This window comes from Ips typographus, linkage group LG1 (genome assembly GCF_016097725.1).
Source record: "Ips typographus isolate SLU linkage group LG1, UJ_Ityp_2.0, whole genome shotgun sequence".
Classification (NCBI taxonomy): Eukaryota; Metazoa; Arthropoda; class Insecta; order Coleoptera; family Curculionidae; genus Ips; species Ips typographus.
The window spans coordinates 2,343,852-3,186,721 of record NC_138422.1 but is presented as its reverse complement, the minus strand read 5'-3'; the positions used below and the strand labels follow the sequence as shown (position 1 = coordinate 3,186,721).

The 842,870-nt window shown below is 34.9% G+C and overlaps 62 protein-coding genes, 17 long non-coding RNA genes, 2 other non-coding genes and 1 pseudogene across 130 annotated transcripts; 41 read left to right on the top strand and 41 right to left on the bottom strand.

Annotated features, from left to right (window-relative positions):
* Positions 1 to 20,151: 20,151 nt before the first annotated feature.
* LOC145736784 (C-X-C chemokine receptor type 2-like) lies at positions 20,152 to 26,240 on the bottom strand. Its single transcript, XM_081991205.1, has 5 exons — positions 21,898 to 26,240; positions 21,705 to 21,838; positions 21,537 to 21,654; positions 20,964 to 21,153; positions 20,152 to 20,914 (listed from the first exon to the last, which is right to left on the bottom strand). Exons 1-5 carry the CDS (start codon positions 21,916 to 21,918, stop codon positions 20,175 to 20,177), a joined length of 1,203 nt encoding a protein of 400 aa, XP_081847331.1. The 5' UTR covers positions 21,919 to 26,240; the 3' UTR covers positions 20,152 to 20,174.
* A 132-nt stretch (positions 26,241 to 26,372) lies between these two features.
* Positions 26,373 to 32,895, bottom strand: LOC145736773 (uncharacterized). 2 transcript variants are annotated; one of them, XM_081991184.1, is made up of 5 exons: positions 32,715 to 32,895; positions 32,072 to 32,661; positions 31,854 to 32,018; positions 28,225 to 29,208; positions 26,373 to 27,257 (listed from the first exon to the last, which is right to left on the bottom strand). In XM_081991184.1, exons 2-5 carry the CDS (start codon positions 32,637 to 32,639, stop codon positions 26,494 to 26,496), a joined length of 2,481 nt encoding a protein of 826 aa, XP_081847310.1. In that variant the 5' UTR covers positions 32,640 to 32,661; positions 32,715 to 32,895; the 3' UTR covers positions 26,373 to 26,493. The 2 variants fall into 2 exon arrangements, with proteins under 2 accessions (XP_081847310.1, XP_081847319.1); XM_081991193.1 differs by having other exon boundaries at positions 32,072 to 32,654; positions 32,715 to 32,870.
* Positions 32,896 to 33,674: 779 nt separating this feature from the next.
* Positions 33,675 to 40,490, bottom strand: LOC145736701 (nucleolar pre-ribosomal-associated protein 1). Its single transcript, XM_081991119.1, has 10 exons — positions 40,082 to 40,490; positions 39,736 to 40,025; positions 39,039 to 39,276; positions 38,479 to 38,896; positions 38,258 to 38,423; positions 35,371 to 38,126; positions 35,177 to 35,316; positions 34,936 to 35,116; positions 34,714 to 34,877; positions 33,675 to 34,248 (listed from the first exon to the last, which is right to left on the bottom strand). Exons 1-10 carry the CDS (start codon positions 40,233 to 40,235, stop codon positions 33,716 to 33,718), a joined length of 5,040 nt encoding a protein of 1,679 aa, XP_081847245.1. The 5' UTR covers positions 40,236 to 40,490; the 3' UTR covers positions 33,675 to 33,715.
* A 167-nt stretch (positions 40,491 to 40,657) lies between these two features.
* On the top strand, positions 40,658 to 44,908 carry Rint1 (RAD50 interactor 1). The gene is made up of 12 exons (XM_081991160.1): positions 40,658 to 40,931; positions 40,988 to 41,223; positions 41,274 to 41,447; positions 41,503 to 41,669; positions 41,737 to 41,966; positions 42,891 to 43,116; positions 43,170 to 43,308; positions 43,363 to 43,561; positions 43,616 to 43,857; positions 44,088 to 44,221; positions 44,279 to 44,444; positions 44,500 to 44,908. The coding sequence occupies exons 1-12, from the start codon at positions 40,797 to 40,799 to the stop codon at positions 44,711 to 44,713; spliced, it is 2,262 nt and encodes a 753-aa protein (XP_081847286.1). The 5' UTR covers positions 40,658 to 40,796; the 3' UTR covers positions 44,714 to 44,908.
* A 397-nt stretch (positions 44,909 to 45,305) lies between these two features.
* Positions 45,306 to 55,485, bottom strand: xmas (RRM_XMAS2 and SAC3_GANP domain-containing protein xmas). 2 transcript variants are annotated; one of them, XM_081991133.1, is made up of 16 exons: positions 55,283 to 55,485; positions 55,019 to 55,217; positions 53,855 to 54,053; positions 53,638 to 53,797; positions 53,482 to 53,583; positions 52,799 to 53,423; positions 52,243 to 52,663; positions 52,024 to 52,189; positions 51,741 to 51,967; positions 51,546 to 51,676; positions 50,717 to 51,483; positions 50,502 to 50,665; positions 46,578 to 46,932; positions 46,371 to 46,522; positions 46,121 to 46,319; positions 45,306 to 46,034 (listed from the first exon to the last, which is right to left on the bottom strand). In XM_081991133.1, the coding sequence occupies exons 1-16, from the start codon at positions 55,339 to 55,341 to the stop codon at positions 45,344 to 45,346; spliced, it is 4,617 nt and encodes a 1,538-aa protein (XP_081847259.1). In that variant the 5' UTR covers positions 55,342 to 55,485; the 3' UTR covers positions 45,306 to 45,343. The 2 variants fall into 2 exon arrangements, with proteins under 2 accessions (XP_081847259.1, XP_081847255.1); XM_081991129.1 differs by having other exon boundaries at positions 51,546 to 51,688; positions 55,283 to 55,484.
* A 230-nt stretch (positions 55,486 to 55,715) lies between these two features.
* Positions 55,716 to 65,771, top strand: l(2)k05819 (transmembrane protein 94-like protein l(2)k05819). 3 transcript variants are annotated; one of them, XM_081991147.1, is made up of 23 exons: positions 55,716 to 55,927; positions 56,974 to 57,202; positions 57,269 to 57,458; positions 57,510 to 57,672; positions 57,725 to 57,892; positions 57,948 to 58,088; positions 58,137 to 58,341; positions 58,390 to 58,728; positions 58,778 to 58,951; positions 59,007 to 59,140; positions 59,771 to 59,920; positions 59,976 to 60,142; positions 60,219 to 60,319; positions 60,375 to 60,523; positions 61,845 to 61,931; positions 63,660 to 63,915; positions 63,974 to 64,182; positions 64,233 to 64,435; positions 64,491 to 64,702; positions 64,778 to 65,054; positions 65,106 to 65,199; positions 65,253 to 65,417; positions 65,478 to 65,771. In XM_081991147.1, the coding sequence occupies exons 1-23, from the start codon at positions 55,815 to 55,817 to the stop codon at positions 65,548 to 65,550; spliced, it is 3,999 nt and encodes a 1,332-aa protein (XP_081847273.1). In that variant the 5' UTR covers positions 55,716 to 55,814; the 3' UTR covers positions 65,551 to 65,771. The 3 variants fall into 3 exon arrangements, with proteins under 3 accessions (XP_081847273.1, XP_081847268.1, XP_081847278.1); XM_081991142.1 differs by having other exon boundaries at positions 60,192 to 60,319; XM_081991152.1 differs by lacking the exons at positions 55,716 to 55,927; positions 56,974 to 57,202; positions 57,269 to 57,458; positions 57,510 to 57,672; positions 57,725 to 57,892 and having other exon boundaries at positions 57,962 to 58,078; positions 60,192 to 60,319.
* A 731-nt stretch (positions 65,772 to 66,502) lies between these two features.
* On the bottom strand, positions 66,503 to 154,288 carry LOC145736764 (monocarboxylate transporter 2-like). 2 transcript variants are annotated; one of them, XR_014180105.1, is made up of 11 exons: positions 153,877 to 154,288; positions 102,537 to 102,767; positions 79,414 to 79,566; positions 79,124 to 79,279; positions 71,893 to 72,078; positions 71,686 to 71,833; positions 68,879 to 69,161; positions 68,649 to 68,823; positions 68,254 to 68,523; positions 67,250 to 68,171; positions 66,503 to 67,218 (listed from the first exon to the last, which is right to left on the bottom strand). XR_014180105.1 is itself a non-coding variant. In XM_081991167.1 (10 exons), exons 2-10 carry the CDS (start codon positions 102,763 to 102,765, stop codon positions 67,624 to 67,626), a joined length of 2,148 nt encoding a protein of 715 aa, XP_081847293.1. In that variant the 5' UTR covers positions 102,766 to 102,767; positions 153,877 to 154,288; the 3' UTR covers positions 66,503 to 67,623. The 2 variants fall into 2 exon arrangements, 1 of the variants encoding a protein (XP_081847293.1); XM_081991167.1 differs by having other exon boundaries at positions 66,503 to 68,171.
* On the top strand, positions 72,183 to 76,923 carry LOC145736743 (centrosomal protein of 120 kDa-like). Of its 2 annotated transcripts, none has more exons than XM_081991158.1 (6): positions 72,183 to 72,411; positions 72,465 to 72,696; positions 72,749 to 73,173; positions 73,234 to 73,375; positions 73,427 to 73,534; positions 75,502 to 76,923. In XM_081991158.1, the coding sequence occupies exons 1-6, from the start codon at positions 72,294 to 72,296 to the stop codon at positions 76,883 to 76,885; spliced, it is 2,409 nt and encodes an 802-aa protein (XP_081847284.1). In that variant the 5' UTR covers positions 72,183 to 72,293; the 3' UTR covers positions 76,886 to 76,923. The 2 variants fall into 2 exon arrangements, with proteins under 2 accessions (XP_081847284.1, XP_081847281.1); XM_081991155.1 differs by lacking the exon at positions 75,502 to 76,923 and adding an exon at positions 73,623 to 75,044 and having other exon boundaries at positions 72,201 to 72,411.
* Positions 154,289 to 157,218: 2,930 nt separating the features above from the next.
* On the top strand, positions 157,219 to 159,118 carry Chchd2 (Coiled-coil-helix-coiled-coil-helix domain containing 2). Of its 2 annotated transcripts, none has more exons than XM_081984957.1 (4): positions 157,219 to 157,364; positions 158,483 to 158,649; positions 158,703 to 158,912; positions 158,970 to 159,118. In XM_081984957.1, the coding sequence occupies exons 1-4, from the start codon at positions 157,279 to 157,281 to the stop codon at positions 158,978 to 158,980; spliced, it is 474 nt and encodes a 157-aa protein (XP_081841083.1). In that variant the 5' UTR covers positions 157,219 to 157,278; the 3' UTR covers positions 158,981 to 159,118. The 2 variants fall into 2 exon arrangements, with proteins under 2 accessions (XP_081841083.1, XP_081841171.1); XM_081985045.1 differs by lacking the exon at positions 157,219 to 157,364 and adding an exon at positions 158,159 to 158,319.
* A 152-nt stretch (positions 159,119 to 159,270) lies between these two features.
* LOC145732354 (uncharacterized) lies at positions 159,271 to 162,060 on the top strand. Its single transcript, XM_081984588.1, has 7 exons — positions 159,271 to 160,730; positions 160,783 to 161,053; positions 161,106 to 161,346; positions 161,404 to 161,503; positions 161,553 to 161,648; positions 161,701 to 161,856; positions 161,912 to 162,060. The coding sequence occupies exons 2-7, from the start codon at positions 160,804 to 160,806 to the stop codon at positions 161,963 to 161,965; spliced, it is 897 nt and encodes a 298-aa protein (XP_081840714.1). The 5' UTR covers positions 159,271 to 160,730; positions 160,783 to 160,803; the 3' UTR covers positions 161,966 to 162,060.
* A 717-nt stretch (positions 162,061 to 162,777) lies between these two features.
* LOC145732423 (uncharacterized) lies at positions 162,778 to 163,646 on the top strand. Its single transcript, XM_081984719.1, has 3 exons — positions 162,778 to 162,936; positions 162,992 to 163,225; positions 163,275 to 163,646. The coding sequence occupies exons 1-3, from the start codon at positions 162,888 to 162,890 to the stop codon at positions 163,601 to 163,603; spliced, it is 612 nt and encodes a 203-aa protein (XP_081840845.1). The 5' UTR covers positions 162,778 to 162,887; the 3' UTR covers positions 163,604 to 163,646.
* A 155-nt stretch (positions 163,647 to 163,801) lies between these two features.
* Positions 163,802 to 165,005, top strand: LOC145732685 (uncharacterized). The gene is made up of 3 exons (XM_081985174.1): positions 163,802 to 164,015; positions 164,438 to 164,611; positions 164,675 to 165,005. Exons 1-3 carry the CDS (start codon positions 163,961 to 163,963, stop codon positions 164,917 to 164,919), a joined length of 474 nt encoding a protein of 157 aa, XP_081841300.1. The 5' UTR covers positions 163,802 to 163,960; the 3' UTR covers positions 164,920 to 165,005.
* Positions 165,006 to 166,190: 1,185 nt separating this feature from the next.
* On the bottom strand, positions 166,191 to 167,110 carry LOC145732497 (uncharacterized). The gene is made up of 3 exons (XM_081984836.1): positions 166,950 to 167,110; positions 166,701 to 166,889; positions 166,191 to 166,645 (listed from the first exon to the last, which is right to left on the bottom strand). The coding sequence occupies exons 1-3, from the start codon at positions 167,002 to 167,004 to the stop codon at positions 166,377 to 166,379; spliced, it is 513 nt and encodes a 170-aa protein (XP_081840962.1). The 5' UTR covers positions 167,005 to 167,110; the 3' UTR covers positions 166,191 to 166,376.
* A 984-nt stretch (positions 167,111 to 168,094) lies between these two features.
* LOC145732763 (uncharacterized) lies at positions 168,095 to 169,196 on the bottom strand. Its single transcript, XM_081985288.1, has 3 exons — positions 169,093 to 169,196; positions 168,912 to 169,040; positions 168,095 to 168,859 (listed from the first exon to the last, which is right to left on the bottom strand). Exons 1-3 carry the CDS (start codon positions 169,172 to 169,174, stop codon positions 168,630 to 168,632), a joined length of 441 nt encoding a protein of 146 aa, XP_081841414.1. The 5' UTR covers positions 169,175 to 169,196; the 3' UTR covers positions 168,095 to 168,629.
* Positions 169,197 to 169,200: 4 nt separating this feature from the next.
* LOC145732284 (uncharacterized) lies at positions 169,201 to 171,583 on the top strand (annotated as a pseudogene).
* A 905-nt stretch (positions 171,584 to 172,488) lies between these two features.
* On the bottom strand, positions 172,489 to 173,430 carry LOC145732839 (uncharacterized). Its single transcript, XM_081985410.1, has 3 exons — positions 173,174 to 173,430; positions 172,969 to 173,112; positions 172,489 to 172,817 (listed from the first exon to the last, which is right to left on the bottom strand). The coding sequence occupies exons 1-3, from the start codon at positions 173,232 to 173,234 to the stop codon at positions 172,603 to 172,605; spliced, it is 420 nt and encodes a 139-aa protein (XP_081841536.1). The 5' UTR covers positions 173,235 to 173,430; the 3' UTR covers positions 172,489 to 172,602.
* A 994-nt stretch (positions 173,431 to 174,424) lies between these two features.
* On the top strand, positions 174,425 to 187,065 carry MED1 (Mediator complex subunit 1). 2 transcript variants are annotated; one of them, XR_014177705.1, is made up of 14 exons: positions 174,425 to 174,581; positions 174,764 to 174,903; positions 174,962 to 175,095; positions 175,146 to 175,721; positions 176,698 to 176,929; positions 176,983 to 177,163; positions 177,223 to 177,449; positions 177,503 to 177,739; positions 177,883 to 177,988; positions 178,104 to 178,293; positions 178,598 to 178,797; positions 181,608 to 183,398; positions 183,478 to 183,543; positions 185,606 to 185,747. XR_014177705.1 is itself a non-coding variant. In XM_081976122.1 (13 exons), the coding sequence occupies exons 1-13, from the start codon at positions 174,563 to 174,565 to the stop codon at positions 185,869 to 185,871; spliced, it is 4,299 nt and encodes a 1,432-aa protein (XP_081832248.1). In that variant the 5' UTR covers positions 174,425 to 174,562; the 3' UTR covers positions 185,872 to 187,065. The 2 variants fall into 2 exon arrangements, 1 of the variants encoding a protein (XP_081832248.1); XM_081976122.1 differs by lacking the exon at positions 183,478 to 183,543 and having other exon boundaries at positions 185,606 to 187,065.
* On the bottom strand, positions 186,138 to 188,783 carry LOC145726953 (ADP-ribose pyrophosphatase). 2 transcript variants are annotated; one of them, XM_081976310.1, is made up of 4 exons: positions 188,433 to 188,783; positions 188,144 to 188,378; positions 187,094 to 187,525; positions 186,138 to 186,246 (listed from the first exon to the last, which is right to left on the bottom strand). In XM_081976310.1, coding segments are annotated over exons 1-4 (1,002 nt in total). In that variant the 5' UTR covers positions 188,767 to 188,783; the 3' UTR covers positions 186,138 to 186,245. The 2 variants fall into 2 exon arrangements, with proteins under 2 accessions (XP_081832436.1, XP_081832426.1); XM_081976300.1 differs by lacking the exon at positions 186,138 to 186,246 and having other exon boundaries at positions 186,901 to 187,525; positions 188,433 to 188,781.
* Positions 188,784 to 189,013: 230 nt separating this feature from the next.
* On the top strand, positions 189,014 to 189,120 carry LOC145740534 (U6 spliceosomal RNA). The gene has a single exon (XR_014181471.1). It is a non-coding gene; the product is annotated as a U6 spliceosomal RNA (small nuclear RNA).
* A 7,923-nt stretch (positions 189,121 to 197,043) lies between these two features.
* Positions 197,044 to 237,304, bottom strand: S6KL (ribosomal protein S6 kinase like). Of its 3 annotated transcripts, XR_014177745.1 has the most exons (11): positions 237,056 to 237,304; positions 236,913 to 236,995; positions 234,839 to 235,067; positions 234,663 to 234,786; positions 234,504 to 234,611; positions 231,594 to 231,752; positions 227,213 to 227,301; positions 200,174 to 200,353; positions 199,382 to 200,120; positions 199,121 to 199,303; positions 198,900 to 199,057 (listed from the first exon to the last, which is right to left on the bottom strand). XR_014177745.1 is itself a non-coding variant. In XM_081976263.1 (9 exons), the coding sequence occupies exons 1-9, from the start codon at positions 237,146 to 237,148 to the stop codon at positions 197,240 to 197,242; spliced, it is 1,155 nt and encodes a 384-aa protein (XP_081832389.1). In that variant the 5' UTR covers positions 237,149 to 237,304; the 3' UTR covers positions 197,044 to 197,239. The 3 variants fall into 3 exon arrangements, 2 of the variants coding, with proteins under 2 accessions (XP_081832389.1, XP_081832404.1); XM_081976263.1 differs by lacking the exons at positions 198,900 to 199,057; positions 199,121 to 199,303; positions 199,382 to 200,120 and adding an exon at positions 197,044 to 197,329; XM_081976278.1 differs by lacking the exons at positions 198,900 to 199,057; positions 199,121 to 199,303; positions 199,382 to 200,120; positions 236,913 to 236,995 and adding an exon at positions 197,044 to 197,329 and having other exon boundaries at positions 237,056 to 237,298.
* On the top strand, positions 212,651 to 223,942 carry LOC145726944 (uncharacterized). The gene is made up of 2 exons (XM_081976287.1): positions 212,651 to 212,813; positions 222,401 to 223,942. Exon 2 carries the CDS (start codon positions 222,401 to 222,403, stop codon positions 223,427 to 223,429), a length of 1,029 nt encoding a protein of 342 aa, XP_081832413.1. The 5' UTR covers positions 212,651 to 212,813; the 3' UTR covers positions 223,430 to 223,942.
* Positions 227,365 to 231,584, bottom strand: Atg101 (autophagy-related protein 101). Its single transcript, XM_081976338.1, has one exon. It carries the CDS (start codon positions 231,355 to 231,357, stop codon positions 230,695 to 230,697), a length of 663 nt encoding a protein of 220 aa, XP_081832464.1. The 5' UTR covers positions 231,358 to 231,584; the 3' UTR covers positions 227,365 to 230,694.
* A 239-nt stretch (positions 237,305 to 237,543) lies between the features above and the next one.
* Positions 237,544 to 242,413, top strand: LOC145726865 (uncharacterized). The gene is made up of 11 exons (XM_081976151.1): positions 237,544 to 237,777; positions 237,842 to 237,946; positions 238,096 to 238,275; positions 238,336 to 238,484; positions 240,507 to 240,731; positions 240,788 to 241,002; positions 241,056 to 241,253; positions 241,310 to 241,403; positions 241,527 to 241,714; positions 241,767 to 241,848; positions 241,906 to 242,413. The coding sequence occupies exons 1-11, from the start codon at positions 237,744 to 237,746 to the stop codon at positions 242,293 to 242,295; spliced, it is 1,860 nt and encodes a 619-aa protein (XP_081832277.1). The 5' UTR covers positions 237,544 to 237,743; the 3' UTR covers positions 242,296 to 242,413.
* On the top strand, positions 238,496 to 240,050 carry LOC145727001 (uncharacterized). Its single transcript, XR_014177761.1, has 2 exons — positions 238,496 to 239,682; positions 239,990 to 240,050. It is a non-coding gene; the product is annotated as an uncharacterized LOC145727001 (long non-coding RNA).
* Positions 242,414 to 244,390: 1,977 nt separating the features above from the next.
* On the bottom strand, positions 244,391 to 248,689 carry Exo70 (exocyst complex component 7). Its single transcript, XM_081976137.1, has 12 exons — positions 248,486 to 248,689; positions 247,858 to 248,023; positions 247,586 to 247,785; positions 247,410 to 247,524; positions 247,130 to 247,353; positions 246,921 to 247,077; positions 246,379 to 246,752; positions 246,092 to 246,326; positions 245,818 to 246,034; positions 245,084 to 245,314; positions 244,883 to 245,033; positions 244,391 to 244,461 (listed from the first exon to the last, which is right to left on the bottom strand). The coding sequence occupies exons 1-11, from the start codon at positions 248,528 to 248,530 to the stop codon at positions 244,931 to 244,933; spliced, it is 2,067 nt and encodes a 688-aa protein (XP_081832263.1). The 5' UTR covers positions 248,531 to 248,689; the 3' UTR covers positions 244,391 to 244,461; positions 244,883 to 244,930.
* Positions 248,690 to 249,201: 512 nt separating this feature from the next.
* spin (lysolipid transporter protein spinster) lies at positions 249,202 to 295,847 on the top strand. 4 transcript variants are annotated; one of them, XM_081976219.1, is made up of 10 exons: positions 249,203 to 249,802; positions 284,027 to 284,223; positions 284,276 to 284,427; positions 289,118 to 289,321; positions 289,377 to 289,505; positions 292,014 to 292,275; positions 292,332 to 292,430; positions 292,485 to 292,722; positions 293,137 to 293,215; positions 294,944 to 295,847. In XM_081976219.1, exons 1-9 carry the CDS (start codon positions 249,586 to 249,588, stop codon positions 293,208 to 293,210), a joined length of 1,572 nt encoding a protein of 523 aa, XP_081832345.1. In that variant the 5' UTR covers positions 249,203 to 249,585; the 3' UTR covers positions 293,211 to 293,215; positions 294,944 to 295,847. The 4 variants fall into 4 exon arrangements, with proteins under 4 accessions (XP_081832324.1, XP_081832345.1, XP_081832336.1 ...); XM_081976210.1 differs by lacking the exons at positions 293,137 to 293,215; positions 294,944 to 295,847 and adding an exon at positions 292,793 to 292,928 and having other exon boundaries at positions 249,203 to 249,377; positions 249,423 to 249,802; XM_081976198.1 differs by lacking the exons at positions 293,137 to 293,215; positions 294,944 to 295,847 and adding an exon at positions 292,793 to 292,928 and having other exon boundaries at positions 249,202 to 249,802.
* LOC145727011 (uncharacterized) lies at positions 249,809 to 253,493 on the top strand. The gene is made up of 2 exons (XR_014177765.1): positions 249,809 to 253,184; positions 253,239 to 253,493. It is a non-coding gene; the product is annotated as an uncharacterized LOC145727011 (long non-coding RNA).
* On the bottom strand, positions 255,660 to 257,549 carry LOC145726993 (uncharacterized). The gene is made up of 3 exons (XR_014177757.1): positions 257,051 to 257,549; positions 256,522 to 256,705; positions 255,660 to 256,323 (listed from the first exon to the last, which is right to left on the bottom strand). It is a non-coding gene; the product is annotated as an uncharacterized LOC145726993 (long non-coding RNA).
* LOC145727005 (uncharacterized) lies at positions 256,269 to 257,209 on the top strand. The gene is made up of 2 exons (XR_014177762.1): positions 256,269 to 256,405; positions 256,439 to 257,209. It is a non-coding gene; the product is annotated as an uncharacterized LOC145727005 (long non-coding RNA).
* Positions 289,512 to 292,007, top strand: LOC145726997 (uncharacterized). Its single transcript, XR_014177759.1, has 3 exons — positions 289,512 to 290,320; positions 290,399 to 290,581; positions 290,645 to 292,007. It is a non-coding gene; the product is annotated as an uncharacterized LOC145726997 (long non-coding RNA).
* On the bottom strand, positions 293,642 to 294,048 carry LOC145726990 (uncharacterized). The gene is made up of 2 exons (XR_014177756.1): positions 293,877 to 294,048; positions 293,642 to 293,820 (listed from the first exon to the last, which is right to left on the bottom strand). It is a non-coding gene; the product is annotated as an uncharacterized LOC145726990 (long non-coding RNA).
* A 403-nt stretch (positions 295,848 to 296,250) lies between the features above and the next one.
* LOC145726924 (uncharacterized) lies at positions 296,251 to 298,105 on the bottom strand. 2 transcript variants are annotated; one of them, XM_081976251.1, is made up of 4 exons: positions 297,854 to 298,102; positions 297,514 to 297,660; positions 297,164 to 297,351; positions 296,251 to 297,109 (listed from the first exon to the last, which is right to left on the bottom strand). In XM_081976251.1, exons 1-4 carry the CDS (start codon positions 297,927 to 297,929, stop codon positions 296,327 to 296,329), a joined length of 1,194 nt encoding a protein of 397 aa, XP_081832377.1. In that variant the 5' UTR covers positions 297,930 to 298,102; the 3' UTR covers positions 296,251 to 296,326. The 2 variants fall into 2 exon arrangements, with proteins under 2 accessions (XP_081832377.1, XP_081832366.1); XM_081976240.1 differs by having other exon boundaries at positions 296,251 to 297,351; positions 297,854 to 298,105.
* Positions 298,106 to 298,386: 281 nt separating this feature from the next.
* LOC145726874 (ankyrin repeat domain-containing protein 13D) lies at positions 298,387 to 306,123 on the top strand. Its single transcript, XM_081976161.1, has 12 exons — positions 298,387 to 298,646; positions 298,920 to 299,055; positions 299,990 to 300,062; positions 300,116 to 300,213; positions 300,267 to 300,410; positions 300,471 to 300,648; positions 303,075 to 303,300; positions 303,355 to 303,634; positions 303,692 to 303,859; positions 304,027 to 304,133; positions 304,286 to 304,368; positions 305,568 to 306,123. The coding sequence occupies exons 1-12, from the start codon at positions 298,548 to 298,550 to the stop codon at positions 305,764 to 305,766; spliced, it is 1,791 nt and encodes a 596-aa protein (XP_081832287.1). The 5' UTR covers positions 298,387 to 298,547; the 3' UTR covers positions 305,767 to 306,123.
* Positions 306,004 to 307,135, bottom strand: mip40 (Myb-interacting protein 40). 2 transcript variants are annotated; one of them, XM_081976327.1, is made up of 5 exons: positions 306,854 to 307,135; positions 306,632 to 306,790; positions 306,423 to 306,582; positions 306,209 to 306,357; positions 306,004 to 306,152 (listed from the first exon to the last, which is right to left on the bottom strand). In XM_081976327.1, the coding sequence occupies exons 1-5, from the start codon at positions 307,042 to 307,044 to the stop codon at positions 306,131 to 306,133; spliced, it is 681 nt and encodes a 226-aa protein (XP_081832453.1). In that variant the 5' UTR covers positions 307,045 to 307,135; the 3' UTR covers positions 306,004 to 306,130. The 2 variants fall into 2 exon arrangements, with proteins under 2 accessions (XP_081832453.1, XP_081832445.1); XM_081976319.1 differs by having other exon boundaries at positions 306,632 to 306,802; positions 306,854 to 307,134.
* Positions 307,136 to 307,352: 217 nt separating this feature from the next.
* eIF3d1 (eukaryotic translation initiation factor 3 subunit d1) lies at positions 307,353 to 311,668 on the bottom strand. Of its 2 annotated transcripts, XM_081976170.1 has the most exons (8): positions 311,563 to 311,668; positions 311,511 to 311,531; positions 311,235 to 311,445; positions 310,393 to 311,177; positions 310,200 to 310,331; positions 307,867 to 308,108; positions 307,685 to 307,810; positions 307,353 to 307,630 (listed from the first exon to the last, which is right to left on the bottom strand). In XM_081976170.1, the coding sequence occupies exons 3-8, from the start codon at positions 311,434 to 311,436 to the stop codon at positions 307,429 to 307,431; spliced, it is 1,689 nt and encodes a 562-aa protein (XP_081832296.1). In that variant the 5' UTR covers positions 311,437 to 311,445; positions 311,511 to 311,531; positions 311,563 to 311,668; the 3' UTR covers positions 307,353 to 307,428. The 2 variants fall into 2 exon arrangements, with proteins under 2 accessions (XP_081832296.1, XP_081832300.1); XM_081976174.1 differs by lacking the exon at positions 311,563 to 311,668 and having other exon boundaries at positions 311,235 to 311,450; positions 311,511 to 311,526.
* A 226-nt stretch (positions 311,669 to 311,894) lies between these two features.
* On the top strand, positions 311,895 to 315,643 carry Ttc26 (tetratricopeptide repeat domain 26). Of its 2 annotated transcripts, XM_081976180.1 has the most exons (11): positions 311,895 to 312,106; positions 312,162 to 312,308; positions 312,363 to 312,534; positions 313,809 to 314,040; positions 314,141 to 314,270; positions 314,326 to 314,472; positions 314,538 to 314,717; positions 314,766 to 314,934; positions 314,987 to 315,170; positions 315,246 to 315,414; positions 315,470 to 315,643. In XM_081976180.1, the coding sequence occupies exons 1-11, from the start codon at positions 312,104 to 312,106 to the stop codon at positions 315,608 to 315,610; spliced, it is 1,674 nt and encodes a 557-aa protein (XP_081832306.1). In that variant the 5' UTR covers positions 311,895 to 312,103; the 3' UTR covers positions 315,611 to 315,643. The 2 variants fall into 2 exon arrangements, with proteins under 2 accessions (XP_081832306.1, XP_081832312.1); XM_081976186.1 differs by lacking the exons at positions 311,895 to 312,106; positions 312,162 to 312,308; positions 312,363 to 312,534 and adding an exon at positions 312,581 to 313,086.
* A 14,126-nt stretch (positions 315,644 to 329,769) lies between these two features.
* LOC145737677 (suppressor of cytokine signaling 2-like) lies at positions 329,770 to 370,391 on the top strand. 5 transcript variants are annotated; one of them, XM_081992480.1, is made up of 8 exons: positions 329,770 to 329,937; positions 330,029 to 330,186; positions 330,451 to 330,773; positions 344,652 to 344,694; positions 362,722 to 362,907; positions 362,976 to 363,170; positions 363,228 to 363,444; positions 369,036 to 370,391. In XM_081992480.1, the coding sequence occupies exons 5-8, from the start codon at positions 362,743 to 362,745 to the stop codon at positions 369,278 to 369,280; spliced, it is 822 nt and encodes a 273-aa protein (XP_081848606.1). In that variant the 5' UTR covers positions 329,770 to 329,937; positions 330,029 to 330,186; positions 330,451 to 330,773; positions 344,652 to 344,694; positions 362,722 to 362,742; the 3' UTR covers positions 369,281 to 370,391. The 5 variants fall into 5 exon arrangements, with proteins under 5 accessions (XP_081848606.1, XP_081848637.1, XP_081848623.1 ...); XM_081992511.1 differs by lacking the exon at positions 344,652 to 344,694; XM_081992497.1 differs by lacking the exon at positions 329,770 to 329,937 and having other exon boundaries at positions 330,028 to 330,186.
* On the bottom strand, positions 334,860 to 344,152 carry LOC145737953 (uncharacterized). 3 transcript variants are annotated; one of them, XR_014180534.1, is made up of 6 exons: positions 343,082 to 344,152; positions 342,682 to 343,000; positions 342,507 to 342,588; positions 341,978 to 342,449; positions 341,798 to 341,911; positions 337,578 to 339,210 (listed from the first exon to the last, which is right to left on the bottom strand). It is a non-coding gene; the product is annotated as an uncharacterized LOC145737953 (long non-coding RNA). The 3 variants fall into 3 exon arrangements; XR_014180535.1 differs by lacking the exon at positions 337,578 to 339,210 and adding an exon at positions 334,860 to 335,183 and having other exon boundaries at positions 341,978 to 342,588; XR_014180533.1 differs by having other exon boundaries at positions 341,978 to 342,588.
* LOC145737933 (uncharacterized) lies at positions 358,918 to 368,461 on the bottom strand. Of its 3 annotated transcripts, none has more exons than XR_014180527.1 (3): positions 368,447 to 368,461; positions 359,263 to 360,162; positions 358,918 to 359,203 (listed from the first exon to the last, which is right to left on the bottom strand). It is a non-coding gene; the product is annotated as an uncharacterized LOC145737933 (long non-coding RNA). The 3 variants fall into 3 exon arrangements; XR_014180528.1 differs by lacking the exon at positions 368,447 to 368,461 and adding an exon at positions 360,938 to 361,111 and having other exon boundaries at positions 359,254 to 360,162; XR_014180526.1 differs by lacking the exon at positions 368,447 to 368,461 and adding an exon at positions 360,938 to 361,111.
* A 295-nt stretch (positions 370,392 to 370,686) lies between the features above and the next one.
* Positions 370,687 to 386,630, bottom strand: Smurf (SMAD specific E3 ubiquitin protein ligase). Of its 2 annotated transcripts, none has more exons than XM_081991618.1 (13): positions 386,474 to 386,630; positions 386,268 to 386,306; positions 385,938 to 386,180; positions 385,136 to 385,541; positions 382,672 to 382,889; positions 381,954 to 382,618; positions 378,811 to 378,965; positions 378,366 to 378,752; positions 378,154 to 378,309; positions 375,926 to 376,047; positions 375,680 to 375,862; positions 375,406 to 375,611; positions 370,687 to 372,392 (listed from the first exon to the last, which is right to left on the bottom strand). In XM_081991618.1, the coding sequence occupies exons 1-12, from the start codon at positions 386,526 to 386,528 to the stop codon at positions 375,424 to 375,426; spliced, it is 2,817 nt and encodes a 938-aa protein (XP_081847744.1). In that variant the 5' UTR covers positions 386,529 to 386,630; the 3' UTR covers positions 370,687 to 372,392; positions 375,406 to 375,423. The 2 variants fall into 2 exon arrangements, with proteins under 2 accessions (XP_081847744.1, XP_081847754.1); XM_081991628.1 differs by having other exon boundaries at positions 375,406 to 375,608.
* LOC145738017 (uncharacterized) lies at positions 373,905 to 374,426 on the top strand. The gene is made up of 3 exons (XR_014180558.1): positions 373,905 to 374,044; positions 374,091 to 374,262; positions 374,309 to 374,426. It is a non-coding gene; the product is annotated as an uncharacterized LOC145738017 (long non-coding RNA).
* Positions 386,631 to 386,986: 356 nt separating the features above from the next.
* On the bottom strand, positions 386,987 to 397,547 carry Usp15-31 (Ubiquitin specific protease 15/31). The gene is made up of 6 exons (XM_081991605.1): positions 397,155 to 397,547; positions 396,498 to 397,011; positions 392,733 to 393,817; positions 390,697 to 391,216; positions 388,242 to 388,685; positions 386,987 to 388,124 (listed from the first exon to the last, which is right to left on the bottom strand). Exons 1-6 carry the CDS (start codon positions 397,397 to 397,399, stop codon positions 388,056 to 388,058), a joined length of 2,877 nt encoding a protein of 958 aa, XP_081847731.1. The 5' UTR covers positions 397,400 to 397,547; the 3' UTR covers positions 386,987 to 388,055.
* On the top strand, positions 389,575 to 390,429 carry LOC145738011 (uncharacterized). Its single transcript, XR_014180549.1, has 2 exons — positions 389,575 to 389,755; positions 389,795 to 390,429. It is a non-coding gene; the product is annotated as an uncharacterized LOC145738011 (long non-coding RNA).
* Positions 391,551 to 392,399, top strand: LOC145738024 (uncharacterized). The gene is made up of 2 exons (XR_014180565.1): positions 391,551 to 391,801; positions 391,864 to 392,399. It is a non-coding gene; the product is annotated as an uncharacterized LOC145738024 (long non-coding RNA).
* Positions 397,548 to 397,890: 343 nt separating the features above from the next.
* Positions 397,891 to 418,534, top strand: tty (tweety). Its single transcript, XM_081992008.1, has 11 exons — positions 397,891 to 398,017; positions 409,128 to 409,355; positions 412,163 to 412,330; positions 412,396 to 412,559; positions 412,648 to 412,764; positions 412,817 to 413,040; positions 413,100 to 413,327; positions 413,381 to 413,624; positions 415,914 to 416,132; positions 418,138 to 418,329; positions 418,395 to 418,534. Exons 2-10 carry the CDS (start codon positions 409,224 to 409,226, stop codon positions 418,322 to 418,324), a joined length of 1,683 nt encoding a protein of 560 aa, XP_081848134.1. The 5' UTR covers positions 397,891 to 398,017; positions 409,128 to 409,223; the 3' UTR covers positions 418,325 to 418,329; positions 418,395 to 418,534.
* Positions 418,397 to 423,187, top strand: LOC145737893 (uncharacterized). The gene is made up of 2 exons (XR_014180520.1): positions 418,397 to 418,655; positions 421,141 to 423,187. It is a non-coding gene; the product is annotated as an uncharacterized LOC145737893 (long non-coding RNA).
* On the bottom strand, positions 422,057 to 424,116 carry LOC145737840 (B9 domain-containing protein 1-like). The gene is made up of 3 exons (XM_081992682.1): positions 423,782 to 424,116; positions 423,379 to 423,588; positions 422,057 to 423,300 (listed from the first exon to the last, which is right to left on the bottom strand). Exons 1-3 carry the CDS (start codon positions 424,017 to 424,019, stop codon positions 423,197 to 423,199), a joined length of 552 nt encoding a protein of 183 aa, XP_081848808.1. The 5' UTR covers positions 424,020 to 424,116; the 3' UTR covers positions 422,057 to 423,196.
* Positions 424,117 to 424,214: 98 nt separating this feature from the next.
* Positions 424,215 to 431,779, bottom strand: LOC145737066 (uncharacterized). 4 transcript variants are annotated; one of them, XM_081991674.1, is made up of 8 exons: positions 431,611 to 431,779; positions 431,373 to 431,549; positions 430,182 to 431,316; positions 428,395 to 429,288; positions 427,419 to 427,586; positions 426,898 to 427,038; positions 426,697 to 426,812; positions 424,215 to 424,698 (listed from the first exon to the last, which is right to left on the bottom strand). In XM_081991674.1, the coding sequence occupies exons 1-8, from the start codon at positions 431,626 to 431,628 to the stop codon at positions 424,696 to 424,698; spliced, it is 2,652 nt and encodes an 883-aa protein (XP_081847800.1). In that variant the 5' UTR covers positions 431,629 to 431,779; the 3' UTR covers positions 424,215 to 424,695. The 4 variants fall into 4 exon arrangements, with proteins under 4 accessions (XP_081847800.1, XP_081847792.1, XP_081847810.1 ...); XM_081991666.1 differs by having other exon boundaries at positions 424,215 to 424,665; XM_081991684.1 differs by lacking the exon at positions 426,898 to 427,038 and having other exon boundaries at positions 431,611 to 431,778.
* Positions 431,780 to 432,192: 413 nt separating this feature from the next.
* LOC145736909 (uncharacterized) lies at positions 432,193 to 445,567 on the top strand. 3 transcript variants are annotated; one of them, XM_081991442.1, is made up of 14 exons: positions 432,193 to 432,345; positions 432,409 to 432,809; positions 432,895 to 433,309; positions 434,720 to 434,824; positions 434,883 to 438,234; positions 440,095 to 440,223; positions 440,280 to 440,507; positions 440,563 to 440,886; positions 441,921 to 442,109; positions 442,159 to 442,243; positions 442,301 to 442,375; positions 442,429 to 442,521; positions 444,994 to 445,083; positions 445,152 to 445,567. In XM_081991442.1, exons 2-14 carry the CDS (start codon positions 432,509 to 432,511, stop codon positions 445,169 to 445,171), a joined length of 5,406 nt encoding a protein of 1,801 aa, XP_081847568.1. In that variant the 5' UTR covers positions 432,193 to 432,345; positions 432,409 to 432,508; the 3' UTR covers positions 445,172 to 445,567. The 3 variants fall into 3 exon arrangements, with proteins under 3 accessions (XP_081847568.1, XP_081847557.1, XP_081847547.1); XM_081991431.1 differs by having other exon boundaries at positions 440,563 to 440,892; positions 442,162 to 442,243; XM_081991421.1 differs by having other exon boundaries at positions 440,563 to 440,892.
* Positions 445,568 to 445,646: 79 nt separating this feature from the next.
* Positions 445,647 to 473,602, bottom strand: LOC145737194 (sodium-independent sulfate anion transporter-like). 3 transcript variants are annotated; one of them, XM_081991796.1, is made up of 9 exons: positions 473,343 to 473,602; positions 460,099 to 460,250; positions 450,350 to 450,572; positions 450,072 to 450,292; positions 449,798 to 450,018; positions 448,991 to 449,351; positions 446,803 to 447,105; positions 446,372 to 446,517; positions 445,647 to 446,307 (listed from the first exon to the last, which is right to left on the bottom strand). In XM_081991796.1, the coding sequence occupies exons 1-9, from the start codon at positions 473,378 to 473,380 to the stop codon at positions 445,951 to 445,953; spliced, it is 2,022 nt and encodes a 673-aa protein (XP_081847922.1). In that variant the 5' UTR covers positions 473,381 to 473,602; the 3' UTR covers positions 445,647 to 445,950. The 3 variants fall into 3 exon arrangements, with proteins under 3 accessions (XP_081847922.1, XP_081847928.1, XP_081847934.1); XM_081991802.1 differs by lacking the exon at positions 473,343 to 473,602 and adding an exon at positions 460,302 to 460,336; XM_081991808.1 differs by lacking the exons at positions 460,099 to 460,250; positions 473,343 to 473,602 and adding an exon at positions 455,874 to 456,043.
* Positions 473,603 to 491,075: 17,473 nt separating this feature from the next.
* LOC145725468 (sodium-independent sulfate anion transporter-like) lies at positions 491,076 to 509,833 on the bottom strand. Of its 2 annotated transcripts, XM_081974250.1 has the most exons (11): positions 509,661 to 509,833; positions 506,922 to 507,115; positions 500,124 to 500,288; positions 499,656 to 499,937; positions 499,379 to 499,599; positions 499,178 to 499,325; positions 498,923 to 499,123; positions 495,003 to 495,305; positions 494,798 to 494,943; positions 494,540 to 494,711; positions 491,076 to 491,603 (listed from the first exon to the last, which is right to left on the bottom strand). In XM_081974250.1, exons 1-11 carry the CDS (start codon positions 509,702 to 509,704, stop codon positions 491,413 to 491,415), a joined length of 2,067 nt encoding a protein of 688 aa, XP_081830376.1. In that variant the 5' UTR covers positions 509,705 to 509,833; the 3' UTR covers positions 491,076 to 491,412. The 2 variants fall into 2 exon arrangements, with proteins under 2 accessions (XP_081830376.1, XP_081830383.1); XM_081974257.1 differs by lacking the exons at positions 506,922 to 507,115; positions 509,661 to 509,833 and adding an exon at positions 502,771 to 503,308.
* A 7,300-nt stretch (positions 509,834 to 517,133) lies between these two features.
* On the bottom strand, positions 517,134 to 528,789 carry LOC145735337 (uncharacterized). The gene is given in 20 exon segments (XM_081989185.1): positions 517,134 to 517,612; positions 517,662 to 518,018; positions 518,021 to 518,126; positions 518,187 to 518,352; positions 520,397 to 520,562; positions 520,619 to 520,785; positions 520,842 to 521,051; positions 522,431 to 522,866; positions 522,917 to 523,382; positions 523,438 to 523,603; positions 524,525 to 524,690; positions 524,748 to 524,914; positions 524,974 to 525,260; positions 526,471 to 526,498; positions 526,712 to 527,147; positions 527,199 to 527,664; positions 527,721 to 527,886; positions 528,041 to 528,206; positions 528,267 to 528,433; positions 528,492 to 528,789. Coding segments are annotated over 20 exon segments (4,929 nt in total). The 5' UTR covers positions 528,695 to 528,789; the 3' UTR covers positions 517,134 to 517,175.
* Positions 528,790 to 529,561: 772 nt separating this feature from the next.
* LOC145735320 (uncharacterized) lies at positions 529,562 to 536,072 on the bottom strand. The gene is made up of 13 exons (XM_081989169.1): positions 535,769 to 536,072; positions 535,544 to 535,710; positions 535,324 to 535,489; positions 535,093 to 535,258; positions 534,571 to 535,036; positions 534,084 to 534,519; positions 533,889 to 533,900; positions 531,402 to 531,680; positions 531,177 to 531,343; positions 530,951 to 531,116; positions 530,625 to 530,790; positions 530,103 to 530,568; positions 529,562 to 530,052 (listed from the first exon to the last, which is right to left on the bottom strand). The coding sequence occupies exons 1-13, from the start codon at positions 536,032 to 536,034 to the stop codon at positions 529,616 to 529,618; spliced, it is 3,360 nt and encodes a 1,119-aa protein (XP_081845295.1). The 5' UTR covers positions 536,035 to 536,072; the 3' UTR covers positions 529,562 to 529,615.
* A 1,655-nt stretch (positions 536,073 to 537,727) lies between these two features.
* Positions 537,728 to 544,903, bottom strand: LOC145737187 (DDB1- and CUL4-associated factor 6-like). The gene is made up of 11 exons (XM_081991787.1): positions 544,522 to 544,903; positions 544,190 to 544,462; positions 543,978 to 544,134; positions 543,757 to 543,917; positions 543,552 to 543,703; positions 542,485 to 542,912; positions 542,281 to 542,430; positions 542,114 to 542,222; positions 541,899 to 542,053; positions 541,586 to 541,838; positions 537,728 to 538,748 (listed from the first exon to the last, which is right to left on the bottom strand). The coding sequence occupies exons 1-11, from the start codon at positions 544,607 to 544,609 to the stop codon at positions 538,599 to 538,601; spliced, it is 2,076 nt and encodes a 691-aa protein (XP_081847913.1). The 5' UTR covers positions 544,610 to 544,903; the 3' UTR covers positions 537,728 to 538,598.
* Positions 544,904 to 545,323: 420 nt separating this feature from the next.
* SamDC (S-adenosylmethionine decarboxylase) lies at positions 545,324 to 561,313 on the top strand. Of its 2 annotated transcripts, XM_081992319.1 has the most exons (8): positions 545,324 to 545,481; positions 545,723 to 545,809; positions 555,591 to 555,792; positions 555,846 to 556,073; positions 556,364 to 556,456; positions 556,862 to 556,882; positions 557,256 to 557,411; positions 559,691 to 561,313. In XM_081992319.1, the coding sequence occupies exons 1-8, from the start codon at positions 545,360 to 545,362 to the stop codon at positions 559,829 to 559,831; spliced, it is 1,050 nt and encodes a 349-aa protein (XP_081848445.1). In that variant the 5' UTR covers positions 545,324 to 545,359; the 3' UTR covers positions 559,832 to 561,313. The 2 variants fall into 2 exon arrangements, with proteins under 2 accessions (XP_081848445.1, XP_081848454.1); XM_081992328.1 differs by lacking the exon at positions 556,862 to 556,882 and having other exon boundaries at positions 545,325 to 545,481.
* LOC145738003 (uncharacterized) lies at positions 548,684 to 549,342 on the top strand. The gene is made up of 2 exons (XR_014180547.1): positions 548,684 to 548,910; positions 549,135 to 549,342. It is a non-coding gene; the product is annotated as an uncharacterized LOC145738003 (long non-coding RNA).
* Positions 561,314 to 561,315: 2 nt separating the features above from the next.
* On the bottom strand, positions 561,316 to 564,894 carry ChLD3 (Chitin and LDLR binding deacetylase 3). The gene is made up of 7 exons (XM_081992075.1): positions 564,637 to 564,894; positions 563,981 to 564,196; positions 563,496 to 563,732; positions 563,124 to 563,364; positions 562,798 to 563,069; positions 562,501 to 562,745; positions 561,316 to 562,449 (listed from the first exon to the last, which is right to left on the bottom strand). Exons 1-7 carry the CDS (start codon positions 564,719 to 564,721, stop codon positions 562,171 to 562,173), a joined length of 1,575 nt encoding a protein of 524 aa, XP_081848201.1. The 5' UTR covers positions 564,722 to 564,894; the 3' UTR covers positions 561,316 to 562,170.
* A 653-nt stretch (positions 564,895 to 565,547) lies between these two features.
* Positions 565,548 to 578,489, top strand: Grip163 (gamma-tubulin complex component 6). Of its 2 annotated transcripts, XM_081991465.1 has the most exons (14): positions 565,548 to 565,935; positions 565,990 to 566,210; positions 566,261 to 566,714; positions 567,678 to 567,886; positions 567,939 to 568,231; positions 568,292 to 568,514; positions 568,571 to 568,805; positions 568,864 to 569,056; positions 571,110 to 572,061; positions 574,322 to 574,649; positions 574,712 to 574,965; positions 575,021 to 575,265; positions 577,854 to 578,170; positions 578,307 to 578,489. In XM_081991465.1, the coding sequence occupies exons 1-13, from the start codon at positions 565,788 to 565,790 to the stop codon at positions 578,152 to 578,154; spliced, it is 4,056 nt and encodes a 1,351-aa protein (XP_081847591.1). In that variant the 5' UTR covers positions 565,548 to 565,787; the 3' UTR covers positions 578,155 to 578,170; positions 578,307 to 578,489. The 2 variants fall into 2 exon arrangements, with proteins under 2 accessions (XP_081847591.1, XP_081847581.1); XM_081991455.1 differs by lacking the exon at positions 578,307 to 578,489 and having other exon boundaries at positions 565,551 to 565,935; positions 577,854 to 578,306.
* Positions 578,490 to 584,242: 5,753 nt separating this feature from the next.
* On the top strand, positions 584,243 to 616,287 carry LOC145736904 (uncharacterized). The gene is made up of 14 exons (XM_081991408.1): positions 584,243 to 584,425; positions 595,225 to 595,302; positions 595,355 to 596,865; positions 597,237 to 601,549; positions 602,281 to 602,705; positions 602,765 to 603,440; positions 603,585 to 603,796; positions 603,851 to 603,950; positions 604,004 to 604,120; positions 604,176 to 604,361; positions 604,420 to 604,544; positions 612,396 to 612,494; positions 612,558 to 612,633; positions 612,744 to 616,287. Exons 2-14 carry the CDS (start codon positions 595,243 to 595,245, stop codon positions 616,004 to 616,006), a joined length of 11,163 nt encoding a protein of 3,720 aa, XP_081847534.1. The 5' UTR covers positions 584,243 to 584,425; positions 595,225 to 595,242; the 3' UTR covers positions 616,007 to 616,287.
* Positions 585,299 to 589,445, top strand: LOC145737517 (carboxypeptidase B-like). Of its 2 annotated transcripts, XM_081992229.1 has the most exons (4): positions 585,299 to 585,622; positions 585,674 to 586,090; positions 588,921 to 588,945; positions 588,997 to 589,445. In XM_081992229.1, the coding sequence occupies exons 1-4, from the start codon at positions 585,343 to 585,345 to the stop codon at positions 589,409 to 589,411; spliced, it is 1,137 nt and encodes a 378-aa protein (XP_081848355.1). In that variant the 5' UTR covers positions 585,299 to 585,342; the 3' UTR covers positions 589,412 to 589,445. The 2 variants fall into 2 exon arrangements, with proteins under 2 accessions (XP_081848355.1, XP_081848350.1); XM_081992224.1 differs by having other exon boundaries at positions 585,300 to 585,622; positions 588,921 to 589,445.
* Positions 590,066 to 590,155, bottom strand: TRNAY-GUA (transfer RNA tyrosine (anticodon GUA)). Its single transcript is given in 2 exon segments — positions 590,066 to 590,101; positions 590,119 to 590,155. It is a non-coding gene; the product is annotated as a tRNA-Tyr (tRNA).
* On the top strand, positions 616,096 to 621,972 carry LOC145737792 (smoothelin-like protein 2). Its single transcript, XM_081992617.1, has 6 exons — positions 616,096 to 616,289; positions 616,831 to 616,878; positions 618,722 to 618,839; positions 620,577 to 620,703; positions 620,921 to 621,072; positions 621,236 to 621,972. Exons 1-6 carry the CDS (start codon positions 616,280 to 616,282, stop codon positions 621,357 to 621,359), a joined length of 579 nt encoding a protein of 192 aa, XP_081848743.1. The 5' UTR covers positions 616,096 to 616,279; the 3' UTR covers positions 621,360 to 621,972.
* LOC145737998 (uncharacterized) lies at positions 621,503 to 623,023 on the bottom strand. Of its 2 annotated transcripts, none has more exons than XR_014180543.1 (2): positions 622,871 to 623,023; positions 621,503 to 622,513 (listed from the first exon to the last, which is right to left on the bottom strand). It is a non-coding gene; the product is annotated as an uncharacterized LOC145737998 (long non-coding RNA). The 2 variants fall into 2 exon arrangements; XR_014180544.1 differs by having other exon boundaries at positions 621,503 to 622,146.
* A 226-nt stretch (positions 623,024 to 623,249) lies between these two features.
* Positions 623,250 to 625,200, top strand: pch2 (pachytene checkpoint 2 protein). Its single transcript, XM_081992153.1, has 7 exons — positions 623,250 to 623,409; positions 623,468 to 623,627; positions 623,679 to 623,879; positions 623,932 to 624,159; positions 624,370 to 624,496; positions 624,551 to 624,771; positions 624,824 to 625,200. Exons 1-7 carry the CDS (start codon positions 623,363 to 623,365, stop codon positions 625,115 to 625,117), a joined length of 1,278 nt encoding a protein of 425 aa, XP_081848279.1. The 5' UTR covers positions 623,250 to 623,362; the 3' UTR covers positions 625,118 to 625,200.
* LOC145737859 (vacuolar ATPase assembly protein VMA22) lies at positions 625,105 to 625,792 on the bottom strand. The gene is made up of 2 exons (XM_081992705.1): positions 625,556 to 625,792; positions 625,105 to 625,503 (listed from the first exon to the last, which is right to left on the bottom strand). Exons 1-2 carry the CDS (start codon positions 625,705 to 625,707, stop codon positions 625,188 to 625,190), a joined length of 468 nt encoding a protein of 155 aa, XP_081848831.1. The 5' UTR covers positions 625,708 to 625,792; the 3' UTR covers positions 625,105 to 625,187.
* A 64-nt stretch (positions 625,793 to 625,856) lies between these two features.
* On the top strand, positions 625,857 to 626,577 carry spt4 (Transcription elongation factor subunit spt4). The gene is made up of 4 exons (XM_081992759.1): positions 625,857 to 626,042; positions 626,111 to 626,217; positions 626,267 to 626,322; positions 626,379 to 626,577. The coding sequence occupies exons 1-4, from the start codon at positions 625,974 to 625,976 to the stop codon at positions 626,495 to 626,497; spliced, it is 351 nt and encodes a 116-aa protein (XP_081848885.1). The 5' UTR covers positions 625,857 to 625,973; the 3' UTR covers positions 626,498 to 626,577.
* On the bottom strand, positions 626,562 to 631,653 carry LOC145737212 (uncharacterized). 2 transcript variants are annotated; one of them, XM_081991812.1, is made up of 4 exons: positions 631,508 to 631,653; positions 630,361 to 630,543; positions 627,409 to 628,920; positions 626,562 to 627,247 (listed from the first exon to the last, which is right to left on the bottom strand). In XM_081991812.1, exons 1-4 carry the CDS (start codon positions 631,530 to 631,532, stop codon positions 627,030 to 627,032), a joined length of 1,938 nt encoding a protein of 645 aa, XP_081847938.1. In that variant the 5' UTR covers positions 631,533 to 631,653; the 3' UTR covers positions 626,562 to 627,029. The 2 variants fall into 2 exon arrangements, with proteins under 2 accessions (XP_081847938.1, XP_081847946.1); XM_081991820.1 differs by lacking the exon at positions 631,508 to 631,653 and adding an exon at positions 631,167 to 631,309.
* A 183-nt stretch (positions 631,654 to 631,836) lies between these two features.
* LOC145738028 (uncharacterized) lies at positions 631,837 to 632,149 on the bottom strand. Its single transcript, XR_014180566.1, has 2 exons — positions 632,000 to 632,149; positions 631,837 to 631,901 (listed from the first exon to the last, which is right to left on the bottom strand). It is a non-coding gene; the product is annotated as an uncharacterized LOC145738028 (long non-coding RNA).
* A 334-nt stretch (positions 632,150 to 632,483) lies between these two features.
* LOC145737578 (SPRY domain-containing SOCS box protein 3) lies at positions 632,484 to 634,387 on the top strand. The gene is made up of 6 exons (XM_081992306.1): positions 632,484 to 632,844; positions 632,894 to 633,130; positions 633,186 to 633,414; positions 633,468 to 633,701; positions 633,755 to 633,892; positions 633,945 to 634,387. The coding sequence occupies exons 1-6, from the start codon at positions 632,764 to 632,766 to the stop codon at positions 634,085 to 634,087; spliced, it is 1,062 nt and encodes a 353-aa protein (XP_081848432.1). The 5' UTR covers positions 632,484 to 632,763; the 3' UTR covers positions 634,088 to 634,387.
* Positions 634,320 to 637,821, bottom strand: LOC145737709 (uncharacterized). 3 transcript variants are annotated; one of them, XM_081992532.1, is made up of 5 exons: positions 637,406 to 637,821; positions 636,426 to 636,594; positions 636,171 to 636,363; positions 635,962 to 636,111; positions 634,320 to 635,281 (listed from the first exon to the last, which is right to left on the bottom strand). In XM_081992532.1, the coding sequence occupies exons 1-5, from the start codon at positions 637,497 to 637,499 to the stop codon at positions 635,087 to 635,089; spliced, it is 801 nt and encodes a 266-aa protein (XP_081848658.1). In that variant the 5' UTR covers positions 637,500 to 637,821; the 3' UTR covers positions 634,320 to 635,086. The 3 variants fall into 3 exon arrangements, with proteins under 3 accessions (XP_081848658.1, XP_081848649.1, XP_081848665.1); XM_081992523.1 differs by having other exon boundaries at positions 634,320 to 635,287; positions 637,406 to 637,800; XM_081992539.1 differs by lacking the exon at positions 637,406 to 637,821 and adding an exon at positions 636,981 to 637,117 and having other exon boundaries at positions 634,320 to 635,287.
* Positions 637,822 to 639,394: 1,573 nt separating this feature from the next.
* Rpn7 (regulatory particle non-ATPase 7) lies at positions 639,395 to 641,217 on the bottom strand. The gene is made up of 6 exons (XM_081992241.1): positions 640,970 to 641,217; positions 640,560 to 640,911; positions 640,287 to 640,506; positions 640,130 to 640,238; positions 639,777 to 639,945; positions 639,395 to 639,641 (listed from the first exon to the last, which is right to left on the bottom strand). The coding sequence occupies exons 1-6, from the start codon at positions 641,112 to 641,114 to the stop codon at positions 639,467 to 639,469; spliced, it is 1,170 nt and encodes a 389-aa protein (XP_081848367.1). The 5' UTR covers positions 641,115 to 641,217; the 3' UTR covers positions 639,395 to 639,466.
* A 355-nt stretch (positions 641,218 to 641,572) lies between these two features.
* LOC145737765 (uncharacterized) lies at positions 641,573 to 692,460 on the bottom strand. Of its 2 annotated transcripts, XM_081992588.1 has the most exons (5): positions 691,694 to 692,456; positions 653,815 to 654,040; positions 653,528 to 653,731; positions 644,740 to 645,014; positions 641,573 to 643,560 (listed from the first exon to the last, which is right to left on the bottom strand). In XM_081992588.1, exons 2-5 carry the CDS (start codon positions 653,898 to 653,900, stop codon positions 643,487 to 643,489), a joined length of 639 nt encoding a protein of 212 aa, XP_081848714.1. In that variant the 5' UTR covers positions 653,901 to 654,040; positions 691,694 to 692,456; the 3' UTR covers positions 641,573 to 643,486. The 2 variants fall into 2 exon arrangements, with proteins under 2 accessions (XP_081848714.1, XP_081848722.1); XM_081992596.1 differs by lacking the exon at positions 641,573 to 643,560 and having other exon boundaries at positions 644,746 to 645,014; positions 691,694 to 692,460.
* Positions 647,984 to 649,447, top strand: LOC145738035 (uncharacterized). Its single transcript, XR_014180567.1, has 2 exons — positions 647,984 to 648,044; positions 648,102 to 649,447. It is a non-coding gene; the product is annotated as an uncharacterized LOC145738035 (long non-coding RNA).
* On the top strand, positions 657,281 to 659,392 carry LOC145726152 (uncharacterized). Its single transcript, XR_014177508.1, has 2 exons — positions 657,281 to 659,169; positions 659,233 to 659,392. It is a non-coding gene; the product is annotated as an uncharacterized LOC145726152 (long non-coding RNA).
* An 8,023-nt stretch (positions 692,461 to 700,483) lies between the features above and the next one.
* On the bottom strand, positions 700,484 to 710,398 carry LOC145737251 (sodium-dependent nutrient amino acid transporter 1-like). Its single transcript, XM_081991868.1, has 12 exons — positions 710,239 to 710,398; positions 705,693 to 705,785; positions 704,694 to 704,967; positions 704,413 to 704,644; positions 704,055 to 704,325; positions 703,893 to 703,996; positions 701,542 to 701,731; positions 701,309 to 701,485; positions 701,153 to 701,252; positions 700,919 to 701,101; positions 700,775 to 700,860; positions 700,484 to 700,714 (listed from the first exon to the last, which is right to left on the bottom strand). Exons 1-12 carry the CDS (start codon positions 710,248 to 710,250, stop codon positions 700,568 to 700,570), a joined length of 1,869 nt encoding a protein of 622 aa, XP_081847994.1. The 5' UTR covers positions 710,251 to 710,398; the 3' UTR covers positions 700,484 to 700,567.
* A 1,459-nt stretch (positions 710,399 to 711,857) lies between these two features.
* Positions 711,858 to 719,474, bottom strand: LOC145737241 (sodium-dependent nutrient amino acid transporter 1-like). Its single transcript, XM_081991859.1, has 12 exons — positions 719,331 to 719,474; positions 719,184 to 719,276; positions 718,827 to 719,106; positions 718,531 to 718,774; positions 715,886 to 716,156; positions 715,730 to 715,833; positions 715,491 to 715,680; positions 715,258 to 715,434; positions 714,780 to 714,879; positions 712,345 to 712,521; positions 712,189 to 712,289; positions 711,858 to 712,133 (listed from the first exon to the last, which is right to left on the bottom strand). Exons 1-12 carry the CDS (start codon positions 719,337 to 719,339, stop codon positions 711,978 to 711,980), a joined length of 1,902 nt encoding a protein of 633 aa, XP_081847985.1. The 5' UTR covers positions 719,340 to 719,474; the 3' UTR covers positions 711,858 to 711,977.
* A 1,679-nt stretch (positions 719,475 to 721,153) lies between these two features.
* On the top strand, positions 721,154 to 724,466 carry LOC145737612 (uncharacterized). 2 transcript variants are annotated; one of them, XM_081992378.1, is made up of 6 exons: positions 721,154 to 721,405; positions 721,462 to 721,613; positions 721,664 to 721,755; positions 721,806 to 722,022; positions 722,076 to 722,322; positions 722,374 to 722,626. In XM_081992378.1, exons 1-6 carry the CDS (start codon positions 721,281 to 721,283, stop codon positions 722,543 to 722,545), a joined length of 1,005 nt encoding a protein of 334 aa, XP_081848504.1. In that variant the 5' UTR covers positions 721,154 to 721,280; the 3' UTR covers positions 722,546 to 722,626. The 2 variants fall into 2 exon arrangements, with proteins under 2 accessions (XP_081848504.1, XP_081848495.1); XM_081992369.1 differs by lacking the exons at positions 721,462 to 721,613; positions 721,664 to 721,755; positions 721,806 to 722,022; positions 722,076 to 722,322; positions 722,374 to 722,626 and adding exons at positions 723,032 to 723,207; positions 723,262 to 723,353; positions 723,413 to 723,626; positions 723,812 to 724,061; positions 724,239 to 724,466 and having other exon boundaries at positions 721,243 to 721,405.
* Positions 724,467 to 724,545: 79 nt separating this feature from the next.
* LOC145737813 (uncharacterized) lies at positions 724,546 to 805,474 on the bottom strand. 5 transcript variants are annotated; one of them, XM_081992671.1, is made up of 5 exons: positions 805,339 to 805,474; positions 733,767 to 733,941; positions 729,407 to 729,555; positions 727,751 to 727,887; positions 724,546 to 727,017 (listed from the first exon to the last, which is right to left on the bottom strand). In XM_081992671.1, the coding sequence occupies exons 2-5, from the start codon at positions 733,924 to 733,926 to the stop codon at positions 726,900 to 726,902; spliced, it is 564 nt and encodes a 187-aa protein (XP_081848797.1). In that variant the 5' UTR covers positions 733,927 to 733,941; positions 805,339 to 805,474; the 3' UTR covers positions 724,546 to 726,899. The 5 variants fall into 5 exon arrangements, with proteins under 5 accessions (XP_081848797.1, XP_081848779.1, XP_081848772.1 ...); XM_081992653.1 differs by lacking the exon at positions 805,339 to 805,474 and adding an exon at positions 760,861 to 761,095; XM_081992646.1 differs by lacking the exon at positions 805,339 to 805,474 and adding an exon at positions 751,992 to 752,153.
* LOC145733448 (uncharacterized) lies at positions 798,332 to 800,492 on the bottom strand. Its single transcript, XM_081986277.1, has 2 exons — positions 800,171 to 800,492; positions 798,332 to 799,661 (listed from the first exon to the last, which is right to left on the bottom strand). The coding sequence occupies exons 1-2, from the start codon at positions 800,490 to 800,492 to the stop codon at positions 798,829 to 798,831; spliced, it is 1,155 nt and encodes a 384-aa protein (XP_081842403.1). The 3' UTR covers positions 798,332 to 798,828.
* Positions 805,475 to 822,106: 16,632 nt separating the features above from the next.
* Positions 822,107 to 823,004, top strand: LOC145725511 (uncharacterized). Of its 2 annotated transcripts, XM_081974311.1 has the most exons (4): positions 822,107 to 822,262; positions 822,336 to 822,450; positions 822,493 to 822,593; positions 822,649 to 823,004. In XM_081974311.1, exons 1-4 carry the CDS (start codon positions 822,254 to 822,256, stop codon positions 822,883 to 822,885), a joined length of 462 nt encoding a protein of 153 aa, XP_081830437.1. In that variant the 5' UTR covers positions 822,107 to 822,253; the 3' UTR covers positions 822,886 to 823,004. The 2 variants fall into 2 exon arrangements, with proteins under 2 accessions (XP_081830437.1, XP_081830431.1); XM_081974305.1 differs by having other exon boundaries at positions 822,336 to 822,593.
* A 2,558-nt stretch (positions 823,005 to 825,562) lies between these two features.
* On the top strand, positions 825,563 to 826,144 carry LOC145726741 (adult-specific cuticular protein ACP-20-like). Its single transcript, XM_081975972.1, has 3 exons — positions 825,563 to 825,634; positions 825,692 to 825,778; positions 825,829 to 826,144. The coding sequence occupies exons 1-3, from the start codon at positions 825,626 to 825,628 to the stop codon at positions 826,060 to 826,062; spliced, it is 330 nt and encodes a 109-aa protein (XP_081832098.1). The 5' UTR covers positions 825,563 to 825,625; the 3' UTR covers positions 826,063 to 826,144.
* A 9,295-nt stretch (positions 826,145 to 835,439) lies between these two features.
* Positions 835,440 to 839,597, top strand: LOC145728152 (uncharacterized). The gene is made up of 6 exons (XM_081978183.1): positions 835,440 to 835,705; positions 838,388 to 838,526; positions 838,580 to 838,738; positions 838,797 to 839,050; positions 839,107 to 839,393; positions 839,467 to 839,597. Exons 1-6 carry the CDS (start codon positions 835,568 to 835,570, stop codon positions 839,483 to 839,485), a joined length of 996 nt encoding a protein of 331 aa, XP_081834309.1. The 5' UTR covers positions 835,440 to 835,567; the 3' UTR covers positions 839,486 to 839,597.
* The last annotated feature ends 3,273 nt before the right edge of the window (positions 839,598 to 842,870 follow it).

Below are 842,870 nucleotides of genomic sequence, written 5' to 3'. Positions count from 1 at the left end.
ATAAAACACTGCACTAAAAAAATTTAAAAATTAATTTATTAACTTTGACGCCCTCTAGCGGTCCAACCTATAAATTACCAAACCAGAGTTGCCATATCGTTGGAAAGTCCATTTTATTAGCTATCCATTGATATATAAAAGTCTACACAGAGTGTACCAAATTGGCCAGTTTTTTACAATACAGTGAAATACTGCATCAAATAAGTGGAAAAAACTTGTTAGCTTTGACTCCCTCTAGCGGCCAAACCGTCAAACCAATAAACCAAAATGATCGAATTTTTACAAAGCCTATTTTATTGACTATCTATCGACATATTAAACTCTTTACTATGTTAAGCAAATAAGAAATTTATTTATGTTCAAACAAAACAGTGCATAAAAATGAAACAGAAAAAATTGGTCAACTTTGACGCCCTTTAGCGGCAAAACGATTCAACCGGTCAAGCAAAGTAGTTATATCGTTAAAAAGCCCATTTCATTGGCTATCTATCGACATATAAAAGTCTACACGTTATGTGCCAAATAAGATAATTATTCACGGTTGAATGAAAGAGTGCATGAAAAGTTTTAGGAAACGTAAATTTGGCAAAACGTGTGCCGCAATCTAGAAAACACGTGGAGTTGCGATGAAAAAGTTTATATAAAAAAAAAACGAAATTGTTGTCAAAAGTCACGTGACACTTTATTTGCGCGTGTGTGTGCGTGTGTCAGGTGATTTTGACAGGACAAAAAACAAATTTTTTTTTTTAAAGCAAAAAGTCACGTGATCATGGAAAAACATGTAAAAGTCAGAACCATCGTCAAAACCGGATTGAAAATAAAATCTCATTTTTTTGGTAATTCTTAAAAAATACAAAAAAAAATTAAAAACCTCCAAGTACAGCTAAGCGTAACTCGGTTAATTGAAAAAATATGAAAAAAAGTGTATAATGAGAAAGTTGAAGGGAATTTTAGAGATAATATATATAAGATTATCTAAGAATAGAAATTTCATTCTCAACAAGATTGTCTCCTTTTGGAAAAGAAAGTTTTTAGCTTATTCCTAATCTACGTAAATTTAAAGGGTGTTCCATTTAAAAAAAAACAAATATGGTGGTTTTGTATCTTAAAAACGATGTGCTCCACAAAAAAAAACGGATTAATTTTTAGCAGTTTTAACAGCAACCTCTTAAGATCTTTTGGAAAAATCCTTACTATTACTGATATTCTTCTAACGTTTGTCACTTAAATAAAAGCAAATTTCCACTTAAACTGAGACTTCCAAAAGATTAATCGTGTCGTATTTTCATTTAGGCTGGTTAAGGCTCAGAAGCCGCCAACCATCGACGCGCCGATGAAATTTTCATCCAATTTTCCACGTCTGGCTAGGCTCTTAAAGCCAGCGCCTTTTCAATTTTCCCCATAAGAAAAACACGCAGCCAGCCACAAAGCATCAATTTATAAACACACATACGAACACTCTATCACCGAAAATTGCCATCTTTATGATCCGGGAATTTTTTTATGTACTCGAGGATTTATTATTCTCCTGATGGTGTTAAAGCCCGCTAAGAATTACGGTGATGTTCATTTTAGTTGTGAATTTACATTATTATTTAGAAATGTTTTTCTTAGAAAACTGCCAAAAGTGAGGTTATTTTTGTATCAGTTTTTTAAGAAACGTACTTAATTAGTTCAAAATTCAATTGTATGGCTGTTTGTTCAGTAGTTTAATTATACTTCTTAAGTAATTCAATTACTTTCAAACTCATTCAACTACTACTTAACACAATCAATACTAGTTAATGGTGGAAGTTTAGGAATTTTACATTTTTGACACAGCAAAAAAATCTTTAAATTTTTTTTAATAGTTTGACGTTTAAAAAATGACATTTTCACAGTGTAAAAAATTGACACAAACCATCTTGCTCTATCTCATTCTGGTTAAGAACTATGACACTTCAAATATGTCATTTTTCAAACGTCAATATCCCGGAAACAGTTGTATATTTTGATAAGACTGTTATGATAAATTAAACATAGTTGAACTCGTTTGTAACGCCCTGAGGATGACTAAAAATAAAGGCAAAACGTAGACATAATTGAAAATTAATGTAACCTAACCTAACCTAACAATATAAAGTAATTTCCAGTTTATTTGACTTTCAATATATGCATTATAAAACTTGAATGAATTTTGACACCATTTCACGACCTGTGCGGCTGTTTCAATTTCCTTGCATTTCATCTGGTCTGGTTCGTTATTATTCAAACCGTTTCTTACTCGGGCAACGAAAAGATTGGAAAACGAAGGCTGCGGTTGTATAAATATTCGCAACGCAATAAAGATTTTAGAAGGAACTTCCGCAGCCTCGCCTGCAACTTTTACGGAAAACTTTGCAAATAATAACTCCCGCAAAGTTGACGGCTGCCTTCGGGGCAGAAAGGTCAGTTTTCCCATACCCTTCGCGCGATATTAGTTTTGACCAAAGTCGACAATCTGATAGCTTTACGGCATCGATACAGTCCGCACTCATTCAATTCCATTAAGCCGATTGTTGTAACAACGTGTATAAATGTCTGTTTCTTTTCATGCCGACAGCATTTTCCAGTTTCTGTTACGTCTCGCTTTTGCAGTTTTTACGGTTATCGTGCCCGTTTTATGTTCACGTATAAACGACGGATAAAGTGAACAAAACACTACTCTATTTTTCCGCTAGCTTAACTTACATTTTACAAGTTGCCGGAAGCTTTTTATTGAATTTGCTGTCGGCGACGATATGTTTGTTGATGTCAAAGTTTACGCCACTCGTGTAATATGTTACCTCCTTAACTTTAGTTATTAAATTAGGGCGGTTTCCAAGATTTTGTTTACCTTAAACCAAGCTTAAGTTATGTAAGTTAGACAATTTTAACCATTTTGAATCCAAATTATTTAACTAAAATTCAAAGCAACAGAGATGATCGAAATTTACAGTTCTCCAATGGTTATAGAAAGGTTGGTAAAATAAAATTGACCATGCCAATCCTGTTGTAGATTGTGTTCTGGACAAAATTACAATAATTATATTCGATTAGATACAAATTTTAAGCAAAAATCGTTACTTTCTTGGTAAATTAATATAATTTAATAAGTATCATTTAATCAACATTTTAGATGCTTTTACTGTTCAGATTGGGACTAAAAATAGCATGGAAAATTATCATAAAATGAGCATCATCTGCATACAAATTATGCAGACTACATGGACAATTACGTTTTCTATTGGAAATTCATCTTCAAAGTTTTAATTTTAGTTTTGATATTTAAAATGAATTTTTAACATTTTAGCTCGATGTGATTTTATATTTTTATTTACTTAGTGATTATTACTTTGAATAAAAATCGTAAAAAACTTCTGTTTTTTCCCATTATCAACCGGTTCATGTATAACGATCTATGCTAAAAACGTGAAACTTCTGCAGTGTTTTAAAATAACTACTTAGGGCCATATGGTGTGGGGCAAAATGGTAAAAGTTTAACGATTATTGCTATACTTTATGCTACAGATATGGTTGGTATCTCAAATTACAATAAAAAGAAATAGTTGTTTTCTTAACAGGTGCGGAAAGTGATACTTTTACTAGTTCGAGCAAGCTATCAAGTGGGGAAAGATTCTTTCCGCATGGTTTAGAAAACAGAAATTTTCCGCACTCCTTAAAAAATAATTGTAATTAAATATTGGTGTCTTTACAGTTGTTTTTATACATTTACAGCAAACTAGTATTAGAGTAGAATCAGTGCTACATATGAATTAAATGACAGTATGATGATTTTTCAGCATTTGTTTAATTATAAGTTGTCTTAGAATGAATAATTTGTAGTTTTGGCATTTCTATTCTTATGGATTAAGTTAGTATAGCATATTTTTAATTTAGAAATGGCTAACACTAGCTAAAAGCTAGTTTCAAGTTTATAACGTCAACTTTTAGCACAACGGATTTGCTCCTTTTTGTTTGAAACATACAAAACTTTAGTATGGGATAACGCCCAATTAAAACCAGAAATGTATAAAGAATGGTAAGCAAATCAAAACAATTGTTTGAAAGCACTACAGTTGTATGTCACTAAAACGCCATTACAAAGAGGATAAAAAATACTACAAAATGTGCCAAAACTGGCCTCTCTAGCTCTTTATGTTACCGAGATAAAAATACCCCTAATACCCCCCCATTCTTTCAATTTTTGTGAAAAATTAAAAATTTTAATGTGCTTTTTTTGTACTTATTTCACTTAACTTAAGGTCCTTTGGTATAAATATGTTTTTTGCTGTGCATTAGAACCCTCCTGGAGCAAAATAAAAAATTACCAAAATTGGACTTTTAGCCAAAACGGCATTTTTTCAGTTTTGGAATAATTGTAACTTTTTTATTTAAACCCTTTATAGTTTTCACTAAAACGCCATTAGAAGGAGGATAAAAAATACTACAAAATGAGCCAAAACTGGCCTCTCTAGCTCTTCATGTTACCGAGATATTGAATTTCAAAAAGCGGTAAAATAAGAACCCTAATACTCCCCCATTCTTTCAATTTTTGTGAAAAATTAAAAATTTTAATGTGCTTTTTTTGTACTTATTTCACTTAATTTAAGGTCCTTTGGTATAAATATGTTTTTTGCTGTGCATTAGAACCCTCCTGGAGCAAACTAAAAAACTGCCAAAATTGCACTTTTAGCAAAAACGGCATTTTTTCAGTTTTGGAATAATTGTAACTTTTTTATTAAAACTCTTATAGTTTTCACTAAAACGCCATTAGAAGGAGGATAAAAAATACTACAAAATGTGCCAAAACTGGCCTCTCTAGCTCTTCATGTTACCGAGATATTGAATTTCAAAAAGTGGTAAAGAAAGATCCCTAATACCCCCTATTCTTTCAATTTTTGTGAAAAATGAAAATAATGTGCTTTTTTTGTACTTATTTCACTTAATTTAAGGTCACAGTATCTTAAAATCGTACAGCTGGAATTGTTCAGGGTATTTCAGATAGACGAAAATAAATCACGTTTTCTAGGTCTCAAATAATATTAACTTGCATTATAAACTATTCCCTAAAAACAATATTTAAATTATTGTAAGTGTAAAAAATTGTAAAAAATCAATGAGCTTCCTGTAAAACAGCATTGCTTTCTTGAATTGATCAAAATTTAACGAGATTTTGATAAATGGCACATAAAAAAATTAAGAAAAGTCATTTTTCCCTTAGTCTAATATTTTAGGTTTTAAAGGTTTTTGAAAGTGAGCCAAAACGAATTTTGATTTGTTTTGAAGCTGTTCTGTAGCAACCCAAGTATTTCATTAATCATTTAAATTCCTAAAAAAAATTATTGAGTAGAAAGATGAAAAATAAAATCCAATACTACTGGCATAATTTACTGGGATATGATACATGTTTTATTATTAAGCCTTCTTAATTCACATAAACGAAATAAGTTCCTTTAAAAAGTAAAAAATTAGGAATCATAGTAAACAAAAGTTTTATTACTTATTATTAAGCTCTTGAAAGAGGTAGAATATACAAATTAATCCTACACTGAAATAGAGTTTATTATGTTATTTAAGTTCCTTAACACAATATTGTAGTAATAGTAGTAATATACTCTAATAATCTAAAAATACACTCTTAATTTAAACTAACTTTCAAATTCAGCACAATTAAATATTTAATCCACCGTCTAGAAAATTTCCATAATTGAAAAAGATATCAGACCCACTTTATTAAAACAACATTTTCATTGCCACTAAAACAGCTTTCAAAATTAAATAATTTAAAGTTGTGAAAACTGATCAAATGAAAAGTCCATTAAAGTTATTCTAAACGATAAACACCGTACGTAGTGAAATGTGGTAATCACGTTTCCCATCAAATTTGCAGACTGGCTGTGGTCGTCTTTTACGACTTTACTATCTTAGACACATTCCGGAAATTTGCATTTTTATTAAGATCGGTGCAACTTTCCTCAGGTACGAGACCAAAACGCGGTGCAAATGATAGAGAAAACCGAATTATTCGCTTGAAACTGCCGCCTGGCTTCATTCCAAACCTACCTCATACCTTTTCATGGTAAGTCTGGTAATTTATTATTTATTACCTCGGTTTTCGCATTTGTAATTATTATGTAAGAGTGAATCGTAAATTTAACCGCATAAACGTCAATTCGGTTTTGGTAATATTATTAATAAAACCGGTTCAATTCCGGAACCGGATGAATTATGACACCGTATTCATAAATGTGTCGAAAAGCAATTTTCAAAATTCATATATCAATGTTTTCCAATTTACACCACAAATCCGGATATTATTTAATAAATCACACTTACTTTTGATTTTACAGTTGGTAAAAAAACTGGCAGGTTAATTAGCAAGACACTTAGAAAACTGTATAAACACAAAAACACTCACAACAAGCACACTTTTTTGCGTTTATAGTATTTATTGACTCAGCCACACATATAAGCTTAAAAGGTCTGAAAAAACTCACACCAACTTCTGGCACGCGCGTCCAAAACTCGCGTCTCTTCGGCAAAATATCCCAGAAGCGTCGCGACGCTTCAAGTAACGCGGACGTCGGTATGAAACCGAATGAGCGTCGTTTTTGGATGCGGCCGTGAATGTGCGATGAGTACTGTGAGTGCGCATGAAATGATTTTTTCATTTTTTTTTTAAGACAAAATTCCTGGTATAATAAAATAGGTTTTACGGTATGGAGCCAAATCCTACTTTATTGCACGCTCAAAATACTAGACACAGTTTTATTTAAAAAACCGATATACTCTAACGCTGGTAACGCATGTGGTATGTATTAAGCTGGGTTTTGAAACAATACTATGTATATTTTTTGGTTTCTTTGTATGTAGGTAGTTTATACGAAGGCGTAGAAAGGCCACAGACGTTATTTTTCTTAAATTTCGACTTTGAACTCGGAAATTAACTAAATTCCGACTTTGAACTCGGAAATTAGTTAAATTCCGAGAGAATTTAGGTAAATTCCGACTCCAAACTCTGAATTTAGTTAAATTCTGACTTCGAACTCAGAATTTACATTGTCACATTGCAAAAGCTCTTCAAACCAAATTAGACAAAATTTTTCAGTTTGGCAACATTGCAAACATTCTTCGAAGCAATTTAGTAAGGTTTGTTAACTTTGGCAACATTGCTAACACACTTCAAAGAAATTAGTCGGACTTGTCAGTTTGGTTACATTACAAACACCCTTCGAATCAAAATTGTAGAATTTGTTAGTTTGATAACATTGCAAGGATACTTTTGAACCAAATTAACAAATTTTGTCAGTTAGGCAACATTTCAAACAGTCTTCGATCTAAATTAGGAGAGTTTGTTAATTTGGCAACATTGCAAGCAAACACACTTCAAAGAAATTAGTTGAACTTGTCAGTTTGGACAGATTGGAAACACTCTTCAAACCAAAATTGTAGAATTTGTCAGTTTGATAACATTGCATATACTCTTCAAACCAAATTAGTAGTAAAATTAGTCAGTTTGGCAACATTGCAAACACTCTTTGATCTTAATTAGTAGATCTAAAATAGTAGAATTTGTCAGTTTGACAACATTGCAAGTAAATTTCGAGTTCGAAGTCGGAATTTAGTTAATTTCTGAGTTTGAAGTAAAAATTTAAGAAAAATAACGTCTGTGGCCCTTTTACGCCTTCATAAGTTTATGTGTTAAATAAGTCATTATTATTATTAAGAAAAAAATGATTTTTTGTGATTGAACCAATTTTTGTCTCAATTTGGGATAAAAACATCAAAATTACAGCCACAAAAATTGGTAATAATTGAAAGAGACATACGACATACGTTGTTATTACAATAGGGCCCTAATGCGTGGTGGATACATGAAAGGGCGACATCAATTGGGCCTCTTATTTGAGACGCGTGTCGCCATATTGGACGTCAATCCTCATAGATTTAGAAGAGGGGTGACAACTTTACAAATTATCTGGATAATTACAAATGAATTATTTATTGATTTTGTGGCAGAAAATCTCACTGAAATTGCGTACAGGATAGCCAAACTCTATTCTTTGGCTCACTTTGCATAATAAGAGACCGACAAGGTAGTTTTGGAGTACAAAAAGGGAGATTTTTTCACCGTTGATGTATCTAAAAAAATAGACGAGATATTGACAGTCAACATTTTGAGGATCGTTTAGAACAAAATGGAGTTTCTGGTCTACAAAATGAGTTTTGTAGAAAAGAAAGGAAAGGAAGCCCCCTTTTTAGGAAGAAAATCATGTAAAAGCCCCTAAAGAAAGTGATTCCAGGTTTTTAACGGCAAAAATCCCGCTAAAACTGAATGGATCAAATCCATTAAACCTTCTTGCTCTACTGTTTGTTTCATCCCCATTAACGCGGAGTGATCAAAATTAGAGCAGTAAAAGTTGCGGTTGTTGGGTCACCCTGTATGCAATTTTTGAACGTGTTGTGTTGAACAGATTTTTGAAAGAGTCGTTATAGTTGACGTAGCTTGAAACAAATTACTTGAACAACGAGATTTTTTGTATGACACAGATTTAAATTGCTGTTTCTAGACACCTCTTACTTCAATTATTGTTAGGTTAGGTTAGGTTAGGTGAAAAGTGATTGGATGTAATGTAATGTAATGTAAAAAGTAAAAATTAATTCAGTAATTCTGTTTTCTAAATCTGTACTGAATGCGTGACTGAATAATGCGTTTTCTCAAGACTTTTTCAGTATCAGTTTCGACTTATGCCTTTTATCATTTGCGGAATTTTCATAACAATGGAATTCCACAGTTTCAGTGGAATGCGGCCTATTTTATGCACAATTTATTTGTAACGCCTTAAAAAAATAGACTAATTTGCGATTTAACTTTGGTCGTGACCGAAAACGCAGACAAACCAGAGCCGGATATAATTCTCCTGGTTTTTCCGCACGTCTTCTCCAGTTTTTCCTTAAACACATCTCCGTCCGCTTTTTACCTGTACACGTCAGTCCCTCCTCTAAGGAATGCAAGCGCATAAATATCTTTCCGGGACCGCCATATTGATTAATGAAATAGTGCCGGCAAAAGGGGGGGCCCCTTGGAGATGTTCTGGCATTGATATGGGACTATTTAGCATGTTAGGCATAACTTTGAAAAGGGCTCCGAACTGAGATCCACTTCACCAGTGACAATCGTCTCGTTGTGTGTAAATGGTCTAGTATCAGTATTATTTATTAAGAATGGTGTATTATTCTACAACACAGCAGGAATCATCAAAAGTGTTAGAATGTTAGTATAAAAAAATGTTAAAGTGACAATGGATCCCAAATTTTCTGTTAATTTACGTTTAAGAAGAATTTTTGAAAATACTCACTTTAAATCTTCACAAGTTAGACAATTTTAGGAAATCAACCTCACTAATCATTTTAATGTTGAAATTTCTTCAACATCGCACCTCCCCCCGCACTTTTATTGATAGATTTTATCGCCTCTTAGAGGGGACTCAAGGCCCCAGAAAAAAAACTAATCGTTTTATGTTAATTTTAATAGTCTATTACCATTTTCTTTACATGAACCTCGCTATGCATAAAACAGGGAAATCGCCTGTCAAAGCGAAATCGATTTGTCTGCTTCTTGCGTTCCGACCCATTTATATTAATTAGACAGCGACAGTGTTTTCACTGTACAACATTCCATTAATAAAAAAAAAATAGAAATACCCAAAAAAAATTTTTTTTTAAATCTCTAATTTTAATTTTTACATTTTTGAGACCCTCTATTTAGTTAAAACAACTATTTTTTCCCAAAAATTGTCCATACATTTTTATTAAACGTGTTTATGTTAGATGACCATTTTGTTGTCGGTTTTACGTTTTAATTATTTACTTATTTACACCGGCATGTATGGTGAGCTGCATACTTAGTCGCTACATAAATAAAATCTTTAAAACGTACACTCAAGTTTCTTTTTTATCTAAGAAGTCTAGTTTTCTTCATAAACAATCATAAAATTAGATAATTTCTTTAACTGAGGTACCTACCTGCTCTTACAATAAATTGAACTGAAATTGAAAAAACATGTTAAATAAATCACACAACAAAACCAAATTGATATGTATTTAATGCTGGGTAAATTTACAAAAGGAAATAAATAAGCAATCTATATCACAAAACCAAGAAGCTCTTAAAACACCAACAGTTCTGTTATAAGTTAAAACACTGCTTTAGGATTTAATAGTCGCCAGGATACACAAATTGCCTTTCCTTTCTTGCAATTTTTATGGAATAATTCTTGAATCGTTGGTATTGGGCTGTTAAAGACTCGTTTGAATGCACCTATCTGTGATATTCTTTCCAGATAATTTAAATTGAATGTGGTTGCTGTTCCCAAGCCAAAGTTTGATTGGAACTTTCCGCCTTTGTTTACCACCAAATGTTGCAAGTTTTCCAGTTTGGTGAAGAAAAATCTTAAATTCTACAAAGGTCAACGCAATAACAACACTAATTAATAAACTTAAACAACCCTAAATTAAGTTTTTATTTCTTCTGTTTGTAGTTTTTGGTGTTTTTCAACTTTTTAAAATTCCTAACATCAAAATTCAAAATGTCTAGCCGACTGTCAGTCAGCAGATGTGAACCTGGTGTATTGTTGGTTGCAGTAATAAACGGACCGATGAATTATACAGATTTCGAAAAAAAAAGCATTGATTGCATTGCAAACATGTGAGATTCTTAGAATGTTTTTTTTCAAAACAATATAGTTTTCTCATTTTCATTTATAATTGCTTGATGAAAGATACATATTGTGAGGTTTAAAGGAGGAATTTGTCAATACGGCAACATCCAAACAGGTCATTAAAAAGATGGATAGCCTAGCTTGTAATAAACGACGTGCGTAAATTTCAATATGGCGGAGCACTTGATGACGTAACCGCCACGGAAAAAAAATGAACCATACATATGTTGTGAGCTAGGTCAGCAAACAGCCTCCATTTGCACCATCGTACTTTAAGCAGAGTACAGTTCAAAAAAGTCACAGTCTGGATCATGCTTAACTTAAGCTGCGCTTGAAGTTCGACGGATGGAGTAAAATGTCAAGATAAATGTCTAAAACTTTTTATCCAGACGATAATCATGGTCCCTCGGATCGCTGGATCGCCGGTCCCTCTCGCCCTTATAATACGTGTGCATGCCCTTACTTATCCTTTTTGTCGTTGCTGATTTCAGCATTGTTCCTCGGCAATTACGAAGCCGGAAAAGATTTTTATCCGACTGAGGGAGCCGGCTATTAGACGGCACAATTGACAATCGATGGCCGTGGCCATCAATCAGGACCGGTCTTGAAACGCGCCAAATTAAAAGAGGAGGCAATCGGATCGGGAGCTCGATATACGTTCCCGGTTTTATTGTCTTTTTTACGTTCCCAATTCGGCTGTACCGGGGGTGTAATGTGTCTAAAAGCAATAAATTGCTGGAAATAGTCCTAAATTAAAAATAAAACACCTTATATGGAAGTTGAATCCAAAAATTAGCTATTGCACAACCTAATCCTGTTACCTAATGGTAGAAAATGATTGTGATGTGAAGAGTATAAGTAGCTAACTAATACTTAGATTAATCAGCTACTTTGTATTAAGATTTGTCAAAATGTAGTGGTCAATTAATTGATTAGTTATAAAATAGAGAAAGTCGAATGTTGAATTGGAAAAAAAAGAATACAATACTTATTGTTAAGGAAAAGTTATATAGATTGAATTTATCTAAAAGTTAAAGAGTTTCTTACAGCTAAACTACAAATTGACATTTTTTACAGCCTGCAATCCTAAGACTGGATTTGTAAAAATGCTTACTATCAATCACCACCAAATCATTGTTTTAATCAAGTTTCGTAGAAGGTCAATTATTATAGGATATAAAACTAAGATCCAATTAGATTTTCTTGATTTAGTATCATTTTAGGTAATATAATTGACAAATATGGATTTAAATTGAATAGCTCTCCGACACTCACTAACTTAGGTTTAAAAACCACTTAGACAAGGTTCACTTAGACTGTGATATTTTGCACCTAGTTTGTCACATTCCAATATAAACTTGGCTTAAGTTTTTTTTTAAATGATAGATAGATAGAGATAGTGTCGAAAAAACGAGCATAATATACGCAAATCGGTTCTTTTTGAAATATTGGTTATTCAACTTTATTAAAAAAAAATTGGAAAACATCGAAATTGCTCAATTCTGAATTGTTACTAAATATGTCTTTTGGTACTAAGTGCCAGTTTTATAGGTTCAATTTAACATTACTCTGAGAGTTTAAACTGTAACATTTAACTTTTAACATTACTCTGGAGTTTAAACTGTAAAATTAGCATTGAAAACTAACAGTTAAACATCAGAGTGACATTTAACTGTAGCCTATGAAACAGGCCCTAAGTAGTACTTTGTGGCCTAATTGTTCCATGATCTGCCAACTCTTTTATTTTAGCACCACATTTATTAAACGCCTTGTAGTTTTGTAATGATTTTGTTCTCTTTCTGTATTTTTGTTTCTTACAATAACATATGTCTCATTCTTAATTAGGTTCCTATTTACTTGTACAATAATTTTTTTGTTTATTTTGTACAAAGGAACATTTTTAACTCAAAGTCCTAGGTTAGTACCTACTCAATAATAAGGAATGATGAAATTTTGATCAACCTGGTCGAAAATTTAAATTCTCTATTATACTTTGTAAATTCAAGTTCGATGATTATCCACTAAATTAATAAATAGTTTTGCGACTTTTGTGATAATTTTTATTAACATTGTCACTACTATGAAAACTGTAAATAGCAAATTCAAAGCAAAACTTTAGTTTCTTTATGAAAAAAAAATTTAAAACTAAAAACAAAATTTTTTCTTCTATTTTTCTTTCCGAGCTCTCCTTGTCAAAAAAGTCAGAAAGTCGTAAAACTGATAAAAATTATTTTTTATTTTATATCCATTGTTAAGTTGGTTGCAATAGTTTTGCTAATTTATTTTATTTCAATTTTTTTAACACCCTGTGTATTTGTTATTTTCATCTTTTGTTAGCGAAACGAGTCTTAAGAACACATTTACTCAATACACTTTGAAACAAGGTGTCTTACTGAAAACCAAGGAAAAAATTTTATTTTTAAAACTCTCAATTCTGTCTTCTTTTTTGATATTTGGGCATCTATTGTTGGACATATTTATTGCGGGAAAGTTCCGTTTACTGTCAACTTTCAAGGCTTTTTGAAAACAGCTTAAATTTGCAGTGTAAAAATTAATCTAATAAAAACTCACCATTTTTAGAGAAAATTAATTTTTCTTATAGAACAGAACAAAATACCCTTACAATTCTAGAAAAACATTCTCTTTAGAAAACTTTTAGGAAATACTAAAATAACTGAATTTACAACTAAAACTATTCAAAACCCATCCCAACTGTGCCCCGACAAATATTCGAGCCGTAAAACGATATCGCCCACACTTACGCCGGCCAATATGTAGTAAATTTCCTCGAATTCTAAACCGTATACGGCCGCCGACCACAAAAATCCACGTATGTCGGTCTGTAAATACTTACCGGTGCATTTAAAACGAAAGGGCATTTTTAGCCCTTAAATCTCTCGCCGCTAATGGCCCTAAAACCGGGTCCAAAGTACGGAAGTGCGAACGTTTGGTTCACGCGCACCTCGATTTCTGACGGATTTATGTCGGGTACGTCCCTGTATAAATCATCGTAAGGGTCCTAAAGTGATCCAAAAGCACACGAAGGTTCTTGATTCGACCTTTTGTCCCTCGATTGAGTGACTCTCTTTCGGAGGCATTGTTGTTTCTGCCGAACAAGTGTGCGAGTCTTTTTTTCCCACCTTCCCCCCTCAAACCTAAATTACTTCAGACTAATGTAAAAGGATGGCGGGATAAAAGAGTTAAGGAGTGAAAAATGCAAAGGGCTTTCGCAAATGTGGACCCTTTTTTCGCTCGCGCTAACGTGTACATGTGGCTACATTTACAAAAATCGTTATAAAGTTGCCGGGGAAACTAAATAGGCGTATTAAGAACGATTTAAGTTTCCTAGCGACGCTTAAAGCCAGACATTTCCCGTTCTCTTCAACTTAACTGAAACAATTTGGAAAGTTTTACATAAAAGCTTGCAGAAGTAATTACCGAACAATTTTAAGCTTGTAGTTTTTTTTCTCGATGCTGGTTACCATTTTAATTCGCCGTTCCTTTACACGATCCAAAGATCATACATCGGGGATCAAAACCCAATATTTCCTCTGTAAACTAGTCCGCAATTGAGTGTGTTCGTCTTGCCCGATCAAATCCATTATCTGGAAACTGGAAGGTCCCCGATGACCCTTACACTTCGATTACCTTACGCGGTCGCCATTGTTTGACAACGATAGGGCCGACTTTGTCGTCATTATTCCCTACTCGGTTATTGTTAAAGGCTTCCGACGTGTATTACAAATGACCTTCTACATTTTGGATGGAATCGGATTCCGTTATTTGCTCACAGGCTCAGAAGGGCGCACGAGGTTATGTGATTGCATAACTCGAGTGGATATGACGGGCCGTTTTTCTTAAAATATGTTAGGTGGTTGTGTCTAAGTTTCTGAACACTTAGAATGATATTGCTTAGATTCGGGAATTTAAATTCTTCTTCTTTCTTCTCTATTTTAGTCGCCTGCCCTAACTTCGTCACCATGCCTATACTCAGGTATTAGACTGTCGCTCCATCTTTTTCTAGGTCTGCATATTCTTCTGTGATTTGAAATTAAATTACGTTCTTAAAATACAGGGTGTCCAAAAAGTCTGGATTATTGCTAATATCTCGCAAACTACTAATTTTTCTCAAGTTTTTATATTGTTACATTAAATAAAAGCGCATGACATGAGAGTGAAATGAGGGTTGCAAGTATACAGGGTTAGTTACAAAATAACTACCTGTACAGGGTGAGATGACTTCTTTTGTTTCAAAGATACGGGGGGCTTTTGAAAATTGGTCATTTTTGAACCTCCTCTGTATTTTATTTGCTATTAAAGTTATCAAAAAAGGAAAAACGGTTTCCGGTAGGAGTTTTGACGTAGAATCTAATGGCGTAGTTTTTCTATTACGTTTAGTTTCTGACATATGACAGTAAGTTATATTTTTTTAAATGGAACACCCTATATATTTTTAGTTCATTTAATTCCGTTGATTTGTACTTTTTTAACAGCGTATTAAAACATATAAGTTTGTAAACGTTAATCTTGGTAATTAGAAAAAAAGCGTTTCCTTAACAAAGAAGTGCTAAATAATATTTATAAAAATACCCACAATTGAAACAAAATTTGGCTATGTTCATATTAACATGTTACAGAGTTTTTACAACAGTTTTTTCAACTTCTACCTTAAAAATAGAAGAAAATAGAAATGACCACTTTTCTTATTAAAGTGACGGTAGAACTGTTTGTAACTTAGATTTTTAATAAGATTTATTAAAAATATTTAATTTTCTGATGTGTTAGTTTATATTATTTCCAATTTTGCTTGGTATTTTAGATATTGGCCTTTTTTAGCTTAGCAAAGGTCTTTTAAAATAACAAGATTAACCTCTACAAACTTATACGTTGTAATACACCGTTGAAAAGGTAAAAATCAACAGAATTAAATGACGTAAAAATATATAGGATGTTCCATTTAAAAAAATGTAACTTACTGTCATATGTCAGAAACTAAACGGAATAGAAAAAAACTGACTACGCCATTGGATTCTACATGAAAACTTCTACCGGGAACCGTTTTTCCTTTTTTGATAACTTTAAGAGCAAATGAAATACAGAAGAGGTTCAAAAATTATCAATTTTTGAAAACCCCCCGTATCTTTGAAACAAAAGAAGTTTGCGCCGCCCACTTTTCGCCGGTCAACTCAGCTCAGAAAGAGATCAGAATACGTGTGCTACATTTTTTCTATCTATTATCGTTTTCTCTGTACCCCGTAAAACCATCGAAAATGCAGCACCCTGTATATTACTTCAGATTTTAAGAGTACTCATAAAGACCCAAGAACCTTAAATTAGGTAAAATAAGCGTAAAGAAGCACTTTAAAATATTTATTTCATTTTTAAAAAAAATTGAAAATTTTTACTATTTTTTGAGATACAGTATCTCGGTAACATGAAGAGCTTGAAAGGAGACTTTTGGTTAATTTTGTAGTATTTTTTATCCTTTTTCTAATGGCGATTTAGCAAAATTGATTGGAGTTCAAAAAGAAATACAACTTTTCAAAAATTGAAACATTTTTCGTCAAATGTGCAATTTTAGGAAAATTTTTATTTTGCTTCATAAGAGTTCCAATGCACAGCAAAGGGTATATTTATACTAAAGGACCTTAAATTAGGTGAAATAAGCTTAAAAAACAACTTAAGCAAGCAGATTGGCAAGAGATTAAAATGGAAAATCTGTTTTTCATTTTTTTGCCTGTACGATTCATTTAATGGAAAAATGCTTTAGATAAAAGTTGTAGAGCACATTGTCGGCTATCAACTAAAAAAATAAAAATTGATTTTCCATGTCAATCCTTCCTGAACACCTGGTATGTTTAGTGTTAGGTGAATGTGAACTTTTCGTTGGGATTTGGAAGCAAAAAATCCACTATTATTGAATGTTTGTAAATAAAAACATTGAATTGTTGATTCTTCACCTGAAAATTGGCGCAACAAACATATCTCCACTATTACCCAAAGTTTATACACAAATGCTGAAAAAATTGTGGCTGGTTTTAGTGTTTTTTTTTTGTTTCTAGATTAAAATGACAAAAAGCGTACCCAACTTCGGCTTAAAAGAGAAATTATCTAAGTTTCCTGCTGCTGCAACACACACACAATCGCGAAAAAACCCATTTCCATTGTACGTAAATCAGGGGGGGCCATACAAAGGACGATAACATAAAAACCTGTCCCTTAGCCGAGATATATTAATTATAATTCACATCCCGGAATCGCTCCGGTGCTACCGCCGCAGAGAGATATTCCACGGCCCTTTTGTTTTCAGACATCGCGCCCTTTAAACCCTCCCCCTCGGACGTGCTCATATCTTACACTCGGTTTGGCAACAATGGCTTTCAGATATGGATTTGCATAAATATTTCGAGTGCGTTTCACTTTACTTTCTGACCAAAATTAAATTGAAAGTCACACAGTCGTTTTTGAGAGATTACGTGGGTTTGAAGGGTTATCTCTCCCAAAAGGGTATACCGAACATTCATTCTCATTCCATTAGGAATGTGTCGTTGTGTACACACGCATCGAAATTGGGGGGAGGATCGAAAAACTACACCACAAGCCGCAAATCATCGTTAATTAAATCTTGGAACACGCTAAATTGTTGACTGTATCGTAAATGCATGCCGTCGTATTATGCAGTCGCAGCAGTAATGTTCCTGGCATTATTTATGACCGGCAGACATGCCAATATTGGAGATTGTTGGGCTCTGGTTATTGCTGCCCCCCCGAATATTTATTAAGAAGTCTGGCTTGTGCAGTCAATTTTCCTTGAGAATGTGGTCTTAATCAATTTCCGACATTACATAGCCGCAAAACAATACGGGGATCGTTTACGTTTTGGATCGTAGCCCCTGGGGGCCAAGTAAATAGCGCGATTTGTTGACATTTCTAAATAGACCCATCTCAAGTCGAATCTAAGTTTACAAGACGAAATTATTACCACAGTTCACAGTTCAAGATCTACCTGGAAACTGACGAGTTGGGAGGATTAGATATTCAAATTGTGCCTATTTGCCTTAATTAGGAAAAAAATAGATAACCTTCCTAGTTTAGTAAATATTTAAAATTAATCACATCCCTTAGATGTAAGTTCAATATGGCAAGTTGACAAAAAGGATTCAAATTTGATGGAAATTCGGAAAATACAGGGTGGTCCAGTTTTAAATGTCAATAATTCAACAATGGATAGCCAATCAAAAAATAAGTTGACATGCATTTTCCTGAAAAACGCTTCCTAAGGAAGACACAGACCTTCAAAATGGTTTAAATGCGTCGATATAGGGGGATAGTATTTATTTTCTACGCTCACTGGATATTATTCAAAATTGACAAAAATGTCTGCTTGGGTTATTGTATTTTTTACTTTAAAATGGTTCAAAAAGATTCAAATCTGGTCATCTGTGAGGTTTACGAGTTAACTTTTGACACTGAAAATAGTCAAAAAAACAGGATTTTTGGACTTTTTTTTATTCAATTAAACACTGGTAACTGTCCGAATTTTTGGACTAATTTAATTCTAAAAATTAGTGTTTAAGACTAATAAGGTAGCATGTAATGCCAAAATTGTTTACTTTCATCAATGAAGAGTCTGAAACTTAATTTTTACTAGAAAAAATTGTTTAAAATTCTATTTTTTAGTCTTAAAGCAAAGTGACGCGTCTAGAAGTCAATTTAATACTGACAAAGCGTGAAATGGCATGTTTAAATCTATGGAAAATGTAAAAATAGTTTTTTAAGTCTCCTATGTCAAAAACTTGGTGAAGATAACCCTAAAACTCGATTTTCCTAGCTGAAAGCAGTTTTAAAGCCCTAAAAATAGTCCAGAGTTCCAAGAAAATGAAAAGCAATAAGCAAACCTGAAAAGTTAGTATTCAAGTCAATTTTTATGAATATAATGTCAATATCCTGTATTTAAGACTATTTTCAAGACTAAAATATTGAAATGTATTTTAAAATTATGAAAACTTACTTCAAATAGAAATTGTAAGCTTTTAATGCAACTTTTCATTGGTTTAGAGTTACTTTTTGGTGTCCAAGTCCATTTTCAAGGTTGAAATGTGTGAATTTGTAGTAAAAAATTGTAGATAAAGTAGTTTTTCATGACTACAACCTAATTTTCACTACTAAAGTTTTTCAACTTATCTGAAAACTATAACGACTGACTACAAAGACAGTTTTTAAGCCTTTTAAGACAATTTTCACAGTTTCCAAGTCAATTGTCAACGCTAAAATCTTTCTAAATTTGTAAAAACTGGTCAAAAAACAATTTTTAAGCCTCTCAAGTCAATTTTCACCGTTTCAAAGTAAATTTACTGGGTTTCTGTCAATTTTCAAAACTAAAGTCTTTCAATTTGTCTGGAAACTATGAAAACTGGCTACAAAGACATTTTTTAAGCTTCTTAAGTAAATTTTCACTGTTTTTAAGACAATTTTTAAGTTAAGTTGGGTTGATTTAGGGTCTTTGAACGTAATAACTCAATTATCTCGTAAACGAAGCTTCAAATCAGAACTTTATAAGAGGTACTTATTATGTCAAATTGGACAAGTAAAGTAAAAAAAACTGAAATTTTTGAAAAATATCCAGTGACGTAAAGAATCAGGCAGAAAACTGAAATCCATCTTCCTGTATCTACGCTACTGGAGAATTTTGGCATACGTCATTCATAATAAGTAATAATTTCATAAGTGCTTGTTCCAAATTTGATCAAAATGACTACAACGGTCTGACAGTTGTGACAAAAAACCGATTTTTTAAATTGAAATTTGAAGGACTGTATTTTTCTTAGGAAGCATTTTTCAGGAAAATGACATAATGCATTACAACTTATTTTTTAATAGGCCAAGCAATGGTGAATTTTTGACATTTAAAACTGTACCACCCTGTACAATAAAAAGTATGATACGATTTTTGCATCTTACTTACAAACACTTTTTTGTTTTGCTGTGCTCTTATTAGCATTTTCTTTCTCATAAATTCTCAATATCTCATGGCATATTCTCCCCGCAGTTTTTTCATCTCTTGGCATGGCAAATAAACGACTCGTGTGTGGTAAAACAATTATTACCGCACCAGTGTGATAAAGTCGAATAATTACCATAACAGTCGTAAAGAAAATAAATAACTATTGTTTCGTTGCCCTCCTTCTTTCACTTTTGAAACTAATCTGATTTATCAAAATTTCCCATAGTCAACACATGTGTCTCTAACTTGTTCCATCCTAGAAATTTATTGGTTAAGCCACTTTATGCAAGAGTCATCTTCCTGTAGTCGAAGTAAACACTATCCTCCAGGGTGTCCAAATATTTCAACGTCGCAAAGGTTAAATGGGGAAGACAACCCCCCAAATTACTTCCCATTAGTTAACTCAAACATTGAAACCACACTGTATTTACTACTGTCAAAATGTATATTTAAATGATCCGCTGATTATACCTGAGGGGTGGCACGTCGATAAACTGCACCTTAATCTTATTATTGTTCCCGTCCTTCTCCTCCTTGACGATACGTTCTGCTTCGTGTTTCCTAGTTTCGAAATCTTCGAATTCCGAGTCCGAGAAACAACAGCAGCAGATGTTACTAATAAAATTTCCAATTTTTCTGCATAAAGTTATGGTAAAGCTCAAGTAAGTGTATAGTAAGGGATTAAGGGCGCAGTTGAGCAAGTGAAGGGCAATGGCGATGAATCGTGTGTTCCACATTACATTCCGATCGAAAATGTCAAACCTTTGGGATAGGAAGTACAACCAATAAGGCAGTCTGCATATCACAAAGGCCACCACCAAGGCTACGACAATTTTAAAACTGCGGATTTTCCGTTGCATTTGCACGTTTTGCTTTTTGTGATTCGGTCCTTTGGTTCCCACCGTTCCAGACTCGGTAGGCTTGGATGAGCAGGACGTTTCCGTTATTTCTGGATTTGAATTGTAATCTTCTCCTAAAGGTTTCCTGTGGCGCCAAATCAACAACGCAATTTTATAGTAGAACCAGAAAAACAAGGCCAAAATGGGCATGAAAAAGGCACTAGTCATGCACAGGTAGTACAGAAAAATGGTTGGTTTGGTTAAGGGCACCGCAGTACACAGAGCCGACTCCATCCCATTAACCAGAATGGGAATAAACATGTAGAAGGTCACCACAGGGCATGACAAACCTTTAAAAAAATTAGGATTATGGAAGCAAAATCAAAGGGATCGCCTTACCTGCGCAAACTAACCAGAGAACGGTAGTCCCTACAAGGCAAAAATACGGTTTGGGGTTCCATTTAGGGCGTAGGGCATGGATCACGTTGTGGTACCTATCCAGGGCTATGACGAGTAAAGCTAAGGAACTGGTTAGATTTCCTAGGACCTGACCGATTGGTATAAAATGACAGAGGAACTCTCCATAAATCTGAAATCAACATGTTAAGTAAAAAATTTCCATATTATAGGTACAATAAAAATTGTTCATAGTAAATTAAAGGTAAAAAGATTTTTTGCACTATTTTCCCACTTTAAGACTTTTTAGCCTGACTTAAACTGGGTCCTGAATTTAAAAAAGAAAAAATGGCACAACTTAAAAAACAATAACTTATTACAAATATTGAATCGGATAATATACAATCTGGAAGTAGGAGAACATTTTTTTTCTAATAAAATTGACATTTTGCAAAACAAAGAAGTCAAACAATTCTGTTGAAGTAATAAATCATATGATATCGGTTTGTCATTCAGTTTTATTTTATTTTAGTCGTTAAACATAGAGAACTGTTATAACAAAAAAATCAAACTTACCCAAATCATAAGCTTCACTTTGAGTAGAGGCAGGTTGTTCATAGCAAAAAGAATGACGGTCATCAGATCGGAGACAGCCAAAGATATGATGCATGTTTTTTGCAAATACTTATACTTACTGAAAAATCCAGTTATTTTCCTAACAAAAACAATGTTGTAACATTTTACCTGAATATAACAGTTCGTATAGCCAGTAAATTGCCTATAAGAGCCAACGTGCTAACAACCAAAATAATCCAGAAATACAATTCGCGATTGATATCGAATCCAACAAGCATTGATTCAGGCACCTCCACCCTATCCTAAACCATCACGTCCGTTTAGAACCACGCGAAACTGACGATTAGACCGTGCTACTTACCTTAGAACTGAGAGAACCCATCAACAATCATCAAGTCATCCGCGCTGAAGAACGATAGTAATTAGTGTTAATTAAAACGGAACAGGAGAAGGGTTTTGTTTGTAATGAGCAGATAACGAAGATTTCTGCGTTCTATGTTGAAACGACATTTATTATAATAAATTACGTATTGAAGTATTGAGTAAACAAATAAATTAGTTTGTTGTTTAGTTATGGATATCCTGGATGACGCTACTGGGATTCGTTTATTGCAATTTTAGGCTGGTTTTTCGGTGTTAATTGGATTTTGTTCGGCGCGTGATGATAATCGGAAAAATATAATATCTTTGGGGGTAAAAGAGTCGCAAAAGTAGAATATGGTAATTCTATTGGGCCGGAGTAGCGAAGCAGAAAGTAAACACATAAATCAGTAACTTCTCCCCCTAATACTTTCGTTTCCTTCAATACAAAACAGACAAAACATTCGATTTCTCTATATAGTCTGCCATTCTCTGGATTCACATTATCCTCCCATTTTTTTAAATATACTTCACGCTCGATTAAACCACCGCAAATAATGCGTTTCCAGAATCTGGAATCGCGCATTCCTCTCTGCAATAAGGTTATCATTTAGCCGTGCGCTTTGTGTGAATTATGTTATAGGACTTTACGAAAAATTCTCAAAGATTTACTGGCTAAGATTAGCGTCAAAGTTGAATTCTAATGATTTGCTGGTCTTGCAATCTGAACTGAAAAACATCAAGACAAAGAAAAGTGCACATTCAAGAACAAATGACTTTAGCCATCCTAAAGTGAATAATACAAGACAACAGGGTCCGTCTGGACCTGATATTAGCAGCAGCAAAAGGGCAGGAAGCACTGGGTGATGGATGGGGGCACGAAACGCCCATCTCTGCCCCCCTGTTAGGGCGACCGCAGGAACCGCTACTGTCTGTTGTAGATTAGAGGGACGGGGGAGACAGGATAACGACCTAATGCGTCTAACTTGGAAAAAAAACCGACTTTATGACTTAAAAATTCCGCACGATGGCTCCATAAACCTGCCGGAAAAACCCGCACATACCCACGATGGATATCAAATATTTATGGCTCTAATATATGTTTCACCCCCTTTGAAGAAGCTGTAGTTGAGCATTCAATTGTCGTCTACGGAATGTGGGATAACTGCCTTGAAAATGAAATTTTCAGTTTTTTTAATAGTCCAGAAATTTATTATGTAGACAGTAAATTGACCTTAAATTCGTGGGATGTACGGAATTTTTTTTTCACAAATTCACACACTTTCAGTCAGTATTTCTGAAATTTGCTATATAGACAGTAAATTAATCTAAAACCATACTTACTTTACTAAAACTGCCATACAGCTATCGAAAATGAAGAAAACCTCTTAAAATGAAATGAAACACAATTTCATGTTATTTTTAAAATCTGGAGGTACGGCCCTGAAAGTTTTGCTGTGTATACAGTAAATACAGGGACGTGCTGCATTTTTCGTAAACACATGTTACTTTACTCAACCTGAGATAAATACCAAGGAAAACCAGTTAAAGAGCACAAAAATTCAGCCAATAATTCTGAAAGAAGTCATATTGGATTTAATAGTTATTTATGCAACAAGTGCAAAAAGTACATCTTTTTTGCACGCAAGTTACTGTCATACCAGACCAAAGGGCGAGTTTAAGAACACGTAAGTGCAGGAAAGGACTTTTTGCATGGTAGCATACAAAAAAAAACTTTTTGCACTAAAAATCATCAAAAAAAAGTGTAATTTTTTGCACGATGGAGATATATCAAATTAAAAACAACCAAAAATGACTATAAGTACCTACCATAAGATATGCTACATAGTCGTAATCAGAAAAAAAAAGCTCAAGAAAAAAACTAATTTAAAAAATTTTGGTTTTGTTTGGATATCTCAGGAATTACCTACACCTACTCAAAATTTTTCAATATTCAAAACTTCAATTAAAATCTTGAAGTCACTTTCAATACCAGAGGTTATTAAATAGTAATGAAATATGCAGAATTTGTATAAGAAATACAACATTGTTCCCAAAACTCCCATAACAAAACTACCGTAAAGGGCGCGACGTGTATTAAAACGGGGGGGGGAAAAATGAATTTATGCAAAACCAACCCTTCCGTACCGGTTCGGCAAAATTAAAACCCCTAGAAATTTATGACCCATTAATACTTGCAAAGGGAGGATGGTGCTGACAAAGGAAAAGGTCGGAAAAACTAACAATGACAAGATAAAAGTTAAGTTTTGATGGCAAGAGTGTCTGAAGTAGTTCCGATTTGTCAGAAAATTTCTTTATTTTTTCTAATGAAACTATTGTGTCACTTGTGATGTGGCAACGTAGGAATCACAAAAAAAATTAGATGTGTATCTCTTGGCCCTTTGAGTTATAAATTTGTTTGCCTCTATGTTGGCCAGTTTCACCACCACAAACGAAAGAGCAAAACCAAGGGTTTGGTCAATTATTATGCAACTTTTGGCAATACCCGTCAGGTAATTTATTGTTGATATGACAGTACTAAACTAAAACTGTACAGCTGAAATGTATATTTGCTATTTTGGGCGCAATTAATGATTTTAATCAGGTAATAAATCCCGGCTCTGTAATTGGCCTGAAAGGATACAACCCTGATGTACGGGTGTTATATAATATAATTAGACAGGACCGGGTCTAGATTGTGACCAAATTAGCTTCCTTGATTATGATATTACCGTTTAACTGATGAATCCTTCTAACTCAAATCTGACTGATTTTTAAAAGATTCAATTAGGGAAATATGTATTTTTGCAGGGTGTTACAATAAAGTGTTTTATTGCTGTGACATTACCGACCCTGATTTAACACGGGGATTATATTATCAACCCCCGAACAGAACCGTGAATATTAATTTTGATACATGGTCCGAATCGGACAAAAACCGACCGAACGATTAAAAATAATAAATTTTATACGATAGAGCCGGTTTATTTGTGACAGACGACATTTGTAACGGTCCTCGAAAAATTATTGCCAGCCTGCAAGTGAATTTATTTTAAATTTTACGCTTCCGTTGCGTTTTTAAACCCGTCCGGACTTTTGGACTAATTGGTAAACATATAATTATTACATTTTCATCCTACTGTAAACAGATCCCTTTGCACAATTTGGGATGTTATCGTTATCAATTGCAAAACTGGCTAGGATAAGAGAAAAAGCAATATATCATTCGATCCAAAAAGGGTCGAAGACGATGAGGTCGGGGGGGAAATAAAACGTTCTAGTGCAGGCAGCTTTTATAAATATCCACGACAATACTAACTTTATATTATGATCCATTGCCTTTGCGCCGTCGGCATAACCCCATAAATCTTTCCAGACATTCGAAACTGTCTGGATTTGGCGAAATAACGGCTTTATTACTTCACCGGCACATTAGCGGCAGTTTTGCATGTGAAAGCTCAAACGACCCGTGTTTCCCCTCTTCACCCCCGTGAGCACTCCACACGAAAAAAAAACAACCACTTTCCTGGAGAAGTTTGTGTGCATAAAATTTTTATATTTCAGTCACGTTTCAGCGCTCTCTGGAAAGAAAGATGACTAAATATGGAGCAACCACAAATACAAGAGACGAAAAATTGCGTCTGGGTCTGGGATAGTTTTGTCACCCTTCTTCTACTAATTAGGACTGGCAGAAATAATTGTTTAATATATTAAGGGCATGCACATTAGGAGGACACCCGGTGGGAATCGGCCTTTTAGGGGAGATAAAGGACAAAAGACCGATTATTTTAGACCGCCCTCTTGACGACCGTTTGCCATCAACGTAACGTTATACGGTCCTAGCAAATTGAATTTTATGTGCTTGGGTATTTTATTTAGATTAAAGATAAATGTTATTGATGAATTTTCTTTCAAGATTGCTGAAAAAAGTTCTAGTTAATAATAATCCTAATAAAACCAACGTAGCTGTTGGTCCATTTACCTCCATTTGCACCGTCGCACTTCAAGCCCAGCTTAAGTTAAGCGTGGTCCAGGCTGTGACTTTATGCAACTGTTTTCTACACAGTCTGAACCACACTTAACTGACACATGTCACAACCAAATAGTCTTCCCCATCTATATTTCACTAGGTCTTTCTTTTTAAAATTGCCTACATTTAAGTGTTCGACATTTCATTCAATTTTACTCTAAAAGTGATAACAGGTTATTGCACTATTGAGTACTTCAAGCAAAGCTTAAGTTAAATGTAGTTCAGACTGTGACTATTTCCACACTCCACAACTCGGTTTAAAATACGACGGTGCAAATGAGGGAAAACATAATTTTCTTCTCTTCTCTCGAAAAGTCTTCATTCAGTCCCTACGTGTTCCTTGCAAGTCATGTAAATGAAAAAAAAATCAAAAACACCCGATATCCATAAAAAAATCCACATTATAGAAAATTAACAAAAAAAACGCTCTTCTAAAAAAAAAACAATTTTGTAGAAAATTATGTAATTATAAAATCAATAAGAGAAGCTGAATATTACTGAAAGAATAAATAAAAAATAAGCATAAAAAACGTCACAGATCAAAAACTACAAACAGAAAAAACCAACTTAGCTCTTTTTCCCCTCTTTTTCTCGCATCTTCATCAAGAGTTCAAACCTCCTATTGGTCCGGACATTGACCACTTGTGTCTTATTGCGTTGTGACAAACTCGAGCCAGCTTTAGACTTGGTGGCTATAGATTTTATTTCTTCCTTTTTTCTCAACAATTTGCTTTTCCCGGCAGCCGATCTTATCTCCGGTTTGTTCACCGTCGAGTTCTTTTTCTCCAATGAGTTACGTTTGTTAATCAAAAGCTGCTGGGGCTTGGACAACACCAATTTCGGACCTTTACTTATCTCCGGTTTGTCCACCGTCGAGTTCTTTTTCTCCAATGACTTACGTTTGTTAATCAAAAGCTGCTGGGGCTTGGACAACACCAATTTCGGACCTTTACTACCCAAATGTTTCTGTTTTTTCTGAATAATTTGTTTCTCCAACGAGGCCCTTTTAATGGCTCTCTCTTGTTCCGGTTTGGATAAGATCTTTTGAATGGCCGGGCTGAATATAAGTTTCCGTTTTGACTCTTTTTCGAATAAATCTTGGACTTTGCTTAAGTTCGATTTGCTGCCCGATATTAACAGTTGAGCCCTGGCGGTCTTACGCTCTTGATATTCTTTTAGGTCTTCCATTTTTTCGAATTGTCTTTCATGAATTTTTTTAAAATCGGGCAATTTTACCCTTGAGCTTGGTTTTGCTTTCAGATTTGTTTTGTCTTTGGTTTCAGGTGGGAAAGGTGTGCTGGAAGCTGTTGGACCAATAAATCCTTTGGGTTCTACAAAATATAAAAAATATTATTTGGTGTGTGACAATAAGACTAAGAAAAAGAGAGTGATAAAAGTATGATACATAGAGAATATTTTCTTTAGTGGTAACTTTTATAGCAATAAAACGGCTATAAAAAAACTTAAAGGTTTTTCCAAAGTTTGATCAAAGAAAAATTAAGAACAAATTAACATTATCCAGACATCTTTCTTAAACACTTTCAAGATGTCAAAAGCCAAAAAGCTTGAACACTATTTTCAGTGTTACTTGCATATTTAGGTACTTCTAGTTATGAAATAAAAGGTATAAGCACTACATAGACTTCCATACTCCCCCAGGTACTTTTTAAAGACACATTTTCTCAAAAAATGTGTTTTTGTATGTTTTTCGTTTATTCAACATTCTATGAGTATAACGACTTTAAAGTCAAAATGATTTCATATTTTGGTTCTATTTTGAAGAATAAACAACGTCAAATTAACAAAAGACATTCAAATAGGGGTATATCTAATATTTGATAAAATTCAAAAAAAAATATACCTAAAAGGAATACATTTTCTACAAGAATGTCAAATTATAGTCTGTTCCACAGAACTTGAAAATTTAAAATTTCCTTACTTACTTACAGGCTTCCGAGTTTTAAAATTATTTTTACAGTTTATTTTTAGTCAAAAATGTGACTGTCCAATAGTCTATACCACCAACTTGCAGGTTATAGTGAAGTGAGGATACAATTGTTTTTAGAAACTTGTTTTCAAGAAAAATCTTTGGCAAAAAATATTTAGTTTTGCTAATATGTGATTCGTTTAATTAGTGTTCGTTTGGACGCTCTATAGAGCAGGGCAATTGTGACGTAAGTTAACAAAACCATAATTTGATCAGCTGCCAAATTACGTCATCGTCACGTCACATTCGTTTTGCTCGCTTTACGTAAATGTAATTTCTACTAAAAAGGGACACATACAAAGGGTACTTACCAGCACGATTTGAAGCTAAAATACTGTTATCGCCGTTAAACACTGTTTTCAACAGCGGAGTTTTTCGTACAGCCAATGGCGGCAATTTCTTGTTTCTAGGAGTAAACTCAGGACTTGTCAGTTTTACGGACTTTTTTTGCTTGGTTTGTTTGTTTTCCTTTGTCGACTTCATAGCACTCTTGTGAGTTAAACGGGCTCCATCACCATCAAACATTGACCTCTCTGATTTAGTGCTGTCAAGAATAATCACTGAATCTTCTACAGTCTTTTCAACCATCGCTGGAAGTTTCGTTACAGTACTTCTTTTAGATGAAGGCGCTCTTTGCGTCATTGATTTCTCCGAATTGGTCGAGTCGAGAACCATCACTGAATATTCGGAACTTCTCTGAGTACTAGAACAGGATGGTCGAGCTTCCTCATTCATCATCGAAGTTTTCGTTATGGTACTTCTTTTAGATGAGGGCGCTTTTCGTACCATTGATTTTTCCAAATTGGTCGAATCAAGATCGATCACTGAACATTCGGAAATTTTTTGAATATTTGAACTGGATGGTCGTGCTTGCTGTTCCAAATTAGTGGTTGATTTTTTAGACTCGTTTCTCGCCACTGACACTCCTGGTGAACGAATAAAAAAAGAAACTGATTTGTCAGCTTTCTGCGTGTTGTTGAATATTGATGGGTGTCCATGATTGCCTTCAACTGCCACTTGAGGTACTTTAAGCAACGCTGAAGGTCGTGGGCTATCCATGTATGGCCTGGTTTCTTTTAAATCCTTGTTGGGAGGATTTCTCTCAAAAATCGGAGTTCTCTCCTTCAGGGACCATCGTTTTCTAATTGATTTTCGACCCGGCTGAGGTTTGGGTGTATGAACCGGCTCGGTAACGGTGAAAGTTTCTGTGCGGGTTAGTCGTGGAACGACCGACATTTTTTTGTACAAAGTATCGCTTAAGAGAACCGATTCCCCATCATCCAGCATAAAGTTACCTGAAAGAAGCCACGTTAAAAAAAACAATAGAACAATTTGTTTTTGTGTTTTAGGGGTAGATCGCCAAATTATTCGAAATATTATGAGGCACTTTGCCAGTACTACAAAGCATTACGAGTGATTTTGAGGTATTTTTAAGGCATTTCAGAGTATTTTGAGGCATTGACTGTATTTCAAAATGTTTTGCGATATTTTCATTGAAATTTTGAGCGAAATAAAGCCTAAATAAAGGAAATTTTGCGATATTTTAAGGAATACATTGTAGTAGACCAAGCAGTAGACAATATAGTCTATCAATATAACAAAATTGACCGCACATGTAATTATTATGGTAAATTCTTTGTTACATGATATTAAGTTGAAACAATATTCATTCTTATTGATTCAAGTTTAAACCACATTTTAACGGTCACGTGATTAATTTTGACAGATATCAACTGGTGCAAGGCTCAGAATTGCATTATCAACGTCACGTGACGTGTACTTTGCAATTTAAGTTTTTACAACTGTCCAAATTTTATTTATCAATTTTCCAAAATTTAAACTGCGTTTTGAAGGTCACGTGACTGTTTTTGACCATGTCAACTGGTCTTTACAGTGTTGCAAGCTCTAAAATTGCATAATCAAAGTCACGTGACGTGTACTTTGCAATTTAAGTTTTTACAATTGTCCAAATTTTATTTATCAATTTTCAAAAGGTTAAACTGCGTTTTGAAGATCACGTGACTGTTTTTGACAATGTTAACTGGTCTATACAGTGTTGCCAGCTCAAAAATTGAATTATCCAAGTCACGTGACGTAGTTCTTACAATTTTACCACTGTCTAAATTTAAAATACTATAAATTTAATTTTTCAATTGTTTGTTTTAAATAATAGCTGCTAACTTGGTTACTATGACAGTTAGAAGATTCGTTTAAACGTCAAAATATAACCCGTAATTTCAGACAACCGTACAAAAAATATTTTTGTTTGTTAGAATTTGAAAAAACAGTCACCTGACCTTAGAAAATCAATTTTAAGCTTTCGGTACAAAATCAAATCAAGTGTCAAAAATTTGGAAAAACCTTTACGTTGTCACCTAACCCAACCTAAAAACTGTCACGTGACTTTTAAAAAAATGAATTTTAAGCCTTTGGGTCTTAAAAATTTGGAAAAGCAATCAGGTAACTTGAGGAAGTCATTTTTTTTAATCATTAATCCTTATGACATTTGTACTCTTGTCAAAATGTCATGTAAAAATTGTAAAAGCAGACATACTACTTAATTAATCTGACCTAAAAACTGGCAAATGACCAAAAATTTTTTTTTACATTTTGGTGTTCAAAAAATTATCGGCTGTCTACCCCTCCTAAGGAAGTGTTGTTTAGGTCAATTTTTGGCCGTCCTGTGTCTCAAGAAATATCGATTCATCCGAAAAGCAATAGCTTCAATCTGTCATTCTAAGTCAGGTGTAGGTTCCATATTATGTTACATAGTTTTAAGTCAACTCCCTTGACTGCTAGAACCATACAGGGTGTCTAGAGATGGTTAAAGTGAGAGAACAACTTGTGCAAACAATTTCAAGTTTCATTCACTGTCTCTGGACACCCTGTAAGTTGTTATCAAGCATGGGGCTTGTTCTGAAAAGTTCTCAGATTATGTAACAGATAATATTGTTAAACATACGCCAATTGAATGCCCAAACCTGCTGATATGCAGGTGCAGGTGATATGCTTCAAACCTGAGGCACATTTTCAATCAGTATTTATATACCCGAAATATGTCCAGCATTCCTCTTTAATTAAAGGTTAGATATACTTGTAGAACAGGCTTGGTGTTCTTCCTTTCATTCATTTGAATACACCTCCACTGTGAGAACATAGACTACTACTTTATTACTTAAAATGGTTATAGTTATTTTTAAATATTAATATTTAATTTAATAAAGATTTTAAAATGTTCATCACTGATGCATTTGAGCCACTTAAAGTGTTAAGCCTTTCTGTCGAAATAACGATTTTCTTAAAGATTCCAGTAAATATGTTTATGGTCTTCTCAAAATAGAAAATGCTTTTCATCTCTTGTATTACCATATTAAAATACAACAAGGATTTTATAATAATTTTATTGTCTAATAATGTGCTAACAAGAAATGTCAATTTTTAGTCTTTCTGGCTTTTGCACAAACTGTAGAAAACTGAATGCCAAACTGAATGTACTATAGGTATAACTAGAAATGTTCACAAGTAACCAAACAAAGATAGATATCTGGACATAAAGTAATTAATGGATATTTTCTAACTTTTATAAATCACTACATTCCTTGTTTTTGATCTTTTTCCTTTTAACCTAGTTACCCAGCACTGAACAAACCATTTTTTTAGGGTCTTCTAGTGCTCTTAAAAGTTTATTGGTATATTTATATGGGAATGGACTTCAATTTTTATTTCCTAGTTTTTCTCAAATAAGTATTCTGAATATTAAGTTAGTGTTGATCAGTGTCTATACTACAACAGACACCTTACACTCTTACACCCACATATGCTTAATGTTTCACTGCTCAAAGTTTTTGTTCTTAAAATATCAAATAAACCACCAATCAATAGGAAACCAAACAAAGATAAAATTGAATCTGTGTAAACAATGTTTTAGTAACACTCTTACCCAATTCTTGTGTTGGAGTATTGCTGACTAAATCAAAGACATCCTTGTTCTGTACATTAAAACAATTAGAATGTGTGTCATTATTCTGCACTTGAGGACTTGGAGTATAGGTTAAATTATTAGCACCTCCTGTAGATTTATTTGAAGGCTTACTTGCACTCTCCACTAAAACAATGTTTTGTGAGATAGCCTAATATTTAAATTAATAGAAAACCTACCTTCAGATTGGACAGGTGTATTCTTTAGTGGACTGTTTTGATCACTTTTCTTTTTTGGAGTATTTTTTTTTCTAAGAGTCACAAAACTGGAATCATTTAATTCCCCAGTTTCTGAAAATGTACTTATGGTACTATCTTGCACTGCCTTCTGCTTCTCTAACAATCTCCTACTTCTGGTGCTTCTTGTGGCCAAACCACTGGCACTGAAATTATTCTCTTTCCCTTCTGATGTGTTAACACTAAGACCCACATCAACACTAGCAGACAGGAAGCTGAGTTGCTTGCTTGGTTTCTTGGGTTTTGTTTTTTTCACTTTACTGTTGGATTTGGTCTTTCGCAGTGCTTTAAACTCAACACTATCTGCATTTAGAGGTTCAGTCTTTCGAGTCCTGGTTTTCATTTGACTGGTGGTAGCTAAATCAAAGGCTTGTTTTGCAGGTGATGGTTCAACACTGCGACTATCTGGAGTTAAAGAATGTACCGTTTCTACCTCAAACACAAAATTACTGTTGTCGGACAGTTTTTTACGAGGTTTCTTATTATTTTTACTGGGCGCTCGTCTAGACATGTTCTACTACAGTTTCTTAAAACTACAAAAAACAAACTCAGCAAAGTAGGAAGTTTACTATTATACAAAACTTACCAGATTCTTTGTAAAGGTACAGTTTAAAGGTCCATAGAAGACGATAAATTTTTTAAAACACATTTGTTGACGGTTGACGGTTTAAATTGTGCCCATAGATTGTGCCCGGCTGGCATCAAACTTCACATTAGTCGGTTGTCGCAATATGAGTGTGTTAGGCTATTTGTCTTTCTTTATTGATTGCTATCAGTAAAAAAGAGACACAACCATTCAAAGAAAGGTTATAATCAAATAATACGATTAACGGAAAAGAGAGTGACATTAGTAACAGTTTGATATATGACGGACGACAGCTTCTTCGTTAGTGCTGAGCTGACTGCTGAGAACACTGAGAAGAACAGTGAGAAATTTAGTTTACCCAGGTTTACCTACGACCTCAATGTAAATAGCTAATTACGCCTAGTTTTCCGTTAAGTAATGTACCTCTTTACGCACAGTTTTAAGATCGGCTACAAACTATCGCTCTAATGCTGGGAAAAATTGATTTTGTTTACATTTCTTCCTTTATCAGAGTATATTAGATGGAGATCATAGCGTAATCCATTTGGTCGTAGGTAAAGTAGGTATAGGTATACAGGTGTGGTAAATCCAAAACCGACCATAATAAAACCGTGTAACGGACAGAGAAACGTAGATAATTGCATGCGCGGGACAAAGACAGAAAACGAAAAAAATATCAAGTAAGCCATATTTTCAGTACGCTGTTGCCAAAATCCAATACCGTCGACAAAATGTATTGGATTGGTATTGGATTTTGGCAACAGCGTAATGAAAATATGGCCTACTTGGTATTTTTTTTCGTTTTCTGTCTTTGTCCCACGCATGCAATTATCTACATTTTTCTGTCCGTTACACGGTTTTCCTATGGTCGGTTTTGGATTTACCACACCTGTATATTGCTTTTTTCATTGACAATTAGCACTTAAGTGACTTAACCCAAAACAAAGAAAAATCAAGGTATATATAAAAAACAACATTTATTAAACATTTATACAACTACCCTATTTTAACGCAAAACCCGTAATTTGCCTTACTTTGCTCAATATATCCGTCACCCTCCCTAAGGTTTTATTATCACCGGCTTGACGTAGTTCTTCAGTCACGAATTCCAATTGGGGCAGCAAAGAATTATTCTCCACCAGCATCTTAACTCCAAGTGGAATATCGCAAATGGCCGTCACAACTTCCAAAATCAACCAGCGACTTTCCGCATCGGCCAGACAGCTGGAGTACAATTCAGAGAACAGCTTGTAAGCCATCGACTTCAGAAAGTCCAAAAAGTCTTTTTCGGTTCTCATGCCGTCTCTCAGCACTTCCAGAATAAAGTTGCGGTGCTCTCTGTAGTTGACGTCGGGACTGAACAAGAGCGTGTAGAGTTCAGGCACGGTGCTCAGGTCCAGATCAGGTTTTGAGGTTAAATACAAGGACAAGGGCGAGAACATTAAATGCTTGGGATTGGTAAGAATGAAAGCGGTACGGGCGAAGAAAACGGCGGAGAACGTGTTTAGTTTGAAGTTAGGCAACAGCGCCACACCTGAAATGATGATTAAGCCTTAATTAGGATTTGTTGAGAGATACGCCCTCTAGTGATCAGTTTTGAAAACAGTTTCGGGCATTCCAGCTGTCATTTCTCTGTTTGTTTTACGTTGATTTTGGTCAGAAATTTAGCACTGGTTTCATAAATATGAAGTGTCATATTATTTATAATGAACAATTAAAAATATCAAGAGCTGTCTGAAGGCTTTTTCGATTGGAAAATTTAGTGCAAAATTAATGTTATATCCTGCTCTATCAAATGTCATTGAAACAGTATGGCAATACACCAGTTTTGCACTAAACATGTCAATCGAAAACGCCATAAGACTCTATTTTGGCATTTCTTGATAATTTGAAAGTGTTTTCCCCATTATAATTATATTACATCCCCTTAAATAATAGACCAAATCAATTAATAAAATTATGAGACTGATGTAACTTTTCCAAATCACAACTAACTAACCTTTGCATAAAGCCTCAACATATCTAATCCACAACAAATTATCTTTGCCAGTTTGCCTAGCTTCCAAATGGAAATGCAAACGGGCTAACACGTGACATGCAGCCTGACGTAGCTCCTTGTCTTGACAGGCCAAGCCTAGCACTGCCAGACTTAGAGCCCCACTCCTATAATTAACAATAATTATTTAAATAACCCTCAAGTTATTATAGTGTTGTTACGTACCTTATAAACACCCAAGTCTTCACTTGCTGCTCAGGAGCTAAAATATGACTGAATAAGGGCAGAAAGAATTTAAGGTCGTAACAGTTCAAATCGGTTGTTTCGTCTACTAAACTAACATTTAAACAGTCTTTTAAAGGGTATTTAGTTATGGTGACATTAACTACGTCTTCTTTAAGAACACCTAAAAAGTTTTATAAGGTTAAAGTGGTTTTAGACTTAAACTAAAACAACAAAAAAGTACCTAAAACATCAGAAACTTTGGGTTGTCGATTTAACGTGCTGGTCGTTTGATTCCTAACTGAATAGTGAATTGCGGCAGCCCTTCCACAAAGAAAAGGCTTAAAGTCATAGAAACGTGTTTGTTCCGGTTTAGATTCGTACCTAGAACATCCTTTAATTAATTGAATTCTTAAAAAACTTTAACACAAAACATACAACTTCAAAAGCGACAAAATAGTTCGATCACACCTAGTCACCATTCCTTTGTAAGAAGCCAACAAAACGGCCATATGACTTCGGTCCATCAAGTTATTCCAGTTCTGGCAAAGCTCCAAGAAAAGCCGCAGCACAGCCAACTTAGTGTTGCTGTTTTCCCCCAAGACCACATTCAAAAATTCCGAGTGAGAGAGCAACATATCCATTAGTATCCTGGCGTCATCCTCATTAAGTCTGGCAACTTTCAGGAGTTTTCGAAGGATAATCAGTAAATCGTACGTCCCACTCACGCCATATTTCAAGGATAGTTTGCAAAAGGTTTTGAAGGAATCATTGACAATATCCAAAGGAAGGATATCAGGGTTGAATTTATCCACAAGTTCAGTAAACATCTCGGCTAAGGATTTAGCTTTATCACTATCCAGTGTGGATTTCTTTAAAACTCCTAAGAGAAGATGAATGAAAGTGGTGGCAATATTGCCCAACTGTCTATTCGTAACGGGTTCTAGTAAAACTTTGCTGTAACAGGCTGTTAACAACTTGGCATGAAATACTTCAGAGACTTCAAATTTTTGCGTTTTATCCAGGAAACTTAAACATTTTTCCAAGGGCATGAATTTTGTGATCAAATCGGCAACATTGTAATCTTTTTGGAAGTGCTGACCTACTTTCTGAGGCTTCTGGATGGCTTTAATTATAGCAGACTCCAAGTTGTCATACATCTCTTTCAGTAATAATTCGTTTACAGGTTGATTTTTGAGCAAAAAGTCTACCAAAGGTAAGATTAGCCCTTTTTTTTCACTAATTGTGACCACATTGTCTTCGATGTGTTTAACTAAAGCGGTGTCATTTTTGAGAAGAAAAATTACCAAATCGACGCAATCTTTGTTGTATTCTGTGACGGTTAACAGGGAGGGGAACAAATTTGGGTCTATCTGTGAAGCTGTTTGAGGAAATAGAGCCAAATAGCGCTTCAAAACTTGGGCCAAATCTCCTATAAAACTGGAGCTTGAAGCGACCATGAAACCACTCAACGACTGCAGTAATTCATTATCAAGAGGTTCTAAAATAACCTGATTGCTGTAAAGTTGGACTAACCGTTGAAAAACACTGATCAGGAGCTGTAAAAGTGTTTGTTCCTCTCTAGCTACTGCGCAGTCAGTGATCAAAGAAAGAGCTTGAGTGCACTGCACATAACTGAGAGGAAAAGCTTCCAGGAGGCTTTTAAAATCTTCCCGAAGTGGATGTTTTTGGGGGTTTTTCAGAAATTTCTTGATGTCTCCTAAAATCTGATGGGAGTATCGACTTTTGTACAATTCTAAAAGGATTTTTTGAGCCTCCAACTCTTTAACAACCTCAAAAACAGCCTGAGTTGCCAGTGCATTACGGGCTTTTTTACTAATCAAACTAAACATTTTAACAAAAGTTGAGTTGTCAAAAATATGTTCCAAACAAGCTGGAGTGAAAATTTGTTGATGGTTTTCAGTGAGATAGTGAATAAGAGAAATGAAGTTTTTGCGATGGTCGTCTGTTGCCAAACTTAAAGAAAGCAACTTGCTGAAATTATGTACGCACATGCGTAGGACATCCAGCCAAAAATCTGGATAAAGTATGTCTTGGTCAAAGATACAAGTGCTGGTTAAAAACTGTTCCCCAATATCTTTAAAAACACCCAAGTTTCCTTTGATTTTGGTCAAATAGGTAGGTTGACCCAGAGCCCACAGATTAACATACAGTGCGACGTTTTTGGGAACTACCTCAGTAAATTTTCCGTTAAATAAAGTATGGAAGCCCCAGTCAAAGTCAGGGAATTCATGAAATAAATTCCACAAAACAAACTCTGAATACTTTTTTGTGGATTTGCAAATGACGGGGTTTTCATCACAACACTTTAACAGACCTATCACTGTCGGAGATAAAACACGACGTTTCGGCTTTCTGACACTATCATCAAGGTCCTCAGACAAGCTGAGAAGCTGATCAATTAAATCAGAGGCTTGAATAGAGCAATCCATTTCAGGGGATAACTCAGACAGTTGTTTTTGTAAATCCCACAAGTTGGAAGTAACATTTCTAAAAATTTCCACAAACGCGTTTAAAAATTCGATTTTAATTGAATTTAAATTAAAAATCCCACTCAACCAAATATCAATCTCTTGAGGATTATTATCAAACACACCAGTGTTTTTCAGGATCTTTCTTAAAATATCTTGTACATTGCCATCTTTTGATTCATGCAGTTTTTTCAACAATATTGGGACAATAAGAGCAAAAACTTCAGTTTTAGGAAGGAAAGCCGTCTGGTCTATATCTACAAAAATCTCAACCAACTTGATTTGTACCGTTTCAACATTCTCAAATTCGGTCAGTTTGAATAAAAAGGCATTGAAATCAAATGAGAGACTAGACAACAGTTGGGGTGCAGTTCTTTTATACAAACTAAGAACGTCCAAAATAACTTCTAAGTGGCTTTGTTTTTCTTCAGATGGTTCCAATTTAATCCATTCTTCTAGTAGAACATCTGGTTTAGGATAGTGTTTGCTAATGAAATTAGCCAGAAGGTGAGTCACTTTTGTGCAAACCTCTGAGTTAATCAAGAATTGGATTTTGTCAAGATATTTGGTAACTTGCTTTAGCATAAGAGAGAGCAACTTAATTATATGATAAGCTACTTTATCTTTGTCTTCAGAATTGTGGTATTGGAGGGTTTTCAAAATTGGGAGAGGAGAGACAAGGATTTCAATTATTTGTGATAGCTGCAAAAAGTTTGGTGTTAAGAATCAATTAAATAAAAAAATAGGGATACAAATTTTACACTTTTGCCCATTCATATTTGATTATAACACTTTATATTCAAAACACTTCTTCCTCAATTAAGTTATCTTACCTGTTGAGCTGATAATTCCTTAACACAGAACTCTATACATTCAGGTTCTATTGCTTCCACCAATTTTCCAGCAAAGTCCATGGCGTTAAGCCACTTTTCCGTCAATCTTGGTTCCAAATAAGGTTTCAATATCAACCACATATTTTTCGTCAAGTCCGGACAAGATCTGAAATTACTCCCCACTTAAGAACAAAAAAATATCACCAAAACTACACACTCACTTGCATATCTTAATCACCAAATCGCTGGCGTAGGAATGCTCCCACGGCCTATCCAAACTGTCCAGAACTGTATAGATTAGGCCATTGGAGTTCTTTTTGCCTAAACCGACCGAATGGTCGGCAAACACCAACCCAAATTTATATGAGGTACATAAAACTATTAGAAAATCGTGAACACACTCGCTGACTTTAGATTTAGCAACTTTGTCCACTTCAATAGTGACATTTTTATTGTTCTTGTCTAGAGCTTTCAGACCTTCTAGTCCTTTCCAGTTGTACAGGTTTACAATGTCTTTCACCACTGCTGTGTTGAAAACATGCATTTTTAGAGTTTTATTTACAGAAGGATTTTCCAAAATGTAGTTTTTCATTGATGTGATAACTATGCAGACTGTGTCAGCATTGTCGTACTGCAAACCTTTCAAAATAAACCGTTAGTTGCTAATGAACCAGCAAATTTTATTTAGGACCAGTTTTACAAAGTCAAGTTTAACCAAAACTATCATTTTGTTAACTCATCTTTATGAAACCAGCCCTTGGATGTGTAGTTTATTAAATACCTGATATTATACTGGTCAAAAGGCCACTCTTATCAAGTAAAACTGATAAAGTGTGCCATTCACTGTCAACTAGAATTGCAGTCAAAAGACGTACAAAATAGTCTCTAACACTGTTTTTCTCTCCTGTATGTTTAGTTAATAGTTCTATATTAGCAGAGTGAAACTTGACATTCAGCAACAAATCTCTGGCTAAATTTGAAGAGAATGCAGACATTGCAGTCAACAATCTTAAACACACCTAAAACCAACAGAGAAGATCTTAGGGAAGTCATTTAGGCGGAGATTTAGGCTCTAGAAATGGAGGTAAACTCCAGATTCAAGCTGGAATTAGGTTGTTCTTAATAACCTTTATTTATTTAGTTCTTGTCTCATAAACATATTAAAACACTTTTAATAAAATTTTTCTCATAAAAAACTATAAAATGAACTGTGAACCAACTCAGATTATCCCTCAGAATATGTTAGGTAAATAAAAAAATGTTTCCTTTGAAAACCCTTTAAAGGAAATCAGATGAATTGAACTAAGCTTGAAAAATAAACTTGGTTCAAGTTATTAAAAGAATAATTCTAAAATTGTGAAATTAAGATTTAAAATTCACTAAGATTTAAACTTTGAAGAGAAGTGGTTTTCTTAGGGTTTTTTGAATATTTTTAGTGCAGGACATTTTTTTATCATTATTGGTAAACATACACTTACCTTTCTCTCTTCTTTTGTTGAGCTCAACCCCAACATCTTGTGTACTACAGGTAAAAAATTGTTAATTAAATACCTACAGGCTTCATATGCTGAGTTTTGATATTGCCCATGCTTAGAAGTAATACCCAGCAGCACATGGGTTATCAAATCAAACACTACGGCGGGGGGAACTGCAGAGTCTTGTTCTAGAGTTTGTAAGAGCTCTAAACAGTTTCCCCCATCTCTTAAATAGTCAAACACATAGTCATGTTTTGGGCTACTCGCTAAAGTGCTTGAAAACTCTGACAATGCTGAAATAAGTAAAATGTACATAGAATTTGAAGTGAAAGAGTGAGTATTGGTTCACCTTGGAGTTTCTCATTGGTATGTAGCTGCTTCCTGAACTGTTTTACAGAGTACAACTTGGGTTTTTTTGGTTTTGAGGCGTCATCTTCAGAAACATGTTCTGAAGGTCTCTTTTTGCTGGTTTCTTCTTGGGTGTCAGTGTTTTCCGCTTCCATTTTATATAGTGCTTGTAGAATTTATCGTAATTTAATATTAATAAAACTATTATAGAGTCAGAAAACTTTAGAAATGAGCCAAACAGTTTAAATATCCCTATGAAACAAATAACAACAAAAACATGTTTATGATATTTATAGGTTATGTGATTAGACTATAGACTAGGGTTAAGGTTAAGATAATTGATTATAAAATTTACTATCTTTCTTTATCTAACGCCAAAACATTAGGATAGAAAGAACGAGTCATATAAGGTAATTGTCACTCTTTTAACCTGACATTTAATTTTTTGTTTCTCTCTATGGTATCTATTATCTAGTGAGAGAAAGAGACATATAATTTATTAACGCTACTTAACCAATAACCTAACAAAACACATGGCCTGTGTTACGTCAAAAAAATCAATCATCAAAGGCAAAAGATGACATCACAACAATTATAATAACCTCACTTTTCACTTTTTATAATTTTGAAAACAAAAAGCCTTTAAAGCCCTATTTCAGGTATAATAATATCTTAACAGCAATACAATAGCCTTATTAGCTATTAGCAATTAAAACATGGATAATGAGAATTTAAATTATATTGGAATTACACAACTGCAAGAAGAATATGGAGAGGATTTAGTGAATTTTGAGAAGTGCACTGAGGTCTTAAATAAACTGATTGCAGAGAAAGAAGCTTTGGAAAAAAACGTAGGTCATAGCACCTTTGCCATGGTTTGGCTCTGTGTTTTACCAATAAGTTTTAGTTAGACCCGACTAACCCAGATGGTGAGCTGGGTGCTAAAATAAAGCAAGCAAAAGCCCTAGTTGAACAATGTAGATCAGCACTGAAACAGTCCAGGGACGTAAGTAGTAACATTCAGAAGAGCCTGAGTGAGTTAAATGAAGTGAGGAAAGATTTACGGACCAGGTTTGACAAATTAAATGCTTACCATGCATCATTGCAATATTTTAAAGTTGTTGAACAATTAGAGAAGTTGTGGTAAGTTTTTTTAATTAGCTAGAATGAGTAAGTTAAAGTCAAAATCTCAGTTCTGAACTCAAAACTGAACTAGCCAAAAAAGATGATGAAAAGTGTGTTACACTGTTTGCCAACCTTACTGAGATCTCCCGGCTTCTGTCAGACTGTAAAGTAACGCATTTAAAAGAACACTTAAAAGATGCAATATTAGTTTGGCACAACAATTTAAAGGAGAAGCTGGGAAAGTAAGAACAGTGTGTTTTAGTAAATATAGTCTCAACATTCTGTTATGTTTTTAAGGGAATTTGATGACATTTTAAAACAAGTAAAATGGCCTTTTTTGAGTGTAAATTTCAGTCTGGTTGGTCCTTTAGAAGTTAATGTGGACAGGCTACAGCTTTATATAGAATATTTACTTCAAATTGAAATTCCTTATGAGACTAATGTACCTGTGGACTCCCCTTCTGGTTAGTTTACTTTCTAGACTTGTTTTTCAGCCTGCCATTACATTGATAAATTTGATTTTTTTTGTAGGAGTTTTAAGTAAATTTCAGCAACCTCCTTTACCTATTGAGTTATTAATACAACCATTAAAAAAGAGGTTTCTGTATCATTTTTATGGAAATAGAAAAACTAACAGAATTGATAGACCTGAGTGGTATTTTACCCAAATTCTGACTTGGGTTAGAGACCATCAAGACTACATTGGGACTTGGGTTCAACCAGTTATAGAAAAATTTGGCCTGCACCATATGGATGCCAAGGTTATTATTTCAATAAAAAAATGATCTGATGCACTTTATTTAATATGTTAAATAATTTCTCTTTTGCTAATTTGTTGCAATGCTACAACATATTTGACAAATTAACTTAAAGAAATAATTTGTATTGTGTGTTGTAACACCCTAGTCCCACACAAAAAAAGTATTTTTTGTCCGTTTGTTAGGGTGTCCGGAAAATACGTGTACAACGTTTGACGACAGACTCCTGACGTCAAAATATGTCGATCTAAGCCGACTTAGTTATATCCAAAATTGTCTCGTTTAGCCGGTAGAGGGCGTCAAAAATTTGTAAAAATATTGGTTTTTTAGTAAATTACGTGAAAACCTGCTAATGGATTTTAATGAATTTTAGTATGTAGACTAATACTATAAAATGACGTTTTCTAGTAGTATAGTCACCGGCTGTAAATAAGTGGAAGTGTTATAAAAGTGATATAATATGTCAACATTTCTCCTCATTTTTTAAAAATTTACAATTACCTGCATACATCAAAGTAGGTATAATAAAGTTGAATTTATTTATTGTAAGAAACTAAGTAAACCAAAAACATTACTTAAGCAAATGTGTAAAATGACCGCCATCTTGCTGAATACACTTATCAATACTCTTTAAGAAATGAAATTGTTCCCAATATTCTTACAAATTTTTGACGCCCTCTACCGGCTAAACGAGACAATTTTGGATATAACTAAGTCGGCTTAGATCGACATATTTTGACGTCAGGAGTCTGTCGTCAAACGTTGTACACGTATTTTCCGGACACCCTGTATTTTAGTTTAGTAATACCAACTACATATACAACCAAAAATTTATGTAGAATTATTGTTTTGTTTAAAGTATGTCAGAATCATACAAATCTTCACTAATCATATAAAATCAGTTTAGTTTTACTTGTGCTTTACTAGACGGAGTTTATGCGAGGTTTAGTACAATTGGCAGCTGAAAAATTAAATTCTGAGTTGCCTTCTCTTCAGTATGATGACTTTTTCTTCTCTCATACCATTGACGAAGCCCTCGGGTTTGATAAAGAGCTTAGAGAAATTTACAGTTACCCTTCCAGTGAGCCTAGTATTGTGATCATTTTAACTCAAGCCCCCGTTTTGATAAAATGGTTGAATATGGAGAAAAAATGTGAGTTTGTTCATTCTGTTTGTGTTGGTTTAAAAGTCGAGCTGAAATTACAGATGCGATGGAGAAATTAGACGCCATATTATCGTCCAGTTCTATAGATGCGTTCGATTTGTTAACTTCGGACGTGGAAGATTTAAAAATTACCATATGCGCTGACGCTTTTATCACCCTATTACAAACTATTGCAGAAAGGTTTGCATCAAATAGTATTTTTCTTTACAGTGCTAAAATATGGCTTGATTATAGATACGAATGTTTGCCGCAACCCGGTCATAGACTACAATTTTTAGAGTTGCAAATTGAATTGTTAAGCGACTTTAGGCTTAGGTTAATTCAAATATTTAACGCTGAAGAGGGTGATGATTATATGGAGACTAAAGTGCTTGATATCGCCAACACTCTATTTTATATTGAAAGTGTTTTAGTTGATTGGGGTTCAACCTTAGTAAGAAAGTACCCACCTTCTCAGCACCGATTAGTTACAAAATAACCATTTCAGCACTATTTAAACTTACACTATTACAAAAACCAGTCTCAAGGAATCAATCGAGACGGTTCACGTTCGCCCTCTCCAGTACCGCATCCTCTGGAAGAAAGTTCAACTTTTGGATTGGAGAATGATTCTCCTTTTACCGAAACATTGTCACTGTATAGACGGTTTCGTCGGGATGTTTTAATGAGTGTGGCTAATGCCGTTTTGCTTGAAGTTAAAAGGACTAGTCGAGATTATAGGAGAGAAAGGTAAAACAGAATTTGTGAATGTTTTAAAAATGGTGTCTTAGAAGAGTTGAATATCAAAATTGACCTTCTCATCTCTTCTACCTATATGACTCTATCTTAAACTGATTAAATTTATTTACAAGAATTAAAATTGTTAAACATAACTTGTTCACACAAATTTACTGCTCAAAATTAGGATCTTCTTTCGTTCGATTTGAGCAAAAAGAAAAATTCTAGAAACATATTTTCAGCTGGAGTAGTATGAAAGTAGGAAAGGACTTAAGAAGTCTGTCTCTGACTCCTTCAGCTTGTCCGTGCATGGAGGTATTGGCCAAACGTTTGCACCAACTTCAGAAAAAACTCCAAACCAAACTTTTCATTATAGGTTTGCCTTATACCAATTTAAAATTTGCAAAATAGCACTAAAACTAGCTTGTTTTAGTCTGGCGGTACATAGCAACTGAATTAGACAAATTTTTCTTTGAAAACCTAGTCATGGATAACCGGTTCAATGATGGTGGTGCCCTTCAGTTGAAATTTGACATCACAAGGAATTTACTACCGTTGTTTGCGCACTATTCGGACATTCCAGCTAATAGTTTTCCTCAGTAAGATTTAAGGGCAACTTTTAATTTTCTCGCATCCAGCCACTGTTTGTTGCAGATTAGTGGAGTCTATCATTCTATTGAATTTGGCTAAAGGTTCTGCATTGCTACTTAGGGAAACATTACTGGCTCTTGAAGACGCAACGGGAGTCGAAGACACTAGAGGAAAAATGCTGCACGAAATTGGGGTTAACCACTTCAGCCCTGTTATGGCGGTGAAAATATTAAATCAGAGAGCTGATATTACAGTGGACCGATTAAATATTGATTGATTTTTTATGATAAACATTTTCGGTTTTGTGGGTGTTTGTATAATAATGCATTTATTTATTTTTTAATTGATGGATTCTAATTACAATTTTTAGTCGAAAGTTTAAGCTAAAAATTAAAAGCAACTAATTAAGATGTTGTTTAAGCCTGTGATATTTATCAAAACAATTGTATTTTCAATAAATATATCTAGACAATCTTTCATGTTTTAATAACCATTTTCTTATTTTTTGTAATTTTATAGGATTTTTTTGACAGGACGGTTGGAATAATTAAATAGCGCAGTCTGCAGGATGTTCAGCATTGTCATAAAAATTATTCCATTACGACGAACTGTCGCGATAAGATTTGTCAGCATACTGTTTTCTTCGATCAATGACTTTTCAGCTAATTATGTTTTTGTAAAACTAGGTGGTTTCATAATGTTAAAAGGAAACATTTTAGTTCCGTTATTCTGTCTCGCAAAACAATATTATAATTACTTTGAAAAATTGAGAAACTTTTTAGTGTGCTGCTAAATTAATCTTCTGTTTCCCAAAGTAATATTTTAAAATTAACTTTCGTAGGGAATATTGGTAAACAATACAAGTGCTCTCAAAGAAATAAAAAATATCTATTTTCGATTGTTAGCCTTAATCTTCGATAAATCTGCTGAACAAATTCAAATCGTCCATTCTCTTCACAACCCGAATAGAATCCTCCAAGTCCTCAATACTCTTATTCAAAGCTTCCACTTTAGTTTTATTTTCTAGTAAACATGCATTCTTGGGAGCTCTTAGCAAACTCTCAGCTTTATCTATCACCTTCAACAAGTCTTCACTCTCATCCACATCCCATCCTCTTTTTCTACTGGGAACTTGCGCTACCACGTTAATAGTTTCACGCGATTTACTCGAAATAACCTTCTTGTAACCCTCAATGGTGGGATTATTGCGATAGAACCACTCGGAACTGGCATAGTCACTGAGAACGTTTACATTGTAGACAACCACCAAAGTTGTGAAAACATCCGAGATAAACTGTTTCGGTAAGTTTAAGTCCAGCTCTTTCAGTTTTTCGCGGGAGATGATTTGGATTGGTTCGACCCAGATTGTTTCGTCCCAGCAATTGTTCAACGAGTTTTCTTGTAGTACATTTAAAATTGCATTTTGAGGCTCTTCAGGGCTACTAAAGACTTGTTTGCAGTAGGTTGATATTGAGTCTTTCAGTTCGTCTTCGTTTTTAGGAGGCCATTTTTCTAGGAACTTAGGCAGTTTTAAAGACTGCATGACTAGTTTAAGGTGTTTTTCATACTGGGGTGACTGCCAAAATGATGGAAAGTACCTAGAAACAATGTTATTCTGACGTAAATTGTTTTTTTATAAATTATAGACTTTTGGTAGTAATTTTGAGGCATAAATATAACTAACCTGTAGTCACAAGGCAAATAATCTGGTGTTTTATCTGGAAGATAATCCGTAAATACTTCAGGAAAACTAGCGTACTCTTTACATGATTTATCCGACACAATCTTGGCTAGCAAATCCAACCCGTCATTATACAAAGTGATTACCAAATTGGGGTCCCTCATGCAGCAGTTGTAATCGCGGTTCCACTTGCAGTAACTCGCTGCAATAACTCGTTAGAAACCTCAATTTTACAGAGTCACACACTTCTCACCTGCATTTTGCCATATATCGGTGCACAAATTCCGACTCAAAAATCCTTGGAGAGAGTCCAACTCTAATGGAGGATACCTCTCCACTCCTTTAGCCAGGAAAATCAGACCGTTATCGATTATACTTGGCAACACTGGTGAGTTGATGTTACAACTAACCAAACACAAAAAAATAAACTCCATGAATTCCTAAATTTAAATAAACTTACGTGTAAATCATGTAATCGGAAACGATTCCGCTAGCCTTGAGACCGTCTAGGTATTCGGTACAACCGGAACCGTCTTCGAGGATTAGCACCACGGGAATCTGCACGTGGACCCCGAAATTCTTCAAGTTCTCAAAAATCCTGCGGCACATCAGGTCGTTGAAATTAGTGCCGATAAAAATGAAAGCGTTGGCATCGTCGCTGTTTATCCGCAATCCCTGATGCTTTTCCACGCAATACGTCACCGTTTTCTGGTGCTCTATGTAGACAGTGTTGCCGTATTTGTTCAGTTGCCAGTCGATGTGAGATTTTAGGTTTTGTTCCAGTTTATGTAGACCCGCGATCATCTCGTTAATATCTGAGTAAAAATTACTCAGAAAGTTACTACTTACTATTTATAAGAAAGATGATAAAAATGAAATAGGAAATTACAGACCAATAAGCATCCTTCCAACCTTTTCAAAGATTTTTGAATTGGTTTCATACACACAGCTAACAGATTTTTTTATAATGTGCGACCTCTTCAGTGGTTATTAACATGGCTACATTGCCGGAAGATCAGTACAAACTACAAACAGCAATTTTTCAGTTTACAAGTCATATCCTTGAACACATAGAAAACCATAAACTAGGAATAGGTATATTTTTAGATTTATCTAAGGCTTATGATTGTGCAGATAAAGAACTATTGTTAAAAAAATTAGAACTCTATGGAGTTAGAAGTAAGGCCCTGAGATTGTTTGATTCTTACTTATCTCATAGGAAACAACAGGTTAAACTATTTAGGGACAGCAAGCCATACACATCAAATATAAAAGAAAATCAACATGGAATTGCCCAGGGCAGTATTCTGGGGCCACTACTCTTTGTAATTTACATGAACGATCTGAATTCTATAGCAAACGAAAAAGAAAAAATCGTCAATGACACAAATTTACTTGTAGGTCAAGAGGAAATCAGCACTTTAATTCAGTCTGGAAAAGAAATGTTTATTAGGACCTCTGAGTGGTTTAAAAAAAATAAATTAGCTTTAAATATGGAAAAAACAAGTGTGATTATTTTTTCAACAAAACAATGTACATTTGAGAAACCTAATGAAATACACCTTCTCACTGACAGGAGCCAATTACTAGCCAAGAACACAAAATTTTTGGGAGTGCAGATTGATGAATTTCTAGATTGGTCTGATAACATAAATGTTCTGCTAGGCAGGTTAAACTCAATTTGCTATGGAATTCGAATTGTCTTCGGGTATCTGAACCTGGCGGCCCTTAAAATATTGTACTTTGCCAACTTTGAATCGATTATGAAGTATGCAATTATGTTTTGGGGTAGAAATACTTCAATACAGAATGTATTTGTAATTCAAAAATGGGCAATTAGATTAATGTTCAAAATGAAATACAAAGATTCATGTAGATCCATCTTTAAAAAAAATAAAATAATGACAGTTTATGCAATTTATATACAGGGTAATTCAAATTCGACCCTCACCATTGGGATCTCGGAAACTATAAGAGATACGAGAAAGTTTAAATTGGGGCAAAGTTGCGCAATGTAAAGCTCAACCAAATGCAGTTTTAAAAATTTCGATTTTCCGAGTACTTCCGAAGATATCCGAAAAAAACTGAAAATTTGATTTTTTGTTTTTATTTATTTCTAATCTTATTTGAAGAGATATTCCAAAACTAAAAGCACCTTTTCATTGCCACTTTTTCTCAGCTATTCGATGATGGATTCAAATTTGCCACACGACGTTTCGTTTTTTGGCAGCCATCATCAACTTTCTTTTTTCTTATGGGCGCCATATTGGATTTTTAGCCCACCAAATAGTACGTTTTATTCTGATTTTAGTGATGTATAATAATTTATGATTTGCTTCATAAATAACAAAATAATTCAATAAAAACTATTTTTACTTTAGTTATTGGCTTTGAGTTAATGGGCCGTTTTATAAAATGTCATTATTTGACAGTACTTGTCAAATACGATAATTCGGACGATCATTAGAGCTTTTAGAGATTTTTACCTTAGTTAGCTTTGAGTTAATGAGACGTTTTATGAAGATTACTTGGTAGTACTTGTCACACGCAATTGGCCTGAACATACTTAGTCACAAAGGTGTACATGTGACTTGACTTAAACCGGTTTATTCACTCGAAGAGCTTAGGCCACTCGCTACGCTTGTGGACCTAGTTGTTCTTTTCGTGAATAAAAAATGGTTTAAGTCACTTGCTGCAAAGTAAGTACTATTAAATCACTCTGAATGACATTCGCCTATTTACAGATGTAAACAAACAAACATCAATGTTACATCTACGGGGCGCGGTGCAAATTTAATAGAACTGTAATTTTAGTTTTTTTTTTAATATAAGAAGTCGAAATTTAATAAAATACTGTATAAGACACGTGACTTAAACAAGTTTATTCACTCGAATAAATATGAATGAATAAAAAATGGTTTGTCACTTACTGTATAAATAACTATAAACTTGCACTTAACATTATACAAAATTGAAATTTGGCAAAAAATGAAGTTCTTAAAATGATGATCTTTCTTTTGGAAACATAAATAAGCCTTTTAAGTTAGAGATAATGCTAACAAATCTCTTTTTCTGATTAACCTAAATAGTTCAGCAATGCTTGTATAATAATAACATTTTCTGCGGGGGTTTCTTTTCTAGATACATTTTTAACTATGATTGACGCTCTAATGATCATCCGAATTATCGTGTTTGACAAGTACTGTCAAATAATGACATTTTTTAAAACGGCCCATTAACTCAAAGCCAATAACTAAAGTAAAAATAGTTTTTATTGAATTATTTTGTTATTTATGAAGCAAATCATAAGTTATTATACATCACTAAAATCAGAATAAAACGTACTATTTGGTGGGCTAAAAATCCAATATGGCGCCCATAAGAAAAAAGAAAGTTGATGATGACTGACAGAAAACGAAACGTCGTGTGGCAAATTTGTATCCATCATCGAATAGCTAGGAAAAAGTGGCAATGAAAAAATGCTTTTAGTTTTCGGATATCTCTTCAAATAAGGTTAGAAATAAATAAAAACAAAAAATCAAATTTTCAGTTTTTTTCGGATATCTTCGGAAGTACTCGGAAAATCAAAAATTTTAAAACAGCATTTGGTTGAGCTTTAAATTGCGCAACTTTGCCCCAATTTAAACTTTCTCGTATCTCTTATGGTTTCTGAGATCCCAATGGTGAGGGTCGAATTTGAATTACCCTGTATATATGAGTATCTCATCTTTCTTAAAAAGAACCAAAATCTATTTAACATCAAAGTCAATCATACATACAACACAAGACAAAAAGATGTAAACTGTCCAAAACATAGATTAACACTCACTGAGAAGAATGCAAAATATATGTGTATTCGCCTATTTAACAACCTACCAGACAGGCTGAAAACATTGACGGACAAAAGTTTCAAAAAAGAAGTAAAAAATTTACTAATTGAACTAGAACCCTACACTATAGAGGATTATTTTGTTAAATAAATATTGCTTATTCTCTGAAATCTGTATTTAGGGAAAAATCGCAGAAAATGTATATAAGTATCTTTAAGTACTACATAGTTCATAGTTTACCATGACGCTATTTCCTTTGTATTAGTTGATAATGTACATTGTACTCTATCCTAATCACAATTCGAAATAAAGATTGTTATTATTATTATTATTATTACTCACACGTAAATAAATTTGTTGATTGTATTGTATCGATTTAAGTTAAAATTATCAGGACTGAATCAGTCAATCAAGTTTATTTGATATCGTGGATTCTTCTAAAATTTATGGACCATGCCACTCGACAGTACGCACAGATTTGCTATCTTTTTTACTCTCATTGAGCAGAAGGTATAATAACTTTCTCAAAATGTTAAAGCATGTGTATAACTTACCGGGTATTGAAACCACTACTTTCCAGTAAATATGCTGGTGCCACTTTTCTTTTAGTTCACAAAGTCGGCGTCTCAAAGTCGGATAAGTTAAGTTGAACAATTTCAAGCGTACAATTGGCGGGTCGTCAACTAATGGAATTTCCAATGGTCTGCCGTATTTGTACCTAGAAACCATGACGTTCTAATTTTTTGCTACGTTATTGACTCGAACGTACCGTTTAATGTCGCTCAAAGTCAAACTCTCAGATTTGGCATGGAAATCCTGAGCACACTCGGCCAGCGTTCGTGTATGCACAAAAATTGGCTTGCAATCCAAAGCTTTGCGTTTTTTGACTCGATTTGCGGTCGTCCACCTCCATTTTCGGCATAACCTTAGTAGCATGCGTTGTTTTATCTTCTCTCTGATGCGTCTCAACGCTTCTTCGCGTAGATTCGTCACAACACGCTCTACCATCTGGTTAACCACGTCATATACAGTGTCCTTGATTTCTTGTTTTTTTCTTTCCTCCTCCGCCTCTCTGCGACGCTTTTCCATTTCGGCTAACTTTCTCCGCATTTCTTCATCCTTCCGCCTTCTTTCTTCCTCTAAAAGTCGTTCACGCCTCAAACGTTCCTCTTCTTCTTTCCGTCTCATTTCTTCTTCCTGACGCTTTAAACGTTCCATTTCCAACTTACGTTTTTCAGCAGCCTCTTCATTTCGCCGTCTGATTTCCTCTTGACGTTTCCTTTCTTCCTCTTCTTGAACTTTTAAAGCTTTTTCCTGTTGTTTACGTTTCTCCTGTTCTAAAGCGTTGCGGTTTAAGTCGCTAGCGAATATGTTGGGGACCTCGGTGGTTTTCAGAGGTCGGTTCAAGGAAAAGGTAAAACCTCCCGTTTTGGAAGGTTCTGGAGGTTTTGGGGTGAACAAACTTGGTGGTTGAGATCTTATTGGTTCCCGAGGTTGAAGTCTGGGATCTCTGCTAGGAGCGGCAAATATGTTGGGCTGTAATACGTCAGAAAATTCAGTGTCTTGAAATTCCAATTCAAACAATTATAGAAACTCACCTGAGTGCTGAATGGTTGGCTGGTCGCAGCTGATGTATTTAGTTTCCTATCAAAGATGCTGGGTGCGGTTTTAGGTTGTGACAGTGCAAAAATATTGTCTTGAACTTTGGGGGCGTCTACTTCATCTTTACCTTTCAACATAGCTGCACGTTTAATTATAGAAAAACTGGACATTTTGTTATTTCACTTAATTACCTGGAGGTGCAGCAAATATGTTAGACGGAGGTGGCTTTGTGCTTCGTCTTTCTGGAGATCGGTCCATTTGCATTGGGACTGAAGATGCAAAAATGTTGACAGGATCAGGCTTGACACCCTCTTTAGGTTGTGAGAAAATATTGGGAGGTGCACTGCTTGTTTTATTGACAGCTTTAGGAGCAAAAATATTGCTCACTACATTAACTTTCCTTTCTGGAGTTGACTCTCTATAAATCCAACTTGTGTATGGTTTTTCCATGAGTTAAATGTCCAATCAACTAACCTCGAGTCACCGTCATCAAGTAAACGTTCTTCAATACTGGTCTCTAATTCATTGAACATGTCATCATGCACCAGATAACCACTTTCATCAAAACTATCATAAACTTGATGACTCTGCATTTCCATGTATAGTTCCGGAGAAATTTCGCCTCCATTAACAACCACCCCTAAGAAAACCTTTACAGTCAACAAATAAGAGCAAGCCATCTTTCAAATTTACCTACTGAATGTTGACGTTTCTGTTCAACAATTCTAGACCTTTCGAGCACATAAGAATAGTCGGGCATAATGAAAGAGCTTCGCTCGATCAAAAAGCTCGTGGAATCTTTATTCACCCCGATACCGTAAGTTTGCATAAAATCAATTGTAGCCTCCTCATCGTCAAAAAGTAGCGACCTAGTGATTTGCGCGATCGGATAGAACGAAATACTTTTCGGTGGGGTAAAGCATCTCACTAAGGTCTCTAAGGCTTGCGTGCGCACTTGTACAAAGTACCGCATCAGAATACACGCGTTCAAATACGTGGTGGTGCGGATAAGTTTGAAAAATTTGACATAGTTGCGTTTCTCAAACGCTGAATAGACTTGCAGAGCAAATCTTATTTCGGGTGATTTTTGTATGTCCGACCGGTGTTGTTGCACCTACAGTACCATAATAAAACAATAAATTATAACGATATCTGTTTGTTGTGTGAACAATTGACAAAAATGCTTTTCACAAATTAAAAAAAAAACAACACTATCAAATCTGATAACAAATATAAGAAAAAAACTTACCTCCCACATGAAATTTCCATCGTTCATATTTAGCAAGATAATATAAGCACGAAATTCAGCCTCATTGGGACACTGTTCCCCTTTCAATTCCAAGTCGTGGTACATATATTTTAGAGTCTGTAAACACTTGGTCAGGTTTTCTGTGTTAATTTTCTGATCGAACACCGACGGATCTTCGCCCATCAACCTGGCCGAACAATGAATATGAAAGCGGGCGCATTGCTCCACTAGTTGCACCGATTTCTGACAGCACAAGGCCTGCTGAGTGATATCCTTACGGATGCCTCTGGTCCGATCCCACAAAAAGTGGAACCACTCCCCCAAGTTCACGTCAAACTCGCTATCGGCCAAATTCATTATGTTGCACATCAAGTAAACCATTGTCATTTCTAATACTGCAACTGGACGGAGTTCGTGAGGTAAGGGAGACTCTTGGTCTGCTGAGCTTCGACTGTACTGTTTTACAGCTTTCGAGTGGTCCATTGAGTGCCTACCAGCACTATCTTGTTCATATAGAGACACTTGATGTTGAATTTCTCTTAAAAGTCTTTCCTTTTCCGGACACATGTCTGGACACGTACCAACTGTCGGAGAGGACTTTAAATTTGAACGTCTTAAACTTAATCTAAAATGTATTTGTAATAATCAACTAGAATAATGCTAAACCTTAAAGACTTAATTACCGAGAAAGTTTATCTCTGGCGTCTAAAACTTTGTATTTTTCATCTACAGTATGGGCTTGGCCTTTAATGACTTTCAACAAATCTAATTGTTCAGCAGTTAACCTGAATAAAATCATAGTCAAAGTCAATCACCACAGTAGGGAACAGAAAACTAACATTTTAATCTTTTCCTTACTACCACTACTTTGGACTTTCTTTTTAACCACAGTGACTTTCTTAGGTTTATCCACAGAGTCTATTGCAGTACTCTTCTTCCACACTCTGTTTAATTTCAAAGTTCTGGCTGGTCCAGCGTTTGATGGCTGTGCTGAGATTTCTTTAAAAAAATGAAATGTACTTTCTGTAGTCTATTAGAAACTGTGATATAACATACCGGGGGCATTTGGTAAGTACATAGCCATTGCCTCCAGTTCTTCATTGATTTCGTTTTTATCCACATAAGAAATGTGGCGTTTAGCAACTTCATCAGGCTTGAGGTAAACTAGTTTATGCTTTTTTACTACTTTGTCCCTAGATTTTCGGCGTCCCGCTAATAGTTCAGATTTAGTAGGTGGCGGAGTGGGAGGTTCAAACTATATTAAAAAACAGTGTTTGGCCTTAAGCAACTAAGTGTAGCAGTGATGAAAGGTTTCAGAACAATGGGGATTGACAAATAGGCTAAATTGAGATGTAACACTAATGTAAATAAAAATCCCTAATAAATAAAAAAACATTCTGTAATTAAAACAAAATAAATTCTGATCAACAAACTGCTATTTTAGGCAAGTATGTCATGGAGTCATCTCAAATACTTTTGACACACAATATTTTTTAGACATAAAAGGCAAGGTGGTATTTCAGTTTTCTTGTCTGTTAGTCAGTTCATAGAACCCTACTTTCTTATCCCCTAGGTATTTGAGGTATTTCCCATAATCCCACAACATGTTGCCTTTAAGCAACTTTATTAATGCATGAAAATATCATTCTTTACATTTACATCTTTTGTGAGTCAAAACTGCAAATTTATAACTCACCCAACTTATTATATTTTCAGATTTTGTTACAAAAACAACTAAGTAAGTTTTTCAATTATTAAAATTAATTTGCATTTTAAAGGCTTCTTATTTCTTAAGGAAGTTAATGGAACAATATCTGGCCAATAAAAGTAAACATATAAAACACATGCCACTGAAACAATTTTAGACTTTTCTTTAGTCTCCTTAGTTTCAACAAAATCTGAATAATAATAAAACATAAAATATTAGAGCTTTTGGATTGCAATTGTGTTCTTAATTTATTATGTTACTGAGTCTAAAATGAATAAGTAAACAACTTCTTTATGTAATGATAACAGATTTTAAGATTTATAAGATATTATTGAAAAACATCCAAAAGGTCAAATTAGAAATAGCTAATAATATTAGAATATACTACCAGTATAATAGTCTGCTTGTTTGTGATGTTAATAGTTTTGTAACACCAAGGAGTCTTTTAATTTTTGAAACAATTTTTTATAGCTTTTATGTATGAAAACTTTAAAATTGTGCATATTACTCACTGGTTCAACTTTAAAAGACTGGCCCTCATATTCGCTAGGCCCAGATAGGGCATTCATATAATCATTTTCATTGGTATACTCTACCACTATCGCCCTTTGCTTTGGTTTAAATATCAATCTTAGAACTTTACCATACTGACGAAAGTAGCTTTTACAAAACGGCCTATCCAAGGCGAAGATTTCTGGATAAGAAGTACAACTGAAACAGGTTTTTTTTTTGTAAGCCAACTATGTAAGAAAATTTATTTATGTATAATTACTTACACTATTTTGAAGGTTCGCGAGGGAGGTTTAACGGCTTCAGAGTCGGTGTTGAGTTCCATTTTTGTAGAAAGACTATTAGTACGTAACTAATATAAAAAAGTTCAGTAACAACATTTAAAAATTATCTGTATTTTTGTTTTGTTTAGCAAACACAAAACACAACTAAAGCAGTATAAACATACAAATTCTAACCTTAAACCGCAGGTGCAAACCGAAAACAACAAATATCTTTCGGTTTGGGATTTCGGGACCAAACGCGTCATGATCCAAAAGTCACGTGACCTTCGTGTAATTATGTAATCATGGTGCCATGTGACTTTTAGATCATAACGCTTTTGGAACCGAAATCATGAGTCGAAAGAAAATGTCTCTTTTTTTAAGGTTAGAATAACTTGTAAAGAAGACGTACATTTGCGGTTATATAAAACGTCAGACAGACGTCAGGGATTGTTGCTGTTGTTAGTGTTTTACATAATTTTTTGTTTCAATTTAAACAATTTAAATTACTAATTTTAGTGATAATGACTTAATAATGGAACCAAACGGTCAAGAAGAACTCGGACTCAACACTCGAGACGCATTGAACAAGCTATATGTGGAAATAGAAACAGTTTTACAACAATTCAAACATTCACAGAAATCCAGGTATCCACTTAAATTATTAATATAAATAATAATATATACCTATTTGCTGTTAATAATATTTTAATAAAGTTGTTTTTTACTTCACAGTAATGAATACCTAATATGACTATTAGGTCACTCAGAATGAAAACAGCTAGTTTTATGGTTTTATCTACAATTAATAGTGATTAAGGCTATTGTAAATACAACTAGTTAGGTATTATAAGACTAAAGGTTAAGTAGAAACTAAAAGGAAGTAGGTAGGTAAGGAAGCCATATTATGCACTTTTAGAGTTTAAACAATGGTTCAGGTTCAGACTTGTCTGAATTATTGTAAACTTTCTGCAAATTAACTTGCACCTATTTTTAAGTAGGTACTCCCTCTTAAAGTTTTATCAAACTTTATACATTTTTAAGTAAAATATACATTAACTGTACTAATCATAGGAGTCTATGTTGTCAAGGGGGCTGAAGTAGGCATATATTGAAGAAAAACTCAAAGTTGGTCTGAACAATTAATATATTTTTTTTTTTAAAAAGGTCTTAATGGCTACATATTTTGCTTAAAATAGCATCATTAGGGCTAAAATGGTAATATTGAAGATTAAAAATTACACACTGCACATTATCACATAAAACCAACCAAGGCTTCCTGTTAGCAGCATTTTGTTACCTTAATTATTGCACTGCTTCTTTTTATTACCTTTGAACTGTTGAATTTTATATTTGAGACAAGCAAAAGACAATTAAAATTACCAACACATTCAAAGAATTTATATAGCAATTCTAGCAACTAAAAAGTAAAATTATCATCATACCTAGTTAAAGTCCTGTAGTAAAAAAACTGTAAATTAAGCTTCAAATAATACTTTCAGATAAATAAGTGTGTTTGAAGTGAAAATTTTAATTATCTTGATTTTTCTTAATAATTCCTGTTTTGATTACAAAAACCTTCAGTAATGATGATTAGTATTAGTTTCTTATTTTTTTCTTTCAAATTATTTTGTTAATTGAGTAAATTTTTTGATCAGGGTTTGGCTTCTAATTTAGTTTATACTTTATGCTAGAAAATCAAAAAATTGGGCATGGATCAGGGACTCACTCAGTGTCAAAAGTCAACGCACGACGATCAACTGGATATCGGCATTTTTTCAACTTTGGGCCTCTGTTGCTTTAGTTTTGGGGTATCTGCTTGACGGCGATAATGTGGAATTATATGAGGCCTTTATAATTTTTTTTCTACTTCTTGTCAACTTGACTGTTGAATTTTATGATAATAAGTTGAGACACAATGAGGTGAGTTGGCTGCTTAAGACTTAAAACACAAATGATTAAATTGTTGAATTATTACATTTTTAACAGATTCCCAGCAGAGTACAAATGGTGATAGATAAAGTAAAGAAAGAATTAAATTTTATTGAGTGGAAGCCTGAACATTACCCTAATTTGTATACGCCATATTCACCTTGCATCACATTACAATGGACTTATCGGGACGGCAAGCTGGTCAATTTGCCTTGGTCCCTTTTAGTTAAAGACGACATTATATTAGGTATTAAAATCTTTATGTTAAGTCAGTGTGCCACTAATTAAGGGATTTTAGTAAGGCCAGGTCAAGTAAGCCCTGGCTATTGTGAGGCCCTTGACAAACAGACTGAATACCCCATTTTACATGCCAAAGAAATTTTTGCTCCTAGTTTACAAAATGCTAATGAAATTTTCAGTGCTCCTAAAGTAAGGAAACCACTAGAGGCTAAAAAATATAGGTACTATTTTCTCTAACTTAGATTATCAAAACTTAAATGCTGTTTTTTGTAGGTTGCTGGAAACCCCATATTTATTTAATCTCAAGCTGTCCCTTGAGGAAGCTCTTGATAGACCAATTACGCAGCATAACCAACAAAGGCATTTTGTTATGGTTAGGGTTATAGAGTGCATAGTATTGCCCTCTATGTTTGTTACAGTTTTTATCGCCAATGCTTTCAGGTGCTTTCATAAGTATTTAAAACAGTCTTGAAAATGTTATGCTTATGTTTTATAGGTATTTTTATTTTCGTCAGTATTTGGGTCACTACTCTTTGGCCAATATGTTTTTTATAAGCCCAAGTAATGCAATTTTGCCGCTTCTTCCTATAGTTTTTCCAACTGTGTGGAACTTGTCTAATTACATTGGTATGGCCAGGTTTGTAGTCTCTGACCAACAAATTAATTGACACTCATAGATGTATAGATTTAAGACGATATTTGATGCAACAAGACGTTTTGAAAACAAATACAACCCACTAGAAGAGGACGGAGATACTCACACAGAATACAATGAAAATTTCAAAGTTAGTTACAGAGATATGTTCAGGAACTTTGTGCGTATTTGTAAGGGCAAGCCCGACATTCTATTCAGATCAGCTAATATTTTACACGTTTTGGGGTGTGTCACTGTAAGTGCCTTAACAATCGGTTTGATCAAGTCAAGAGAGTTAATTTAGGCCTTAGGTTGCGTGGACAAAAAAGGTATTCTATCCTGGCCAAATCCCACTGCAGAAAAAGTGTTTTTCTTGCATAACAACGACACTAATTCGGAAAGTTCTGACACCAGTCTAGAGAATGTTAACGATATTAATGCGGATCAGGGTGAGCCTCAGGGAGCTCTAAGTTTCGGTCATAACAGTCCAGTTTCCGCTGTGGCCGAAGTGCTTGATCTCACACACAATCACAACGATCCGTTTATGTTGCACTTTGATGATAAAGACTGGCAAAAGTTTCTGCCCAACTTGAAACCTTTGGGATTAGCTATTTTGTTGAATACTTGCCATGTGGATACTCAAGTGAGTTTGCAACCACTGTCTTGTGTGGGAAACTTTTTTGTAATTGCAGGAAAAATACTCCGACTTTTGCGCTCATATATCCTGCGAAGCTATGTACAACGAAAATTTAGTACCTGTGAGTAATCGGAGGTGTTTGTGCGAGTTAGCCAAAGAAATTGGCTTTGTAGATCAAGCCCAAAAGATTTTCTTGCTGGAACAGCAGTTGTCAGTGTTTAGACACTTGGTAATGTTTCAAACTAAAAAATGTATGTTGAATGAGATTGAATGTGGTATTTTAGCAACCTGAAATGGTCAGGCGCGACAATAAGTACGCGAGGAGTTTGCAACTGTCTACAAGACTGAAGTTTCCGTTTCCCCATGCTTTTGCTGTGATTGTTAGGGAGTTATGCAGCGGTAACATGCAACTGTTGAGGTATGTGACTTTGAGAGTGATTTTAATGTTAAATAATTAAAGAAGTGTGCGTGTTTTTGTTGGGTTTAGTTGCCAATTGTACTATTCTTTAAAGAAAAACTCTTCAGTTAATCCTATAAAAATTACTCAAAAATTTACATTAAAATGTTTATGTTCCTATTAGTATTCTGCAGAATTTCGATAACTCTCGACTTTCGATAGCTCTCTAAGCTCTAACCGTTTTCGAGATATTCGACTTTTTCACTTTCTTTTTGAAAATTGCATACAAATTTTGAAAATTCAGTATCTCCGCTATTTTTGAAGTTTCAGCGGCTTTAACAAGCTCAGAATGTGAGTCTTAAATGACTTTTTCACCCTGTCCTAACCGCAATATGATTGAACGAAAGTAATACAGTACAGGGTGTTCAAAAAACAAAAGGAAAACCAGTTAAATTTAAAACTATAACGCTCAGGGTGCAGAATGCAAATTCTGAGTTAATTAATTTTTTTTCTGTGTCTCAGATATTTTTTGTGTTTTAAAGACCGTAGCGGTTCGGTAAATGTACGTTTAGGAACATTTCCTAATATTATAGAAGATTTTGCCGATTCATCATTAAATGATTCAGTCTAAATTGCTATTATGTTACTTAGCGAAGGTACAGCTGACATAGTTCTCGACTGTTGCACCGATTATTGGGACGGCGTGGATTTGTGCCCGTTGACTCACTCAGACCGCAAGAAAATCCAGGATTTTTACCAAAGGAGTAGTTTGACTGCCTACTGTACCGCTTTCGCTTATCGGTACTACAATAATTATTTGAAAAACTTGAAAACGTTTAAATTTTTATGTTATTAGCCCTTTGACATGTTCAGTCAGTGAAAAACTGAGTGAGTTGTACCTGGAACTACCCAGCGACAGTAGACACTTGTATATGAACCATCGCAGCCCCACACCAGCACATTGGGATTGCAAGAGCGTCTTGGAGCCGAAAATCAACAAAAACGCACAATTTTTCAGCACAGGTTGTTAAACTTTGTTTATCGGTCAAAATTCGTTAATTCACAGTTTTAGATTCGTTGTTATACAACGATTGTCCAGTAGGAAACAACATATCGGACGCGGACAGCTGCTTCCAAATGCAGTGCAATCAGATTTTTATCGGAATGGTTACCATGCAGTATCAAGCGTTAGCCGACATGGTAAACATGAATTATTTGATGCTTTATTAAGTTGTATTTAACATGGGAGTCGTAGGTTCAACTGATTGAGCAGCTGGAAAGAGCCTGCATTCGATTCGTACACTTCAGCAAAGAAAACGAGCTGCGTTCTAGGGTTTTCAACGAGAAGATGGGCTTGGAAAGTGGCTGGAATTGTCATATTTCATTGTTGAGCGATCGAAATAGGTGAGTTTGTGTTTTGCTACTGTTGCATGAGTATCCTGCACGCTGATAATAGTTTTTGTTGGTTAATCTGTGAATTATTTTGATTTATAATAGCTGCTTCATAAGTTAAACTACTGGCCAAATATTTTTTTGAGGAAAAGTATCTAAATCAAATGCAAAGAAGCAAAGTTTAAGACTTTGGTTAGGTGGCTTGTTGATTTGGTAAACAGTTTTAGCAAATTTAAAGGCCAAGCTGTCAAGTTTCAAATAATTTACCTTTCTGCACCTATTTTTTCGTTAATACTTTTGTTTTTTTGTAGTATTAATATAACATTCAAACTCACACTTTTAGCTAACTTTAATTGGATGGATAACACGCAACAGAACTAATATTTTGCCAGCTGTTTAGTATCTTATTTTTAAACTTTTTTACAGTACCAGGTGTACCGGTATGAAATGAGCGTTTTCTTGTGAAAATGAAACACTAATTTTGAATGGGAAAGTAAAAAAAAATTATTCGAAGTATTGACCATTGCTTTCTACACATTTTGACCACCTTTCTGGCAATTTGTGGATACCACGCCAATAGAAATGTTCGTCTTTTGAAGCAAACTAATCAGACACCCAATTTTCGACTTCTGCATAGGAATCGAATTGCTGCTTTGCCAATGCGTGTCCCATCGATGAAAACAAATGGTAGTCGGAAGGGGCCAAGTCTGGTGAATACGGCGGGTGGGGTAGCAGCTCCCAGCCAAGTGCTTTGATTGTTTCCAGAACCGTTTTTGCTTTGTGTGCAGGTGCATTGTCGTGTAACAAAATTACTTTGTCGTGTCTTCAGGCCCATATGGTCGTTTTTCGATCAATGCATGGTTCAAATTGATCATTTGTTGTCTGTAGCGAATAGCATTAACAGTTTCACCAGGTTTTAGAAGCTCATGAAATTCAAATGGAAACAAAAAATCAATGCTTTCCGCAAATCATCACTTTCCGGTATAAAATTTGACATTTTCAACACAATAAAAAAATATGATGTTGTTTGTTCAATGACTGGAAGGTTATTGGTTATGTTTGACAGATGTCATACCAACCAAACAGAAAAAAAATTAAGGCCCGTTCATAACGAATAATCCCTACCGACACAATTGTATCCTAACGCTCATTTCATACCGGTACACCTGGTAAACATTTAAAACAAACAATTAAGATAAAATAATTAATTAAACCCTTATAGTGTCTAACCCTCACTAACCTTGAATTTCTGCCTTTTTCGTTCTATTGCATCTCTGTGCTCGCTCTCTCTGTGTCTCTTGGTGTATGAATGGGATGTAAATCGGGGGCGTAGGAGGGAAAGCGGCGTGCAATTGGACTCTGCTCCGGCCAATCACTGCCACTATTCGGACGAAAAGTCGTTTTTAATCGCCAATAATAGGTACTCCATGGTGTTCTTATATTTTTGTAGGTTATGTAGTAGCGGGAGTTTTAGAAGCAGCTTGTATTTCCTGTGATTGTTTTATTTGGGTTTCTATGTTTTGTTTTTGGTCGGGTGGAAATGTTAGTGCATTCAAGTCTGATGTCATCGAGACTGGTTAAATGTCTAGAGTTGCTTATGTAGTTCTGTAGTTCCTCTTGAAATAAAGTTGAATTTACAAGAAGTGTTTGGAAAATGGGATTGTAGATTGACTGATAGGAAAAATGCTGGAAATATTTTCTTTCTTAATTTCATTATTAAGCGGCGTAATTGGGACAGTAATCATAAACAGCAGGGAGGTTAAACCTACACAGGTTACTAAGCATGCAAACCAATAAAGCAAATGAATTAACCATTAAAATTTGTGCAACGCGACGTGCCTCGTGACGTAGAGGAACCATTTTCGCTTGACGTCATTTGGTTCGTTTCAAGCAATGACTCTTCTGAATTTTTTGTTTGAACTAATATAAGTTGGATTTCAGAATCTATAACTTGTATTTCATTATCGTAAATTTGATTTTAGAAAACGTTATTTCAATTTCAGATTTTTTTATGTTTCTATGTGGTTATTAGTTTATTGTTTTTTTTTTAATATCACTTTAAGCAAAAAATCCCGCCCATCGAGAGTATTAATTTATATAAAATATACAGGGTGTCCCATAACTATATGAAAATCTCTCGGGGGCATGCAGGGGAGGTCAAAATAATACGATTTGTTAATATAATTTTTTTTTAAAGTCACTCTTAAGGGAAATATTGAGCTCCAAAGAACTGCCTTCCAATTAACGTTTTTGGCCGTAACTTTTGAAACACTTTGTATATTGTAATGATTATTGGGTTTAATGTTTTATCGAAAGAGACCTTCTATTTGACATGAAAACCAGGTATCTCATCTTTGAAAGGCAGGAACTAACTGGACCTAAGACTCAATTTGCTTAAACTTTGACAGCTGTCATTATTTTCAGCTGCAAACGCCATTAATGGATACTCTTGACATTTTTATCGAAAAATTGTACTCTTCCTTTATTTCGATAAAATGAACGGTTTTCGAGATAAATCGATTTTTCATTGAACTGCTTAAACCACAATGTTATTAAAAATATTCGTTAAACTATTTACTTTTTTTACTTATTTACTTTTTTTGCTCAACTTTAATTTTCCAAATTACAAATGACCACGTCTAAAATCCAACTGCTCTTTTCTATAATACAAGTGACTAATCTGAAATACAAATTGAAATTTCGAAAATCAAAGTTATTATTCTAAAATTGAAAGTACCTTTTCTGAAATACAAGTGATATTTTTTAAATCCATCTTATGGTTTCTAAAATTCAGCTGACGCTTTCTAAACTACATGTGTAAATGGTGTAGATATTTTAACTGGGAGTCTTTAACACATCAGTCAAATTTGCCGCACATAAAATGGTAAAAAATTGAATAATTTTTATTTACTTTTCCTAGCAATATTTTAAAAGGGCAATATCAACAAATCTTAGAGGTATATCCAACCTTCTTTGTTAACACTAACGGGACATTTGGTATGAATTATAGTATCCATCCATTCATCCATCTTCATGCTTATGTTCAAATCAAGTCCAAGACAAATTTAACCAGGCTTTATGAAATCAGGTCTTAAGGACGTAATTGTTATTTTGTTATAACTTAACAGTAATTGTTGTGTGTGGGTAGTAACTTAGAGTCGTCGAGGACGATGAGTTTTTCCGCACCCAGTGCCATCAACCTTGACCATTCGGTGGTCAAGTTCGACACTGAGGTGGAGAAATTCCACGTGGCTAGGAGACAAAGCGAGCACCAAGAGGATGCTCAGAGCCAGGACAGTGCGCCTGTCCACGCGGACAGTACCACCCATGACTGGCAATCAATGAGTTGTCTCACAGACAGTACGGAGCAGAGTGCTCCTATCAACTTTGACATGAGCAACCGAGTGAGTTTGTTTGGCTAATCAGGTGCAATAGAGCTTTATAAAAATGGACGAAACATAGGCGAAACTACCTCGAGGAATCGACAAAATCCGGCCTCATATCGAACTAATCGACAATGTTCCCCTTCTGGTTTCACTCTTTACTGACTGCACTCCAACAGCCACCAGGGAAATGTTACGGATCATGCAAGATTACCACGAGGTAGTCTGTATACTGGGGTCGTCACAAAACTGTGATAATGCTGGGATATTTATGCAAGCGGATGCAGCGTGAGTTCACAGAGATAAAAATTCAACAATTGATTGTGGCTTCCTCTTAGTATTTCAGTTGAACCTTTATACCCTCAAGTTTGTCAAAAAATGGAGGTTTTGAAAAAAGTCGATCATTGTTTGGGACCGATTGAGTTGTCTTCGATGCTCAACTCGGTAGCTTGTTCTTTGACGGTCAATCGGTCGGATCCTATTTCTATTTATCATCTCGTTATGGAAGCTAGGAATTTTGCTGCTACCTTGTGGAGTTCGGGTACGTTTCAATTTAATTCAGTAGACGGTTTGGTTTCAATAATTTTATTTTTTAGTTCAATATTGGCTGTGCTGTTGTGTGGTACTTAGCTTGATGCAAGTAGCCGCTGTTGTTTTGATGCTCCCCGAACTATTAACCACCGGTCACAATTTGTGGCTTGCCGGTGTTGTGGCTCCTGCCATTAGTATCGCACTTTCCATGACACCCATTGATCCTGAAGTGATGAAAAATCCACAAGGAAAAATACAAGCTAGTTTTAAATGGGATGTAAGTATTTTCAATCAAGCTAACAAAGATTAGATAACTTTGATACAGTTTTTATAATTAGTTGAAAAATTCCAGGCGACATTTTTTATCGTTTGGTGTTACGGTATTAAGTTCCTGCCCACCGTGGCCACCGTTTTATTGAGCTACGCAGGTTTGTTAGCTAGTCATTGCACCCAGATGTGTTCAGAGCCGTACACGACCGATTTGGGGCCTTGTCGGTGCGTGTTTTTCTATAACCCCACAGGTCACCGCAACATAACGGACGGAGACGATGTGGGCGGATTCGAGGAGGGCAGCTGGACCCTACTAACTGCAAGACTGATTGTTATTTTTATTGTTTTGTTACATTTTGGTGAGTTTTCCTTTCAGTTACAAACCAACCTAACTAACTAATTTTTTTCAGTTGTTTTATCCATAGGGTTTGTTCACAGAAAGAGCTTGATTTATAAGAAGTCTCCACATAGTAACTTAGTTTGGCTCGGTACAGTGTTTGTTTTGTTAGTTCATTCTACTTAAAATCCACTAGTTTAGCTAAAAAATCACATTTTAGGGTGTTTTTTCAAAGTTTGTATACGATCTTCAGCTACAGGAAACAGCTGTATACTGAGTCTTTAGAAACTCAGTACGCCATCCCTTTGTGGATAATCCTACTCGGTGCTTTTTCACCTCTTGGTGTGTTTTGCATCAACGAGGTGGTAAAAAAACAGGAAATCACGTTAGTCCACCACTCTGTGTAACCGAGAAAGTGACTAGAATGTACATTTGGTTTTTTCAGGTCTAATAACAGATTTTTGAAGAGGGCGAGACTGGATTTCGGCACTAAACTCGGTATGAACTCACCGTTTTAAGCCCAAAGATTTTTTTCATATTTTAAGTCCTAACATTTTAATGCAGAGCAGCTGTATTTTTCTATATGTTTAATTTAGGGTAATTAAATAGGTCAAATGATGTCTAAATCACAATGAAAAGTGGACTGTTTTGCATGTTTTTTTCATAATCTCGTTGACTTTTTTGTGAGTGTTTAAGTTAGATACTGAAATTGTCATCAAAATATATTTCTATAAAAATCTCTATTTGCTTAAATTCTTCTATATATTACAGAATTAGAGCATGCTCATGACCAGAATAAAGGCTTGAGTTTCGTCTACAAACATTCTAAATATGTATACCATTAAATAAAGAAAGATAACAAATTTTAATAATAATCCAGGCCAAGACCCTTTTTTCCTCTCTTCTTTACTAAGCTTTATTGCCGATGTGAAACACCTTGACGTCTCGAGATTGTCTTGGGTTTTTTCCGATTATAAAGTTTTCTTTAAGTCCAAGCTTTTCCTCAAGGACTTATTAGAAAAACTAGAGATTCATAAAGCAAAGAAGAATCCCAACATTGTTTGCATTAATGGAATGTCCAAGAAGACAACGTTTTCAGCTGATAAACTTGGTATGCCACACTTAAACTTTTCTAGCGAGCTTATCGAATGATTCGATTTTGATAATTTTATTTTATATTGACTGTATTCATCTTAAAATGTGGTAGTTGTGTGCGTGTGTTTCAACCATGTAAATTTTTCAAATTTTCTTTTATTGTAACCCAAACATTACAGAGTCTGTCTTTTCTTGTTAGTGTTAACGTCTGATGATGCCTTTTAAAGGCGAAACCCGGGTTACGTAGTTGCCCAATATAAACTATGAGACTTTGAAATTTTTTCATTGATTGTTACTGTAAAGTCTTTTCGAGAATACGGACTACTCTTCTGAGTTTGAAAGTTTTCTTTGTTTGATCTAAGAAAACACCTGCAATAATATTAAAATTGAATTATATTGCAACAAAAACAGTAAATAAATAAATAATTTGCAACATATTTTATATATTTCTAATAATATAGTTAAAAGTTGACATCCTTAAAAATTCTCAATGCCTGTGCTCTCTATATTTATTTATGATATCATAATCATATAATGTATATAATTTGAAAATTTAAAATTCCTCTATAAACTTACAATGCTATAGAGTATGTACATTTTTTAGATACTTTTACGCAATTCATTTAAAATGTACATTTTTTTCTTTTAAATATATAATTCACTTTTTTTTTTAAGGTCCGAGTCAAATTCTATTTATAAGTCTAATGATAAATTTGAAACTTCTAAAATTTGTTTATAGCAGTTGTAATAGTAATAATTGCTATTTGGGGAGTTTAATATACAACTTTAATGTGATCCCTAAAAATCTATAAAATAACCAGCTAAATAGTCGTATTTAAACTTTTATCACAACCTGAGTATATTGCTTTTTCAAAACTGACTTTACACATTACTCTCTAGTTTTTTGGCTTTAGGTTACAGATTTAGACGACGATTGGTCCTGAAATATAGATTGTTCTACAGAAATACATATTTACACTAAAGCACAGGGTGTTCCAAATTATGTTCTGTCATTTGGCTGTGCTATTTTCAATTTTAAAGTGCGTTTTAGATTAGCAAGTCTAGTGCAAAACTAGTGTATTGCTAAACTGCTTTATTTGAAAGAGATATATGTATAGATACACTACTTTTGCACTAAACCTGCTAATGTGAAAGTGGCTCAAAATAGATCATTCCAAAACTCGTTCAAATTTTGATATGTTTGTTAGGGAGGTCAAAGCTATTAGCTTTAGGGAAATTAATAAACCGATCATTTTGACATAACTTTTCTAATTGTTATTTCATTTTTATACTTTTTCCAAGTGGTTTGATTCTATTTCTGAAACAATATCTGGGTAAGAGCGTTTCTTTTACGTCCAGTTTAACTTGTGACAAACTATTAAATAGAGCTAACGTGCAAAAAATAGTTTGGTACACCCTTTCAACAATCTTTCAACTAAAGTTTATATGAAAACACTCATTTTCGAAAAAAATCTTACAAAAATAACAACATAGAACTATACAGACGTGGTAATTTGTTCTATAACCTGAACGTTCCGCACCAAAGGGCGTCTATACGACCCGCAATACTCCCACCTGGACAACCCTTCGGGTACGCTCTTGCTAGGTCTCAAAATACCCCGGTGCTGCGGTCTGGGCAGTGACGAAAAACGTACTGGATCGTGCTGAATTTGGGGATGATGTTTTGGAGTATGATAGTTTGAATGGTCGATATTGGCCGCGTAACTCAAACTTTTCGGGATGTAGTGGATTTCCGGTTCCGGTTTTTGGTGTCTGTAAGAGTGTCTAATGCTGTGATGCGGTGTGCTGAAGTTGCTTTTGTTATGGTAGTCGTCGTAGTTGGTGAAGATTCTTTCGTAGTGGTTGCTGCCCTGTCTGCAAAAGTTGTATTGGATCAGTTCAGGGGGCGGAGCACCGCATATTCCATTGTAGGTCAGATTGCAGACGCAGTCGTTCATATTGGTCATGGTGCAGTTGTTGCCAGCTGGGCTTGATTGTAGGCTTAGGTCTTTCCTCGTCCCCACCAAGAACATCAAACTAGCCCCTAAAATTAAGATTAGTTTTTCTAGGTACAAAGAATATTTGAAAAAGAAAAAACTTATTGTCTAATACACAAAAATACCTACCTATTAATGCGGTGCAAAAACTGAAGTAGTAACCCGCCTTCGGATAGGACTGATTAATGTAACCGGTGATGGGAATTCCCAATAAAACAGGAATGGATTTGGCGCCCTGTATAAAGCTCCAGGCTTTGGTGAAGTGTTTGTTCCGTAACCGTTCCAGGGCGAACATCTTCAGCGAGTAGGTGAATCCCCCCAGGCTGATGCCGTACAGCCACACGAAGAGGACGTAACCGTGATATCCTTGCACTGCGCTTAGAGCCAGCAATGATATACCTGGTGGGGATAAATAAGTAAAGTAAGTTTCGTCATGAGGCTTAATTAGTAACATTTGAAAAAATTGTAAATTCAAAAATTCAGTTTTCAAATTGGTTTTCTGTTTTTCTTGTTTCTGAACTTACCAATACCGATCAGGGCAGTTTGACACAAGTATTGCCTTGAAATGAGGCACTGTGTGCTAGGTTTCACAGTAATCAGGCCGAAGCCCACACAGCCTAAAGCGGAGGCGAACCCCATGAAAGTTTGCAGCAGTACTAGGGCGCTGTCCTCCAACCCTTCCCGGTACCCTTGATATACCTTAATATGGATCAAACGTCAAAAAAACAGTTGTTTCACTCCTGAAAGAACGTACCAAATAAAAAATGGGGGCGTAGATCCCCAAAGCCCCAAAACCGCAGCTCAACATTATCACGCGCAATCCGCGGCTCCGCAACGGACTGAAATCAAACGCGGGCGCTTTTTTGTTTTTACAGTGCGTTTTCTTTTCCTTCATTTTTCTTCTTTGGTTTTTCAGGTGCATTATGGCCCGTCTTTGGGGATGGTAAAGATTGGCCGACCTGTACACTATCGGTAGGAAAAAGGCTAACGCCAACAGACCGGTTATGGCTTGCAATCCTAGACGCCAGCCTAACTTTCTGAAACAATGGACAAACGTTTTTTTAATGAGTAAATTTATCAGGTTTTACTGCTTTGAATATTAATAAAAACTCAGAGTGATGGAGGATAGGAATTTTTTGATATATACACCTACCAAAATCATTGGTTTGTGGTGTTTCAATCTATCGAATGGGGTCTTTTCTCATAACTCAAATTTTTAGGTTGGCTATTTTATACTTTGATTCCAAATTGACCCAAGAACCATCATTGGTTAATACATATTTTGATTGGATAGCCAATCTGTACAAGAAAGCCAAGAAGGTGCATGCCAAAAATTCCAATATGGCCGAAATAGTGGTTGACAGTTTCCATTGGTTTGTATTGTGGAAATTGAGTTTTTCGATGATTAAATTAATTTTTAAGGTTTAAAGTCAAGACTTGGGATTACTTGCCAAAGTAATTTTTGTTTGCTATTATATATTGTTGTTTATATGTTTATTGTTCTAGTGAAAGTGTAGTTTGTGTTCATTTTATTGTGTTATCACTATTGTTATTGTTCTTTCATTGTTCTATAATTTGTTGTTGGTTTTTTAACTTAAATTCTATTGCCTCTACAATATGCCGTCCACTTGTTGTTTGCCAAATTGTAAAAGCAATTTGGTGAAAGGCCTAAAAGTGTCAGTATTTTACTTTCCAAAAGACCCTGCTCGAACCCAACAGTGGTTGAAAGCTTTGAACTGGAATGTATTGAATTTTGAACTTTGAATTTTACTCCAACACAATACTCAGTGGTAAGTACAATATGCTTTCTCATTCAGTAAACTTATTGCCTCTTACATACATAGGTATGTGAGTTACATTTTGAGGCCGCCTGCATTTTGAAAGCAACAAAGGTTTACTCTGAAGAAACAGGACAGCTTTTAGAAGTTCCATTGGCATATTTACATTTTAAAAGAAAGGTCTTGGTAATAATATAAAACCCATTGACCAGTTTTGCTTACCTAGCTTCAAGGATTTCCAAATTTTCTTTGATTGAGCAGTTTTTTGTTGTACTTTCCAGGACAAAGGGTTCTAACCAAACTTGCTTTGGCTGGACTTTATTGGGTATAAAAAGCCATATCTATACATATCTGGATCAGGAATGAAGCGTTCTTTGATTTTTCACTCACAACTTCTAATCAACTACACGAAAAAATAAAAAAAAAAACATACTTTCTACTGCATCTGCATAGGTTTGTGTATAAAACGAAAACCGCTAACGCCGCCATTAAAAGTGACATTCTAGGCTTTCTTGTACAGAGGGCGGTGCCGATGCACGTCATTGACGTTTAACGCGCCTCGTTGCCAGATGTTTAGTTTTTTCATTAAAACACGAACTTTACATAAATTTTGTTTTTATTTACTTCTTATATAGAAGTTGACGCAGTTTTTTAACAGAGAATTTTGAATAACAATATTAGTCAATATTGAGTTTTTTTTTGTCTCTCTCTGTAAACAGTTTTTAGTCACGTCATCAACAACAAAAACAGGAAACGGTCAACTAGCAATCTGGCAACAACGCACACAACTCGTTAAACGTCGAGATCGAGAAGGTCACGTTTGTGTCAGAATTGCGTTCAGTTAATAAGCGCGTGTTAGAAAGAGAGCGCTACAGGTCGCAACTAATCGCTAAGCAATACGAATGCATTTCAATACGTCAAACATTTTGACATGACATAACCATAAACAGTTACTGTTTGTTTATTTTTGCATTAAAATCATTTTTTGCATTTGTGTTAGCTAGATTTGACATTTTTTTAAGTTTCTCACAAAGAAAATCGCAATTCTTGTTGGAAAATCATCAGTTCGAGTATTCTAATCCTCATTAAGTTAGAAACATTGGTCAAGTTACAAATTACCGGTCCAAGTTGGGCCATCAAGCGACCGAGACCTAAATTCCCACCCTTGAACTCATTATCCAGTTCGACATCATAAAGGTGTCGATTATAGGGGGCGACAGCCCTGGTGGGTGGCTAATCCGTCCTCGGCAAGCTGTAAACCCGATTAAATGAGCCGAAATATCCCTGTTAAAGTAATCGAACAGCGCGAAGGCTTCAATGATCCGCGACAAACAGCCCTTAAGGGAAGATCTCGCAACGCCAAACTAATTCACTAAATTATATTAAACATTCATTACCGTCCCCGCGGAGTAGAGATTTTTCCTTTGATTTGAATATAGCGTCTAGAGCAACCACTTTGTTTCCATTAAAGAAATGAAAAGTTTTTAGTATCGTGGAGATATGGAGAGCGCCACTCTCAGATTTCGCCAGGGGTTGTGTAATGCAACGTTTTATGTGTGTAATCGTGTGTTTTGCCTTTGGGTATGCGATGCTGGGATTATTACTTGAAGAAAAGTTGCGTCTGTAGTGTAAGTTGTGAGAAAGTAGTGTAATAACTGTGTAAATTAACATTCTGAGTTAGCTTTTGAATAAGTCATATACTTTGACCACCATGTAAATTAGTGCGCAACATCCTACTATCCTCTTAACTAAAGTAAGATATGACTATCGGATTACTACTTACCCGACTCCTTCTTTGTACAACACGGAAAAGAGTGCTATACCAACACCGGTTCCGGCTTGGGCCACCATTTCTACAAACTCCCTCCGTCTTTTAAAGTAGTGGCCTAAAACTATCGTGGAAGTTTCGCGGACTATTCCAGCCCCCAAACCTGTAAAAACACGCAAAATTCAACAAAAAAACACTGGAGTAAGATGGATTTCTTTTTACCGAGCACCAAACCGTAACTTAACAGAGCCTGGTGAAATTTTACCGCAAAGGAGGTGAACAGACACGCCAAAGCCATGACTAGACCTCCAATCACTGAAGCTAATCTGGTGGATTTTCTTCTGCAAACCGCCACGATCAAGGGTGATGTGGAGAAGGAGACGCATAGGCATAACGCACCAAGCCAAGCTAAAAAAAGTACAATTTTAATACAAAAACTGTACGTTTTTAATAATTGTGATAAACATCCTTTCCTTTTAATGTAAATTAGTAGAAAAATTCTACTGAATCATCACCTTCAAGGTACTTAACAGTTTCATTCAGTCAACTTAAAGACAGCGTTGTCATTTAGACGTCGTTTTTATTTTTCATATTATTTTACTTCTTTATTAACATTTTTTATTATGAACCAACTGAGAGGCAAACACGTCAATCTAGTGCTCGCAGTGGACAATGGCCGAGGCATGGAATTTGTCAAACACCCTATACATGTGGCTGGCAACTATAATGGAAGAATATTAGGTTGGTTACTCCATTTCGCCTTTGTGCTAGTAACTTAACTGTAACGGTCATAGAATCGGACAAAATTCCAGTAGGAAACTGCGCCCCATTTAACACCGAACTAATATGGGAGGTGGACAAGAAAGATTTAAGAAAATTGCGCAGTTCTAATCAGCCCTTAAGGGTCGAATGTATTTCAACCGACCTGCAAAATCGCAGGGACCGTATTGGATTCGTTTTACTTAGTCTTAGAAGCGCCCAAATTATTCCAAAGAGAGATTACAAAGCTGTGGTGAAATCCAAGTGGTACTAACCCAACATAAAATGTAGAATGTAACTTTAAGTATCTAAACTGCAGGTATAAGTTAATAGGATGTCAGGCAGACAAGAAAAAGCACCAACCCGAGTTGTACTTGTCCTTAACCATACGAGATCACGAGTTTCCGCAGGAAGAACCTTCTCCAAAGCACACTCCCCTTATTTCAGAGGAGGAACCTCCAGAAGATGACGAGTTCACTACAAGTTTTTCTCTGAAATATTTGGATGACGGTTACATTCAAATTGGCGATGAAGATCAGGAACCAGAAGATTTGGAATCGTTTTCTTTGAATTTACTGGTCAGAGTGGCCAAGAATTTGGACACTCTGCTACCAGAAGCTCTGGTCTTCAAACAAAACAACGAAAAGTACCATATGACGTTTAAAATCTTCGGAGTTGCCATCAAAACCAAACCATTCTACAAAAACTTCCAGGATACTTTCGCTTTAAACGAGAAAGTTGTAGGTTAGTTTTTAGTGGCGGAATAAAAAACGGAATGGATTATTTAATGTTTGATGGTTTCAGTGAGGTTGCTGGCAACACAACAGAATTTAGAAGAATTTTTCAGTACCCAAAAAATCAAAATCACCTTGTATACCGGGCATGAACTTTTGGGAAGCACAGAGGTTGAGTTAGGGGATGTCACTTTTGAAGAACAGACCGCCAAGTGGGTTAAGGTTGCTAAATTGTTCTGTAGATTGTAAATTGTTGTTTTTAGGTGTTTTTTTACTCTACCTCCCCCTCACAATGTCACACCTTTTGGAGGAGACGAGACATCCCCCTTTCTCGAGGTGAGAAAGTGGCTTAAAAGAAGTACAGATTCCAGGTAAGTTTAAGTCTTCATTTAGGAGTAAACTGAATAAATCCACACACATTTTATGCTAACTTCTCTCAAGTTTTTAACCTTAATATAGATATAAACTGCACCTGGCAGAAAAAGAAGTAGCCCCATTGAACTTAACATCAGCATCTCCAGGATTTGGTGACCAAGTAAACTCCTACGTTCTAGACAAACTCGAGAAAGTGGAAGTTAAATCCAAGAGTGAATGTAGCTTAAGTCCTTTCGACCAAGAAAACTTGCCCTTCACTAAATCTGTCGACTCAGTGATTAGAAACCTTCCTTTATCTCCACGCCAATCAAAACCTGGTACCTACCTTAAATATGTTTTGGAAATTAAGCTCTACAATCTCACTTGGAAGGTGGCCCAGAAGGAAAAAGAGGTGTTGTTTAAGTTTTTGCACCCCAAAGAGTCCAACTGTATCAGCATTTTGACTCAAACCCAATCAAATCAAGTGGGAGAAAAGTCTGATTTGAAGAATATTCAGGTAAAGTTATGCTACGTGTCTGCCTTGGATCAAATTGAAAATCTACTGAAACTGTGGCCTCCCAAGCTAGTTTTAACAGACGAGAAGGAAAAACCTTTGAGCGTAGAGTATAAGCTGGACTTGTCCAATTTTTTCAATGATGAACACAAAAACTCACGATTAGTAGCTGAGTTAAAAACTGTTAAAACCTCACAATCTTTAGCTAAACTAGAAATTGGTTTAAACCTCGAAGAGCACGATTTGGACGATATTGATGAAACCACAAACCTCCAATTAACACCTCCTATAATCGATGAAGTGCTAACACTTAAAGAACTAACCGAATTGGAAACTTGGAAGAAAATACAGAAGGAGCTTTTCCAACAGCAGTTGCGACTCCTAGAGGAGCAACAGAACCAACGTCTAGAAACGTCCTGGAAAGAGAAACGACAAGCCATGGAGCAAAAACTTGAAGAACAAATGAAAAAATGCAAAACCCTTCAAGATGAGCTGCAATCAAAAGTGGACAGCTTGAAAACTGAAAAGTACCTAATCAGACGCAGAAACCACTCCAACATTTTTGAAGAGATTTTCAGGGAAAACTGGGAAAAATACTGTCAATCTGATATGAAAGATATCATCCAACTTTTGAGTAAAACACAAAGAGACAATGAGTACTTGAGAAAACTGGTGGAAGACCAACGAAACAAGTTGCAATTATTGGAAAAAACCTCCCTGACTAAGGAGCAAACTAGCAATTTGCTACAAGAGTTAAAAGAGTTGGAAAAAGGTTTCGAAGAAGCTCAGAATGCCAAGAAATACTTTAAAGAGCAGTGGAAGAACGCTTGCGATGAAATACACGAAATAAAAACTGAAGAATATCGGAATTTGCAAGTGAATTTGAAGAAGAGTAGAGAGGAGTTGAGTCATCTCAGTTTGGATGGTTTATTAACCGATAGAAGCGCAACAGACACGGTGTATACTTTTAACTGAGTTGTTTTTGTAGGCTGAAATAAAGTTGATCAAATTAGTTTTTGTTTATACTTCTAGGTTTAGTAGTAATTAGAGATGAATTTTTTATTGATTTTTGAAGGGAATGCTAAAAAGAGTTTAAGGAATTTTAGGAGAAATTAAGAGAATGATGTGGGAGAATGAAGTGACAATTCAAGCAATGGAATTTGGACTATTTGGAAATAATAAAATGCCAAGTTAGAAATAGCATCTGGCTTCTTTAAGGGCCAATTAACCAATCGTAGTATAACAGTGTTTCACCCTGCCCTAAGTTAACTATCATTGAATTAAAAAAAACATTGAATCCTAAGGAGAAGAGTTATCCCCCTTTCTCGAAGTGAGGAAGTGGCTTAAAAGAAGTACAGATTCCAGGTAAGTTTGAGTCTTCATTTAGGAGTACACTGACTGACTTCAAAAGTCGAATAAATCCACACACATTTCATGCTAACTTCTCTCTCGGTTTTAACCTTAACATAGATATAAACTGCACGTGGCAGAAAAAGAAGTAGCCCCATTGAACTTAACATCAGCATATCCAGGATTTGGTGACCAAGTAAACTCCTACGTTCTAGACAAACTCGAGAAAGTGGAAGTTAAATCCAAGAGTGAATGTAGCTTAAGTCCTTCCGACCAAGAAAACTTGCCCTTCACTAAATCTGTCGACTCAGTGATCAGAAACCTTCCTTTATCTCCACGCCAATCAAAACCTGGTACCTACCTTAAATATGTTTTGGAAATTAAGCTCTACAATCTCACTTGGAAGGTGGCCCAGAAGGAAAAAGAGGTGTTGTTTAAGTTTTTGCACCCCAAAGAGTCCAACTGTATCACAATTTTGACTCAAACCCAATCAAATCAAGTGGGAGAAAAGTCTGATTTGAAGAATATTCAGGTAAAGTTATGCTACGTGTCTGCCTTGGATCAAATTGAAAATCTACTGAAACTGTGGCCTCCCAAGCTAGTTTTAACAGACGAGAAGGAAAAACCTTTGAGCGTAGAGTATAAGCTGGACTTGTCCAATTTTTTCAATGATGCACACAAAAACTCACGGTTTGTAGCTGAGTTAAAAACTGTTAAAACCTCACAATCTTTAGCTAAACTGGAAATTGGTTTAAACCTCGAAGAGCACGATTTGGACGATATTGATGAAACCACAAACCTCCAATTAACACCTCCTATAATCGATGAAGTGCTAACACTTAAAGAACTAACCGAATTGGAAACTTGGAAGAAAATACAGAAGGAGCTTTTCCAACAGCAGTTGCGACTCCTAGAGGAGCAACAGAACCACCGTCTAGAAACGTCCTGGAAAGAGAAACGACGAGCCATGGAGCAAAAACTTGAAGAACAAATGAAAAAATGCAAAACCCTTCAAGATGAGCTGCAATCAAAAGTGGACAGCTTGAAAACTGAAAAGTACCTAATCAGACGCAGAAACCACTCCAACATTTTTGAAGAGATTTTCCGGGAAAACTGGGAAAAGTACTGTCAATCTGACATGAAAGATATCATCCAACTTTTGAGTAAAACACAAAGAGACAATGAGTACTTGAGAAAACTGGTGGAAGACCAACGAAACAAGTTGCAATTATTGGAAAAAACCTCTCTGACTAAGGAGCAAACCAGCAATTTGCTACAGGAGTTAAAAGAGTTGGAAAAAGGTTTCGAAGAAGCTCAGAATGCCAAGAAATACTTTAAAGAGCAGTGGAAGAACGCTTGCGATGAAATACACGAAATAAAAACTGAAGAATATCGGAATTTGCAAGTGAATTTGAAGAAGAGTAGAGAGGAGTTGAGTCATCTCAGTTTGGATGGTTTATTAACCGATAGAAGCGCAACAGACACGGTGTATACTTTTCACTGAGTTGTTTTTGTAGGCTGAAATAAAGTTGATCAAATTAGTTTTTGTTTATACTTCTAGGTTTAGTAGTAATTAGGTATGAAATTTGTATTGATTTTTGAAGAAAATGCTAAAGAGAGTTTAAGGAATTTTAGGAGAAATTAAGAGAATGATGTGACAATTCAGGCAATGGAATTTGGAAATAATAAAAAGTTAGAAAGTTGTTGCTACACTACCCCAAATTAACTATGATTGAATTAAAAAAAAAAATTGAATCCTAAATTCTGTCGATTTCCGATCAGTATTCAGTAGCCGCGTCCAGGAATCGGTAGCCGTAACTAAAGTTATTTGATCATTTTGTGGGCAAAACGGAAAATAACCTGAACGACCTAAATTGTTTGTTTTACGGCATTTTCGAGACACACACGTAGATAGAGTTAGCGAAATGGACAAAGTTACGTCCCGATTCGGGTCCCCCTTTTCAAATTAAGCCGCCAAACCGAGTATATCATCCCGAAAACTCGTCTAAAATATAAATTCGCGTCCGAGTGCAACCAACAAAACGGTCGCTATCAATTTGGAGCGCTTTCCAACTTTAATGCACTTCGGAAGTGCTGAAGTTGATTTGTTGTCAAACTTCGACGTTTGATTTCCTGCACCGAAATTAGAGCTCCGGGCCACAATTTTGGGGTCGGGGTCAGGCGACACCATTTCCACCTTGACTGAAAAACCGAAACATCAAGAACAATACCCGGAAAAGGCGTAATTAAAGGGTTTCATTATGCCATTCAGTTCTCAGAATTTGTTAATTATTGGAGTAGGGAAAACAAAGAAGAGAATGTTTTTGCTCTCTGTCGCCAGTCACAAAAGACCATCAGGAAAATAATAATCCCAGTCCTAATGAAGTAAAGGGGTTCTTGTTAAAGAAAATTGAGTCTTGAGAAAAACTAAGCTCCAAATGCAGCAAAAATGCGGATTGTGAAAGGGGCTTAACGAATTCGGGGGCCATTGTTAACAAAACAGTCTCATATTTTTCAGATATTATAGGGTAGTTTGCAGAAATGGCTAAATTACCAACTGGTTGGAAGTTACTGAGTTAAAAAAGACTTACGTATACAATACAACAAAAGTGTAATAACAAGTAGAGTAAAACACGAAATCATGTCACACTTAAATATTTTTATTTATCATTTTATGATATTGAATTTTATGTTGGTTAGCTTGTTTTAGTATCTGCAGAACATGAAAATCATCTTCAGAAGGTTCTGTCATGATTATTATCATCCTGAAGATGAGATTTACTCAAATCTCCCTCACCTCCTAGTTGCATGATAATATCGTCATAACTGGCATCAGATTCACCCTGACCATTCATTCTAATATTCTAGTAAATAAAGAAAATTTAAATAAATAAGCTTGAATAAAAATTCTATTATAGGGATGCCAAGTTATTTTTAAGGTAAATAACTAAACCTATCTAGCTTACTTTCTACCTATAAATCCTGCTTCTAAATATATCATTGAAACTACAAATATCTTTAATACAAAAAATTACAAACTACTTACAACTAATACTCTTCGTCAAAGAGTCCAAATTGTCCAAAATAAACCGTCAGTTGACCAATCTTTTTCTTTTCCGTTGAGGTGGATTTTTAACTGCAAAGGCTGTATCTCGGTAACAGCCGGGAGGCCTCCTCGGTTATCGATTTAACCACTTCTGGAATAGGTCCTCTATCACAATCTGCTCCATGTCATAACGTGGACTAGACGGTACAATTGCTGGTAGCACTCGGTATTACACTCAGTAACTTCCGTTCCGGAAGGAAACAGCTTTCTAAGATCCCCTGATCTTCAATAGTCTGATTTTTGCTCGAATTTTTTAGAAAACTGACTTTCCAGCTCTCATTAAAAGTCTCTCTTGACAATCAACAACCAAAAACAAAACAACCTTTTTTCCCACCTTCTACCTACACGTACCACCTTTTTCACCTCCTTTGAAGTTCATCAAGTAATACTGTTAATTTTCTTAATAACTACATACAATCTACTAAAACTAACTATAATGGTAAACACTTGACATCCCTACAAAAATGTACCTTTTCTATAAATTAAATAAATAAATTTTCTTTATTTTCTTGAAAAAAAAATCCTTATTTTCAAGACAGTTCTAATAACGATCCTCATCATAAAATCTTCCTTTTGGACACTCTCAGTACTTGACTGGCATTTAGACTGGAATTGTTAAAATCCACCTTAACTTACCTGTGGCCATAACGTAAAATTCCTTCTCGTTGTCGTTTTTGCTCTTAATTAGGAACTTTATGGTGTATAAGTACAACAGTCCGAAGGCCAGCTGCATTCCTGACGTCAGCAAATGCGCCAAAAAAGCCGCTCCGCATACCAACCAACCCCAACCACCTGTTCATCAATGATCAATACAATATTAAATTATGTAAAACCTATAAACTTAAGTTTGGCAGTTTTTATGCTGTCAATTGACAGCTGTCATATTTTTAGATATCATTTACAAATTAAAAAAAACCATCATATACCTTCAGGATAGTAATGTTGTTTGATAGTGTTCGTGTCAACATCTTTTCTCCTTAAAGCGGGAATATTCCGATGTAACGAGTGCAATTCTCTATCACAGATAACAGGAAAGGAGTCCTCGTCCTCCAAGGGCCGGGGCACCGGCGTGCTCCTATCTGCAACCGAAAACGTCCACGTAAATAAAATGTCCGGTCAAATCTAGTTAAAACGAGCAGAGTTATTTACGATCCCACAACACGGGAAACCTCTAAAAGAGGCTTTAATATAAATATTCATGAAAAGCCATATAAATGTATAATGGAGTTTCCATTGCGTTGAAACTGAATAACTGTTCAGGTTTGGTCACTTTTCATTGATTCTGGGCATGATTTTTTACTTTTATAACTCTAGAGTAGTGTTTGACAGTTTGCAGTGTTTTGACATAATGAACTAGCTTCAAAGAAAATCCAATCCAAAAAATATTTGTAAATTTTAACTGATGCTAAAAATCACCAGGTACACGTCACGACTGTCAATTTTCTGCCCATGGATCTATAAAAAATGGTTTAATATGATTTACAACTATACAGGGTGTCACCCACGACGAAAGACATCGATTGATATTGGAAAAAGTATAAATAGGAGAGTTTTGAAAATTTGACAGGATACTGATGTGGGCATGCCCAATCTAACTAAAATATTTTCAAGATGGTTGCACTTCCGTTTATACCGGAAGTCGATCACAACTTTCTTATTTTAAATAGAACACCCTATATATTATTACATATTTGGAGTCCTCACGAAATTCTGACCAACTTTTGTGTACAATAGCCGTTTTCGAAATATTTAATATTTTTCCAAAAAAGTGACAGTTGCAACGCTGAACATATTTTTGTACTCTGTCAAAACCGTATTTCATTTTGCAATGAAACTTTGGGTTATTGTAAATAAAGGATCGTTTTATTAAACTGAGGGTGCGTAATGTCTCATTTGTATACAGGGTCGTCAAAAAAAAATCATAAACCTGCCACTAAAAAAAAATGAAAAATTACTATTTATATAGTATATTAATTATTAATGCTCAAAATGATTCCGTAATAAAAAATGTGGGTTTCTATTCAAAAAACTTGAAATTTTTAATTTTTTTTAGTGGCAAGTTTATGATTTTTTTTTGACGACCCTGTATACAAATGGGTCATTACGCAGCCTCAGTTTAATAAAACGATCCTTTATTTACAATAACCCAAAGTTTCATTGCAAAATGAAATACGGTTTTGACAGAGTACAAAAATATGTTGAGCGTTGCAACTGTCACTTTTTTGGAAAAATATTAAATATTTCGAAAACGGCTATTGTACACAAAAGTTGGTCAGAATTTTGTGAGGAAAAAAATATGTAATAATATATAGGGTGTTCTATTTAAAATAAGAAAGTTGTGATCGACTTCCGGTATAAACGGAAGTGCAACCATCTTGAAAATATTTTAGTTAGATTGGGCATGCCGACATCAGTATCCTGCCAAATTTTTAAAACTCTCCTATTTATACTTGTTCCAATATCAATCGATGTCTTTCGTCGTGGGACACCCTGTATTAACTATAACAGTAGTTTTAAACCAGTTTTGTAGTTTTATAGCTTCATGGAACGGTATTTGACAGTTTCTCTCGAAAAACTCTGTTTATAGACCAACAGTTTTTCTCAAATTGGGGGAATTTTTCTCAGACCTGGCAACACTGCTACAAATTGTCCTGATAACGTGGGAAGTAAACTGAACCAAAAAGACATCTTTTTCGGAACGAGAAATATGCGGTCTAAGTGGGGTAATTTTAAAGTTCCGGGCGTGCTTATGGAACTTTGGGCTTTCGGTTGCGACGCAAAAAAAGAAATTCTCACCTGGTGCTTCTCCCGTTTAAAGATTCTCATTAAAGTTTATTATGAGGCCTTCCAAATCGGTGGCCGACCAATACAGCAGGAAAAAATGAAGAATAATGGGACGGAACAAAAGGGCCGGTTTTATTATTTCGTCACGACCGACCGTAAAACTCTGTTTTGGGGGGCCCGGACAATGCTTTCATGACCGCGTATACCCCAAATTACTGCGGTAATCATAAGACGATCAGGTTATGCGTTGATATTCAATTTCAGGTTGTTTGTATGGCAGTAATTTTACATCTCAACAGATTACAGACCCGTTGCCTGACTGTTAAATCTCGAATTCAGTTTTCAACTTCTGCAGACTTTTATCTTGTTCCCTATTTTCCGGGTGAACTTCTCGTAAATCCATACAAACTTAATAATGGATTTGTATGCATTTGCAGGCAGCGCTGCAGTTCTTACCGCCATTATTCCCAATTTACGCCCTGTTGTAACTCCCGACTGTGGTTAGGCCCAAGGGAATGGACCGGTAGTTTAAGCCCACTTTTTCTCTGGATTAAATTTGGTTTAACTTTTCGTCGTTTTGGTTAGTTTAAAGATTTTACCTGCAATTTTCTAATAGGAAAATAGTGGTAATTTATGTTATTACGTTTGACTTGGAGAATGGAACATCAAATGTTCATAAAAATTGTATACAGGTATGAAAATTTCAAATTTAAATATTCAATGTTCAGAAAAAATAAGTCCCGAAACGATTGAGACATTTGAGACAGTTTGTCATAGGTTATATCCCGAGACGTTCAAGTTTTATCGGGTAAACTGTGCATAGGTGATTTTTTGCAACATTTTGCTTGGAAAATGATTGAGACTAAATAATTCGACGATTTTTTCCAAAGAATTATTTAGTCGAAACCATTGGCCTAAAAGAAAAATTTTGCAAAAAACCTACCAATGCACATTTTGCGTGATAAAACGTGAACGCCGAGGGGTATATGTCAAGATTATTTCCTGAAAACTCACATTTTAGTTTATTAACAAGAAAACACCTTAGTTAGAACACAAATACTAAACTAAACGTGATGAAATTAATGATAATATTGAACTCACCCCAGCAGACGACAGGTTTTCGTTCAGCCATGTATATTTTTGTTTACATTTCAGATTGACAATCAGACGTCATAATATTTTAATTTATGTAATTTTTTAATGGAAACTACGTTATAGTGATTTATTAATTGTTAATATTGAAGAAAATAGCTTAAATTTTATATGTCTCTAAATCCCGTTTCGTTTAATATCAAATGTTCTTCAAAAAAACGTATTTGAAAAAGGTAGGAGGTGTTTATTCGGGGGTAATATCCCTAGTGCATTTAATTTTTCCGGAAAAATTAGATGCACGAGGGATATTTGGTAAGATTATTTCCTGAGTTAAATAAACATTTTATTTTAATTAAAACAATAAAAACAATAATTAATAAGAACAATAACTTTCAAGCTAGAAAGGGTAACACTATTCTTTATGTTGCTGTGAGGAGTGTGAAATTTTTTCGATTTTTTTTTCCGGAAAAACTGCTGACAGCTAAGTTGACAGTTGTCAAGTGATTTTTCCACTTAAAATTTACATTTGTTATACTAATTCTTGATAGCGATTGGTCAAAATTGATAGGAAGGAAATAATCAGTGTAAAATTTTAGCAACTAGGGATTTATGCAGTATATAACGGCTCTCATTGGTCGAACTAGAAAGGTTCATTGAATTTTATTGGCTGCTAGTACAATGAGGGAAATAATCACATGATTACTTTATCAGAAAACCTGATTGGTGGATTGTGACCAAATGTCAAATTAGGTCACATTTGCAGGTCGTTAAAATTAGAGAGAATTCCAACTGTAAATTTGACAAGTTAAGATTTTAAGACACAGTTGCCAAATTCCATTTTGCCAAACTGAAAAACACTAATTATAAGTGTTTAATTGTGTTGAGGCTTAGGAGAGGTGAAAAACGAATATTTTGATATTTATATGACCTTCAAAATCAAAAAATTAACCGAGATATAAAATTTTGAACACAATTTTCAAGAAAAGTAAAAAATTCGAGTATTTTGGGAAACGGTTAGAGTTACGGACATTTTGCAAGATACCATAAATGTTCAGAATGACTTTGTGCACCCAATGGACTAAGTTTACACCCACTTAGAACCGGGTAAACGCTGTAACAACTGGCAGAGCGTTAGCTTCAAATTTACCTTTTGATGATTCCAAAAATGGCAGAGATCCGAAACTATCAAAATTTTTATGCAAAGTCCAAAAAAAAATGTTAAAACAGTCGAATATCTTAGAAACGGTTAGAGCTGCTATTTTGGGCAACGCGTTAAATACCAGTTGACACTTTTAGTACTGGTGTAAACATAATCATTTGTGATAGTTGTGTGCAACATCTGGTGACATCTGTACTCAACTCTATGAGTTAGAAAGTACAGATGGCGTTCCAAAATCTAGGAACAGCACCATTAATGCCGCATCATTCGGTAAACACCGATCTGATTGGTTGAAAATGGTGAGGTTTTGTTTTTTGTTTATCAATCCCAATCCTCTGACCGGTTTCGCCGTATTACGGCTCATCAGAGAGGCTATAGGGCTTGATAACCAAAGAACAAAACAAAAAAATAATCATTTGTGTTACATCACTGTACAGTTGAATTTAGACAACCAGTAGAACACTCTCCGTCCTGGTGCTTGTGAGCGTGAGTTTGACTAGGTTTACTTCAGACATTTTGGACACTTTCTGACGGTGTAAACGTCCTCATTTGTAATGTCGTGTCTGACAAGTGTGAGTTGACCAGGTTTAACTCTTGAAGTGTAACACTGAATTTTTTATTAAGTGAGTTTACTATAATGAGTATACTAATTTTTGATTCTAGTTTACATTTGCAAACTAAGCGTTCAAATCTAATTCGCAGTTTCACTGCTGCTGTAAACATAGTCAGTTATATTGCCTTTGCGTTGTTCCATAACAGTAACTACCATGATATTTAGGGTAAATGGGAAGCGTGACTAGGTTTGTTCTAGAAGTTAACATTAATTTTGATTGCTGAATATTGTATTTCAACTTGAAAATTCCTGTACAAGTGCTCCCACAGGCCAATATTGACAGCCATTAGCGACACCATGTCGCTGTTTTATCGATTGTGCCTGTCTCGTATGTCGATGCTTAATCTAAAGTCTCAATTTTCCCGAGTTTCCCTTTTGCAGGCCTAATTCCGACAACCGCATTTCCACTTTTTTCGATGTCAAAGCCCGCCTTCTTTTCTCCCCGACACTCTTGTTGTCCCGGAGACAAAGATGTTTGTTTAAGGGCTTTAGGGCCCTTCACATCAACCTTCAACCCTTTTATTGCCCGTTCAAACTTAAACCGGCGTGGAAGCGAAATGTATGTTTCCACTACGCTTCCAGCTAATTTAGGAAGCTGTAAATAACACTAATGGGTTTTATTTGCATGATTTACCTTTAGTGGTTGTTGTTCGCGAATGTATATAAAGTTCATCCGCTCAGTTACAGGTTAAATTAGGGGTGCTTTCACCTCTATAGTTAATTGAATAAAGCTTTAAAACGCATTCTTTCTCGGAAAAAAAGTTAATTAATTAAATCACCCAGTCAGAAAACTAAAACAAACATCACTATTGAAATAACCTGGATAGTTGTAAGAATATAAATTGTAGTATAGTGTTAAAAGTAGTAAAGTACTAAACTACCTAATATACAAGATACTTTAAAACTATGTAGTGCCTTTTGGAAGGTTGTAGAAGCTTTTAGATTCAATCCAAAGTCTTCAGAATCATTTTGGTATATTTTGGAAACTCTTAGAGCCTTGCAAGAAGTTCTAGAACAATATTGAAACTTTTATATCTTTTTGAAACGATCTAGTACCATTTGAGAAGTTCTAGAAGCTTTTAAAACAATCTACAAATTGTTGTTTGAGCTTGCAACACTGTAAAAGTCAAAACAGGCACGTGACCATTTAAAACAGTAATTAATAATAATACGTAGAAATTTGCTAAATCAAATTTAAGCATTTGTTAAAGCTGAAACAAAAATACACGTCACGTGACGTTAATAATATAGTGATGAGCTTGCAACACTGTAAAGGCTAGTTGACACTTGTCAGAATTAGTTACGTGACTTTCAAAATGTAGTTTAGTTGTTAAAAATGTTTTAAATTAAATTTAGATCGATAGGTGCAACATCTGAAATTGTAAAAGACATGTCACGTGACTTGGATAATCCATTTGTTGAGCTTGCAACACTGTAAAATCCAGTTGACACCAATGAAAACAGTCACGTGACCATAAAATATAGTTTGATCCGTAAAATATTGCTAAATAAAATTTAGACAGTTACAAAAGCTGAAATTGAAAGTTACGCGTCACGTGACGTTGATAACGCTATTTTGAGGTTGCAACACTGTAAAGGCACTTGTTGAAATCAGTCACGTGACTTTTAAAATGTAGTATAATTCCTGTCAAATCAATTAGGTATATTAAACTTAAATTGACAGTTGCCAACTCGCTAAATCAAATTTAGACAGTTTCAAAAGCTGAAATGGCAAATTACACGTCACGTGACGTTGATAATGCAATTTTGAGGTTGCAACACTGTAAAGGCACTTGTTGAAATCAGTCACGTGACTTTTAAAATGTAGTTTAATTCCTGTCAAATCAATTAGGTAAATTAAATTTAAATCGACAGTTGCCAACTCGCTAAATCAAATTTGGACAATTACAAAAGCTGAAATGGCAAATTACAGGTCACGTGACGTTGATAATGCAATTTTTAGATTGCAACACTGTAAATGCTAGTTGACACTGGTTGAAATCAGTCACGTGACTTTTAAAATGTAGTTTAATTCCTGTCAAATCAATTAGGTAAATGAAACTTAAATCAACAATTGCCAACTCGCTAAATCAAATTTAGACAGTTTCAAAAGCTGAATTTACAAATTACACGTCACGTGACGTTGATAATGCAATTTTTAGATTGCAACACTGTAAATGCTAGTTGACACTGGTTGAAATCAGTCACGTGACTTTTAAAATGTAGTTTAATTCCTGTCAAATCAATTAGGTAAATTAAATTTAAATCGACAGTTGCCAACTCGCTAAATCAAATTTAGACAGTTACAAAAGCTGAAATTGCAAATTACACGTCACGTGACGTTGATAATGCAATTTTGAGATTGCAACACTGTAAAGGCACTTGTTGAAATCAGTCACGTGACTTTTAAAATGTAGTATAATTCCTGTCAAATCAATTAGGTAAATTAAACTTAAGTTGACAGTTGCCAACTCGCTAAATCAAATTTAGACAGTTACAAAAGCTGAAATTGCAAATTTTGTTATCAATGTTAATTCTGCTAACGAACGTCCTGCATAAATAGGTACGGAATGTATAATTATCCGGGTCTTTTGATGCAACTAAATACTTAATTGACCCTCTCTCCGCCCCTGGACGTTAAAAAGTCCACAGTTAATTTGATTGCTTAAAACCGCCATTAACCTCGCCACTGATTTTAATAAATAAAACGTTTTTGGGGTCGAAGGGGGATGTTTTAATTTCAGCAACGTGATCGCCGCGGTGTTTTATATTATTTTTGGGAGCCTCGCTCTGTTTGTTATCGAAGTTTTCGGTCTCCCTTTGGCTTTTATCGAGCAGCCCCAAAGTGATTATTGTAAACATGAAAGCACTTTACCCGACATGGTTTCGGACGTAAAAAATTTCTTGTTGCTTATTTTGTTTGTAGATTAAGTTTCATTGATTATTATTCAAAGCGTTAAACTTCAATTATGACTTTAGTGTTCACGCAAAATAATATATTGTACATACAAACAAGGGAGGATATAATGTTGTTATAGCACGAGAACGAAATTTTTTCCAGCTAGCTATAAGAGCGATAGGGACAATTCATCCGAGTTGTATAATCTACCAGGTGTCCAGAGGAAGATTTAGCAAAAAACAATGAGAAAATACAAGTTGTCTTTAAATAGTGTAAAAATAGCTTGCTTCAAAATTAAAAATAGTTAGTAATCCTTTGAAACACTTCATTTTACCAGCTTCAGTGCAGCAGTATATTTTGTAATAAGTACTTACCGATACCAAAGTTTCATATAAATAAATCAATACTTTTAACTCTATTTTCATACTTACGTTTAAAAATGTCAAAGTGACAAGTAGAATCATTTGATACCAACTGTCTGTTCAAGTGATTCACTGTCACTGGCCTGTTTCATATCTCACGCTTTCTAAACAGTTAAGGAAATAGTAAATATCTTTATCTACTCCTAGCATGGTAATCATTCATTACATAGCTCATTTTGAGTTACGTAATGAGCGATTTTACCGCACTAGTGCGATAATAATCGATTTTATCGCACTAGTGCGATAAAACAACTTTAAATGAACATTTCTGCTGTAATTGTTTATTGAATTTAAACATAACTTTGATACATTTTTTCATATTTCTCCTTTGACGGCAGGCAACAAGCCAGATACCACGTTTGCGGCAGCTTCTTCAATATCTGACGGAAGTTCTTCAGACATGTTCATAACGAAATGCACTTTTAAAAATTTGTGACTGACACTGTTAAATTGTCGCTTAAGTGATATGTGGAAACAAATGGCCACCATAGCAACAACACCAAAACAGTACAGCGTAGATGACAAGATTTAAGGGTAACAAATAACTACCCGTAGCAAGCATATACGAGACGTTCCTAAATAGTTCACATTGCACAAAATATGAATTTTTTTCTTACTTTACGCTGCTTCTGATGGTCGTAGATAAAATGTTGTACATCACCCGTGGGGTATGGCAAATTAACGTACTCGTGTGATCACCACAACTCGGTCTACGACCTCGTCGGCAACTCTCCCACTCGTGACTATAAAAATGCTCATACCCCACTAGTAATGTAAATAACTATTACAGGAGGATTTTTTATTTTGACCTTAAATCAGATCACAGCACTGGGACTTAAGTAGAGTAGAATTCTATTTAACGACTATATTCTAGGTGTCGAACATTCTATACACAAGGAGGTAGAAAGCCACAACATTGCGTGAATTTGGCACCATTTAAAGGTCTCCAATTCTCGCCATATTTTGGCTTTCTAGCTCTTTGTGCATAGAATGTCCGACACCTAGAATATAGTCGATAAATAGAATTCTACTCTACTTATATCACACGGAGTCCCAGTGCTGAGAGACTGTACTTTGACTGTGGGAATAATGATCATTATTTCCCCTCATTAATCATGATACTCATTTATGATTTAACATTCAAGAAGTATCATCTAAAAAGTAAGATATTAAAAGTGAGATTAACCCATTAGATATTGCGCTTCTGTTTATACTCACGTAACATTTATCATTTAACATATATCATGTAAGAAGTGTAAGCTGCTCATGTGTTGAAAGCTGTCAAATGTCAACTATGGTAATCACGTGTGTTTGAATCGTTCTCTAATTGTTTACATCCTACATGTGTTCCTTTACTTCTTAAAAGATCATAAATGATACATCTTAAATGAATACAGTGTGTCCCAAATTGGTTCTCCATGTATTGGGATCTCGGTAACCGTAAGAGCTACAGAGTCGGTTAAATGGGGAAAGTTTTGGAGAATTTTATGTAAAACTTATTTCCGGTTTTCAAATTAGATTATTTTTCTCCGTTTTCCGGAAAATTGGGAAAACGTCAGAGGCTGCATTTTAAACAATTCCACAGCTCTTTAACAAAGCCAAATAGAGTTTTGGAACTAAGACATTATTAAGTTTTTAAGTAATTATTAACTTAAAAATGTATCGTCATTGGTTTCCGAGATTTAGATGATTGATTGAGAACTTTATAAATTCTTATGGCCGCCATCTTGAATTTTTGCATTTTTGGAAAGCGCTTAAAAAATTCTTGTCGATATCATTATTTAAAATTATTAAATGAATGCATAATTTAATTATTGAATTTTACGTTTAAGCTGATATTTTTAATGTCACGTGACTTATTTTTAACTTCAAAACCAAATCCTGAAGGTCACGTGGTCGTTTTTTAATCTAAACTATACTCTGAATCACGTAACTATTTTTACGTTTAAACTGATATTTTTAAAGTCACGTGACTTATTTTTAAGGTCAGAACAGAATCCTGAAGGTCACGTGGTCGGTTTTTAATCTAAACTATACTCTGAATCACGTTACTATTTTTACGTTTAAGCTGATATTTTTAAAGTCACGTGACGTTTAGACTAATATTTTTAATGTCACGTGTCTCTTTTTAAGGTGCAAATGGTCACGTGACCGAATTTAATTTGTCTACGACCCCTATAGCGATCTTCGTTTTTTTTGTTTTTTGTATAATTTTACAATATTCTGTTCACAAAAATCAAGTAATGGAGTCAATAAATAGAACATATTTTTTTTCGATTTTGTAAATTATAAAAATTAGTAGCACAAAGTACACTGATTGTCATTTGTTTTTCATAATGGCGGCGACATTTTCCAACGCCAACTATAAGAAAAATTTTCAAGTTTCATTTTTTTTACCATCATCAAGTACATCATTAAAACGGATTTTTAAGCGCTTTCCAAAAATGCAAAAATTCAAGATGGTGGCTATAAGAATAAATTTCAAATTTTTCATCATTCAAAGTTATCATCCATATCTCGGAAACCAATGACGATAGATTTTTTCTAATTACGTCTTCGTGGTCTACGTAAAAAAGTGCCTTAATAATGTCTTAGTTTCAAAACTCTCTTTGGCTTTGTTAAAGAGTGTTTAAAATGCAGGCTCTGACGTTTTCCCAATTTTCCAGAAAACTGAAAAAGATAATTTAATTTGAAAACCGGAAATAAGTTTCCCGTAAAATTCTCTAAAACTTTCCCCATAGCTCTTACGGTTACCGCGATTCCAATTCATGTAGAACCAATTTAGAACCCACTGTATGACGTTATAAGACCCTCAATTAGCTTCTGTCAACCCCCTGCATATTAGTGCATTATTGGTCGGTCGTGGACAAACAATATTAACTACAATTACAGGACAAATAATAACTAAACGACAGTACAGACTGCATTGAGATAAAAACCAACACAAAAAAGTTGGGTTTTTGGAACTGTCACAAATCTGTTGTCAGCTGGAGCAGCTGGGTCAATGCTGAACTATTTTTATTTTGCCTTATTCTTACTTTAATACAATTTTGTGCACTGTTTCAATCATGTGCTATTGGCAAGTTGTGCAAACATACCAATCTTGTCAAAACTGTCTCATGGACCGTAGTAACATCAGATAAGAATCATATTGAACCAACCAAGCCTAATGTGGGCAATAAATCACAGAAATGACGACATATGACCCGAAGCGTGGCCGGGACGTTTTTAACGCACCCGGAAAAAATCCGTCACCGAAAGCGATTTTTTACGTTCCGAAGAAGCTCCGGGCGTATTTATTTTGATTTCCATTATTCCGACTCTTAAAAGCTTTCTCTGCCTTTTTTACGATTTTTTCATATATGAACCTTATTCGGAACGATAATAGTTCTCGACCCTTTTCGTTCGTTCACATAAGAGATTTCAGTCACTTTTTTGCTTGAAGCTTATTCCATCAAGAAAAAACAGCTGACATAATCCATATACTGATGAGTTCTTTGAAGTTTCGTAAACTGAAAAGAGGTACATAATTAAGAACATTCAGCTGCCTGGCGTTGCTTCGGCGCTTATGGAAATTTAATTAATAACACGGGTTCTCATTAAAACCTTACTGCAAACTACCTACTGTTTAATGAAACAGCTGTTAATCAACAGGCTTTCGGCTTTTTCCAACATAATAAGGCGAGACTTGATTATTCACCACGTCACTTTCAGAAAGAAATTTTCTTCATTTCATTCATTTTTTCCGCTGCTGGATGCACTTGATAATCTTATACATCCACTCGTAGACAAAAGGACTCTCGTCTTTAGCGCATATAATTTCCATTCAAATTCGAGGAGAGATTGTGTAGCTGAAATACGAAACACAATTTGCTACTAATCGGGTAAGTTTGTCGAGTGGAAGTGATTCAAGCTTTCGTTAGAGATAACGAGAACAGGTTACACGAATCGATACAGAACGAAACAGGATTGATTAATGCACGAGCATATTTTCACGCTAATACTAAATTGCAATCCGGCCATTGCGAACCTAATACCGAAAAAAATGGAAGGAGAGTAGTAACCCGTAAAAACTGGCCATTAATCTTACAGATATCTCCGCCTATCGACATCGTGCTTTTTGCACTCAGGTTTTTCATGTTTCTTCCCTACTCGCTATCCTCATTCTTTATAAGGTAATTTATCATGTATCTATTTATTAGTAATCTACTCACACTGTAACAAATTGAACAATAATGGGAATTCCGTGCTTGTTTATGAGACTCAGTTGCCGAGTAACAGTTTAATGATTATAAAGCATGTTACAGCTAGTAAGATAACGTGTTAAAGCCTCTTTGCTCAGTTCAGACAATTATAGCGTCACTACCACTAGCTCTAGGACAGACACATGATTATTTTTTAAAGTTAAACACTGTTCTAAAAGAATGTGATTCACATTTTTATATAACTTCCTGTGTACCTACATATTATTTAACTAATATTTAGAACACTAAACCTAAAACAAGCTATAATACAAACTTCATTAAGTTGACTGACATTATCTACACCATTTACCATAAGATGGATTTAAAAAATATCACTTGTATTTCAGAAAAGGTAGTTTCAATTTTAGAATAATAACTTTGATTTTTGAAATTGCAATTTGTATTTCAGATTAGTCACTTGTATTACAGAAAAGAGCAGTTGGATTTTAGACCTGGTCATTTGTATTTTGAAAAATTAAAGTTGAATTTCAGAAATGTTTATTATGTAATATTTGCAGTCAAACGTAATTGTGCTGTCATGACTACAACGCTATTTCGACATGTTCAATTCTATGGTTACAACTGACTGAGAAAAAACAATTGATTAAAGTTGTCAAACAGAAATACTAGGTGAAGATCCCAAAAGCCAGCCTACAATTCTTCGAATCAAGTCAAAACGAAAATGACTACGTTTTTAAAAAAAGAAACAAGACTCCCCACAACTTGCTAAACAAATTGATAAAAATGTTCCTTAAAACGTCTTATAATCAGTCTAAAAGTAATTAACAAATATTATTTTAAAACAATTTAAGCGAGGCTGAACAAGCTTATGATCCACGAAATCAGTCTGAAACTTTCGCATTTACTTATGACAACTTATAAACTCAATAATATGGCGATTATAAGGCAAAACCCGCCTAAAACCAGGAAAAAGTCATTAAACTAACCTAAAACTGTTCAATTCAGGCTAGAATGTGATTACTGGAGAGAACTGGATTAGCCTAAAAAAGCTCAAATTCAATGTAACAGGAAAATTTACCAATTTTACCAGTAAATTTATGGGTCTAATTGAAATTTGCTTGAAAAATATCATTTTCCTGTCCTGACTGTCATTCATTTGAAAAGTCATAAATCTGAATCACTATACTTTTCATGCACCCCCTGTATAGTAGCGGCACTGACGGATTGTGAAACTCCATGAGTTTAGCAGTTCTTTACGAAAATTTCAGCTTTCTTTTTAAATTTTTCGAGTTATTTAGGAAACACTGGTTTGGTGCAACAAATTTTCAAATCAGTTGAAATTCTGGTTTAAAACTTGAACAGCCTGTAATTCGGTTATTTTTTGGTAGTTCAGGGAAGTTGAATCGCCTAAATTACCCGTCTTGAGCTCCTCGTTCCAGTAGTGTTGAGCAAAAAATTATATCTCAAAAAATGTGTACAGGGTGACCGAAACATTCAATCACCGTACTTTTCATGCACACCCTGTATACTGGAAACTAAAACGATCCTGCAATCTTACGGTGCTAAGTTAAAGAGTTGATTAGGTCTCCTGCAATTTTTTTTTAATTGTCACCCTTTTCGAATAATTCAGGAAAAACTGGTTTGTTAAGTTAGTAAAATTGTGATCTAAATTTTGAACACGGTTTAAAGAAAATTGCCTGTAAAACCCACTTGGAGTAAGAAAATGACTGTTTTAAGCAAATTTTTGAAATCCTCATTAAACTTCCTATCTGATAACATAAAACAACACTACAAAATTTAATACAGTCGGGGGAAAAATGGGTGTTAAAGTTTGAACTGCTAGTAACACCGTTTGAATAAACAGTCACGGACAAAATCGCTTGTAAAACCCACTTGGAGTGAGAAAGTGACTGTTTTAAGCAAATTTTTGAAATCCTCATTAAATTTCCTATTCAATAACATTAAAAAATACTACAAAATTTGGTACAGTCAGGGAGAAAAGCGGTGTCAAAATTTGAACTGTCAAAAACACAGTTTGATAGGACAGTTAGGGACAAAATCGCCTGTAAAACCCACTTGGAGTAAGAAAATTACTGTTTTAAGCAAATTTTTGAAATCCTCATTAAACTTCCTATCTGATAACATAAAACAACACTACAAAATTTAATACAGTCGGGGGAAAAATGGGTGTCAAAGTTTGAACTGCTAGTAACACCGTTTGAATAAACAGTCACGCACAAAATCGCTTGTAAAACCCACTTGGAGTGAGAAAGTGACTGTTTTAAGCAAATTTTTGAAATCCTCATTAAATTTCCTATTCAATAACATTAAAAAAATAGTACAAAATTTGGTATAGTCAGGGAGAAAAGCGGTGTCAAAGTTTGAACTGTCAAAAACACAGTTTGAAAGGATAGTTAGGGACAAAATCGTCTGTAAAACCCACTTGGAGTAAGAAAATTACTGTTTTAAGCAAATTTTTGAAATCCTCATTAAACTTCCTATCTGATAACATAAAACAACACTACAAAATTTAATACAGTCGGGGGAAAAATGGGTGTCAAAGTTTGAACTGCTAGTAACACCGTTTGAATAAACAGTCACGCACAAAATCGCTTGTGAAACCCACTTAGAGTGAGAAAATGACTGTTTTAAGTACATTTTTGGAATCCTGATTAAATTTCCTATTCAATAACATTAAAAAAATAGTACAAAATTTGGTATAGTCAGGGAGAAAAGCGGTGTCAAAGTTTGAACTGTCAAAAACACAGTTTGAAAGGATAGTTAGGGACAAAATCGTCTGTAAAACCCACTTGGAGTAAGAAAATGACTGTTTTAAGCAAATTTTTAAAATCCTCATTAAATTTCCTATTCAATAACAAAAAGAAATACTACAAAATTTGGTACAGTCAGGGAGAAAAGCGGTGTCAAAATTTGAACTGTCAAAAACACAGTTTGAAAGGATAGCCAGGGACCAAATCGTCTGTAAAACCCACTTGGAGTAAGAAAAGGACTGTTTTAAGTACATTTTTGGAATCCTGATTAAATTTCCTATTCAATAACATTAAAAAATACTACAAAATTTGGTACAGTCAGGGAGAAAAGCCGTGTCAAAGTTTGAACTGCCAAAAACACAGTTTGAAAGAATAGTCAGGGACAAAATCGCCTGTAAAACCCACTTGGAGTAAGAAAACGACTGTTTTAAGTACATTTTTGGAATTCTCGTTAAATTTCCTATTCAATAACATAAAAAAATACTACAAAATTTGGTACAGTCAGGGAGAAAAGCGGCGTCAAAGTTTGAACTGCTAGTAACACCGTTTGAATAAACAGTCACGGACAAAATCGCTTGTAAAACCCACTTAGACTGAGAAAATGACTGTTTTAGGTAACTTTTTGAAATCCTCATTAAATTTCCTATTCAATAACATTAAAGAAATTCTACAAAATTTGGTACAGTCAGGGAGAAAAGCGGTGTCAAAATTTGAACTGTCAAAAATACAGTTTGAAAGGATAGCCAGGGACAAAATCGTCTGCAAAACCCACTTGGAGTAAGAAAACAACTGTTTTAAGTACATTTTTGGAATCCTCATTAAATTTCCTATTCAATAACATAAAAAAATACTACAAAATTTGGTACAGTCAGGGAGAAAAGCGGTGTCAAAGTTTGAACTGTCAAGAACACAGTTTGAAAGGATAGTTAGGGACAAAATCGTCTGTAAAACCCACTTGGAGTAAGAAAATGACTGTTTTAAGCAAATTTTTGAAATCCTCATTAAATTTCCTATTTAATAATATCAAAAAAATACTACAAAATTTGGTAAAGTCAGGGAGAAAATTGTACATGTTACACAGGAGTAGAATGCGATAATTGTCTCTTCCTAGTAACATAATATACTATTTTGTAAACCTAGAATTTGACTAGTAAACAAAACAGTATGAAATGCGACAACAAAATTAGGTATTTTGTGCAGTATCTCAAAAACCGCCTGCTACAGAATTACTTTAAATATTGTTCTTCTTTTAAGTAGTTTTTAACGTTATTAAAAAAAAGTTTTCCATATTATTATTATTAAACTAGTAGCATTATAGCATTTTCAATAAATCTTGCATAGGAGAAGGTTATTCTGATACAAATATTTGTCAGATAGTGACAAACGTTATTTATTGTGCGGTAGAACATTTTACAACCATTTTTCAAAATTTTTTCTTCTTTTGCAAACCCACTATTTCTAGAAAAATTTTGAATGACAGCCCTGTAAAATAATAAAACAAAACAAAAAGCAAACTTACGTCGAAAAATGACGGGAACAAGGAATAAATCCCTAAACAACGAGAGACTTTCTCTGAAAACTGTTGCCAAACGAAAAATACTCGTCTCTCTTGCCGGAGTCCCCCGGGGAAATAAAAATCATCTAGAACAACATCGTGCGCGATATATCTAAACATTCTTAGACGTGAGGGGAATTAATACGAACACATGTCTATAAGGTGTATACTAGGAAAAAAGTGTTAGGTAATTTCGTTCAGGAATCTATCAGCATTTAAGTGAAAAATTACGAATTGCTAATACTGTTTTTTTAGTAACTAACGTTAAGATCAACTTGATTTTTTTACCACAAAAAAAGGCATAAATTAGGACAAGCCCATCAAGGAAAATTGTTTAGAACCATTTAAAGAAAGTGCTCCTGCAGTTTTTGTTGCTGAGTGCATTAAGGCTTTTTTGAATGCATACACAAAATTGGGGCGTTTAATATAAAGTCTTGTACTATTTTTGTTGTATTTCCGGGGCTTAAAATTGGCTTGCGCTCAAGTCGGTATCGGTCCCCGGGGGTTTATAACTAGACCAGAATAAATCGCGTCAAGATATACGGCCATGCAGCACAAGTTGCGACACAAAAATGGAAAATATTGCAGCTTTACACGTTTCCTCTCATGTGTTGCTGCACCAGCACCAGGAAAATGGAAATATCCGGGCAATTTTCGCCGAACGATCAACTCGTCGTAAAAAACAGTATTCTGTACTAATTTGATCGTTTTTATATTAAAACTCACAAAATCATTTGGAAATTTAAAAATCAATGCCACAAATAAAAACGTATTTAAATTAATTGAATTGTGTTTTATAGGTTTTTGAGTGTTTTTTTTTGACAGATATGAGAATTAGCTGTATTCCTCCCTTAAACTGACTTGAACGTGACTGTCAAAATCCGTTCCATAAAGTTATAAAACAACAAAATAGGCTTAAAAAAATGTAATTCTGTAAAAATCAACCCATTTGCCCTTTATTATAGCTTAATGAGCGGTATTTTCATATTTTACTATTTAAACCTTCTGAAAGAATTCTTTGTTGAAGATTGACACGATTATGACGAGGGGTAATATAATTTTGTGTACAAAAGTGCCTTTTTGCATACAAAATACCTCAAAATGCTGCATTATTGCTCAAAATGCCTCATATTACCTTGAAACACCTCGAAATGCCTTTAAATTATTTAAACTGCCTCAGAAGGCCTTCAAATGTTTACCTACACATTTGTGGCATTCTTAAACTCAGTTATAAGGCCCCTGGTATTATATACCTGGTATTATAAACCTTGATGAAATACTCCCTTGAAATTTTTTTTCGGTCACGTGGCAGTTTTTGCTTTTCCAAATTTTGAAGACCCCAAAACTTAAAATTCATTTTTTTTAAAGTCACGTGACAGTTTTTAGATTAGGTTAGGTCAGGTGACCTTAGAAATCAATTAGTGGTTTTTCAAATTCTAACAAACAAAAATATTTTTTGTACGATTGTCTGAAATTACGGGTTATATTTTGACGTTTAATCTTCTAACTGTCATAGTAACCAAGTTAGCACGTGTCAAATAAAGACACCTATCATTTAAAAGAAACAGTTGAAAAATTAAATATATAGTATTTTAAATTTAGACAGTGGTAAAATTGTAAGAACTACGTCACGTGACTTTGATAATTCAATTTTTGAGTTTGCAACACTGTAAAGACTAGTTGACACTGTCAAAAACAGTCACGTGACTTTCAAAACGCAGTTTAAATTTTGTAAAATTGATAAATAAAATTTGGACAGTTGTAAAAACTTAAATTGCAAAGTACACGTCACGTGACTTTGATTATGCAATTTTAGAGCTTGCAACACTGTAAAGACTAGTTGACACTGTCAAAAACAGTCACGTGACATTCAAAACGCAGTTTAAACTTTTGAAAATTGATAAATAAAATTTGGACAGTTGTAAAAACTTAAATTGCAAAGTACACGTCACGTGACTGGGATAATTCAATTTTTGAGCTTGCAACACTGTAAAGACCAGTTGACACTGTCAAAAACAGTCACGTGACATTCAAAACGCAGTTTAAACTTTAGAAAATTGATAAATCAAATTTGGATAGTTGTAAAAACTTAAATTGCACAATACACGTCACGTGACTTGATAATTCAATTTTTGAGCTTGCAACACTGTAAAGACCAGTTGACACCTGTCAAAAACGGTCACGTGACATTCAAAACGCAGTTTAAATTTTAGAAAATGGATAAATCAAATTTGGACAGTTGTAAAAATTTTAATTGCAAAGTATACGTCACGTGACGTTGATAATGCAATTTTTGAGCTTGCAACACCGTAAACGTCAGTTGATATCTGTCAAAATTAATCACGTGACCGTTAAAATGTGGTTTAAACCTTAACAACTTGATAAATTAAATTTAGACTATTTTAGACAGTTGTAAAAGCTGAAATAATAAGAGACACATCACGTAACTTTGATTATGCAATTTTAGAGCTTGCAACATTGTAAAGTCCAGTTGACACCTGTCAAAAACAGTCACGTGACGTTGAAAATGTTGTTAAATGGTGAAAAATTGGTAAATTATTATAATAATTTGTAATGAATATTGTTTCAACTTAATATCATGTAACAAAGATTTTACCATAATAATTACATGTGAGGTCAATTTTGTTATATTGATACACTATATTGTCTACTGCTTGGTCTACTACAATGTATTCCTTAAAATATCGCAAAACATTTTGAAATACACAATGTCAATGTCTCAAAATTCTATGAAATGCCTTAAAAATACCTCAAAATGCCTCGTAATACCTTGTAATGCCTTGTAATACCTCAAAATGATTCGTAATACTGGCAAAGTGCCTCATAATACCTCGAGTGTGTCTCCCGATTACGATAATGACGACTTCCATTAAATTATTAAATTTATTAATATGATTTTGGTATTTTTTGTTACTATTCATATGATTGAACTATTCAGAATACAGTGCCATGAAAGAATTTTGAACATATTCCATACAATTTTTTGTACACTATGCCATATGATACACCAGCATTATGACATAGCAGGATTCAGTTTTTTTTTCTGTTGGGGATTTTCAATTAAATCCGCGCAAAATCGTCCCGGACGCGCTTAAATGATTGATGGATTCCAATGGACCGAGGGGGGGCCTCTCTCCGCGATTTAAGCCCTAATTTGTCTTTTTGGGATTTGCGGTTCGAATGAAATTATTATTATTTCCTCCCCAGTTTCAGATATCTAATATATCACTACAGGAAATTAAAAGGCCCACTTCGGCTTTGCCTGGATAACGTCGTTCTAGATGAACGCTTTCTGAATTTAAATTCGGAATTATCATCGGATTATTTGAAGAGCTCCACTCGGCTATTTCGATGTAGTTTCGCCAGAACTCGTTAAAATTTTGTTGCATTTTAAAGTATTTCTAACCGTTCTATTTATTCAGTTGAACTACGATAAACATTTAATAACATCGCTGAAACTTTCTTACTCCGGTGATTTTACGTTCAAATTTAAAACCATATTAAACTTAGCAGCATTTCTTTATACAGCAGAAGCTTTCACTTTTAGTTATAAAATAAGTAAAGTATAAATTATATTTATTATTCATTTAATAGTCCAAAAAAAGCAAAAGTGATTGTCTACATAATTTAAAATTTATACTACTAATTAAACATCCCGAAAGTCATTTTAATAATATGAGTTTAAGCTGATCAACACAGTTGCCTTATAATCACCTGACCTGAAAAACCAATATTCAAATTACAAATGTTGGACAGTCAAAGCTTATGTAACTTGAAATATGTCAAAGTAGTCACGTGACTCATAAATGATAAATAAAAAATGTCAAAATCAAAAGTATGATCAAAATCAACGATTTTAAAAAATAAAAAAATAGTTATTGAAATGGTACATGCTTTTTTTTTTGTTTTAAAGCTTTATGTAACGGATTATGACAGTCATCACGTTCACGGCGATTCAAAGTACGTGTAAACCAAACAGTTAAACGTCATAACTGTCAAAATAGCACTCATGAACCTATAAATTACAATTTAGTTGATTTTTACTCCTTTCCAATCTTTTCACGTTTTTCTAGCTTTATAGCTTAAAAGGACATATTTCGACAGTTGATTTGACAAAGCAAACAGTCAAATGTCACAAATGTTCAATTGAGAGTTTATTTTACTATCGCACTTAAACCAAGCTAAGGTTAAGCTTAGTTTAGACTGTGGCTTCCTTCACTCGTTCTGTCACATTCAAAACCAAACTCTCTTTAAAATGCTACCGTGGCTAAACTTGTTTTTTTTAAACGTGTGTGTTACTCAGCTATCCCCTATCTACTATAACTCCACTGAGTGACTATATGGCCTACTACTTCACTCATTTTATAAATTAATTTTCTTTCAGAACAAACTTTTTTAACTTATCTCCCTAAAAATCTCATCACATAGGACGTCTCAAAAATTGTACTTTCAAGAAGTCGAAACATGCATTTTTCATAGATTTAAACCAGATATAGCCACAAGGAAAATTTCTTTACTGGATTTACTTTCAGCAGGATTATCTTCTGTTCTAGCTCGAAACCAAAATTAGATTTATGCACAAGTCTCGTTTGAAATATTTACTAAAAAGCTCGGCAAGTTGAAAGAACCTCTCGAATTAAAACTGTTAGCAGGATTTCAGACGGGGATTGCTAAAGTAAATCTTTTAGCCGGAAGCCTTTTCGCCGTTTTCTTTGTGCGGGACAGATTGAGTCCGGAAAACACAAAGAACAACCACCGAAAAGAATGGTCGAATGTGTGTGTGTGTGTGTATAAACTCTCGGGCAGTTGCAGATTTATTACCGAAAATGTAGCTGTCTCTAGACGAAACTATAAAAACGTCAGTCAAAATTCAATCTCGTTGCTGCATCGTTTTTCCTAGACGACGAACCGTTATCGATGTGAGGTTTATACTTTTTGACGCTGATAAAATGTCAAAGAAAACTGATTTTCCGGACAAAGACGACGGTATGGAAAAACACGACGCCAAAGAGCTTTTACCACGTTGATATGCATCACGTCTCTAGTAAATTTGTGCATAGAGATATTTCACTACAAGCCAAAGCACCAATTTTGTATTGACAGACGAGTTCTTTTATCTCTGTGGGGTTTGGGCTCAGTTTTTATGGCTATTTTAAATACGAAAGGAAAAGTTTATTAGCCCTCCTGCGATAAACCCATCGAAAATTTCAAGCTTTTAACCCCAACTTTCCAGACTTTTCAAATCTCAATTAGTCGTCGACATCACCCCTTTAGTTTCCAGAGCAACTGGGCGCAATTCAAAAGCGTCTCCGCAGTTTACTCTTAAAACGAAACAGGACTAATTTTTAAAGTTTTCCAAGTTTTTCATAAAATTAATCTTGTTAGCTACCAATTTAACTGTATCAAGTTTCAACTTTGTTTCAATACTTACGTTTTTGAGATACAGAGAGTCAAGGTCCGAATAAAAATTTGTACAAAGTGAGCTAATGATATAGTAAAGTTTATTATCTTGTTAAGAACAAAAGTTGTAGGGAATAATGAGGTTCATAGTTTAAAATTACTTTTGAATATACAGGGTGGGACAGATAAAATGCTATTTTAATAAAACCTTCTATGGATTTGACCAAGGCATTTGATAGGGTTCGCCTCTCCGACATCATAACGCCAGACACCATTGTAAGAGCAGTCCGCAGTCTCAATATGAACAACATGACTAAAGTAAAGACAGGAGACACTTATACGGAAGAGATACCGACACCAGGAGGTATCAGACAACGTGGCAGCCTTAGCCAATTTCTGTTCAATCTCTTAATGGACAGAATTATAGAGGAAGTATCATCACTAAATATGGGACAGAATAAAAGAATCAGCATGGTATGCTAAGCCGATGATGCAGCTATTCTTGCGGAAACGGAGGACGATCTACAGAGACAAGTCTCACAATTCAAATGTCTGGGTATGGATCTGTCTTTTTATCACGAACCAGTGAAGGACTTATGAAGCCAGATCAACAAAGCAACTGCCATGTCGGGCTCCTTAAGGCAGATAACATGGGCCAACGAATACATGCGAAAGGATAGCAAGGTCAGGATCTATAAGACTTGTATCAGTCCAATCATGACATACGGAATAGAAACCAGAGAAACCAACAAAACGAAAAGAATGCTTCGAGTAGCCGAAATGAAAACGCTCAGTACTATAATGGGAAAAACAAGAATAGACCGAATTAGGAACACTGACATTAGGGAACAATGTGGGGTGCAAGACATCGTAAGATGGGGGAGACAAAGAAAAGGATATTGGTACGCTCACGTGAGAAGAATGGAAGAAGGAAGACTGTTACGTATCGCACTTGAAGGGAAACCAATAGAGAAAAGAGCACCCGGAAGACTACCTAAAAGATGGAAGGACAGCTGGCAGTCCACCTTCCAGAGGAACCTGCAATACTAACAGATCGCGAGATCTTAAATATGAATGAAGAAGAAGAAGAATTAACTTTGCTTAACAATTTGATTAAAACAAAAATACCTTTACAACTGTAGCTACTCAACGAAGTGGTCCTGGTAGGTAAAGAAGCAAGCCGCCCCCGACAATGTGGACACGAGTCGGCACTGTTCTGCTCTGTTCGGGCCCAACGAGCCGCCACTGGAGGTGGCAGTGGTGGCGGCGGCGGTGAAGGACTGGCCGATGGGCTCGACCAACTGGGCTGCTCAACCATATGGCATTGGCTGCCCGTTCCCGTCATTTTTGACGGCATCTCTGAAACAAAGAAGGTCATATAAATGCTTTCTCTACACTGAAATTCAAACCAAATAGGAATGACGTCTTCAGCCATATACAGGGTGTTCCTTTATACTACCATTTAAAGGAGTGATTCCTGCAATAATCTTGTCCTATATCTAAAACTGTGCTGAAGATTTACTGATTATTTCCCTCATTGTACTAGCAGCCAATAAAATTCAATGAACCTTTCTAGTTCGACCAATGAGAGCCATTATATACTGAATAAATCCCTAGTTGCTAAAATTTTACACTGAATAAACACCTCCTACCTTTTTCGAATACGTTTTTTTGAAGAACATTTGATATTAAACGAAACGGGATTTAGACACATATAAAATTTAAGCTATTTTCTTCAATATTAACAATTAATAAATCACTATAACGTAGTTTCCATTAAAAAATTACATAAATTAAAATATTATGACGTCTGATTGTCAATTTGAAATGTAAACAAAAATATACATGACTGAACGAAAATCTGTCGTCTGCTGGGGTGAGTTCAATATTATCATTAATTTCATCACGTTTAGTTTAGTATTTGTGTTCTAACTAAGGTGTTTTCTTGTTAATAAACTAAAATGTGAGTTTTCAGGAAATAATCTTGACATATACCCCTCGGCGTTCACGTTTTATCACGTAAAATGTGCATTGGTAGGTTTTTTGCAAAATTTTTCTTTTAGGCCAATGGTTTCGACTAAATAATTCTTTGGAAAAAATTATTGTCGAATTATTTAGTCTCAATCATTTTCCAAGCAAAATTTTGCAAAAAATCACCTATGCACAGATTACCCGATAAAACTTGAACGTCTCGGGATATAACCTATGAAAAAAATGCATTTTCTGATACATTAATAATTCTGTCATTTTGTTATCAGCGACGTCCGTACGAGTTATACAATAAATATTATTTAGAGAAAACAAGTCATTTACCATTCTGTCACTAGTAAAAATACAAAATAACAAATTGATTTTTTTAAATCGGATTCATTAATGTATGTAAATAGTCGTGTAATGTTAATTTAGTGTACCTAGTAGATGACTTCCTGCTGATATTATAATCAAAGTGGCTCGTTGAAACTGCCACTCCCAAGATGTCGCTATTGTTTCTATAATGAATTAACCGTGGTATTATTATCTCTAAGTTTAGGTCCATTAGTCAGAACGTCAACGTGAGATTCTTTGCGACCGTTCAAATGTTATGTAAATCCTTATCGTTCCGAAAGTTACTGCGTCGAGCTTTGTCTGCTAAACGCATAAACACAAACTGGACTGTCGGTCATTTAAATGTTTCCCTTTATAGAGGCTCGAATAAATCGCAAACCTAACGGGCACATTAAATCAGAACTAGATATTAGGTTCCCATGCAAAGGCTCTTTGTAAACAAGTCGTATTATCCCGATAAATATAGAGATTTGCTGGGAAATGCCACATCAATAAGATACGCACACACCAACAACAACAACACAAAATGACTGGTTTAATTCGTGTTTTCTCTTTCGGACAAAACAAGTAGAATTTTCCTGTTGGCTCAGTAAATTTGAGTTAGTAATTTTGATGTCTTATATTCTCTACCAGAAAGCGTATTTTTGACAAGAAACTAATTCAGTTTAGTCTAGGATATTTCTGTATTCCGAGAGCCACAGATGAGTAAATGTGAGGCTGCTACAATCAATAAGAGATTCAAAGTTTAAAAATTGGAAAAATGTTGATTACAATAAGTTATCTAAAAAATTAAAATGTGTAACAGAAAACGTATTGTGTTCTTTTGTTCTCAGACTCTATGGTGTCTTTGGTTATTTAATCGAGATTTTTATCAACATGAACAATGATTTATTAGAATTATCGGGGGCAATACCATAAAAGCTCAGATTATATCAGCTTCCTGCCATCCTTGGGAAAAGTGGCAAAGTTATCATTCTCAGGAGGCTAAAAGACGTCATCCTATCGTAACCTGCACGTCATCGCCGACGAGCAATTTGGATTTCGGAGGACACTATCAACGGAACTCCAAGTCCTGAGGATAACCCAGTACATCACGGAAGGGTTCAACAGAAAAGAAGCGACAGGAGCCGTGCTGCTAGACGTCTCCAACGCCTTCGACAAGGTTTGGCACAGAACACTTCTAATCAAGATGCTGGATGCCGGCTTTTCAGTCGGTCTGGTAAAACTAATTAGATCTTTTCTTTCAGCTCAGAGTCAAAATCGACAGCGTCTACTCAAGTTATAAGCAGGAGTGACGCAAGGTGCAGTACTGTCGCCATTTCTATATAACATTTATGTTTCAGATCCGACTAGAACTCAGCGAACCAGCTGCGCGGATGACACTGCAATCATGGCCGGGAGCAGGAGCGGCCGACTCCTGACCCAATACCTGCAAGAGGACCTTCTTCCCAGACCTTCCCCCCGGGTGGCAAGAGTTTTATTCTCAAAATCTGGGTAGCACCTTTCCGCAGTTATCCCGGTGCTTAACTGGGCTCTGACTGCATTCCTGGCATTTTTCCCCGCTTTGCCTACGCAAAAGGAGGAAAACTTTCTCCCACTCACCAGACCCTAACTCCTCAAAACTTTAGGATATCCTATAATTTGCCAGGACCACCAGAAATGGACGAGCTGACCAAGAAAGAAGAAATGGAGGACAAGAAGAGCGCCAGAAGAGTCCTTCCATCAGCGGGGGCATCCTCCTCCCAGGGCAGAGGACCTCGTTCTTCCACATGTCCGCTTTTTTTCCAGGTTATAACTTTTTTCGTGTTACTTTTTAAACACGATTTTTGTTTTTTTTTAGTCTCCTTCTTCTTAAGGCTATACATATTTTTTCTACTTATTTTCCGTCCAACAAATTTTTTTTCTGGTTTTCTTTATTATTAGCTACTTATGTTTCTCATACATCTTAAGTTATCATCTTTTCTTCTTCTATTAAAATCACTAGTTTTATTGTTGCAGCTTCTTTAAGTTTGTTTTCTACGCTCTTAACTGCCTTAACTCTCCTGTTTAATGTTGCACCTTGGTTTTTGTTTACGTCCTGTCTCTCAGGACAACGGGCGGTAAAGTTACAAAAAAAACGGGTAGTAAAGTGAAGTTTTATTTTTACTTAAAATCTAAATAGGCTTTTTCGTATCCTTATGGTTTGTTCAGTTGTGGTCCTGAAAGACTGAAAGCTGAAAGCCTTCGGTTAGGTTAAGCTTTTCCCAGGAGCAGTTAAACTAATTTGTAAAATCATTTTTGGGAGAAACTTCCGACTTGGAGAAACTGAAGCAGCACCTCGAAAGTGATTTGTCAGGTCGGAAACTTGCATGGCTAACAAGCCCTATTGTTATCATCCCCCATCGGAATATTTTACGACCCTCTAAAGAGGTTTTGTGGGTTTATTCCCGATTTCTTGACGCGGTTCCCGCTCTATTATTAAATTCGGCAAAGCTAGACTCCTCTAAGATGCGTGGTGGAATCAAGTGATTTCCAGACGTGACCAGCCATAAATTTCAACTTGGCCAAAGCCGTACTTTATATATTTTTTTATTTGGTGAGCGTATATTATTTATGGCCGTTTTTCCAAGTCCTATTTCTTCGTACCGTGACTGCGCTTTCTATTATCTTGAAAGCCTTTCGCGTTACGTCTATTTCACAAAAATGCATGGAACCATCGCAAAACTATATTTCCGGGAACAGTTTACGTACGATGATTGATGTGTGTGTACCTCTAAACCTTCACAATAGAAACCTAATTTATCAAGTTTATTATGATGGGTGAAAGGACCTCAAATATCAATTTGGCCCCTTGACGTGGACGGAACGCGCGTTATTCACCAGCAGGGACTCTTCCATATTGATTTTGCCCCCCCGAATCCAAATGAGGTGGGACGTTAAATAAGTCAGTTTTTCCTCCAGAGAACTGGAACCGAGCATTAAATCCGGAACGTTTCCAATCAATTTTACACGTTTCGTAAGGCCGGTGCAGGTCTTTAAACTTTTTTTTGCGCCCCATAAAGCCGCGTCAATTTAAAAGCATTCGTTAATTTATTCCGCTTTTATAACTCTCCGGATCCTTCTGGAAGAGATCCGGAGCGTTTCTTTTTGTAGTTATCAGCCTCTTGTACTCCCTCCAAATCGATTCAATTCGAACGGTAATTGCATTTGCGTGCTAATGGACTCGAACTTTGATGCCGAAAAATTGCAAATTGTGATTATTTTGACGAAACATTCAACTTATATTTACATTTTAAATGCTTGTAACATTGATTAATGTTTGCGGTAATTGAATTATGTACCCTGATATCAAAACTGATATAAATGACATAGCTCAGTACGTCTCTTTTTGATTGATTTGTAATAAATATTATCCAGGTAGAACGAGGCTTGGATTATCGTATTATTTGGACAGTCTCCAGGGCATTACGACCCGATCATTAATCGATCCGTAATTTTGTCCGAACTGAGCTACACAGGGTGCCAAAAATTTCTATTGGGGTCTTAAATTAAGATTCAAGTTTCTAATGTTAACTAGGATTTGTATGTCTAATAAATATTGTAAAACATCAGGAAAGGTATATCAGAGAATCTAGTTTTGTCAAGATCAATGTCACAATCTCACTTTCCGGACAATAAATCTAAAACTTACGTCCACTATCCACTAAATTCAAACCTTACACTAAGAGAATTGTAAACAGTTACGGTCAGTGCAAAACGTCTTCATAGACTCTCTAGATTTTCCGGTCTGATTTTCACTTTCCCCGAGAAACTTTGCAACTGAGCTGAATTCGAAAAAAGCATTCAAGATTATCCTCCTTCGAGCAGGTAGTGCTCGGTTTATTTTCCGTTGGAAAAGTTTGTAATGGATTTCTTCGGAACAGTTTCGTGACTTTAAACCCTAAACAGCCCTTTATTTTATCCGATTATTTCCCTGCGACCTGACTTTATTATTGAGAGCAAAATTCGGTTTTCCAACCGAAAAAGGTTCGGTGAAGGGAAATTTAAATACGCGCACCCGGATCGTAATTAATGTCCGATAAACACAATAAATTGAGATTCTTTATTTTTTGTAAACCGAAATAATTTATAGTTTGGTCATTGAAAATGTTAACAAAAATAATTAACAGGGATGAGGTCTTTATTGATGTAACGTATTAATCATAATTGTAATTTTAATTTAAATAACATCAGCGGTGTATGTACCGGGTGACCCAATAAGACTGTTCCTCGACCATATCTCATAATCTCATTTTCTCAATATTTCAGGATAGGAACGAGAATTTGAAAAACGGTTTTCACAGGCCTATTTGGATGTTATTTGGCTACATTTTCATAAAGAAAAAGTCATATCATTCCATTTGTTTTTTTAATTTTTTTTTGGAATTTGAGTCATGGTGTCAAAAGTAGCCCCCTGGCGCTTTAATATTCAACTAAATTAACTATATTTTGGTTGATTCTTATTGCCCAAGAAATGCTCTTTTCAACAATACTGAATTTGTTAAAATTGGTCAAACCGTTAAGAAGGTAAAGCAGGTTTAAAAAATAACAGAAATGTATTTTTTTACGAAAATGATAGATAACTTGAACCAAAAAAATGAGGAAAAAAAACTCTAGTTTATTATGCAAAATTTATAGAAAATGAAATTTAAAAATTTAAGATGTTAGGCCTCTGGTGGTCATTTTTAGAACTTGAAAATAAGTGTCAAATAACCAATAAATTGGTCTGTTGTTGTATGAAATTGTCAGTTTCCTATACATAACGTTGATAGTAAAAATGTTAAATAACCAAGTTATTTAACTATCTAACACCGAGTCAAATCTCACATTTACTTCTTACTGTAATACACACTTGTACTGAAGGCTGTTTTCACCAAATAATTGACTTTCTGGCTGCCAAGACAGGCAACATATGCGTTCTATCGATATTTGAAATTGAAAATTTCCCAATTTTCCGCAGGCTGGCAAGCAAATCCATATATTATTTGGTGCAATCGGGAAGTTAAATCTGATTGTTGCAGAGCTTTCAGAACTGAGCACTTTATCTCGGTTACGAGCTGAAAAAGTTTCGATGTTTGCAAAAACTCGTACGTTATTCAACGATTATATTGACAGTCACTCTGTTAATGTTTTAAAATTTGGGAACCTGATAATCTTCTAAAAATACTTTGAACTTTAGTTCTGGATTTTAATAAAGAAAAATAGTAATTTACTTACAAGTGCGGAATAAAGTGACACTTTTCTGCACAAGATGGCAAAAACTGTAAACAAAATTGTGTTTCATGTATCTACATTGTAATAAGTACAGAAATCTACTAAAAATTTAATTATTTCTAGTTTTACAACAAGTTCAATACAATTGCTTTCATTGAAAACATACGGAAATTATTAAAAGCAATATCAACATTTCCGAAAGCTCTCCTAGTCAACGAATAAACCGTGCAAAATAGAGCCTAAACGTAATAAAAACTTCCGGAGTTTCGGACGCCCTCTGCTCCAAAAAGCCTTACGAAACTTTTTTTACAGCCAGCCGGGATATCGCAATTTCGGGTGTTTCGTCCCCTTACAAAATAATTTTCAAAATTATATTATTTTTCAGCTTTTGCTCTTCACCCCCTTAATTAAGCAGATGAGCGTGGTTTAGCGTATTTTTTGTTCGACTGGCAACCCAATTAGTTACACGATGAAAAATGCTACACCGAAACCCCGCTTTTTGGTATTGATTTGAGGCTGGTTTGCGCAAATAACACAAAAACAATTTTTTTTTGCGTTTGTCGGTTGATGAATATCATCTCTATTGAAAACAGGTTATGTTTCTGTGTGTGAGCACTCGAGTTTATTAATTATTGCTATAACACACGAGTAATGTACGTACATTTTATTCACGATCAACACAGAAATGAGTAATTTTTCAACTTTGAGTTACGTAATGAGAGATTGTATCGCACTAGTGCGATAATAATTATTGTTTTATTGTACTCACTTTATATGATGAGAGAAAAAAAAGTTTAATAGCAAAATTGTTCGTCGAGGAGCAGAATGTTTCTGTGTGTGAGCACTCGAGTTCATTAATTTGCTATAACACACGAGTAATGTACGTACGTACATTTTACTCACGATCAACACAGAAATGAGTCATTTTTCAACTTTGAGTTACGTAATGAGAGATTTTATCGCACTAGTGCGATAATAATTATTGTTTTATTGTACTCACTTTATATAATGAGAGAAAAAAAGTTTAATAGCAAAATTATTCGTCGAGGAGCAGAATGTTTCTGTGTGTGAGCACTCGAGTTTATTAATTTGCTATAACACACGAGTAATGTCCGTACGTACATTTTACTCACGATCAACATAGAAATAAGTCATTTTTCAACTTTGAATTACGTACTGAGAGATTTTATCGCACTAGTGCGATAATAATTATTGTTTTATTGTACTCACTTTATATGATGAGAGAAAAAAAAGTTTAATAGCAAAATTGTCCGTTGAGGAGCAGAAATCAGGTTAATCGCATTTTTGCTATAACATTCTATTTAACTTTACACAGTTTTCTGCAAACCTGAAAATTATTTCCAGCATTTTCTCGTTACTGTTGTTTTTTTAACTTATGATGCTGTTTCAAATATTGCATCCTAAGAATGACAAAAACCTTGAATCTTAATAATACAAGCTCTAAAATTACAATTTACCTCCTAGCGTCAAAACATAATCTGTATACCCGGTAGACGCTAAATCCTGATTTACATATAAACGAATTCCGTGTCGTCCTCCCATCAAGGTAGGAAATATTGCGTTGCAGCCCGAAAACAGTCGTAAATCGTACGATATATGAACGCCATAAAACTTTCCAGGGCTAAGACCTGTTGACAGGACAAATTCTGATTTCCATTTTCGGGCTGTCGCGAGTCGTTCTCCAAACTCCGGAAAACCGCTTACCGCCCCCCTAAACTCGATAGTTTCGGTGCCCTCCCGGGGTTGGAATGCGATTCAGGGTTGTAAAACGCGGGGTGTGAAGTTATTTCTAAAAGTTTATTAAAAGCTGGTGTTATTTGATTCTACAAGTTTTCGTGCCAAATGCTTTTCTAGATTTAAAATCGTTTTTGGGAGTTGGATCTGTGTTACTGAAAATAAAGTTTGCATCATAAAAGAAGGCTGTTTTTGTTGGGTTGTAATCAGCAACAGAGTAATAACTTTGAACGTTTTATTTTATGATAAGAAAATTAAATTAGACAGCCCGAAAAATTTCACAACATCAACTTCAAACAAAACCAACTTGTACCATATTACAAAAAGGTAATTTTACCTTTTTACAAACTAGACAATATTTTAACTCGTCTTATTTAAGATTAGTTATAACAAATTCTAACACCCTCTCCTAATCTTAAATAAGAATACTTATTATCTATTACAAGTACAAACACATAAATCTAATCCAACATCGTATTACATTTAAAATTTTGAAATTTCACTTTATCTAAAGGTTTGGTTAAACTATCTTCTCATTAATAAAATGATACCGGACATCAATGTGCTTGCTGCGTTTGTTAAACTGTCACATATTTGTCAAATAGCACTTTGATTATCAACATGTAGATTTATATTTATATTTTCTCCCAAAAGCTCATCTATAAATGACTTTAAAAACAAAGCTTCTTTAATACATTCTGCAGCAGCTATCAGTACTGGAAAGTGATACTATAGGTTGGCGTTTAGAACACCATGCCACAGGACCACCACAACATTTTATGATATACCCTGTAGTGCTTTTCCTTGAGTATATATCTCCTGCAAAATCTGAGTCACTATTAGCTAACAAATTTAAATCCTCATTATGACTGGTATATTGAATGCCCAAATTGATTGTTGAAACTAAATAACGCAAAATTCTTTTAATATTTCCTACGTCACGTTCTGAGGGTTTATCTAATTTCCTACTACAATATCCAACCGCATAAGATATGTCTGGCCTAGTTTTATTTGAAACATATAGTAATGTACCTACTAATTCTCTGTAAGGAAAAACTTTGTTCAAACAAGTATCATCAGTGCTTGGATTATAAATCATAAGAGTACTAACTGGTTTCATGTTTTCCAAACCAAAATCATCCAAGATTTCTAATATGTACTTACTTTGAGAAAGTTTGATAGAATCTTTGCCTTTGCAAATCTCAATACCTAAAAAGGAAGTTGGATTTTTACAGGACACTATCTCAAAATTAATTGTTAATTTCTGAATCAAAATATTAATCTGTTCCTCATCATTTCCTAAAATTAGACCATCATCTACGTAAATCGCTAGAAATAAGGTGGAGGATTCATTTTTGAATATACATTGTTCACTTTTAAGGTGTATCAAACCAATTGATTTTAAAACAGAAGTAAAATGTTCATTCCACCTCATTGGACTTTGCTTAAGCCCATATAATGCTTTTTTTTAAAAACAGATTTTATTTTCACAATTTACTTTCGAATAACCCTCTGGAATTTCCATAAAACTTTTATCTCTTCATCAAATTTCCTAATTATTAAACTATTTTTAGCAGCTAAAGCAATCAAAATTCTTAACGGAGCTGTACTTATGACTGGACTAAAGGTTTCCGTATAATCTATTCCCTGTTCTTGCTCAAATCCCCTAATTACTAGTCTAGCTTTATATTTATTATTTTCTTTAATTCGAAAAACCCATTTACTACTTAAAATCTTCTTACTTTTAGCCGCCTCTCTGTCCAGATACATCCAAGTTTGATTTTTCTCTAATGACTACTTCTCTTCATTTACTGCTTCAACCCATTTATGCTTTTCAGTCCCATTTATAGCATCGCTGTATGACAGCGTTACGTACTCATTTAATCGTTGAGGCTTCTTCATGATTCTTCCACTTCTTGTTTGAACATTATTTTCTGTTTTCTCTTGGATATCAGATACTTCTTCATTTGGTACATTTTCATTGCAGATTTCATCCATGACATTTTCAGGTAAATTTACATCTGAAGCAGGTTCCAGATGTTCAATCTCTTCATTTAGGTTATCTTCCAGAAACACGGTTTTTTTTAGTGGTGTTAAATTCTGGTTTAACCACTGGTTCTTTAAAGATAACATCTCTAACAGTTTTTTTGATTCCGTGTCATGTTTTTAACAATATTTAATAAAGACAGGAAATTCAAGAGAATTTTTCTTGTAAACATTAGAAACTTTAGATCAATATTTGTTTGAATCCCACTTTTGACTATGCCTTAAAAACCTTGAATTTACTTAAAAGAAAAGAATACAAAATCTCAACTCAAAAAAATAGCAGCATCATCATCTATGCACAATTTACCCGATGAAACTTGAACGTATCGGAATATAACCTGAGAGAAATTGCAGCAATCTCACAAAAATAAAACCGTATTCTGTCAGTATCAGCATACTATAACCCTTTAACGACTCTATCTCTAAAGTGATCTTTGTTCAGGTTAACCGAGTCCCGGAAAACTGAAATCAAAGTCCGATTATACTGTCCGACCAAATGACATACACTCCTGAATGCGAGTTTATTCAATTTCGATTACATTCCCCAATGAATTTACCCTGTCCCGGAGTGATGCATTATATTATTTATATGTTCAATGAATATTAAACAATTAAATTTAAATTGTATAAACTGGAAATATTTAATTTATAACCATCCAATTTCTGAGTGAAATTTTTACGATTTTTATCGTAAACTTTCTTGAGCACATTTTATGGGTTATTTGATATTATCTTGGAATTTCCTTACCTTATTTAAATGTCGACACGGTTTAGGGATGGGGTTAATCGCTTTCCACGTTCTTTACTGTTATTCCAGTCTCGAATTTGGTTTTCTTGCTTATCTACCTCCGGGGAAAATGGTTTTATGCTAAATTTTGACTGAGGTGAGTATGGATGATCGATATTTAATATCGTGCTCTATTATAGTAAGAAATTCTTGATGTGTAGCATCTACGAGTCATATAAAGCATTGCTGTACTAGATAATGAGTTTTATAATAACAGTTCAGTGATTCAAGTAAAGTGTCTTATTTAAAGTGCTACATAACTACTAAAGATTCTATTTCAAAACTCTGTTTTTCCTCTTCTCAATTTATGATATTAAAAACATATTTTGACAGAAATGATGTCATATCAACCATATATTAGCTAGAAATTTGGAATCTCAATTAAAACACCTTGTATATGCGAAATGCAAAATTCCTTTTATCTCAAAGATCAAAAGAATCAAATCAAAGATGTTTGGGCAGAAATTGTTGGTGATCGAGTAAAACCCTGTTTTCCAAGAAAACCTTGCAGGAAAAACTTCCATTTTCCTTGCCATTTTCTGATCCAAAAGTTTTTTTTAAACAATCTGAGAAATTGTCTTGGAGGAATGTAACATTATTTCAAAGGTTTCCGTATTGAAATCGATACTTAATCATCCTCGTTCAAGGGTTACAAAACAAAGTAGGGTTAGTCCGAAAAAACATCCCAGTCAACTGGGATAAAACACCCCTTAATACCATTTCGGGTGATAAATTTCACCTCTTTGTCGGCGGAAACCAACGGAACAAAACCGGAACCGCTTTTCCGGTACATTTCCTGCAAAGGCAGTGTTGTAGTGTTTAAAAGACGCGCGTGTGTCGTATCTCATCAAGTTACGAACGTATCGCGCCACTCGATGCAAAGTACACTGTCATCTAAAGGCCATAACTACCGGGATGAAAGCGGTCCTAAGTGGGTGCAATTTGCAAAAGTGAAGTCGGGAAATTGCCTAAACTTAATATCCACCTTGAAAAGGAGGCAAGATGCTGGGTTTTTGGTTATTAAGAACGCAGTAATGTATGCAGACTACCTTACCAGGAGATGGTTTTCATATGAATCGCATTTTACGCTCAGCCAAATGGAAAACTGTACAAAACCAAGAAGTGTAAAAAAAGCCTTAAATCTAACCTGCAGGCCGGAAACTGGGCTACGAACCCCAATTTTTACTGTTCTGTTTATCGTTCGTGTGCGTATCAAAATAAACTCATCCAAGCTTAAGTACCGGGTGGCCAACTAAGAATATAAGTTTGAGGAAAAAAAAATTGTAACTAAAAAGGCCAAGAGAGAAGCACATCTAAAATATTCTTGTATTTCCAGTAAGTGTCCAAAAGCAGCCTAGAAATTTCTCCAGCTAGTCTCTCAAAATCTTCTAGAACAGTTAAGAAGTTAGATGCTCTTAAAACCGCCTGGAAGCTTACCAAAAGTTTCTAAAACAGACTGGAAGTTTTCAGATGCTCTTGAAATAGCTTGGAAGTTTTCACAACTATCTAAAAGCTTCCAGATGCTCTTGAAATAGCCTCAAAGATTCCAGAAGCTTCTAGAAGAGTTTCAAAGCTTCCAAATCTTCCTTGAAACCGTCTAGAAGCTTCCAAAAGTTCCTAAAATTGATCTGGAAGCTTTCAAAACTATTTAAAAACTTCCAGATGTTCTTGAAATAGCCTAAAAGATTCCAAAAGCATCGAAAACCTTGTAGAACAGTTTAAAAGTTTCCAAAGTCTCTTGAAACCGTCTATAAGCTTCCAAAAGTTCCTAAAACTAGTCTGGAAGCTTTCAAAACTATTTAGAAACTTCCAGATGCTCTTGAAATAGCCTAAAATATTCCAAAAGCATCTAAAAGTTTCTAGAACAGTTTAAAAACTTCCAAATTCTCTTGAAACCGTCCAGAAGCTTATAAAAGTTCCGAAAACTGATTTGGAAGCTTTCAGAAGCTTTCAAAACAATATAGAAGCTTCCAGATGCTCCTGAAATAGCCTAAAAGATTCCAAAAGCATCTAAAACTTTCTAGAACAGTTTAAAAGCTTCCAAAAATTCATAAAACTAGTCTGGAAGCTTTCAAAACTATTTAGAAACTTCCAGATGCTCTTGAAATAGCCTAAACGATTCCAAAAGCATCGAAAACCTTCTAGAACAGATTAAAAGCTTCCAATGTCTCTTGAAACCGTCCAGAAGCTTACAAAATTTCCTAAAACTGATTTGGAAGCTTTCAGAAGCTTTCAAAACAATCTAGAAGCTTCTAGATGCTCTTGAAATAGCCTGAAATATTCCAAAAGCTTCTTGAACAGTTTAAAAGCTTCCAAATTCTCTTGAAACCGTCTAGAAGCTTCCAAAAGTTCCTAAAACTGGTCTGGAAGCTTTCAGAAGCTTTTAAAACAATCTAGAAGCTTCCAGATGCTCTTGAAATAGCCTAAAATATTCCAAAAGCTTCTAGAACAGTTTAAAATCTTCGAAATTCTTTTGAAACCGTCCAGAAGCTTCCAAAACTTCCTAAAACTGGTCTGGAAGCTTTCAAAACAATCTAGAAGCTTCCAGATGCTCTTGAAATAGCCTAAATAATTCCAAAAGCATCGAAAAGCTTCTAGAACAGTTTAAAAGCTTCCAAATTCTCTTGAAACCGTCTAGAAGCTTCCAAAAGTTCCTAAAACTGATTTGGAAGCTTTCAGAAGCTTTTAAAACAATCTAGAAGCTTCCAGATGCTCTTGAAATAGCCTAAAATATTCCAAAAGCTTCTAGAACAGTTTAAAATCTTCGAAATTCTTTTGAAACCGTCCAGAAGCTTCCAAAACTTCCTAAAACTGGTCTGGAAGCTTTCAAAACAATCTAGAAGCTTCCAGATGCTCTTGAAATAGCCTAAATAATTCCAAAAGCATCGAAAAGCTTCTAGAACAGTTTAAAAGCTTCCAAATTCTCTTGAAACCGTCTAGAAGCTTCCAAAAGTTCCTAAAACTAGTCTGGAAGCTTTCAAAACTATTTAGAAACTTCCAGATGCTCTTGAAATAGCCTAAAAGATTCCAAAATCATCTAAAACCTTCTAGAACAGTTTAAAAGTTTCCAAATTCTCTTGAAACCGTCCAAAAGTTTCTAAAACTGGTCTGGAAGCTTTCAAAACAATCTAGAAGCTTCCAAATGCTTTTGAAATAGCCTAAAAGATTCCAAAACCTTCTAGAACAGTTTAAAAACTTCCAAATTCTCTTGAAACCCTCCAGAAGCTTGCAAAAGTTCCTAAAACTGGTCTGGAAGCTTTCAAAATAATCTAGAAGCTTTCAGATGCTCTTGAAATAACCTAAAATATTCCAAAAGCATCTAAAAGCTTCTAGAACAGTTTAAAAGCTTCCAAATTCTCTTGAAATCGTCCAGAAGCTTCCAAAAGTTCCTAAAACTGGTCTGGAAGCCTTCAAAACCTTTGTAAAACTATCTAGAAGCTTCCAGATGCTTCTGAAATAGCCTAAAATATTCCAAAAGCATCTAAATCTTCTAGAACAGTTTAAAAGCTTATAAATTTTCTTGAAACCGGCTAGAAGCTTCTGTCTGAAAGCTTTCAAAACTATTCAGAAGCTTCTAGATGGTTTTGAAGGTTCCAAATGTTCTTAAAACAGCCCAGAATCTTGCAGACACTCTTGAAACAGCCTAGAAGCTTCTAAAAGTTTAATCGCTTTTTCCACGATACTCCTAAGTAGATTTTAAGTACAACTTAAACTAAGGTTTGAATGTGACATATTAGGTTTAAAATAACACAATCTTATCGAAACTTATCTAATCTGTTCTCAACTTAACCAATGTGGGGAAAACGGACATTAGAACTTCCTGAGTAGGATTTTTGACCAATGTGGCGTAAATCTCTTTTTTGGTGGTGATATGTTGAAAACAGTGACAACAACGAATTTCATGTAAATAAGGCAACGCTGGAATCACAAAAGTGTTTCTCTTGGCTGAATGAATTTTTGGGTGTGAAATAATAAAACGCAAGTCATATCCGAGCAAATTATGACAACAATCACGTAAAAGCCTGATAGTAAAACGTGCGTCGTAACCTCGTAAATTACGTTAGAGTTAATTGTGATTGCCACGACAGACTTTTACTGTCTCAAAATCGTTGACCCTCTTTTATGGTATCGCGCTGATCCGAATCGGCTAAAATACCCGAGAAAAGTCGCAATAACTTTTTATTGGACACGCTGTCTTTGTTGCTTTACGACGGTGTAAAAAGCTTTTCATTGTTGTCGGTATCTTTTAAACGGCTAGAAGGGGCAAGAGGAGCACCACGCGTTTGCCCTATTAATTTCCAGAGTGTGGGCGACCTGAACCGCTCATAAATCCCGTGATAAATGAAGTCTGAAAGCTGAAAACCTGTTGACAGGGACATTTCAAAGTATTGCTTTCACACCTGTCCAGGATGTAAAGTCGTTTGTTATGGAGCGTTAAAGCTTTAAGCTTACAAGCTTAGTAAAAGTTTTTGTAAAATACCTGTTGAGATATGGGGAGTTTATAGTTTTGTTTACAAGTCAACCGAAAAAGATTTTATCCAGTAATAAGATTAGAGAAATTTGTTATTTACGTTTCAATTGAATCAACTTCTGCTTAATTCCCTACATTTATTTTATAAAGAACAATACAATTGAGCTTTTGGTTAATTTTTAACTTAATAAATCTGAATAGTAATTCAACTTTAGTATTAATAGAACGTTGAAAAAGCACGCAAAACTGACTTTATTTAAGTAAAACTGACTCCTTAAAGAGGACATTACATTATATACACATTTTCTACATTTACTTAATATAATATTAATAAGGTTTACTGTTAGTTCTAAGGGTAAATCTCATTCGATTACTAGTTGGATTCAGACAAAATTTTACTTTATTAAATTTATTTTTAGGTAAAATTTTAGACATTAGAACACCGAATTCAAAATACTGAAAAAACTCTAAGCCAAAGTTGAGAAGATTTTTTCTGAGCTTAACGAATATTCAAAAGTGAAATTTTTTGAAAAATTATTATGTTAAGTTCTTTTTTTCTGTCTTAGAAGTTTAAAATACATCAAAGAATTACTTTCCTTATTTTTTTGAAAGGTGTTTAAAAACATGCCCTAAGTGGATCAAATCATTAAATTAAGCCAAGATGATATCAAAATAGCTCCACTTTTCAAAAAGATGAAGAAACTTTACTTACATTTAATAATCATAACAGATGGTTAGTTTTCAACTTCTTGCTATTGTAGTCTCTCCAAACCATTGAAAATTTGTTCTTTCGTGTCTCACTTCGCTCAATTTAAGGGGAAATACCTTTAAAACGATTTTTCAGGCTTAAACCTAAATTGCAACAAAGCGCTAACCATTAAAAGACTCTAATAACGAGGCCAAAGCTTCCCTTCAAAACAAATACAGTTTCAGGTACCTCCGATACGTCTTCCGCTTTATTATAAATTTGCCACAGTTGACATTTTCTGAGGGTCCTGCCTCCTCGGAGAAGGCCCACAATGCTGGAGATTTATGGCACCGATTAATAATAATATACACCCCCCAGGGGTGTTTGTCCGGATGATAAAACGGGGCCTATTAAATTTCCCTCAACTAGGTCGTAAATATTCTTCTTTTTTCATAGAGGTGTCTAGTTTTTTTTTAGAACACTTAAATTTTGTATGAAAATATGAAATATTTAGTTTCCCACAGTGTCAGACACATTTCATGTCTCGACCATAACGACACTATAATAGAAAGGTTTTTAAGGGAAACAAAGTCATTAAACGGTTATCGACCCTCCTTTATAGCTTGTTTGTTAGTTGGTTGCCTTGAGCAGCTGTTTTTAATGTAAATCTCCTTTTTAAATAGTACTAAAAGGCAAACATAAAAATAAAAAACACCAAAACTACAAACTACAAATATTACAACAAAATATGTTTAAAAGCAATTGAATAGAACTCATAATCTAATCATCAATCAACTACCGTTGAAAATGACTACTGACAAATGGCCTAAAACTTTGTCGTTATTTATTAGCATTTACACATACGTCTAATTTAAATTAATATTGCCGCTTCATAAAGCAGCCGTATGGATAATGAAGCGTATAAATTTTACAACCCCATTAATGTATCCTACCACCGGCACGGATGGATTTGACGTAATCTTGACAACCAGATAAAACAATGGAATTTAATTGACGGTTCTCTAATGGAACGCGCATCGTAATTGAACGCAATCCGTTACAAAGACGAGTCATTAGTCTGCTTAGGTGATAAATATTGATCCATAGATAAACACAAACAAACCTGAAACACATTATTACCTAAGTAATATTTAAGAACTAAAAGAGAAGGTGCAAAAAGAAACGAGAACACATTTATTCTACTAAGGATCCTGTAAAATAAGATAATAGTATATTTTAGAGATTTTTAAGGCTTGCGAAACACTGAATAGATATGAAATATACAAGTATCCATATATTAATAATACAACTTTATGTATTTCTTTTCTAGTTAAGTCAAAATGTGAGTTTGATTTAAAAAAGCAGTTTGGTACACCCTGTCACTTTTTGTCCTAACTCCTCAAGGAGGCCCTTAAAGGCAAATATACATTAAAACAATCTTGTAGAGGATAAAATTTCACACAACTCTTTTTATTTACACTTTTTTACTCTTGAAATAACAATATTAATATTAGATTAACTTTAGTTGACTTTTACAGTATTGTCATTGCTGTTAGTATTCTTTTTCATCAAATATTTCTACAAGTTTTTTTAAAACTTTCATTCCACACCCAAAACGTCTGTTTTCTTGCATTCAATAACATAATAATATTCTTTTAACAATTCTATCAATCTGGTTGCAAAAAAGCAGATTCTTTTTATTTTGTGAAGCACAATTAACAATCACGACCACAAACTAAACAAAATTAAAACAGAAAATAGTGGTTTTTGTTTTTTGAGGTTAGACCGGTTTCCAGCTTCCTCAACTGCCATGGGAGTCATACATTTTTGGCCTTACAACGTTGCCATTGATTGCAATATGACAACATTGCTTGTGAAAACAACGCCAGTTTTAGTACTGCATTAAAAGTGAATCCACAAAATCACTTTTTCCTAAATTACTAATGTCAATTCAGTGTTACAAAATGAAAAACTTAAGCCACTTGGGCGTAAAACATGGTAAGTAGGAAAAATGGTAAATTAAACTGAGACAGTTGTTAAAACTTAAATTGCAAAATACACGTTACCTGACGTTGAAAATGCAATTCTGCATGTTCTTGCAACACTGTCAAAGCCAACTGACACCTGTCAAAATCACGTGACCTTTAAAATGTGGTTTAAAATTAAAAAAATTGGTAAATTAAATTAAGACTATTTTAGACAGTTGTAAAAGATGAAATTGCAATAGACACATCACGTGACTTTGATTATGCCATTTTAGAGCTGGCAACACTGTCAAAGCCAACTGAGACCTGTCAAAAACAGTCACGTGACTTTAAAATATAATTTAAAGGTTGATCATTTGGTAAATTAAACTTAGACAGTTGTTAAAACTTAAATTGCAAAATATACGCTACGTGACGTTGAAAATTCAATTCTGCATCTTCTTGCAACACTGTAAAGGCCAGTTGACATCTGTCAAAATTAGTCACGTGACTTTTAAAACGTGGTTTAAAATTTAAAAATTTGGTAAGTTAAGACTATTTTAGACAGTTGGAAAAGCTGAAATTGCAAGAAGCCTACACATCACGTGACTTTGATTATGCCATTTTAGAGCTGGCAACACTGTCAAAAACAGTCACGTGACTTTAAAATATAATTTAAATGTTGATCATTTGGTAAATTAAACTTAGACAGTTGTGAAAACCTAAATTGCAAAATATACGCTACGTGACGTTGAAAATTCAATTCTGCATCTTCTTGCAACACTGTAAAGGCCAGTTGACATCTGTCAAAATCACGAGACCTTTAAAATGTGATTTAAAATTAAAAAAATTGGTAAATTAAATTAAGACTATTTTAGACAGTTGTAAAAGATGAAATTGCAAGAGACACATCACGTGGCTTTTATTATGCCATTTTAGAGCTGGCAACACTGTCAAAGCCAACTGACAATTGTCAAAAACGGTCACGTGACTTTAAAATATAATTTAACGTGACGTTGAAAATGCAATTCTGCATCTTCTTGCAACACTGTAAAGGGCAGTTGACATCTGTCAAAATTAGTCACGTGACTTTTAAAATGTGGTTTAAAATTTAAAAATTTGGTAAGTTAAGACTATTTTAGACAGTTGTAAAAGCTGAAATTGCAAGAAGCCTACGCATCACGTGACTTGATTATGCCATTTTAGAGCTGGCAACACTGTCAAAAACAGTCACGTGACTTTAAAATATAATTTAAATGTTGATCATTTGGTAAATTAAACTTAGACAGTTGTGAAAACCTAAATTGCAAAATATACGCTACGTGACGTTGAAAATTCAATTCTGCATCTTCTTGCAACACTGTAAAGGCCAGTTGACATCTGTCAAAATCACGAGACCTTTAAAATGTGATTTAAAATTAAAAAAATTGGTAAATTAAATTAAGACTATTTTAGACAGTTGTAAAAGCTGAAATTGCAAGACACACATCACGTGACTTTGATTATGCCATTTTAGAGCTGGCAACACTGTCAAAGCCAACTGCGACCTGTCAAAAACAGTCACGTGACTTTAAAATATAATTTAAAGGTTGATCATTTGGTAAATTAAACTTAGACAGTTGTTAAAACTTAAATTGCAAAATATACGCTACGTGACGTTGAAAATTCAATTCTGCATCTTCTTGCAACACTGTAAAGACCAGTTGACATCTGTCAAAATTAGTCACGTGACTTTTAAAACGTGGTTTAAAATTTAAAAATTTGGTAAGTTAAGACTATTTTAGACAGTTGTAAAAGCTGAAATTGCAAGAAGCCTACACATCACGTGACTTTGATTATGCCATTTTAGAGCTGGCAACACTGTCAAAAACAGTCACGTGACTTTAAAATATAATTTAAATGTTGATCATTTGGTAAATTAAACTTAGACAGTTGTGAAAACCTAAATTGCAAAATATACGCTACGTGACGTTGAAAATTCAATTCTGCATCTTCTTGCAACACTGTAAAGGCCAGTTGACATCTGTCAAAATCACGAGACCTTTAAAATGTGATTTAAAATTAAAAAAATTGGTAAATTAAATTAAGACTATTTTAGACAGTTGTAAAAGATGAAATTGCAAGAGACACATCACGTGGCTTTTATTATGCCATTTTAGAGCTGGCAACACTGTCAAAGCCAACTGACAATTGTCAAAAACGGTCACGTGACTTTAAAATATAATTTAACGTGACGTTGAAAATGCAATTCTGCATCTTCTTGCAACACTGTAAAGGCCAGTTGACATCTGTCAAAATTAGTCACGTGACTTTTAAAATGTGGTTTAAAATTTAAAAATTTGGTAAGTTAAGACTATTTTAGACAGTTGTAAAAGCTGAAATTGCAAGAAGCCTACGCATCACGTGACTTGATTATGCCATTTTAGAGCTGGCAACACTGTCAAAGCCAACTGACAATTGTCAAAAACAGTCACGTGACTTTAAAATATAATTTAAATGTTGATCATTTGTTAAATTAAATTTAAACAGTTGTAAAAGCTGAAATTGTAAAATACACGTTACGTGACGTTAATAATACAATTTTGAGCTTGCAACACTGTAAAAGCCAGTTCACATTGTCAAAAACAGTCACGTGATCTTAAAAATATAGGTTAAATGTTGAAAAATTGGTAAAATTATTATAATAATTTGTAATAAATATTGTTTCAACTCAATATCATGTAACAAAGATTTTACCATAATAATTATATGCTGTTCTGTTCATTTGTCAGTCAATTTTGTTATATTAACACACTACATTTTGAAATATACAGACAATGCCTCAAAATATTCTCAAATTCCTTATAAATATCTCAAAATGCCTCGTAATGCCTTGTAATCCCTCACAATCCTTCGTAATAGTGGGAAAGTGCCTCATAATAACTCGAGTAAAAAATACGAAAATTACACAACTTTTTTTAAATTCAAAAGCGCAAAATGTTGCAAAAACATGAACGCGTTAGGCAACCACAATTCAATGATAGAGTCCTCAAATGTGGGTAAAGCAAGAAAGAGAAACGAGACTGTTTAACCCTCGTCAGGGTCTCGTAATTAATTAATCTAGTAAAAAGAGACAATAGCAACCCCCGCTGGATTATTTTTGAATAAACCCTGCCCTTTTTGGGCTTATACAGACAAAGATAGTAATTTAAACAGATCGCCTTTCTAACAGTCATTGCCAAGGATATGACGGTCACTTATTCTGGATGCCTTTCTCGTTTAAAACTTGTAGGAAACATGAAACGTCAGTTGTTGAGAAGAAAAAAGTGGTGTTGGAAAAGTTTCGGTGAGGCGAGGCACTTTAAAATTTTTAGTTTGCAGAGAGCGAGAGGAAATAAATTGGCCACTATTCCGTTATATAAGATATTGTTTGCGCCATCCTGGATGCACTTTGCCGAATGGAAAAGCCGAAACAAATTTGATTTGATTGTGTTAAATTGTTAAGGCGAACATCTTCGTCGATGAAAAATAAAGTCGAATAAGCAGATTCTCGCTGTCATTAATCAGCCTTATCCGCCATCGTTGCCATCCCCCGAAATTACACCAAAACAAACAGTTTCGCCATAATAACTCGAGACAGCGCGATTTTTCATCGTTAACAGCATAGTTGAAGTGTCACTTAAAAATGAGCACTTGGAACTACAGGATCCATTACATAAATTAAGGGGGCTCATCTAATCCACAACTACGATTCATTAGAAAGGACTAAGCTGCTATCATCCCTTTTAATTGCCGATAATAATCAGCATGATTCGGTGATTTTGGTGATTGCACACAAATGCGGTTTTCTTTAATTAAACGTCGTCTTTGGGGTGTATTCTGCAAGAAAATTTTTGCATAAGAAATCCATTAAGACACCGAGTCAGTTTCAACAACAAAAAGTTTTAAAAAACATTCTTTTGATTTTTTTCAGTTAGACGATAAAATAGGTTGCTTGCTTACCTTGTTAACCGTTTTCTAAATTCAAATTGAAAGTACGCCCTCTTGCGGACATCAAAAAGTGCAATTCTATTTTCAACATTTGGCATAATCAAAAAAGACCAAACTTAAGACTAAAAAAACACGCCTTGATAGTTTCAAACTAATTTATTAACAACAATGCGACGTTGTCGAATTAATACTTCACAGGAAACAAAGATAATTTAAAAAAAAATCTCATATTTGACCCAAAATATACAATTCTTCTAAAACATCTAGACTCGTTTGAACGGTTTTTCAAACATTCTGTGTTTTTTTTTTTGTTTTTTTTTGAGTTTTTACTAGAAAACTAGATTTAAAATAAGAAATGGTAATTTTGCAAAAATAAGAAGCTTTCTTGTTTTTTTTTTTCAGTTTTTCAAACAAACAAGAGAGAGAAAACTATTTTTGGCAGTTTTTATCGAGGTATTAGGAGTCTTTTTTAACTACTTTTTGAGATTCAGTATCTCGGTAAAATAAAGAGCTAGAGAGTCGAGTTTTCGCATTTTCTTTCTCGTTTTGTAGTATTTTTTATCCTTTTTCTAATGGCTATTTAGCGAAATTGATTGAAGTTCAAATAAAAAAGTTACAACCTTTTAAAAATGTTGGTAATTTTGGTCAAAAGTGCAATTTTAGGAAAAAAAAGCTCCAATTTTTTTTTGCTCCAAAAGAGTTCTAATGCACACCAAAGTGCATATTTATACCAAAGAACCTTAAATTAGATAAAATAAACGCAAAATAAGACCTTAAAATTTTTCATTTTTCAAAAAAATTGAAAGAATGGGGGGCTATTAGGGGTCTTTTTTAACTACTTTTTGAGATACAGTATCTCGGTAACATATAGAGCTAGAGAGTCGAGTTTTAGCTCATTTTGTAGTATTTTTTATCCATCCTTTTTCTAATGGCGATTGAGCGAAATTGATTGGAGTTCAAATAAAAAAGTTACAACCTTTAAAAAACTGAAAAAATTACATTTTTGGTCAAAAGTGCGAATTTGGCAAATTTATATTTTGGTTTATAAGGGTTTCAATGTACAGTAAATGGTATACTTATACCAAAGAAACTTAAATTAGGTGAAATAACCACTTTAAAAAAATTGCATTTTTTGTCAAAATTTTCATTTTTTTGCTCCAAAAATGTTTCAATGAACAGCAATGGGTATATTCATACCAAATTACCTTATTAGAATCGGTTTTTGAATAATAAACTTGAAAAAAAATGTAGGTCCGTACTTAAAAAAATCAGATTAGTGTCCATATCTCAGAAAGGGAAAATACTATTCTGTAAAATTTAAATTAATTCCATGACTTAAAATCCAATTAAACTCTTAGTTTTGCTTGAAAAACAAAAATTGGTTTGTTTACTATTTCCGAAACAGATCAAAAGTTGGCAACAGTGTCACGAGCTCTTAAGTTGTCATCAAATTTGACATCTTCTATTTAAATTAACTAAACTTAGCAACACTGCCTAGTAGCATTTGGACCACCCTATATAAGGTATGATCTAGTTTGTATACTCATTTTACTACTTCTATAGACAAATTAGACAGAATGATGTATGGAACACGTTTGAAAACTTCTATTTTATGTACGTATGAAACTTTCTTTACATTGCTTTGCTGCAACTTACATAAAATTGAACTTTTCCTAACTGCTTACATAAATAGTCATTGTTTTCTGCACCTTTCATCATTACTATATGAATGATTTTTACTTTACAATTTTAGGATACGTTTGGGATTTCATAAGGCCACGTATAAGTTTTGCAAAGAAGATTTATTGCATAGAAACCTCAGGGTTGAAGGGTTTCTGCACGTTTCCTTTTTAATCTAAACCTCTACTGTTTACCTAACGGATCCTGCAGGTAGGTGATATTCAATAAAAACTCCCGCAGGGACAGATAATTGCCAGCAGGTCCAATATTTGCTCCCAAAACACTTTGAGACCGTCTTTAAAACGATAAGAACTCGGGCTTGTTCAATTTTTAATTACCTGAACCATCATCAAGCGCAAATTTTCTTTGTAAAAGTTGAAAACTTTACGAAAATGAAATCCATTACCTAAAGAAAAACTTGTTGAGATGTTGGAGAGAAAAGTAGAAAGGAAAATCCTGTTTAGCAGTTCCCGAGTTAATTTAAATATATTATCCTGACTTTTTTTCCTCTCCAGTTTCTCGTCAGGATAATTTTGATAATCAAATCGCTCGGACTTTCAGTGATCCAATTAAAAAATCGCTCTCTGCATTTATCCCAGTGCTAATCGAATAAAAATCAATAAAAACTGCCAACTTTATTACCTGACACTCCCGGTGATTGATGAACCCACCTATCAGTCAGACAGCTTATATAATTTGCTTCATCATCATCCCTTCGAGCTGAGGCAATTTTATATACAAAAAAGGGAGATTAACAGCAGTTTTTTTGTCTGTTCAGGATCATGCTGATGGAAAAAGTGTGTTTGTTGTTTACCCAAAAACGGCTAAAATAAACGACACCAAAATAGCCTGCCCCTTATTAGTATTTGAATAGTGGGTTTCATGTTTACGTTGTCGGTTGGTCGTGTAACAAAATCCTCATCCATAACATATCAGATTGTGCATGATAATGAAACGGGCGTCATACTCCGGCAAATTATGTTTGTATTAATTATTTATTGTGTATTGGTAGGGTTGCAGTGGATTTGGATTACTAAAATGAAAATAAACAACTACTCTCACCATTTGCATATTTGAATTTCAGAACTTTCCGTTCTGATTGAATGGATCAAAAAGTTGAAACAGTGAATGTGAACAAAAATCGGGCTTACTTAACTTCCAAAGAGTCAAAGGCCGCATTCGTTTTCAAGCTCCATAGAGCGAGTAGAGCGTTTTTGACGTCACGATGACGTAATTTAGAAAAACGATAATTTAATCAACTGTCAAATTACGTCATTGTGACGTCAAAAAAGCTCTGCTCGCTCCATGGAGCGTGAAAACGAATGCGGCCAAAGTAAGAACGTTACTATGTAGTGCGGCGTTGCCAACCCAATATTGAGGTTGGGGGACAAAATATTTCAAGACTAGGTTTGGATGAAAAAGTATAGAAGGATTGGATAACATTTTTATATAAACGGCAACGTTGCTACATTTTTTGGTTTTTCAGCTTAATATGCTTGACCTTGAATGAGAAAAAATAAGGACGCTACTATTTAGTGCGGCATTGCCACACTGCCAATTTTTCCAGAAACTAGTGGTAACCTCATTAAATCCAACATTTTGTTTTTGGTTATAAACTTGTCTTTTCTTCAAGACTAGGTGTTTTAGGGTTAAGATTAGGTTGGTTTTTAAAAAAATTCTTATTTTACGAATGTTAAGATTTTGGATAATCGAGAGAAGTGCGACTTTTTTAGATTTATCCGAACTAGCTTCTATAAAGTATCTTTAACGGATTTCCTTTCCATTTTCTTTCTTTGTTTTATGTGGATAATAGTTTACAATTATCACTAAATAAACAAAGTTTGCTTATACAGGGTGGTCCAGTTTTACATGTCAATAATTTACCATTCGATAGCCCATCAAAAAAATATGTTAACATACACTATGTCATTTTCCTGAAAAATGCTTCCCAAGGAAAATCGATTTCTTGTCATAACTGTCAGACCGCAGGAGCAATAATGGTTTTCATTATTCTGCCTTATTCTCTACGTCACTGGATATTTTGCAAAAATTTCAGTTTTTTTTTTACTTTACTTGTTCAATTTGACAAATAAAGGATCTCTTATAAAATTCTGATTTGAAACTTCGTTTACGAGATAATTGAGTTATTACGTTCAAAGGCCCAAAACCAACTCAACCCAACTTAAAAATTGTCTTGAAAATGGTGAAAATTGACTTAAGAAGCTTAAAAAATGTCTTTGTAGTCAGTTTTCATAGTTTCCAGACAAATTGAAAGACTTTAGTTTTGAAAATTGACTTAGAAACCAGTAAATTTACTTTGAAACGGTGAAAATTGACTTGAGAGGCTTAAAACTTGTATTTGTAACCAGTTTTCAGACAAATTGAAAGACTTTAGCCTTAACAATTGACTTGGAAACTATGAAAATTGACTTGAGAGGCTTAAAAACTCTCTTTCAGTCAGTCGTTATAGTTTTCAGATAAGTTAAAAACTTTAGTAGTGAAAATTGACTTGTAGCCATGAAAAACTACTTTATCGAGAATTTTTTACTACAAATTCACACATTTCAACCTTGAAAATTCTTGGACACCAAAAAGTGACTCTGAACCAATGAAAAGTGACGTCAAAAGCTTAAAATTTGGATTTGAAGTAAGTTTTCATAATTTGAAAATACATTTCAATATTTTAGTCTTGAAAATAGTCTTAAATACAGGATATTGACATTAGATTTATGAAAATTGACTTGAAGACTAACTTTTCAAGTTTCTTACTCTGCTTTTAAATTTTTTAGAACTCGGGACTATTTTTAGGGCTTAAAAACTGCTTTCAGCTTAGAAAATCAAGTTTTAGGGTTATCTTCACCAAGTTTTTGACATAACAGACTTAAAAAACTGTTTTTATATTTTCCATAGGCTTAAACATGCCATTTCACGCTTTGTCAGTATTAAATTGACTGCTAGACGCTTTACTGTACTTTAAGACTGAAAAATCGAATTTTAAACTATTTTTTATAGTAAAAGTTAAGTTTCAGACTCTTCATTGATGAAAGTAAACAATTTTGTCATTAAATGCTACGATATTAGTCTTGAACACTAATTTTTAGAATTAAAATAGTTCGAAAATTCGGGCTGTTACCAGCGTTTAAATGAATAAAAAAAAATTTGATTGAATGATCAGTTTTACACTACTTATAGTCTAAAAAATTGAACGCCAGTAAACATTAGTCCAAAAATCCTGTTTTTTGACTATTTTCAGTGTCAAAAATTAACTCGTTAACCTCACAGATGACCTGATTTTAATCCTTTTGAACCATTTTAAAGTAAAAAATACAATAACCCAAGTAGAAATTGTTGTCAATTTTGAATAATATCCAGTGAGCGTAGAAAATAAAGACTATCCCCCTATATCGACGCATATAAACAATTTTGAAGAATGTCATTCACATCACATAACGAGTACTCATTTCATAATTACTTGTTCCAAATTTCATCAAAATTGGTCTGACAGTTGTAGCAAAAAAACAATTTTTTAAACTGAGTTTTGGAGGTCTGTGCCTTCCTTAGGAAGCGTTCTTCAGTAAAATGACATAATGCATGTCAACTTGTTTTTTGATGGGCTATCGATTGATGAATTATTGACATTTAAAACTGCACCACCCTGTATTAATGGAGAAAAAAACAGGAGTTTAATTACCAAGATCGTATTTTTGGGGCTTTAGTAAAAATTGGTCAAATACTGGTTGCTGGTCAATTACTGGCGAAACGACCCTACATTTTACGGATTAGTTAATAGTATTACAAAAACATTTCTTAATTTACGTTTTCTCACTAAAAAGCTTTAATTTCAAGAGAGGAAAACAAATTCCCGTCGTGTTATTTTTATCAGCTGGCACGTTCAAGACCAGAGTAAAAATTCAATTTTGTTAGAAAAGATAGGGAAAAAGACTCCTACCCCCCGTTCTTTAAGGGCACTTCTTCACAGACATAACTGTTCTATTTGCTGTGCAATTTCCGGTCTATGGAACTGAATAGAACAAGGCCATCGCATTAATTCGATTAGGTTCGGTCGTGATTTTAGAGGCACGTAGTTCTATGCAACTTTAACGTTAGTTACTTTCGAGTCCACCCCAAGTTGCTTGTTGCGGAAATGTGATTAATAGCGTCGAATTTTAAAGTTCTACTCTAATAAAGTGAGGCTCGATTAACTTTAAAAGCACATATTTTAAAGGAATTAAGTATGTAATGTAAAGCGCAATTTTTGGAAAAGTTTTGCATCCAAACTTGTTTGCAAGTCTTAGGGGGAATGTTATAGAGTTAAGTAAAAAATGTGCGATCCCTTGAAAGTTGAAATTACTCGCTTGTTGGCATTGTAGAGTTAATCAACACGAAATACAGATTGGCAATTTACGAGGGCTTTCATTATCCTAATTGACTCGTTGTTGATCCAGCCATGACAAGGCGTTATTAGTCCAACCCTCTCTCTCCCTCTACCCCAATTTCGAATTCGTTTTAATTACTACCAACAGTTAAATGTAACCGTTACACTGATATGCTTTTTAGCCAAGTGGTGCAGGGTAAAGGGTTTATTTAATCATATATTTTGAACTACATTTTTTCCTCTTTGACATTTTTAAATTCGTGTCACGTAGAGACCGTGTTTCAAAAAGTTGAACGTGGAAATGTCCAGTTAACTTCTCTCGCTTAATAACAGGATTTTTTGAAACGTTTCTATTATTTCATTATTTTCCTCTTCGGTTCAAAATTGCGACTAAACGGAGATAGAGGGCTTTTCGGAAACGATCATAATTCATGGAATATTCAGGGAAACTAATTAAAAACCTCAATTTTTATCCTTCGGGCTTAAAATACGTACAACAGCGGCCGGAATAAAAACGCAAAAATTCCTATTAAGGCGTAATTAATTTGTTAATTAAACATGGGACAGGTGGTTTTATATGCAAATTTTATCTGACTAAAATATTGACCGCGTATTTATTTTTTAATATTACAAATTGGTTTAATTAATAAAACGGTCGATCGGGGTAATTATTGCAATATAACTCATTTGAAAATTCGGAAATTGCTAAAATTTTGTTGCCTTTTTGGGAGGGAATGTTTTACGCATTTTCAATTGAGAGAAGAGTTTTGATTTGAGAGCTCATTCAACCAAATAGGTTGGATTATAAGTAAAATGAGAATTGCAGAGAAGAAGAAATGGAAAAAAAACAACGAGAGACATAAAATAAGTAAGTGACCTATCTAACGTTCAAGTTGGACAAAGACAACAAACAATCATAACTCTGAGTACCTACATGTGTGTTGCTCTCACACTTTACATTTGCAGGAGTGTTTCAGCTACCTGCCGAGCATTGCTAACGATAACTGGTTACAAAGTTACAAACCCGTCGTAATACGCTAATGGGCTCGGTCCTTTATAAATTACCGAAGCAAATTGAATTATCCAGGTATCGCGGGAAAGCCATCCCGACGAACACACCCCCTCAGAATACCAAATTAAGATTCCGGGGGGAAACTTTAATGAAATGTGGGATTTGGCCGCGGCTTGTTGAAATTACTTGCCGGTTTGGCCTTTTTTCTTGTCTTGATCCCAGTTTTCAGAACAAGATAACAATAACAAAAGCTGGAGTCCCAAACTTAATTTGATTCTGCAAGAGGAAATTTTGTAATGGTTTTTTGATAATCACAGTGTAATAATTTTAAATAAGAAATGCAAAGTTGGTGAAATGAAGGCAAAAATACATATTTATACACGTTATTGAGAAAATTTCATGAACAGTTTCAAAAATGGAACAGAACAGTTTCCACAAATTGCAGTTTCAAATAAGTTTTTTACTGCTGTTCAGCTAATTCTGCATGTTTAATTAAAAATCTTACACTTCTTCTTTTTAAGGCAAAAGTCCACTTTGAAAACTAAGGTTAGATAATATTGGGATTAAACCAACACTGACAAGATATCGCAAAAGAAACAGCATTTACAAACACTTTAAATCGTGAACAATAATTGTTAGAAAGAGATATTTTTTTATGAAATGTTAACCTATAACTTATGTGAGTATGAACATAAGTGATCTATCTTATCTGTGCTATGATCATTCATTTCTATCTATAATAGTCTATCGACGTTTGGCGCACATTTTTGTGTTTAAAAACAAGCAAAATGGAGTCTTACGGTTAATATCTCTAGACGTTTTTGCGATTATGGAACAATTACAAAATTTAATAAAAAACTTCAAAAATGGGGTTATTTCAACACTCTCTAATTAAATAATTTCTTTAGATCTTTCGCAGAAGAAAGCGGGATTTGCAAGATTACACTTAAAACTACCCAATTTAAGCAAAAATCAACTTAAAAGTTCCATAGACCTCTAAATGCTATTAGGAATCTTCTAAAAAGTGCCAGATACCTCTACAAATGCCTTAAACCTTCCCAGACTTTGAAATTCAATATCTCGGTAACATGAAGAGCTAGAGAGGCCAGTTTAAGCTCATTTTGTAGTATTTTTTATCCTTTTTCTAATGGCGTTTTAGCGAAATCTATAAGAGTTCAAGTAAAAAAGTTACAATCATTCAAAAACGGAGAAAATGTCATTTTTGCAAAAAGTGCAATTTTGGCAATTTTTTATTTTGCTCCAGGAGGGTTCCAATGCACAGCAAAGGGTATATTTATACCAAAGGACCTTAAATGAAGTGAAATAAGTACGAAAAAGCACTTTAAAATTTTTCATTTTTCAGAAAAATTGGAAGAATGGGGGGGAATTAGGGGTCTTTTTTTACAACTTTTTGAAATTCTATATCTTTGTAACATGAAGAGCTAGAGAAGCCAGTTTTAGCTCATTTTGTAGTATTTTTTATCCTTTTTCTAATGGCGTTTTAGCGAAATCTATAAGAGTTCAAATAAAAAAGTTACAATCATTCAAAAACGGAGAAAATGTCATTTTTGCAAAAAGTGCAATTTCGGCAATTTTTTATTTTGCTCCAGGAGGATTCCAATGCACAGCAAAGGGTATATTTATACCAAAGGACCTTAAATTAAGCGAAATAAGTACAAAAAGAGCATTTTAAATTTTTCATTTTTCAGAAAAATTGAAAGAATGGGGGAGTATTAGAGGTCTTTTTTTACTACTTTGTGAAATTCAATATCTCGGTAACATGAAGAGCTAGAGAGGCCAGTTTTAGCTCATTTTGAAGTATTTTTTATCCTTTTTCTAATGGCGTTTCAGTGAAATCTATAAGAGGTCAAATAAAAAAGTTACAATCATTCGAAAACGGAGAAAATATAATTTTTGCAAAAAGTGCAATTTTGGCAATTTTTTATTTTGCTCCAGCAGGGTTTCAATGCACAGCAAAGAGCATATTTACACCAGAGGACCTTAAATTAAGTGAAATAAGTACAAAAAAAGCACTTTAAAATTTTTCATTTTTCATAAAAATTTAAAGAATGGAGGGATATTAGGGGTCTTTTTTTACTACTTTTTGAAATTAAATATCTCGGTAACATGAAGAGCTAGAGAAGCCAGTTTTAGCTCATTTTGTAGTATTTCTTATTGTCTTTCTAATAGCGTTTTAGCGAAATCCATAAGAGTTCAAATAAAAGAGTTACAATCATTCAAAAACGGAGAAAATGTAATTTTTGCAAAAAGTGCAATTTTGGCAATTTTTTATTTTGCTTCAGGAGGGTTCCAATGCACAGCAAAGGGTATATTTATACCAAAGGACCTTAAATTAAGTGAGATAAGTACGAAAAAGCACTTTAAAAATTTTTAATTTTTCAGAAAAATTGAAAGAATGGGGGGGTATTAGGGGTCTTTTTTTACAACTTTTTAAAATTCAATATCTTTGTAACATGAAGAGCTAGAAAGGCCAGTTTTAGCTCATTTTGTAGTATTTTTTATCCTCTTTCTAATAGCGTTTTAGCGAAATCAAATCAAATAAAAGAGTTACAATCATTCAAAAACGGAGAAAATGTAATTTTTGCAAAAAGTGCAATTTTGGCAATTTTTTATTTTGCTCCAGCAGGGTTTCAATGCACAGCAAAGGGCATATTTACACCAGAGGACCTTAAATTAAGTGAAATAAGTACAAAAAAAGCACTTTAAATTTTTTCATTTTTCATAAAAATTTAAAGAATGGGGGGATATTAGGGGTCTTTTTTTACTACTTTTTGAAATTAAATATCTCGGTAAAATGAAGAGCTAGAGAAGCTATTTTTTGTCCTTTTTCTAATGGCGTTTTAGCGAAATCTATAAGAGTTCAAATAAAAAAGTTACAATCATTCAAAAACGGAGAAAATGTCATTTTTGCAAAAAGTGCAATTTTGGCAATTTTCTATTTTCCAAGATGTGTTTTAAATTGCCAGTGGCCTCTAAAATCATTTTAAAAGTTCCGTAGACCTCTAAATGCTATTAGGAATTGTCTAAGGGCCAGAGACCTCTACAAGTGTCTTAAATATCTTCCCAGACTTGTTTTAATGTGTCAAAGGCCTTTAGGACCATTTTGAATCTGCCAGAGACCTCTAAGTGCTACTGACAATTTTCTAAAAAGTGCCAGAGGCCTCTACAAATGTCATAAATTTTCCAAGATCTGTTTTAAATTCCCAGTGGCCTCTAAAATCATTTTAAAACTACCATAGACATCTAAATGCTATTGGGAATCTTCTAAAAAGTGCCAGAGGCCTCTACAAGTATCTTAAATCTTCCAAGGTGTGTTTTAAATTCCTAGTGCCCTGTACAAGTAAAAAATTGGAAAGTTCTCCATGGTTTAGTTGCTGGTATATAAACTTTGATTGGTTGGTCATACACTATATAATTTATTGTAATCCCTGCTTTAAGTTATAACCAAAAACAATAATCAATTTGGTACTGTACTGGTAATTGTGACGCATCGATCAGAAGACACTGAACAAAGTATAATCAGATTTTATATTGTATTGTAAACTTTGTGTTTGTGGAAATAAAACTTGAATAACCCTGGCACGATTCTATCACTTCAGATGACTGATGACGTTCTCCTTTCATGAAAGCACTCAGCTTTTATATGAGAAAAAAACTCCACTGAAAGTCGAGTCGTATATGTGTGTGTGTCAACTCCATGGAGATTTTCGTTCGAGTCGACCTTAGGGAGCCACGAAAATATTGCTGAGCATTCCCAAAGGATACCGGACAATAAACGCTACGAATTAAGGCAAAAGCACGAAAAGTTTTATTCCGACTTGTCTTTTTCCTGATTTTGATTGATCGCGTTCAGGAGCCTCGTTCAACCAGAAGCTTGTTTTTAATAAGCAACCTAATTGGATCTGTATATTTATAAAGGTACAAACAAACTCACGGGAATGTCTATTGCGCATCAATTATTTCGCTGTCTCGGCATTCTATTCTCAATTTTCAGATTCTTCAGTTGGCTTTAATGAGATATATCAGTCAACGGATATAAATCAAAGCGGACGTGCGTCAAGCTGGCTTTAATATATTGATCAATAATTGGATCTATTTGCTGCCGTTCATAATTACACTTTGCCATTCTTCGGGTTTTTCTTCTTCAGGTGGCAACGATCTAAATCTCGATGTCCGTATATCTCTTATAATAACATAATTTTAAATGGCACGTTTATATGGTAATGGTTCGTTTTTTAAACGACTTAATATAGTCATTATAGGCGAGATTAAAGATAAGCTCCCGGTATGGTAGCGAATCGCAATGAAATGCGGATTTTCTAAGTCGGTTTAGGAAAAGTCGTGGTTCTTTCCCATGCACCGAACCAGTTGACTTTAAACTAATGCAGTTCGTACTGAAATTATTCTTCACTTTACCATGGTTTGGACACTAAACTCCGTTATGACCTTTTACGTTTAGCTCACAACGGACACTTAAATTTTATCTAGACTAGAAAAAGTTGTGGAAACACAACTCAAAAGAAAAACTATTAAAAGAGATAATTTGGAACTCAACTCTAACTATTTCCGAAAATATCTGAAGAAAACCGAAATTCTGAAAATCATTATTTTTCCTGATTTATTGAAAAATTTGCTAGTTTTCCCCCTCCTTCAAGATACCACCTTTAGATACCCAAAGTTAATACCAATTTCATTACTTTAAAAGCAATTTTTATTTAAAAAACAAATTTTAAAATTTTCACCACAAAGCAGTTTCACGCAAAACAAATATAACCTAAAAACCGCATAAAAGTTGAACCAAACTTATGTCTAAATTATGCAACATAGGAACACACTGAAGGTCTATAAGGACTTAAATTTTCGATCACGTTCGATGCGTTCAAACACATACTAATGTCCCCAAAACTCAATGCTGACTCGAATTTACATAATTGTCTCCCCCTTTCAGGAGAGGTAGCGAACTTTTTCCTGTTCCCCCAGATCGTTAGATTGTAATTTGGCTTTGATTTAGTGCAACAAATGTCGCCGACAACTCTGCAAAGTCATCAAAAATGGTTAGGCAGCAATGAAATATTCAAAAACAAGCATGAAAGAGTCGACTTAAAGACCTTTAATGGTCGGTTGAAACCCCCAGCCTTTGTGTGTTAAATGGTTTTCGGGATAAGGGCTTTCGATGCCATACTACTCCAACATATTATAGGGATTAGGGCTCCTTTTATGCCAATAATTTATGGTTGAGCTGGAAAATTAAAAATTTTACTAGCGAATAACCTATTGAATTTTTTAATTTATTGGAGCTTTTCAGGATTATTGTAACTTGTGGAATCCAGATTATATATAGGGTGGTCCAGGTTTTAAATGTCAATAATTCACCATTTGATATCCCATCAAAAAATAAGTGGACATCCATTATGTCATGTTCTTGAAAAATGTTTCCTAAGGAAGATAGAGTCTTCAAAATTTCAGTTTAAAAAATGGATTATTTGAAAAAAAAGAGAGGATTCAAATTTCGTCATCTGGGAGGTTTACAAGTTCATTTTTGACACTGAAAATAGTCAAAGAAACTGGCGTTCAGTTTTTTAGACTATAAGTAGTGCCAAACTGATCATTCAAGAGTTGTGAGAGTCCAAATTTGTACTGAATAGTCTAAAAACTTGTTATTTACTACTAAAAATAAACTTATAATCCGTTTTTTCACACTGCAATCCATTGTCGAGTGTTTGAAATTGGATTTCAGCAATAAAAAGTTTCGGAAATCAAGACAAAGATTGTTGCTTGTAAAACTCATTTTTTACTGCATACTAAAAATAGTCTGTTGACTTTTAATGCTAGAAATGACTTTACTAAGACTAAAGAGGGTCCAAAAGATTTTTTTCAGTACTTTAATTGGTATACAACTCAATTTTCTGGACTGAAACAAGTCTAGAATTCAATTAAACACTGGAAACAGTCCAAATTCATTTTTTTGGACTAATTCGTTTCTTAAAATTAGTTTTTAAAACAAATATTGTAGCATTTAGTTCCAACATTTTTACCTGTATTACTGAAGGAGTCTGAAACCTGACGTTTATCATTGTAAATAGTCTTAAACTCGATTTTTTAGTCTTAAAGCAATAAAAACAGTTACAATTTTTTGAATCAATGAGTTCAGAAGTCAATTTAATAGTGAGGAAGCTTGAAGTGACAGTTACAAGACTATGGACAGTGTACAAACTGGCTTTCAGGCCTGATAAGTCTTAACCTTTGTGAAGATAGTCTTGAAACTAGATTTAAAAGGTTTTAAAGTCTTAAAGCACTAAAAACAGTTTAGATTTTTAAGAAATGCTCGAGTTTTTAGCACTGACGTGTCTAGAAGTCAATTTGATAGTGACAAAGCTTGAAATGACATTTTCAAGCTTATGGAAAATTTAAAAATCGTTTTTTTAAGTCTATTATGTCAAAAATATGGCGAAGATAGTCCTGAAACTCGATTTTCCAAGCTGAGAGCAGTTTTAAAGCACTAAAAATAGCCAAGAGTTTTAAGAAAATGAAAAGCAAATGTATGTTCAAGACTAAAATATTGAAATTTGGTTTCATATTATGAAAACTTACTCAAATGTCACTTTTCATTGGTTCAGAGTAACTTTTTGTGGTGTCCAAGTCAATTTTCAAGGTTTAAATGTGAGTTTGTAGGTCAAAATTTTAGAAAATGGAGTTTTTAATGTCTTCAAGTCAATTTTCAATACTAAAATCTTTTGATTTATATGAAAACTGTGACGACAGACTACAAAGACAGTTTTTAAGCCTCTCAAGTCAATTTTCAGAGTTTCCAAGTCAATTTTCAAGACTAAAGTCTTTCAATTTGTCTGAAAACTATGAAAATTGGTTACAAAGACAATTTTTAAGCTTCTCAAGTGAATTTTCACCGTTTCAAAGTAAATTTAGTGGTTTCTAAGGCAATTTTCAAAACTAAAGTCTTTTAATTTGTCTGGCAACTAAGAAAACTGGGTACAAAAACATTTTTTAAGCTTTTTAAGTCAATTTTCAGCGTTTCCGAGACAATTTTTAAGTTCAGTTGGGTTGGTTGTAAGTTTTTGAACGCAAAAACTCAATTATTTCAGAAACAAAATTGCAAATCAGATTCAACTGTCCTTAGAAAGCAGTTTTCCGGAAAATCACATAATGCATGTCAACTTTTGTTTTGATGGGCTATCGAATGGTGAATTATTGACATTAAAATCCACCACATACATAGGGACCACCCTGTATACAGGTTGGTGCAATAATGTGATATATTGATGTTATTATTGATTTTTTTAAAACAAATTATACAATAAAAGTTGATTTACATTTCTCTACTCTTGTATAGTCTCTAGTAATGGATATATGATTTTATTGATCAAAAATGCATTTTTTTAATTAAAAAAACACTAAACAGTTATTAATAATTTGCCCAGCCAAAATCTGTGAACTTAACTTTGTAATCTTTGACTGTTGTGCCATTTATATCCCTGATAGACCGAGAGAACTTTAAAGTGCTATAATTATTCCTATTACATATCTTAATTAAAGTTTGAAATTCTGTTGAAAGTTTCCTTATTAAGACTCTCTCTGACTTCTGGAGCAAGTTGTATATGACATTTGATTCATTTAGTGTAATAGTACAAAGTTGTATTTAAATCTCTAGGGACTAACAAATTACTATTTTGTAATCCATTTGTTAAGAAAAAATATGGATTTTTTTATCAAGCTGTGTACTTTTTAAAACTTAAGTGCAGTTTTAGTTAGCTTCGGGTTAACTGTTTCAATTGAAATTAGCTCTAACATAGTTAGTTCAATAAAACTGGTTTAATTTACCTCTCAACATAATGCAATTTTTTCCAAAACAATATTAAAAATATAAAGATTTAAGCAGAATAGATTCAGTATGTCAGTTGGTTTTTGAACTTCCTTTCGAAGTTCATGCCTGATGAAGCCAAAAAGCAGAAACACGTGTCGCCGAGTTATCATCCTTGTTCCTTTCTGCTTCATTTTTTTTTCACCCAAAAAATATTTAAAATATTGTTAATTTTAAATTGATAAATTAGTACTTAGATCATCAATTTTTAATTGGCTCATTATTCCATTTAGTTAAGCTTTTTTGTTCATTTTTATTTCATCAATAACCTAACAAATTAGCACTGTTAAATAATTTATAAACAAGTTTTCTTCCGACGATCCTCAATAAGAATCACATTAACTGAGTCCGATTGTTCTATTTCGATCCCGGAAGTTTATCGGTCCCTGAATGCCCGACGGCATAAATTAGCAGGACGGTTAAATTAAACCATGAGATGATAAATGAATTCATAATCGTAATCGTTTGGGTTGTTGTCGTCTTGACGTTTTTGACTGATTAACCGGCATCAAATTAGACGACTGTTGGCCATACATTAAACGGCAGGCAATTTGTTGACAACTTTTTTCAAAAACTTGTTTCGATGCAACCTGGCACGCGGTTAGAATATTAAAATATCCGGTACGACACTGTAACTTTGTATTAAACCAGTGGCGTTTCCTATACTACACATTGATGTTCGTAAACCTACTATACCATAAACAACGCGTTGACGTTGAAAAAGGGCCTGATTTAAATCGAACTTAATGTCTGAAAGTCCCAGTTGATGTATGGGAAGTTTTAGGTTTGATATTTTTTATCGGGGGAGCAAAAAAAAAAACACGAAAAATAGCAAAGACCTACGAGATTAATGCATTCGAATGATAAAGCCTTTTTGACCGTTTTGCACCATTCATTTATCTTGTATTGTTGTGCTACTTTTTGTCTGCTAGTGTTAACGCTTTTTTGCAAATGGATTTAAAGTGGATTAGTTTAGGATTAACATACAGGGAGGCTTGCAAAAGTCTCATCTAGTTGTGTTATTTTTGTTTTTTATATTAACTTTTTCTAGGTTAATGACACTGTTAATGTATGGTTTTCCGGTGTTTAGACAATTTTTAGACAATTTTCAATATGATTTAGTACTGACATCATGTTTAAATACATTTAGTTGCTATTTTTGAACTTTACTTAATTAGCTAAAAGTATTACTAAATCCAAAAGATTTGTTATGAAGATTTGGAATCCTTGGACTGTAAAGGAAATATACGATGCAAGTCAAGTATCATTAACGCAAAGTACTACCGGTACTTTTAAAATTATTCTGCTATCGTTCCACACAGAGTCCCTGACTTTCTTCATGGAGTAATTGAGTACTGATTGAATTTTAACCATGTGGTTTTTGAATGTATTATATTCAAGTCACACTGGTGTTTTATCAAATTCAAAACACAAATTATCACCTACAATAAGGTTGCAATGTTGAATATTGTTCACTGTAATGTAACAACAGTTATGTCTCTTTAAACCGTTCTGTTTCATCTTGTCTAATACAGGGTGGTCCAGTTTCAAGTGTCAATAATTCACCATTTGATAGCTAATCAAAAAATAAGTTGACTTGCATTATGTCATTTTTCTGAAAAACGTTTCCTAAGGAAGATACAGTCCTCCAAATTTCAATTTAAAAAATCGTTTTATAGTTTAAAACTGAACTTCCAAGACTTGTGAAAGTCCAAATTTGTACTGAATAGTCTAAAAACTTTTTTACTACTAGGAATGGTCTTATGATTCGCTTTCTCAGACTGCCTTCCTGGTTGAGTGTCTGAAACTGGCATTCAAGAACTAAAAAAAGGCCGGAAATCAAGACACAGATTGTATTCTGCATGAAACTCATTTTTTCTACTAAAAATAATCAGAGAACTGACTTTACTAGGACTAAAGAGAGTCCAAAAGCATATTTTCAAGACTTTAATTGGTGTACAACTCAATTTTCTGGACTGGACAACAAGTCTAGAAGTCAATTAAATTTTCGGACATTTTATTTCTATAAAAATTACTTATACTTTTATTACTGAAGAAACTTGACTTTTGGAAATAGTCTTAAACTCGATTTTTCAGTCTTAAAAAGCACTAAAAACAGTCTAAATTTCTTAGAGATGCTACAATTTATTGCACCTATGAGTGTAGAAGTCAATTTAATAGTGAAGAAGCTTGAAATAACATTTTCAAGACTATGGTCAGTGGACACACTGGATTTTAGGCCTAATAAGTCAAAAACTTTGTAAAGATAGTCTTGAAACTCGATTTGAGGCACTGAAAACAGCCTTAAAACACTAAAAACAGTCTAGTTTATTAAGAAATACCCGAATTTTTAGCACTGAGGTGTCTAGAAGTCGATTTAATAGTGACAAAGCTTGGAATGCCATTTTAAGTCTATGAAGAATGTAAAAATTGTTTTTTAAGTTTGCTATGTCAATAACTTGGTGAAGATAGTCTTTGAAGCACTAAAATTAGTCCAGAATTCGAAGAAAATGAAAAGCAAAGTAAAAAGCACGAAAAGTTAGTTTTCATGAATCTAATGTCAATGTCCTGCATCTAAGACTATTTTCAAGACTAAAATATTGAAATTTGTCTTCAAATTATGAAAACTTACTTCAAATGCAAATTTTAAGGTTCTGATGTCATTTTTTCATTAGTTCAGTCACATTTTGGGGTTCAAGTCAATTTTTAAGGTTTAAATGTATGATTTTGTTGTAACAAATTCTTGAAAAAGTAGTTTTTATGTCTAAAAGTCAATTTTCAGTATTAAAGTCTCTCGATTTGAATGAAAACTGGTTACAAACACAATTTTTAAGCTTCTGAAATTTTTATCTTCTCTAATGCAATTTTCAAAACTAAAGTTTTTTAATTTGTCTGGAAACTATGAAAACTGGCTACAATAATATTTTTTAAACTTCTTAAGTGAATTTTCCGTTTCCAAGACAATTTTTAAGTTGGGTTGGGTTAGTTTTGGGTCTTTGACCGTAATAACGTGTAATAAAGTGCTTGTTCCAAATTTGATCAATATTGCTCCAACCTCCAACGGTCTGACAGTTATGACAAAAAAAACGATTTTTTTAAACAGAAATTTGAAGGACTGTATTTTCCTTAAGAAGCACTTTTCAGGAAAATGACATAATGAATGTCAACTTATTTTTTAATTGGCTATGGATTGGTGAATTATTGACATTTAAAACTGGACCACCCTGTATAGAATAATTATCAGTTTTGATGAATGGCCAACCGAAGTCAGTTGTTTCAAAAGGTACATAATAACCGATGTTTCAGCATTAAATAGATTCAATACAGGCAGTGACCATAGACTGATGGTAATGGCAAAAATCAAAATTAACTTTGGAACGGAAAGGAAGAAACTAATCCATCAAAAAAGATTTCCAACAATTCTGGAGCTTCAACACCTATCAAAGAAACATTAAAAGCAAACTCCCTTCTATTGCCCAGATGACCGAAATGAACGTGGATGAATTGGAACAAAAAATAAGAAACAACATGCAGACAGCGACAAAACAGATCTGTTCGGGGGAAAAGCCAAAATGCAGTAAGATTAAAAAAGAAACAGAGAGACCTCATGAATATAAGAAGAAACGTCGGCTCAGAAGAAATCCCTGACATAACTCCACCGAAATTGAGGAAGCCCTAAGCCAACTAAAAAATGCTGAAGCTCCTGGTGAAGATAAAATTACTAGTGAAATGGTAAAACTGAAAGGCACAACCACAATGGAATCCATGAAAATCTTAATGAAGTGAAATGTCTTCACATGGGTAATATTCCAAGAACATGGCAAAATGCCCAAGTCATCTTGTTACACAAAAAGGGAGACAAATTAAATTTCAGCAACTTTCGCCCAATAAGCTTATTGCCCCATTCTTATAAGTTCCTTACCAAGATCGTTCAGATGTTTCGATGAATATCAGTCGAGTGATCAGGCTGGTTTTCGCAAGGGACATAGCATCTATCTCTTCTAGACAACTTAGGACTCTTCTAGAAAAGTGTGTGACGCTCTCGCTTTTATAGATTTTAACAAGGCTTTTGATTCTGTTGAACTTTGGGCAATCATCTGAGGGCTGAATGATGCTTGAAAAGACTCAAGGTACACTAATCTACTTAAAAACATATACAAAGCGGCGACCATCACAAGTGCAAGAAGATGTAACAACCAGATTGGGACAAAAATGGCCTGCGCCTGGATGGTGGATATCTCAGCAATTTACGCTTCGCCGACGACATGTTGGTAGACTTAAAAAGAGAGTCAGGAAAAATCGGTTCTGTTAACTCCAAATCCCGGCGACGTACACTTGACAGAATGACAAATAGAGAAAGTCAACGAATACATATACCTATTTAGGACACACCATAACATTGGGTAAAAAAAATCAAACGACATTCGACTAACATGGGCTGCTGTAGGAAAATTGGGAACAACTTAAGAAATCCAACACTTCCTATCAACCTAAAAAAGAAGTGGGTTTTACCAGTCTTGACTTATGGTATGGAAACAATGACTCTCACAGTTAAAAGCGCAAATAGACTAGGAACAACACAATCGAAAGAACTATGTTGGAGGGTAAGCCTAAGGGATCATATACAGAACGAGGAAATTAGAAAAAGAACCCCAAAGTCGACGATGTTATAGAGCACATCGCACGTCAGAAATGGCGTTGGGTGGGGCATGTAGCACGACAAGACAATGACAGATGGACAAGACGTATAGTACAGTGGCGTCCAAGGCAACATAAAAGAAGAGGAAAATGGCACCAGAATGGAAGCAGTAACGGGATTGGGGAGGCCTATGTCCAGGAGTCAGTACATACCAATTCACCTACATTTTGCCTTTATCGACTTCAGTCCACTTTCCAAACAAACTGTCGGGATAATTAAAAATAAGAACACTTCTCGAGTTGATCCGGACAAACATAGCTTTAGATATGCCAAACAATATAGTTGAGATAAACTCCAGAAGGCTGGTTTTATTAAAAATATGTATTCAAAGAAAAAGCTGTAAAACGCGAAAAATGTGTCAGCATCACGTCGACTAATAAGAGCGAAATAAATGTGTCAGCGTTTGCGTTAAATTTATTCGGAAAGTCCGTGAAGAATTATCGTTTCTAAAACCGTCTCCGGCTTTCAAGTGATATTCTCTTCATCCTGTTTTCCAGAAGTTTTATTTAGCCGTTTTGGGGACAGGCGCCGCGTACCGTTTGTCATCGTTACGTTCCCATATTTTACGTTTACTTTTCATGTGATCTGCATTGAAATTGTCTTTGGGCGAAAAGAACGTGGCAACAGCGCTTTGATGTTGGAGCTATAAAAACTCGTCATTACTGACAAAAAGTATTCAGACCGATGTTACGTTACAGATAAAAGTTATTTTTATTTTTTCATTAGTGAGACGGAAACTAAGGAAAACACAGACATGACGCACGAGAGAAGAAAATGATAAGTAGATTGTAGATAAAACTAAGGACGAAAAGAGTGAAAGGGAAGCACAAGAAGGAAATAAGTAGAAAAAACGCTAGGCTCTTCCAGATTTGAGGATAGTGAAAGTAAAGACTGAAAAGGAAGCTTAAATGGAAGAAAAAATTAAAACAATATGAAAATTAGTGTCACAAACGAGGTCACAAGTAAATTGGGAAGAGATTAAAACCATAAAAAGATCAGAATATCGATATTCTGCATATTACCGTTTTCGACTAATTGTAACAATTAATTATGTTAAATTTGTTGCTTGTAGAGGTAAAGCACTGTATACATAGTAAGATATGTTATACTATGTAGAGCTAATCATTAATCAACATACTATTTTGTATAAGTTTCAACGTAATCAACGTTGAATTGTGTGACATAGTTTTTAAGAGATTTGAACTTAAACGACGTTTTAATTATACGTACTAAAAACTAGAAAATTCGTTTTTCTTCCCGGAAAATTAATCGGCAAACGTCGACTATTACCCGCACAAAACCACGTAGACACAAGGACAAAAAGGCATTAGAAACAAGAGGCTAAAAACCCCCGGTTTTCAAATTGATTTACAACCCTTCAAGGAATTGTGCAGATCGATCCTAATCTCGGATTAAATTTATCCTCTTGACAATAAATGTAAAAGTGATTTAAAAATTTAATGGTGACCCAAATTTTTGGAAATTACATTTGATTAATATAAGCTCACAGCATTCTGCATACAACTTGAAATTAGGATAGTTCAGATTAACAAAGAAAAATTATTTTTACTTGGAAATCTTTAGAATTGAGATGGATAGAGAGTCTCTAACCGGAACAGTTGTTGGATCTTAGGATCGATTTTGGGTTCAAACGATTCACTGCATTAACGAGATTCAGCTACAATAAGTCAAGCAAAAATGAGTCTTATTAACTCCACCAGTCATTAAAGAATAATTTATTACTACTCAAAAAGCTTTCACAAAAAAGTACAAGCACAAATGTGGAGTAATCATATCGTTAAAAATAAACGAGAAAACTGTCAAAAGTAAAAATGGGACTCCCTGTACAGTAACTACAATCTCCATGGATTTGCGTGTACGTCAAATGTCAGCGTTGATCAATAACTGACTTTTGTAACTGACAACAGTGTCACCAATGTCATATCACATTACAAAACACGTTTGATTTGCTCGTCGTGTGACCTGTTTTTCTCTATTCCACTGTCATACTTTAATGTAAAGGTAGTTTAGATTGTGAGAATACAGATAAAAAAATCACAGTCTAAATCACACTTGTGTGAATAAAGCTTAAAATGAAAAAGTAGTATGCAAATTGTTGGGTTATGTGCAGTTAAACACGCATAAAATCGCAGGTCATTCTACTGAAATCCCGGTCGTCTGCCGTAAATTGCCTTTATCATTTCGAGGCTGGTTCCAAAATTGTTTATTTAACCGCCATTTAAATTCAGAAAAGGTACCGGCCGGGACAGTTTTATGACGCTCCGACTGCACTCAAGAATTTACCGGGGAAAAAAAACCAGCCCAAAATACTCCTTGATTGTGATTTTATTGATGCGAGTAGTGATCATCACGTCGGTATCACCTTTTAAGTGACTGTCGCGCAACTTTTTTTACTATAGACGCAATTGCTTGCTGTGCGGTAAAGTATTTTGAGAGTCAGAGCAATTGACTTACGTCCACTGCAAGCTTGAGATCATTTGTCATATTCAACTAAGGCACCAGTCAATTGGCCCAAACTTTATTATGTTAACATCTTCGAGCAAAAAGAATATCAGGAGGTAGCAAATACCCCGTTTGTGCATTAAGCGGTCGAAACGGAAGTCGCCATCTTTGTCCCCCCCATTCGCCTACTGCGCAATTGAATGAAACTTCCGAAGTTAGTGGTATAGTTGGATTTTTACCTTTTGAGAATGACGTCATCTTTTTACATCTTTGTTTCTCGCATATCAAACATGTGAAATAAACAATTTTAGCAAAAAAGGCACGTTGTTAATTTTGTCGTCCTGTCAAATTAAAAACGTTGACATTTACTGTCACTTTGATTTAAACGAATATCAAAGGTATAAAAATGCTGCGCTACAATGAGAAGGCCCAAATGCTAATTCTAAATGTGCTGCTTTTTTTCGAGTACGAAAAGAAACAGTTTCCAGATGTCAACTGAAACTCTCATGATCACTCATTTTTCAAAGCATTTGTAGGTTAAAATTTGTGATCTAATTCCAGACATGCGTGTTTTTTCACCTGCTTGACGTCATTCTCAAAGGGTAAAAATTTGACTATAAAACAGTTTTGTTTATATGTGAAGTTAGCTGAAAACCGCAAAGATTTGTTGTTTTTGTTTGTTTTGCTTTTCGGTCCCTTAAAAAGGTTAATTTTTGCAAACTTAAATTAGTTGAATTATTCTTGACGAGTGGATTTGTGAATAGTGGGCAATAGCAGATTGATTATCGTCACTGATTTTCTGACAGTTTACGGCCGCCATACTGAACGATTTTTGTCCCCCTCTTTGATTGATATTGCTCCTTCCTGCTATATTTTTTTATTCATTGAAATGCATGCTTAAGTGACACTTCAAGAAAATCTGGGCTACAAGCAAAAAAAATCAGAAAAATCTGCGGAAATCACTTTTCCTTCAGGTTTATTACTGCTCGACACGATTAGCACGTGACTGACGTCTCCGCAAAGTCACGTACTACTGAACAGACGACGGCTGTTTCCATTTGGAAATTTTCGTGGAACTTTAGCTGCCAAGCTGCACTCTGCAAACTTCTTTGCTAATTTTGGCGCAGGCCGATAAATAAAAATAACGTTCGAGCGTGGAATTTTATTAAAATATCCGCGCGTTTTCGAAATGAACAACTTGGCGCCGCTAAACTGCGGATTTCCAATTAACTCGATTTTTATGAGTCGAAATCGGATTTTAATTTAGCGGCAAATTTAGACCGAAAATTTGATTGTAATAGCTTTGAGGGCAGTTTTTGTGGCGAAACACTTATATTTTCCATTAAAGTGTAATTATCTCTCAAAATGGCAACAGTGAAATATCAAAAATAACAAAACTGGTGTGTTAAGGATGATCACTTGGGAGCTTTAAAGCTCAAAATTATTTTAAGATTGAGTAGCCTAATTACCAATAATGACAACCTTTCAGGAATGTGGAATGTTCATATGAAAGATGAATTTCACCATTAAATAGGAATTTTTGAGATTGCAATTTAAAATCAGTCAATTGCTTTGTTTTGAGTTATGACACAAAGAGAAAATAATATTAGCAAACACACTAAAGATCAGATTTTTTTATTTATGAGTTATTTATGTATTGAGAGTGAAAAGTACGGGTTTTTGGCTCTGAATGTGACGTTTGGTGCTCAAACGGAAAGCAGCAATCACTCACACATTTAGAAAGTGATCTTGCACCGCGGAAAAGTAACTTTACCACACTCAGTAGATTAGGAAATAGTATATTTCATTACCAGTACAGAAATGAGGATTTTTCCGTGCGCGCGTGACAAGGAAGTCATGCAAGAACGGAAAATCCATTTCTGGACGAGTAATGAACGATATTTTTTATTATACTTAGGTACCTGAAATCAACATAAACAAAAAATATCGCAAAAAATTATTAAGAAAATCGGGAATATTTATTTTTATTTTTAAAACAGTAAAAATGTAAGTACATACAACTCAAATTAACAAAAAAATACAAGTAGGTAATTCTAAGAAAATTAATTTTGGACAGAACCGTTATTATTAATAGTAATATTTATTGTACAATTCGTATTATTGTTGAAGCTCAATCCCTTTTGCATTTCTTTTTGTTGAACTAAAGACTCTGCTAAAGATGTTGAAGCGGAGTGTTCGTGTGTGCTTTGGTTCTCTTGATTGACTGTTACAGATGTTGTAGTTTCCAAGTTACAAGGGCTAAACAACTTCCGTGATACTTCAATTTTTCTTTGTATGGACTCTTCTATATATCCTTCTGCTACATTGGAAGAAAGCCATCCTCCGTGTCTTTTCAAAGTGAGCAAATCACCGCCGTTTTCCACCAACATGGTTGCCGAAGAGCGCCTTAGCCCATGTCCGGTATATTCTTAGGGATTTTTTAGTTTTAGGTATTTTGCAATAAGTTTTGAAATACCACTGATAGTATGGCACCCAACATGTTGAGCGTAACATCTTTGGTTTCGGTATGCAACAAATAATCTTCTACTCTCCATATGTTTAGGGCGGAGATCTGCGTATTTACGGTAAATTGTACAGGGATCGAATTTGCAATTTTCATTGGTAATGGTAAAACTTCTTGACCTGTGAGTTTTTCCATCTCGTAAGAACACGACAAGGAAACGCCCATTATCTTCCACATCATCTAAACTCAAACGTATTAAATCATCTCTGCGGCATGCACCGAAGACGTCAAACACTAAAATTACTTTTGCTAGTAGATATTCTCCATCTGAAGCTTCACATAAAAATTTGGTTACTTGTTCTGCTGTAAGAATCTTGGATTTCTTTGGTATATATCCTACAGCTTGTCGTTTCAAAAAAGCAATCGTTTTTGGATATTGATGGTGAGTATTTTCTTTTATTGCCAAACAACTCTTTAACATAGAGAATCGACACCATAAAGTGGAGGATTTCATAGTGTTGGCTTTTTCAGAAAAATATACTAAAAGAATATCGTCACTCACAATTTTGATTCGTTTCTGAGTCCGCCATTCGGTAAAACTGTTATATTCTTGTTCATATCTCAACCTGGATTTCACTGGTAATAAATCTGCACTCACTTCTGCCGCTCGTTGTAAGATATTTTCGGGAATATCCCGATTTTCTTCACAATCTGAATTCATTTTTGCAAAATGTAATAAATACATAAATACTTAATTTTCACTGACAGAAAATAAAATTTGTCATTAATAAATAAATCGTTGCTATAGACACATTACTCGTTTCTTTTTTTTCTTCGGGTTGCCATAGGATATTTAGTATCATGGATATCTATGTTTATTATAAAGCGCACGGAAAGAGGGATCGGGAAAAAATTTCCGTGCGCTGTTCCGAAAATGTCATATTTACTGTATTTTATAAACAGTTGAAAATGTAGTATTTTCTGTTAAGTATAATAAAAATAACTATTATTCTAAAAAAACATTATTTTCTTTTTTTAGACTATTAGAGCTAACTAGATTTTTAGTCTATTTCTTGTGCCTTCAATTTACTAGAAGCACATTGTCATAGGTCAGTTGCTAATGTTTTCTAGAATTTGTGTGGATCTTCCAGATCTCAAGCCTGTCTGTTCTTTAGCTTACATTCACGTGTTTTCCTTTTTAAGAATTTTCCCGTAAAGTATGCTAAAAGATCCTGTAACCTCTATTTTCCTACAGCAGTCGCGATTAATTATTTTTAAGAACAGAAAATGTGTCTTAATTCTTCAGGAACTTCCACAGAGTTGATACATCTGTGGAATAGGTTTCTCAAAGTACAAAATAGCTTAAAAACCTCACATTTTAATAGTTTTCCTGATATGTTTCCTGGTTCTAGAGCTCTAATATTTTTAAGTTTTACAGGTCTCCTTACCTTGGATATTGTTATTCTTATTGAGAACCTGTGTAAACTTGACATCTGGCTTGTCTTCTGTTAGCATATTGAGAACAAGTAACAGACACAGCTCTAAATAACTTCGACTCTCAATACTTAACCTATCAAAAGCGATTTCTATCAAAATCTAATTAAAGATTATTTGAATAACAAAGTTTCATAATCACAGAAAGGTAAACTTTAAATATCTTCGATTGTCCACAAATTGGTTCTGCAGCTGCCGCCTTCAACTCTCGTCGACTTACAATGAAGTCAAATCCTATTTTCGAGACCAAAATGATTTGTTCGGGACTTAATGAAATTTAGCTTTATTCAGACAGGGAGCAGGCAATAAAACTAGAGTGAAACACTGAAAAGCTCGGCAAACACCTCGAAACTTCCACGTTCTGGCTACGTTTACGTTAAGAAACAATGGTAATGTAATTTCTGCCCAACTTTTCGACTTCCTCCTTTCCAACTAGATGCGTGCAATGATAAATGTCTCGTTGCTTATTATACGATCCACTTTGGGAGTACAATAAACTGGTAAACTTCGGATTGTCCGTACGTAATTATCTATAAATAGACGGTCGGTAAAACGAGAAGATGTTACTTTAATTTTACACGGTTCTATCTCATTAAAAAATCTGTAGTTCACTGACTTAAATGGGATCTGAAGACTGTGTACTAGAATGATTCAGCACGAATCAATCCAGTATATGAAAGAAAAGTACGTGCTTGGGGTATTATACTGCTCAGTTGGTGCACCAAATCGAATTCGGGACAGCTTCGATCAAAACAGCTCGTCGTCATTAAAAGTTCATCCAATCAGTTCATCAAAGACATTGTTTTAGTAATGAGTTTTTGAGAGAAAATTGCAAAAAATTCAGATTAAATTGAGTGGAGAAAAAGAAAAGCGTGAAATGAGGTATATTGAGAGAAAGAAGAAATGGATTAGAGACATAAAGAGAAAACAAAGAAGAAATCGTTTGAAAGACAAGCAGACAAATGTGACATTAGTTGCTAGTACCATATTTCCACAAGAACAAAAAAATAGTTCATCATAACAAAGAAAAATACAGAAAAGAAGAAAATAAATATGTGGGTGAACTAGGAAGAGAAAAAAAGTAAAACCTACAGGGTAGTTCGTAACCAAACCAAAATGTGTATAAAATTAGGTTTAACCCTATGAAAAAATCACAGTAAAATGGGATGACATATCAATGTTATTCAAAGCCAAGTGTTTTGAATGTGTCAAGAAGCATCAAATCTGCGTTGTTAATACCTCATCCCACTTTGACTTTCGTCAGTCCAATAGAAAATGAATGATAAGGAAAGAGAACTATTACAAAATGTAATCCTGTAACTATTAAAATAACCGAATTAAGGAAGGTTAAATTAGTAGTTGTCAAATTTAGTCAAAACTGTCTCTATTGTCACACACAACACTTTGTATAGACTTTTATATGTCAATGGCTAGAAAATAAAATAGGTTTTCCAAAAATATGGCCGCCTATGTTGATAGGTTGCTTCGTTTGGCCGTCAGAGGGCTCCAAAGCTAATGTTTTCCTTGACTGTTACCGCTCTAATATCTTTTTAAATCGGGCAGATACGGCCCTGATATTTGCCACAAACCTAGCACAACGATTGCCAAATCTAGGGTAGTAACAAAACTGTAATACAATGAAATACAATCATTAAGGTCGATTTTTGCTTGCACTAACTGGCCAACATAACGCGAAACCCATTAGGATAGTGGCGGTGTTTCAGGCAAGTTTGACCCTTACGAAAATTGTCATTTGCAAAAAGAGTTTTTCCAAAAAATTCCAAGCATTACGTCGTGCTTGATCTAGTAAGTCACGTGACCGTGTTTTCCTAATTTTCTATAGTCAAATTAGCCTTTAACCAGTCAAAAATTTGTTTGTGATGCATTCTGTCAGTAAACCGTAAATAACACACGTGTATTGGTAGCACTTTGTATATACTACTAAGTTTCCCATTGACGTATAAAAATCGATTGGTTAGCCGTTTGTCCGCTAGAGGGCGTCAACGTTGATCAATATTGATGGGGTATCTTTTTGTTTAATTCTCAAAAACTCGCATAATTGCGCTATCTTTGGTAGATTTTTATACGTACATAGGGGTTAATAGGTTGGACGGTTTGCCCACTAGAGGGCGTCAAAGTTGACTAACTTTTTCATGACTTTTTTTGGTGCATCATTTTGTTTAATCGTCAATAACTAGCTTATTTGCTACACTTTGTATAAGCTTTTATATGTCAATGGATAGCTAATCAAATTAGCTTTTTATTGACGTATAAAAGTTGATTGATTAGTTGTACGGTTTCGCCGCTAGAGACAGTCAATATTTTTTAAAGTAAAATTACAAAATTCATAATTTTTCCTTGTTTTCTAAGGGATTTCATTAAAATTACCAAACTTTTTTTAATTTTATTTATGTTTATATTTCAATGGTAGATGTACCATATAGAAAAAATATTTTATGATAATTTTTTTTATAATATAATGAAGACCTTTTCAATGTTATTAATAATACTAATTTAATGCCCACTAATTCCTACAGTTTGTACACTATAATGCCCCAGTGGTTTACTCCTCAGTTGGCTGCTAAAGGGCGTTGAAAATTTACAGAAAAATGTCACCAAAAGTCAAAAAAAGTCAAACTAATTGAAAGGCTTTCCGAAAATAACCCTAAACTAGTAGGTTGGTTAGTTAGTTGAATATCGTACTTAACCAAAGTTGATCTTCAGTGAAAAGTTCTTCTTCACTCATTGATCGATACAAGTTTGAAAATCACCAATAATTTATATTAAAAGTTAAATATAAACTAAATATTTACGGTTTATTTTGAAAAGTTTTAAAATTTTAATTAAAGTCCAAAAAAACTTCTAATCTGCCCTTTAAAATGTCACCTCAAATTGCTGCCGCTAAAGCAATAATTTAGAATGGAGGGTATTTTACTTTTTTACGTCTTTTAACACGCACAGGGAAAATATTAACTTGACTTGAAAAGGTTAACTGACTTTTTGGAACAGATTAGGTAATTGCTATGTTTTTTTGTATTAATTTTATAAATCTCAAAAACACTGGAAGAAATCCTGCAAGGGATGAAAGTAGTTTTTCATATTATTTATAAAAATATTTTACTATCAATTTTTAAGAAAAAAACTTACTTTGTTTTAACGACTGCTGACCAATTTCAAGTCCAACTAGACCTAACTAAAATTCCAGGTCCGATTCCACCATAAACCTGTCGAACTGTCACATTTCCCAAACCGACGGAAAGCAAACCCATTTAGAAAACATCCGTTAAAACAAACAAACCCCCGAAGAAAAAATGAATCGAGAAACGAAAAAAATCCGGGATCCACCTGATGCAGGAGTTCGGCGAGCACGTGCCGCACCACCGCGACGCAGTCGTGTCCGTCGCCCGTTTCTCCTGGTGGACTCGTGCAGCGGCACGAAGGAACTGAGCGCGAAACTCGGCCCTGCGGAAGCTGCAGCAGGAGTAGGAACGAGGCCGCAGGAATCAGGAAGAAGCGTGAGGATGTTCGACCTAGAGGAGTTTTTTCTTTATGACTTCCTACTTTACTGTTGGTAATTAAGTTAAATTAAATAATATACAGGATGGTCCAGTTTTAAGTGTCAATAATTCACCATTTGATAGCCAATCAAAAAATAAGTTGACTTGCATTGTGTCATTTTTCTGAAAAACGTTTCCTAAGGGAGATACATACAGTCCTCCAAATTTCCATTTAAAAAATCGTTTTATAGTTTAAAACTGAACATTCAAGACTTGTGAAAGTCCAAATTTGTACTGAATAGTCTAAAAATGTGCTTTTTACTATTAGGAATGGTCTTATGATTCGCTTTCTCAGACTGCCATCCTGGTTGAGTGTCTGAAACTGGCATTCAAGAACTAAAAAAGTCCGGAAATCAAGACAAAGATTGTATTGTGCATGAAACTCATTTTTTACTACTAAAAATAATATAAAAGTTGACTTTTAATGCTAGAACTGACTTTACTAGGACTAAAGAGAGTCCAAAAATGTATTTTCAAGACTTTAGTTGGTGTACAACTGAATTTTCTGGACTGGACAGCAAGTCTAGAAGTAAATTAAATTTCCGGACTATTTTATTTCTAAAAATTAGTTCTCAAGACTATTATTGTAGCATTTGGTACCAAAATTTTTTACTTTTATTACTGAAGAAACTTGACTTTTGGAAATAGTCTTAAACTCGATTTTTCAGTCTTAAAAAGCATTAAAAACAGTCTGAATTTCTTAGAGAGGCTACAATTTATTGCACCTATGAGTGTAGAAGTCAATTTAATAGTGAAAAAGCTTGAAATAACATTTTCAAGACTATGGTCAGTGGCTTTTAGGCCTGATAAGTCAAAAACTTTGTAAAGATAGTCTTGAAACTCGATTTGAGGCACTGAAAACAGTCTTAAAACACTAAAAACAGTCTAGTTTATTAAGAAATACCCGAATTTTTAGCACTGAGGTGTCTAGAAGTCGATTTAATAGTGACAAAGCTTGGGATGCTATTTTAAGTCTATGAAGAATGTAAAAATTGTTTTTTAAGTTTGCTATGTCAATAACTTGGTGAAGATAGTCTTGAAACTCGATTTTCCAAGCTGAAAGTAGTTTTGAAGCACTAAAAATAGTCCAGAATTCGAAGAAAATGAAAAGCAAAGTAAAAAGCACGAAAAGTTCGTTTTCAAGACAATTTTCATGAATCTAATGTCAAGGTCCTGCATCTAAGACTATTTTCTAGACTCAAATATTGAAATTTGTCTTCAAATTATGAAAACTTACTTCAAATGCAAATTTTAAGCTTCTGATGTCACTTTTCATTAGTTCAGTCACATTTTGGGGTTCAAGTCAATTTTTAAGGTTTAAATGTATGAATTTGTAGTAACAAATTCTTGAAAAAGTAGTTTTTATGTCTACAAGTCAATTTTCAGTATTAAAGTCTCTCGATTTGCATGAAAAGTCAATTTTCAAAACTAAAGTCTTTCAGTTTGTCTGGAAACTATGAAAACTGGCTACAATAATATTTTTTAAACTTCTTAAGTGAATTTTCCTTTTCCAAGACAATTTTTAAGTTGGGTTGGGTTAGTTTTGGGTCTTTGACTGTAATAACGTGTAATAAAGTGCTTGTTCCAAATTTGATCAATATTGCTCCAACGGTTTGACAGTTATGACAAAAAAAAAACCGATTTTTTAAACAGAAATTTGAAGGACTGTATTTTCCTTAAGAAGCACTTTTCAGGAAAATGACATAATGAATGTCAACTTATTTTTTAATTGGCTATGGATTGGTGAATTATTGACATTTAAAACTGGACCACCCTGTATATACATATTTTTTTCAAGATGTAACATTATAAACCTTCTAGTAAAACAAATATGTCAATAAAGTGACATGTAACGAATATGAGGCAAGTCTGACTGATATCTTGTGACCAATGATTAAAAAGAATAAAAACATAACAGGAAGGACAAAGTAAACATTTTCACTTTTTAATCCATATAAATTAATCAATGACACCCTGTATATAAACTGTGTGTTATCGCCATATTTGCGCCGAATTAAGTTACTGTAAATGATTATTCAGTGCCATCTTCACGGTTGCAAGCATAATAACGTCTTCCATCCCGTTTTCGGTTTCGGGAAACTAGCAGACATTTGGAACTGATAACAGGAACGGAGGTAACGCAATTCCAGCTCGAAATCGGGCAATTACTCGAGCATGGATGGAAACATCCTGTTTTCTCCATGCGTTTCTCCCCTCATCGTCTGTTACTGACGAAATGGCGGGCGGTTCTTCCAATCTTGTCGACCCCCCCCCCCCCCCCGACCCTACCAGTTATTTTGTCAGGGGTTTAAATTGGGTCAGTGTCGGGAATTTGATGAGAACCAAGCAAAGCAAAGAATTGTTTTTAAATTGTTAGCCTTTACGAATGAGAAAAAATGTAGGTACAGGGCTGTGAAATAAGCTTTTCAATAAAATTCATTAAATTACATAGTAAAGTTATCCTTTTAGGTGCTTTGCTAGAGAACAGTTTAAAAGCAGTGATGCCAAGTTGTTCATATATTATGTCAGACATGTTTTCTGTCAAGTCAAACTAATGACAGTGGTCAGAAAACAGCATTTCATGTTTACAAGTTTGGTTCTTATTGATCACCGCCAACTGTTTTATCTCACAGTTTTCTTCTATTTTTTTATTAAATACAGCTGTCTTCTGCTTTATAACCGTAAAATAGATTAATAAAATCGTACGTATGCAGTTATGGCTTAATAGAATCGTTGAACCACTGCCTGCACTGACCTAAAACTTATTTTGTTCGGCACTATTAAAATTCATGGAAACATTTACATATCCTAAATGGAACTAGTTTCGGCGAGATTTCCGGATTCGAATTGAATACTGGACGTTCCAGTTTTTTTCCGGAATTGATTTTTTTTTACTGGTTATGATTCCGGGATTAGGTTATTTTATGACAGCTATAGCTGCCCATTTTAGTGACATTCAGTTAAAAGCGTGTCAAAATTTAGAGCCAGACAAATGGGTCGAAGCAAACCTGCCCCTTCCAAACCTTGGAGGAGTCCACAACCCAGCAAACAACCTCCAACTGGAAGGAATTTTTCTTCGTAAGTATTGTTTACATTAAAATGTTTTGAAATTTTTCCTTTATTTTTATTAACAAATTTACGCAATGTTGTAAGTAAACTTTAAAATAGCAAGCAAATTCGTCATGCTACGATTTTACTCTTTGGACTTATTTATTGTTGTGTACAATGACAAACATTTTAAATCCCGTGAGATGAAATATTAACCTGCAAAATAACTCCAAATAAACGCCAGGATCGGATTGGTACCAAAGCACAAATATGTTAAAACATTCATAATTTTAGGCCTAATTTCCTTTAAAAAAAAAATGTTAAACGCGAAGTGTCCAAACTTAGTCCAAAAAATACCTCCAATTTATATAAAAATTGATATTGATAGATAATGTTAAAGGAACTTTGCCTGAATGCAGCCCTGTCCTCAAATCAAGGGCAAAAATATAAAGAAACATACGCACAGTATATCCTTCTTTGTCTTTTACGTGGTGTGGCCTGACTGTGACAAGAACACAACACATGAGTATGCCGATGAAGTGGGAAAATTAAAAAAAGTCGTGCAGCGTTGTCACGCTAGGTTGATTTTCCAGATGTCTAGTAATATGCTGCCTTTATCTTGCAGTATAATCGGTATAGCTATAATTTATTTTTTATTTTCAATACAAGTCACAAGGATAATATTCTCGTAGATTCACTAAAATTGTCCTAAAAATACAAAAAATGTCTCAACTCGACACCCTTTACTCAAGTGGTCTCTTTTTTCTATTGAAAAGTGGCAACATTGTTTGACGTAACTCGCCTTCTAGAAACTTCAAACTTCAAAATTATTGATTGTCATTAAAATCGTACCATACGAACCGATTAGACGTATTTACGTAACAAAGTGCTGAAAAAGCCTTTAATTTCTTGTGATTTCTGTGAATTGTGCTATTAAACTATATAAAATGCCCCGACGTGGACGATCATCCCCATCTCCTTCAAGGTAAATGCAGAAATTTGCGAAAAAACTGTTACAAATAGTGTGAGGTTATGTCGTCACTTGTGTACCCCTTAAAATCACGTTTTTAGGAGTAATTTTGGGTTGTTACGTCGTTTTCACCTGTAATTATTGCACTAGAAGTATGTGTATATTAATATTTTTGCAGGAGGACAACTCTCCCAGCTAGGACTGCCCCAGCACCCCCACCAGCCCCAGTCCAGGCAGCTCCAGCTCCTTCACAGGGCCCTGGCCTTTTCGGACAAATGGCAGCTACGGCGGGTGGTGTTGCCATTGGTTCAGCAATTGGTCACACTGTAGGGCATGCAGTAACTGGTATGTTTACCTAGTTGTTTCAAAAACAGAAAAACATTTACTTTTGGTTTTAGGCATGTTCAGTGGTGGTTCTAGCGAGCCTGAACCAGCTTCCCAGCAACAAGCAGCTCCAGCTCAACAATATGGTCAGCCCCAGTCTAATGAACCATCTGGACCTTGCACTTGGGAGATCAAACAGTTTTTGCAATGCGCTTCTACCCAGTCGGATTTGACTCTGTGCCAGGGCTTTAATGAGGCTATTCAACAGTGCAAAATTAAAAACAGTAAGTTGTTTAATAAAAAAATCCACTGTAAAGTGTTAATGTTATTCTAATTTTCAGATGTAGCCTAAAAGTTTAGACCAAGTGGTAAAGCAGGATAAATTTTAGTGTCAGTTGTTACTGAAATGATGGTTGTAGTCAAAAATGGAAAGTAAACTTGAAGAGTAGTTGTGATTATGTTGTTTTAAATTAAATAATGTTTCACTTAAGTTATGCTTATTTTTTTAACTTTATTTTTCTAGTAGTGTCTTAGATTAAATTATTTGTTTAGTGCAATTTGAGGTTTTCTTTTCTTATTTTTTTAATGATAGAGTGGGAGTAAAACTAAATCTTGCAGTACCAAAATGTTTTGTAACCTTTTCCTGAAATTACAATAACAGATCAATGTGGCACTTACAACAAAAAACTATAATGCAATTTTTTAAGAGTCATTCTTTTTTTAAATGTACAAGGTAAACTTGCAGTGTTTCACACTTTTCATCTGTTAACTTGCCTCTCAAACTTTTTGAAGAAGATTTATGTTTGTCTTGGTTTTTTTATATTAAATGAATAAATTAGAAAACTTATTTAGGTTAGCACTTCTTGATAGCTCCTTACAGTTCCTTCTTTAGTTGAAAAAGCACTTTGGTGCCCTCTGTCTTCTGTCCCTTTCTGCATTATAATTCCTTATTGAGGAGGCCCTTACAGACAAAACATCTAAATACAATGTTGTAGAGTAGGAAATTAATTAAAAGATAGAAAGTTTTAAATGGTTTCAACGTCAACGGTTTCTCTTGTATAAATTTGTGGTTGGTCAAAAATTCTTGGAACTGATTTTGTAACTGGATATTTGTTATTTTGTAGCTGTTGCTTTTTCTTATTCATTTTATTGCTTTTTAAAACGTGTATATGCACCATGGTCCAAAAAAAGACTACACTCTATTAACCAATCTTTTCACAAAGTAGTGATTTTCGTAATCCTCTTCTTTCAGCCCTTGATAGGCAAATAACTATTTTAGGTATCAATGATTGAAAGAAGAACAACAAGGGCGTAGTGTAATTTTTTCTTTAAGCTCTCTAATGGTATGTACAAGTTTGAACAACTTAGGGTGGTTAAATTTTAATTTACCGCCCGTTCTCAATGATGACGAGCTGCAGAAACGATTTAATCCCTCAGAGGGCGGAAAACATTATACAAAACCATTTGGGCCTACAAAACTACATTTCGCACTAAAACATCCAACTTATAAAAAATTCACCACCCAGTTATTAGTGAACATTTGGGGCCTAGTCGAACGTAATCGCTTAAAATGACTTTGTTTTAGTTCACAGACTTAGTTTTATGGTATACAAAAGTTTGGTCGTAATAAGTCCATCATGATTAATGGACACGTGCCTAAAATAAGTATTATGACAACATTACCCCTTCAAGATTTAAATCCTTATCCGCGCATTAACTAAAACGTCAGCAATTTGTATTAAATGGCAAAATAAGGAAGCAAACTCTATTACTTTGTAGGTACCTTTAGTTTTGTAATATTATGGTATTTGCGTGAGATTTTTCCTTAGGTAAACGACTATGAGACTACCTAAAACGTCACCAAGTAAGTGTTTTTGACTTTTGAATTTCCAATACAATCTTTTTTTAATATTAATGTTTCAGCTCCGTTTCTGCCTTACATTCATCGTTGTATATGGCTCACTACATTTTTACTTCCTTTTATATATTGTTTCATTCTGATTAACTTTCTAACTGTTGTAGTACAGTCCTACTACTTGTTTGGGAGATCCGATATTGTTTCCAATTTAAAGTACTGCACCTTTTATTTGTTGACTATTTACGTACGTTTGTGAATGGTAAATTGGTAAAAAGTGTAAATTCCTGATATTTTAGGTATTCTTTCTGGATATTATTATGGTTTTGGGGAACGCAAAAACGGTAGAACAGTATCACTTACTGAAAAGTATGCTAGGAAACGTTGTAATAACTGTTCCAAGACATCAGAAACTTCTTAAACTTACCATACTAAAAGCCAATGCTCTTTTGGTGTGTCTGTCAATCAGTGCTTTTATTTGTGCATTTATGAATTCCTATTATTGGGGCTTAAATGTGGATGACAGATTACTGATGCTTTCAGTACTGCACGAGCATCTTGTGCCACCTGGTATGAATATCACTTCAAATCATTATAAGGGTGTTATTGGATTTTGTCGTAGATTCACTACTTTCAAAACTACTTCTGTATTCTTTTTATGCATCTACTCTACATACCACCATAGTGTCAGTGTCAGCACCCTTGTACTACATATACGGGGTGAGCCTTCAAAAAGTGATGCTCATAACCCTTATGGAGTTTGTGGTTCAGTTTAAACATCAATGCAAACGTGGTCCTGTCCAGGAAAAGTACGTTTTGGACAACCTCAAATTGTTGGCTCTTAAACTAATGGAAAATAAAAGGTTTGATGCAAGATTTTAGTTCTGTTAACTGTTTATAAGTTTTGTAGTGTTTCTTAGGTACTACAGCATTATGTTTGAGACTTCTCAATTGATTTATTTCCTATACATTTGCGATGGGATGGTTTTTGTTATGGTAGGAATTCTCTCATGCTTTCCGGTAAGATTCCAACATAGTAAATAACCATATAGTAGATGTTTTGGTGTAGCCTTATGGTTACGCACTTCTTGGAATGGTCAACTGTTCAGTATTTCTGTTCTTCCTGTTCTTTATCAATGACACTGCAGAAGGGTATACAGAATACGTAAGTCTATAGAATTAAACAACGAAACAATTTTTGACAACTCAGAAATTAGGGTGAAATATTGAGCGCGACTGTAAGTGACTTGCCATGGTATAACTGGACGGTAAAGAGCCAGAAAACGTATCTTCTGGTACTGGTGCAACTCTCGAAGCCCTTTAGAATTGTACTACTTATGTGGCTGGTGGTTAGCCGAGATTTATTCAAAAAGGTTTGTAAAAATCCTTAAAATGAATGCGGATGATATGATGATGTTTTTATTGCAGCTCAGCCAGATATTGTATCCAGTGTTTAACTTTCTCTATTCGACTAAACGCTGAATTAATGATTGTGTTTAGTGTTAAAAGAAGGTACATTTTATGTCGTAAAATAAAAAAATCAATAAAATTTGAACAAAATTCTGAATTTATTGTCAATATAGGGATTGTCATTCTATTAACAATAAACATGCAACAGACGTTACAATAACGTTAATGCAACATAAATTTGTTCCAACATTTGACGTAAGTGACAGAGTGTTGGAACGTCTTTTTGCAAGACATTCTATTTTACGTTTATGTAATGTAGTTTGGTTGGTTGTCTTGCGATGAGCATTTAGTCTAATGGTTCTCTTTATTACCACAGAGGGTTTCTATGTATAATTTCAAAATTTCCATTTATTTGTATATGACTTGAAATTTAGTAAAATTACATCCCTAGAAGTGAAACTACAGTTTGGTTGAATAAAATAGTTATTAATTACATAAAAAATATTACTTAAATATTACATAAATTAAATTAGATAATTTATTAGAAATAAATGTTGCTTTTCAAAAATCATTTGTAAATTAGATAATCCAAGATTGACACTCCCGTCTGGTTTAAATAAAAATGTGTATACTACAACAAACCCATCCTGATACATTTATCTAATTTTATGACTCTACTTACCTAAACTAAGCTCATCACAATTTTAGAAAAATGACGCTTTTACGATAGAGATTCAAGTTGAAGATTGTAAGTATTTTACAGACGCTGCATCATCCTACCCACCTAATCTAAAGACAATGACATATATTATGGTTCAAACTGATCGATCAGGAAGCAATAATAAACATCCCACTTAATCAAGGGTCGTATAATATTGTAAAATTTATGGTTTTATAAAGAGTATCAAATTCATCTCGAATTTATTTTGAGGACCTAATTTATTTACGATCTGGCATTTGTTAAAGAAACAGGTCGTTCTGAAAATCATACAAAATGAAAGCGTACTTGTGTTTTGTGGTTTTCCTAGCTTACCAACAATCTGGTAAGTTTTTTTAGATTTTTTCAGTAACTGGTAACTAACAAAACAAATATTTTAGTTAGTGCCTTGGTGGAACATTGCTACTTTTGCAACACCGAGGTACATGGTCAAAGTTGTGAGGAACCGATCAATCCAGATGGAATCCAGATCCAGAATTGCCCAGAGTCGGACATAGTAACAAATCAGTACCATTCCAGCTTAAAAAATGTTATTCAAGGTCCAGAAATCATAAAAGACTCCGTGTCAACGAGAAACTACGGCAACATCTGCGTTAACATGACTTATGTTTTTAGTAAGTACAGTATTTCTATGTGATCAGGCAATGATGAAGCCACTTTTAGACAGCAGAAACGTATCAGCCAGAGGCTGCGAAGTCGAATTCCTCGACACCAACATTGGAACTTTGGACATATGCGAATACTACAGACAAATCATTCCGGCCAGAATCAGCAACTTCCAATGTTCATCATGCTCTGCCGAGCTGTGCAACCACGCAGGATACGTCGAAGAGGCGCAAGAAGAAGAAGAAGAAGAAGAAGACGCAGCAGTAGAAGAAGAAGAAGACGCAGCAGTAGAAGATGATGAAGAGATAGGCGATAGCTCCAACGTTTTTACGGTGTCTTTAGGTCTTCTGGTTGCTGTGGTTGTTGCTGGACGGGCTGTAATGTAGGATTGTAGTAAAATAAATTGCTTATTTTCTGTCTATTAAAGAAGTGATTTATGATATAATCAGCGTGAAATAGTGCGTTTTTCAGAAAGTTTTAAATTGAAATGACATCAAAGAGTCAGGTAAGTATAGGCGTAGATTTTTAAGTAATTGTAGGGAAATAACTGAATTAATTGAAACACAAGCGCAAAATACTCTAAATAATTTGGAAATGTCTTCATAAAAGTCGTCATATCAATTCTAATAAAGGGATTACTTGATAAAACACCCGGATTAACCTCGAGTAGAAAAAGTGACGCGAAAAACAGTCGTGAAATTACAAATGGTTGGACATTATTATTACTGTTTCAAAATTCAAGAATGCTTTTAGGTCATGTAGTGTTAAGGAGTTTATTTCTGGTTTTGTGTATTTTAGGTAAGAAAAATTATCTTTCCCTACGACCATAAGTGTAAATAGCTAATTACGCATGATTTTCGGTTACGTAATGATCCTTTTTACGCACAGTTAAACTGTAATTCAACTGTGGTAAATAATAACAGTAATGTCTATAAGACTCAACAATTAAGAAAACAGATGCACCATTTGTTTTTAATATCTAATTGTAATGTCACCATTAATATTTATTACAAGAAATAGATAACATGAATGAATAAAAACAATACATTATTTAACTTTATATAAAAAGTATTTTACACGTAGTAAGTAACACTTGTGGAATTACACCAAATTACACGTCGCTATGTGGCTTCGTACGTAATTTTTACCATTTCGTGCGTAAAATGTTTCTTACAGCTCTAGTTACGTAATAAACCATTCATATTTGAATTTCAAACAAGGTAGCAACGAAGCTCTGCACTGTTTTAACTGCGATCCGCACAGCTACAAAGACGAATGCTACGACCCATCTAAACACCTAGTGCCGTATGTAAATTGTAGTAACGATTTCTTACCGATTAAGGAACAACACAACTCGACCCTAATTTGCCTCTCTGCTTTTATTATTTTTTCTGGTATATGAACGTTTCAGGTGCATTACCAATTTTTTGATTTGAAACCGTTTTTTCCCTGCACAGATACGGACTATATTGGATTTTACAGAGGCTGTCACGTGCAACCAAATTCTGTGATTGATTTTTGCGATTGGTTCGAAGAGGAATATGTCGATCCCGACGGGTTTCTGGAATGGTGTGCTCCATGCAACACAAACGGGTGTAATACTGGCATGCAAACCATTATTAAACAAGCGGAAAATAATGGAGACACCGTGTATATTAGGTTCCTACTAGTAACAACGTTATTTAGAATAATCGTTTTCTAGTCATAAAATTTTAGAATGTATTTGTAATTATTATTTTATTACTTTTTGTACTTTATAATAAATATACAAATGTGGAAAATTCAAAACTGGTCATTATTGCGTTTTAATGATTTAGAGGCAGAAAATTTGTAGTTTAGCATTATTGCGTTATTGCTTTCAAATTTAACTATTTTTCTTTTTGTTCTTTGAACACTGTGTATATGTTCAATCGTGTTGCTGTTAGCACGAGGTGAAAGAGCAATTCAAGATAAACACTTTAAGTTTTTTGCAGTTACTGAATCCCTAAAAATAGCGGAGATACGAAATTTTCGAAATTTTATTCCAATTTCTCAAAATTATTAAAAAAGTCGAATATCTGGAAAACGGTTAGAGTTACAGAAATTTTGTAGGAGACCAAAAATGTTCAGAATGATTATCTGCATCCAGTGGACTACACCAAATGGTTTACACCCTCTTAGAACTGGGTAAACGCAGTCACAACTGGGAGAACGTTAGTTTCAAATTTAACTTTCCTTTTTTTGTTTTTTCAATATCCTGCATATATTTAATCATGTTGCGGTTAGTACATGAAAGACATTTTGAGTTTTTTTTCAGTTGCTGTAACCCTAAAAATGGAAGAAATACTAAATTTTTTAATGCAATTTTAAAAAAGTGAAAAAAACGAATAATTTGGAAATAGCTAGAGTTCAATAGAATCAACGAAAGATTTGTCTGTTTCTACTAAGTAAGATCGTTTTAAGAATAGAATAAATTATTATTCATGTAAATTTTCGAGATATAATAGAAAATTTCAAATACGGATTCAAGTTGTTTTTTTGTTTTTGACGTTTGTTTCGTTTTGTCTCTCTTGTCAGATTCAAAGTTAAGGAATTAAAGTCAAAAAACATATAAATTTATTTGAGAATCATATTTTTTGAGCATGCAAATGCATGTTTAAGCTAAAAATGTCAAAAATATAAAGCAAAAAATTTAAAAAGTAATTTGTACTGCAAAATTGTCCAAAAATTCGATTTGACGAAAACTCTCATCGCAGAAGTAAACATGTAAAGAAATTTGGATGTGTATAGCAAAAATCGAAGGAAAATTGTATTATAATAACAATGTCACAAAATGGTTTGTATAGACAGACAGATGAAATAAGAGTTATTTTTATGTTAATAAAGGCTTTAGAACAAATATTGTAAGAATTTAGTAAATTAAAATTCAGAGTTTTTCTTTAGAAGCTAAGCCACTAACAGATTGAAACGTCGTGTAAAAAAAAACTAGCAAAATATTATTTGACGATTCATTTTGCAATGCGCCTTTTATATTACAAAAATTGTTTTTCAATACAAGTTTAAAACTATGGCCTATTTTTGATATAAAAACAATCATTGGTGACACTGGTGATAATAATGACTTTGTCACATGCTGGATGCCTGATGAAATAACAAAATCAAAAACCTCATTTCCAAGTTTTAGTAAATGGAGTGAAGCAAAGCACTGATGACGGTCATCATCACCAAACTGACGACCATATTGTGCATTGTCCCACTATTAGTCTCAATATCACCATTTGCAGTGAATGTGACATTGTTGCAAGCGCTAGTTGCACAATTGGAACACGACACCAATGTGGCAGATTTACTTTCCATTTCCTGTTTCACCAAATCGCAAATGTCGACCACTGAAGGTCCCTGTAACTGACAATCCCTGTATATTCCTGTAGAATTGGTCCTGTTCGTCCCTGAAATAGTGAAACTTGACACGAGATGGCAACGCTATAGGACTTATATGCTCACCAGAAAAGGTTAGATAGGCTGAGATGCATTGGTAGGACGAGTTGGCTTCTGTTGGAGGATACTTGACGAAACACGTTGCAAGGGGTGGAAATGTTGTGGAGTTTGTTGGGTTGATGCAACCTTCTGCATCATTCGATGGATCGCAGTTGAAACATTGTAGATCGCTATTGGATACATTTTGGGCCGAAGCTGTATTTCGAATTAAATTTCAGTAATGTCGTATATTGAATGCAAAATCTTTGCACTTACCTTGATAAAATGCATTAAGCACAATTATGGCACTTAAAAAACTTTCAACCTTCATTGTGCAATGTGTAGTTTCAAGGGAATTGAAATTACACTGTTACTCGTATTAAGGTAGTTTAAAACCAATTTCACCTGGTCTTATCTTATCAAATATTTATTTTATTACAAATTGTGGAAATTCAAACGTTATCGAATCGTATTACAGTCTTTCATTTATAACACAAGTTACTTGATTTGCCCTACCGGAATCATACAGCTGATAAATATGTAGCAAAGTTTGTCCAATGACAGCAATAGAAACCCTTTAGTTTTCTTGGTATATGAGTTTATATTGACTTTAGTCATTTCTAATCTTGTTTACTATGGTTGAGTTTCGTAGAAAACAGGGGAAAACCTAGTAACTACAAGTGTTGTAGAGATTTAGTGCTGATTTCAGATCCGGCTTCAAATTAGTGACACTTTCTGTCCCTTAGTGATAATTGTGAGGTCATAATGAAATTCACATGTCAAATATGTCTTAGATTGGTTTTCAAGGTTTTTTTGATAGCTTATAGCCATCTTGAGCGTTTCTTCATCCCCCAAGTGGGAAATAGGGACCCTCCCAAAGTCATCCAGACCAATCTGTCTCTTATCCTTCCTCCTGAAAACACTGGAGAAGATGAGCACAAATCGATGTCCACAAGGATCTGTCATCCTTAATGTGGAGTCTGGTAGTAGACGAACTTCTCGGAATTCTTACCGGAAACTTGTCTTGGCGATGCTGACGACATAGTCATTATGGCCAAAGGCAAATTCGAAGGAACCCTCTGTGATCTCGTAGAAAGGAAGCTAGAGACCACCAGAAGATGGTGTTTATCAGTCTCTCCATCTTTTCACCAGGAGAACAAGACTTCAGCACTTGAGAAATATCCGCCTCAAAGACGAAAATTTAGAATGGCAGGAAATCTTGAGATAGCAGAAGAAGATGGGGTACAATAGATCTAATCAGTTTGCAGTACATCTGTCACCATCCACACCTACCATTACCATTATTAGCCAGCTTGAGCATTTCTTTCTGATGATTTGTTCTAAGAATGATGCACAAAAACTAATAAAACGGGGTGGTCAAAAAAGGGCAGAAAGTCAATTTTTTCAATAAAACACCTCTATTTTGATAATTTGTTATTGATTGAATTTTTTCAAAATTAAGCGAAGTTGTGAAAAATTGTAAACTTGTAAATAAACTATTAATCAACGGTTAGGGTGGCTAACATGGTGTTCCACTTAAAAATAAACTTCCCATATAACCGAAAGTTCCATAACAACAAAAATATGCATGCTTTGCATGATTGCGAAATTTTCAAAAACTTACCCCGATTTAGTTTACACATAAATATACAGGTGTGGTAAATCCAAAAGCGACCATAGGAAAACCGTGTAACGGACAGAGAAACGTAGGTAATTGCATGCGCGGGAGAAAGAGAGAAAACGAAAAAATACGTTTCTCTGTCCGTTACACTGTTTTCCTATGATTGCTTTTGGATTTACTACACCTGTATTATAGTATATTGTTACTGCTTCCCTATTATTTCCTAACAAATTAAAAACGAATATTTTATTACAAAGTAAAAACTAAACTACTATTACAAGCAATATAAAAAAAAAGTGAAAAACACCACTTTACATTACAAAAAATTCCAATTTCTAACTTGAGTTATTCCAGAAAAAATTGGAAAACATAATGGCAAAAGCACCAAAAATAAACGTTATAACGTGAGTGTCAGAATTCAATCTGTTGGTTGAATTGCATAAATCAGACTCATTGCAGGCTCTACAAGTCACAGCTGATTGGTCAATTGTATGATGTTGAGCTGCAAGCAATTCACACTCATTAGAGGCTCCACACAGCCTGTGAATAACTGAATCATTTCCACCTAAAATATCATTAATTTAGCTAAAAAATTGCATTTAAACCGAAAATCTTACTAGGGATGATGGCTGAAACACAGTACAAACCAAGACTGCAATTCATTTGGTTGATATTGTCTAAATTCACTTCGCAGTCATTGTTTTGCCCTTTAGCGCCGTAACATTGGTAGCATTTTAAAGCATAAACTGAAAACCACTTATTGATGCCACAAACCAAATTTTGCTTTGTTAAACTTACCGGAACCTGCAAATTGCGTTAGAACCAACAAAAAAACACTCAAAAGCACCGATTTACCTGACATTGTGTGCGGATAAATCATGAACGACTAGTAACAGTTAGTAGAGCTCGATTCAGATGAGAAAAGGCCACCGCATCATCAATGACGCAGTTTTTAAAACTATTTCTTTCTCCTTCTACAGTTGCCGTCGCATTAGATATAATCAGAGGCGTCCTATTAAAATATTCCCGAAAATAAATTCTTAAGCGGTCAAAAAGCCACTTGGCAACGTAGTACGGTTTTTTACTTGGGCACAATTAAAACAAATGCGGGTGCGGCCAGGGACAGATGGACCCTTTTACATGCTTTTACTAGCCGGCACTCTAAACGATGTTGCCAAGTTTAAAAAAATGTAGTGGCGGACAGGTTGAGTTTAAAAATTAGGTTAGGTTAGTTTCCGTTTTAGTCTGGTGTTTTGGTTGTATTGTTGATGGTCGCAGTTTGAGTTCACGTGTTATGAGTAAAAATCGTTAATTTGTCATAATGTCCCCAAAAAAGATTGGGAAGAAAGGTGTTGTGATACACAGCCAAGGGCGTGAAATTGTAAGTAACGTCTTAGAATTTATGAAGAAGGAGTTTCCATTCCTTTGAATAACTACAGGTATTGTCTTTGATTAAAAACGACGAAAACGTTGAATAATATAATAAATATCATTTTAGAGAGAGAACTATAGCAGCTACAGGGGTGTCTAGATCTACTGTGCAGAAGATATCTAGAGAAGCACTACATGTTGAATGGGGAGGGCCAAGCTCATCATTTCACACTCCTACAAAGAAGGGACAGATTAAAAAATTAAAATTGGATAACATCAAACCTGATGAAATCAAAAGAATCAGAGAAATTATTTATGATTTCTATATTCTTGAGAAAAAACTTCCAACATTAAAAGGTAAGTTTATAATACATTAGGTATACCTACAGAGTCTTCAGAGTTTTTCTAGCAGAACTTACCATGTTTTTTACAATTAAATGTAAGCCTAGTTTGCTATATGTATAAACCTTGATAATGTGTTAATTGAAAATTTAAAACAACAAAATTTAGACTAAAATGGGATTATTTTTTATCTTTACAGGTATTTTGCAAAAAATTATTGACCAGCAAATCTTGACTGAATCCATTAGTGTAAGCAGCTTAGGGCGATTGCTTAAGAACATTGGATTTTAGTATGTTTTACATCTTGGCAATCATGTACATCAAAATAACTTTATCTTTTGTAGGTGGCAGAAGACACCAGACAAAAGAAAATTCTTGTGTGAATCATATGACATTCGCTTAAAACGAATAAATTTTTTAAAAAAATTGGTGCAATACCGCTCAGAAGGTCGCAATATTGTATATACAGATGAGACATACATTCACAGTAGTCATATTCATGACAAAGGATGGTATGATGAAAGTTTTAAAGGCTTACAAAAACCAATTTCTAAAGGACAACGCCTTATAATAGTGCACGCAGGTGGAGAAAAAGGATTTATTGAAAATGGATTGCTTATATTTAAGTCAGGTAATATTTATGTACACCTCAAACCTACTTAAGTACTTCCTCCTGCTTAAATAAAATAAGTTTATATAACAAGTAATTAATAAGTTTAACCACATTTTACACATCATATAAGACACATAATGTTTGTACTATGATTTTTTTTTTTTTTTTTTAGGTTTAAAAACAGGAGATTATCATGATGATATGAACCATGAGAATTTCATGACTTGGGTAAAAAAGCAATTGCTTCCTAATTTACCTGACCGCTCAGTCCTTATTATAGACAATGCAGCCTACCACAATGTTACTGTTAACAAAAATATTACAACGGCTACTAAAAAAGGAGATATGTTAAGTTGGCTAGTGGAAAAAGGAATCCCAGCAGATCCTCATTTAACAAAGCCAGAGCTGTATCAAATCATACAAGAAAATAAATTTAGATTTCCTCCACAATATAACTTAGATAGGCTGTTAGAACAACATGGGCATCTTGTGTTGCGTTTACCACCCTACCATCCAGAATTAAACCCAATAGAAAAAATTTGGGCTTTGGTTAAAAATTGGGTAGCAGCTCATAATACCACTTTTAAATTGTCTGATACCGAAGCTTTAACAAAACAAAAATTTCAAGAGGTGTCTGAAAAAGAGTGGTTTGACATTTGCCAGCATGTAAAAAAGTATGAAGAGGAGCTCATAAAAAAAGAGCATATTTTTGATGATACAGTGGACCAGCTTATTTTTACTGTTAACACTGGTTCATCTGACGATAGCGATGAAGATTTTGGTGATGATGATGAATGTGATGCCAGTTTATCCGAAGAAGAATTAGGATGCTCACTCCTAGACTAAGTTTTGGATTTTTGTTTTATGTTATGAATTCGTAATTTGTATATGTATATGTATTTATAAATAAACAAAATTATCAAATTTATAAAAATATATGATTATTAAATTTAACAAAGATAACAAATTTTAAATATTACCTCTTCTTCTTGAAACCCTGTATATCAAAAACGATGCAAAGGCAAGCTGAAAGTAACTTTGAGACTTCATTTTCAAGGTCTAGCTGCACTGTAGGACCTTCAAATTAAGAATAATTGAAAAAAGAAACCAGCTGCCTATTTTTATCTTCCAATAATTGATTAATTGCCCCAAGACAATGTTTTTTTGTGGTTAACATTGCCCTAAGTTAAGTTATATAATTTGGATTTAAACTAATTGGTATTTAATATTCTTCATCAATCATCACCCTGCAGCTACAGCAGAAAAATAATTTGCACAGATCTTTTTAACCGAAACACACTGTATGTTTTTTTAATTTACCCTTTGCTTGTTTTCTTGTTTATTTTTTAAATTAATATTTAAAGAAATGGGACCAGAGACCTAGGCCAATTTTGTTCTCAAAGCGTCAATATTATGTATGTATATGTATTTGGTTTGTTTTATAAAACCTACTTACCTATCCTGTTTTAATACAATTTATGAAATGAAAAAGCAAAAACTACACCTATTTACGTTAATTAAATTTCATTTCACTGAGCAGAGAATAGCACGCCATTGACTCGCTGCATCAACTTGGAAAGTAACGAAGGCAGCAATATTTAAAGCGAGACGTACAGAGATCGTGACATCATCGTTTGATGACGGCCGTGGCCTTTTCTTAGCTGATTCGAGCTCTAACACCGTTGTATTTTATTATCTAATGTGCATTATCTTGAGTTAATAAGTGACGTTTTGTTTGTTGGGGATAAATCACATGTATTGAATGTTTGGTAAATACGAGCAAAGGTTTTTAGGACTTAAAACGTATTTAAGTGGAAAGTGGTTTTGTTGTTTTTGAGTCATGTAAAAGATAATATAAACAAGTAGAATAATGTTGATTCATTCACCTTTTTTTTTCAAAAATTCCTATTTACAAAATCACACTAAACTTTCGTTGTATTTGACACCAAAATATTAGAAAACCAATAATAGTAATTAATAGACTAATTAAGTAAAAATGAGAAGAAAGAAATCATCGCCAAAGCGACTAACACAATGAATACATTGTTGGCATAAACAGTTGCTGAATTGCATAAATCCCGATCGGAACATGTGGAACATTCCAAAAGACGATCTTTACCGTTCCGATCGATTGATGTGAGATAGCCGCATATGTCGGATGGTCTGCAAGATCGATGCACCCAAATCATACCATCATCTAAAAAGAAAATTCAATCTAATCCTTGGTTATATCAAAACATTTAAAATTTCAGCATTTCTGCTTGAAAGTTTTATTAAAAAAAATTTTTTTAGTATTTGTCCTGTTTTTCAATCTAATATCCAAAAAAAAATCTTCAAGGCAAACTTACGGTTTACTACAGTTTTAGCGCAAATTTCCCCAGGCATGCATTGACTTTTCTTGTGCATTTCATAGAAATTGAAGCGATCGCAGTCGCTTTGCATTCTCATATAGCCATTGCTGCTGCTGCAAGTGTAACATTCCAAAGTTTCACCTTCAATAAAAAGTTTAGAAGCAATTTTTTTGAATTGACTTTATAAAACTTTTAAAATTACCTGGACTAATAAAACTACCAACCACAAGACAAAAAAATAGCCACAAATTGCAGGAAAACATGACGACGTTACCGAGGACTAGCCCTAGAAATGTATACTTGCCGACCTGATTTTTTGGCCAAACTTTAATGAATTTACTGTCAACAGGTATAAAATTAGGAAAGTTTAACGCAAAATTTCCTGCTTACAGAGTGATTAGGTGTGTTGATTTTCGTTTATCAAGTAAATGAGCCACTATAATAAATTTAGACTGTATACATACAATATTTGTTGTATTATTACAATATTTGTTGTTTCAAAAAAAGTTAATGACAGAGAGGTACAAAAAACACCATACATTTATTAATAATAGTGATTTGTAGCAAAATATGTTATTCTAGCATTATTGTTAAAATACTTTAATTAACACTTTTGATGAAAACTTTTTACACTTGGTTCTACGTTTTATTTAGAGCCAAAAAATATATATTTTTTTTCATTTTAGTACGCTGTTATTTTAAATATTTTCAGATTTGCACCAGAAGAACTAAATACCACTATTTTTGTTAAATAAATGTCCAAAATTCGGGGACTTTATTACTTTTTAGTGAAAATTAATCTTAAAAAAAAATGGGAAGCCCCCATTGCAGCCTAAGCTTTTCCATAAAAATCATACTAGACAAGTTCCACCAATCCATTCTCAGTCAAGTTTTGACGAGAATGTTTTTTGAAAAACCAGATTTTTTTGCAATTGGACGAAAATGACACTAAAGTTACATTATAAACCTTAAATTACCGATTTTTTGCAAAGTAAGTTTTATCAGAATGTTGCTGATAGCTCAACCAGTCACCAATTAATAATTTATACTCGTTTTTTTTCTTCTTCTCATTTATTTGTCTTTTTGTTGAAGTTGCAAAAAAACAATTAAACGATGCAAATTGATGTTTATTTGAAAATTTAAAACTTGATTTTCATCAACAAAAACAAAAATATTGCAGTTACAGGGCATATATGTCCTCCAGAAGATTCTGTCCTATCAACAAAGTTGAATTATTTTTTAAGTGATATTACATGTTTAATGGCTGAAACTAGATTTTTTTAGAAGCTATTTTTTTGTAAAACAGTTGTACATTCAGAATAATGTTTTAACTAAAAAACTGAGAAACCTCACAAATTCAATCTCAAAAAACATCCCTATTTTGACCTTTGACAGACGTTAACTGAATGTTCTGTCACTACAAATGTCAATCATTTTTGACAGTCAACTGGAATGAAATGGAGACAGGAAAGGATGTGTTTTGTTTGGTGTTCTTTTAAAGTGCATCCTATTTATTTAAACTAATAAATAAACAATAAATATAAAATGAGTGTATTAGGTTTTAGATAAAAGTGTATCAGTGGGCAACACAATGAACAAGTTGCAGAACAGTAAGTAATCCGCTTTCTAAACAGTTTTCCACGGTTTTTAAAAGTTCCCAACTCTCTTGACATTTCCCATTCTTTATTTTCTTAAAAATTAAGGGTTTTTAATTAAATTTCCACAGTGTTTCATATAAAACCATAAAGTTTACTGCATATTTCATTGAAATTTTGTAACCCTTTGTATTCAGGCACTTTAGCTATGCCAGTCTCCAGCAGTGACAAGGCTAAAGACTGGCAGCTAGAAATCTTAATGGAAAAGTTGCGCTCCAAATCCTCACAAGTAAGGACTTTACCAGAAATTTCGAAACACGTCCGCATGACGCTTCTGGTAGGTTTTTTTTGTCTTAAAATAAAACCTTTAATTAACAAAGACTTGTTGCCAACAGGAAAAGCGCTATGCACTAGACAGTGTAGAGAAAAGCCAACACCAAAAGTGTTTGGACACTTTGCAGCACTTTATTAAAGTTACTGGTTTACAGAGTATGATAGAACGTCTGGAGAGTCTCACCAGACAACTAGGGTATTCACATCAAGACAGTTTTAATCAATTTGCAACCACTTCTTTTTCAGTCTGAGATTTGTAGTGGAAACCTCTGGGGTGTTTATATTCTCTGACATGTTCTACCTAGAAATCATCTTAGAGCCCACCGGGGCAGTCAAAGATGTGAAAATTCATCATGATGGCAAAACTGAACAGCAAAGCTGTATTGAACTAGTCAATTGTCTTTCCAAAGGAGATTTTACAGACTTTACCACTCAACTTGAAGGTTTCGTGTCCATATACCAATTGAATGCAGATAAAAAAATTAAAAGCAAAGCATTCCCAGCTTTGGAAGCTTTAGAAGCAGATCTGTGCACTTTAGCACAGCTGCAGAATGTGTTCAAAGAACCTTTTAATTTGCTGCACAAATCGCCAGTGGGCATTTTAGAAAAACGACGGGGTGGTCATCCCATGAAATTAACATATTTTGTACCTCCCTATGATCTACTTGATGTGGAGAAAAATGAGTTGGATGCAGTTAATATAGAAGGTATAATATCCAAAGGGCTGGGCAGTTGGGTCACTGTATGCATGGAGAGTTCTGCAGCCCATAAATTACAAATTTTACCTTTGATTACTGTAAATCGAAGTATGAATGGCAAGAGGTAAGTTAGAAATGTCTTTTAAAGTTTTGCTTTTATCAAACCTAACCTAATGTTGTTTTATCAACTAGTGGTACTTGGTAATACTTTTTGCACCATAATTAATTGTGCTTTTTACACTTTACTGTTTTAATTTAATTGATGATTAAGTGTGGATGTTGAAAGTGGATTTTCAAGAAATGTTATAATAAGTATAAGAACTTTCTGGTAAGTTCCAGTGTCCTCTATCACTGTTTTCTCACAACTGTTTTAAATTGCCAGAGGTCTCTAGGACCATTTTGAAAGTTTCATAGACTGAAAACCTTCTAAAAAGTGCCAGAGATACAAGTGTTTTAAACCTTTCAAGAATTGTTTTAAATTGTCAAAAGCTTCTAGATCCATTAAGAAAGGGCCAGTTGCCTTTAAATTATCTTCTAAAATATGACAGAAGCTATGTGTCTTAAACCTTTCCAGAGTGGTTTTAAATTGTCAGAGGCCTCTAGGACTGTTTTAAATATGCCAAAGACCTCTGAATTTAACTGAGAACTTTCTAAAAAGTTCCAGAGCCCTCTTCAATTGACTTGGACTTTTCCAGAACAGTTTTAAATTGCCAGTGGCTTCTAGGACCATTTTGAAAGTTTCATAGACCTGTAAATGCTATTGAGAACCTTCTAAAAAGTGCCAGAGATCTCTACAAGCGTTTTAAGCCTTCCAAGAGTTGTTTTAAATTATCAAAAGCTTCTAGATCCATTAAGAGAGGGCCAGTGGCCTCTAAATGCTACTGACAATCTTCTAAAAAGTGACAGAAGTTTCTATGTGTCTTAAACTTTTCCAGAGTGGTTTTAAATTGTCAGAGGCCTCTAGGACTGTTTTTAATATGTTAAAAACCTCTAAATGCTACTAAGAACTTTGAGAGAGACCTACCTTTTAGTCAGACCCTGCTAAACATACTTACAAAATGTACAAGTCACAATAAACCAGTTTTATTATATTGTTGCAGTACTCCTTCGTACAACGCAATTACGAATCAAAACAGCGCTATTCTGCCAGCATGTTTCACTTTAAAGTTGAACAAGCCAATGCCAATTGGTTTGTCTTTGGTGTCGCAAATCCAGCAAGGCCAACAGTGGCAAGAAGTGGATAGTAACACTCCTCAACCTTTGCTCAATCTGATTGTCAATCACTCGAGTGAAGGGAAAATGAGTTGTAGCAACAACAAGGGATTGTTTGTGGTTTGTTTTTATTTAGCTGCTAGTAACACTGAGATTGGAATGTTTGGTTTTAGACCTTACCAGACCAAACTCACTGCTATTGCATGACTGAAAATCGGAACATGAACGGTATTTTCATTACGAGCATACCGTTCACCCATCCGGCTCATGTACCCAACATTTTGATGGTTTTAAGGGAGCAGGCGGTGTTCAATACCATTATTGGAAGTTGTGTTAGACCCAATAGTAGACAAAGTACTGAACTGTAACCAGGATTTGAGATAACCAACACAAACATTTATTTGTTGTTTAAGGTTTTGACAATATGACCATGTTTGAAGTGAGCGCGTTGTCATCAACTCAAATTTCCATAGCCCTAGAACATCCCATGCAAGAAAGCATGGCTACGGCCGACATTGACTTATCGGATATTTCCAACTTGAAAGTGCAGGTGCATCCTGGCCGGATCAAAACCCCGACGAGCCCCGATGTCGTTTCGGAAGTGGCCACTAGAGTTCTGAACACCAGTTTTTCAATTCCGGTACTACGTTTTACCCCGTTTATTAACTAAATTAACAATTGAACGGGTCTTAGGTAACCATGAGAGCGGTGATAAAAATGTGGGAAAGACAGGCGGCTCAACCGGCCTTGTATCATGGGCAGGAAAATTTTAGTTTGCCCCTCGATTCCATTGATCCCGGCGACCATGGCAAAGGGCCCGGCGGCTCAGGACCGGGCCTGGCGGAATTCGGGGGGCTGCAGGACAAAATCAAACAAGAGCCGGGCGTAAACGGGCCGCATGGCCAGGCGCATCATCAAGTTTTGTTGCAGGTATGGTTTCAGTCAATTTGTATGTCAAGAATAAGGGCTTTTGAAATACCCCCTTACAAAGTTTGAGGCTTTCTAGATTGTTAATTTGTTACTGATGATGCTTATGACATAATATTATGATCCACGTAGAATGTCTATTGCAGGAATCGCAAGCGATGTGGAACGAATCCATGATAACGTCAAATTTTCCAAACATCCCACCTTCCGATAGGGCTTTGACCAACCTAGAACTGGCCAATATCTTGGCAGGTAATACCACTACTGATTACCTACGTTTGAAATTGAAATCATAACAGTAACAAAAGAAAAACAAGATTTTTAGCTTGTTAACTATTGGGTTTATAATGTTTCTGTGATTGACTAGATTCGCCGGAGAAACCAAGCCAAAGCAAAAAACCAAAGCGGAAGACTGCCGAAGACTTGTGGAAGGGCGGCAAGCGGAAGGTGGGAGCACTAACTGAAGACTCGGAATTCGTGGAAACGTCCAGTTGCGACTCGACGTCGCGAAGTACGCCCATTTCTCAGGAAACTGAAGTGGCCACTCCAAATTCGGGGTAAATATTTGTTTACCTGTTCAAACGCTTTTTTGAATGGATATTAGGATGTTTATTTTCACCGATTGGCATGTTATTCTTTATATTGACTATGTTTATATTGATCCAATTGATTTCCTTTCATAAGTTTAAGGAATGAGCCAATCGGATTAAGGATTAGGATTGACTAGTTTGTCTAGTTCCAAACATATTTCCTTTTTTATGGTATGTTTTGTTCCTTTGAATTTCTCCTGGGTGAAAATATTCTCTAGCCTCATTCTTGTAACTACCTACTAATTGAGATATTTTTTTATGGGTTTATTAGGTCGCAGTCCGATTTGGAACTGAGCAATGTGGACTCGTCCGATTTTGTCACCAATATTGACAAAGTCCCAGGGGACTTTCCTATCAATGAGCCCGAGACAGTTGACATGGAAGAGATTCTGTCCACGTTGCCCATTAGGAAAACTCCTCCGGATGCGACGTCGAGTTTGCTGTCTGAATTCACTGGCAAAAACTTGGGTGGTAAGTGTAATTTATTTTACTTTGCTTTGAGAAAAAAAATATTTTCATATTAACTACAAAAAAGATGAAAATGTTGTTAAAGAAATATTATAAATTAACTATAGTACCTATACAGGGTGGTCCAGTTTTAAGTGTCAATAATTCATCATTCGATAGCCAATCAAAAAATAAGTTTTCAGAAAGTAGTCCATATTCTTTCAGTGGAGTCGCAGGAGTACGAAAGGAAGAAAATGACAAACAGTCTTCTCCACAATACTCAGTATTGTGGAGAAGACTGTTTGTCATTTTCTTCCTTTCGTAAAAAATAAGTTGCCTTGCATTATGTCATTTTTCTAAAAAACGTTTCCTAAGGAACATACAGTCTTCCAAATTTCAATTTCAAAAATCGTTTTTTTTTTTTTTAATTTTACTGAATAGTCTAAAAACTTGCTATTTACTACTAGGAATAGTCTTATAATTCGTTTTCTCAGACTGCCATCCTGGTCGAGTGTCTGAAACTGGATTTCAAGAAGTAAAAACAGTCCGGAAATCAAGACAAAGATTGTAATGTGCATGAAACCCATTTTTTACTTCTAAAGATAATCTAAAAGTTGTCTTAAGCTAGAACTGACTTTACTAGGACTAAAAAGAGTCCAAAAGTCTATTTTCAGGACTTTAATTGGTGTACAACTCAATTTTCTGGACCGGAACAAGTCTAGAAGTAAATTAAATTTTCGGACTATTTCATTTCTAAAAATTGGTTCTCAAGACTAATATCGTAGCATTTGGTACCAACATTTTTTACTTTTATTACTTTTTGACTTGAAGAAACTTGACTTTTGGAAATAGTCTTAAAAAGCACTAAAAACAGTCTGAATTTCTTAAAGATGCTACAATTTACTTGCACCTATGAGTTTAGAAGTCAATTTAATAGTGAAGAAGCTTGAAATAACATTTTCAAGACTATGGACAGTGTATAAACTGGCTTTTAGGCCTGATAAGTCAAAAAATTCGTAAAGATACATCGTAAAACAATCTAGATTTTTAAGAAATAATTTTTAGCTCGAATTTTTAGCACTGAGGTGTCTAGAAGTCGATTTAATAGTGACAAAGCTTGGAATGCCATTTTAAATCTATGAAGAATGTGAAAATTTTTTTTTAAGTTTGCTGTGTTAATAACTTGGTGAAGATAGTCTTGAAACTCGATTTTCCAAGCTGATGGCAATTTTGAAGCACTAATAATAGTCCAGAATTCTGAGAAAATGAAAAGCAAAGTAAAAAGCAAGAAAAGTTAGTTTTCAAGATAATTTTCATGAATCTAATATCAATGTCCTCTACCTAAGACTATTTTCAAGACTAAAATATTGAAATTTGTCTCAAAATTATGAAAATTTACTTCAAATGCAAATTTTAAGATTCTGATGTTACTTTTCATTAGTTCATAGTCAGTTTTTGTTGTTTAAGTCAATTTTTAAGGTTTAAATGTATGAATTTGTAGTCAAAAATTCTAGAAAAAGTAGTTTTTTATGTCTACAAATCAATTTTCAATATTAAAGTCTCTCGATTTGCATGAATACTGGTTACAAACACAATTTTTAAGCTTCTGAAATCAATTTTTATTTTTTCTTTCAAGTCTTTCAGTTTGTCTGGAAACTATGAAAACTGGCATTGCAGCCAGTTTCAAATTTTTTAAGCTACTTAAGTGAATTTTCCGTTTTCGGTCTTTGAACGTAATAACTGAATTATCTCGTAAACGAAGTTTTAAATCAGAATTTTATAAGAGGTAATTTTTTTTTCATCGTGAACAGTAAAATTTAAAAAAAACAGTAATTTTTGAAAAATGAGAGACGTAGAAGAAAAGGCAAAAACATTAAAACCATCTTCCTGTATCTACGGTACTGGAGAATTTTGGCAAACGTCATTCATAATGAGTACTAATTTCATAAGTGCTTGTTCCAAATTTGATCAAAATTGCTCCAACGGTTTGACAGTTATGACAAAAAAACGATTTTTTAAACAGAAATTTGAAGGAATGTATTTTACTTAGAAAGCATTTTTCAGGAAAATTACATAATGCATGTCAACTTATTTTTTAATTGGCTATGGATTGGTGAATTATTGACATTTAAAACTGGACCACCCTGAATAAGTAGAAGATATTTTACAAACTCATCAACTCATTAATTATCTTCGAGAGATGAATTAGTTTAATTAACCATTCCTCAGTAAATGAATACTTATTGGATTATCAATAGTACCAAAGCAAATATGAGAAAATCGTTTAGGTTTTAGACAATCGAACACTGTTTAACAACATTAAAATGAGTTATTTTTAAAAAACCAAAAACAAAGCATTTTCAAAAAAGTGCTATATTATGTCTAATTTGAAAAAAATGCTTGAACATTATTAGAGCAACTTTTTAAAGACTATTTTCCGGCGCATTTTGTTTTCAATTCCGACGTTTCGGTTTTGAGATACCATCATCAAATTATTTTTTCCTTACTGATGCGATTTTGTCGTTTTAATTACAGGGTGTTTCAGGTTTTAATACACAAACTTAAATCGCATATTGTACGTCTAAAAATGTTTTATTCCTTTTAACTTGTATAAGATTATAAACCTTTTTAATAGTTGCATATCCAGTCTGTTTGGTTCAGGGAAGAATAAATATTCAAAGTTGGATAGTAAACAACGTGCTACTATATTTTTTTTGTATATATTAAATGCAATGATAAATAGCGTTTTCCATTGACGTTTAGTTTTTGTACTAAAGATACTAATAGAAAACGCTGTTAATCTACTCATTTAAAGAGTTTTTTTTACATTTTAGTACCTCCCAATGTGAGTATCACTCCTATATCATCATCGCCTTCGCCTACCTACTTAAACTCCGAGAAAAGAATGGGAATAGAAATCATTCCCATATCATCTCAATCAGCGCCCTCCATGATGTCTACGTCTATCACCATCACACCAATCGCTCCAAAGTCGGGGGACGATCGAAAAGATAGAAAAACAACGAAAAGTAGTCGGGATGACAAAGAAAAAAAGAGAAAACGGAAACGGGACGACAGCCCGATGGGCCCTCCTGAAAAAGTGCCCTTAAAGCAAGACCCTTTGTGTAAACCGGTGTCAGTAAGCATAAAGCCGGCCGAAAGTCCTCCTTTATCGTTAGGCAGCACACCCACATCACCCAGTTTAATGCGCAAGTTCAGTCCCTCGCCCACTTCAAATCGACAGCTGTCTCTGTCGGGAAAGTTGAGTCCCAGCTTGCTAAAACCAAAATCTTCAGGTCATCACAGCCCTAGCCCTAAAAGTTCACCAGGTCACGTGCCATCAAGTCCCAAACACGGTTTGGCGGGAATTTCCAGTCCGAAACACCCTTCAGCCAGTGGTAGCGGCAAACCAAGCATGTCCACTCTAAAAAACGCGGCGAGTTCCCCCTCGAGTAAAAACTCGGGGGAGAAGAGTAAAGGCAAAGAAGGTTACAGGGACAAAGACAGAAGCCGGGGAGTTTTCGTTAAAAACAAATCCAGTTTCTTTAAAATGAAACCTTTGGACTTGAACATTACTGAAAGTGTGTCATTGGAATCCTTACCCTCACCTAGTTCGGATTCGAAAGGGAATCCCAACAGTTTGCGCAATCGCAAGGGATCGTTATCAGCCATAGTGGATAAGTTAAACTTTAAAGTGAACGCCCAACATAGTGATGTGCCTACAGACTTAAGTGCCAAATCAAGTGCGGGTAGTAAAACCCCCACCAAAGAGATGAAAAGCGGATCCAAGATGACAGGAGACGCCAAAGGTGCCGAATATATGGTAAAAACCAGTTCGGATGGAATGAAACTTACCATCAATAAGCCAAGGACTAAGGAAAATAAGTCTGGAGGTTTTTCAGTAGGAAATCAAATGGTTAGGTTATCACAAATCAGCACTTCGCCTAAAGTGCACACCGGCTTAAAACCGGGAGTGACTAGCGGGCCGGCCTCAAAAAAACCTCAACAACTGCAAAAAAGCAGTAGTTCTTCCAGCATACCAAATTCCTCTACAACCTACATACCTGGGAGTATCAAAAGTAAACTATTAGGAAGCAGCTCGAGCAGTAGCAGCAAACAACTCACAGGCGCGCCACTAAAATGTGGATCTAAACCGTCAGTATCCCCGAAACTAACTGCAAGTAGTGCAGCAGACTTTAGTCGAAATAAGGACCGCTTCAAACCGAGCAAGAGCTCATCAGAAAAATCCATATTCTCATCGATGAAAGACCGGGGAAAAGGCAGTCCAACCTCCAACGATTCGGACAGTCTGTTTAAAATGCAGTCCAAAGTTGATCCTTACACGTCAGCTCTGATGATGGAAGGAATGATCAAAACGTTGGACAAAAAATTCCAAATTCCCAAACTGTCCGACAAGAAGAAGAACGAGATGAACAACGTGAATAGGAGCACGGTGGACACGAAGATTCTGGACATGATCGTAAAAAATGACATTAAGTACCCATTAAGTATTCCAGCGATGAATTCGCTGGACCAGAAAATACGAAACAACATGGGAATGGTGGGGCCGGGGAAAACTGACGAGAGCGAGGAAAAGAAGAAGGAAGAGCCACAAAATCTGTCTGGTAAGTTTGTAGCTTTGTTTTAATGACAGTTTTTGGTTTATTTTTGATTTTTTTTCTTTTTTTTTAATTTCTCTTGCAGGATCCTCAAATTGATTTTGTTGACCCTTCCCAAAAACAAACCATTTTCATTGTGATAATTAGTAAAGTAAGTATGGAACGCAGACGACTGATTAAAACTAATATGTTGTTTTGTCTACTAACTGCATCTTTTAAATATTTATTAGAATAGCCGAAAAAATTTATAAACTAAATTTTTACTCACAAGCATAAAGTAGTAGTAAGCGTTTTGCGTATACAGGGGGTTAGATTCTTCTATCAAAATAAAGCAAACAGTTCAAGAGTGTCCGCAAATGCTTTGTTATCGAGATACAGGGTGTTAAAGTTTTACCAATTCGTTAATACAATATAATTCTTACAAGATACATTAACGGGATTTTATTGGTGTTGATAACAAACAGTGCAGGTATCACAATAATATGCTACGGTTTTTTTTTAACAACAAAACTATTTTTCAAATTCCCGTTCTATTCTCAAGAGAAAAAGGTACGTTTTGGTTTTGTCGGAGTGAAAAAATAAAACCATTTTATAACCAGAAATTTAAGAATTTGAAATACTGTTTTACTCGATGATATACATTTCAATATAATTTTTATTTTATTAAAATAATTGTTAGACAGTGCCTGGATAGATTCGATTACCATGGGAGTAACAAGCGTTTTTATGTTGATTATTTCCTTCCTATCAATTTTGACCAATCGCTATCAAGAATTAGTATAACAAATGTAAATTTTAAGTGGAAAAATCACTTAACAACTGTCAACTTAGCTGTCAGCAGTTTTTCCGGAAAAAAATTCGAAAAAATTGCACACTCCTCACAGCAACATAAAGAATAGTGTTACCCTTTCTAGCTTGAAAGTTATTGTTCTTATTGTTTTAATTAAAATAAAATGTTTATTTAACTCAGGAAATAATCTTACCAAATATCCCTCGTGCATCTAATTTTTCCTGTGGAAAAATTGGAATACTTGTTTCTAAGTAATTTGTTAAAACAAATTACTTAGAAACTCGTTTTTCCGGAAAAATTAAATGCACTAGGGATATTACCCCCGAAAAAACAGTATAGTTGGATTTTTACCTTTTGAGAATGACGTCATCTTTTTACATCTTTGTTTCGCGCATATCAAACATGTGAAATAGACAATTTTAGCAAAAAAGGTACGTTGTTAATTTTGTCGTCCTGTCAAATTAAAAACGTTGACATTTACTGTCACTTTGATTTAAACGAATATCAAAGGTATAAAAATGCTGTGCTACAATGAGAAGGCCCAAATGCTAATTCTAAATGTGCTGCTTTTTTTCGAGTACGAAAAGAAACAGTTTCCAGATGTCAACTGAAACTCTCATGATTACTCATTTTTCAAAGCATTTGTAGGTTAAAATTTGTGATCTAATTCCAGACATGCCTGTTTTTTCACCTGCTTGACGTCATTCTCAAAGGGTAAAATTTTGACTATAGGAGCATTATTTTTTTTTTAAATCGACCACCAGAGAACGTATCTCTTATCTTGAAACGTGAATAGTAAAATATTATTTATGTTTAGGTTAGATTAGTTTAGATGGTGTAACATCATCAAAATCTCGTGTGCAGATCCTGTTGTATTAATAAATTTGGTATTTTTAATCAAACTGTAACACCCTGTATTTAAAAAGCAAAGTTTAGTATGTGCAGACAATAGCAGGTTTCTGTAGGCTTTTGTCACCACAACTCTGAAACACCCTGTATACCTCGACTTTTGGGACAGGTTCTTTAGTTTGTACCGGGTGACCACTAAAAATGTCACGTTTGCTGCCATATTGAGCTTCAAATCTAAAGGTGGGTCCACACTTGAGCATTTAAAGTTGTTTGGCTCGTTTGTAGAATTTCTTTTGTTCCTGGACAAGATATTTCTATTTTTGAGAAAAGAGGAACATTTGGCACGTTTTGTTCAGCTCGGAGCAAGGTCTACACAAACAGATTTTAAAATTCTGATTATTTGGCTTTATTGTTCTACTCGTTCGGACTAAATTGCTTAAGTGTGAACCCACCTTTACACGGCATGGGAATTAATGTAATCTCTTTGCTTCTCGCAAAACTATCTGGATAATTTAGAAATACACAATTCAATTGTACAACAAGACAACATTAGGTGAAAGTAAAATTTTTGTAGGTAGCGACGATCTGTTTCTTACCATGGACCCCTTGAATCCGTACTCGTCGGGCGAAGCCCTACACGGTCTCCATCTGGCGTCAAAATACGCCCCCACGACCACGATAGACACCGAAGCGCTGGATTTTAGCAAGGCGCCGATCTATCATCCGCACTCGCCTTCGGTCAGCGTGCATATAGTGAATTCGAGGGCTTCGAGTCGAAGTTCCAGCTGTCTGGGGGACGACGATCTTCTAGACGAGGGTCTGGTCACTTTCGGAAAATAATAAATACATTTTTGTTCCTCAGGTGGTCCTGATTGTATCAGGCTGGCCCTAGTTAATTGCCCTTGTAAGTATATGTACGTTAAAAACTTAGGAAATGAACTGCCATTTTGTTTACTTATTATTATTAATAGTTGTGCGAGCAGCATTTTGTTATACATAGTTCGAACAGTATTAGGCTACTAAACTCAATCATTTCAATTACTGATACCTTTTGTTGAATTCAATAACCTGGCATAATTTGCTTTTTTTTTAATGCAAAAACAGCCTTAAAACAATTCTATAGAATTTTTTTATTTATTTAAGTTACAAAGTTACAAGCTAATTCAGTCTTCATGAGCAGGGAATAAAACTCTTCAAGATGAGTATTGGAGGTATCTGGAAAACATACCAATTATGGAAAAAACAATGAAACTTGCCCGGTCCTAAAGGGTGTCCCATAAGCCATGCACGGGGCTGTTTCTCGGAAACTGTACATAGTAAGGCTTCGAAAAAAAAATCTGTCTAACAAATGTGACCACAAGAAAATACTAGAAATAGTTTTCAACTTTCTAAATGAGCCTAATTGCATGTTCTCGACGAACAATTTTGCTACTTAATTTTTTTCTATCTCTTCATATAAAGTAGTGGGGGTGGTCCAAAGCTTACTTTGAAACGAATGAAAAGGGCTGACTCCTTTTTGCAGAATTTCCTGTCAACAAATATTTTAGTTTTTGGTCTTTCCAGTAGAAGACGCTTATGCAATCATATCATATCTCAAAAAAATCAAATGCAATGGTATTGCTAATTAAGCGTTTCTATGTACATTTTCAAGTAAATACATCGTGCCTGGCTTATTGGGACACTCTGTACAATACCGATTGAACTGTTAAACTCCGAAATAATTGACAGTCTCAGTAAACCACCTCTTAAACTGCGATGTACAACCGGGCTTAATAAATCTAGTATTATCCTAAATTGAGCAATAGTTGAATTGAAGCTAGAAGTTACTTGAAAATAATATTTAATTTGTTTAAGTTTGTTGAACAATAATTATTTCCTCCCAAAAATTTATATTAAAAGTACAAACAGCTCGGCAATGTTTTTACACTTAAACACTTTTAAGTTTTCAACTTAGATTATGTACAATAATATAAGCAATTTTGTATATGTATGTAAAAAGTATACAGAGAATGGAATATAAGTATTAATTTATCAGTTTTGGGACTTTTTTCAACAAACCTACCAATGAGCAGCCAGTCTTTCCACAACAGCCTTCAACAGATCCGAATGGCTCGCGTACAAATCTAAACTGGCATCAATGTCAAGCCAGCGAACTTTAGCGGCATCATCCCCAGCTCGTAAATTAAATTTCCCCACGTGATCCCCATCATCGTCGTGGAAATTCACAGCCACCGTTTCCATCCAAGCATTGTCGGTGTTGCGGGGATCGTCCACGTAACCTTTATAGATTTCCACACCGGCAGCAAAAAAGTCGGAAATGATCGCTTCGTCAAGTCGACGCTGTTCAACCGGGGTTTCCAAACTGTTAAACGCCTCCTCCATAAATTCGCGTTTTAAAGTCTCGCTGACTTTTTCGCCTGGATCGACCATTCCTCCAGGTAGTGCCCATTGGCCGCAATCTTTACGCTGAATGGCGCAAAACTGTAATATTGATCTTTTTTTATTTGGTGTCAGTATAGTTTCATAATAGATCTGTCCACAAAATGGTTGTTAACCAAAGGATTGTAATACAAATTTGCTTTAAGTATTATTCCTCTGAATGATAAGGCTTCCAAAATTAGCTTATAACTAAATTTCTTTAACTGGTTTGAACGTATTCTTAAGGTTTATTTGTGAGCAACTGAGCAGTTGTATGCATATAAAAGAGGACCTTGTTCTTATAGTAATTAGTAATTCTTAATTTATAGTGCATAAATTTAGGGAATAATACCATATGATAAATAATGGAACAAAGTTATACATTTACAGAGACAATCTCAGATTGCCTCAGCATCAGAATGTATGTAATTTTGCAACTATTTACTAGAGTGATATACATCATAGTTTCTACATGACCCCAAAAATAAAAATCTAGCTTAATGAGATCAAGGGAATGGGGAGGTCAAGCAATTGGACCTTCTACCAAACACATTATTCAAATGTTGCCAATATCTTGGAGGATCATAGGGTATCATTCCCTAAGGTTATTCCTTTAATGTATAGATTAATAATCACCTTGTATTATTAAGCAAAACAATAAAATTTGTGGTCAGATCTATTTACTAGGTCATACCTGTTACTGACAGCACTCTGCACTTTGCTTCTAGTAGAATCAAGCTTCCAGCGAGTCACTATAGGATCAGCAGCATGATTAGGACCCCATTTGCCCAACACCCCGCGCCCTTTTAACCCTGTTCTTCCCTTGGGATTCAACGGTCGTCCGTCCCGTATTTCGTACTGACCTGTATGACTTTGGCGATCAATTTTACCATCAACGGCATTCCATTTGGGATTGAAGTTTGGATCAGCTAAAAACCAGGAGTTAGGGCGCAAAGAACGCGGATGAGAAATGACAGCGGTACTTATAGGAGGGTCCGCCCAGAGTTTGTTGTGTAGTACTGGACTTTCATAGTCGGGGGGATTGTAGTTTTGATAATCCACAAACCAGGGTACTAACTTGTCAGGGATTGTAAGGCGCTTAATGTTGCTTAAAGGGTAAATTTCATTTCTGCATTTAGTATGCATGTTCCTGAATAAGAACATGAACACACTAATAATTGTTAGGAAAAAGTAGTACTTAAACAGGGTTTCACAAGTTGATAAATTTGTTTGTTTACAAAATTTTTGACAGTTTGAGAGTTTGAGGTTAGAATTTTGTGTGTGTTTGAAAGTTTTGTTTTTCATTTTCTGTTTCATTTTAACCTAAAAATAGATTAAACTTTTAATGAAAATGTGAAAATCAGTTTCAAGTCTCGGTTTTTAGCAAGTTTTTAGTTAATTTTAAAGGAAACAAAACTCTGACTTACATCTGACATCATGTCATTTCCAAAGTTTATAGACGCAGTTGTTAGGTGGCGCTGTAGTCTACAAAGACTGATAATATCATACCGTCGCGAGACGGACCAAAATAAGTACATATAGAAGTTCAAATTCGAGGTTTATCGTACTCGCTTCGGCGGTACATATACTAAAATTGGAACGATACAGAGAAGATTAGCATGGCCCCTGCGCAAGGATGACACGCAAAATCGTGAAGCGTTCCACATTTTTTTGTGACTTTTTTTCCCGTTTTAAATATTATGATTATTGTTTACTCTCCTTTTACTTTTGTGTTTTTTCTTTTTGGTAAATCGCTTTAGGAGTCACTTTTACATCATTTCAAACTACGCACAATGATTCTACTTATCCTAAAGGTTTTTATGTTAAAAAAAAAACTACTTTTTTGCTTTGTTTTCTACTTATCACAAAAAAACCGTAACAATCAAAACTCTGACTGCAGGAAACGTAAATGGAATTAATTAGATTGGCGGCCAATTAAAGTGGAATATTAAATAAGGCTATACGACAGCAGATACCGGTAATCTTGGACTTAATTCATATGCTAAGCCTGTGGGTAAACAAAATTATTGAAGAATTTATTCAGAGCAGTTATTCAGAACGCAGGCCAGTGGTCAATTACCCGATACGTCACTTTTTTTTAAATCTTACATGTGAAACAATCAGAAATTAACCAAAACAAAGTTTGTTAATCTAATAAAACGTGATAAAACAGACCCTCACTACGGGATTCATCATTCAGAGAACGGAGCCGTCCAAGAAGCGCTGACCGTGAAAAATTCTTCTATACATTATATAGGAATTAGCTTCAGGTTTATTAAACTTTGCACGAGATGTTATCGTGTTTCAAGGAAATCAAGGTCTTGGACTAAACTAGATTCGTGGAGTACGCTAAGAATTTAGGCTTGGTTACGTTTTGTTGTTGTTTTTGCACTTGATTGCAATCGCGCTATTAAACTACGGAGTAAACAGAACAATACAATACAAGGTATACTCAATTAAAAAATGGAGAAGTAGAGTTTTTTACTTGGACATCTACGGAAAACGTATACTGGAGGTCACCACATACGTTAGAGAAGATGAACCAGATTTACATAAAAGTAATTATTTTCTTGAAGAGCATAAAAAGTGCTTCTAGAAGGTGTCATTGATTTTCCAAAATAATCAATAATAAAGTGATAAAAAATGATTTTTCCGGTTTTTGTCGTAAATTTTTTAAAAAATTCTTACTGAAAACTGAACTAGGAAAACATCTAAAAATCCTCTACAACAAAATTTTAGAAACATAGGAAATACCTACGGAATGACACCAAAGTATAACAATCCCTATATTCAAGAAAGGACAGAATACGCACCCAGGCAACTACAGGGGCTGCTGAACACAAGCATGAAACTCTTTTTCGACATTTTGAAGTAAAGACTTTAACAAAAACAAACAGGGAAGAACAACAAGGCTTCAGACGAAACAGATCCACGATCGACGCCATATTCATTATCAAACAACTAAAAGAAAAATCAATCGAATTTAATACACCAGCATATGCCTGCTTCATCGATTTGACCAAGGCATTTGATAGGGTTCGCCTCTCCGACATCATAAATGTACTGATAGCGAAAGAGACACCATCGCAAGAGCAGTACGCAGTCTCAATATGACTAAAGTAAAGGCAGGAGACACTTATACGGAAGAGATACCGACACCAGGAGGTATCAGACAACGTGACAGCCTTAGCCAATTTCTATTCAATCTCTTAATGGACTTAATTATAGAGGAAGTATCATCACTAAATATGGGACAGAATAAAAGAATCAGCATGGTAATGCTACGCCGATGATGCAGCTATTTTCGCGGAAACGGAGGACGATCTACAGAGACTACACAAATTCTGCCAGGTCAGCCAAGTGATGAAGATGACCATATCTACAGGGTGGTCCAGTTTTAAGTGTCAATAATTCACCATTTGATAGCTAATCAAAAAATAAGTTGACTTGCATTATGTCATTTTTCTGAAAAAGGTTTCCTAAGGAAGATGCAGTAATCCAAATTTCAATTTAAAAAATCGTTTTATAGTTTAAAACTGAACATCCAAGACTTGTGAAAGTCCAAATTTGTACTGAATAGTCTAAAAACTTTTTTACTACTAGAAATGATTTGAATATGATTCGCTTTCTCAGACTGCCATCCTGGTTGAGTGTCTGAAACTGGCATTCAAGAACTAAAAAAAGTCCGGAAATCAAGACAAAGATTGTATTGTGCATGAAACTCATTTTTTACTACTAAAAATAATATAAAAGTTGATTTTTAATGCAAGAACTGACTTTACTAGGACTAAAGAGAGTCCAAAAGTATATTTTCAAGACTTTACGTACATTTTCTGGACTGGACAACAATTCTAGAAGTAAATTAAATTTTCGGACATTTTATTTCTAAAAATTAGTTCTCAAGACTATTATTGTAGCATTTGGTACCAACATTTTTTACTTTTATTACTGAAGAAACTTGACTTTTTGAAATAGTCTTAAACTCGATTTTTCAGTCTTAAAAAGCACTAAAAACAGTCTGAATTTCTTAGAGATGCTACAATTTATTGCACCTATGAGTGTGGAAGTCAATTTAATAGTGAAGAAACTTGAAATAACATTTTCAAGACTATGGTCAGTGGACACACTGGCTTTTAGGCCTGATAAATCAAAAACTTTGTAAAGATAGTCTTGAAACTCGATTTGAGGCACTGAAAACAGCCTTAAAACACTAAAAACAGTCTAGTTTATTAAGAAATACCCGAATTTTTAGCACTGAGGTGTCTAGAAGTCGATTTAATAGTGACAAAGCTTGGAATGCTATTTTAAGTCTATGAAGAATGTAAAAATTGTTTTTTAAGTTTGCTATGTCAATAACTTGGTGAAGATAGTCTTGAAACTCGATTTTCCAAGCTGAAAGCAGTTTTGAAGCACTAAAAATAGTCCAGAATTCGAAGAAAATGAAAAGCAAAGTAAAAAGCACGAAAAGTTAGTTTTTAAGACAATTTTCATGAATCTAATGTCAATGTCCTGCACCTAAGACTATTTTCAAGACTAAAATATTGAAATTTGTCTTCAAATTATGAAAACTTACTTCAAATGCAAATGTTAAGCTTCTGATGTCACTTTTCATTAGTTCAGTTACATTTTGGAGTTCAAGTCAATTTTTAAGGTTTAAATGTATGAATTTGTAGTAACAAATTCTTGAAAAAGTACTTAGTTTTTATGTCTACAAGTCAATTTTCAGTATTAAAGTCTCTCGATTTGCATGATAAGTCAATTTTCAAAACTAAAGTCTTTCAGTTTCTGGAAACTATGAAAAGTGACTACAATAATATTTTTTAAACTTCTTAAGTGAATTTTCCGTTTCCAAGACAATTTTTAAGTTGGGTTGGGTTAGTTTTGGGTCTTTGACCGTAATAACGTGTAATAAAGTGCTTGTTCCAAATTTGATCAATATTGCTCCAAACGGTCTGACAGTTATGACAAAAAAAACGATTTTTTAAACAGAAATTTGAAGGACTGTATTTTCCTTTTCAGGAAAATGTTATTATGAATGTCAACTTATTTTTTAATTGGCTATGGATTGGTGAATTATTGACATGTTATCATATTTTTTCTCTTTATTTGGATAATTTACAACACTTTTGATAGCAACTTCACAAAATTTTATTTAAATCAAAACTAAACGTAATCACACATTTATTTTTATAATGCCAGCCAAATTTTTTTCATAATTCTGAACGCAAAAATTAACTAATGCAATCAATAAATGTGACATTAATTTTTTTGAAATTTTGTACATTACGTTTTTCTGTCCTTTAGAAACTAAATAATTCCATCAGTGAAAGCGCTTTCCAAAAATGCAAAAATTTGAGATGGCGGCCATAAGAATTTACAAAGTTATCATCCATATCTCGGAAATCAATGACGATAGATTTTTTCTAATTACGTCATCGTGTTCTACGTATAAAAGTGCCTTAATAACGTCTTAGTTTCAAAACTCTCTGAAAAGAGCTGTAAGCAATTGTTTGAAATTCAGCCTCTGACGTTTCCTCAATTTTCCGGAAAATGGAGAAAGATAATTTAATTTGGAAACCGGAAATAAGTTTCACATAAAATTCTCTAAAACTTTCCCCATTTAACCAACTCTCTGGTGCAAATGGGCCAAAGCCATATTGGAAAAAGTTAAAAATTAATAACCCAAACAAAGCCTAATACAGATTTTGAGCAAATTGGACAGTACAAATGACGTTAAATAAACATTTTTCTTTTGATACTTGATCTAAACGGCAACACCGGTTATCCTGTGCACGATTATCTGACTGTATCACACTAAAAAATCATAAAACAATAGTAGAATTCTAATGACGTGTGTCCTTCCTTGAGTATTATATGCATGCGATGTCCCTAAGATAGTTTTTAATTATTGCAATTTATACCGACCTCGTTGGGTTCAGCGTTTTTTTTTTTGTATTCCGGCGGATTCAAGTTAAAATATCGAGATGGCAGTAATTAAAACGCTTTTAACGGTTCTTTTCAACAGATATATGATAAATAATGCAACCGTAAAACGAGTGGTACTCCGAACCCGCCTCCGCGTCATTTTAATTAAACGCCGATGTTTATCGTGGCAAAGAGACGGGATCATTTAACGGCCGTTTCCGTTCACATCAAAACGGCAAAAACTTAATGTCATCTTCATTTCACCATTACTCGGGGAAATTATTACCTGCAATACACGGCTAAGTACACACTCTTGGCCGTACCGAATGCATAATTTCGCCTTTTTAAGGAGACGTTGTGACGGGATTCTTCAGCCTCCGTAGCAATTATGTATGGTTAAATTTAGATTCCGAGGCGAAAAAATCTGACCGCAAACTAAATATTAATATGCAACAGCGCGCTTCTTGTCTGCGGCTATTTTAAGCCTCGTTTTACGGTTGTTTTTTAGCCGTTAGAGGCCGCTCGAGTAGTACCAGCCTGCTGGAACCAACACGCACGTTAATTCAATCTATTCCAAGTCAGAAAACCGCATTCTTCATTAATTCACTACCAAGTTCCAAAACCCGATTGGAAGTTTAGTTGCTAACAGTAAAAACAGCTCTAAACCAATTCACAAATTATTCTATAAAATTAAATAATTTATTAATTAATAAGTCAACGTTGTTAGATTCCTCTATGGCTCTGGCTGTAGAAATATTGGGCTTAAAGGATTGATACTACAGGGTGGTCCAGTTTTAAGTGTCAATAATTCACCATTTGATAGCCAATCAAAAAATAAGTTGACTTGCATTATGTCATTTTTACAAAGATACAGTCCTTCAAATTTCAATTTAAAAAATCGTTTTATAGTGTAAAACTGAGCATTCAAGACTTGTGAGAGTCCAAATTTGTACTGTATAGTCTAAAAACTTGCTATTTACTACTAGGAATAGTCTTATGATTCGTTTTCTCAGACTGTCATCCTGTTCGAGTGTCTGAAACTGGATTTCTAGAACTAAAAACAGTCAAATCAAGACAAATGAAACTCATTTTTTACTACTAAAAATAATCTAAAAGTTTACTTTTAAGGCTAGGACTAAAGAGAGTCCAAAAGTATATTTTCAAGATTTTAATTGGTGTACAACTCAATTTTCTGGACTGAAACAAGTAAATTTTAGGACTATTTGGTACCAAAATTTTTTACTTTTATTACTGAAGAAACTTGACTTTTGGAAATAGTCAAACTCGATTTTTCAGTCTTAAAAATCACTAAAAACAGCCTGAATTTTTTAGAGATGCTACAATTTATTGCACCTATGAGTGTAGAAGTCAATTTAATAGAGAAAAAGCTTCAAATAACATTTTTAAGACTATGGACTGTGTACAAACTGGCTTTTAGGCCTGATGAATCAAAAACTTTGTAAAGATAGTCTTGAAACTCGATTTGAGGCACTGAAAACAGCCTTAAAGCACTAAAAACAGTCTAGATTTTTAAGAAATACTCGAATTTTTAGCACTGAGGTGTCTAGAAGTCGATTTAACTGTGACAAAGCTTGGAATGCCATTTTAAGTCTATGAATAATGTAAAAATTGTCTTTTAAGTTTGCTATGTCAATAACTTGGTGAATATAGTCTTGAAACTCGATTTCAGGCACTGAAAACAGCCTTAAAGCACTAAAAACAGTCTAGATTTTTAAGAAATACTCGAATTTTTAGCACTGAGGTGTCTGGAAGTCGACTTAACTGTGACAAAGCTTGGAATGCCATTTTAAGTCTATGAATAATGTAAAAATTGTTTCTTAAGTTTGCTATGTCAATAACTTGGTGAAGATAGTCTTGAAACTCGATTTTCCAAGCTGAAAGCAGTTTTGAAGCACCAAAAATAGTCCAGAATTCTAAGAAAATGAAAAGCAAAGTAAAGAGCACGAAAAGTTTGTTTTCAAGACTTCATAATATTGAAATTTGTCTTCAAATTATGAAAACTTTCTTCAAATGCTTAAGCTTCTGATGTCGCTTTTCATTGCTTCAGAGTCACTTTTTGGTGTTCTAGTCAATTTTGAAGGTTTAAATGTATGAATTTGTAGTCAAAAATTATAGAAAAAGTAGTATTTTATGTTTTCAAGTCAATTTTCTATATTAAAGTCCGTTTAACCAAAACGAAGAGACCGAGATCTTTTGTGGTATCAGAACACCTGGACATGTATAGAAAATATGCTTCTTATCGTCCTTCTGGATTTGAAAGCCGAAGATTTTTCTTCAGATATTGGAGAGGTAAAGCATTAAAACAAGTTATTGGAATTCATAAATTTGGTGCTATGCCACAAGAGATAGCAACTTATTTAAAACTACCAAATGCTCAGAAGTACACTGGACATTGCTTTAGAAGGACGTCTGTTACTTGGCTTGTTAATTCTGGAGCTGACATCACAATGCTAAAAAGACATGGAGGATGGAAGTCCACAAGTGTTGCTGAAGGCTACATAGAGAATTCAGTCGAAAGCAAAAGTGTGATTAGTGAAAAAATTCTAGCGAATATTCCCACCTGCAGTGACAGTGGGAAGAGAAAAGATGAAACTTCTAGTTCATCGGTGTATTTGAAAAATAGTTCTAACGAAGTGAACGACAAATCAATAATAATAGAAGGATGTTCTTATTTTACTGTTAATGTTTATAAATAATTATATATACTTTTGAATGTTTGACTCCAAAAATGTTATAGTGTTTGGTGTTTTTTCTTCATAAATGTTAAATTTTATGTTGTGTAAACGATGTCATATTTATATTGTCCCTGCGCCAGGTAAGCGGCAGTAAAAAATTTTTACTGCCTAGGCAGTAAAAGTGGTTGTTTACAGCCTGTCGTTAGGCACTAAAACGACAGGTTTACTGACAATCGGCGAAAAAAGTTATTTAATTGCACGAAAGGAACTATTTTGACTAAAACTGGAAAATCTGACGATTTTCCGTCGTTTTAGACTCACTAGACCGACAGTTCTTCAAATATTAGATACAATGATCGGTAAGGTGTAGTACAAAAATAATATTGAATTGATCTATTTTTTTTTTCTCGTTTCTTTGCCTTTCATTTTTCAAATTGTGTTCATATATTGCAACAGCTTCCAGAATAGTTAAGAAAGTTTCCGAAGTTTTAGCAAGATTGCGGCCTCAGTATACCTGAAGAAATGGTAAGTATTACCCAATGATATTTCTGTGCAAACGGGATCCAACTGTCACTTATTGTCACAGTTTTTACAAATAATCGATGAATTCAATGTTGACTAGTTTGCCGTAGATAGAACTATCTGCGTGTACTAATCCAAGGGTCGTCGTTCTTGTTACGCGAATAAAAAAAAAACCTTGGCGGCCGCATCCTATGTATTCCATGGAGATTGAGTTACTTTGTAGAACCATTATCATTTCGCTTCGCCTGTTTTATGCCCGTCTCAAGCTCGGATGGTAGTTTTACGGTTTTTTCTGGTCGTTTTTCTGGCGCCGCGCCGTCGTAACCCACCGTGACTATTAACTTTGATTTTTCAGTAATTATTAATTGGCGAAGCCAACAACAATCAACATTTCAGCGTTTTATAATGGATGGGTAAATGGTAATTGAACTTCCCAGAAGTGAAACCAATATTTACTAAAGTAAAAAATCTAATGTAATTATACTTGTAGTTAACGACTTAAACGTTAATAACATCGCGGTTAAGTGCATATTGTATATGGCACGTTAATTATTACAATTAGCACCTCAGGCCAGATATAATACAATACTGGGATTAAATTATATAATAATAGCAATAACAATTGAGGTTAATCATCAATAGGATCGTCAATCATCGAAATTTTTGAAATCGATAGTTTTCGCTGGTTTCTGGTAGGCGTCTCCAAAATGTTTGGTTAGTAAATCCACGGCTTTCAGCTGTAAAAAAAACAATTGTAAGTATACATTTTGCCCCCATTAAAAACATTCCTAAGCAAATATTTGCCTTCTGAGGACCTTAAGGACAAAAGGTTTTGATGGAGAATTAAACTATGGTTCATTTTTTTCCCGTGGCGGTTACGTCATCAAGTGCTCCGCCATATTGAAATTTACGCACGTCGTTTATTATAAGCTAGGCTATCCATCTTTTTAATCACCTGTTTGGACGTTGCCGTATTGACAAATTTCTCCTTTAAACCTCACAATATGTAACTTTCATTAAGCAATTATAAATGAAAATAAGAAAACTTTATTGTTTTGAAAAACAAACATTCTAAGAATCTCACATGTTTTGCATGCAATAATAGCTATTTATGTAACCAGTTACGAAAAGTTCGATTTTGTGTAACGAATGAATGTTTGTAGGGCGAGCGCAGCGAGGTCCTACAAATTGAATGAGTTACACAATAAGACATTTTCGAAACGTGTTGCATACATAATTTTTTCTAATTTTGACCAAAAAGCGGTAAAAACCATCTTTTAAAGTGATTTAACACAAATATTCACTTTCATAGCACATTGTATAAACTGTGACAACGACATGTTATGATGGATGCCGCCCATATGTTTCTACGGAAATGCATAAACAGGGAGTGATAAAATGAACTTTTCATAAGTAGTTACATAAAGTGATACTTTATGTACCTAGTTACATAAAGTAAAACGTTTTGTCACTCTAATCAGTTTTGAAAAGTGTCACTTTATATGCCAAAATTAGAAAAATGCTTTTTTTTTCGAAATCTGTATAATTCATCGGTCCGTTTATTACTGCAACCAACAATACACCAGGTTCACATCTGCTCGTGGAAGATGTGGCAACATAGAGCATAATCCCAACTGACAGTCGGCTAAACATTTTGAGGTTAGAAATTTTAAAAAGTTGAAAAACACCAAAAACTACAAACAGAAGAAATAAAAACTTAATTTAGGGTAGTTTAAGTTTATTAATTAGTGTTGTTATTGCGAGACCTTCGTAGAATTTAAGATTTTTCTTCACCAAACTGGAAAACTTGCAACATTTGGTGGTAAACAAAGGCGGAAAGTTCCAATCAAACTTTGGCTTGGGAACAACAACCACATTCAATTTAAATTATCTGAAAAGAACATCACAGATAGGTGCATTCAAACGAGTCATTAACAGCCCAATACCAACGTTTCAAGAATTATTCCATAAAATTTGCAAGAAAGGAAAGGCAATGTGTGTATCCTGGGGACTATTAAATCCTAAAGCAGTGTTTTAACTTATAACAGAATTGTTGGTGTTTTAAGAACTTATTGCTTCTTGGTTTTGTGATTTAAATTGCTTACTTATTTCCTTTTGTAAATTTACTCAGCAGCATTAAATACATATCAATTTGGTTTTGTTGTGTGATTTATTTTACATGTTTTTTCAATTTCAATTCAATTTATTGTAAGAGCAGGTAGGTACCTCAGTCAAAGAAATTATCTAATTTTATGATTGTTTATGAAGAAAACTAGACTTCTTAGATAAAAAAGAAACTTGAGTGTACTTTTTAAAGATTTTATTTGTATATTTCATAATGTGTAAATAATACAATTAAAATAGTAATTTAACCTACTATCTGATGGAAAAGTATTTAACAGTAGCACCATCTGTTTCTAGCCTTATAATCAGAGAAGATACGGCAAAATTTATAAGGGCTAATTCTGCAAAATAATGGCATTTGATCAAATTTATGTATTAAGTAACTTGTATCTTTCTAATATTACCTGAAACTTATTAGAAATTTGTTTTTTCAACACTCTGCATATGGATTTTGACAACACCATTATAACCATAGCTTCAAACACCTTTTGTTTAGAGTCTTTTAGAGCAATTGATAATGGGACTTTTTAAATTTGGACCCTTTCAAAGCATGATAAGCAAACTCCAGATTAGGCAAATAAAGATACCTGAAACATAAGCTATTTAGTATTAGCAGCTTATTAATACCTCTACCAGAGTCCTTTTTATAGTATTAAGTAAATCACCTTGTCAGTTTCTGCTAAATACACCTTTACTCTATATCCATGCTTCTTCGAGAACCACTGGCTTGAATAAACTTGGTTTTTGTAGTGTTCTTATAAAAACTCTTCTTGGGAGTAAGTAAATATATGGGCTGTTTCATTGTGACAGTGTTTTCTATTAGAAAAGGCATCCTTTTCTGTTCCACAAACTCTAGTTCCTTCAGAATGTTTCACTGGGCCCCTTGATAGTTGTAAAGTGTATTAAGAAGGTGGCATTTTCAAAACTGACTACCGAAACACACACACATTATCTAGTCTCACACGTAGTATCGCAGTTAAAAACAAGTTAAATCAAAATATTGTATAATTTACATCAAAAATAAAAAATTGTGTCTTTGTTTACTTTTTGTCAACAATGGCGGCCGATTTTCCGAGCCTTGTCGTCCTGATCCATTGCCGACGTGACTAGATGACGTCAAAATTCTATCGCGCTCGGAACGCATGTAATAGACAAGAAAGGCAAATGATGACGTAACCGACACGGGAAAATAAATGGACCATAGGATCCTAGAAAAATGGACGGGTAAAGAAAGCAAAAAGTTAATAGTTTATGTATTAACTTTTGAAACAAAGAAATATACACAAACAGGAGTATTTTTTAAGAGATTGTTTTTCAATTCAAACCACATAGTAGAATAGTTTGTATTCTAAAATGGTATATACTGGCAACTACCAAACATCAAAGGAAATCTTTGGAATCAACCTAAGACATGAGTGAATTTCAATATGACTTTCCCTAGGACAGAGTTTACTTACTTTCTTCACTTGAACATCCTCAAAACTATAACCTTTAAAAAAGGCTATAGTACTCAAAGCTCTCAAAGAGTGCAGTCTCTTTTGCGGGTCGACCACCAGGAGGCGTGCCAATAAGTCTTTCGAAGGCCCATCCAGGTCATCTTGTAGCACCAATTGATTGTTCGATGTCAATGACGCCATCTGTAAAATACGATTGGCTTTTTAGCATCTTGCTGAAGATGTCGGTCACGTTTATTTAACAGAATGGCTTTTTTCAAGACGGATGATTTACTATTATTATAACGAAATTAAGCGCCCTACTTTCTAAACTAGATTCATTATAATGGCTTACGTACTGGATTTTTTCCATCCAGTTGTTGACCTCTCTCTCGCCTCGTTATTTTGGGCCCGGCTCAATTTAAGGAACAGATTCACTTCCTTTTATCCGCCCTATCCTTTAATCGTCGTGTCACTTAGGAAGTCTTTCGTAAATTGGATAACCGCTCCGCATAGTTCACATCTCGATTGGATTTAATAGGATAATTACATTTTCTTAGGCGGTATATAGGAAAAGTTGATTGTGAACAGGCGTGATTGCCCTTCAAGGTCTTTATTATACTCTTGCTAGTAGTAAAATATTGCGTAGCTGGTTTTCCGCATTTTGTTTTAGTAGACAACCACATGAAATGTCTCTTTGTCTTCTATTATTAGTGAAACAAAGAAAATAACTGTTTGTTCTGTTTAAATAGAGTGTCAAACTTTGCCGGTTTATTTGACACACATAAGAACACATCGATTAGCAATCACTAGATAATTTAATTTTCTTCTGAATGCACTGAAATAAACCGATTACTAATCAAAAAAGCATTACACTTATACGTTACTTTGTCCATCGAAGAATGTTCCAAAACAAAGTTCTTCAAGATTACCAACGTTGATACCAACAATTTTCTACGTTTTTTCCGAATTTTACTGCTAAGTTTTAATCCCCTGTTTGTTTAGGATGTAATCGACACTCACGAGTACAGTTGTAACTTGACTGAAGCTAATTTAGACCAGGAAATCACCCCAAACTGATACAAACTCTATTCGTTCCGGAATAGTTACCAGGTGAATAGTTTAGCCCCGGCCGAGTTGGGTGAGCTGGTTTTTAAAATGATGGATGCTTATCACTAGAGTCATTAAAAAGCACTAAAGTCGTGAAAAAAAGCGCTTAAAAAGCAAAATTATTTTCATCAAAAAGCGTAAAAATTTGTAAAAAAGCACAAAACTCTTTCAGAGATGCAAAATTTTATTGAGTTCAACTTGCTTTAAAAGCATACGGAAGATTTTAGACTGTTTTGAAAACTTTCAAAAGTCTTTTGAACTACTTGAGAGCATTTGGAAGGTTTTTGGACTGTTTAAACAGCATATTGAAGGTTCTGGAATGCTTTAGAGGCATTTGGAATCTGTTACACGGTTCACAAAATTTTTTGGAAGCTTCTAAACTGCTTTAATATCTTCTGGGAGCTTCTAGACTAATTGAAAAGCGTTTGGAATCTTTTAGACTGTTCTAAGTGATTTTGAAAGCTTCTAGACTGTTTTGAAAGACTTCCAACTGCTTTAGAAGCATTTTGGAGTTTCTGTAGTGTTTTGAAACCTTTCTAGACTACTTTAGGAGCATTGCTGGTTCTGGACTTCTTTTAAGACATGTGAATTTGAACTTTTGGAAGCTTTTAAACTGCTCTAGAAGCATACGGAAGCTTTTAGACTGCCTCGAAATTTTTTTAGAGCTTCTAGACTAGTTGAAGATTATTTGGAATCTTTTAGACTGTTTTAAATGCTTTTGGAAGCTTCTAAACTATTTTGAAAGGCTTTAGACTGCTGGAGAAGCATTTTGGAGTTTCTGTAGTGTTTTGAATTCTTTTTAGACTACTTTAGGAGCATTGAAGATTCTGAACTGCTTTTAAGACATGTGAATTTGACCTTTTGAAAGCTTTTCGACTGCCTTCAAATTTTATGAAAGCTTCTAGACTAGTTGAAGATTTTTTGGAACCCTTTAGCGTGTTTTAAAAGCTTTTAGAAGCTTCTAGACTGGTTTGAAAGGCTTTAGACTGCTTGAGAAGCATTTTGGAGTTTCTGTAGTGTTTTTAAATCTTTTTAGACTACTCTAGGAGCATTGGAGGTTCTGGACTGCTTTTAAGACATGTGAATTTGAACTTTTGGAAGCTTTTAAACTGCTTTAGAAGCATACGGAAGCTTATAGACTGCCTTGAAATTTTTTGAAAGCTTCTAGACTACTTGAAGATTATTTGGAAGACTTTAGCGTGTTTTGAAAGACTTCCGACTGCTTTAGGAGCTTTGAAAATTCTGGACTGCTTTTGAGACATGCGAATTTGAGCTGTTGGACGCTTTTAAACTGCTTTAGAAGCATACGGAAGCTTTTAGAATGCCTTGAAATTTTTTGAGAGCTTCTAGACTAGTTGAAGATCATTTGGAATCTTTTAGACTGTTTTAAATGCTTTTGGAAGCTTCTAAACTATTTTGAAAGGCTTTAGACTGCTGGAGTAGCATTTTGGAGTTTCTGTAGTGTTTTGAATTCCTTTTAGACTGCTTTAGGAGCATTGAAGATTCTGAACTGCTTTTAAGACATGTGAATTTGAACTTTTGGAAGCTTTTAGACTGCCTTCAAATTTTTTGAAAGCTTCTAGCCTAGTTGAAGATTATTAGGAAGCCTTTAGCGTGTTTTAAAAGCTTTTGGAAGCTTCTAGGCTGGTTTGAAAGACTTCCAACTGCTTTAGGAGCATTGATGGTTCTGGACTTCTTTTAAGACATGTGAATTTGAGCTTTTGGAAGCTTTTAAACTGCTCTAGAAGCATACGGAAGCTTTTAGACTGCCTTGAAATTTTTTGAGAGCCTCTAGACTATTTGAAGATTATTTGAAATCTTTTAGACTGTTTTAAATGCTTTTGGAAGCTTCTAAACTATTTTGAAAGGCTTTAGACTGCTTGAGAAGCATTTTGGAGTTTCTGTAGTGTTTTGAAATCTTTCTAGACTGCTTTAGGAGCATTGAAGATTCTGAACTGCTTTTAAGACATGTGAATTTGAACTTTTGGAAGCTTTTAGACTGCCTTCAAATTTTTTGAAAGCTTCTAGACTAGTTGAAGATTATTTGGAACCCTTTAGCGTGTTTTAAAAGCTTTTGGAAGCTTCTAGGCTGGTTTGAAAGACTTCCAACTGCTTTAGGAGCATTGATGGTTCTGGACTTCTTTTAAGACATGTGAATTTGAACTTTTGGAAGCTTTGAAACTGCTTTAGAAGCATACGGAAGCTTTTAGAATGCCTTGAAATTTTTTTAGAGCTTCTAGACTAGTTAAAGATTATTTGGAAGCCTTTAGAGTGTTCTAAAAGCTTTTGGAAGCTTCTAGTCTGTTTTGGAAGGCTTTAGACATATTTTGGAGTTTCTGTAGTGTTTTAAAACCTTTTTAGACTAGTTTAGAAGCATTTGGAAGGTGTTTGGGCAGTTTAAAGAGCCTTGAAGGTTCTGGACTGCCTTTAAGACATTTGAAACGTTGTAGACGGTTTTAGAAACGTTTGGAAGCTTTAGAAGCATACGGAATCTTTTGAGTGTTTCTAGATAAATTGAAAAGCATTTGGAAGCTTTTAGACTGTTCTAGGCTGGTTTGTAAGCTTTGCAAGGCATTTTAGAGGTTTCATAGTGTATTGGGATGTTTTGACATTTTTTAGACTACTTCAGGAGTATTTCGAAATTTTTTGGTCAGTTTAAATTTGTAAATTGATACATTTTGCAACATGTTTTTGTCATTCAGAAGCCTTCAATATCTCAATATAGCAAATTTTTGTCAAAGCAGTTATTAGTCTAGTTTATTTTTAAAAACTTGAAAACATACAAAAATAACAGTAAATAAGTACAAAAAACTAAAATAAGCACAAAACGAAGAAAAAAGCAAAATCAACAAAATCTGTCAAATGACGCGTTTTTACATAAATCGTTCACATTAGATGTCAAAGGTTGGTGGCTTTTGTTATTTACAAAAAGCAAAATTTCTAGAAATCCGGACTCTACTTATCACGTGTAAAAATCAAATGACTACATTTATGAAGAACACACAGAGAAGTCAAATTAATGAAGGTTAAAAATTTTGTAAAAAGAATTATTGGACCAAATTGGAGAATATTTAAAAACTTGCAGGGTCATTTCTGTGTTGCAAATATAATGCAAACTATTGGTTTTAAATGGAAATAGACCAGTAACTATGAATAGCCAGAGAAAAGAAAAATTAGTGAAAATACTTCCTGATCAATGATATTCAAGTTGAGGTATTTCTGAAGGGGCTTTTTCTCCAAAGCATTTGCAGGTTAAAATTTGTGATTAATTCAAGACATGCGTGTTTAATTAGGCACTCCAATGAAATGTCAAGTACAGCTGATTGAAACTTTTAGAAGGGCAAACACGGCCATTAAAACACACTTTCTTATGAATTTGGCAGGCATTTTATGAAATATCAACTGAAAGTCTTTAGAAAATTGCAAAATTTAAGCTAAAACTCTATGTATTCACCAGAAAATGTGTTTTAATGGCCGAGTTTGCCCTTCCAAAAGTTTAAATCAGCTGTTTCTGACATTTCATTGGAGTGCCTAATATTTTTAAAAACTGAAACGTGGACTTTTGTACAAACATTTTGCACATTGTGGCAATCACGCTTTAATCTAAAGTCCACGTTGGTTGGCAATTTGTCATCGTGAACACCCTAAACGTCACTGTCACTCCCATAAACGTATCAAAGTGCAGCAGCTCATTAAACCGCAACGGTCTAACTAGAAGTTACTTTTATCGAACGATCGATTATGCTCGGCTTAATCCATTACGATAGGAAAAAAAACCGTTGGCAGATAGGAGACGTCGATTAACCCCTCGGTTAACTGACAGAGCGGGTAATCGCCAGTTGATGCGAGGCACAAATCGTTAATTTTTATGTCGTTATGCGAAACTATTTATAAAACGTTCCGGCCGTTCGCCCTAAGAAGAAGAAGAAGAAGGCCGAGTTTTTCCTCTAACCGAAGCCACATAGAGGACGCGTTTTATAGGCCCATCAACCCATTTTAGAACTTTTGAATTATTGAAGAAGTCTTCGCGAGAGCGCGTGAGAACGTTTGAAAAGTCCTGAAGAAGTTGCAGGTGGAAGGGAAAAAAATTGTCGAGTTGAATAGAACGAAATTACGCTTCTGCCTGTCTGTATAGACATGTATAGAAACGGCTTTAGTGCAATGTAATTTTCAAATCACGTGCATTCAAGGCCGATACGTGCACGTCGTTAGCTTGGCACTAGGGGGCACTCTGTGAATAAAATTGATAAGGGAAAGAAGCGAAACGTGCACAGTTTGGCTTTACTCAGCTTCCAATATATGCGCATAAAGGCTACCAAATACCGTTTGGTGTTTGTTTAGACAACTGTACACCCAATAATTAGTGTTATTGCATTCGGTCAACGCAACCATGCAAATACCGCTGGTTTTATTAGTTGTTAATGAACTCGCCGGAGTAATGCCAATGAGGAAACGTATAACTTGTCCGATTTGGCATTCTACGTCGTTTGCATTGAAAAAGGTTAATTCGCAATTAATTACGGTTGTTGTACAAGTGTTTGTGGCTAAATAACACTCTGATTCACTCTCCTATTTAAAACCGCCATTTTGTTTGTTTTGAAATAGCTCTAATTTAACTGATTTTACCAAATAAATTAGTAATTATGTCTTCAAAATACGCTTATTTTATCAGTGACATTCCGGGGCTGTCAGCTGTCAGTTGAGTCTATTGGTAGCAGAGATGTAAAAGCGGTAATTTTCGAGTCAGAAAATTTCCATTTTTGGAAATTTACCGGAAAATTACTTCATGCTTAAATGAAAATTTTCCTTGATAAGGAAAACAACTGTCAAACTTGTCATTGTTATTATCAAACATCATGCATTCTAATGAGATAAGTTAAGACATCTAACCGCCATTTGCACCGTCTTACTTTAAGCATAGCTTAGGTTAAGTGTGGTTTAGAGTGTGACTTTTTTCACCTGTACTGTCACAGTCTGACCCGCACTTAAATTAAACTCGTATTACAAAACGACGGTGCAAACGGGGCTAAATGATTGAAAGTACATTAAACTTTATTTGAATTAATATTGGATTGTTGTACAATTATTATAATTAGAAAACAAATTATTTCTGAATTTTCAGATTTTCCAATTTTTTCTGGAAAATTACCGGAAACTTTCTGAAAAATGTTGTATACCTAACATCAACCCTTTTCAAAATAATATGAATTTTGAAAAAAATATTATTTCTAAACACATTCCCGGTATAAAAGCTTTAATCTTTCGGTAGCGTGACATTTCTACTATATATGGTATACAGGGTGATCAAAAGACAATTTCAAAGGCTACAAATTGGTATATTTAACCACCCTGTAACTATAAAAATAACAGAGTTATGGGCTGTCACAGTAAAAACTGTCAAAATCAAACAACTCAATTTTAACAGTAAATAACTCAGTTATTCGACGTTTTAGGTAAAAACGCTATACAAGGTGGTCAAAAGAGAATTTCAAGGGCTACAAATTGGTATATTGAACCACCCTATAATTGTCAAAATAACCGAGATATTGACAATACAATGGAATAGTTTACAGGGTGATTCAATGAATTTTTAACACCCTTAACTTGTTTAATTTTTATTTTATAAAAACTACCAAATCCATCAGTATATAGGGTGTCCCAAATTTGAGCACCAAATCAAACTTATAATTTTTTTTTTAGATTTTTGGAATTTACGTCAAATTCTAGGCCTACTTGATGTAAAATGTTTGTATCGATATTCAATTGTTTTTGCTCTAGCAGCCTTACTTTGACCACCCCCCTCGAAAGCAGAAATTCCCAATTTGAGCGAAATTTTGGTGCACTTTTCCAGAAAATCGTCCATAACGCGCTTATTTGAAACACCTTGTATAAACACATCGTATAACAAAAGAAAACGTAATGAACGGGGCTAATCTAATCACGTGACGTTGAGCGGGCACGACTATGTTGTCCCGTTTAGCCCCTAGACGGCGCCAAAGTTGACTCTCGTTTTTTTGCAGTTTTTGCTCAATATCTCAGGAACATTTCAGTTTAGAGGTCTGACATTTTTTTGGTACCACGCACCGTTTGACTTTAAAAAATTAAAAACTAGAATTGTCAAGAAATTTCAAGTAAAAAATTTTTATTTTCAAAATTAACCTTTTTACCTTCAAGTTAAAAGTACAAAAACGTAAAAAACGAATTATTTTTGAATTTTTAGATTTTCCAATTTTTCCGGAAAATTACCGAACATTTTCTGGAAAAATTTCCATAAATTTAATTTTCCGGAAATTTTACATCCCTGATTGGTAGTGTATGTATACCTCCATTTTGTTTCATGTAATATAATGGCTCATCCATGCTTAGGACGCAAGAAAATACGAATTTTTCAAAATACTAAGTCTAATATAACAAGAATTAAAAAAAAAAGATTCAAACTTCCTAGTAACATTTAAAACACCCGCTAGATATGACGTAGACGACTTTCAACCAATTAGGTGCGAGAAAACACTTCTATCATCACCTTTTTCTAGGCCCGCTTTCGTGTTGCCAGTTTGTATTTACAGATTCAAATTAATCTTGACAAATTAGAAACGTTAAAAGATTTTCTCAGTTTTTAAGTTTCTAACCAAAACAGAACAGTCAAATTGTTATTAAATTACTTTTTGTCCAGTGAAATAAAAAAGTTGTCGTGTGCTATAAAACGTGGCAACATTGCATTTTGCGGTTTTAAATTAGTTGATCGGAAGATGCTAGGTCTGTTCGCAGAGGTAATCCCTTCCAACTCAGAAACAGTAAATGTCAGGTTTCATTGGTTGAATTCTCACGTGACTATGACGTTTTCTCACTTGTGGCCAATGGATGTATCTATTTCTCTGATTACTAGTTGAATATTCTCTCTGCGAACAGACCTATAGTCAACCATCAGACAGTCATAAGGTCTGTTCGCAGAAGCAATTCCTGACTGGATTTTTATCAACATTGAGTGCATCATGTGACCATTGAACCGCCGGTAGTATTGAGATCACGTGCTGTGTCAGTTGTGATTGTAAATTACACTGATCGTAAAGGAAAAACCGTCATTTTTGGAGAGCTCTGACACTTTCATAGCATTTCTAGAAGCTTTTAGCAATTTAAAAGAATTCTTGGGAGGTTTAGGGCACTTGTAGAGCAACATATCCGTTATTTTAAATACTTTCAAATTTCCCCTCGAAAATGTAAAAACTCAATTTTTTGATTGACAAAAACCAATAACCAAATATTAGTATATTCTTTACTAGAAAATGGAGTAAAAAATTTTTTTTTTTCTTCCACGCAATCTCGGGAATGGGGCAAAAAATACAATTAATGGACATTTAATGGTTCCACATATTTTATAAATTCAATTTAAAATTTGATATCGTAATTATTGAAAAGTCATGTAGGTACCTAGTTTTTCACATGGTCAAATTGAAAGCCATTACTTAACAGGAAATTTTCTGGTCATACATGTGACTGCGTTTAATCGGTATTTAGAGATAAGACGTTCCTGTGTGGTGAATTGCATACAGAACAATACACTTTAAATTCCTCGTATATCTTAATTGAATGATTCGATATGAATGGGACGATTACGAATAGCCTCTGGTTTAAATGACTCGGTTTACACCTGTGTATGTCTAGCAAATGTATACAATTCACAAAAATATTATCCCGTATAGGTGTAAACTAAAAATAAATCCGGTGATTTGTGTGGGCACATGATTCAACTTTACTGTCCATTCATTGTATGGTTTATGTTAAACTTTGGCTGCAAATTTTGATGAATAATGTGCGAATTTGACTTGATTGATACCAAAACAGCTTTCTGCTTTTTTTGATCACAAATGTCGATTTACCATTTTTCCATTTGCTGCATAGGCAGCAATCTACGCTACGCTGATGACACCACACTTATCGCCAAAGATGAGCAGGAAATGTCGAGTCTTGAGCTTATTGAGCGAGTAGAGAGAGCCTAATATTAAAGATGTCGAGAACGTGGAGGAAATAATCTAGGTGCCCACATCAGCAGAAATGGCAGAACAAGTCAAGAAATCAGAAGAAGGATCGCTCTTGCCAAAACAGCCATGACCAAACTCAACAAAATTTGCAAAGATCGGCATATAACAACCACAGCAAAATGCAAATTAGTAAACACTCTCGTTTTTCCAATTGCGCTATACGCAGCAGAATCCTGGACCTTAAAAGCCACAGACATCGCCAAGTTTGATGCGTTTGAGATGTTGGTCTGGAGAAGACTACTGAGGATTCCCTGGACAGACTGCAGAACTAACGTATCCATACTCGAAGAACTTAACATCCAAGTCACCTAAAATCAAACAACTGAATCTCAAGTATTTTGGACATGTCAGCAGGAGGAAAGATGACAATCTTGAAAAACTTATGGTCCAAGGGAAGGTAGAGGGAACACGACCTAGAGGACGTTCTCCAAAACGATGACTGGACCAGGTGAAGCAGTTTACAGGAAAATCTTTCAAAGACAGCATTAGAAGCACGCCAGATAGAGAGGAATGGAGGGAAACTGCTAAAAACACAACATGAGACTAACATAGGATCACGACGCTTCAAACATGAAGCTAACGACTGGAGAGAAAGTATAGGCAGAATGGGCCTATCCCACATATCATAAATTTTTGTTTTAATGACTGGAATCGAAAGAATAGGATCAAAAAACTAATTTTTCATATTCTTGAAGAAAAAATTATGGTCGTAAATGTTCCTACATTAGTTTGAATTTGTCCATAAATTTAAAAGATCTGTTTTGGCGCGCATGTGACGTACGTAATTCTGGGCGATTTTATTGGCTGTTGCACGCCATCTGTTTCACTTCTTGTCGCTGATTGGCTGATAGTGTAGTACGTCACCGGCGGCGGGCGTTTTAAACATGAGATTAATGTAGTTTTTATCATCATTTTTTTTCTATTTAGACTTAATATTTTTGAAAACAAAAAAATACGGGTATAATATTTTCAATCCGTCTTTGTAGTTATGAAATAAAAAAAAATGGGGGACAGGCCCATTGTCACTCTGCTATTGAGCTATAAAATATGGTTCAAAATTTCTATAATCTGCCTGACAAATGACACTTCGGGCCTAATTAACTAATACAAACTACTGTATGTCAATTACGGAATCATACTTTAGGTTGTTCTAACCTAAAAATTAATTCTTGACGGTTCTGTGCACAAATCCTTCCGATTTGAAATAGTCATGTCAAGGTAGTTACGGACGACCGGAAGTTTTTTTTTTTTTTTGCGTGCAACAAAACAAATCCGCATACATTTCGGAAGGTTGCCACTAATTGGTAGGATTTTCCTGGACTATAGAGTAATTAGCTGATAATGGAACAAATTATGCAGATCCGCACCAGCCTCACCCTTTTCGTCGCGGTTGAGGCTGTAAAAGCTGAGATAAAAATGAATTTACGACCCAGATTGGAAAGAATTTTATGCAGCTGTAAAACGTCTTTTTAAGTTTATTTTCTGATTTAAATATTGCCGTTTTAGTGTTCGTATAACGAGGCTTTTAGTGTGCTTGTTGCAGTAAATGTAGTCTTTTGTGGTGCCTCGTTATTTAAGACAAAAATTAATAGTTTGTCATCAATAACCAAACAAACCAAGTTTGACATTGACAGGAACCGAAAGTCACTTGATCTCCGTGTGAGTTTGTAATCATGGTGTCATGTGATTACAGTCAAACTTAGTTATTTCGATTTTGCTCTATTAAGTTAACGAGGAGGTACAAACTGTCGCACTTTTACTTTAAGTCACATGTGCGTAAATGACAGCACAGTAGGTTTTCTGTGATTGCGTCTTTTTCTTATTCAAATACTGCACATGTGGATTCAATTCAAACCACTAATTCGGCCATATTGAACTTTTTGACAAGCACTTTCCAGGCTTCTAGTAAAGGAGGCGTTGGCAATCGTCATTTGCCAGCGACTTGACATTACACAGAAAATATTTATCAAGAAAAAGAGTAAATTGCTTTCGAAACGTTTCTTCTTTTGGTATTGTATTTCCTACTGTATTTTCCACTATCATTGCAAACTAAATGCTTTTTGTATTTTGGACGAAAACAACTATAGCGTGTAGGACCTCAGAGCACGTGACCTAACCATTGCAAGCGACTTTAGAATCACATGATGCACTGAATGTTGATGAAAATGCTTATAATTATTACAGCATCATTTTCGTCTAGCCTAGAGCTCCTTAATCGCGATTAAAACTGATCCTTCAATAATGATGGTTTAAGCTTAGTTTTTTAACTTCAAAGTAAGGAAAAATGATTATGGAAATAGAAGATGAAGCTATCAAGGACTATTTTAGAGGACTAATTATACAGCCCTTTTAATAGCAAAAAGGAATATTTGATTCACTGAGACGTTTGGCAACACCTTTTTGACTTTTTTTAGGTTGTCTGTCTTTGTCTCACGCATTCAAATATCAATGCCTCTCTGTTCACTGTTGTGACTAACTGGTTGGTTTTTCTTCTATATGCCTATTTAAGTAAACTAATAAGAATCAGTAGTTTGGTAGCGTGACGAAAACATAAAATTATCATCTCCTAACTTAGCTGCATTGTTCTTGAATGGCACCTTGTAATTATAAGACTTGCATAAAAACTTACAGTAATAATGTTTATTATGAACAATGGCATCAAGGAAGACCGGAGTCATATTGCCTCGCTCGTAAATCACACGATCTGAAGGAGGATAGTGACGTGAAAATTTTCAAGTTCTTCCTGCTCGTATTGTCATGATGAAGACTATTTCCAACAAGTTTCAAAAAACACTTAATTTCGAGTAAAATCTGCGTTTGGGGCCACTGTCAAGGTTATGAATTAGCACACTTAATAAGTCAACTAACTTATTAAATATACAATAAACATTGTGTATCTTTACGTGTAAGTGCAGCTTAATTGGCTTTAAGTAGTGCTAATACGTCAATGTGCAGCTTTTAGAGGTTTTATGGTGAATCATCTGGAAATTTTCCGAGTAAAGTACGTCACACAAGCCCTCTGATTGTTCATTTTACTTTGTTGAACTAATGATGTCCAATAGGACAAATTTAAAGCTTATTTCAATTAAGCTTCTATAAGACTATATTATATTCTGAATCTTCTGATCAACATTTCTATAAATATGAAACTTGCTTTGGGTTCTTTTACAAATATTTTGGTGTGCATTATAAACTTGCTAAAGCCAAATTCACATCTCCGGACGCGAGTTCGGCTCGAAGAAGAAGATAAAGCAGAATCTTCGAACTTGACCTGGCCGATGATGATGCACCAGGTGTCCGGGGGGGAGAGAAGGGGTTTCCCCGCTTATAAATAAATCGGTAGTCCAGCTCGCGCACGCCATAACATTTATAGTGTCCAGTGCAGTGTAACTGAGCAGCACCGGGTTCTACTAAGCCGAAGTTCTTAATCTACACAGTGGTCACTTTTTTTTTGGGTTCCTAACGTCGCGTAGCTACTTGCGCTACCGTTCCAGTCTTTTGCTTATATTGCCAAGGTAGGTTGATTGTTTGGTTTGTTTTTTTTTTGTTCAATTTCAGTTTAGTACAAAATTTACTTTTCTAGTTAGTAAAACTTAATTTTTGAGTCAAATATATTTTCAGATTATATTAAGTTAAAATCAAAATCAGCCTAAGCAAGTACCATTGAATATATTCTAGAATGTTTTCAAAATTCAATCCTAATTTTTTTTTGTAATTGTTGTTGATTTGTTGAATTGAACTTACTGGTTAGAGGAAGGCTTGTAACAAAGTGTATATTTTTAAAATTATTACAAAAAAGCACTTTTAACATCATTTTTTGGATCAGATACATTTACCATACAATCTAGAAATTTCCAGTATTTCGAATATTTCAATGGTATTTTAGTCCAAGTGAATGATTTGGAAGTTGGTGTGATTTATAATATTGCATTTTGACTGAAAATTGTCACATTTCTTATGGTAAACCCCCATGTGCACAATTTGCGTAAAACACAACCCTGTTGGTAATTTCTGATTGGTCAAAACAAAAGCAGCAAGCTGAAAACTGCTTTTTTTGACCAATCACAGACTATACTAGTTCTGTGATTTTTGCAAATGCTGCACATGTGAATTTGGCATCTGGCACCAGGTTTAGTTGAAGAAAACTAATGGAATTTTCAATTTAACTGTTCTTATAGAGCAGAGGGCACAAAACAGTCAATTTACCACCATTTGAGCTATCGTATTTGAAACCGAGTTTGGCTTTGAATGTGACAAAATTAGTGAGAAAAGTCACAATATGAACTACGTTTTACTTAAGCTTGGTTTAAGTACGACGGTGCAACAACCCCTTAATTGAGTTTAATTTGATTGATACGTCCCAAGAGACTTTTTTCTGGCTTCTGCTCTCTTAAACCGGAAAAGGGCAAGTTTTAGCTCTAAATATGTGGATAGTATGTCTTACAACTTACTGTGCTTCAGTGCCAAAACAAAATGGCAGCAGTGTAATGTCAATGCGGCGGCCATTTTGGTACTAAGATTACTAGCCAAAAAATATTCAGGATTTTCTTTAAGTTATAAAGTGGAAAAATCACCGTATCCTCAATAGTTTCAAAAAAGTAAATTAAAATGGACAATTTTCAACTAGAAATTTTGCTTTTATAATATAATAATTATTTTTAGATCTTTATCAGGGCTTTTACAGTCAGTACAACTCACTTTTTTATTATTTTTGTAAAAGTGAAACTGCATTAATAAGTCAGAAATGATGGAGCCAAGACCATAGTGGATCTGCAGAGTTCTACAAAAAATGTTCTTCTTAATTTTTTTAAAAATTTTCTGACCAACTCAGCTAACCGAAAAACCATCCTAAAATAGGAATATTCACACATAAGTCACCGTTTCTTTGATTAACGCGTTATTGCTAAAATGTTTAGTTGGTTTTTATTGTTAAAACGTTGTTCGTGGTTTCCTACAGATAAAAAACCCGCAAATTGCTGGATAAGAGGTGAATCATGGGCTTTTTTAATAGAATAATGGGGCCCGGTAAAGGTGTGGGCCGTCATTAAACCGTGTATTTACCTGCAACTGTCACAAAAACCATTTGAATCGTTTAAACTTCTATACAGAGTGTCTTATGTTCCGAAAAAAAAAAAACATCAAACAATACCGAAAACAAGTATGGCCGGTTGCATAATTCCGCTTAATTGAATCCCGTTAGGCGGCAACCAAACATGCACCTCTTAATGGAGAATGGTACATGATGCAAGAGATCTCGCTTATAACAATCTGGCGGTTGTAACGGCATTAATTATTCAAATGTTATGCAATCGGGCCGGGCCCCGGTGCACTTGACATTTGTTGTTGGGTTCCGAGAGTCGAAGAAAGAAAGGTCACCCGCTATCGTTGCGTACCTTGGTTCTATACAGGGTGATTCGATTTTTGTTTAAGTTAACTGAACTTTTGCTTAAATGACTTTATTTTATGGCATTTGTCGCCAACGTTAACCAGAAGTTTAACAGTAAGACAGATTACAGTTAAACTGAACCTATGCAACAGACCCTTAAAAGTTCAACTCAATCTAGCGCTTCAGCTAATTATCATCTTTTTGTGTGAATAGAACGTTTTGCAGTTATATTCAAAATTTGATCAGTTGTCAAATATGTCAACAAAATGTTAATCAGATACACAGAAAAATACCATTGAAAACCATATTTTCGACAATAGATGAAGAAAAACTTGTTAAATAACATGTAGTCATAGGAAACCATTCATGTTTTGTGACAAAGCAACCATGTGAGTGACTAACTGTCAGATGACATCATATCCACCATATACCAGAGTAACACATCATGTCATTTTTGTATTCATCAAGTTTTGTCTCATTTGTGTCGAGATAGCATTCTACTTGTTTTCTTTGTTTAATTTTATGAATAAACCCACCTATTTATTCACTTGCGATGTTGCCACTATTCGAATTATCAAAAAAATATGTTTGCTGAATTGGGCAATTGTTTTTTTTTTAATTTGCAGTTTAATGGGATTTTTTTATTATTTTGGACAAGTATCTATGTAACAAAACACAGATTGTCGGTTTTTTTAATTTTGAGGTTATTGGATGTCATTGTGCAAAATTGCAGCAGTTCTAGAGAAGAAGTACGTTCTCTGGTGGTAAATTTTGGAAATAGTTATTTTTAAAATTTTTATTTTGTTTCTGAATGTATGTACACGATGTACACGAAAAAAGACAGCTTTTTTTAAATAACACAGTTGCCACGTTGTGAGTCTTGTGGTGCATTAAATGTTTAGTTCGATTAAGTAATGGTAATATTAGTAGTTCAACATTACTTCAATCTTATATTACAGTATAATAATTATTTAATACTGCACTTGGCAACATCGTATTATTCCACCAAATTATAGAAAAACTATGTGGTAAAACTGAGACCGGCCATAGGACAACCATGTAACTGACAGAGAAACAATAACAATTACATGCGCGAGAACAAGACAGAAAACCTAAAAAAAGTTCGAGTAGGCGGAAATTTTGCTGCGACGTTGTCAAACGTCTCTCTGAATTCGTCGACTAGATTAGCAAACTTAATTTTATGACTAGAACATTCCTACTCATTTACATTTATTTTGATAGTGTATTTGCGAACTAATCCAGTGATGGAATTCAGCTTCTGGCAACATTGCCCCCAAGTTTTCGCCTACTAAAGATTTTTTGAGGTTTTCTGTCTCTGACTCGCACATGCGATTATTTATGTTTCTCTGTCTGTTACACATTCCTGTATAAAGGCTACTGGATACAAAGAAATTATTTGCCCTCTCCAAAAGTTTGGGATAAAAAGTTCATTATTTTGAAAGAGGCTTTCAATGACAATTTACTTACATTATACAGGGTTGTCCAGTTTTAAATGTCAATAATTTACCAATCGATAGCCCATCAAAAAACAAGTTGACATGCATTATGTCATTTTCCTGAAGAACGCTTCCTAAGGAAGACACAGACCACCAAAGTTCAGTTTAAAAAAATCGTGTTCAAGACTAATATTTGTATGCCAAAATAGTGTAATTTTATCAATAAAGAGTCTGAAACTTAACTTTTACTATAAAAAATAGTTTAAAATTCGATTTTTCAGTCTTAAAGCACAGTGAAGCGTCTAGAAGTCAATTTAATACTGACAAAGCGTGAAATGACATGTTTAAGCCTATGGAAAATTTAAAAATCGTTTTTTAAGTCTGCTATGTCAAAAACTTGGTGAAGATAACCCTAAAACTCGATTTTCCAAGCTGAAAGCAGTCTTAAAGCCCCAAAAATAGTCTAGAGTTCTAAGAAAATGAAAAGCAAAGTAAAAAAGTTAATCTTCAATTCAATTTTCATGAATCTAATGTCAATATCCTGTATTTAAGACTATTTTCAAGACTAAAATGTTGAAATGTATTTTCAAATTATGAAAACTTACTTCAAATGCAAATTTTAAGCTTTTGATGTCACTTTTCATTGGTTGAGAGTCACTTTTTGGTGTCCAAGTCAATTTTCAAGGTTGAATTTGTAGTCAAAAATTCTAGATAAAGTAGTTTTTCATGGCTACAATTCAATTTTCAGTACTAAAGTTTTTCAACTTATCTGAAAACTATAACGACTGACTACAAAGACAGTTTTTAAGCCTCTCAAGTCAATTTTCACAGTTTCCAAGTCAATTGTCAAGGCTAAAGTCTTTCAATTTGTCTGAAAACTGTGAAAACTGATTACAAAGACAATTTTTAAGCCTCTCAAGTCAATTTTCACCGTTTCAAAGTAAATTTACTCGTTAATAAGTCAATTTTCAAAACTAAAGTCTTTCAATATTTCTGGAAACTATGAAAACTGGCTACAAAGACATTTTTTAAGTCAATTTTCACCGTTTTTAAGACAAAGTTGGGTTGGGTTGGTTTTGGGTATTTGAACGTAATAACTCAATTATCTCGTAAACAAAGTTTCAAATCAGAATTTTATAAGAGATACTTATTTTGTCAAATTGAACAAGTAAAGTAAAAAAAAACTGAAATTTTTGAAAAAATCCAGTGATGTAGAGAAAAAAATATTAAAACCATCTTTCTGTATTTACACCACTGGACAGTTTCGACAAACGTTATTAACATCACATAATGAGTATTAATTTCATATGTATTTATTCTAAATTTGATTAAAATTGCTCCAGCTGTCTGACAGTTATGACAAGAAATCGATTTTTTTTAACTGAACTTTTATAGACTGTATTTTCCTTTGAGAACCATTTTTCAGGAAAATGACATATTTTAACTTATTTTTTGATGGGCTATCGAATGGTGAATTATTGACATTTAAAACTGGACCACCCTGTATACAAGGTGAAGCAAAAACGTATTTTTTGACATAAACTTAAGTTTAGATACATATTCAGTTGGCAAACAAGATAACAAATTTTTGTTTGTCTGAATCTAGCAAAAGAATCTATTATACGATGTGTCCCATAAACAAACCAACAGCTAGAGGACAACAACTAAATTTTTTACAAAATTGCGATATATACGGGGTGAAGCATTTTTAAGCTGAAAACGTGACAATTAAGTTGTCCTGGTGATGTACAGTTGGCACAGTATAACTGATATTTTCAAAACGAAGAAATAAACTGTAAAAATTAGTTGTACAAAAAAAATGTAATTTTCACATCTCATTAGAATTGCAGGCAAATGTGCCTAATAAAATGACCATAAAACCTCCCAGAGAATTGGTCATTTATGGCACATCCTGTATATGATAAGTGATAGAATACTTCCAACTGTCAAGATTTCTCACAATGAAACTATATTATGAATAGTTTTAATTCACAATGATCTAGCAGTTTTGACCACTACTATACAGTTATAGGAAAATTTAAGAATTTTAATAATTTGTTTTCATGAAAGTAACAATATTGCTGAAAAACATAAATCCGTGGGCTGTGAATAATCTTCCCAGACTGAGAGACTTCATTATAAGCATTTTGGTTTGAAGTGAGAGGCAAATTTGTACAACCCTAACTAGGACTGTTTGTCTTCTTTACGCAACGAAAGCACTTCGTTAAGCGTATATTAGTGCTCGTTAGGCTCGTCGTGCAGATGTCTCGTTTAAACGTTCCCAAGTGATAAAGTAAACGAGCCCTGATGATTGTGGATTGTTAGTCAAGTAGAGTTTCCGGCGTTTTTTTGATTGCGACGCAATAATCAAAGCTTCCCAACCCTGTATTACAGACGGACGTGAAGCAAAAAAACAATTCACCACTGAGAAGAAGAATTAAAATGGCTTGTATTAATCCTGATGCTGGGAGCGTTTTATAGTCTCGAAGACGTGGAATCCGCGAAGAAGAAACGAGTTGGCCGGCGAAAAAAACTTGAATAGATTATGCCGCACGTCTCGAGTAGGGTTCACAGACTCACGCACGGGATGATGAACCCTATTTAACCGGTCGGGCAAAAAAAAGAAGATCAATAAAGAAGATCCGGCGGACGGAAAAAAAGAAGAAATACACAAAGCGAGATGTGGTGGAGCGGAACGTTCGCCGTGGATTTTCGCATTGACTCGACAAAAACTCGATTTCAGGTTACCTCACCGGTCTGTATTATTATTATCATTATTATACAACTTTCGCTAGCGACAGTGCAAAAAAAGGGCAAAATAACTGAACTTGAAATAAAAATGCGCTCTTATGTCACTCATACCTGATTTCCATTGTCTGCGCGCACAAAAAAAAATCAAACTGGTATTATCGGCTCGAAACATTTCAGTACCGCTATATCTCCATGGTCGTACTCCGGTAAACGTGTAACGTAATCTTGGCTTTTTTTTCTTCTTTAGCTTGTTAAAGCTTTCTCGCTTATGAAACGCGACTACTGACCATTTACACATTCAGGCAATTTAACATTTCGTCAACGTTTTGTTACTTTAGACCTCTATCATTTTGAAACCATATCAAACATGATTGTGTTAAAGTCAATAATTTTAACTATGTTTACATTTCAAATTGTTTTACAGGTATGTTGCCTAATGACTAATAAATGAAACAAATAGTTATTTCTAATTTAAAAGCATTTTAGGAATATATTTGATATATCACTGGTTTGTAAGTAGTAAAAAGAATCTCTCTACATTTGTAAATAAACAACCAACTTCAGTGGTTAATGCTGGTTACCTACCGTTTTATGCAACCCGGCATACAGTTATTTGAAGAGTGTCTTGCCTTTTACTAGTATTCATATGTCAATTGTCAAATGGGGAGGTTTTTAAATCTTTAAATATCATTTGTTAGCAGCTTGAGTCAATGTGACAACTAATTTAACTATTTTTTAACATCAACTGTTTTATCCTGATAACATTTGAACTTCGACAGTTGTAACAACTTTTTTTACAGTTCAAACTACCTTTTTATGGTCACGTGACTGTTTTTAACTAGTGTTACTTTGCCTTTACAGTGTTACAAGTTTAGAAATTGCATTTTTCATGTCACGTGACGAGTATTTTACAATTTTAGTTTTTACCACTGTCTAAATTACATTTAGCAAATTTTTACAGTTCGAAACTAATTTTTAATGATCACGTGACTGTTTTTAACTAGTGTCACTTTGCCTTTACAGTGTTACAGTCTCAGAAATTGCATTTTTCATGTCACGTGACGAGTACTTTACAAATTTAGTTTTTACCACTGTCCAAATTCCATTTAGCAAATTTTTACACTTCAAACTACTTTTTTATGTTCACGTGACTGTTTTTAACTAGTGTCACTTTGCCTTTACAGTGTTACAATCTCAGAAATTGCATTTTTCCTGTCACGTGACGAGTATTTTACAATTTTAGTTTTTACCACTGTCTAAATTACATTTAACAAATTTTTACAGTTCGAAACTAATTTTTAATGGTCACGTGACTGTTTTTAACTAGTGTTACTTTGCCTTTACAGTGTTACAAGTTTAGAAATTGCATTTTTCATGTCACGTGACGAATATTTTTCAATTTTAGATTTTTCCACTGTCTCAATTCCATTTAGCAAATTTTTACAGTTCCAACTACCTTTTTATGGACACGTGACTGTTTTTAATTAGTGTTACTTTGCCTTTACAGTGTTACAATCTCAGAAATTGCATTTTTCATGTCACGTGATGAGTACTTTACAAATTTAGTTTCTACCACTGTCCAAATTCCATTTAACAAATTTTTACATTTCAAACTACTTTTTTATGTTCACGTGACTGTTTTTAACTAGTGTCACTTTGCCTTTACAGTGTTACAATCTCAGAAATTGCATTTTTCCTGTCACGTGACGAGTATTTTACAATTTTAGATTTTTACCACTGTCTCATTCCATTTAGCAAATGTTTACAGTTCAAACTACCTTTTTATGGTCACGTGACTGTTTTTAACTAGTGTCACTTTGCGTTTACAGTGTTACAATCTCAGAAATTGCATTTTTTATGTCACGTGACGAGTATTTACAATTTTAGTTTTTACCACTGTTTCAATTCCATTTAGCAAATTTTTACAGTTCAAACTACCTTTTGAACTTTGACATTTTTTTCGGTCACGTGATTGTTTTATTTAATTTGAATTTTGACAGTTAAATTTTGCCTTTCAGCAACATTTTTAAATTGAAAACTGCACTACTTGAGGTCACGTGACCGCTTTAATTATTTTAAAACTCAATTATTTCAATTTGAACTTTCACAGCTTCAATTTGACGTCCCAGACAATTTTCAAGTTCAAAACTGTATTTATTAGGGCAGGTAACAGTTTTGACTATTTTTTAAACTTTTGACAGTTTTAAATTTAATTTTTTGACTGTTTTACTAAATTTAAACTTTGACACCCTATTCTGCAACATTTTCACGTTTAAAATTGTATTTATCAGGATCACGTGACTGTTTTAATTATTTTAAAACTCATTTTCTATATCAATTTGAATTTGTGAAATTTGACATCTGAGATAATTTTAAAGGTCAAAAGTGCATTATTTACGTTAAGTGACGATTTTTGACGTTTAAAAACGTAATTAAAACTTTAACGGAGTACAGGCTTAAAAAAACGTTTGAAGATGGCTTTTTGAGAGGAAATTCGAAACGTTGGGTTTAAAATTTGATTACGCACAGAGTCAATGAAATTTATTTCAAAATGCTTCTTCAAATAAAAAATTAGAAAGAAGTAAAAACCATTTCGATAAATTTCGTTATTTTTTACCCTGTATCTCTTAGGGTTTAGGATATACTAATGGTATATGCTTGTAAACCCTGTATAAGTGTTTGTGGTACGTGGTTTTTCAATTCTTCTTCAAGATAACACACCCTGTATATCAAAAACAGAAAAACAAAGCTTCTAAAAAAAAATTTGCCTTAATTATAAAGTGTTGGATCAATCTGATGCATTTTTCCTATTAAAACCTGGGACACCCAGTAGGAAGTATGACAATTTTTAACTTTCAAATTTTATCTAATTTTTCTGTTTTAGCTCTTAGTATCACTTGACATTCTGTCAAATGACATCACAGAAAATGTCTATCTTGCTATACATCTGTCAATTGTCAAATTTCCTTCCTAAGGTGGTAACCCAGTTATAGAAAAGAGTGGCAAAACCTAATTTTAAATACAATAATTAAAAACTCCTTTTTGGGGTTTGTGTAGTATTGGAATGTAGAATGTGTTATCTAATAAAGTCTACTAAAATTAGCGCTTTATTCAACTTTTTTCGAGAATAATAACAAAAACTACAGAATATTCTATTCCTAACACGTACTTTAAGAAACAAAATAATAAAATAGAACAATTAACCAACAGAAAAAGAAAACCAAAAAGTGATCAATGTTAAGTCAAACTAGCTCTGTTAAAAAATACGTCAAATTTGTTATCTGTGTATGTAAAAAAGACACTTTTAACTACTGCAATTACTGAGAAGCATATAAATCTAAAATTGAAGCATCTCATACAACCTCATGGTACAGAACTGTGTTCATTTCAGTCATATGATCAGGATTTAGATAAGATTGCATTAAATTGTAATATCTGACTGGTGATTTATACCATTTCAAAGAATGTCATAAATACAGTTTCTTTAATAGAGTATTATCTATTTCAGATGAAGCTGTTAGTTGGTCTCCTGTTGGTCGCAACCGCCCTAGCTTATCCACTAGGCGAAACCGACGAGAAACCCCAAGAACCCCTCGTAATCTCCGACTCCTACGCGTCAGTATCGAAAGCAGAGGACAGCAAACAAGACTTAGAGAAATCCCTGAGCCGCGATTCCGCCTCAGACAGTTTGAGCAGCTCGGAAGATTCGTCGGAGGAGTCGACTCAGTTACCGCAACGTGATGCTCAGCCCCTACTTGACTCCGCTCAGGAATCGAAACCTGCCGAAGAAGTGAAACCAGCTCAAGATGAACCCGCTTTGACCACCGCTCTGCCTGAAGAAGTGAAAAAGGAAGAGGAACCCCGCAAGATTGATGAAGAAGCGTTGCCTACGTTGAAGAAAGTTGAAACCGAGGTGACACCCCAAGTCAAAACTCTGCCTGCTGAGGGAGCTGAAGCTGCCAAACCAGCTAAAGCTGAAAAAGAACCTCTAGCCTTGCCAGTTTTAGCCGAAGAAAAGTCTGCGGCAGCTTCAGAAATCAAAGAAGATATTGTGGCCCTACCCAGCGAACAGAAAGTTGAACTACCAGCAACCGTTGAAGAGAAAATCCCTGAATTAAAAAGCAGCCTAGAAGAAGAGAAAAAACCTGAACTTGCTGAACCTTTACAAGAGAAGAAAGCCAAGTCTGACGACGCCAAACTCGAAGAAATCTCCTCACCTCTACCCCAGGAAGAATCCTCCACTCAGCCAATCACCGAACAAGCTCAATCAATCTCAGAAGAGCCACGACCAATCGCCGACGAGATCCAAAAGGAAGAACCTCAACGCGTTGCCGACCAAATTGCCACCGATGCTAAACCGATCGAATCCGAAAGGCCGTTGGAAAAACAACCAGAAGGAAAATCCGCCGAACCGGAAGCTAAACCAGTCAGTCAACCAATCGCCGATGCCGTCCAGCCCAGCAACGACCAATCACAACCCGAAGCCGCAAAAGCGGAGGAAAAACCTGCAGCAGAAAGCTCTGTCATTAGTTCCTGAATCATCCACCCTCCCCTCCAAACTAGTGTGAAGAAATTGACTGACTGATTTCACTAATGTTGAGGTTCGCTTGTCCCCTTGTTCTTTTCTATACTTAATTATTTTTTTATTGAACGCACCCGTTTGTTAAATACGAACAGTTGGACCAACCGAACCTCGTTCAAAAAATTAAAACTCTCCAGGGTAAAAAGTAAAGCAGTTCAGTGTGCTCAACCTCTTAATAATATGTTTTTCCTTTTTTTTTAATTAATTTTGCATGAACTTAGGGGGTATTTTAATTGTGGTTAGTTTGTAAAGTTTCGAGGAGCCTCTCGTGTATGTTTTTTGTTTTCTATTTTTATTATTATGATTTGTACTGTGTATTCAGAGATCTGTGAATAACCGTCGCCAAAACAGCGTTTAAGTAGGGTTAGTGGTCCTCATGGCGCCAATACGGTGTCAACATTTTATCCGTCTATAAGTGTAACGATTTTTTTGTGTATTTAAAACTTTATTAATAAAGTCTTATACATATTTTTGTGGTTTTCTTTGTAGTTCACTGAATCATTCACCATAGTGGCTTAAAATTTGAAAATAGTTAACTTCTATTCCTTAAAACAATAAGCTGTTACAATAACATCAATACATTGTTAAAATATCATATTTATGAAGTCCAGTACCAGCATAGCATAAATGTATTAATTCAGTAATTCATCAGCTTTCTCAAAACAAAAATTTCATTTTGTTTAAAAATGTCATTTTGTACTTGGCTGCAAGTGTCATGATGATGTGGCATGTTAAAACATGAATTGAGAAACTAAAGAATATGATCAAACCGATTATGAATCGATAGCAAAATCAATGAAAACTAGAAAAGTCAGAGTAAATAAGAAATGTCTCTGTCCACCTAAAAGTATTAATCTAAAGAGAGATGGAATACTGGGTAGTTCACTACGGCCTCACACTCTATGAGCAGAGCGAATGTGACGTCACGATGACGTAAATTTGGCAAAACCATAGTTTAACCAACTGTCAAATTACGTCATTGTGACGCCACATTCGTTCTGCTCGCTCTATGAAGCTTGAAAACGAATCCGATCTACGTGACAGTTTTCAGTTCTGAGACAATTTTGGTGTAAAGACAAATGACGTATTTTGGTCAAAGTTTTAAGCTGAGTAACACAAATAATCTCTTTCTTTTTCAGAATAAATTAAAATGAAATAGACACTGTAATCAGTCTAGTAACGTAATAGTCACGTGATAGTGACATTTCCTGACTTTTAGCCAATAACTGCACATATCTTTGAAACAAAACAATAGAAAATCCGCCGGAGCTTTGAAAGTTTTGACTATTTTTTGAATTTCAACAGTTTGACAGAGTTGAGCCCTGTCAGGTGTCAAATGTCAATAAGCGGTTCAATTAATATGGTCATGTTTGATTCCAAAGCTAGTATGTCTTTAAATATTAGTGTCCTCTGCAACTTATTCTGACATATTAAATGTACGTAGATCATTAGTGTCATATGTCAAATAGTCTGTAACGACAACATTTTTAATGCGGCGAGTGCATATTCATAATTCTTCACATCACTATACAGGGTGGTCCAAATTGATTGTAGGATAATTCAAGAGTGGAAAGTACATAAAAAATAAACTCCAAAGTATCATATAAACTCTAGTCGAAAAGTGCCCTCTAGCGGAGCTAACGAACTGTAAAGGTAAGGCACCAAGACGACTTTTTAAATTTTAATAATCTTAACGGCTACTACAAAAAAAATCTAAATTGTCACTTCAAAATGATGACAAATTGGCCAAATTTTATTTGAGTTTTTATTGATTAGGAATTAAAATAAAAAAGGCTGTTTTTTGAGGCCCATATTTTAGGATTTGTTAGCTCTGCTAGGGGGCGCTTTTCGGCCATAATTTATATGACACTTTTAAGTTTATTTTTTATGTACTTTCCACTTTTTAAGTATCCTACAATCAATTTGGACCACCCTGTAGTATGTATAGTTGATATTAGAAATATTTTTTGACATTTTACTGAAATACTCGTTCAACACCGATAAATTGATTTAAATGTCCATTACATTAAATCAAAAAGTTTAAAACGGCAGTATATTATTTTTAATTCGATGTAAAATTTCATTTAATCCTTTATTATAATAATAAATCACGCAAAAGCAGATAACCAAAATTACCAAACTTCAGCGGTGAGTGTTGGACGGTGTTACTCTTGACCTTAAGGATAAATTATTATCTTACTTTGCTTGTCGGTAAATTGCCCTAAGGCCAAGTCATCGGCCCTAAAAACGAGATTCGGAAGTTCGTTGCTCTCTCGGCTTGCACAAATCCCAAATTATGTCTGGGATTTCGAAAAGTGACACAATTAATTATGCTAATATGCGGCGCATCAGAAAAAAAAATAAAAACGACGACCGCGAACCCAAAAATAACCAAAAAACGACGTAAAGCGAGTACTAGTTGATAATTCAGGAATTTTGTATTAATTACTAGTTAATCCTAGATAGCATTAATGGAAATATTTGAAGAAAATATTCTTGCTATACTATACGATTAACCGTTTTTCCACTGTCACACTGATGACGTTTTCGATTTGCCAGTATTGGCTGTAAAAGTATCTGTAACCTGCTCTATCAAATGTCAATGAAATAGTTATGGCAATACACTGGTTTTGCATCAAACATGCCAATCGAAATATCAATTTACAGTTGGCATCACTGCTAGAGAAAAAAAAATACTTTCAAATATCAAATCACTTTGACAGATTTAACAGAACAAAATATTGCCAAACCGAACAGGTCAGCCACCTTAAAGTTCTCGGTACTTTTTTTTGTGGTGCGGCGCCACTGGTCATTACCAGCAGGACGGACTAACCTTGCAGCATTCCACAGGGCGCTGACTCTTCTCTCCATCTCTCGTCTTAGATTGAGCCCATATCAGCCGGATGATGATGCTAAGGCTTATTTAATTATTTCTTAATGGTCCGACAAATTTGCTTAATAATGTTCGCGAAAACGGTAACCGTAAAATCCACTATTTATTTATAAATCATCAATAAGGTTTCAGAGGTTTTTTTTAGTTGAAAACGATTTACCCGCTAATCTAAGAAAACGATTAAAGTTAACGGACTGGAATTTTTACCGTTTTAAAATAAATGTAAATTTAAAAATGCACATAACTTGTTAATTTTTTTAAAAGGGGATTTCTTACGCATAAGTTTATTACTTGCGACTGTAAGTAAACTAGATTTAAATTTAACTAAGCATATGAATAGAATAGAAATGTCACTGAAAGATGTCCTACACCCGCCATTTTTGCCAACGTTCACCCTAATCCAGCCAGATGTCAATGTGTCTATTGTGATTGGTTATTAATCTTCTGGAGGACAAACAAACTTGTGGTCCATCAGGTTAAGTCTTACTCTTACACTAATTACGTCGAGGAATCTCTAGTTTTAGGATAAGTTTGTAACAAACTGTTGGTCTGTACAGTCACGTGACCAAGTTTCACTTTGATCATGGCTTAAAATCCGCTCGGCAGCACCAGCGCCTTCTGTGGTTTACACATTGAAACATCAGGTAACAAGTTACCTTCAATAAACCAAAGTTTTATGTTGCAAGGAGTAGATGGTGCTGATTTTAATCTGGTTTAATTTACTGATTGATTTGTTCAGTTTTGCAATACTGCAGGTTAAATTTGCCTAGCAAATACCGTCATTTGCTACTACAGTAAATATTTAAAATTATTACGTTAATGTGTAGGAAACTGGGCAAACTTACCTTGGCGGTAAGCATCAAACTGGCAACCACGCCCAAACTCCACCAATCCGCAGAATGGCCGTAAGGCTGGGCCCGTGAAATTTCCGGAGCTGAAACAAAAAACGACTTACCTGAAATCTGCCGTTATTACCGGAGGTGAAAAAAGCAACAAGTGTAAATAAATCCTATTTATTTCCTTGTTTTCTGTCATATTATATGTATACATTATAATATAAAAATCACATAACTATCGATAGTAGTAATAATTGAAATCGCTATACTTATACACAATTATGTACAATAAATATATTTACAAGAAACGTATTTACAATAACTTTTTTTTAATTATAATATGCGTTTAATCTATAGTGTGTTCTTTTATCTTCTAAACTTATTTCGTCTACGTAAGTAATAATAATTGTATCTTTACACCTAATTTGTCGTCAACAAATAATCAAAACTGAAATAATCACTAAACGTTTCAGATTACTTTGAACTTTAAGGTGGTACGTGTGTTTCGGATCGTTATTAACGCATTTCAAGTGACCTCGAGCCATCCGAACAGTGAATTTCTAAATATTATTTTATTAAAGTAAAGCTACGCGTGAACACATCGTAATAATCAGCATTGGGCAAGCTAAACAGTGGCCGGAAGTCACTTAAATTCTGATCCATCTTAAAAAAATAACCCCGACGCGCCGACTAAATTATACCAAAATAAATATGGCTTTATAAATTACTTATCACTAGAAAAAACCAAGACACATTGCACTCTAATATAATTGCGTAAATACTCATCATTCGTACATTATTCCTTAAAATGGTAAAATTAAGTCTTGGTGCGTGCAGTTTGACAACATATTGCCAAAAAAATATATTAGAAGACGCGTTCGTTGACAGACAGAAGCTAGAAGCATATTTCACACTGTATACCTTCAAGGATGGTGGCGCCCTTGGTGGTTCATTACTCTAATCAAGTCCACAAGTGCAGCAAATCTCAGCACAGGAGATTTACGTAAATAATGCACATGTGGACTGACCACTGAAACATACACACGTAACTGACAGACACATACAACACCAAACTACACTACAGACTCGAAACATAATTTACATTATTCCCGTTTAGGACAGATCGACAAAATAATACTTTCGAAACGCACTTGAACTAAAACACAAACGAAACTTTTATCAGAAAAAAAACAGTAAGTTTGAACCACTTATTTACCTGTGATTCAAACTCAGTTAGGGAGGTAACAAAAACTTCGAGAACACGCGTAGGAGAGAGACGGTACTAACTAGAAAGGTGGGCCAATTAAAAAGAAAGAAAACATAAATTTCGACTTAACCTAACTTAGTAATGCCCAGAAAAGGCGTAAAAATGCTGTGTAAGTCCACACCATGTTGTCAAAAAGATTAATCACTGGATTTTGTTATTTAATTAAAATGGTAATTTATGTCTAAACCTTTATTGACAGTAAAAGTGCACTTAATGTTGTTCCAAAACAGAAAACTCAAAAAACAAACAAGTCATTTGTTTCCTGTAGAGATCATCGGTTTTCCTATTTTGCTGAATAAATGATTCTATTGTTAAAATTTCGAATAAAAATTTCGAAAAAAGTTGTACATTTTCAACATCAAATACATTTTTTTCGAAAGTCCAAATTAATAAAAATAGGTCTGTTTGCAGAACGAATCTTCAACTAATAATCAGAGGAATATGTCCAGCTATTGGCCTTAAAATGTCAATGTCACGTGAGCTGAATGCCACCAATAAGTTGAAATTGCCTCTAGGAACAGACCTAATATAAACTGTTTACTATAAGCGGTTGCTAGAGGATTAAATAATAAGGCGGTCAACACAATGTCAAAAACAGGTGATTCAAACAAACACGCCATATAATAGTGCAAATTGAGGAAATAATTCTTGAAATACGTTGTTTTTAATTTAATTATTATTTTTGTCCTTGTTTAAGTTTCTAATTAATTGTTTCTAACGAAAAAATCGCCTGCTTTTTGTGCAGTTATTAATTGTGAAATGTTAAAATGTCGCTTGTTTGTCCTGCAGGAAATTTGGAACAATTGACAGTTTATTGGCCTGCCTAAGGTAAGTTCTTATAACCGCGTTTTGCGTCGGACGTCACTTATTGCCTATTAAGCCTGGTTTATAAAACAAAATTTAACTTTAGCATTAACTTTAGTATTAGCATTAAGAATAGAACTAGTGGTTTTAAATTGTGATGTTCATAAACAAAATTTAACTTTAACTATAAATTTAGCTGTAACTGCTGACCTTGGTTTTACATAAAATTCTAAATTTCGTTACAGCTAATACTAAAGTTAAATCTCCAATGTTTAAATTTCCTCTTAAGATTGAATTTTTGTTTTATTTATGAAATTTCTAAACAGAAATTCAAAGAATATCCTTTTGCTATTGATTTAGTGCAGTAATATGGCATTAGGCAGCAAAACATGAAAAAAATAACATTAAAGTTAGGTTTCTTTTCAGAAAACTGTATGGTTAAATTAGGGATTTTATAAACACCCTTCTTTTTTAGGGTTAATCCAAATTTATTACTAATGCTAAAGTTACAGCTAAAGTTAAAATTTCTTTTATAAACTAGGCTTAAGACTAGTGATTTTAAATCAAGACGTTCATAAATGAAATTTAACTTTAACCTTAAATTTAGCTGTATCTCCTGACCTTGGATTTACTTAAAATTCTAAATTCTCTTAAAATTAACGCTAAAGTTAAATCATCTTGCTACTGCGCAAGCGTCCCCAATGACACCATCAGCTGATTTGTGTTTTGAATTTGAATATTTGGTTATGGTTTTTCCTGGCAGCTAAAGGTTAGGGTTAAACGGTTAAACTGAAGCCTAGTAATATTTAGTTTTTCCAATTTCTATTTTTGTGTTTGTGTATTCCAAAATCACAACACTGGGTATGTGGGAATCCAGAATGTCACTTAATATATTTGAGAGTTGACCTAGGATGTTAAATGAGCGCAAATGACAACTTTGGCGTTTAGCAGTCATTGATTTAAGACTTGAAATATTTCTTTTATGAACGCCATATTTTTTTAGAGTTACAGCTAAATTTAAATTTACTACTAAATTTAAATTTTGTTTTATAAACCAGGCTCTAGTAGAAGCAAAATTCTAAAATGTCAGTCTGCAAGAAGCTGACAATTTTAAACTTCCTGCACCTGTTTTTATATTGTGTGGTAAAAATTAAGTTTGCTACTGACAACCAAAAATCTATTGACAACATGGTACTGGAACTTTACCAGAAAACATAAATTTACGAACGTAAATAAGCAAAAACTACACCAAAGGACTTACAAATTATTTGTTAGGAGTAAAGAGTGCCAAAAACAAGAAGGAAACCTACTTATACCGTGCTTGTTTTTGATTAAAAAAAAAACTGAAAATCAACACAACATTCGATAACCTAAACTAACGATTGTACATCACAACACCCTGTATAGCAAACGACGCGGTTTACAAGTTGAGACTTTCCTTGATGAATTTGCGTACGCTAGAGCCGACCGAGGTGCCGCTGGACGGGCCCGAAATCGAATAGTTCATTTTGAACAAATACGGCTGGACGTCCGGAAAGGACGTGTCAAACACGAGATCGACCTCGCTCTGGGACGGCATTTTGGGCACGTAATCGTGCCGATTCATCACTTCGGTCACGTGGAGAATCTTATCGGTCAGATGATCGCCGACCCTTTCCCGACATACCTGGCGCTCGCCTTCGTTCTCCAGACTGATGAGCTGCAGACGAACAGTCCACACCTCCCACGGTATACATTCGGACTGCAAGAACAAATAGCGGCTAGGTTTACGCTGGAAAAATTCTAACGAGATCTGACCCATGCCGCTCGATTCGTTGCTGCGCAATTGTTCCGAAAAATTGCTGATCTCTTGTTTGACCTGCTTGTTCAAACTGTTGGAAGAGCAACAGACGTACGTCAGATCGATGAAGTCACAATCGACGTCAGTGAATCCCACCGTACTAACTGAATAGCTGCCCTCGTTGGTGTATAAGAATTTACCGAAACAACGATGGAAAAGGACAGTGTGAAATATGCTAGCGACCGCTTCATCAGCCTGTCTACCCTCCACGGTCAGTTCGAACACTTGAGATCGGGCGTTCATGTTTTTACCTAAATTTTTACCCGCTCGCTTTTTTTTTAAGCAAAAAAAACAAGCCTTAGTATATCACACGATAATCACAGATAATCCTGAGTAGTAAAAAATTCTGCTGAAACAACAACTCCTTGTTTCCTACTTATTTTCTTTTGCGTTTTGGTTTGACTCTCACTAATTTTAGCCGGCTCTAACAGAACGTTCACGTGTACTATCTAAAGTAAGGAAAAGTTAGCAGACCATACCCATGTAGTGAGACGTTCCGCATATAGTTCGGGTGGTTTGGCCGGTCCGCAACCACTTGGACAGTCCGAAATCAATCAGCTTCGTGTTGGCGTCCGCGTCCAGTAAGACGTTTTCCGGTTTCAAATCTCTGTAGATCACGCCGGCGTTATGTAGAAAATCTGCAACACATTTTGATTGTTAAGTTGTTGATAAATTGTTTGTAAATCGATCAATTAATAATAATAAGGCAATTTCAAAGATCTACTCCGGTACAAGACACCACCAAAAGTTATTGTTGCATCATATGAGAACTCTTCAAATCCAGTAAGATGACAAAATCTTCATCTTAAATTTGAATTCCATGTTTTGCTAGTTTTATTCAACATAAACAGTGTTAGGGATGGCCCAAGGTAATTTTCTCAAAGAAAAATTTACGGAAAACAGTAAATTATCGGGAATTTTCCTTCACAAATATTCGCAGAATTGTATATATTCTTCAATAAATCCTCAGTCGTCGGTTATGAATAAATGGTTGCTATTACCATAATCAAAACATGAAATTTGAAGCACGGTCCCCAAATTTAATTTGCATAAATAAAATCAAAACAACACAGACGAAAGAAACTTGTCTATCAATACATCTAATCTAACAACGTAGCTAAATGAACTGCGCGTCTTCTCAACCGGGACAGTGATTTTTTTGGGTCATTTTTAGAACCTTGCCATTTCTAAACAAAACGACCGATTTTAGCTTAATTTAAGGGATTTTGGTTGATGGAAACTCTGACTTAAATGTACCGCCACTGTACTATACAGGGTGGAAAAGAAGCGCGTGCAAAAAAGTGAAATTTTCAAATAGTCCCCAATTGATCAATAATTTGTTTTAACTTAAGGAAGTGTTGTTTAGGTCAATATCTCGGGACATTTTTGGCCGTTTCCCATTTAGCATCCTGTGGCTGAATAAATAGCGATGTATCCAAAAAATGCGACATAGCAGTGCTCCCATAGATCCCATATTATGTGTTGCATAATTTTAAGTCAACTCTTTTAACCGAGAGAATCATACAGGGTGTTTAGAGACAGTTAAAGTGGAAGAACAATTTGTGCAAACAATTTCAAGTTTCACACTGTCGCTGGACACCCTGTAAGATCTTACCAAATATGGGGCTTGTCCTGAAAAGTACTCAGATTATGTAACAGATAATGTTGAACATACAACGGCATTTGAATGATAGATACAAACCTGCTAATGTGGCTTAATTCAAGATTGAAAAGTGTGTTATCCATTTTCCGAAAAAATCGATATTTCTTCGGACACATGACGTTAATTAAGAAACGCCCAAAAACGTCCCGAGGTAATACCCTAGACAACAAGTTCCTATGTAAGAAAAAAATTAAAACTATTTATTAGTAAAGTGGCTGTAATTTATTTTTTTTGCGCACGTTCTTGTCCTACTTTGATTGTCTTTAGCCACCCTGTATGGTCTTATTGGTCATGGGGTTGCTTCAAAAATTATCTAAAAGATAATATTGGATCTACACCCAACTAAAAGGACTGCTGCTGCCATAAGTTAAATCGAGCTTGAGCATTGTAATGTCGTCTTTTTGGATAAATCAATATTTCTTGAGACCGATATTGACCTAAATAACACTTCCTTATGTTAAAACAAAAAAAAAATGTGGTCAATTGGGGACTACTTGAAAATTTCACTTTTTTGCACGCACTTCTTTCACACCCTGTATAAAGCAGTTAGAGTGCATTAAAGCAAAAGTTTTTTACATCAGTAAAGAGCCAATAAACCAAGCTCAATGTCGGTCCAAACCGCATTAAAATCTGTTGAGACGTTTCAGAATGGCGTAGCTTTAAAAATGACCCAAAATATCACTGCCCCGGCTAACGTGGCGAGCAGTTTAGTTGATATTTTGATATACACAATATTGCTTAAAATTTCATGTATAGGTATTTATAAGTACATAGATTTAAATTTAACAGTTGTGACATTAACAGATACTGACAGCTGTCAAGAATCACACAGCTGTGACGTAGCAAAAAACTTTGAATTGCAAACTAGCAATTGTTTTTGTAAGAAAAAAAAAATCTTCTAATGCCTGCGTTGACTAAAACACTCTTTTTTCCTCAAAATTTAATTAGTTAACTGAATGGAAAGCCTATTAGGCGCCATTAAATTTCTGTTGTCCGGAATCAATTTGGATATTACCGTTTCGAGTCAGTTCGAAAAATTATTGGGAAGAAGACAGAGAGAAAATACTGAAAGTGTCAGTCTGGCTGAATCGGTTGTGACGTCTTTGACAACTGGTCCATAACCTTATTAGAAAGCCTGATTGATTCCTGAAGACATTTTGAGGAGCTTTTATTGATTTTTGTCCAGGACATTGGTTTTCCATGTTTCTCTCTTCTTACCGTTGAAAATTTTTCTACCTGTATGCTTCAATAACTGAGATTGACCATTTTATTGACAATATTTATGACTTTTCATTGTACACATTTTTTTGTTCATGCATCTTTTGTGGTTATTTTATTGAAAAACTTAATGTTAAACGAACTTTTCTTATAGACATTTATTACGTTACCTTCCACCTAAATAAACGTTCAATTCAGGCAAATTCTAAGTTTAATTACAAGAACTTTTGATTTTTATTACAAAAGTAAACAGGATATACTTGATATACCCTCTAATATTCAAGTGTATACCCTCTAGTATTCGAGTGTACTAAAACATTGGCAAAACAATTTAAACTAACATTGGAATTTGTTGGTAACTAAATCATAAGTTTATTCAACTCGCTAAACACTAATCCGGCAGGCATTTGTTAAGTACGTAGATTGAATTAATTACTTACTCGAATGTTTAGCGAATTTACGTGTGTATTTTTGTTCTAAAGAAATATGTTCGGTTAAATCAACTCACCGATCGCCAACGCTATCTGTGCCACATAAAGTCGTACAAGTTCGACAGGCAGGACGCCGAGTTTATCCAGCAGTTGCCAGAGTTCTCCGCCTTCAATGTATTCGGAAGCTAAAAATCCATCCATTTACATTTCAAATATTTAAAAAGTAGAAAATTTACCTATGTACAAGTGCCTGCGGCTTTGCCAATTCAAATGTAAACTGGCAATAAACGGATGATGACCGCAAGCACGCTGTATCTGGACTTCTTCAATAACCTGCTTAATCAGGTTACTTTCAACAATCTAAAAAAAGTAGGAGTTAAGTCTGGACTATACAGACAAACATGTACTATACCTTCGATTTGGAAAGAACTTTTAAAGCAAATAATTCGTTCACTTCCAAATCTAATATAGGACAAATGACCCCAAAGCCTCCCTTGCTTATGTCTGGTAACTTCTTGTATTTACTATCTTGGTGGCGATCCTCAAGTGGAAAATGGGGCAAAAAGAGTGATTCCAATTGGCTAACCGGATAGGCAGTTTTGCAGGACCGATAAGGGACGTTTAACGTTGATTCGCTCCACCTGAGAGTTAACCGTTTTGTTAATGCTGATGAAACGACGCTGTGCACTGTTTGCGTATTTAACGGTTGAACTTTGCGGAAAATCGAAGCGGAAAATCAAGGCAAAGTATAAATAAACTTAGATTTCCTTGGCCGGTGCTTGGAGCACGGTTCTCTGCGATAAATCTTCCAGATAACGTGTAAAACGCAGTTTTTGGTTCAGGTTAGGCAACCATGTGGAATAATACTTTGAAAAATACAACACATTCAAACATATCTGTATAAACAAAATGTATGCTAGTCATTTAATATAATTATAGATGCACTTTTATAGTTCTATGATAAGTAAATAATTACATTCAGGTTTATTGGTCCTACCATTTTTTTGTATATTTTTTATAATAAGAGCAACACTATGTTGATAAATGACAATTGGCTAATGTGAGACCCAACTCAAGAGTGCACTCACTGTGCACTTTTCCAAAAGGTTTCAATTTTAAGAATTCCACACTATTTAAATGTTCTTAAGTCTTAAAATTATCTTAAAATAAAGCAAATTGAATTCACAAACAATTTTACACCACTTTTAATAAAATTCACATCCATATTAAATGTTCCAATTATACCATATTATCAATAAAGGCAGTAATCTAATTTCTGCAAGATAGGTTGTAGCAGATGGTGGTGGCTATGATTTTTATTTATTTATTTAATAATATACAACACTTCCACAGTAGTTACATGTAACTTAAAGATTCTACACCATGCACACTGGTATTACCAAACAAACATGTAACTTACACTCCATTATTTGGTTTTCTTTTTGGTTATATTTTTGATAATAAGCTATAAATGAAATGAGTGACAAGTTCCTAAAAAATCTTGTTTTTGTCTACTCTAATCATCTTGCAATATAGGTATAAGTTTGCCATTTTTCTACAAATGTAAATAACAACTTTCAAGTCTAGACAACAATGCAAAATTATATATTCATGTCTGTAAATGACAGTGACAGTGGTGAGATATAAACAATGTGAGTCATTTCATATAGAGCAGTTTTGTGACCATAATACCTGCAACCATAAGCCTGCTTGTTTTTTTTTTTCAAATATCAATACATCAGCTTGTCTTAAATTAACATGTAGACAAACCCATTAATCTCAACCTAACAGCCTGAGGTCAAACATGTGCAAAGCATTAAAAATAAATCCACATTTTGCTTTGTAAGACTATCTGATGAATTTTTTCAATCTAGGAAATTTCAAACTACAATAAACTCAGTGGTTTAAGTGGACAAACTGGGGCAGTTTGACTAAGCAAATAAACCAATAAAGCCTGTAAAATAACAACTTAAAATCCTAATAACCTTGAACTGAGGCCAAAATAAACTTGAATTTGAAATGTTGTGTGTAAATAAAAATCCAAGATTACTTTGTATAGCTTTCTAAACACAAGTTTCTAGTAGTTAATATCAATATTAGCCAGTATCATAATTCAGAATGATAAAAAATTTACAAAAACAAACACGTTTCTGATATAACTGATTATTGGTGACCTTAATAAAAATGTATGTAGTGTAAAGATTTTGATTGCAAACATTTGAATTATGGCCCCCTGATAATAAAATGACTTTAATTTGCACTATTGACCTTTCTAAGTGACTTACCTCTTAGCCCCACAACACTATTACAAATGATACATGTTTACACATTGAGAAATTAGAACTAACTGACTATACAACATAGACACTGACTGATAAATACTCTTGGGTGATTAGCAAAAATTGTGTCTTTACCATCACCTCACAGTAGGACAAGTTTGGACTTGTAAAGTTTATGGAAATTTGGAAATTGTAGAGAAATTTTACCTTCTTCTTGATGTCCTAGACCAGGGTATGCAACTGGATTGAGGGCTATTCGCGTGTAAACTACTACGGCGATTATGAATTATCTAGAGAAAAATACGACAATGACGCAGTAATAATAACAAAACAGGTCGCGTTTGACTTACCTTTTGCGAACAAGGGATTCGATCATCAGCACCAGTGTAAACACTATCCCGTTGGTCTTTGTTCACCGATCGTCTAGAACCTTTGTTGCCCATATGCGGTGGCCTTTTCCACTAAGAAACTGGCCCTTTTCACAAAAAACACAAACATTTCACTGACCCCAAAACTGACTTTCAGGTAGAAATCTTTTGTTGAATTTTTCTGGTAATGGACATTTGCTTTATTTTTGTTAGAAGAAATGGCGGAAGACACGCCGGGGTTATCAAAAGTGTTTTGTTTTACATGTATCTGAGAGAGATGGAATAACAATGACACGCCTATTATTTATCCTGTATCGTTAGGTAACTCAGCTGAGAGGCTTCTTCCATCTTTGTCTACTTGGCGCTATGTTCGAATAAGAGGAACAAAGAGCGATATATCAATATGAGAGGAAATAATATATTCTGTCATTTACCAGTCACTAGTTTAGACTTTAGACAGTCCGTCAAGCCGCCCCCAATGACAGTGACACTTGTACAGATTATTTATATTACAAAAATAGTATTTAAACAATTTATTTAATATTCCATTTGTTAATAGCACGGTTAATAGTTATTAATTATATAGAAAATGCAACTGGCGAGATAGTTTTTACCGTGTCAATCCGCGAATTAAATTGTAGATAATTGGTTTGCAAAATTTCACATTGAAATGGAACAAGGTGAAGTAATGGAAAATGGCAAAGGTAGGTACATAAAAACAAATTTTAATTCTACCTAGTTCAAGCAATATCGATTGGTTGTTTTTAGAGTACACTACTAGGCTGCATGCTCTGGAACTGGAAAATCGAAAGTTAAGGGAGGAATTTGACAGTCAAAGGGCCAAACTTAAAGAACTGTATTTGCAAAAAGAAGGTAAATTCATAGTAATAATTTAAGCTTAAAATTGTCATTACCTTCATTACAAATGTGAGTCACGCCCAACAAAAGTTTACATTTTGTAATCTATATTTGAAACCTGAAAGTGTTTCTGGTTAGTGCTTTTTAATGCATTCCGTTTGCAGCTGAATTAGCAAAGACAGCTGAAGAAAAGGAACATCTCACAGAACAGGTCAACAAACTGAAGAACCAGCTGGATGACCTTAAAAGTCAGCTGGTGGTGGATAGAATGAGAGAGTCAGATTTTGAGGTTGAAAAACAGAAAGCGGAAGCAGAAATTGCATCATTACAACGACTGATACACGGTATTCAATAGCTGAGCTGCTCAGCTTGCTAGATATGTAAAAACAACACTATTTCTGCAGAAACTGTTGAGGAATCCAGTTCTTCCAGAAGCTCATATGAGCAAGACTTGGATAGACTGCAGATGTACATTCAGCAGCTACAGAAAGAAATTGAGTATTTAAAGTATGAAAATGCTCAATTCCAACAGCAGGCTCAAGCTTCTAGTCAGGTTAGAGTTACACAAATTATTAGTGCCTGTTTAAATTTACTGGCCTGGTTTTAATTTAGTTTATCAGGGGTTATTTGCATATCTAAACTATTAGTCTTGGTATATGTGGGTAATGTTGTAGGTACAAATTACGTTTTGCAGTGCAAAACACTTTTAGTTGTGTTTTTGAAATGTTTAGTTTCGGGCAGCTGGTTGTGAAATTTAAAAATGTATGGTCTGCAATGTTCTCCTATTGGGTTTATTTTTTATTTCTGTTCCTGTTATCTGTAAAATCCTAGGTTGTCTATAGTAACAGTTTTGTGATTCTAACCAATTAGTAATGTATTAGTTAACGCGTATTTTTAAAGTCAACATTAAGTTGTGATGAATGACGTCAGAGAATGGTTTTGTTGAAGTAGTGTTGAGATTGTGTTGGAACTGTTAAGCTGGTTGGCAACATTTTTCTCCTTGACTTAAAAAACGGGATTTTGTGATCGATGACACTACTGACAGAACTGACATTTAAAGAACCTTTGCTGAGTATTTTAGGCCTTTTCTATTTTCCTTAATCAACAAACAATAACAAATGCCGGAAAGGCTAATACATAACCTCAAAAAAGCTTACATTGTCATTGGTTAAAATTGACTTCCAACATGAAATCAACAAATCACGCGTATACGCGTATTTTTAAAGTCAACATTAAGTTGTGATGAATGACGTCAGAGAATGGTTTTGTTGAAGTAGTGTTGAGATTGTGTTGGAACTGTTGAGCTGGTTGGCAACATTTTTCTTGTTGACTTAAAAAACGGGATTTACATTTAAAGAACCTTTGCTGAGTATTTTATGCCTTTTCTATTTTCCTTAATCAACAAACACAACCAACAATAACAAATGCCGGAAAGGCTAATACATAACGTCAAAAAAGCTTACATTGTCATTGGTGAAAATTGACTTCCAACATGAAATCAACAAATCCATCAGCTCTGAGGCTTGGTGGAAAGTTGAGGCTATGTTGTATTCATCACAGATTTATGTTGACTTAAAAGACAGTGACAGTTGGATCCACCATTAATTCATCAGCACTTTAAGAACACTTTTTATAAAATTGTGGTGCTTGTGTTGGCAACAATACCTAAACTGTTGACTTTAAAAATACGCGTTATTTTTAAAGTCAACATTAAGTTGTGATGAATGACGTCAGAGAATGGTTTTGTTGAAGTAGTGTTGAGATTGTGTTGGAACTGTTAAGCTGGTTGGCAACATTTTTCTTGTTGACTTAAAAAACGGGATTTTGTGATCGATGACACTACTGACAGAACTGACATTTAAAGAACCTTTGCTGAGTATTTTACGCCTTTTCTATTTTCCTTAATCAACAAACAATAACAAATGCCGGAAAGGCTAATACATAACCTCAAAAAAGCTTACATTGTCATTGGTCAAAATTGACTTCCAACATGAAATCAACAAATCCATCAGCTCTCAGGCTTGGTGGAAAGTTGAGGCTATGTTGTTTTCATCACAGATTTATGTTGACTTAAAAGACAGTGACAGTTGGATCCACCATTAATTCATCAGCACTTTAAGAACACTTTTTATAAAATTGTGGTGCTTGTGTTGGCAACAATACCTAAACTGTTGACTTTAAAAATACGCGTATCCATCAGCTCTGAGGCTTGGTAGTAGTGGAAAGTTGAGGCTATGTTGTTTTCATCACAGATTTATGTTGACTTAAAAGACAGTGACAGTTGGATCCACCATTAATTCATCAGTACTTTAAGAACACTTTTTATAAAATTGTGGTGCTTGTGTTGGCAACAATACCTAAACTGTTAAATACGCGTTTATGGACATTTTTTCCAAAATTGACAACCAGAAGGTTTATACTTCAATAGAAGAAAGTTTTTAGTTACATACAGATGGTGTGTCATTTAGAATAACACAGTTACAGTTTGAAGCTGGTATAACTTAAATAATGATTGATTGGTCAACTTCACAATGTTGCCACATTTTCTAAACTGTACTGTATCATATTTTCATAGGAACACAGTTTGGCACCAAGCCTTATGTTGAATGCCTTAACCAAAGGAATCGCCAAAAAACTGGATGCTTTCGGTGGTTCCCAGGAGGAAAAAACAGAAAAAGAAGATGAATTATTGCGATCCTTGGTGGACCCTCTTGAAGACCAAATCAAAGCCCTGAAAGAAAAACTGCGCGCCACTGACGAGCAACTGCAAAAATGTCGAGAGTGTGGACATTCAGCTGATGTTAGTTTTCATCACACACACTAATTTGAAGGATACAAATCAATGATTGGTTGCAGATCAGTAGAAACGGAACCAACCTACAAAACACCACATCAACCAACACTTCGTTCGATCTGCCTCGCGGCGATAATCAATGTGATATGTGCAGCAATTATGAGGATCAGCTCGTTAAAGAACAGAAAACTGTTAGCGAGTTGACCAGGAAATTGCAGGCGGCAGAAAAAGCAGCAGAGCGGCACAAGGAAGACTTGGTCAAAGAAATCGGATTCAGGTTTGTTGTTGATATTTTTGGGTGAATTTTATTGATTTAGAGGGTAATGCCAGGAAAGAGATGGAGGAGAAATGGAACGAGAAGCGAGAGGAGCACAAACAACAAGTGACCGAGCTAACACGCATCACCGATTGTACAGAGCAGGACTTGAAGGAATTGCAGCAGTATTTCCATCAAGCCTCTAGAGAAATGAGGAGTGAGCTGGCTAGACTGACGCAAGACCGGGAAATGATTAGTCAGGAATTAGAAAAGTAATAGTAAAGTAATAGAAAAAAGATAGTTTCTAACACTTTGATGTTTATTTTAGGTTACAGACTGAAAATGAAAATTTAGTTGGAAAGTACACGATACACTCGCAACAGCTACAGAGCGAGTTTATTGATTTACCTGACACTGTAGAAGTAAGTCTAATTTACTACCTTTATTCCTCATTCAATTTAAAACATACAGTTTTTCAATAAAAAGTAAAAAATCCTGTTAACATTTACAAATTACTTTGACTATATTTTCGAAATTTTCTCCAGGAATTACACGAACTGGTACTGAAGAATCATGAAGACCTGATTATAGCCAAAGTGGGAAAAGAAGCGGCGGAAGAACAAGTCAACACCCTACAATCTGAGATTGTTCTATTAAAAAGTCAGATAGAGCATGATCATCGCGAACGTAGTAGCATGCAGGAATCGGTCGAGATTGAAATTAAACAGTTAAAGTAAGTAATGTTCACACTCCTTTAATAGATGAAGTGACAATTGTTTTGCTAGGAAACAAATAGAGCATTTAGAAAAAGAGAGGAACTACTACACAGAGCGAGAAGACCATGTCGCTCAGTTGACTGAAGCAAACGTTAGTGTTTGTAATATTAGTTGTCACTAATAAAATCATGTTTCATTTCTAATTTAGAAAAATCTGGAAGCACAAACTCAGGAGTTAAGGAATAGAGTACACTCGTTGCAAGAAGAATTGCAAACGAGTGAAACAGTCCAGCGTGATTTCGTCAAGTTGTCGCAAAGCTTGCAAATTCAGCTAGAAAAAATCCGTCAAGCGAACGATCAAGTGCGATGGCAGCACGAGGACGACATCGAACAGTGTCCGCACTGTCGGACGTCCTTGCCCAACCTGAAAGCGAAACATCACTGTCGGCATTGCGGTCAGATTTTCTGTCACAAGTGCGTGTCGCGAATAGTGCAATCCGGGCCGAATATGCGCCCGTCCAACGTGTGTGACGTGTGTCACACTTTGCTGGACAAAAGTTCGGCACCCTACTTCAGTAAAGAGCCGCCGATGACCTGAGGGGCGCTCGTGTCGATAGAGCGATGAGTTGTTATGGTACGTTCAGAGTTTATCCACCTGTGTATAGATTACCAATGAACAGAAAGTTAAGTGAAATAAATATTCCGCGTTCTCGATAGATAGACATGTTTTATTGAAACCCAGTCTAAATCAGTTAACTTTTGGATGCCGGAGGTCTCAGAAATTACAGATTTTACAAAGGGGTACATTTTGTACCCCATGGAAAACAAAATGTTTTTTTCAAGCTGATAGCAATTTTCAAAAATCTGATTCTTTCTAGTAACAAACAAAAAACGTATGCAATATATAAATCGAAAAGTAGTAGTCCATATGCACACAGTGGAGTAGTGAGTGTAAGTGAAATCAAAACTCAGAGTCGATCTCCACAAATATTTATTAAAAAGGTTGTTAATTGCCTAACATGTTTCGGGTGTATTCAGACACCCATCTTCAGAGGCTTAACTAGATCACTAGTCTGCTGACTGTCATTCTAAAAGGGGGGACAGTTGAACCCAAATGTACCAAGGTGGTTTTTTATTCTGCACGGGGGAAAAAACCTTGATCAAAAACCCAGTTCTGGTACAGAGGTGACAGGTTGCTCCGTTTTTTATTCTCGAAGGGGAAAAAAAACTTAATCAAAACCCAGTGTTGATGACAAAAAGTGAAGTTACTAGCTCTGTTTTTTATTCTTTAAGGGGGAAAAAACTTAATCAAAACCCGAAGAAGTTGAATGATGTAAAAACTGCATGTCTATCTGAGGAGACCAAATGGACACGAAAGGGACGTCACACAACAAAAAACCGCGGTGGACACTCACAAGTTCAACATTTAACAAATTAAAATGAGGGCGACTTTCCCTTTGTCACTGTGGAGGTGTGACCGTGCAGGGCAACATGGCTTGGGTGCAGCAGGACATGGAGAAGACTCCCATGTTTTTCCCCCTTAAAGAATAAAAAACAGAGCTAGTAACTTCACTTTTTGACATCAACACTGGGTTTTGATTAAGTTTTTTTTTCCCCTTCGAGAATAAAAAACGGAGCAACCTGTCACCTCTGTACCAGAACTGGGTTTTTGATCAAGGTTTTTTCCCCCGTGCAGAATAAAAAACCACCTTGGTACATTTGGGTTCAACTGTCCCCCCTTTTAGAATGACAGTCAGCAGACTAGTGATCTAGTTAAGCCTCTGAAGATGGGTGTCTGAATACACCCGAAACATGTTAGGCAATTAACAACCTTTTTAATAAATATTTGTGGAGATCGACTCTGAGTTTTGATTTCACTTACAATATATAAATGCTTTTATTGAAAAAAAGCTACATTCAGAACTTTAAAAAAAAAACACAAGCTAATTATTATTCTCGGGATCTAACAAATTGCACTTTGAACAAACTGTAGTTTTCTTGGATGAGTAATGCTGTGGACATACAAATTTTTTGCAAATATCACATGTAGTTCGAGATTTTCTGTCTATTTTTCGTGGACAGAAAACACATTTTCCAATGGTTTTTTTATTATCAATTGTAGTGGTCGGCTGTAGTGCTAAAGGGGACACAAAATAGTGCATAGCATTCAATACTTGATTGGTGAGTCCCATTGGATTTTGTAGCCGTCTTTCTACATGAGGCTTTATGAGTTCTTGTCCTTGCTGCAGTAAAAACTCTTTACGTTTGTGAGAGGCTTTTTCACTAATTTTAGGATTTTTGGTTTTCCACAATACAAAGGCATTCAGACAAGCAATATTGACACTGTTTTTGAATAAGACGAGAGGCCACCGCTTTGTACACCTATTTACAGTATATTCATTTTATCCATTGTGTCAACGGAGCCCTTTGTATGGTTATAATGGAGAACTATTTCAGGTTTGTAGTTGGTTTCCTGTCCACTGATCTTGTCGTCACGATGTTCCGTACTGAGTACTTTTCATAAAAAAGGTTCCGTAAATGACTAACGGGGTACATTTTGTTCCCCAGCTGATATTATTGCATTTTGTAAAAAACTGAAATCGGATTTTCAGCAAATTCTGTAGGAAAAGTTTAGTATACAAAGAAGGATTACCTTTAAGGGCTACGAACAAAATTGAGAAAAAGACAAAAAATTTGATTAAAAAAACATTTTGGGGTATATTTTGTAACTCGCCCCGGCATCAGAAGGTTAAATAGTAAATAATAGTATATTCTATATTAAGAGCGGAAAGTATATATTTGCCGCTTGCACATGAAATTTGCAGCTTGAGGCGAAGCCGAACGCTGCAATCATGTAAAAGCGGCAAAAGTACTTTTGGCTCGAAATATAGACGATATTTTTTCGACGACTGCTGTGGGGTGGATTAGAAGGACAACTCACATCATTTTCGTCGCTCGAACTCATTGTCACCGATAAATCACTTTGACGGAATGTGGTTATTTCAAACAGGTATGTCAAGCGTTGTTATGGAAACGCCGAAAAAAGTTGGTGAGTAGATTGTTAGTAGAAAGCGAAAACGCTCTAGAGCAGAAAATCTCTCTTTCTGCTCGCGCGCGGCAAATAACCCCTTTCTGCTTCTAAATGGAAGCGTACATGAGGTACTTTCAAAGTAAGTCGTCGAAAAAATATTTATTAGGTAGATCTACATAAAGCTTGATTATTAAGTCTTATCTTAAGCAGCAACGTCGAAGAATCGATCTATAACAGCGGACACTTCGTCTGGTTTGTGTCTGATGTACTTCTCCGGGTTTTTAGTGAAGTTTAGTACACCGTACCTATGCATAAACAGTATAGTAATAATTCAGTAAAATAATCAAACTTTTACCTGTTGAAAAAGGCGTTATATTTGGGAATCACCAGTTCTTTGTTGTCTCTTTTGATGCTTTCTCGCAATTCAATGTCCGGAATGGAATACCCGCGTTGCACCTTTGAAATATCCTCGATCTCTCGGTTAAAACCAGCAAATCGTTCTTTTATAATAGCTCGCTCTTTGTCTTTCAAACGGTCGCCATGTACGAAAGGCTCATCACACATGTAGTTTAGCAGTTTGTTCCAACTATAAAAAAAATGTTTGTAATAATACCGATTATAATACGAAAAAATACAACATAAAATTACAGCTCTTTCATTATATGATTTTACTGTATTTTCTAACTAATTGCACATTTTTTCATTTACTGTATTAGTTACGCCAGCTAGCGACAGGGTTAGAAACTGCAAAATTATTTCCAGTATTTTCTCTTGGTTAGTTTTATAATACAAGTTTTTTATTTAAGATTAATTTGTCAGTTAAAATGAAAGTGTGTGTCACACTTCTGGGGCCTAATTCTTAAAAGCAAGGAATGGAGTTCTCTAGAGAAGTGTTCATTGATAGAAGAAGCTGACAATGGCAGGTTACTGTCACATTCTACAGGTTTTTCTCTTGATAACTCCCTTCCGTCTTGAATTATAAAGAGATAGTTCTGTAGAATGTGACAGTAACCTGCCATTGTCAGCTTCTTCTATCAAATCTTGAGAACTCCATTCCTTTAACTTAACATTAACAAACACATTACTCACCAAAGAGAGTAAGCCTTTTTATGTTCTTGTATAGAGTCATGGTAATACTGTTCGCATTTGGGCTCCGCAATCAAATACAACTCTAACAAACTGCTTCGCTGCAACGATTTCAACACGTAATTATTGTTGTTAAGCCTGAAGAGCGCTTTTAAAGCCACATCCCCGTACTGTTCACTTTTACTGATCAGAGTTTGGTTCAGTTGCACCAGCACTTTTTCTGAAATAAGCCCCAACATACCTGCTACTACTCACTCCTTTTCGTTGGTAAACTTACTAATGTACAACCCGATGTAGGCCTTATTTGGATCGGTGTGTTTCAATTTTTCCAGCTGTTTCACATAGCTTGGGTCTTGCCCCAGTACCACGCCAATTGTGTCGCTATAATCGAGCAGGTGTTCTAGAAACATGATTACGTTGCTGGTAAGCTCGTGTACGGTGCCATCTGGAGGCAGTTGAGCCACTGAGTCGGACCGCAAGCTTTCAATAAAGTCTTCTAGAGCTTTAGCTCCCTACAAATTACCTTCTTAAATAGAACTAAGTGATTTAAATGTGAGGTATTACAGTGGATTGTAGCATCTGTAGAATGGCATCAAACTTTTGCTTGACCACCAAGTCGCATTGTTCAATAGTGCGATCAAATTCGGGTTTTAAAGAGCGCAACTGCTTAAAAATTGGAAAAACTACAAGCACGGTGGCAAACTCGTGCCGCTGTATGCACTTTTTCGCTCTGGTCACGATATTCTCGCCCTCTTGCACCAGAGTATCCATCGCCTCTCTGACAATCAACTCGAACACACGCGGTCTGTGAGTTGCAGTGATTATGTCTCTCATCAAGTGTTGTTCCACCTGCATCAACTTGTGCAAAGCTATAACGCAAATTAAGTAGTTTTCCATTTCCTGCTCGTTGTCTATTTCTTCGCCAGTGTAGGAGGTATCTAAAATGTATTTTTAACTTTGTTTTATTTACCTAAATGAAAAATCTCTCTTTTGTGAACTGTATTCCTTTCAAAATGACCTGGTTTTAATAATGACTCAAAAAAATTCTGTTCCCCTTGACCTGGCTCACAGTTTATTTGAATAAAATTACAAAACAGAAAAATTACCTAAATAAGAAGCTCGGCGAGAACCTAAATTCAATCCAGTTGAATGCTCTAAAGTTTGAGAAGCCTTTAAAATCATTCGATTGGCTTTTCTTTCAAAAGCCTGCAATCTAGTGGAATGTTGTCGTTTCGCCTCATGCCTAGTAGGAAATTTGGGCTTCTAAAACGTGACATCAACTTGTGAGATTGAAAATAAATAGTAACAATGTTACCAGCATGGGTGAACTGGTTGTACCATGAACACTGCCGCCGCTGACCGATTTTTGATGGTTACGTAACATGTTAAGGGAGCGTTGCAACACGTTTCCTCTACTTTTACCGTACACGGTAAGAAACTCATCCCTGTTATGACTCAACAGCCAGGAGGATATTTTGATTAGTTGTTCTTTGGCTTCAGGTGGGATTTGTTTTGGAAAAGCTTTGATTTCCTTGGATTCTAATACATCAGTAGTAGTTTAGTAGAATTTCCAGATTTTTACCGAGAAATTTTACCTTCAAAGTTTATTAAATCCAGCAAAACAACTGGTAGAATAGGAGTGTTGTATTTGTCAAGAATAGTTTTAAACACTGCATTCAGCTTTTCACTGCCTTTGTGAAAGAAAGATGACTAGAAATAACACAAAAATACAAATTCTCCTAGTTATTCAATATTTTTTGTTAACACTAACCACATTGATCAACTCAACACTTTGAGGTATATTTTTTTCAAAATACTTCTGGGCATTGTAAAGCTTATTTAAAGCCTCAATGTACCGGTCTAGCTCGACAGCGCCTTCACCAGGTCCTTTTTCAATAATATGCTCTACATTACTGGAAACCTCATAAAACCCAATGACATTATCCAGTAACTGCAAGGTGCAGTCAATGTCTATTTTAGTGGTTAAGAACGCAATACTCTTGATGAATGAAGGAAGAGAACATTAAAACAAAAAAAGGATACTGTATTGAGCTTTTTGCAAACTCTCAGTCTCATTGTACACTGGTAGAATGGTTTCTTCCAAACGGGATAAACGTTGTTCAAATGTGTTTAGAATGTTACCAATACCCTTTGTGATTTGGGAGCTTTTGGTTAAGCGTTCTTGAAGGAGTGATAAGTTGGCTTGTTCCTAAACAAAATAATGAAAAAAGTGGAATTTGAGCTGCATTTTTTTAAAAAACCCTGGTTTAGTTCTAGAATCAATAGTTTCAAGATACGTTTGGTGAGTTAATAAAAGTATTAATAAGTATACAAAGTAGGAATTTGGATTGTGGCAACTAGTTATACAGAATATTGTAAAAAAATGTTGCCAAACCTTAGAAAAGGCCCAATGTCAATAAAGTTTTTCTTTGGACTGCCACAGCTTGCACAATTTTGGTATTACTAAGCCAAACAACTCAAATTTGCTGCAATTCCCCCTTTTGCTGTAAAGAAAAAACTGTGGGACTTTGTCAATGATTACTAAGACCCTAGCGAATTTGAATTTTTTGTCTTGAAGCCCAACAATCTCTGACCATCTTTAGAGATCAACCCAAAATAAAATCACAGATACAAAGAAAGAAAGCCTTAAATGAACTAAATAGTCAAATACCTTTTCCAGTTTATTTAATATCTCTAGTCCAGGTCGGAGCGCCATTGTGAGTGAACTACTACGAAAATATTTAAGTTAAATCCAAATAACGCGTGTTTAGCATTATTTAATAACAATACGCACAAATACTTTATCAATTTAAAATATAAATACTTTTTATTTAGAGAAAAATAACACAAAAACAAAAACTTAACCTTACTTATTAAAGAAAATTTGTCGAATGTCACATATTTAAGCCAGTGTTGCCTGGTTTAACAGTTTTTCCAAAAAAACAACTACAAATTTAATGATACGCCCATAATTTGCGCCATAAATTACCAATTTATTTGTCTTCAAAGTCAAGGTTCCATTATGAATCAATCATGTATGATAACAAATACCTGATAAAAATGAAAAAAATTAGTAAAATTACAAGAAACAGTTTTATTTATAGTTTTTTTGATTTAATTGGTCTAATGATAAATGTGATTTTGCATTAATTGTTTGAGAAAATATGAGAAAGGGAATATTTTAATTGGATTTACAGCTCATAGTTACACACTTTTTAATAGCGTAAAGGTATCACTATTTCTATATGTGAAAGCGTATAAAATAGAAATACACACAGGAAATACAAAATGGTGAGGTAAAACTTTACAGACAGACATATAAGAAATGGCAACCACGTAACATATGCTGGTGAAATGCACAGTGACAGTGACAACTGACAGTTACGGTTTACGGTGCATTGTTTATTCGTGCATTGTACGTGTTCGTGTTGTGTTTCAGCTGTCGTAAACGTAAAGAAAACAAAATTAATAATAAATAATCGGGCCCAAGTTGTCTTCGTTCCGTTGACTTTGTGTCCACCGAAACATTTGAATCTTTACCCGGGTTTCCTTGAACAGTAAGGGCAAGTACAAGCATATTGTTTGTTTAACTTTCACGATAAAAATAGAATTGAGAAAGGACGGAAACGTCACCGGACTCGTCATCCCGGTGGGCTCATTCATCAGGTGATCGGGCAGCGCGTGCGCAGCCAGCGCAACCGCCAGCATGGAACGAATTTCAAATTGCCGTCATTCGGCCGGCCGTCGAGCGTTTATCCGGATACCGTCAGGATGCCCTCCGAGAAAATAGAGAAAAGTTCGAATTTCGTATTAAAAAAATTGAACATAATGGAACAGAACAATTCGCAAGCGGAACTGATGCGCGAAAGTGAAGAGACTGGAGAACGCGATCGGTCCTGGGGCGACGTCAAATGGAAGGAATGGGTTTCGGTGTTCGTGTTGTGTTACGTAAATTTGATTAATTACATGGATAGATTCACCGTTGCAGGTAAGCGAAACCGCGGTAACTTCACACCCGGCAATTTCAAGGGTAGGTTAAGTTAGCCGGGAGTTGTGGGACGCGGCCTCGTTTCACTTTATTCAGTTATACTACACCTATACATTTTTAAGGCAATTACTGTGTTGTCGTGTCCGGTTTCAAAGTTGCAGGAATTTTTTGCTTGCATTCTTATTTTCGTACAACAAACAGCAGAAAAACAGTTTGTTTATTTCCAGTTAGCATTTAGCTTTACAGTGGATTTTATTTTAAACCCTGTTTGAGTGATCGTTGCCATGGTGATGTAAACAACCCCTGTAAGGAAGGCTCTAAATGTAATGCTATTTCATTGGGCTCTAAATAATCTTATTTCAACACAAGGGCAGAAACTGAAACAAAAAATGTCTAGAGTACCTACTCCATTAATCCCATTATGGTGGACATTGTTTATGTTTGACAGCTTTCATTATTTTCAAAAAGGAAAGGAGTCAATGGGAATATTGTACTTAATTTGATGTTTTTTGACATCCTTACAAATTTAATAATGTCACAGAAGATCTAGAAAGTTTGAATTTCAGATTTCTTATACTGGAAGTTTGTCAAAAGTTGAAATTATAATATGACAACTGTCAAATGCTTGTCTTCTAATGAATGAACAATTATAGTAAGTGTTCGGTATTTGCGTAAATTGAAACACTGTTCATAGGTTGTGATTGGGCAAGAAAAAGCTGCATGCTGAAAGTGGCTTTTTTTGACCAATCACAAACTACCTACTGCGGCGCAGGTGGACTCGCCATTTTTGAAATCACTTACCACCAATTACTAGGTATGTTCCTAGAGAGAATCCCCAACTAGTATCTAATCAAAGAAATAGATATATCCATTGGCCACAAGTCAGAAAACGTCATAGTCACATGAGCATTCAACCAATGAAACTTGACATTTACTGTTTCTGAGTTGGAAACCAGTCAGGGATTGCCTCTGCGAACAGACCTACTTAATATCTAATTTGTTAATATTTACATTTTTAATATTCAAACATTTGATTGATTTGAATAGGTTTCTTAATTATGGCTTGAATATTTAACACTTGGAATAATTGTCTCTATGAATTTATATTTTAATAAAAAATGATTGAAAGGTTAGGTTAGTACAAGAATACAAACTGTAAAATGTGAAGATGTGCAAGTCATTTCTGCACTAATTTAGAAATTAATTCATCTTGAAGATTAAATCAAATTTCTGATAAATGAACTATTAATGAGAATGGAAATTTTAGTAATGATCTGGGCATCAAACTGGCTGTGGGCAGTTAAGGCTACTTGAAAAAATGGTGGAAAACTATTGCCCTGAAAATAACTTAAGTAATAATATAAACTTTATGATTGTTTCAATGCATTCAGTTTAAAATTTTGCTTGTTGTTTTCACATTTTCTCTTATCTTATCAAATAATTTCAAATGTGTGACAGTGCAGTAAATAGTGATATACTGAGTAGGCCAATTATATAGAAATCAATAAAATCCTCAAAATATGATTGATAAATCCCAGGATAAGTCATAATCAGTAGAATGCATGATTCAATTGTCACTGTCCTATTCCCTACTAGATTAATATACAGGTGAGGTTTGACTCACCTATTCCATGGGTTTTCCCTTGGAAAATATTCGGTTGGCATACTGTTATCAGTCAGGAGCTGAATTGTCAACTTTATGGGTTATTAACATCATCCCTATTGTTCAACAACCCCATCTTTAAATCAAAACTAATCCGATACGTTCCCATCCAGAGTTTCCTAATGACATCAGGGCCATTATGCAACCCGATCGGAAAATCCGGATAATAAACGATGGTTCACATAATAAGGCGGGGAATAATCTGTTTTACACACACACGAGCACGCTTATTAAAAACGTGGCGGGACGCCTCCATGAATAAATTACCCCTAGGTAGTCCCAGTAGGGACATATTGCAGTAACAGTGGCGCCCTTATAACTTGAAATCATACCAAAATCCAAAGAAATTTGAACGTGAAAGAATATGGAAATTAATCATCTACTACAACCGAGACTGTAACTGTCATCTCCTTCACTCCAACTGATGGGGGAACTCACGAAGATGGGGTTTACCTAAATCATCCAGTGAGTAATAGTCATTACATGCGAGTACTATTCCTCAATGGTTCTCTTACAGTGGTCATTTTTAGTAAAAATGTACGACCCTGCTTTCGATAAGGCCATAATAGGGCAGGGCGTAATATCCGCCCACGTCGGAATTAACAGACTTAAAGGAGATTAAGCACGACCGGGCGGCAAAACGTCTATAAATCTCCCCCGGAAAGGTATTTCAAAGTTTGTACTGTTTAAAAAGCATTTTTAAGGGGAGCGTTCAGAAACAGGTTTGATAGACCTTTTTTGTGTTTTGGTTTTGATTTGCAGGGTCAAAAATCGGGGGTTTTGATAAAATTGTCACGTGGCCAACTGTCGAATGACGACACATTGCTTTTGGCATAGTGACACGTGTCACAAAGTGGTTCTCCATCTTTTTTCTATTTTTGTTATCTTACCCTTGAAATTTCCATATCTGTATGTTAAAAATGTAATACTAAAAAATTTACTCAACGTAATAAATAACGCCCAGAATTTTTACTATTTAGAAGAGAAAGTAGCACTTTCCCTTTATAAAAAATGTAAAAATCTGATTCATCAAATGATATATATTTTTTTCTTCTGTATGCGGAAGCAATCTTAAAACATTCCTATTTCGGAAATTTGTATTCTTTCACTGTACTTGATTCAATTGCGCACGGAAAATATACAACCCGCATAAACATAGCGGTAACTTCTAAACATCTAACAGAGCCGCCATTGATAAAGCCCATTTATAGCTTCCTTTCGGTAATTAGTTTACTATTATATTTTGTGCAACTGTCCAAATTGTGAATGAAGCTTTTGTGGGGTTGACGGCCCCATTAAACTGCAATTTTGATGGTCGTACATCTTTTGTCCCAACATTTTTTCTTATTCAAGTCATGTTGAAGTCATTTAGATCTCCTACGGAGATGATGTTTATGCTATGACAACTGGCAACATTGCATTGGTTGGTAGTTTTGTGGAATTAGTAGTAGTGTGCATTTGCGTAAATCCCAGCACTTTTTGTGGTTTGTGATTGGTAAGTCACAACATAAGCTTTTCTTCCAGACGCAATTTCCACTCGAAAGCCTCTCAATTTCACTTTGGAAATTTATGGGAAAAACGTGGATTTCATCGTTGAAACGTTTTCAGGCCTACTCGACGTCTCTGGGGGGCCTTTTCGTCTGCACGAGACGACACGGATTTGTACTTTACCGCCCGGATTTTCGACGAGGTTTCTGGACAGGTTTATGGATATTTCCAGTTCGACCAGGTGTAAATCTTCATTAACTCCTGAATCTTTTACTGGTATTTCAGTGGGCAACCGGCTTGTCAAATCCATTTACGTATACGAAAACAAACTATTTTGCACAAATAAGGATAACAACAAAAGATTAAAAGTGCATACACATCAAAATATGGAAACGGTGTCAGGGGTCGTCCTGTAATATCGAGAAACGTGGGCGATTGATCGATATTTTGTACACAAAATATCCGAATTCTTTGTTGTACGAATAACATTAGCGAGTTATTTTGTTGTATCCGACCAAATATCAGTGTGACGTTGCCAGATTAAGCATTTTTTTTGGTATCAAATCATTAACATGAAAAGTAGAGACAATCTACGGCCGCATTCGTTTTCAGGCTCCATGGAGCGAGCAGAGCTTTTTAGACGTCACAATGACGTAGTTTGACAATTGGTCAAATTATGGTTTTGCCAAATTACGTCATCGTGACGTCAAAAACGCTCTGCTCGCTCCATGGAGCTTGAAAACAAATACGGCCTCCGTAAGATGGAGCTAGTACAGCCACCGCCTACTTACTATACTAGAAAGCCTATACAGAAGGTGATTGTCAAAAATTCCAATATGGCGGTAATAGTGGTGACAGTTTGCGTTTGTTTGTATTGTGGAAATTGAGTTTCTTGTGGATTACATAAATGTTTACGGTTTAAATCAAGACTTGCAAAAGTTATTTTTTTTGCTGCCTGTTCATAAGTTTTTCAAGCCACATTGTAACAGCAATTCAGGAAAAAGCCTTTTTTACTTTACAAAAAACCGGATCAAACTCAACAGTGGTTGAAGACTTTGAAGAGCAATGATTTTACTCCATCACTATACTCACTGGTAGGTACAAGTGCTTTCTAGTACAATTAAGTTTATTAGGTACTTGTTACATGCACAGGTATGTAAGTTACATTTTAAAGCATCCTTCATTGTGAGAGCAAAAACTATAACAAAAATAATTTTGAATAAAGGTTCTTGATAATAACATAAGGACCATTTACCAGTTTTGCTTACCTAGTTTCAAGGGTTTACAGATTTTCTTATATTGAACACTGTTTAAACTAGTTTGCTATGTGTTAGTTGTGCTTTCCAGGACAAATGTTCTAAACAACTTGTTTAGACTCAACTTGATTGTGTAGAAAAAGCTCTATCTAATCACTTTCTTTGATTTTTCACTCACAACTTGCAATCAACTACACAAAATAACAAAAAAAAATCATTTTTCTCACTGAATCTGAATAGGTTTGTGTCATCTGTTTCCAAAGTTGTGTTAAGTTGTTGTCTTGTACAAAGGTCCTCTTAAAGTCAGTCCAACACTTAAGACCATCACGTCTGCCTTCAAACCAATGTTTTGCTGCTCCTGAAAGTTGGTGATGTGCCGTCTCAAATGTGAACGCCTCTGGCCAATTATGTAAAAGTGCAGTACTTTCTATACACTCTAACCATTCTCGAGCTGTATTGTTATGTGCTTGCGTAATAAGACCACTAAAAGTATGGATTCCTTTTGAAAGATCTAGTAATATGTGATAATTTCTGGTGTTATTGTTAGACAAAGCCAGTTGCTGCATAATTAGTGTATTTTGTTGTAACAGTGTGTTAAAACTAGCCATAAGCTGTCCAGTTATGTTTGCATCATAGATTAACACACTAGATAGATATTAATCTCCGTGTTAATAAGGTGAAGCACTGTATGTATGATTTCTTTCGAGTCACAGGGGTCGCCACATGTTCACATTTGATGGTCGTCAGATGTCATTTTTGCGTCTCTATTGTCATGACAGATTTTTAAAAGCGCCATCTGTTGGTAGACTTGCATAAACTGGTATTGGCGGGCTTTTTGAATTAAATTAAGTCTTTCTTTCATGGTTTTGGTTCAAGAAACAGGTAAATAAAACAAAGTCCAGTGTATGCAAAATATATTATACAGGGTGTCTAAAAAGTCTGGAATATTGCAAATATCTCGAAAACTGCTGATTTTATTTTTCTCAAAATTTGCGCCTTGTTAAAGTAAATAACAGCGCATGACGTGAGGGTGAAATGAGGTTCGCAAGTATACAGGGTCAGTCACAAAGTATACCAACTTTCTTAATTCAAACCTAACACACTGTATATTACTTCAGATTTTAAGAGTACTTATAAAGGCCAATTCAACGATATACGATTTTTTTTTTTTTTTTGTTTTTTTTTTTTTGTACCTACCTATAACAATGATAGGTGTAACAATGACAGCTAACGTCAATATAATGTTAAATTAATTGGCAAATTTTCCTATTACTTAAAATGGTGTTTTTGAGTGAGAAGGAAAAGACTGACATCTTAAGTATGGTGGGATATGGCGACCGTAAGAGAACGAAAATTTGCCAATTAATTTAACATTATATTGACGTTAGCTGTCATTGTTACACCTATCATTGTTATAGGTAGGTACAAAAAAAAAAAATCGTATATCGTTGAATTGGCCTTTATGAGTACTCTTAAAATCTGAAGTAATATACAGTGTGTTAGGTTTGAATTAAGAAAGTTGGTATACTTTGTGACTGACCCTGTATACTTGCGAACCTCATTTCACCCTCACATCATGCGCTGTTATTTACTTTAACAAGACGCAAATTTTGAGAAAAATAAAATCAGCAGTTTTCGAGATATTTGCAATATTCCAGACTTTTTAGACACCCTGTATATATTTTAAGGAAATGAACATACAAAACACATACTCTACAAAAATAATAAGCTTTTGGTTAGTAAGTTGGTGCAAAACCCAAGACCTTAAGACTATAGTTAAGAATAGATCATAAAGCTACACTTTATACATAAAACATTACTATTATAAATAACATGCACATGCAAATATCAACCATTGTATACCCATAGGTGTACCTCAAAGGTCTTTAAGAATGTTTCAGATATGGTTTTTTTTGGTTTTTGGTTGTTTTTTTTGGTTTTTTATTTTTTATTTTGCTTCTTTAAAACGTGAAACTTACCAGAAGACAGGGATTTATTCTTGGAAAAGATGGAGGAAGTTGGAAGCACATCTTGATTAGGATTGCCTGTTGATGGATTACTTTGTGAAAATCTTGAAATCCCCCCCCAGAAGTGGGGGGGGATTTCAAGAGATTCTGTAAAACAAACATTTCAAATATTACAAGAACGAAAAGTATATAAGTCCATCTTCACATTTTCACACAGTGGAGGTGTTAGGTAAGTGCAACGAAAGAGCACTCACTCAATTAGATTTTAAATGGATATGCCCAACATGCTATCAGCAGTTTTTCCAGGAAACAAAACCTCAATTAAAAAGAAATACTAATACTAACATACGCGACATCACTGTATAGGTACATTTTTATTTGAATAAAATTACTTGGGGAATCTGGGTCCTTTGGTACTTGCTGGCAAGGACTTGGTAAGAACCTTGAAGAAATCACTCCCTTTTTTAGCATGCGTCTGTTATATGGGTTAAAGTCTTCAGGCAAAAAGTGCTTTTCACACACATAATACCTGAAAATACCTTTCAGTTTCATTTTTATCTACTGTACCTTATTTCTATTAAGTACTACTATTAGTAGTACCTAGGTATAGTGCAAAACTAGGGTATTAAAACAGATACATTTATTAGTCACTTAGTCAGTGAGTCATAGTACTGTTTAAACGCACTTTATGCAAAAGAATACATTAGTTTTCCACTATACTTACCAAAATAATCGTCATAAACTAAGAAGCTATGTTGAGTTCTACAAATCATTAAACCTTTTTTCTCTTTGCCTCCTTGAAAACCTCTTATAGTAATCCTCTTACTACCTTAACATTATAACAAATAAAAATGAACTTTACTTGAGAACTTACCTGCTATAAATTTCCATATTAGAACAAAAAAGTATAACAAATTGTCCTAAAAATTGTTTCCACAGTGAAAAAGTAACACTGTCTTTTTCCGGGTTAGGAAAACGAAATCGTCGGGAATGTTTTGAAGGGCTGCACCCCTTTATGGCACATTCCGCCTTGCCCATAGTGACAAAAGTCGTTGTAAAACCCAGCCAAAAGGTAAAAAACTAAACTAAAAAAACCTACGAAGAGAACACTATAAAAACACCGCCCACGAACTAGTATAAATCACACGTATAAATTAAAAACTACAACCGTAATATCAATATTTTAATAGACTTGTCTAAAAAAATTTGAATTTGTCAAAAGTTGTTTACATCCTTTTCATTTTGTTTTGCTTAACCACAAAAAACCATCTACAGGTAAAAACAATACAGTAGCTCCCCCTGTGTCTCGAAAGAATCCAAAACATGGCTTCACATTGGCTATATGAGATTAGTGGGCCTGGTTTGCATGATCTACATTTCCTCCTACGGCTTGATCAACATGGATTATGTGGCAATCTTGATTGGTTGCGTTGGAAAGCCTCAAAATCATCAACAACCTTGATGATGGTTGGTGAATCTTCCACATGGTTTGGGGGCCTTATTGAATCCATTTTCATAAAACTTCTATCACACCTTCACAAATAACTTAATCTTGTCGATCCCACTTGATGGCCGAAATAATAACGAGGTGAATTAATTTTGGATTTAATCATAATTATTGAAATTGCATCAAACAGTAAAACTCATACAACATAAGTGTGGTTATTTTTCTAAAATCAAAATCTATCCCCCCCCAATGACAGTAGTGACATTTCTCTGTCATCTGTCAGTCCGCAATTGCCATACCTCATAAGCAAACGACTACACATTTTAGGCTTTCATAGAGTGCGGTGGTACAGCCCAAACGCAAAAAACGTCAAGAAGGCCGTGATTGGCCTATCATTATGACGCAAGTGTCCTGTCTTGTCATAACTTACTACCCGTGCAATTTTGTATTTTTTTATAAAAACTTTATGCTTGGGTTACATTTACTAGACACTGTTTGACAATAATTTGTCTAGAACTGTTATCATCAAACACAGATACGTTTGAGGATGGAATTATTGTGTTGAATAACACAGTCGTAGTGTTGATTTTACGCGTGTTTGAATGCCCTAGAAAATTCATAGAAAACCACATATCGTTAATGTCTAGTCAAATATTGCACCATATAATAAAATCTGTAAAGCAAACTAGTTTGATATATTTTTTTCAGTTTAAAAATTGTGGTAACCCTGTCAATGTTGCACAGTTTGAGGATTATTATCGCACCCTTTCATAACCTCTCTAGGGAGATGTGTGCAACTTTTTAATGCCAACCATCTGCCTATGTGCGTCGAGACTCATTTATCTTTTCCATTTTTAGGGGTTGTCACCCTATGTGATTACATTTTAACCCCAACAAAAACCAAACAAACTTTCATCCCTTTGAGAGCGATTCAGGTTAGATTGACTTTTTATCGTCCGGTGTCCGGTCAAGGAGGGACATTTTAAAAAGTGGTCATTTGCAACGCCCACGCCCTCTTGTGTTCTTCGGATAAAGTTTTTTGTTTTTGTGTCCATGATGATGACTCAACTTGTGGTCGTTGTGTACGCGCGATTTATTTATTAACTCCACGCTGAATGGTGCAAGATTAATTCAAAATGTAAATGTCTTAGGGTAGGGCGTTGTACGTTTTGATTGATAGTCTTATGGTGTGGTTTTCTGTAAATGTACTTTGGCAACGTCGCACTTTTCTGTAATGATGGAAGAGAAAACCCTCGAGAAAACCTAACTTTGTTGATCCGCTTTTTGAAAATTCACACAAAATTAATTTTGTCGACGGTATTGGATTTTGGCAACAGCGTACTGAAAATATGGCCTACTTGGTATTTTTTTCGTTTACTGTCTTTGTCCTACGCATGCAATTATCTACGTTTCTCTGTCAGTTACACGGTTTTCCTATGGTCGGTTTTGACACCCTGTGTCATAGTTTTTAAGCTGGCTTTCCACAGATTGTCATTAATTCAGCTTTCATAGTTTTTGGAATAATCTATTCAAGTTATTTCCATAACTCTTCTATACTTTGGTTGGCCGTTTTGGTAATTTAAAATAATTTGTTCAATTGTCAACTTTACATCCACTTATTTTGCAAAAAAAAAACATGTTCGTAATATTTCACATTTAGCTTATTTTTATTATTTTATTTTACTTCCTGTATAACCAGAAGTGTCATAACATTGAAAATATTTAAGCTGGATTACCAAAATTTTCCTTTTGTCTTTCAATTTTGGAAGTGACATTTTTGACTTGAATTTTTATTGAAAAACTTGAGACTTATGTTAAGTCTGCAAGTGACACTATGTGGACACCATGACTCGAGGGGTAAACCGCTGGGGCATTATGGTGTACAAATTTTAGGAATTAATGGGCATTACTGGAGGAACATTGGTATTTTGAAAACATCTAAATTCAAATTTAAACATAAATAAAGTTTGGTAATTTCAATGAATTCTGTTGAAATACAATGAAAAGTTATGAATTTTGTAATTTTACTTTTAAAAATTTTCACGTTCTCTAGCGTCAAAACCGTACCCCTAACCCATCAACTTTTATGCGTCAATAGAAAGCTTATTTCATTGGCTATACATTGACATATAAAAGTTGATACAAAGTGTGGCAAATAAGCTAGTTATTGATGATTGAACGAAAGAATGCACGAAAAAATTGGGCAATTTTGACTCCCTCTAGCGGCCGAACTGTCTAACCTATCCATTCAAATTGGGAGACGGTTAGACAGCTCATTTAATTGGCTATCCATTGACGTATAAAACGCTACTAAAAATGGTGCAAATAAACGAGTTATTGAAGATTGAACAAAAGGATGCACGGAAAAAGTCATAAAAAAATAGTCAACTTTGACGTTCTGTAGCGGCGAAACCGTCTAACCTCTCAATCCATGTGGGAAACTTTTTAGAAAGGTCATTCCATTGGCTCTTTTTTGATGTATAAAACTCTAGCAAAAATAGTGCAATTAAGGGGGTTTTTGAATATTAAACAAAAGGATACACCAAAAAAATTGGTCAAAGTTGACGCCCTCTAAAGCTCATTTTATTGGCTGTCCATCGACATATAAAAGTAAATACAAAGTGTTACAAATACGCGTGTTATTTACAGTTTACACAGGGTGCCCCAGAAACACTTTTTGACTGGTTAGGGCTTATTTCACCCTGGAAAATTAAGAGAACTCGGTTACATGAGCTACTAGGTGATGCATAGAAATTTCTTGAAAAACCGATTTTGCAAATGACAATTTTCGTAAGGGTCAAATTTGCCTGAAAAGCCACCACTATTCCAATGGGTTTTGCGTTATGTTGGCCACTTAGTGCAAGCGAAAATCGACTTTAATGATTTTTTTTCTACAGTTTTGCTGCGGCTCTAAATTTGACACTCACTGTGCTAGGTTTGTCCCAAATATCAGGCCGTACCTAACCAATTTAAAAAAAATCCCTCAAAGAAGTTAGAGTGGTTACAGTCAAGAAAAACGTTTAGTTAGCTTTGGAGCCCTCTGGCGGCCAAATGAAGCACCCTATCAACACAAATGGCCATATTTTTGGAAAGCCCGTTATATTTTCTATCCATCGACATAAAAAAGTCTATACAAAGTGTTGCAAATAAACGAGTTGTTTGATAATAAAGACAGTTTTGCCTGAATTTGACAGCTACTACTTTAACCTTCAATAACTCGATTATTTTGACAGTTACAGGGTGGTTTAAAGGATCAATTGAAAGAATACATTTTTCAAATAAGTGACCTAATACAAACTTACCTTAATTTTGAACACAGAATCAGAGAACGTGCTTTTTTAGGACTGATGTCTTGAGCTCTTTTTTTGACCATCCTGTATAATATATTTTATCGTTTCTCTTCACCCACTCTTAGAACAAACCTTGTATAACACGACAAAACACAAAAAAAACACGTTTCTTGATATGCATAAATTAAAATTATTGTTTTGGAGACTGAAAATATTAAATTTCACATAAAACGGTAAATATCTCAGAAACGGATACAGAAAAGTGTATGACATTAATAGACGAAATATGTCTAGAATTTGAGGTAGAATCCAAAAATGCAATAAGTATACAAGGTGTCCCATTTAAACTAAGCAACAGTTGGTATCTACTTCGGGTTAAATCGTTGCACACATATTTTCTTATTAAAAAAGGTTTTTTAGACTCTCCAGTTGTGGTAATTTAGAAAATTAGTGGGTAGGTGAGGTTAGTTATTGGAAGTTATTAGGAATTACTGGGCATTACAAGGAATTAGTGGACACACAATGGACAAAATTGTACTCAGCGGATTACCCCTCGCCATGACTCCAATTTCTAGACACATTTTCTTGGTATTTGCATGTAACATTTCAATCCTCAATTTAGTTAAATTGATGATTCATAAAGTGATGTCAAAAAGACTTCCTTAAAACGATCGATCGACTGTCGATTAATGTCCAATCGGGCGTAAAAGCTCGGAAAAACACGATGGAAAAAAGGTCATTACATGATCGGACACGTAGGTAGTTAAGTGTTAAATTAATCGGCTATAATGGGGATTAAAGTTGAACAACTAGTTTTTGCGACATTGCCACGCTTTTACGTTTGTAGGAAACGTGTGCCGCATGTTGATTTCTCTACAGAGTGACATTCGTAGACAGAGTTCAAGTCTTATTTCAATGGCACTGAACCTTGACAGTATATTTAAGCCTCGAGCGTGGTTTACTCAAGAAATAAGCCCCTAACCTATATGTTTGTTCAAGTAATGTAACTGTTACTGGTTGTGTAAATCTTAAGCCTATTAACGAAGCCGGAGACGTAATAATTACAGACGGAGTGGCTACTTGTGATTTAAACGACTCTAGTGCTCTTTCTCCGTCTGACAACGTTACCTCCCTGGAAATAAACATCGAAAAAGGAGGGGTGGACTTCCACTTATAGAGATGGCTGCTTTTACCTCGATAACCATCTCGAGGGGGCTGTTTGTGTACTGACAAGATTGAGTTTCGGCGCCAGTGATGGGCTATATTTTCGAGATTGATGATATTGCCGACTGACAAGCTTTTAGCAGAGTATTTCAGAGTTGCATTAATCTATTCGCGTTTGCCTTTAATGCAGTTTGTCAATTAATGCCCTGATCTGGGTTTTCTAAATATGACAACTGTCAGATTGCATTAGTTATATTGTCAGCAGTCACAATGACGGCTTAGACACAAACTTGGCACCATGTTGAGGGTGAAAGGACACATTTTGCAGAAAGAACGTTGACGTCTAATAAATAGTTCTGCAGTGTCATTTTTTAGGGTTTGGATGCAGTTTTGATTATTACTTGCGGCAACACTGTCTAGCTGTCATAATGTCAATTTGACACAGCGTTGCCAGTTGCCATAATCACCTGTTTGGACGTTGCCGTATTGACAAATTCCGTATTAAGCAATTATAAATGAAAATGAGAAAACTATGTTGTTTTGAAAAAAAAACATTCTAAGAATCTCACATGTTTTGCATGCAATAAATGCTTTTTTTTTCGAAATTTGTATAATTCATCGGTCCGTTTATTACTGCAACCAACAATACACCAGGTTCACATCTGCTCGTGGAAGATGTGGCAACATAGAGCATAGTCCCAACTGACAGTCGGCTAAACATTTTGAGGTTAGGAATTTTAAAAAGTTGAAAAACCGCAAAAACTACAAACAGAAGAAATAAAAACTTAATTTAGGGTTGTTTAAGTTTATTAATTAGTGTTGTTATTACGAGACCTTCGTAGAACTTAAGATTTTTCTTCACCAAACTGGAAAACTTGCAACATTTGGTGGTAAACAAAGGCGGAAAGTTCCAATCAAACTTTGGCTTGGGAACAACAACCACATTCAATTTAAATTATCTGGAAAGAACATCACAGATAGGTGCATTCAAACGAGTCATTAACAGCCCAATACCAACGTTTCAAGAATTATTCCATAAAATTTGCAAGAAAGGAAAGGCAATGTGTGTATCCTGGGGATTATTAAATCCTAAAGCAGTGTTTTAACTTATAACAGAATTGTTGGTCTTTTAACAACATGCTTCTTGGTTTTGTGATATAGATTGCTTATTTATTTCCTTTTGTAAATTTACTCAGCATTAAATCCATATCAATTTGGTTTTGTTGTGTGATTTATTTAACATGTTTTTTCAATTTTAGTTCAATTTATTGTAAGAGCAGGTAGGTACCTCAGTTAAAGAAATTATCTAATTTTATGATTGTTTATGAAGAAAACTAGACTTCTTAGATAAAAAAGAAACTTGAGTGTACTTTTTAAAGATTTTATTTGTATATTTCATAATGTGTAAATAATACAATTAAAATAGTAATTGAACCTACTATCTGATGGAAAAATATTTAACAGTAGCACCATCTGTTTCTAGCCTTATAGTCAGAGAAAATTTATAAGGGCTAATTCTGCAAAATAATGGCATTTGATCAAATTTATGTATTAAGTAACTTGTATCCTTCTAATATTACCTGAAACTTATTAGAAATTTGTTTTTTCAACACTCTGCATATGGCTTTTGACAACACCATTAATCACCATAGCTTCAAACACCTTTTGTTCAGTCTTTTAGAGCAATTGACAATGGGACTTAAAATTTGGACCCTTTCAAAGCATGATAAGCAAACTCCAGATTAGGCAAATAAAGGTACCTGAAACATAAGCTATTTAGTATTAGCAGCTCATTAATACCTCTACCAGAGTCCTTTTTATAGTATTAGGTAAATCACCTTGTCAGCTTCTGCTAAATACACCTTTACTCTATATCCATGTTTCTTCGAGAACCACTGGCTTGAATAAACTTGGTTTTTGTAGTGTTCATGTAAAAACTCTTCTTGGGAGTAAGTAAATATATGGGCTGTTTCATTGTGACAGTGTTTTCTATTAGAAAAGGCATCCTTTTCTGTTCCACAACCTCTAGTTCCTTCAGAATGTTTCACTGGGCCCCTTGATAGTTGTAAAGTGTATTAAGAAGGTGGCATTTTCAAAACTGACTACCGAAACACACACACATTATCTAGTCTCACACGTAGTATCGCAGTTAAAAACAAGTTAAATCAAAATACTCCTTAAAATATTGTAAAATTTACATCAAAAATAAAAAATATCTCTTTGTTTACTTTTTGTCAACAATGGCGGCCGATTTTCCGAGCCTTGTCGTCTTGATTCATTGTCGACGTGACTAGATGACGTCAAAATTCTATCGCGCTCGGAACGCATGTAATAGACAAGAAAGGCAAATGATGACGTAACCGCCACGGGAAAATAAATGGACCATACATAGATTGTAGTTGTTCAGGATTTTTGTCAATTATTTACGTGAAAAGTGATATGTTCTATAGTTGGTTGTTTCGTTGTTTTGCAAACTTCACGTGTCGTGTAAATGGTTAGGTTTAAACTGTCACCACTATTTCCGCCATATTGGAATTTTAGACAAGCACCTTCTAGGCTTTCTGGTATAGTAGGCGGTGGTCTATGCTAATATGACAACGCACATTGTGTTGCCAAGTGTCAGTTAATTGCAAGGTTGCCGTTGTTTTTTTTGTATACACGATATCGTTTCGTAGTTTACTGCACTGGAAATTTAAGACAATTTCAAATCTACCGCCGAAACACAATCCACGTCTTGTGCCAACCTTCTCCTATTTCCAGATAGGCTAAATAGAGAATACCGGTGTGATTACGCCAATTTGCATTCCGCGGTTGTTTGATGTGGGGGCGCAATTCAAGCACTTTGAAAACGTCTTCTTGCATCTTCCAACACTACTAATAATATTTAACATGCATTAGCGAGGGGCCGGTCTTGTACCGATAGGCATCTAAATGGAATTTTATAGTCATCGTCTCAAACTTGCTTGCACGTGCAGCATTTGCTTTTAACTTATAGTCACTTGATGATTAACAATTAATTACTGAATATCCTCTAGTAAAGGTCGGACTTAACCTAATATTTCACTGCAGTTTTTACTAAACAGTACAGGTAAAAAAATTGCAGGTTTCGAGTACTTGATCGACCAAAACAAGGTCGTTGTAATTGTTCGCAATTACCCAGCCAATAAAATTGGATATAATATTAGATTTTAATTGAGGTGCAATTTAAAAGTTAATGGATTCTCCTTGTAAACTTCCACTGGCTTTAAATCATTAAATTTTCATTTTGCTTGACAGGCAACTTTACGTACAACCCTATTTACTATGAAAGTTGCTAACTTGTGAAACTGAAAGAAATTTACAGTTGCCCTATCAGCAATTACAGTCGTTATCATCCAAGTAGCGTTAGTAGGACGAATACTGAGTGTCAATTAAAACACAAATTGCATATTCACAATCAACCAAAACGTGTTCGGGTCGATATCCTGTTCTGGTGTTGGCTGTTTGTTTTATTATAAAGTATTTTACGGTTGAATGTCAATGTTGTCTTGAGGTCAGGAACATAATTTAATTCTTCTTTAAAATGGTGTCTGTATGTATAAATATGTTCTTACAAGACTTTCGGGCCATTAGCCAGGTCAATAATTTCAACAGACTCTTCCGTTCTTCTTTTCTGACTTTGAGACTACTTAATTCTTCTTTAAAGTATGTTTGGTTTTTAAAATCGTCTTTTTTGGCAATTACCAGCTCAATTATTTTCTTCTAGCATTTTATGTTTTTTTGCCAATAATGTCCACTAATTCCTTGTAATGCCGAGTAATTCCTAATAACTAACCTAACCTACCCACTAATTTTCTAAATTACCACAACTGGAGAGTCTAAAAAACCTTTTTTAATAAGAAAATATGCGTGCAACGATTTAACTCGAAGTAGATATCAACTGTTGCTTAGTTTAAATGGGACACCTTGTATACTTATTGCATTTTTGGATTCTACCTCAAATTCTAGACATATTTCGTGTATTAATGTCATACACTTTTCTGTATCCGTTTCTGAGATACTTACCGTTTTATGTGAAATTTAGTATTTTCAGTCTCCAAAACAATAATTTTAATTTATGCATATCAAGAAACGTGTTTTTCTTGGTTTTTGTGTTTTGTCGTCTTATACAAGGTTTGTTCTAAGAGTGGGTGAAGAGAAACGATAAAATATATCATACAGGATGGTCAAAAAAAGAGCTCAAGACAACAGTCCTAAAAAAGCACGTTCTCTGATTCTCTGTTCAAAATTAAGGTAAGTTTGTATTAGGTCACTTATTTGAAAAATGTGTGCTTTAAATTGATCCATTAAACCACCCTGTAACTGTCAAAATAATTAAGTTATTGAAGGTTAAAGTAGTAGCTGTCAAATTCAATCAAAACAGTCTTTATTATCAAACAACTCGTTTATTTGCAACACTTTGTATAGACTTTTTTATGTCGATGGATAGAAAATATAACGGGCTTTCCAAAAATATGGCCGTTTGTATTAATAGGGTGCTTCGTTTGGCCGCCAGAGGGCTCCAAAGCTAACTAAACGTTTTTCTTGACTGTAACCACTCTAACTTCTTTGAGGGTCAGGTACGGCTCTGATATTAGGCACAAACCTAGCACAGTGAGTGTCAAATTTAGAGCCGCAGCAAAACTGTAGAAAAAAAATCATTAAAGTCGATTTTCGCTTGCACTAAGTGGCCAACATAACGCAAAACCCATTGGAATAGTGGTGGCTTTTCAGGCAAATTTGACCCATACGAAAATTGTCATTTGCAAAATCGGTTTTTCAAGAAATTTCTATGCATTACATCGTAGTAGACCTAGTTGCTCATGTAACCGTGTTTTCTTAATTTTCCAGGGTCAAATAAGCCCTAACCAGTCAAAAAGTGTTTCTTGGGCACCCTGTCTGTAAACCGTAAATATTGTATTTACTTTTAAATGTCGATGGATATCCAATGAAATGAGCTTTCCATTGACGTACAAAAGTCTGTTGGTTAGTGATACCGTTTGGCCACTAGAGGGCGTCAACTTTGACCAATTTTTTTCGTGTATCCTTTTGTTTAATATTCAAAAACCCCCTTAATTTCACTATTTTTGCTAGAGTTTCATACGTCAATGGAATGACCTTTCTAAAAAGTTCTTAACATGGATTGATAGATTAGACGGTTTCGCCGCTAGAGAACGTCAAAGTGAACTATTTTTTTATGACTTTTTCCGTGCATCCTTTTGTTCAATCTTGAATAACTCGTTTATTTGCACCATTTTTACTAGTGTTTTATACGTGAATGGATAGCCAATGAAATGAGCTTTCTAACCGTCTCCCAATTTGAATGGATAGGTTAGACAGTTCGGCCGCTAGAGGGTGTCAAAATTGACCAATTTTTTCGTGCATTCTTTCGTTCAATCGTCAATAACTAGCTTATTTGCCACATTTTGTATAAACTTTTATATGTCAATGTATAGCCAATGAAATAAGTTTTCTATTGACGTATAAAAGATGATGGGTTAGGTTAGGTTAGGTTTTGACGCTAGAGAACGAGAAAGTAAAATTACAAAATTCATAATTTTTCATTGTATTCCAACGGAATGAATTCCGAAAATTACCAAACTTTAATTATGTTTAAATTTGAATTTAGATGTTTTCAAAATATCAGTGTTCCTCCAGTAATTCCCAACGTATTCTTGAAACGAGGGAACGGAATTATCAAGAGAAAAACCTGTAGAATGTGACAGGAACCCGCCATTGTCAGCTTCTTCTGTCACATTCTATCAACACTTCTCTTGAGAATTCCGTTCCCTGCCTTCAAGAATAGGCCCTCTGGATGCAATAAAAACAAGTCGAATATCTCAGAAACGGTTGAAGATACGAAAATCTTACATTTTTCAGGACTTTCTGCAATTCTGCACCTGTTGGACTAGGTTTACACCAGCTCAACGAGGTAGAAGTAGTCAATACTAGCAAAACAACACTTTCTCATTTAAGGTGGTTTTCTTTGGTATTCCTTAAACACCCAGTATATGTTTAATCGTCGTGTGCTTTGCGGTGGGTAAAATGTGAGTATTTTGAACTTTTTACGGTACTGAAACTCCGAAATACAGAGTTTTCAAAATTTTACTGCAATTTCTACAAAGTTGAATATCTCTGAAACGGTTAAAGTTATGGAACTTTTGCAAGAAATCCAAATTGCTTATAATGACTTACTCCGGCTAGTCGAGTAGGTTTACACCAGTTTCACATTGTAAGAACGAGGTAAACGCGACTTTTCTGTTTTCAAGGTTTATTTTCTGTGCATTTTTTGACTAAAGTAATGGGAGTCGCTGATCCACGTAACGATTAAAAATACAACTGTTTAATGTAATTTAATTCTTCTTTAGAATTTTGAAAAATCGACCACTGTCTTCTTTTCAAATTTCTGGGCAATTAGCCAGCTCAACATATTCTTCCGCTCTTCTTTTCTAACGCTGATAGTGGTGACGTCCACACGAGTTTAATGACTTTCCTGTTATTTTCTACAATAAAATCAAATTTAATCAGGCTTTTTTCGCTGTTAAGCCTGGAATAAAGTTGATATGAATAGTGTGGCGTAACGCGATATTAAAAAGCTATAAATTCATAAAATAACCCGTTAAGTGTGAATTAACTGTTCGAAAGAAGCAATAAACATTTTATTCAATTGATTATTTTGTGCTTAGATGTTGTCAGATTGAACGTTATTTTTTTTATTGTAGTGACACCCTTTTAAAGTGTAGAAATGTTTGACATAACCAGAAATATAACAATTATTATTGTTGTTATATTGTTATACGATATACATAATGGGGTCATCAACTATAGTCCAATTTTCCGTTCAAAACAATAATATTGTAAAGTTTCCTGTTTAAAAATTTGTTTTAACTGATAATTTTAAACTTTACGCCACTAGTTTTTTTATAAAAAACTGAATAAATACTAAATTGAGCTTGGCACACCCCTGTGCGTGACGTATGTATGGGACAATTCAATATGCTAACGTAGGTGGAATTCTACATTCATAAGCACATTGTGCATTTCATTTGAAGGAAGGAAATCTGAGAGAGAAAGAGAGAACTGTGTCAACTGTCAGTAGTGTCAGTTTTCAGTGCTTTCATTGTCGACTGGCGACTGCTAATATCCGACGTACGTTCATATACTCTATTTCGCTCGAGGATCGCTAAGCTGAAAAGAAACAGCGAACACCGTTTTACGTCAAAAACTAGTCCCCTTATGACGTCAAACGGGATACAACGTATATAGGGTGAAACAACCAATTAAAATTTTTATTGTCATTTTTCTTGGGTTTAAATGCTTCTAAAGCCGAAAACAAAAAATACGTGTTAAATATTTTTTGAAGCGCTATCGATTAACAAAATAAAAAAAAATTGGTTGATTATTTGACATTTTAAAAACCGTAATTTAAACATTTAAAAAAAAAGTACTAAAATCCAATATGGCGTTCATAAGAATAAGGGTTAGAAACTATGAAATAATAGCAAAAATTCATTTTTTTTGAACAAATTACTTTTTGGGTTCAGAAAAGTTTGAATTTTCTTAATTTACCAAAACTTTCCCCATTTGGACTTTCACCATTTGGTCCATCCCGTATACTATAGTAGTCAAACCGGCACTGATAGATCCCAAAAAAAAAAAACAACTCTAGTACACTATTCAAGTAGAAGTGTTAAAAATGTAGTAAAAATTGAAAAGTGTGTTGTAACAGTACACGATTTTTCTATTTTAAAAGTGGAACACTTACATAAATAACAATCACTGAAAGAGCCGTAAATGATACGTAGAATCGTTCATGTGTATGTTGCGTTACTGTATCATTAGAAATTTCCACGAAAGGCACTCGTGTCGTTACCGTTGTTGTTGTTATTATTATACGACTTTTACACTGTACACGTTTATTGTAATGGCATAATCGCCTTATTAGACGCAGGAAACCAGGAAGGGTATTAATTTTCCAGTTTTTTTAAAGCTTGACGCACCCTGGTGATATTTCTTGTAGGGGAAAAGTCGGCAACACTGTTCTTTGATGTTGCTTTGGCGTCTAGCGCCCTCTGTTGTGTGTGTGACACTTCCACCGATTACCTGCTGTCACTTCTGGCTATTGGCAATAAACAATCAAAAGCGTCGACTCTAATAGGATTCACCGATTAAATCCAGTTTAAATACTGCGAGATTTCTATTCTTACACCAGACAGCGAGACAAACGTTTTCCGCCTTTCCAGACCACCTTCATTTTCTTGTACAGAGACGACACTTTGGGAAATTAAAGGCAGAGATAATCTGGATCCAAATAGGTGGTTTATAAATAGCTTGGTTGGTTTTAAGTGGCCTGGACAGCAAGAAAAAGTGAGATTTAATGCACCGTAGAGACCAAAATGGGATTCTTTTCTTAATTGTCACCCGCATTTTTTGAAATAATTGACAGTTGTGCTTACAGTTAGTTTATAGCTTTCTATGAGTGAGAGTTTGACAACTGTGACATTTGGCTTCTGAGTTTGGCAACAGTGTAAATTCTCATATATTTTTAAACTCTTTCACCAAATGCACTTTATGGTTTTACTAGTCGGATTTTGATCTTTGACAATTTATTTCTGTCATCAAAATCCTCTTTCTAAACGCATTAAAATTGCAAAGCACAAAATATTGTAAATGAGTATAAACCAACTGAAATGGACTTTATAGCTTTGTAAGTGAGGTTTTGACAGTTGTGGCGTTTGATTGCAGATTTTCGGTCTGGTCTGGCATGAACGCGGCAACAGTGTAAATCCCATTCACAGATCGGTAAAACTGTAAAACACTTTTAAACAATCTTACTGGTTCATCAAAAGCACTTTATAGCTTCCCTAGTCGGTTTTTGACAGTTTATTTATTTCTGACGTAAGCTGGTCTGTCATATTACACTATCAAAACCCTTTTTATAAACCCATTAAAATTGCAAAGCACACTAAAAACAATGTAAATAAGTGTACCCCTACTAAAATGCATTTTATAGCTCAATGAGTGAGATTTTGACTGTTGCGACGTTTGGCTAATTTAATCTAGTCTGTTATTCACGTGGCAACAGTGTAAGTTCCATTTCGTAGAGCTATATGCATGACATTTGATGACAAAATGACATTTTTGGTCAAAAGTGCAATTTTGGAAAAATTTTATTTTACCTCATAAGGGTTCCAATGCTTACCTACCAAAGAACACTTTGAATCCTTCCGAAAATTGAAAAAATGGCATTTTTTGTTAAAAATTTTGTTTTGTTTCAAAAATTGTTCTAATGCACAACAAAGAACATCTTTATACCAAAGAACCTTAAATTAGGTGAAATAAGCGGAAAAAAAAACACTTTAAAATTCATTTAAAGAAAATTCATTCATTTTTCAAAAAAATTTAAAAAATTGGGGGGTCGTTTTTTACTACTTTTTGAGATACAGTATCTCGGTAACATGAAGAGCTAGAGAGGCGAGTTTTGGCTCATTTTGTAGTATTTTTTATCTTTTTTCTAATGGCGTTTTAGCCAAATTGATTGGAGTTCAAATAAAAAGGTTACAAGCTTTTAAAAATTGACAAAATGGCATTTTTGGTCAAAAGTGCAATTTTAGCAAATTTATATTTTGCCTCATAAAATGAAGAGCTAGAAAAGAGAGTTTTGGCTCATTTTGTAGTATTTTTTATTCTTTTTCTAATGGCGTTTTAGCCAAATTGATTGGAGTTCAAATAAAAAAGTTACAAGTTTTCAAAAATTGACAAAAAGGCATTTTTGGTCAAAAGTGCAATTTTAGCAAATTTTTATTTTGCCTCATAAAATGAAGAGCTAGAAAAGAGAGTTTTGGCTCATTTTGTAGTATTTTTTATCCTTTTTCTAATGGCGTTTTAGCCAAATTGATTGGAGTTCAAATAAAAAAGTTACAAGCTTTCAAAAATTGACAAAATGGCATTTTTGGTCAAAAGTGCAATTTTGGCAAATTTTTATTTTGCCTCATAAAATGAAGAGGTAGAGAGGCGAGTTTTGGCTCATTTTGTAGAATTTTTTATCCTTTTTCTAATGGCGTTTTAGCCAAATTAATTGGAGTTCAAATAAAAAAGTTACAAGCTTTCAAAAATTAACAAAATGGCATTTTTGGTCAAAAGGACCTTAAATTAGGTGAAATAAGCGCAAAAAAAAAAACATTTTAAAATTTTTCATTTTTCCAAAAAATTTAAAGAATAGGTAATAAGGGTCTTGTTTTACTACTTTTTGAAATACACTATCTTGGTAACATGAAGAGCTAGGGAGGCAAATTTTGGCTCATTTTGTAGTGTTTTTTATCCTTTTTCTAATGGCGATGTAGCGAAATTGATTGGAGTTCAAATAAAAAAGTTACAAGCTTTCAAAAATTGAAAAAATGACATTTTTTGTCAAAAGCTTTTTTTAGGTGAAATAACCACTTTGAACCTTTCGAAAATTGGAAAAATGGCATTTTTGGTCATTTTTATTATTTTTTGCTCCAAAAGGTTCCAATGCACAGCAAAGGACATATTTATACCAACAAAGCAGCTTTCAGTTTGGTGCTTTTTTTAACCAATCACAAACTAGAAACAGTGCTGTGATTTACGCAAATACTGCAGATATGGACTTTGTCTCCTTTATTTTCTGGCCCTAGATTTTTGAATCGAAGGAAGGGAGTTATCAAGAGAAAGGAACAAATAATTTGACAGAAACCTTTTCTTCACCAGTACTGTCAAAACCACAAAAAGTTCTCAAAGCACACAATACAAAAAACAAAGAAACACAGCAGGTAATACACAAGTCAGGTATAAATTTTTTTGTGTTTTATTATGTTTTTTAACCTAACTTCACTTTTTCCTATAATGGCTGTGATTGTTGTTACTATTCATAATTGTCCATAGTCGAAAACTCTGAATCATTGCCAACGAAAGAATGATGTAAATTTGTGTGTAAATTTCCAGAAAAACATGTTACTGCAAAGATAAAGGCGAGAAACACGAAAAACAGAAAATGACACTTTGCGTACTACAGTAAACATTACAACATTATTGATTGTGATATTCAGTTTAAACAAATACGAATTTGCTGTTATCTTGACAATTGCAAGGCTTCTGTTTGGTTTGCTGTTCTATTTTGATAAAAAATTCTATAACAAATCCATATAAGTGTAACCGTAGGAATGCTTGAGAGAAAGTAGTGTTTTCGGCAGGTGTTTTCCACCATATTGCATCATTGTTGTTTTTTTTATTACTTGAATAATTACTAGCGTTGACTATTGTAATGTAAATGAGTGATAATCTATCTAATCGTAAGAGTTGGCTTACTGCCATTGGCTCGTAAAGTTCGGGTGTTGGCGTGTTGCAAAAATCGTACGATATTTTAATTGCACACCTAGAACTACACGTACACTCAACAAAGCGGTTATTAATCACGTGTGTGGTAAGATACAATAGGATTTGTATGGTCAAATCAATATTTTGATAGTAACGAATTTATATCAATAAAAAAAAATGGTTGGCGCATCTGTTATCCGTGGGGAAATAAGAGAACGCGATCGTATACGTAGAATTCCATCAAAAGAACGTGAGATTCTTTCGGATACGGTAGAAACCGAAATAAAATCTACATAAACGTATAAGGTCGCGAACGATTCAGCTAAAAAGATTCCGTTCCCACAGGTTTTCTTATCCTTCTCATTTTTATGTGACTAAGCTATCAAAATGGTATACCAAGTATTCCAGTGGTTTTTCTTGCAACTAACCCTAAAATGTGAGGATTTTCTTACAGCTGGAGACTTTTGGAGGCTTTTGGCTACCTTTACATACAAAGCAATAAAGTGATTATCATATTTTATGCCGGATTTCCTATTTCCGGATAAGTTAAACTGAAGAAATATGCATTTGGTTGTTTGATGCTTCGATAAATTTTATTTGGTATGTCACCTATGAAAGTTTTGACTGTCACTCTGTAATCATTTTACGGATCATTATTTTGACAGTTACCATGTGACTACTGACTTTGTCATTTTACAGTTCAAATTATTTCAGAAACAGTCCCGTCACAGTTTTTAGGTTAGGTTAGGTGACAACGTGAAGGTTTTACCAAATTTTTGATTTGACTTGGTGTCGAAAGCTTCAAATTGATTTTCTAAGGTCAGCTGACTGTTTTTCCAAATTCTGACAAACAAAAAATATTTTTTGACGTTTGCACGAATCTTCTAACTGTCATAATAACCAAGTTAGCACGTGTCAAATAAAGACACTTATCATTTAAAAGAAACAGTTGAAAAATTGGTAATTTAAATTTAGACAGTAGTAAAATGGTAAGAACTACGTCACGTGACTTGACAATTCAATTTTTGATCTTGCAACATTGTAAAGGCCAGTTGAAATTGTCAAAAACAGTCACGTGAAGTTCAAAACGCAGTTTAAACTTTGAAAAATGGTAAATTAAATTTAAACAGTTTTGTGAAAACTTAAATAAAATTAATTCACGTTACGTGACGTTGAAAATGCAATTCTGCATGTTCTTGCAACACTGTAAAGGCCAATTGACATCTGTCAAAATTAATCACGTGACCTTTAAAATGTGGTTTAAAATTTAAAAATTTGGTAAATTAACTTTAGACCATTTTAGACAGTTGCAAAGCCACGTGACTTTGATTATGCCATTTTAGAGCTTGCAACACTGTCAAATCCAACTGACATCGGTCAAAAAAACAGTCACGTGACTTTAAAATGTAATTTAAATGTTGATCATTTGTTAAATTTAATTTAGACAGTTGTAAAAGCTGAAATTGTAAAGTACACGTTACGTGACGTTAATAATACAATTTTGAGCTTGCAACACTGTAAAGGCCAGTTGACATTGTCAAAAATAGTCACGTAAAGTTCAAAACGCAGTTTAAATTATAAAAAATGATAAATTAAATTTAAACAGTTGTAAAAACTTAAATTGCAAAATACACGTTACGTGATGTTGAAAATGCAATTCTGCATGTTCTTGCAACACTGTAAAGGCCAATTGACATCTGTCAAAATTAATCACGTGACCTTTAAAATGTGGTTTAAAATTTAAAAATTTGGTAAATTAACTTTAGACCATTTTAGACAGTTGCAAAGCCTGAAATTACAAGAGACACATCACGTGACTTTGATTATGCCATTTTAGAGCTTGCAACACTGACAAATCCAACTGACATCGGTCAAAAAACAGTCACGTGACTTTAAAATGTAATTTAAATGTTGATCATTTGTTAAATTTAATTTAGACAGTTGTAAAAGCTGAAATTGTAAAGTACACGTTACGTGACATTAATAATACAATTTTGAGCTTGCAACACTGTAAAGGCCAGTTGACATCTGTCAAAATTAGTCACGTGACCTTCAAAATGTGGTTTAAAATTTAAAAATTTGGTAAATTAACTTTAGACCATTTTAGACAGTTGCAAAGCCTGAAATTACAAGAGACACATCACGTGACTTTGATTATGCCATTTTGGAGCTTGCAACACTGTCAAAGCCAACTGACACCTGTCAAAAACACAAGTCACGTGACTTTAAAATGTAATTTAAATGTTGAAAAATTGTTAAAGTATTATAATAATTTGTAATAAATATTGTTTCAACTCAATATCATGTAACAAAGATTTTACCATAATTATTACATGTGCCTATGCTGTTCAATTTTCAGTCAATTTTGTTATATTAATACCCTACATTTTGAAGATCCAGAAATTTTAAAAGAAGAACAAAAGACTGTGTTGATATGTTTGAGATGGCTCGGAAATTGCAAAAGAAGAATATCTGACCTATTCCTAGCCCTATAGGATCTCTGTTCCACAAGTTCTGTATTTCTGACCAGTTTTTGTTGCAACTTGTACTGTGTTAATTTACTAATGGAACTCGCCACTTCCCAAAATGAAACCAGCGTTGTAGCCAATGTAAATGGCGGGTGTCGAAAATCAAGTGGTTGCTAATAAAAATCCTGGGGGAAAATGGCGTACCGGAAAACACCCCCGCCTACGAAAATTTAATTAAAAGTTTAAATTGAAAGAAAAATGGTAACAGAGAACGGGGGGGATGCTGGTGACGTAAGCTGAAACGAGACTGTCATACGCACAGCAGCCCGAGTGGGGGGCTAATTGAGAATTTCCACTCTAGATTTGACGTTTTGAACGTGGTTTTCCATTCTGGTTGTATGCGGGGCAGCGAAAGTGCTTTTCATTCTCGAGTGCCCTCTCCAAACAGCGAACATCTGGTTTGCTCGCGCCCATTATAATCAAAATGCACGTGTTGCCGTTTGTAAAAAAAAACTTTCCGCGCCTTCTCTCGTTGTATTCCCCGTTCTTTTATTTCCAATGGATTGTCGAGATGCTCGAAATGTGCAATAGAGCGAATCGTGCATTTTAACGTCCACTTCGCTATCCCCGACATTCTATTAACCCAAGTTCTTACAATAGCAAAAATTGTAACACGTCATTTGTCACTAAACTAGGCAACCAGACATTCAGCCACTTTGTCACATTTTTCGTCTTTTTGAATTCTACGACAAACGGTAATGCAGATAATAATAGCAGAGGCGGCAACTATGCGAATAATTTACTGTTATTAATTAATTGCAGTTAGTCAGATTTCGGTACAGTCAGGGAGAAAAGTGCTGCCAAAGTTTGAAAACACAGTCAGCGACAAAATCGTCTGTTAAACTCACTTGGAGTGAGAAAATGACAGTTTTAAGCACATTTTTGGAATCCTCATTAAATTTCCTATCTACTAACCTAAAAAAACACTACCAAATTGAGTACAGTCAGAGAGAAAAACAGTGTCAAATTTTGAACTAAAAGAAACACAGTTCGGAAGGACAGTCAGGAACAAAATCGCTGGTAAAACCCACTTCTAGTGAGAAAATGTTTGATTTAAGTACATTTTTGGAATCCTCATTAAATTTCCTATTCAATAGCCAAAAAAAACAAAAAACATATCGGTACAGTCATGGTGAAAAATGGTGTCAAAGTTTGAATTGTTAGAAACACAGTTTGAAAGGACAGTCAAGGACAAAATCGCCTGTAAAACCCACTTGGAATGAGAAAATGACAGTTTTAAGCACATTTTTGGAATCCTCATTAAATTTCCTATCTACTAACCTAAAAAAACATTACCAAATTGAGTACAGTCAGAGAGAAACAGTGTCAAAGTTTGAACTAACAGAAACACAGTTTGAAAGAACAGTCAAGGACACAATCGCCTGTAAAACCCATTTGTGGTGTGAAAATGACAGTTTTAAGCACATTTTTGGAATCCTCGTTAAATTTCCTGTTCAGTTACCTCGAAAAACCGTATAAAATGTGGTACAGTCTGGGAGAAAAGCAGTGTCAAATTTTGAACTAAAAGAAACACAGTTTGGAAGGACAGTCAGGGACAAAATCGCTGGTAAAACCCACTTCTAGTGGGAAAATGTTTGATTTAAGTACATTTTTGGAATCCTCATTAAATTTCCTATTCAATAGCCTAAAAAAATATCACTAAATTCGGTACAGTCAGGGAGAAAAGTGCTGCCAAAGTTTGAAAACACAGTCAGCGACAAAATCGTCTGTTAAACTCACTTGGAGTGAGAAAATGACAGTTTTAAGCACATTTTTGGAATCCTCATTAAATACCCTATCTACTAACCTAAAAAAACACTACCAAATTGAGTACAGTCAGAGAGAAAAACAGTGTCAAAGTTTGAACTAACAGAAACACAGTTTGAAAGGGCAGTCAAGGACACCATCGCCTGTAAAACCCATTTGTGGTGTGAAAATGACAGTTTTAAGCACATTTTTGGAATCCTCATTAAATTTCCTATCCACTAACCTAAAAAAACACTACCAAATTGAGTACAGTCAGAGAGAAAAAAAGTGTCAAAATTTGAACTAACAGAAACATAGTTTGAAAGGACAGTCAAGGACAAAATCGCCTGTAAAACCCACTTGTAGTGTGAAAATGACAGTTTTAAGCACATTTTTCGAATCCTTATTAAATTTCCTATCCAATAGCCTAAAAAAATATCACTAAAAATAGCCTAAAAAAATATCACTAAATTCGGTACAGTTAGGGAGAAAAGTGCTGCCAAAGTTTGAAAACACAGTCAGCGACAAAATCGTCTGTTAAACTCACTTGGAGTGAGAAAATGACAGTTTTAAGCACATTTTTGGAATCCTCATTAAATTTCCTATCTACTAACCTAAAAAAACATTACCAAATTGAGTACAGTCAGAGAGAAACAGTGTCAAAGTTTGAACTAACAGAAACACAGTTTGAAAGAACAGTCAAGGACACAATCGCCTGTAAAACCCATTTGTGGTGTGAAAATGACAGTTTTAAGTACATTTTTGGAATCCTCGTTAAATTTCCTATTCAGTTACTTGGAAAAACCGTATAAAATGTGGTACAGTCTGGGAGAAAAGTAGTGTCAAATTTTGAACTAAAAGAAACACAGTTCGGAAGGACAGTCAGGGACAAAATCGCTGGTAAAACCCACTTCTAGTGGGAAAATGTTTGATTTAAGTACATTTTTGGAATCCTCATTAAATTTCCTATTCAATAGCCTAAAAAAATATCACTAAATTCGGTACAGTCAGGGAGAAAAGTGCTGCCAAAGTTTGAAAACACAGTCAGCGACAAAATCGTCTGTTAAACTCACTTGGAGTGAGAAAATGACAGTTTTAAGCACATTTTTGGAATCCTCATTAAATACCCTATCTACTAACCTAAAAAAACACTACCAAATTGAGTACAGTCAGAGAGAAAAACAGTGTCAAAGTTTGAACTAACAGAAACACAGTTTGAAAGGGCAGTCAAGGACACCATCGCCTGTAAAACCCATTTGTGGTGTGAAAATGACAGTTTTAAGCACATTTTTGGAATCCTCATTAAATTTCCTATCCACTAACCTAAAAAAACACTACCAAATTGAGTACAGTCAGAGAGAAAAAAAGTGTCAAAATTTGAACTAACAGAAACATAGTTTGAAAGGACAGTCAAGGACAAAATCGCCTGTAAAACCCACTTGTAGTGTGAAAATGACAGTTTTAAGCACATTTTTCGAATCCTTATTAAATTTCCTATCCAATAGCCTAAAAAAATATCACTAAAAATAGCCTAAAAAAATATCACTAAATTCGGTACAGTTAGGGAGAAAAGTGCTGCCAAAGTTTGAAAACACAGTCAGCGACAAAATCGTCTGTTAAACTCACTTGGAGTGAGAAAATGACAGTTTTAAGCACATTTTTGGAATCCTCATTAAATTTCCTATCTACTAACCTAAAAAAACATTACCAAATTGAGTACAGTCAGAGAGAAACAGTGTCAAAGTTTGAACTAACAGAAACACAGTTTGAAAGAACAGTCAAGGACACAATCGCCTGTAAAACCCATTTGTGGTGTGAAAATGACAGTTTTAAGTACATTTTTGGAATCCTCGTTAAATTTCCTATTCAGTTACTTGGAAAAACCGTATAAAATGTGGTACAGTCTGGGAGAAAAGCAGTGTCAAATTTTGAACTAAAAGAAACACAGTTCGGAAGGACAGTCAGGGACAAAATCGCTGGTAAAACCCACTTCTAGTGGGAAAATGTTTGATTTAAGTACATTTTTGGAATCCTCATTAAATTTCCTATTCAATAGCCAAAAAAAAACAAAAAACATATCGGTACAGTCATGGTGAAAAATGATGTCAAAGTTTGAATTGTTAGAAACATAGTTTGAAAGGTGTGTCAAGGACAAAATCGCCTGTAAAACCCACTTGAAATGAGAAAATGACAGTTTTAAGCACATTTTTGGAATCCTCATTAAATTTCCTATCCACTAACCTAAAAAAACACTACCAAATTGAGTACAGTCAGAGAGAAAAAAAGTGTCAAAATTTGAACTAACAGAAACATAGTTTGAAAGGACAGTCAGGGACAAAATCGCCTGTAAAACCCACTTGTAGTGTGAAAATGACAGTTTTAAGCACATTTTTGGAATTCTTATTAAATTTCCTATCCAATAGCCTAAAAAAATATCACTAAATTCGGTACAGTCAGGGAGAAAAGTGCTGCCAAAGTTTGAAAACACAGTCAGCGACAAAATCGTCTGTTAAACTCACTTGGAGTGAGAAAATGACAGTTTTAAGCACATTTTTGGAATCCTCATTAAATTTCCTATCTACTAACCTAAAAAAACATTACCAAATTAAGTACAGTCAGAGAGAAAAACAGTGTCAAAGTTTGAACTAACAGAAACACAGTTTGAAAGGACAGTCAAGGACAAAATCGCCTGTAAAACCCACTTGGAATGAGAAAATGACAGTTTTAAGCACATTTTTGGAATCCTCATTAAATTTCCTATCCACTAACCTAAAAAAACACTACCAAATTGAGTACAGTCAGAGAGAAAAACAGTGTCAAAGTTTGAACTAACAGAAACACAGTTTGAAAGGGCAGTCAAGGATACAATCGCCTGTAAAACCCATTTGTGGTGTGAAAATGACAGTTTTAAGCACATTTTTGGAATCCTTATTAAATTTCCTATCCAATCTCTCAGGTCTCTCACATTATAAATAATTTTTCCAATTCGTTACTTTATAAATAAACTTAAATCGCTTCTTGGTGTTAACAAGAGGGTGATAACGGTCGTTAATAACTGTTTATAAATTCAATGAAAACGATAATAAGTGTGTCGTTTTGCGGCGCATATTATAATGTGTCGATTGTGCCATTGATTAATGTTTACGTCCATCGAGCTTAATAGGACCATTGAAACGCCATTTTTACGTTTTGATCCTCCACTTCCGTTTCCTTAAGCGTAGGCCCCTAAATTGGCTCTTGTTTGTCGTCTTTCTCTTCTCATTCCCGCCTCTTTGTGTTCTACGCCGTTGAATCTGCCCCGTGTAATTTCAATGCATCCATTCAGATAATGTGATTAAAGCCGAGAAGGTATAATATACGAAAAGGTTTTATTTGTATTTGCAGAACCCCAGCGCAAACCGATGGGGCTTTATATTTACTTGCGATTCTGTAGTTTCCGGATCCAATCGTGTATCCGGTGTGAAATGGCAATTTTCCTCCCCTTCGCTCTACGGTAAAACGGAAATTGTTGCCTAACCAAATTTGATTTCAGTTAACGTTCGTAGGCAATTTACCCATCAGCAAGCCAGAAGAAAATCCAGCTCGAAAATATAGGGGTGATTCCACTCTCTCAGGGTGTTTAATAGGCTGTTACACGACACTCTAGTGCAGTTAGAATAGGGGGACCTACACACCCGAAAATGTGCTTTCAAGAGAGTAATTTGACCCAATAAATTACAATAAAACTAATTCAACTGAAGCGCGAAAGAGGAACACTTAATTAGGTAAAGTGTTTCTTGTTTGACGTAATTTATTTACATACATCTTTGAGCAACGCGACACCTGTTTTGTTAGATCCCGTCTTAACTGGCTTCAATTCAGTCCCCCTCTCCCAAAAAATAACTTTCGGGATAACATCAGCTTTTATTAAGGAGCTTTCTCGGGAGAAACTGGTTTCATAAGAAAATTGCTGTTTTTATTAGATAATTTAGAAGCGAGAGTGTAGGAAAACGAAAGGAAGCTCTTTTTGTTTTCCCCTTGAAGTTATTTTGGGTTAGGCCTGTACAGGGTGTTCCATAGGCAAAGATGACGACAGCTTACCTTGTTATTGGTCCCAACAACTTGAAGGTTTTTGCTAAAAATGAGTTTGAATTTTGCGACTTTCACTCTTGAAAACTTACAAATTATCAAATTTTTCGCAAAAAAATGTTTTTTTGCGAGTTATTTGAAAATGTCTAAAAAAACCATTTTAACTTGGCAATGTTGTATTTTTCAGGTCACGTGACGGACAATATTAGCATGTTTGTAAAAATCACGTGATCATTGAATTCCAACTTTATTGTTGAGGCAATCGTTGAGGAATCGTAACATTCGTAACACTTGTAGAAATGTCTGGCAATTTTTAAAAATTTCGGAAAGTTTGGACAATTCTAGAGGCCTCTGGTAGTTTTTAGGCGCTTTTCAGGAGTATTTAGAGGTCCCTGGTAGTTTTGCACAAATCTTGAATGCTTTGGGCACTTGAAGAGGCATCAGGCAATTTAAAAAAAAAAATTGGAAGGCTTACGGCACTTGTAGATGCTTTTGACAACTTTTAGGAGCTTTTCAGTAGGATTTAGAGGTCTCTGGTAGTTTTTCAAAAATATTGGAAGTCTTAGGACACTTATAGATGCTTCTGACAACTTTTAGGAGCTTTTCAGTAATATTTAGTGGTTTTTGACTGTTTTTCAAAAATCTTGGAAGTTTTAGGACACTTGTAGATGCTTCTGACAACTTTTAGGAGCTTTTCAGTAATATCTAGTGGTCTCTGACTGTTTTTCAAAAATATTGGAAGTCTTAGGACACTTGTAGATGCTTCTGACAACTTTTAGGAGCTTTTCAGTAATATCTAGTGGTTTTTGACTGTTTTTCAAAAATCTTGGAAGTCTTAGGACACTTGTAGATGCTTCTGACAACTTTTAGGAGCTTTTCAGTAATATTTAGTGGTTTCTGACTGTTTTTCAAAAATCTTGGAACTCTTAGGACACTTGTAGGTGCTTCTGACAACTTTTACGAGATTTTCAGTATTATTTAGTGGTCTGTGACTGTTTTTCAAAAATATTGGAAGTCTTAGGACACTTGTAGGTGCTTCTGACAACTTTTACGAGATTTTCAGTAATAATAAGTGGTTTCTGCGAGGGTTTCTGACTGTTTTTCAAAAATCTTGGAAGGTTTAGGACACTTGTAGATGCTTCTGACAACTTTTAGGAGCTTTTCAGTATTATTTAGTGGTATGTGACTGTTTTTCAAAAATATTGGAAGGTTTAGGACACTTGTAGAACCCTCTGGCAGTTTTTAAAGAATCTTGAATGCTTTAGGCACGTAGAGGCATCTGGCAATTTTTAAAAATCTCAGTATTCTTTTGAAATTTTAAAGAAATCTGGAATGACTTAGGACACGTAGAGGCTTCTGGCAATTTTTTTAGTAGTTTTCGGGAGTATTTAAATTTCTGGCACTTTCAAAATGACTCTAGAAGCCTCTGGCAATTTTTAGAAAGATTTCAGTAGCATTTAGTGGACTCGAGTATACTTAAGGGTCTCACATTGGTTGAATTTATTTGAAATTTTCCATCATATGTGCTGTGAGTTTGTGAAATGTTATAATGTTGACTGAGACTAGAAACTAGTTAAGTGCTGTTTTGACTGGGACATTTTGCACATGAAATGTCACATTCAAATTTCACTTAGCTTCAGTTATGACGTTTGATATATAGATTCGTTTCTTTCGCAAATGGTAACGCTGACAACAGTCGTCACGTGCCTAGATGTCAAAAAATGCAGTCAGAGTGACGTTTGACTTAAACCGAGTTTAAAAGTTAACTCGTTTACGTACAATTGTGCTTAAGAAATATTACTAACAGCCATTTTTATAGGTTACCGTTAAACCTCAATCCGAACTTTAGAGTTATTGTTAAGGAACGTTTAAACTTAAGCTAAAGCTTGGCTTAAAATTAAACTATGAAAATGTCTTTTTACCAGTGTTGCCAAGTATGTTAAAAATTCTCAGGTTTGACAAGAAAATAGTAAAGCCATTATCCGATATAAAAGCTTTCAGCGGTATATTTCAGACGGTCTCAACCTGCGATTTACCTTTAAGTGCAAATAATTTCCAACAAGCAATTTTATCCTTGATAAGTAAATTACAAACAGTGAGAGAGGGTGATTTATTGCCCCCAAGGGGGCGAGCGTTGTTTACGGCCAATAATTCCCTATTTCCTGCTTTCTCCCGGTGAAGGACCCCCATTTATCTTCCCGAGGCACGCGCGCTCTTATTAGTTTACCTAACGTAAATTATCCCTTTTTTTCCAGGTGTTTTAGACAAAATTCAAACCGATCTCGATGTCAACAATGATCTCGGAGGTCTTCTGCAGACCGCTTTTATCTTCACCTACATGCTGGCCGGACCTATTTTTGGTTATTTTGGGGACAGATACAGCCGTAGGTGGTTGATGGCCTTTGGAGTCACTTTGTGGAGTTTCACCACTTTAGTGGGCTCATTTATGAATGTAAGTTTTGAGTTTTCTCGTGGAGAAATGTCACTAAAGTATTTTCTTCTAGAACTATTGGTGGTTCCTGCTATTCAGAGCCTTGGTCGGGGTGGGGGAGGCGAGTTACTCCACCATAGCTCCCACAATCATCAGTGATCTGTTTGTAGGCGATATTAGGTCCAAAATGTTGGCTTTATTTTATTTTGCCATTCCTGTAGGAAGGTAAGTACCAATCATACACTTACAATTTATAAATCAGATAAGAAAACAAAATAATGCACAAGGTGATTTATTTAAAAAAGTCAAATGTTAATTTTGGGATTATCAAGCTCTAAAGCATATTTTGTGTTTTGACGTTTCTGACAGCAGTTACGTGATACTGGAATGAAAATCTGCTTAAAACTGTAATTTTCACACCACAAATGGGTTTTTACAGGCGATTTTGTCCTTGACTGTCCTTTCAAACTGTGTTTCTGTTAGTTCAAACTTTGGCACTGTTTTTCTCTCTGACTGTACTCAATTTGGTAGTGTTTTTTTAGGTTAGTAGGTAGGAAATTTAACGAAGATTCCAAAAATGTGCTTAAAACTGTCATTTTCTCACTCCAAGTGAGTTTAACAGACGATTTTGTCGCTGACTGTGTTTTCAAAATTTGGCAGCACTTTTCTCCCTGACTGTACCGAATTTAGCGATATTTTTTTAGGCTATTGGATAGGAAATTTAATAAGGATTCCAAAAATGTGCTTAAAACTGTCATTTTCACACTACAAGTGGGTTTTACAAGCGATTTTATCCTTGACTGTCTTTTCAAACTGTGTTTCTAGCAGTTCAAATTTTGACACTGTTTTTCTAACTGACTATACTCGATTTTTTAGTGTTTTTTTAGACTATTGGATAGGAAATTTAATGAGGATTCCAAAAATGTGCTTAAAACTGTAATTTTCACACCACAAATGGGTTTTACAGGCGATTTTGTCCTTGACTGTCCAATTAAACTGTGTTTCTGTTAGTTCAAACTTTGACACTGTTTTTCTCTCTGACTGTACTCAATTTGGTAGTGTTTTTTTAGGTTAGTGGATAGGAAATTTAATGAGGATTCCAAAAATGTGCTTAAAACTGTCATTTTCTCACTCCAAGTGAGTTTAACAGACGATTTTGTCGCTGACTGTGTTTTCAAAATTTGGCAGCACTTTTATCCCTGACTGTACCGAATTTAGTGATATTTTTTTAGGCTATTGGATAGGAAATTTAATGAGGATTCCAAAAATGTGCTTAAAACTGTCATGTTCACACCATAAATGGGTTTTACAGGCGATTTTGTTCTTGACTGTCCTTTCAAACTGTGTTTCTAGCAGTTCAAATTTTGACACTGTTTTTCTAACTGACTATACTCGATTTTTTAGTGTTTTTTTAGACTATTGGATAGGAAATTTAATGAGGATTCCAAAAATGTGCTTAAAACTGTAATTTTCACACCACAAATGGGTTTTACAGGCGATTTTGTCCTTGACTGTCCATTCAAACTGTGTTTCTGTTAGTTCAAACTTTGACACTGTTTTTCTCTCTGACTGTACTCAATTTGGTAGTGTTTTTTTAGGTTAGTAGATAGGAAATTTAATGAGGATTCCAAAAATGTGCTTAAAACTGTCATTTTCTCACTCCAAGTGAGTTTAACAGACGATTTTGTCGCTGACTGTGTTTTCAAACTTTGGCAGCACTTTTATCCCTGACTGTACCGAATTTAGTGATATTTTTTTCGGCTATTGGATAGGAAATTTAATGAGGATTCCAAAAATGTGCTTAAAACTGTCATTTTCTCATTCCAAGTGGGTTTTACAGGCGATTTTGTCCGTGACTGTCCTTTCAAACTGTGTTTCTAACAATTCAAACTTTGACACCATTTTTCACCATGACTGTACCGCTATGTTTTTTGTTTTTTTTTGGCTGTTGAATAGGAAATTTAATGAGGATTCCAAAAATGTACTTAAATCAAACATTTTCTCACTAGAAGTGTGTGTTTTAGCAGCGATTTTGTCCCTGACTGTCCTTCCGAACTGTGTTTCTTTTAGTTCAAAATTTGACACTGCTTTTCTCCCAGACTGTACCACATTTTATACGGTTTTTCCAAGTAACTGAATAGGAAATTTAACGAGGATTCCAAAAATGTGCTTAAAACTGTAATTTTCTCATTCCAAGTGGGTTTTACAGGCGATTTTGTCTCTGACTGTCCTTTCAAACTGTGTCTCTGGCAGTTCAAACTTTGACACTGTTTTTTTAACTGACTATACTCGATTTTTTAGTGTTTTTTTAGGTTAGTAGATAGGAAACTTAATGAGGATTTCAAAAATGTGGATAAAACTGTCATTTTCTCACTCCAAGTGAGTTTAACAGACGATTTTGTCGCTGACTGTCTTTTCAAACTGTGTTTCTGTTAGTTCAAACTTTGACACTGTTTTTCTCTCTGACTGTACTCAATTTGGTAGTGTTTTTTTAGGTTAGTAGATAGGAAATTTAATGAGGATTCCAAAAATGTGCTTAAAACTGTCATTTTCTCACTCCAAGTGAGTTTAACAGACGATTTTGTCGCTGACTGTGTTTTCAAACTTTGGCAGCACTTTTATCCCTGACTGTACCGAATTTAGTGATATTTTTTTCGGCTATTGGATAGGAAATTTAATGAGGATTCCAAAAATGTGCTTAAAACTGTCATGTTCACATCACAAATGGGTTTTACAGGTGATTTTGTCCTTGACTGTCCATTCAAACTGTGTTTCTGTTAGTTCAAACTTTGACACTGTTTTTCTCTCTGACTGTACTCAATTTGGTAGTGTTTTTTTAGGTTAGTGGATAGGAAATTTAATGAGGATTCCAAAAATGTGCTTAAAACTGTCATTTTCTCATTCCAAGTGGGTTTTACAGGCGATTTTGTCCGTGACTGTCCTTTCAAACTGTGTTTCTAACAATTCAAACTTTGACACCATTTTTCACCATGACTGTACCGATATGTTTTTTGTTTTTTTTTTGGCTGTTGAATAGGAAATTTAATGAGGATTCCAAAAATGTACTTAAATCAAACATTTTCTCACTAGAAGTGTGTGTTTTAGCAGCGATTTTGTCCCTGACTGTCCTTCCGAACTGTGTTTCTTTTAGTTCAAAATTTGACACTGCTTTTCTCCCAGACTGTACCACATTTTATACGGTTTTTCCAAGTAACTGAATAGGAAATTTAACGAGGATTCCAAAAATGTGCTTAAAACTGTAATTTTCTCATTCCAAGTGGGTTTTACAGGCGATTTTGTCTCTGACTGTCCTTTCAAACTGTGTCTCTGGCAGTTCAAACTTTGACACTGTTTTTTTAACTGACTATACTCGATTTTTTAGTGTTTTTTTAGGTTAGTAGATAGGAAACTTAATGAGGATTTCAAAAATGTGGATAAAACTGTCATTTTCTCACTCCAAGTGAGTTTAACAGACGATTTTGTCGCTGACTGTCTTTTCAAACTGTGTTTCTGGCAGTTCAAACTTTGACAGTGCTTTTCTCTCTGACTGTACCGAATACCTATTGTTTTCATTCGATTGGCAATCTGAAGCCAAGCCTTCTTCAAGGCATTATTATCCTTGTGTTGAGGGTGCTTAGAATCCCACAAAATGGGGTAACTTTGGACAAAATCAATTAGCGTAGTGTTAAAATCGTTTTTCTAATTTTGGCATATAAAGTGACACTTTTCAAAACTGATTAGAGTGACAAAACGTTTTACTTTATGTAACTAGTTACATAAAGTACAAGATGAAACTTGTCATATGGGGTATGTTTGATTCAACCATTTAGGGGTAATACATTGTAGACTTTCTAACTTTTAGCTCCTGAAGATGGGTACCTATGTGCCCGAAACATATGTCGAGCGACCCCTCTAACATTTTTGGGGGGCTTGAATAAATTTTTTGTGGAGAAGGCTGTGTGTTCTTTCCCATCACTTTTAAAACATTAATAATTTACCATCAGAATACAATTGTTAGGTAATCATTTAGTAACTTTAACAAGTAGGAGGGCATTAAATCACCAAATGGTGTTGTCTTTGATGTTAAAAGCTCCGTTTACAAGTGTATGACGGCCGTTCGAAACCTTAAATCACCTTCTCCAAAATCGAGCACGCTTCGAATAACAACCGGTCGCGCTTGGCCGCTTTCCGGTTTCATCTACTAAATATTCTCTTAAAAACTCGTTTTTCATTTACTTTCGGGATTCCAAACTGGTCTTTGGGGGGCATTCCAAAACCGCCCGTTCCGTGATTTATTACCGTCCGAATCGAGCTGTGTGTGAAGTCGTATCGGGTTCTGAAGAATATCCGGCAATTTTACATAACCCGGAAAAATCTTCTTGTAACATGGTAAATTCCGATCGGAATCGAAACCAGTTTTTTGTACTGTGGGGGAAAGTTTCGATTGTACTATGGTACAGTTTATGCTTTACAATCCCTACCTAAGAGTTGTTTAACTCTGACATGACCTATCTTCACTTTGATCCTTTCTTGATCTTCTAAGCTTTTGTCTTGTTCTTGACTTGCTATTTTATAATTTTATCTACTGTCTTGTCATTGTTAACAATGTCACTTGAAAGATATGAAATTTATGAGCCCTTCACCAAAGTTATCCACCCTTCACAAATCCAAAGTCACAAATTCCAGAGTCAATCGATTCTGCTTTTCAAGAGCTACAAAATGGCCTAATATGTGCTTTACAAAAAGGGTACTCTTCCTGAGATATTTACAGTCAAGGTTACCCCTACTTCTCCTGGAGAGGTGTACTGTAAGTTCTGTCACTGTCTTCAAGTCTTAAATCGCAGTATAAAGTGAGATACTTCACATTAACAACACATTTAATGCCAAATGACGTTGACGTTTGTATTCGTTTCAGTGGTTTGGGTTACATCGTGGGATCAGAAACTGCCAAGTTGCTGGGTTCATGGCATTGGGCGCTCCGTGTAACTCCCGGTTTGGGGGCGATAGCCGTCGCTCTGATCATCTTCTGTCTCGACGAGCCCGAGCGAGGCCAGAGCGAGGGCAGCGGTCATATGGAGTCCACCTCCTGGTGGGAGGATATCAAGGAAATCGTCAAATGGTTTGTTTTTTCCGCTCGATTTTAGAGCCACGTTGCTATCTTTTTTTTATTACAGTAAAAGTTACATGTTGTCCACGGCCGGTTTCACTTGCGTGGCCTTTGTAGCGGGTGCCTTGGCCTGGTGGGGCCCCAAGTTTGTGGAAAAGGGCGTAATCCTACAGGGACGATCCGACGAAGCTGACGGGTAAGTGTTATTGCAAATTGCGTTAATGTCAGTTTTGTTCGTTCATTTATACATACCACGTACCAAAAGAAAAAGCACCCATAGGAAAACCGTGTAACGAACAAAGAAACATTGATAATTAAATGCGCGAGACAAGGACAAAAAACCTAAAAAAGTTTAAGTGCACACTACACTATAGGTCTATTCGCAGAAGCAATGCCTGACTGGTTTCCAACTCAGAAACAGTACATGTCAAGTTTTATTGGTTGAATGCTCACGTCTGACTTGTGACCAATGGATGTATGGTTCATTTTTTTTCCCGTGGCGGTTGCGTCATCATTTGCCTTTCTTGTCTATTACATGCGTTCCGAGCGCGATAGAATTTTGACGTCATCTAGTCACGTCGGCAATGAATCAGGACGACAAGGCTCGGAAAATCGGCCGCCATTGTTGACAAAAAGGAAACAAAGAGACATTTTTTATTTTTGATGTAAATTTTGCAATATTTTAAGGAGTATTTTGATTTAACTTGTTTTTAACTGCGATACTACGTGTGAGTAGATAATGTGTGTGTTTCGGTAGTCAGTTTTGAAAATTCCACCTTCTTAATACACTTTACAACTATCAAGGGGCCCAGTGAAACATTCTGAAGGAACTATAGGGTTTGTGGAACAGAAAAGTATGCCTTTTCTAATAGAAAACACTGTCACAATGAAACAGCCCATATATTTACTTACTCCCAAGAAGAGTTTTTACAAGAACCAGTTTATTCAAGCCAGTGGTTCTTGAAGAAACATGGATATAGAGTAAAGGTGTATTTAGCAGAAGCTGACAAGGTGATTTACCTAATACTATAAAAAGGACTCTGGTAGAGGTATTAATGAGCTGCTAATACTAAATAGCTTATGTTTCAGGTACTTTTATTTGCCTAATCTGGAGTTTGCTTATCATGCTTTGAAAGGGTCCAAATTTAAAAAGTCCCATTACTAATTGCTCTAAAAGACTCTAAACAAAAGGTGTTTGAAGCTATGGTTATAATGGTGTTGTCAAAATCCATATGCAGAGTGTTGAAAAAACAAATTTCTAATAAGTTTCAGGTAATATTAGAAAGATACAAGTTACTTAATACATAAATTTGATCAAATGCCATTATTTTGCAGAATTAGCCCTTATAAATTTTGCCGTATCTTTTCTGACTATAAGGCTAGAAACAGATGGTGCTACTGTTAAATACTTTTCCATCAGACAGTAGGTTAAATTACTATTTTAATTGTATTATTTACACATTATGAAATATACAAATAAAATCTTTAAAAAGTACACTCAAGTTTCTTTTTTATCTAAGAAGTCTAGTTTTCTTCATAAACAATCATAAAATTAGATAATTTCTTTGACTGAGGTACCTACCTGCTCTTACAATAAATTGAACTGAAATTGAAAAAACATGTTAAATAAATCACACAACAAAACCAAATTGATATGTATTTAATGCTGGGTAAATTTACAAAAGGAAATAAATAAGCAATCTATATCACAAAATCAAGAAGCAAGTTCTTAAAACACCAACAATTCTGTTATAAGTTAAAACACTGCTTTAGGATTTAATAGTCCCCAGGATACACACATTGCCTTTCCTTTCTTGCAAATTTTATGGAATAATTCTTGAAACGTTGGTATTGGGCTGTTAATGACTCATTTGAATGCACCTATCTGTGATGTTCTTTCCAGATAATTTAAATTGAATGTGGTTGTTGTTCCCAAGCCAAAGTTTGATTGGAACTTTCCGCCTTTGTTTACCACCAAATGTTGCAAGTTTTCCAGTTAAGGTCTCGCAATAACAACACTAATTTATAAACTTCAACAACAACAACCCTAAATTAAGTTTTTATTTCTTCTGTTGGTAGTTTTTGGTGTTTTTCAACTTTTTAAAATTCCTAACCTCAAAATGTTTAGTCGACTGTCAGTTGGGACTATGCTCTATGTTGCCACATCTTCCACGCGCATATGTGAACCTGGTGTATTGTTGGTTGCAGTAATAAACGGACCGATGAATTATACAGATTTCGAAAAAAAAAACATTTATTGCATGCAAAACATATGAGATTCTTAGAATGTTTTTTTTTAAAACAATATAGTTTTCTCATTTTCATTTATAATTGCTTAATGAAAGATACATATTGTGAGGTTTAAAGGACGAATTAGTCAATACGGCAACGTCCAAACAGGTGATTAAAAAGATGGATAGCCTAGCTTGTAATAAAGGACGTGCGTAAATTTCAATATGGCGGAGCACTTGATGACGTAACTGCCACGGGAAAAAAAATTAACCATACCTATGTCTCTGATTACTAGTTGGAGATTCTCTCTGCGAACAGACCTTATGATCTAGAAAATCCCTTTATTTGACCAACTTGTAATTCTGTAAGACTTGAAAACAGTGAATTGAGTCTGTATCATCACCTGTATACAGCCCAAATCAATCAGCATCATTTATAAACAATTACACATTAATACTGTCATTTTCCACAGGATATCACTGCGTTTCGGGATTGTCGCCATGGTGTCAGGTCTGATAGGGGTTCCGGTAGGTTCCATGTTGGCCCAAAAGCTGAGACACAAATACAAAAGAATCGACGCGTACATTTGCGGCGTTGGTTTGATTTTCTCCTGTCCGTTTGTGTTTGCCGCTTTGTACTTGGCTCGCTACTCCACCGTTTGGTGTTTCGTTATGGTCTTTTTTGGGGAGTTTTTCCTGAATCTGACTTGGTCGATTGTGGCCGACATTTTGCTGGTAAGTCACCGTTGACCATTTTCGTGATTGTGTCGTCTAATTTTGTTGGTGTTTAGTATGTTGTCAGCCCTATTAGGAGATCCACAGCGGAAGGTTTCCAACTGTTATTATCTCACGCTCTTGGTGATGCTGGTAGTCCTTACCTAATCGGAGTGGTAAGCTGTTGTTTCCCGTAAAAGTTACAGTAACTGAGTCGCGTAATGTTTTAGTTGTCGGATGCATTTTTGCTGATGCTAAGTAGCGACACCACCACGACAACGTCAACGACGTTGAGTACCGTGACAACCACGACGTTAACGCCATCAGACGATGATCTGAACGCCTTCAAAGCGTTACAGTACGCGTTGTTTATCACGTGTTTCATTGAGGTGATAGGAGGATTGTTCTTCCTCATCAATGCCCTCTTCATAGTGGAGGACAGGGAAAAAGTGGAGCGCGCCATACACGGTAAGTTGTACGAGTCAAATCGGGAACGATTACGGTAGATGCTGCTTTGTAATTTGCATGATTTTTCTAGACTATACAGGAAAACCGGAAGACTCCAATCTGCGCCAGCGCTTGCGAAAAGTCACGTTTTTTTATTATGATTCAATGGAAAAAACCGATTGACTTGCTTTTGCTTACTTTTCATTCAATAAATATTCTTGTACCAACTTAAGTTTATTAAAAATGCATTTATGAATCTTTTAAAGGTGGCAGTTTGAACAGATTTCAGTTAAGAATGTCCGTTATGATAGACGAGACAAATTTTTGTTCTTGACTTTCTTAATTTTCCTAACGTGCACACAAATCTACTGAAATTAATAACTTTGCGTAAAGTGTTAAATACACATAATTAACTGAATTTTGTATGTTTCTTAGCGGCCATTGCCGGGCCACATCATACCGAATCGAACCATCCGCTGACGCCGGAACAAAATAGTCAAAATTTATAAAACACGTAGGTCAAAACAAAATCTCTATTATGGTGTGCGTGTGTGGGATTCACAAGCGAGTAACACACTAAAACTACTCGTTCCACTAAAAACACATTATCACTTCAACATAATAATTGTCTTAACAAACAAACACACACAAACTAAACAAAAAACCGGCGGTGGTAATTGTGGTGATGGAATTTGGATTGGTGTAGGTTGTATTGGCCCTCAAGTGACGTCATAATCTCTGTTGGTGAATTTGCAAAGAACTACACTAGCAGGGTGCCCAGTAACCACTGATGAAATATCGTGATGTCAGTTGTCAAAAAATCGTGAGATAGCGTGAGATTCCGTATGTACGTTGTGTGTGTTTCTGTCAGTTTTTAAGGTTAGTAAGTGATCGGATTTATTTTCCGATTTAAAAAATCAAATTACATAAAGAAGTGTAGTCTAAATTTACGGCCATAATGCTTTTATGGAAGGATTAAATAAAACATAAAAAAAAAAAAAAATTGGTGATTGGCCTGAAGAAGCTTGTGATGCTTTTAAATGTTTTGTTGTTTGACTGTGTTTAATTAAGTCTCTTTTGCCATGAGATATCTTAATATCACAAGCACATGACTTACACCTGTAAAGTAACAGTGTATTATTTTCCAATCAGTTTTTTGTAATTTATTAATTTACCAAGCCAAGAAGGGTTTTTTACTTTCTGTTACCCATTTCAGCTCGTTTTCCCACTGACTTTTGTAGGCTTGTGAATATGATACAGTTTTTCTTTTTTTTACCACACCTGCACCTGCTTCCAATGAAGTTGAGGTGGAAGTCGAAGGCCCTGGTCCTGACCCATCTTCCATTCTTTCACAAAAATTTCAATAGAATTTGAATTATTATTTTTTTTTTTTTAATTAAAATTAGTGACAGTGACAGTTGACACGATTGAGTTGGCGGAAGACGGAACTGACAACTGACACTAGATAACTGACGTTTAGCGTACAGGCAGTTGCTGTTATAAGGTTGGATTGGTACAATATGATAATTTGTCTTTAATTTCAATGCATTTTACTTATAACAATGTTACCATAGTATAGTTGGATTTTTACCTTTTGAGAATGACGTCATCTTTTTACATCATTGTTTCTCGCATATCAAACATGTGAAATAAACAATTTTAGCAAAAAAGGCACGTGGTTAATTTTGTCGTCCTGTCAAATTAAAAACGTTGACATTTACTGTCCCTTTGATTTAAACGAATATCAAAGGTATAAAAATGCTGCGCTACAATGAGAAAGCCCAAATGCTAATTCTAAATGTGCTGCTTTTTTTCGAGCACGAAAAGAAACAGTTTCCAGATGTCAACTGAAACTCTCATGATCACTCATTTTTCAAAGCATTTGTAGGTTAAAATTTGTGATCTAATTCCAGACATGCGTGTTTTTTCACCTGCTTGACGTCATTCTCAAAGGGTAAAATTTTGACTATAGAGTGTTAGAAAATTCCTGAAATTTACCTTTAAAATCGTGAGTACTGGGCACCCTGTACACTAGTTGTCTCTTTTTCTAACCTTACTGTTTCTCAGCACAGTGGGTACTTGTGATTGGCCAAAAAAAAGCAGCAAGCTGAAAGCTACTTTTTTTGATCAATAAGAAGCTACAAAATGTGGACTAACCTCTTATTGTCACTGTCCTGTCACATATTAACTTCTCTATCACTGTTTTTGTTTATTATTTTCCTAACTTCATGATTTATTTCAGGTCATAGAGAGGCACTGCTGATAAATGAAGAAGACCGGCAACCTTCGTAGTGTAAATCGAGTTTAAATAGATACTGGTGTGTGTGTAAATCGAATCCGTACTATTAAAATGAATATAATTTCTGTCCCAACCTATTCTATTTATTTGTACAGTGTTTGGGACATTTTTAGAAATTGTGATCACGTTTTAGTTTTATACCAGGCACATTGTGATAGTGATTCGAGGCCAGCGCCCCTCCGTTAACCGGAACTATTTATTTTTTTAGTGTATTTAAGTGAAAATGCCAAACAGGCTCGGTTCGTAACTTACTCAACAAAGACACTTTTTTTTGTATATTTGTGAATATATTTAGTAGATGGCGTTGTGTGAAAGTTATATACGTGGAATTTTATAGTAAAGTACTTTATCATTTTAATCATTTTGTGTTGTTTTGTGAGTGTACAGAATGGCTCGATATTGTACGTTCGTATATTACAAACATCATTTAATCGGATGACTTATATTTATAAAAATAATTATTATTGTAATATCGTTTATGAAATTGCACTGCCATTTATTGTATATAGCATATAGTCGTACCACATTTTATCATTCTGCTAAAAACGCAAGCGAATAAAAACACCGTAAATTAGGAGTACTTAGCAGTATTCAGTTAGTACCACAAGTTGACGCGCTACTGTCATCTGTTGAAATGTTTCACATTTGACAGTAACGCGGTTGACGGCATTGGCGGGCTAGTGGTCAAACTAACGTGGAAAAGACTGACTTACCTCATAATGTTATAATTAAGCCCGCACCACTTCGTTTTGAAGGATTAAACTGTAGTTATTATTTAGAGTTTTTATCTGAATCTGTTTATAAATTAGTCGATTATTGTATGGAATTTAATAAAGAATTTAAATTAGTTTTTGATTCGCATAGTTATTTTGAACTGTCAGCAGTCATTGTTTGATGTATCGAGTGTCATAGAGATGAGCTACGGAACTTGGACAAAAATTGTCACACAAATAGCAAAAAGTCCTAACTTTTTAGTAAAAATGTTATGACATCCATTTTACTTGACAACGACGTTTTACTAACACTTTTTAATAATAAGAAAGTTTTTAAATTGTGTTTCTATGACACTGTGCAGAAAAAGAGCAAAATTAGATTAGAATCTCCATTTGTTTGCTAATTTTCAATGCTTTTTATTAAAAAATAATTATTTCTGTAAATTAAGAGGTATTTGTTGTATGTAACTATTTTGCACGTGTCATGTCGGTCAAATTAGTGATTTTGTATTGGTCAGAAAAAATAACAATCAAAAGTATCATTGTAAAATCTGTTTAATACTGCTTCAGATATATTTCTCTTAGCTTAAATCAATTCATGCAACAGAACCTGTTAGGGATCAGCAGGCCAAGGTTTTCCAGGTGGTATCAATTGACTAGGATGCCCGTTTGAAAACGATCCGGCAAAAAAAAGATTACTTCCTGGAGGACGTGTACTGTCAGTAACCAACACCTCTGGAAAACGATCCTCCACAGCTGGTTGCTTGGTAGCTGGTGGATCAGCTGGCCATGGTTTTCCAGGTGGTATCAACTGACTAGGATGCCCGTTTGAAAACGATCCAGCAAAAAAAGGTATACTTCCTGGAGGACGGGTACTGTCAGTAACAAACGCCCCCACCTCTGGTAAACGGTCCTCTACAGTTGGTTGCTTGGTAGCTGGTGGATCAGCTGGCCATGGTTTTCCAGGTGGTATCAATTGTGCCGGTTGTCCAGCTGAAAACACTCCCGCAAATGTAGGTATTTGCGGACGGTACTCCAACGGAGACTTATTGGTGCTACTGATTGTTGTAGTAGTTTCCTTGAAACGATCCTCTAATGAGACTTGGGACGTTATTTCCTCAACTGGCCACGGTTTTCCAGGTGGTACCAACTGCTCAGGTAATTCTGCTGAAAATACTCCTGGCAGTTTGTTCCCGTCAGTTTTATTGGAATTATTGCCTGACTGCGATGTTACTGCTTCAGCTGGCCATGGTTTTCCAGGTGGAATCGACTGTGCCGGTTGTCCAGCCGAAAACACTCCAGCAAACGTAGGTTTTTGCGGGCTGTACTCCAACGGAGACTTGCTAACTTCACCTAAATAATTTTCCAATCCTTGAACGGAACTGGGCATTGGATCCTGAGGATTATTGTCAAAACTAGATGAGGGAATCAACAAAAAGGTCATAAATACTGCAGGTTTTGAGGATTCTGGTTGGCGACCGGGCAATTTTACTTCAGTAACTGAGGACTGCCATCCGGCACTGCCACTAGAAGTCTCCTTGAACCTGTCCTCGAGGATGGTCGAAGTCGATTGGTTTTGTTTTCCTAATGGTTTAGCCAATTCGAATAATTGATTGAGCTGGTCAGTTGCCAAGGGACCTGCGCGTTAAAAATGTGACAGTTTTGACATTAAAAAAAATATGGCGGAATGATTTTTAAAAACTATCCATATAGGAAATCAACTGTGTTTCCTTTTTTTAAACTTCTTCTGGCGTTTCCTATTACTGTTATTTAACTTTGAAGTTTTGAAGGTTTACCTACCTTTAGTGATATTAGAATGGTTTTCTATCAAGTTTTGTATAATCGTGCGGTTAAGGAGGCTAAAAAGGTCCTTTAACGTGTCATTGCTAGGCTTTATGGGATTGTCTTTGTCCATTATTTCCATTCCATTGGCTGGTTGGGTTTGACCTCAATATTACAATACAAAATTATTGTTTATAACACAATACATGCGAATTGTTAAACATATCAGAGTGCAACGCACTCTTAAAATGGGTTATACCTACCAACAGTACCAACTATAATAAAAATACAGCAATAACATAAAATTGACACTAAAAACAAGATTTTCAGGATATACTTATGAAAGGGTTATACTTACTTTTAACTGAAGCACCGAAACAATATGCCATAAATAGCAGGCAGTAAAACGCGCATTCCGTTGCGAACACCGACATTCTGTGGTATGGTCATCCGATGCGTTACGCTGATAAGTTGATACTAAAATGCTGTAGAATTAACCACATACGGGAATTAGTTTTGTTTCTTTTAATAAACTGGTTCTGTATTAATATATGGGAATGCTCAGATGGGACAGTCAATATTCTCACGGCTAATTGAAATTCCAAAGTGTCGATCTGAAGAAAAAAAATTGTTATTATATTTTTGGTTTTTCTTTTATGTGTCTCACATTACAAATATTTTTGATATGCCAATGAATTTTGTAATAAAACAACTTTTTTTTCTAGACAAGAAGCTACTATTAAGTAGTTATTAAAAAATAATGAGCTGATATGAACATGAAGACGAAGTATGTTTGATAGCTTTACCAATTAATCGTTACAGGCTTTAGACGTTAATGGTTTCTTAATTTTGACAATCCTCGAACATCAACAGCTGACATCTGTCAGAAAAAAATTATCAAAACAAATGGCCGCTGTCAGATAGTATTAACTAGCGTTCTTAAGTTTTCCCAAGAAAAACTGACTGAATTTTCCAAATCGGAGTGCATTATGCTTTGATCATTAGTGAAAATCGGTAACAGTGGTGCGCCAAACAGGGCCGAAACGAGAAAAATGGTGTCCGAGGAATACATTAAAGCGGAATACCCCTTGCACTGGTTGGTATGGAAGAACGAATATAAACTGCTTGAAAAGACTTTAAAGGAGAAAAAGGTGCGTTTACTTAGAGTTTGTAAGTCTATTTTACAGTGCCCCAAACATTAGTCACAAAATCTCTTTAACCACATATTAAATGAGTCAAAACTGTTGAGGTTTGTTTACTCATCAGAATTTCCTATGACTAATACTATTTCCATCTGTTTATAGTAATATTCCTTATTTAATATTGTTTAGACTAAGAAAACTGATATTTAATACTCAAAATGACTCAAACTTTTATGACCAATCTCTTAGAAAATTAATATAATCAAAAATGGAAACTTTCAGTATGATAAGGAGAAAGTTGACAACCGGGGGCGAACGCCCTTATTGCTGGCAGTCACTCTAGGGCATCTGGAGTCCACAAGATCTTTGTTGAACCATGAAGCCAATGTGAATTGTGAAAACAAGGACGGTTGGAATGGTAAGTTTGTAATCTTTAAAAAGGTACTCAGAATTGTATTTCATGCACATTGATTTTGTGATTTGCTTAGCTGAGCAAGTGGGTAATTGATTTTTTTATGATACATTTGTTACACATTTAATTGAGTATTGTTTTTGATATTTACCAATGTTAATAAATATGCTCTGTGATTGCAATAGTGGAAATACTAGTATATTGTTTTGTTTTTCCTAACTGGAAGTTGAAATCACAGTTATGCTAGTTTACATGAACAGCACAGTGGGTGACTTGTGATTGGTCAAGAAAAAGCAGCAAACTGAAACCTGCTACACAAACTACTTACTATACTAACATTTACACAAATGTTGCACATTTAAGCCTACTTCCCAATGGAAGGTATTTATAACTAATAAATTTATGGTCATTATTACATGACATATAGACAGTACATAAATAGTAAATGTTAAATAAAAAGTTGTAGCTTGTAGCAATCCATTTACTTTAAGGGAGAACCCAAAACAAAAACAAAGAAGAAAATAAAATCAGGTGGAAATTATCATTTTGGTGATAATAGAGAGTCCCTTTAAGGGTACTATTTCTACTTAAAATCCCAAAAATAAATTAAATAATCAGCCAAGCAAGGTGATGAGGTTTAAAAAGTATCAAACATGTGTGGTTAAGTATCCTTAAGGGGTTTTTGTTAAAGTAGGACAAAGAACTCTATAAATCAAATCCTTTATTTAATGCAATAATGTTTTTGTTAATAGCGTAAATCAAAGTCAAAAGAACTCAGTTGTCAGTTGTCAATACTGCAGGTGCGCAAAAAGATTTTAGTATTAGTATTAATAAAAGTACTAAGAATAAAATAAATGCTTATTTATGACCAAAAGAGTTTACAAACAAAAATTAATTTCAGTATTACTGATAATTGAATTTACTTAACCACATTTTTTAGTGGTGCAAGAGGCGGTAGCTACTGGTGATCCTGAGTTGTTACATATCGTACTGGAAAGGCGCGATATACAAAGGTAAATCAACTTATTAATTGGAAATGACCCTATTAAAGGTTGTGTTACTGTAGATATACTAGTCGAATGGCGGGAATTCCCGATCTGCTTCAAAAACTGAAGGAAGCTCCCGATTTCTATGTAGAAATGAAATGGGAGTTTACCAGTTGGGGTATGCTAGTTTTATGAGACTTGAGAGATCATAAAGCAACTATTGTTTTGCAGTGCCTCTAGTGTCCAGAATGTCCCCTAGTGACACTTATAAAGTGTACAAGAAAGGGTCGAGTGTTCGAATAGACACCACTTTATTAGGATTCGACCACACTAAGTGGCAACGGGGTAATAGAAGTTACATTTTTCAAGGAGAAAGTAGGTATTCAAGCCAAAATTCTAATAACAATCGAAATATGGGAATTTCTGATTAACTAGATGGTGGCGCTACTATGATGGAAATCGATCACGAAATCCAGCAATGCTACTTAGAGGAACTGAAAACTTCCGACGAAACTTTGGGTGTTCTGCTGCCAAACGAAGAGACTGTATCACAACGTCTTACCAATCCTATAGTCACTACGTATATAGATACTGAAAAAATTAGTTTTGAAAGGTTGGTATTCTTAAATTTTAGCACAGTAGTGGCTACCCTCACTTTTTTTTGCAAAGCTTCCAATGCTGAGTTGTTTTTACAAAAAAAAAGAGTAGGGAAGTCAGTGATTCTCCAACTTTTCCTATAACTTTATATACTTAGTGATTCCTGGTGATTAGATTAGAAGTATCTAGAGAAGCCTCTGGAATTGGAATTTCAACCAAAGTTACCAACAATTAAACAATTCTTAGAAAGTGTAGAACACTTGTACAGGCCTCTGGCAATTTTTAGAAGGTTTTTAATTGTATTTAGGGATCTCTGGCAAGATTTAGAACATTAGAAACTTTTTAGAGGGTGTCAGTAGCGTTTAGAGGCCACTTGATGGATCTAGAAGCTTTTGACAATTTAAAACAATTCTTGGAAGGTTTAAGTCTCTTAGAAAGCTTTAGAAGCCCCTCGCAATTTCTAGAACATTTTTAGTGTTATTTAGAGACCTCTGGCACCTTCAAAATAGCCTCGGAAAGTTTAAGACACTTGCAAAGGGTTCTGGAACTTTTCAGAAAGTTCTCAGTAGCATTTAAAGGTCATTGGAATATTCAAAACAAGTCTGGGAAGGCGTAAGACAGTTATAGAGGTCTCTCTCACTTTTTAGAAGGTTCTCAGTAGCATTTAGAGGTCTTTGGAACATTCAAAACCGTTCTAGAGGCCTCTGACACTTTTTGTAAATTTTTCTATAGCATTTAGAAGCTTATGGAAGTTTTAAAATGGTCCTAGAGAGGCTTCTGGCAATTTAAAACAGTTGCAGAGGGCTCTGGAACTTTTCAGAAAGTCCTCAGTAGCATTTAGAAGACTTTGGGACATTCAAAACTGTTCGAGAGGCCTCTGTCACTTTTTGGAAGGTTCTCAATAGCATTTAGAAGTCTATGGAACTTTCAAAATGGTCCTAGAGGCTTCTGGAAATTTAAAACAGTTACAGAGGGCTCTGGAACTTGTCAGAAAGTTCTCAGTAGCTTTTAGAGGTCTTTGGCAGATACAAAGCTGTTCTAGAGGCCTATTGCACTTTTTAGCAAGTTCTCAATAGCATATAGAAGCTTATGAAACTTTCAAAATGGTCCTAGAGACTTCTGGCAATTTAAAACAGTTACAGAGAGGGCTCTGGAACTTTTAAGTAAGTTCTCAGTAGCTTTTAGAGGTCTTAGGCACATTCAAAACTGTTCTAGAGGCCTCTGGCACTTTTTAGAAGGTTCTCAATAGCATTTAGAAGTCTATGAAACTTTCAAAAAGGTCCTTGGGGCTTCTGGCAATTTAAAACAGTTGTAAAGGGCTCTGGAACTTTTCAGATAGTTCTCAGTAGCATTTAGAGGTCTTTGGCACATACAAAACTGTTCTAGAGGCCTCTGGCACTTTTTAGAAAGTTCTCAATAGCATTTAGAAGCTTATGGAACTTTCAAAATGATCCTAGAGGCTTCTGGCAATTTAAAACAGTTGCAGAGGGCTCTGGAACTTTTCAGAAAGTTCTCAGTAACATTTAGAGGTCTTTGGCACATTCAAAACTGTTCTGGGGGCCTCTGGCACTTTTTACAAGGTTCTCAATAGCATTTAGAAGTCTATGGAACTTTCAAAAAGGTCCTAGGGGCTTCTGGCAATTTAAAACAGTTGCAGAGGGCTCTGGAACTTTTCAGAAAGTCCTCAGTAGCATTTAGAGGTCTTTGGCACATTCAAATCTGTTCTGGAGGCCTCTGGCACTTTTTAGAAGGTTCTCAATAGCATTTAGAAGTCTATGGAACTTTCAAAATGGTCTTAGAGGCTTCTGGCAATTTAAAACAGTTGCAGAGGGCTCTGGAACTTTTCAGAAAGTTCTCAGTAGCATTTAGAGGTCTTTGGCACATTCAAATCTGTTCTGGAGGCCTCTGGCACTTTTTAGAAGGTTCTCAATAGCATTTAGAAGTCTATGGAATTTTCAAAATGGTCCTAGAGGCTTCTGGCAATTTAAAACAGTTGCAGAGGGCTCTGGAACTTTTCAGAAAGTCCTCAGTAGCATTTAGAGGTCTTTGACACATTCAAAACTGTTCTAGAGGCCTCTGGCACTTTTTAGAAGGTTCTCAATAGCATTTAGAAGTCTATGGAACTTTCAAAATGGTCCTCGAGGCTTCTGGCAATTTAAAACTGTTGCAGAGGGCTCTGGAACTTTTCTGAAAGTTCTCAGTAACAGTTCTGGAAAAGGGTGCTAGAGGCCTCTGACAATTTAAAGCAACTTTGGGAAGGTTTAAGACATTTGTAGAGCTTCTGACACTTTCAAAATGGCCTTAGAGGTTTTTGGTAATTTAAATCAGTTCTTGGAACGTTTTTCACTCTTGGATAGCCGATATATTCATCCGTTCTGTAGATACTTTTAAGATATACCACCGTGAATCACAATTTTCAATATGATTGCTGTGTTTGAACAGAAATAAAGCGGGTATTTGGGGCTGGCGTTCCGATAAAAACGAAATAGTGAACGGACACGAGTGTAAAGTGTTCGGAGCTTCCAATGTGGAACTGGTGACTAAAACGCGGTCCGAACATTTGACGGAGCACGACAAAGCGCGCAGCAAAAGTTTGAGGACGCCGTTGCAAAACTTTTTGGGTATTGCCGAGGTCGGAGTAGCTCAATCCAGCACTGAATTTCCTAAGGTGAGTCTAAATTGAAAACTCTGGTGAGTAATCATGTTGATTGATTTTTATTAGGAGGAGTACTCGACTAACACGAACCCTTGCAATATAACCCCTGAAGAATACTTCGATTCGGAGGTGGATTTAGGCGATCGCGACATAGGCAGACCGAAAGAGGTGAACGTGAAAATTCAAAAGTTTAAAGCAAACTTGTGGCTGTGCGAAGATTACCCATTGTCATTACCAGAACAGATTCTGCCCATCGTGGATCTGATGGCAATATCTAGTTCGCATTTTGCTAAGCTGCGCGACTTTATTCAAATGCAATTACCTAGTGGATTTCCGGTAAAAATCGGTTAGTTGCTTTTAATGTTAAATTTATATTGGGAGACTTAACCAAGACATTTCACAGAGATTCCTTTATTTCACGTACTGAACGCTCGGATCACTTTTGGCAATATTTTCGCGTTAGACAATCCAGTACCCAAAGTAAGCAGCATTCAAGAAGATGACAGACTGACGTGCATTTTGGACGATTCCTTGTTCCAGTGCCCGCCCGATTACTTCAAGCTTGGTAATGGTAAAGTGCATCCTCCATTTTTTTTTATTTATTTTTATGCCAACCCCAAACATCCGCCCTAACCAGATCATTTTTAATTGCGTTTTTCTTCCTAATCACTCACTAACATTTGGGTGTGTTGTGTCATTTACAAAAAAGCGTTGTTGCCAAACGTAGTTTTATTACAGCCGGAACGGAAGGAGGTCGAAGACAGTACGGCAACGAGGAGGAAGATCAACTGTTGCAGTTCGCTATACAGCAGAGCTTGATCGAGTCGGGCACGGAAAACGAAGAGGTTAGGAGGTTGTTTGTTTGTTGTTTCCTTTCACTTCTGAGGACGTGGCAACGTCGATTTTTGTCATGATTTCATTGTTGCAAGATTGTTCCAAAATACGACTAATATTGCAAACATTCTGAAGGTGGTTGTTATGTTAATGGGTGTTTCAGGTGGACGTTTGGGAGGCTCTAAGAGGGCAAAAAATGTCAAGACCAGAAACGCCAATCAATTACGAAGAAAAAGAACTACAAAGGTAAGTTAAGCTTGGGTAAAGGATTGCTCAATTGACGTCTCGGGCGCACAATACTGCAACTAAATATAATCGACTGCAATCGGTTAAAAAACCGCGCTCCTCCAGCCAACATTTTTAAATTTTTGCGAAAAAAGTGCGTTTTTTGTACTTAATTCACCTAATTTAAGGTCCTTTGGTATATGCCCTTTACTGTGCATTGCAACCGTCCTAGAGCAAAATAAAAAATTGCCAAAATTGCACTTTTTGTAGAAATAGCATATTTTTTGACACACGTTGCTTTGACCCTAAATTACTCTTTTATTTGACAAGTTACGTCAAAATGTCATAGAAAACAAAAGATAGATCAGATTTCAAGGTTTCCAAAAATATCCCCACATGTGTTGATTGATAATACCGTTTGGCCGCTAGAGGGCGTCAAATTTCCTTTACTATAATATCACATATTATACTGTAAATATTTTGTATTCAGATTTCACGTATTTCTTAATCCGGTCGAGTTCCTGGCAAAGAAATGGTTTAAATGTTAAATTTTAGGTCTAACTCTGTTAGTTTTTGAGATATCAAAAAACCGACTGCATCAGCATCTTTTCCGGGAAATTTTAACATAAAATGACACCGAGACGTCAACTGTAACTTGACAAATAAAAAAGTTGTATTTTTTGACGGTTCCAGGCCGCCATTTTGAATTTTCTGTCAAAATATTGACTTGCACCTCATTCTGAAGGAAATTACACGTAGTTTCAAGAAATGAGAGACAAAATGGCCTTTTAGGCCTCCATTTTGATTTTCCTGTCAAAATATTGACTTGCACCTGATTGTAAAGGAAATTTCACGTAGTTTCAAGAAATGATAGACAAAATGGCTTTCCAGGCCGCCATTTGGAATTTTTTGTCAAAATATTGACTTGCACCTCATTTTCAATGAAATTTCACGTAGTTTCAAGAAATGACAGACAAACTGGCGTCCCAGGCCGCCATTTTGTGGACGATTTTACCGATGTATTTAAACAATCTACCGTCTCTCATTCTACCGAAAATTAACTTTTTAATTAACATTTCAGTAGATTAGTGAAAATTATCTAGAATGGCTAATCGAAATTTTTGAAACTTTTAAAGCGGCATATTATTAAACTCCAAACTGCGCAATTTTGCCATAATTTTAGTTTTTCCATACAAAATATAATTTTTTTCACATTTCAGAGCAATCCAAGCAAGTTTGGAACTTTACAAAGACGGTTCTTCTCCTTCGGACGCACAAAGTAGCCCCACCGAATTGGACTATGATCTTCAAATGGCCTTGTTGATTTCAAGAAAAGAGTGCGAAAAGGATGAACAAACCCGCATTGACGAAGAGAAAGTGCTGGAACAGATTTTACAATTATCTCTTACCGAAAAATAGCCTCATCTAATTTACGAGTAAAAAAAGTGCGATTTTCTTTTTGTGTTTTTTTCATTGGTTAGTAAAGGCTTAGTCCTAATTCCGGCCAAAATTCAACATTTAGTGTTCTGTGTTTTTGTTTTAACCATTTTTTATTGTGATACTTAAACTTAACCTAGTTCTACTGTACTGCTAGTATCAGTTATCTGACTATTCCTTCTCTAAATGGGGCCAAGTGGTGAAATTAATAAAAATTCCTTTAGAGGACAAAACTAAACAATTTATAAGTTATGTTATCATACAGAATTATTATTGTGTTTATATCAGTTCCTTTAAGAACACTGTTTACTCTTAATATATTTTATTTCAACTATTAAACCTGGATTTAATCTGCGTGCTCCTGCGCCCTGAAACATTACACATCAAACCACTGTAAAGGAGTAATAAACTCAAAAAAACATACTTATTGTAAATGGTCTGTAAGATTTGAAAACTGTTTTCATAACGTTCTTCATTCTTAGCAGCAGCTTCAATCCACTTTTTCTTCACCTTAACCCATCTTTGCAGGTGATTGCGGATTAGATCGTTTTTATCTGCAGGTGGATTTTCTTCCTAAAAACAACAAAGAAAAAATTTGCAGATTTGAGTTTTACTCTTAAAAAGGCAAAATGGTATACATAATTTAAATTAATATTGTCCTTAGACTGTTCCAACTGTTCAGGCAATGGTGAAGGAATTCTAGTTTGGAAACTCTTTGAAGGTGGTGGGAGGCGCTTAACATCCACTGCCGATTCATCCCAAGTTGAAGGTTGTTCATTTGGTGATGAAGCTCTTCTCCTAAAAACTCAGTTTATGATAAAGCAAAATGGTTGTTGACCAAACATACTTGATAATACGCTGAGGATTTTTTGGTTGGTTTTCCATCCAAGCTCGACACAACGGATACAGTGGTGTGTCTTCTTCAAATTTAGCCAAATCCACACTTCTATCATACAGTTTCATCACGTAAGTATGGTGATAAGGAGTGGGCACAGGCTGGTAATTTCTGAATTTATCACTGAAACGGTTATCTATTTTAAATTGCTTGAAAGGGGTTGGTAAAAATTACTTTCGGCGTCTTTTTGACTGGCTCTCGTCCGAGGATTCACTGTCATCATCTGAAGACTTCTCTGTTAGTTGTCTCAAGACCCCTTTAAGCCTCCCTTTGGCCATCAAGTACTCGTTGCCGATATTGTCGTTTTCCTCTTTGATTTCTACTTTAATCGGCGAAGTGCTGGACAATCTTCGTTTTTTCGTCATCGTATTTAGTTTTAAAAATGCGAATTACTTATGTTTAGTGTTTAAAAATGTTTTGTTTATTTTTGATTTTGAATATTTATGACATTTGTGATGACGTTATTGACATTACAAATCGCAAGCACAAAATTTGACAGAAGACAGATATATGAAGGTGACTGATCACTGGAATGTAAACAAAACAGTAGAAAGCGAGTATAAGTCCAAATCAGAGACAAGATGTGAGCCCAGTGGGTAATTTGTCAAAAAACGCAGCAAGAAGGAGCAAAGATTGAAAAACAGGAAAGATTTTTTACAATAAAAAAACAACATTCCATACTATGACAATTTTATTATTAATTCTCCTTTATAGGAGCGTAATTAAAAAAAGAATAAAATGGACAAGTTTTAACGTTTAGCACTTGAATTGTACGGATACAAACTCTGGAACGCGGCATTGTCCTGAGGGGTGTCCTCATCACTTTCCGAATCCCCGTCCGATTCGAACGTATTGTCCGGAATGTCGTACAGACGGATCATGGGCTTATTGGGGTCCTTCATGATCAAGTATTTGCCATCTTTTTGCTTCATCACAATATCGATGATGCACCTAAAATGCTTATTTAGCATAAACTAAAAAAAGTCAAGGTAGAAACATTAAAACCTCAAAATTCCCCAGGCATTGTCCATGTTTAGATTAATTTGAGTGGCAAACTCAGCAGGTTTGTACTGTTGAGTACCCAAAATGACGTGTTTGCTGCTGTCCCTCACGTGGGCTCGACTCACATAGCTGGAAAAAATTCTCGTTAATTTGACAGGACAGTGGAGAGTCCAAGAAAACCAAACCCGAATTTAATCTGGTCACTGCCAGCCAACATAGCTTGTACAGTCCATTTGGCTAATTTGCAAGCGTTGTTTCTCAACTCATTAGCTAAAACGGCACCGCGTTGGATGTCCAACTTTTGTCTCCACTCTACGCCATTGGCTAACTTGGAGTCCCATTCGTTCAGAGCTTTTATGGTTAAAAACTGCAATTCGCCGTTCGGCGACTGTACGACGGCGTCATGTTCGGAACGAGCCACCAAAGTCTGAAAAGGATTGTTCATGTTTTGTTTTTCCAGTAGAGTGCGTTGTTCGAAAAAGGTGGCCGATAAAAAATATTGCTTGAAAAGTCAGAGTGCGCATGCGCCACGACAATGTTGTAGCATCTATAAAATTTTCCTGACATATGAACAATCACGTGACATTTAGGAAGTTCAAAAAGAGTCACGTGGACTAAAAATTAAATTTGAGTATTGAAAATCGTCACGTGACCATTTGCAGATTAAAAGGAGTCGCGTAATTTAAAAAATCTCAGTTCAAACTGAAAAACGGTCACGTGACCCTTGAAACCTTATTTCGCTATTTACAGTCACGTGGCCTTCAGGATTTCGGTTTGACATTAAAAAAGAGTCACGTAACTTTTAAAAAATGTTTGATTATTGAAATCGTTACGCGACTTTATGAACTGAAAGAGTCACGTGACCTTTAAAAATATATTTTATTTTTGAAAATCGTCACGTGACCATTTGCAGATTAAAAGGAGTCGCGTAATTTAAAAAATCTCAGTTCAAACTGAAAAACGGTCACGTGACCCTTTAAAACCTTATTTCGCTATTTACAGTCACGTGGCCTTCAGGATTTCGGTTTGACATTAAAAAAGAGTCACGTAACTTTTAAAAAATGTTTGATTATTGAAAATCGTTACGCGACTTTATGAACTGAAAGAGTCACGTGACCTTTAAAAATATATTTTATTTTTGAAAATCGTCACGTGACCATTTGCAGATTAAAAGAAGTCACGTAATTTAAAAAATCTCAGTTCAAACTGAAAAACGGTCACGTGACCCTTGAAACCTTATTTCGCTATTTACAGTCACGTGGCCTTCAGGATTTCGGTTTGACATTAAAAAAGAGTCACGTAACTTTTCAAAAAATGTTTGATTATTGAAAATCGTTATGCGACTTTATGAACTGAAAGATTCACGTGACCTTTAAAAATATATTTTATTTTTGAAAATCGTCACGTGACCATTTGCACATTATAAGGAGTCAGGTGACTCTTCAAATACTAGTTTAACATCTAAAACATCGACATGTGACCTTTAGGATTTCGTTTTGACGTTAAAATAATTGAAAATTGTCACGTGGCCATTTGCACTGTAAAGAGGGTCACGTGTCTTTAAAAATATCAGTTTAAACTGAAAAACGATTACGTGATCCTTCAAATGACATTTAAAACTGTTATGTGACATTATAAATTCCATTTTTAATCTTAAAAGAGTCACGTGACCTTCAGAATCTGTTTTAACATTAAAAGTCACGCGATTTGGAAAAAAATAGACTAAACATAAAAACTGTCACGTGACGTTAAAAATGACATTTTAATCTTACAAATAGATATGTGATTTAATGTATCAGTTTAAAACTAAAAAACTGTCACGTGACCTTCATGATTCTGTTTTGACGTTAAAAAAGAGTACTGTGACTTTTAAAATAAATCGAATCTTTATTATCGATACCTCAAACCAGAAATTCTTATCTTGTTTAGTTTTCAAACTACAAATAATTTAACTCAAATTTATTTGAAAAAATCCAGCTTTCTTGTTCAGATGGCATAGCAAAAGAAAGCAGATTATAGGAAATACTGCAAAAGTTGGCAACAATGTCTGCAATGAGGAGCTGTATTAGCGCCATCTCTTAGAGTTTATCTACAACTGAAGCCGTAAGGGCTTTCCATTGCGCTGGTTGCCTGTACTTATCATTTAGTCTATGCTTTAAGTTAGAATTGAACCACAATATTGTAGGAAAATAGGGAATAAACGTAACTATTGGCAACACCGATGAACAACATTGTTTTGACATATTACTTTTATAACCTCATTTTAAAAAATTGGCATTTCATTGGTGGGCACGTAGCACGTGATGCACAGCACACTAGAAACAGAGGTAAACTGTGCACAGCACACTAGAAACAGAGTATCGATAATTCAATCAATCTCCAAATTCACAGCCTACTAGAGGCCACCTTATTTGTTTTAAACTAAATATCATTTATACATGGTGGTGCAAAATCTAAAAATCATTTTTTTCCTTTTTGGTAGAGACCACTGTTTACACCTGAATAAAATGAAACTTACAATTCCGCCTCCCAAGTCCCATTTCTTGTAGCGGTAAGCTACACTAGCAACCTCACCCTCTTCCTCTTCAGACACAAATGGATTGGGCTCATCAAACTTGTAGCGCGGTTCATTTGGTCCAGATTTTAAAACCTGAAATAACCCTAATTTTTGTAAAATTCTCCCCTGTGGAATTTGAAGCAAAATTTTTTACCTGCTGACTGAAGTTGTGATTAATAAAAGTGGCCTCCAGGGCCAGATTTCTAGGAGAATTCAGGGAGTTTCCATCATCTTGTGGTGGCTCCACTGATGTCTCATTAACAGTCAGCAAATCAAATTCAGTGTTGTCGCGCTTATCAAAGAAGAGTTTGTCTCCAATTTTCTCAATTACAATATCCCAAGAGTAGTTGGATCTTGTGCAACACATAATGGTGGCCAAAATTGCATCAGTGGCATAAACATTTCCTTCAGTTTTGGACAATTTTCGAATGACGGGGTCGTCGGTAGTTGTAACAGTGTGGAAGATGCGATTCACACTTTGTAAAGGCTTCTCGTTCTTTACATTCACTCTATCATAGGTTTTGTCATAGTACTCGAGTTCACCGCAGCACACAACATCCTCTCCTTCTTTAATACCAGGTAAAGAGAGTTTTCCCAGTCTGGGAAAGTCCATTTCCTCAATAGTGCTCCAGTCAGGTTTAACAGTAACTGAAGCATCTCTGATCTTAATTTGAGGTCGTCCTTGACCCCACTTGCGCATCTGACTCTTCTTGTAAGTGTCTCTAGCTTTGAGGCCTTTACCAAGCGATTGCATGCCTCCACCTTGTACATTACTGCGACCGCCACGTCCCCTGAGATTCCTCTGGTTGGCACGGAACCGGCCGCGCTGATAGGGCGGTTTCTGCACCCTGGTAGTATCCACCAAATGGAAAGTACTCTCATCTTCATCGTGATAATAAGCGTATTGACTGCCAGAGCCAAATTGGGACGCGTACTTGTCTAAAGCCACCCAGATGTTAGTTTAAAAAGTTAGGTTAAGATTTAAAAAAAACTCACTGGCATATTTTTTGTCCTGAAAAGCCGCCCCGGTCCAGTCGCTTATCTTGCCCAAACGATCTCCTTTGCTGAAAGGCTGATAAGGCATGTCTTTAAACTGCTCAGGCAACTCACATGGGCCCCAACCAGTCGGATTGTCCTGGATTACGGGTGCGGTAAAATGGGGCACGTCGCCCCCTTCTTGATTTTCCGTCATAGTCATCTATCAAAACTAGGCTGTCGTTAAATTAATGAAAATATGTAGAAAAGGGGAAAAGAAAATCGGCAGCAGCTTACCTACAAAAGCCAAATACACAACAAAAAAATTGGCTTCCACTTTTCTTGAAGATAAAAATGACAGAAGCCCTTTTTTTTGACCAATACAAAAAGAAGTTTCACTGATAAAAGTATAGTGTAAACCAGTCTTCGATTAATAAACTTCAATCTGACTGATGACATAATCCTCTTTACTTTGGATTAGTGTCCGTGGCGTTGTTCTTTCTCTTTCTCTCACCTTGCAGGCTTGTTGCGTAAAAGAGAACGCAAGCTTGACGACTGTACCATTTTAGCCAAGTAGATCACGTGTCATCCATTGATATACGGACAATACGAGTCACCTGACATTGACCATAAAAAAACTAGATAAACTATATGAATTTTGCAAGTTAAAAATTCGCATTCATACCAGCAATTTACTAAATACAATTTTTAAATGCATTCGCGTTATTGTTTAATTAGTAAAAGTATAATATTCTCAGTCTGAATAAGTTAAAAAAAATATGTGTATGGTTTCTTAGCAACTTGGTGGACTCAGTGCCTCAGAATACAAACAGAGCCACTACATTAGTAGTCTTTTATAGGCTTTTATTGAAAAGTTATCGGTACCCCAAATGGTTAGTCGCAATCATTACACTTAATATAATTTTAAACATGTTTTGCTTTTTGCAGATATTAAGCCGATCCAAACCGGCGCTTGCCGCTGGTAGCGCGGAAGGGACGCAAGTGGCCCGGAAAAATCAAGGTGACAAAACCACCTCTCAGTTTGAGGAGTTTTTATTCAAACGAGATTATACTGGAGCAATAACACTTTTAGAGGTAATATATAGAGCATTTTAGTGTTTCTTTCTTCTAAAAGTATAACTTCATCAGTTTAAGAAATTAGCGGATAACGATCACAGTAATGCTACACTTTGGATGGCCTACTGTTATTTCCATAGGGGTGACTACAAAAATGCATTGCAGCTATACGAGAAATTGTACAATCAAAAGGCTGAAGTTAAAAACCTTGCAGTCAACATAGCCTGTTGTTATTTTTATTTGGGTGTGTGGGTACAGAGAGTGTTACAAATTTGATTTTTTAAGCGAGAGTAGCTCCTTATTTAAGGAGGTGTTACTAAAGAAAGTTGTAGCAAAGTTTATGCTCTACAAGATTACATTTAGGTTTTTCGGCCTTAAAGGCCTTCTAAAAGAGTTAAAGGGTAGAAAGTGACAGAATGCACCCAAAAGTGCCCTTTTCAACTAGTTTCCTTCAAGTGAGCGTAGCTCTGTTCTATCTAAGGCTTTACAAAATTACATTTGGGTGTTGTCATCCTTAAAGGCTTTCTCAAGGAGTTACAGAGCAAAAAGTTTAATGGACATATACTCTGATTATTATAACTTTAGTTGCACGTGGTGTCAATGTTATAAAAAACAAACCAAAATTGAAGAATATGATTTTACTTGTCAAATGTGACATATAATGTCAGAACTGTGTTTGTTTACATTTTGAAATGCTTTTACAGCAAGGTTTGAGTGGTTTTTACTGTTTTAATTAAACTTTTGGAGTATTGAGAGTGAGGAAAGCTTAGTTTAAGCGTGATTAGGATACCCTGAGGTGAGAGTTTTAAGATCTGATGTGTTTTACTCAGAATTTGTGTATAAACTTTGAGTAATAATGGAGACATGTTTATTTGAGTAGATTTTCAGGTAGGGGCTTAACAATTCAATGTTTTTTATTGGTTGAATAAGCTTACTCATGCTGGTAAATGGTAATACTTAGCTTTAATACTGCAGACACATTTTTAGATCAAACTATAGATGTCAGCTTTGCACATAAATCTAATAGAATAAAAATTGTTTGGAGCCAGTATTCGACGGTTTTGGCATAACAGACAGGTAAACAAGTAAACCGTTTAATAACCACAAGAACGTAAAATAGGATCACTCGTCACAACAAATTTCAAAAACGCTGATATTAACATCAAAATTTGACACTTTGAGACGTATAACGATCGGGTGAGATAATCGGTGATCGGAATAGCTCGGTAGCAAGAAAATCGAAAAACAGACGACAACATTGCGCACTATTGCCAACATATTTTAAGGCGGGTAATTTAAATTTCCGTATCTAATGTTATTGTCCAGTAAGTTCGGTTGGCAATAGAATCACCTGTGTTATGACGTGCAATTTTTTTAACAGATTATTTAGCAATAAAATGAGCAATTTTGCCTCCTTTTAACTATAGATTTTGAGATAGCAATGCTAAATGCATCGAATTTGTAACACTCTGTATATGAGCTGAATCAACTTTATTCGAACTATTTAATATTGGGCAGGCATGTATGAAAACTCTCAGGAAATACTGATTCAGGCTGCAGCCAGTGAGTTAAAAACACGTCTGAATTTCCATATATCCCACAAACTGAAAGATGAAGCGTTGCTAATGGAAAACCATCAGAATTTGCAAGACGTTTTGGAGGACCAGTTAAGTTTGGCAGCTATTCACTATCTGAGAGCTCATTACCAAGAAGCGATTGATATTTACAAAAGATTGCTCTTACAGAATCGGTAAATCTCGAATAACATGCGAAAAGCGTCTTTTTCATGCGGGAAAGAATGACTTTCCGCAACTTGTTATAGGTAAATAACTATGAGACAGTTTTGACAGAGATTATATCGCACTGAACGTCTACGTGGCACTGTGTTACTACAAATTGGACTACTACGACGTGTCTCAAGAAGTGCTAGGACTCTATTTGAGTAGATATCCCGATTCTGTTATAGCTACCAACTTAAAGGTTTTCTGGTTGACACTTTGTGCATCTTCTAATTTACAGTCAAACGCGATTTTAGGCCTGTAATACGTTTAGACTGTACAACGGTACAGCAGCCGAGAATGAGCTTAGATCTATAGTAGATCAAACGGCCAATGTAGGATTCGGCTACGATTTGGTCAAGCACAATTTGGTAGTGTTTCGAGATGGAGAAGACGCTATGCAGGTATGATAATATTGCTATAGGGTTGTCCAATAATTTTAATTTGACGTTTTCTTTTGTTTTTAAAGGTGTTTCCTGCGTTAGTGGACGTGGTGCCGGAAGCTCGACTCAACCTAGTGATCCATCATCTGCGCAACGACGACATCAAAGAGGCGTACGAGTTGTTAAGAGACGTTCAACCGGCTGTTCCTCAGGAGTACATCTTAAAGGGAGTGGTCAACGCAGCATTAGGCCAGGAAATCAACTCGGTAAGCCTTTACTAATGAGCTGAAAATGATTATTCATAAAATGATCAGGAGGAGCACATTAAAACTGCGGAGGAATGTTTTCATTTGGTGGGCAGTTCATCGAGCGAGTGCGATACCATCCACGGTCGTCAGTGTATGGCGGCTTCTTTTTTTCTTGCCGGTCAATTTGAGGAAGTGTTGGTCTATTTGACTAGCATTAAAAGTTATTTGCATTCAGGTGACAAGACAGTGTTGTTAGTGCTCAAATGCAGTGTGTTTTTTTTTTGCAGATGATACGTTTAATTTTAATTTTGCCCAGGCCAAAGCCGCCTGCTATCAATACAAAGAAGCTGAGGAGAGTTTTCTTCTGATCCAAGATCCAAAAATCAAAAATGAATACGTTTACATTTCGAATTTGGCTCGTTGCTATGTAATGAATAAAAAGCCGCAGGATGCGTGGGAGCTCTACTTACGGTAAGACTGTGAATTTTTTGTTTCTTTTCTCGGTTGATTTATTGTTAATGAGTACTTTTACAAATATTGTCTTAGGATGGAAAACTCCCCTGAAAGTTTTAACTTACTAATGCAAATGGGAAACGACTGTTACCGAATGGGTGAGTTTTGGTATGCTGCAAAAGCCTTCGACACGTTGAACCGGTTGGATCCAAACCCAGAGTTTTGGGAAGGAAAACGTGGAGCTATTGTAGGAGTTTTTCAGGTAATTTCCTAGTAAATTGCTGCAATATCCGAAGTAGCTGGGAATGAGCTTGTAGGGCGTGGTGGCCAAAAAGCTACCAGTGGACATGCTCAGCGATGTTCTTCAAATGTTGCGCTCGAGCAACATGAATCAGGCTGAACAGATCGCCAAAGTAATCAGAAAATGGGCCAAAGATCAAATGTTGAGTATTTCGTAGATTTAGTTTCAATAAAAGAATTAATAAAATTTATGTTGTCTATTAATTCAGTGTTAATAGGCCTAAATTATTAAAAATCTACTCTTTGTGATCAACTGGTCCATTTATTTTCCCGTGGCGGTTACGTCATCATTTGCCTTTCTTGTCTATTACATGCGTTCCGAGCGCGATAGAATTTTGACGTCATCTAGTCACGTCGGCAATGAATCAGAACGACAAGGCTCGGAAAATCGGTCGCCATTGTTGACAAAAAGTAAACAAAGAGACATTTTTTATTTTTGATGTAAATTTTACAATATTTTAAGGAGTATTTTGATTTAACTTGTTTTTAACTGCGATACTACGTGTGAGACTAGATAATGTGTGTGTGTTTCGGTAGTCAGTTTTGAAAATGCCCCTTCTTAATACACTTTACAACTATCAAGGGGCCCAGTGAAACATTCTGAAAGAACTAGAGTTTGTGGAACAGAAAAGGATGCCTTTTCTAATAGAAAACACTGTCACAATGAAACAGCCCATATGTTTACCTACTCCCAAGAAGAGTTTTTACAAGAACACTACAAAAACCAAGTTTATTCAAGCCAGTGGTTCTCGAAGAAACATGGATATAGAGTAAAGGTGTATTTAGCTGAAGCTGACAAGGTGATTTACCTAATACTATAAAAAGGACTCTGCTAGAGGTATTAATAAGCTGCTAATACTAAATAGCTTATGTTTCAGGTACCTTTATTTGCCTAATCTGGAGTTTGCTTATCATGCTTTGAAAGGGTCCAAATTTAAAAAGTCCCATTATCAATTGCTCTAAAAGACTGAACAAAAGGTGTTTGAATCTATGGTTATAATGGTGTTGTCAAAATCCATATGCAGAGTGTTGAAAAAACAAATTTCTAATAAGTTTCAGGTAATATTAGAAAGATACAAGTTACTTAATACATAAATTTGATCAAATGCCATTATTTTGCAGAATTAGTCCTTATAAATTTTGCCGTATCTTCTCTGATTATAAGGCTAGAAACAGATGGTGCTACTGTTAAATACTTTTCCATCAGATAGTAGGTTAAATTACTATTTTAATTGTATTATTTACACATTATGAAATATACAAATAAAATCTTTAAAAAGTACACTCAAGTTTCTTTTTTATCTAAGAAGTCTAGTTTTCTTCATAAACAATCATAAAACTAGATAATTTCTTTAACTGAGGTACCTACCTGCTCTTACAATAAATTGAACTGAAATTGAAAAAACCTGTTAAATAAATCTCACAACAAAACCAAATTGATATGTATTTAATGCTGGGTAAATTTACAAAAGGAAATAAATAAGCAATCTATATCACAAAACCAAGAAGCAAGTTCTTAAAACACCAACAGTTAAAACACTGCTTTAGGATTTAATAGTCCCCAGGATACACACATTGCCTTTCCTTTCTTGCAAATTTTATGGAATAATTCTTGAAACGTTGGTATTGGGTTGTTAATGACTCGTTTGAATGCACCTATCTGTGATGTTCTTTCCAGATAATTTAAATTGATTGTGGTTGTTGTTCCCAAGCCAAAGTTTAATTGGAACGTTCCGCCTTTGTTTACCACCAAATGTTGCAAGTTTTCCAGTTTGGTGAAGAAAAATCTTAAATTCTACGAAGGTCTCGCAATAACAACACTAATTAATAAACTTAAACAACCCTAAATTAAGTTTTTATTTCTTCTGTTTGTAGTTTTTGGTGTTTTTCAACTTTTTAAAATTCCTAACCTCAAAATGTTTAACCGACTGTCAGTTGGGACTAGGTATGTTCTATGTTGCCACATCTTTCACGAGCAGATGTGAACCTGGTGTATTGTTGGTTGCAGTAATAAACGGACCGATGAATTATACAGATTCCTAAAAAAAAAGCATTTATTGCATGCAAAACATGGGAGATTCTTAGAATGTTTTTTGTCAAAACAATATAGTTTTCTCATTTTCATTTATAATTGCTTAATGAAAGATTGTAAGGTTTAAAGGAGGAATTTGTCAATACGGCAACGTCCAAACAGGTGATTAAAAAGATGGATAGCCTAGCTTGTAATAAACGACGTGCGTAAATTTCAATATGGCGGAGCACTTGATGACGTAACCGCCACGGGAACAAAAATGAACCATAGCATCATTGACTACTATGATTGACTATTAGACCAAAAGTATCACTGCCATGCGAGTGTCAATATAAGCCATTTTCTGATGCATTCAGTGTCACTATTCAGTCATTTTGTGACGATAGCTGTCATTTATCATTGGCAAACACTTGACCGCGTTTACGCGGTAAACGTAACTTCTTCTAGTTACCCTAATTGAAGTTAAACAACACATAAAGTAAATAAACGAGTACTAGTTGGGGTAAGTAAATCGACGGCCATTTCGGGTTTGTAAACGATTCTCGAAACTGACGGTCGCCCATCATTTTTTTCTGCGACGGCATAATGGCACGTCGGATCGATTTACCGGGAAAATTGGCCGCTTTCAATTTCCGAGAACTGACCTACTAAACCAGAGACACTTAAACGTATTGTTAGCCATTAAATGTATTAGAGTGTATTTTCGGTGAACTATATCATGCGACGTCTATTCCATCCGCTTACAAAGTCGACCGTTTATGTTCGGTCACGCACGTGGCGATAAAGTTTGAATATTAGTTCCAAGAATCGGTTATTTAATTTGTCCAAAGTAACAGGGGTCACTTTCCCAAAAGAATTCACTAAAAGGTGTAAACAAACACAGTTATACTCTGCTACTATAGTGTTTGACATGTTTTTCTATAATAATTAGTCATTTAAGCAAAATGCAGTTAACATTTTATAAATTCAGACAGTGGAAAAACAACACAAAGTGTATGTAGAGTTGCCTACCTTTCTGCGCCTCTATGAAAGTTTTGGTTGCGTTTACACCAGTCACTTTTCTACTAAACGAGTGACTGTAAAATGACGTTAAACACAATAAATCCTATAGAATTGCATCATGTTACCAAGCCGCAAATCGTTTTGTATTGTCTATGCTCCTATCCATTAATGTATCTCAAAGGTTAAATAGCTCACCTGACGATATAATTGCTTTGTTCTAACAGATTCCAGGAAGTTTTAATTAAGTTATTGTTACTGTAATATACAAAGTGATAAAATGTAAAATTTGCGTGTATTCATGCATAAAGAGGATATTACAAAGCGCGTAGATTGCTTCATAGAAGATATTAAAAAAATGATGTCGGATAGGCGGCTCTGAAAAGATGATATTTGACGTTTACCTAAAAGCTATTACGATAAACGTCGCCGCCAGACGGCGACACTACATTTTGTCAAATATTAAATTGTAATTGTTGTCAATCAATCATGTGACAGTCTGTCCCGTCATGTTATCCATCTTGAATTTCAAATCTGAGTAAAATTTCCGAAACAGTTCGAAAATCTGAAAATTCAAAAATAATTCGTTTTTTTACTTTTTTTGTACTATTAACTTGAAGGTATTTAGTCAGTTGAGGTTAATTTTAAAAATAAAAAAATTTCAATTTCTTGACAATTCTAGTTTTTAATTTTTCAAGGTCAAACCAGACCATTTTGGATTTTCCTTAATCAAAGTGATCTTTTTAACTAATTTGCACCTGGGGAACACAAATCTGACGTCCATTTTGCTTTAACTGGCACCGTTTCGGAGATGACCTTGAAATTATGTCAATTTTGACACTTTAGGGCGTGGCATCCTTGCAAAATGACATTTTGACAAATGACACTTTACGTCATTTTTGTACTATTAACCTGAAGGAATTTAAGTAGTTGAGGTTAATGTTGAAAATAAAAAATGTTCAGAAAAAAGTCGGTAGGTATCACCCTTGAAAATTCTTGACAATTCTAGTTTTTAATTTTTCAAGGTCAAACGGTGCATGGTACCAAAAAAGTGTATAAAAGGTAAAAGTTGCATCCCATCGAGGTGCATTTGTGGTAACAACTTCAGACCTCTAACCTGAAACGTTCATGAGATATTGAGCAAAAACTGTAAAAAACGAGAGTCAACTTTGACGCCCTCTAGCGGCTAAACGGGACAACTTATCCCTGCCCGTTCAACGTCACGTGATAGCCCCGTTCATTAGCTTTATATACGGTGTGTTTATACAGGGTGTTTCAAGTAAGTGAGTTACGACGATTTTCTGGAAAAGTGCACCAACATTTCGCTCAAATTGGAAATTTCTGCTTTCGAGGGTGGTCAAAGTAAGGCTGCTAGAGCAAAAACAATTGAATATCGATACAACCTTTTTACATCAAGTAGGCCTAGAATTCGACGTAGATTCCAAAAATCGAATAAAAAAAAAAGTTTGTTGCTCAAATTTGGGACACCCTGTATACTTATGGATTATCTAGTAATAATGTATATGCAAATATTTACAAGATTCATATTTGATATTTTTTTAGGGTTACAAGGATGTTAAAAATTCATCCAATCACCCTGTAAACTACTCCATTGTATTGTCAATAACTCGATTACTTTGACAGTTATAGGGTGATTCAATATACCAATTTGTAGTCCTTGAAATTCTCTTTTAACCACTCTGAATAGGGTTTTACAAATGGCGGTTAGATGTCTTAAATTATCTTATTAGAATGCATGATAAGTTTGACAATGACAGTGACAAGTTTGACAGTTGTTTTCCCTACTAAAGAAATTTTTTGGCCGAATAGTCCAGGCAGCTGAAGGCCGTAAAACCAAAAAAAAAAGGAAAATTTTCATTTAAGCACTTTAAGTGACTTTTGACGTTTTTTCATAAAAATCCATCAAAATGGTATTTTTTGCTAATGTTCAGTTTGGGGTTCAGTGAGAGGTGGAAAGTGGTTTTATACCACAGTTTTTTGGTATCTCGTAAAACATGCATGTCACTTGTACCTTGAAAGTTTCTGAAAGTAGATCTTTTGTCTATTTGAGTGTTTTAATAGACTAAATAGCTGAATTTTCATTATTTTTATCTAGATTTTGCCAGTTTACATTAAATAATAAAGTTTGAGAGCCACGTAAACGCCAACTTTGATTTTCTAATGCCACAATTCTTGGTAAGGCCGTTCTCACATTGGCCGAAACTTTAAAATGTGAACAGCCTTAATATTCGTACACACCAAATTTGTACAAAAAGGCATCTAATACTGTGTGAAACTGTCAATTTAATGCATAGAGATTGTAACAGTACTAGACATGCCATGACAATCAATGAATTGACATATTTGATTTATGGTATCCATTAAGTTTGGATGCAATAAATGCCTTTTCAGAATCAAAACCAAATACATATATTACCAGTCTCTCGACCAGTTGCCAAAATGAACAGAAAACAAAAAAGGGAGATAACTATAGTTTACTTGTTTGGCAAACAAAAATATTGCTTACAGGGCAACCTTTCTTGGAACCAAATAAGATAGAGAGGATATGTTTCTGTGCGTGTGTTTGAATTTAATCATTATAAAAGGCTAATACACAATTGAGTTAGAACCAGGTCTAATCTACTTTGGTCCGGCAATATATAACGCAATCTAATAACTTAAATAATCGATGTAATGGCCGCTGAATAGGTAAAAAATGACGGTTTTATTTCTCTGCTTATTGCGGTTTCTCAAAACCAAATTTTCGACTTTACAGGAATTTTAACGAGTTTTTTCCCGCCGTTCTCCGAAAGCCAAAGCAATCACGGACTTAATTTCTCCTTGTAATCGTCATTCGACGAATTAATTCCGTATCATTTACTGTGTATTTACAATTTTTTTTTTGGTTCCCTTCAGTTGAAATTTCCCAGCGTTATTAAACTTATTATGTACCATCAAAAAAAAAAAAGAGTTCAGAGGGCAGCCTGAGGCTGATCAGCAAACCCATGAGATTTCCACGAAATCGAGCAGACCGATTTCAATATGGCGATTCACGGTTCCGGGAACCGAGAAACCGACCGCAGCTGCACTTTTTCGAAAAATGACAGACCAATTTCGAACCCCCCTCATGCGAGAGGGGTGGCGACTGTTCACTATCAAAATCCGCTCCCAGTTCTCGGTACTGAACTCAGGTCAAACACCTTTTTTTGGCTCATAACAGGAATTGCCCTGTAGGGTCGACTCTTTCATGGTGAACCGTTAATTGATGCCTTTATGTGCGTGTTGACAGGCCCAGATGTGTGTAACCCAAAGTGACAAGAGACTGGATGTTTGAAAGTTTGTTGTTTTAACAAACGACGCGCGAAATACACAACCATCTGTTTTATCCTAAAATTTTGCTCCATCTTCCTGTCTAAGTTATTACGCAAGAATCGGTTGCTATGTCTGCAGTTCGATTATAAGAGCTTGAATGGTTAAGGAATTCTTAAAAATTAATTTTGCCTTAACTGTCTTTGAATACCGTCAAAAATGCCCTAATTTTAAAGTCAATAACACAATGGCGGAAGTTGCAACAAAACGGACACTAGATTAATATTCTCCATGCCAAAATTAGTTAAAAATGACATGACACACCGCCCTCTATACTAGAAAGCCTAAAATGTCACTTTTAATGGCGGCGTTAGCGGTTTTCGTTTTATACACAAACGTATGCAGATGCAGTAAAAAATATGTGTTTTTTAATTGTTTCGTGTAGTTGATTGCAAGTTGTGAGTGAAAAATCAAAGAAAGGTCCATTCCTGATCCAAATATGTATAGATAGAGCTTTTTATACACAATCAAGTCCAGCCTAAACCAGTTGGTGTCCTGGAAAGTACAACACACAGCAAACTATTTTAAACACTGTTTAATATAAGAGAATCTGTAAATCCTTGAAACTAGGTAAGCAAAACTGGTAAATAGTTCTTATGTTATTACCAAGAACATTCATTCAAAATTATTTTTGTTGCTCTCACAATGAAGGATGCTTTAAAATGTAACTCACATACCTGTGCATGTAACAAGTACCTAATAAGTTTACTGTACTAGAAATCACTTGTACTTACCATTGAGTATAGTGTTGGAGTAAAATTATCCCACTTCAAAGTGTTCAACCACTGTTGAGTTAGATCCGGTTTTACTGACACGGTTGGGCTTTTTCCTGAATTGCTGTTACAATGTGGCCTGAAAAACTTATGAACGGCAGCAAACCAAAATAACTTACGCCAATAACCTCAAGTCTTGATTTTAAACCGTAAAAATTCATCTAATCCTCAAAAAACTCAATTTCCACAATACAAACAAACGCATACTGTCACCACTATTTCCGCCATATTGGAATTTTTGACAAGCACCTTCTAGGCTTTCTAGTATAGTAGGCGGTGCTTGACAACGTCTATCATCATATCATCATATGATCCGTAGGTAGCTAATGAATGGAGCTATCACGTGACGTTGTGCGCGCACTGTTGAGTTGCCCCGTTCGGCCGCTAGAGGACATCAAATTTGATTACATTTTTACGGACATTTTACTAAATTTGTCAGCAGCAGTGTGAATTTTACTATGTATGCCCCTCGAAGAGACGCTTTTTTTTTTATTAAATATAACATTTTTCCGTACAACTCACCGGTTGATCTTAAAAAATAAAAAAACAGATTTTTTGACGTTTTTATAGACCCCCCTATACAAACAAAATTTGGTGTTTTTCAAAAAACCAACCAACACTTCCTTGGAATCCATTGCAACGGAAGGAAAGTTGCTAGGGAAAAGTGCAAAGGAAGTGTTGTTTTCTACTAAATCGAGGATGGGAAATTCAGTGGTGACGTTCATTTTTGCGTAACTCTCCCCCAAACCCGGATTTTTACGAAAAGTTAAGTTTCTCGAACCGAGTAACATATACGGACAAACTGACTGCAGAAATGGATTCCTTGACTCCAAATTAGTCGAAAACGAGTACCATCAACCCTATGCTATTTCGATCCAAAATGGCGGAAATTGCAAATGGCCTCCAAAAGCGTCATTTTGACATTTTCGTAAAAAATCAAGTTTGTACTCGTTTTCTACTAAATCGAGGATGGGGAATTCAGTGGTGACGTTCATTTTTGCGTAACTCTCCCCCAAACCCAGATGTTTACGAAAAGTTAAGTTTCTCGAGCCGAGTAACATATACGGACAAACTGACTGCAGAAATGGATTTCTTGACCCCGAATTAGTCGAAAACGAGTACCATCAACCCTATGCTATTTCGATCGTCCGTCCGCCATTTTGAATTTTTAGTCAAAAAACCATGTTGCACCTCATTTTAAAGGGAATTTCGCGTAGATTCAAGAAATGACAAACAAAAGAGCATCTCCGTCCGCCATTTTGAATTTTTAGTCAAAAAACGATGTTGCACCTCATTTTAAAGGGAATTTAACGTAGTTGCGGAAATGACAGACAAAATGGCGTCTCAGTCCGCCATTTTGAATTTTTAGTCAAAAAACCATGTTCCACCTCATTTTAAAGGGAATTTAACGTAGTTGCGGAAAATGACAGACAAAATGGCGTCTCCGTCCGCCATTTTCAATTTTTAGTCAAAAAACAATGTTGCACCTCATTTTAAAGGAAATTTAACGTAGTTGCGGAAAATGACAGACAAAATGGCGTCTCAGTCCGCCATTTTGAATTTTTAGTCAAAAAACGATGTTGCACCTCATTTTAAAGGGAATTTAACGTAGTTGTGGAAAATGACAGAGAAAATAGCGTCTCAGTCCGCCATTTTGAATTTTTAGTCAAAAAACCATGTTGCACCTCATTTTAAAGGGAATTTAACGCAATTGCGGAAAATGACAGACAAAATGGCGTCTCAGTCCGCCACTTTGAATTTTTAGTCAAAAGTGCTTATTTCAAAAAGTGAAAAAATTTTAAAGTGCTTTTTTTGTGCTTATTTCATCTAATTTAAGGTTCTTTTGTATAAATATGCCCTTTGCTGTGCATTGGAACCCTCCTGGAGCAAAATAAAAAATTGACAAAATTGCACTTTTTGTAAAAATGGCATATTTTTTGACACACGTCGCTTTGACCCTAAATCAGTCAGAAAAGTGGTATCAAAGTTTGAACTGCCAAAAACAGAGACATTCAGGTACAAAATTTCCTATTCAATAACATAAAAAAACACTATACCATTTACATATGTAATTTAGAAAGCATCAGTTGAATTTGAGAAACCATGTGATGAATTAAGAAATGCCACTTGTATTTCGGAAACGGTACATTCAATATTAGAATAATAACTTTGATTTTAGAAAGAAAAAATAGAATTTAAAAAAAGTTTTCAAAATGATGCTCTCAAAGTGTTCGTATTAAATTTCTAATAAATATTAAAGTAAAAATAATGTGTAACAGAGAGTAATAAAGTTTTTCATTTGAAAAACATTTTTTATTGTATGTGTAGTGCAGTCTAAATAATCGCGTTTGACAGATCCTGTCAAGTCATGTTCATAACTTATTGAAGTAAAATTAGTTTTTATTGAATTATTTCGTCATTTATGAAGCAAATTATAAGTTGTCACACGTCACTGAAATCAGAATTAAACGCACTATTTTGACGTTTAAAAATAAGATTAGAAATAAATAAAAACAAAAAAATCAAGAATTACCCGGTATATGTGATTTTAGTTGTGTGTTCTTCTCTTGTTCTCGTTTTTACTTTCACGTTTCCCTACAATATGAGGTATTTGAGATCTGATCACAAAGTTCAAACAGGTTTCAAACTAAAAAAACGGTAAATGTCAGCTGTCATTGGTTGAAAGCTCACGTGACAAACAGATGTTTAGACTCCAATAAATAAAGTGATTAATTGGAGAAACGATCGCCTCCAAAATATAACTTATTATTAGTCTTGCCAAACTAGACAATAGCTTTCAAAGCTTGCTTTCATTTTCTTGATTCTTTTGCAGACGCGCAACTGTCAGTTTTGACGGTTAATATGTCAAAACTGCAACGTGGAGTAGCTTTCTTAAACATGGAGTAGCTTCTTTTGTATTCAATTTAACTCATCGATTAATCAAAATAATAGTAAGTATAATTTTGGTGTCAGTATGATATCGATACCCCCCCAAGGTATACGTTCCAAATTTTCAATCGATACAGTCACTTATGCTGAATGTTAACAAAAGCCTCGTTCCGAGAACGAAACGATTTTAATCTTCCGGGGGAGAATTTGAATAGAATGTACCACAGATGGCCCCCGTATTTCAGAACCCATCGACCCGCTGATTTTCTTAGAATCGCGTATGGAGGCTTTCTACCGATATGTGTTCAAACACAAGAATCTGAATAGCAAAGAACACATTAATTTAAACCGTTTGTTGTCTCTACATTTGTGCGTTTGTGTACAAACAGTCGTGGTTTATAGAGAAACATCAGTAGTTGCGATGATTGAAAATTCAGTCACGACCCAATCTTCCTAGAACGTTCAACTGACGAAAATTAAAATTTCAAGAGCACGTTTACACTATGAATAAAAATTAGCATCGCGTCGGATATTTGCATAATGCCAAACGGGGGGGGGGCCCCCCGTAAACAAAAACGTTCCATTTTAACCACTTCTCGGAATTCACTGTGTATGGTACCGTCATAATTTTACATTCTGAAGTTTCCCCCCATTTTTCTTTTTTCCCCAGCACCAGATCGTATAACCTATTGATGTTGCCCGAGTGAGAACGCAAAGTGGTACGTTGTGCTAGAACGAGACAGCGCCAGTACTATTCCAGGAAACACGTTTCTGCGTACAAGAAATATGTGTGTCTCTCGGTGGGGAGCGAGCTGTACCGGGAATCTGCACTTCTTGGAATAGTCTGCATATGAATTAGGTTTAAGAAAGAATATATTTTGTAGTGTGTGTGTATGTTTATGTGGTTACAGCTTCCATACAAGTTGGTTAGGCAACCAGGCATTCTCAATTTATATTCCACTTGTCAATTTTTCAATGTTAAATACTTAAGCGTAAATCCAAAAGCGACCATAGGAAAACCGCGTAACTGACAGAGAAACGTAGATAATTGCATGCGCGGGACAAAGACAGAAAACGAAAAAAATATCAAGTAGGCCATATTTTTAGCGCGCTGTTGCCAAACGCCGTAAGTAAGTTTGGCGAGGGTATTGAATACTTACGGCGTTTGGCAACAGCGCGCTAAAAATATGGCCTACTTGATATTTTTTTCGTTTTCTGTCTTTGTCCCGCGCATGCAATTATCTACGTTTCTCTGTCAGTTACACGGTTTTCCTATGGTCGGTTTTGGATTTACCACACCTGTATACCTATATATTGACTTGATTATCAGCCCCCTAATTAACTAAAAATTTGTATCTCTGAAAGAACACATCAGCATCTCTATTGCTGTCATTTGTATGAATGTCGTTGAACTCAAGAAAAGGTAATACGACCTGGAATGGCCTCGCGGCGTTTCGAAACTGAAGACTCATTATTCCTAGTCTCGGCGTTTTGTAAAATTCCGTCGAGATTGTGGGGATCGTTAACCAATCCTCGGAAAATATAATACAACCGCGGACGAAACAAAAGCTCCATCAATTCCTATTTTTTTCTCGTCAGTCGGCTCTGCTGCTGGGGTTTAATTAAAAATCTGGCCGATTCAAGGAAAAAAATTCAATTAAGCTTTTTGATCATTTAAAACGATCTGGTTGTAACGTCGCCTCTGGAATGTTCTTTGTGATTAGTTGGCAGTTTAAAGACTACACTAAACTAAAAATATGATTTACACAGGGATTAAGTGGAATCGAAACAATAAGAGCTATTTTCGGAATCGTTTCGTATATGTGGTACATACAATTCTTACAAAACAATATTGTAAGTAGTTCGCCGATTACATTTTGCGGTCTTATTAGCATTCAGAGCGGTAGCAGCGTACGTTGGTGGAACCGTTTTAACAATTGACAATAATGTAAACTAGAACGGTGGAATAACGTAGAAATGTGTATGTAAAATATTACCAACTGACGAATTTAATGCAAACACCTGTTCAACCTACTCTTAAAACAGCAATCATAGAAGAAGTGAAAGCAAAAGAACAAGGCTGAGTTAATAAACATGTCAACCTAGATCTTTAAACACGGTAAAAAAGTCGATAGTTTATATAACTTTTGCAAATATAAAACCAAAAAGTGAGTAAAACACATTACCTGTCATGGTTGTACAAATGTGATTCATTGGCGAGTAATAATTCGTCCAATTTGATTGTTGTTTCAATTGCTAGAAAGCTACCTGTCAGAATATCAGTATGTCAAATATCTATTTCGTTTTATTGGCGTTTCAAGATAAGAGATACTCCCTCTGGTGATCAGTTTTGAAAACATTGATTGTGTTTGTTGTCCGATTTTAGTTCAACTGGCGCTGTGAACTTGAAACGTCAATTGGCGTTTCAGGGAATTTTTTGACAAGTGTATTTCTTTAGAGCATTTTTGAATTATTCCACCTTTTAACACAAGATTGTTAACTTATATAGTTGTTACTTTTTAGCGTTTATAGAGTCTTTAGTAATAATTGTTCTAAATTGAACAAATGATGAAAAATTTGTTGTCTGTTCCTCAAGATTATTGACTTTCAAATACTTAACACGACTAGTGTTTTTGTACGGATTTCAACAGCTTATGGTAAATTACTGCAGACGTGTTTCTGCGATTTTCATTTAAAGCGACAAAAAATGAGAAAATAAAGATTTAAAAAACTATCATGTTTCAGGACGGTTTGCACTATTTGGCAACGTTGATACTTCATCAAAATATATTTGAATTTACGTCACCCTAACCCTTTTTTACTGTTTACGGGTTTTGGCAACACATTCGCCACTAACAGCAGCGCTATCAACCCTTAACAAATTATTTACCGATGTCATCAGTATTTAGAAAACAACGCTAAACAGGCATAGCTTCTCTATGCAGTCTAATGATTTTGGACTTAACATTTCACCGTGTGACGTTTCCGTATATTCTGTTTGACAGTAGGCTTGGGTTCCGCCACCGCCCTCTGTACAAGAAAGCCTAGAATGTCACTTTTAATGGCGGCGTTAGCGGTTTTCGTTTTGTACACAAACCTATGCAGATGCAGTAGAAAATATGTTTTTTTTTATTTTTTCGTGTAGTTGATTAGAAGTTGTGAGTGAAAAATCAAAGAACGCTTTATTCCTGATCCAGATATGTATAGATATGGCTTTTTATACCCAATAAAGTCCAGCCAAAGCAAGTTTGGTTAGAACCCTTTGTCCTGGAAAGTACAACAAACTAATGTAAAAACTGCTCAATCAAAGAAAATTTGGAAATCCTTGAAGCTAGGTAAGCAAAACTGGTAAATGGGTTTTATATTATTACCAAGACCTTTCTTTTAAAATGTAAATGTGCCAATGGAACTTCTAAAAGCTGTCCTGTTTCTTCAGAGTAAACCTTTGTTGCTCTCAAAATGCAGGCGGCCTCAAAATGTAACTCACATACCTATGTATGTAAGAGGCAATAAGTTTACTGAATGAGAAAGCATATTGTACTTACCACTGAGTGTTGTGTTGGAGTAAAATCATTCCAGTTCAAAGCTTTCAACCACTGTTGGGTTCGAGCAGGGTCTTTTGGAAAGTAAAAGACTGACACTTTTGGGCCTTTCACCAAATTGCTTTTACAATTTGGCAAACAACAAGTGGACGGCATATTGTAGAGGCAATAGAATTTAAGTTAAAAAACCAACAACAAATTATAGAACAATGAAGGAACAATAACAATAGTGATAACACAATAAAATGCACACAAACTACACTTTCACTAGAACAATAAACATATAAACAACAATATATAATAGCAAACAAAAATTACTTTTGGCAAGTAATCCCAAGTCTTGACTTTAAACCTTAAAAATTTATTTAATCATCGAAAAACTCAATTTCCACAATATAAACTGTCAACCACTATTTCGGCCATATTGGAATTTTTGGCATGCACCTTCTTGGCTTTCTTGTACAGAGGGCGGTGATTTACGTCACCCTAACCCTATTTTACTGTTTACGGGTTTTGGCAACACATTCGCCACTAACAGCAGCGCTATCAACCCTTAACAAATTATTTACCGATGTCATCAGGTATTAGAAAACAACGCTAAACAGCCATGGCTTCTCTATGCAGTCTAATGATTTTGGATTTAACATTTCACCGTGTGACGTTTCCGTATATTCTGTTTGACAGTAGACAATTGCATTTACTTTGAAGGTTCTGTGTTGTGTGGGTTTGTGTTTTGTTGTTTAAATATTCAAAATAAAGGAAAACCTTGGTTCTTCCACTGTATTTTGCAACTAGTCCGTGTAAACAGGCAGTAAAATTAACGCAAGAAAGAAAAACGAGGATTTAGGATTGTTTTTTAACCAAATAAGGAGCAAGAAAGGGTGAGTTGTTTGAAAGATACAACCGGATTTTAGTGGGTAATTTTTTTAGTTCAAACTTGTTGAATTATGTTCTAACTAGATCTATTTTAAGGATAAACCATTCAGAATTTATCCTGAGATGCGACTATGTCTATTGAGATGATAAAACTGATGAAAGATCCAATCCTGAATGCGGAATGCTCTAGCAGTAAATTGTTAGTGTTTTGACTGAGAAAAGTTTACAGCCAACTTTAAATAAACTATGAAAAGGTAAAAATTATTTACAAATATGAAATAGGTGGGTTAAGGTGCGAAAACCCAAATAATTTACTTCAAAAATAGTTGCTGCCTGTTAGACACCAGATGGCACTGAGATTTTGTGTTTCACTTTTTTAGTATGGAACCTGCATTTCTTTGTGTGTTTTGTGTTGTAATTTACTGTTTAAAGCGATAAAATTGAGCCAGATCCACCTACGTATGTTCAATATCAATTCCTGGAATCGTTTATTTTTTTAAACTTGATTTTTATTTCAGACTGCCGTACAGAAAGAGAATCTTTTTGTGCGCCTATGGAACCTGTAGACTGCTCCTTTTTACACCGAACGTTTCTCGCTCTCGGCCCTCGCCCGTTCCACGGGTGTTATTCGGAGAAACGCAGACTGTGTTGTCGCAGTAGTTAAAAACGTCGAATCGATAACCTCGACGACACGAACTAACCTCAAAATCCGTGGTTTCGGTAGCGAAAAAAATGAATTTTTCGGTTAAAATTAGAACTAAACAGTGACTCGGACCGGCGGTGACCAGTGCAGTGTGTTCAGTACCCAATTTTATGCGATTTAAAACCATCATAAACAAAGGTACGTTCTTTACGCACTATACTAACCAATACACATTACACACACACACCCATATCCCATATTCAATCCACTACGACGGCGCTAGTGCAGTCGAAAAGTTTCGTCATCGCTTAGCACGTCATCATCATGACCACGTTTATGACGTGAGACACACAATACCTTTGATTGTTGTGAGTCTGGGAAAATCTCCTGTTTTATCACACAGTAGTACATAATAATTGGTTTGTCAATGTTTATCAGAATGTTAAGTAGTGGATGGAATGTTGTTTGTTTCGTCACATTCATCGCGCATCATTTTAATAAATTGTAATAATAAAATGGGGATTATTGTGAATGAATTGAAATTATTCTGAATGATGAAATACTTACTAGAAACTGCGTTATTTGTATGTATGTACAGGGTGGTCTATACTACTTTCAGTCAGTGTGAATGGTTGAAGTGCTAAACAGAGCATCCAGGTTCATCTAGGCAATTTACTATCCATTTTTAGACCTATCTCTACATTCTCTACACCCTACACTCGAACATACCAAACGCCACACTTAATTTATAACTGACATTTTTGACCTGACATTACCTGACATGTAAAGTAGGTGTATTTGTATCCTACTCTAGCAGATATCGTTGAAACAGTATGGCAATATCCTCTATGCGCCTTAAATAATTGAATTGAATGAATCTTGACTTGACATTTTGACAAACTGGCTACGTTTAAATACCAAATTAGTACTCAAACTTCGTCGCCGTTTTGTATGTAAAACAATTCATATTTACGACATTCCACAGTCAAAAAATGTAAATTGTCCTACCATACTAGGAACCCGTTCAACAAAGTGTTATTTAATTAGTTTCTTAGAAAATCGCGTTTTATTATACGCACCCATTAATAATAATTTACTTCCCCCCCAGTGCCCAATAAGCTCTCTGGGGTACTAGGTTAGGTCAGTAGGTCAATTGGGTTTATTTTTGGGTCTACTAACATTGTAATCCGCACGCAAGATCTTTATTGGAAACCTTAATTCAGTTCAGTTTTATTAAATAAAGTTTTGTAAGTTGGCCAGTTTTTGTAAAGGAAAACAAACACTGGTTCAGTTATCAGCTAATCAACCTATTTATTCTACTCTTTACGACCCAGTAACTAAACCACATGACTGTGTAATGAGAATTGCCTAGTTTCAATAAAGGGCAGTGACTTGGTTTACAACACACAAACTATTATCTTCATATTTCCGGCTAAGTGACTGTGTAAACCAGTCGTTTAGCTGGGCGGCGGGGCAGAGCACTATTTAATCCACACGCAACTTTTTACTTGGAACTGTTCTAAATACGGTTTTTATTTAATAAAAACACGCCAGAGTAAACCGAGACAGCAGTGCGTTTAATGAAAGTAGAGTGTATGTTAGTACCTAAATTAAGTAGAAAACAAATAAATTGGTTTTTGCTACCGAAAAATTAGATTTGTTGTATTTGACTAAATAGCAACTGGACGATTATTATAGTAAACAGAGTGAGAGGAGTAAACAAAGTGTATGATCAAAATTTCTATGAAGACTTATTGTGATTGGTCAAGAAAAAGGAACAAGCTGCTTGCACAAACTATCAACCGTGCTGTGTCGACTTTGAAACGTGTCCTCCAGCCGCCATCTTCAACCTGATCCAACTTCTTGGAGGACAAACAAACTTGTGGTCCGTCAAATTGAATTTCACTGTAACTGACTCCACATCTGAGAAACCTGCGATTTTAAAAGAAAATGCTTATTTTGCCAAAAGTTGCCTACTGTTTTACATAGTAAGAAGTAAGGCTTAAGGATTGATGAATGTATATTGCGCATACAGTGAGTCATATTACTCAGAATCCTAGAGATGTTTGTCAGGGAGTAAAAGTGACATTTTCCTCCCTTTAATGAGGGCGAAAAGCTTTATTTTGCACCCATTTCTGTTTGTGAGCACCAACTTGATTTATCACACCGTAAGTAAAGATAAAACAGATACCAGCCTAATTAACAGTTTTTAAATTCAATTATGGTATTTCGTAGAATTGTTTTTAAAGCGGCGCCATTGTAATTAAGTAGATTTTCATGTTTAGTAGCAGTTCCGACAAATCGACGTCACCACTTGATTTTTTTAGTGTAATCTATGCTTTACAGTAGCAAATCGGCATTATACTAGCAATTGTCAAGTGCAAACAAACAATGAATTCGAGCCCACGCAACTGGAATCGACTCGTTCCGTAGAAAACGTCGTTACACCCTCGTTTGTTCACATTCCTTAAGTGAATTTTCCAGGAAGTCTGCTACTAGAAAATTCGCTTAATTACGAACGGCCACCTCGTGGATGACTGTGCTAATTAACGCTAATTACACACGATTTTCGATGCCGGGAAATTTCGATATCATACCCGTCAGAATGCTTCAATAAAATCTCTACCAACTGCCGATAGCGGTGATTAAATGCCGGAAACGCAAAGGTAAATCCTAACGGGATATTACGTCTCTATCAACATAGTCGTACTTCCGGTGTGCACATGTTATATGCGTTGGATTTACTATAAGCAGGAAGAGTCGAGCGTGATCCTTATGGACGTCGACCTTAGTTTCGGACAAAAGAATTCTTATAATATGGTTGTTGTGTCCATTCCAGTTATGCATAAAAGTGAATTCATTGATTTTTTTCACCCGATGGTTCTAACCACAAACTGTCACTTTCTTTATGTTTTAGATAATTATTGTAATCTTAAACTTACATGGAAAAGATTTGCAAAAATTGCTGTTTTACTTGTGGAGTTCTCTAGACGTTTTGATAGTCGCTCGCTCCAGATTAATTCAGCGCGAAAATAGCTTTTGAGCCAGTTTCCCGAAACCGTATTGACGTAATCCCATTCACGTCAGTCGCAATACGATTATCCATTTTCCAAATGTGTGCAGAGCCCGTATTTTGCAACGATGCTTTTCCGCTTATGTCACGGCCAAATGGTTTTTCGTTTAATTATTCGGAGACGGAAACCGTTTGAATATTCAATTCCATGTTTTGAACACGCTCGATGTTTATTACGTAAGTCAACTGTCAAAATTTTGTTTTGAGCATCTCAGTTGTCATTTTTATGTCAACTGTCAATGCAATGATGATGCACAAAACAGCACTGTTTGTAATTGGTCAAGAAAAAGCAACCCTTTTTTGACCAATCAGAAACTAGTCAATTGAGATTTACGCAAATGCTTCACATGCAGAATTAGCAATACCAACCTAACCTAACAAGTGGCGCGTATTTTTTTTTTTAAATCAGAGGTTTTTGAGATGTAGAGTTAAAGCGAAATTCAACCTGACAAACCACAAGTTTGTTTGTCCTCCAGAAGATTAATTATGGATTTTGTCAATAAAGTTGATAATTGAAAGCACAACATACTTTTATTAATAGTATTTAGAACATCATTACATGGTGGTAATGGAGAAATAAAAAACTTGAAGCATCGAATCAAAATAAGAAGAAATGCAGAATCTATAGCTGAAGCACCAAGAAGGCTTAAAAATTGAACTGGAGAAAATGGAACTGTTGGGAGTGATTAGAAAAGTATCAGAACCAACTGAATGGGTGAGTTCCTTAGTAATTGTGAAGAAACCAGATAACTCTCTACGTATATTTGCCTTGATCCACAAAATTTAAATAAATCCATTATTAGAGAGAGATATCAGTTACCAACATTTGAGGAAGTAGTATCTAAAATGGGAAAACCCACTATATTCTCAATACTTGACGCTAATAAGGGTTTTTATCAAATTAAATTACATGAAGAAAGTCAATTGTTGACAACTTTTAATGCAGGAAAATATGGTAGATGGTGTTACAAGAGACTTTCTTTTGGTATTTGTTCTGCTCCAGAAGTGTTTCAGAAAACGTTTACAGAAATACTTGGTGATTTACCTGGAGTACAAGTGTACATTGATGACATATTGGTGTATGCAAATAACGAAGAGGAACATCTTCAAAGACTAAATGCAGTTTTTGAAAGAGCAAAAGCCGTCAATGTTAGGTTTAATGAAAGTAAACGTAAATTTGGGGTAAAACAGTCAGTCAATAAAGTTGATAGTTGAAAGCACAACATACTTTTATTAATAGTATTTAGAACATCATTACATGAATTATTGTTGATTATTTTTTAATTATTATTTATTATTTTTTAATTATTATTTTATTGAACATCATTACATTTAATCATTTTTGTTACATTTATTAATTATGGACATTTGATTGGGTCGAGGTGAACGTCGACTGGTACAAATGGCGGCTGGAGGACACATGAAATTTCTGTTTACATTATATGGCCGTTTTGACAGTTCCAATCTTGATGGTACTGTCTAATCAGCACTGTTCGTAGTTTATACTCAGAAGCTGAACAGGACTACTAGTTTTGCTGTGATGAGGAAAAACAAACAGCTTTAGTGGAATTATTATCGATAATTTGCTAAATACCGGTAAGAAGCAATTTTTGTTGCAAGAAGTGTCAGTTTGGCGTCTTGATGTCTGCGCTAGTCGTTCGGTCCGTACTTAGTCGTGTAGGTGGCGCTGCCGTAATAAACACAAAATTCTACCTTGGGAATTAAACGGATGACAAAGTTTCTCGAATTAAGATCACGCGCCATTTCCTATCCACCACAACTACTAAAATGGAATATCGGGATAAAAATGCAAATCCGAGAATAGACTTATTAGTTGCCCGGTGAATGGAATCGAAGGCCGATAAAGCGCTGGATTCCGATTAAACTTTAAAAAAAATCAATTCCTAGAAATGCCGTTTATTTATTATAATGAACGAGTGGTTTGCGGCTGAAATTGTAATTATAATTCGGCCTTCGTTTCGGATTTTAAATGGAGGCGTAAACGTGTAAAGTTCAATTTATGGCGTGATGGTATTTTAAGTATCAAAAACCGGGGGTTAAAGGGGAATTTTTCAATAGAATTTTCTACTTTAAGACGATACTAAACCACGCGATGCAGTTGTTACATAAAATTCGCGGAAAATATATTTTTAATCGTTTATTTGGCAAACAAGTCTGTTGACGCTATAGTTTATCATTCAATTTCGAAAAATCACCGCTCTGAAAAAATAAATCGTCAATGACGTAGATGTCATATTTTGTGTTTACTAAAAATACGTCAGCTGTCATTGCACTATTTAAAAAAACATAATCCACCAGAATGGCCTGGATAGTATAGCACCATAATGTAGTTATAATTCTATTAATAATCCCATTATTTATAAACGAACCGAAAATTTCTACGAACGGCGCGTTTCCAGTAATAGCTTTTCATTTTGTAAAAATAACAACGGCGCGTCGTGCATATGGCGCTTAAAATGCTTGTCTGACCGTTATTTTTGGCTTAAAAGTACTTCTTTCTATGTACTGAGTTGTGGTCTGACAATGCTTACAAACGCGACTGAATTTATTTTTACCGATGGCACGGAGCACCGCCCTCTATACTAGAAAGCCTAAAATGTGTTTATACACAAACGTATGCAGATGCAGTAAAAAATATGTTTTTTTTTTATTGTTTCGTGTAGTTGATTGCAAGTTGTGAGTGAAAAATCAAAAAAAGGTTCATTCCTGATCCAGATATGTATGGATAGAGCTTTTTTATACACAATCAAGTCCAGCCTAAACAAATTGGTTAGAACATTTGTCCTGTAAAGTACAACAAACAGCAAACTAGTTTAAACATTCAATGTAAGAAAATCTGTCAATCCTTGAAACTAGGTAAGCAAAACTGGTAAATGGTTCTTATGTTATTACCAAGAACATTCATTTAAAATTATTTTTGTTGCTCTCACATTGAAGGATGCTTTAAAATGTAACTCACATACCTGTGCATGTAACAAGTACCAAAGTGTTCAACCACTGTTGAGTTGATCCGGTTTTTTGTAAAGTAAAAAACTGACAAGGTTGGGCTTTTTCCTGAATTGCTGTTACAATGTGGCTTGAAAAACTTATGAACGGCAGCAAACCAAAATAACTTACGCAAATAACCTCAAGTTTTGATTATAAACCGTAAAAACTCATCTAATCCTCAACGAACTCAATTTCCACAATACAAACAAACGCAAACTGTCACCACTATTTCCACCATATTGGAATTTTTGACAAGCACCTTCTATAGGCTTTCTAGTATAGTAGGCGGTGCACGGAGTCTCGAACTGTCAACTGTAGACATGTTTACTGTGGCACACAAGTGACGTCACTTCTAGAGATGGGCGCGATTCAGCTATAACTGATTTAATAACAAATTAGAGGTAATACACAATTATAATATGAAAAAACGTAATGAATTTCCTTCCAAATGCATTTTTTTTAGTTTTTCGCCATTTTAAGTGTATATGGTTTTCCATTGTGTCGTTTTTAAGATATTCACAAATTCTTTGCATCAAAATCATTTAAAAAATAAACTTTATGGTTTTTGGATCTTTAGGGAGTATCAATAATTCAAAATGAATTGATTCAGAATGAATTTCAAATGAAACTAGAAAATTGAAATTTTCTTTTCCTAATATCGAAATCCATAATGGATTCGTAACTTTCTTCATAATATTCTCCCCTAATTCTGGCTCCTTTGCGCTGAATTATTCATAAAATTTCCTGGAAAAGTCGTAATAAATTCTGGATAATACAATTTCCAGATAGAATTATATTTTCCAAGACGTTTCCAACAGCGAGGAATATTCCAAAAAGCGCCTCGTTTCTTGCAAAGGAAATTAATCATTTTCCGGAAGCTTTGAGAGTTTCATCTTGACGCTTATTTATTCAATGGGATTCAGGAAGGTTGAGTGCGTAATAGTTCCTCAAAGACATAATGGAATAATATCGCCGGCGATAAAAGTCAATAAATGTTATTGTCTTCTGGATTCGTTGCGGGAACTGTAGAAAAACACACGAAACGGTCGTAAAGCAATTATTTTGCTTAAAAGCCATTCGACGCGAGCGTTTCGCGGAAAACTAGCTTTTGTTTAAAATTGGGTTTCAGAGAAGCAACGGGCGCATAATTATTTTATTACGCAAAATCCTCTGCATGTTTACACTTATTACCACAGAATCCAGCAGAGTCGCTTTTTTTTTAATTCGCAGAACTTTACTTATTTACAAAAAATGCTCTAAAATACACTTTATGACGTAATTTGATAAAACCATAATGGATCAGATCTATTGTACCCCATCTTCTTCTGCTATCTCAACGTTTCCTTGTTCATAGCAGCCCCTCAAGATTTAGTTCCTTTAGGAATTTTAGGATCTTGAGTGGGTCTGTTCGAGGTATTTCTTCCACAGCCAGCTGGTATAATCCCAGTGTGTTTAATCTTCTGTGGCGTACAGCATAACACTCCAGCAAGATGTGGTGGAGTGTTTCTGGTTCTTCTTCGCAGAACTTGCAGGTACTGTCCTCTTCTAGGCCTAACTTCCTTAAAATTGCCGAGGAGATCTTTGGCCTTCCTCAGTCCTGGAAGTCTTTGCCATTGCTTTGCTCTCGGTTCTTCTTCAGATTTATTAAGTACTTCCTGGACATATGCTTTTCCAAGGCCGCAGAAAGGTTCTAGCCCGATCAGTGGCGCTGATGCTCCTTTTCGTGCCAGAGTATCTGCTTGTTCGTCACCCTCTACTCCCACGTGCTCCGGAACCCAGAGGAGGGTTACCTTGTTGTTCCTTCCTAGATCATTGAGCTTTCCTAGGCACTCCAGAACCATCATCGAGTTGATGTTAGATGAGCTCAACGCTTTGATGGCTGCTTGGCTATCGGAAAGGATCGCAATTTCGATGGATTATCTGCTCCAATCTCTCTTGGTGCTCAGTTCCGTTCGAAAGGATGTGCTCCCCAAACAGTTCTTCTCACCATACTGTGGAGCGGTGTGAGGTCCAGAATTACCTCTACTGCTGCCGTAGGGGTCGATCTCATTGCTCCCGTTATGCAAAGACATGCAAGTCTCTGCACCTTCTCTAATGTTTTCTTTGTTAAGGCAAAGATGTCACTTTCAAAGCAAACGTCTGGTTTGGTAAATACCTTACCCTAAATATCTCAGAAATTATAACAATTTTGTAGGGACAATATTTGGTCACTGTGTAGCCCTGAGTGTGCGCAATCTAATGATGCTAAAGTATACCTGCTGTCCTGTTTAAAATTTTCAATTTTCCTTCCTGCCTGAATATTTACTAGGGGAATATGGCTTCTGCTCCCTTTATGGGGCAATTTGCCAGAATTTTCAATTTTGACTCCTTGGAACTTGGAAAGCAATCTTGTCACCAACTAACCAATAAGTTGCATGTGACCGGCCAACAAACGACGTTACGGTGGTTGAACAAGACAAGTAATTTGAAACTGTATTGAGGGGAGAGGATTTGCATAAATTCCCACAAACCGAACGTCATCCAGCCATCGACCTCTTCGACCGAGACCGCTTCCTAGAAAGTGAAAAGAAATAAATTATCTTTAATGATTGTTTTCTTGAAAAAAAAAAACTAAACAGGTCGGCCCATCGGGCCTGGTACCGCGAAGAACGGCCGGACGTCGGTTCTCGGAAGCGGCATTATCGAAAAATGGAACCCTCTTTTAAAGTCGTTCCTCGAACCGTCATGTATTATATTGGTACCCGTGCGATGGCGATCTCTATACGGTCTATTGTTCGGGACGTGTTTCGCTTTTTTTTTTGTCTTAATTCGCTTCCCGGTTGTTCCCTGACGCGGTTCCCAGTCAAAATATTGACGTTTCTCCCGGAATGTGGCGGAACGTTATTAATAGAAAACGTAAAACAGACTGGCTTGAAGGTGACAACATATTTACGTCCGAACCGTATAAATATCCATCTTATTTAAATTTTCCGGGAATATTGAACACGAGCAATATATTTTTCGGTCGACTATTTTCAGTCTGCCACAAACACTCAATTATTCATAATTCCACACCATCGCATATCTACTATAATTAAATGACGTCATACTACTCAACTCTGAAATGTTTGAAAATCACAAATATGCTTTATTATAGTATAGCTCCATGATGATTGTGACATACCCTCCAAATTGACAATCCAACGTCAAAACCACCAAAATGTACTCCATGGAGCTATAACATATTTTTTTCCGTTTACATACATTACAAGTTAAAAATACGCTTTATAGTTCCATGTGTCAATATTTTATGATTGTGACAGTGGTTTTGACACATGAACATCCTATAAATTGACAGTTTAACGTCAAAACTACTAACATTTTCTCCAGGGAGCTATAACATATTTTTTCCGTTTACATACATTACAAGATACAAATACGCTTTATAGTCCAATGTGTCAATATTTTATGATTGTGACAGTGGTTTTGACACATGAACATCCTATAAATTGACAGTTTAACGTCAAAACTACTAAAATTTTCTCCAGGGAGCTATAACATATTTTTTTCCGTTTACATACATTACAAGTTAAAAATACGCTTTATAGTCCAATGTGTCAATATTTTATGATTGTGACAGTGGTTTTGACACATGAACATCCTATAAATTGACAGTCTAACGTCAAAACTACTAAAATTTTCTCCAGGGAGCTATAACATATTTTTTTCCGTTTACATACATTACAAGATACAAATACGCTTTATAGTTCCATGTGTCAATATTTTATGATTGTGACAGTGGTTTTGACACATGAACATCCTATAAATTGACAGTTTTAACGTCAAAACTACTAAAATTTTCTCCAGGGAGCTATAACATATTTTTTTCCGTTTACATACATTACAAGATAAAAATACGCTTTATAGTTCCATGTGTCAAATTTTATGATTGTGACAGTGGGTCAGATAATTAGTATTAAGTTTCAATTTAATCTAAACTTTATTATTTGTTTACACTGTATTGTTTTGATGGAGTAGACCACCGCCCTCTATACAAGAAAGCCAAGAAGGTGCATGCCAAAAATTCCAATATGGCCGAAATAGTGGTTGACAGTTTGCATTTGTTTGTATTGTGGAAATTGAGTTTTTCGATGATTAAATTAATTTTTAAGGTTTAAAGTCAAGACTTGGGATTAATTGCCAAAGTAATTTTTGTTTGCTATTATATATTGTTGTTTATATGTTTATTGTTTTAGTGAAAGTGTAGTTTATGTTCATTTTATTGTGTTATCACTATTGTTATTGTTCCTTCATTGTTCTATAATTTGTTGTTGGTTTTTTAACTTAAATTCTATTGCCTCTACAATATGCCGTCCACTTGTTGTTTGCCAAATTGTAAAAGCAATTTGGTGAAAGGACTAAAAGTGTCAGTCTTTTACTTTCCAAAAGACCCTGCTCGAACCCAACAGTGGTTGAAAGCTTTGAACTGGAATGATTTTACTCCAACACAATACTCAGTGGTAAGTACAATATGCTTTCTCATTCAGTAAACTTATTGCCTCTTACATACATAGGTATGTGAGTTACATTTTGAGGCCGCCTGCATTTTGAGAGCAACAAAAGTTTACTCTGAAGAGACAGAACAGCTTTTAGAAGTTCCATTGGCACATTTACATTTTAAAAGAAAGGCCTTGGTAATAATATAAAACCCATTTACCAGTTTTGCTAATTAGCTTCAAGGATTTCCAAATTTTCTTTGATTGAGCAGTTTTCACATTAGTTTGTTGTACTTTCCAGGACAGAGGGTTACCTAACCAAACTTGCTTTGGCTGGACTTTATTGGGTATAAAAAGCCATATCTATACATATCTCGATCAAGAATGAAGCGTTCTTTGATTTTTCACTCACAACTTCTAATCAACTACACGAAAAAAGAAAAAAAAACATATTTTCTACTGCATCTGCATAGGTTTGTGTACAAAACGAAAACCGCTAACGCCGCCATTAAAAGTGACATTCTAGGCTTTCTTGTACAGAGGGCGGTGGTTTCACGAGTAGATTTTTTCAGACCAAATTTGACGTATTGTCAAAAGTAACTCAACTTCGCTTTGTCAACTCGAATAGAATTTAGGCAATCAACGCTACAACACAAAACTCTCACCTTCACTTTCAAAATAGAATCACGTCGCAGTCAGGAACAAAAATGGCAGCGTTGACACATTAGACCATATGACTAGTGACGTCACTTCAAATTTTTCAATTTCAGGCTGTGCAACTGTAAAAAAAAATAATGATGGCGGTATTAATTAACTCACAGCTTAATTAGCGCGCAATGTTTTACCTCGAATCGGCAAGTTCTACGACCCAATGCATGTTTCTGGGTAATATTTTAATTGCCCGCTTTCATGCCGTGTGTGTTATTGCGCCAGTGGCGGTTTTTATATTTCCTAGTAAAGGCAATTTACATAGTTTTTTATATCTCTCGTAATCCAAGCTTATCAGCACCGTGCACTTGTATCGACAAGTGTTGGAATACGTTAAGTAATTACTCATTTTCAGGAATACTGTTGTAGTACAGAAAGTACATAGAGGTAGGTTTGTAATTCAACTTAATGCAATATAATAATAATCCTAGCGCTTGTCGAAACGGAATGGTTCTTGGAATGCTAGCAACGCTATAATGGGTAAAGCAAGTTATAAAAAAATGTGATTTTATTTATTATCGCGCGCCGCAAAAAGTCACTTTACGAGAGGATATTTGCTTAACTTAAAAGCATCTCTTACAGTATTTATTAGAAAATTACATCATAAACCTGAAATTACTTTATAATTACAACTGCTTGAGAAAGTGTCGACGACTCTTAACAAACCTGACCTATGGTTTCTCCGCAAACTGAGACGACACCCGTCATACTTAAAAGGATCATAAATCATCGATGGATCTTGCTAATACTTAAAGTAATAAATTGCAGTTGAAATCGTTCCAAAACCGTTAAACGCAGTAATTAAAATAATGTGGCAGTAATTAATTGAGTGATTGCTCACCAGATGGCATGTGACACCATTCAATTTCTAATAGATTCCTGGGTTACTATTTTCAGCTACGATAAAAACTGAATGCACCCTCCCTTCCCGTCTAGAATTAATCCGATTTGTAGCTAAATCGAGACTGGGGCCCGTTTCATAGAATCCCATTTCTTCGGCAATCAAAGCATACTAAAAATAAGTCTCCTGGAAATCTGGTCGATTTCGTCCCGTTCTCGGAGGTTTACACGAAACAGTTCAGGGAAGTGATTAATCCGAGGCTCAACAGGTTAACGGTCACGTTTTCCCTAGAAAATCAATCCTTCCGATTGTTAGCAGCCTGCAATATAGATTTAGCCGGAATTCTCGGAAAATAATAAAAAAATGTATTCAACCAGTTTTGGTTAACTTCTAGACTTGCCTTCATCTTTTCGCCTTGCACCAATGAATTTTTAAGCTTGCTTTGTTTTGACTGTGGCATTTTGCACCTGAACTGTCACATTCAAACTGTGCCCTGGTAAGAAAAACACTTTCGGTGGGCCCAAATGATACAGTTGAACACAAAATTTAACTTGATTGTGGCCAAATTTTGACCACTCTAAACTTTTACGTCAACTTAACCTAAATCTTCATTTTGTCGGCTGGTTTTTTCTGTCGTCTGTCAAAATGATAGGAATGTAGGATAGGAATCTTGGTTTTACAGAAATGCATTTAGCTCAAGTGAGCTTAAAAATATGTTGGTTAATTAGAAAAAAAAAAGATATTTTCCCCTTGTCGAAACTAAAGAACTTCTCAGAATCGAAACTAGGAAGCATTATTTATTAATGTAGGGGCAAAGGTAAATAATGCAACCCTTGTTTTATTAATATTTTAGCTTGTTGGCCTATACAACTTTATTTCGGGGTGGACGCCTTGACCTCCCTCTTTCTAGGAAAGGTATTTTTGCCCTTATAAGAAATACGGCAACGTCAGCGTTGACGTGTCCGAGAAGGCAACTAAATTGGATTAATTTGCTCTTTATCCAGGTGTGAAAATTGAATTGAAAACAACGGTAAGAATAGAGAGCTGATGGGGCAAAACATTCACTTAAAGCAAGTTACAAGCTGACGTTTCTGCCCTGATTTAGAATCTAAAGGCGTTGTGATCTAAATATCACGTGACACCATGATTATAAAATCACAGGGAGGCCACGTAATCATTGGAACAAAACGCGTTTAGATCAAAAATTACAAACCGGTTAAAATCTGCACACTGCTGCACTCATCCACTAGACAAGCAAAATTAATCCAGTTCAAGATTCCTCTTATTGGTTAAAAATTAAATCTCACTGTCGATTGGCTGTAAAATAACGTCACTGTCATTTATCCGTCATTTGGAATTATCCGAATGATTGACAGTTGACGCATAACAAGCTGATGTCAGTGTTGTTATCATTTTTAGAGAAATGTTTGTAAACCAATTATTGGTGCTAATGGAGTGGGCAGTGGAAATACGAGGTAAATTTACTATTCAACATTAAGCTTAGAGTTTTAAATATAACCAGCCTTGACCTCCATCTTTCCAAGAAAGGTATTTTTGCCTTGATTAGCGGTGACGTGGCCGAGAAAGCAACCATTAAAAAAGCTTTTCACGCCACTTCAGTAATTAGATCGAATCAGCAGCTTCTTTAAGGCGATTTGCGTGTTAAATAAACTAATAATACAAGAATGATTTGATTGATATTTAGATGGCATCGCCAACGAGACAGCGTTTCATATTTATGTGTTCTTGCACGGTCGTTAGTCATAAATTCTCGTTGCAGGTGAGGCAACACGGCCTTTCTCTGTACGGAACGCGTTCTACGTGGGGTATCTCGTAATCCTGCCTTCCCCGAAACACCTACACGTTTATCTCCATCGTGATAGACTTTCTGGCTGTGTATAATAGCGAATATGAAATATGCACGCCCGTTTTGATCGATGCTTTCAACCGTTTCTCTATTCTTGTTACAGGCAAAGTGGAGGCGCAACCACTCGACCAGAAGCTCCGCAAAAGGTAAGTGGAAACTTGTACGGCGATTAAACACACATGCAGGCAAAAACTTGTTTGACATCGACCGGTACAATATAATCAGGTGGGCTACCCCGGGGGCATTTGTATCCACCCACCAACTTTCTATATATTACATACCTGCTTGGTTGGGTCGTCGCGACCAAAAACCTGTTGCTTCCCGTTCCTGATAATTCTCTAAAATCAGGCAACACTGTACTTTTTAATAGTTTATGTTTATGGCAAAGGAAATTGTCCTGTTACTAACATACAGTGTTGTCCCAGACAGGCAGAAGTATGATTTGTACTGATTGTGCTTTAAAATAATGTTTTATCGTTTGATAGTCACGACGAGTCAAAATATCCAAACATACAAATGTGGTTTGAATTCTCCAAAGGTGGGGAATTTTCTTAACAGATCTGGCAACACTGTTATTATGTAGGATTTTTTCATATAAAATGAAAGTAATCGTGGCAACCCGGCAAATGTCAGCGGGGGTATAATAATAAAAAAAAAACGAATACAAAAGCCACACGCGTACGCTCTCTCCGCTTCGTAGAAGTTGGATGGCGACGGTTTTCGTGGAAATTCAAATCTACCTATCGAGAGTGTGGCTTTTAGCACTACCGAGCTTATTAAGGGATGCCCGCCAAGTTTTCCTTTGAGTTATCTTCAAAGGGCCTAAATTGCATTTTCCGCCTGCATCGAAATAGGTAGGAGCTTTGAAATGCGACTTAATTGGTTTTACCGTTAAAGGTCTTCAGAGTTGGAAGGTAATACCTTCTGGCACTAATCACTGTATAGTTTCATAGTAGTTCAAACAAAACCATGAAGCTATTAAAGGATCAATTTTGATATCGAGTAGGCGTTCAAAGGAAGAAGCATCTATAATCTCTTCGGCTCAGTTTTCGTAGTTTAATGACCTTTTGATACCAGGCCAACAACTCGTTGAAGAACATGTTTGTCATTGTCCAATTTAATTGATCGTTAACGATGTTTTTTGACCTGAGCAAGGTTTTGGATCAAATGTCTAATGTGAAAAGAAGATAATCGTAGATTTGGTCGTTATCGTCTAAGAATGTTATAGGGTCGTGGATTTCATTGACCTGAGATCAAGTCCTCTACGCGACAATTTTCAGAAATTCAATAACAAAATAAGTTGTCGTCATCTTGACAAATTTGATAATTACTGTTTTTATAATGATGAACAAATCTCGAAAACTAGCAGAGCTATAAAGTCGGATTTTTGACACATGACATTCACTTACCTTTATATTGACAGCTGTCATATAATAATTGTTTGCAACGTTATCTAAGACATACGCTTTTTGTGACAATTGCCATCCACAGGCGACCTGACCATAACGATTATTGAACACCGGTTACTTGATAATTGACTAAACTTCATCCATTGCACTAAATCATAACTGGTTGCATAAATATGGTCCAGGGGCACTAATGGGAGCGATGCACGTCATCAGTGAGTTTGACGTTTTGAAAATGCATTCGTATTGCTTAGCGATTAATTGCGACCTGTAGCGTTCTCTTTCTAACACGCGCTTATTAACTGAACGCAATTCTGACACAAACGTGACCTTCTCGATCTCGACGTTTAACGAGTTGTGTGCGTTGTTGCCAGATTGCTAGTTGACCGTTTCCTGTTTTTGTTTTTGTTGTTGATGACTTGACTAAAAACTGATTACAGAGAGAGACAAAAAAAACTCAATATTGACTAATATTGTTATTCAAAATTCTCTGTTAAAAATTGCGTCAACTTCTATATAAGAAGTAAATAAAAACAAAATTTATGTAAAGTTGGTGTTTTAATGAAAAAACTAAACATCTGGCAACGAGGCGCGTTAAACGTCAATGACGTGCATCGGCCGATATATTGCCTTCTACTATAGTTCTTCCTATTGAAATATTTCGGCCACTTATAAAAAGCAAACCAAATTGGTGTAAACAATCAAATCAAAACAAGGAATTTGTCCGCCATTTCGCACTTTCCAAGGGTAGAATTTGAATTACCTTGTCTAATAACCAAGTAATTTCTGTTCAATAAAATGTTCCTAGAAGATACCTGAAAAATTCCAGTAAGAAACATCATCTAAACATCCACCATTACCGCTTTACAACCGGTCCAGTTTCGGCGCCTTTTTTAAGGGATTCTGTGATTTACTGTACCTAAATGGTTGTCCTGGCTGATTTGAAACGACAAATTTACTGTGCGTAACTTTACTAATTTTAAAAATTACGCATCCTTTACAAATCTGAATTGAAATTTGCGTAGTTTATCTTCTGCGAACTGATGCAAAGCTTCCAAAATATGTATTTGGTTAGTTGCTGACGTTCGAGCTTCAGTATTGATAAATGGTTCAATGGTGATTGTTTACAAGTTTTGCTCAATGTAGCTAATTCTGTTAATTTTGACCTGACAGCATAGTTTAAATTAGCAACGATGCAGTATTTTTCCTGAATCGCCAGATACTGATGTCAAATTTCAAAATACAATTTTTTGAGCAAAATTTTGGTGCAAATCGTCCATAACTCGCTTATTTGAAACACTCTGTATAAAACCACCGTATAACAAAAGAAAGCTAATGAATAGGGCTATCACGTGACGTTGAGCGGGCACGGCTCAGTTGCCCCGTTTAGCCGCTAGAGGGTCGTCAAAATTGACTCTCGTTTTTTTGGCAGTTTTTTATAAATATCTCAGGAACGTTTCAGGTTAGAGGTCTGACTGTTTTTACCACAAATGCACCTCGATGGGTTGCAACTTTTACTTTCTATACACTTTTTTGGTACCATGCACCGCTTTACCTTGAAAAATAAAAAACTAGAATTGTCAAGAATTTTCACCTTCTGATTTTTTTCCAAAAATTTTTTTTTTTTCAAAATTAACCTCAACTGCTTAAATACCTTCAGGTTAATAGTACAAAAATGACGTAAAGTGTCATTTGTCAAAATGTCATTTTGCAAGGGTGCCACGCCCTAAAGTGTCAAAATTGACATCATTTCAAGGTCATCTCCGAAACGGTGCCAGTTAGAGCAAAATGGACGTCAGATTTGTGTTTCCCAGCTTCAAATTAGTTAAAAAAATCACTTTGATTAAGGAAAATCCAAAATGGTCGCCGTTAGTATAGTAGGCACAAAAAATCCCTAATTTAGATTAAATTTTCATGCACTTTTCCAGAAAATCGTCCATAACTCGCTTATTTAAAACACCCTGTATAAAACCACCGTATAACAAAAGAAAACTAATGAACGGGGCTATCACGTGACGTTGAGCGGGCACGGCTAAGTTGTCCCGTTTAGCCGCTAGAGGGTCGTTAAAGTTGACTCTCGTTTTTTTGCAGTTTTTGCTCAATATCTCAGGAACGTTTCAGGTTAGAGGTCTGACTGTTTTTACCACAAATGCACCTCGATGGGTTGCAACTTTTACCTTCTATACACTTTTTTGGTACCATGCACCGCTTTACCTTGAAAAATAAAAAACTAGAATTGTCAAGAATTTTCACCGTTTGATCTTCAGAAATTTTTTTTTTTTCAAAATTAACCTCAACTGCTTAAATACCTTCAGGTTAATAGTACAAAAATGACGTAAAGTGTCATTTGTCAAAATGTCATTTTGCAAGGGTGCCACGCCCTAAAGTGTCAAAATTGACATCATTTCAAGGTCATCTCCGAAACGGTGCCAGTTAGAGCAAAATGGACGTCAGATTTGTGTTTCCCAGCTTCAAATTAGTTAAAAAAATCACTTTGATTAAGGAAAATCCAAAATGGTCGCCGTTAGTATAGTAGGCACAAAAAATCCCTAATTTAGATTAAATTTTCATGCACTTTTCCAGAAAATCGTCCATAACTCGCTTATTTAAAACACCCTGTATAAAACCACCGTATAACAAAAGAAAACTAATGAACGGGGCTATCACGTGACGTTGAGCGGGCACGGCTAAGTTGTCCCGTTTAGCCGCTAGAGGGTCGTCAAAGTTGACTCTCGTTTTTTGCAGTTTTTGCTCAATATCTCAGGAACGTTTCAGGTTAGAGGTCTGACTGTTTTTACCACAAATGCACCTCGATGGGTTGCAACTTTTACTTTCTATACACTTTTTTGGTACCATGCACCGCTTTACCTTGAAAAATAAAAAACTAGAATTGTCAAGAATTTTCACCTTCTGATTTTTTTTTCCAAAAATTTTTTTTTTTTCAAAATTAACCTCAACTGCTTAAATTATTTCAGGTTAATAGTACAACAATGACGTAAAGTGTCATTTGTCAAAATGTTATTTTGCAAGGGTGCCACGCCTTAAAGTGTCAAAATTGACATAATTTCAAAGTCATCTCCGAAACGGTGCCAGTTAGAGCAAAATGGACGTCAGATTTGTGTTTCCCAGCTTCAAATTAGTTAAAAAAATCACTTTGATCAAGGAAAATCCAAAATGGTCGCCGTTAGTATAGCAGGCCCAAAAATCCCTAATTTAGATTACATTTTCATGCACTTTTCCAGAAAATCGTCCATAACTCGCTTATTGGAAACACCCTGTATAAAACCACCGTATAACAAAAGAAAGCTAATCAATGGGGCTATCATGTGACGTTGAGCGGGCACGGCTATGTTGCCCCGTTTAGCCGCTAGAGGGTCGTCAAAGTTGACTCTCGTTTTTTGGCAGTTTTTGTTCAATTTTTCTACTGAAAACTATGATATACACCTCCTTAAGCTATTTTACCTTAAAAGTTTTTCGAGTTAGCTATTGAGTAAAATAATACAACAATCACACCCCGTATATGAAACGCATCATACCGTTTATTAGGAATTTTGTCGACAAGGCTCCCACGAAAGCATTAGCTCGACTAGTTCGCAGAACAAAAACTTAATTGTTGTTTGGAGAGTTAGACAAACACGATAACTACTGATAATCTGCTTAATACACATTTGCCCTATTTTACACACGAATGTGTATTTAGGTTTGCTATACGGGGTGTTTCAAAATTTCAATTACTTTCAAAAGAAGAGTGGACAAGAATATTCTTCCACTTCAATTATTACTTTCTTATTTTATCGGCCACATCGTAGGCCTCTTTCAAATTTTTCCATGCTGTTCTATCTAATCCTGTTTGAAACCACCTGTTTTCTATTTGGTTTTTTTTTATGTCAAAATCACTATTTAATCTAAAAGACGTGATTTCATAGAATTAACTATAGGTACCGAGATATTACAGCTTTTTTTTCTATTTTAATACGAATTTGTATGTTTGTTCACTAATTTTAAAACGCTCAAGCATTGACAGAGTGATATATTGATCACAAGATAATAATTTTTAAGAAATAATAATAAAAAAAAATCCTATTTCTGGTACTGTAAATTTCTTTTTAGTTCAGTTGACTACAAAATTGTGTGGAATAACGTATACAGGCCATAAAAATAACTTATGATGATATTATAATGACGTCACTGATAGTTCAATGCCATATTTGTTGTGGGGCGCGCACTGTTTACACCATATCGAGCAAATTTAATTCGCTTATTCAGTCTGATTAGGTAAACTGAGTCCAAATCGTCGATAAAAACAAAGCGGATCGACTAGAGGATCCTAAAAAGTGACAGGTTCTGTCAGAACGTGCGATCTAAACAGGATTGACTTGCCATTGACATTAATTTGACGCTTGACATTTTCTGTTTGAACCGAATACTGTTAACCTTAATCCAAGAAGTCTTATTTTCGTAAATCCCAATAATGTTGACATACTTTTTACTCGAAATTCGAGATATTAAGACTTAGACTAGTAATAATATATAAATCTTTCGAATGAAAAAAAATAAAAAAACATTTAAAAACTTGGTGAAAAGAGTCCAATAACAAAATTACGTAACTAATCAAGTGGATATCAGATAAGCTTCTGGCAACATTGCCCCAAAGTTTTCGCCTACTAGACGTTTTATTAGGTTTTCTGTCCTTGTCTCGCGCCTGCAATGATCTATGTTTCTCTGTCAGTTGCACGGCCATATTGAATCAAATAATGCACTTCACGATGTTGCCATATAACTATTTTTTTTTTGTGAGTTACAAACCCACTAATACGATGGTTGTAACAGGCCGGTGTGGTAACGGTCTCGCGCGACCTTTTGCAGATGTCGAGGACCAGTGGAACTTCGTGGAAAAGATATAAAGACGCCGTTTTGCGAAACGACCTCTTCTGGTTCGTTCCTAGAATTATTATTTTATTACTGCCGACGATTATAATCGAGTTACAATTAGAGGTGGATCGCAAAAATTCGCCGCAAAACCTGCTCGATAAAAGAATTTACAGTCCCTGCTAATTAAAAAAAAAACATAAATATATTATAAAATGTTAATTTCCAGGAAATTTGGCTCAAAAAAGACATAACCAGCGTTATTTCAATGACTCTCAAAATACAGAATGTTTTTGAAAATATCACGGTTAGTTCGAGTCAAACAGAAACAATGCTCTGATTTAAGCAAGTTCTGAAGATGTGAACTGAGAATTACTCACATTTTAGATTATTGGACGTGTAGAAGATTTGCGAGGATCGAAAGAAGATACAGAAACACTCAGTATTACCAAACAAAACATTTCGAAACAGATGACTAGTCAAGCACAGAAGGAGATGGCAAAACTATCATAATTGTTACCAGGATCTCTAATATGTTTTAAAAATATTTGACATTTAAAGTTTCTTCCCATCCAGAAATTTTAAAATAAGTGATTTTTTGCAGAATAGTTCCTGTGGATGATTCCAGCTTCTATTCTTTCTGCAAATGTAGTTCTTTGCCTTCTTTCGTAACTTTAATATTTATTCAGTATTATAATGAATTCTGAAAAATACAGTTTACAATAATTACCATCACTATCACTGTTTATAATAAATCCCATTTATAAATGTCTAATAACTATAGTTATCTCTGCTTCTTAATAACCCACTTCTCTGTAAAATCGTTAGATTCATTAATAATCGTTTTTATTAATTGTTCGAGAAATTGTTGTTTTGCGCATGTTGGAAAGTTAAAAACGTCACTTTTTAAACAAGTCTTATGGTTCTCACTATTTGCGTAAATTACAGCACCGTTCGCAGTTTGTGATTGGTCAAGAAAAAGCAGCAAGCTGAAAGCTGCTTTTTCTGGACCAATCACAAACTAATCACTGACGTAAAAGGGACTGTCATTTGATATTGACAAATGACAGTCTTAGCGTGTCATTTAAAAATGCAGTCTGACAATTTGGTTATTCCTCGCTAGACGATTAGAGCATCCGATTGGTGAAAGAAGGTTTAACCGAACCTAAGATCTCGGATGTCAGTAAGTTTCATTTTTTGGTAATTATTGATAATATGTATTAATATTTTATTGATTATTCACAGGACTGTTAAGTTAACCATGTATCTTATCTCAGAAACTGTAAAAAATACAAAAATTGAGGTTTAATAGAATATTACAAAAAATCGTGGATCACTCATGGTTTTCAAGGCATTGTGCGTACTTTTGATTAACCTAACCTCAAAATTATGTATATTAGTTATTTATAGAGGCAAACAAGAGAAATCTATGACAAAGGCTGAAACAAAAAATCAGTTTTTTCATTGAAAACAAAAAAGTTTCAACCAAAAATTGAACTTGATGACGTTTTTACAAAACTGTTACGTTTCTTGATTACATTTAAATTAATTATTTCTCTAGCAGTATGAGCGTTGCTATTGGTTATTATAATCTCCATCTCTTTTATTTTGACTTTTGACGTAGTTGACGTCCTAATTGCGGTTAGGTTGACTTTGGTATTTGTAGGTTCAAAACTAGAACATTGCTGTGCTGTTTCAATGCCGTTTGATGGAAAAGGATACGCATACACAATTAGCAGAGTGGCTGTGCGTAATAAGTGACAATGTTGCCAACACAATCAAAAACGAGTTAGTAGTAATTAGTTACTGACGTTGGTTATCAAAATTATTCTTTAAACTGTAAAGGCAAACATTCTTTTACTGACCGATAGTTCCCTGAAACTAACTGTATTAGCTTGTTTTATTTTTGTTTTATCTTTCTTCATATGGATATTATTATGTTATATAGTTAAGTAGTAATGCACAATGTGACAACAGGGCAAATTATTGCTTCTGTACAAGGCAATCTCTTAGCGTTCATTGGACAATAACTTACTACGTCATACTGGCGGGCTTTTTGAACAATGTAATACTATTTTTTCAAACTTAAAGTGAATGCTTTGAAATACTAAAAAATACGTGTAATATTTTTTTGGTTGTTTTTCTCAAATATTAAATAAAAAAAATAAAAGACACACTAAATTTTTACGTTAACCATTAACCAATTGACATCACCCATTGAATGATGTATTAAACATAAAATTCTTGTAACAACTATTCATCATAGAATTATACAAGCGGTGATGCCAAGCTTCCTAGAAACAACTGGTTTCATCCGACTCGAATTTCCTCGATTAGGTTAATCGTGACTGATGACCAGGCGATACCAAATGTACGGTCGTAAATACTGTTTCGAGGAATTCTGTATTTTACATTGAAAAAATTAGCACGTTTCGAGCGCTAATTTCCATTTTGGGACCATCTCCTCCTTTACCTGATCTTGAAACTTTCAAGAAAAGTGACATCATCATCATCAAATCGGACATTTCTTCGAGATGACGCAATCAGCGAGGCACGAATGGTTCCTTCTGTCAAAACCTATATAACGGTACCGAAACAAGGTCGATCCGCTTAAAAAGCGCGACCGGAGAAAAAGTTGCGGCGGTACCAATTAGGTTAGAATTAAAGTTTGCATACAATATGAACTGAATGCATTATTGGAGCAGAACACTCGAAATTGTCTATCGATTTGTATTCCCCGGAGCTGTACGATATAGTTTATGCAGCAAGGGGAAAATTGCATTTTATGCAGCATAACAATTTTTCTCCGAAAATAGAAAAGAAGTTGGAAAAAGGAAAACGACACGGTAATTGAAAAATGGGGGTAACACAAAAGACTACGACTTTAGGGACAATATTTAGTATTTTGGCAACGTCGCTTGCTGTCATTCTGATTTCATGTGATTCATGGAAATTCTAATTTAGCTTAATTGTCGCAATGCTAGATTTGTTCAGAAATAACTCTCAGAAAAATAGCACACACTGTGTTTATAACAGTCAGACCATGTGACCTATTGATTCATAAAAGCTAAAAGTTATCAAACTAATTATGTGAGACCACTTTTAAGAAGTAAAGCATTTTTGTCTAAAAACCACAATCATCAGAAATAGAGAAGTTCATTTATTAAAATTAGACCCTTTTATAAGTTTGTTTGTCCTCCAGGAAGTTCTCTGTTGATATTTACAATTCAAAATGACGGCTGGAGGACAGTTTGATGGTTACAAACATGCGCCAGCACTGTTTGTAGTTCGTGATTGGTCAATACTGTACTGAAATTGTCAGAATCAATGCTTGAAACTGTCTCTAGGGCTATTAGAGACAAAACTCTAACGGTTAACACTAAAGCAAGTAAATTACCATAATAATGTATTTCATTCTTATTTTTGGATTTAGGGACAATATTTAGTATTTTGGCAACGTCGCTTGCTGTCATTCTGATTTCATGTGATTCATGGAAATTCTAATTTAGCTTAATTGTCGCAATGCTAGATTTGTTCAGAAATAACTCTCAGAAAAATAGCACACACTGTGTTTATAACAGTCAGACCATGTGACCTATTGATTCATAAAAGCTAAAAGTTCAAACTAATTATGTGAGACCACTTTTAAGAAGTAAAGCATTTTTGTCTAAAAACCACAATCATCAGAAATAGAGAAGTTTATTTATTAAAATTAGACCTTTTTATCAGTTTGTTTGTCCTCCAGGAAGTTCTCTGTTGATATTTACAATTCAAAATGACGGCTGGAGGACAGTTTGATGGTTACAAACATGCGCCAGCACTGTTTGTAGTTCGTGATTGGTCAATACTGTACTGAAATTGTCAGAATCAATGCTTGAAACTGTCTCTAGGGCGGTTAATTTAAACTAAAGCAAGTAAATTACCATAATAATGTATTTCATTCTTATTTTTGGATCACAGACTACTTTTAAGCTCGAAAATCTAATAGATAAGATTTGCCAGACTCTAATCTGCTCTAAGAGGTCATGATCGCTTCATGTCTAATTAGGGTACATAATATGTCACCAAATGATTAAGTATTTCTATGATTAATAATGTTTATTAACCAAACTTTACACTGTTGTGAGAAAAAAAGTTATCATTCTGGCAGATGACGCATTTATCAAATCAAATTCAGATAAGATTTTTCAGAATTATTAAAAATTTGAAATTCGAACTTTACACGTTGTTACAAATATGTAACCTAAATTTGTAACTTGAATTTCAGGTTGTTTCATAAGAAGTAACATTAGAAAATCACTCACCTCATTGAGATGAAATAAAAACTTTTGAAATCAAATTACAGGATGTTTTATTCCATTTAAGTTTGCTGAACCGGTGGAAATCCTAGGATGAGGGAAGAAGAAGAGAATGCTTTAGACAATGATGAAGCATAGCTGTGTAAGTGACAAGAGTGGCAAAATCGGACGTCATTTGACAGTTGGTCACGAGATTTTCTGATGAAGTGGTCACGTGAATCAATGATCACTAATGCATGCTTCTTCATCTTTGTCTGTATAGCATTTCTATGAATAATTTTGAAATATCCGAGTTACACGAGTTATGTAATTTTGGAATAGGCGCCGGCGTTTAGTAATCTTTATTGATACGTTTAGTGGAATTTTAGTTTATTGTTCAGTTAAACTACTTGCTAATCATTTAGTTTAGAAATGATTAGAAAATATCAACCCCATCTACCAATTACTTGCAAGTAATGCCAACTTTTCAAACAGCACAACCAACTTAATGTTACTGATTAGCGTTTTTATCACGTTTTTCAATTTCGCTTTAATAGAACTATCTCACAAATAAAAAAATAATTTTTGCCTAGAAGATAACCAATTAAGTTTATCATTTTTCAAATTTCAACCAAAAACTAAGACTTATTTGGACAACTAATGGTTAGTATTGATTTGTGAGGTAAATGGGGGGTAATTATAGTCAACGTCAGAACTCAGATAGTTCCTGGAGGTCGGGTTTCAAGAACCCCGTTATGTGTTTGTACAAGACCCAGAGCGTTCGCAGAAGAACCATCGAGGAGACCGACAAACACTAAAATAAAAGTGATTCTCGTAGCCTGGGCCTTAACATTTTCACGGAAGTTAATCTCTAGCCGCGTTCCGTGTCGTAAAGCTATTTCCACATAACCATTAGCGCGATTGGTTAGGCTGAAATCACGTAAAAAGAGACGGCAAACACGAAATAACCTAGAAATGTATAAATAACTGGAAATGAATGAAAGGAAACCAGAAGGCTGGTCCGTGTATACGGTTTCTTATACACACACGCCGTTGAACCAGTGAATATGTTTATAGAAAAAAAACACTGAAAAATGGGAGCGGTTTGTTTGCGTTTTAATATTCTCGTCTAAAAACAATTTAAGTAATTAACTCGGAATGTAAACCGATTCACAGAAGTCCTGTAATGCGCTCTCTAGGACATATTTCAGCCATTAAAAATGACTAATTGATCTGCGGTTTCCAATAAGGTATATTCCCGAGTAAACGTATTTCTAGTTTCGGCTTAGTTACGGTAACAAACTGGTCTTTGTTGGTGGAGATGATAAATGGAATTTAATGCGCTTTCGGGAATTTTAATGTTCCATTGTTGCCCACGTAGTCAGAAAGGTCACAAGTGCAACAAATATTATTGAAATTGCATAAAACAGTAAAACTCATAAGTGTGGTTATTTTTCTAAAATCAAAATCTATCCCCCCCCCCAATGACAGTAATGACATTTCTCTGTCAGTCCGCAATTGACATGACATTTACAAAGCAGTGTTGCCATACCTCATAAGCGAACGACTACAATATTTATCATTAGCAGGCAAACGGTTGATGTTAGGACCAAACGTTTGCGTGTTTCTGTCTTACGTTGTCGAACAAAAATTTTTGTTGGCACTGATTTAATGTACATGTGCCAACGCTGAATGGCTATGAAGTGTCACAAAACAAACGGGTTTTTGACAAGAGACTGACTTGACGGATATCCACCATATTTGCTGTAGGACACACAGTGTCAAATCTTGAAATAATTTATAACAACTTGTTGCAAGTGGCAGTGACGCAATAAATGGTGACGTCAGTTCGAAATTCACTCAAGTCCTAGATTAGTTCCAAAGGTGCATTCCAGATTTCCGGTGATTTAAAATGTTTGTTTTCGTTAAGCGTGACATATTGTAAAATTCGGATATAGAAGCATTCGGCAACATGGCATCAGTGTGTTTTTAATGATAGCAAAGGACAGAAATATATTGATTTGACAATTGACATTGACAGTGCTTCAGTAGTTTACCGATTTGACAAGACTCACGAGAGTTAGGTTAAATTGGTAAAAAGCAAAATATAAACAAGCCAAAATACTTTATCTGAATAGTGCAGGCTGGTGTTGGTAGTGATTCTGGGTGCCTATTCTTGAAATGAGGGAAGGGAGTTATCAAGAGAAATCTTTATAGAATGTGACAGGAACCCACCATTGTCAGCTTCTTCTGACACATTCTATCAACACTTCTCTTGAAAATTTCGTTCCCTGCTTTCAAGAATTAGGCTACTGGACTGTGTGTGTTATTTTCTTGATGGTAAACCTGCAAAGTAAAGTAAACAGCAACTCTCTGTATGTCACATGAAACATCTATCAGCCACTGTTCGCTCTTCACTGAATTGTTTAGACATTTTCGGTTACCGATTACCGAAAATATCAAAATATGAAAATAACCAATACCACTCACAAAATAATAACCGAATCGATAAATTTAAGTTGCAAGGGGAAAAGTTTCAAGAAACTGTCAACAAAACGCCAAACAACCAAAATTACGAATTTTAAATGGCGTTGGGGACACCGAATTTCCCCGAATTTTAACGATTGGTTAAAGAACATACGTTAATCCACCGCCTACTATACTAGAAAGCCTAGAAGGTGCCTGTCAAAAATTCCAATATGGCGGAAATAGTGATGACAGTTTGAGTTTGTTTGTATTGTGGAAATTGAGTTATTTTGAGGATTAGATGAATTTTTACGGTTTAAAATCAAGACTTGAGGTTATTTGCGTAAGTTATTTTTGTTTGCTGCCGTTCATAAGTTTTTCAAGCCACATTGTAACAGCAATTCACAAAAAAGCCCAACGGTGTCAGTTTTTTACTTTACAAAGAACCGGATCTAACTCAACAGTGGTTGAACACTTTGAAGTGGGATGATTTTACTCCAACACCATACTCAATGGTAGGTACAAGTGCTTTCTAGTACAGTAAACTTATTAGGTACTTGTTACATGCACAGGTATGTGAGTTACATTTTAAAGCATCCTTCAATGTGAGAGTAACAAAAACAATTTTGAATGAATGTTCTTGGTAATAACATAAGAACCATTTACCAGTTTTGCTTACCTAGTTTCAAGGATTTACAAATTTTCTTACATTGAACAGTGTTTAAACTAGTTTGCTGTTTGTTGTATTTTCCAGAACAAATGTTCTAACCAATTTGTTTAGACTGGACTTTATTGTGTATAAAAAAGCTCTATCTATACATATCTGGATCAGGAATGAACCTTTTTTTTTATTTTTCACTCACAACTTGCAAACAACTACACGAAACAATTAAAAAAAAAACATATTTTTTACTGCATATGCATACGTTTGTGTATAAAACGAAAACTGCTAACGCCGCCATTAAAAGTGACTTTCTAGTTGGTGGTTAATCACGTCAAAATTCCGTCTCGATTAGTTCACAACTAATAGACAAGGAACGACAATTATTCCATCACTGCCGCTAGATGCTAAGTTGAGATTTGAATGTCACTGTTCAGATGCAAAATTTCACAGTCAAAACAAAACTCACCCTTTAAGCTAATTTGAAAATATTATAATGCAGCCAGAGGTGACTTTTACAAATAATTGCTATGTTTTGACGTAATTCTGGACTGGTGTCACTTGATCTATTTACTGACAAAACGATGTCACGTGACAAACAATGTCAAATTCCGAATAGTTATAGCAGCTGAAATTCGTTAAACTGACGAGAAGAAGACAATTTGGGCTATATTGTGTGAAAAAATGAAGTTTCTAACGTAAAAACTGAATTTATGATGAATTTTCAAAGTTTCAGTTGAAACAACTCATATAAAGCAAAATACAGGCTACAGAATAGGTTAGGTTATTCTCATTCCTTGTAGATGTCATGTCTGTTCTTTCAACGCTTATGCTTCGATGCTAGAAACAATCCAAATTTATACAGGGTGGCTAAAATACTATATTGTTTTCTTGGAATCGACATTGAATTGAATCCTTGGAGCAAACGTGACGTCATTTGACACATGACGTGACAGTCATCTGAACTGTAAAATATCTGAAAGCACATAACAGTTACTGGACAAGACTTCATATAAGGAGATCAACCTTTAATACCGTAGCTTCTTTATCATCAATTATTTCATTAGTTGTGTCCCATGAAAGTGAATAAATGGACACAGTTTAAGGGAAATTTTCAATCTGATCTCCTACAAACTGTTGTCAGATACAGTCACCATCTTGTTATGACGCTTCAACTTGTTTGTTTGTGTGTGTAATTCTAGCTGGAAGTTTTGATTTCGGCACGTAAATTGAAAATCCCTGATATGATTGTAATTTGGCAAGCGACACATCCATCGCCTAGGTCAGTGTTGGAACTGGAAGGTCGAGACTACTACGAAACTGGTGGTGTCATTTTTAGCCGAACCGCTCTCGACAACAATCAGCCTGTTACTTAAACACACCACGATTACCGAGAAGTCCTCACCATAGTTCCTTTTTAGTTGTTAAGTATCGAGAGTCGTGTACGAAACTGCTCATTTTCAAACCAACGCGCATTCGATAAAGTTCCTTCTCTCTACAGTACAGTCGAGCGAGTTCGTGATATCGTGAGTTTTAGTTTGGGTTTTGTTCAGTGTGGTGGATGAGTGTGATCGGCAGCTGCCGTGCTCGTTCAACCAATCAGAACGTCGCGAAATAATGGTTTTTAAAAGTTTGGTGCCGATAGTGTGGACGAACAAACTGCCAGTTTTCCGTAAGCGGTTCGCTCACCTGGAAAAGTTGGACTTTAGGCATACGTAATATTGCCCTCAAGAAGACTGTGAATAGAAGTTAACTTACATATTCATTGTCGAGACATTGCGACAACGGTGAAAGTTCCTTCGGGTCAACCTATCTATGGTTTCTGTGATATGCCACTGGCCAGTTCTGTGATATTAGTTTCTAGTTTTAGTTGTTTCCCGCTGTCAAGCTGGATATTTTAATAAAGGTGAGACTCTTTTTATGTTTCTTGACAAACTGAAAATTAAAAAAATTATCTTTTCCAATTTGCTGATTTAGAGTAGATTTAAATAAACTATAATAGTAATATCATTTTTCATTAACGTTGTTTTTTATAACCATCCCAGGACTAGGAGCATTCATATAATTATGACCATCCCCCAAAAAAAAGGACCCTTCCCCTAACCTACTCTGCCAGGTGTCAATTCCAAAGACCTTTATAATATACTTTTAAAAACATTTCTTGGAAGGTCGTGCGAAATAGTATATTTTCAGCCCCATTTCCCCGAATGGCTTTTATATCCTCTTGGAAATAGGATTTTTTTTTATCTCCCCCTTAAAGCCATACCCATTCCGAGTACTAAATTGTGTTAACAGAGTTTGGAACTGGAAGATAACGCGTTTGCGGGATTTGAACCCAAACTCGGTCAATTTAAAGCGATAGTAACTTGAACGACCTCAATTACTTTGTATGTAATTAACCGACAAAAATAGTGGACTTAATAGAGTTCCGGTAAATATATCGAGAAAATTTTTTCCACGAAAACCTTGTGTAATTTTATACACAGTCCTTCATTCAGTCGTGGTGGACAACCAGCCGTGCACCAAGCTGTATAGAAAGTTGACTACCGTAAAGGTCAAGATTGCGTGTCGCGTTTAATTGCCGATTTCACTTTTGCGTGAAAATATTCACAGAAGTTAACATATTAATAAACAATAGCGAACACTGAATCATTCATTAGTTATGGGTAATTCCACTTCCACTGTGTTTAATAATTTTAAATTAACTTACCGGACCTGGTTTACTGATGTCTTTAGTATTGGATTGTTTAGACGGTGATAAGTGGAAAAACTGATTTCAAGTCAAACTAGTTAAACTTTTATTTTGAACATTAAAACAAATTGTAATTTCACTTTACATTCATCGAAATTCCCTTTTTAATACATTACATGACATTGCAAGTTTTAACTGCTAAAATTAACATTAAGCATTGTGACATGTGACATTTTTAACACAAATGACAAAATGACTCAATGAAATTATTTTTACAGTAACACATTTGGATCGTCTACATTGGTCTATCCAGGATTTTTGACTTATTTAACAGTAAAGTTGAGACGGAATGAAGATATGCGGGAAAATCACAATTTTCTTCATTATACATCGATGAAAATCCTTAATTAATGATTCCAACTTTTTTTTTTTAATTCTGAGGTGTTTTTTCAGGTTATTAGGCACTCCAATGAAATGTCAGAAACAGCTGATTTAAACTTTTGGAAGGGCAAACACGGCCATTAAAACACATTTTCTGGTGAATACATAGAGTTTTAGCTTAAATTTTTGCAATTTTCTAAAGACTTTGAGTTGATATTTCATAAAATGCCTGCCAAATTCATAAGAAAGTGTGTTTTAATGGCCGTGTTTGCCCTTCCAAAAGTTTCAATCAGCTGTACTTGACATTTCATTGGAGTGCCTAATTGGATAGGAAATTTAATCAAGATTTCAAAAAAGTGATTAAAACAGTCAATGTCTCACTTCAAGGGGGTTCTATAGGCAATTTTGTCCCTTTAAACTGTGTTTCTGGCAGTTCAAACTTTGACACCAATTTTCTTCCTGACAGTGGTCACGTGACTGCCTAGCTAAATTATCTTCCAAAAACCATGTGATATCAAAATGCCTCTAAAATGGCAAAATTTGCCTAACAACCAGAACCAAACTAGAGGACTGTTTTGAAAATGACAGGTTTGCGTTCCATGTGGTAGAAGTTGAAAATTTTAAATGGGGGACACCCTGTATATTTTTTGTGCATACTTAGAGCTACCCGGTGACCCAAAATTGTTACCGTTTCTCAGATATTTAGGGTTTATTAACCAAAAGGACGGTTTTCTGAGCTGGTTTAATCTACATGGGTTATGGAATTTTTTTTCAGTTCAGAACTAGCCTATTTAAACACTTTTTTGTATTGCTGCTTATACAGGGTGTCCAAAATTTGGCGTCATGCCTCTAACGAGAAAAAAGACTGATTTATAGCAGTCACCTGACCTGAACAATTAAAATAGTATCCTATTTATTGATAAGTTTTGAATGGGGTTCAAGTAATCACTCTTCAAATGCGACCAACAAATGGTAGAAAATTGGCTCTAAAACTGTATCACAACAATTAAATTACAAAAGCATAATTTGATGATGATGATAAATTTGGCAACATTTATGGTAATGCTGTAACCGGATACAACTAATGATAATTTGGTATTACTAGGAATCTGGTGAATTTAATTTCACCTCGATTCAGGAATTAATGACGAGAAACGTTGAAATTGTCGTTTCGAAACAATGGTTTTAAGGTCGACCTGTGCTGCTTTTAACAATAAAAATTATCTCAAGTTTCGTGTACTACTTAATTATTATCACAGATATTTCCGGTGTTTTCTCCACGATACTAGCGTCATTATCTCAACGTAACAGTGCTACCCAGAAGTTCTTAGCTTTATTACATATTTATATGTAGATAAGGTGTATTATCTGAATCGATTGTACGATTCCACAGCTGAAAATAGTTTTATTTTTGTTTTCAGACTGATTTATCGAGGGCATGGATGCCGCGAGACATGCAAAGCTGTAGCCAAAGCACAGTATGTCCCAAGTGCAAACACCAATTCGCGTGTTGCGACCGGAGGTCGTTTTCTTTAACCGGAGGTGGAATAGTCGGCCAACAAGCGCCGATTTTTCCGAATCCATGTCTTTCCCCCCAAACCCCCGAGGTTAGTATGCGACTGACTGTTTGTAGAATCCAGGATTCGAACGTTTCTAATCTATTTGTCGTCCGTAGGTTTCACCGAGCGTATCGCTCGCGTTTGGTTTTCCCCCCAAACCGCCCCTGCAGCTTCTGCCCACCCCCCACACCACCAGTCAAGAGGCCGAGCTGCAACACTTACGAGATATCGTTCGGGCTCTTCACCAATCAGGCTGGTACTACGAGGGCACCACTTTTGAGGAGTCTCACGACATGTTAAAAGACACCAAAGTATGTTACTAAACAAACCAATTTGATTAGCAACCCACTAACTTGCCATTTCTACAGGTTGGTACCTTCCTGGTGAGGACGTCCAGCAATCCCAAGTTCCTTTTCTCCCTAAGTGTTCAAACTGAAAGGGGCCCCACGTCGGTTCGGTTGCACTACGTGAACGGCTACTTCAGGCTGGAGGCGCAGCCGCACTTGTATAACGTTATGCCCGCCTTTCCTAATGTGATCGATCTGATCCAGTACTATGTGGACGAGTTCAAACGGTACAGAAAAGGTAAGTTCGTTCTATTTCAGTATTGTGTCAACAATTGATAGGACTCGAGTTGTCAGGCTGCGCGATAGAGCAAATTTGACGTCACGATAGCGTAATTAAAGCAAGCGATATTTTGACCAAAAATAAGTGTTTTAAGTACATTTTTGGAATCCTCGTTAAATTTCCTATTCCATAACTTAAAAAAACATTAAAAAATTCGGTACAGTCCGGGAGAAAAACGGTGCCGAAGTTTGAACTGTCAGAAAGACAGTTTGAAAGAACAGTCAGGGACAAAATTGTCTGTAAAACCCACTTGGAGCAAGAAAACGACTGTTTTAAGAACATTTTTGGAATCCTCGTTAAATTTCCTATTCCATAACCTAAAAAAACACTAAAAAATTCGGTACAGTCCGGGAGAAAAACGGTGCCGAAGTTTGAACTGTCAGAAAGACAGTTTGAAAGAACAGTCAGGGACAAAATCGTCTGTAAAACCCACTTGGAGTAAGAAAACGACTGTTTTAAGTACATTTTTGGAATCCTCGTTAAATTTCCTATTCCATAACCTAAAAAAACATTAAAAAATTCGGTACAGTCAGGGAGAAAAACGGGCCGAATTTTGAACTGTCAGAAAGACAGTTTGAAAGAACAGTCAGGGACAAAATTGTCTGTAAAACCCACTTGGAGCAAGAAAACGACTGTTTTAAGAACATTTTTGGAATCCTGGTTAAATTTTCTATTCCATAACCTAAAAAAACATTAAAAACTTCGGTACAGTCAGGGAGAAAAACGGTGCCGAAGTTTGAACTTTCAGAAAGACAGTTTGAAAGAACAATCAAGGACAAAATCGTCTGTAAAACCCATTTGGAGCAAGAAAACGACTGTTTTAAGAACATTTTTGGAATCCTGGTTAAATTTCCTATTCCATAACCTAATAAAACATTAAAAAATTCGGTACAGTCAGGGAGAAAAACGGTGCCGAAGTTTGAACTTTCAGAAAGACAGTTTGAAAGAACAATCAAGGACAAAATCGTCTGTAAAACCCATTTGGAGCAAGAAAACGACTGTTTTAAGAACATTTTTGGAATCCTGGTTAAATTTCCTATTCCATAACCTAATAAAACATTAAAAAATTCGGTACAGTCAGGGAGAAAAACGGTGCCGAAGTTTGAACTTTCAGAAAGACAGTTTGAAAGAACAATCAAGGACAAAATCGTCTGTAAAACCCATTTGGAGCAAGAAAACGACTGTTTTAAGAACATTTTTGGAATCCTGGTTAAATTTCCTATTCCATAACCTAATAAAACATTAAAAAATTCGGTACAGTCAGGGAGAAAAACGGTGCCGAAGTTTGAACTTTCAGAAAGACAGTTTGAAAGAACAGTCAGGGACAAAATTGTCTGTAAAACCCACTTGGAGTAAGAAAACGACTGTTTTAAGAACATTTTTGGAATCCTCGTTAAATTTCCTATTCCATAACCTAAAAAAACACTAACAAATTTGGTACAGTCAGGGAGAAAAACGGTGCCGAAATTTGAACTGTCAGAAAGACAGTTTGAAAGAACAGTCAGGGACAAAATCGTCTGTAAAACCCACTTGGAGCAAGAAAACGACTGTTTTAAGAACATTTTTGGAATCCTGGTTAAATTTTCTATTCCATAACCTAAAAAAACATTAAAAAATTCGGTACAGTCAGGGAGAAAAATGGTGCCGAAGTTTGAACTTTCAAAAAGACAGTTTGAAAGAACAGTCAGGGACAAAATCGTCTGTAAAACCCATTTGGAGCAAGAAAATGAGTGTTATAAGTACATTTTTGGAATCCTGGTTAAATTTTATATTCCATAACCTAAAAAAACACTAAAAAATTTGGTAGAGTCAGGGAGAAAAACGGGGCCGAAGTTTGAACTTTCAGAAAGACAGTTTGAAAGAACAGTCAGGGACAAAATTGTCTGTAAAACCCACTTGGAGTAAGAAAACGACTGTTTTAAGAACATTTTTGGAATCCTCGTTAAATTTCCTATTCCATAACCTAAAAAAACACTAACAAATTTGGTACAGTCAGGGAGAAAAACGGTGCCGAAATTTGAACTGTCAGAAAGACAGTTTGAAAGAACAGTCAGGGACAAAATCGTCTGTAAAACCCACTTGGAGCAAGAAAACGACTGTTTTAAGAACATTTTTGGAATCCTGGTTAAATTTTCTATTCCATAACCTAAAAAAACATTAAAAAATTCGGTACAGTCAGGGAGAAAAATGGTGCCGAAGTTTGAACTTTCAAAAAGACAGTTTGAAAGAACAGTCAGGGACAAAATCGTCTGTAAAACCCATTTGGAGCAAGAAAATGAGTGTTATAAGTACATTTTTGGAATCCTGGTTAAATTTTATATTCCATAACCTAAAAAAACACTAAAAAATTTGGTAGAGTCAGGGAGAAAAACGGGGCCGAAGTTTGAACTTTCAGAAAGACAGTTTGAAAGAACAGTCAGGGACAAAATCGTCTGTAAAACCCACTTGGAGTAAGAAAACGACTGTTTTAAGTACATTTTTGGAATCCTCGTTAAATTTCCTATTCCATAACCTAAAAAAACACTAAAAAATTTGGTACAGTCAGGGAGAAAAACGGTGCCAAAGTTTGAACTGTCAGAAAGACAGTTTGAAAGAACAGTCAGGGACAAAATCGTCTGTAAAACCCACTTGGAGCAAGAAAACGACTGTTTTAAGTACATTTTTGGAATCCTCGTTAAATTTCCTATTCCATAACCTAAAAAAACACTAAAAAATTCGGTACAGTCCGGGAGAAAAACGGTGCCGAAGTTTGAACTGTCAGACAGTTTGAAAGAACAGTCAGGGACAAAATCGTCTGTAAAACCCACTTGGAGTAAGAAAACGACTGTTTTAAGAACATTTTTGGAATCCTCGTTAAATTTCCTATTCCATAACCTAAAAAAACACTAACAAATTTGGTACAGTCAGGGAGAAAAACGGTGCCGAAATTTGAACTGTCAGAAAGACAGTTTGAAAGAACAGTCAGGGACAAAATCGTCTGTAAAACCCACTTGGAGTAAGAAAACGACTGTTTTAAGAACATTTTTGGAATCCTCGTTAAATTTCCTATTCCATAACCTAAAAAAACACTAAAAAATTCGGTACAGTCAGGGAGAAAAACGGTGCCGAAGTTTGAACTGTCAGAAAGACAGTTTGAAAGAACAGTCAGGGACAAAATCGTCTGTAAAACCCACTTGGAGTAAGAAAACGACTGTTTTAAGTACATTTTTGGAATCCTCGTTAAATTTCCTATTCCATAACCTAAAAAAACATTAAAAAATTCGGTACAGTCAGGGAGAAAAACGGTGCCGAAGTTTGAACTTTCAGAAAGACAGTTTGAAAGAACAGTCAGGGACAAAATTGTCTGTAAAACCCACTTGGAGCAAGAAAACGACTGTTTTAAGTACATTTTTGGAATCCTCGTTAAATTTCCTATTCCATAACCTAAAAAAACATTAAAAAATTCGGTACAGTCAGGAAGAAAAACGGTGCCGAAATTTGAACTTTCAGAAAGACAGTTTGAAAGAACAGTCAGGGACAAAATCGTCTGTAAAACCCACTTGGAGTAAGAAAACGACTGTTTTAAGAACATTTTTGGAATCCTCGTTAAATTTCCTATTCCATAACCTAAAAAAACACTAACAAATTTGGTACAGTCAGGGAGAAAAACGGTGCCGAAGTTTGAACTGTCAGAAAGACAGTTTGAAACTACAGTCGTACTGTTAACGGAATTTTGACCTGACAAAAAAAAACAATTTGGCAACGTTGCAACAATTTTTTCGATGCTCAAAGTTAACCTAACCTAACCCTGCTAATGTTATTTAGGAAAACTTAGGTTAATTTGGCAACATTGTAACCAATTTGGGACACACCGTATAGTGCTACATTTTAACGGTTGAACGAACCTTCTAGCTGTCAAAATAACCAAGTTAGGAGCTGCCAAATTGTGACATTTCCAATATATTTAGTAATTATATATAACAAGTATATTTGTAATTTTCGAAAGAAAATTGAATTTAGATAAAAGAAAGTCAAAATCAGGTGATACACTTTGACGTTTGAACGAACCTTCTAGTTGGCATAGTAACCAAGTTAGTACCTGTCAAGTGAAAACACCTGTTATCTTAAAAGAAACAAGTGACGCATGTTGACAGATGTGGCAACCCTCTGTGATATCAATATTTAAATAATTCTAATACTGTTTCTGATAATGCAATTTGGTTTGTTTCATTGGAAGACTTGCATCAGTCAATATGTGGGCTTTGTTTGATAATGGAAATTATTTTATATTCTCTCTAAATAGCTTAACTATTATCATGAGGGAAGTAAAAAATGTCACACACTTCTTGAATTAGTTTGTTTGGGTTTAAAATATAAAACTTGTCTGATTATTACTCAAAATAAAATATTTCACGGAAATTGAACTCAAATGTCGTTATTCTGAACTTAATCTTTGTTTCAACGCTAATTCGTATGCATGAAATGCATTAGTAATGATATAATGAAGAAACATTGTCAATTTTCGCTAAATTGCTTAGTTACAATCTTATTTTGCAGACACAATTTTTTTTAAATTAATTCCCCTTTTTGATAACCGAAAATACATCGACGATATACAACTCGAAAATCACCGATAAATGTGTAATTCCCTTGAATCGTTATCATTCAAAAGACATAAATGAATCTGATGTCATGATTATTATCATCCTGAAGATGAGATTTACTCAAATCTCCCTCACCTCCTAGTTGCATGATAATATCATCATAACTGGCATCAGATTCACCCTGACCATTCATTCTAATATTCTAGTAAATAAAGAAAATTTAAATAAATAAGCTTGAATAAAAATTCTATTATAGGGATGCCAAGTTATTTTTAAGGTAAATAACTAAACCTATCTAACTTACTTTCTACCTAAAAATCCTGCTTCTAAATATATCATTGAAACTACAAATGTATTTAATACAAAAAATTACTTACAACTAATACTCTTCGTCAAAGAGTCCAAATTGTCCAAAATAAACCGTCAGTTGACCAATCTTCTTCTTTTCCGTTGAGGTGGATTTTTAACTGCAAAGGCTGTACCTCGGTAACACCCGGGAGGCCTCCTCGGTTATCGATGTCATAACGTGGACTAGACGGTACAATTGCTGGTAGCACTCGGTATTACACTCAGTAACTTCTGTTCCGGAAGGAAACAGCTTTCTAAAATCCCCTGATCTTCAATAGTCTGATTTTTGCTCGAATTTTTTAGAAAACTGACTTTCCAGCTCTCATTAAAAGTCTCTCTTGACAATCAACAACCAAAAACCAAAAAAAAAACCTTTTTTCCCACCTTCTACCTCCACGTACCACCTTTTTCACCTCCTTTGAAGTTCATCAAGTAATACTGTTAATTTTTTTAATAACTACATACAATCCTACTAAAACTAACTATAATGGTAAACACTTAACATCCCTACAAAAATGTACCTTTTCTATAAATTAAATAAATAAATTTGCTTTATTTTCGTACACTGACACTGATTAATCAAATGATTGGTTGGTTACAAAGTATTTTTGGTTGCAGATCCAAAGTTGGAAGTGTGGGTGGACAACGTGGGGAAGTTGTACTCGCAAATCCGAATCGAAAGGCCGTTGAGGAAACGCGACCAACCGCCCAGTTTGAAACACTTAGCCCGGCTAGCGATACACAAAGCCATACAGTCGTCTGGCAAACCGAGGATAGCGTTCCTAGTGCCGCCCCATAAACAATTGACCGAGCTGCCCAACTCGTTGATCGACTACCTGGGGGAGTATGCTCACACGATATGATGATCGACGAGCCCAGTCAGCCAGTTAGGTAATAATCGCCAAAGACTGTATTTCGGTACCTTTACATACCGAGAGGGGAAAGATATTACTGAACCACTAAAGTATTGTTAAAAGAAATTAATATTATTGTATTAAAAGATCGTGTGGAGGAAAGAACCGCTTGCAAAGTGGCCTTGGGTGCTCCCCCGCAAACAACGGGGGGGTCAGCCCGCTCTAGATTAATTTTAGATAGAATAACAAATTTTAGCTGTGTAATTTCTGCTTGTTAATCGGTGTGACCACCCTTCTCCCCGTCGCTATAGGAGCAAGAATCTCATTTAGAAAAATCAAAAGGGAAGAAGGGTTGTGCAGCGACATTTAAGGCTTAAAGCAGTGTACAAAGTGAGCCATATTGGCTCGAGCTAATTTGAGTAGCAGCGGATAAAACACTATCAAATTCATTATATTTAGCATGATTCATCTTTTTTTCTGTAATCCCTCAAACAATCATCTTGATAAGATTTCACAGAAATGTACGTACAAAATTGGGTTCAAAACACTTCCTAGAAGGGTCATGTTTTTTTTTCAGTATCAACGGGTATAGTTTATTGTTTGTCATTGATTAGGCTTATCAACCCTGGTTCGAAAATAAATCATGTTCTAATATCTCTTAAGTACCTAACAGTTACTAAATATCTGAATATCTTCTAAAAACTGTACCTAGATTAAGTTAAACTTACCATACAAACATTACACATTTAAGTTCTAGTCTCTTTCAGCTTATTGTTAAAAAACAAAATCTGATTAACAAACAGAAATTTTCGACGGTAACTTGTAGCATACACATGTATAAATTAGCGATTTATGTTATTTATTTAGGTCCGGTGCCAATAACAACTCACCAAGTGAGGTTTTGGACTTTTTTGTGTTTTCCTCTTTTTCGACTACTCACTAAACTTAGTTTTAGGTATTTATTATTTAAAATAAACCATTGTAGTGACGTAAGAAGTAGATGGTTGCGAAAGATGTTTTGTGTAGCCGCGGCAAAAGTATGAATGTAAAATCAAAATTGCGCGCTTTAGGTTATTGTATTTATTTCAACGGAGAAAATTATAAATTATTTATTATTTTAGTCGCTTGTGTCTTTTTTTTTTGAATCCCAGTTAAGGTAATATTCACTTTTGGTACTACAAATAACGTTTGACTTTACACACACTGAAAAATTACTATTTTTGGTATTTTGTAGTCAGATAACGTCGAGTAGTAGTGTAGCTCAATTTGCCTAGTCTTAATTACTTTTTGGATTTCGCTTGTTCTAAGACAACTTATTCCTGTTAGTCTAACCATAATAACTTAACTAACTAAAGTATTAAAGGGAATTGCCTTTTTAAAATTGACACTGGGAAATGGTAAATAAATTTACGGTAAAAGGTGATATAAGGCATTTATTAGTGTTTAATAGTTTTTGCCTATACAAGGCCTACCTGTTTCCAGGCGTGACACTGCAACCGCGTACATACAAAATATATGAAAAATAAAAATGTGTACAACGAAAATCGTAAAATAATCTACTATACAGAAATATACAATTATAAACAAAAACATATCCTTCTGTATGGGTGCTTTTATAATAAAGTAAATAAAATTAAATAATAGGCTTTTCCATCTATGTATACATACTTATAAAAAATATTTACACAATAACAGAGTATTATCCATTTTCCTGAACTAAACAGTAGATTTCCGCGCGTTAACAGCTAAAATTGCTTTCAGTGTGCTTTATATTTATCTTTTAATATTTACAAACTTATAAATTAAATCACAATTTTTCTTCAACATTATACAAAGTAATCCACTTTTTCATTCAGTTTCTTATCGTTTTAAAAACAAATTTAATCTGTTTTAGAGTCCCAGGAAATTTTATATGAGACATAATAAAACTAATAACGTAATATCAATAAAAGTTAGTTTCTTTGCCAAGTCGTAATTTAATTATGAATGTTACTGGAATTGGTACTTTACGGAGAATTATTTGCTTGCTGTATTTATCTCTAAAATGTAATAGCACCATCTGGTTAAATGGTGGTTGGATCAATATTAGATGTTTGTATCAAAAAACCGTTTATCCAGAACCAGCAACTTTTTACACAAATACATCTCTGAAATGACGCTTAAACTGGAAAAACTTCATGGATTGAATCCAATAACAACCATAATAGAAACTTTTCTACTGCTATTGTTTTTGTTATTTATTTAAGTGGACTACCCTGTATACAGGGTAGAGTATTCTAGTCAGTCATTTCAACATAAACCGTAAAACAATGTTATAAAGCTGTGCACAATCAACGGGCAATATACAGGATTGTCCTTCAATAAATGCGATTACCCATCAATATTGTTCTGTAACGGTTTTTGGTGAATTGGCCAACTTAACCCTTGATTTGCCCTACCCCATATTAGATGCAATAACATTATCAATAAGAATTATCTATAACAATAGTTCAACTGTGAAATTCATATGAATAATTAAAATATAACAACAATCAACGGTCAAATTGCCTGGATATGTTTAGTTTGATAGTTCTGTTAGTAAACATTTGAGCGTTTTCTGGTATCAAAGGAGTTCAGATTTACGCCAACTAAAGTAATTTTCACGGCGTATTAGTCTAAGCAAAGCTCATACTTGGATAAACCAAGTTTACTACAGTCACTTATCAGTACTGGCAGCACTGAAATTGACTAGAATTATTGTTTTCTGGTGGTAAATTTGTACAAACAACTTAGTAGTTGCGTAAATGTGAATCTCTCCTTTCTGTCAGTTTAATTGAAAACAATAAACCTAAATTTGCACTGTTTGCAAAAACAAAAACACGTTACCTTTCCAGGGAAAAGGCACCGCATGTTTGATTGTTTGCTTCTTCATATACGTCAGACATTTTTATCTATTTACTTACGTGGGACTTTGCTAACTCTAGACGAGGCACTTGATGGTGAATCGAATACTAAGACGGCGGCGTGAATATGCGTGAAAGGCACTGGACACAGTCTTCATTCACAATTATTAGGAAAACAACTTCTAGTTGCGTGTAATTTCGTTTGAGTGTCAGCTCAAAACGCGTTGAGCAAACATCATCTGCCAATAAAAAGATTGTCGTATCAAATAATTCGGAAAGAAGAACAAATTATGATAATTCGCAACTTTTTAGTGCTTGAAAAATTGCCTTTATGTATAACTATTCAAACCAAATATGGCACAAGCCGGCAACTCCGCAAAAAGTTGATGTTTGTGCTTTCAGTTTGACCTTTGTCTCTTTGACATTTCGTTAATTAACAAGCCATCATTGAATTTAGTGATGCTTCAAAATATATCAAATTACATCAGTGTGGCGTCACTCAACTCTTAGAAAAGAAAATCATAGAAAACCCCATTTTGTACCCCATTATGTACCTGGTGTGCCTCTCTATTTAAGTCAATTTTGAAATTATAGGTCACTTTTTGAGTTGTTGGATTAATATTCAAGTTTCTTAATCAATTTTCTAGTTTCCTAGTCTATTTCCTTAGTAAAATCCTAAAAATGTTTGCGAGAAATTTGAAAACTGACTTCTCAAGTCAAATTTCCGATCCTACAACATTTTTTGAAGTTTTAGGTAAATTTTCACGCTAGTAAGTCAATTTTTAAGTTTCCTGGCCTATTTTTTTAGTAAAAGAAGAAGAAAATAAATTTTTAGGGCTTTTCTCAAGTTTGTTAATCAATTTTCAAGCTTCCAAGTCTATTTCCTTAGTAAAAACCTAAAAATGTTTGCGATAAATTTGAAAACTGACTTTTCAAGTCAAATTTCCGATCCTACAACATTTTTTGAAGTTTTAGGTAAATTTTCACGCTAGTAAGTCAATTTTTAAGTTTCCTGGCCTATTTTTTAAGTAAAAGAAGAAGAAAATAAATTTTTAGGGCATTTCTCAAGTTTGTGAATCAATTTTCAAGTTTCCAAGTCTATTTCCTTAGTAAAAACCTAAAAATGTTTTCGAGAAATTTGAAAACTGACTTTTCAAGTCAAATTTCCGATCCTACAACATTTTTTTAAGTTTTAGGTAAATTTTCACGCTAGTAAGTCAATTTTTAAGTTTCCTGGCCTATTTTTTTAGTAAAAGAAGAAGAAAATAAATTTTTAGGGCATTTCTCAAGTTTGTGAATCAATTTTCAAGTTTCCAAGTCTATTTCCTTAGTAAAAACCTAAAAATGTTTGCGAGAAATTTGAAAACTGACTTTTCAAGTCAAATTTCCGATCCTACAACATTTTTTGAAGTTTTCGGTAAATTTTCACGCTAGTAAGTCAATTTTTAAGTTTCCTGGCCTATTTTTTTAGTAAAAGAAGAAGAAAATAAATTTTTAGGGCATTTCTCAAGTTTGTGAATCAATTTTCAAGTTTCCAAGTCTATTTCCTTAGTAAAAACCTAAAAATGTTTGCGAGAAATTTGAAAACTGACTTTTCAAGTCAAATTTCCGATCCTACAACATTTTTTGAAGTTTTCGGTAAATTTTCACGCTAGTAAGTCAATTTTTAAGTTTCCTGGCCTATTTTTTTAGTAAAAGAAGAAGAAAATAAATTTTTAGGGCATTTCTCAAGTTTGTGAATCAATTTTCAAGTTTCCAAGTCTATTTCCTTAGTAAAAACCTAAAAATGTTTGCGAGAAATTTGAAAACTGACTTTTCAAGTCAAATTTCCGATCCTACAACATTTTTTGAAGTTTTAGGTAAATTTTCACGCTAATAAGTCAATTTTTAAGTTTGCTGGCCTATTTTTTTAGTAAAAGAAGAAAATAAATTTTTAGGGCATTTCTCAAGTTTGTGAATCAATTTTCAAGTTTCCAAGTCTATTTCCTTAGTAAAAACCTAAAAATGTTTGCGAGAAATTTGAAAACTGACTTTTCAAGTCAAATTTCCGATCCTACAACATTTTTTGAAGTTTTAGGTAAATTTTCACGCTAATAAGTCAATTTTTAAGTTTGCTGGCCTATTTTTTTAGTAAAAGAAGAAAATAAATTTTTAGGGCATTTCTCAAGTTTGTGAATCAATTTTCAAGTTTCCAAGTCTATTTCCTTAGTAAAAATCTAAAAATGTTTTCGAGAAATTTGAAAACTGACTTTTCAAGTCAAATTTCCGATCCTACAACATTTTTTGAAGTTTTAGGTAAATTTTCACGCTAGTAAGTCAATTTTTAAGTTTCCTGGCCTATTTTTTTAGTAAAAGAAGAAGAAAATAAATTTTTAGGGCATTTCTCAAGTTTGTGAATCAATTTTCAAGTTTCCAAGTCTATTTCCTTAGTAAAAACCTAAAAATGTTTGCGAGAAATTTGAAAACTGACTTCTCAAGTCAAATTTCCGATCCTACAACATTTTTTGAAGTTTTAGGTAAATTTTCACGCTAGTAAGTCAATTTTTAAGTTTCCTGGCCTATTTTTTTAGTAAAAGAAGAAGAAAATAAATTTTTAGGGCATTTCTCAAGTTTGTGAATCAATTTTCAAGCTTCCAAGTCTATTTCCTTAGTAAAAACCTAAAAATGTTTGCGAGAAATTTGAAAACTGACTTTTCAAGTCAAATTTCCGATCCTACAACATTTTTTGAAGTTTTAGGTAAATTTTCACGCTAGTAACTCAATTTTTAGGGCATTTCTCAAGTTTGTGAATCAATTTTCAAGTTTCCAAGTCTATTTCCTTAGTAAAAACCTAAAAATGTTTTCGAGAAATTTGAAAACTGACTTTTCAAGTCAAATTTCCGATCCTACAACATTTTTTGAAGTTTTAGGTAAATTTTCACGCTAGTAAGTCAATTTTTAGGGCATTTCTCAAGTTTGTGAATCAATTTTCAAGTTTCCAAGTCTATTTCCTTAGTAAAAACCTAAAAATGTTTTCGAGAAATTTGAAAACTGACTTTTCAAGTCAAATTTCCGATCCTACAACATTTTTTGAAGTTTTAGGTAAATTTTCACGCTAGTAAGTCAATTTTTAAGTTTCCTGGCCTATTTCTTTTGTAAAAGAAGAAGAAAAGAAATTTTTAAGACACTTCTCAAGTTTGTGAATCAATTTTCAAACTTCCAAGTCTATTTCCTTAGTAAAAACCTAAAAATCAGCGCAATCAAACTACTTACCTCGGTCAGAAGTTGAAATCATTCAACGGCAAAGCCGCAAGTCTCCTCGACGGCCTGAGTCAACTTTTCGTACAACACCTGATAGGACTCGTACGGGGGTATGTCGATCCGATTGAAGCAAGTGTGCGCTTTGGGCAAATTCTGAGGGGGCGCTTCGATGCAATGAATTGTAAACAACCGGGGCCCGGCCGCTCCAGTGTTACCTACTTGGACAAAACAACCCGCGCACGGTCTTGAAAACGATCACATTCGATTAGTGAGACGAATCAATCACCTTGAAGCGCCTTAAAGCCCTGCAGCGGTACCCGCGAGCTTCCAGTAACGAACTGAAGCAACCTGGCGCGCATCTCCTCCGAATAGGACTCCACTGCTTGCCAGAACCATTGCACCACCGGCGTTTCGAGAGTGCAGTGCTTTAGACGGGTGTGGGCTCGCCAATCGTTTATGTCGATTGATCCTGTTGTTAAATTTAAAAAAAACGAGTTAGATTAGTTGGCAACATTGTTTGGATAAATCTTACCTATTCCGCTAATCACCAGTTCTAGTTCGCGCTCGTCGAAAGGTCTCAAAGAAGCGGGTGGGATTAGTTCGGTAAAGCCTTTTTGGAGCGCCAGAAATTGTTGTTCTATACCGCGCATAAATCTGAAAATTGATTGCAAACTCAAACTTAAGGCTATACGCTCAAAAATACAAGTTGTTAAACGTGATTTTTTACATTTTAGTATACAGTTGACTTTTAATGCTAGAACTGACTTTACTAGGTCTAAAGAGAGTCCAAAAATATATTTTCAAGACTTTAATTGGTGTACAACTGAATTTTCTGGACTGGACAACAAGTTTAGAAGTAAATTAAATTTTCGGACTATTTTATTTCTAAAAATTAGTTCTCAAGACTATTATTGTAGCATTTGGTACCAACATTTTTTACTTTTATTACTGAAGAAACTTGACTTTTGGAAATAGTCTTAAACTCGATTTTTCAGTCTTAAAAAGCACTAAAAACAGTCTGAATTTTTTAGAGATGCTACAATTTATTGCACCTATGAGTGTAGAAGTCAATTTAATAGTGAAGAAGCTTGAAATAACATTTTCAAGACTATGGTCAGTGGACACACTGGTTTTTAGGCCTGATAAGTCAAAAACTTTGTAAAGATAGTCTTAAAACTCCATTTGAGGCACTGAAAACAGCCTTAAAACACTAAAAACAGTCTAGTTTATTAAGAAATACCCGAATTTTTAGCACTGAGGTGTCTAGAAGTCGATTTAATAGTGACAAAGCTTGGAATGCCATTTTAAGTCTATGAAGAATGTGAAAATTGTTTTTTAAGTTTGCTGTGTCAATAACTTGGTGAAGATAGTCTTGAAACTCGATTTTCCAAGCTGAAAGCAGTTTTGAAGCCTAAAAATAGTCCAGAATTCGAAGAAAATGAAAAGCAAAGTAAAAAGCACGAAAAGTTCGTTTACAAGACAATTTTCATGAATCTAATGTTAATGTCCTACATCTAAGACTATTTTCAAGACTAAAATATTGAAATTTGTCTTCAAATTATGAAAACTTACTTCAAATGCAAATTTTAAGCTTCTGATGTCACTTTTCATTAGTTCAGTCACATTTTGGGGTTCAAGTCAATTTTTAAGGTTTAAATGTATGAATTTGTAGTAACAAATTCTTGAAAAAGTAGTTTTTATGTCTACAAGTCAATTTTTAGTATTATAGCCTCTCGATTTGCATGAAAACTGGTTACAAACACAATTTTTAAGATTCTGAAATTTTTATCTTTTCTAATTCAATTTTCAAACCTAAAGTCTTTTAGTTTGTCTGGAAACTATGAAAACTGGCTAGAATAATATTTTTTAAACCTCTTAAGTGAATTTTTCGTTTCCAAAACAATTTTTAAGTTGGGTTGGGTTAGTTTTGGGTCTTTGACCGTAATAACGTGTAATAAAGTGCTTGTTCCAACGGTCTGACAGTTATGACAAAAAAACCGATTTTTTAAACAGAAATTTGAAAGACTGTATTTTCCTTAGGAAGCACTTTTCAGGAAAATGACAAATGAATGTCAACTTATTTTTTAATTGGCTATGGATTGGTGAATTATTCACATTTAAAACTGGACCACCCTGTATGTGAAGAAAAAAATCGTAGTTTTACACCAAATTTAGTAGGTCTCTGGCACTTTTTAGAAGGTCGGTAGAACTTAGAGGCCTTTGGCAGATTCAAAAAAGTCCTAAAGACCTCTGACAATTTAAAACAACCCTGGAAAGGTTTAAGACACTCTCGCACTTTTTAGAGGGTTCTCAATAGCATTTAGAGGCCTCTGGCAATTTAAAACAGAAAGTTCTCAGTAGCAGTTCGAGTAGCATTTTCGAGAGTCTTCGGCGCATTCAAAACTGTCTTGGAGGCACTTTTTAGAAGGTTGTCAATAGCATTTAGAGGTCTCTGACACTTTCAATGTGGCCCTACTGGTTTCTGGTAGTTTAAAACAATTCTTGGAAAGTTTAAACTTTGCAGAAGCCATAGTTTATGATCAACCAAAGTTTATATACCCTTGGAAAACCCTCTGTTCATTTTTTTAAAATTTTATCTCGGTTTTTGTACGTTAGATTTCGAAATGCTTAAGAAAATCTCTTTAAAATGTGACATTAGTAACTCAAAAAGTCTTGATATACGGATTGGTCAAAAGAAATTTGTCAGTAATGGACAGAGATCTGAAAAAGGTAACTGACAAAGAAAACCACTTGACTCACCTGTAATTAACATAAAGCTTAACGTATTCCCTTTTATTGTCTTCGGTGACGGTGATAGAAGACCCGCCTGGTTTCAACTCGTGCACCTTCACCACTCCAAAACTATTGTTCTCCACCGAAAACGTCGTATCCAGCACGCCATCAATGTTGTTTTCCCTATACATCCCCAATGATAATAATTAACGAATTGTCCTGATTGGAAACAAACTTACAACATCCAAGTGAGACTGCGGTGCAACTCCGGATCAACTCCCTCGATATCTTGCAACGTGATCGGCTTGTTCAAGAGTTGTTTGTAGAACGGCAACGTAAATCCACCCTCGAGCTGATGATTGTGGAACACGGCAACGCCCAGTATTCGACCCACAAAATGAAAGTAGGATAAATGTTCTGGATTCACTGCCGAGTCCGGATTGATTTGTAGCGTGTAGTGATCGTCGCGACTGTACTGAAATAGTCCGTACTGAGGATTCAGCATTTCTCTGGAGAGTAAGTGGAGCCATTCACGAGCCACCCCTCCGTAGTCTAGGCCTTCTTCGCCTCGAAATTTGACCATTAATCGTTTGCGCATATCTTTAGGGCGCATTTTCATAATAAGTCTGTTGGAGAAACCCCATATAAACAAACCAAACATTGTAATAACAAACCAGTAAGTACCTGTAACTCTCTTCAAACACTTCAGTTCTCGATACTTCTAGTCGGCAGTGACCACTTTGGGGTTGTAAAGCGGTTAACTCCGCTCTAAGCACCTTCAGTTTGGCGACTAAATCTCTTCGGTATTTAGGTAAATGCTCGTTTTCACTCAAAAGGCCCTGCAAAATAAAAAAAATAGACCTTGTAGCAAACACTGCCAAACGCTATGAGATGATGATCAAGTTTAAACAAGAGTCTTTATTTGCAAATTTCTTATTGTAAAGGTTGTTACCAAACTGCAATTTCTCATACAAATTATGTCTACTATCAAGAAAAAAACCCGTTGTTGATTTACTTTTATACAGTGTGGTCCAGTTTTAAGTGTGTATAATGTACAATAATTCACCATTTAATAGCAAATCAAAAAATAAGTTGACTTGCATTGTGTCATTTTTCTGAAATACGTTTCCTAAGGAAGATACAGTCTTCCTAATTTCAATTTAAAAAATCGTTTTATAGTTTAAAACTGAACATTCAAGACTTGTGAAAGTCCAAATTTGTACTGAATAGTCTAAAAACTTGCTTTTTACTACTAGGAATGGTCTTATGATTCACTTTCTCAGACTGCCATCCTGGTTGAGTGTCTGAAACTAAAAAACTAAAAAAAGTCCGGAAATCAAGACAAAGATTGTATTGTGCATGAAATTCATTTTTTACTACTAAAAATAGTATAAAAGTTGACTTTTAATGCTAGAACGGACCTTACTAGGACTAAAGAGAGTCCAAAAGTGTATTTTCAAGACTTTAATTGGTGTACAACTCAATTTTCTGAACTGGACAACAAGTCTAGAAGTAAATTAAATTTTCGGACAATTTTATTTCTAAAAATTAGTTCTCAAGACTATTATTGTAGCATTTGGTACCAACATTTTTTACTTATTACTGAAGAAACTTGACTTTTGGAAATAGTCTTAAACTCGATTTTTCAGTCTTAAAAAGCACTAAAAACAGTCTAAATTTCTTAGAGATGCTACAATTTATTGCACATATGAGTGTACAAGTCAATCTAATAGTGAAGAAGCTTGAAATAACATTTTCAAGACTATGGTCAGTGGACACACTGGCTTTTAGGCCTGATAAGTCAAAAACTTTGTAAAGATAGTCTTGAAACTCGATTTGAGGCACTGAAAACAGCCTTAAAACACTAAAAACCGTCTAGTTTATTAAGAAATACCCGCATTTTTAGCACTGACGTGTCTAGAAGTCGATTTAATAGTGACAAAGCTTGGAATGCCATTTTAAGTCTATGAAGAATGTAAAAATTGTTTTTTAAGTTTGCTATGTCAATAACTTGGTGAAGATAGTCTTGAAACTCGATTTTCCAAGCTGAAAGCAGTTTTGAAGCACTAAAAATAGTCCAGAATTCGAAGAAAATGAAAAGCAAAGTAAAAAGCACGAAAAGTTCGTTTTCAAGACAATTTTCATGAATCTAATATTAAGTCCTGCATCTAAGACTATTTTCAAGACTAAAATATTGAAATTTGTCTTCAAATTATGAAAAATGCAAAAACTTAGTTTTGGGTCTTTGACCGTAATAACGTGTAATAAAGTGCTTGTTCCAAAGTTGATCAATATTGCTCCAACGGTCTGACAGTTATGACAAAAAAAAACGATTTTTTAAACAGAAATTTGAAGGACTTTATTTTCCTTAGGAAGCACTTTTCAGGAAAATGACATAATGAATGTCAACTTATTTTTTAATTGGCTATGGATTGGTGAATTATTGACATTTAAAACTGGACCACCCTGTATATTTCCTAGGGCTCTTTTTCTAAAATTTGAAAATAGGAAGAAACAAATGAAGACCTAGATAATGTAAATTATTATCAAATTTAAAAAAAAAAAGTAAAAACATTTTCCAGAATTTAGAAATAGAATAATATTTTTAGCATTTTTAAATGTGGAAAATATGAAACTTCTTTATTCACATTTTTTGTAGGTAAAAATAACAATATAACGACAATAACTTACATACAACACTTTGGTAGGTACTTACTTCAAGTATCTGGCAACGCATTTTATAGAAATTACCCTGTTTCAATACAACAAAATGAAAGACAGCTGGACAAAAGTGAGGTGCAGTTATTGTGCAAAACGTTTTTGGCACTATTAGGAGATTGGGCATTTTTAAGTGACTGCTTGTGTATGTGTAATGAAATTTTGAATTGTTTTTCTATATTCTCAGGGTTTAGTTGCATGTTTGACCTCCTTAATGGAACAAATTCATACAAGTATATCCTCAGCCAGAATTAAATAATGAAAAGTTAGTCTCTCTAAACCGAATAGTTGAAAAACATGAATAATAAAGCAAGATTCCATAGCAAGTTCAATATTAATCCCTTAATCCCCCTAATCATCCCTTTGCTGGCTGAACAATGACATGACGTGCGACGAAGAGGTAAGAGCGAGAATTGAAATGGCACATAGGGCATTCAGCAAATGGAAACCAACTCTCACTAATAGAAACCTCACAGTTCAGACGCGGTTAAGAACACTCCGCTGTTACGTATAGAGCATTTTTTTGTACGGATGTGAAACATGGACGCTTAAAGTTGACATCATGGTTAAAATAGAAGCGTTTGAAATGTGATGCTATCGAAGAATCCTCAAGATCCCGTGGACTGCACATACCAGTAATGAAGAAGTACTCGGACAGCTGAATAAGGATCGAAAACTCCTGAACACCATAAAAACAAGAAAGGTCAGTTATTTCGGGCATATAATGCGAGGTGATAAATATCACATCCCTCGCCTGATTATTCAGGGAAAGGTTGAAGGCAGAAGATGGATAGGTTGCAAAAAGCTATCCTGGCTGCAAAATATTAGAAACTGAACCGGACTGGGAGTAGAACAACTATTCCGAGTAGCAACAGATAGAGACCAATTCAACCAAATTGTCATGGAGATGGCGCACGCCTGAAGACAGGCACGGCACCGAAAGAAGAAGAGATCCCTTGAATCTGGACCATTAACAAAAGTTTTAGCTACATTTGAGTTAGTTATTGGAATTGTCTTGTCTTGTTAATGGATTCTATCTTCAATTCATCAGTAATATCACTGATTGAATGAAAAGAAAATAAATAAAATGTTAATAATAAAAAACTTACCTGAGGTAGATCTTCATACACTCGCGGTCTTGGGACAATAGCAGTCGGATTTTGGGGTGCTGCCCCATTATTTATGGGTGGAGGTCTGCTGGGCGACGTGGGGGCAGGGGAAGCGACTACAACAGGGCTGGCTTGGGCAGGCGGTTGACTAGACGGCGGCGGGACCACCCGCTTCAATATATTGTTGAGTATTTGCGAGTTAAGGCGAGGATCTGTAAACTGTGTAGTGCGGCTGTTGTGGTCCACGAAATAAACTCGCCCCGACGACGTTTGTCGCATTTCCCAGCCAGAGGGCAACGGCCCCAAATGGTCCAACGCCAAACTCAACGGGGTGAGATCTTTCGGTATTCTGGGATCATGCCACGTAGACACGCCGGTCGGGATATGAAAGAAGTAGACTTGTCCTTGTTGGGTCGTTCTGAGTTCGTAACCGGGTGGCAGATCTAGTTTCGATGTTGCAACGTTGCTACCGTTGGCGGGCAGTTGTCCCACTGCGGCGGCGACTTGCGCCGTGAGCACCGAGTTTCGATTTCGAGCTGCTCTTCTACGGCCACTACCGTCGCGACGCTCTTCTGCGTTACGCGGACGACGTTCACGATTCGGCGGACGTTGGGGCGTGGCAACGTTCGTTGAACCATTCGTAACCGCCGTCGTGGAAGCTGAACCTGATTCAACTAGATTAAAACCTCCCCGAATAACATCAAGAACATGAACTCACTTAATGCCGCGGAAACAGCCATGGAACTGTGTGGGGTAGATGGGGAAACTGGGGACTGCACTGAGGGAGGGGTTATAATAGGCCTGGATTCTGATAGAGGTGGCACCGCTACACTCCCAGTTGGAGTTGCAGCTGGAGAAGTCAAGGATGTACTCGTTCCCGGACTGAGAGGCAGACTCATAGTAACTTGATTGTTATTGTTGGTGTGTTCCTCATTTCTGCAAATGACAAACTCAATTTAAAGTACACAGAAAGTTTACATGACATAAAAGTAACTAAACACTGTGTCTAAAAGCAAAAAAGTGGTTTTGTGACTGAATAAACCACCCAAAACACCAGAAATTGGATTCTTTAATAATAAATAATCATTTTCCAAAATTGTTGATCATAAAATGATAGAGTAAACAGAAGGTGTCAAGTATTCCATGGAGAATGAGTTAAAAAATAAGTTAAAGTCTAATAGTTCTTTAGAATAAACACACTAAACAGTTCTCCAGATTGTTGTAAATCCATTCATTAGACTACTTTTTAATTACAAACTGACAAAGAAATGTGTTTCTTGGAGGAACCACACTGTAAGTAGTCTTTACAGCTCCATGGATTCAACATTGACAGTTGGGGCATTAAGGAATACTTTACTTACGTCACGTGACAGCTGTAATAACTATCAAAAGTATAAAATGCCAAATAAATGTGTTTATTTGAGGAATTACCCTGTGAGTTGCAAATTTGTCAATTCTGACGTTAAGAACACGTAACGTTACGTCAAATTTTGTCCATAGCACTATAAATACAATGTTCAGTATGATTTATCTAGGCGGTAAAACTATTTTGGATTGGTAATTTCGCGTCACAGCTGTCAGGTGACGTAAAAAAACATCTCTGTTAATGTCACAACTGTTAAATTTAACTCTAAGGAGCCATAATTACTACTTGCAATGAGATTTTTCAAAAAAATTCATTTAAATATAATCCGCATATTCCAGTTATGACAGTTGACAGCTCAAGTCAGGTGCGTAAGAAACATATTGAAGTGTTACTTAGCGTCGCAAATGTCAAATTTGGGACTTTCTTGAACTACAAAGTATAACTGTTCTGCAATTTCAAATCACTGCTGGATGAGCTTCAATAATTATAACAGTTATAACAATATAGTGTTATTGACTATAAGCCACGCTGTCAAATTTATTGGCCAAATATTATACTACAGAGAACATGTAAATAGTAGTATTCTATTAAATATAATGCTCTTTTCAAACTGCCTATTCTCTAACTATCTTTTAGTAACTTTATTGTTTTTCAAAATTACAGTTGCCATGACGTTATCATCTTTTAAGGTCACTTTTTTTTATCGAAATTAAACGGACATTCGTCTTCAAAATATGATTGTGATGATCATGATAATGAACTCACAACTTTTCAAAAAGTCATAAAATCCTATTGACTTAACCTACATAAAACTTAAAATATAGTGCCAAAGAAAGTAAAAAATATTTTTTTAGATCATTTTGGGGGTTAAGTCATTAAAGGCCAAAGCAAAAGAATGCATGAAAATTGACAGTTAAATCCTTTTATTAGAGACTGAGTCCTACTTGGTTTTAGAAGTTTCTGAGCTTAGCAAGCACATAAGTCTTTATCTAACAAAGGCTATTAGACAGAATATAAAAAAATCTTTTAACTTCCTGATTTGTCTGAAACTAAAGTAAGTACCTGCTTAGGAAATAAATGTAAACAAATAGAAAACATTTATTGTGGTATGAGTGTATTGTGGAATTTACCCTCCTATGGCCACTGTGTTTCTGATATGTTTACATAGAGAGCCCCAGTAGATTAATTGCCTAGAAGACAGAGGGACAATAAACAAGACATAGGACAGAAAACCAACCAGGCATAAAGACGTGAAAGGATGAAATCTAAGCAAAAATCAGTACAATAAGTATTAGACAACAACAAGTTGCGATATACAGCCTATTATTTTAAACACTAAAATAGATTAACTCCAGACCTGAGGCGTTTTGTTCAATTGTCAAGTGTATGGAAACTGCTGTCACTTTATCTTAGATACCATCTATTAGGGTTTTAGTGATACCAAATTCTAATTTTTCCACAGGTAAACAAATAGACAAACTAATATACAAGATTTTCTACCACCCTACCGGATTTTTTTTAAACTTTGACCTGAGCCGTCTTGATAAGATTGTAAATTACAAGTTAATAACCAATTTGTATGACATCAATATTGATTAAAACTGCTGAATAATGAAACTTATTTCATGGAAATCATGGGATTATTATAAAGCTTTGTCAATAAATCAGAGCTAAAGTGGATTAAGTTATAAAATGCACTAAAATTGCTGTTCATTTCAAATGACTTTTATTTTGAACCAGGTGGAAAAACTGATTCATTATGATGACACAAAAAATTGTCTGAATGTTTGAAGAAAATATCTGTAAAGAAACTTACCTCATATCACTAACTGAATTATTATTAATATTGCCACCATTCTCATTATTAATATTAGCAGGTCGTAGTTTGCCCATAATGATTCCTTTTCCATTGGCCTGTGGTCTCACCCATTGTGTAGACTTGGTCAAATGGTTAACAAAGTAAGGGCGACCGTTAGACGCTCGGCGTTCCTCCCAGCCTGAAGGCAGCACTTCATCAGTGCTTTCACTATTATTTGTTATTTCCAGGTGACCATTTTCATTTGAAGGGCCATTTAAGGGTCCTCTGATGTCACCCAATGGGCTAACAATTGCCAGAGGAGTGCCACCACAGGGCCCATCTCTGGACAGTAATGATATGATTATTTGGCCTTTAACTGGTTCACTGTCATCTTGTGAGGCTTTACACAAGTCAAGACATTGGTCTGAAAGAGGAAAAAACATAGTTTTTTTCTTGTTAAATGACCTTGGTGATAGAATAACAAAGGTAGTGAACTTACACAATGTTTAACTTGCAGTTTTAAATTTACTGCTTAATTACTTTTAAAGACTGTAAAAACTAATTATCCTATTTCAAGGAGATCTAAATAAAGATATTACAAGCATTTTTTTGCTGCAATTTACACAAAAGTAGGAATATTACACTTTCATAAAGTACACCAGAAATTAAATAACAAGCACACAATACTTTCCCTGTTATGGTTGAAAAATTAATTTAATGAGCAATTAGCAACTAATAGGAGTAATAGTTTCTATAAATTGATAAAATAAGAGAAAATTTTGCAATCCAATAACACTTAAAACTGAGCAAAAATACTTACATCCAGTATCCTTAAGCCTCTGAATCAATGAATTGACAATACGAACACAGCCCAAGAACCCACTTCCTTGCCTCTTTTGCACCTTTCGATGGTTCCATACTGATATGGTAATACTATCATTTTTTCCTATGTACAAATCATAGTGTGAGTTCCATTTGGGGTCCAGAGTGTTCTTCACAGTTTCTGTGGAGTGACACTGACCGTTTCCGTCCACTGTTATCTTGGCGAAAGGATCAGGAAGCCCTAAAATTTCACAGAATCATCTTAGAACCAATGGCCATATTCTATGAGGTGAAGGTCACTGAAAACATGAAAATTGAGACCACTTACGAAATAAATCCTTCCGGACCAAATTCCTAGCGCAAAGTACTGCAACAAAAACGTGTAATTAGCATCAGTTACATCATGAATTAATACTTGGGAGGTCCCTTGATTGAGGCCATATTGTTTGACGGGGTTATTTAAAGTTTTAAATAAACAATCTCGTACATGTGAAGTGGACACGGGGTGCAATAGACAGTTAGAGGTGTACTTACTGGTTAAACGTATCTTTTGGGCCCCATTTCGACGGCCGGACGGGGTACTGGACATCGTAAAAAAAATAAAACAAACTTTTTAATACAACATCGAACCAACATCATAAAACGGTCGCCATGTTTGGATTGGCGACTGGGTCTGTCAAACGTCAATTTATGAAAGGAGAACAGGAAAACGTCAGTCAACTGTCTGTTAATTGTCACCATATATCAAGCAATATCCAAATTTGAATTTAGAACAAAAAATCAAAAAAAAAAACTGTTTAACATTCATAAAGGAGATAAAGCTTGTTCATGAGATGCTAAAGACATGCTTATTGCTCCATTCGAGGGGTTAACAAGTGATTACTGATTATTTCCTGTAAAAACCGCTATCAAATGACGTCATTGAAAGTGCTGAAGCGTCTCCCCCAACACCACCATATCAGATTTTAATTTTTGTTGGATAAATAAAAATATTAAATCATATAAAAACAATCTAGGAAATCATGGACCCTAGATTGAAATACTATAAAGTTTTTGCAAAGTTTATTGGTGATGTAACAGAACAATAAATATTAAAATTAAGGCACCGGTTTTACATGTTACAATACATTATACTCCTAAGATTATACAAAAAAGCGTATAAAACACACACCTCTCAAACCCCCAGATAGGTGCGCCATCTATTATCATATACTACGCTCTTTTTTTTTAAATCTTAACGGTTACACGCAAAACAACATCAGATCAAAATAACTATGTATTTCACATTACCTTAAATTTACCTACTTGTTTTTTAGGCACTAAATATTCTTAAAACTATTAACAAATTTCAACGAGTAACCGAAACAGTCTTAGGTCTTAGTTTTTAGGACTGTTTTATCCACATCCCGTTAAATTTGTCAACCGGAAGTGATAAAACTAGACGTGAGTGAAATATGATTACTGTAACATATAAAACAACAAAAAGTAGAGTGCGCGTCACAAAAAAAAAACAAACAAAAAAATAATATTCATAATAGTTTTTTAATAAAAATATAATATACTTAAAGTTCTCTCGTAGTGTAATATCACTGTACTCTTTTTCTAATAAAGGGTTGTTTGCAGAAAAAACAACGTCAAATCGAAATAAGGTTTTGTCACTATTTTACAAAACTATTTTCATAATAAAATACCTTAGAAATATGTTAAATCTGTTCCCACTTACGTTTGCGACAACTTAAAGCCTGTAAATACTCTCAAAAACTGTAAAAAATATGATTTTAACTAAATAATGCGGTTGCGTTGAAAATCATCAGTTTTGGGAGCTTACGATAGGTGTTCGATTCGAAACTTCAGATAATGTTTGATTATCTAAGGTTAGGAATAAAATTGGCAAAGCAACCGCACCGTTTCGCTAAAATTGAAGGCAATAACGGGGCCGATGAAACGTTATGTACATATTTATACAGGGGCTGCTTATTGGCCCTATTTACCTGCACGTTTTGTTTTAATAACCCTGTACTTTGCGCATTTCAACTGGTCACTGCCCCACGTACAAATAAACGAAATTCGAATACTATTTACACGGGAACAATGTACAGTTTGCGAAAAGCCTTACTCATGTGGAGTAAAGCAGGGCGTCGTTGTCCTGGACTGAGACTGATTTTTTGATGGGTTGCGGCGACATCTGACGGTAAAAAAGAGAATTAAAACACAGTTCAATTTACACTCATAAAATTTGTTTTTAAAGCTGCTTTATGTTAGTTCATCAATTTCTTTGACATTTAGTTTCACGCAAACTTACCCAATTGACCTTGGTAGTTCTATCAATATCAGAATGACGATGAATGGAGGCAGTGGTGGTGTAAACGTCGTTTTTCGCAACGGGTTCGCGCAGCACCACGTCGATCCCCTCCAGTTTGATGGCTTCGGTCCGAAGATCGCTCATCACAGGAGATTTGGCCGGTGACGTAGACACCACGTAAGGTGGCGCTCCCGTCGAATTAATGTAAACGCTGGTGGTGTACATGGGCGGTTTTTTCGGGGTGATCTCGGTGGAGGATCGGTTCAGCTGCAGGCTCAACGTGGGAGAGTTGCGCAACGGTTCCGTCACTTTGATCTCCAACGATTTCCGGCTGCTGTACAAAGTGTTTTGGCTGTTTCGTAATGCTACCACCTCGTCGATTTTCGAATCGTTGTCTTTTTCGATCGGTTTCTGTTCATCTTTGATTGAAACCGTTTTTTCAACCTGAAAGAGATGATTAGCTTACATTTAAAATGTTGGAACAGTTCGAGTTATAATGACATAGGTGGATGGTGACTTTAAGTAAGCTTTATTCAAACGTTAGCGACGTAATAGTTAACTCTATATACAGGGTGGTCCAGTTTTAAGTGTCAATAATTCACCATTCGATAGCCAATCAAAAAATAAGTTGACTTGCATTATGTCATTTTTCTGAAAAACGTTTCCTAAGGAAGATACAGTCCTCCAAATTTCAATTTAAAAAATCGTTTTATAGTTTAAAACTGAACATCCAAGACTTGTGAAAGTCCAAATTTGTAGTGAATAGTCTAAAAACTTGCTTTTTACTACTAGGAATGGTCTTATGATTCGCTTTCTCAGACTGCCAACCTGGTTGAGTGTCTGAAACTGGCATTCAAGAACTAAAAAAAGTCCGGAAATCAAGACAAAGATTGTATTGTGCATGAAACTCATTTTTTACTACTAGAAATAGTATAAAACTTGACTTTTAATGCTAGAACGGACTAAAGAGAGTCCAAAAGTCTATTTTCAAGACTTTAATTGGTGTACAACCCAATTTTCTGGACTGGACAACAAGTCTAGAAGTAAATTACATTTTTGGACTATTTTATTTCTAAAAATTAGTTCTCAAGACTATTTTTGTGGTATTTGGTACCAAAATTTTTTACTTTTATTACTGAAGAAACTTGACTTTTGGAAATAGTCTTAAACTCGATTTTTCAGTCTTAAAAAGCACTAAAAACAGTCTGAATTTCTTAAAGGTGCTACAATTTATTGCACCTATGTGTAGAAGTCAATAGTAGTGAAGAAGCTTGAAATAACATTTTCAAGACTATGGTCAGTGGACAAACTGGCCTTTAGGCCTGATAAGTCAAAAACTTTGTAAAGATAGTCTTGAAACTCGATTTGAGGCACTGAAAACAGCCTTAAAACACTAAAAACAGTCTAGTTTATTAAGAAATACCCGAATTTTTAGCACTGAGGTGTCTAGAAGTCGATTTAATAGTGACAAAGCTTGGAATGCTATTTTAAGTCTATGAAGAATGTAAAAATTGGTTTTTAAGTTTGCTATGTCAATAACTTGGTGAAGATAGTCTTGAAACTCGATTTTCCAAGCTGAAAGCAGTTTTGAAGCACTAAAAATAGTCCAGAATTCGAAGAAAATGAAAAGCAAAGTAAAAAGCAAGAAAAGTTCGTTTTCAAGACAATTGTCATGAATCTAATGTCAATGTCCTGCATCTAAGACCATTTTCAAGACTAAAATATATAAATTTGTCTTCATATTATGAAAACTTACTTCAAATGCAAATTTTAAGCTTCTGATGTCACTTTTCATTAGTTCAGTCACATTTTGGGGTTCAAGTCAATTTTTAAGGTTTAAATGTATGAATTTGTTGTAACAAATTCTTGAAAAAGTAGTTTTTATGTCTACAAGTCAATTTTTAGTTATAAAGTCTCTCGATTTGCATGAAAACTGGTTACAAACACAATTTTTAAGCTTCTGAACTTTTTATCTTTTCTAATTCAATTTTCAAAACTAAAGTCTTTTAGTTTGTCTGGAAACTATGAAAACTGACTACAATAATATTTTTTAAACTTCTTAAGTGAATTTTCCGTTTCCAAGACAATTTTTAAGTTGGGTTGGGTTAGTTTTGGGTCTTTGACCGTAATAACGTGTAATAAAGTGCTTGTTCCAAATTTGATCAATATTGCTCCAACGGTCTGACAGTTATGACAAAAAAAAAAACGATTTTTTAAACAGAAATTTGAAAGACTGTATTTTCCTTAGGAAGCACTTTTCAGGAAAATGACAAATGAATGTCAACTTATTTTTTAATTGGCTATGGATTGGTGAATTATTGACATTTAAAACTGGCCACCCTGTATGTGAAGAAAAAAATCGTAGTTTTACACCAAATTTAGTAGGTCTCTGGCACTTCTTAGAAGGTCGGTAGCACTTAGAGGCCTTTATACGGTACAACCTAACTCTTCTCACCTTTTCTGGTTGTTTTACAAACTTAGGAGGAACGAATCGCGGCATCCTGGTGACCCAGTGCTCGCTTTCAGAGCCGATCGAGCTGGTGCTTGCCGCCGAACTAGTGTTCGACCCGTTACCGCCCATCGTCCGCCTCTGGTAGAACAAAATGTACGCCCCATTGTTAACCAACAGCGGACTGACGTCGTTACAGTCCTGGCTCAGGTTTTTCACTTTGGCGTCGTCGTACAGGTACCATTGCTGGTCGTACGGGTTCCTACACGCGGCCGTGTAATGACCCGTCTCCAGATCGGTACCGTGATGGTAGCAGATGGCGTACAAATCGTATACGTTCTCGCTACAACAGTTTGAGGCTTTTTTCGATTGTTTCCAGGGCGACCAGCCGTTAATCAATTCCGGATCGGAGATGTTGGTCGATTGCCGACGTTTCGACGCTAGATGGGGAGACATGTCGAAACCGTGTACCGGAAAATCGACCATGGTGGTGAGTTTACTGGAATGGCCGCCCCTGATTGTGTGCCTGTTAAAAGAATTATTAAATACCATAATAACACTTAGTAATAAATTGATCTAATATTTCACTGTGATTTTTAACAGGATCTACTCTTGTTTATAATGGTGAGGAGGTAAAATGAACCTTAAGGTCAGTATTTTGTCTGTTTAAGGATCAATTAACACAGTCAAACCCTAATTTGCCCTAAAAATAGTCTCCCCTGAGTTTGGTTCAAAAAGCTTGGTCCATTAATGTGTAAAGCTGGGTTTATACAGCGCACAATGCATAACATAGAAAGTTGGCTTTACAGTAATGCCTACTGTCGTTTATACAGCGCAACAACACTTGTACAATACCGCATAGAAAGTTCATAATTTTTAACTTTCTATGCAATTCTTATGCGAAAACAGCTGTACGCATGCGCAAAATTTTGTAATGTCATATTTTGACATCCGCCGTCCGTCATTGTATTGTGTTATTGTTTTGTTTATGAATGGTGGATTTGGATTGTTCAAGAATTGTGGTTTGTTGTTGATTTTGTATTTGTGATTTTTTGGTCATTTAGTGCAATAAAAACAGTTGAGGTGTCTACGGAAAAAACAGAGTTTAGTGGTAAAAATTATCTAGAGCTAATTAGTTTCTCTTTACATCAAGAATTTATTAAACAATTGCAGATGGAACCTTGGCAACAATTGGGGCTACTACTCTTGATGGGTGCTGCAGCTACAGCATTAAGCTTAGATGTCAAGAAAAGGAGAATACGGAGGTTTAAAACGCGACCTATGAATAGAAAACGCAATGAACATAGTGTTTTTGAAAAAATAGTTCAGTTTGCAGGAAAAACATGATACAGAGCAGTTTTTCAAATATACGCGTATGACTCCAGAACTGTTCCATAAGTTATTAGCTCTTGTGGGGCCATTCCTGCAGAAAGACAAGACAAAAAATCCAATTAGCCCAAAACAACGTCTTGCCCTCAATCTGCAGTAAGTATATTCTCAATTCCAAATAAAAATGTGTAGTATTGCCAGTTCTGTTTTTCAGTTATTCTATGCAGGAAATAGCATGGAATAATAGGAATAATAACACCTGAACCCTGCCATCTTGTGTTGCCAGTGGTGGTTGGAATCATCTGCATGGTCGGTTTGTGTTGGCTTTCTAAATATGGAGAATTCTAATATATTGTTGTTATTAAAAATGTTTTTTTTCCCCCTTTTCCAACTTTACAACAGCAAGCACATCTTTTTTGCCTTATCCTCCTTATCTGTGCTTGACACGATTGACAAATGGCAAGTGACAGAAAAATAACATTTCACATTGCAATGACATTTATCACGTGTTGTCATAAGCTCTTTTCATTGGTTAAAAATTATATGTTGTGCGACTGTATAAACACCAAAAAGAAACCCTTGTGATTTCTTGTGCAATGTTATGCATTGTGCGCTGTATAAACCCAGCTTAACTAAATCGTTTGAACTAAACAGTTCAATGTAACATTATCCACATGAAACAATTTTTGATAAATAGTTTGAAATAAACTTACTGTCGGAAACGTTTAAAATGAACAATCAGGATATCAGGTAAAGACCAAACATCCAAAGTCTTCACCACAGGTTGGTACTGCTGACAGTGAGGACATCGCCAGGCGTCTGTTAACGTTTCAGCTTCGGTATAGTCGCGCAAACATTCTTCCAACGTTAGTGGGGCGCCCCCCTGCATGGCTTGCTCCCTCAATACTTTAACACTTGAGTGTTCCTCAATAATATCGGCCGCATCGGCTATTATGGACTTTTTGGCACTTTCCGTCCATTCCAAGACGAGTTTAACGTGAGCCGGACCTCCATCTTCACTGCAGAGCGCTAAAGCTTGATCAATGGCCTCCATGAAAAGAGGATGTTCTAGTTGCGGTTCTAAATAGCAAAGCGGTTCTGATTCGTTCCAGGCCGGATCGGATATCCGCATTTTAAAAATCCCTCTAGGCTGAGAAGAGGTGAGTATGTCGTCGTGTAAAATTGGAGCCATTTCTTTCAGGATCAGCTTCTGTAAGTCGTCGTAACTGGTTTCGCGCGACACTTGCATCGTGTAAGGACTTCCAAACTTCTGAAAGTCTTCTCCATTCACTTTAACCACGTTAATCCAGCATAGTAAGACGTAGGCGCTAGTGGCGTCCTCGTCAGACTCTTTCAATCGAGCTGTCTCCACACAATAAATGGGATCAATTTCGGTGATCATCCCGATCGATTGTGAATCATTGAACGTTCGCATGAACCCAGAATCTCCGATTTCGGTGAGAAGCATATTCGTCTTGTCGATGGAAGTATCCGACTCGAGCACCGCCCTCAACTCGCTTATTGAAGCGCCCGAGGGCAGATTGAGTCCAATCTGCACTTGTCGCGGTTGTTGCGACGTGTACACGACCGTCACGTAGATGCTCTGCTTGTGGAATTGGGGCAGTTGCACCGAAATGCACTGGAACGGGTCGAAAGTGTTGGACTGTGTCCGACATCGCGAACAACTCAGCGATGATCTGTACTGAGCCTGGAAGACGCTCTGAATGAAGGAGTTGTTGCAACGCTTGTAGTTTTCCAAAGTTTCGGCCGCGATTACTTCGTCAGGCCTGCCGGATGTCTGAAAAGTAAAATTCAAATAAGTTGGATGATAAGCATTACTATTAAATCAATCTGATGTTGAGTAGTTACCACTAAAAAAATATTACCTGGTTTTGGTCAAACTTGAACCATTTTTAGGCCAAAAGTTGCCCACTGAAAATACAGGTTTTTTAACCTGTTCTTTTGCGCTTTTTACTTCATTTTTAAATGAGCATTTGGAATCTTGACTCTTGATGTGGTTCAAGTTCAATGAAACGGAGAGAACTTTCTTTTTTAAAAATTGTAATTAACCATGACTAATTCTTGGCGACTTTCCCACCGACTTTGAAAGAGAACAAAATCCAGATTATTTCAGAAATGTGTAGATTTAGTAGAGAGTGCACGCCAATAAATATTGCACACAAAAGTGAACAGGTTTTTACCGGACTAGTTTACGCCTACAAAACGTCTCTCCTACTGTTGAACCAAATATATAAGTTGATGATTCATAACTCCAGATCCGTTAGACTTAATCCATTCAATGTTATTGAAATACTAAAATGGGTTGTCTATTGTTATTATTAGCATTAATTGGTAACTAATAATAAAACAAGCAATACTTATTCAAATTGCTTCACACCACATTACCTGCTGGGAACTTTATTACTTATTACGAAAATATATTATTACTTATTAGGTACCTGAGCTCTGAACTTGTTAGTTAACATTATTAGTATGGTAGTTTTCATCAAACTATAACAACTTAAATTTCCTAGTTACCGACACTCAAAGTGTACAATAGTTCAATTTAATACAAGCACAACAACGTAAATTCAAAAATAACTGTAACAAGAAATCAAGTTACTATTTAATGTAAAAATACAAGAAAAAGTCACTCATGTGTCTTTGTTACAGGCTCTGAGGTACAAATTTTTGGCAAATTATGGAAAACTGGCTTCCTACTAAATTCGGAATTGTCTATTAATTTCTGGATATTTGTTGAAAAAATTGTTTGCTATCAGGGAGTAAGGACAGAAAGTTGCATGCCAGAAATTAGAATCACAGAAGACAAATTGTGAACTATCACGAGCTCCATGGAAAACGTTCTTAGCTCATTTACGCTAATTATAACCTTTAACTTATTTGATAATCATTATTAATTAATATAATTTACATGTTTTAGTAGCAGCCTTGATACTTTTATTAGCTTCAGTGTATGGATTTCCCTCTCCAATTTACCTATTCATTTGGATAGGAAAACTATTCTGGGGATTTGATTTGTAAAAAGCACGCACATTCCTGGCGTGCCTTTGCCATATAAACAAACAAGAGAACAATACGCTAATAAATATTCCGTTTACGTAATGTAGGTTTGTTGGATGTTTACGCTGACGTATGTGAAAAATATGAAACGTTTGGTGGGCAAAGTGCATTACTGAAAGTGGCCCAAAGGCTGTGCGCGAATATATACACATAATCTGAAATCGACACGCATTCCAATCTAATGATTAGTCTTGGAGTTTACAAATAGTAGCAGTAGCTTAGAATGTTTTTTGTTATTGATTTAAGTTCAGCATGGGTTTTGGGTCATTCATGAGTGAAAATAAAAAAATACAGTCAACTTGAGACATATGACAGCAAAAATAGACAAAGCTAGACTACTTAACAGTAATGTTCTGTATCATGAAAACAATTAGACAAAATCAATACGCTCTAAAGGAAACCAAAGATAAAGGTGTGACACACAGTGGAACAAATAGACTTTCAAAGAAAAAGCCAATTTGTTTGTCTAAAAGGTGACTGACCCTGTGATATACATTTTACAGTGTGTTAGTACTTAAATGGCAATTATTTTGCTGAAACAAAAATTACATTCTGGTTTTTCAGTGTGAAAACACTCCTTCTACATTTTATAGCAATACAGAATATTTCATTTAAAATGTAAGCAAACAAGACAATTATTATCAAATTTGTCCATACTTCACCATAATTTTAGCAAATAAAAAAAATTAGGCAAAGGTCCAATTTACAACTGGATGATCCAAACATCCAATACAGACAAGGATGACTATTTATAAACAAAAAAATTAGTATGTTTTGAGAGCAAGGCCAGCAGACATGATCAAACTTTTTATACCATTTTTACTGCTTAGCTTTCACCCATCAATGTAAATTGTACAGTAAATTTGGATTTATTTTTCAATCAAAAACAAAGCTCCAACAAATAGGGCCAGTAGGTAAACCTAATTCTGACAATTAAACTCTAAATAAGTAGGAATGGTAAAGGATGCTATAAATTGTGTGGACTTTAGGCAGGATTCAACCCACTATCGACCTTGAGTGAATTGGCAAAATTATTGCATTAAATTTTAATTTATGATTAGATAAAAACTTTTACAGCAAGTGGCTGTAAGAATGCTGTTTTCTGTAGTACTACTACTACTACTGCACCATCAGATTTATTTAATTGATGGCAGGTAGCACAAAACAAAAAACTGAGCAGATGTACACTAATCTCAAAGAAATGCCTATGGATACAACTTTGATTTGATTAGTTGTTATAATCTTTCCTACTTAGATCATATTTGTAACTAAACAATTATTTTAATCTGGTATCCTAGCTATTTGGACAACAAATGAGTCCAAGGTTAATCATTTAATAATATTGACTTCAATAATTAGCAAGGGTCAACCATTCAGAACAACAACAATAAACTCACCTTAATACTCTTATACTTCTTCTTTGAAGCAGTGTTCAGGTCTTCATGCACTTTATCCAACAACCAAAGCAAAAACTCTTGAGCATCATGCTGCTGGTTGCCCTTATACTGGGAACCATGTTTCTCCAACACTTGTTTGAAACTTGTACTCAATTCGGGTGAATACTGGCAAGCCCACAGTGCTTTCAACAGCATGGCCAACTGTTCAGTCACCTCACCTTTGGTTCCAAACTTTTTGGAGTTTAATTTGTTTCGTCTGGCCAAGTCGGTTTTGTACTTGTCCAATACAAAATACTCAGCCAGGATGTCTGTGTGTGAAATGCACTGGATCACTGCATTGATGAAACAAGTGTTGCCTTGGTTTTTCAGGCCTGTGACACCAGGAGTGTCATCTGGAGCCCAAGTTTGGAAACCTACAGGAGGAACTCGGTTGTTGTCTATGTTCTGGTTGATACCAGGCACTCCTCTTATATGCTGGGCAATTTTGCTAATAATTTTCTTAATTGAAGGTCGGCTGGAAAAGAAAAGTTTTCAAATCAATATTTTGAGTTTGCAGAAGGGATTCCCATGAATGGCCACTTGTGGGAAGCTCACAATCAGCCCAAATTATCATTATCAAAACCATAATGGATAGCCCTGCCAAATCAGATTACTCACCGAAATACAACATTTTTGTTGTTCTTTTCGTTATCGCCGTTCGCAAACTTGATATCTGGATCGTTATCGTTCGATTTGGTCCACCGTTTCGACATCCTGGCCGCGTTAAAAGCGTTTCGGGGCAACGTAAAGGTCCTTTTCAAGATCGACGGCTCTGGGGCGCCGTTTTCAAGGGTCATTTCAACGCGATTGAGTAATTCACCTGCCGAGCACGATTTCGCTAGGGCGCAGGCTAAATCGCACATTTCATCACTGTTCACACCATTTTCGTGGCTGATTTTCCACAAAATTTATTACAAACCTACTCGGCGGCTCCAAATCTGGAAAATTTTGCGATTTGTGTCTCTGGGATTGGGAATAAAAATCAGTGAACTGAAGCTAATTTGACACACTTCACTCCCATATTGTCAATCAATCGTTTTGGACATTTGACAGAGCTAATGTTTTGAATATATTGATGTTACCAGTGTGTTAGACATTAGGCAACCCACAATACTTTAAATGAGTTTAATCAGCTTTAATATCAAATCTCAACTATTGCCGTTTCTTTTATTTCGTACGTTACAAAAATGTTTATAACAAAGTTAGGTTAGGTTAGACAGGGTAAAGTAAAGTTAATTAAGAACGTATTTGAGGAGAAGCGTTTATTTGGGTTCGTGCCGTGGGTGACTTGTATTAGTAGTTGCCTACCAGCTTAACTGGACAAAAAATAATCATTGATTTTCACGTCTGTTATCTGTCAAAACAAAGCGCCATCTTTACAACTAGCTGTCAACAAAACTAGTTTCTCTTAAATTTTTGTCGCGAGTGGGTGTACTTGTGTTTTTGAAGCAGTTTTTTGGATAATCAACCCGAATTCTAAGGTAAAATCCGGCTTTTTGTTACTATTACATCCCCAGACACATTTGCGACATTTTCCATCAATATTCACATCGAATTTCATTGATGCTTTTCTCTTATTCTCCCAAGTCTGGCTCAGATTGCCAGTGATTCATGTCTGGATACAAGGAGAAAGGGATGTTATCTTTGATTTTCCCGTTTCTAGGCCTCTTGAACTGAATTTAATTACGCGTTTATTATCTGAAGATGTTCTATATTTAAGTTGCCTGTGATTTATGATTGTTGTTCAATGGTTTTTAGTGTTGTTGTCACAGAATAAACAAAGAACTTGAGTAAACTGGTGAAGGCCAATAAAGAAAAAAAAACTAATTGGGTAGCTGTATTTTAACTTGCCTATCTCAATCTTATATTAGCTTTTTTTTATTTTGATGAAAATTAGTTTTCTTATACTTCTATTCTATAGATTCCTTATCACACAAACAGGTTTACTAACAAAGTTTGTCAATAGCTAATCTAGAAGCCCTCTACAATCTATCTACTACGTTTTTGAGAATATACTGATGAGTAAGCGAAATAATTTTGATATTATAATAATAATATCAAATGCAGAAGGAAATTGAATCATCTTTACAGGAAAGGAATTCTGCTTATCTCCTTTTCTGTGGGCATGCAGAGCAAACAGTTTGTTTGCTCTTCTCCTGGCTTATGGGGTTAAGCCAGCAGGATGTGTGAATTTCCAATAAATGTCTTAACTGAATTTGAGGGTGAGTCAAGGACTCCAACTGATTGAGTTTTAGATGTTTTTAAGTGGTATCTGTCCTTATAAAACTAATAATTGTTTGTTAAGTACCAATAATTATAAATATTGTGTCCATTACTGTCACAACCTTGAACTTGATTTACTTTGGCAATACTCAAGCAGTCAATTAGCCAACAATTAGATGAATCATCATAGGTTAGTAATTAAACGCCTGGTGTCAGTGTAACACAGAAGCTTTCTAGAGAAAATCATCTGGGGAGTGGATTCTGAGACAATGCAATTGTCAGAGCAAGGCCGTAGCGAGAATAAATTTAGGGAACGAATTTTGTGGGGGTCGTTTTCTCCCTAGGGAAACGTAGCCGCACCCGCCATCTAGCGCACGCTCATCGATCGAGGAGGCGGCGGCGGCATGCCGGCAATCGCTTGTTTATTGGCTCTGGCCAATGAGAGATCGTTAAAATTTACGGCGCGCATTTCAAAAAATGTTTTCTCTAAGTAACCACTGAAAGAATTTTTGTAAATGACTAGCATGTCATGGTTTTTTCCTGGGGGTTTTTTCTCCCTCTATATTGGTTATTTTTAGTTGCTTTATTAAACTTCAGCATGCAACGTACGCGTGTAAATTCTCCTAGAAAAGGGCAGGGACCCTTGTCGTGTGTGGGCTGGGGGTGCGTGAACGGTTTAACACAGTTTGCCGGCTGCAAAACGGCAAAAAGTATCCCGTTTCACAATAAGAAAACCTTTTAAGCCCCTTATATGCAAAACATATACTCTTACATAGTTACCAGGGTGTTTTAATGATAAAACTTGAGTTCCTATGTATGACTTTGGAATTCCCATAAGTGTATGTACAGGGAAAATCAATGTAAATTAGGATGACGTCACTAATTTTACAGGATTATACAGTGACAACCAAAATTGAACATGTATGAAAACTTTACAGGGTTGGTCCTAACAATGAGCAATGAAGGCTATTGACTTAATAGATTTATATGTGAAATATATACCTAGATAATTCTGAATAATTTTGACGCTCTATCGAGTGTGCCCAGTAAATTTGACGTCATTTGACAGTTGGTCAATTACGTCATTGTGGTGTCAAGTTTGCAGCCTTTAAAATACCAAACACATTACATTCGTCATTACGGTTCTTCTATAAAGGACATCTGAAATTTTCTGTGTGTTAACAGACGCCATTATTGCTTTTCTGTCTGAAACAACTGAAAATACACAATGTTTTGCCGACGTTGAGTGAAATCAGATTTTTGTTAAACAAATTTGGTCTTTATTGTAATTTTTTACAAAAAGTTAGTGAATTGAAATGTTTAGCATGTAAACACAGGCCGGCATTCGTTTTCACGCTCCATGGAGCGAGCAGCGCGTTTTTGACGTCACTATGACGTAATTTAGCAAAAGCATAATTTAACCAACTGTCAAATTACGTGATTGTGACGTCAAAAAGGCTCTGCTCCCTCCTCGGAGCTTGAAAACGAATGCGGCCATTGTATTTGTTTCAGCACCGCCTACTATACTAGAAAGCCTAGAAGGTGCTTGTCAAAAATTCCAATATGGCGGAAATAGTGCTGACAGTTTGCGTTTGTTTGTATTGTGGAAATTGAGTTTTTTGAGGATTAGATGAATTTTTACGGTTTAAAATCAAAACTTGAGGTTATTTGCGTAAGTTATTTTTGTTTGCTGCCGTTCATAAGTTTTACAAGCCACATTGTAACAGCAATTCAGGAAAAGCCCAATCGTGTAAGTTTTTTACTTTACAAAAAACCGGATCTAACTTAACAGTGGTTGAACACTTTGAAGTGGGATGATTTTATTCTAACACTATACTTAATGGTAAGTACAAGTTCTTTCTAGTACAGTAAACTTATTAGGTACTTGCTACATGCACAGGTATGTGAGTTACATTTTACAGCATCCTTCATAGTGAGAGCAACAAAAATAATTTTGAATGAATGTTCTTGGTAATAACATAAGAACCATTTACCAGTTTTACTTACCTAGTTTTAAGGATTTACAGATTTTCTTGTATTGAACAGTGTTTAAACTAGTTTGCTGTGTGTTGTACTTTCCAGGACAAATTTGTTTAGGCTGGACTTGATTGTGTATAAAAAGCTCTATCTATACAGATCTCGATCAGGAATGAACCTTTCTTTGATTTTTCACTCACAACTTGCAATCAACTACACGAAATAATAAAAAAAAAACAACATACAGACAAACTATAAAACATGTCTTTGCTCTGTCCTGTCAATGTCAGAGGTCTGTCATCTGTTGCCGAGATCAGCGGTGTTGCCGATGCACCCAGCTGATCTGGGGCGGATGTCAACGCGCAAGTAAGGTTAGGTTGGTGTAGCATTTGTAAGATTAGATTCAAACTAGAGTAATGACTTTCAATGAAGTGACAGTTTACTTTAAAAATTTAAAGGCAGACTTCTTAAGTTGGTTATTTGATTAATGTTAATAGCAACAATAATTTAAAAAACACTCAATTAATTAGCTTCATTTAATTTCCATTTGTCCTTGGCCCTACCTCAAAAATATCCATAAAAAACGCCCTAGTGATCCAAAGGGAACACTGGGGTTACTCCCTTCAAGTGTGGGGGGGGGGGAAAAGCTAATTACAGGAAGTGAAGGGGGATTACACGTATGTTTATGCATGTCCCTATAACTGTACGATTATTAAGACTTCAACGTCTTGAAGCACGTCCCGTGAATAAAACGATTTCAGTTTATTTGTTCCTGTGGGCCAGCTGGTTTTATTGTTTTTAACAACCTCTTAATCGTCTAAACAGTTTACCGACGGTCCAAACCCTTCTTTTACTATGTATATCCGCATATGACGTAATTTGTTTTTGTGTCTTTTATGACGTGCAAACTGAATTAAACCAAAAAATTTATCAAATAATAAAATTATGCCACTATTCCCTAGCATTTCACTATTGTTTGTATGTTGGTTTACTCCACGTTCTACAAATCTTTTAGTAATCTCTAACAAAGTATACAGGGTGAATTAGACCTATTGTGCAAGCAATTATTTAACCCTGTCAATTTGCCATTTTTTTAGTTTTATTTTCATCAGTGTACATTTTTTCTCCTCTTTGTTGCTCTTTATATGAAAACAACCATAGTTGATTTTAAAGTTGAGTAATGTCATAGTGCTGTAAAATAACATCCGAGTTATGCAATATGCTAATAAAAGGAATGAGACATTTTTATAACGTGGAAATTCGTTTGTAATGAGTTGGAAAATTACTGAAATTTTACTCTCGCTATTGTAACAACTAATAAGCCCAAATAGCCTCCTAACGAGATTTTTCTGGAAGTGGTTGAAAAAGCAAATTGGTGATGTTTTATCCTAACTTTAGCTAATGTTCCGAGCATTTTCAAGCATATTATGTAGGCCCTGCCATAGCCTTTTCAAGAAAAGAAAATGCATGCCCGGAATGGCGTTGACAGTAATTATTTCTAGACTTTAAAAGGCAAAACCGTTTTGGAAATCCACTCAGACTTCTAATGTCCGCATTTACATAATTCATTTTCTGTTATTAGTGCGGCTTAGACTTTTTCAATTTGCCGTCGTCAAACTTTTAATGGGTCCTCATTATTGAATGCATCGATTTTCCATCCAGGTGGAAAAATGATTGGCAGGTACGCTCCGATATTTCCCAATGAAAATTTCATTAGCAACGGAACAAGTTTCTGTTATTTTGATTGAATTAACCTGGTGGCAATTAAAGAGACCTGTTGAGGAGGATGAATACTTGTACAGATTGTAATACTGTTGGTGGTGGGTTTTCTACAAGTTTTGAAATCTTGCTTATTGTTTGCTTTTTTTTGGTAATTAATAAAGGATTAAATGTGTAGTTCTTCCTATAAGTCAGCATCTTATTATCTTAATAAAAAAAGTTGTTGCAAGAATAACACAAATTGAGATATCTGGCACCACTGCTCAATTCTGTCCGGTCTGTCAACTGAAGGAACGTCAACTCGAATCCTTCATGGAGCGAGTAGAGTGCAACATTATATATGCTTGACAAAGATGGAGAAAATCATTAGTCACATGTGTTAACTAATTTGACAGTTGATCAAATCACTATGTTGATGGCACTGGTGGTGAAAATAGTACAAGAGCAGCAAAAGCTGCACAGACTTATGTTCTTTCATGAAATTTTCAGGAATTCCTAATTTAACAATGACTATATTTTACCAAGAGTTTATTTTACCAATAACATACGGTCTTTTGTCTCAAAAAATGCCTTTTTGCATACAAAATACCTTGAAACGCCTTTAAAATACCTCACAATGCTTCTATTATTGCTCAAAATGCCTCATAGTTATATAGGCAGTTTTTAGAATTGCCTAAAATGCCTAAAACTACCTTGAAATACCACAAAATGCCTTTAAATTATTTAAAAATTTTCTAATGTTTACACATTTGTGGCATTGTTAAATTTAGTTATTTATAAGTCCCCTGGTATTGAGATAATTCGTTTTCGCGCTCCATGGAGCGAGCAGAGCGTTTTTGACGTCACGATGACGTAATTTGACAATTGGTCAAATTATGGTTTTCCCAAATTACGTCATCGTGACGTCAAAAACGCTCTGCTCTCTCCATAGAGCTTGAAAACGAATGGGGCCAATGATAAATCTTGATGAAATACATCCTTAAAATTATTTTTTTCTGGTCACGTGACAGTTTTTAGGTTGGATTAAGTAGCATGTCTGCTTTTACAATTTGTACATGACTTTTGTCAAAATGTCGATAAGGATTAATGATTCAATAAAAATTACTTCCTCTACGTGACTGTTTTTCCAAATTTTAAAGACCCAAAAGCTTAAGATAACGTTTTACCACTTGATTTGACGTGCCCAAGGCTTCAAATTGATTTTCTAAGGTCAGGTGACTGTTTTTCCAAATTCTGACAAACAAAAAATATTTTGCGACGTTTGCACGAATCTTCTAACTGTCATCGTAATCAAGTTAGCACGTGTCAAATAAAAACAGTTATCATTTAAAAGAAACAGTTGAAAATTTGGCAATTTATATTTAGACAGTAGTAAAATTGTAAGAACTACGTCACGTGACTTGATAATTCAATTTTTGAGCTTGCAACATTGTAAAAGCTACTTGATATTGTCAAAAACGGTCACGTGAACTTCAAAACGCAGTTTAAACTTTGAAAAATGGTAAATTAAATTTAGACAGTGTTGTTAAAACTTAAATTGCAAAATACACGTTACGTGACGTTGAAAATGCATGTTCTTGCAGCACTGGAAAGGCCAGTTGACATCTGTCAAAATTAGTCACGTGACCTTTAAAAATGTGGTTTAAAATTTAAAATTTGATAAATCCTACATTTAGACAGTTGTAAAAGCTAAAATTGTAGGAGACACATCACGTGACTTTGATTATGCCATTTTAGAGCTGTCAACACTGTCAAAGCCAACTGACACTTGTCAAAAACAGTCACGTGATTTTAAAATGTAATTTAAATGTTGATCATTTGGTAAATTAAATTTAGACAATTGTAAAAGCTGAAATTATAAAATACACGTTACGTGACGTTAATAATACAATTTTGAACGTGCGTCTCTGTGAAATCCAGTTGACACCTGTCAGAAACAGTCACGTGACCTTAAAAATGTAGTCTAAATTATAATAATTTGTAATGAATATTGTTTCAACTCAATATCATGTAACAAATATTTCACCATAATAATTACATGTGCCTACGCTGTTCTGTCCAATTTTCAGTCAATTTTGTTATATTAATACACTGCATTTTGAAATATACAGACAATGCCTCAAAATACTCTCAAATGCCTTATAAATATCTCAAAATGCCTCGTAATACCTCATAATGCTTCGTAATAATGGGAAAGTGCGTGCTCGACTAGTTTCGGACATAAAATCATCAGAAGCTTACAAAATACTTAAAACTTAACTTTAAAGTAAAAAAAATGCGTAAATTCCTGATGATGGGGCATTTCTATGGTATTTATACACCACTGCAAGATAATGGACTATACTTCTGTTACTTCAAATTAATGACTATCTTGTCTATATTAATTGATGGTGTACCTCTTATGTAAACCAGGGAGTAATGCATTTCTAAACAAAAGTGCCTGTATATTGGCCATTATACCTCGTTTGACCACCTCGTATACATTACATAACAAATTCTCTCAACTTAAAAATGGCAAGACCATTTCGTTCTCTATTAGCGGCATCCTGATGAAATTATTTAATTTAGAGTGTGCCGATGCAGTTCCGACGATTTAATACTGTTTGCAATGTAATCAGTTAATGGATCGTGACAACTTTTACGAACGCGTCTGCTAATTAGATTAAACGCGCCTTGTTAGGGCTCATAAAACATTTCGAAAAAGGTCAGAAATCCTCGACAGATTCCCCTTTTAATTCTACGTACAAAAAGAAATAACGCCGCTCACATCTGGCAGGACGCTTTTATTTGAACTACAACGACAGGCAATCCCAGATTTACTCGGTACAGAACCGAACTTTCTGTTTTTTTTTTAGGTACTCTGACAGTTTCCAATGATATAAATCGGATCAGCTGATTGAGGTTAACATTTTTGGTGAAAAAATGCAGCAAACTGATAGCAGCTTTTTTGACCAATCACAAACTACGATGTTGCACAGTGTGGTGTAAACTGAACCAGTCGTTTTACCTGGCATACACACCAAATCATCATAGTATTTATTTTGACAGTTGTCCGGTGACAGTTTAAGTCAATAGTGGACTAGTGTAATGTGTCAACTGTCATATACGTTAAAATTTTGAAATTATGCTTGGTGAAGCCTAAAGGATCCAGTGTGAGAGACAAGATGGGTTTTACTGCTTTATGGTGATCAGCTTGATAGTTGTCAGGTAACCTAGCCTAAGTAAATGGTGTTATAGTGTCACGTGACAACTGTTTTACACGTCAAAATTTGATCTGAAACTTGTAACGAGATGATGCACCGCCCTCTATACTAGAAAACCTAAAATGTCAAATTCACGGTTGGACTTTTTCCTGAATTGCTGTTACAATGTGGCTTGAAAAACTTATGAACGGCAGCAAACAAAAATAACTTACGCAAATAACCTTAAGTTTTGATTTTAAACCGTAAAAATTCATCTAAACCTCAAAAAACTCAATTTCCCCAATACAAACAAACGCAAACTGTCACCACTATTTCCGCCATATTGGAATTTTTGACAAGCACCTTCTAGGCTTTCTAGTATAGTAGGCGGTGGATGATGCGTTTATCAAACCTGATGGCGTTTACACTCTAGTAAATCCACAGTGCACATTAGTTGGCGAATTGGTTGGTGTAAACTCATTCGATCATCTGTTTTATATTTGATTTATTGGTTTTATAATTGATTATTTCCTTCATTGTACCAGCAGCCAATCAAATTCCGAGAACCTTTCTAGTTCCACCAATGGAAACCGTTTTATACTGATTAAACAGTTTAGCCAAAGTCTAGTATTCTCTACAGGGTGATTCCAAAGGTGGGATTATTTTGCTACAAGCGAAAATGGTTTAAAAAATCAGTGGCGTACTACTATTTTTCAAAACGAACTATAGGCGCGCCATTTAATCTCAAGTTTGGCAATTATCATGAAACTTTAGTTTTTTTTACCTAATTTTGATATTATTCTGTATCTCTCGTAGCGTTAATATTCCAAAAAAGTGCCAAAAATCACAAATTTTTTAAGGTTCGTTCTCTGGTTCTTGTGTTACGATTATGTCACTTATAACGAGACATAACTTACACTGCACCTACTAGACTATGTTTACACAACTTGACAGTCAGTGGAACCTACTTTATTGCACGTTTTAGTGTAAATTTACCCAATCGATTACGTCACTTGACTACACCCAATAACAAGAATGTACGATTATTCACTTAATCGATTATAGTTTCACTGATTTGGATAACGATTAAGGGATTTATTTTTTCCAGAAATAAACGATTAACGGTTGTAAATAAGTTTCCTAAAGTTGTGCAAGTAACAAGATAGTACTTGATTGTCTGAAAACGGTTTTAGACAATTAAGTCATCTCTTCACAGCACAGGTTCGATTAATTTAGAATTATTGAACAATTTTATGAACATTTTCATTTAACTGCGGGTTCATCCTATATTGTCATAGTCAAATCAAGTAGCAGTACTTTTGCAGTTTGAATAATATTCTCAGAAAACACAAACTAATCCTAAACATTCACTGTTCCAGGAATGATCACAATGAATGTTTTACTTTTAATTTAACAAAAGTTAAATACAAGCGCTGAAATATTCTAAAAAGTCACACTTTTGGAATATAGTGTGTGGACGACTTTATTAATCTTCAACTTTCTAATTATCAAGAAATTGTAAATTATGAGTAAATATTCTACTGTCAACCGGACTTTTTGGTTTCTTTTGCTCCTTTCTGCTATGTTTACATTTTTATTTTACAATGTTATTGGAGACTAGTCCGGATCTGTTAGGGATGTACAAATTGGTCTCGGGGGCCGGATGGTTTGAATAACATTTCGTACCGGACAATAAAGAATTTCGGGTTTCGATGTTTCCACGGATCCACTGTCACTTTAAAGGGATTTACGACGTTCGAAAAACGGTATTTTTCCGTACGATTTACCACGTCCCAGTAAACAATGCTTTCTGGTGGGGCGCGTTGAAAGAATTACACCGGGAACTTAGTCTTTCAACGTCCATCATTTACTCACCAATCCCCATTTCGTGATAATTATAGAAAGTTTTCGAGAAGACTGAAAATGATAGGAGGAAGTTTTGTTTACGTAGCATTATCAGAAAGACGAATATTCTTGTAACCTTGCCTATCTGTTTGTCGAGTTGGATATGGATTGTGAATAATGCTGGTAAATTGTACTTTGTACCCTATTACTGGGTATACGTTTTGTTATTGTTAATTTGGTGAACAATCCAACATTTTTACTAATTATTAAAGAGAATCATGATTAAAGCAAACTTTGATTGCTCCAGACTATAAAGGCCCTTATTTTGATTAAACTGAAAGAATAATGGATACCTTTTTCCCTCATCAATTTTTAATATTCACTTCTCATTCCTTAACAAAGTGTAATACAAGTATGACTTCAGCAATTGTTTTTAACCACAAACGTTTCACAGGTTTAAAAACATTAGTAATTATTACTCACATTGCTTCACAGATCTATTACTAGTTACTTATCATGAACAATTTTTGAGTTATTTAGCACTTATTATGTTTTTGCGGGAAAAAAGAGATAACGTTTACACTGAATGTCAACATAGATACTAAAGAGCAATCTAAGATTGTTGGTGAAATTGTCGATTAATTATGGAAAATCAAACAGAAATAAGATGACATAACAATGTAATAAACCCACCAATAAACTTGTATAACTTAGTAGGTAACTCTTTCATAATATAACAAAACCATCCAGTTCATACAACAAAACAAAATAGTTTGCATTATGTATTTATGGCTGGTTTAGTAAACAAAATAAGGTTTTGGTAACATCTTGTTGACCATGTGTGTCACTATTAGAAATACAGCCTCTGGCGGAGAATTTTGAAGTTAGGATTTCGTACAGTTGGTCGTCATTAATCTGCATTTTGTAAGTCCATGGACTAGTTAGATTGGCAACAATGTGAGAGGACTAAAAACGGAAATTTCTCTGTAATTAATTTTTTTGCAGTAAATTACTGAAATTTGTCGAAAAAAATCGCCATACAAAAATTGTGGTATAATACTGTATTTTGTAGTTATATTTTCTTTTTTTAAGAAGTTATAACTTTGTTAATTAACATGTTTTGTTATATTGTCTGGTTTTAGACTGGACTATATAAAGTAAATGTGCTATGATAATGTTTACGCTTCGAAAGCTTATATCTGGGTAGAAGAGTACTGAAATTGTAAACAGTCCAGTTGATTTATCAGTTTGAAAGCAATTTTTATTTATCTTGGGGTTTCTTGACTCCGTCCCCAGTTTGTTACAGTTGTTGGCATGGATTATTTGTTTGATTTTTTCAAAATGATTTACTACATTTCAGTATTAGTGAAATTGTGTAAATTTTGCTTCAATTCAATTTTGTATACTAATACGACTACTGAAAAATTGATGGGAAATCTAGGTCGTTCAACAACCCCAGGTAATTGACTTTCTCTTAATAAACTCCTCCACCCAAGCCCGATATCCTTTTTATTGACAGCTGACGAGGGAATAAAACGGGAAGTCAGGAAACGTTCAGTTTCCTGTTCATGTTGTCACTCGCTCGCGCTTCTTGCTATTTTAGGTTTACTCGATCTGGGTGTATAACGATTTCTTCTTTACAGCGCTGCAATATAACGTCAACGAGGAAAGCACGGGCGGCGTCCTGACAATGGTGTGAGGCGCCAGCCGCCCCGCCACCCTTTTTGGACGCCCGTTAGCGATGGGCGGCCGTTCCGACGATACTTACCGCCCGCCGCGGTTGGCCGAATGGCTTCATCGACTGCCCCACGTCAACGCCACCTTCCATGATGTGGACAGCTCCTTCAATCCTGACTCTCCTGTTTACTTGGAGGTTAGTGTCTTACCTAACTAATAATATTGTTGTTATCTATTGTTGTATGTATCTTTCATTAAGCAATTATAAATTAAAATGAGAAAACTATATTGTTTTGAAAAAAAACATTCTAAGAATCCCACATGTTTTGCATGCAATAAATGCTTTTTTTTCGAAATCTGAATAATTCATCGGTTCGTTTATTACTGCAACCAACAATACACCAGGTTCACATCTGCTCGTGGAAGATGTGGCAACATAGCGCAAGTCCCAACTGACAGTCGGCTAAACATTTTGAGGTTAGGAATTTTAAAAAGTTGAAAAACCGCAAAAACTTCAAACAGAAGAAATAAAAACTTAATTTAGGGTTGTTTAAGTTTATTAATTAGTGTTGTTATTGCGAGACCTTCGTAGAATTTAAGATTTTTCTTCACCAAACTGGAAAACTTGCAACATTTGGTGGTAAACAAAGGCGGAAAGTTCCAATCAAACTTTGGCTTGGGAACAACAACCACATTCAATTTAAATTATCTGGAACGAACATCACAGATAGGTGCATTCAAACGAGTCATTAACAGCCCAATACCAACGTTTCAAGAATTATTCCATAAAATTTGCAAGAAAGGAAAGGCAATGTGTGTATCCTGGGGACTATTAAATCCTAAAGCAGTGTTTTAACTTATAACAGAATTGTTGGTGTTTAATGAACATGTTTTTTCAATTTCAGTTCAATTTATTGTAAGAGCAGGTAGGTACCTCAGTTAAAGAAATTATCTAATTTTATGATTGTTTCTGAAGAAAACTAGACTTCTTAGATAAAAAAGAAACTTGAGTGTACTTTTTAAAGATTTTATTTGTATATTTCATAATGTGTAAATAATACAATTAAAATAGTAATTTAACCTACTATCTGATGGAAAAGTATTTAACAGTAGCACCATCTGTTTCTAGCCTTATAGTCAGAGAAGATACAGCAAATTTATGTATTAAGTAACTTGTATCTTTCTAATATTACCTGAAACTTATTAGAAATTTGTTTTTTCAACACTCTGCATATGGATTTTGATAACACCATTATAACCATAGTTTCAAACACCTTTTGTTCAGTCTTTTAGAGCAATTGATAATGGGACTTTTTAAATTTGGACCCTTTCAAAGCATGATAAGCAAACTCCAGATTAGGCAAATAAAAGTACCTGAAACATAAGCTATTTAGTATTAGCAGCTCATTAATACCTCTACCAGAGTCTTTTTTATAGTATTAGGTAAATCACCTTGTCAGCTTCTGCTAAATACACCTTACTCTATATCCATGTTTCTTCGAGAACCACTGGCTTGAATAAACTTGGTTTTTGTAGTGTTCTTGTAAAAATTCTTCTTGGGAGTAAGTAAATATATGGGCTGGTCATTGTGACAGTGTTTTCTATTAGAAAAGTCATCCTTTTCTGTTCCACAAACTCTAGTTCCTTCAGAATGTTTCACTGGGCCCCTTGATAGTTGTAAAGTGTATTAAGAAGGTGGCATTTTCAAAACTGACTACCGAAACACACACTCATTATCTAGTCTCACACGTAGTATACTATTTGTAATAAGAGTCTAAAAGACTGAGTGAAAGTTCCTATGTTCTAAAAGATGCTAAATTACCTATCCTGGAAGTGGCTTCACCCACTTTTCCCAAGGGATTTTAATGAATTCCTCTACTGTTTAATGGAATTCTTGTCGGATTTCTACTGTATCAAAGCTTGCTTCAGAGTCATGCATGAGGGGTATTTTCATTAATTATCATTATTAAACTTTTTTAATAAATTCTAAATTAATACTACCAAAATTGACTTCAACGCGTGGAACAGGGCCTTACATAGAATAACTCAAAGTAAACGTTCTTCTTAAATAACTTATTTATATTCATGCATGCGGTCGCTTCCGTCTTAAATATCAAGGGTTCCGGACACGAAAAAAAAATTAAAACGAGGCCCTTTCCGAGCTTGGTTTGAATAAAAAAGGTGGCCGGCGAGCCTCGATTAGTATGCGGATTGGGTGCAAAACCAGGAAACACAAAAGACCTGTTGGATGGGCGCTTTCCTGTCCTTACGGGCCACTCGTGACTACCGCGAATTGTTTCAGGTTTTTTTCTATTTTCACCGGTGAACGGAATCGCCATTTATCGATTCAGTTTTCTCTTTTATTCCCAAGGATCCGTAATTTTGCTAGTTTACCGTAAATCACGACATGTGGCAGGCCTGATGATAAGTGGCGTAACAAGTTGCGTTCTGTTTATTTTTTCTGGGTTTAGTGTAAACCGTTTGTCAACCGCTCTTTTAAGAACACTCAATTATCTCTATTACTATTGTGGCTAAACATACACTGTGGTGCTTAAAATGTTTAAGGTGAGACTTATAGGCAATCTCACAGTTCCAAAAAAATATTCAACCCCTGTGTTTATACTGCATTTTGCTACTAAAACAACCAGGACACAGATTAAGGGCTTTGCCAATAAACTTCTACCTTAAATTACTTGGAGCTGCATTTTGTAAGTCCAGGGACTAGTTGATTATCTTGTCTCTTTTCTACTTTAATCAGCCTTATTGATTAATTTCAACCACAGTTATATTCTAAATAATGTTTCAATCTACTAAAAAGGTTACAGTTTTTAAACTAGGCAAGTGCTACAAGTTTTGTATACATTTTAGCACTTTATTAAACCCCTTTTGAAACCCCCGTTTCAACAGCAAATTCAAAAACAGAAATTTTGCAAAATATCTGAATGAAAGCAATGTATATAAAATCGATATTTTTAAAATAATTACCTAATTATTGTATTGCAGAGTTTGGGAATCCTAGCTTCGGCCCCAGCTGCCTGGCTAATACTCACCCTGCTCATTCTGTTGCTCTATCTGCTAACGCGATGCTGCGACAGGAAACCGCGTCACGCCAAGTCAATTTCGGCCCTCAAAGTCACCCTGGCCGTTATGTCAGTCCTATGCTGTGCTGCTGTAAGTACTAATTTTTAGTTTGGTACAGTTTGCCTATAATAATTGCTACTGTAATGGATTTTTAGGTGGGACTAGGGCTGTACGGAAACGACGACCTGCACAACGGTATAGTGCAGACGACGAACCAGGGTCGACAGATCGACGGTTTAATCATGAAAATCAAAAATCAAACGGAATCGATCGAAAGATATTTGAGGGTGCAAGCCGGCTCCGACTTCACTGGAATTAGGTGAGACAGCACGCAAAGTGAAAATTGCACTGTTCTTCTAGTTTTAATAAAAACTAGTATAATACTACAACTTTGTGTATGTTTATAGAGCCATTTTTGATGAAACTCCTATGAACAACTTAACAGTGCTGAAAACGGCCGAAGAACATTTACGAAGATTAATAGACAACAATACTCTAGCAGCCAATGCTGCCGCTGATATCAGGTAAGAAATTTCTAAAGCTGTATTCGACTTGATTAATTTCTGAATTGTACAGGAATCCCTTACTGGCTTTGGATATAATCCCCAAGATTCAGACTGTGGAAAAAGTGGAGACGATCAGATGGCCGTTCACCATGGCAGTTTTAAGTGTGCTTTTAGTGTTGTGCGTGGTGTTGTTAGTGGGCGTTGCCCGACATAACCGATGCGCATTGATAGCTTTTTCGGTTTGCGGTCTGCTGGCTGTCATAGCTTCCTACTTGTTGTCAAGCATCTATTTAGGTAGTGGTTAAGTTTGTTTTCAACTGGATCACCACGTAAACGTTGTGGATTTTTTTTAGCGAGTACGGTCGCTTTAAGTGACCTCTGCATGGCTCCAGAGAAATTCATTGAAAGTCAAGCTACCACCGAACTGTCCAAGGACATTCTACGTCACTATTTGAACTGCGAAAGGGCCAGGGCAAATCCTTTTACACAGCGTTTGCGCGAAGCCAAGACCACTTTGGAGAACATGCGCATCGAGTTGAGTCTACTGAAACCTTTAGCATTTCAACTTTTTCCTAAAAAAGGTTTGCAGTTTACCTACCACCTAAAAAACAGATTGTTAATTGTAAAATTTCAGGGTTGGAGCAAAAGTTCAATTCATTGAAAAACGAAATTAACTCGGCGGACAGTACCGGAACCCAATTGACTGCTTTGGTAGACTGCAGGACGTTGTACACGCACTATTTACTGGGAGCGAGGGCCTTGTGCAACGTCGGTTTGTTGGGTTTAGCCCTGATGTTGGTTTCGTCAATCCTGGCTGGTGTTATGATGACGATTCTAGTGTGGGTAGACTCGCACACGTGGATTTACATCAGGAAAAAGTAAGTTGCCTTTTTTCTAATGCTTCCAAGTGAAACTTGGAAGTTACTGTTCTCGCGGAGTGAGTTTACCCGTGCGTCACGAAGGCTACGTCATTTATAATCATATGAATCAAATCAAGTTTTCGTCACGTTTAAAATTTTGCGTGTATTGTCAGTCAGAAAGTAGAGATCTTTGGCTGCAAATTTGCACTAAAACAACCGTTTGGATCATAGAATTCCGTCTAAATTTGAAACCTAATTTATTTACCAAAATTCGCAGAGATGTATCCCCAATATGTAGTAATTCTTTAACTTTAAGCTCTTGATTTAGGTTCTGGATGGTTACATGTTTCTCTAAAATAAATACAACAAATTAAAAATTCAATAAGACATTCTGAGTGATGCTGTAGTATCTCATATCTCATTTTCAGGTTGCAATCCACTAATTTTATTTTAAACCCGCTGGAAAACATTTTAGACGCTTATTTTATTTTTTCTATGACTTTATTATTAATATGTTTGAAGAAATTTTTATAAAAAATCTATAATGCGACCTAAAAATCTCAGTCTCTAGAAGCAATGAAATGTTAATAGATGTTTCTTACAAAAGTAGATATATTTTACTATTATTAACATACTATCGTTGTACATATCATATAATGTATTTCGAACATCCATTTTAATGCTTTCAGATAAATCAGTGGTCTTGACCCGTCGATAACGTCTCGATTTAGGTTTTCTAGGTGAGGAAATCATAAGATTACTTGCTTGCTTTTCCCGAATCGAATAAACAGTTTTGCGGGAAATTTTCAAAGCAGCTAGAGCTCGAATCAGCTAAGAAAAGGCCACAGGCGTCATCAAACGATGATGTCACGATCTCTGTACGTCTCGCTTTAAATATTGCTGCTCTCGTTACTTTCCAAGTTGTTGCAGCCAGTCAGTGGCGTGCTATTATTTTATCAGTAAAATGAAACATTTTCGTCGTTTTTAATAAAGAAAATAAAAGACAACAAGTTTTTCAAAGGAATGGAAACTCCTTCTGCTTCTTTCTTCATAAATTGTAAGACGTTACTGACGATTTCACGGCCTTGGCTGTATATGATAACACCTTTCTTTCCAACCTTTTTGAAAGACATTTTGACAAAATAACGTTTTTTATTCATAACACTATGTGAACTTCAACTGCGACCATCAACAATACAACCAAAACACCAGACTAAAACGGAACCTAACCTAACCTAAACCCCTAAGTCTCCCTGTCCGCCACTACATTTTTTTAAACTTGGCAACACCGTTTAGAGTGCCGGCTAGTAAAAGCATATAAAAAGGTCCAAATGTCCCTGGCCGCTGCCGCATCTGTTTTAATTGTGTCCAAGTAAAAACCGTGCTACGTTGCCAAGTGGCTTTTTGACCGCTTAACAATATATTTTCGGGAATATTTTAATAGGACGCCTCTGATTATATCTAATGCGACGGCAACTGTAGAAGGAGAAAGAAATAGTTTTAAAAACTGCGTCATTGATGATGCGGTGGCCTTTTCTCATCTGATTCGAGCTCTACAACCTTCTAGTATCAAAAAAAATACATCAGTAAGAATATGTAAGGTCTTAAAATTTCATATTTTCTTCCTGAACAGATGATAAAGCTTCTAAAGGTCCTCCATTAGTTTTTTCCAATTCAAAATATTCACATAGGTTAAGAACTAACTGCTGGGCTTGTCTGTAGAGAATTTTTCCAGGCATTTTCTAAAAAATACTGTAATAGTAAGTAATTCCGAATTTAGGAAAAACCAAATGGCTAAATAAAAACCATAATAGACACTCCCACTTTTTTTTCAAAACAGGTTAGTAAATGTGCCAATTTTGGTTAGATCGTGACAGCCGACATAAAAATATTAATAATAATATTATGAAAGTACTTACAGAATGTTAAAAGCATAGAAACAATAGCTCTTAAAAGAATTGTGGTGGTGTGGTAAATAGAAAACTTTATAAATGATTAACAACACAAAGAAACGGAAAAGAATTAATAGTAAACAAATCAAATAAATTTCGTTGGTTGTCAAACTGACAATGACTGAAATAGAAGCGCTAATCAGTAAATGTTTTTTTTTGGAAGACATTCACTTAGATATTTACCCTTTCTGAAAGTGAACAATAGACAAGGATGAAGTCAATAATGCATGTCTACTTCTAAATCACAGGGGGATGACGTACGGGTAAACTCAGACCGCGAGAACTTATTAGTTTTGAGAATGTCTTTTGAAATGCTTTGTGTTTCTTGATAATTTTTTTTTTCAACTTGTTACAGGAAAGATTATCAGCAAGTGAACGAAGCCGATCCCTATTTGCCGGCACCAGCTGCCAGTCAGGCGATCGCCGCGAGGACGTTGCAACGCAGCCAAGGGCAGTCTCCGGGGGCTCCCCCCGATACACCCCCGCCAAGTTACGCGCATGCCGCCAGCCTTAGGCCGCCCCCCATGCATGTCAGCCCGACCGCTCCGTTGCATGAGGCCGAATTCTTGTTACCGTACACTTTCATTTTTTTTATTTCTTTATTATTTCGATTTTTGAAACGTGCCCGTTTTGTTCTCGTAGCGTGACAGCGAAAATGGGAACAAATAAGGCGGTTCAGTGTCGACTGGTCTTAGTAGATTCGTTTGCAACAGAACGAACTCATTTACGTCAGAAAATTACTCTCTATAACTTTGATTGATATGAAGCATAATTGGATGGAGGTTATAATGACGTAACTGTTTTCTTTTTCCTCTGCAAACGATATTTCGCTTTCAGTGTCGGTTTCTATAATTTTTCCCAGTATTTGAGGTGGCTCACAGCTTCTCGTTTGAACGTGGACTTGTTCATGCACGTACCGCATAGATCGTTTATTTTTCGGGATGCCTGTAGGGGTACTATGTAACTTGATAGATATAGAAACAGAGATTTAAACAAGGCAGACTTCTAGTAGGACATGCAAGTCAAAGTGAGATGAAGAAAGAAATTTCTTTTCTATTCCCTTACATAGTTCCACTGCTGACGTCATTGTTTGGTATTACCTGCCAATATAAATATGTTGGTGCTTCAATTTCTATTAGAAAAAGTTTTTTACTCAGGAGCTTCGTTTATTAATTAATAATAAAATACAATAAGTAGTTTACCAAACTTTGAACGTTTCCCATTTAGCGATTGTTATTTGTGAAGTTTTTTAAAATATCAGTTTGGTTTAAATTTCTCGTTTTTTCACTTCATTCACTAGTCATGAGCAGTTCACTTTTAGAAAGTATTGTCTGGATGGAAATATAGTTTGTTCAATAGAAGTAAATGTCGATGAACGGTTTTAAGAGATATTTCAATAATTTACTCTCATTTGCTTACAAGGCATGGAAGAAAAATCTGTTACTGCTCTTTGATACTAAAATTTTTTGTTATTGCTCCACACGGTAAGTTGATTAGCAACGTGGCAACAAAAATGAAAATTTTTTGATAGTCGGTGTGTGTTAAGAAGTTTTTTCCATGCTAAGTTAGGGCATGATTAGGCTGGAACCGCACGAACCCAACAATTTGTGGCGTAACCATTGCCGTACAACGAAATTTTTTATTAATTTGTGTAAATTCGAATAAGTATTAAGTATGGATACTTGATGAAGTTTTGAGTCTAGTGAAAGCAGAATTTAAAAAAATCCTATTTCCAAAGAGTAATTTTTCTGACATAAACACTTTTCTGCAAAAACTGGATTATCTTGTGATTTTGCCTTAAATAGCTAAGAAAAGTCATCTTTTAATTCAGTCTAAAATGTTTTAAATTTGTAAATTTGTGGTGATGAATTTGCGTGTAAATTTAAATTTGTAATAATAATAATTGGGCTGTAAATACTTACAGCTTTTATGTCTGATACCTTACTTTTTATAGGTATAGGAACAAGGAATTAACAAAATACAAGGGGTTTGGTTTGAAAAAAATTACTTTTTGCCATTTTTATGTTTAGCGAAAAAGTCATTCTATTTCAAAAACCCTTGTATAATGTACGACAAATTTTCTCACTCAAAACCATCATCCAGGACTCTCTTAAGGTACCTTTAAAATCTACATTTTCTGCTACTCCCAGCGGCGTAATAATACAAATTTTATTCTAGCCATGTTTAAGGAAAAAAAAATAGAAAATTAATGAAAGTATTAGAAACGGTTATACAAAAACAATTAAAATGAAATAGCGGATCAAAAAGTATGTGTCTCATTTAAAATATCTAAGCAGCAATGTTGCGTGATTGAAATTTTTGATCGAAACATCAAAAGTCATAATCTAGGTAAGCAAGCTTTGAAAAAAGTCTCGTTTTCCAGAAATGTCTATTACCATCACATGTAACTATACATGTATTATTACTAATTTCGCAACAAATTGTTGTGGTCAATACGTTTCCAGCCTTTAGTTGATGTGTACGAAACAGTGGCCTCCACATTTTAGTACTTTTAAGCACTCTAGAACAGTCACGTGACGGTCTAATAACTAACTTTCGATTTTATATCTTCTTAACAGGGACGGCTGTGATACCAGAGCGCAAGAACAGCAGAGGGGTGCCCACATGGCCCACCTGCGCGGTCACACCTTAGGTCGCTTACCATCTCACCATCACCATCACGAATCGATAAGCGGACCAAACAACGGCAAATACGCTACCCTGAGCAAACAGTGCAAGACACTAGAAAGCTCAGATTTCTACTGAGATAGGTGCGTACATAATAATAGTTTGCGAAACTCTGAAATTTACTAACATTTTTTTTACTGTATTTTAGGCATGCCTGCAAGGACTTCCCAAATTTTAAAAGTTTTAAGTTTGACCAATCGCAACAACAGTCAAAGGACCAACAACAACCGCCCGCCCAGGGACAAGACGTTCAGCGTACCGCCACGCTGGGCAAGTATTCGTCTTTGGGACGGCGTCCGTTGCCCCAAACGCCCGACGAGAAGGCCAGGAACAAGCCGCCCATGCCCAAAGTGCCGCCCACTATTTCCGGCACTATACCGGAACCGGCCTTAAATCCAGCTAACTTCAGGTGGGTACTGTTTGGTTATTTGCGTTGACATTTAAAAGGATAGATGCGGCTAACCAAAGAGAGAGAAAGGGCTAAAACAGACAATTTAAAGTTTTCATGTTTTATGCAATACATTGACAGTTCTTGAGAAAGTGTTCTTGTTACTAACTATCGAATCACGTCACAACCGTTTCGGCAATTTGTATGTTACTTACAAAGTTTTCAAATTCCATAGCTGTATGTCTCTTTTTGTCACTTAAAACCAGAAGGCAAACTCCGTAACGATGTAGGAAATAGAAAACGCAAAAAAATAGACAAGGAAGGAAATGTCTTTCTACTAACTGTTGGTACTCTCTAAGCTATTTTCTACCACATTCAATTAATCCCCAACCCAACCTTATTGACACAATGTTGACACTGACGAGCATAAACGTTAAAAAACGAAACATTTGAATTTTAGGAAACGACGGAAAAGAAAGATTGACAAATACAAAATTTCATAGCCCCAAGAGAGATAAAATCATAGCAAGACCTCATTTGGTCTTCTATTTTGCACGACCCGAATAGCTACGTTGAGTGCCGATCTTCTCCAATCGAAACGTAGACAGTACCATATACAGGGTGGTCCAGTTTTAAATGTCAATAATTCACCATTCCATAGCCCATTAAAAAATAAGTTGACATGCATTATGTCATTTTCCTGAAAAATGCTTCCTAAGAAAAATACAGTCCTTCAAATTTTCGTGTTTTTTGTCATAACTGTCAAACCGTTGTAGCAATTTTGATCAAATTTAGAACAAGCACTTATGAAATTAATACTTAATATGAATGACGTTTGCCAAAATTCTCCAGTAGCGTAGATACAGGAAGATGGATTGATTCTTTACGTCACTGGATATTTTTACTTGTCCAATTTGACAACATAAGTACTTCTTAAAAAATTCTGATTTGAAGCGTCGTTTACGAGATAATTGAGTTATTACGTTCAAGGACCCAAAATCAACCCAACTTAACTTAAAAATGTCTTGAAAACAGTGAAAATTTACTTAAGAAGCTTAAAAAATTTCTTTGTAGCCAGTTTTCATAGTTTCCAAACAAATTGAAAGACTTTAGTTTTGAAAATTGACTTAGAAACCAGTAAGTTTTACTTTGAAGGTGAGTGAAAAATGACTTAAAAGGCTTAAAAATTGTCTTTTGACCAGTTTTCACAAATTGAAAGATTTTAGCCTTTAATTGACTTGGAAACTGTGAAAATTGACTTAAAAGGCTTAAAAAAAACTGTCTTTGTAGTCAGTCATTATAGTTTTCAGATAAGTTGAAAAACTTTAGTAGTGAAAATTAGGTTGTAGTCATGAAAAACTACTTTATCTACAATTTTTTACTACAAATTCACACATTTCAACTTTGACAATTGACTTGGACACAAAAAGTAACTCTAAACCAATGAAAAGTGACATCAAAAGCTTAAAATTTCCGTTTGAAGTAAGTTTTCATAGATTGAAAATACATTTCAATATTTTAGTCTTGAAAATAGTCTTTAATACAGGATATTGACATTAGATTCATAAAAATTGACTTGAAGACTAACTTTCCAGGTTTGTTTACTTTGCTTTTCATTTTCTTAGAACTCTGGGCTATTTTTAGGGCTTTAAAACTGCTTTCAGCTAGGAAAATCGAGTTTTAGGCTTATCTTCACCAAGTTTTTGACATAGGAGCCTTAAAAAACTATTTTTACATTTTCCATAGTCTTAAACATGCCATTTCACGCTTTGTCAGTATTAAATTGACTTCTAGACGCTTCACTTTGCTTTAAGACTGAAAAATCGAATTTTAAACAATTTTTTCTAGTAAAAATTAAGTTTCAGACTCTTCATTGATGAAAGTAAACAATTTTGGCATTAAATGCTACGATTTTTAGAATTAAATTAGTCCAAAAATTCGGACTGTTACCAGTGTTTAATTGAATAAAAAAAAATCCTGATTTTTGACTATTTTCAGTGTCAAAAATTAACTCGTAAACCTCACAGATGACCAGATTTGAATGCTTTTGAACCATTTTAAAGTAAAAAATACAATAACCCAAGTAGACATTTTTGTCAATTTTGAATAATATCCAGTGAGCGTAGAAAATAAAGACTATCCCCTATATCGACGCATTTAAACAATTTTGAAGGTCTGTGTCTTCCTTAGGAAGCGTTTCTTCAGGAAAATGACATAATGCATGTCAACTTATTTTTTGATTGGCTATCCATTGGTGAATTATTAACACTTAAAACTGGACCACCCTGTATTACGATAGAGAAGGATCTTCTATGATCTATGAGCAAAGAAATTTCCTTGCTTCACTATTTTTGCTCAACTATTCGTTACAGAGTTTGCTGTGTGTTAGGTTGTTATTACATTTTTTATATGAAGGGCATTGTGGTCAAAATGACTGTTTATGAAACAGCTATTATTGCAATCGAATATAAGACAATGTACAATTTGACGTTTCACTCATCAATAGGTCGCTTCAAAGAGGCGCATGGCAAGAATCGGTGAGCAGTTTCCAGCCGGGCAGTCAGTTCCGGTCGTTGCAGCGCAGCTGCGCGCCAACAACCGGAAGCGGCCAGGCTGCGCAGTTCCGGTCCGTTAAGATTCAGGAACAGCCCCAAGTTGCGGGGGATGGTATGTACGCCAATGGCGACAACGAACGTCAATTGTACGCCGTCACCGAGCTGTAAGAGTTGTCGTGATTGGTCACGATTTTTTCCTTCGATTGATAGTCTACGGGTTGATCCCGTAGAGGTTTTGTTTTGGTTTCGTATTGGGAAATGCAGGCATGATTCGCATCCATAGCACCGGTGTTCATTTCTATTGTTTCTTTACAATTCTATTATTTTTTTAGCGTGTAGGTTCTACTAAATAGTTATACATATTGAGTATGTATCTAAAGATATTAAGAGTGTTTGTATAAAAGTGTGTGCGATTGTTTTTCAAACTATACAAAAATTGTTCTGTGCGTATCAGGATCACATCTTAATGGCTTTTAAATTTTGGTATATTTTAAGTGTATAACAGGTGGCTTAAAAGATCGTCACAAAGGAATATTTAAACGTAAAACAGCAATTTTGGGCTACCAATTTTTATTATAGTTAAAACACGAATTTTTCCTACGGTTATTCCAAAAAACAATTAGGGAAATTTTATAGGTTAAGGTGATAGTTATTTAAGGAACGTTTAGAACAGTGAATCTCGGACGTTGACGACTGAGTACAGCTGTGCCAAATACGACTGATTTAATAATTCATTCCAGCTTGAAATAACCAAAAAAGAAAAACGCCCTCTGGTACACGTTAAGATGCACTTTTAGAATTGAAGATGGGATCAATCAAAGTCGTCTTTACCACTCACTTTAGGATAAATATTTTTGCTCAACGTGGCAACTAGTATTTATAAAATGACAGAAAAATTACCATCACTCTCCTATAATAATGACTAGTATTAGATATCAAGCAATGTTGCCATTTTACTTTGTCGTGGCGTAAACCTGATTAATAACACCTAACAATGGCTCCTGACTGCTATCTTATGATGTAAGGTAAGTCCACATGTGCAGCACTTGCGTAAACTCTAGTACAGTGAGTCATTTATAATTGGTCAAGCTGCTTTTTTGACCAATCACAAACAGGATTGACACAGATTTCTGTAAAAATCTGGTCTACACTGGATAGTTTGCCTTGTGTTGGGGGGGGGGCAGTCATACACACAAACTATAACATCACAAACCTAATTTAGCCAAAAGCAAGCACACTTATTGGAGCTCAAGAAAACAGAATAAACGTAGTCAACCAAACAGAACAGTTTACATCTAAATTTAGTTAGTATAGTCGATGTTAGGGTAACGAGAGCTCATCTTTTTATATAGGTTGGGCGCGTTAGTACTAGATTGGAAAAAATCAACAATAAAATCATAGTAAAGCTTTACAGTTCCTCTACATTGAGGTTCTGTCTAATTTTGTACAAATTCTGTGTCATTAAAAAAATATATAATATATTGAGGTATAAGTAATACAACTTGAATAACTGCCAAAGAAAATTTTTAGCATGAATGCGGTTTTTATATTAGGAAATGAACTGTTTAGGTTCAATAAGTAGTATCAGAAACTAAAATACATATAACAATTAAAGACATATATTCCACTTGACTTTTACACCCTCTTCACTGTTTCTAATGATTTTCAGCTCCATTTCACTTGGCCCTCATACGTATAGTTGAAATAATTATTACTTATTATATAAATGTTTAAACATCGATGTACGAAATAGGAATTGTATAGTTTACACATTACCAACCATATTATATTATTACTATTATTGTCGTATATTAATTACTTGAGCTTTAATATTATTTTTTGTACATTTACTAACTGTGTATTGAAGTATCCTTCAGGAATTGTAAGATAAAAGTTTTTCCCTTATATATTTTTTTTTTGTATTTATTTCAAGTTTATATAGCATTAACATTGCGTTTGATGTAAAGTTTATGTAATAAAAAAGTAACTGAAATGTAACCTGCTGTATTACTGGACCTTGCTTCCTCCATAGTCGTAACCGAGCTTTAGGAAATTTTGAGCCACTACGTTGAAGGTTAGGAAGGCTGTGCCACTGGTTTCCATTCTAATCACTAAAAATAATTCAAATTTTTTGTGATTTATATAGGACATGAAATGCTATTTTGTTAGCCAAAAAATAAATACTCAACAGTTGTTTCCCGCAGTACTAGCCAAAACTTTAGGTTGCAGTAGTTCGGGTTGGTACCCAAAGAAGGAACCGATATAGCCTAGCAACGAGGAAGCTCTCGGTTTAGCCAGGTGCATTTCCAAGTTGTGGCGACCTGGTTTGATCGGCATGTGACACCTTCCATAACCCTCCAAGGTTCTTTCTCTGTATAGGCTCAGCACTATTTGAGGCCCTAAAATTTTATTTATGTTATTATGCACCCAAGTGTTACTATCAAATCTGAGCTTAAGCTACATTAAAAGTTAGTGCAGTCGTCCATTATTAGTTTACCAGACCAGCAAATGGATGACAGTTTAGTATAGTCCAAGTTTTTTTTTTCCATTATGTCTTCAAAGAATAAACAGTAAAAGAGTATACCTACTTACATCCAAAAGGATTGGTGCTCCTAAACTGCACATTGACCGGAAAATTAAACACCACTTTGTCGTTGTTGTTAACTGTGTTGGCTATTTGAGACAGCCCCGTTTCCAAACCACCGACAATCTTCCAGTCCGGTCCCATATAAAATTCATACTTACTATGGTAAGAAGTGTTGGCGGGCGCCATTACGTCCGCGTATTCAATTTGGCCTGTGATCGAAAGTAAAAACGTTCCGTCCGACATTGTTTATCGACTGGTATTTGTATTTTCCCTGCTTGGTGGTTGATTTGTTTGTATTGTACTTTTGCATGTTTGAAAGTCGAGAACGCCGTTGTTAGGGTTGTCAAATTTCAAACTGTATTGTAGGTAGTGCTTCAACGCACAGAGCTGTGATTTACACTTGACCACTGACTGATGCTGTTACAAAAATGAAACATCTTATAACAATAAAATTGATTTATTAATCAAAAAATAAATAAACAATAAAAAGGTGTACTTTTAATCACTCGTATATAAACACAATAAATATATACAGGGGGAAAGGTATATGTACAAAACTGATATAAACTAAAAGCATTAAATAAAAAGATACCGTCACTTTAATCTACTAACATACTTCTTACGCTTTTTTCTACTTACTAACTACTATATGCAGAGTATAATACACAGAGCCAGGGCTTAGAACAACAAAATTACATTACCGGGACTTAATTTAATAGTAAATGAAAATCAATACAACAACAATACGATTAATGAAAACATTTTAAAACTAATAAAGTTCACTCTTAACAAAGTCTCTTCACTGGTTTAAAGCGCCTCTACAGGATCCGTGTACACACTAGCAGTGACGTCGCTTTTTCCCCTTCCGTCTCAGGATTTCTCCCTATACCTGACGACGAACATTGTTTTGTTAAACCGTTTACTGGAACCAAAATAAATTAGGGTGCGATCTACACGCTGTTTTATCTAACAAAAACAAACTTACTCTAAAACTTAGCCTAACATGTTATGTTGGGCGCATACAAACTTATTTCTATAGATCTACTAAATAAGTCATAAAAACAGTATTAAAAAAGAAAGCAAATACACAAAGTTGAATCAAATGCTTGCTTTCGTAAATATAGCCAGAGAATAGTATATTCATGCAAGTAACATAAGGTTATAGGTATATTTATAACACACTTATTACGTCCTAAAGAATCATTGTAATGTGTAATAAACTGAAAATTTGACTACCCTGTATTAATATCACAACTTGGAAATAACCGCTCTAAAAAAATATAATTATCGACGTCACTCGGTTAATGTGATGTCATCAGACTGTCAGGCAACGTCATATTCGCTCTGCAGTATTCTAACCAACCTCAAACGTATTTTCATAATAGTATCAGTATTTCAGTATAGTAATTGTAATTATTATTCACATTCACTTCTCTATTCAGTGTGCTACTTACATTGGAAACATGTGGTAAGAAAGGAGAAATCAATGAGTTGAACAAAGATGGTAACAAACGTCGTACCTGACAAGTGTCAGTCCGTCAAAACAAATATGACGTCATCAACAGTAGGTCACACTGGATTACTTCATCAAAAAGACTTATGACAAACTGTCCAATCACGTCACATCTGCTTCGCAGACTGACTTACACGTCAGTTATGAAGTTTGTTGCTATCATTGTCTAGCTCATTAGCTTGTAATGATTTCTCTCCTCTTCACTGGCTTCCAATGTAGAAATTTGTAATTCTTATACCTGTACAGCAAATTTGGGTTATTTTTCTGATGCATTATCAAGCACTGAAATATGACACATTTATTGTGGAACACACACATTATAAAAACCTTTTCAATGAAAGCAAATTTGAATATAAATACAACCTTTTTCTGAAGCTAAAAAATATTATTTTAAGTTAGAACCCCTATCTAATCCATATTAAACCTTGAAAACAATCATTTTTGGCACATAATTTAAATAAGTTGGCTGGACTACTGTATATTTTAAATATTCTGTATATGAGTATTATTTAGGCCAATTTCCTCGAGCAAAGAGTGGTTAAGTTAAGTAGTTTGGTTTTGTACAATTTGTACACCAAAAGTGTATCCAATTCTAGACTCACACACTTCATATTGGTACTCTCAATGAAATTCCTGTTATAGACCAATTTGAATGCGGCTTGAAAATGACGATAACTGACACCATTTTTAAGATACAGATTTTGTTAAATGGGAGGCTAATAATTGCCTAAAAAAAACGACTTTTGCAAAGACAAAACGTCAGAATTAAAAACTGACAACAAAGTGTCATTAGTTTTGGTCATATTTTTAAGCTGACTAACTGTCTTTGTTTTGTTTGTGACATTTTGCAACCTGAACTGTTACATGCAAATTACAACTTTAGTGTAATCGGCCATAAGGAAAACAAGAATCAAAACAAACAACTGTCGTTTGTTGACAAAAATGTTAACCTAACAATCCTTAACTTTTTCGGGAACAAACCATCCTACAAGGCAGGTTAGGTAGTCTGGTTAAGTTTATGAAGGAAATTTCTGTGATTAAATTTGATTTGAGTGGTTTAATAGAAGAAATTCGCTTATTATCTTCTCAGTGCCAGGTTCTAGCAGTGTAAATAAAAAACCTTTCCTTATTGTAACAATAAGTTCACCTTTGATGTGATTTAGTAGTTTTCCCACTTTTTTCTGAATAACGCGTTTTTTAGTCTTTTCATTTTCTGGTACATCCAAATTCAAGCCGTCACACATGCGCTCTTAAAAAATAAAATATTAATAAACCAACCACAGTATAAGTTATCACAGTTAGCCAGAAAAAAATCAACCCTTACGCGCCCATATACCTGATAAACTGACAACACCGCCTAAGCAGCGCGTTGGCCAACCGTTTAACGCTAAACGAAAAATAGTATACCTGGGGTTCGGATTCGACGTGTTTCCTCTTCTTGGATCGCTTCTTTGGCTTCGCGGGAGCGAAAATGTCCGTGTTGTACTCGATTCCCAGTCGCAGATGTATCGGCGGCTTTCCCTCTAAATTCAATCACCAAATCAGACAATGTTGCCACCAAAATTGATGGTTAAGGGAAAAAAATTAGGAAGGAAATGAGGAATATACCTGGAACAGAGGTGGAACTCGTAAAATTAAACTTAAATTTTCTACGTTTATAGACGGTGACGCGACGCGCAGTGTGCACCGTCAATCGTAGTCGGCTGGTAATAAAATCAGCGGTAAACAAACTTTTCAGGGCGGCCAACTCTACGAGAAAACATGTTGAGTTCCTGGTTTGGTCAGAGTATAAGGAGGAGAAGGAGAATACGAGGGTTGTACCAGAAGTAAAGTTCTCATATATTTTACAAGTAGAAAACAATGTCTATTGTTTTGTCATACATCATTGAAAAGCTGACAAGGTTCTCTCGTTTCCAACATAGTTTCCACTTTTCTTGACACATTTTTGTAAACGGTGCTCCAGCTTTTGAAGAATTTCCTTTGGATTGGACATAACAATCCACACAAATAGACAACAGTGTAAATTAATCACAATAAACCATGTTTTCTTTCTACTTGTAAAGAATACAGGAACTTTACTTTTGGTAGAACTCTGGAATTTACATGTTTGGGGAAACTAAAACACTTACCACTACTAGTTAGATCTTTAGATTTGGATTTTTTCGACTTTTTGATAGGCAGCGCGTTTTCGAGGGCAGTTTGTAACAATCGAGAAGTGCCGTGGGAGCGATCTTGGGACGTGGGTGCTTTTTGCAGTTTTTCAGCTCTTTTTTTACTCAATTGTGCCCTTAGATCACCTGCAAGTGAAAAAAACAGTTTTTAAATTCAGTGATGCCAAGTTTTGAATATATAATATCTTCAGGGCTTTCACCTGATCTAAATTTGTTCTTAGGATAATTTCTATAGACAGAATTGACCAATGGTAGCACCTGCATTTCACTGTTTCTATTCAAATTATTGGGAAGTGAAAGTACCGGGTCTCAGAAAGATATTTTTTTGAAAGTAAAAGCTTTTCAACCAATCACAAACCAGCAATTTGATGTCACACATGAAATACATGGTGTACAACCGTGTATAGTACCTTAGTTACCCATTACATTTTGGAAATTAGCGTGTTTAGGTAATGAGTTGTATAACTTAGAATCAATTCTTCATGTAATAATAGTTTCAAGGCAATTTGTAAGTCCAAAAGTGTCTAAATTACTTGAAAATTGACTTTCCACTAAAATTCTGGAGTTTCAGGTCAATTTTCAATCCTAAAAGTGTTTGAATTACTTGAAAATTGACTTTCTAGTCAAATTTTTGAGTTTCAAGGCAATTTTAATTTTCAAAGTTCAAAACTGCCTGAATTACTTGAAAATTGACTTTCCAGCCAAATTCTGGAGTTTCAGGTCAATTTTCAAGTCTAAAAGTGTTTGAATTACTTGAAAATTGACTTACCAGCCAAATTTAAGAGTTTCAAGCACTTTTTCACCGCTAACAGTGTATGAATTACTTTACAAAACAACAAAATTGCTTTGTCGGCCAAATTGACCTTTTCTCTGATGAGTTATAATAACATTGTAGTCTTCCCTTAAAAACTCAAACTCAAAACTCAAAACTCACCTTCCCTGCTGACAGCGTTTTCAGTCTCATCACTCTCGACAATAATTTCAGTGATGTCATCATCATCGTCTTCAAGAAAGTCTTTTTTAGAGTTGCCCACTTCCACTTTTCGAGCCCGTTTCGGTTTTTCCCTGTCCCTACCAATCTCCTCCGAGCTGTCTGGTTCGCTCTTGGGATTTTTCAGTTTGATTTCGATTTTCCGGTCGAATTTTTTCGGGTGTCGTTCCATTTTTACGCTCAGCTTTTTCGAGCTCGTTTTTGACTTTTTCAGTTCGCTTTTCCGGGTTTTAACCCGTCCGCTAGGGCTTCGATCTTTTGACAACGTTTTTACCGGACTTAGCCGGAGTTTTCTCTTTCCATTTTGCACCTTTTCCGGCAGTTCCACTATTCGGGAATTTTGGGCGTCCGTGACGGGCGATAACTGTACTTCATCCTCGCTGATGAGATCTTCGTCCGAGAAGAGATCCACTTGAGCTTCTAGATCCAATTCGTCATCTTCGAGAAGAACGTCTTCTTCCAGGGACAATTTATCACGGGCGGTTGGTCTATAATCTTTCTTTATAGATGGCTCCTCAGTTATTACTTCAGTCTTCACAGGTTCCACTTTTGGGGTCGCCTCTGCTTCTTGTGGTTTCTCCAGTTCAGTTTCCACCTTATTAGGTTTTGCCTCTTCTTTGGGTTTCAACCTAATTATTCCCCCTCCTACTTTGATCTCTTTGGATTCAAATTTTCTCTTTCTGGCCTCCAAGATGGGATCCAAAGGTTTATCGTCCTTTGATGGACTGTCGATGATAGGTTTTTCTTTGATTTCCGTCTCCTCAGGCTTGACATTTGATTTAAGACCAAGACGATCTCTGATACTTGGTTTAGTTCTGGGAACTGCATTGTTTGGTTCTGTAATAATTTGAAAACTTATTGTAATTGGTGTTGACCAAAAAATGAAAAATGGGGGCAAAGTTTTGAAAAGATTGACAAATAGTAACAAACTTTTTTTAAGCTTAATTTTGGTTTTCAAGTTTGCTTTATTCCTGATTATTTCCCTCATTGTACTAGCAGCCAATAAAATTCAATGAACCTTTCTAGTTCGACCAATGAGAGCCGTTATATACTGAATAAATCCCTAGTTGCTAAAATTTTACACAAACACCTCCTACCTTTTTCAAATACGTTTTTTTGAAGAACATTTGATATTAAACAAAACGGGATTTAGACACATAAAATTTAAGCTATTTTCTTCAATATTAACAATTAATAAATTACTATAACGTAGTTTCCATTAAAAAATTACATAAATTAAAATATGACATCTGATTGTCAATCTGAAATGTAAACAAAAATATACATGGCTGAACGAAAATCTGTCGTCTGCTGGGGTGAGTTCAATATTATCATTAATTTCATCACGTTTAGTTTAGTATTTGTGTTCTAACTAAGGTGTTTTCTTGTTAATAAACTAAAATGTAAGTTTTCAGGAAATAATCTTGACATATACCCCTCGCCGTTCACGTTTTATCACGTAAAATGTGCATTGGTAGGTTTTTTGCAAAATTTTTCCTTTAGGCAAATGATTTCGACTAAATAATTCTTTGGAAAAAATCCTTCAACCTGCGGTCTCAAGATTTTATCGTCGAATTATTTAGTCTCAATCATTTTCCAAGCAAAATTTTGCAAAAAATCACCTATGCACAGTTTACCGGATAAAACTTGAACGTCTCCAGATATAACCTATGATTAGAGATTGGAAATTTGTATTGCAACAAAATCTAAACCAAAACCACAAAACTTACCTTTTTTCTCATTTCTTTTTGGAGACACAGATCGCCGTTTAATAGGACTGGCAGATCTCCTCTTAGGACTGTAATTTCTTCGTTTAGGACTTAAAGATCGTTTCCTAAGCGGTGATTTGGACCGTTTTCTGAGTGGTGAGGGTGACCGTTTCCTCAAAGGGGGCGACATTGACCGTTTTCGAATGGGCAGTGGCGATCTGGATCTTCTGGGTGACAGAGATCTGCCTCTTGGTGATGGACTTCTCGAATATGACCTTCGTTTACGTTTTTCTATAATGGCGCGATTTTGCAACACAAATGCTGCACTTCTCGGTGATAATGGTGCCCTGGTTTGTGTTTGTAAGGTTTCTGTGTTGATTTGTAAAGGTGAGACAGGGCGAGTGTAGAAAGGGGAAATGCTTGGTATAGCATTCATGGGCATAAAGAGGGAGTGATTGTTTGGGTATATGGGAGGTGGTGGTATATTAGGTAGGAAAGCCAAAGGGTTGGGGTTGATTAAGAATGGTGCCACTGGCAACTGAATTGGAGCTTGTCTGTTAAAGTTTTGATGTCTGCCTCTTTTGTTGTAAAACTTTCCCCTATGGTAAGGAGATCTTACTGGTTTCTGTGTATTTACACATTCTGGAGTTTGATTTTTGTTATCATCCTCTGGTGGATTTTCAGGAGTTTCTTTTACTACAGCCTCTACAGAAGATGTCACTTCAGCTTCTTCAGCCTTGACTGTACTAGAGGTAGGTTCTTGAACTGTTATTGGGCTTTTGTCTTTTGCACTTTCAACTTTCACTATTTCCTGTTCATCAACTTTAGGCTTTGAAGCACCTTTAATTTCATCATCCAGTTCTTGCATTAAAGCCTCTAAACTGTCACTTCGTTCCAGCTTTTGAGGACTAGCACCTTCATCATCCTCCTCTTCATCTGAATGCAACCTCAGCAACTCTTCTTCAGAATCCTCTTCATCCGATTTATCAGTGTCATTGTAGCGATCAAATTTGCTATCAGACTTTTTCACCCGAGTACTGTCTTGAAGATTATTCTTAGCTACATATTTATCTTGAGGCAATAGAAATACAGGTTCTTGTGGTCTTGGAGTTTGGGGTTCCACTTTGGTCAATGGTATGAGGTTAGAGTGTTGCCCCTAAATATACCATTTGTCTGTTATTAAAACTTTTACTAAGACAACAACCCACTTACCACTCGATTAGATTGAAATCGACCTGATTGACCATATGAATGTCCCTGTCTAAACCGACGATGATTAGCATAGCCTCTGCCAGTAGGGAATTGACTAGGAGCAGCATTTTTCTTAAGTGACTGAAGAGCAGCTAAACGCAAAGCTTCTAAATCTTCCTCTTCATCAGACTGAGATACCTACACAAAGACAAAACTCTTTAGTGTGCAAAACTGTGCAATCACTAGCTAATTGTCTTACCATGTTTTTGACGTCCATTGTAATGATAAAACACTGAAAAACTCAATGCTTTTTTGAAATCAGGGGAAAATGCTCATTTCTGGCTTGCTTTAGCTATAAAAAAAACTGAAAAAGCCAAAAATGCAAACTATCCTTGTTGACGCTAGTGTTTGGTTTGATAATATGGCCACTGGGAAGCGTGACGCGTGAAAGTCTGTCAGTCAGATTGACGTCTGACACTTAGGAAGGTACACCAACATAAAAGTGGCTTTTTAAAGTTAATACTCTTAATTTTGAAATTTAGACAGTTTCAATTCATTGTTGAATAAGTTAAAACACAAAATTCGCTTAAATAAAGCTGTTTTGAAACTGATTTACTGTACTTTTAAATGTTGATTGTCGTGTCCAAGAGGTTAAACATCAAGCAGTGAAACCAACTATCGGTGGAGTTGGAATTGTCACTTGTCACGTGTTATTTTACTGTTAGCACGCCTACTTCGACTTCGATAAATTATATGGCTATCCTGCTCTACCATGTGCACTTCATAAGGACCCACCTAACTCGACCATTAATAGACGAGTAGAGTGAAACAAGAAAACGAATACGAAAGCATGCTACTTCCCAAAAATCAGAAAATGCATTTTAGTGTCAAATTTTCCTTTATAAAATTCATCTAAAAAATCCAGATAAAAATAAACAATTTCAAGGGTCCAGCTTAAACTGCCGGAGATATAAAGAACCATGAACCCTACTAAGTAATCCTGAATCATAAGTAGACCTAATTGGTGACCTATTTTCATTAATACCTCCATTTTCAGAATGATCAATCAATTGCACTTACAGTAAAACTTGCTGTATAGACAGGAATATGCCTACACTTAAGCATAAATCACAGTGCTTACAGTGAAGATAAAAATAATGGATTTATGGAAAAGTGAACTGGGGCCTGAGGACTCCACGTCAGTACTGGCAGTTAATGAACAGTTTGTGGAGAGCCCTAAGTTGAGTAGTGCTAGCAATTCAGTGCAAGGCAGCCCTGAAAGTTACTCAAATCATTTGGAACCTTTAAGAATAGAGATCGCTCCTAAAGCAGCTTTGCTAGCAAAAAAACGGCTACAAGCTTATTGTTCTGGCAAGACTGATATTGGCCAAGAAAATAAGCAGAGTGATTGCAGTAATGAAAAGGTGGCAAAATTCTCTAATCACAAATCCAACAAAAGTAAGTTACAAATTTGTATATGGCATGTTAGTGTTAGTTCTTGTTTTACTCTTTTTTCGGTACAAAAAAAAAATTATTTTACTAGTTTACCCTGATGATTCAGCCAAGGCTGTAATAAGGGATATAGAACTACTTAAAAAGGCTGGATATGGAAATGACCAGATTCCAAGTGATTGTTCATCAGTCAATTTTTCTCGGGCAGGCAGTCACAGCCCTTCAGAGAATAATGGAATACCAAATAATTCAATTTTAGAACATAACAAGACTAATATGTTTAAACGACGGGAAATCAAGTGTAGAAATATTAGAAAGAATGATACCAATCCAAGAAAATCACCATCACCAGCTAAAAATGATGATGTGGTCAAAGAGGATGTTAAGAAAAACAAATTGGAGTATCCCAAGAATTGGGAGGAATATAAGGAAATGAGATTGAGTACTAGAAAGGATGGGGACTTAAAGTCTAAATTGTTTAAAAAATCAAGAGAGAAGAAATTTGAGTAAGTACAATTTGTTATTTTGTGTATTTATTTGTTTATTAAAGTTACCAGAAATATTTTAATTATAATTTACATACATTTACATAAACTGCAGCACTGTTGAACACTGCTTTTTTGACCTGAGATTACTAAGTTATTATACAAAATTGTGAAAGTGTGCATATTTTCATCTAGTGGGATTTTTGATTCAATATGTTTGAAATTTGTTTTTTAAATCAGTCTAGAATTGACAACTTTCTGGCACCTGTCTATATCAACACTGAGAAATGAGGGATTGACTCAAGATTTAACTTGTTTTCATGTTTCTCTTGTTAGTGGTAGGAAAATAACCACTTAAACAAGAAGTTTTAGTAAAATTTCCTATCTGTTTAGTGACTTCTGAATGTCAGTTTGATGGTTCAACTAATGTCAGATTATTTTGATGTTTTTATCAGCTTTGTAAATAAACAAGGTGAGTTGTTTTAGAATAGCTTTATTCCTGTTCATGACTCTGAACTGTTTTCAAACTGATTTCTGCCATCTACATGAATGGGATATGTGTTGCAGAATACTGATTTACAGCACTATATAAAAATTATTCTGCAAATGGTCCAAACCCATATTAAAAACAGTTTAGAATCAAAAACCTGAACAAAGCTATTATAGAGCAGTTCTGTGTCCAAAATGCCATTCAGGTAGAGTAAAAAGGAACAAATCCTCATATCAAGGCCTCTACAAATTTCTTAAACCTTTCAAGAATTGTTTTATGTTGTAATAAAAGCAGAGAATGACAACTCTTCTTTCTTTTTCTTCAGAAATTTTAATATTTGTCAAGTAAAAAATGCAACAGTGGTTGAATTAATAGATGTGTCTAACCAATCAAAATATATCTTATTATCACTGTTATTATCATAGTTTATAATACTTTTTGCGACATGTTATCTGCAGGTATAGAAATTTGAATTTTAAAGTTATATTTAAGAAACAAATTATAAAATGAGAGGATTATTCATCAAGGGACTAGACAAAGATGGGGACACAGTGTGACGTTATGTGACAGTTGATCACATGACCAATTCATCAGAAAGACTGATTGGTATCTTGTGACTAATGTTAAATCCACGAATGTTAAGCATTTGCGTAAATCTCAGCACAGTGAGTAGTTTGTGATTGGTCAAGAAAACCAGCTTTCAGCTTGCTGCTTTTTCTTGACTAATTACAAATTATGAATGGTGTTGTGATTTACGCAAATACTACACATGTGGACTTATCATTTACAGGAATACGTTAAGTTTGTCACCATCTTTCTCTAGCCCATTGGTTTCTAATGGTTTTTTCTTCTAACCACTGGTTTCTTATTTATAATTCTATAATTTTCATAACTGTATATGCCATATTTCATTCTTCTGTGACACCATTAAACTCTTTCAGATTTAAAAGATACTTTACCTTTGAGGCTCCTTCTGCGCCTTTAGAACCGTTTAAACTAATAGCAAAAGGTCGGGAACACTTGTCGGTTCCTTTCTCATATTTACGGTAATTACTACCGATTATAAATGTAGCTGTATGTCAACCAATTTTACTGTTTATTTAGGTGTACGGCCGCCAAACCGGCTATAATGTATAGCGAAGTTCAACGACAAGGCTCTAAAGGATTCTTAACCAGAAAACAACTGTTTACGCTAATCCCGGAAGAACACAAAACAGTAATAGAGAAATTGGAAAAGTTTTCGAGATACCAACCGGACGATAAGCCTGCCATAAACGGAAAGTGGTACCCGAAAACTTGGAGAAAAGTTGAAAATTCCGAGGCGATGCTTTTAGAACAATCAGTTGGACTTTCGTTCCTTCAGGGCTACTCAGATGAAGAAGAAGACACCGCTACTCACCCAGTTATCCAGGACAACAACCAGCAGGATCGCCAAGACGAAGATGACACTTCTACTGAGCCAATCATCCAAGTCAACAACCAGCAGGAGGAAACAGCAATGGAACTTACAGACCCTGTTTTGGATAAACCAATAGACAATACTCCCACTAAGGAAAACGAAAACTTCAGTCAAGAAGAAGAAGAAGACTTGACTCCACAGGGTACTCCTAGAATAGTCCGTGCAAGTTCAACTGAAGATTTCGAAGAAATCCAAGACGATTTGAGGGAGGTAATTAACGCCAAACGTTCACGATGGGAAAATGACAATGACGAAATTGAGGATTTGCGCATCAACGATTATGAAGAAACCAGGAAGGAATTGGAAAAGTTGGAAGCCTCGTTAGAACCTTTAGAATTGACCGTGGAGGGCAGTGTTGGTGAGTCAAGCCACAAAAAACGTAGCAGAAAACGTAGAAAACACAAAACCGATATTGATAAGGTTAAAAAGAGAAAATCGTCAAAAAGAACAGTGAGCAGTTCAGACTCTGAGAATCACCTTACTAAAAAGCATAAGAGAAAGAAGGGGAGTTCTAAAGGAAAAGTTGACAAATATAAAAAACGCAAGTCGAAAAAGAAAAAACGAAAAGTGGAACTTAGCAGCGGTAGTGAATCTGAGGCCACTTTGGAGGTTCTCGCACCAAAGAAAAAGAGAAAGAAAAACTTTGAAAGCAGAACTATCAAAAACAACAGTGAAGATAGTCTGGAGAAGAAACATCTAGAGTCAGATGCTGAGGAAAATTACGAAGCTGATATTAAGTTCTTTGCGGACAGGCTGGACGCAGAGAAACGCCTGAAAGGCAAGTCTAAAAATCGGCAAGTCAAGACAATAATAGTGCTAGACGATTTGGACTTGCAGGAAAACAAAGATAAACCCATAAAAGAGGAAATCAAAGTTGACTTGTTGAAATTGAATGAAGATTATTTAAGGGAACAAAAGAAGAAAGATCTCATTGTTGACATTGAAGAACCAAAAATAATGGACGAAATTCAGATAAAACAGGAGGTCATCGAAAGTTATGATGATTTGATGATGCTGGAAGACATTCCTATTCCTCCTCAAACAAAAATTGAAGAGTGTACTATGAAAAGAAAGTGTACCGAGTCTGATTTTAATGAGCCTGAAGTAAAAAAAGTGAAATTACCTCCACTGGAATTGATTCCTCTATCGGAAATTAAATTAGAAAAAGACATAATACCAGTTAAAGAGCTGGAAAGTATTAATTGCTGGGAAAGCGAGGAAGAGCTGTTTGTTCTTCAAACTGAACCTGTATCAAACATTGAGCTACCACCCACTTTACTACTTGAAAATATCAAAGTGGAAAAAGACATTTTAAACATCGAAGATTTGCAAAAGAAAACTGCAGCTTTAATTGCTGAAGGAGAGAAGAGACTGAAGAAAGAAAACGTCTCTCAAGTTCCGAAACGTTCTGTTAACGTGGATCCGGAATTTTTCGACATTGAAGCAGCCCCCATTGACGATAATCAGTGGGACATTGCATCTCCAGCAGTTAAAGTTGTAATCATCGACTTGGACACCAATAACTCGAATAGTTGTGCTGTGCTTGAAAACGAATACGAGGAGTTTATAAAGTCTGTTTCCACTGCCGATATAGATGAACCAGAACCCCAGCAAGTCAAGTCCATAGAAATTGACAGCAGTTCAGACTCGTCACTTCAACTCATAGAAGAAGTTCCTAAAGCTGCTGTAGTTGATGTTCCTGCAGTTCATATACCTCTACCACCACCTCCACTTGCACCCAAACCAGACGAAGCCATCAAACCAGTCCCGGTTCCTTCGCCCAAAATCGAAGCGGTTCTGGATCTCAACAAACCAATGATCAACTTGAGTTTATCAGCTAATGTGACTCAAAACATCACTCTCAGCTTGGCTACTAGTATCCCAAGTATATCTACTCCAACCACGACCAGTATAAACTTCTCCAAGCCCAACGTGGAGATTTCCAATGACACCATGGTCAGCATGAACAATATTTCGTTGCCGCTTCACAAAGCTCCTAACGATATCAAAGTCAATCATTTCTTAGTTCCACCCCAACCCCCAGAAGCCTTTATTAATATCTCCCCGCCTAAAGTGGTGGAGACGGAACCTGAGCTGGGCACCTTCACTTCAATCAGTTTGCCTTCAAAAAGGGTTTTGATAGACAATTCAAATGTCAAACTGGACGACTCGGACCCTGAAGATCAACCAATGCAGCTTACAAAGTTAGAACAGCACCACACTGAAGAGCTAAAGCAAAAAGATAGTGAAGTTGTGAAAAGAAGTGAGGTTGTGGAAAAGAGTGAGAAAAGTCGCCGAAAGTCTAGTCCACCAAGACGCGGCAGTAAAAGAGAGTCATCTCCTCGTTCCAGACGAGGCAGAGATTCTCCAGTAAGAAAGCGACATTCTTCGCCAAGAAGACGTCAATCGTCACCGAGACGAAGATCCCCAGGTCGACGCAGTCCATTTAGAAGGAGACGCTCTCCAGGTAAACGCATCAGTTTGTCACCAAGACGACGATTGTCACCAAGCAGAAGACGACGAAGTCCTTCACCAAAGCGACGATCTCCGCATAAAACTCGAACGGCATCTCCGAGAAGACGTCGCAGCTTCTCACCTAAAGGTCGACGATCCAGCGGGGAATTTAAAGAACGCAAACGCAGCAAGACGCCAATCAGGAGGACGCTGTCACCACTAAAACGCAGCGTTGCCGATTCCACCATCAGCGATGAACAACTACAGATGGACGAGTATGAAAGACTGCTGTCACCTAGAAGGAAGCGGGAGATGGATATTCATCACATGGCGGAGATGCAATTCCAGCAGCAACATTACCAGTACGAGCAGTACAGCGCTATACAAGCGCAGGTGACTTTATCTAGGGAATTAAGTGCACCACCTCAGAATACTTACAAGCAAGTCGGTAATATGCTGCAGATTGTTCCTGCTGCTGATTTGAGTAAAATACCATCTCCTCCATCGGTAGATATGAGAGTGAGGAACTTTGCGATGTTACAGGTGAGTGTCTTTTGTTGAAAAACTTTTTAAATGTTGCTTTTTTCTATAAATTGTCAAAAACAGATTTTTGGAAATCATCTGCAATAGCAGACATGTCAAATAATGTGACTAAAAGTACTGCTTCTAATACTAATGATAATTCAACTGAGGTTGTAATAGAAGAAAAATCACATTAATAATAATTGGATAATATGATGAAAACATACTTTTTTCATGAAAAAAAGAGTTACAAAAACTACACTCGGTCTTAGGTAAAGTATAATAATAATAATAATAATAACAGTCTTTATTTCGAATTGTGATTAGGATAGAGTACAATGTACATTATCAACTAATACAAAGGAAATAGCATCATGGTAAACTATGAACTATGTAGTACTTAAAGATACTTATATACATTTTCTGCGATTTTTCCCTAAATACAGATTTCAGAAAATAAGCAATATTTATTTAACAAAATAATCCTCTATAGTGTAGGGTTCTAATTCAATTAGTAAATTTTTTACTTCTTTTTTGAAACTTTTGTCCGTCAATGTTTTCAGCCTGTCTGGTAGGTTGTTAAATAGGCGAATACACATATATTTTGCATGTTGTTTGGTTGTTTTGGACATTTTACATCTTTTTGTCTTGTGTTGTATGTATGATTGACTTTGATGTTAAATAGGTTTTGGTTCTTTTTAAGAAAGATGAGACACTCATATAAATTGCATAAACTGTCATTATTTTATTTTTTTTTAAAGATGGATCTACATGAATCTTTGTATTTCATTTTGAACATTAATCTAATTGCCCTTTTTTGAATTACAAATACATTCTGTATTGAAGTATTTCTACCTCAAAACATAATTGCATACTTCATAATCGATTCAAAGTTGACAAAGTACAATATTTTAAGGGCCGCCAGGTTCAGATACCCGGAGACAATTCGAATTCCATAGCAAATTGAGTTTAACCTGCCTAGCAGAACATTTATGTTATCAGACCAATCTAGAAATTCATCAATCTGCACTCCCAAAAATTTTGTGTTCTTGGCTAGTAATTGGCTCCTGTCAGTGAGAAGGTGTATTTCATTAGGTTTCTCAAATGTACCTTGTTTTGTTGAAAAAATAATCACACTTGTTTTTTCCATATTTAAAGCTAATTTATTTTTTTTAAACCACTCAGAGGTCCTAATAAACATTTCTTTTCCAGACTGAATTAAAGTGCTGATTTCCTCTTGACCTACAAGTAAATTTGTGTCATCTGCAAAGTTGACGATTTTTTCATTTTCTTTTGCTATAGAATTCAGGTTGTTCATGTAAATTACAAAGAGTAGTGGCCCCAGAATACTGCCCTGGGCTATTCCATGTTGATTTTCTTTTATATTTGATGTGTATGGCTTGCTGTCCCTAAATAGTTTCCTATGAGATAAGTAAGAATCAAACAATCTTAGGGCCTTACTTCTAACTCCATAGAGTTCTAATTTTTTTAACCATAGTTCTTTATCTACACAATCATAAGCCTTAGATAAGTCTAAAAATATACCTATTCCTAGTTTATGGTTTTCTATGTGTTCAAGGATATGACTTGTAAACTGAAAAATTGCTGTTTGTACTGATCTTCCGGCAATGTAGCCATGTTGATAACCACTGAAGAGGTCGCACATTATAAAAAAATCTGTTAGCTGTGTGTATAAAACCAATTCAAAAATCTTTGAAAAGGCTGGAAGGATGCTTATTGGTCTGTAATTTCCTATTTCATTTTTATCACCTTTCTTATAAATCGGTTTAACTTAAGCAATTTTCAAAAGTATAGTATGTCATCAATCAATTCATCTTACTTGTAATTGAGTTATAAAGTTGACGGTTAAACAAATTGCAGTCTCAGCCACCGCCGCCGCTCCCATCTAGCGAGTTACGACCAAAAATTCTCCAGGTTGGCAACATGCTTCAAATCGTTCCCACCGATATAGTTCCTCCTGAATTGCTGCCCCCCGAACAACCGCCGGAGGTAAACTTTGCCCCCTTTCTTTTATTTTGTATAACCGCTTTGGTAATTATAACAAGATTAAAACCGAAATATGCGACCCGGACTTTATCGAAGACCCATTGCCCACCTCCGGATCACCATCCCCTGAGGCGGCCATGATGCTCAAAGTGGCCGAAAGACGTGCTGAACGCGAAAAGCGTCGTCTGGAGCGCGAACGTCGCAGGAAAGAAAAGGAGAAGCGACGCAAGGAAAAAGAGAAAGTCCGACAGGCTAAGCTGAAAATCAAGACTGAATTGATGATTAAAGTTAGTCACTCCCAACAAAATGTTTAACCGGTTTTTCTAGAGTTCAATTCCACAGAAAGCCTTGGAACTGGAAGAAGAAGAAGACTCGGAACTGCTCAGCGACCAACAAACAGCTCAGTGGCCTCCTACGCCCTTATTGGTCGGTCATCTGAAGGAGGCAGGGAAGAGTATTCTGGTGAACCGGAGTCTCAGGAGTGAGGAGAGCTTCATCGAGGAAAGAAAACCTAAAACGGTGCACTTTGCTGATGGGATTCGACCTGGCGAGGGCACGTCCCCATCCGCGGGGGAAGAACTGACCTCTCCTCCTCCGCCTGAACAGAAACTGCCAAAAGAAAAACGCTACAAAAAGTTTAGCAAAAAGAGTTTGAAGAAAAAGAAGGTAAAGGTGTGTAGAAGCTTTTTTTTTTCCATTTATTTATTTTTGGTCATAGACTGTAGCAATTATTGTGAGTTACAGTTACCAACTACTCTAAAATTGTGGGTTGACAATTTCAAATAATTTTAAAAAATGTTTGAATTACCTATATAGAGAACGAGGTAAACTGGCAGAACGTTAGTTTCAAATTTAACTGTTTTTCTTTTTTTTTTTTTGAACACCTTGTATACAGGTGTGGTAAATCCAAAAGCGACCATAAGAAAACCGTGTAACGGACAGAGAAACGTAGGTAATTGCATGCGCGGGAGAAAGACAGAAAACGAAAAAAATATCAAGTAGGCCATATTTTTAGCGCGCTGTTGCGAAACGCCGTAAGTAAGTTTGTCGAGGGTATTGAATACTTACGGCGTTTGGCAACAGCGCGCTAAAAATATGGCCTACTTGATATTTTTTTCGTTTTCTGTCTTTGTCCCGCGCATGCAATTACCTACGTTTCTCTGTCCGTTACACGGTTTTCCTATGGTCGCTTTTGGATTTACCACACCTGTATATTTAATTGTTTGGCAGTATACCGGAAGTGAAAGAATAGTTCAAAACTCACATTTTGAACTTTTTACGGTGGTGGAAACCCCGAAAATGACGGAGATTAAAAGTAAAAAAGTTGCATTTTTCGGAAACGGTGAGAGTTACGAACATTTTGAGACTATAAATATTCAGAATGCAGCTGCTACAAACTGTATATATTTTGAGGCACATATTTTATCTTTAAAAGTATTCACAATATAAAATTTCCAGTATAGTTTTAAAATTCAATTTAATCTTTCTTGGAAAGCACTTTTTTGGACATTAATCGTTCGAATATAATTGTAAAACAAATGTAACTAACCTCAGAAACAAGTAGTTCAATTATTACTTGAAAGTAATTGATTTTACAGTTTAGTTAGTGCACCAGTAATATTTATTATACTTTAGCTAGTAAATTTCGTTGTCGCTTAAGTGCTGATAGAAGGGAGGGAGTATCTAATGATCTATTTTAGGTGAGAATTATCAGGAGACCTCCTTCACCGTTAGAGGAAAGTGACTCGGAAGACAATCTACCTCCGCCGTCGCCGCCTCCAGGATCTCCACCACCTCACGTTTTTCCGCCCCGCATCAAAGGTCCGGCGGTAAACAACGTACCGCCAGCTTATTTGGCGACAATTATGCAGGCTGCTCAACATCAACAGGTAAAAAATGCATTTTTTAAAGCTTTGTTTATCGTTTTGATTTTGGCAGCAGTTGCAGCATCCAGCTCCGGGACCTTACCAGCCAGGGTTGTACCGACCTCCTCTAGGTATGATGATGGCGCCACTACCTCAAGGTATGTTTCATTAAAATTACAGCAAAAACTGTGATTTTTATAACGTTTTTCTCTCAGGACATCTTCAGCCTTCGCTAATACCGGTTCCTCCTCATAATTTGGTGGCGCCACCTCAGCCCGGACTTCCTCCAGGTTAGTTAGTTTGTTTTTTTAAGGTTGGTTGGAAATTTATTTCGTTTTTCCAGGCCATCTTCAACCGTTACACTCGCGAGTTCAAAGTCCTCACGGATCAATATCGGTGCCGTCTCCCTCTCCTCACATGATGCAACATACCTCCGGTAAGTGACTTTCTTTTTTATTTTTTCAAATTGTCCACCAACAAACCAGCATGAAGCTGTAAAATGTCAAAGAAAAATTAGTGTTTTACGATTGTTTCACAGAAAAGGTGTCCATTCTGTCTTAGGAGAAGTGAACACATTAACTGACGTCTTAGATTGGTTCTTTGATGTTTTGTGGTTGCCGTTCTGAGCGTTTTTTTCCGAAGATTTAAAAAGCTTCGTTTTTGTTGAACCAGACTATTTTTAAAGTGTCGTGGTAGAACATTTTTAAAAAACTACTTTTTTCGCCGATTGTCAGTAAACCTGTCGTTTTAGTGCCTAACGACAGGCTGCAAACAACCACTTTTACTGCCTAGGCAGTAAAAATTTTTTATAGTCAAAATTTTACCCTTTGAGAATGACGTCAAGCAGGTGAAAAAACACGCATGTCTGGAATTAGATCACAAATTTTAACCTACAAATGCTTTGAAAAATTAGTTTTAGAGAGTTTCAGTTGACATCTGGAAACTGTTTCTTTTCGTACTTGAAAAAAAGCAGCACATTTTGAATTAGCATTTGGGCCTTCTCATTGCAGCGCAGCATTTTTATACCTTTGATATTCGTTTAAATCAAAGTGACAGTAAATATGGACAGTAAATGTCAACGTTTTTAATTTGTCAGGACGACAAAATTAACAACGTGCCTTTTTTGCTAAAATTGTTTATTTCATATGTTTGATATGTGATAAACAAAGATGTAAAAAGATGACGTCATTCTCAAAAGGTAAAAATCCAACTATACTGTCGCTTACCTGGCGCAGGGACAATATAAATATGACATCGTTTACACAACATAAAATTTAACATTTATTAAGAAAAAACACCAAACACTATAACATTTTTGGAGTCAAACATTCAAAAGTATATATAATTATTTATAAACATTAACAGTAAAATGAGAACATCCTTCTATTATTATTGATTTGTCGTTCACTTCGTTAGAACTATTTTTTCAAATACACCGATGAACTAGAAGTTTCATCTTTTCTCTTCCCACTGTCACTGCAGGTGGGAATATTCGCTAGAATTTTTTCACTAATCACACTTTTGCTTTCGACTGAATTTTCTATGTAGCCTTCAGCAACACTTGTGGACTTCCATCCTCCATGTCTTTTTAGCATTGTGATGTCAGCTCCAGAATTAACAAGCCAAGTAGCAGACGTCCTTCTAAAGCAATGTCCAGTGGTACTTCTGAGCATTTGGTAGTTTTAAATTAAGTAGCTATCTCTTGTGGCATAGCACCAAATTTATGAATTGCAATAACTTGTTTTAATGTTTTACCCCTCCAATATCTGAAGAAAAATCTTTGGTTTTCAAATCCAGAAGGACGATAAGAAGCATATTTTCTATACATGTCCAGGTGTTCTGATACCACAAATAATCTCGGTCTCTTCGTTTTGGTATCAGGAAGGGAAACTAATAGCTTATTGCCCATATCTTCAATGTCATCTAATTGCATTCGCACAAGTTCGTCACTTCTAAATGATCAACCTAGACGAAAATACTTGGTTATTCACTTAAAATTCGATCCAAAGATCTGAAACTTACTTTGGTTGATAAATAGTTGGCATCTGGAGCTTCCGATAAAAATTTAATAACTTCTTCCTTCTCAAACATCTTAGATTTTTTGGGTTGGTATCCATCTTTCTGCCTTTTTAAAAAAGCCTTAGTTTCAAATAATTTGCCAAATCTACATTATGATGAGTGCTTAAGGTGGATTTGAGCATAGAATATACACTCCACAATGTAGAAGACTTTAGTTTTTGAGACAGCTCAGCAAAATATGCGATTAACACGTTTTCTGAAAACGAACCGATGTTCTTGTTCTTCCGGTAATCCATAAATCGGCAGTATGTGTCTTCATATATTTTTTTCGATTTTTCCGGTAGGAGATTAATTTCTACATTCCTGGTTGCTTCTCGCACCTCCGGAGGCGTTAGTGGTACATCGTCGTCACTCTTCATAGTCTCCATCATGAAGAAACAGCTTATAAATTTGACAAAACTTTTAGATGTCAATTTTTGCTTATTTAAGATGTCTATTTAAGATGGTAATCATAGCAACCAAACAGGTATAATTATTGTTGTAGGTACATCATAGGTGGACAGTTTTCATTATTAGAAATAGGAGAGGTGTATTACTACTTAAATATAAAAAGTTATTCTGATTGACAATAAACGGCGAAAAAATTATGTGTTTGACTCGGCGAAAATGCACATTTACTGCCTCATCTTTCTATAGCGCTGCGGCAGTAAATGTGCTACTTTTTCGTCTTGTAAAACAAATAACTATGTTTGTTACCGACAGATTAAGGAAAAGTGTCTGGTATTGCCTCCTGTCAGTGCAAAAATATGGTTTTTCTCTTTGAATAAATTTTCAATGTTTTTTATTATACGACTATGAAATCTGAATGCTAATTTTCCATTTTTTAAAGGTATGCCGTCACATATTCAAAGCCCCCACGGTATCATGCCATCCAATCTGTCAGTGCCGCCGCCGCCCCTACCTCCGCCCCATAATCCTGGTAAGTAAGCAATAAATCAGCTGCGCAGGCGGCTTAAATCAGTGATGATTAAACTATGAAATTTCCAGGTCATTCACGTCATTATTAAACAAATTGCCCAGAGATTAATAAATCTCTTTATTGCATGGGTAATTATTCACTAGAAGTTGTGTGTGTATATATTTCTTGTGCGACTGGTTTAATCAACATTTTTGTGTAAAAAAGTCTTTTTAGTGTCGTTGACGTTCAGTTTGGAGAAGTTGTTTTAGTTTGTCCAGGTCTGATTCTTTTTTTTACAATTTGCAATAATTGTGTATGTAGTATAATTTTCATTGTGCACCTTAATGCCAGTAAGGTTAAATTATTGTAAATATTAGTTTTAATGCGATGTAATTGGTTTAGTTTTGCTCTTTATTTTTTTTACTTGTTTACTAGATATATAATATTGTACAAAATGTTTATTTGGTAACAAAACATGATGGTTTAATTAAAAGTGATATCACTATTTTAACTTTTTATTTTATCCAGTCTATTTTTTGTGTTAATTGGTTTGTTGACTCAATGTAATAAAAATATAACAAAAAAAGTTTTAATAACCATTTAATATCACAGTTCACAACTACAAAAAACTACACAGTAGTATGTACAACAAAGAAGTGCTCTAAAACTACAAGATAACACATTCAAAGGTAATTAAAATGAATCTACAAAATAAATATCCTAGTAATACTTGTTGGAACCCATTTTAAGGCGAATTGAAGATGTAATGCTGATTCGTGGCAGGTCAAATATTCGTTTGAGTGTTATTCTTCTGGCTTTCCAACGCTTCACATGACTCGACATTTATTAAAAAATTGGTCAAAACCGTTAAGTAGAGTAAAAGTTTGGTCAGGCCATTTCCGCCTCGGCCGCTTTATCGTTTCTTTTCCGTAACAGATCGTCCAGCTGGTCGTGATCGTAATAAACCACAAAGTCCTGCGGCGACAAACCCTCGAACATGGCGCTTACCGAAGGTTTCAGATTGTAGAAGAACAAAGGTTGATTTCGGCTGGCAAAATCTTTGGTGATTGAACCAACCACCGTTGCCGCTGTATAGTCAGCGCCGTAAATGTGCGAACAGTCGATCACCACGGGGATGTTTTGTTTTCGGCTCTGTTTGGTGACTAGGTTTCTCACATAGTCGGTCGAGGGGAAGATCAAACACCGGTCGGGGGTGAGGATCAAGTAGTCGACACCGTCACGAGTCTGTTAATTAAAAAAAAAATCACGATTAGTAGGTGAGAGTGATTGACGGTATTTTGTTACCAACCCTTAAAGTTTCTATAGATATTTTCGGTCTGGCAGCGTGGTAGAGGATAAATAGTAGGTTAATGCCGATTCCAATCAGAATACCCACTTCTAAGGGCAAGACTAGGCAGCTGATGAAAGTTATAATGGCCAGGAGAAAATCACTTTCTGAAACAAACACATTAGCCCAAAATTAGAAAAAATGCACTTTTTTGATCTTTAATAGTGAGTTGGTGAACAGTTAGTTGCTGGTATAACCTTAAATATCCAAACCTTCATTGTTAATTTTCTGTCAAACAGACTATGCGTAGCATTTAATGCACCTTTTTCCTACATTTTTGACTTTTTCTTTTGGAAGAAGAACTCTCTTTTTACTGCTGATTTTCTTGTGGATAATTTTATAATTTTTACACCATATAACTATACTTTTTCTATAAATTAAATGAAACTTACTTTTTGTTCTCCACATCGGTTTAACCACTTTCACTTCGACCATGAAAATTACGGCGGCTATGATGATGGCGGCCAGTGACGACTTGGGGATGTAGTAGAAATACGGAGTAAAGAACAACAGAGCCAAAATGACTAGCAGACCGGTGTAAAGTCCGCCCATGGGGGTTTTCACCCCGCTGCTGTTGTTAACCGCGCTCCTGGCCAAAGCGCCAGCACCGGGGAAAGCTTGAACGAAGCTGTTGGCAATGTTGGCCAAACCAATTGCTATCAATTCTTGAGTAGCGTCCACCGGTTTACCATCAGCTGCGTACACAATTTTTATATTTGAGTTAATCACCAATTAAAACTATATTATACAGGGTGGTCCAGTTTTAAATGTCACATACATATGTTAACATACATATTGTCATTTTTCTGAAAAATGCTTTCCAAGGAAAACATACATAAAAGTTTAGTTTAAAAAATCGGTTACTTGTCATAACTGTTAGACCGCTGAAGCAATATTTTAATCAAATTTATAACAAATATATGTGCAATTAATACTCATTATGTGATATTAATGACGTTTGTCGAAACTGTCCAGTGGTGTAAATACAGAAAGATGGTTTTCATGTTTCTGCTTCATTCTCTACGTCACTGTATATTTTTCAAAAATATTTTTTTACTTGTTCAATTTACAAAATAAGTAGCTCTCATAAAATTCTGATTTGAAACTTTGTTTACGAGATGATTGAGTTAATACGTTTAAAACAAACCCAATCCAACTTAAAAGTTTTCTTGAAAACAGTGAAAATTCACTTAAGAAGCTTAAAAAACGTCTTTGGACATAGTTTTCATAGTTTCCAAACAAATTGAAAGACTTTAGTTTTGAAAATTGACTTAGAAACCAGTAAATTTACTTTGAAACGGTGAAAATTGACTTGAGAGGCTTAAAAATTGTCTTTGTAACCAGTTTTCAGACAAATTGAAAGACTTTAGCTTTGGCAATTGACTTGGAAACTATGAAAATTTACTTGAGAGGCTTAAAAACTGTCTTTGTAGTCGGTCGTTATAGTTGTCAGATAAGTTGAAAAACTTTAGTAGTAAAAATTGACTTGTAGCCATGAAAAACTACTTTATCTAGAATTTTTGACTTCAAATTCACACATTTCAACTTTGAAAATTGACTTGGACACCAAAAAGTGACATAAAAAGCTTAAAATTTGCACTTAAAGTAACTTTTCATAATTTGAAAATACATTTTAAATATTTTAGTCTTGAAAATAGTCTTAAATACAGAATATTGACATTAGATTCATGAAAATTGACTTGAAGACTAACTTTTCAAGTTTTTTTACTTTGCTTTTCATTTTGATAGAACTCTGGACTATTTTTAGGGCTTTAAAACTGCTTTCAGCTTGAAAAATTAAGTACCTATTAGGGTTATCTCTACCAAGTTTTTGACATAGCAGACTTAAAAATCTATTTTAACATTTTCCATAGGCTTAAACATGCCACTTCACGGTTTGTCAGTATTAAATTGACTTCTAAACTCTTCACTGTGATTTAAGAGTGAAAAATCAAATTTTAAACTATTTTTATAGTAAAAGTAAAGTTTCAGACTCTTATTGATGAAAGTAAACAAATTTGTCATTAAAAAATCTATGATATTAGTCTTAAACGCTAATTTTTAGAATTAAATTAGTCCAAAATGTTTAATTAAATAAAAAAAAAGTTTGAATTAAATGATCAGTTGTACACTACCTATAGTCTGTTTTTGACTTGACTAATATCCAGTGTCAAAAATTAACTCGTAAACCTCACAGATGACCAGATTTGAATACTTTTGAACCATTTTAAAGTAAAAAACACAATAACCCAATTAGACATTTTTGTCAATTTTGAATAACATCACAACTGGCTAATATATAACTTTGGAGGTTTGTGTCTTCCTTCAAAAGCGTTCTTCAGGAAAATGACATAATGCATGTCAACTTATTTTTTGATGGGCTATCGATTGGTGAATTATTTTTAAACTGGACGACCCTGTATAACAAAATATTCATACAAATGACAAGCTTTATGCTAGAATTTGTCAAACCACTGACTTGAATAAGACAATGTGAGTAATGACTCATTACCCCACAGGTATGAGTGTTATTATCTATTCAAACAAGCATATTATCAAACAAGAAAAAGTATAACTTACCGAAAGCTTTGCAAATAGCGATAGTTTCCAAAAGACCGATCAAAGGCGTGACAATAATTCCAGTGCCCAAGTTAGAGATCATTTCCGAAAACGACACCTCGAGTTTAGTGTTGTTGTTTGTCAAGTTAACGGTGTAGCCACCAAAAGGGGGCATCTTAACACTGGGTAGTCCGGCAGGGACGTCTCCAATGAGCGTCAAAGGTGAATGGTTGCCGTCATAGACGGCGGATCCGATAAACCCGCAAATGATCACAACGATGGCGTTTCTCGAGGTGCCAAACAGCCATATCGACTTGTTTAGGATCGCTTGCGATTTGGTTGGTTCTCCTTTGGACGGGCCGAACTTTAGTTGACCCACAACCTAAAATAAGAAATTAACTTATTATTCAATAAACATTATAAGAATCTCAAGAATTAATCAAAGAGATAACTTACTAGTATTTAGTCAATAATGTAATGTTTACAGCTGAAAAAAGGCCTTTTTTAACGATTTTTTTATTGATATGTCATGTTACGGCGTTTTTCACACCAAATGATAATAATCTAGTTTAATGACAATCTAGCAAATACTCCAATATCGTTTTCAACCAAATCATCCTCTGAACATAATTAAAAAACCAGACAATCTTCACAGGAGCCTTTATAAATTTATAACTCTAGTTACAGTTTAAAATTCAGGTTGATTTAGAAAGAACGAAGCTGCATTTGAGTAAAAAAATACTATGGAAGATACCATTAACCATAAAGTCTTCATCTTAAGTGAGATCATCTTACGACACTCTAAATGTAAATTCTGTAGATACTTACCCTGACAACTAGCAAAATAACGATGCAGGAAATTCCCAAAACGGCGTCCCAAACGTTAGTATTATGGATATCTTTGAAAATATTTCCCCATATTTCGGTAAACACGGACCCGGGCGCGTATATACCAAGAATGTCCTTAACCTGGGAAGTCAGAATGATCAAAGCCACTGCGGACGTAAAACCCGAAGACACCGGGCCGGAGATGAAGTCTATGAGGAAACCTGCAAACAGTCCACCAATTAAATAAGAAAGCTCAGTGATTACCCGGACTTACCCAAACCAAAGAGACCCATCAAAAACTGAACCAACCCGGTGAAAAAACATAGTAAAATTGCGTGTTCCGGCCCTAAACCTTGGACCGCTTGGAATGTCAAGAGAGCGGAAATAGCGGTCGGCCCCATGGGGACATCTTTACAACTACCAAAGAATATGTAAACTATGGCCCCCAGAAAGGAACTGTACAGACCGTATTGTGCCGGCAGTCCTGCTATTCCACTGAAAAAACAGGAAAATAAGTCACACATAATTTTTCCAATCATTATCGGGTATTACCTATAAGCCAAACCCTGAGGGATCACCATCAGTCCTACTGTGACACCGGCCAGGATGTCGCCGATCGCGCAAGATTTGTCGTATTTGGGCAGCCAATTCAAAATTGGCAGTCTTTTGTACAGGGTCTTCTTGGTGCAGGTCTTTCGAGCTTTCTCTTTTACCCACGGTCCGGTTTTTCTCACTTTGTCCCATGTCGATTCTTTTTGGGTTTGATCGTTTACTACTGTAATATCAAAACAAAAAATGTATTATACGATTGTAGTTTGTGCAAACTAAATTTGAACTATTCTAATTTTAAGTAAAATTTTTTGTTTATTTTCATTATTCACAAACAGGAAATTCACTTAATAGTGTAGTTCTGTCCGCAGAGACAATCCCTGACTGGTGTCCAATGCAGAAACAAAAGTAAAGTCAAGTTTCATTGGTTGAATGCTCACGTGACTATGACATTTTCTGACTTGTGGTAAATGGATGTATTTGTTTTTCTGATTACTAGTTGGAAATTCATTATCTGCGAACAGACTTAAGCTTGGTTCACATGAATCCGGATTCGCGGAATGCGGACAGCGGAAAATCGTTCAGCCAATCAGCGTTCTTCCGTAAGCGTTCTGTCCGTCTATTCGGACGGGATTGCACATTTTTTGATATTTTCCGCGCATAAACATGACATTCATGACAGGGACAGAAAACAAAACAGAAACAGCAAAGCAAATATGTCCGTGGAGATGAACGAAAACGATTTTAACACTACGCTAATTGATTTTGTCCAAAGTTACCCCATTTTGTGGGATTCTAAGCACCCTCAACACAAGGATAATAATGCCTTGAAGAAGGCTTGGCTTCAGATTGCCAATCGAATGAAAACAATAGGTATTCGGTACAGTCAGAGAGAAAAGCGCTGTCAAAGTTTGAACTGCCAGAAACACAGTTTGAAAAGACAGTCAGCGACAAAATCGTCTGTTAAACTCACTTGGAGTGAGAAAATGACAGTTTTATCCACATTTTTGGAATCCTCGTTAAATTTCCTATTCAGTTACTTAGAAAAACCGTATAAAATGTGGTACAGTCTGGGAGAAAAGCAGTGTCAAATTTTGAACTAAAAGAAACACAATTCGGAAGGACAGTCAGGGACAAAATCGCTGGTAAAACCCACTTCTAGTCAGAAAATGTTTGATTTAAGTACATTTTTGGAATCCTCATTAAATTTCCTATTCAATAGCCAAAAAAAAAACAAAAAACATATCGGTACAGTCATGGTGTCAAAGTTTGAATTGTTAGAAACACAGTTTGAAAGGACACTCAAGGACAAAATCTCCTGTAAAACCCATTTGTGGTGTGAAAATGACAGTTTTAAGCACATTTTTGGAATCCTCATTAAATTTCCTATCCACTAACCTAAAAAAACACTACCAAATTGAGTACAATCAGAGAGAAAAACAGTGTCAAAATTTGAACTAACAGAAACATAGTTTGAAAGGACAGTCAAGAACAAAATCGCGTTTAAAACCCACTTGTAGTGTGAAAATGACAGTTTTAAGCACATTTTTGGAATCCTTATTAAATTTCCTATCCAATAGCCTAAAAAAATATCACTAAATTCGGTACAGTCAGGGAGAAAAGTGCTGCCAAAATTTGAAAACACAGTCAGCGACAAAATCGTCTGTTAAACTCACTTGGAGTGAGAAAATGACAGCTTTAAGCACATTTTTGGAATCCTCATTAAATTTCCTATCCAATAGTCTTAAAAAACACTAAAAAATCGTGTATAGTCAGTTAGAAAAACAGTGTCAAAATTTGAACTGCTAGAAACACAATTTGAAAGGACAGTCAAGGACAAAATCGTCTGTAAAACCCACTTGTAGTGCGAAAATGACAGTTTTAAGCACATTTTTGGAATCCTTATTAAATTTCCTATCCAATAGCCTAAAAAAATATCACTAAATTCGGTACAGTCAGGGAGAAAAAGTGCTGCCAAAGTTTGAAAACACAGTCAGCGACAAAATCGTCTGTTAAACTCACTTGGAGTGAGAAAATGACAGTTTTAAGCACATTTTTGGAATACTCATTAAATTTCTTATCCAATAACCTAAAAAAAATCACAAAATTCGGTACAGTCAGGGAGAAAAGTGCTGCCGAAGTTTGAACTGGCAGAAACACAGTTTGAAAAGACAGTCAGCGACAAAATCGTCTGTTAAACTCACTTGGAGTGAGAAAATGACAGTTTTATCCACATTTTTGGAATCCTCGTTAAATTTCCTATTCAGTTACTTAGAAAAACCGTATAAAATGTGGTACAGTCTGGGAGAAAAGCAGTGTCAAATTTTGAACTAAAAGAAACACAATTCGGAAGGACAGTCAGGGACAAAATCGCTGGTAAAACCCACTTCTAGTCAGAAAATGTTTGATTTAAGTACATTTTTGGAATCCTCATTAAATTTCCTATTCAATAGCCAAAAAAAACAAAAAACATATCGGTACAGTCATGGTGTCAAAGTTTGAATTGTTAGAAACACAGTTTGAAAGGACAGTCAAGGACAAAATCGCCTGTAAAACCCATTTGTGGTGTGAAAATGACAGTTTTAAGCACATTTTTGGAATCCTCGTTAAATTTCCTATCCACTAACCTAAAAAAACACTACCAAATTGAGTACAATCAGAGAGAAAAACAGTGTCAAAATTTGAACTAACAGAAACATAGTTTGAAAGGACACTCAAGAACAAAATCGCCTGTAAAACCCACTTGTAGTGTGAAAATGACAGTTTTAAGCACATTTTTGGAATCCTTATTAAATTTCTTATCCAATAGCCTTAAAAAAACACTAAAAAATCGAGTATAGTCAGTTAGAAAAACAGTGTCAAAATTTGAACTGCTAGAAACACAATTTGAAAGGACAGTCAAGTACAAAATCGTCTGTAAAACCCACTTGTAGTGTGAAAATGACAGTTGTAAGCACATTTTTGGAATCCTTATTAAATTTCCTATCCAATAGCCTAAAAAAATATCACTAAATTCGGTACAGTCAGGGAGAAAAGTGCTGCCAAAATTTGAAAACACAGTCAGCGACAAAATCGTCTGTTAAACTCAGTTGGAGTGAGAAAATGACAGCTTTAAGCACATTTTTGGAATCCTCATTAAATTTCCTATCCAAAAGTCTTAAAAAACACTAAAAAATCGAGTATAGTCAGTTAGAAAAACAGTGTCAAAATTTGAACTGCTAGAAACACAATTTGAAAGGACAGTCAAGGACAAAATCGTCTGTAAAACTCACTTGTAGTGCGAAAATGACAGTTTTAAGCACATTTTTGGAATCCTTATTAAATTTCCTATCCAATAGCCTAAAAAAATATCACTAAATTCGGTACAGTCAGGGAGAAAAAGTGCTGCCAAAGTTTGAAAACACAGTCAGCGACAAAATCGTCTGTTAAACTCACTTGTAGTGAGAAAATGACAGTTTTAACCACATTTTTGGAATCCTCATTAAATTTCCTATCTACTAATCTAAAAAAACACTACCAAATTGAGTACAGTCAGAGAGAAAAACAGTGTCAAGTTTGAACTAACAGAAACACAGTTTGAAAGGACAGTCAAGGACAAAATCGCCTGTAAAACCCATTTGTGGTGTGAAAATGACAGTTTTTCAATGTTAATTTCAACAATATTCTCTAGGAAAATTGAACATTTCAGGTGCATTTTCATGTTCTTACTTCAGTATTATTATTTTCAGCTAAAAATTTACTCAGTAGCTACAAATTTAGTTAAGAAATCTTGAAATGTAGCTACCAAGTTAACTTTCAATATTAATTTCTACAATTCTAAGAGAACTGATCATTTAAAGCCAATTTTTATGTTTTAGTTCAAGTTTCAATATTTTCAGCTAGAAAATTCACTCAAAAGCAACAAATTTGGTTAGAAAGTCTTAAAATGTAGTTACAAAGTAAATTATCAAATTTCAACAATTAGGTACCATGATTGAGAAAATCCCAGCACCTTTCCAAGATTAATACTAAAAGTTCAACAACAAACGCCGCTCCTAATGAATTAGCAAAACTGCTACTACAAACTGAAACATAGGTAATCTAAAAAAAAAATCTCGATAATACACAATCTTTTAAAGCTGACGAACGCGATATAATCGACGTAACGGGCAATAAAACATTACGACATAATCCATATTGGCAAAATAATTTTTAGGAATATTGCAAAAGCTAGTTAATCCAATTTTATTGGATGACCTAGTTATAACATAAACTTTATTACGTCGGAATGTGCGAGAGAAGGCTTTTAAGGTCTGATGAGGGTTCGATCAAAGTTCAAAACGTATGTAACACTGATTTTCATGAATAATAATGTTGAAAGTTAAACTTTTACAATAATAATTATTTGGGGGCTGGAATGTTTTTAAATTACTCCTCTGAATTTGAGTTTCGTTCAAATACTTTGAAGTACTTCCAACTAGTCTAAACTAATTCAAGAAACTACTCCGAGTTACTCGAGCTACTCTTATAATAAATAAAATGATAAACTTAATCCTCCTTAAATGCTTTTGGACTCTTTGGTAATAATGTAGCTATTTAATTATTTTATTATTACATATTTCTTGTTTCACAGGTTTTCATTGATATTTCGCTGTTTCTTTTTTTTAAGTCTTGTTTTTGTTAAGGTTATAGAACATTTTTAAAACTATTTTTCGGCAACACGGCATCAGTATGTTTTAGGGTTAGCAAAGGACAGAAACATATTCATTGACAAGTGACATTGACAGTGCTGCTTCAGATGTTTACCGATTTGACAAGACTTACAAGAGTGAGGTTAAGCTGGGAAGAAGCAAAATACAATCACCGTGGAAAAATTAAATCAGTGTCATTATTTTACTTGAATTGTGCGAACTGCTGTTGGTAGTGGACTATTTCTGTTATTTTCTTGATAGTAAACCTGCAAAGTAAGATAAGCAGCAATCCTCATCTGTAGGCACCGCCGCAAAATCAGTTACTGTTCGCTCTCACTGAATTGTTTAAACATTTCCGCACATTTTGTTTAAACAATTTAAGTTGCAACGGGAAAGTTTAAAAAAACTGTCAACAAACTCTAAACAACTAAAAACCCAGTAAAAACTCTAAAAATTCCATTCATTTGGCACTAATTCCGCCATATTGAAAATTTTGACGCGCCTACTAGTTTTTCTAGAGTATCTAGAAGGCGCTGGTCTGGTACGCATGGCAAGGGCCACGTTGGCAATGTTCGATTAGGCAACCAGCAATACCAATAAATAGATATAAGAAAATTCGTGATAAGGTTTAGTTTTTATACATGATCGAGATTAAACAGAATGATTGAATCTACTAAAATTCCTGTAACAAATTGAGGTTTTGGTTTTCGGAAAAGTCTAAACGAATTAGTAGCATTAAGTATTTAAATTACTGAGCGAATGCAATTACGAGTATAAATTTAGGTGACCGTTTAATTTAAATCATAAAAATTACATAAAACTGGAACCCATTTTTGTCAAAAAGTAACGTAACTTACGCAAAGGATCGTGCTGACGCAGATCTTTGATCTCAATGGATTGGGCGGGCATTGTGACGTAACGCACTAATCACTTTTTTTTATTCGGGTTTTAAGAAAAAATATACAAGGTGAAGGTACTACCTAGGGGTCCGGGTTCCTCCTAGGCCTACCCAACCAAACTGACTAGAGTGACATCTCCGTAACTCACCTGGACCTCCTCCACCTTATCTCCAAGAGCAATAAATCTACCCTAATCTAACCCTGACGGTTGTTTTTAACACGAGTCGCTTTAAAAGGGATTCGACCAGCAATAAATTAGGGGGATTATCAAATGATTAAAATTAGCCAATTAATATATTGGAGGGTATGACGTGTTAAGAGATATAAAGCGGCGAGGGGGTTATAAAAATCGCTTTTTCGTTTTGTCAAAGTTGTAAAAATACTAACTACCTTAATGATGGAATTACCGGGTGTACTAAAGTTATTACTTCTAATTGATGGCGTTAAGTACCCATTTTAAAAAAAAATTACAATACCTTAATGTGGGCACGTAATCAGGATTTTTTAATTGCCAAAATTACAAGCTTTACTAAATTTAATCAAATGAGTTTTAAATTAATTGACCTAAAACCACAAACCAAAACATTTCACTTTGTATGACATTTATGAAGATTTATATAGAAAAATATATCAAAAGTTTCTCAACAAAATATAAGTCTAGACAACCAAGGTGACTAAATGTCAAGTTCTCCTAAAATTTAAAAAAAAAGTTGCAAAACAATTATCTAATAGTTTCCACAAATAGGCTGGTAATAGCAAACAAGATTACAAATAAGATAAAACATTTTTAATTTAGCTTGTGTGAATATTTACTGAAAATTTAGCTTTCTAATATAAATATACGACTTTGCAGTTTGCTTGTTTAGTATTCTATACTGACAGTTAGGTGGATGAGATAAAGCAGACGTGACGTCATCTGACAGTTTTATTTGTAAACCTGATTAAGTTCCTGTGATTGTTAAATCACGTCACAATTAATTATGAGAACATCGTGAATCTGATTCTCGCAAATTTTTAAGTAAGCCGAGTTTACAACGTCGCGGTCAGGTAGTTTTGAAATTACCTATAATTATTTTGTGAAACTATGTATTCTCGTCTTACTTGATTCGTATTCAATCGACAGAAATATATTATATAATAACATAAATCAGTAAACAAAGAAACGTCACTCAAAGATGTCCTCCAGCCATGTGACCAACGTTCATTCAGATCCAACCAATTGTGCATTGCCTGGAGGACAAACAAATTTGCAGTCTATTATGCCAAATTTTGTACTTTAGTTTGAAAACCTGTGGTTTTATTTAAAAATACTTAACTTGCAAAAAGTTACTTTCTAAACCACTGGTTAACAATATAAGCTGCGTAACCTAGACATTCACCAAATTTTATCTTTAAAACAAAGAGTGTTTAATAGTTAATTTTCTGTTATATTTCTGTTATTGACTAGCTTACTCAACACCTCTATTATTATTATATTACGCTAATTTATTAAACAACTATAAAATTTGTTTAGTATTTTCACTGGTAATTTTTGTTATTTACGTTTGATGTCACGTTTTACCTATTAACTAAAGCGATACTTCTAAAGTAACATTTGTTTATGTTATATTATATTTCGTTTGATCCAAAAACCTTTTATAACCATCAGTAGAGGTTCGTTGCCATTATTATTGAAGAAAAGGCATCTACTCCATCAGTTTTAGAAATATCGGCATAAAACCACCAAAATGTTATTCCGCCCTCTAGCGACGATTTTTAATAACTACAGCATTAAGAAGAAATGTATAGTCCAGTCGGAAATTTACCGAAAAGTTACTTAATGCTTAAATGAAAATTTTTCTTGATAAGGAAAATAACTGTCAAACTTGTCATTGTTATTGTCAAACTTATCATGCATTTTAAGTATAGCTTAAGTTAAGTGTGGTTTAGAGTGTGACTTTTTTCACCTGTACTGTCACAGTCTGACCCACACTTAAATTAAGCTTTATTTGAATTGATATTGGATTGTTGTACAATAAATTAAAAAACGAATTCTTTTTGAATTTTCAGATTTTCTAATTTTTTCCAGAAAATTACCGGAAACTTTGAAAAATGTTGTATACCTAACCTCAACAATTTTTAAAATAATATGTATTTTTTTAAAGAAATGTATTTATAAATTACCCTTCTGGACAACACATTCCCGGTATAAAAGCTTTAATCTTTCGGTAGCGTGACATTTCTACTATATATGGTATACAGGGTGATCAAAAGACAATTTCAAGGGCTACAAATTGGTATATTGAACCACTCTGTAACTGTTAAAATAACAGAGTTATGGGCTGTCACAGTAAAAACTGTCAAAATCAAACAACTCAGTTTTAACAGTAAATAACTCGGTTATTCGACGTTTTAGGTAAAAACGGTATACAGGGTGGTCAAAAGAGAATTTCAAGGGCTACAAATTGGAATATTGAACCACCCTATAATTGTCAAAATAACCGAGTTATTGACAATACAATGGAGTAGTTTACAGGGTGATTCAAAGAATTTTTAACATCCTTGTAACTTGTTTAATTTTCATTTTATAAAAAAAATACCATATATGATAATCAGTATACAGGGTGTCCCAAATTTGAGCAACAAACCACACTTATAATTTTTTATTCGAATTTTGGAATCTACGTCAAATTCTAGGCCTACTTGATGTAAAATGTTTGCATCGATATTCAATTGTTTTTGCTCTAGCAGCCTTGCTTTGACCACAATCTTCGAAAGCAGAAATTCCCAATTTGAACGAAATTTTAGTGCACTTTTCCAGAAAATCGTTTCTAACTCACTTATTTGAAACACCCTGTATAAACACATCGTATAACAAAAGAAAGATAATAAATGGAGCTATCACGTGACCTTGAGTGGGAACGGCTAAGTTGTCCTGTTTAGCCGCTAGAGGGCATAAAAGTTGACTCTCGTTTTTTTGCAGTTTTTGCTCAATATCTCAGGAATGTTTTAGGTTAGAGGTCTAAAATTTTTTTTACACAAATGCACCTCGATGGGATGCAACTTTTACCTTCTATACACTTTTTTGGTACCATGCAGCGTTTGACGAAAAATTAAGAACTTGAATTGTCAAGAAATTTCAAGTGTAACTGATTTTTTTCAGAAAAATTTTTATTTTCAAAATTAACCTCAACTGCCTAAATACCTTCAGGTTAATAGTACAAAAATGACGTAAAGTGTCATTTGTCAAAATGTAATTTTGCAAGGGTGCCACGCCCTAAAGTGTCAAAATTGACATAATTTCAAGGTCATCTCCGAAATGGTGCCAGTTAGTGCAAAATGGACGTCAGATTTGTGTTCCCTAGGTTCAAATTAGTTAAAAAAATCACTTTGATTGAGGAAAATCCAAAATGGTCGCCATTAGTATAGTAGGCCCCAAAAATCCCTAATTTAGATTAAATTTTCGTGCACTTTTCCAGAAAATCGTCCATAACTCGCTTATTTGAAACACCCCGTATAAAACGTCAAGAAATTTCAAGTAAAACTCAAAATTAGCCTGAACTGCTTGAATACCTTCAAGTTAATAGTACAAAAATGTAAAAAACTAATTATTTTTTAATTTTCAGGTTTTTCAATTTTTCCGAAAAATTACCGAAAAAAAAAAATCATCAAATTTTCTGGAAAAATTTCCATAAATTTAATTTTCCGGAAATAATACATCCTTGTAATACTCGGTCAAGACTGTGTTTCTGTTTTACAGTGACACTTTCAACTCTGAAAAGAGTAAAACTATAGAAAACACTTAAAAATTAACTCATTCTGTTATTAATGTGACAGTAAAGTGACTTGATTATTAAGCTATAAAATTGTAAAACAAACTTGAAATTAATTCAAACTACTAGTATTTTATAGGTTTATGGTCTTTTGATCAGCATTCAGTCCGTACTGTTTGTTCCAGGAGAAGTGGCAGTGACGACACTTACATTTGATTGGTTCTTTGATATTTTGCAGTTGTAGACAAATGTCAATAATTAATCTCCTGGAGGACAAACTAACTTGTAGTCTGGTTAAGTTTACGGTTCAAAACTATATTTTGTTTCACTACAGTTATCCTTCACATTGATTTTAGACGTAAAAGATGATTTTGATATGTTTCCTTTAAAATTGTCTATTGGTTAGATGTTCAAATATGATTTACACTTACATATAAAATCGGTGCTGCCCTGAAAATCCGAATTAGATCGGCCTTTTAGGCTGTCGTCAGATAGGGAAAGTGTAGGATTTTCGTAGGCAAAAATGTTCCGGCCTCCGCCACCGCTTTCGCCCTGCAGATCTCGTTCCAATTTGTTGATATCCCTGCAACACACCCATTAATTAACAACAATCACAACCATCGGCTTGACATACTTAAAATAACCCGAGTGCATAGTTCAGAAACTGGTATTATGCTAATGAACGAATTTGCTACGACTGATTTTCTCTCTACACCCCGAAAAAATGCGCAGCTAGGGTTTAAATGCTAATTAAACTGTCGGTAAACAAGTTAATACATTGAAACCGCTGTAACAAATCCAGTTCGGCTGCGAAAAAATTAGAATGTTAAACCAAGGGTTAAGACTGATTGATTACTAAGAGTTTTTGAGAGGTTTCGGATTTTTCCTTGAGAACATCTAAATTAGTGATGGGGTATTATGAATGATAAAATTGAAATATTTCGATTATGGCAGAATTATTCGATTATTATAACATTTACTAAATGTTCAAAGAAAGATCATACAGGGTTTTTCAATCAAAAGTAGCCACCCTGTATTTCTTCCAAAATAATTTCTTTGTTAAAAAATGCTAAGACACGTCAACAAAGATTGCAAGGGGGACATCTTTTTACGTAGGATTTGAATTTCTGCCATCAGCCCCTTTGCCGCCATAGCCACCCCCACTAAGTTTTCAAATGGCACCATACCCTCTGTGGCACATCGTTGGAAAGGGTATTTCATAAGGAATTAATTGCACTATTTTATTTGTACATTTGCTTTGAATTCTTCAAATCTGTTCTGCCGCTATCTTCTTCTTCAGGTGCCGTCTCCGTTTCGAAGGTTGGCAATCATCAGGGCGATTTTTGAGACCGCAGCTCTAAATAGTTCGTTGTTATTGCAACCAAACCATTCTCTAAGGTTCTTCAGCCATGAATTACGTCTTCTCCCCACAGATCTCTTTCCTTCGATTTTTCCTTGCATAATAAGTTGCAATATTCCATACTTTTCCCCCCTCATGACATGTCCCATATATTGCAATTTTCTGGCCTTAATTGTCGTAATAACTTCTCTCTCCTTATTCATACGTCTCATCACTTCCACGTTGGTTATTCTGTATACCCATGAAATCCTCAGTATTCTTCGGTATACCCACATCTCAAACGCTTCCAGTCTCCTCATTTCGGTTACCTTCAGCGTCAAGGCTTCCATCTCATAATACAATACGGACAGCACATAACATCTCATTAGTCGTATTTTCAGTTCCAGGTTTAGATCCCGACAGCAGAAAAGCCTTTTCATTTTTATAAATGTGCTTCTGGCCTGTTCGATTCTGATTCGTATTTCTTGTGAGCTGTCGTTGTTTTCATTAATGGTCGTGCCTAGGTATTTGTATTCTCTTACTCTCTCAATAGGTTGATTGTTTACATATATCCTACGAATGTCCTGAGTTGTTTTTGTCATCAACATATATTTTGTTTTGTTTATGTTCATTGATAGTCCATATTCTTCGCTTACCGTGACCATTCTATTAATTAGCGTCTGTAGATCTTCGTATGTTCCAGCCAGAATAACTGTATCGTCAACATACCTCAGATTATTTATTGTCATGCCGTTGATCTTAATGCCTATGTTCTGATCATCAAGTGCCCTATTTATTATGTCCTCCGAGTACAAATTAAAGAGGATTGGTGATAGTATACACCCTTGACGAACACCTCTCTGTATTTCTATTTCTTCTGATGTCATGTCTTCTATTCGTACTACTGCTTTTTGACCATAGTATAAGTTTGATATTATTCTTATGTCTCTGAGGTCTATTCATCTCTTTATTAATGTTTCTATGAGCAAGTCATGCCTCACTTTATCGAAAGCTTTATTGTAGTCCATAAAGCATGTATATATGTCTTGATTTATATCTAGGCATCTTTGTGACAGGACATTGAGTGAAACTCGCGCTTCCCTTGTTCCTAGGCCTTTACGGACTCCAAATTGTGTATCGCCGATGTCTATGTCTATTTTCCTGAATACTCTACCATGGACTACCTTCAGCAGGACTTTCAATATGTGAGCCATCAAGCTAATGGTACGGTAGTCAGAGCACTGCTTGGCATTTTTCTTTTTTGGAAGAGTTATAAAAGTTGATAGCAACCAGTCATTTGGTATTATTCTTGTTCTATATATGGTATTGATTAATTCTACCAAAATATGAATCCGGTCTTCCTCTATCAGCATAAGAATGTCCACTGGCAGTTGGTCCGGACCTGCAGCTTTTCCGTTCTTCAGCATCTCGAGTGCATATGTCACTTCATCCTTTATTATGTCCGGGCCTAAATCCCCTTATATATTATCAAGATTGGTTTGTCGTCTTTCATCTTCGAATAGTTGTGTAATGTAGTCTTTCCATATTTCTGGAGGATAATTTAACAATTATTCGAATTTTAGCCAAAAATTTGGATCATATTGTCTTTTTCAATACGAATTTCTAATTTAAACATAATATTCTTGTAAATATGTTTTCAATAAAACAATTTTTCTATTTAACACACCAATGTTGTTTTTTTAAACCGATTATGAAAATGTATCGATTATTCCCAATCCCAACACTAATCTAAATTAAAAGGGGGCGTCCTGTTGGTGACAGTTCATTAACTTCTTATTAAACGGTGCTTCGCCACACTTATTTTATGCCGCCTCACCTTCACTTGAATCACTCTCGTTTTATTGCAAATCTGTACTAGTTGCAATGAAATGTACGGTTCAAAAACGATAGAAATCGCCAATTTGGGCGGTAGATTCGCAAGAATGACATCAGCAAAAAACCGGTTTTTTGGCGTATGTAAACATAACCATTTTAATCAGTCAAGGATTTCTTTTTCAACGTAAACACACCTGACCTAGTCTTGGGTCAATAAACTGGATAAATCATAGAAAATATATTAAATAATTGTCTAATAAACAAACCTTCGTAGGCTTCAAGGTTCAGTTCGTGAATAGCGAACATCCAGAATGCTGTAACCTACTAACGAAAAAAACCAGCGACACTTTAAGGGAAACGACATTAATTGAATCATTGAACCATTGCCTTAACGAGACACTGTTAATTACATGTTAATTAATCTATCGCCTTTAACGGTTCTGGTACAAGTGCTAACATTGCCTTGTTATTGATCAATATAATTAATCGCTTTTAAATCGACCCAATATGTGACCTTTTATTTTTTGGTAATTCAGTAAGCTGGAAGAGAAATCCTGCATACTGAAAATCCACACAGTGATCAATATTCAAAAAATGCAAATGTTTAGATCCACTTTCTATTTCTTATGAAACAACCTGTTATTAGTGGGTTTCAATTTTAAGTAAAAATTCAGTCATATTTCATAAAAGGAATTTTGATGAAACAAGCAGTTATTACTACCCATAATGTGCCAAGGGTAAGGTATTCAAACATAATAAAGTATGAATAAACTGCTCGTCAAAAAGAATGGGACAACAAAATGTTTCAAATTGATTCACTCGGTTTTAATAATTTTTTTGAGAATTGAAAGAAATTTTCTTTTTTTTTCTGATGACCTAAATAATCTTTTTGGAAAATTTCACGGATTCGAGTTTACAGGGTGTTACTGAGGTGTAGTCAAAAAATGAAAAATTCGGTCTAACACCATTTCTCGCCTTGCAAAATTTCAAAACTGGGGTTATTTTTACTTTTCTTGTTTTTAATTTAAACATTTTTTAAAATCTTTTGTGGGAGAAGAAAGGAATTAGCAGAAATTACACTTAAAACTACCTAAATTAAGTAAAAAGCTTAATCTGCGTTATACAGAATAAAACAAAATCATATTTTGCAAAAGAAGCACACTATTTGTTTACTAATTTTGTTATTAAGAGCCGTTTATAAAATTTATTGGTAAATTTCAAAAATGCTTTCATTTGTATATCTCTTAATTCAAATTCAACAATTTTAGTAATTTTTAGGGCAGATAGCAGATAACAGCTATTTCATACATTTTGTGGAGATTGACTGTGTTTTTACTTTCACTTACACTCACTACTCCACTGTGGGAATATGGATTACTTGAAGAAAGGTTAAATTAAAAACAAGAAGAAATCACACCATTTTTGAAATTTTGCAATAAAATTTGTAAACGGAACTTAATCACCAAACTGGCAAAAACGTCTTAGAGATATTGACTACAAGACACAATTAAGGTTGTTTTGAAACATTAAAAAATTTTTTTGCGAGAAATGGCGTTAGACCAGATTTTTCATTTTTTGACTAGATCTTTCAAAAAGATTTTTTAGGTCATCAGAAAAAAGAAGAAAATACCTTTTAATCCTTAAAAAAATTATTAAAATCGAGTGAATCAATTTGAAGAAACAGCCGCTCAAAAATGACCAAAAATTTGGCTGTCCCATGGAGAAAATGTCGCTCATAACCTTGAAAAGTCTGTAAATTACATTTAGACAGTTGGGAAAGCTTAAATTGAAAAAGCCTCCTATGTGACAATTTAAATTTGGAGCTGACAACACTGTAAAGTTACATTGAAACTTGTCAACAACAGTCACATGACCCAAAAAATGTCATCCTAAACCTTGAAAACTGTATTTATTCTTAAAATATTCTGTTAACATTTACTATATTAAATCAATGAAATCTAAACTGTCAAGACTGTGGTTGCATTCCATTGACCACGTACACATCGTCTAAAACTTGATCCGATACGAAATGACATTGATTCAATCCTGTCTATACTGTACCCTATCGAGTTTGGCATTCTCTTCCTCTAGGTTAGTAAAGTTAAATTCAATGTGACAAGAAAATTTACCAATTTTACCAGTAAATTTATGGGTTTAATTGAAATTTGCTTGAAAAATATCATTTTCCTGTCCTGACTGTCATTAATTTGAAAAGTCATAAATCTGAATCACTATACTTTTCGTGCACCCCCTGTATAGTAGCTCCAGGGATGAGTTTAGCAGTTTATTACGAAAATTTCTGCTTTCTTTCAAATTGTTCGAGTTATTTAGGAAACACTGGTTTGGTGCAACAAATTTTCAATTCAGTTGAAATTCTGGTTTAAAATTTGAAGAGCCTGTAATTCGGTTATTTTTTTGGGAGTTCAGGGAAGTTGAGTTGCTTAAATTAGTCGTCTTGAACTCCTCTTTCCAGTAGTGTTGAGCAAAAAATTCTATTTCAAAAAATGTGTACAGGATGACCGAAAACATTGAATCACCATACTTTTCATGCACACCCTGTATACTGGAAGCTAAAATGGTTCTGCAGGTGCTAAGTAAGGACTTGATTAGGAACATTTTTGGTCTCCTGCAATTTTTTTTTAACAGTCACCGTTTTAGAGTAATATAGGAAAAACTGGTTTGTTAAGTTAGTAAAATTGTGACCTAAATGTTGAACACGGTTTAAAGGACTAAACTGCCTGTAAAACCCACTTTGAGTGACCAAATCACATTTTTAAGCACGTTTTTCTAATTCTCATTAAATTCTCTATCTAATGACATAAAAAGTCACTACAAAATCAAGTAAAGTCAGGGAGAAAAGTGGTGTCAAAATATAAAATGTCAGAGACACAATTTGAAAGAAAAGTCAGAGACAAAATCGTCTGTAAAACCCACTTGGACTAAGAAAATGACTGTTTTAAACAAATTTTTGAAATGCTCATTAAATTTCCTATCTGATAACATAAAACAACACTACAAAATTTAATACAGTCAGGGGAAAAATGGGTGTCAAAGTTTGAACTGCTAGTAACACTGTTTGAATAAACAGTCGCGGACAAAATCGCTTGTAAAACCCACTTAGAGTGAGAAAATGACTGTTTTAAGTACATTTTTGGAATCCTCATTAAAATTCCCATTCAATAACATAAAAAATATAGTATTTTTTTTGGTCCAGTCAGGGAGAAAAGCGGTGTCAAAGTTTGAACCGTCTGAAACACAGATTGTAAGGACAGCCAGGGAGAAAATTGTCTGTAAAACCTACTTGAAATGAGAAAATGACAGTTTTAAGCACATTTTTGGAATCCTCATTAAATTTTCTATCCAATAACCTCAAAAATCACTTGAAAATTTGGTACAGTCAGGGAGAAACGTGGTGTCAAAATATAAAATGCCAGAGACACAATTTGAAAGAAAAGTCAGGGACAAAATAACCTGTAAAACCCACTTGGAGTCGGAAAATGACAGTTTTAGGCACATTTTTGGAATCCTCATTAAATTTCCTATCCAATAACCTCAAAAAACACTTTTTTGTTCACTGTTAATTTTTTGTTTGATCTATTTACTAATGTGTTGATCCCATGTCATTATTGTCATTTCGATCCGCTTTGTTGGTCCAATTCACTTGAAAAAGAGGATACGACAGGACATCCCAATTACTCTATCGGATCAAAATATACATCGATGTTTTTCCGGAGGATCAAAAGTTACGATGTGTACCTGGTCACAGAAATTCATATGACCACTATAATTGAGAATATCAACTTTTTATTCACAAAACACAGACACAGGAATAGAAGAAAACACAGCAACAGAAGCGCATTGTATAACCATAAACTTCTCTCTAAGTGTTCTCTACTTCTTCTATAAAGGTCAATTGACTTTTGCAATGTTTGAGTTGGGGCTGAAATTCCAATTTCAAATATTTGAATATTCAAACGCAAAATATTGTGAAAGCAGCGATTTTGTGCCTATTTTAAATTATAAGAATTAAATACCAACTTTTTAAACTGAAGTAAAGTGTTTTAAGTTTCTGGACTGAAATGTAGTTTGACAGTTAATTGCATTTTGTTTAAGTTTCATCAAAATTGGAGAGTCAGTAAAAAATTCTTATCAGCAAGGTTTTGCAGTGGTTTATGTGGTGGATGCAGTTGGACTAAATTTTGTAATTGCTCTAGCGTTATTTTGAAAAAAATTTTCAACTGATTGATCTATAAACCACTGGACTGGATAAGATCAATGAATTCGACTTGAAACCAGTTATAAATTTAAGGAAAAATGTGCGCAGTGTAAACGAGTGGTTAAATCAAAATTCTATCAACACTGCACTAACTAAAAATGTGATCTAGACAGGTGGTTTATAAGTTAAATGATCAATCTTATTTCTAAGTGGGTTTTAATTAATTGGACTTCGAATATTGGTCAGGTTTTGAACTTTTTTAACAAAAATGGAGTGGGGTTGTCTATAAATAAGGCTTAGACGAATCTCGACCATCCAAAACCATTAAAATACCAATCAGCAGAATGTCTATAACGATTCATTACCACTTTATTATTGCTCACAGCGTTTGCCCGTGACCGTACACTTTCATTTTCTTTGACCTTCGATTCATTGCTACCGACCGATTATTAAATATTATACACATTCCTCGTTATACTGTCACATTATGAGAGTAAACACTAATCAATGAAATGGAAGATGCAATGTCGCATCTGTTATGTTTATTGTAAAAAAAATCAACGATGCGCTCTCTGAGTAATCGTATACATTTCATTATAGTATTGTGTTTACTACTCTGTTTACAGTTCCAATGTTAAAGATTTGCTCAACGTTTTAACGACATTTTTGTTCCTTTTAAACTTTTACTCAGCCGACCATATAATTATTATTAATAAGCTGGTTCAACAACTGGGTTTTTGTGTGTGTATAAGTGTAATTTGTGACGCATTCTTTACTTTGTATTCTATTAGTTTAGGAATTTGGAATTTACTAAACTCACTCAAAATTTATTTATGAAATAAATTATTTACCTGAAATAAATAAACTAGAAAGGTGAAATTCACACTAAAAGTAGTAACGTGAAACTTTTTTACACTTTTTTCTATCTTGTAAATCAAAATTTCAACATGAAAGTCTTAAGTGGATAAATATGTGTTGGTTATGTGTAGAATCCGGATTTTTAGAAATTTTGCTTTTTGTAAATAATAAAAGCAACCAACCTTTGACGTCTAATGTAAACGAGAGATTTTTTTCATGCTTTTTCTTCTTTTTGTGCATTTTTCTAACTGAAATCTGATTTTTCTAAAGCTTGCAGTAATTTTATTAATATTGTTGTCAACTATAGTCCCATAGGGACTATGCATGACATATCTAAATTAAAAAGTGATAGTTTTTACTGGATTATATATTATTTTTAACAATAGATATCAAATATCTCATTTTTACCTTTTTGAGGCTTGTCATTATTTCACATTAAGCCCTTCAATTGCAGTATCTATATTGAGATATTTAAGGATTCTGAGAGACCAAAACATACTAATTATCTGTTGCAAAATGGGTAAGTATCAATTTACAAATTAAAACTGACCAAATAATTTCCAAATGCTCCGAAGTAGTCTAAAAAAATGTAAAAACATTCCAAAACACTATAGAAGCTCCAAAATGCCTTGCAAAAGCTCACAAAACAGACTAGAAGTTTCTAAAATCTTTAAAAACAGTCTAAAAGCTTCCAAATGCTTTTCAACTTATCTATAGAAACTCTCAAGACAGTGTAAAAGCTTCAGTATGCTTCTAGAGCGGTTTAAAAGTTTCTAGAACCATTTACAAGGTTTCATTCAAATGCCTTAAAAGCAATCCAGAAACTTCAATGCTCTTTGAACTGTTCAAAAACTTTCCAAATGCTCCTAAAGTAGTCTAAAAAGGTTTTAAAACACCACAGAAATTCCAAACTGCTTCTCAAGTTGTCGAAAGCCTTCCAAATGATCTTCAACTAATCTAATAGAAACTCTCAAACAATTTCAAGGCAGTCTAAAAGCTTCCATAAGTTTTCAAATGCTTTAAAAGCAGTCCACAACCTTCAATGCTTTTTAAACTCTCCAGAAACCTTCCAAATGATCCTAAAGTAGTCAAAAAAGATTTCAAAATGCTACAGGAACTCCAAAATGCTTCTAAAGCAGTCAAAAGCCTTCCAAAAGCTTTTAGAACAGTCTAGAAGCATTCAAACCATTTCAAGATTGTCTAAAAGTTTCCGTGTATGCTTTTAAAGCAGTTTAAAAGCTTCCAAAAGTTTCTAGAACCGTCTACAAGGTTTCAAATGTCTTAAAAGCGGTCCAAAACTTTCAATGCTCCTAAAGTAGTCTAAAAGGATTTCAAAATGCTTCTAAAAAGCCTCTCAAAACCGCCTACAAGCTTCCAAATGATCTTCAACTAGTCTAATAGTTTCAAGGCAGTCTAAAAGCTTCCATAAGTTTGTAGAACCGTCCATAAGTTTTCAAATGCTTTAAAAGCAGTCCAAAACCTTCAATTATTTTTAAACTCTCCAGAAACCTTTCAAATGATCCTAAAGTTATCTAAAAAGATTTCAAAATGCTACAGGAACTCCAAAATGCTTCTAAAACAGTCAAAAGCCTTCCAAAAGCTTTTAGAACAGTCTAGAAGCTTTCAAAACATTTCAAGACAGTCTAAAAGTTTCTGTACGCTTTTAAAGCAGTTTAAAAGCTTTCAAAAGTTTCTAGAACCGTCTACAAGGTTTCAAATGTCTTAAAAGCAGTCCACACTACGGAAACTTCAAAATGCTTCCAAATTTTTTTAGAACAGTTTAAAAGATTTCAAATGCTCTTCAACTATTCTAGAAGCTTCCAAGAAATATCAAAACAGTCTAGAAGCATCCAAAAAATTCTAGAACAGTCCAAGAATTTCCAAATGCCTCTAAAACATTCCAGAACCTTCAATATGCTCTTTTAAACCTTCTAAATGCTCCTTAAGTAGTTCAAAAAAGTTCTAAAGCAGTTTAAAAACTTCAAAAAAAAAGTAAAAAAAATTTGCATCTCTGAAAGAGTTTTGTGCTTTTTTAGTGATTTTTACGCTTTTTTGAGGAAAATAATTTATCACGATTTTAGTCCTTTTTAATCCGGACTCTATAGTTGACTCTATGTGTAACACCTGGTGACATCTATAATGAGTTGTACGACTTTTAAAAAATTGACACTTATCAGTTTGTTTGAATTTGCAATGGTGTTTTTTTTTCTAGATAAGTACTAGGTACTACCAAAGTTGATTATAGATGTCACCAGGTTCTGTACGTTATTGCCAGTTATTTAGCTAATTGATAAATTGGATCGACGTACTTATAAGTTGTTATTAAGTACTATAGGACGACACTGAATTTACGAAACGGTGTTTTACTGAAATGGTTTTCGAAAGTTTCTCCACGATTCTCTAAACTGCAAGAATTTGCCAATAAAGTTGAAATGTTTTGAGAACAAACCAAAATGACAATCCCTGGTTTGCTGGTATCGATTAAATTCATCGAGAAGATATTCCGTTTTTTGAGTTTCCAAGATATTTCCTAAACGGTTACAATTTTAAGTTGCTGGTAAATTACAAATACTGTGTCAAAATTTGACAACGTATTTCTACCTGACTGTACTAAATTTTGTAGTGTTTTTTTCAGTTTATTAGAAAAGAAATTTAATGAGGATTCCAAAAATGTGCTTAAAAACATGATTCGGTTAATCCAAGTGGGTTTAACAGGCAATTTTGTCCCCAACTGTCCTGTAAACCGTGTTCAAATTTTATATCACAATTTTTCCTTAATAACTCAAAAACGGTAAAAGTTACAACAAAATTGCAGGAGATCAAAAATGTTCCTAACCAACTCCTTAACTCAGCACCGTAAATTTGCAGGACCGTTTCTCTTCAATTTTTCCGATAGAATTTTGTGCTTAACCCCACTGAAAAGAAGAGTTTAAAACGGTTTTTTAAGTGGTTTCCCCATTCTGAACTGCCAAAAATAGCCGAGTTACAGCATTTTAAACCACAACTTTAATTTGTTGCATCAAACCAGTTTTGCGTTCAAAATAACTCAGAAACGGTGAATGTTAGGAGAAACTAGAAAGAGAGCAAAAATGTTTTGCTAAGCTAATTTTTGGATTTTTCCCAGTCCGTCAGTGCTGCCACTATACAAGGGCTGCATGAAAAGTGTAGTTGTTCAGACACAAAAATTTGTGGTCAAATTGGAATTAATTGTTAAATTTTCCTGCCACATTGAATTTTACTTTACCTTACATGTAAGTACTAAAAATGGGTGCAGAAAAATATTACAAATAATTATGCAGGAATTATTATTCTACTTATTGTTTTTAGACAATGATTTCGAGTCACAAATATTTTTTTTCTTAAATTCCGACTTTGAACTCGGAATTTACATTGTCACATTGCAAAAGCTGTTCAAACCAAATTAGACAAAATTTTTCAGTTTGGCAACATTGCAATCATTCTTCGAAGCAAATTAGTAAAATTTGTTAACTTTGGCAACATTGCTAACACACTTCAAAGAAATTAGTCGGACTTGTCAGTTTGGTTACATTACAAACACTCTTCGAACCAAAATTGTAGAATTTGTTAGTTTGATAACATTGCAAGGATACTTTTGAACCAAATTACCAAATTTTGTCAGTTAGGCAACATTGCAAACAGTCTTCGATCTTAATTAGGAAAGTTTGTTAATTTGGCAACATTGCATGTGTTTTCAATGTTGCCAAACTGGCTAATTTTACTAATTTGGTTTGAAGAGTGTTTCCAATCTGTCCAAATTGACAAGTTCAACTAATTTCTTTGAAGTGCTTGCAATGTTGCCAAATTAACAAACTCTCCTAATTTAGATCGAAGACTGTTTGCAATGTTGCCTAATTGACAAAATTTGGTAATGTGGATCAAAAGTATCCTTGCAATGGTATCAAACTAACAAATTCTACAATTTTAGTTCGAAGAGTGTTTTTGCAATGTTGACAAATTAACAAATTCTATTAATTAAGATCAAAGAATGTTTGCAATGTTGCCAAACTGACTAATTTTACTAATTTGGTTTGAAGAGTATATGCAATGTTATCAAACTAATAAATTCTACAATTTTGGTTCGAAGAGTGTTTGTGATGTAACCAAACTGACAAGTCCGACTAATTTCTTTGAAGTGTGTTGTGTGCAATGTTGCCAAACTGAAAAATTTTGTCTAGATTGGTTTGAACAGCTTTCGACAATGTAAATTCTGAGTTCAAAGTCGGAATTTACCTAAATTCCGAGGAATTTAAGAAAAAAAATGTTTGTGGCCCTTCTACGCCTTCGTAGAAATTAAAGCTAAATTTGTGCAACATGATTATTTACAAAAATCTTAAAATGCAAGAAGAGCAAGATAAGGCAAAAGAGAGATTTGTGGCTTAATTAGAGCCTCTTTAGTAGAGGATTTTCTTTATATTTTATACCGATGTAAACAGTTACAGGTAGAAAATTATTATTACAATTTTAGGTAGAGAAATTGTAATTAACTCTTAAAGTATACAATTTCACTGGTTATTTCCTTCCTATCAATTTTGACCAATCGCTATCAAGAATTAGTATAATAAATGTAAATTTTAAGTGGAAAAATCACTTAACAACTGTCAACTTAGCTGTCAGCAGTTTTTCCGGAAAAAAAATCGAAAAAATTGCACACTCCTCACAACAACATAAAGAATAGTGTTATACTGTTTAATAGTGTTTCTAGCTTGAAAGTTATTGTTCTTATTAATTATTGTTCTTATTGTTTTAATTAAAATAAAATGTTTATTTAACTCAGGAAATAACCTTACCAAATATCCCTCGGGCATCTAATTTTTCCTGTGGAAAAATTGGAATACTCGTTTCTTGTTTTTCCGAATTTTTCCGGAAAAATTAAATGCACTAGGGATATTTCCCCCGATTAAAATTGAACGTTTGAAACAATTTTGTGGTTATCATAATAAAGCATATTTGCTTCTGCTTCGTTTTCTTCGATCGGAAAAATATAAATTAAATTTTTTAGCCACAATGACAAAGGAAAAATTCACGTTTAAATTGGAACAAAAGCCAGTGGTAAAAAAAATCAAACAAAAGCCGGACGGTTCAAGGTTTAAACAAATTTTGTTTTGTAATTGAATTATAAAATTGGCATTTTTTGTGTCGGTACCTTTTGTCAAATCGAAACTATTCACTAGAAAGTGCTGTTTAATAGGAAAATTGCTCGGAACCAGGATGTGTGAAACAAATTTGTATTCTAACCGTGTATATCGGAACGAATTTGTTAAAAATGTAAATAGCTGGAACATTTCTAGAAATTGCCAATCTATGCAAAGCTTGAAAACAAACCCAGGAAAAATACCGCTACAAGAACTGTTGAAGAATTGAAGGCCTGCAAAACGATTTTTTTGTTTTGTCTAATAAATACTCACTCAGAATTTCCGTTCTGGTTGTCTTTTCCCGTAGCCATTTCCCTCAAACTGACTACCACCAAGTAAAATTGAACTAAAAAACGTCAAAAAAAAAACCACGAAACAAATTCAAATCTAATGTTTTTGTTAATTTTAAATCGCCGCTATACACAATAAACTAAACCGACTGCACTACCTTATCGATATCAAAACAAAAATAGCAAATGGTGTTTTTTTTTTTTGGTTGGTTGGTACGACTCGAGTACCCCGACGTTTCTTCCTGCGACTGAATCGCCATTTTCGATTGAGCAGTATTTTGTTACCTAGAGAAGGCACGTGACCTTCGGCCTGGTACGCTTTTCGTCGGTATCTTTTGCGGCACCTCTCCGGAAAACCGTACCACAATGGTGCCGCTGCACCAGGTGGTGGAAAATCCGAACCACCGGAAGGTGACGCGCGCCTGACAATCTTCTTGGAGCGAATCCACTTCTTCACTGGTTAAAAAAGGTTTCACTGAACCGTTAATAGACGTTGCACATGGAATACCAATTACACACTAAAAACGGTTTTTGTTAATACTCGCGTCAATGAAAAGCGATTTTCATGGTGACTCTGATAAACGACACTGAAAATCCTATAAAAAATTAATTTTTATTGTGATGCACTCATTAAAGGTTATACACGACGACCGAACGTGACCCTATTAAATTTTGCACTAAATTACAAGTAAAACTTAAATGTAAACGTAAATAATACAAAGTTTTCTTATCAACAAGTTGTTAAAGCGTAGTTTCAGTGCAAATTACCAGCTAGACTACTCGAATAACGTGCAAATAACTACGGTGTATTTCCTGAGGTAATTAACACGATTTTCTCTACAATTCTAGTAAAATTAATTTAGGAGCATTTCACTTAAATTTAAATAACGTGTTTTAGTTGCAAAAACATTGTTTTGACAATGTTTGGATGACTGGTTGATTTTTTTTTCAGCCAATTATATTGTTTATTTTTTGTTTACTTGGGTACAAACAAAAACAGTAATTAAACTAGTTTAAAATCAACTTCAGTGCTTCCTGTATAAAATTATTATAATAGTCCGTTTTTTGAGCCTCTCCATGTCTCCATAGGAATTTCAGTTATTTGAATAAGTCAAATTGGAGCAAAGTTGCGCAATTTTTAATATAATCCTGCTTTAAATACTTAAAAATTTTGAGTACTGCCGGAGGAAAAAACTAAATTTTGGAAATTTTTTGTGGCCAATTTATTTGATGAGATAACTGAATAACGATTTGTAATTTCTTTTGCACTTTTTTTTTATGATAAAGTAGCCTTTTCTGTAACAATAGCATTTTCAGCTTTTAATCACTTTTCCTTTATTATCTCATGTTTAAATTGTGACAAATAATTTGTTTTTGAGATGAGATAAATGACGCGAATCTGGAGATATTATTATTTAAACAATTTGTAATTTACTAACAATTGTCAAAATAACTGTCGCAGGTCTTGTTTCAAAAACTGTGTTAAACTGTAATTCTTGCAAATTTTAACAGTTTTGACATTAGTGACAGATATAACGAGGCTTTTAGAAGATAATTTAGCTAGGCAGTCACGTGACAACTGTCAAAATCACTGTCACAAATTTCAAAAACACGATTTGTCTTGGATGCTACTATAAAACTTTTCCAAACCCTGATTTTTGCAACATTCGAGCTAAGTTTGACAGTCAGGAATAAAATTGCTTGTCAAACCCACTTGGAATGAGAAAATTACGGTTTTAAGCACATTTTTGGAATCCTCATTAAATTTCCTAACCAATAACCTGAAAAAACATTTCAAAATTTGATACAGTCGCGGGGAAAAGCGGTGCCAAAGTTGGAACTGCCAGAAACACAGTGTGAAACGACAGTCAGGGACAAAATTGCTTGTAAAACCCACTTGGACTGAGAAAATTACTGTTTTAAGCACATTTTTGGAATCTTCATTAAATTTCCTATCCAATAACCTGAAAAAATACTACAAGATTTAATACAGTCAGGGAGAAAAGCGGTGTCAAAGTTTGAACTGCTAAATACACAGTTTGAAAGGACAGTTACGAACAAAATTGCTTGTAAAACCCACTTGGAGTGAGAAAATGGCAGTTTTAGCCCCATTTTTGGAATCTTCATTAAACTTCCTATCAATAACTTAAAAAACACAACAAAATCCTGTACAGTCACGGAGAAAAGCAGTGTCAAAGTTTGAACTTCCAGAAACACAGTATGAAAGGATAGTCAGCGACAAAATCGCTTGTAAAACCTACTTGAAGTGAGAAAATTACTGTTTTAAGCACATTTTTGCAGTCCCCATTAAATTTCCTATCCAACAACATAAAAAAAACACTACAAAACTTAATACAGTCAGGGAGAAAAGCGGTTTCAAAGTTTGAACTGCCAAATACACAATTTGAAAGGACAGTTAGGAACAAAATCGCTTGTAAAACCCACTTGGAGTGAGAAAATTACGGTTTTAAGCACATTTTTGGAATTCTCATTAAATTTCCTATCCAATAACGTGAAAAAATACTACAGAATTTGATACAGTCAGGGATAAAAGCGGTGTCAAAATTTGAACTGCCAAATACACAGTTTGAAAGGACAGCCAGGAACAAAATCGCTTGTAAAACCCACTTGGAGTGAGAAAATTACGGTTTTAAGCACATTTTTGGAATTCTCATTAAATTTCATATCCAATAACCTGAAAAAACACTACACAATTCGGTACAATCGGGGGAAAAGCGGTGTCAAAGTTTGAACTGCCAGAAACACAGTGTGAAAGAACAGTCAGAAACAAAATCGCTTGTAAAACCCACTTGTAGTGAGTAAATTACAGTTTTAAGCACATTTTTGGAATATTCTATCCAATAACGTGAAAAAACACTACAAAATTTGATACAGTCACGGAAAAAAGCGGTGTCAAAGTTTGAACTGCCAGAAACACAGTTTGAAAGGACAGTCAGGAACAAAATCGCTTGTAAAACCCATTTGGAGTGATAAAATTACTGTTTTAAGCACATTTTTGGAATCCTCATTAAATTTCCTAACCAATAACCTGAAAAAACATTTCAAAATTTGATACAGTCGCGGGGAAAAGCGGTGCCAAAGTTGGAACTGCCAGAAACACAGTGTGAAACGACAGTCAGGGACAAAATTGCTTGTAAAACCCACTTGGACTGAGAAAATTACTGTTTTAAGCACATTTTTGGAATCTTCATTAAATTTCCTATCCAATAACCTGAAAAAATACTACAAGATTTAATACAGTCAGGGAGAAAAGCGGTGTCAAAGTTTGAACTGCTAAATACACAGTTTGAAAGGACGGACAGTTACGAACAAAATTGCTTGTAAAACCCACTTGGAGTGAGAAAATGACAGTTTTAAGCACATTTTTGAAATCCTTATTAAATTTCTTATCTAATAACCCGAAAAAAAACTACAAAATTTGGATTGACAAAAACACAGTGTGAAAAGATAGTCAGGGACAAAATTTACTGAAAAATCCACTTGGAGTGCAAAAATGACAAACAAAAAGACAGTCAATGTTGCTCTCACAGAAATCAATCAAACACTCTGATAAAGAAGTCACGTGATCCACAAAATGTCACCTGTCATTTTTTTAGTCATGTTCTATCTTTGTTCATAGCATTTGCACTTTATGACTGTCTGTCTTCTTACTGTTAATGTAGGTAGGTATAGAAAATTTAAAATTATCTACGATATGATTTTAAATTTTCTATACCTACCTACCTGTATAATACAAGGGTGTGCTCTGCGAGATGATATGTGAATAGCTTTGTACTACTTTGTAGATAGACGAGCAAAAATATTTTATTGCATTTAGCAAACACCAATATCCTAACATTAACCTAGGCGTAGATAAAGGTTTTTATCGTCCAAAGCTAAGTTTAAATCCTAATGATCAGTTAGACTTACGGTCAATAAAAGCTGTCGAAACTAGGATTAATAGAAAGTTTTATTACAATCAGTTTTTTTCTGTCGATTTATTTTTGTCATGATTTATTGACACAAGGAAATTATTAGAAATGTTCTAGTCACAAATTTAGTCAACGAGTTCAAAAAGACGTTTGACAACATCGCCACATAATGTCCGCCTACTTGGACATTTTTTTAAGTTTCTGTCTTTGTCGCATGGCAAATGTTTTCCTATGACCAGTTTTAGTTTTACCACACCAGTATAGTCACATGAGAGAGAGAGAGAGAGTAGATAATTCCAGGTAAACTTGTCTATTAATTTAAGCTACTTACTAGTGAAACGTCAACCAAAAATTAGGTTATGATCGAATAATCTGGATCGCTGAAACGCATGTTACATAAATCAGTTCTTTTAGACTTTTAGAGTTTGTGGACTAAGACCAAGGTCAGAATTTTCGGTTAGAACGTAGTTCGCCTAATTGAAATGGACAAAAAAGGTCGCGTCCGGTTTTCGCTCAACGCATTTCAGCCTAGTCACTGGGTCGTAAATAATGGGCTTTTAAAAACCGTTTAGTTAGAGGAGTGCTCGCAATCCGTTTTCAAATCCAAAACACCATCAAACCGTCTGCAAAAAAGTTAATCTCAATGAGTTGACGTTTTTTTTTCCTCTTTCAACTACGACGATGTTTGCCCGAAGATCAATTTGGCAATTCCCACAGCATAACAAAAGGAAGAATTTGAAAGTTTTTTTGTTTTCTTTTTGCTTTATCCATTATTTGTTATGTTAATTTTTGTACCCAACATTTTTTTTATTCCATGATTTATTATATGAAACAAACACGTTTTTGGGTAAAATAACTAAAACGACACAAAAACAAGATGACAAGATAGACATTTACATTGTTTTGAATGTGAAAAGTAAAGAAGCAAACATCACATTCAAAACGATGTATGTACCTGTCTGCTGCATTATTCCAGTACATTCATCTAAATAAGTACACTAAGCCAATTTTTAAGTCTCCAAGGATTTTTAGTGCCTTGTTCCGTATAATATAAACACTATCCTCTCAGAATGTAATAATTTACTTATGGCAATCTATTCATACAGACAAATAACTTCCAAGTATCTGATTCACGGTATAAAAATGTTTAAACTTTCCAATGACATGTGATTAAAGAGCAAATAATACGACCTTTTGTTATCAAGCTTGTTTTCATCTACAAAGTGTTTGTTAATGAACCTCCTGCTAAATCGAATGGATTCGTTTTTTTGTTTCCGAGATACAGATGAATAGTAAAAATTATTGCTTTTTTATTGATATTTTAAAAACTGGTTTTCTACGACCCTTATAGAAAATAAAATTTTCCTCCCTAATTTGAGAGATGAAAGTTTCACTTTCACTACCTAGGGAGTAAAAGTGTCTAATTCTTGCAAGCAGGGAACGGAACTCTCAAGAGAAGTGTTGATAGAATGTGAGAGAAGAAGCTGATAATGGCGGGTTCCTGTCACATTCTACAGGTTTTTCTTTTAATAATTCCCTTTCTTCCTTTGAAGAATACTCATCTAGAGAGACTGAAAGTAATTTCCTCCCATGAGAGGAAAAGTGCCACCAGTAAAAGTCACATTTTCTAAAAACATCTCATTTTCTTGACAAATTGGCAAACATATTTTTAGTGACAACCAGGTATTTATGTGAAAAAATCAGATGCGCAACTCTGGAGTAAACTGCTTTTTTCACCCTTGAACTTTGAATTGTTGGCGGGAGCAAAAGTTGCACTTTCCTCCCTAGTTGCGCAAATAACTATGTATTTTCGGTTTTTGGCAATAATAAGTCCGAAACTTTCCATCAGTATTAGAAAACAATCATTTTACTGAGACACCCTGTATCTGGAACAGTTTGCATCAGCACCTGATACGTCGAACATTCAAGAGCACATTATTAAGACACACCCTGTATGATGTTAGATGTGATTGAAACTTTGATTGGTCAGATTAACATTTTCAGATGTGACGTAGTTGATTCTTAACAGACTTTATAGGAAGTTAGTTAGTAAATGTTTTCAGGCTTTACAAATCAAGATTTTTGACAACTGTCAAATTTACGTCATCAAGATGTCAAATCTGCTCCGCACGCTCCATGGAGCATCAAAACGAACAACAAAGTTAACTATCTGCTCTTGTCTTTCTACACGCGATAGAAAAGGTAAAATACTACTGGCATCTCTTATTCATATCGAAAAAAGTGGTATTTGATACCTGGTGTCCAGTTAAAAATAAAAATTTGTGTTGCATTATTTGTTATGCCACTGTGTACAGTTTACTTGATATTTTTCCATAACCCAATACAGCTAAAGCTAATTAGTTAATTAATGATTTCGACAACTATTTTGGCTTTTACCCATTTACATGTGAAAACCCAAGACGACAGCATATTTGTAACTGATGGCCAGATTTCTTTGCAAGCAAGGCCAAGTTATCGAGTAAAACTAGAAATATATTAATAAAATTCCCCATACTTAGTTGGTAATTTCTTCTGTTTGTAGTTTTAGTTGTTTTTGAACTTTTTAATATTCCTAACCTGAAAATGTTGTTTAGAATGTTTAGCCCATTGTGATGAGTTGAGATTGTACCCTATGTTGCCACATCTTCCATGAGCAGATGTAAATCAGGGGGCTAATTCTTGAAAGCAGGGAACGGAATTCTCAAGAAAACTGTTGATAGAATGTGACAGAAGAAGCTGACAATAACGAGCTTCTGTCACATTCTATAGGTCTTTCTCTTGATAACTCTCTTCCCTCGTTTGAAGAATACCCACCCTGGTGTCTTGTTTGTTGCAGTAATAAACAGAATGATTAAATAGATTTCGAAAAAAAATCTATTTATTGCATACAAAACATGTGAGATTCTTAGAATCTAGTTATTATTTTTGGAATTTTAGCTAGTTTATTCCAGCTACTACCTTTAAGTTCTATAATTAATATTCTGATTAGTAAATCGTAATTTGCTAAACTACAAAATCTGGCAGGTGACAGAAGATTGTTCAGGTTTGCCTTTACTCCATTAGTATCTAGGTCACGTGACTGAATTATCCACTTCTGCTGTTTTTTTGGGACAAACCGAACTCCCCTTTTCTGACAGACCAGGGTTGCCAAATCAAAGTTTTGCCAAAAAATATTTTCATAGATTATAATTTTGTTATTCTTGAATTATAATACATTTCCTCAGTCTTTTTATCTCTTTCTGTGTTTTTCAAACTTTCACTTTTCGTCTGGTTCTTTAAAGATTAAGAGATTTGAACACACGTCAAAATATAGCTCCTACTTTTGTATTTCTTTTACATAAATGCAATTTTATTTAAAAAATCACACATAACGGAGACAGTTGATCGGAAATAGAGCAGTACAAGTAAACAAGCTTTTTAAAGATTAACTAACTAATGTCCGTTAAGTTGAGTTTAAAGAGAGCTTAAATAAGTTTAGTTTAGACTGTGCTATTTTGCACCTGATCTGTCACATTCACATATCAACTTAGCTTAAGTGGTAATTAAAGTTGACTTGGAAGGGTTGGGGAAATAGGCATAACTTTGGTATACTCCCACAGATTTTGAATGCATTCTTCATAAACTCAAACAGTCCAGAAAAAATCCCCCGAAAAAAATATCCTATTTTTTAGATTTGCCTAATCTGGCAACCCTTAAAAAGTCAAAATACGTCACAGCTGCACCCTGACGTCACTTTTTCCTACCATGTTTATCGAGAAGGATCGATTTCGTATAGATAAATTCAAATTTTTCACAACTGCATTTAATTAAAAAAAACCAACCGCAAAATATAACCACATTTTTACGAATTTATTAAATGGGTCTGAGAATTTTCCGCACGGGTTTACTTATATTGCCCTAGTGTAAATCCCTTTACTTATGAGTAATGCAGTTAACAATAGCAATTGAAATTTTTCTAGAGGTTTATTAATATTCATGGATTTTTTTGGATTTTCCGTCACTGCATTCCTTATTTAATAGTAAAAACAACAAACCTGCGTGTACTTTAAAATGGTTCTATTAAACGGAGTGATTATCACAAATAATAACTACTATTGTTTGCGGGTAATGACAATTTTATCATTAATCGCGATCTGGAAAATATATTACCCAACGGACGTGTAATTTGAATGAAAAATGCGAAAAAATTTACCCTTCACCTTCGGGACGTTTTGAAGACCGTTCAAGACAAAACAATGGCGGATCGGGTCGGTTATTGCATTCATCCTTCCCTTCGAAAGTTGATCAGTTTTTCAGTAAAACGGTTTAATTACGACAGTTTACCGTTAATTTCTCCTTGCTGGGGGGAGGCTCGATCATCTCCAATTAAATGTGCGTTTTTACATAACAATAATCATAATAGATCGGACTGGACAAATAGAATTCAGTTCCCGTGACTTAAACTTGTTTTGTTTTACTCAAATGGTTAATGTTTAATTAATTGCAAAACAGTGACGAATCACTAATTATCCTAACACACAGTATTATTAAATACATAGTCAGTTGTTGCAAGTTTGTTCTAGTTTCAATCATATTTACAGAACATATTTAAAAACAATTAAATACAACCAAACATTTAAAAATTTCAAGGCTGTAAGTGAAAATCGGCCATATTGATGACGACATCCCATGTGATAGTCTCACGTCTCATGTCACATGTCAAATGGCCAAATATTTAGATAACTTTTGGCTGGTAATTGATGAATAATTCGTGGTTCTTTCCATTAGCAAGTTATAAGTGCGAAATAACTGTTTTTGCATTCTGCTCAAACAAATGTCATTGAAACAGCAAATTAATGAATTCATTGATGGTATACTTGGATGTGCATTATTGGTGCTAATTCGTCCTAGTTTTATCATGTGTTATCCGTTAGCATGTTGTAAATGTTGCTCTGCTTTTTGATTATTGGACTGTAGTCAATATTTTGTTTTATCAGCAAGTCATAACTCGATTAATTTTCTATATCAAAGCAATATTAATTATTTTATTAGTTTACGTTCTATAGCTTTTAATAAATACACCCTAATCAAGTAAAATAACTTAAGCTTAAATGTACAATACAATTGCCAGTTGTTATAAGCAGATTAATACATCCGCAATTGGAGTATTATTCCAAAGTAGTCTTAAGTAAGCTTCATAATTGATTCCTTGAAAATTTTTGTAAATACAGTGTGACCCATTTAGAATGGAAACACCCCTATAAAATTTTAGGTTATTAACCGATTTCAATGATTTTTTTTTAAATAATTAGGAATGAAATGTCTATTACGGGAGAAAATTTTAAATATTTATTTCAGTTTTCAGGTCATATTACGATACTTTTTTTTGATAGAAAATGGAGAATTTTTATTAGCGATTTTTTTATTGAAAAAATTACTACGGATACTGGATCTATAGTGCTTTCAAATAGCTGTGACCAAAATTAGAAAAATAATTTTTAATTTTATTTTTTTTTTAATTTTTTTTTAATTTTTTTTTATTTTTTTTAAATTAAATTAATCAATTAATAATTAATAATAAACAAGTAAATAATAACACCATTTCTAACAGTTGATGCAGGGTGTTCTTTTGTGACCGTAAGCTTAGAGGATTTTTGAATTTTAATTTGTCATAACTTTGTTATTAATGAATGGATTTTTATGAAATTTTGGTCACAGCTATTTGAAAGCACTATAGATCCAGTGGCGTAGTAATTTTTTCAATAAAAAAATCACTAATAAAAATTCTCCATTTTCTATCAAGAAAAAGTATCGTAATATGACCTGAAAACTGAAATAAATATTTAAAATGTTCTCCCGTAATAGACATTTCATTCCTAATTATTTAAAAAAAAAATCATTGAAATCGGTTAATAACCTAAAATTTTATAGGAGTGTTTCCATTCTAAATGGGTCACACTGTATAAAGAAATTCAGGAGAAGAATTGTAGAAATGCAGTTTGACAGACGTTACTGTTCTTGTTTGTTACTGTTCTGACATTGATTGCACTATTTTTGTCAAAGAAAATTCCGTAGCACCGAATTGGGTATTTCCCCATATGCACAGTGATGTTTCTAACCTTGAATTAAGCGAATTTTCCTACTGATGAAGTAGTAAGGTCAGTGTTAAGCTTGTTTGGTCTTAACCATCAGAAACCTTAAAACAAACACACACACTTTGTCCTGTAATGAATAGTTTGCGCACTCTATATTCGTTATTCGCAACAAAAATTTGCGTAAGTTTTTGTCGTAATTTAAAGCATTTCTTGTCGCCTATTTTTAACTGAAATCAATTATATCCGGTCATTAGAATGAGTTGGCAGTTTTTTCAGCACCCCCCACAAAAAATTGCGTTGCCAATTAATCGACCGTTCAATGCGTTTTATTCTAGAATTTTTTATTGATTTTTATGTGAGTTTAATGTTAATGGTTTTTTTTCTAGTACCGCTAACGTTTGAACCATGTCACCATGTTAATTAGCGCTTTTTTCCCTTAAAACACTCCTTATCTATTTAGCTATGCAAATATATAAATCACACGGTGTATGTAAATGGATTTTGTCGATAATCCCAATTTGCGTCTCACTGTAGACTTTTCAGTTGAGTGATGTATGTTTTAAAGCATTCACTCAAATAATCGTCATGGATGGATCAGTTTGTTAGTAAAATGCGTCAAAATACTTAGTCCAAGCCTAGCTGATTAGTATGATGGTTTTAAATCAGGAATTTATGGAAATTTTTCGGTAATTTTACGAAAAAATTGGAAAATCTGAAGATTTAAAAATAATTTGTTTTTTACAATTTTGTACTATTAACGAAGATATTTAGTCAGTTGAGGTTAATTTTGAAAATAAAAATGTGTATAGAACGTAAAAGAGATATCGAGACGTTTCTGAGATATTGAATAAAAAAACGATAGTCAACTTTCACGCCCTCTAGCGACTAAACGGAGCACACTTAACTTAGCCGTGCCCGCTCAACGTCACGTGATAGCCCGATTCATTGGCTTTCTTTTGTTATACGGTGTGTTTATACAGAATGTTTCAAATAAGCGAGTTATGGACAATTTTATGGAAAAGTGCACGAAATGTAATCTAAATTAGGGATTTTTTGGGCCTACTATACTAACGGCGACCATTTTGAATTTTCCTTAATCAAAGTGATTTTTTTAACTAATTTGAACCTGGGGAACACAAATCTGACGTCCATTTTGCTCTAACTGGCACCGTTTCGGAGATGACCTTGAAATTATGTCAATTTTGACACTTTAGGGCGTGGAATTATTGAGCAAAAACTGCAAAAAACAAAAGTCAACTTTGACGTCCTTTAGCAGCTAAACGGAGCAACTTAGCCGTGCCCGCTCAACGTCACGTGATAGCCCCATTTATTAGCTTTCTTTTGTTATACGGTATGTTTATACAGAGTGTTTCAAATAAGCGAGTTATGCACGATTTTCTGGAAAAGTGCACCAAAATTTCGCTCAAATTAGAAATTTCTGCTTTCGACGAGGGTGGTCAGCAAAAACAATTGAATATTGATACAATACATCTAGTAGGCCTAGAATTTGACGTAGATTCCAAAAATCGAATAAAAAATTATAAGTTTTGTTTGTTGCTCAAATTTGAGACACCCTGTATACTGATGGATTATCTAGGAATAAAGTATATGCGAATATCTACAAGATTCATATTTGGTATTTTTTCAATCACCTTGTAAACTACTCCATTGTATTGCAAATAGCTCGAATATTTTGACAATTATAGGGTGGTTCAATATACCAATTTGTAGCCCTTGAAATTCTCTTTTGACCACCCTGTATAGCGTTTTTACCTAAAACGTCAAAAAACTGAGTTATTTACTGTTAAAACTGAGTTGTTTGTTGTAAAGTTTGATTTTGGCAGTTTTTACTATGACAGCCCATAACTCTGTTATTTTGGCAGTTACAGGGTGGTTCGATATACCAATTTGTAGCCCTTGAAATTCTTTTTTGACCACCCTGTATAGCGTTTTTACCTAAAACGTCGAAAAACTGAGTTATTTACTGTTAAAACTGAGTTGTTTGTTGTAAAGTTTGATTTTGACAGTTTTTACTGTGACAGCTCATAACTCTGTTGTTTTGACAGTTACAGGGTGGTTCAATATACCAATTTGTAGCCCTTGAAATTGTCTTTTGATCACCATATATAGTAGAAATGTCACGATACCGAAAGATTGAAGCTTTTATACCGGGAATGTGTTGTCCAGAATGGAGAACATAATATAGAATATCTGTTCAATTAAGGACCGGTACTTTCACCTCCGGATAAATTTATTGTTTAAATAATTTCTACAGAAATGACAAAACTGACCAATAGCAGCGTCTGATTTTACGGTTTCCATAGAATTTATCTTTAGAATAAAGTTATTCTGAAACAAAAAACAAGTTTTTCTGATTTAACTTTGCCATAAAGAAAGAAAGTATTCTTAAAATTACAACAATTCTGTAGTAATAGTAAACAATAAGTTATAATATGATATTAAAAAATTACTTGAATGAAATACAGAATGATCTGCACAATAAATAAAAATATAGAATAAAATATTGATATATTATAAGAAATTTTGATAATCATTTTGCTCCTTTGACGTACTTTTCACTAACACCCTGTATCAAAAAAAAAAACACAAAATGTGGTTAAGGATGGCGGATCTAGGAATGTAACATAATTTGACAGTTGATCAAATTAATTATATAAACCGGTCATGTGACTGTCGAATGTCATCAAATTCATTTTGACACACTGATACGTCACTTAGCCCATTGATTTGCTATATGATATTTTGACCTGACAATGTCAAAAAGCATTTTGCCAAAGAACTTCTTAAAATATTTTTTTCAGAACTGTTTGGATTTGATGGGTTTTTGACTGTGACTATTCAGATGATAAAAGTCACAGTATGTGCCACTTAAGGGTAGCTTTAAACTTGTCATAGTAGAAAATGGCTTTGAGAAATGATCTCTCGTTTTTTTCTTATGACACACTGCCAGATATATTCGTCAGCCATATTTTTATGCATAAATGCAAAAAAAAGTCTGCGACCAATCCCATACTTTCAATCAGCTTTGTCTTTAAAAATATTACTTACACAATCACCTGATTTTTATGTATGTGTAGGAACTTTTGGTTTAAGCTAATAGAATATCAAAATAAATTGCGTTGTGTGGCCTTAAGTTAAATTAAAATAACCTCTTGAAATGTGCGAGCTGTTAATTTAATTTGCATTCCCGTGGTAATAAAATATCAATTAAAACTTTTTATATGGCCTCAACAAACCTTTGCAACTGGTATTAACCAGAAATCTACGTTGTTGTTATTTTTTTAAAGAATGCAGCTGTATTGAGTAGTAACTAAAAAAGTTTCTATAGTTTAACTGGTTTCAATTAATAATCTTGACGTATTTATGACAACACCTCCTATAATCCCTTTTAGACAGGCTGGTTGCCACCAACTGATTGGAAGGACACGTACTTTTGCACGTATATGGCCTATACTTACGATCATCTTCTACGCTGATAAATCCGAAAGATATATGAGGGGGGACATAAATAAACTATTATAATAGATTAGCCTTAACGCACTAAACATAGGATCGGTTAATCTGAATAATGACTGCTTTCTCCTTCATTAAACCACACGCGATCTTAACCTTAGTTTTTAATCTTGGCCTCTATCGAGGAGATTCCCGCAAATCACAATGATGACATGGAGAATTTGAGGACAAGTGCCCCAAAAAGGCGACTCATTTCGTGATAATAGAACTGTATTAATCCAAAGAAATTTTGTACAAAAGGGACCAAAGTAACATAAAAAAATATTGTCAGTTTCCGGAAATGTTCATCTTCTAATAACTTTAATTAAACAAAATTTCATATACAATGGCACTTTGAAAATACTTGCATATGAAAGTTACGTTTTCTAGTAAAAAAAAACGACTATAAGAAAACCGTGTAACTGACAGAGAAACATTGATAATTGCATGCGCGAGACAGAGACAGAAAACCCAATAAAAAGTCTAGTAAGCGAATACTTCCGGCAATGTTGTCAAATCTGAATTCCATCGACTGGATTAGTTCAACATAATTTTGCTATTGGACTATTTTTATTTATTTAAATTGAAAATGTACTGTCAAACGAAAAAATAGTAATATTTGTTTGTATTATTTTTTTAAAAAGCAAGTAATTGATGCTTCTTTACTGATTACACAACTTTTGCCTTCAGTTCAGGGTCAACGATGCATTAAATATTATATAATACCGGCAAATAGTGAGTTAGTAATTTTCCTGGTAAATCATTCGCTTTTAAGTGTCCTCATAGGTATCATTATAGAGTGCGCATCTTGTTGTGTACCTAATAATTGTACTCGTATAGCAATTCCATTTATATCAGTTTTCAGTTCAATGGAATGTTCGACAAAATTGACGTGACAGTTCAGGCAGCGTTGCCATGTTGCCACCAGCTATACAGATCAATGACGTAGAGAAACAGTAAAGAATTCTAGTACTAAAATTATAAAATACACAAAATGATATATATTTTATGAAAATTATTATAAAAAATTAAGCAATTTTATGGTGAACTACGTAAAAGATCTCAAGTTGATTGCAAATCAACGCTCTCAAGAATAAAACCAAACAAACATAAAGTATCATAATCACGTGAGCATCAATAAGCCGACATTTTTCTTATTCTTTCCGTCAAATCTTTGACAGTTGACATTTTATTCACACAACATGGCGGTTACACCCTTTAGGCGACGTTGCCTGTCAACCACACGTTTTTGCCGGTTTTTTTTGTTCTACTTAAATCATTCTTGCACATATTGTTACATTTTTCGTACCTACTGGGCTTCATACGTTAAGCATTAGAAAATCAACATGACGTTGACAGTTGTCTTAATTTTTAAACCCACCGCCCTCTGTACAAGAAAGCCAAGAAGGTGCATGGCAAAAATTCCAATATGGCCGAAATAGTGGTTGACAGTTTGCATTTGTTTGTATTGTGGAAATTGAGTTTTCAACGATTAAATTAATTTTGAGTGTAGTTTGTGTTCATTTTATTGTGTTATCACTATCGTTATTGTTCCTTCATTGTTCTATAATTTGTTGTTGGTTTTTTAACTTAAATTCTATTGCCTCTACAATATGCCGTCCACTTGTTGTTTGCCAAATTGTAAAAGCAATTTGGTGAAAGGCCCAAAAGTGTCAGTCTTTTACTTTCCAAAAGATTCTGCTGGAACCCAACAGTGGTTGAAAGCTTTGAACTGGAATGATTTTACTCCAACACAATACTCAGTGGTAAGTACAATATGCTTTCTCATTCAGTAAACTTATTGCCTCTTACATACATAGGTAGTTTTGAGAGTAACAAAGGTTGACTCTGAAGAAACAGGACAGCTTTTAGAAGTTCCATTGACACATTTACATTTTAAAAGAAAGGTCTTGGTAATAATATAAAACCCATTTACCAGTTTTGCTTACCTAGCTTCAAGGATTTCCAAATTTTCTTTGATTGAGCAGTTTTCACATTAGTTTGTTGTACTTTCCAGGACAAAGGGTTCTAACCAAACTTGCTTTGGCTGGACTTTATTGGGTATAAAAAGCCATATCTATACATATCTCGATCAGAAATGAAGCGTTCTTTGATTTTTCACTCACAACTTCTAATCAACTACACGAAAAAATAAAAAAATAGCTATTTATGTAACCAGTTACGAAAAGATCGATTTTGTGTAACGAATGAATGTTTGTAGGGCGAGCGCAGCGAGGTCCTACAATTTGAATGAGTTACACAATTAGACATTTTCAAAACGTGTTGCATACATAATTTTTTCTAATTTTGACCATAAAGCTGTGAAAACCATCTTTTAAAGTGATTTAACACAAATATTCACTTTCATAGCACCTTGTATAAACTGTGACAACGACATGTTATGATGGATGTCGCCCATATGTTTCTACGGAAATGCATAAAAACAGGGAGTGATGAAATGAACTTTTCATAACTAGTTACATAAAGTAAAACGTTTTGTTACTCTAATCAGTTTTGAAAAGTGTCACTTTATATGCCAAAATTAGAAAAAACATATTTTCTACTGCATCTGCATAGGTTTGTGTACAAAACGAAAACCGCTAACGCCGCCATTAAAAGTGACATTGTAGGCTTTCTTGTACAGAGGGCGGTGTTAAACCGCATCAACGTCAATTTCTGACAATTGACAGGCATGGCATTCATGGCACTTTTTATCGGCGACGTTGCCTGTCAACTTTCTTGCACATTTTGTTACATTTTTGATCCCAATTATGAAATCAAGTAACGTGAAATGCGCATTGTATTGTTCGGACGCAGTTCTTTTGTTCGCGATTCGTTTTAGACGTTTGCGCGGGAAATTTTAAATTATTGCCGAACCGGTTGCCCAAATCGGAATTGCGTCTTTAACTGTAGCAAACTGACATTTCCTATACCAGATTCGTAATAGTAGAAAACGTATCTGAATTGGATACGGAGGGGCGATCAAGGCTAAAAAGTGCCACAAGAAGCTCGTTTTTTTTTGACCGAGTATATCAGGTCATTTGAATGATTTTTGTAATATTCGATCTAGTTTTAAAACACCTAAAAAACTGGTTTTGTCCTTCAAATTGTTATAACGAGTGGTTACAGCGTAATTGCGGTATAAAAAATTACTAAAACGAATCTTCTCGAAAAAGTCAGAGAAAATACCTACTGTTTGCATCATTCTTAATTATCATATTATTCAATCCATCACGGTGGTTTCAGTGAACGTGAATAATTTAACGTTAGATTTACGTGGTTTTTGACATTAATTTATGCTAAAAGATAAAACGATAAAAACCAGATCTAAATTATTTTATTTTTTCCTTTTTTACAAATGATGTGTGTAAGAAAATAATTGCATCAGTTCTTATGAAGCTGTGATTCCCGTTGAACATATAAAAACCAATATTATTATAAAACTATATACAATCACCATATATTAACGCATTTAAATATTTTCCATACATTTTTTGTAGCGTACTGAACAAAATGAGAAAAAAATCCATGACAATAAATGACTTATGGTATTTAGGTGTTTATTTAATCTTTTAATCTTATTCTACTGGAATTTTCGCCAGGGGTTAGAATCAATAATACACATAGTTACTATCACTGGTATATTTATGATCAATTGATGCCCATAACGGAGATTACTAAGGAATTCTCAAAACACTGCAATAAACCAATTAAACAATATAATTGTAAGTCTGAAGCGTGTTTCGCAAAGTTGCATCAACGATAAGTTTAAAAACGGCCCATAAAAGTATTAATCCTGTTTGCTTTACTGTCCAAATTCAAATAAACCGGTAAAATATAGTAGGAAGGGATTACAAGTATAAACTGCGTGTTTCTGCTCTACGTGACAACGCCGCTACTGTACTTGATTAATAGGTCAACGTCATGACGTTCAAGGAGAGTCAAAAACGTTATCGTACATTTTTCACAAAGTTTATGGTCACCAAAATCGTCATACTGCCAGGGTTGAAGATAACGGAGGCAATTTCGAAAACATTCTTTAGAAATCCATCTATTAGCTAATGGGCTGCTAAGTCGCTTAATGTCAGCGATCGGTGATTTGCTAAGCGCAATTAGATACTGTGTGACAGAATAATTAAACGACAAGTTATTAAATTGATACTACACACTGATCAATAATTATGTCAAAACAAAGCGTGCATCAAAAACCATTTATTCAGAATATCACAGACAATCGTCAAAAGTCATAAATTGCATTTATTACAAAATTCTTCTATTTAAAAACTAATAACTTGTTAACCTATAGTCGCTCATTAATATTTCAGTGCTATTATTAATACAAAAAAAAAATATGTACACGATTAGTAACAATTAGTAGTAAACACATCGTAACCTGCCTCAACCGGACAATTTGCTTAACCTATATAGGAACACAACATCAGAGCAAATACAACCGTTTTGAGCACACGAGGCAAAATTACCGTATCTCCGCTATAACAAGACATAATAATAACTAATAAATAATAATAATAGACTATACTTCCATAATTTGCATTTGTTTCTTGATGCACGACCGGTTTTTCAGCAGCTCGTCCACCTCGTCGTGATCGTAGAACACCACAAAGTCCTTGGGACTCAAACCCTCAAACACCGAACTCACTGATGGTTTGAGGTTGTAGAACAGTAAAGGTTGGTCACGTGAGGCAAAGTCTGACGTCAAACTCTCTGTATATGAATAGGAAAAAATAGTTTATTAATTAAGATTGTTTTTTGTAATGATAAAAAGGGAGGATAATGCTATACTTTGTCCACGACCTTAGGTTATCACCAATTTTAACTGAATGCTTACATAAGAACTAAAAATTTAAATGTCACACTCATTTAAGTTAAATTTACAATCACTTTCAAGTCCACTTTAAATTTTTCTATTTACCATTTACAATGACCAAAATATCTGTAAATTTTTAGGTAACATTGTAAACAAAACATCGATTTAACTTACAAAGTTAGTCATTTTGTTCATCATTATTTTCATATTGACGGTATGTCAAGCTCGCCAATTTCATATTGACTTTTTATGATTTTAATAACTTAAACTTAAAATTTAATTAGAAAAGTTGCAGTATTTCTGAGTCTGATGCCTAAATTGACATATGTCCAGTCACTTGTCACTTTTTTGACACTGAAAACTGACAGTGATAAAAAATAGCCCTATTTGGGTTTTTTCGGTAATTTGACAAGTTTTGCGTTACATTTTCAATGAAATGTTTTGACACAGTCAAAATCGGTTAAAATTTACCTTCTAGTACCAAAACATTAGTTTTTAGACGTAATTTGGCATCAGTGTTTACAATGTCTATCTCATTTTAACTCATTTTGATAAAAAAAGATGGCCTAAAACTTAGGTTAATACTTTTGCCAAAATAGGTCTTTTATTTCTTTAAATTTGACACGATTTTGTCATTTTTTTACTTTCCAGAACATAGGCAATTTTTGGCAGCGTTGCCAAACCGTGCGCACTCTCCTCCAACAGACTGTCATCGACCAGGATCGTCACAAGTTGAAAATTAGTTAAAATTACTGCAAATAGTCCGGTAAGTAAATTTTTATACATTTCTACTGTTTTCATCTTGAAAATTGACTAGAATGACTGCAAATAGTTAGGTAAGTCGATTTATATACATTTTTACTGTTTTCATCTTGAAAGTTGACTAGAATGACTGCAAATAGTCCGGTAAGTTAATTTTTATAAAATCTTACTGTTTTGAACTTGAAAATTGAGTAGAATGACAGCAAATAGTCCGGTAAGTAAATATTTATACATTTCTACTGTTTTCATCTCGAAAATTGACGGCAAATGATCTATTAAGTAAATTTTTATAAAATCTTACTGTTTTGACCTTGAAAATTGACTAGAATGACTGCAAATAGCCCGGTAAGTCAATTTTTATACATTTCTACTGTTTTCATCTTGAAAATTGACGGCAAATGGTCTATTAAGTAAATTTTTATAAAATCTTACTGTTTTGACCTTGAAAATTGACTAGAATGACAGCAAATAGTTCGGTAAGTCAATTTTTTTACATTTCTACTGTTTTCATCTTGAAAATTGACGGCAAATGGTCTATTAAGTAAATTTTTATAAAATCTTACTGTTTTGACCTTGAAAATTGACTAGAATGACAGCAAATAGTTCGGTAAGTCATTTTTTTTACATGTCTACTGTTTTCATCTTGAAAATTGACGGCAAATGGTCTATTAAGTAAATTTTTATAAAATCTTACTGTTTTGACCTTGAAAATTGACTAGAATGACAGCAAATAGTTCGGTAAGTCAATTTTTTTACATTTCTACTGTTTTCATCTTGAAAATTGACGGCAAATGGTCTATTAAGTAAATTTTTATAAAGTCTTACTGTTTTGACCTTGAAAATTGACTAGAATGACAGCAAATAGTTCGGTAAGTCAATTTTTTTACATTTCTACTGTTTTCATCTTGAAAATTGACGACAAATGGTCTATTAAGTAAATTTTTATAAAGTCTTACTGTTTTGACCTTAAAAATTGACTAGAATGACAGCAAATAGTTCGGTAAGTCAATTTTTTTACATTTCTACTGTTTTCATCTTGAAAATTGACGGCAAATGGTCTATTAAGTAAATTTTTATAAAATCTTACTGTTTTGACCTTGAAAATTGACTAGAATGACTGCATATAGCCCGGTAAGTCAATTTTTATTCATTTCTACTGTTTTCATCTTGAAAATTGACTAGAACGACAGCAGATAGTTCGGTAAGTCAATTTTTTTACATTTCTACTGTTTTCATCTTGAAAATTGACTAGAATGACGGCAAATGGTCTATTAAGTTAATTTTTATAAAATTTAACTATTTTTCAACATTTTGACCTTGAAAATTCACTAGAATGACAGCAAATAGCCCGGTAAGTAAATTTTTATACATTTCTACTGTTTTCATCTTGAAAATTGACGGCAAATGATCTATTAAGTAAATTTTTATAAAATCTTACTGTTTTGACCTTGAAAATTGACTAGAATGACTGCAAATAGTTCGGTAAGTCAATTTTTATACATTTCTACTGTTTTCATCTTGAAAATTGACTAGAATGACGGCAAACGGTCTATTAAGTAAATTTGTATAAAATCTTACTGTTTTGACCTTGAAAATTGACTAGAATGACAGCAAATAGTCCGGTAAGCCAATTTTTATACATATTTACTATTTTCATCTTGAAAGTTGACTAGAATTACTGCAAATAGTCCGGTAAGTTAATTTTTAGAAAATCTTACTGTTTTGACCTTAAAATTGACTAGAATGACAGCAAATAGTCCGGTAAGTCAATTTTTATACATTTCTACTGTTTTCGTCTCGAAAATTGACTAGAATGACGGCATATGGTCTATTAAGTACATTTTTATAAAATTGTACTATTTTCCAACGTTTTGGTCTGGAAAGTTACTAAAGTTACTAACTTGGTGTAATAGGAGTGAATAATAATTATTCCCCCTCATTAATCACTCTGACATTATATGATTCTCATTTAGATTCTGTCAACACGCTGAATATTACTTCATTATTGATTGGTCGTGAACAAAACGGTTTTGTAGATGTGTGTGACAGTGCGAGTGAAATAGCAACATACCAATGACCGTGGCTGCTGTGTAGTCAGCTCCATAAATATGTGAACAGTCAATCACCACGGGGATTCCTTGTCTGATTGAGTGTTTAGTCACCAAATTTCTGACGTAGTCAGTGGATGGGAATATAAGACATCTATCGGGAGTTAGCAGCAAATACTCTGTGCCTCCTTTGGACTGGAAAACAAACAAATTCGTTAGAGTGGGTACAAAGTGTCAGCTGTCAAATTACAGTTTTCCTCACTTATTCAGTAGGAACTTACCACAAGTTTCTCAACGCTAATTTTTGGTCGGGCCGCATGGTATAAAATATAAATCAAATTAATTCCAATCCCCACCAGAATACCTTGCTCCAGGGGTAGCACCAGACAGGCCACGAACGTCACTATGGCTAAGAAGAAGTCACTTTCTGCAACAATCACTCCAGTTAAACTACCTTCAACTTTGTCTAACCGAAAATCCACATACTCTTCGATCTCCACATGGGTTTCACCACTTTAACCTCCACCATAAACACGACGGCGGCAATAATGACAGCGGCCAGGGCCGCCTTAGGGATGTAGTAGAAATAGGGGGTGAACAGAACTAGGGATAAAATCACCAGTAAACCCGTGTACAGTCCTCCTAAAGGGGTTTTTACGCCGCTCGCGTTGTTTACGGCGCTTCTGGACAATGATCCGGTACCTGGGAAGCTTTGGACAAAAGAGTTGGCAACGTTGCTTATCCCGATCGCTATTAGTTCCTGAGTAGCGTCAATCGGCTTACCATTGGCTGAAAGCAACATATGTCAATGTAAGATTAATGATGTGCAAGCAGTAATTGCGTAAATATCAGCATTCAATGGTTTGTGATTGGTCAAAAAAAGCAGCCAGCTGAAAGCTGCTTTTTTGGACCAATCAGAAAGTCTTCTTACCTTTGTGATATAAAAATAGACAAGAAGTTATACCGTTTGGTCGCTAGAGGGCGTCAAAGTTGACTTAAAATTTTCACACATTTTCTTAAATATCTCCAAAACGGTTCGAGTTAGGGCTGTGGAATTTTTTTTTCTAATGCAACTCGGTAAAACACAACTTTTATTAAAAATAACATTATTTAAAAAAACTCACCGTTTGACGTAAAAAGTTAAAAAACTATATTCTTGACATTTTTCTAAGGGGGGACTCCAGAAATTTTTTTGGAAAAATTTTGATATTTAAAAATTCATTTTCTCTGCCTAAATTAGTTTAGATTAATGGTGGAAATGTGACGTGAGGTGTCATTTCTCGAAATGTCATTTTTTTGGGGTGCCACGCCCTAAAAACTGTCAAAAATGCCCTATTTACCAAGTCAGTGACAAAATGGCGGCAGCTAGAGCAAAACCGGCATTAAATTCATGTTCCCCAGGTCAAATTTAGTGGAAAAAGTCACTTTGACAAGTCAAAATCCAATATGGCCGCGGTCGGTATAGTAGGCCAAGAAAAACCCCATTTTGAACCAAAATTCAGTGCACTTTTACAAAAAATCCCCAATAACTCGCTTATTTGAAACATTCTGTATAAATATGTCAGATGACTAAAGATAGCTAATGAATGGGGCTATCACGTGACGTTGACAGGACCGGGCTAACTGGCACAGTTTGGCCGCTAGAGGGCGTCAAAGGTGACTTAAAATTTTCAGACATTTTCTTAAATATCTCCAAAACGGTTTGAGTTAGGGCTGTGAAATTTTTTCCTTTTATGCAACTCGGTAAATCACAGCTTTTGTTAAAAATAACATTTTTTAAAAAAACTCACCGTTTGACGTAAAAAATTAAGAAACTAGATTTTTGACATTTTTCTAAGGGGGGACCCCAGGAATTTTTTTTGAAAAATTTTGAATTTTAAAAATTGACTTTCTCTGCCTTAATTAGTTTAGATTGATGGTGGAAATGTGACGTGAGGTGTCATTTGTCGAAATGTCATTTTTTTGGGGGGCCACGCCCTGAAAACTGTCAAAAATGCCCTATTTACTAGGTCAGTGACAAAATGGCGGCAGTTAGAGCAAAACTGGCATTAAATTCGTGTTCCCCAGGTCAAATTTAGTGGAAAAAGTCACTTTGACAAGTCAAAATCCAATATGGCCGCGGTCGGTATAGTAGGCCAAGAAAAACCCCATTTTGAACCAAAATTCAGTGCACTTTTACAAAAAATCCCCAATAACTCGCTTATTTGAAACCTTCTGTATAAATATGTCAGATGACTAAAGATAGCTAATGAATGGGGCTATTACGTGACGTTGACAGGACCGGGCTAACTGGCACAGTTTGGCCGCTAGAGGGCGTCAAAGGTGACTTAAAATTTTCAGACATTTTCTTAAATATCTCCAAAACGGTTTGAGTTAGGGCTGTGAAATTTTTTCCTTTTATGCAACTCGGTAAATCACAGCTTTTGTTAAAAATAACATTTTTTAAAAAAACTCACCGTTTGACGTAAAAAGTTAAAAAACTATATTCTTGACATTTTTCTAAGGGGGGACTCCAGAAATTTTTTTGGAAAAATTTTGATATTTAAAAATTCATTTTCTCTGCCTAAATTAGTTTAGATTAATGGTGGAAATGTGACGTGAGGTGTCATTTCTCGAAATGTCATTTTTTTGGGGTGCCACGCCCTAAAAACTGTCAAAAATGCCCTATTTACCAAGTCAGTGACAAAATGGCGGCAGCTAGAGCAAAACCGACATTAAATTCATGTTCCCCAGGTCAAATTTAGTGGAAAAAGCCACTTTGACAAGTCAAAATCCAATATGGCCGCGGTCGGTATAGTAGGCCAAGAAAAACCCCCTTTTGAACCAAAATTTAGTGCACTTTTACAAAAAATCCCCAATAACTCGCTTATTTGAAACATTCTGTATAAATATGTCAGATGACTAAAGATAGCTATTGAATGGGGCTATCACGTGACGTTGACAGGACCGGGCTAACTGGCACAGTTTGGCCGCTAGAGGGCGTCAAAGGTGACTTAAAATTTTCAGACATTTTCTTAAATATCTCCAAAACGGTTTGAGTTAGGGCTGTGAAATTTTTTCCTTTTATGCAACTCGGTAAAACACAGCTTTTATTAAAAATAACATTTTTTAAAAAAACTCACCGTTTGACGTAAAAAATTAAAAAACTAGATTTTTGACATTTTTCGAAGGGGGGGAGGGGAACACAGGTATTTTTTTGGAAAAATTTTGAATTTTAAAAATTAATTTTCTCTGCCCAAATTTAGTAGAAAAAGTCATTTGACAAGTCAAAATCTACTATGGCCGCCATATTATAATATAACCATTTTGAACCAAAATTCAGTGCACTTTCAATCAAAACAATGACGTTTGTTTGGTAAAAATCAAGTTGTTGTCTTTGTCAATACCTAATTATTTACATTTTTACGTTCATTTGTCGTCGTAAATGGCGGTGTAAACAATTGTTTATTGATGTGCAAATAAATATGTTTTTAGCCTCTAAAATACGATTTTGTCATTTAAAACAGTCACATGGTCTTTAGGATTCAGTTTTGACGTAAAAAAGCCTAACCTAACTAACCTAACCTAACCTAACCTAACTTAACCTAACCTAACCTAACCTTTTTTTGGTTGAAAATAGTCACGAGACCATTTCCATCTTAAAAAGACCGGTCACGTGACCCTTCAAATAATGCTTTGACATTTAAAACGGTCACACATTTTTTTACTAACTCCATTTCGATTGAGCGTAGCTCCGTTATTTATGTAGCTATCAAAAAAGTGTGTAAATAAGAAAACTTCTAGAAAATCATTCTCTACAAGATTGTATTAAGTGGTATTTGCCCTTAAGGGCCTCCCTAAGGAGTTATAAGGCAAAAAGTGACAAGATGCACTAAACTGCTGTTTTTCAACTAACTCTTCTCTCTCGCTTATGTTATCACTTTCAATCTAATATAGATATGACATTTCTTGTTTTTCTTTGTTCTACCTTATGACGCTATTTTAATTTACTTTGATTTTCCATTTTGTAGGGATAATTTGAAATATTCCACACCTGCACAACAACACCAATGGAATTTTTTTTGATTCATAACAATTATTTTAGTTATGCGAAATACTTTCTAAGATTACGTCTATAAATATTCATATAGGAATAACACCGTCATACCTCTCGATTTATTAATGTCATTATTATTATGTATATAGGTTTGCAAAATGTGTTTTTTTAGCATTAATGTCGTGTTCAACAATTAAAAATAATAACAATATCCTGCTCGACAAATTATCATATTATTGATTGTTTTTTTTTTCTACTGTCGTTTAATGAAATGATGTTTTCTGGTGCAGGTGTCACCAATAATTAATGTGTTGTACAATTCAGTTTGAATTAATTGGATGATTGATGCAAAACAATTATTATTACTCACCAAATGCTTTACAAATGGAAATATTTTCTAAAATTCCTACAAGAGGCAGCACAATAATACCGCTTCCCAAGTCGGAAATCATCTGTGTAAACGTGGTTGTTATGGTGGTGCCGTTGTTTTCGACGCTGAACCCAAAAGGTGGTAATTTGAAATCGGGTAGTCCCTTTGGTACCGCCCCTATAACCTTAAAGGGCGGTTCACCTAGAAATTGTGACGTTAAATCACGTAATCCAAGCCTAACCAATCAGAACCCACCGTGCTGACAAAAGACGAATCCTAAAATACCGCAAACCACCACCAAAATGGCGTTCCTTGAAGTGCCAAACACCCACAAAGATTTGTTGATTATTTTATTAATTTTGGTTGGGGATTCTGTTCTACCAATATTGATTTGAGCAACCATCTGCAAAAAGCCACCATTAAAATCAAATCTAACTCACTTTAGAAAAAAGTTACCCTTAGCATAAGTAGAATAACAATGCAAGCTATTCCTAATACAGTATCCCACATTCTTATGTTTGCTATATCGTGGAAAATGCTTCTCCAGGTGTCTACGAAAGTATTTCCAGAAGCCTGGATACCAAACAAGTCTTTTACTTGTGACGTCACTATAATAAGGGCAGCCGCTGATGTGAATCCCGAAGACACAGGTCCGGATACAAAGTCAATCAGAAATCCTATATGCATATAAAATTGATTCAAAATCATATCAATAAACAGAGTGAAAACCCACCTAAACCGAACAACCCCATCAAAATTTGCACCAACCCCGTAAGAAAACACAACAAAATGGCGTGTTCCACCCCTTTTCCATTTAAAGCCTGGAAGGTCATTAAGGCTGCCACCGCCGTAGGCCCTACAGGTACATCCTTACAGCTGCCCAGGAAAATGTACACCAAACAGCCCAGAAATGAACCGTACAGACCGTATTCGGCTGGCAGGCCTGCTATGTTGGCGTAAGCCAAGGCCTGAGGAATGACAGTTAGGCCTACAGTGATACCGGCCAGAAGATCACCTATGAAGATTAATAATTGTAGAGTATTTCTTTCAGCTTGATGATATTTTGACGACGGATACCAAAATTACAACTCTACTAATTGAAAAGTGGCATTGAAAACCCCCACACAGTGGTTCACAGATCCACAGAATTGTTGCTAACAAAACGTTCTTATTGACCACTCTGTATAATGTGCTTACTAACCCACAGCAGCTTCTCCATTATAGTTAGGCAACCATCGCAAAATAGGCAGCCGCTTGTACAGAGTTTTTTTGGTGCATATTCCGGCTAGTTTCTTCTTTGACAGATGAACCAGATCTTTAAACTTGTGGGAGTAGTTCGTGTAGGAGTTACTGGAGTCTTCGAGGACTGCAAGAAAAGGTTAACATGTTTAGTAGGCATTGATTGTAATATTAGCTGATATTAGATCAAAAACTGTGATTTGACTATGTTTACTACGTTAACTAGCAATAACAGAATCCTGCTCTCTATTTTATATCTATGTTTGATATACAGGGTGGTCCAGTTTTAAATGTCAATAATTCACCAATCCATAGCCAATTAAAAAATAAGTTGACATTCATTATGTCATTTTCCTGAAACTCCTGTGCTTCCCAAGGAAAATACAAATTTCTGTTGAAAAAATCGGTTTTTTTTTGTCATAACTGTCAGACCGTTGGAGCAATATTGATCAAATTTGGAACAAGCACTTTATTACACGTTATTACGGTCAAAGACCCAAAACTAACCCAACCCAACTTAAAAATTGTCTTGGAAACGGAAAATTCACTTAAGAAGTTTAAAAAATATTATTGTAGCCAGTTTTCATAGTTTCCAGACAATCTGAAAGACTTTAGTTTTGAAAATTGACTTTTCATGCAAATCGAGAGACTAATAGAACCCCAAAATGTGACTGAACAAATGAAAAGTGACATCAGAAGCTTAAAATTTGCATTTGAAGTAAGTTTTCATAATTTGAAGACCAATTTCAATATTTTAGTCTTGAAAATAGTCTTAGATGCAGGACATTGACATTAGATTCATGAAAATTGTCTTGAAAACGAACTTTTCGTGCTTTTTACTTTGCTTTTCATTTTCTTCGAATTCTGGACTATTTTTAGTGATTCAAAACTGCTTTCAGCTTGGAAAATCCAGTTTCAAGACTATCTTCACCAAGTTATTGACATAGCAAACTTAAAAAACAATTTTTACATTCTTCATAGACTTAAAATAGCATTCCAAGCTTTGTCACTATTAAATCGACTTCTAGACACCTCAGTGCTAAAAATTCGGGTATTTCTTAATAAACTAGACTATCTTTACAAAGTTTTTGACTTATCAGGCCTAAAAGCCAATGTGTCCACTGACCATAGTCTTGAAAATGTTATTTCAAGCTTCTTCACTATTAAATTGACTTCTACACTCATAGGTGCGATAAATTGTAGCATCTCTAAGAAATTCAGACTGTTTTTAATGCTTTTTAAGACTGAAAAATCGAGTTTAAGACTATTTCCAAAAATTAAGTTTCTTTAGTAATTAAAGTAAAAAATTTTGGTACCAAATGCTACAATTGAGAACTAATTTTTAGAAATATATTAGTCCAAAAATTTAATTTACTTCTAGATTTGTTGTCCAGTCCAGAAAATTCAGTTGTACACCAATTAAAGTCTTGAAAATATACTTTTGGACTCTCTTTAGTCCTAGTAAAGTCAGTTCTAGCATTAAAAAGCAACTGTTATACTATTTTTAGTAGTAAAAAATGAGTTTCATGCACAATACAATTTTTGTCTTGATTTCCGGATTTTTTTAGTTCTTGAATGCCAGTTTCAGACATTCAACCAGGATGGCAGTCTGAGAAAGCAAATCATAAGACCATTCCTAATAGTAAAAAAGTTTTTAGACTATTCAGTACAAATTTGGACTTTCACAAGTCTTGAATGTTCAAGTTCAAGTTTTAAACTATAAAACGATTTTTTAAATTGAAATTTGGAGGATCTTCCTTAGGAAACGTTTTTCAGAAAAATTACATAATGCAAGTCAACTTATTTTTTGATTGGCTATCAAATGGTGAATTATTGACACTTAAAACTGGACCACCCTGTATTTTTAAACAATAATTCTGCAAACTTGTACGTAAACCTGATCTCTAAAATTTGATTATAAAAGTGCTTATTTTAGCTTACAGACTTCTATTGAAAATAGAAGGTGATATCAAATAAACGAGATTATTTAATAATCAGAAAACTAAAGAGAAAACTTAAATTGCTCTCACAGTGGAGTAAACATAACCTGCGACGTGAATGTCTGGTTGCATAACTTCTGTTTACCACGTTGAATTACTTTAAAGCCTGGTTTATAAAACAAAATTTAACTTTAGTTTTAACTTTAGTATTAGCATTAAGAATAGAAGCAGTGGTTTTAAATTGTGATGTTCATAAACAAAATTTAACTTTAACTGTAAATTTAGCTGTAACTTCTGACCTTGGTTTTACATAAAATTCTAAATTTTCTTACAGCTAATACTAAAGTTAAATCTCCAATATTCAAACTTCTTTTTAAGATTGAATTTTTGCTTTATTTATGAAATTTCTAAACAGAAATTCAAAGAATATCCTTTTGCTATTGATTTAGTGCAGTAATGTGGAATTAGGCAGCAAAACTTGAAAAAAATAACATTAAAGTTAGGTTACCTTTCAGAAAACTGTATGGTTAAATTAAGGGTTTTATAAACACCCTTTTTTTTTAGGGTTAATACTAAATTTATTACTAATGCTAAAGTTACAGCTAAAGTTAAAATTTCTTTTATAAACTAGGCTTTAGTTTTACTTCTTGATTTTTAATTAACGTTTACCTTCATATTCGCTTCTGCTGAACCGTCTGTACATTTTTCTTATTTTTCACCGTGGCTAAAACAATAATCACGCACATAGCGCCACTACAAACCAACTAAATTCACTATATTTAGTGCAGTTCGTTTTTCGATTATCAGGTCAACAGTTGACTATATAGCCAGTAAATGGGTGGTTAGTGGTAAACAGGCAATACAGAACGTTAAAAGTCATTAACCATAATATTTCACAGTATAATCTCCTAAATATTTGTCGAGTTCTTATCAAAATCCAAACAGGTGTCGCACTGTATGCTACTATTTGCATTAATTCACTTCGCGGTGCAAAAGTTGCGCTTTTAACGCTTTAATTACAGTCTACAGATACCCGACGAGCCCCTGCAAGGATATTAATCATTCGATCACATGCTTTCTTATGATAATTTCCAGGAATTCTAGTCACACGACCGTATTTTTATAATTTTTTTTCTAAAACGGGAATAATAATACCTCGACAACTTGGCTACTGTTTAATTACATACTGTTGCTGTAAACGTGTTTTTCTTACTTCTGTGCTTGCACATAAATATCTGTAACGAAAGTACTTTGAGATAAAACGGTGATAAGAAATTGGGTTTTGATTTTGTCCAGTATGAAGTCATCGTTTTGTTTGCGTAACGTGAAAGTCACTTCTGTAAACAAATAACTTAATGGAAATATTGTTGGCTGTGTTTACACGTTTTTGGTTAATTCAGACAAGGAAATATTTAGTGTTTGTAAATGGTCATTTTAGTTGTTCTGTGAAAAGCCTTGAACTACTGCTTATTCTTCAAAGAATTTCTTCTTCACGTGGTTTTCATTAAAAGAGATCGATTCCGCTGTTGTTTTAGTCTGCATAATTGTTACTTTTGAGCCATTCTACGTCTGTTGGGATCACATTGCATGCTGAATTTGGCTCGTTCGTGGTCAATTTGTGCCAAATTGTATTCTTTCGTCTCAAAATGGGCAAAGATCGATTCCGCTGTTGTTCTAGTCTGCAAATTTGTTACTTTTGAGCCATTCTACGTCTATTGGGATCACATTGGATGCTGAATTTGGCTCGTTTGTGGTCAACTTGTGCCAAATTGTATTCTTTCGTCTCAAAATCAGCAAAGATCGATTCCGCTGTTGTTCTAGTCTGCAAATTTGTTACTTTTGAGCCATTCTACGTCTGTTGGGATCACATTGGATGCTGAATTTGACTTGTTCATGGTCAATCTGTGCCAAATTGTATTCTTTCGTCTCAAAACCGGCAAAGATTGATTCCGCTGTTGTTCTAGTCTGCAAATTTGTTACTTTTGAGCCATTCTACGTCTATTGGGACCACATTGAATGCTGAATTTGGCTCGTTTGTGGTCAACTTGTGCCAAATTGTATTATTTTGTCTCAAAACCGGCAAAGATCGGTTCCGCTGTTGTTCTAGTCTGCAAATTTGTTACTTTTGAGCCATTCTACGTCTGTTGGGACCACATTGAATGTTGAATTTGACTTGTTCATGGTCAATCTGTGCCAAATTGTATTATTTTGTCTCAAAACCGGCAAAGATCGGTTCCGCTGTTGTTCTAGTCTGCAAATTTGTTACTTTTGAGCCATTCTACGTCTATTGGGATCACATTGGATGCTGAATTTGGCTCGTTTGTGGTCAACTTGTGCCAAATTGTATTCTTTCGTCTCAAAATGGGCAAAGATCGATTCCGCTGTTGTTCTAATCTGCAAATTTGTTACTTTTGAGCCATTCTACGTCTGTTGGGATCACATTGGATGCTGAATTTGACTTGTTCATGGTCAATCTGTGCCAAATTGTATTATTTTGTCTCAAAACCGGCAAAGATCGGTTCCGCTGTTGTTCTAGTCTGCAAATTTGTTACTTTTGAGCCATTCTACGTCTGTTGGGACCACATTGAATGCTGAATTTGACTTGTTCATGGTCAATCTGTGCCAAATTGTATTATTTTGTCTCAAAACCGGCAAAGATCGGTTCCGCTGTTGTTCTAGTCTGCAAATTTGTTACTTTTGAGCCATTCTACGTCTATTGGGACCACATTGAATGCTGAATTTGGCTCGTTTGTGGTCAACTTGTGCCAAATTGTATTCTTTCGTCTCAAAATCAGCAAAGATCGATTCCGCTGTTGTTCTAGTCTGCAAATTTGTTACTTTTGAGCCATTCTACGTCTGTTGGGATCACATTGGATGCTGAATTTGGCTCGTTCGTGGTCAACTTGTGCCAAATTGTATTCTTTCGTCTCAAAATCAGCAAAGATCGATTCCGCTGTTGTTCTAGTCTGCAAATTTGTTACTTTTGAGCCATTCTTCGTCTGTTGGGACCACATTGGATGCTGAATTTGACTTGTTCATGGTCAATCTGTGCCAAATTGTATTCTTTCGTCTCAAAACCGGCAAAGATCGATTCTGCTGTTGTTCTAGTCTGCAAATTTGTTACTTTTGAGCCATTCTACGTCTGTTGGGATCACATTGAATGCTGAATTTGGCTCGTTTGTGGTCAACTTGTGCCAAATTGTATTCTTTCGTCTCAAAATCAGCAAAGATCGATTCCGCTGTTGTTCTAGTCTGCAAATTTGTTACTTTTGAGCCATTCTACGTCTGTTGGGACCACATTGAATGCTGAATTTGACTTGTTCATGGTCAATCTGTGCGAAATTGTATTCTTTCGTCTCAAAACCGACAAAGATCGATTCCGCTGTTGTTCTAGTCTGCAAATTTGTTACTTTTGAGCCATTTCTACGTCTGTTGGGACTACATTGGTCGCTGAATTTGACTTGTTCATGGTCAATTTGTGCCAAATTGTATTCTTTCGTCTCAAAATGGGCAAAGATCGATTCCGCTGTTGTTCTAATCTGCAAATTTGTTACTTTTGAGCCATTCTACGTCTGTTGGGATCACATTGGATGCTGAATTTGACTTGTTCATGGTCAATCTGTGCCAAATTGTATTATTTTGTCTCAAAACCGGCAAAGATCGGTTCCGCTGTTGTTCTAGTCTGCAAATTTGTTACTTTTGAGCCATTCTACGTGTGTTGGGACCACATTGAATGCTGAATTTGGCTCGTTTGTGGTCAACTTGTGTCAAATTGTATTCTTTCGTCTCAAAACCGACAAAGATCGATTCCGCTGTTGTTCTAGTCTGCAAATTTGTTACTTTTGAGCCATTTCTACGTCTGTTGGGACTACATTGGTCGCTGAATTTGACTTGTTCATGGTCAATTTGTGCCAAATTGTATTCTTTCGTCTCAAAATGGGCAAAGATCGATTCCGCTGTTGTTCTAGTTTGCATAATTGTTACTTTTGAGCCATTCTACGTCTGTTGGGACTATAATCTTGTAAGTTATAAAACGTGTCAAAGGAATATCTGCAATTTTTATTTAAAGTTTAAAGTAATATTAACTGAGAAAATAAGCATTTAAAAATGCTATGACATCACAACGTTGCATGCAATTGTTACACATTTGGCAACGTTGATACTTAATTTATTACCGTTTCAAGAAAGAAGATTAAATTTTATACTTAATACATTTAATAAATTCCATTTTCAATCTTAAAAGTCACGTGACTTTAAGGATCCGTTTTGACATCTTAAAGAGTCACGTAAAAATATCAGTCTTAACGTAAAAACTGTCACATGACGTTTTAACCTTAAAAATAGTCACGTGATTTACGTGTTTTAGTTAAAAGTAAAAAATGGTCACATGACCCTTCAGGATTCTGTTTTGAGGTAAAAAAAAAAATCACGTAACATTTAGAAATAAATTTGATGATTGAAAATCGTCACGTGACCACTTGTACCTTAAAAAGAGTCACGTGACAAGCAAATACAATTAAAACAAAACAAAAAGTCAAATTTAAGTCTGCTTGGTCTAGCGAGGAATAACCGAAAACAACTATTGTAAACGATATTTGGGTAACTGTCAAATTCAAAGTTATTGTAAAAATAACATAAAAAACTAATTGTTAAAGTAAAGAAGGTTTTGAATAATGTACAAAAACTGACCGGTTTTAATGTTTTTAAAAAAAAATATTTAAAAATGAAAAACACGACAAAATCTACTACTTTTAGGTTACCTTTTAGGAAATTAGTAGTCACCAAATTAACCGGAAATATTGGTAAAAATGTCAGCTTACCTGTAAAATTATTGCTGCCAACTGATCGTTTTCTGTAGGTTAATTCCGATTGTACAGTGTCGGACAGATTTGGATTGGATGCGCTAAAAGCGTAATTATCGTAGTGGTACTCAGCTGGAGTTCTCGTACCGTCAGAGCTCATCCTCAGCGTCTCGGAGGACTTGTTTGTGTCTTCGTTCAGATCGGTCATACCACTAAAAATTAATATTACAAAATATAAATTTTACTGTTTACAAAAACTAGGTAAATGGTTATCAAATGAAGAAACTAAAACCTTTATTGTAATACTGAAAGTTTTAAAAGAAAAACAGAACTTTATATGTAAATTGGACATTAAATTAAGAAAGTTATCTTTTGCTAGAACTCTCTGATATCTCATATAGTGCAATACTCTTCTACAGGGTGTCTCATTGAAAAAAAAAGAAAAAATATTCCATATTTTAAGCCCATTTTCTCAACCTAAAAAATACTATTTAAAAAGCTTGACCTTGATGTAATGACCTTTTTTGAACACCCTTTATACCTAATAGACCTTTATAACAAAAAGTGTGTTTGGCAACATTGCCTCGAAATTTTCGAATTTCTGTCTTTGTCTCGCGCATGAAACTTCCAATGTTTCTCTGTCAGTAAACTATACGTGTTAACAATTAAAATTTAGGTGGCTTTCTATACCTGTAATAAACAACAAATAGAACGTAAAACAAAATTTCGAGACACTCTGTATATTGCCCTCTAGGTGAACGTATTTTCCAGTTGCGCCCTAAGGGCATCCGTTAAGTACAATAACTTTTGACAGTCACGATATTAATCTTGAATATCTAATGAGGTTAAAGTGGATTTCGGTCAGGTAAACAAACTTGACTTAATTTCGCATCGATTATAAGGTGATCAGGTTATTCCGGTTATAAAAATTGGTGTATGAACTTGTTTCTGGTGATGACGTGGACCGGGGAATTTCGTCTTTTTAATGTTAGACGTTTGGAAATTTCCTATGTTTGAATAGACAAAAAAAACCTACAAGCACGTGTTGTAAATTAATCACAGTGTTGTGGTTATGGTTTTTTTTTATTAACTGTTAATAACTCACTGACAAAATGTGTAATATGCAACATTTTATACACACTTAACCAAATAACCAGTTTTTTAATGCACGTGATTAAGGGTTTTTTGGGATAATTTTAAGAAAGTGATTGAGTTTTATGAGATAATCAACTTTTTTAATGTTAGAGTTAAACGGCGTTTAAAGTGTCCTTATAAACACACTAAAAAACCAAAAATGGATAACGGTTTACTTTTATATTACTTGAAGGTTGTATCAATTTTTTGGTGTCTCAAAATTGTAAAAGTGAAAATTTACTTATTTATAGAATACTCTAGAAAGAAGTTTTTATTACAGATAATGTGAATATCAAATTAATTAAAGACTTTGATGTAAAAACTTTAATTAAGAAAAAACTAACCTATTTTGTCTTAATCTACACTTTATCATCCCAAAGTCTGTCCAGGATAAGACTACCAGTGACGTTGGTGGTTTGGTTAAAAAATATTCAAATTTTTGTTTTTATTTACAAAAAACAATTTAACCTAACCTTACAAATAGGTGAAAGTAAATTTATAATAAAAACACTTATGAATTTACCAAAAAAAGTTGGTTAGTCCATCTTACTGAGTACTGTACAGGGTGCAGCACCCTGTACAGGGTGTTTAAAACTCGAAGCACATTATTGGGAGCAAAAGTGAGATGAAATACTGATTGACAGGTGATATTATAGTGATTTTGAGTTGAAATTCGCTTGAAAATTGCCAAAGTTCACAAACAAAGGTTTGCTTAGTCAATGAAATGATAACATAGTTTTGGATGTAGTGAATTCTTTTGAGTGAATTTTTGAAAATTTTAATTTTTGTTGGATATACCTTTCATATGTTTGTTGTGACGAGTTACTCATTGGCAATAAAGAAATTTTAATTTTTGTCTGTTGTAAAATTGTTAAAAACACCTCCTTTGAGAAAAATAATACTTAATAATGTAATATTTATATCACTTCAATATTATGACATTTTAAAGCATAGTTCTTATGTACAAAATTTATTAATTTTTTTTGTTTTTACACTCAAAAACTTACTGTTTTTACACCTTTTCTAAGATTGTTTTAATTTCAAAATAAGTATGCTGCAGATGCCATTTATCGCAAAATTAGGTAAACTTACATTTAGAAGACAAAAATTGCACTTTTAATAGTGGAGTGAGTCTATATTTGAATATAACCACGTGGTTTAAAATCATAAAAAAAATTTCATCATCAGTTATGTTGCTACTTCTAACAGAAATCAAATTGAAGTAAACCCATACTAAAAATGACGTCAGTTGACAGGTGATCACGTGTTATTAATGTTTCCAGTCAAAAGCGCTACATTATGTTCCATTCAAGCGAATCTTAAAATTTTTACAGTAGACATATAGAATTCAAAAGGTTAACTATTAAAGGTTTGAGTTCAAATACAAATTATTTTTATTTGCTAAGTTAATGTCAAAGTTTTGGAGCTAAACATAAATGAATGGAATAATTTTAGATTTTCAATATTTAAAGGAAATTTCCACAAAGTTTACCGTAAATACACTGTAGTAAATTAAAATGACACGAAATCCTATTCTTATGTATACTTTCATCATAAAGAGAAATCTAAACAACATATTGCGCTTACAAATTGGTAGGTATATGCAAAAAACTGGACGCTTACACAAAAGTGACCGAATTACTTCGGTTGTCCCTGTTTGACTTCATTTCAAAAATAGTGGTTTTGTTCAGCACTTTACGCACTTCATTTACTTTAAACCAAAAAAATCACCGTAAACCCGCAAAATTCGTTTTGATTTCGAAAAATTCCCGTCGTAAACTAATCCGCTCTTCGAGGTTCGCACCGGTTTTGTTGGCACCGGTCACGTGACCTGAGTGGTTCACACTTCGGCGCCGGATCGAACCATCCTGTATCAATCAATTCTCTACTATCAAATACCTTAAATGCAGATACCGGTTCTCGAAGATTTAATATGTTTTATTCACCGCTAACCTGGAATTTCGATTAGGTTTTGTTTACCTACAAGCTTCAGTGACGATCGTTATTGTTAATTTATGGTCAGCGATCACCCTGTGTATATCAAGGCTCGAATTATATGCACAGAACCACATTATTAAGTCATGCTTTTTACTAGAGGTGTGTAACCCTGATGATGGCGTAACCAATCGAAATCAATGCAAAAAACTTTGAACTTTAATTAATTAGCAGCAGAAAGTCACTAAACTTGAAAATAACATTAATATAAAGCAGTTTTGTAATCTCATGTTTATTGATAGATCAATGTTATTTGACAGTAGATAAACAAAAGTGTCACATGACCCTCTATACTAGAAAGCCTAAAATGTCACTTTTAATGGCGGCGTTAGCGGTTTTCGTTTTATACACAAACCTATACAGATGCAGTAGAAATATGTTTTTTTTTAAATTATTTCGTGTAGTTGATTGCAAGTTGTGAGTGAAAAATCAAGAAAAGGTTCATTTCTGATCCAGATATGTATAGATAGAGCTTTTTAAACACAATCAAGTCCAGCCTAAACAAATTGGTTAGAACATTTATCCTGGAAAGTACAACACACAGCGAACTAGTTTAAACACTGTTCAATACAAGAAAATGTGTAAATCCTTGAAACTAGGTAAGCAAAACTGGTAAATGGTTCTTATGTTATCACCAAGAACATTCATTCAAAATTATTTTTCTTGCTCTCACAATGAAGGATGCTTTAAAATAAAACTCACATACCTGCGCATGTAACAAGTACCTAATAAGTTTACTGTACTAGAAAGCACTTGTACTTACTATTGAGTGTAGTGTTGGAGTAAAATCATCCCACTTCAAAGTGTTCAACCACTGTTGAGTTAGATCCAGTTTTTTGTAAAGTAAAAAACTGACACGGTTGGGCTTTTTCCTGAATTACTGTTACAATCTGGCTTGAAAAACTTATAAACGGCAGCAAACAAAATAACTTACGCAAATAACCTCAAGTTTTTATTTTAAACTGTAAAAATTGGTCTAATCGTCAAAAAACTCAATTTCCACAGTACAAAGAAACGCAAACTGTCACCGCCATATTGGAATTTTTGACAACCACCTTCTAGTATAATAGGCGGTGACCCAACGTGTCGTTGCGGTTGATCAAGGCCTCCTATGCTAGAAAGCCTAGAAGGTGAGTGTCAAAAATTCCAATATGGCCGAATTAATGGCTGCTGTTAATGTTAAAACTGTGTGAATTGAATTTGTACAGTGTTTTTTACTGTCTTTAATAAAGTTTTCACGAGTTATAACTACCAGTTTATTAACCGAGCTTTGAAATTGTCAACAGTGTTTGAAAGGGTAAGTACCAGAAACGTTTACTAGAATCTGTTGTATCCTTGTATATTCTAGTCACTTTTCTCCTTGCCTTTTGACATTTCTTTTCTACTTCCTTACATAGTTCCACTGCTGTTTTTTTTTTGTATATTTTAACAGAAATACAAATTACCAAAAAAAACACACATTATGACATGACATCTTAGAAAATTAATAGTTAATTAACTAACGAGTGTATTAATCGCTTATTAATATAAAATTGGTTACAACAATACTACGACATTTGAAAAAAACTAATTGTCAATTGTGTACGCGACACGGCAAACCAAAATCACAGGCACCCTTGGCAATGACAGTGACAGTTAGTTCTGTCGGTAATGGTGGATGTCAACTAAATAATGTGCGTCTATTTCTCTCTGTGTAATACAAATAAAGAAGGATGGAACTATGAGTGTATTTGGTTGCCTTAAAGTAAGACAAGGGAAAAATCATGCATTAATGGGACTCATTAGGTCTGTTCGTAGAGACAATTTCAAACTGGTTTCCAACTGAAAATCGGAAATTGTTGGCTTTTATTGGTTAAATGCTCACGTGACATTGACATTTTAAAGGTAATGGCCAATAGCTGGACAGAGGAGATTCGTTCGAGTTATCGTCCATAAAAAAAGGTTGTTAATACATGGTCGATTTGTACAACAAGAGTGAATAAGATGTCCTTATCGCACAAGGACGAAACATTATGCACAACGCCGAAGGCGGAATATTTAATTATTTTGTTTACGTTCAAGATTAGCTGTAATTGGTCTATTTCATATCGCACGCTGAAAATTGTCTGTGATTGGTCTATTTCATATCGATTAGCGGGTAATGCCAAGTGTGCACGGTGAAGAACACAGGGTGGTTCAGTAAAAAGGGTATGCTACGTGCAAAAGTTGGGTTCATATCGCACAGTTGCGGAAAGTCCGTTCTCATCTCTAAGGAATGAACCAATATCCCTGTATGAGTAGAAAAAAAAAATTTGGCATTATTCTAGACTGTTCTACAACAATGCTCGCACATAATTCGGTTATTCAAATAACAGAAAAACGTCAAAAAGCAATACTTTATAAATATTTGCCACTTTTCGTTTGTACGCTAATTTTTCAGGACAATATTGTGGTATGCCACACGTCAGTTTATCACATTCTCGCAAAACTTCTACTTGACCTATCTGATTAACATAAAAACAAGAAAATTAGCACGTTTACTTGAAAGTATCAGCAGGTTGAAATTCTTGACGGGTTAAACAGAGAGAATCAAGGTGCGGAAGTCTTATTTATAATAAAGTTTATTACCCGGTGCGTTATTAACATTTTTTGTTTTGCCATATTATGCTAATCGAATCCCGTGATACGCGTCATGTGATTGGCGGTAATAAAAAAAAATCATAAATAATCGAACTTGTGTTTGTCTATCAAGTTTTAGTAAAACAAACTGGTTGTTGTTGAGTCGGAGATGGTTTCTGTGGTGCGAAACCTGTCTCGATCTTATTTATTATGTAATGACTGATGGGGTTTTAAACAGCAGCCTATATACAGGGTCGTTAATTAAATCTCAGGAATTGAAAAACAGGAAACAGTTAATATTTGTTACCTGTAAATTATGTTCAAAAGATAAGCGTCGGTGTAAACATACTTTGTTGCATGATGAAAAATTGCATGATCAAAGGTTAGTGATCAAGATAAAGTTTTTTTATTATACTTAACAGAAAATACTACATTTTCAACTGTTTATAAAATACAGTAAATATGACATTTTCGGAACAGCGCACGGAAATTTTTTCCCGATCCCTCTTTCCGTGCGCTTAATAATAAACATAGATATCCATGATACTAGATATCCTATGGCAACCCGAAGAAAAAAAAGAAACGAGTAATGTGTCTATAGCAACGATTTATTTATTAATGACAAATTTTATTTTCTGTCAGTGAAAATTAAGTATTTATGTATTTATTACATTTTGCAAAAATGAATTTGTGAAGAAAATCGGGATATTCCCGAAAATATCTTACAACGAGCGGCAGAAGTGAGTGCAGATTTATTACCAGTGAAATCCAGGTTGAGATATGAACAAGAATATAACAGTTTTACCGAATGGCGGACTCAGAAACGAATCAAAATTGTGAGTGACGATATTCTTTTAGTATATTTTTCTGAAAAAGCCAACACTATGAAATCCTCCACTTTATGGAGTCGATTCTCTATGTTAAAGAGTTGTTTGGCAATAAAAGAAAATACTCACCATCAATATCCAAAAACGATTGCTTTTTTGAAACGACAAGCTGTAGGATATATACCAAAGAAATCCAAGATTCTTACAGCAGAACAAGTAACCAAATTTGTATGTGAAGCTTCAGATGGAGAATATCTACTAGCAAAAGTAATTTTAGTGTTTGGCATCTTCGGTGCATGCCGCAGAGATGATTTAATACGTTTGAGTTTAGATGATGTGGAAGATAATGGGCGTTTCCTTGTCGTGTTCTTACGAGATGGAAAAACTCACAGGTCAAGAAGTTTTACCATTACCAATGAAAATTGCAAATTCGATCCCTGTACAATTTACCGTAAATACGCAGATCTCCGCCCTAAACATATGGAGAGTAGAAGATTATTTGTTGCATACCGAAACCAAAGATGTTACGCTCAACATGTTGGGTGCCATACTATCAGTGGTATTCCAAAACTTGTTGCAAAATACCTAAAACTAAAAAATCCCGAAGAATATACCGGACATGGGCTAAGGCGCTCTTCGGCAACCATGTTGGTGGAAAACGGCGGTGATTTGCTCACTTTGAAAAGACACGGAGGATGGCTTTCTTCCAATGTAGCAGAAGGATATATAGAAGAGTCCATACAAAGAAAAATTGAAGTATCACGGAAGTTGTTTAGCCCTTGTAACTTGGAAACTACAACATCTGTAACAGTCAATCAAGAGAACCAAAGCACACACGAACACTCCGCTTCAACATCTTTAGCAGAGTCTTTAGTTCAACAAAAAGAAATGCAAAAGGGATTGAGCTTCAACAATAATACGAATTGTACAATAAATATTACTATTAATAATAACGGTTCTGTCCAAAATTAATTTTCTTAGAATTACCTACTTGTATTTTTTGTTAATTTGAGTTGTATGTACTTACATTTTTACTGTTTTAAAAATAAAAATAAATATTCCCGATTTTCTTAATAATTTTTTGCGATATTTTTTGTTTATGTTGATTTCAGGTACCTAAGTATTAAAAAAAATATCGTTCATTACTCGTCCAGAAATGGATTTTCCGTTCTTGCATGACTTCCTGCATGAGAATTTGTCACGCGCGCACGGAAAAATCCTCATTTCTGTACTGGTAATGAAATATACTATTTATTATTATATTTTCCTTTCATCATACTTATTCTAAGTAAGTGTTTAAAAATTATTTTTTTTACTATTACGTTGGTTTACCGCAAAAATAGGCATTCCCCGTATTTATAACAATATGTAAAATGCACTTCAAGGTTAGGCATTTGATCAAATCTAACAAATTTTAATGTTTAAATAACATTTCTATTTTTTTTTAATGCAGAGGAATTACAAAAATAATATTTTGAAGATCTCGATTATTTCAAGATGTACAGGTTTAAATTGGGGTAAAGTTTAGCAATTTGCAGATCAATAACATGTTTCGAATAGTTTCAGTTTTTCGCTACCATCAACAGGTTTTTTGGTTTTAGTTTTATTACTTGTACTTTTGGACTTTTTATAATGATTTATTTTTAATTCTGTTCGGTGTTCTGTTCTTTAGAGTGCGTTTCGTCTCGTTATGTAAAAGTTGGTCACCTGAGTGTCCACAAAATATGTATGGACATGTCATATATGAGTTTTTACCAAATGTAAAGTTGTTTTTACTAAATGTAACTTTCAAAGTGTCAACTGTCATTCACTAAACCATATTCTAATGTCGTTGCAGGTGACTCTCTCTCTAGTCGTTAGCTTCATGTTTGAAGCGTCGTGATCCTATATTAGTCTCATGTTGTATTTTTAGCAGTTTCCCTCCATTCCTCTCTATCTGACGTGCTTCTAATGCTGTCTTGGAAAGATGTAAACTGCTTCACCTGGTCCAGCCATCGTTTTGGAGAACGTCCTCTAGGTCGTGTTCCCTCTACCTTCCCTTGGACCATAAGTTTTTCGAGATTGTCATCTTTCCTCCTGCTGACATGTTGTGTTCTTTGATTTTAGTTGACAATCTGACTTGGTTGGATGTTAAGTTCTTCGAGTATGGATACGTTAGTTCTGCGGTCTGTCCAGGGAATCCTCAGTAGTCTTCTCCAGACCAACATCTCAAACGCATCCAACTTGGCGATGTCTGTGGCTTTTAAGGTCCAGAATTCTGCTGCCTATAGCGAAATTGGAAAAACGAGGGTGTTTACTAATTTGCATTTTGTTGTAGTTGTTATATGCCGATCTTTCCAAATTTTGTTGAGTTTGGTCATGGCCGTTTTGGCAAGAGCTATCCTTCTTCTGATTTCTTGACTTGATCCGCCATTTCTGCTGATGTGGGCACCTAGATAAGTTATTTCCTCCACGTTCTCGACATCTTTAATATTAGATCTATTAACATAAGTTTCGTTTTCTGACGGTTCAGTTGTAGACCGAACTCCAAGCTCACTCTCTCTACTCGCTGAATAAGACTCGACATTTCCTGCTCATCTTTGGCGATAAGTGTGGTGTCATCAGCGTAGCGGAGATTATCCATCCTTCTGCCACCTATGACAACTCCTCCTTCCCAGCCGTCCAAGGCTTTCCTTATGATATATTCTCCATATACGTTAAACAATAAGGGTGACAGGGTTCCACGTTGAAAGGTTCCATCCACCTTCATTAGTGTTATGTTATTGTTATGTAGTTCTTTTAGTAGGTGAATCAGATGCCGCGGAGTCCCCATCTGCGACAGGACATCCTCCAGTTGACACAATCAAAAGCCTTGCTGTAATCCAGGAAACACAAGTATGCAGTTTTGCCATATTCTCTTGTTTTTTCAATGATTTACCGTACATTCATAATCTGGTCTCTCGTACCCTTTTCCCTCACAAAACCGGCCTGTTCTTGTGGTATTTGCCATTCTAAAAAATCTCTAAATCTGCAGTCTGTCTGCCAAACCCTGTTACAGATTTTCCACAAGAGATCAATACCTTTCCCGGGGAGGTGCTTAAGCATTTCTGCATTGATGTCATCTTCTCCTGGACTCTTATTGTTTTTTAGATGTCGATTCGCATGTTCTACTTTACTTCTTAAGATGTCGGGCTCCTGCTGCATATCCTTGATTGAAAGCGAAGTTTCGGGCTGTTGTTCAGGTTCTACTTCTTTGTATAGATTCATACAATGTTGTCACCAAACTTGGATGACGTTTCCTATTTCAGTTACCACTGTTCCATTCTCGTCCTCTATCGACCACGATTTGGGTCTGAATTTTGCACTGACAGGTTGATATATTCACTTTAAAATACAGAATGTTTGTTTTTTAGTTTCACCGATTTCTATATACCCAGACTAGCTTCTTAGTTTTTAGGTCTGCAATTGTTCATAGTCTAACAGAACATAACAAAAATTATTTGATTGATACAGGACATTATTAGGCAAGTGTTAATAACTTTGGCAACAATGCACTGGTTACAAAGAATGAATCCGATCTTAGGATAGGAAATACGAAGTTTTTATGGCATGGAAGAATAAAAATACCATTGCTAATGTTAAAAAAGGTTTCAGGGCGTTATAAGCCCTCAGGTTGTTATGAACACTATAACCTACACCGTTTCCAACGTATTATTTATTCAAGTCTCAACATATAAAACTATTTAGATAAACGTTTAAAACCTAAAATAATTCCACCTTCCGGCACCACAGTGAGCGCTGCTTTACTGAAAATCAATGGTATCTTAGTGTCTTTGACGGGCACAATTTCAAATTTGTTCAACAAGTAAAAAAGCAGCGACTTGATTTCCAGCAAGGCAAACCTAGACGCTATGCAGGACCTAGGCCCTACGCCAAAACCCATGAAAGTATAGGGTTTGATCTTGCCTTTATTTTCCTCCGAAAACCTTTCAGGATTGAACTTTTCAGGATCCGGATAGTATTTTGGGTCGTGGTGGATTGAGTAAATTGGTATCCACAAATAGTCTCCAACGTTAAGGGTGACGGTGGGATCTTTGGGGGTAATTGGTGCCAAAGTGTACGGTTTGGCGCATCTCCGATCTGCTATCGCTGCCACCGGCCATTTTCTTAACCCTTCTAAAATTATCACTGTTTATATAAGAAAAATTGTTTGAAAATTTTTTACCAGTGACCACCATATCCATATACTTCATTCCTAGTAGAACTTCGTATGACGGTCTCTTTTTGGTATCTTCGTAAACGTTTTGAATTTCAAGCCTTAGTTTGTTCTGGATATCCGGATTGATTGCCAGTTCATAACAAGTATAACCCATAACAGAAGACACAGTTTCATAGCCTGCTAGGAAGAAAATCAAGGCTTGAGCTGTAAGATCTTGATTGGTAGTCTGCGGGACCTGGTGTTGTTTGACCTCCGAGGATTTTTCCCAGTCTACAGCATCGTCTGGAACGGCAAAACTTTCATTTCCCTTCTTCTTTTCTTCATTTTTGTTCTGTCCTTTTTTGATTTCAAGCAGTAAATTATCATGTCTGGTCGGATGATTCCTTTTTCCTTCCTATGGGTCATTGTATCGTCAATCACTTTGGTGAAGAAAGTTACCGCACTTTTGGGTAGGAATGGAATTTTGAGAAACTGTAACGTTTAATATTGATTCATTGCCACACTAATGAGGGATTCATATGGAGTTTTAACCTTAAGGAGCCAAGGACACCACAGAAATCCTATAACTTTTGAAGCCGCAACGAGACCATTGATGCTTGACACTTTTTTGCCCATTCGGTAAAACTCGTTGTCTGGATCTCCTAGTGAATCCACATTGATGCCGAAAGATGCTGATGCAATCACGTTGGTTGCGTATCTACAGGGTGGTCCAGTTTTAGGTGTCAATAATTCACCATTTGATAGCCATTCAAAAAATAAGTTGACTTGCATTGTGTTATTTTTCTGAAAAACGTTTCCTAAGGAAGATACAATCCTCCACATTTCAATTTAAAAAATCGTTTTATAGTTTAAAACTGAACATCCAAGACTTGTAAAAGTCCAAATTTGTACTGAATAGTCTAAAAACTATAATAATATATATATTATAGTACAATAGACTGCCATCCTGGTTGAGTGTCTGAAATTGGCATTCAAGAACTAAAAAAAGTCCGGAAATCAAGACACAGATTGTATTGTGCATGAAACTCATTTTTTACTACTAAAAATAATATAAAAGTTGACTTTTAATGCTAGAACTGACTTTACTAGGACTAAAGAGAGTCCAAAAGTATATTTTCAAGACTTTAATTGGTGTCCAACTCAATTTTCTGGACTGGACAACAAGTCTACAAGTAAATTAAATTTTCGGACAATTTTATTTCTAAAAATTAGTTCTCAAGACTATTATTGTAGCATTTGGTACCAAAATTTGTTACTTTTATTACTGAAGAAACTTGACTTTTGGAAATAGTCTTAAACTCAATTTTTCAGTCTTAAAAAGCACTAAAAACAGTCTGAATTTCTTAGAGGTGCTACAATTTATTGCACCTATGAGTGAGATAGATAGAAGTCAATAGTAGTGAAGAAGCTTGAAATAACATTTTCAAGACTATGGTCAGTGGACACACTGGCCTGTAGGCCTGATAAGTCAAAAACTTTGTAAAGATAGTCTTGAAACTCGATTTGAGGCACTGAAAACAGCCTTAAAACACTAAAAACAATCTAGTTTATTAAGAAATACCCGAATTTTTAGCACTGAGGTGTCTAGAAGTCGATTGAATAGTGACAAAGCTTCGAATGCCATTTTAAGTCTATGAAGAATGTAAAAATTGTTTTTTTAAGTTTGCTATGTCAATAACTTGGTGAAGATAGTCTTGATTTTCCAAGTTTTGAAGCACTGAAAATAGTTCAGAAATCGAAGAAAATGAAAAGCAAAGTAAAAAGCACGAAAAGTTCGTTTTCAAGACAATTTTCATGAATCTAATGTCAATGTCCTGCATCTAAGACTATTTTCAAGACTAAAATATTGAAATTTGTCTTCAAATTATGAAAACTTACTTCAAATGCAAATTTTAAGCTTCTGATGTCACTTTTCATTAGTTCAGTCACATTTTGGGGTTCAAGTCAATTTTTAAGGTTTAAATGTATGAATTTATAGTAACAAATTCTTGAAAAAGTAGTTTTTATGTCTACAAGTCAATTTTTAGTATTAAAGTCTCTCGATTTGCATGAAAACTGGTTACAAACACAATTTTTAAGCTTCTGAAATTTTTATCTTTTCTAAGTCAATTTTCAAAACTAAAGTCTTTCAGTTTGTCTGGAAACTATGAAAACTGGCTACAATAATATTTTTTAAACTTCTTAAGTGAATTTTCCGTTTCCAAGACAATTTTTAAGTTGGGTTGGGTTAGTTTTGGGTCTTTGAACCGTAATAACGTGTAATAAAGTGCTTGTTCCAAATTTGATCAATATTGCTCCAACGGTCTGACAGTTATGACAAAAATAACGATTTTTTAAACAGAAATTTGAAGGACTGTGTTTTCCTTAAGAAGCACTTTTCAGGAAAATGACATAATGAATGTCAACTTATTTTTTAATTGGCTATGGATTAGTGAATTATTGACATTTAAAACTGGACCACCCTGTATAATTAGTTTGTTACTCGGCAAAAATAATCAAGAAAAATGTTTATACACACTCGAATATTTGCACAAAATCACCAGTTGTCATACATGTCATTGCTGACAAGTTCTGACGTGCTTACTAGAAAGAAGAAAATTTTGAGGACAAATCCTCTAAAAGGCCTAAAGGTGAAGGCGATTTAAATTACAAAGCTATTATAGTCCTTTGATATTAAGACAAGGTACATTTAAATTCTTTCTAGTAATAGACACGCTTGATCAATATGTCAGAGACCTTACTTGGATAAGATGTCTTTCATTTCCAGCTCTTGTATTTCACCATCCTTGGTCTCAAAGTGCGTAACGAATTTTTCGGCTTCGTCAGCAATCAAATCGTATATAATTCGCATTTTGCTGCTGGTGAATGCACCAGACAGAAGCGCCCTCATCTCTCTCCATTTATGTCCTTAAAATTACCTCAAATAAACTACCCTCCCGCTTTAAATTGTTATTTATTGATACCTTTCAAGGCAAAAAGAGTCTTCATCCACATTGGATCCACATGCTCGTCAACATTCAAACCTTGATGATCGGGGAAATGATCGAAATCTTTTACTGCCACCAGTTTGATTAGATCCGGATCTTTGACCACTAACGTTCTGGCGTAGAACTGGTAGAGGCCCATGTATCTAAAAAAATCCTGTTTTAGGACCATTTTTTTTATCTCCGGTAGTGGTTAAATTACTTGCTTTCTGGATAAGCGAAATACATCCAAGTTAACCATTCCAAAAGGCTTTTACTACGCAGCATCGTAGGGTAGGCATCTCCAAGTAAGAACCATGGATTCAACTGGGGCACACCCATATTTTTCCAGTAACTGTACGGTTTGAGGTATCCGTACCATGTTAATGCCGCTAAGGATAAGAAGAAAATAATCCAGAACATGCTTATACCACTCTACAGCGTATTTAGGTCCTGCTTGAATAGAAAAACAGAACTAAACCACGCACGTCTTTATTAATGTAATTAATAATTATATGAAAGTATTATTGAAGTACTACACTTGACAAAAATTTGTTTCAAAAAACACCACTCGAAATTTTCCATAATGAATTTGCAGAAAAACACTCAATGTATAGTCAAAAAAATATACACCACTTGTGATATATGAGTATTAAAAAAATCTGTCTAAAAGCTTTTCCAAAGTGCAACGTTCCTTTAACGTTTTCGGTTTTAATTTGCTACGTTACATGTATGACGCATAAATGTTTTTATGATTTACCTACGAGTATACGAGGGTAAATTCTTAGCCTACAAAAGGAAAACGAAAATGTTGGGAGGTCTGCAAAGTAGTCCTCCGTGGCAATAAACCTCTCATTTGACTCAAATTTCAGCAGAAACAAAAAGTAGTCGCACGGGGCCAAATCTGGAGAATAGGGTGGATGGGGCAGCAGTTCGTAGCCTAACTCCAACAATTTTTGCCCTCCTCCAAGTAGTCGACGTGGATTACTCTTTGTGAATCAGAGGAAACGGTGGCCATCACCTTTCCAGCTGATGAGACCTTCTTCGGAGCACGTTCGACCTCGTTGAAACTCGAATTAAACCAATTTTTGACGGTAGCCATCGAAGAAGAAGAATCACCGTACGCAGCATCCAAGCGTTCTTTAATTTTGTTGTGCGATTTTCCTTCCAAAAACAAGAATCGAATCACAGATCGTTATTGTTCTTTTACCATTTTTCCAGAATCCGCGGCTATGGCATTTGTATTCTTTCATGCCACAAAAACTATGTATTCCCTATCCTCAATTCTCAAGTATTTTGGACATGTCAGAAGGAGAAAAAATGACAATCTCAAAAAACTTATGGTCCAAGGGAAGGTAGAGAGAACACGACCTAGAGGACGTTCTCCAAAACGATGGCTTGACCCGGTGAAGCAGTTTACAGGAAAATCTTTCCAAGACAGCATTAGAAGCAAGTCAGATAAAGAGGAATGGAGGGAAACTGCTAAAAACACAAGATGAGACTAACATAGGATCAAGACGCTTCAAACATGAAGCTAACGACTAGAGAGAGATTCCCTATCCTTCTTACTATTTACTATTTACTCCTATTTACTTTAGTTACACAGTCGTCTTGCTGGATCGCATAATATTATTCTTTACGTCATTTAACAAAAGGTTTATAGGTAATAATAAAGTTTGTACACTACTCGTATAGGCTATAATCTTTTAACTTGGTAAAACGATAATATATCTTAGAACTACTACTATTTAGACAAACGTTTTTTTTTTACTTAGTCAAATATTTTGTATTTCACTGAAATGCAGCAACTACTATTTAGATAAACGTTTAAAACCTAAAATAATTCCACCTTCCGGTACCACAGTGATCGCTGCTTTACTGATCTTCAAAGGTATCTGTGTGTCTTTAACGGGCACAATTTCAAACACGTTCAACAAGTGAAATAGAAACGACTTGATTTCCAGCAAAGCAAACCTGGATGCTATGCAAGCCCTGAACCCTGCACCAAAAGGCATATAAGTGTACGGTTTGATGTTGCCTTTACTTTCCTCCGAAAACCTTTCAGGGTTAAACTTTTCCGGATCCGGATAGTACTTTGGGTCGTGGTGGATTGAGTAAATTGGTACCCACAAAAAATCTCCAACTTTAAGGTTAATGGTGGGGTCTTGAGGAGTGGTTTGTGCGAAAGTGTAGGGTTTGACGCACACTCGATCTGCCACCACTGCCACCGGCCATTTTCTCAATCCCTCTAAAATGATCTCACTTTACGTAGAGAAAAATTGGTTGAAAATGTTATACCTGTGACTACCATATCCATGTACTTCATTTCTAGCAAAGCTTCGTAAGACGGTCTTTTTTTGGTATCTTTATAAACGTTCCGGATTTCTCGCCTTAGTTTGTCCTGAACATCTGGATTGATTGCCAGTTCATAACAAGTGTAACTCATGGCAAAAGAAACAGTTTCATAGCCTGCTAGGAAGAAAATCAAGGCTTGAGCCGTAATATCCTGATTGGTAATTTGATGGACCTGGTGTGGTTTGGTTTTCGCGGATTTTTCCCAGTTCATGGTATCATCCGCAACAGCAAAACCTTCAATTCTCTCGTTTTTTTCATCATTTTTGTGCTGTCCTTTTTGGATTTCAAGCAGTAAATTCAGCATGTCAGGTCGGACGATTCCTTTTTCTTTTCTAAGGGCCACAGTGTCAGCAATGACTTTGGTGAAGAAGTTTCCGGCTTGTTTGGGCAGAAATGAAATTTTCAAAAACTGCAACGTTTAATATTGCTACATTGTCGCTAAGAGGTTTCTATGAAATTTTCACCTTAAGAAACCCAGGAAAAACCATAAATCCTATAATTTTTAAAATCGCACCAAGACCATTGATGTTGGACACTTCTTTGCCCATTTGGTAAAACTCGTTGTCTGGATCTCCTAATGAGTCCACGTTGATACCGAAAGATGTTGATGCAATCACATTAGTTGCATATCTACAATGTTTATAAAAAAAATTTAATCACATTTTACAAAATAGTTATTTGCGCTAGAAGGGAGGAAAGTGCAACTTTTGAGGACCGACAGACCGCAGCGAAAAGTAGGGAACTATGGTTAATATGGGTGAAACCAGTATGACGCAACAATGCAACTGACAGGTATATCGTTTTGAATGTGACGTTGCGTCATCGTGTTTTGGCGTCAATTTGCCCATACCTGGATGAAAACTGTTGCTCAATTCAGTGTCAAAGAACAGTTACATTGAATTTACTTTTACTGGTAGCACTTTTATTCCCTAGGGAAGAAAATTACTTTCACTCCCTAGAGAGTAAAAGTGATATTTCTATCCCACAAACGAGGGAGAAAAGTTTTATTTTCTTTAGGGGTGGTAGAAAAAAGTATTTTTCTAATTTTGGCATATAAAGTGACACTTTTCAAAACTGATTAGAGTGACAAAACGTTTTACTTTATGTATGTTATATAAACTGAATACTTTATGTAACTAGTTATAAAAAGTTCATTTCATCACTCCCTGTTTTTATGCATTTCCGTAGAAACATATGGGCGACATCCATCATAACATGTCGTTGCCACTGTTTATGCAAGGTGCTATGAAAGTGAATATTTGTGTTAAATCACTTTAAAAGATGGTTTTTACCGCTTTTTGGTCAAAATTAGAAAAAATTATGTATGCAACACGTTTCGAAAATGTCTTATTGTGTAACTCATTCAAATTGTAGGACCTCGCTGCGCTCGCCCTACAAACATTCATTCGTTACACAAAATCGATCTTTTCGTAACTGGTTACATAAATAGCTATCTATTTACAACCCTGACAGTTGAAATTTAAAAGAGTTAAACTCTTTCCAAGATTCTTTCTACTAAGACAGGCCTGAGTAATACGTCAGAGAGCGTACCTGGATAAGACATCTTTCATTTCGACCTGATGCAACTCTTCATTTTTTTTCTCAAAATGCCTCACAAACTTTTCGGCCTCATCAGCAATCAAGCCGTACATAATTCTCATTTTGCAGCTGGTGAATGTCCCGGACATAAGCGTCCTCATGTCTCTCCATTTTTGCCCTTAAAATTACTTCCAATAAAGGAACAGCCAGTTTTTTAGTTCCTGGTTATTGATACCTTTCAAGGCAAAGAGATTTTTACCCCAAAGCGGATCCACATCCTCTCCATAAGCTAAACCCTGACGGTCGGTGAAATACTCGAAATCTTTTATAGTTACCAGTTTAATTAAATCCGGATCTTTGATCACTAAAATCCTGGAGTACAACTGGTAGACGCCCGTGTATCTAGAAAATTGAAACTTAACCATTTTTTTCTCTCCCGAGTGATGGTTATTAGTTATTACTTGCTTTCTGGATGTGCCCAGTATAACCAGTCGAACCATTCCAAAAGGTTTTTGCGACGCAGCAGCCTAGACCCGGAATCTCCAATTAAGAACCATGGATTTAACTGGGGCACTCCCATATTTTTCCAGTAACTGAACGGCTTGAGGTATCCATACCATGTCATTAATGCTGCTAAGGTTAGGAAAAAAATAATCCAGAACATGTTCGTATTGGTAACGATAATTACTACAGAAAATTGTTTTTGGTACCGTTGACTAAGAAAACAAAACTGTATAATCACAGGCATCTACTGATTATCTTTTATACAAACTGGTTATTGAAACACTACTCGACAAAATTTTGTTTAAATACATTGAACTTGTGATATTCCGTAAAGAGCTTGCACAAAAACACTCATGTATGTTTAAAAAAATGTTTACGATTTGTGTAAATATTATTGACAGTCTGCCCAAAAACCTTGCTAATGAGCTATTGAATATCAAGAAAGTTTTTTATCAACCGACATATTTTTTGAGAAATTTGAGCACAGCGAAATGAATAGATTACGTGGTTTTTTTAACAAATCTTAGGTAGAAGAAAAGAGAGAAGACATCGAAAGGTACAAGAAAGGCTCTTAATACCGAATCTTAAAATAGTAGTTTTCCTAATCAGTGCGCAAAGTGCCGTTTTAAGCTTTAAGTGCGGGAAAACTACTTTGCGCACGAGTTAGGAACAATATTTTTTCTACGAATGAAATACATTTTGGTTTTAATTTTAAATTTTGTGCTGGACAATCAAAAAGCATCATGAACAGTAACAGCTTTACTGATTTCAGACAAATTAATTCCATCCAAACTTTGTCATCGATCAGTAAAGCTTACTTACTGTTCTTGATGACTTATGTTAGAAAAGCATGGTTGTCATCTTGGCGTCCTGGAGAAGACAGAAACGAAAGGAGAATAAGAGTCGTGGAACTGTAAAAAGTTATGTTCATTTTACAATAGATGATCAAAGACTCTTAGTTTAATTGTTTTTTCTAATTTTGGCATATAAAGTGACACTTTTCAAAACTGATTAGAGTTACAAAACGTTTTACTTTTCGTAACTAGTTACAATCACTCTAACTAATTTCATCACTCCTTGTTTTTATGCATTTCCGTAGAAACATATGGGCGACATCCATCATAACATGTCGTTGTCACAGTTTATACAAGGTGCTATGAAAGTGAATATTTGTGTTAAATCACTTTAAAAGATGGTTTTTACCGCTTTTTGGTCAAAATTAGAAAAAATTATGTATGCAACACGTTTCGAAAATGTCTTATTGTGTAACTCATTCAATTTGTAGGACCTCGCTGCGCTCGCCCTACAAACATTCAATCGTTACACAAAATCGATCTTTTCGTAACTGGTTACATAAATAGCTATTTTACAACACACACTTCACAAGAAAGTAGCTATAGTGCAAAAAAAACTTTCTACCTTTAATTTTTTTGATTCTACAGAAATTAGCGTACATTACCAAAATTTGTCCGATTTTGTTTACTACAATTAATAAGTTATTTTAATCGCTGTTGTTGGTTTATATATGCTTAAACGCAAGGGTAAGTTTGAAGATGCTACTTTATACTCGAATTGGAACTTAACAGCATCTATTTTTGCCTGTTCTACTAGTAATTTATAATAAAAGGTTATTACATAAATAAGAAAGCAGTTTATTACTTGGTAAAACGTTCGTATATTTTACATATGGGCTACTATTTAGATAAACGTTTGAATCCCAAAGGAATTCCACCTTCCGGTAACAAAATGATCGCTGATTTACTGAACTTTAACGGTATCCGCGTGTCTTTGACGGGCACAATTTCAAACTTGTTCAACAAGTGAAAAAGCATTGACTTGATTTCCAGCAATGCAAATCTAGACCCTATGCAGGCCCTGGCACCAACCCCGAAAGGCATATAAGTGTAGGGTTTGATGTTGCCTTTATTTTCCTCCGAAAACCTTTCAGGGTTGAACTGTTCCGGATCCGGATAGTATTTTGGGTCGTGGTGGACTGAGTAAATTGGTATCCACAAAGAGTCTCCAACTTTAAAGTTAAGGGTCGGGTCTTGAGGGGCAGTTGATGTCAAAGTGTAGGGTTTGACGCATATCCGATCTGCCACCAATGTCACCGGCCATTTTCTTAACCCTTCTAAAATTAGCACTTTTTAAGTAGAGAAAAAAATTCATAAAAATGTTATACCTGTGACTACCATATCCAGATACTTCATCCCTAGTAAAACTCCGTATGACGGTTTGCCTTTGGTGCCTTTGTAAACGTTCTGAATTTCAAGCCGCAGTTTATCCTGGACATGTGGATTGATTGCCAGTTCATAACAAGTGTAACTCATGACAGAAGAGACAGTTTCATAGCCTGCTAGGAAGAAAATCAAGGCTTGAGCCGTAATATCCTGATTGGTAATTTGATGGACTTTGTGTTGTTTGGTTTTCGCGAATTTTTCCCAATTTATAGTATCATCCGCAACAGCAAAACCTTCATCTTCCTCGTTCTTTTCTTCATTCTGCTGCTGTCCTCTTTTGAATTCAAGAAGTAAATTTATCATGTCTGGTCGGACAATTCCTTTTTCTTCCCTAAAGGTCACAGTCTCGTCAATGGCTTTGATAAAGAAATTTCCTGCGCGTTTGGATAGAAATGGAATTTTGAAAAACTGAAACATTCAATATTTGATACATTGCCACTGAGAGGTTATCATGGACGTTTGACCTTAAGAATCCAAGGACACACCAAAAGTCCTATAAATTTGAAAACAATAGCGTAGGTATTTAAGTTGGTCACTTCTTTGCCCATTCGGTAAAACTCGTTATCTCTGTCTTCTAGTGAGTTCACGTGGATCCCGAAAGATGTTGATGCAATCACGTTGGTTGCGTATCTATGATGTTTATAAAGAACAAATTAACTAAATTACCTTTTAGAGTGTCATTAATACCTAATTAACCAGATTGAGATACAGAGGCAAATTTTTTTTTTAAGTTTAAATATGTAATAGCCGCACAATTTGAGAATATGAATATCAGATAGCGTACCTAGATAAGACATCTTTCATTTCCACTTCCTGTAATTCGCCATTACTTTCGTCAAAATGTTTTACAAACTTCTCGGCCTCATCACCAATTAAACCGTACATAATTCGCATTTTACTGCTGGTAAATGTACCGGTCAGAAGCGCTCTCATGTCTCTCCATTTTTGTCCTTAAAATTACCTCCAATAAAGTAATAACGGTCAGTTTTTAAATTGCTATTTACGGATACCTTTCAACGCGAAGAGATTTTTGCCCCAAAGCGGATCCACATCCTCTGCAACAGCCAAACCCGGATGATCGGTGAAATGCTCGAAATCTTTTATCGCCACCAGTTTGATTAGATCCGGATCTTTAATCACTAAAATCGGGGAGTAAAACTGGTAGATGCCCGTGTATCTAAAACATTCTGTATTAGGTCCAATTCATCCATTTCTTTTGTAGTAATGGTTATTACTTGCTTCCAGGATGAGCCCAATAAACCCAGTTTAACCATTCCAGAACGGTTTTACGACGCAAAGACGTAGGCCAAACATCTCCCAATACGAACCATGGGTTCAACTGGGGCACGCCCATATTTTTCCAATATTTGTACGGTTTAAGGTATCCATACCATGTTATTAATGCTGCTAAGGTTAGGAAAAAACTAATCCAGAACATGTTCGTATTGGTAACGATTACTACTACAGAAAACTGTTTTTGGTACCGATTGACTAAAAAAACAAAACTGTATAATCACAGACATCTACTGATTACCTTTTATATAAACTGGTTATTAAAACACTACTCGTCAACATTTTGTTTAAATAAATTGAACTTGTGATATTCCGTAAAGAGATTGCACAAACACTCATGTATGTTTAAAAAAATGTTTTCAAAAAATGTTTACGATTTGTGTAAATATTATTGACAATTTGCCCCCAAACCTAGCTAATGAGCTATTGATACTCTATTAATAATTAAAATATCAAGAAAGTTTTTTATCAACCGACATATTTTTTGAGAAATTTGAGCACAGCGAAATGAATAGATTACGTGTTTTTTTTTTAACAATACTTAGGTAGAAGAAAAGAGAGAAGACATCGAAAAGTACAATAAAAGCTCTTAATAGCGAATCTTAAAATAGTAGTTTTCCTAATCAGTGCGCAAAGTTACGTTCTAAGCTTTAAGTGCGGGAAAACTACTTTGCGCACGAGTTAGGAACAATATTTTTTCTACGAATGAAATACATTTTGGTTTTAATTTTAAATTTTTATTTAAAATTTTTGCGCATAGTGTGCTGGACAATCAAGAAGCATCACAAACAGTAACAGCTTTACTGATTTCAGACAAATTAATTCCATCCAAACTTTGTCATCGATCAGTAAAGCTTACTTACTGTTCTTGATGACTTATATTAGAAAAGCATGGTTGTTTAAATTCTACTGTTGTCTAAGCTGCTACTTTAAACTCGAATTGGAACTTAACTTACTTAACAGCATCTATTTTTGCTTGCTCTACTAGTAATTTAATAAAAAGGTTATTACATAAAAGCGAAAGCAGTTTATTACTTGGTAAAACGTTAGTATATTTTACATAATACTATTTAGATAAACGTTTAAATCCCAAAGGAATTCCACCTTCCGGTAACAAAGTGATCGCTGATTTACTGAACTTTAACGGTATCTGCGTGTCTTTGACGGGCACAATTTCAAACTTGTTCAACAAGTGAAAAAGCATTGACTTGATTTCCAGCAATGCAAACCTAGACCCTATGCAGGCCCTGGCACCAACCCCGAAAGGCATATAAGTGTAGGGTTTGATGTTGCCTTTATTTTCCTCCGAAAACCTTTCAGGGTTGAACTGTTCCGGATCAGGATAGTATTTTGGGTCGTGGTGGACTGAGTAAATTGGTATCCACAAAGGGTCTCCAACTTTAAAGTTAAGGTTCGGGTCTTGAGGGGCAGTTGGTGTCAATGTGTAGGGTTTGACGCATATCCGATCTGCCACCAATGTCACCGGCCATTTTCTTAACCCTTCTAAAATTAGCACTTTTTAAGTAAAAAAAAAATTCATAAAAATGTTATACCTGTGACTACCATATCCAGATACTTCATCCCTAGTAAAACTTCGTATGACGGTTTCCCTTTGGGGTCTTTGTAAACGTTCTGAATTTCAAGCCGCAGTTTATCCTGGACATCTGGATTGATTGCCAGTTCATAACAAGTGTAACTCATGACAGAAGAGACAGTTTCATAGCCTGCTAGGAAGAAAATTAAGGCTTGAGCCGTAATATCCTGATTGGTAATTTGATGGATCTTGTGTTGTTTGGTTTTCGCGGATTTTTCCCAATTTATAGTATCATCCGCAACAGCAAAACCTTCACCTTCCTCGTTCTTTTCTTCATTATGCTGCTGTCCTCTTTTGAATTCAAGAAGTAAATTTATCATGTCTGGTCGGACAATTCCTTTTTCTTCCCTAAAGGTCACAGTCTCATCAATGGCTTTGATAAAGAAATTTCCTGCGCGTTTGGATAGAAATGGAATTTTGAAAAACTGAAACATTCAATATTTGATGCATTGCCACTGAGGGGTTATCATGGAGGTTTGACCTTAAGAATCCAAGGACACACCAAAAGTCCTATAAATTTTAAAGCAATAGCGTAGGTATTTAAGTTGGACACTTCTTTGCCCATTCGGTAAAACTCGTTATCTCTGTCTTCTAGTGAGTTCACGTGGATCCCGAAAGATGTTGATGCAATCACGTTGGTTGCGTATCTATGATGTTTATAAAGAACAAATTAACTAAATTACCTTTTAGAGTGTCATTATGTGTTAATACCTAATTAACCAGATTGAGATACAGAGGCAAATTTTTTTTTAAGTTTAAAAATGTAATAGCCGCCCACTTGGAGAATATGAATATCAGATTGCGTACCTAGATAAGACATCTTTCATTTCCACTTCCTGTAATTCGCCATTACTTTCGTCAAAATGTTTTACAAACTTCTCGGCCTCATCAGCAATTAAACCGTACATAATTCGCATTTTACTGCTGGTAAAAGTACCGGTCAGAAGCGATCTCATGTCTCTCCATTTTTGTCCTTAAAATTACCTCCAATAAAGTAATAACGGTCAGTTTTTAAATTGCTATTTACGGATACCTTTCAACGCGAAGAGATTTTTGCCCCAAAGCGGATCCACATCCTCTGCAACAGCCAAATTCGGATGATCGGTGAAATGCTCGAAATCTTTTATCGCCACCAATTTGATTAGATCCGGATCTTTAATCACTAAAATCGGGGAGTAATACTTGTAGATGCCCGTGTATCTAAAACATCCTGTATTAGGTCCAATTCATCCATTTCTTTTGTAGTAATGGTTATTACTTGCTTCCAGGATGAGCACAATAAACCCAGCTTAACCATTCCAGAACGGTTTTACGATGCAAAGACGTAGGCCAAACATCTCCCAATACGAACCATGGGTTCAACTGGGGCACGCCCATGTTTTTCCAATATTTGTACGGTTTAAGGTATCCATACCATGTTATTAATGCTGCTAAGGTTAGGAAAAAACTAATCCAGAACATGTTCGTATTGGTAACGATTACTACTACAGAAAACTGTTTTTGGTACCGATTGACTAAGAAAACAAAACGGTATAATCACAGACATCTACTGATTACCTTTTATATAAACTGGTTATTAAAACACTACTCGTCAACATTTTGTTTAAATAAATTGAACTTGTGATATTCCGTAAAGAGATTGCACAAAAACACTCATGTATGTTTAAAAAAATGTTTTTCTACGAATATTTGCAAATAAGCTACTTTGCACACGTAAAAGTGTGTGCAAAGTGGCACTTTCCCGCACACTATGCGGGAAAAATTTTTTCCCGCACACTTTTTAAAATGCTGATTATACCTTGCAACAGTGGTTTTATATAGACTATTATACATAAAATCTGCTTAGAATTTTGCGTAGAATTCAAAAATGTAATAATATTCAGGGGTTTCATATAAAAAACACGACTTTTTTCACATTATTCTTCCGTACAGTTTAGGTAAATAAACCACCTTGTCTCTGTCTTTGAAAATGAGGCTTGTTTCCTTAGAAACCAAAGCTCATTGTCAAACAACGCATTTATATGCAATTTAAAGTCTACAACAGTGTTTATTCTTACTTATTTAAGTTAAAAAAACTATTTTAATAATGAATATCACCGAAGATGAACTTCCGGAAGACGTTCTAAAAGCCGCCAACATGGCTAGTTTGCAATTGCTGCCTCTCAAATCGCGAGAAAAATACGAGAAACAGTACGAGTTGTTTACCCAATGGTGCGAACAAAAGGGGATAAAAACCTTAAAGGAAGAGGTACTTTTAGCGTATTTTGTTACTTTAAGCAAAGAATTCAAACCTAACACAATGTGGTCAAAGTATTCAATGCTCAAAAATGTAATAAAAATAAAAAGAGACATCGATATCGGTGAATTTTATAAGCTCACTGCATTTCTGAAAAAGCAGAATGTTGGTTTTAAACCTAAAAAGGCGAAAATTTTTACAAAAGAAGAAATATTCAGTTTTATGAACTCCGCACCAGATGAAATTTACCTGTTAATTAAAGTTGCCACTATATTCGGACTTGCTGGTGCATGTCGAAGGGAAGAGCTAGCCAATTTAACCACTACAGATATTGAAGACAAAGGAAACCTCATAATTGTTAAAATTAGGGATTCCAAAAATCATACAGCAAGAAACTTTCTAATATCAGAAGAAGTTCATAACGGAACCTACCTGCAACTGTACAGAAGATACACCGGCCTACGTCCAAAAAAGTCAAACAATCGTTTTTTCCTAGTTTACAGAAAGGGTAAATGTTTTTCGCAAAGTGTTGGAGTAAACAGTTTTGGAAAAATGCCTTCTGAAATAGCTATTTTTTTGAAGTTGCCAAATCCAGAACTCTACACAGGGCACAGTTATCGTCGATCATCGGCAACGTTCCTGGCCGATTCTGGAGAAGGAATCACTGACATAAAACGCTTGGGGGGTTGGAAATCGACTACGGTAGCTGAAGAATACATTGATGAATCCACAAGTTATAAAAAAGGATTAAGTAACAAAATTCTGACCTTCAATCCTAAAGAAAGTGAAGCAGTTCCAAGTACCAGTATTTTACCTTCAGTTGCTCAATCTGCGATCAATTTAAAAAACGCGACCAACTGTACATTTAACATTAATGTTGTTAATAACAATAAATAGTTATAAGTTGTTGTTTTTAATATCAATAAAAATTAATCCGAACTCCGCTTCGCGTCGTTCGTCTAACTGCTTTCGCGTGTGGGAAAACATAACTTTGCACACTGAATAGGAAAACTACTATTACGATTTGTGTAAATATTATTGACAATTTGCCCCCAAACCTAGCTAATGAGCTATTAATACTCTATTAATAATTAAAATATCAAGAAAGTTTTTTATCAACCGACATATTTTTTGAGAAATTTGAGCACAGCGAAATGAATAGATTACGTGGTTTTTTTTAACAATACTTAGGTAGAAGAAAAGAGAGAAGACATCGAAAAGTACAATAAAAGCTCTTAATACCGAATCTTAAAATAGTAGTTTTCCTAATTAGTGCGCAAAGTTATATTTTAAGCTTTAAGTGCGGGAAAACTACTTTGCGCACGAGTTAGGAACAATATTTTTTCTACGAATGAAATACATTTTGGTTTTAATTTTAAATTTTTATTGACAATTTTTGCGTATAGTGTGCGGGACAATCAAAAAGCATCACGAACAGTAACAGCTTTACTGATTTCAGACAAATTAATTCCATCCAAACTTTGTCATCGATCAGTAAAGCTTACTTACTGTTCTTGATGACTTATATTAGAAAAGCATGGTTGTTTAAATTCTACTGTTGTCTAAGCTGCTACTTTAAACTCGAATTGGAACTTAACAGCATTTATTTTTGCTTGCTCTACTAGTAATTTAATAAAAGGTTATTACATAAATACGAAAGCAGTTTATTCCTTGGTAAAACGTTAGTATATTTTACATAAGGGCTATTTAGATAAACGTTTGAATCCCAAAGGAATTCCACCTTCCGGTAACAAAGTGATCGCTGATTTACTGAACTTTAACGGTATCCGCGTGTCTTTGACGGGCACAATTTCAAACTTGTTCAACAAGTGAAAAAGCATTGACTTGATTTCCAGCAAAGCAAACCTAGACCCTATGCAAGCCCTGGGACCAACCCCGAAAGGCATATAAGTGTAGGGTTTAATGTTGCCTTTATTTTCCTCCGAAAACCTTTCAGGGTTGAACTTTTCCGGATCCGGATAGTATTTTGGGTCATAGTGGATTGAGTAAATTGGTATCCACAAAGAGTCTCCAACTTTAAAGTTAAGGGTCGGGTCTTGAGGGGTAGTTGGTGTTAAAGTGTAGGGTTTGACGCATATCCGATCTGCCACCACTGCCACCGGCCATTTTCTTAACCCTTCTAAAATGATCACTTTTTAAGTAGAGAAAAAAATTCATAAAAATTGTATACCTGTGACTACCATATCCAGATACTTCATCCCTAGTAAAACTTCGTATGACGGTTTTCCTTTGGTGTCTTTGTAAACCTTATGAATTTCAAGCCGCAGTTTATCCTGGACATCTGGATTGATTGCCAGTTCATAACAAGTGTAACTCATGACAGAAGAGACAGTTTCATAGCCAGCTAGGAAGAAAATCAAGGCTTGAGCCGTAATATCCTGATTGGTAATTTGATGGACCTTGTGTTGTTTGACTTTCGCGAATTTTTCCCAATTTATAGTATCATCCGCAACAGCAAAACCTTCATCTTCCTCGTTCTTTTCTTCATTCTGCTGCTGTCCTCTTTTGAATTCAAGAAGTAAATTTATCATGTCTGGTCGGACAATTCCTTTTTCTTCCCTAAAGGTCACAGTCTCGTCAATGACTTTGATAAAGAAATTTCCTGCGCGTTTGGATATAAATGGAATTTTGAAAAACTGAAACATTCAATATTTGATAGATTGCCACTAAGGGGTTATCATGGAGGTTTGACCTTAAGAATCCCAGGACACACCAAAAGTCCTATAAATTTTAAAACCGAAGCGAAGCTATTGAAGTTGGTCACTTCTTTGCCCATTCGGTAAAACTCGTTATCTCTGTCTTCTAGTGAGTTCACGTGGATGCCGAAAGATGTTGATGCAATCACGTTGGTTGCGTATCTATGATGTTTATAAAGAACAAATTCAGCTGCACAATTGTAGAATATGGATATCAAAGAGCGTACCTAGATAAGACATCTTTCATTTCCACTTCTTGTAATTCGCCGTTACTTTCGTCAAAATGTTTGACAAACTTCTCGGCCTCATCAGCAATTAAACCATACATAATTCGCATTTTACTGCTGGTAAATGTACCGGACAGAAGCGCTCTCATGTCTCTCCATTTTTGTCCTTAAAATTACCTCCCATAAAGTATAATAACGGTTTTTAACTATTTATGGATACCTTTCAACGCAAAGAGATTTTTGCCCCAAAGCGGATCCACATCCTCTGCAACAGCCAAACTCTGATGATCGGTGAAATGCTCGAAATCTTTTATCGTCACCAGTTTGATTAGATCCGGATCTTTAATCATTAAAATCCTGAAGTAAAACTGGTAGATGCCCGTGTATCTAAAACATTCTATATTAGCTCCAATTTATCCATTTCTTTTGTAGTAATGGTTATTACTTGCTTCCAGGATGAGCCCAATACATCCAATTTAGCCATTCCAGAAGTGTTTTACGACGCAAAAACGTAGGCCAAGCATCTCCAAATATGAACCATGGGTTCAACTGGGGTACGCCCATGTTTTTCCAATATTTGTACGGTTTGAGGTATCCATACCAAGTTATTAATGTCGCTAGGGTTAGGAAGAAAATAATCCAGAACATTTTTGTACCGATAACCACTACAGCAAACAGTCTTTGAATCGCTTGAATAGAAACACCGAACATAAGCTTCAATTAATTAATTACTGACCTTGGAGCTTGCAAAACAGACTGCATAGTGATTATTGTGTTATCTGGCTGATATAATTTTTTTTTATCTATTTTTGGATTGGCTACGTCTAATTCGTGTAGGCCTTATGAGTGCATGTTTTTTACTTGACCAGAATGTCGATAAATCAGCTTTTAAAATTGAAATTGAATGCTTCTGGATGTTTATAAATTTTTTAAAATTGTCTTACACAAAACTGTTGTATATTGAGATGGATACTACTAGCTAACACTTAATTATTATATACAAATGACAATCACCATGTTGGCAAAAGTTTTGATCTAGGATCCAGTATTCTTTTAAGATTAGTAATTGTTACAGTTTCACTGGCATCCTTAAATTTAGAGATAACTACTGTACAGTAGTACATACTCGTAAAAGTAAGTTTAGAGTTAAGGTTTCTCTACAACTTCTAAAGCTTAATTCAAAAGCAAATCGTGACTCAACTATAGTGTTACTCAACTAAGTACTTGACTTGTCAAGCAAAAACATAATAGGTACTTGACTTGGCTTGATTTTTTTAGTGCAGAACTTGATTTGATGTCAAGTATTTTCACACTACTTCACTGAAAATGGTAGTGAATAGGTTTGAATCACGTTTTTTATACAATATTTTATTAAATTTTGACGACTTATATTGTAAATAATATGCGTTGAAAAATATCGACTAATAATATAATAGGACAAAAGGAAGTATTTTACTAGAAAAATTAAAAAATTATTTTGGTACGTTCGAAACACTTACCAACTCATTTTGAACTAAGCTAACGTAACTTTAAATCAAAAAAAAAATCAGAAAGACTTGTGTAAAAGTAAGTTTATTAGGACTTATTGCACAATTTATTGGGAGCAAAACTAGGAAAATATCGTATTTCGTTGAGTGATTTACTAACTTAGGGAAAATAAACAGGTCAGGCGGTATTGGTATGCTTAATCTGTTTTAGGCCTAAAGCTTTTGAGAAAGAAGTGTTGTGGGTGCATTGTGCTATACCTCAAGAGTTTAATAATCAGGTGAGTTATTGTACTCACGGGCGTTATGTTTAGGCTTGATAGAGCTAGTGATCTGAAAATACATCTGATTTAAATTGAGACTATACTTTGACTGGTGCAAACTTTGGCGCTGTAAGGCCTTTGTTGACTGGGTCGAAAAGCTTGAGTCGGGTTACTATTGTAAAGGGAATGACCTACCATAGATCCCTGGTGAATTCATGTGGACTTATCGCTGTCCGGTGGAAGGGACAGCGGGGAAATGAAATAGTTGGTTGAAGACGTCGTAGGTTGATTATGACGCACGTTTTGAAAGGGAAGGCATTAAGAATGTAAATTGGTCGGATTGGACTAGAGATGTGTGATCGTTAGTTAGGAATGATTAGTTTACAATGTTCGAAAGATTCAATAATTGATTGATTTAGGACTTCACTTAGGAAACAGAGCACTCACATACATTTTTTATTCAGTACCAGTTTGACGTGTGGAGCGTTTGATTGGGCAAGTAAAGTGGTGAGTTGACCTTCTGTTAGTACATAAATCAAAAAATCCATACTCTGACGTATTACTATGAACGCCCCCTTTTTCCAACCCTACACTCGTTATCACGTACGCAATAACTCGTAATTTGTTTTTCGCTTTTCCTAAAAAAAAAACAAATAATATTTATTGAGAACTTTTATTTAATCAGGAAACATAAACGAAAATATAATATATTGTAACTTTAGCATTATAAGTATAGCAGTCCGATGATTGTTTATCACACAATCGTCTCCTTATACTGAAACGATAAATAAAAAAATAAAAAATAATAAGAAAATAACGTAAATAAAAAACAATCCTCTAGCCACACTGTAGCTAATTAAACAACGTGGCTATTTCAGTAATCCTAAACTGGTTGCTTGCAAGAGCAAAGTATGGCACTGACTTAAGCCTTTTCAAAAAAAGTTTGCAGCTCATTTTCAGTGTAGGATATCACAAAAATTAAGCAACAAAAACAGTCAAAGACTCTAACGTTATCCGCTAGGCTCCGTTTACGAAAAATATCACTTTTTTTATTGTTAAACACTTTCAGACTCAACTAGGCCAACCTCTTTTATATCGCACGCATCAAAATACCGAACGAATGATTTAATAAACATTTTGTTGTTGTTTTGTGTTGATACGTGCCGCAATATGCCAAACTAAGCGATAAATCGTGTTAAACAAACGCTCTACATCTTAAGTTTAATAGGTGTTCAATTTAAATACTCATCAAGTTAATGTGAATCAGTGTGTTTGTATTGATATTGATAACAATTAAATGACATTAAAGGGCATATTCTTAACTCAATTCTCAATAATTTGGGAAAAATTCACTAATTTAAATGGATTTGAGTATCTGGAACAATCAAGCTCGGTTTGGTTTAAAAAATTCCTAGCAATAAAACCCAGGAAAACCGTAAAGAAATTAGAAAAAAACGATTTTGACTTACAACGAAAGTAACAAACTTGATGAAGTATTTATAATTGAACGCGAATGTCATACGTTTAATTAACTGTCCTCCTCCACGTTAAAAGAACGCCTATTTCGAGCTCCACGTCTAATTTGATTGAGGCAGGCAAGCATTCTGATCATGAAGGCTGCAGGAACGGTTATGGTGTCTCTGGTTTCTTCCAACATTATTGCGTTCCGACTGATCAACTGAAAATTACAACACAAATAATTTATAAAATTTTAATTTAAAATGTAGTTTTTGACGTTTTTTACAATTTTCCGGAAAAACGAACAATTTTACTATGATTATTTCCTTCATTGTACCAGCAGCCAATCAAATTACGAGAACCTTTCTAGTTCCACCAATGGAAACCGTTTTATACTGATTATTTCCTTCATTGTACCAGCAGCCAATCAAATTCCGAGAACCTTTCTAATTCCACCAATGGAAACCGTTTTATACTGATTAAATCCCTGGCTGCTAAAATTTAACAGTGATTAAACACCACCTACCTTTTTCGAATACGTTTTTTGAAGAAAATTTGATATTAAACAAAACGGGATTTAGACACTTATAAAATTTAAGTTATCTTCTTCAATATTAACAATTAATAAATCACTGTAACGTAGTTTTCATTAAATAATTATATAAATTAAAATATTTTGACGTATGATTGTCAATTTGAAATGTAAACAAAAATATACATGGCTGAACGAAAATCTGTCATCTGCTGGGGTGAGTTCAATATTATCATTAATTTCATCAGGTTTAGTTTAGTATTTGTGTTCTACCTAAGGTGTTTTCTTGTTAATATACTCAAATGTGGGTTTTCAGGAAATAATCTTGACATATACCCCTCGGCGTTCACGTTTTATCACGTAAAATGTGCATTGGTAGGTTTTTTGCAAAATTTTTCTTTTAGGCAAATGGTTTCGACTAAATAATTCTTTGGAAAAAATCCTTCGACCTGCGGTCTCAGGATTTTATCGTCGAATTATTTAGTCTCAATCATTTTCCAAGCAAAATTTTGCAAAAAATCACCTATGCACAGTTTACCCGATAAAACTTGAACGTCTCGGGATATAACCTATGACAATTCCACTCATGTACAAAAAATGCCATATATACGTCATCAAAACACGGTTTGCTATCGGCTAATAAGGAAGGAAGAGAGTTTGCTAGCGGATAAAAAAATCGGATAAATTTTGCTGTTGATTTCATCGTTTCCACGGATTTTCACTACACTTCTATTGTTGCAATGTCTCACCTTGAGATTTTTGCTGGCACTGTCAATTTTGATGTTTGTTCGTATTGTTTTGGTTATGGCTCGCTTCCGTTAGAGTTCTACTGCAGAAAATCAAAAGAACCAAAAACATTTATTTCTGCCAGTACAAGGCAATCACAGTCTTATTATATTATTGATTATATTCATGGAATTGTCTTAACAAATACCATTCGAGCTCAGATTTTGAACAGGATAATTTTTCCGCTTGTCTTCTCATACTTTCTTTATGGTACAAAACTCGACCTGTTTGGCAAAATCACTCGAGCTGCGCTCTCGTGATTTAGTTACAACAGGTCTCGTGCTGTTACACCAAAAAGAAAGTGTTCTAAGACAAGCACAAAAATTATCCGGCTAAATCTGAGCTCTTGTGGTATTGCCCCCGACAAATCCACTCATGTACAAAAAATGCCATATATACGTCATCAAAACACGGTTTGCTATCGGCTAATAAGGAAGGAAGAGAGTTTGCTAGCGGATAAAAAAATCGGATAAATTTTGCTGTTGATTTCATCGTTTCCACGGATTTTTACTACACTTCTATTGTTGCAATGTCTCACCTTGAGATTTTTGCTGGCACTGTCAATTTTGATGTTTGTTCGTATTGTTTTGGTTATGGCTCGCTTCCGTTAGAGTTCTACTGCAGAAAATCAAAAGAACCAAAAACATTTATTTCTGCCAGTACAAGGCAATCACAGTCTTATTATATTATTGATTATATTCATGGAATTGTCTTATCAAATACCATTCGAGCTCAGATTTTGAACAGGATAATTTTTCCGCTTGTCTTCTCATACTTTCTTTATGGTACAAAACTCGACCTGTTTGGCAAAATTACTCGAGCTGCGCTCTCGTGATTTAGTTACAACAGGTCTCGTGCTGTTACACCAAAAAGAAAGTGTTCTAAGACAAGCACAAAAATTATCCGGCTAAATCTGAGCTCTTGTGGTATTGCCCCCGATTATTTCCCTCATTGTACTAGCAGCCAATAAAATTCAATGAACCTTTCTAGTTTGACCAATGAGAGCCGTTATATACTGAATAAATCCCTAGTTGCTAAAATTTTACACTGAATAAACACCTCCTACCTTTTTCGAATACGTTTTTTTGAAGAACATTTGATATTAAACGAAACGGGATTTAGACACATATAAAATTTAAGCTATTTTCTTCAATATTAACAATTAATAAATCACTATAACGTAGTTTCCATTAAAAAATTACATAAATTAAAATATTATGACGTCTGATTGTCAATCTGAAATGTAAACAAAAATATACATGGCTGAACAAAAATCTGTCGTCTGCTGGAGTGAGTTCAATATTATCATTAATTTCATCACGTTTAGTTTAGTATTTGTGTTCTAACTAAGGTGTTTTCTTGTTAATAAACTAAAATGTGAGTTTTCAGGAAATAATCTTGACATATACCCCTCGGCGTTCACGTTTTATCACGTAAAATGTGCATTGGTAGGTTTTTTGCAAAATTTTTCTTTTAGGCAAATGGTTTCGACTAAATAATTTTTTGGAAAAAATCCTTCGACCTGCGGTCTCAGGATTTTATCGTCGAATTATTTAGTCTCAATCATTTTCCAAGCAAAATTATGCAAAAAATCACCTAAGCACAGTTTACCCGATAAAACTTGAACGTCTCGGGATATAACTATGAAAAACGTAGAAAGAGACAGGTATCCTTTTGTTCTGTAACATTCTTCTGTTTATAGTGAGTAGAGTGAGATGGACTGCATGCAGACAACTTACGTCATCGGCTACGTAGGGATCAAAACCGCATTCGTTTAACACGGGAGCCCACAATTTGACGTCGTGATCGATGCCGCTGGTGGCCAAAATAGGAAAAGTTGGATGCGGTTGTAAACAGTTGACCACGTGCTGATCGGCCTGGAGCAACATCTGCAGCTCGGCGGTATGTCGGTCCCAAACGAACACGTGACCACAGTCTGAACCGGACATTACGTAGTTGGATCCCCAGAAGGTCGCCTCCTTGATCATAGTCCTGCAAATTTAACAGTTTCTCAAATACAGAATAAAAGAATCATTGGTTGGGGCAACATACCTTGCATTCCTATGCCCGGTGTACTTCTTCTTCACCTCTGCTTCATACATGTTTATAGTAGGTTGAACGACTTGTGGTTCTGGTTCTTTAACAGGTTCTTCCTCCATTTCTCGTTGTTCTTGTTCGTCGTCATCATCTGAAGAGTCCACATCCATCTGAAATAAACTAGAGTTTAGACTGAATTAGGGCAGGTTCGAGTGGAAATGTTTATTTACGTCAATATTACGCCTGTCTGTTCCTGAAGAAGTTCTTCTGAAGACTGCAGGGTTCTCATTGTTTGCACGCAAACTGATAGTAGAACTCGACGTGCTCTGGCCAGAATATCTGCATAAAACACAACAGTTTTATAATAGGTCACTTTGATTGTGTAGACCAAATCAACCTAAAACTGACAGATGGTTCTGATCCGTGCTGGTTAATGAAACCCCGCCTCAAGTTACGTAAAGCAGCCAGATGGTTGTGTAAATCAATAGTTACTGCTGAATTTTCTCCAGTTTGGTTGGGTGTGGCTGGTTCTGATGTAGAAGTAGGTCTGAAACGTTTTTCTTTAACATCTGCAATGCCCAGGACAAAGCAATACACTCACTGCACAGGTTGCTCAGTACTCTCCTCCCCTCGACCATCATCAGTCTCCACACTGCCCCCACTACCCGGAATTCCGGCCGAACCGCCCTCCAATCCCCGTTGCGAGTTTTCGTCCGCATCGACCGAATCCTCTCCGCCAGCAGAGAGGGCAGCACGAGTCATCGGATCGTTAAGCATACGCGACAACACATCGGTCATGCGTTGCATCAAAGTGGCTTGCAATTGCGGCCTGGCTTGTCCGACACCGGATGGCCCGGACGCGTCCCTTTCGGGTCGAGCGTCCGGTCCCGTGTCCGACCAATCGCCGCGCAATCTCAGTCTTCTAACTAAGGGCGGAGAGACTCGCTCTCTTTTAGTTCTAACCGCTTTTAATTTGTCCCATACCGACGGTTTTGGTGCAGGTTTTTTCAACTGAGTTGAAGAACATTCCTGCAAACCAGAAATTTGATGGTGGGGAAGTATATTTAGAAAGTGTCCTCACAAATGTGTCAATGTTGTGAGTGTATTACATAACGTGACAAAATTGACGCCTATACTGAGTGTCCGGCAAATATATGGCAGAATTTGGGTTAGCATGTAGCAGGATGTCAAAAAAACCAATGTTTGTCATAAATTGCCCTCTAGCAGAGATTCAGAGCCCCAATATGGGGTCATGCTGTTCAGTTTTTTAAACAACAAGAGGAAAAAACAGTATTTCACAAATTCCATTTGCCGTTAGCAATAGGGCAAGTGTATTAAAGTCTTTTGTTGGAAAAAGTTAGTTGTTACTGATATGATTTCCAGCATATTCAGAATTACAAACACACCAAATAAAGAATTATTGGATCACAGTAAAACCTAGTTAAATAAAAGTCAAATTTGTAGTAAAGTAATAAGATACTATAATACCTAAAGTTTTTAACAAAAACTAATATGCACATAAAAGTGTATAAAATAAACTTGAAGATAAATCAGTTTTTCAGTCAGCATTATTTGAAACTAGAGCTTTTTGCTACCAAAAAAATACAGACAGAAATACCTTTTGCACTCCTAATGTTTTTGTGAGAACCTTTAAAACAAAACACTTACCTGAACATTAAATAAATACAAATAGTCTGATGAGTAACTAACTAGCATATCTTTGCCATCACTATCATAGCTCAAAGATGTAATCCGGTAGTGTCGCTCATCACCAAATTTGGGCGCCACAAAAGTGCAAAAAGGCTGCGCCAGTAAATGTTCTAACCAAAATTACAGTGTTACAACACAGTTGTTTAATTCCACTGCAAATTACCTCCAGGAGACAAACTTAAATATCTGCGGTCATAAATTCTCACTGTGGAGTCAGCACAGCCCACTGCAAGCTGATGAGTAGCTACAGGGCTAATCGCCAAGGACGTTATGGCACGTTGACAAGAAATTAATATGTTTTCTTTACACTTTTGTTGCTGACAACTGTAAAATTAAAACACTGATCCAATCACCAACCTAACTAATTGAATTGCCCTGACTCACTGGCTTTTCTCTCTTAAATCAAACCATCTCACAGTACCATCCTCACCACAACTCATAAATGTATTGGAACTATCAGGAACTGTAAGCACCTCATAAGTAGTAGTGCCACCGTGACATAAAAACTGGTTAATACATGACTCTTGTTGCCTATTCAAATCTGACATACACACCCATTTAGTAAGTCTTATAAGTGACAAAAACTAAAAACTTACCAGTGTGTAACACCACCCCATCTCCAGAACAGCTAACAATCTGTAAGTCACTAGTGTAAGGTAGGAACTTAGCACTGAATATGTTTGCCTTATGACTGGTAGCACAATTTGCTTCAACTTTATAAGAAAATCCATTGGTGATGACCAAGTGTTGGTCATCAGATCCAGACAGAATCAGGTTGCCTGAGTCATTCCAACAGATGGTATTTACACAACCTTTATGCACCTGCAAGGTGGTCAACAGCCCAAGACGCTGTACCATACCACGGTCATCTGAAAATCAGTTAGTTTTAACTTATTCTAGTTCTTGGGGAGGTAAACTGCTGTGGTACCTTTTGCAGTTGCCCCAATATGCCCAATCTTTGCATTGTGCTGCCTGTTCCACAAGTCCTTAAACACTGAACTTTGTTTTGCGTACATTCTGGCCAGAAATTTAACGTGAACTAGTGGATTTCCTTTTGTGTGCAAAACTATAAATAGACTTTGAAAGTTTTTGATTTTTTTGAAAACCTTCTAGCATGTCAATATGGTGTGTTTACAATTTTTATTCACAGCCATTGGAATTTTAGAGAAACTGAAGTAGTTAACGATAAGCACCAAATCAGCACTTTATTGTTGTTACCACGCAAGTAGAAACACAACTTTTAAACTGATGATTAATGTAAATTATAAAATAATTGTTGTTGTTTTGACAGTTTTAACTGGCAGCTGTTTGGTGACGTTCTGCGGATTGTGAACTGTCAAGTTAATCACTTTTTCGATCATGTTGCTGTTTCTGTTTGTCAGCTATCCTATGAGAGAGAAGCAAATATTGCTGTCAACTGTCAAACTTTTAGAGGCTCCATCTGGGATTTGATTTTTGATTTGAATTGAATTTCGTCTAAAAATTCAAATATGGCTGCTAAAGTGCTATAAGTAAAACTTATTAGTCAAAGTTTGGAAGAAACTCATTGTGATTCCAATGGTATCCTGAAACGAAAACGGCTGTGATTTTATAAGGGGATTACTAAAGAAACTGCACAAATTGTCGGGACGTATCAACGATGATCGGGCGCCGCGTTTTGCAAATTGTGCGTGCGCATCATCGCCCGCTGCCGCACAAAAAGCGGGCTGGCAGGAATTTTCAAGCATTAATTTTCGGGCGCTTGAAAGTGTATAATCCATGATCTGATGGCTTCTGAAACGATGAGTGTCGGCGATCAATTTTTCGAAGGAGTCGAAAAACTCCTAGAAATTTGGTTTCCCTCTTTGGACGAGCGCGAAACCGCTTCGGACCTACGAAAAATCCCCAGGTTAGTTGATTTTTTTTACGGCCGGTCAGACTGTGACCGGTACGTGGAGTTGTGCAGGCCGATTCCACGTTCTGATCGACCACCGACTCGGAATCAGCTGATCTTCATTTGTTTTATTTTTAAATTCGCCCTCTGGATCGATGTTTGCCGGTTCTAGAACGTTCTTGTAGTCAATTTTTGTTATTTTTTCAGTGATTATTTCCGTAAAAAATGGTTTAGTAAGTTTCATAAATTTTTCCAGGGCCAAATTGGAAGGTCTCCTGCAAATTGTGCGATGTGAAATCATCAGTTCAGTGAAAAATGAACATATCGACGCGTACGTTTTGAGGTAAGTTTCAATTCAAATTTATACTAAAAATTAGCTGTTCCTACTATTTTATACTAAACATAAATAAAAATTGCAAGGGTTAAAGGTCGTAATAATACATATTAGTGCACTTGAGTGATACCTTAATGAGGCAAAACAATAAGAAATGTTTCTGTCAATGATCAATGAAATGGCAATGAGTTTTTTTCTAGTGTTTACATTATTTATGAGAAAATTTATGTTTTGTGCCTATAAATTGTAATTTAAGAGAGAAAAAGAGGATGTTTTCTGTTCATTTTATTCATTTCAACAATAAAAAACCTTTTTTAATTTTGTCAAGGTTTATGGTAGAAACATTCACAAAATCAAATTATTTTTATAGTACAAGTGGTTTATTAATAAATTTCTGTTAAACTACCACAAGTGCTAATTTTACAAATTTTATTCAAAGCTCTGGGCCGCATTCGTTTTCAAGCTCCATTGGGGGAGTAGAGCGTTTTTGACGTCACAATGACGTAATTTGACAGTTGGTCAAATTATGGTTTTCCCAAATTACGTCATCGTGACGTCAAAAAAGCTCTGATCGGCCCTGATCTATCGAAATCTAGTAAGAAATATATAGGGTGTCCCATTTAAAAATATTTTTTATTCTGACTGACTTACTACTAACACTAACATATGAAACACGGAAACATAAACGTAAAGTTAATATTTTAGACCTTATTCAACTTATGATTAGTTGGAATCCGTAAAAGCCGCATTTCTATGTGAAATCTACAGGATGTCCAGATTTAGAGTGTTTTGACAGGAAAACCCCATTTCCCGGCTAGATAGGAAAATACATGTCTAGAGGTCGATTTTTAAGAAAAGATTAATAGCAAAAACCGTATTTTCATATCTTGTCGCTTCGCGGCGCTAGAGGGCGTTTTTCAAATTTTGGCTATTTTGAAAACTCCTCACAACTTTTTTGTTTACTAAAATATCGAACTGAAACACAACAAATTTTAAGGCACTTTTTAGATGTAATTCCAGTGGCGTGCTTGGTTTTTTGTTAATGTCTACCGTTTTACCAAAAAATTACCTAACTTTATTATTTTAAATTGAAATGACTGAAATGATTAAGAAAATGTCCATTTTATGCAGTTTACTACAATGAAAGTATGTCTATAGTTAATCTTAAAAATCACTGAGATATTACACTTTTTTGTTTTTGTTCAAGTTGGCTTTGACCCAGTTTTTGACATCAGCTGTCAAAAGTGACGTTTATTTATTTCTTGTTTCTATGACAATACTTGAATTTTTTAACTTTTGAGTCAAAGTTTCAATTTTTTTTTTCTACATTTTAGTTTTAGTAGTAAAAGTTAGTTTTTTAGTAATTAGTTACTTGAATGTGTGTGAAAATACTGAAAAAGTAATTTGTTATTTGATCTGTTACTCATTATTGCAAGTTAACTTCATGTTTCAGTTATTTTTTAGGAGTAACTATACTAGACATACCTAAATCGTAGTAAATGTTTAAAGTTATATTCACATATGAGTTCCATTTAAAAAATAAGAAAATTATGTCAATTATTGAGAAAACGGAAGGCAGTAGGAAAAATCTAAGTACGCCACTGGAATCAGATCAAAAAAGTGTCTTGTAAATTTGTTTGTTTCACTTCGATATTTTAATAAACAAAAAAATTGTAAAAAGTTTTTAAAAAGGGCAAACTGACAAGATATCGAAATACGGTTTTTGCCATTGTATACTAGTTTCTTCCTATCTAGCCGGAAAATGGGGTTTTCCTGTCAAAACATATTTGTTTACGATAAAATGCCTTTTTTCTTTGATGATTACAAAATAAATTCGTTTATGTTTATGTATTTCTTATGTTATTGTGAAAGAAGCGTCAAACTTGGAAGTGCAGTATTATGTTTTCAAAAATTTATTAATATTTGACCATAAATTTTTTTATTTCGTAGTATAAAGCGAATTTTCATCTATGGTTATAAATCAAATTGCAAAATCCCCGGTCATGAGGCATTTCCAGGTATAAAAAGAGGGATTATTCTTTTGATTAAACCAAAGGGATCCTCTGCAATTTTTATGTTATTGATAAGAAACAAAGGTTTTTAACATAACTATAAAACTTATTTTTTAAACTGTCATAAATAATCAATCATTGAGCTATAAAACGTCTAACCAATTGTCTTAATTTATGGTCGAATTGTATAGAACAAAGTGAAAAATTTTCATATAAAAGGTGTCAATAATTTGTTAACAGATAATATTTTTTCACAAAAAAATATAGTTAATCTATTAATTCTATAACATACAACAGTTTATAAACAGTGGACAGTATTAATTTTTCATTGTGCACTTTCACGTTCCTTTTGTGTGACTGGCTGGTTTCAACAAACTGTTATACAGATATGGAAATTTTAAGATTCTATAGAAAGAACCATTGGAAATCAATGCTCCCAACAAAATCAATCTTAATATTCAAAATATTAATTTTGAATCACACTGTATAAGCCAAACATTATCATAATATTGTTGCCAACAGAGTTGAACTATTATACTGGTAAAATAATTTGAATTTAGAGTTCAGATATTCGAATTTCTGACCTTTTGATTTTGAAATTTTGATCCGAACCGTACGGTCCAGATACGTGTTTTGGAAAAACCGGTTAAAAATTATTAATTAAAATTCTCCAGTAATACAATTTTTCAAGTTTCTAAGTGCGCGGTTACGTAAATATCGCAAATGCGCTATTTATAAAACAGGCCCGATGATCAACTAACTGATCGGTTTTGTATGGGCAAACATAAAGTGAATTTCAAGGTTTAACGGTTCCTTTAAATTAACCATAACAATAATTACAGGAAAGCTTCGCACCACTTCCACTAATCGATTAGAATTTAACTTGTGGTTAAATTTAGCCTGGATATACAAAGTTGCACTTAGAGTCTCATTTTTGGTCCTCTTACTGAGTCTGATGTTTGGTTTGCCGGTACTAACCGGCGTGGACACGTACAGAACAAGCTGAGACTTGTTGGTTTTGTCCGTTATACAGGATGTCCCTAAAATGTACAGAAAAAATACCAGAAAAGTTTGAGGCTGAAGTCTAACCCAACTTAGGTTAGTCCAAAAGTGGATAATGTTGGAGGTACTAGAGTGTCAAAAGTATAATTTAGTTTTAGTTTTTTTTGATTTTGAGACACTCTACCTAAATAAGGTCAAATACCTATACCTGTTAAGAGTTGATTTGTGTATCGGTTTTTATGATATTATTTATACAGTGTGTCTCAAATTAAGAGCTACAGAGTTCTTCAAACATTGTAGTTAAATATTCCTTGTTCAAGATGAATGCAGTGGCCGTTTTGACCAACAAGTCTCGACCTGTTCCATGCCTGATCGACAAATTAATACCTGACCCAAGAAGATGATGAAAAATACATAATGCATACTGGACTAAACCTTCCATCACGCGTCTGTTAGAAACTTTATGTGTGGAGGATAAATTAACATCAAGTTAAATCATAGTGAAGATTAAAACCTTTTTATATGGTTTGAAGGTTACTCTAATTTGGGACACCCTGTATAACAACTGTTTAAGAGTAAAGTAAACCTAAACATTAAGGAAGCTAAGGGGGTGGTCAAAACAACCAATCACCCTGTACATAAATTATGGAATTAATTTGATTAAAATTTAGGAAATTATCAAAAAAATGGGCATGTATTTTAAACGCGATATTTTTGTGACTATATTTTAATGTTAATCAACATTAGGTACTAAAATTTCCGTAATTTTGTAACATTTTTTAATTTCTATAATTCTTGCAATTCTAGTACCTACTAATTTCAGTAATTTTATGTGTATTTGTAATAATATCTGTACTTATGGTCCTGGGCAAAAATGGGAGCGATGCACGTCATCAGTGAGTTTGACGTTTAGAAAATGCATTCGTATTGCTTAGCGATTAGTTGCGACCTGTAGCGCTCTCTTTCTAACACGCGCTTATTAAATGAACGCAATTCTGACACAAACGTGACCTTCTCGATCTCAACGTTTATCGAGTTGTGTGCGTTGTTGCCAGATTGCTAGTTGACCGTTTCCTGTTTTTGTTGTTGATGACTTGACTATAAACTGCTTACAGAAAGAGACAAAAAAAAAACTCAATATTGACTAATATTGTTATTCAAAATTCTCTGTTAAAAATCTGCGTCAACTTCTATACAGGGTGATTCCAAAGTTGGGAATTTCCTTTCACCTGCGAATAGGGCTTCAAAAAAAAGGTTTTTTTTTTCGTTTGAAGCTTTTCTGAAATATGAACAATAACGAAGATACAGGGTGTATACTATCGACATTTTATAATTAATGATATAAAAAAAATCTAGATTGGAGTGCGAATTACAGCTTCACAAGGCTTCAAACCTGGCAACAACGCTGCAAACTCACAAAAAGTGACACAATTTTCGAATTGAAATTTCTCAAAAACTGAAAAAGTTAGAAAATTTGCTTAACCGACATATTGTAACATTTTTCATTCTCTTTCTAATGATATATAAAAAATCCAGGTTGGAGTGCAAATTACAGCTTCACAAGGCTTCAAACCGGGCAACAACGCTGCAAACTCACAAAAAGTGACACAATTTTCGAATTGAAATTTCTCAAAAACTGAAAAAGTTAGAAAATTCGCTTAACCGACATTTTGTAACATTTTTCATCCTCTTTCTAATGATATATAAAAAATCCAGGTTGGAGTGCAAATTACAGCTTCACAAGGCTTCAAACCGGGCAACAACGCTGCAAACTCACAAAAAGTGACACAATTTTCGAATTGAAATTTCTCAAAAACTGAAAAAGTTAGAAAATTCGCTTAACCGACATTTTGTAACATTTTTCATCCTCTTTCTAATGATATATAAAAAATCCAGGTTGGAGTGCAAATTACAGCTTCACAAGGCTTCAAACCTGGCAACAACGCTGGAAACTCACAGAAAGTGACACAATTTTCGAATTGAAATATCTCAAAAACTAAAAAAGTTAAAAAATTCGCTTAACCGACATTTTGTAACACTTTTCATCCTCTTTCTAATGATATATAAAAAATCCAGGTTGGAGTGCAAATTACAGCTTCACAAGGCTTCAAACCTGGCAACAACGCTGGAAACTCACAGAAAGTGACACAATTTTCGAATTGAAATATCTCAAAAACTAAAAAAGTTAGAAAATTCGCTTAACCGACATTTTGTAACATCTTTCATCCTCTTTCTAATGATATATAAAAAATCCAGGTTGGAGTGCAAATTACAGCTTCACAAGGCTTCAAACCGGGCAACAACGCTGCAAACTCACAAAAAGTGACACAATTTTCGAATTGAAATTTCTCAAAAACTGAAAAAGTTAGAAAATTCGCTTAACCGACATTTTGTAACATTTTTCATCCTCTTTCTAATGATATATAAAAAATCTAGATTGGAGTGCAAATTACAGCTTCACAAGGCTTCAAACCTGGCAACACCGCTGCAAACTCACAAAAAGTGACACAATTTTCGAATTGAAATTTCTCAAAAACTGAAAAAGTTAGAAAATTTGCTTAACCGACATATTGTAACATTTTTCATTCTCTTTCTAATGATATATAAAAAATCCAGATTGGAGTGCAAATTACAGCTTCACAAGGCTTCAAACTTAGCAACAACGCTGCAAACTCATAGAAAGTGACACAATTTTCGAATTGAAATTTCTCAAAAACTGAAAAAGTTAGAAAATTAGCTTAACCGACATTTTGTAACATTTTTCATCCTCTTTCTAATGATATATAAAAAATCTAGATTGGAGTGCAAATTACAGCTTCACAAGGCTTCAAACTTAGCAACAACGCTGCAAACTCACAGAAAGTGACACAATTTTCGATTTGAAATATCTCAAAAAATAAAAAAGTTAGAAAATTAAAAAAAAAATTGTTAATGTGTGTTGATAGGAAATAACCTGTCAGTTAGTTAAAATTAAGTTAAAGTTATTTTTTATTTTCGTTTTTTCAGTAAAATTTTGATACCCTGTATCTTCGTTATTGTTCACATTTCAAAAAAAAGTTATTTAACCTTGGACCTTGTTTTTTGAAGCCCTATTTGCAGGTGAAACGAAAGCCCCAACTTTAGAATGTATAAGAAGTGAATAAAAACAAAATTTATGTAAAGTTCGTGTTTTAATGAAAAAACTAAACATCTGGCAACGAGGCGCGTTAAACGTCAATGACGTGCATCGGCCGATGTATTGCCTTCTACTATATGAAGATAATTTTGGCGGATTAGTAATAAGTCAACCCCTCAATGGGGCTAAGGCCATTCTTGACAGTAAATATTTTGAAAACGGGACACTTTTCCTGACTTTTGGCACTATGGACCAAGTTAAAGTCAATTTTTTGGATCACTGTGTAGTCCTGAATATGCACAATCCACTGACCTATAACCATTTTGAACACAGTGTTCTCACTTTTCAAGCTTTCAGGAGGTAAGGGTGATCTACTCTTGTTATGGGTTATGCAATGTTGTTAATAATTTCAGTATTTTAGTTAACTGCACGTGACTGACACGTGTCATAAATTCGCATTATTGCAATAATAATTCTAAAATCGCACAGAACACATCCTTCGACCCATAATAGCAAACGCGCTGGATCAGATTGAGAGGTCAACAGATAGGCTAAGGTTAATAGACTTTAGCAGTAAACAATTCGGTTTCTCTCTCGTTTGAAACTTTTTCCTGGAGCGTGTCATTGGTTGGGCAATTATCTATCAACGACAGACGGGTTTGCTGCTTGATTCAGTCTCAGGGCCAGGGTCGATCGATTATGTAATTCGCGACTAAAAATAACCGACACAATTGGTCTTGCTGTTTTTCTATGTGGTCTCATCACTGTTATCGGTTCAATTAACGCTGATTTGTGGCGGAATAAATGAGGGGAAAAGGCCTATCAGTACAGTTTAAAAATAGTTTGCTCGTAAAGTGGTATCAATGAAAAAAAAACCAAAATGCCAATATAATTTGATTATCTCTCACATGTTTATATTGAAGCAGATCGAAAAGTCTCGAAGTAATGGAGTCAATTGCGGGGGTCATTAAAATCTGCCTAATCCGATAAGTGTGTTTGAAAAATTAGGTCATCATAATTAACCTAACTGACCTGCCTCAAAACCACTGAGTAGCTGTGATATCGACTTTTTTGGGGCAATATTAGATCAATTTAGTAAGATACACAGATAATGTAATCGCAAAAGTAGATAAAAATAATTGCGTTATCTAGTAAAGTCAAGGATGTAAGGAAGCACGCGCTTATAACATTTTTATGATAAATACAAAATATCCCTAAAGCCTGGTTGTACAATAGCGGTTCAAGTCATAAACATAATTATGCCTTTTTATATGGGAGACTAAGGAGTTTAACCACCAGTCGCAGCTTAACTAAACTGACCCTTGTGTAACCTTAGAAAACATTTTTAATATCACAAGTGAAAAGTTTAAATTCTCACTGTGTCCATGATCTTGAAAACGGTTAGAGATATATGATTTTCGTCCATAAAGAAAATTTAAAACTTTAACATTTATACTTGATTCTAGGTTTTATTGGTCCTTTATGTTTGTTTTTTTTGGCTCTGTGTTTTGTCAAATATTATAAAATGTGGAGGGTTTTACGCTATAAAACCTATATGAACCTAAACTGACTGTACCAAGTCTTGTAGTGTTTTTTCAGGTTATTGGATAGAGGATCCCAAAAATTTGCTTAAAACTGTCATTTTCTCACTCCAAGTGGGTTTTGCTCCTCACTGTTCTTTCCTCCACTGTTCAACCGCCTGACAGTTTATACTTTGACACCACTTTTCTCCCTGACTACCTGATTTTGTAAGGATTTTTATGTTGCCAGACAGGGAATTTAATGAAGATTCCAAAAATGTGCTTAAAAACATGATTCGGTTACTCCAAGTGGGTTTTGCAGGTGATTTTCTCCCTGACTGTCCTTTAAACCGTGTTCAAATTTCAGATCACAATTTTACTGATTTGTAAAATTTGTTGCACCAAACTAGTGTTTCTTAAATAACTCAAAAACAGTGAAAGTAAGACTAAAAAATAAGTTTGCAGTTGCAGACCAAAATAAGAATGGTGGTAACTATTTTACGGTCCTTTTAAGTGGTTGAACCACCCTGAACTCTAAAAAATAACCGAGTTACAGGGTGTTCAAATTTCAAACCACAACTTCAATTGATTTGAAAATTTGTTGCATCAAACCAGTTTTTCTTTAATAATTCGAAAGCAGTGAAAGTTACGAAAAATTAGCAAGAGACCAAAAATTTTCCTAATCAACTCCTTAACTCTGCCCTGTAAATTTGAGAATCGTTTTCCTCCAGTATACAGAGTCTAAATCTCTCTCTATCTCTCTAAATACGACCAATACCGATCTTGTGTTATTTGGTCACCCAGTACCTTCACTTTTACCAAATGTTTTCCTGATGGGATCTTCGAAAATGACAACTGTATGATCTACAAAATAAAACAAATTTTTCTCTGTGGCTATTTAATCAAACCATAAAATCCCTAGTTGCCAGCGTTGTCAAATGTTTTAAATTGATCATAGAGGTGTAAAATGTCACATATAGCATAACAAGTACATACAGGTGTGGTGAATCCAAAAGCGACCATAGGAAAACCGTGTAACGGACAGAGAAACGTAGATAATTGCATGCGCGGGAGAAAGACAGAAAACGAAAAAAATATCAAGTAGGCTATATTTTTAGAGCGCGGTTGCCAAACGCCTTAAGTATTCAATACCCTCGACAAACTTACTTACGGCGTTTGGCAACAGCGCGCTAAAAATATGGCCTACTTGATATTTTTTCGTTTTCTGTCTTTCTCCCGCGCATGCAATTACCTACGTTTCTCTGTCCGTTACACGGTTTTCCTATGGTCGCTTTTGGATTTACCACACCAGTATAATAATACCAAATGTATTTTGAATTATTTTTTTCACAAAAAACTGATGGTTAATCTATTAACTGGGTAACAAAAACAACACTAGGCAATAGGGCTAAACGTTTTGCGTCGTACGTGTAATTTTTTGTGCAATTTCTACAAAACGAAAATCGTTTCAAATAAATTTCCTTCGAGTTTTTATAGTTTGTTTATTTGTGTAGGTTTGAATCAATAGAATTGTGGGAAAATCATTACCGTGGCATATTTTGGCAAAAACCGATGTTCTTTACGCCCACTCGACCTGTGAAAATCACCCATAAAGTTGGTGAACTAAAATTAAACTCGACGCAGGCTTTACAGTAAGTCTGCTAGGTCAGTTCCTCTCCTGAATAATTTTGCATTAAAACACCTCTAAAGCCGCCTCTTTAAACGGTTGGAAAGGAGATAAATTGCGATGCAGGTTTGCCACTATTGATTTTCTCCAAACCAAGGACAAAAGGTGACATTTGAACAGGAATTCGCTGGCTAACGTGTCCTAATTTTCTTTCAATGTAATGATGAGGATTTTGAGAGGTCAAGGACTTTTAAAGCGTACATCCGTCTATCAAACGTTAAACTTGATTCAAAAAGTCAATGATTAAAGGTTTTGCGATAACATTTTCGAAAAACAAATTTTTCTACATACTTGGTCACTATGAGCTGATAACCTTTGGACTTTAGTAGTCACGAATCGTGTAAACAGACTATGGTGGCGATGACACGTTAAGATAGTGAATCATTCACTTAGGGTCAATTTTATAAGGTTGGGTCAACCCCAAACTCGGTGATAACTCAAAAAATTGTTTCAGCGAAAGTTCAATGTTCGTGTCCAAGAGGCGGTTCATCCTCAAGACCTGCGGCACCACCACCCCTTTGCTGTGTCTGAAACCGTTTTTGCTGCTTGCCGAACAATACGCCGGTTTCACCGAGGTGGAGGACCTGTTTTATTCCAGGAAAAATTATAAAAGGCCCGACCTGCAAGTGGCACCTCATCAAGATTTTGACCAGGAGGTTTGATAATAGACAATTTTTTTGGTTAATTTAGTAATTTAAAAAATCTTCAGGTGGCTCTGTTGGACTCCATCTTTCCTGATGGTGCCGCATATTGTCTGGGGGCGCTAAATCGAGACTGTTGGTATTTGTACACTTTAAACCCTCTACCCCAATGCCATCGTCAGAGACTTTCAGCGCCCGACGACCAGACTTTGGAGATCTTAATGACCGATTTGGATCCCGAAATTATGTCAATTTTTACCAAAGAAGAATGTCTTAACGCCACCGAGGCTACCAAAGTAAGTTATTAAACGAACAAACATTATTATGATTGTAATATTATTCCGATTAGAAGGATTACGCACTATTACTGCTGTATTAATCAATCTATTTTTGAACACTGCATTGACAATAATTGTTCCGCATTAGCAATGTGGAATGTCTGCTTTAATGTGCGCTTAAACAATAGATGTAGTAGTTTAATGACATCGCTTATGTTTGCTTCTGATTGGATTAATAGCGTCAATTGTTTGTAGGGTTTTATTGTACTAGATTGTTGTTGATATTGGTATTAATTGTTTTATTGCAGAAGGCCGGGATTGACAAAATTATTCCCAACATGACAATTGACGACTTTCTCTTCGAGCCTTGTGGCTATTCCATGAATGGAATTTCAAAGAATGTAAGTTTAGTTCTGTTCATTTTTAATTTTCCATTTTCCATTACTGAAGACTAATTAAGTTGTTCATTTGATGGATACTATTACTACTGATGTAAATACTGTTTCTTTCCATGTTATTCGATCATCAAGAAATCAATTTTATCAGTGTAACAAAATATTTGTTTACAACAAGTATTCTGGTGCATTGTTGAAAAATGTCGCGCGTCACCAATATGACTTTCGTGATCTCAAAAAATTAAGACAGGTAAACCGACACTTCAAATTTTCTCATTTTGGAGTGTCATAGCTCCAAAATTCATATATTTGGCAACCCTCCATTCGTTACACGGTGTCCATTTTGTCAAACTACTTAAAAACAGTTGATTTAATAATTTTATAACTTTTTTGGACGCCGCTCATACATAGACTTATTGTGACGTCGAAGACGTAAGTATCCTACACACAAATTGAAAAACACTTTATAAACTTGATCAATGTCATTTTCTTTCTATGTTAATGTGCAGATAACGGTGTAATATAACAGGTAATCGATGTTTTCACTTTTCGATTCGTGTGGTTTTTTTACGCAAATAAGAGGGCGTAAAAATGGTAATAAATTATTTTTTCAATTAAAAATTATTGTTTGTTTTAGTGTGCTTTGTTTCAAAATTACGAGGAATCCCATATTGGTGTGCAATATCTAAATAATTACAATAGAAATAATACAAGTAATAAAAAGGTTGTGACGTATATTGTAATTATTAATAACAAAAACATTCCAGTTGAAATAAATTAAAGTGGAATTTGTGCTTGTTGCCAGGGCTGCTACATGACAATCCACATAACACCGGAGCCGGACTTTTCCTACGTCAGCTTTGAGACTAACGCCCCTATCAACAACTACAAAGAGGTGATTAGCAAGGTCCTGGAGGTATTCCATCCGGGCAAAGTCACCGTCACCGTCTTCACAAACCAGGTAAGTGCTTTTAAGAAGGTAGTTTCAGTTGCCATGTTAATTTCGCAAAATTCTTATTTTATACGCCATTTGGTATAATAACCTAACTTTCTAATTGTTTGAGTTTTTGCATCTGCTTTGAGACAACATAGAGCTAGGGAATGACTTTCTCAGTTATTTCTGTTTTGGCGAAAAGAGTTATTGGAAAAGTTAAGACACTTCTGAGCTCAGATTGTCAGTAACATTTAGAAGTTTATGGAACTTTCAAAATGGTCTTAGAGGCCTCTGGCACTTTTATAATGGCCCTATTCTGCCAAATTAGATAAGGGATGTGACGCAACAGTCAGAAGTCACTGAACAGAGCTTACGATTAAAAGTCAAAACTAATATAATTGTGTAAACATTACAGAATGAGATGACATGTCACATTAATTGTCAAATAGGTTATTTGATTAATGCTGCCAACTTAGTGCTATAATACAGGGTGGTCCAGTTTTAAATGTCAATAATTCACCAATCCATAGCCAATTAAAAAATAAGTTGACATTCATTATGTCATTTTCCTGAAAAGTGCTTCCTAAGGAAAAAACAGCCCTTCAAATTTCTGTTTAAAAAATTGTTTTTTTTTTGTCATAACTGTCAAACCGTTGCGTTGGAGCAATATTGATCAAATTTGGAACAAGCACTTTATTACACGTTATTACAGTCAAAGACCCAAAACTAACCCAACCCAACTTAAAAATCGTCTTGGAAACGGAAAATTCACTTAAGAAGTTTAAAAAATATTATTGTAGCCAGTTTTCATAGTTTCCAGACAAACTAAAAGACTTTAGTATTGAAAATTGAATTAGAAAAGATAAAAATTTCAGAAGCTTAAAAATTGTGTTGGTAACTTGACTTGTAGACGTAAAAACTACTTTTTCAAGAATTTGTTACTACAAATTCATACATTTAAACCTTAAAAATTGACTTGAACCCCAAAATGTGACTGAACTAATGAAAAGTGACATCAGAAGCTTAAAATTTGCATTTGAAGTAAGTTTTCATAATTTGAAGACAAATTTCAATATTTTAGTCTTGAAAATAGTCTTAGATGCAGGACATTAACATTAGATTCATGAAAATTGTCTTGAAAACGAACTTTTCGTGTTTTTTACTTTGCTTTTCATTTTCTTCGAATTCTGGACTATTTTTAGTGCTTCAAAACTGCTTTCAGCTTGGAAAATCGAGTTTCAAGACTATCTTCACCAAGTTATTGACATAGCAAACTTAAAAAACAATTTTTACGTTCTTCATAGACTTAAAATAGCATTCCAAGCTTTGTCACTATTAAATCCACTTCTAGACACCTCAGTGCTAAAAATTCGGGTATTTCTTAATAAACTAGACTGTTTTTAGTGTTTTAAGGCTGTTTTCAGTGCCTCAAATCGAGTTTCAAGACTATCTTTACAAAGTTTTTGACTTATCAGGCCTAAAAGCCAATTTGTCCACTGACCATAATCTTGAAAATGTTATTTCAAGCTTCTTCACTATTAAATTGACTTCTACACTCATAGGTGCAATAAATTGTAGCATCTCTAAGAAATTCAGACGGTTTTTAGTGCTTTTTAAGACTGAAAAATCGAGTTTAAGACTATTTCCAAAAGTCAAGTTTCTTCAGTAATAAAAGTAAAAAGTTTTGGTACCAAATGCTACAATAATAGTCTTGAGAACTAATTTTCAGAAATAAAATGTCCGAAAATTTAATTTACTTCTAGACTTGTTGTCCAGTCCAGAAAATTGAGTTGTACACCAATTAAAAGTCTTGAAAATATACTTTTGGACTCTTTAGTCCTAGTAAAGTCAGTTCTAGCATTAAAAGTCAACTTTTATATTATTTTTAGTAGTAAAAAATGAGTTTCATGCACAATACAATCTTTGTCTTGATTTCCGGACTTTTTTTAGTTCTTGAATGCCAGTTTCAGACACTCAATCAGGATGGCAGTCTGAGAAAGCGAATCATAAGACCATTCTTAGTAGTAAAAAGCCAGTTTTTAGACTATTCAGTACAAATTTGGATTTTCACAAGTCTTGAATGTTGAATGAATTTTTTAAATTGAAATTTGGAGGACTGTATCTTCCTTAGGAAACGTTTTTCAGAAAAATGACACAATGCAAGTCAACTTATTTTTTGATTGGCTATCGAATGATGAATTATTGACACTTAAAACTGGACCACCCTGTATAAGATAAGAACAGATTCTGATACTAACCCCTTAATTGTGGTTGTTTTGAAGAGTATTTATGATTTACTTTTCCAGTTGTCTTCTACCAAGGATGCATCCAAAGAAATTCTTTGTCTTAACCAACTGAACAATAAATGGAACAGAAGGGACGTGCAACAGATCAACTTTAAAAACTACGATCTGATCTACGCCTTCTACACCACTTTCCCCAGCTGAGGGTGTCGGGACAAGTCGCGTCTAAACGCGGCTCTCCCCCTCCCCCCGTCATTACCCACACTTCCTCACTCCTCCAAAACCTTCCACAAATCCATGGCCAGTTTCTACGCAAAGTTGGGCACTCACGTCGTTTTCGACAAATCACTCTTGGACTTTTACCACGCCTTTCTCAAAAGTCTGCGCAAACGTAAAATCAAGTTTGTGTCCAAAGACTTTTTCTGCTCCAGCTCCAAGGACGAGACGCCCAACATGCGCAGATTCCGCGAAACCTTCGGTCCCTTTTCCTTCTTTTTCATCTATTTCACCCTCTTTTCGCCTGTGTTCACCTTCACCGATTTCGAATCGCCTCTGGTGATGTTCTCATGGTGGCGTAACAAAATCTCGTGAGACTCGGCCTCCGATACCGCTTAAGTAGATTTCGGCATAGTGGCCCCGTTTTCCTTTAACCTATGAGGGTTAGGCAGACGATCGTATTTTATGCGCACTGTGTTGCCAAGTATACTTAGGTGGGTTATTCTGACTTTCCCCTTTTTTATGTTTTTTTTTCACGTTTTTTTTAGTAACAAATTAATATCAAAGTCGGCGCACGTCATTAGGGCGTTTTTGCTGCTTAGGGTATGGTGTCGGGTGTCCCATTTGGACGGGACATCAATTTCTAGGGTCTAGTGACCAAAACTGTCTAAAGCACAGTATGGGAAATTGTTAAGATTTTCTTAAGGGTGACTGACATTCAAGAGATTAAAATTACACTAAAAATGTATTCATCATAGTCAAATGCAACGAGGATAATTAATTTTTTCGGCCATTTTTTATGTATCAACAAGATAATAACTAAGACAGGAAATTAATTTGAGAGGGTTTTATCATATTACTTAATAGACACTTCTGTACCTAATAAGAAAATCTGAAACAATTACAAAAAACTACTGGCGGTACGCCCGGTATCTTAGGAAAAAAACAAACGATCCCGAAACTATCGGACTCTTTTTCTGTAATATTTTAGAGGCCTTTAGAGACGACATAAATGTACAAAACCAAAGAAAAAACAAGAGTTGTAGTTAGGTTTTTTTACAGCGTCAGGGTTGGCAAAGGTCCACAAATCGCTGTAAAAATTTATAGAAAAATGTAGAGACGACCGCTATTTTGGAGGATTAATATACATATAGGAATACAGTATAAGTTATTTAGGAAGATTTTATCATATTTACGATGTGTTTACCTTATTACACTGTTGGAAATTAAAACTTTCCGATCGCTAGTTCACATTTTCCACTCGTATTGCCTGAATTTCTGTTTTAGTCAGGTTAGGAAAAGTAAAATTTTAGTGTAAAATCTTTTAATTTAGAATTATTTTAATTATTATAGACTTTTAGTGGGGGTTTTATCTGGTAGGGACGTAATATAAGTTTAGTTTAAATAAAAGACCATATCTTATTGTCTGTTAAAACATATCCAAATGTTAATAAAAGTAGACTAGAAAAAGGTGCTGTTTGATTGCTTTTATCAAAGCAATTCTCGTTTTTTATTTAATCACCTTTCAAATCATTGAAAATTTATTATAAATTGGTCTCCACGTCAACCGGGACAGGGAATTTTTTGAAGTGGTTTTGACTGTCATGGGGCTTAGTTTATTGGCTGACGAAAAATAACATTACAATGTACAGGACGTCGGTTGTATTTAGAAAGTGAAAATGATTGAAGAAAAAGGTTGTAACCAGAAATTGTATGTAAAAAAACAAAAATTACTCAAAATTTGGAGTTTTTTGAGAGTTTGGAAAATACCAACGTAGACCTCAAAAAAAGAAAGATAGGAATATGCAAACTTACTTACTTTTATCTTCAATCTTAGTCTTTTTTCCAGAAACTATCTAAAAAAATGTGCTTGGTCCCTCTAAACGTGGCAATTCATTTGAAGAAGTTTTAACAAAAATATAAATGTTTCAAATAATATTAGGGGACATACTCCTAACTTAAAATGACAAATCAAAGCTGCTGTTATAGCTTAATTCGAGATTGGCCACTGCAATGTCGTCGTTTTCGTATATAAATCGATATTTCCTCAGACAAGGGACGTTAATTGAGAAACGTCCCAAGACATTGACCTAATCAACAATTTCTTTATGTTAAAACAAAACAAAGTTTTTCCCGTCAGCCAACAGCCAATAAACCGAGCACCACAACAGTCAAAACCCAATCAAAAATAGCGAGGTTTTAAAAATGACCCAAAAAACACACTGTGTCAGTATAGTTAAAAATAAATAATACTTAAAAAATACTGAAACAACTATACCTACAAATTGTACTGTAATCGACTATACTACGTTCTCTGAGTACTAAACTCACGCAACTCCAAACTCGTCCTTAACCCACGGATACTTCTTGGGACACTCGTTGCACGTCTGCATCTCCACTTCCTCTTTAAGCGTTCTGCTGATCAAATGGCACGTGTTGGGTTCTTGACAAGCCACTTCCTGGCCCACTTTCACGTTTCGTCTACAATCCCAAGGCTTAAATTTCAACAGTTTCTTTAACGGGGTTGGACGTTGCATCCACTCGATCGCCTGTGAATTGGTCACGAACCAGACGTCCGGCTTGGTAAGCACCTGACCTAAAAACTCCTACAGATTTGTCAGTCGCTTTTAGACTGCTTTTAAGACATTGTTGACTACCTGGAAAGCTGTAAAGTAGTCGCTGTTTTCGAACCAGGCGGCTTGTAAATGAATGCCAAACGGTGCTCGATTAGTAGAATAGTGTCGGTTAAAGTTCCTCATTAAAGTATCGAAAATATCCCGACCCGATAAGTTTGAAGGACAAGAGTCCAGGGTGGCGCAACTAATTTCAAGCGCTTCCAATTGGTTGATTACCATCTGCCATAGTCCTGGATATGGCCTGGTCGGGCAGTTTTGTCTGAAACCTTTTACCGAAGACACTTTATCACTATTTTTGAACCATTTCAATCATCTTACATTTATGGGGTGGTTTAAAGTCCAGAGTGTAAGGCCATAAAGGGACGTAAGAAAACGGTGCCACCATCGAACTATCAAACTGGAAACCAAACTCCTTCATCATCAAATACTGCCGATTCCAGCCAATACGGAGAAAAGGCACTCTCAAACCTCGCAATTCGTTCAAACGAATATTGGAAAACTTGTGAAGGATGTTGGCTTGGCCCACCATTTCGTTGAACCAGTCCTCCACTGTGGCGTTTTGCGACCACCATTCTTCGGGTGCCCGATGCCTGGAACCAGTCAATTTTTACATGAATTTAGAGTGAAACTTAGGAAATGCATACGTGATTGAGTGGGGAGCGATTTCGTGTCCGTGATTCCACAATCTTTGGGTAAGATAGTAATTGTTGTACTGGTGGTGGACGAAAAAAGTGGCTGTTATAGGACAGTTGTTAGGGTTGACGTATTTGCCGGAGAACAGTCTACTGTAAAAATCAATGTTGTCGTCGTTGATAGCGTCTTCAAAAGTGATCAAAACCATTTGAGGCACTTCATTGGGTGGAAGTTTTCCCGGAATTTCAGTTCCTAAGGTAAAATCGCTCATTAAGTAACTCAAAGTGAGTTGTAATGAAGTTTTTATGTCAAAACACTTCTGACACCCTGTACATTACAAACAAACTGAATTTGAAGTATTCCAAATTTATTATTTAAATTACCGTTTCGAGAACAAAAACATGATGGTAATTGGCATCTGCTGGGATCACAGGCTGTGGCCTGCCAAGGGTCGTTTTTGGGGTCGCATCGATATTCGTCGCTACCATCGGGACAATCTTCAGACCCATCGCAGAAATACTCTCTAAAAATGCACGTTTTCTGATCCGCGCATTTTTGCTCTTTCGAACTTGGACAAGCTTCCGGTTCATGATCACTGGACAATCTCGATATCGAAGATTCTGAAAAAAAAACATTAGAAGAAAGTCGGTCGAAGACATAAAATTGCGCAAACGTGAGCAGATCATAAACAAAGACTTCCTGTAATTGAATCCTGAAAACACCGTAATTACCCTAAAGACGATCTTTGCGAGATTATACATTTTTCTCATTGACCTCATTTTTTTGGTGGTGTTGGTTACGTGCAGCAGTCAGTGGTGCGTGTCAACACATTATAAGCTAGAGAACATCTTAATTGTTGATGACTTACCAGTAACTTTATCGCAGTTGAACACTTTTTCCTGAACTTCGCAAGTTTGTTTGTCAACATCAAACACCAGCGCTGTGGAACACTTAAAGTTAAATACCTCACCGTCGAGGCAAAGATAATACTTTGAGCATTGCTCCGGGTTCCACAAGTCTCTAACGTTCGGTGCCGGGTTCCGGTAAAATCGGCCGGACTCGATGCATTTCACTTCTTTAGTCTCTGCAAAAAATATGTCAATTCACCATAATAACAAACTTGTGTGTAGGCATTTGCAATCAATAGTTATGCAACAACAGGTGTTTGTAATGGAAAATGCGGTTTAGTCCTTCTTTGGTCGCCACCAAAATTGCATAATCTTTGATGATAGTTTTGTATTATTAACACTACTAACAGAGTAATTTGCGTTTACTTGACCTTACTCGTGTAATTTTTATAATTAACGCGCATTTATAATACTGGCAAATAGTTTATAAATCGATGACACGTTCGATTTGCATATATAAAAAAGTGAAATTAACTTTAGTGTGTATAAAATTCCATTAGCAGATGACCGTTGTTATCAAACTTGGACACTTTTACTTGCGATTTATTACAGTACGTAAATGGAAAATTGACTTTCTCCGGCCTACCTGTAATTTAAAAATTTTTAAGTGACTTACCAATGACATCAAAAGAAATAAGACGCGACACCACCAACAACCAAAACAATAGCGACATTTTTGCGGTACTTCTTTCGTTGTCCATATCACTTTTTGCCGACTACCATGGTACCAATGGTACTAAACGAACGCCGACCGCATCTCTTCAAGTCCATGTGTGTGTATGCGCGACCGCAAATTATCTGTTTTCTTTATTGTAAACTTTCTCAATCACCATCATTGGGAAAAGCGACACAAAAGTGTATAAAATGATATCACTGGGAGAGACGTTTGTTGTCTACTGTGGTAAATAAGTAAGCGGCAGGAAAATTAATCTGTTTTACTGTTTTAGAATGTGTTTTGAATTACTATAGATAGTACATAAACAGAGAGAAGGTGGTTCGATTCAGTTTACAATCATAGAAAACATTATAAATATACAGGGTGTCCCTGAAAGGTGCGGAAAAAATGCTACCACAAATTCTCGGAGCTTTTAAATACCTCTATGACGATATAGCCCAACTTACCTCAGTCCAAAAGTCGATGATTTTGCAGATACAGGGTGTCAAAAGTTCAATTTCGTATTAGTTTTTCTGAAATATATTTTTTTGGTGTATTGTCACAAAATTCGGCTAAGAGGGGTTTTGTGATGTGACAAATTCAAATCTGCTCTTATTTTTCTTGTAAAATATAGAAGGCGCCACCTATGACACATTTAAAACCGAATAACTTTTTTGAGTAATCCTGTATTTCATTTTTCAGTAAAGATTTTTTCTCTCCAACGTCTTTTATCTAAAAAAGGTACACGTGGTATATTAAACTCAAAACGTTAATTGGCAACAGAGGCAGTAAATCAAAAGACGTGGCAACATCGCAGCCACTGTCGTTCAGTGGTTCACATCGTGATAATATAGCGCTCTCTCTCTCGGCAGTGCTAAAGGCTGTGCGACTAGACAAAGTGCGAAATTAGTCTCGTAAACTGAAAACTCCTATTCTATTGACATATTTCAAAATCAAAAGTCAAAACACTCCTAACTGACACATTTTAAAATAGGAAAATGTTTTTTGTTTATTGTTTTTGTTTGATAAGAAATTTTAAGGGGAATATAGTTTTGCGGTGTTTAAATATTACTTAAAATTCCACTAAACAAGTGTTTCGCATCATAATTATAATGGATCAAGAACATTCAAGTGACTCGGTTTACACCTTATTAACCGAATTGTGTGAGTCCTTTCAGCTTGGTCCTCAAAAACTCAAAAAATTCCGTGCCCACAGTTATGAGCTGTTGCTCTCCAAGGTTCACATTAAAAACCCTAGAAGTACGTTATTTTTTTCTACTAATAATAATACAGTGCTAACCAGATATATTTTAGAATTCCCTGATCTACAAGGAACCACAAACCCTATGCTCAACCTACTAGCTTGGTGTTTTACTCTAAGGATAGATTATAGCTTAGAGGAAAAAGCAAAAGAACTGGAATCTGCAACTAAAATGTTAAAAAACTCATACTCTGATGATATACAAGGCTTTAACAATGTTCTAACCTTTCTACTGTGTTTACGTGATTTACCTAAGAAAACTAACAACATCTTGGTAAGTAACCTTGTCCCACATATTACTTTATCATTACACAGAACTTGCAGGACTTATCCACTTTACCAGACATTGAAGATGAAATGTCTAAGTACAACAACATGTTCAAACTGCCTGCTATAGAAGAGTATTCTGAGTCAAGTGAAATGTTTAAAATGATGGATAATCCTTTGGAGATACCCTTTTTACCAAAACCCTCCCAGCTAGCTTTGGATGTGGAGGAGTTATGGAAAGATGAAGGTTACTCTTCACCCAATAAAGAAAATATTTGGGAAGTGGTAATGCACTTAAAACAATCAGCAAGGCTTACTTGGGAGAGTTACGAGTGTGGACCACCTGATAAGGAAAAACCATTCTTGTCAGAATTAGGAGAGTTGTCTTCTTTATGGGTGGAAAATTTACCCTCTCTGTACAAAACTAATAGTTTGTGCCCCAGTTACACAGTTGTAAATAGTAAAATCAAGCCCAGGAAGGATTTTGTTAAGGATTTAAAGTTTTTGCTGGGTAAGTGTAGTTGTTTTTCTAATGAAAAGTGCTTTTTTCCTGCACACTTTAATATGTAAAAATGATTTTAATTTATAGTTTTTTGGTGCAGCAAAATTGCTTTTTTTGTTGTCTTTTTCAATTTTTATTAAATTGCTAATTATTTCAACATTGTTTGGAACTTGGAATAAATTCTTTTAAAATTCAATATTTCAGAAAAACCCTCTGACCCATTGATTTTTAATGTTTGTTGCTCATTTTTTTTGCTAAATGGTCACATGTTTTCATGTGCAGTATTTGTGTAAATCACAATACTGTAATTTCCAGCCAAAGCCAAATCCTGCATTTTTGACCAATCACAAACAAACTACTTTAATTTTTGGATAAAAATCATAATTTTTGGCTTTGGCAACGTTGATTTTAATGTAATTCGAGCTTTCCACGTAAAAAAGGTGTTTAAGAGTCCGAAAAATTGACAATTTTTTTGGTTTGGGAAAGTTTGGCGTGAGTTTAAGGCCAAAATCACTCCCCCAAAATTTTATTGCCTAAATTGTTGCAAACCCATATTTAACCTGAATGAAGAATATCATGTTTTAATTGTGGTAAAAAGCAAGTGATACAGAAAAATTTAAAAATATTCAAAACTTTGAGAACATTTGTAAAAAAAAATTGTTAATAATTTACCATTTTTCGTAATTTTTTTGTGGAGAAAATTACCTTGGTTCAGCTTTAATTTTATGTTTTCTCACTCATGTGTACAACAAAACTGGATAACTAAAAAATATATTTAAAGTAAGCAAACTAATTAATTAAATTTAATAAAAGTTAGTTAATTATGGTGACTAACAGATTGCTAATTCTTGTTTTTAATGAACAACCAGAATTTTAATATCTATAATACTATAAAAATACTGTCATTGGCTGAACTTATTATATGAATTGTATTTGATGGGCCTACAGTGAATAATAATAATTATATTTTAGTGGGTATGCCATCTGAAACTTTTAACTTGAGCGTGATTGAAGTATTTTTCATTTCTCCTAACATTATGGTTGAGGGCATAACCCCAGACACATTGGAGCGATTTTGTCATAGTTTTCTATTTGCCGGAACCTGTTACCGAGCTTTAAATAAGATGGCAACCCCGGACATTTACACCAGGACATTCAAATATCCCGGTTACGTTTTTGCGGTACTTTCCACCCTTTCAAGTAAAAACACAGGGTTTAATCAAATTTTTTTAGGGTTTCTGTGAAAGTTTAGCACGTTATCTGCAGTTTTATCGGACTGCTGTTTTTACAATCCCTGATGAGACGAATTTCCTTACATTTCATCAAATGACGCTGCAAATTCAGATACAAGTCGCCACTTTGGCTTCTATATGTAAAGTGGGGCCGTACGCATCTAAAACGGAGTGTATCCCCCATGGAGTAGAGTTACTAAACTATCTTTACTTGAAAGTGTTGGGGCTGAGTGACCGGAATTTGTGCACGGTGTTGTACGCTTTTTTGTACCCTTGTTGCCAAATCTACTTTAGGTGAGTTTGTCTCAAAATGGGTTTAGATTTTTGTTAATTGAAATTGCTTGTACTCTCTAGTCGGTTCTTGCAACAATGGCTGGTTCAAGGAGTACTAAACGATCCCCACGGGGAGTTTTTTATAATTCCCAATTTGAAGTATTTGAATTCGAGAGGGCGAACTTATTGGAGTCGAAGTTTTGGTATTAAAGCAGACATTATTCCAGATTTTCTAGTTGACTTAAAAGATGACATTTTGCTTTGTGGAAAAATAATAAATTTCCTAAAAATATGCAGCCCTAATGTACTTAACTCCTAACCCAACTTGTGATCAATTTATTCTAGTTATTTACGTTCTAGAATAAACTGTGTTTGTACTTGATGGGTAAAGACCCACTAACGTTAACTTGTTGCCTCACCAACGAAGCGTTAATCAACCTGGAGCACAGCTCTTCCATGTACTACCTGAAAGCGTCGGAAAAGTGCGGGTCTAAATTTGTTTTTCAGCGCGACCTCGAAAAATCTCGCGCGGAAAATGTCCAGTACTTGCAACTGATTGCCAGGAAACGTGCCGCCACTTTAAGGAGAATCGAACGTACGTCTTTGCTGTAAACTGTCCAGGCCGTGTTCAAATAACTGTCAATCTGTTATAGTTGAACGTCAGAAGGCTGTGGAAGAGCAGCAGCAGAAGAAACTGACTGACCTGTTAGTTTTGAAGGAGCAGTATGAAGAGGCCACACAAGAAAACCAGCTGAAAGTGTATCGAAATATCGAGCAGGAGATTAAAATGCTTCAGGATGATTTGAGGATTGAACAAATGCGAGAGAAATTGATCGAGGAAGAAGCGTAAGTTTGTTCAGTTCAGTTGCCTTTTTTTGAGTTGGTAACATTTTTGTTGCACTGTGAATTGAAATAACAAAAATGTTTTCAAGCATTTTCAAATTAACTACTTGCACAGTGATTTTTTTGGGTCATTTTTAAAAATTGCCTTTTTGAAACGAATTAACAAATTTTAATGCGGTTTGGACTGTCATTGGAAAAAACTTTGACTTTAATGCACTACCACTGTACTATACAGGATGGGAAATTTTTTTTTAAGCAGATTTTAATTTAAATTATGTATTTGTTTATTATTTGAATTTTAGGTTTTGAATCGAATTTTCTACCAGCAGACATTGAGATATTTACTTATTGAGTCGAGGATATCATAAGTACTGTTCTCGCGGAGTGAGTTTACCCGTGCGTCACGAAGGCTACGTCATTTATAATCATATGAATCAAATCAAGTTTTCGTCAACAAACCTGTTGTGTTCATATTATAGAAAAGGGCGTGCCTAAAGCTTCGTCACGTTTAAAATTTTGCGTGTTTTGTCACTCAGAAAGTAGAGATCTTTGGCTGCAAATTTGCACTAAAACAACCTTATACCAAAGCAAATCAAAAATATCTTGACCAAAATAACATTTTTTATTTATGAGAAGTGTCTGTTTGGATCATAGAATTCAGTCTAAATTTGAAACCTAATTTATTTACCAAAATTCGCAGAGATGTATCACCAATATGTAGTATTTCTTTAACTTTAAGCTCTTGATTTAGGTTCTGGATGGTTACAAGTTTCTCTAAAATAAATACAACAAATTAAAAATTTAATAAGACATTCTGAGTGATGCTGTAGTATCTCATATCTCATTTTCAGGTTGCAATCCACTAATTTTATTTTAAACCCGCTGGAAAACATTTTAGACGCTTATTTTATTTTTTCTATGACTATTATTAATATGTTTGAAGAAATTTTCATGAAAAATCTATAATGCAACCCAAAAATCTCAGTCTCTGGAAACAAGGAAATGTTAATAGATGTTTCTTACAAAAGTAGATATATTTTACTATTATTAACATACTATCGTTGTACATATCATATAATGTATTTCGAACATCCATTTTAATGCTTTCAGATAAATCAGTGGTCTCGGCCCGTGGATAACGTCTCGATTTACGTTTTCTAGGTGAGGAAATCATAAGATTACTTGCTTGCTTTTCCCGAATCGAATAAACAGTTTTGCGGGAAATTTTCAAAGCAGCTGCAACCTTCTAGTATCAAAAAAAATACATCAGTAAGAATATGTAAGGTCTTAAAATCTCTTATTTTCTTCCTGAACAGATGATAAAGCTTCTAAAGGTCCTCCATTAGTTTTTTCCAATTCAAAATATTCACAAAGGTTAAGAATTAACTGCTGGGCTTGTCTGTGGAGAATTTTTCCAGGCATTTTCTAAAAAAATACTGTAATAGTAAGTAATTCCAAATTTACGAAAAACCAAATAGCTAAATAAAAACCATAATAGACACTCCCACTTTTTTTTCAAAACAGGTTAGTAATTGTGCCAATTTTGGTTAGATCGTGACAGCCGACATAAAAAAAATAAAAATATTAATAATAATATTATGAAAGTACTTACAGAATGTTAAAAGCGTAGAAACAATAGCTCTTAAAAGAACTGTGGTGGATGTGGTAAATAGAAAACTTTATAAATGATTAACAACACAAAGAAACGGAAAAGAATGAATAGTAAACAAATCAAATAAATTTCGATGGTTTTCAAACTGACAATGACTGAAATAGAAGCGCTAATCAGTAAATGTATATTTTGGTAGACATTCACTTAGATATTTACCCTTTCTGAAAGTGAACAATAGACAAGGATGAAGTCAATATTGAATGTCTACTTCCAAATCACAGGGAGATGACGCACGGGTAAACTCAGTCCGCGAGAACAGTACTTCTTTAGTTTTGTAATGACCAGTTCAGACCGCATTAAAATCCTTTGATTCGTTTTGAAATGACGAGATTTTAAAAATAATATAAAAAAAACAACCATGAACAATTTCAATCAAATTTTTAGTAAAAAAATGATTGACTACTACTCAGAGTTGAGCCACCTGGCGGAAGTTCGCAAAGAAAAAATCTCCAACAGTATAAAATCAGCGGCACAGTTACAAATCGACACGGTGGTGCCGATTATCGATGAACCATCTAAAGAGAATCTGTGTCAAGACACAGTAAATAGCTCTTCAGAGAGTTTCTACTCTGCTCCGGATGATCACTCCAACTTACCGTCAGAAGATGAACAAGAAGAGGAGTTGAAAAATGTGGAAACGCAATCGGTGCCTAGCTCCGTATCTTTAGACAGACTGAATGGGAATTTTGACACTAATGCGACATTGTCTCCTCCGACAGCCACTCAGCAGACGTTGGACACAATCCAGCAAGCCGTAGCCAACTTTGAGTTTGCCAGAAGAGTGAAGCAGAAAGTGCTGAACCAGGAATTGGGAATAACCACTACCGCGGACTTCTTTCAAAACCACGTGAAACCAAGAGAAAACATTACAAGTGAATTAACCGCTGCGCAACGGAACAAATTGAAAGTTTTATCCACCGAATTCGGCATCAACGCCATCCACACTGAGATCCAAAAAGAGAGAGTGTTGACGGTGGCTCAGATCAACAAAAACAAGGTGATGGGTCATTCGGGTTTCGGCAGTTACGAGACCAGTTTGGATAACGAAAACTACGTCAATAGCAACATAAAACCATTGAGTGTTGATACCAGCGAATCGTCAATAAGAAAATCGAAATCTTTACAATTAAACTTGAAACCGGAACCGGACAAGGTGGTACCAATGTCGGTAGATTCAACACCTATGAGTGACCTACCTCTGATTTCTACACCAATGAGCGTCACCCCAAGCAGTATGATGACCAGTATTGAGACCAAAACTGTCAACGATGATGATAATATCCAGGATATATACAGTTTTACTGGTACGTCAAAGTCGAGTGTGGCATCTTATCAGGTAAGTGGCAATATTGCTTTATATTTGATTATTCAGAGTGTTTCAGAATATGTTTTATAAACTTATAGGCCATATAATATATGCAGAAAATGTGCTAGAGACAAGCGTCGTTAGAGCATTAGTTTTCCGGATACAAAGTGTTAAAGTATTGATATTTTCCGTCATTTTTTAGATGTAAAAACAACTTTAACACCGTTTTTCTTGAGAACTACAGCTCCAACAACATTTGTCTGTAGAGCATGTTCTATTTTGCATTTCCTACATACCCTATAAGTTTACATTTTTTCTTAAATTTCGTCCTATTATTCGTCAATTATTCAACGCTTTAAACAACTTTTATTCCCTAGATGTTTAAAAAAATTTTAAATCATTCTAAATGACATTCGCTTAGTTACAGATGTAAACAAACAAACATCAATGTCACATCTACAAACACGTGATTTAAAAAATGGTTTTAGTCACTTGTTGTTTTTAAATAACTATTAAAATTTATTTAGTTTAGGGATCTGAGAAAACGAAAAAGAAAATTAGTGAAGATTTCCAGAACAACTCAGACTCTTTTAGAATCACTCTGTTTTTTTTAGAGAACTTAAATTAGCAGATTTTTTTTTAAATCTTAATTTGATCTAACTTTATTGTTTCTATAGTAGAAGCAATGTTAAAGTTATTGATATTTTTTGTCAGGTAGTAGCATCCAATACGTCACTCTTTGACAGTTGAATCAGAACTGATTATGTTTGAGAGTTTTTTACTAAGAAAAATAGGCGTTAAGTATTTAAATTTTACTTGATATTCCCATCGTCCTTTGATACGTTGTATACAAGATAATTCACGGTGATGGTATATTAGAAGTATATCAATATTTTTCGGGGGTAATATCCCTAGTGCATTTAATTTTTCCGGAAAAATTCGGAAAAACTAGTTTCTCGTCTCGACTCGGATGATTTTTAAAACCACTCTTGCTCATGCTATTTGTTAAAACAAATTACTTAGAAACGAGCATTCCAATTTTTCCATAGGAAAAATTAGATGCACAAGGGATATTTGGTAAGATTATTTCCTGAGTTAAATAAACATTTTATTTTAATTAAAACAATAAGAACAATAATTAATAAGAACAATAACTTTCAAGCTAGAAAGGGTAACACTATTCTTTATGTTGCTGTGAGGAGTGTGCAATTTTTTCGATTTTTTTTTCCGGAAAAACTGCTGACAGCTAAGTTGACAGTTGTTAAGTGATTTTTCCACTTAAAATTTACATTTGTTATACTAATTCTTGATAGCGATAGGTCAATATTGATAGGAAGGAAATAATCACTGAAATTTGGAGTGTAGCCTAGGTTGGGTTCAAACTCTCTTTCTAAAATGTTTTAGACTGGAAGGAACACCAACTTTTGATTTTCAAATAGAACACCTTGTTTTTAATCTCATTTTTGAATTCCTCGCAAGAAGGCTAGTAATTAATGTTAATACTTCCCTATACCTATCTTGCACCGTTTCTTAGATACTTTATAAAAATGGTGAATTTGTCAGTTTTCAGTGTCAGGTGGTCTAAACTTTAATTAAATTCTTAAGTCCTGAAAGGTTTGCTGATGTGATCTTTTGTCCACAGTTAGACAATACTACATGGTTGAAAAGCCCAGAGAGAGAAAATGAAAAAAACCTACAGAGTGGTCAATATTTACCTTTTAGTCGGACAGAGAAAAAACTGCAAAAAGTCTGTTTTTTTAAAAAGATCCATCGGTGTTTTATGGTTTGTAATAGAAGAACAAATCCATGTATACATTTCCCATACCTAACTTCAACCGTTTCTGACTTATTAACAGTTTTTCCTTAAAGTTTCATGTTCTTTTATTACAAACCATAATAAATGGTGGTTGACATCATCTGACACTTAAAGGAAAATATTGACCACCCTGTAGGTTATTTCATTTTCAGTCTTTGAACTTTTCAACTATGTGGTATTGTCTAACTGAGAACAAAAGGTCACACAACCTTTCAAAGTTCGACAATTTAATTAATGTTTAGACTACCGTTTTGCTGACAAATTCACTATTTTTAGGAAATATCTAAGAAATGGTGCAAGATAGGTATAGGAGAGTATCAGATTCATTCATTCAGTATCAGAGAGACCCAACCTAGGCTACACATACCATCAGTGTGAATCACCTTGTATTTGAAGTTTGAGATGAAAACCAATATTTTTTTTGCAATAAAAAAGATTGATAATAATTGTAGAAACATTAAACTATTTTTGTAGAATCCTCAAGAATCCAGTCCAATACCAAAGTTCTCTAAACGAGTGTCAATAGAGGACGCCAAACGAATCTCTAAAAACACTCTGAAAACCTTCCTGCATGAAAGCGTATCCATACCAGTATTAACCCACTTAAAGTTGGCTAACAACGAAGTTCTGAAGTACTTTGTCGAGGACTTGGGCTTCTTGAAGCACCTAAACAGCCTTCGAGACTACTTTTTCCTGCAGGACGGCGAATTTGGTCGAAACATTACCGATAATTTGTTCGACAAGTTATACAGCGCCAATTTTCCTTTAGAATTGATCAATATTAGAACTTTACACCATTTAGGTTAGTGTTTTTTTTTTTAGAGGTTTGTTGGAGTGACTTTTACAGTTTTTTGTGATTTCTAGTGTTTGATGCGCTGGACAACTCAAGTAAATTTCAAGCGGAAAACTCCAAACACCTCTCCTTCAAAATTAACAGTTTGCCCAAGTGTTTTGACTTGGGGGATCCGGACGTTCTGGATTGTCTTTCTTTAGCCTACAAAGTAGAGTGGCCTGTCAACGTGTTACTACCGTCCGAAGCGGTGTCCAAATACGATCAAGTTTTTAAATTTGTTATCAAGCTGAATCGGGTTTCGTGGGTGTTGAAACGGATGTTTTGGGTGCGTTTCGCTTTACAAGTTCCGGTCTCATTATTGTAACCTGAACGATTTACAGGAACTGAAAATTCTAGCCAAAGAGACTGGCGAAAAGGAGATTTACCTGATGGCATCACCGCAGTATAGGCGATTGCACCAATATCGGCACGTAATGTCGCATTTTGTGCAAACTTTACAAAATTACATTGTGGGGGACGTGTTGCAGCCCAGTTGGGCTTTGTTGGAAAAAAGTCTGGTTCAAGTTAGCAGCTTGGATCAATTGTACCACGCCCATATTGATTACATCAAAGATATAATTTTTAGGTAAGTTAGTAGAGCAGTTTACTAATGCCCATTTGCACTAGCTGTTTTTTGTGATCCTTATTCCTTAGGGTACTAAACTAGCATTATTCTTGTCTTCAGCGTTCTTAAGTTGACTATTCTACTGTTTACTCAAAATGTCACAGTCAAAACCATTCTTGGAGATATGTTCTATATGTTTGTTGAGAATTTTTTCTTTGTTTATTGGGTCTTCTGTCTCACACAAAAAAGGTTTGTTGGGAAAATGGAATTTCGCACTATTTTCAACTAAGTTGAAAATAACATTAACCTAGTCGTCCCAACCCAACACAAGACCACTGACTTAGGCTCGGTCTTGTTACCTAAAAACGCTGACGTTTCGGTGGAAAATCTACCACCGTCTTCAGAGAATCTAAAAAAGAAAGAACACAACGGCAGAACACGGAAAACAACAACTTAATAAATATTAAACCTGATAATGTTCAATTTGGAACTCTGAGAAGGGTTTCGTCAATAAAAATTGACATAAATTTTGACTTTTGTCATTCCAATAGGAAAGGTTATCTATTGTTGTAGTGAAAGGTGGGTTTTATAATGAAAACAAAATTACAAGAAATTTCAGTTTCGTTTGATATGACCAAGTGTTATCTCCTTCTCTAGAATATTTAACCAAGTTTGGTCAATATTAATAGAAGATGTAGCAACACAGGAGTCATGGTTTAATCTAATATATGCACTTTCTTTTATTTTACGTCTTTTTGAAAAAGTTTCATTGTCTATGATACTACATTCATTCCATTTGACTCTATGATCATTATCAAACGCGTGTTGGCATATATTAGATTTGTGAAAGTCTCCAGTTCTTAAATAATTTTGGTGTTCTTTAATACGTTTTTTTAAAGGCCTGGAGGTTTCACCAATATAAAATTGATTGCATTCGCAAGGAATTTTATATATCACGTTTCTTGTAGATTCATTTTCATTGTGAGGTTTTGTTTTAGTTAAGTGTGATCTTAATGTGTTTTGAGTTCTAAATATTGTTCTGATGTTATATTTTTTAGCTATTCGTTTGATTTTGTCAGAAATACCTGGAATGTAAGGAATAAAAAGGTTAGTAAAAGGTAAAATTTGATTTTGATTTCCAGATTGTTCTAAATCCCTAAAACATTTATTAATAAATGTTTCAGGATAGTCATTTTCTTTTAGAACATTTTTAATGAATAATTTTTCTTTATTAAATTGTTCATTATTGCAAATAATTTTGGCTCTATCAAATAAACTTTTTACAATACCTTTTTTACCATTATTGGATGATTGGATTTGTAGTTTAAATATCTATTTGTGTGGGTTGGTTTTCTGTATACTTTTGTTTCAAATTTGTTTATGTCTTTTTTGATTAGAATGTCTAAGAATGGAAGTTCGTTATTTTGTTCAGTTTCTGTTGTAAATTTGATTGTGGGTTCTATTGAGTTTATGTCAGTTAGAAATTGTTTGAGATGATCATTACCGAATGGATATATTGAGAAAACATCATCAATATATCTCCACCAGATTGTTGGTTTATAATTAAAATTATTAATGTTATTTTCTTCGAAATGTTCCATAAAAATATTACTTAATATTGGAGACAATGGAGAACCCATTGCCATTCCAGAATTTTGTTGGTAATAATCATCTCCATATTGGAAGAATGTTGTTTTAACACAAATTGTTAAAAGTTCTAAAATAGTGTTTACGCTTAAGCTCGTACGTTCCCCAAGACTTGAATCATTTTGCAATTTAGATCTAACAATTGAAAGAGTTTTGTCAACTGGGACGTTCGTGAATAAACTTACAACATCAAAACTTACCAGAATATGATTTGGATTAATGTCGATATGTTTGAGTTTTTCAAGAAAGTGAGGAGAGTTTTTTATGTAAGAATCTGTGTTACCTACTAAAGGATTTAAAATGTTTAGCAAGAAGCGAGCTAATGATCTACCACTCACAATTGGCCTTAATGCCATGTTATTTTTATGAATTTTAGGAACACCATAAAAATGTGGTGTTTTGCTATTATGTGGCGTAAGATTACGCCTCTCAAGATCAGAAAATTGATTTCGATGTTTTTTTAAAGTAGTGTAAATTTTCCTTTCAATTTTTTCTGTTGGGTTTTTATTTAGTGTTGTGTAATTGTTTTCATTTAAAAGAGTCATGGCTTTGTTGTGGTATGTAATAGAGTCAATTATGACTGTAGCGTTACCTTTGTCTGCTGGAAGTATTTTTATGTTGTTGTCTTTTTTGAGAGAGTATAATGCTTGTTGTTCAGGTTTGGATAGGTTTTGTTTGATTGTGTGTGGTTTTTCTAAGATAAGTTTTGATCTTATTTTAAATTCTTGTTGATGTTCTTCTGGCAAATTTTGAGTTGTCTCTTCAATTGCAGAAATAATATCAAGTTTGGGAATGTGTTGTGGTGTAATGGCAAAGTTTAAACCTTTTGAAAGAACAAGTTTTTCGCTATCAGATAAATTTTTGCTAGAAAATTAAGACTCCCTCTGACTTTTGTTCCTCTTTCCAAAACCATTCTTTTGTAAACTTTAATAATTTATTTTGAAACAAAGTCTTCATTTTAGGTGTATGTTAAACCAAAAATCAGTGGCGTTACGAAACATAATCCACAAGATTTTCATAGTCATTTTGAAGTTCTACGACTACATGAGATCCCGCAGATGGGCATGCGTGGACGGCTCGTATGTCCACCCAAATTTTGGCAAACTGGAAAAAATCTTCAAGAATTTCGAGGAGTTTGTCGTGTACTTTTTTAAAGTGGTGAAAAAAGTGGCAAAAAGCGGTTACCAGCCGGGTTTGATCCAGTTCCTGGACGTGTTGGATGTTAACAGTTATTATTCAGGCAAACTAGTCGTTTCGGCTTAAATTGGCATATCAATCAGTGAGTTATTATGTTTGTAAAGTTTTGCTTTAACTCATACTACCTATTGAATCTCACTTTAATTTAACTCTCTGTTAAGCCCACATTGTGATATTAGCTTCTATTAATTATTTATTAATTAAAGGTTTTTTTGCAGTTGTATCATCAAGATTTTTAATTTGTTAATAATAGTATATGAAGATCAGGACCCTAAAGTGAGTTATCAAGATATAAGAAAATCTAATCTGAATTTGACAGCATTCCGGTAAGTACAACAAACAGAGTAATTTTATTAAATATTTTGTTTTGTGTTAAAAATGATAAATATACGAACACATCTATAAAACCCAAACAAATCATTAGTGCATATTTGTGCTATAAACAAAAACTGTACCTGTAAACTGTGTATGTAATATTCTTGATATTTGGCAACATTGTTTCTGATTAATTTGTGAGAGCAACAGAGACAAACATACAACGACCGACACGGTTTTATTGACTTTGACATTTAGAAAAGAAGAAAGACTCCCTGAGACTCTTGTTTCTCTTTCCAAAAGTGTGATGAAAAATGTTTTAAAATTTAAAAATGAAACAAGATTTTGAGAAAGCAAGTTCAAAAAATCAAGTACAAAAAGGAAGTAAGGAGCTTAAAGCAAAAACCAATCAATTTAGTATCAACATTTGATTTTTAACACGCATAGCATGCGTGAAGGAGGATCTGCTCGGACCTGTTATTGAGATTTCTGCCCAATACAGAGAGCCGTACTCAGAAAAAAATAGGAAATGGTAAAATTATGGAACTTTATTAGCTAAATTAAAGTGGTGGTTAGATTTGGACTTTTGAGAAGATAGAAACTTGCCTTTTACCAATGAATCCTTTTACAGTCTTGGTTCTTAAAATAGAAGTTTTCTAGATAGGTATGGAAAACTTTTATCAAGTAAAAAGGTGAAACTAAGTTTGTAGAGGAAGCAGTGGCGTGTTCATTTTTTAGTTTTTGAACCAATTTTCGTGATTTTGATCAATTTTCATAATTTTGCTCATTTTTTAGTTTTTAAACCAATTTTCATGTTTTGATCAATTTTCATGATTTTGCTCATTTTTTTGTTTTTAAACCAATTTTCATGATTTTGATAAATTTTCATGATTTTGATCATTTTTTAGTTTTTTTAACCAATTTTCAAGATTTTTATCAATTTTCATGATTTTGCTCATTTTTTAGTTTTTAAACCAATTTTCGTGATTTTGATCAATTTTCATAATTTTGCTCATTTTTTAGTTTTTGAACCAATTTTCATGATTTTGATCAATTTTCATGATTTTGCTCATTTTTTAGTTTTTGAACCAATTTTCATGTTTTGATCAATTTTCATAGTTTTGCAAATTTTTTAGTTTTTGAACCAATTTTCACGATTTTCAATTTTTTTGAAAAATGAAAAATTTTAACGTGCTTTTTTTGTGTAAATATGCCCTTTACTGTGCATTGGAACCCTTATAAAGCAAAATAAAAATTTGCCAAAATTGCACTTTTGACAAAAATTGAATTTTTTTACTTTTTGAAAAATCGTAGCTCTTTTGTTTAAATTCGCAGGAAATTCGTTCCTACGCCATTCGAAAAAGCATAAAAAATACTACAAGGACGAAACTGACAGTTGCAATGGATTCCCTGATCCCGAATTACTCGAAAACGAGTACCATCAACCCTATGCTATTTCGATCCAAAATGGCGGAAATTGCAAATGGCCTCCACAAGCGTCATTTTGACATTTTCTTAAAAAATCAAGTTTGTACTCGTTTTTTACTAAATCGAGGATGAGAAATTCAGTGATGACGTTCATTTTTGCGTAACTCTCCCCCAAACCCAGATTTTTACGAAAAGTTAAGTTTCTCGAACCGAGTAACATATACGAACACACTGACTGCAGAAATGGATTCTTTGACCCCAAATTAGTCGAAAACGAGTACCATCAACCCTATGCTATTTCGATCCAAAATGGCGGAAATTGCAAATGGCCTCCACAAGCGTCATTTTGACATTTTCTTAAAAAATCAAGTTTGTATTGTCTTCTTGTCTTCTCTAATAGGCCGCCACTGCCCACTGCAGTGTTGCCTTTATTGTAAACTTTTATAACACAATTTTCACTACTCAATTTATAAAGAAAATGTATGTCGGTTTTTAATCATCAAAACCAGACTAGTAGGAATGTTTTTTTTGTAAAAGAGGAAACGCCAACGTTTCTTTACCGTTTATTGTGTTTTTTCTTGCACAAAAACTTTAACGTAGGTGTAAAAATCCACAAATCATTATTAAATGCGGTAAAGTTTGCCAATTATACACGCAGTCATTGCCTTGATATTGCGTCAATAACTAGAGCTAGGACGCTTTTGTGCACGTTTTATATCAGTTAATCAACATCAATACAAAATATGAAATCCCACGTGGATTCAAATAACAACTTTGTACACGTTATTAACACCTGTTATGCGGTTATAAGAATGAAAAAAAAAAAAAACTAAATCGGAATGGGGCGAGGCGTTTATTTTGGCAAAGCAACAAACGCTCACGTGTTTTTTAATGTTTTATAGTGGCAACGATCTCCTAAAAAATATTTGTGTATGCTATAAAGTCATCACATTTTCTCCGTCAAATGGTTGAAATTAAATTGGCAACGTTGCACAATGTTTTTATATTCGTTAATGCCACATATAATTTAACTGGATTTTGAATTTTTTTTGTGTAAAGTGTGTTCACTCAAAAAACATTCCTTGTTAAAACTTTTTTTAATATATTCGTATTGTAAGCCTTGTCACGACTAATTAATTTTAACTGGGATCAAAACACTCTATTGCCGTGTTTAGAAAACGTTTTGATTTTTTTCTTTGTCAACTGCTTGATTGAACCATTCGTCTTAGTTCATAAATGGAGGTGTTAGTAGTGTAGCTAATTTTTATCTCGACTTAAAAAAAAACGGTAAAATCCTTCCTTAAATGGACAGTATTAGAAAAAAAGTAACACAGCTCTGATTGGCACTATATGTATCTAAAAGGCAAGTTTCGTCATTTTAAGTCTTTCTTCAAAAGGATTTATCATTTCGGTGCTGAGTTGGGTATAATCTTACGAAACAATCGTTTTTTTTCAACGAATTACTAATTTGGTAGGACTTGAATTGAAAACTTTATTACTTTCTCGGGATTTCAATAAATGCAAGATTGAATAGGGAATTGAGTCAAATAAATAACAGCGTAATCTAAAACAGGCCACCTGTCTGGTGGGCGCCGTCTCCCATTTACGGCAAATGGATGCAGGGGCAAAGTGGGCGCTCCAGGTGACGTCACTATAGAATGTCCGGGCGTAAAAATAACACAACAAATCGGAAACCCGACTGATTCACTCTGCATTATTCAATTGGCCCTCAAAAGAATTACCAATTTAAAAAATCAAGTAACCGTTTTGTTATTCTCGCCGATTACGCATTAAATGCTTTTCGACATTGACCCATAACCATATAAGTCCTTATTGGCAGTCTAGCCGACCTGGTGCACGCGCTACGGAGACGGTGGTCTTTCTTGACGGCCCTGGCACCGAGTCCGAGATGCATGCTGAAAATCAGGCCAACGAAAAAAAAAAAAAAAAACGTCACATACATATCAATCCCGATTGGATGCCACTGATTGCCCCTGAAGAATGCATTTTATGTCGATTTAATATAATCGAAACTAAACTGCATTACTTAGGGTCACGTGACTGCTTTAATAATTTTAAAACTCAAAAACAGCTTTAATTCGACGTCCCAAACAATTTTTAAGTTGTAAAACTGATGATTTCTTTCGCCTGTAGAGGAAAAAAATAAAAATATTTTCGTGTATTTCCAAAATACTGAATGGAATGAAGTACTGAGATGTCAAGATCTATACAGGGTGGTCCAGTTTTAAGTGTCAATAATTCATCATTCGATAGCCCATCAAAAAATAAGTTGACTTGCATTGTCATTTTTCTAAAAAACTTTTCCTAAGGAACATACAGTCCTCCAAATTTCAAAAATCGTTTTATAGTGTAAAACTTAAACATTCAAGACTTGTGAGAGTCCAAATTTGTACTGAATAGTTTAAAAACTTGTTATTTACTACTAGGAATAGTCTTATAATTCGTTTTCTCAGACTGCCATCCTGGTCGAGTGTCTGAAACTGGATTTCAAGAACTAAAAACAGTCCGGAAATCAAGACAAAGATTGTATTGTGCATGAAACCCATTTTTTACTTCTAAAGATAATCTAAAAGTTGACTTAAGCTAGAACTGACTTTACTAGGACTAAAAAGAGTCCAAAAGTCTATTTTCAGGACTTTAATTGGTGTACAACTCAATTTTCTGGACCGGAACAAGTCTAGAAGTAAATTAAATTTTCGGACTATTTCATTTCTAAAAATTAGTTCTCTAGACTAATATCGTAGCATTTGGTACTAAAATTTTTTACTTTTATTACTGAAGAAACTTAACTTTTAGAAATAGTCTTAAACTCGATTTTTCAGTCTTAAAAAGCACTAAAAACAGTCTGAATTTCTTAGAGATGCTACAATTTATTGCACCTATGATTGTAGAAGTCAATTTAATAGTGAAGAAGCTTGAAATAACAGTTTCAAGACTATGGTCAGTGGACACACTGGCTTTTAGGCCTGATAAGTCAAAAACTGATAAAGATAGTCTTGAAACTCGATTTGAGGCACTGAAAACAGCCTTAAAACACTAAAAACAGTCTAGTTTATTAAGAAATACCCGAATTTTTAGCACTGAGGTGTCTAGAAGTAGATTTAATAGTGACAAAGCTTGGAATGCCATTTTAAGTCTATGAAGAATGTGGAAATTGTTTTTTAAGTTTGCTGTGTCAATAACTTGGTGAAGATAGTCTTGAAACTCGATTTTCCAAGCCGAAAGCAATTTGAAGCACTAATAATAGTCCAGAATTCTGAAAAAATGAAAAGCAAAGTAAAAAGCAAGAAAAGTTAGTTTTCAAGATAATTTTCGTGAATCTAATATCAATGGTCCTCTATCTAAGACTATTTTCAAGACTAAAATATCGAAATTTGTCTCAAAATTATGAAAATTTACTTTAAGTTTTTGTTGTTTAAGTCAATTTTTAAGGTTTAAATGTATGAATTTGTAGTCAAAAATTCTAGAAAAAGTAGTTTTTTTATGTCTACAAATCAATTTTCAATATTAAAGTGTCTCGATTTGCATGAAAACTGGTTACAAACACAATTTTTAAGCTTCTGAAATCAATTTTTATTTTTTCTAAGTCAATTTTCGAAACTAAAGTCTTTCAGTTTGTCTGGAAACTATGAAAACTGGCTACAATGAAATTTTTTAAGCTACTTAAGTGAATTTTCCGTTTTCGGTCTTAGAACGTAATAACTGAATTATCTCGTAAACAAAGTTTCATTGTGAACAGTGAAATTTAAAAAAACTGTAATTTTTGAAAAATGAGAGACGTAGAAGATAAGGCAAAAACATTAAAACCATCTTCCTGTATCTACGGTACTGAAGAATTTTGGCAAACGTCATTCATAATGAGTACTAATTTCATAAGTGCTTGTTCCAAATTTGATCAAAATTGCTCCAACGGTTTGACAGTTATGACAAAAAAATGATTTTTTAAACAGAAATTTGAAGGAATGTAATTTACTTAGAAAGCATTTTTCAGGAAAATGACATAATGAATGTCAACTTATTTTTTGAAATGGCTATGGAATGGTGAATTATTGACATTTAAAACTGGACCACCCTGTATATACGTTTAATTTTGCTGGATTGTCCTACAAATTAAAAATAAACAATTTTCATAAAACAAATTCTAAAACACAAGTAAAGACATATTAAACTATTTCAATCAGAAATTAACTTAAATTCAGTGAACATTTTCTGTGTTGCCCTAAGGGTTGATTTCTCTAGGTTCTGTTGGTACCACCCCCAAGGTACCGCTAAAAATAACCGCGTGACATACGCGCGAGTGTCCGACCATGAAGGTGTTAATAATCGGCCCATATGGGACCGCCGATGGTCACCCACTAGAGACGGACACACAAATCAGGCGGTACCGCGGTACTGGTTCAGTCGACCACCGGCTTGCGATTAAACGAGATAAACCCGTCAGAATCCGAACATCATCTAACTATACTCAACATTTCTTTTTAATTTTATTATTAACGTTATTAACAGTGAGTTCTATCAAAGTTTCGGTTTTTCCGGTCATCGTCAGAGTGAATTTAGTGTAAACTAGCCCTCGGTGAGTATACGCTTTTTTTAGTGATGAAGAAGTCACCTTCATGGTGGTTGCTGGGTATAGAGTTACTTGGGGGGAATCAAATAACTGATGGGTGGACAAAAGGGTTTTCTGCGGTCAGATAAATGCTGCAACCTTGCAGTTTAATTTACCATATAATACAACTGTAGTTTTATATTAAAAACCAGACATACTTTAAAAAAAATCAGTGTATTAACTGTAGGTGGTAAAGTTTTAATTAACTGTATTACAATTTCAACCGGTTCTAAGGTTTTTTTGCTAAAATTTACAGTTTCAGTGTGGATTTTTTTTAAGGGGGCGCAAGCCTTGAAAATTTCTCCCAGTTGGTTTTTGCAGTTATTCTGTCAATATATGCTCATTAATAAATTGGAGGAATTAAAGATTTAATAATTATTGTTTAGTTTAGTGAAAACGATCTGAAGATTAAATTAATGATGACTGTAATTTCAAGAAGTGAATCTGCGTCATCAAGTCACTTTTAACTTAGTTAACGTTCCGTTAATTTTATGTTATTTGTTGATTTCTTCATAAGAGTATTTCGATTTAAATTCCATTGTTAACTAACTCTAAAGTAATCTATGAAGATGACAGGAATTGAAAGCCATCACAGAAAACAGTACATGGATTCACCAATGCTCGAAATCGAGGAAACGACTAAGAAGAAGAAGAATCAAAGGCTTGTATCAATACAAGTGCATCTTAATATGTGAAGACAAGACAAAAAAGTCTACATGTGGTAGCATTTACAAAAATTCCCAGTACAGTGGTAGTTTTCCTTGACCAATCACAAACCAAGAACAGTGCTGCAATTTACATGTGAACTTAGCATTAAACAGACAAACAATTAACTATCTTAATTGTCAGAAATAAAAAGGTTACAATCTAAATTTTTGTTATGTATGAAATTTAAAATGTCTAGTCACAAACGAAGAAAATCACCTCACACCTCACCATCTAGAAAACGTTCCAAAAAATCACTGCCAGAGAACAAAAACAACCCACCCCCAAAAAGCAACTCGGATGGAATTTCTGTAGAAAAATCTCGGTTAATGTGCCGGAGATATGAAGAGTTTCACGACCATTTCCTCACTTACGCCCAAATTGAAGCCTTCCTAACCAAAACCAAGAACAACAACCCTAACACTGTGGATTTGGTTACCATAGGGCAATCAAGCCAAGGTTTTCCCACATCCTTCACTTTTTCTAGTAATTTACAACAAACAATTCTAGGAAGGGCCATTTACGTTGTATCCATCACTGCTGATCATAGATCAGCCACTGATCCTAAATTTGCCACTTTCATTGAAGCAGGTTTGAATGGTCAAGACTGTTTTGCTGTGTCCAACGCCCTGTACATGATCGATTACTTATCGAAACACCCTTGTCACGCGAAGTTAATGGACTATATTATAGCACCGTGTGGTAATCCGGACGCTTACGATCAATTTGTGAGGAGTAAAGAGGAGTCGAAGGACCCTTGCAACCTTAAAAAAAGTCCAAGCAAAGGTGCTGTCAAACAGAAACCCTGTCAACCCTGTTCTGGTTCGAAGAGTAAAAATGGAACCGTTATCATGGACCTTACGTTGAATTTTCCTGTTATTCTTGGTGCTGATGATTTAAGGAATATACCGACAGACAATTTTTTGGGTGAGTTAGCAATGTTGCCAATGTTAAAGCTGCGTGGTTTATTAGAGTATTTTTTTAAAAAACCGTCAATTTGACAAGAAACTTAAATAATTTGTTAAGTATTAGTAGTTAATGCATATACAGGTGAAGAAATCAATGGTCAGTCGGTGCAGAATTTTTGCAGCAACAATGTTATCGAAAGTTGTATCAGATTGCCGGAGCAGGTGTGACGTCATTTGACAATTGGTCACACGACTACATTATCTTTTTGGCACCAACTGTCAAACTATCGTCTAACTTGATAGTCCTATTTTGAATCTTTTATTGAGTTTCAAATTTAGCTAAAGCCGAGTGGTAAACCCCTGAGTACAATTTTGTACACTAATTCCTAATATCCCAATAATGCCCAATAACTAACCTAACCTACCCACTAATTTTCTAAATTACCACAACTGGAGAGTCTAAAAAACCTTTTTTAATAAGAAAATATGTGTGCAACGATTTAACCCGAAGTAGATACCAACTGTTGCTTAGTTTAAATGGGACACCTTGTATATTATTGCATTTTTGGATTCTACCTCAAATTCTAGACATATTTCGTGTATTAATGTCATACACTTTTCTGTATCCGTTTCTGAGATATTTACCGTTTTATGTGAAATTCAATATTTTCAGTCTCCAAAACAATAATTTTAATTTGTGCATATCAGGAAACGTGTTTTTCTTGGTTTTTGTGTTTTGTCGTGTTAAACAAGGTTTGTTCTAAGAGTGGGTGAAGAGAAACGATAAAATATATTATACAGGATGGTCAAAAAAAGAGCTCAAGACAACAGTCCTAAAAAGCACGTTCTCTGATTCTCCGTTAAAAATTAAGGTAAGTTTGTATTAGGTCACTTATTTGAAAAATGTATTCTTTAAATTGATCCATTGAACCACCCTGTAACTGTCAAAATAATCGAGTTATTGAAGGTTAAAGTAGTAGCTGTCAAATTCAGTCAAAACTGTCTTTATTATCAAACAACTCGTTTATTTGCAACACTTTGTATAGACTTTTTTATGTCGATGGATAGAAAATATAATGAGCTTTCCAAAAATATAGCCTTTTGTGTTAATAGGGTGCTTCGTTTGGTCGCCAGAGGGCTCCAAAGCTAACTAAACGTTTTTCTTGACTGTGACCACTATAACTTCTTTGAGGGATTTTTTTTTAAATCGGTCAGGTACTGCTCTGATATTTGGCACAAACCTAGCACAGTGAGTGTCAAATTTAGAGCCGCAGCAAAACTGTAGAAAAAAATCATTAAAGTCGATTTTCGCTTGCACTAAGTGGCCAACATAACGCAAAACCCATTGGAATAGTGGTGGCTTTTCAGGCAAATTTGACCCTTACGAAAATTGTCATTTGAAAAATCATTTCAAGAAATTTCTATGCATTACATCGTAGTAGACCTAGTAGCTCATGTAACCGTGTTTTCTTAATTTTCCAGGGTCAAATTAGCCCTAACCAGTCAAAAAGTGTTTCTGGGACACCCTGTCTGTAAACCGTAAATAACACGCGTATTTGTAACACTTTGTATTTACTTTTATATGTCGATGGACAGCCAATGAAATCAGCTTTCCATTTACGTAGAAAAGTCGATTGGTTAGTGGTACCGTTTGGCCACTAGAGGGCGTCAACTTAATTGCACTATTTTTGCTATAGTTTTATACCTCAATAGAGAGCCAATGGAATGACCTTTCTAAAAAGTTTCCCACATGGATTGAGAGGTTAGACGGTTTTGCCGCTAGAGAACTCCAAAGTTGACTATTTTTTTATGACTTTTTCCGTGCATCCTTTTGTTCAATCTTCAATAACTCGTTTATTTGCACCATTTTTAGTAGCGTTTTATACGTCAATGGATAGCCAATTAAATGGGCTTTCTAACCGTCTCCCAATTTGAATGGATAGCTTAGACAGTTACGGCCGCCAGAGAGTGTCAAAATTGACCAATTTTTTTGTGCATTCTTTCGTTTAATCGTCAATAACTAGCTTATTTGCCAAACTTTGTATAAACTTTTGTATGTCAATGTATAGCCAATGAAATAAGCTTTCTATTGACGTATAAAAGTTGATGGGTTAGGGGTACGGTTTTGACGCTAGAGAACGTGAAAATTTTTAAAAGTAAAATTACAAAATTCATAATTTTTCATTGTATTCCAACGGAATTCATTGAAATTCCCAAACTTTATTTATGTTTAAATTTGAATTTAGATGTTTTCAAAATACTAATGTTCCTCCAGTAATGCCCATTAATTCCTAAAATTTGTACACCATAATGCCCCAGCGGTTTACCCCTCGGCTAAAGCTTATACTGGCGGATGTTCAAAATGGTGCAAAAATTATGAAAACATGTTGTCAGTTTTGCAACATTGTAGAAATTTGATTATTTCTCATTTACAAGCAATTATAAAGAAACTATAATTTAGCAGCATCGCAAAGGCTTCGTACATACCAAATTAGGAAAATCATCAGTTTTGCAATCTTTCCAGAATTTGATTATTGATTGATTGAGTTATAGGTAGTTTTAAGGACAATGTCAATATGGCATTATTGCAAAATTTTGGTAATAAATGAGAAAACACTTCAATTTGACAACATTGCAAAAATTTGATGATAAATTAGAAAAATGGTCAGTTTGGCAACATTATACAAATTTGAATGCACAAATTGAATTATTGATCACTTACAAAAATAAAAAAATAGTATTTGGCAACATTGCAAAAACTTGATTACTAAATTGCTTGGCAACGTTGAATAAATGTGATCACATTTTTTTTAACCACCCTGTATAACAACGCAAACCCTTTATTACAGACAAAATCAAAACGTGGAAAGAAAAGTATGTGAAAACGGCACCGGAGACTTTAGCCCTAATTAAAACAATTCACAGTTGCCTATTTGCCATCAAACTGTTTATTTCCCTTCGAGAGGGTGGGGAGGCGGTGTGCTACCCCTACGGATTTACCGGCGCCACCAGCGACGAAACCCCCGAGTTAAAAGAGGTGGCCAGGAGAGGCAAGTGCGCCATCCAAGGGCGAAATTTCCAATTTGGTAGCATCTACGATTTGCAAGGTTTGACGTACGGACATTTGATCGATTTCCTAAAACTGGAAAGGGGCAACGTGAAATACACGTACCACATACAGGTGTTTAAAAAAACGGCCAAGTACGACGAAAAAGCGGAATTGCAGAAGCTGATGACGTACGGATGTCAGATTATGGAGTGTGTGAAACGAATGACGGCGGCGGTTTTCAAAGCCTGTAATCCTTTAAGTAAAAAATACAACACTGAAACTGTTACGTGACAAAACAAGGTTCAAATAGAGTTAATTACAGAGTGGCGATCTAATGTCAATGGTGTCACGTGGATAAGTGTCAAATAACTTAACTTAACAATGAATTGTTGAGCTGTTATTTTCAAGGCACTAATTAAAACAGAAATTTTGTTATTTTTACTAAATGTCAAGAGTGAACCACAACAACTTATTTACTACAGACACTATATGGAAGGTGGTTTAAAGTACATTTCAAGGGTTTAACCACCATGACAACTGTCAAACGAACCGAGTTACAAAGTCTGTCAAAATATGTGTCTGTCTGAATTATGTATGACACATCATCATAATCAGAAAAAACAATCTAGGTAATTCACAAATGATAAAATCCAATTTGGCGCCAATAAGAAAAATTAAAGTTGATGATGGTAACTAAAAATCGAAACGTCGAATTTCAAATATGTTATTGCCATGTTGTAGAGAACCAAAAGTGGCAGTGATAAAGTGTCATTTATTTCCAGTTATTTCATCAACAAAATTAACAAAAAAATAAAAACTATTCCAGATTTCGGTTGTTTTTCAATTTTTAAAATCTTACAATTTTTAAAGCAGCATTTTCAACTTTGCCCCAATTTATTCTTCTTTGTGTTTCTTCAAATAACCGAAAAAAAAATAAAAAAAGTCTCCTTCGAGCCGGATTTGAACCAGCGACCTATGGATGTCTACTATTTGAACCGCTACAGTCCACCGCTCTACCAACTGAGCTATCGAAGGTTGATATTTAAAGAGATAAAAGTCGAACACTTTCTTCTCTTATGTAAAAATTTTTTATTTAAACCAGCAGGAATTATTAAACCTATTTATATCTATTATTCAGTTTAAAGGTGAAAAAGGTAAAATAAGTCATCAAAATGACACCAAAAATCACGCAACATTTTTTAAATTAAGAACTTAGGAACCAGTTTGTTTTGACGCATTTATGGAGCAACCAGAGCAAAAGTGACGTCACGATGATGTAATTTGACAGTTGCTCAAATTACGTTTTGGTTAAATTACGTCATCGTGACGTCACAATCCTTTTGCTCTCTCTCTCCTTTCAGAGTTAAAACGAATGACTTTCTTTAATCGAAATTGGATTAGAATGTACTGTGGCTGGTCTAGGGTCAGTTGTATAGGATAAGTTTAACTTTAACCTAAGATTTGAACTTTAAAGTTAGCATTAACATAGTACATAAGTCAAACGTCAGATTGACATTTAACTGATGTAAATATATTATGTTTCATATACCGACATTTGCACCGTTGAATTTTGAGCAGCCAAGCTTAAGTTAAGTCTGTGACTGTTTTCACCTGTATTGACACAGTCTGAACCACACTTAACTTACGCCTAGCAGTACAACGGTGCAAATGGACTATTTTCTATAGTATTCTTTAATTTCATGTATTTTCTCTATAGTATATTGTTTATTCTTATTATGCTTACAGTGTTGCCAGCATTACCCAAAGTAATGTCCTTCTACAGCTTCAAATTATTCGGGAAATTGAATAGGAAATCTTGCCCAGATAACAACGTTTGTGCACACATTATTATTTTTCTGAACAGATTTATTGACTACTTATTGGCCATAATCATAAATTTGATAAGACTACAACAATTTCGTTGCTTTGTTCCGTTCAACCACACAGTTTTAAGGATAACAACTTTGACAGCTGTCATAATTGTCAACTAACAGAATTTGTGTAGTATATTGGGCATTAATAAAACTCACTTTTGAACTAACAGAACAAGCTTATATTAAAGCTACTTGTGTTGTGATAAGTGAGTAAACAGATTAAATATTACAACAGTCGGAAAAACATTATTTGTCAAACGTCATATGATTTACGTATGACATTTGACAATACAAGGGCAGCGCTGTTGCCAATTATTACTTCGTGTTACGGTGGTGAGATTTTAATTATTTTTTAAACAAACGAAACGGATCTTCTGCCTTCGGTCAATATGGGCGAACACCTCTTCGTTATTTCGTGACAGAGTGATCGGAACCCGTTCGAAAACACCCACTGGACACTGAGTCACGGACTAAAAGATAGTCCGCATCATAAATTCGCAGTCAGATGATAAATTAAAAGGAAGCCCGCCTCGTCTTAGAGCTCGAATCAGATGAGAAAAGGCCACCGCATCATCAATGACGCAGTTTTTAAAACTATTTCTTTCTCCTTCTACAGTTGCCGTCGCATTAGATATAATCAGAGGCGTCCTATTAAAATATTCCCGAAAATAAATTGTTAAGCGGTCAAAAAGCCACTTGGCAACGTAGTATGGTTTTTACTTGGACACAATTAAAACAGATGCGGCAGCGGCCAGGGACAGATGGACCTTTTTATATGCTTTTACTAGCCGGCACTCTAAACGGTGTTGCCAAGTTTAAAAAAATGTAGTGGCGAACAGGGAGACTTAGGGGGTTAGGTTAGGTTCCGTTTTAGTCTGGTGTTTTGGTTGTATTGTTGATGGTCGCAGTTGAAGTTCACACAGTGTTATGAATTAAAAACGTTATTTTGTCATAATGTCTTCCAAAAAGGTTGGAAGGAAAGGTGTTATCATACACAGCCAAGGCCGTGAAATCGTCAGTAACGTCTTACAATTTATGAAGAAAGAAGCAGAAGGAGTTTCCATTCCTTTGAAAAACTTTTTGTCTTTTATTTTCTTTATTAAAAACGAAGAAAACGTTTCATTTTACTGATAAAATAATAGCACACCACTGACTGGCTGCAACAACTTGGAAAGTAACGAGAGCAGCAATATTTAAAGCGAGACGTACAGAGATCGTGACATCATCGTTTGATGACGCCTGTGGCCTTTTCTTAGCTGATTCGAGCTCTACATGATGTTACATCGATTCCAGGGCCGTAATACGTTCATTACCCAGTGTGGTATTATATGATGTATAAAGAATGCGCAATTACTTTCAAAGTAAAATCCATGGGCATAACCTAATTCTTCCAAAAAAGGTAGCCGCTATTCGACTTGTATGGACTGAAGTTAGCAGTGATCTGTAAATTATGCAATATCGTTCAATGTTACTAGCATAAATTAACGGAATTAATAATGCTTTGGGGGATTATTTTATTTGGTGGTGAAAGTTTTAAACTATAACTTTAAATGAAATGTCAATTGCGAGGCAAGGTTGCCATAGTGTGCGTTTTCTCATAATTTAGTCTTAGATCATTTCACTTAAAAATCTCGTTTCCCATTAGATAAGAATCTATTGTTATGCACACCTACACGGTCGTGTCGTAGGTAAATATAGGTTTGTGTTTGCGTTTTCAATGATGTCACATGCGGCTTGATTTATTAAAAAGCAGTTTGTTTCCATTTATTTTCGCGAACCGTATTATTTACCATTTATCTCCTAGTGCATTCGTCGTTAATAAGATTTATATCACCGACTGGACAGTTTTTAAGTGGGCGTTTCAAACGACCGAATACCAGGGAATACCTCCAACAAAACTCTGTAGCACAGGGGGCACAAGGTTCCACCAATAATATTAATAACACACGCCAGCCATGGGGAATCTCCTAATATGGTCGTATGGCAAAACGCTGCATTACTGACCTTAACCTTGCTTTTGTTTACGTTATTATATTGGTTTCTTAAAGCTCCCGTAATTCTGCAAGATACCATCGACGGTCAAACTGACAGTAAATAAATAATTGACCTATTTTTAAACAATTCGTCATAACGTGGTCGCGTTTGTTTGCTCGTATATGGAAATATTTTTACGATTTGCATACCCATGAATACGTGTTTACGTTCATCGTCTTTATAAGGAGGAAACATCTGTACCTAATATGTTGAAACAGCGATCCATACTTAAAAAAATACTTTCAAAACATTTTAAGACCTAAATTTATAAAAGAATAAAGCAAAATGAGTCAATTCACCGCCTACTATACTAGAAAGCCTAGAAGGTGCTTGTCAAAAATTCCAATATGGCGGAAATAGTGGTGACAGTTTGCGTTTGTTTGTATTGTGGAAATTTAGTTTTTTGAGAATTAGATGAATTTTTACGGTTTAAAATCAAAACTTGAGGTTATTTGCGTAAGTTATTTTTGTTTGCTGCCGTTCATAAGTTTTTCAAGCCACATTGTAACAGCAATTCAGAAAAAAGCCCAACCGTGTCAGTTTTTTACTTTACAAAAAACCGGATCTAACTCAACAGTGTTTGAACACTTTGAAGTGGGATGATTTTACTCCAACACTGTACTCAATGGTAGGTACAAGTGCTTTCTAGTACAGTAAACTTATTAGGTACTTGTTACATGCACAAGTATGTGAGTTACATTTTAAAGCATCCTTCATTGTGAGAGCGACAAAAATAATTTTGAATGAATGTTCTTGATAATAACATAAGAACCTTTTACTAGTTTTGCTTACCTAGTTTCAAGGATTTACAGATTTTCTTACATTGAACAGTGTTTAAACTAGTTTGTTGTATGTTGTACTTTCCAGGACAAATGTTCTAACCAATTTGATTAGACTGGACTTGATTGGGTATAAAAAAGCTCTACCTATACATATCTGGATCAGGAATGAACCCTTTTTTGGTTTTTCACTCACAACTTGCAATCAACTACACGAAACAATTAAAAAAAAACATATTTTTTACTGCATCAGCATACGTTTGTGTATTAAACAAAAACCGCTAACGCCGCCATTAAAAGTGACATTTTAGGCTTTCTAGTATATATTTTATATTTCTAGTGGTCAATCTGATTAAGTTGTATATTACAATTACCGAAAACTAGCTGTTGCCAAGTATAGTGCAGACGTTTGATGCGTGAAAACACGTGACCATTACTTCAAGTCAAATATCAGGTTATTTTTCCTAAGGACTGTATGTACCGTTTGTTCTCTTAAGCGTACTCAAGATTAGTTGGCCTGTTTTACACCTGGCAACATTGTAAAATGTATGTGTCACTTGTGTCAATAAAACAATATAGAATCTACCATAACCTACCAGTTGAAAGGAAGTTATGGAAAAACTAAACTTTAATGATTGTATGATACCGAGTTCAAGTTAAGTATAGTTTAGACTGTTTTTTATTTCATCTCTATTGTCACAATCTGAACCACCATTAACTTTAACTCGGTTTAAAGTATCCTGTGCAATACCCTCTAAACAAATTAAATCAATTTCGGTTAATTTAAACGAAAGTTGTACAATTTGGCCGCCAATTGTCAAGAAAACTCGAAAGTTGAATTAGAGCCCAGAAATGCAAGGACAGTCACTCTTGATGCTTGAACCGATTCGCCAATTGTCAAGAAACATTAATTTACTGTCTGTGCTTGTATTAGGAGCGCAAAAACGAAAAGAGGTAAATTTTAGTCGCTTCTAATTCTTATTTTAATCCACGAATTGTCAAGAAAATTTAAGTTACCTTTTGTGCTAAAAAAAATCCAAACAGATGTTTTAACAGATAATCAAAGGTTTAATTAGAAAATTTTGTCGCTTCTGATATTAGAATTAATTTCACCAATTGTCAAGAAAATTGAGTTTACCTTCTGTGCTCCTGATAGTGCAGCATTTGCATACATTTTCGCACAGTTGATGTGTTTAGTCAAAAAAAGTCTTGCTGTTTTTTTGACCAATCACGAAACCCACCCATCAAACTAACTTACCATAACTAATAGGTCAATGTTCTCATTGGTGAATTACTACTGAAATTGTCCAAAGCAGCAGAACATAACATTAAGCCGATATGAACGAATTTGAACATTGATACACTAACTTAACACTTCTGCTCAAAGCAGCTCTGAAACATAATTTTTTCTTTGTAGGCCCAGTTCCATTAGGCCATGTCGGCCGAAATTTCCGACGTAGCCCGGATCCAAGATGAAGACGTTCTTCGAAAAATGGTAAGCCCGCCAATCTAGACACCTGCATACATAACATATTGATCAAATCTAGTGGCAAGAAACCGAAGACTTTGGCCGTAAAAAGGAAATCCGTTCGCACATGTATAAATTGAGAGAAGCTCGCTTGAAGGAGTTTTACAATTCGTCAGACGTCACCAACGAAGTCCGCCAATCCTCCACTCAAAAGGTTTCGAAAATGTCCACGACCCACGCGGATGCCCTCGCCGACCAGAGTTACGTCACATTGAAAAGTAAAGAAGTACGAGACTCTGAAAGTCCTACTAGAGACGTTTATAAAACGATGAAGTTGGCTGGGGATCAAGGATGGAACGTCGAACGCTCCCATCAGCAAAGTGACGATGGTAAACTGCACACTACCAGTCATTTTGCCACCACTTCAGGAAGCCAGCAAATCGAAGGAGGCAAAGTAAACTACGCCGCCAAAGTTGAAGAGAAGTCTTCGGTATTTCAAGATGGCGACGACAAATGTTTCACTAGAGCAGCGGGAACTTCGTCCCAATCTGTAATCCACCAGGAAGCCACCGGTGGAGATGAAAATTCCAACTTCCGATCATCAAGCAGCAAAACTTCATCATCTTCAAGGTACGTGTCAGAAAGCAAAACCTCCACTGAAATGCCCAACATCGACGAATCAAACGCCAATTCAGTAGTACAGAAAACGTTCACCAGTAACATCCCCAGCGACTTGAAAGCCCATCCTAGCTATGTGGAAGGGAAGACTAAAGTCACCCAGGAAACTAAAACTCTAGCAGACGGTACTGTGGTAACAACCACTAGGTACGAAACCAAGGAAGGCAACTCCACACGTAGTGCCACACACAAAAAGTACTCCAACATTGCTACATCCAACAGACAATCAGAAGATGCCACTCATAAAAAATTCTCTAATATTGCCAACACACGATCAGAAAACTTAGCAGACTCGAGAACTAGCGACACTAAGCTAGCTAGTCAAACCACGAATGTGGTAAAGGAAAGCTCCAGAAAGATGGAACAATCTCCCGAAACCTACATTACAACTAAAACCACCAAAACAGTGGTACAACCCCAAGAAAAAATTGAATACGTTGAAATTCCAGTTGATCTGTTTATCAAATCATCACAACAGGATACCAAGACATCAGTGCATTCTAAGCAAGATGCCAAAACATCAGTTGATCAATTCATAACCACAGAAAGGCAACGAGAAGTTGAAACTAGGTCAGAACCATCTGCCAAACCGACTAAAGTAACAACGGAACCAACACCAACGAAAGCACCGTTAGAAACGTATGTTCAACCAAACAGACGTCAACCAATCAAACCTGGAGCATCCGAAATGGACCAGAAATTGTCTCCTACAGAAGGCCAATACTCTACCACCTACAGGAGTGAATTCACGAATAAGAAAATTTCGGTGGAAGTCAGTGCCACCCACGACGCCTTTGCGAGATCATTGAGGTCTGTTACTCCCGAGAGGATTTCCAAAGGTTCCCCCAGGTGCGGCAGCAACAGCTCTTTAAGAAGTACAACCAGTCCGGACAAGCACCGATACCCAAGCAGGTCAGTATGTTTACTTAAAAAATAAATGACATTCTTCTTCTTCTTCTCAAAAAAATTTAATATTTTTTGCCCCTAAATGGCTGGGTTCACACAAGATTCAGATACTGAGAACGAGGTAAACGCGATCATTACTGACAAACCGTTAGTTTCAAATTTAACTGTTTTTATGTTTGTTTTTTGGACACTGTATATATTTAATTTTGTCATGGTTTACGGAAAGTGAAAGAGCAGTTCAAAACAAACATTTTTACCTTTCTATGGTCATAGAAATTATAGAAAATTTTGATGTAATTTCTAAAAAAAAATAAAGTAAAAAAAGTAGAAAATACGAAAAAGATCTGGTTTGTCATATAAATAACTATAACTTTCAGATCATCTCCGGACAGAAACAGCAGATCAAGATCCCCGAAGAAATCCGACAGATTTTCGAGCAACGAAACTATCGTCTACACAACCAACAGCAGCAGAAGATCCCCCACCAAGTCTCCCGACCGATTTACTAGCACCAGTAAAACGGTAAGCGACGACTCTCGAAGGACCAACTGCTACAGCACAGACACGATCACCAGGAAGTCAAAAACGGTGGACAGCGGTACCATCACCCGCAAAACCGCCAGGCCTCGAAGTCCCTCGCCCACTGAAACTACAACAAGCGATTTTGAGTACAGACGAACTAGTAAAGATGTCACCACTGACTTGGATGTAGTGGACACTGAAACCGTCATCAATAAGAGACCGAGTAGTTTGGATATAAGCACCAGGAAAACAAAAAAAGTTACTGAAAGATCGCCTACGTCACCATTGAGTCCCCAAAAGTCCCCACTGAAAGAAGAGCGGCCTAAATTGATCAGGACTGATACTTATGAGGAAAGGGTTAAGGAGATTTTGGGATTGACTAACAAGGAAGTGAAGGAAACCAGAAGAAGTAGTTTGGAAAGAAACTCGCTTAAGAGAAGTTCACTAAGAAGTGTCGGGTCTAGGACAAGCAGCAGTGACGACGTTGTGAAACGTCTTACTAAAACCTCATCCTTCAGAACTTCACCTGAAAAACTCAGAAAATCACCGGAAAAATCTCCCACACAATTATCTGAAGCTAAATTACCCAAGTCGTCACCTACAAAAGAGTTTCCAGCTCAGATTAGAAAATCTCCGGAAAAAGCTCCAGTACAACCCTACCCAGAAAAGGTATCCCCTTCAAAGACTACACCAAGCATTTCAGGGTATCCCGCCCAATCAAGAAAAAGTCCTGAAAGGCCTTCTTTGGAACCATATCCAAACAAATCGTCTCCAACAAAACAAGCTCCCACAATTTCTGAGTTTCCATCTCAAATTAGAAAATCCCCAGAAAAACAACCTCTGGAACCATATCCAACCAAAACGTCCCCTTCCAAGACAGCTCCAAGAATCTCAGAATTTCCAGCACAAATCAGAAAATCTCCAGAAAGAACTCCTTTAGAACCTTACCCAGAAAAATCGTCTCCGACCAAACAAGCTCCAAGCATTTCTGAATTTCCGTCTCAAATTCGAAAGTCTCCGGAAAGAGTGCCACTGGAACCATATCCTGAAAAGTCGTCACCATCCAAGACATCTCCAACTGTCTCCGAGTTTCCTTCTCAAGTCAGATATTCCCCAGAACGTGAACCTCTACAACCCTATCCAGAAAGAAAATCCCCCGAAAAAAGTGCGCCAAATGTTTCCGAGTTCCCGGCCCAAATTAGAAAATCTCCTGAACGTTTGCCATTGGAACCATATCCAGAAAAGACGACTCTAACAAAAAATCCTCCAAGTGTCCAAGAGTTTCCGGCGCAAGTCAGAAAATCCCCAGAACGCGTTCCATTAGAACCATACCCGGAGAAAACGTCACCAATGAAAGATGCCCCAGGGGTGTGTGAATTCCCGGCACAAATTAGAAAGTCTCCGGAACGGGTGCCATTAGAACCATACCCAGAAAAGTCAACTCCTGAAAAGAAAGCACCAAGTGTCTCCGAGTTCCCGTCCCAAGTCAGAAAATCTCCAGAGCGAGCTCCATTGGAACCATACCCGGAGAAAACATCACCAAAGAAAGATGCCCCAGGGGTGTGTGAATTCCCGGCACAGATTAGAAAGTCTCCGGAACGGGTGCCATTAGAACCATACCCAGAAAAGTCAACTCCTGAAAAGAAAGCACCAAGTGTCTCCGAGTTCCCGTCCCAAGTAAGAAAATCTCCAGAGCGAGCTCCATTGGAACCATACCCGGAGAAAACATCACCGAAGAAGACTACTCCAAGTGTTGCCGAATTTCCTGCACAAGTTAGGAAGGCACCTGAACGGGTGCCATTGGAACCGTATCCAGAAAAGGCAAGTCCTGAAAAAACACCTTTAAGTGTGTCCGAGTTTCCATCCCAAGTAAGAAAATCTCCAGAACGAGCTTTATTGGAACCATACCCAGAGAAAACATCACCGAAAAAGACTACTCCAAGTGTTGCCAAATTTTCTGCACAAGTTAGAAAGTCTCCTGAACGGGTGCCATTGGAACAGTACCCAGAAAAAACCACTCCTGTTAAAAAAACACCAGCAGGGGTCTCCGAGTTCCCGTCCCAAGTAAGAAAATCCCCAGAAAGGGTAACGTTTGACTTACCGGAAGCTAAAAAGTCACCTCTTAAAGAACCAGCTAGGTTAAGCGCTGTAATTTCACCATCGAAAAAAACCAAAACCACTTCAGAGAGCTCTTCCACGTCTGGAGTGGATGAAGTAACAACGAAAACTACCGTCAAAACTGTAGAAACTAGAATTCCGGTAGCTGAACCTGTGGTTGAAAAGAAAATTTTCAGTCAATTATGTAAAGCTGATGAGAAACGAGTAACCAGCAGCAAGAAACAAACTCAACAGTTGATAGAGAGTGAAAAAAAGCAAACTACTAAGAACCTGGTCAATGGAATCCCCAAAGCCAAACCTAAAGGCCCTGCAAAAGTCACACCAACTCCTACCACCCCTAAAAAGCCAGCAGAAAAGGTGATTCCTAAAAAAACTGTTCAAGTTACCATCTCCAGCAAAATTACTCCAACAAAGAAGTCTCCAACATCTGTACAGCCTGTGAAAACGCCAATTAAGAAGCAACCACAAACTATCTACAAGGTTGAGAAGAGCAAATTTGTAGGCCAAACTGAATACCAGGACGAATTCTCGAAAGTAAAACAAACGGAGAAAAAGCCTTTGAAGAAAACCACCTTGTGTCATATAGAAGTGACTGATAAACTGGCTAAAATAGCTAAAAAACCACAAAAAAAGACCACTTTGTATGACGTGGAGGTTTCTTCAAAACTCACCGACAGCAAAACTGCCCGGATACGAACTAATAGAGTGGATGACACAGTGACCAAGAAGAAAGTCACTAAAACTGTGACACTAAATGGAAACGCCAAAAAGACACCCGTCAATGTCAGTAGTCCTGCAGTCAAAAAACCAACATCAATACCAAAGTCCAGACCTAGTGCTAAACAAATTGAATGCTGCAGAAGTGCCACTTGCTGCACGAAAACCACACAGAAGATTGAAGAAACCCATGGCTACACTTCTTCAGAAGAAAGTGACTTAGAGAGTGTGGAAGGCTCTTTTGTAGACCTTACAGATAAACAAGAGTCCAACACCAAAGAATCTATAATCACTACAAAGACGGTGTTGATCACCAACGATGATGCTCCCCACAGAGAAGTGATTGTCAATCTACAAAGATCAAAATCATCGCGGGAACCAACCCCTGACCGGTCGTACCCCAGGCCTTTAACCAGCGACGAAGAAGAGGATTCTTCGCCTGTGCGATACCCTGACCAAATTAGCGAGCCCGACGAGCGAAAGCCCAGGAAGTTGAAGGACCAACCAATCTTCGAAAGTGACGACAACCTGGAGGAAAGTCGGATAGTTGACGTGACCGAGGCTGTTGCCAAGATAACAAAAGTCGACCGAGTTGAAGAAACTGACGAAAGTCTGCTAAGCGTCAACAAGAAGATCCACAAGTTCCTCAATACTGCAGATCAATTAACAAAGGAACCCGTTAAACCAAGACCTGTTAAAGTGGACAGACCCGTGCTTCAAGTAACTGAAGACCTCCGCGAAGACGACTGTTTGTTGAGTGTCAGTGATAAAGTCAGCAAGTTTATTACCACCGCGGAGAAGTTGACATCCACTACTCTACCAGAGAAACCTAAAAGTCCCACTGTCCAGAAGAAACCTGAAAAATCACCGGATAGGGAAGCAACCTTCACAAAAACCAAATCAGATAATAAAACTATCACCGAAGATTTCTTGCACGAAGAAAAAACCCAAGAAGTTAAAACCAGAAAGTCGGTCTCAATATCGCCGGAACGTTCGCCAAGTCCTGGAGAACGAACTCCAAACAGAAGACCGTCTAACCAGTACACCAGCATCCTCAGGAAGGACTCTACAGAGCGCAGCTACAACAGGGAACTCTCGCCTGAAACTCCGAAGACGCCTCGCCGATTATCGCAAGAAGACTCCAAGATTAGCAGTACTACCAGATTGAGGAGCAACGAGAGCATCAAGAAAGCCAAGGCTTTGTTTGAAAACATCAGCAAAGAGGATACAAAGTGGAAAAAGGATATTGTAAACAGACCTTCGGTGTTTGAGGCCCGGAAGTTGATCAGTCAAGAGAATGAGGCGGTCACCAGGAAGTTAGAAACTACCTCTGGTAAGAATTCCTCCTCCCTAAAGAATTTACAGAAAATGGTAATTTATTATTGTTATGGTTGATTTCTTTTACTAAATAGTTGATATAAATAATATTGCTTAAAATTTCATGTAGATTCCAAAAATAAAGTGAAAAGTATGGCTTTGCAACAATTCCGGCAAAATGGAATTTTGGATCAATAATCTTGGCGTTTTAAATCTTCACAAAGCGAAAAATTATCAGTTTTTCAGACTCTAAAATACTAGAAAACTACATTTTGCCATTTCAAGTCACTGGTGAGTGGATTTTGACAGTTATGACAGCTGTCACGTGACGCAAGCAACGTACTAAAGTGTTCCTTAACGCCAGAACTGTCAAATTTAGCTCCGTGGAGCTTTGAACGCAACTTTTAGTGTAATTCCTCAAAGAAACTCATTTATTTGTCATGTTATACTTTCAGATCATTGGTGGGTGAGGTTCGACAGTTATGACAGCTGTCACGTGACACAAGAAATATGTAAAAATGTTCCTGAACGTTAGAACTCTCAAATTTGGTTCCATGGACTTGTAAAGACTACTTACAGTCTGCTTCGTATAAGGAACACGTCTACCTGGCATTTTATAGTTTCCACTTACTTCATATTGCATTGTCTGAATTCTGACTTTTCATGTGCATTTCTCTTAAATTCTCGTGGCATTTTCTTCAAATATTTATAATAATCTAGCACCAACAAAGATTGTCGTTTTTTCAGAGGATCGAATTTCAAAAACCTCCAGAAGAACACCGTCTCCAAGCAAGTCACCGGAACGCAAACCGTCATCGGACACAATCGAAATTACCAGGTTCCGGTCCAGATCGCGATCACCCGAAATGACAGCACCCGGAAGTGACGTCATCACAACTAAATTGCGCAGCAGAGAACCGACTCCCGAAGGAGACATGCCTCACTACATGAAACCGCTCGATCGCAATTTGAGAGTGAACAGTCCACATCGAGAAAATCTAGACGACACAAGACAAAGCAAATTCGGAATCACTTTACGAAAAACCGAGCAGGGCACGACGGAAACGTTAACCTCGCTCAATGAAAGAAGGAAGAGCAGCATCACTTTGGAGAAACGAATCACCGAAGAGGAAGTAGAAGAGATCTTTGACTTGGAGGTTTTGGAAGAATTGGTGAGTTTCCTCATTAATATCACGTTGTTTTTGTTATTCCATATTGTTGAAATTTTCAGTTGGAGAAAGTGATGGGTTATGAGTTACGTAGAAAAATTCGCACTCAAATTCGCTTGGTAAAGCGTCTAATCACTGAAGGAACTCTAGAGGAGTACATCTCGAAACAAACCACCAGAAGAGCGTCAAGTCCTTCCAAATCCACCCAATTTTCACTCAAACAAACTGACTCAGTAGATCGGCGTAGCAGTATAGAAAACACCACAGAATACAAATCCTCTTACTCCACCAGCGAACGTAAATCCTCCACAACCAGTACTAGGAGTTCGCTCAGCCCAGAAAGACGCAAAACACCAACAGGAAAATCGACCACAACAACAACAGTGGAAACTATTCCCGGTGGTACGCGCACCACCACCACGAAGACCACGGAAAAATCGTTTGTCACCTTGAAGAAGGCGGCGCCAACAACGAAAACTCCAGTAGAAGATAACCAACCGGAATGGGTGCGACAACGTAACCTGCGCAACTCTAAAGAGAGTGCCACCATTACCACGAAGAAGACAACTTCGAGCAGTTGCACCACGTCCAAGAAGGAGAGAAGCAGTCCGGTGAAGGAGGTGAAAGGGACGGATTTGATTACTTCCAGTTATGGCGTAGGCCCTACGGATGAAAATGGAACGCCTTTGTTCGGGTTGAGGGCTTTAAGGGCTCAGAACAAGTACGAACAAAGCAAAGGTGAGCTATGTTGTAATGAAAAATCTAAGTAAATTAGAGTAGCGTTACAGCCAACAAAATTGCCATTGTTGTTATAGTGTAGAAAAAATTTGCTGATTTCAAAGAGGTATTTTTCTTCATTGTTACACACAAACATTGTTTTAGTACAAGGAACGGTGATTCGAAGCGAGTACTACTCAGAAAACGATCAGGAGCCGGTTGGACAAGTGAGCGTGACGAAATACTCGACCGACCCACGTGACTTGAACCAAGATGGCGTCGTCTCCGCGGACGGAAAAGTCACCAGTATTACCACGACACAAAAGTTTGGTTACAAAGACACGCCCTCATTGAAAAGTCTCACCGGGAATAAAAAAGTATGTTTTAGAATTTAGGACAACTGAGTGACTATTTGAGACTTTTTTTTCTAGGAAATTTGCGATACGACCGAAAAATCCACGAGTAAAAGTACTAAATTTACCCGAAGGGGTTCTGTAAAAGAGATTTCAAAAAAATTCATCGACAATGCGGGTAAGTTTTCTGGATGGTTTTCATAATTGTACTGGACAGCGTTTTTGCTTTAGTTGAGACATTGAAAAGCGAAAAACAAACTGTCTACCCGAAAGCAGGGTTGATTTTACGCAGCTCCAGCTTTAAAGGCACTAACGGGGATGCGGAAGTCACTCCAGATTCATCACAAGGTATTTTAATTGTAGCTCCGAAAACACTTTAATACCATTAAAGTCATTATTACAGCGGAGACAAGAAGCTGCAGCGTGACCACCAAACTAACCACAAGCAGCGAAGGAGAAACGTTCTTGTCCAACAAAAGCAAAATTACAGACGTCCAGGACGTGTTGACGCGAATGAAGAACGAAGAACGGGTGGAGGGCGAAAGCGAAGAAGACATAGCGGCCAGGGGTTTGTTGAACAAATTTATCGGTGAGTTGGCAACGCTGGATTCTCGGCTGTTACTAGTATAGGCTTTGATTTGCGGCAGGTTCACAAGTGATTCTGTCCGGAATGGAAGCCTGCGCCAAGGCCTCCAAAACGAAAACCACCACCACAAGCGTTTCTCCCACTGTGTCGGTTAGGAGGACCACCAAAATTACCACTACAATCACCGTAAGTACCCACTAATGTACAGGATGTCACAAATTTGATGATTTTACTCAAAAACTAGTAAAGGTAGAGAGCAATGTGCTAGTAAGCTAAATTAAGTTTTTTTTCAGGTTAGAAACACCAAATTGATATTAGTGGCAAAACTGTCTTTTGATCTTTAAAAAGTCACTAGAAGCTTCCAAACTGTTTTTTGTCGCTCAGAAACATCAAAATGTCACCAGTGTCTTTTCAAACTGTCTTGAAAGTATTACAGAAGGTTCTCAAACGGTTTTTGCAGATCAGAAACATCAAATTCCTTAAAAATGTTACCAGAAGTTTGAAAAGAGTTTTCAGTTGTTTAGATTCTTAAGGTGGAGAGAAAAAATGGTAAAGTTTGAAGCCCTCTAGCGGCCAAACGTTTTAACCTACCAACTAGTGTCGTCATATCTTTAGAAAGCCCATTTCATTGGCATTATCATCCTAGGGAGATATTTGCCAAAAACTGCCCTGAGACAGTAAATTGCTTAGGTAGAACTGGTTTCAAATTCAACCAATCACATCTCCGTAATTTTTATATTTACAAGAAGTTTTTTGCTTGAAGTCTCTAATTCTACCGATTTTACGAACGTCAATTAAAAACTCAATTTTCGGTAGATTGAAAGATTAACCTTGCACAGATATTCTGAAATTTTTAGAGCATTTTTGGAAATTCTCAGGGAGGTTATTCTAACAAATTAAAGCTACTGAAATGACATTTGAAAAATTTTTAGAATACAAATTTGTAAGGAAAAAATTCTGGAATATTCTTGGAAAAGGTGTTTTTATAAATTTCGGTCACATTCTTCTACATTCGGTAGATTTCTGAAGTTTGTGTTTTACGTGAAAAACTTTTAGAATATTCCCAGGAAGGTTTTTCTAGTAAATTTAAGCAACCAAATTGACATTTGTAAATGTAAGTAAAAGATGATGATGGTAACCAAAAACTGAAACTTGGGATATTAGTTAGGATATTATTACGAGGTAGAGGAGTATTTCATAATGTGAATCAACAAAAAAATCAAAAACCAGTTTCAAATTTTCGGTCTTTTTATACGGAATTTTTGAAATTTTAAAGCGGCATATTATTAAATTTCAAATTGCACAATTTTACCATAATGTAACCCAAGGACCTTAAATTAGGTGAAATAAGTACAAAAAAAAACACTTAACACTTGAAAAATTGAGGGGTCTATTTTAAATACTTTTTAAGATTCAATATCTCGGTAAGGTAAGGAGCTAGAGAGACGAGTTTTGGCTTATTTTGTAGTATTTTTCATCCCTTTTCTAATGACGATTTAGCGAAATTGATTGGAGTTCAAATAAAAAAGATACAACCTTTCAAAAATCCAAAAAATGAAATTTTTGGTCAAAAGTGCTATTTGGCAAATAGGCACACAGCAAAGGGCATGTTTATACCAAAAAACCTTAAATTAGGTGAAATAAGTACAAAAAAAGCACATTAAAATTTCTCATTTTTCAAAAAAATTTAATCTTTTTTTACTTTTTGAAATTCAATATCTCGGTAACATGAAGAGCTAGATAGGGCAGTTTTGGCTCATTTTGTAGTTTCTTTTTTCTAATGGCGTTTTAGTGAAACCTATAAGAGTTCAAAGAAAAAAGTTACAATCATTCAAAAAGTGCATTTTTGGCAATTTTTTATTTTGCTCCAGGAGGGTTTCAGAATGTAATCACTTAGCGTTTTCGAGATCCCCATAGTTACACACGAATTTGTGACACCCTGTATAGAAACCTTTGGCCCATGCAAAGCTATTTATGACCTGTTAAACGTCATTTTAGTTGGCCTTCAATGAGAAACACATGTTCAGTAATTAAATTAGTCTTTTAGAGACAATTTTTAGAGCGTTGTCTGATTTTTGATTTAAAATGCTTATTTTTAACATATGGATCACACCTTTGTGTAAACAAAAGGACAAAAAATAAATTACGCGCCAAAATGTGAACACAAAGTAGCTTTATCCGGAAAAGCAAATTTTCAGTATAAAAAAGTAAAAAAATGCTCGATTTTAAACTGAAAACGAGCATAGCTTTCCACTACCGAGAATTACGGGTATAAAGGCGCTAATTTTGGACGGCGTGACGTCAAACGGCAAGACGCTTAACAGACGCCTCCCGGCTCAAAATCTCGAATTGTGTTCTTTAAGATCTTGTGCAGTGAACACCGCATTTTCTAAACACCTCGACACAACACCCAAATTTTTATTAAAACTTAAAAACACTTAACTCTGGTGGTTTGTACATGGTAAAAACTGAACTTTAGTGTGTTTTACCTTCAGCTGTCTATTTTGGATTATTGGTTCGCTACGCCGTTCTATCTCGTTTTAGGTAAGTTCCTGAAAATTTGTTTTGATTTTCCTAGTTGATTTAGTACTATTTTTGACGACTCGTGGCCTACTGCCACGAGTATAAGGCGGAACAAAAAAAAATTCCAATGACCATAAAAGGTAACAAACAAATCAGGTTGATGTGAGAAAATTCAGGGTCATTTACGCGCAACCTTTTCCAATAAATTTTGATTTTCTGGACGGACGCCAGACTCGAGTTATTAAAAAAAAGGAAAAATAAACAATAAACTTTCAGTTTACACTAAATGGATTTAGTGGCCGGTCGCTATAAACAATCGCCAAGTTTGGGCGGGTACTTGTCGGAGTTTTTGTATCAAGCCTACGAGAGTTTGTTATGTAATTTTCGAAATGTGGCCCACAGTGTTCCGTCTGCCCACGGACTACAAAACGAAACAGCGGACAAGGTGGGTAAAAGTAATTTTTTGAGAATCGTCCAAAAAACTGAAAAAAGTTAGTTTATATTGTCCGTCAACATTCCGCAATTTCGTAGATTTATATTTAAGTCAGATTGTGCAAGATGCAAGTTTGCCAACGTTCCACTGGACTTAAAACAACTATTAACCTATATTAACCAAATAGGCGCCTTATATTTATACACTACACCTGTCAAAATTACTAATGATTACATTTAAGACATCATGATGAATTTATTTAAGCAAAAAATATATAAACTAGACCTGTCAAAGTGACATTTAACTATCTGTAATCAACATAACTTGTTGTCAAAGTGAAGAATTGTGTGGATATGAAGGAATTCTAATCGAGGGGAAAACATGCAACCTAATCGACATATTTCCCAGAATTTAACTCTAACCCATAATGTTTACTAGTTTTTTGGGCTCAAAAAATTTAGAAACTGTCATTTTCGACTGATCACAACTTCAGCAATCAATTTCAGAACTGTCGTTTTTGACAGACAGAGATTTTCTACCGATTTGAAGTTGTTTTGACTGGTAAAAATTTCACTTGTGACAATTGTAAAGAAAGTGTAGTAACTGCGATTTTGGACAGATGAAAATTTTAATAAAATTTAAGTTTTATTTTTGACAGCTGACGAAACTCCAAAAATCTGTCAATTTTCATTTTTAACAGATGAGATTCCGAATATGTTTTTGGTAGATAGATCCTTTCAACCGATTTTGAACAGACAACAGATGACAATTTTCAAAAATTACACTTTAGCAACCAACTGTTATTTTTTACAGATTAAAATTTTTATAAAAACCGGAAACTGTAATTTTTGACTAATGACAATTCTCAAATGTAATTTTTGATAGTAATAGTATAGTAAATTTGCAACAAATCCTAAAACATTTCAAATTTCATTTGAACGCAGGTTATTCATTTTAAACATGTGACAATTCTCAAAAAAAGTGACACTGTCATTATTGACAGTAAACAATTTCTGGAACTGTCATTTTTAAAAGATGAAAGTTTTAGTAAAGCTCGGAAACTGTCATTCTTGACAGGTGACGCTTCTGATCATATTTTGGAAGCGTAATTTTTAAAAGATGCAAATTCTGAACTTTGGTTTTCATTTTTTTTTTAAATTGTAAGCTGTTATTAGTCAAAATAAGACAACTTGAACTGTTAAAAGAAAAATAAATAAAACTAGCAGAAATGTCGTATTGTTAGGGTTCTGTCATTAGACATTTCTGCTGGATAACCTGCTGCGTTGCCAAGTGTGTCAAAATTAAGTGGATTTCTGTAATTAACCATACAGTCATTTTATCCATCCTAAATTTGTACTGTTTTTAATGCTATTAGATAGGAAATTTAATGAGGTTTTCAAAAATGTGCTTAAAACAATCATTCTCTCACTTCAAGTAGGTTTTACAGGCAATTTTGTTCCTGACTATCCTTACAATATGTGTTTCTGACATTTCAAACTTTGACACTACTTTTCTCATTGACTGTACCAAATCCTTTGTGTTTTTTCCTTTTATTGGATAGGAAATTTAATGAGAATTTCAAAAATGTGCTTAAAACAGTAATTTTCTCACTTCAAGTAGGTTTTACAGGCAATTTTCGCCCTGACTGTCCTTACAATCTGTGTTTCTGACAGTTCAAATTTTGACACCGTTTTTCTCCCTGACTATACCAAATCTTGTTGTGTTTTTCAGGTTATTGAATAGCACATTTAATAAGGTTTTCAAAAATGTGCTTAAAACAATCATTTTCTCACTTCAAGTAGTTTTACAGGCAATTTTGTCCCTGACTATCCTTACAATATGTGTTTCTGACATTTCAAACTTTAATACTGCTTTTCTCCTTGACTGTACCAAATCCTTTGTGCTTTTTCCTTTTATTGGATAGGAAATTTAATGAGAATTTCAAAAAAACAGTCATTTTCTCACTTCAAGTAGGTTTTACAGGCAATTTTGTCCCTGACTGTCCTTACAATCTGTGTTTCTGACAGCTCAAATTTTGACACCGTTTTTCTCCCTTACTGTACAAAATCTTGTTGTACTTTTCAGGTTATTGGATAGGAAATTTAATGAGAATTCCGAAAATGTGCTTAAAACAGTCATTTTCTCACTCCAATTAGGTTTTACAGATCATTTTGTCCCTGATTGATCTTTAAAACTGTGTTTCTGGTAGTTCAAACTTTGATACCGATTTTCTTCCATGACTGTACCAAATCTTTTGTATTTTTTAAGGTTATTGGATAGGAAATTTAATGAGTATTTCAAAAATGTGTTTAAAACAGTCATTTTCTCATTCCAAGTACGTTTTATAGGCGATTTTGTCCCTGACTGTCCTTGCAATCTGTGTTTCTGACAGTTCAAACTTTGACACCGCTTTTCTCCCTGACTGTACCAAATCTTTTGTATTTTTTAACGTTATTGGATAGGAAATTTAATGAGGATTCCAAAAATGTGCTTAAAACTGTCATTTTGTCACTCCAAGTGGGTTTTACAGACGATTTTCTCCTTGACTGAAGTCCCTGAATGGACGTAATTTTAATCGCAGCAGCTGAGATTCGACAACGGTCTGTCACTTCTGTCAGCCTTTGCATATCTTTACCATAAGACATTTTGTAAATACATAACTCTATCTCTGATGGTTTTAAACTCGATTGTTCCAATAAATTCGTTAAGTAATTTGACAGATTGTCAATTGTTTTGTTAAATTACGTCAATACTTTCGGTTTGTGATTACGGATCCAAAAAGTCACGTGACCTGAATCTCATTTTATAATTATGATGTCATGTGATTTTTAGATCAGAAGGCTTTTGGATCCGAAATCATGGATCGAACGAATGCGGCTAATATGTGGTAGTCTTACTGACAGCTGTCAATGTCACGTCACTTCTAATAGTACAGTGGGCGTTGACGTGATCCGTTGGCCATTTTAGGACAATGTAAATTGCGCACAAAAACGAGAAAACAAAGACAAAATACGTCGTTTTCGGGCGTTTTAATTCGAGTAGTGACGGGACGCGCAACATCTAAATTTACGTGGACGCGCCGAAAATAGCGGCACCTTTCTTTATAAAACGGATTTAGAACAAAGTTTATGAGCGCGAAAAATTACGCTGCCGAGCAAGATTTCCGCGTTTTCTTTTTTGGCGCGGATTAGAACGGAGATATGAAGAAAGTGCGGCTATTTTCGGATCCGCGCCATGCCCGATTAACGGACGTACGTCTAAATAAAATTTCAACGATCGCTTTTACTTGTTATACACGTGCACGTTACCTCAGTGTAAACAGGAATTTACAAAAAAATCCGCGACAACCCTTTCGATATCGAAATAATCCGTCAGAGAGCGTGCCAGCACATATTTACGGTCCAGCGCATTCCAGACGAAAGCCTCAACTGGGCGCAAGTCGAGAAGGTTCAAGTTTGTCGGGCGCGCCGGCCAAATTTTCAAACAAAACACGGACCGACGGTCGCAAATTTTTATCTTGTCAAAAAACATTATTTGTAAGCGAAAATCCCAACTTTTAATAGTCCCGAAGGACAAGGACACCAGTGGTTCACAAAGCGCACACTCAGCCCGCAATGAAATATCTACTCGCCTATTTTGGCCACGCGGCAAGGCAAATACGCAACGCTGAACTTTTGCGCCAGTGTGTTGTTTTTCTTTTGAAAATGCATTTTATAGAAATGGAAACTTTGTGTTTGACATAGAGAAAAGGCAATTAATTAATCCGGACGGTTGAATGAAAAATGCGCTGACTATGAACAAAAAGTTAAGTGTGTCTCTCCGATCCCTTTTGATCGGAAATAGAACATTGTGACCGTGAATCTATTAGGTACAACAATCAACTGTTAGATTTGTGCTAAATTTAAAAGGTACACGGTCAAAAATATAACCGTCCCGAATAGAAAAAGCAATTAGTGATAGCCGATGGCCTAAACAGTGCCAGGCACACGTGTTTCTGACTCACACCACAAGCATAGAAATTTTTGGTTCTATCACCGAGTAGTAACGTAGCCTAACCTAATTTGGAACGTAGATAACGGAGAGATAACTAGAAATGTTCCAGTGTCCTAAAAAGTCGTAAATTTATGTATTATTAACTTTTTTAACGCCCTTGAATGCAAGTTTAGGGCGTAAATGTTTCATTCACTACAGGAAATATCACAGTCTAAGTGCCAATTGGTTTTATCTGACCATTCAAACCAAACTATCCAAACATCATCATGAAACTGAAACTGTTATTGCTAAAACTGAAGGCATGTGGCGTCATTTGACAATTCACACTTTAAGTACAATGCTCAGTCCACGTGTCCATCATTTGAGTAAATACGTCATTGCGAATTGTGATAAGCTGTCTTTTTGATTTGCGGAAGTCACTCTGATGAAGTGGTCATGTGGCCAGGGTGCGTATTCTTGAATCGAGGGAAGGGAATTATCAAGAGAAAGGCCTGTAGAATGTGACAGGAACTCGCCATTGTCAGCTTCTTTTGTCACATTCTATCAACACTTCTCTTGAGAATTCCGTTCCCTGCTTTCAAGAATTAGGCCCCTGGTCACTTGTCGAATAACGTTCACTTAATTCTTCTAATCTAGTACAATTTTCCTCCAGTAATGTTGTATTCATGGTAACAACATTTCATTTGGTTGAAAATGGTGAGGTTTTCTTTTTTGTTTATCAATCCCAATCCTCTGACCGGTTTCGCCGTATTACGGCTCATCAGAGAGGCTATAGGGCTTGATAACCAAAGAACAAAACCTTCATTCCAGTATAGCCAACTGGATGCCAGAAATGATAGTTGTTGTGCAACATCTGGTGACATCTGTACTCAACTCTATGAGTTAGAAAGTACAGATGGGAACAGATGGTACAGATGGATTCCTAGATTTGGGAGTTGAGTACAGATGTCACCAGATGTTGCACAACAACTAATATTTCATTTATTGTGCATATGTCAAATTTATCGTCTTAGGCACCGAAGGCATTTAAGTAGACTTTCTACCAAATATTTAGCAAAAACAATGATTAACCTGACTTTTTAATACAGGAAGGAGGAAAACCAACCACCAAAACCAGAATCTTCCAGCGTCCGGTTACTGAAAAAGAGCTAGAAACAGTCTGGGACGAGCAAAGCCTTCGTTTATTGGTAAGTCACTCTCTTCCTTCTATGAAAACGAAAAACATTTTTATTATCACTTTCTGATTGCAGTTGGAGCAAAGCACCGACTACGAGGAACGTCGCATCATCAGAGCAAGACTACGCCAAATCATGGCAGAACTAGAAGGTAAAATCACCCCTAACTTTTAAAATAAACCACACGACCAGCCCCTAATCTCAGGAGGTTTCTGGCGAGACGAAACTCTCACACTAACCAGCACAATCATATTATTCTAGCGTGCACAGCTCTGGTCGACGAAGCCCTCAAAGGCGAAGAACCGAAGACGCCCACCACTCCAACGGCCCCCGGACAATTAGAGGGTGAGTGTCAGCTTCTGCCCTTACTGCAGGGCCTTCTAGACGCCCCTGAAAATGATATTACTCCCGATTCCGGGACGGAATCGGGCGAAGATCAGCGTACTAGTTTAATAGCGGAAGTACAAACGGCATTGGAAAAACTGAGCAACTCCTTAAAAAGCGATCAAACCGACATTACCCCAGAACGTAGGAGCAGTTTGTTGCAACTGGTTACAAAACTGCAAGCGGGACTATGCGGCAACACTGCCACTGAACGTAGAGCTTCGACAGTGAGCACAGCTGGACGGTTTCAAAAACGAAAAAACAAACAGTCTAGGCACACCGTTGGGGTGTCCAAAGAAGAATTGGCCGACGCCAGAAAGCTGATAGAGCAAATATCTTTAAGTGATTTGACCCAAGCTGACAGCTGCACCAAACTGAGCAAGCAGAACAGCGAAAGTAGTGTACCAAACAGTTCGGCCAGCTCTTCATACCGAAACGTCCCTCAGAAAGTTAAAAACGCTACAGCAAAACCGTTCAGCTCTTCCAACAGCACCACGTCTTCGGTGCAAACCCCCACTGAACAACTGGAAGGTCTCGAAGATGACTCAACCCCACAAAAAACCTTGGAGCGTAACGTCTCCGTTGATTCTAATGTTAGCATAAAATCGGCTTGTCAAGCGGTACAGAAAGCCGCAGCCAGCAAAATCAAAAGGGAACAATCTAGAGAACAATCTGATGGTGAAGAAGAAGAAGCGGTGCAGGAGGAAGAGGACGAAGCCAGTACTGTAAAGGGTGCGAGCGACTTGGAAAATGCACCCCTGAAAACTAACCCAATTTACACCAGACCTCTAGGGGAAGAAAAGTACAGCAGATTCGACACGCAAAAGAAATTGAAAATGAAACGTGCCAACACTATAGACATTCCTAAACCTCTGCTCTTCTACGAAGATGAGGATGAAAGTGACGATGATCATGACGATAGAAGGAGGGACAGTTGCCAACCACTTAGAGGACCTTTGAACGTTGGAAACCCTCACACGAAAAAAATTGTACCCACTTTTCAACCTAGAACCGAATCAGACAAAAAGTTTCTGGCTTTCATTAATAAACAACAAGAAGATGGAGCTAACAGAGGTGCCATGTGGGGGACTAACAGCTCAGTGTGGGGAAACCGATTTGGCAACATTAAGAACACATTTGAAAGTAAAACGACTCCCCAACAGGACGCTAAAAGTTTCTGGAAAAGTGCCGATGATAATATTAAAAAATCCACAGCCAATCAGTTTGGCCCTAGAATTAGTCGTAGAAGTGCCAGAAATCTACAACAAATGTTTGAAGAGAAACAGAAAGAGAATCTTATCAGAACCGCTCCTGCTCCTAGACCAACGGAACACCATAATCAGCAGGGGGTAGTAACTGGTTCGTTGCAGGTTAAAACTCAACCAGAGAAACAATACAGAGTTGTACCGCAACCATTACCAGTCAACCAATTCTCTCACGCGCCTCAAAGCGCTTTCAAACCCATCAAACCAGGAAAACGCAGTTCGGTAGTGTTTTCTCCTGAAGGAAATGAAATAATGAAAAGTGAAATTAAAGAAAGTGGAGGACCAGCGTTTTTGTACAGCCCCAAACCATTGTCGAACTCCAGTTCCACGGTAACTTCACCAGTCAGCACAAAGCCTTGGACGGCTGCTCCTAGTGGCCGAGTGCTGAGTTTGGCTGCTTCCAAGTTCGAACAACCAGCGCCAGAGCCTCCAAAACCCAGAAGGTCAAGTAAAGGGGCTGTTGCTCCCCCCGGATACGCTAATACCACCGTATCTGACAGAAATCGCGAACCAACCAGAAAGCTAAGCCAAGATACTCAACCTCAAACTTATCAAGTTAAAACCAGCGTAGTTGAAAGCCAGTTTGTGCCTCCTGTCAAAGTCCCTGCTCAATCACCTCAGATGCCGCCACCCCAAAATTACAGCATTCGCTATGATCAGCCTCAAAATCGGGGGGTTTACCCTCAAAATTACAGCATCAGATACGACCAGCCTCGTCCTCAAGCTCAGCAAATCCTTCCCCAAAACTACTCAATCCGTTACGATCAACCAAAAGAAACTAAAGTGGTGCAAACACCTCAAAGCAATGAGAAAGAGTTTACCTCTTCGTGCGAGTTCAAACTTACTCCGAACAGCAAAACACCACCTATTCAAGCCATTGAACCGGTACTGCAACCACCTAAAGTGGAAAGACAAATTTCGGACGATAGCGTTCACGAGTACACGGCTGTGAGCAGTCGAGTGATGTCAGGTCCGGTAAGCCAGCAGGCCGTCACCGTTAAACAGAAAGCTCCAATGAGCAGAGACCAGCACGACATCCAAGCTGCGTTCAGCCTGAGAACTTCCTTGCAGAAAGCTACTACTACACAAGTGAGTCCCTCCTCCAGATCACCCAGCAACAGTTTCAGCTACAAACCAACAAAGCGCGAACCACAAACGAGAAGCCCCGGACTATCGCAAAGTTTCAAATACAGAAGCGAAATGGAAAACCACGAAGTACTGAAATACCACCCTAGGGATTGTCCAAAACCTACAGTCTCGCCCAGTAAAGCCAAGAGCGTTTTCGAAGACAGTCACAAAGAAGGACGAAACTGTGGCGTGGTTAAACCTATGCAACAACAGAAGCCTGTTCAAATCTACAATAACACCACCGGGGTGAACAGTAGAAACGATAAGAACTTGTCGGTGGTGACTGGACAATTTCATATCCCTCTCATTAACGTGAAATCCCCTGAGTCTCCCAGGATGCCCACTCAAGCCAAAGTGCTAAGCAAGTCGGATTCCTGGCACGAGATCTGCGTGGCCAACCAAACCACAACCCAAAAACCCTCCCCCAAGTCTGGACCAGTGAAATCCAAATCAAGTAACACCTTGTCAGTGCCTAAAATGTTCGAAGCCGGTATGAGCAAAGAGGAGATGCTCCACAAACGCCAAACCATGGAGGCATTCCTCAACGGTGGCAAAGTGACCGATGCCAAACCTGGTGTAAAACGCAGCATAAACAGAGTTAGAACTTCTCAAAAAATCTCGACTCAATCGAGAACCAGTAGTGGGGGAATAGTAAGGAGCAGAACTTTACCGGACATGATAAACCCTAGTCTTCTCGACGAGAGCAACATTGACAGGGCGTTCGAGGAGTTGTTCGAGTCGTCGTAGTCTGCCTTCTTCGGGTCTCCCCCACGGCTATCCATTCCAAAAACACGCAAAAAGCTGTTGTTAGATTTAGGAGCTGTAGAATCGTAGTAGATCGCCTGAAAGAAGTTGTTAAGTTTGCCTGAGAGAAAAGTGGTGGGCGTACACCCAGCAACGCTAAAAGGAAACTTGAATTTCGTCTCTGTGTCACTAATTTGCTCAGTCTTCTATCCGAGAGCTGGAGATGGTGTTTAATCGTGCGGGACCTGCAGCTGACTGCAACGATGAGGGACTTTTATGATGGAGGGTGAGGAGCTAAAAAACACGGAATGCGTGTGGGTGTACGCTACACCTTTAACAAAACCAAAAAACCACCCTTTAACTTTAACGAATGCGCAGCAGCCGCCTATACACGCCGCAAAATTGTCGTCCATCTTGTAGTTTTGTGGATCACTATGTGTGTTTTGTAGAACTCCATCTTTTTTTTCTTGTTTTCCGTTTCATCATCACCGGCACTAATACGTCGTGCTATAGCGCAACACATATGCAGAACGTCGCCTAAAACTGGCATCATTGCTTTGCAACCAATGAAATCAGGATTCAAATTTTTTTAGACCTCATGCTGAGCAAAAAGTCTTGCAAAGCTTAAATTCGTAATTAATTATTATGATGAGTTGTGAGCTCAGTTTGGTTGACGCTCTGAATCCCACCCATCCCTCTTCTCCTTGTTTTATTTTTTTTTTGTTTTAGTTTTCAGTAGCTAACAACATTGTTTTGTTTATGTGTTTTTCTCGCCAGCTTCATCAGTTTTTGATTAGTAGTCTAATTAGTCGCTTTTCTGCTTTCAGATATCAGCACTGACGCTACCAAGGGCGACGACGTTGCCACAACTAAAGGTGCGTAAACACGACCATATACAGGGTGGTCCAGTTTTAAATGTCAATAATTCACCAATCCATAGCCAATTAAAAAATAAGTTGACATTCATTATGTCATTTTCCTGAAAAGTGCTTCCTAAGGAAAATACAGTCCTTCAAATTTCTGTTTAAAAAATCGTTTTTTTTTTGTCATAACTACTGTCAGACCGTTGGAGCAATATTGATCAAATTTGGAACAAGCACTTTATTATACGTTATTACGGTCAAAGACCCAAAACTAACCCAACCCAACTTAAAAATTGTCTTGGAAACGGAAAATCACTTAAGAAGTTTAAAAAATATTATTGTAGCCAGTTTTCATAGTTTCCAGGCAAACTAAAAGACTTTAGTTTTGAAAATTGAATTAGAAAAGATAAAAATTTCAGAAGCTTAAAAGTTGTGTTTGTAACCAGTTTTCATGCAAATCGAGAGACTTTAATACTAAAAATTGACTTGTAGACATAAAAACTACTTTTTCAAGAATTTGTTACTACAAATTCATACATTTAAACCTTAAAAATTGACTTGAACCCCAAAATGTAACTAATGAAAAGTGACATCAGAAGCTTAAAATTTGCATTTGAAGCTAGTTTTCATAATTTGAAGACAAATTTCAATATTTTAGTCTTGAAAATAGTCTTAGATGCAGGACATTAACATTAGATTCATGAAAATTGTCTTGAAAACGAACTTTTCGTGCTTTTTACTTTGCTTTTCATTTGCTTCGAATTCTGGACTATTTTTAGTGCTTCAAAACTGCTTTCAGCTTGGAAAATCGAGTTTCAAGACTATCTTCACCAAGTTATTGACATAGCAAACTTAAAAAACAATTTTTACATTCTTCATAGACTTAAAATGGCATTCAAAGCTTTGTCATTATTAAATCGACTTTTAGACACCTCAGTGCTAAAAATTCGGGTATTTCTTAATAAACTAGACTGTTTTTAGTGTTTTAAGGCTGTTTTCAGTGCCTCAAATCGAGTTTCAAGACTATCTTTACAAAGTTTTTGACTTATCAGGCCTAAAAGCCAGTTTGTCCACTGACCATAGTCTTGAAAATGTTATTTCAAGCTTCTTCACTATTAAATTGACTTCTACACTAATAGGTGCAATAAATTGTAGCACCTCTAAGAAATTCAGACTGTTTTTAGTGCTTTTTAAGACTGAAAAATCGAGTTTAAGACTATTTCCAATAGTCAAGTTTCTTCAGTAATAAAAGTAAAAAATTTTGGTACCAAATGCTACAATAATACGTCTTGAGAACTAATTTTTAGAAATAAAATAGTCCGAAAATTTAATTTACTTCTAGACTTGTTGTCCAGTCCAGAAAATTCAGTTGTACACCAATTAAAGTCTTGAAAATATACTTTTGGACTCTCTTTAGTCCTAGTAAAGTCAGTTCTAGCATTAAAAGTCAACTTTTATATTATTTTTAGTAGTAAAAAATGAGTTTCATGCACAATACAATCTTTGTCTTGATTTCCGGATTTTTTTTTGTTCTTGAATGCCAGTTTCAGACACGCAACCAGGATGGCAGTCTGAGAAAGCGAATCATAAGACCATTCCTAGTAGTAAAAAAGTTTTTAGACTATTCAGTACAAATTTGGACTTTCACAAGTCTTAGATGTTCAGTTTTAAACTAATTGAAATTTGGAGGACTGTATCTTCCTTAAGAAACGTTTTTCAGAAAAATGACATAATGCAAGTCAACTTATTTTTTGATTAGCTATCAAATGGTGAATTATTGACACTTAAAACTGGACCACCCTGTATTTGTGAAATTATTGTTTAAAGCATCGGGGATTTTTGGGGGGCTGTTTAGTTACCACCACAAGAGTAACACAACAACAACTCAAAAAAGCTTGCTTTTCCAAGTCCCCTTTCGCCAAGTTTCGCCAGTTGGACAAACAAAACAGCATCAACAAACCGACTCCTCCAAGGTATGATTTTGTTATAACTAATTTAGATTATGTTGTCAGCCAATAGAAAAAATCAAACACTATTTAGATTGAATTTATTATAGGTGTTGTATAATCTATCATAGGGATAACCGAGTAATGAACAGAGAAATATTGATAATTGCAGATAACCAGAACAAAAATTTTGCTTGGATGTTGTCAAACGCTTCTCTGAATTCCTCCTCTGAGGACCTTCCTAATAATTTTATTTATTTTCTCTGTTTACGATAAGTGCTCTGTGTTTAGATCGATTTCTGCTTAAACTTGAATTAAGTTGTGTATTCTTCGTTTACGTGTAATTTTACTCTAATTTAGTCATTTTGATACTTTATTTATTCTATGGAAACCGTGAAATCAGACGCTGCTAATTGTCATCCATTTCTATATAAATTATCCTAACAAGTACCGGTCCTAATACCAGTAGTATTGTGACTGCTGTATAGTAAAGTTTTACAACAAAAAATTGCTCTATTTATACAAAAATAAAGTGACTTCAGGAAGTGGCCCTACAACAGACCACTTCCTGTCCTAGAGCCACTCTTCGTCTCCTTTGAAGATCAGCCATCAAAAAAGGAGAGAATCGCACTGGCAACGCCGCATTTCTGAAGTTTGAATGGCATTCCACATTTATTACCTGAAATATAGTTTCCTAAAGTCAAAGACCATCAAAACCAGTAAATTTTTGAATCTGTTTTGTTTAGTTGTTTGTTGTTTGGTTTATTGTTGATTTTCGTTCTTCGTATCTATAACCTCTAAAAACGTTAAGTTGTCCATATCTTCAATATAATTTTAATTTGCTCTGTCATATATTTGTCAAACAAATTACAAAATACAAAACACCAATCTGACAACAAGGCACTAGAAAAAACGGTAAAATAAAAAGCATACCTATTTGTTTTAAAGGGAGAAAGATGGCATTTTGTAGAGGTACTCTTTAGTTTGTAAGTGGTGCAAATATTGGGTTCTTATTGCTAAGGACGCGATAAAATCGCATGGTGCAAATGGGCATTACTCGAATTTTTGTGTAAAAATCGCACATTTTTGTTGGTTTGCCAAAACAGTACAATACAGACTTCCATCAAACAAGTATAGTCAATGTTTACCATTTTCTGTATATTTTCTGTTTTGTTTTGAGGGTAGATTTTACTTATTTTTGACAGATAAAAATTAAGACATTAGGGAGTTGTCGCAACACAATCATACATTTTATTCAAAAATAAATGCAGAATATCAAACAGTGAATATAAAATAGCAAAATTATGAAACTAATCCAATCAATGAATTCTTTTCGCCTACTAGACTTTTTATTGGGTTTTCTATCTTTGTCTCGCGCATGCAATTATTATCAATGTTTCTCTGTCAATTACACAGAGTGTTCCTATGGTAGGATTTTCTATTACTAAGCCTGTACGTTTAGTACATCAAACTTAACTTTATTATCCACAATCTTTGAAAGGCTTTATGTATAATGTGGTTTATCTGTTCCTTCCTGTAAATAATAAATTCTTGTAACTTCTGTATCAACCCTATCGCACTCCAAGCCTTGATCACTTCGACATATTTAACTACTTTAATTTTCTATAGTGTATTATAGTATATTGGGTAAATTCCAGCGATCAAATACTTTGTTATGATAATGGTCTTTCTAAGTTTTGGTTTTTGATCGGTGGATTTTGCCGGCCTGAACTTAACCCCCTTGACCGAATCGGTTTGGCGTAGCACCCCGGGTACACCCCGCGGCACCGGGCCCATATTTAAATTCACCGATCCGGCCCTGACGCAGTCCGCGAACACGATTAAAGAACGCCTCTTGCATTGGTGTCGGATGAAGACTAAGGAGTACGAGGTATGAGTTTGCTGGTGTCCAGGAGTTGTGTTGGCAATTTTTCCTAACTAACCCCCTCGCTGATGGTGTCCAGAGTTCAGTCGCTGTTGAGTTTGTGTGTGTGTTGTGGGGCTTCAGTGTGCAGAGCTACCGATTAATAAATAATATTCAAAGCATGTACAGCTTGTATGCTTAAGGAAATGTAAAAAAAGTTAATAGAGAATAAATCTGGTTGCAGAACATTCAACTAGACAACTTCTCGAGCAGCTGGGCAGACGGGCTGGCCTTTTGCGCGCTGATTCACCATTTCCTGCCCGACGCCTTCGATTACAGCGCCCTCACGCCCAAAGAGCGCAGGCACAATTTCGAATTGGCCTTCCGGATTGCAGAGTAAGTGTAAAAAATACTACCCTAATCATTACATCCAATAGAAACCCTCAATGTTTGCTACGTCATACTGTCAGCAAGTTTGATGTTTGGTTGAAATTTAAAAATCTATTTTATTTTTTGAATTTGTGTGATTTTCAAATTAACGGTCAAATTTATCATTTAGAGAGAAAGCCGACATTTACCGCTTATTGGACGTGGAGGACATGATGGAAACTCGAAGGCCGGACTGGAAATGCGTCTTCACTTACGTTCAGTCAATTTACAGACGGTTCAAGGATGAAGACTGAATTCGGCGCTGGTCCCCGTTTTTGTAGTAGTTTCTGATTTCCTGCACTTTATCCCGTTTCCAATACGCGGTAAAGTGCAAGAAATTGTTTTGTAATGTTTAGCGTTTATTTTTTTTTATTTTACCGTACTCGTTGTATCGTAATATTTGGTGGTGCTTGCATTAAAAAGCCACTGTGATTATTTTCGTACTGAGTTCTGGAAAAAAAGCATTTTTTAAAATGATCTTTAGATCTCTCTCTTTGTACTTTTTTCAGTTTCTATAGACGTTAGGAATATCTTTTATACCTTGCCCAGCTGTTTTGTATTTACCAATTAATAATTATTACTATATTTATAGATATGTAAGTGTCGGTAGGTTTTACAAAAAACTTTTTTTGGCTTATTTATTTGTATTTTGTAAGGGATGTTGCGACGACTGCTTTTGGTTTTTATTCTGTTTTCTCCTCTAACCGCGCCATATGAAATAACCAAAATGCCCATATATTTGTGAGCAAAATAATAATTTCGTTCTAATATTGTTACAGTGCCGCACTTTATAGTTATCACAACTTATACAGACTAATAATTGAACAAGGCAAGAAAATCTAACACAATATACGAATGTTTAATAAATTTCTAATGCGTTTTATTCATATTTATTTATTCCAATTTTAAATTCAAAATTGACGCCATATTTGCTTGACAGTTGACAGACTGATAGATTAAACGCCTCCATTAAATGGCCTCCTACTAATTTTGCTATCAACGCCTTTGCGCCCGAATTACGGTTCTGTTGTGTTTGTGTATCTATTAACATTAATACTGCCGTTTTTGTTTTCGAATGTCTCTCTCGATCGTTATATGGGAATTGTTGATAAGAAGACAGAAGAAATATTACAAACTTATGCTCCAAAAAAAAGATGGCAAAAAACTTGCTCTCAGGTGACAAATTGTATGATTTTTCAATTTTTGTTTTACTTTAATGCAGGATTTTATCATAGGCAACCAAATACGCTCATAGTATAGTTCCATCCTTCTTTACTTGTATTAAACAGAGAGAAACAGACGCACATTATTTAGTTGACATCCACCATTAACGACAGAACTAACTGTCGCTGTCATTGTCAAGGGTGTCTATGATTTCGGTTTGCCCTGTTGCGTTTTTTTCAAGCATCTAGGATAATAACTTTTATTAAAGACTACAGTCGAGGGATACATTTTGTAACCAACTCTTATAATAGGTCTGTTTCTATAGGCAATTTCAAACTGGTTTCCAACTGAAAATCGGAAATTGCTGGCTTTTATTGGTTGAATGGTCACGTGACATGGACATTTTAAGGGTAATGACAGATAGCTGGACATATTTCTCTGATTATTAGTTGGAGATTCGTTTTGCGAACGGACCTATTAATTGACGATTAATAATCTCAATTTTATTAATCGCTTTCATTAATAACTTAAAATAACTATTAACAGTTGCGTGTTTTTTTTTAACAAAACGAGCGGGAGCAAACTTAAAAAATAGACTCACCAAGCGCTTCATCAAACGAAAAGTCCCCGGAAACTTGGACTCGACTTTTCCATTCAGAATTTGCATGATTGGCGTGGAGTTGCGTCAACAACTCCTCAATTTTAAAAAAACATCACTAATTACACAGATTACACTGGATAGCATGTAACGATTACGATCTAACGAAAAAAAACTGCGGACTGAATTTCGACTTTTGACAGAATGACAGTTGTATGTTCCGTCCTGCCAAAATCAGTAAACTATACGGAGCGCTCCCATTATGTTTCTATCTTTATCTGATCTTAAATAACACAATGGCAAAAACTGAAACAACACAGCTCTAGATCGCTCCGAATGTTTTACCGAATTCAATAGTTAATTGTCGTTAAGGAGACCCCATTTTGAAATTGAAACTTTTTCAAAATACTTGTCATAATAAACAACAACAATCAAGCAGTCTACCTTTTTGCTAAATTGTGTAATTACAATATCAACGCAAAGTTGTACGAGAAAATGCCAAATTCCATAGATATTGAGATTGTGCTGAAGCAAAACTACAAGTAAGTCTGATCAAACAGTTTGAAAGCCCCTTTTGGTAATATAATGGGTTTCTTTTAGGCCCCATTCAAAAAACCAACTAATTACTATAGCGTCCAATTACCTGCAAAGTGGAAAATTCAGAGCAAACACTGTTATTTCTGATTTTCCTGCTACAGTAAACATGACCACTGTAATTCACTCAATTATAGTAGGAAAGTGTCCAGATTCTATACACAGGGTACTATATTATGTTCCTAGCATACTACTATTTCATAAGCCCTTAATGTAGTTGCAGAATGGTTACTTAGATTTTAGTCTACTGAAAGTAAACTGGTATGTTTATTCCTTGGATTCATATGGGACTTCTACACAAACTGAAACTGACGATGATGGACAGGAAATTTGCTTGGCTGTTCACTTAACGTTACCTTCTAAAGAGTTGCACACTTTGTGGGAAAACTTGTACTATGAAAACAACATAAAAGAAAATGTAAAAGTGTCTTCAGTGTTAATGTTTGTTAATCAAACTCTGGTTATTGCAGCTGTTAAAGTATGCTCAAACTATGATGTCCTTTGCTGGGAAAGGAATCAATCCCAATATTATCAGTTGTAATAGGGTGATTTTGTTACACGGTCCTCCAGGTACAGGAAAAACATCTTTGTGTAAAGCTCTAGCACAGAAACTCTCAATTAAAATGGGGGATCAGTACAGTTCTGGACTGCTGATTGAGATTAACAGTCATAGTTTGTTTTCCAAGTGGTTTTCAGAGGTAAGACACTAAGCATTAATATAATGTAAACTTTTTATAAATAAATTAAGAAACAGGTTCTGTCACTTTTAGTTTAACCAGAAGTAGCTGTCAAGTTGCTAATTTTAAATGAAACACCCTGTATATTTTTGATTTTAGACATATTTCATATACCTACACACTATTTAGAATATTAACATTACAAGTTTATAACAATTTACAAAATTTCAGAGTGCCAAATTGGTTTCAAACATGTTTATGAAATTAAAAGAAATTTGTGAAAATCAAAATGTTTTAGTCTGTGTGCTTATTGATGAAGTGGAATCTTTAGCACGCGCCAGAGATCAGTGTGCTTCTGGTAAACCTTTCTTTTATCAGTTTAGATTTTTTTCATTTTAACAGATTATTCTAGGAACTGAACCCTCTGATGCTGTTAGAGTGGTCAATGCAGTCTTAACCCAAATCGATCAAATCAAGCATTTTCCTAATGTTTTGATTTTAACCACCTCAAACATGACCAATTCCATTGATTTAGCGTTTGTGGACCGGGCCGACATTAAGCAGTTTTTGGGCCTGCCTAGCACACCTGCAATTTACAAAATATACCACTCTTGCTTAATGGAATTAATCAAGGTTGTGCTTCACTACACCATTTATTGGCTGTTTTGTTTACTGTAAATTTTAGGCTGGTATTATACAAGGTGATCCCTCAGACTTGCTGGATAACGTAAACGCCTTAGTGGAGGATGGCATTAGTGAAATGCAGGAACATAGCAGAAAGTTAATTCGAATATGTGAAAAAAGCTTGCAGTTAAGTGGTCGAACGCTACGGAAAATACCGTTTCTAGCCCATGCATTGTTTTTAAGTACTCAAAATGTCACTTTGGAGATGTTTTTAGAGGCCATGGACTTGGCAGTTGATAAAGAACACAAAGACCGAAAATTGTTTTCAATCAAACAGGAAAGCAGTTCTTCATAGTAAATTTTATTTATTCAGATTTTGTTTTGACAGTTGAGTTGAGGTTTAGAGTTAAATAAACTAAGATAAATTATATTTTTTGACACTCTTGTTTCAATTTTTTTAACATATTTATATTACTGCAAGTCTCCTGAAGTCTCAACTGTACATTGGCAGCTTGTACTAACCACTGCAAGGCTTGTTGGTACAGTTTTTGTGCAAGATGCAGGTTTTGTGGGGGCATAAACCCAAACCATTTTATAGGATCAACTGATTTGTGAGTTTCCAAGCTGAACTGTTTAGTGACCATTTCTTCTGAAGATTGTAGGACAGTCACCGCTGAAAACTCAGGACTGTTTTCAGAGGGTAGCTGTAAGCTAGACACACTGTTCTGTCCTAGGATATACCTAAATGAAAGAGATTAATTGAGTTTGTGGGTTTTTTGGTGATAGTGATTACCTAGTTTTAGCTAAATGGGTTTCTCCACCAATCATGGCATTTTCAGCAGTTAGTTTCAAGTCGATTTCTTCCTGCATCAGAGTTAGGGCGTCCAGGGTTAGTTTGTCGAGGACATTGCATATTTTGTCCAAGTCTTTGGTAGTTTCAGGCATTATTTTTTGTAATTTTATAATCCAAAGTAATCAGCTGACTTGTGTGTGTGTGTGTTTTAAAATGTAAACAAATCAGGCCACAACAGTTGTCAAACTTGAGGTTAGGTTTTTCTGTCATCTGTACACTGTCAATCAGTTTTTTGACATTGGTCTGTTTTGGTTTTTTCTTTTCTTTTATATTTTGTTGTGTTTGTGTGAGTATACTGAATTCTGTTCAAGTTGAGTGCTGTAGAAAGTATTCTTTCGCATATAAAACAATAATCAAAATGACACTGGAAACCATTCCTAAAGACTTGAGAAATCTGAGAGCCTGTTTGGTCTGCTCTCTGATCAAAGTAAGTAGCCCCCTCACAACAAGCACATGGGGATGATGAACATTGCAACCACTTTCATTATTTTACAGTCATTTGACCAGTTTGAATATGAGGGATGTGATAATTGCGATGAGTTCTTGAGAATGAAAAACAACAGAGACAATGTCTATGACTGCACTAGTTCAAACTTTGATGGGTAAGTTGTGTTATGAGAAACTAGCTGAAATTTAATGGGTTTATTGCAGGATGATTGCTATGATGAGTCCTGAAGACAGCTGGGTTGCCAAGTGGCAAAGAATTAGTAAGTTTAACATTTACAGCTTTCGACTGTATTTTTACAGATGTTTGATTTTTCAGACCGCTTCTGTAAAGGAGTCTATGCAATCTCAGTCTCAGGCAGACTCCCTGCGGGTATTATAAGGGAAATGAAGAGTCGAGGAATAGTGTACAGACCTCGAGATACAAGTCAAAGATAATTTTAAGTTCAGAAGTGAAAAGGTATTGTGGTAGTGTAGGTTTTTCTTGTAATTATAATACACATGACTTTCATTGTTTATTTGAAGCTCAACAGTTAATTACATCCTACCTAATTGAATTATAGTAACATATAAATAACAAATAGGGCAAAAAACATTTTTTTGTGGACTAAATTATTAATACAAAAATATGCTACCCTAGAAAAACTTTACAACATACACTTAGAAAAAATATGATTTGCTTTTGCTAGTGCAATGCCACAATTAGCTAAAATCATACAGGGTAAATATAGATTGAAATTTTCATAGTGTATAGTCTCAGTCTTGTTACTTTACAGCTGAGAGTAAGTAGTGATAAAATAGCACATTTAATTTCACACCCTGTACAGCTATATAATATTGTTGTTAATACAAAAGCCTAGGCACTAGAATTGACTCTAATAATAAATTTATTTCTTCTTCAGTTTCAACAGTGGCACCAGTATAGTTTGGCCAATACAACATTCTTTAACACACACTCCTTGCATACAAGTTACTCTTTAGGTAGCAAACTTTTTCCGAAAAAATTCGATGCCGCATCAGTAAGGTCGTCCAAACCTGCGTGAGCACTTTGGTTCGTATCGTTCAGTTTTCTGTCTGCCCCTTGCGCAGATTCGCGCAACTTGTTCTCCAGACTGATTTCTGCATTATGGAATCCCGCATTTATGTCATGTGCTTTTTGAGCCAATGAGCTCTCTAGTGAATGGAATCCTGCAAAAAGGAGAGAATCAAATATTTATTGTCCATCATTATTTCAATTTTACAGGAAAAACTTAATAATTCAAGGGCCAGGGAGAATAATGATTAATAAAGTTTGTGTATTTGTTGACCCTCCTTTTTTAAGAAGATTACTTAAATAATTGATTATTTACCTTGATTGATGCTACCAGCCAAATTATGTCCGGTTTGTGCTAAACCGTCCTTAGTATCGTGCAACTTGGCATCTATTCCTTGTGCTAGGTGCTGCGCTCCAGTTGCCAATCGTTGCTTTTCGCCTTCCAGGGCTTCGGCCAACTCTCTGGCTTTAGTAGCGCTAGCTTCCTGAGTTTGTCTGGCCAAGTTCTGGGCGGCTTCGGCAGCCTGTCGTGCTCGTTGGGCGGCCGCTTCTTCAGCTTGCCTTACTGTGTTATCCACTGACTGGGCGGCCGCTTGGGCTCCTTCAGCCAAACGCTGTTTCTGATGCTCCAGCGTTTCGGTCGCGTTTTGTTGAGTCTCGTGGATTTTACCGTCGATCGAACGAGCCAGATTTTGGGCGCCGGTCACGGTCTCTTTGGCTTTATTAGCTACGGCGGCTTCAGCTTCCTTCAGTTTGCTGTCGGTAGTTCTAGCCAGGTTCTGTGCGGCTTCTTGGGTTTCGTGGATCTTGCCTTCAAACGAATGTGCCAGGTTTTGAGCACCGGTAATTGTTTCCTTGGCTTTGGCGGCAGCTGCAGCTTCGGTAGTTCGTACTTTTTCGTCTACGTTTTTCGCCACGTTCAAAGCACCATCTTTAACCTGACTGCCAATATTGCATACCAAGTTTTGCGCACCTTCTGCTTGTGCCTTTGCCGCTTCAGCTGCTGCTCTAGCCTTGTCAGCTGCAGCTTGCTCAGCTTCTTTAACCTTGTTATCCAAATTTCTGGCTAAGTTTTGAGCCCCTTGAGCTAAGCGTTGTTCTTCGGCTTTGACAGCTTCAGCTGCAGCTCGAGCTTTGTCGGCAGCAGCCTGCTGAGCTTCTTTAACTTTAGCATCCAAATTTCTGGCCAGGTTTTGCGCTTCTTGAGCTAGCCGTTGTTCTTCTGCTTTGGCAGCTTCAGCCGCTGCTCTAGCCTTATCAGCAGCCGCTTGTTCAGCCGCTTTGAGTTTGTTTTCCAAATTTTTAGCCAGCGTCTGCGCTTCCTGTTCTAAACGCTGTTCCTCCGCCTTGACGGCTTCAGCTGCGGCTCTAGCTTTATCAGCGGTTTCTTTTGCTTTCCTAGCCAATTCCTGAGCTATCCGTTGCTCCTCAGCTTTAGCAGCTTGAACCGCGGCCTTTGCCTTAGCAGCGGCGGCTTGTTCGGCTTCACGCACTTTGTTAGCCAATTTTTCCGCTTCTTGAGCCAGTCGTTGTTCCTCGGCCTTGACAGCTTCAGCTGCTGATCGGGTTTGGTCGGCGACTACTTGTTCAGTTTCCTTGACTTTGGTATCGATCGATTTGGCCAAGCTGTGGGCTCCGTTGACGATAATTTGACGTTCAGATTCTGCAGCGTGGGCTAAGTCCGTCTTTTTCTGTGTGGCAGCGTCGGATGTGGCTTGGCCTAGGTCGGTGAGGGTCTGTGAGGCATCTCGTAGTTTGGAGTCGGCTTGTTTGCCGATGTTTTGCAGGTCTTCGTTTACATTGCTTTTGGTTCGATTAACCGCCTCAGCTGAAATCATCAAGAAAAACTTAAAAATTATTGAAATTCGTATGGCAACCAAAAAGTGAATAATTGTAAAAAAAGTTGCCAGTAAGACAAAGAACTGATACTGAATAGGTGAAAGAGATATTTCTGTTCTACAGGGTGTTTCAGGTTTTCAAACAAGACGTGTTATAGTCGGATTTTTACCTTTTGAGAATGACGTCATCTTCTTACATCTTTGTTTCTCGCGTATCAAACATGTGAAATAAACAATTTTAACAAAAAAGGCACGTTATTAATTTTGTCATCCTGTCAAATTAAAAACGTTGACATTTACTGTCACTTTAATATAAACAAATATCAAAGGTATACAAATGCTGCGTTACAATAAGCAAGCCCAAATGCTAATTCTAAATGTGCTGCTTTTTTTAGAGTACGAAAAGAAACAGTTTCCAGATGTCATCCCAATTGATTATTCCAATGTGTATGATAGAGCATCACAGGCTTTAAAAGTGAGTACTGCTGCCCTATGCCGAATGAAAAAGGCTGGAATTCCAGCTGACGACTCCTATTTTATTAACATTTCTAAGAAAATGTCGGTCAGTAAAACCAAAATAACCGCTTTTATGAAAAACAAAGAAGTTGGTAATGTTGGTATGCCAAATTACTATTTTCGCTTTATTGTGCACAGCACAATAACACAACACAAAATCAATGAACATTAATAATATATTATGTTATTAGGAGTAGAAGAGATCTTTAAGTGAGTGCAAGTACACCTATTCACTGAATGAATGATGATTAAACTGAAACTCTCATGATCATGTGATTTTCAAGGCACTTGATCATCAGTCACTTCTGAACACACTTTTTCAAAGTATTTGTAGGTTAAAACTTGTGATCTAATTCCAGACATGCGAGTTTTTCACCTGCATGACGTCATTCTCAAAGGGCAAAAATTTGACTATATTACAGTAAGAAAGTTCTAAAATTATATTAAATACACTGAGTTGGATTTCAAGACTTTTGCAACACATTTTTCTTTGCCCTATATATCTGTGAAGAAATCACTTTCGAAGCAAAATGAATAACGGTTCTGATTCCAGAAAAAAACGGTCTTTTGAAACCTCTTTTGTTCACTAAATTCGGCCAAAGCAATTCGGAGACACAGACCATTAAAAATGGACAAAAATTTTGCTTTATAAAGTTTGGAGTAGTAAAATTAAAGACAAAGTGTTCTAGCAGTCCACCCCTCGTATTTTTCTGATAAAAATTGCAAGACTTAAAACGTTTGCTACTTTAATCATTAAGATACCGTTTCATCTGTTGAATCTTGAAAACAAAACGCAAGTGGTTTATTTTAGTAATGTACCATGTGGCGCGCCTCTAAACTCGATTTGAATTAATGGCGCCGCATATTCTATTTTATTACTTGGTTAGGATAGAAAACAGGTTTCCTAAATATACCTGCTTCTTGGGCGATCTTTTGCGCATCACTCTTGGCTCGTTCGAGAACCTCGTCGGTTTTTTTAGCTCGTTCCTCCACCACATCTTCAACCTGGTTCTGGGCTTCGGTGGCCTCTTCTACCACCTCGCTCTTTCTCCTGGTGAACAGCTGACCGATACGGTTGCCGAAATTACGCAGGGACGCTGAAAGATTAGATATTTGTTATTTACTTTATATGCGTATAGTTTAAAAGAAGTAAACAAAATGTTATCATGGTTATTTTCGAACGAGTTTTAAGGCGTAGTGCTTAATCAACGTTAATTATGGTTACAGCGATTTAAAAATACCGTCTTGCACGTCTCTTCTATTGTATCATGGGAATTCAGCCTTAACATAACCTTAAGGCCTCAAGGTCGGTTATAATTTGTTAACACAGTTTTCGCACTAATATGTCGTTTATAATACGTTGCAGTTAAGGTGAAAGAAAGTCAAATTTTAGTGCACCAAGTGGGTCCAGGAATAATTAAATTATTTGGCAACCTAAACCGGATTATTTTGGATGCCCACACCACAAGTTTACCAAAGTGAAAGTCATCTCAACACAATAAATATTTTATGTAGTATTCCACTACATTAGTAGAGTAAAATCACAAAAATGAGTCAACCTAGCAATAATATATTGTATTTTATAGTTGGGTTAGATCGAAAGCGGTAAACATGCTAACTAACTGAAATTAGAATTGATTTCCTCCGCTGACTCATCATAATGATTGCGTGTTTTGCAATATAACAACGACAAGAACAAAGGACTATATAAAACACTTACCAAACATTATTCTCCGTTAATTTGTACTTTTTAGGGAGTTAAAACGAAGGAGCCGGCTTTTTCAATTAAAATCCAACCAGCACCACAAAATCGCGCGGTATTACTGGCTCCGTGGGCAAATGCGATTGCACAAGCAAGACAGAAATATCGATTGGTGGAGGAGGCACCACAATGTCTACAACGTGACCTAAACCTTCACATCCCGATTGTATTGCGTTGCAAAAATTACCGGACGAACGACAGGGATCGATTTCAGTCGTTTTTTTTTCTTTACCGTTTCAGGAGTTCCACAACTCGCAAGTCGAACGGAGCCGAGTTCAGAGAAAACAAATGTTTCTTACCTGTAAAAGATGTCCAGAACGACATGTTTCGTTGATATTAGATTCCTATAAGGTGGACGGCCTTCGACTTGTCTATAAAAATAGTAATTTCACATAAACAATACTGGGCGAACGGCGAAATATAACCGGCTAGATAGCATACAAAACCGTAACTAAAAAAAGCAACAGTCCGCGGTCTGTGTGCTACTAAACTAAAGAAATTTTGCATTAACCACAACAGTGGATGTGTGTAGAACTTATATTTAAAAACTGGTATGTGGTGTGGGTTTTGCTCAGTGTGACTCATTAATAAAATTAGGATTTAGTCAATAAATTCAAATAAATTTAAATTGGTAAAAATACATTTATTGATGAGTTTCCCATGTAAACTGAGTAGCATGTGAATAAGTCTGTTCTAAGAAAAAAACCAAGTTATATTAAATTATAGTATTATGTTACAAAAATAAACTCTGATAAAGATACAACAATAAATAATTTACAAAACATACTTACTTAAGAATACATCAATAGTGGTACAAAAATAGGAACTGATATTAGTGATATTCGTTGTACTTAAATTGTTAAGTGGCCCTTTGGCAAGTATGATAAACCTTAGTACAGTCCTTAATCTGATACTCAAAAACGGGGCCTCGACAGTAGAAACATGACCCACTAGGGCTGTGCTCCTTGACCGGTTTTTTAAAGTGCGTATTCAGGCCTGTTACGGTGGGGGCGAAGAACATATTGCACTGTTTGCAAAAGTAATAGTGTTCCTGTTGATATTGTAGGGCTGCGGCGTCGTCTTCTGGCTTGAATCGGGGGTGAATGGCGTCAAATTCTGTTCTCGATTCGATTTTGATGAACGTCTCGTTCACCTCGTTTGCCATAGTGTTTGGTCTAGGTGAACAGCCAAGACTATTTTAAACCGCGCTTTTATAAATAAATAAATTGAATTTGTAAACAATCACATTTTCCTAACCTACTTTTATTTTTTGACAGACCCCCGAGGCAATAAATACTGTCAAATATCAAATGTACATTGTTCCAGAATGACACTGACAATTAAAAAAATCAATAATTATGATGACGTAAAACCATAAGACATGTGCCATAGATAAGTTTACAGTTTACAAACAACTCCTCATTTTCATAATTAACTTATAAGGCAAGGGTTTGTTATCTGTTGTTGTTTTTAAAACAAATCACAGGGCAAACGTTATTGTTTTTGTATTACACACTGGATATGCAACACTTCTAAAGTAAAGAGAAGAAAAAAAATGTTCTTTTTTGTCAATTCTCAACTGAACCAACCTCCGGAAAGCAGCAGTAATTTTTGCAGTAATAAATGTTTACAGCACGTAAGTCTATTTATCCAATAACTTCAGTATAATTTAACAACCATTTCAGCTGAGTAATGAAGGAACATTGCAATGTGATTGTGGTGAAGAGGAATCTGAATTCGAATGGTCATGGCAGGACTTAAACTCTGCAAATGTGAGGATTTCAAAAGAGGGTCGCGAAGTTACGTTTCATCCGGTGTATAGTTCGGGTACTGCTGCTGTTAAAGGTCAGGTCCCCTTTCAGCAAAACTATCATTATTATTGGGAAATCAAGATTTTAACCAAGTTGTATGGTACTGATGTGGTAAGTGTTGATTGATAGGAGCAGTGTTGCTGAGTGTATCAAATGGGAGTTATAGATGATTGGAGTTGGGTCAGCCAAAGTGAATTTCAATGACTGGCAGTTAAAATTCTGTAGTTTACTGGGGAATAGCTCAGAATCATGGGGTTATTCTTATCATGGTAAAATTTATCACAACAAACTGAGAAGAAAGTATGGTAGACCTTTTGGGGTTGGAAGTATCATTGGAATTCACTTGGATATGTGTAATGGCACTCTAGAATATTTCTTAAACAGACAGTCTTTAGGTTGGTAACAAGTAGAAAGTAACAATTTCTGTTGGAGTAAAACACACTTTTAGGTATTGCTTTTACGGGTTTAAAAGGGTTGGAACTTTTTCCTATGGTTAGTTCCACCGCAGCTAGGTCTTCAGTCAGGATAACTTGTTGTCTGAGAAGGGACTTTTCAATGGAAGCAATGTGTCTAAGGGTTGTGATGCAACATCCAGTTTTGTATCAAAGTTACAAGGAAATTCCAGGTTTATCCAGGATATTTGAGAGGAGATACTTTTGGATGCAGCCTCAATTTAATACAAGTAGTAGAATGAGTGTTGTTGTTTGATTAAAAAACACTGTGGGGTGTTTCTAGTGTCAAATGAGAAGAAAAGACTGGCTGAGCTGGATGATGATGTCTTACTGTCTTTGATCAATGAGGGCAGTTTACGGCCTAAAAATAAGAAGCTAAGAATTCTGCAAGTGTTGTTCAAGGATGAATTGACTGATGATGGTAATATCAAGTGATATGCTAGGAAATATGTGTGTTGAATGGATAGTTTTAGAAGCTCCATCTACTTCTGGGAGTAGTTCTTCAGAAGCTCCAGATGATAGAGTGAGAAGGAAAGTCAGTTTACATGTTGGACACTACAATGACACAGACACAGACTCAGATGAAGAGACTTTGGGACTGTTGAACTGGTTGTGACTGGGCGTTGGCGTTTTATTTTTTTGTTGTTGTGTCATTGTTGGATTATGGGTGTTTTACAAATAAAATTAAATTAGGGTAAATTTTTTAAATTCAAATCAGAAAAAAAAAATTATTTTAAGGGCTTATAAATGTTGGAAGATATGAATGTAATAGTTTGTTTTATACTTGTCAATAGAGTTGTTTCAGAATCCCAATGAATCATGACAACAATGTAAAATGATAGACTATACAGATTCTGTTTCATATTTAATAATTATTGTATTTAACATATTTTGTTTTATTATACAAAGAATATGATGTTCATTTTTAATTTACTTATATGAACCTTAATATTATCAAAATATAAATGTACATCTTTGTGCTTTGATGTGATCAACGCAAAGTGACAAGAAAAGACGGGACTACAAACTACTCAGTATTTTTAAATATTTGGCATATAAATACAGTCTTTGGGGAATGTTTATGATACTGTACAGTCATGTTGCCATACTGATATATTAACATGGAAGTAGGTAATGTGTCAGTCAATATACCAGGAACTACCAGTCACTTGTGTAGTATTTGCGATTGATCAAGAAAAAGCAGCAAGCTGAAAGCTGCTTTTTTTTGACTGAATATTTTACATGGAAGTGAACAAGATTGTTTGAACTGTTTCTAGAGTATTTGTCACTTTTCCTATTTTTTATTGGATGGTTTGATGTGGAGAAAAAGCAATAAGCGCAAATACAACCGATTTTAATATCTAAAATAGAATTGTAAACGCATATAAATAAAACAATGCGAATAGCTGATTAGATGAGCATGAATCATTAGATGTCAACAATTGAGACAGAGTTATCTATTCCTTGGTGACAATTAAGTCATCAATTACTAAATCGAAAGAATCTTAATTTGCAGTTTTCGGTATATCAACCAACACACTTATCGCGCCTGGGCCACCCTGTATGTTCTTTAAATATTAGGTTAACTGGTTTCGATGACGACGTGGTCGTCGGATCAAGTAACCGCTTTCTCGTAGGTGGGCGGTGGCGATTGGTCGTCGTAAATCTGGATTTCTTCCAGATCCACTTGATGATTGGTTAAACGAATAGCTATATGATAGGGTGGGGGTGACATGTCCCTCAGATCTGATTCGTGTATGGACAGCTGGATGGTACGTTGCTGTTCTTGGTGGTCGGGTAGTTCTTCCATCTGTAACTAATTTTTTTTTTATTTAATTTGCTCAAAAAATTCACATTGTTTTCAAACAGTAACCATGACTGTGTGTGTAACTTTGTTACGTTACAAATTTTTGTATTGTTCACAATACAAGAATAATGCATTTAGTTTCCGAAATCCCAATGGTGAGGGTCGAATTTGAATTACGTGGTCTCAGATAAGCGGGTCAAGCAAGACTACTGCTTTTTACCGTCCCATCGCTGTAGACCAAAGGAAAGGTTCGGAAGAAGGAGCAATACTGGCTGTACCCCTTTCGGGAATTTGCCAGTGTTGCAACGGCGTCCCCTGTCCTGGGTGAGGGATTCCTCGTCAGCTGGTCATTCTGGTGGAAATCTTGAATATTTTTGGGTCATCAAATGAGTTAGTGGGCTAATCATTTAATTATCCAAAAATATTTGTGGGGAGTTTGGATCGGAGGTTGAATTCCGCACCTTATAGCCTGGCGGGGGGAAATCTGGGAGGTGTAGCCAGAGCCCGATTAGCAACGGAGTTAGCTGCGGGTTTTACCCAAGTTTTAAGAATAAATTTTTGCAGAATTTATTTTTTAGAATACTTTATTTTCTTGTAGACCATCGCGCACACAAAACTTCATCTATTATTTTGTAATTTTTTATATTTGTTTCTTTTCATATTTCATGCTTCTTGAAACTCACCTGATCATTACTGTGCTGATAATTTGGTTGAGTGACATTCACAGCATTTTGCCTTTCATCCAAGTACAAAATAATAATACCGCCCAAAAGCAGTACAATTAGAGCAACTGAGATAATCACCAAAGTTTCCACGCCCAATCTCCACAATTGCTATACAGAGGATAACTGATTAGGAAAACACTGGTTTTAACGCTCCCTTAGAGACTTACTCCTGTACTTAAGTAATTGGCCCCAAACATCACGCATACAGAGAAAACGGCAAAAGTCAACAAGGCAAATTTGAATTTCCGTATGTACGAGTCCAACTCGTTATTCTCCATGGTTTGGGGCGTCGTTGGATCGTTGATGGAGGCGTTGCTCGATCTTTCTCGCTCCGTTCTCGGCGCTCGGACATTTCCAAAACTGTAAATAACAAGCATATTTCCAGTATTTTGCTAGTTTTAATTCGGTTAGGGCAACTATACTTATTGTTGTAGTAAATGTGTGCGTTATTGTGAACGGGCGGCCTGTTGGGACGGGGTCCTGGTGAATTTCTACAGTAGCGCAGTCCATTATTGGAAACACTTTCGAGTGACTGGAAACGCCGAACTGGTGTTACCATCGGTTTCGGATAAAATCCCCTGGGACGGCTAGCTGAATACAAAAAAAAACATACATTATTCCCATTGTATTTATGTGTATTGTCTGGAAGTTTTGCTTCCGGTTAAGTGTAAAAACGGAGCCGTTGAGGATACGCCGAGGTTTCCGTACAATGAAACAAAACTCTCAAAACAAACAATAATGAAAGCGTTTGTGCAAATTCAGTCACATAATGTTAAATATGCAATAATATACAGAGTGTTTGTTAATCCTCTAACAGTGCATTTTAGAGATTACTGTTAATTGTTCCAATATCATGATTTTCAACTTGAGGGTTGATTTTTCTAGAAAACGATTGACTTATTTAGAGCTTACGACCAGAAATACCTTTTTTGTGTACCAAAACATTCGAGGTTTAAATGGGCGCCTCAAAACCGTACCTTTTCCAGTAGCGTAGAAGTAAGGCGGAAAAATCATTCACTACCCTTTCAAAACCTTTACCAATTATGACAAAAAATACACAAAACCAAAAGCTGTTTTCTGAAAGAAGATGGAGGTATTTGCAAAAAACGTTTTTTTTGTCAGTTTCAACACTCTGTATCTCTTCACTTTTTTTCTTTTTTTTTAATACAGATTTTTTTATTTACTAATAATGGTGGAACTGATGAGGTTCAAAAGTAAAATGCACTAAACTGAAATGAAGTTAAAGCTAAAAATTTTAATGTGTAAAGGGAACTTACAAACAAAAACTGGTTGCCAGATGTGTACTATTTTTTTTTTAACTAAAAAAGTTACCATTATATATTTACATATTCTTTGTAAACTCCAACATAGCATACACTAAATAACTAATAAAATTACTCACCCAAATAATTGGCAACAGCTTCGGGAGGAGGACGAACTAAACGACTCTGCCAATAATGCCCCTGCTGATTGCCTTTGTTTATCCAAAAATGCATTAGAGAACTGTTATCAAACGTGTACTGTAATATTCGAGCGGGGTGGCCTGATGACGTTATCGACGCTCGAAACGTCTGGCGCGTAAACCCTAAACATGATTTAGCGGAAACGCATCAAAACAATCGCGAAATTCATGGATGTTTATATTTTTAGAATATGGACCGATTTTCAATTAATTCGACCTGCAGCTTCAGTTTACACTGCGCAAATATCACCGAGGCGAAAAACGGGAAATGTCGAAAGGGCGTCGGGACGCGCATGCCGCTCCCCGTTCGGCGTCTATTGTAAAATGTACCACCATCCCCGTTCCATTTAGAAATAGTAACTTTATTTCAAGATTGTCATAAACAACGTATACAACAAAATGAAATTGCGTCAGCAAAAGAAAGACTACTTAGGTATATTATTATACTTATGATATAGTATACTCATTCAATACAGGAGAGTTCAAATTCTACATGTTTAGATGATAGGGTTCCAATTGGATTAATAACTTTTTTAGCTCCCTTTTAAATTTTTGGTTACTCACAATTGTTTTAATATCCATAGGTAACTTATTGAAGAGCTTTATACACATATAGTGGGGAGTTTTTTCTGTTATTTGCAGCCGGTGTGTTGGATACATAATTTGATGGGTTAATCTTGTATTATATTTGTAGACCGTCAGAGCGTATACCGTCATTAGTCCCATTGACCTGAAAGTGTTTCTACATGATTGCCGATAATCCATTTTTTTAATTATTCTCATAACTCGTTTTTGAGCAATAAAAATGTTCTGAACCCTACCATCTCGGCCCCAGAACATAATACCATACTTCAGTCTGGATTCAAAATTGGCGCTATACAGAATTTTTAGACATTGCTCACTTAGATATTTACCAGTGGATCGTATTCCGTAGCAGATAGTTCCCAAAGTTTTCAAGAGTTTATCCAAATGAAAAGACCAGTCAAGGTTCTCATCCAGATAAACCCCTAGGAACCTCGTGTTTTCAGATACTGTTATGTCTTTTCCGACAATCGGGAGTCCTTCTAGTTTACCAAAGTTTGATTGTTTTGTCCTGAACAGGACTAAATCAGTTTTCTCTGCGTACAAAATTAAGCCGTTATCAGCAAACCATGCTTCAATTTTAGACGTTAAATATTGACTATTGCTTACTAGGTTCAAACTATTTTTGTCACCAATCAACAAGTTGGTGTCATCGGCATAGTTAATAATAGTTTGCCATGGTTCATCTGCTACCGAATACAAGTCGTTTATGAAGATTACAAAGAGGATCGGCCCTATAATGCTACCTTGTGCTATTCCATAATCGTTTGAAAGAGTCCCTGACCTACTAGATTGACCATCTTTAGTGACAGCCATTATTTGCTGCCTGTTTTGCAAGTATGACCTTACCCACTCCAATGGTTGCCCCTTTTCCCATTTTATTTAATAAGATTTCGCGATGTAGACAGTCATAGGCCTTCGAAAGATCTAGGAATATTCCAAGTGCGGCCTCTCTATTTTCAAAGTGTTTAATGATTGATTGTATAAATTGATATAATGCCGTTTGTGTTGATTTTCCCTTTATAAATCCCTGCTGGTTTTTGTTAATTAGATTACAGTGGTTCATAAATTCTATAATTCTTTTACACACTGCCAGTTCAAAAAGTTTGGAAAATCCTGGCAGAAGGCTTATAACCACTAGCTATTCATTATTTCTGGATCACCCACAAGAGCAGTTTTTAGTTGATCTGGAAACACACCAGATTTAAAAGAATTGTTAATTATAAAACACAGTACATCTTTTAATTCGCATATGGAAAGTTTTATTAAGCTGGTTGGTAGTTCGTCAAACCCACTGCTGTGTTTATTCTTAATTTCGTGCGCTTATTTAAATGAACAACTCAAAGGTTTACTTTAATTAAGTTTATTTGAATGCACACACTATATTAAGTTAGGAAAAAATCCGTATTTAAGCTTATTTTAAATATTAATTACTCTGGACAACTTTTGCACTCTCTGCAGCAGCAAGTCACCCTGTTTAACCACAGAATTAAATTGGGCGTTCTTCAAATCAGGCCTGTTAGTCTCCACAATTCCACCCACTCTGTCAATTTTACAATGCAATCGACCAGTAGCAATGAAAGTAGATAATTCCCTAAAAAATATTGGTTGTAAAAACAAGGAGAAACACCTTGTACAGAGAGTGATTCAAATTTAGACTAGAACACCTGTATTATAAGTGGAGTGTCAAAACTGCCAATTTAAATCACCCTGTATTTGAATAACTTACTCATCAATAAAATCCATGGAGACTCCAAAAGCTTCAGACATATACTGCAATGTCAAACTCCTGTAAGACTCCAATAGTTGAGTGTAAGCCAAAATTTTCATCTCTCTAATGTAATATCTATAGTGAGGATTGAGGAAATAGTCTTTTCTCAGAATCTCCTCCACTTTAGCTGTGTAAAATTTGTAGTGTTAAAATTTATTACTATATACACTACAAAGAGTCCTAATAATAGACTTATAATTCAAGAAAGGGCTCATAAAAAGCAACAATTCAAGAAAATTTGGAAAGTATAAAATGTAATAAATAAATAAAAATAGTAAATATTTTGAGAAGTATAACTAAAGTGAACATACCCAAATTTGTGAAGAATTCAGCATACTGACAGTGATAGAGTGAGAACAGATAATCTTTCACAAAAGGCTCAGAATGCAAGACTTCCAAAATTTCTGAACCTTTCACCACCTAAAATCAATAATTAGCTGCTAAAACACTACAACACTTCAAACAAACCTTGTCCCTTAATTGGTTCCTGGGTAAACTGATAATTGAAGTGTACACAGTGTACCTAACAAAAGCCTTATAATCCATCAATTCATAGGAAGTAAAAGTGCTGACAGTGTCCAAGAAAAGGTTGGCAGCAGTTTTAAAGTCTCTGACCGACATACAGTAAGCACCTTGGTAAACTTTGAGGCGGTTACGCCTGTCCCAGTCTCCACCTTCCTCAATGAGACTAAAAAAACACTAAACTAGTCAGTCATTTGAATCAATTGGTTAGTCACTCACCTCTTGGCTTTTTCAATGTTCCTAGTAATCAAATCATGGTCCATAAAGAAAAGTCCAATTCGAATTAAGTGAAAAATAATATCCAAACGGTGCCCCAAAGAGACAGTTTTTTCATAGGTTTGTCTGAAAGTGCTGACTGCATTTTCTTTGTCTCCAATTCGGCTGTAGTACTCAGCTTTACGTAAGTAAGCCTCCCGTACTTCCATTTCGCCTAAATTTTTCTCAGCATCCTCAATAGCATCATTCAGTTTCTTGATTTCTTCCTCATTCTTTGTTTTGATGGTTTTCAAGAACTTTTCATCTTTTTTCCATCCAGCTTCTTGGCAAATCAGCTCGTACCATGGGGCCATATCTAAGTGCACAAAACTACTAATTAGAGGCTTGAATTGTTAACTTTTGTAGTAATTTACCGTCTTTTTTGATGGCCTCAGTGATCTTGGCGTGAACATTTTTGTCGTTTTGATATTCGGGCAGAGAGAGCAGAAATTTGAAGTGGGCCAATTCCAGATCGGGGTTCTTCTCCAAACCTTGATCTTCCAGGTTTTCGACAGGCATTTTTCAGTTAATTAAGCAGAAGAAACTAAAGTTTTGATGGTTCTTTTTGCAAGTAGTTGTGTGTGGTGATGACGGGCAAAATTTTTGTTCGTATTTTGACTTTTCAGTGACAGCGCGAGCACTGACCATCTGACTGACTAATGTCAACAGTCAAATTATGACGAATGACAGCAATCGCGATCGATTCGAGCAAGTAGAGTGAATGTGACGTCAGCAGACAATAACAAAAAAGTTAAAATGCTTTTATTTATTTAACATTCGACTGTTGGCTTCATGGAGCGCCAATTTAAAAGTGTATTCTGTATGTATCACTTTAAAATTTAAACTACTTTTCTCAAAAATCATGCCAACTATTAAATGACGTCACAGGCCACCGAAGAGGTTAGGTTATACAACAGTGTTGCCAGTTTTTATTCATTCTACTCATTTCTTTAAATTTCAGAGAAACACCAATGCACTTACTTTTTTATACATATATTTTAATTACTCTAGTAATTACTGGTACAAATGTCGTTGCAATGAGTTGAGTTTAAACATATATATTTCCTATATAACCACTCATATAGAATTACACTCACATTTTGGGGGGGATAATGCAGCGGGGCACAATACGCTAAGCCAACCACTTTTGACGTAAATACAAAAAAAACCACAAAATTATGACTACAAAAAATCAGTCCTAAACTGATCTATTTATATAATATCAATTTACCCAGTGAATTACACTTGATCCATGTCAATTTTAAAGCGCATCATCCCTTAAAAACAGTCATAAAATTATAGACACACATTATTGATCCCTATAGTATATACTGGTGTAGCATTTTTATTTACTATATACATGAACATATATATTAATACTTTTAGCGTAAAGTATAAGCGTATCCATACAAAAATGACTTACATATAAAACGTTCCAAAAAATGTTTTTTTTTTGTATTCCAATGCCATGTTAATCATACTAGTATTGTTATTTTATAATCGTACATTTAGTATTTCTGTAGTATGATGAGGTGTAATAGAAAGTTAATATGACAACAGCGTGTGTTCTTGACCAGTTTGTTAGCAAGTATACGCTGTTGCCAAATGTGTTTATATAATCAAGTCTTGGAATGTAGTAGAGGCACAACTAGAAGAAGGCAAGTTGATATGACCTAGGAGATTATAGACCATACTAGTGTTATTATAGCTAACAGTACCGAAAGGTGTCTTGTTAATAACAGACCTATGAAAATATACCATTAAAACTATCTGGCTGTTTGATCTGAAACTATTTTCGAATAAAATGAATGACGTTTAGCATTCGAATTATTGTGTTGCAGCAACTCTCTAATGCCTGTAATTATCATATGGCCAAAGTAAACAAATTCGATTTTTGAAAGTAATCAAGTCGGCGAATTCAGAGAGATATTTGACAACACCGCAGCAAAATTTTCGCCTTTTGTTAGGGTTTCTGTCTTTTTCTCGCACATGCATTTATCAATTTTCCTCTGTTGCATGGTTTTTCTTTTCCTACAATTAAATTTGTATTTCATCTGTTTTATGTAGAATTTGATTATAAATTCTAGGAAGAGTACCACAATCTCCAGTAGTTTCAGAGATACATAGCCGAGATCGTATATTAACAAAGCACCTTATTCTAAAAGTGGGTTTTACATCTAAACAGTCATGTTACGATATAATGGTCGCTTATACAAGATTCGCGTAGTTATTGGGGTTTCAGTCAGCTTTATGTTACTTACAAGTTGATTAAATCATTATAATCAAATCAATTTTTGAGAATATAATGTGGTTGAACATTATATGTTCAAAAGACTATTGGTCTTCCAACTTACGATTATAATATGTGGATTTACTTTATGATAAGCGTGTATTGAGGTTAACTAGTATATGTACAAAGTCCATCTGAAAACTCTAGCAGAAGATGATAGTTGTAACAGCCATCATCATTCACTTGTGTATTATTAATTGACAAATGTATATATTTTCATTAGGGTGTCAGCCAGACTATAACCGTCCGGTTAAGGTAAAATGACAATGAGCAATATGTAATAATAAATGACCCTAAAAACTACACACACTTGCTGTATCACATATTAAATTCCCTAAACGGTGACGTGTATAATAGTACTAAAGTACCTGGGGGCTAACGCACCTAGCTAATATCACTCGTGACGACGACACTTTCCGAAACTAACCCTCAGCTCTGTTCGTTGGCATCGTCGAAGAGATTGATCCCGACCGTGACACCGTTGACAACGTCGTGCACCTCGCACTTCTCGTCCGGCACTAAAATCTGGCACACGTGGCCATTCTCCAAGATCTGGGTCTTGTGCAGTTCGCATTCTTCGGGAGGGCCCAGCTCCCCCATGTCAGCCATGACCACGCCACCGTTCTTTTCGCAGAGGGCGTGATGTCAGGGATCCAACACGTCTCTTTCCGATATCTGTCATGTACGAAAAGTTACTTTCATTAAACCATCCGTGAGTAATGAGTAATTGGTTCAGTCCACCGTCGGACAGTACCAGTATATAGAGAAAAATCAAAGTAAAATAGAGTGACAAAAGTTCCATGGAGCGAGAAGATCTTTTTTGACGTCACGATGACGTAATTTGGAAAAACCATAAGTTGCCCAACTGTCAAATTACGTCATTGTGACGTCAAAAACGCTTTGCTCGTGAAAACGAATGTGGCCTTAAACAAATGTTTTGAATATAACGTTTGTTTCTTCATTTGTCAAATTAACAATATTTATGTTTCTCTGGGAACATGGAAGACCATAGTGGTATTCCTAAACCTTAATTTTCCTTTCTATTACATTAATACGTCATATTTTGACATGACGTTTGGCTGTCAGTTACAGCTCTGTTCTAAGTTTAGTTCAGACTGTGAAAATACAAGTGAAAAAAGTCACACTCTGGACTACGCTTAGCTTGGTTTAAAGTACGACGGTGCCAATGACGGTTAATGTTAGTTTATTTTTAAATATGACAGCTGTCAAATTCCTCTCCAGTCTTAAAATCCAGTAAAATGAGTATAAAACAATACCAAACGCATTTTCTAGCTTTATTAGTGGAATTTTGACAGTTATGACATATTTTTGTTCTGTTCTAAACCTGAAAACTGTCCAATTCAATCCCATAGAAGTACAAAACAATACGTGAATAGTAACAAAATCAGTTTGACTTTGGTTGAACGCCTTTTATATCTTCATCAGTGCATTTTTGACATTTGTTCATTTCTGACTTACTTTTTAGTCTATTTTTAAATATGAACCTTCAAAATCCTCTCCACAGTAAATCAGTATAAATAGTACCAAACGTATTTTATAGCTTTATAAGTAGAACTTTGAGAGCTATGACTTACAGTGCTTTCCTAAATCTGGAAACTGTCAAATTCAATGCCATGGAGGTACAAAACACCGAAACATAAATCAGTGTGACTCAATTTACTTTAATTTTTGCAATAGCTGTTGAATGGTTGCAGTGTTACTTACCACAGTCGTAGAAAAAGTATAGTATTCTGCACGCATGTAACGTGAGTTTACGTGAGTAACAGCTATTATTACATGCTCGTTAAATACTATTTTACACGGAATCACTTATTTTTACTAATAATTTGTTACCTCGACGAGTGGCCAATCGCTCTCCGGACTGGACGATCGGCCTCCAGGAGACGAGTTTTCCTCTTCTTCGCCGGAAGACATGTCCACCACTGCGATGCCGCTGTCGCGGGGATCCCGAGGCCCTCCACTTGGGGGGCCCCTGGACTGAGGTCAGGCCACCGCCCCCAATCCCGTGTCCGGGTCCGGAGACCAGCAATTGTCGGACAACCAGCACCCTATCACCACGGTCACCACTCCGATCAGCAGCGCCAAAATGATGTAAACCTCCGCGTTTCCTATTGTAAACCAAAAGAGTTTTACAACATGATGCATTATTTTGTTAAATTGAAGGTGATGTCTTGAAAATAAGGATTTTTTTTCAAGAAAATAAAGAAAATTTATTTATTTAATTTATAGAAAAGGTACATTTTTGTAGGGATGTCAAGTGTTTACCATTATAGTTAGTTTTAGTAGGATTGTATGTAGTTATTAAGAAAATTAACAGTATTACTTGATGAACTTCAAAGGAGGTGAAAAAGGTGGTACGTGGAGGTAGAAGGTGGGAAAAAAGGTTGTTTTTGTTTTTGGTTGTTGATTGTCAAGAGAGACTTTTAATGAGAGCTGGAAAGTCAGTTTTCTAAAAAATTCGAGCAAAAATCAGACTATTGAAGATCAGGGGATCTTAAAAAGCTGTTTCCTTCCGGAACGGAAGTTACTGAGTGTAATACCGAGTGCTACCAGCAATTGTACCGTCTAGTACACGTTATGACATGGAGCAGATTGCGATAGAGGACCTATTCCAGAAGTGGTTAAATCGGCAACCGAGGATGCCTCCCGGCTGTTACCGAGATACAGCCTTTGCAGTTAAAAATCCACCTCAACGGAAAAGAAGAAGATTGGTCAACTGACGGTTTATTTTGGACAATTTGGACTCTTTGAAGAAGAGTATTAGTTGTAAGTAGTTTGTAATTTTTGTATTAAAGACATTTGTAGTTTCAATGATATATTTAGAACCAGGATTTTTAGGTAGAAAGTAAGTTAGATAGGTTTAGTTATTTACCTTAAAAATAACTTGACATCCCTATAATAGAATTTATATTCAAGCTTATTTATTTAAATTTTCTTTATTTACTAGAATATTAGAATGAATGGTCAGGGTGAATCTGATGCCAGTTATGACGATATTATCATGCAACTAGGAGGTTAGGGAGATTTGAGTAAATCTCATCTTCAGGATGATAATAATCATAATAATCATGACAGTGACTTATTAAATCCCTCCAGAAGAGTGGATTTTCAAACAAATTTTCCAGCAAATTTCTCACTGTTAAGGTGCGGGCTTTCAAATTACTGAATTGGTCGATAATTGCCTCGCAAGGTGATTAACGCCACCAAAAATTAACCATTATACGAAACGATCTTCTTTTCTTTCTGTGACACTTTTGTTCGGGTTCGGCGTTCTTTTCACAAAAAAGCTATTTTACTCTCGAGTTTTGCGGCACGAATTCGCGAGGAAAACTGGATTTTAATGGTATTTTTGCGTTTTGAAGCCGTCGGACCGCTCCTATAGTTTTATAAAAATATCATTGTTCACTAAAAATTGCGGCGTTCTTCTTTTAAGATAAAAAGAAATTAATTAAATTTAATGACGGAAGTACTTTTTTAAGCAGTTTCTTGTAATGACGACAATGGTTATCCTTAAACTAGCCGGATAAATCTAGTTCAGTCCCAAAATGAAAGCAAATAAAGGTAATATGCCAACAAATGAGATTGTTAAGTACAGTTAACTGTCCTAATTGGATGGAAATTCAATGTTTCCATGAGTGAGTACATTTGTCAGTAAAAAACGGTTCTCATTGGTGGAACTAGAAAAGTTTTCTATAAATTTGAATGCTTGTTAGTGCAATGAAGGAAATAATATTAGTATATTACGTTATTAGGCGTAGAAAGAGGCGATTATTGTGCTGAGCTCGGAATTGTCCTGACAATTGAGCGAAGCACAATAATCGCTTTCTACGTCCGTGTAATGTATACTATTTTTTTTTCAAGCGGCATGTATACAGGGTGTATGGATGTTTTGACTGGAAAACCCAATTTGTTGGCTAGTTAGGATAATACTAGCATACATAATTTGGTCAATCATTTTAACACAATCTTATAAATTCAACTTTTTCATTAGGCATAATAAACCACTGATAATTCATGTTTGTTTGCTTTATTTCTTGCATTACCAACTTTTTATATTCACAACCCAATTAACATAAATTAAAATATCAATTAATAGAAAAATGTAACTAATAATCTACACATTTTCTTTGTCGGTATTCGAACTATGAACCGTCAGTTTAAATGAGCAATTTTTAAATTTACAATTCTGCCATAAATGAAATTCCTGTCCCTTTACTTCATGGTCTACATTTAAAGTAGGTAGGTTGTTGTTGTGGGTTTGTTGAAATTACTGGTTCTCTGATATCATCTGTGGTATTGTTCTCCATTGGTATTAAATTACAATCATTTACATCCAGAATTTTCATTGCTGTGTCATTTTTATTTCTTAAAGAATCGTCAATGTAGCCTTCTGCTATAGTTGTAAACCTCCAACCACCGTGTCTTTTCAATGAGCAAATGTCTCCACCATTATCTACAAGAAGAGTTGCAGAGGTTCGGCGAAGGCAGTGACCAGTATATTCTTTGACATCAGCCAATTTCAAAAACAACGCTATTTCCTTGGGAATACTTGAGATTTTGTGAATACTCATTACAACTCTGTGGCAAACTCCATTTTGATATTTAATGAAAAAACGATCTGTATCAATAACATCTGGACGAAGAGACAAGTATTTTTTCCAAATATTTATGTAAAATTCTCCAACAATTGTAAATGTTGGAATTTTATCCAGAATTAATTTTTCCATGTATTCAATATCTTGAATTCTCAAGTCTACCAGTTCATTACATCGACGTGCCCCTGATATGCCGTATATTAAAACAACCTAAAAATGTTGAATATAGGTATTAAAAAAATCATAAATTCATTTTTGTTTTGGATCTTACCTTCATGGCTAAATACTTTTTGTCAGGGGCTTCTGTTAAAAAAGTTTCTACTTGGTTCTTGGTGAAAGTTTTAGACTTTTTAGGTGCATAGTTTTCACTTTTTCGCTTTAAAAATGCTTGCACTTTTTTATACGATAGAATATTTATACTTGTAACGAAGTTACGAATATTTTTCTGTTTGGTTTATTAAGCCGTCCGTTAGTACCGTTTGATTTGCGGCGATATGCAGATAAGGGATCTATTAATAGAAGCCGTTTAGTAAAGTGACCAGTGTTAGTACGTTGCCAAAATACGATAAGCCGTATTATTAAGTTATTATATTTTCTTAGGATTGGCCAGTCCGATTTTTACCATTCTTGTTGGAAACCATTGGTAGAATTACAGGGTTTACAACAACGCTGCAGTTTGTAAGCGCGCAATAGGAATTTAATGGTTTACGGCTTTCCTTGTAATTATAATTCGCGAGTTGACGTAGCCGGCTAGGTTGGCCGAAGCGTACCGTTTTCCTGCAGTACTGCGTTTCAGTACGCGTCACTCGAGTAGGGCCGTGTTTCCCACTACCCGAAAGTGGGGAATCGGACTGTCTATAAAACTGGCGTGCGCCGCCAGTTCGTTCTCTGTTGAGATCACTAGCTCCCCCGAGCAACATCTCAACCTCCCAGCAGCACCGCCGCAACACAGTAAGTATACCTGTTTAGTGGTTAGCTCTCCTAGTGCACTGTGTACCTGTTATTTGAACACCGAGGCTCGCTAGACCGGGTGTTCGTTCCCTGTTTACTCCAACCCTGTACCGCCGTTTGTTGTAGCGTCGTGGCTCGCTAGACCGGGCGCTGCTGTAACGTTCACGTCACCTGTTTTCATTGCAAACGCTACATGGTTCGCTAGACCGGGCGTTTGCACCGTTAGTCCCAGTCCGGCCATTTTTCCGGCCCTTTTACTTCAGTAGCATCGTGGCTCGCTAGACCGGGTGCTACGCCATATATCCGGCACTGTAGGCTTCTATACAAACACTACATGGTTCGCTAGACCGGGTGTTTGTATACTTTTCCCCGATAGGCCAATTTCCGGCCCTAGTTCACTCTGTAGCGTCGAGGTTCGCTAGACCGGGCGCTACACGATAGTTCCACCTTCAACACAAACGCTACATGGTTCGCTAGACCGGGCGTTTGTGTCATTTAGTAGTCCGGCCGCACTTCCTGGCCCTGTCTTTTGTTGACTACGCTACATGGTTCGCTAGACCGGGCGTAGGAGGCAAGTTTCTAGATCCCGTTGCCAACAAGAACCACTACAAGGCTCGTAAAGACCGGGTGGTTCAGTAATACCCTGTTACAACTCTTTTACCGACCCGTGACACCGTAACTTTATTTGCACTAGGACGGTTAATTGCTTAGTTGTAAACGTAGACCTGCATTGACCCTGTAATTAACTTTGATTCATTTTGTACCTGTAACATTCATTGCACTGCGTGGCTTTTTAACTTTCTGCATTATACCGTTGACCTGTTTTGCATCGCATCCGACCCGTACCGTAACTAAGTTGCACACTCTCACTCTCGTTCTTGTTTAATTAAGGGGAGGGGGGATTTAAGATACGCTTGTTTGCATAAGTATTTGCTTTAGTTAAGTTTGCTGGCATTTTAAGTGAATCACAGAGAATAAACGTTAGTTGATTGGTACTTTTGGCTTTTATTTGCGTTCTCACGAACTGAACCACTGTTACCACAGATTGTCGGGAACCTTGTCTCCAGCTGTTTAAAAGCTACCAAGGCATACGAATTGTGTTTCCTGGTTCACATTTCGAAAACTCTAAATACTTTCTTAAAACCAGGTGGCGCCCGAGGCAATTCTCATTAACTTTTGTTCTAGAACATACTTTAATTCGAACTCCCGAATAAATAGCGTCACATACTGTCTTTAATATTTAGCTCAGCTTTAAGCATATTGCGTCCACATTGTCGAACTCTTCAATGATTTACTTAAATAAATCATACCTATTAGTACAAGGTGTTTGAATTTTGAATTAGTGTGCCATGGACATCACGATTTTTGACAGATGACACAGTGAAAGCGTAATAAGGTAAACATAGGATGTGTATCGTTTCCTAGCCAGGTTAACCGATTAATTCGGACTGGTAAATATACATATATAACGGTTACTGGAAAAATATCAAAAGCAAATGGCCGATAACATTTTTGAAAGCCTATTTTCAAGAACCGCGTTCCGTCTAAATTCGGAGCGCGTAACCGTAATCGACAGATGACGCTAGACAGCCATGATACGCCCTCTGTTAGATAACTTTGGAAATATAGCTTCGTGTTGTTATCGTGTTGTGTCAATCAGTTTTTGTCTTTTTGTGTCAGTCCGTTTGTTGATTTTGAATTTGATTACAAATTTAGCCCTGACACCTTCAGGAAAACTGTATTTCAGAATAAGAACATGAAAGGATTGTATTGCAGAGCCAAGCCAATCAAAGCAAAGTAAGTGTTGCATGAATTTCATCTGCTTTTTTCTAAATCCAACGCTTTTAGTCTGGATCAAGTTCTGGACATTATTTTTTTACCTCCTAGGATATGAAATAGCCTTTCTACGCCGGCAGTACAGGTACACAATAAACTTATTTTAGACCGCTTGAAAAAAAAAATGTTTTGAGAATGCAATTGGTCAGAAATGTCTCTTTCAAACCTTTAATAAAACTCTCCAATTCCAAGGGTCTCCCTTTTACTGCTTGACGAAATGGCAGTAGGAAATATTTAAAAAGCACATCCTTTTATTGTCTTAGAGAGGTACACTAGGTGAATAATTGAACCATTCCAGCTGCAACCGCTTCGGACTTTTACCGTTGTCGCCGCATTTAATATAAAGCAACCCCCCAAAAACCGTGAATAGGTGCGGGTTTACACCCACTGTGGATGTTTCAGTTTAAAGACGCGACGTAAACGAACTCACACGGGACGTTTCCTGGGAGGATTTTCATGCAACGTTTACGTGCACATAATATTTCTCTGAAAGTGTCTCGCTTAATAATAGAAAAGAGTAGCGCCTACATTTGTAATTTAATATTTTATAAGGTCGCATCCCTGCTCGATTTTTGTTTCGTCCCTAGGTCCTTTGAGGACTACGCGAAATGGACTGTATATAAAATGTTTCGGGTCCAGTCCGGTTCTGAACATGTCCTTTGGGGACCTATTTAAACGAGAAGACAAGATGTCAAGAAAATATTAATAGGTATAGTCTTGTAATAATATGTTATTCAACGAGCATGCAATGATAGCTATTACTCACGAAAATGAAGATACTTTGTTATGGTAAAGTAAATCTTTAGGTACCAGTAAAATTTGAGCGGTAATTTCCCAGTAAATTATTGGTAAATTAACAAGTACTCTGTTTCGGGCAATTCATTTTGACACCGCTTTTCTCCCTGACTGTACCAAATTTTGTAGTGTTTTTCAGGTTATTGGATAGGAAATTAAATGATAATTCCCAAATGTGCTTGAAACAGTAATTTTCTTACAACAATTTGGCTTTACAGACTGACTGTCCTTTCAAACTGTGTTTCTGGCAGTTCAAACTTTAACACCGCTTTTCTCCCTGACTGTACCAAATTTCGTAGTATTTTTCAGGATATTGGATAGGAAATTAAATGAGAATTTCAAAAATGAGCCTAAAACAGTAATTTTCTTACTCCAATTTGGTTTTACAGACTGACTGTCCTTTTAAACTGTGTTTCTGGCCGTTCAAATTTCAACACCGCTTTTCTCCCTGACTGTACCAAATTTTCAACTGTTTTTTTCGGTTATTGGATCTGAATTTTAATTAGGATTTCAAAAATGGGCTTAAAACAGTTATTTTCTTACTCCAATTTGGTTTTACAGACTGTCTGTCCTTTTAAACTGTGTTTCTGGCAGTTCAAACTTCAACACCGCTTTTCTGTCTGACTATACCAAATTTTGTAGTGTTTTTCAGGTTATTGGATAGGAAATTAAATGATAATTCCCAAATGTGCTTAAAACAGTAATTTTCTTACAACAATTTGGCTTTACAGACTGACTGTCCTTTCAAACTGTGTTTCTGGCAGTTCAAACTTTAACACCGCTTTTCTCCCTGACTGTACCAAATTTCGTAGTATTTTTCAGGATATTGGATAGGAAATTAAATGAGAATTTCAAAAATGAGCCTAAAACAGTAATTTTCTTACTCCAATTTGGTTTTACAGACTGACTGTTCTTTCAAACTGTGTTTTTGGCAAGTCAAACTTGTACACCGCTTTTTTCCCTGACTGTACCAAATTTTGTAGTATTTTTCAGGTTATTGGATAGGAAATTAAATGGGAATTCCAGAAATGTGCTTAAAACAGTAATTTTCTTACTCCAATTTGATTTTACAGACTGACTGTCCTTTTAAACTGTTTTTCTGGCAGTTCAAACTTCAAAACCGCTTTTCTCCCTGACTGTACCAAATTTTGTAGTGTTTTTCAGGTTATTGGATAGGAAATTAAATTATAATTTCGAAAATGTGCCTAAAACAGTAATTTTCTTACTCCAATTTGGTTTTACAGACTGACTATCTTTTCAAACTGTGTTTCTGGCAGTTCAAACTTCTACACCGCTTTTCTCCCTGACTGTACCAAATTTTCAACTGTTTTTTTCTATTATTGGGTCTGAATTTTAATTATGATTTCAAAAATGGGCTTAAAACAGTTATTTTCTCACTTCAAGTAGGTTTGACAAACAATTTTGTCTCTCTGCAAAACTGTGCCAAAAGTTGAAAAAAATTGGGGCATAGAGAAGATTTCTTGCAGTATTCGACAAAAAACGTGTTTCTGAGATTTATGACAGTTGTCACGTGACTGCCTAGCTAAATTATCCTCTAATAACCACGTGATATGTCACTAATGTCAAAACTGTAAAAATTTGCAAAAATTTCATAGTTTAACATAATTTTCAAAACCAGACGTGTTTATGAGATTTATGAAAATTACTTTGACAATTGCCAGTTTGTAAATGTAAATTTCCAAATTAGTCTGTGTCTGTGTACACGAAATAGCAAAAGTGCGGGGTTTAAAATTTATGTAAAAATCAGACTTTAATGATACAGAAACACGTCTGGCAACGCTGTGCATTTCACGTCAATGACGTCTTATTAGTGCCACTTACTGTCACAAATTATTATAGAGTGTTTTACTGGGCGTATCTGAAATTGCCGTCAACTTAACCAAGGCTGTAAAATACGTCATCGCTCTTGTTTAGGTCACCCTCAGTGCAACTCCCAGTCTAGAATAAGTCTGCATGTGTGGAAATCTCAGAACATTATTGGTCAAAAAAAGCAGCCGATCTGATTTCTGACCAATCACAAAATACGTTTGGGACTTTTTCGTATCTATGTACCCTTAAGCTGTTTACTAATCGCAGAAATTTAACATTGCACTAAACATGGATATCTTTTTAATAGTCTTTCGTGTAATTTTTTTCCGTTATCGGTTCCAGCGGTGATAAATCTCTTGACATATGTTCCCGACGTATGATGCCTCCCGGAGGCGGCAACGGGATAAATCGGGATAATTTATGGTCGCATAACTAGGGATTGCCATTTCCCACATGAAAAGTGTCGCGTAAATTTCGAAGTGGATTTTGATATTTATGTATAACCCAGCTTGGTTATTTATTTCAGTTATTGACACCCTAAGAAAGTGTATAAGAGGATCATATTTGAATATTTTCTCTGAAGCTGTTAATATTCATTGAGTTTCTCTACATACCCAGTTGTTTTCTGATGCCGTTCCCCATTTTGCTTCTCCACAAGCTGTTGATCAAGGTGGGATCCGCTCTTCTCCATTCTCTCCAGCCGCTCGTCCGTCTGATCCCCCCTATTCCCCCTCCGTGTAAACTGGGTACTGGCGATGGGGTACTGATTTGCGGTGGTTGAGCTTGGTTGGGTTGAGCCGTGGTCCCTTGAGTAACACCTGAGAAGTTTCCAAAGCAAGACAATTATTTTTAATGCACAGAACGAGAGAAACGTCACGTGATAAACAAGAACAGAGTATACCTAATAATTTGAGTAGGGCCAGCACTACTGCCAACAACATAAGCCAGCCCATCCCTGCACGTCAACGTGACACTGTTCTCCACCATGAAAGAGGCGGTTTGCTGTACATTCGCTAGCTGGATTTTCTGGAATGGTTTGGCGCCGGGTTTTGCCGATTTTCTGGACTTTTTCCAGATGTTTACGGCCTGGATATTGTTCGGAAATCGGTTTGCTTGGATTGGCAAATCTGAAATTATTCAATATTCTTAAACTGGTAAAGTTAATGATGATGATTAATTCCATGAACCTTATTAATCGTGGCTAAAGCAGAAGAAATATTAGTCATTATCACGTGGGTCAAAAATTCAAACTTTTCTGTTTTTGGAACATTACTGAATCAGTTCCATTCCATCAATCAGAAAGAACGTTTTGATGACGTAATTGATTCGACTGTGGTTTTAACAAATTACATGATTGAAACAAACTGGGCCAGAAGTTGTCACGTGACGACTTTATTATGACGTAAGACTATATTATGACAATTAGAGAGAGATATGGACTCTCTTCCTACCAAAGTTAAGATACAATCGACTGATATCGGCTTTGATCGTTGAATGTCAGGAGTTTGATTGGTTGGTCATTCAGATTGTTGAAGAACGTTGCCATATATCAGAGCACATAAAATATTTGTTTTAAAACATCAGTTTAAAGTTAATGATAGACTACGTTTATTTTGAGCAAATTGAATCCGATCAAGTAATCCGCCATAAAATCCTCGATGTAAACAACGGAGATTAACGATTTGGATTGACTAGTTGATCCTAAATATTAACAGGATTTAGTAATCGGATTAAGATTACACGATATAAACGTAGTCATAGTTCATAAGGATTGATATCTTCCAAAGATTAAAACACTTTGACTGTGTTGTTGTTTACCGAAGTAAACAATGATGGGATTTTTTGGACAACCATTCTGTAACTCATTTGAAAAATGTTATTAGTCGCGAATGAATGTTTTATATAAATTTTTATGAGTGAAAATACGCAACTTATTAATTTTATGACAGCTGCGACGTTGCCATTTATACACCACAGCTTTTCCGAAAAAATTATGTCATTGTTTTGAAGTGAACTGTTTGGGACTGGAAACTGGAAGCGTCATCATTATCGAGAATAACGATAAATAGTTTTGTATTGTATGTTTTACTATTCTTTCCATTGTCATTAAGTAATAATTTGTGTTTTTTTTTCTAACATATTTTTTACACACAAAGTGGTTTGACGTTTAAACTTGACGATTTTCCAGTAAATTCAGTTTGGTAGTTTATGTTTATTCAAACTGCTACTCATTATAGACTATTGTCTACAGGGTGGTCCAGTTTTAAGTGTCAAAATTCACCATTCAATTGACAATCCAAAAATAAGTTGACTTGCATTATGTAATTTTTCTGACAAACGTTTCCTAAGATACAGCCCACCAAATTTCAATTTAAAAAATCGTTTTATAGTGTAAAACTGAACATTCAAGACTTGTGAGAGTCCAAATTTGTACTGAATAGTCTAACAATTTGCTATTAACTACTAGGAATAGCCTTATAATTCGTTTTCTCAGACTGTCAGTATCTGAAACTGGATTTTAAGAACTAAAAACAGTCCGGAAATCAAGACAAAGATTGTATTGTACATAAAACTCATTTTTTGCTATTAAAAATAATCTAAAAGTTGATTAAAAGGCTAGAACTGACTTGAACTAAAAAAAATCTATTTTCAGGACTTTAATTGGTGTACAACTCAATTTTCTGAAACAAGACTAGAAGTAAATTAAATTTTCGGACTATTTTATTTCTCAAGACTAATATCGTAGCATTTGGTACCAAAATTTTTTACTTTTACTACTGAAGAAACTTGACTTTTGGAAATAGTCTTAAACTCCATTTTTCAGTCTTAAAAAGCACTAAAAACAGTTTGAATTTCTTAGAGATACTACAATTTATTGCACCTATAAGTGTAGAAATTTAATAGTAAAGAAGCTAAGCTTGAAATGACATTTTCAAGACTATGGACAGTGTCCAAACTGGCTTTTAGGCCTGATAAGTCAAAAGATAGTATTGAAGCATCTTAAAGCACTAAAAACAGTCTAGATTTTTAAGAAATACTTGAATTTTTAGCACTGAGGTGTCTAGAAGTCGATTTAATAGTAAAAAAGCTTAGAATGATATTTTAAGTCTATGGAGAATGTAAAAATTGTTTTTTTAAGTTTGCTATGTCAATAACTTCGATTTTCCAAGCTGAAAGCAGTTTTGAAGCACTAAAAATAGTCCAGAATTCTAAGAAAATGAAAAGCAACGAAAAGTTAGTTTTCAAGACAATTTTTATGAATCTAATGTCAATGTCCTGTATCTAAGACTATTTTCAAGACTAAAATATTGAAATTTTTTTTTTCAGTTATGAAAACTTACTTCAAATGCAAATTTTACGTTTCTGATGTCACTTTTTGGTGTTCAAGTCAATTTTTAAGGTTTAAATGTATGAATTAGTAATAAAAAATTCTAGAAAAAGTGGTTTTTTATGTAAACAAGTCAATTTTGAATTTTAAAGTCTCTGGATGTGTATGAAAACTGGTTAGAAACACAATTTTAAATCTTCTGAAATCAATTTTTATCTTTTCTAAATCAATTTTCAAAACTAAAGTATTGCAGTTTATTTGGAAACTATGAAAACTGGCTATAATAAAATTTTTTAAGCTTCTTAAGTCAATTTTTCGTTTCCAAGACAATTTTTAAGTTGGTTTGGGTTAGTTTTGGGTCTTTGAACGTAATAACTGAATTATCTCGTAAACGAAGTTTCAAATTAGAATTGTATAAGAGATAATTAATTTTTCATCGTGAACAATAAAATTAAAAGAAACTGTAATTTTTGAAAAATATCCAAAGACGTAGAAAATAAGGCAAAACATGAAAACCATCTTCCTGTATCTACGCTTCTGGAGAATTTTGGCAAACGTCATTCATAATTAGTATTAATTTCTAGAGTGCTTGTTCCAAATTTGATTCAACGGTCTGATAGTTATGACAAAAAAAAACGTTTTTTTAAAGTGAAATTTGAAGAACTGTATTTTCCTTAGAAAGCCTTTTTCAGAAATATGACATAATGTATGTTAACTTATTTTTTGATGGGCTGCTTTTGAATGCTGTCTACTACAAAATACAAACAATTTTGATTAAACAAAGTCTTAATCTAAACCGATAATTCTTCTAAGCTTTGAAAAGCAATTTTCCGGAATTAGTCGGCAAGTTCGTAGCTGAATTCAAGAGTGTATAAAGCAACTTGGAAGAGGGAAACCAATAAACTTCGAAACTACCTGGCGCGTGTCTCTGACAGTCGTATCATTCCGACTAAATGCCTAATATTGTTGAACGTTTTAACTTTATTAATGCGCTATGTCAATCCGTCCCTGTCATTTTCGAGTGAGGGCGAAAGTTGACAATCATTTCGGCGATTTTTGTGCAGGCCCAATCTTGGATAGCTTTGCGGATCGAGGGCTTTTATCCTCGGCTCCTGGCCGTATCCACCAGGAAATTCGGTTTTAGATAACGTTTAAAGTGCAGGACTCGGTGCACCACTTCCGGCTATGCTATGTCAAGTGACTTTAAGGCTCGGATAACGGAGTTCTGATTTTTGAAAAAACTGTGTATCATATTTAGGAAGATTATGAATTTCAAACAGATTACATTATTTTAGTTTATGTTAAACAATTTCAAAAGTTAGTCATTTTGCATCACTATTTGAATGAACGGTTAAGAGTTTGAAGGCATTTAAATTAGCCAGTCAAATTAAATCAAACGTAGTAAAACAAAGCGAACGAAAAGTAATAAGCATGGCAACAAAATACAAAAGCTCATCCACTTCGAACTGGCATTTAATTAGAGTGAGCATCAAGTGAAAACAAGAGTCCTTCACTCTTTAAAATGAGAGCTTTTTTAAACGTGTAACGTGTATAATTAACTTTTTTCTTTGCCAAAGGTGAATTTGTAGAATTTCCAGTCGTCTCTCTAATCCAGTCAATTTATAATTAATTAGGGTTTGGGAAATTGCGGAAATAGAGCAAACGACTCTATTTCCGCTGATGTTTTATTGAAGAGAAAGGTTAATAAAACAGAGCCCTGTTGATGGCCCGCATTCGTTTTGGATCGCGTAATTACCTTTCCGATTTTCATGTTGGATTTTGCGTGTGCCTACATATCGCTCATGTTCCAGGAAATCCATTTCCCCTTCGATGATTTACCGACGCCTGTTTTTTTCTCTCGTATCAAGTGTCGGATCGGAGCCAATTTGGATCGCAGTCTTAAAGCGTTATTATTGTGTTTTCCGGAATTTTCCAGAAGGTTACGCCGAAACGTACGTAATAAAGAGACGGTTATTAATATTGCCAAGGGGCAAACAACCTATTTCAAGACTCGTTAAGCGCTGAATTAATTAGGAATGTCGGGATGGTAATGAGCTGTTTCAATCTTTATGCAAATATTAATTATTATTAGTTTCTGGGACGAACAGTAAAGTGTTCGATAATTTTATAGATAAGTTAGATTTTGATGGCTGTTTTTTGTTACAACTTGGTTATACAGACTTGGAAATGTTAGGCTAGTTTAAGTTTTGAATTTTTTTTTATTTTCAGTTTTTTTCATGAAATAATCAATTCGTACTGTTTAAAATTAAACTGTAGAGCGCAGAGAAATGTGTTTCACAAAAAAGTGTAAATTTTACAATATTTTAAGGAGTATTTTGATTTAACTTGTTTTTAACTGCGATACTACGTGTGAGACTAGATAATTTGTGTGTGTTTCGGTAGTCAGTTTTGAAAATGCCACCTTCTTAATACACTTTATAACTATCAAGGGGCCCAGTGAAACATTCTGAAGGAACTAGAGGTTGTGGAACAGAAAAGGATGCCTTTTCTAATAGAAAACACTGTCACAATGAAACAGCCCATATATTTACTTACTCCCAAGAAGAGTTTTTACAAGAACACTACAAAAACCAAGTTTATTCAAGCCAGTGGTTCTCGAAGAAGCATGGATATAGAGTAAAGGTGTATTTAGCAGAAACTGACAAGGTGATTTACTTAATACTATAAAAAGGACTCTGGTAGAGGTATTAATAAGCTGCTAATACTAAATAGCTTATGTTTCAGGTATTTTTATTTGCCTAATCTGGAGTTTGCTTATCATGCTTTGAAAGGGTCCAAATTTAAAAAGTCCCATTATCAATTGCTCTAAAAGACTCTAAAAAAAAGGTGTTTGAAGCTATGGTTATAATGGTGTTGTCAAAATCCATATGCAGAGTGTTGAAAAAACAAATTTCTAATAAGTTTCAGGTAATATTAGAAAGATACAAGTTACTTAAAACATAAATTTGATCAAATGCCATTATTTTGCAGAATTAGCCCTTATAAATTTTGCTGTATCTTCTCTGACTATAAGGCTAGAAACAGATGGTGCTACTGTTAAATACTTTTACATCAGATAGTAGGTTAAATTACTATTTTAATTGTATTATTTACACATTATGAAATATACAAATAAAATCTTTAAAAAGTACACTCAAGTTTCTTTTTTATCTAAGAAGTCTAGTTTTCTTCATAAACAATCATAAAATTAGATAATTTCTTTAACTGAGGTACCTACCTGCTCTTACAATAAATTGAACTAAAATTGAAAAAACATGTAAAATAAATCACACAACAAAACCAAATTGATATGTATTTAATGCTGCTGAGTAAATTTACAAAAGGAAATAAATAAGCAATTTAAATCACAAAACCAAGAAGCAATAAGTTCTTAAAACACCAACAATTCTGTTATAAGTTAAAACACTGCTTTAGGATTTAATAGTCCCCAGGATACACACATTGCCTTTCCTTTCTTGCAAATTTTATGGAATAATTCTTGAAACGTTGGTATTGGGCTGTTAATGACTCGTTTGAATGCACCTATCTGTGATGTTCTTTCCAGATAATTTAAATTGAATGTGGTTGTTGTTCCCAAGCCAAAGTTTGATTGGAACTTTCCGCCTTTGTTTACCACCAAATGTTGCAAGTTTTCCAGTTTGGTGAAGAAAAATCTTAAATTCTACGAAGGTCTCGCAATAACAACACTAATTAATAAACTTAAACAACCCTAAATTAAGTTTTTATTTCTTCTGTTTGTAGTTATTGGTGTTTTTCAACTTTTTAAAATTCCTAACCTCAAAATGTTTAGCCGACTGTCAGTTGGGACTATGCTCTATGTTGTCACATCTTCCACGAGCAGATGTGAACCTGGTGTATTGTTTGTTGCAGTAATAAACGGACCGATGAATTATACAGATTTCGAAAAAAAAATCATTTATTACATGCAAAACATGTGAGATTCTTAGAATGTTTTTTTTCAAAACAATATAGTTTTCTCATTTTCATTCATAATTGCTTAATGAAAGATACATATTGTGAGGTTTAAAGGAGGAATTTGTCAATACGGCAACGTCCAAACAGGTGATTGAAAAGATGGATAGCCTAGCTTGTAATAAACGACGTGCGTAAATTTCAATATGGCGGAGCACTTGATGACGTAACCGCCACGAGAAAAAAAATGAACCTTACCAATAACTGCCAATAACGTTTGTCAGTTTCAAAAACTTTTTAAAGACTTTGACGTGATATAACCAACTGGTACTTGTGAGGACATTTTGGCATGTTACATCATCTTAATTTTCTTTGAATTTTGATATAATAACGCCAACATAAACTAGACAAAGTTACGCTAACCTCCACTGGATCTTAAATACGTTCAGGTATATCCAAGGCGTTTCAAATTTCCCTAGTGAATAGTCCACTAACTAATTTTCCGCTTCGTTTAAAATTGAATTATTAACGAGTTTAATTGAGGATCATAAAGTGAATTTTCGCGTTTCTCCGCACGTCTTGGAACGGCTTATCTGGACACTAAGCTTCCGTGTATTTCAATTTGAAAGAGGCAGATTTTAATCACGCTCCAAAGATAAAAATGGGAAAAAAAAACGACCCTATCGATCGGTCCATTTATGTTTAGCGAGGATCATAAATAATTTCCGTTTCACGTAAAGAGTCCGCAGATTGTAAAAAAGGGACACCAGCCTATACCAGCGTTTCCATGTATGCTATAATGGCTGGTGAACTCGTGGAGAAATAATGACCCTGTTTACGCAATGACCTCAATTTGGTCGATTTTTGTTTAGCCGGCATTAATATGTTAAATTTTTCATCAAAACCAACTTGTTACAGCTTCCTGATTTGGACTATTAAGTGACAGCAATAAGTTGGCGACAACATGGCGGCAGTGTTGCCAAACGTATTTTCTTTTTCGGGGTAGATGTATTCAATACATTAGGGCATTTTGCGGGGTAGATTCAAAATTTGTTAGTACATGTAATTATTATTATTACCTCTATATGTATAGTTAATTATCATTTAGATTTTTTTATAAACAATGTCAATTAGGCTTCAGACCAGATCAGGATGAACTCCTTCCTACTCCTGCTGAGTTCACACCCATATTTGGCAATGTTGCCGAGTCAAAATATTTAATGACGGTAGAATAATCAGTCAAAAAACGGTAGATCAACACAAATTCATTCATTTTTCATTATTATACAGGGTGATTATTGATTGAAATAATATACAAACCGTACTTCAAAAATACAGATTTTTATTATTTTTTAATAATAATTGTTAGATCACGTGGTTTTAAAGGGTAATTTAGCTAAACAATCACGTGACCATTGTCAAATTCAAAAAACACTCTTTACATCGAATAGTAAAAGAAAACGTTTCTAAACCTTGATTTTTGCAACTTTAGATCATGGTTTGACAGTTTTGACGTTTGTGACAGTTGTCACGTGATTATAGAATTCAATTTAGCTAGACGGTGACGTGACAATCGTCAAAAGAACTGTCATAAATCTCGAAAATACGTTTTATTATCAAATATTGCAAGAAAACGTTCCTAAACCCTGATTTTTGCAACTATACAGCAGGGTTTGACAATTTCGACGTTAGTGACAGTTGTCACGTGATTGTATAACACTATTTAACTAGAAGATCACGTGACAATTGTCAAAATAACTGTTATAAATTTCAAATATACGTTTTATTATCAAATACTGCAAGAATACGTTCCTAAACCCAGATTTTTGCAACTTTAGAGCATAGTTTGGCAGTCTTGGCGTTGGTGAATTGTCACGTGATTGTAGAACACTATTTAGTTAGACGGTCAAGTGACAATTGCCAAAATAACTGTCATAAATCTCGATAATACGTTTTATTATCAGATACTGCAAGAAAACGTTTCTAAACCGTGATTTTTGCAAATTTAGAGCATAGTTTGACAGCTTTGATGTTAGTGACAGTCCTCACGTGATTATAGAACTCAATCTAGCTAGACGGTCACGTGACAATTGTCAAAATAACTGTCATAAATCTCGAAAATACGTTTTATTATCAAATACTGCAAGAAAACGTTGCTAAACCCTGATTTTTGCAACTTTACAGCATAGTTTGACACTTTTGATGTTAGTGGCAGTTGTCACGTGATTGTAGAACACTATTTAGTTAGACGGCCACGCGACAATTAGCAAAATAACCGTCATAAATCTCAGAAACACGTTTTATACCAAATACTGCAAAAAAACGTTCCTAAATCCTGATTTTTGCAACTTTAGAGAATTGTTTGACAGTTTTGACGTTAGTTACAGTTGTCACGTGATTGCAGAACACTATTTAGTTAGACGGGTTCGTGAAAATAACTGTCATAAATCTCAGAAACGCGTCTAATACCAAATACTGTAAGAAAACGTTTCTGAACCCTGATTTTTGCAACTTTAAAGCATAGTGTGACGTTAGTGACAGTTGTCACGTGGTTGTAGAACACTATTTAGCTAGACGGTCACGTGACAATTGTCAAAATAACTGTCATAAATCTCGAAAATACGTTGTATTATCAAATACTGCAAGAAAACGTTCCTAAACCCTGATTTTTGCAACTTTAGAGCATAGTTTGACAGTTTTGACGTTATTGACAGTTGATTTAGCTAGACTATGAATTTTTTTTGTTTCTTGATTGTTCCAATTAATAACGGGGTAGATTTTGATGGGAGAAGCGATCGGGGTGAAGTTATTGGAAATGAAGTAGATTTACCCCAATCGGGGTAGCTTTGGCAACGCTGCATGGCGGGTGGACGCAGCTATAAATGACCCAGATGACAATTGGGTATTTCGTTTTTGATTGGCCGAAATTTTAGCCGCCATGTTTAGGCTAAACTATTTGTTTACATTTTGTTTTTTAAGTTTAGTACACTTTGTTAATGTCAGGTATTGTTGCGAGAAGCGGTGCTGTCAGATGACAGTTTTTTTTTGTATTTTAACAATTGATAGCATGAGTGAAATTCTTTATTTTTTGGCTAGACAAATTTGAAACAAAATTTTAAATCTCGCTAAATTTCTAGTGGATTTCTAGTTTATTTTGTACAATTTTGCACATCAGCCTTTTTCAGTTAAATAAACATTATTTATCTTGGAATTTGAATACACTGCAACAACACTAAATCAAATATGTCTCGCCCTTTTTAAGACTGAAAAATTAGGAAAAGCGTGTTTATTTTTTAAAGAGTCTTTTTAAGCACACTGCAGATTTATGACTTTAATCAGTCTGTAGCTTAAAGCTAAAACTTAAATGTGAGTTTTACCGTACAAAATGACAGTTTTTAGAGCAATTTTCTACTATTTGCCAACTGACTTTTTCTAGCAATTTGAGACAAATTAAGAAGAATCGAAAAGTCCAGAACGACAATAAAATACTCTTTGGAAACATTCCCTGTTTTATAAGCTTCCTGGACCCCGATCGAATTTACTTAGATAAGACCAGTAAAAGAAGTTTGGCAAGTGGCCCAAGTGTTAAAGAATGGAATAGAAGGAGGGGACTGTGCAGTGGAAAGATAAGGACGCCATGATGTATTGTTTCTCTTTTGATGATAAGGCTGTCGTTTTTCTGCCAATTTCACTTAAATAATTTGGCCCCAGTTTGAGTTCAAACTTCAAACTTTGAAGGTTTTGTGTCCTGAACTGAGCTTAATAGGTTATAAGACAGTTGTAGTGGAATTCGTAAATTTCACGTAATTGGATAGAAAGACCCCAGCTGGACAATGTGTCCAAATATTACTTTTCTTTGTTACTTCAACAACTATAGGATAGAAAGTGTTTGTTTTCTCTTTATTGCCAGACTGCTGTTTTGAACACGCTAAAGAACATTTAAGACCCGTTCCAGACAAATCCTCACTACTTCTAAACATTTCGTTTTACAGTCCGTTTTCATGGAAGAACGAACTTTATCCGCGAAATGCTTACGATTGCTTTGATGTTGATTGCCCAAACCGGCTTATATGCTAAATATTAATAAGAAAGTCGTCTGACCTGTAACCTCCAGTTTCAAATAGGGGCAATTCATCAAGAATACAATGTTCGGAATTTTGGAAATGTAAAATATTAAAGTCACGTTCCAAGGGTGATGTGCGTAAAGCGAAAACCTTACTGTTTAGATTACGTTGTTTCGATCCGTGGAATTTTTGTTTTGAACGGAAATTGAAAATGTAAACGGCTGAAAGATGAGTTTGATGTTTTTCATCTTGGTAGAGTAGGCGTTTTGTTATTACTAAGCCAGCCGGGAATCATTTTTTTCAGGTAAAACCATATTTTAATCAAGAATTTGTTTGTGTTTTTTTATTTAACCAGAAAAAGTCTTACAATCTGTCAGCTGAAACAATAAACAATGTTTCTTGATATCCTTTTGGACCAAATAATATGCTTTTTGACTGTATATAACGTATAATACAGGTTTAGTATGCAAGAGCCTTAACTTGCTTTACACATCCCATTAACGTTGTTGTCACATAGACCGACTCGATGGCATATCGTAATATAAGAGGCATATAAATCTATTATCTGGCACATTAATAGAGACGCTATCTCGACATTATAAGTTTAGTGCATCCCTTAAGCGTCGTCTCTGATAATGGAGGGAGATTGAGCCCCAACCAAAATTTCATCACTTTTTTAAATCTGTAATATTGCTACTATAAAATGGCTTTATAATGGACAGCCATTAATGGTATGCAGTTACTTATTAGCAATTGAGGAACAATTAATATTCAAAATAAATGCTTTCCAAAAAAAGGCCAATATAAGCAAAAAAAAGTTCGCCTTGAACTGCTCTCTCGTGTTCAGTCACTGGATGAAGATTTTCAACATTTTTGGTCTTTTGCAATTCAAAATAACGGCTATTTCTCTTTTTCGTTAAAAACTAAATCTGGCAACATTGAAGGTGTTATTTTGTTTATTAGTTATCTTATCATATATGGTAAGTCAAAGTTTCCATAATTTCGCTTTTCTACAGATATCTCCGGAAATTCGCATAGTTTGTCAAACTTTAATGGGACGTTTTATTGAGCTCTAAATAGCGAAATTTTACCCTAATTTTTCTTTAGTTGTGACGTCTTTTTGAGTGATAACAGAGGATAATTTCAGATTAACTGTCCTAATAAATGTTTCAGATTTAGGTGTCACCGTATTTTTAGTTCTTTCTTTTTTCTTTTAAAATCACGTGACAACTGTCACTAACGTCAAAACTGTCAAACCATGCTCTAAAGTTGGAAAAATCAGGGTTTAGAAACGTTTTCTTGCATTATTTGATATAAAACGTTTTTCTGAGAATTATGACAGTTATTTTGACAATTATCACGTGACGTCTAGCTAAATACAGTTCTACAATCACGAAAAAATTGTCACTAACGTCAAAACTGTGAAACCATGCTCAAAAGTTGCAAAAATCAAGATTTAAAAACGTTTTCTTGTAGTATTTGGTATAAAACGTGTTTCCGAGAATTATGACAGTTATTTTGACATATATCACGTGATGTCTAGCTAAATAGTGTTCTACAATCACGTGACAACTGTCACTAACGTCAAAACTGTCAAACCATGCTTAAAAGTTGCAAAAATCAAGATTTAGAAACGTTTCCTTGCAGTATTTGATATAAAACGTGTTTCTGAGAATTATGACAGTTATTTTGAGAATTATCACGTGACGTCTAGCTAAATAGTGTTCTACAATCACGTGACAACTGTCACTACCGTCAAAACTGTCAAACCATGCTCTAAAGTTGCAAAAATCAGGGTTTAGAAACTTTTTGTTGAATTATTTGATATAAAACGTTTTTCTGAGAATTATGACAGTTATTTTGACAATTATCACGTGACGTCTAGCTAAATAGTGTTCTACAATCACGTGACAACTGTCACTAACGTCAAAACTGTCAAACCATGCTCAAAAGTTGCAAAAATCAGGATTTAGAAACGTTTTCTTGTAGTATTTGGTATAAACGTCTTTCTGAGAATTATGACAGTTATTTTGACAATTATCACGTGACAGACGGTCTACAGATCAGCTAAATATTGTTTTACAATCACGTGAAATCAGGGTGTAGAAACTTTTTTCTTGCAGTATTCGAACTGAAGAGCGTTTTTAAGATTTATGATTCTTGACAATGGTCACGTGACTGCCTAGCTCAATTATCCTTTAAAACCACGTGATATCTGTCACAAATGTCAAAAGCAATTATTAATGAAAAAATGAAAAAACTGTGTGATGAATACACCCTGTATAATAATGTAAAATTAATGAATTTGTTTTGATCTACCGTTTTTTGACTGATTATTCTACTGCCATTTTGACTTGGCAACACTGCCTAGACTTGGTGTAACCTGACCATTTTCAAAGCGTTTTTTTTACGATTCTTTTCCCAAAAAAGAGCTTCATCCACCCTTTTTTGGGTACAACTAAGTTAAATAAACAATCTGACTTAAATACAGTGAAACAAAAAAAAAACAAAATACGGTGGCACCTATTTGGATACCATACCCCAAATCTGGATGATCTTGTCCGACGTTAAAACTTAACAATAAACAATGGTTTTTGTTATTTTATTTTAGTGTCTTTATCAAATTTAGTGCTGTTTGTGCTTTAAAATTGTCGGTTTTTTAGTTTTAAATTTAAATTTAATTTTATTTTATAAATGCTTTTAGACAAGGAGGCTAAACTAATTAAAGGTGCCATAGGTGTAATGGTTGAAAATCAATCAGATTGAAAAAGAAAAAATTTAAAAACTTGGAAGAAGCTCTGAAGAGGCTGAAAACGTGTTCGACTGGTGGTGTCTGTCTCCAAGTTTGTACTACCCCAAGTGATTCAGACATTTGGACCGAAACCTTTAAAGAGGCTGGAAGGACGTTGTTTGGTTAGCAGATTTTTGGAAACAGCTTACGTTTCAGCTATTTCCCAAAAAGAAGAAGTTCGGGGAGTTTGTCCTGATCAGGCAACTGATTGGAGCGATTTTCATTGATGTTTGGGCACTGAAAAGAAAAGATCTACTAGAGATGATCGGAATTGTAGATTGTGAGTACCCATAGAGACTTTCAAGTTTCGCTTCTGGCAAGTAGAATATTAGTAGTTTTTAGTTTTGTAAATAAGTTAGGGTAGAAGATTGTCTAGTCTATTTTATTTTGAAAATTTCTTGGCATCCCTTATTAAAACATGTCAAACGAACATTTCTGATTTGATTACTTTTGAAAATTTATCTGATGATCTAGGGGCAACCTTAGGGACCTCACAAGATAACAGAATTCACGATAAAAATAAATGCTTCTGTAGTGTTTCCTCGCTTATCCTAATTGAAGAAAAAAATAGAACCAGAAATTCCTAATGATGTCACAAACTCGCAAGCTCCAAAAACGTTCCTACTTTCTAAATGGCATGTCGTATCTACGAGTGTTTTATTGATTACTACTGTTGGTAAAGGGCTTGTTCAAAGGCTTACTTTTAAAACGACCCTAAAAACACATACCTAATGGTAAATTACAGCAGGGTAATAAATTCCTTCGTGTTTTCTGGAATGATGATCCTTTAGACTAACGATGCTATTAGTTAATACTGACGTATGAAAAGATTCGAAAATTGCACGAGGTTTGAAACGATTTTTCAGTCTAACGTCATTAACAACTCTGTCTTACCACATTGGGGCATCGATTGAAATCTATAACAGACAAAATGCCATGGTTGCGGTTCGATAACGAGCACAAATGGCACTGACACTTGAAGATAAATTTTAGGGAAAGTTGTAAGGGACAACAACTTTCTTGGTGTTGACACCAATTCCCCAGAAATGTCACGTCAAATCCCTTAACTTTGAATCGGCCCTAGATTGTGACTTTGGTTTTTCTTTTTATCGAGCCCGACTGGCTGGCTCGCCATCCCGCGTGTTCAGGATTTAGAGTAATCCGATAAAACCAATAGTCACGTGTTTATTGGCACAAAACGTGACTCTATCGAATTTAATTACAAAACTGGATTAGATAAGTGTCTGGATGTGTTACAACTGAAAATCTGGTGTGTTTTGCTTGGAAAACGATAAGGATTTTATCAAAAGATATCTTCACAAACCGAAAAAATTTCTTTCAGACTATAATTACATTTTGCTGTTGCTTATGATGTGCATTTATTAGTTTAATTCTCCTGAAATTGATTAATACAAAATTTTCTTTAAAAATATATTCGAAAAAGTTATGTTGCATCACTGTTCATCAGTTTTAGCAGCTTCTTAAGGATTTAATAAGGAGAAATCGACTTACATTGGTGGAACTAGAAAGATTTTCTCATCAGACTTTCCGTCTGATAACTGTGTTTCTTCAACCAACGACAACTCGAAATGCAATCAATAATCTAAGAATAAACGAGACGCTTTGCTTTAGGAAACTGCTTCCATTAGTGGCGGTTTTCCAGATTTCCTTTGAAGTCGTAATAGGTTCCAGACTATGTAGGTATACAAAAGTCGCCTTGAAATATGAGGAAACCAACTTATTGAACCGTTCACATTGAATTGACGTAAAAACATACTAAATTGGCCCTCCCGCTGATAAATAGCGTCAAATTAGGGGTCAAAAACCAATTAGAATGACTGATATCCTCCAGAGTTTTACGTCCTATTAAGCTATAATCTTAAATTACTTTTTGAATTAATTATCGAGTGTTGAGTGACTATCTTGTTATTTAGACCCATTCGTGTTTTTGATTAATTTATTCAAAGAAAACTGGAAAGTTTTCTTCAATTCGGAGCGTGTTTTCTCGAAATCAAAGGTTTGGCGAAACTTTTGTAACAAGAAAATTCATTTCTACAGCGTTTGAGAAGGCGTGGGAACAATATTTACATCTGCCGTTTCACTGAGAGATGGATTAACAGAAAACTTGAAAATGCTGTATTATTTAAGTTTTACCAGGCATAACAGGTAAAACTAGAAAACGATGATGATGTGAGTCTTGTCACATAATTATCTAGCCTATAAATTTAGATCAAAAGTAAAATATTTGTATGAATTACCTTAATAAAGCATTTCTTCATTTTGACATATCAGCTGCGCATTTCTTAATTAGGTTAGTTTATTAAAACTTTGTTTACCTTTATTTAAGTCGTTTTAAAAGCTTATTTATCTGTTTTTTATATTTGTCGAGTAACTCCATTCGCAGGAGTGCGACCTAACTTAAGCACAGCAAAATATCTGAACTTTTTTGAATTTTGTTTACATTTCCATTATATTGAATGTGTGTGATTGATTTGAACATGTATGCAATGAAAAATAAGGAGTAAGTTAGGAATTATGGATAAACAACGACTTTATTCTGCATCCTGAAAGGTGGAAAACAATTCAAATCCACATGGAAAAGCTAGATTTTTACTTAATGTTGCCCAAAAACCATTATTTCTTACTTTGCTTTATAATTTAGTCTAGAAGTGATTTTACGACCTCAATAATAATGATAATAAAATTTCACTTTTTTGCAATGCTACAAGTTCAGAGAACAGAGTAAGTGTACTTTTCCAGATCAAAGTTTTCCATTTGGCGAAAGGTTTCCCGCGGCGCAAAGTTATTTCTATCGTCATCAGGGAGCGTAAAACGCGGACATAACCGTAACAGTTTCCATTCTCTCTTGATTCACGTATTATGGACATTTTTCTAGAAATGTGACCCTGTTTAGTTTCTGTTCATTCAAAAAATAATCAAGCCACCAATTCTGGTGTTCTAGACCGATTAAATGCATACTTTGCGCTACAACAAAGTAAACTAGAAGGTTGTCACGAAAAGTGAGAGATTAAAATACGGAGTTGCTTTTCGGTTTTAATCGCGATTGTAACTGAAAAATGTTATAAACAGGGTGCTACTAAACGTAATTGTGACAAATTATGTATTATACAGGGTGGTCCAGTTTTAAATGTCAATAATTCACCAATCGATAGACCATCAAAAAATAAGTTGACATGCATTATGCCATTTTCTTGAAGAACGCTTCCTAAGGAAGACACAGACCTCCAAAGTTGCAACAATTTTGATCAAATTTGGAACAAGCAATTATGAAATGAGTACTCGTTATGTGATGTGAATGACATTCTTCAAAATTGTTTAGAAGGATAGTCTTTATTTTCTACGCTCACTGGATATTATTCAAAATTGACAAAAATGTCTACTTGGGTTATTGTATTTTTTACTTTAAAATGGTTCAAAAGGATTCAAATCTGGTCATCTGTGAGGTTTTCGAGTTAATTTTTGACACTGAAAATAGTCAAAAAACCGGATTGTTGGAGTAATGTTTACTGGCGTTCAATTTTTTAGACTAATCCGAGTTTTCGAAATTTAGAATTACATTTCCGAATTTTCGAACTAATTTAATTCTAATAATTAGTGTTCATGACTAATATCGTAGCATTTAATGCGAAAATTGTTTAATTTTATCAATGAAGAGTTTGAAACAACTTTTACTATAAAAATAGTTTAAAATTCGATTTTTGAGCCTTAAATTAGCACAGTGAAGCGTCTAGAAGTCAATTTAATACTAACAAAGCGTAAAATGGCATGTTTAAGCGTATGGAAAATGTAAAAATAGTTTTTTAAGTCTGCTATGTCAAAAACTTGGTGAAGATAACCCTAAAAGTCGATTTTCCAAAATGAAAGCAGTTTTAAAGCCCTAAAAATAGTCCAGAGTTCTAAGAAAATAAAAAGCAAAGTAAAAAAACTTGAAAAGTTAGTCTTCAAGTCAATTTTCATGAATCTAATGTCAATATCCTGTATTTATGACTAAAATATTGAAATGTATTTTCAAATTATGAAAATTTACTTCAAATGCAAATTTTTAAGCTTTTGATGTCACTTTTCATTGGTTCAGAGTCATTTTTTGGTGTCCAAGTCAATTTTCAAGGTTGAAATGTGTGAATTGGTAGTCAAAAATTCTAGATAAATTAGTTTTTCATGGCTACAATTCCATTTTCACTACTAAAGTTTTTCAACTTATCTGAAAACTATAACGACTGATTACAAAGACAGTTTTAAGTCTTTCAAGTCAATTTTCACAGTTTCCAAGTCAATTGTCAAGGCTAAAGTCTTTCAATTTGTCTGAAAACTGTGAAAACTGTATACAAAGACAATTTTTAAGCCTCTCGTCAATTTTCACCCTTTTAAAGTAAATTTACTGGTTAATAAGTCAATTTTTAAAACTAAAGTCTTTCAATTTGTCTGGAAACTATGAAAATTGGCTACAAAAACATTTTTGAAGCTTCCTAGTTCAATTTTCACCGTTTTCAAGACAACTCTTAAGTTGGGTTGGGTTGGTTTTGGGTCTTTGAACTCAATTATCTCGTAAAAAAAACTTATTTTGTTAAATTGAACAAGTAAAGTAAAAAAAATTGAAATTTTTGAAAAATAAGGATACAGTAGAAAAATTAACACACAGAGACAGTTTCGATAAAGGTCATTAACATCACCTAATGAGTATTAGTTTCATATGTATTTGTTCCAAATTTGATTAAAATTGCTCCAGCTGTCTGACAGTAATGACAAGAAACCGATTTTTTAAACTGAACTTTTATGGACTGTATTTTCCTTGAGAAGCATTTTTTATGAAAATGACATAATGTATGTTCGAATGGTGAATTATTGACATTTAAAACTGGACCACTCTGTATGTATCATACCTGTTAACCTACCAAACTGACAACGAGTTGTTGAACATGGTAGACTCTGTATTACCTGGAGTAGATTCTAGATATAGAATCTGGAGGCAATTTTGCTTATTAAAATATATTTGCTTGTTGAAACATAAACTAACTTTTGACTTTGTTGGTAAAATACTTTTCAACTTTCATTTTCAAAAAGTAACGAACTTATCTTCAAATGCAAAGTGCTACTCTTAAAATACTTTGCTTTCGTATTTCAAACACAGTTTCGACCTATTTTGCTGTTTACAACCGAAATCGGTCGACGGCTCGGAAAACTCACCTGTCATAACTCTAGCTAGCTAGAACAATGTCTGTTTGTGAAATTTAAAGCTCGGATGGTAAAGCCTTCATTCCGCTGAATTAATTATACCCTAAAAATATAGCGCGCCTCCGGAAGCTCATGTAAGCTGCAAAGTTTAATTATTCATAACTTTAGAAAATACTGAAAATCGCATTTTTGCTTTTATCGAAAATAATCAAATCAGACCGAGGCGGTGAGTTTTCAAACAGTAATACCGATAGAGCTCAAATTAGCACGTTTAATTGGATGGGAGTCAAAATTGCAACGTTATAGCAATAATTCACAAAGCTTCGGCTTTATTATGCTCGCCATGTCCGAAACTGTACTCGGTTAAAACAATAAACCATAGAATATTGAGGAAACTTGTTGCCGGGGCAAAATTAAATGAAATATGAAAGTTGGAATTTGCGCTGTCGGTTTTGCGGTCCCGCACCCCACTGAAATTAAACAAAAAGGATCATTAAATTGAAAGGCCCTATATAATTTATGACCGGAAAATTTTCGTAGCTTTGTGTGATTTGCTTAATAAGTTGTTAGCGATTCTGAGCGAGACGTTTAAAATGAGCTTGGAATTGAAATTGCACTGTTTATACGAGTAATGATCGACTAAAATTCCCAGTTTTGATATTGTGCCAAGTAGAACAATTTGCTAAACTTTGAACGCAGTCAAAGACATTAATTTAAGTTTTTGTTCGGTAAAATCAACCAAACGAGAGACCTTAAAGAGAGAAAATTGATCTGTAAATACCACTGGCTGAAGTTATTAATCCTCGAAGGGGTGCCAATCAGACAGAAACAACTAAAACAGAGTAATTTGATTTTCTTCCAGGAAAAGCTGTAAGGTTAATAGAGGCCAAACAGATCGTAATAGAAATCTATATCGATTCGCGTTTTGCTTCTTGAATACTGTCCAATTTTTATTTATTTTTTGGCATCGTTCATTCGGAAGTTTAAGTTTGTTTTTCTGTCATTTTGCTTTATTGAACAAAGATCCTATAACCCTTTGATATAGGCTATAAATGAAAAATATTACTTCTGAGGAATATCATCTAAAATTTTTGAAGAGATTAGATTATGCCTGTTTATGTCCATAAGTTCAGCTTTTTGAAGTCGACGCAATGCACAGCATTACCATAACAGCCTGGTGCGTTTTGAAAATCAGAAACCTTAGAGGGGAGTCAAAGTTTGCTTCTTTCTCTTGAAAATTATTCTAATTTAACAGTTCCATTACTTCCAGTAAGTCACAGAAATCTTCAGCATTCAGATATGAATCATCATCACTATCAAATGACTCTTCATTGGGTGTTTCAATATTGTCACTTTCTGCTCGGAACATCCTTGATGATAATGATGATGATATTTTTAGATGGGCTTCCTTCGGAGAAGACACTTCCATCTCCATTCTGACCCATCACAAGCTAGTAGCTCTCCAGTTCGGTGGCTCTGAGAAAGCCTCCTTGGCCGGGTACCTTGAATATCTAAGGGATTGATTACATTTTTACCCCAAAGCTCTTTTCTGATCGTCGCAAATACAGGGCACTGTGTAAGAACGTGTATTGGAGTTTCCTCGTCTTCCAGACCTAAGCGACATTCCGGATCCTGTGACAGACCCAGAATGTGCATGTGTCTTCTCATCTGACAGGGACCCGTGAGAAGTCCTGTCACACATCTGAGGTCCTTTCTGGATAATTCCATCAGGAATTGTTTCTTGGAAAGAAGCCCATGAGATATCGCAACTGCCGCCTCCTACCTCTTCCCGAGCTATATCGGATCTTTGCCAGAAGATGTCTTCTTACACTCCAGCACCAGCGCAGATGTCGTTGAATCAGCTTTTAAGACAGTCATTGCTGACTTGCTGTCCGTACAGATAAATATATCCTTCCGGCGAAACTCCCCGCATCGGATGATCGCGAAGATCTCGGCTTAGAAGATGGTACAGTGGCAGCCTAGAGGGAAGCTAAGCTTCGTCCCCGAAGCCGTACCATACACACCTGCCTCGGGGATCCATCTGTAAACCAGACCTTTCCAGACCTGTAGATCAGTCCTCCCTCTCGGGTACTACAAACTTTAGAGGTCCGCTGGACAGAAGCGTCGGAGGCGCCCAATTCTGCTTCATCAACAATTCCGGGCACTCCCTCAACGCCTCCTCCCAGTCTCCAAGATGACCCCACGATTCAGCTGAGTCTCTAATCAGCATATTGAGACCTGCCAGTCTGTGGGCTGCCCTGGCAGCTTCTTTTGGCTCCAGTGCCCTTGTTGGGGCAGTTTTATCCTATCCAAGTTGTTTCAGTTCAGGTATTCTTCCAAATCATTTTCATAAAGCACAGACATCAATAAAGTTAATGAAGATGATCAAACTAAAGCACAAAATACTAAAAACCTTTAACGAAACACAATTTTGTAGACACGGTTTTACGAGAATGTTACCTTTTAAGATCACATGGGACTACTATACGTCACCTTAAATGTTTGAAAAACTAATATACGTAATTATGCCATAAATTCAGGGCCCCGACGTCGTGCATATTCCATTAAAGGGCCTACGCCCTTAAATTCATACTCCGAATTGAAGAAAATGGAGAGGACGCGAAGAACCTTTTTAAACTTACGACTCTTGTTTCGGCTTGTGTGTTTGTACACAATTACGAGGCAGAAAAGGGGAACGACAACACGGATAATCGAAATTGAAGGGATTTTGGTGTAAAAGTGATTTTTGTGTCCCGATCACAGACGCTTTATTTGTGACCCTAATGAAGATTTATTTCGGGTCTAGAATAATCCCCCTGTGAACCAATGACGAGGGGAGATTATGTTTTGTTTCCATTAGAATTTTACGCGAAAAACCGACCATTAATTCACCAGGATTAGGGCAATTATCGCTGGAAATGTCCAGTCGTAGCACGACAAAACACGTTCTTGTCTAGCAAGCTTGGCGTTTCCGTTTTGAATAAATCACAACAATCTCGTTAGTAACTCATTGTGTCGGTTAATTAATTAATTGAAATAGAACCAACCAGACTGATCGATTGGTAGCCTGATAAATTATTGAAAAAGCAATCTGGCAACGCTGACTATTTCGACGTTTCAATTTTTTTCTTTATTTACACAACGAAAAGATTTATTTTCTCGGCTACAATTTTCGATGTGTATGTACCCTGAAAGGGAGCGGCGCCAATAAACCTGTATTGAAGTTATTGAAGCGGAGTATATTCTATATGAATACCATCCTAGATCGAATCATATTATCTTGAGTACGTTTCTCCAGACATTTGAGCCTCTAGTCGAATGGCCGCTTTAAGGGACGCAAATAAATTTATCGACTTTTAGCGCCATAAAAGATCCTGTATCCTATTTCAACCTTTTTATTTGCGAAACTCTTGCACTATTTTTACGAGAAATTTTACGCTAATTATTGTAATATGATCTAAGTTTATTAGAGCCATTTTTCTCATTTTATAAAGGTACGTCTTGTCAACCAGTCCAGAAAGTGACGTAAAGAGCTTATTGCTTCAAGCGCCAACTTCATTGTTTAAAGTCTACTTGAGTGTAATGGAAATGCTTTAAGACATTTTGACAAATTTATGATTAAAAAAAAAACTGCATTAACAAGAGTAATTTGACGAAATAGTTTCATGACGTTAACAAGAGAAGACTTATTGAGGATTATACTGTAAACACATAATTGTAAGCAGAACTTCAAGTTCGTAATAGTATATTACGTAACTAGTGCTGTAAGAAGCATTTTACGCACGATATGGAAAAAGTTATGCAAGAAGCCGCGTAGCGGCGAGTGTGTAATTATGAGGGCGTAAAATGCCTTAGAGCTTAGAGCACGTGTGACGTATTATACTTTACCTACGACCAAATGGAAAGTCTTTTTTTTGCAATTCATATAATTCAGAGTAACTTTTCATTAAAAATAGCTATTTATGTAACCAGTTACGAAAAGATCGATTTTGTGTAACGAATGAATGTTTGGAGGGCGAGCGCAGCGAGGTCCTACAATTTGAATGAGTTACACAATAAGACATTTTCGAAACGTGTTGCATAAATAATTTTTTCTAATTTTTACCAAAAAGCGGTGAAAACCATCTTTTAAAGTGATTTAACACAAATATTCACTTTCATAGCACCTTGTATAAACTGTGACAACGACATGTTATGATGGATGTCGCCCATATGTTTCTACGGAAATGCATAAAAACAGGGAGTAATGAAATAAACTTTTCGTAACTAGTTACGAAAAGTAAAACGTTTTGTCACTCTAATCAGTTTTGAAAAGTGTCACTTTATATGCCAAAATTAGAAAAAGTATATTTTCAACGTATTGACATCATATTTGTACTAATCATAGGTATTATGCAACTAAAGAAAAAAATAATAACGTAATAAAAAAAATCATAATCAAATCATGTTACTTAAATAATTATTTATGGTGACATTACAGTTATTAAGAAGAAAGGGAAAACTTTCAGTAAATATTACTTAATGTGTTTGCTATTGCAGATAATATTCTGGACGAAGTGGTAGTTACTTAAAACTGTATGAACAATGCATTACGCGATGATCTCCATTTAATATACTCGGATAAAGGAAGAAATGTAAATAAAATCCATCTTTTCCAGCATTAGAACGATAGTTTGGGGCCGATCTTAAAACTGTGCGCTTTTTTACCACTGTGCGTAAAGAAGTTCATTACGTAACGGAAAACTATGCGTAAATAGCTATTTACACTGAGGTCGTAGGTAAAATTAAAAACACATGTTGCACCTATAGTATCTCTATGATTGATGCATCAATTATTCATTAGGTACTCTATATTGATAATTTTGTGGAAACAGACAATTGCTAAATCACAAGTGGAACTCCAAGTTCGTAAAATAAAAAAAAAACATGTTGCTATAGTATCACTATATGAAAGATTGCGAAACTGGATTATTTACATTTTGCATAGTCAAATCAGCTGCTCAACAGATTTAGATAGAGCAAAACTTAAAGCAGCTCTCATCTCAAAGATTTTGAGTATACAATTTTTGACAGTCATCATGTGGTCACTCTATTAAACGACATGAACCACCAAAATCAGTCAAATACTATATTTGAACGTCTCGTGACTATAAATCATGCCACATTAATTTTCCTGGATGCGTTATTAGGCCGCTAATGTGCGGGAGTTACGACTCGCCTCAACTTTTCCATTAAAAGGGAGTTTCCAAGGAAAACCGGTTTCAAAGTTATATCGAAGCGGCCTAATGTTTACTGGTTCGGGAGTAAAATTTCCACTTAGCTCGCTCCATATTAAAAAAAATTGAAGCTAAAATCCCGTGTCGTATAAAAAAAACCATGCGCATAATCCTGTGGTGTATGATTGCCACTTTACTGATCTAAAGTCAGAAATGGATATCAACATTCTGTATACTCACAACTATTTTACATATATTTATTACTCTCGTTTGCATGATAAATGAACGGTAATTAAAATACCAGCCGGTTTCGGGGCAAACATTTAAATGACGACGCCTCGTCCGTAATGAAATAACTTCTTAATAACTGTGGAGCCTCTTGCTGGGAACATTTATGCGGAATGAGTACGTAAAAAAGGAAAATAAGAGAAAATGAGTGCCGGCAAAATTGAGGTTAATGTCATTCTTTTATGCGTGTGTAATAGAGTCGTTTCGCTATATTAATTGTCCCGGATCTGGGGGTCATAAACTGGGAATTAAAACAGGGCAAACCGAGTTTAATTTAAAACTGCCTTGAGCACTTTAAAGTGGACTAATTAGGTTTGATTTTTTTAATTCTAAAAGTTTACAGCAAAAGTTAAATTTTATATACAAAATGGTTTAAAATTTTCTGTATACCATACTATAGGATGACTGGAAGTGGTGGATTAGACGTTTTCGAAAAAGATAAATGAAACACTCTGTATATAATTATGTATAATAACTCTACTAAAACTAACTGTCTAAAACTCTTACAGCTGATGAGATTTCATTTAAATGCCTTGTTTTTGTACGAAATAAATCAATTGCAAGGAATTTGGAAATAGAGCATTTTTTGGACAGGGATTAAGAATTTAATTTCCTTAATTTAAAACACGTAAAGCTATTAAAATTTCTTTTTTTGTTTTAGTTTACTTTACAAGCAAGCTCCACCCTAAATAACCAAAAATCATCTAACCAATTGTTTTCCAATTAAGTAACTCTTTTTAACTTAAATTGAAAGCTACGTGACCAAAAGAAATTGAGAAAGGACGAGTAGCAGAAATAATCACGTGAGTTGGTTAAACTGATTCTAGGCAGCAAAGTTTCTTAATTTAAAATATAAAAAATTGCAAATTTGGAGTCACGTGGCGTGAAGAAATATAGGAATTTCACATTATCTTTACAGATTTTTTCTAAAAATTCGATATGGTTTAGGACGCAGACATAGTCACGTGATCGTGTTGAACTATATGCAGCAAAGTGCCCAAAAAATTTAAAATACAAAAATTCTAAAGTTTGAGTCACGTGACCTGCGAAAATTTAGGAACTGAACATTGTCCTGTCTTTTTAAGTAATTTTCCAAAAATTTAACAATGTTTAGTATTCGTTTTACCACGATTGACCTCTTCATGGTTCAAGAAAAATTGCAAAAATACACGTGACCTTGTTAAACTGACTCTAGACTGCAAATTCACTAAATTTGATATGCATGCAATGCAAATTTTGAGTCACGTTACATGGAAAAAATTCAGGAATTGAACACGTGACTTATAAGTATTTTTCTAGAAATTTAACATGATTCAGGACGAGTCGCAAAAAAAGTCACGTGACCTGAAGAAATTCAGACTCTAAACACGTGACCTTTTAAGTAATTTTCTAAAAATTTGACATGGTTCGGGACGAGTTGCAGAATTACTCACGTGACTTGATTAAACTGATTCTAGGCAGCAGAGTCACAAGAAATTTGACATAACAAACTTGGAAATTTTGAGTCACGTGACTTGAAGAAAGAAATTCAGGAATTGAACACGTGACTTTTAAGTATTTTTCTAGAGATTTAACATGATACAGGACGAGTCCCAAAAAAATTCAGTAACTGCACACGTGACCAGTTCTGTAATTTTCTAAAAAATTAAGTTGGTTTACGACAAATTGCCAAAATAGTCACGTGACCTTGTTAAACTGACTCTAGACTGCAAATTCACTAAATTTGAAATGCATACATTGCAAATTTTGAGTCACGTGACCTAGAAAAAATTCAGGAATTGAACACGTGACTTATAAGTATTTTTCTAGAAATTTAACATGATTCAGGACGAGTCGCAAAAAAAGTCACGTGACCTGAAGAAATTCAGACTCTAAACACGTGACCTTTTAAGTAATTTTCTAAAAATTTGACATGGTTCGGGACGAGTTGCAGAATTACTCACGTGACTTGATTAAACTGATTCTAGGCAGCAGAGTAACAAGAAATTTGACATAAGAAACTTGGAAATTTTGAGTCACGTGACTTGAAGAAATTCAGGAACTGAACACGTGACCGATTCAGTATATTTTTAAAAATTTGACATAGTTTAAGACGAGACGCAGAATAGTCACGTGACCTTGTAAAACTGATTCTAGGCATCAAAGTTTCAAAAAATTTGAATTCGAATTCAAAATTTAATTAATTTAAATTTTGGGTCACGTGAGCAGAAAAACATTTGAATTGATTTTTTAGTATTTTTTTTCAAGTATTTTTCTAAAAATTTCTAATTCTGTTCTAAATTTCTATTCTGTTTAAAACTAATTTTAGACAGCAAAAAAATCTCAAAAAAATTTAATTACAGAAATTGGAAGTTTTGAGTCACCTAATCTGAAAAAAATTGCTTAAAATAGTAAGTAAATTGAAATACGAAAGTCACTTTACGTAAAAAATTCAGTAACTGCACACGTGACCAGTTCTGTAATTTTCTAAAAATTTAATTTGGTTTACGACAAATTTGCCAAAATAGTCACGTGACCTTGTTAAACTGACTCCTGACTGCAAATTCACTAAATTTGAAATGCATACATTGCAAATTTTGAGTCACGTGACCTGAAGAAAATATGAATACTTTTAAGTATTTTTCTAAAAATTTAACATGATTCAGGACGAGTGGCAAAAATACTCACGTGACTTAATTAAACTGAAAATAATTTGAAATAGCAAACTTGGAAATTTTGAGTCACGTGACTTGAAGAAATTCAGGAACTGAACACGTGACCGTTTCAGTATATGTATTTTTAAAAATTTGACATAGTTTAAGACGAAACGCATAATAGTCACGTGACCTTGTAAAACTGATTCTAGGCAGCAAAGTTTCAAAAAATTTGAATTCGAATTCAAAATTCAATTCAGTAAAATTTTGGGTCACGTGAGCGAAAAAAATTCAGGAATCGCAGAAATAGTCATGTGACCTTGAAAAAATAATTTTAGGCAGCAAAATTTGAGTTATGAAAGTTGCAAATTTTGAGTCACGTGACTTGAAGACTTTCAGGAACTAAACGTCATCTTTAAAGTATTTTGTAAAAAATTCGACATAGTTCGTGTGGCTGAAATAGTCAGGTGACCTTGTTACACTGATTCTATGCTGCACAGTCTCAAACAATTTGAATTTAAATTCAATTTATTCAAATTTTAGGTCACGTGAACACAAAACATTCAGAAACTGACCTTTTAAGTATTTTTCTAAAAATTTCTAATTCGGTTGAGGACGAGTTGTAGAAATAGTCCCCTGATCTTTTAAAACAGAGATTTTACACAGCAAAAAATTGTCAAAAATTACAAAAATTGGAAACTTTGAGTCAAGTGAATTGAAAAAATTTACTTTGACGAGTAGAAAAAGAAATAGAAATACCAAAGTCACTTTACGTAAAAAATTCAGTAACTGCACACGTCACGTGACCAGTTCTGTAATTTTTCTACAAATTTGATTTAGTTAAAATGATTCTAATCAGCAAAGTCAAACAACAAAAAATTTTAAATACTAAAATTCACGTGACCTGCTGAAATTCAGGAAGTAACTTGGGGAAAGTTATCACGTGATGCAAACCTTCCATAAACCAAGATTTACTATTACAGTTTGGGTCATGTGACTCGAAGAATTTCTAAATTTCTAAAATTGAAAATTTTTTAACAGTATTTTTACTAATGTTACTAATAACAGAATATTATATTAAATTATATTAGAAAATATTAGGTATATTAAAAGGTGGATTAGGGATGAGCGAAAAAAAAAACCATGTCTAGTGTTTTAATATCTAAAGCAGAAAGAGAGAACACATTCATTGTCTCGGTTTGTATGTAAAAAGAACAATGGAAGTATGAAGTAGGTTGGGTGTTAGAACAATAATGACAGTTCATATGGGATAATTAAAGAGGAACTTGGTAGACAATAGAGAGTTAATACTACAAGTGCAAATGTTTGTAATGTAATATTGCCATTATACGCCTGCAACGGCTGATAACATTAAGTGATGAATATGCGCTTCTGATCGATAACCGAAGAAAATTAAAATCATATTAATTAGAGTAATAAATTGCAAATTAAAGAAAAACAAACCCAGTTTAAATGTAAAACCGTGCCCCGAAAGGCAAAAAAAAGACCGTTATAACGAAAACTGATTTTTATTCATTAAATCCGGTGCGCCGTTTCCGAGATTAAACTCGGATTAGGGAAGTTATAGTATTAAAATAAACGAGAAAATAAAAACGCATTGCTTGTTTTGTACAGTTTAATTGACTTTTTCTCCTACCAAAAATGTCAAGGTTGACACTAGCTTAATGTGTCCAGTTAAACGGGTTTAACATCAAAAATTTTAAATCACAGTAATTGGACAGATTTTTTGAAAGTTTCTGCCTGAAATAAATTTCTTTTTACACTTATGAAACTTCAAAACAGCTTCACCAAAGGTTTTAGGTTAGCGTAAATCAAACGGTTTATAAAATAGAAGTTATTTTACAATTAATAATTGAATATTTCTTGTTTTTGCTATAAATGAAGCTTTTTGGGTCATTGAGAAAATATTTTAACTCTCGTAGTTGTGCCAAAAACAGTGAACTTTTTTTGTTTCTTTAATTGTTGGCAACAGACAAAACAGGAAGTTTGATCAAACAAGTTGAATACACCCCCATTTGTCATAACCTGACATCAAAAACGCATTAGTGACTGTCTATTTGAGAATTTGCCAATCAAAAAGAAATAAATGGCTAATTCGTTTTCGCGTAAAATATCAGCTGCTCACTGCATGTTTATTGATGTTTTCCGCAGCTGTGCAACGAAAAAAGACCGTCTCTTCTATAGGTGCAAATCGCATTTCCAAATGTCCGTATTGAGGTTTCGGAAACCGGCATGCACACGATTCCGGAGTTTTCCAATTTTTCACGTGGATTTTCCGCGAAAATTGAATAACAAAACACTGGGTTGGTACGTGTTGTATATTTCCGCAACAGTTCGATTTACACAACTTTTTAAACTGGTTTTTGTTTACCAATGCAGTTTACGAAACATTTTGGTTTTAATGAGACCAGTTCAGAAAGACGTCTGTTAGAAAAGTTTGTTTTTGTGTTAAACTATTGTCACGAATAGAAATTCGTATTAATTAAAAAGTTCATTAAATTAAAGCAGATATTCGAAAATGGCAAAATTCTGTTACAGTCAGAATGCACGTAGTGCATCATACTTATTCTCGACATCCGTTAGTAAGGCAGACGGTAGAAGACTCCGTCTCGTGCCACAAAATGTAGTCGTCCCAAATTCTGCAACCCGCACCGGGTTCGTGAATTAACGAAATAGTAAACCATTTCTCAATTATAATAATCGTGTAACAAATGTAAGTACAATCTAATTATTGCAATATTTTGTGCATGTGAAAGGTATTGTTTAAAGTGTTACTTTTGGGAATTATGTTTGATGGTTAATAACAAAACATTTCAAATATTAAAAATCAATCAAAATGCAGAAAAGCCTTGAACTGCCGGTGGATTTATCGGAATTTAGAAATCCACTATTTTAATCCTTTTTATAAACGTGTCTTAAGATTGTAGATAGTTTTGACAATTTGAAAGTGACACTAGTAAACAAAATGACTGCCCCGATAGGAATAATCTTCCTGAACGTTCAAAACAAACAAGAATCCCAACAAATCAAAGTGGGATTGTTGTGCCAGCTGAACTATGTATACATTCACAGTCAATAACTGGCTTTCAGCTTGATACATTAAAATGGATGACCCAGCAGATATTGGCAAACTAATGGAAACTAGGCTTCAATTTTAGTAGCAGCACAGACACACGTAGCTGACCAAGATAAAAAGAATGTTATAATGGCTTTTCTCCTTGGAGAAGTTTCCCGGAACTTTGACTTTTTTCGGCCTGGAGAGGGGGGAAGTTGCGAAAGTTTCGCCCGGCACTTTAATTAATTATACTGTAAGTTTCTCCACTATATTTGACAAGCCGATGCACGTGTCTCGTGGAAGGAAATAGCGTCAAGTCAGTTATTTCTTCTAACTTTCGAGTAGATGGTTTATAACCTACTTGGAAACTGCCGCGAGATAGTCCGAGGTAGAATAATCCGGGCGAAAGGAAGTTTCCCTGCAGGGAGATAGCAATACATATTCAGACACAGCTATTTAGTTAGTAAGTTGGATAATTGGGCCGAAGCTATGTTAACTGTTATTAATAATACAAAGTTTCCTTCGGCTGTTAAGCCTGGAGGGATTTAGGCGTTAAAGGGCTTTGAAATCTATAAATTAGTTCAAAAAAATCGTCAAAGACCCTGGGGGTCTGAAAAATTGATTTGCTGCGAATTTGCTTTCTGTTGGATTTTCCCTGCTGCTGTTATTGCAAGTAAACAAACCCGGCTAAATTCCAGTATTTTAACCAGGCACAGGGTTTTCCATATTTTTCAGTCAGAATTGGCTACTGCTATTATTCTTCGTTTATTTTCACTTTGTAGTTTTTCTACGAAGGCGTAGAAGGGCCACAGACGTTATTTTTCTTAAATTTTTAGTTCAAACTCAGAAATTAACTAAATTCCAACTTCAACTGACAAATTCTACTATTTTGGTTTGAAGAGTGTTTTTGCAATGTTGACAAATTAACAAATTCTACTAATTAAGATCAAAGAGTGTTTGCAATGTTGCCAAACTGACTAATTTTACTAATTTGGTTTGAAGAGTATATGCAATGTTATCAAACTGACAAATTCTACAATTTTGGTTTGAAGAGTGCTTCCAATCTGTCCAAACTGACAAGTTCAACTAATTTCTTTGAAGTGTGTTTGCTTGCAATGTTGCGAAATTAACAAACTCTCCTAATTAAGATCGAAGACTTTTTGCAATGTTGCCTAACTGACAAAATTTGTTAATTTGGTTCAAAAGTGTCCTTGCAATGTTACCAAACTAACAAATTCTACAATTTTGGTTCGAAGAGTGTTTGTAATGTAACCAAACTGACAAGTCCGACTAATTTCTTTGAAGTATGTTAGCAATGTTGCCAAAGTTAACAAATTTTACTAATTTGCTTCGAATAATGTTTGCAATGTTGCCAAACTGAAAAATTTTGTCTAATTTGGTTTCAAGAGCTTTTGCAATGTGTCAATGTAAATTCCGAGTTCAAAGTCGGAATTTAAGAAAAAAAATGTTTGTGGACCTTCTACCTTGTCAGGTATTTTCAAAATGGGCAAAATTTTAAAAACGCCCTCTAGCGCCGCGACCTGGCAAGATATCGAAAAACGGTTTTTGTCATTAATCTTTTTTCAAAAATTGCCCATCTAGCCGGGAAATGGGGTTTTCTTGTCAAAACACTCTGAGTCCGGACACACTGAGCTGAGACACTGTTGATTTTAAAAATGGCGACACTTTCTGCTATACCGGAAGTCACGATTAGAACTTTTTTTATTTTTATTTTTGTTAAATAAATTAATAAAATGCGGGATATTTTTGTAAACTACTAGAGTGAAATTCTTTAGTTTACAAAAAGGGAAAGAAAATTTACAAAGTATATTCTGCTGAACCACACTATTTACCTACTGAGTAATCCAATTTCGCTACCTACATGTGCATACCAGTTTGAATAACTTTATAAACAGATTATACATTCAAACTCATACTATAGTTTCGCCTTTTAGGTTAACTAGATATGAAAAATTCAACAAAGAGACGTTTGTTTATCCGAACTTAAGAAATTTGAGATGCAGGGACTTTTCTCTAACGTTTCCACAATCCACAAGTTGTTACTAAGAATTACACGCAACATGTTTGTCTAGGTTGTAATTTATAAGGCTCTTCAGAATTGATAGGGACATAAATCCAGGCCCAGAAAATATTTACGTGGTGTAACAGAAGGGATTTTTACAACCTAATGAAACTGGATTAATCCACACCCTGGACCGAATAAAAGCTGAGACTGACTCGAATACAATTCTCGCATTAAACCGCCGACCCCTTTTTCCTTATTTCGTTATTCGTCGGTTTTGCGTGGTTGTTTTTCATAAATGCGGCCCTAGTTATCAGATTACGGGTGTCTTCGAGAAACGTTATTCATTTGTTGATGATTTAAGAGGTTTTTGCGAATCCTGTGCCATTTAAATTACGGCTCATTTTTTTCGTTTTGATGAAACTTTTAGCGAGGTGCCACCTCAGCCGGGGGAAAAATTACCGCCGGCTCGTAAACAGTTCCAGAAACTGGAGTCGGGGGTTTTCGAAGTATTCCTCTAAATACAAGTTCGATCCGGTAACTTTCGGAGATGAAATTACCTCCATTTCTCTTTTTTACGACCACTAATATTAGTTCGTAAACTTGGCTGTATTTCACATGGTAAGCAAAGTTTGTTGCTGTATATTAACCGCAATCAATAAACTATGTTATGCACTCATACATCACGTTTTCCCCCAAGTTATACTGAATGCATTTCTAAAACAACAAATTTTGAAAAATTGTTTATACCTTGAAATTTAAAACTTGTTAGCAAAAAGTTGTTTTCTTGTGACTTTGTGAGAAAGATTAATTTATCGTTTGCAAAGTGAAAAAAGTCAATCTTTACATAGTGATGATGTAGGTACAAGATTGGGTAAGAGAACACAGTTTTCTCCACAAAAAAATTCCAACCCGACTTAAAAATTGACTTAACAAGCTTAAAAATGTTTAATGTTTTTGTATCCAGTTTTCATAATATCCAGAAAAATTGAAAGACTTTAGTTTTGAAAATTGACTTAAAAACCTCTAAATTTACTTTGAAAGTTGGTGAAAATTGACTTGCGAGGCTTAAAGATTTTCTTTGTAACCAGTTTTCATAGTTTTCAGATAAGTTGAAAAACTAGTATTGAAAATTGACTTGTAGACATGAAAAACTACTTTCTCTAGAATTTTTGACTACAAATTCGCACATTTAAACCTTGAAAATCCACTTGCACACGTAAAAATGACTCCAATGCAATGAAAAGTGACATCAGAAGCTTAAAATTTGCATTTGAAGTAAGTTTTCATAATTTGAAATAAATTTCATTATTTTAGTCTTGAAAATAGTCTTAAATACAGGATATTGACATTAGATTCATGAAAATTGACTTGAAGGCTAACTTTTCAAGTTTGTTACTTTGGTTTTCATTTTCTCAAAACTCTGTACTATTTTTAGTGCTTTAAAACTGCGAAAATCGAGTTTTAGGGCTATCTTAACCAAGTTTTTGTCGTAGCAGAGTTAAAAAACAATTTTGACATTTTTCATAGGCTTTAAAATGTCATTTCAAGCTTTGTCACTATTAAATTGACTTCTAGGCACTTCAGTGTTAAAAATTCGAGCAATTCTTAAAAATCTAGATTGTTTTTAGTGCTATTTTTTACACTAATTTGGACTGTTTCAGGTGTTTAATTGAATTCTAGACTTGTTTTAATCCAAAAAATTTTGATTTTTTTTTCGGGATTGTTTTCGTGCTTCAAATCCAGTTTCAGACACTCAACAATGGATTGCACTATGAAAAAACGAATTTTAAAACTATTCCTAGTAGTAAATATCAAGTTTTGAGATTATTCAATCTCGCTATATCAACACCTCAAAATAATTTTAGTAGTTTAGTACTTGTTCCAAATTTGAGCAAAAACATTTTTTAAACTGAAATTTGTAGGTCTTTGTTCCTTAGGAAGCGTTCTTCAGGAAAATGACATAATGCATGTCAACTTATTTTTGATGGACTATTGAATGATGGATTATTGACACTTAAAACTGGACCACCCTGTATATATAGGAAAATTTTAATTAGGAAAAAGCTTTTTTCTGTATTTCGTATTGGAAACTATTTTTAGTTTGTTTTGACTTCAACAGGACCCTTTTTAGAGGAAGATGAGTGGATCAGATCCAGGTGCAGGCAGATTGACAATTTATAAGCAATATTGTATTGATTATGATGATTTAGTAGGTTTTCGCTATTATCTAGAGCCTTCTGATGCTTCCATAGTGATTCTAGAGGCTTCTAGCAATTTTAGAGAATTGTTTTAGTGTGTGTGTGTATGTGTTTTAGGTAATTTTTGGAAGGTTTTCACTAGTATTTATAAGCTTCTGGTATTTTCATAGTGTTTCTGAAGGCTTCTGGCAATTTTAGAAACATTTTGGAAAGTAGAGGCCACTGGAAATTGTTGAAATGTTTTCATTACTACTTAGAGACCTCTGGCATTCCAAAATGACTCTAACGGCCTTACTATTTGTAATCATTGCCAACTTTTCAATATTGTTAATTTAGTCATATTTTTGCTTAACAAGGGTATTAACAAGAAGTGACCACTTTTGTGACTACCTAATGTTGTTAAATATGTTAAGATATGGTTGGGGATCTTCTTATGATTTCAACAACCAAAATCACATAACAACTTGTTACTATTGATTTAAAATTATCATTGATTTTTAGAGGAAAATTTGGATAGTTATTTATTTTAAATGAAATCAACGATGAGGAATCTGGTATTTTATTAGAAGTACACATTTGGTTTTATTTTCCATCATATATTTTCCAGACAACTTGCGAGTAACTGGAGGTTTTTGAGAGATACTGGAAAATCCATCCACATTGACTGCAGAAGTATTCCAAGATGTATGCCGATGATGTATTGTATACCGATTATCGCGGAAATGTGATTTGGATGTGCTTGATGGAACATCTTCACATTTAAGAATACAAAGAGAAGAAAATGCAATTTGCAAAGTTTCCAGAGTCCTACCAACTTTACACTTATTGGCTCAAGGAAGTTATTGGAAGTGTGGGTGTCATTTAACAAATCATTTAAGTCATATCGTGCAATTTCCTACAACAGAAGCACAAAATACACTAAAACAAGGATTTAAGGAAAACGGTGAAATACAAACTCCCCTCCCTATGAAGAATAATAGAAAAATATACTCAGTTCAAATACAGGCAAATCGACCACTAAAGTTTTAATTTTAAATTGAAATTTGGATAATAATAATACGATTTTTGGAAGGTTTTCACCAGTACCTAGAGACTTCTGTAAATTTTCTTGGAAGGTTAATTACACTTGTAGAGGCTAGTGGCAAATGTTGAGAGGTTTTCATTAGTACTTGGAGACCTCTGGCCTTCCAAAATGATTTTAGAAGCCTCTGGCGAGTTAAGAGAATTATTAGAAGGTTTCAAATTCAACTAATCACAAGATGACAGCTTTGCTAGTGGTATTTATAGACCGATTTATTTCTAAATTTACAAACGTTCTCCAGAAATATAAAATCCTCCTTCTTCAGCCTGGGGGAGTTCTCAGACACACGCCGTCCGTCTTCAGAGAGTGCAAAGGCGCCAAATTTATGTACCCAATTAAGCAAAGTATATTCACTCACTTCCCTGAAAGCTTCACGGTTTTCGAGCTTGAATTTCCATGATCGGTCATTCGAATTGCAGACCGCCTTTGATAAATTATCCACTCGACACAAACACGATGAGTTATGACCTTACAAACTTTTTCTTATTATCCCGTGAGGGTACATCCAGTGAACTAGCATCAAAAAACAGTCAGAGTATTTCAATTACAGTTACTTTTAATTAAATATTTCATCGGAGCTCTGAAAGGATCGATGTCGCTTCTAATTGCTTTGTCCAGTTCTCCGGGCGCAATTTTATCCAGTTTTTTTTTATGTGACTGGATTGATTTTGCGTTGATGAAACGCGTTATTAAATCGAAATTTATAACCCGACTGATGGAATCGCATGAAAAACCGCTTTGTTTTCTTCATACCTGATTTTCCCGTCCACAAAATTCGAAATTTAGTTGACAACGGTGCAAATTTGTAAAGTTACGATCAACAGATGTAATCATATTTGCACAAATGAAAAATTTTGTTTCATTTTCGTGCTTTCGTGTTGTTTTTTTACTAGTATTGTTTAAACGATTTACAACAAATCCGTCTATACGAATCATACAACCCATTTCCGAATAAAACAGAAGTAAAACGATATCAGACAGATAAAAGCAGGTATCGACCAGTAAAATGAAAAATGCACTTACTCGTCTTATTTTAACTGGCACTCTTGTCAGTTGAAATGCCAATTGAATCGCAAATTCACTAAAGTAAGTACTTTTATATTTTTTTTATCTACAACAATGCGGTATGTGTACCAGCTTTACCGCACGACGGTGTGCGGTATAATAATTTTGGTAATAACGTTATTTCCTATGTGTAAACCAGGTGGAAAGATGAAAATTACTTGCTTTTACTTTCCACCCGGGTGGAAAGTGAGTATTTTTTCCAATTTCCAAGTTCTGTTAAGAATTAGGCACTTTTTATAAACCGGCGTAAGTACCGGGTGACCCAATAAGACTGTTCCTCGAACATATCTCGGGAACCGTTCGTCGTATGATTTTGAGGTTATTAGGTAAATCGGCCATGAAGAATCGCTGGAAAATATTTTCAAGTTCTAAAAATGACCACCAGAGGCCGTAACTGCCATCTTAAATTTTTAAATTGCATTTTCTATAAATTTTGCACAATAAACTAGAGTTTTTTTTCCTCATTTTCGTAAAAAACAAATTTCTGTTATTTCAAAAACAAAGATGGCGTGAGGTGTTCAATTGTTTTTTGCAATAACCTGCTTTAACTTCTTAACGGTTTGACCAATTTTAACAAATTCGGTATTGTTGAAAAGAGCATTTCTTGGACAACAAGAATCAACCAAAATATAGTTAATTTAGTTGAATCTTTCTGCGCCAGGGGGCTACTTTTAACACCATGACTCAAATTCCAAAAAAAAATAAAAAAACAAATGGAATGATATGACTTTAACAAGTAGCCAAATAACAGCCAAATAGGCCAGTGAAAACCGTTTTTCAAATTCTCATTCCTAACCTGAAATATTGAGGAAATTAGATTATGAGTCGAGGAACAGTCTTATTGGATCACCCGGTACAACTATTTTAGATTTACAATGCTTTCACTTCTTTTGCGAAATCATGCTGGGTAATTTTTTCCTAATCGGGTAGACCAAGCGAAATTTGGTCACTAAATCAATGAGCTTAGACTAAGCGTTGTGCAGTTTAAGCAGAAAATTAGATGTTACAGAGTTTAGAGTGCTTGTCCATTTATCAGCAAGTAAAGAAAAACAAAAGGTTAAATAGTTGATGTGAAATTTAGAAAATTATGAAATATACGGAAATTTAAACTATATTTCTCAAATGATAGGATGACCTACCAAATCAGACAACACTGAAACTCACACTATTATTTTGGAATGTCAACCAAATGTAACACACCAACCAAACAAGACCAGCAGCAAAACCATGGAATATTAAAGTGTTGTCTCCTTATTTGTTCAAAGCTATGATCTGCTCGTTTGTTCCCACAGTGTTTCTAATTGGAACAAACCAAGTTTTAAATGTTCATTCAAACATCTTTCTAACTTCTATGAATTTCATTTTGTTCTGAAGGCTTTTAAAAGACCAACTGGAAATCGTAATTTGTGGTGTCAGAGGAGTTCAGTGCATTTTTCCAAAAAATTACAATCTGTTGCAAGAAATTATCATTCAATTGTGTAAACAAAATAGTAAATATTCATTTACTTATTTTTGGGGTATTTGAATTGTAGTATCACAGCTTTACCATTTTTTGACAGTTATGTCACAGAGACTAGCAGTAGTAGCAGTAGGTTGGGTTGTTCTGTATTACTTTCGTTAAAGTTGCAATGTTGCCGTTTTTATTTTGCTTCCCCTAAAAATTGAAATGTTTCGAATTGCTACCGGTACTTTCATATTTCATGGATTTTAATTAATAGACCAGAGCGGTTGATAAATAATTTATCCACCTCCGCTGTAAAAGCTTTCGAGTTGATTGCCTTCCCTCTGCACCCTCCTAGCCATCTCAACACATTCCCGTAAATATCCACCTGTCAATGGTGACACGAATACTTCCATAAACGCCCTATCAAATGACACACAAACTCACCCTTTTGGAAAAAAAATGGGGGTCTTCCTATCGGTTTTGGACGAAATCGGAAACGGGCGACAAACACCTGCTGCTGCAGTTCACCGGCCGAGAAACCTCGTCGAACTCCCCGTAACTTCCAAACGTATAAATCCCCCAACCTCGGTCAAGTTTCCCGGGAACGCTCCGACGACGAAAATCCAGAGAGCACTGTCCCGGCACAATTCGTACGTAAACGGGAGCCTGTGTTCTGGACCCGGGTGAACGCGCAGAACTACGAGAGGGACGACGAGCGAACGTCCCGGCAACGAGGACGGGACAATTCCGTCTGGACGGCCGGAGGTACGTGGAGGTGTCGGAAGTTACCGTTCAAATTTACGATTTTATTCGATTATGTTTGTGGAATTTTTTTGTCTAGTTTTGCAAACAGTCTCTAACGGATCCAAATTTTACATGCTTATGCTTCAATAATCCTCATTTTAAATATTTTTCTCTCTCCTGAAACGCTCCCCTGAAACAGGTTTGCACTGTTTTAGGACCATTTGGAAGGTTTTTGGACAGTTTAAAGGGCATATTGAATGTTCTGGAATGCTTTAGAGGCACTTGGAAATTCTTAGACGGTTCTAGAATTTTCTGGAAGCTTTTAGACTGTTTTGGGAGCATCTAGACTAGTTAAAGAGCATTTAGAAACTTTTAGACCCTTTTTGAAGGCTTTCGACTGCTTGGGAAGCATTTTGGAGTTCCCATAGTGTTTAAGAACCTTTTTAAACTACTTGAGGAATATTTGGAAAGTTTTTGGACAGTTTAAAGGGCATATTGAATGTTCTGGAATGCTTTAGAGGCATTTGGAAATTCCAAGACGGTTCTAGAAATTTTTGGAAGCTTTCAGACGGTTTTGGGAGCATCTAGACTAGTTGAAGAGCATTTAGAAACTTTTAGACTGTTTTGGAAAGCTTTCGACTGCTTGGGAAGCATTTTGGAGTTCTCATAGTGTTTAAGAACCTTTTTAAACTACTTGGGAACTATTTGGAAAGTTTTTGGACAGTTCTAGAAGTATTTGGAAGCTTTTAGACTCTTTTGAAATATTTTTAGAGCTTCTAGACTAGTTGAAGAGCATTTGGAATCTTTTAGACTGTTCTAAAAGCTTTTGGAAGCTTCTAGATTGTTTTGAAAGGCTTCCGACTGATTTAGAAGCATTTTAGAGTTTATGTAGTGTTTTAAAATCGGTTTAGACTGTTTTCGGAGCATTTGGAAGGTTTTTGGACAGGTTAAAGAGCATATTGAAGATTCTGGAATACTTTAGAAGCATTTTGAAATCCTTAAACAGTTCTAGAATTCTTTGGGAGCTTCTAAACTGGTTGAAAATTATTTGGAATCTTTTAGACTGTTCTAAAAGCTTTTGGAAGCTTCTAGATTGTTTTGAAAGGCTTCCGACTGATTTAGAAGCATTTTAGAGTTTATGTAGTGTTTTAAAATCGGTTTAGACTGTTTTCGGAGCATTTGGAAGGTTTTTGGACAGGTTAAAGAGCATATTGAAGATTCTGGAATACTTTAGAAGCATTTTGAAATCCTTAAACAGTTCTAGAATTCTTTGGGAGCTTCTAGACTGGTTGAAAATTATTTGGAATCTTTTAGACTATTCTAAAAGCTTTTGGAAGCTTCTAGATTGTTTTGAAAGGCTCCCGATTGTTTTCGAAACATTTTAGAGTTTGTGTAGTGTTTTAAAACCTGTTTGCACTGTTTTAGGAGCATTTGGAAGGTTTTGGACAGTTTAAAGAGCATATTGAATGTTCTGGAATGCTTTATATCTCTTATAGTTTTTGAAATCTCAATGGTGAGGGTCGAATTTGAATTACCCTGTATAACGCTCACCCTAAAATATAAAAAAATATTGTTTTATATAATATTAGTATTTTTCTTATTTCGCTCGTCATAACACATCTACTTACTTTCAATAATCCATATATATTGTAAATATTTTTACACTGTACTGTAGTATATGTGTACCACTCACCCAGAAGTGTGACACTTGAATAATTGGGTCACTCACCAAATAATATTAATAGTATGCAATAATACTAATAATAATATAATAATTTGAATAATACTGGTAATACCAATATTACCAATAATATCGCATAATATTGAATAATCTATGATAATCCTTATATTACATAATATGGATTCAATTTTATACTCCTCTGCTCTTGGTAAGTCTCTGGTCGAAAATAGTGTTTTCCTAAATGACAACAAATAACACTGAACAGACATTATTAATTCCCAATTCCAACTTTTATACACTCAGCATTTTGGTCAGGACAGCTTTTTTTTCAATATTACCCTATCTCGTTCCGAATTATTACTTTTAGCGATGTGATTTGGTTGCAAAGTGAAAAGTTTTCCGGAGTAACTTTCTTTGCCGGCGATAGGGTGTTTTATGGTTATCGGAATCATTGGACCCCATCGAAACTTTTTACAAACCGCCATATTTTATAAAGCCACGAAATATGTAACTTAAATAAACCTTGAAATAGGAAATCAATGACGGGAACACAAAAAAACGACTTTTTAGGTATTGATTCGGTGTAGAGATGTGAAGAATGGCAGAAAACATACTCATCTGACATTAAACACAATTTGCTTATTTGGGCAGTTACGGACATGAAAATTTCACTGAATTTAACCCCAAACCAGGGCCTTGCTGGAATTTTTTTAGAAAAATGCTGTTGAAACAAAATTTGGCCCATTATTTGGGTATTTGGGCAGTTATGGACTTGAAACTTTTACTCAGGCTAGAACATTGAACCTTAAAATTAGGGCATTACTGGAAAATTTTTAGAAAATTGCTGGGTTCTGTTAAATTGGAATAACCCAATAGAAAATGGCAGAAAACACACTAAACTTCTTCGTATTTTCTCTATACCTATTATATCAGGCTATTTGCTTTCGGATGTAACTATTCCTGAATTCCAAAAACCAGATAGCCATGGTGATCCAGATTAAGAATTAATGAAGAGGACAATCGAGTCTGACCGGAAAACAACGTTAGTGCAACGTGGTTTTGGCAACGAACATTAATTCACATTCCTTGAACATTCATTCAAGAAATATCTCCCTTAGGAGGCCCTTCAGGACCAAAGTACCCTAATCCAATCTTATTGACTTACTTTCCCTTCGTACACTTTTTTGATATTTTTCAAATAACCGTGTAACTCTTAGTTAAACTTGGTTTGAGTTTTTTAAAGCACTTTTTGTCCGTTAACACAGTTTTTCGGAAATATCTCCCTGAGAAGGCTTTTTAGGGCAAAAGTGCTCTAATACAATCTGGTAAAGGATGAAATTCCTTACAACTTTCCTCTTATATAGGGTGGTCCAGTTTTAAATGTCAATAATTCATCAATCGCTAGCCCATCAAAAAACAAGTTGCCATGCATCCTAAGGAAGGCACAGACCTCCAAAGTTTTAGTTTAAAAAAATCGTTTTTTTGCTACCACTGTCAGACCAATTTTGATGAAATTTGGAACAAGTAATTATGAAATGAGTACTCGTTATGTGATCTGAATGACATTCTTCAAAATTGTTTAGATGCGTCGATATAGGGGGATAGTCTTTATTTTCTACGCTCACTGGATATTATTCAAAATTGACAAAAATGTCTACTTGGGTTATTATATTTTTTACTTTAAAATGGTTCAAAAGGATTCAAATCTGGTCATCTGTGAGGTTAACGAGTTAATTTTTGACACTGAAAATAGTCAAAAAACCGGATTGTTGGAGTAATGTTTACTGGCGTTCAATTTTTTAGACTAATCCGAGTTACAACTTGATTTTCTAAGCTGAAAGCAGTTTTTAAGCCCTAAAAATTGTCCAGAGTTCTAAAATATTGAAAAGCAAAGTAAAAAACTTGAAAAGTTAGTCTTCAAGTCAATTTTCATAAATCTAATGTCAATATCCTGTATTTAAGACTATTTTCAAGACTAAAATATTGAAATGTATTTTCAAATTATGAAAACTTACTTCAAATCCAAATTTTAAGCTTTTGATGTCACTTTTCATTGGTTCAGAGTCACTTTTTGGTGTTCAAGAATTTTCAATGTTGAAATGTGTGAATTTGTAGTAAAAAATTCTCGATAAAGTAGTTTTTCATGGATACAAGTCAATTTTCACTACTAAAGTTTTTAACTTATCTGAAAACTATAACGACTCACTGAAAGAGAGTTTTTAAGCCTCTCACGTCAATTTTCATAGTTTCCAAGTCAATTGTCAAGGCTAAAGTCTTTCAATTTGTCTGAAAACTGGTTACAAATATAATTTTTAAGCCTCTCAAGTCAATTTTCACCGTTTCAAAGTAAATTTACTGGTTTCTAAGTCAATTTTCAAAACTAAAGTCTTTCAATTTGTCTGGAAACTATGAAAACTGGCTACAAAGACATTTTTTAAGCTTCTTAAGTCAATTTTCATAATTTTCAAGACAATGTTTAAGTTGGGTTGACTTGGTTTTGGGCCTTTGAACGTAATAACTCAATTATCTCGTAAACGAAGTTTCAAATCAGAATTTTATAAGAGATACTTTATTTGTCAAATTGAACAAGTAAAGTAAAAAAAAAATTAAATTTTTGCAAAATATCCAGTGACGTAGAGAATAAGGCAGAAAAATGAAAACCATTATTGCTCCAGCGGTCTGACAGTTATGACAAGAAACCGATTTTGCTTGGGAAGCATTTTTCAGGAAAATGACATAGTGTATGTTTATTATTTTTTTGATGGGCTATCGAATGGTAAATTATTGACATTTAAAACTGGACCACCCTGTATACTTTTTTGAACATTTAAAATTACCAGAAGCATCTAAATCGCACAGAAACTCTCTTAAAATTCTCAGAAGCTTCTACAAGTGTCCTAAACTTTCCAAGAATTCTCTAAAATTGTCAGAACCGTCTACAAATATCCTTAACCTTTCAAAAATGTTCTAAAATGACCAGAAGCCTCTAAATAGCACAGAAGCCCTTTTTAAATTGTCAGAGCCCTCTACAAATGTCAAAAATTGAACCTTAAAATTAGGACATTACTAGAAAATTGCTGGGTTTCGTTAAACTGGAATAACCAAACAGGTACTAAACTAAGACTACTAGAACACACTAAACTTCTACATATTTTCTCTATACCCACTATATTAGGCTATTTGCTTTCGGAAGTAACTGATCCTAAATTCCAAAAACTAAATATCTGTGGTGATCCAGATTAAAAATTAATAAAGAGGACAATCGAGTCTGAGCGGAAAACAACTTTAGTGCAACGTGGTTCTGGCAGCGAATCCGCCACCAGGCGGCGGCGTCAGAGACGGCGGCGGCGTCGCCGCCAGTGCACCGACCTTTGACCTAGAGACATCGGTGCAACTCCGGGTAGATCCAATGGCACACTCCACTAACTCGCCTTCCAGGTTTTCTCACACCCCGCTCTGGATAATCTCCCTGCATTCGAAACCCTTACGGCTTGTACTTGTTGCTTTTGTTTCTATTCTCATCAGCATATGAGTTTCCCAACATGTTTGTAAAAGCAAGTCACTAAAAAGTTGTATTTGCTGCCAAAAAAGCAAAGATTACTACGGCGACAAGCTAGATAAAAACCGGAGATGCGAATCAATCATTAAAAGCTCATCAAAAGGAAAGATTCAATATCCGGTCGGTCGATCAATCAAGTTTTACATGGCGATTTTCTTGCTAGCCAACAGCTAATCAATCTAATCGCGATTAAGCCGCGAACCGAATTTTTAGCGTCCGAAAACCGACGTTACGCAATTACCGTGCAAAGCCGGACCCATCAATCCTGTCCCACAAGCCACCCAACAAGAGTTAATTACGTAAACACCTGCAATCATTAATCTTAACTAGTTTTCCTAGCGTTCGCGATCGCTTCTTGTCGTTCAGGTGCTGGTTTTTCGCATTTTTTTTTGGTTTATCAGGTTAGATTTGCCAGGAACATCCACTATAACTTTGAGTGAACCCTTTACTTAATATCGGTCATCTATTAAAATTTCTAGTAAAGAAGTGCATGTTTGAGGAATTTCGTTTCGCTGAACATGATGAAAATACGTGTTCACTCAAGTTTTAAGTTAGTAATGAAGCATTTTTCTTAAAAATGACAAATCTGACTGTAAAACTCAGCTTACAACAAAATAGCTTCTAAAAGTGTAGAAGAATTTTTGAGCCATAGCCTATACAGGGTGTCCCACGACGAAAAACATCGATTGACATTGGGAAAAGTATAAATAGGAGAGTTTTGAAAATTTGGCAGGATACTGATGTGGGCATGCCCAATCTAACTAAAATATTTTCAAGATGGTTGCACTTCCGTTTATACCGGAAGTCGATCACAACTTTCTTATTTTAAATAGAACACCCTATATATTATTACATATTTAGATTCCTCACAAAATTCTGACCAAGATTTGTGTACAATACCCTATGCCTATCTCTTTGCCATAGCCGTTTTTAAAATATATGATGTTTTTCCAAAAAAGTGATAGTTGCAACGTATTTTTTCTAATTTTGGCATATAAAGTGACACTTTTCAAAACTGATTAGAGTGACAAAACGTTTTACTTTATGTAACTAGTTATGAAAAGTTCATTTCATCACTCCCTGTTTTTATGCATTTCCGTAGAAACATATGGGCGACATCCATCATAACATGTCGTTGTCACAGTTTATACAAGGTGCTATGAAAGTGAATATTTGTGTTAAATCACTTTAAAAGATGGTTTTTACCGCTTTTTGGTCAAAATTAGAAAAAATTATGTATGCAACACGTTTCGAAAATGTCTTATTGTGTAACTCATTCAAATTGTAGGACCTCGCTGCGCTCGCCCTACAAACATTCATTCGTTACACAAAATCGATCTTTTCGTAACTGGTTACATAAATAGCTATTTGTACTCTGTCAAAACCGTATTTCATTTTGCAATGAAACTTTGGGTTATTGTAAATAAAGGATCGTTTTATTAAACTGAGGGTGCGTAATGACTCATTTGTATACAGAGTCGTCAAAAAAAAATCATAAACCTGCCACTAAAAAAAATAAAAAATTTCAAGTTTTTTAAATAGAAACCCACATTTTTTATGACGGAATCATTTTGAGAATTAAAAATTACTATACGTTTCAATTTACTTGCCTATACCTAAATCCAACCCATTTCGTTTTATTTGAGAATAAACATTTTTTATTCATAAAACTCCAGATTTCTTGAAAATTTCTCTCTCTAATTACGTGTGGATTTATGTCACACCAGTAGTAGTGTGAATTATGTCTATTGGACATTCCATTTTTAGTGAATTTGGCCTCGTCGCTCTAAATAATATTATTCAAAAACAATTCTTCTCCATAGTGACTAGTCAGCAAAAACCACTCTCTTCGGAAATTCTTTTAAGTGTTGCACTAATTTAAATGAAAAAGGGTGAAATTTATGTTTCTTCAGGATCCTTTGAATTGAGCTTTAGGATATGCCTGATTCTACGGAAACTTGTCTTATTGACGAAGTTGGATTTGCAACGAAATAGCCCAAAATTGCAATTTCTACATTTGTATTATTAAGGATTGGTTTTGTTTTAATAGTTTTTATCTTCACAGATCCCGTATTCTTAAAATTTTCAATTATTTGCTTGACAGCTTTTGGTGATGGCTTTGGTTTTTCTGGATAACGAGCAGCAAATACCTCACACGTTCTACTCACAACTTTATCACATTCTCCGTAAATAATTAACAGATTTAAGTAATCTTGGTTTGAATAACGTAACAGCTACGGTATATTGGCAGTTGTCAAAACACTCAAGTCACTAGTGTTATTAACATGCTCTTCAGGTCTCCAATATCACCGTGTATCAAAAGCATAACCAACTAGAATACCAGATAATCCCAACCGTGCAGCATAATAAAAAAATGTTTATTCTCAAATAAAACGAAATGGGTTGGATTTAGGTATAGGCAAGTAAATTGAAACTTATAGTAATTTTTAATGCTCAAAATGATTTCGTCATAAAAAATGTGGGTTTCTATTTAAAAAACTTGAGATTTTTCATTTTTTTTAGTGGCAAGTTTATGATTTTTTTTGACGACCCTGTATACAAATGACTCATTACGCACCCTCAGTTTAATAAAACGATCCTTTATTTACAATAACCCAAAGTTTCAGTGAAAAATGAAATACGGTTTTGACAGAGTACAAAAATATGTTGAGCGTTGCAACTGTCACTTTTTTGTAAAAACATCAAATATTTCGAAAACGGCTAGAGATAGGCATAGGGTATTGTACACAAAAGTTGGTCAGAATTTTGTAAGGAATCCAAATATGTAATAATATATAGGGTGTTCTATTTAAAATAAGAAAGTTGTGATCGACTTCCGTTATAAACGGAAATGCAACCATCTTGAAAATATTTTAGTTAGATTGGGCATGCCGACATTAGTATCCTGCCAAATTTTCAAAACTCTCCTATTTATACTTTTTCCAATATCAATAGATGTCTTTCGTCGTGGGACACTCTGTATAAGCCTTATGATTTTGAGGTCGGAATTCAATATGAAACTGCGTTGAAAATAGTTAATTTCTTAACAAGTGCGGAAAACAATTCTTTTTTGCACGTCAAGCAGTCGAATATGTCAACAATTTTGATAAAAATCTTTTATTAAAAAAATCAGTAATTGAGCATCAATCACGCAAATTAGAATTCGTTGCAAACCTTATAGGGATTTGCAAAATAAGTTTGGAAACATTTTAGTTTTCATTACACCAATTTGAAAATAATAGATATTAACTCTATGATACCCATCAAATTTCAACATTGTTGGAGGTTAATTTATTACAACCTTAACCTAACAAAAATAAAAAAAACAAGTGTCCTAACGGCCTAAAAATACATATCTGAAGTATCTGACAAAAGCGTTTCCACTTTGATCGAAGCGTGAGTTTTTTTCGGCTTCTTTGTAGTCTTTCCACTGTTGCGTGCGTTTTTTTCCAGCAGGTCCCCACGTTTCTGTGGAGAATATCTGGACAAAAAAGCATTAATGAGTATTCGTATTGTTTAAACGCAAATTGTGGGCTTATACCGGAATTTCCTTGTCCCAAACCGAGTAGTAACCGACCCAGAATATGGTCTGGAGGACGCCCACACCCAAAATACTCCAACCAAAAGCTGGAATGTTAAAAACAACCATTTAGTAACAGCATTTCCAGTAGTGTTTTTCGCTTACCCATAACGCCACTTGGATATGCGAAATCATGAATTCCATAAGTCAGTACGGGCAGAGTGGCAGCGAAGTAGATGAAAATCACTACAAGCAGTACAGGCATGATGAGTCCCCAGCACAGCCTCCAATACAATCCGGGTTTGTGTTTGGTCATAAATTCGAGATCCAGACAGAAATTTTGCAACCCTGTTAATTCACATTTATTTTTAAATGACAATAAAAATAACAAAAACTTACCGTATAAATAAACAACAGCAAACACTTCCAAAATAGCGAAAACGAAGATGATGAACGTTCCACCGAAATGATCGACCAGATCCAGCATGTACTGTCCACCCTGCATTAATGACGTCATTAAATCGATTTCTACCATAAATAAACCATTACACCTACCGGAGTGACGTAAATCAACCCAATCAAAAACATCGAACTGGCAGTGAAGATCGAAATCACCCAGGACGGTATAAAAGAGAAAGAATCCTTGATGACAGTGTTTAGACAGCTTTGCAATGCCACCAAACTACCCACACCAAGTACGAACAGCATGAAGAAAAACAAAATGGCGAATAGCTGTAGAAAGTAAGGTTACGTTTTTGTGTCAGGAATTTTAAAATCGTTTTTTTTACCCATGGAACGTGGGTAAATTTGGCTATAGCTTCTGGATAGGAAATAAATGCTAGCCCGGTTCCTCCCCCTTCGACCACGTCTGCCGGATCTCTACCCAACTCGTACGCCAGGTTGCCAAGTATCCCGAAAATAGTCAAACCGGATAACAAGGAAGTGAATGTGTCTAGAGTGGTGACGATCAAAGCGTCTCTATAACATTAACAGTTTGGTAAAAATCTGACACTTGGAAACAGTTTATTATACAATGAATATGTAAAGATAGCTATTACTCACGAAGATACGGAAGTTTACGAAGGCGAGAGTTGGAAAGTGGTTATAAATCATCAAGTGAGTAATAGTCATTACATATTCGGATAGAATACTATACTTTTTTGACGAACAATAGCCATCACCTGCTATTGTTTGAAATTAAGTCTACACCATTTACACATAGTAAGTTAACATAGTAGTATAATAACATAGTAGTTTAGAAAATATCACTTGGATTTTAAAAATATAAGTTGGATTTCAGGATCTATAACTTGTATTTCATTATCGTAAATTTGTTTTTAGAAAACGTAAGTTGTATTTCAGATTCGTCACATGTATTTTAGAACGCCTTATTTCAATTTCAGATTTTTTTGTGTTTCTATGTGGTTATTAGTTTATTGTTTTTTTTAAATATCACTTTAAGCAAAAAAACCCGCCCATCGAGAGTATTAATTTAAATAAAATATACAGGGTGTCCCATAACTATATGACAATCTCTCGATGGCATGCAGGGGAGGTCAAAATAATACGATTTGTTTATATAATTTTTTTTTTAAGTCACTCTTAAGGGAAATATTGAGCCCCAAAGAACTGTCTTCCAATTAACGTTTTTGGCCGTAACTTTTGAAACACTTTGTATATTGTAATGATTATTGGGTTTAATGTTTTATCGAAAGAGACCTTCTATTTGACATGAAAAGCAGGTATCTCGTCTTCGAAAGGCAGGAACTAACTGGACCTAAGACACAATTTGCTTAAACTTTGACAGCTGTCATTATTTTCAGCTGCAAACGCCATTAATGGATACTCTTGACATTTTTATCGAAAAATTGTACTCTTCCTTTATTTCGATAAAATGAACGGTTTTCGAGATAAATCGATTTTTCATTGAACTGCTTAAACCACAATGTTATTAAAAATATTCGTTAAACTATTTACTTTTTTTACTTATTTACTTTTTTGGCTCAACTTTAATTTTCCAAATTACAAATGACCACGTCTAAAATCCAACTGCTCTTTTCTATAATACAAGTGACTAATCTGAAATACAAATTGCAATTTCGAAAATCAAAGTTATTATTCTAAAATTGAAAGTACCTTTTCTGAAATACAAGTGATATTTTTTAAATCCATCTTATGGTTTCTAAAATTCGGCTGACGCTTTCTAAACTACATGTGTAAATGGTGTAGAATTCAATTAAACACTCGAAACAGTCCAAATTACATTTTCGGACTAATTCATTTTTAAAAATTAGATTTCAAGACTAATATCCTAACATTTAGTGCCAAACTTTTTTACTTTCATTACTGAAGAGTCTGAAACTTTACTTTTACTATTATAGATTGTCTTAAACACGATTTTTCTGTCTTAAAAGCACTAAAAACAGTCCGAATTTCTTAGAAACGTTACAATTTTTTGCACCGATGAGTGTAAAAGTCAAATTAATAGTGAAGAAGCTTGAAATGACATTTTAAAGACTATGGACAGGGTACAAATTTGCTTTCAGTCCTGATAAGTCAAAAACTTGAAAAAAGATAGTCTTAGATTTTTAAGAAATGCTCGAATTTTTAGCACTGAAGCCTATGAAAAATGTAAAAATTGTTATAAGCTTGGTGAAGATGGTCTTGAAACTCGAGTTTACAAGCTGAAAGCAGTTTTGAAGCACTAAAAATAGTCCAGAGTTTTAAGAAAATGAAAAACAAAGTAAAACAACTTAAATATGACTAAAATATTTAAGTTTATCTTCAAATTATGAGAACTTGTTTCAAATGTAAATTTTAAGCTTCTGATGTCACTTTTTATTGGTTCAGTCACTTTTTAGTGTCCAAGTCAATTTTCAAGGTTTAAATGTGTAAATTTGTAGTCAAAACTTTTAGAAAAAGTAGTTTTTCATGTCTGCAAGTCTACTTTCAATTTGTCCGGAGAATTTTTTGAATTTCTTAAGTGCTTGTTACAAACTTGAGCAAAATTGCTCCAACGGTCCGCTGGTGGACTGAACCACTCATTACTCACGGTTAGATAATGGGTGTTATTATCTATTAAAAACTAGTGAGTAATAGGCATATTATTAAGCAGTCGTTTTAAAAAGTAATTACTTGCCTGTTGATAGCGTGGTTAAAAGGATTATAAGAGGAATACATGATGATAGATCCAAATCCAACGTTCAGCGAGAAGAAACATTGCGTCACGGCGGCATACCACACCTACAACGTTGCCAAATTTAGTTTTTTTTCACTAAGCATAGTGTAACAGATTACTGACGGAAGCATCTTTAAGTTTAGCCCAGTCAGTTTCGATAAAGTAGTACATCCCATTTCCGGCTCCGTCCAAGGTGGCAGCCCTGATCAACAACGTGATCATGATGACGTAGGGGAACAAAGCTAGGAAATAGGAGGCTTTTCCGGAACTTTTCACACCTTTGATCGACACCAAAAAGGTAATAATCCAAGAAGCCAGTAGGCACAACGTTAACTGCCATTGCGGAGTACCAATTCCTTCTGATATATCGTCGGTTTGCTGGAGAACCTCGATTCTAGGAAAATTGTTTGTTTTTATTTAGTACAAGCACATTTATTTTTGTTTCATAGTATAAATAATTGTAAAACATTCTCGTACTCACCGAAACCAAAGTTCTGAAGAACTTATGGCATTCGAAACATTTGCCGTGGTATTCAAAGAGGAAACGCAGGTGCGATTAAGATGCTCCACATACTCATCCCAGTCGGGATTGCAACTGGTCCATGGCAAATCGCCGGTAAACGAATGGATCAAATAGTACAAAGTAATGGCCATAAGACAACAGTAATAGGTGGCTACGCATGTTGATCCGATCAACTGCCCAAATCCTATACCTAAACAAAAAATGTAACAAATCCGGTAACATTGGATCGAAACTCGTACTCTTCAGCACCGGTGACAGTTTTTCGTACATCTTGACGTTGCCGCGACTGGAAAATTGTCCGAGAGCCATTTCCATGTAGTACAAAGGGCGGCCGATCACAGTCAGAACGATCAGATAAGGGATGAGAAAGGCGCCGCCACCGTTTTCCTTGGCGGTAAACGGAAACCGCCAAATGTTACCCAGCCCCACTGACATGGCGATACAGGACATAAGAAACTCCAATCCGTTGCCCCATTGAGCCCTATTTTCTTGATCGTCATCATCATCTTTCACCTATTTGAATTTGAGTTATAATAAAGTATGATGATATAATTAAGTATGACAAAATCTACATAGAAAAATATTGCAATAATAAGGTGCGTTTCGTGTTTAGGAAGTCTTTTGCTGGAAAAAATGCCATTTAAACGTTGTGTTGTTCAATCCTGTTCCTGTTCCAACAATAATAGTAAGAGCTGGCCCAATAGGATATTTTTACTTTCTGACTTTAGACTTCCACATACGTTATAAAATTGTAATGTCTCTTACTACGTCACAGGGGACCGTGCTCTTCAGAGGTTTACTCTTCTTCATAAATAGAACACTCTATACAGATATAGAAAGTTCAAAATTCAGTAGGAACTAAGTGAGCAGAGAGAACAATTTCAGCTTCATACGAGAAATTTTACAATTTGTCATAGGATATCAAATTTTCTGATGAAATGGTCATGTGATCACCACCTGGTGAATGATGTCATATCCTCTTGATTAGACTGACAAATGTCGTGTCTGAAGCGATTTGCTATCTTGGTCTGGAACCTTGGTTTGCAAATGTCCTGTCTTGTCTTGACAATTTTGAAATTTCCATAATTTAAGTCATAAATCATCAGAGGAATTAATCTTGATCATCTCGTTTTATACTGTTGCTGTCAGCGCGGTTAAAATCTGTTACGTCATCGTAATTTAGTTTGATTTTTCCTATACCGTTATGGACAATATACGATTCATTGTAGTGTACTTACTTCGTCCACAATTTTTTCACTTGGTGCGCTGTTCCTTTTAGTGTCCTTTAGTTCGTCAGGTGGAACAAAAGCGGGATTTTCCAAACCATTTTTCTGAAATTAAAATATTATTCAATTCAATAAATACGTCCATTCATGTGGTGTTATAATCATAATGCGTTTTTTTCTTTGCATTTTTTTTGTCTATTAATAGACCGCAGATTAGGGAATTATTTATCAAAATTATACACGTTTTACCTTGTTTTTCTCGGAAGCAAATCAAACCGCATCGTTTTCGATTATCAGCGTGAATCCGATACGTCGATTGTTAATTTGAGATTTCCACTAAGGTCAGCCGGATTATAGTTTATACATTCCGTTTATCAGTTATTAGTTTATTATAACAGACTAACCTTATACTTGAGGTACACAGAATGTTCCAGAAATGGTGTCAAAAACTTTAAGGAAAGATTCAAAAATATGAAAAAAAGTTTCTAAAAATGTCTTAAATGTCCCTCCTTTAAGATACAGGGTGTCAAAGTTGCATTAAGCTAAAATAAGTAAGTTGCCATATTAGTATTAGTAGACAAACACGGAGAAGGACACTATTTCTGCTAAAGTTACAAAAAACAGAGATGTCTTCAATTTTCAACTTTTGTATCTCAAAGAAGGGACATTTAAGAGGGTATGTCCATAAACACATTTTCTCATATTTTGACATGTACTATCCTTTTCTTACAATTTGTGACACTAATTTAATGACACCCTGTATATGAAAACCTTGTTTTCCTATTCCATTTTTCCTGCACGCAGACAACTGTTAACTAGTTTCTGTTTTGAATAATAACAATATTAATAGCACCCTAATAATAAACATTTACGATACCTATATAATACATCGGAATCTTTTAAAAGCGTCCCTAATGACTTTATGGCGATATCTGGTTTGGTTGAGTTACGATGAGATTCGCAATTCAGCTTATTAATGTCTAGGTCGATATTTATGAACATTGAAATTGCGTCAGAGCTTTTCCGTACTTAGATTTGATAAAAATGAAGGTTTGGGCGCACCCAGAACGTTTTAATATTTTGGGGATGACGCTCGCAAGACATAAATCATTGTCGTAAAATGTGAGTAAGTTGTAAAAGACTTAAATGACAGAGAACGAATAGAAACGTGGCGGGAATTCACGTGTAGTTAATCTAATACTCAAGAAGGTGTAATTTAGATAATTTCCTATTGCATTTTATGGACGTCATGTAATTGTTACTTATTACTGGTTGAGGAAGAACTGGTTATTTGTTGGTAATTGCGAGTTAAAAGCGATTTTGATAAGTATCTTCTTAGTCAAGAAAAAACTAAAAATTAACCTCTTTACTATGCAAAAGGACCACTAATCTGGGGGTCTGAAAAATCTTCTTTAGCACCTAAAGTTATTGAAGATAAAAAAAATTATGAAAGAAGGTAATGATGATATGGAGATATGTCTCAATTTGACAGCTCCTATCTTGGTTCCTATGAAAGCTAGGAGGTTCTTGTAACGTCAAAATATAGTCAAAATATGTAACGTCAAAGTATAGTAGTTGTCTATTATCATATTTCAAGTATAACGTCTTTACAAAAGCAATTACATGGCAAAGTTGCCAGATTTCTCAAATATATCATGGAAGGGTCTTCTAATTGAACGGTGTTTTTGATCAACTTAACCTATAATTACTTAATCTACATTGCATCTACATCATTCAATCTACTAAAAATTTTAGAACTGACATTATTACGTGTAGTGTAATTTTTGTAGTAGTTGTAGGTATGCAAGTGCTTATCAAATAGTTATTTAAATATTGCTTTATTATACACTGTTGAGGAAATTTTTGCATGCATGTTTGTTGTTACGATTTAGAAAATCTTGTTGTTTCGCTTTATAGTTTGCATTTACAACTTATTATTACATTTTTGAAAAGAAAAACAAGATTTCCAGGAAGTCACCAAGATAAGATGTAATCAACTTATCAAACTATTGAGTGATTTTGTTGCATGATCTGGCAGCATTGTATTTTTTGCGCATTTGAATTTTCAAGATTTCAGAAGCTTTCAAATACTATAAGAAACTTCCTTTCAAAATAGGGTCTGGAAGCTTCCAAAAGCTTCTGAAACAGTCTAACAGCTTCCAAATGCTCTTCAACCAGTCTAGAAGCTTTCAACAGATTTCAAAACGATTCTAAATAATCATCTAAAGCATCTCAGAATAGGCTTCAGTATGCTCTTTCCAACTGTCCTAAAACCTTCACGAAACTCCTGAATATTCTCACGAAGATTTCAGAAGCTCCCAAAATACTATAGAAACTTCAAAGGCTTCCAAATGCTCCTCAACTTGTCTAGAAGCATTCAACAGATTTCAAAACTGTCTAAAAACGATTCTAGAACAGTTTAAAAACTTCCAATAATTTCCGAATGCCTTTAAAGCAGTCCAGAACCTTTAATATGCTCTTTACATTGTCCTAAAACCTCCTAAATGCTCCTAGAGTAGTCCAAAAAAATTTCAGAAGCTCCCAAAATACTATAGAAACTTCAAAAGCTTCCAAATGCTCCTCAACTTGTCTAGAAGCATTCAACAGATTTCAAAACTGTCTAAAAACGATTCTAGAACAGTTTAAAAGCTTCCAATAATTTCCGAATGCCTTTAAAGTAGTCCAGAACCTTTAATATGCTCTTTACATTGTCCTAAAACCTCCTAAATGCTCCTAGAGTAGTCTAAAAAGATTTTAGAAGCTCCCAAAATACTATAGAAACTTCAAAATCTTCCAAATGCTCCTCAACTTGTCTAGAAGCATTCAACAGATTTCAAAACTGTCTAAAAACGATTCTAGAACAGTTTAAAAGCTTCCAATAATTTCCGAATGCCTTTAAAGCAGTCCAGAACCTTTAATATGCTCTTTACATTGTCCTAAAACCTCCTAAATGCTCCTAGAGTAGTCCAAAAAAATTTCAGAAGCTCCCAAGATACTATAGAAACTTCAAAAGCTTCCAAATGCTCCTCAACTTGTCTAGAAGTATTCAACAGATTTCAAAACTGTCTAAAAACGATTCTAGAACAGTTTAAAAACTTCCAATAATTTCCGAATGCCTTTAAAGCAGTCCAGAACCTTTAATATGCTCTTTACATTGTCCTAAAACCTCCTAAATGCTCCTAGAGTAGTCCAAAAAAATTTCAGAAGCTCCCAAAATACTATAGAAACTTCAAAAGCTTCCAAATGCTCCTCAACTTGTCTAGAAGCATTCAACAGATTTCAAAACTGTCTAAAAACGATTCTAGAACAGTTTAAAAGCTTCCAATAATTTCCGAATGCCTTTAAAGCAGTCCAGAACCTTTAATATGCTTTTTACATTGTCCTAAAACCTCCTAAATGCTCCTAGAGTAGTCCAAAAAAATTTCAGAAGCTCCCAAAATACTATAGAAACTTCAAAAGCTTCCAAATGCTCCTCAACTTGTCTAGAAGCATTCAACAGATTTCAAAACTGTCTAAAAACGATTCTAGAACAGTTTAAAAGCTTCCAATAATTTCCGAATGCCTTTAAAGCAGTCCCGAACCTTTAATATGCTCTTTACATTGTCCTAAAACCTCCTAAATGCTTCTAAAGTAGTCTAAAAAGATTTCAGAAGCTTCCAAAACACTATAGTAAATCTAAAATGTTGTCTAGAAGCTTTCAAAAGTTTTTAGAACCATCTCAAAACTTGTTACTGCAAACTGTTGTTAGTGTATGACTGAATTGTTTTTCTTTTTTTCTAGTTTAAGGTTAAAAATAGTTATTTACGTAACAAGTTCGGAAAGTGGTATACTTCTAGCACCATAGTGCAGTTTCCCAAGCGAGTTCAGGCAGGCAGTTAAAAGGCGATTTTCATTAAATTGAACCAAAATGTATAGTAAACTATAAACAAAAATTTCTGTTTGCAAAGATGATTTAAAGTTAATTAAGAAATGAAATAGGCAGTTATTGTTTTTTGATTTAAAGGTACATTTTTGAAAAATAAGTGCGGAAAGTGCACTTTTTGAGTAGGGCCCGGTGTCATATGTCGTTGAATACAGAATTAAAAGGCTGAGTGCCAAAACATAATTCCCACAAAGACAAATTGTCCAAATAGTTGTAGAAAAGTGTCATTGGGCTTGGCCTAGCTTTTAAGTTAACGTCACAAAACTTGAAATCAAAAAAATTAAAAAAAAAACTCTTTTCAAAATATCTCAAAAACTAAAAAAATCGGAGGTTTCTAAACTTTATGTTATTATATTTTTGAATACGCATTTTTTGTTTTATTTGACCAAACTTGTATGTTTTTCCAAGATCTCTATAGCTGTCCTTCTTATACGGAACAGAGTATATACTAAAAAAATTGTAAATTTAAGCGTATGACTATTTTTCTACAAATAATTTTTCGAAAACACTTGGATTTGATATGCAGAATGTGACAGAAACCAGCTTCCTCTGTCACATTCAATCAATGCTTCTATTGAGTCCCACTGACTGTTTTCAACAATTAGGACTCTTGTTAATCACTGAACGAGTACTTACTTCAGATGCCATGTTTGCGGAAGAAATCTACACTAAACACTCTCTAAAACTGTCAAATCCATAAATGGAAAACGGTAATTGCACAGCGATCTGCGGCCGTAGATCATTCGCAAAGAGACGCGAACAGTATAAAGCTCATCCACCTACATAGAAGGAGAATGTGTTCAGCGCCGCCAATTTATTTGCTACGATTAATTATTATCGCGTTTTTAAGTCTTGGGGATATGACGAGCTAATTAGAGTGTGTAAAAGGGATAATAAATACACGTTACCACCTATTGTTATAACGTTTTATTGGGAATTAATCTTAAATAGACGTCTGCCAGTTGTGGAGTAAACTAGAAAGATTCAGCAATTTTTCTGAAAGTAAACTGAAATGTTGTGCCTAGTAAGTGAATCAAGACTGCTTTCAGTATTTCATGATTTCAGCGAAAAACTGAAAGCGGAAATAACTACAAACTGCACCACAGTACCAAGTTTGCATTGCTGTCATTTTTAATCTCTTTTATTGTAAAATTAAGTGAATTTATGGTTTGTATTAAATAAATGATAACGTCGAGATAATCGTACCTTCACTGTAAAACCTTCACCTTGAAATAGGTGGCACACTTTACAAGAAACGTAGTTAAGACAATGTTTGTCTGCAAAACGATTTTTTGATTGATTGGGCAATCAAAATGGATTACCCTTTGTGCCGAGTCATTTAATCATCATAAAAGTGTAGTACCCAGACCGTTTCTAGGGGAACTTTGCATTAGTTGCCTCGTAAATTTATCTTACTTCATTTGGGTTTAATTTATCAAAATATAAATTTAAAACGCGGAGGATAAGCCAAATCCAACGTCAAAATTGTACTAATTTTTTAATGGTTTTTCAACTATAAATACTGCGGATTAAGTTGGAATTAAGAAAATTGTTATCAATTGTGGTTAATATACTGGGTGTAAATTTATTGTTGTAGAAAAGTTTTTATTTTACTAACAGTGGATAACAAGTTGAATTATGTTAAACTTTTTTTGAGTTTTACTTGAGTTTTTTTTTAAAGTTTGGGCAATTAGCCACCAAAACCATTTCTACATTCTTCTAGTATTCTTTTGAAAATTCTAGGCAATTAGCCAGCACTAACCTTTTCTACACATTCTTCATATATTCTTTGCTTTACATTTACAAAAATTTGTTTACGCACGACTTCTACTCTTCTCTTAGTAATAGTCCCTTTTAAGGGACGTAAGACACATTTACGTATTTTTGTTCTGTTTCCTTTTTTAGAAGAGGACAGATTTGTTTCTAGAATGCCACTAAGCTACAACTGAAATTTTCTTAATTAAACATACGCAATCAACATGAGGTAAAATAATTAGAACTTTTATAGACCACATTCATTTTGACGCTCCATGGAGCGATCAGATCGTTTTTGACGTCACAATGACGTAATTTGACAGTTGGGCAAATTATGGTTTTCCCAAATTACGTCATCGTGACGTCAAAAAATCTCTGCTCGCTACATGGAGCTTGAAAACGAATGCGGCCATAGACAAAAATGGAGATAACGTCAATAGTGTCACATTTGGTGAACAGATGTCACATCATTCGAAAATCGGTCACATAATCACTTGTAGTAAGTTTCCTAACTGTATTTATTTATATTCCTTATTGTAACATACTTTGCATATAAAACTTTATGTATAAATAATTTACTTTCTAGTCTAAACAAAAAAAAAAAATGAACACAAGTAAAATTATCGTCCAATCAAAATGCATAGTTTATCGACTGTCCAACTTCGAAGTTTCGTAACTCGATTTGCATTTTTATCTATTTTAAACTGACGCCATTTTCTATTCTGTTTTAGGTCTTTCGGTCCCCAATCCGTGTGTCGCAACATCGATTTCAAAGCCTGAAAATACAAAATTTCTTAAAAAACTGATTTTTCTTCAGTTTTTTTGACGTACGGATTTCCCAGTCCCCAAATTTCTCTTTCGTTTCACAAAATCAACGGTAAACCACACAAACGGTTGCAAAACTCCAAAACCGAGCAGAACCCAACCCCATGCTAGAAAATTGTCAGTTAAAAAATTTTAGTTTTTATGGGTGTAAGCACCCATTACCAAGCACGTTAGCAGGATAGTCCTTTTTCTCATACTGCAGTGGTTCGTAGTTGATTAAAAAGTAGGACAAAACGAATATGAGCACCAGTGGAACGATCAGGACCCAGCAAATTCTCCAGTAAACTCCTGGTTTTCTCTTAGTCATAAATTCGATGTCTTGACAGATGTTTTCCAACCCTGAAAATGGTCAACTTAAGGTTTACCTAGGCTAAGTTGTGATTTGCCTGTGACAGATCATGTGCAAAATGTCATAGTCAAATTAAAACCTAGTCTAGAGTGCCCTTAAATATGTCGGTGTAAGGCCACACAATTAATATCGACAAACTGACGCTTTTCGATAATTGATTTCGGTGACCACTTTGATATTTTTAACATATTAACTGCCAAATTACGTCAACTTTGTTTTTTCTTTTATTTTTCAATTATTATACAAAATCATTGTTTTTGATTTATTAACGTTGAATTCGTGTGGATAATTTTTTATTTTTTTATTCTTGATTGCTTTGTTCCATAAAGTTTTATGATATATTTTTGGAAAACCCTGTATATTTTCCAGTTATTTTAACGATTCGAGAAAATACTCTACAGGGTGGTCCAGTTTTAAGTGTCAATAATTTACCATTCGATAGCCAATCAAAAAATAAGTTGACTTGCATTATGTCATTTTTCTGAAAAACGTTTCCTAAGATACAGCCCACCAAATTTCAATTTAAAAAATCGTTTTATAGTGTAAAACTGAACACTCAAGACTTGTGAGAGTCCAAATTTGTACTGAATAGTCAAAATTTGCTATTAACTAGTAGGAATAGCCTTATAATTCGTTTTCTCAGACTGCCTTCCTGGTAAAAACTAAAAACAGTCCGGAAATCAAGACAAAGATTGTATTGTACATGAAACTCATTTTTTGCTACTAAAAATAATCTAAAAGTAGATTTTTAACGCTAGAACTAACTTTACTAGGACTAAAGAGAGTCCAAAAGTCTATTTTCAGGACTTTAATTGGTGTACAACTCAATTTATTGAAACAAGACTACAAGCAAATTAAATTTTCGGACTATTTTACTTCTCAAGACTAATATCGTAGCATTTGGTACCAAATTTTTTTACTTTAATTACTGAAGAAACTTGACTTTTGGAAATAGTCTTAAACTCGATTTTTCAGTCTTAAAAAGCACTAAAAACAGTCTGAATTTCTTAGAGATACTACAATTTATTGCACCTATGAGTGTAGAAATTTAATAGTAAAGAAGCTAAGCTTGAATTGACATTTTCAAGACTATGGATAGTGTACAAACTGGCTTTTAGGCCTGATAAGTCAAAAGATAGTCTTGAAGCATCTTAAAGCACTAAAAACAGTCTAGATTTTTAAGAATACTTGAATTTTTAGCACTGAGGTGTCTAGAAGTCGATTTAATAGTAAAAAAGCTTATAATGACATTTTTAGTCTATGGAGAATGTAAAAATTGTTTTTTTACGTTTGCTATGTCAATAACTTTGATTTTCCAAGCTGAAAGCAGTTTTGAAACACTAAAAATAGTACAGAATTCTAAGAAAATGAAAAGCAACGAAAAGTTAGTTTTCAAGACAATTTTTATCTAGTATCTAAGACTATTTTCAAGACTAAAATATTGAAATTTGTTTGCAAATTATGAAAACTTACTTTAAATGCAAATTTTACGTTTCTGATGTCACTTTTTGGTGTCCAAGTCAATTTTTAAGGTTTAAATGTATGAATTTGTAATAAAAAATTCTAGAAAAAGTGGTTTTTTATGTAAACAAGTCAATTTTGAATATTAAAGTCTCTCGATTTGTATGAAAACTGGTTAGAAACACAAAGCTTCTGAAATCAATTTTTATCTTTTCTAAATCAATTTTCAAAACTAAAGTATTTCAGTTTATTTGGAAACTATGAAAACTGGCTACAATAAAATTTTTTAAGCTTCTTAAGTCAATTTTTCGTTTCCAAGACAATTTTTAAGTTGGGTTGGGTTAGTTTTGGGTCTTTGAACGTAATAAGTGAATTATCTCGTAAACGAAGTATTAAATTAGAATTGTATAAGATATAAATAATTAAAAGAAACTGTAATTTTTGAAAAATATCCAAAGACCTAGAAAATAAGGCAAAAACATGAAAATCATCTTCCTGTATCTACGCTTCTGGAGAATTTTGGCAAACGTCATTCATAATGAGTATTAATTTCTAGAGTGCTTGTTCCAAATTTGATTCAACGGTCTGACAGTTATGACGAAAAAAAAAACGATTTTTTAAACTGAAATTTGAAGAACTGTATTTTCCTTAGGAAGCCTTTTTCAGAAAAATGACATAATGTATGTTAACTTATTTTTTGATGGGCTATCGAATGGTGAATTATTGACATTTAAAACTGGACCACCCTGTATAATAAGGTTTTGCTTGATTGTAGATTGTTACTTACCGTACCACCATAAAATGGACACGACCTCAACAATGTTCATGATGTAGAAAATAAAAGTGCCACCATAGAAATCAATCATTGTGAAAATCCACTGACCACCCTAAAACAAAAAGATAAAACATCCGATAATTGAAACTTAAATAATTTTTGACATATATAAGGTTTTATCAATAATTTTCAAGATAAATTCACTGAAATATTAACTATTTAATAATTGGAAAAATCATATGCAGAGGGAGCTAATCACCTCAATGAGCCTTAAATTTGGGTTTAATATTTTTGCCCAAAGCTACAATTTATAACAAATGCATCGAATACTGAATTAGACAAAATTTTACGTTGCATCAAATTTTTAAAACCAAGATGACTAACTCAAAAATGCTCAAATAATGTGTCGAGACTTAAATATTAAAACCAAGTTGGAAATTGTTCAAACGAGTCGAATTAAACTTTAGAATGTAAAATATGCAAAACTTACTGGAGTAACGTAGACCAGTCCGATAATAAATCCTCCAAGTGCAGTGGCCAAGGAAACGTGCCAAATTTTCAGATGGGGAAAAGCGTCCATTATTACTGTGAAAGCGCAGCCCTGTAAGGCTGCCAGGCTGCCCACTCCCAAAACGAAGAGCATTACAAAGAATAGAATTGCAAATAACTAGAATAGTGTTAGTGTTGAATAGTGTTGTTAAATGAGCGTAAAAAGGATCTCACCCAAGGAACAGCTTCAAATCTGGCTATGGCTTCTGGATAAGAGATGAAGGCCAGTCCGGTCCCTCCAGACTTGACCACATTGGGCACGTCCACGTTCATTTTACTTGCCAAATTACCCAAAATACCAAAAATGATAGTGCCAGCCAATAAGGAAGTACATGTATCTAAGGTGGTGACCACCATAGCGTCCCTATAGTTTACTACATTTAGAAAAAACCTTCAAAATGCTCCAAACTTACCTGTAAATATTGTGTTTGAACCCATTGTAAGAAGCGTACATAGACACTGAACCAAACCCAATATTAAGAGAGAAAAAGCACTGAGTGACTGCATTGTACCACACCTTGAAACTAACACACTAATCTCCAATGCAACCAAAAATTGTGGTAGTTTACCTTGGCATCAAGTAATTTAGCCCAATCGGGGCTAATAAAGTACAAAATTCCAGTTCCTGACCCAGTCAAAGTAACTGCGCGGATCAGCAAAGCAAACAAAACTACGTAGGGAAATATGGCTAGAAAATAAGACGCCTTTCCTGAGCTCTGCACTCCTTTGGCGCACACTCCGAAGGTAATAATCCAAGAGGCCAGCAGACACAAAGTCAACTCCCAATCGGGTAATCCAATCCCATCCGATATGTCCAACCGTTCTTTCAGGACATCAATCCTGGAAATTTCCGTAAATTGTAATACCTAATTCTTATCTGTTATTTAGCTAAATTGAGGTAGTAAATCTATGTGATTCATTCGAACAACAAACATGTTTTCATATTAAATAAAAGCTGAAAATGGGTTTGCGCAATGTTTTAAAGCCTGAAATATGATTCCCGGTTTTATAGCTTTTTTTTGCGGTAAATAGTAAGTGGATCTAAAACACGACAGTCTCATTTTATAAACTTTGATGATGAATGAATGAAGCAAAATTGTATTGATAAGCTATTGCAAGCATTCAAAACAACTACTCAATCGTTGCTCATTTTAAATAGTTCATTCGATAGATCGATAAATCGAGAGACAATTATGTACCGGGTTTCCCAATAAACAGTGTAAGAGGCCTCAATAGAGCGTTGCCAAACTGCATTTTCAAATCCAAAAAAAGAAGAAAACTATTTTTACGATTAACGCATTATACCTACTGCTGTTTACCTAACATTTGAAATAATATCCCAACAAATGAAAATCAGTAGAAAACTTTGTTTTAGACAGAAAACCAGTTATTTTTTACACATTTGACAACGCAGCAGATTTCAATTTACTATGTTTTACCAAATTTTACGCAATGCCAGCACAACAGAAAGGTGAACTGTAGAACCTAACAGGAATTTGTCTTTGTCAGCTTCTTCTGTTACATTCTATCAACAGTTTTCTTGAGAATTCCGTTCCCTGTTTTCAAGAATTAGGTCGCTGATTGTCAAACCTAAGGGGACAATTGAAATTTTGGTGCACTTTTCCATAAAATCGTTCATCACTCGCTTATTTGAAACACCCTGTATAAAACGACCGTATAACGAAAGAAAGCTAATGAACGGGGCTATCACGTGACGTTGAGCGGGCACGGCTAAGTTGTCTAGTTTAGCCGCTAGAAGGCGTCAAAGTTGACTCTCGTTTTTTTGCAGTTTTTGCTCAATATCTCAGGAACGTTTCATGTTAGAGATCTGAAATTTTTATCACAATGCACCTTGATGGGATGCAACTTTTACCTTCTATACACTTTTTTAGTACCATGCACCGTTTTACCTTGAAAAATTAAAAACTAGAATTGTCAAGAATTTGCAAATTTTTTTCAGAAATTTTTTTATTTTCAAAATTAACCTCAACTGCTTAAATACCTTCAGGTTAATAGTATAAAAATGGCGTAAAGTGTCATTTGTCAAAATGTCATTTTGCAAGGGTGCCACGCCCTAAAGTGTCAAAATTGACATAATTTCAAGGTCATCTACGAAACGGTGACAGTTAGAGCAAAATTGACGTCAGATTTGTGTTCCGCAAGTTCAAATTAGTTAAAAAATTCACTTTGATTAAGGAACATCCAAAATGGTCGCCATTAGTATAGTGGGCCCAAAAAATCCCTAATTTAGATTAAAATTCCGTGCACTTTTCCAGAAAATCGTCCATAACTCGCTTATTTGAAACACCCTGTATAAAACGACCTATAACAAAAGAAAGCTAATGAACGGGGCTATCACGTGACGTTGAGCGGGCACGGCTAAGTTGTCCAGTTTAGCCGCTAGAAGGCGTCAAAGTTGACTCTCCTTTTTTGCACTTTTTGCTCAATATCTCAGGAACGTTTCATGTTAGAGGTCTGAAATTTTTATCAGCTTGCACCTCGATGGGATGCAACTTTTACCTTCTATACACTTTTTTGGTACCATGCACCGCTTTACCTTGAAAAATTAAAAACTAGAATTGTCAAGAATTTTACCTTTTGGTTTTTTTCAGAAATGTTTTTATTTTCAAAATTAACCTCAACTTCTTAAATACCTTCAGGTTAACAGTACAAAAATGACGTAAAGTGTCATTTGTCAAAATGTCATTTTGCAAGGGTGCCACGACCTAAAGTGTCAAAATTTACATAATTTCAAGGTCATCCACTAAACAGTGACAGTTACAATTACGGTGACCAAGTTCAAATTAGTTGAAAAAATCACTTTGATTAAGGAACATCGCCGTTAGTATAGTGGGCCCAAAAAATCCCTAATTTAGATTAAAATTCCGTGCACTTTCCAGAAAATCGTCCATAACTCGCTTATTTGAAACACCCTGTATAAAATGACCGTATAACAAAGGATAGCTAATGAACGGGGATATCACGTGACGGTGAGCAGGCACGGCCAAGTTACCCCGCTTAGCCGCTAGAGGGCGTCAAAATTGATTCTAATTTTTTGCAGTTTTTGATCAATATTCTCAAGAACGTTTCAGGTTAGAAATCTAAGTGGACGATATTACTTTTCGCGCGTTTTTTCAAATTAAAGATTTCAGTTAAACTTTGTCAACCAAGAGTAGAGCTTTCTTACTGCTCTTGATACTTCATATACTATTACCTGAAATACAATTCGGCTGAGCTCATTTCCGTTCCGGTTGAATCTGGGTTTTCCTGGGAATTAGACGGAACACAAGTAATATTGCCACTTTTCACCCAACTGACATTATCCCATTCAGCGTTACAACTAGCCCAGGGCAGATCCGAAGTGAAGGAATTTACCAAATAGAACAACGTAATAGCCATTAAAGAACAGTAGTAGGTGGCCACACATATTGTCCCCACTAATTGTCCAAAACCCACCCCTAAAACGAATCATTTAAAAAAAATATCTTGCAACAATAATCAGAAACAAACCTTTGAGAGCTGGAGCTAAATTCTCAAACATCTTCACGTTGCCCCTGCTGACGAATTGACCCAAGCAAGCTTCAAGGTAGTACATGGGGCGACCCATAAGAAGCAGCACCAGGACGTAGGGGATCAAAAAAGCCCCTCCACCATTTTCGTAGGCGACAAACGGAAATCTCCAGATGTTGCCCAGACCTACATTCATCGCTATACAGGACATGAGAAACTCGATTGGTTTGTCCCATGATGCCCTATCAGGATTTGACTGGTCTACTGCTTCTTCACTATCCTATTTTGATCATAAAAAGAATCACAGTAAAATGCTGTGACATAATTTGGCAAAACTGTCAAATTATTACTTCTTACCTGAGTGTGGTCATGTTCTGTAGATGGCACTGTATGTACAGCATTGGGGTCGTCATCTTTGGGATCAAAGGCGTTATTTACATAACCGTTTTCCTATACAAAAACACAATTTATAACTCTCTACCGGTTTAAAACAAAAATACTTACTAAAGACATTTGAGATATAAACTAAGACATTAAAAGTACCTAAAACTTTCTGTCACCCGTTCAATGTAAAAGGCTTGCCAAAATAAATAAAAGGAAAAATCTCAGGTTGTTTAAAATTTTGTATGTTTCCAACGCCAGGACCGGATTTTTTTATCGTCAAATGCAGCCGGCCCTGATTACGCTAATCCGCTTAAGCTCTTGATTAAGTTTTTGCCGGCTTTAATTCAAATTTCCTAATTAAAAACCGTGGAAATAGTTTTAATGCGATTTAACTGAATTAGTTCACTTATTTCCTCTAATTCTGCCCTGCAAATGTTATTCATTGTTTTACTGCTTATAGAGATTGTAAATATTAATAACCGTGTAAATATGATTTTACAAATAAATTTGGCCCATATAAAGCGATTCTATCTAGCAGTACTGTGTAATATACGAATCTGTTTGCATTCGGGTACTATTCCATTCAAATCGGATAATAAAACTACGTTATAATACCTCGTTCATATACATTTTCCGCTAAATTGTACCTTATTAATTTTGAATGTCAAATTGGTTTTTTATGATTCTGTTAGTACAAATTTAGATTGTCAAAATTATTGAAAACTGTTTTTCTCATCTCATCTAAACTCATATTACTATGAATTACAATTTTCACAAGTTATATTAAAACTTTTTTTACAGTTTGTCAAAAAAATTAAGAATTTTAAATTTTATTAATAATTTTTTTTGTTTGGCTATCTACTAATTTTTTGTATTGCCCTTAGAGAGAGAGAATAACTGTACTTTTCTCATTAGATCCCTGATGAAAAAGAATAATTAATTTTAATAGTAGAAGTTATAAATTTCAATAAAATAATTTACGCGGTCAATTTACAGTGACACTTTATCCATATACAGTGTGTCAAGTAAATAATGGTCTTAATTTCAAGAAGTAATTTTTTTACCATTTATTAATCCTGTCTGTCATCATTTGTTTTTGAAATACCGAGTGGCAGTTTATTTTTTGTTTTCGGTTTTTATTAATGTTTTTTTACGTAAAATTTTTTATTTTTATTTTTTTTATGTGGTAAGTTATCAGTCTATCGAAAGTTCTAGAACTTGCCTTAGTGACACGCCACTAAAGTAGATAATTCAAATATAAATATTGGAATTCAGATGAGGCTTGATTTTTCAATATCAGTTAAACTGAAACTTATCTCAATATAAGTAGGTACACACGAATATTTGACGATTTCCAAAACAAACAAATACATATATCGATCAATAATATATAGCCTGATTCGAACATTTCCATGATGAAACTGAAAATCTGAATAATGGGTACTTTTAAAAGAACCTTACAAAAAATTTAATTTATTTTATTAGTTAGCTTTTCTTCTCTCTTTTGTCTGATTGGTGAAGAAAGAAATAATCAAAATCAGTGATTTTTTTTAACTTTTTAAAATGAAAATTTTAAAATCATCAACAACCTCTATTTGAGTAACTTTTTCGTTTAAGAATTAAAATTAAAAAATGGTTTTTGTGGCTCATTTTTAGAGTTGATTTAAGGACACTTTTCGACTACAGTTTATATGACACTTTGGAATTTATTGTTTTATTTTTTATTTCAATCAACTTGGACCACCCTGTATATGAATATTTAAATTTCTCCTCTTAAATTCCGCTAAACCAGAAAATAATTAGTTGAGTTCTATTTGTCCCAACATTCAAACATGACGTCAAAAAATATACCAAAGTATGTATATACAGTTGCCTACCCAACTACTTTTGACGCTTATGACATTGACGTTTGAAATTAACAGAATTATAGGTTAGTGGGTCAAATTCCGATGTCATAACAAGGCAACTTGTAAACAAAAATTATCTTTCCTTTATTTTTATTAATTTACAATTAATATTAACTTACTTCCAGATTAAAGTCCACCGTTTGCAAATGAAGCCCTATTCTACATGACTTGCACATTGTCACCGCATTTCTCCCACAAACTATGTCGAGCTTTAATTGCAACTCCTTGGCGCAGCTTGGATTGGGGCAAAAAGTCCTTTTCCTCACTAAGAAACCGCTCTAAATTCAAGTAAGTACCACGTTTTCATGTTAGTTTGTTGCACTAGTGCTCTCTGTGGTCTACAGACCTACATTTGCACTATACCGAGCAGCTTGCACTACTGGGATTTTGAGAACCTCCTCCACATTTCAGGGCAAAGATGATAGATATGAGGGTGTCACCGTTCTTTCAGAGAATGAACCTTGCAAAGCTGAGGATCTGTCAGACAAATTGAAAAGTAATCAATTCAAATTACACACTCTAACTTGTTATTAAATACATTTTTAGACTCATTAGAACTGTGGAAAAACCTTAAAAAGCGTGGAGTGTGGTTCAGAGTTCACACAAATCAGTCAAATTGGGTGCCAATACTAGTAAAAGTAACTAAACCCTTCTAAATCAACTACTCTTTCTTAACAATAAATTTTAGTATGGTTTCAAGTACCATCATGCTAAAGGTGACTATGCAATGCTGTATTTGTGGCTGTCTAGTGCAGAAAATAACAATATTCCCACCTATGCTCACACAATGATTGGGGTAGGGGCTGTTGTAGTTAATAGTCAAGATCAAGTTTTAGTTGTTAAAGAGAAATACCAATTTTATAATAGACCTTTTTGGAAATTGCCTGGTGGTCATGTTGAGCCAGGTTTGTAGTCAAGAAACCATAAATAGGGTGTACTGTATTCAAGTTGATTGTAGGTGAAGATTTGGTGGATGCAGCTTTGCGTGAGGTATTTGAGGAAACTGGTATTAAATGTGAATTCCAGTCAATACTGACTTTAAGGCAGGGACATAATGGTATTTTTGGTTGTTCTGACATTTACGTTGTGGTCAATTTGAAGGCTGTAAATGAGGACATCAAAAAGTGTGACAGAGAAATTGCCGAATGTCAGTGGATGAACATTGAGGAGTATTTGTCCCATCCTCATATACATGAACTTAATAGGTGGTACCAAGACCAGACAAAACTCACAAATTACTAAAGTTAGGATTGCAGGTTCTTTGTCAGTAAATTGCTGCACCACAGGAAGCATAATTTAAAGATTGACTGTCATCGTGGCGTGCATGAACTTTTGAAAAAGCCTTTTACTATTTATTCAGTGTTTAAGGGTGACGACTTGGAAGAAATTGAGAAACTTCCCTTTTCTGCTTCACCTGTAAAGAAATGAGTTTAGGTTTGCTGGTTAGTAGTTAGGAAGATGTTTACTTTAAGTAGTAAAGGAAGGTTAATTAAATTGTTTTGTTGTTAATGAGTTTTTTTTAATAAAATTCTAGTTTATCTGTTGCGTATTTGTGGCAAATCCTCAGTTGTTAGCCCATTTGTCAAATTTACACTTTATATTGTTTGTCCTCCAACCCATTTAGTCAGTTGACATTGGCGGATAGGTAGACTGACGTTTGACGGAAAACAGGTTGAATTAAGGTTATGTTTTAATGTGTTTGAAAGTAAACAAAATTTATGGAATGTTATTTTCTAAGATTATATTAAAAATTCCTTGTTTTACTTTAAATCAAAATTCGTCCAGTCACAAACCATGTCTGTGTTCGCATAAAACACACACTGTCATCACGTGTCATCCTAATCTAGAGTCGTTTACTAAAATCCAAACTTGACTCAAATCTAGTATCTGTTATCAGAAAGAATTTATTTTTAGGAGTGAAGGACCGTGTTTGTGCAATATACAAGCAGTTTATAGCCCCTTTGTAGCAGTAGTAATGGCTTCAAGTCTAACAGAGAGTTTTCAAGGGAAGGAAGATCATTATCAAGGCATTACAGTACATTCAGAAAAAGAACCCTGTAAAGCTGAAGAGTTTGCTAACAAACTTCGAAGTAATAAAATCGTAAGCATTCATGCAAGCAAAAAAGTTAATCAAAATATTACAGACTCTTTAGAATTGTGGAGATGCCAGAAAAAGCGAGCAGTGTGGTTTAGGGTGCATTTAGATCATTCTGACTGGGTTCCCATATTGGCTAAAGTAAACCAGTTACTTGTAACATATAAGGCAGCTTTAAGAAATTAAAAAAAAAATTTTAGAATGGATTTAGGTACCATCATGCTAAAGTTGATTATGTGATGATGTACAAATGGTTGCCTGTTGAAGAAAGTGACAATGTTCCTAATTTTGCACACACAACAATTGGGGTGGGCGCTGTTGTGGAAAATGATGGAAATCAAATTTTAGTAGTGAAAGAAAAATACTTTTACAAGAAACCTTTATGGAAATTACCAGGAGGATATGTGGAACCAGGTAGAAATATTAGGTACCTCTTTTTGTTTGCAATGTTGGTATTGTCCTTGTGTATGCATGTGTGTGTGTGTTTATTCAGTTTATACACAGTCAACCCCAAACCATAATTTAAAGTTTAATATTTCCTCTCCTTGTTTTCTTTTATTATATAATCAAACAATTATTAAAAGGGATTGTTTCCTAAGTAGGAGAGAACTTAGTGGATGCTGCCTTAAGAGAAGTTTTGGAAGAAACAGGAATACCCACCAAGTTTGAGTCAGTGCTTACCTTTCGACACGTCCATCACGCAATGTTTGACTGTTCCGACTTTTACGTGGTTTTACATTTAAAGGCTTTGAGCCAGGATATCAAAAAGTGCGACAGGGAAATTGCTGACTGCCAATGGATGGATATTGAAGAGTATTTAACTCATCCCCATGTACATGAATTAAACAGGTATGTGGTTTGTACTTTTAACAGTTTTACTAAATGTTACTGGAGGCTTTGCACTTTTACAGTTTTTAAGAAATTCAAGTTTTAGTTAATGAAGTTTATTAATTTTTAATTTCAAATCTAAATTATGTAGTTTTTGATAGTGGAGTGTAAAAAGGACTCATTTGTGAGTTGTTGTAGGTATTTCGTCAGTAAACTGCTACACCATAAAAAACACAACTTGAAAATTGACTGCCACTATGGGATCCATCAGGTAGTAAACAAACCATTTACCCTTTATTCTGTTTTTAAAGCTGAGGACTCAGAGGAATACCAAAAAACACCTTTTTCATTAAAACCCTTATCAAGTGATTTACCTTAATGTTTTTTTGTTGGGAGTAAAATTAGGGAATAAACTTTTTTTGTTTGGATGGACTCTAAATGTATCTTTAAGTTTTAGCATTTTAGTAGGTTACCTTTATTTTAAAGAGATTGAAATGAAACGATGTTGTAATTATAGCTTGGCTACCAACAAGTTTCACCTATATTCAGGCAATTTACTACATACATCAAATTTATAAGTGATTGCAATAATATAATCTTGAAATTTTCTTATTTTTACATCAAACGAAACGCCGTTCTAGATCGAGGCGTTCATCAAATATAATATACTCCATAATTAGTTTAAATATAAGAATACAGTTCTTAACGTTTAATAGACATGTCATAAAATATATATAATATACTTTATAATATGATTTAATAAAACTAAAAACTTCGTCAAAGTTTTTCTACTATCACATTTTTTGTTTTTTTGGAACTCTCCAAGATTCTAGCTAAACAATGCGCGAGCGCGCCAAAACCCACCTAACTTTACCATTAAATTAACTTGAGCTTTGAAATCTGAGTATTTGCATCATACCCTTGGCGGTTGCTGCTTAAATTCAGGTAACTTCACAACGTACGTTTCGATTAGACTACACATAAAAATAACTTTACTAACTACGGCTTGATTATAATAAACATACTTCATTTAAAATTTAAAACGTACCTGGCGGGACGGCCCCTTTTGTATGTACAAAGGGCGGGGCCTCCTTTTAGGTTTGGTACTTTGTGTCATATATATAAAATTTCTAATCTCCTTGACTAACTGTGCAGCGGCGCAGATTTTCCTTCAGTGAGGAAAAACGCAAAAAAACTTACAAAGTAAACTTACACGCAAAAAAAAAAAGAAAGACTTGTAAAATTGGGTTGTTAAATCGGTTTTTCAGTTAAGCAAGTAAGTTAGAAATAGCTAGAAAGTACTGAATTTGTTGTGAAAAGTGAGAGTGAAGGTAAGTTTACATCAACCTAGAATACTTTAAACTGTACTTTTTACAAGAAGCTTGTTAACAAAAATACACCAAATGACCAATTACGCCATAGAAGTTCACAAAAATTTCTGAGGTACAGAAGAGAAGGAAAGATAGAAAGGAAAGTAACAAAATAATAATTACCAATATGATTGCTAACATCCGAAATGGATAGGTGTACCTAACTTAAAGAAGAAGAAAATATAGTAAGAAAATAATATAAGAATGAGGAACGGTTAGAATAGTTAAAAGAGATAGTGAAAACCATTACCATTAATTTCAGTACTCTCTTCAGCAATTGTTTGAGCTGCTCTATAATCAGTTGTGAACAGACTTTTAAATCTTAATAATTATAACACGTGGCAATTCTATGAACTCTTCTGCACCGCATGGTTGTTTAACTTAATCCGACCTTTTGCCTGAAAAAACCGACTTTTACAAATTAACCCTCTTTAAGTACTTTAATTGGTAAGAAATATTAAAGTGCCTATAATAATTAAAACTACTACAATAACGGCTACTTACCAGCTACGACATACTTAAATAAAATAATGTGACTTAGTTACCCAGCATGATTATTTTCCTATAAATTGGTACATGTTTTCGATTATTTTATGGTTTAATATTTAAGAAAAAGTGCCTTAAAAATGCGGCAAAAGTTATCAAGTCTACTTTCAGACTTCCTTGTTTTTGTTTTGTTAGTTTGGCAAGGACTTAATCGTTGAAAGTTAAGTAAGATATGACTTTGGGTACGGATATGAGTTTGATGTGTGGTCCTATAAGTTTGCGTTGTCGCCGAAAAAACATTTGTACTCGCATTTTTCTTGGATGTAGTGCCTTGTAGATCAAATTTTCGAAAAATATGGAGGCGATAATGGACTTTTATCGGCTAGTCGCGAAAATGGAAAAATAACAGCTGCACTCTTTTACCCTGTTTCGATACGTCAACAACCGTTTTATCGAGCTCCGCGCAGTCGTTAAAATATACATTAGGCGCTTTAAACTTTGACACACGATAATATTTTATATAGAGCGCTTTTATATGTATACAATATAATATATTATGTTTATTAAAATTGACCTATCTAAAAAAAAACGACTATACTTTTATATTAATATAAAATTCTACTAACATTGGAATGGTCTTTTTATAATAGTAATTATAACCTAGATTAAGTATACAACCTGGAATGTTTTGGCAAAAATACCACACGCACACACATACCCACACAATTCAAAAAATATAAGTTCTTTTGAAGAGAGGGGGGGGGGGGAAGAAATGAGGGGATAAGGGGGCTAGCTAAGGACGCAATGGCAAATTCAGTCAGCTTTTTTAGACCCGACTCATCACAAAAAGCTTGTACGCGAAATTGACACGTTTCTCGCTTTGTGAAGGAAAACGCTCATCTTATCTTTAAGAAAAATGAGCGAGGTAATGATGGTGGTACTTGGCGAGTACCAACCGACGTTTCGGACGCCTTCATGGATTAGGGTTTGCGACGACACCCAACTAGTTTACCATGGCGTCGTCCGGGAATGTTTCCAGGTTCTCTTGGAACATACTATTGTTGTTGGTTTCCTCGGCGGGTTCTACGTCTATGTTACTATCGCTTTCGGCGTCTTGGAACCTGAAAACGATTACTTTCAGGTAATTAAACTATTATAATTGAATTAGTTTTTAAAAACAACTAACAGTAAGACTAATTCCTTTTAAAATAAGGGAGTTACATTCAAAGTATTTTAACTATATGTTTCTGGAGTTAGGTAGGTTAGTGTTCTAATTCAAAGAAATACGGTTTGTTTTTTCTTATTACGTTAGCAAATTTGAGTTATTTTCTGATGTAGGTATTATGAAGTCCTGAAATATTATACATTTATCCTGGAATACTCCAAACCAAAAAAAATTTTTTTGTCAAATGATCAATGATTGCCTTGTTAGAAAACATGCATTTGTAATTTCAGAATTTTCAAAAACTTGTTTGCTATTTGGAATTTAGGCTAAAATTGCTTACGACATTTACAAGACTCTGGAAAATTTTCAGTACAGTTCAAGTCAATTTATCCCTTATATACCACGTAACAATGATTAACACTTTTTATTTATTATGTCAATTATGTTATTAATAACGGTTAGTTATCGAATTTTTTTGACCAATTAGTGCTCCCGGAGTATAGTTTTTATTGCCCCCTCGATGGACCATATAATTAACCGGTTTTATGGCCAATAAAACGACCATTCGGGCGCTGATACCCGAATAAAACTAATCACTTGATAGTGTATCTATCGCCTTATTTTGTCTTAAGTTATCAGGTTTAGGGTTTATAACCTTTTACAACCATCTAAAAGTCCAGTTTACTTACGTGTAATGTTTCTCCTCGCCCCTCATTTCGCATATGACGTTCGTCAGGGCCATAATGTAATTTTTCGCTAATGTGAGAGTCTCGATTTTGGACAGTTTTCGTTCCATTTTTATGTGCGGAATCACTTCTCTCAGTTGCTGAAACAAATACGACGAAATTAAACAACAATTTAGAGAATTCCAGGACACGTCACTGTCCTTTTCAAACAACACCAGATCCTTAAGTGTTTAGTACAATTTGCATTCTATTTAAATGATACTCAAATATTTAGATAATAAATAAGTTGATTGGAAGTGTGTTGATGAAACACTCTAAACCAGCCTGATATACGACTACGAATCTGTTTTTGTGTTTGATTTCATTTTTTTGTCACTCGAATATTTTTCAGGTGGTCCTTCCATGTGCAAAAAATTTGGTCCTTATTCAAGCTATTCGCGATAAAACCTTAAGTAGCTTACGTCGAGGGCCCTTTTCCCTCTTAACTACGTCACAGTATCAAAACTTTTCGACTTTTTATCGGTGTTGTTTTTCTCTTAAAATGTACGAATATTTACACTAAATATGGTAACAACAGTAGTGGTAAAACTAAAACTGGTACAGGAAACTGATTCAATGCACTGGATTAATTACATAATTTTGTAATTGGCCTATTGGCACTAAATTTGTAAACAAATGTTCACAGAAACTGAATTAAACACACTTATCGCATATAAACTATCAAAATAGATGGAAATGTTGTTTTAGTCACAAAATTAATTTTTTAAGAAAACTTTTGACTTTTACTTGGACTTTTTTTAGGTTTTCTATCTTTGACTCGCGCATGCATTTATCAATGTTTCTCTGTCAGTTACATGGTTTTCCTATGGTTGGTTTTACATTTACCACACCTGTATATACCCGCATTATAAATCACCTTGTATACCAATGTTTAACCTTAATCAATGTGTGTAATTACTGAGTAATACTCTGTCAAAATTCTGTTTGATTTCGTTGCTAGTAATTTTAAACCAACAAAATATCAATGGACGTGGATTGTTTCTATCTCTATTAAATGATTTTCACCAGCGGAAACATTGAAAATTGAAATAATGACGTGGTAAATCTCAGTAATAATCCATTTCCTACACGGCCTATTATTACACATTTTCATTGAATACATTTTGTGATAATTTATAGTCTTTGCTATGGATTCTATTAGAGTAGTGATTCAATAAAATTTCTTTTCTCTACCGGAAAAGTAAAGTAAAATTTATATTAAAATGACAGGAAAATTTACCAATTTGACCAATTTATGGGTCTAAAATCTCTTAATTCTTGCATATTTTGACATTAGTCACAGATATCACGTGGTTTTTGGAGGATAATTTAGCTAGGCAGTCACGTGACCACTATCAAAATAAGTATCACAAATCTCAGAAACGTGTTTTGCAGCGAATAATAGAAAACTATTCTAAACCCTGATTTTTGCAACTTTTGGGCACAGTTTAACAGTCAGGAACACAATTGCTTGTCAGTGAGAAAATTACAGTTTCAAGTAAATTTTTGAAATCCTAGTAAAGTAAAATATTTACTTTATTGCTAATTTACCCATCACTAGTGTTTTATATTTATGGAAATTTGAAGTGTGACAATTTTTCTTTTGTGAGTGTTACTCACCTCAAATGCGTCATTCAGCGAGTGCATCCTCATTCTTTCTCTCTCGTTACTTTCCAGTCTTCGTAAGTTTCTCTCTCTCGCGCTGATGCAGGTTTTCCGCCTGCGGTAGGGCGCCGTCGTGCTAGACGCGCTTCCACTGGATACGCTGCCTGAAAAAAACCACAAAATTCCATTCGATTACGCTTTTAATTGACTTCGATTCACCTGAAATCGGTCCGGAATTAATTAAAATCGAGCAAGATTTTACAACACAACGAAATGCTAATGCACCCCAATAAAGACCGGTTTCGATAAATGAAAGTATTTTAATTATTCCCCCGGTATTATGAATTATTTTATACGGCCAGAGAGTGCATGTCGGTAACTATTATTATACAATTATTATTGTTAATATTACCCGTGTAATTATGGTGTGGAAAGTTGCGTAATTAGTGTACAAGTATCCAGTACAAGTTTTTTACGGTTTACTTTGTTGTAATTCAGTGCAAATACGTGCAATAAACAACGCTACGTGATTTACATTGTGCATGTATCACAGTAGAAAAGGGGGGCAAAGGGCTGAATAAATGAAATTAACTATCAGCCAGGCAATTTCACGTTCTGTTGATTGTAGTTGATTGATTACTGACTATTGTAATAGTGATTTACGTACAGAGGGCTGAAAGAGGCACATTAGAAAGTTTCCACTTAAAGCTTGTGATCTGGTTTTAATAGTGCTCATGGGTTGCAAATTTTAAAGTTTGTTTATGAAGTACATAACCACAAATCATATAACTTTACCTTAGAAAAACAGATTGCGTTTACGTCAGTCAAAATAATGGAGGAATTTCTGGCAGATTTTTGTTTTTTAAAACGAGGTTTACATGATGCTCTTTTAGTGGTCCACAGGTGCGTAAATCACAGCACTGTCCCAAGTTTGTGATTGGTCAAGAAAAAGCAGCAAGCTGAAAGCTGCTTTTCTTGACCAATCCCAAACTACCACATGCGTGGACTAACCATAATAAAGCTCTTATAGTAAAGTTTTTCGATTTTTCTCTTCCCTTCTTCAAAAAATGTTGCAGAAGAACTCTGGAAAAGATAATTGCAAAAAATTCTAGTTTCAAGAAACAACATTTTTTTGGAAAATCAAGGCATTTAAGAAATCTGGAAATCACAAACTGGAAATTGATAGTTGTAACGAGTTACTCATTTATTTCCGTTGTGGTTGGAAAAGTAGAATTTCGCACAATTTTCAACTAGTTGAACTAAGTTATGTAGGGTGATGAAAAGAGGGTTTCAAGAGCTACAAACTGATATATTGAATCACCCTGTAACCGCCAAAATAACCGAGTTATGAACTGTTCAATAGGAAACTGTTAAATACAAATTTCAAGTCAGTTCACACTGTCTTTACTATTAAATTACTTAGTTATTTTACATTTTTACTACAGACATGTTATAGGGTGATGAAAAGAGGGTTTCAAGGGTTACAAACTGATACATTGAATCACACTGTAACTGTCAAAATAACTGAGTTATGAACTGTTCAATAGGAAACTGTTAAATACAGATTTTAAGTTAGTTTACACTGTCGTTACTATTAAATTACTTAGTTATTTGACATTTTTACTGTAGACATTATAGGGTGGTGAAAACAGAGTTTCAAGGGATACGAATTGACATAATATTAAATCACCCTGTAACTGTCAAAATTTGGCAGATTTAGGTATACACCACAAATTCGTGATATGTAAGTGTCGTGATCTCGAAAACGGTCAGAGATACATAGTTAGATATAATATAACTAGAAACAACATAGATAGAGTTTTTGATGTAAGAATCTGTATTACCTACTAATAATCTTAAAATGATTTTTATTATGACTGTAGCATTACCTTTGTCTACTGGAAGTATTTTTAGGTTATTGCCTTTTTTGAGAGTTTATAATGCTTGTTGTTCCGGTTTAGGATTGTTTTTTAATTTTGTGTTTCTAAGATAAGTTTAGATTGTATTTTAAATTTTTGTTGGTGTTTTTCCGGTAAATTTTGAGTTGTCTCTTCAATGGCAGAAATAACTAATAATAATGGAACAGCTTTGTTGTGGCACGCTATTCCGACCAGGTCAAACAACGGGAACAACAGAATAGTGAAGTCATTTTTTCGCTAAAACTGCAAAATTTGTCTTTTTGTACCTTGAAGCTCAATTTATAAACTAATGCGAGCATGTGTGTCGCGGGAATGAATTTCCAAGCGGGAAAAATTCCAATTTAAATATCTTGCAGCCGCCTAATCAAATTCTTTGGACCTCCTTTTGCCAATAAAAGGTTCGGCGTCCCGTGTAATTCTGCCTACTGATAGACAAGCGATTCAATTATTGCCCTTGTTTCTATCGTAATCCGATTTCAAATCCAATTTGGCCTGCCAGAAGAGCTCTAAGCTCTTATGATTCTTATTCGGAACTTTCGTTGGATGCAATAAAAAAAAACTCGCGAAGATAATTAATAATTATTCTTTCGATGATCTTTATTTCGGTTTTACTGATTGGTCGCTATTATATTATTTTCTCTTTCGTATTATATCCGGATAAGGGTCCATCTGTTGATCATTAAAATTATTAAGCTTCACACGTCATGATTAACTCATAAAATAGTCTTGTGGATTTTGCCATTTTTGATTAAAACGGAAGTGGTAGTGATGAAAGAGGATGTGATTAGCAACTTTAACAAAATTTTTCTACTTGTGTGCAGAATTTTATACTTATGAATTCTATTTTTAATCTTAAAAAACTCACGTCACTTTTAGGATCCGTTTTGACATTAAAAGGAGTCACGTAACTTCAGTTGAACTAACACATCAGTTTAAACTTTGAAACGGTCAAGTGACCATTCAAATAATAATTTGACATTTAAAACGGTCACGTAATCTTTACGATTCCGTTTTGATGTTAAAATAAAGGCACGTGACCTTTAAAATTAAATTTGATGATTGAAAATAGACACGTGACCGTTTTCTCCTTAAAGTCTGTCGCGTGTGACTAAAAAACATTAGTTTCAACTTGGAAACGGTTATGTGACCATTTTGTGAAAAACGGTCACCCATCAAATGACATTTTGAGATTTAAAAGTCTCACGTGAATTAAAAAAGAAAAACTCCAAAAACTGCTTTTTTTTTTAAACTAACTCTATTTCGACTGAAAAACAGGGTTACGTCATCATTTTTAATGTAATTTAGTTAAGATGTGACATTTCTTGTTTTCTCCTGTACTGTTTCAATATTTCTACATCCTCATGAGGCCTAAAATGAAAAATATTACATAAGTATATACAGTGTGTCCAGGATAAGGAGGGCCACTATGGGGATCTTGAAAAAAGTTAGAAATACAGACATTTAGAAAACATCAACTTTGTATTGAAGAGAAAACTTTAAGTTTTCTAAAAGTTTTTTCTTGTCTTATTTTTAAGTTTAAATTAATAATAACCATCTAAATAACCTGAACAATTTATAGGCATAGGCAATTTTTAATTAAAAAAAAAAATAAGAAATATTTTTCAGATCCGTAATAGGGCATTTCTTTATTAAGGTCAAAAAACAGAATGAAACGCATTTAAACCATAAAGTGTCATACATCATTGAACTCGCAATAAAGTGGGCTTTCAGAATTTAACATTAAAAGTGGTTCCGCAAAGACGAAACGTCGGAATGAAACACTGATAACGTCACTTTAAACAACTTTAAAAGTTGCTGTGGAGAAGTGTTATTAGTTTTGGTCAAAGTCCAGCATCACAAAATATAAAATCCAAAAATTCACTTTTTTTAAATATCTCAAAAACCAAATCAAATTTAGACGTTTTCTAAATGTCGTTTTATTAAAGCCATGATTGCGAAACTTTTTACCCATTTAACCAAATGTGTATTCCTAACCGGTTCCAAGTTCCTTATAGTGGCCCTCATTTTCCTGGACACACTGTATTTGTAGTAAATTTGTGTTTTTCCTCATCTTTAAAAAATTACGTTGGACTTTTAATTTTTGCGTGAATGCTCCCCAATTATTCCTATTTTTAAATAAGAAATTATCAATTTTTTTCCTAGCTTTTGTAGAAAGCATCACACTTGACTGCGGAAACGTTTTGCTTTCTGCACTTTTTGAGAACCGGTATAGAGTCTTTGGAGAAAGGCAAATTAGAAACAACAATTCAATTTCTTAGAATATTTTAGGTATTAGTTTTTTTTTAATCTTGAAATCGAGAGATCAGTCATTCAAGTCATTGAACGAATCACAGCTGCATTTTTTAATTTGCAAAGTCTTGGATATTTTAAAAATGATAATTTTATCAGCATTTTAGTTGGTTTGGGACACAATTAAGTGGATATGTAAAGCTTACCTCCATGTTTCCGTCGTTTTTTGCCTGTCGTTTCGTCGCTACTCGACTCTGTGAGATCGTCCCTTCCATTTAAATTGTTATGTTTGAGTTCCATGTCAACTTCGACTTCGACGTCCTCTTCTTCGTCTTGCCAGGGCGCTGTCATTTCCAATGATCGCATTCTAGTGTGCCACTACTGCAATAAAAATAAATAAATTTATTTACTCTGTTTAAAATTTGGATAATATGTAAATGTTTTGCATGTGCATTATCGCGTCGTCCAAGTTTCCTAATCAGGGCGATAAGTGATAATAATTTTAACAAAAATAATTCAAGACACGACATATTAACACATAAATTCTCTCGCAGGAAATTCGGTTTCTTGATAGGCTATCGCAAGTACAAACAAATACTGCTTAAGTGTTGTGTACTGACATTTATCAACAAATTAATTACACAGTAACAAATAATTTGTTTAATCACTGTTTATGTTATAAATTAATTCAAAATTACACCAAGAAGTCTCTAGTATTTTTAGCAACTTACACAGTGCGAGTAAAACAAGTATAAGTGTATAATAACATAAACTATATCTATGTTACATTGTTACATGTTGTGTGTGTGTGTGTGTTTACATTTTTTGTTTTTACAGTCAAAAATTTTGAATTAGTTAAACATGACACCAGGAGAGTGCGGAAAGTGGTACTTTCCCAAATGCGAGACTGCAGTTAAACGGCGGGAAAGGCGCTTTCCGCATGTGTTGGTACAACATTTTTCCTACGAGTATCAATTTTCATTAAATTGAACGAAAATTACTAAAATAAAAGCTTCTGTTTGCAAAAGATGATTAAAAGTGTATCATTAATTGAGAAATCAAATAAACAGTTATAATTTTTTGTTTTAAATGTTTTTTTTTTGAAAAATAAAATGAGTGCGGAATAGTAACTTTTCCTCACTAGGGCGGTAAAGTTACTTTTGCGCACTCATTTTTTCTTCGCTTTAATATCTCATCAAAAAGGTTGGTGCACATGGGTATTTTTGCTCTACACATATAAACTTCAAAATTGCAGGTTTATTATACATTTATTGTAAATCAATCTTGCAATGCGGAATAGTAACTTTACCGCACTCAATGTGGTAAACTAACTGCACGAGTGTGAAAAAGTACTTCTTTTTGCACTCAAATGAGGGCGGAAAAGTGCACTTTACCGCATTCGAGTAGGAAAACCCTATTTCCCGGCTAGATAGGAAAAAACTATAGTATGTACAGGTAGATTTTTGAGCAAAAATTGTATTTCAAATACTTGAGATATCACAAAAAAAAATTATGTCATTTAAAACTTTGAGGTTGGGGTGCATGAGGCTTAGCCAAAGTAGGCATAACCAAAATTGTATGTAGAGTCTTGATATTGAAAATTTGTAAATAGACATCTTATTGTATAATAATAGAAGGTAAGCAAACATCTTTCTCAGCGCAAAAAAGTCATACTTTTCGCACTGAACTACATAAATGACTATTTTCGAAAAATCTGATTAGATCAAGATCCGGTGAAATCTTAAACAACACAAAGGAACCGATCTCCAGTCACTTTTTTTAATTGGATTAACTGGCATAATCGTCTCTCGTTCACGACGCAGCGGTTTATGTGAAAGTGATTATGTGCATAACTTCTCGGGTCGCACGACTGTTACAGAATATCTTTCACTTGGAAAGTAATAGTTTAGATCGAAATGCGAAAAGTGACCTCCGGGCGGACTTAATGAACGGGCCCGGCCTGTCTTCCATCCAATTGAAACTCGGATCCGGCATCCGGTTACGTTTCGCAAACCAAAACGTGTTGTGTATGTGTATACGAGAGCCTCTACTTTGCATATTCATTTCGATCTGTGTGGGATTAGGTAAATCTGAGATTGGAACCACAATGGATGTTCTAACTAAATTCTGTTCATATTGTTATATGGTTTTTTGTTTTTATTTATGAAGCCTGGGATTTTCCAAGTTATTTTAAGTACCATGAGTATGATTCAGACTTGATCTTCTTTTATATTCCATTCTTAGATGCTAACCTAAATTTTATTTTTCATAGATTGAATATACGCTTGTAAATTGGCACTCGTCTTGAAACCAAACTGAATAAAGTTGTGTTCAATATAATTGAAAAAAATATATTGGATTCATCCTTGGACTATCCATGGTATTGGATTAATTTTTATACTCTTGGCAACACCGTTTCCTAAAAGTTATTAACCACGAATTGATATCTTAAAGTCAGTATTTTGGTTTTATACATATTTATCTGTGTTTAGTAATCTCTAAAACAAATTTTTTCCTTTGTGTGGAACTCTCTTTTTGTCTCTTCTCTGTTACCTTATTCCTATATTGACTCCGTAAAACCGGTATTTCAAGCTTTTTCAAAACTTTTTTAGTTTCTAAAATCATACAGGGTTTTTCAATGAAAAGTAGCCACCCTGAATATCTTCCAAAATAATTTCTCTGTTAAAAAATGCTAAGACACGTCAACAAAGATTGCAAGGGGGACATCTTTTTACGTAGGATTTGAATTTCTGCCATCAGCCCCTTTGCCGCCATAGCCACCCCCACTAAGTTTTCAAATGGCACCATACCCTCTGTGACACATCGTTGGAAAGGGTATTTCATAAGGAATTAATTGCACTATTTTATTTGTACATTTGCTTTGAATTGAGACCAAAAAAAAATAAAAACATTTTTTTGTTATTTTGGTCAAACTGCTGATAACACTACCGAATACCTGTTTTCCATTCCATGTTTTTGCCTCAGTCGGTCAACTTGTAAGTTCGTTTTGAAGGAACATTGTCAATATGGTTTACACGACTGCCGAAAGAATAGAAATTGTACGTTTTCAATCCATCCAGATAAATTAATTGGTCATCAGTATGTCTTAAAGTTGATGCAAAAATTCATGGAAACTGGTTCAGTGACAAACAAAAACATCAACCTAAAAGACAAATTATTAATGAACGAAGTTGCTGTTTTGGGACACGTTGCAATGGATAATAATCAGTCTTTAAATCAAATTTCCCATGACAAGCAGTCTATGGAGAATTTTAAAAAAACACAATTTTCATCCATACAAGGTAAAATTGGTTCAGGAATTAAACGAAGATGACTATGATAGAAGACTACAATTTTGTGAAATTATGTCTACCAATCTGACAAACAACGTGAACTTGTTGTACAATATTTGCTTCAGTGATGAGTGTATGTTTTTTTTTGAATGGAGAAGTGAACAGGCATAACTGTAGGTATTGGTCAGACACGAATCCACATTGGTTTAGGGAAACCCATACACAATATCCAGAAAAACTTAATGTTTGGGCAGGTATTTTAGGAGACCACATCGTTGGTCCGTTTTTGATTGACGGTAATTTGAATTGCGCTACTTATCTTGAGCTTCTTGACATCACTGTTGATCCGACCATAACAGAGCTACTAGAAAATGATTAAAATTTATTTGAAAATCAACTAATTTTCCAACAAGACGGTGCACCTCCACACTATTCACTTCCCGTTCGAGAATATCTGAACAATCGACTTCCTGGAAGATGGATTGGTAGACGTGGTCCCATGGAATGGCCTGCGAGATCACCCGACCTCACTCCGTTGGACTTTTTTCTATGGGGGCATTTAAAATCTAAAGTCTATGCAACACAGCCGGCCAATATTGCAGACCTTAGGCAGAGAATAATACATGAATGCCGACAACTGACACCGCAAGTCCTCACAAATGTTCGCGAACTCTTCCAAAGTCGCTTGTATTTTGAGCCATTAATTAAATGATAACCGCTATTTGCTATTATTTCTGCAGTTAACAAAAAATAAACACAAAACGTATTTTTTATTTTTTTTGGTCTCAATTCAAAGCAAATAAAATAGTGCAATTAATTTCTTATGAAATACCCTTTCCAACGATGTGCCACACAGGGTATGGTGCCGTTTGAAAACTTAGTGGGGGTGGCTATGGCGGCAAAGAGGCTGATGGCAGAAATTCAAATCCTACGTAAAAAGATGTCCCCCTTGCAATCTTTGTTGACGTGTCTTAGCATTTTTTAACAGATAAATTATTTTGAAAGATATTCAAAGTGGCTACTTTTCATTGAAAAACCCTGTATATTATTCTGTAACCAATTGGAACAGATGGTGCTTAAAAAAACTTTTCTAGGCAAAATCAATTGTTGGCCACCCACCTAACCAGTGGTTAACCAACAATATCTTATGCTCCTTTACTGGGCTCATTAAAAACAAGTTAAATAGAGCCAGTTGGTCAGTAACTGTAAAAAACATATTTTTTTCTGTCCCATAGTTTATCAGGTGGTTTTCTCAACAAAAAAAACTGTCTAACCCTGTCTTTGAGTGATTTTGACAAATTTGCGATCAATTGTGCTTTTTAATTGCTTGAATCCTACCTATTTTATTGATACAATCTCTACAATAACCACAAGTCGCTCTGGACCTGAACTGAATCATTAATAACATAATTTCAGCCATTGGAATGTGATCTTTTGATATTTGGTTCGTGTATTAGCATATTCAAATCAGTCTAACAAAGCACAGCGTCAACTCGTAACTTCCCTACGGTGAAAAGTCTCACACATCAGCGTTGTCCATGTCTAAAATCGCGTTTGATTGACTAAACCTTTTTCTACAACAAAACAAAATTAATACGCTAGAAAACGGCGTGAAGCAATCGGTGTGAAATAACAAAAGGGTCCGGTGCATTTTCCGACAATTCGACTGTCGCTCGATACGCTTATTAAAATGATTTTCCGCTGCTGCAAAGCTAATAACAGAACGAAACAGGAATCACGCCGTAAAAGTCCTTCTGACACCGCTTTTCGGTTTATCTCTTTTGCGAATTTGCACGGTAAATTTAATGAATTTTTACCACCCACTACTAAAATGGCACCAACAGCAAAGAGAGAGACACGAAACCGTATCGTTAACACAATTCAAATTAAACTTGTGGTGGCGTTTTTTCTAAAAGAAAACTAATTTCCATTTCATTACGAAGAGTCAAAAGGTGGCGTCGCTAACCGAACAACTCATAAATATTTTAACACTTTAGAATTAGCTTGTGATTTTTCCGCAGCTGTTTTTGTTAAGTTTTCAATATTCATCAAGACAAAGTTTTTTCTTGCCGAAACTTTGTTCGAGCGAAAACGGAAAAATGCGAAATCTGAACCAGATTTACTCGCACATTTTAAAAGGTATTAGACCTGTAATTATTTAAAAATGAGGTGTTTATTTTTAAGGAAATGCCTTGGATCGTCTATTTCTACTTTTAATTACGCCTTTTTGAAGCTAATTTTTATTTACACATGGTGACCCAAAAGTTTATAATTTTGTTTTATTCGGTTCTTTCTAAAATTTAATTAGTTTTGTATGTGACGTGTCCTACGCATGGTTATTTGTAACAATTTTCCAGAAAATGACGTGTTAAATAAACTGCTCTTTAGGGCATTTATCATTTTGAGGCATTATCTGAATATTTCAAAATGTCTATTAGAATTTAGCGAAATAAAGGTTCTTTCAAGGAAAATTTGCGATATTTTAAGGAATACTTTTCAGTAGACAATACACTGTATCAAAATTACTAAATTGACTGAAAATTGCACAGAATAGCATAAGCACATGTGGTTGTTATTGTGGTAAAATCTTTGTTACATTATATGGAGTTGTAACAATATTCATTACCAATTATTATAATAATTTACCAATTTTTCAACGTTAAAACTACATTTTTAAGGTCACTGGACTTTACAGTGTTGCAAGCTCTAAAATTGCATAATCAAAGTTACGTTATATGTCTCTTTACAATTTCAGCTCAGTCCAAAATACTCAAAATTTAATTTTAAAATTTAAACTACATTTTAAAGGTGACGTGACTAATTTTGACAGATTTCAACTGGCCTTTACAGTGTTGCAAACTGAAAAATTGATTTATCAAGGTCACGTGACATGTATTTTGCAATTTAAGTTTTTACAACTGTTTAAATTTAATTTATCACTTTTCCAAAGTTTAAACTGCGTTCTGGAGGTCACGTGACTGTTTTTGGCAATGTTAACTGGCCTTTACAGTGTTGCAAGCTCAAAAATTGAATTATCAAAATCACGTGATGTGTATTTTGCAATTTAAGTTTTTAGAACTGTTTAAATATAATTTATCAATTTTCCAAAGTTTAAACTGCGTTCTGGAGGTCACGTGATTGTTTTTGACAGTGTAAACTGGCCTCTACAGTGTTGCAAGCTCAAAAATTGAATTATCAAAGTCACGTGACGTGTATTTTGCAATTTAAGTTTTTAGAACTGTTTAAATTTAATTTATCACTTTTTCAAAGTTTAAACTGCGTTCTGGAGGTCACGTGATTGTTTTTGGCAATGTTAACTGGCCTTTACAGTGTTGCATGCTCAAAAATTGAATTATCAAAGTCACGTGACGTGTATTTTGCAATTTAAGTTTTTAGAACTGTTTAAATATAATTTATCACTTTTTCAAAGTTTAAACTGCGTTCTGGAGGTCACGTGATTGTTTTTGATAATGTCAACTGGCCTTTACAGTGTTGCATGCTCAAAAATTAAATTATCGAAGTCACGTGACGTACTTCTTACAATTTTACCACTGTCTAAATTTAAAATACCAATTTTTCAACTATTTCTTTTGAATAATAGGTGTTTTACAAAAAACACCTGACCTTAGAAAACCAATTTTAAGCTTTTGGCACAAGGTCAAATCAAGTGTCAAAAATTTGGGAAAACCTTTACGTTGTCACCTAACCTAACCTAAAAACTGTCACGTGACTTAAAAAAAATTAATTTTAGGTTTTTGGATCTTTAAAATTTGGAAAAACAGTCACGTAACCTGAGGAAGTCATTTTTATTGAATCATTAGTCTTTATGACAATTAAACTGACCTAAAAATCCTCACGTGACTAAAAAAAAATTTCTAAGGGTGTATTTCATCAAGCTTCATCGTTGTCTCAATACCAAGAGCCTTATAACTAAATTGCCACAAATGTGTAAACATTTTAAGGCATTATGAGGCAATTTAAATAATTTAAAGGCATTTTGAGGTGTTTCAAGGCAATTTGAGGCATTTTTGGCATTTTGGTGTACAAAAAATTATTGGCGGTCTACCCCTCGGGAACCCTGTTTAATGCAGTTTAAGTTTTTTAAAAAATTTAGTAGTTTTAGATGTAACCTTGCTAATTCCCTACTTGTTCCGGAAAGGATCTAAAAAAGTTGTTCAATTTGAAACAAGAAAAATAAACCACAATTTAATTTAATTCGCAAAATAAATTTTGTAAACGGTCCTTAATCGCCAAACTGGCGAAAACGGTTAGAGATATTGACCACAAGACTCGATTAAGGTTATTCTGAAATCCAAAATGGCATTTTTTGATTACATTTCAGTCACACCCTGTACAGGTCATCAGAAAGAGAACAAAAATACCCTTTAATCTTCAAAAAAATTATTAAAATCGAGTGACTCACTTTGCAGATACAGCCGCTCAAAAAAGACCAAAAATTTTGCTGTCCCATTCTTTTTGACGTGCAGTTTACTTGAGTAGTGCAAAGAACTAGGCAAATCATGTTCAATTGAGTTAAAGCTATTCGTTTTCCAGATGATTACAATTTTTGCACAAAATAATTTAAAAATATAACTGAATCAGATTACAGAAAGAAAGGTTTCTAGAAGGTTAAAGAAGACACTTTGCTTACGGGCGTAATCGTCGTCTTTCAGCCGTAAATAACTATTATGTCATAATGTCAAATTCTGATCTGATCCTTTTAAAACTGCAACTTTACCTCACAATCTCCCTAATATCTGCAAAAACTCATTCTGCAGAAATTTATCTTCTCCCAACAATAATGAAAAAATAATAAATTTTGAGTTACATTGTATTGATTTTTTGTGAAATATTAAAACATGAATTGATCACACAGATACCCTTAGGCAAGTCGAGTGCAAAATTTTGCGTACAATTTGCTTGCCAAAAGGTTTTACGAAAATTATTTAAGGTACTTTAAGGTACGAAATGATTTTTCTAAATTACCAATAAGTTATTTTTATAATTCAGCTTTACCGATTAGAATTGCAACTAATCGCAATTGAATCCCTACAATAATTTGCGGGACGACTAAATGGTCGATTACAACAAAATCCCTCTCAGATCGATTTAGCTGATTACGCATTAACACTCTCTCTAATAATAATAATAAAATCATGTCGACGTGTAATGTTTGTTTATTGTTCCGATTTTTTCGATTTGGGGAACTTGTCCCGGTTTATATAATGAAAGGTACTTTATGCAGGGACAGATAGCAAAAATGAAAGCCGTATTTATGGGCAATTACACGCTCCATATAATGTTATATTTATAACCGGGGTGTAAGCGAGTGTAGGTTTGGGATAACACAGGGCGACGCCGCCATTTTGGCTCTAACCGGTGATTGCGAAATGCTTTTAGTTTTAATCAACGTAATCGGAAGTAGTGGAATTTCACTTTGCCACATATCCAGGATTACAGTCCTGGTTTATTTAAGTTTGTGGTTATTTGGCAAAGTTCAATTTTGACTTCTACAAGATGAATGTGAATGAAAATAATACTGTAATAGTAACAAAATATGTGTAAAGATTGTTGAACAGAAAAATGAAGAAATTTAATTTTCCGGCTAAATTTTTGTTTGATATCTTTTGTTGATTATCTTTACCAATCACTACTGAATGCAAATTTCAAAAGCAGGCAATTAAGATACATAAAATGTGGCAGAACTAGTTAACATAGTATACGTTTCTTTTAACAGGCAACGTTTCGGCATTTGGAGTGTTGTAGTTTAATGAAATCTATGTATACAGGGTGGCGCTATATTATCACAAATTCCTGTAATATAGTTGCCTATTTTTAATTTTTTGAAAAATAAATTTATATGAAAGTTGATCATCAGTTTGGCTATACAAGGTTGCGTAAGAGCGGAGCAATACCAAAAACTCGAGTGTAATCTACTAAAAAAGTGTCTTCTAACATTGTAATAGGTATATTTAGCTACAATAAAAAATAAGAATATTATTATAAATAATTTATGGCAAAAATTGTTTTTTGACGCTGAACTCAAATACTAATTTGCAGAGAATATTTTTGAATATGGTACTAAACGTATCTCAAAAAAAGACATCCAGACTAGAATATCAGTTTTTTCTATCTATTATAGTTTTCGAAAACTTCTATAGATACATTGAAATTTTGCCACCCTGTATACAGGGTGGTCCAGTTTTAAGTGTCAATAATTCACCATTTGATCAAAAAATAAGTTGACTTGCATTTTGTTATTTTTCTGAAAAACGTTTCCTAAGGAAGATACAGTCCTCCAAATTTCAATTTAAAAAATCGTTTTATATTTTAAAACTGAACATCCAAGACTTGTGAAAGTCCAAATTTTTACTGAATAGTCTAAAAACTTGTTTACTACTAGGAATGGTCTTATGATTCGCTTTCTCAGACTGCCATCCTGGTTGAGTGTCTGAAACTGGCATTTAAGAACTAAAAAAAGTCCGGAAATCAAGACAAAAATTGTATTGTGCATGAAACTCATTTTTTACTACTAAAAATAATATAAAAGTTGACTTTTAATGCTAGAACTGACTTTACTAGGACTAAAGAGAGTCCAAAAGTATATTTTCAAGACTTTAATTGGTGTACAACTCAATTTTCTGGACTGGACAAGTCTAGAAGTAAATTAAATTTTCGGACTATTTTATTTCTAAAAATTAGTTCTCAAGACTATTATTGTAGCATTTGGTACCAACATTTTTTACTTTTATTACTGAAGAAACTTGACTTTTGGAAATAGTCTTAAACTCGATTTTTCAGTCTTAAAAAGCACTAACAACAGTCTGAATTTCTTAGAGGTGCTACAATTTATTGCACCTATGAGTGTAGAAGTCAATTTAATAGTGAAGAAGCTTGAAATAACATTTTCAAGACTATGGTCAGTGGATACACTGGCTTTTAGGCCTGATAAGTCAAAAACTTTGTAAGGATAGTGTTGAAACTCGATTTGAGGCACTGAAAACAGCCTTAAAACACTAAAAACAGTCTAGTTTATTAAGAAATACCCGAATTTTTAGCACTGAGGTGTCTAGAAGTCGATTTAATAGTAACAAAGGTTGGAATGCTATTTTAAGTCTATGAAGAATGTAAAAATTGTTTTTTAAGTTTGCTATGTCAATAACTAGGTTGAAACTCGATTTTCCAAGCTGAAAGCAGTTTTAAAGTACTAAAAATAGTCCAAAATTCGAAGAAAATTAAAAGCAAAGTAAAAAGCAGGAAAAGTTCGTTTTCAAGACAATTTTCATGAATCTAATGTTAATGTCCTGCATCTAAGACTATTTTCAAGACTAAAATATTGAAATTTGTCTTCAAATTATGAAAACTTACTTCAAATGCAAATTTTAAGCTTCTGATGTCACTTTTCATTAGTTCAGTCACATTTTGGGGTTCAAGTCTATTTTTAAGGTTTAGATGTATGAATTTGTAGTAACAAATTCTTGAAAAAGTAGTTTTTATGTCTACAAGTCAATTTTTAGTATTAAAGTCCCTCGATTTGCATGAAAACTGGTTACAAACACAACTTTTAAGCTTCTGAAATTTTTAATTTTTCTAATTCAATTTTCAAAACTAAAGTCTTTTAGTTTGTCTGGAAACTATGAAAACTGGCTATAATAATATTTTTTAAACTTCTTAAGTGAATTTTCCGTTTCCAAGACAATTTTTAAGTTGGGTTAGGTTAGTTTTGGGTCTTTGACCGTAATAACGTGTAATAAAGTGCTTGTTCCAAATTTGATCAATATTGCTCCAACGGTCTGACAGTTATGACAAAAAATAACGATTTTTTAAACAGAAATTTGAAGGACTGTATTTTCCTTAGGAAGCACTTTTCAGGAAAATTACATAAAGGAATGTCAACTTATTTTTTAATTGGTGAATTATTGACATTTAAAACTGGACCACCCTGTAGAGTGCTCCTGACTGCTTTCAAATTATACAAAAAAAAATCATTTTTATTCTGTTTCTGGATTTGAGCAAAGTATTAGTTTTTATTATATTAATTCTTACAAAGTTATCGTTTTCGACCATTTCGCAAGTTTTTTAGAACTGTGACAATTTTACTTTTTTATCCAAAGTTTGGCCTGCATTTTACACCTCGTAGTAGGTAAATCAATTGATAATGTTTACGTATAGTATTAGTTTGATATTGCCAGCCCACGTTGCAACGTAAAAATATTAACTTTTCCAGTTTCCGGGCTTGCATTCCACGTATAACCCCACAAAGCACCTACACACATCATGACGGTGATGTTATCGCAACTATATTACGTTTAGGTATCTTTATCTAATTAAACACAATGCCAACAGGAAAGTATTATTGATCTCGAAAATAAACCACTTAACGTGTGGGGAACGTCACTTGTTGATATGATAAAATGTATACATACACATACACAAACAGATAGAAATATGGAGTATTCCGATATTTCCAGAAAGACTGGATTGGCCGTCCTTGAACACTGCGTTAAAAAAGTTTATCCTGTTTTGTTTTTTTAAGCAAAACGTTTCGTTTCTTGACAGCTTTTAACCGTATTAGGTGGCCGGGACGCTTGCATCAACAGTCCGAGGGCTTTTCCAGATTTTCTCCAGTTTCAGTATGCGAACGACGCGCCCCTAAATCCGACGCCGACAGCATAATAATGCACAAGCAAATGTTATACAGACATCCACTAGGAAGAAAAAGAAACGGGAAAAGCCGCTTTGAAAAATTAATGTCAACATAATGTTTTATGACTGAAGGATTTTACAATTTCATTTTCTAGGTGAAATCGATGATATTTCGACAATTTCAGACGTCCAAATTAAATAACAAATACCCTGTAGTATAATATTTTGGGCATATCATGTTTTCCATGGTTTATTGAAAGTTAAACTCAGACGTGCTCTTCTTGCTTTCTTATATACACTTCGGTGTCGAAGACTATCGCAAGCAGGATATTGATCTCAGAATCTCACAATTTACTATATTAGGAGCAATTAAAACGAAGTTAGAAATAATGCAGAATATTTTTTCCAGTAGTGCTTGTATACACTTACATGAAACAAAGACAACGCCAAAGTCCAGCTCTAAGAACATCCCAGTTTTTTTTCCAAGATTATAACAGCTGTAAAGAATTATAAAAGCAGTCCACCTAAGCAAGAAAGTGCATGTTTTCATTAGTATTTCCAATGTTCATATTTGTCAAATATGAAGAGAGTGAGAGGCTGAGGTGAGGTTAAACTATCAAATCACTAATATAATTTACATAAATAAATGGTGAAACAAATGATTGGATTCTCACATTAACAGTCCGTAACTCGGGTATTTTGACAGTTACAGGGTGATTCAAAATATCAATTTGTAGCCTTTGAAATCCTCTATTGACCACCCTGTATAGTAAGTATAATAAAAACGTAAAATAACCGAACTATTTGATAATAAGACAGATTGGATTGGACTGAAATCTGTTGCACTTGAACAGTTCGTAACTCGGCTATTTTAACAGTTACAGGGTGATTCAAAATATCAATTTATAGCTCAAGACATCCTCTATTGACCACCCTGTATAGTGAATATAAAAAAAACGTAAAATAACCCAACTATTTCATAATAGTTAAGACAGATTGGATTGGAAGTCTGAATTTAACACTTTCAACTGTAACAGTTCGTAACTCGGCTATTTTGACAGTTACAGGGTTATTCAAAATATCAATTTGTAGCCTTTGAAATCCTCTATTGACCACCCTGTATAGTAAGTATAGTAAAAACGTAAAATAACCGAACTATTTGGTAATAAAGACAGATTGGATTGAACTGAAATCTGTTGCACTTGAACAGTTCGTAACTCGGCTATTTTAACAGTTACAGGGTGATTCAAAATGTCAATTTGTAGCTTTTGAAATTCTCTATTGACCAGCCTGTATAGTAAGAATAGTAAAAACGTAAAATAACCAAACTATTTGATAATAAGACAGATTGGATTGGACTGAAATCTGTTGCACTTGAACAGTTCGTAACTCGGCTATTTTCACAGTTACAGGGTGATTCAAAATATCAATTTATAGCTTTTGAAATCCTCTATTGACCACCCTGTATAGTAAGTATAGTGAATATAAAAAAACAAAGAAAGGGAAAAGACACTCAGCAACAATAAAATAAATAACACAAGCTTTATTGTCTAGTCTAAGCTAGAACAACAGCGCAACAAGCTACTAAAACAAGAAACGAGGCTTTGGGATAGCAAATAAAACAGCTAACCAAACTACTAAAAGCGATTGAGAAGAGACAAACTCACACACAAAAAAGGAAGAAGAAAATCAGCAAAAACACTGAATTTCCCGAAGTAGAGGTGGAAGTCAATGAACTCAGGATAATTCAGTACCAGAAGACAAATAAGACAGGGAAAGGAGTAGCAATACTACTCATCAAACCAACTCTCTACCTGGACAATAATTTGGAGAAGTGTTGCTAGAATGTGTTAGGAGAAGTTTACAATGGCAAGATTTTGTCACATTCTAAATATGTTTCTCTTGATAATTGCTTTCCCTCGTTTCACAAAAACCCACCCAGAGGACACCAGAGCCTTTACTTCTACAAGAATATTGGTGAACATCTTAACATATAAATAAGCAGTTGCCACTGGCTGAATGGATATGGCATCACAGTATAATCCTAACTGCGAAATATGAAATAAACCAATTAGAGACGGTAATCATATTTGACATTTTGACGTCAACTGTCCAATAAGCGAGTTATTTGAGACGCAGGGATGTCCTAATTAAACCATTTTCCTCAAATAACTCAAAAACAGTTCGAGATACGAAAAAAATGCAAAGGAGCTAAATTATTTCAAATTAAGCGCAGAATCTGGCACAGTGACTTGAAAAACCCTTCAGGCCCGTTACAAGCCCTTTGAAGGGCTGCAAAGTAACACAGACCTTTAAGTTGGGACTCCCTGTATAAGTTTGGTTAAAATCACCCAAACGAGTGGTATGACTGGAAAGATGACGGAAAGAGCTTTAATCTGAGTGGTTGTAGCACCATGTAACACAAAAATTTGCGGAGAAATTCAAGTTCCAAGTAACGCGTTTTTGAAAAGACGGTTTTGGGCAGAAAATTGGTTTTACAAGTTGAAAAATAAATGCACCTAAAACTAAGCTAAATTCAGCCGCTATGATGCTTTTTGTTTAAACTATTTCTATAGCCTAACTTTAAAAGTGGTTCTGTTAAGCTTTGTCTAACTATCTACAAATTTGACGTGTCTTTTTATCTGAAGTTGTTCACACTTTTGTTTTTACATAATCAGTGTGTATCTTATATTCCTGTTTTTCGAGGACATGTTTTTGATTTAGCTAATTTATCATTATTACATTTTTTTAACCTTTTTTTTTTGTTCGAAAGTTCTGGGTCAACAAACGAAACTAACCAACCGACATGTCGACGAAATCGACTTTGGTTGATGAGCGTGCCAAAGCGTTTTCTAATTTCAGAAATGCTTATAGCATCAATTAATTATGGTCGTATTATGGTGCGGAATGCATAAAAATCGGTTAAGTGGAACGAAAGTATTGCGCCGTTGTGTAATTGTCAAGTTTTTGCAATGGTGTAATGGAGTTTTGATAGGTACTAAAGATTACGAACAATTCCGAGTGGCTGACGTAGTCGATTATTACAATTTTACTTCACTTTCAATATGAAAATTTATTATTACATTGATTAGTCTAGTTCCTGTTTTTTTCTAACTTGAGACATTCAATTTGCATTTTAAATTAGTCAGGTGTAGCCAAAATTAACCATTTACACCTGTCTCAAGGACTTGTTCCCTCATCCAAATTATATAATTTCTTTAATTCTTTCAGTTCTTTAGTAGAAACCTGTTCAATGAAGAAGAAGACTGGAAACGGCAATTTTTCCCAGTGTCTGATCGAGTTGAAATCTTTTTGATCTGGTCTACCTTTATACTTCTAGAGCGCACTTTTCGATATATTACGTCCTTTATAAAGCTCCCAGCTTTTGATACTTGCACAAACAGAAAATGGCTATAGAAAAAAACATCTTGCACATTGCCATTCGATAACAAGCGAGTTTATTCCGCTGGAATGGGAAACCTTCGAAGTTTAACCATTATTTAAAACTTAAAGGGGGATAATAAAACCGCCTTCGTAGGCAATAATTTCCTGAGTGGGGGTGACGATAGTTTTGATACATTATAATAAAAATTCTTTTATAACAGGAAATGTCTGTATTTTTACATTTCCAATCAGGTAAAAATTCCTGGAAAATAACTTATTACATCCAGATATTACTTGGATAATGTTGCTTTCTAAATCAATAAGACTCCTACACACGGTATACTGAAATTACTATTTATAACACCGTACTTTTTGACGAATTAAGGGCTGAAAAAAGAAGATTAAGTTTTACACCCGACCGTGTAGTTTCTTTTTCGACCCACCGTGGGCATAAATACTGTGTTTCTGGCAGTTCAAATTTTGATACCGTTTCTCTCCCTGACTGTACCAAATTTTGTAGTGTTTTTTTAGGTTATTGGATAAGAAATTTAATGAGGATTCCAAAAATGTTGCTTAAAACATTCATTTAATCACTTCAAGTGGGTTTTACTAGCGAATTTGTCCCTGACTGCCCTTTAAACAATTTTAGACCACAACTTCAACTCATTTAAATATTTGTTGCAACAAATCAGTTTTTCCTAAATAACTCGAAAACAGTATAAATTACAAAAAAAATGCAAGAGACCAAAAATATTCCTAATCAACTCCTTAACCCAACACCGGTTTTTGCTTTCAGTATACAAAGTGTGCAAAAAAAGTGTGGTGGTTCACTATTTGTGTCACCCTGTACGCAATTTTTAAGATAAAATGTTTACTCTACGCAACTGGAAAGAGGAGCTCAAAACGGTTCTTTAAAGTAGTTAAGAACTGGTAAACTCATCTCTGGAAGTTTTACATTCCGTCAGTGCTGCTACTATACAGGGGATGCATGAAAATTGTAGTGATTCAGTTTTTTTGGCCACCCTGTACGCAATTTTTAACATATAATTTTTTGCTTTATACCACTGGAAAGAGGAGCTCAAGACGGTTAATTTGAGTGGTTCAACCTCCCTGCACTCCCAAAAATAATCAAGTTACAGGGTGCTCAAATTTCGAACTACAATTACAACTGATTTGAAAATTTGTTGCATCAAACCAGTTTTTGCTAAGTGACTCAGAAACGGTGAAAGTTACAAAAAATTTGTAGGAAAGCAAAAATGTCCGTAAAAAACTGCTAAACTCATCTCTGGAAGTTTTACATTCCGTCAGTGCCGCTACTATACAGGGGATGCATGAAAATTGTAGCGATTCAGTTTTTTTGGCCACCCTGTACGCAATTTTTAAGATATAATTTTTTGCTTTACACCACTGGAAAGATGAGCTCAAGACGGTTAATTTGAGTGGTTCAACCTCCCTGAACTCCCAAAAATAATCAAGTTACAGGGTGCTCAAATTTTGAACCACAATTTCAACTAATTTGAAAATTTGTTGCATCAAACCAGTTTTTGCTAAGTAACTCAGAAACGATGAAAGTTACAAAAAATTTGTAAGAGAGCAAAAATGTCTATAAGGAATTGCTGAACTCATCCCTGGAAGTTTTATAGTCCGTCAGTGCTGCTACTATACAGGGGGTGCATGAAAATTGTAGTGATTCAGTTTTTTTGGCCACCCTGTACGCAATTTTTAAGATATAATTTTTTGCTTTACACCACTGGAAAGAGGAGCTCAAGACGGTTAATTTGAGTGGTTCAACCTCCCTGAACTCCCAAAAATAATCAAGTTACAGGGTGCTCAAATTTTGAACCACAATTTCAACTAATTTGAAAATTTGTTGCATCAAACCAGTTTTTGCTAAGTAACTCAGAAACGATGAAAGTTTGTAGGAGAGCAAAAATGTCCGTAAAAAACTGCTAAACTCATCCCTGGAAGTTTTACATTCCGTCAGTGCTGCTTCTATACAAGGGATGCATGAAAATTATAGTGTTTCAGATTTTTTGGCCACCCTGTACGCAATTTTTAAGATATCATTTTTTGCTTTACACCACTGGAAAGAGGAGCTCAAGACGGTTAATTTGAGTGGTTCTGAACTCCCAAAAATAATCAAGTTACAGGGTGCTCTAATTTCAACTAATTTGAAAATTTGTTGCATCAAACCAGCTAAGTAACTCAGAAACGATGAAAGTTACGAGAAATTTGAGAGAAAACAGAAATGTTTGTAAGGAACTGCTAAACCCATTCCTGGGTGCGTATTCTTGAAACAGAGTTATCAAGAGAAAGATACTGTGGAATGTGACAGAAATCCGCCACTGTTAACTTCTTCTGTCACATTCTATTCTTATCTTGAGAATTCCGTTCCCTGCTTTCAAGAATTAGTCCCCTGGAAGTTTCCCAGTTTGTCAGTGCTGCTACTATACATGAAGAGTGAGTTAGGAAGGTTGTCAAAATTCAATCAATTATCCTATAAAATGAGTGTTTAATAATTATTTAAAGATACCAAAATTCGATTTCCAGTCAGTAATTAAAAAGCAAAGCAATTATGTATTTATCAAAATTGTTAGATTTACTTATTTACTAAATTTTAATAGGTTAATAGAGGAAAATTAAGCAATTAACGACAAATTTTTGATTAGCATTTTTGATAATAAAACTTAACACTTTCGCCACACCTTTAAGCCAAGAACAATTCTACTCTAATTACGTATTTTTCGCACAACATGACCCAATAAGAACACCAATTACAAGTAATTTCCGAACAAACATCCTTACTGAGATTTACAGTTACGAGCTTACAGTTATGTGACGTTTCGAACTCGTATTCCACCACCATCAACCACAGACGCGACCAAAACCTATCAGAACCGAACCGAACAACAGCCCGGTCACTTATAAAAATACAAATTTGCATTGTAGAATCCGGTTGTTCTAAACATGTAAATCCCAGTGTACGGGTTTCTTAGGATTCCCATCACGTTATTTATAGCGGTAGTTGTTTAATAGTCCGGTTTTTTTTAATAGCAGGCAGTGAAAAAAGCAAACATTTTGTGAATTGTTATCCCTTTTCAAACTTACTGCAATAAATTATCGTGCACAAGTACCCCTTAACCGCACATAGTAAACCACACACACACACCAAAAAAACAGTTCACTTTAGTAACCGATCGATGCAGTGTAACTGAAACTGGAGAAGGGAAAACCACTTCTAAGGTTAATCGATTACTATTTACACAAACAATAATGAATTACAATATGTTATCAAAATAATTTGTTTTATAATAAACGCTTCGTAAACTGATAACCGTAGATTAAAGTATTACGTCAAGAGCTACGAAAACCGCAGTCCTAGACGATTTAAATGCTAGGATTATATAGGGTTTTATTAAGTAATTACTTAATTAAAATCGTAAACTTTTTTTTAATCACTTTCAATACGATTGTTTGATTTGTTGACTGTTGACGAAGGTGTGCTTTTATTAGTCTGGCAAGTTACGTGCCACTGGCGGTTTTCATGTAGGTCAAGCTAAATATTTGTTTTCCTTTAGGAGAATTGTTGTACGTTGTGGTTTCTGCCATTTATTAAAAATAATATCAGAAAGAGAAATGTTACTTTGTACTTTGTTGTTTATTATGTCTGATTAAGGATTATTAAACAATTTAACAACATAGTGCTAACTGCCTTAAAACTAAAATTAATTTAAAGAACCAGTTACTCTAATGATTTTTTCCGAACACGTAATGGTTATTAGTGTAGTATTCTAAAAAGTAGCAGAATTATAACATAAGACTTTTTTTGTGTTTTTTTTTTTGCTTTTGAATTTTCCCGTTAGTTGTAAGTAAACCTGTTATACTAATGATGCTTACAGAGAGCAGAATTTTCACTTTTAGTGTTACTATAGTATTAGTTAGTTAGTCCGTAACTCTAACCGTTTCCAAGATATCCAACTTTTCAGCAGGATAAGACTGATCAGAGGTGAAGAAGTTCTGGGTAATTTTGGGTCAAGTGACCGGACTCAGAACCACAAAAGTTACACACTTATGGTCCACCGAGCTGGATTTCATGGAATTATCCAAAATTCAGCAGGATAAAACAGATCACGTGACCCAAGACATTCTAGGTAATTTTGAGTCACGTGACCATTAACCCAACTTGGCGTAAAAACCGTTTGGAAGAAACCACGAAAGTTCTAGAGAAAAGACGCTTTGGGTCCATCGAACCATCGAGCCGGATTTCGTGCAATTATCCTAAATTTAGCAAAATATTGTGGATCACGTGAACCAAGAAGTTCTGGGTTATTTTGGATCACGTGACCAAAAACGATTAATGCAAATAATTACCTAATCAATAATTCTCTGTTTCTTTTTTACCAATTTTTAGTGATTGATGTCAAAATTTGATTTTTCTCATTTTGTATCTTGCTTTAGATGTTGTTGTACGTGTCTGATTGGGTCAAAAGACAAAATTACGTAAATCGACACTTTGCAACAAGCATTCTTTCAAATGAAACTTTTACCTACGACCTCAGTGTAAATAACTAATTACGCATAGTTTTCCGTTACGTAATGAACCTCTTTCAGCACAGTTGTAAAAAAGCGCACAGTTTTAAGATCGGCCACAAACTATCGCTCTAATGCTGGGAAAAATTGATTTTCTTTACAATATTTCCTTTATCAGAGTATATTAGATGAAGATCATCGCGTAATGCATTGTTCATACAGTTTTAAGTAACTATCACTTCTTCTAGTAATATTACTTCACATCAAGTAATATTACTGAAAGTTTTCCCTTTCTTCTTAATAACTGTAATGTCACCATAAATAATTATTTTAAGAACAACACTAATTATTATTTAAATAACATGATTTGTGATTTTTTTTATAATTTTTTCTTTAGTGGCTAATAACTATGATTAGTACAAATATGATGTCAGTACGTTGAAAATATACTTTTTTAATGAAAAGTTACTCTAAATTATATGAATTGCGAAAACAAGATTTTCCATTTGGTCGTAGGTAAAGTATAGTACGTCACACGTACTCTAAGGCATTTTACACACTCATGGAATTACACACTCGCCGCTAAGCGGCATCGTGCGTAAAATGCTTCTTACAGCATTAGTTACGTAATACACAATTATGATTTAATATAATAAGAAACATTTTGAAAACTTGTATAACATTTTTCCTAGTAAAGCTTCTTCTTGACTCATAAATTTGCCAATTCGGTATTTTAAGTTAATTGGATTTTAATCGGCGGCGCACACTGGGGCAACAACAACTTAAATAAATCACCAAGTCTATTAGTGGACTTTTAAGTTAAATTTGACTGAAAAATTCAAATTCAAAGCTTAGACTGCTTTGGAACACAACCAAATAGCGTTATTAGGAAAACACAAATTAAGAAGAGGAAGGTAGAATAAAGGTACGATGTGGTTTTTTAACTCAAAAAAAAAAATTAAAATGTATTGGTTTATTGCAGTTTAAGAGGCATTTTTTGATTTATTGCCAAGTTTGAGGGCTGGTTGCCTCAATGGGTCATTTTAAAATCTTTTGTTTTCTGACTTTTTTAAACTGATTTAAAAAACTTATTACACAAATTTGTCATCATAATTCTTCATAGTTCAAGTTTGAAATGAGTAAAATAGAAAAAATCAACTAAAACGCATTCGAATTAAGAAATGTAAGAGGCTCAATTTTGTTTTAAATGTGATAGGCTAAACCAGGTTTGAGATACAAAAGAAAATTTAAAACAAATCATTTTTAAAGGTACATAATATGAATCAAACATTAGTGCATGTTAAACAAAAATCTTTTTTTGAATCTTGCTTAGTGATTTAATTTGTCAAGAACTGGCACCAACATATTGTAAGCACAAACTAAACAAGCATATCGAAAAAAAAAATAGTAAATCAAAAGTCAAGGCTACTAAACAAGCATGTTGCGGATATTCTACTCCTCATCCGGAGTATTCATTAAAATGTTTCCTGATCGAAACAAGCTTGATAACATTATGTTATTCCACACGTTACGACCTTTCAGGGCCCCCACGCTTATTCGCTCAATTGAGATCGATATTTTTGCAAACTAAAGGATGGGGAAGCGATAATTATTTGGCAAAGTTGGCAACATTTTCGCTAAAATTCTAACACTACACAATATGCAATTAATAACAACCGCATGAAAAGGAGTAATCTCTATTATACTGACCCGATAATAATTTATGACCGGGTGGCTTATCGTGGAATGTAACCACGCGTTCGTTTATTGATTACAACACGACAAAAATAATATTAAACTAAACAAAAATAATTTTGCTTGTTAAGCCGCAATTATACCGTAAAACGCAACCAACCCGATCTCTAAAGCTTTTAATATTTTTATACTCTACTGTATTAATAATCTTCGAAATTAATATCATGTAATTTGTTTTGACGTTTCTCGTGTACTGTGTATCTGAGAGAAACAGAATGTGGTTCCAATACAGGGTGGTTTACCACGAAACCGTAATGAATTGATAGAGGCTAGAAAAATGTGTGTGTGAGCGGAAAATGGTACTTTCCCACACGAGCAATTTTTGAGTTTGCAACATTGTAAAGGCCAGTTGACTTTTGTCAAAAATAGTCACATGACCTTCAAAATGTAGCTTGAATTTCCAAAAATTGGTAAATTAAATTTAGACATGTGCAAAAGTTGATATTGTAAGAGACATGTCAACGTGACTTTGATAATCCAATTTTTGAGTTTGCAACACTGTAGAAGCCAGTTGACACCTATCAAAATTAGTCACGTGACCTTCAAAATGTAGTTAAAATTTGCATAAATTGTTAAATTAAATTGAGACATTGGCAAAAGTAAGACCTGTTAGGTGACGATGGTTATGCATTTCTGAAGAACAGGAACTGAGCACGTGTCTTTTCAATTCTTTTTTTAAACCTTTGACACGGCTCAATATGCGCCATAGAAATAGTCACGAGACTTAAAAGTAATTTAAAAACTGAGCACACGCGACCTTATAAATATTTTCCTAAAAATTCGTGAAGTATTAGAAAGTCTTGAAAAATTAGATATACATACCAAAATTGCTAGGGTTCAGTCACGTGATGACGAACTGAACACGTGACTTTTTAAGAATTTTTGTCAACATTTGACATGGTTGAGGACAAGTCGTAGAAATAGTCACGTGACCTGGTTATACTGATTCTAGACAATTTGAAATACCAAAATTGGGAATTGAGTTACGTTACTTCAAAAAAATTCAGGAACTGATCACGTGATCTTTTAAGTGTTTTTGTCAACATTTGACATGGTTCAGGACGAGTCAAAGAAATAGTCAGCCACGTGATCTTGTTGTAGACAGCAAACTCTCAAAATGTTTGAAACACAAAAACTGCAAATTTTGAGTCAGGTGATCTGAAGGAATTTAGGAACTGAACGTATTTTTAAGTATTTTTCTAAACATTCGACGAGATTGAGGACGAGTCGTAGAAATAGTCACGTGACTTGGTTATACTGATTCTAGACAGTAAAGTCACAAAAAATTTGAAATACCAAAATTGGGAATTGAGTCACGTGACTTCAAAAAATTCAGGAACTGAACACGTGACCTGTTAAGTGTTTTTGTCAACATTTGACATGGTTCAGGACGAGTCGCAGAAATAGTCAGTCACGTGATCTTGTTGTAGACAGCAAATTCTCAAAATATTTCAAATACAAAAACTGCAAATATTGAGTCACGTGATCTGAAGGAATTCAGGAACTGAACGTATTTTTAAGTATTTTGCTAAACATTCGACATGGTTGAGGACAAGTCGTAGAAATAGTCACGTGATCTGGTTATATTTATTCTAGGCAGTAAAGTCACAAGAAAATTTGAAATACCAAAATTGGGAATTGAGTCACGTGACCTCAAAAAAATTCAGGAACTGAACACGTGACTTTTTAAGTATTTTTGTCAACATTTAACATGGATCAGAACGAGTCGCGGTAATAGTCAGTCACGTGATCTTGTTGTAGACGCCAAACTCTCAAAATATTTGAAATACAAAAACTGCAAATTTTGAGTCACGTGATCTGAAGGAATACAAGTCGTAGAAATAGTCACGTGACCTGGTTATACTGATTCTAGACAATTTGAAATACCAAAATTGGGAATTGAGTCACGTGACTTCAAAAAATTCAGGAACTGAACACGTGACCTTTTAAGTGTTTTTGTCCACATTTAACATGGATCAGGACGAGTCGCAGAAATAGTCAGTCACGTGATCTTGTTGTAGACAACAAAGTCTCAAAATATTTGAAATACAAAAACTGCAAATTTTGAGTCACGTGATCTGAAGGAATTCAGGAACTGAACGTATTTTTAAGTATTTTTCTGTATATTCGACATGGTTGAGGACAAGTCGTAGAAATAGTCACGTGACCTGCTTATATTGATTCTAGGCAAGTCACAAAAAAATTTGAAATACCAAAATTGGGAATTGAGTCACGTGACTTTAAAAAATTCAGGAACTTAACACGTGATCTTTTCAGTATTTTGAAAATAAATAAAAATAAAAATTATACAAACACACAGAAAGAAATTGGTTTTTCACATTTTTTTTTAAAAAATTTTGAAATTTTCTCTCTGCAACTCTTCTATTAAACATTTTACCACCCTCCTGCCAACTGTAATCAACCTCTGCTCACGCATTTTTTTTCAAAGTGCAATTTGCTTGGACTAACAGGGGAAAACTAAAAATTCTTCTATAATACTGTCACTGGCTAAAAAAAAGCAAGGCGCGGTTCTACACACAAAAAACTAGTCAGAATCAACCTGATTATATAAAGTACGGTTGTTTTTTTTAATTTGTTATTTGATGCAAAATCCGGCCAGGTGGCATTAAAAGCATTTTACAATAATGGGACTGCTAATTTACGAGCATTAAATGCAGGCATTTCGGTGGATTTGGCATTTTCAGCTGTAATATGTGTTCACAATACGCGGCCACCTTTCACTTTGTGCTCGCTGCCACAAATCAATGCTACTACATAATTATTTCCGCGGATAATTTAATTTTATAAAATGCTTAGTGGACTACAGTAGTGCATGTGTGAAAAAACCTTAAAAAAATCGACTGCGTGAATCATAATAATTGGATATTTATAGGTCGATTGTCGCCTTTCGACATCGATTCGCATACTGATTGGTTCGTTAGTTGATTCATCGACACACCAACATGAGAATCTTCACTCGAATAAATTGTTGGAATTTTATTGTCGGTTGGTTAATTTATAAAGCTTTTTTCACATCTACTCTCTACTACGGTGATATTTGCAATTTAGGAAATGTATGGAAAAATTAAATGAAAAGAGGTGTCTTGAATTTTTTCAGCGTTTGGATTAATCACACAACTGTTGTAATTTATACAAATACTCCACATATATTTAAGTTAAATTATGCATACATTTTTGCAAAATGTTTAATTTTAAATTGGCTCTGTCAGTCAAATCAAATTAGCCTTATTAACTTAACCTTTTTCCCATGTTTTTACTACGTTTTGACTGTTCCATTAACACATTAACATACTTCATAAAATAGTTTTCAGGTATTTTTCTAAAAGCCTGATTAAAAGCAAAACAAACAGAAAGTGGGGTTATATTTCCCATTTTCGCTTCCCACCCCCAGTAAGCTGAAATATTTGTGCAAATTTTTACTTTATTAATTAATATATTCTAAACTGTTCAGTTTCTTAGACCATCAGTTTTAACTCACTAATTAGATGACCAGCAGATTTCTACGCAATGAATTAACTTCAATATTTGGTTAAGTTCTTCAATATAAAACACATCTACGAAAATGCTACATTGCAAGTAGCCATTGACGAAGATACATCAACGGATAAGATTAAAATAGAAAAAGGAGTCCGTCAAGGGGATACCATATCCCCTAAACTATTCACATTGGCATTGGAAAGCGCCTTTAAAAACTTGGCCTGGGAAAACAAAGGTATCAATGTAGATGGAACCCGACTGAATCATCTACGTTTTGCTGACGATATTGTTGTCATCAGTAACGACATCAATCAGCTGAAAGATATGTTGGAAGATCTGCAGGAAACATCAAAACAAATCGGGCTCAAGATGAATTTAAATAAAACCAAAATAATGACCAGCGAAGAGACGGCAATAACCATAGAAGGCTGCACTCTAGAACACGTTGAGGAATACATATACCTGGGCCACGCTATCAGACTGGGAAAACAAAACCAAACAAACGAAATATCCCGGAGAACAAGACTCAGCTGGGCAGCATTCGGTAGGCTAGGCTACATTCTGAAATCCCAAAGTATCCCAATCAACCTTAAGCGGAAAGTCTATGAGGCCTGCATTTTACCCGTAACAACATACGGACTGGAGACTATGACACTTACAGAGAGAAGTGCAGAGAGGCTCAGAACAACTCAAAGAGCCATGGAGCGCGCCATGCTGGGAATCAGCCTCAGAGATCGAATAAGAAACGAAGAGATCCGAAAAAGAACAAGGGTAACCGATGTTATCAGAAGAGCAGCCGAACTAAAGTGGCGATGGGCGGGTCATGTTGCAAGGCAGGATCCATCTAGATGGACTAATAAAATAATGCAGTGGCGCCCAAGAGCCACAAAAAGAAATGCAGGGAGACCCCCAAAGCGATGGCGGGATGACATCCAGAAGATAGCAGGAAGAAACTGGTTTCAAACTGCCCTGGATAGACGGACATGGAAATCATTGGAAGAGGCCTACATTCAGGAGTGGATGGACATAGGCTAAAGAAGAAGAAGAAGAAGAAGAAGATTTGGTTAAGTCTAAAATCTGGTCAGAGCTAAGTATAGTTCTGATCACCCTGTATAATATATGACAGACAGACCGAGATTATTTAAGATGCCTGCAAAAAGTAATCTTATTTATTGAGCAGTGTAGACATATTTCACAAACATTTTTCTTCAGTAGTTTCAAATTGTCCAAATTGTGAAACCGTAAAGCGTCTGCATTAAGATTATAGAATTCGCTATGCTTTCAGTAAGTTTGCATGAAATCGACAATTATTAACTAAATAAATGTTTGTTCTATTCCTACATAGACATTGGTTGATTTCTTCAACTTTAGACAATCTAGAGAACGAATAAGGCAATTGCCACTGGCTGAATAGAATCATGAAATAAACCAATTACATAATCTTGATCGTAAATGACTTAGTTTACGTTTTAGTGCAAGAAAAGTCTAATAAATTGCAATTACTGTTCAATTAGCGTACAGGGTATTCCTGGTTTGATGTCACAAACTATAAGGAGAGACAGTACCTATATCCAAAAATGTAAAAAAAAGTTTCTATAAACATACCTTCTTAAAACTGCTATTGGTAATTTTTCAAACAATTGGTTTTAGTATTTAGATTTCCCCTACAAATCTAAAATAATGTGTAAAAACCAATTGACTTGCAATAATAAAGCATTATAAAAACAATATTTTTTGCAAGAGAAAGGTTAAATTATGATTAAGATTCCTTGTGCATATGTGTGCTAACAATAAAATTTTTAGGGTAAACATGTTTAAATAAATGATAGTAAATAAAGAGACAAACACTTTAAACCATTAAAATAAGTTTATCGACTTGTTTGATTAAACTTATATTGTCAACAAAGTTAAATTATAGCGATTTGCTTACTTACAGCCCTCTAAGGTAGTGTTCGAGTGTTTAACTGTGTGAGTAATGCCAACACTGCAATTTTTTGTTTTGACGATAGTTTTTGACCTCCCTAGCCTGAAATTGTGTTATTTGTCGAAAAACTTGTGCGATACGGAGTGTAATTAAGCTTTATCAAGCAAACGGCAGCCACATCGCCTGTTGAAAAGCTAGCGGAACAAAATACCGATTCAAATTACCAAAATCGGATAAAACTGGAAAACGCACCCCCCAAGCAAAACTTACTCGAAATCCAAACGCATGAACTGAAAACAGTCAAAATTCCATTTCGTTTTGTACACTGGCAAACACTGCGGAACACTTCAGTACTATTTCGGCGATATGTACCGTGTAGTTACAACACGTACACGATGGGTACCTACGATCGACCGCGGTACGACCAACAGTGAAACTGAATAACAGTCACGAAAGAATCCGTGCTTTCCCGTTACGTTGGTGAATGGCTGGCCTGCCCGCAAAAATCTAGGTCGACGCTAATATGTGGTTTTCGGAGCGCCCCCAGGCCCAGGCCTTTTATTCGGTGGGGCCCTCTTTTTGCTGTCACGATGACGTTTCAAGTTGTCGATGATCGTGGAAAAAAGCAAAAATTGCATTGAGTTCGTAACTTTCAATTAAGGCATTTTATTATCAATTATAGTTAGTATCCAAATAGAAACAACCTAATTATATGTACTCAGAGGTGTATCAATTTTTGACTAACTGTAAATTTAATAAAACAGTGTATTGTGCAGCAGTCATTTTTTCGACGATTAATTCGAATACTTTTTCAAATTTTATAGAAATAAACATTTTTGGAAGATTTACATGTTTACACAGTGTTACAAATTTAATGCATTAGTATTGCTATTTCACAAATTGTACTTGATAGAGCTTTAGTTAAACAAAGGTACATGATTTGTTTAAAAAAATACATACCACGTTATTAAATACACATACAGAATTTGTTAAACAAAAATACATTATGTAAAGAGTGCTGCATTTTCGATGATTTTACGGGGTACAGAAAAAACGATAATAGATAGAAAAAAAGTAGCATACGTGTTCTGATCTCTTTTTCTGAGCTGTGGGCGGCGCAAACTTCTTTTGTTTCAAAGATACCGGGGGCTTTTGAAAATTGGTCATTTTGGAACCTCCTCTGTATTTCATTTACTATTAAAAGTTATCAAAAAAAGGAAAAACGGTTTCCGGTAGAAGTTTTGACGTAGAATAGAATGGCGTAGTCAGTTTTTTTCTATTACGTTTAGTTTCTGACATATGACAGTAAGTTATATTTTTTTAAATGGAACACCCTTTATATTTTTAGTTCATTTAATTCTGTTGATTTTTACTTTTTCAACGGTGTATTAAATGGTAAGTTTGTAAATGTTAATCTTGGTAATTAGAAAAAAAGCGTTTTCTTAACAAAAAAGTGCTAAATAATATGTATAAAAATACCCATAGTCGAAACAAAATTTGGCTATGTTCATATTAACATGTTACATGTCGTTTATAAACAGTTTTTTTCAACTTCCACCTTAAAAATAGTAGAAAATAGGCCACTCTTCTTATTAAAGTGACGGTAGAACTGTTTGTAACTTAGATTTTTAATAAGATTTATTAAAAATATTTAATTTTCTCATGTGTTAGTTTATATGATTTCCGATTTTGTTTGGTATTTTAGATATTGGCCTTTTTTTAGCTTAGCAAAGGTCTTTTTTTTAAATAACAGGATTAACCTCTACAAACTTATATGTTGTAATACACCGTTGAAAAAGTAAAAATCAACAGAATAAAATGACGTAAAAATATATAGGATGTTACATTTAAAAAAATGTAACCTACTGTCATATGTCAGAAACTAAACGGAATAGAAAAAAAGTGACAACGCCATTGGATTCTACATGAAAACTACTACCGGGAACCGTTCTTCCTTTTTCGATAACTTTAAGAGCAAATGAAATACAGAAGAGGTTCAAAAATTAATCATTTTCGAAAACCCCCCGTATCTTTGAAACAAAAGAAGTTTGCGCCGCCCACTTTTCGCCAGTCATCTCAGCTCAGAAAAAGAGATCAGAACACGTATGCTAGTTTTTTTCTATCTATTACCGCTTTTTCTGTACCCCGTAAAACCATCGAAAATGCAGCACCCTGTATGTATGAAGATATCTAAAACCAGTTTTTTTACCACGTTAATAATGATTATTTTGGAAAATTACCCGCATTTTCTGTACTTTTTTACCATATCCAAGCAAATAATTTTGATTTTCAAATCCGACGTTTTGTTTCTGGATACCATCATGCACTTCAAATTTTGAAATGCGGATCTGGACTTTCTATTTTGTTTTATTCTAGTACAGACATCTCAAAACTAATAATGTGCAATACTTGTTCAAAAATTAACCAATAACCATTTAAAATGGGGTCGTCTCTACCATAGTGGAATGGGCCTGTCCCACAATTTTTTTTTATTTCATAACTACAAAGACGGATTGAAAATATTATACCCGTATTTTTTTGTTTTCAAAAATATTAAGTCTAAATAGAAAAAAAAATGATGATAAAAACTACATTAATGTCATGTTTAAAACGCCCGCCGCCGGTGACGTACTACACTATCAACCAATCAGCGACAAGAAGTGAAACGGTTGGCGTGCAACAGCCAATAAAATCGCCCAGAATTACGTACGTCACATGCGCGCCAAAACAGATCTTTTAAATTTAATGGACAAATTCAAACTAATGTAGGAACATTTACGACCATAATTTTTTCTTCAAGTATATGAAAAATTAGTTTTTTGATCCTATTCTTTCGATTCCAGTCATTAAAACAAAAATTTATGATATGTGGGATAGGCCCATTGGTCTTGCTTTTCAACATTAAATACGGCTTAAATGAAGTTAAAATGAGCCTGGCACTATCCCCCGTGACGTAATTAGAGACTCTTCAATTTCGTAACGTAGGTGGGCTAGAGTCGGCAAATTATTAATTTTTTGTAACAAGCCACAGTTATTAACCTAACCTAACCTAACTTAATAATGTATTGTATCAATCATCTAATTTTTGTTAATTTGAGTGTGTTTTGTTGAACGATTGCAGAACTAAAAAGTAAGATACTTCAAAAGAAATTTTTAGTTTGTCTGGGTTTAATTTAAATCAGTTGACACTTACACTTACGTCCATACATATTTTGTTTCCCTCAGTTCACTGTAAGCAGAAAAAGGACAGGGCAACTGGCCTTTTCTACATCAGATGGGATTTTTTAATTGATTTGGGATTTTTAAATTGGTAAACAACCCCATTCCAGCAAACTTGATACAAAAATTAAATTAAATTGAAATTTGCTTGAAAATTAAATTGAAAAGGTTTTCTTTTTTTGGTCATGAAGTCACGACGTGTTGCTAACGAAAATTACACAATTTTTTTTTTGGAACACCTTGTATATGCAGATTTGTCAGTCCCTGCATTTCTCTATCAACACTAATATTTAGAAATAAATTATTCAGTTTTTTTATGAATATTATATTTTAGTATAATTATTAATTTAAATGTTAGTAGAATAATAAAATTGGAAACTATCAAACAAATTATAATCTTTTGAGTGATGTGTTTGTTTAATGGATCACTGTAAAAGCTACGTAAAATTGTTAATATCATATAATAAATTCCAAAAGAGATGTGTATTGTCCGTAAATATATTAAATAAAAGGAAATAAATTTTGAAATTTGGACGCAAATTAAAAATTAGGTAATAGTAATAATACATTATTAGTGTGGTATGAGCATTTTTGGTGGTGGTAAACACACGTCTATTAATTTACCTTACCACACGAGTAATGATACAATATTACACCTACAATTAGCATAGAAATTTGTCATTTTTTACCTCTAACTTTGAGTTACTACGCTAGTGCAATTATCGCATTAGTATGGTAAAACTGATCATTACATACTCAAACGAAGTTATGTAATTGTAGTGGGTTATTTGTCAGCTGGATTCGAACCAACAATCTCTATTAGATACCGAATTGTCTGATTTTTAGATGCTAGTTAATGTATGAAGGTTGTTAGATAGGAAAGGACCAATCATTCACAACCGTGACCAATAAGTCTTTTTGACTGCCTGCCTGGAGTTGACATCTCCAGGGAGGACCAACCAGCCAAGAAGAGGACCACTATTTTCCCCCAGACGTTCCCCCCGGGTGGAGAGGGTTTTATTCTCAAAATCTGGGTAGAACCTTTACGTAGTTATTCTGGCTGCACTTCGGGCACTTTCCCCCGCTTTTCTTACGCAAAAATGGAAAAACCATCCCTCACTCACCAAACCCTAACTCCTCAAAACTTTTGGAAGTAAAAACAGACGGACGAAAACCACCAGAGAAGAACGAGCTGATGGAGGACAAGAAGAGGGCCAGAAGAACCCCTTCGTCAGCGGGGGCATCCCTCTCCCAGGACAGAGGACTCCGATGCAACTCTGGAAACTTCCCGAAAAGAAAAATTCCTCTTCCAGACCTATCCTTTTGGTTTACAGCGATGAGAGGGTAAAAAGCAGTAGTCTTGCTTCTATCTGAGGTCGCATTCCCTGTCAAAGAATATTGGAATATGGAAAACCCCCATTGTGAACAACAAACTAATACTCTTATTAAAAATGTACGAAAGCTTATTGACTTCAGTTGTATTGTAATATGTGGTCTGCGTTTTTGACATCTTTCCTCATGATGGCCTCAAAAGTCAAAACATACAAAATTTCTCCCCTTAAATTTTAGGTTAGTTAATGTAATGAAAAATGAAAGTACATGTAGTTGAATACTCTACTACAAACTAAAAATATAAACTTACTGCACCAAAAACCTGCCTGTTAAACTATCTTAATCAATTTTTAAAGCATTTTTTATTATACTTAACAGAAAATACTACATTTTCAACTGTTTATAAAATACAGTAAATATGACATTTTCGGAACAGCGCACGGAAATTTTTTCCCGATCCCTCTTTCCGTGCGCTTAATAATAAACATAGATATCCATGATACTAGATATCCTATGGCAACCCGAATGATGACAAATTTTATTTTCTGTCAGTGAAAATTAAGTATTTATGTATTTATTACATTTTGCAAAAATGAATTCAGATTGTGAAGAAAATCGGGATATTCCCGAAAATATCTCACAACGAGCGCCAGAAGTGAGTGCAGATTTATTACCAGTGAAAACCAGGTTGAGATATGAACAAGAATATAACAGTTTTACCGAATGGCGGACTCAGAAACGAATCAAAATTGTGAGTGACGATATTCTTTTAGTATATTTTTCTGAAAAAGCCAACACTATGAAATCCTCCACTTTATGGAGTCGATTCTCTATGTTAAAGAGTTGTTTGGCAATAAAAGAAAATACTCACCATCAATATCCAAAAACGATTGCTTTTTTGAAACGACAAGCTGTAGGATATATACCAAAGAAATCCAAGATTCTTACAGCAGAACAAGTAACCAAATTTTTATGTGAAGCTTCAGATGGAGAATATCTACTAGCAAAAGTAATTTTAGTGTTTGGCATCTTCGGTGCATGCCGCAGAGATGATTTAATACGTTTGAGTTTAGATGATGTGGAAGATAATGGGCGTTTCCTTGTCGTGTTCTTACGAGATGGAAAAACTCACAGGTCAAGAAGTTTTACCATTACCAATGAAAATTGCAAATTCGATCCCTGTACAATTTACCGTAAATACGCAGATCTCCGCCCTAAACATATGGAGAGTAGAAGATTATTTGTTGCATACCGAAACCAAAGATGTTACGCTCAACATGTTGGGTGCCATACTATCAGTGGTATTCCAAAACTTGTTGCAAAATACCTAAAACTAAAAAATCCCGAAGAATATACCGGACATGGGCTAAGGCGCTCTTCGGCAACCATGTTGGTGGAAAACGGCGGTGATTTGCTCACTTTGAAAAGACACGGAGGATGGCTTTCTTCCAATGTAGCAGAAGAATATATAGAAGAGTCCATACAAAGAAAAATTGAAGTATCACGGAAGTTGTTTAGCCCTTGTAACTTGGAAACTACAACATCTGTAACAGTCAATCAAGAGAACCAAAGCACACACGAACACTCCGCTTCAACATCTTTAGCAGAGTCTTTAGTTCAACAAAAAGAAATGCAAAAGGGATTGAGCTTCAACAATAATACGAATTGTACAATAAATATTACTATTAATAATAACGGTTCTGTCCAAAATTAATTTTCTTAGAATTACCTACTTGTATTTTTTTTGTTAATTTGAGTTGTATGTACTTACATTTTTACTGTTTTAAAAATAAAAATAAATATTCCCGATTTTCTTAATAATTTTTTGCGATATTTTTTGTTTACGTTGATTTCAGGTACCTAAGTATAATAAAAAATATCGTTCATTACTCGTCCAGAAATGGATTTTCCATTCTTGCATGACTTCCCTCATTTCTGTACTGGTAATGAAATATACTATTAGGCGATCCTAGCCAAAAAAAGCGATTATCCTACAAAAAAGTTTTATGGACTTTTGGTTTTGGTTGGTGTTTCAATATTACTTTTTTTTAGGATTTCGAAAGTATATCAACTGACACAAAACAACAATTTCTAAATGTTTAGCCTAGATACTACTATAGATAGAATCCAATAACCAAATTGAATCTCCGCTATACAGCATTAGCATGCGAGAGCCGCTATACTTGACATTTCTCCGTTCATTTCCCAACTGAAATAATCAACAAGCCCAACGACAATGAACCTGATTGTTATTCCAAGACGACCATTTTTTTTCCTGCCACCGTTCCGTTTCTTAATTGGCTCTCTCGACAATATAATAATAATACATATCCTGATATGCACGGTTCTCATAACTAGATAATAGTGCCGAAACAAGGCGTGGTCCCCTACGTAAACACGATCTGATGCAAAAATACCAATGTGTTGCTTATACAGGGTGAACGCGATTGCTCGTCATTAGTGCTTACGAATAGGTCATCCGAAGGCCTGATCGGCCCGAAGAACGGTCACAAGGACTCTTGGTGTACCGTTCAAGGCCGTTCTCACAAAACTGTTACGCAAAAGCTGTATGTAAAAGTAGTTGCCTAGTTACAGACCACTCTATATATTAATATTAATAATAATTTAAAACCGTTCCATGGGTTCGTTTGAAGGCGACCGGGTTTTTTTTCTCTCAGTAAAGGTTATTAGAAAACGAGATTTGGTTGTCTGAGTGCGTGTGTGAAAGAAAAAGGGGATTGGTTTTTTTTTAGAAATTGAGATCGGAGAAAAATACACGTCCGATACGGCGATAATCGGTCCTTGATCTAGTTTGGCGACGTCTAAATTGATCCTTTTGTAATAGGCTTTTACCGCTATGGACTAGTCAGTTCAGTGCGGGCGCATTTTAGAATGGAATGATGCTAAAAGTCGACTTATTGCGGCCCGTTACCTTGACGTATGAAATAACATGTCAGTTGGATAAGTGAAAGCCTGCCCTAAGGAAATTGAACACGGCACACTATTCGACTTCAAGCGTGATTAACAAATTAATCAAACGTGCATCGGTTTTCTTACACGTGAAATTCTCGTGACCGTTATGGAAAAAAAAACATGAGTCCGAGTCGTAGCAAAGCAAACCAGAACCCAAACCTGGTTGATTTCAAAAAATAGTATATTGTACAGTTGTGTTCATACATCCATAAGACACCCGTTTTAGATCCAGTACTTTCAGTTCAGAATAACTTTATTCTAAGGATAATACCTATGGAAAACTTGAAATCACGCTATTGGTCAATTCCATCATTTCTATAGAAATTATCCTAAGAATAAATTTATTTGGAGGTGAAAGTACCGTCCCTTAGACTAGTGTAAATCGGTGTATGAATTTGTTTTTAATTATTTTGCTGACAATGTGAGGAAGTGGTTAGTAATCAGCAAAAGTCTGAATGGAAATACTTACACCGCTTTTCTCCCTGACTGTACCAAATTTTGTAGTATTTTTTTTATGTTATTGAATAGGAAATTAAATGAGGATTCCAAAAATGTACTTAAAACAGTCATTTTCTCACTCTAAGTGGGTTTTACAAGCGATTTTGTCCCTGACTATCCTTTGAAACTGTGTTTTTGGCAGTTCAAACTTTGACACCGCTTTTCTCCCTGACTGTACCAAATTTTGTAGATTTTTTTTTATGTTATTGAATAGGAAATTAAATGAGGATTCCAAAAATGTACTTAAAACAGTCATTTTCTTACTCTAAGTGGGTTTTACAAGCGGTTTTGTCCCTGACTATCCTTTGAAACTGTGTTTTTGGCAGTTCAAACTTTGACACCGCTTTTCTTCCTGACTGTACCAAATTTTGTAGTATTTTTTTATGTTATTGAATAGGAAATTAAATGAAGATTCCAAAAATGTACTTAAAACAGTCATTTTCTTACTCTAAGTGGGTTTTACAAGCGGTTTTGTCCCTGACTATCCTTTGAAACTGTGTTTTTGGCAGTTCAAACTTTGACACCGCTTTTCTCCCTGACTGTACCAAATTTTGTAGTATTTTTTTTTATGTTATTGAATAGGAAATTAAATGAGGATTCCAAAAATGTACTTAAAACAGTCATTTTCTTACTCTAAGTGGGTTTTACAAGCGGTTTTGTCCCTGACTATCCTTTGAAACTGTGTTTTTGGCAGTTCAAACTTTGACACCGCTTTTCTCCCTGACTGTACCAAATTTTGTAGTATTTTTTTATGTTATTGAATAGGAAATTAAATGAGGATTCCAAAAATGCACTTAAAACAGTCATTTTCTCACTCAAAGTGGGTTTTACAAGCGATTTTGTCTCTGACTATCCTTTGAAACTGTGTTTTTGGCAGTTTAAACTTTGACACCGCTTTTCTCCCTGACTGTACCAAATTTTGTAGAATGTTTTTTTATGTTATTGAATAGGAAATTAAATGAGGATTCCAAAAATGTACTTAAAACAGTCATTTTCTCACTCGAAGTGGGTTTTACAAGCGATTTTGTCCTTGACTATCCTTTGAAACTGTGTTTTTGGCAGTTCAAACTTTGACACCGCTTTTCTCCCTGACTGTACCAAATTTTGTAATATTTTTTTTATGTTATTGAATAGGAAATTAAATGAGGATTTAAAAAATTTGCTTAAAACAGTCATTTTCTCACTCTAAGTGGGTTTTACAAGCGATTTTGTCCGTGACTATTTATTCAAACGGTGTTACTAGCAGTTCAAACTTTGACACCCATTTTTCCCCTGACTGTAGTAAATTTTGTAGTGTTGTTTTATGTTATCAGATAGGAAATTTAATGAGGATTCCAAAAATGTTCTTAAAACAGTAATTTTTTCACTCCAAGTGGGTTTTACAAGCGATTTTGTCCGTGACTATTTATTCAAACGGTGTTACTAGCAGTTCAAACTTCGACACCCATTTTTCCCCTGACTGTATTAAATTTTGTAGTGTTGTTTTATGTTATCAGATAGGAAATTTAATGAGGATTTCAAAAATTTGCCTAAAACAGTCATTTTCTCACTCTAAGTGGGTTTTACAAGCGATTTTGTACGTGACTGTTTATTCAAACGGTGTTACTAGCAGTTCAAACTTTGACACCGATTTTTCCCCTGACTGTATTATATTTTGTAGTGTTGTTTTATGTCATCAGATAGGAAATTTAATGATTTCAAAAATTTGCGTAAAACAGTCATTTTCTTACTCCAAGTGGGTTTTACAAGGCGATTTTGTCCCTGACTTTACTTGATTTTGTAGTGGTTTTTTATGTCATTAGATATAAAATTTAATGAGAATTAGAAAAATGTGCTTAAAAATATGATTCGGTCACTCCAAGTGGGTTTTACAGACAATTTAGTCCTTTAAACCGTGTTCAAAATTTAGATCACGATTTTACTAACTTAACAAACCAGTTTTTCCTAAATTATACTCCAAAACGGTTCCTAATCAACTTCTTAACTTAGCACCGCAAGGTTGCAGGGCCGTTTTAGCTTCCAGTATACAGGGTGTGCATGAAAAGTATGGTGATTGAATGTTTTCGGTAAAAAATTTTAGTTTTTACCATGATGGAAAATTGTCTGTATCGCCATTCTATCTACAGGTAGAATACTCATATTTGGTAGGAACGTTCTACAGGTACGACAAAAAAAATGTATTCAAATAAACTTCAGTTAGATGCTACAGGGCGTTCAATTCTTTAAAAAATACTTTGACGTAATTTGACTAACTAGTGTAAAGTATTAAAATTAGTACTCGAAGAAATGCACTTATCGGTGTAGTTAGGTGTTTAAAAAACTTTTTTGTGAGGGAGTTTTCATCTGTTGCGTATAAGTGTTTAATCGGTTCTGAACAGTCAATAGCAATTTTGTTGAGCTGAGATTTTTTGTCATAATTTTTGATGCATGAAAACCACATATTGTTCAAACTTCTCGAATGCACCTTTCTATTCCTGTCCAGCAATTAGCGCCAGTCCGTGTAATTGTCTTGTTATTTACGCCTAACAATTAGACTGGTGTGGATTGAAAAAGACTACACATTTATCGTTTTTTGTCGCCCAATTACACGAGTGATAATAAAACCCAACAAGAGTACGATATTGGCTAAATTCACTAGCATTTTTAGAAAAGTGTGACGTAAACGGGCAACAATTGTCGTGGACGTTTCAAAAACATGCGCTTTTAATAAAATCATTATAAAACGCGACGTTAAGAAACTACCGAAAGATACAGTTATGTAACGAGAGAAAAAAAATCCGGTGGACCAACGTGGTTCTGGTTTAAAAGCCTGTCTGAACTTATCTTGTGCCCGATTTCATGCTCTGAAAGAAAAGACGATTCTGATTGAAATTTAATGATCGGTTCGGAGTCCGGCCCCGGTTTCTCGATCTCCCGTTTTATATTACATGTAGATTTGTAAATCCGCTTAACGCGCATCTAATTACCAAATAAATTAACGTGCAAATTTAGTGGTTTATTTGTATTGTGAAGAAAGCGATCAAACCAACCAGTAATTTATAACAACTTTGCTAGGATTGTAATAATAACAGATAAAAGCTCTAAAATTTAAAAGTCTTTGACTGATTGTCAAAGTAGGAATACTGACTCTAAACTAGCTGAAATAGTAATTTACCAAACAAATGTCGAAAGTAATATTTTTCGGCATTTGACTCTACTGTTTGAAAGGACGCACAGCACTAAATTGCTTAATCCAAATATCTGTTCCACTTTTTCTACACAGAAATATCAACATTTCTACATGGATTCTGTTATTTATACGGGATTGCTACATGGGCTTTTTCCTGGAAAGTTCAAGATTTCAGGAAAGAATATCCTTTTAATAAATTTGACCAAGAGAAATTGTGTGGGGAATGTCGGTAGAGTGGGGAAGGTGAGTGTACACCTACAGCACTTCCTTAGTTGACAGTGGCCAGTCAGAAATCCTACTGTTAACGTAGGTTTTTCCTGGTCATCGCCAAATATTTCTTCGGCGCCAGCTTCCCAGGGGGATCCTTGCAAGACATCCTTTGATTCCATCCCATCTCTTTAGGGATTGAGCATAGCATTGGTGTAGCGTTTGGCTAGTTCCGCAATTGTCGAAGTCATCAGGCCATAGGCGTCACTGGGTCCTAAAATTTGTAGTCCAGCCGCTTTCCTAGCTAAAGAGTCGGCAATGCGATTACTTTTGCTCCTATAGTGTCCTTTAATCCATCTCAGGATAATATTGTTATCTACCGAGGCGTTAGCTAAATCTTAGTGGCACTCTAGTACTAGCCCTGAGGTTGTCTGTTTAGGGCTAATAGGGCTTGTCTACTGTCCGTGTAGATTATTATGTTTTTGCCAGAAATACCTTTTCTGGTTAGTTCTTTCGTGGCGATTGAGATACCAGCCAGTTCTTTTTGAACCACTTCCACTTCCACTTAATCCTTAGGCTTAGTGACCTAGAGTAAACTCCACATCCTGAGCCTTCTTTGGTTTTTGAGCCGTCTCTGTAAATACGTATTGCATTTGCAGCATCTGACTCTGTGTTCTGTTTTATTTGCATTTTGTAGGGTTAGTCCAGAGCGTGTTTCAGTAAAGCCAAAAAATTCGAAAAATGTTCTGATAACTCTGGAATTTACGATGAGAAAGTGTACTGCATAGCAAAAAACATCGTAAATGTTGTTATCTATCTACGAACAACTTTGCTATCGCAATATTCAAAATAAAACGGAATGACCTACAATAGAAAGGTAAATATTTTGAATGTGAGGTACGACCTCAAAGCTAATTACGTAATGACCCTCTATACGCAAAGTTTTGCCCTAATCATGGAAAAAATTGATTTCCTGCTTTATCAGAGTAGAAAAAATTAATCATCGCGTAATGCATTGTTCATAGAGTTGTACCAGTATAAACAATGCATTACCAGTTAAGCCAGTTTGTCTAGATATCTGCAATAGCAAAGCCTTACTGGCGGCAAACATAGCATACACGACTGGTGATTTGTTTACAATCTTGACAACGTCATTATTGTGCTATTCTGTCTTTAATATTTTGAGCTGAAACGTTTCTTAAAGTGCTTTTAACATGGAGATTTCTGAAGACGCAGATGTTTCGCAGAAGTCAAATCCTAAAATTCAAAAATTTACCGTTTCGTGGAAATATTTTTGACAGGTGTGACGTAAGAATCAGTATGTCAACTGTCTTACGATCACGTGACTGCTGTCATAACTGTGAAAGTTTGCCTCAGTCAAGACGTGGAGCTCTAAAGTGTCAAAATTGTAATATCTCCTGAATGATCAAAGGCATAATGTACTTTACAGTTATATGGAAGTGTTTTTAACAGTCGTGACGTAAGAATCAGTATGTCAACTGTCTTACGATCACGTGACTGCTGTCATAACTGCGAAAGTTTGCCTCAGTCAAGACGTGGAGCTCTAAAATGTCAAAATTGTAATATCTCCTGAATGATCAAAGGCATAATGTACTTTACCATTTCATGGAAGTGTTTTTGACAGTCGTGACGTAAGAATCAGTATGTCAACTGTCTTACGATCACGTGACTGCTGTCATAACTGTGAAAGTTTGCCTCAGTCAAGACGTGGAGCTCTAAAATGTCAAAATTGTAATATCTCCTGAATGATCAAAGGCATAATGTACTTTACAGTTATATGGAAGTGTTTTTAACAGTCGTGACGTAAGATTCAGTATGTCAACTGTCTTACGATCACGTGACTGCTGTCATAACTGTGAAAGTTTGCCTCAGTCAAGACGTGGAGCTCTAAAGTGTCAAAATTATAATATCTCCTGAATGATCAAAGGCAAAGGCATAATGTACTTTACAGTTATATGGAAGTGTTTTTGACAGTTGTGACGTAAGAATCAGTATGTCAAGTGTCTTACGATCACGTGACTGCTGTCATAACTGTGAAAGTTTGCCTCAGTCAAGACGTGGAGCTCTAAAGTGTCAAAATTGTAATATCTCCTGAATGATCAAAGGCATAATGTACTTTGCCATTTCATGGAAGTGTTTTGACAGTTGTGACGTAAGATTCAGTATGTCAACTGTCTTACGATCACGTGACTGCTGTCATAACTGTGAAAGTTTGCCTCAGTCAAGACGTGGAGCTCTAAAGTGTCAAAATTGTAATATCTCCTGAATGATCAAAGGCATAATGTACTTTACCATTTCATGGAAGTGTTTTTGACAGTCGTGACGTAAGAATCAGTATGTTAACTGTCTTACGATCACGTGACTGCTGTCATAACTGTGAAAGTTTGCCTCAGTCAAGACGTGGAGCTCTAAAGTGTCAAAATTGTAATATCTCCTGAATGATCAAAGGCATAATGTACTTTACCATTTCATGGAAGTGTTTTTGACAGTCGTGACGTAAGAATCAGTATGTCAACTGTCTTACGATCACGTGACTGCTATCATAACTGTGAAAGTTTGCCTCAGTCAAGACGTGGAGCTCTAAAGTGTCAAAATTGTAATATCTCCTGAATGATCAAAGGCATAATGTACTTTACAGTTATATGGAAGTGTTTTTAACAGTCGTGACGTAAGATTCAGTATGTCAACTGTCTTACGATCACGTGACTGCTGTCATAACTGTGAAAGTTTGCCTCAGTCAAGACGTGGAGCTCTAAAATGTCAAAATTGTAATATCTCCTGAATGATCAAAGGCATAATGTACTTTACAGTTATATGGAAGTGTTTTTAACAGTCGTGACGTAAGATTCAGTATGTCAACTGTCTTACGATCACGTGACTGCTGTCATAACTGTGAAAGTTTGCCTCAGTCAAGACGTGGAGCTCTAAAGTGTCAAAATTATAATATCTCCTGAATGATCAAAGGCAAAGGCATAATGTACTTTACAGTTATATGGAAGTGTTTTTGACAGTTGTGACGTAAGAATCAGTATGTCAAGTGTCTTACGATCACGTGACTGCTGTCATAACTGTGAAAGTTTGCCTCAGTCAAGACGTGGAGCTCTAAAGTGTCAAAATTGTAATATCTCCTGAATGATCAAAGGCATAATGTACTTTGCCATTTCATGGAAGTGTTTTGACAGTTGTGACGTAAGATTCAGTATGTCAACTGTCTTACGATCACGTGACTGCTGTCATAACTGTGAAAGTTTGCCTCAGTCAAGACGTGGAGCTCTAAAGTGTCAAAATTGTAATATCTCCTGAATGATCAAAGGCATAATGTACTTTACCATTTCATGGAAGTGTTTTTGACAGTCGTGACGTAAGAATCAGTATGTTAACTGTCTTACGATCACGTGACTGCTGTCATAACTGTGAAAGTTTGCCTCAGTCAAGACGTGGAGCTCTAAAGTGTAAAAATTGTAATATCTCCTGAATGATCAAAGGCATAATGTACTTTACAGTTATATGGAAGTGTTTTTGACAGTTGTGACGTAAAAATCAGTATGTCAAGTGTCTACTTTCATTTCTCACTTTTAAAGTGAGTACTTTCCACCCGGGTGGAAAGTAAAAGTAGGTAATTTTCATCTTTCCACCTGGTTTACACATAAGAAATAACGTTATTACATACATGGTTAAAAATAAAATTTTTTCCTGGTTTATAGTCGTCTGTCTGGTAGTTCATAGAAGGTGTTTGTTATTACCAAGTCATGCTCAAATGCAAATATACTGAAATATTTCTAACGTCAAGACCATGACCGTGAGGACTGGTTTCAACCCTTGATACGTGAATAAATATAACAATCTGGCAAATAACAAAAAAAATCACTGGCATTTAATACGACAGATTATGCATGTAAAAAACCAAATAAAACATAAAATACAAAAAAATTTGGTCAAAACTGACACACCTTTTTATGCAATCAAATCTTAAAACTACTACATTATCCACCTCGTTGAAACCACGGTCGCATTCTTGGCTAATTAAAAAAATGTCAATCAAAAATTACCAAACTTTGTGGTATTTACATAAACCGCGTTGATTATAAAGTAACTGGTTCGAAATTTCGCCATGAAAAGCGACCGACGAGGGGGCCCCCCCAGGTCATATTCGACTTTTATTGAGATACTCGGCGAAGATTACGAAAACTTCTACAGGATGTCTTCGGTTTAGTTTACTGGGTCAGATTTCCCGCTAGGTTAAAATTCGGTTTTAAACTCGCATTAGGTATTAGAATGCAATCGTCGCCATATCGGTTCGGATGAGGGTTGAATTTTGTATGAATTTGTATTTACAATGCGCGTTACAAAATAAAGTAACACTTTCACGATAATTGTTATTCTACGTGTTGCCAAAGGCAAGGTGATTGGAAAACCCCGTTTAAAAAAAAAACTAACGCAAACCAAAAATTTACACTAAAAATTAATTACGTCGTTGAATAAATTGAACGATGGAACCAGAAGATAACACCACCATATAGTAAATGCAACCAAGAATGAATTAGTACAACGCGTTTCGAATTTATAATGAATCAAGAGGTAAGAGACCTGTTATCCGATAGTTTCCCACCTGTATAATGCAAGTTCGGAAGTCAATGACTTCGGTTTTTTGCATCGTAAATTTGTCGATTTTGTAATTTTACCTGTACAGTAAGCGCGTTTTCGAACTATTAACGCCACTATAATATAAATTAGTCCAACTCGGGAGAGTTAAATTAACTATCTCATTCCGAGCCAACAATTGACCGTTTTAAATATTATGTGGAACTGGTCGGCGCACCTTAAACGCATTACTCTCCCGAGCAAAAGGTTGACTCGGCTAAATAAAAAAAAAAGGCGAACACTATTATAATTATTTCGCTTTTACTTCAATCTTTAATGTCAAGTATGCTCGTTGGTAACAATGCGTCGAATTCGGGACGAATTAAAATTACGGTTTTGTCGAAAGGTGACCGGCACAGAAGTGACTGTGTTGCCCTAAAATCCTAAAAAACAAACAGTAATTCAATTGTACCTACTGTTTGAGTGCAAGAAGAGCTATTTGTGGTGTCCTGTGATTCTTGGATGTAACAGATTCAGAAAATCAAACTAAATTCATAAATTTGGTATAATATGTTTTGATCTTTTCATAACTCTACGACCTTACTGAGCCAAACTTTTGCGGTGACGACAGCAGTCACGTGATTGTAAGACACTTGACATACTGATTCTGACGTCACAACTGTCAAAAACACTTACAAACCTTCACAGTTATGACAGCAGCCAAGTGACACTAAGACCGTCAACATACTTATTATCACGTCACAACTGGCATAAATACTTCACAGTTTTGACAGCAGTCACGTGATCGTAAGAACGTTAACATACTGATTCTTACGTCACAACTGTCAAAAACACTTCCATGAAACTGTAAAGAACATTATGCCTTTGATCATTCAGGAGATATTAAAATTTTGACACTTTAGAGCTCTGCGTCTTGACTGAGGCAAACTTTCACAGTTATGACAGCAGTCACGTGATTGTAAGACACTTGACATACTGATTCTTACGTCACAACTGTCAAAAACACTTCCATGAAACTGTAAAGTACATTATGCCTTTGATCCTTCAGCAGATATTACAATTTTGACACTTTAGAGCTCCACGTCTTGACTGAGGCAAACTTTCACAATTATGACAGCAGTCACGTGATTGTAAGACACTTGACATACTGATTCTTACGTCACAACTGTCAAAAACACTTCCATGAAACGGTAAATTTTTGCATTTTCGGATTCGACTTCCATTTCTGGTGATAAGTAATAAGTAAACTCTTCTTCTTAATTCAGATAAGTGCATGTGTGAGAAATACAGAATTATTTAATTTCAATTTAACTTCTAGAGAAAGAATCATTAAAAAACAGTAACAGCACTGTTGCCAATTCACTTACAAGTATTGGATTGAACATACAAGCAACAATATACAGGGTGGCGCCATAGTGTGACAAAGTCCCATATTGTTGTATATTATAAAAGTTGGTCAGAATCATTTGGTGTACAACATATAAAATCAACTTTCAAGTTTTTTTTTGAAAAACCAAAAATACATACAACATTATGGGACTTTGTCACACTATTGCGCCACCCTGTAGGTCATATACCTTTCTCTATCCGTTTTTCAAATCTGAATGTATCGTTTGTGCCTATAACCTTTCCATTATAAGAAACTATTTTAAGAAGTTTGCCATTTCTGTATCTTTTAAGTGCTTCTAATATGCAATAAATGTCAAGGTGGATTAAAATCTAAGTAAAACATAAGGCGTTACCTAAATTACGGCCTATTTACGAAACAATCAATTAAGAGAGTAGTTATCTTAATTATTTACTTTAGGAGGAAAATCCTTTGCTTGGTAAACTTTCCTTAAACGGAATTTCTTAAAGTTGAAGGAAGGATTTATAGTTGTTGCAACCTCTCTATTTTTTTTTAGTCTTAGTACAGTAGGTAAAATCGCACTAATCAGGAATCTCGCCATGGAGCATGGTGTTCCTGAACGAAGGATCATCCGACCATAACCCGATCCTGCTAACACTGGGGACAGGAGCCAGGACACCGGACACAATCACCTGCAGAAGCACCGTCTGGGAAGAGTACAAATGCTCCTGCAGCGCGACTCAAGTCCTCCCCAGACTGGAAACAGCAGCAGGAATCGATGACGTAGTCCGAACTCTAGTTCAGGACATCAGACAGGCGCTAGTATTGAGTACCAAGGTAACCACAAAACCTTATATCCATTATTATGTTTCATGTATCCCGGAAGAAACCAAGGAGTTAATCCACAGAGCAAACCAATGGCAGGAACACCTGGAAAGCCTAAATCCCGAGAACAGAAGCGTGTGGAAAACATGCAGAGCGCTGCGACAAAAGAGGAAGCCGATTCCAGCCATTCACGAGAAGAGGGACAAAGCAAAAGCCTTTGCCGACACATCAGAGAGACAATTTCAGGAGAACGACAACGACGACGATGACGCCGACGAAGGCACCAGGATGGGACGGGATAGGAAACATTGCGCTCAGAAAATGTCCGAGACTTGGGATAGCTGCCCTGTTGAATATTGCAATACTTCGACTGAGGCACTTTCCTGCTGACTGGAAAAGGGACCCGCTGTTCCCCCAGAATTATCGGCCCATCAGCCTCCTGCCATCCTTGGGAAAAGTGGCAGAAGTTATCATCCTCAGGAGGATAAAGGAGCAAGAAGAGGACCTGCACGTGGATTTCCTGCAATTTGGATTCCGGAGGACACTATCCATGGAACTCCAAGTCCTGAGGATGACCCAGTACATCACGGAAGGGTACAACAGAAAAGAAGCGACGGGAGCCGTGTTGCTAGACGTCTCCTAGATCTTCAACAGGGTTTGGCACAGAAAACTTCTAATCAAGATGCTGGATGCCAGCTTTTCAGTCGGCCTGGAAAAACTAATTAGATCTTTTCTTTCAGCTCGTCGCTTTCGAGTCAAAATCGACAGCGTCTACTCAAGTTATAGGGAAATGGAAGCAAGAGTGCCGCAAGGTGCAGTACTGTCGCCATTTCTCTATAACATTTATGTTTCAGATCCACCTAGAACGCAGCGGACCAGCTTAGCGCTCTACGCGGATGACACTGCGATCATGGCTCGGACCAGGAGCGGCCGATTCCTGACCTGATACGTGCAAGAGGAGACCACAGCATTGGTGCAACAAATGGTGCAACAAATGGAAGATCGACATAAACACATAGAAAACGCAGACCATAGTTTTCTAAATAAGACCAAAAATAATGATAGAAGACAACGTCAGGTTAAAAGTACGCGGCCAAATCGCATCTGAAGAAACTCTGTGAAAAACATTGCGCTCAGGACAGCGGTAGGCAGGGCGCAGTAAAGATATTCCAAAAAGCAGCGAAAACTATGACCCGGAGCTAGAAGTACCCCACAAACGACCCCGACACCAGTTACTGGATAACGGGTGATTATTAATAAATTTCTCTTCTGTTTCAGATAAACGACAATTCAGGACCACAATTCCCCGCACACCTTCCCTCCGGGTGACGGACGAAAGCCGACTGTTTGGACATCCTATAGTTTGCCAGGACCACCAGAGATGACGAAGAAAGAAGAAATGGAGAACAAGAAGAGCCCCTCCGTCAGAAAGGGCATCCTTTTTCCAGGACAATGGATGCCGATGCAACTCTGGTACTCTGGTACTCTGGTACTCTGAGTACTTCCCGAAAGGGAAAATTCCTGGACTTGTAACGACTTCCTCTTCCGGACCTATCCTTTTGGTCTGCAGCGATGGGAGGGTAAAAAGCAGTAGTCTGCTTGCTTGTCCCATCTATCTAATGCCGCATTCCCAGCCAAATAATATAAAATTAGCTTAATACAGCCCTGTGTAAAAGAAGTAAATTGAATTAATAAAGGCTAAAGTTATCGACGTAGTCCCGGAATGAAGCTGTTGATTGTTTTTTTTGGTATTGCTCGTTGATGTTTTCTTTCTTAAAACGTCGATATGGACGAAAAAAATACTGCATAAATCGACTTGACGACATTATACAGCGGCGGAACAACAATATTCGGATAAACTTGACCTTATGTGATATTGTTTGTGTGCAATAAAGAAAACAACGCTATAATTAACTTTGTGATGTGATTTTTTGTCGGTTTTGTTTCTCTGCAGGTTGCGGTAAAAGTGTTGAAATTACCATAATAAAGAACGTGGAGCGAGTCTGAAAACCTCTCCGTTATAAAGGTTGACGGGTGACTTGTTCAGGAAAAAAAGAAAGCCCCGTTTAATACACGAAATAACCTTTATGCTAAAAAATAATTTAGTAAAAGTAAAAGTTACTGCATTAGACCATGTTATACTGTAGTGGCCTTTCTCTCTCTCTCATTCTGCCAAGACCCGCCGAGATTGTATGTTTGGAGATCTCTCCTTCACGCTTTTTTTCTATTACTGCAAATTCGTAATCGAACCACTCTATATCTAGAAAATTAACCCCCATTCAGTCACACGATATAATAAAATAAAATTGTTTGTGCTCAATTGATTGGCCGTTCTTTTAACGCAGAATGATGCAACGTAATTATTTCAGTTGCTCTCAGCAACATGTTTTAGTAAGAATTTCTCTATGTTTGCAGTTTCACTTTTCTAATAATGCCACGCTATTGAGTGGCTAAATAACACTTTTGTTTAGATAGTTGAATTGTTACACGGTAATTAAATAATCCTCACAATTAGATAATATTTGCAACGTCAGAAATAGCACTAATATTCAGTCAGTCGTTATTCATGACACTCGCCAAGTTGGGTTTAAGGACTCTATTTAGATAAGGGTAGTTAGACTGTGATATTTGTCCACACTCTCTGTCACATTCAAACAACCTTTTCTCAGTGAAAATAAAACTCAGAGTCGATTTCCACAAAATACACTCACTACTCCACTGTGGGAATATGGACTACTACTTTCAACTTTTTCTCAGTTTAAGTTGCCCTTAAAGCTTAGGTTAGGTATTCTGCTAATTCAGAATGTGTTTTGCACAACTGTATTCTTTAGAAGCCTTGGAAACAAGGATTAATGGAAATATCTTCTATTCTCAAAGTTCCATGCCAATTGCCACATAAGAAGCGTGTGTTCAATCATTTTTATTTTTTTTTGAAAAAGAGAAGAAATATAACAAAGTGAAAATACATACATTTCAATACAGTCTATATCCTTTTTTTAACTTTTTGATTGCTTTGGTAATACAGTCGGCATGATTTCTATTAATTCTAATTACTTCATTTGTAATGTCATTTTGAATTATTTCAGAGTGATTTGAAAAATTTACTTTTTCTCATTTTTTGAGAAAAGTATTACATATAAATCCAACGCCCATATATCGTCTCAATGTGCCCCATTCAACAGTAGAATAATATACAGGGTGTTCCATTAAAAAAAATGTTTTTTTTTTTATTGGTTTGTTATACTTTTTTGGGACATCCTGTCAGATTCAAGTAACTTGCTTTCAAATATTTAGAGAACAAATTTTGTATAAACATTTTTTTTCTAAAATCATAAACAAAAAAGTTAAAGGGGAGGACATTTATAATCAGACACCCTGTATCACTGTTTGAAAAATATTATAATAAAAATGAAAATCCTTAAATTGAACTTATACTATACACAATTGTGTAAAGGTTGTGTTTAACTGTAATTAGTAAAAGTAACCTTTAACGGGTTTAAAATGTAATTTCTGTCTTAAGAGTACTAAAAGTCAGTTTTACACAGTTCAGGTTAGGTTAGGTTATGTACGTGCACATCGATTACGACAGTTAAGTCACTATTATGACAGTAATATCACTATTGCTAAAAACAGTGATCATAAGCAAAATAAACTTGTTTTGTAGTAACAGGTTTGACAACACAGTAGAAAAGTGATATTGTTCGCTTCTATATGGTTGATATGGCAACGTTGCAAGAATTTACTACAAAATTAAAGGAATTGTCACAACCAAGTTGGACAATACTGTGTAATGTGATTATTCGTTTTTATTAAAATGGTTAATTTGGCAACTTTGCAATAATTTTGTACTAAATTAAATTATTTGTCAGCTTGGCAATACTGTATCGTAAGTTTAGAAACACTCTAAAAATGTGATTGTTTGTTTTACGTAAATGATCCTTTTGAAAATAATTGACAACTTGGCATCACTAAGATATTTACAAAAAAAAATATTATTTTTTGACACCCTGTATCTCAAAATTAAGAATTTAGAAGGATATGTTTAAAGAAACTTTGTCTCATACTACTCATATTACAGTCTGTGACACAAAAAAATTGATATACAGGGTGGTCCAGTTTTAAGTGTCAATAATTCACCATTTGATAGCTAATCAAAAAATAAGTTGACTTGCATTATGTCATTTTTCTGAAAAACGTTTCCTAAAGAAGATACAGTCCTCCAAATTTCAATTTAAAAAATCGTTTTATATTTTAAAACTGAACATCCAAGACTTGTGAAAGTCCAAATTTGTACTGAATAGTCGAAAAACTTTTTTACTACTAGGAATGGTCTTATGATTCGCTTTCTCAGACTGCCATCCTGATTGAGTGTCTGAAACTGGCATTCAAGAACTAAAAAAAGTCCGGAAATCTAGACGAAGATTGTATTGTGCATGAAACTCATTTTTTACTACTAAAAATAATATAAAAGTTGACTTTTAATGCTAGAACTGACTTTACTAAGACTAAAGAGAGTCCAAAAGTATATTTTCAAGACTTTAATTGGTGTACAACTCAATTTTCTGGACTGGACAACAAGTCTAGAAGTAAATTAAATTTTCGGACTATTTTATTTCTAAAAATTAGTTCTCAAGACTATTATTGTAGCATTTGGTACCAACATTTTTTACTTTTATTACTGAAGAAACTTGACTTTTGGAAATAGTCTTAAACTCGATTTTTCAGTCTTAAAAAGCACTAAAAACAGTCTGAATTTCTTAGAGGTGCTACAATTTATTGCACCTATGAGTGTAGAAGTCAATTTAATAGTGAAGAAGCTTGAAATAACATTTTCAAGACTATGGTCAGTGGACACACTGGCTTTTAGGCCTGATAAGTCAAAAACTTTGTAAAGATAGTCTTGAAACTCGATTTGAGGCACTGAAAACAGTCTTAAAACACTAAAAACAGTCTAGTTTATTAAGAAATACCCGAATTTTTAGCACTGAGGTGTCTAGAAGTCGATTTAATAGTGACAAAGCTTGGAATGCTATTTTAAGTCTATGAAGAATTTAAAAATTGTTTTTTAAGTTTGCTATGTCAATAACTTGGTGAAGATAGTCTTGAAACTCGATAGTCCAAGCTGAAAGCAGTTTTGAAGCACTAAAAATGGTCCAGAATTCGAAGAAAATTAAAAGCAAAGTAAAAAGCACGAAAAGTTAGTTTTCAAAACAATTTTCATGAATCTAATGTCAATGTCCTGCATCTAAGACTATTTTCAAGACTAAAATATTGAAATTTGTCTTCAAATTATGAAAACTTACTTCAAATGCAAATTTTAAGCTTCTGATGTCACTTTTCATTAGTTCAGTCACATTTTGGGGTTCAAGTCAATTTTTAAGGTTTAAATGTATGAATTTGTTGTAAAAAATTTTTGAAAAAGTAGTTTTTATGTCTACAAGTCAATTTTCAGTATTAAAGTCTCTCGATTTGCATGAAAACTGGTTACAAACACAATTTTTAAGCTTCTGAAATTTTTATCTTTTCTAAGTCAATTTTCAAAACTAAAGTCTTTCAGTTTGTCTGGAAACTATGAAAACTGGCTAAAATAATATTTTTTAAACTTCTTAAGTGAATTTTCCGTTTCCAAGACAATTTTCAAGTTGGGTTGGGTTAGTTTTGGGTCTTTGACCGTAATAACGTGTAATAAAGTGCTTGTTCCAAATTTGATCAATATTGCTCCAACGGTCTGCCAGCTATGACAAAAAAAACGATTTTTTAAACAGAAATTTGAAGGACTGTATTTTCCCTAAGAAGCACTTTTCAGGAAAATGACATAATGAATGTCACCTTATTTTTTAATTGGCTATGGATTGGTGAATTATTGACATTTAAAACTGGACCACCCTGTAGAATGTGACCTTATTTATACATATCGCGCCTATCCTAAGCTCTCTGTTACTAACCACTACCAACATATAGCGAGTCGTGACGTTTCCAGTGACGTCAAAGCTGTTTTTTGTTTGTTATTAATCTGACACCTAAGTAAATTGCTAATAAGCCACTTAACTAGAGTCGATATACATAAATCCGGTTACTTGCAAACACCGAGCAGCCAATATGGAAAAAATGCGAGCGACCTTCACAAATATGTGCTTTCTAAATGCAAAGGAAATGATTTATGGCAACCGAACCGGAGCATTGTTTTTTTTTTTCAAGAGTTGCTAAGAAACAAGAACAATATATTATAGTTTGTTATATAGATTTTGCAAAGTTACGCACGGTTGGCTATCTGATAAATCCTTAATGAGTAGTTGCGCGTACAATCTTTGAGAAATATTTCATAATCCAGAAAGTTTCGTATTGATGAACTGAACCGATGCAACAGTGCCGAAAGTGATACTTTTACGCACAAGCTGATGACACGTGTAACAGTTAATCAATTTAACTTTGTACTTTTGTACGATAACACATTTGGAATTCGAAATAAACAACATCAACGTGCATTTTTAACGCTCCCACGTTAAAAGGCTACACACTTTATTCAAATCTGATATCCGAGACGTCTAAAACATCACAAATAAGGTTATCCCCGGATATTTTTGCGAGGCACTCGTCATATTTCCGACCTGGTGAGACGCAGCAGAAGGAAATATTTTTATTTCACCCTCTACACTTACGCCCACAACCTTATTTTATAACGTGTATAAAGGGAATTTTCTGGTTTGCGGCTCCGGACGTATGTAATAACACAAAAAAAAACCCGTCAGAGTACTTTTAAGGCTTTAACGTTTGAGGTGAAATATGATTTAGGGTCAGTTTCGTTTTGTTGGATGTTGCAAGGCTCCGGAGACTTCTAAGAGCTGGTTGACGTCCGGAAAATTTATTTCACATATCGTAAGAAAGCCTGTTTGATTGACGCAAATATTCGAGAAAAATGGTTTTTGTTTACAAAGTAAACATTAAAAAAATCAAAAATTTGTATGGTAAAAGGGAATTTAAAATCGCACTCTGAGACCAGCTATTCATGTAACTACTCCGATAATAGTAGAAATTCTAGCTGCTTCAGAATTGTCTACTAATTCTTCAACAATGACCCTTTTCCAATTTTCTTTTTCTGTGCTGATGATTACTTTTTCATATGTCATCATTACATAATCTTCATTTTTTCTTCTTCTAGGGAGGTATCACTTTCCTCATCATGTTGGCTTTATTTCTGTTATTATGTAATCGACTTCCTTTGTTCCTTTCCTCAAGAACTGGTATATGTTAATAACTTCATCTTTTTCGGTTTGATTTTCTCCTTTATTCATCTGTTTGAAAAATGACATCTTTTGACAATATTACTAGTAATTACAAAATAACTTTAAGAAGCTTAAAGAATGTCATTCGTTGTCTGTAATATCTAAAATGTGATGTGTTCTATTACGCAAACATCAGTGAAGAAAGATAAACATCTCTACTAGGCCTAGTTTATACAAAAGATCAACCAAACTGATATAAGTACAGTATTTGCAACTGCATTTATGCAATGAATAAATCAAAGTCACATTTTATTACACAGTTACCTTTTGGTTTTTTCACTACTATGACAACAAAGCCATTTTTTGCCATGACCTCAGTTTACTTTGATTTTCCATTCATTTATTATAGTAATTTTATGAATGGAAACACTAGTTTTTGAGACAATAAAGTTCATTGATTGATTGTGAATGCAAATAATATGCAGAAACTTAATATGACATATTGACGTAATAGAATGATATGAATGAAGGACAATAAACACAACTGGAATTGTTTACGCTGTAAATAAAGGTGTAGTAAATAAAAACGACCGTTATGAAAACCGTATAACTGACAGAGAAACAATAAAAATTGTATGCGCTAGACAAGGATAGAAAATTTTGTGGCAATGTTGCCAGAAGCTGTACAGGGTGATCACTTTTTGTTTGTTTTATGGGGTACAGAGGAATCGGTAGTAGAAAAAAAGTATGATAGATGTTACAAGCTCGATTTTTGAGTTTAGTTTGCTGGTTCAATCAGAATATCATTAATTGTTTCGGATATACAGAGGATTTTTGGAAATTCATCGCTTAAACAGTAATGTCTACGCTAACAGAAACAAAGAACAAACACTGTTTTTTATACATTTTTCTACACGTAGGACCCTTAACCAAGATAACGCAAAGATCTGATTGGTTCAGCAGACTAAACTAGATAATCTCAACATCTATCTTTTCTTCTATCTATTACCGTTTGCTCTATACCTGTATACCTAGAGTATCCTCATATCTACGCTACCTAGAGTCACAGTTATTTTGGTGTGAAAAGTGCACTTTTTTTGCCAAAAGCTTATAGTACTTTTGTGGGGACAGTTGTCCCTGTTTGTTTCATTGTGAGGTTAGGTTACGTTAGGTCAGTGTTGCCAAGTAAAAATATTTAAAATGGCGGTAGAATAATCAATCAAAAAACGGTAGATAACGGTAGATGAAAATATTATACAGGGTTTTTAATCATTGATTCTTGCTATAAAAACCGTACTTCAAAAATACAGGTTTTTCATTTTTTTATTAATAACTGTTTTTTAAATTTTGACATTAGTGACAGATCACGTGGTTTTAACGAATAATTTAGCTTAACAGTCACGTGACCATTGTCAAAAATCATAAATCTCAAAAACACTCTTTATACCGAGTACTGCAAGAACACGTTTCTAAACCCTAGAACTTTTGCAACTTTAGAGCATGGTTTGACAGTTTTGACGTTAGTGACAGTTGTCACGAGATCTTAGAACACTATTTAGTTAGATGGTCACGTGACAATTGGCAAAATAACTGTCATAATTCTCAGAAACACTTTTTATATCAAATACTGCTAGGAAACGTTTCTAAACTCTGATTTTTGCAACTTTAGAGCATGGTTTGACAGTTTTGACGTTAATGACAGTTGTCACGTGATTTTAGAACACTATTTAGTAAGACGGTCACGTGACAATTGGAAAAAAAAACTGTCATAAATCTCAGAAACACGTTTTATATCAAATACTGCGAGAAAACGTTTTAAATTCCTGATTTTTGCAATTTTTAAGCATGGTTTGACAATTTTGACGTTATTGAGAGTTGTCACGTGATTTCAGAAGTCTATTTAGCTAGACTATGAAGTGACAATTGTCAAAATAACTGTCATAAATCTCAGAAACACGTTTTATATCAAATATTGCAAGAAAACGTTTCTAAACCCTGATTTTTGCAACTTTTGAGAATGGTTTGACAGTTTTGACGTTAGTGACAATTATTCCGTGATTGTAGAACACTATTTAGCTAGACGTCACGTGATAATTGGCAAAATAACTGTCATAATTCTCAGAAACACTCTTTATATCGAATACTGCAAGGAAAAGTTTCTAAACACTGATTATTGCAACTTTAGGGCATGGTTTGACAGTTTTGACGTTAGTGATAGTTGTCACGTGATTTTAGAACACTATTTAGTTAGACGGTCACGTGACAATTGGCAAAAAAACTGTCATAAATCTCAGAAACACGTTTTATATCAAATACTGCAAGAAAATGTTTCTAAACCGTAATTTTTGCAACTTTAGAGCATGGTTTGACAGTTTTGACGTTAGTGACAGTTGTCACGTGATTTTAGAACACTATTTAGTTAGACGGTCACGTGACAATTGGCAAAAAAAACTGTCATAAATCTCAGAAACACGTTTTATGTCAAATACTGCAAAAAACGTTTCTAAATCCTGATTTTTGCAACTTTTGAGATTGGTTTGACAGTTTTGACGTTAGTGACAATTGTTCTGTCATTGTAGAAGACTATTTAGCTAGACGTCACGTGATAATTGTCAAAATAACTGTCATAATTCTCAGAAACACTCTTTATATCGAATACTGCAAAGAAACGTTTCTAAACCCTGATTTTTGCAACTTTAGAGCATGGTTTGACAGTTTTGACGTTAGTGACAGTTGTCACGTGATTTTAGAACACTATTTAGTTAGACGGTCACGTGACAATTGGCAAAAAAAACTGTCATAAATCTCAGAAACACGTTTTATGTCAAATACTGCAAAAAAACGTTTCTAAACTGTGATTTTTGCAACTTTTGAGCATAGTTTGACATTATTGACAGTTGTCACGTGATTTCAGAATCCTATTTACCTACACTATGAAGTGACAATTGTCAAAATAACTGTTAAATCTTAAAAAATCGTCTTGTTTCCAAAACTGTGTTAAAATGTAATTCTCGCAAATTCTAGTAAAATTTTGACAATTGTAACAATAGTGACAGACATCACGTGGTTTTAGAGAATAATTTGGAGTAAGAAAAGGACTGTTTTAAGCGCATTTTTAAAATTCTTATTAAATTTCCTATTTAATAAACTGAAAAAGTATATAAAAAGTTTCACAACCAACATAATGGCAATAACATAATTAAAAATGGTAGATTATATACAAAAAACAGGAGAATGATAGAAGAACTACAAAAACGGTAGATATACCGTTTTAACGGTAGACCTGGCAACATTGCGTTAGGTTAGGTTTTTCTGACAAATCAAAATTACTAGTACATAAGTAGAGAGCTGTTGCAACATGGTCGTTCTTCCGGAGGAACAAAGTTATTGCAAATTTTGCCTAAATTTTGATTTATGCCCAAGTGCTAAAAATTGTTTCTTAATGAAGACAACGTTGCCAGCTCGAGCAACAAGTACATACAAACAATCTCTTCCGAAACAGACAATTTGCCACACACAATTTGCGTATCCGCATAATTACAACGTGTACGTACAGCGGGACAGAGAACAAAAGCGGCAGCCTTAATTGCGAGATGATCAAACTAATTATTGGCCGTTACGTTCACGCGTCCTCCCATTCACTTCAAAACAGGAATGGAGAACGAAAGAAAACTGACACAACAAGGACAGTAATTAAAATTATAGGGTGGCAGGAGGGCGGGTGCGAAAGAGACACTAGTTAAATGTGACGTCTTTAAGAAGGGACGTCGTTCCAGGCGCCGGAAATGATTCCATATTCAACGAGGCTTAATCGAGTTAGTCAGGACCGGACTAGGATGATAAGGAGGTCACTAAAAATAATTAAAAACCCCTATTATATTGATATTCACGTAAAACAAATATTTTTATCGTCAGTAAGTGATAAGGTTGTCAATTGCAGGTGAATAATTAACGTAATTTATTGGTTATGAATATTAATTGCTTTTAGCAGTTTTCATATCTGCATAAACTATTTTGCTTGCCATGTAATTATTTTTTTCAATTTTCCAGTAAATTGTAGTTTATTAAAAGCACTTTGAACTGTTAAAGGCCCCTTCCTCAAAGAGCTCCCCTGTTTTAATGGCGCCATGGCAAATTATTCAGGATTACTCCCGGATTCCGTCAAACTAGATTTATTCGATTAACCGATTATACGCTTTAAACCTTAATGAATACCGCTTAATAATCTTCTCGGGGAATTTCATGTTGAAATGTATAAATTCCGCTAATGAGGAATCTATGCAGCTGCCATAGACCCACCAAACAATTCATTTACATTCGAAAAGGCCTCGAAACCATTGTAGAGTTGATGTGTGTCAGAAACACATTAAAAACTTGAGTTTTAGGTTCAAAGGGGCGCAAATTAAGCTTTTAACCGAAATTACGGTCTTTGTTTTTAATTCCGGAACGGTTATAAAAAAACTTTATAATGCTATTAACATGTAACCTAGCTATAGCCTTAAGTAATAACGAATTATATCATAAATCATAGTAGTAAGTTAAATAGAATTTAGATGATAAAGCATCTCTGTGGCTTTTACGAAATTAAAAGTCATTTTATTGAGTGTAGAAAAGTGACTTTTCCAAGACAGAAATTTAACTTCACTATTAGCATTAAAATCAGTAGTTTTAAAATGTGTTCATCATTCTGCAAGTTTTTTGATATCTTTTATAGTTTTTGAGATATCCCCTTTTAAAGTTTGACCAACCCCACAGATTTTGAAAATACTAATGATATTTATGACAGTTTGAGTAAAGTAAAGGTTGTTTATAGAAAAAGGGCAACAGGTCCCTGGATTTTGAGGACAATTTACTGATTACACAGCAAATTTCAGTATCTTAACCCTAAGATTTCGAAAATACTGACTGAAATTGTATTTTAAAGCGTTTTAACTAATAATTCTTCCTTTTGTATGGTATTTATCACAGTTTGAGTGAAGTGAAGGTTGTTTATAGAAAAAGTTCAACACGTCCCTGGATTTTGAGGACAATTTACTGGTTACACAGCAAATTTCAGTATCTTAACCCTAAGATTTCGAAAATACTGACTGAAATTTGATTTTAAAGCGTTTTAACTAATAATTCTTCCTTTTGTATGGTATTTATCACAGTTTGAGTGAAGTGAAGGTTGTTTATAGAAAAAGTTCAACACGTCCCTGGATTTTGAGGACAATTTACTGGTTACACAGCAAATTTCAGTATCTTAACCCTAAGATTTCGAAAATACTGACTGAAATTTGATTTTAAAGCGTTTTAACTAATAATTCTTCCTTTTTGATGGTATTTATCACAGTTTGAGTGAAGTGAAGGTTGTTTATAGGAAAAGTGCAATACGTCCCTGGATTTTGAGGACAATTTACTGGTTACACAGCAAATTTCAGTATCTTAACCCTAAGAGATCAAAAATACTGACTGAAATTGTATTTTATTGCGTATAACTAATAATTCTTCCTTTTTGATGGTATTTATCACAGTTTGAGTGAAGTGAAGATTGTTTACAGGAAAAATTCAACACGTGCCTAAATTTTGAGGACAATTTACTGATTACACAGCAAATTTCAGTATCTTAACCCTAAGATTTCGAAAATACTGACTGAAATTGTATTTTAAAGCGTTTTAACTAATAATTCTTCCTTTTTGATGGTATTTATCACAGTTTGAGTAAAGTAAAGGTTGTTTATAGAAAAAGTGCAACACGTCCCTGGATTTTGAAGACAATTTACTGATTACACAGCAAATTTCAGTATCTTAACCCTAAGATTTCGAAAATACTGACTGAAATTTGATTTTAAAGCGTTTTAACTAATAATTCTTCCTTTTTGATGGTATTTATCACAGTTTGAGTGAAGTGAAGGTTGTTTATAGAAAAAGTGCAACACGTCCCTGGATTTTGAAGACAATTTACTGATTACACAGCAAATTTCAGTATCTTAACCCTAAGATTTCGAAAATACTGACTGAAATTTGATTTTAAAGCGTTTTAACTAATAATTCTTCCTTTTTGATGGTATTTATCACAGTTTGAGTGAAGTGAAGGTTGTTTATAGGAAAAGTGCAATACGTCCCTGGATTTTGAGGACAATTTACTGGTTACACAGCAAATTTCAGTATCTTAACCCTAAGAGATCAAAAATACTGACTGAAATTGTATTTTATTGCGTATAACTAATAATTCTTCCTTTTTGATGGTATTTATCACAGTTTGAGTGAAGTGAAGGTTGTTTACAGGAAAAATTCAACACGTGCCTAAATTTTGAGGACAATTTACTGATTACACAGCAAATTTCAGTATCTTAACCCTAAGATTTCGAAAATACTGACTGAAATTTGATTTTAAAGCGTTTTAACTAATAATTCTTCCTTTTGTATGGTATTTATCACAGTTTGAGTGAAGTGAAGGTTGTTTATAGGAAAAGTGCAATACGTCCCTGGATTTTGAGGACAATTTACTGATTACACAGCAAATTTCAGTATCTTAACCCTAAGAGATCAAAAATACTGACTGAAATTGTATTTTAATGCGTTTTAACTAATAATTCTTCCTTTTTGATGGTATTTATCACAGTTTGAGTAAAGTAAAGGTTGTTTATAGAAAAAGTGCAACACGTCCCTGGATTTTGAAGACAATTTACTGATTACACAGCAAATTTCAGTATCTTAACCCTAAGATTTCGAAAATACTGACTGAAATTGTATTTTAATGCGTATAACTAATAATTCTTCCTTTTGTATGGTATTTATCACAGTTTGAGTGAAGTGAAGGTTGTTTACAGGAAAAATTCAACACGTGCCTAAATTTTGAGGACAATTTACTGGTTACACAGCAAATTTCAGTATCTTAACCCTAAGATTTCGAAAATATTGACTGAAATTGTATTTTAAAGCGTTTTAACTAATAATTCTTCCTTTTGTATGGTATTTATCACAGTTTGAGTGAAGTGAAGGTTGTTTATAGGAAAAGTGCAATACGTCCCTGGATTTTGAGGACAATTTACTGATTACACAGCAAATTTCAGTATCTTAACCCTAAGAGATCAAAAATACTGACTGAAATTGTATTTTATTGCGTATAACTAATAATTCTTCCTTTTTGATGGTATTTATCACAGTTTGAGTGAAGTGAAGGTTGTTTACAGGAAAAATTCAACACGTGCCTAAATTTTGAGGACAATTTACTGATTACACAGCAAATTTCAGTATCTTAACCCTAAGATTTCGAAAATACTGACTGAAATTGTATTTTAAAGCGTTTTAACTAATAATTCTTCCTTTTTGATGGTATTTATCACAGTTTGAGTGAAGTGAAGGTTGTTTATAGAAAAAGTTCAACACGTCCCTGGATTTTGAGGACAATTTACTGGTTACACAGCAAATTTCAGTATCTTAACCCTAAGATTTCGAAAATACTGACTGAAATTGTATTTTAATGCGTTTTAACTAATAATTCTTCCTTTTTGATGGTATTTATCACAGTTTGAGTAAAGTAAAGGTTGTTTATAGAAAAAGTGCAACACGTCCCTGGATTTTGAAGACAATTTACTGATTACACAGCAAATTTCAGTATCTTAACCCTAAGATTTCGAAAATACTGACTGAAATTTGATTTTAAAGCGTTTTAACTAATAATTCTTCCTTTTTGATGGTATTTATCACAGTTTGAGTGAAGTGAAGGTTGTTTATAGGAAAAGTGCAATACGTCCCTGGATTTTGAGGACAATTTACTGGTTACACAGCAAATTTCAGTATCTTAACCCTAAGAGATCAAAAATACTGACTGAAATTGTATTTTATTGCGTATAACTAATAATTCTTCCTTTTTGATGGTATTTATCACAGTTTGAGTGAAGTGAAGGTTGTTTACAGGAAAAATTCAACACGTGCCTAAATTTTGAGGACAATTTACTGATTACACAGCAAATTTCAGTATCTTAACCCTAAGATTTCGAAAATACTGACTGAAATTGTATTTTAAAGCGTTTTAACTAATAATTCTTCCTTTTGTATGGTATTTATCACAGTTTGAGTGAAGTGAAGGTTGTTTATAGGAAAAGTGCAATACGTCCCTGGATTTTGAGGACAATTTACTGATTACACAGCAAATTTCAGTATCTTAACCCTAAGAGATCAAAAATACTGACTGAAATTGTATTTTAATGCGTTTTAACTAATAATTCTTCCTTTTTGATGGTATTTATCACAGTTTGAGTAAAGTAAAGGTTGTTTATAGAAAAAGTGCAACACGTCCCTGGATTTTGAAGACAATTTACTGATTACACAGCAAATTTCAGTGTCTTAACCCTAAGATTTCGAAAATACTGACTGAAATTTGATTTTAAAGCGTTTTAACTAATAATTCTTCCTTTTGTATGGTATTTATCACAGTTTGAGTGAAGTGAAGGTTGTTTACAGGAAAAATTCAACACGTGCCTAAATTTTGAGGACAATTTACTGGTTACACAGCAAATTTCAGTATCTTAACCCTAAGAGATCGAAAATACTGACTGAAATTGTATTTTATTGCGTATAACTAATAATTCTTCCTTTTTGATGGTATTTATCACAGTTTGAGTGAAGTGAAGGTTGTTTACAGGAAAAATTCAACACGTGCCTAAATTTTGAGGACAATTTACTGGTTACACAGCAAATTTCAGTATCTTAACCCTAAGATTTCGAAAATACTGACTGAAATTTGATTTTAAAGCGTTTTAACTAATAATTCTTCCTTTTTGATGGTATTTATCACAGTTTGAGTGAAGTGAAGGTTGTTTACAGGAAAAATTCAACACGTGCCTAAATTTTGAGGACAATTTACTGGTTACACAGCAAATTTCAGTATCTTAACCCTAAGATTTCGAAAATACTGACTGAAATTGTATTTTAAAGCGTTTTAACTAATAATTCTTCCTTTTTGATGGTATTTATCACAGTTTGAGTGAAGTGAAGGTTGTTTACAGAAAAAGTTCAACACGTCCCTGGATTTTGAGGACAATTTACTGGTTACACAGCAAATTTCAGTATCTTAACCCTAAGATTTCGAAAATATTGATTGAAATTGTATTTTATTGCGTATAACTAATAATTCTTCCTTTTTGATAGTATTTATCACAGTTTGAGTGAAGTGAAGGTTGTTTACAGGAAAAATTCAACACGTCCCTAAATTTTGAAGTCAATTTACTGGTTACACAACAAATTTCAGTACCGTAACTTCCAGATTTCGAAAATACTCACTGAAATAGCGTTTCTCCTTCATTTTCAAAATGATTTATCACAGTTTGAGTTAAGTCAGAGTTGTTTATGGAAAAAGTTCTATACTTCCCTGGATTTTATGGTTAGTTGGGGGATACGGAAGGAGCCTCGGGGGACACGGAAGGAGCCTCGGGGGACACGGAAGGAGCCTCCACGCGAGCAGTGTAATTATAAAATCAAACGAACTTACCTGTTGTGAAGTTCGATTTGAATTATATTAGGCCTCGTCGAAGTAAATAAGATCACTTGTAGTACCTCATTTCGAGTGTCTACCCACACAGTTTAAAGACAAAGAAAACACAACGACGCTCTCCCTTTACTACCGTCGTCACACCCCGACCCGATACTCATTTCTTCAAAGCCATTATTGTTGCATAGTAAGGGAAAAGCATTGGGATAGGGTGGGTGCTTATTTACTTCGACGAGGCCTAATATAATTCAAATCGAACTTCACAACAGGTAAGTTCGTTTGATTTTATAATTATATTAGGCCTCGTCTTCGTAAATAAGATCACTTGTAGATGTTTAAAGTAAATATGCAACAATATGCATCCGCTAAGTTTTTATTAAAGATGTAAAGGCGATTACCTAAACTAGAAACTGTAACACCTAAGGATTTTGGCTTGAAAAGCTAACTTAATCTTATATTAGTTAACAAAGTTTAACATGTAATTACAAAAGTTAACTTAACAAAATACCAAACACATGAACATACTTAACCTAATAATATTGCCTCAGAAAAATTATTTTGGGAAACTAAAGGTCTTTGATAGAATTTCGCAAAAGTTTTTGACTTCTCAGTCCAGCCTGCTGAAAGTCTTATAGTATCAAAGCTCACCCCTTTACGGGCCGCCGCGGAAGTCGCAGCGTGCCTGGTGCTATAAGCTGTGAACAAAGACGTATCTATTCCGCTCTTTTTCAATATGGTTTTTATCCACCTACTAATTGACTGCGAACTCACATTTCGATAGGGCTTTTTAGTAGAGATAAAAAGGTTCCGAAGAGAATCGTCTCTTAACGGTTTAGTTCGATTTAAGTAGCAAAGTAAAGCTGTAGCAACACATATTGTCAAATCATGCTTAAAAAAGGGCAGTGTCAATGTTGGCTGTAGTCTATTAGGACCCGAAGTTTTGAGTCTCTTGGGCACCTTTATTGTGATGTCGCTTTTAGTAATTACTATATTTCCTATTTCAATGTTGGCAAATGTTTGTATTCTTTGCCCTGTTGTAAGAGCCAAAAGAACAGCTAACTTTTGAGCCAAGATTTCTAGGGAAATCTCCTCGTTTGACAGAGTTTTAATGTAAATTAATACATTGGAAGGGTCCCAAGTTGCAGCATATTTGGGTAAATTGGGTCTTAACCCATACACCCCTTTAAAAAATCTTTTCAATCTATAGTCTTGTGCAACTTCGGGAGATGCAATTTGGGAAATTGCAGATCTGTAGCTGTTGAGGGAGCCATATGAAGCTCCTCTCTCGAACCGTATAGATAAAAATTCTAAGACTAATGGTACCGTAACATTAAATACATTGTTGTTTTTCTCTTGGCAGAACTGCCACCATAATTTTAAACCAACATTGTATTGTTTGGCCGTTGAATCCGATATAGAAGATGAGCAAATGTTTAAGCCGATATCAGGCACCTCTCTTTTCTGCAACGCTTGTAAGATAAGGGTCCTGCCACCAGGGAAAGGCTTTTCCAGAGGGGGTGAGGTGATCTATCAATAGAAAGAAGTAAATTTTTATCCGGTTTAAAATGAAGCGGATCTTCTGATAACAAAGAGCAAAAAACCGGGTACCATGGTTGAGAGGTCCAGTAGGGGACGACTATAATTCCTTCAGCTTTATCTTCAATAACTTTTTGGAGTACACGTAAGATAAGAGCAAAAGGCGGAAAAGCATAGAAATAAAATTTTCTCCAACTTATTGTAAAGGCATCAACAGCACAAGAATCTGGGTCTCTCAACCAAGATACATATTTTTTGCACTTTTTATTTGCCCTGGAGGCAAAAAGGTCTATTTCGGGATTTTTAAAATGTAAAGTAATTTTTTGAAATACATCACGATTCAATTCATACTCCGTGGCGAAATCTAGGCTCCTGGATTCTTGATCCGCCTCAACGTTTTCCTTGGACTTGATATAAGAAGCAAAAATAAAAATATTACGGGCCTCACACCACTGCCAGATGCGCTTTGTTAGAGCATTCAGTTTGGGAAACTGGACACTACCCATGCGATTGATGTAAGATAGAGCAGTGGTGTTGTCAATACGACACAAAATATTGACATTTGATAAATGAGATGCGAAGCATTTTAAGCCAAAAAACGCCGCTAGAAGCTCCAAATAGTTAATGTGAGAGGCTTGCTCACAGGGGCGCCAAAGCCCCCGGGATCGCTCACCATTGCAGAAAACTCCCCAGCCACTAGACGACGCATCTGAAAATATTTCCAGAGCAAACGATACCGTCTTTAAGGAGTTTTCTGCATAAGGAATGTGCGTCAGCCACCAGTTAAGGTCTTCTACTAATTTGTTCGAAATTTTCATCATGGAATTATAGTTACCGTTTTCTTTATGGAGGGACAGGAATTTTTCTCGTTCCAGCAATTTTGTATAAAGCCAACCATACTTAACTGCTGGGCATGCTGAGGTCAAGGTGCCGATAAATTGAGCAAATTTTCGAATTTTGCATTTTTTGATAGACATTAAGCCTTTAGTCAAACGTAGAATTTTTTCTCTCTTTTCCTTGGGCAAAGAAATGGACATATTTTTAGAGTTGTATATAAACCCCAAATATTTGCAACTACGAGATGGAACCAGACAACTTTTCTTATAATTAATAACAAATCCCAAGGATTCAAGCAGAGTTCTCGTTGCAGATATATTATTTTCGCACTCTGACTTAGAGGTTCCAATTAACAAAATATCATCGATATAAATGACAGATACCCATCCTTTACTCCGCAAATAGCTAACCACTGGTTTCATTATTTTAGTAAAAAGTAAAGGAGCACAATTTAATCCAAAGGGGAGACAATTATATTGATAGATCTTATTTTTAAATCTAAATCTCAAGTATTTTCTATCAGATTTCTTTATGGGGATAAGAGTATACGCATCCTTCAAATCAATTAAAGCCATATAACAATCGACAGATACTAACCTTGAAACGGTTTTATGATCTTCAATTTTAAAATGGTTACATTCTACATATTTATTAAGGGACTTTAAATTTAAGATTAGCCTTTTAGAACCATCAGGTTTAGGAGTTAGAAAAATTCGAGATAAAAACTGCCCTTTCACCGGTGTTACCAAACTAATTGCACCAGTTTTAAGTAACTTTTCTAATTCATTCTTAATACTATTAGCCTCTTTTACAGACCAAACTGGTTCCGGATATGCAAACCTTTGATTAGGGATTTTAGTAAACGGAATTTTAAAATTACGGATGCTTGACAAGATATTACTATCTGACGTAATTTCCGCCCAGTTATCATAAAAGTATTTTAGCCGCCCTGCGGTTTTACCAACCTGGACCACTAACGCCGGCGCTTCGCTGTTTGTGGCGCTCCTCTCGCCTTCCTGAAAGTTCCCCGATGTGGACGGTCCTGGGTCGTCACATTCTGAGGATATGGGGACGATCTCGTTTGATACTGGTGCTGCCTGGCCCGAAATCCCCCCTGAAAATCCCGGGACAGGCCCCTGTAGTTTAAACGGGGCTTCACAACTTTTTCCTGTTCTCTAGGCCTAGCTGGCGGCTTAAGGGATTTAATAGAACGCTCTATCTGCTTTGAGGCTTCTAGTCTCTTATCTACGTCACAGCCAAACAGCCACTCATCGGTTGGGGAGGCCAGGAGGCTCTCCCTGACGGTCTTGTCAAGGTTGTAACAAGCAAGCTCCTTCCGAGCAGAAGTTTCTTGATAAAAAACATCTGTGAGCAGACGACCAGCCTCACAGAGAGGTTGCACATACGTAGCCCCCCTCTCTTTTTCTTGGCCTAAGATAGTCGTGATTGCCTGACCGAGAGCAGAGATACTGGCGCCTATTTGGCTCTGCAAGGTAGATAAACGGGTATCCCTCTGCTTCACAGAGTCGGAAACCACCTTTTCTACAAGACTGTTGAGTTTTGGGGTACTAAGAAGGGGAGCGTTTTCGGGGACCAAATATTTTCCTATTAAAGACTCCTTCTCCTGAGAATGTATCCCATTTTCGATAATACTTGTCCACGTTTGCGCCATATCTGCTTGAAGTGGGGGACCCCATACAGTCCTATTTTTTGATACATTATCTCCGAATAATGAAGTATCAACTAGCATGTTCACTGGAGGGACTTCTCCATCCTGTGGCAACTCTTGGTAGCCGCAGCTTTCTTCTGGGAACAAAACAAGAAAATGTACCTAGGTACCTCACTTGCGTGAAGAGTTTATTGGGCTCAAAAGCACTAAACGTATTTTAAAGTTTGGCTCCAATTTTCTGTGTTCATAAACAGAATTAACTGGGTTCATTATGTTCATAAACAATAAACCCACATCAGAGTTCAGTTCAAGTCATCCCTGTGTTTTAAAACAAAACTGACTGAATCCATAGCTCTCATCCGGACGCTTCTGTGTTCATAAACAGAATAACTTAGGCTCATTGTGTTCATAAACAATGAAACCTAAATCATAGTCCAATTCTGTGTTCATAAACAGAATTGACCGAGTTTATTGTGTTCATAAACAATAAACATAATCACAGTCCTGATCAGGACATTTCTGTGTTCATAAACAGACTTTCCTGACCACAAACTACCAAATCGGACCGATCAGGTTTATCTTTACATCCGCACCCTTCCTTGATATAAGCAAATATAAGTGTCCCCGACAAAAAATCAATACTTACGAGGTGAGTCAACCGAGTTACCACGTAACCTGGCAGCTTCGGCCGGACCCTCGGATATCTCACTCTCGCTGTCAGTGGAAGGGAAAAGTACCCGGCGTCGACGGCGTACGGAACTTCTCGATCTCGAGCGTGAGCGCCGTTCCGAAGATGACGTCGACGACAAAGATGGCGAGGGCGAGGGGCTTTGCACCCTTCGACGGTGCCGCTCACGCCTTTCCGATGGTTTCATGCATTTCACTAAGTTTCGGAGATCTTCTTGAAGTTTTTGGACTTTTTCCTCCAAATCCAAACGTCGTTTCCGATTTCTACGATGCCCGGACATGATAACCGAGCTTTTTCACTAGCTAAACACTTTAAAAACGAAAAAAGGGACGACACTAAATTAACGAAAATTACGCAATTTTTTACCGAACGTACGGGTAGGCACACAAAACAAGAATGAGTATCGGGTCGGGGTGTGACGACGGTAGTAAAGGGAGAGCGTCGTTGTGTTTTCTTTGTCTTTAAACTGTGTGGGTAGACACTCGAAATGAGGTACTACAAGTGATCTTATTTACGAAGACGAGGCCTAATATAATTACAAACGACAAACAAAACCATTAGATATAACTACACTGCCGGCGTCCCCTGGAAACGTCTCTTCGAGACGGCCAATCCTTCCACCACCGAGTCCTACATTGCAGGGAAAATGCGAGATAGAGAAAGGTTCTTCTCAGAACCAACTCTGACGATAGCAAGCGTGAATATAGACGGTTTGACTAACAATAAGCAGGATTTGCTCTCAGAGTTCTGTAGAAGCACCAAGTGCCATGTTATTTGCATACAGGAAACACATAGGGATGCCAACTCACCCCGGCCCAAGATACCAGGAATGAAGCTTGCTATTGAGGTGCCACATATAAATTACGGCAGCGCAATCTTTGTGAAACCTGATCAGAACATAACTTCTGTGAGCTCAACAAACGTGAATAACATAGAGATTCTTACAGTGGAAATTGGACAATGTACCGTAACGTCCGTATACAAGCCGCCCGGTCAGGAGTTCGTCTTTGACGTACCATCCAATTTTGGGAATCGAGAGAACTGTTTCGTTCTGGGTGATTTCAATAGCCATAGCACCGCATGGGGATACGGAGAGACCAACACCGACGGTAGCCTCGTGGAAGAATGGGCAGATGCTAATAACTTTTCTCTCATCCATGACCCAAAACTGCCACCATCATTTCACAGTAAAATTTGGAAACGAGGCACAAATCCAGATATTTGCTTCACTAGCACTAACCTTGAGGCTAGATGCATCAAGATGGTATATAATCCCCTGCCAAAAACACAACATAGACCGGTTGGTCTGAACATCTATGCAGACATAAGATTGCAAACGATCCCTTACAGAAGACGTTTTAACTTCCGAAAGGCAAACTGGTCTGATTTTGCCGGAATTTTGGATGAGGCAGTGGATGGAATAGAACCTGCCCCCGAAAGTTACGAGTGCTTCGTCGGAAAAGTTAAATACGTTTCCAGAAAGGCAATACCAAGAGGATGTCGACAACAATACATCCCAGGTCTAACCACCGAATCGAAAAAACTTCTGGATCAATACACAAATTCGTACGAGAATGACCCTTTTAGCGATCAAACAGTGGAATCAGGTAACCTGCTTCTCAGAGAGCTTAGTCATGCACGACAAGAAAAATGGGTTGAGACAATCGAAAAACTGAATATGACCCATAGTAGTAAGATCGCGTGGAACCTGTTGAAAAAACTTAACGGGGACCCTATGGAATCGAAACAACCCAGTAACGTCACGCCCGATCAGATCGCCCACCAGCTGCTGATAAATGGAAAAACCGATGCAAAGCCTAGAGCATGTAAAATCCACAGAAACCTCGAAGGTGAAGCTCTAACTATTAATGCACCTTTCACAATTAAGGACCTTAATGAGGCCATTCACAGTCTGAAAAATGGGAAGGCGGCAGGGGTGGATGACATGTGCGTGGAGCAGATTAAACATTTTGGAGATAAAACAAAGCGGTGGATCCTACAATTAGTTAATAGGTGCTATTCGACGAAACAAATTCCCAAGTCCTGGAGAAAATCAAAAGTCATCGCACTATTAAAACCTGGCAAAGACCCAAGCCTCGCCAGTAGCTATAGACCTATCTCTCTCCTGTGCCACTTATACAAACTCTATGAACGGCTAATACTCAACAAAATTCAGAACTGTGTGGACCAAAGACTGATTCCACAACAGGGAGGGTTCCGTCCAGGAAGGTCATGCACGGGGCAGGTTCTAGCTTTGACTGAACACATTGAGAGGGGCTTTGAGGAGAGGAATATAACCGGAGTAGTTTTTGTGGACCTATCAGGGGCCTATGACACCGTGAACCAAAGGGCCCTCTTCTCCAAGATATACAATACCACCAAGGATTACGAGTTAACTAGGGTAATCGAATCTATACTACAAAATAGGAGGTACTATGTAAGCCTAGAAGGCAAGAAGAGCAGATGGCGGACACAAAAAAACGGTCTTCCCCAGGGTAGTGTTCTTTCCCCAATATTGTTTAACATATACACCAATGACCAACCCACACCTGGTGATACTGAGCGCTTCCTCTACGCCGATGACTTGGCCATCGCAGCCCAAGGAAAAAACTTTCCGGTTGTTGAAGAGATATTACAAAATGCCCTATTACGGATGTCAGCCTACTATAAAGCAAACTCTCTGAAACCCAATCCGTCGAAAACCCAAGCATGCGCCTTCCACCTGAACACCAAGGCCGCCGGAAGAAAATTACAGATCCAATGGGACGGTTTTACTATAGAACACACACCCCAACCGAAATATCTGGGAGTAACTCTGGACCGATCCCTCACGTATAAGTTCCACTGTCATAAGACCCGACAAAAGGTATCGTCTAGGAACCAGCTCCTCAAGAAATTAACGGGAAGTAAATGGGGAGCTCACCCCTCTGTGATCAGAACAACGGCTGAAGCACTATGTTTCTCCACAGCGGAGTATGCTTGCCCGGTGTGGAATAGGTCTGTGCATGTCAAATCTATCAATGCTGCTGTTAACGAGACATGCAGGCTTATGACTGGATGCATGAGGGCCACCCCGCTGGATGAGCTCTATAAAGCTGCAGGGTGCGAACCACCAACAACCCGACGACTAGCCATCGAACACACCGAAAGATTTAGGCAAACATTTGATAGCCGTCACCCTCTCTATGAAGCACCCGAGCCGGTGAGGCGATTGAAATCACGTAGAGGCTTCCTGAATACAGTACCGATAGACCCACCAGAAGCCTTCCCCTTAAAACAAGAACCCTCAGCAGGCTCCAGGCTGGACTGGAGGAGCTGGAAATCCCTCAACCGTCTCAGAACCGGAGTTGCCCCTGTAAAGACGAACCTCGCAAAATGGGGAATTATTAACGAACAGGATGTCAGATGCGACTGTGGGGTGACACAGACTATGGAACATCTCCTGGTTTGCGGGAACTGCCCGAGCTCCTGTTCCCTCGAAGATTTATGGCTTGCTAAAGATAATGCTCTGGACGTAGCCCGATACTGGGCTGACAAATTGTAGTATGGACTCGGACACGAAAAAGTAAAAGTAAAGTATGGTTAGTTTACTGGCTACACAACAAATTTCAGAGGCATAATCTTCAAATTTCGGAAATACTGACTGAAATGGTGTTTTAGCTTTGGTTTTAACTGGGAATTCTTCATTTGTGATGGTATTTATCACAGTTCGAATGAAGTAAGGGTGGTTTATAAATTTTATTTTTTATTTTTAGAATTTAGTAGAACAATCAAAGAATCTTTAACGAATTTACGTTCTACTAAATATATTCACTAAGAAGAAACAGAGAAAAAAATCGTACAGATAACCCGGAAAATCATTAAAATACTAAAAAGTGGAGCCAACAAAAACACACAAAAGCGGATCAAAATTCAAAAAAGACAAGGTTGGCTCAGATGATAAGCTCGATTCTAATGATGTAATTATACGCAAAAACATTTTAACTTACACTTAAAAAAGCTAATTATTGTAGACCAAAAGCAAGATAACACTAAACAGAATCTAATTAGCAGTAAATTAATACTAAATATTGTAGAATAAAAAAAAATAACAAAAAATTGAAAAAAAAAAAAAAGATAACTACAACTGAAAAAACAGAAACCAATTAATAGAAATAAATAGCTCCCATAAAAAATGCTAAACATATAATGAATATACAGAGTGTTCGAAAAATCGAAAGTTAGTAAGCGGTCGAAAAGTGTCTTTTTGCCTACAAATTTTGCTTAATGCCATAAAATTGTCCTAAAATATCTTAAAATACCCTGTGACTTGAACTACCACAAAAAGTTATTTACACATTTAAAGGCAAGTTTTACCACACTCAAAAACGGGCTCATTTGCTTTGCGGGCGGTAAGATGCTACTTTCCGTCTGCGTTTTAAATGGTAGATAATACCTAAAATTATGATGCAGTTGTTGAATTTGTCATATAAAATAGTGTTTTCTGCAGTAGTTCTCGTTTTTTTTTCTGTTTGAAGACAAATTTAGGCGTAAAATCCAGATCGAGACTCGAATTTTTCTCGAAAAACGACGGAAAATCGTCAAATTGTCCAGTTTGTCAAAAAAGTTGGACCTTTCATGCACGTTCTTTGGAAAACCGGACTAAAATTTTTATCACTCTGCTGACAGTTATTTTTAAAATAGGTAACACCTAAAGTTATTTAGGGATCAAAATTCAGATGGTGCAACAGAAATAAGGCCCTACCTAACTTTATTCTTAACCTAAGACGTAGGGATCCCTAAAACCGGATGGTGCAAACGGGCATAATTAAATTATCACAATTAATACAGATTTATGGCGGATCTATAGTTTATTGCGGTTAAGATCTGTCATATTATGTCATTTATATGTATTTCAGTTCTAAATTAGTGATATACAGTGTGTTTCGTTTAGCGTCAAACTCTTAGCTAGTTTCAATTCAAGAAACATTTTTTGAATTTTTACAAAAGCCTTGTATTACAACGTTTTTAAAAATTAACCAAAATCTTCTGTTTTTACTGTAAAATTACATATTTATTGAACATCTTATATGGCTAACTGATTATCACTAAAATTGTTTAACCTAACCTTAGTCTATATTACATACCTGTTGAATACGCCATGTAAACTTTTCCCCCACGATCAAACTTTTGAAACACTCGATTTTCGCGGTCGCGAGCGCAATGTTCTGGATTCCGGTATTGCAACCTGCTGCCAGTCGCGGACGGCGTCTTCTGTTGACGTCCTGGAGGAACCCATCGGCGTCCCGGCGCCTAAAAGCGACGACGCGCCGCACGTGATAGGCGGCCGACGTCACCCACTTACAAGAGCCGATTCGCCCACGTCGTTCCCCCTGACAAAATGCTTTATTTATTGTCAAAATGACGTCGTCGAGTGTATTTTAATTTGAAAAGTAGTGTCAAATTACCCTCCAACTATTGACGTCACAAAATTGGGGAGTTTCAGGTTACACAAAGCTTCGAGATGGGTATTTAGGATGATTTTTTTGCTACCGTAACAATCCTTAAAGCCTTCCTTTTTTTGGTAAATCTGGGTCTTTTAGTAGGAAGTTTAAACGAGAATCGATAAAGTCCAGGCAGGAGGGCCGTAGTAAAAACAGTTAGCCGACAGGAATGGCCCTATGAAAATTTAATTGCTTGATTGGAACAGCTGTGTTTACATTTCCATTCCATTCGGAATATTTGCACGGGATTTAAAAATACGACATTTACACGTCGGAAAGACGTTAAACTCATCAGTTAATCAGAAAATAAAGAAATGTTGAGGAGGAGGTTCCTGTCAGGTTAAAAAATGCCTGCAGATGTCGTTGGTGGGTGCATATGATTAACGGTTAATGTCGTGCATACTTTACGATGCAAAAGAATCAGTCGTTTAGCCAAATTGCACTCAGGAAAATTTTACGATCCCAAAAAGGAAAGACTATAAAAAGCATACCACAAAAATGAGTAGCTAAAATTACAGATTATTATTGTTCGCATTTAATTTTTGTTAAATTAGCTGTAAACTTACAAACTTTACTTAACCTAACGAAAAAGTTAACAAACTCACATCCTTCATCACTCTAAAGAATTTTGGCAATTTACTTGACTTAGTTAATTTATTACGATAGACATTTTCTGTTAGAGATAATTCGACGATAAAATAAAACCATTTATCGAATTTATTAGGCCATAAAGAGCGTAAATACTATGCGAATCTCATTGGTTAAATACAATGACACCAGTTGAGTTTAGGGAAAATAGAACGGGGGAGAAAAGCAAACAGAATCTCATTGACCATAGTGGCGCCTTGTTAATGAGAAAGTGGACGATTTGCACCAGCTGTCTCTAAATTTTCCATATCTACTCTACAGTTTTTAAGGCCCTTTATGAACCACCAACATTGTGAAACTTAGTCAATTTTGATTGGACAGTTGTCGGATGAATGTAAAATTAAATTTTACGTAAAAGTTCGAGTATGGACTAATGGTGGTAACACCGAATTTCTGTTTATTTCCACCCGACTCGAATTTTATTGGGAAATCTGAGAGCGTCCAACAATTTCAATCATGTCCATGTAATAAATACGTTAACCGACATCTGAATGAATGGAAAACAAACTTAATTATACGCACATTAACCAGTCTAAGCGCGAAAGTTAACTCGGTAGGAAGTCGGGATGGAACGCGCGTGGGCCCCAAACAAATAAGCATCCAGAGCTGCCGTTGGAATTTAAATTAGCATGTAAAAGTTGTACAGCTTGTCTAAAGTTGCCTCCTCATTAAAACACATCCCCTTTTTCCATGATAGGAATTCCCAATTATTATTTATTCACACTGAGAATAGCTGTTTCTAGCCCAAACTACTTAACCACTAGATAACAGTGAAAAATTTGTTTATCTTACGAGTATTTAATAATATGCTTATTATTCGATACTTTTGATTAGATAGTACCCAAAATCGATATATATCAAAAATTAAAGTAAAATGGTATGAGGTGACTGGGTAGTAGTAGCTTCCGATTGACCCTCGTGACAAAGAATGCGATTGGGACTGCTAAAAAGTGGAAGAAGTCCCTAATTATTACCATTTAACACCGTACCAATGGGTGAAAAAATTAAACAATACCGGGAAACCGTAAAAACTTGTATAAGTAGCTGAAAAGATGAGAAAAACTGGAAATGGCGCAGCAGCTAAAAGACAATTTTGTGCCTAAAAATTATGGAAAATATATTTTCCAGGAAGTTTCCAAGAATTTTTTCTGACAATCCCCCATCAAAGGTATAGTCAAGAACATTAAAATGCCGTCAAACTTGACTAAAACAATCATAAACACGATTTTTGGGTAATGTAGTACATTTGGTCAGTTAGTAAGTATCCTATTACCTCAAACCGCACTAAAATTCAAACCATCATAACTCGCTTATTTTTTGGAGTTTAGAGTAGTTTAAGCTACTCAATCGAACCGTTTTGAGCTCCTCTATTTAGTGTTGTAGAGCAAAAAAGTCTATGGCAAATAATACGTACAGGGTGCGCCAAATACCACAACCACTTAAATTTGCTAACTCACCCTGTATACCAGCATTGCTTATAAGATGTGAGCTTTGCATGGTTTGGTCCAGTGGTTCGTGAGGAACATTTTTGGTATCTTGCAGATTTCCTGTAACTTTTTGAAATTTTAGCTTAAAACTGATTTGACGCACTTTTACCCGAAAACTGGTCCGAAATTTAAACACCCTGTATCTCAATTATTTTGAGGATTTCAAGTTGGTTCAGCCACTCAAAATAACCGTTTTGAGATGCTCTTTCCATTGGTGTGGAACAAAAAATTCCATCGCAAATAATACCTACAGAATGTGTCAAAAACCACAACCACTTGAGTTTGCTAGCTCATCCTGTATACCAGCATTAGTTATGAGGTGTGAGTCGTACGGGGTTTGATTTAATGGTTTGTTAGCAACATTTTTGATATGTTGCAGATTTCTTGTAACTTTAACCGTTTTTCAGATTTTAGCTCAAAACTGATTTGACGCACTTTTACCGGAAAACTGGTCCGAAATTTAAACACCCTGTATCTCAATTATTTTCAGGATTTCAAGGTGGTTCAGCCACTCAAAAGAACCGTTTTGAGCTCCTCTTTTCATTGGTGTGAAACAAAAAATTCCATCGCAAATAATACATACAGGGTGTCTTAAAAACCACAACCACTTAAATTTTCTAGCTCACCCTGTGTAACAGCATTGCTTATAAGATGTGAGCTTTGCATGGTTTGTTAGCAACATTTTTGATATGTTGCAGATTTCTTGTAACTTCAACCGTTTTTGAGATTTTAGCGCAAAACTGATTTGACGCACTTTTACCGGAAAACTTGTCCGAAATTTAAACACCCTGTATTTTGATTATTTTCAAGACTTTGGGGTGGTTCAGCCATTCAAAGTAACAGTCTTGAGCTCCTCTTTTCAGTGATGTAAGGCAAAAAATTAACCGACAAACACCAAGAAAACCGAATGTTTTGCTCTTTCAGGTTATAGTGTGTTGGTGAAATTTTGACGTGAATAACAGTTGTTTTTCGCACTGTGATACTTTGACAGTTGACATGTGTCAAATCTACTAAAAAAGTTTAATTTTTGCAATTTCCATTATCGCATGTAATGGCTATTAAGGATTCACTCGATACTTTACAACATTCTTAACTTTAAACTTTAGCTTCGTGAGTAATAGCTATCATTACATGCTCGTTGAATAATATACTATTAAAAAAGTTCAATTAGGTCTCCCAGTACACCAATTACAATACCAATCCCTGTCTTATACATTTTCTGCAGCTAATCTAATTCCATCAAACTCCTGTTTTCAACGTTCCCCGTCGTAAACTTGAGAGTTTTCCCTTATTAGATTGCACAATACGTTTAGTAACTGAAAGTTTTCCCTATATTTCCGAACTAGAAACTTGTTGCTTTCGTTTCGGATTGTTCGACCGGATTCCTATCGGGAAATTTTGCTCCAAAGTCTCGTAACTCTATCGACTGCAGAGAAAAAAAACTATTTACTGATTTTAATTTTGTGTAAAACTTTTGCTTCACTTAAAACGATTATTAAATTAGTTTTGGAGTATAATATTTAGTTTTTTTTTTATTTGAAAAGTTTAATTCAAAAATAGATTATTAATGCTCCATTTTGATGCTAAATTTTCAACTATTTTAAGAGAATATACAGTAGTTTTGAGTAGATTCAAATTTATAAAGGATTCATCCATCAGTTCAATATTTACGTTTTTTTTGTTTTGTTTCATATTCCATTAGTCAGAAATTCATAGTTCATTCATACTTTGAATTTGATAAAAGTAACAATTTCCGGATCAACTTTTACCACATCGTGCAAGCGAAAGATAAGACGACAAGTGAAAAAAGTTCCGGAGAAGAAAAAAGAAAACTTCTAAGGGATCAGGTTGAAATTGTGATTTATAGGTCGTGCTGCGACGAAAAGTATCCGAACCTCTCCGGGTGTAAACCGGAAAATTGGTAATTTACGGTCCCGTGTGTGTGGTTTTCCGCACACAATTTCTTGTCGCTGTCGACTCGGAAAATTGCTGATGAAGTGAGACGAATGTGTCAGTATGGAAAACTGAAACGAGCGTCGTTTTAGTGAATGGTTCTGCGACGGAGAGAAAGGGGTAGGTTTAGGATTTCCTGCTTCGCGCGACAGTCGCAAAATAATTAATCACTTTTCTCATAAAACTGAAGGTGAATCCATTAATCCAGACAGTGAATTCACGTACAAACGCAACATTTTAGAGACTCCTACGCGCTCGAATCGATCCGGATTTACTTCCTTACGTCGCCATTCCCCTCTGATGGATTTGAATAGCCGCGAGGGATGCAAAAACTACGCAAAATGGCCATCATCCTGGAAAAGATCCTATCATATGAATATAAAGCAGGAAAACTTTCGAAAATATTTTGGAACAAAAATAACTTCTGTCTAAGTTTATTTTTAAAGTAATCCCACAAGCAGACAAATAATAATAACTAAAAACAATACAATTTACGGGATATTACGAAATCAATGACAATTATAAAGGGTAACACCAATTAGTTTTTCCAACCACAACGTTTATTCTACAGGGTGATTCCAAAGTTGGGGCTTTCCTTTCACCTGCGAATAGGGCTTCAAAAAATAGGGTTTTTTTCGTTTGAAGCTTTTTTGAAATATGAACAATAACTAAGATACAGGGTGTATACTATCGACATTTTATAGCATTTTTTATCATCTTTTCAACGATATATAGAAAATCTAGATTGGAGAACAAATTACAGCGTCACAAGGCTTCAAACCTGGCAACATCGCTGCAAACTCACAAAAAGTGACACAATTTTTGAATTGAAATTTCTCAAAAACTGAAAAAGTTAGAAAATTCGCTTAACCGACATTTTGTAACATTTTTCATCCTCTTTCTAATGATATATAAAAAATCTGGATTGGAGTGCAAATTACAGCTTCACAAAGCTTTAAACTTAGCAACAACGCTGCAAACTCACAGAAAGTGACAAAATTTTCGAATTGAAATTTCTCAAAAACTGAAAAAGATAGAAAATTCGCTCAGCCGACATTTTGTAACATTTTTCATCCTCTTTCTAATGATATATAAAAAATCTAGATTGGAGTGCAAATTACAGCTTCACAAGGCTTCAAACCTGGCAACAACGCTGGAAACTCACAAAAAGTGACACAATTTTCGAATTGAAATTTCTCAAAAATTGAAAAAGTTAGAAAATTCGCTTAACCGACATTTTGTAACATTTTTCATCCTCTTTCTAATGATATATAAAAAATCTAGATTGAAGTGCAAATTACAGCTTCACAAAGCTTCAAACTTAGCAACAACGCTGCAAACTCACGGAAAGTGACACAATTTTCGAATTGAAATTTCTCAAAAATTGAAAAAGTTAGAAAATTCGCTTAACCGACATTTTGTAACATTTTTCATCCTCTTTCTAATGATATATAAAAATTCTAAATTGGAGTGCAAATTACAGATTCACAAGGCTTCAAACCTGGCAACATCGCTGCAAACTCACAAAAAGTGACACAATTTTCGAATTGAAATTTCTCAAAAACTGAAAAAGTTAGAAAATTCGCTTAACCGACATTTTGTAACATTTTTCATTCTCTTTCTAATGATATATAAAAAATCAAGATTGGAGTGCAAATTACAGCTTCCCAAGGCTTCAAACTTAGCAACAACGCTGCAAACTCACAGAAAGTGACACAATTTTCGAATTGAAATTTCTCAAAAACTGAAAAAGTTAGAAAATTCGCTTAACCGACATTTTGTAACATTTTTCATTCTCTTTCTAATAATATATAAAAAATCAAGATTGGAGTGCAAATTACAGCTTCACAAGGCTTCAAACCTGGCAACATCGCTGCAAACTCACAAAAAGTGACACAATTTTCGAATTGAAATTTCTCAAAAACTGAAAAAGTTAGAAAATTCGCTTAATCTACATTTTGTAACATTTTTCATCCTCTTTCTAATGATATATAAAAAATCTAGATTGGAGTGCAAATTACAGCTTCACAAGGCTTCAAACTTAGCAACAACGCTGCAAACTCACAGAAAGTGAAACAATTTTTGAATTGAAATTTCTCAAAAACTGAAAAAGTTAGAAAATTCGCTTAACCGACATTTTGTAACATTTTTCATCCTCTTTCTAATGATATATAAAAAATCTAGATTGGAGTGCAAATTACAGCTTCACAAGGCTTCAAACCTGGCAACAACGGTGAAAACTCACAAAAAGTGACACAATTTTCGAATTGAAATTTCTCAAAAACTGAAAAAGTTAGAAAATTCGCTTAACCGACATTTTGTAACATTTTTCATCCTCTTTCTAATGATATATAAAAAATCTAGATTGGAGTGCAAATTACAGCTTCACAAGGCTTCAAACCTGGCAACAACGCTGGAAACTCACAAAAAGTGACACAATTTTCGAATTGAAATTTCTCAAAAACTGAAAAAGTTAGAAAATTCGCTTAACCGACATTTTGTAACATTTTTCATTCTCTTTCTAATGATATATAAAAAATCAAGATTGGAGTGCAAATTACAGCTTCACAAGGCTTCAAACTTAGCAACAACGCTGCAAACTCACAGAAAGTGACACAATTTTCGAATTGAAATTTCTCAAAAACTGAAAAAGTTAGAAAATTCGCTTAACCGGCATTTTGTAACATTTTTCATCCTCTTTCTAATGATATATAAAAAATCTAGATTAGAGTGCAAATTACAGCTTCACAAGGCTTCAAATCTGGCAACATCGCTGCAAACTCACAAAAAGTGACACAATTTTTAAATTGAAATTTCTCAAAAACTGAAAAAGTTAGAAAATTCGCTCAACCGGCATTTTGTAACATTTTTCATCCTCTTTCTAATGATATATATAAAAAAAAAATTGTTAATGTGTCTTGATAGGAAATAACCTGTCAGTTAAAATTAAGTTAAAGGTATTTTTTATTTTCGTTTTTTCAGTAAACTTTTGACACCCTGTATCTTCGTTATTGTTTACATTTCAAAAAAAATTGATTTAACCTTGAACCTTGTTTTTTGAAGCCCTATTCGCAGGTGAAAGGAAAGCCCCAACTTTGGAATCACCCTGTATAATCGTTAGTTTCATTTTTAAATATGATTTATGCAGATTCTTAACTCTTAAAAATTATAGGTTAGGTTAGGACATTTTTGTGCGTCAAGAATTCTTAAAACGTTCAAAGCTGGGAGAGAAAAGGAAGAGGAAGATTTGAAGAAGTTGGGTCTAACCCAGCCTAACTGAACCATTTGATGGTCTTTTTATTGAAGATTTAAAAATTTAGGATAACAAACAAAACAACAACATGAAGTGACAACCTAATTTTTTCTGTCTCTGTCAAGTCAAGTACATTTCATATGTCGTATGTCTTAGACATTGACATTATTATTTACCTAGGTCGATAATATTTTCTTTTTTGATTGTGTTTGTGTCTGTCTAGAACTAGAGATTAGACTCTATTTTTGACCTAGGTCAGCAATGACCATTAAAGTGGAGAAAACCATTTTCTCTAGTTACTAATTAGGGAATAATGGTATGTTTATCAGGTTAGTAGTGGAAAAAAGTCTTATCGTAACAAATGGCCACCTATTGGTCACAAATGAGAAACTGTCATAATCACGTGAGCATTCGACCCGCTGTTTCCCCAGAACTATCGGCTCATCACCCTCCTGCCATCCTTGGGAAAAGTGGCAGAAGTTATCATCCTCAGGAGGCTAAAGGAGCAAGAAGAGGACCTGCACATCATCCCCGACGAGCAATTTGGATTCCGCAGGACACTATCAACGGAACTCCAAGTCCTGAGGATGACCGAGTACATCACGGAAAGGTTGAACAGGCAAGAAGCGACAGGAGCCGTGCTGCTAGACGTCTCCAAGGCCTTTGACAGGGTTTGGCACAGAGGACTTCTAATTAAGATGCTGAATGCCGGCTTTTCAGTCGGCCTGGTAAAACTAATTACACAATCACACATACATACACATACAATTTCTGGAAAAGATGTATTAGATTTTAATTTTCTAATTATTTAGGATCTAAAAATAGGTTTGATTTTAAATATCGATCCAACTTGAAAATTTAAAACATCAACCATTAACTCATTATTACATTATCTTTTTAAGAACACAACTAACAACTCATTAAGTCTTAAAGAATGATGCGGATCAAACATTTCATCAAATCACGGTAAGACTTTTATAGATAATTTGTTGGCAACTTCCATTCGGGGTGTCTAAAAGTTTCAAACTTGTTACCGAAGGAAAAAACTGATCGCCACCCCGGACGCTTTGATATTTAATTCAACAAGTCTCGGAAAAGGGAAAACTTTGTCTCCAAACTTGCGCCTACTAATTTCCACTTTAGACTACTTTATGTCATAATTAGAAGATTTAGTTGTTGGTTGTGAGACGAGTTGTGTCTATCCATTATGTAGTGCGTGCTTCCAGATTGTTATAAATTTAGAAGGTTAAACGGGCTAAAAATGAAATACCGTTAATAATCCTTTGTTTTCGACCCCTCGGGGTCTTAAAACAACAATTTCCTTGCACCGGCAAATTTACTTTACTATTACTACTACTTTATTGGGGGCACCGTCAATTTACCATGCAATTGACAGATTTACGATAAAGTTGCAAACGGGCAAAGAGGAAGAAGAATGCACCAGGAAACTTCTAAATGGTCTGAATTACATCCACGCCACCTGAATAATGGCTGCTGTTCGGCCATTTATGATGTACGCCACAATTAACCTGCTGTTATTTGGAGTTTTCAGCCGGATGATAGATGAGATATGAGGATAGTAGTGAGAAGCAACTAGACTATTATTGCTTTTACACGTGCAAAGTTTAATATTTCAGTTTAGAAAATTTAAACTTCTTTAGTCTAGCATATTACTGTTTATTTCGAACATTAAATTTCAGAGTATTGTGGTGCAAAGGTGTTTCCTTCACCAACATGTCCATAGCAAACAGCGAGACGATTTTGATGTGCTATGAAAAATATTAAATACCACAAAATGAGCTATATAAGTAAGAGAGCTAAGAGCTATAATAAACAACGACACAGGAGAAGGACTTTGTCAAGTTTCACTTAAATAACACGTAACAACTATTTTTTTTTTAATTAAAAAGTTTTGAAAATGAGCAAGCAAACAGCAATTTTAACCTAATCTTATGCTGTATTCCTTATAAGACAGCTGATGAAACTAAGAGACTTGAACTAACCCAACTGTTTACATAGTGACCTCTCCTTATCGTGGGCATATTGTATATTTGAAAAATGGTGAACTAAAATAATCAACCATTTGACAAGTGAGTACATACTTATATGTCAATTTTGACATCAGATTCTGGCGTATTAGAAAAAATACTGCAACTTTGCTGCTAATTTTGGTAATGATTACATTACATAGCTTCCTTTGAATTGCATAATAATCGATTCTTTTCACACTATGCGGTAATAGCAAATGTCCTAAAATCAAGTCACTTATCTACACTTTAGTAATCTTTTAACATAGTGGTAGCATTTATTTACGTATTGTATTTGAAATTATGAAGTTACCTGTCAAACACCATACATTCAATAGTTTTCATAAAATTTTAGTTTCAATCGAGGGGTAGATTGCCGATGTAATTTGGTGTACACACTTAAGGTATTATGAGGCACTTTCTCATTATTATGAAGCATTGTGAGGCTTTACGAGGCATTTTGAGCTATTTTTTAAGGTATTTATAAGGCATTTGAGAGTATTTTGAGGCATTGTTTGTATGTTTCAAAATGTTTTGCGATATTTTAAGGAATACATTGCAGTAAACAATATAGTGTATCAATATAACAAAATTGACTGAAAATTGAATAGAAAAGCAAAATCTTTGTTACATGATATTGAGTTGAAACAATATTCATTACAAATTATTATAATAATTTACCAATTTTTCAACAATCCAATGTTTAAACTACATTTTTAAGGTCACGTGACTGTTTTTGACAGGTGTCAACTGGCTTTTACAGTGTTGCAAGCTCAAAATTGTATTATTAACGTCACATAACGTGTATTTTACAATTTCAGCTTTTACAACTGTCTAAATTTAATTTACCAAATGTTCAACATTTAAAATACATATTACAGTCACGTGACTGTTTTTGACAGGTGTCAGTTGGCTTGGACAGTGTTGCAACTTCTAAAATGGCATAATCAAAGTCACGTGATGTGTTTCTTGCAATTTCAGCTTTTACAACCTCTAAAATAGTCTAAATGTAATTTACCAAATTGTTTAAATTTAAACCACATTTTAAAGGTCACGTGACTAATTTTGACAGATGTCAACTGGCCTTTACAGGGTTGCAAGCTCAAAAATTGAATTATCAAGTCACGTGACCTAGTTCTTACAATTTTACCACTGTCTCAATTTAAATTACCAATTTTTAACTGTTTCTTTTAAATGGTAAGTGTCTTTATTTGACACGTGTTAACTTGGTTACTATGACAGTTAGAAGACTAGTGCAAACATCAAAATATAACACGTAATTTCAGGCAACCGTCCAAAAAATTTTTTATTAACCTAAAACAACAACACAACTTTAGTTTTTGAGATATTTCAACTCAAAAATTGTGTCACTTTCTGTGAGTTTGCAGCGTTGTTGCTAAGTTTGAAGCCTTGTGAAGCTGTAATTTGCACTCCAATCTTGATTTTTTTTCTATCATTACAAAGAGAATAAAAAATGTTACAAAATGCCAGTTAAGCGAATTTTCTAACTTTTTCAGTTTTTGAGAAATTTCAATTCGAAAATTGTGTCACTTTTTGTGAGTTTGCAGCGTTGTTGCTAAGTTTGAAGCCTTGTGAAGCTGTAATTTGCACTCCAATCTAGATTTTTTATATATCATTAGAAAGAGGATGAAAAATGTTACAAAATGTCGGTTGAGCGAATTTTCTAACTTTTTCAGTTTTTGAAAAATTTCAATTCGAAAATTGTGTCACTTTTTGTGAATTTGCAGCGTTGTTGCCAGGTTTGAAGCCTTGTGAAGCTGTAATTTGCACTTCAATCTAGATTTTTTATATATCATTAGAAAGAGGATGAAAAATGTTACAAAATTTCGGTTAAGCGAATTTTCTAACTTTTTCAGTTTTTGAGAAATTTCAATTCGAAAATTGTGTCCCTTTTTGTGAGTTTGCAGCTTTGTTGCTAAGTTTGAAGCCTTGTGAAGCTGTAATTTGCACTCCAATCTAGATTTTTTTTTATATCATTAGAAAGAGGATGAAAAATGTTACAAAATTTCGGTTAAGCGAATTTTCTAACTTTTTCAGTTTTTGAGAAATTTCAATTCGAAAATTGTGTCACTTTTTGTGAGTTTCCAGCGCTGTTGCCAGGTTTGAAGCCTTGTGAAGCTGTAATTTGCACTCCAATCTAGATAGATAATTATTATATTATATTATTATATATTTTTTGATAGAAAAAAAACCTATTTTTTGAAGCCCTATTCGCAGGTGAAAGGAAAACCCCAACTTTGGAATCCTTAGAAAATCAATTCCTGAGGCAGTTTAAATAATTTAAAGGCATTTTGATGTATTTCAAGGCAGTTTGAGGCATTTTAGGCAGTTTTAAAGTACTATAACTATGAGGCATTTTGAGGAATAATAATAGAGGTATTTTAAAGGCATTTAAAGGTATTTTGTATGCAAAAAGGCATTAATTATCGACAGTCTACCCCTCGGTTTCAATGTTACTTTAGAATAATTTAAAACCAAACAAACTGCATTTCTGTAAAATCCAGTTAGGAATAAATTAAGTCTAATATGTACGTCAAAACTAGAAAAAGCAATATTTTCTTTCCCACTCTAAACTAATATAGAGTGTATTATTAAAGAAAAAAAATAATGGTAATTTTGTTTTTCCTTAAATACACTGAATTTCGAATGATTCATCGGTACACTGCTTTCATAGATCAAATTTAAATGAAATAATGTTGACAAGAAATTGTGAAAAAGAATGTGAGGCACTAAAGGTATAGAAAAATTGAATCAACCCAAGCCCGCATATCCGTCATCGTAACCGGATTATACGTGTGTCTCATAAAAAGATTCGGCGCCGCCCCCGTATAAAGGCGCGCCGCCCCCGCACTCCATGTCAATATGGAGCATTCCTAAAGGCCACCTGCGTCCTCGTATAAATTCAAATTTGATGTACGACCATGCGAGGTCGACGAGAAAAATCCGTCACTATTAATACGTAATGGTCCGCCGCCAGTGACGTAGGCGGACTATACAACCGATAAATAAACACCAAAAAAAAAAGTAGTTTACCCCCCTTTATGCATGGACATTTTCATAAACGCACAAAACAAAAACTAATTTAAAGTTACGCCAAACTCTCATAAACAATTTGAACCGCGAAGACAGTTTCGGAGGGTTTGTTATTAACTCCTCCGGTCGAGGGTAAAGACATTAAAGGGCAAACTCCTGGATTACTTTGCTGTATGAAAATTTGAGTGGGAGACAATATGAACTAGGTGACGTAGAACAGTCATGGTAAGAGCAGCAGGGGGAGATGATTGCCACTCCTAACAAAATATTTTCAATACAAAAATTCAAGACAACTTGGTGAAACCGTTACAATGTTAACACAAAAGACGATATATTGAGTCTGATGGTTGTAAAATTGACCAGTTGCTAAATACCAAAAAAGTTAAAACAAACAAATAATAAATAAAACGATTGTTTTAGACTATTTGATTGGAACTAGGAATAATTTTATTCACTAATAGCAGTGATTTCCTATTTGGAGTTTTCTGTGATATGGAATTCACACCAGCAATCAAAAACTACTTGAAATTAATATAATGACTGGAAATTGAATACCGAAATGCAAGACTTAATAACACAAGACATAAACTGTATTACGTTTATATTTTGTAAGTTAAATTCGACCATGGTAGACAAAACCTCATTATCAACGAATACCATTAACTTAATCAAAGTAACTAAAATCGGTCAAAGCTTTAAGTAACAGGTCAAAGAGACCCAAATGACATCATACAAAAGGTAAACGTCAAGTTTGAAAATTTGCAAAACTTATTTTTAATCATACTTTTTCTTCTGAAATAGAACATTCTCTAACTGACTGTACTCATCTGAACTATTACCAGAAAAGTGCTAATAAATAAGTAAGTTATTTTCGAAGTAAGTCTTGATTGCAGTGAAAACCGAACTTCCACACCAAAAAAAAATTGACTCAAAATTTAGATAATAGGAAAAATAGAAATATTATAAATAGTAAAATATAAATAGCAAAATATTAAACAAATAAAAAAATTTGTTCTTAACATTTTTTAACATTAAATTCTCAAACCAAAGAAGATAATGCATTTTATTTCATTGTTAGGACACCCTGTACTGTTATTTGCTGATGTTGCAGATCATAAATTAATAAATAAGAAATTATTACCTTTTTAATTTTACGTTAAGTTTTAGTAATGTTACCACTTGGAATTTGACCATTAATATGTAAAGGGTGGCTTATTTTGGACAAGTCCCTGTAACTTCGTTATTATGAGAGTTTGCTTCTATTATTGCTCAAAATGCCTCATAGTTATAATGCCTCAAACTGCCTTGAAATACATTAAAATGCCTTTAAATTATTTAAACTGCCTCAGGATACCTTCAAATGTTAACACATTTGTGGCATTCTTAAATTTAACTATAAGTTCTCTGGTATTGAGATAATGATAAATCTTGATGAAATACACCCTTGAATTTAATTTTTTATGGTCACGTGACAGTTTTTAGGTTGGATTAAGTAGCATGCCTGCTTTTACAATTTGTACTTGACTTTTGACTATTGTCAAGACGTCATAAGAATTAATGATTCAATGAAAATGACTTCCTCAGGTTAGGTGACTGTTTTTCCAAATTTTAAAGACCCAAAAGCTTAAAATTGATTTTTTTTTGCAAAATTAGTCACGTGACCTTTAAAATGTGGTTTAAAATTTAAAAATTTGGTAAATTACATTTAGACTATTTTAGAGAGTTGCAAAAGCTGAAATTGCAAGAGACACATCACGTGACTTTGATTATGCCATTTTGGAGCCTGCAACACTGTCAAAGGCAACTGACATCGGTCAAAACAGTCACGTGACTTTCAAATGTTATTTATATGTTGATCATTTGGTAAATTAAATTTAGATAGTTGTAAAATCTGAAATTGTAAAATACACGTTACGTGACGTTAATAATACAGTTTTGCACTTGCTTCACTGTAAAAGCCAGTTGACACGTGTCAAAAACAGTCACGTGACATTAAAAACGCAGTTTAAACTTTAAAAAATGGTGAATTAAATTTAGACAGTTGTAAAATCTTATATTGCAAAATACACGTTACGTGACGTTGAAAATGCAATTCTGCATATTCTTGCAACACTGTAAAGGCCAGTTGACATCTGTCAAAATTAGTCACGTGACCTTTAAAATGTGGTTTAAAATTTAAAAATTTGGTAAAATAAATTTAGACTATTTTAGACAGTTGTAAAAGCTGAAATTGCAAGAGACACATCACGTGACTTTGATTATGCCATTTTAGAGCTTGCAGCACTGCCAAAGGCAACTGTAATTGGTCAAAACAGTCACGTGACTTTCAAATGTAATTTAAATGTTGATTATTTGGTAAATTAAATTTAGACAGTTGTAAAATTGTAAGAACTAGGTCACGTGACTTCAATTAAATAAATGAGCTTGCAACCTTGTAAAGGCCAGTTGACATTGTCAAAAACAGTCACGTGACCATAAAAACGCAGTTTAAACTTAAAAAAATGGTAAATTAAATTTAGACAGTTGTAAAAACTTAAATTGCAAAATACACGTCACGTAACTTAGATAATTCTATTCTGAGCTTGCAACACTGTAAAGGCCAGTTGGCATCTGTCAAAATGAGTCACGTGACCTTTAAAATGTGGTTTAAAATTTAAAAATTTGGTAAAATAAATTTAGACAGTTGTAAAAGCTGAAATTGCAAGAGACACATCACGTGATTTTGATTATGCCATTTTAGAGCTTGCAACAGTGTCAAAGGCAACTGACATCGGTCAAAACAGTCACGTGACTTTCAAATGTTATTTAAATGTTGATCTTTTGGTAAATTAAATTTAGACAGTTGTAAAAAGCTGAAATGGTAAAATACACGTTACGTGACGTTAATAATACAATTTTGTGCTTGCAGCACTGTAAAAGCCAGTTGACACTTGTCAAAAACAGTCACGTGACCTTAAAAATGTAGTTTAAATTAAAAGTGGCTTAATAATGTAAAAGCTAATTCCACCAAACTCTCATAATAACGACTTCAAGTCCATCAAACTCAATTTTTAAATTTCTTAATGGTTCTGGCAGTTTTCATATAAAAACAAACCAATTAGGCCACCCTGTACATCAGCGAACCCAGATCAAAATCAAGAACCAATGTGTCAATATTTAAACATTGTCGCATTTTGGAGTTACTGCTTTAGCTAAATAAAGACTTCTCATTATTGTTATTTAAAATCATTCATTAGCTGTTTGTTTACTTTAATTTCAGTTTTTGTCTAGTAGAAATGATGGTGCTTTAGTTGATTTTGTCAATCAATGTTAAAATAAGAGTAACATTTGAAATACATACAACAAAGTGATTTCATTGCTAAATGCAACGATTGAATTAAAAAAAAAATGTTATAGCAGTTTTGGTCCATAAAAATTAGTTTGCATTTTACAAACCAATTATGAAGTGGAATAACTTTCCGCAAAGAGCAATCATTCCAATATATATCAGTTTTATAGTGATCAGAATAAATTAATAATCAAATTTTCCATGCAAAAGCCATTGAAACTTTAATGTTATAAAATCATAAAATTAATTTTTTTTCAACACTTATCTTAGGCTTTAAAGCCTCCAAGTTACCAATGTTCAAGTTAATAAAATCGACCGTAAACAGTGAGACTACGCAGGTAATGAGTTTAATTTGAATATTGTCATAATAATTATTAGTAAATAACCATAAACTTTTACGAGTTTGCTGGCGGGCCTAATAGGTCAATAATAATGGTGGCCACCTGCATGAAACATCGATCTAAATCACGTCGTTATAACATTTTTCCTTCAGTTCTTTGTGCCTCACACCGAAAAGGTAATTAAAACAACGAATAACCGATTGACAGACAAGTGTATACCTGGTGTACTTTCGAACCTATTTTAATATTATTTTAATCGGTGATTTTTACTACATATTTGGGGTATATGCACGCACTTTCCGTCCAATTACGAACAATATTATGTTAATGCGAAATTTTTTAGTGACCCTGTTTTAAAGGCGTTATATAAGAGCGCGCGTTATGTCACAGATCACGACAGTGCTCACTTACAGTTTGGCCCAAATAATTATATGACCGAAACTTATTAGAAGCCTAAAAAAGCCGAAATGATTAAGGTAATTAGCTGTTTTTCAATTATCGTAATTTAGTCTAATTAGTTATTATTTTATTAACGCGTTGTTTTTCCAGTTTATAATTGTGTCTGCCTTTGTGGCCTACGCTAGTGCTGGTCTGTCCTACAGTTCTGGAGGAATTGGAGAAGGACTTAGTCTGGGAGGCATCTCTATAGGACACAGTCTTGGAGGTGGTTTGGGTGGAGGCATTTCTCTAGGACACAGTCTTGGAGGTGGTTTGGGTGGAGGCATTTCTCTAGGACACATTGGCGTACTTGGAGGCGGCTTAGGAATTAGCGGAGGTGGTGGACACTACAAAGACATTGACTACCACGTAAGTTTCCATTCTCAAATTTCCAGAGAAACTTTTGACGCTCTATTTTATGTAGACTGTACCTCATTACGAATACAAGTACGCTGTACACGACCCTAAACATCATGACGTCCACGAGCAGCAAGAAAAACGTATTGGAGACAAAGTAGTTGGAGAATATTCTCTTCACGAACCTGACGGTACCATCAGAATTGTGAAATACGAAGCGGATAAGCATAACGGTTTCAACGCCATCGTTGAAAGGAAAGGACACGCCATCCACCCTATACATTACAAAACCTACGAGCATTGAAGAAGTTTCCTCCATGTCACCCCAATAGGGTTGTTGTTCGTTCTTGAATTAGCTTTAAAATTGTTATTATTTGTTTTATAGACGGTTTGCAAAAATATAGTGAGTTTTTTATTGCTGAATCAACTTTTTTCCACCCCCGCTAAACGAAGGGTAGTCATAGATTTCCATTTAAATTGACTGTCTTATTTATTTTGGCATTTAGAAAAATAAACCTCTCTCTATTTATAAATTAACCCGCCCCCGTTTTAAGCTGTTAATTGAAACCAGACAAACTCAAATTAGCATTGAAGGGGTTCTTTTAAATTTAGATTTTGCCTCTAGCCTGAAAAGCGATGTTTATATTTTTTGACAAAGAAAAGATGATCCTAAAGACGATTTAATTCAGTACTTCAATTAGTACACTTTATGCAATTTGCTGGAAAATTACGGTAAACAGAAATTTTAAAATTATTAAGATGATGAAACGTTTAAAAGTGAATTTATTTTTTTAAAGAAAATACTATAATTAAACCATCTGAAAATTGGAACATGTGATATTAAAACTTAAATAACCGTCCACATTTTGTATACATTGAGAGTACATTTTTTTGAAGATTTCATGAAAATTAAAATAAGACTAATAAAAACCAGTAAAATAAGCTCTCAAAAAGAATACAATACAATAAAAAATACTGTTTGTTTGACATGTAGTCTAGTCTACTCAACTTTATGTGTCAACTGTCAAACATGCTATCTCAGCACAATAATCGTTTCGGAGGTTTATATGATGTTTTTTTGAAAAAAAAATGGGCTCAAGGTGAAAACATCCTGTATATTTTGTGATGCATTTGGTAATTGTTATTTCTTATCACGTTATATTATATTGTGTGTAATTGTATCACGTGACTGTCTAAGTAATTCGTATTCTGGGATCACATGTCAACTGTCAAACATGCTACCTCAGCACAATAATCGTTTAGGAGGTTTATATGATGATTTTTGAAAAAAAATGGGCTCAAGGTGAAATCACCCTGTATATTTTGTGATGCATTTGGTAATTGTTATTTCTTATCACGTTTTATTATATTGTGTGCAATTGTGTCACGTGACTGTCTAAGTAATTCGTATTCTGGGATCACATGTCAACTGTCAAACATGCTATCTCAGCACAATAATCGTTTCGGAGGTTTATATGATGTTTTTTGAAAAAAAAATGGGCTCAAGGTGAAATCACCCTGTATATTTTGTGATGCATTTGGTAATTGTTATTTCTTATCACGTTATATTATATTGTGTGTAATTGTATCACGTGACTGTCTAAGTAATTCGTATTCTGGGATCACATGTCAACTGTCAAACATGCTACCTCAGCACAATAATCGTTTAGGAGGTTTATATGATGATTTTTGAAAAAAAATGGGCTCAAGGTGAAATCACCCTGTATATTTTGTGATGCATTTGGTAATTGTTATTTCTTATCACGTTTTATTATATTGTGTGCAATTGTGTCACGTGACTGTCTAAGTAATTCGTATTCTGGGATCACATGTCAACTGTCAAACTTGCTACCTCAGCACAATAATCGTTTAGGAGGTTTATATGATGATTTTTGAAAAAAAATGGGCTCAAGGTGAAAACACCCTGTATATTTTGTGATGCATTTGGTAATTGTTATTTCTTATCACGTTTTATTATATTGTGTGCAATTGTGTCACGTGACTGTCTAAGTAATTCGTATTCTGGGATCACATGTCAACTGTCAAACATGCTACCTCAGCACAATAATCGTTTAGGAGGTTTATATGATGATTTTTGAAAAAAAATGGGCTCAAGGTGAAATCACCCTGTATATTTTGTGATGCATTTGGTAATTGTTATTTCTTATCACGTTATATTATATTGTGTGTAATTGTATCACGTGACTGTCTAAGTAATTCGTATTCTGGGATCACATGTCAACTGTCAAACATGCTACCTCAGCACAATAATCGTTTAGGAGGTTTATATGATGTTTTTTGAAAAAAAAATGGGCTCAAGGTGAAAACACCCTGTATATTTTGTGATGCATTTGGTAATTGTTATTTCTTGTCACGTTATATTATATTGTGTGCAATTGTGCTGCGTCAATCTATAAATCCCGATTTAGCTTTTTAACCTTAGTTTAGTATTAATGAAAACAAAATGTAATTTGGATAGTCGGACCACTGTGTCGTTTTGGCTAGTGGTAACGGTGACATCTGTCTATCGACGTATAAACGTATTCAATGATGAGTTTGAATGTTTTTGTCACACAATTGAGAAGCTCAATACTTAACGACCAAACTATTTGAGACTAAATTTAAACTAAATTAGCAAAACTTTTAGCTTTTAAAATAGGTAGGTACTTAACATTTCGGTCAATCAGTATAAGCAATACAAGAACACAATTTGGAAACAGTAACACATCTATGGATTAAGCTGAAACTAGTACTAAATGATGCTTTTAGTAATTCTTATAATAAATTAAAATTAGTTTTGAATTATTAATAACTAATATCCTAAATATGGTAAACTTTCGTTTCAAGTGTTAATTGCATAGTCTTAATTGTACCACAGATTAGTGACAGAAAAACCGACTTTCTTAAATATTCGCATAAGTTAATGAGCCAATCTAAAATTAGCAGTAGTGCCACAATGATATATAAGCTGAAAAGCTGTTTGATTAGTATACAGTATCAAGTCAATTTCTGATAAGCAACATCAGCAAAACCACTCTTTAAACATGCTTAAGGTACTTTTTTAACTTTTACTAATTTTTGCGACTTTTGATTTTAACCTATTTTAACAGGTTTTCGTTTTGTGTGCTCTGATGGCAGTTTACGTCGTAGCCCAACATGAAAAACATCAGCACGTCTACAAAGACATTGACTACTATGTAAGTACTTTTGTTTACCGGGTACCAATTTGCTTAAAAATACGTTGCAGGCCAAACCCCATTACGAGTTCAAATACTCCGTTCACGACCCCAAACATCACGACGTCCACGAACAGAAAGAAAAACGTATTGGAGACAAAGTGGAAGGAGAGTACTCCATCCACGACCCTGACGGTACCATCAGAGTGGTGAAATACGAAGCGGACAAGCACAACGGCTTCAATGCTGTGGTGGAACGTAAAGGGCACGCCATCCACCCTCAAGAATACAAGACCTACCATTAACCACTAGTCAATTTTTAGTCAATTGTTGTTAAAGGCACTCGGTGCCGGGAGATAAATAGATTAATAGATACAAGTACAGGAATTGATTGGGTTTGATTTGCGAACGGAATTTTCTCGTGCACACATACGAAACTGTCTCTTAAACCAGATCAGATAAAAAGACATTTGTCGCCCAGCATGGCTTCCACTACCCATATAATATATAAAACGGTTTTCGTGTCGTCGCGCGATAACGCCATCTAGCGACGTTAAGACGAGCGACCTCGTGTGGGAGTAGTACCCTGATGTATGGTACTTTGTCATTCCACCCGGTTCGGAATGGACAATACAGGGTGTCCCACGACGAAAGACATCGATTGATATTGGAAAAAGTATAAATAGGAGAGTTTTGAAAATTTGGCAGGATACTGATGTGGGCATGCCCAATCTAACTAAAATATTTTCAAGATGGTTGCACTTCCGTTTATACCGGAAGTCGATCACAACTTTCTTATTTTAAATAGAACACCCTATATATTATTACATATTTGGAGTCCTCACAAAATTCTGAACAACTTTTGTATAGAATGCCCTATGCCTATCTCTACCCGTTTTCGAAATATTTGATGTTTTTCCAAAAAAGTGACAGTTGCAACGTATTCTCAACATATTTTGGTACTATGTTAAAACCGTATTTCATTTTGCAATGAAACTTTGGGTTATTGCAAATAAAGGATCGTTTTATTAAACTGAGGGTGCATAATGACTCATTTGTATACAGGGTCGCCAAAAAAAAATCATAAACTTGCCACTAAAAAAAAATGAAAAATTTCAAGTTTTTTAAATAGAAACCCACATTTTTTATGACGGAATCATTTTGAGCATTCAAAATTACTATACATTTCAATTTACTTGCCTATACCTAAATCCAACCCATTTCGTTTTATTTGAGAATAAACATTTTTTTATTATGTTGCACGGTTGGAATTATCTGGTATTCTAGTTGGTCATGCTTTTGACACACGGTGATATTGGAGACCTGCAGGGCATGTTAATAACACTAGTTTTGAGTGTTTTGACAACTGCAAATATACCGTAGCGGTTACGTTATTCAAACCAAGATTACTTAAATCTGTTTATTATTTACGGAGAATGTGATATAGTTGTGAGTAAAACATGTGAGGTATTTGCCGCTCGTTATCCAGAAAAACCAAAGCCATCACCAAAAGCTGTCAAGCAAATAATTGAAAATTTTAAGAATACGGGATCTGTGAAGATAAAAGCTATTAAAACAAAACCAATCCTTAATAATACAAATGTAGAATTTTGTTGCAAATCCAACTTCGTTAATAAGACAAGTTTCCGTAGAATCAGGCATATCCTAAAGCTCAATTCAAAGGATCCTGAAGAAACATAAATTTCACCCTTTTTCATTTAAATTAGTGCAACACTTAAAAGAGGTTGAATTTCCGAAGAGAGTGGTTTTTAGTGAGTTTTTGCTGACTAGTCACTATGGAGAAGAATTGATTTTGAATAATATTATTTAGAGCGACGAGGCCAAATTCACTAAAAATGGAATGTCCAATAAACATAAATCACACTACTGGTGTGACATAAATCCACACGTAATTAGAGAGAGAAATTTTCAAGAAATCTGGAGTTTTTATAATAAAAAATGTTTATTCTCAAATAAAACGAAATGGGTTGGATTTAGGTATAGGCAAGTAAATTGAAACGTATAGTAATTTTTAATGCTCAAAATGATTCCGTCATAAAAAATGTGGGTTTCTATTTAAAAAACTTGAAATTTTTTATTTTTTTTAGTGGCAGGTTTATGATTTTTTTTGACGACCCTGTATACAAATGACTCATTACGCACCCTCAGTTTAATAAAACGATCATTTATTTACAATAACCCAAAGTTTCATTGCAAAATGAATTACGGTTTTGACAGAGTACAAAAATATATTGAGCGTTGCAACTGTCACTTTTTTGGAAAAACATCAAATATTTCGAAAACGTCTAGAGATAGGCATAGGGCATTGTACACAAAAGTTGGTCAGAATTTTGTGAGGAATCCAAATATGTAATAATATATAGGGTGTTCTATTTAAAATAAGAAAGTTGTGATCGACTTCCGGTATAAACGAAAGTGCAACAACCATCTTGAAAATATTTTAGTTAGATTGGGCATGCCCACATCAGTATCCTGCCAAATTTTCAAAACTCTCCTATTTATACTTTTTCCAATATCAATCGATATCTTTCGTCGTGGGACACCCTGTATAAAAAAAAATATCCGGAAATCGATGTTGGTTGTCATTTCTGGGTTGACTCAATTATTATTAAGTGGAATTGCATGTTTATTATACAAGGTGTTTCAATGATTTTTAACATTGATATTTTAGTTCGAGTAAAGCCTAGACATTATTTATAAAAAAAAGACTTTTTAACGAGCTTTTAACAGCCCATGATAGTCCCCAAACGCCCATTATGACAACGGGACAAATGGGACTCCATATAAACGCAATTGATTTTATTGAACAGTAAAACTTACCACACACGTATGCTGAAACTGAATTACTAGAAGCGGTGTTGCCTAATAAATTTTTACTTTCCTAATCAAAAAAGCTCGATTACAATAGCAGCAAATACAACCTAATGTTCTGTCTGAAATCTAATCTAATCTATCTAATGTCTGAAATCGTTGAAAATTTAATTTGTTGCCATATAGCTGTTTTGATTATGGTGAATCATTCACTACGTAACAAAATTTGGATCATGTTTGGTCTCAAAGTGCTTTTTTGAGTTCCTTGGTTTCCACTATTGGTTCCCAAATAGTGGAAAGCGGCCATTGGAAGCTCTCGGAAAATTAGAATAAGCTCAGGATAATCAGAAAATTACACTTTTTAAGTTTTTGACAAAAATGTGTCCTATATTTTAGAGAGGAGAAGAAATTTTTGGTGTTTTGGTCAATCTGAGGTTCTAAGAGGGCCAAGAGATCTTAAAAGAAGCTAATCCAAGATTTTCGTAGGATTGCCTCAGCCATAAATAAGTTACTTAAATTAGTGCATTTTAGGCCAATTTTAACCCATTATAAGCGTTTTTTGGAGATTTTTTCAAGATAATTTAATAATTTAATTTTTTGACCGGACCTGGCAAAAAGGGCGGAGGAAGTTCCATAGTAAATAAGAAAAAATTGCCCGACACCAATGGGCTTGTCTAGAATATCTCAAACTACTTGTTATATAAAATGGCAATGTTGCCAATTTTGCAACAGTAAAAAAAATTAAGATTAATGAATAACACTCAGCAAACGTAAAATCTACAAGAAAATTGCAAATTTTTGATTATGTAATATTATTAGTACTGTTGGGCAATTTCTTTATTTTTTATTTCTTATTTCTCCTTCTGTTGATGTAAACTAATAGTTATTGAAAATAGGCAACATCAAATTTTGTTACAACTAAAATCGGTAAACATCGTAAAAGTCTACGTTTTTAGCTAAATTTACGATATTTTAGCCAAGCCCATTAATGTTGTGCAATTCCTTGTATTTAATATGGATCTTCTTTCGTCCTTTTATCCAAGCCCGATCAAAAGATGTTAAAAAATTGGTTAAAAAGGCTTATTTTAAGTAGATTATGGGTTAGGTAACCCAACTAAAATCGTGGGTTGGCTTCTTTTGAAGTCCCCTAACCATCCTACACTCACATTGACAAAAACACCGCAAATTTCTACTCATTGCTAAAATATAGGGCAAATTTTGACAAAAACTCAGAAAGTGCAATTTTCCTGAACTTATTCTAATTGTCCAAGAACTCTCAGTGGCCGTTTCCCACTATTTGGGATCCAAGAAACCCAAAAAACACGTTTTGTCAATGGGACCAAACATGACCCAAATTTTGTTACGTAACAACATCAAAAGTCACCAGAACGTCTGACTTCTCTGTTTTTGGTTGGAAGAGGTTTGTGAGGTACTTATTGTCTGTTTCCCTAGCTAAGTAAGTTTAATTTAGACTGTGGTAATTTGTACCTGATCTGTCATATTTAAACCTCAACTTAGTTTAAGTTTTACTTAAAATCGACTTGGAAGTGTCGGGGAAACAAAGGTATTAGTAACTTTATACGTAGTACTTGCTTAGCATTGACAATGAATATCAGTGGTGCACTTGGCTTATACATTTTTGGCAAACTGAGAGAAATTTTTTATATAACTTTGTTCAAAATATACTATCTTGTTTGCGAAGTAGAATATGTTTCTGAGAGAATAATTTAGAGACTGTATTAAACTACAGGGTCACAAAACTGTATACTAAACCAGTAAATGATAGTATTTGGTTTATTTCATCTATTTTGTAACCTACATGGGCAGAATGATGGTACCCTCGCGTGTCTTACAGAAGCATTCAAGCCTGCATAACAATTTGATCAATCTCGTCCCGATTGACTAGTACTAGTATCTTGTATATTAATCGTTGTTTTTTTTTCTTTTCTTCTAATGACACCAGGAACAGAACGGATCTGAAATGCCCAGAATTCCGACCTTATCGTTCCGATCTCAGCGGCAAAGAACTGGAGTGACAGATTGTTTTTGTAATTCCGTAACTTTTGACCGACGTTATAATGAAGCCGTAACTTGGCACCGGGTAGACAAAGAGCGAGGACCGGTCTATTTTTCAAACCAGGGGCGGATCCGAAAACGAGGCCAAAGAAAAATTAATAAAATATAATTACTTGCAGTATTATTTATTTAAAAGTTGTATACGTTGAACTTTAGCCAGAACAACAACACACAAATCAATATTAATCGTTTCACAAAACGGCCGCAATTTTCTTAGACAGCGGCCATTAGTCAACGCGCCGTTTATTGTGCCGGATAGGATAATTACCGACTTAAATGGGCGCTACTTGGTGAAAAATCGCTGGTACCGCAACGAATGGGTTTAAAGCCCAAGAAAACTGGGTATTACGGGCGGTATAAATTAATATTACACGGGAGTAACATGAAAAACGACCGCTGCCGGTGGATTGCATTACGTATACACAACCTGAACCACTCTCGGGTCCTGCTGGAGGTCGTGGAACCTGCTCGCAAACGCCCAAAGATTGTGCAATTTTCATCCACCTGGTGTTCCATGTTTAGCTATCACTTTAGTGGGTTTATCTAAACGCTATAAGTTTTGTGACAGGTTGGTGAAGTTTCTCTTATAAGATCAATTTAACCAGTGATACCAAAAGGAATAGTTGGTTTGGATGTACAGAATGGTCACAAAAATTACGAAATAAAACTAAAACGAGTCTCGTTTTAGTGTAATTTGGACTAATTTGTAAAAAAAAAACGGTAGGACACGTTATTAGGTGCTTTTAGCCGGACAGATCAGATCCAAAGTACAAATAAGTAACGTGTATAACACACATGTTCAAATGTGGGAAGGTAGTTAAGATCGGATAATGAGATAAGGCCGCGGGACGGCCAAAGAACGCTGTTGCCAGCTGTTGGAAAATTGTCTGATTTCACCAGGATACGAACCGATAAAAGCAAGTGTTGCCCGAACCCTCTTAAGCTATCTAATCCTCACAATCTTCAGTTATTGTTACAAAAAATAAGCTTTAAATAAGATGAAATAATAAAAATGGTAAAATCAAATTAACAGGCAAAACTTTGGTTCATCCAACTATTAGAAAGTCCCCGAATTTAAATCCGGGACCAACCGGAAAAAGGCTATCGAAGTTTTTCTCAAAAAAACAACAAAAACCAGAAAGTTAACAATTTTTGTCGGTTTGCACAGAAATATCATTAAGTAATACTTTACTAGGGTTTCCCTAGTCTTTAGGTTAGCCTAACATAAAATTTGTTTGCACCATGTTTATCGCTGACAACATTGCATCTTTAAGTACACAACTAGGAACATTTAAAATGCCTAGTGACATTACTAGATTTGTCGAAACATTTTTTAAAAAAACTTCTCTTTCCCTCTAAGATCCTTCCTTCTTCACCAAAACGAAGCCATGGAAGGATCTTATTTATTTCTTTGCTTTCTAAAGCGTCCCTGGCTAGGGCTAAACACCATGGTTCCATACTCCTAGGAGAAGCTGAAACAACTAAAGTTTTGAACTCCCAGCAGAACAACATCTGTAACTTCCATACTCCAGCCAGGGAAACTGATTTGCTCGCTTGTCATATAATTAGCTCACGTCTATTACACAGCAGCTTTGTTAACAGTATCTACAGGGTGGTCCAGTTTTAAATGTCAATAATTCACCAATGATAGCCCATCAAAATATAAGTTGACATGCATTATGTCATTTTCCTGAAGAACACAAACCTCCACTGTTATATATTAGCTTGTCTGTGATGTTATTCAAAATTGACAAAAATGTCTACTTGGGTTATTGTGTTTTTTACTTTAAAATGGTTCAAAAGTATTCAAATATGGTCATCTGTGAGGTTTACGAGTTCATTTTTGACACTAAATATTCAATAGTCAAAAAACAGGATTTTTGGACTAATGTTTCCTGCCGTTCAATTTTTTTGACTATAGGTAGTGTAAAACTGATTATTCAATTCAAACTTTTTTTTTATTCAATTAAACACTGGCAACAGTCCGAATTTCCGGACTAATTTAATTCTAAAAATTAGCGTTCATGACTAATATCGTAGCATTTAATGCCAAAATTGTTTACTTTCATCAATGAAGAGTCTGAAACATAACTTTTACTATAAAAAATAGCTTAAAATTCGGTTTTTCAGTCTCAAATCACAGTGAAGCGTCTAGAAGTCAATTTAATACTGACAAAGCGTGTAATGGCAAATTTAAGCCTATAAAAAATGTAAAAATAGTTTTTTAAGTCTGCTATGTCAAAAACTTGGTGAAGATAACCCTAATAGGTATTTGATTTTCCAAGCTGAAAGCAGTTTTAAAGTCCTAAAAATAGTCCAGAATTCTAAGAAAATAAAAAGCAAAGTAAGAAAACTTGAAAAGTTAGTCTTCAAGTCAATTTTCATGAATCTAATGTCAATATCCTGTATTTAAGACTATTTTCAATACTAAAATATTGAAATGTATTTTCAAATTATGAAAACTTGCTTTAAGTGCAAATTTTAAGCTTTTTATGTCACTTTTCATTGGTACAGAGTCACTTTTTGGTGTCCAAGTCAATTTTCAAGATTGAAATGTGTGAATTTGTAGTCAAAAATTCTAGATAAAGTAGTTTTTCATGGCTACAAGTCAATTTTCACTACTAAAGTTTTTCAACTTATCTGAAAACTATAACGACTGACTACAAAGACAGTTTTTAAGCCTCTAAAGTCAATTTTCACAGTTTCCAAGTCAATTGTCAAGGCTAAAGTCTTTCAATTTGTCTGAAAACTGTGAAAACTGGTTACAAAGACAATTTTTAAGCCTCTCAAGTCAATTTTCACCGTTTCAAAGTAAATTTTCTGGTTTCTAAGTCAATTTTCAAAACTAAAGTCTTTCAATTTGTCTGAAAACTATGAAAACTATCTACAAAGACGTTTTTTAAGCTTCTTAAGTGAATTTTCACTGTTTTCAAGAAAACTTTTAAGTTGGGTTGGGTTTGTTTTGAACGTAATAACTCAGTTATCTCGTAAACACAGTTTTAAATCAGAATTTTATAAGAGATACTTATTTTGTCAAATTGAACCAGTAAAGTAAAAAAATATTTTTGAAAAATATACAGTGACGTAGAGAATAAAGCAGAAAAATGGAAACCATCTTTCTGTATTTGCATCACTGGACAGTTTCGACAAACGTCATTAACATCACATAATGAGTATTAATTGCACATATATTTGTTATAAATTTGATTAAAATATTGCTCCAGCGGTCTGACAGTTGTGACAAGAAACCGATTTTTTAAACTTTTATGGACTGTATTTTTTCCTTGGGAAGCATTTTTCAGGAAATTTACATCTATGTATGTTAACTTATTTTTTGATGGGCTATCGAATGGTGAATTATTGACATTTAAAACTGGACCATCCTGTATATCTTTCTAGTGATTATCCTTTGTCCATATACCAGAAGACTATCAGAACATCTGGTAATTCTTGCTCTCTTCATAGTGGGTGGCGCTTTGAACCTCCTGAGCTAGTCGAGTGTTTGTATCCAAAGAGCTTGTCCACAGAACCAAAGTTTGACTTTTCTTCCTGCCTTTTTACCTCATCATCTAATCTACTTTTACGTGTAGGAAGAGTTTCAGTGAATTGGCAATTTCTATGGACAGATGATAGTGTAGCAATGGATGAGCTTCTAGTCCAATGCTTAGACAACTCCGTAAAGAAGTCAAAGTGTTGATTTTGATATTGATGCCAGAATATTGATGAACAGAGCCACTTGACCAAAATACACTAACTTATGATTCTACTCGTTTTCGGTGCTAAACTTCCTACACCAAGAACTTCTCGGATAATTAGAGGAAAAACTTGGCATTAACTAGTATAGGCTCTTTAGTTGTACGTATCGATACTTTCAACTCATTCCTACTATTAAATGCTACTTTGAGCAATCGTTTAAGTAGATCCATGAATGCTATCGATCTGAAAATCGACTGCTATGATAATTTCCTTTCATGCATCAAAGGGTGCTTTTAATAAGACGAGAAATAACATTAAATCTCGATTGACAAAAATTATTTCCGTGGCGTTTTAACACCGTTCGCCATTAGTTTGGATTTGTATAGCATTTGTATGGCACAGATCGGAATCGAGGCTTATTGTGGCTCGCGCTTATCTCAACGATTTCTATAAACCATTAGAAGGAAATTTATTTTTTCACGCTTCTCTTTCTCGCTCTTTTTTGTGTAGGAGACAGGGAGGAGAAGTAGTAAAAGTTGGGTGAGGGACATTAAAATAAATGACCCTCGTCTAAGATTTATAATTATAGATATGCACGTGCGTGCATCCAGTTCCTTCTGCAATAACAGTATCGACCATTTTCCTATTATTTCTCGTATCAATTGCGCCAGTTGTTGTTCGCGGCATTGTGTTCCTTCTCGGCCATCTGCGGCTGGCTAATACACACGATAAAAATGTTCGTGCCCGAGGAACGTACGGAATGTAGAGCACATAACATCAGATAAAGAGGTGGATTTCTTTCGGGCCCAAGGGAGAATTAAAGATCGTCGTTTTATTAAAGGCGGCCATCGGCAGACCGCGCTATCTATGCTAACTACCATACCGGTAGACTCACGACCATTGTTTTCTAATTTCCCAACATTATTCGACCTTTAATTTGTCGATTTCGGCCTTTACCATTGTCGTTTCCCACAAGGAAATACATAATTTATAATAGATCATTTTCTTATTAATTAGGCAACTACTTATCCATTATTTTAACCTAAACCAACTGGTCTTGTCAAGAAACATGTTGATAACTGACAAACTATTCATGTCATACTCCTTTTTTTTAATCATTTTTTTGTTGTGTTTCTGTATGATTTTTTTTAACGGTGAATTACAGCGTTACAATACAGTCAAAAAAGTGGAACTCACCCTGATATAATGACGAGTCCAGTCACCGTACACATCGATTTCAGTCAGTACCATCGATCTAGTTTTCTGCCCCAAGAGCTGCAGGAGCCAAGTGTTTCCACGTATGAATTTCGTTCCAGACAACTCTCCAACTTGAAATCGGTTAAGGTTAGTTTCGGAAAGTATCTGGAAGTTATGCCTTTAAATTAAGAATAATTCAATACACTCACATTCAAGTTAAATAATGTTTATTGCATGGTATGTTATACTCAAACCTTACACTAAATTAATAGTAATTAAGATATCAAGGGCATTATAAAGACAATAATGCATGAGGTCGATAGGGGATCTATATCAACCGAGGGAATTATTTGCTATAATGCCTGTGATGTCTTCAATGTTTAATGTCATTCAGTCTTTCATTCTGTAAATATGTATTTATTTAAAAAATGGTCAGAGGGCATTACAAAAAAAATAACACCCTAGGGCATTATTTCTAAGATATTTTAAAATAATAATAATAATAATTAAATTCATTTTAGTTTAAATTTGAACAACTTTTAATGATTGTCTGTTCAGATCTTCATATACGTCTAAGGCAGTGCCGGATTAAGGGGTAGCAAATATTTAGAAGTGGTGTAAAGTGAAAAAACACCAATTTACTATAAATTCATTAAGTCAAAATATTATTTGAATGGTCACGTGACCATTTCTAAGTTTAAACTAATGTTTTTTTAAAGTCACCTGTCAGGTTTTAAGGTAAAAACGGTCACGTGTCCATTTTCAATCATCCAATTTAATGTTAAATATGACGTGACTTTTTTTTAACATCAGAACGTATCCTGAATGTCAAAATATTAATTGAATGGTCAAGTGACTACTTAGAAATTTCTGAGATGTCTTTTTAACGTCACGTGACTTCTTTTAAGGTAGAAACAATGGCGTGACTATTTTCGATTACCAAATTTATTTTTAAAGGTCACGTTACTGTTTTTTTAACGCCAAAACGGATCTTGAAGATCACGTGACTGTTTTAAATGTTAAAATATTATTTTAATGGTCACGTGACCGTTTCTCAGTTTAAACTGATATTTTTAAAGTCACCTGACGATTTTTAATCATCAAATTCAGTTTTAGCGGTCTAGTTGCTCTTTTTTAACGTCAAGACGGAATCTTGAAGATCACGTGACTGTTTTAAATGTTAAAATATTATTTTAATGGTCACGTGACCGTTTCTCAGTTTAAACTGGTATTTTTAAGGTCACGTGACGATTTTTAATCATCAAATTCAGTTTTAGCGGTCTAGTTGCTCTTTTTTAACGTCAAGACGGAATCTTGAAGATCACGTGACTGTTTTAAATGTTAAAATATTATTTTAATGGTCACGTGACCGTTTCTCAGTTTAAACTGATATTTTTAAAGTCACCTGACGATTTTTAATCATCAAATTCAGTTTTAGCGGTCTAGTTGCTCTTTTTTAACGTCAAGACGGAATCTTGAAGATCACGTGACTGTTTTAAATGTTAAAATATTATTTTAATGGTCACGTGACCGTTTCTCAGTTTAAACTGATATTTTTAAAGTCACCTGACGATTTTTAATCATCAAATTCAGTTTTAGCGGTCTAGTTGCTCTTTTTTAACGTCAAGACGGAATCTTGAAGATCACGTGACTGTTTTAAATGTTAAAATATTATTTTAATGGTCACGTGACCGTTTCTCAGTTTAAACTGATATTTTTAAAGTCACCTGACGATTTTTAATCATCAAATTCAGTTTTAGCGGTCTAGTTGCTCTTTTTTAACGTCAAGACGGAATCTTGAAGATCACGTGACTGTTTTAAATGTTAAAATATTATTTTAATGGTCACGTGACCGTTTCTCAGTTTAAACTGGTATTTTTAAGGTCACGTGACGATTTTTAATCATCAAATTCAGTTTTAGCGGTCTAGTTGCTCTTTTTTAACGTCAAGACGGAATCTTGAAGATCACGTGACTGTTTTAAATGTTAAAATATTATTTTAATGGTCACGTGACCGTTTCTCAGTTTAAACTGGTATTTTTAAAGTCACCTGACGATTTTTAATCATCAAATTCAGTTTTAGCGGTCTAGTTGCTCTTTTTTAACGTCAAAACGGAATTTTGAAGATCACGTGACTGTTTTAAATGTTAAAATATTATTTTAATGGTCACGTGACCGTTTCTCAGTTTAAACTGGTATTTTTAAAGTCACGTGACTCTTTTTAAGGTTCAGTTTGTAGCGTGAGTATTTTGATTTTTAAAATTTAATTTAATTTTTCATTTTTTTAAGATTAAAAATGGAATCTTGTATTATAGAGAAAATTTTATTTTTTACCAAATTTTTTAATTTTAGACACTATGGAAAAACTAAAAAAAAAAAACAAAAATTGGTTGGATTTGTTCATCAGAAATCGAATTTAGCAATTTTTTAAGGTGTGATCTTTGTATTATATGTGATACGTGAATTTTTTCCTGAATTATTTGAATCTCAATGTTTAAGAACAAAAAGTAGGCAGACAATCTAGAAAATAAGGGTTAGAAGATAGTGGAGGGTGTTTAAGATGCAAAAACAAAACTATAGAGTTTTGAAGAAAATTAAGGGACAAAAAATGAAATGAAAAGTTAATATAAATTCAAATTTTACTAAAGGAGTTGAAGAAGTTAAAAAAATAACGTTTTCGGCTATCTAGATCTACAGAGAAAACTCGAAAATGTTAAACAAACATAGATGAATAAAACTTCCTCTATATGAAAGTTTTAATTTAAAAAAAACTACTAAATCATTATTGAGAAAAAAAATGTCAATATCATGATATCTTCATTTTTAATAGGTTCAAGACTGTTACGACGACCAAGGACTGTGCTTCTTTATATCCAGAGATGGACTTTACCGTAAAGAACCCTTAAAAAAATTTTGCACTGGTAGCAGCTACCTAGGGCAATGGAGCAATATGGGCATAGCTGGAAAAGGTTAATATGTCAACCCATAAACATTAACCTCACTTAATGGTGACTTTGTAAAGGAATCTACAAATTTCCTCATGGAGTGATTTACGATGGATCCTTTAATAAACAGGGAGAGTTTCATGGCAGTGGAACTTTAATCTATCCGAATGGGCAAAGGGTGGAGGGATTGTGGAGAAATGGAAAGCTTGAACAGTCCAGTCATTTTGTTTCAAAAAGTAGCTTTACTTCACTGAGCTCCTATAATGAATGCTAATTTTAAATGTGAATTTGTAGATGGTGACATAATGAGCAAAAATTACTGCGAAATGCCTGACCGGAGATTTCAAATCGAAATGGCCAACGACTTTAATCCTCCAGGTCAAGAATATTTGACCAATGAGCCACTACCACCTAGAAAAATTCCCAGTAGATGCTACGACCTGACAGACTCCTACTACAATCCCAAAGTCAAAACAATTTACGCTTACAAAAAATCTTCTTCCAACCTCAAAGCCAACAGTAACTCAGTTTCTCCCAGCCTTGACAAGGTAAAAGTATTGAGTTTTTACAACAGTTACTCATGTAACTAAAAAACCAAACGTAGATGAAACAAGAGTCTGGAAGTGACTCAAGCATTATGAAACTAATCAGAGGACAAAACGCTTCTGGAGAAATTCAGGATATTCTATGGATTCCATCGCCAGCACAGGAAGAATGGATCGAAAAGAACTGTAGAAAAGCGTGGGACGATCCGACTGGCTACAGACCGGATTTATACGAACAATGGTCCACCGGAGGTCAAGATGAACCGGAAGGCCTCCAGATGACATATTTTAAACCCAGAACAGATCATCAGATTATGGTGAAGAATCAAACCAAGAGAAGCTCCAAGTATGTGTAGTGTTTAGTTGCTGCTTATTTGTGGGTTAAGTTTGTACACTTTTTATTTAATAATGGTTTTCAGTTTACGGAAGTTCTCCTAGTTTATGTCAAGAACCGGAAGGTTAAGAGTTGGCTTGGGTATCGAATTATCAAGGGAGGATTTAGAGATCTAGGCGTCAATCAATTTGTGGCAAATAAATAACTGAAATGTGATGGCTTTTATTCTACACTGTTAATACTTGAATTAACAACATCAGATTGATCAGGCTGTTTCTAAAAATGTCTCTATACAGGGTGATCCAGTTTTAAGTGTCAATAATTCACCATTTGATAGCTAATCAAAAAAAATGTTGACTTGCATTATGTCATTTTTCTGAAAAAGGTTTCCTAAGGAAGATACAGTCCTCTAAATTTCAATTTAAAAAATCGTTTTATAGTTTAAAACTGAACATCCAAGACTTGTGAAAGTCTAAATTTGTACTGAATAGTCTAAAAACTTGCTTTTTACTACTAGGAATGGTCTTATGATTCGCTTTCTCAGACTGCCATCCTGGTTGAGTGTCTGAAACTGGCATTCAAGAACTAAAAAAAGTCCGGAAATCAAGACAAAGATTGTACTGTGCATGAAACTCATTTTTTACTACTAAAAATAATATAAAAGTTGACTTTTAATGCTAGAACTGACTTTACTAGGACTAAAGAGAGTCCAAAAGTATATTTTCAAGACTTAATTGGTGTACAACTCAATTTTCTGGACTGGACAACAAGTCTAGAAGTAAATTAAATTTTCGGACTATTTTATTTCTAAAAATTAGTTCTCAAGACTATTATTGTAGCATTTGGTACCAAAATTTTTTACTTTTATTACTGAAGAAACTTGACTTTTGGAAATAGTCTTAAACTCGATTTTTCAGTCTTAAAAAGCACTAAAAACAGTCTGAATTTCTTAGAGGTGCTACAATTTATTGCACCTATGAGTGTAGAAGTCAATTTAATAGTGAAGAAGCTTGAAATAACATTTTCAAGATTATGGTCAGTGGACAAACTGGCTTTTAGGCCTGATAAGTCAAAAACTTTGTAAAGATAGTCTTGAAACTCGATTTGAGGCACTGAAAACAGCCTTAAAACACTAAAAACAGTCTAGTTTATTAAGAAATACCCGAATTTTTAGCACTGAGGTGTCTAGAAGTCGATTTAATAGTGACAAAGCTTGGAATACTATTTTAAGTCTATGAAGAATGTAAAAATTGTTTTTTAAGTTTGCTATGTCAATAACTTGGTAAAGATAGTCTTGAAACTCGATTTTCACAATGTCACAATGAATCTGTATAGATTTTGAAATTTAAACAGAAAAACGCTTAAACTCACCGAAATCTGATTTATGATGAATATCAGGGCTAGGAAAACCATCAAAAATTTCACTGGCCGCAAAAGCCGCATTCACAGCCTGATCATAGGAAAATTTAAGATTCTTGTGTTAGACTTGTAATGGCCCAATTTTAGTTAAAGCTCCAATAAGGAATATGACAAGATTTATAAACTAATTTATAATTCATTATCACAAAAGTTAATCAGGTTTGCTGATAGATAATAAAGACGTTATGAGAGATCATAAGTTTGATATGTTGAGTATAGTTTAATAATAACAAATGTCATATAAATAATCAATAATATTCTAAAAGGAAACCGCTGGATTGTTTCATTGTGGACCTCCACACCACATAAACAACCCGCTCTCGATTACACCGCCGAGCTGCAAGAGATTTCATCCCGAAACCAAGTGTGTCAAGTCTTTTAGTTTGTCTGGAAACTATGAAAACTGGCTACAATAATATTTTTTAAACTTCTTGAATTTTCCGTTTCCAAGACAATTTTTAAGTTGGGTTAGGTTAGTTTTGGGTCTTTAACCGTAATAACGTGTAATAAAGTGCTTGCTCCAAATTTGATCAATATTGCTCCAACGGTCTGACAGTTATGACAAAAAATAACGATTTTTTAAACAGAAATTTGAAGAACTGTATTTTCCTTAGGAAGCACTTTTCAGGAAAATGACATAATGAATGTCAACTTATTTTTTAATTGGCTATGGATTGGTGAATTATTGACATTTAAAACTGGACCATCTTGTATTTATCTCTTCAATTTTTTTGAGTAGTCACATAATTTATTAATAAAAAAATAACTTGTCTTAGCGAATTATGGAAGATTTATAAGTCGTATTAAATTGTGCAACAAAATTGGTCACATCATGAATCTTCCGTGAAAATCTCGATTAAACTGATGATACAATTTAATCTTGCGCTCTATCTAGAGCGCAACTGCATCATCAGTCTTCGTAAAATGAAAAACTTTCCCAACTGACTTATGCAAATGAATATTTGAATACTAACCGGCCTGATCTTCCTTAATAATCGTTCGTCTGAGAAATCAACATAAATCAAGGCAATTTACTAGTTTTGATATTCTGAAATTTTCAATTAGGCATCCGAAAACCGGTAGTCGGAACATAAATGAGGTGATCATTAATAATTTTTCGTGGCGTTGGGGCGTTTTTCACTCTCCTAGCCACGATTCATGCTGCTTGTAATCGTCCATTTACAGCTTTACAGTAGAGAATATATTCATAATTGTGGACGCGAGCGAAACCAGCTTAAATCATTTTTAATAGACGGAATTAACTGTACCGGCCCGGCAGATTGTTTTTTCTCCAACTGTGGAATTTAAATTATTTTGGTACACTTAGACGGGCAGCTTCATTTTACATGCCGGTCGGTAAGAAGAAAAAAAATTAAACGAAGGGACGTTAAAACAGATTACGCCGTGTCTTTTCTAAGTCCGGCATTGTCCTACAGACTAGTTTAACGCATCTGCCAAACGCGCACATTTTTGCATTTTATTATATTATTATGCTAAACCTGTCTAGGTGGTTGCAGTGGGGCGAGGGTTGCCAAATCTAGAAGGGGTGAAGGTGTACTTGGCCGAGCAGAAAGCGCGAAATTATTAAAATAGAAAAACCCGTTTTGTGTGGTTGTGGAGCAACTGCGAGGTTACCGACCTATGCGACTGATCAGCTCTCCCAAGTTTATTACGGATAATTTTGCCAGCCAATAAATGTTTATTCATTTTGGTTTTCAGATTGTTACTTAAGAAAAAACGGGATAGTCAAATAGATTTTCTGTACAGGGTGCTGCATTTTCGATGGTTTTACGGGGTACAGAGAAAACGGCAATAGATAGAAAAAAAAGTAGCATACGTGTTCTGATCTCTTTTTCTGAGCTGAGATAACTGGCGAAAAGTGGGCGGCGCAAACTTCTTTTGTTTCAAAGATATGGGAGGCTTTTGAAAATTGGTCATTTTAGAACATATCCTCTGTATTTCATTTGCTGTTAAAGTTATTAAAAAAGGAAAAACGGTAGAAGTTTTGACGTAGAATCCAATGAGGTCATCAGTTTTTTTCTATTGCGTTTAGTTTCTGACATATGACAG

What these genes read in the sequence shown, in the direction of transcription:
- LOC145736743 (XM_081991158.1), top strand. Translation starts at nt 72,294, where the DNA reads ATGAACCAACTGAGAGGCAAACACGTCAATCTAGTGCTCGCAGTGGAC. An exon ending in CTATAATGGAAGAATATTAG is followed by an intron (nt 72,412 to 72,464) that starts GTTGGTTACTCC and finishes TAACGGTCATAG; the next exon opens with AATCGGACAAAATTCCAGTA. An exon ending in TTTGAAGAACAGACCGCCAA is followed by an intron (nt 73,376 to 73,426) that starts GTGGGTTAAGGT and finishes TGTTGTTTTTAG; the next exon opens with GTGTTTTTTTACTCTACCTC.
- ChLD3 (XM_081992075.1), bottom strand. Translation starts at nt 564,721, where the DNA reads ATGGACAACGAAAGAAGTACCGCAAAAATGTCGCTATTGTTTTGGTTG. An exon ending in CAACTGCGATAAAGTTACTG is followed by an intron (nt 563,733 to 563,980) that starts GTAAGTCATCAA and finishes TTTTTTTTTCAG; the next exon opens with AATCTTCGATATCGAGATTG. An exon ending in ACTACTTTACAGCTTTCCAG is followed by an intron (nt 562,450 to 562,500) that starts GTAGTCAACAAT and finishes ACAAATCTGTAG; the next exon opens with GAGTTTTTAGGTCAGGTGCT.
- Ttc26 (XM_081976180.1), top strand. An exon ending in TTATAGCTACCAACTTAAAG is followed by an intron (nt 314,271 to 314,325) that starts GTTTTCTGGTTG and finishes ACGCGATTTTAG; the next exon opens with GCCTGTAATACGTTTAGACT. An exon ending in GCGTGGGAGCTCTACTTACG is followed by an intron (nt 315,171 to 315,245) that starts GTAAGACTGTGA and finishes ATATTGTCTTAG; the next exon opens with GATGGAAAACTCCCCTGAAA.
- LOC145732354 (XM_081984588.1), top strand. Translation starts at nt 160,804, where the DNA reads ATGGTTTTGGGGAACGCAAAAACGGTAGAACAGTATCACTTACTGAAA. An exon ending in CGAGCATCTTGTGCCACCTG is followed by an intron (nt 161,054 to 161,105) that starts GTATGAATATCA and finishes ATTTTGTCGTAG; the next exon opens with ATTCACTACTTTCAAAACTA. An exon ending in GCCGAGATTTATTCAAAAAG is followed by an intron (nt 161,857 to 161,911) that starts GTTTGTAAAAAT and finishes TTTTTATTGCAG; the next exon opens with CTCAGCCAGATATTGTATCC.
- LOC145737709 (XM_081992523.1), bottom strand. Translation starts at nt 637,499, where the DNA reads ATGCATTTTTGGATAAACAAAGGCAATCAGCAGGGGCATTATTGGCAG. An exon ending in AGCTGTTGCCAATTATTTGG is followed by an intron (nt 636,595 to 637,405) that starts GTGAGTAATTTT and finishes TTTTGTATTCAG; the next exon opens with CTAGCCGTCCCAGGGGATTT. An exon ending in CCAATTACTTAAGTACAGGA is followed by an intron (nt 636,112 to 636,170) that starts GTAAGTCTCTAA and finishes TCCTCTGTATAG; the next exon opens with CAATTGTGGAGATTGGGCGT.
- S6KL (XM_081976263.1), bottom strand. Translation starts at nt 237,148, where the DNA reads ATGGGCAACAAAGGTTCTAGACGATCGGTGAACAAAGACCAACGGGAT. An exon ending in CCGCAGGCACTTGTACATAG is followed by an intron (nt 234,612 to 234,662) that starts GTAAATTTTCTA and finishes ATGGATTTTTAG; the next exon opens with CTTCCGAATACATTGAAGGC. An exon ending in GTTTGATGCTTACCGCCAAG is followed by an intron (nt 200,354 to 227,212) that starts GTAAGTTTGCCC and finishes CGTATTTTACAG; the next exon opens with ATGGCGTCATTGACATCGAA.
- Grip163 (XM_081991465.1), top strand. Translation starts at nt 565,788, where the DNA reads ATGGATCAAGAACATTCAAGTGACTCGGTTTACACCTTATTAACCGAA. An exon ending in TCACATTAAAAACCCTAGAA is followed by an intron (nt 565,936 to 565,989) that starts GTACGTTATTTT and finishes GATATATTTTAG; the next exon opens with AATTCCCTGATCTACAAGGA. An exon ending in AGAAAACTAACAACATCTTG is followed by an intron (nt 566,211 to 566,260) that starts GTAAGTAACCTT and finishes CAGAACTTGCAG; the next exon opens with GACTTATCCACTTTACCAGA.
- LOC145736773 (XM_081991184.1), bottom strand. Translation starts at nt 32,639, where the DNA reads ATGTCTAGACGAGCGCCCAGTAAAAATAATAAGAAACCTCGTAAAAAA. An exon ending in TACACCTGTCCAATCTGAAG is followed by an intron (nt 32,019 to 32,071) that starts GTAGGTTTTCTA and finishes ACATTGTTTTAG; the next exon opens with TGGAGAGTGCAAGTAAGCCT. An exon ending in TTTAGCTTCAAATCGTGCTG is followed by an intron (nt 27,258 to 28,224) that starts GTAAGTACCCTT and finishes TATATTTTGTAG; the next exon opens with AACCCAAAGGATTTATTGGT.
- xmas (XM_081991129.1), bottom strand. Translation starts at nt 55,341, where the DNA reads ATGGAACTCAACACCGACTCTGAAGCCGTTAAACCTCCCTCGCGAACC. An exon ending in GCCAGAGATAAACTTTCTCG is followed by an intron (nt 53,424 to 53,481) that starts GTAATTAAGTCT and finishes AATACATTTTAG; the next exon opens with ATTAAGTTTAAGACGTTCAA. An exon ending in TATTTGCCTTGTGACTACAG is followed by an intron (nt 46,035 to 46,120) that starts GTTAGTTATATT and finishes CATTGTTTCTAG; the next exon opens with GTACTTTCCATCATTTTGGC.
- LOC145736701 (XM_081991119.1), bottom strand. Translation starts at nt 40,235, where the DNA reads ATGGAAGCGGAAAACACTGACACCCAAGAAGAAACCAGCAAAAAGAGA. An exon ending in CAACAAAAGAAGAGAGAAAG is followed by an intron (nt 39,277 to 39,735) that starts GTAAGTGTATGT and finishes TGTTGGTTTTAG; the next exon opens with GTGTGTTTAAGATTGTTGAC. An exon ending in ATTTTGTCGCTTTTGAAGTT is followed by an intron (nt 35,317 to 35,370) that starts GTATGTTTTGTG and finishes AGGATGTTCTAG; the next exon opens with GTACGAATCTAAACCGGAAC.
- LOC145737765 (XM_081992588.1), bottom strand. Translation starts at nt 653,900, where the DNA reads ATGGTGGAGAACAGTGTCACGTTGACGTGCAGGGATGGGCTGGCTTAT. An exon ending in CGGCATCAGAAAACAACTGG is followed by an intron (nt 645,015 to 653,527) that starts GTATGTAGAGAA and finishes GGTTTACAATAG; the next exon opens with GAAACGCGGAGGTTTACATC. An exon ending in GCGATTGGCCACTCGTCGAG is followed by an intron (nt 643,561 to 644,739) that starts GTAACAAATTAT and finishes CGTACATGACAG; the next exon opens with ATATCGGAAAGAGACGTGTT.
- LOC145737813 (XM_081992671.1), bottom strand. Translation starts at nt 733,926, where the DNA reads ATGCGATCATTGGAAATGACAGCGCCCTGGCAAGACGAAGAAGAGGAC. An exon ending in AAAACGACGGAAACATGGAG is followed by an intron (nt 729,556 to 733,766) that starts GTAAGCTTTACA and finishes GGTTTTTTTCAG; the next exon opens with GCAGCGTATCCAGTGGAAGC. An exon ending in GGCGAGGAGAAACATTACAC is followed by an intron (nt 727,018 to 727,750) that starts GTAAGTAAACTG and finishes AATCGTTTTCAG; the next exon opens with GTTCCAAGACGCCGAAAGCG.
- LOC145726953 (XM_081976300.1), bottom strand. Translation starts at nt 188,766, where the DNA reads ATGAAACAGAAAATGAAAAACAAAACTTTCAAACACACACAAAATTCT. An exon ending in CTGGGCGGACCCTCCTATAA is followed by an intron (nt 188,379 to 188,432) that starts GTACCGCTGTCA and finishes CCTGGTTTTTAG; the next exon opens with CTGATCCAAACTTCAATCCC. An exon ending in CAGAGTGCTGTCAGTAACAG is followed by an intron (nt 187,526 to 188,143) that starts GTATGACCTAGT and finishes AAATAAAAAAAG; the next exon opens with ATCAATATTACAGTTTTGCG.
- LOC145737194 (XM_081991796.1), bottom strand. Translation starts at nt 473,380, where the DNA reads ATGGCTACGGGAAAAGACAACCAGAACGGAAATTCTGA. An exon ending in AACCAGAACGGAAATTCTGA is followed by an intron (nt 460,251 to 473,342) that starts GTGAGTATTTAT and finishes GGTGTGTTGCAG; the next exon opens with GGATATCAACAAATTGGAAC. An exon ending in TATCTATAGAAACTTTAAGG is followed by an intron (nt 446,308 to 446,371) that starts GTTGGTAACAAA and finishes TTTAATTAACAG; the next exon opens with ACTCGTGACGGTGTCGACTA.
- mip40 (XM_081976319.1), bottom strand. Translation starts at nt 307,044, where the DNA reads ATGACGAAAAAACGAAGATTGTCCAGCACTTCGCCGATTAAAGTAGAA. An exon ending in CAGTCAAAAAGACGCCGAAA is followed by an intron (nt 306,803 to 306,853) that starts GTAATTTTTACC and finishes TAACCGTTTCAG; the next exon opens with TGATAAATTCAGAAATTACC. An exon ending in AATCCTCAGCGTATTATCAA is followed by an intron (nt 306,583 to 306,631) that starts GTATGTTTGGTC and finishes CTGAGTTTTTAG; the next exon opens with GAGAAGAGCTTCATCACCAA.
- LOC145725511 (XM_081974305.1), top strand. An exon ending in ACAAAGACATTGACTACCAC is followed by an intron (nt 822,594 to 822,648) that starts GTAAGTTTCCAT and finishes TATTTTATGTAG; the next exon opens with ACTGTACCTCATTACGAATA.
- LOC145737578 (XM_081992306.1), top strand. Translation starts at nt 632,764, where the DNA reads ATGTTCTTTTTTGTCAATTCTCAACTGAACCAACCTCCGGAAAGCAGC. An exon ending in GTAATAAATGTTTACAGCAC is followed by an intron (nt 632,845 to 632,893) that starts GTAAGTCTATTT and finishes CAACCATTTCAG; the next exon opens with CTGAGTAATGAAGGAACATT. An exon ending in AGTTGTATGGTACTGATGTG is followed by an intron (nt 633,131 to 633,185) that starts GTAAGTGTTGAT and finishes TGGGAGTTATAG; the next exon opens with ATGATTGGAGTTGGGTCAGC.
- LOC145737066 (XM_081991666.1), bottom strand. An exon ending in GATTTCAATCTAATCGAGTG is followed by an intron (nt 431,317 to 431,372) that starts GTAAGTGGGTTG and finishes TGGTATATTTAG; the next exon opens with GGGCAACACTCTAACCTCAT. An exon ending in TAAAGATCTAACTAGTAGTG is followed by an intron (nt 427,039 to 427,418) that starts GTAAGTGTTTTA and finishes GTTTTCTCGTAG; the next exon opens with AGTTGGCCGCCCTGAAAAGT.
- LOC145735320 (XM_081989169.1), bottom strand. Translation starts at nt 536,034, where the DNA reads ATGTTCGGTGTTTCTATTCAAGCGATTCAAAGACTGTTTGCTGTAGTG. An exon ending in TGGGCTCATCCTGGAAGCAA is followed by an intron (nt 535,711 to 535,768) that starts GTAATAACCATT and finishes AGAATGTTTTAG; the next exon opens with ATACACGGGCATCTACCAGT. An exon ending in AAATCTCTTTGCGTTGAAAG is followed by an intron (nt 535,490 to 535,543) that starts GTATCCATAAAT and finishes GGTAATTTTAAG; the next exon opens with GACAAAAATGGAGAGACATG.
- Rint1 (XM_081991160.1), top strand. Translation starts at nt 40,797, where the DNA reads ATGGATAATGAGAATTTAAATTATATTGGAATTACACAACTGCAAGAA. An exon ending in ACCTGTGGACTCCCCTTCTG is followed by an intron (nt 41,670 to 41,736) that starts GTTAGTTTACTT and finishes TTTTTTTTGTAG; the next exon opens with GAGTTTTAAGTAAATTTCAG. An exon ending in TTGATTGGGGTTCAACCTTA is followed by an intron (nt 43,562 to 43,615) that starts GTAAGAAAGTAC and finishes TAACCATTTCAG; the next exon opens with CACTATTTAAACTTACACTA.
- pch2 (XM_081992153.1), top strand. Translation starts at nt 623,363, where the DNA reads ATGCCAAATTCCATAGATATTGAGATTGTGCTGAAGCAAAACTACAA. An exon ending in TTTCCAAGTGGTTTTCAGAG is followed by an intron (nt 624,160 to 624,369) that starts GTAAGACACTAA and finishes ACAAAATTTCAG; the next exon opens with AGTGCCAAATTGGTTTCAAA. An exon ending in CAGAGATCAGTGTGCTTCTG is followed by an intron (nt 624,497 to 624,550) that starts GTAAACCTTTCT and finishes AGATTATTCTAG; the next exon opens with GAACTGAACCCTCTGATGCT.
- LOC145733448 (XM_081986277.1), bottom strand. Translation starts at nt 800,492, where the DNA reads ATGTCCGGGCATCGTAGAAATCGGAAACGACGTTTGGATTTGGAGGAA. An exon ending in TAACTCGGTTGACTCACCTC is followed by an intron (nt 799,662 to 800,170) that starts GTAAGTATTGAT and finishes TTTTGTTCCCAG; the next exon opens with AAGAAAGCTGCGGCTACCAA.
- LOC145732423 (XM_081984719.1), top strand. Translation starts at nt 162,888, where the DNA reads ATGAAAGCGTACTTGTGTTTTGTGGTTTTCCTAGCTTACCAACAATCT. An exon ending in CCTAGCTTACCAACAATCTG is followed by an intron (nt 162,937 to 162,991) that starts GTAAGTTTTTTT and finishes CAAATATTTTAG; the next exon opens with TTAGTGCCTTGGTGGAACAT. An exon ending in TAACATGACTTATGTTTTTA is followed by an intron (nt 163,226 to 163,274) that starts GTAAGTACAGTA and finishes AGCCACTTTTAG; the next exon opens with ACAGCAGAAACGTATCAGCC.
- LOC145737677 (XM_081992511.1), top strand. Translation starts at nt 362,743, where the DNA reads ATGCCGCGAGACATGCAAAGCTGTAGCCAAAGCACAGTATGTCCCAAG. An exon ending in TTTCCCCCCAAACCCCCGAG is followed by an intron (nt 362,908 to 362,975) that starts GTTAGTATGCGA and finishes TGTCGTCCGTAG; the next exon opens with GTTTCACCGAGCGTATCGCT. An exon ending in GTTCAAACGGTACAGAAAAG is followed by an intron (nt 363,445 to 369,035) that starts GTAAGTTCGTTC and finishes TTTTGGTTGCAG; the next exon opens with ATCCAAAGTTGGAAGTGTGG.
- LOC145737859 (XM_081992705.1), bottom strand. Translation starts at nt 625,707, where the DNA reads ATGCCTGAAACTACCAAAGACTTGGACAAAATATGCAATGTCCTCGAC. An exon ending in ACCCATTTAGCTAAAACTAG is followed by an intron (nt 625,504 to 625,555) that starts GTAATCACTATC and finishes TCTTTCATTTAG; the next exon opens with GTATATCCTAGGACAGAACA.
- LOC145732685 (XM_081985174.1), top strand. Translation starts at nt 163,961, where the DNA reads ATGCTTTTAGGTCATGTAGTGTTAAGGAGTTTATTTCTGGTTTTGTGT. An exon ending in TCTGGTTTTGTGTATTTTAG is followed by an intron (nt 164,016 to 164,437) that starts GTAAGAAAAATT and finishes ATTTCAAACAAG; the next exon opens with GTAGCAACGAAGCTCTGCAC. An exon ending in TGCTTTTATTATTTTTTCTG is followed by an intron (nt 164,612 to 164,674) that starts GTATATGAACGT and finishes TTCCCTGCACAG; the next exon opens with ATACGGACTATATTGGATTT.
- LOC145726924 (XM_081976240.1), bottom strand. Translation starts at nt 297,929, where the DNA reads ATGTCGGTGTTCGCAACGGAATGCGCGTTTTACTGCCTGCTATTTATG. An exon ending in TTTCGGTGCTTCAGTTAAAA is followed by an intron (nt 297,661 to 297,853) that starts GTAAGTATAACC and finishes TGTAATATTGAG; the next exon opens with GTCAAACCCAACCAGCCAAT. An exon ending in CCATTCTAATATCACTAAAG is followed by an intron (nt 297,352 to 297,513) that starts GTAGGTAAACCT and finishes TTTAACGCGCAG; the next exon opens with GTCCCTTGGCAACTGACCAG.
- LOC145736904 (XM_081991408.1), top strand. Translation starts at nt 595,243, where the DNA reads ATGTCGGCCGAAATTTCCGACGTAGCCCGGATCCAAGATGAAGACGTT. An exon ending in CACTCCAGATTCATCACAAG is followed by an intron (nt 604,121 to 604,175) that starts GTATTTTAATTG and finishes TCATTATTACAG; the next exon opens with CGGAGACAAGAAGCTGCAGC. An exon ending in TTTGTTGAACAAATTTATCG is followed by an intron (nt 604,362 to 604,419) that starts GTGAGTTGGCAA and finishes GATTTGCGGCAG; the next exon opens with GTTCACAAGTGATTCTGTCC.
- LOC145726944 (XM_081976287.1), top strand. Translation starts at nt 222,401, where the DNA reads ATGAAGCTGTTAGTTGGTCTCCTGTTGGTCGCAACCGCCCTAGCTTAT.
- LOC145732839 (XM_081985410.1), bottom strand. Translation starts at nt 173,234, where the DNA reads ATGTTTTCCTGCAATTTGTGGCTATTTTTTTGTCTTGTGGTTGGTAGT. An exon ending in TGGTAGTTTTATTAGTCCAG is followed by an intron (nt 173,113 to 173,173) that starts GTAATTTTAAAA and finishes TTTTTATTGAAG; the next exon opens with GTGAAACTTTGGAATGTTAC. An exon ending in CGCTAAAACTGTAGTAAACC is followed by an intron (nt 172,818 to 172,968) that starts GTAAGTTTGCCT and finishes TTTTCTTTTTAG; the next exon opens with ATGATGGTATGATTTGGGTG.
- LOC145737792 (XM_081992617.1), top strand. An exon ending in CGACGTTGCCACAACTAAAG is followed by an intron (nt 616,879 to 618,721) that starts GTGCGTAAACAC and finishes GGGGCTGTTTAG; the next exon opens with TTACCACCACAAGAGTAACA. An exon ending in TGAAGACTAAGGAGTACGAG is followed by an intron (nt 620,704 to 620,920) that starts GTATGAGTTTGC and finishes ATCTGGTTGCAG; the next exon opens with AACATTCAACTAGACAACTT.
- LOC145737212 (XM_081991812.1), bottom strand. Translation starts at nt 631,532, where the DNA reads ATGTCGTTCTGGACATCTTTTACAG. An exon ending in GTTCTGGACATCTTTTACAG is followed by an intron (nt 630,544 to 631,507) that starts GTAAGAAACATT and finishes CTAATCTTTCAG; the next exon opens with CGTCCCTGCGTAATTTCGGC. An exon ending in AAAGATCGCCCAAGAAGCAG is followed by an intron (nt 628,921 to 630,360) that starts GTATATTTAGGA and finishes TGATGATTTCAG; the next exon opens with CTGAGGCGGTTAATCGAACC.
- Chchd2 (XM_081984957.1), top strand. Translation starts at nt 157,279, where the DNA reads ATGGGTCGAAGCAAACCTGCCCCTTCCAAACCTTGGAGGAGTCCACAA. An exon ending in ACTGGAAGGAATTTTTCTTC is followed by an intron (nt 157,365 to 158,482) that starts GTAAGTATTGTT and finishes ATATTTTTGCAG; the next exon opens with GAGGACAACTCTCCCAGCTA. An exon ending in TGTAGGGCATGCAGTAACTG is followed by an intron (nt 158,650 to 158,702) that starts GTATGTTTACCT and finishes TTTTGGTTTTAG; the next exon opens with GCATGTTCAGTGGTGGTTCT.
- Usp15-31 (XM_081991605.1), bottom strand. Translation starts at nt 397,399, where the DNA reads ATGTGCGATTTAGCCTGCGCCCTAGCGAAATCGTGCTCGGCAGGTGAA. An exon ending in AACAAAAATGTTGTATTTCG is followed by an intron (nt 397,012 to 397,154) that starts GTGAGTAATCTG and finishes TTTCTTTTCCAG; the next exon opens with CCGACCTTCAATTAAGAAAA. An exon ending in GAACTACCAAGGTCAATTGG is followed by an intron (nt 388,125 to 388,241) that starts GTAAGTTTGCGT and finishes TTTTACCGTCAG; the next exon opens with ATGTCGCCGCAACCCATCAA.
- LOC145737241 (XM_081991859.1), bottom strand. An exon ending in TTCAAACACAATATTTACAG is followed by an intron (nt 715,681 to 715,729) that starts GTAAGTTTGGAG and finishes AGTAAACTATAG; the next exon opens with GGACGCTATGGTGGTCACCA. An exon ending in GATTTGAAGCTGTTCCTTGG is followed by an intron (nt 715,435 to 715,490) that starts GTGAGATCCTTT and finishes ACACTATTCTAG; the next exon opens with TTATTTGCAATTCTATTCTT.
- LOC145737840 (XM_081992682.1), bottom strand. Translation starts at nt 424,019, where the DNA reads ATGTCGGACGGAACGTTTTTACTTTCGATCACAGGCCAAATTGAATAC. An exon ending in GAGCACCAATCCTTTTGGAT is followed by an intron (nt 423,589 to 423,781) that starts GTAAGTAGGTAT and finishes ATAAAATTTTAG; the next exon opens with GGCCTCAAATAGTGCTGAGC. An exon ending in TAGTACTGCGGGAAACAACT is followed by an intron (nt 423,301 to 423,378) that starts GTTGAGTATTTA and finishes AATTATTTTTAG; the next exon opens with TGATTAGAATGGAAACCAGT.
- LOC145726865 (XM_081976151.1), top strand. Translation starts at nt 237,744, where the DNA reads ATGGAACAAGGTGAAGTAATGGAAAATGGCAAAG. An exon ending in AGTAATGGAAAATGGCAAAG is followed by an intron (nt 237,778 to 237,841) that starts GTAGGTACATAA and finishes GGTTGTTTTTAG; the next exon opens with AGTACACTACTAGGCTGCAT. An exon ending in GTCAAAGAAATCGGATTCAG is followed by an intron (nt 241,003 to 241,055) that starts GTTTGTTGTTGA and finishes GGGTAATGCCAG; the next exon opens with GAAAGAGATGGAGGAGAAAT.
- Exo70 (XM_081976137.1), bottom strand. Translation starts at nt 248,530, where the DNA reads ATGGCGCTCCGACCTGGACTAGAGATATTAAATAAACTGGAAAAG. An exon ending in TATTAAATAAACTGGAAAAG is followed by an intron (nt 248,024 to 248,485) that starts GTATTTGACTAT and finishes TATTTTGTTTAG; the next exon opens with GAACAAGCCAACTTATCACT. An exon ending in TACAGATGCTACAATCCACT is followed by an intron (nt 246,327 to 246,378) that starts GTAATACCTCAC and finishes GGTAATTTGTAG; the next exon opens with GGAGCTAAAGCTCTAGAAGA.
- LOC145736909 (XM_081991421.1), top strand. Translation starts at nt 432,509, where the DNA reads ATGGATTTATGGAAAAGTGAACTGGGGCCTGAGGACTCCACGTCAGTA. An exon ending in GTTCCTTTCTCATATTTACG is followed by an intron (nt 434,825 to 434,882) that starts GTAATTACTACC and finishes CTGTTTATTTAG; the next exon opens with GTGTACGGCCGCCAAACCGG. An exon ending in AGACTGAATTGATGATTAAA is followed by an intron (nt 440,508 to 440,562) that starts GTTAGTCACTCC and finishes TCAATTCCACAG; the next exon opens with AAAGCCTTGGAACTGGAAGA.
- LOC145737612 (XM_081992369.1), top strand. Translation starts at nt 721,281, where the DNA reads ATGACTTGCACATTGTCACCGCATTTCTCCCACAAACTATGTCGAGCT. An exon ending in GGGTTCCCATATTGGCTAAA is followed by an intron (nt 723,354 to 723,412) that starts GTAAACCAGTTA and finishes AAAAAATTTTAG; the next exon opens with AATGGATTTAGGTACCATCA. An exon ending in CATGTACATGAATTAAACAG is followed by an intron (nt 724,062 to 724,238) that starts GTATGTGGTTTG and finishes GAGTTGTTGTAG; the next exon opens with GTATTTCGTCAGTAAACTGC.
- Smurf (XM_081991618.1), bottom strand. Translation starts at nt 386,528, where the DNA reads ATGTCCAGTACCCCGTCCGGCCGTCGAAATGGGGCCCAAAAGATACGT. An exon ending in GAGGCTTAAGGATACTGGAT is followed by an intron (nt 385,542 to 385,937) that starts GTAAGTATTTTT and finishes TTCCTCTTTCAG; the next exon opens with ACCAATGTCTTGACTTGTGT. An exon ending in ACTGGTGATTAGCGGAATAG is followed by an intron (nt 375,863 to 375,925) that starts GTAAGATTTATC and finishes ATTTAACAACAG; the next exon opens with GATCAATCGACATAAACGAT.
- LOC145726741 (XM_081975972.1), top strand. An exon ending in ACAAAGACATTGACTACTAT is followed by an intron (nt 825,779 to 825,828) that starts GTAAGTACTTTT and finishes AATACGTTGCAG; the next exon opens with GCCAAACCCCATTACGAGTT.
- eIF3d1 (XM_081976170.1), bottom strand. Translation starts at nt 311,436, where the DNA reads ATGACTATGACGGAAAATCAAGAAGGGGGCGACGTGCCCCATTTTACC. An exon ending in TCAGGACAAAAAATATGCCA is followed by an intron (nt 311,178 to 311,234) that starts GTGAGTTTTTTT and finishes GGGTGGCTTTAG; the next exon opens with ACAAGTACGCGTCCCAATTT. An exon ending in GGGACTTGGGAGGCGGAATT is followed by an intron (nt 308,109 to 310,199) that starts GTAAGTTTCATT and finishes AATCCTTTTCAG; the next exon opens with ACTTTGGTGGCTCGTTCCGA.
- LOC145737517 (XM_081992224.1), top strand. Translation starts at nt 585,343, where the DNA reads ATGAAATTTAAAATGTCTAGTCACAAACGAAGAAAATCACCTCACACC. An exon ending in CATAGGGCAATCAAGCCAAG is followed by an intron (nt 585,623 to 585,673) that starts GTTTTCCCACAT and finishes AAACAATTCTAG; the next exon opens with GAAGGGCCATTTACGTTGTA. An exon ending in ACCGACAGACAATTTTTTGG is followed by an intron (nt 586,091 to 588,920) that starts GTGAGTTAGCAA and finishes CCTTTATTACAG; the next exon opens with ACAAAATCAAAACGTGGAAA.
- LOC145726874 (XM_081976161.1), top strand. Translation starts at nt 298,548, where the DNA reads ATGGTGTCCGAGGAATACATTAAAGCGGAATACCCCTTGCACTGGTTG. An exon ending in TTACATTTTTCAAGGAGAAA is followed by an intron (nt 300,411 to 300,470) that starts GTAGGTATTCAA and finishes CTGATTAACTAG; the next exon opens with ATGGTGGCGCTACTATGATG. An exon ending in TTACTTCAAGCTTGGTAATG is followed by an intron (nt 303,860 to 304,026) that starts GTAAAGTGCATC and finishes GTTTTATTACAG; the next exon opens with CCGGAACGGAAGGAGGTCGA.
- Rpn7 (XM_081992241.1), bottom strand. Translation starts at nt 641,114, where the DNA reads ATGCCTGTCGAAAACCTGGAAGATCAAGGTTTGGAGAAGAACCCCGAT. An exon ending in AACATTGAAAAAGCCAAGAG is followed by an intron (nt 640,507 to 640,559) that starts GTGAGTGACTAA and finishes GTGTTTTTTTAG; the next exon opens with TCTCATTGAGGAAGGTGGAG. An exon ending in TCCATGGATTTTATTGATGA is followed by an intron (nt 639,642 to 639,776) that starts GTAAGTTATTCA and finishes AATATTTTTTAG; the next exon opens with GGAATTATCTACTTTCATTG.
- Atg101 (XM_081976338.1), bottom strand. Translation starts at nt 231,357, where the DNA reads ATGAACGCCCGATCTCAAGTGTTCGAACTGACCGTGGAGGGTAGACAG.
- LOC145736764 (XM_081991167.1), bottom strand. Translation starts at nt 102,765, where the DNA reads ATGCCGTCAAAAATGACGGGAACGGGCAGCCAATGCCATATGGTTGAG. An exon ending in TTGTACAAAGAAGGAGTCGG is followed by an intron (nt 69,162 to 71,685) that starts GTAAGTAGTAAT and finishes CCATTGTTTCAG; the next exon opens with AAAGTTAGGCTGGCGTCTAG. An exon ending in ACGCCCCCATTTTTTATTTG is followed by an intron (nt 68,824 to 68,878) that starts GTACGTTCTTTC and finishes ATCCATATTAAG; the next exon opens with GTATATCAAGGGTACCGGGA.
- LOC145737187 (XM_081991787.1), bottom strand. Translation starts at nt 544,609, where the DNA reads ATGTACGCAAAACAAAGTTCAGTGTTTAAGGACTTGTGGAACAGGCAG. An exon ending in GAACCATCTGTCAGTTTTAG is followed by an intron (nt 542,223 to 542,280) that starts GTTGATTTGGTC and finishes TGTTTTATGCAG; the next exon opens with ATATTCTGGCCAGAGCACGT. An exon ending in CAGACAGGCGTAATATTGAC is followed by an intron (nt 542,054 to 542,113) that starts GTAAATAAACAT and finishes AGTTTATTTCAG; the next exon opens with ATGGATGTGGACTCTTCAGA.
- spin (XM_081976198.1), top strand. Translation starts at nt 249,586, where the DNA reads ATGCCCTCCGAGAAAATAGAGAAAAGTTCGAATTTCGTATTAAAAAAA. An exon ending in CGATCCGACGAAGCTGACGG is followed by an intron (nt 289,506 to 292,013) that starts GTAAGTGTTATT and finishes CATTTTCCACAG; the next exon opens with GATATCACTGCGTTTCGGGA. An exon ending in TTGTGGCCGACATTTTGCTG is followed by an intron (nt 292,276 to 292,331) that starts GTAAGTCACCGT and finishes GTTGGTGTTTAG; the next exon opens with TATGTTGTCAGCCCTATTAG.
- SamDC (XM_081992319.1), top strand. Translation starts at nt 545,360, where the DNA reads ATGGCTTCTGAAACGATGAGTGTCGGCGATCAATTTTTCGAAGGAGTC. An exon ending in GACCTACGAAAAATCCCCAG is followed by an intron (nt 545,482 to 545,722) that starts GTTAGTTGATTT and finishes AAATTTTTCCAG; the next exon opens with GGCCAAATTGGAAGGTCTCC. An exon ending in CTTATTGTGACGTCGAAGAC is followed by an intron (nt 556,883 to 557,255) that starts GTAAGTATCCTA and finishes GCTTGTTGCCAG; the next exon opens with GGCTGCTACATGACAATCCA.
- LOC145737251 (XM_081991868.1), bottom strand. An exon ending in TCTTCAGAACTTTGGTTTCG is followed by an intron (nt 704,326 to 704,412) that starts GTGAGTACGAGA and finishes CAATTTTCCTAG; the next exon opens with AATCGAGGTTCTCCAGCAAA. An exon ending in TGCTGTTGTTTATTTATACG is followed by an intron (nt 701,102 to 701,152) that starts GTAAGTTTTTGT and finishes GTGAATTAACAG; the next exon opens with GGTTGCAAAATTTCTGTCTG.
- LOC145725468 (XM_081974250.1), bottom strand. Translation starts at nt 509,704, where the DNA reads ATGAAGTCAAACAGGGACAACCGAAGTAATTCGGTCACTTTTGT. An exon ending in AGTAATTCGGTCACTTTTGT is followed by an intron (nt 507,116 to 509,660) that starts GTAAGCGTCCAG and finishes ATTAATTTTTAG; the next exon opens with TGGTATGACCGATCTGAACG. An exon ending in CACAGCAGCCACGGTCATTG is followed by an intron (nt 491,604 to 494,539) that starts GTATGTTGCTAT and finishes ATTCATATACAG; the next exon opens with AGAGTTTGACGTCAGACTTT.
- LOC145732763 (XM_081985288.1), bottom strand. Translation starts at nt 169,174, where the DNA reads ATGATTTATCCGCACACAATGTCAGGTAAATCGGTGCTTTTGAGTGTT. An exon ending in AACGCAATTTGCAGGTTCCG is followed by an intron (nt 169,041 to 169,092) that starts GTAAGTTTAACA and finishes AGTGGTTTTCAG; the next exon opens with TTTATGCTTTAAAATGCTAC. An exon ending in TGTTTCAGCCATCATCCCTA is followed by an intron (nt 168,860 to 168,911) that starts GTAAGATTTTCG and finishes ATGATATTTTAG; the next exon opens with GTGGAAATGATTCAGTTATT.
- LOC145732497 (XM_081984836.1), bottom strand. Translation starts at nt 167,004, where the DNA reads ATGAAGGTTGAAAGTTTTTTAAGTGCCATAATTGTGCTTAATGCATTT. An exon ending in GCTTAATGCATTTTATCAAG is followed by an intron (nt 166,890 to 166,949) that starts GTAAGTGCAAAG and finishes TTCGAAATACAG; the next exon opens with CTTCGGCCCAAAATGTATCC. An exon ending in AGCCTATCTAACCTTTTCTG is followed by an intron (nt 166,646 to 166,700) that starts GTGAGCATATAA and finishes TCACTATTTCAG; the next exon opens with GGACGAACAGGACCAATTCT.
- spt4 (XM_081992759.1), top strand. Translation starts at nt 625,974, where the DNA reads ATGACACTGGAAACCATTCCTAAAGACTTGAGAAATCTGAGAGCCTGT. An exon ending in TGGTCTGCTCTCTGATCAAA is followed by an intron (nt 626,043 to 626,110) that starts GTAAGTAGCCCC and finishes ATTATTTTACAG; the next exon opens with TCATTTGACCAGTTTGAATA. An exon ending in TGCCAAGTGGCAAAGAATTA is followed by an intron (nt 626,323 to 626,378) that starts GTAAGTTTAACA and finishes TTGATTTTTCAG; the next exon opens with ACCGCTTCTGTAAAGGAGTC.
- LOC145728152 (XM_081978183.1), top strand. Translation starts at nt 835,568, where the DNA reads ATGACGAGTCCAGTCACCGTACACATCGATTTCAGTCAGTACCATCGA. An exon ending in TATGGGCATAGCTGGAAAAG is followed by an intron (nt 838,527 to 838,579) that starts GTTAATATGTCA and finishes GACTTTGTAAAG; the next exon opens with GAATCTACAAATTTCCTCAT. An exon ending in TTTCTCCCAGCCTTGACAAG is followed by an intron (nt 839,051 to 839,106) that starts GTAAAAGTATTG and finishes AACCAAACGTAG; the next exon opens with ATGAAACAAGAGTCTGGAAG.
- tty (XM_081992008.1), top strand. Translation starts at nt 409,224, where the DNA reads ATGGGCGGCCGTTCCGACGATACTTACCGCCCGCCGCGGTTGGCCGAA. An exon ending in CAGTCCTATGCTGTGCTGCT is followed by an intron (nt 412,331 to 412,395) that starts GTAAGTACTAAT and finishes ATGGATTTTTAG; the next exon opens with GTGGGACTAGGGCTGTACGG. An exon ending in AATGCTGCCGCTGATATCAG is followed by an intron (nt 412,765 to 412,816) that starts GTAAGAAATTTC and finishes TGAATTGTACAG; the next exon opens with GAATCCCTTACTGGCTTTGG.
- MED1 (XM_081976122.1), top strand. An exon ending in CGAAGTATGAATGGCAAGAG is followed by an intron (nt 175,722 to 176,697) that starts GTAAGTTAGAAA and finishes ATATTGTTGCAG; the next exon opens with TACTCCTTCGTACAACGCAA. An exon ending in AGAGCCACAAAATCTGTCTG is followed by an intron (nt 183,399 to 185,605) that starts GTAAGTTTGTAG and finishes AAATTTTTGTAG; the next exon opens with GTAGCGACGATCTGTTTCTT.
- LOC145736784 (XM_081991205.1), bottom strand. Translation starts at nt 21,918, where the DNA reads ATGGGTTCTCTCAGTTCTAAG. An exon ending in TGGGTTCTCTCAGTTCTAAG is followed by an intron (nt 21,839 to 21,897) that starts GTAAGTAGCACG and finishes GTGATGGTTTAG; the next exon opens with GATAGGGTGGAGGTGCCTGA. An exon ending in ATACGAACTGTTATATTCAG is followed by an intron (nt 21,655 to 21,704) that starts GTAAAATGTTAC and finishes TGGATTTTTCAG; the next exon opens with TAAGTATAAGTATTTGCAAA.